Source organism: Chiloscyllium plagiosum, unplaced genomic scaffold (genome assembly GCF_037043375.1).
Source record: "Chiloscyllium plagiosum isolate Xiang-an unplaced genomic scaffold, Cpla_swu_hap1 HiC_scaffold_1, whole genome shotgun sequence".
Lineage (NCBI taxonomy): Eukaryota > Metazoa > Chordata > Chondrichthyes > Orectolobiformes > Hemiscylliidae > Chiloscyllium > Chiloscyllium plagiosum.
In genome coordinates, this window is record NW_028270139.1 from 73477711 (window position 1) to 74382710 (window position 905000).

General features: G+C 41.1%; 10 protein-coding genes and 1 pseudogene across 27 annotated transcripts in view; 6 read left to right on the plus strand and 5 right to left on the minus strand.

Annotated features, from left to right (window-relative positions):
* slain2 (SLAIN family member 2) overlaps positions 1 to 9485 on the plus strand; it is a 75228-nt gene extending 65743 nt beyond the window's left edge. For both annotated transcript variants that reach the window (XM_043691382.2, XM_043691372.2), the window contains one exon: positions 6462 to 9485. In XM_043691382.2, coding sequence (XP_043547317.2) covers positions 6462 to 6528 — 67 coding nt within the window. In that variant the 3' untranslated portion in view covers positions 6529 to 9485. The remainder of the gene's footprint in view (positions 1 to 6461) is intronic.
* Positions 9486 to 31782: 22297 nt separating this feature from the next.
* pglyrp5 (peptidoglycan recognition protein 5) lies at positions 31783 to 36522 on the minus strand. Its single transcript, XM_087992208.1, has 3 exons — positions 36422 to 36522; positions 33079 to 33197; positions 31783 to 31958 (listed from the first exon to the last, which is right to left on the minus strand). Exons 1-3 carry the CDS (start codon positions 36520 to 36522, stop codon positions 31783 to 31785), a joined length of 396 nt encoding a protein of 131 aa, XP_087848334.1.
* A 14575-nt stretch (positions 36523 to 51097) lies between these two features.
* slc10a4 (solute carrier family 10 member 4) lies at positions 51098 to 62658 on the plus strand. The gene is made up of 3 exons (XM_043691343.2): positions 51098 to 51594; positions 52270 to 52480; positions 61700 to 62658. Exons 1-3 carry the CDS (start codon positions 51098 to 51100, stop codon positions 62222 to 62224), a joined length of 1233 nt encoding a protein of 410 aa, XP_043547278.2. The 3' UTR covers positions 62225 to 62658.
* Positions 62659 to 62785: 127 nt separating this feature from the next.
* On the plus strand, positions 62786 to 64498 carry zar1 (zygote arrest 1). Its single transcript, XM_043691331.2, has 4 exons — positions 62786 to 63499; positions 63926 to 64018; positions 64097 to 64171; positions 64252 to 64498. The coding sequence occupies exons 1-4, from the start codon at positions 62786 to 62788 to the stop codon at positions 64393 to 64395; spliced, it is 1026 nt and encodes a 341-aa protein (XP_043547266.1). The 3' UTR covers positions 64396 to 64498.
* Positions 64499 to 66246: 1748 nt separating this feature from the next.
* Positions 66247 to 543280, minus strand: fryl (furry homolog, like). Of its 10 annotated transcripts, XM_087987968.1 has the most exons (66): positions 543143 to 543272; positions 527681 to 527771; positions 502127 to 502246; positions 473457 to 473537; positions 377723 to 377922; positions 363116 to 363169; positions 355964 to 356103; positions 351032 to 351128; positions 341881 to 341960; positions 331762 to 331842; positions 329809 to 329977; positions 323075 to 323167; positions 321363 to 321461; positions 311756 to 311857; positions 310671 to 310715; positions 303911 to 304014; positions 301660 to 301768; positions 298097 to 298183; positions 291635 to 291806; positions 285963 to 286095; positions 279104 to 279211; positions 274173 to 274410; positions 273878 to 274063; positions 267905 to 267991; positions 261496 to 261764; positions 257375 to 257564; positions 249493 to 249617; positions 248578 to 248635; positions 245014 to 245105; positions 242358 to 242530; positions 240280 to 240440; positions 233044 to 233154; positions 232344 to 232498; positions 224259 to 224358; positions 218541 to 218709; positions 216231 to 216490; positions 215213 to 215353; positions 203608 to 203776; positions 199158 to 199245; positions 189780 to 189892; positions 189204 to 189354; positions 188232 to 188335; positions 186263 to 186448; positions 183296 to 183500; positions 181626 to 181747; positions 181323 to 181510; positions 180604 to 180698; positions 178714 to 179321; positions 170405 to 170502; positions 163682 to 163852; positions 162685 to 162825; positions 157261 to 157464; positions 156740 to 156901; positions 155854 to 155928; positions 153600 to 153776; positions 151488 to 151688; positions 138382 to 138552; positions 130722 to 130930; positions 118151 to 118358; positions 114776 to 114925; positions 113783 to 113881; positions 97070 to 97138; positions 85446 to 85463; positions 79490 to 79600; positions 69535 to 69719; positions 66247 to 68114 (listed from the first exon to the last, which is right to left on the minus strand). In XM_087987968.1, exons 4-66 carry the CDS (start codon positions 473527 to 473529, stop codon positions 67859 to 67861), a joined length of 9195 nt encoding a protein of 3064 aa, XP_087844094.1. In that variant the 5' UTR covers positions 473530 to 473537; positions 502127 to 502246; positions 527681 to 527771; positions 543143 to 543272; the 3' UTR covers positions 66247 to 67858. The 10 variants fall into 10 exon arrangements, with proteins under 10 accessions (XP_087844094.1, XP_087844100.1, XP_087844106.1 ...); XM_087987974.1 differs by lacking the exon at positions 527681 to 527771 and having other exon boundaries at positions 543143 to 543280; XM_087987980.1 differs by lacking the exon at positions 473457 to 473537.
* A 240-nt stretch (positions 543281 to 543520) lies between these two features.
* ociad1 (OCIA domain containing 1) lies at positions 543521 to 575660 on the plus strand. Its single transcript, XM_043691356.2, has 8 exons — positions 543521 to 543915; positions 557161 to 557245; positions 560355 to 560408; positions 560499 to 560546; positions 560959 to 561088; positions 567235 to 567419; positions 571467 to 571625; positions 574717 to 575660. The coding sequence occupies exons 1-8, from the start codon at positions 543841 to 543843 to the stop codon at positions 574755 to 574757; spliced, it is 777 nt and encodes a 258-aa protein (XP_043547291.1). The 5' UTR covers positions 543521 to 543840; the 3' UTR covers positions 574758 to 575660.
* Positions 575661 to 597836: 22176 nt separating this feature from the next.
* Positions 597837 to 631393, minus strand: ociad2 (OCIA domain containing 2). 6 transcript variants are annotated; one of them, XR_015757422.1, is made up of 8 exons: positions 631252 to 631393; positions 619693 to 619774; positions 617355 to 617408; positions 616681 to 616728; positions 612826 to 612955; positions 609220 to 609330; positions 599434 to 599529; positions 597837 to 598141 (listed from the first exon to the last, which is right to left on the minus strand). XR_015757422.1 is itself a non-coding variant. In XM_043691190.2 (7 exons), exons 1-6 carry the CDS (start codon positions 631306 to 631308, stop codon positions 609252 to 609254), a joined length of 450 nt encoding a protein of 149 aa, XP_043547125.1. In that variant the 5' UTR covers positions 631309 to 631393; the 3' UTR covers positions 597837 to 598141; positions 609220 to 609251. The 6 variants fall into 6 exon arrangements, 4 of the variants coding, with proteins under 4 accessions (XP_043547125.1, XP_043547113.1, XP_087844160.1 ...); XR_015757420.1 differs by having other exon boundaries at positions 609220 to 609333; XM_043691190.2 differs by lacking the exon at positions 599434 to 599529.
* On the plus strand, positions 627181 to 793351 carry LOC122555690 (PGAP2-interacting protein-like). Of its 3 annotated transcripts, none has more exons than XM_087988008.1 (16): positions 627181 to 627547; positions 686430 to 686621; positions 697680 to 697800; positions 707496 to 707650; positions 713274 to 713481; positions 723501 to 723586; positions 730179 to 730433; positions 737109 to 737225; positions 749606 to 749685; positions 752834 to 752939; positions 754707 to 754842; positions 763939 to 764088; positions 770054 to 770198; positions 771272 to 771333; positions 777038 to 777193; positions 792112 to 793351. In XM_087988008.1, the coding sequence occupies exons 2-16, from the start codon at positions 686468 to 686470 to the stop codon at positions 792218 to 792220; spliced, it is 2040 nt and encodes a 679-aa protein (XP_087844134.1). In that variant the 5' UTR covers positions 627181 to 627547; positions 686430 to 686467; the 3' UTR covers positions 792221 to 793351. The 3 variants fall into 3 exon arrangements, with proteins under 3 accessions (XP_087844134.1, XP_043557653.2, XP_087844139.1); XM_043701718.2 differs by lacking the exon at positions 627181 to 627547 and adding an exon at positions 658985 to 659141; XM_087988013.1 differs by lacking the exons at positions 627181 to 627547; positions 686430 to 686621 and adding an exon at positions 658985 to 659141.
* On the minus strand, positions 628641 to 631167 carry LOC148152143 (large ribosomal subunit protein eL8 pseudogene; annotated as a pseudogene).
* A 9689-nt stretch (positions 793352 to 803040) lies between the features above and the next one.
* On the plus strand, positions 803041 to 873609 carry dcun1d4 (DCN1, defective in cullin neddylation 1, domain containing 4 (S. cerevisiae)). Its single transcript, XM_043691125.2, has 11 exons — positions 803041 to 803142; positions 813490 to 813560; positions 824380 to 824419; positions 829152 to 829269; positions 839962 to 840056; positions 849577 to 849647; positions 853625 to 853716; positions 855331 to 855439; positions 860952 to 861056; positions 861832 to 861934; positions 872564 to 873609. The coding sequence occupies exons 1-11, from the start codon at positions 803124 to 803126 to the stop codon at positions 872617 to 872619; spliced, it is 879 nt and encodes a 292-aa protein (XP_043547060.1). The 5' UTR covers positions 803041 to 803123; the 3' UTR covers positions 872620 to 873609.
* Positions 873610 to 876412: 2803 nt separating this feature from the next.
* Positions 876413 to 904485, minus strand: sgcb (sarcoglycan, beta (dystrophin-associated glycoprotein)). Its single transcript, XM_087988044.1, has 6 exons — positions 904333 to 904485; positions 903146 to 903352; positions 891411 to 891596; positions 886701 to 886892; positions 880435 to 880566; positions 876413 to 879581 (listed from the first exon to the last, which is right to left on the minus strand). Exons 1-6 carry the CDS (start codon positions 904345 to 904347, stop codon positions 879378 to 879380), a joined length of 936 nt encoding a protein of 311 aa, XP_087844170.1. The 5' UTR covers positions 904348 to 904485; the 3' UTR covers positions 876413 to 879377.
* Positions 904486 to 905000: the final 515 nt, after the last annotated feature.

Sequence of the window (905000 nt, forward strand, 5' to 3'; positions counted from 1 at the left end):
CTGAGAATGCACTAAATGTATTAATAACTTGGATTAAGCGAGGTATGGACATCAAAGGGTAACTGAGGAATAGAAGAACATCATCTGCATAAAGGGTAATTTTATGTTTACCTGTACCAATCCTTGGGGCCACTATATTAGGATCAGCTCGTATAGCTTCTGCTAGTGGTTCAATTATTAGCGTGAATAACAATGGCGAGAGGGGACATCCCTGACGGCAGCCCGTACCCACACTGAAGCTATCCGAGCCTAATCCATTGGTAACCACAACTGCTTTGGGATCACTATACAATGTTGAGATCCATTTGGTAAACACCTGTCCAACACCAAACCTCTCCAATGTGTAAAACAAATATGACCATTCGACCCTATCAAATGCCTTTTCCGCGTCTAATGAAACCACTACTCCTGGTATCTTTCCCTGATGACAAGCTTGAATCATATTCAGAGCCCTTCTAACATTATTGGATGATCTACGGCCCTTAATAAACCCCGTCTGATCCTCCTTTATAATATGTGGCAGTATCCTTTGTAGTCTCAGTGCTAACGTTTTAGAGAGGATTTTAAAATCTACATTTAGCAAGGATATTGGTCTGTATGATGTACAGTCTTCTGGGTCCTTTCTCTTTTTAAGGATAAGAGAGATATTTGCCTCTTTCAGCGAAGGCGGGAGACAGCCCTGACTATATGCATAGTTATACATGTCCATAAGTGGACCAGCCAGTATTTCTGTAAATTCTTTATAGAATTCAGCTTGAAAGCCATCTGGGCCCGGCGCCTTACCATTTTGAAGGTGCCTAATTGCATCAACTATTTCTTGGGGTGTAAGAGGAGCATTTAGGACCGATACTTGTTCCGGAGTTAGGTCTGGAAAAGTCAAATTTTTAAAAAATGACTGCATCCTCTTTGTCCTATCTTCACAATCCTGTGATTTATATAACTCAGAATAGAATTCTCTAAAGGTCGCATTAATCTTTTTATGATCATGAGTCAAAATACCCGTACTTTCCTTGATAGACATAATAGTCTGAGGGGCCTTTTTTTTTCTTTGCAAGAAATGCTAAGTATCTACCCGGTTTGTCGCCATATTCATATAACCTTTGCTTTGCAAATAATATTTCCCTCTTAGCCGTTTGAGTAAGTGTAGTGTTTAGAGCTGTCCTAAGAGCTGTAATCCTTTGCAATTTAATAATAGAAGGTCTATCAGTGTATGCTGTTTCAGCCGCTTTTAAGCGGGCTTCAAGCAGACGCTGTTGTTCTCCCTTTAATTTCTTCTGGATTGCTGAGTAGGAGATGATCAAGCCTCGCGTGTAAGCTTTGATGGTCTCCCACATCATTGACCGGTTGCTAGCTGTACTTGAATTAATTTCTAAAAAAGTTTTAAATTCTTGAGAGAAGTACTTTACAAATTTACTATCTTTCATTAAGAAGGGGTCCATACGCCAATGCCGAGGGGATGTCCCACTGTTTCTCGCCTTAGTTTCCATATATACAGCAGCGTGGTCAGAAATTGCTATATTTCCTATTTTACAGGATGATATGGAATTTAAAAAAATCGAGGGGGCAAAAAACATATCAATTCTGGTATGACATTTATGTGGATTAGAGTAGAAAGAAAAATCTCTACCCTGTGGATGAAGACATCTCCATACATCTACTAATCCTAATTCTTTGTTCAGATCCATCAATTGTCTAGATCTGGGAGATACTCCTGCAGTACTCTTGGGAATCCTGTCTATTTCCGGATCCATAATACAATTAAAGTCTCCCCCTATAATTATATGACGGGCATCAAAAGCCATCAATTTTGAAAAGGCTTCCGTTATAAATTTAAAGGGGTGTGCCGGGGGGGCAGTACAAATTTAAAATCCCATATTCCTCTCCATTTATGAGGGCTTTAATCAAGATATATCGTCCAGATTCGTCTTTTATCTGCTTTAGGATTTTGAAAGGGAAATTCTTCCGAACAAGAATAACAACTCCCCTGCTTTTTGAACTAAAAGAAGAAAAAAAGGCCTGATCAAATCCGCCCTGTCGTAATTTCAAGTGTTCTTTATCTGACAGGTGTGTCTCCTGTAGGAGAGCTTTCCTTCTTAAGATTTGATAATATTTTCTTCCTTTTGAGTGGCGAATTACTTCCCTTGACATTCCAGGTGCACCACTTAACCGACTGATCAACCATAATCCTCTGGGCCAATCCGAGACCCCTCGGGAGGGGGAACCCTATCCAGAACATCCCGAGCGTGGAACATGTAAAATTTACAAAAATAAAGCCTCTTTAATACACCCACAACAATACAGTAAAAAACTATTTCTAAATAAAAAAATATAAAACGTATCTAAGTGGAGACTTTCCCCCTTGTTCCCAGGGGGCGTCACTTCCTCTCCAAAAGTCCCTCATATCCTCTCCCAACCAATGCCCCACCCTTGACCCAGGCACTCCTCAATAAAATGAGGAGAATTCAAATATAATACAAAGCTAGAGTTAACAGTGAGCACCCCACCCCCACCCATACCAACACCTGGGTATATTCGGTAATGTTAATACCATATATAAACATATAACTATAAAATTACCACTTCAACAAATAATAATTAAATGTGATAATACAAAATAACGAAGGGAAAACAACCCCGCTCCTAAAGACAGAGGTAAAATCGAATAAGGTAACCACCTCCCCCCACCAACATTAACCAAATCCCCCAGCTTATATATAGCGTAACATCGCTGGGTAGCGTAAGGAGTACTGAACATTTAAGTCCCTTAAACGCTTCTTCACCTCGTCGAATGCCTTCCTCTTTCGAACCAGAGCCGGGGAAAAGTCCTGAAATAGCATGATCTTGGATCCTTTGTAGATCATAGCTTGGGGGTCTTTTCCGAGATTTCTAGAGGCTTCTAGGAGTATCTGCCTCTCCCTGTAGCTCTGCAGCCGGAACAGGACCGGGCGCGGGCGCTGGTTCGAGCCGGGCCCGCGTATTGCTACCCGGTAGGCCCATTCCACCCTTACCTGGCCTGATCCAGCTTGCAGATTTAAAAGTTGTGGCAGGCACTGCTCCAGGAATGCTGTAAGCTGGCCTTCCTCTTCCCGTTCGGGAAGGCCCAGCAAACGAATATTTTTTCGGCGACCTCGATTATCGAGGTCGTCAGTATGATTTTCCAAGGTCCGGACTCGCTGCTCGAGAGTCCGGACCTGATCCACGGCCGATTGAGCGGTTGTCTCGGAGGTCGCGGCCTTTAGCTCCGCCCCTCCGACTCGGCGTTGAATTTCTTCAATCTCACGGTCGTGCTTCTGCAGCGCGGCCGAGAGCGACTCCCAACGGTTTCTGGATTCGACAATAAAAGCATCGATCTTCAAGTCAAGCTTGGAAAGCATTTCTGCAAGGCTTGCTACTGTTGGTAAGTCCCCTGGGGCGGCTGTGGACGCCTCTGCTGCAGACGCCTCTGCTGCAGCTGGAGAGTGTGGGGGAGGGGTTCCTGCTTGCTGAGAGCTGCGGGTTCCCTTCCCTTTAGTCATTTTAACTTAGGATTAAGTTGTTTAAATGTAATATTACACAACTAATTGAGTTACTAAACTATTATAAATGATTTGGTGAGCTTGGTAGGGGGTAGGTGACCCACTGTGCCCAAGTCTTGGGAGGAGCACTATAGACTCAGTCTTACTGGGTCGCCGCCATCTTGGATCCCCCTATTTTGCTGTTAATTCATGAGATGTGAGCATCACAGGCTAGACCAAAATTTATTGGCCATCCCTAAGTAAGATCTGAAAAATATGTTGCTGGAAAAGTGCAGAAGAAGGGCTCATGCCCAAAACGTCGATTCTCGTGCTCCTTGGATGCTGCCTGACCTGCTGCGCATTTTTCCAGCAACACATTTTTCAGCTCTGATCTGCAGTCCTCACTTTCTCCCATCCCTAAGTAAGAACAGAAGAGTTAGCAACCAGGATTAAGTTAGAGTATGTTTTGTTCTGTACAATATTAACTTGTATGTTTGATTCTTTTTTTTTGCCCCCTGACTAGCAAGGTCCTACAAAACCTAATTACAGCTTAGACTCTATTATTGTCACATTGATTTTAATGGGGAAAGCTGACTTGCTTGAAATTTTCACTAATTTGCATATTACTAGAAGACAAGTGTGTTAAGTGAGGAATTATTGTTTTAGAAAGTTGCATTACAGAGGATAATTAGGAGACTAGCTAGAGTTGCTTGGGCTGGTGAATTTTAGTTTTTGAGAAATTAGAAAATACGCATAAGAGTATGCCATTTTGCCCTTTGAGCCTGATAGTCTCAGGTTATTTTCTTTGGACTAGAGAATGTGAGGGGCAACCCTTATCTGAGAGGTCTAAACAAGAGTGAATAAGTTTCCAGTTCCCTTTGATGAAAGAATCCAGAGCTGAGGGGTATCGATCTATGGTGAAATCTAGAATATTTAGAAGGGGTACGAGGAGAAATTCTTTCACCTGTAAGATGGTGGAATTTGGAACTCACGCCTGAATGGGTAAGAGAAGCAAAACTTCCTAACACTTGAGAAAGAATTGGTTGTGTATTTGAAGTGCTGGAACTGATAAGCTGATTACCCAACTGTTGGAAAGGGGATTACGCTGTCTATTGGCTGGCAGAGACATGATGAGCTAAAGTTTCTGATGCTTTAAGTTTCTGATTTTCTAGTTGGATATAATGTTGCCATAATCCTACTGGACCATTGGACAGCTCTCTCATTAGAGATAGACAACTGGTGATGGTTAAACCAGAATAGCTAGTTGCTGAGTAAATTTTTGAAGCCATGATCAGTTGAGTCTTTCTACTCAAAGTAACAGCTTAATTTTATGAACCTCCTCATAGGTCTAGAAACAGGTAGAAATTGGCACTCCTCATCATAAGAGTGTTCATTCTTATATAAGAACATGGGAATTAAGAACTGGAGTAGGCAATTCAGCCTTCAAGCCTGCTCTGTCATTTAACATCATGCCTGATCTTATCCTGGTCTCAACTCCACTTTCCTGCCTGCTCCCCATTGCCCTTTATCCTGCTTTTCATCAGAAACTTATCTGTTGATTGATTCTGCCTCTGCTGCACTCTTGGACAGTGAGTTCCATAGATTCACAATCCTCTGTTAGAAGTAGTTTGTCTTCATCTCAGTATTGAATGTACCTCCTCACTCTCTATATCTTATTCAACACTTCCACAGGGGGTACATCTGTTCAACATCCACCTTAGCAACCCCTGTGGTATTTTATTTACCTCAGACAGATTCCCCCCTCATTCTTCTGAGCTTTAGTGAGTACAAGCCCATGCTATTCAACCACTCCTCCATACTACGGCCTTTACAACCTGCTTCAATTACAATTACAGTTCCTCAGTTGTTCCTTGATACTTTTTCCCTTTTCTATCTTCAAAGCTTAAAAATTATGTATTTCTATTAAGAGCTTCTATCTTCCCACAGAAGCATCAGTCAATCCAACTGCTCTCTGTGGCAAATGTTATCACTGTATCTGAGAAGATCGGCAACCACATCAATTCTCTGTACCTCTTCACATAGAGTCATAGAGACGTACAGCATGGAAGCAGACGCTTCGGTCCAACCCGTCCATGCCGACCAGATATCCCAACCCAATCTAGTCCCACCTGCATGAATGGATTTTTTTTTTTTTTAAAAAGTCCAGAATCACCACTTCAAAAACATATGTTCTTTTTTTGGACTCGGTCCTATTTGTGCACCACATTTTAGTGAAATCTGCCCACTAATTTTGGGATGGTGTTTGCTAGCAAGCTGTCCAATTGACAAAAACATTATCTTCTGTGGTGCAGATTGTGAATACTAAGTGTTGATTGATTCGATTTGAAACCATTGCCAGGCTATAACAATATTTTTAAAACTAGTGCAAAAACTCAAATTGCAGTTGAAGGTCCAGAATATTGTGTGCTGATTTGCTCAACTTTGGTCAAAGTGTGCTGGAAGTAACCTGGGGAAACTGTACCTTTGTGTATTCTTTGTATTTCACTTTGAGTAAATGTTACTAATGTAGTTTCCAATTCACTCAGATATGTAGATTAACATTTTAACGTTTCAGAAGATTTGCAGAGATCTCAAGTTTGACAATTTAGCTCTACACATTTGTATTTCATTGGTTTGCTTTGTTTGAACTTTTCGGTTGTGGGATTTGTAAAGAGACATTTGCAGTGATATTATCTTAGTATTAAGATCTCTTTGTCAGAAGCTGAAACTATATCCTGAATCAAAATAAGAATTTAATCTTGATCTATGACGACCAAAGATTTTTTAAAATCCCTGCTTTACTAGAAGGTTTAAAGCCTTATGTTGTAGCAGCTTCCAGTTCTCAATGTCTATTGTGTAACAAAATCAAATGATGTAAAGCTGTCTAACTTTCCTGTTAACTTATATTCAAAGTGCAATTTTGAATTGTCAGTTGTAATTATTCCTCTTCCTATAATTGATTTCCAGGTCATTGCCAACTCCGAAGACGTACAGCAGCATTAGAGATGAAAGCTGGAAAGATGGCTGCTATTGATCCGAGTGCGCATGAGTCTGAAGCTTGCTCTGCTACTTTTCCTGAATCAAAAGGACATTTTAATTAGACTGTTCAAAGAGATTTAGTAGGATTTGAGACAATCCAGTTCTCCGCCAGAAATCAGCACAAGTTGGTGGAGATCATGGAGTAGCACTTTACTGACATTAAATATCAGACTTTTTGTTACATGTACAATCAGTTTTTTTTCATGACTGTCCATTATTTTAATGCTTTTGAGCAACTTGTCATTCAAAGAATAAAGCAAAGTCTGGACACAATCCCAAAAATGCCAAAGAAAAATCTTACAATAACCATTGGTAGGGGGAAATGGATAACTAATGTTGTTGAAACTTGAATGGTCAACAAAAGACTAGTAGTGAAATCTGTTTTTGCTTCAGTTACAAATTTGATGTTCTGTAAGTAAAGCAAGGCACAATTCCATTATCATGATCAGATAGTGATTATAGCAGTCTGCTGCCCATTGCTATCTGATTTATTTCAAGACAGAAATGAGTAGCATCCCAGCTGTTATATTTATAAATACCTTAAATGGCAAAAAACAAATTACACATTTTTTGAATTTTACTTTTGAAGCTTTCAGGGTTGAGGATAATGGGAGAGGAGGAATATTATTTTAATTCATAGCAATTTATGTTATTACTCCATTTATTATAATCTCTGAAATTTTAGCTTCATTTTAAAACGTTTTTTAAAAAGTTAATATTGCACCAGTAGTATTCATTATAGAAGCTGAAATATATTTTGAACAAGTTTGACATAACGTTTGACACTTTGCTGGGGATCTCCGGAGTTGTGTCCTGTTGTACTTTGTAACTGACTGAAAGCTTAGTGAGAAAAGGCAAGTTGCAACTTAAATGGTGCTTTGTGCAGACACATTTCTTTGTGGATAAATGGCTTAAGTTGAAAGTTGCATGTATATTGTAAGTGAGACACTTTGTTTAACTTTTTGCCCGCACTAAGAAGAAAACGTTTGGAGGGAAAACCCTTCAGTATCATTTTTTTTCTCCAGTTGACTATTTTTTGTTTAATTGCCAAAGGGCTTAGTGTCAAGTGTGTTTTACACAACTGCTTTTGTCAAATTGTAAAGCACTGGCTCAGGAAAGAGTGGGTTTAATGTACATCCAAGTTTTCAATACACCGAGTATAATAGGACACGTTTGTTTTGGTTACATATGTTCCCTTAAAAGTATGAAATGAAAACTTGGTCCATTCAAGTTGTAATCTAATCACACCACAGTGCTTACAAAATATAATGCAACATCATTCTGTCTAAACTATGCACTCGTATCCTGTTATAAAAACACACTTGCTTGGAGCTGTTCAATACATTCTGCAGCCTTGTAGGTACTATATTCAGTAATTACAGTGTTCAGAGAGATCACTACACTTGTCTATATTCTTATGAACGATTGAGTTTACATTTAAATATATTTGTATACTACGGAGGGTAGTATATTCTAAGTTTTATTTTGCATTTAATTCCAAAAATAGTTTGAATTGACATTAATGTAGTTAATAACCAGAGGCTAGTTGTTTTTAATTTAAAAAAATTTTGGATTTGTTTACAGGAATGTACCTTGCAAATTTAGAACAAAGCCTTCTTTCCAAATGACCTTAATATTCAAGTGCTGGAGCCAATAATTTATGGGGAGATAGGCATGCCAGAAAATATGGGGTAAACATGGAAGCAGACAATGAGTGAATGAGCTGGATGTGAGAGCTAAGTGAGCAAATAGTGAATAGGGTGACTGTTAAGTGCACAGTGAGGGGAGTGGGTGTGAGTTACAGTTGATTAGGTTTGCAGTTGAAGCATAAAGTAGACATAGTCACCATGTGAACAATTAGTGAGTGAGTTGAATGTGATTTTCATTTTTTGTTAGATTACCAATCTGAATGGCCAACCGAAGTAAAGTGTCGTCATATCTCAATCATGTAAGTTGGATAAATTTGAAAAATGCTGATTCATGAGAGGATAATCGTACGTTGCAAGGAAAGAATTTGTTCAAATGTAATCCTGCACATCCAACTGTTTATTGTCAATATCTTTTATATTTACACCCTTACGAGTCATTTGTCCAATGTTAAATCATTGTCTGAGCAAGGAATTTGTACTTATTTTATATTTTACAAATTGTCTTTTGTTGAAAAGTAGAACAATGAGCTGTGTAATTCTTCCAATTAAGAATTTGCTTTCATTACAAGTTACAGTATTTGTGGATGTATTTTGTGGAGTTAAGTCTTTTCATAAACTGGAGGTTCGGATTAGTCCTTTCTGCGGGACGGATATTATGTTTAAGAATGATTCAGAATGAAGGCAAGAAAAAGCTGTAAACCAGCAACTTGTGGAAGTGAAGCCCACTCCAAGTTATGAATTCACTTCAGAAATGACTACAAACAATGACTATACCAATAGATGAGATTCTCTTGTATTATTATGGGAAAACTTCATTTTAACTGCATTCATATGTGTATACTTGCACTGCAGTACCAGAAGACGCAATTGGGCAAAACTGAAACCCTATCATAACCTTAAAAATAAATTGATCCCTAAAGTTAAAAGCATGTTACGTTAGTGTTTTAATTAACTGCAGAGGTATAAATGACAAATAACACTCAACCAACACTGAACTTAAAATGTGGGCAAAATAAACTTGCTTTCACCCTGACAAGTGTGGAATTCTTAATTTTATATAATAAAAAATAGTGCCTATAATTTAACTTTTAAGGTTTCAATTTTTTGTTGAATGTGAGTTACTTTTTTGTGCAAATAGATTGGAGTAAATGATACTCAATGTAAATAAATGGTCATATTGCTTTCAATATTTATTTTTTTTGCTCTGCTATGTAACTTTTGTAATGTTCATGAACTTGTTTTAATAAAAAGCAGGAATCATCTTGGGGGGGAAAAATAAACAGTTCTTGACATTGTAAAACTACTTAATATTGTATTAATGACATTTTCTATTGAACAGAGAAGTATTTTGACCAACTGATTGGAACAGTTCACTAGCATCTAACCAGAGGTATGAGTGATGGAAAAGTGACAGCCAAGCAATATGTTCTTGATCAGAACCATTCGAGATTATTTTATCCACAATTCCTTAAAATTGTTCATTATAACTTGATCTGTTTGAAATCTACTTTTTGCCACTTACGAATTAACTGGGAATATTGGACCAATAATCAGGCCAGATAAACTGTCACAATTGTGTAAATGTTTAAACAATGAAGATGATCAGATGCTTTAACTGTTATTCAGACTAAAAGCAATTCATGCTAAGTTACATCACGAACACAAAAAAACTATTGTAACCAGCTTATTCCTCTCTGCCATGCGTTAAAGAATGCAAGATGTAATGTGCTACTGCGACTCAAACTGTATCCATTCAAAACCCGAGGCATGCACACCCATGCGCAAATAAGACAAACAATTTGACACCAGTTGGTTAAAAGAAAATAAACACTGGAAAAAGAAAATTTTAATGGTCAAATTTCCAAACCACAAATTGGAGATTTAAATCTGTTCATTTTTTTTTTAACTTTTAGCAGTGATCTGTGGACCAATAGACTTTCTTCGACTTGGTTGTTATTTGGGTAGACCTAAGTTTTGCCTTGTGCTATAGTTCTTTCTCTTGCGTTCTGTCTTTTCATTCATAGGAACAGAGCTGTTTTCTGTTTGCTGTCTCTGGATATTTCTAGCTGCAGTGCTCATAAATGTTTGTAGCGTACTGACTCTCGGACCTCCTGAGGGTCTGTCATGCAGTTTTTCTTTCCTTTAAAGACTCCTGGTGTCTCTGTATCTCAATAATATAACATACTGCTTCAAAAGCAGCATAGTCACACACATTTGAAAATGTGTATCACTTAATTTTTCAAGTAGTAAAACTTTCCTATAGGCAAGTCTTTTTTCCAGAAAGGAAAAGTACGTGGTCTTCTACAACTGCTTGTAAAAGATTTTTTGATGTTTATGCAACAGAAACAATGGGCAGGGAGGTGGGCGGAAGTTTAAAAGATCATGCAACTGTTTTCTTTAATTTTCATGTGAGATGGAAGATTTCTCTGTATCATTATGATGAATGTCACTCAATTTGACTTGCTGTTTCCACCATTACCTCATCCTCTAGCTCAACAACATCTCCTCCTCTGCCTAGGAACCTTATAGCTTTCATGACTCAACATGGAGTTTAACAGTTTCAGAATGTGAACTTCTCCAGGTCCCTTACCTATCCCTACATCACAAGTCCTGTTTTGAAAGGGTTGCTCACAACCAATCCAATCACCCCACCAAGCACTTCTCTCATGCTCTCTTTCATACGCAGGTTCTCTGGGCACCATTTCCATGCACTCTTCTTCCACCCCCACTACACCCATATCCTTTCTCCCATTCCACCATCTGCGTAGATACCACCTTTCCCAGCTATTTTCAGTTCTGCCTTAATGATGTTGCCAGACCTGCCAAGTTTCTCCATCATTTTCCATTGATCATTCTGTGTTTGGGTTAAAGTTCAGAGCTCCAAGCCACTAACTGCATTGAAATCCATCCATCATGGTATCCTGTAGTAGTAAGTTTGAGTTCCCTGATTTCTCGTGAACTGATTTCCAATGTTTTCTAATCGTCTCAAATAAGATTACAACTCAATTTAGGAATGGAAAATGCATCCATTCATAATTCCGTTTAATTGAAATAATTCCTATTTTCCTTCCCACCCTTATCAGGGAAGGTAAGATAAGACAATGTGGAGGTGGACATTTGACAGCAACAAATTTGATAACACTGAAAGCCATAATTGTAGATTGACACACAAATAGTCTAGAACCTTGATGCTCAGTGCTGGACTCTTAAGACTTTAGCATCCTGTAAAACCCAACAGGCTTATTTGGATTTTGAACAGTTTCTCCTCAAAATGTTGCTCATCTAAACTAGGTCAACTTAATTGCAATTGGTTAATCATACTTAACATAAAGGAAAAAATACGCACCACTCTTTGATAAGTACAACATAAAAAAATAAATTATTAAAAGGTGTATTGGTAACACTACAATTGACTAACGATAACATCACTGCCCTGAGCAGAACTGTGCTAGCTGGAAAGAGTTACTTTCCATCTTGGTAGCCAAGTAGATGAGGTGCATTTTGTTGCTTGTATAGGATTTGCAATGGTATCAGTCTGGAGTTGTATGGTCTTATAGCTGGTATTTAAATGTTGTTGATAGAGATGACCAGTATTCAGTCATTGCTGTCTGCATCAGTAATAACAAACAAGTGAAATAGAATGATGTAGTTGCTTTAAATCAAAGATTTTAACTAAGTTGGCTCAAACATTTTTCATCATTTGCTGATGTAAGCAATCCTTGAAAAATCCGTTTTATTGTCCTATCTCTAATTCCTCTTAAGGTGGTTATGTATAGCACCTTGAACTCTGCAGTCTTTGGTTTAGGTACACCCAAAGCTATTGGAGATAATTTCCTGATTTTGACTAGACAACAGTAATATACTTACAAAATCAAATTGAAGATGTTCCCATGTGCTTTCTGTCCTTAGTCATATGTTATAGATTGGAAAGAACATAACACAAGTAGGTACAGAAGTAGACCGACATGGCTGCTCTGCTAATTAATCTTACCTGCATACCCTTTGATACACTAAGGCCCCAAAGCTATTTATGTAACTTAAAATTTGCTTGGTGTCACAGCGTCCATAATCATTTTGCGTTAGAGAATTCCAAGATTTACAGCCATTCAAAGAATTATTTTATCATCTCAGTACTAAATGATTGACCCCTTATTCCCAGTTAAGGAAACAATCCCTGGTTCTACCCTGTCAAGCCTTTCAGCAACTTTTATGTTTCAATGAGTTCACCCCTTAATCGAAACCCAGACAGTGTCGGCCCACTTTACTCAACTTCATCATCGGACAAGTTTCTCCACCCAGGAACTAAACTCTTATACCTTTGAAGTACCACCTCCCAATGCAAGTATATGTTTCACGATATAAGATGAGAACTGTGCACACTATTCCAGATATGATCTCACCAAAACCCTATACAGTAATTGTAAGGTTCATGTACCCCAATGCTTTGTGCACTAAAGGCTGACATACCATTTACCTTCCCGTTATTCTATATTAATAGTATTCCATGTATAAATCCACACAAGTCTGTATGAGCATCAATATTTCAAGGATGCAATGGTTTCTTGTGGAGAAAATGTATTCTGCACAAGTTGGTCCATCATTGGATTCTTTGTCTAGACCTACATTAAAATATACTGAATGTATTCTTGATCCAAGGTTGAGTATCTGATTAAGTTATCTAACAACCTAACTTCTATCCAGTGTGTGAACTGTAGAATGAGAGAGCCATCAGAGCAATGAATAGAGCAGAAGGCTGAAACAATTGCGAGATTTTATGTCCCAGGATATTACACGTAACTTGAGCACAGAGGGTTTTGCCAGTTCTTCAACAATGAGAGATTAAATTTAAACAACTGAGGCGGACCGCTTAAGATTGACTAACTAGTAACTAGTTCTCTAACAGAGCGACATGATATATGTACTGTATTTGAAGCCAAGTCTTTGGCTCGTTTGCTGATGCTTCATCCTAAGATATTACTTTTTTCGCCCTATCTTGATTTTCCATTGCTTTATACTTATAGAAGCAGTAAAGAATGTAGAACTTAGTTGTGAGAGGTAATTTCGGTTTAAACTTTAAGATGTGCCTGGACCACAGACTGATCTATAATAAAAGACAAAACTTTTGTTTCTTTTCTAGAACATTTTATATACTCAAAAGTAGAATAGTTTAAATTGTGCAGAATGCTGACAATTTGTGAGCAGAGTAAAAACAAACAGGCCCTTGATTGATGAAACCATTAACACAGGCAGGGAAGGATGAATCCTTGACTGATAAGACTCCAGGATAGGGAAACGACTCGAGAGACATCTGCTACAGATTGCACAGACAGAGAAGAATAAGTCTTTGACTGATAAGACTACAGGGTGAGAAAAACAACAACTTTAGAGACTCTGAAGACATTTTGTTGCAGACTTTGTGATAAGAGTGCAAATTGGAGAATAATGATTTTTTTAAGAATGTGAACCTCATGGCTCGTTAGAGCCAAGGAGGGGAGGGACTTGTACTGTATATAATGGGAGACTTTGTAAGCCTCAGCGCGCCTTTTTGTTTTCAACTCTGCAGACTTGTTAATAAAACTTTGTTTTCCTGAATTTGTCTAGAGCGATTATTGAGAAGCGATTTTCGTTTCTAACAACTTGGGGGCTCGTCCGGGATCAACACTCCGGCCGCGAGGGGAGTTGAGGAAGGATATCGGAGAAGGTGCACCCTGCCGAGTTCGGCAGTCCCTGATTCCTTGCTTGTCGCCCTGCGCGGCTTGAGCGAGTGATATCCGGGAGGCTCAGGAAAACAAAGGGGTGTACCCGAGGCAGTGGGGACGGTTAACGATCGAGTAATTTCGGTGCACCGAACCCAGGTAAGAAAAAACTTGCGGGGACCGTGTTTCCGGAGGACTGGGGACCTACGGGGTGCCTGTGGATTTTTTTCTACAGAGACGTGGGACTCAGGAATCTAGAAACTGGGGCTCGCCTGTGAGGGATTTTGCAGAGACCGTGTTTGAGGAGGAACGTGTACCTACGGGGTGCCTGTGATCTGTGTCACAGAGACGTAGGACACAGGAATCCAAAGACCGGGGGTGCCTGCAAAGGAACCTGGGCGATCACGGGACTGAAGGTCCGGGAATTGGCTACATTGTGATAGATTATCACGGGAAAAATACGAAGTCCTCGGAAATGGGAAATAAGGGATCTAAGGCGATTAAGGGAAAGGTAGGCTTAAACAGGGACAATGACACATACCCCGGGGTACCTGACGATAGTCCGTTAGGGAGAATGCTAAATAATTGGGATCAGGGTGGAAGAAAGGGAAAATCTAAAAGGAAGATGGTAAAATACTGTCAAAAGTGGTCCCAGAAACCTATTCAGGGCGACTCAGTGTGGTGGCCTAGATTTGGTACTGACGAAGACTGGGTCCGGCAAGCCCTCATTTTATATGTCAATTCAAAACCTGATGTTAATCTGGAAGAAAGTGATTATGCCCTTTGTTGGCTACCGGTTACGATATCTTGCCAAATGCAGGTAACTAATAAAGACTCGAAAGGGCAGAAAGAATGGGACCCTTTAGATCACTTACCGCCGCCCTATGTGACCCCGTCTGCCCCACAAAATGTTCCTTCGGGTGACGACGATTCAGGGGAAGGGGAGGAATCACAAACTACCTCAGGGGTACAGACCAGATCTCAAGCTGGAAAGGGTCACAGACAAAACCCTGTCTCGATTGCAAGAATGAATCCACTCCGGGAAGTGCCCATGGGGGGCGAGGAGGGAAGGACGGGATATGTGAACGTTCCCTTGACGAGTACTGAAGTACAGAATTTCAGGAGGGAAATGAAGGGTCTACTAGAGGACCCCATGGGACTTGCTGAACAATTGGATCAGTTCCTGAGTCCGAATACTTACACGTGGGAAGAGATGTGTTCCATCATGAAAACATTGTTCTCTAGCCAGGAGCGTCAGATGATACGACAAGCTGCGCTCTTGGTCTGGGAGAGAGAGGGGGGAGAAGGAAGGGAGCAGAAGTTTCCCCTCACCGACCCCGAGTGGGATAAGAACACGGAGGAAGGACGGCGCAACATGAGAGACATGCGGGAATATTGGATAAAAGGAATAAGACACGCAGCCCCGAAGGGGCACAATTTTACCAAGGCCTTTGGTAATCATCAAAACCCGGAGGAAACCCCTACGGACTTCCTAGACAGGATTAGGAAGAATTTGCAGCAGTTTGCTGGGGTGGACCCTGAGACGGACGTGGGGCAACAACTCATACGGGTAGAGTTTGTATCAAAGGCCTGGCCAGACATACGAAGGAAGTTAGAGAAAATGGATGATTGGGATAGTAAATCTTTAAGTGAATTACTACGGGAGGCGCAAAAGGTGTTTGTGAGAAGGGACGATGAGAAACAAAAGAAGGCGACAAAGATAATGATGCAAACGGTGCAACAAATGACAGCTGGAAGAAGGGAAAAGGGAGAGCCGTGGCAGAAACAGGAAAGGGGAGAGTCATGGCAAGAGCAGAGGAAAAGAGAACCATGGCCGGAACAAAGGAAGAGTGGAGGAACGCGAAACCGCGACAGGGAAACGAAGAGGACACTCAGATGTTACTATTGTAATGAAGAGGGACATTTTAAACGGGAGTGCTCCCGCTACAAGCGGGAGGTGAGGTCGTACGCCCTGATGGAGGAAGATTAGGGAGGTCGGGGGTTCCTACCCTTGGGGCAAAAGGACTATCGACAGGAACCCCTGGTAAACTTGAAAGTAGGGCCCCAAGGATCGGAGATCACATTTATGGTGGACTCGGGAGCCGAAAGATCAAGTATAATCCAAATACCCCCCGGCACCCGAGCAGGAGGAAAAGTTATGGGGGTATCTGGAATTGGAGGACAGAAATTACAAGTCCCAGTGGTGGAGGACGTGGAAATTGGGTATGAAAACAGAACTACTAAACGAGACCTCCTTCTACTGCCATCGGCGGGGTTTAATTTGTTAGGAAGAGACTTGCAGGTCAAACTAGGGATCGGAACGGTACCAAATAACGGGGAAATGGTGGTAAGGTTGTTCGCCCTCACCGAAGAAGATGATCAACAAATAGACCCGGAAGTATAGTACCGAGAGGGGAACATCAAACCTCTCCAAATCACCATGTTACCAGGAAGAGGCCCGGTAAGAAGGAAGCAATACCCGATTGCTATGGAAGGACGGGAGGGGTTACAACCTGTGATAGAAAGATTAATCACAGATGGACTACTGGAGGAATGCATGTCCCCTTTCAATACTCCAATACTCTCTGTGAGGAAGCCGGACGGGACATATAGGCTGGTGCAAGACTTGCGAGGGTTGAATGAAGTAGTCCAGGCTAGATACCCGGTGGTACCTAATCCCTACACGTTAATGAGTAAAATTCCTCCCGAACATGAATGGTTCAGCGTAATAGATCTGAAGGATGCTTTCTGGAGTTGCTCCCTTGACGAAGAAAGTCGGAACCTTTTTGCCTTTGAATGGGAGAATCCCTTCACAGGACGAAAGCGACAGTTAAGATGGACGGTCTTGCCGCAGGGATTCACGGAGTCACCCAATTTGTTTGGACAAATACTGGAGCAGATCTTAGGAGGATTTCGGTGTAACGCGGAGAATCAATTGCTCCAATATGTCGATGATCTCTTACTCTCAGGACCAAGAGAAGAGGAGGTACGAGCAGACACCGTTGCCCTGCTGAACTTCCTGGGTAAACAGGGTCTACGCGTCTCCAGGACAAAACTCCAGTTTGTGGAGCGAGAAGTAAGATATCTGGGCCATCAAGTCAGTAAGGGGCACCGCCGTATCACGCCAGAACGAATATCAGGAATTACGGGTATGCCAATACCCAGGACGATTCCTGGGACTAGTAGGGTATTGCCGGATATGGATTGAAAGTTACACCACTTTAGTAAAATTTTTGTACGACAAACTGGGACAAGAAGGACAAAAGGTGGACTGGTCAGATGAGGAGGAGCAGCGATTTAATATTATTAAAAGTAAACTGATTCGAGCTCCGGTATTGGCTTTACCCACCCTGAAGGAACCGTTCCAGTTATATGTTAATAGCGCCGGCGGAATTGCCCAGGGTGTGCTTACTCTGCTGCGGGCGGGGAAACGTCAGCCGGTTGCATTTTTGTCAAAAATGTTAGACCCTGTGTCATGTGGATGGCCGACCTGTATACAGGCAGTGGCAGCTACGGCAATGTTAGTAGAAGAGGCCCGAAAACTTACCTTTGGAGGAAGGATCACAGTATACTCCTCACATTCGGTTAGTACCATACTGGCTCAAAAGGCTCACCGCTGGTTAACAGACTCTCGCATCCTGAAGTATGAGACGATTTTGATGACCGGGAACGATCTCAATTTTGCAAAAGATCTCAGTTGCAACCCAGCCCAGTTTCTGTACGGACGTCCTGCAGACGGGGAACAGGAGCATGATTGTGTGGAATTTGTGGACTTGCAGACCAAGAGCCGAGAGGACCTGCAAGAAGCCCCGCTGGGTGAGGGACAGGAACTGTATATCGACGGGTCCTCCCGGTGCATCAGTGGAGTACGATACAGTGGCTATGCTGTCATAGATGGTGCAACGAAACGGGCGATTGAGTCCGGACGACTGCCTGGGAAGTGGTCAGCCCAATCCTGTGAGTTGTACGCCCTCCAGAGGGCCCTGAAGTTGTTGGAAGGGAAAGTGGGAACCATATATACTGACTCAAAGTATGCATACGGAGTCGTTCATACTTTCGGGAAAATCTGGAAAGAGTGAGGATTGATAACTTCCCGGGGAAAAGAATTAGCTCACGAACAAATGATCAGCCTAACGTTGGAAGCCCTGGCGTTACCTACGGAACTTGCAGTAGTCCATGTACCCGGTCACCAGAAGGGGTCGACACCGGAAGCGGTGGGAAACCGGCTGGCAGACGAGGAAGCCAAGCGGGCAGCGGTCAAAAAATCCATCCAATTGTTAACGTTAATACCGTTGAGGGAAGGGCTCGCTAAACAACCCGTCTTCACCCAGGGGGAGATTGATAAAATGGATCAATTGGGTGCCCGGCTAGATACTAACAGGAAGTGGACGGTTCCTGATGGGAGACAAGCACTGAACAAACAGATCACCCGAGGTATTCTGCACCGATTACACCATCAGACCCACTGGGGGGTGCAAGCCATGTGTGATACAATCCTGAGAGACTATGTATGCAGGGGGATATACACATTAGCCCAACAAGAGATAGTCGGATGCCCCACTTGCCGGCGTATTAATCAGAAGGCCATGCGTTCTATGCCAGCCGGTGGTCAGCCCCTCACATTTAGGCCATTTCAGAGGATCCAAGTCGACTTTACAGACTTACCCCCAGTACAGAGATGGAAATATCTGCTAGTATTAGTAGACCATTTCACTCACTGGGTAGAGGCTTTCCCAACTGCCAAAGACGATGCACCAACCGTGGCCCGACTGTTGTTAGAGAACATAATCCCGAGATATGGCATAATGGAATCTATCGACTCCGACTGCGGGACGCATTTTATTTCTAAGCTACACCATTTGATCTGTACTGCCCTGGGTATCCAATGGAAATTCCACGCACCCTGGCATCCTCAGAGTTCGGGTCGAGTTGAGAGAATGAATGGCACGCTCAAGACCCAATTGACTAAGCTGATGTTAGAAACTAAGTTACCCTGGCCAAAGTGCCTGCCCATTGCCCTATTGAGTATACGTACGGCACCTCGCCGAGATGTCGGGGTTTCCCCCTATGAAATGCTGTTCGGATTACCGTATTGGAGTAAGGTTGATGGATGCCCCACTCTACAAGGAGGGGATGTATTTATCCGAACCTATTTACTGGCCTTATCCCGTTCTTTTGCAGAACTCCAGAGGAAAGGTCTCCTGGCTCAGACTCCGCCGCTCGACTTCCTCCTGCATAAGGTGGAGCCCGGAGATTGGATACTTGTTAAGACCTGGAAGGCCGAAAAGCTCCAGCCGCGGTGGGAAGGACCGTTCCTGGTTCTGTTAACAACTGAAGCAGCTGTTCGGACGAAAGAAAAAGGGTGGGTCCACGCATCAAGGATAAAGGGGCCTGTTCCGCCTGAAGAAGAAAGCACCTGGACATGCGAGCAAGGGGACAAGCCGTTGTCGGTAAAACTGAAAAGACAGCAATAATGAACTCTACTTGGACTGTATTGGTGGGGATATTGATCAGTTTACTCCTGTATGTGGGGGAGGGTGAGGGGAGATGTGACAAATGTCGAACTACAGTAAGACTTGGGATTCGAATCTATTCGGGATCATTTGTGTCCCATTCCTATGTGGACGATAGGTGTTACGATGTGAGTGCACGCCATGAATGTTGGGAGGATGGGAGACCCTATTATCAGGTATATAATAAAGGATACGGTGGCAAAATCCATGGATGCCCTATAAATGACCGCTGGGTGTGTATTAGCAAAACTGGGAGGTGGGACCTATCCTCCGTGTTGCTCAGGGAGCAGGTTGACAGAGTCAAGGAGACCAAGATACAGATCACTGATCGGGGGTTGGGGAAAGAGCAAGACCGTCAGGGAACGGTCGTGCTCCCTAAAGTGCCATCTGTATACGAAGAGGTAGAAGGAAAGATTGAACTCCCTGATGTTACACAAAACCTGTTTATTGATCTCACCTCTAGAATAGCCACTGTTTTAAATGTTAGCAATTGCTGGGTCTGTGGGGGGCCGCATATGTCGGAACAATGGCCGTGGACTGGTCAAAGCTTAGACATAGGGGAATTGCTGCAAACCACTTGGACTCATGACAACGACAGAAAAAGCCAGGGGTGGAGACTGACAAACAGCCCTGAGGGCCAGTTCTGTATTGAAGGCAAGGGGACCATGAAGGTAGGGATTAGCCCCTGTCAGAATATATTGGATGCAACCACGCGAGTATGGTGGCCTGAGAATATTGCTTGGTACATTGCACACCGAGATCATCAAAATTGCATTCGGTTACGTTCTGATTCCTCCTCTTACGAGCTAAGTGCTGACCCTTCCGATGGCATGAAAAGAGTGTGGAGCGATGGTTGTCAGGGGAATCAATGCTGGAATAATCCTGTCCAGACTCTGCCACGGGGTCAACAATCCGAATACTGGAATTGCAGTGGTCCTGGTCCTTATGAGGGCGTCCCTGGGGTAAAGGAGTTGTGGGATGACGTTGTGAGGCAGGGAGGGCCTGCTCCAGATGGCCTATTTTGGATATGCGGTAATCAGGCATATTCCAAACTGCCCATGGGATGGGCTGGAGTATGCTTCCTGGGTCTAATAAGACCTGAATTCTTCCTATTACCCCAGGAGGAAGGCGATGATTTGGGAGTTAAACTCTTTGACTCCCTGCGTAGGTCGCCAAGGGATATCCAAGTCGGTGATTGGGGGGATGAGTGGCCACCGGCCCGGATTATTGAATACTACGGGCCGGCTACATGGGCACAGGACGGATCATGGGGATATCGTACTCCTATCTATATGTTAAATCGAATTATCAGACTCCAAGCAGTTGTAGAGGTCATTACTAACCGGACTGCCCTGGCCCTGGAGATGTTGGCTAAGCAGCAGGATCAGATGAGGGCTGCTATATATCAAAACCGACTTGCCTTGGATTATCTGTTGGCCTCGGAGGGGGGTGTGTGCGGGAAATTTAACCTGACAAACTGCTGTCTAGAGATTGACGATAATGGTAAAGCGGTTTTGAAAATTTCCGATGAAATTCGGAAATTGGCCCGTGTGCCAGTACAATCTTGGCGTCCTCTTAGTGGCATCGGATGGTGGGATGGTCTCCTAGGTGGTAGCTGGTGGCGCACGGCGTTGCTGGTGGTTGGGGGAGGCATGGTTTTTCTTCTCGTATTACCCTGCCTAACTCCCTGTATTCAGTTTTTAATTCAGAAAAATATTTCCCGACTCCAGGCAGTGGTGGTTCCACAACATGGGACGCGGGAACTTAAAGTGATGTTGCTGCGAAAGACCAAGGATTTCCCGGGCCCTTGAGGGAGGGGGGGCTTATCTTGGTCAGGCATATCTTAAAGAAAGAAAAGGGTGGAATTGTGAGAGGTAATTTCGGTTTAAACTTTAAGATGTGCCTGGACCACAGACTGATCTATAATAAAAGACAAAACTTTTGTTTCTTTTCTAGAACATTTTATATACTCAAAAGTAGAATAGTTTAAATTGTGCAGAATGCTGACAATTTGTGAGCAGAGTAAAAACAAACAGGCTAGTTTAAATTGTGCAGAATGCTGACAATTTGTGAGCAGAGTAAAAACAAACTGGCCCTTGATTGATGAAACCATTAACACAGGCAGGGAAGGATGAATCCTTGACTGATAAGACTCCAGGATAGGGAAACGACTCGAGAGACATCTGCTACAGATTGCACAGACAGAGAAGAATAAGTCTTTGACTGATAAGACTACAGGGTGAGAAAAACAACAACTTTAGAGACTCTGAAGACATTTTGTTGCAGACTTTGTGATAAGAGTGCAAATTGGAGAATAATGATTTTTTTAAGAATGTGAACCTCATGGCTCGTTAGAGCCAAGGAGGGGAGGGACTTGTACTGTATATAATGGGAGACTTTGTAAGCCTCAGCGCGCCTTTTTGTTTTCAAGGGTGCTCAACTCTGCAGACTTGTTAATAAAACTTTGTTTTCCTGAATTTGTCTAGAGCGATTATTGAGAAGCGATTTTCGTTTCTAACATTAGTGAACCAGAATAACTTAGAATAAAGCCAACAATATGAATTCAAAACCATACAAAAGCTGACTGACTCCAATCATTGACAAGAGTAATCTTCAAAGAATGTGGTTAGGGAGCAGGGAATTGGAAACCTGGGTTAGGGTTGGTGAGTAGCTGCTGAGTTATTTTTGGTCCAGTTAAGGGAATTACATGTTTTTAGTCATTACTAGCTAAACTTCGATATTGTGCATGTAGTAAACAGAAACATAGGGTACCTCTGTTCCAAGGCATGTACACCCTGTGGCATTTGGAAACTCCAGCATGCATCTTGTTCTCGAGACTGTCATAAGTTTAAGAGCTCAAAACTCTTAGTGTTGGAAACTTGATCAGCCAGAGTCATCACTATGCATCCACAATGCTGAGAACTGCATGAATAACATGTTTTTGGAGATAGTTGATCCGTTGCTTGCATGTTTGAACAGATAGGGAATATATGATGGTCACTTGACATGGAGGACCGGGACAGTACTGCCAAAGTCCCTGAGTGCATCTCACTAATCACGGCTTGATGGGGAAGGAGACTATTACATCCGTCTTTAGCAGTTTTTGATACTGTTGACTGCTAGAACTGGCAGTAATTATTTCTGAATGTAATTTAGTGTGTCAGGAGGATTGGTTTTAACATGGCTTTTCTGGCAAACCGCTGGGTTAGCCAAGTTTGTTAAGTATACTGTCATTCAGGTTGGAAAAGGATGATGTGAAAAAGCCAAGACTAGAGAGCAGCAGCTGCAGACAGAAGGAGGGCACCTTGCAGGGAGTTCTGCTTCCACAACCATAAATGTGCAAACCCAGATCATAAACACCATGCCTTCCCTGCTCTGTGAAAAGCTGCTACTCAAATAGAAAGCTCTCATGATGCTCAATCTGTCACAACGTCAGCTGCAGTCCAGCACAAGGTGGCGTCCTTGCTCATAGTTATTCCTTATCTCAACAACTACAGGAAACAGTTGAGCATGTGTGCCCATGGCCTTTGATTTGGGCGGGGGGTGTAGGGAGGTAAATGATTGCTGCTCCACCAGCCTGGGTATTCTGCTGAAACGAAGTAACTTTGAAGGTGGTAAAGAAAGTGGGTGGGTGCATCCTCATAGCAAAGATTATGTGCAGAAACACTCCTGAAACTAATTAACATGTATATCCCAGTGGTAAAGAGTGAGCGGCTGGCCATCCTACAGCAGCTCCCACTGCTGCTGGTAACATCCAGGCTGCTCTGTCTGGTCAGAGACTTCAACTGCATCATTGATGTGGATGGATGATCTGGAGGGGCTGACAGCAAACTGGACTCCACGTCCAGATTCCTGACAGAAACTGCTAAAGATACCAAGCTGTGTGATGTCTTTAGCACCCCTACAGACCGCGCAATGTAGATACACCTGGTCGCAGTCACGTGGGTCTGTCTCAAGGATAGATTTCCTGTTTGTGTCCTGAGTGTTTAGATTAGATTCCCGACCGTGTGGAAACAGGCCCTTCAGCCCAAGTCCACACCGACCTTCCGAAGTGTAACCTACCCAGACCCATTTCCCTCTGATTAATGCACCTAACGCTACGAGCAATTTAGCATGACCAATTCACCTAACCTGCACATCTTTGGATTGTGGGAGGAAACCCACGCAGACACCGGGAGAATGTGCAAACTCCATATAGACAGTTGCCTGAGGCGGGAATTGAACCCGGGTCCCTGGCACTGTGAGGCAGCAATGCTAACCACTGAGCCACTGTGCTGTCCAAGTTAGGTGTTCTCAGTCAGGTTCACTGATGTCAAGGTGGTATTTTCTCTTGCCACCTACAGGGCGACTAGCTGGTCGGCAAGGGAACAAGGAAGCTTAGTGTGAAACTTTTGACTCCAGAAAAGATTGAGGAACTCGAAAGACTCTACAAAGGTTGGAGAACTGTGAGAACCCTTTTTGAGTCTAGTGGACTGGTGGGAAGCAGTCAAGGGGAACAATAAGGTTCTTTATTCTCAAAGGTGTTCAGAAGGCAAGAGAGAGATGGATAAAATTGCCTAGTCCAGAAAAAAATGCAGAACCCACTTTTGCTGCAGCTGATGAGGGTCGATGTCACAGAGGATCTCTGAGGTGAAGAACCAGCAAGCCGCTTGCTGCTGAGGTCTCCAAAATGATGTTTCAGTCTAGGGTCTGCACAGTTGAGAAGGATGAGACGTGCTCACGTTTCTTCTTCCAGAAGTTGCACAAGAGCAGCTCTATGGTCAGCAGCCTGAAGGAAGATGACAGCTCAGTCACATAGACTCAGTCAATCCTTTTATGCCAGACTGTATGGCATGAAGCCCACAGACAGCACAGCCTCCCAGTCATTCCTGACCTCTATCTTGACTGTCTGAGATAACAGTTTGCAGGAGAGGTTGGACTAGCTGTTATCTCTGGATGAGCTGACGAACGCCTCTCGTCCTTAGAAAATAATAGCAGTTCTGCAGGTGACACCTTACCGGCCAAATTGTATTCAGCTCTGAGAGATCTGATTGGTCAGGATCTGCTGGATGTGTATGACAGTATGCTTCTGGCAGGTAGCATATGCAAAGCCATGAGGAAAGGTATAATAAAATTAGAGCTAGAAACAGGAGTAGGCCATCTGGCCCCTTGAGCCAACTCTGTCATTCAATAAGATCATGGGTGATCTTTTTGTGGCCTCAGTTCCACTTACCCACCCTTAGCCAGAAGGAGAAAGGGAGAGTAAATTAGAAATTGGAGACCAATCTCACCACTGAATACAGATTACAAAATCCTGTCTTAGGTCATTGCCAATTGTGGAGAAAGTGAGGTCTGCAGATGCTGGAGATCAAAGTTGAAACTTTATTGCTGGAACAGCACAGCAGGTCAGGCAGCATCCAGGGAACAGGAGATTCGACGTTTCGGGCACAGGCCTCATTCCTGAAGAAGGGCCTGTGCCCGAAACGTCGAATCTCCTGTTCCCTGGATGCTGCCTGACCTGCTGTGCTGTTCCAGCAATAAAGTTTCAACTCATTGCCAATTGTGTCAAGTCTGCTCTCGGATTGGTGATTCACCCAACCAAGTCTGTGCTCTACTGGGCAGGACAATCTCTGAGAGCTTTGCGTTCCTCAGAGATGTGATCGTTTATGTGTGGGACAGGAGGATGAATGCGTGTCTCCTCAGCCTGGACCAGGAGAAGGTCTTTGACAGAATATCACATGTTTACATGTAGGACGTGCTCTCCATAAAGGGCTTTGGGAAGAGAATCTGCAATTGGATTCAACTGCTGTACACCAACATTATTAGTGCAGCCTCAAGACAATGGGTGGGAATCAGAAAGCTTCCTGATCAGACCTAGACTCAAAGGCCAGTGCAGCACTAGAACAGGCCCTTTGGCCCACCAAGCCTGCCATGACACACTGATCTTTTTAACCTAAAGGCCTTTTCTTTCTACACTGCTCGTGTCCCTCTATTTCCAGCCTATTCATGTATCTGTCAAGATACTTCTACTACCTCCTCTGGCAGCGCATTCCAGGCACTTACCACCTTCTGTATATAAAAAATTGTCTCTCTCGTTTCCTTTAAGTTTTCATTCTTTTTACCTTAACCTATGTCCCCTTACAATTAACATTTCTACCCTGGGAAAAAGACTCTGACTATCCATTCTATCCATGCCTCCCATAATTTTGTAAACTTCTATCAGCCTCTGATGTTCAAGTGAAAACAAGCCAGGTTTTCCAATCTCCTCATAGCTAATACCATCCAAACCAGGCAACATCCTGGTTTTATATAGCTTCTCCAAAGCCTCCACATTCTTCTAGTAGTGTGGTGACCAGAACTGTACAGTCAGGCGCGGCTGCCCACTCTCTCCTGCCTTGTTTGTGTACTATATACAGCTTTTTGCAGAGTCCATCAGGAAAGCTGCGAGCCTGAGAGGGATGACTATTCCAGGCAGCAGAGGCCAGCAGGTCAAACCTTTCATCTACATGGATGATATCGCTGTTTTCTGTTGTCAGTGTGCAGACTCATGAGTATCTGCGAACAGTTCAAACTGGCCTCAGGAGCCAAGATCAATCAAGGTAAGACCGAGGCCACGTTCTTTGGGAAGTGGACTGTGTGATCCTTTATCCCTTTCACCGTCAATCAGATTATGTAAAGGTGCTGAGAATATGGTTTGGAGGGACTGGTACATGCACCAGAATTTGGGAGGAGCGTATCGCCAAGGTGAGGTAGAAGCTAGGCACCGATCCCTCTCCATTGTGTGGAGAAAACTGGGCATCAGGTGTAAAGTATTATTGATGTTATTATACGTTTCACAGATCTGGCCTGTTCCCAGATCCTGCACCACTGCAGTTACCCAAGTCATCGTCCACTTCATCTGGACCATGATGGACCATGTCCACAGGGATACAATGTGCAAAGCTCTGGATAAGTTGGGGAAGAATATAGCGAATGCCGCCCTCATCCTCATATCCACCTTTGTGTGTGACCATATCCTGGGTTGGGGAGTCCAAACTTCAAGGGCATATGTTTGAGGTGAGACAAAAGATTTAAAAAGGACCTAAGGGGCAAATATTTCACACACGTGGAACAACTTACCAGAGGAAGTGGTAGATGTGGGTTCAATTACAACCTGGGTTTAGAGGGACATGGGCCAAACACAGGTAAGTCGGATTATTTAGATTGGACTACCTGGTTGGCTTGAACCAGTTGGACCAAAGGACATGTTTCTGTGCTGTATGATTCTATAACTCTAAGGTGTACGTAGACCTTTGGTACAACACCAATGTGCTGAGCTTCTATCTGTCCCCAATATTGCAAAGGATAAGAGTGACCTCATTACTGCGGAGTGCTCTAAATAGTTGAATTGTTCCGTATCACCTATCCCTCATGGAAAAGTTAATAAAGAAAACCACCTTGGACCACACACCCATCAGGGCATCCTTGAAACCCTGTAGGAAAAGGAAAGGGTGGATCCTGTCAGGTTGTTCCCTGAGCAGGGTCAATGTCATTTGGCAGAATGCCTCATCATCATAACTTTCCAGCAAGTAGCAAGACATCGCTTGGCTCGTGGTGAGATGGCACTATCTGTCAAATACATCATGTACTCCTGGACTCTCTGTGCTACCACATGGTGCCCTCGAAGTGGCTGCACTGGTGAAGAAACTGTCACACATCTCCTACTGGAATATACCTGTGCAAAGAAGATCTGGAAAGGGATGCAGTGGTTTTTGTTGAAGTTTGTCCTGAGTGACTCATGATGCAGGCCTCTATGTTCTATGGTCTGTTCCCTGGGACACTCACTGAGACAAACGTTGACTGTGCCTGGAAGACCATCATCTCAGTGAAAGATGCTCTTTCGTCAGCCTAAAACATGTTGGTTTTCCTATGTAAAGAGTTGATCTTGACCAAGTGTTGCAGATTGGCACTAAAGCTTGGGACAGCTACCGCCAAGGCTCAGTGGGGAAAACCCCCACCGTCTAGAACCTTTCTGCCAAAGTATAACTCTATTGGTGCCTCAAAATGAACATAAATAGTTTTCTGTATATGTAGTTTCTGTCTTTGTGTTTTACAACTATAGAGAAGCTCTGAGAAATATCAAAATTCCAACATTTTATTTGTTTTATTCTCCTTGCAAAGATTATACAGAGCTGATTTTGAAACTTTGTATGTACTTATAGATTATTTGAATGAATAAAATATATTTTTGAAATACAAAAAAATTAGTTCTGAATTCTTGGCCTGAGTATCTCTGTAGGCTGTATCAAATAACATTCATAATAATAGCCAATCAGATGTAACGATCTGCTAGATGGAGTTGTTGACAAAGCCAATGATTAATGTATTCAATGCCATGGACAGTGGAGAGAGACAGACTGGGAACTTAGATATAAACAAAAACTCTAGAAAGACTCAGGAAATTGGGTAGGTTCTAAAATTGGTGGAAGGTAGATTTAAGGGTGTAGGGTAAATGATCGTTTGTCACAACCTGGAGATAGAACATAGTTCAGATCAGCAATTTAGAAGATGGAATAGAGTGAAGGGAACAGATATGAGGTGGTGAAAGAATGTTCTTTGCTTTGGTGGAGGGAAGGAAGATGATTAATAATGATTTAAGAAAATAGCATGACGTATTGAGAGAAATTGAAGAAATAATGGCAATAAAATCCTGTATGTGCCCATCCCATATTGGAAAATTGCGATAGGCTTCAATATTTCCTCTGTCACATCAGTTGTATCTGGCTACATCTCTAACACAGATGCTGCATATCTCTGTCCATGTTTGAAATCCTGCCATGTAGACCATAACATACTTTTGTTCGATTCTCAAAAACTGTATGCAAGACTGTTGTACAAGTGTGAGGAACAGTTTTGAATAAAATCCCGCACAGGATTTGATAGAGAGAAGACCATAAGATGTAGAAGTGGAAGTAAGGCCATTCGGGCCATTTCAACTCCACTGACCCCCACTCTCCCCATAGCCCTTAATTCCTTGCAAGATCAAGAAATTATCAATCTCTGCCTTGAAGACATTTAACGTCCTGGTCTCCATTGTGTTCCATGGCAATGAATTCCACTGGCCCACCACTCTCTGGCTGAAGAAATGTCTCCTCATTTCTGTTCTAAATTTTCTCCCTCCAATCCTAAGGCTGTGCCACTGGTCCTAGTCTCCCTGCCTAACGGAAACAACTTCCCAGCATCCATCCTTTCTAAGCCATGCATTATTTTGTAAGTTTCTATTAGATCTCCCCTCAACTTTCTAAACTCTAATCAATACAACCCCAGGATCGTCAGCCATTCATCAATATGTTAGGCCTACCATTCCAGGGATCATCCACATGAATCTCCGCTGGACATTCTCCAGTGCCAGTATGTCCATCCTGAGGTGTGGGGCGAAAACTTGGACACAGTATTGTAAATGGGGCCTAACTAGAGCTTTATAAAGTCTCAGAAGCATATCGCTGCTTTTATAGTCCAACCCTCTTGAGATAAATGACAACATTACATTTACTTTCTTAATCACAAACTTAACCTGCAAATCAACCTTTAGAGAATCCTGGACTAGCACTCCCAGATCCCTTTGTACTTTGGCTTTATGAATTTTCTCACCATTTAAAAAATAGTCCATGTCTGTTTTCTTTCCAAAGTGCAAGACTTCGCACTTGCTCACATTGAATTTCATCAGCCATTTCCTGGACCACTCTCCTAAACTGTCTAAATCTTTCTGCAGCCTCCCCAGCTCCTCAGTACCACCTGCCTGTCTGCCTAACTTCGTATCATTGGCGAACTTCGCCAGAATGTCCCCAGTCCCTTCATCCAGATCATTAATATATAAAGTGAACAGCTGCGGCCCCAACACTGAACCCTGCAGGACCCCACTTGTCACCAGCTGCCATTCCAAAAAAGAACCTTTTATCCCAACTCTCTGCCTTCTGTCAGACAGCCAATCCCCAATCAATGCCAGTAGCTCACTTCAAACATTATGGGCCCTCACCTTACTCAGCAGCCTCCTGTGATGCACCTTATCAAAGGCCTTTTGGAAGTCTAGATTGATAACATTCAATGGTTTCCCTGGTCTAACCTACTTGTTACCTCTTCAAAGTATTCTAACAGGTTTGTCAGGCATGACCTCCCTTTACTAAATCAATGCTGACTTGTTCTAATCCGACCATGCACTTCCAAGAATACAGATATCTCATCCTTATTGAGGTTAGGCTAATCGGCCTATAATTTTCCATCCTTTGTCTTGATCCTTTCTTGAACAAGGGGAGTTACAACAGTGATTTCCAGTCATCTGGGACTTTCCTTGATTCCAGTAACTTTTGAAAGATCACAGTCAGCACCTCTGGCTATTTCCTCAGCCACCTTCCTCAGAACTCTAGGATGTAGCCCATCGGGGCCAGGAGATCTATCGATTTTTAGACCTTTTAGCTTTTCTAGCACTTTCTCTTTTGTAATGCCTCCCATACTCATCTCTGTCCCCGACTCTCCTCAATTTTTATGATATTACTCATGTCTTCCACTGTGAAGGCTGACACAATGTACTTAAATTCTTCAGCTATTTCCTTATCTCCCAGCACTAGCCTTCTAGCATCAGTTTGGAGTGACCCAATGTCTACTTCTGCCTCTCGTTTGTTTCTTATGTATTGAAAGAAACTTTTACTATCATTTCTAATATTACTGACTAGTTTACCTTCATATTTGACCCTCTCCTTCCTTATTTCTCTCTTTGTTATCCTCTGTTTGTTTTTGTAGTCTTCCTAATCTTCTGATTTCCCAGTGCTCTTGGCCTCTTTATAGGCGCTCTCTTTTTCTGTGATACATTTCCTGACTTTCTTTATCACCCATGGCTGTCTATCCCCTCCCCAGATAATCTTTCTTTTCTTTGGGATGAACCTCTGTACTGTGTCCTCAAACACACCCAGAAACTCCTGCCATTGTTGCTGTAATGTCTTCTCTGCTCGGCTCTGCTCCCAGTCGACATTCATCAGTTCCTCTCTCATGCCCCTGTAATTACCTTTATTTAACTGTAACACCATTACATCCGATTTTGCATTCTGTCTTTTCAAACTGCAGACTGAACTCTACCATATTATGATGACTGCCTCCTAAGTGTTCCCTTACTTTAAGATCTTTTATAAAATCTGGCTCATTACATAGCACTAATTCTAGAATCGCCTGCTCCCTTGTGGGCTCCATCACAAGTTGTTCCAAAAAGCCATCCTGTAAGCATTCCTTGGATTCCCTTTCTTTGGATCCCCTGACAACATTATTCACCCAGTCCACCTGATATTGAAGTCCCTCATGTTCACCGTGACCTTGCCTTTCTGACATGTCCTGTCTATTTGCTGGTACTTCTTGCGTACCTGAACCTGACCCCTCCTGGGAGATCTGTACATAACTCCCACTATGGTTTTTTTTTGCCTTTGTGGTTCCTCAACTCCACCCACATCAATTCCACATCATCTGACCCTATGTCATTCAGTGCCACAGATTTAATTTCATTCTTAACTAACAAGGTGACCCCTCTCCCTTTGTCATCTAGTGATATTCTTGTCAGAATTTACAATTGAATCAAGAAATAATGGGCTCACACATACTGAAAGGTTTGAGTATATATCCTTTGACTAGAAATTTAAAATTTGGTGCCTCTATTTAAAAATCCTTGATGGTATATCCCCATTCAATCCAGCAGGCCTTCCAGACGTACACTATATATTCATATCAAAATTTACCAAAGTCACAATAATTTTAGAGACAAAAAAACTGCAGGTGTTGGAATCCAAGGCAGACAAGCAGGAGCTGGAAGAACACAGCAAGCCAGGCAGCATCAGGAGGTGGAGATGTTTTGGGTGGAGCCCTTTGAGTTACATGGTGATTTCTCCAACTCCTGATGCTCCCAGGCTTGCTGTGTTCTTCCAGTCTTCTGCTTATCTACCTCACAATAATTTTAGGCACAGATATAATTTCATTCTTAACTAACAAGGTGACCCTGCCCCCTTTGCCCAAATGTTGATATTCTTGTCAGAATTTACAATTGAATCAAGAAATAATCAGATTTTCAGATAAATTTGTTGTGCTCTCTGGGGCAATAAGTTGCAGTGCATAATAGGATTACATTTGATGCAAGCCAATGTACTACCAGAATACAGAAAGAACTCATATCAAATTTGCCAACTACTACCCATGCTGGCTCAATCCCAAGAATAGAAAAAAACTTAAGAGCTTGGCAAAGCATTGCCAATTAATATGAGCATAACCTGTTAAACGAATACAGAAATCTTGTGTTACTTTATGCCAGCTACATAAAATGCTGAAATCCTTTGAAAATCAAAAAAGAGCAGCAATGCAGGTGTTTTATAAGCAGGAAATGATGCATGAATGATAATCATTAGTTCCATCTCGGCCATTGCTTTATGACTTCATAGAGTGCATCTCCAGGACATGTAGTTTGTCCCAATTGTCTGTGTCCCTTCAAAGTGTAATTGGATGCCAAAGAGCCTTTCAACAAAGAACACTGAATCAGACTCAGGGCAGCTGTCTGTGCTTTGCTGTTTGGTGTCGTAGCTGCAAAAAATCAGAAATTTTATTATACAATCCAACATGTTTAAAAACAATTGAATTAAATCAGAAATTATATTGAAATTATTTAAAATTATTTAAGTTTGCTGAACTACAAGACAGACCTTACTGGTCCTCCAGACTTCATGTAATGCCCTTGCTTGACAGATGATAGCAAATCATGACTCTCCATATAATCGATCTCTATCAGTCCTGTCGCAATATCCCTGATGGGCAGAAAGAAGCCCTGAAGAACTACCTCAGCCAGGATGGAGATTGAACATATGCTAATAGCATTATTAAATCCATCACCCATCAAAGGTTAGGGGGATAAAGGAAACCAGAATCATCAGATTAGCCATTCAATTAGACTGTGGCTAATCTGATAATCATGAACTTCTCTGTCCTCATAACCCTTGATTTTCTTATTGAGTAAAAATCTGTCTAACTCTATGAATGTACTTAACAACCCAGCCTCGATAGCCCTTTGCAGTAAAGAATTTCACAGATTCACTACCTTCTAAGAAATTCCTCCTCATCTCTTTTTTTAACTGGGCAGCCCCTCTTCTGAATAAACCCCATGTTCTGACTATCTGAACTATCAGCTTCTACTGGTTCACACTGATAGCATTAAAGAGAAAAATGTGTGTGGCATAACACATATTCTATTGAATGGGGTGTTAATTTTGTTATGTAAGATGGAATCTCATAGTTACGTCAATGGATCTTTCACATTTTGTGATTATGCATCGTCCCTGACACGATTTAAGGTACGCATTTGGCCCTCGGCACAAACATGTTAGAATTCCTGTCCAATAAATAGCAATATTTTATCATTATATTAACTGCAGATTTTGAAACATTAGTGAAGGAATACTTAATCACTTTTCTGCTGATATCAACTGAATGGTTGCATTTAAACCAATTTTTGTTGTAAACACACTTTAAGTTGATAATATGAACATTTATCAGGTACGTTTTGATGTACGAGGATATTCAGAATGAGTTCATGAAATGTTGACAATTGCGAGGAGAAAAAAGCTTTTTCATTAGAATTAATCATGTTTTAGTAAGTTAATTGATATAACACAAATAGTTTGGAAGGTAACCAGTCATATTCACTCACTCATAAAGTTTCCTATGATGCTAATCCCAAGACTGACTTTGTTGAATCCTAATGTGTGGTCTCCAACTTTGGCCCATCCCCGGCCTTCGTAAAGTTTTCCATCTTCACCAATAATGAAACTAATGAGATGGAAATAAGTTATTTTAAAGAGGCATTTTTTAAAAACAATTCTCTATATATCTAACTTTATAAATTAGAATAATATATAATTGTAGATTTATAAAACATTAGTCACTTTATTCTGCAAATCAACAATATTAAAGTCAATAAGAACATAAGAAATAGGAGCAAGAGTAGGCCATCTGGCCCATTGAGCCTGCTCTGCCATTCAATAAGAACATGGCTGGTCTTTTCGTGGATTCAGCTCACTTATCCATCTGTTGACCATACCCTTAATTCATTTATTGTTCGAAAATCTACCCATCTTGGACGTAAAAACATTCAACAAGGCAGCCCCAACAGTTTCACTGGTCAGAGCAGATGCAATGGAGACAGAGGAATTGTGCAAACGGCATGGAGGTTTTGCAGAATATAGGGCGGGAGGAGGTGTAGTCTAGGTAGCTATGGGAGTCTGTGGGTTTATAGTAAATATTGGTCTGTAAACTGTCGCCAGAGGTGGAAATGGAGAGGTCAAAAAAGGGGAGGAAGGTGTCTGAGATGATCCAAGTGAATTTGAAGGTGGGGTGGAAGTTGTGGGCAAAGTTAACGAACTGCTCCTGTTCAGCCTGGGTGCAGGATGCATCACCAATGCAGGCATTGCTGTAATGGCTGAAGAGGTAGCGACCAGGTTAGAGTTAATTACGTACTGAAGAGGGACTGTTTGACATAACTGACAAAGAGGCAGGCGTAGCTGGGGCCCAGGTGAGTGCCCATGGCTACCCTCTGGATTTGGATAGCAGTCTGACTATTTAGAGCCAGTGGTGGAGTTGGAAGAGTGGTGGTGAGATAGAGCTTGGTGTCATCATCTTACATATGGAGGCCGTATACTTAGATGATGTTGTTAAGGCAGTCTGAGGGGACAAATAGGAGGAGACCATAGAAAGATCCTGAAAGGACATCAGAGGTATCAGTGCAGAAAGAAATGCTGTAGAAGCAGGAGCATCATCACGTTATTTATAAAATAATGTAAAACATAATCAGTGGTGAAGAAATTGAGGATGAAATTTGTAAACATTTTTGAGTGTTATCAATGGATTTATAATTCCAGATTTTGTAATGAAAGGGGCTGAGTTTTTAAATAATATTCAGAATCGTGTTGTCATTCAAAATGTTGCTATTTTGAGAAGAATAGAAATTTGACTAACTTCTATGTAATATTGCAAATAAAGCTGTCATCTAAAAGTAAGGATACATTTATGAAATAATTACAGTCCATCATTAAGGTCAGAAGAGAGAAAGAGCAATTAGGACAAAGATATTTGACTGAAGTAAATATACACATTATAATGAGATAAAGAGGGACCTTATGCAGATTAAATTGAAAGAAAAATAGCAACTAGAACTGCAGATCAAGGAATTAGAAAAGGTGCCAATGAAATAAATTCCATTAAGTAATTGAAGAATCTGTTTCCAACAGCACTTCAGGCAGTGCAGTCCAGATTCTAATTTTGCCAGCCTCATTTATTTATGCATGTATACTCAAAGGACATGTGTACCTACATCTCCTTCATCCCCTTGCAGTGTTTGGATTTTACTGCGTCTCCTCGTGCGTTTTACCAGAATATGTCACTTAAGCTTCTACCTCACCCACAAAGTTTGAAATTTTGCCTGTTACCCAAATCCAGGTAATTAATACACATCAAAACGAACAACAGTCCTAACACCAATTGCAGGGAAGACACATAGAAAAAAAGTGGAAGCAGGAATAGACCATTCAGCCCTGAAACCTTCTCCACCGTTTAATATAATCATGGCTGATCATCAAATTAATTTCTGCTTTCTCCCCATACCCTTTGATTCCTTTGTCCCTAAGAACTACATCTCACTTCTTCTTGAAAACATTAAATGCTTTGGCCTCAATCATTTTCTGTGACAGAGAATTTCAGATTTACCACTCCATGGATGAAGAAGTTTCTCCTCAGCTCAGTCCTAAATGGCCTACGCTATATCCTTAAGCTGTGACTCCCCCGTCATGGGAACATCATTCCTGCATTTATCTGGTCTAGTTCGATTATAATTTTAGAGGTTTCTCTGGAATCACCCCTCTTTCTTATAAATTCAAATTAATGTAATCCTGGTCAATCCAGTTTGTCTTAAATGACAGTCTTGGCATCCCAGGAATCAGTCTGTTAAACCTCATAGCCAAAACATCCTTCCTTAGATAGGGAGACTGAACACAAATACTGCAAACCCTGGTGTAATTGTAGCAAGACATCCCTGCTCCTGTACTCACACCTCTCACTATGAAGGTCAACATACCAGTTACTTATTCACCAACTGCATTCTTTCAGTGACTGGTATACAAGAACAGCTAGGTTACATTGCACTTGCCCCATTCCCAATATACCATTATTCATGTTGTGATCTACCTTCTTGTTTATGTTACTGAAGAAGATAACCTCACATTTATCCATATTGCACTTCATCTGCCATGCCTTTGCCTACTCTTAAATTTTCCAAATCACACTGAAGCATTTCCACATCCTCCTCACAAATCACCCTCACACACACAATTTGGTATCATCTGCAAACATTTAGTTCCTCATCTAAATTATTATTATATATTGCCAATAGATGGGACCCAAGCACTGATTCCTATGTTACTGCACTAGTCATTGCCTGCCACTCAGAAAAAGGCCCATTTATTGCTACTATTTGTTTACTGTCTGCCAACCAGTTCTCCATCCATGGAGGCACACAATTCCCAATCCCATACACTTTAATTTTACTTGCTAATCTCTTAAGTGGAACCTTATCAAAAGCCTTCTAAAAGTCAAAGTAAACTACATCCATTGGTTTCCCTTATCAACTCTGCTGGTTAGATCTTAAGAAGTTCCTGTAGATTTATCAAGCATGATTTCCCTTTCACAAATCCCTGCTGATTCTGTCCAATCCTGCCAATATTTTCCAGGTGCTCAGCTATTTTTTTTTTCTGTACTCATTCATGGTATGAGGGCATTTCTGGCCAGGCCAGCATTTATTGCCCCTGCAAAACAAGTATACCGTTTTGGATACTGTTGGGGGCGGTACTTACTAGGGCTATGCAGTGGGGTGCAGGTCTCTGGCACAGAGTCTGTCCTGGTTGCACAGAAGGGAAGGAGGGAAAGGAGGAGAGTGTTAGTCACTGAGGACACAATAGTCAGAGGGTCGGATAGAAGGTTTGATGGGAATGAACGAGACTCACGGTTGTTGTGTTGCCTTCCAGGTGCCAGGGTCCGTGATGTCTCGGATCACGTCTTTGGCATCCTGAAAGGAGAGGGTGACCAGCCCTAAGTCGTGATCCATGTAGGTACCAATGACATAGGTAGAGAGAGGGATAGGGATGTAAGGCAGGATTTCAGGGAGCTAGGGTGGAAGCTGAGAGCTAAAACAAGCAGAGTTGTTATCTCTAGTTTGTTACCCGTGCCATATGATACGGAGGCAAGGAATAGGGAGAGATATCAGCTGAACACGTGGCTGCAGGGATGCAGGGAGGGTTTCAGGTACTTGGATAATTGGGGCTCATTCTGGGGAAGGTGGGACCTCTACAAACAGGATGGTCTTCACTTGAACCAGAGGGATACTAATATCCTGGGTGGGAAATTTGCTGGTGCTATATGGATGGATTTAAACTAGCTCAGGAGGGAGATGAGAACCTGATGTGTAGTTCCAGTGCACAGGAGAATGAGAGTAGGGAGGACATGCACAGGATTTCATAGTCACAGAAATGTGCTGCAGACAGCAAGCTGTATTGAAGTGTGTCTACTTCAACGCCAGAAGTAACCGAAATAAGGTAGGTGAGCTTGCAGCCTGGATCGACACCTGGGGCTTTGATGTTGTGGCCACTTTGGGGACATGGATAGAGCAGAGTGAGGAATGGATGTTGCAGGTTCCAGGATTTAGATCTTTCATTAAGAGGGGGAGGTGTGGCCTTGTTAGTCAAGGACAGTATAATGGTGGCTGAAAGCTTTTGACGAAGACTTGTCTACTAAGGTAGTATGGGCTGAGGTTAGAAGCAGGAGAGCAGAGGTCACACAGCTGGGAGTTTTTTATAGGCCTCCACTGAGTTCCAGGGATATGGAGGAGAGGATCGGCAAAACGATTCTGGGTAGGAGTGAAAGGAACAGGGTGGTCATTATGGGGGACTTTAACTTCCCCAACATTGATTGGAAATGTTATAGCTCGAGTACGTCAGATGGATCAGTTTTTGTCCAATGTGTACAGGAGGGTTTCCTGACACAGTGTGTCAAAGGGCCGACAAGAGGGGAGGCTACACAGGATCTGGTGCCTGGTAATGAACCAGGCAGGTGTTTGATTTAATGATAGGTGAGCACGTTGGAGAGAGTGACCATAATTCAGTTATGTTATGTTTAGCGATAGAAAGGGCTAGTCACAGGGCAAGAGTTATCAATGGGGCAAGGGCAATTATAATGCAAGACTTAGGATGCATAGAATGGGGTGGCAAAATGCAGGAGTTGGCGACAATCAAAATGTGGAGCTGGTTTAAGGAAAAGATATTGCATGTCCCTGATAGGTATGTCCCTGTCAGGCAGGGAGGAAGTGATAAGGTAAGGGAACTGCGGATTACTACAGAAATTGCATCTCCTGTTAAGCAGAAGAAGGAGGCTTATGTGACAATGAGACAAGATGGTTCAGATGAGGCTATGGAGAGTTGCAGATCAGCTAGGAAGGATTTAAAGAAAGAGTAAAGAAGAGCAAAGCGAGGACATGAGCAGTCTTTAGCAGGTAGAATAAAGGAGAACCATAAAACTTTCTATAGGTATGTGATGAACAAAAGGATGACTAGGGAAGAAATAGGGCCACTCAGAGACAGAAATAGGAAGTTGTGTATGGACTCTGTGGAAATTGGAGAGTTGCTAAATGAATATTTCTCATTGGTTTTCACTCAGGAAAGGGAAAATATAGTTAAGGAGAAGAACGAGATATGAGTTGTTAGACTAGAAAGGATTGAGGTTAGTAAGGAAGAAGTGTTATCAATTCTAGAGGGAGGGAAAGTAGACAAGTCCCCTGGGCCGGATGGGATTTATCCAAAGATTCTCTGGAAAGCTAGGGAGGAGGTGTTGGAGACTTTGGCTTTGATCTTTGAGTCATCATGGTCTACATGTTTAATACTAGACGACTAGAGGATTGCAAATGTTGTGACTTTGTTCAAGAAGGGCAGTAGATATGACCCAGGTAATTATAGACCAGTGAGCCTTACATCTGTTGTCAGAAAAGTTTTGGAAAGGATTATAAGAGATAGGATTTATAATCATCTAGCAAGCAACAATTTGATTTCAGATAGTCAACATGGTTTCGTCAAGGGCAGGTCATGTCTCACAAACCTCACTGAGTTTTTTGAGAAGGTGACCAAGCATGTGGATGAGGGTAGGGCAGTTGACGTGATGTAGATGGAATTCAGTAAAGCCTTTGATAAGGTTCCACATGGTAGGCTGCTGGAGAAAATGCAGAGGCATGGGTTTGAGGGTGATTTAGCAGTTTGGATTAGAAACTGGATATATTGCAGAATTGGGCTGAGAGGTGACAAATGGAGTTCAATGCAAATAAACGTGAGGTGATCCACTTTGGGAAGAAGAACAGGAAGTCTGAATACTGGGTCAATGGAAAGATTCTTGGTAGTGTGGATGTGTAGAGAGATCTTGGAGTCCATGTACATAGATCCTTGAAAGTTGACCCCCAGGTTGATAGTGCTGTTAAGAAGGCATACAATGTGTTAGGTATTATTGGTAGAGGGATTGAGTTCTGGAGCCATAACATCATGCTGCAACTATACAAAACGCTAATGATGCCGCACTTGGAATAGTGTGTACAGTTCTGGTCGCCCCTTTACAGGAAGGATGTGGAAGCATTGGAAAAGGTGCAGAGGAGATTTGCCAGGAGGTTGCCTGGAATGAAGCTCTTATAAGGAAAGCCTGAGAGACTTGGGTCTGTTCTCATTAGAAAGAAGAAGGCTAAGAGGGGATTTGTTAGAGACATAAAAGATGATCAGAGGATTAGATAGGGTAGACAGTGATAGTATTTTTCCTAGGATGATGATGTCAGTTTGTACAAGGGGGCATAGCAACGAATTGAGGGGTGATAGATTTAAGGCAGATGTCAGAGGCAGGTTCTTTACTCAGAGAGTGGTAAGGGCATGGAATGCCCTGCCTGCCATTGTAGTTAACTCAGCCACATGAGGGAGATTTAAACAATCCTTGGATAAGCACATGGATGATTTGGGATAGTGTAGGGGGACGAGCTTAGATTAGTTCACAGGTCGGTGCGACCAAGGGTCAAAGGGCCTGTTCTATGTTCTATGAATCACATGTAGCCCAGACCAGGTAAGGATGGCAGCTTCCTTTCCTCAACAACATTCATGAACCTGATGGATTTTTCTGACAATCAGCAATGGATTCATGGTCATCATTAGACTCTTAATTCCAAATATTTATACAATTCAAATTCCACCATAGAACATAGAACATAGAACATTACAGCGTAGTACAGGCCCTTTGGCCCTCGATGTTGCGCCGACCTGTCATACCCTTACTACTCTCTGAGTAAAAAAACTACCTCTGACATCTGTGCTATATCTATCACCCCTCAATTTAAAGCTATGCCCCCTCGTGCTCGCCGTCACCATACTTGGAAAAAGGCTCTCCCTGTCCACCCTATCTAACCCTCTGATTATCTTGTATGTCTCTATTAAGTCACCTCTCAACCTTCTTCTCTCTAACGAAAACAGCCTCAAGTCCTTCAGCATTTCCTCATAAAACCTTCCTTCCATACCAGGCAACATCCTAGTAAATCTCCTCTGCACCCTTTCCAAAGCTTCCACATCCTTCTTAATGGGGTGACCAGAACTGTACACAATACTCCAAGTGCGGCCGCACCAGAGTTTTGTACAGCTGTAGCATAACCTCATGGTTCCTGAACTCGATCCCTCTATTAATAAAAGCTAAAACACTGTATGCCTTCTTAACAACCCTGTCAACCTGGGTGGCAACTTTCTGTGTACCTGGACACCGAGATCTCTCTGCTCATCTGCACTCCCAAGAATCTTACCATTAGCCCAGTACTTTGCATTCCGGTTACTCCGACCAAAGTGTATCACCTCACACTTGTCCACATTAAACTCCATTTGCCACCTCTCAGCCCAGCTCTGCAGCTTATCTATGTCTCTCTGTAACGTACAACATCCTTCGTCACTATCCACAACTCCCCCAATCTTAGTGTCGTCTGCAAATTTACTAACCCACCCTTCTATGCCCTCATCCAGGTCGTTTATAAAAATGACGAACAGCAGCGGACCCAACACAACCCTTGAGGTACACCACTGCTAACTGGACTCCAGGATGAACATTTCCCATCAACCACTACCCTCTGTCTTCTTTCAGCAAGCCAATTATTGATCCAAACTGCTATGTTTCCCACAATCCCATTCTTTCGCATTTTGTACAATAGCCTATTGTGGGGAACCTTATCGAACGCCTTGCCGAAATCCAAATACACCACATCAACCGGTTTACTCTCATCTACCTGTTTGGTCACCTTCTCAAAGAACTCAATAAGGTTTGTGAGGCACGACCTACCCTTCACAAAACCGTGCTGACTGTCCCTAATCAAATTATTCTTTTCTGGATGATTATAAATCCTATCTCTTATAACCTTTTCCAACACTTTACCAACAACTGAAGTAAGGCTCACTGGTCTATAATTACCTGGGTTGTCTCTACTCCCCTTCTTGAACAGAGGAACCACATTCGCTATCCTCCAGTCTTCTGGCACTATTCCTGTAGACAATGACGATTTAAAGATCAATGCCAAAGGCACGGCAATCTCCTCCCTGGCTTCCCAGAGGATCCTAGGATAAATCCCATCCAGCCCAGCAGACCTATCTATTTTCACACTCTGCAGGATTTCTAATACCTCCTCCTTGTGAACTTCAATCACACCTAGTCTAGTAGCCTGTATCTCAGTATTCTCCTCGACAACATTGTCATTTTCTAGAGTGAATACTGTCGAAAAATATTCATTAAGTGCTTCCCCTATCTTCTCTGACTCCACACACAACTTCCCACTACTATCCTTGATTGGCCCTAATCTTACTCTCGTCATTCTTTTATTCCTTAAATACCTATAGAAAGCCTTAGGGTTTACCCTGATCCTATCTGCCAACAACTTCTCATGTCTCTTCCTGTCTCTTCCGAGCTCTCTCTTTAGGTCTTTCCTGGCTACCTTGTAACCCTCAAGTACCCTAACTGAGCCTTCACATCTCATCCTAACATAAGCCTTCTTCTTCCTCTTGACCAGCAAACCACGGCTCCCGCTCTCTACAGCTTCCTCCCTGCCTGACAGGTACATACTTATCTAGGACACACAGGAGCTTTTCGTTGAATAAGCTCCACATTTCTAATGTGCCCAGCCCCTGCAGTTTCCTTCCCCATTCTATGCTTCCTAAATCTTGCCTAATCGCATTGTAATTGCCTTTCCCCCTGCTGTAACTCTTGCCCAGTGGTATAGACCTATCCCTTTATATCACTAAAGTAAACATAACAGAATTGTGATCGCTATCACCAAAGTGCTCACCTACATCGAGTCTAACACCTGGCCGAGCTCATTACCCAGTACCAAATCTAATGTGGCTTTGCCCCTTGTTGACCATCTGCCATGGAGAGTATCAAACCCGGCTTTCCAGAACATTATTTAGGTCTCTTGGTTAATAGTCCAGCGATAATACCACTATGCCATCACTTCCTCTAAATCTTTTATAATACCCTCTTGCATTTTCCCCACTATTGATAACCAGTCTCCAAATCCCTGTTTTCTCTCCACCTTCTGCTCTAAATAGAGGGGTTACATTAGTTACCCTCCACTCCAAAGGAACTGTTTGAGAGCCAAAAAAATCTTGAAAGATGACCATCAATGCATTTGCTATTTCAAATGCCACTTCCTTAAATACGCTGGGATGCAGATTATTAGGACCTGTGGATTTATCCGTCTTTAATTCTGTCAATCTTCCCAAAAATATTTCCATACTATTATTGATTTCCTTCAGTTCCTCCCTCCTACTAGATTCTGTGTTCCCTGACATATTTGGGATGTTATTTGTGTCCTTTGTGAAGACAGAACCAAAAATACAGCTGTACAGGGTGCTGGTGAGGGCGGTGTACTGGCACTGGAGGGGCTGCAGAGGAGGTTCACTCAGTTGATTCTGGAGTCGAGGAGTTGGCTTATGAGGGGAGACTGAATAGACTGGGATTGTATTCATTGGAATTCATAAGAATGAGGGGGGATCTTATAGAAACATATAAAATTATGAAGGGAATAGGTAAGATAGAAGTAGAGAGGATGTTTCCACTGGTGGGTAGGACAAGAGGACATAACCTCAAGGATAGAGGGAGCAGATTTAGAACTGAATTGTGAAGGCACTTTTTCACCCAGAGGGTTGTAAATCTGTGGAATTTCCTGCCCAGTGAAGTAGTTGACGGCACTTCAGTAAATGTTTTTAAAACTAAGATAGATTTTTGTTTGAACAATAATGGAATTAAGGGAGACAGTGAGAGGATGTGTAGGTGGAGCTGAGTCCACAAAAGGGTCAGCCATGATCTTATTGAATGGCAGAGCAGGCTTAAGGATCAGTTGTCCTACTCCTGCTCCTAGTTATTATGTTTTTATGTTCTTTTGTACATATTTAATTCATCTATCATTCCTTTGCTCCCCATTATAACTTCCCCTCTTTCATCTGTAAGAGATCTATATTTGTCTTCACTAATCATTTTCTCTTTACATATCTATGGAAGCTTTTACAATTAGTTTGTGTGTTCTCTTGCAATCATACTTCATTTTCTCCCCGTCTTAATCATTCAATTTGCCTTCCTTTGCTGAAATCAAAGCTCCCAAATCTCAGGTCTACTGGTTTTTCTGAACAATTTCTTTGTGTCTTCCTTGGTTCAAAACTATCCTTAATTTCCCTTGTGAGCTATAGTCAGCCACCTTTCCCATTTTATATTTGAACAGGAATGAACAATTGTTGCAGTTCACCCATGAACTAAGGATCATAGAACCACAGAATCCCTACAGTGTGGAAACAGGCCATTCAGCCCAGTGAGTCTAACCAACCCTCCGAACAGCATCCCACCCAGAAACACCACCTTACCCTATCTCTGTAACCCTACATTTCCCATGGCTAGTCCACCTAGACTGCACATCCCTGGACACTATAGATAATTTAGCAAGGCCAGTTCTTTAAATGTGTGCCATTGCCTGTCCACTGTTATCCCTTTAAGTAATATTCCCCAATTTATTGTACATGCCTCATATCATTGTAGTTTCTTGTATTTAGATTAGTTAATCATTACATTGTTTCCGTGGGACATTTACTGTCTCGTGTATATATGGTTTCTTTTGTGGGAGACATATAATACTTTCATTATTGGCTTTACAATGTCAGGAACCTGTTCTGTGATTTCTAGAGAATTCAGGCAAGAATCACGCACTGGATTTTATTTAACAAAGGAAAGTATTGGTATATTCCTTTTCAACATGGACCAATATGGAGATAAATGAAGAGCTCCCAATTTGATTGCATTTTATTAAATGTAATAAACACAGGATACTATTGGGTCAGTAATAATTGCTTCATTGCACCTAAGCCTTTCTCATAGCTAGATTTAAATGACTCCTTGAATTATGACTCCCAGAGAAAACATTTTTTCCCCTGCATCTTAGGAATTCCGAAGCTCCTTGGATGCTGCCTGAACTACTGTGCTCTTCCAGCACCACTAATCCAGAATCTTAGGAATTCCCTTTGACCAATATAGTAAGTGAGCATCCTCTGTAACATGTCAATACAATTAACCTTCTGAGTGTGGATGATAAATTGTATCTGCTTACCTTGGACTACAAGAATGATACCGAAGAAAAAAAAGAGGACCTTAATTCTCTAAACTAAAAAAAAGAAACTCAATGATTAGCCTTTTAAAATAAATATTTTTGCCTCTTAAAAACATGACAGTCATAGATTATTTCCCAGGTTCAGTGTTATATCGAGTTAAGTTCTTCAGTATCTCATCATAATTCATAAGAATTAATTTAAACTTGTGTACTAACTCACTGTTTTATTTCTGTTTGAACCATTTCTTGCACATATTAACACAGATGGCACGGTGGCACAGTGGTTAGCACTGTTGCCTCACAGCGCCAGAGACCTGGATTCAATTCCCGCCTCAGGCGACTGACTGTGGAGTTTGTACAATCTCCCCGTGTCAGCGTGGATTTCCTCCAGGTGCTCCGGTTTCCTCCCACAGTCCAAAAAATGTGCAGGTCAGGTGAATTGGCCATACTAAATTGCCTGTCGTGTTAGGTGTAGGGGAATGGGTCTGGGCGGGTCGGTGTGGACTTGTTGGGCAGAAGGGCCTGTTTCCACACTGTAAGTAATCTAATCTAATAACATACACAAAGGATATCATGGCTACAATCATTACCTCATGTTGTTAGATGACCGGGAATTGAAAGCATGTTGTTTTTCATATCTTCACGGAATGCAGGTGTCATTTCCTAGCTTTACATTTATTGCCTGTCGCTAACAAAGCCCCTTCTTGTGAATCATAAATACAGCTTTATTAATGTCAGTATCACTCCAAAGATGAAGAAAAAGGAAATGTATTCAATTCCTGTTTACGGTCTTTTTATAGAATTTTACATTTTTATAGAATTTTAATTTTTTTCAGTCAATATAAACAAACAGTTCAGTGAATATTGTATATATATCATGATTTGAACACTTGAATACAAATAAGGAAAAACTCATCTACTTGCTACTCATTTTGTCTACATGTAGTCATTTTGGTATCCCTTATATCAGTCATTAAAATAAATCTTGGTATCACTATATGGCACACGGATTGAGTTGATGATAGTCACCATGACACTAAATAAGTCAAACCTAATACACTGAGGACAGTAAGAGGTAAGGAAACTCCGATGTCTACCACTTGTTCTGCTATGTATCTTAGTCATTAAACCGGTTCTGGGGACTTGCTGTTTGTTCATCAATAGATATTCAAAATGAATTTGCATCAATGTGAGACGATGTTTAATAGCTAATGTGTTCAGAAATAAATTTGGAAAATGTTTTGCATCATTTTGATAATATCAAGTAACAAGGCCTCAGTGACATATGAACTCTGAGCTATCATTATTCTCTTGGAACAGACTTGTTATTTAATATTTGACATCATTTCTATGTGCAAAACACCAATATTTAACTAGCAGGTAATCAATTAACACAATCTTTATTCGCAAGAAAAAAAACAAAAAGATTGAAATGAAAATAAGCGAAACAAAGAGGGATTATGATAAATGATCAGCAGCTGACACAAAAGTGTATTCCAAAGTATTATAGGCACTTAAATAGTAAAGTAGATTAGATTCTCTGCAGTGTAGAAACAGGCCATTTTATGGTATTTCAAATGCTCATCCAAGTCTTTTTTAAAGACTGTGAAGTTTCCCACCTCAGCTACTGTCCCAGCGCATTTTAGTTTCCACCATCTTCTGAGTGAATTTTGTTTTCTTCAACTCCCCTCTAAACCTCTTTCACCTTTCACCTCAAAATTATGTCCTTTTGTTTTGAGGGGTATAACAAATCAGTCAGTTTAACTTCAGTAGTGGGGAAACTTCTAGAATCAATCATTTATGATAGAATTTGTTTTATTCACTCGTGAGACATGAGAATCACTGCTGGACAAACATTTATTGCCTGTCCCTAGTTGTCCGTGAGAAGGTGGTGGTACATTGTCTTCTTGTACTGCTACACCCCAGATGCTGTGGGTAGTCACACAATGCAATTAGGAAGGGAATTCCAGGATTTTGACCCAGCGATAGTTAAGGAATGGCAACATGTTTCCTCGATGGTGAGGTGGTTTGGATGAGAATTTGCAGGTGGTGGTGTTCTCATATATGGGTGCCCGTGTTCTTCGAGATGGAAGTGGTCATGGGCTTGAAAGACGGTGCCTAAAGATTTCTGGTGAATTTCTGCAGTGCATTTTGTTGTCATATGGGGGATAATTAGGGACAGCCAGCGTGGACTTCCAAAGGGGACATCATGTTTGATTGGATTGTTGGAGTTTTTTGAAGAAATAAGAGAGTGTGTGGATGAAGATAATGGTGTTGATGTGGCATAAAATACATTTGTCATAGTATTATACAACAGATTTGTGGGGAATGTTATAGGTAATGGAATAATTAGTACAGTAGCAATGTGAAAAATTGGTGGAGTGATAGGAAACAGAGGTTAATGCATCTTTTTCAAGTTGGAGGAAGGTTTGTAGTAGAATTCCCCAGGGGTTGATACTGTGAACCCTGCTTTTCCTGACACATATTAATGGTCTTGATGTGCAGGGACCAATTTTAAAATTTATGGATGATACAAAACTCAGACGTATTATAAGGTGGACAGTATAGAACTCCAAAAGGACATAGACAAGTTGGAGGAATGGGCAGACTGTTAAAAGATGAAGTTCAATGTGGAGAAAGATGAGGTAATGCATTTTAATAGAAAGAACATGAACGGACAATATGAAAGAAAGGGCATGATTCTAAAGGGAGTGTATGAGCAGAGGTGTGTATGTGCACAGGTCATCAAGTGTGGCAGGGCAAGTGGAGAGATCCTGGGCTTCATTAACAGGGACAAGAGCAAGGAGGTGATACTGAACTTCCACAAATCACTTGTTAGACCTCAGCTGGAGCATTGTGTACAGTTCTGGGCAAATAAGAGGATGTGAATGCATTGGACAGAATACAGAACAGATTTGCAAAAATGGAGGACAGATAGAAGACGTTGAGATTGTTTAACTTGGAGAATGGTCTGAGGGGACATCAGTTTTCAAAATCACAAAGGGTCTGGATAGATTGGATCGAAGAACTTATTTCCATTTGTAAAAGAATGGTGAATGAGAGGATACATATTTAAAGTGATTTATAAAATAGCAAATAGAATTAAGGAGAATCAAAAGGGTTTTTATAAATATATTAAAGACAAAGGGGTAACTCGGGAGAGAATAAGGCCCCTCAAAGATCAACAAGGTGGCCTTTGTGTGGAGCCACAGACAATGGGGGAGATACTCAATGAATATTTTGCATCAGTATTTACTGTGGAAAAGGATATGGAAGATATAGACTGTAGGGAAATAGATGGTGACATCTTGCAAAACGTCCAGATTACAGAGGAGGAAGTGCTGGATGTCTTGAAACGGGTAAAGGTGGATAAATCCCCAGGACCTGATCAGATGTACCCAAGAACTCTGTGGGAAGCCAGAGAAGTGATTGCTGGGCCTCTTGCTGAGATATTTGTATCATCGATAGTCACAGGTGAGGTGTCGGAAGACTGGAGGTTGGCTAACGTGGTGCCACTGTTTAAGAAGGGCGGTAAAGACAAATCAGGGAACTATAGACCAGTGAGCCTGACCTCGGTGGTGGGCAAGTTGTTGGAGGGAATCCTGAGGGACAGGATGTACATGTATTTGGAAAGGCAAGGGCTGATTAGGGATAGTCAACATGGCTTTGTGCGTGGGAAATCATGTCTCACAAACTTGATTGAGTTTTTTGAAGAAGTAACAAAGAAGATTGATGAGGGCAGAGCAGTAGGTGTGATCTATATGGACTTCAGTAAGGCGTTCGACAAGGTTCCCCATGGGAGACCGATTAGCAAGGTTAGATCTCATGGAATACAGGGAGAACTAGTCATTTGGATACAGAACTGGCTCTAAGGTAGAAGACAGAAGGTGGTGATGGAGGGTTGTTTTTCAGACTGGAGGCCTGTGATCAGTGGAGTGCCACAAGGATCGGTGCTGGGCCCTCTACTTTTTGTCATTTACATACATGATTTGGATGTGAGCATAAGAGGTACAGTTAGTAAGTTTGCAGATAACACCAAAATTGGAGGTGTAGTGGACAGCGAAGAGGGTTACCTCAGATTACAACAGGATCTGGACCAGATGGGACAATGGGCTAAGAAGTGGCAGATGGAGTTTAATTCAGATAAATGTGAGGTGCTGCATTTTGGGAAAGCAAATCTTAGCAGGACTTATACACTTAATGATAAAGTCCTAGGGAGTGTTGCTGAGCAAAGAGACCTTGGAGTGCAGGTTCATAGCTCCTTGAAAGTGGAGTCGCAGGTAGATAGGATAGTGAAGAAGGCGCTTGGTATGCTTTCCTTTATTGGTCAGAGTATTGAGTACAGAAGTTGGGAGGTCATGTTGCAGCTGGACAGGACATTGGTTAGGCCACTGTTGGAATATTGCATGCAATTCTGGTCTCCTTCCTATCAGAAAGATGTTGTGAAACTTGAAAGGGTTCAAAAAAGATTTACAAGGATGGAGGATTTGAGCTATAGGGAGAGGCTGAACAGGCTGGGGCTGTTTTCCCTGGAGCATTGGAGGCTGAGGGGTGACCTTGTAGAGGTTTACAAAATTATGAGGGGCATGGATAGGATAAATAGACAAAGTCTTTTCCCTGGGGTCGGGGAGTCCAGAACTAGAGGGCATAGGTTTAGGGTGAGAGGGGAAAGATATAAAAGAGACCTAAGGGGCAACTTTTTCACACAAAGGGTGGTGTGTGTATGGAATGAGTTGCCAGAGGAAGTGGTGGAGGCTGGTACAATTGCAACATTTAAGAGGCATTTGGATGGGTATATGAATAGGAAGGGTTTGGAGGGATATGGGCCTGGAGTTGGCAGATAGGACTAGATTGGGTTGGGATATCTGGTCGGCATGGACAGGTTGGACCGAAGGGTCTGTTTCAATGCTGTACATCTCTATGACTCTATATGATTCAAAAAACAACTTTTTTCACACAGCGAGTGGTTCAGAGCTGGAATACGCTACCTGGAAGTGTGGTGGAGGCAGGTTCAATTGGGACATTCGAGAGGGTATTAGATGACTAGCTGAGTAGAAACAATGTGCAAGAGCCCAGGGAAAGATCACCAGGTGATAATGCTCATTAGGGAGTCAGTACAGATGCCATGGGCTGAATGGCCTCCACTGTGCTGTGATTCTGTGACAGTTTTCTGGTTGGGACAGTTTGCTGAAGCGATGTGAACAGAAACTGGAAAGATTGTTGGGCTGAGGGTCAGGTTTGTGACTTGAGACGCCTGGGTTCACAACCACCTCACTCTGTGCCAGTGTTAGTGCTGGAACTGAACTGGAGGAAAGGCAGAGTCCCATTCAGACAACGTCCTGGGATGATAGGGGCAGTGCAGAGATAAGTACCATCCAGAGTCCTGGACCCAAGATTCCTCATGGACAAGCGCTCACTGCAGGAACCTGCCACTTGCTACCCCTGGGTTTGACAAGAAGCTGGGTGAGAGGAATTGGAATTGTAACATTTCAACTTGGCATCCTGTAGGGTGCTTTCACTCAGCTGGGGCAAAAACATTTAAGTTGGGACAGAGTACAAGACGGTTTTACATTATTTTATTGCAAAAATATACTTTATTCATAAAAAAATGTAAGTGTATATACACAGGTACTGAAGCAGTTGTGTACCGTCTTGGCATAAAAGGAAAAACAGACTGGAATTTGACATTTAATGGAGTTGTAAAACCAAAGGCATTTCCTACACTTGCAGCTCACTAATTACATAGATTTGAGGCAACGTCTTTCTAATCTTCTGTTCAAAGAGGATTTCACATGAATGCACTCTACAGTGGGATCGGACTGTGCCTGCCCTGGTACCAGGGCCAGAGAGGTGAAAGTAAATTCTCGCTGTCATTTTAATAAAAGCGCATGATGGCATTTTGTTAAATTTCCGATTCTACCAAACATTTGAATGAAAGTTTTAAATACTGATGTTATTATTTCGGAAGTGAATTTGTATTAATCGAGATAATGACAAGTATTCCTTGGCTAGACGTTAGGATTATTGCCAGTAACTGTCAACACGTGATATTTAAAATAGGATTAAAATTTACCGACATTACAATTTAAAATTTACCAACACTACCATTTAGAAATAGATTTGGAGCTAATCGGAGTCCCTCGCGGTTTTGGAATTGAGGGAGTTTTTGCCTTTTTTATGGTGTTTCACTCATTCCTGATTTTTACATCCAAAGCAACTACCTTTCTGATGCTCTCTGGGGATATGGACAGAGCCTGCAGCAACGTAATTTCGTTCCCTTCAATTCGTGAACGCGGAGGCATTGATCTTCCGCACAGTACCTTCCCTCAGAACGAGCGGGGAAACGGAATCTCTCCCTCCCTCCCTCCCTCTCTGCAGTCCCTCCCTGCTCTGGGGTTTAGGATGAAAGAGCTGGAGAACAAAACGGCCGGCGAATACAATTAAATCAGGACAATAAAGAATAACTCTCGGGTAAAGGATTCTGTGACTGCAGGCTGGTTGCCTCTCGGTGTTTGAGTTGGTGTCCTCTCGGGCAGACTGGCACAGTCACTGGTTAGTGGGGCACACAGAGCATGGGGACATTGCACTGAGAGACTCGGTCAAACTGAGCTTCCCCAATCTGTCCCAGGCTTTCACATCTCAGCGCATCCTCCCTGTCTCTTCAAGACAGAACTTGGTACCAAATCTAATACCTGAGACTCCGTCGCAATTTGTTGGCTTGTTTTATTTTTTGCGAAATGAAGCAGAGTAACTGGGAAACCAGCAGGAGCCAGGAGTTGTTGGGACAGAGGGAGCCTTTTTTTTAAAGAAGATGCTAATCACCTTTCTTGGTCCTCACTCCAATTTGATGGAGAGCTCTCGGCTCACCAATAAAATCCCACTGGAAGAAACCATTGACTGCAGTTTTGCCGGGAGAGGAGATCTGGACTGTGCTCCTATAAATACTGCCGGGAGAGGAGCTGGGAGTGTGTGCACCGTCAGTGAGATGGAAAACTACACTTCAGCAGGAAATGTGACCTGGGAAGCTGCAACTTCCTCGGCGACGTTGAATCTCAGTGACTCGGAGAACAGCACTGCTGGAGACTTCAGCAATGTGACTGGCCTGGAGGTGACCATCGCTTGGAGCCATGCAGCTGCATCCCCGGGTGAGGTTGACGCTGCCCCGGGTTCCCGGGCTGCCTGGGAGCCGCTGCTCAGCCAAGGCATCAATGTGCTGGTGGCGGGGCTCCTGAGCATCACCATGTTGGGGCTGGGCTGCACCGTGCAGCCCCGCCAGCTCGGGCAGCACCTCCGCAGCCCCGTGGCTGTGCTGCTCGGCGCCACCTCCCAGTTTGTGGTCATGCCCCTGCTCGCTTTCCTCTTGGCCTTGGTGTTCTCTCTGGGAGAGGTGGCTGCCACCGCGGTGCTGCTGTGTGGCTGCTGTCCCGGGGGAACCCTCTCCAACATCCTGTCTCTGCTGGTCCACGGAGACATGAACCTCAGGTGAGCAGCCCTTCCTGCAGCCAGGCCCTCCAGCTCACCCCCACCCTCACTCCCTCCATCTGCTCAGATTGCCCGGAGCAACGTGAGCTAAAAGAAGGAAAGCTTTCAAACATTCCCAAACGGCTTGGGATTGGGAGCGGCAATGTCCCAGTTAGGGCCAGCCTCTGGCCTCACAGCCCGTCAGGAACGGACCACATCATCTCCCTGTTACTGGGACTGGGTCTCCAGGGCAAAAGAGTGGAATCAGGGGAATTATCAATGAGGAGTGAAGGTGAGGGAGTGAAGTGAAGGTGAGGGAGTGGAGGGGAGGGAGAATGAGGGAGGGGAGGGAGAGGATGAGTGGAGCTGAGGGAGAATGAGGGTAGAAACCGGGGAGAGTGAGGGAGAATGAGAAGTGCAGGGGAGAGCGAGTGAGGGACGGGAGTAAGGGGAGATGCAGAAGTGAAGGAGCGTGGAGGGATGGGCAGGCTGAAAAGGTTAACCAGATGGTGGAGATGAGTTACAGTACAAGGTCTCCTTTGTGGCAGAGATAGTGCTGCTTGGCTCCAGTTGCTGTGAGTGGAGAATGATAGTGTAGACCAAGTGAATAAACTGTGGTGCTGCACACTGACCTGATGCTGTACTCCTAACTGCATTGTTCAGTCTAATTAGTTTTGTCCTTTCCCTTTATTTTAGCATAATCATGACTATCTCCTCCACACTTCTGGCCCTGCTGCTGATGCCCTTGTGTCTATGGATTTACAGCCGAGCCTGGATTAATACCCCTGTCGTTCAGCTCATGCCTTTCGGGGCAATAATTCTTACTCTCTGTGGAACTTTAATTCCGATTGGGTTGGGGGTCTTCATCAGATACAGATACAATAGAGCAGCAGACTTCCTCCTAAAGGTACAGTGACTGGAAAGGTGAAACTTTGTTGAGATTGTTTGAAACCATCCTTTTTTTATTCATACTGTGCAAAATCTGGTCAAAGATTTTGACTTCTTCTGAATAACACAGGTATTGCAGTAAATTGTATGAAATCCAAAAAATGGATCAGAGTCATTAAAGATAATTTGATTATGAACATTGACAAAACCATTTTTTTAATATATATATAATGACATTTAAAGTTTTGACTTGCAACAGAACTGATGTCACATTGACAATCTCATCCTGAGCAGACTCCATTAGATATTCATTCAGTCAGCACAGTTACACAATAATTTTTATACAGGTGTTTTAACTGAATATGTAAATGGTTTTTCTAGAATTTGCTCACATTTTAATAATTTTTCTTTTCAAAGTATTGCCAGTCAAAATGCACATCATAAGGCTCCAGTCTCTCGCAACGTCATTTACAAAACACAAGACAAACAGATCTGACAATAATTGGACTCTTACAGGTCTATTAAAAAAAACTGGGCTTGTGTTGAACAATGAGAATAAAAATGACAAATTAACAAACAAGTGATATCAGAAATAAAAATCAGAACCACTATAAACTCCGAGCAGATCATATAGTAAATGCAGATAGAACATGCCAACTTATGTTTAGGGTGTGAACCCTTCAAAAGCAGATTTGGCCAGTTGCACTCTCAGTCTGCTTGCCTTACTGGGAGGGAATTACACTTGTACATTTGGATAAAAGTGAAATGTTTAACTCAACAGCTGATGTTTCATTTTGGAAAGAGTATACCATATAATTTGTTTTGTAATAAAATTAAAGTATTCTTGTTTTATAAGGTATCCAGAGATCGAAAAGACCATTTCAGACATGTCTTCACATTTAACTAGGGGTTTGTACTCACCTTGTGTAAAGATTAAGTCGTGTGAGAAAGCACTTTAGCAATATTTCTATGACTATAACTGTAGTTCTCTATTAACCTCCTTCAAATGAGTGCCATGTAGGGTCTCAATCACAGTTTTCTAATACAAAAGTCTAATATTTTAAATGAAAATAAAGATTTAAAGATAATAGACAATAGGTGCAGGAGTAGGCCATTCTGCCTTTTAAGCCAACACCACCATTCATTGTGATCATGGCTGATCATCCTCAATCAGTAACCTGTTCCTGCCTTATCCCCATAACCCTTGATTCCACTATCCTTAAGAGCTCTATCCAACTCTTTCTTGAAAGTATCCAGAGACTTGGCCTCCACAGCCTTCTGGGGCAGAGCATTCCACACACCCACCACTCTCTGGGTGAAGAAGTTTCTCCTCATCTCTGTCTTAAATGGTCTACCCCTTATTTTTAAACTTTGTCCTCTGGTTCGGGACTCACCCATCAGCGGAAACATGCTTCCTGCCTCCAGAGTGTCCAATCCTTTAATAATCTTATAGGTCTCAATCAGATCCCCTCTCAGCCTTCTAAACTCAAGCGTATACAAGCACAGTCGCTCCAATCTTTCAGCATGAGAGAGTCCCGCCATTTCGGGAATTGACCTTGTGAACCTACGCTGCACTCCCTCAATAGCCAGAATGTCTTTCCTCAAATTTGGAGACCAAAACTGCGCACAATATTCCAGGTGCGGTCTCACCAGGGCCCTGTACAGCTGCAGAAGGACCTCTTTGCTTCTATACTCAATTCCTCTTGTTATGAAGGCCAGCATGTTATTAGCCTTCTTCACTGCCTGCTGTACCTGCATGCTTACCTTCATTGACTGGTGTACAAGAAAACCTAGATCTCGTTGCACTGCCCCTTTACCTAACTTGACTCCACTTAAGTAGTAATTTGCCTTCCTGTTTTTGCCATCAAAGTGGATAACCACACATTTATCTACATTAAACTGCATCTGCCATACATCCGTCCACTCACCTAGCCTGTCCGGGTCACCCTGTATTCTCCTAACATCCTCCTCACATTTCACCCTGCCACCCAGCTTTGTGTCATCAGCAAATTTGCTAATATCACTTTTAATACCTTCATCTATATCATTAATGTACATTGTAAAAAGCTGTGGTCCCAGCACTGATCCCTGCGGCACACCCACTGGTCACCGCCTGCCATTCCGAAAGGGAACTACTCTTTGTTTTTTGTCAGCCAACCAATTTTCAATCCATGTCAATATTTTGCCCCTAATACCATGTACCCTAATTTTGCTCACTAACTTCCTATGTGAGACTTTATCAAAGGCTTTCTGAAAGTCCAGGTATACTACATCCACTGGTCCATCTTCAGAGTTACATCCTCAAAAAATTCCAGAAGATTAGTCAAGCATGATTTCCCCTTCATAAATCCATGCTAACTCTGACGTATCCTGTTACTACTATAATGTTATTACTTTTCTCACTGCTATGAAATACCAAGAAAACCAATCAATTTTCTGCTAATGAACAGAGTACCAGTACAGTTGGTGGCACTCTGGCCTCTGACTCAGATGGCTGTGAGTTCGTAAGCAATGATCAGATTGTCTATATAATCTATGCTGACCTTTCAATGCAGTTTTGCTGTCCTTTAGATTGATTTAGAGAGATACAGTCTATTTCTGTGATTCAAGTGAATTTTAAAATCTCACAACACTTTACTATCTTAATTATTAAGATATATAATTATTGTAAAAGAACAATATGCACCACAACTCACATGTCTTTGAGGCGTGTTCTTTTAGTCTGAGCTTATTGAACGTAAATGGCAAGATATATATTCAGATCAATGCAGTAAACGGTGGCGCAAAACTGCAAGTTTTCTTCCTGTGATGAGAATACTCGGATGAAATTTTGGTTGGAGATTTATTTATTTTATTTCCATTTGGGTAAACTGAATTTCCACCTTCTGTAAAATATTTCAAATGCAGATTTCAGTTCTGGATGATATTATGAAATGTTTGCTTCATTACATCATTTGGTTTTTTTTATTGTTGTCATTCTCTCTTTTTCTATTATATCAAAAGGTTTATAATTTGCCTCAATTTAGTATTAAAAAGTCTGGTAAATGTTGCCATTTGCTTTTTGTGAGTGTAAGTTTGAAGAGCAAAAATTAAATATGGTCCAAGTAAATATTTTACAGACCACAGGATAGAAGCTCTCAAATTTCATTTGGCAATAGAAGTGAAGATTTGTAGATTCAAATTACTTTTAATTAATACTTCTGTCTCCTTGATCAAGAAAGATTATATAGAACCATAGTGAGATCACACCTGGAACACTGTGTGTAGGTTAGTCTTCAGACCTCAGGAAGGATGGAGCGAATATATGGTTACAATTCATTAGGTGGATTCCTAAAATGTCCTCTGGGAAGGGGTTTAGTAGATGAGGCCCATACCTTCTAGAATTTAAAAGAATGAGGGAGGATCCTATTGAAACATACATTATAACATTATTATGAGCCTGACGGAGAAGATTCTGAGAGGTGTTTTCCCTGGCAGGAGAGTCTAGACTGAGGATCACTTTCCCAGAATAAGGGGTCAGTCCCTTATTTGTTTAAGTATTTCACTCATTCTCTTGGAGTTTATATAGCAGTCATGGTTATGGGTCTTTAGTATTAATACTAAATCCTATTGAATGTTATACTCTGGAGTTTATATGATCGATCAATATTTTTGTAGTTTGGGAAATGCATTGTTTGGGTCGCCAATCATTGCCAATGTGCCTTATATCTTGTTGTTCACTTGAATCAGTCCTACATATTGTCTTCTAACTTGAATTTTGAAGTAAGTTTTATTTGATTGATTCAAATCTCGCATTAAACAAAGCTTTTCTTCTTTTCACATATTTGTATTACTTTTCAAATAAACTCTTTTGCTCCCAATTCTGACCTGATAGGCTTTCACTCATTTCTGACGTTAGCTTTATCCCATCAGAACAGATTGATGTATGACTTTCTCGTTAGGTTGGATTATGTAATTAATTGCTGAGGTGATTGTTTCACATGTAAACTTTTGCTCAGATTTCTAGCTTTTTTAAAAATAGTGTAAACATCTGATCTTCTGAAATCCAATCCTCTACAATATGCCTATATGTTGTAGTGTTAGATCCACATTCTGAAAGTGCACCCACACAACCACATTTACCATCTAAAACAAATAATTACAGCTAACATTTCTACAGTGTGTTCTGGTTTCACAGATGATAAGGAACATCCCCATAAGGAATATTACCATTTTACAACCAAAATGTATGTGCTGCTAATGTCTGTTCCCTCACACAACCTCTTTTCTAAGCATCGTGGCAAACCTACATCAAGTTCAAAAGCTAAAACTTGTAATTTTCAGTATTTAAGACCAGGAGTGGGATATTTACCCCTCCAGCCTGTTCCAACATTCAGTGAGATTGCAGCTGACCTGTGAACTAACTCCATGCCTTTGTCTATATTTGCTAATACCTTTGTTTTATATCAATCTCAGATTTAAAATGAACAATTGATCAAACATTAATTTCCATTTGTGAAAGAAAATTCCAAATGTCTGTAACAAGGTTTTCCTCATTTCACTCTTTAAAGGAATGGCTGTCGTTTTAGATTATGTCCCCCTCACTTTCTTTGATTCCTTTAATATCTTGAAAACTTCAACTAAGATGTCTTAATGTAGTAAATTCCAGATATGTTTTCTTTTCATGGGATGTGGATGTCACTGGCTTGGCCACTTTTTGCTACTTGTCCATCAGAATCATAGAATCATGGAAGCAGGCCCATCAAGTACACACTGCACCTCTAAAGGGTATCCTAACCAGACCCAACCACCTACCCTATTCCTGTAACCCTGCATTTCCCATGGCCAATCCACTGAACCTGTACATCTTTGGACTGTGAGAGGAAAGCCATGCAGACATGGGGAGAATGTACAATCTCCACACACAAGGGTGGAATTAAACCTGGGGTCCCTCGCATTGTGAGGCAAGCAGTGCTAACCACTGAGTCACCATATCACCCAGGAAGTTTGAGATGAATCACCTTTTTGAACTGTTGCAGCCTATATGCTATTAGGAAGGGAGTTCCAGGATTTTGACCCAGCTATGGTAAAGAAATGGTGATATATTTCCAGGTCGTGATGCTGTGTGGCTATGAGCAAAACATCCGATTCTAAGTTTCTGTTGTCCTTGTCCTTCTAGATAGTAGAGGTCATGCTTTTGAATGTGTCAATGAAAGGGGTTTATGTAGATGGTACACATTGCTGCAATTATACACCAAAGTGGAGGAAATGAATATATAAGATGATGAATGAGGTGTTGATCAAACAATTGCTTTATTTTTGATTATGTCAAGCCTGATAATTGTTGTTGGAACCAGGCAAGTGGAGAATATTCTATCAAACACCTGAATTATGACTTATGGACAGGTTTTGGAGAGTAAGGAAGTGAGTTACTTGCAGAGAGTCCCTGTCTTTGACCTACTCTTGCAGCCACAATATTAATGACTAGTCCACTTAAGTTTCTGGTCAATAGATGTTAATTGCAGAGGATTTAGCAACGATAACATAATAGCAAGCTAGATTCTTTCTTACTGGAGATGGTGGTTTATTGACTCTTGCCTAAATGTTTCTGGATCTCATTACATATTGACACAAACATCTTCAATATATAAGGAACCATGAATGATACTGAACACTGTACGTTGACAGAAAATTTTCCCAATTCTGATCTGATGGTGAAGGAAAGGTGAAGCACCTGAAGTTGGTTAGGCTGAGGATATTATGCTGAGAAACTCCTGCAGAGCTATCCTGTAATTCAGTTGATTAGTCTTAAACATTCACAAAGATTTTCTTTGTACCAGGCATTAATCCAACCAGTGGAGTAATACCTGCACTGACTCGCTGTCACACTTAGTCAAAAACTGCTTTAATGTCATCACTTTGCTGATTATCAAGAGTAAACTGACTGGGATATGAATGGGCTAGATTGGATTTGACCATTCTCTTACAGACAGGATATACTTGGGTAATTTTTATACATTATCACACATAAATGGTAATATTGAAGTTTTACTGGAACAGTTTGATAAAGGGTATGGAGTTATGGAGCATAAGTCTTAAGTACTCCAGTTAGGGTATTGTCAGCTCCTATAGCCAATGCAGCACCAATGCCTTTTGCTGTTTCTTTGAGATCACATGGAATGAACAAATTGGGTGAAGACTGGAACAAACTCAGTGAATACTGATAAACTCAAGAAATTTGGTACCATCTGCTGAGAGAGAAACAAAGTGAAGACTTTGAGTCTGGTATTATTCTTAGTCATATCAGACTTGAAATGTTTACTGTTTTTCTCTCCACAGCTACTGTCGGACCTGCTGAGTTTCTCCAACAATTTTCATGCTTGTTTCAGATTTCCCGCATCTGCAGTGTTTTGCTTTTATTCTGGGTGAAGCTGAGCATTTGTGATGACTTTTACTTCAGGAGGTCAACTGCATGGCATTTCCAGCTGAAAATCATTGCAAATAATTTGGCCTGATCTTTTCCCTTTTGGCACTTCAATGAGGATGGGGGTACTTGTGAACTCTCCTGGTTAGTTGTTTAACTATCCATTAAACTCCTGATTGAATGTTGTAGGACTGTAGAGTTTAGATGTGATCTGTTGGTTTTGGGATCGTTTTGCTCAATGCATTACATGATACTTTCCGTTTGGTATACCTCATTGTGTTGTAGCTTCACCAGTTTGACACCACATTTTTTAGTATGCCTGGTGCATCCTCTAGTTTGCTATCCTATATTCCTCATTGAACTGGAATTGATTCCCTGGTTTTATGGTAATGGCAATATGATGTGCACAGTGGACCATGCGATAATGGATTCTTGACCAACAGCACCTCATTGATGTCCAGTTTTCAGCGACTAGACCTATCCTGAATTTATCCCAATTAGCACAGTGATAATGTCCCACAGCTCAATGGATAGTATCCTCAACATGATGGTGAAATTTTGTCTCCACAAAGTACTTCAGGAGGACGCAGAGTTTGATCATCCACTTCCATCATTACTGTCATGAACAGACACATCTGCAACAGGCAGATTGGCGAAGCTGATGCCAAGTAAGCTTTTCTTCATGTTGGATCCCTTACCAACTACCAAACGTCCAGTGTAGCAGATATGTCACACATACATAGTGTACAGCTTGAAAACAGACCCTTTGGTTCAACTTATCCATGCTGACCAGATATTCTAAATTAATCTCGCACCATTAACCAGCATTTGGCCCATATCCCTCAAACTCTTTCTATTCATGTACCCATCCAGATGACTTTTAAATATTGTAATTATTCCAGCTTCCACCATTTCCTCTTGCAGCACGTTCCATACACGCACCACTCTCAGCGTGAAAAAGTTGCCCCTTAAATCCTTTTTAAATCTTTCCCCTCTCACCATAAATCTAAGTCCTCTACATTTGAACTCCCCTACACTGGGAAAAAGACCTTGACTATTCACCCTATCCAAGCCCTTCATGATTTTATAAACCTCTATAAGGTCACCCCTCAGCCTCCAACGCACCAGGGAAAACACCCAAGCCTATTCAGTCTCTCCCTAGAGCACAAACCCTACAATCTAGGCAATATCTTGTAAATCTTTTCTGGAGCCTTTCAAGTTTAACATCTTTCCTAAAGCAGGGAGACCAAAATTGAACACAATGGTCCAAAACTGGACTAACCAGTGTCCTGTACAGCTGCAACATGACATCCCAACTCATATACTCAATGCACTGAACAATAAAGGCAAGTGTACTCAATGCATTCTTCACTACCCTGTCTACCTGTGATTCCATCTTCAACGAACCCCTTCAGTCAGTAGTTGTGCTACTGAGCCGCTGTTAGTAATAGGTAATGGTCTGATGGAACTATGTCGCTGATGGGGGTCAGCATTAATTGCCTAACACTAATGTGGCTTGCTGTTGCCACATCAGATGGCAATTATGAGTCAACTGTGTTGCTGTGGGTCTGGAGTCACATGTTGATGAGATTGGGAAAGGACGGTAGAGTTTCACCCTCTAAAGGACATTTGTGAACCTGATAGATTTTCACAACAATGATACTTTCACCATCCCGTCACTGAGATGGTTTTCGATTTCAGATTTATTAAGAGAATTTACATTCCAGCAGCAACAACTTGAAATGACATTGACCAGTTCTGATATTATCACCACATCCCCATCTCTGCCACTTGTGCTCTGGTCATCTGGTATGAAGGCATTGCTCCATAAAGCTTTGTTGGTTTTATTTTATGTCTGTTTCACATTTTAATGATCTGTATACAAAACTTCAAAATCACATTAAAAACTCCCACTATTTCTAGCTTTGTACCATTTAGAATGTCTTTCTTCTTTTTAAGTCCAAAGCAGCTGATATCACATTTAGAAAATAGTTGCCTCTCAGTCCCTTTTAAATCATTCCCTTCTCACCTTAAACCTATGGTCTCTCTTTTTTTATTCCCCGACCCTGGGAAAATAACCTTGACTATTCACCCCATCCGTGCCACTCATGATTTTATAAACCTCTAAAGGTCCCCCCCTCAGCCTCTGACGCTCCAGGGAAAATGGCCCCAGCCTATTCAGCCTCTGTCTATAGCTCAAACCCCCCAATCTGAGTAACGTTCTTGTAAATGTTTTCTGTTTCACAGCATCTTTCCTAAAGCAGGGAGACCAGAGCTGAATGCAATATTCCAAACGTGGCCTAACCAGTGTCCTGTACAGCCGCAACATGACCTCCTGACTCCTATACTCAATGCACTAACCGAAAAAAGGCAAGCATGCTGAATGCCTTCTTCACTACCCTGTCTACCAGTGATTCCACCTTCAAGGAACCTCTTCAGGACTCAGTCAGTAGTTGTGCTACTGAGCCATTGTTAATAACAGGTAATGAAGTCCCAACCAGTGCTTCTTCCAACATGGAGGAGAGCACTTGGGGAGAGTGGTAAACAGCAGGAGGTTTCCCTGCTCAATACATGAGCAACCGGCTCTTCTCACCCACATGAGTATCACTGTCCTGTAACCTCTATCTTTCAGTCCCAATGACAAGATAGACCTAGGCTTCCAAGTCATTTTGAAGTCCCATTATTTCTAGGTTTGTACCAGTTAGAAAGTCTTTTCTTTTTCGTTGCAAAGTGGCTGATATCACGTTTAGAAAACAGCTGTAAAAATGTTTAAATTAATAAGGGATGTAGAATTTGTATAGGGCGCACTTATTTATTTAACTATTCCTTGTCTAGGTTTCTCTATGGTCCTTGATGGTCACTCTGATAATCCTCTTCATCCTCACTGGCACCTTACTGGGACCTGACCTGCTCGCCAATATCCCGGCTTCTGTGTATTATGTAGCTGTCCTGATGCCCTTCGCTGGCCACGTTGCCGGTTATGGTTTGGGTGCGCTCTTCAATTTGCCTCCTAACTGTAAAAGGACTGTTTCTTTGGGGACCGGATGTCAAAATGTCCAACTTTGCACAGCCATCCTGAAATTAGCTTTCCCTCCCCAGGTAATTGGCGGTATCTACATGTTCCCGCTACTCTATGCCTTATTCCAAGCGACAGAAGCTGGCCTTTTTGTTCTGGGATATAAAATCTACACAAGGAACGTGACGCCCAGGGAGAAGCCAGCAGATCTAGATGATGACACGGACATTTCCTACAAGAAACTCAAAGAGGAAGAGGTTATTGACTCATCTTACGGAGCTGTTAGTGAGAGTGAACAACACGCTGTTATAATGGAACCTACTATCAGCGAGTCGCGAATGTGAAAGGGGACTGTAAGAAACCGGAATAGGAATGGTTGCTGGTTGCCAATCCCTTCAATTGATCGTTAGCTCCAACACTTTCACGTGCTCTGTGCAATCTCGTTTTCCTGTCTTGGGGGGAAATGAGAATAAATTGCTTTAATTTTAAAATTCAATCAATGAGTGCAAATGTCAATTATTTTATTAGCGTTGGGCTAATTTTAGCGAAACAGTGACATTCTAGGACAACATGTATCCAAATACTTTAGCGGGTAAATTCAAACCTGTTGGTGTTTAAATTAAGAACTGTAAGGAAACGTGATCAGTGTTCACTTACTTCGAAACTAGCAGAGACCCGCAAAGTAATTTGCATTTCCTCTACAGTAATTGAAGCCACATGAAATCACATTGTTTCTTTCAGATTACCATGTGTTGTTCGCTCATTGCTAATAAAAGTCCCCGAAAGCCATGAGTGAAGCGTGTTAAATTGATTTAATAGATTCAACTAGTGGGTTTCTTTTTAAATATTCTGACTGGGTGGACCATATAAATAAAGCCACGGGGATATAGCCTAGGCCGAACATTATGGCTACATTAGGTGAAGATGCGTTTGATTATATTTACTCACCGTACAATCCATATTCTTACCAATACTTGAGCAGCCGACCGAAAGCTTCCAGCTGGAGACCGAGGGGTTACTTGAACAACTACGGTGACCCTGGGGAATATTTTGATAACTATCAGCGGGCTCAGCTCAAAGCGATATTATCCCAGGTGAACCCAAACCTAACACCACGAGTGAGAAAAGCCAACACGAAAGATGTTGGAGTGCAGGTTAACCCCAAGATTGATGCGTCTGTGCAATGTTCCCTGGGCCCCAGAACCCTGCTGACCATAACCATGAGACCAAGGCGCCGGCCCTCCCAGACCCAAGTGCAGGGCAGCCCGGCCAGCATGCCCAGGAATGTGCGCTTCCGGAGGACCATGGCCATTTACTCCCCGATTGTATCCCCCAATCTCAACAGCTTCGTGTCCAGGGGAGGGCCGCGGCAGGCTGCCCGAGAAACACCCGGGAAGCCAGAGCAGCCAGAGGAGGAAGGCGAGCCGGAGGCAGTGAAACAGGAGGAACCGGCCCCAGAGCAGGATGTCCGAGCTGAAGAGAAAGGAGGTGAACCCGCGGACAGTCCGGGCCTTTCAGCCGGAGAGCTGCCTGAAACTCCAGCGGAAAACGGGAACAAGCCGGAGGCTGCAGACCCAGTCCCGAAAACCGGCACAAGCGAGAAACGCTTGAGATTTCAGGTGAGGTTCCCTTTCCCCGGGTCCCAGTCGTTAAATTAGAGAACTCGCCTGCAAATACTCAACAGGCCAGGCAGCATCTGCAGAGGAACAGTTCACCAGCCGAGTAAAGATTCTCTCAGGTCATGTCACTGTCTAAACCAGTCAACTTGGGACAATTAAGAATGACATCTGAAAGAGAACTTTTATTTAAATCGCCAAGAGTTTAACTGCATTTTATAGTGCCCTTTTTAGTAGTAAAATGTCACCAATCGCAAAACCTGTGGGAGATATTGGGACGTTAAACGATTGTCTTTTTCTCTTTGGGTTGAGGTGAATTCAGCGGGCACGGAGTTAAATGCATTTCTGGAAAATGTGCTGGTAGTTAGTTCGGTACGTTGGCTTGCAGTTATTTGGTATGCTGATAACTGAATCCTAAACTTTCATTAGTTCCTGGAGCAGAAATACGGCTATTTCCACTGCAAAGACTGCAGCGCCCGCTGGGAGAGTGCATACGTGTGGTGTGTACAAGGTACTAACAAGGTAAGGGGTCTTTCGCCAATACTTTATTACATATGGTCGCTTAGATTTCTCTAAATCACGAATCTCTTGGACCGTCAGGTCTACTTTAAGCAATTTTGCAGAACCTGCGAGAAGGCCTACAACCCTTACCGTGTGGAGGACATCACCTGTCAAGTAAGTAGCCCAGGAGGAGCACAGCCTGTGTAGACGCTTTAATGAAGAGTGTCCCAGACTTGTTTTTTCCTGCCCATCAGACCTGCAAACAGACAAGATGCACATGTCCCGTCAAAATGCGCCACGTTGACCCGAAGAGACCCCACCGTCAGGATCTCTGTGGGAGATGCAAGGGCAAGCGGCTCTCCTGTGATAGCACTTTCAGCTTCAAATACATCATTTGATTTGGATGGTAGCGTTAATTCCTGCGGGGACTCGAGTTACAGGAACGCAGGAAACTTTATTTTTGTGTTTTTTTGGTTTCGAACATCGCTTAAGAAAATAAAGTGTACAAAAAGCACGCCGGTTTCTCTTGCCTTCACTTCAAATCGAATATTTACTTGTGGTTTAAATATTTGAAGATTTAAAGTCTCTCCTCCACGGCCCTTCTTCCCCCTCCCATTAGCCAGTGTTAAAATGCTCTACAGAAACATTCTGGTTTGTGACTGAAGTTTGAATTTTAGGGACTCTTTAATAGTTACTCCAGCAGTAAAGCACAGACTCGGACGTCTGGATTGAGATTTTCTGGAGGACCTCACGCCTTAATGAGTAGCTGTCTCAAATTAGGATTCCTCCTCTTTGCCATCTGTTTCGAATATTTCATTTTTGACTTCACCCCTTCTATTAAAATGGATTAGAAGCTGGAGTCACTGTATGAACAATAGTGGCGAGTCCACCTTAAACCACTAAATATCACCAGTTAGCACTGATTTAAGTCATAACATCTGGAGTTGGTGCACTGAAACATTACAGTATTTTCAGTTATTAGTCTTTCATATTTACAGCTAGCTGGATTTTAACTATTTGAATAGTAGGTAAACCTAATCTGAACTTGCAATCTAGAATTTTAGGGACAATGTGTAATGTTTTTGGGTTGTGAACAGCCTTTTCCCTAGGGTGGGGGGAGTCCAGAGTGGTGAGTGTATGGAATGGTAGAGGCTAATATGATTGTAACATTTAGAAAGCATCTGGATGGATATATGAAATGTTTGGAGGGTTATGGGCTGGGTGCTGGCAAGTAGAACTCTTAAGTTGGAGTAAAGGGTCTGTTCTATGCTGTACATCTGACTGTTGATTTCAAATGTTAGTTTAGTTTTGTATCCTAGTTGTTGAGAACTAGAAAATAGTTTAGTATTCCTAACAAACACTTGAATTGTTTTTGACCAAGACTTCCTCCTGATGCTGCTTTCCCTGTAATGTCAACTGCCTAAACATAATTGGAGCTCTCCCTGCATAGGCTGAGTAGATTTGTCACTAGAAGCTTTTTAAAATTGTGAACTATAATGAAACATTTTAAAAGATTGCAGAGAAACCTGCTGAACTAGTGTGGTAAATTTGACCGCTTTAATCTGACAAGACAACAGCTTCAGAAGGGGTTAGTGTTGATGTTCAAAAATAGTTTAAGGTTAAGAAACAGCTGGTTACTTTAAAAAAAGATGCAATGGGTTGAGTTGCCCTAACCATTTTAACTGAAGTTCATTTGTGGTATAGAAACACTAATCTAAACATCAATCGAGAGATAGCAAAGACCTTAGTACTTTTCTAGATCATATGTATAACATTATCCCATTCTTCACATACAAATGCACTTTTGGTAGGGTGGCTTTTAAATCCTTTTGTATAACTGAAGGTTGACAATGTTAGTTGACTTGTCAAATGTAGTGCAGGAATGGGGGATATTAAAACTCAATTTACAATTCATGTAAAAAAGGGAATACATATTAGGGAAAGGACAAAAACAATTTTATTAGAATAAGGGAAAAGGTGGTTTGGAATGAAAAATGATATATACTATAAATCTGTGAAGTGGAGGTAAAACATAACTGTTGAACTAGCTATCCCTATTTGGAAGGGAAGTCATTATCTATAAAAGGAGATCAGTGATAAAGGTAACTGTGGTATAACTGTGCCAAGCTTTAGCTAAAGCTTGGCAAATGTTCCTTGATTATAAACAACATACTTGGATAAACATGTTAAAATATTACCATTTTTCTCCAGTATGTTCACTAAATATTTAAACAGCCAAAATACCAAACTGCCAACAAAATAATTTATCGTTGAAGAATGATTACAGTGATTTGTTAATTTGCTACGACTGGTTACAGAGCCTTCAATTATGAACTACTGTTTGCAGTCTGATAGCATGCACAGTGCCTTAAACTCATACAATTCATCACAATTATTTCTGGTCTATAATTCACTTTTTCTCAAAAGGCAGATGCTAATAATTAAACAGTACATTCTATGCTCCATGGTATAGAGCCCAAGAAAAATCACAGTGGATAGGACAGATGCATATTATAAGCAGGGTCATTCCCAGCAAACAGAGGCAGGTACACCACCAATGGGTGATTTTACATTCAATTTTTCTCCAAAGAAAGCCACTGCTGCAATAGAATCACAATTATGAAAGCTGGAGGTTTTCAGCATTTCAGTCCTTTTGAGTATATTGAAGGTTGCAGATTCATCCTTGACTTTCTTTCCCAATAATGCGGAAAAAATGGTCCCAAAGTTCGTGTGAGTAGACAGAACAGTATCTGCTTTTCAGAATTATCTGTAAATTCACAGACTAGAGAGACAGCAGATAAAGACTCATTACCAGTACTTAGTTTTTGTTTTGTTTTGCATTAGTTTTATACACCTATTCTCACAACAGTGCAATGCACAAATTTACAAGAAAAACAATACTGATTTTACACTATACAGGTCTAAAATATTTACAGAGTAAAATAAGTTAGGTGAGTTGTCCTAAAATTGCTAGGATGAAGCACTATTTCTGCTGCTGTTCAGTTTGGAGTACCTACAGGCATATTTTTGGTTAGATACCAGTGGTATTTATAATGATCACTGATCAAAGAGCATCTGATGTACACTGAACAGTAAGCAAAAATAACATGTAGAATTACTTTACATTACTGAGTAAAACTCAGTTAAATTTACCTGTCAAGTATCCTAACCTTATATAAGATTTTCTACAGCATACTATGGATCATATTAGTTCTAATACAAAATAAATTTCCTTAAATGTTTTTTTCAGGCATGCGTTGAGACACTATGAACTATTAACATTTTTATACTCTAAAGCCTGCAGTCAGTTTGTCCTAAATCAAGTCTTACAAATAATATTTTTACCACATGGGAAGTGACATTAAATGGTTTATGTAAGAGTTTGTCCATAGACACCATGAAAACAAAGCTGAAATATTCTTGTTCGCCTTGAAGCCTTGCAGGTTATTCAGCCTAAAGCCATTTCCCAGATGAGTTTAGCATCATTCCACCTGCTACAGAGAGCCTGAGTGTCACTACTATACATTATTACAAGGGAGCAGGGTTGTCTTCAGAAAATGAAGAATAACACTTCTTTCTTCATTCCATGCCCTTTACCAGAAAATGGTTACACAGTCAATCCTATATACTTTGTGCACATGGAATGATTTGCTGTTTAGTTCCTTACAGCTATTACCCAGTCAATTTGTTTTAAAATGTCTAACATCGGGTTTCTTCATGTGCGTGACTATATTTCTATAAACAGATACAAGCTAGAGCATGTTCAAAAAACTTGAAGCCAATGTGGGGGATGTGATTAATATACATGATGCACCTTCTTCTCAACAATGAAAGGGATGAAATTGGAGCAACAGGTGTATCTTAAAATCCAGCACTTTGAATATCTGAAGCTGATGTCTTTGCCAGAAGCTGGTATGACTGCACTGTTCGAAGAGACTCACGAATCTGCAGATTCAGCTCCATCAGTTTAGAGCAGACTTTGGATAAGTCCTGGTTAGATCCCACTACTGCAAAACTGCCGGTTTGACCCAATGTCTGATGACGGAAATAAATATGCAGGAGGGTTTGTACTGGATCATCATCACAGTTTCCAAAAATATCATTGGGCCATATAGATCTGGGGGGGGGGTGAAAGAAAAAAAGGAAAAATAATGCATAAGAATTAATTTGCAAAGATGAGGTCTATGCAATCAAATATAAACTATATCAAATCTATACAATGCATTAAACTGATTAATTTTACTTTTTAACCAATTATAATATCTTCCCTTCCTTAATAATTTATCTAGCATACAACCCACCCCCATTAACTAACAGGTTAAAGTCTTGAAGCTGGTACAAATGAAAGGAATTCCAGATTGGACACTTTGAACGAACATTTTTCCATGTACCATATTATAATTATGATGACAATAAAACTGACTCGAACATTTTAAATTTGTATCTTTACAAGACCAAGGCACCTGACAAGAGCATCATCAAACATGTTTTCACAGCTAAATTAGATGATATAGGGAAATTAACGGAATGTTTGGTCAAAGTAGAAGATTTTAAGGAGTGTCTGGAAAGAGGCTGACAAGGGAGGAAAATGCATTTGCTGCTGAAGGCATAGGGACCCAAGAGTGATGTTTAGGAAAATTGCAGTGTAGACATCCTTGAAGATTTTACGGTGAAAGTGATTATAGAGATAGGCAATGTCAAGACAACAGGGATGCAAAAACAAGATTTAATATTTTTAAATTTAGGCATTATTTACCTGGGAGCTAATGTCGATCAGTGAGAGCACAGGGTAATGGGTGTGAATGCAAGTTAATGTGGATAACCTCGAGCTTATGGAGAATCCACTTGGGAGGCTGACTACGAATGCATTGGAGTAGTTCATTCTATACATGTCAAAGGTATAGATAACAATCTTAGAAACAGATAAGATGAGGTGAGGTGGAAATTGGTGATTTTGATGAAGGTGGGGATATCTAGTTAGAAGCTTATATTGAGAGTCAAATATAACACCAAAGTTCGTACTAGTTAGTTCACTTCAGGGTCTTGCTCAGGAAAGGGATGGAGACAGTAATCAGTAATACAATTTGTATTTGAAACAGGGAAATGACTTTAGTCTTCCCACTATTTAGTTGGTGGATTCTTTTGCTAATTCAGGACTGGATGCCTCTCTGCTTGATGATTGATATTAGCTCCTGATTATACAATGCCTCAATTCTTTAATTCTCAACCTGATTTACAAAACCCTTCATGATCTTTACTGTTCCAGTTTAGCTGCAAAGCATGCATCATAAATACTGCTGCAGTTACTTGGAACAAAACAGTGCAAACTAGACAGCAAATACATTTTAAAAGTTCTTTTTTTAAAGAAAGGAAATAATATGCTTTAGAATAAATTATGCTATGTGTTCAAAAGTACCAGTAAAATGATCCTGCATGTCATCAGAAATGTTTAGAAACAATCCAAATTGCTTAATGTGGTCTGTTTTTGCTGATATCATTGTTTCATTAAATGACCATTGATTAGTTACATGAATTACCTGAATGCTTTGACCTGAGAAAGTGCAGATGGAAATTCCTTGTTTCTTAAAGTTTCAATGAGAGAGTGAATAGCAGTCTCTGTGCATGTCTGCAGGGCTTCAGAAACTTCAACTTCATTACTGAAACCTTCTGCCTCTTTCAGGCTGGCTTCCAACTGAGCCAGTTCCTCTGACAGATTTATAACCTGAAAATGAATTAAAAATGAGAACTTAAGGTTTTAATTTTAATCCTGAGACCGTTTTAAAATCATTACTACTAGCCTCCCATATGTTACTTAGATTACTCTGTAAACAACTGAAAAATAACACCAACTTACTGTCCAAAATATGGCGTTTCTAATTTCTTACCAGGCGGCAACCAAATAATGGAGGGAAACTGCATGCATAACTTGTAAATTGGAAATGAAATGTAGATATTCCACCACTGTAATAATTTAGTGAACATTTGTCATTGGACCTGTTGTTAATCTATCCTTTGTCATCTGAATGTTGACTGCCAGGTCAGGAGCATAACCAGCAAGTGATACATACTATTGATGTCAGCAGGCAAAAATTAGCTTCTTTCTGATTGATCAGAAAATGGCACTAAATTAGTACTCATTGTATAAAAGAGAAGTTATCAGCTGCAAGGAGAAAATTGGGTTTATAAATACCTTTTTAAAAATAGTTATTGCACTGCAGGGACTGCCTATGTCAAAAAAGGACAGTATCCTAGGACAATGGGGTAAGTAGCCAAGTGATTATGGTTACTGGGCTAGCAAGCCAGAAACCATGAGTTTAAATCCCATTTGGCCAAACTGAATTTGTGACCTGCAACTATGAAAGCTGCTGAACTGCTGTATAAACACAAGTGACACATCACGCCTTTCAGGGAGCGCTGTTTGATATCCTTGTGTGGTCTGGCTTACATGTAGCTCTAGTACCACACACCACCCTTCACTCAATGTCCCTTGAATTCATTAAACAAGCAGTCAGTTGTAAATAATAGCTCTGCAAGTTCAATAACAAATAAGGTGATGACTATGTCATTCTATCAGGGTAGGTTTAAGGGCTCAACCCAGTCAACCTCACAAAGTCTTTCTCCCGAATGTTTGAGGATTAGTGCCCATGTCAGGATAGCCTGACAAAGACATACTGACAAAATTTTATGAATGAAGACCCTATGATGGATAATGAGGATAGCTGCAGGGAGCATAGAACATAGAACAAGACTGCGTAGAGCAGGCCCTTCAGCCCTCGATGTTGCGCCGACCTGTGAACTATTCTCAGCTCGTCCCCCTACACTATCCCAAAATCATCCATGTGCTTATCTAAGGATTGTTTAAATCTCCCTAATGTGGCTGAGTTGACTACCTTAGCAGATAGAGCATTCCACGCCCTTACCACACTCTGAGTAAAGAATTTGCCTCTGACATCTGTCTTAAATCCATCACCCCTCAATTTGTGATTATGCCCCCTCGTACAACTGACTTTATCATCCTAGGAAAAAGTCTTTCTCTGTCTACCCTATCTAATGATCTGATTATCTTGTATGTCTCTATCAAATCCCCCTTAGCCGCCTTCTTTCCAATGAGAACAGACCCAAGTCTCTCAGCCTTTCCTCATAAGACCTTCCCTCCAGACCAGGCAACATCCTCGTAAATTTCCTCTGCACCTTTTCCAATGCTTCCACATCCTTCCTGTAATGGGGCGACCAGAACTGTACACAATATTCCAAGTGTGGCCGCACCAGTGTTTTGTACAGTTGCAGCATGATATTGCGGTTCCAGAACTCAATCCCTCTACCAATGAAATCTAACACACCATATGCCTTCTCAACAGCACTATCCACCTGGGTGGCAACTTTCAAGGATCTATGCACATGGACTCCAAGATCCCTCTGCATTTCCATACTACCAAGAATCTTTCCATTGACCAAGTACTCTGCCATCCTCTTATTCTTCCCAAAGTGCATCAGCTCACATTTAGCTGCATTGAACTCCATTTGCCACCTCTCAGCCCAATTCTGCAGTTTATCCAAGTCCCCCTGCAATCTGTAACATTCTTCCAAACTGTCCACTGACTTTAATGTCGTCTGCAAATTTACTAATCCATCCACCTATGCCTGCGTCTAAGTCATTTATAAAAATGACAAACAGCAGTGGTCCCAAAACAGATCCTTGTGGCACACTACTAGTAACTGGACTCCAGAATGAATATTTTCCATCAACCACCACTCATTGCCTTCTTTCAAAAAGCCAGTTTCTAATCCAAACTGCTAAATCACCCTCAATTCCATGCCTCTGCATTTTCTCCATCAGCTTACTATGTGGAACCTTCATCTACATGCTTGGTCATCTTCTCAAAAAACTCTGAGGTTTGAGAGAGACAACCTGCCCTTGACGAAACCATGTTGACTATCTGAAATCAAATTGTTGCTTGCTAGATGATTATAAATCTTATCTCTCATAATCCTTTCCAAAACTTTTCCTATAACAGAAGTAAGGCTCACTGGTCTATAATTACCTGGGTCATCTCTGCTGCCCTTGAACAAGGGCACAACATTTGCAATCCTCCAGTCCTCTGGTACTAAACCTGTAGACAATGACAACTCAAATATCAAAGCCAAAGGCTCTGCTATCTCCTCCCTAGCTCCCTAGAGAATCCTCTGATAAATCCCATCAGGCCCTGGGGACTTGTCTACTTTCACTCCTTCCAGAATTGATAACACTTTTGCGTAACTAACCTCAATCCTTTCTAGTCTAATATCTCGTACCTCATTCTTCTCCTCTATAATATTCTCCTTTCCCTGAGTGAAAACCGATGAGAAATGTTCATTTAGCACCTCTCCGATCTCTACAGGGTCTACACTCAACTTCCCACTTCTGTCTTTGACTGGCCCTATTCTTACCCTAATCATCTTTTTATTCCTCACATACCTAGAGAAAACTTTAGGGTTCTCCTTTATTCTATTTGCTAAAGGCTGCTCGTGTCCTCTCTTTGCTCTTAACTCTCTCTTTAAATCCTTCCTAGCCAATCTGTAACTCTCCCTCGCCTCATCTGGACTATCTTGCCTCATCAACACATAAGCCTCTTTCTTCTGCTTAACAAGAGATGCAATTTCTGTAGTAAACCATGGTTCCCTTACCTTATCACTTCCTCCCTGCCTGACAGGGACATACCTATCAAGGACACGCAATGTCTGTTCTTTAAACCAGTTCCACATTTCCATTGTCTACATCCCCTCCATTTTGCTACCCCATTTAATGCATCCTAATTCTTGCTTAATCGCATTATAATTGCCCTTGCCCCAATCGATAACTCTTGACCTGTGGCATGTACCTATCCCTTTCCATCGTAAAAATAAATATAACTGAATTATGGTCACTCTCTCCAACATGCTCACCTATCACTAAATCAAACACCTGCCTGGTTCATTACCAAGCACCAGATCCCGTGTGGCCTCCCCTCTTGTCGGCCCTTTGACACACTGTGTCAGGAAACCCTCCTGTACACATTGGACAAAAACTGATCCATCCAACGTACTCGAGCTATAACATTTCCAATCAATGTTGGGGAAGTTAAAGTCCCCCTTAATGACCACCCTGTTCCTTTCACTCCTACCCAGAATAATGTTGCTAATCCTCTCTTCCACCTCCCTGGAACTCTGCAGAGGCCTATAAAAAAATTCCAAGAAGTGTGACCTCTGCTCTCCTGTTTCTAACCTCAGCCCACACTACATCAGTAGACGAGTCCTCATCAAAAGTTCTTTCAGCCACCATTATACTGTCTTTGACTAAGAAGCCCACACCTCCCCCTTTTTTACCACCTTGCCTGTTTTTAATGAAAGATCTAAACCCTGGAACCTGCAACAGCCATTCCTCACCCTGCTCTACCCATGTCTCCGAAATGGCCACAACATCGAAGTCCCAGGTACCTATTCAGGATGCAAGCTCACCTACCTTACTTCGGATACTTCTGGCGTTGAAGTAGACACCCTTCAAACCACTTCGCTGTCTGCCAGCACATTCCTGTCACCCTGCAATCCTGTCCCAGTCCTTCTTACTCTTATCTTCCTGTGCAGTGCAGCTATACCTCTGGTTCCCATCCCCCTGCTGAGCTAGTTTAAACCCACCCAAATAGCACCAGCAAATTTCCCACCCAGGATATTAGTACCCCTCTGGTTCAAGTGAAGACTGTCCTGTTTGTACAAGTCCCACCTTCCCCAGAATGAGCTCCAATTATCCAAAAACCTGAAACCCTCTCTCCTGCACCATCCTTGCAGCCACGTGTTTAGCTGATATCTCTCCCTATTCCTTGCCTCGCTATCACGTGGCACGGGTAACAATCCAGAGATAACAACTCTGTTTGTTCTAGCTCTCAGCTTCTACCCTAACTCCCTGAAATCCTGCCTTACATCCCTATCCCTCTTTCTACCTATGTCGTTGGTACCTACATGGACAACGACTTGAGGCTGGTCACCCTCTCCCTTCAGGACCCCAAAGATACGAGTCAAGACATCACGGACCCAGGCACCTGGGAGGCAACACACCAACAGCGAGTCTCGTTCATTCCCTACAAACTTTCTATCTGAGCCTCTAACTATTGAGTTCCTGACTAACATCATCGTGGTCTTGCTTCCCTCCATTACAGACATTTACACCACACACTGCTTCTGAAAGACTAACAGCATTGTGGAAGACTCCACACACCCCTCACTCAAACTCTTCTCCCTCCTGCCATCTGGCAGAAAATAGCAGAGCACTTGGTCTCTCACGGCCAGACTGTGCAACAATTTCTTCCCCTGTACCATCAAGCTCCTTAACACTATGATCAGGAACTCTTTGCACAACTTCAAATTGTTCCTAGAAGCATGTTTTATTTATTATCATTCTTTTATTACACTGTAATTTGTACACCACTGTGCCTATTGTCTTGACGTGTCAGGAACTACTGTGCTGCCTTGCGCGTTTTGCACTTATGTATTTTATGCTACCCTGTGTATGATTATGTAGTTTGTGCTGTCCATGTAGCACCTTGGTCCTGGAGGAACCCTGTTCCATTTACACTGTAGCTTTAACAGTTGTATATGGTAGAAATGATAAATAAAGCTACTCTTGACTTGACTTAGCTCTTGAATAACCCAAATTTCCACACATTTCCTCGTCACGTTTCATAAGTACGTCCCATCATACTTGCAGACAGATGGACCAGAAGTTAAAATCCAGTGATAGTCAATATTACCTCAAGTATATCATCTAGGGCAATGAAACCTCACATGCAATTCCACCCAACCGTTGGACTTTTATTCTGTGTTAATTATCACTTCAAAATTCAAAGGTACAGAATGCATGATTGGCAAAGACCATGACTGAACATGCTGAAATAGTCCTTATCACTTAGAAACATTAGCTGAAGATCACAAATGTCAGACTGGAACTGTACCATGTAAAAGCAACAGGAGGAAACTTGTTGAATTTATTGTCACTAATCAACGTGCCACAGATGTATCTGTTCATCATAGCATTGGTAGAAGGACTAACCGGTTCTTGTCAAGTCAAAAACACAACTCCACGAGGATATCCTACATTGTTCAATGTGTCACCACAACAACTCAGTGACGTAGAACAAGAACTGATGTAGCAACCCAAAACCGATTCTCTAAAAGGGTGTTGGGTATATTAACAATGTAGTTTTTTACAATTAGAATCTGCACCTTTACTGCCTAACACATGCCATACACTCTGATCATCAAGACAAGAAATAAATTTTGCCTCACTTTACATGTAAAAGGTTGTACCAGAAGTGGTTTCAGGCTACCTGGTAAGAAACATCATAGGTTTACATGCGTGTGAAACACTAAACATTGACCAAAGGCAGAGCTTAATTAGTTCAATGGATCAGTAAAAATGTCTGGAGTGATACCACAGTCAGTCAAGAATGTTGGTTATCATTCAGACAACTGATGGGAAAGCTGGCCTGACAAACAACAAACCATATCCTCAACCAGAGTGGAGCTCAGGATTCTTGCAAATGACAAGGTTGAAGTGTCCACAAGAATCATGAGACAAAAAAAATTGAGTGAATATCACACTCTGCCTCTTCTCAAGGATGCCACCATCATAGATGGGTTCAGTTAATTTAGTTCATCAATGAAAGGAATAAATGAATGAACTGGAAACATCAAAGGTTATGGAACTTGACAACATTCCACATGTTGTGTTGAAGACCTGCCTTACTGACGGTTCTCCCTAGCCAAGATGTTCTTGGGTCAGCTAGATTTGAGTGTAAAAGGTGTAATGTGGAAGATTACTATATGTTTCATAGAAACAAAAGAAAAAATTAATCTCACCCAGTCAATCTCCTGCCAATTCTCAGGTGATAAAAGATCATTACAGTTACCACACAATGATGCATCTCACCAGAACCTGCTCACTGACCCGTAGTATTTGGCCAACTAGAACCTTCAACATAATAAACTTTTAACAGAACCTTGATGGAGACATGCATACAAAACAAAATATCAATGGCCAGGTGAGCAAAGCCGCTTGGTTATCGAGGTAACACTATCTAACTATGGCACAATTGAGTTCTTACAAAGCTAAATAAGTGAGTCTCAGACTAAAGATCTTCAGCAGCCCCACTGTGAAATCATAAGACCAGGTATGAGGATTTGCTGATGATTCTGCACTATTTACCTCTATTCACAACTATTTCTCATAATGATGCCGATGGTAGCAAATGACAGTCTACAAGTAAATTCGGATAACATCAAACTACAGGTTGACAAGCAGCAGAAAATCTTTCCACTATTTAAGTGTTGGGTAATTAGAAATTTCAAACAAAAGGAATCCTGCTATATTTTAATTTACAAAGATAGTACAGTGGGTTAACAAGATTGGTTCCTGAGTTCAGAAGCTGAGTAAATTGGTCCGATAAGTTTAATAAATATAGAAGAATGAAACATAACCTAATTTAAACGGAAGAGGTTCTGAAGAGACATTATAGGGAAGATAGAGAGTTATTTCCCCTGGCTGGGCAATCTAAAACATGTGGGCACAATTTCAAGATAAGGGCTGATCATTTAGGATTAAGATGAGGAAAATAATTCTTCATTGAAGGGTTGTGAATCTTTTGAATTATGTGCTCAGAGTTGTTGATGCTCTATTGCTGAATATACTTAAGGCAGAAATAGACAGAATGTTTACAGGGAGGAGGCAGGAAAATTGAGTTGTGATCAAAGATATTATTGAATGGTGGAGTGGGCTTGTAGACTATGCAAGTTACTCCTGCTTCTATATCTTGTGTCAGTCAACAGCAGCACTACATCCAAGTTGCACACCATTCACATTTTGGAGGTGACCACTAACCACAAAATGAACTGGACTAGTTATAAAAACATCATGTCTATAAGAACAGGTCAAAGGCTACATATGCTTTCTGATGGATGTTTTCCCCTCTAGTTGCATACTCTATCAGGCAGATATGGCTTCCTATGAGCTATACTTCTCTGCTTGACTAATCTCTCTCCATAGAGCAGTAGGCCTGTAAGGAACGGGCAGTTACTGCTCCTGCTGATGCTGTCGATCCACTGGTCATCTTGATCCTCATCCATACTCATGATGGTCACAGTTCCAAAGTGGAGACCAAGCAGACAAGTTTTCAAAAGTGATGAAAATAATCTCTCAACATAAATAGCGTCAAACAAGAAATCACCTGAGAGAGTTTAGTAATTTTTTTTCAATAATCTGTTGTGTTCACTCCCTCAATTGTTTCTGTTTTAACCTTATTTCCATTAGCAAGTCTTGACATTCAAGGTCCAATGGATGACCTACCTCTCGCAAGGTGCATGCTTAGTTGCAGTTACATGCTGCAGGTAAATGCAGAAGTCATACAGTGACAGCGTCATAGAGATGTACAGCATAAAAACAGACACTTCGGTCCAACTCGTCCATGCCGACCAGATATCCCAACCTAATCTAGTCCCATTTGCCAGCACTTGGCCCATATCCCCCAAACTCTTCCAATTCACATAGCTATCCAGATGCCTTTTAAAAGTTGCAATTGTACCAGCCTCCACCACTTCCTCTGGAAGCTCATTCCATACATGGAACACCATCTGTGTGAAAACGTTGCCCCTTACGTCCTTTTTGTATCTTTCCCCTCTCACACTAAACCTATGCACTCTAGTTCTGGACTCACCGACCCCAGGGAAAAGACTTTGTCTTTTACCCTATCCATGCCCTACATGATTTTATAAACCTGTTTTAGGTCACCCCTCAGCCTCCGACGCTCCAGGGAAAACAGCCCCAGCCTGTTCAGCCTCTCCTGTAGCTCAAATCCCCCAACACCGGCAACATCCTTCTAAATCTTTTCTGAACCCTTTCAAGTTTCACATCCTTCCGATAGGAAGGAGACCAGAATTGCACACAATATTCCAAAAGTGGCCTATCCAATGTCCTGTACAGCTGCAACATGACCTCCCAATTCCTGTACTCAATACTATGACTAATAAAAGCAAAGCATACCAAATGCCTTCTTCACTATCCTATCTATCTACGATTCTACTTTCAATAAGCTATGAACCTGCACTCCAAGGTCCCTTTGTTCAGCAACACTCCCTAGGACCTTACCATTATGTCAGTGGGTTGAAGCTGACTACCCAATGTGCTGTCAATTGTCATGATTTTAATCTTAAACCCACACAGCCCTACAAGCTAACACCCTGTCCTGTTACTATTTCAAACAGAGAAGCACTGCTCCATTTAGTTCTGGGCAATTAAGTAGAAAAATAACTGGTGTACAAGTATAAAAACTGAGAAATAGCAACCATAATACCAGTACGGTGTGAAAAACTGAAAGAAAGGACACATCTTTAAGGATACTGAAATCAAAAAGACAAAATGTTGTGAGATAGAGAAGAGATCCAGTCAATGAAACTGAGCAAAAACATTAGTAAACGGTGCAGCAGTGACAAACATATAAACAGGAGCGAGCACAGTGAAACTAGGATGCATCAAAAAACAGAAATCCACAGATAAACAGAGAAATTAAACTACCTGAAATGTAATTAGGAGATGAGATCAATCTCGGGCTTACTAAAGATAATCAAGAAGCAGATAAATATAAAAAAGGAAATTAATGCCACCAATTTTGTCAGCATAGATCCATTTGACAAGGCCTGAGATGGGCAAGTACAGCTGAGGGTTGAAATGAGAGATCAGAGATTTGAAAGAGAATGAAGAAAAGGATACCAGATGATTTAAAAGACAATTGTAAATTATTTTTAAAAATGTCTGAATAAAACAATAATTCCAGAGAAGGTAGGAAGACTCAGGGATAAAAGAATGAATTGAACTGCAGAGAATGAAATTTATGCTCTTTTCCACATTAAAATGTAATCAATTATTTTAAATTCGAATAGAAGTCTAAACAAAGGTTTCTTGAGAGGTGGATATGGAACAATTAGAGATAGCTGTTGTAAACAAATTGGTTTTCAATTAAATACTGGGCCAGATAGTATTTTACAGACTGGATCATGTGTAGTTCCCAAAGCAGCTAAAACCAAGGGAATTTTCCAAGAATTTGAAAATTTCAAGAGTTTCCATTCACCTTGGCCTAATAGTAAACCAGGAAAAGTTAGAAGATTAAAAACCTGTTCTAATTCAAACCGAAACTTCGATTCACCACTGACCTCTGATTACAGCCCACCCCTAGATCCAGACACTACACGACAAATATGGCCCCATCACCTGATCCAATGATATCACCACACATAATGAAACAGGGTTCAGTGCAAAAGTTACTTAAAAGTAAGTGAGACAGAACTCCCAACTCTAACTGTAATTTAGGGGTTATTATTTTTATCAAAATCCAAGGTGGATAAGTCACCAAGTAATGACATTACAGAGAAAAGGGCTTGACACCCAACAGAAAACAGAATACAATTTGTGCTAGAAACAACATTTCAAGTTACCTCAACCTTTTGCTTGATGGTGTCTACTTGACTGATAAGTTTACAGTAGGCTTGATATAACAGCAGTAGTTGAAAATGCAGTTTATACAGTCTTCGACACAGCTCCAACTCCTAAAAAGAGTCAACATAGGTAAATTAGCAAATGCACTAATTTGGAGATTAATTGCAGCCAGGTTTCTGCAATGAAATGTTAAAGATGGTTACTTAATATTTGCACAGAGGAATGCCTGCTTTAAATGAGCTGATACAATGTAAAGCTAACAAAAGGCACATGAAAGCTGACCTTTGCACTACAGTCACAATTACAGCTTCAGCGTAGAAAGCAAAATATCAGCCCAATGGCACATTTGATACAAAGAAGCCATCATTGCTGTGACAGACTGTTATCTAACAGTTAGTGAAAAAAAGATTAAATCAATGTCATTCAGAAAGCATGATAAATCACAGACTATTTCTCTCAAAAGTGTAACATTTTACCCTGGATTGAGACCTACACCTACATGTTACATTTCTTATGCATGAGACCTTGAAGTCATTTGAAACACTAAGCTAAATCAAATTTGTATGCTTTATTTGATTTCTACATATAACAGAATAATCTGAATGTACTCAATCACTGCCATTATTAACTGTTCCCTTCTCCATGGCAATATCTCTACCAATTGGCATTTATTTGCCAACCAATCAGTATTCTCTTCTCACACAGTATAAATGTTGTTTTTTTTTTCTTTATTGGTATTTTTGTGATTTGTCCCATTTAGTGCAAGGCCAAGAGCTTTGACATGATGTGTTTTTCTTTCAGCAATACTCAAGATTATCAGGTGATGAGAATAATCTGGCTATTGCAGAAACAGTGAAGTACCATTTCTAAACAGTCAATTTGATTCTGAACATGCCAAGTTCAAAATCTAGGCTTATGACTCTCAGCATTTTGTCAATATTACTTTCTCATAATATTCTATGAGTTTCCAAATTACATACCTCACTGATTTTACAAGTATTTCCACAATCGCTTTGTCCAATCATGTGACAACAATTTCTATTCTAAGCCAATGAGATTAATAATTGTGTAGTATTGAGAAAACAGTGTTCTTCAATGTCTTAATGGTCATCCAATTTAGAACTTTTGTGGTTCTTATAAACAGAAAGAAAATTGGAACAGGCGGCTCCTTTGCTATAAAATATTTTTGGTTTAGACAAATGGGTATTTTTTCAATACTTTACTAAATTCTGAATAATATTTTAATCAGAGTCAGACATTCCTTAGAATCCTCACTGATTTTTTATTATCTTTATTTCATTCTTTTATTAATTTCAAATTATGAGCTGGAAATCACTGGACTCTGGATCTCCTTGGGTCAGGAAACAACTAACTGACCAGGCAAGTTTTGTTTGTTGAGGCTGCCTGCAGGCTGAGCCTTGATTAAAAGGTTCTAACAGACACAACAATCCCTGGGGAAAAGCATTGTGTTTAAGCAGATAGAATTTGGCTATTAACGAAATCAGTACCTTGGAGTTGGTTCACATAGGTCTGGAGGAGATGCTATCTTCAAACACATGGCAATTGTTGAACAGTGACTGAGGTCTTGGGGAGAGTTGATTGATTTATTAGCGCAGAACCAAAATTAAAGTTTTTTAAAACTATTTTTCCGAGAGATGGTTCTGGACTACTGCCAAAGCATGAAGATTTGAAAGCTTCCTGCCTAATCTGATACACTAACTTCCAGAAGCCCAAAAAGAGGAAAGACACATTAGAAATATTGCTGTTTTTGCTAGGGTGAACAGAGAAGGTGACCCTAAACAATGCATTTTGTAGGACATTAAAATAATTTGGCCAGTTTTGTTATCTTCTTTTATTTATTCCTCAACTGTTTGTTTGTTTACCTGTCGTGTGTGTGACTGGAGCTGAAAACAAATATATTGAGTTTAAAGCACAGACATTACTCAGCTTTCTGAGCTGTTTAATTTTCTTCCAATTAATGTTAGTTTGCATTTAATAAATTAAGTCTTTTTATTTAAGATACAATATCAGTGTATCTTATCTCTGTACTGGGTGTTTTGAAGGAACAATTCAATTTGCTGCACTCTCTTGTTCTTTCCCCCTTTTTGAAGTACATAACTAATATTAATCTTAACAAGTAAGTTCTTTGCTATAAACAGTTTTTGCATATATATAAAATCTTGTTCTAGTGGGTTATAATAAAATTCAGATAAAATTCAAAAGGTGAATTAACCACACATTCCAAACAGGTTCCAATGTTATTCCTTCCCCAGTTATAGATCCTACACTAGCAAGAACTGAGCTCCCTCTATTTTGAATTTTTGAAAAATCTCTGAATTTTTCATTACTGCTAAGGAAAGTCTAAATGTACTCCTGAAGAGTCTGAAGATTTAATTAAATACATCACCACTACCATTTAAAAAGTGAAAAGAAACATGATTTCAGTCTTCCATTACTGTTAATTTTCTTGCACATTGTTTTAAGAAAATGAAGAACTGGCAGACTTGGGCTTGTTATTCGATCCGTACAATTTTGATCCCCTTTCCACGTTATGACCATATGAACAATATAAGGGGCGGCACGGTGGCACAGTGGTTAGCACTGCTGCCTCACAGTGGCAGAGACCCGGGTTCAATTCCCGCCTCAGGCAACTGTCTGTGTGGAATTTGCACGTTCTCCCTGTGTCTGCGTGGGTTTCCTCCGGGTGCTCCGGTTTCCTCCCACAGTCCAAAAAAAATGTGCAGGTTAGGTGAATTGGCCATGCTAAATTGCCCGTAGTGTTAGGTGAAGGGGTAAATGTAGAGGATTGGGTCTGGGTGGGTTGCTCTTCGGTGGGTCAGTGTGGACTTGTTGGGCCGAAGGGCCTGTTTCCACACTGTAGGTAATATAATCTAATCTAAAATAATTTGTCCATACTTGCTTGAAACATTCAGGAATCAACAGAAATAGCAAGAATGGAGAGCTAGAGCGTTTAGAATTCACTGTCCAGTTTGATGACTGAGACCGATATCCTCAAATCATTTAAAAAGGAATCTGAATTTTCCCCTGAAGTGCTATAAATGTGATTGAATAAAAAAAATAGTTTATTCAGATGGCAGAGATGTGATGGGCAAAATGGCTTCCTTCTCTTTTCTGTGTAACTTTTCAATGGTCCTAATACTGAAAATAAGCTTTCCAGCAAATATAAAAGCAAATAAAGCAGGTAAGATTTCTTGCAGAAAAGCAGAAGTAACATAAAATTACACCTAAAAAAGAATACCATCATTCAGTAAAACATGCAACAACACTTTGAAGATTAGTTTCTATAATTTTATATCTATTATATCCATTTGTACTTATAATCTTAAATACATTCTTTCCTTTATTACACAATAAGAACCTGTCCACCAAATTATCATTTGAATATCTTCTCAGAGTGAACTTTACAATTTCCACCAAATTATCATTTGAATATCTTCTCAGAGTGAACTCTACAATTTCTTAAATTAATCTCAAACAATGTAAGTAGACAAATATAAGAACAAAGCAGTTCTATTATAATCAATAAGGTTAATGGAGGCATAATACTCCAGGCACTTCATGGAACCAGAGTTACAGCATTTCTTATGTTGAAATTATTTAAAATGTATTCAAGCCTGTGAATAAGTTGACTTTTAACTCATCACTGATGCTGAATGTTTAGCTGTCAACACCCTATTAATTTATTGTAAGGTGCATATACTTGTTACATTATATCTTCAAGATAAGAATTATCTTGTGCAAAAATACATTCATGAGAATCACCAGTTCTCTGATTATACTAGACATTTTAAAAATGTTTTAATAATAAATGTTAATAAATGTGATATTAATTGTTATGCAACAGTTAAACCATTTAATCAACAATAATTTAATTATAACTTTGAAAAATGTAAAGAAAAACTAACTTTATGATACACTGGCACAACACACTTTCCAGATCAGTCTCCTGTTCAATTGTTACCATGTTAAAAAAAAAGTGCCCAGCCAGGAACAAAAGCTTCCATTTATACAGTATATTTAATGATTTAAAATATACTTTGCCACTTCACATGTGTGTCAACAAAAAAACTTGACAAACAGCATGGAAAATGATATCAATTACAAAAGGGATGAATTATTTGAGAACAATTATGCATTCAGAATTGGGGTAATAGGAGACAGGAAATATTGTGAAGATGTAAAAATCAAAATCACATTAAAATTTAACATTCATAAACATACTAAAAACAATTACAAATTATTGTATATATTTTTGACTTTACTTGCTAAAATGTTAAGTGTCTACTTAAAAAAAGATAAAATGACCAAACAGAACTCCGAACTCTTTGGCTACTGCATTCTTATCATGATATAAGTATTTGGTTTGGTTTCATACCCATTTAATCTGTTATATTTTATGATAAAATATAAAACCTGAAATATAATAGATCTTCAGCGAGAATTACTATTTCAACAAAATAATCAAAAGGAATGAATTAAGTACAAAGTTCAAGAACAAGCAGTTGTACATATCTAATGTCACAATATAATTTGTTCATATGGAAGAATTTCCTTTAATGGGTAGGAAACTTCATGAATATTTATTGGCACATAAACCACTATGATATAAATTGAAAAAAGATTTTCAACAACAGGATGACTCACTAAATACACTCTACTCAAGATTTTAAAAATTAATATAAAGATTTTATGAAGTTTTACATACGAGAAAATAATCCAGTGTCTAAGATTTTAAAAGATTCATTTCATTGTAAATTTAGAGTAATTATTGCATAGATAAGAGTCTAGCATTCTATATTTAAAGAAAGAAAAGAATGTTGCTATCTTTCTGCTATGTTTATCAAATCTAAATTAGATTAGATTCCCTACAGTGTGGAAACAGGCCATTCGGCCCTACAAGTCCACACTGACCCTCTGAAGAGTATCCCAACCAGTCCCATTTCCCTAACCTATTGCCCTACATTTACCCTTGACTAATGGAGCGAACACTATGGGCAATGTAGCATGGCTAATTCATCTGATCTGCACATCTTTGGACTGTGGGAGGAAACCGGAGGAAACCCACGCAGACACAGCGAGAATGTGCAACCTCCACACAGACAGTGGCTCGAGGCAAGAATTGAACCCGGGTCCCTGGTGCCGCCTGAATTATCTAATTATCTTTGATTTTCCATTTCAAATTAAGAATTCCTAAATCTGATGACAGAACACAAATCATCATCCAAATGTGCTTTCCTTTGGACTCGTCGGAATTCCCCATATTTTCAATGTATTACTGATTAAAATGAAAAGGGAGTACTTCATATATCTCAGTTATACTAACCTAAATTTGAAACTAAGTAACAAATATTTATGGCCTGAAATGGTTGATAGAAAAGGCCTATTTTAAATTATATGTATATTTTAAAATCTTTTAGAATACTTAATAATACATCATAAACTACAATTTAAATATCCTAAAAGGACTTTCCCCAAAACAGTGATGGTAAAAAATTTTAAATATCCAGGTTAACATTTCATTTGAGTCATCAAATTTAATTTTTAATGTATGCTGTCAGTACCACTTATGTCTTAATCCTCTGTGCATTAATCAATTTTAACATACTGGTTGTGGTTATACATATCATCTGTAGAACCAAAATTTGATACTTACAATGTAATTTATTTCAGCATTCAGTACTTTATTATAGTTGGTCAATGAAAGAAAATTATCCTTTTTTGTAATTAATTTTGTGGTAGGCTACAAACATGTTGTATAACTGTCATAAAAGTAGCATGAAAGCAACGCATAGCATTCTTTGGCAGCTGCACAAATCTACACAGATATATGAATGACATCAGACACATTGCAGGGTTACAAATGTAAATGCAGCAAAGGTAAGTTTGCGATTCCAACACTGTTAATATGTCTAGAAGACAAGAACCATCACTTACTGCTAGAACTTCCATTTGCTAAGCAAGAAGATGAAGTCACAAAACAAAGAAAGAGAAAGAGATCAAGAATTAGTGACAGTTAAACCTCACACAAGGTCAAAGATGTCCCAGTATTATCAGAACCAATTACAAACTAACCTATGCTACAGATTGAACTCAAAGCCCTAACTGTGGTTAAACAATGCATTTTCACATGAAAATTTGTAATGTCCAAGTCATTTCATTAAACCTGCTTTTAACTTAAATGCAATTTTAAATGTTTCACATGAAATAGTTTGCAACAGGGTTATGAATTAGTTTAGCAGGGATTTATCTTGCTTGATAGAAAACCCTGTTGTTGCCAAGTTCGTAAAATCTTAAATTATCTTAGGTTTTTTCATGCTTAGCTTTATTTCCTAAAACTAGTAAATGCCCTTTCTCTTGTTGAACTTGCTACAAACTGGCCGAGAAGATTCTCCTGAACCCTTTACGTATTTTCCTTCCTCTATGCTTTTGATCCACAGATACCCTAGCTATGAGAAGACAAACAGGAAATAATCCATAACTTAAAATGAAAATACATTCACATTCCCCTCATTGCACATTTCAAATTGTGAAGAATGCAAACTGTAGTCTTTCAAGATGTGAAAATACAACAGCAATATGCCAATTCCAATTTAAACACTGAACACCTCACCAAGGAAACTTTAAACGATATCTCTGGCAATATATAGTTTACAGTGAAATACTGGACTTTTCAACAAATATTGCCTATAAAAAGAAATTGGCCTGTATTCTCTGAAGGCTGCAGTCAGCTCTGGATATATCAGTACACTACAAAATATCCTCGTCTCAAGATCTGGCTATACTGTTTTCCCTTTCCAGTAAAGGAGTTATTTACTCTTTATTAAAGTTTATTAGATGACATAATTAGTTTAAAACTTAACATTGAAGTAATTTAAATGATAGCTTTTACAATTGGTTTTCAATTCATGAACTCCTTGCATCAAATATTATTCTGGAGGAAAATGGCACTAAAATCTTTTGCTATTGCATTCTTAATCATTTTCTATTGTCACAACTGCCACCAAAAGTAGAAGCAATAATGACAGTGATAAGAGCTCTGTATACTCACTATTTCTGAATAGTCATCTTCAGTTTCCTACAAACAACCCATGATTCCCTTTAATTAGAATCATAGAGGTATACAGCATGGAAACAGACCCTTCAGTCCAACTCGTCCACATCAACCGGATATCCTGACCTAATCTAGTCCCATTTGCAAGCACCCAGACAATATCCCTCCAAACCCTTCCTATTCATATATCTCTCCAGATGCCTTTTAAATGTTGCAATTGTACCAGCTTCCACCACTTCCTCTGGCAGCTCATTCCATACACATACCACCCTCTGTGTAAAAAAGTTGTCCTAAGATTTCTTTTGTATCTTTCCCCTCTCACTCTAAACCTATGCCCTCTAGTTGTGGACTCCCACACCCCAGGGAAAAGAGTTTTTCTATTTATCATATTCATTCCTCTCAAGATTTTATAAACCTGTATAAGGTCACCCCTCAGCTTCCAACGCTCCAAGGAAAACAGCCCCAGCCTATTCAGTCTCTCCCTATAGCCCAAATCCTCCAACCCTGGCAACTTTCTTGTCAATCTTTTCTGAACCCTTTCAAGTTTCACAACATCCTTCCGATAGGAAGGAGGCCAGAACTGCACGCAATATTCCAAAAGTGGCCTAAGCAATGTCCTGTGCAGGTGCAACATTACTTCCCAACTCCTGTACTCAATACTCTGACCAAGGAAAGCATACCAAACGCCTTCTTCACTATCCTATTTACCTGCGACTCCACTTTCAAGGAGCTATGAACCTGCACTCCAAGGTCTCTTTGTTCAGCAACACTCCATGGAACCTTACCATTAAATGGATAAGTCCTGCTAAGATTTGCTTTTCCAAAATACAGCACCTCGCACTAACTTAAATTAAACTCCATCTGTCACTCCTCAGCCCAAAGGACATCTGATCCAGATCCCGTTGTAATCTGAGGTAACCTTCTTTGCTGTCCGCTACACCTTCAATTTTGGTATCATCTGCAAACTTACTAATTATCCCTCTCATGCTCACATCCAAATCATTTATAGAAATGACTCTGTTGAGGTCAGTCAGTCTGGCCTACAAGTAACTCTAGTTACACAAGCTTCTTCTTCACTATTTTTTAAAACTCCGAAATGGTTGAGAAAGACAACTGATGGGACTGTGAAGCCATTAACTGACAAGATAAGCTTCACCATAGTGTAAAATGAGAGAGATTTGCATGGCATCATTAGTAGAAATAACATTAACAGTACAATATTTGCACACAAATAAAGTAACAAACTTATTTAATACAAAACACTTTATAGAAAAATAAAAGGTGTGCCAGAAACCAGTGTTCATTCTCATATTGGTACTTTAAAAATTGCACATTGCTTTGTTAAAAACTAATTTACTTTCAATCAAATTTAATGGACATTTTTGAAGTAATATTTTTTTAAAATGCTGATCTTTAAATTTTATTTATTCATTTATTAAATAAAAATAATTTAATAATAAATAAATGGAATACCAAATCTATCATAAAGCTGACATTGTTACGATAGTGGTAAACACTGATTATGGAATTTTATCTTTCGTCTTTGGATTGTTATACTGGAGTTCATTCATGGACTGAAATGTGTTTTGTTTTTACAAAGGAAAACATACATTGGAGTGGTCACCTGGTTATAAGGCACGCTTCGAGAAGACCTATGTGGAATACAGAAATTAATTTGCAGTGAAATTATACAGGCAAATCAGACAAATGAGTTGGCTCAAGAAATGTGCATTTTCATTTAAATTCATACATGTAAGATAATGGTCACATGATAGAAGATGAAAGGTCCACCTGCAGCTTCATCAACTTTTAAGGACAATGAAGGACTTCACAGTACACACTCAACTAAATTTAAACAAAATTCCTTTACTTTCAAACAAAAAAAACCTTTGGTAATGGGCTCATTCATTTTCCAGTGAGTTACAGTTGGTTCTGCTGTAACACATGTTTCTTCAACATGAATTGGCTTTAACGTGATTGAAGAATTTAGACCCTTATCTCAAGTGCGAATTTTCCTTGCCTGTATTGGCTAGAACGCGATTTTCGGGGCCCATTAGTGTAAATGGTGCAGTTATTGCGTGATTTTCTCATAATGCAGGATTGCATGAGAATGGAACTATCGTGTTACATCAGAATCAACTGTATATTTTAATTAAAGTATGTTAACTTTGTGCTAGAAAGGGAAAGAACTTGCTTTAACTGGCAAAGAAGGGATATTTGTAAACAAGATATTTTTCTCTCAACAATCAACAATACTTACACAGTTTTCATTAGTTTTATTTGTCATTCATGGTGACTTCATCCCAGATTTGCACTGAATTTAAATTTCACCATCTGTATAGTAAGATTTGACCCCACATGGCCAGAACATTAGCCTGCGATTCTGGATTACTTGCCTTGTGACATTATCACTACCTCATTGCCTCTTCCAAAGATTCTACCTTTATTCACAGTTTTGAAAGTATTGGTAAAGGCAGGGATTAGATTGAAATCTCTCAGAATTATAATGGAAAAGAACTGGAGTTCAGCTCCTTCAGTCATCTCATTCAGTAGAGTTGACCATATCAAATTACGCTTTTCAGGTGGTGTTAGATTTATATTGACTAAAACCTTAAGAAATTTCACATATGCCAAAGAGGATGTAAGGAGTTTTCATTGCATTCAGAATTTCTTTCTTTTCACTGGATAAGATGACTATCAAGAGATAGTCAGTATTGCAATAATGGGAAATGAACCAGAGCAACTAAGAACCTGGGCCTGATGAACGTAGCCTAGGATATTAGAGTCATTGCGTCATACAGCACGGAAACAGTCTCTTCAGTCCAACTCATTTATGCTGACCAGATATCCTAAAGTGATTGAGTCCCATTCACCAGCATTTAGCCCATATCCCTCTATACCTTTCTATTCATGTACCCATCTAGATGCCTTTTAAAATGGAAGTATTTACAGTGGTTGCATTAGATTAGATTAGATTCCCTACAGTGTGGAAACAGGCCCTTCAGCCCAACCAGTCCACACAAACCCTCCGAAGAGTAACCTATCCAGACCCATTTCCCTCTAATTGACCTAATGCTATGGGGCAATTTGGCATGGCCAATTCACCTAACCTGCAAATTTTGGACTGTGGAATGAAACCGGAGCACCCGGAGGAAACCCACGCAGACACAGGGAGAATGGGAGGAGTTTGCACAGTCAGTCACCCAAGGTTGGAATTGAACCTGGGACCCTGGTGCTGTGAGGCAGCAGTACGAACCACTGAGCTTTAGATTCTGAAAAGTCCCAGAAGATTGGAAAATTGCTGATGTAACACTTTTATTTAAAAGAGGGAAGAGACAAAAAAGTGGTAACTAAAAGCCTTAACATAGGTTGCTCTGATGAAGAGTCACCGGACTCAAAACACTAATTCTCCTTTCTTCCCACAGATGCTGCCAGACCTGCTGAATTTTTCCAGCAATTTCTGATCTTGTTTCAGATGACTAGCATCTGTAGTCCTTTTTTAAATTATAATTGGAGGATAGTTAATGTAAACCCTGTTATTGGGAAAATGTTAGAGTCTATTCTAAAGGCTGTGATAACACAGCATTTAGAAATATATGATATCATCAAGCAGATTCAGCATGTCTTCATGAAGGGGAAATAATGCGTGATAAATTTACTACAATTATTTGAGTAAGAAACAGGATAGATAAAAGGGGAAGCAGTCGATGTAACGTATTTGAATTTTCAAAAAGCATTTGATAAGATACCACACATTAGGCTGTTAAATAAGACAGAACCACATTGTTGGGACAAGGGGAGAATTTTCAGGATAGCGATGTGTAACTAGAACTAGGGACATAGGGATTATATATTTACAACATATATTAATAACCCAGATGAGGAAAGAGAGTGTACCAGAGCCAAGTTAGCAGATTACATAAAAATAGATGAGCACGGAAACGGTGAGGATGATATAAAAAGTCTGTCGAGAGATATACATAGTTGGGCTTGTGGAAAAAGCTTGGCAAATGGAATATAATGTGGGTTAATATGAGATTGTGCACTTTGGCAGGAAGATTAAAGGAGCTGAGTTTTACTTAAATGGGGAAAGACTATAGAAAGCTATGGAACAGAGGGTTTCAGGGGTCCTTGTTCATGAATCACAAAAAGCTAACATGCAAGTTCATCAGTTAATAGGATAGGCAAATAGAATGTTAGTCTTTATTTCAAAGGAAATGGTATATAAAAGGAGGGAGGTTTATTACAACTATCTAAGACACTACTAAGACCACATCTGGAATACAGTGGAAAGATTTAAGTCCCTTTCTTAAGGAAAGATATTGGAAGCATCTGGAGAAGATTCATTCGGCTTCTACCAGGTATGAAGGGACCACCTTATAAGGAGAGGTTGAGTAGATTGGGCCTACACTAGATGAATTTAGAAGAACAAGAGGTGACCTTGTTGAAACATACGAGATTCTTAAGTGCCATGACAGAGTAGTTTGTGGAAAGGTTGTTTCCCCTTGTGGGAGAGTCTAGACCAGAGGGTATAATCTCAGAATAAGGAGTCACACACTTAAAACAGAGATAAGGAGGAATTTCTTCTTTCAAAGGGTAGTGTACCTGTGGAATTCTTTTAATTTGGTTGAGGCTGGATCATTAAATATATTCAAGACTAAGATAAATAGATTTTTAATTAAGGGTTTCAAGGACAAGCAGCAGCAAGGTGGAGTTGATTATCCATAATCTCATTGAATGGCAGAGCAAACTCGATGGGCTAATGATTTATTTCTGCTCCTAAGTATTATGGTTTTCAAAGAAACAGTAATCAATGGATCATGACACAACAAAGTTTAATTTGGATGAGGCTGGGCATGCGGACAGAAGAGATTCATTTTGATGGGGCTGAGAATGTAAATAAGGATGAAATGTTACAAAAATTATGTAAAAGAAAATGGCATTATGAAATACTTAAAATAACTCCCGAGAGCTCCGGAGAAATATAATCCACTAAAAACAGGATCACACTTGTCAATAATACGTCATGAATGAGTAAAGAGATTAGAGTTAAACTAAAACCAAAGAAATACACATCTGTTAAGTACACAGACAAAGGGAAAAAAAGGGGGACAAGAGAGACAATTTATAATGCAAATAAACTTGCAACAGATAAAACACTGGTCCAGATAGACTGCACTCTCACAATTTAAAACAACTTAGTGAAGAGAAAGAGGCACCTAAATATTTTTGATAGTTATATTTAAAACACATGACAAATCAAGACCCAGGAGTTATTATCTAATTAGTTTAACATATGAGAATGGAATAATAAAAAAGTAGTGAGTGCAGATATCCTAAAGGAAGGATAAGCTTGGCTAACCTTACTAAATTCTTGAGAAAAATACAGAGAAAAAAGGTAATTGCGTGGATACATTTGTATTTAGGTTTTCAAAGAAACTTCGATAAGGTACGCATAACTAAGGAGAAAGTGAGGTCTGCAGATGCTGGAGATCAGAGCCGGAAATGTGTTGCTGGAAAAGCGCAGCAGGTCAGGCAGCATCCAGGGAACAGGAGAATCGACGTTTCGGGCATAAGCCCTTCTTCAGGGCTTATGCCCGAAACGTCGATTCTCCTGTTCCCTGGATGCTGCCTGACCTGCTGCGCTTTTCCAGCAACACATTTCCAGCTACGCATAACTAAGGCAGAGGATGAGGAAATTGGGGATAGCAGCAGAATGTAAGTTGTTCACATTACAAAAAAGGACAATGGGGCTAATGGTAGATAATCAAATTGACAAAAGGTAGAAAATGGTGCCTTTTGGGGTTTAGGATGGGGAGACTGTTGTCAACATGAATGACTAACTCAAAAGAAAATCAGAAGTAATAATTTGAAAAGTAGCAGACAACACCAAATTGAGAGGTCTAATTAATAGGTAGGAAAGACAATTCAAAATCAAAGGCAATTTTAATAACCTTGCAGAATAGGTGTCTAATTGGCAAATTAATTATAAATAAACAAGTATGAAGAGATCTATACATGCAGCCACAAAGGCTATAAAAAGGCTGAGTACATTCAAAGTTGGTAAGTCACCAGGACTAGATGGGACATATCTGAAAAAGCTGAAGCAAGTTAGGATGGAAATTCTGGAGAACCAGCCATATTCAGTCTTCCATGCTTTCTTAGATAAAGGGCTGGAGAATTATTCAAAAACAGGAGAAGACTAGCAACTCAAGTCAATTTACCCTCAGTGGTGGAAGATCTTTTAGAAATGATATTCTGGGACAAAATTAACAGTCATTTACGATAAGATTTTGCATTTTGTGTTGGGACCCTGCCATCAAAGTCAAATGGAGTCCCTGACCTGTACTGTGCCCGGACCAGTACTGGCCGTGATTTTCCATGAATGTACAATTAGCTGCCAGAGGACTAGTTGCCTTTCAGTTAAGAATGGCAGATAAGTCAAAGTGAGAATGTCGAATGAGTTTTCAAGCACGATGAAGAGGCTGCTTCCATCTTAACACATGCCCTAAGCAGCTTTGAAAAGTCTAAAGTAAGAACTGACCACAGCCATCAGCTCATCTTTATGGAAGGGGAACTCATCTACAAGGCAGCCTGTGACTGCAACTGAGATCATACAGGCAAGAGGGGTATTTCAGGGTGTGCTGGAGTGGAGACTCCAGGTTTTATGCTAGGAAACAAAGTGAGGTAGCTGGAATGTTTCCAATGGTGCAGCTACTCACAAGCTGAGAGGAAATTTCTAGTTAAGGTCTGGTAATTGGCCTTAGTTGTGTTTTACTTACCTTAATTAGATTGCACTGCCCTTCTGCCCCTGATCCCATCTCCATGACAATTTTGTTCATGGACAAGTGTAGATTAATTAAGGAAATGCACCAGGGATTCATAAAATGCAAATCATATCCAGCTGACTTGATTGAACTTTTGACAGATAATAAAGAAGAGTGATGAGGCCAACGCATTTGGCATATTAAATGTGAATTTCTAAATGTCATCCAAACAAGTGGCTTGGTAGTTTCAGCTCATGGAGTAAAAGGCATGGATATATAGTTAGCAGAGTGACACGAAACTAAGTAATCATAAATAGTTGCTTTTTGGACTGGAGTCAAGTATAGAATAAGGTTCCCCCAGAGCCTGATGCGGAGATCACTGCTTTACTGAATTTGTGTATATGTACATAATTATATATACATGTATATACAAAACTAAATTAAATCTGCAAAAGTCCTCTTTACCAATGCTAAGGGTGCAGAATATATTGAGTGGAGGTTAGATTCTCTTTTGTTGGAGATAGTTGCATGATGCCAATGTTACTTGCCACGGATCAGCCCAAATCTGAATGTTGTCCATGTCTCGCTCCAGTACTGGAGGTGTCACAAATGGTGCTGTACGCTATGCAACCATTAAAAAATACTGCCATTTCTCACTTTATGATGGAGAGATGGCTATTGATGAAACACGTGAAGATGGTTGGGCCTAGGATACCACACTGAAAAACTATTACAGTGATGTCCTGGGGCTGGGATGATCTGCAAAGACTACAGCCATCGAGAGTCATAACTGGATTCAAAACTATTTCCTTCTCCACAGGTGTACGCCTGCTGGGTTTCTCTCATACTTTCCGATCTTATTTCAGATTACCAGCATCTGTGATATTCTGCTTTTACTACAAGGGTCCTTGATGCCACACACAGTCAAATGTCTTGTGGCAAGGACACTCACTCTCACTTCATCGCTAGAGTTCAGCTCATTAGTCCAGATTTGAATGAAGGCTGTATTGTTGTGAGGAACTGTGTGGCCTTAGCAGAAGGACTGGGCCAAATGTAGTGAGCAAGTTATTGCTGAGTAAGTGCCATTTCATAGAACTGTTGATGACATATTGCAGCATTCACTGATGATTGTGAGTGGTCTGATGGGGCAAGGGAATTGGGGACTGTTTGCAGATGTTATATCTGTGTAATTTTTCACACTGCTGTCTAGATGTCAGTATTGTAGCTGTATTGCAACAGTTAAGCTTATGGCATGACTAATTCTGCCATATCTTCAACACTATTGCTGGAGTGGTGTCAGGAGCTATAGGCTTTTATTTCAATTCATTCATGGGAATGGACTTTACTGGCCAGACCAGTAATTATCAACCAGCCCTCATTACCCTGGAGAATGCAGCGGCAGACTACCTTCTTGAATCACTGCAGCCCTTGGAGCACAGGAACACCCAAAGTGCTGTTAGGAAGGGAGGTTAAGAATTTTGACCCTGTGATGGTGTTACAGATTCAAGTTAAGATGCTTTGCGACTTGAAGGGGAACAAGGAGGTGGTATTTCCATGCACCCACTGCTCTTGTCCTTCTGGATGGTCTTGGATTTGGAAGATACTGTTAAAAGATCATTGGCAAGTTGTTGCAGTGCGCCCTGAGCTCATGCACATTGCTACTATCCAGCATTGGAGAAGGCAGTGATTCTGGAAGGTGGGGTGCTGGATGGTGTCAAGTCTCTTGAGTGTTGATTGAAATCCACACATCCAGACAAAGGGAGAGTATTCCTTCTCACTTCTACCTTATAGATGGATAGGCTTTGGAGAATGTGAGATATTTGCTGCAGGATGTTTAGTTTCTGACTTTCTTTTGTATTTGTAGTATGGATATGACTGGTACATTTTAATTTCAGGTCAAGAGTAATGCTCAGGAAGCTGATAGTGGGTGATTGTGTAATGATAATGTTATTAAATGTCAAAGAGCATTAGATTAACTTCATTGGAGATGTTCACTGCCTGGCTTATGTGGAGTGAAACCTACTTGCCATTGCCAGCCCAAACCTGGATATCCTTTTGAATGTGAACTGCTTTCATATCAAAGGAGTTGTGAATAGTGTTGAAAATTTGCATGAATGACATTGAAATGGTTAATGCAGGTGATTGATGAAATGATCAACAGCATTTGCATCTTACTACATAGTGTGATCATCCAATTTAGTTCTCAAACTTTGTTGTCAAACGTTCATGTGATAAAGAAAAAGCTGATTTCACGGATGGAAGAGTATGATGCTCTAAATTGCTAAATAGCTTTTAAATTTGTTATAGTAATGCCAAATTTTTAAAAAAGTAGGAATGGATATTCTTCACAAATTGTTCTGAATGAGCCTAATTATCAACAGACTAACTACTTATTGGTTCTGTGAAACCTGCTTCTCACACAATTTACATCCTGGTAGTCCTCCAGTTTCAGAACATTAATAGCACATTTCAGCAGGAATAAATGCATTGCATTCACCCTACAATATCCCCTCCCAGCTCAGCTTCATCATAACAGTCTCAACTCCATTCAGAATTTTTTGTAGAAATTCCTGTACAATTCTTCTCCTCCACTTGCCTAAGAAAGTACTTCCATGAACTTCAGATCAGAAATATTTTGGCTAATTCATGTGGAAGAAATGTCAGAGAATTGGAGTTAAGTTCATCTGATTTAATAAAATACTATTTTCATATTCAATATTTAGAAACCATTTTGGAAATATCTGTTAGCACTAAACAAATCCAAATACTTTAACTTTTTATCCAACTTTGTTTCTAACTGGAGCCCTGACATTTTTCTTAAAATTTCAGGGACTCATCGATCAATGCAGGCACACTGCATGATTTACCTTCATCAAAACTGATAGCGTGTGTAAATGGGAATTCCCCTCTGGAAGTGCTGAACCTGTCCAATACGTAGTTAAAAAATTAATGTGCAATAGTCATCCTGATCACAGCGAAGGAAGGACAAATACAACACTGTTTACACCCTAATTTTCTAATGGTTGTTTCTTTATTTATACAATGGTAGAAAGTGACAGAATAACTGACTCAGTTTGTTTTGCTAACTAGTTAGATGACAGATAAACAGATCATTCAGAACATTCACTGGAAGAATGACCTAACTGACCATTGATACCTATTTATTTTAGAATACAAAATAACCCAAGACTGTTCACATGGAGCCTCTTTTGTTTTACTAACATGACCTCAAAAGCAAATTAATTACTCACACATGAATATGGAGCAAAGTTAAAGGGCGATAAATAATCTGAAAGCAGGCAAACATAAATATTCTAAAGATTAGTTTAATTCAAAGATAGTATAGACTACTAGTTACAAATCATGGTATTGCAGGATTCAAGCCTCAAATTTATGATTTTCAGTATATAGCTTCGTGAGGGTAGTCCAATGTTTGTTTTCCATGCTCTCCATCTTTGATAAAGAAAGTGGTAAAGGTTTTGAATTTACAGGAGAACTTCCAGTGCAATTAGCTGGATATGTCAACATCATGCTCAACGGAGAGAACATTTTTGCATTATTCAGTCCCCAAAATATTACCATAAATTGCCAAAATGGGAATTATGTTTTCAAAACAATTAGGTGCATTAATGATCCTTCCTCCACTTTCTCCTAAGGCTTTCTCTATACAAGCAAAGTGAAAAAATGAAGTGGAAGGGTGGTGTAGTCTTGTAAAAAATAAAAACAAAGAGATCACTCACTTGTGCTTCTCTATTTGTTCTTTGGAGACCATCAACTGTGCCAAATGTTCTTTTACAATTCTCCAACCACTGCATTGAAAGAATAATCAATCATATTTGTAAGTAAGTACTTTAATCGACATAAAAACAATGACAATCTCATGTATACGGAAAGTTATTCATAAATCGCAGATAAACGTTCCCAGATCTTATTCTTACAGCAAAAATATTGCACTACGTAAGTAGTAGCTTTCCATTTTGGGTACCATTTACTGCACACCTTGAGATTTACAGCCACTTTCTTTGTCATTGTGTCAAAGAAGCAGAAATAAGTGGGATAAATAAGAGAGGATTTATTTTAACAGAAGACTTATGGGGAGGCAACAAAGAACTTACAATACAGTTCTAAAGAGTGCACTGGGTCACAAGGACAATGGGTGCATGTGCATTAATCTTTGCAGGTGGCAAGATATTTGAGAACAAAACCAATAAAGCATATAAAGTACAGGAGTTGGGAGGTCATGTTGCAGCTGTACTGAACATTGGTAAGGCCACTTTTGGAACAGTGTGTTCAATTCTGGTCTCCCTCCTATAGGAAGGATGTTGTGAACCTTAAAAAGGTTCAGAAAAGATTTACAAAGATGTTGCCAGGCTTGGAGGGTTTGAGCTATAGGGAAAGGCTGAATAGGCTGGGACCGTTTTCCCTGGAGCATCGGAGGCTTGGGGGGGTGGGGTAGAGGATTATAAAATCATGAGGGGTATGGATTGGGTAAATAGACAAGATCTTTCACCTGGGGTGGGGAAGTCCAGAATTTGAGGGCATAGGTTTAGGGTGAGAGGGGAAAAATTTAAAAGGAACCTCAGGGGCAACATTTTCACACAGAGGGTGATGCATGTCAGGAATGAGCTGCAAAAGGTAGTAGTGGAGGCTGGTACAATTTCAACATTTAAAAAGGCATCTGGATTGGTATATGAATTGGAAGGATTTGGAAGATTATGGGCCAAGAGCTGGCAAATGGGAGTAGGTTAATTGAGGATATCTGGTAGGCATGGATGAGTTGGACCAAAGGGTCTGTTTCCCTGCTGTACATCTCTGTGATTCTGACTCCATCTGGGATTTGGACCGGAAGGTCCAGAGAAGATCGAGCTCAAGGGATGAGCAGCCTACTCCTGCTCCTAATTTATGTGTTTGTACGTAACTCCACCTTCAATACAGATTTGTCCATGTCTTTGCACAATTAAAAACTGTCCATATTAGTTTTGAAAACTTGAAACTGCATCTACAAAGTTTTGGGGCAGGAAATTGCTGAATTTCCATTACCCATATTGTGTAGAAATACTTCCTGATATAATGCTTGAAATGACCAAAGTTCAGTTTTAAGGTTGTGCCCTTAGATTCTGAATTAACCACTCCCTCTCCCCACCTCCCCCACCCCCCCAGAGGATAGACCTCCTCTGTTTCCATTTCCTTTATCACTTTAAACAACTCAATTAGATTAATAGTGTATCTAAGTTCCCGGAGGAAGTCAGATCAGGAGACAACACTTTCCATTTACGCTTCTAAATTAATTTCCTCTTCAATATCTTTACCTAAAACCCAATCTACTTTTAAATTTCAAGAATCCAAAATTACTCTAAACATTTTAAATTCTTGACTTCTAGGCTGCTTGGAAATCTCCTGAAGAAAGTTCACTTTTGAACCATGATTCACTAAAATATAAATTATTTAGAAGACACAAATCAAAGAGAGGTGATACGTTTTACAAATATAGGTTTACAGAACATGTATAGTGTTAACCACAGATGGCTATTTTGCCCATTAGAAAACAACATTGTGCATATAAAGGCAGTGAAGGCCACTTCCCAAAATACCTCATTCCAGAGATCTGTATAACTCTAGTAACAAAGCAGAAAGGCAATTCTTCATTTAATCAATTTAAAAAGAATCACTAAATCAAATTTGATGGCTGATGCAATAATGGATAGAGTACTCCAGAGGCTGCAGCATCTGATTCAATCAGTGAATGGATTCCAAGTTCCATTTGTAAATCATATTATGCTCATACGTGACCCAATTTAATTATATTTATAAGACAGAGTTTACAATAGAAGATACGTGCAAAACCAAGTAGATCCTCTTGGTCCCATCACTGAAATAGTCAAATATTGAAACAAATGTTTAAAGCTGAATATAGCACCATAATAAGGAGAAAGTGAGGACTGCAGATGCTGGAGATCAGAGTCAAAAAGTGTGGTGCTGGAAAACTCACAGGTCAGGCAGCATCCAAGGAGCAAGAGAGTTGACATATAAGTGCTTCATCCTGATGCTCGAATGCTGCCTGACCAGCCATGCTTTTTCATCACCACGCTTTTCGTTACTGTACCATTATACACAAAAGTGAACTTTTGCCTTGGTATTTTGGGCAACATGTTCATGGCATCATGACAATATGAAGGATAAGGATGGCAAGATTTAGGAACCTGGGATGACAAGGAATATTGAGAGTTCAGTCAAAAAGGAAATGGAGGCATACGCAAGGTTTATGAAACTGCAGACAGACAGTCTTCGATGAATGCAAAGATGACAGGAAAGAATTCAAACAATGAATTAGGAGGACTAAAGGAAGCCATGTCTTTTGGCAAACAGGATTAAGCAAAATCATACATATATAAGGAGCAAGAAGGTAGCTAAGGAAAAGGTAGGTACCTCAAGGACAAAGGAGGAAGTGGTTGAGGTCCTGAATGAATCCTGTGTCGTGGTATTCACAAAGGAGAAAGACATGGTAGGGATATGGTGATACTCTAGGGTACGTCAATATATAAAAAAAAAGGTATTGGCTGTTTTGAGAAGTATTAAGGCTGACAAGTCCCAAGGACCCAATGGGATGCATCCCAGATTACTGAGGGAGGCAGGTGAGAAAACTGCTGGGGCCTTGTATGAAATCTTCGTATCATCTTTGGATACAGGAGGTCTTAGGACTGGTGAATAGCATCTGTTCCTTTGTTTAAGAAGGGCAAAAGGGATAAAATGGGAAACAAAAGGCTGATGAGCATTAAATCAGTGGTAGGTAAATTACTGAAGATGATTCTTCGGGATAGGATTTACTCTCATTTGAAAAAATATAGACTTACTAGTGAAAGACAGCATCACTTTATACAGGGATGTCACAAATTTGATTGAGATTTTTGAGGAAGTGACAAAGATGATTGATAAAAGCAAAGCAGTAGATGTTGTCCAAATGAATTTTAGCAAGGTCTTTGACAAGGTCCCCTATGGGAGGTGGATACAGAAGGTGAAGTCACATGAGATTTGTATTAAGCTGGTAAGATAGATATAGAACTGGCAAGATAGATATAGAACTGGCTTACAGTATTAGTGAAAGTGCTTTTTTCGGATTGGAGATCTGTGACCAGTGGTGTTCCTCAGGGATCAGTGCTGGGACCCCTGTTGTTTGTAACATACAAAAATTATTTGCAGGTGGCCTAAGTAGTGAGTTTGCAGATGACACAAAGAATGGGGGAGCTGAGGATAGTGAGAAAGATTGCTAGAGGTAACAGGAAGGCTACACATAAACTGGAGACTTGGATGAAAGTATATATTAAACAGAAGAATTCTTAAAAACATTAAAATACAGGGGAATCTGGCCATACAGACCTACAGTTCCCATAACGTGGCAACACAAGTGGATAAACTGGTCACGAAGGCATATGGCATGCTTGTCTTCAGTCAGGGCACAGAATATAAAAATTGGCAAGTTATGTTGCAGGTACATAGAAGTTTATTTAGACCACATTGGAATTTTATGAATAGTTTTGGTCACTGCACTGTCAGAAGGATGTGGAGACTTTGGAGAGGATTTCACAAAAGGTTTATCAGAATGTTGCCAGGATCGTAAAAGAGGTTTACAAAATTATGAAAGGCATGGATAGAATGGATAGTTGGGAGTCTTTTTCTAAGGTATGAATGCTAATTACAAGGCGATATAGGTTTAGAAGGAGGTAACTTTAAAGGGAGATGTGAGAGGCACTTTTTGTTTTTACACTGACAGTGGTAAATACCTAGAATGTGCTTCCAAAGATGATGGAGGAGGTGAATACAATAGCAACTTTTAAGGGGCACCTTGACAGTTATGACTAGGTAGGGAAGAGTCAGATTGCACAGAGGCAAAAGATTTTTATTTAGAAAAGCGCCATGTGTGAGCACAGTCTTGGTGGAGTGAAAGGCCATTACTGTGCTGTACTGTTCATTAATAATTTGGGTCAGTAGAACAAACACAGATCACCTGGTCGAGGACTGGGATTGAGAAAAAGGCTGGACTACTTCAGAATCTAGACCTGAGAACCTCCATACCTCAAGTTTACAATTTTATTACAAAGTTAATAAAAACACTCCAGGAAATAGTTATTTACCACAGTGCTTACACTTCTGAAGGTGCAAGCTTAAATTCTGCATTTGGATGGATTAATATTAAAATCAAGTCATAAAGGAAAATAATTTATTGACTGAAGTTGTAAAATTGCGAGCATAGCATGTATCTTCAAATAAAGTGGTATAGGGATGGCCACAAAATGCAGAATATTTCTGTAAGGAAAGATGATGAAACTTTGAGGTAGTGTTGTATGGATCACAGGCGTCAGGACTGGAAAACAGCTAATGTAACACCCATAAGGAGGGAAGGAGGCAAAACGCAGGAAATTATAGACCAGTTAGCTTGACCTTGGTCGCTGGTTAAGATTTTAAGAGTCCATTATTAAGGATGAGATTGCAGAGTACTTGGAAGTACATAGTTAAGCAGGGTTATACAGTCATGGAGATGTACAGCACGGTGCAACCTGTCCATTCCGACCAAATATCCTAACCTAATCTAGTTCCATTTGGCCCACATCCCTATCTGCACTGCACTCACCTCCCACCAAGGTTCATGCTCTCCTACTCTCACTACTTTCTGCAACACCATCTCTCATTTACGCTCCTCCTCCTCTCGACCACCAACCCACTGCCTAATTACTTGCTTGGGACTCCTCACCACCTATTGCCCACATGCACCTGGACTAACAGGGAAGTGCTGAGTTTGTATAAAGGCTCTGGTCAGATATTTGGAACATTGAGTAGTTTTGAGCCCCTTATCTAAGGAGGATGTCCTCGCCTTGCAGGGGTCCAGATGAGGTTCACAAGAACGATTCCAGGAATGAAGAGCTTGTCATATAAGGAGTGGTTGAGGACTTTGGGTCTATATTTGAAGAAGTTTAGAAGGATAAGGCAATTCTCATTGAAACTTACAGAATACTGAGGGGCCTGAATAGCGTAGATCTGAACAAGATATTTCCACTAGTACGAGAGACTAGGACCCAAGGCACAGCCTCATAGTGAAGGGACAGCCCTTTAAAAAACTGAGATTAAAAGTAAGTCCTTCAGCTGGAAGGTGGTTAATCTGTGGTATTCATTGCTGCAGAGATCTGCGGAGGCCAAGTCATTGAATGTCTTTAAGACAGAGATAAATAGGTTGCTGATTAGTAAGAGGATCAAGGGTTATTTAAAGAAGTCAAGAGATTGGAGTTGAAAAACATACCAGCCACAAACGAAAGCCAGAGCAGACAAAATGGACCAAATGGCCTAATTCTACTCCGATATCTTACAGACTTACTGTAAAAGCAAACATAAAAGTGTGGAAAGGTTCTGAAAACTGATGTACAGAAACTAAATGTTTCTCAAGAAACTAAAGTTGCAATAACAAAGCAAAGGATAACCAATACAGTTTCTCATGGACCTACTTCTTCTCTCATGCCGAGTGGATTATCAGACAAACACAGCACCAAGGAACTGCTTTTGTCACATGAGAGATTTTTAAAAAATTGTTAGCAAATTTAGTCATTTGATTTTAATATCTGGAATTTCCATGGACTGAAGATTGTAAGGTGGAAGAGAAGTAGGCTATTCAGATTACTGAGTCTGCTCTGCCATTCAAAGAGATCATGGCTGATCTGATAATCATCCACTCCACTTTTCTGCCTTTTCCCCATAACCTTTATTGATTAATGGCCTTTCTATTTATGCCTTGAATATAGAGTTATAGAATCATAGAGATGTACAGCATGGAAACAGACCCTTCGGTCCAACCCGTCCATGCTGACCAGATATCCCAACCCAATCTAGTTCCACCTGCCAGCACCTGGCCCATATCCCCCCAAATCCTTCCTGTTCATATACCCATCCAAATGCCTTTTAAATGTTGCAATTGTACTAGCCTCCACCACTTCCTCTGGCAGCTCATTCCATACATGTACCACCCTCGGTGTGAAAAGGTTGCCCCTTAGGTCTCTTTTATATCTTTTCCCTCATACCCTAAACCTATGCCCTCCAGTTCTGGACTTCCCCACCCCAGGGAAAAGACTTTGTATATTTATCCTATTCATGCCCCTCATAATTTGTAAACCTCCATAAGGTCACCCCTCAACCTCCGATGCTCCAGGGAAAACAGCCCCAGCCTGTTCAGATTCTCCGTATAGCTCAAATCCTCCAACCCTGGTAACATCCTTGTAAATCTTTTCTGAACCCTTTCAAGTTTCACAACATCTTTCCGATAGGAAGGAGACCAGAATTGCACGCAATATTCCAACAGCGGCCTAACCAATGTCCTGTAGAGCCGCAACATGACCTCCCCAACTCCTGTACTCAATTCTCTGACCAATAAAGGAAAGCATACCAAACGCCTTCTTCACTATCCGATCTACCTGCAATTCCACTTTCAAGGAGCTATGAACCTGCACCCCAAGGTTTCTTTGTTCAGTAACACTCCCTAGGACCTTACCATTAAATGTATAAGTCCTATTAAGATTTGCTTTCCCAAAATGCAGCATCTCGCATTTATCTGAATTAAACTCCATCTGCCACTTCTCAGCCCATTCACCCATCTTGTCAAGATCCTGTTGTAATCTTAGGTAACCTTCTTCGCTGTCCACTACACCTCCAATTTTGGTGTCATCCACAAACTTACTAACTGTACCTCTTATGCTCACATCCAAATCATTTATGTAAATGACAAAAAGTAGAGGACCCAGCACCGATCCTTGTGGCACTTCACTGGTCACAGGCCTCCAGTCTGAAAACAACCCTCCACCACTACCCTCTGCCTTCTACCTTTGAGCCAGTTCTGTATCCAAATGACTAGTTCTCCCTGTATTACATGAGATCTAACCCTGCTAATCGGTCTCCCATGGGGAACGTTGTCGAACGCCTTACTGAAGTCATTATAGATCACACCTACTGCTCTGCCCTCATCAATCCTCTTTGTTACGTCTTCAAAAAACTCAATCAAGTTTGAGACATGTGTTCTCACGCACAAAGCCATGTTGACTATCCTGAATCAGTTCTTGCCTTTCCAAATACATGTACATCCTGTCCCTCAGGATTCCCTCCAACAACTTGCCCACCACTGACATCAGGCTCACTGGTCTATAGTTCCCTGGCTTGTCTTTACTGCCCTTCTTAAACAGTGGAACTATGTTTGCCAACCTTTCTTGAAAGAAAGAAAAAAAAAATCAGTTGTGTTATAGCCAAATGGATAGAGGAACTGACATTATAAGAGACACAGCTGGAATGCGAATTAGAATTCTTGTCAGTCGCTAAAAAATTATATTCTAATAGTGGAGACAAAGCAGAAAAGGGCAAGTAAGTTAATGTCTACCTTACAGTACAACAGGCTGAAGTACCTGAAATTGTTCATTCACAGAAAACTCAGATCTGTAATGCAATAAGGAAACTCAACTCCCATAGTTTAGAATGGAAAGTGTGTACATATTTAACTATTTCATGCAGAGGGTGGACAATGCAACACATCCAAGGAGCCAGTAGTCTGCTTACTCACTGCATTTCTGTCGAAGTTAGTGGATTGTGAAGAGCCTGCCAACTGTTGACCTACCAGTTCTAAAACCTCATTAGAATTCAGACTGGAGACACTTGGATTTACAGAATGAGGAGTGCAAAAGGGAAATACTTTTCTAATGATGCTCAGCAGAAAAATGTCATGCTTTGAGGTCAAATTCTTTGCAGCTCACAATTTGTTTATTCTTTCACAGGATGTGCATACCATTGGTCATGTCAGCACTTACTGCCCATTCACTGTTGCCCTTGAGAAAGTGAGTTGTCTTTTGTCTCACAGCAGTTTATATTTAATAGTTACATTCACAGTGCTGTTCGGAAGAGAAAAGTTGCAGGATTTGGACCTAGCATCAGCAAAGACAGCATGGCATGCGGCTTGGAGAGGAATTCGCAAGTGGCATTTCCATGCACCAGCTGCTTTTGCCCATCCGAGCAGTAGAGGTCACTGTTTTGGAAGGTAATGTCAAAAATATCTTGGTGAATTGTTGCATCTCACACATGGTATAAATCTCTACTATTGTGTATGTAGTGAAAGAGTAAATGTTAACATATTAGATAGGGTGCCAAACTTAGTGGGCTGCTTCATCCTGGATGGTGTGCAACTTTTGAGTGTTGTTGGAACTGTGGTTTTTCAGGCAAGTGAAAATTATTCACTGACATTCCAGACACTGAACAGCAATATGTGGTGCTGATGTTGAATGTGATGCAGTCATCAGTGAACATTTCTATTTCTAACATCATTGGGAGGGGGGGGGGGGGAGGGGGGGGAAGAGAGAGAAGAGAAGGTCACGATAAAACAGTTGAAGATGGTTGACCTGAGAACACTAATTAATCCGGGGAATTCCTGCAGAGAGATCCCTTGAAAGAGATTATTTGCCTCAAACAACCACAACTATCATCTTTTGTGCTCGTGGATTCCCACCCACTCCAGTTTTGCCTCGGGCTCCTTGAAACCACACTCAGTCAAATGCTGCCTTGACGTCAAGGGCATTCATTCTCACTTCATTTCTGAGGTTTATCTCTTTTATCCATATATTTTGTGCAGTCTTTTTGACCAAGGTTATACTACGGTCAGGAGCTGAATGGCCATGGTGAAACCAAACAATCTTACTTCTGGGCACCACCAATAACACCTGCTTTCACCTTCCTAATGATCACAGTGGACTAGTAAATGGTAATTGGTCAGGTTGGACTTGCCCTTTTTTTATGGACAGGAAATTCCTGGGCAATTTTCAACATGTCAGTGTTGCAGCTGTCCGGAATAGTTTACACTTGCAGCAGTCATTGTCATTTACAATTTCTTGATGTTATATGGAGTGAAACAAAATGACTGAAGACCACTGTTTCCTCTCAATAATTTCTGGACCTCTGAGGTCCATGCATGACAACAGTTGCTGGAAGCCGAAGCCAATGCCTTAGCTAAATAAAAACTGAAAGGACTGTAGATCAGAAACAAAAACAGAAATTGCTGGAAAAGCTCAACAGATTTAAACTTGTAAGGTGGGGGGGGGAAAGAAACCAAGGGAGATAGTGAGGAAAGATATCAATCTGAGACTGGTACAGTTGAGAAAAGAAGCGAGTCAAACAGTCAGGGCAGGCAGGGACAAGGTCGGAGTAATAAATTAAACTGCATTTATTTCAATGCAAGGGGCCGAACAGGGAAGGCAGATGAACTCAGGGCATAATTAGGAACATGGGACTAGGATATCATAGCAATTACAGAAACATGGCTCAGGGATGGACAGGACAGGCAGCTTAATGTTCCAGGATACAAATGCTACAGGAAGGATAGAAAGGGAGGCAAGAGGGGAGGGGGATTGGCATTTTTGACAAGGGATAGCATTACAGCTGTGCTGAGGGAGGATATTCCCAGAAATACATCCAGGGACGTTATTTGGCTGGAACTGAAAAATAGGAAAGGGATGATCACCTTATTGGGATTGTATTATAGACCCCCTAAAGTCAGAGGGAAATTGAGAAACAAACGTAAGGAGATCTCAGCTTTCTGTAAGAATAATAGGGTAGTTATGGTAGGGGATTTTACTTTCCAAACACCGACTGGGATTGCCATAGTGTTAAGGGTTTAGATGGAGAGGAATTTGTTAAGTGTGTACAAGAAAATTTTCTGATTCAGTATGTGGATGTACCTACTAGAGAAGGTGCAAAACTTGACTTACTCTTCGGAAATAAGACAGGGCAGGTGACTGAGGTGTCAGTGGGGGAGCACTTTGGGGCCAGCGACCATAATTCCATGAGATTTAAAATAATGATAGAAAAGGATAGACCAGATCTAAAAGATGAAGTTCTAAATTGGAAAAAGACGAATTTTGACGGTATTAGACAAGAACTTTCGAAAGCTGATTGGGGGCAGATGTTCGCAGGTCAAGAGACGGCTGGAAAATGGGAAGCCTTCCGAAATGAGATAACGAGAATCCAGAGAAAGTATATTCCTGTCAGGGTGAAAGGAAAGGCTGAGAGGTATAGGGAATGCTGGCTGACTAAAGAAATTGAGGGTTTGGTTAAGAAAAAGAAGGAAGCATTTGTAAGGTATAGACAGGATAGATTGAGTGAATCCTTAGAAGAGTATAAAGGCAGTAGGAGGGAAATCAGGAGGGCAAAAAAATGGACATGAGATAGCTTTGGCAAATAAAATTAAGGATATTCCAAAGAGTTTTTACAAATACATTAAGGGCTAAAGGGTAACTAGGGAGAGAACTGGACCCCTCAAAGATCAGCAAGACGGCCTTTGTGTGGAGCTGCAGAAAATGGGGGAGATACTAAACGAGTATTTTTCATCAGTATTTACTGTGGAAAAGGATATGGAAGATATAGACTGTAGGGAAATAGATGGTGACATCTTGCAAAACGCCCATATTACAGAGGAGAAAGTGCTGGATGTCTTGAAATAGGTAAAGGTGGATAAATCCCCAGGACCTGATCAGGTGTACCCGAGACCTCTGTGGGAAGCTAGAGAAGTGATTGCTGGGCCTCTTGCTGAGATATTTCTATCGTTGATAGTCACAGGTGAGGTGCTGGTAGACTGGAGGTTGGCTAACATGGCGCCACTGTTTAAGAACGGTGGTAAGGACAAGCCAGGGAACTATAGACCAGTGAGCCTGACGTCAGTGGTGGGCAAGTTGTTGGAGGGAATCCTGAGGGACAGGATGCACTTGTATTTGGAAAGGCAGGAATGATTAGGGATAGTCAAAATTGCTTTGTACGTGGGAAATCATATCTCACAAACTTGATTGAGTTTTTTGAGGAAGTAACAAAGAGGATTGATGAGGGCAGAGCAGAAGATGTGACCTATATGGACTTCAGTAAGGCATTCGACAAGGTTCTCCATGGGAGACTGATTAGCAAGGTCAGATCTCACGGAATACAGGGAGAACTAGCCATTTGGATACAGAACTGGCTCAAAGGTAGAAGACAGAGGGTGGTGTTGGAGGGTTGTCTTTCAGACTGGAGGCCTGTGACCAGTGGAGTGCCACAAGGATCGGTGCTGGGTCCCCTACTTTTTGTCATTTACATAAATGATTTGGATGTGAGCATAAGAGGTACAGTTAGTAAGTTTGCAGATGACACCAAAATTGGAGGTGTAGTGGACAGCGAAGAGGGTTACCACATACTACAACAGGATCTTGACCAGTTGGGCCAATGGCTGAGTAGTGGCAGATAGAGTTTAATTCAGATAAATGGGAGTCTAATTCAGATAAATGCGAGGTGCTGCATTTTGGGAAAGCAAATCTTAGCAGGAGTTATACATTTAATGGTAAGGTCCTAGGGAGTGTTGCTGAACAAAGATACCTTGGAGTGCAGGTTCAAAGTGGAGTCACAGATAGATAGGCTAGTGAAGGTAGTGCTTGGTATGCTTTCCTTTATTGGTCAGAGTATTGAGTACAGGAGTTGGGAGGTCATGTTACGGCTGTACAAGACATTGGTTAGGCCACTGTTGGAATATTTTGTGCAATTTTGGTCTCCTTCCTATCGGAAAGATGTTGTGAAACTTGAAAGGGTTCAGAAAAGATTTATACGGATGTTGCCAGGGTTGGAGGATTTGAGCTATAGGGAGAGGCTTACCAGGCTGGAGCTTTTTTCCTGGACTGTCGGAGGCTGAGGGACGACATTATAGAGGTTTACAAAATTATAAGGGGCATGGTTAGGGTAAATAGGCAAAGTCATTCTCCTGGGGTCGGGGCGTCCAGAACTATAGGGCATACGTTTAGGATGTGAGGGGAAAGATATAAAAGAGACCTACAGGGCAACCTTTTCACACAGAGTGGTACGTGTATGGAATGAGCTGCCAGAGGAAGTGGTGGAGGCTGGTACAATTGCAACATTTAAGAGGCATTTGGATGGGTGTATGAATAGGAAGGGTTTGGAGGGATATGGGCTGAGTGCTGGCAGGTGGGACTAGATTGGGTTGGGATATCTGGTCGGCATTGACATGTTGGACCGAAGGGTCTGTTTCCATGCTGTACATCTCTATGACTCTATGAGGTCAGCAGCACCTGTGGAGAGAGATGTTAATGTTCCGGGTCAAGTGACCCTCTCTCTGAACAGTTCTGATGCTGCCAGACCTGCTGAGTTTTTCCAGCAATTTCTGTGGTTGTTCCAATGCCTCGGTTAATTTGGTGTGCCCAGGACCTCCCAGTGGCCAGGCAGCTTAGATGGAAGACTGCCATCTCTAAGGCTGGGGACCTCATGAGAAGGTTGAATTGTCTTACTGTTTCTGCCTGAAATTGTTGCAAATGCTTCAGACTTGACTAGCAGTGGGTTCTCAATCCATTTGATTGTTTAACTGACCGTCAGCACCATCACCTGGGGCATAGGCCCTTCCCTTTTGAAGAAACACCAAAATGTGTGTAGATAATACAGGAGCAATGGCTTCCTATACTTGATGAGCTCAGGTTGCACAACATCATACATAGCTTTGCCTAATGCAAGCGAGTCAGGGCTTTGTTAAGTTACTTTACAGTGGGCTGATATCCAACTCTGCCAAGACAGGCAAGCTTTCTAGGATATCTAGAGTTTTCACAATGCATGTACTTCCTGGAGAACAACTGAAAGTGAGTTCCATCTATCTCTCCAATGTTTATTAGAATCTGTGATGTGTTCACTACCTTTGATTTCAATTGAGTTGTTTTCTTTCATGGATTTCTTACCTTTTGATCCCTCCATCCAAGCCCCTAGCATTTCCTGTGTAAAAGGGTACCTGGGATATTCTGACAATATTACAACCAGTCACTGGAGCACTGCCGAGCAATTTATTGGACTTTTGACCTTAACTAGTTCTCTGCGTATTCAAAGTCTTTTTGCTTGGATCTTCCATGTAATTAAGCTTGGCTTTAATCAGAAATTCCATTACAGCACTATTACTCTCAAACCAATCAGGAATTTTCTTTGTCACTTCGCACATGTTCAGTATGAAGCTGTTAGATTTAAACCAATGAGTATGAACCAACAGACCTAATCAAGAACGTTCCTAGCTCACTACCTTCCTCTGGAGCAAATGCAGTAGAAACTGCCTTGTCACAGTGGGACTCCTGAATCTCAACAGGCAATACCTGATGCAGAGTTGACGACCATGTTGGAAATCATCATCGTATGAGATGCAAGGAAGTTCTGGTGGGGCAGTGGCAGTGTATCTTAGCTTTGAGACAGAGGGCCTGGGTTCAAATTTCACTTGCTCCAGAGATGTGTAAAAATGTCCCTGAACAGGTTGGTTAGAAAATATTTTTTAAAATAGGTTGGAAGGCTGTCACAATCAAGGTGCCAGTTGAGGTGCATAGTTTGGAAACCTTAGAGAATTTGAGGTGATGCAAAGCTAAGATGCATTTATATGGGGATTACCAGATTCACTGCAGAGCCGTTAGCAGTTCCCTTCTTTTTTACATGACTCGTTATATGTCAAGGTTTTCTTCAAAGTACTGAAACAATTTCCTTTCACCATATCCTGGCAGTTTGTAGTGGCTCTGCAAAGAAATATTCCCTGGCAGCTCACTGAACACTTTGCATATAGGTTTTATCGGAGGAATGACCTTGAATTCCACCATCCCTGTCCATTTGAAATAATGCAGCAAAACTGGATTGCATCCAATCCTTTCATCATTTAAATCTCAATTCATGTGCCCTCTAGGCACACCATTCTCTGAATTAACTTACTAAGTTTTGGAGCCATCCTGATTGCTGATAAATATAGATTTTGATATTTCATTTGGACCCTCTTTCGAGCCTGGATTTTCTTCAGTTAAACTGAAGCAACGACGCAAACAGCATATGTCCAAGAGCTTTGAATATTCTAAATTATTGGGTTCCTTATTTTATGCTCAATGGTTGCTGTACCTTCATACTGTTAATGTAGTTTTAATAGATCAGCCACTTGCTGCAGGCCTCTTTCCTGATGTACATATTTCAATTGGTTCTCCTGTATAAATGCAATGAATTCAGGCCTGCCCCAGATAGGGTTGCACAGTGGCGAGCACTGCTGCCTCACAGCACCAGGGATTTAAGTTTGATTTCGATTATGGGAGACTGTCTGTGTGGAGTTTGGACCTTATGTCAGTACCTAAATGGGTTTTCTCTGGGTGCTCTGGATTCCTCACACAGTCCAAAGACGTGCAGATTAGGTCAATTGGCCATGCTAAAAATTGTCCTGCAGCGTCCAGGGATGTGCAGGCTAGGTGCATTAGTTATGGTAAAAACCCTGTATGGGGTTATGGGGATGGGATGCACTTTGCATGCTCCATGGGCCAAATGACCTCTCCCTGCCTTTAGGAATTCTCTATATTCTTAGATTCAGTAACACCAGTTAAGTTCCTTCAGAAACAAAGATGTTCAGACTTCTTACAAAAGTGCATCTTCAATGCTCTCTATCTATTGTGCCTCAGCAGGACACAAGAACATAACACTAAAATATATAATACTAAAATCAGGTTATAATCAAAGTCAAGGACAGTTCGGTTGTGCTCCAAGGAGGCAGTGCCACTCCCCTGGCTGCTGGTTGCTGTGACAATGCAAGCTCCTTTGCACACTAATTCACATATGGTTATAAACTATCTAAACTTCCCCTACAAGATAAGTGACTGTGTTTGTGCTGCAATGGAAATAGCAAAAGTATCTTCAGCATGAATGGGTCCACAACATGTGAATGTAATTAGCACCACAACTTCCACAGGGGCAGGTGTACAAGTCCCCTTCAGCATAACTTTTGCTGCTTAAGATGTGTGCCATCTTGTCTGGATACAGATTAAAATATGGAAATTAGTGCTGTACAATCTACTTGGTTGATGTAGTTTTTGTGATTGAATTATTGGCGGTGTATGCAAGCTGGGAGATGTGGGTGTCAGGTAAGTAGCAGTGTGAATGATGATAAGGATGAGTCCTGTCCCCGGCAGACATGGGGCAGTGAGTGGTGCCTAAAGCTGGTGATTCAATCATTGATTGACTATGACATTTTAAGACATATTCACTGACCTTGACTACTTGCAGGAGATTTTTGAACTTTCAGCATCACAGTCAAGTCCTTGGGGCTTGCTTCCTTGTCATGACTTCCACAGTGGCCATCTGCCCTAATTACCTTTTGACCAATATCTGGAGGACCTCTTAACCCCTGCAGATCACTCCTCCTCTATCAAGAACTTCAATGGAATATCCAAAAACATTGGAACCTACTGTCTCCCACATGCTGTGAATTCTCACTGTTTCTGAGAGCAGATTAAATTCATGCACAATTTCCAGCACCTGCTTTGACAACAATGGATCTTCTTTTTAAAAGGTGCAGGCTAGTTTTATGTGAGATTTCAAAATTTTAGATCTGCAGTTGTGAGCTATTAATGAACAGGAAATAGCAAGCCTGTACATCTTTCTACAGGAGCACTGAATCTTACATAGTTATTCACACAACTCTTTTTATGGATTATCCAACATAGTCACTATGATACATAAAATGCTATACAATATTGCACTTGATGAGGACAGCACACTTCCTTCCCTAAAGGACAACAATGAATCAGATCAGTTTTTAACAGCAATTGTCAATAGTTATATGGTCGTCATTAAGTTAGCTGTTAATCCAAACTAGTTTTCACTGAAATTAATTTTCACACAATCTGTCACGATGGCATTCAAACTCTCATCACCAGAACAATAGCTAGGCGTTCTAGCTAAGTAGATTAGTGACACTGCCACTGCATCACTATCTCCCCAGTATCCTGATCTAAATCTTATTTACCACGCTTTTGGGCATGTTATTTATTTTTCTGGCATTTACTTTCACTCAGGACAAATGCTTTGACTCTTTACAATAGTCACCATACACTTTTTCTTTTGATGCATGACAATAGCGTTAATTCTGAACTCCTGTGATCCTAAAGAGGAACTGCACTATCAGGGCAAAAGATATTTGCACCATTTTCAATTGACACTTCCTTTGGATTGGGATTACGAAAAAATTGAAACATGATCTAAGTTTTTCTTTAGTTAGTACAGGCAGAACAAATTTTATAAATAAAACCAAGACTACTGCTTCTCAAATTTTACATCATTCTAAGTTTTCATTCCACTGCATATTCCCAATAATTTGCATTCTAAAAAGTAGAGAAATTCTTTACAACGATACGATAAACGTACATTGCATTTAGCAATTCCAAGGTGTTCTGGAACATATTTACTAGGTTAACAGTAGAAAGAGATGTGAAAGGAAACTGCTGTATTACGTTTTCTTTTCCTTTCAAAGTTCCACACTTTTTAAATGCTTCATCTCAACATCAGAGCAAGTGTGACCTCTGTAAAGATTGCCACAATTGCCACTTTGTTTTGACTGATTTAAGCAAAGGATGATTTCTACAGCTTACCTGTTCAGCTCCCTCTCTTTTGGCATTGTAGGTATCCAAGTGTTCTTGTAGCTCCAATACACTAAACTTTAAAGTCTCTAACAATCCACATGAAACAAGCTGTATGAAACAAACAAAAATTGTTAACTTTATACATTTTGAATATAAATTAAAATTTATATTAAATATATATTAAAATTTAAAATGTACATTTATGCTGGAGAGACTAATAAACAGAATTGCTCAGTGAGTTAACACTGTAATTCTGTGTTTGTAATTCTGGTTCCTCTATTTGTGCCCATAATCAAGAAGAGAGGTAAATTATCCTACGCAACTCTCCTTGACCAATTCAATGACTGGAAGCTGATTGTGTGGACTTTCCTATGTTGAGTAATGCATGGACATAATCCTGTCACATCTCTGGATGAGGTTAGGGAGAGATAGGGAAGAAAGATTTTTTAAAAATGAAAATAACAAAACAAAAAAAAACTTAAGTGGGATTTTAAAAACAGAATTTAATTTTGCAGATTGCCATCATTATAATCAAAATGTTACTTTTGCTACCGTAAACAGGCTCCAGCTAACTTTTGGTGATTTCCAAGGTATACAGTTGCAAAGCATTTTTGTATTTAAACATTATCTGTAGTCATCACTTGATTTAGTATAAGTGCTAGATTTTCACATCATCATTCGTCAGTTTGACGTTTCCCAATACACGGCCAACCGGTGAAGAGTTAAAGATAAAGAAAGTAACTTGAGAATATTACGTTTGATTTTACAATTTATGAAATATCAGAAAGCTGCTCATAAAAATGAATAGCAAACTACTTTGAAGCATTACTTTTAAGAATCGCATCATGCATTTTCTGGAATACAGCTATATGAATGAATGTGATTAAGTTGTAACTATTCTATAATAAAAATAGCATAGTATTACAGGCATAAAATTAGTATAAACCGTGTTTTTACAATTGTTATTAATCTTATTACCGGAAAAGTCTAAAAAAAACTTACAGTTTCAGCATCCACAAATACAGTAGGACAATCTGAACACATCATCATTACTTCTAATGAGCTCTTGAACTTTGACCCAATCCTCTGCAGGCTGTCCCCCAGATGACTGACTGAATCATGAGTTATGGCACAGAATTTTTTCTGAATGTTCTGTAGAAAAAAAGAATCAGTTTTCAACAACATTATCACCCAGTGTCAGTCATATTATATTGGAAACACTTTTAGATTTAGGATTATATATATTGAAGAAAGTGTGTGTTTGGCTTCAAAGCAATGTCCGAGTTTAGTAATAAATTAGTTGGTACACAAAACAGACATGTATTAAAAAACTATCAGGTGTTTTTGTACCTCATTCAATGCTAAAAATACTCACTGCTCCAGAATAATCCTGAAGAACAAAGGCAACCTCTCGCTTCTACTTTGCACTACCTATTCTTTTCATTAAGTTTCTTACCTTCCACCTTTAACATCAGGAATAATTTGGCACATTGAATTTGTTGCCTCTAAGGGATTTCTCCTCCCCATGTTTTCAAATTTCCCCAAATCCTCTGCAGTCTCTGATATGGTCAACACCACCCTTCTCAAGTGATCCTCTCCCAATGTTCAATGTAACTTGGCTGCCTTCTCTTGGTTCCACTCAAACCTACTGAACGTTGTCAGAAATATTTCTAGCAAGGGCCCAATTATCTCATCCCACATCTTTTCCACTGATGTACTGTTGCCCCTCCACGTACTGCTCCAAAACAGCCAAAGGAATGTGATCAGCTTACACATGTGCTACTGACATGAGTACTAATTCTTCACCAGTCTTCAAACACTGCCAAGATCCCCATCATCATGACTTTACAGCTCAATTTTCATTAATTGCCTGTCTAAGATTCAGTCTTATATGTGGCAAACTTGCCTCAATGACATATGATGCACCAGGGAGTGGGAGGTTACCTGGACACTTTCTTCCAGTAGAGTTACACCTCTTAGACTCGTGATAAGGGACAGGAAGGGATGACTGTGTAACACATGTGTAGAGATCCAGAAGGCACCAGAGAAAGAATTTTAACTCCAATAATTGTCCCACAGGTTTGAGGTTCTTGCAGCTAGTGTGGTCTGCAGAGATGAGCTAACTGAACATGGTGCAGGGAACAAAAGGGAATGTAACAGAAGCAGAGGACAGTATAGTTAGAGGGATAGATACTGCTTTCTGCATCAGAAAGTTTAAATCTCAAAAGGTTGTTTTGCTGTCATAGTGTCGAGTAGAATATCCCTTTGTGCGAGGGAACAACTTGGATCCAGTTGTCAAGGTGCAAGTGGGTACCATGTTATAGATAGAAAGAAGAAAGAACTTCTGCTGAGGGAGTATGAGCATCTGGAGGTTAAATTAGAAAGAAGATCCACAGAGGTAATCATCTCTGAATTATTACCCGAGTCACAAGAAATTGGCATTTGTTAATACAAATGAAAGCATTAAGTATGTGGCTTAAAGGTGGTGTAGAGAAATGACAATCCATTCATAGGGGAGCAGCACCAATTATCGGAAAGCAGTTGTTCCCACTATGATCATAGTTTATTTAAGAACATTGCTGACTTATCCAGCCTATGCTTTGAAGGGACCAACGTTCACCTACTCTCTTCTTTTATAAACTTGTAAAAACTCTTAGAACATTTTATTTTACTGGCTTGTTTACTTTCATAACCTTTCTCTCCCCTTTTAATTAATGTTTTGGTGTTCCTTTGCTGATTTCTAAAATACTTATAAAACTCAATTTTGTTAGTAATACTTGCATCATTAAATGCCTTTTTATTCAATATAATACTATCTGTAACTTCCTTGAAATTGGATCCATCTTCTCTAGAGTTAAGCAGAATAGAGGTGATCACATTGAACGATTCAAGATTATAAAGGTGGATTGTCAGGATAGACACTAAGAGTTTGTTTCCCTGATTGGCAAATCTAGAAGAGAGGGGCACAGCTTTAGGTCAAGGGGCCAACAATTTGGGAGTGAGGGGTGCAGATATTTATTGACTTAAACAATATGAATCTTTGAAATTCTTCCCTTCAGAGACTGTGGACTGATAATCAATGAAGTCACTTAAGGCTGAGATAGATATATTTTTTGTCTATGAGGAAGTCAAGGGATGTGGGGAGCAGATGAGAAATTGGAGCTGAAGCCCAACATCACCCATAATTGCAGTGAATGATGGAGTAAGGATTCACAAAGTCATATTATGCTCGTTTCTATCTATGTTCCAAAATCACTACCTCTAGCCTTCTATCAATTTCCTCTCATTCACTGTCTGGGGTCTAAGGTTGAACCAGTGTTTTTGCAATCTTGACATCAAAATGACACAAGCTGACTTCCTGACCACACAATTTCTCCACCATAAAGAGGATTTACGTCCACCTTCAGGACCTGACCCTCTTTGCTGCTGAAATCCATAGTATGCTATTGCCAAATTCAGACTCAACCACACAATGTATTCCTAGTTAGACTATGTTCTTTATTCTCCAAACATTTAGCTCATTTCATGGTGCAGATTACGTGTAATTCATAACCTACATTAGATCTTGATACACCCTTGCCTTTTATTTAATATTCTCACTGTCAAGTTTAAATAATTTCATGGTTTAAACTCTCTTTAAAGCCTCTAATTGTATAACTTCTCAGAATGCACTACTGCAGCCTTCTGCATATCTCACTCTTTTGCCAGCCGTGGTCAGGCTACCCCAAGAATCCTCCCTGTAAGCTTTTTCTCCTTTAAAGCTACCTATGTGCACAAGCTTTTACCATCTCTCCTAATGTCTCCTGCTTGGCCTCATTATCCAGATTTTACTTAATTATGATTCAGTGAAGCACCATGGGGCACTGTCCCATATTAAAGGTGCCATATAAATGTAAGTTTCATTAATGTGGGATATTACAAAAGGATCAATGAATACCACACACTGAACTTGCTGCACATGCGTAATCCTGATGAAATTGGCAAGGAGATATTGCAACAAGCATACAGTACCTCTGTCACAGAATGAAGAAACAATTTTTTTTCACTTATTGTGCAATATGTAAAGGTGCCTTCTGGCGTTTTCCAAAAACACTGCTCTAAGAGACAGTGTTTTATTTTGAAAACAAACGGTTAGCTAAATTATAGTTGTTCAAGAGGCTCTCACATCCTCAGGTGCATAAATAGCAGAATCCATTCTCCTGTCAGTAAGATCTTTAAATCACTTTTAGTAATGGGGGACTTAAATGATATCAGTTAGTGCCTTCCAACTGACAGATTCAGTTTCAACAACTTTGGAACTTTAAAGCAAACAACTTGCTGTGAATCCACCACAACTGTCATCAAAAAATACTTATCATCTGGCAATAGATCACTGACCTGAAACAGTCTAGAGAACACATGAAAAGTATGGACTGCACAAGATCCATCTGTATCTGACAGCATTTGGTTGACGTGGCAACGCCAGGCTTCTTCCTCATCCTCATAAGCCACTGGTTGAAAAGCAGACAAGATTGCAGAAAGGAAAGGTGATGGTGGTGGTGAGGCTTGAATCTCAGGAAACTCTTCCTGGTCTCCTTCATCTTGACTGAAAATAGATACAAAGCAGATGCTCAAATCTATTCAGTTTATTAGACAGGTCATTGGGTGTCTAGAAAAACCAATCTCTTTGATTTTTTTTATAATCCTGCAATATGCTTTTGTGATCACACAGCAAAACAGTGATGTAATGTTTGATTATATTTTTCAATAGCTCAGTTTTGTAATTGACACATTTTCCCTCATTTATATTAAAAGCATGCAGAAGTATACAATTTTTCCTTTACAAATTGCAAAAAGGTTCATATTATTTAAGAGAACATTTTGCTAAAGTTACTACATCGAAATTCAGCACTTGCTGTCCTGATCCTTTGGTTGTTTCTTCAGAATATAAAGTGCACTGCGAGTTTAACTCAAGAAAGGCATACTTTATATTATTCTTGGCAGCTGGTAACTGGATTATCAAATTAAAAGGGGTAATCTATGTGAAACTTGACCTCCGACTGACATTTTAACACAGGTAAAAGGACAGAACTCATTTCATTATTCTGCACATGCCAGGTAGGTTATATTGAGGCAAGAAAGGAGTAGTCAGTGTTCTAGGTCTTCTCACTTGTTTGTTTGAAAGATAACAATGCTGTGATTCAGGGCAGCAAGGAGCTGTAAAAAGGATTGAGGAACGAATATATGCAGGATACATTGCTTAAACGATGACAGCAATGTTGCAGTTTGCAGAATAGTTGAAAAGGTGATTTTGGATTTTCTTTTGTAACTATTCCAATAGTACACAAAGAATTCCTGTAAAATCATTCTAATTTTACATATTATAAGTAATCATTTGAGATGTGAGAACCACCACTGTCATGACAGCATTCTCTGAAAGATAAACATTTTTTGTTGTTGCAGTAATATCACGGAAATCCTGAAAGACATAGTAGAAAGTGACAATAAAGCTGCAGGCTTAGACAATGTATTTTGACATCGACTCTTATTAGATGCAACTTTCCTCTATCAGAATAAAGTATTTATATATCAGTTCACAGAACCTTTTCCTTCATACAAAAATCAACACACTGATTAAATTATTTTTTTAAATTCAAATCCACCATTAGGAAGATTTTGTGAAAATTTAAAAGACATGAATAAATTTTTTAACCCAATGTGGTTTTCATTCCAGAAAAAGCAAGAAAATGTAGGAAATCTACCCATGATAAAAAAATTCAGAAATTTCCATAAAAAATACTCACTGTTCAAGTTTACTGAAAATTCTTACAAAACATGCAGAGTAAATATATCTGAGACTGTTCCTACTTAATGCAGGTAACATTTCTACAAATGCTAAACAGCACTTTGTTTCAAGTGCAGTCGAACAGCATCTGTGCCTTAGCTGGCAGATTAGCTGCATATAGACGCAGTTGAAAGCTGTATTGCACTATGTAAAATATTTTCTTCTGCAAAAGGCATAAGACCTTTTGCTGTCGTAGACAGTATTCTTAATTATCTTAAGTAGGGTCTACTTCAAGAGGTTGATGCATCAAAGGATGTCAATTTACAAGCTCAATCAATTTAATGGGTTTCACATTTGTGAAGTTCCTTCACATCTCTTGGCCATCTATCTTTTACTGTTAATTGATATATCAATCACTTATTTCCATTATACTCAGAATGAGTTGTTTCACTACACCTGCTCTATGTATGAAGGTCAATCAGTTGTTCATTATCTTTCACATTGTGTCTATGCAATGATGGGATTAAATATTTGGACAGAATAGAAACAATGAATGATCTTAGAACAAAGCAATAAAACTATCAGTTTCTATTGTTTCAGTTACTGCAGAGCTGAATAACTGCTGCATTGAGGAAGGGGCAGTTTTGTTTTGGTTTAAACTGGCTGGTTTTTCTATTGAATGTCACAACAAGGAGGGTTACATACGCTGGATGCCAAATTTCAAGATCTTTCATCAAACAGTTACAGAAATTTTATAATAAATCTTAGTGATACCAAAAGTGCAGGGCATCAAGGTTGAAAAGGAGGATGCTGAGACAAATCAAACAGCAGTGTTTAGGTTCAGGCAAGACAGGGCCTAAAAGTGTAGGAGGAAAGGAATGCTGAGGGAGAGAACTGGTTCCATAGTTTAAAGGTCTTTACAAAATATGCAGTGGAAGAGCAGCAGAGAGTTTGTTTTTTGCAGAGACATTACAGGAATTGTAAACATTTAGACTAGATTACTTACAGTATGGAAACAGGCCCTTCGGCCCAACAAGTCCACACCAACCCTCCGAACAGCAACCCACCCAAACCCTCCACCTAACACTATGGGTAATTCACGTAACCTGCACATTTTTTTTGGATTGTGGGAGGAAACCAGAGCACCTTGGGGGAAACCCACGCAGACACGGGGAGAATGTGCAAACTCCACACAGACAGTTGCCTGAAGTGGGAATTGAACCTGGGTTTCTGGCGCTGTGAGGCAGCAGTGCTAACCACTATGCCACCATGCCACCCTTGCAATTGCTACCTTTGCTATTAGTTTGACTATCCTTAGCTACATGTTATCTGGCACATCGTCCCTTTTTCTGAAAACCTATGGACTCCACAGGAGAGACAGGCCTTTTGTTCAAATGTTCAATAAAACTGATGAATTAGCAACAAGGAGAGTAAGTAACAGTCTATCAATAGTATTGTTTTCTATCCTGACCAATCAGGAGTGGAATGCATTCTGAATTTTGTTTTTGCAGTTTCTTATGAAAGATCAAGAAGTAACTCTAAAAACAGAAGATAAAAGGAAGCCCTTGATATCTTTGACAAAGTTTACAGTGAGACACTAACGTTTACTGCAATTCAGGACCACGTAGCTGTGGGGAAGACTTTCTTTACACACAAGTGATGATTACTTGGTAGCTGCTGCGTATGATCATGTTGGTTGTGGAGATGAAGAATAACTAAAAGGACCAATGTTGGAATATGGGAATGGAGCAAGATAATGGGTTTGTTTCCCTAGCCTTTCAAGCACTGGCATAGATCCAATGAGTCAAATGACTTCCTCTGTGCTATAATCAAGTGTATTCAAAAATATATTTTTGAGGTTGTAAATGTTCTCAATTTCACAGAGACCAAAGAGATGTTCATTGCATGCTTCTTCAACCAACTCATATTTCAAAATGTAAAGTATGGAAATATGTTGAACCCAAAAGACAAACGAATGGAACACATTTTCAGTATATGATGTCAACCATAGCTCATGCAGGAATACAACGGAGGGTAATATCAACCCAACCAGCAATGCCCTAGTGCCACGAGTGAACATTAAAAAAAAGTTTTTTAAAAATCTTTTGGGGTTTAGTCATGGTGGAAATAAGGTAAGTTGGCATCAGGAAGGGCAGAGGATAATTGATAGGGGGTTTCAGGAACGCAGTATCAGGAGTAAGCCATCTGACCAGTTTAGCATACTAGAACATTTTGAAATTAAAAACCTTTGCCCCTATGCAATCTTTATCTCTCTATGCACTTCCTCTAAAATGGTGCTATTGTATTCGAGTCTTCACGTTCACCTCTGTATTAAAACAACGTGCCTCCGACATCTCCTGTAAACCTTCCCCCCTTTTACCATTCAATTAGATCATCACCGATTATCAACCTCAGTGCAAGAAAACGATACTACCTCCATATTCTTTGATGCCATTAGTCTCCAGCAATCTGTCAACTTTTGTCTTGACATGTTTAATGCTCCAGCTTTCACAACTCTTTGGAATATACAATTCCAAATAGTTACCACCTGCTGAGTGAAGAAATCCCTCAATTCAGTCTTAAATGGCCGGCCCCTCATCCAGTGAATATGTCCATTAATTTTAGCTGAATAAGATACTTTTCCTACATCCACCCTGTCATGTTCTGTAAAAAATATTCAACAAGGTGACCCATCAATCTTGAAACTGTAGAACGCAGAGTCGAAAATGTGGGGCTGGAAAAGCACAGTAGCTCAGGCAGCATCCGAGGAGCAGGAGAGTCGACATTTCGGGTATAAGCCCTTCATCAGACAACTGAAGCATTCAAGTGAGCATTGTATGGTTTTTATTTTGAAGTAGACATTGAATGCGCAAACATATGAGAAAAGATAGGAGAATGGCACTAAGTCAAAAAACTCATTTGAAGAACTGGTGACCACAGTAGCCCGAATGCCACTTTTGTACTGTCACATTTCTGTAATTGTACATAAAGTTCTTCAGGGGAGATTGAACAGCCAGGGATTGTGGTCCACATCATACCAATATCTTGGTAAAAATCACACAACACCAGGCTATAGTCCAACAGGTTTAATTGGAAGCACACTAACTTTCGGAGCGACGCTCCTTCATCAGGTGGTAGTGGAGGGCTCAATCCTAACACACAGAATTTATAGCAAAAATTTACAGAGTGATGTAACTGAAATTATACATTGAAAAATTGATTGTCTGTTAAGTCTTTCATCTATTAGAATAGAGTGATAGTTTCACTTCTTTCATGTGTAAATCACAAAACCTTTTTTTTAAAAAGGTGCATTCTCGGGTTAGCTGTTAACAATGGTGATAGCTAGACAATATGTTGAAGGTGTTGGCCCCTTGTGTTCTCTGTCCATTCCATGATGTTTACATTGATTCTAATCTAAAAAGTGAGATAACGGAGTTTTACATAAATTCATGCAGTTTTTGAGCTCAGAGTTCTACATGAATGCATGCAGTTTTTGAGAAAAGTACAATGTAACCCAGCAAGTACAAATTCACCCCACAAAATATGTGTGTGCATGTGGGTTTTTGTCTGTGTTTGTGTGTGTCTGTCTGGGTTGGGGGTTGTGAGTGTCAGGAAGTGCATGTGTGTGTGCGCAGTGAGTGCAGAGTGTCTTACGTCTGTGAGGGGGTGCATGTGAGTGTGGGAGTGTGTGTGTGGGTCTGTGTGCGCGTCCGTGTGTATGTGTGTATAGGAGTGCCTGTGTGTGTGTGTGAGAGTTTGTGTGTGTAGGAGTATCTGTGTGTGTGTATAGTGCAATGGTGGTCACCTGTAATGTGACATGAACCCAAGGTCCCGGTTGAGGCCCTCCCTATGGGCACTGAACTTAGCTATCAGCCTCTGCTCGGCCACTTTTCTCTGCTGCCTGTCCCGAAGTCCGCCTTGGAGGATGGTCATCCGAAGCTCCGAGGCTGAATGTCCTGGACCACTGAAGTGTTCCCCAATTGTGAGGGAACCCTCCTGTCTGCTCATTGTTGTGCGGTGCCCAATGGGATATGTTGGTTTAGGTTCTTTAATATGTAAATCCCAGAATTACATTCTCAAGGTGTCATCAGCTTATTTTATAATATGTGTCATCTCAGCTCAGACAATGCATTAAACGTGTGAAGAGGAGAAAGTGAGGTCTGCAGACGCTGGAGATCAAAGCTGAAACTTTATTGCTGGAACAGCACAGCAGGTCAGGCAGCATCTAGGGAACAGAAGATTTGACGTTTCGGGCACATGCCCTTCTTCAGGAATGAGCAGAGAGTGTTCAGCAGGAGAAGATAAAAGGTAGGGAGGAGGGACTTGGAGGAGGGGCGTTGGAAATGTGATAGGTGGAAAGAGGTCAAGGTGAGGGTGATAGGTCGGAGTAGGGTGGAGGCGGAGAGGTCAAGAAGACGACTGCAGGTCAGGAAGGCGGTGCCGGGCTGGAGGGATTCGGCTGAGACAAGATGGGGGGAGGGGGGATGAAGAAACTGGTGAAGTCCAAGTTCATCCCCTGTGGTTGGAGGGTTCCCAGTCGGAAGATAAGACGCTCCTCCTCCGACCGTCGCGTTGTTGTGGTTTGGCGGTGGATGAGTCCAATGACCTGCATATCCTCGGTGGAGTGGGAGGGGGAGTTGAAATGCTGTGCTACAGGGTGATTGGGTTGGTTCGTCCGGGTGGCCCAGAGGTGCTCTCTGAATCGCTCCGCAAGTAGGCGGCCTGTCTCCCCAATATAGAGGAGGCCACACCGGCTGCAGCGGATGCAGTAGATAATGTGGGTGGAGGTGCAGGTGAATCTGTGGCGGATATGGAAGTTTCCTTTGGGGCCTTGGAGAGAAGTGAGGGGGGAGGTGTGGGCGCAAGTGTTGCACCTCCTGCGGTTGCAAGGGAAGGTGCCGGGAGTGGAGGTTGGGTTGGTGGGGAGTATGGATCTTGGTGGGGAGCAACACTTGCGCCCACACCTCCCCCCTCACTTCTCTCCAAGGCCCCAAAGGAAACTTCCATATCCGCCACAGATTCACCTGCACCTCCACCCACATTATCTACTGCATCCGCTGCAGCCGGTGTGGCCTCCTCTATATTGGGGAGACAGGCTGCCTACTTGCGGAGCGATTCAGAGAGCACCTCTGGGCCACCCGGACGAACCAACCCAATCACCCTGTAGCACAGCATTTCAACTCCCCCTCCCACTCCACCGAGGATATGCAGGTCATTGGACTCATCCACCGCCAAACCACAACAACGCGACGGTCGGAGGAGGAGGAGCGTCTTATCTTCCGACTGGGAACCCTCCAACCACAGGGGATGAACTTGGACTTCACCAGTTTCTTCATCCCCCCTCCCCCCATCTTGTCTCAGCCGAATCCCTCCAGCCCGGCACCGCCTTCCTGACCTGCAGTCTTCTTCTTGACCTCTCCGCCTCCACCCTACTCCGACCTATCACCCTCACCTTGACCTCTTTCCACCTATCACATTTCCAACGCCCCTCCTCCAAGTCCCTCCTCCCTACCTTTTATCTTCTCCTGCTGAACACTCTCTGCTCATTCCTGAAGAAGGGCATGTGCCCGAAACGTCGAATCTTCTGTTCCCTAGATGCTGCCTGACCTGCTGTGCTGTTCCAGCAATAAAGTTTCAGCATTAAACGTGTGAAGGTAAAGTCTGTACCAATGTTGAGTCAATGCTGTCTCTAAGGTGACGCTAACAGAATCTTTCAGGATTTATACAGTTTTTTGAGCAAAATAAAATGTAATTCTGCAAATACAAATTCACCCATAAACTTAGATGTATGCACGTGCGGAAGAGACAGAGTGTGCAAGTGTGTGTGTGTGTGTGTGTGTGTGTGTGTGTGTGTGTGTGGTTTATCCCAAAATCCTCCTTGGATGATGGTCACCTGGTGGTCTGAGGCTGAATGTCCTGGAATGATGAAGTGTTTCCCAACTGGGAGGGAACAGTCCTGTCTGGTGATGTGTGGTCCATTCATCCATTGTCGTAGCGTCTGTTCAGGCAACGTTGGCCGAGTCACATGAGTACCTATCGTGTATGTGGAGGAAAGTGTCTCCACATGTAATGGTGATACCCAGTGTCCACACTGGACACCTCCCACCATATGCGCGGCAGGTACTCATGTGACTCGGGCAACGTTGCCTATCCCATATGCTGCAGGCAGGGATGCCGTGAGGCTTGGTACATTGACAGCCGATGAATGGACACCGCGCAATAATCGGTGACAGGACTGTTCTCTCCCAGTCGGAGAACACTTCAGCGTTCCAGGACATTTGGCCTCGGACCTCCGGGTGACCAGCCTCCAAGGTGGATTTCGGGACAAGCAACAACGCAAAGTGGCCGAGTAGAGGCTGATAGCCAAGTTGGATACCCATGGGAAAGGCCCCAACCGGGACTTTGGGTTCATGTCACACTACAGATCACCCCACTGCACAATACTCACACACATTCCTACATACTCGCACACTCATGCAAACTCTCACATGCACCCCCCCCCCCCCCGCACACGGTCTCACAGGCTTATAGCCCATCACAATCATACACATACTTGACCAAGCTTACACACTCTCATACACACACACTTTCACATGCACCCACACGCACACACACTGTCTCTCCTGCACGCACATACATCTAAGTTTATGGGTGAATTTGTATTTGCAGAATTACATCTTATTTTGCTCAAAAACTGCATAAATCCATGTAAGATTCTGTAAGCCCCACTTTAGAAACAGAATTGACTCAACATTGGTATAGACTTTACCTTCACACACTTCATGCATTGTTTGAGCTGAGGTGACACCTATTATTAGATAAGCTGAAGCCAGTTTGAGAATGTAATTCTGGGGATTTACATATTAAACAACCTAAACCACCTTATCCATTCTAAAAGACAAAAGACTTAATCTGAATTTGTCTAATAACTATAACCTGGTGTTGTGTGATTTTAACTCAGGTTGTTTAATATATCATTACAACTCCATGACACTGTAAACCTTTTGCTATAAATTCTGTGTCATATGGTCATGTTCAACAACCACCTGATGAAGAATCAGTGCCTCGAAAACTACTGATTCCAATAAACCTGTTGGTCTATAACCTGGTGTTGTGTGACTTTTAACTAATTCCATTTATCAGTGTGGCTTCCAATGAATCTGAATTCTATTTTGGGTTCCCTTCCAATACAGTTCAAACCTTCCCCAAAAACACTAAAACAATTTCCTGTGAGGATGTTACTACTAATATACAGCTAGTTCATCTTGTAATATGTCCCAGCTTGCACAAGTGCAGTCTTAGTGAGTCAGGAATCTGATGGCCATCCCTGTACACCAGCTCTGTCAACTCTCTTATTCACCATGATGAGAGACTGTAAACAATTGTTAAATTACTTTTTTAGAGATCCTGCTTTTCAATTTCCTTCCCAGCATCCTGAAATCTGCTTTCAGGTCTCATCTGCATCCGACCAAGATATTGGCACTGATGTGGACCACAATCTCTGGCTATTCAATCTCCCCTGAAGAACTTTATGTACAATTACAGAAATGTGACACTACAGAGGTGGCATTCGGACTACTGTGGTCACCAGCTCTTCAAATGAGCTTCATGATTTAGTGCCATTCTCCGAACTTTTCTCCTCCATATGCTTGCACATTCAACGTCTACTTAAAAAAAAAACATTGCTCTCTTGAATGCTTCAATGGTCTCTGGCTCACCACACTTTCACGCAATGCATTTCAGTTGTGAAATTGTACAAAAATGTTTTATTTCACATTTGGTTCCTTTACAAATCTTTACTCTGTGCCTTTGTTCTCGACTATTTTATGAGCAGGAACAGTTTCTTCTTGTCTGTTCTATTCAGCTGTCTCATGATTTTGAAAGTTTCTATTCAATCTCCTTTCAGCTTTTTTCTCAGGAGATCCTTTATCAATAAGGACAAAATTCCTAACACTAATCTTAGTGGAATTCCACTAACTCCAGCCTGAAAAATATCCTTGGCCGTCAACATTCCATTTAATTTTTCTTCATTCCTGTGCGCTGGTCAAGATCCGTGCAGTGCACTGCACTGGCTACAGAAGTAGGAAGCGCAAGTCATGCAATAGTCTGACTATCAAGCTGGTTTCCCAGCTGCTGCACAAGTTAAAGAGAATACTGCTGACCATTACTCACTGTTTCTTATCACTCAGATAAATTTGTATCCATGTTTCTGCCATTCTTTTTATTGCATGAGCAATAATTTTCCTCAAAAGTCGGTGAGTGATACCGTATTGTAAAACTTCTGGAAATCTATGTACGCATCAACAGTGTTCCCATCATTAAGCCTGTTACCTCTTCAAAGAATCCAAGCAAATTAGCTAAATAAGACTTAGAAATCCATCCCGATTCTTCCTAATTAACTTATCCTTTTCCCATGATTACGAATTCTATCTTAAATAACTGTTGAGAAGTTTCCACTCATTATAGTTAAACTGACTGCTCTGCAGTCAATACCAGAATTTTTTCTCAACAAAGCTGTGATGTTTGCAATTCTCCAGTGGCACCTGCCCTGAGTCCAGAGAAGACTAAAAGATTATGGCCAGTTTCCTTGCTCTTTCCATTCTCACTTCCTTTAATACCTTTAAATGCAACTCATCCCAGTCCTTGTCAAGTTCAAAGATGGAAATGTGTTGCTGGAAAAGCGCAGCAGGTCAGGCAGCATCCAGGGAACAGTAGAATCGACGTTTCGGGCATTAGCCCTTCTTCAAGTTCAAGACTACTTAGTCATCAATTTTGAACCCTTGTAGTGACAAAGCTTCCTCCTTGGCCATCACAGCCTGGATAGGATTTACTTCCTTTGTAAAGTTATGTGTAAAGTATCCATTTAAAACCTCAGACTTGCCACTTGTCTTTGTGCATAAATCCTTATCGTTGGTCCCTAATTAGCCTTATTCTTTCTTTACCACTGTTTTCCTGTTGATATGCCAACTGAAGATTTTGGGTTACCCCTTCATATCATAATTTTTCATAATTCCTGTTTACTTTTCCAGCTAGCCTCTGAAGCTTCAGCATTCCTCTTGGTTCTCAATTGTATTTTCTCCACGGCACTCATCATTAGCTACTTTTGCTTCTTTCCCATCATTCCTATCTCCTTTGTCATACAGAGATCTCTGGATTTTGCTTATTCTACTTTTCCTTTTTGAGGATACACTCCTTGACTATACCCAAACCATCTACTCTTTGAAGGTATCCCCACTGCTCAATTTGTTTTTCCAGCCAACCTTTCACTCAAGTCCAACTGCTCAACTCCATTCTAGCCCCACTCAAGTTGACTCTCTGCCAACGGATTTTTTTGTATTCGGAACCGATGACTATTATGCTCCACCATCAACCTAAACTATCAGTGTCCTGAATGTACCCCCACTGACACCTGATCTACTTGGCTCATCTCATTTCCAAGAACCAGGGCCTTCAGTATATCATTCCTGATGATTTCATGCATACTGCTGCAGAACATTCTCCTACATACAATTTAGGAACTAGAGCCTCTTGCAGCCATTTCCAGTACTGAAGTGCCAGTTTAAACTTGAATAATTCATACCCTCATTATAACAACTCTATACTGTTAGCATTTCTCTAAGTTCTGTGCAGATTTGTTCTTTCACAACTTTTCCATTAGTTAGTGGTTTCCTGACAATACAAAGCAATGTAGTTACACTAGGAGACAGTCAAGAGTGTGGTGCTGGAAAAGCACAGCCAGTCAAGGATCATCTGAGCAGGAAAATTGATGTTTCGGGCGTAAGTCCTTTACCAGGAATGTAGCTACACTGTTTTTATTCCTTACCTCTAACTAACTTAATTCTCTTTTTGAACGCTGAGACTTCCTCTTTCTCCAGCAATGCTCTCCTTCACCAATACTTCCAACTCGCTTCCTTTCTCTACTTTTCTAAGCACCTTACACCCAGGAATATTTCATCCTCAACTCACCCTTCCATGAGCCAGGTCTTTGTTATTGCTAGAACATCATATTTCCACATAACAGTCCAATTTAACTTCCCAATTTATTTACTATGTTGCTGCACTCACATTCTTGCTCAGTAATCACAATTTAAATTTAATTCGTTCTTACATTGGTTTCATCTTCTAATTATTCTCTATGCTAATGCTATTTGTTTCTCCAAGTAGTCTGGTATTTTTTAAAACCATTCTTCTGTTCTCACAGCTTTAGTTTAAATTCCTCTAACAACACTAGCAAAACACTCTGCAAGAACCACAAACTTACTCTTACTAATTCACCTAACCTGCACATCTCTGGACACTGCGGAGCAATTCAGCATGCCCAAATCGGCTTAGCCTACATGTCTTTGGACTGTGGCATGAACTGGAGCATCCACATAGACACAGGGAGAATGTGCAAATGTCACACAGACAGTTACCCAAGATTGGAATTGAATCAAATTCTCTGGTGCTGTGAGACAGCAGTGCTAACCACTGAACTGCCATGCTGGCAAAAATCTACAATAAAATCATCAGTGTTCATCATTTTTACTGATTGGAACTCTCAGCATTCTCGGGTCCTGTACGTATAAAGTTAGACACAAATTTTGAAGTTGCTGTCAAGCAGTAAGCTTCTCAACCAAGCATGTATGCCTTATGCATGTAATCAACAGATTCCATGAACTGATATTAATTTCAACTTTTGATCATGTTGTAAAGATAAATCCCTATGTTATATTTTGTTGAATAAGATGCAACTGAACTTTTAGATGACAAATTAAGTCATAATTAATGCTGAACCACCTTCTGACTCCAAAAGACTAATTTTAGATGTTCTACATGTCATTCATTCAATATTTGCAGTTTCATTATTTTTAAAGTGATCTTCAGTTTAATCACATATGTATATGCTGGTTTACTGTCTGTGAGAATTTTTCAACCTGATTGGCATAGATTTCTTATTGATGACATCAGATTCAAAATTAAAATGCAATGAGCAAAATTAACACTTAAGAGCCCATTAAAATTTTTGTGGTTACCTTTCTCTGTGATAACTGCAAAATCGGGGTTTGTAAGGATGTGGCTGTTATTCTTTCAATTTAAGGCAGCATAAAACATTCCAGCAGAAAGTAGTGCAACAGGTGGGAAAAAGTAACTATAGCTGGCATGCTCTATCTTGTCTTTGCTGGTTAATATAGAATCAACTACCTTGAATGCCCTGACAGATCTGCCTCCTCTTCTTCACATCTTTCATCAAGCTCTTTGAGAGCAAGGGTTACATCCTCATCACAGATGGACTCTGGGTAACTCCCAGGAATAAAAGACTCTTCAAACTTCTGGGAATCTTGGTTGGTATCTGAACCAGTATCTTCACCAACAGTGATAATCAGTTCATCCTTCATAACTGCACTGGCATCCTGCAATCAAATGAAGAACTAGAAATATAATGCAAGACACGATGTGTTACCGAGGCTTTCATATTTGCATATATCACTTCAGCATGAAATATCTTAACATTTTAACACTAGCAATTGGACTTTTGCTATGACTTAGAAATCATGTAATTTCACACTTTCACGGAAAAGCAGTAGTAAAATTTGCCATCAAAATGTTGTCTTCATAATTGCCCCATGATTTTAGAAATGTAAATAAGTTCCAGCTGATAGCAACTAACACAAATCACACGTGGCCACTGAATTGGCCTTTTTACAATTTGACCACAAAAGAATTGAAGATTCATTCAACCAGATGTGGGAGCTTGGCAATGTTCATAATCCCCACTAAACAGGTTAAATGGCATGCTGCAATAGAGATGTACTGACTAAAGGAGGGCTGTGTCTCCAACAAAAAAGCGACAAAGATTGAAAGGACAGTCATCTGAAGAAAACCCTTGTGTACCTTCTTGATTCTGTGATATTAGAGAGAACTGATCATCTCTCAATGACAGAGCATGCATCATCCACAATTAAAACAAATGCTTTCTTTAAAGCTCTATAACAATTCAAAAGTTTTACAAACAAGTGCATAGTCTTTTATAAAGTTATTTCTTTAATATTGTTTATTTTATATGTAGCGTACACTTGTAATGTAATGAAGATTCATAAAATGTTCTTGGGGTTTGGATGCCAGCCTTTATTACCCATCCCGAGTTGCTCTCAAGACAGTGATGGTGAGTGGCCTTCTTGAGAGACTGCAGTCCATTTGGTGAAGGTAACTCTATCGTGCTGTTGGGCTATAAAGTGGGTATAGGTGTATGCATGGAATATTATCTTTTCAGTTAAGGCTTATTTTAGAAGGATGAAGGGTCATGTTGAGTTCAAAGCAGCATTTACAGAAAGTTGTGATTCCAACTGAATGACCAGTAAACCAGCTGGGGAGTTAATTTATTAGGTCTGAGTTGATTTGAGTTTTACAACCATGAGAGAGAGGAGCCAAAAGCAGGCTAATGCAGGGAGAAAGAGGCCCATAGCAGCAAAGATGCTACTATCAATTGTCTGCACTCATTTGCTGCTTTGATGAAAGGTTCTGAGATACTTGGAAGCCAAGCTCCAGAAGCAGAAAGCTCTGGAGATATCAGAAAGAAAGACATTGTGTAAGGTTGTTGAGTTCAGGGAATTTATGTTAAGTACTAGTGAGCGAATTAGCAGTTTCTTTTAAGCATTTTGGGAAGAGACATAAACTGAAGAAAACAGCATCTAGTGCATGTGCAGCAATCTGCTGAAAGAAAACTAATTAAAAGTCTTGCAAGTTAAGCAAGAGCTTTAGTGTTGGCTTTCTCACCTGACTCTTCATTGAGATTTAAATGTCGGTAAGAGACTTTGTGGTAAAAGGGTTAAATCTTCAAAGTTTGGGAGAAGATTTGTAGCTCGGATGCTTGTTGTTGTGGTTCTATTCGCCGAGCTGGGAATTTGTGTTGCAGACCTTTCGTCCCCTGTCTAGGTGACATCCTCAGTGCTTGGGAGCCTCCTGTGAAGCGCTTCTGTGATGTTTCCTCCGGCATTTATAGTGATTTGTATCTGCCGCTTCCGGTTGTCAGTTCCAGCCGTCCGCTGCAGTGGCCGGTATATTGGGTTCAGGTCGATGTGCTTGTTGACTGAATCAGTGGATGAGTGCCATGCCTCGAGGAATTCCCTGGGTGTTCTCTGTTTGGCTTGTCCTATAATAGTAGTGTTGTCCCAGTCGAACTCATGTTGCTTGTCAACTGAGTGTGTGGCTACTAAGGATAGCTGGACATGTCGTTTCGTGGCTAGTTGGTGTTCATGGATGCGGATCGTTAGCTGTCTTCCTGTTTGTCCTATGTTGTGTTTTGTGCAGTCCTTGCATGGGACTTTGTTCACTACATTGGTTTTGCTCATGCTGGGTATCGGGTCCTTCGTCCTGGTGAGTTGTTGTCTGAGAGTGGCTGTTGGTTTGTGTGCTGTTATGAGTCCTAGTGATCGCAGTAGTCTGGCTGTCAGTTCAGAAATGTTTTTAATGTATGGTAGTGTGGCTCGTCCTTTGGGTTGTGGCATGTCCTCGTTCCGTTGTCTTTGCCTTAGGCATCTGTTGATGAAATTGCGGGGGTATCCATTTTTGGTGAATACATCGTATAGTGTTCTTCTTCCTCTTTTTGCAGTTCTGGTGTACTGCAATGTGTTGTGGCCCTTTTGAACAGTGTTTTGATGCAACTTTTTTTGCATCAAGACACTGTTCAAAAGGGCCACAACAAGAGGAAGAAGAACACTATACAATGTATTTGCCAAAAATGGATACCCCGCAATTTCATCAACAGATGCCAAAGGCAAAGACAACAGAACGAGGACATGCCACAACCCAAAGGACGAGCCACACTACCATACATCAAAAACATTTCTGAACTGACAGCCAGACTACTGCGATCACTAGGACTCATAACAGCACACAAACCAACAGCCACTCTCAGACAACAACTCACCAGGACGAAGGACCCGATACCCAGCATGAGCAAAACCAATGTAGTGTACAAAGTCCCATGCAAGGACTGCACAAAACACAACACAGGACAAACAGGAAGACAGCTAACGATCCGCACCCATGAACACCAACTAACCACGAAACGACATGACTAGCTATCTTTAGTAGCCACACACTCAGATGACAAGCAACATGAGTTCGACTGGGACAACACTACTATTATAGGACAAGCCAAACAGAGAACAGCCAGGGAATTCCTAGAGGCATGGCACTCATCCACTGATTCAGTCAACAAGCACATCGACCTGGACCCAATATAACGGCCACTGCAGCGGACAGCTGGAACTGACAACCGGAAGCGGCAGATACAAATCACTATAAATGCTGGAGGAAACATCACAGAAGTGCTTCACAGGAGGCTCCCAAGCACTGAGGATGTCACCTAGACAGGGGACGAAACGTCTGCAACACAAATTCCCAGCTCAGCGAACAGACCCACAACAGGGTTAAATCATTCTTGCTGGTGTATATAATGAAAACATCAGTTATAGAATTTACAAAATTGTGTAAAATAGTTGATAAAGCTCAACAGTCAATAAGGTTTTGATTAATCATAAGGGTAAAGACAGTAATCAGAAATACAGTTGGCATTTTTCTGTGTGATTTTCTTTATAATTTCTCCCTACTCAAGCTTGTACATGGTTTACTCCAGCTACTTCTTTGTGGGCTCCTGAAATCCAGAAACCAAACTGACCTATTGGGGATTTACTGCAGCCTCACTGAGTAACTGACTATTGCTGCTGGAAACCAAATATAAAATTAAGATTGAATTAGAATTCTACCTTTCGTGGGTTAGGAAGAGAGGGGTAGATTGGATGTTCTGGATTTGTTACCATCATAAAGTGCATTAATGAAATGAAAATAGGCAGGAGGCCAAAGGTTCACCTGCTACACACAAGATGCATCATAATACCAAACTCAAAAGAGGTCTGTTTATTTCTTATCGGTAAAGATTTGTGGAGGAAAGTGAAGCTAAGAATAACAAGAGTGCAAGGCAGATCAAGTAACACTTGCAAAGGCACTTTCTCACTGATGTTCAGTTTGGTTTTCACTATAGTGACTCAGCTCTTGACCTGATCACAGCCTTGGTCCAAGCAAGGACAAAATTATCTGAACGCCAGAAGTGAAGTAAGAATGAAGTGAAAGTAACATCAAGGAGTCCAAGCAAAATCGGAAGCAATGAGAATCAGAGGAAAAATTTTTGTTGAGTTGGAGTTATACCTAGCATAAAGGAATATTGTCAATCAGCCCAATCCCAGGACACCTCTGCAGCAATTCCTCAGTCCAACCATCTTAAGCTGCTCCACCAACTGCCTCCCCTCTGTCATAAGGTCAGACGTTCACTGATGAGAACACAATGTTCAGCACCATTCACAACTTCTCAGATATTGAAGCAGTCCATCTTCAAATGCAGCAAGACCTGGACAATATACAGGCTTGGGCTAATTAGTAATGAGTAACATTTGCACCACACAAATGTTACATAATGACTAACAGTAGCTCTTGACCTTCAATAGCATAAACATCCTGGGTTTATCATTCACCAGAAAGTGAATTGGACTAGTCATATACATACTGTGGCTAAAGGAGCAGTTGAGGGGATAGGAATCTTGCAACAAGTAACACAATGCTAACTCCCCAAAGACAAGGCACAAATCAGGAGTGTGATGAAATACTCCCCAGTTGACTGGACTAGTTCAGCTCCAACAACACTCAAGAAGCTTGACGCCACAACAAAGCAATCCGCTTGATTGGTATTCAATCCACCATCTTTAACATTCACTTCAAATACCACTCATGCAGATGGTAGTACTGTGTACCATCTACAAGATGCACTGTAGCAACTCAGCAAGGCTCCTTAGAAGCGTCTTCCAAACACACAAACTTAACCACCTGGGTATTTCATGGAAGCAGATGCATGGCAATGCCACAATGTGCAAGTTCTTCTCCAAGTCACATGCCATGAAGGCTTGAAATATAATGCTGTTCCCTTTATTGTTGCTGGGTCAAACCTAGGAGTTTCCAAACTGTGCTCTGGGTATTCCTCCACTTTAAGGACTGCAGCAGTTGAAAAAGCCATCTCACCACAACTCACCACCACTTTCTCCAAGAAAGTGAGACTGGCAATAAAGGCTAGGCTAGCCAGTGAACTAATAAAAAGTTTGAGTCAAGATTAGAGTGGTGTTGGAAAAGCACAGCAGGTCAGGCAGCAGCTGACGAGCAGGAAAATCGACGTTTGGGGCAAAAGCCCTTCATCAGGAATGAGGCTGGGAACCTCGGGGGTGGAGAGATAAACGGGAGGGGGGTGGGGCTGGGGAGAAGGTAGCTGAGATTGCAATAGGTGGATGGAGGTGGAGGGAAAGGTGATAGGTCAGAGAGGAGGGTGGAGCGGATATGTGGGAAGGAAGATTGACAGGTGAACAGGTCATGAGGAAGGTGCTGAGCTGGCAAGTTAGAACTGGGATAAGGGGAAATGAGGACTGGTGAAGTCCACATTGATGCCCTGGGGTTGAAGTGTTCCAAGGAGGAAGATGAGGCGTTCTTCCTCCAGGCATCAGGGTGATAAGGGAGTGACGATGGAGGAGGCCCATGGCCTGCAGAGTGGGAGGGGGAGTTGAAATGTTCAGCCACAGGGCAGTGGGGTTGATTGGAGTGGGTATCCTGGAGATGTTCTCTGAAGCGCTCTGCGAGAAGGCATCCAGTATCCCCAATGTAGAGGAGACGGCATTGGGAGCAACGGGTATAATAAATGACATGTGGAAATGCAGGTGAAACTTTCATGGACGTGGAAGGTTCCTTTGGGCCCTTGGACAGAGATGAGGGGGGGGGGAAGTTGTGGACGCAGGTTTTGCAATTCCTGCGGTGGCAGGGGAAGGTGCCAGGAGGGGACAGTTGGTTGCTAGGGGGCATGGACCTGACTAGGTAGTTGCAGAGGGAACTGTCTTTGTGGAAAGTGGATAGGGGTGAGGAGGGAAATATATCCCTGTGGGAGCCTTTTGTAGGTGGTGGAAATGTTGGCGGATGACACGATTTATGTGGAGGTTGGTGGGGTGGAAGGTGAGGACCGGTGTGTGGGGGGGGGGGGGGGTCTGTTCTTGTTGCGGTTGGAGGGGTGGGGTTTGAGGGCGGAGGGGCGGAACATGAATAAGATGCATTGGAGGGTATCTTCAACCACGTGGGAGAGGAAATTGCAGTCTTTAAAGAAGGAGGTCATCTGGTGTGTTCTGTGGTGGAACTGGTTCTCCTGGGAGCAGATGCGGCAGAGGCAGAGGGGTTAAGAATATGGGATAGCAGTTCTGCAGGAGATAGGGTGGAAGGAGTGGGAGTCAAGAGTTTGTAGAAAATGTCAGTGTTGGGTCGGTCATCGTTGACTGAGATGCAGAGGTCCAGGAAGGGGAGGGAGGTGTCAGCGATGGCCCAGGTGAATTTGAGGTTGGGGTGGAATGTGTTGGTGAAGTTGATGAACTGTTCGACCTCCTTGTGGGAGCACACTGGCGCTGATGCAGTCATCAATGTAGAGGAGGGAAAGGTGGGGAGTGGTGCCAGTGTAACTCCGGAAGATGGACTGTTCTATGTAGCCGACAAAGTGACAGGCATAGCTGGGACCCATGCGGGTGCCCATGGCTACCCCTTTCATCTGGAGGAAGTGGGACGATTCGAAGGATAAATTGTTGAGGGTGAGGACCAGTTCAGCAAAACGAATAAGAGTGTCAGTGGAAGGGTACTGGTGGGACGTCAGGAGAGGAAGAAACGGAGGGCTAGAGTGGTTTTGGAAAAGCACAGGTCAGGCAGCATTCGAGGAGCAGGAAAGTCAATGTTTCGGGCAAAAGCCCTTCATCAGGGATGAGGCTGGGAGCCTCAGGGGGTGGAGAGGTAAATAAAAAGTCTGGCTGTGTTTTATCCTAAATCACTAGTCTGTTCAAGATCTGAAACAGAAAGAGACTATTCTCTTGCCCCAAACACTCAAATGTAGACTTGTTGTGGTATCAGCTCTGCTCCAAATCTCAATGCTACTCATCACTTCAGTTAAGCGATAAAACATGTATTTTGTTATCCAGCGGATAAAAGTCCATTGATTTAAGTCAATAGAAGCAAAACAGAGAAATATTTAAACATCTCCATTACCTTCTCTCATTTTGAAAATATACCTTCCTTCATAAAAACAGAAAGGTAATCAGTAATTTTAAGTCCAATTCCAAATGCTTAAATAACAGCAATAATTTTGTAACAATTTCAAGTACAGAATTTTTCTACCAAATATAAGCAATTTCAAGTTGTTTGACACAGTTATCAAATTTGTATTAGTATAATAAGTAGCATATAATTTAAATGTAGTAAAAAAGGAATGTTATAATACTTACAAATCAGGTTTAGCCCCCAAAGCTGACACAGGTCTAGACATTATCAGATGATATGCTAACACAGCAAGCCTGAGGTTATCACCCACAATCTCAACCCATAATCATAATGCAATATGCAAAGCCAAGAAAAGATCAACATTGTCAAGCTCATAATTAGATTTCCCAAAATTAGTTGCTTAGAAAAAGCACAAGCACCCTTAAAGACCACACGATTGTAAAGAATGAAAGGTTCTTCATCAAAACTGTATCTCTGCAAAGGTCTATTAGGCAAAAGGAAGACTTTTAACCTGTGCAAACAATTTATACATCTAAAGACAACCTTTTGGAGATCTTACAACAGACACATCTTGTTTAAATACCATCACAGGTTAAAATGATTAAACTTCCATTCTGTTCAGTGAATTTGCAATGTTCGATCAGCTTCCAGTGCAGAAATGGAAAAGAAATAAATAGCATTAGAAAGATCCCAAATCAGCCATGCACCAACCCATATTTCGACCCACATTGTTTCCCACCTCAGGCAGCTGGTTGTTAGTGCTATCTGGAAGCAGTGTCTCTAAATTTGGGGTCTCAGCTCTGGGTAGTTGTGCTTCTTCGGACAGTTCATTGGTCGTTGTTTCTCTTGACTGTTGCAAGGACTCCACATGGTTTGAAGCAGCATCATCTATCATCGAATCACTATTTAGCTAAGAGAAGGATACAGAAAATTATATGCAGGAGTAAATCCACAAGATTCTTATGATTAGACTGTAACAAGGGAAAAAAACTCAATATTAACATAATTATGTGAAAATATAAAAATCTAGAAAATAACATGATAAACCAGATAAAAATTTGATGCTCAGTGTCTGAGCAGTGTATCACAACCTGGGCCTATGATCTAGGCACTTGGGGAAACAGTTGGTTTCCTCTAAAAATTACATACTATTGCATGCACATATAAATGTGCTAAATGCGAGGAGTTTAAAAGTTCTTATGTCTGAAATCTTTGTTCTACCTGTTTTGATGCAAAACTCTCACACTGCCTGCATGCAATATGAAAATAGACAGCCAACTATCACAATTAAAAAGTCAGCGAGGCAGTGAGAAACAGCACAGTATAAATTATTCAGAAGCAGCCAGAGATTTTCATAAGTTGAATTAAATATCAGAAATTAAGTCTGTGCTCTCTTATTTGATATTCAATAAAATCAAAATGTGATTTTGCTGCATCATACCAGGTGATAGCTCAACAGGCAATGTGTCAAACTGAAGTTTTTATAAGTAGATCCAGAGGGTAAATAGCATGAATCTGAAGGAGTTCAGGTGAATTACAGAATGCTGTGTGAGGGTGTCAAGGAGGAAGGTTAAATAATATAAAGTGACTTAGCACAAGGGAATGTGCTGATTGTTGTGTAGCTGGTGAATGTATTTTCTTAGATAACCTTTAATAATATTCAATTTATTTCTGCAAACTTTAGTTAGTCTAATAAACAGAGGAATGGCAGGGCACCTGATCCCTGAGAGATGCACATCTTCCATTACAGAACTGCCAGAAACTTCTGGACACCTGCATGGGTTTTGAAGATTCAGCAGCAGCATTTGGAAGGTTGATAGCTACATAGATTTTAGAGGGGGTCATGAGACAGATTCAGGGGTCCTGGCAGACAGGGAATGGGTGACTCCCAAAAAATGTCAAGTTGGGCCACGTTGTTAGCACAGGAGACACTTGAATAAACTTTGCTCTGCACTCAATATTTAATTCAGAATTTAGGGAAAGACAACAGTTTCTCTGGGGAATATAACCAGGCTATGGAGAAGATATGGAAATATAACTTGCCAAAAAGTGGACTAGTAACAGCTACTTAATGTTGTGTAATACCACTGCAGAAGGAAAACAGGGGTGGTGGCACAGGATTCAGAACAAATTATGTTCCCATAAAGAAAAAGAATGAAAACCAAGTTTAAACTCCCCGAATGTTGAAAAGCATACACACTGTTGGATTGTGAAAAAAGCTAATGTGAGATGCAACAAGGTACAGTTATATTACAAACTAAATGATGAAAATAAAAACAGGCCAAGACAAAATACTGGCAAGGAAAATCAAGCAAACTCAAATTAGATTATAAACCCAACGATATTTTAAAAATAAAGCAAGAGGATAACTAAGAAAAGGCATTTAAAGGTGAATAGATAACTTATTTGTTTAGACAAACGAGAGACCCAGCAACTATGGCAAGGACTGAATGACATCACAGGTTCTCAAAAGAGACAGTGCAAGATAGCAGACAATGACATATCCCTCCCAAATTGTCTCAACGCCTTCCACGCTCGCTTTGAGCAGAATTTCGGTGGAGAGGCAACACCTATTCCAACAAGTCCTGACTAACCTATCCCAACAGTCACTGCATCAGAGGTCAAATCAGTTTTCCTTCGTGTGAATCCAAGGAAAGCAATGGGAGCAGACGGAGTACCAGGCCGTGCACTCAGAGCATACGCAGATCAATCGGCAGAGGTCTTCTCGGACATCTTCAACCTCTCCCTGCAGCAGGCCACTTGAAATAGGCAGGGACAGAGGGCCAACATCATCCCTGTGCCGAAGAAGGCTCATGCAGCTGGTCTCAATGACTATTGCCCAGTGGCCCTAACTTCGGTGGTCATGAAGTGCTTCAAAAGGCTAGTCAAGGCATTAATCAACTCCAGCCTCCCACTACTTTCGACCCACTCCAATTTGCCTATCGGACCAACAGATCCATGTCAGATGCCATATCACTTGCCCTTCACTTCTCCCTCGGACATCTTGACACCAAGAACAACTACGTAAGAATCCTACTCATTGACTACAGTGCAGCCTTCAACACTATTATCCCCTCGAGCCTGATTACTAAACTTAGTGATCTCAGACTAAGCTCCACTCTCTGCAACTGGTTCCTCAGTTTCCTGACCCACAGGCTACAATCAGTGAAGATTGGGGACAATATCTCATTCTCACTAACACTCAACACTGGAGCCCCCTCCCCCAGAGGTGCGTACTCAGCCCCCTAACTGTACTCACTGTATACCCATGACTGCGTCACCAAATACCAGACTAATGACATTTACAAGTTTGCTGATGACTCCCAATATAGTCAGTCGAATCTCAGATGGCGACGAAACAGACTACAGATGGAAGATGGAAGACCTGGAAAAATGGTGCACTGAGAACAACCTAGCTCTCAATGCTGGCAAAACCAAGGGATTCATGCCCCCCCCATACATCATCAGCACAGATGTGGAATGAGTGGAGTGTGTCAAACTCCTGGGAGTGGTCATCCACAACAAACTTTCTTGGAGTCTTCATGTGAACACACTGGTTTCAAAGGCCCAACAAAGTCTCTTCTGAGGAAATTTGGCATGACGGTGAATACCCTTGCCAACTGTTATAGGTGTACCATCCAGAGCAGCTGGATGTATCACTACTGGTATGGCATCTGTACCATTCAAGATGGGAGATGGTTACAGAGAGTGGTGAACTCGGCCCGGACAATCACAAAGGCCAACCTCCATCTATAGAATCCATCTACCAGGCCCACTGTCAAGGAAACGCTGCCAGCATTTTCAAAGATCCATCCCACCCTGGCAATGTTTTTCTACAACTTCTACCATTGGGGAGAAGGTACAGAAGCCTGAACACGCACCAGCTGGTTTCGAAACAGTTTCTATCCTACTGTTGTTAGAATACTGAATGGACTTCCAAACCCTTAACATTCGCTTGTACACGTGTTTTTGTTTTTGCTGCTGTTTATCTATTATTTACTTATCTGTGCTACTTAATCATGTGATCTACCTGTACTGCTCGCAAGACAAAGCTTTTCACTGGTGTCTTGATACACGTGACAATAAATTCAATTCACTTCAAGAAAATCGCATGTTTATCAATAATTCTTTATGCATGTTTTCATAATAGAGGGGATTGAGGTACAGTAGATATGTAAGGAGAGTAAACATGAAATATTGCATGAGATTAATAGTGAGGTAAGAAATATTAATGTGTTTAATCTCTTGAAAGAAGAGAAATCAGACCCAGATGAAGCATACCTCAGGGAATAAAGTAATGTGAAGAAATAGCAGAAGCCTTGATCATCAGTTCTAGTCAGAGTACTAGAGGCAGTTTGTAATTGCGCTAAATATCTGTTACCAAGAATAAAGAATTTTAGCTATGAGGAATAATTAGAATATGGTTGTCTCCTGCAGGGAGATTTTATTCAAGTGTATAAAATTATGAGAGATCTAGATAGGGTCGACGAGAAAGGCACAAATCCATTATCAAAAAGCTGAATGGCCAAGGAGCATGGATTTAAAATAATTCGGAAGTTGAAGATAATTCTTTCACTCAGAGTTTTGGAGCTCCGAATTCACTGTATGAGAAAGGTAGAAGAGGCAGGAGCCTGCACTGCATTAAAAAAAAACTTGTATATTCAATTGAGGTGTTGAAGGCTACAGACTAGTGGGAATTAGGTTGGAAGGCTCTTTTTGAACTGGCAGTCAAAATAGGCCAAATGGCCTCCTTCCCTGCTGTAAATCTTTTTATGTTAGATACATTTTGCGGAAATCTAGTTGATCAGCTTGTTTGTTGAGACACTGGTTTCTTTCGAATGAGCTCTCAACATCACTCAAGCCTTTTGGACACTGTGCCAAGGAGATTTAACTGCTGCCTGAATAGGGGAACGAATACAAATAAAAACTCTATATAAATAAATTAGTTTCCTTAATTTTAAGAGTAGCTAGTTTTGGTAATCCTGAGCGAAGATCATGAAGAAACACTTTGCGTCTTCTTGTTCAAGCAATATTTCTTTATCATCTTTTGATACTTCGACTGCAAAATTGATCTCTGTGCAGATTTATGTATAAATATCATGCAAATTTGAAGTGATCACACATCTGAAATAATGTGAGGAAATGCTTTTTAATGCAATGCACGGTTGCAAATTAGGACGATGTGGAAGCAAATTAGTTAATAAAATTCAAGGGAGAACTTGAGAGAAAGGGGAAAAAGAGGGAGAGAGATGGGATAGATTAACTATTTGGCAGTACAAAATGACTAGCACAAACACCAGGGGCCAAATGCCTCCCTTTGTGATGCCCCAATTTATAATTCCGTAAAATCCATTTAGTATTAACATTCAGAAAATCCAAAGCATTGCAAAACTGTTACATTGACTTCTACATCCCATTATCAAATTCTCCAAATTATCCCCAATCTAAAGAACCACGTCAGACTCAAAACGTTAACTTTATTTTCCTCCACAGAGGCTGCTGGACCTGCTGAGATTCTGCAGTATTCTCTGTTTGTTATTGCTTTTATTCCCTAAATTATATGCTGAGTGTAATCTTGTAACTTCAGAACTTTGGTGCTGGTCAAGTACACAGCTAATCAGTACACTGCTTTTTTTCAGTGTGTAATAATGGTGTAATTCTAATATTGTATCAAGAATGTTACCAGCACAGATGTAACTTCTAATACTTTGATAATTAGAGAATTAAAGTACCTTGGTCCCTGACAGAACAGTAATCAAAGCTCAAGAGAAGAAAATACATTAATTGTTCTCATAGGAAAGCTGTTAGGTGTAGACTGATTCTTATAGCTTCGAAGATCACATTACCTTCTTGTGAGATCAGAAACCCAGCTCTGATCTCAAGTGTCAATACAAAACTCTGAATTTAACATATTCTTTTATGACATGGTTATTAAACTTAGATAAAGACAATCAAATTGAACAGAGTGAAAATCTAAAGCGCTCAACATTAATCTGTATATTGCAATTTGGATTGCTGAAATCATATGAACAGGAGAGAAAGGATAAAGAAACGGTGTTAGTTCTAGTACAATGATTGTTCTGAACAACTGAAGAATGCAAATTACTCCACAGGTTTCCAGAAAAATTTGACTGATCTGTATCCAAGGAAAAAGTAATTTGTGTTAACAATATTTTAGGTATGAACCTGTCTTTTGCTTTTTATCCTTATTAATCATTTCCTTTGCAATCCATCCTATGATGATGATTTCTGCACAAGATTTAAATTAATCCTAGAAGAAAATATGTTAACTCCAGGGTGATTGGTCAGTAGTTGTTGGGTAGGAATTTAACATGAGTTTATTTCTCTTAATTTAGTAAATAGTCTAATAACATGACAGCAGAGTATCTCAGTGGTGGAATACACATCCTGTACCATGAGGGAACTTCATGTTTCTTCTTGTGCCCTGAGCAACCATGTGTATAGGAAGTATCATCAGCTGGAAAAGTTCAATCTCCAGGTTTTCAGTTTTTTTCAGTGCGTCTGTGAGATTGAGCGCTACTACGTTTCCCACTTTCAGTGGTGGGAAAGCTTTGAACAACAATACATCAGGACAAAATCAATAATTGGAACTACGATGGCCGAGACATGGATTGCACAGGGGCAGGAGTGGTTGCTGGATGTTCTAGGCTTTAGATCGTTTAAAAAATCTGGGAGAGGGGTAAAAGAGGAATGGGAGTAGCATTGTTAATTAGGGAGTGCATCAAGCTGCAGAAAAGAAGATTGTTGAGGAGGGTTTGTCTACTGAGTTAGAATGGGTGCAAGTCAGTAACAGGAAAGGAGCAGTCACTTTGCTGGGTGTTTTCTATAGAACTCCCAATAACAGCAGACAGATGGAAGAACAGATTGGACAGCAGACAGATGTAAGAGTTGTTGTTATGGGTGACTTCAACTTCCCCAATATTGATTGGAATTGCCTTAGTGCAGATGGTCCGGATGGAGCCAATTTTTGTCAGGTGGGTCTAAGAGGGATTCCTGACTCAATATGTAGATAGGCTGACTTGGACGGGGTGCCATATTGGATTTGGTGCTAGGCAACAAGCCAGGCCAGGTGTCAGATCTCTTGGTGGGAGAGCATTTCGGTGACAGTGGCCACAACTGCATCACTTTTACCATAGTCAGGGAGAGGGATAGGTGCAGACGGTATGGGAAGGTATTTAATTGGGGGAGGGAAAATTACACTGCTATTAAACAGAAGTTGTGGAGTATAATTTGGGAGCAATTGTTCTACGGGAAAGGCATAACAGAAATGTGGAAGCTGTTTAAGGAGCACTTGTTGTGAGTGTTGGATAACTTTGTCCCACTGAGACAGGCAAGGAATGGTAAGGTGAAGGAATCTTGGATGACAAGAGCAGAGAAGCTGCTCATCAAAAGGAAGAAGGAAGAGTACTTAAGGTTGAGGAAGCAGGTATTTGGCACAACTTCAGAGGATTATAAGGCAGATGGGAAAGAACTCAAAAATGGACTGAGGAGAGCTAGGAGAGGGCACGTAAAAGCCTCGGCGGGAAGGATTAGGGAAAGCCCAAAGGCATTCTACATGTACGTGAGGAATAAGAGAATGATCAGAGAGAGTGTAGGGCTGATCAGAGATAGTGGAGGGAACTTGTGCCTGGAGTCTGAACAGGAAAGAGAGATCCTAAAAGAGTTTTTTGCTTCAGTATTCATTAGAGAGGGGGACCTTGTTGAAAGTGAGAACAGGTTAATAGGCTTGAACAGATTGATATTAAGGACGTGGGAAGCATCAAGATGGATAGGTCTCCAGATATATCCAAGGTTACTATGGGAAGCGAGGAATGAGATTGTTGCACCTCTGGCGATAATCTTTGCATCCTCATTCTCCACGGGAGTAGTACCGGATGTTTGGAGGGAGGCGAATGTTGTTCCTCTGTTCAAGAAAGGGAACAGGGAGATGCTTAAGAATTACAGACCAGTCAATCTTAGGTCTGTGGTAAGCAAGGTACTGGAAAGGATTCTGAAAGATAGGATTTATGACTATTTGGAAAAACGCAGTTTGATTAAAGATAGTCAGCATGGCTTTGTGAGGGGCAGGTCATGCCTCACAAGCCTTAGTCGAGCAGTGGTTGGGGTGTATATGGATTTCAGTAAGGCATTTGATAAGGTTCCCCACAGTCGGCTCGTTCAGGAAGTTAGGAGGTAGGGGATACAGGGAAATCTGTCTGTCTGAATACAGAACTGGCTGGGCAAAAGACAACAGCAAGTGGTAGTGGATGGAAAGTATTCCGTCTGGAGGTCGATGACCAGTGGTGTCCAGCAGGGATCTGTTCTTGGGCTTCTGCTCTTTGTAGTTTTCATAAATGACTTGGATGAAGTGGAAGAGTGAGTTAGTTACACTCACTCACTTGTTTTGAATATACAAAGATCAGTGGTGCTGTAGATAGTGTCAAGGGCTGTTGCAGGTTACAACACAATATTGACAGGATGTAGAGCAGGGCTGAGAATGGAGTTCAAACTGGATAAATGAAAAGTGATTCATTTTGGAAGGCTGCACTTGAATGCAGAATACAGAGCTAAAGACGGGGTTCTTGGCAGTGTGGAGGATCTTGGGATCCATGTACAGATATCCATGTACAGCGTATGGTGTTTTGGCTTTCATTAACAGGGGTATTGAGTTTAAGAGCTGCGAGGTTTTGCTGCAGCTCTATAAAACCCTAGTTAGACCATACTTGGAATATTGTGCCCCGTTCTGGTCGCGTGATTATAGGAAGGATATAGATGCTTTAAAGAGGGTGCAGAGGAGATTTACCATGATGCTGCCTGGATTGGAGGGCTTGTCTTATGAAGAGAGGTTGAGTGAGCTTGAGCTTTTCACACTGGAGAGAAGGAGGAACAGAGGTGACTTGATTGAGGTGTACAAGGTAAATGAGAGGCATAGATAGAGTAGATAGCCAGAGACTTCCCCCCCAGGGCATAAATGGCTGTCACCAGGGGGCATAATTTTAAGGTGATTGGAAGAAGGTATAGGGGAGATGTCAGAAGTCGGTTCTTTATGGAGAGAGTGGTGGGTGTGTGGAATGCACTGCCAGCGGTGGTAGTAGAGACAGAGACATAAGGAACATCTAAGCAAATGCTGGACAAGCACATGGTCAGCAGTAAATCGAGGGGTGTGTAGGTTAGGTTGATCTTAGATTAAGATAAATGCTTGGCACAACATTGTGGGCCGAAGGGCCTGTACTGTTCTATGTTCTAAAACTAACAGACACTTAGTCAAAACATGCTTTCAGAAAGGAAACCCAGTATGGATTATTTAAAGAAAAATGATGTTCTAGGATTAAATTTTTGGTTAGGTAACAAAAGGTTGATATTAATGTACGACTTGGGAGCAGGAATTGGCAATTCAGCTCATTGAGCCTGGTTCCACCATTCAATAAGATCATGGCTAATCTGGTTGTGGTCTCACCTCCATTTTCTTGTTTTGGGTAAGTTCCTGACTACTTTATGAAGAAGAGAATTCCACATACTCTCTACCTTTTGAATGAAAGAAATTTTTTATCTTCAACTTAAAAAGGTTTCTTATTTTTAAAATTACATCCCCTATTTGTGGTCTCCCCATTAAAGGAAATATCCTCTCAGTATCCAACCGATCAAGCCTCAGAATATCTTGTATGTATGTTTTACCACAGTTGGCTGGATGGCTGGTTTGCATTGCAGAGTAATGCCTATAGCATAGATTCAATTCCCACTCCAGCTGTGGTCACCATGAAGGACTCTTCCTTTCAACGTTTCCCTTCATCAGAGGTATGGCGACCCATAAGTTAAAGCACCACCAGTTGTCTCTCTCTCTCTCTCCCCGCTAAGGAGAGAGCAGATCTATGACCCTCTGGAACTTTGGCAACTTTACCTTTTTATTCCACTCAATTCCCTTAGCAATAAATGAAAGCAGTCCGTGGAACTGTCTTCCTCAGCACTCTCTAAATATTAACTAATTTCTCTCCATAGAAGCTGTCAGTCGTGCTGTGTTTCTCCAGCAATTTCAGCTTTTTGTATTCCTCGCCACTTACTGCATTTGCAGAACTAACTGTGATTCATGAAACATAACAGTCAAATCCTTCTGTGCCATCAGGTTCTACCACTTCTCATTTACATCATACGCTGCTTCTCTTCTTTCTCTCAACATGGACAAGTTCACATTCAAACAAAAGGAGTAGCCATGGGCACCCGCATGGGCCCCAGCTATGCCTGCCTCTTCGTAGGGTATGTGGAACAATCCATCTTCCGCAACTACACTGGCCCCACCCCCCATCTTTTCCTTCGCTACATAGATGACTGTATCGGCGCTACCTCGTGCTCCCACGAGGAGGTTGAACAGTTCATCCACTACACTAACACCTTCCACCCCGACCTCAAATTCACCTGGACAGTCTCTGACTCCTCCCTCCCCTTCCTAGACCTTTCTGTTTCTATCTCAGGCGACCGAATCAACACGGACATCTACTACAAACCAACCGACTCCCACAGCTACCTGGACTACACCTCCTCCCATCCTGCCCCCTGTAAAAACGCCATCCCATTCTCCCAATTCCTTCGTCTCCGCCGCATCTGCTCCCAGGAGGACCAGTTCAAAATACGTACAACACAGATGGCCTCCTTCTTCAAGGACCGCAATTTCCCCCCCGACGTGGTCGACGGTGCCCTCCACCGCATCTCCTCCACTTCCCGCTCCTCCGCCCTTGAGCCCCGCCCCTCCAACCGCCACCAGGACAGAACCCCACTGGTCCTCACCTACCACCCCACCAATCTCCATGTACAGCGCATCATCCGCCGTCATTTCCGCCACCTCCAAACAGACCCCAGCACCAAGGATATATTTCCCTCCCCTCCCCTATCAGCTTTCCGTAGAGACCACTCCCTCCGCGACTCCCTTGTCAGATCCACACCCCCCACCGACCCAACCTCCACTCCCGGCACCTTCCCTTGCAACCGCAGGAGGTGCAACACTTGCGCCCACACCTTCCCCCTCACTTCTCTCCAAGGCCCCAAAGGAAACTTCCATATCCGCCACAGATTCACCTGCACCTCCACCCACATCATCTACTGCATCCGCTGCAGCCGGTGTGGCCTCCTCTATATTGGGGAGACAGGCCGCCTACTTGCGGAGCGATTCAGAGAGCACCTCTTGGCCACCCGGACGAACCAACCCAACCACCCTGTAGCACAGCATTTCAACTCCCCCTCCCACTCCACCGAGGATATGCAGGTCATTGGACTCATCCACCGCCAAACCACAACAATGCGACGGTCGGAGGAGGAGCGTCTTATCTTCCGACTGGGAACCCTCCAACCACAGGGGATGAACTTGGACTCCACCAGTTTCTTCATCCCCCCCCTCCCCCCACCTTGTCTCAGCCGAATCCCTCCAGCCCGGCACCGCCTTCCTGACCTGCAGTCTTCTTCTTGACCTCTCCGCCTCCATCCTACTCCGACCTATCACCCTCACCTTGACCTCTTTCCACCTATCACATTTCCAACGCCCCTCCTCCAAGTCCCTCCTCCCTACCTTTTATCTTCTCCTGCTGAACACTCTCTGCTCATTCCTGAAGAAGAGCCTGTGCCCGAAACGTCGAATCTCCTATTCCCTGGATGCTGCCTGACCTGCTGTGCTGTTCCAGCAATAAAGTTTCAACAAGTTCACATTCAACCACATTATGCTTCATCTGTCAAATTTTGCCTCTATCCCTATCTCTATCTCCTCTGGACAACTTACTTTCTTACTTATCTTGGTGTTAATGACAAATTTAGAGATCATATTTTGGGTCCCTTCAACCAGGTTATTGATATAAATTGTAAACAGATGAGGCCCAACCACTGATTTCTGGTTGGCATTCCTCTAGTTACAGCTTTCTAACCTGAAAAAGAATGATTTATCTTTACTCTTTGTTTCCATTAGCTAATTGATCTTTTATCAGTGTTGCTCCGCACAGTGTGCTCATACCTTGTGCAGTAATGCTTAACGTGGCACCTGATCCAATTTTTTTTTTTAAGAAATACAAATACAAATACAAATTAAGAAATACAAATACTAATTTGATTGTTAGTTGTTCAACAACTATAACATTAGTTTTGAATAAAGTTTCCTTTTCATAAAGCCATTTTGGTCAGCCTAATCATATTATGACCTCCTGAATAATGGATTCCAACAATTTCCCCATGGCAAATGTTTGATCAGCTGTCCTTTAGTTTCCTGCTTTTTGTCTTCCTCCTTTCTTGAATAAAGGGTATAAGTAAAATATGGTTGATGTGGCATCTATGGGCTACCGGAATATGCTTATAATTGACATATCAGCAAAGTTGAAGCCAAGGAATAAAACGGATAACGGCAGCTTGTTATTTGAGAGAGTGTGCCAGGAAACAGGTAAGGATCAAAAGCTATTTTTCAGACTAGAGGAAGGTACACAGGAGGTAGAACGACACACACTTGGCTGTACAGGACACAATTTCAAAATTCGTAAATGACAAAATTTGGAAGCACTGAGAACTGCAAGTTAATATACTTTAAATTTTCATGTAGAAAAAAATGACATCACAAAATTTGGTAGGAAGAGAAGAGGCAATTTATGCTAATAGGTACAAAAGGGTATGTGCACAGAAGTTTGAAGGTGGCAGGGCTGGGTGAGAAATTGGCTCAAAAGCCATAGAGGATCTTGAGTATTATAAATAGTAGAATAGAGTATAAAAGCAAAAAAAAGCCAAGATAATGCTCTATTATACTGATTTGGTATCAATTGGAGTAGTGTGTAAATTTCTAGACATAAGAGTTTGGGAAGAATGTGAATATTAGTGAGGGCTCAGGAAAGCTTTATTAGGATGGGTCCAGGATAAGCAACTTCAGTTAAAAGGAAATTTAAGCAACTGAGTTATTTATCTTAAAGACAAGGTTGAGAGGAGATTGATGGAGGTATTCAAAATGATGAGGGGTCTAGGTAGACTGACTAGAAATTGAACCCACTTTTAAAACTATTGAGAACTAGATTTTTAAGGTAAATGACAGAAGAAGTAAAAGTAACAAGGAAAATCTTTTTTATTCAGGGAGTGGTTAGGATTCAGAATGCACTATCTAGGAGGGTGGTGGAGGCAGATTCAATTGTGGCTTTCAAAACGAATTGGAGAGGAGACTAGATTTGTGCAAACTGTTAAACTGCTCTTGCAGAAAGCCAGCACCAACTCGACAAGTTAAGTGATCTTCCATGTTATGCATATTCTACTGTACATTGATGGTAGTTCTAGAGAAATCTCACTCCTAATTAAGCCTAAACATGAAATAGTCAAGGCATCACTGGGGATTTGAGAGGGGAAAAAATACTGCTCGCAAAAAACAAAAGGTAGTTTCCAAATAAACCAATAAGGTGACATTAATTTGTTCAAAAAGGGAGAAAAGGAAATTGATAAGCTTAAATAATAATGAAAAATCTATGAGATTTGGGCGTGTACATATTCTTGGATGTTATTTATTTAACAAAGGTTCTGAAACAGACTTTAAAACGTATATTTCATGTCATGTCTTGTGCCAATTGCATAATTCATTTAATTGCTTTCTCAATCTTATTGATGAGGCTAAGAACGCAGATTGCATTCTAAGAAACAAATTTAAAATTGCCTACAGTATGAATTATGACCCATGAGTAGATAGATTTTGATACAGTAAGATACTTCAGGAAGTAAAAAAAAAATTGGAATTGACATTAAATCTTGGGAGAGTCACAGCCTCCTAAAGTTCAATCAATATATCCATTAACAGAACTTCTGAAATAAAAATATAAATACAAATGAATTGTATAAATAATTACTTACGATCTGTGATTGGGTTAACATCTGACCGTCAGCCAGTACCTCCTCCTCAGATGATTCGTCAGTGTCCTCCTGATTGGTTAAGGTTAAACTGGGTGTGCTTCCTGAATACTGGAACTCCTGGAGCGAGGGTGTATCTCCCTTCTCAATGCTGTCCAATGAACGTCTCCGCACACCCCAATTAAAGTTGTCCATGCTTTCACCCTGCAACAATTTTATTTTTATGTATTATTTCTTAACAACACAATTTTCTTAAAAACTGCAATTCGAAGAATCACATGAAATGCTGCCAGAGCATTATGGGATTGTACATTACAGATGTGTTGAAAGTAGCTTATTATGGGTATGTTGAAAGTAGCTTATTCCATGAACACACTGCAAAATACAGCTCTAAATCCCTAGTGGCTTACTGAAATACCCAGAAGTAATTCAGTTTGCAGCAATACATGAAACATGCAGACGACCACATTAATAAACATAGTTCATTATCTATAATGGCACTTTCTGCAAGTACGTAACAAATTTACAAAAGTTAAACATATTTTACATTCATTAACTTTAAAAACTACCTTAAGAACGTAAGTTAGCTGATGTGTTACACCATTGTGTTGCTTGTTAATTTTGTTTTTAACATTTATTTACAGGCATGTCCTGAAAGGGCCAAACTTTGCACACAAATATAAACAGAACAGTATGGCCCTACACAGTAATGCTATTCCATTAACTAACATTCAACATTTATCACACACAAGACTCAACAAAACACCGCACCAGGCTGCAACTTACCTGCAGCTCCTGGTTAGCAATGAGGAAAAGAGATGACCAGCATTAAAAAGTAAGAAAAGAGAAATATTTGGCACGATGTAAGAAACAGGAGTATGCCTTAAACTGAACAAACAGCAATTACATTGAATTACCAGGGTTTAGTTAGGGTGTGAAAATTCAAGTAACAAAACACATGCAGGACATACAGATCATCTTTTCAACATTTCATCAGCTGTGTATGCTATTTAAAGATATTACTCAAGTCTCTCAGAGGCACCTGTGACTTTTGAATTCCCTGCCTATCCTCTTCTTTCTAGGGAAATCCTGCTATTTTAAATTTGTTTCATAACAGGAAGCCTGAAGTATATTGGGACAGTATGGGAGCCACGGCAATTCTCTGGCGCAGTTTACTTGTACACGATGGCAGTGTACCATACAGACCCATTCTGTTTTTAGTAAGGAAGGCAGGGCAAATGTGAGAAAATAGATTGCAGATAAACACTGACTATAGGTTGTATGGTATAACAATCAGTGACATTCTCTGACAGCCACTGATATAAAGTAGGCAAACATGGAAGATAACAATTGCATAAAACTCCAAATTAGCACAAGTTAAATGGGCAGTTAACCTATCTTGCCAGTGCAGGTTAAGAGCTTTCCCCATCTTCTCTAAATAGGATCATGGTGTTTTTACAACTATTTGATTAAATAGTTGGGGTCTTCGATTATAATCCTAATCAAAAGAAGAAACCTCTAAAAATGAGGTGGTTTCTTGGCATGGATTGAAATGTCAACATAATTAGATGCTCAAATTTTGCAGTGTGGCTTAAATCAAGACCATTTTGAGTTAGAAGCGTCCCCACTATATACCAACTTAACACTTGACTCTTAAAATTCAATCTAAGTTTATTAAAAGTGAATCCAGAAAAAGTTCTGCATGCAAAATGCTGTGACAAATTGCCTTCTGGCACAATCAGCACATTCAAAAGCAAAAATTAATTAGGAAGTAGATTCGTTAGTTTATTTATTTATTTTCCCAAAGTACAGGAAGATTTAAGTGAAATAAGTTCACCTTTAAAAAAGTGCAAGTTACAAACATTCGTTTTACTAAATCTCAAAAAGGAAACCAGAATAATTTCCAACTGTCTTCAAAATTGTAGTCTAGAATAACTCACATTTTATGAACAATGTTTTTCTTGAGTGTAGCACTTGAATAAAGTGGAATTTGAATATAATATTATAATTCCCTTTTCTGATACTTAACTTTGTTATCATGTCCTTGGTGCAATAAAATGTAAAACAACGTGCGATTTTAGTTTGCCAACTCAAACCATTGCAGAAGTTTCTTACCTCTGCATCTTCCAATTCAACATCTAAGAAATCAAAATCCTTCAACACTCCAAATTGCTGTTCAGTATTAGCATCCTCTACTGGTACTTCCTCTTCCCTGATCGGCTCTTCAGTTGTGGAGATTAAACTTGTCTGCTGCTCTGCAATATCTAGGTCTTCACTGGATGAAAATACAACCTAAAAAATGTTTTGCAATTATACACAAGTATAACATGCCTTTGAAAAAACACATTTTGAAGTGATCTTTTTTATTCTCCCCATCTTTAAGCCTCCTTACGACACTCCTTGTGTCTGAGGTTGAATATGTGGCCGGCTCCAAGTCTGTGCCAAATATATGATACCTGGGTACCAGGAAATAATACCCTCATGTTGCTTTTCTTTTACAAATTTACATCAACTTGGGAATAGCATAAGTTGTGTTCCAATTCTTCATGCTTGCTGACCGACAAGCGAATGGAATTGAGGAATATCTTGATTTTAAAATTTTCACTCATGTTTTCAAATCTCTGCTTGATGCAGTCCAAGTTCAAATGCTGCAAGACCTGGACAATAACCAGGTTTGGGCTGACAAGTGGCAAGTAACATTCGTGCCACACAAGACCCAGGCAATGACCATCTCCAACAAGAGCAAAATTAACCATCCTCCCTTGACATACAATTGCATTCCCATCACGGAATCCCCCACTATCAACTTCTAGGGTGTCACCACTGACCAGAAACTAAGCAATTAAATACCTTAACTGCAAGACCAAGTTAGAGGCTAAGGATGTACAGGTATTTGGAAAGGCAAGGACTGGTTAGGGATAGTCAACATGGCTTTATGTGTGGGAAATCATGTCCCAGAAACTTGATTGAGTTTTTTGAAGAAGTAACAAAGCGGATTGATGAGGGCAGAGCAGTAGATGTGATCAATATGGACTTCAGTAAGGCGTGCGATAAGGTTCCCCATGGGAGACTGGTTAGCAAGGTTAGATCTCATGGAATACAGGGAGAACTAGCCATTTGGATACAGAACTGGCTCAAAAGGTAGAAGACAGAGGGTGGTGGTGGAGGGTTGTTTTTCAGACTGGAGGTCTGTGACCAGTGGAGTGCCACAAGGGTCGGTGCTGGGTCCTCTACTTTTTGTCATTTACATAAATGATTTGGATGTGAGCATAAGAGGTACAGTTAGTAAATTTGCAGATGACACCAAAATTGGAGGTGTAGTGGACAACGAAGAGGGTTACATCAGAATACAAAAGGATCTTGACTATATGGGCCAATAGGCTGAGAATTGGCAGATGGAGTTTAATTCAGATAAATGGGAGTTTAATTCAGATAAATGCAAGGTGCTGCATTTTGGGAAAGCAAATCTTAGCAGGACCTATACACTTAATGGTAAGGACCTAGGGAGTGTTGCTGAACAAAGAGACTTTAGAGTGCAGGTTCATAGTTCCTTGAAAGTGGGTCACAGATAGATAAAATAGTGAAGGTGGCGTTTGGTATGCTTTTCTTTATTGGTCAGAATATTGAGTACCGGAGTTGAGAGGACATGTTGCAGCTGTACAGGACATTGGTTAGGACACTGTTGGAATATTGTGTGCAATTCTGGTCTCCTTCCTATTGGAAAGATGTTGTGAAACTTGAAACGGGTTCAGAAAAGATTTAGAATCGATCAATCTCGGCCTTGAAGACATTTATAAGGATGTTGACAGGGTTGGAGGATTTGAACTATAGGGAGGGGTTGAACAGGTTAGGGATGTTTTCCCTGGAGCGTCGGAGGCTGAGGGGTGACCTTATGGAGGTTTACAAAATCACAAGGGGCATGGATAGAATAAACAGACAAAGTCATAGGTTTAGGGTGAGAGGGGAAAGATATGAAAGGGACCTAAGGGGCAACGTTTTCACGCAGAGGATGGTACATGTATGGAATAAGCTGACAGAAGAAGTGTTGGAGGCTAGTACAATTGCAACATTTGCTTCTGGATAGGTATTCGAATAGGAAGGGTTTGGAGGGATATGGGTCAGGTACTGGCAGGTAGGACTAGATTGGGTTGGGATATCAGGTCGGCATGGATAAGTTGGACCGAAGGGTCTGTTTCCCTGCTGTACATCTCTGACTCTAAATACCTATTCAATGCCCACCAAAGACAGAAGACATCACTTTTTAAAGAAGCATGGTAAAGCTATATTGAAATGAAAGGGTTTTCATTTTAAAATACTGTATAATGCTGAGAGTTGAAAATAAACTTTAGACAGAAAACGTTTAACTTACTGATGGGTTCTTTGGGAGACCAACTTCTTGGCCGCAAAGTGACAGAACATTCATTAATTTCTCTCTTGTTCTTCTCTAAAATAAAACAACCAAAGATTTCGAGAAAATAAAAGATTCAGAACATTTTCCAAAAACTTATTCAATCAAACTAAGCACCATAAGACGTGAATATTAACAGGCTACCTCACAACTTATACTTTAATTATACTTCTGCAAGAAAGTAAAGCCGAGATCAAAGTGTCACATCCTCTAAAAATAACTGTGCATTGTTTCCATCATGGCTCTCTTGAACACAGTGCTGTATAGCAATATCAGTTTCTAAGGTTTCCCTTACAGCATTGTAACAAAATAACTTTTGGTTCCATGAAGAAATTGTTTAATACTTCATGAAAATGTTGGATGTGATAAACAGCGTATCACTGAAGTAGTATTGTGGGCTGTTTTTGTACATTATTACATTGCAGCCAGGCCCAAATAATTTGGAGCACAATATAAACCTGTTTTTTGTAGTTTTGACTAATATTAGCAACTTTCATTGATTCTATGTATTCAAGGTGTGAAAGGTCAAGGAAATATTATTCATATCTGCTGTCAACATCAAACAACTGTGGGGTCAGTTAGGTTGAATGAAAAGTGATGTTCTTTTGCCTCTGTTCTACCAACTACATGACAATCCCTGATCAGCATTCCACCTACAGCAGCATGACATTCCAGCTTTCACATCAGCTTTGAATAAGATTATCAATTAGTGCTGAACTTCAGTGGAATAGAGGTGGTCTAAGTCTTCATTTTCAACACACTTTATTTGGGAAGACATGATTTATGGGAAGACGCAATTTATCGGAAGACATGTTTTTGACTTTGGTTTGAATGGAGCTCACTGTACCTGGGATAGCTGCGGCCTTTTCCAGCTGACGGGTACTAAGGCATTTGAGTTTGACCCTGAAGATGTAGAAGAGGTACTGCGAGTGACAGCAATAACTTTTGGTTTTCCATTTCGGCATGCAGCACTATGCTGATCACCGTACTTCTGTCCTATAATTGGCGTCTACATATTCCAAAATAGGATTAAAATTAAATTAGCCAGGTATACTTACAAAAATGGATTCAGTGAAATTTTTTTGCTGTACATACAATACAGACATTCACATGCCCAAGGTAAGCTCTGTAACAGTAGACCAGTAGAATACAAGGATAAAAGCTTCATCCAGGTTCTTCAATAGCAGCAATATATATATGACTACAAATCTAAAATACTATAATTGAAACACACAAACAAAACAATAAAAAACTCAATAAAGGACTTAACTGATCCTCTCTAGAATGTTGACAAATTGTTGCCAATAGGATCACTATTAATGAATTTATTTTCTAAAGGTACAGTTACTTTGAACACCAGACACATACCTCAGAGATATCAAAATGGAAATCTAAAGTCTTTCCAGGCAATTCTTTTGACGCATTGTTCCAAATTTTTGTGAAGGAAATTTCAGGAGATGTACAGGACTCGCCTCCATAATTTGATCTATGCACTTCATCTGGCACAACAAGGCTGGCTGACCGAGATACCACTAACTTCAAAATATTAAGTGCTTCCTTCCAGTATGGACTCTAAGTAAAATAAATTAAACAATGATTTTACTGCTCAACATATGTTTACTGTACAAAATGCCATTGGAGAAATGCAAAGTATGTTGTAATCTGATTATAACATACCATTGCAATGAGACAAGATTATAATCTAAGGGATGCATGACAGAGTCAGCTTTGTGAATTTAAAGCCAAGTAAGGATAAAGAGAACAGATTTATACAAAAGCAGAAAACTGCACTTAGGAATGACAACTTTTCCATTAACTCCCACATCCTATGAATGAATTAAACAGCAGTTAGGATGCCTTCCCTTTAGAAAAATAGCATTTTACTGATTTTTCCTTTGATATGTCATACATTATTAACAGTCTTATTTCTAAATACTGGACAAAACATTTTAAAATCAGCTGATAGTTGGTATTATGAGGGTTACATGGGAATAGCTAATCCTCTGCTTCTCTCAATTCATCCAATGAAAATAGTAGTCCCCTTTGATCCAGCATGACTCCAAGTTAAAGATTCCCTAAACATTGATTTTTAAGCTGCCCTGTTGGGTACTAAGTTGTTCTGATTACTTAATAAACAACCCATACTCCAATCGATAAACTCCACCCAAGCCATAATCTTAAAAATCAAACACTCTCACAAATTTACACACAGCTATTTATTATGCTTTTGCTACTGCAACAATGAGTGAGAGTGAATGAATCAAATATGGCCAAGAGCTGAAATCAGTTCGTAATGAATCATTATTCCAAATTGGTAATTTATATTTTATTTTGTTGAATAAATAAAACTTAAATAAAACACAATGTTCACAATACAAATCAATTGCAAGTGATGAAATTATTGCAAGATAATTATGAGGCATTTATTAAATTGAAAAAGCAAAGTGAGTGCTACTGAGGGAACCTGATGAATTAATAAAAAATAAGCAATGACAGATGAACTGAACAGCACTGAGAAGATGCAAATAACATCCCAAATATAACCGTGAATCAGGAGGAAAAGCAAGACAGGAACTTAAAACATATACAATCATTAGGAAAATGAAGTAACTCCATAGAGGCCGTCACTAAATCACCCTTTATTTACACATGGAAAATCCTTGACACTGATCCAGCTCTCTCAGAGCCAGCTTTCAGAATGAACAGACACTCCTGTTTATATCTGTTGGTCAGAGCTCCCTGACTGGATCAGATTAACAGCCCCAATCAGGAAACTCATTTCATGAGGTACACGTGGCTGACCGTGTGATAATTACTGCAGGAAAAGGTACTGAGAAGGTCATTAGAACTAACAGCAGACAAGTCCCTGACCTAACCTTAGGGCACTAAAACAAATGAGAGAGTAGATGCACCGAATTTCATTTAAAAATTTTTCCAAGTCCTGTCATATTGGAAAAATAGCAAATGTGATTCCTCTTTTCAGAAAGGAGGGAGACAGAACACAGGGAGCTACAAGTTGATTAACGTAAAGTTTGTTATACGGAAAATGCTACTACTTATTATTGAAACGATTACTGCAGGGCAATAACAAAACCTTAATGCAATCAGGTCATCAGCTTGGTTTTGTGAAAATTAAATCATGATTGATGAACTTGTTAAGAATTTTTCAGAAAGTAACAAGCCACACGGATAAAGGCAAACCACTGGATCTAGTGTACTTAGATAACCAGAGTTAAAAATCACAACACCAGGTTATAGTCCAATAGGTTTATTTGGAAGCACTACTTCCAATAACCTGGTGTTGTGAGATTTTTAACTTTGTACACCTAGTCCAATACCAGCACCTCTAAATCATAGATGTCCAGAGGTATTTGTCAAAATGCCTCATCAAAGGTAAATGCATAAAATAAAATCTCATGGTGTAAGGGTAAAATATTAGCACATGAAGGTTTTCATTAGTTAAGTTAAACTTTTCGTCAGAAATTTTGTCAATAATAATAAATTGAAACTACAAATATGCAAAGGCAGGATAAAGAATGGAAACATGCAGTTGGGCAATGTCAGGAAAGCAGGAAGTGATAGACAAGAAAGTAGAGGCTACATAATCAGCGAAGATAACGGAGGTCTTCAGTGAAAGAACAGCCAAAGTCTGTGTAACTATTGGAAAATCTACATTAGAACATGAGGTCAATGTACGATGAGAATTGACTGGAAAAGGTATTCGATATGTGACTTGCGCACAAAACCTGAAGACATGTAAAACTATCCAGAGTTAGTCTTATGCTGATAGATCAGAGTCTCCTTGCTTACATATGAATAAACAATCGTCCTAAAGCTGTGTCTCCTGGCAGATTGTTAAATTGAATGATAACACACGGGTAAAGAATTTTTTGGCTAATAGGTACCACAGCGTTGGTGCAAATGGGTTGTGTTCAAGTTGGCAGGATGTGACGAGTAGTGCACCACAGGGATCAATGTTGAGGTCTTAGTCATTTGTAAGTTATATTAATAACATGGATGAAAAGACCGAATCTATGGTTGCTAAACTTGTGGAGGTACAAAGATTGGTGGGAACGCAAGTTACGAAGAAGATTGTAATGAGTCCGTAAAGGGATATAAATAGATTGATTGAGCGAAGCAAAATTTGACAGGTGTAATAAAAGAAAATGTAACCTTGTCGACTTTGGCAGGAAGAATAGAAAAGTAGCATATTAGTTAAATGGCAGGACTGTAGAAAATTGATGCTACAAAGGGATTTGGGTGCTCTGGTACATGAATCACAAAATGAGTCTGCAGCCACAGTGAGTGAATTGACAGACAACTGGAATGTTGTCACTTATTCGAAGGGCAATGCAATATAAAAGTAGGCATGTTTTGCTGTAGTTGCAAATAGCATTGGTGTGGGCACATCTTGAGTGTATGTGCAGTTTTGGTCCCCTTATTTCAGGGAGGGTGCAAGTGTGTTAGAGTCAGTTCAGAGAAGGTTCACTCAACTGAACCTGGGTTAGTAGTTAGTAAAGGGAGTAGGTAAGGATCAGAGGAGGTAATTCATACATGAAAAAAGATTGGACAGGCTTGACCTGTACCCACTGGAGTTGACAGGAAGTTATCCTGTTGAAACATACACAATCCTGAAGGGGGGAAATGAGTGTGAAATCTGAAAAAGATGTTTTACTTTGTGAGACAGATTTGACTTTACGGAAACAGTTTTAAAGTCAGGAATTCCATTTTTAAGACTGAGATGAGGAGGTTTTTTTCTCAGGTGGTTGAAAGTCTTTGGAGTTCTTTTCCCTTTAAAGCAATGAAAATGGAAAAATTTAAGATTTTTAAAGCAGATGAAGATTGACTTTAGACTAACAGAGTCAATGGTTATTTTAGTTAGGTGGAAATGTAGAGTTGAGGTTATAATCAGATTAGACATAAGTTTTATCAATGCTGCAGCAGGTTAGAATGGCTGAAGGGCCTATTCCTGCTCCTAATTCATCTCTTCATAAGAATGATAAGATCAGGATAAATACTATGCAGCTAGCACTATTTCTTTAAAACAAAAAAATGTAAAAATGTAACTCCCCAACCTTATGCTCCAGTTCTAAAAGCAGAGCTTGGTTTCTGCATGTGTTTTCCCATCATCCGTACAGAATATTCCACAAAAATATATTTCCTTCAATGTACGACATACCGTTATCAGAAATATCAAATTCTGCATCCTTCCCCAATCCATTGCATCCATCCAATCTATTACTCACTTTAACAATTGTACATACTCAACTGATAGTTGAAATTCCATCAAAACCCTTTCAGAGTTAAATGGTCATGGAGGATAACAGCAAGTCCAAATATTGTCAGCCCAAAATTTATAGCAATCACTGAATTCACAAGCTTCTCCATATACCAGATAAATAACTAAGTGCCTTGTTATTAAAATCATTGTCTTAAACATCTGACTTCTCAATCTAATTATTAATTGGCTCTTTTAATAACAATCTAGATATTCGCTTAGTTTTTTCTGTGAGGATCTATTCTAGTGAGGTAAAGAAAAATAGTTGAAATGACAAAACATTTCATGAAAAGCTCATACACTGCACTTCTTGTAGTGGTGCATTCCAAAGGATAACTCTAAAAACAAATCAAAGAAAAAAAACGTTGAAAATGTTTGTTGCTTTACACAGTTGCTCAACAGCCATTCATGCTGAATTCAAATCATCCTGAGGCAACATAATTTGGAGATGCCGGTGTTGGACTGAGGTGTACAAAGTTAAAAATCACACAACATCAGGTTATAGTCCAACAGGTTTAATTGGAAGCACATTAGCTTTCGGAACACCGCTCCTTCATCAGGTGATTGTGACCTGATGAAGAAACGGCACTCCGAAAGCTTGGAGGCAACATAGGAATTGCGAAAAGCACTACACATAATTTAAAAAGTTGTCTTGTTTCATTTTCCAGAAATTTTAATCTCGTGTTTTGAGTGCTCACAGTTTAATTTGAAATGCAACAAACCGTGTCTCAAATTTTAAGATGTGTTTGCAATAGAAGATGGCACAAGAGGTCAAATCATTCCATGCATGGCCAATCAATTAAGAATTCCACCGAGGTCTGTGATGAAGTACTCATGTTTTGAATTGCTTCGTTAATGACAGAATGAAGTTGAACATTCCCTGTTTCCTCAGACTATTCTTTTTCCTGAATATAATCATAAAATCTAATTGAAGCTCAGATTTGAATTAACATGATAATTTAAATGGTCTCAAAACATTTGCACTTAGATACCAGTGTGAAACTGTACATAATTCACTTGACAGAACTGCAAAGCTTACTGACATTTTTTTTTAAAATTGTGTCTCATTCAAATCTCATGTCCTCAACATCTAACACTGCACCAATAAACCTCAGTATAAGCTTAAAGTATATCAGCTTACCTCTTGATTGACCTTATAGACTCAACATAGAATACAAACACATAGGATTATTTTCTGATTTCATTACACATTTCTAGCATCTGCAGGAAAGATTAAGGGGGTTTTGTGTCTATCCCATGTCATCAACCGCAGGGCCATGTTTAAACCCCTCAGCACTCACACAGAGAGACAAACGAGATTGCACATTGCTCAGGTACATACCCTCTACAGAGTAAGCAGTAGGCTAATCACCTTAAGTTCAACAAATGAGAAGTCTAGTGCTAGCTCTGGGGATTTGTATTAATTAAATAATAAAATGAAAATGCTCCAAGTAATTGTACTGCAGCTCAGAAATGAGATAAGCTTTAGCACAAGATTTATTTTTATGACTAACCTGCACATACTTCCCAATGATCTTCATGATTTCCAAATTGAACTGTTTTACTGGAGCTCCAGACAGATCAATATGACTCAGAAGGCTATAGATAATCTGTAGCAATGACTGTTGCATACTAGTTAGGCCCTTTTCTAATAGCTGTTGAGAAAAATAGCACAGAAGTAATACCTATACAGGCATTTCAGTGTAATTTCAAACAAAAAAAATCCATAGCATTTTAAAAATGCAATTTGCATTCATTGCTACCAGCAATGCACAAGCAAAGGTGACGTCATAAACATACTGTGGCGTTCAAAATACACCCTTGTGTATTTTGCAATTAAAGTTTCAAGGAAATTTACTGGCTCTCCTATGGCCTTGCTCATATCTCATTATGGGAAAACAAACTTCTTTCTGCTTGCATCACAGGTATAAGTATCTGGACTTTCAGAATGTGGAGTTTATGATGTTCCATCCATTGGTAGTGACATACAGTTGTCGATGTAAATGTGCGATGACAAAATAGGAGTTTAGGAGATGCATGGCAAACGTAATGTACCACAGACAGCCATTATTTTAAAAGTCCAGTGCTTCAGTACTCTAGTTGGAAAAGTGGAAAGCTTAAGTCAATTGAATTGAAAGAAACAAATATTAAAACTGAGATGATTCAGCCATTGTGATGAAAATTACAAATACCAAGAACATAAGATCTGAAGGAAATTCGTAAATATAGAATAAAATCATCAGCACAAGTGCTGTGTGTTAAATGGAGAAAATAACTGACAAGTTGAGAACCTGGAATGGACATTGAGGTCTGGGAGGGAACCAGACAATTAACTCAAAGAGTGACATGATGAATTCTTCAATAAAAATGAGGTTAAGTAGTCTGGGTCTTGTATAACACCAGTCAACAATTTAAGAAAACAATGCAGGTTAATATTTCTTCTATGCTTTAACACAGACAAACTCGACAAAGAGACATGTCGACTAGATAAACAAAAAAAAGGAAAATTACCTCAGCTAAGTAAGTGACCAGGTTCAAAGTGATGTCTGAGAATGCATCATGTAGGTATCGGCAAACCACATTAATCCAATTTGCACTGTCCCGTGAATAACTGTGTGTGCTATAAAGGCTCATCATGTGAGCCAGGTTCGAAAGCGTGACGGTTTTTTCTTCTGCACAGACCTAAGACAAAAACATGACAGGTACAGACATTAAAACCTTGAAAACTTTTTGTTACCTCAATACAATGCCAGAGTGTCCACGATTTCAGCCTCTGTTTCTTTTTTCAGTGCCACTTCAAAGATCCTTTAAAAAACTTATCAACTAGAATGATCTGTGGAGAAAGAATTAGAATTAACATTTTTGAGTTGAAAATTACTGTTCTTTGGAACTGGTTCACCTTGTTTCTCTTTGAAAAAAAGCGTTGCTTGACTGAATGGGTTTTTCCCATAATTTTCCAAAATAATATTCCAGGGTGGTAGCGGCATAAGGCTCCTGAGTCCGTGTCTCATCCACTCCATCTGCTTTCCTTTTCGTTTCTTTTTTTCTGTTTTCCTTTTTTTTCTTGTACTTACCTCCTGTGAAGAGCTTGATCGCGGTGACTGAAACCAGGGCATACTCGAGTGGGTCCAGGGTGAACTTGTGGCAGAAGATTCCAGTAAGACCATGGCAGAGCAGTTGGTGGAAGAGTAAACACAAGACCTGGTGGCTGCGACATATGTGCTGGTGATGTCGGTGTGATGGGCCCAGCAGCGAAAGATAGTGTCTGATGATTGGTAACTTTGATATTAATTGGATCCACTGTTGGAGTTGGACGAGTGATGGCAAAATGGGCACCCCAGTGATGTCAGTGGAGAAGGCAGCATCTGCGGTCAGCATCAGAATCAGAGATATTGGGCTTTAGTCACCATGTGGAAGGTCTGAATTGGTACTCCTGGAATGGCTTGTAATGCAGGGGCACTGGTGGGCCCAGAGCACTTTATTGAGACCTCCCCACTCAATATTGAGCAAAGCACAAGGTGGGAGGAAGATGACTCTATTTTTACTTATATTTAAATCTTCTATTTTAATTTCAGTTTAATATCTTAATATCTTCTCTAAGTCAAAATGACGCCAGAGCAGAGCGACATATTACACTTTTCACTATTTATTTGATAAATACAAGTGACAATAAATCATTCAATTCAATAATTTCTGTTTTTATTTCAGATTTCCAGCATCCACAACTATGTTGTTTTTACATTAAAAATTCTGTTCTAAGATTATTACTAATAATCCTCGGGTATTTGATTTCCAAAAGGGTATGTGGACCTTGTAAAAAATTAAGATTTAGATTTAGACCATAAGACCAAGGAGTAGATACAGGCCATTCAGCTCATCAAGTCAGCTCCATCTTTCAATTCGATCATGGTTTATTAATACTTAGCTCCACTTTCCAGCCTTTTCCCCATTACCCTCACTTTCTTTACTGATTAAAAATCTGTATAACTTACCGTTAAATAAACTTGACAACTCAATCGCTACCTGTGCGGTAAAGAAATCCTCAAGTTCACCACCCTAGAGCAGACATTCCTCCTAGTTTCTGATTTAAAAGGGTGACCTTTTATTCTGAGATTATACTCGCTGGTCCTGGACATTTCCATGAGAAGAACAAGCTTTCCACACCTAACCTGTCAGGTCCTCTAACAGTTTTCTATGTCTCGATGAGATCGCCTGTCAATCTTCTAAACTCCCAATGACTATAGACTCAATCTCTCCTCATAATACAGTCCCTCCATACCCAGAATTAGCCTATGAACCTTCTCTGGATTGCCTCCAACACCAGCATATTTATCTTTAGATAAGGGGCCCAAACCTCTTAGCAGTATTCCAAATAAGGTCTGACAAATGCCTTGCATGGTTTTATTAAGACTGCCCTATTTTACACTCCATTCCCTTTGATTTCAAGACCAATACTTCTTTTGCTGTTTTTATTACCTGCTGAATTTATATGCTAGCTTTTTGGTATTTATACATGAGGATTCCAAGATGCTGTAAGATCTGTGCTGTAACTTTCTGCAGTCTTTCTTCAGTTAAATAATATTCATCTCAACTCTTCCTGCCAGTGTAAAAGTACCATTTTCCCAAATTAAATTCCATCTGCCACATTTATACACACTTGTTTAACTCATCTATAACCCTGGGAGATGCTTTGTGTCATCTTCACCACTTGTCTTCCCATCTATTTTTGTGCCACATGCAAACATGGCTACCAAACATTCTCTTTCCTGATCCAAATCATTAACATTTATTGTAAATAACTGCAGCTACAGCACTGAACCCTGGGGCATTCCACAATTACAGACTGCACTCATGAAAATGACCCCTTAGCCCATTACTCTCATCTTCAATTAGTTAGGTAATTGTCTATCCATGCTAATATATGGTGTGGAGGTGCTGGTGTTGGGGTGGACAAAGTTAAAAGTCAAACAACACCAGGTTTTAGTCCAACAGCTTTATTCAGAAGTACGATCTTTTGGCGTGCTGTTCCTTAGTCAGGTAGCTAGTGCTAATATACTCTAACATCATGGGCTCTTATTTTATTAGATGTACAGTAACTTATCAAATCCGACTGAAACATCAAGCATCCACTGCTTCCCCTTCATCTAGTTTGCTTGTTACTTCCTCAAAGAACTCTAAGTTTGTCAGGCATGATTCCCTCTTCTTGAAGCCATGCTGATTGTGCTTGATCATACTATGAATTTCCAATTGCTCTGCTATTACATCCTTTATAATGGGCTCTAATATTTTCACACAGGAACAAATATTCTTTTTATTTATTCGTTTGTGGGATGTGGGCATCACTTGCTTGCCAGCATTTATTGCCTGTCCCTATTTGCCCTTGAGAAGGTGGTGTTGATGAACTGCCTTCTTGAACCGCTGCAGTCCACCTGCTGTGGGTTGACCCACAATGCCATTAGGGAGGGAATTCCAAGATTTTGACCCAGTGACGGATGCCATTAGGGAGGGAATTCCAAGATTTTGACCCGTTGTTCCTTCCCAAGTCAGGATGCGGAGTGGTTTGTAGGAGAACGTGAAGACGGTGGTGTTCCCATGTATCTGCTGCCCTTGTCCTTCTAGATGGAAGCGGTCATGGGTTTGGAAGGTGCTTTGAGGATCTTGGGTGCATTCCTGCAGTAAATGTTGTAGATAATACACACTGCTGCTACTGAGCATCAGTGGTAGAGGGAGTGGATGTTTGTGAATATAGTGCCAATCAAGCAGGCTGCTTTGTCCTGAATGTTGCCAAGCTGGTGTGCTGTTGGGTCTGCACTCAACCAGGCAAGTGCAGAATATTCCATCACACTCCTGACTTGTGCCTTGTAGATAGTGGATAGACTTTGGGAAGTCAAGAGGTGTGCTATGCGCTGCAGTATTCCTAGCCTCTGACCTGCTCTTGGAGCCACTGTTTTTATGTGGCGAGTCCAGTTGAGTTTCTGGTCAATTCCTGATAACCCCTAGGATATTGACAGTGGGAGATGGAAACATGGAAACACCATAGAATGTCAAGGGGCGGTAGTTAGATTACCTCTATGATGATGGTCATAGCCTGGCATTTGTGTGGTGTAAAGATTATTTGCCACTTGTCAGCCCAAACCTGGATATTGTCCAGATCTTGCTGCATCTGGACATGGATTGCTTCAGTAACAGAGTTGTAAACGGTACTGAACATGGTGCAATCACCAGCAAATATCCCTACTTCTGACCTTATGATGGAGGGAAAGATCATTGATGAAGCAGCTGAAGTTGGTTTGGCCTAGGTCATTATCCTGAGGAACTCTTACAGAGATGTCCTGGAGCTGAGATAACTGACCACCAACTACCACAACCATCTTCCTGTGTGTCAGGTATGACTCGAACCACCAGACAGTTTGCCCCCAGATTCCCACTGATTCCTATTTTACCAGGGCACTCTGATGCCACATGCAGTTGAATGCAGCCTTGATGTTAAGTAGGCTGTCACTCTCACCTCAAGAATCCAGCTCTTTTGTCCATGCTTGAACCAAGGTTAGGAGCTGAATGACACTGGTGGAACCCAAACTGGGCATCACTAAACAGGTCATTGCTGAGCAGCTGTAGCTTGACACCACTGTTGATGACACTTTCCATTGTTTTACTGATGACCAAGAATAGACTGATGTGGCGGTAATTGGCAAGGTTGGAGTGGCAAATTCTGGAGCAGAAATCTTCAGTACTATTGCTGGAATGATGTCAGGGCTAGTAGCCTTGCAATATCCAGTGCCATTCCTTAATATTAAATGAAGTGAATTAAATTGGCTGAAGATTGGTATCTTAATGCTGGGGACCACTGGAGGAAGCCGAGATGAATCCACTTGGAACCTCCGGCTGAAGATTGATACAAATGCTTCAGCCTTATCTTTTGCATAGATGTGCTGGGCTCTTCCATCATTGAGGACAGGGATATTTGTGGAGCCTCCTCTGCCTAGGAGTTGTTTAATCGTTCACCATCATTCAGAACTGGACGTGGCAGGATTGCAGAGCTTAGATCTGATCGGTTGGTTGTGGGATTGTTTAGCACTATCACTTGCTGCTTGTGTTGTTTGGCATGCAAGTTATCCTGTTTGGTGGCATCTCCAGGTTGATACCTCATTCAGGTATGCCAGGTGCTTGCTAGGCCATTTCAGAGGGCAATTGAGAGTCAACCACATTGCTGTGGGTCAGGAGTCACATGTAGGCCAGACCAGATGAAGACGGCAGATTTCCATCCCTGAAGGATGTTAAGACAACCAGATGGGAAGGTTTCAGCTATTTCATGGTCATCAGTCAATTCTTAATTCCAGATTTATTAAAATTGAATTCCAATTCCACCATCTGCTGTGGCAGGATTTGAACTCGGGTCCGCAGAACATTACCTGGGTCTCTGGATTAATAGCCATCGCTTTCCCTGGTTACCAGCTATTCACAATCTATATCAATCATTTAGATCAGGGATTTAAAATGTACCATTTCCACATTTGTATATGACATAACACGAGGTGGGAGTGAAAATTATGAGGAGGGTATAAAGACACTTCAAGGGAATTTGGAGACACTAAGTGATAGTCTAAAAATCTGGCAGATAAGAATACAGACAGAATTATTAGTGACCTTACAGTATCCTTTGGTAATAGTGATCATAATATCATTGAATTTCACATTCAATTTGAGGGTGAGAAAAGTTGTTTCAAGACTAGTATTTTAACATTAAAAAACAAGCAATAAAGGGTATGAAAAGGAGAGCTAGCTAAAGTGAAATGCCATATTAGGTAAGGGATAGGCCTGCTGAGAGAGGGTTGAGAATCTTTTGAACATTCTTCTTCCAATGGCAGCAGAAGCAGAGTCTAAATATTTTTAATGTAAAGATGGTGGTTCTTGATAAGTAAAGGGGTGAATTGGCATAGTTAGTAGGTGGCAATATAAAAGTAATTAGATTAACCATGATGAAAATGACAGAGTAGGATCAAGGGTCTACTTCTGCTCCCAGTTCATAGGTTTGAATGCTGGAGAGTGTGAGGTCATCGCTTTGTTAAGAAAAAAACAAAAACACAATATCTATCTTAAATAATAAAAGGGCAGGAAATGTTGGACTTGAAAGGAACCTGGAAATCCTTGTTCATGAGTAAGTGAATGTTATAATACAGTTACAGCAAACAATTAAGTTAGCTAGTGATATACTAGCCTTAATACAAGAGAATTTGAGTGCATCCAACAGGAAAGATGTCTTATTGCAACTGAATACAGCCTTGATAAGACCACATCTGAAGCAGTGTGTCCAATTTTGGTCTATTTACCTAAGAAAAGATATACAGAGGAACCGCGATTATCCGTATATCGATTACCCAAATTTCGGAATATCTGAAGATGATTTCAAGGTCCCAAAAAAAGTTACATCAAAGAGGTAAGTGTAATCGATTTACCTGTACTGAAGAACATGTGAAAACGCTGGCAAAAACAAAGAAACACAAGCAGCTCAAGCATCAGCAACTGGATATCTTTTAGGTAAGGGTTGTTACACAGCCCTTTGCAAAAGTAAGTGTTTTACAGTACAGGGTATTCCCGTCACTTTATCGGGCTGTTATTTAAAAAAAAGGCAGCAAACATAAATGCACGCGCGAGGCGATGCTTCTATCTTTGTATCATGAGACTGAATTCCCAGAAACTGACAAGTGCTCTTGCAATCGTGGAAAATGTTCAGGACCTTGTTTAATGCTGGGATTTGATATACAGTATTTATGTGATGGTAAGTCCTTCTCATTTTAACCTGTAACTTGCAGACTGCAAGGATTAATTGGCTTAAATGGCAGACTCATTAAAATCATAGATTTAAACAAATTCTCCAATACAGCACAGCATTAGATCAGTGTGGCTTCCCATGTTTAAGGTAAAATCGATTATCCAAATTATTGGTTATCCCAATGAATAGTGCCCGTCCACCTTGTTTGGATAATCGAGGTTCCTTTGTATTTGCCATAGATGGAATGCAAAAAGGCCTTCAGAAATAGGAACAGGAGTATGACAGTGTTCCATGAGGGGAAAACATCCTCTCAGCGTGTACTCTGTCAAGCCGTTAAGGAGAGAATCTTTTAAATTCTCTGTCCTAGAGAGCTGTGGAGGCTCAATTTTTGAATATTTTCAAGATGGAGTTTATTTTCAGCCTTCCAATATTTATGTACTCGTTCATAATTATGTACATACCTTTGCTATTCTGTCAGCGGTTTCCTTGCAGAATTGGGTAGGGTTATCAAAATGTTGAACTAAATGAGGTAGCAGGCACAGAATATTTAATGGGAACCCTGAAAAATAAATATAAGTCTGGTCAAATACAGATCATGTCATAATCAGGAATAATAAATAAATGCACATAAATTAGACCGCATAGAGGTTAATACTCCACCTATAGAAAATATTAATAAAGTAATTCACATTACTAAATGAACTGAGATTTAAATTGCTACTTGACTAGTGAAACTGAAATTCTTATTTAGATAGATTCTTTTCAAGCTAAGGCAACAAAGCTAGAAAATTCCTCTCCAAAAGTGTATTTACTACTTTTCTTGTAATTATTGAAATTGCCATTAATTCTAATCAGTTCGCAGTGAATCAAATGTTCATGAATCAAGTTATATTAAATTCCTACCAGTTTTGTAAAGTGAAGATTTTTGGATAGAAATAAAGATGTCCATTCAACTAAGTTAGATCTTTTGATTTTGGTCAGAAACTTAAAATTATATTGCTTTAACAAAGCTAGAAGCAGGCATGAACACAACAAATTTAAGATTTCAGGAGCTGGTGATATAGTGGTAACATCACCCGGCTAATAATCCAGACACTCAAGTATTTGCTAGACTCAGTAATGATGATGATCATGACAACCATAATCGATTATTGTATCAACCCGCATGGTTCACTAAGTTACTTTAGAGAAGGTCTGGCCTACATGTGACTCCAACCGACAGTAATGTGGCTAACCCTCAATTGCCCTTTGATAAGGTCTAACAAGCCACACAGTTCAAAAGGAATAAGGGATGGGTAGAAATGTTGGCCTTGCTGGAAATGCTCAAATCCCATGGAAGAAACTTTAATAAAATAAATATTTTGAATTGTTTTTGCAAATCCTCAACAGAATATATCAAAATATTCTTACAAGGTCTGTTCTATTAATATTTCATGATTAGCTTTCTGTACAGCTGTTATTGTTCCCAGGCCTATTTATGAATCATGGAATGTAAAACTACAGCACCTGACCATCTTTGGTCCACAATACTTAAGACTACTTCTTCAGCTTGGTTTTGAATCGAAACCAAGCATCCTGCATTTTCTCAATGCTTTTCAAAAATAATTTCAATATTATCCGATTCAGTTGTAAGCAATAACCACATGTGGAAAAGCGTTGCATGTTCTAACAGAAACTCATTGCAAAAAATAAAATCATACTTGCCTGTTCAGTTCTGCCGTAATAATCCTGATCCTACAATCTCCAGAAAACTTATTTTATCTTCTCAAGTTTTCCAATTTTTAAAAAAATGTTAATTCAACCTCTTCTTAATTTCTATCTTAAATCACTTAACATCTGTTTCTAAACAAAATTTTCAGCCTTTTCTCACAATCTCTGATTTCTAGTGTAATTCTAGTGCTTTCTCACTGCTATTTCCAGCGTTCTAATATCTACAATAGGATATTCAAATCAGCAAGCAATGTGCCAACAATTGGCCTTGCTGGAAATGCTCAAATCCCATGGAAGAAACTTTAATAAAATAAATATTTTGAATTGTTTTTGCAAATCCTCAACAGAATATATCAAAATATTCTTACAAGGTCTGTTCTATTAATATTTTATGATTAGCTTTCTGAACAGCTGTTATTGTTCCCAGGCCTAACCAAAGTTAAGCATCAATTTAATATTTTTAACAACATTAAATGTGCTTAAGTATAAAACCCAGAATACAATTTTCTTTTTTATAGCCTTGCATAACCCCACTACTAGATCCCAATGTCAGATCTCTCTTACAGGAGAACTGAATTTGGAAATGTAGTGTGTAAACGTGGAGTCAGGTTTTCTGAAGACTGGAAATCTCAAGTAAATTGCTACTCTGCTCAGTTTTTATGCCATGAAAGAGCTCCACATTTCCAACTGAAGAAGGTGATTTGAGCACCTTCAGAAATGCAGAGCCAAACTTCTATTCTGGCAGTCCGCACAGGAAATAATAACTATGCTCACTTTTGTAAAGCTGCTGTATTCTGAAATTTAAAGCTCCAGAATCACAGATAGCTGCTGTCAAGTGAAAAGTACGCAAGGTAAATGTGGGCTTAGGGTGCTGGGTGGATACTATGCCGTGGCTATGGAGTAAGGTGCTAGGTGACTATGGGGCCCTGTAAGTGATGGAATGTTAGTTACATCAGTGTTGGTGGAGGAATCAGGTCACTGAGGACTCTGCAAGGGGCACTGGATCCAGCAGTGGAGGAAGGTGAGGGTGAGATCCCATCGCAGGGGGCGCTGGCATATTGGGTCTGAAGAGAGAGGTGGTTGGGGAAGGGGGTTGAGTCCGGGTGAGGTATGTTATAGGAGGTTAGTTGAATAGTTTCTCAGGAGTTGGACTGTGTATTTAATAGTCTAATGGTTTTTGGGTAACTATTTAATATCAGTAGAACATTTCAAATTCTCCGATTTAAATGGATATTTTCAGAAGGTCCCATGCATAGTGGAATTGGCCAATGGAATCTTTAAATTTCCCAAGCAATTCCATTACAGCTTGCTACGATGATGGAACTCCACCTGAAATAATTATCAGACCAACTGGAGAATCAGGTAGTTTTTAAAGCATTTTACAGGTAAAAAAGGCGAGTAACAACATAAATGCCCATATTTTTATTGTGAAAGATTAAGAGTAATAATGGGCTAATCTGTGTATGGTTTTAAAATGGTTACATTTTGAAATAGCTCTTCATCATAGATCACAGCTAAGTATAAAGGAAGGTTCCAAGCTATCCTCATGCATTTTATTCTTGGATGCAGAGCTAACAAAGATCCCATCATGACTGAGTAGGGAAAAACAAAGTTTACTCTTGTTTTTTTAAAAAATTCGCTCATGGCATGTGGGTGTCCCTGGCTAAGCCAGCATTTATAGCCTGCCCCAAGTTGCTCTTAAAAAGTTGGTGGCGAGCTGCCTTCTTGAACTGGTGCAGTCCATGTGCTGTAGGTAGACCGACAATGCTGTTTAGGGAGCTAATTTCAGTATTTTGACCCATCAGGACAGAAGGAATACAATATATTTCCAAGTCAGGAAGGTGAGTGGTACTCCCCCACCATCAACATCCTCACAGTTATCATTATCTGGACACTGAACTGGACTAGCCATATAAATACAGTGACTACAAGAGCAGGACACTGACTAGGAAGGAACTGGTCAGTGCAGCAAGTAACTCACCTCCTGACTCCTCATAGCCTGTCCATCATCCACAAGGTACAAGTTAAGAATGTGATGGCGAGTGGCTTGGAGGGGAATTTGCAGGTAATGGAATTCCCATGTGTCTGTTGCCCTTGTCCTTCTAGATAGAAGTGGCTATGGATTTCGAAGGATTTTGGTGAATTTCTTCGATGAATATCTGCAGTGCATCTTGTAGATAGTACACAATGCTGTGACTGAGCATTAGTGGTGGAGTGACCGTATCTTTGTGGATGCGATGCCAATCAAACAGGGTGTTTTGTTCTGGGTGATGTCAAGCTTTTTGATGTTGTTGGAGCTGCAACTATCCAGGCAAGTGAAGAGTATGCCATCACACTCTTAACTTTTGCCTCTAGATGATGGGCAGGATACATGTAATTAGGAGGTGAGTTGCTTGCTGTAGGACTCCTAGTCTCTGACTTATTCTTGTAGCTACTGTATTTATGTGGCGAGTCCAGTTCAGTTTCTAGTCAATGGTAACACCTAAGATGTTGACAACAGGGGAATTATACAAATTGCTGAGAAAGCATCACACTATCAGGAATACATTTCAGGACAAACTGCAAACTGTTTATTGAAAATATGAAATACACCAAGAAGCAAGTTAAGCCAGCATGCAAAAAAGCAATACAGTACTTAACTCTCACTTTAATACTTTAAGCCGAGTCTTTTGATGAGCTTTTTATATTTACTTCTGGACTCTGAGTTCTGACTCACCAAAATCACCTGTAAATACAGTTGCACCGAGTGAACCAAAGAAAAGAAGCAGTTATAAATTTTATGTCAAAGGAGCCTTCCACATCTAGGATGCTAATTTCTTTATTAGGAGGACACCACAATATGCCATTTCAAACAAAGTATCTGTCTCTTGTACTGACGATCATGCAAACTTTGAATAATTAATCAATCCAGTTCTATCCTGATGAGGATCTGTCTACAAGTGACTGACGTACAAAATTGGGATGTTCTTTGTTGTTAATATCTAAATTCCTAAGTATATATCTCATGTAAGACGTAGACATGTCTCTTACAAAGTAGTCAATATATGCCAGTTTAAATTTGGCATTAATCTGTCACATCTCCCAATAGTTTTATAATCTACCTGATTACAAGTTATCACAACTAAAGAAAATTCAATGGGAATAGTAGCTGGTCTATGTTTGAAAAGAAAGGAAACAAACTACAAATGCTAGAATTTGTAAAAAGGATTGAATCTCATTCCTTTACAACCACTAAGGCACATGTAATATAAAGACCATTTCACATTTCAAGAATAGGTAGCTTTATTGTACTTTGTTTTTATCAGACCTGTGTTCAACTGTTTAGGCAAGAAAGCTCATCATTCTATTTGCTTTGCTTGCTGCTCTGCAATGATTGAACATGGTTAAAGTGAAGTTAACACTCATTCCCAGGTTTGCTCCAACATTTTCTCCACTTTTTGAAGCAGTGATCAAAACCCTGACTTTATTCTCTTTTGCAACTATTGAGTTGCATTGAAATTCTTTCGCTTGACTAGTTGCAGCTGTTTCTGCTCACTTTACCTTCACATTTTATTGGTGGTTTCTTAACTACTTTAAAGTCAACTTCTCAATCTACTTAAACATCTTGCGAATTTGACCAATTTACATTGAATTTCTGAATCAGGTAAATGAGAGCAGGAAAATATAATCTAATGCATACCACAAAGCACATCTGCTCGGCCTATCATAGAGCTTCACAGTACAGGAGGCCCCTCAGTCCATCACAAGAGTACATGAAATATAAACAGGAATGGACTTACGGTGCATCAAGCCTGCTCCATCAATTAACATATACATTGTTGATTTTAGGCTTCAAGTTCAACTTCATGCTGATTTCCCACTTCCATTGATTTTGTAAGCAAGCAAAATCTGTTTATTCTAACTTAAATATATTCAAAAGAGGAGCATCCACACTCCTTGGGATAGGAATCCATAGATTTGCAACTCTCATTAAGTTGTTCACACTTCAGTGATAAAGAATCGGTCCTTTATCCTAAGGCTGTGCCCTTGTGTTTTATAGTCCTCCAACCAATAGAAGTAATCTTTCAGCATCTTCTCTACTAAGCACCAAAACCACCTGAAGGAGGAGTGGCACTCCGAAAGCTAGCATGCTTCCAATTAAACCTGTTGGACTATAACCTGGTGTTGTGTGATTTTTAACCTTCAGAATCTGATATGCCTAAATGAGATCACCTGTTATTCTTCTACATTTTTGAGAATTTAGGCCTAATTTATTCAGCCTCACTTCAGAGAGATAGGTCTTCATCTCAGGTAGCATTTTAGTGAACCTCTACTGCTATGTTTCCAATGCAAATTCAGTACTTTCTTATATAACACGATAGTTCCATTTTTGTGCAATCTTGTGTTCTAAGAAAAATCGCACAATAGCAGCACCATTAAAACTAATGGGGTCAGAATTGCATTGTGGTGAATACAGTTAAGGAAAGTTCATGTTCTGCAAATAATGGTCTAAATTTTTCAGTCGCATTACAGCCAATTAGCGTTGAAGAGACACATGTTATAGCAGAACTGGCTCGACATCCTTTCATAAATATAGGAACTAAAATGACACACACCATTTTTCCAGTTTTTTAATGTTTTCCTTACTCCTGTAGTCCAAACCCTGGCAATAAAGACCAATATGGCTTTTGCTGTGCTTTATTTATTCTTCTGTCAAAAATGAACAACTTCACATTTTACTACATTATACTTCATCCACAATCTTGGTGTATGCTCATTAACCTGCCTATTACTCTGTCCTTGACACAACTTTTCTTTCCATCTAATTTTGTATTATCCAGCAAACGCAAATATATTATTCTCCTTGTTTCTGCATCCAAATTATTCATAAGAATTGTAAACAGCTGAGGCCCCAGTACATCAAGCACTCTATTATTCACCATGTGCTGCAAGGATCCACTGTTATTTGTCATTTATATAAAAGGTTTGGATGAGAATAAAAAGCATGGTGAGTAAGTTTACGGATTACACCAAAATTGCTGGCATAGTGGATAGTGAAGAAGAATATCGAAGAGTAAAACGGGACCTTGATCAGATGGACACTGGGCTGAGGAATGTAGGTGAAGTTTAATTCAGATAAATGTTAGACGTTGCATCGTGGCAAGACAAATCAGGACAGGACTTACACAGTTAATGGTAGAGCCCTGGGAGTGTTGTTGAACAGAGAGACTTAGGGGTACAAGTACATATTTCCTTGAAAGTGATGTCACAGGTAGACATGGTGGTGCAAACAGCATTTGGCAAGCTTGCTTTCATCAATCAGAAGTAAAACAAAAAATCACAATAACAGGGTTATAGACCAACAGGTTGATTTGGAAGTACAAGCTTTTAAAGCTTGTACTTGCAAATAAACCTGTTGGACTATTACCTGGGGTTGTATGATTTTTAACTGTGTCCACTCGGTCCAACATCTGCACCTCCACTTCATCAGTTAGAGCATCAAATAGAGTTGTTGCCATATTACAACTGTACAAGACAATGAAATGGTCACATTTGGAGTACTGTCTACAATTCTGCCCAATTACAGGAAGGATATTATTAAATTGGCAAGGGTGTAAATAAGATTTACAAGGATGTTACCAAAAGTAGAAGGTTTGAGTTTTAAGGAGAGGTTGGATAGACAGACCTTTTTCCCCTGGAGTGTCAGAGGCTGAGGTGACCTTATAAAGGTTGATAAAATCATGAAGGACACAGAAAAGTAAAGATCCAAGGTCTTTTCCCCAGGGTAGGGGAGTCCACGACTAGAGGTCGTAGGTTTAAGGTGAGAGGGGAAAGATTTAAAAAGGACCTGAGAGACAACTTTTTCACATAGAGGGTGGTGTGTATGTGGAACGAGCTGCCAGAGAAAGTGATTAAGGCGGATGCAATGACAACATTTGGGCAAGTACATGGATTGGAAGGGTTTAGTGGGATGAGAGACATATGCAGACAAATGGTTCAGTTTAGGAAACCTGGTCAGCATGGGCAAGTTGGATGAAAGGATCTGTTTCCGTGCTGTATGATTCTATGTCTGCCCAATCTCTGCTTCATATCTGTCATCCAATCCTCTAATACCCAACTCATGAGCACCTTTTAACCAGGAGGACTGCAGATGCTGGAGACCAGAGTTGAAAAATGTGGTGCTGGAAAAACACAGCAGGCCAGGCAGCATCCGAGGAGTAGGAGAATCGATGTTTCGGGCATAAGCCATTCTTCAGGATTCCTGAAGAAGGGCTTATGCCCGAAACGTTGATTCTCCCACTCCTCGGATGCTGCCTGGCCTGCTGTGTTTTTCCAGCACCACATTTTTCAACACCTTTTAACCAGTTGTACAGCACCTACATGGTGCCTTTTGATAATTCAGGTATACCACATTTACAGATTCCCTTTATCTACTCAAATAACACTTACAAATTTGTCAAACAGGATTGTTTTTCAGTAGAAGCCAAATTTTCTTAATCATATCATGCTTGTCTAAGCATGTTCTTGAGATGTCCACAGTAACAGACTCTAGCATTTTTCCAATGACTGATATCAGACTAACTGCCCTGTATTTCACTGTTTTGTCTCCCTCCTTTCTTGAAAATGAAAGAAACATTTTCAAATTTCCAATTTGGTGGGACTGCCCTTTTTCAAATATTCATTTCTCTTTTATAAAAGATTATGGATTTTGCTTTGCTCCACATTCCTATTTCATGCCCACAGAGTTACTCCTCTTATAAAACTGAAGACCTACTTTTGTACAGCTTTTATGTCCACCCATTAAAAAGAGTTAAGCATCTGACTATTAGAGGTGTTAGTGTTTGGAACTGGCGAAGTGAAAAATGTTTATTTTCTAGTCAGCACTTTTCACTTAGTTGTGAAAGTCGTGCATGGCTTTTGCCACACCGGTCCGAATCTCAGCTTTACAGGAGATAAAGGTGAATAGTTCCTTTACCATTCCCAAATTTTTATTTTAATGTATTAAGATTTTTTTTAGAAATAATTAATGGCAAAGTAAGAATGATGTAAAAAGAAACTTGAAAATGAAAATAAAACATACCTGCCACCTGAGCTGGATCCACCAGAGTGTGTCTAGAGATGGAAATTAGTTTACTCAGGAGATGAACAGTCATATCCTGAGTGGAAGATGAGGTAAAGCCCTTAAGGAATAACTGCTGGAGCCCAGGAAAACTGTTCCACTTTAGTTTGCTTTGTACTTTTTCAATCTTCTCCCGACTCTCTGCTTTATCCAGAGGCAACTGTGTGAGCAGTTTGTTGAGCAGTTTTAGTGCCAAAAGGTATTCATATTCATAGTCTGACTCTAGTAGGGCTGTAGCTATCCAGAAAATGGTAGCCATCAGGCTACTTGGATCAGTAGTTGGCTGTTGGTCTGGCATTTCTCCCTCTCTAAGAGAGGACAGGCTTCGAGTCCTTGCTAGGTTACCATAGTTCATCCTCCCATCCAAAATATCCAGTGTATTACTTCGACGTCTGTCACACCGTCTGTCTCCCAGTAGACTGGCTCGTAAAGAGTTACTTCTCGTATGACAACTATGATGAGTCAGGAAACTACTGGTACTGAGTGGGCTTGTGCTTAAGTTTAGTTGTCCAGTGCTTTTCCTGTTAGCTGCCAACTTAGTGCCCATTAAGGAATCAGTTAAATGTGTTCTATAATAAGATGAAGAAAAAATACAAATGCAAACATCAGTTTTTATGTTTAAGGTACATGCAAATTAATATTACTCTGCATAAATAAAACTCATGTAGAATTTAACAACTTGCTTTCTGTACACTAATTATTTCTTTACGGTTTATGTTTAGTTTCAGCCAGGACTATTTTTAAAATCTTGTGGCAATCAATTCATCTTACGATTACCATCATGCTTAAATTTCTTTGACCGAATCTTAACTTTCCCTTAACAAAGTGTGACATATTACAAAAATTAATTTCTGCCAGTGACAAATACAGAATCATATTTATATGCACAGAGTGAACTCAGTCATTAGTAGTCTATTATATTCTGAAAATATTTGTTCACAGGTTTATCAAAATAGAAGCATATGCAAACTGCTGGCAGTTGATCAGTAAGTTCGAACCTTTTTTTTGTCTTTCCTGTTTATGGCTCAGTTAAGACCTTTACTTCCTCGCAAAGACTCAAGGCCAACAACTAATGCAATCAATGGTTAGTCACCCATAGCCAAAGGGGTTGCCATAAACAGTGAGTAATAAACAAGCCATGCTATGCCTGGAACAATTTTACATTCTTCTCGCATTTCCCTACACTAAGTGGGTGATCAGAAGCTCAGCTGGGTGTGAGGAGGATTAAAATCACTTCTTTTCTCATCTTATTGAAGTGAATTGTACTCTAGTCATCTAATGACATTGCCTAGTTCCCTCTTCCTGGTGAGACAATTGGCCATCAACAATTACTTGGAATACGAAAGTCTGCTAATGGGAGATTATAATTCACATTCTTAATGACAATTGCATTTTCAAAACCAAATAGAACCATAAACTTGCAGATAATTTCAAGTGATTTTTTTAAAATAAAAGTGCATTCAAATAGAACTCCTTCGGGTTACTAAAAACATGTACAGATTACAAGAATCTGTTCAGCACAGAGATTTTCTGCATCATGATTCATTTCATCTCTTGTGTTTTACCAAACAATATGCTTGCAAACAAATAACTTAAATTGTCAATTTATATAGAGATATAAACTTCTGGAATTACAAAGATCATGAGTGTGATCAATATCATCCCAGGGTACAGAAAACCCACATAATCTATTTGCAAATACCTAAAGTCTTTTGTTACAGGTGTTGAGATAAAAAGGACATATGTTTAGATTAAACTATATAACATTTAAACACAGATACAAAATAAAATAGATAACAACAGTCAATTGTCAAATGATCAAAGATCATATATAAAGCCAAAAATACTTACTGAGAAAGTGCGGAAAGCAGATCATACTGTTTTATTGTGTCTGCTAATGTGTCAATGGCAGACTCAAGAGTGAGCAGTAGTTCTATAACAAAACCCTGTTAACAGAAATACTTACATAAAATTTCACAATTCAAAGAATGCAAACACAACAATGTACAAGGTGAACAAATTTTTATTAAGAGGCTGAATGACTCAAAATTAATGAGAATAAATGTTTTCTTCTGTAATGAACTTTCCAGCAAAATCAGCAGCAGTTTGAAATAGCAACTGCAGCTGACATTCCTCAGATGAGACTGAATTTGCGGAAATCAATTGTTCTACTTCAAACGTGTGTCTAGCTGAAGTAAACAAACTCAGCATACAGACGAAAGCTGGATCTCTCTAAAATACAAACTTAAAGCTAGATGTAATAGAGAGTTCAAATTAATGTCAAATGTATGCTGCAATAGACAATTTCATTCACATAAATCAAAAAATGATAATGCTTTTTGAACAATGAATTTATTACTTGAAATTGTATTGAATAGATATGTAAATGAATCAAACCTGACTGACACTTTCAATAATCAATAGTTAGATATCTGTACCACTGAGATGTCTGGTTCAGAATGTTTTCTTGATTCTGAATATAATAACGCACTGGCATACAGTCCCAAATGTGACGATAATAATGATCAGCACAATCATTTTGTAACTTTATTAAAAGTCTTATCACATACCTGAGCCTCTTCCCCTGCATCTCCAACTGTTTCAACCAGTCTTGATAATACATCAGACAGTGTAGTTACAGTCAGTGGCTGTTTTAGGGCTCTGAAGATCTGGAATGATCTTCCAGCATAATGTCTATTAGAACATGAAAGTGCTGTCTGCAAGGCCACTTCACTGAGAAGTTGCTCTAGCTGAAAACCTAAGTTTAGTTGGAAATAAAAATGTCAGGAAAGAAAACACTGGATTAAAATGTAATGAGTTCAGACTGTAAGATGTATACTTGTGAATTTGTAATAACTATGCATTACAATTACCTGATCTTTGTTGCTTGAATATAGATATTACATGCTTTAAAAACACAGTTAACTGTTCAGCAGTTTTAATGTTTGGATTCTTAGGAGAGACATCTTCATGGTTCCATAGTGGCCCTCGTTTTCTTTAAGAAGATAAATGAAGTCTATAAGTCTTGCAATATAAAGAGTTAATAATTTTCCATTATTTAAAACAAATATAATTAAACATAGATCAGCGTAATCTCCTGTGGGATTGTATTAAGCAAGTTACCCTCAAACTTCTATTCTTTCAGCTAGTGCCCATTGATGCTGAAATACCCTGAAACTCTCACTTACTACAATGGAGTACCAGAGAGAATGTAAAAGGTAAATGTGATTTGAACAATAGGTGAATGTAACCAATTGGACCACAAAGTGTTATGGAGGGATCACGACAAATCAGAGTGTTTTTCCCCTTTCAGAGTAAGGATGCAAAGTAACTTGCAGAAAGATTTCTGGTCCGAAAGATATTTCAGTAATTGAGCTAGATTACTCAGCTAAGAGATCAAGACTGCATCTTGATCAGATGGGCTAATGGGTAGATGGAGTTTAATTTAGATGAATGTGAGGTGCTACATTTTGGAAAAGCAAATCAGAGCAGGACTTATACACTTAATGGTAAGGTCCTAGGGAGAATTGCTGAACAAAGAGACCTTGGAGTGCAGGTTCATAGCTCCTTGAAAGTGGAGTTGCTCATAGATAGGATAGTGAAGGCGGCATTTGGTATGCTTCCCTTTATTGGTCAGAGCGCCAAGTATAGGACTTGGGAGGTCATGTTGCGGCTGTACAGGACATTGGTTAGATCACTTTTGGAATATTGTGCACAATTCTGGTCTCCTTCCTATTGGAAGGATGTTGTGAAACTTGAAAGGGTTCAGAAAAGATTTACAAGGATGTTGCCAGGGTTGGAGGATTTGAGCTACAGGGAGAGGCTGAGTAGGTTGAAGATGTTTTCCTTGGATCGACGGAGGCTGAGGGGTGATCTTACAGACATTTATACAATCATGAGGGGCATGGATAAGTTAAATAGACAAAGTCTTTTCCCTGGAGTGGGGGAGTCCATATCTATAGGGCATAGGTTTAGGGTGAGGGGAGAAAGATATAAAAGGGACCTGAGGGGCAACTTTTTCAAGCAGACAGTGATGTGTGCATGGAATGAGCTGCCAGAGGAAGTGGTGAAAGCTGGTAATATTGCAAATTTAAAAGGCATCTGGATGGCTATATGAATAGGAAGGGTTTAGAGGATATGGGCCAAGTATTGACAAATGGAACTAGATTAGGTTGGGTTATCTGGTTGGCATGGACTAGTTGGACCAAAGGGTCTGTTTCCATGCTGTACGTCTCTAAGACTGTATATCAGTTAATACTGACACAAAGGTGGTTTGCTACTCTGTGGATGACAACATACAATAAAGGGGGAGGTGATATGAACATTTACTTAACTCCTTCTATACCTCAGCCTTCCTACACAGATAGGAGGATGATCCCCAGAAAAGTAACAAAATGCCAAATGTTTTTAATGGTCTGAAAAGGAAAGAAGGTAAGATACACATAATACTCTCCTTTTCTTACTCAACCATTACAACCTCCTTGAGACTTAAATCGATTGGGTGAAACACTTGAGTGAGTGGTGCAATTTTAAACTAACTTACCTTGTAGTTATAAATTCAATGAGCGTTTTCACTTTCTCATCCTGGTCTGCATTAATATCCACCTCACTCAAAATGGTGGGAGTGAGCTGAGGAATGGCAGCACTGGTAGTTCCTAAGCTGATGCTAGAAGAGGTAGAGCTTGAGCTGAGTCCTGAGTCAGTCATTGGCGAGGGCTGGTAATCTGGCACAAATTCACTGCTCCCTGCTAGAAGAATATTTTCAAAATATTAAACCTACAATATCGGCTGCAATTACTTTAAGGCTGTTTATACAATGACAGTACAAATCTTAGCCAAAATAGAAGTGATCAGTTAATGACTTCATCAATGATTCCTGATAGCTATGCTGTTGTAAATGGGATGCATCAAGACCCAGGCAACATTTGGGACTGCGTTAATATGAACAAGTAGCATTTTCATCACTCAAATGCCAGGTAATGGGCATCTCCAATGAAAGAGAATCTAACTATTATCTCTTGATATTCAGTCATTATCAACATTCCCACAAATTATATTTTCATCTGCGGGGCACTTCTGAGGTCTGGGCCTAACAATGACTTTCAGAATTTGAAGTCAATGTTGCAAACAGCGTCAGAACATTAATTGCGTGTATGGACCCTTGGAGTGGCTGTTTGGCCAAGTAGCTTAGACAAAACATTGCTCACTATTACTGCTGAATCTTTTACCAACATCATTGAGAGGATTACCATAGGCCAGAAATTGAATTTTATGGTCAAGTCATATAAATATAGCAGATACAAGAGCAGGTCAAACACTTTGAATGCTCTGGAAAGTAACTCACCTCTTGAATCCCTAAAGTCTTTCCACTACAAACAGTCAGGAGTATGATAGAATACTCCGTGTTGGCCTGGATAAGTGCAAGTCCACTAATACTCATGAAGCTAAAGCCATCTATTTTCCCTCTCAGAAATATACCTCTCAGAAATATTCCCGACTCAGGCGACTGACTGTGTGGAGTTTGCACATTTTCCCCGTGTCTGCGTGGGTTTCCTCCGGGTGCTCCGGTTTCCTCCCCCAGTCACAAAGATGTGCGGGTTAGGTGAATTGGCCATGCTAAATTGCCCATAGTGTTAGGTTAAAGGGGGTAAATGTAGGGGTATGGGTGGGTTGCGCTTCGGTGGGTCGGTGTGGACTTGTTGGGCCGAAGGGCCTGTTTCCACACTAAGTAATCTAATCTAATCTAACCTCTTCCAAGTGTCCTGGTTTCAGTTAAGAAATAACTTGTTTATACCTTCTATTCAGGTTCTGTTTCTTCCTTTATCTTAACATTCCAATTTAAAACAAACATCAGAGGTGTGCACTTGTGGATAATAAATGCACAGAAAATGACATCACTTATCAGTAACAAAGCTGGGTATAAACAATATAATGCATGCCATTTCAAACAAAGTAGAGCCATGTGCCAATTAGCAAGGAGCAACTAAGATTAGAGAAATTAATGTGTGGTTCAAAGACTGAAAGAAATGGATTCCAGTTCATGGGAGACTGGCAGCAGTACTAGGGAAATTAGAATCTGTACTGCTCACATAGTATAACTTAAGGAAACTAAGACTGGTGTTCTAGCAAGTTGCATAACGAGGGAAGTAGAAATGGTTTTAAAATAAATGAGGGGTAGGGAATCATACTTAGGGAAATTTAGCAAGGGGTAGAGTTGAGACAGGGGAAGAAAATATTAATCTGGAAAATTAAGGTGGTAATTGTAGGAATAAGTGGAGAGACAAACAAACCATAAGAGTAAACCTGGCAAAGGCTACATCTTACAAAGGGAACAAAACTACGAACAGAAATCTCTGTACCTGAATATATGCAGCATTCATAACAAAGTAAATTAATTGACAGTGAACATTTAAATAAATAAACTCAATCTGCTAGCCATATCAGAGTTCATGGCTGCAGGAGGAAAAGAATTGGGTCCTGAATTTGAGGTGTATATGACAAACAAGAGGAACAGAAAGTTAAGTAAAGATGGAAGGATGAAGAATAAAAAACGCAGAGTATTACTTCAATGGATAGGGACTCAAGAATTCTAAAGTGCAGAGGGACTTAGATGTTCTTATGCATGACTCACAAGATGTTACTATGCAGGTATGGAAAGCAATTACAGTGACTAATGAGATGGTACACCTGATTTCGAGAAGAAGTGAACGTAACAGGAAAAATGTTTTTCTACAGATATACAGGGTATAGGTGAGATGTTTGAATACTGCATGCTGTTTTGGTCCCTTATTTAGGGAAACGCATTGGAGATGGTTTACTACAGTGGCAACTGGATTGAACAGATTGTTGTATGAATGAATGTTGGACAGACTGGGCTTGTTTTCATTGGAGTTTAAATGTTGAGGGGTGACTTGATTGAAATATACCAGATTCTGAATGCCTTGACAGGATGGACAGAGAGAGGATATTATCTCTTGTCCATGAGTCCCAGGAGTTGCCTTTTTAGGCCAGAGGTAAGAAATTTTTTTTTCTCTCACTGAGGGTTGTGTAACTTTGGAACACTCTGCCTCAGAAAACAGTGGAAGTGGTGTCATTGAGATGGAGGCAGATTGTTTCCCTTGCCATAGAAGAATTCAAGGTTATTGGGGTAGATAGGAATATGCAATGTGAAAAATACACAGGTTAGTTCTGATCTTACTGAATGGCAGAGCAGGTTTGAGGGTCCAAAAGGGCAACTGCAGCTCCTAATTCATATGGGACGTGAACTGCAGCTCCTAATTCATATGGGACGTGAACATTTTATTTCCCCAAAGCATTATGGCACCATACATTAGCATTCATCAAATGCAATTAGCTTCTGTGAATCAGCTTCTGCAAAGTGTCAAAATAGTTGCTATTTAGTTACTTGACTTCTACACTTCATCAGCAAGTGGCACCACCTGCTGGAATAAAAAGAAGCAACAAGCCCTTTCAAACTTCCATGGAGAAGACATTTACAATAGTCACTAACCTGTAAAACTATACTCCACATGAGTGGCTGGTTTGACAGTAAGCACCTTCGGCTCAGTAAACTCCCTGTTCCTGAGGAGAATGGAGGCCATAGCCTGAACACTGCTGTTATAGGCCATTACTATAAGCAAATGCAACAGTAGTCGCTTACAATGTTCATACACTTCAGGATGCTGGTGATCAAATCCTGTCAAAACAAAGAAAAAGTGAAATATATTTCAATTTATCAATTCACACGATTCGATTTTTTAAAAAGTATATACATCTGAAAAGTATTTTATTTTACCTTAAACTCTAAAACATTTTTGGACCAGTACAATTATATATAAAATTAAAAACAATTATTTGCTGAAGTGTAGGTATCTTTCTTGCATCTTGCTTACAATAACGCGCAGCTTCAATTCTTGCTTCAGCTAAGGTAAATTTGGGAATTGCATCCTTAACCTTCCCCTAAAGTGGAAAGCATTGGCAATCCACCGAAAACTACCAAGAAAACAGCTCAGCACGAAGCATCAGTAGGTAATGACATGCATTAAGAGCAAGCATAAATAACTGAATAAATGATTTATTAAATTTGTGAATTTTCAAACCCAAACATAACAGTCTACAATTATGAAAAGGGTTACAGTTTTTGATAGACAGAATCAACCAAAACATATTAAAAATGCAGGAGTAGTGGAACCTTGTATAGACAGAAAACCACATAACATTTAAGGTGGTTATGGACCAGGTGTTGGAAAATTGGATTAGAATTGTTAGCCATTTGTTTTTGACAGGTATAGACTATATGGGTTGAAGAGCCTTATGCTGTGCTTGAGACTCTACGACTCTGTAACCTGGAAATAAGTGCTTAAATTATTGAAGGCGGCAGGGCAGTTGCAACAGGATCCTCCTAGGCTTTATTGATTACTGTACAGAATATTAAAGCAAAGAGTTACGTTAAACTTTTGGGCCCCAACTGGAGCATTCTGTCCAGTTCTAGGTACAACATTTCAAAAGCATTAGAGAGAATGCAGAAAAAGATTGATGAGAATGGTTCCAGGGATGAAGAGTTTCAGTTGTGCAGACAGACCGGAGAAAGTGGGATTGTTTTTCTTGGAGAACTAGAGACTTGATGTAACTATTCAAAATCAGGATAGACCTGTACACAGTAGATGAGGAGAAACTGCTCATGCTGAAAGGAAGGATTGAGAATCAGAGGGCACTGAAACAGCAGGAATATTAGCAATAACATTTTCAAACAGTGAGTCGTTCATGTCAAGTATACACAGCATGACAGTGTGTTGGACTGTTAATCAAAGGAATGAATGGAAAATTGGACTACCTGAGAAGCAAGAATGCACAGGGTGAGAGGAAGAATGGGAAAATGGCATTAGCAGAACAGCTCTCTCAGAGAACTGGCATAGACTTAATGATCTAAATAGCCCTGCTTTGATTATTTTGTGAAAATCTTAACATTGCAGCAATAGCCAGAATGGAAAAATTGTATGTACTGTTTTCACAGGTGTTAAAAAAACATTATTTGGCTTGTTTCCCCTTCCTTTTACAGAATGCATTTGTAGAAATAGGAGAAAATGAGGACTGCAGTTATTGGTGATCAGAGTTGAGAGTGTGGTGCTGGAAAAGCACAGGTCAGGCAGCATCCAAGGAGCAGGAGAATCGACATTTCGGACAAAAGCCCTTCATCCAGAAATTCTTGAAGGGACTTTGCCCGAAACGTCGATTCTTCTGCTCCTTAGTAGAAATAGTATTTGTTATACTTGCATTGAAGGCTTTACCTGAAGTACTGAACAGATAACATCATCTTACGATTTTTGACTCAAATCATTTGCTCTTTGATGGCCTGTCGGAAATTAGCATGCGTTAGCATGCATTGCAGGGAACAATTGTCCCTTATTGTCTCACTCTGCCACATCAGGTCAACACATTACCCTGTGCCAGCAATTAAAACATTTTTATTCTCTAATTACCTATAAATATTGCATGAAGCAAAAGATGCATGTAGTTCCCCCATTCCACCTTTACGCTGTGATCAACTATTAGATCTGTAAGAAGGATGACTGCAATGTTACACCTAAGAATAAAACAAAATAATTGAATTGTTAGAACTACATGAATGAAATGTAATAAAAAAATAATATTAGCATAGACTTTGAAAACTGAAACAATTAACCTGAGGTTTTACAGCATATATTCATTGAATGGCAAGACCAGCCTTTATATTACCCGAGTAATTAGGAGTGACATATCAACATGGATTAAGGCAAGCTTACACATAAAGAAAACATGCACTAACTTAAACAAAACATGTTCAACATTTTACCCAGTGGTTCTACAGACAAGTCCAAAATGTCTGTTTTACTTCTTTACAAATTCTTAGAGTCACTGACATGCATCAGTTGTAATCAATGGAACTTTGACAGCTTTGTGAAGTTAGAAGTTAGCTATTATTCAGTCATGATGAAAGTGTAGTTTTCCTATCCCCAGTGCATGAGATTTAAAAAAAAATATTTGACAGGTTATTGCACATAATTTAAATAAAATGCTTTGAAGCACATGAACATTACACCAACCAAGGAGAAAGGATGCACTCTACTATTTTACAACAATATTTACATCAACAGAAATAAAGCACGTGTTATTAAATACACAGAGATATGCAGCACAGAAATAGACTTTTTCTCTCTCATGCATGTGCGTGCACACACAAGTCCATGGCGATGAATTTGTATTTGCAGAAATCCAGCATGGATTATATGGAAACAAGTTGATTTTCATTCATTCTAGGAATATAACATGTTGTTACATTCCTCCAAACTAGTCAATCAGCAGTTCAAATGTCATGAATTTTGTTGAACATGTACAGTGTTGGTAAATTTGCATTTAGGATTTTGCAGTCATTTTTTAAACAGTTTGTAGAAATCATCGATATATTCTCTAACCTCTGCAGGGGTATCCCTGGTGTACCAGTTTCTGGCAAGTAATCAGCCAGTGGTGACCAGCTTCCACCATTGGGAGGAAATGGCAATGGTTCTGCTTTGTTGAGTTCCATCACTTTCAGCCTCCAGTTTGCATAAATTGGCATAGAATCACCTATTTAATATAAAGTATACAATAGATGAATTAGTAAAGGCAGGTGAGATTGATGACTGAATTTTATTCCCAGACACTAAAACAAGTGTCAGCCCTTTGCAGACTGCAAATGTTTCTTGCAGATTATAAGTTAGAATTTTTCCTCAGATTTAGGCACGCAATAGAGAAATAGTAATAACAGATCAGACAGACTGTGCCTGCAGTGTCATAAAGATGCGCTTGCTAACCCATATAATTCTGGAAATATACTATTTATATGACCTTAACTTTCTATATTGAAAATTTAATATTTAATCAAATGTTTTAATAAAGCAATTGTCTAGTAGATTTACAATCCAAATAACATGAAATATGTTTGAAAACTTTAAGGGGATACACTAATGTATAAAAAGGTTTACAATATATTTTGTAATTATACTACGCACTCTTCTCCTCTTCGTAGGATCCTCCAGAACTGCTGCTGTAACGAGATTCTAACCGGTGATGCTGCCGGTTCAAGTTACTATTTAGTCCAGCGTAGATATCGAGATGTCCATAACTGCTCAGAGAAAACAAGTAATTAAATTTTTCATTTCTTACAATTTGCTTTTCAAATTATTTTGGGAGTAAGGTTGAGATACCAGTCCATCAATCTATCCTTGAACATTAACCAAGTAAAGGAAAGTGTCATTAACAGTGCCATTAAGTGGCACTTGCTGAGTCACAAGTTGCTCAGCAATGTTCGGTTTAGTTTTAATTAGGGCACTCATTTCCTGACCTCACTCCAGCTTTGATTGAGCATGGATAACAGAGCTAAACTCAGAAGATGATGCGAGACAGACTACCCCTGACATCAAAGCAGTATTTGACTGAGTTTAACATGAAGGAATCCTGGCAATTTGGAAGTCAATGGAAATCAAAGGAACACGATCTATGGTTGGGGTCTTCCCTGTGCAAAGCAAGGTGACTGTGGTTTTACCTAGACCAAGATGACATTGCTGTGGGAGTTGCTCAGGATAAGATCCAATACTCAGCCTTGTTTAACTGCTTTAATCGTTAAGGTCAAAATTGAGGCTGTCTGCTAAGGATTACCATACAATGACCAGTCAATAATCATAGAGTCATTAAGCATAGAAACAGCCCTGAGCCCACCACGTCTCTCCCGACATCAAACACCAAATTACACTAATTCCATTTACATGCAATGGGTCCGCAGCCTTTTATTCCCTGGCATTTCAAGTGCTCATCCAGATGCTTTGGGCGGCACGGTGGCTAGCACTACTGCCTCACAGCGCTAGAGACCAGGGTTCAATCCCCGCCTCAGGTGACTGACTGTGTGGAGTTTGCACATTCTCCCCGTGTCTGCGTGGGTTTCCTCCGGGTGCTCCGGTTTCCTCCCACAGTCCAAAGATGTGCAGGTCAGGTGAATTGGCCATGCTAAATTGCCTGTAGTGTTAGGTAAGGGGTAAATGTAGGGGAATGGGTGGGTTGCGTTTCGGCGGGGCGGTGTGGACTTGTTGGGCCGAAGGGCCTGTTTCCACACTAAGTAATCTAATCTAATCCAAAAAATATTGTAAATATGTGTGTTCCATCCTCTGGGGGAAAATACTTTCCTCAGATCTTCTGTTTCACCACTTACTCCTCACGTTATACTTAAAAGCGTTTGGTCTTAAATGAGTCTGCCACACTGAAACGATTCTCATGATCTATTCTGCCTATGCTTCTCATAATTTTGTATATCTCAATCAAATCCTCTCAGCCTCTGAAAGCAAACGCAGCCTATCCAGTCTCTCCTCACAACTGAGACCTTTTGTCCCAGTCAACATTCTGTTCAATCTCAAACTCAAGGGGGTGCTGCCAAAGTACCACCAACACATCTCCTAATCCACCAGAGGACCAAATATTCTGGACCACTGCTACACAACCATCAAAGACACCAACCCCTGCCCAGACTTTGGAAAATCAGATGAAAACACTGTGCTCCGCCTCACAGCTTACCAACAGAAGCTGTAACGGAAGGACCCTTCGGAAAAGTGAGAACAATGCTGGTCTGAGGTTGCGGAAGAGCATCTCCGGGACTGCTTGTGGACTGGACCATGTTCAAGAACTCAGCAGAAAATCTAGACAGTAACGACTGCAGATGTGGAAGCAAGAGTCAATAAGTATGAAGCTGGAAAAGCGCAGAAGGTCAGATAGCATCCCAGCAGCAGGAAAGTCAATGTTTTGGGCCAAAACCCTTCGTCATGGCAAACTAGACAAGTACATCACCACTGTACACAGAACACTGCAGCGCAGTACAGGCCCTTCGGCCCTCGATGTTGCGCCGACCTGTGAAACCAATCTAAAGCCCATCTAACCTAGACTATTCCATTATCGTCCATATGACCATCCAATGACCAATTAAATGCCCTTAATGTTGGCGAGTCTACTACTGTTGTAGGCAGGGCATTCCACGCCCTTACTACTCTGAGTAAAGAACCTACCTCTAACATCTATCCTGTATCTATCACCCTACAATTTAAAGCTGTGCCTCTTGTGCTAACCACCATCATTAGAGGAAAAAAGCTCTCACTGTCCGCCCTATCTAATCCTCTGATCATCTTAATCTTCATCTAACGAAAACAGCCTCAAGTCCCTCAGCCTTTCCTCATAAGACCTTCCCTCCATACCAGGCAACATCCTGCTAAATCCCCTCCACACCCTTTCCAATTCTTCTACATCCTTCCTATAATGCGGCAACCAGAACTGTATGCAATACTCCAAGTGCAGCTGCACCAGAACTTTGCACTGCTGCAACATGACCTCATGGCCCTCTAACTCAATCCTTCTATCAATAAAAGCTAACATACTGTACACACCTTCTTAAGAACCCTATCAACCTGGCTGACAACTTTCAGGGATCTAGGCACATGGACACAGAGATCTCTCTGCTCATCCACACTACCAAGAATCTTACCATGATTCAGAGATGCCGGTGTTGGACCTTGGTGTACAAAGTTAAAAATCACACAACACCAGGTTATAGTCCAACAGGTTTAATTGGAAGCACTAGCTTTGGGAGCGATGCTCCTTCATCAGGATCTTACCATTAGCCTAGTACTCAGTATTCCTGTTACTCCTTCGAAAGTGAATCACCTCACATTTCTGCATTAAACTCCAATACCACTTCTCAGCCCAGCTCTGCAGCTTATTTATGTCCCGCTATAACCTGCAACATCCTTCCGCACTGTCCACAACTCCACTGACATTAATGTCATCTGCAAATTTACTAACCCATCCTTCTATGCCCTCATCCAGGTAATTTTTAAAAATGAAAAACAACAGTGGCACCAAAACAGATCCTTGCAGTACACCACTAGTAAATGAACTCCAGGATGAATACTTCCCATCAATCACTCCCCCCTCCCCCCCCCCCACCCATTTTCTTACAGCTAGCCAATTTCTGATCCAAACCGCAAAATCACCTCCAATTCCATGGCTCTGTATTTTGTGCAATAGCCTATTGTGGGCAACCTTATCAAACGCTTTACTGAAATCCATATACACCACATCAATCACTTTAGCCTTATTCACCTGTTTGGTCACCTTCTCAAAGAACTCAATAAGGTTAGTGAGGCACGACCTACCTAGTCAACAAAACTGTGTTGAGTATCCTTAGTCAAATTATACCTTTCTAGACGATTATAAATCCTCTCTCTTATAATCCTTTCCAAAACTTTGTCCACAACAGAAGTAAGGCTCACTAGACTATAATTAACAGGGTTGTCTCTACTCCCCTTCTTGAACAAGGGGACAATATTTGCTATCTTCCAGTCTTCTGGCACTATTCCTGTAGACAATGACAACATAAGATCAAAGTCAAAGGCGCTACAATCTCCTCCCTCGCATCCCAAAGAATCCTAGGATAAATTTAATCAGGCCAAGGGACTTATCTATTTTAACACTTTCCAGAATTGCTAACATCTCCTCATTATGAACCTCAATCCTGTCTAGTCTAGTCTAGTAGCCTGTATCTCAGTATTCTCTTCCAGAACACTGTCTTTTTCCCATGTGAATACTAACGAAAAATATTCATTTAGCACCTCTCCTATTTCTTCGGCCTCCACGCACAACTTCCCACTACTGTCCTTGATTGGCCTAATCTTACCCTAGTCATTCTTTTATTCCTGAAATACCTATAGAAAGCTTTAGGATTTTCCTTGATCCTCCCTGCCAAATACTTCTAATGTCCCCTCCTGGCTCTTCTTAGCTCTCTCTGAGGTCCTTCCTGGCAAACTTGTAACTCCCAAGTGCCCTAACTGAGACATCATGTCTCATCTTTAGAGAGAGGAGCCTTTATTTGTCATTTCTACCCTATACCACCAATACAGTAAAAATCAGACAGTGTTCCTCCAGGACCGAGGGTGGTCCACGGACAGCACAAACTACATAATCGCATAAAGTGCATAATACACAAGTTACAGTGTAATACAGGAATGATAAATAATAGACATTTTCCTAGCAGCAATTTGAGGTTGTGCAAAGAATTTCAGATAGGAAAGAGTCAGATCATACTGTGTTAAGGAACATGATGGCTTGGGGGAAGAAACTTGCACAGTCTGGCCATGAGCAACCGAATGGTCCAGTATCTTCTGTCAGATAGCAGGAGGGAGAAGAGTCTGAGTGAGGGGTGTGTGGGGTTCCACAATGCTCTTAGCCTTTCAGCTGCAGCATGTGGTGTAAATATCTTCAATGGAGGAAAGAGAGATCCCGATGATCTTCTCAGCTGTCTTCACAATCCATTGTAGGATCTTACGTTCCGAGACGTTGCAATTCCCGAACCGGGAAGCGATGCAGCAGCTCAGCGTATTCTCAATGAACCCTTCGTAGAATGTGGTGAGGACGGGGGTGTGGGAGGTGGGTTTTCCTCAGCCTGCACAAAGTAGAGACGCTGCTGGGCTTTCTTGGCTATGGAGCTGGTGTTGAAGATCCAGGTGAGATTCTCCACCAGACATACGCCAAGAAATTTGGTGTACTTCACAATCTCCACAGGGGAGCTGTCAATGTCCAGTGGAGAATAGTCGCTCTGTGCCCTCCTGAAGGCAACAACCATGTCTTTTGTCTTGTCCATATTCAGGGACAGGTTCTTGGCTCTGCACCAGACCATTAGCCGCTGCACCTCTTCTCTGTACGCAGACTCGTCATTCGTGCTGATGAGGCCCATTACAGTAGTATTATCAGCGAAGTTGATGATGTGATTCGACCTGTGTATTGCTGCACAGTCGTGTGTCAGCAGGGTGAACAGCAGTTGACTGAGCGCACAGCCCTGGGGGGCCCCTGTGCTTAGTGTGATGGTATTGGGAAATGCTGTTTCCAATCCAGACTGACTAAGATCTCCCAGTCAGGAAGTCCAGGATCCAGTTACAAAGGGAGGGATTCAGGCCCAGCAGTCTCAGCTTTCAAATCAGGTGTTGAGGAACGAATGCAGAACTGAGTAGTCTGACTTAGGTGCCCTTCTTCTCCAGGTGGGTGATGTCCAGATGGTGGGTGGTGGAAATGGCATAATCTGTTGAGTGATTATGTCGATACATGAACTGCAGGGTGTCCAGTGAGGAGAGCAGCAGGGTCTTAATATGCATCATCACAAGCCTCTCAAAACACTTCATGATGATGGGTATAAGCGCAACAGAGTGGCATTCATTGAGGCAGAATGCTGAAGACTTCTTCGGCATGGGAGCGATGGTAGCCGCCTTGAAGCATGTTGGAACTATGGTGCAGCTCAGGGGTATGTTGAAGATGTTGAAGAGAACATCCACCAGTACAACAGAATATTCTCTGAGCACTAGCCAGGGATGTTATCTGGTCCAACAGCCTTACATAAGCCTCCTTCTTCCCCTTGACAAGAAGTTCAACTTCTTTAGTAAACCACAGCTCCCTCACTCAACCACTTCCTCCTGACAGGGACATACTTATCAAGGACACGCAGCAGCTGTTCCTTGAACAAGCTCCACAATTAAACCGAGTCCATCCCCTGCAGTTTCCTTCCCCATCCTATGCATACTAAATCTTGCCTAATTGTATCATAATTGCCTTTCCCCCAGCTATAACTCTTGCCCTGCGGTATATACCTATCCCTTTCCTTTGCTAAAGTAAACACAACCAAATTGTGGTCATCATCACCAAAGTGCTCACCAATCTCCAAACCTAACACCTGGCCGGGTTCATTACCGAGTACCAAATCCAATGTGGCCTCACCTCTCGTTGGTCTATCTATATACTGTATCAGGAAACCCTGCTGAACACATTGGACAAAAACGAACCCAAGTACTCGAACTATAGCATTTCCAGCCAATATTTGCAAAGTTAAAGAACCCCATAACAACTACCCTGTCACGGAAATCATTAGTAAATGCGAAGAGGACTCCGCACCAAAGAAGTCAACTCGAAATCCACTCCCTATCAAATCGGATGACCCATACCATTACAGGAAAGCCATCAAGGATGCTAAGAGACAGTACCAGACGAAGTTAGAGGCCCAAACCTACTAAACAGACTCCCGCTGCTGATGGAGAGGCCTAAACAACATTACGGGAAACAAAATGTAGCAGAGCAAGATAGCAGACAAAGACACACCCCCACCCCGACTTGCTCAATGCTCTCTATGCTCAGTTTGAGCAGAATGCCAGCAGCATGGTGATGCCTGCCTTGACAGCCCCAGACACATCTGTTCCCTCGGTCACCGCTGCAGACATCAGATCAGTCTTCCTGGGAGTCAACCCAAGGAAAGCGACAGGTCCAGACAGTGTTCTTGGCCAGGCACCTAGATGCTGTGCAAACCAACTGGTGGAAGTTCTCATTGACATCTTCAACCTCTCCCTCCTACAGGCTGAAGTCCCTACCTGCTTCAAGAAGACCATCATCATCCTCGTACCAAAGAAAGCACGTGCAAAGTGCCTTAATGACTACTGCCCAGTGGTTTTGACCTCAATAATCATGAAGTACTTAGAGAGGCTAGTCATGGCCCACATCAACTCCAGTCTCCCAGCCTGCCTTGATCCCCTACAATTTGCACACCGCCATTACAGGTCTACAACAATGTCACATCCCTAGCTTTACACTCATCCCTAGAACATCTGGACATCAAGGACCCCCAAGGCAGATTGGAGCTCATTGACTACAGCTCTATCTTCAACACCATTATGGTCTCCAGACTGATCTTGAAACACCATGACCTTGGTCTCAGCACCACCCCCTGCAACTGGATCCTCAGTTTTCTGACCTACAGATTGCAACCAATGAAGATACACAACTGCACCTCCTCTACAATAACATTCACTTCTGGAGACCCCTAAGAAGGCATCCTCAGCTCCCTACTGTACTCCCTGTACATCTATGACTGTGTCATCAAATTCTAAACAAAGGCCATCGACACGTTCACTAACGACACCACCATAGTGGGACAAATATCTAACAATGAAAAACCAAAATACAGAAGGGAGATAGGGGGCTTGGTGGTGTGGTGCAAAGAGAACAACCTCTCTTTCAAGGGTGACAAAACTAAAGAATGATCATTAACTTTAGAAAGAAAGGAGGAGAACACACCTCCATCTACATCAACGGAACTGAGGTTGAGAGAGGGGAAAGCGTCAAGTTCCTCGGAGTGACAATAACCACCAACCTGTTCTGGACTTGTCACATGGACGTGATGGTCAATGCAGCACAATAACACTCTTCTTCATCAGGTGGCTCAGGAAATTTGGCATATCCATAAGGACCCTCACAATCTTTTATAGATGCACCACTGAGACCATACTGTCCAAGTACATAATGGCCTGGTACAGCAACTGCTCTGACCAGGACTACAAGAAACTGCATAAGATGGTGCACAGGACTACAAGAAACTGCATAAGATGGAAGCCAACCTTCCATTTACATGGCTCGCTGCAGTGGAAAGGCTGCCAACATCATCAAAGACCCATCGCACTCCAGTAATGATCTAATACAACCTCTTCCATCAGGCAGAAGGTACAGAAGCCTGGACACACACACCAGCAGACTCAGGAACAGCTGCTTCCCAGCCATTATTAGGCTGATGAATGGACACTCTACCCTCAAATAATGCTAATCTTGCTAATGCTGATCTTGTCTAGTGCACTCACTGTGAAATGTAACCTGTATGCCTCTAAGTCTTTTTTGACTGTACATCCTTGCTTATATGATCTGCTTGAATTGCTCATTTACAATGCTTTTTACTGTACGTCAGTACATGTGACAATAAATCAATCGCCCCTGTACTCTCTGCAATGCAGTTGCATCCTTCCAATAGTGTGGTGATCAGAACTGCTGGTTAGAAATGTATTTATTTACTGAGATGTGTATATCTTTACTGAATCATCTGGGCAGAAATTAGTTAAAGGAAGTGGGAAACGTTGAAAAAAAATTAAGTTCCTGGGGGACTAAAGACTGTTATTTATACAGCATTTTTTACAAGCTCAGGTTTTCTCAAAGATGTTCATTAGTCAATCAAGAACCATGGCATTGTAGTTGCTGTCATAACACAGGAAATTAATTCGTCAAATTTTCAGAGATTATTATGAAGGTGTAGGGGTACTGTAGCTTTGAGAGAGTTGAAAAGCAAGCAATGACTTACAGAAGCAGAGAGAGTCCAGAACAAGGTAACAATGTAATATTTTGTTGAAACAGCTACAGTAGCCGAGTTGCCATGAAACAAAAATTCAAATTTGGCCAATCAATTTAAATTATGCCCCAAGATACCAAACTCCAGTCAAGTTTGAATTTAGTATTTTGACAATATTAAAACCTAGGAAACGATCCAATGTTTTGGGGTGTAAAACCAAGTATTTTTGAACAGTTGAGAGAGAACTGCCAAAAGGTCGACAGATGGTGGCTGCTAGTTTAAGAGCTCTCAGAGAGGTATTTGTCGTGGAAGAAGTCTGTACAGCAGAACACCGAGGCCAATCTGGAGAGAGAATCTACAGAGGAAACACGGCAAAGCTGACTGGTTTTGAAATGTGATTATTTTTCTGTAAAATGTAATTGGGATTTTTTAAAAATCAGACTAGTATTGTAAAGGAGGGAGGTAAAAGATAGGTTTAAGAGAAAGGAGTTGTAAATAGTTGTTAGTTAATATTCTCTGTTAGACTTAAAAAAAAAGTTTAGTTTTTACTTTAAATAGTGACTTTTGCGATAGTTCTTTGCCTCTCGTTTTTTTTAACAGATTACAGCACGGGGTGAATCTTATCTGTGTTGCTGGTTAAATTAACAGAGGGGTTTACCCCGTATCATAACACAGATCAAGCTCTCAAAAACAACAATCAAGCAAATGGCCAGATCATCTAGTTTAGCTAATTAAAAGCAAAATACTGAAGATGCTGAAAATCTGAAATGAACACAAAGAATGTTGGAGAAACACAGCAGGTCTGGTAGCATCTGTGGAGAGAGGAAGATAGGCAATATTTTGAATCCAGTATGATTTGTTCAGAGCTTCTGAAGAAGTCAGATTGGACTTAAAATGCTGCCCCTCTTTCTCGCTCTGAAGATGCTGCCAGACCGACTGAACGTTTTCAGCATTCTTGGTATTTGCATTTATTTTAGGGGTTGGTTGACAAATAAATGTTGATCGGAATGCCAGGTAATAATCTCTCCTGTACTGCTTCAAAGACAGAGGGAGAAACAAAAGATGAAAAACTATGTAAAACAGCTTTACAGAGCTATCAAATAATACAGCAACATAATCAACTTAAACATCAGCACCATATATCAGAAACACCACAACCATTTAAAGAAATTATGATACAGTTTTGTTTCGAAACACAAGTACATACTTATCATCAATAGTAGAGTCCTTTGCTGACTTAGTGTCCTGATGACCATCATGTCCTGCTACCATTGTATTGCTGCTGGAAGTGGTACCTATACACAATGGGAATTGATAAGAAATTGATGGAGTCAAATTGCAAATGTGTAATTAAACTATAAAGTAAAGAACTACAACTTGAAAAAAATCTTGTCAAGTGTGAAAAACGTCAACCCATTATCGACAAAATACTAAATTTATAATCACGTAATCTTCTCAACTTTCCTTTGTTCCCTTTGCCTGTTCATTGTTCATTAAATTTACCAGAAGCAGACTTTCTCAATGCTAATATTCAAGCATATATAAAATTTAGATTAACTTAAACTTTGATGCGAAACAGTAAAACAGTGGAAGTACACAGAGTGAATTATAAATGAGATAGAGATACGGACATTGTGAAAAGACAGAATACTGATTCTTATAACTGAAAGAGATAATTATAAGAAAGAGAACCAGTTTTCAACTGAAGGATCAAGAAACTTGAAGGTACCAATTTAAGATAGTCAATGAAAGAAATGAAATTATACATGTAATGAGGAAACTTTGTAAAAAAGATGCACTGAGTGGTTAGGATTTGGAATGCCGTCTTCAAAAAGGTATTGGGCGAAATAAAAGTGCAGTGATATGGGGAAAAAAACAGGGGATTGGAACTCCGGTCATTCTTCCCAATAGTTGGCACTACAGCAATTGAATGAATTACTTTTGAAGTCTAATTACTGTTACTTTTAAATTAGCTATTAGTTTATTTACAGCATTGTTCCAGAAGCAGAACTTGTCATTTTGGAGGAGCTGACTGACAGATAAAAGTTGGCTAAGGTACTAGGAGAAAATTCCTGTTCTTCTTTGAACATTATTGGACCTTTTAGATCCTACATGCAGATAGTGAGGAAACATCTTGAGTCAAAAGATAATACCCCTTAGATTAGAATCCCTACAGTGTGGAAACAGGCCCTTTGGCCCAACAAGTCCACACTGACCCTCCGAAGAGTAACCCACCCGGACCCATTCCCGACCCTATATTTACCCCTGACTAATGCACCTAACCTACACATCCCTGAACACTATGGGCAATTTAGTGTGGCCAATTCACCTTGACGATGCATTATTCTCTCAGTAATGTGAAGTGTCATCTAGGTTACATATTCAATACCAGCCTTCTGAATCAGAGGCAAAAGTACTGCCAACTGAACTAACTGACGCAAAGTATGTCCAGGGCCGAATCATCTGAAAGTTTTGAGGTAACAGCTTCTGATGGATATAAATACAAATACTTAGGCCTTAATCTTAAAAGGACAGTTATCTAGCTTGCATTGTTTGGAAGTACTAGATCACAATATTTGTCTTCCCTTCATTCTTCTGAATCAATAGACTTCAGTGGTTCAGATGTTAACCACATAAACAACACCATAGTGCTGCAATCAACAATTTATTTGACTTTAGATAAATGAGTTGCTACAATTAAAATCCACATATTAGGGCATCAGGTGAGAACATGAAAATATTTTATTTTGTAAACAAAAATGCATCTTTCATCAAGTTCTTCTAAGCTAATAGCTCCCTAAGCTCTACTTTAAATCAATATGAAAAAGTGAACACAACACCATGTTTTGATAATGTAGAAACTCATTCCAGCTACATTAGCTGGATTACACAGCTCAAAAGCTTTGCTCAAATATTAAATGGGAATTGGTGCTTCAAGAGAATCAGGGGCAGAGGTGAGTGTATTGGCCACCAGTACAGAGGTGCTGTGGAAGGTGAACGGTCTGAAGGTGGAACAGATGGATACACCAGAGTTCTGTAGAGGCGCTGGTGGTGATCTTTCAGGGATCATTGCAGTCAGGAAGAGTCCCGAAGGTCTGTAAAATGGCCAATGTAACCGTAAGACATAGGAGCAGATATTAGGCCATTCAGCCCATCAAGTCTGCTCCATCATTCAATAATGGCTGATAAATTTCTCAACCCCACTCTCCCACTTGCTCCCTGTAATCCTTGATCGTCAAGGACCTATCTATCTCTGTCTTAAAATATACTCAACCACCTGGCCTCCACAGCCTTCTGTGGCAATGAATTTCATAGATTCACACTCTCTGGTTGAACAAGTTTCTGCTTATTTCCGTTCTAAAAGATCTTCCCTTTACTGTAAGGCTACGCCCTTGGGTCTTAAACTCCTCTATTCAAGGAGAGAGGGAGGCAAAACACAGGAAATTATAGGCTGGTGAGCCTGACATTAGTTGTAGGTAAGATTTGGGAGTCCATTATTAAGTATGAGATTGCTGAGTACTTGTCAATACCCTGCAAAATACTAGAGTCAGCACAGCCTTATCAAGGGGATGCTTGACAAATCTGTTGGAATTGAGGAGTTACCAAGCAGCTTAGACAAAGGAGAGTCAATGGATGTGATCCACTTGGATTTCCGAAGGCTTTTGACAAGGTGCCGCTTGAACACTGTGAAATAAAAGAGTCCAGGGTGTTCAGGCAAGGTAATGGAATGGATAGAGGATTGGCTGACAGGCTAAAGGCAGGGTGTAGGAGTAAATGAGTCTTTGTCAGTATGGTAGCTGGTGCCTAGTGGAGTTCACAGGAGTCTGTGTTGGAACCACAACTATTCACCTTACACATTAATAATCTGGAAGAAGGAACTGAGGGCATTGTTACTAAGCTTGTAGATGACAAAGACGGGTGGAGGGACATATACTGTTGAGGAAGCAAGTAAGCTGCAGAAGGACTTGGAGAATGGACAAAGAAGTGGCAGATGGAACACAATGTGATAGGAAGAATAATGGCACGCACTATTTTCTAAATAGGAAAAGGCTTTGGAAATCTGAAACATGAATTACCTGGGACTCCTAGTTCAAGTTTCTGTTAAGTTTAAAATGCAGGTTAGGAAGACAAATGTAATGTTAGCATTTATTTCAAGAGAGCTAGAATACAAGAGCATTAATGTAATGCTTAGGCTGTTTAAGACTCTAGTCAGACCTGCATTTCAAATATCGTGAACAGTTCTGGGTCCTGTATCTAAGGAAGGATATGCTGGTATTGGAAGGGGTCCAGAGGAGGTTCACAAGAACGATTCCAATCATGAAGGGTTTGTCATATGAGGAGCAGTTGAGCACTCTGCGTCTGTACTCTTATTTATTTTAGAAAGATAAGAGGAGATCTGATTGAAACTTACGGAATACTGAGAGGCCTGGATAGAGTGGCCACGGAGATGTTGTTTCCACTAATAGGAGGGACTGGGACCCAGGACACACCCGCAGTGAAAAGACAATCCTTCAGAAAGAAGAATTTCTTCAGCTAGAATGTGGTGAATCTGTGGAACCCATTGCCACAGAGGGCTGTGGAGGCCAAGTCATTAAGTGTATTTAAGATAAGATAGATAGGGATCCTGATTGGTAAAGGGATCAAGGATTACAGGAGAAGGCAGGAGAATGGGGTTGAGAAACACATCAGCTATGACCGAACAGTGGAGCAATTTGATGAGCCAAATGACCCAATTTTGCTCCTGTATCTTTTGACCTTATGGCCTTTATGGTGTAATTGCAGGCCAGAAGTGAAAGATTCATGTACGAGTACCCGTCTTCCTGATCAAAGGTCCCTAACTGGACTAACCAACTATAATTCTTGATGCACTTTTTCTAATAGGCTGTAGAAAAGACTGGTCATGTTCCACAGCATGACTTAACCAACGTTTTAGAAGTGTCCTCCTAAAGAGATATATTTCTGAACACAACTGTTTTAAATAAGTGGCTTGAATTACAGAAGTTATTGTATTGAATTGAATTCCAAAATTAATTCATTTTCTCCCTCACCTTGAAGAAAAATGCTACTCATCAAGGTTTGATCAAACAGCCCTACTGAAGAAAATGGGTTCAGAGAAAAAGAGGGCACAGATTTAAGATGAGAGGGGAAAGATGTAAAAGGGTCCTAAGGGACAACTTTTTCCATGCAGAGCGAGATGTGTATACGGAATGAGCTGTCAGAGGAAGTGAAGGAGGCTAGTACAATCAATTACATTTAAAAGAATAGGAAGAGTTTAGAGGGATATGGGCCAAATGCTGGCAAATGGGATGAGGTTTATTTAGAATATCTGATTGGCATGGACAAGTTGGACCAAAGGGTCTGTTTCTGTGCTGTACATCTCTATGATGCCATAAAAAAATTCAAAACTTTTGTTGTACACAAAAAAAGTGTTCCTTTGCTTATGGTACAGTATTTGGTAACGAGACTGAGAACGTTCTTGTAAATTCAGATAGTATAAAAATTCCTGCTTCTTTAACTTTTCCGTACCTGAACTACAGACTCAAAAATAGCTTTGTATGGACTAAACAAGGAAGAAAGTATTTATTCGTTTGTATAAGTGATAAAGGCTTGCGACGTAAACAATACAAACTTTGGTATTCTGCTAAATAAACGGTTACCTGAGGTGATGGAGGGGATTTTGTAACTAGAGGTGATACGGTAGTAGGGTGGGTTGTCCATGTGAATGACAGCTGAGCTAACTGGATCAGTCAGTTGCAGTTCTGCTACCAGCTCTTCCAACAACTGCATAGTTTTATCTCTGCCCAGGTACACAACCACTTTTTTGATCTGTATAGGATAAACAAATTCTTTCAGATTTTCAAATAAGGTTTGTCCTATGATTTCTGCAGACTTAAGTTTTCCCCCTCCTCAATAAATCAATTATTGAAGCCAAGAGGTTATTTTGTAGCAATAACATACACAGTCCTACACGAAATTCTTTTGCATTATTACTCCATAAAATCACAATCGATGTAATCATATTGCCATAAATAGCAATTAAAAATGTTTAAAAACTGAACATTAACTATTTCTGAAAAGGGCATTTGTCAAAGCTTTTCCTGATGCACCCATCAGGACAATTCACATTTAATATCAAAATGAAGGGGAACGATATTTTTATATTGCATCAGAAAAGCTATGATTGGTTGGCAAGTCGACTCTGATTGGTAGAGGCAGGCATTGCCATGGAAAATGCACTATTTAGCTGATAACTGACAGTTAACTGCATAACTTTGTTTAAATTTAAAGGCGGCAATTCAACTCAAATTGTCAAAGCACTGCATTGAGGCACAACACACGTGGCCCTGTTCTTTGTCATCAATTAGAACATGTGCACACACCTCTCCCTGTTTCAAATAAGCAAGACAGGTGATAGCCTTTTCTGATTCATTTGTTGAACAAAGCACTATACAGCCAATAAAGTCTTTTTTTTAGTGCAGTCAACATTGCAATGTGGAAAATGCAGCAGCTAATTTGCATAGATGGTTCCAACATCAGCAATGAGATAATGAGCAGACAATCTGCTTTGGTGATAATAGTCAACGGGTTATATATTAGTGACGCTACCAAAAGAATGTCCCTATTTTTCTGTTAAAATGCTGAGAGATCTTTTACCTGACAGGGCCTCATTATTACTTTCAAATTAAAAAAAAGCACTTCCAACAATGGCACACTGCTTCAGCAAAGCACTGAGAATGTTGGTTAGATTCTGTGGATGATTCGCAAGAAGTGAAAAAGAATCATACAAACATGAGTTAGGAGTAGGAGTATTCAGTACTCAATCAGCCCGTAGAGCCTGCTCTGCCGTTCAATAAGATCATAACCTCAAATCTGTATTCCTGCTGACCCTGATAGCCTATCATCCCCTTGCTTAACAAGAATCGATCTACTTTTGCGTCTACTTCCACCACCTTTTCAGGAAGACAGTTCCAAACAGCCTGACCTTCATGACAGAAAGACTGAAATCATTACTTATTTTGAAAGGGGCAATCTCTTTGTTGATCCAGTTCTTCCACAAGAGGTAACATTCTCTCCACATCTATCCTATCAACGGCTTTCAGGATCTTGTATGTTGCAATCAAATCACCTCTTACTCTTCTAAACTCCAACAGATATAACCCTAGCCGGTCCAAACTTTCCTCATAATACAAAATCCTTTCATTTCTAATAGTATTCTCATAAGTCTGCTCTCCGCTGCTTCCAGTACATTTACATCCTTCCTTAATATAAGGTGACCAATACAGTGTGTAGTATTGCAGGTGAAGTCTCAGGAGAGTTCTGTATAACTCAAGCCTAATTTCCCTACTTTTGTACAATTTTCATGATAAATGATAACATTTTATTCGTTTTCCTAAATACTTGCATTCTAGCCTTTTACGATTCATGCACAAGGATGCCTATATTCCTCTGTATCTCAGAGCTCTCCATTTCTCACCATTTAGATATTTTAGTTTTTATTTTATTACGGACAATTTCACAATTTCCCACATTATACTCCATTTGCCATATCTCTGTCACTCACTTAAAATTATATATATCTTTTTGTAGCTTACTGGCGTCCTCTGCACAACTTACTAGCCGACCTATCTTTGTCATTGGAAACCATACCAACTGTCTCTTCATTGAAATCATATGTACAAATTTTGAACGGTAATCACTGCATTACCAATCCCTGTGGTACACTACTCACTGCAGAGAAGCAGCCAAATGCTCTCCTACACCATCATGCAGCTGATTTTAAAGCATCACTGCTAAAAACCTGGGATTGTCAGCCTTCATAGGAAAATCAAGACATCTGAAACAAGAAAATGACTGCAAGGATATAATCCAAGATGGAGGACTGGAAAAATTTCTGGCTGCAAGAGCTGCTCCTTTCTTTGGAGGTATTTGAGGTGTTGGAGGTGATTTCCTCGAATTCCAGGAGCAGCAATTATTGTTTTATATGCTGTTGCATTGTTTTGGAACTTTGGAAAAAAAAAGTCAAAACAACAGCAGTTTAAAAGGGAGAAGAGCAGACAAAGGAAGCACATGGTGAGGACAGTGCAGGAGAGAAAGAGAAAGAGAAAGAGAGAGAGAGAGAGAGAGAGAGAGAGAGAAAGAAAACCTGCACAGTTACTGCCTTTGCTGTTTGAATTCGTGTTTCGCTGGACATTGGAGTGCATCTGGGAAAATTAACAAACAGTGAAATTCACAACTAATCTTGGAGGAACTGTTGGGCCAAGTTCACAGCACAGAATCAGATAAGTTAATTGTTGTTTTAAGTCTGTCCAAGAGAAAGGCTGTAGTAGTGAGTACAGTGGGTTCTTTCTTAATTATACGGTTTTGGAGATAAGTCTCTTGATTAAACTTAAAACATAAGCCATAGCTATTAATTTAACCTGGGGCAGTGTTTGAAGAGGAATAAGACGGTGTTATTTTCTGGGTCTGGAGATTGTGAAGGAGCAAAAATGGCCTTTGCAGTGATATGTACTTCTTGTCAGATGTGGGAGTTTAAAGAGAGTTTAAGGGTTACTGCGGATTATATCTGCCATAAATGCTGTTGGATGCGAATCTGATCAGATCGAGTGGATTGGTTGGAGAGACAGAAGCGATGAGGAATTTGCAACAGCAACAGTATGTGATGGATGGCAGTTATAGGAAGGGGGAAAGTCTCAGATACAGTCATATAGATGGGTTAACTCCAGGAAGGGTAAGAGAGGTAGGCAGCTAGTGCAGGAGTCTTTTGTGGATATACCCATTTCAAACAGGTATGCTGTTTTGGCAAACGGAGGGGGTGATGGATTCTCAGGGGAATGTAGCACGATCAGCCAAGTTTCTGGTATTGAGACTGGCTCTCATTCAATGAGGGGTACATCGGCTTCCAAGAGATCATTTGTGTTAGGGGATTCTGTAGTCCAAGGTACAGACAGACTTTTCTGTGGCCAGCAGAGAAAAAGCAGAATGGTGTGTTGTTTCCCTGGTGCCAGGATCAAGGATGTCTCAAAGAGGGTGCAGAATGTTCTCATGGGGGAAAAGAGGCCAGCAGGAGGTCATTGCACACACTGGAACCAACAACATTGGAAGGGAAAAGGTTGAGATTCTGAAGGGAGATTACAGAGAGTTAGGTAGAAATTCAAAAAGGAGGTCCTCAAGGGTAGTAATATCTGGATTTCTCCCAGTGCAACGAGCTAGTGAGGGCAAGAATAGGAAAATAGAGCAGATGAATGCATGGCTGAGGAGCTGGTGTATGGGAGAAGGATTCACATTTTTGGATCATTGGAATCTCTTTTGGGGTAGAACTGATTTGTACAAGAAGGACGGATTGCACCTAAATTGGAAGGGGACGAATATACTGGCAGGGAAATTTGCTAAAACCGCTTGGGAGGATTTAAACTAGTAAAGTGGGGGGTGGGACCCAGTGAGATAGTGAGGCAAGAGATCGATCTGAGACGGGTACAGCTGAGAACAGAAGTGAGTCAAACAATCAGGGCAGGCAGGGACAAGGTAGGACTAATAAATTAAACTGCACTTATTTCAATGCAAGGGGAAGGCAGATGAACTCAGGGCGTAGTTAGGAACATGGGACAGGGATATCATAGCAATTACAGAAACATGGCTCAGGGATGGGCAGGACTGGCAGCTTAATGTTTCAGGATACAAATGCTACAGGAAGGATAGAAAGGGAGGCAAGAGAGGAGGGGGAGTGGCATTTTTGATAAGGGATAGCATTACAGCTGTGCTGAGGGAGGATATTCCCAGAAATACATCCAAGGAAGTAATTTGGGTGGAAATGAGAAATAAGAAAGGGATGATCACCTTATTGGGATTGTATTATAGATCCCCTAATAGTCAGAGGGAAATTGAGAAACAAACTTGTAAGGAGATCTCAGCTATCTGTAAGAATAATAGGGTGGTTATGTTAGGGGATATTAACTTTCCAATCATCGACTGGGATTGCCATAGCGTTAAAGGTTTAGATGGAGAGGAATTTCTTAAGTGTGTACAAGACAATTTTCTGATTCAGTATGTGGATGTACCTACTAGAGAAGCTGCAAAACTTGACCTACTCTTGGGAAATAAGGCAGGGCAGGTGACTGAGGTGTCAGTGGGGGAGCACTTTGGGGCCAGTGACCATGATTCTATTCATTTTAAAACAGTGATGGAAAAGGATAGACCAGATCTAAAAGTTGAAGTTCTAAATTGGAGAAAGGCCAATTTTGACAGAATGAGGCAAGAACTTTCGAAAGCTGATTGGAGGCAGATGTTCGCATGTAAAGGGATGGCTGGAAAATGGGAAGCCTTCAGAAATTAAATATCAAGAATCCAGAGAAAGTATATCCCTGTCAGGGTGAAAGGGAAGGCTGGCAGGTATAGGGAATGCTGGATGACGAAAGAAATTGAGGGTTTGGTTAAGAAAAAGAAGGAAGCATTTGTCAGGTATAGACAGATCGAGTGAATCCTGAGAAGAGTATAAAGGAAGTAGGAGTATACCTAAGAGGGAAATCAGGGGGACAAAACGGGGACATGAGATAGCTTTGGCAAATAGAATTAAGGAGAATCCAAAAGGTTTTTACAAATATATTAAGGACAAAAGGGTAACTAGGGAGAGAATAAGGCCCCTCAAAGATCAGCAAGGCAGCTTTTGTGTGGAGCCACAGAAAATGGGGGAGATACTAAATGAATATTTTACATCAGCATTTACTGTGGAAAAGGATATGGAAGACATCGACTGTAGGGAAATAGATGGTGACATCTTGCAAAATATCCAGATAACAGAGGAGGAAGTGCTGGATGTCTTGAAACGGTTCAAGGTGGATAAATCCCCAGGACCTGATCAGGTGTATCCGAGAACTCTGTGGGAAGCTAGAGAAGTCATTGCTGGGCCTCTTGCTGACACATTTGTATCATCGACAGTCACAGGAGAGGTGCCGGAAGACTGGAGGTTGGCAAACGTGGTACCACTGTTTAAGAAGGGCGGTAAAGACAAGCCAGGGAACTATAGACCAGTGAGCCTGACCTCAGTGGTGGGCACGTTGTTGGAGGGAAACCTGAGGGACAGGATGTACATGTATGTGGAAAGGCAAGGACTGATTAGGGACGGTCAACACAGCATCGTATGTGGGAAATCGTGTCTCACAAACTTGATTGAGTTTTTTGAAGAAGTAACAAAGAAGATTGATGAGGGCAGAGTGGTAGATGTGAGCTATATGGACTTCAGCAAGGAGTGTGACAAGGTCCCCCATGGGAGACTGATTAGCAAGGTTAGATCTCATGGAATGCAGGAAGAACTAGCCATTTGGATACAGAACTGGCTCAAAGGTAGAAGACAGGGGGTGGTGGTGGAGGGTTGTTTTTCAGATTGGAGGCCTGTGACCAGTGGAGTGCCACAAGGATCGGTGCTGGGTCCTCTACTTTTTGTCATTTACATAAATGATTTGGACGCAACCAAAAAAGGTACAGTTAGTAAGTTTGCAGATGACACCAAAATTGGAGGTGTAATGGACAGCGAAGAGGGTTACCTCAGATTACAATAGGATCTGGACCAGATGGGTCAATGGGCTGAGAAGTGGCAGATGGAGTTTAATTCAGATAAATGCGAGGTGCTGCATTTTGGGAAAGGAAATCTTAGCAGGACTTATACACTTAATGGTAAGGTCCTAGGTAGTGTTGCTGAACAAAGAGACCTTGGAGTGCAGGTTCATAGCTCGTTGAAGGTTGAGTCACAGGTAGATAGGATATTGAAGGCAGCATTTGGTATGCTTTCCTATTGGTCAGAGTATTGAGAACAGGAGTTCGGAGGTCATGTTGCAGCTGTACAGGACATTGGTTAGACCACTGCTGGAATATTGCGTGCAATTTGGTCTCCTTCCTATCGGAAAGATGTTGTGAAACTTGAAAGGGTTCAGAAAGGATTTACAAGGATGTTGCCAGGGGTTGGAGGATTTGAGCTACAGGGAGAGGCTGAACAGGCTGGGGCTGTTTTCCCTGGAGTGTCGGAGGCTGAAGGGTGACCTTCTAGAGGTTTACAAAATTATGAGAGGCATGGATAGGATAAATAGACAAAGTCTTTTCCCAGGGGTCGGGGAGTCCAGAACTTCAGGGCATAGGTTTAGGGTGAGAGGGGAAAGATATAAAAGAGACCTAAGGGGCAACTTTTTCACGCAGAGGGTGGTACGTGTATGGAATGAGCTGCCAGAGCATGTGGTGGAGGCTGGTACAATTGCAACATTTAAGAGGCATCTGGATGGATATATGAATAGGAAGGGTTTGGAGGGATATGGGCCGGGTGCTGGCAGGTGGGACTAGATTGGGTTGGGATATCTGGTCGGCATGGATGGATTGGACCGAACGGTCTGTTTCCATGCTGTACATCTCTCTGACTCTAAATCAAAGCGACATCGAAGTAGTCAATATCTTGTGCGTGATGCACTAAACTTCAAAAAGACAAACATGATAATGGAAGTTGATCTTCAAAAAAGGACAAGGTGTTGGACCTAAAGGGCTCCTTCTATTACCAACAATTCTTAATATATTTCTACCAGAATTACCAGCAGACGTTATGTCTGTTGTGATGAAACCAATAAATGAAAACCAGAGTTAAAAATGCACAAGGAAATAAATCACTGGCCAGATTTCCCACTAGCCAGTTCTTATTCTAGCGTAGAGGCAGGTTGCACAGCGAAACTTCCCAGGACATTTCAATTCTTCTATGTCTGGTGCTGTCAAAAAGACATTATCTAAATTTTTTTCCTAAGTTCACTCACGGGTTGAGGGTATCGCTGGCTGGGCTCGAATTTATTGCCCACCCCAAATTGGAAACTATGGAGGGTTCTGATGAAATTAAGTAAAAAACTTAGTTGAAAAGTTAGCAAAACTGCAGCAGATGGATGTCAATATAAGTGTGAGGTTATTCATTTTGGACTGAAAAAGGATAAATCTGGGTACTTTTTAGATGGCATAAAGTTAAATATGGTGGATGCCCAAAACGACTTGGGGGTTCAGATGCGTGGATTTTTGAAGTGGCACAAACAGGCCGGAAAATAATCTAGGCAACTAATGGAATGCTGCCCTTTACATCTAGAGGACGAGAGTTAACGTAGAATAGTACAGGAAGATAGTGAGGACTGCAGATGCTGGAGAGTCAGTGTCAAAAAGGTTGGCACTGGAAAAGCACAGCAGATCAGGCAGCATTCAGACTGCAGATGCTGGAGAGTCAGTCATTCAGACTGCCTGACCTGCTGTGCTTTTCCAGGGCCAACCTATTTGACACAATAGTACTGCAGAGGAATGGGCCCATCAGCACACAATGTTGTGCCGAACATTATGCCAAATTAAACTAACCCCTTTTGCCTGCCCTTGGTCCATATCGCTCCATTTCCTTCTTTAAATGCCTCTATTATATCTGCCTCCACCACCAACCATGTTCCAGATTCCTACCATTCTCTGTGTTTAAAAAAAACTTGTCCCTCATATCCTCACTGAACTTTTCCTCTCTCACCTTAAATGCATGCCCCCTAGTATTACATATTTCAACTATGGGAAAAGGATTTTTACTATCAACACTATCTGTGCAACTCATCATTTTATAGACTTCTATCAAGTCTCCAATCAGCTTCCACTGCTCCTGAGTTTTTCTAGCCTCTCTTAATAGCTAAATACCCTCTAATCCAGGCAGCACCTTGGAAAACTTGTTCAGCACCCTCTGCAAAGCCTTCACATCCTTCCTGTAATGTGCTGACCAGAACTGAATGCAATACTCTAAATGTGGCCTAACCAAAGTCTTATAAAGCTGCACAGTTCAAGGCCGCAGAAGTTATGCTGCAGCTATACAGAAACCCAGCTAAATCTCACTTGGGAGTACTGCAAGGAGATCTGGGCATCACTCTAGCAAAGGTACACTGCCTTGGAGGGAGTACTATGTAGGTTTACAAGAATAATACCTGGAACTCAGGGATTATGATTTGAGGACAAATTATCGAATATAGCAGGTTAAGTGGCAATCCAATCGAAGTCTTCAAGATATTAACAGGAAAAGACAGGATAGATAACCATTTCCACTGGTTGGAGATTCTAGATCTAGGGGGTACAATCTAAACACTAGAGCTAGACATTCAGGAACAATATTAGGAAACATCTCTACAAAGAGTAGTAGAGGTTTGGAAGTCTCTTCCACAACAACAGCTGGTGCTAAGTCAATTGTTAATTATAAATTTGAGTTAAGACAAATTTTTGTTAAGCAAAAAATATCAAGTGATATGGGCCAAAGGAAGATATATGGAGGTAGACTACAAATCTGCCACAAATGATGGAACAATTGAGGGGCCGAATGGCATACTTCCGTTCCTATTAAATATAAAGTCAACTCCCAACTAACTATTAAACTGACCCATACTTCGCATACACACTCCAACCACACCACCCCAAGATCACTCCTGACCCAAACCATCTTCCACCACGCCACCGGACCCAATTTCTCCCAACTCTGACCTCGCCCAAACAGTACATCGCTTACTTTGCCACATTGCACACAACCCCACTTCACTTGGCACCAACCCCCCTATTCATTTGGCATTCTACCCACATGTCATCCTATCCCTCGCTAACTGCTACCTGACCCAGCTGGCTATCTGCCCAGCAGCCTAACATCCTGCTTAGCTGATGCATTTATGGTTTGACAGCAGCCATCAACGTGGCTGAGAGGACCTTTAATTTCAAAATTTGGCTGACTACTGTCAAAAGGGGCTTTGGTTTGCCTTCATCTGACAATCTGCACTACAAAATAACTGTTAGAATGGAATAATGGTGCTGTATTTCTGAAAGAGGCCCGAGTGAAATCTTCTCTGAGGAAAGTGGAGCTTCCTTCTTTTATAAAAAAGATCAACTGTAGTAGCAATCTGCATGAGCTTTCCACTCCTCAGAAAACCTGGCTCTCTATTCCCCTAAACTATAACAATGATGTACATTCTCTACTAATATTTCCAGCCTTCTATTTCTCATTTTCCCTTTCATAGAGTCATAGAGATATATAGCATGGAAACAGACCCTTTGTTGCAACTTGTCCATGCCGACCAGATATCCCAACCCAATCTAGTCCCACCTGCCAGTACCTGGCCCATGTCCCTCCAAAGCCTTCCTGTTCATATACCCATCCAAATGCCTTTTAAATGTTGCAATCGTACCAGCCTCCACCACTTCCTCTGGTAGCTCATTCCAAGCATGTACTACCCTCTGCATGAAAAAGTTGCCCCTTAGGTCTCTTTTATATCTTTCCCCCTCACCTTAAACCTATGCCCTATAGTTCAGGATTCCCCCACCCCAGGGCAGAGACTTGGTCTATTTATCCTATCCATTCACTACATGATTTTATAAACCTCTATAAGGTCACCACTCAGCCTCCGACGCTCCAGGTAAAACAACCCCAGCCTGTTCAGCCTCTCCCTGTAGCTCAAATCCATCAACCCTGACAACATCCTTGTAAATCTTTTCTGAACCCTTTCAAGTTGCACAATATCCTTCTGATAGGAAGGAGACCAGAATTACATGCAATTTTCCAAAAGTGGCCTTACCAATGTCCTGTACAGCTGCAACATGACTCCCAACTCCTGTACTCAATACTCTAACCAATAAAGGAAGTCATACCAAGCGCTTTTTCACTGTTTTATCTACCTGCGACTCCACTTTCAAGGAGCTATGAACCTGTACTCCAAGATCTCTTTGCTCAGCATTTTTAAGGATGTATGAACCTGCATTCCAAAATCCCTTTGCTCAGCAACACTCCCCAGGACCTTACCATTAAGTGTATAAGTCCTGCTAAGATTTGCTTTCCCAAAATGCAGCACCTCATATTTATCTAGATTAAACTCCATCTGCAATTTCTCAGTCCATTGGACCATCTGATCGAGATCCCGTTGTAATCTGAGGTAACCTCCTTTGCTGTCCACTGCACCTCCAATTTTGGTATCATCTGCAAACTTACTAACTATACTTATTATGCTCACATCCAAATCATTTATATAAATGATGAAAAGTAGTGGACCCAGCACTGATCCTTATGGCACTCCACTGGTCACAGGCCTCCAGTCTGAAAAACCCTCCACCACCACCCTCTTGTCTTCTACCTTTGAGCCAGTTCTGTATCCAAACGGCTAGTTCTCCCTGTATTCCATGCGATCTAACCTTGCTAACCAGTCTCCCATGGGGAACCTTGTCGGATATCCATACAGATCACATCCACCGCTTTCCTCTCTTTGTTACTTCTTCAAAAACCTCAATCAAGTTTGTGAGACATGATTTCTCACTCAAAGCCATGCAGACTATCCCTAATCAGTCCTTGCCTTTCCAAATAAATTTACATCCTCTCCCTCAGGATTCCCTCCAACAACTTGCCCACCACCGACGTCAGGCTCACTGGTCTATAGTTCCCTGGCTTGTCCTTACCACCCTTCTTAAACAGTGACATCACATTAGCCAACTTCCAGTCTTCTGGCACCTCACCTGTGACTATCGATGATAAAAATGTGTCAGCAAGAGGCCAGCAATCATTTCCCTAGCATCCCACAGAGTTCTAGGGTACACTTGATCAGGTCCTGGGGATTTACCCACTTCTATGTGTTTCAAGACATCCAGCACTTCCTCCTCTGCAATATGGACATTTTTCAAGATGTCACCATCTATTTCCCTATATTCTATACCTTCCATGTCCTTTAACACAGTAAACACTTATGTAAAATAATTGTGTATTTATTATTTCCCCCATCTCTTGCGGTTCCACACAAAGGCTGTCTTGCTGATCTTTGAGGGGCCCTATTCTCTCCCTAGTTACCCTTTTGTCCTTAATGTGTTTATTAATGGGTTCTCTTTAACCCTATTTGCCAAAGCTATCTCATGTTCTCTTTTTGCCCTCCTGATGTCCCTTTTAATTATACTCCTACTTCCTTTATACTTTTCTAAGGATTCATTTGATTCATCTTGTCTATACCTGACATATGCTTCCTTCTTTTTCTTGACCAAACCCTCAATTTCCTTGGTCTTCCAGCATTCCCTACAGCTACCAGCCTTTCCAGTTTCATGCAGACACAAAACTGAAATAGTTTTAAACTCTGTTTTAGCCTGTGGGGAAAAACGTAAAGCAGCATTTATTGTTAATCAGAGTCTAACTATATATTTTCAAGTCAGCAAATCAATTACTTTCTATTTATATCTTCAGGAGTACATAATATGTAAAAGTATATAATATTTACTTACATATGGCAGGAGACTAGGGTCACTTGTCACACCACACATACTGATAAGGAAATGCAGAATTATTTTTAGGTTTTTGGGCCAGCTGTCTGCTAGTGTTGTCCATACGTTTTCTATCTCCGACCATGCTAACTCATCACCATACTGCACAGGGAAAAAAAAACAAATTTCAAGCAGCTTAATGACTCAAATTTCTCAACATCTCATTATCTTGAATATTAACTTTGGAAAGATTACCTTCTTTGATTCTGGGAATGAAATGCATTTTCTTTCTTACTCTCAAAACTAGGATTCATTAAAAAGTTTATATCACAGTGTCAGTTTTTCTTATATCTCAAGAAAATTGCAATGTCAAAAGCCTTCCAGTAATAGAAACATTTCTCATTTCAAATTATGGCCTTTAATTTCAGTTAACAACATGCATTAAAATATTATTTCATGCAAAATCTCTACTGTAGTTTTTAGCATATTTTAATATTTTTACAATTTAAAAAAACTCAAATTCAGCCAGACCTATCCCCTAATATCCACTCTCCAGACTAGACTGGCAGTTCTAGGTTGACTTCAATGTATTAAAACTTTAAGTGCTTTTCCTCTGCGGGACACCTCAGCAAGTGGAATATTTTAAGGGAGTATGAACCACTGTACAATATGCTGATTGCAGGATATCCCCATTGCTGTGTTGAAGATCATGTCCCACTTTTATTGATACATAACTGGCCTGAAATGTTAACTGTTCTGTTCTCTACAGATACTCCCTGAATTGGTGAATATTTCCAGTTTTCCTGTTAATTCAGCTTTGTATTTAACTTTCATACGAAATGGAACTCAGTGATGAAAATTCAAAACTCAGTTTGCAACGTTAGTGAAAACTAGGAATTTTAAAAAAGAAATGCAGTAAGACTTTGAGAGTACATTTATCTGCTTACAAACTGATTTCCTAATGTGCCATGAAACATTTTTCATGATAACTGCAGATTTGCTTTGGAGTGAGATCAGATTTGTATGAGAGAACACTTACTTTTGCTGTCATATACATCAGGTTATTTAGCACCATGATAGTAGCCTGTGGAGAACCCCAACCTTCCCCCCTCAGCCAACGTCTGCTGTTTGTCATCATCTCCCTGTCCTTCATATATACTTCATCAGATTCATCCACAGTCTTTGAAGATGACAAGGGTTTGAAATCTACCAATTCAATGTTATTCATCCAGGGCAGAAGGTAGTGCAGCATCACTTGCCGACCAGCAGGGTGAGCTGTTTGGATTCTGTGACTTACTTCTGTAAAGGTTAAAAATGCAATATTATAACATACAGCTACAGGCTCCAGAGGTTTCTCTTTGGCTGAAAATTATTTTATAAGGCCTTTTAGAAAGGAGTCCAACATTACATTAAAAGGAAAAAAAAAATACAAGGTGCAGGTTTAAGCATCTGTTTCTGGAGAGACAGTCAATGTTTCAAGTCCAATATGACTTTACTTCAGAACTAAAAGGGGTTAGAAAATGGTGGTTTTGAAACTTTGACAGAGGTATAGGAGTCGTCAGTGGAAGAGATTGTACTGTGGCCCAGTGCAAAGGACAAAAGTATTGTTTGTTGGGGTGAAAGAAAAAAAGATGTAAAATGGATGTAAATTCACAGGTGAAAATGGATCCTCTTGGCTAAGAGCAAAGCAAACAAGGCAGGCCTGTGTTTTGTTTTCTGGTGCGGGAAGAGACAGAAGGATGCAAACAAAAATGGAGAAGAGATGTCTTGGGACAGGCTGTGAAGTTGTGCAATTCAACATAGTCTCTGGGAGCACGTACAGCTTTTCAACTGTTTCTGTCCTGGCCTGCTGCAATGTTCCAACAAAGCACAACGCTACTCAGGGAACACCAAATTTTCCTCTTGGGTGTTTTACATATTGAATTCCATAACTTCAGAGAGCTTGACCGCACCCTTCATTTTCCTTATGTTCTTCTCAAGTGCACTCCAAAATGGGCTTGTCCTTTTTTTTTAAAAAGAAACTGTCAGCTGAGAGGATCTGCTTCCAGCCTTCCACGTTTTAATTTCTATATCTAATTTATCTCTCTTTCACCCTAATTAGTAACCCCTTTGACTTTTGTATTAGCCTCCACATGATCTACTCCTATGGCTCCTTATCCATCTCTGTCCAAAGTTTCAAAACCACCTATTTTCCAACCTCTTTCAACCTCTGAAGTCAAATCGGACTCGAAACATTAACTGTTTCTTTCTCCACAGATGCTCTCCAGACCTGCTGAATTTCTCCAACATTTTCTGTTTGTTTTAGATTTCCAGAATCCACAGTAATTTGCTTTTGCTACATTTAAAGAGATTGAGTGCAAATAAAATCATACAACAAAGAATTAGAAAGTATGATCAGAAAAGAAATTAAGTCACACTTTTTCTGAACAAATAGTACAATAGGTCATAACTTCAAAATCAATCATGTTATCTTCATTATCCAGCACTAGCAAAGCAATTGCTTGGTCAGAAGAACAGACGAAAAAGTGGACTGTAGGTGCTGGAGATCAGAGTCAAAATTAGAGTGGTGCTGGAAAAGCACAGGAGGTCAGGCAGCATCTGAGGAGCAGGAAAATCGACGTTTTGGGCAAAAGCCTGACGAAGTGCTTTTGCCCGAAAAGCCGATTTTCCTGCTCCTCGGATTCTGCCTGACCTGCTGTGCTTTCCCAGCACCAATCTGATCAGAACAGTCAAAGCACACTGCAGCTGAAATGCACAGAAAACTGTACTTAACAGGAAAGAAAACTAAGTACAGTTATAAATCCTTATTTACTATACAAATCCATCAAGTAACATGCTTCCCTGGGTCACACTGCCATCAGGTCATTCTGGAGTCTGAAACCATTGAGACTCCAATTAGTGCCATTGTAAAACAGACTTTATCAGAGACGTACACCAATTCTTGCAAAGTTAATTAAGAGTAATATCCAAGTCCAAATCAGACTTTGGAGTTCACTTTGTATTTGGTCTCTCCATGATTATCTATGAACATTTAATGATCCAGTTTTTTGCCATATTACATAGAAAATCAAAATAAGGAAAACAACTCACAACCCAATGAACTCAAACTATTGTTGATGGCTTCTAAGTAAATTGAAGGCCTAATGAAAATAATACAGGTCTTCAACTTTTTAAAAAAAGTTGTTTTCAAATACTGCATACAACAAAAGGAAAATGAACGACATTATCTTTCAAATGCAACATAAATCATAAAAGGTTTTCTCAGACATACATTATCACATAAATTTGAATGCTTATGTCTACAGAAAATACAACAAAAAGTATCACCCATGAAAATAATGAAATATACCTGAGAAGATTGGGATTGTAAGTTCTGGGTAAGTTCTTGCCAATTCCTCTGACAATTGATAGTAGGAAACAGAATAAAGATGTGGCAGTGGAGAAGGGTGATTTAATATTCCATCAGTTCGCTGCACTTCCAGCTTGTGCGCATAACGAAATAGCTTGGGCTCCAAGATCTGCAATAAGTAAAACCAACAAACAAAATCTTTCAAGCAGGGAATTTCAAACAGGAGGTTTAAGGTGCCAATGGAGGATTTATCCCAAATGCTTACTGCAAGTACAGGTCACTCTACTATACATGTTTTGTTAACACAAATTCGCTGTAACACAATTGATAAATTGGGAACACCGTTACATTGCCAACAATAAGCACTGTTTCTAAAGCGCAATTTTTCTACAACATGGGATTGCCCAAGAATGCAACCATCGCTTTATAGAAGAGCTACCTGTATGTCAAACAAGCATTATTTCTATAATTTTGCATAAGTTCCATCATTCAGAAATATTATGAAACCACTTTCATAAAACAAATGCTACAAGATAGAACATAGAACACAGAACAGGCCCTTTAGACCACAATGTTGTGCTGAGATTTAATCCTAATGTAAAATATAGTAACAATCTACGCACCCCTCAAATCACTGCTATCCATGTGCATGTCCAGAAGTTGCTTAAATGTCCCCAATGACTCTGCTTCCACCACCACTGCTGGTAACGCATTCCATGCATTCACAACTGTGTATGTAAATAACCTACCTCTGACGTCTCCTTTTTCCCTTCCTCCTAATATCTTCCAACTATGACTCCTCATACAAGTCAATCCTGCCCTGGGGAAAAGTCTCTGGCTATTGACTCTCATTATTTTGTACACCTCGATCAGGTCTCCTCTCTTCCTCCTGCTCTCCAGAGAGAAAAGTCTGAGCCTATTCAAACTTTCTTCATAAGGCAAGCCCTCCAGTCCAGGCAGCATCCTGGTAAACCTTCTTTGCACCCTCTCCAAAGCCTTTGCATCTTTCCTATGGTAGGGCGACTGGAACTGGACACAATATTCCAAGTGTGGCCTCACCAGGGACTTATAGAGCTGCAGGAAAACCTTACGGCTCTTAAACTCTATCCCCCTGTTCATGAAAGCCAAAAAACCATATGCTTTCTTAACAACCCTATCCACTTGGGTGACAACTTTGAAGGATCTATGTACTTGCACACCCAGATCCCTCTGTTCCTCCACACTGCCAAGAATCCTGTCTTTAATCCCATATTCAGCATTCGAGTTCGACCTTCCAAAATGCATCACTTCGCATTTATCCAGGTTGAACTCCATCTGTCATTTCTCACCCCAGCTCTGCATTCTGTCTATGTCACGCTGCAGCCTGCAGTAGCCCTCTATACTATCGACGACACCTCCAAACTTTGTGTCACCTGCAAATTTACTAACCCACCCCTCAACCTCCTCATCCAAGTAATTTATAAAAACTACACAGAGCAGAGGCCCAAGTACAGAGCCCTGCGAGACCCACTCAACATTGTCCTCCAGGCAGAATACAACCACTCTGTGCCTTCTGTCAGCCAGCCAATTCTGAATCTAGATAGCCACATCTCCCTGTATCCCATACTTCCTGACTTTATGAATGAACTTACCATGAGGAACCCTATCAAATGCCTTGCTGAAATCCATTCACACCACATCCAATGCTCAACCGTCGTCGACCTGTCTTGACACCTCCTCAAAGAACTCAATACGATTTGTGAGACATGACCTGCCCCTCATAAAGTCATGCTGACTGCCTTTAATCACACTACGCTTTGCCAAATAGTCATAAAAAAATGTCACTGCAATCTTCAAGGTTATCATTTCTAACAAGTGCAAGTACAAAACTTATTGCAATTATCAAGCTTATTTTATGATGATTTAGTCAATGCCACCATTTGCTTTTAGTGTCAATATCAATTAATGTTTTTCCAAACTATCTTAAATGTTCTCTTTTTCCCCCTGTTCACAACTCATTTATAACATTTTTATGAAGCTGAAGAAAATTCCTAACTAGTGTGTTGACATTACAGGAGCTTCATAAAGTATGCTGAGTGAAGAGACAATTGATAATTCATTTTTTTAAAATGCAGCAATGAAATTTCAGTTTAGATACTGTTCTGGATTTTGTGAAGGCATTTGAAGACAAGCCATCAATGCCTTGTCATTGTCACTTCGAAACTGACTGCAATTTCAGAAATTAAACCATAGGCAGATGAATACAAAAATCCTGCGGCAGAGACAAACCATTATAAATGCCGGAGGAAATATCACAGAAGCGCTTCACAGGAGGCTCCCAAGCACTGAGGATGTCACCTAGACAGGGGACGAAACGTCTGCAACACAAATTCCCAGCTCGGCGAACAGAACCACAACGAGCACCCGAGCTACAAATCTTCTCACAAACTTTATTAATTTTGGTAGCAAAATTAGAAAGGCAGATCATTGTTTGAATGGTTGTAAATTAACAGTGGAGAATCTTCAATGAGGTCTGGGTGTCCTCATGCACTAGTCGATGAAAGTAAGCATGCAGCTTCAGTAGGCAGTAAAGGCCAACTGTATGTTGGCATTCATGAAGACAGGAACAAAGATCTCTCGTTATGATTATAGAGACATTGGTGAGACCATGTCCAGAGGATTATGTTTCTGCCTCCTTTACTTTAGAGGGAGTGAAGCAAAGGTTTACCTCAGAGAGCAGAATTGACCTGAGGAGAGGATGAAGGCCTAAAACTGGAGTTTGGAAGAATGAGGGGTGATTAGATTAGATTAGATTAGATTAGATTACATTACAGCGTGGAAACAGGCCCTTCGGCCCAACAAGTCCACACCGACCCGCCGAAGCGAAACCCACCCATACCCCTACATTTACCCCTTACCTAACACTACAGGCAACTTAGCATGGCCAATTCACCTGACCCTGCACATCTTTGGACTGTGGGAGGAAACCGGAGCACCCGGAGGAAACCCACGCAGACACGGGGAGAACGTGCAAACTCCACACAGTCAGTCGCCTGAGGCGGGAATTGAACCCGGGTCTCTGGCGCTGTGAGGCAGCAGTGCTAACCACTGTGCATACCACTTTACATATATAAAAGTCTATAAAAGTATAAAAAAACCTGAACAGATTAGCTGCAGTAAATATGTTCCCAATGACCATAAGCAGGGGGTCACCATTTAAGGTTAAGGAGTAAACCTTTTAGGATTGAGATGAGGAGGAACTTCTTCACCCAGAGAGTGGTGAGCCTATGGATTTCACTGCCACAGAAAGTGATTGAGGCCAAAACATTGATATAGTTTCAAGGAGGAGGCAGATATAGCTTATGTGGTTAAAGGGATCAAGGGATCAAGGGATATTGAGGGAGAGAAAGAAAAGGTGAGCGAGATAAGGGTATGGAGTGAATGATCCGGGTTCAAATGGCCTATTCCTGCTCCTTTCTTCAACGTCTAGATGTATGTTTATATCCGGCTGTAACCTAAGTCTTTTTCCTCACATCAACCACCTACACAACTGTGTCAAATAATCTTCTCCCTTTCACATGCCAACAGCCCCCCCTACATGCCCCCTGCCCCAGCCCCCCCCGCCCACACCTAGATTATTTACATATATATTATGAACTATAAGGGACCAGCACCGATCCTTGTGGTATAGCACTGGACACTAGCCTCCATCAATACAAATAGCTTACCACCACCACTCACTGTCCACAACCATTAAGGCGATTTTGGGTCCACCTTGCCAAATTATGCTGGACCTCATTTCCTTTTATCATCTTTATAAGTGTCCCATGTAGAACCTCCTCAAAGGCTTTACTGAAATGCATATTAACCACATCAACTCCACTACTCTCATCTCCACAGCTGGTCACCTTAAAAAATACAATTAATTTGCTAGATATGGACTTCCTCTGACAAAGCCAACAGACTATCCTTGATCAAACCTTGCCTCTCCAAATGGAGACTAACTCTCTCCTTCAGAATTTTCTCCAATAGTTTCCCAACCACTGATGACAGATTCACTGGTCTGTAATTCCCTGGTTCATCCCTACCAACCTGCTTGATAATATAGCTAGCCTTAATGGTTTCATGAGAGCCACTCAGCTCCTGGCCTCATTACAGTCTTGGATCAAACATGGATAAAAGAGCTGAATTGCAGATATGAGGTGAGAGTGACAGCCCTTGACATCAAGATCAAATTCAAGTGAAGTGGCATCAAAGATGCCTAGCAAAACTGGAATCAATGGGAATCATACCTGGCACACAGGGTATGCCCTCAGCTCAACAGCTTCACCTGCTTCATCAACGACTTTCCCTCCATCATAAGGTAGATGTTTGCTGATAATTACAAATTGTTCAGCACCGTTCGCTCAGATACTCCTCAGATGCTGAAGCAGTCCACATTCAAATGCAAGATCTGGACAATATTCAGGTTTGGGCTGACAAGTGGCAACTAACATTTACACCAGGCTATTATCATCTCACATAAGAGACAATCTATCCATCACCCCTTGACATTCAATGGTATTTCCATCACTAAATCCTCCACTATCAACATCCTGGGGGCTATCATTGACTAGGAACTCAACTGGACTCACCACATAAACACAGTGGCTACAAGAGCAGGTCACAGGCTGGACATACTGCAGTGAGTAACTCACCTCCTGACTCTCCAGAGCCTGTCCCACCATCTACAAGGTACAAGTCAGGAGTGTGATGGAATTCTCCCCACTTGTCTGATTGAGTGCAGTCCCAACACTCAAGAAGCTTGACACCATCCAGGACAAAGCAGCCCACTTGACTGGCACTACATGCACAAGCATTCACTTGCTCTGCCACAAACGCTCAGTACTAGCAGTGTACATTATCCACAAGATGCACTGCAGAAATTCATCCAAGATTTTTAAACAACACCTTCCAAACCCAGGGCCACTTCCATTTAGAAGGACAAGGGCAGGGATCCCCATCACCTGCAAGTTCCCCTCCAAGCCAGTCATCATCCTGACTTGGAAATGCATCTGTGTTTCTTCAGTAACACTGGTCAAAACCCTGGAACTCCTTGCCCAATTGCAATATTGGTACAGCTACACCAAATGGACTGTTGTGGCTCAGGAAAGTCACTCTTTAACATCTTCTCAAGGGTAAATAGGGAGGGGCAATAAATTTCATATCTCAGGAATGAATGAAACAAAACTTTTGCCAAGATAAAACTCAACTTCCCAGTAGTTTCCCAACCCTTCAATGGGGTACCTAAAAACTAGCATTCTCTCCTTTCTTGAGGGCAGCTTGTCGAACAAGTTAGGGCCATTACTATCTCCTGAGCTGCTGGATCAACAGAGCTGCAAGATAATCAGTTTGGCCCACAGCTAGCCTGGGTGTCCCCAAGTGTCATGCTACAAGGCTGACCCCAGCGTGGTATTGCTGTGGGCCACCCGTCAATGAAGTAACTAACACTTTTTGCTTTCTTTATTGCGTGGGGAAAAGAGAGGAGAATAATTCAACCTCCTGTAAAGTTTGTCTCCTTCAGTTGGGAGTAGAATAATTATAACTTTCTATTTCTCCTGTTAAAATATTTTGATTTACAATTAAGTGATTTTCTGCTAGTGTTTAATGGAAAATAAAAGTACATGAAACATTATACAAGGCATTCAAATATTCAATTGGTCAAAACATCACTGCTGTCATTTCAAATCATTCACAAACCTGTAGCAATTGCATGGCAATCTCATAGATATCTCTTGATGAATCGGCTGCTTTGAAAAGTATCAGGTTCAGAAGAGTTACAGTGTCAAACTGGTAATCCCTGTGAGAAAGTTTCAGAAGAAAATATATTATTAATAAAATTACAGTGATAAACTTTTATTTAGTCTTGATTAAAATGCAGGGAGTTGCCAGGTTGTGAACAGGTTCCGATTGGAGTCTGTTCACAAGTCATTTTGCGCAACGTAGGATAGTATAAAATGGCCAGAAGTATGAGCAAGTGTTGAATCTTTGACATTAATACATTGTGCATGAATGCGCATACGTAAGTACATGTGTTCTTAAATCGGATGTTCATAAATCAGGAACTCCCTGTACAGAACTCAAAAGAAAAAACAAATACCAAATCAAACAGTTTGAAATTAAGAAATACTGTGGCAATGTGTTCACACGCTATATGTACACATTAATTACAGGAGATTAACTTCTGAAGCAACTAAAGATATTAGCTAACATTAGAACTCCTCAGAAGGTTTAATATTTCACGAGTATACATTTGAGAATTTTGTGAAATTGAGCTTCAGTTAACTGAAAATCACAGGGGTGAACTCAATTCAATAACTCAGCACAACCCAATGGAATTTTAAAGAAAAATTTAAATATCCAACAAACTTGACCCATCAAGCCAATTCCGTAAGATCAAGGGTGAGCTAACTCTTCCACATTCATGCCTACTCCTTTCACCTTTTGTTCATCAAGAATCAATCTACCTCCACCATGAAACAAACATTCAAAGACTGCTTCCACCATCTTTCCACCAAGAGAGTTCCAAAGACTCCTGACCGCTGAGAAATAAAAATTCTCATCTCTGCTTCAAATAGCTGAGAAATTATTCTTAAACGGCACAATGGGCTCAGTGGTTAGCACTGCTGCCTCACAGCAGCAGGGATCCTGGTGCAATTCTAGCCTTACAGAGTGTCTGCATGGAATTTACACATTCTCCCCGTGTCTGCGTGGGTTTCCACTCAGTGCTCCCACAGTCCAAAGATGTGCAGGCTAGGTGGATTGGCCATGGCAATTTAGCCCATACAGTGCAGAGATGTGCAGGCTAGATGGGATAGCCACATAAATGTGGAGAAAGTTAAAAATCACACAACAGCAGGTTATAGTCCAACAGGTTTATTTGCAAGTACTAGCTTTCGGATCACTGCTCCTTCATCCGGTAGCTGTGGAGCAGGATCATAAGCATAGAATGTATATAAAAAGATCACAGTGTCATGCAACTGCAAAGATATATTGAACAAACCTAGATTGCTGTTAAGTATTTCATCTTTTAGAATGGGTTGCAGGTTTCAGTTCATTGATATGTAAATCCCAGAACTACACTCCGCACACTCACACCCATACACCCTCTCAGGCTTATACTCCATCACCACACACGCGCGCACACTCTCTCTCTCTCATACACACACACACACACACACACACACACACACACAGGTCTATGGGTGAATTTGCATTTGCAGAACCTTATTTGCAGATACATTCTAATTTACTCAAAAACCACACAATCTGCATGCAGTCACTCCATGCAACATTTTATAAATTCCTACTTTGGAAATAGAACCAGTCTGACTCAAGATTGGGATACAGACAGACTCTAACGTCACACCTTTGATGCATTGTCTGAGCTGAGATGGCACTTTTTTTTAATACAACCTTAAGTTACCTTGAGAATGTGACTTAATAGTAGTTCTGGGATTTAGATATTAATGAACTAAAACCGGCAAGACATTCTAAAAGACAAGAGACATAACAGCAGTCTAGGTTTGTTCAATATATCGTTTCAGTTGCATGACACTGTAATCATTTGCTATAAATTTTGTGTCTTATGATCCTGCTCCACAGCTATCTGAAGTAGTAGCAGGGTTCTGAAAGCTAGTACTTACAAATAAACCTGTTGGACTATAATCTGGGGTTGTGCGATTTTTAACTTTGTTCACCCCAGTCCATCACTGGCACCTTCACATCATATGGGATTATGGGGACAGAGTAGTGTTTGGCTCTGGAAACAGGATGCTCTTCCGAGGGCCAGTGGTCTCTTTACCAGGATATTATTCATTCTTTATGATTCTAAACCATTATCCTTAATTCTAGATTCTCCCACAAAAAGACATCTTTCCCACATCTACCCTGTCAAGACCCCCTCTTAAATATCTTACTCTTCCAAACTTCATTGATACAAGGCTAGCCTGTCCAAACATTCCTCAGATTCAAAAACACCAGCAACAGTTCTCCTTCAAGATCCTCTGCTCCATGCTTGCAGCAATGCTCCGACACCTAACCTCTCTACAGTCAGCCCTGCCTCAGCTGAGGGCCACAGTCTCTCAGAATTGCAAAGGACCCACTCTGTACTACATCCTCAGGAGAATTCATACTCTCAAACAGTATTTCAACTCCATCTCAAACATCAAAAACTGTAAGTACAACAAACTTTTATCTCCCCACCTCCATAACCAGCGCTCCTCAAACATTCCAGAAGATTCCCCCGGCCTCTGGAACTGCTTGGACGCCATTAGCCATGCGACTGGTGCAGCTGCCACCCCCACGCTGATTGATGATGTCACTTCCACCCCCATCATGGCCACTCCCACAACCACTTCCGCCCCTCACAATTCCTCATGCATCACACATGACATCACTTCTGCCCCTCACATCATCGCTGATGTGACACGCTCAGTGACTTCCGCCACCCCTACTGCCGTGTCTGCCACCACTTCCGCCCCCACCGCCACTCACCTGCATTCTGCTGACACGCCCCCCCACATATCCCACTGTCATCATTCCCGGCCCCCAGAACCCTGAGGGGAGCACCACCCTTGCTCATGACTCCACCCCCATTCCTCCCACCATCACACCCACTCCAGTTACTGGCTCCGCCCCCACTCCCAGCTCCACACCCACACCAGATCCCAGCTCCCAGTCCTGCCAGGTTTTCACCATCCCTCCAGAATTTGCCCTCACTGAGGACGAACGATCATCTTCATCCCCCTCCGTCCACGCATCAATGAATTTAATACACGCCGTGACGTCGATCGCTTCTTCCGCTGCCTCCGAGCTTACTTTCACAATCAGGACTCCCGCCCACCTTCCGAGGATCCCTTCGCCCACCTCCAACACACTGCATCCACCTGGACACCCCGCGCTGGCCTATTACCTGCCCTCGACCTCTTCATTTCCAACTGCCGCCGGGACATTAACCGCCTCAACCTGTCTATCCAACTCCCCCATTCCAATCTCTCACCCTCAACGCGCAGCCCTCCAATCCCTCTGCTCCAATCCCAACCTCACCATGAAGCCAGCAGATAAAGGGGGCGCAGTGGTAGTCTGGGGCACTGACCTCTACACCGCTGAAGTCAAATGCCAACTCGAGGACACCTCTTCCTACCGCCCCCTCGACCATGACCCCATCCCCCATCACCAAACTATCATCTCCCAGACCATATAGAACCTCATCACCTCAGGAAATCTCCCACCCACAGCTTCCAACCTCATAGTCCGGGAACCCCGTGCTGCCCGGTTCTACCTCCTTCCCAAGATCCACAAGCCTGACCACCCTGGCTGACCCATTGTCTCAGCATGCTCCTGCCCCACTGAACTCATCTCTACCTACCTCGACACTGTCCTATCCCCCCAGTCCAGGAACTCCCCACATACGTTCGAGACACCACCCACGCCCTCCACCTCCTCCAAGACTTCAGTTTCCCCGGCTCCCAAAGCCTCATCTTCACCATGGATATCCAATCCCTCTACACCTCCATCCGCCATGACCAGGGCCTCCAAGCTCTCTGTTTTTTCCTCTCCCGACAAGCCCAACAGTACCCTTCCACCGACACGCTCATTCGTTTGGCCGAACTGGTCCTCACCCTTAACAATTTCTCCTTCTAATCCTCCCACTTCCTCCAGACCAAAGGGGTAGCCAAGGGCACATGTATGGGCCCCAGCTATGCCTGTCTCTTTGTTGGCTACGTAGAACAGTCGATCTTCCATAATTACACCAGCACCACTCCCCACCTCTTCCTCTGCTACATTGATGCCTGCATTTGTGCCACCTCGTGCTCCCGCGAGGAGGTTGAGCAATTCATCAACTTCACCAACACATTCCACCCTGACCTTAAATTTACCTGGACCATCTCTGACACCTCCCTCCCCTTCCTGGACCTCTCCATCTCCATTAATGACGACCGACTTGACACTGACATTTTTTACAAACCCACCGACTCCCACAGCTACCTGAATTACACCTCTTCCCACCTTACCTCTTGCAAAAATGCCATCCTGTATTCCCAATTCCTCCGCCGTATCTGCTCCCAGGAGGACCAGTTCCACCACAGAACACACCAGATGGCCTCCTTCTTTAGAGACCGCAATTTTCCTTCCCACGTGGTTAAAGATGCCCTCCAACGCATCTCGTCCACATCCTGCACCTCTGCTCTCAGACTCCACCCCTCCAACCGTAACAAGGACAGAACGCCCCTGGTGCTCAGCTTCCACTCTACCAACCTTCGCATAAACCAAATCATCTGCCGACATTTCCGCCACCTCCAAAAAGACCCCACCACCAGGGATATATTTCCCTCCCCACCCCTTCCGCAAAGACCATTCTCTCCGTGACTACCTAGTCAGGTCCATGTCCCCCTACAACCCACCCTCCCATCCTGGCACCTTCCCCTGCCACCTCAGGAACTGCAAAACCTGTGCCCACACCTCCTCACTCACCTCCATCTAAGGTCCTAAAGGAGCCTTCCACATCCAAAGTTTTACCTGCACGTCCACTAATATCATTTATTGTATCCGTTGCTCCTGATGCAGTCTCCTCTACATTGGGGAGACTGGACGCCTCCTAGCAGAGCGCTTTAGGGAACATCTCCGGGACACCCGCACCATTCAACCCCAACGCCCTGTGGCCCAACACTTCAACTCCCCCTCCCACTCTGCCGAGGACATGGAGGTCCTGGGCCTCCTTCTCCGCCGCTCCCTCACCACCAGATGCCTGGAGGAAGAACGCCTCATCTTCCGCCTCGGAACACTTCAACCCCAGGGCATCAACGTGGACTTCACCAGTTTCCTCATTTCCCCTTCCCCCACCTCACCATAGTTCCAAACTTCCAGCTCAGCACTGTCCCCATGACTTGTCCTACTTGCCTATCTTCTTTTCCACCTATCCACTCCACCCTCTTCTCTGACCTATCACCTTCATCCCCTCCCCCACTCACCTATTGTACTCTATGCTACTTTCTCCCCACCCCAACCTCCTCTAGCTTATCTCTCCATGCTTCAGGCTCTCTGCCTTTATTCCTGATGAAGGGCTTTTGCCCAAAACATCAATTTTACTGCTCCTCGGATGTTGCCTGAACTGCTGTGCTCTTCCAGCACCACTAATCCAGAATCTGGTTTCCAGCATCTGCAGTCATTGTTTTTACCTCATAAAATAACCTGCCATTCCAGGTATTAATCCAGTAAACCTTCTCTGTATTGTTTCAATGCATTTATATTGTTCACTAAATAAGGAGAACAATATACTCCAGATGTGGTCTCACCAAGGCCCAGTATAACTGAACTATAACTTCCCTACCTTTGGACTCAATTCGCCTTTGAATACACAATAACATTCAATTAGCTTTCCGAATTGCTTGTTGCCTTCATTCTAAACTTGTTTGATTCATGTACTATACACTCAGATGCCTCTGCAAAAGCTTCCTGCCAAAATGGAAAACTTCATACTTTCCTATATTATACTCTATTCTGCAAGTTTTTTGCCTACTCACATCTATTGTTATGCCTTTAGAGAGTTATGTCCTCTTCACAACTTATTATCTTTCCTATCATTGTGTAGTAGTAAGTTTAACAACCATATCTCTGTCCCTTCATCTAAGTCATTTTTATTAATTGTAAATAGTTCAAGTTCTAACACTATTCCTGTGACTCACCACTTGTTACATCTTGCCAACCAGAATATTATTCATGTCTTACTCCTCTCTGCTCTGAAGGGGAGGCAATGCATGTGTTTTATTTGGACTTTCAGAATGCTTTCGACAGAAGTGTCAGAGAACAGATTAATATGTACCATTAAAACGCTGGGATTAGGGACAGTACACTTCAGATGGATAGAAAACTGGATTGCAAGACAGGGAAACAAGTGGGAATAAGTGGCTTTTTTTTCCAAGTGACAAGCGGTGACTATTGATTCACAGGAATCAATACTAGGACCCTAAAGATTCATCATGTATGTTAACGATTTAGATCAGGGAACTAAATTTACTATCTCCAAATTTGCACATGACACAATGTTGGATGTGAAGGATGCAGACATGCTTTGTTATGATTTGGACTAAAAATGTAGGTGGGCAAATGCATGGCAGATGTAGTATAACATTATACATGTGAGGTTATCCACTTTGGGAGCAAAAATAGGAAGGCATATTATCTGAACAGCTATAAATTGAGGCGGGAAATTTGTAACAAGGCCTGGGTGTCCTGATACACTAGTGATGAGAATAAATGGTATATTGGCCTTTATAGTGAAAAGATTTGAGTACAGCAGCAGGGATGTCTTGCTGCAATTATACAGAGACCTAGTGAGACTACAACTACAATATTGCTTGCAGTTTTAGTCACATTATCTGAGGAAGGCTGTTCTCATTAGAGGGATTGCAACAAAGGTTTATCAGACTGATGTATGAGGACAGGCTGTATCAGTAAGGGTTATATTATTTGGAGTTCAGAAGAATGGGTTTCGGGGGGATTTCACACAAACCTACAACAGGATGAGACAGGGTAGATGCAGGAAGGATGTTGTCAATGACTGTTTGCCGTCAGAAAGGATTGTTATGATCCCTGTCGATGGTACTACTGGCAAGTCAGATTCAAGAATGAAACCTGGCTTGTTAGATTTTGTTTACTTTAACTTGGTAGTCATTCATATGAGACTGTGGAGTTACTTTAACAACAGAACAGAACATATCACACAAAAGAACTAAAAAAAACAAATTATCGAGTTAAGAACACAGTTGGAAAGATCGTAAAATATGGCAAATCAAAGACTCATCCCGTTTTCCAACATTACCAGTTACACAGCCTCAAATTTGGCGATGTTACTCCTTTATATCAGATCTTTAAGTTCAAAATAATTGATTTTCTCCAGTTCATTCCTGTGAATTGTCTTAAAATAATAGTCTCTAAACGAAGAGATTAGCCTTCCTCAGTTTTTAATATCCTTCAAAATTCCAATCAAAAACTCTTCATTTGGAAGTTTCACAAAACTACTTTATTTAAAAAAAAGAGTTAACTGTGCTTTCCCTGAGGCAAAAGCAGAAATTGCTAGAAAAACATAGCAGTTCTGGCAGCATCTATGGAGAGAATGCAGAGGTAATGTTTAGGGTCTCGTGACCCCACTTCTGAAGAAGGGACACTGGACTTGAATCATCAACTCTGCTTTCTCTTTACAGATGCTTCCAGACCTGAGTTTTTCCAGCAATGTTTGTTTTCTTTCTGATTTCCAATATCCAGAGTTTTTTGGGGGTTTTTTGATTTATGCTTTCCCCGAACTGCCCTAAGATGCCTTCTAAGATAGAAATCATTTTTTTCTTCTAACCTCACTCAGGTCTCTTCCAAACTGTTCCAAAAAACTTTCTCTTTCTGAACTTTTTAAGCTAAAATCAACTTCTGATTATTTTGAACCAAAAACACGTCAATGGCCTTCAATGTTTAACCCAGCAGTCACAAACCATGACAGCACAATCAATTTCAGGGGTCCTTATTATCTGACACATTCTGGATAAGGTCTGCAAAGACTGTTTGACCTAGTTATTTTTAAACCCTTCAAACGTATCCCATAATCCCACTATTTTGAAATCTCAAATCTAAACATGATTTCTTCTGCCAATTTTTATAACATTTTGTGGTTAGCTGAATCAGTAATATGTTAATAATGTGCAATGCTTCTAAAATGTAACTAAGCTACCTCAGTTGTAGTTAATTGTATCTATTATTGCCAAACTATCAACATGAGAACAACTTAATCCATACCTGTTTTGAAAAACATTGGCTATCGCCTTGAAACATCCAGCTGCTACTCGTCTTGAACCTGTATAGCATCGATCCACAGCCCAATACATTAGATTACTTTGTTCTGGATTCAACTCTAATAAAAGCATTACAGCTTCACAGCCTAACTGATGAACCTGAATGAAATGTGCAAAATACAAAGTTAATCTTAAAACAACAAGAACAAATTATTTCAAATTAATTGCTGCAGTTAACAGTATGATTTTAACGTGAGAACTGATTTAAATCAATTTTACCAAGAAACAAAATTAGTATAATATTAGAAGGTCTTCAAAACAGGAGATGGCTAGCTCAGTTGGCGACTTAGTTGGTTTGTGATGCAGAATAGTGCAAGTTTCATTCCTGCACTGGTTAAAATCAGCACGAAGATTCTGTCTTCTCAATCTTGCCACTTATCTGAGACATGACGACCCTCAGGTTAAACTTATCATTCAACGTCTCTTTTTAATCAGAGATTATAATAACAGCTCTATGGTTTTCTTGGACTATGACGAATTTACTTACATCAGAATAATGTTGCAAAGGCTGCTATTTTAGGTGTTAAACTTTCAAAACACAAAGCCTTCATTCAAGTATATTTTTTAAAACTACTGCTCAAATTACTTTTATACCTGCGACCTTTTGTGTACAATTATGATTTATTATTTCAGATATTTCTTACCTTTTTTTCTTGGGAATCCAGGATGTTATCCAACCACTTGTACAGATAACCATCTGATGACAAACCTACATTATCAGACACAGGCCCACAACATAACACAGCTGACATAGCCTATGATGAAGAGAAACAAGATTGATACATAAGCCTTAAGAAAATAATTATGACAATTATCATAGGCCAAATCAACAGATTTAATAAGAACAATGTTACATTTAGAACAATGTTTGGCACTGGATTATTATCAGTAAAACCTATGGCTCATTCTTTTATTAAACATATAAAGGTATGAGTAAAGTCAACTGGCATCACTTATTTGTGCCTATCCATAATGCTTATCGCAAAATTCCAATTATTTTCAAATATGCACTTTTTCAAAGTGACTTCATCAGGATAGGTCCACTCTCAAATTAAACAGTCTCTATATCAACAATCTTACATAATTAACTCATTATGTGGAAGGCAGGGCCATAGACATCTATGTTGATTTCTGCAAAGCTTTTGACAAGGTTCTGCATGGTAGACTGATTAATAAGGTTAGATCATATGAGATCCAGGAGAGCTAGCCAATTGGATACAAACTGGGCTGAAAGGTCGGAGACATAAGTGGTGACAGAGGGTTGCTTTAATGACTGGAGGCCTGTGACCAGCGGTCTGCCAGAAGAATTGGTGCTGGGTCCACTTATTTATATAAATTGTTTGGATGAGGCTATAGGAGGCATGGTTAGCAAGTTTATAGATGTCTCATAGATGGATGGTGTTGAGATAATCATCCTCACTGTCTAAGAGTACAATGGGACCTTGATCAGATGGGCCGATGGGCCAAGGAGTGGCAGGTGGAGTTTAATTTAGACAAGTGTGAGGTGTTGTACTTTGGTACGGCAAATCAGCACAGGATGCATACACTTAATGGTAAACCCTGGACAGTGCTGCCAAACAGAAAGACCCAGGGGTGCAGGTTCACAGTCCTTGTAAGTGGAGTCGCAGGTGGACAGGGTGGTGAAGGCAGTGTCTGGCATGCTTGCCTTCATTTATCGAATATGGAGTACAGAACATCATGCTGCAGCAGTAAGGATATTGCTGAGGCCACTTTTAGAATACTATGTACAATTCTGGTTGCCCTTCTACAGGAAAGCTGTTAAACTTAAGAGGCTGCAGAAAAGATTTACAAGCATGTTGCCAGGATTGGAGGGTTTGAGCTATAGTGAGAGGATGAATAGTTTGTAGTTTTTTTCCCCTGGAGTGTCAGAGGCTGAGGGGTGACCTGATAGTGGTTTATAAAATCATGAACAGCATGGATAGATGAATAGCCACGGTCATTTTCCTATGGTGGGGCATTCCAAAACTAGAGGGCATAGGTTCAAGCTGAGAGGGGAAAGATTTAAAAAGGATCTGAGGGGCAACTTTGTCACACAGAGGGTGGTGCATGTACGGAATGAGCTGCCAGAGTAATTGTTCCTGGTGGATGCAGGAACAATTACAACATTTAAAAGACATCTGGATGGGTATATGAATGGAAAGGGTTCTGAGGGATTTGGGCCAAATGCTAGCAAATGGGACTAGGTCAGATTGGGATGGCTGATTAGTGCATATAAGTTGGACCGAAGGGTCTATTTTCGTGCTGTATGCCTCTATGTCTCTGTTAAAGGGTAGAAGCAGCATAAAAATCCAACAGTAGACTGACATTGTGGAGAGAGTTCCTATCAATATAGCTTCATGTAACATTGGGATTAATGACCTTCCCGGTAACTGATTGACATCTCACAGATTATAGACAGTTCAGTGCCATCATCATATTCAATTTATACTCAACTGGGCATCAATTACTGAGATAAACAGCAGTCCTCTAATTATTATGTAATTTATATCTATTGTCATTTGTTGTATGAAATATATTACTAAATGCTTAAAAAATGTGATGAAATTTCAGCCAAAACAAAGATGATTTGCCAGATTGTAAACTACACTTTCAGTTAGAATAAATACTTATCTTGCATGCAAACAGACAAACAAAACTCATGTACCACTGCAATGCTGGACATCATCTAGATCACCACCACCTTTCCAAACATGAAGCTCAACTCTTCAATGATGACTATAAATACATATCAACTTAAGCATCAACTTGCACCAAAACTGTAAAAATTTACAATACCTGTTAAAATCAGCACTGATATACAAATTATATGATTGTACATAATTATCACTAAACTTCTTTGACTATTACACAAGGTAACAATTTCTGGAACACCATGCAAGTCTATGAAAAATATGAAACAGGTGGCTGGAGGAACTGGGACTTGCTGTGTACCAAGAGCAACATGTTCAAGATGGACAGGGATTGCACCTTAACTGCATTGATTGGAGTTAGATTGATTTATTGCTGTCACATGTACTGAGACAGTGAAAAAGTGTTTTGTTTGCTATACAGGCAGATCATAACGTACAAAGTGCATCAGTAGCAGCACACAGAGCAGAATACAGTGTGACAGCTGCAGAGAAGGTGCAGAGAGAGAGCGCAGTATTAACATTTGAGAGGTTTAATCAAAAGTCTGATAACAGCAGGGAAGCAGCTATTCTTGAATCTGTTTGTACGTATTCAAACTTTTATATCTTCTATCCGATGGAAGAGGGTGGAACAGTATATGACCGGAGTGAGAAGTGTCTATGATTATACTGATTACTTTCCTGAGGCAACAGGCAGCATAGATGAAGTCAAAGCGGCACAGTGGCTCAGTGGTTAGCACTGCTGCCTCGCAGCGCCAGGGATCCTGGTTCAAATCCAGCCTCAGGTGACTCTGTGTGGAGTTTGCACATTCTCCCTGTGTCTGCATAGGTTTCCTCCGGGTGCTCCGGTTTCCTCCCACAGTCACAAAGATGTGTGGGCCAGGTGAACTGGCCATGCTAAATTGCCCAAAGTGATAGGTGCATTAGTAGGGAGTAGGTGAAAGGGTCTGGGTGGGTTACTCTTCGGAGGGTCGGTGTGGACTTGTTGGGCCGAAGGGCCTGTTTCCGCACCGTAGGGAATCTAATCAATGGATGGAAGCTGATTTGGGAGATAGACTGGGCTGTGTTGTTAGTCACTATTGTTAGTGACCATGACCATGACCCTTGACCATGACCCCACCCCCCACCACCAAACCATCATCTCCCAGACCATCCATAACCTCATCACCTCAGGGGACCTCCCATCCACCGCCTCCAACCTCATAGTCCCACAACCCCGCACCGCCCGTTTCTACCTCCTGCCCAAAATCCACAAACCTGACTGCCCCGGACGACCCATCGTCTCAGCCTGCTCCTGCCCAACCGAACTCATCTTGGCATACCTCGACATGGTCCTGTCCCCATTAGTCCAAGAACTCCCCACCTACGTTCGTGACACCACCCACGCCCTCCACCTCCTCCAGGATTTCCGCTTCCCCGGTCCCCAACGCCTCATCTTCACCATGGACATCCAGTCCCTGTACACCTCCATCCCCCATCACGAAGGACTCAAAGCACTCCGCTTCTTCCTTTCCCGCCGTACCACCCAGTACCCTTCCACCGACACCCTCCTTCGACTGACCGAACTGGTCCTCACCCTGAACAACTTTTCTTTCCAATCCTCCCACTTTCTCCAAACAAAAGGAGTAGCCATGGGCACCCGCATGGGCCCCAGCTATGCCTGCCTCTTCGTAGGGTATGTGGAACAATCCATCTTCCGCAACTACACTGGCCCCACCCCCCATCTTTTCCTTCGCTACATTGATGACTGTATCGGCGCTACCTCGTGCTCCCACGAGGAGGTTGAACAGTTCATCCACTACACTAACACCTTCCACCCCAACCTCAAATTCACCTGGACAGTCTCGGACTCCTCCCTCCCCTTCCTAGACCTTTCTGTTTCTATCTCAGGCGACCGAATCAACACGGACATCTACTACAAACCAACCGACTCCCACAGCTACCTGGACTACACCTCCTCCCATCCTGCCCCCTGTAAAAACGCCATCCCATTCTCCCAATTCCTTCGTCTCCGCCGCATCTGCTCCCAGGAGGACCAGTTCAAAATACGTACAACACAGATGGCCTCCTTCTTCAAGGACCGCAATTTCCCCCCCGACGTGGTCGACGGTGCCCTCCACCGCATCTACTCCACTTCCCGCTCCTCCGCCCTTGAGCCCCGCCCCTCCAACCGCCACCAGGACAGAACCCCACTGGTCCTCACCTACCACCCCACCAATCTCCATGTACAGCGCATCATCCGCCGTCACTTCCGCCACCTCCAAACAGACCCCAGCACCAAGGATATATTTCCCTCCCCTCCCCTATCAGCTTTCCGTAGAGACCACTCCCTCCGCGACTCCCTTGTCAGATCCACACCCCCCACCGACCCAACCTCCACTCCCGGCACCTTCCCTTGCAACCGCAGGAGGTGCAACACTTGCGCCCACACCTCCCCCCTCACTTCTCTCCAAGGCCCCAAAGGAAACTTCCATATCCGCCACAGATTCACCTGCACCTCCACCCACATCATCTACTGCATCCGCTGCAGCCGGTGTGGCCTCCTCTATATTGGGGAGACAGGCCGCCTACTTGCGGAACGATTCAGAGAGCACCTCTGGGCCACCCGGACGAACCAACCCAACCAACCTGTAGCACAGCATTTCAACTCCCCCTCCCACTCCACCGAGGATATGCAGGTCATTGGACTCATCCACCGCCAAACCACAACAACCCGACGGTCGGAGGAGGAGCGTCTTATCTTCCGACTGGGAACCCTCCAACCGCAGGGGATGAACTTGGACTTCACCAGTTTCTTCATCCCCCCTCACCCCACCTTGTCTCAGCCGGATCCCTCCAGCCCGGCACCGCCTTCCTGACCTGCAGTCTTCTTCTTGACCTCTCCGCCTCCATCCTACTCGGACCTATCACCCTCACCTTGACCTCTTTCCACCTATCACATTTCCAACGCCCCTCCTCCAAGTCCCTCCTCCCTACCTTTTATCTTCTCCTGCTGAACACTCTCTGCTCATTCCTGAAGAAGGGCCTGTGCCCGAAACGTAGAATCTCCTGTTCCCTGGATGCTGCCTGACCTGCTGTGCTGTTCCAGCAATAAAGTTTCAACCACTATTGTTAGTCACTGATTTCAAGAAGCCGAATGGAGAGCACGCCTGTCTGGCATCAATGGTGCTGAGGTGGAAATGGTTGAGAGCGTCAAGTACCTGGGAGTGATGATTACCATCAATCTGTCCTGGACCACCCACACTGACAGAATGGTCAGGAAAGCACAAAAATGTCTCTACTTCCTCAAGAGGCGAAAGGAAACTCAGCACATCCGCAAAGACTCCTACCAATTTTTATAGATGCACCATAGAAAGCATCCTATCTAGATGCATCACAGTGTGGTATGGCAACTACTTTTCCCTTTGGAGGTTAAATAGTGCTGTGGTAGAGGGTTTAAACAATGTGACAGAGGAATGGGAATCAGAATAAAACATCAGAGATAACAGAAACAATGCAGACAACTGGGAGAGTCAAATAGGGAGAAACTGAAAAAGCTAGCATTCTTTTCCATAAAGCAAACAGGTTTAAGAAAAGATTTAAAAGTTCTCAAAAATCTTGAATGGTTTTGAGGTTTAAATAAAGAAACTGTTTCTGGTGGACCAAGTATCAAGAATCGGAGGATAGGCATTTTTGATTGGCATAAGAACTGGAGGAGGAGATCCACTTTTTTTTTTAAAAACGGAGAGTGTTCTTATGATCTGGAATGCACTACCTAAATTTCCATCTACAATGAAGGAAAAAAACTACCATGGAACCGGAGTGTTGTTGACAAAGCTAGTATTTGCTACCCAACCCTAATTGCCCTTTAACTGAATGACTGGCGAGGGCAATTCAGAGGACAATTACAAGTCACTCACATTGCTGTGTATTTGGAGTTAAGTAATAACATATTGCCTTCTCAAAAGGCATTAGTGAACCAGATGGGTCTTTATCACAATCAACAACTGCGTCACTGTCACCATGAGACTAGTTTTATTATTTGAATTCTAGATTTATTAATTGAATTCAAATATATCAGGCTGCCATAACGGACTTTGATTCATGTGCCCAAATAATTATGGCATTTGAGATGTGTTTCCAGACACATCTTTTAAATGAAAGGAGGGTTTCTGACTTTGCTCCTTTTCAGGCAGTCACTTCCAAACCAATACTATCATCTCAGCGAGAAATGCCTTTTGCATCTCGACCTAAAATCTTTCTACCAATTCCTTTAAATCTATATCCTCGAAACACTAACTTCTCCATTAAATAGGCTCTTTCCATACATTCTATCCAGGTCATTCTATCCTCTCACTTTTGTAAATCTCAATCCGTAGTCTCCTCTGTTTCAAGGGGAAGAATCCCAGACAATCCATTCTTTTTCACTCTTGCATTTTTTCACTCCTGCTATCTCACTTGTACAACCACATGCTGTGACCAGATGTACACACAGCATTCAAGTTGTGGCCTAATTGATGATTTATACAATTCCAGCATAACCTCCATGGTCTTATATCCTATACTTCAGCTCATAAAGATCAGGATTCCACAAGCTTCTTAACCACCTTAATGATCCATCCTGCTACCTTCAGGGATCTATGGACATGTAGCCCAAGGTACCTCACTTACTCTGTACCCCTCCATATTATCATTCTTATTGTGTATTCCTTTGCCTTGTTTGACCTTCCTAAATGCATTACGTCACACTACTCGGTGTTAAATTCCATTTGGCACTTGTTGCCTACCTAACCAATCCATTGATAGCTTTCTGCACTGTGTAGCTATCTTCTTCATTATTAGCTATGCAGGAAACGTTTTCAGGGAAAGTTCTTGATTGTGCACCCCATAATTTACATCCAAAATGTTAACGTCTGCCACAAAAAGAAAGGGGGACCTGCAGAGCCCCACTGGAAACAACCTTCTAATAAAAAAAAGTCCATCAACAATTACTTTTTGATTGATATCATTGTACTGTAAATAATGTGCACATACAGTTTCATGCAATGGCAGTCAATGATGCTCATACAATAGAACCAAATAATTGCTTTTCTTCCACTGGTACAAAATTAATTTGACCTTGCATCCAGAAAACATTAATCAATAATATTTGCCACATGACAGGACACAACATAACACTATCACATATAGAATTAGATTTCTTAAAACTCTTGGTATATTGTCACAATGAACGAGAAGGATCAGTGCTTATACCTTTAATGCAGAATACTGATGCCGGTTAATTTGCATGTTCCTGTCACTGTATCTATCCAGAGGAGTAAACATTATGCTAAATGGGCCAGCCCAGTGACTGAACAACATAAATAGACTGTGGCGTAAACTCTGCTGTGGAAAGATAGCCCTCCGTTGGTGAACTGTAAGGAAAGGCAAAAAAGACAAAATGAGTCTCAAAATGTTTTTAGATAGATTAAGTCCTGTAGATTTTATCTACAGAAGAATTTCAACACAAGTCATTGCACAAGTGTTAGACAATGATATGAGTACTGCTCATTTTATTTGTGGGGTCAGATGGTGGGTCTAGTTAACTCTCAAGTGCCTTGGATGAAGAGTGATCTAGAATATATTCATTTTAAAGTTGCACTACATCTCTCAGCAAAACATACATTGCAATTTTCTGAAGAAATGTTCTAAAGAAATCATAATGGATTCAAAACTTCAACTGTGTTTCTCTCCACAGACGCTGCCAGACCAGACAGCATTCTCTGGGTTTGTTACACACTCAACTCTGAGACTCACACAAACAACCCTTCCATAACAAATTTGAGGACATTCAGCAATAAACTTTCTGCCTTTATGATTTCAAATCTATAGAATCTTCAGACAATGTTAAGGTAAACCAGTGACAGTTTCATCACAAGCCAATTCTGTAATATATACCTTAAAATAAAGTACAGAGAGCGCAAAATAGTGCAAGATAAGAATTGGACAATTTACTAGTCAAGACTCTGAAATGCAGTTTCTTTAAATGGGGGAATAAAGACAATACATTAAATTACCTGGATATACTATCAATTGTGGCCTTTGTTGGTGGGATCTAACCAGAAATTAATATTAAACATCAAAATATGCTCAATTTTTGCTCAATTTCCATGGTTTTCTTTTTAACTGTTTTCTATGCTATTGACTATGATCTATTTTGCAGTTGAAATTTTGCATATCACATGTTCCAGTTCATTTAGATTTTGAAAAATTCCTTCTAATCAACTACACCCAACAGTTCTCATACAACGTAAAAATTAGAAAATGAGAAAGTATGCTAAAGGTAAATTACTGCCGGAGAACTTAGCTCAATTAATCAGAGATCACAAACACACAGATCGGACGGAGAACTGACAAAGATTTATTTGACAGCAATATCGTGGAAGAGACTTGATCCCACTGAAAGAGTCACTGACAGGCCGTTCAGAAGGAGACACAGCTTCTTCCCCAGACAGAGAATTTAGTGGAGTTTCATACCATTGCAACAATGAAGTGTGAGTTATGAGACAATGGTGTGAGTTGTACAACAAAGAGAAATAAAGTTCATTCATTGAAAAGATTTAAGGGTCCGCAATGAGTTTCTTAATTGACTCAGGAGATTCCGATCCTTGGCTGCAGGTGGTGTTAGTGGGTTTCATCCTGGTGTTAATGGGTTTGTATTGTTGAGGGGGCAAGCGAAGTACCTTTAGTGCCTCCTTGTCTGGGTACCCTTTGTGAAGGCTGGACTCCTAGTGGGAGCAGCTGTGTCCTAAGGACATCAGAGGTGCGGGGCTGTTGTGAAGTGGGAGGCTTATTATCACTTAATCAGTAGAAGTATATTCTCTTGGTCTGGAGCAGCTGGTTTGGCCAATTTGAGGCATCGAAGGTAGGCTCAGTAGCTAAGTGCAGACATTTTGTGTTGTCTGTTTTGTGGCCATGTCATGGAGGGGCTGGGACCGTATTTTCTCCCACAATTACACTAAAGAAATTTAGTTAAACTCGTCCAGTGTAACTGTAGAGTTAAGGCCTGACATAATGTCGGACTAATAGGATTTATATTACTAGTACAATAGTAAAGTAGATTTAGATTACATTGATGTTATAGTTGTTAGATAAATGCACCCTAAAATTGAACTAGGTCATAATAAACTGTCCTCTTTTTCTTGTAAATATTCTAAATCAATAAACATTACTGGCCCCAATTAATTATAAGTTAGATTATGCACTTGTTAGACACATTTACATTTTCAATACATATTAGATTTTTTAAAAAAATCATCACAGTAACTAATTGCTTCTGGAATTATGCATACCTGGGACATTTTGAATGATATTTGCCACCAAGGCACTGAAATGGCATCGGATATCCTTTAACGTGTCAGAATCCTTGTCATTCTCAGCTTCAAGCAGCTGCCTTGTTAGATCAACATACTCCAACAAAGTGTTATTGAGGGAATGTGTTTCATTATCAAGGCCTCCACTTCCACTAGTATTTGAAAACAAACAATAGGTAAGAACACCAAAACACAAAAAGCCAAATCAACATCAAATAAAATCTATGCACTTGTTATAACAGGATATTTGCGATTAATTTATGACACAAAATTAGACTAAAATTTTAAGTAATGAACAGATAAATTGCACTTCAATTTCATTTGTTCTTTCTCAAATTAGAAACACCAATTAGAATGTTCAATAGCAGAATGGCATGTTGTCTCCAGGTCAGCATAAGATTAGCATTCCATCTCCAAAACCGTGCACACCCTTCATGCCACAATGTGAATTAAATTTACACTACCTCCTTATTTTCAGTACAAGTTTTCCCAAACTTCCTGAAAGCCCATCAGATGTCAGAACAGAAGTAGGTCTTTCAGCCAAACAAGTCCATACCCGAGATAACCCTACTATGGAACGATTTCATGGTTGATCAGAAAGTTCTCAACTCTACTTTCCTGCCTTTTCCCAAAAAATCTTCATTCCCCTACTGATAATAAATCTGTCTCAGCCTTGAACATATTTAATGACACAGCCTTAACAGCTTTCTGCAGTAAAGAATTCCACAGATTCACTATTCTGAGACAAAATTTCTCATCTGTCTTAAACAGATGACCTCTGAAATTATGCATTCTGGTCTTTAACTCTCCCACAAGAGAAATCAATCTTTCCACATCTATCCTGTCAAGACCCCAAGGGATTCTGTAGGTTTCCATAAGATCAACACTCATTCTTTTATACAATAATGAGCATGGGTACAACTGACTCAACCTCTGCTCGCAAGACAGTCTCTCCATACCCGAGATAACCCTAGTTCTTTCGACTGCCTCCAATGCCAGTACATATCTTAATTTTAGATAAATTGGGACAGAACATAGGAGGCAAAGCTACTGAGTTTGCAAAAGACAGTAAAATTGGTCGTATAGTGGACACTGAAAAAGGTTATCTAAGAATACAACGAGATACCAAACAGCTGGGCCAAGGAGTGGCAAATGGAGTTTAATTTAAATAGGTATGAGATGTTGCATTTTGGTAAGGCAAACTAGCACAGTATGTACAAGTTAAAGGTCAGGCCCTGGGGAGCATGTACAAAGAAAGAGCCTTAGAGGTTCAGGTACACAGTTCCTTGAAAGTTGCGTCACAGGTAGACAGGATGGCATTTGGTGTGGTTGACCTCATTGGTCAGAGCATTGAGTATAGGAGTTGGGATATCATGTTGCGGCTGTACAAGATACTGGTGAGGCCACTCCTGGAGTACTGCATACAATACTGGTCACCCTGTTATAGGAAGGATATCATTAAACTGGATAGAGTCCAAAAAAGATTTACAAGAAATGTTACCAAGACTGGGGAGTTTGAGATATAGGGAGAGACTGGATAGGCTGGGATTTTTTTCCTTGGATCATTGGAGGCAGAGGCGTGAACTTATAGAGGTTTATAAAAGTCATGCGAAGCATAGCTAAGATGAAATGGCAACACCTTTTCCCGAGGGAAGGGGAGTCCAACACTCGAAGGCACAACATAAGGTGAGTGTGGAAAAAAATTTAAAATGGACCTGAGGGGCAACTTTTTCCACACAAAAGGTGGTGCATACGTGGAATAAACTACCAGAAGATGTGGTAGAGACGAGAGTAATTACAACATTTAAAAGACATTTGGACAGGTACATGAATAGGAAAGGTTTAGACAGATATGGGACAAAAGCAGGCAAATGGGACGAGTTTAGTTTAGGAAACCTGTTGGACATGGATGAACTGGATTGAAGGGTCTGTTTCTATGCTGTTTGACTCTCTGACTCTTATGTAGACTTGAGGACTCTAAAAGGGGTCCAAAACGGTTAACAGTATTCCAGATATGGTCCGACTAACACCTTGTGTAGTTTTAGAAAAGCTTCTCTACTTTTACACTCCATTGAAATAAAGGCCAACATTCTACTTGCCTTCTATATCACCTACTGAGTGTGAATGCTAAACTTGTGTGATTAATAAACGAGTATTCCCAAATCTGTAGCATTTTGCAGTCTTCCTCCACTTAAATAATATTCAACTCCTGCCAAAGTGCCTAACTTTACAATTGCCCACATTATATTCAATCTGACAAGTTTTTATCCAGTTGCTTAACCTGTCTACATCCCTCTACAGATTGCTCATGTCATCCTTATCATTTACTGTCTCATCAACTTTTGGGTGGTCAGCAAACTTGGTGACATTACATTCACTTTCCTCATCCAAGTCATGAATATTTTTTGTAAATAATTGCGACCCCAGCACTGATCCATCTGATACTCGACTATTTACACCTGGCCATCCTAAAAGTACTTTCCTATCCCAACTCTCTGACTTCTATTGATTAGCCCCAAGCCTTTAACCATGCTAAAATAATACCTGCAACACCATGGACTTTTATTTTTATGTTCATAACTTTTCAGTTGCAATTCGTTGAGAGTTGAAACCTAATTTCATGTTTGTTATTTACCTGTGACTAATTACACCAGCATCTGCTAGTAGCTCAAAGATCCTCACGAGTTGTACCCGCAAAATATCTCGACGCCTGCGTCGTTTCATATTCTGCATTACAGATGCAAATATCACTTATTTTCTGCATTTTGAATTTCCACATTGCATCCAAATTGATAAAAATCAAACCATTTAAATAACAATTGCAAATACAAATTATAGTAATTGTGTAAATACAGCCATTAAATTTCCAAAGTTGCAGATAGTATAGCTGTCAAATTATAATATTAATGATATCATACAAAAGAACATTTTAAACCCTTTGCATATGAACAATACTTATCAGTTTTCAAAATATATCAATATCATATAATCTTGAAGAAATGGTGGCTCTAAATTTTCAAATTACTGGAGTTAGCAATTGACAAATCAAACAGTTGGCTGTACAGTAGTTTACTATTGTTTTTCACTAGCTTATTTCTGATTGCACAGCCACACTTCAGCTCTTATGGGCTGGGTTTGGTTACAAAATACCATACATGTTGATGAAACAATAAAACATTGCCATTCCCATACAGAAAAGCAAAGTCAAATATGTGGAATCATTGAAAAGTGACAAATAGTACATGCTCCGAAATCTCCAAATATAATGTGAGCGACCCATAATCTTTCGCTGAAATAATGAATGGAGTTGCAAAGTTCTTCCATGATGCCATATATTAAGACAGGTCTACAGTTTAGCATTTCCTTTGTGTACAAAAGGAACATCTTTTAAACTACAGCTGTCAATTGTATTGAGTAAATATAAATAAACAAGAATTATATAATAAAACAAAAGATTGTAAAGGAAGGGTATTTTCTGGCTGGAGGTCTGTGACTCGTGATGTTCTGCAGGGATCTGTACTGGGACTTCCGCTGTTTGTGATATACATAAACAGCTTGGATGAAAAAGTAAATGCGTGGGTTAGTAAACTTGCAGACAATACAAAGATCGGTAGAAGGTTCTCAAAGGATACAGCCAGATATAAATCAGTTGCAGATATGGGCAGAGAAATGGCAGACAGAGTTAATCCGGACAAGTGTGAGGTGCTGCACTTTGGGAGGTCAAATGTTAAGGAAAAATATAGAGTTAATGGCAGGACCATGAACAGCCTTGATGTACAGAGGGATCTTGGGGTTCAATCCACAGTTCCATGAAAGTGGCCACGCAAGTACATAGGGTACTAAAGAAGGCATTTGGCATTCTTGTCTTTACTGGTCCAGGAATTGAGTACAAAAGTCAGGATGTCATGTTGCAGCTTTATAAGACTTTAGTTAGGCCACACAATTTTAAAAATAGGTGAATAACATGACAATAATTGCATAATTATACATGTCAATAAAATATGTTTATAAAACAGCTTATTTTCATTGTAAACAATTAAAAGTTTATAACTTATTCATTAGTGAGTTTCAATTCTATAAACCAGTGTAAGTTCTGTTGTGAGTGAACAGAAACAGAGGGAGCGGAGCAAAGGAGAGAAGAGTGGAGCCAAAAGGTTAGGGAGAAAAGGATGGCACAATAAGGGAAAAAAGGAATCGAGGGCTACATAAAAGTGGGTTTTTAATGTTCATTAAGGAAAACTTGGAAAATAATTAATGCCTATCTCTAAGTAAGGCAGTGATACAGAACTGAGTTGTCTGAACACTTATTAGCATGGAAATAGCATCTTAAATTTAATATAAGGTGGCATACTACCCCTTCAGATGGGGTTAGAGGGCGCAAAATCACTGCAGGACAGCATTTAAGTACTGAATTGGCATTTCGGCCTGCGAGCTTTCCTGCCATTATAGACAGGATCTAATCACCCCAGAAGTCACCAGTCCAACATTTAGTACACAGGACATTAAATCCCAGCTTTTGGGCACAGCAAAAGTACGTGACATTACTGAGTTGGAAATGCGTGGCATTAGTTACAATACAGTTCTGCTTGCAACCTTCTTCTGGGGTCAACCATGATATGACTTGAAGATTACAGACAATAAGGTTCAGACTCAAAGCTGCCAAGGAGTGAAACAGGGTCAGTGGCTAGAGAATGTGGCTTGCAATGGGGATCAAACTTTACAGATTTCCTGGTATTGAGAGAAATATTAAGATTATCCAATATTGGTTGTTGGACATGCAGTTAGACCATTTAAGAACAGTGCAAGGTGGAGAGAGGTTCAGGCGAGGCAGGGGTAGCAGTCAAAGAGAATTTGGTGTTGTCAGTGAACTTACAGAAATCAGCATTCAGGTTTTACTTAATATAACAAAAGGGAACCATATAGACAGGAAATAAGAGTGGATCAGGGATAGCTCCTTAAGGTCTACCCCAGGTAACCAGGTAGGAAAGGAAGAAAGCTTCTCTGGCTACAAGTGCAGTCCCATCCATAGAAAGACAGTATGAATGACCACTTCAAACAAAGCAGACAAGTGAAGAGTCACAGGAAGGGTTTTCATTTGAAACTTTGAGAAGAGCTATTTTGGTATTTGGTCAAGGATGAAATCCTGAATGGAAGAACACAGAGCACTCCAGTGAAAATGGACACAAATTTAGGTGGCAACCACATGTTGAAGAAGTTTTGAGAAGAAAGGATGGTTGGTAATAACATGGTAATTTACAAGGATAAAGGGGTCAGTGTTGTGATGAATTCAAGAAGAGGGCAACAGTATCAGAGTTGAATACAAACATTAATAGGATGAGCGATGAAAACGCTACTTTGCTGCAAACAGGCTGAGGGGTCAAGAGATGGGTCTTGCAGGTAAGATGAGCTTGAAAAAGGCATGCATCAGAAAAAGGAGAGTGATTTGACAAAGATGAGGGCTTGGAATCGGACAGAGGAGAATCTTAGAAGGAAACTGGTCTGGTATAAGAGGGTAGTAGCAGAAGCAGCTTATTGGATGACTGAAATCTTACTAACAAAAATCTTTCTGCATTTTTATTGGCGACAAGGGTATAAAAAAGGAGTAGAAGGGTTTGAAAAAGACAACTTTAGCACAGAAATCAGAGGTTATCTTTGAATTCCAGAACATTCCTGGAATAGTGAGCAATTTCAACAGACAACATCATGCTTTATGTGATCCAGCCAGATCTTATGGTGAATAGTTTAGCAAGTTACTTGCTCTATTCTTTGAATTCTATACCCTTCCCACTTAAGGAAGTAGAATGAGGACTGTATCTGGCAAACGGGATGAAAAACAGTAATGGTTTTCAGGAGGACTAGGGCACTGAGGGTGTGGATGTTGAGCAAATCAGGAGCTGCACCAACATCATTGAGATGGATGGTCAAAAGCTAAAAAGAGTTAGGAACCTGAAAAAGCAGTTAATAGTGAATTGGGCACTGACTTATATGAAACATCCTTTGCTCAAATTCAGTTTTCAAGCTGAAGAAAAAAAAAACCTTCAGAATTTCTAACTTAGACACCTGACTGCCAGTTTCCTTTAACTTTTGAAAATCTGGTATAGAAAACCCTTCACAACAGATCCACACACTTACAATCAAACATTCTAGTGCAGATCACCTTATGCTTTTTCATTAAGAGTCCAGTTCAATTTTTGTTTACCTCTGGCCTTCTTTCAAGTGCTTCTTTTATAATGGGATGAAGTTCTTCTATCAACTCTCTGCAAAACAAAAAGAAGCGACTGAAAATGAGCTGCTTACCATTTAGCTTTCATTGGCCAGAAGGACATGGATGCTTTGGAGAGGGTTACAGAGAAAGTTAAGCAGATGTTACCTGGTCTTAAGGGCTTTAATTATGAGCAGAGGTTTGATAAACTCAATTTTGTTTTCACTGGTAAGACAGAGGCTGAGAGGCACCCAAATAAAGGACGACAAAATTATGAAAGGCACAGATAGGATGAATTGTCATAAACTTTTTCCCCAGAGTGGAAAGGTCAACTACTACAACAGGGCACAGGTTCAAGGTGAGAGGGAAAATGTTTAATGGAGAACTGTGGGGAACATCTCTTACATAGAAAATAACAGGTGCCTGGATTGCATTGCTAGTGGAGGCGATGGGAGCAGGCATGTTAGCAATTATAAAGCAAATTTTGATAGACAAAATATTTACTATATTTAATTTGCAAATTGAGCACAAAATCTTTGTTCAGTGTGTAAAAAACATAGCTGTCAGATAAAGCTTATTTTTTGTTGAAAAAATTGCAAAATGAATTTTCTTCAATCCAGTTTGAAACTAAGCTCAGCTTTCTTATTCTACTTTTGAGTCAAAAAGCATCGCGTGAACAATGTGATTTGAAGCACAAAGCAATCCAATCTCTTTTTGAGGACAAAAGCAGCTAAAGTGGTGAATAAATACAACTAACTGGCTTTTAAAAATTGTAGATATTTGGGCAATCCTGGAGGGAACATCTTGCCCTTCAAATATCTTAAAGAGAAATTCAAATTAAATACATCATAACATGCTTTGCTGGTTCAGACATAAAAAAAGGTAAAACTTGTGCAATGAAATGCCTTTTACCTAAATGCTACAGGATTGGTCCTGCCAAGCCCCAGCACCAGAGATTCTGTAATTTCCATGCTCTCAGAGCGCATCATTGGAACTATAAACTTGAATAGCGAAGATGGGGATGGAATGCCAATTATCTGAAATTACAAAGTATTCACCTTAATATAAAATTCATATCTTCATAATCTCATGTTACCTATTCTGGTTATTGCTGCAAATGTCAAATTGATTAGTAGTTGGTAGCATTTTTGATTGAGAAAAACATATTATGTCTTCACACTTTACTACGATCATAATTTCAGCTGACATTTAATAGGTATATGGAGGATAGGTATATGGAGGATAGTGGGTTAGTATAGGTTAGGTGGGCTTGGATCGGCGCAACATCGAGGGCCAAAGGGCCTGTACTGCGCTGTATTCTTCTATGTTCTATGTTCTATGAAAGGAATACTCTTGTTAAAGGTGGTATCTTCTAGATTAAATGCTAAACTAAGTCCCCAAATGCCTGCTTCATCAAGCATAAAAGGACACAAGCACATCAAAGATGACCACTGCACTTTTCTGATGTTCAAGCTAACATTCCTCTAAAAATGCAGACAGAGAGAAGTCAGATGACACCTGGTTATGGTCCAACAGGTTTATTTGAAATTATAAACTTTCACAGCACTGCTGCTTCAAATGAAGTGGTTTCACCTGAAAGCTTGTGATTTCAAATAAACCTGTTGGATCTTGACTTAGTCCATCACAGTCCAACATCAGCACGTCCACATCATTAAAAATACATATTTATTGTCTCGAGGATCACCTTGTACCTAAATCAGCTGCTATGTTTCATAAAATAATTATGGATAAGGAAGGACCTTGTTGATTTTGATTCAGCTTTCTAAAAGGAAGCCAGATCTCTCAAACCTGCTTTTCTTCAATAAAGTACAGACCTTTTACTAGCACTATTCTACACAGAAGACAATGCCAGATTACGACTATCCCTGATTGCTGTCCTAAATGTATGTTAAATATGCGGTTCCTTGTCCTATCCACAGTTTGATTCTTCCGGATTTAACTGCTCATTTTTTGTAGCTTACATAACCAAAGCTGCACTTCAAATAATGACAATTAAAATTTCTTATTTGTCTATAAATATGGCCCAGTGGGTCAATGTCCAAAGTCAGAAAGCATTAGAAGGGGGAAAAAACTTATATTTGCTTGCTTTTTTGGTTCGTAGTTTGCGAGGTCTGTTTAATAGAATATATTGAACCCAGAATGGGGAGCCCTGCATAAAACAGAGTAACATCCAGGAAAATCTCAAAGTTCATTAGTTAGTAATACAGGTCGCTCTGTGAGAATGCACCTTTTGTTGATGTGAATTTGCTGTAACATGACTGATGAAATGTTTTGAAAGCGCATTGGCTGTAATGCAATTATATTGCCAAATTTTAGAAACAGCGCTTAAAGTTGTGATTTTTATATAATGTCTGCTTACACAAGAACACAACCATCGGGTTATAGAAGAACTACCTGTAACTGCTAATTTATTAATAATATTTTAGTATTTATTTTATCTATTATACATTACTTTTCTCCTGAAGGTAAAGAAGAGAAATATTTCTAGATTAAAAACTAAATAAATAGGAGGAATTTAAAAAAAAAATGAAGAACTAAACAAATAAAATAGAAGTGCAGGGTCACAGGATGTGTTGAAACAGCATAATGTGGGAGCTGATGGATTCTATTATAGTTCATAGTGAACACATTTGTGGCAAATGTTGGTATTCAGGTGCATAGAAAATGATAAAATCAAAGGTAAAGGAGAATATAGGATTGTAGGTTAGTGATGGTGCTCATTCTTACCAAAAAAAGGGGAAAGACAGGACATGTGAATGTCATATTGTACCAAGGAACCATAAAAGTGAAAAGATCCCCTGGGGATGTAGTGATCATAAATTTAATGTTCAGTTCAAGTGAGAAACTTCAGTCAGAAGTACCTGTGCTTAACTTAAAAAAATTACAATGAACTGAGGATAGAGTTAGCTAAAGTGAACTCGACGGACAGATTAGCAGGAAAGTTAGTAAGGAAGCAGTGGCAGGAATTGCAGGAGGTATTTTATGACCCACAGCAAAACTGCACCCCAATAAGGAGGAGACATTCTAAGGAGGGATAAGCCAACCAGAGTTAATCAAGTTCAAAGTAAAAACATGTAAGGAGACCAAAGATCATGAAGCCTCAAATACAGAGATAAATTCAGAATCCAGCAAAAGAGGCTGCAAAGATAACAAAAGCAGAAAATAAATGAGGGCAAACTAGCTAGGAACATAAAAACAGACAATAAGAGCTTCTTTAAATATATAAAAGGAAAGAGTGAGATCAAAGTGAACATCGACCCCTTAGAAAATCAATCTGGAGAGATGGTGTTAGGAAATAAGGGAATTGCAGAGAAATTAAATGGATATTTTGCATCAATCGTTGTAGTGGAAGAAACTTCAAACATCCCATTAATGCTAAAGAGCATGGAGGGAAAAATTAAGTACTATCACTAAAGTAGCAGTAATCGACAAATTAATGGATCTAAAGGTAAAGTTCCCTGGTCTGGATGGTTTGCATCCATGGAACTTAAAGGAGGTGGCTACAGAGATATTAATGGTAACTTTCCAAAAGCCATTGGATTCTGAAGAATCACAGAACCCCTACAGTGCAGATACAGACCACTTGGCCCATGGATCAGCACCATCACATCCTCTCGACATAACCCTGCATTAACTATTTCTAATCCCCCTGCACACATCCCTGGACACTATGAGGCAACTTAGCACAGTAAATCCATTTTGCCTACAAATCTTTGGAGTGTCAGAGAAAACCAGAGCACCCCGAGGAGGCCCACACAGGCACAGGGAGAATGTCTGTGTGGAGTGTGCACAGTCACCTGAGGCTGGAATTGAACTCAGGTCCCTGGTGCCGTGAAGCAGTAGTGCTAGCCATGGTGCCGCCCATCAGAGATGTGCGAAGCATTAGACTGGAATGGAAAACTGCTAATGTGACACCCTTATTCAAAGATTGATTAACTTAATATCTACAGTTGGAAAAATATTGGTATTAAGGTTAAGCAAGTAATTGCAGAACATTTAGAAAATCAAAATTTAATCAAACAGAGCCAGTATGGCTTCTTGGAAGGGAAATAGTGTCTGGCTAATGTATTACACTTTTTCAAGGAAGTCTCAACCAGACTGGACAAAGAAAAACCAGTAGATGTGTTGTATTTGGACTTCCAGAACATGTTTGACAAAGCACCTTTCAAAAGGTTAAGTCATTAGATAAGAGCTCACCTGTTGGGGATAATATATTGTCATGGATAGTGAATTAGTTAATGGGCAGGAAGCAGTGAGTGAGGATAACAGGTTCTTTCTCAAATTGGCGACCGATGACCTGTGGGATTTCACAAGGATTGATGCAGGGATGGCACTATTTACAATACACATTAACGACTTGGAGGAAGGGAATTAATGTACTGTGGCCAAATGTATAGAAGCCACAAAAATAGGTAATAAGGAAGGTTGTGAGGGGGATACAGTTAATAGACATGGTTAGATTTAGTGAATAGGCCATGAGTTAGAAAATGGAGTATAATGTGTGAAAATGCAAAGTTATTCATTTGGGAAGAAAGAACAAAAGATCAGAATATTATTTAAATGGAGAGAAACTGAGAAAGGTGCAAATCAAATGAACTTGGGAATAATAGTGCATAGAACTAAGAAAGTTAGCACACAGCTGCACTAAGTAATCAAGAAGACAAATGAAATGTTGGCCCCTATTTCAAGGAGAGTTGGAATACAGGAGTAAGGAAATTTTTCCGCAACTGTACAAGGTGTTGGTGGGACCATAATCTAGAATGCTGTTTGGTCCCCTTATTTAAGGAAAGATATAATTTCATTGGAGGTGGTTCAGAGAAGGTTCATAAAGATGATCCCTGGCATGGAGGGATTACCTTATGAACAAAGGCTCATCAGGTTAGTAGTTGATTCATTGGACTATAGAAGACTGAGAAGTGATCTCATTGAAACATATAGGATTCTTAAGGAGCTTGAAAGGGTAAGTGCTGAGAGGATGTTTCCCCTCGTGGGACACTTTAGGTCTATGAGAGTCAGAATAAAGGGGCACCAATTTAAGACTCAGATGAGGAGTAATTTCTTCTTTCAGAGAGCTGAGTGTGTTTAGAACTCCTTGCCATAGAGAGCTGTGGGAGATGAGATCTTGTGCATATTTAAGGCTGAGATAGAATGATTCTTGATCAGCAGGGGAATGAAGAGTTACTGAGAAAAGGCAGGAGAGTGGGCCTGAGGCATGTCGAATTAGCCATGATCCTATTGAATGGTGGGGCAGGCTCAAAGGCCCAAATGGCCTTCTGGGATAAACTGGCCATGCTTAACAGAGAAGCTCAGAATACCAATTTCAAAGGGAAAAAAACACAATGTGGCAAGAATTATTGGTAAATCAGAGGACAGGGCAAGTTTTAAAGCGACAAAAAGATGACCAAATAAATAACAAAATGGGAGAAAATAAACCGAGGGTAACCTAGTAAATAACAAAAATATACAGCAAGAATTTGTGTGAACATATAAAAACTGAGAGAGAAGCAACAGGGAGTATTTGCATCTTATAGATTGAAGCAGGGAAATTATGGGGAACCAAGGAATGTCAGAGATGGTGAATATAAATACTTTATATCACTCTTCACAACAGAAGACACGAAAAGCATTCAGAAAAGAATGAAAGGATTTGGTGGTGGTGGTGGTTGGAGAGAGACAGAGCGCGAGAGAGCACGAGCGAGAGTGAAATAAACATAACTATCAAAATAGAAAAAAGTATTTTGAAATTAATGGGGCTAAAGGCTGGTAAGACTCCTGGACCTGATGGTTTGCATCCTAGGATTTTAAATAAAGTACCAGAGATATGGATGCACTGGTCACCACCTTCCAAGAATGCTCAGGTATTAGAAAAACCTCAGAGGATTGGAAAAATGCTCATTTTAACATCCTTGTTCAAAAAGGGATAGAAACAAAAAGTAGGTATCTATACCTAGAGGAGTGTCACTAGCAATCACAATCATTTGCGATATGTATTAATGACTTAGATGTACTATTACCAAGTTTGCAGACAACACAAAAATAGGTGGGAAGGTAAGTGATGAGGATGACAAAGTAATTTACAAAGAAACAAACAGGTTCAGCAAGTGGGCAAAAACGTGAGAGATGCAAGGTCGTATTGAAAATGTGAGGTTACGCACTTTGGCAGGAAGAGAGGAGGTGAGTGCTATTTAATTCGGAACAAACTGCAGGAATATGCAACACAGAGGGATTTAGGAATACTAGCACATGAATCACTAAAAGTTTGGTGGGTCACAGGGAAGACAACTGGAATGGCTGCCTTTAGTTTAGAAGGAAAGGATTTAAATTATGTTAAATGTATCCAAGACAATAGTCAGACCACAGCTGGAATACTGTGAACTGTTTTGGTCCCCTTATCTGAGGTAAGTTGTACTGATATTGGAGGCAATCGAGAGAAGGTTCACGAGGCTTTTTTGGATTGATTGATTTATTTGTTGTCATGTGTACAGAAGTACAGTGAAAAACTTGATTTATCAGCAGTACAGCTAGGTCATAGTAAGCAAGGATGTATAGAACAAAAGATTTAAACAGGGGTGTACAGGTAACATTGTGCAGGAGAGATGAACGTTAGCAAGATCAGCATTATTTGAGCCGAGAGAGTCCAGTCAATAGGCCAATAACAACTAGGAAGCTGCCCCTGAACCTACTGGTGTGCATGCATTCAGGCCTCTATATCTTCTTTCTGACAGAAGAGGTTATAAGGAGATCATTACTGGGGTGCAAAGAGTCTTTGATGAAGTTGGCAGTCTTTCATTGGCAGCGAGCTGTGTAAATGGGGTCCATGGATGGAAGCTGAAAATGTGTTGCTGGAAAAGCGCAGCAGGTCAGGCAGCATCCAAGGAGCAGGAGAATCGATGTTTCGGGCATAAGCCCTTCTTCAGGAAGGCTCATGCCTGAAACGTCGATTCTCCTGCTCCTTGGATGCTGCCTGACCTGCTGCGCTTTTCCGCAACACATTTTCAGCTCTGATCTCCAGCATCTGCAGTCCTCACTTTCTCCATGGATGGAAAGTTGGCCTCCAGTGATGGCTTGGGCTGTGCACACCACCCTTTGTAGTTTCTGGGCAGAGCAGTTTCCATATCAGGCTGTTACGCACTCAGACAATGTGCTTTCAATCGTGCATCTCTAAGAGGTTGGTGAGGGTGCTTATGGACATGCATATCCTTGGCGTGCGGTGGCACCGTGGCTCAGTGGTTAGCACTGCTGCCTCACAGTGCCACAGACCTGGGTTTGATTCCAGCCCTGGGTGACTGTGCGTAGTTTGCACATTCCCGCTGTGTCTGCGTGGGTTTCCTCTGGGTGCTCCAGTTTCCTCCCACAATCCAAAGATCTGCAGGTTAGCTGAATTGGCCGTGCTAAATTGCCCATAGTGTTTCAGGAATGCGCATCGGTCGGGGTAAATATAGGATAATTTGGTAGGGAAATGGGTCTAGGTAGGTTACTCTTCGGAGGGTCGGTGTGGACTTGTTGGGTCAAAGGGCCTGTTTCCACACAGTAGGGATTCTATGATCTTTTTCTTCTCATTGGCTCTATGGAACAATTTACTACAGAAGTCTGATGAAGCTGGTTCATGAGATATTCAAGGCTGAGACAAATTTTTAATCAATGAGGAAGTCAATAGCTAATGGGAAAAGCAGGAAAGTGAAATTGAAAATTACAAGATCAGCCACAATCTCATTGAGTATGCTCCACCATTCGAAGGACCAAATGGCCTCATTCTACTCCTAACTTTCGTGACAGACCTGAATTTACATGGATCTAGTTAACCACATTTAAACCTAAATTTGGATCTGTCAGATACTGAACACCGACATTATTTTAGTGAATTCAAACTGTATGCATTGTGGTGATGACAACGATGATATAAACAGTAATGATTTGCTGACAGCTGGCAAAGCAGTCAATCTGATGGAATTTAGAACAATTTTGGAGAATTCACAATGGAAACAATATTCAAACGTGGCTTGCTGATAAGAGAGAAAAAAATTGGATTAAGGTTAAAGTAAACATTCTGATATGGCTTTTAGATATTTATTACATAAATACCTAACAATCACACAATGCTGGTTCTGAGAAGGATGTACAACAAAGCCTTACAGGTGGATGTGGGAGCAATTTTGACTACACATACAAAAGAATGATCAAGGTTAAATGAATACAACTTCACAAAAGTACCTCACATTAGTACCTCAAGAAGTTGTCAAAATGCCTCATGGGACAGCAAAAGGATAAAATGCTCCAGAAGCCATGCACTGAAAACGAACATTTCTATCAGCTTCAACACTTTGAAGCATGAACCTGACAAGGCGTCCACACTATCAATTACTTTTACAGACAGGTAAGGCATGATCTCAGAATTAATTTCCTTATCTATTCAAGTATTTCCTATTTTTTCAATTATTGAATAATACACACAAGAAACAGGAACAGAAATAGACCATAAGGCATTTCAAATCTGTTTTGCCATTCAAAAGATCATGCTTAATCTTAGACTTCAATCAGCTTTCAAGCCTGCTCTCTGGACCTTTGGAGTAATGTTAAATTTCTGTGTTCAACAATAGAGGCGCTAACATGTTTTGAGAATTCCAAAGATTCACAACCCTTTCTCTTCATTTCATTCTTAAATGATTGGACCCTTATCCAAAGTCTGTGATCCTGCATGTTAAATTCTGTGACCAGCAGAAACAATCTCAACATCCACCTTATCAAGCTGATAGAAATTTCAAGTAGTACCTACCTTAGAATCCAGACTATATCCACTATCAGGAGTAGACGCCAGCGTCTCTGGAGGTGAGCACCTTAGTGACCCTGAAGGAGCCGTACTACATGTTGCTGCACTGCAGCAAAGGATAAGGTAGTTTCTCCAAAGCCCAATGTAGGAATCATTGCCGATTGTGGTGCTCACTTTTTTGGCATTTATAGGACTACTATTTGGAAAAGAGAATTAGAATAAAATACATCAATTTGAAAAACTATTCAAAACTATAGTGCTAAAATGTTTGGCAAGGTTTGTTATTGAATCACAGAATAGTTACCTTTATTAGGTTCACTGTGACACTACCAGTTCGCTGCACGAACAACTCTGCCACTTCTATACACCTACTCTTTCTCCTCTTAATGGAAGAATTTACTTTATATTCTTGTGTTGATTCTGACTTCCCACTGAATTTGTCTTCACCAAAATATCAGAGTGCATTCCAGACAATGATCATCCATTACATATAAAAAGATTTCCCTCATGTTGGAGTTGTTTCTTTTGCCATCACTTTCAATCTATTTCCTGTGGTTCGCAACTCTTTTGCCAAAGCGAACTATGGACTCTATCCAGACTGTCCATGAATTTCAACATAACCAGATTTCATCTTAACTATCCCTTCTAAGAACACCACTAATTTCTCTAATCTATCCTCCTAACGAAGTTTCTCACCTTTAGGACTATTCTCATAAACCTCTTGAGCATCTTTCCAATGCATTCCCATCCTTCTACAGTGTAGTACCCAGTGCTGTACATAATACTCCAGTTCATCTCTAACCAGTGTCCTATATGTTCAATATAAACTTCCCTATCTTGTATTCCATATCCCTGTTAGTGAAACCTGGGATACTGCACATTCTAATGATATCTGTCATAAATAATGACATCTGCACATAGACAATAGGTCTTCTATGCTTCTGCATATCCTTTAAAATAATACCATTTTATACTGTTTCTCAATGATTTTCCTACCAAAATGCATCACCTCACACTTCTTCACATTAAAAGTCATCGGTCACCTACTTGCTCATTCTATCAACTTGTCAGTGTCCTTTTAAGGTTCCAGGCTGTTCTTCTCACAGTTTACAATGTTGCCTTGCCTTGTCTCATTTACAAACTTTGAAATTGTCCCCATAACACACATATCAGGAAAAGCATAATCCTAATATCTAACCTGGGAAATGAATTCCAATACAAACATTCCTCTACCTTTAAAATACCATTGAATGATTACTCTGTTTTCTGTCCCTCACAGAGTTTTGAATCCACATTGCTACCAACCCTTTTATTCTGAGAGCTACAACTTTTCTCACAAGTCTATTGTGTGGCACTGTATTGAATGCCTTTTAGAAGTCCATGTACACTAAATCCACCACATTGCCCTTTGGCACCTCTTCAAAAAAATAACTCCAGCAAGTTACACATGATTCTTCTTTAACAAATCCAAGTTAGCTTTTCCAAACTAACATACTTTTCCAAGCGTCTATTCATCTTTCCACAAATAATTATTATTTCGACACATTTCCCCACCAAAGTTAAACTGACTGATCAATAAAAGGTAGGCTTACCTCAACAATTGTTTTGAACAACAGCATAACGTTCTCAATTCTCTAGTCCTCTGGTACTACACTGGATCCCAGGGAAGATTGGTTATCATTAGTGCCTCAAGAATTTCAACTCTCGCCTCCCTCAATGTCCTTGGATGCATCTCATCTGGTTCCAGTGCCTCATCTGCTTAGTATGACGGGTCATCCAAAACCACTTCCTGATCAACGTTAAACCCCTCTGGTGACCAAACATTCTCCTCTATCACTATAGCTTCGGCAGTGTCCATCTTGGAGGTGAAGACAAATGTCAAGTATGCATTTAACCCCTTTGTCATACCTCTTGCCTCCTGGGCCCAAAGTGGCCCTACTCCTCCTTTTACCACACATATATTACTGATGAGTTTACAGAAGACTTTGGAATTTAATATAGTCCTTCGCCACTTCTCACTTGTTTTTTTACCACCCTCTGAACCTTTTGTTCTACCTAACACTTTTACAGGCACACCTCTTCAATATTTTAATTTCCATTCTTTCGTGATTTGTTTGTCCTACATTTTCCTGCTGAGGGAACATACTTTGACAGTGTCTGATCCATCTTCACTTTGAAGCTGTTTTCTGCCGTCAACCATTAGTTTCAGTCTATCTGGGCTAGCTCTGATCTTGTCTCATTCAAGTCAACTCTCTGTCAGTTCATATTCTTCCTTCAGATTATTCATTGCTGTATCATTGGAAAATAACTATCAGTTTCAATTAACTGCATCAGGGTCCTGGGTTCGATTCCAGCCTTAGGTGACCATGTGTGGAGTCTGCACATTTCCACAGTGTCTGTGCAGGGTTTCTGCCAGGTGCTCCAGTTTCCTCCTACAGTCCAAAGATGCGCAGGTTAGGTGGATTGCCCATAATGTCCAGGCTAGGTGGGTTAACCATGATAAATGTGGGGTTATGGATGGGGTATGGGTCTGGGTCAGATGCACTTCAGAGAGTTGGTGCAGCCGACCCCTGAAAGTCCATCATCTATAAGGTACTAATTAGGAGTATAATAGAATACTCTCCACCTGTCTGGATGAGTGCAACTCCAGTAACACTCAAGAATTCATCACAATCCAGGACTAAGCAGCTTGATTAGTGTCTCATTCACCACAATAAATTCACCCCTTTTTCTACCACCAATGCACAGTTGCAAAAGTGTATACAATCTGTAAGATGTATATTTTTGACTCACCCAAAACCTCTTCAACAGGACCCCTCCCAAGCCATGCAACTTCCTGACTTAGAACAATAGCATCATTCATTCACTATCAAATAAGCTAAAGTCCTGGAAATCCATCCTACCAGCATCTAGGGTGCACTCAAGCCAGAAAACAGTTCGAGGGTAAGGACCAGCAGGTAACTCACCCTCTGATTTCTTAAAGTTTGTCCACAATCGCAAGGTACCAGAGGTATGACGGAATAGTGTCCATTTGCCTGTGCAGTATACCTGTACGGCTCTGATGCAGAACACTCAAGAAGCATCATCCAGGACAATCATCCTGCTTGATCGGCACCTTATCCAGCACCTTCAACATGCACTGTATACTATCTATAAGATGGCCTGCAAAGACTCAGATCAAGGCTTCCAATTCAACACTTACCAGTGACCTCGATCATCTAGAACAAGAGCAGCAGATACATGAGAACACCATTACATTCGCTTTCAAGCCCAAAGCATCTTGAGTTCAAACGTTCACTGTTTCTTTAGTGTCTTTGGGTCAAAGTGCTGGAACTCCCTTACCCAAGACACTATGGATACACCTATCCCATGCACTGCAGCAATTCAAGAACTTACCACCTTTGTAAAGGCAGTTAGGGGTGAACAATAAATACTGGTTTAGCCACCAATACTCAAGTCTTGTGAATAAAAATAAAATGTATACCACTTCACCTTTCTCTACTTTTAATTTAATTTGTCATGTTTACTGATTTCACCAGATTTCATTGATTTACTTAAATTCTGCACTATCCTTATCTCAGTTCTCAAAAACTTCTAAGTTGTGCTGTCACCCAAAACTTTTGACATTTTGCCTTACACTCCCAAATCTAGGTTAAAATAAATCTAATTAATATAACTTAACATGTTTATAATTAACACTGGTCATCAAAATTCACCTTTTTACAACCAAATTCTAAATTAACCAATTAATGAACCGAAAAGTGGAGAAAGGGGATCATTTAGAAAGGGGAGCAGTGGTTAGCACTGCTGCCTCACAGCGCCAGAGACCCGGGTTCAATTCCCGACTCAGGCGACTGACTGTGTGGAGTTTGCACATTCTCCCTGTGTCTGTGTGGGTTTCCTCCGGGTGCTCCGGTCTCCTCCCATAGTCCAAAGATGTGCACGTCAGGTGAATTGGCCATGCTAAATTGCCCGTAGTGTTAGGTAAAGGGGTAAATGTACAGGAATGGGTGGGTTACGCTTCGGCGGGTCAGTGTGGACACACTGTAAGTAATCTAAGTAATTTGTGTATTTGACCGATAGCAAAGGCAAGCAATAGGCTTGAAAAAAAGCTTAGGAAGACTTACTTTATGTCCACTTGCGGAGAAAGCATCTGTAGGCGAGTGTATGAAAACATCCAAGCATAACTCACTGCTGATGGACAGTGTTTGGGCAAATTTTCTTGCTTGAGGAAGCTTGATAAGCTAATTACCCAAGGGTCCAGGCCCTGTGTCACATGTGCAAATATCCAAATGTGTGAAGGACTGACCACATCAAACTGATGGCTGATGGGAGAGGAACTCCATTCTGCAAGCGTCTGGAGGTCTATCCCAGTGGGGCAATACAGCAAGTTCGTCTGATTTAAAGGCAAAAAGAAAATAATCTTAGTTTTGTTCTTCATATGCATTATAAGAAGTTATGTTCAACAAAAAGCTTTCCAAAGATGGTAGATAGGACAGTAATGTCCCAGCTATGGTACTAGGCAAGTCAGATCCCAGAATGAAATACAAACCAAGCTCTATCAATTAGCATGAGCTTAATTAAACCATGAAAACAAAGTTTCAAACTGTTTCCCAATACCCTCCATTACAAACTCAAATCCACAGAAATACTCCATCTCAACTGTTTGTTTTATGAAGAGTTTAGTTAAGTAGAAAACCTGTCAGTTCCAAGAACTTGCAGATTTCTAACCAAATTGTACTGACATGGAAGATGCACAAATCAAAACACTTCTGTTGGAGTATCTAGCTTTCTTTAAACTGAAGTAAACATTTCTAGCTTTGGGTAAAATTCAACTTGCTTCTACACTCAACTCTGGAGTTCTGAACTGAAAAACAGGTTTCATCTGAGAGCCTTCTGAACTGAAAGCACAAGATCTTAAATGTTTATCCAACCTCTTCTACATTCAAGAGGGTATTCATCTTTCCATTATTACCATATAGGTTTGCAGTTATCCGCTTTCTGACACATGCTGGATGTAGGTCACTGTCCAGACCGACTTGCTGACAATTGTTTTTTTAAAAAGTATAGTAATAAGTCCACAGCCAGCTTCTTTTAGTAACAACCCAAATTCCTAAAATGACTCATCACATACCTCTCAGTATAGGGCTTTAAACTAACTAGTTGAGAAGTGGGTTCAGTTGCAAGGAAAATTACAAAATCAAAGGTAAAGGAGAAGCGATGGGATTGATTTGTTACCAGAAAATAAGAGGAAGGGACAGAATGTACAAACGCCACATTGTACCAACAAACCATAAAATGTAGGGAAACTCAATAATAGAGCAAATTTAAAGGCTTTGTATCCTAATGCACAAAGCATTCAGACTCAGGTAAACGAACTGAAGGCCCAAGTCGAGGTATTTGAATATGATCTCATAGCCATTATGGAAACACAGTTACGAGATCAAAACTGAGAACTTAATACTCAGGGCTATGTGATTTTTCAGATAGACACAAAGGATGGAAAAGGCAGCAGCTGAGCACTGTTAGTAAGAAATGAAATGAGCACAGTTGTGAGAGATGACCTAGGTGCTGATGATGTTGAGTCAATTTGGGCAGAGGCCAAAAAAAACAAGAGAAGGAAGACATTAGTAGGAGTAGCGTACAGATCTCAAACAGTAGCCACTATCTGCAAAACGCTATAAATCAACAAATAAAAGAACAGAGCAATAATAAATAGGTGACTTTAACTATTATGTTTATTAGGTTAATCAAATTGGAAAGATATGACAATAAATTCATAGACTGCATTAGGGACCATGTCCCAGAGCAAAGTGTTTCAGAGCTAACTATGGAGCAGGTTATCTGGTAATTGGTAATGAGGCAGGTTTAATAAACAAGTAAAAGGTCCCCTTGGAAGTAGCGATCTCAATGTGTTAAGTCTGAGACTAAGAAACTAGGGTTTGAAGCAATGGTGATTTAACTTAAAAAAAGGAATTACAATGAAATGAGGATAGAACTAGCTAAAGTGAACTGAGCAGAAAAATAAGACAGTAAGCAAGCAGTGGCAGACATTTCAGGAGGTAATTCATGACCCACAGCAAAAGTGCATCCCAGTAAGGAAGAAGGATTCTGAGAGAGGGGTAAACGAACCAAAATTTAGATTAGATTACTTACAGTGTGGAAACAGGCCCTTCGGCCCAACAAGTCCACACCGCCCCGCCCCGCCGAAGCGCAACCCACCCATACCCCTACATTTACCCCTTTTTACCTAACACTACGGGCAATTTAGCATGGCCAATTCACCTGACCTGCACATCTTTGGACTGTGGGAGGAAACCGGAGCACCCGGAGGAAACCCACGCAGACACGGGGAGAATGTGCAAACTCCACACAGTCAGTCGCCTGAGGCGACTCATTTGTAGATGAGTTAGTAAATTTGTGGATGACACCAAGGTTGGAGGAGTTGTGGACAATGCGGAAGGATGTTCCAGGTTATAGAGGATCATAGATAAGCTGCAGAACTGGACTGAGAGGTGGCAAATGGAGTTTAATGTAGAAAAGTGTGAGGTTATTCACTTTCGAAGGAGTAACAGGAATACAGAGTACTGGGCTAATGGTAAGATTCTTGGTACAGTGGATGAGCAGTGAGATCTCAGTGTCCATGTACATAGATCCCTGAAAGTTGCCACACAGTTTGATCGGGTTGTCAAGAAGACATGCCATGTGTTAGCTTTTATTGGTACAAGGATTGAGTTTTGGAGCTGCGGGTTCATGTTGTAGCTGTACAAAATTCTGGTGCAGCTGCACTTGGAGTATTGCGTACAGTTCTGGTCGCCACATTATAGGAAGAATGTGGAAGCTTTGGAAGGAATGCTGAGGAGATTTACGAAGACGTTGCCTGGTATGGAGGGAAGGTCTTATGAGGCAAGGTTGGAGACTTGAGGATGTTTTCATTAGAGAGGTGACTTCATTGAGACATACAAGATGATCAGAGGATTAGACAGGGTGGACAGTGAGAGCCTTTTTTCCCCTCATATGGTGATGGCTAGCACGAGGGGGAATAGCTTTAAATTGAGGGATGATAGATATAGACAAATGTCAGAGGTAGGTTCTTTACCCATTAAGCAAACTAATGGAAGTGAGTTTCGAGAAGATTTGTAGCTCAGGTTGAGGTTCTGGGTGTAGGTTTGTTCGCTGAGCTGGAAGGTTTGTTTTCAATCTCTTGTTGAAAACAAACCTTCCAGCAGTGAGCCAACCTACCTCCAAACCAATGGAACTAAAGGCAGATAAGTCCCTGGTCCTGATGCCTTACATTCTAGAATCCTAAGAGAGGCAGCTGGAGATAGTGGATAATTTTCAAAAAGTTGTTGGATTGTAGAGAAATATTACAGGATTGGAAAACAGCTATTGTGACACTAGCAGAAAGTGAGGACTGCAGATGCTGGAGATCAGAGCTGAAAAATGTGTTGCTGGAAAAGCGCAGCAGGTCAGGCAGCATCAAAGGAGCAGGAGAATCGACGTTTCGGGCATAAGCCCTTCTTCAGGAATTCCTGAAGAAGGGCTTATGCCAGAAACGTCAATTCTCCTGCTCCTTTGATGCTGCCTGACCTGCTGCTCTTTTCCAGCAACACATTTTTCAGCTATTGTGACACCCCTATTCAAAAAGGAAAGGAGGTTAAAAAGCAGGTAACTGTAGGTCAATTAGCTTAATGCCTATTGTTGGGAAAATATTGGCATTAATTATTAAGGATGTAAAAGCAGGATATTTGGAAAATCACAATCTAATAAAACAGAGTCAGCATGAATTCAAAGGGAAATTGTGTCTAAATAACTTAATAGAGTTTTTTGAGGGAAAATCAGAGTGGAAAGAGGAGAACCAGTATATGTGCTACGTTTGAACTTTCAGAAAATGTTTGACAAGAGAGCTATCAAAAGTTTAAGTAATAAGATAAGAGCCCACGGTGTTGAAGATAATATATTGGCATGAACAGAAAACTGGTACATGGACAGGAAGCAGTGACAAGGTATATGGGCTCCTTCTTCAGGTTGGCACTCTATGACCAGTGGGGTTCCATAGGGATGAGTGGTCCACAACTGTTAACAATATATATTAATGACAAGGAGGAAGTAAATAAATATGTTTCAGCCAGAGTTGCAGATGTCACAGAAATTGGTAGAAAGGCAGGTCACAAGAGGGATACAAATAGTTGACAGAGACATCATGATAATTTAACAGGCAAATATTTGGAAAATGGAATACAATTTGGGAAAATGCACATTTACAAAATTTAGAAAGGAGGAAAAATACAGGATATTGTTTAAATGGAGAGAAACTGCAGAAAGCTGTAACACAAACAGTCTTGGGGGTACTTGTGCATGAAACACAGAAAGCTAACACATAGATGTAGCAAGTAATCAGGAGGGCTAATGGAATGTTAGCTCTTATTTCCAAGCGGTTTGGAGTATCAGTGTAGGGAAGTCTCACTACAACCACATAAGAGACCACATTTGGAATAGAGAGAACAATTTTGGACCCCTTATTCAAGAAATTATATAATTTCACTGGATGCAGTTCAGCGAAGGTTCACTAAGATGATTCCTAGTATGTTTTATGGAGGGATTCTCTTATAAGCAAAAGCTGAACAAGTTGAGACTCTACTAAACAGAATTTAGAAGAATAAGAGATCGCATTGAAACGCGTTGCATTCTTCAGGATATGCTGATTTTTTTCCCTTGATGGACAATTTCTGGGACCAGAAGACATAATCTCAGAATAAAGCTGTGCTAATTTAATGGCTGAGATGAGGAGGATTTCTTCTTCCAGAAGGTTGAGTGTATTTGAAACTCCTTTTACAGACAGCTGTGAAGACAGAGTCCTTGTGTATTTTAAGGCTGAGATAGATAGATAGATTCTTGATATTTAGGGGAATCGAGGGTTACAGGAAAAGGCCAGGAAAGCAGACATGGGTAATGTCGATCAGTCATGACCCTACTGAATCGTGAAACAAGTTTTAGGGATGAATGGCCTGCTCCTGTTCCTGTACCTTATGTCAGCATCAAACAACATGCCTCTTCAGCTGTTCGCAACACAGTTAGGGATTGTACCAATCCAGGCCTTGCTTGTAAACTTAGAAAATACTGAACATAATATCTAATGCTAAGTGTGATATATTTATTATTGATATTACATTTATTACACTTAGATAATATTTGTGACAATCATGTGTATGAGAAGAATTACACCAATGATCAATTTTGGATTGACAGTTGGACTCGCAGTATGGCGCACTTATAAATACTGTAATAACATAAGTTACAGACAGGGCCCTGTACTTTGCAGACAGGAAGAGTACATACACTCTCTGTGCCTGTTTCAACACAAACTATGTTACCGCCACCCTTTGTTTCACTTCTCAGGACAATGCCTTCAGTAATCAGTCAACGAGCCTGCTTTGAAATGAAAGCAAAGCTTGGCAGTTAACTGTCCTTCATTACTTAATGGTTCATTCCCCATGACAGTGGCTCTATCAGAGTTCATTTGCCAAACAACCAGTACTCTTCTGTTATACAACACCAACACTGCTTTCCCTTTCATTTGGTATTCCTTGTAAATTGTCCAGATGTGTACAAGACAAAAAGCTTTCCCAAAATGGGTCATTTTGAAAAATACTCAAGTTCTGTGCTAGTAGATACACCTGTAATTAAGGTCAAGAGTTATCGAACAGTCAATTATAAACAGATGGATGGAGGCATTCAGAGGAGAAATTTGTTATGTTTGAATTAGGGCTCAGGAAATGACCTGGAACCTGAAAGACTCAGAAGATGTGCAACTGTGAGTGAATGAAGCCCATAAGCAATGTTCATTTTATGCAGCTCACCAAGATTAAAAAAAATACAGATGCACTATTAGCGTGGTGAAGCTAGCTGTCTGTGAAACGCTAAAATCCTACTTCTGAGTAGGTGCTGGAGTACAGTTTCCATAATTCAAGGGTACCCAATCTCAAATCAGGAGATTGGACTCTAAGAACGTGAGCAGTCGCTGAGACTGTATGTGACAGAGCAACTTTTGAGGAAGTTCTGTTGTCAACATGTGAAGGGGTTTTGGAATGGGGGGAGTTTGATTTCTGAGAAATCCATGGGATTTCTATCTGATGAAGGAACAGCTCTGAAAACTAGTATTTCAAATAAACCTGTTGGACTATAACCTGGTGTTGTGTGATTTTTAACTTTGTTCTTTGTCAAATAAAGATTATCACTTTTTTTTTCAAATCCATTATATCTTTTATGCTCTATAAGTACCTAGACCTGACACTATTTCTCCTTTAAATAACTTACTGGCTCTGAACCAGAGCTTATCAAATTGTCAGTCTGGTCTGGGATCATTATAGGTGTGTGTAAATTGCATTGTACCTTAGCTATTCACTAGTTGAAAACAGAACCGATGTTGACATGCCTGGACAAAAAAAAAATTGAATACCTAAATGAAATTCACAAAATGTTTGTTAATATTTCAAAATTATGAAGTATCAATCAATTTCCAGCTCACTGGTCTACCTGGTCTGCTCCAGTAAGGTGTATGAAGCTTTCCAAGATTGAAGGGCTTAATCGATCCATGACATCGATCGCCAGCTCTTCATCTCCCTGAAACAGAAGAATAGTTCTAAGCTGTATTATTTTGCTGATTAATGTTTTTGAACTACAGCATGACAAAAATAATAGGTATACATTGCTGTCTATTAGGCAAACTGGTAGGAACATCACCATGTAAGTGGTTGGAATTCTGGCAAAATACAGTCAACATTTCCACCTGACATGATGGCGGGCGTCCTAAAGATTTCAGATGCATTGATTTAGGAGGCAGAGGGATGCATTGGTTGAGATCTTCTCGAATTCCTTATAATCAATTAAGTTCCTAGACATAGGAAAACAAGCAGGCCATTCAACTAGATCATGACTGATCTGATAACCCTCAACTCCACGTTGCTACCTTTTACCCACAACCCTTGATTCCCTTACTGATTAAAAATCTGCCTATCTTAGCCTTGAATACAGAGTGATCCAGCCTCAACAGCCCTCTGCAGTAAAGAATTCCATAGGTAGACTACCCTCAGCCGAGCGACAAAGATGTTGCCTGAGGATAGGCAACTTGGACGTTAGGTGGGACTGGTGTAGATGGTGGTGAAGTGGTGGCGGAGGGATGGCAACACAGGTGTCATTGACTGTGATGAGCAGGTTCAGGACTGATGGGCTTTCTTCAAACTATATCTTTTTTTCTTATTCTTAAATTATTCAAACAGGCACTGTTTCCTGGTGACAAATGAAAGCTTTTCACTCTACTTTACAGTAAGAGTACAAATACATGTGACAATAAAATCTAAATCATCCTCAAAGAACAAATTCCTCCTTCTTCTTAAACGTGTGACCCCTTATTCTGAAATAATAGTCACAGTCCTTGATGCTCCCACAAGGGGAAACAACGTTTCCACATCTGCCCTGTCAATTCTCCAAAGAATCTTTTATGTTTTGATATGAGAGAGAGAGAGAACAAAGAACTATATGCCACTTCGTCTGACATTAGTGTTTGGGAAATGTTAGAATCTATTATTGGATATAGCAGCAGAGCAATGGATAAGCATAGAATGATTAGAGAGAGTCAAGATAGACATACGACAGGCAAATCATGTTTGACAAATTTATTATGAGGACTTAATTCAAAGGGAAATTAGTTGATTATTGTTGTGCTAAGACAGCTGGTTTGAAGACAACCTTGTTTTCCTGGGATTTTAGTGAAAGGCATTTCACATGTTTGGAGAAGGAATTGATAATGACCCGGACCTTGGGTTCTCAATACACACACATCTCAGTGTCATTTGCACACTTAAGACTGAGGTTGAAGTGACCTAGTTTTGGATTGAAGGTGGCATAAAGTTAACAGCTTCCTGTTTGTTTTGTTATTTATCTGCATGCCTGTAGGTATTTTGCTGCAGTGGAGTTTTTTATCCTTTGTTTTTCATGGGAAGTAGGGATTATTGCTAAGGCCAACATTTATTCCCCATCCCAAATGGTCCTGAATAAGATCAGTTAACAGTAACGACATTATTCTGGGTCTGTAGTCACATGCAGACCAGACAGATTTCCTTCCCTTAGGGACATTAGTGAACCAGATTTTTTTAAAAATCAAAAACAGAGAGCAACTTTAAGTTTAATTAACTGAATTTAAATTCCAACAGGTGCAACATTAGGATACAAATTTACATCTCCAGCCTGTTCCGCTGGATTACTGGTCTCGTGAGATCACATCTATGCCGCCATCTCATTTGTGCTGTAGCAAGTGAAACGCAGACAAATGTTGCTACGATGACACAACTTTGTTTAACCCTTGTCTTCAAAGAACTGGCCTCTGTGGCAGTTCTGTGCATGATGATTACAGCTTGCATGCCATTGGACGAGACGAAGGAGTGGAACAATTTCTGAAGGGCAACCAAAGTTGAGGAGGATACTTGGTAAGACTGTGATCAACTGAGCCAAAGGCTTTACACGGTCGGTGTTCCTTGCATTTGTAATGAGTCCCCTCAGGAAGATAAAGGCTCATGGTGTTAGAGGCAAGGTGTTAGTATGGATAGAAGCTTGGCTGTCTGACAGAAAGCAGAGAGTGGGGATAAAAAGGTCCTTCTCAGGATGAGAAGTGGTGTACCGAAAGGCTCAGTGTTGGGACCACAACTTTTCACTTTAGACATTCACAATCTAGATGAAGGAACAGAGGGTATTCTAGCTACATTTGCAGACAACATAAAGATAGGTAGGGGGACAGGTAGCATTGAGGAGGCTGGGAAGTTACAGAAGGATTTGACAGTTTAGGAGAGTGGGCAATAATGTGGCAGATGGAGTACAATGTGGGAAAGTGTGAGGTCATGCACTTTGGTAGGAAGAATAGGGGCACAGACTATTTTCTAAATGGGGAGAAAATTCAGAAGTCTGAAGTGCAAAGACACTTGGGAGTTCTAGTCCAGGATTCTCTCAAAGTAAACTTGTAGGTTGAGTCAGTAATTAGGAAGGCAAATGCAATGATGGCATTTACTTTGAGAGGACTTGAATATAAAAGCAGGGATGTACTTCTGAGGCTATATAAGGCTTTGGTCAGACCAGATTTGGAGTACTGTGTGCAGCTTTGGGCTTCATATCAGGAAAAACATACTGGCCTTGGAGCATGTTCAAAGGAGGTTCTTGAGAATGGGCCCAGGAATGAAAAGCTTCACCTTTGAGGACGTTTAGAAGGATGAGGGGGCATCTAATTGAAACATACAGAACACTGAATGGCCTGGACAGAGTAGATGTTGGGAAGACGTTTCCATTGGTACGAGAGACTAGGACCTGAGGGCATAGCCTTAGAGTAAAGGGAAGACCTTTTCGCACAGAGATAAGGAGAAACGTTTTCAGCTAGAGAGCGGTGAATCAATGGAATTCACTGTCACAGAAGGCTGTGGAGGCCAGGTCATTGAGTATATTTAAGACTAAGATAGATAGATTGTTCAGTATCAAAGGGCTCAAGGGTTACCTGGAGAGAAAGCGGGAGAATGGGGTTGAGAAACTTATCAGCCATGATTGAATGGCAGAGGAGACTCAATGGGCTGAATGACCTAATTTCTGCTCCACTGTCTTATGGTCTTAAAAACAACGTGGAATAATGAGTATCAGGTTGATGATGGCACAGTAGGTAGTATTTGAGCTCGTCAGAGCCCTTCTGCTCCAAGCCAGCGGCATCCTTTTATGTACTTTTTTTTCCTTTTCTTCCTTCATCTACATAGCTGGATGGAGGCGGGGCAGTGACTGCAGTATCAGCAGTATAGATTGGGACTTCTGCCAGCGGCAGCGGTACCTGAAGCAGGTTCTTCTGGTGGCAGTAGACCTGGAATCTGGACTCTTGGCAGAGTTGGAAGGCAGCAGAGCCAGGATCTCCTGGGGCACCAGTGTCATCGTTGCCCTTCCCAGAGCGGGACTTCTTGATGACCTTCCAGACACCTTGCAGAAGTCTTATGACCCAATTTGAACAGAAGATTACTTAAATAAGAGTTAATTTCATTTTATTCTTTTTGTAGAACATAGAAAGCACAGCACAAAACAGGCCGTTCAGCCCTCTATGCTGTGCTGCGGATTACTCCTAATCTAAAAATAACCTAACCTATGCACCCCTCAATTCACTGCTGTCCACGTGCATGTCTAGAAGTCGCTTAAATGTCCTGAATGACTCTGCTACCACCATCACCGCTGGCAACGCATTCCATGCATTCGCAACGCTCTGCGTCAAGAACACTGACAGATCTTAAAACTATGACCTCTGGTGCCAGTAAATCCTGCCCTGGGGAAAAGTCTCTGACTCTATCCATGTCTCTATTATTTTATAGCTCAAAATGGCACCGGATTGGGGCAACAAAACACTTTTCACATACATCTTGAAGATACAGTGAAAAGTGACAATAAAATCATGAATTCATTTTCCTTAACATGAAAGCCTCATCTTAATGACTGGGGACATAGGTGGTGTAATTCTCCACTGTCCAAATTTTACTAGTCAGCCTTTGACCTGATGAGAAAAAGAATATTTGAGAACTGGGTTCTGTAGTTCAATTTATGTCTGTTTTATCTGATATTTTGAATCCTATCCCCAGTATTATACTTGCTAACCCTTAATGCAGAACCATCATATTATTCATTCAAACTCACATCAGTCAGCTATGTTTTTTAGACTGTTGAAAGTGGTGAGACTTTATAGAATGAAGTTTTTATAGAATGAAGTGAAAAAGTATTTAGAAGGTTTATTTGAAATGATCCTTCGTGAGAAAAAGGATTAGGGAAAACACTTTTATCGATCACATTTTGGGAACTGGAGACACGTTTGCCCAAGGAATGATTGATGAAGAAACCACTGCTTTTATTTGAAATGCAGTCAATTCATTTTGATGAGGACGTGCCGGTGTTAGACTGGGGTGGACGAAGTTAAAACCATACAACACCAGGTTGTGGCCCAACAGGTTTATTTGGAAGTACTAGCTTTCAGAGTACTGCTCCTTCATCAGGTAGCTAATGGGATAGAATCATAAGACACAGATTTATAGCAAAAGATCTCAGTGTCATGCAACTGGAATGATATATCAAACAAACCTAGATTGCTGTTAAGTTTTTCATCTTTTAGAATGGGTTGCATGTTTCAGTTCATTGATATGTAAATCTTAGAACTACTTTCCAGTCACATTCTCGATGTAACTTAAGGTTTTATTTAAAAAAAGTGACATCTCAGCTCAGACAATGCATTAAAAGTGTGAGGTGAGAGTCTGTCTCTACCCCAATCTTGAGTCAGACTGGTTCTATTTCCAAAGTAGGAATTTATAAAATGTCACATGGACTGACTGCTTGCATTGACTGCTTTTTGAACAAAATAGAATGTATTTGCAATTACAATTCTGCAAATGCAAATTCACCACATAGATTTGTGTGTGTGTGTGTCTGCATAGGAGGGAGAGAGAGCGCGCGCGCGTATACACACACACACACAGTTCTATTTTGTTCATAAGTTCCTACTTTGGATATAGAACCAGTCTGACTCAAGATTGGGATAGAGACAGACTCTCACCTCACACCTTTAATGCATTGTCTGAACTGAGATGTCACTCTTTTTTTTTTAAATAAAACCTTAAGTTACCTCGAGAATGTGACTGGAAAGAAGTTCTGGGGTTTACATATCAATGAACCAAAACGTGTAACTCATTCTAAAAGATGAAAAACATAACAGCAATCTAGGTTTGTTTGATACATTACAGTTGCATAACTCAAGAGATCTTTTGCTATAAACTCTGCGTCTTATGATCCTGCTCCACAGCTACCTGAAGGAGAAGCGCTCCGAAAGCCAGTACTTCCAAAATAAACCAGTAGGATCACAACCTCGCGTTGTGTGATTTGTAACTAAATACATTTTGAATATGCTCAAGGCCACATTGGACAGATTTCTGGTCTACATTGGAGTCAAGGGTTATGGAGAGCAAGCAAGTGTAGCTTAGTTAGCCCTGACCTTAGTAAATGGTAGTGTAAGTTTGAAGAACCAAATGGTATACCCTGTTCCTATTTTGTATGGTCTTGTACCAAGGGACAGATGAGTAAATATTTGAAGTAAAGGAAGACAGCAGTATGGCAAAACCAATCAATTTAGCTTTGGACAAATAGGTTGGGACACATATTTTTACACCATTTTGATTTGCAAACTTCTATAGTTCTAACTGAATACAATACTAAGTAATGATCCTAAGTAACAACGCAAGTAGTTTCAGTTAAACAATTTCTGAAATAACAATCCAAGGATGATCTATGTTATAAATGCTGCTGGATAAAATAATCTTTATAAGCAAATGTTCCTGATATTGGAAATACAGATCATTTTTTTCTTTGAAACAGTTAACACTGAGCAATAAATAGTAAGAAAAATTAGTCTGCATCACAACTGTTAATAATCTACAGAAATCTATAGGTAGTACTGACCTTTGAAACACCCAAAGCTGTAAACAAAGTTCTAATCTCTCTTAGAATGTTGACAGCAAGCCTCCTGGTGGCTGGCCGACAGCTGCAGAGAACCACTAAGGCAAAACCTTCTGCTGCATGGAAGACTGATGAATAAGGGCTCCGTTCCACTGGTAGTGTGTGGGCAGCTCCATTTGGAACTCCACGCTGTGGATTGTAAATCAGTTACCAAGTAGGAAATGTTAGGTCACAAAACAAATTAGTGGCTGAACTGTGTAATAAAGTAGTGCAAACTCAATGTAAATTTCATCATTACCTGGAAATCATGACCTTTCATTTGAGACTGAACTGCTTGCTTCCAATGGTTTATTAATTGGACTAACATCTTGACAGAGTTATCTAGGAGTGTTGGATGGACATCGTTCACTTCTCTGACAATGAATGACACAAACCCTGACAAAACATCCTCCCTCCAGTCTGGAAAGTCAACCATTAAAGCTTGGAGAGTAGTGAATGCCAAACCACGAAGCTCTTCGTCCATGTGAATGGTGAGTCTGTAAATCAAAGTAAAAATTATGCCTAATTACTATGAATACAAATTCATTATATATTTCTCTCCTGAGCTATAAAGCCATACGTTATTTACAGTTGTAAATTAAAACAAAGGAAAATCCAAAAGCATTTGTGGAGAAGGAAATGGAGTTAATGCTTCAGCTCATCAACTTTTTGTCTAAGACTTATGCAGGAAGTCATTTTCCAACATTAAGTTCTTTCCTTCTTTGAAAGTAAAGTTCTGCTCTCAATTTTAAGAACAGCAATTTTACAAAGGTGTCCTGGCAGCACAGGAGTTCATTATTGCTGAATCTTTTTTTCTTGCGCTCATCTGGATAAATACAAGATTGTCAATTTTCTAATGATCACAATATAAACCAGAGGGAGCCTATCGTTTGCCGAATCAAAAGATTCCTGAAGAAGGGCTCATGCCCGAAATGTCGATTCTCCTGCTCCTTGGATGCTGCCTGACCTGCTGCGCATTTCCAGCAACACATTTTCAGCGCTAATCTGACCAAGCATTGCCATGTAAACACAGCACTGGGACTACAGGCTCCCCAAACTCCTGAGCAATCCAGATAATGGTGAAATGCTTGAGTCCATACCTTTTATACAAGGTTTGTGAAGATTTGTAGCTCAGGTCGAGGTTTAGGGTGTAGGTTTGCTCGCTGAGCTGTTGGTTTGATATCCAGACGTTTCATTACCTGGCTAGGTATCATCATCAGTGGCGACCTCCAAGTGAAGCAAAGCTGTTGTCTCCTGTTTTCTATTTCTGTGTTTGTCCTGGATGGGGTTCCTGGGGTTTGTGGTGATGTCATTTCCTGTTTGTTTTCTGAGGGGTTGATAGATGGTATCTAGATCTGTGTGTTTGTTTATGGCGTTGTGGTTGGAGCGCCAGGCCTCCAGGAATTCTCTGGCATGTCTTTACTTAGCCTGTCCCAGGATAGATGTGTTGTTCTAGTCGAAATGGGGTTTTTTTCATCCGTGTGTAGAGCTACGAGGGAGAGACTGTGACGTCCAGGAATGCGAGTTTGTTATCGGTTTCTTCCTCCTTGGTGAACTTTATGCCTGTGAAGGTGTTGCTGATGATGTTAAATGTCTCGTCTATCTTGTTTTGTTTTCTGATGACAAAGGTGTCATCTACGTAACGGACCCAGATTTTTGGTTTGATGGTTGGTAGGGCTGTTTGTTCTAGATTTTGCATTACCGCTTCTGCTATGAATCCTGATAGCCGAGATCCCATGGGTGTGCCGTTTGTTTGTAGATTATGTTGTTGAAGGTGAAGTGGGTGGTGAGGCACAGGTCCACTCGCACTCCTGGACGTCACAGTCGAAAGAAAGGACAACGGAGAACTACAAACCTGCATATACAGAAAACCGACAAACACTGACCAAATACTTAACTACACCAGCAACCATCTCAACACTCACAGACGAAGCTGTATCAGAACACTATTGCAACGAGCCACTACACACTGCAGCACAGACGAACTTCGGAAAACAGAGGAGAACCACCTATACAACGTATTCAAGAAGAACGGATACTCAAAAAATACTGTCCGCAGATTCCTCAAGAACAAACCACGACAAGCAGACCAAACACAGCCAGGAACCCTAACCACCTTACCATACATCAAAGTTTCAGAAATGACAGCCAGACTACTAAGACCCCTCGGAATCCTAGTAGCACACAAACCCACCAACACTCTCAAACAAAAACTAACAAACTTAAAAGACCCAGTACAACCCATGGACAAAACCAACGTCATCTACAAAATTCCATGCAAGGCCTGCCACAAACACTACGTAGGACAAACAGGAAGAAAGTTAGCCACCAGGATACACGAACACCAGCTAGCCACAAAAAGGCAAGACCCTCTCTTCCTCATAGCCCTACACACGGATGAAAAAAAAAACCCATTTCGACTGGGACAACACATCTATCCTGGGACAGGCTAAACAAAGACATGTCAGAGAATTCCTAGAGGCTTGGCACTCCAACCACAACGCCATAAACAAACACACAGATCTAGATACCATCTATCAACCCCTCAGAAAACAAACAGGAAATTACATCACCACAAACCCCAGGAACCCCATCCAGGACAAACATAGAAATAGAAAGCAGGAGACAACAGCTTCGCTTCGCTTGGAGGTCGCCACTGATGATGTTACCTAGCCAGGTAATGAAATGTCTGGATATCAAACCTACAGCTCAGCGAGCAAACCTACACCCTATACCTTTTATATACAGAAAATGGGTCCCTGCCTAAGAACATAGGTCACGAGCAACAAAATGTAAATTAGCCACAGTATGAGCTCAGGTAGTATGAGCTCAACTGATCTTAAATGGTTTGTTTGTGTAGCTATTGTGTATATATTATAGCAGTAGTGCCGCAGTTGCATCACACCATTCCCCACATTTTCTTCTGCTACATTGATGACTGTATCGGCGCCACCTCATGCTCTCACGAGGAGGTTGAACAGTTCATCAACTTTACTAGTATGTTCCACCTCCCAACCTTAAGTCCACCTGGACCATCTCGGATACCTCCCTCCCCTTCCTGGACCTCACTACCTCCATTTCCAGTGACCAACTCAACACTACTACAAACCCACCAACTCCCACAGCTACCTGGACTACATCTCCTCCCACTCTGCCTCCTGTAAATACGTTACCCCTTATTCCCAATTTCTCGGCCTCCGCTGCATCTGTTCCCAGGAGGACCAATTCCAACACACAACATACCAGATGGCCTCCTCTTTCAAAGATCGCAATTTCCCTCCCACATGGTTGATGACGCCCTGCAGCGCACCTTATCCACTTCCTGCACCTCCACCCTTGAACTCCACCCCTCCAACCGTAACAAGGACAGAACTCCCCTGGTCCTCACCGTCCACCCCACCAACCTCCGGATACATTGCATTATCCTCTGACATTTCCATCACCTACAAACAGACCCCACCGTTAGGGATATATTTCTGTCCCCACCCCTATCGGCATTCCGTAAAGACGATTCCCTCTGCAATTCCCTTGTCAGGTCCACGCTCCTCCACCAACCCACCCTCTCCTCCCTGCACCTTCCTCTGCCATGCAAAAATTGCAAAACCTGCACCCATACCTCCACCCTTACCTCTATCCAAGGCTCCAAGGGAGCCTTCCACAGAGATTTACCTGCACCTTCACACACACTGTACTGCATCCGTTGCTTCTGGTGTGGTCTCCTCTACACTGGGGAGACAGGACGCCTACTTCCGGAATGCTTCAGAGAACATCTCCGGGACACACACACGATACAAACCGTGGCCAAACAGTTTAACTCCCCCTCTCACTTCACCAAGGAGATGCAGGTCCTGGGTTGCTTCCAGCGCCAAACCCTTACCACCTGCCGCCTGGAGGAAGAGTCTTCCGCCTCGGGACCCTCCAACCACACGGGATCAATGTGGATTTCACCAGTTTCCTCATTGCCCCTCCCCCCACCTTATCCTATATTCAGCCTTCCAACTTGGCACCATCCTCTTGACCTGTCCATCTTCCTTCCCACCTATCTGCTCCACCCTCCTCTCCGACCTATCACCTTCACCCCGAACTTCTTCTACCTATCACATCCTCAGCTATCTTCCCCCCAGCAGCGCCCCCCTCTCCCATTTATCTCCCAGCTCTCTTGGGGCAACCCCTCACCTCTGATGAAGAGCTTATGCTCAAAATGCCTTCAGATGCTGCCTGACTGGCTCTGCTTTTCCAGCACCACACTCTTCCACTCTGATCTCCAGCATCTGCAGTCCTCACTTTCTCCTAGTGTAGCTATTTGCATACTCAAGATAGTTTAGCAAGTCCTGCCCAATCTTAGAATCATATCTAAGAGTAAACTTATTGTTTTATTTTTTGGTGTTCATTATGAACAAATAAAAAGGAACCTACTGATTAAATCAAATCAATCAGCTAATCATTGGGAAGAGTCAAGAGTGTGGTGCTGGAAAAGCACAGCAGGTCAGGCAGCAGCCGAAGAGCAGGAAAATCGACATTTCAGGCAAAAGCCATTCCTGATGAAGGGCTTTTGCCTGAAAGGTTGATTTTCCTGCTCCTCGGATGCTGCCTGATCTGCTGTGCTTTTTCAGCACCATACTCTTGACTCTAATCTCCAGCATCTGCAGTCCTCACTTTTGCCTAATCATTGGGAAGCACAGTCCATGTGCCTGATATTCCTCTAGCAGTGAAATTAATACACAACATTGTAGAATTGTAGGATAAACATATGTCTGTTTGGATCAACAACAGCATTTTGTTAGTGGAAAATACTATGAGCACAATCACTAAATAGTGGCAGCATACATGACTTACTTCACTTGTTTATTGACAGTGTAATTGGAGGTAGAGAAGACAATTCTCGGGTCTGAAAGTGGTGACTTTTGGGCATTTGCAAGTTTGAACAATACACAGTGAATAATCATCTGATCAGGCAAGCTCATAATGTGACTTATTTCTGCTTGTTATTCAGCAACATGCATTCGTAGGCAACTCATTCTCTGCGAATAAAAACGTTGGTTCAAACCTTGCATTTTTTTTGAATGACCTGGGATTTCTGTTTTTGTCCCTCACATCTAAAGAAATCTTAAGATTCAATTGCTGTGCAATTCAGCACGTAAAATCTAACATGCATTATCAGTTTTTTTTCTAATAAAGTAAGTGCATCACCTTGCCAAGAGTTCAACAAGTTCTGCCCTACTCATGCCATCAGGAATCAACCTAGGAATAGCAGCCACACACGTCCGGAAGAGATCAATCTTAGGTTTTCGTTCACCCCTATTAAAAACATGAAAATATTAAACACATTAAACATACAGAGAAATTAGCAGCGTTAACACATTCACTGCGCCAACATCGACAAAATCACGCCAAACTGGATTGTGGCCTCAAATCCACTTTTCTGCCTACACCCATACCCTCAACCGCTTTGTTAATCAAGAAGCTATCACTGCCTTAAAAGTATCCAGAAGTCACACGACACCAGGTTATAGTCCAGCAGATTTATTTGAAATCATAAGCTTTCAGAGTTGAGCCCCTACTCCAATTCAACACCAGCACCTCAACATCATGGCTTAAAAATATTCAATGAGATTCATCAACCTCTTTTTGTATTCATTCATTCATGGGACGTGGGTGTTACTGGTTAGACCATCATTTACTGGCCATCTCTAATTGCTCAGAGAGCAGCTGAAAGTCAACCACAGTGCTGAGGGTCTGGAGCCACATGTTGACCAGATGAGGTAAGGATGCAGTTTCCTTCCTTCAAAGACATTAATGAAGCAGATGGGCTTCTCCCGCATCAATCGACAATAGTTTCATGGTCATCATTAGACTCTTAATTCCAGATGTGTATTTAATTCAAATTGCACCATCTGCCATTGTGGGACTTGAACCTCCTGGGCGTCTGGATTAATAGTCTAAAGATATTAACAACATTAGGCCACCGCCTCTCCCTTAGAGCAAAGCTATGTCCTCACCACCACCTTAAATGAGAGAGGCCTTATTTTTAAAATTTTTCCTCCACTTCCTGTCTCTTCCATGAGGGGAAACAAGCATCCACAACAATAAATACTGCAGATGCTGGAAACCTGAAACAAAAACAGAAATTGCTGGAGAAACTCAACAGGTCTAGAACTGAGTCACTGCACCCAAAACATTAACTCTGCTTTTTCTCCACAGATGCTGCTAGACCTGCTGAGTTTCTCGAGAAATTTGCATTTTTGTTTCAGCATCCAGTATTATTTCAAGGACTGTCACTGATCTCCCCTGGAGAGCTCCCCTCCACAGCTTCCTCCCTGCAGTCTCTCAATTTCGCACAGCCTGCTTCTACCTCCTTTCCAAAATCCACTAGCGGATGCCTGAGCAGACCTATCTTTTCAGCAAATTCCTGCTTCAATGGTCTTATTTCTTCCTGTCTTGGCTATATTTTTATATGTTGCTCAGTCAGTTTCAACTTATATTTGTCATTATTCTGATGTTTTATGTTGGGTCCACAACTTTCAGCCACCTCCATTTCACTTCACCATGGATGTGTAATCCTTCAAAATGTCCATTTCCCACCAGGACAGTCTGAAGACAGTCTGCTTTTTCCATGAAAAGAGGCCTACGTAGTCCTCCATTCACCACCACCCTCCTTTGCTTGGCTGAGCTTGTTCTCATGTTGAATCATGAACTCATTTCATTTTCTCCAAATCAAAGGCGTGCCCTGTTATACTTGTCTCTCTATAGAGTATGTGGAACATTACTTCTTTTACTCAGGCTTTATGTCATCGGTATTACGTCCTGTTCTCACCTGGAATATTGCCGACGATATCACCCTTTATCAGGATGGTTGGAAGATATCCTCCTTTTTCACTTTACCAAGCACTCTCCCCTCCACCCTACTGTGGCCCTCAGCCGTGTCCAAACCATTTCCTCCTCATGCGCTCTCACCACTTTCCCTCCCTCCTAGAACAATGATTGGCTTCCTCTTGTCCTAGCTTTCCATCCCACCAGTCTCCACATTCAAAAGATCATCCATTGCCATTTCCAACAGGATATTGTCATCAAAAACCATCTTCCTTCTGCTCCACTGTCAATATCCCACAGAGAACATGCCTCCTTGACACTTTGGTCCATTCCTCCATCACCCTGAACACTTCCTCAGCACCCTCCAAGTGTGGCAACAGACCCTTCGGCCCAACAAGTCCACACCGACCCTCTGAGGAGCAACCTACCCTGACTAATGTACCTAACACTACGGACAATTGAGCATGGCAGATCCACCTAACCTGCACATCGTTGGCCTGTCGGAGGAAACCGGAGCACCCGGAGGAAACCCACGCAGACACGGGGAGAATGTGCAAACTCCACACAGACATTTGCCCAAGGTGGGAATTGAACGCAGGTCCCTGGTGCTGTGAGGCAGTAGTGCTCACGACTTAAGCCACCGTGCCACCCAACGTTCCCCTTACTTACACTGAAAGAATTATATAACTATTATGACCTGTTTTTATATTTCTCTTTATATTAGGCAGCACAGCGGCTCAGTAGTTAGCACTGGTGCCTCTCAGCGCAAGGGACCTGGGTTCAATTCCAGTCTTGGGCAAATGTCTGGGTAGAATTTGCATGTTCTCCCAATGGCTGCGTGGGTTTCTACTGGGTGTTCTGGTTTCCCCCCACAGTCCAATGACATGTAGGTTAGGTGGATTAGCCATGGGAAATGCAGGGTTACAGAAATAGAGTAGGGGGTTGAGTCTGGGTGGGATGCTTGTCAGAAAGTTGTTGTGGACTTGTTAGGTTGAGTGGCCTGTTTCCACACTAGGGATTCAATGAAATTCTTGCTAACTTTCTCTCATACACCACTTCCTCCCTCACTTTTCTTCGTCATTCTTTCCTGATTTTCAAAGGAAGTTGCTGAAATTAATTTTTTTCATATATTGGTCTGCTAATCGTAAGATATGCTTACCTTTCTTTACACTGGAATAGTTAACTGCCTTTTGAAAGTTTGCTCTGTCTATTGCTATCACTCTTACAGGGTATACAGTCCAGGCCATAAAACAACTGCTCATTCCACCCACCCTGGACATTTTTTGTGCCAATTATCTTAAATCTATTTCCTCTGGTCATGCTCCTTGTGGCAACAGTTCCTCCTATCTATTTTTTAAAATCTTTTGAATACCTCCCATCAAATTTCCCCTGAACCCATCTGCTATAAGGAAACAATGTCAAGATTAGAGTAGTGCTGGAAAAGCATAGCAGGTCAGGCAGCATCCGAGGAGCAGGAAAATCGATGTTTCGGGCAAAAGCCCTTCATCACAGAATGCTTTACGCTCAGTCTTCTTTCATAAAAGCATGAAAGAATAATCAACTCAAACAAATTAGGTACAATATAAAAACCTGATGAAGGGCTTTAACCTGAAACGTCGATTTTCCTGCTCCTCGGATGTTGCCTGACCTGCTGTGCTTTTCCAGCACTACTCTAATCTTGACTCTAATCTCCAGCATCTGCAGTACCCACTTCTGCTCTGTAAGGAAACAATCCCAGCCTTATTTTGCCTCATAAGTGAAGCTTTTGTGTCATCATGGCAAATTTCATCTGCAGTAACCTATAATCATAATGACTTACAATACATTTACATGACATTTGCAGTTCACAACTGAACACAACGTAACTTACTTACAATACAACTCAGCTTATGACTGCAATAGGTTAAAAATTAAAGACTCTAATTTTATTTAGCAGATATTCCTCAAAGAACTTAGAGCCAACAGTTCAACTCCAGCTGAACTGAAACAAAGGTGGAAGCATTCACTAAGCCATGCTATAATTCTTCATTAAATAGAAGCAAATCAAACATACAGCTTAAGACAGCAAAGGATATTGGGAATTTCAGTAGCCTTGAATAAACACATTGCTGAAGGTTTCCTAACTGAAGACAGACATGGAGGCTTTGAAGGCAACAGAATGCTTTATGATTAGCCTTCTTTCGTAGAAGCATGGAAGAACAATCAACTCAAACAAATTAGATACAATCTAAAAACCTGATTCTGCACACACTGATGCAAAAGGCATTCTCGATAACATCAAATTGCCTCTTAACTTATGCACCTGGCTGCAAACAAAAACCAATCTGCATTAGACCCTTCAGTGAACATGGAAAATAACTCAAAGTTATCATGGATTGTTAAAAGAAAACTGTGTGTTTGGCTCTTCTTGGATTTAATTAGTTGATGAAATAGACTTTCAACAGGCTTTTAATTAAGTACCACATAAGAAAGTTGTTGACAAAATTAAAGTACATGGAGTTAAAGGGACACTGTCAAGGTGATATGAAGTTAACAAACGGACAGAAAACCTGAGTAGTGAATGTGGCTTTGCAGACTGAAAGGAAGTATAATGCCCTGGTGATACCAGATTGTGACAACCCACCCCACCCCCAGGGAGGAACAGATCAGCTACCTCAGCTCTGCGAAGGTAGTTGCCTATACCATGGGTTGCAGGAACACCGCCCAGAGACAAGACTGCAGGAAAACTGATATTGGACAAAGTGGTAATCTTAAAGATAGTCAAAAATGGGCTTGAAAATTGCCAGTGACAATGTGTGTAGCATAACACCCACTACATGATGTCATAGAAAAACTCACAATCATTGTTGACTGAGCTTTCCAACATCAAAGTAGTCTCTTTACAGTCAGCCCTGCCCCAGCTCAGGGCCTGCCTCTCCCAGACCTGCAACAGACCTCTACTATTCTTCACCCACAACCAATGCTTTTTCCTCCAGCTTATCTGACATCAAGGAACGTAAATAAGCTAAACGCTTTCGCACTTATCTCCAAACCCAGGCCTCCTCGACTACTCCAGAATCCATCCCCGGCCTCCTCTGGAATCCACTGGACACCATTAACCATGCAGCTGCTTCAGCTGCCACTACGGCCACAGTCGATGATGTCACTCCAGTGGTCAGTGCAGATCATGCCACTCAAACTCTTGTGGCCACCGCCAATGTCAAATTGACATTGTTGCCACCACCGCCAATTCGACCCCCATTGCCATCGCCGATGTCAATTCCGTCCCCGCTGCCGTCACCAACATCAAGTCCACCCCTGCTGCTGGTGTCAAGTCCACCCCTGCCGCCAACGCAGTCACTTCTGTTGATGCCATCATCCATGGTGTCTCCATGGACACTGCCGGTCGCGTGATTGCTGACGTCGCCACCGATTACATGACCCCTCCCACGCACTCCCACTCCACTGACAGTCTCCACCCCATTCCACCTCAACACCTGACCCCAGCTCCAAGTCTGCTGGTATTTACCATCTCCTCAGACCTCCTCCTCACTGAGGGAAACGTCTGTCCTCAGCGAAGGATTTAGCTTCATTCTACTGGTCCCCATGTCAATGAATTCTGCACATGCAATGTTGAACTCTTTTTTTCTCCCCATCACCTGCATGCTTGACTCCCACCCACCTTTCTCCCTACTCCAACAAACTCCATCTTCTTGGACACCCCATACTGGCCTCTTCCCCTCCTTCAACCACTTCAGGTCCAACTGCCGCTGTGACATTAACTGCCTCAATCTCTCTACCCTTCTCACCCACTCCAACCTCCACCTCCCCCTCGCAATACGCAACCCTCCACTCCCTTTGTTCTAACCCCAACCTCACCATCAAGCCAGCTGACAAGTGAGGCATGGTGATAATATGGGGCACTGACCTCTACATCGCTGAGGCCAGACACCAACTCACTGACATCTCCAACTACTGCCCCCTCAAACATGACTGCACCTCCCATCAACAAGACATCACATCCAAGACCAGACCATTCACAACCTCATCACCTCAGGTGATCTCCCACCAAAAGCCTCCAACCTCCAAGGTCCCCAACCCCACATCGCCCAGTTCAATCTTTTACCCAAAAATTCACAAACCTGACTGCCCCAAACGACTGATGGTCTCTGCCTGCTCCAGCCGCACCAAACTATCTCCACTTATCATGACTCCAATCTGTCACCCTAGGTCCAGGAACTCCCCACATATGTTCGACACACCACCCACGTCCTCTACCTCCTGCATGACTTTTGATTCCCCGGCCCCCAGCACTTCATCTTCATTCAGTCCCTCTACACCTGTATCTCCCATGAGAAAGGCCTAAAAACCCTGTTTTTTTCTTCTCCTGCCAACGAAAACAGTCCCCCTTCACCAACACTCTCAATTGGTGGAAGTGGTGCTCACCCTTAAGAACTTCTCCTTTGAATCATCCCACTTCCTACAAACCAGAGGGGTGACTGTGGGTACCTGCATGGGTCCCCGCTCATCTTACTTTTTGTCGGAACATGGAACAGTCCCTCTTCCACTGGCACCATCCCCCACCTTTTCCTTTGCTGCATGGATGACTGTATTGGCACTGCCTCATGCTCCCACGAGGAGCTTAAACAGTTCATCAACTGCACCATAACCTTCCACCCTGACCTCAAATTCACCTGAACTATCTCTGACACCAACCTCTCCTTCCTAGACCCCTCTGTCTCCAGCGACCGACTCAACACTGACATTTATTTCAAATCCACAGACTTCCACAGCTACCTTGATGAAACCTCCCCCCTCCCCATCTCATCCCAGATCCAATCCTCTGATTCTTGACCAGACCTACCTGTGCATCTTCCTTCCCACCTATCTGCTCCAACCTTCCCACCAACCTGTCACATTCACCTCCTATCTGCATCACACCTATCTTTTCCCCAGCCTCACCTCCTCCTCCCCCTATTTATTTCTCAGCCCTCTTCCCACTCCCCAGTCCCCTGCCTGAAACATCGAGTCTCTTGCTTTGTCCAGTGCAACACTTTATCAACTCAGCATCTGCAATCCTCACTATTTCCTCTATGTTGTATTATTCCATGATTCCACATGAAAGTATTTCATCAAAAAGATTTCTGGCCATACTAAAACTATAACTGAAAGCATGTTAGTTGCTATTACTGTTCACATTTCCAAAAATGTTTAACCTATGGAATTTCTTTAAAAACAAGTTCATGTTTCCAGTCCTTACGTGATCATATCTTCAGGCTCTTTGTTGGACATTTGTACATTAGTCATACTCATCGATCTTCCCACCTCCTTGTCCAAATGTCTGAGAATGCAATCAAGAGCCTTTCTCACTTGTGGATAGTAAAGTGACATCCCTATGGAGAAAGATGATTTGGCACTGTTACTATAGTACTTTGTTCAAATTTTTAACAACAAAAGCATGAAGCAAAGGAGAAAGGTTTCGAAGGAAATCTGCTTGAAACTATATTACAAGTGACAGATAGAGCAACTAGCATTTAAATTGAAAATAAAAAAGTGACTTTTTGAAGATGGATGTATCGGTAATTATTAAAAATGTTGTATGTATGAGAAATTACTTAAAAATATGTTACTCTGGCTTCTACACTTGAAAAATATAAAGGTCTGAATTTTGCAGTAGTAATTACGGACTGTCTGCATTCCTCAGACACCAACAGCAACTTGGTACTCTGCAAATTCACAGCTTAAAAATGAAAACGGATGTCAGTAATTCTGTTAAAGACACACACAGCATACAAACCAATAAATTTGCTGATTTCTAATGGGAGTTTTCTATAGACACCCCACTAGCAACAGAGACACAGAGGAGCAGATTGGGAGACAGATTTTGGAAAGGTGCAAAAGCAACAGGGTTGTTGTCATGGGTGACTTCAACTTTCCTAATATTAACTGGAATCTCCTCAGTGCAAATTGGATGGAGCAGATTTTATCAGGTTTGTCCAGGAAGGATTCCTAATTCAATATGTAGATAGGTTGACTAGAGGGGAGACCACGGTGGATTTGGTGCTTGGCAATGAAACAGGTCAGGTGTTAGATCTCTTGGTGGGAGAACATTTCAGTGATAGTGATCACAACTCCCTGACCTTTGCTACATTCATGGACAGGGATTGGAGCAGACGGTGTGGGAAAGTATTTAATTTAGGGAGTGGGAATTACAACACCATTAGGCAGGAACTGTGGAGGATAAATTGGGAAAAGATATTCTCAGGGAAATTCACAACACAAATTTGGAGGTTGTTCAGGGAGCACTTGCTCTGAATGCTGGATAGGTTTGTCCCACTGAGGCAAGGAAGGGATGGTAGGGTGAAGGAACCTTAGATAACAAGAGATGTGGAACATCTAGTCAAGAGGAAGAAGGAAGCAAGGATCAGACAAGGCTCTAGAGGGTTACAAGGTAGCCAAGAACGAACTGAAGAATGGACTTAGGAGAGCCAGAACGGGGCATGAAAAAGCCTTGGTGGGTAGGATTAAGGAAAAACCCAAGGCGTTTATGTGAGGAACAAGAGGATGGCTAGAGTGAGAGTAGGGCTGATCAGGGATAACAGAGGGAACTTGAGCCTGGAGTCGGTGGAAGTGCTTAATGAATACTTTGCTTCAGTATTCACAACTGAGAGGGACCTTGTCATTTGTGAGGATTGTGTGAAACAGCTGATACACTTAAACAGGTTGATGTTAAAGAGGAAGATGTGCTGGAAACTTCGAAAAAACTTGAGGATAGATAAGTGACCAGGCCAGACGGGATATATCCAAGGTTACTACAGGAAGCGAGGGAAGAGATTGCTGTGCCTTTGTTGATGACCTTTGTGTCCTCACTGTCCACTGGTGTGGGACCAGATGATTGGAGGGTGGCAAATGTTATTCCTTGGTTCAAGAAAGGGAATAGGGATGACCCTGGGAATTACAGAACAGTCAGTCTTACGTTGGTGGTGGACACATTATTGGAGAGGATTCCGAGAGACAGGATTTATAATTATTTGCAAAAGCATAGCTTGATTAGAGATAGTCAGCATGGCTTTGTGAGGGGCAGGTTATGCCTCACAAACCTTACTGAATTCTTTGAGGATCTGACAAAACACATTGATGAAGGTAGAGCAGTGGATGTATATGGATTTTAGCAAGGTGTTTGATAAGGTTCCCCATGGTAAGCTCATTCAGAAAGTAAGGAGGCATTAGATACAGGGAAATTTGGTTGTCTGGATACAGAATTGGCTGGCCCATAGAAGACAGAGGGTGGCAGCAGATGGAAAGTATTCAGCCTGGAGCTCGGTGACTAGTGCTTTTCTGCAGGGATCTGTTCCTGGACCTCTGCTCTTTGTGATTTTTATAAATAACTTTGATGACGAAGTGGAAGGGTAGGTAAGTTTGCCGATGACATGAAGGTTGGTGGAATTGTGGATAGTGTGGAGGGCTGTTGTAGGTTGCAATGGGACATTGACAGAACGCAGAGCTGGGCTGAGAAGTGGCGGATGAAATTCAACCTGGAAAACTGTGAAGTGATTCATTGTGGAAGGTCAAATTTGAATGCAGATTACAGGATTAAGGGCAGGATTCTTGGTAGTATGGAGGAACAGGAGGATCTTGGGGTACATGTCAATAGATCCCTCAAAGTTGCCACCCAACTTGATAGGTTTGTTAAGAATGTGTATGATGTGTTGACTTTCATTAGCAAGGGGACTGGGTTTAACAGCCACGAGGTTATACTGCAGCTCTATAAAGCCCTGGTTAGACCACAGTTGGAATATGGTGTTCAGTTCTAGTTACCTTATTGTAGGATGTGGAAGCTTTAGAGAGGGTGCAGAGGGGATTTACCAGGATGCTGTTTGGATTGGAGGGCATGTCTTATGAAGAAAGGTTGAGGAAGCTAAGGCTTTTCTCATTGGAGTGAAGAAGGATGAGAGGTGACTTGATAGAGGTGTACAAGATGATGAGAGGCATAGTTTGAGTGGATAGCCAAATACATTTTCCCAGGGCACAGATGGCTAGCACGACAGGGCATAATTTTAAGGTGACTGGAGAAAGGTTTAGCGGAGATATCAGAGGTAGGTTCTTTACACAAAGTAGTGACTGTTTAGAATGCACAGCCAGCAGCGGTAGTTTTGGGTCCAGTGATCCTTCTTCAAAACTGTTTTGACTTGCTGACATTTTCCAGAAATTTCTTTTGTTTTCATTGAAGGAACTGTAAGATAGTTTATAATGACATACTAACTTCATTATAACAGCTAACATAATGAATGGCTTTGAAATGCTATCCTTATATTTGTAGAACTTGGGGCTTTAGAGGCACAGTGATAATGTCCTTAACTCAGAAGGCCTGAGTTTCAAGGCCCACTTGCTCCAGAGGTGTGTCATAACACATGTAAACAGGTTGATTAAAATACATGTATTCATGTAATATCAAATTTCTCCACGATTAAAAATCCACAAATTTCAGAAGTTATTGTTTACAAAATCTTAGCTTCAATCTTAAATCTAATTTGCTGCCTGAAAACTTCAATTAAGAGTAAACAATTCAGTGTTTTAGCTTGCTGGTGGTTTGCTGTAAAGATGCTTCAGTGTGATAACCCGGTTTGCTGACTTCATTGCTATACGCATAAGGCAATCCTCTTGAATTGATGCCAGATGTAAACAATGTCAGAAAATAGAAAGCCTCTGCTAAATGTATTATAAGAGTTTATTGGGCAACCTTTTGCAAAGTCAGAAATGTTCCAGGTATAATGGTGAAAACTGATATGCAGGTCAAAATTTGTCCCTAGTCAAGCTATTCCAATGCAGCTACAACACTAGCACATGTATCACCATGTAAAAAAATTGTTGAGGTAGTTCACAAAAAGCAAAATCTGGTCAATTGCTGCCTTATTGGTCTCAATCCTCAAAGGGACAGAAAATATCAATGGCACTTATTCACCAGCCCTCAAGTTGTGTTCCAATAGGACCACTCAGCTCTAACCTAAATTCCAACCATTCTCTAAATATGAGGAAAATAACTGAATTTCAGAGGTGAAGTGAAATTGACTGTCTTTGACATAAAGGCAGCCTGATGAGGTGCAGTATCAAGGAGCCCTCATAAAATTGAAAGGAAAACCCTCCACTGACAGGAGTCTTACGCAGTATATAGCCATCAGATTGCAAAACAAAAGGAAAGACTTGCATTTACATAGTACTGTTCATAACTGCCCAAATGTCAAAAAATACTTTATAGCTAATGAAGCCTTGTTCTGCTCGTTTTGCTATGTGATCATGAAGAATTAGAATTTATCACGATAATTCATTTTGGCTAATTTATGGTTTATGATTTTCCTAGTTCTGCTGGATGTACCGTGTTCAATTTGCATATGCATGCTGTTCTTTTTCACTGTCACGGCTGGTTGCCTGATAATTCCCATGTAACTCCCACGTTGGGCTTGAGAGAACTATGTCTGAGTTCGGTGGAGCGCAAGGAGTCTTGGAAGGGAGTTAAGAAGCTAAAACCCACTATTTAGCATTACACCATTCCTGAAAACCTGACGTTAAGTAAGGTCATCCTGCACTATGAAAGGGAGGAAGGGAAAGTAGCATGGCGGGAAGGGGATGAAGAGGGGTGGGAGGGAAGAGTTTGGCAGCAGAAAAGACCTCCAAGAATGGTGAAGGAGGGATATTTCTCCCTTTCTTGTCCCCACCCTGTACTCGTGCCTGGCTTTCTCCCCAATCCAACCTCACAACCCTCCTCCTGATCAGAAAAAGAGCTGATTATCTGGTTGTTATCATATTTCTATTTGTGGATTACAGACAGGTTACCATGTTTCCTACAGGACAAAAGTGACTGCTCATCAAAAGATTTCATTTACTCAACAAGCATCTCCCTTCAGCATGCCACACGTGTTCCTCGGTGTCAGCAAAAACAGCCATAAGAGCCCGGACATTGGAGTTATATCCTCCACTTATGTCCAAAAGTGTCATGCTATCTTTTGCACCTACAAGTGCAGGCAATTGGAGCCTGATGTTGAAACTTGCCTAAAAGTGGTCAGCACTTCCATCATTGCAGACCTCTCATCACTTTGCACTGGTATGTGACATTTGTTCTCAAGTTCAGAAGTGCAAATGAACAAGATAAACAAATACAACTGATTACAGGAAATCCATGATTAACACCATCTTGGAATCTTGTTTGAATTGTAACACGAACAAAATAAGTAAAAACCAAAAGAACTGTTGATGCTGTAAATCAGAAACAAAAGCAAAAGTTGCTGGAAAAGCTCAAAATCTGTCGAGAGAAATCAGGGAGTTAACGTTTTGGTGCTGGTGACCCTTCCTCAGAACAAGTAATTGGTCAAATGCTCTGACACCAGCACAATTGGCGGAATGACACCAATACCACCAATTTCATCTCGTAACTAGTTTTACAAGAGATGACTACTTTGAATGAAGTGATTGGTGTCTTAGCACAACAGTTCGATGAAACATATGCTTAACTAGATATTGGAATACCTCACACTTTAAATTTTAGTCTTATGAACACCTTCAGACAACTCTGCCCAGGTCATTAAAGTAACCAATGGACACTTGGCCCTGTTGTTGTGTTTTTGGTGCTGTTTACTTATCAATTAATTACTTTAATCCATATAGTAGAAGCAGTCATTCTCCTGTTTTAGGTATTAACTACATCTTCATTCAAGACATCTCAACCAGCAAATTCTGTTCAAGCTACAGCTCACTATTTCAGAACTGGGCAATTAAAATGCACGCAGTGATTATGATAGACCAACAGCTCATTTATGACAATTGCGTGCACATGAAACAGAGGAGCATATTTCAAACAAAAATACAAAAAAAGTCTTCACCCAGACAAAAAGAGAGACGAACATACACAAAAACATATGTCCAAGTATATAAACCAACCTATCACTTTAGCTTCTTCGTCTGTGAGGGTTTTGTTCAGGAAGATTTTCTTTACTCGCAATGTACTTCCTGATGGAAGGACAACTCCTGTTGTTGGCATTGGAGGCTCTCCATCCTTTTGTTGCAAACTATCTGCAATTACTAGAAATGCTCTCAAACCTATGTTCATTCTCTGCAACAGAAATATGTAACAAGGAGAAATTGTCAGTTCTTTCAAATTTAATCATAGTCAAACCTGACTCAACTTGTGGCAGAAATTGAATTGGATCTTTTATCAGTAGTTTTATCTTCACTAGTTTTGAATGAATAGTTTAAAAACTATTTCAATCAAATAACAATGAAACAGTGTTAAACTACTGACTGGACAGTTCAATAAAATCAAGATAGCAGCTTTGCTCCAGTTTCAAGATTATTTCCTTGCCCAAAGAGCAAGTGTTCATGAATGAAAGATTCAAATTTTCCAGTTTTGTTTTTATTTCATCTTTTAACTAAATATCAACACAATATCACTGCACTTCTGGGAATATAACTATGGCACACAATTGATTCTTCTATATAAAAACATTTGATAAAAACAGGTTTGCACCTACAATTAGTGTGCAGACATGTATCGTGGCACGGAAAAACATTTGATTTAAACAAAGTTTTCGATGACACATGTTTCACTAATTTATTCCTCTAATTGGTTTACACTGCACCCTGGATTGCACTCACTATATTTCCATAGGCAACATTCAATGTGCCAGCTGAGGCAAAAACAACAAATGTGTAATGTCTGAAATTACTCTGCAATAATCATTGTCCACAACAGTGATCTAGAAGCAAACAATGCAAACTGAGTATGTTCGGACAAAGAAAGGTAGCAAAATGGTAAAATTAAAGGTTCCTTATCTGAATATATAAGGGATGTATAATAAAATGGCAAATTAATGGCACAAAGAGAGAGGAATTACTTTGATGTAAAAGCCAAGGTTGGGATCTAAATATTCCACAGTATTTGACATTTTGAAAAGACAAAGTGGGAATATATTGGGGCAAATGGGTGAGGTTAGATTGCCAAATGCACAGCAGCAAGCAAAGATGAACGTAAAGTACTGTGGATACTGGATATCTGGATACTGTATTTTAAAACTAAGTGCTGCATAAAGATAGCAGGTCTGGGCCACATTTGTGGTGAGAGAAAGAATTTTGAGCCCAAAAAGATAATCATTGTGATGGGAAGAATACGTTAAACAACGGATGAAAACTTGTACCAAGCCTGGTGGCAAGTTTGGTAGTGGAGAGTCATTTAATCAGATGGAAAGGTGAAGGTACCCACTTAAGAACCTCGTCCCACCATGCAGTCCTTACCACAGCGGCAAGCAGAAAGCTCACCATGCAGGGGGCACAATAAGCAAACAACATATTTACCAAAGAGGTATTGCAGAGAGTTCACTCGGCTGATACTTGGCATGACCAATAAGGAGAGATTAGTTTAACAGGGCCTGTATTCACTGGAGTTGAGAAGGAATGACAGAGAACCAGATTGAAGCATATAAAATTCTATCAAGGCTGGACAGACAAGATGCAGGGAAGACAATTTCCCTGATTTGGGAGCCGAGAATCAGGGAACAGAATCTCAGGATGAGGAAAAGATTCTTTACTCAAAAATAGTGCACCTGTAGATCTCTCTATCATGGAAAGTTGCAGAGGCCAAGTCACTGAATATATTCAAGAAAGAGATAGAGTTTTAGATTTTAATGGAATCAAGGGGTATGAGAAGAAAGTGGGATAGAAAATCAACCATGATCCTAATGAATGGCACAGCTGGCTGAAAGGGCTGAGAGGCCTACTCCTAGTTTTTATGTTTTTATGACTCGAGCTAACTGTTCAAGTTACTTTCGAGGCTTGCTGGGGCTGTTTTCAACAGTGAATGTCTTACGTAAGTTCTTGTTTTATGTAGCTCAGTTGGAGGATAGTTTGTTTAGAACTAGCGAAGTTGGAGCTGGGTGTGCCTAGAACAAATTGCCCATCTGACCTCTCCCATCACAGACAATAAAAAAAACCCTTGTGTGGTTTAGGGTGATACTTGTTATTTTTTTGCAAATGTGATTGAAGGAACCTTAAGGTTGTACTTCCTGAGCAAGCTGTGTCTCTAAGACTTTAGAGACAACAGTGCATAACCACAAGTGCAGAACATCAGAGCTGCTGACTCTGGAACATTCTAGATTTGATCCTTCTAACTTTGAGAATAACCTGTTTAAGTGCTTTTGTTCAGGAAGCAAATCTCTGTCAAGAAATCTTTCCTTTTCTATTCCTGAAGAATCTGCACGTTTGTCTTTGCGATATTTAGAGGGATAAGTACTCCATCTTCTTCTATCGTCTTCAAATCCATGCCCATTTCTTTGGGCAAGAGTTCTCTCCCCTTCCCACAGATTCCTTCGCCCAGTTCCAACATTTTCCCTCCATTTGGAACCCTCCCTCTGGCCTTTTAGAACATAGAACATTACAGCGCAGTACAGGTCCTTTGGCCCTTGATGTTGCGCCGACTTGTGAAAATAATCTGATGCCCATCTAACTTACACCATTCCACTATTATCCATATGTATGTCCAATGCCCATTTAAATTCCCTTAACGTCAGTTGCAGGCAGGCCATTCCACGTCCCTACTGAGTGAAGAAACTACCCCTAATATTTGTCCTAAATGAAGCACCCATCAATTTACAGCTATGTCCCCTCTTGTTAGCCTTCACTATCCAAGGAAAAAGGCTCTCACTGTTCACCCTATCGAACCCTCTGATTATCTTATACGTCTTAAGTCGCCTCTCAACCTTCTTCTCTCCAACGAAAACAGCCTCAGTTCATTTAACCTTTCCTCTTAAGACCTCCCATCCATACCAGGCAACATCCTAGCAAATCTTCTCTGAACCCTTTCCAAAGCTTCCACATCGTTCCTATAACACAGTGACCAGAACTGTATGTAATACTCCAGGTGCGGCCTTAGCAGTGTCTCATACAGCTGAAGCATGACCTCATGGCTCCGAACCTCAATCCCCCTAACAATAAACGCCAGCACACCATATGCCTTCTTAACAACCATTATCAACCTGGTTGGCAACTTTCAGGGATTTATGCACCCAGACACAGATCTCTGAGTTCATCTACACTGCCAAGAATTTTACCATAAATCTAGTACTCTGCATTCCTGTTATTTCTTCTGAAGTGAACTACCTCACATTTTTCCGCATTAAACTCCATTTGCCATCTCTCAGCCAGCTCTGCAGCTTATCTATGTCCCTCTGCAATCCACATCAACCTTCAGCACTATCCACAACTCTGCCTACCTTCATGTCATCCACAAATTTACTGACCCATCCTTCTACGCCCACATCCAGATGATTTATAAAAAAGAAACGACAAACAGCCGTGGCCCCAAAACAGATCCTTGTGGCACACCACTGGTAACTGAGCTCCAGGATGAACACTTTCTATCAACCAACAACCTTTGTCTTCTTTCAGCTAGCAATTTCTGGTCCAAACTGCTAATTCACCTTCAATCCCGAAACTCCATATTTTGTGCAATAGCTTACTGTGTGGAACCTTATCAAATGCCTTACTGAAGTCCACATACACCACATCAACCGCGTTATCTTCATCCAGCTGTTTGGTCACCTTCTCAAAGAACTCAATAAAGGTTAGTGAGGCACAATCTATCCTTCACAAAACTGTGTTGACTATCTCTAATCAAATTATTCCTCTCCAGATGATTATGAATCCTCTCTCTTTTAACCTTTCCAACACCTTACCCACAACCAAAGTAAGGTTCACTGGCCTATAATTACCAGGGTTGACCCAACTCTCCTTCTTAAACAAGGAAACAACATTTGCTACCCCCCAGTCTTCTGGCACTACTCCTGTCGACAATGATGACAAAGATCAAAGCCAAAGGCTCTGTAATCTCCTCCTTGGCTTTGCAGAGAATCCAAGGATAAATCCCATTCAGCCGAGGGGTCTTATATATTTTCATGTCCTCCAAAATTGTTAAAACCTCCTCTTTGTCAACCTCAATCCCATCTAGTCTTGTAGCATGGATCTCCACTTTCTCACTAACATTGCCCTTTTCCAATGTGAACACTGATGAAAAGTATTAATTAAGCGCTTCCCCATGACCTCAGATTCCACACACAACTTCCCACTACTATCTTTGATTGGCCCTAATCTTACTCTAGTCATTCTTTTATTCCTGAAATACCTACAGAAGGCCTTGGGGTTTTCCGTGATCCTATCCGCCAACAACCTCTCATGTCCCCTTCTGGCTCTTTTTAGCTCTTTCTTTTGATCTTTTCTGGCTAACAGAGCAAGCCCACTATCTGAGTGTTCACACCTCATCCTCACATAAGCTTTCTTCCTCTTGACAAGAGCTTCAACTTCTTTAGTAAACCATGGCTCCTTCTCTCAACACTACCTCCCTGCCTGATAAGTATATACTTGTCAAGGGCCCACAGTATCTGTTCCTTGAATGAGCTGCACATTTCAAGTGTGTCCATCCCTGTAGTTTCCTTCCCATCCTATGCATCCTAAATCTTGCCTAATTGCATCATAATTGCCTTTCCCCCATTGCTATTGTAAACGTAACTAATTATGGTCACTACCACCAAAGTGCTCACCTTTTACTTGCACTCCATCTGTTCATTGAGAATTAGATTAGATTACTTACAGTGTGGAAACAGGCCCTTCGGCCCAACAAGTCCACACCGCCCCGCCGAAGCGCAACCCACCCATATCCCTACATTTACCCCTTACCTAACACTACGGGCAATTTAGCATGGCCAATTCACCTGACCTGCACATCTTTGGACTGTGGGAGGAAACCGGAGCACCCGGAGGAAACCCACGCAGACACGGGGAGAACGTGCAAACTCCACACAGTCAGTCGCCTGAGGCGGGAATTGAACCCAGGTCTCTGGCGCTGTGAGGCAGCAGTGCTAACCACTGTGCCACCGTGCTGCCCAAATTGTTGACCTAACATCGGTTGCCGCAATTTCTCTGGCCCCAACCCAATCCACCTTATCTCCCTCTGAACTGACTGCATGCAGTGTGTTTAGATCCAACCCCAACTTTGTTATTAAACCTGCCAATAGGGGTGGTGCTGTCATAATTTGATGGAATGACCTCTACATTGCAGAGGCTGAGTGCCAGCTCATATTCTCCTCACTACTCTTGTCTGCCTTCTGCAGGGAGTGTTTCCTCTGGGACACCCTGGTCGACTCTTCCTTCACTCCCAACATCACCCCCCAACTACTCAAGGCACCTTCTCCTGCAACCACCGAAGGTGCAACACCTGCCCACTTACCTCCTCCCTCCTCAGTATCCAAGGGCCCAAACATACCTTCCAGGTAAAGCAGCACTTTACCTGCACTTCTCACAATTCATCTACTATATTCACTGCTCATAACGTGGTCCCCTCTACACTGGGAAACGAAGTGTAGACTGGGTGGCCGCTACACAGAACATCTACGTTTGTCTGCAAAAAAGACCCTGAACTTCAATGTTGGCTTGCACTTCAACACACCACCCTGTTCCCTGGCCAACATCAGTGTCTCAGGTTTGCTGCAGTGCTCCAACGAAGCTCAGCATAAGCCAAAGGAACAACACCTCACTTTCCACTTTGGCACCCTGTAGCCCTTCGGAGTCAATACAGAGTTCAATAATTACAGGGCCTGAACTCTCCCATGTCTTAACCTGCTACCACACACACGACCTATTGTTAGCCACTAACAGTCTCCATTAACAGCTAATTACGCTCCCAACCAGATCGTTATCAACTCCTTTGTCTATCCAACTATTCTTCTCTCTTTGGGCTCTATCCCCACCTATTGTTTACTCCTTATCCCTTTTCTTCTGCATATAAACGAACATTTTCCTAGCTACCATCAGTTCTGAGCAAGGGTCACCGGATTAACTCTGATTTCTCTCCATAGATGCTGCCATACCTCCTGAGCTTCTGTATTTGTTTCCGAATTACAACATCCTCAGTTCTTTTGGATTTTTAATAAGTATTTATACTTTGATATTACTGTCATTCTGTAAACTAACTGTTGAATTTTCATTGAATAAACTTAGTTTTGATAATAATAATTGTGCTTGTTAAGAAACCTGGTTGATAGATTTTGTTGTTTAAAATCTAATATGGAGAAGGCATTTAATTGATCACCTCGGTAACTGGAAAAAGCATTTTTAATTTATGTTGTGATACAAGTAATAGTGGGACTTGAGCAACAATGTATTGTTCCAGCATTTATCACAGCATCTACCAGTTGGATTTTCATTTCATTGGGAAAATGTCACAAAACGTCAGTACAACTTATCGTAACACAATGGATCATAATATCCCAAACAACTACGTGTTCCCTCAACTGATATACTTATTTCTTCATTTGCCAAACGTCATTGGAAAAATTCAACAGTCTATCCTAGTCTTACCTCTGGATTAATAGCAAATGTTTTTGATGGCTTTCCGACACAAAGTAGATCAAATATGATTTCTTTCATTGCAAAATCGAGCCGTTCCTGTTGTTAAAACAAAAACAATGTAGCTGAACCTCTAAGTATTTATATACAATACAGTTCAGTTTTAAGGTTTATTGTTATATAGTTGTATCGTATTTATGTCACTGAAACTAGCTACACAATCAATATGCCCACACCAGCATTCAAACTCCAAGTGAGGTTCCTACTTCAAATAACTGTTAAAATAGCCCCCTGCTCTTTATTTCTTCAGATTTTTTTTAGCTTCCTGTGAAAAAGATCAAAATTGGTTGTCTAATCTATACCTTGGGGTAGCAAAATTCCATGTTCAGCTCACTCTCCCGGTAAAGACATTCCTTCTGATTTCTTGGTGACCATCGTATATTGATGACCGTCATACATACGATGACCATCACAGCCATTAGTTCACCTCTTCCCCTTAAAAGATCACATTGTCTCTTTCGATCTGCCAGCAAAACTTTTTTTAAAGATTTTCCCTCAGTTTTGTTTTTTCCAAGAAAAAAAAGAGATCCAGTCTATTAACCCTTCAGTGACAAGCATATCCACACATTTCTTGTAAGATCTGTGGGCCATCTTCAGTTCCTCTATATACTCATTCTAGTGTGTACAGTATTCTAAAGGTGGTCTAAAAATAGTTCAATACAGATTTAGCATAACTTGCTCACTTTTCAATTCTGTCCCACTAAAACAAAAGCCTAATGGTTGTTTTGCGGGTTATGTCCTTAATGCTAAACTGAGGTTAACCAAAAGATTCCTTTCTTCTTCTAACCTCACTAGACTTGCACCTTCCAAAAAATGTTCCGTATTCTTCCTACCAAATATAGTAGCTCACATTTGTGTTCTGAACTTGATTTGCCATTTATAAGCCTTTTCTGCAAGTTTACTAATATTCTCCTGTAATGAAATGTAGTCACCCTCAATACTGATTATCCATTCAATTTGGCTTATACACAATTTGAAGGATGTATTTTTGTTTCCTATATCCAAACTGTAAATCCAAATTTTGAACTTATCCTCGTACTAATATTAGTGGAACACAATTTCCCATTGCTGCCACTCTGAATTTGACACCCAGTTCCCCCTTTAATTTGAAGCCAGAAACAAATCAATTTTGTCACCTCTAATCTTTATGATTCATCAGTCTATCATGTGGCATTTCGAGGCATTTGAAAATCTTGATGAATTGTATCCATTGCATACTCTCTACTCTTTCCATTATAAAATTCTCAAACTTCAATGTGATTGGTTAAGCAAGATTCTGCCTTTAGAAGGATATGCATTATTATATTTTGTGTTTATATATTCTCTTACTTTGTAAATATAGGAATTACATGAGTTGTTTTCCAGCATCTGGTAGTTATGCCTTTTGTATTAAATTAAATTGTCAACATTGTCTTCGCTGTCACTTCCCTAGACCCTTTTCCATACAGCATTACTTATTCTCCACTGCCCCCTGTGGGTTAGTTATCCTAATACTTGCACTGCTAACTTACATCTGAGGGAGTGCCTGTGGATAGTTTGAGGCAGAAGCTGGAAATAACTCTTGAAATTTTGTTCCAAAGAATCCTGACCTCATTAGGTCTATATGCCCAAACAATCAACATGTAAACAAATCTCCCAAACTCAAACAATGAAGTTAACGTAGATCCTTTCAACTAGAAAATGCACCACGCAGAGTTAGCATAAACAAAAGGATTTATTTTTATGGGACTTTCAAAGCATGCATAGAACATTAGTGAAGGAGGGAGCACAGGTAACAGGGAGAAATAAAAGGGTGAAACAGATGCATATGAAGACACAGTAAAGCACTGAAGACTATGGTCTGCAATGTAGGGACATGCAGGGTTTGCAGTAATACAAAGAGGAAGGAATGATTTAGTAATTGAGACAGACAGACAGATTGGGTGGGGGTGGTGGCAGGAAAACTATGGAAAGAGAGTGAGAGAAAGACTGTGTGTGTGTGTGTGTGTGTGTGTGTGTGTGTGTGGAGTGACAGAGAGAGAGAGAGAGAGAGAGAGCGAGCGAGCGCATGCACACGTGAGAGAGTTGAAACTTTATTGCTGGAACAGCACAGCAGGTCAGGCAGCATCCAGGGAACAGGAGATTCGACGTTTCGGGCACAGGCCCTTCTTCAGAAGAAGGGCCTGTGCCCGAAACGTCGAATCTCCTGTTCCCTGGATGCTGCCTGACCTGCTGTGCTGTTCCAGCAATAAAGTTTCAACTTTGATCTCCAGCATCTGCAGACCTCACTTTCTCCACGTGAGAGAGACAGACAAACAGTGTGAGACAGACAGAGCACTCATGAGAGAGAGAGAAAGAGAGAGAGAGAGAGACAGACAGACAGAGAGAGAGACAGACAGAAAGAGAGACAGACAGACAGAGAACACATGTGAGAGTGAGACAGAAAAGAGAGATTCAGAAAAGAGAGTGAGAGACTGACAGAGACAAAAAGTGTGGATGAGTGCCACAGATTCAATCAATAAGCACATTGATCTGGACCCAATATACCGGCCACTGCAACGGACAGCTGGAACTGACAACTGGAAGCGACAGATTCAAACCGGATACAAATGCCGGAGGAAAGATCACAGAAGCGCTTCACAGGAGGCTCCCAAGCACTGAGGATGTCACCTAGACAGGGGACGAAACGTCTGCAACACAAATTCCCAGCTCGGCGAACAGAACCACAACAACGAGCACCCGAGCTACAAATCTTCTCACAAACTTTCGTGCAATATACAAACTATACAAGAACAGGTATTCCACTAAAAACTGTGGTCAATTAGCAGGCTGTTTCCAATAAAGTCAAAATTGTTAATACAGGTAGTTCTTCTATAATGCAGTTGTTGTGTTTGCATGTGACACCGCATTATAGAAAGTCATGCAATATAAATAATGAGGCCGATGGGAAAAACCGGTTTGCGGTGCACCACCGAAAATATCAATAAAAATCAAAACAAAAATACTAGTTGCCTAACACAAACGATAGCACAGTCTGAGTAAATCGTTATATCATAAATTTTAGTGAAATAATACAGTAAACTTAACAGTTTTAACACTCAAATCACTGACTACAGCATTGTAACTTTCACGAATCTCTTCACCAGAAAGTGCGCAAGCCAACTGGCCACGTGATGTTAACGTGGAAATCCAGTCCTTCTCAAGATTCTCCTCCGGTTTAAAATAAAATTTCTTCTGAAAGTAGACTACAATTCCCAGTTTCAAGCTAAATTTCAAGGCATGCAGAGCTGATTGCTTTCCTGTTTTAGCTGATCACACTAAATTCGCATTTTGCGGACAGGGGATCCTGAAGTCGGGTTTTGCTGGTGCTGGGGATGGAATTGTGCAACAGCAAATAGGAGTTTGCTTTATTAAAAAAAAAGTCCACAATTCACAAATCACTTTACAACCAAATAGTGTTCAACAAACGCGTGTTAAAGAAGAACTACCTGTAATAAAACATAACTACACCGAAAATATTACTACTTAATTCATACCTGAGCAATAAATTGGATAATCTTCACAAATATGTTCAGAGGTGTGTCACGGGGAACCACACTGCGGGAGCCTTTGGGGAAAAGTGCTGATACAATGCTTAAAAGGCGACTGTTTAAAGAATCAGAATAGAAAAAGGTAGATTAAAACGGGATCAGTATAGACAAAATGTATGAAATCCCTGATTTACAACAGATTAAAAACACAACAAAACTCAAGGTATTACTGAAATTTTTCATAATTCAAAGCTTAATTTATGTACAAAGAATGCCAAGACAATCTATCAGATATCCAATGATGTCTAAGAATATTGCAATCAAGGCAATTTGAGATATCATAACTTCACAAGCAAAAAATTGATTAGGGATAGTTCACACGGTTTTGTGCGAGGAAAATCATGTCTCACAAACTGGATATAGTTTTTTTGAGAAATGACAAGGGCAGAGCAGTAGACATTGTTTATTTGGACTTTAGTAAAACCTTCTCCAAGGTTCTACATAGTCAACTAACTAGTAAAGTTAGATCACGTGGGATTCAGGGTGAACTTGCCAATTGGATACATAATTGACCTAAAGGCAGGAGACAGAGTGGTGGTGGAGGGTTTATTTTCGGACTGGAGTCCTGTCACCAGTAGCGTTCCATAGGGATCAATTCTGGATCCTCTTTTGTTTATCATTTATATAAATGGTTTGGATGAAAATATAGAAGGCTGAGTTAGTTTGCTGACATCACCAAAATTGGTGGAATAGTAGACAGTGAAGGTTTCTAAGATTACAAGGAGATCTTGATCAAATAGGTCAATGGAAAATGGCATATGGAATTCAATCTGGATAAATGTGAGTTGTTGCATTTTGGTACAACAAGCAAGGGTAGGACTTGTACAATTAATGCTAAGGACTTGGGTAGTGTTGTAGAGCAGAGGGATCAAAGGATTCAGGTATATAATTCTTTGAAGTTCACGTCACATGTAGGCAGGATAGTTAAAAAGGCATTTAGCAATGAAGGCAAGTGTGCTCATACCATAGGAGATGGGGAGTCATGTTGAAGTGTACAGGACATTGGTGACATTGCTGGATATGCAAGGTTTGAGTAATAAAGAAAAGGTGGATAGTCTGGGAGTTTATTCATTGAGGTATAGGAGGTGAGAGGTGATCAGAAACAAGTTTATAAATAATGAAGTGCATAGCTAGAGGTAATGGTAGTTGTCTTTTCCTTAGAATTGGGGATTTCAGGATTAGGGGCCACATTTTTAAGGAGAGGGGAAAGAGATTTTAAAAAAAGGGTCAAATTTTTCAAGGGTGGCTCAAATGAGAATGTGGAATGAACTTCCTGAGGAAGTTGTGTATGTGGGTACAATTACAAGGTTTAAAAGACATTTGGATAAGTACATGAATAGGAAACATTTGGAGGGATATGGGCCAGGAGCAGGCAGGTGAGACTAATTTAGTTTGGAATGATGTTCAGCATAGACCTGTTAAACCAAAGGGTCTGTTTCCGTGCTGTATGACTCTATGATTCTATGACTTTATAAAGAAAAATTGAGAAAGAATCTTCTTTAAAAATATGGAACTGATTTTTATGTGACTGAACTTAGATAGAAGCGATTACTATAGTATGTACAACATTTTTAAGCAAGTGTTGCTGTTTTCAAAAGTATTATCTTTTGACTGTCACTAGCTTTGATTAATAAGCAAAACAAAACTCAAAACTTGTACTGTTTCAAAATGTTCAGAGTAAAATATTGATTTTCCTAGTGTACACTAACTCTTAAATATGTGGCAACAACTGATGTTTTGCAAGAAGGTGATATTAAACATACTATTCTTTATTTAGATTTATGCCAACCAAAGGTAAAAACAGGAGACTTTTCAAGTGCAACTACGTTTTGAAGATCAGGATGCACAAACTTACTTCAAACATTTTGGTTATGTCCATCATGGAAATGCTACAGGCACTTCACCTAAACAATCTGCTCTGTGGAAATATTTCAAGCATGAGCTAAAATCACTGGCCTGTTTTAAAAAGGATATTACATTTATTTTAATGAAATGTTTTAGTCAAGCAAATGCTTTATAAATGGGAGAATATTTCAAGGACCACTGCTGCTTTAAATATTTTGTTTTAATGTGGATAATCTTTTCTCATCATGCAAAATACCTAATACTAACTCTTGTTATTATGGCATCTGCAATATTTCATTATGCTTACCAATTGATTGATGTGTGTAAAATATACCTAAATTTCTGTACTCACCTTTGTGTTACAGTGTTGCTTTCACATTTTATTCTGATTACATAAACCCATAGCAATCTATACAGCGATTCCAGTGCAACCCGCGACATTTTGGGGTCTTTGTTCTATAAAGGAATAAAAAAGGAAATGTTCCAATAGCTAAAAGACTATAAATAACTAGGACCACAAATATGCACTTTCCATATAATACAACTAACACCAGTGCAGAAAAAGGACTGATATACAAAATATATCAAACGAATATATGAGGAAGTGTTTACATTATATGGGAAGCAATCCACTTCTCTGCAATTGATCGATTCTAAATCAAAATTTTGATCCCAATACTGATATTTGTGGAATACCAGTACCTACTACCACCACTCTGAATTTGACACCCAGAACCCCCCACCCACCCCACCTTTAATTTGAAGCCAGAAAGAAATGCATTTGTCACCTGTTTTCTGACTCCACGTTTTCTAATTTTTATGATTCATCAGTCTATCATGTGACACTTTATTGAGGCATTTCAAAATCCAAACAAAGTGTATCTACTGCATTACTGTCTACTCTTTCCAGTATAAAGACCTCAAAATTCAATATGATTGGTTAAGCAAGAGTCTGTCTTTAGAAGGCTACGCATTATATGTTGTGTTTATATGTTCTTCTACTTTGTAAATACAGGAATTACATGAGTTGTTTTCCAGCCATCTGGCAGTATGTCTTTTATACTAAATTAAGTGTGTGCAACATTGTCTTCACTGCCCTTTTCCCCAAATTCTTTTTCATATAATGTTACTTATTCACCACTGTCCCCTGTGGATTTTTTCATTATTATAGTTACCATTGTCTGTTGTATTACTCAAAAATTGATTCCTTGACAATCAGGACATTATTTATATATTCAATTCTAAAGTATTTGTTTCCATGCTTACAAATGACAGCATGGCAAGCATGAAATAATTATTTGACAGTCAGCAACAACTTGCACTTATACTGCACATACAACATAATATAATTGGCCTAAGACAGTGATAATCGAATACCTAGAATCTGAATGGACAACAACTGAGCAGGTGTAGCATCCTTTTGAAGGCAATCACTGTTTCTTTTAAGCACATGTGAAGAAGGCAACAGTAAACAATCTTATGCATTCTTTTTCCTAGGTCCAAGTGTTAAACTGAAGTTTTTTATTAGCAACTGAACAGCAAAGTGCAGGTTGTGAGGTGTGGAGAATTAGACAGACTACTACTGCTTCACAGCAACACTATACATTTTGACATGGAGCCACAAAAGAGGTTCAAATTTTTCAGGGACAAGCTAAGAAAGAAATTAAAGATACAGAGGCAGAGAGATTTAGGGTGGAAACTTTCGAGCACCTTACAGCCTTGGTAGCTGAAAGAATGGCCACCGATTGTGGACCAATTAAGATTGGGATGTTCAAGAGTGCAGAGTTCTTAGAGAATTGTATAGTAAGAGGAGATTACAGAGATATGAAGGGCTGAGAGCATGCAGGATTTGAAAATAAGGATTAAAATGTTAAGAGATGCTCTGCTTAACCAGAAGCTAATGCAAACCAAATGCGACGACAGTTATGACACAGGTAGCAAACTTCTAGATGACCTGCCAAAAACATAACAGATTGCTTTCAAATAAACTTTGTTTAGGGATAAAGAAATTCAAGATTGCAGAGTAACAAGGAAAGGTCATGGACTCAGTGTGCTTGTTTGGCAAGTTTAACTGAAAAGCTTATTACAGCAAAGTAGAGTTCGATTCATCCTTGGAAGAAGGGTCAGCAGATGTAATTGAGTACTAAATGGGCTTGACCCAAAACTGATGCCAGCTGCACTTTCATTTCTATAGACTATTCATGATTATGCGCAGATTGCCTACTGTGGTACAGAGAAATATCAGGGTTCACATAATTCAAAGATAGTTATTGTATGTGAAGTTCATATCTTCCAGAGCCACCCTTTCTCTAATGGTATCATGGAAGCCTTGAGGAGAAGTGGACCAGAATGAAAATGGTCCTCTTTGCCTAAGAGAGATGCAGAGTTAGTCAACAGTAAGCAGACCCTGCCAAATATTTAATGCTGTGAACATTGCACCAAGCAATGTGAGGTATAAAGATATGACAAGAACTGCAAAGACACAAATTTGACTTGATAGAAGTCTATGAAATCATGAGGGGCATGGGTAGGATAAATCGACAATGTCTTTTGCCTGAGATGGAGGAGTCCAGAACTAGAGGGCATAATTTAGAGTGAGAGGAAAGATATTTAGGGACCTACGGGGCAATTTTTTCACATGCATGTGGTGCATGCATGGAAGGAGCTGCAGAGGAAGTGGTGGAGGCTGGTACAATTATAGCATTTAAAAGGCATCTGGATGGGTATATGAATAGGAATGGTTTAGGGGGATATGGGCCAAGTGCTGGCAAAAGGGACTAGATTAGGTTAGGATATCTGGTCGGCATGGATGAGTTGGACCAAAGGATCTGTTTCCGCGCTGTACATCTCTATGACTCCAAGCTGCACAACCCTGCATGCACTAATGCAGCCTGAGCATTAGTGAAATTTGTCTCTTTTCTAATCACAATTAATTCATAGATTTTTGATTAGTAAAGGGATCAAGGATAATGGGGAGAAAACAGAAGAATGGAATGAGAAACAGATCAGCTATGATTGAAAGGCCAAGCAGACTCAATGGGCTGAATGACCTAATTCTACTCTAATATCTTATTGTAGGAATGGAATCCTTGATTGAGTTGTCATCTTCTGAGGAAAGATTGGGATGAAATCATTAGAATTTAAAAGACTGAGAGCTGATCTTATTGAGGCGGTTGGAAGGAGTGGATGCTGTGAAGAATTGTACTCTTACAGAGAACCCAGAACTATCATCATAGAATCCCAATCGCGTGTGTGGGAGAAAATACAGGTTCCAGCCTCCCCACGAGATGGCCACAAAACAGACAAAACAAAATGTCTGCACTTAGCCACTGAGCCTACCCATAATGCCTCAAATTGGCCAAACCAGCCGTCCCAAACATCACACATGCCTTATCCAGACCAAGAGAATATACTTCTTCTGATTAAGTGATAATGAGCCTCCTACTTCACAAGAGCCCAGCACCTCTGATGTCCTTAGGGCACAGCTGCTCCCACTAGGAGTCAAGCCTTCACAAAGGATACCCACACAACGAGGCATCAAAGTTATTTTGCTTGCCCCCTCAACAATACGAACATATTGATACCAGGATGAAACCCACTAACACTACTCCAGCCAAGGATCAGAATCTCCTGAGTCAATTAAGAAACTCATTGTCAGACAACGGACACTTGAATCTTTTCAATGCATCAACTTTATTCCTCTTTGTTGTACAACTCACACCATTGTCTCGTTACTCACACTTCATTTTTGTAAGAGTATAAAACTCTATTGTATTCTCTGTTCGGGGAAGAAGCTGTATTTCCTTCTGAACAGCCTGTCAGTGATTGTCTCAGTGGGGTCAAGTCTCTTCCATAATATCACTATTTGTTAAATAAATCCTTATCAGTTCTCAGTTCGATTTGTGTGGTTGTGATCTCTGATTAATTGAGCTATATTCTCCGACAGCGTGGAAGGATGTCTTTTGGCCCATCGGGTCCACACCGACCTTCCGAAGAACATTCCACACAGACCCACCCCCTACCCTATCCCTATAACCCTGCATTTCCCATGGCTAATCCAGCTGACCTGCACATTATTGGACACAATGGGAAATTTAGCATGGATAACTCACCTAACCTGCACATGTTTGGACCGTGGGAGGAAATCCACGCAGACACCGGGAGAATGTACAAACTCCACACAGTCGCCAGACAGTGGAATTGAACCCAGGTCCTTAAACCACCACGCCACCTTGGGGGTCTGGTTTCAAAATATTTAATCTACCACTGAAGAGTGAAATTACAAGGTAGGTGTTCTCTCAGAGGGTCATGAATGCATAGAATTCTGTACTGCAGAGAGGAATATGGATTCGGTATTGGATTTATTCAAGGATGAGTCCAATTGAGTTTTGATCTACAGGGGACTCAAAGATTTGGGTAAGTGAAGTTAAGGCCACAATCAGATTCATTCATGCTTTTAATGAATGGTGGGGTGAACTTGATAGATCAAATAGGCCTACCCCTTTTTTTTGTGGTTCAGTGATTCAATGTATCTACTTCTACTTCCATTTTATCATCTATTCCTTTTATATTTAGCTGCCTCCTAAATATTGTAGCTTCAATTCTCAGGGAATTCTGCAGCAGGTGACTCATTTCCTGGCCCCCAAAAGTCTGTCTACTATCTTTATGCACAAGTCAGAAGTCTGATAGAATATTCCTCATGTGCCAGGATGAATGCAGCTTCAAACACTTAAAGCTTGACCTCATCCAAGATGGAAATAACTTGGTTGATGAACATCTCATTCATTCCTTCAAACACTGCTGCTGAAGAAAGCAGTACATAGCATCCACAGGATGCAAAGGCTTCCTCAACAAGCACTTTGCTGTAATCCTTATTAGCTGGAAGGAGGGCAGCAGCTGTACTAAAACACCACCATTTGCAAGTTTCCCTCCAAGACTCAGGGTAGCTGGACTATGAACTATTATCGCTATTTTCACTGCTGCTAGACCAAAATCTTGGAATTCCTTTCCAACTGCACAGCTTAAGAAATTAATGAGGATAGAACTTTTACTTTTTCCTTTACTCTCAAAATATGAGCATTGATAGTAGGCAATCATTTACTACCATCCTTAAATGTTTATAAATCAGCTACACAACATAGTTGTGGGATATGATAGAAGGCCAGGTTTAAAATGTTATAATACATTTAGTAAAATAATCAACCTCAACTGTTTTAGTTCTTTCATGGGTTGTCATACCATCATCAAAAAGACAGACAGCATTGTAGACAGTGTAGATTACATCATAAAATTACAAAGGGATGTTGATAAGACTAACTGAATGAGAAAAACTGTGGCAGAAAGAGTTCAAAGGAAGGAAGTGTGAGGTTATCCATTTTGAACTGAAAAAAAAATAGAAAAGGATACTTCTAGATGGTTTGGAGTTAAATACAGTGGATATCCAAAGAAAATTGCTGCTCAGAAGCATTGATCTTTAAAATGTCACAAACAGGTGCAGAAGTTAATCAAGAAAGCTAATGAATGCTGACCTTTATATCTAGAGGATTGGTACACAAGGATAAAGAGGTTAGGCTACAGATAAATAGAACTGCTTTAGGAAACTTGAAAGGTTTTAGAAAAGATTTACAAGGATGTTACCAGGGTTGGAGGGTTTGAGCTATGGGGAGATGCTGAATAGGATGGGGCTGTTTTCCCTGGAGCATTGGAGGCTGAGGGGCGACCTTAGAGGTTTACAAAATCATGAGGGACATAGTTAAAAATCACACGACACCAGGTTATAGTCCAACAGGTTTAATTGCAAGCACACTAGCTTTCAGAGCGACGCTCCTTCATCAGGTGACAATCACCTGATGAAGGAGCATCGCTCCGAAAGCTAGTGTGCTTGCAATTAAACCTGTTGGACTATAACCTGGTGTTGTGGGATTTTTAACTTTGTACACCCCAGTCCAACACCGGCATCTCCGAATCATGAGGGACATAGAGAGGCTGAACAGCCAACGTCTTTTCCCTAGAGTAGGGGAGCTCAAAACTAGAGAGCATTGGTTGAAGGTGAGAGGGTAAAAAGTTAAAAGGGATTTAAGGGGCAGGGGGTGGTGCATGCATGGAATGAGCTGCCAGAGGTGGAGGCTGGTACAATTACATTTAAAAGGCATCTAGATGGGTACATAAAAAGAGTTGAGAGGGATATGGGCAAGTGCTGGCAAATGGGACTGGATTAATCTGGCCGGCTTGGACAAGTTGGACCAAAGTGTCTGTTTCCAAGCTGTACATCTCTACGACTCTAAGACTCGAACCATGGCTAGATCCCACTTGAAGTACCCTGTGCTTCCCCCTTGGAGGGAGTACAATGTAGGTTAACAACAATTATAACTGGACTTCAGGGACTAAGTTATGACAAGAGATTGCACACATTAGGCCCGCTTTCCCTAGAATTAGAAGATTAAAGGGTGATCTGATTAAAGTATAGAAGGAATCAAAAGGAAAAAAAACAGGGTATATATAAGAATTTCCAGGGGCATAATCTGAAAATTGAAGCCAGACCATTCAGGAGAAATGTTAGGAAGCACTTCTTCACGTAATGGTGATAAATGTTTGGAACTCTCTTCCATAAAATGGCATTGGATGGTGATTCAGTTGTTAATTTTTAATCTGAGATAGATAAATTTGTGTAAAGCTATTAAGGGATATGGGCCAAAGGCAGGTGTATGGACTTAGAACACAGATCAGCCAAGATCTCACAATGGTGGAATAGGCTTGAGGGGCAAAATGGCCTACTCCTGTTCCCATGTAAACTGGTTGATGAGATTGAAACTTTCTATTCACTCCAGTTTAAATGACATATGATTGAACCACTGATGCCATTTTATTCAATATCACTATTTTTTGCCAGTGATTGTTGAAATGAAGAGTTTAGTCAGGTCACTGTATAGCATTAAATATAAAGCCATACTCATTGACGGATTAACAAGTGTAATGCAACAACTACAATTTAATGACTGCTATGTTTCAGGTGAGCACTGAAAGTACCACCTATTTAAAGACTCCTTTTAGATTACCTACTTGTCATTAAATTTCTAGATTATATACATATTTTAAGAACTTGGCACACATACCTGCAAAGTTTCTATTTGCTTTCTGATACTGTTGTTAGATGGCATCTGAATAAAGCAATGTAAGACAGCAAAACATGAACAAGCATGAGAATGGGATGTCCATGCATGTTAGATGGGGAACAAAGCACAAACTTAAAATTCTTAAAAGCATTTGATGAACAACAGCACGTACAACAAACAGCAGTACGAAGAGCTTTTGTTAGATGTAACAAAAACACCGCAATGCACTTAACTTGGAGTTAAACTGAATGTTTAAAATAATATTTTTGGAAAATGACAAACAATAAAACATGCCATTATATCATAAGCATTTGTCCTTGCCAAGAGGGTTTTGAGATGCTGTATACAGAGATAAACTAACATAAAACTGAGTTAGTAGTGAGTTCAACAAGACAAAACAAGACAGCATACACACATACAGCCATGTGGAACAATATGAATAAATGAAATGATAAGCATGCAGAAAAACATTTTCCTAGGAAAGAAATGCTTGGAATTCAAGATAAAAATGTCATTTCTCGCCATCCAAAGTGCAGAGATAATTATTATTTAAGGCGACTTACACTTAAATCCAGATCATGTTTATTTGTTCTATTGCCACTAAAATAAAGATGATATATCAAGGTGGAACTAAACATTACTGGCAGAGGCTAATTGCTTATCTATTGGTGACACTTCTATCTGTGAGCAGTTCAATGTGAGACGGATAAACAGCAAATCGAAGGTGGGGAAATTACCTCAGTTCTTTTTCTCTGTTATTTGCAGTTCATTCGACAAGTAAATTAAGAATTGGACTGCAAAACTACCATGTTTAGGTAAACAAAGCAAAAAGACAAACAAAATCAAGATAGGAAACGGGTTCTGACAATTCAACTGAGAGAAAAATTACACATTTCTTATTACACTATTTGGACCAGACACATATACCCAAAGAGCAGACTATATATGGGAGCACTCTTCCATCAATTCAAATAACATTGCGCTGTTAATGAAATAATTTTATTTTACAAATAACTTGTGCAGGAATCAACAGTTGGCATAATTTTTTTAAATCCAATTATTTTTGTTCATTGTGCATTACTTACCTTTAAATGAGACAGACAATTCTGAAGGAATATATGCCAGTTATTGAGAAAGAACTGTTTTTGACTGACGCACAGAAGGCAGGTAACCAATGGGTACAGGGCCTGAGAAGGCAAATTAGAAATTAGAAATGACACCAGTTAGCAGTAGCATTAACAGTTACAAAAAATGATCCCAGCAGAAAACCAGTTGTGTTCTAAAGGAATAGAAATGTGTAGCTTTGGTAGTGAATTACAATGTACTTGGCTATGCCAACTTTCACAAATTGATCAGAAAACTCAATATCTGGATAAAGTTGTGCCTCTCTGGCAATTTTGTGAGATGTCTCCAAAATGTGATGCTTCTGCTGGACATTATCATTAAAAGGTCAGGAGGTGCACAAGCAAGATGGGAAGTTGTTTGTAGCTGTGTACAACAGTTTGCAACTGCAGATAAGAAAGAGCATGCACATGGGCAAGACAAAGTGGGCATAGAGGTCAGTAACAACTGATAAGCTGTTTTGTATTTTTTGGGCTGGAGAGAGAGTTGGCTGTGTCTCTGCTTTCTATCTATTCTGAGTTTACCTTCTTCCTCTTTAGATGGCAATGCTCCACTCGATAATGAGTTTGAGTGCTGGCAATTTTCTGACATCGTGTCCAAGAGTGCATGCCACTTGTGTCAGCTATATATTGAGTATAACTGGACACTTGATATGATGTCCATCATAACAAAGTTGTGCGGTTTTAATCAGCAGATGCAGTCATAGAGTCAGAGAGATAAACAGAATGGAAACAGACCCTTTGATCGAACACATCCATGCCGACCAGATATCCCAACCTAATCTAGCCCCATTTGCCAGCACTTGGCCCACATCCATCCTGAAGAAGGGCCTGTGCCCGAAACGTCGAATCTCCTGTTCCCTGGATGCTGCCTGACCTGCTGTGCTGTTCCAGCAATAAAGTTTCAACCACATCCATCTAAACCTTTCCTATTCATATACCCTTCCAGATGCCTTTTAAATGCAATAATTGTACCATCCTCCACCATTTCCTCTGGCAGATAATTCCATACACACACCACCCTCTGCGTGAAAAAGTTGCTCCTTAGGTCTCTTTATATCTTTCTCTAAACCTATGCCCTCTAGTTCCCAGGGAAAAGACTTTGTCTCTTTACCCTATCCATGCCCCTCAGAGTCATAGAGATGTACAGCATGGAAACAGACCCTTCGATCTAACCCATCCATGCCGACCAGATATCCCAATCCAATCTAGTCCCACCTGCCAGTATATCCCATATCCCATATCCCTCCAAACACTTCCTATTCATATATCCATCCAAATGCCTCTTAAATGTTGCAATTCTACCAGCCTCCACCACTTCCTCTGGCAGCTCATTCCATACACATACCACCCTCTGCGAAAAAAAGTTGCCCCTTAGTTCTCTTTTATATCTTTCCCCCTCTCACCGTAAACCTATGTCCTCTAGTTCTGGACTCCCCAACCCCAGGGAATAGACTTTGTCTATTTATCCTATCCATGCCCCTCATAATTTTGTAAACCTCTATCAGGTCACCCCTCAGATTCCGACGCTCCAGGGAAAACAGCCCCAGCCTGTTCAGCCTCTCCCTATAGCTCAAATCCTCCAATCCTGGCAACATCCTTGTAAATCTTTTCTGAACCCTTTCAAGTTTCACAGCATCTTTCCGATAGGAAGGAGACCAGAATTGTACGCAATATTCCAACAGTGGCCTAACCAATGTCCTGTACAGCCACAACATGACCTCCCAACTCCTGTACTCAATACTCTGACCAATAAAGGAAAGCATACCAAACGCCCTTCTTCACTGTCCTATCTACCTGCGACTCCACTGCACTCCAAGGTCTCTTTGTTCAGCAACGCTCCTTAGGACCTTATCAGTAAATGTATAAGTCCTGACCTGATTTGCCTTTCCAAAGTGCAACATTTCACAATTCTCTAAACTAAGCTCCATCTGCCACTTTTCGGCCCATTGGCCCATCTGATCAAGATCCCATTGTGCTGTGAGGTAACCTTCTTCACTGTCCACTTCAGTTCCAACTTTGGTGTCATCTGCAAACTTACTAACTATACCTCTTATGCTCACATCCAAATCATTTATATAAAATGATGAAAAGCAGTGGACCCAGCACCGATCCTTGTGGCTTTCTACTGGTCAATGGTTTCCAGTCTGAAAAGCAACCCTTCACTATCACCCTTTGTTTTCTACCTTCAAGCCAGTTCTGTATCCAAATGGCTAGTTCTCCCTGCATTCCATGAGATCTAACCTTGCTATCCAGTGTCCCACGAGGAACTTTGTTGAACGCCTTACTGAAGTCCACATGTATCGCGTTCACCACTCTGCCCTCATCAATCTTCTTTGTTACTTCTTCAAAAAACTCAATCAAGTTTGTGATACATGATTTCCCACGCACAAAGCCATGTTCACTATCCCTAATCAGTTCTGCCTTTCCAAATACATGTACATCCTGTCTCTCAGGATTCCCTCCAAAAACTTGCCCACCACCAATGAGGGGCTCACTGGTCTATAGTTCTCTGGCTTGTCCTTACCACCCTTCTTAAACAGTGGCACCACATTAGCCAACCTCCAGTCTTCTGGCACCTCACCTATCAATGACACAAATATCTCAGTACGAGGCCCAGCAATCACTTCCCTAGCTTCCCACAGAGTTGTAGGGTACACCCAATCAGGCCCTGGGGATTTATTCACCTTTGCGCGTTTCAAGACATCCAACACTTCTTCGTCTGTAATTTGGACATTTTTCAAGATGTCACCATCTATTTCCCTACATTCTATATCATCCATTTCCTTCTCCACAGTGAGCACTGATGCAAAATACTTGTTTAGTATCTCCATCTCCTGCGGTTCCATACATAGGCTGCCTTGCTGATCTTTGAGGGGCCCTATTCTCTCCCTAGTTATCTTTTTGTCCTTAATGTATTTATAAAATTCCTTTGGATTCTCCTTAACCCTATTTGCCAAAATATTCTCATGTCCTCTTTTTGCCCTCCTGATTTCTGTCTTAAGTACAGTATACTCCTATTACCTTTATACTCTAAGGATTCATTCGATTTCTCCTGTCTATAACTGACAGATACTTCCTTCTTTTTCTTAACCAAACCCTCAATTTCTTTTGTCATCCAGCATTCCCAACACCTACCAGCCTTTCTTTCATCCTAACAGGAATATACTGACTCTGGACTCTCATTATCTCATTTCTGAAGGCTTCCCATTTTCCAGCCATCTGTTTATCTGCAAACAGCTGCCACAGTCAGCAGTTCTTGCTTAATACCGTCAAAATTAGCCGTCCTCTAATTTAGAACTTCAACTTTTAGATCTGGTCTATCCTTTCCCATCACTATTTTTAAGCTAATAGAGTTATGGTCGCTGGCCCCAAAGTGCTCCCTCACTAACACTTATTTTGTGAGATGTAGTTATGGGGTAACACGGAAACCATGGGATGAAGCGAAGAAAGAAATCTCTTCGAACTATTACCAAACCAGTTTAGTTTGGTGCTCTAACTGCTTTGGACCAAGGTGACAATTCCTAGACTTGGGATTTTTACGACCAGCATTTATAACATTGAGATTTTGAATTTCTATAAATGCATTTTTTTATAAGGCCTGTAACATCAGTGCAAGTCCTCTACAGTGGTGGGGAAAGGTCAAGAAAGCAGAAAGAAATGAAGGTATCAGCCACAAGCTATGATGTGTGTCAAGGGAGATGACCAAAAGTTTCATTAAATACCTTCTCAAACCTCACTTGTCAAAGATGGAAAAACAATATTGGTTACCCTTCAGAGGATATCACTGGACAGATGGGTTTATTTGCACTGAAATTCAGAAGAGGTGGAGGTGTGGGGGGGTTGGCTTGACTGAAGTGAATATGTTCCTGAACTGTCTTGGCAAGGTGCATGTAGAAAGGATGTTTCCTCTCATGGGTCAGCCCAGAATTGTTTTAAAATTAAGATTTCTCTTTTCAAGACAGACATGATTGGCATTTCTTTTTCTCTCCTCTAACCCTTTCTCCTAATATCTTAAAACTATGACCACTCGTGCCAGTCAATCCTGCCCTGGGGAAAAGTCTCTGGCTATTGACTCTATTCATGCCTCAATGAATACCTCGATTAGGTCACTTCTCCTCTTCTCTCCAGAGAGAAAAGTCCGAGCTTAGTCAACCTCTCTTCATAAGACAAGTCCTCCAGTCCAGGCAGCATCCTGGTGAATCTTCTTTGCACCCTCTCCAAAGCCTCTGTATCTTTCCTGTAGTAGGATGACCAGAACTGGACACAATATTCCAAGTGTGGTCTCACCAGGGACTTATAGAGCTGAAGCAAAACCTCGCAACTCTTAAACTTGATCCCCCGTTAATAAAAGCCAAAACACCATATGTTTTCTTAACAACCACTTGGATGGCAACCTTGAGGGATCTATGTACTTGAACACGAAGATCCCTGTGTTCCTCCACACTGCCCAGAATCCCGTCTTTAATCCTATATTCAGCATTCAATTTTGACTTTCTCATTTATCCAGGTTCAGCTCAATCTGCCATTTCTCAGCCCAGATTAGAGTGGTGCTGGAAAAGCACAGCATGTCAGGCAGCATCCGAGGAGCAGGAAATTCGATGTTTCGGGCAAAAACCCTTCATCTGGAATGAATCCAGCACCACTAATCTAGACTCTGATTTCTAGCAACTGCAGTTCACTTTTGCCCATTTCTCAGCCCAGCTCTGCATCCTGTCTATGTCGCGCTGCAGCCTGCAGTAGCCCTCCATACCATCGACGACACCTTCAACCCTTGTGTCATCTGCAAATTTACTAACCCACCCCTAAACCTCTCATGCAAGTCATTTATAAAAACTACAAAGAGCAGAGGCCCAAGAACAGAGCCCTGCAGGACACCACTCAACACTGACCTCCAGGCAGAATACTTTCCATCTACAACCACTCTCTGCCTGAATCCAGACAGCCAAATTTCCCTGTATCCCATAGCTCCTGACTTTATGAATGAGCCTACCATGGGAATCTTATCAAATGCCTTGCTGAAGTCCACATACACCGCTTGAACTTTGTTGACCTGTCTTGTCACCTCCTCAAAGAAATCAATAAGATAAGTTAGGCATGACCTGTCTCTCACAAAGCCATGCTGACTGCCTTTAATCACACTATGCTTTGCCAAATCCTATCCCTCAGAATTCTTTCCCAAAACTTTGCTGACCACAGACATAAGACTGACTGGTCTGTAATTGCCAGGTATTTCCCTATTCGCCTTCTTGAAAAGAGGAACAACATTCGCCTCCTTCCAATCCTCCGATACGACTCCCATGGAGAGTGAGGAAGCAAAGATCTTTGCCAGCAGCTTAGCAACCTCCTCTCTCGCTTCCCGGAGCAGCCTAGAATAAATCTGGTCTGGCCCTGGGGACTTATCAATCTTAATGTTTGCCACAATTTCCAGTACATCAACATCATCAATTTTGATCTGTTCAAGCCTGTTTCCCAGTTCCTCAAAATTCTCATTCACAACAAGGTCCCTTTCCTTATTGAAAACCGAAGCAAAAAACTCATTCAGGGCTTCCCCTATCTGCTCAGACTCCACGCACCAGTTCCCTACACTATCCCTGATCATTCTCTTATTCCTCACGTATGAGTAAAATGCCTTTGCATTCTCCCTAATCCTTCCTGCCAAGCCTTTCTAGTGCCCCCTCCTGGCTCTCCTCAGTCCATTTCTGAGCTCCTTTATAGCAAGCCTGTAATCCTCTAAAGCTGTGCTAGATCCTTGTTTCCTCCTCCTTTCGTAAGCTGCCTTCTTCCTTTTGACGAGAAGCTCCTCTGTTCTCTTACCCCTTCTTATCTGTCTCAGAGGGACAAATTCGTGCATCACTCGCAACAACTGTCCCTTAAACAGTCTCCACATCTGCTGTGACCTTCCTGTGGAAGGATTGCTCCCAGTCTGTATTTCCCAACTCCTGTCTAATAGCGTCACAGCTTCCTTTTCCCAATTAAATATCTTCCCTTGGTAACTGCTCTTTCTGTCTCCAAGGCTACGGTAAATGTGAGGCAGTTGTGGTCACTGTCACCAAAGTGTTCACCCACTGCGAAATCTGACACCTGTCCTGGCTCATTGCAGAGTACCAAATCCAAAATGGCCTCACCCCTCGTCGGCCTGTCTACATACTGAGTAAGGAAACCCTCCTGAACACACCTGACAAAAACGGCTCCATCCAAACCATCTGCATGAAGGAGGTTCCAGTCGATATTGGGAAAGTTGAAGTCACACATAACAACGACGCTTTTACATCTAAATTTTTCCAAAATGTACCAGCCTATCAGTTCTTCAATCTCTCCACTGCTATTGGCTGATCTGTTCATGTCTAGAATTGCACATTCCCATCTACCCACAATAACCTTTGACCCTCTTGCCTAATGAATCAATCTACCACTGTCTTGAAAGTATTAAAACAGCAATTTCACTGCACTGAGGCAGGGAGTTCCAAAGTCACACAATACTCGGGGGGTGGGGGTGGGGGGGGGAAAACTTCCTTCATTTCTGTCCTCAGCGGGTGACCCCTAATTTCAAAACAGTGCCCTTTTGTTCTGGACAGGCCCACAGGTTGTACAGGATGTTAGTTAGGCTACTTTTGGAATATTGTGTACAATTCTGGTCTCCTTCCTACTGGAACAATGTTGTGAAATTTGAAAGGGTTCAGAAAAGATTTACAAGGACATTGCCAGGGTTGAAGGATTTGAGCTAAAGGGAGAGGCTGAATAAGCCGGGGCTGTTTTCCCTGGATTTTCGGAGGCTGAGAGGTGACCTTATAGAGGTTTATATAATCATGAAGGATAGGGGAGTCCAGAATTAGAGGGCATAGGTTTAGGGTGAAAGGGGAAAGATATAAAAGGGACCTAATGGGCAGCTTGATCTCACAGAGGGTGGCGTGTGGATGCAATGAGCTGCCAGAGGATGTGGTGGAGGCTCGTACAATTACAATATTAAAAAGGCATCTGGATGGGTATATGAATAGGAAGTGTTTAGAGGGATATGGGCCAAGCGCTGGCAAATGGGATGAGATTGGGTTAGGATATCTGGTTGGCATGAATGAGTTGTTTCTGTGCTGTACACCTCTATGACTCTATAAGAGGAAACATTCCTTCCGTATCCACCTTCGAAAAGTGTGGCGCTGGAAAAGCAAAGCAGGTCAGGCAGCATCTGAGGAAGAGAAGTGACGTTTTGGACATTAGCCCTTCATCAGCAATGTTTCATATCCACCTTGTCAGGATCTTATACACTTCCTATCAAATCACTCCTACTCTTCTCAATTCCAGTAGAAACAAGATATGAGCAAGGAACAAGAGTAGGCTACTCAGCCATTCGAGCCTGCTCTGCCTTTCAACAAGATCATTGCTGATCTGATCTTAACCTTAACTCTATATTTCTGTATTCCCTAATAATCTTTCATCCCCTTGGAAATCAAGAATCTATTCACCTATGCCATAAAAATTATGTAAAGATTCTGCACCCAGTGCCTTTTGAGGAAGGGAATTCAAAAGACACAACCTTCAAAACAAAAAAATCCATCTGGCATACCCTTACTTTTAAACCATAACTCCTAGTCTGAAATTCTCCTCCAAGAGAAAACATTCTTCCAACATCCACCCAGTCAAGTCTAGTCAGAATCTTATACGTTTCAATTAAGTCATCTGACTCTTCTAAACTCCAGAGAGATACAGGCCTAGCCTCTCTAGCTTTTCTTCATAAAGCAATCCATCCTTCCAGGTATTGGTCTAGTAAACCTTCTCTTAACTGCTTCCAATGCATTTACCTCCTCCTGTAAGTACAATGACCAGTACTGTACACAGAACTTCAGATGTGGTCTCACCAATACCCTATATAACTAAAGTATAACTTCCCTATTCTTCCATTTAATTCCCCTCACAATAAACTTTAATGTTCCATTGGCTTTCCTGATTCCTTGCTGCGCATTCATATTGATCTTCTGCGATTCATGCACTAAGATACCCAGATCTCTCTCTGTCTCCACCTCAGAGCTCTGCAGCCTTTCACCATTTAGATAGTGTGCCTTTTTTTTATTCTTGCTGCCAAAATGGACAATTTCACACTGTTTCACATTGTACTCCAGATCTTTGCCCATTCTCTTAACCTATCAATATCCCTTCACAGGTTCCTTATGTCCACCTCACAACTCACTTTCCTACCTATTTTTGTGTCATCAACAAATTTAACTACCACGCCTTAAATTCCTCCATCTAAATTATTTATAAACACTGCAAAAAACTGAGGCCCTGTCACCTGTGGCACACCATTCATGACATAGTGCCAGCCTAAAAAGAATCCACTCATTCCAAATCACTGTTTCATGTTAGTCAGCAGCCAATCTTCTACACATATCAATATGTTACCCTTGCAATCATGAGTTTTTTTCCACAATAATCTTTAATGTGGCACCTTATCAAATGCCTCTTGGAAAATTAAACACATCCATGGCTTCCCTTTATCTACAGCATACTCATTTAGAGTCATAGAGATACACAGCATGGAAACAGACCCTTCAGTCCAACCCATCCATGCCGACCAGATATCCCAACCCAATCTCGTCCCACCTGACAGCACCCGGCCCATATCCCTCCAAACCCTTCCACTCCAATAAATTAATTAAGTATGATTTCGCTTTGACAAAACCATGTTGGCTCTGTCTCATTACCTTGAACTTATCCAATTGCTCTGTTATAACATCCCTTATAATTGATTCAAACATTTTCCTTAAATCAGATGTTAAGCTAAGCATATGGTACCCTGCTTTCTGCCTCCCTTCCTTCTGAATGATTGTGAGACATTCGTTTCCAATCTAAAGGAATCTTCCCCCGAATGTAAAGAGTATTGGGAATTAAAACAACATCAACTATCTCACTGGCTACTCCTTTTAAAACCTTAACATGAAGTTCATCTGGATCTAGATGCTTGTTAGCCACAGCCTCATTATTTGATTAGTACCTCTGCCTTCCTGAATATAATTTTATTTGGTTGCTCTCAAACTTCTACCTCTTAAGAGACTTAGAGTTAGAGTTGAACAGCACAGAAACAGACCCTTCGGTCCAACTAATCCATGCCGACCAGATATCCTAAATTAATCTAGCGCCATTTGTCAGCATTTCACCTATACCCTACTAAACCCTTCCTATTCATGTACCTATCCAGCTGTCTTTTAAATGTTGTAACTGCTGAGTGGTGGAAGCTGGCAGCTCATTCCATACATATACCACCAACTGCATGAAAATGTTGTCCCTTAGATCTCTTAAATCTTCAAATCAGAGCAAATAGTTCGCATTTTAAAATGAAATAAACTAAGGCCCAAGTAATATTATTGAATGTTTATCAAATTTAGCCATCCGGCAGTTCCACCTAGTCAGAGGTTCGGATTTAGCCTGTGCTAAATAACCTTCTATTCGAGCTGCTATATTTTGTTCATAAAATAAAATTACAAGATATACTTTGAAATAAGGAGGGTAAAAGTAACGGAACAATGCAAAAATGCAAGATTCACATTGATCACAAACCTAACTATTTTACAACACTTACCAATGAATGTTTCTTTCTTGATGAAAGGTCAAAGGTGGTCTGATAGAGCATCTCTACAAAATTCTTCAGACATGGCACATTCACTTCATTTTTAACAGCCTGAAAAACCAAGTTTGGTACGATTAGTGCAGTCTCCAAATACAAGATTCAATGAAAACAAAGGCTATTCTTTCCTTTTTATTCTTTATTGGGATGCAGTCATCACTAGCAAGGCCAGCATTTGTTGCCCATCCTAACTGCCCTTGAGAAAGTGATGAGCTGTTTTCTTTCCCTTATATTACAGTGAAGATCCTTTTCAACATCTGAATGCGAGTAAAAACTTCTACATTTCTAGTGTGCTGTCCTAGAAATCCATGGTGATTCAGTAACTGATGTCAAGAAGCATATGATCTAACATTACCAGCACTTTAAGCAGATTCATCCCATCACTGCTGTTTTTCAGATCTACCAGTTTTGTTCATACCACATCTGCACACACTCAGAATATAGAAAGTTGTGGGATGAAAATAAGTCAAGATATTTTGTATTCTGCTTGCAAATGCAGCTTTTCAAAAGTGTAGTTCCCAGGAGGTAGTCAACTTTCGGAAAGCTAAGTTGAATGGTGATCCCTAGTTTCTCATAAAAGGTGCTGCTGTGCATTCTATTTGAAACTTCATAGTATTTGTTGTGGAGGCAAGAATCTATTTAAGCTTTTCATGCTGCATCAATCCCTGGATATAGAGACAACTGGCTGTAGTGGAAGCCCAAAGTAGAGGTGGTGACAACATAATTGGCAAGCCAGTCTTAGGTTGACAGCTCAGATTGAGCAACAGGAAGTATCCCAAACTTTGTATTTACTTGCTAATAAAGATGTCACACTACATTTAATTGTAAAAGCCAATGCTTTACAAACAAAAATAGTTCTTTAAATCAACTTTTATAAAAAGTAAAATTTTAAGATCTGTAATTTTCTGATGATAACAAAATAGTAATATTCAGAGAATGTACAGTTACTGCACTGAATAATTATTCCCTATCCAGTTTAAGTGCATTTCACTTCATAAGTGAAAATTTATGTTATTTTTAAACAAAGTGCCACCAATTCTTTACTAATAAGCTGCAGTAATTTTATCATGGGTTTTTAACTCTGCTTTTGAACTTTGCAGAATGACAGATTTCTTACAGTCCGCTAATGTCAGCTCTCTCCCTCAAAAATATTTTTCAAAATTTACTTGTGTGCTTGGTTTCTAATCATGCCCATTCTTTATATCCAATTACAATGAACAAGTTCTTTAATTACACTACAGACAAGTTGGCATCTCATTATTTATTTATTATTCAATTATCACTCTGACAGTAGAATGACACTCTTTAAAGGATTTGAATACTACCGATTAAATTATTACATAATCATATATTATTTTGTAAATTGGCAATTACAACAACTACAGCAACAAATTATGTCTGATACAACTGAAAATGGAGTTAGCAGTAGTTAGTTATATTGAGGTTGAGAGTATGTGAACCAAGAAACTACAACTGGTTAAACAGAGTTTGAAGTTAATAATTTATATATTAATTCCAGGTCACTATTTTCACACTTTTGCCTCAAGAATTACCAAAGCTCTTTCCTACAAGTCAAAAGAGGAATGTAGCCAAAGACTAACTTTTAGAAAAACTGTGCAGAATTATATTTGTTCATGCGTTTCTCCAGCAGAACAGAAAATACTTACAGCAGCCACAGGAATCAGAATTTCCACAAAGAGTCCAGCAAGTGCATGTTTTATATCTTTATCTTTCACTTCATGGAAATATTGTGCACATTCCTAGAAAAAATAAAATCCAGTTAAATATTTCTGAATCCCCTGATAAAAATCAAAAATTATAACAAGTCTAACTTTCAAAAGAGCTTTGAACCAGAAGTCCCATGTAATGACCCATCTCAGTATCCCAGAGGTCCTTGACATCACAGATGCCAGTACTCAGCCAATTCATTTCACTGCACACGGTATCATGAACTGGCTGAAGGCACTGAACACATTACCAAGCCATGCTGCTTCAGTATTATTACATTGTTACAAATTAGGGATCTACCATCCAATGTGCTCTATTGCCCATTTATGTTTTGCCCACAAAGAGAGGACAAATTTAAATTCAATTAATTCTCCATTAGAACACTAATGATCATAAAATGATCATCATGAGTGTCATCAGTGATAATAGGGCAGCACTTACACAATAATAACCAGTTCACTACTACTCAGCTTGATTCTGCCAGAGCCATTCAGCTCCTGGCCTCAATACAGGCTTGGTCAAAACATGGACAAAACAGCTAAACTCCAGAGGTGAAGAGTCTGCCCTTGACATCAAGGCAACATTTGACAAGAACAGCATGCCACAGAGCTTGAGCAGAACTGAAGTAAAAAGTAATCTCCACTGATTAGAGTTATACTTAACACAAAGGAATATGGCTGTGGCTGGTGGTGGTCAATCATCTAATCCAGGGGACATTGACGCAGAGGTTTCTCAGGGGTAGGTACTTCATCAATGATCTGCCCACAATCACAAGGTCAGAAGTAAGGAAGATAATTGATGATTGCACAACATTCAGCACCACTCAAGACTCCTCAGATACTGAAGCAGTCTATGTCCAAATGCAGCAAGACATAGGATTGGGATGGCAAATGGCAAGTAACATTTGTGGCACATAAGTGCCAGACAATGGCAATCTCCAATAAGAGAGTAAACCATCAACCCTCTATCAACATCCCAGAACTGCCATTGAAAGCAACTGAACTGGACTTGCCATTTAAATATAGGACCACAAGAACAAGTTAGTACTGCATACTAATTTTCTGACTCCCAAAGCCTGCCCACTATCAAGGGTTTGGTGGAATACACTGAATAGGTGCAGCTGGATGGGTATAATTCCAAAAATACTCAAAAAACTTGACACCATCCAGGACAAAGAAGCCCACTCGATTTGTATCTCATTCACCACCTTCATGTCAAACGCCTTGATTTAGATTAGATTAGATTAGATTAGATTACAGTGTGGAAACAGGCCCTTCGGCCCAACAAGTCCACACCGACCCGCCGAAGCGCAACCCACCCATACCCCTACATTTACCCCTTACCTAACATTACGGGCAATTTATTACGGCCAATTCACCTGACCCTGCACATCTTTGGACTGTGGGAGGAAACCGGAGCACCCGGAGGAAACCCACGCAGACACGGGGAGAACGTGCAAACTCCACACAGTCAGTCGCCTGAGTCGGGAATTGAACCCGGGTCTCTGGCGCTGTGAGGCAGCAGTGCTAACCACTGTGCCACCGTGCCGCCCAGAAATCAATCCCTTCATCAGTGACAAAGTGGTACCAGCGTGTACCATCTACAATTTGCAGTAATTCACCAAGACTCCTTTATAAACACTTTCTAAACCTGTGATCTCTACAACCTAGCAGGTCAAGGGCAGCAGATACTTACAAACACCATCTGCAAGTTCCCCTCCAAGCCACTCCATGCTGACTTGGAACTATACTGTAATAACCACAGTTGCTGGGACAAAACCCTGAATCTGCCTTGCTACTGTTGGTTTACTAAGAAGCTAGCTCATTACTATCTTGGAGGTGTGATGAAGGTAGGGATGTGCACCTAGTGATTGATGAACAAATTCATTCCATGAATGAATGCCAAAAAATCAATCAAGAGCCCTACTAGAGTAAAATGCATTACTGTGCCATGTGTAATGTGGTCATGAAATTTTATATAGCTTAACAGTACAATGTACAAATGTATTTGTTTTAGATGGACAAGAAATCCAAGCTTGGAAGGCTGTGAAATAGTGAACAGAAATAAAGTTACAGAATTTCAAAATGTCACCAGGTAGTAAATCTTGGTACAATTTCAATATGCATTGCCAGATTAACTAGAAAGCAAGTTATTTTTCCAACCCTGGATTATGTTAGCCACACTGTGTGGCTCTTTATCATGAGCACAGAAAAATGACAGGGTGCAACATCATTATCTTGAATGCTTGGTATGTTACAGCACAGAAAATAAGCCTTTCATCTGAGTTTATTTCACACTTTTTTTTCCATCAATGACATTGCCTAATCCTACTTTGTAAAGAAAAACCCACACCCAAATCCTTAAGCATTTCTCTTTTTGTCAGCAACTATGGACTTTTGTTTGAAACATACTTTGCAGTCTGCTTCCACAATGCCAAGTGAAGGAGAATTTCATGCCCTAAATTCCACTCAAATATAATTAGGTTAATTTGTATTCTCTCAGTTTTTTCTGATTTAATATGGGCAGTTTCGTTTTACTGCATGACTTAATATCTGGACCACTGTTTCAAGAAGTCACAAAGAGTGGCAATCCTAGTCAGATTGGCGCTTGGTTAACAATTTTTTTTTTTAAATCATGGAGCTTCGCACTTCTAGCCAGAAATCAGATCCTGACTCCTTCAGAAATGAGGAAACTACCTAAAAGCAATATAGTTCTCCCTTAGCATAGGATGGTCAGAATCAAGCCATAGCACACTGCTGCAAAAGGGGTTGTATGTTCTGAGATTTAAATTTACACCAGCACAGCCAGCACTTTGACAGCTGCTAGGAAGGGGTAAATCTGTAATCTGAGGGGGTTATGGGGAGCATTCTATTAAGGAATTAGGATACCAGGTAGGTAAGGTGTTTGCATGCAGTTAAGTATGTAATGTGTCTTTGCTGGGATGGCAAATCTGAAGCAGGGAACTGTGCAACAGAATCTCTAACATTAGGTAATGATGGTGAGTAATGGTGCTTGAGCAATTGAATGTCCCTCAGTAGAGAGGGATGGCTATCTCTGGTATAAAGAGGCCTCAGGGACAGTAGGATTAGACTGACAGAATTTTCTCAACCAAGTGTAAAACATAAACTTAATACCATATTCTTCCTTGTTTAACCTTAATTTTCCTGTAAGGTTGTAAAGATCTGATTCAATGGAATTACAATTATGCAATTCATGATCTCTGGGCTGTCTGTGTGTTGAAATCTACATTAATTTCAGGGGACCTGGGGTAGAATTGCTTTGGGTTGGAAATGGGAGTCTGATGGTCCAAAAGATTAGGGGAGGTGTAATTGTAGGTGTGTTGGGTAAGTTGAGATTTCAGCCAGAAGTTAGACTAGGTATTTTTATTGTCTAACTTTCCTGGTTGGCTATTAACTTGACAGAAGCAAAACCCTTCAAATTCTCTGATGTTGAGGTTTTCTTTATTCAGAGGATTCCAGATGCCGAGAAATTGCTTATCATTTCCAGGGCAATTCCCACAAAGTGTGCTGCATCTTGAATTCCACAGCATCCTGAATCTCAAATCCATTCTGCACTGCTCTAAAAACTATCTTGGGGTATTTGAATATCCGCACCAATATATCACCTACTTATTTGATTGGTTTGAAGATTTTTGTGGGCTGGTGAACCTTGCCATAATTTGATGTTCTGAGTCAAATGCAATGCATTGAAGTTCAGCAGCTGGCTAGCTAACTGCAAAGAGAGAGTCACATGTGTAAATCTCTCCCACCTGAAAACTGTAGCTATGGGTCAGAATATTATGTCTGTCAGCCATCAGACACAACAACAAACCATAGGAAGCAATCAGTAAATTGGATCTAATGTCAAATGTTACGGAGCAAACCAGACCCTCTCAAAACATTTCAAGTAGACTGAACCCTAACTTTGCTAGTTATTTTAAGCTGGTGTCGAGTGGATATTCCAGGAGTGATGCAGTGGCCCAACCACTTCATATTAAACAAAGCAGAATTTATTTGCAAGATTACCAAATGAAACAAGAACAAAAGAGAACAGAATACAGAATAACAACCAATCTGAAACCCAACAGACTATCCCAAATTAATGATGCTATTCCAAATTCCTGCAATTTGGAATAGAGAGAGAGAGAGAGAGAGAGAGAGAGAGAGAGAGAGAGAGAGAGAGAGAGAGAGAGAGGAAAAGAGATTCAACATGGAACACCTTCTTACATGTAGTTGCTTCTTGGACCAGCAGCCTCCAAACTGACTGCTTGCTAAAACCAAAACAAACAAGAGAAAAGCTGAGCTGGGAGAACTGGCTGCTCTCCTTTCATTGAACAAGTGTTGTTTTTAAAACTTGAAAGCTTTTTGCCTGAGGCAGTATCTGGTAGCTATAATCAAACTGGCCTTAAACCCTTGCGTCTTCACAACCGCTCTGAAAACAAAACCAAGGACAACATAACCTTGTTAAAGGAGCATCATCATTACACAAGGCATAGATGCCTATCTTCAAGAACAGTACACGTATTGACTAGACAGTCACTACTTCTGGCAAGCTAACATAACAGCCATGAGACATAAAAAATCACCTATAGAAGCAGTTGTTTACTTACAAATTGAGCATCCCCAACACATACTCAGGCAATAAAGATGGGAAAACATAAACCTACCAACAACAGAGGCTCAATGAATTCCACCTGCAACATCTGTGATGAATCTTTGGCATCACATGGAACAATGTCACCAAAACGGCAGTTATTTCAAAAGAAAAGAGGATAAATATCCTAGAATTAATCAAGCAAAGGCAGCTTTGTTTGCTGGACACAGGCACAGACAGAATATTGCCATATACACATGGACATGTGACATTGGCAGAAAGCCTGCACTGAGACCAGTAAGGCATCCATACCTCCAATTCAAGGCTGCTGTAAAGAGACATGAAAGCCTCAGCATCAATCATGACAAGGCGAAAATGCTACCTGATGATTAATGCAAATGTTGATAAGGACTGTGAGCAAGTGTTCATCACCATGACATGTGGCTCCAGATCAGATGCCAGTCCTGCTACCAAGTGCCAGCAGAGAGCATCCTGCACCACTAGCAAGATACAATTTTACATTTGACACTTGTGATGGTCTCTGCCCTTCAAAACCAGCTGTGCAGCCACCAAGAGCAGTGCAGAACTGAACCCAACTGACTTGAAGTGCTTAGACTGCATTCCTACAATGTCTCCTAAGTGGAAGAAGTGAAGATCGTGACCTGTGTTGTCATTCTAATTTAATAAGGAAAATACTAATTTCTCAAATTTTATCCGAGCTTTTCAATGATTAAAAAAAACACACGTAACAACATGACTGTCATTACAGGGTGTTCAAATCTGTAAAGTACTCCAGCTGTGGCCAAAACCAATCTACAGTTTCAATTATCCTAATTACTCTTTAAATTTATCTAACCTGACCAAGGCTGAGGTGATGACCCATTATTTTGGGCACATGTGAGTATATACCATTAAATTAAGTAAATAATGTTCAAGTTGTTTTTAAAATTTGTTCTACAATATAAAAGCTTTGCAAAATTAACCTCTCTTCCTTTTTATATCTTTGCTTCATTTTGTTCTCTTCAATGGCGTATTTTTATTCCACAACATTTTCTTTCAGCATACTGGCATGGTGGCTCAGTGGTTAGCACTGCTGCCTCACAGTGCCAAGGACCCAGGTTTGATTCCGCCCTCAGGCGACTGTCTGTGTGGAGTTTACACATTCTCCCCGTGCCTGCATGGGTTTCTTCCGGGCGCTCCAGTTTCCCCTCTCAGTCATAAGATGTGCAGATTAAGTAAAGTGTAGATCAGAGTGGTGCTGGAAAAGCACAGCAGGTCAGGCAGCATCCGAGGAGCAGGAAAATCGATGTTTCGGGCAAAAGCCCTTCATCAGGAATCCTGATGAAGGGCTTTTGCCTGAAACGTCGATTTTCCTGCTCCGCGGATGCTGCCCGACCTGCTGTGCATTTCCAGCACCACTATGATCGAAACTCTGGTTTCCAGCATCTGCAGTCCTCACTTTTGCCTAGGTTAAGTAAAGTGGCCATGTTAAAATGCCCATAATCCAGGGATATGCAGGCTGGATGGATTAGCCATTGGAAATGTAGGATTAGTGTGGACTCGATGGATTGAATGACCAGCTTCCACACTGTACGGATTCCATGCTTCTGTACTGGCTACATTCTGCTCTTCTTTAGCTCCTTTCATTTTTAACAGGTTTTGATTCTCTAGCATTAGACAAAATGTTTACTGGTCAAAACAAGGCAAATGAACTTTTCTTGGTCTGTAGTGATATTCTTCAGTTGGATACAGTAACATATGCAAGTCCTAACTCAGGGTCAATGATTTATCAACTTTCTTGCCCCCAAAGAAGGGCAAGTCCATCTTGATGTACTTTATGCCTATACATATTCCAGAATAGCAAGAATCACCCAGAGTTATTTTCTAATTCTCCAAGGTTGTGTACAATACACCATGTTACAGCAGCATGTTGTGTACCCTCACTACATTTTCTTCTTTTGAAACATACTTAGCTTGGAAACATGCAGATATTCTTGAAGCTTGAGGCATGAAGAAATAACAAATTTTAAAGTCAATTAAAAATTTCTGCAAATTGCTAAAGTAAAAATGTCCACATTACCTGCATAAACTGAAATGAAGCTTCAAAATCCTCCACAGGATACATTTTGACCCTGAAGAACTTCATTCCCATAATTAAACTGATAATACTTTGCACAACATGAGGGCTCTGCTCCTTCTGACGTAGTTCCTTCAGTTCAGTCATAAACTTCTTTCTTACTGCCTGAAATCTAAAAATAAATGAATTTATACTTGCAACTCATTAGAATTGAAAATATACAAGTCTGCCCTGTGGAAGTTAATTACTTCTCACACAACATACTCCAGTATAAAAAACAAACTATGTAAAATACTCAAATAAAACACCTTGCAATTTATTTCGATCATATTGCAAATAAAAGTTTTTCAATCACTTCTGCTTTCATTTGTTTCCATAAACACACCGTAATAACTTCACAGATGAATAAAAAACAAAAAAACAATGTCAGCAGCAATCCAAAAACTAACTCAGGTAAAACCCAGAGATAGTATGTGCATACAGCAGGAGAAGAACACATTCAAATATTAAAAGAAAAAAATGAAGTAAATAAGCATCTGGCTTTCTATTCTCGATTTTTATTGAATCAAATATATGATTCGGCACGTGGTCAATAGAACACTAACTTGGGCCTCTGGATCATTACTCCAGTTACTACATTACCATTACAATACAGACAGTCTTCCCAACTTAGTGTTACCATCAACATCCTGGGGATTATTGTTGACAAGAAATGTAACTGTACAAATCAAACAACCACTATGACTACTACAAGGGTAGTGAGTAACTCACTTCCTAACTCCTCAAAACTTGTCCACCATCTACATCAACTTCCATGGAAGGGTACAATTCCAACAATAAGCAAGAAGCTAGCAACATCTAGAACAAACCACCTGTTTAATTCAGTACTCATCCGCTACCTTATGTTTCCTCCATCAATGATGCAGAGACAGCAGTGTGCACCATTTACAAAATACGCAGCAGGAACTTGCCTCGCCTCTTTCGATCACCCCTTTTGACACTGCAAACTCTGTCTAAGGGGAAAAGGACACCAATACATTCCTTCACCTTTACTACCGTTGGTTTAAAACTGTGGAAAAGTGGCTCGTAAGTCTTACAGGATCTGAGGTTTTACACAGCATAGAATGTAAAAACAAGCAAACAGATTAAAATGAACCTTTATAAAATACTGACTCTACTTCAACAGGAGTAGGAGAAAATGACGACTGCAGATGCTGGAGATCAGAGTCGAGAGTGGGGCACTGGAAAAGCGCAGCAGGAGCATCCGAGGAGCAGGAGAATCGACGTTTTGGGCATAAGCCCTTCATCAGGACTTATGTGCCTGACCTGCTGTGCTTTTCCAACACCACACTCTCGACTTCAACAGGGGCACCTTGCCCAATTCTGGATCCCACACTTTAGGAAGCACATTAGTGCATCAGACAGGACGCAGAAACAATTCCCAAGAATGATTCCAGGGATAAGGAATTTCAGTTACATGGACAGATCAGAGAAACTTAGGATATTCTCCTTCGGAGAAAGAATATAGAGAGGAGATTTGATAGAGTTGTCCAAACTCTTTACAGCATGAATGCAGATGGGAAAAAACTGTTCTTACTCGGGGAAACGTCAGGACTGTACAGCACCAATTTAAGGTGAATGGTAAGAAAAAAACTACAGATGTCATGAGGAAAAATGTTTTTGCACAACAACTGGTTAGAATCTGAAAATGTACAGAAAGCAGGTTAATTTGTTGTTTTGAAAAGGAATGGAATAGAAAAAAACCTGCAGACTGACAAGGAAAATGAAGGGACATGAAACAAGCTGTGTTGTGCTTGTATTATGCTGAATAGCCTCTTTCTGCCCTGCAACAATTCTGTGATTCTGCTAAGAGTGTTGTCCTGGACAGAATTTGAGATTAGTACCTGGAAAAGTGCAAAAGAAATTACATATTGACAAAATAATTAATCTCCTTACTTTGATTGTGCAAGAACACCAATCACCTCTGCATATAAATCTGCAATAATGTGCATATTCCCAGTGTTGGGTCCTGAATACCTACAAAAAAAAGGAGCCAAAAATTCAGAGAAAATTATTTTTAATAAAGCATCAGATATCAAATTTAAACCTCACCAAAATTAATCCAGATCGGAATCTTATAAAATGAACTGAAAATACGATAATACATTGCACTTGCATTGGATAAGAATATGCTACTTGAATTGAACGTGTCACTTAAACAGTGCTGCACTCAGCAAAGTGATAATTGTAGCTATACATGATGCAATTCAATTACCTTATCCAATGCAAAGCAAAATTTTGTTAGAAAACAATAATCCAATTTTTATTGGGTTTTATGCAGAAACTTAACTGAGCAAAATATATCACCAGTCCAAATTTCATGAGTAGTTCTTGTTAAAGAAAGCAAAGCAGAAAATCATAACTCTGAAACAAAGTAGTCACTTGTTTTTGTTTTTAAACAATAAATACACTTCCTTCACGTGAACTGAAGAAAAATCTCCAAAACATTACAGCACTGTTACAGTCATGAGCTTAGCACAGTTACACAACTAATTTGCATGATATTCATAAATTTTGTTCTTTTACTTTTTTTTTAAACTAAACAGATGGACAAATCTGAAATCTCAATGCCCATGTTACAATCTCTACATTCAATGGTGCACTGCAAACTTCGAATCACCTGAACTGGACTGACTTTTTAAGAAGTTATTTTGGGTTCTCTTCTCTTACCAAAATTATTAGGTTGAATGTATTTTGGTGCAATATGTTCCATACAATTACATTTCATTGCTTGTGGAATACAGCCAAGCTTCTACAATACATTAGATATAGTACAATAGATATAAAGAACAACATCCAATATGAATTTGCAAAATGTCTCTGCCAACACACCCTTCAATTCCTTTTCTGATTTTGTTGAATTTGTGACCTTTCATTACAATTCCACGGTCCAATTAAAGTCTACTGCTGTTAACACATCAAAAACTTGCCCAGCTTCCTGAATAATTCGAAATTTTTCAAATTCATAACTGCTTTGCCTCATATCTGGCAAGTTAAAACCTCACCACTTATTTTATCTCACCATTATTTGCATTCTAAATCTATTAGGAACATAGATTCCTTGTAAATCCTGTCATTTGAGCCTCTGAGCCAGTCAGTTCCACCATTCAATAAGATCACTGAAATCCAGTAGCAACAATGGATATCACCTACAAGGTGTTCTGCAGATTAATAATAAATATGCCCCAGAGAAAATTATTTTGTACCCCAGCTTTACTTGTCTTTTTAAATCATCCCGATAAACAAAGTATTCTTTTCTCAATTTCAACTTTGACATAGTCTAATTTAAATTAGACTAATTATTAACAGAACTGCAGCTTTCAGTACATTCCCTTTTTTACTTCGTGAGAAAGTTGATTTATACCTTTTCCATTGCTGAGCTATAATTCTACTTTTAACTTTCTAATCTGGTCTTATCAACTTGCTCTATGTGCATCTTTCAAATAAAGTACTTACCCTCGATTTGTATTTTTCTTTACTAAGCTTAAACTGAAATTTGTTGTGGTCATTGCTTTCCAAATGTCTCCCAATTTTTCAGGTGTGATCTACTCCATAGCTGAACTAAAAACCGGTAAAGCAATGCTCCTTTGTTAGAGCAGCAACATATTGACTGAAAAACGCTGAACATCATACAAAAATTGAACTCCATTTTCTTGATTTCCTACTCCAGTGTATCAATTCTCCATGTGGTAGATTGCCTGAGGCCCCAGCAGTGGCCACTGCTCTGATAAATCCCTCACTATCAATGCCTTGCAGAACAGCATTAGCCAGAAACTGAACTGGTCCAGCTCCAGAACTCAGGCTGAGTTACACCACTCACGTCACATTGCTACCTCAATCACAGACTAATTCCCCTTCAACATTCACTGCTGGTGAGCTTCCCAGCAGCAAATACGAGAGAGAAATGGCCACTGATTGAGATGCAGCTCCTGTGAAGTTGTCCAGTCTGTATTTTTAACAAAGGCTTAAGGGCCACATAGAACCTCTCAACAAGCCTGAATACCTGTAACTTAACATTAATAAATGTAGATGAGAAAATTACTTTATGTCTCTGGCTTTCTTCATCTTTTTAATCACCCCTGCAAGCACCAACTTTTTTTAATCTTTGAGATAATCTAATTTAGTTTCCCTAATTATCAACAGAACTGCATCATTTAGTACACTCGCTCTCTTGCCTGCTGACAAATTGGTAACATAAGAAAAACAAAGCAGAGCTAGGGAGCTGCTGGTCACCTGCTTGGTCAGTTGTCACAGGGAGAATCTGTTCCGAGTTACAGTGAACTCTGCTCTGAGCCATTTAGTGGGCAAAATCCATAAAATCAGCTCAGATCAACCCAGTCAAGCAGGTCACAACAACATGTCTACTTCCTCAGGAGGCGAAGAATATTCAGCATGTCCACAAGGACTCTTAGCAATTTTTAGTGATGCACCATAGAAAGCATGCTACCTGGATGCATCATAGCTTGACATGGCGACTGTCCTTCCCAAAACTGCAAGAAATTACACAGTCGTGAACACAACCCCAGTCCATCATGCAAAGCAGCCTTCCATCCACTGACTTGCTCTAGGATTCCAGCTGCCTCAGGAAAACAACCAATATAATTAGAGACCCTTTCCACCCATTATGTTGTCTTTCAACCTCTTTCGTCAGGCAAAAGATACAATAGGTGTATGAATAGATTCAAGAACAGCTTCTTCTCTGCTGTTATCAAAACAGATCTCTCAAATGTTAATTTTGATCTCTCTCTCCCTCTCTGCAGGTGGAACACTGTACTCTGCACTCTGTTCTGCTACCCTGATGAACTTTGGTACGATTTCCCTGTGTAGCACACAAAACAAAGCTTTTCACTGTATCTTGCTACAGGTAACACGATAAATTAATTTTAACAAAGTTCTATTTTAATCAATCAGCCTAATGCCACTTTTTATTGTCTCAAATTCTGTGCATAGAGTCAGAGTTGTACAGCACGGAAACAGACCCTTCAGTCCAACTCATTCCTGCCGACCACATATTCCAAGTTAATCTAGTCCCAATATGCCAGCGTTCGGCCTATATCCCTCTAAGTCTTCCCAATTCTTGTACCCAGCTAGATGCCTTTTAAAAGTCATTATTGTACCAGTTTCTACCATTTCCTCTGGCAGCTTATTCCATACACGCACCATTCTCTGTATGCCCCTTAGGTCTCATTTAAATCTTTCTCTTCTCACCTTAAACCTATGCCCTTTAATTTTGGACTCCCATACCCTGAGGAAAAACCCTTGGCTCTTAACCCTATTCATGCCCCCATCATTTCATAAATTTCTATAAAAATCACCTCTTATACTCCAATGCACCAGGGAAAATAACCCCAGCCTATTCAGCCTCTCCCTATAGCTCAGACCCTCCAAGATGCTTGTAAATCTTTTCTGCACCCTTTCAGATTTCACAACATCTTTTCTATTTCATCGAGACCAAAACTGCCTGCAGTATTCCAAAGTGGCCTCACCAATGTCCCATACAGCCGCAAAATGATGTCACAACCCTTACACTCAATATGCTGACCAATAAAGGCAAGTGTACCAAATGCCTTCTTCACTAGCTTGTCTACCTGTGACTTCACCTTCAAGGGACTCTGAACTTGCACCCCAAGCTCTCTGTTCGGTTACACTCCCCAAGACCTTACCATTAAACGTACAAGTCCTGCCATGATTTGCCTTACCAAAATGTAACACCTCACATTTATCTGGATTAAACTCCATCCACCACTCCTCAGTCCATCGGTCTATCTGATCAAGGTCCCACTGCACTGAGAACCTCCTTCATTGTCCACTACACTACTATTTTGGTGTCATCTGCAAACTTACTAACCATTCCTCCGATATTCACATCCAAATCATTTATATAAATGACAAACAGCAGCAGACCCAGCACGATCCTTGTGGCGCACAGCTGGTCATAGGCTTCCAGTCCCAAAAATAACCCTCCACCACCACCCTCTGTCTCCTACCTTCAAGCTAATTTTATATCAAAATGACTAGCTCTCCCTGGATTCCATGTGATTTCACCTTACTAACCAGTTTCCTATGCAAAATCTAGTCAAATGTCTTGCTGAATCCCATAAAGACAACATCCACTGCTCTTTTTAAACTCGTTATCTTGAAGTCTGTTATCTTGAAGTCTAAAAAACTCAATTAAGTTAGTGAGACATGATTTCCCAAGCACAAAACCATTCTGCCCATCCCTAATCAATCTTGCTTTTCCAAATACATGTAAATCCTGTTCCTCAGAATCCCGTCCAACAACATATCCACTACTGACATCAATTTCACTGCTCTATAGCCTTGGTTTTTCCCTTACCATCTTTCTTGAATTATGGCACATTAGCCAGCCCCCAATCTTCAGATACCTTGCACATGGCTATTAATGATATAGCTATGTCAGCAGTCATTTCCTTAGCTTCCCACAAAGTTCTGGGATACACTGAAGAGATGCTGGGGAATTATCCACCTTTATCTGCTTCAGGTCGTCCAGTACAGCTTCCTCTGAAATATAGACAGACTTCAAGATAACGAGTTGAAAAGTGTGGTGCCAGAAAAGCACACCAACCAGGCAACATCTGAGGAGCAGGAGAATCGATGTTTCGAGCATAACCTTCAAGATATTGCTGTTTATTTCTCCAAGTTCTATAGCTTCCATATCCTTCTCCACAGTAAATTCTGTTGGGATATACTCTAATACCTCATCCATCTTCTGCAGTTACACACATATGCGGCCTTGTTAATCTTTAAGGGTCTCTATTCTCTCCCCAGTTACTCCTTTACCCTTAATGTGTTTGTAGAATCACTTCATATTCTTCCTAACCCTATTTGTCAAAGCCTAGGTATTTTAGTTTGGTTACTCTTGAGGCACTTATGGCCATCCTTAGGTCAACTAAGAGTCAACCACGCTACTGTGGGTCTGCAGTCCCACGTAGCCTGGACTAGATAAGGATGACAATTTCTTTACCTAAAGAGCATTAGCGAACCAGATGTAATTTTCTGACAATTGACAATGGCTTCATGGTTATCATTCTATTTTTAATTTCAGATTTTATTTGATTTACTGAATTCAGGATTTGAACCCAGGTACCCAGAACATTAGCTGGGGTTCTGGATAAACAGCCCAGTAATAATATCACATCGCCATTCATTACCCTTTTCATTCCTTTTGTTCCTTTTTTTCTTTCCACATATGATGGGATAAATTTGACAAAAAAAAACCTTTATCATCTATGTTGTTCTTACTTTCATTTAATATATATTCTATCTTATCATGAATCTAGCACGACAGTTCCAGTTAACTTCCCCATAATGCAATCTGTCTCAGTCATCAGTAAGGGTAAATTGCAGCACTAATATAGCTTGATCCTGCCGCAGAGAAAGATTTATAGATTTAAGGATTCATTATTTGCAGTCAAATTTTTATAAATACGCACTAGAAGGCCTGGAGTTTGTTGCCCTCAAGAAGCTAGAGGTTAGCCTTTCACATAAACAATTACGGAGTCCATTTGCCAACTGGGTTCATGTTCAGAACCAGTTCCTCTTGCCTAAGACCATAAGACATAGGAGCAGGAGGAGGTAATTCAGCCCATCAAGTCTGCACCATCATTCAATGATATAACTATTAATCTGATAAGGGTTATGGGGAAAACATAGGAATTTAAAGTTGGGGGTTAAAACTCTGTCTGTGCCTTGAATATACTTTGTGACACAGCCCTAACACCCTCTTCTGAAGAAGGGTAACTGTACTCAAAATATTAACTCGGCTTTCTCTTCAGAGATTCTGACTGACCAGCTGAATTTCTCCAGCAATTTGCTTTTTACTTGAGATTTCCAGCATCCACAGTATTCTTTGTTTTAATTTGCCTCTAAGAAGCCTGTTTGTTTCTATAAGGTTGCCTCTAATTTGTCTGTATTCCAACAAGTACAGCCCAATCTACTCAAACATTTCTCATTAGTCAGCTCCTACCATACCTGGCATGAGCCCACTGAATCTTTCCTAGACTGCACCCAATGCCATTATATCTTTCATTAAATAACGGGACCAAAACTGTTCACAGTATTTGTCTGCCTACTGCCTTGTATACTTTTAACAAACCTCCCTATTCTACGCCATTCCTTTTGATAAATAAGCCAAAATTCCATTTGTCTTCCCTAATCCTGCTGAATGTGGATGGATGGCTTTTTGTGATTCAAGGACAAGGACTCCCAAATCTCTATGTTCCACAGCTTTCTACAGTCTTTCTCCACTTAAATAATACACATCTCCTCTAATATTTCTGTCAAAGTGCACAGCCATTCATTTTCTCACATTATATTAAATCTGCCAAAGGTTTTACCCACTCACTTAACTTGTCTTTATTTCTCTGCAGATCCTCACCACTTGCTTTCCTACTTATCTTTGTGTCATCGGTAAACTTAGCGATAATACATTCGTGTTTCTCATCTAAGTCATTAAAATATTTTGTAATTAATTGTCGCACTCCGTATCATTCCCCATGTCGCACCACTAGTTACCCGTTGCCAAACTGAAAATTTAGTTGCCTAGCTCTCCATCTTTCATTAGTTAAGCATGTCTTTAATCATAAGGTTATCTCTGTAGTGGCTTCAGGGTAATGTCTTTTGTGTAAAGACCTGGATTTACTGCACTGCCTTATACTCCTTTCAGAAATGTTACCATAAAAACTTTAAGAAATAGGAACAGGAGTAGGCCGCTCACCTACTCAAGCCTGGTCTGCGGCCTACTACGGCTGATCCAAGGTTCCTCACATGCACTCTCCTGCCCTTTTCCTGATAAAAAAATCTATCTCAGCCTTAAAAAACACACAAAGATTCTGCTGCCATAGCTTTCTATGGGAAGGAGTTCAAAATACTCAATGCTGGGAGAAGAAATTCCTCCTCATGTCAGTCTTAAATTGCCTCCCTTTATGCTGTGATTGTGCCCTCTCGTTCGAGACCCTCCCATGACAGGAAACATCCTCACACTATTTATTGTCTCAAGCCCTTTTCAGAATCCCAAATGTTTCAATTAGATCACTTCTCATTCTTCTAAACTTCAGTGACTATTTAGTGTTTGCTCATAAGACAACTCTTCCATACCAGGGATCTTCTTAGCAAACCTTCTCTGAACTGCTGCCAATGAAATGACATTTTTCCTTAAATAAGGGGACCAAAACTGCTCACAGTACTCCAGATATGGTTTCACCATCACCTTGTATATTTGCAGTAAGAATTCCCTACTCTTACATTCCATTCTGAAGTCTGCAATTGCCACAGCATTTAACAAATACAGTAGAATCCAAGCTGAAAGTCATTGTAATTTGGGTGGCCAATTAGCAATCAAAAAGGTTCGGGTGGGTTAGTTGTTTGCAAAGTGCAAATATCAGTATTGCATTATGCAGAACAACCTTCTTTGACCCTTTAGCATGAGCTGGTCGATAGATTTCAGAGTCTTGAATTCACCAATTCTAGGGCCAGACTCAGTCACTCTAACAGACAGAGAACAAACCTCACCCTGCTAAATATAGTTTCTGTAGCTCTGAATGACTTTTATTTGGCTTAAGAGGAAACACAAACAAGGTGACCAGCAGCTATGTCGAAAATAAGATTCGCTGGCAGAGTGTGCCAAATGAGCACTGCTGTCCAAGCTGATAGTGGATTGGTTGACTGACAGGAAGCAAAGAATGGGAATATATGAGTGCTATTCTGGTTGTGGTGTCCCTCAGGGATCAATGTTGGGACCACAATTATTTGAAATTTATATAATTAATTTGGAGTTGGGGACCATGAGCAGGGTGTCAAAATTTACCGATGACACTAAGATGAGTGGCAGAGTAAAGTTTGCAGAGGACCACAGATACATTGAGTAAGTGGGCAAAGGTCTGGCAGATGGAATACAATGTTAGCGAATGTGAAGTCATACATTTTGGTAGGAGTAACAGCAAAACAGATTATTACTTGAACTGTAAAAAGTTGCAGCATTCTGATTTGCAGAGGGACCTGGGTGTCCTTGTGCATGAATCACAGAAGATTGGTCTGCAGGTACAACAACTAATTAGGAAGGCAAATGGAATTTTGTCCTTCATTCCTAAAGGGGTTGAGTTTAAAAGCAGAGAGGTAATGTTACAGCTGTACAAGATGCTGGTGAGGCCACACCTGTCATACCGTATGCAGATTTAAGAAAGGATGTACTGGCACTGGAGGGGGTGCAGAGGAGGTTCATGAGGTTGGTTCTGGAGTTGAGGGGGTTAGTTTATGAGAGGCTGAGTAGATTGGGATTATATTAATTGGACTTCAGAAGAATGAGGAGAGGGTCTTGTAGAGACATATAAAATTATGAAAGGAATTGATAAAATAGAAAAGAGATAGGATGTTTCCATTGGTAGGTGAGACTAGGACTAGAGGGCATGGCCTCAAGATTAGAGGAAGCAAGTTTAAAACTGAACTGAGAAGGAACTTCTTCACCCAGAGGGTTGTTAATCAGTGGAATTCCTTGCCCAGGGAAGTAGTTAACACTACTTCAGTAATCGCTTTCAAAGCAAAGGTAGATACTTTTTTGAAAAATAAGGGAGATGGTGAAAACGCGGGTGAGTGGAGCTGAGTCGACGAAAAGATTAGCCATGATCTTATTGAGTGGCGGAGCAGGCTCGAAAGGCTGGACAGCCTACTCCTGCTCCTAATTCTTATGTGCTTATGTTCTTATGTCCAGACTGTAGAAGTGAGGACAGCGTGCATGGTGCTTCATTTTCACAGATTTCAAAGTGCAAATGTGTAGCTCAGTTATACCCAACAGAACAGGTACAATAGTTTTCGGATGTAAAATAGCACTGGGTTAACCAATATCAGAATAGATCCTTAATGTATTTTTGAAATATTACTGCTTGATAATAAGAACAAATCCTTTAATCATGATCTGGCAACCTCACAACCTTCAACTGCTTCAACAGGAGTATCAAAAGCAAATAACCTAGAGGAAAGTCTTACTTCATCATTAGCCACAAAACACTCTTCATGCAAAATGATAGGCACATACAGTATAACCAATTGGCAAGACAAACAGAGGTAGCATTTCAGGTCAAATGACCTTGCATCAGTAACATAACCTGAAACATTAACTTCATTTTCTCACCACAGATGCTGTTACAGGGAAAAAGCAAGAGATTGAGACCAAGTTAAAATGGTCAGAGTAATTACAGACAAAATGGACTGAAAGTTCTGAGAGTTTCTCAGGGTTTTTAAACAACATTTTTTCATTTCAAATTCTCAACACCTACAGAATTTTGCTTTTGAAGAAAATAGGTCACTGAAAGATTCATCAATGAATCACAATTGCAGCAGGAGAAAACTGCTCTTGCTGATGTTATGGACCAGACCAGACCTCATCAAAATATTTGAAGGTAGCCTAGTGATCCTAACCCCAAATTCTATCATCACTACATTAAGAAAAGTGAGATTAACTGATAATGAAATGTTCGTGGATGATACTGCATAACACTGTTCAACACTTGATTGAAAAATTGAAGTTTTGCTCTTGACACTGAAAAGTTCGTTACTGCTGATCTCATACACTTTTCCCAGTTTCTTGCCATATTGTGCGGTGCTAAGGGTGATTCTGCTCCCTGTTTCTTCTATAATTGGCCCCTTTCTTAGAAGGGCCAGGAAACAGTAAATGCCATTAAACAAACAAGGGAACATTCTTTAAAGCAATATGCTTAGATGTGTATTTACAAATCTCCTTGTCCATCACATTCTGAGGTGGACTTTAACCTAGACCTACTGACACAGAGGTAGAGGCACTACTGCTGTGCCACAATATCTGGGGGAACATTCTTCACTGCAGAATTCCACAGCTCAATTAAAGAATAACTAACCTTGTTTCAGAGACATGTTTCAGAAAACATAGGCAAAGGATTTCATTTCAGCAGCAACCACAAAATTATATGTATGCATAAAGCACTTCATGAAGAAATGCACAAAAAAGGCAAAGAGCCGACTTACCCTTCCCGGTGTTTAAAGTGCTTAAAAGCTAAGTTCAGAACTTCATGGACTGAAGCATCTGGCACTGGATGAAGAGGAATCTGTAGAGCAATTAACACATCAGCATAGTTATAGATCATATATTTTACAAGTAGAGGTAATCTTGGCAATGGTATCTGTTCCAAGCAATTGGCAAAAATGTGCATTCCCCATACAAATCATTATGTCTAATTTCAAAGAGTTTGAGATTAAGACTACACAACAAAAAAGTATTCCTTAAATCTCCAAGGAACAGGTAACACGATATATTTTCCATCCCTTTGAACATCAGCATTTTATTCCTTTCTATTTCAAATGCACAAAGTGAAGGTCACTTCTATCTGCAAAACATATTGAACTAAGGGGTTCAGGATTAAAACACATTGTGCATATTTTTGGAAAATATATGAGAGATCAATACTCTGAGACACACATGACTGGAAAGATGCATCTCATTTTCATAACCGTAAGCTTCCTTTGCAGTGTGACATCAAAAGTGCTCACATTAAATTGACTAGGTCATTTACCATTTTGATTAATAACAGTATTTTTATAATAGATTTTCATATTAATAACATCAAAATAAAAAATTGAAATAGCCGTACTAATTCCTTAGGTTGGTAGCCATTTCTAAATAAAAAGCCATAAGTTTTACAAGAAACAAGACTAATATGTTTAGCAAGATGAAAATAATTACATAATACCTTTATGACAGAAATAACAAAATCCTTCAGAGAAACAAAACTGATATCAACAAAACATATTCCGAGTGTTAATTAAATTCTTCAGAGTTTTGAAACAGTCTTAGAGGAGGGGATGAAAATGGTAAAGCAGAGTTTTAGGAAGTAAATTCCAGCATTTAGAACCAAGACAGAAGATGGAGTAGGATTTAGTGCAAGATATAAGCAACTGAATTATGGATAAATGGAAGGGTATTGGGGATAATGGAAAGTCATCAGGGAAATATTATCACATTCAATCTAAGCAATTCCAAAAGGATAATACATTTGGCAGGAAATAATCCTAGTTGGGACAAAGGGGTTGATTTTACAGAGCAGGTTGTCCTTGTGAAGGGCTAAGTGGTCAACTGGATAGAATGTTGCCTTTGTATCAAGAAAGGAAGAAAGAAATTGATTTATAAAGCAATTTTCACAATGACTAGAGGTCTTGAAGCACTTGAGAGATGATGAACTAATTCTGAAGTACAGTCACTGTTGTGATGTTGTAAAGTTTTACATCTACTGTTTAACTCGGTTTTTCTACCCATTCTTTGAACTACAATTAGAGCTGAAGGAAGTGGAGAATTGATTTAAGAATTGGTGAATGCACAAAACAAAGCCTTCATCATTTGAATTTTGGTTAATGGAGTGGTCATGAAAATGAACAGACATCAATAGGGGTTTTCATATTGGTTGGTAGATGGCAGCAACTGTATTGTAACAGTTTGGTTAGAAGCGTGGCCAGTTCTTTATTTGTTCATGTGATGTGGGCATGATTGACAAGGTCAGGATTTATTGGTCACCCTTAATTAACCTGGAGGTGGTTATTGTGACTTTACTCGAGAACCATTGCAGTGCCATGGGTATAGAAAGACTCAAAATACTGTTAGGAGGGGAGTTCAAAGATCTTGAGCCAGTGGCAGTGAAAGAATGGCAATATTTTTCTAAGTCAGGATAGTGATGGCTTACAGAGGAACTTGCACTTGGTGGTATTCTCAAGTATCACCACCACTTTCTCAAGGCCAAGTAGGGAAGGGAAATAAATGTTTACCAATCCACACGACTCTCATCCCCAAATGAGTTTTTAACAAGTTACAATGGTATGCAAGTCGATGGGGAACTTGCCAGTGTTAGCGTTCTCAAGATCTACAGGTCTTAACCTTCCAATGGGCAAGATCCCCTTTGATCGACTTTGCTGGTTATATCCTCAAAGAACTTGAGGTTTTGGGTAAGAAAAATGAGAAGCATGGGTCAGGTATAGACAGCAGAGATTGAGTGAATCCTCAGAAGAGTATAAATGCAGGAGGAGTATACTGAAGAGAGAAATCAAGAGACCAAAAAGAGGACATGAGATAGCTTTGGCAATTAAGGTTAAGGAGAATCAAAAGGACAAAAGGGTATCTAGGGAGAGAATAGGACCCTCAAAGATCAGCAAGGCAGACTATGTGTGGAACCGCAGGAGATGGGGGAAGATACTAAATGAGTAGTCTGCATCAGTGTTTACTGTGGAGGAGGACATTGAAGATATAGAATGTGGGGAAATAGATGGTGATGTCTTGAAAAATGCCCATATTGCAGAGGAGGAAGTGTTGCATGTCTTCAAATGCATAAAGGTGGATAAATCCCCACGACTTGATCAGGTGTATCCTAGGACTCTGTGGGAAGCTAGGAAAGTAATTGTTGAGCCAATTGCTGAGATATACAGAGCATCAATAGTCGCAGGTGAGGTGCCTGAAGGCTGGAGATTGGCTAACATGGTGCCACCATTTATGAAAGGTGGTATGGAAAAGCAAGGGAACTGTAGACTGTGGAACCTGACATCGGTGGTGGGCAAGTTGTTACAGGAAATCCTGAGGGACAGGATTTACATGTAAGTGGATAGGCAGGGTATCACAAAGCTGGTCCTTTTTTCTAAAACCTGTTCCGTTTCTCAAGAATGTTGTGACCTTGATTTTTTTCCAGAAGGGTCCTTAAACAATTCAGGCTCTGAATCAGGTGGGTTGTATTAGAGATGAATAGGGCATTGGGAGGCCTTTTTGTTTATATGTAAACAGATGAGGCTTTAGGCCACAGCCTTCATGTTTAGAAGTAACCTGTATAATGAAAGGCGAGTGGTCAGTCCTGGAAGCTGAATTCTTGTTGTTAGTCAGTTCAGTTCAGCAGTGGGCTGTGTGGAGACAGGCTGCTAGACTCACTCTCCTTCTACCCTTCTAACTTTGACCTGTAAGCCTTTATTTCAGTATAAGTCTATCTTTAATGGGTTTGTTTCTTGGGATTGTTGTGTATTTTCAGAACAGCATAATTAAGTCTAGTTTGGATAGACTGAGTTGGGTATTCTATATTCCGTTCTTTATGTTTCATTCCATAATTTATGTCTGTTTTAAAACCTGGTAGTCAACCTAGCTAACTCAATCCATTTAATTTTCACTGTACACTTACCAAAACAAATAGCAAAGTTCTGGTCTCAGCTGCCTGCTTAAGAATGTTTTGAGTGGGCTGGCCTAGTCCATAACAAAGGACTGATTAGGGATAGTCAACATGGCTTCGTGCATGGGAAATCACATCCAACTAACTTGGTTTGAGCTTTTTGAAGAAGTAATGAAGAGGATTGACAAGGGCAGAGCGGTAAATGTGATCTGTGAACTTCAGTAAGGCATTCGACAAGGTTCCTCATGGTAGACTGGTTAGCAATGTTAGATCACATGGACTACTGGGAAAACTAGTCATTTAGATACAGAACGAGCTCGAAGGAAGAAGACAGAGGGTGGTGGAGAGTTGCTTTTCAGACAAGAGTCCTCTGACTAGCAGTGATTGGGGCTGGGTCCACTACTTTTCATCAGTTATATGTAATGATTTGGATGTGAACATATGAGGTATAGTTAGTAAGTTTGCAGATGACACCAAAATTGGAGATGAGGTGGATAGCAAAGGTTACCTCACAGCACAATGAAATCTTGGTCAGATGGGTCAAAAAGTGGCAGATGCAGCTTAATTTAGAGAAATGTGAGATGCTGCATTTTGGAAAGGCAAATCAAGTCAGGACTTATACACTTTATGGAAAGCTGCTGGTGAGTGTTGCTGAACAAAGAGACCTTGGAGTGCAGGTTCATAGCTCCTTGAAAGTGGAGTCGCAGGTAGATAGGACAGTGAAGGCGGTGTTTGGTATGCTTTCCTTTATTGGTCAGAGCATTGCGTATAGGAGGTGAGAGGTCATGTTTTGGCTGTACAGGAAATTGGTTAGGCCACTTAAGAGTCATAGAGATGTACAGCATGGAAACAGACCCTTTGGTCCAACCCGTCCATGCCACCAGATATCCCAACCCAATCTAGTCCCACCTGCCAGTACCCGCCCATATCCCTCCAAACCCTTCCTATTGATATACACATCCAAATGCCTCTTAAATGTTGCAATTGTACCAGCCTCCACCACATCCTCTGGCAGCTCATTCCATACACGTACCACCCTCTGTGTGAAAACGTTGCCCCTTAGGTCCCTTTTATATCTTTCCCCTCTCACCCTAAACCCATGTCCTCTCGTTCTGGACTCCCCGACCCCAGGGAAAAGACTTTGTCTATTTATGCTATCCATGCCCCTCATAATTATGTAAACCTCTGGAAGGTCACCCCTCAGCCTCCGACGCTCAAGGGAAAACAGCCCCAGCCTGTTCAGCCTCTCCCTGTAACTCAGATCCTCCAACTCTAGCAACAGCCTTGCAAATCTTTTCTGAACCCTTTCAAGTTTCACAACATCTTTTCGATAGGAAGGAGACCAGAATTGCACGCAATATTCCAACAGTGGCCGCAACATGACCTCCCAACTCCTGTACTCAATACTCTGACCAATAAAGGAAAGCATACAAAACCCCTCCTTCACTATCCTATCTACCTGCGACTCCACTTTCAAGGAGCTATGAACCTGCACTCCTAGGACTTTACCATTAAGTGTATAAGTCCTGCTAAGATTTGCTTTCCCAAAATGCAGCACCTTGCATTTATCTGAATTAAACTCCATCTGCCACTTGTCAGCCCATTGGCCCATCTGGTCCAGATCCTGTTGTAATCTGAGGTAACCCTCTTCGCTGTCCACTACACCTCCAATTTTGGTGTCATCTGCAACCTTACTAACTGTACCTCTCATGCTCGCATCCAAATCATTTATGTAAATGACAAAAAGTAGAGGACCCAGCACCGATCCTTGTGGCACTCCACTGGTCACAGGCCTCCAGTCTGAAAAACAACCCTCCACCACCACCCTCTGTCCTCTACCTTTAAGCCAGTTCTGTATCCAAATGGCTAGTTCTCCCTGTATTCCATGAGATCTAACTTTGCTAATTAGTCTCCCATGGGGAACCTTGTCGAACGCCTCACTGAAGTTCATATAGATCACATGTACTGTGCTGCCCTCATCAATCCTCTTTGTTACTTCTTCAAAAAACTCAATTAAGTTGGTGAGACATGATTTCCCACGTACAAAACCATGTTGACTATCCCAAATCAGTCCTTGCCTTTCCAAATACATGTACATCCTGTCCCTCAGAATTCCCTCCAACAACGTGCCCACCGAGGTCAGGCTCACTGGTCTATAGTTCCTTGGCTTGTCCTCACCACCCTTCTTAAACAATGGCACCACGTTTGCTAACCTCCAGTTTTCCGGCACCTCACCTGTGACTATCGATGATACAAATATCTCAGCAAGAGGCCCAGCAATCACTTCTCTAGCTTCCCACAGAGTTCTCAGGTACACCTGATCAGGTCCTGGGGATTTATCCATCTTTAACATTTCAAGACATTCAGCACTTCCTCCTCTGTAATCTGGACATTTTGCAAAATGTCACCATCTATTTCCCTACAGTCTATATCTTCCATATCCTTTTCTACAGTAAATATTGATGCAAAATATTCATTTAGTATCTCCCCCATTTTCTGTGGCTCCACACAAAGGCCGCCTTGCTGATCTTTGAGGGGCCTTATTCTCTCCCTAGTTACCCTTTGGTCCTTAATATATTTGTAAAACCCCTTTGGATTCTCCTTAATTTTATTTGTCAAAGCTATCTCATGTCCCCTTTTTGCCCTCCTGATTTCCCTCTTAAGTATACTCCTACTTCCTTTATACTCTTCTGAGGATTCACTCGATCTATCCTGTCTATAACTGACATATGCTTCCTTCTTTTTCTTAACCAAGCCCTCAATTTCTTTAGTCAGCCAGCATTCCCGATACCTACCAGCCTTCCCTTTCACCCTGACAGGAATATACTTTCTCTGGATTCTTGTTATCTCATTTCTGAAGGCTTCCCATTTTCCAGCCGTACCTTTACCTGCAAACATCTGCCTCCAATCAGCTTTCGGAAGTTCTTGCCTAATACCGTCAAAATTGGCTTTTCTCCAATTTAGAACTTCAACTTTTAGATCCAGTCTATCCTTTTCCATCACTATTTTAAAACAAATAGCATTATGGTCACTGGCCCCAAAGTGCTCCCCCACTGACACCTCAGTCACCTGCCCTGCCTTATTTCCCAAGAGTAGGTCAAGTTTTGCACCTTCTCTAGTAGGTACATCCACATACTGAATCAGAAATTTGTCTTGTACACACTTAAGAAATTCCTCTCCATCTAAACCCTTAACACTATGGCAGTCCCAGTCGATGTTTGGAAAGTTAAAATCCCCTACCATAACTACCCTATTATTCTTACAGATAGCTGAGATCTCTTTACAAGTTTGTTTCTCAATTTCCCTCCTGACTATTGGGGGCGTCTATAATACAATCCCAATAACGTGATCATCCCTTTCTTATTTCTCAGTTCCACCCAAATAACTTCCCTGGATGCATTTCCGGGAATATCCTCCCTCAGCACAGCTGTAATGCTATTCCTTTTCAAAAATGCCACCCCCCCTCCTCTTTTGCCTCCCTTTCTATCCTTCCTGTAGCATTTGTATCCTGGAACATTCAGCTGCCAGTCCTGCCCATCCCCGAGCCATGTTTCCGTAATTGCTGTGATATGTTCCATAATTCCTAACCATGCCCTGAGTTCATCTGCCTTCTCTGTTAGGTCCCCTTGCATTGAAATAAATGCAGTTTAATTTATTAGTCCTACCTTGTCCCTGCCTGCCCTGACTGTTTGACTCACTTCTGTTCTCAGCTGTGCCCGTCTTAGATCGATCTCTTTCCTCACTATCTCCCTGGGTCCCACCCCCTCACCTTACTCATTTAAATCCTCCCAAGCAGTTCTTGCAAATTTCCTTGCCAGTATATTAGTCCCCTTCCAATTTAGGTGCAATCCGTCCCTCTTGTACAGGTCACTTCTACCCCAAAAGAGATTCCAATGATCCAAAAATGTGAATCCTTCTCCCATACACATCTGCTCTATCCTCCTATTCCTGCTTTCACTAGCTCATAGCACTGGGAGTAATCCAGATATTACTACCCTTGAGGACCTCCTTTTTAAGTGTCTGCCTAACTCTCTGTAATCTCCCTTCAGAGTCTCAACCTTTTCCCTTCCAAGGTCGTTGGTTCCAATGTGGACAATGACCTCCTGCCGGCCCCTCTCCCCAGTGAGAACATTCTACACCCTCTCCGAGACATCCTTGATCCTGGCACTTTTGGAATATTGTGCGCAATTCTGGTCTCCCTGTTACAGGAAGGATGCTGTGAAACTTGAAAGGGTTCAGAAAGGATAACAAGGATGTTGCCAGGGGTTTGAGCTATAGAGAGGCTGATATGCTGGAGCTGTTTTCCCTGGAGCATCGTAGGCTAAGGGGTGACCTTATATAGGTTTATAAAATCATGAGGGGCATGGATAGGATTAATAGACAAAGTCTTTTTCCCTGGGGTGGGGGAGTCCAGAACTAGAGGGCATAGGGTTAGGGTGATAGGGGAAAGATTTAAAAGGGACCTAAGGGGCTACGTTTTCACACAGAGGGTGATGCATGTATGAAATGCACTGCCAGAGGAAGTGGTGGAAGCTGGTACAATTACAACATTTTCAAGGTCTGGATGGGGCTATGGATCGGAAGAGTTCAGAGGGATATGGGCCAAATGCTGGCAAATGGGATTAGATTAGGTTAGGATATCTGGTTGGAATGGAAGTATTAGAACGAAGGGTCTATTTCCATGCTGTACATCTCTATGACTCTATAACTCAAGCAAATTGTCAAACATGATTTCCCTTTCGCAAAACCATATAGACTGTCTATTTGTGTTAAGCTTTTCTAAATATCCTCATTCTTACTTAATAATGGATCCTAGTATTTTCCCAACAAAAAATGTTAGGCTAACTGGTCTATTGCAATCTTCTTTCTGTATACCTCCCTTATTGAACAGGGATGCCTCATGAGCAGCATGCTCCCCAATGAACCAGGACTGCTCAATACTCTGGATGAAAATGGAAGGTTAAGGATGTGCTGGACCATGTGATTAGAACAGGGGAAAGCAATTCCATTGTTGTGACACATCATACTAGCTGGATACTCAGTTTGAAGCTACTCTTAATTTATCCTGGCAAGAATGGTAGCAAGGTTATTCAGCTAAATGTTTAAAAGCACAGATGTAAATGAATGGGGGAAGAGTTTATTTCAGGATGGACAAAGGAATTGGAGTGAGAAAGTAATACAGGATGTGGAAGATGCAATTAAGTGGGTAAACATTTTTATACAAATTGGTTATGGGATCTGGATTTTTTTTTTTTTACAAGACCAGAATTTACTTGCTTTCCCTACATTCCTGTAAGATGTCAATGGTGATCTAGTGACAACTGGCAGTTTAACCAGAGGGCTACCATACCTTGGGCAATGGGACACGTTGAGGACAGTCCCTCATAGTAACTTCATGTTGTGTGGGAATGGTAAATTAATTTGAGTCAAAACAACCTTAAGCATCTGTAACTTTCTACATCAGGTATACTGGAGCTCTTAAGTTGCTGGTTTTGAAACACTTCAAGATCAGAGAATCAGAAGCTAAGCATTTGCAAGATGATGTGATCAGACGGAGTAAATAATATGATAATAAAATTAGATTCAGTAAAGATAAATATTGAAAATAATATTGCAAAAAATAGAAAATATACAATAGCAAATTGATGAAATGTAAGTTGCTACTAAAAGTTCATTACTTAAAATACATCTTACTCCTTTGAATTCTGTAGCAGTGGAAGCTTTTAAAAATGTGTATTTAAATTATGTGACCAATCATGACTAATATTTATTTGAATAATATCTTGCACACTCAAATGGTACAGGAAATTACTTTGCCCACTGCTTTTGTGCACAGCAGATTGTGCTCTAAATTATTTTCATGTCTAAGACTCTTTTTATATGGATATTTGATTGGCTTAAGTGACCTAGGGTGAGGTGAAGGCAGGAACAAGAATACTTAATCCATTATAAATATCAGCTGGGTATGCAAAACAAAGCTAGCTCACCTGTTTTAAAACTTCTATTAAAACTAAACAGAAAATGAAATCGATAGCTAAATCTCTTCGTTCAAGCAGATAATCTCTATCACGATGTTGTTCATCCCTGAAAAAGAGAACAAATTGGCAGCAGCTTATCATTTTTCAGTATCTAGCTTTATGGAACTTGAAAGTAACACTGCAGTTAGTATTTCTCATGATTTTGCATACAGAATTAACTAACCATTTCCAATTTAATCTCAATAGTTAAGGAAAAGTAAGCTGCTGTTAGTAAAAAGTGTAGCAGAAATACTTTGATAGTTTGGTAGACACAGCTTAAGGTCAGCAGCAAGTGCACACATTCTCCTTCCCAGCCTGGCTTCCTGTTGTGCATATCACTTTAGAAAATAAAAATCAACCCATAAATAGCACTTTCAAAAACCCAATTATTTATTATTCTTTCTCCATCATCATCTCCACCTTTGATCATATTCTCTCTGACAAAGCCATTATCCAGACTCATTCTGACATGGCCACCCATTTGTCAATTCCATCAGCATAGTCCAAGTTCAGCAGGTAATAAGGAAGGCAAATGGAATGTTAGCTTTGATTTCAAAGGGACCAGAGTATAAAAGAAGAGAGTCTTTCCTAAATTTATACAAGGTACAAGTCAGACTACAACTGCAATACTGTGAACAATTCTGGGCCACTTATCTAAGCAAAGGAATACTGGTATTGCAGGCAGTCCAGAGAAGGTTCACTTAGCTGGTACCAGGTATGGGTGGACTGTATTATTACAAGATGCTGAGTAGATTAAACATATACTCTTTGTTATGAATAATAAGGGAGCAATCTTATTGCAACAGAAACATTCTTTGGGAGCTTGACAGTGTTGATGCAGGAAGGTTGCTTCCTCCTGTGAGAGTGCCTCAGATAAAATTCGGAGTTGCATATTTAAGATAGAGATGAGGGTGAAATTCCTCTCACGGATAATAGCGAGTTTGTGGAATTCTTTACCAGAAAAAGTTGTAGAAGCTGGGTAGTTGAATTTTTCAAGGCTGAGACAGACAGAATCTTCATCAGTAAGGGAATCAAGGGTTATGAGAGAAATGTAGTCTTGTATAATTTTAGCAAGACCTCCCTATTTTTATGCTTCATTCCCTTTGAAATGAAGGCCAACACTATTTCATTCTTTATTACTGTATCTTGTTTGCAAAAAGAACAAAAACAAAATTCACTTTGTTCCTGGTGTATGTTTGTACATCATGTAGTAATGAGGTAAGATAGTTGTTCTGTCGAGTGTCTAGTTAGTTGAGTGCCAAATGCCACATTACTTGGAGGAGAAAACAATAAGTACAGAAATAAATTGACATCCTTGAGAGTTTGTCTACATTGAACAATTAGTAATAGTCTGATACTATTTTCAGAATACACCTCCGAATCACAGCTTCCCCAACCAATGGAAATAGCTTATCTTCATTTACCCGTCTTTTGAGACATGCTACACGATCTGGTTATCAGAACCCCTTCTCAATTTTCAGTGTTCTTTTGATATAATTTTTAGTTTGAAGCTGTGAACTGAGAGCTCAGAGCGATAGGTCACCTTTGGACTGAGAGGAGCTGCTAGTTTTTCTTTAAAAGAGAACAAACAAACTAATATTTGCTTATCAGGCTAGGGCTGGAAGTTGGAAGTTAGTTGCAAGTTGATTCTTGTTCAAAGAGTACTCCAGATGTTTTGGTTCTGGAGATGCATTATGGTCAAACTGATGACATATGTTTGAAAGTTAACAAGGGCTTCATAGGGAGGCAACTAATTTGAGAGAGAGAAACCACAGCTTGAACTCGTTTTTGAACTTCAATTAAATCAGTCATGACTGTGCCTGTTGAAAGCTACAGGATGAAGGATTTGATTGCTGCATGGTTATCAGTACCAACACCAATATCAATGTATTCAAACCTTGGAGAATAGAACCTTAATTATAAGTGAATCATCCTCAAAGATTATCAGAAGCTATTTGCATACATTGGTGTCGTCACAAATCAAGCCAAATAAAACCCCATGTGCCTGTGATGTAACGAATCATGGAGTCTGCCTAAGTGAACTGGCCAGTTAAAGCTCATTTATTTTTTATAGAGTCAGACAGCACAGAAACAGATACCTTGGTTCAGTTAATGCCGAACATAATCGCAAACTAAACTAATCCCACCTGCCTGCTCCTGGCCCATAACCCTCCAAACGTTTCTTACTCATGTACTTTCAAGAAGCACCTGGATGAATACATGAATAGGAAGGGAATAGAGGGATACAGACTCTGTAAATGAAGAGTGTATTAGCATGGAAGGGCAAAATGTGTCAGTGCAGGCTGGGAGGGCCGAAGAGCTTGTTCCTGTGCTGTATTGTTCTTTGTTCCACTTATCGAAGTGCCTTTTAAACAGTGTACCTGCATCCATCATTTCCTCGAAGTTCATTCCACACGCAAACCAGCCTTTCCATACAAAATTTGTCCCGCATACCTCTTTTAAATTTCTCCCCTCTCAACTTAAACATGTGGCACCTACTCTTGAAATCCCTCATCCTAGGAAAAAGACAATTACCACTAATTCTATCTATACCCTTCATGATTTTATAAACCTCTGTCAGGTCAACTCTCAACCTCCTACGCTTCAGTGAATAAAGTTCTAGCGTATCTTTATAATGCAAACCTTCCATACCCAGCAATATCCCGGTAATTCTTTGCTGAACCCTCTCCAGCTAAACGATATCTCTCCTGTAACAGGGTAACCAAGGCTGGACAGAATACTCCAGAAGAGGCCTCACCAATGTCCTGTAAAATCTCATTATGATTTCCCAACTCCTATACTCAAAGGACTGAGCAATGAAGGCAAGTGCGCTAAATGACTTTTTAATTACCTTGTCTGTGTGTGATGCAAACTTCAAAGAATTATGTACCTGAACCCCAAGGTCCCTCTGTTTTACAACACCAATCAGGACCCTATCATCAATTTTATAAGTCCTGCCCTTGTTTGTGTACCAAAATGCAATATCTCACATTTATCAAAATTTAATTCCATCTGCCATTTTTCAGCCCACTGACCCATTTGATCAAGATCCAATTGTAATCTTAGAAAACTACCTTCATTGTCTACTATGCCAGCAATTTTGGTGTCATCTGCAAACTTACAAACCATGCTTTTTATATTCTCATCTCAATCATTCATATAAATGTTAAACAACAGTGGACCCAGATCCCTATGTTGGTGACAGGCCTACAGTCTATAAAGTAACACATATCATCACTCTTTTTCCTGCTGTTAAGCCAATTATGTATTCATTTGACAAGTTCACCCTGAAACCCATATGATCGAACTTTACTAATTAGTCTACCATGTGGAATCTTGGCTTTGCTAAAATCCAAATAAACAACATCTTCTGCCTGCACCCTCTTGGTACCCTTAAATGTGTCTGTTTATCTGTCTTTGAAAGAGTGGGAGGCTAGAATCAAAGAAGACCTGAATAGATTACCTTGTAGTTTAACTTTGCCCCGTTAAACCTACTGCATTAACAATAAATTATTAACTGCTTTGTTTAAGCTACAAGCATGGTACCTGGTATTGATTGTTCACAAAGTTTAGTGCTAGTTGTTCAAAAAAGTCTGGTAAGGAATCATTAGGGTGAATTTTGGAAGTCACTGAATGCTTTAATTTTACTGTTGCAGGGATAGGGAGGCTGATTTGATTTAGCTGTCTGCCTTTGTGCCATAGGAGGCAGAAATTCAAACAGAAATTCTAATGAATTCAACTGACAGTTCTCACACTTTTAAAGAATCATTGAATGGGCAAGGTGCATTTTGAGTCAGAAAGAGAGAGATAGTTGCTCTGCTGAAGGAGCAGAAGAACATTGTCCTGTAAATAACTAGGTAGACTGCTTTAGATAGTTGGTTTTCTATTTGAAAGGATTGGAATAGAACTATCGAGACTTTTGGAGATTGATGCAACAAAGTCATCAAAATGGACCTCATTGGTGGAAATCAGATCAGGACTGGAATGACCTATGAAATTCTTTATCACAGAAGGTTGTTGAATGGGTCATTACATATGTCCAAGGCTGAGACTGATATATTTTTAAACAGTAAGGGAAGAGGAAAAAGAAAGAAAAGTGAAGTTGAAGACTATCAAATCCACTATGATCGAATTGAAAGTCGAAAAAGACTTCATACGCTGATTTGCTCCTATGTTTTATGGTCTTATCAATTTTTGAAGAACATTAGAAATTTTGAGTTGCTTTAGATTTGTTATTGATTAGCCTCTGCATTGTAGACTCTGATTGGTAGAGGCCATGAGAATGTACCAGTTATTCATCGTTGACAGTTAATCTGTTTAAATTTTATACCAGGCAGATAGACTTTGATTGGTCAACACATGGCCCTGCAAAATGAACCAAAGAGAATGGCCGTCCATCTTTTGAGTTGAGTTGAAATGGGTACAGAATATGTACATGTTCTCTCTGTCCAAAAGGAATAGGGTCCTGTGTAGCTTACAGTACACAATGACCCAAACTGACAATCTTAAATCAGTTACCATTGTAACTCTTCAAGATCATTTAGAAAATATTGTCCAATCACAGAATCACATTGAAAGTTGGACACAGTATTCAGAGTTTTACAAGTCCAGATTTAAGTTGGGTATGGGCAGCACCATGCTTCGTGCAAACAGCTGAAAGGATAGCTGTTTACTATAATCCACTGATTTTCAGGATGTATGGCCTACAAGCCTAGTATCATACTGACACTGACTCATTTGTGAGATAAGCAGAACACCTTTTATGCTTAACAATAGCATTCTGTTAGTGAAGAATACCATTTGTGTTGTTACAACACTGTACATACTTCACCCTAAATTTCAGTAGCAATGAGCTTTTGTAAAATGTTTTCTAGTTATTGAAAAGAAAAAAGATTAAGTTACCCCTTTGATTTTGTACTTGACCGTGGCCTATATTCATAGGATTCATCTTCTGTTCCATTCTGTCGTCTGTACCAGTCAAACAAGGTGCGAAGTAGGGAGGGAAGGCAGTGTTCTGCTACTGAGCTCATCGAGCTAATAACCTGTAAAACACAAAACAGCACATAAATAAACCAACTCTTAGCTTGGAAAGTACCCTAATGTTTATTCATATAAGGCTTATGCATACTTCAACCGAGCAAACCCTGCCACAAACCCATCACTGCTGCTTATGAGGCTGGTAGCCAGAAATCTTCACACTGTCCATGCTCCCTTACACAAAATGTTTTAACACACGAAAATCCAATTGGCTCATCAATGTCCTTTAGGAAAGGGAAGCTGCAGTTCTTTTCCAATCAGGCTTGTATGTCATTCTAATTCAATGCCAGCACTGTTGACTGTAAACTGTCTTCCAAGTGGCTTACCAAATCTTGAATTTATTAGGGTTAGGAAATAATATCTTTATTTAGCAATAAATCTCTCTAAAGTGTCAATGTCAATTACTTTCAGCGTACAATAAGAACACGATATAGGAGAAGAATTAGGCTATTTGGCCCATCAAGTCTGCTCCATCATTTGATCATGGCTGATACATGTCTCAACTTCATTCTCCTACCTTCTTCCCGTACAGTGCGATTTTCGATTACATCCCAACCTAAAAAGTGACATTTATATGGTGAGACTGAATAAAATAAATACATGAATGATTTTGGAAAATAAGTCTTCTTGCAGTACATACTGATTCTACATTAGCTGTAAGGTACAGAGGGGTCAGTGCTGGACCCCCAATTTTTTTATAATTTATATCAATGACTTAGGTGAGGGTTTCAAAGGCATGTCATCTTCAAATTTAGTTCTGAGTTTTTAATAAAGTTGATACAATAAGAATACAATCTCAAAGACGAGTTAAGCAAGTCTGGAAGATGGACTATAATATGGGAAAACGTGAACTTGTTCACTTTGGCAGGAAAAGTAAAAAGGTGGAGTATTATTATTGGTTAATAACTCCTGAATTCCCAGGTACAGAAGAAGTTAAGTGCTCAAATGTATCAGTCATAAAAAAGTTACTATTTATGTGCTGCAAGTGACTAAGGTGGTTAATGGAATTCTATCCTTTATTATTGTTTCACTTCAAATACACAATGCATCTCAAAAACTTTGTTCTATTTTGATCTCCTTATTGAAGGCAGGACATAAATGTTTTGGAGGTAGCCCAGAGGAGGTTTACTAGATTGGTGCCTAGAATGAACAGGTTGTGTTATGTGGAAAAATTGGACAGGTTGGGCTGGTTTTCTATAGCGTTATCATGATGGGTGATTTATTTAAACTTTGTAAGATCCTTAAGGGATTTGACAAAGTGGACATAGAAAGGATGTTTCCTCTTGTGGGTCACTCCAGAACTGGGTGACACGGTTTCAAAATTAGGGATAGCCATTTTAGGACGAAGATGAGAAGAATTTCTTCATTCTTGAATAAAGTTAAAAATCACACAACACCATGTTGTAGTCCAACAGGTTTTATTGGAAGTACTAGCTGTCTGTGTAAGGCACAGAATTTATAGCAAAAGTTTACAGCATGACGTAATTCTGTGTCTTACAATCTTATACTCCACAACCACCTGATGAAGGAGCAGCACTCCGAAAGCTAGTGCTTCCAATTAAACCTGTTGGACTGCTACCTGATGTTGTGAGATTTTTAACTTTATACACCCCAGTCCAACACCAGCATCTCCAAATCATTCCTTCTTGGAAGTTTGCACCACTCTGGACCTCTGCCTCAGAAAAAGTGGAAGTGGGGTAACTAAATATTTTCAAAACAGAGATGAATAACTTCTTGTTAAGCAAGGGAACTGAAGGAGATCAGGGGAGATGTGATTGTGGCATTCACAATATAAGCAGTTCAGGCATGATGTTATTGAATAGCACAGCAGGTTTGGAAGGCCTTCTGCTCAGAATTCTTATGTACTTACATCAATTGAGCGGGTTATGCTAATATACATCAATGCCAAGTTCTTTTGTCCAGATTTTTTTTAAAAATCGACTTTAAACCTTCAAATCCCACAGCAGGATTGACATTGTCAAATACTAGAGCAGGTCTCTTGATGATGAGCATTGTCACACAATCATTAGTAGTGCAAATCAAAAGTGAATAACTTCAACTGGGTGAAGTTAAATACGGCAAAAAAGTACTACAAAACAAAAGTATAATTCAGAGTCCTCTCATAGTCTGTATGATCTGCTGATCTCGCCATCAAAATTTGAGAGATATATATGTCAAGAGTTTAAGTTTTAATTTGCATTGTATGCAAACACATGTTGAACTACGCAATCCTCCATTTGACACCCTTTTCTATGCATTGCACCATTAGGGGTTTGCAAACACAACAGATGCTAATAAATCCAGTAATTTTTAAGGTTCTTTGCTTGAACAAGGGAAATAGAGAAAAAAGAACATTTTTAACAAGTGCTACGTTTCTCTCAGAAATGTTGGAAGACTTTGCATTCAATTAATTTTGTAGACCCGCATAAACTTGAATCCAGGCAGTTCAAATCTCTTTACTGATACAAATTGACATTTCAAACAGCGCAAAAAGAATCAGAAAAATAACAAGGGTAACAGAAACTTGTCATACCTAACAATCAATGCAATGTTTTACTTTGTTTGATCAGTTCCTCTGGATTTCAACATATGGTGACCAGTCAGTGGAATGAAAACATCAACTCTGCTATCTCCACATAGATGCTGTCAGACTTGCTGAGTTTGACTAGAAATTTCTGTTTTTGTTTCAAATCTCCAGCATCCACAGTTATTTGCTTCATTCCAACATAGGTAGAACTGATTGCACTTATCTCTGAAATGGTACGATTGTATTTTGAAGATGGGTAAAATTTACACTTCAAAATGCTAGCTGGTGTTTTCACTCTTCTGTGGTCACGTTCATTCACTTCAAAATTGATCATTGACTCAATTTCCAAACCCTGGCCATACTCACCTCCTGCCTTAATCTTCAACCTAGTCTTGACCATCTAGAAGTTCTTTGTAGTTTTACAATTAATACTAAGTCTGGCAGCAATCCCCACACGACTGTATGTCAATTTTTAGCACAGAGAATTTATCTATAAGTGCTTAATTATTGTCAAGCTATTTGAGAGAACCCAGGCTTTCTGAAGATTTTTTCCAATCATTGTTTTTTCCCAATGTAAAATGAGCATTCAGCCTTATTTTGAATTGTTCAGGTTTGCTAAGACACCATTCAGTGAATAATTTTACAAACCCCTCTTGCACCATCCAAGTGGCACTCCAGTTACACCCTGAACAATGATGTGTGCCTTATTCTACCCTCTGTTCTTTCTCCTCCTGCTGCAACATGCACTCCTTCTACACTGTTTTTTCATTGTGTTTCAATTTGCCTGGGCATCCATCTTGTGAAATCTCCCATGAGAATGTTGCAAACAAATAGGAACAGCAAGTTAATATTCATTCACTAAGATGTCACTATTCTCTGTACAAAATTGCTCAGATTATGTTTTGTCCACAAATCCAAATTGATCATAGAAGCCTACAGTGTAGAAGCAGGCCATTTGGCTCATTAAGTCCACACCAACCCTCAGAAGAGCTCCCCACCCAGACACACTCATCTCTCCCCACACTCACAATTCCCACTGCTGACCCACATAGCCTGAACATCCCTGGACACTACTGGACTAGCTAAATTACCCATCCACCTAACCTGCACATCTTTGTGACTACGGGAGGAAACTGGGACATATGGAGGAACCCATGTACACACCAGAAGAATGTGCCAATTTCATACAGACGGTTGCCCAAGGCTGGAATCGAACCCGAGTCCCTGCCGCTGCGAGGCAGGAGTGTTAACTATTGAGCTACAGTACCACCCGTGGCCGATTATCATCCCAGTAATTTATGCTCAATCATCAAAAGAGTAAAAGGAGGTGTCATCGACAGTGCTTTCAAGTGGCAGGTACATGATAAATACCTGTTCACTGATTTCGAGGTATGACTGCCACCAAGATTACTCAGCTCCTGATCTCATTACAGCCTTGGTCTAAACATGGACAAGGGGGCTGAATTCCAGAGGTGACAGTGACCTAGTTAAGTTTCAAACTAAGTGCACCACAGATTCTTAGTAAGGTTTCAGTGGGAATCAGAGGAAAACGCTCCCCTTTTGGAGTCATACTTAGCAGAAAGATGCCTGGTGTTTTTTTGCAAGCAAATTAACTCCATTCCAGAACACTGCTGTCAAAGAATTCCCCATGATAGTGGGCCAATGCCAATCACCTTCAGCTGCTTTCTCAATGACTTTCTTCCAACCCAAGATCAGAATTAGAATGTGTTCTAATGACTAGAGTTTCAAACCATATGCAACTCTACAGCTACTGAAGCAGTACAAACTCATGGGCAGCAACTCCTGGGTAGCATTCATGCTGGGGCTGATAAGTGGCATGTTTCATTCACACCACACAATTTCGAAGAAATTACCATCTCCACCAAGAGAGTATTTAACCCATCTCACCTTGACATTCAATAGGTGATTGCTGAATAACCTACCAACAACACTTCATGGATTACTAATGACGAGAAACTTAACTGGATCAACCTTTTGGAACTAACTTACCTTTCAACTTTCTAAAACAAGCTTTCAAATGATCTACAAAACATGTCAGGAGTATAATGGCACTGCACGTAGCCAAACATGTTCAAATGACCATTAAAATGCTTGACACCTTATGAGACAAAGTAGATTACTTGAGCGAGACATCATCAAACAATGTTAACAATGAGTCCTTCTATCAGTGAGATACAGCAGCAGTTGTATCTTCTACAAGATGAACTACAACAAACTGCTAGGGCTTCTTTTACAACACCTTCCAAATTGATAACCTCTACACTAATACTTAAGTGTAAATACAAGTTAAAAGCAGAAAAGTTAAAAATCCACCAATATTACTCCCCCCTAATGCATGCATATCCTAACACTTCCAAATATTCCATGGTTTTGCCAACAGTATCTAATTTCCATGTTTTTCAATGTTTCCTCCAATGCAAGCGCCTAATTTACCATGTGTAATATTTAGGGGTAATAATTTGTTCTTAGAAACAATGATTACAATTGTAGCTCAATAGTAGATCACCAGACTGCTTTGGATGCAGTATGTTTGTCACCAATGAAAGAAAACGTTCTCGAGATATGACTATTGCTGACTAGATCACATTTCTTGGCCATTGCTAGTTGTCCGCGATTGTGATGTGGGCCTTTTGCTTGAACTACTGCATTTCTTGAAATGCTATATTCAATGTTCATTAATGTGTACAGTTCTGCGCACCACAATTTAGAAAGGACACGTCCACATTGGAGAAAGTGCAGAAGAGGTTTATGAGAATGGTTCCAGGAATAAAGGGAGACTGACAAAATTTGGACTGTTTTTCTTGAAGAGAAGATGATTAAGAGGAGATTTGACAAAGGTATTGAGGGAGGGTTGGCTTAGCTCCTTCGACTGACTGAACTGGTCCTCACTCTGAACAACTTCTCTTTTCAATCCTCCCACTTCCTCCAAACCAAAGGAGTAGCCATGGGCACCCGCATGGGCCCCAGCTATGCCTGCCTCTTCGTAGGATATGTGGAACAGTCCATCTTCCGCAGCTACACTGGCACCACCCCCCACCTTTTCCTCCGCTACGTCGATGACTGTATCGGCGCTCCCACAAGGAGGTTGAACAGTTCATCCACTTTACTAACACCTTCCACCCCGACTTCAAATTTACCTGGACCGTCTCAGACTCCTCCCTCCCCTTCCTAGACCCCTCCATTTCTATCTCGGGCGACCGAATCAACATGGACATTTACTATAAACCGACCGACTCCCACAGCTACCTAGACTACACCTCCTCCCACCCTGCCCCCTGTAAAAACGCCATCCCATATTCCAGATTCCTTCGTCTCCGCCGCATCTGCTCCCAGGAGGACCAGTTCCAATACCTAACAACCCAGATGGCCTCCTTCTTCAAAGACCGCAATTTCCCCCCAGACATGGTCGACGACGGTCTCCACTGCATCTCCTCCACTTCCCGCTCTTCCGCCCTTGAGCCCTGCCCCTCCAATCGCCAACAGGACAGAACCTCACTGGTCCTCACCTACCACCCCAACAACCTCCATATACATCGTATCATCCGTTGTCATTTCCGCCACCTCCAAACGGACCCCACCACCAGGGATATATTTCCCTTCTCTCCCCTATCAGCGTTCCAAAAAGACTACTCCCTCCGTGACTCCCTCGTCAGGTCCACACCCCCCACCAACCCAACCTCCAATCCCGGCACCTGCCCTTGCAACCGCAAGAAATGCAAAACGTGCGCCCACACCTCCCCCCTTACTTCCCTCCAAGGCCCCAAGGGATACTTCCATATCCGCCACAAATTCACTTGCACCTCCACACACATCATTTACTGCATCCGCTGCACCCGATGTGGCCTCCTCTATATTGGGGAGACAGGTCGCCTACTTGCGGAACGTTTCAGTGAACACCTCTGGGACACCTGGATCAACCAACCCAACCACCCCGTGGCTCAACACTTCAACTCCCCCTCCCACTCCACAAAGGACATGCAGGTCCTTGGACTCCTCCATCGCCAGACCAGAGCAACACGACAGCTGGAGGAAGAGCGCCTCATCTTCCGCCTAGGAACCCTCCAACCACAAGGAATGAACTCCGATTTCTCCAGTTTCCTCACTTCCCCTCCCCCCACCTTGTCTCAGTCCCAACCCTCGAACTCAGCACCACCTTCCTAACCTGCAATCTTCTTCCTGACCTCTCCACCCTCAACCCCACTCCGGCCTATCACCCTCACCTTAACCTCCTTCCACCTATCGTATTTCCAACGTCCCTCCCCCAAGTCCCTTCTCCCTACCTTTTATCTTAGCCTGCTTGGCACACTTTCCTCATTCCTAAAGAAAGGCTCATGCCCGAAACGTCGATTCTCCTGCTCCTTGGATGGTGCCTGACCTGCTGCGCTTTTCCAGCAACACATTTTTAGCTCTGATCTCCAGCATCTGCAATCCTCACTTTCTCATAAAACATAGTAGGCCAATTTTCTTACCTGATCAAACTGTAAATCTTCACCTCTTTGCAATGACCTGGACAATGGTTTCTCCTAAAACATAAATAATTAGAAAAAGAAAATTGTGACTAACAACATCATTCAAATAGTATAAATAATTCTCAACCAACAGTAGTTAAAACTGTAAATTTACACTACAAAACTGGAGCCATTCACTGCAGATATTGGAAGCTGTACTGAAAACAACAAATCCTAGGTCAGGCAGTATCCATGCTGAGAATGAGAGCAAGCTAACATTATGAGTTCAGATGACTCTTCATCTGAGCTGATGTGGGGCTGGTGCCTGTGTGCACATGCGCATGCGGGAAGGAGAAGGGATATTGATAGTTCAGATTAACTGATCAGAATGTGACAATGACAGAACAATGGTGTGTCTAACTGCCAGACTGGAAAGAACAGATCATGACCTCACGTCCGAATATCAAGGCATTGATGCCAGGACTGTCACCAACCTTACTACCTTGGATATCTTTCTGACTCCTCACTGCCTCCAACCTTACAGTCTTAAATCCAGACAGCCCACTTCTACCTCCTTTACTTAACCTGTTTTGGAAAGTGGCATCAGTCAAACAGGTACGACATAGGCGGAAGAATGGAAGAATGGGATGGAATTCTTACAGGATATGGAGTGTGAAGAGCTGTAGTGAAGGTAGCTATGGGAGTCAGTGACTTTGTAGTGGATAGCAGTGGACAGTTTATTCCTCGAATTGGAGACAGAGAGGTGAAGGAAAGGAAGGGAAGTGTCGGAAATGGATAACTTGAAAGTTATAGAGGGGTAGAAATTGGAGGCAAATGAACAAATTTTTCAAGTTCCAGGTGGGAGCATGAAACTGCACTGAAACAGACATCAAAGTACTGAAAAGGAGAGTTGAGAGAGGGGGCCAGTATAGGACTAGAACAGGGATTGTTCCATGTACCCCATAACGATGCAGGCAAAACTGGGACCCATGTGGGTGCCCATAGTTACTCCTTTGACTTGGCAGAAGTGAGATGAATTAAAGAAGAAGTTGTTCAGTGAGAGAACAAGTTCAGCCAAGCAGAGGAGAATGGTAGTGGAGGGGGATTATTCAAGCCTCTGGTCGAGAAAGAAACCAAGAGCTCTCAGACCATCCTGTTGAGGAATGAAGCTAAGAGGGTTTTGACAACCACAGTGAACAGGAGGCAGTTAGAGCCAGGGAACTGGAAATTGTAAATATGGCAGAGAGCATCAGAGGAATTGTGGATGTATGTGGGCAAGGTCTGGACAAGCAGAAAGAAGATGGAATCAAGATAGGACGAATGAGCTTGGTGGGGCAGAAACAGGCTGAGTCTATCAGGGCAGTCTAGTTTGTGAACTTTGAGAAGGAAGTGGAAGTGGGCTATCCAGGGATGGCAAACTATAAGGTTGGAGGCAGTGTGGGGTTGGGAAGATCTCTGGAGGTAATGAGGTCGGTGACAGCCCTGACAACAGCTTGATGTTTACATGTTGTGTCATACTTGGTTCTTTCCAATCCGGCAGCAAAACAGCATTGTTCTGCCATTCTCACATTCCAATCACTTAATCTGAACTATCAACATCTTTCTCCCAAGCACTCCAGCCCCCTCTCCCCATTATTGCATAAATGATGCCACCTCCACACTTCAGGTCAGCTCTAGTGAAGAGTCATCTCAAAACATCAGCTTGCTTTCTCTCCATGGATGCTGCCTCACTGCTTGATCTTCAGCACTTGTTGTTTTCAAACTGAAGTCATCCCACCCTGCTTATCATTAGCAGTTCTCACTTAGGTTATTCAAGACAGTGTTAAGAAAGATATCCATAAGCTTTTAAAAGACATAATGAGGAAATGTAGTCAAGGAAGATAAACAGATAAACTTTTGGGTCAATGACCTTTCATTAGAACTGAAAAAAGTTAGAAGTTTACTAGATTTTAAATACATGTAAGAGGAAAAAGTGGAAAGAGAGTGATCAAGCTCTTCCATCATTCACCCTCTCATAGACTCTTTCTTTTGCTCTCTCCCCCCATCATCTCACCTTGGTAAAACCTATCAAATTTCTAACTTTTCCAAATTCTGATAAAAGGGTCATTAACCATGGCAGTGCAAAGCCAGGAGGACACTGCTTTTTTTCCTCATATTCTGTTGTTCTGCCTTACAGAACTGGGAAAATGGTGTGCTTAGCTGACACAACACTGGCTGAACTACCAATTATATATCTCCTAATCGGAAGATCAATCAAATGGAAACAAATGAATTCCCAATCAGGATGTGTTTACAATGATATCCAATAGATTTTGTTCAATAACCTGGAAGGTGTGGCAAATTGAGGAGTAAATTTAATGCAAAAGGGCAAAAGATAGATTAGCAGTATAGGCAGTCAAGTGACAGATGGATTTTAGTGCAAACAACTCTGGATGATGAATTTTTGCAGAAGAATGAGGAAAATATAAAATAAACAATGTAGCTGTAAAAGTCGAGGGTTCTGGGGGCTCATATGCATAGATATGGGAAGGTGGCAGGGGATATCGAGAAAGTAGGCAGCACAGCAAATAGAAGACTGATGAAAGGTGTTATGTACAAAAGCAGGGAAGTTATGTCAAACATTTATGAAGTTCTAGTTAGAACACACTGCATTACATTCAATATGGATATCAGGAAGCATGTGAGGGTCCTTAAGAGGGTGCACAGATTAGGAAATTTAGCTATAAAGTTAAATTAAAGATGCTGGGATGATCTCCTTTGAGAAAAGGAGACCGAAACAATTTTCAAAACAATATAACAGAAGCAAAAATAGGCCATTCAGGTCTGCTTTGCCATTCAATAAGATCGTGGCTGATCTGATAATCCTCAACTCTATTGCCTTTCCCCAGGACCCCCGATTTCCTTACTGATAGAAATTCTGTCCCTCTCAGCCTTGAATATAAATAATGACCCAGCCTCTACAGACCTCTGTGGTAAAGATATCCACAGATTCAGCTAGCTCAGTTGGCTGGACAGTTGGGTTGCAATGCAGTGAGATGCCAACAATTCTCACATTAGTTGCTGTTACCACGAGTATCCCCCTTTCTCAACCTCACCTTTCACCTGAGCAATGGTGATCCTCACATTAAACCATCAGTCACTCATCTCTCTATAAAACAGCCCTATTGTTCTCTAAGGCCTAACCAATGTCTTGTACAATCGTAACATGACCTCCCAATTCCTATACTCCATGCACTGACCAATAAAGGCAAGTAAAATAAATGCCTTCTTCACTATCCTGTCTATCTGTGACTCTGCTTTGAACAAACTATAGACCTGGACCTTGTGGTCTCTTTGTTCGGCAACACTCTCGAAGACCTTAGCTTTAAGTTTCTCAGTCCTACCCTGATTCGCCTTACCAAAACTCAGCACCTCAAATTTATCTAAATCAAACCCATCTGCCACTCCGCCCATTTGCACATCTGATCAAAGACCCGTTGTACTGAGGTAATCTTTGTTGCTGTCCACTATACCACTTATGTTGGTGTTATCTGTAAACCTACGAACCACACCTTCTGTACTCACATCCAAAACATTTATATAAATGATTAAAAGCAGTGGATCCACCACCAATCCTTGTGGCACACTGCTGGTCACAGGACTCCAGTCTGAAAAGCAACCTTCCATCACTACCCTCTGTCTGTTTAATTGAAACAAAGAATATAGAAGCGTACAAGTGCATTACACAAAATGAAAAACACAAACTGTATCACACTATACAAGAACTACTGCAGCAATTTCATTACAAACATCACAAAGATGGATGCCCTTAAGCCCAATGATACCCATAAAGACACACAACCCTCTGGAAGAGTTACCCTTATCTCCACATTAAAACAAATGACAATTCTCAGCTTACTATTATTTAACATGGGCTTCCTAAACACTCGTCTTGTTCTCAGACAGTCCCAAATGTTTTCTGTTATTTTCTCTCAGGTTTCTAAGCTCGGGACTTCTAGCAAGCGCTGACTTCATGGCAACTGCACCAATAGCGCCCTTCATTGTTATAGCTATTCCCACAGAATGAACCTGCTACTCTCCCTCTCCCTGCCCCCTCAACTAATTCAATGTTCAAAATTACTACCTGATCTTCAAGGTTAGATTTGCACAGAACTGAAAACCAAAATCCATTTTCCAACACTTTAGAGTTATATACTATAATTCTTCATTACAAAAAGGTGGGGGCCAGGAGTCTGTGAACTGACTGAATTTTAGAAAATGCAACGAGAAGTACGTTTGGTTCCAAGAGATCAATTGTGTCAGGGGATTCTCTAGTTCAAGGTCCAGACAGACGTTTCTGTGGCCAGCAGCGAAAAAGCAGAATGGTGTGTGGCTTCCCTGGTGCCAGGATCAAGGATGTCTCAGAGAGGGTGCAGAATGTTCTCATGGGGGAGAGGGGCCAGCAAGAAGTCATTGTCCACATTGGAACCAATGACATTGGAAGGGAAAAGGTTGAGACTCTGAAGGGAGATTACAGAGAGTTAGGCAGAAATTTAAAACGGAGGTCCTCAAGAGTAGTAATATCTGGATTACTCCCAGTGCTACGAGCTACTGAGTGCAGGAATAGGAGGATAGAGCAGATGAATGCATGGCTGAGGAGCTGGTGTATGGAAGAAGGATTCACATTCTTGGATCATTGGAATCTCTTTTGGGGGTAGAAGTGATCTGTACAAGAAAGACGGATTGCACCTAAATTGGAAGGGGACTAATATACTGTCAGGGAGATTTGCTAGAGTTGCTCAGGAGGATTTAAACTAGTAAGGTGGGGGGGGGGACCCAGGGAGATAGTGAGGAAAGAGATCAACCTGAGACTTTTACAGTTGAGAACAGAAGCGAGTCAAACAGTCAGGGCAGGCAGGGACAAGGTAGGACTAATAAATTAAACTGCAGTTATTTCAATGCAAGGGGCCTAACAGGGAAGGCAGATGAACTCAGGGCATGGGTAGGAACATGGGACCAGGATATCATAGCAATTACAGAAACATGGCTCAGGGATGGGCAGGACTGGCAGCTTAATGTTCCAGGATACAAATGCTACAGGAAGGATAGAAAGGGAGGCGTGGTGGGGGGGGGGGGGTGGATTTTTGATAAGGGATAGCATTACAGCTGTGCTGAGGGAGGATATTCCCGGAAATACATCCAGGGAAGGTACTTGGCTGGAACTGAGAAATAAGAAAGGGATGATCACCTCATTGGGATTGTATTATAGACCCCCTAATCGTTAGAGGGAAATTGAGAAACAAACTTGTAAGGAGATCTCAGCTATCTGTAAGAAATATAGGGGGGTTATGGTAGGGGATTTTAACTTTCCAAACGTAGACTGGGACTGCCACAGTGTTAAGGGTTTAGATGGAGAGAAATTTGATTCAGTACGTGAATGTAACTACTAGAGAAGTTGCAAAACTTGACTTACTCTTGGGAAATAAGGCAGGGCAGGTGACTGAGGTGTCAGTGGGGGAGCACTTTGGGGCCAGCAACCATTACTCTATTAGATTTAAAATAGTGATGGAAAAGGATAGACCAGATCTAAAAATTGAAGTTCTAAATTGGAGAAAGGCCAATTTTGACGGAATTAGGCAAGAACTTTGGAAAGCTGATTGGGGGCAGATGTTCGCAGGTAAAGGGACGGCTGGAAAATGGAAAGCATTCAGAAATGAGATAACGAGAATCCAGAGAAAGTATATTCCTGTCAAGGTGAAAGGAAAGGCTGAGAGGTATAGTGAATGCTGGTTGACGAAAGAAATTGAGGAGAAAGTGAGGACTACAGATACTGTAGATCAGAGCTGAAAATGTGTTGCTAGAAAAGCGCAGGTCAGGCAGCATCCAAGGAGCAGGAGAATTGACGTTTCGGGCATGATTCCTGAAGAAGGGCTCATGCCCGAAATGTTGATTCTCCTGCGCCTTGGATGTTGCCTGACCTGCTGCGCTTTTCCAGCAACACAATTTCAGTAAAGAAATTGAGGGTTTGGAAAAGATAAAGAAAGAAGCATATGTAAGGTATAGACAGGATAGATCGAGTGAATCCTCGATCTATAAAGGAAATAGGAGTATACTTAAGAGGGAAATCAGGAGGACAAAAAGGGGACATGAGATAGCCTTGGCAAATAGAATTAAAGAGAATCCAAAGGGTTTTACAAATATATTAAGGACAAAAGGGTAACTAGGGAGAGAACAGGGCGCCTCAAAGATCACCAAGGCAGCCTTTGTGTGGAGCCGCAGAAAATGGGGGAGATGCTAAATGAGTATTTTGCATCAGTATTTACTGTGGAGAAGGATATGGAAGATACAGACTGCAGGGAAATAGATGGTGACATCTTGCAAAATGTCCATATTACAGAGGGGGAAGTACTGGATGTCTTGAAATGCATAAAAGTGGATAAATCCCCAGGACCTGATCAGGTGTACCCGAGAACTCTGTGGGAAGCTAGAGAAGTGATTGCTGGGCCTCTTGCTGAGATATTTGTATCATTGATAGTCACAAAGGAGGTAACGGCAGACTGGAGGCAAGGTAATGTGGTACCACTGTTTAAGAAGGGTGGTAAGGACAAGCCAGGGAACTATAGACCGGTGTGCCTGAAATCAGTGGTGGACAAGTTGTTGGAGGGAATCCTGAGGGACAGGGTGTACATGTATTTGGAAAGGCAAGGACTGATTAGGGATAGTCAACATGGCTTTGTGCATGGAAAATCATGTCTCACAAAATTTTTGAGGAATAACAAAGAGGACTGATGAGGGCACATCGGTAGATGTGATCTATATGGACTTCAGTAAGGCGTTCGACAAGGTTCCCCATGCGAGACTGATTAGCAAGGTTAAATCTCATGGAATACAGGGAGAACTAGCCATTTGGATACAGAACTGGCTCAAAAGTAGAAGACAGAGGATGGTGGTGGAGGGCTGTTTTTCAGATTGGAGGCCTGTGACCAGTGGAGTGCCACAAGGATCGGTGCTGGCAGGTGGGGCTAGATTGGGTTGGGATATCTGGTCGGCATGGACGGGTTGGACTGAAGGGTCTGTTACCATGCTGTACATCTCTATGACTCTAAGATCAGAAGGCAAGTAATTGGTTCATGAGCATTCTCCTTGTTTATCTGTTGACACTTGTGTAATTTGCTAGTGTGTATTCTCAAAGTAAGCTTAAAGCATGGCAGGGCAGCTTGGCTGAGTGGAACTCTCATCCAGTACATGTAGCAAACTATGGATGCTTCAGATGGACTAAACAAATATACAACCTGAAAGCACCACCAGCTGCAGAAATGTAAGCTCTGGGTTTCAGAACTTGGCTAATGTCAGGAGTTGTTGTCATGCTGAACTGAGAACTATATTCCGGGGCAGGTGGGAAATGTCCAAGGAGGACTGCTTGCATCTTAACAGGAGCATTAATTATATCTCCAATGGGAGATTAGCTAGTGCTGTTGGGAAGGGTTTAAACTCACGTGGCAGAGAATAAAAATCTGAGAGGGATTTCAGATAGGATAAACAAATGCTTGCAGCGTTTGTGAAGTCATGGCACAAAACAGAAATAAACAGGTATGATATAATTGCTATCACAGGAGTTTTGGTGCAAAATGTCCAACTGAAGCAAAATCTGAACAATATCCATTAGAAACTAACTGGATTAGCCATATTAATACTGAGGCTACAAGAAACAGAAATAATTATAATGGGGTAGAGGGAAATATCAGGCAAGGTAAATAATGACTTTGCATCAGTATTAAGTTTAAAAAAAACAAGCAAATTCATGGTGGGGAAAGTTTCCAGATCTTCAGGATCAATAATTTACATTGTTGGTACATGTCGATGAGTGTGTAACCAAGTGTTAATAGGGTGGGAGCGCCTCAGTATTAGCCTGGGGAACCTCTTTGCACACCTTCGTTGACATCAATATCCTTTCGTAGCTCGTGAAACTAAAACTTTATACAAACTGCAGATGTAATCTCACCAAGATTGTATTATGAGTGCAGTAAGATATCCCTACTTCTAAACATTTTCTGAAAGTCAATGATTTCATGGTCATCTATAGATTCCTAATTCCAGACTTCTTTTATTGAATTCAATGCTACCATCTGCCTTAGCAGGCTTTGACCCCAGGTCCCCAGAACAGTCGCTCAGTCCCTGGATTAATAATCTAGTGATAATAGATACCGTAGGCCATTTTTCCACCACCACCATCATCCCCAAACAACCCTTCCCCCCCACCTCCAATATTGCATTTGGAACGTTGTATTTGACACGTATCATCCAGTCAGTTTAAAAATACCATGAATAACTAGGGCCCACACACAGACCTTTGCAATCCCCCATTTGTCACTGCCTGTCACTTAGTAAAAGATCCATTTATTCCCATTCAGTTTCCTGTTGATGGAGGAGTAGAACAGGATCACAGAGGAATTCGTCCCTTCGGAATGCTAAGGTGGGAACAGATGGTGTGTTTAGGTGGCATCACTCTAGAGATAGCAGAATTAGCAAAGGACAATACTTTGAATATGGAAGCTGGTGGGGTGGAAAGGGAGGACAAACAAACCCATCTGACAGGGAGGGAACAAATAGAATAGAATAGAATAGAAACATGAGCAGTGGGTCAGACACAGTTGAGCACTCTGTCAGTTATGGTCAAGGGGGGATATTCAGTCGAAAGAAAAGGAAGACAACACGAGAAGTGCTGTTGTATTCTGAAAAAGTCATGTTGAACTTTAAATATTTTTTTTCTCTCTCTCTACATTGATGCTGCCATACTGATGAGTTTCTTCAGCACTGTGTTTTTACTTCAAGTCTCCAGCATCTTATTTTGCCTTTAACCTTATTTTACATGACATGTGGCCTAGCAAGGACATGGAATACCACAACATCTCAGGCTTAGTGTCAGATACACTTGTTCAGGCAGTTTTTACAGAACTTTGAAAAATGTTTCCAGTTCAGAAAATACTAAACATACATTGTACTTATCCTGCAAGCATATGAAATTGTTACACATTAAGGCAATACAACTCGAGTACTGCCCTAAGCTAGCATTCTAAGTATTTTCTTCGACAAACTATTATTGAAGCTAACCACTTTTATTAAATTTACACTTAATGAAAATGATTGTAGGTCAGTGAAAAATGCTGCTTATTATTTGTGCTGCAGGAATACTACATGTCTAATGTATAAGTTATTTTAAGCAGTTCCTTGTTTAAGTCATAGAGATGTACAGCATGGAAACAGACCCTTCGGTCCAACTCGTCCATGCCGACCAGATATCCCAACCCAATCTTGTCCCACCTGCCAGCACCCTGCCCATATCTCTCCAAACTCCTCCTATTCATATACCCATCCAGATACCTTCTTGAAATAAATTTTCAAAACATCTTCAAAAAAGTGATCTGCTGCTATGACAGCTCTATATACACCAGCCTGTCCATTGAGATTGAAACCCAACCTCTCAGCTCAAACGTCCTGACACCAAAACATTTCTTTTTCTTTCTTTTCAATCCCAAAGCACATTGTCTATCAGACAATGAATCATTAATTTCTTTGTGAAGAAGCAGTGTACACAGGATTGAGGGACATTTCAGGGCATATTTAACAAAATGAATTCACGTAAAGTTACAAAGAAATGACAAAGGCTGAACTAGCAGATGCAGTCAGTGGCCAGTCTTTTCATAATCTGCTTCCCAATTTCTAAATTAACAAAACAAACCAGAAGCAAGTTGGTAAGCAACTCAGATGGGAACAGATATGAATAGTAATTCTAACATGGACAAAGATTTGACCATTGGAATTAGGATTTAATGAAATGTAGAAGTATTATAGTACTTAATTATAGCCAATTCCAGTCGATCCAGCCCAGCTCCATTCTTACACCATTGAAGTCAGCTCTTCCTGGATTATTTTTCCTTTTTAACCACTTTTTATCATTGTAAACTTTATGATCATGATCACTTTCGCTAAATGCTCCCTCATTGAGAGTCAGTTTATTTGGCCTGAACCATTCCAAAGAAAATACCTAGTAATGTCTCTTTTCTTGTTAGAGTGGACGCATGGAGCCATACAAAATTCCTGAACACATCTAGCCATGCTTGTTCCTCATTGGTCTTTACCTATTCAGGCAATTAAAGTTCCTCATTATAACAATTCTGTGATGCTTGCACCTCTCTGTAATTTCCTTGCAAAATTGTTCTTCCACATTCTTCCCACTGGCTGGTAGGCTACAACAAGATGTATAATTGCACTCTTTTCTTTTTTATTTTTTTCTCCTGTTTTTTTTTCTTTTAACCCCCACACTACCACCTAAGTGCGGTAGTCCCAGCACCCATGGTGTGTGTGTGCAGGTGTGAGACACAGTGAAAGACACAAAGTGCACCAATCTTTATTCAAATTCCACCACCAGGAAGATAGGAAAACACCCGGGTGGCCAGTGACAAACACTGCCCTTCACATCAAAGGGCAGTGCTTTGTGATCAAAACAGTGAAGGGGAGGGTAGGGACTAAATCAAAATAGAATTGGAGGGAGAAATGATGCACTCCACTCCCTGCGGCGCCTACCTCTCCCTGAACAACTCCAGGGTGTTGGTGGACACCGCATGCTCCTTCTCCAAGGACACCCGGGCTCTAACGTAACCGCAGAAGAGGGGCAGGCAGTCGGCCCTAACGACCCCCTCCACGGCCCGCTGCCTGGACCTGTTAATGGCCAGTTTGGCCAGGCCCAGGAGCAGACCCACGAGGAGGTCTTCAGACCTGCCCTCCCTCCTCCGTACCGGGTGCCCAAAGATCAGGAGCGTGGGACTGAAGTGCAGCCAAAAACAGAGGAGAAGGTTTTTCAGAAAATCAAAAAGGGAGTGCAAACGCCCACACCCAATATACACGTGGTCCACGAACTCCACAGCGCCACAGAACAAGCAGTTGGGCTGGGAGTCCGTGAACCACCGCAATCTGCGGTTGCAGGGGACTGCTGCGTGCAGCACCCTCCACCCCAGATCCCCGAGAGAAAGGGGGAGGACTCCTGCGTAGAGAGCCCTCCACTGGGGATCCCCACTGCCCGGTGGCAAATAGGCACGCCAAGGCGTGTCCGGACGGTGGATGAGGGAGAAGAGGTGGACGGTGTGCAGCAGCAGTCTATACAGGGCCCTCCTTTACACATCCCTAAATGAAACAAAATTAAAATTCCGGAGGCGGCTCAGGTTGTGGGGCACAGGCTCCCGCGGGAAGTAAGGGACCTTGGGGCCAATGTGAAATTCCGTCCGGGCTGGGGTGAGCGCGGACGGGATCCCACCGCACACCTGAGCGTCCTCCAACTGGTGCACTACGTCGGGTCCGAGCACCGCCGTTTTAAGGCGTCGGATGGCGGTGGCCACGTACTGGACGTCTACCGCTGCCCTGCTCGCTATGTCCTGCGGCAGCGTCCAGCCCAGGCCCCCGGCACCCAGCACACCCCCGACCCTGGTCACCCTCGCCACCACGGCCCTCCCCTCCGACAGCCACTCGAACCCCTGCACTCTTTTCATTTTGTAGTCGAGTAATATTGACTGTCCTTGATCCCTCTGATACATCCTTGTTCTGTAGAACTACACATTTTTTCTTAACTATTATTGCCCCCTCTCCTCCAGTTCTGCCTTTCCTATCTTTTCTGAACACATTATTACCAGTATTACGCAACATCCTTCATTGAGCCATGTCTCTGTTATAGCCACAATATCATAATTCCACATGATAATCTGCACCTATAACTCACCAGTCTTATTGGCTAAATTCCACGCATTCATGCACATGCAATTAACCCTAATTTATACTCCAGTTCTTTTACCTTCTGCAAGTTCACCAATTAACTTACTTTCTTCGACATTAATGTTATCTGTCCCTCCTAGTATTTTGTATATGCCCATCTTAATCATTAATACAGTCTCCTGGTTCCTATAACCCAGCCAAGTTAGTTTGGACAGAGTGGATGGGGTGAAACTGTGTACACTTGTGAAGGGCTCAAGAACGAAAGGGCACAGATTTGAAGTATTTCGTAAAGAAGGAATAAATAAAAGAAAAAACACCTACTACACTAGTAGTTAAGAGCTGGAATGCACTATCTCAGTATGTGTTTGAAGTAGATTCAATTGAAACATGCAAAAGGAAATTAGACTGTTACCTGAAAAGAAACAATGTGCAGTGTTATGGAGAGAAGGGCAGAAGAAAGATCACAAGGAACTGTTCAGTTGGAGAGCTGGTCCAGACATGGATGGCTGAATGGCCTCATTCTGAACTGTAGCATTGTGTGCCATGCTTTTGGAAAAGTGATGTTAGTTAATAAGTAGCAGCAAGTCATTTAGAACATTATTATATAATCAAGTAGAATCAACATGGCTTCATGAAAAATAAATTGCACTTAAAGTTAGTAATGTTGAGGATTTAACAAGCAGAGTGGATAGAGGAAACCAATAGATGTAATGTGTTTCGGTATCCAAAAGGCATTCAATAAAGGTACTATAAGAAAGGTTACTGGTCAAAACAGGAGTTCAGTGTCAGGTGTCTTATATTAGTATGGATAAGGGATTAGCTACACAAGAGGCAAAGAGTTGGGATAAAGGGCTCATTTTCAGGTTAGCAAACTAAAATCAGTAGGACACCACAGGTGGAAGTGCTGGAGACCCAATATGTATAATCTATGTTTATGCTTTGGATGATAAGACAAGGGAAGGTATGAAAACTTGTTAGGAGAACACAACTTGGGCAGGCTTCAGGCAGTATCGACAGTGACCAATTACTTCTTGTCATTGGTGAATTGGAAGAGAAGGTGCAAAATTAGAATCACCTACATTTCTAGATTTTTACGTAAATACTTTGTCAAGGTCAGAAACACTAGGAGACCTTATCCAAGTCCAGGGTAAATATAGCTAAATCCTGAGCTAAATGGAAAACTTTGTCACAGTGCTACATCGTACTGAAGTGTAGTGCATGTCACCACTTGATCTTGTTTTCAGCAGGTAACATAGATGTATCACTTATCAGAAAACACATTTGGTTATAAAGTAACACATGCAAGTTGTAAACTACTTAAATAATTATCGAATATTAAGCCAGGTAAATGAAAACACAAAAGTAGTTAAACACATTCACACACACACGTGACCTATGAAACCATAGCCTTTTACAATGACATGCACACCTGCAATACCAGAGATTATTTGATCCAGCTATTAGCTTCTACAGGGTTCATAAATTCCTTGAAAATGGAAGTTAATGCTTGCCCGAAAAATGACAATGGCAAAGGCATCATGCAGAACGCAGAAGAATAAGATCGGATTAAGTGGGTAAAATGTAGAAAACCAGCTTCTACACTTTGATAATTTGCTTTACTGGAATGAAGTTCAAGATACAGCAAAAGTCCTAAAGTAATCCTTCTTAAAATATTCAGTAGTGAATACTCTGTGTTGCTATGAAAACAATTGTTGCAGTTTAAGGACCTTGACGTTAATGTCATAGAGATCTCAATACATGCCCAACTAACTACATGTGATTAACGTCAATGGGTGTGTGTGTGTGTGTGTGTGTGTGTGTGTGTGTGTGTGTGTGAGTGAGAGAGTGAGTGCGAGAGTGAGAGTGAGTGAGTGAGAGAGAGACAAGAATATAGAATCCCTACAGTATGGAAACAGGCCCTTCGGCCCAACAAGTCTACATCAATCTTCCAAACAGTCACCCACCCAGGCCTATTTTCCTACCCTATCACTCTACATTTACCCTTGATTTGTGCACCCCAACTACACATCCCTGAATACTATGGGCAATTTTAGCATGGCCAATTCATCTATCCTGCATACCTTTGGAAGGAAACTGGAGCTCCGGGAGGAAACCCATGCAGACATGGGGAGAATGTGCAAACTCCCCACAGACAGTTGCTTGAGGCTGGAATTGAACCCAGGTCTTTGGCATTGTGAAACAACAATGCTAACCACTGAGCCACTGTGCCACCCCTTTTACCTGACCATTTACTTCCTTTCTTCTCAGTATCCAAGGGCCCAGACACATCTTCCAGGTTAAAAAAAAGCACTTTATCTGCACTATATACAATCTAGTCTACTGCATTTGCAACTCACAATGTGGTATCCTCTACATTGGGGAAACAAAGTTTAGACTGGATGACCATTTCGCAGAACATCTATGTTCTGTCTGCGAAAAGAAAAAGAAATACCCTGAGTTTCCAGTTGCCTGCCACTAACACACCACCTTGTTCCCTAACCAAGATCTATCTCAGGCTTGCTGCAATGCTCCAGCGAAGCTCAGCGTAAGATTAAAGGCATGGCATTGAAAAAGTTTTAAAAGCAATGGAGGTGGTAAAGAGTTAGAGATTTAAGAGAGATTTCCAGAGGATCAAAACTCTCTGCCTGCAGTTGGTCAGCAAAGATGGAAAGCGCAATAAGTAACAGGATCAGCTGCCCAAGGGCACTCCAACACAATCAGACATAGAGTAGTATTAATGGGGAGATTTCTACAACGATAATTCTTGGTAAGGAAAGGTACAAGATGACTGCTCAAAGTGCAGTTTGACAAGAGGATGGTAGTGAACATGATAGGAAGCCAACCCTCCTCTTTTAAGTTTTTTCTTAAAAGCAAAATTATACATACCAATGGTTCAGCCATTACAACTTCAATCTTTTTTTCAGCCTGAACTGTGAATTCAGCGAAGAGGCTCTTAATAACATATTCCCCAGGTTTGATGTCCGGGTCAATGGCAATGTTTGACATTGTGACACTCTTCTTCTCCCAGGTGGGATTGCTACCTGGAGAAATACGCCGCCTGGTTACGGTGCTAACAGGTGCTGATGCTGCATGAAAACATTTAGGAACATAAATATTAATGATGGTTGGTTAGCTTGAAACATGAAATGCAGAATTGCAAACAGCTCAAACTAGAATTACAGAAGATTATACCAAATTAACAAAATAACAATTTACATTTTGACAGCATTCCTAACAAGGAACAACATCTCAAAGAAATTTAAAGAAACAAAAAGGTAGATATTGTGTGGTCTATCATGCCAACTTCAATCCAAGATTGGACTTGTCTAGTAATAACATCAGCTGGGATAATAACAATTCACATAAGATAAAAAAAGCATTTAGCAGCATAGGGTATGAAGGCACAATTAAACAAAATACAACTTTTAGGTGCATTTCACAGCACAAAGTGAGTAGATCTTGAAAATAAATTCCAGAAATAAATACAAAGTGCCTTTGGGAACAGCATAGATAGTGGACTGCAAGGGACAAGGGACAAGGGATCAAAATGGTGGTGGAGTAGGATGCTCCAATCAGAGCTCCTCTGCTCCTTCTGCTTATTTCCTGTTTTCATGTCTCTTTTTCTCCCCGTTTTTCTCCTCTTGGAGTTCTCTCATGAGGTGGAGAGGAGCGGGGACAGCCAGCGGGCTGGAGACTGACACAGAACGGGGTCAACCAGCGGGCCGGAGGCTGACACAGAGCGGGGACAGCCAGCAGGCTGGAGGCTCATGCAGAACGGGGACAGCCAGCGGGCTGGAGGCATACGCAGAGCAGGGACAGCCAGCGGGCTGGAGGTGTATGCAGAGCGGGGACAGCCAGCAGGCTGGAGGCCTGAGCAATGTGGAGCTGGAGGCATGAGCAGAGTGGGAATGGCCAGTAGGCTGGAAGATTGAGTGGAATGGTACAACTGTGCTAATGGGGACCAATGTGGCAGTAAACAGTTTGTGAGCCCGGCAGACCATTTGAGGAAGCCCCCTGATCTACTGAAAGGCTTATCTTTTTCATGTTGTTCTCATTTTACTAACTTATTATGAGCAACTATAACTAAGGTAGCTTTTCTTTCCTTTCTTTTTCGCTTTATTTCCATATTTTGTATTGAAGATCTATTCTAGGTACCTTGTACCTAAGTTGGCACCATATGGGGTGACACTAAACTTTTCATTGTACTCCTGTACTTGATATAGAATCCGACAACATGGATAGAGGCTGTTTTGGCCCAAACTGGCCCATGCCTACCAAATGTCCATCCACACTCTCATTTCCCTGCACTTGGCCCATACCTTCTAAACCTTTCCCACCCATGTATTTGTCCAAATGCCTTTTAAATGTTGTTAATGTACTCACCTCAACCACTTCCGCTGGCAACTCATTCAATATGCATACTACCCTGTATATAAAACGTTGCCCCTCAAGTTCCCTTTTATTCTTCCCTCTCTCACCTTAAACTTGCTTCCCCAGCCCTGGGAAAACGACGGAGTGCATTCACCCTATCCATGCCTCTCATGATCAACAATAGGATAAAAAAACAACTTAATAGTCCAATGTGAATGGAGTGGTAAAATGCAGAATTGAAGTTTATCAATCAGACAAAAGAGAGAATAAGTTGAACAGATTTTATGGACATGAAGGTCTTAACTATCAGCCTTACTCAGCAAATTACTTAAGGATAGAAGTCACTCGTGTGCAAGTCTTTATAGGGAAAATATAGCTGCTGAATGCTGACTAAGTTGCATTGGTGGAGTCAGGGATGATAGAAAAGAGATAATTAAAATAGTCAAGGTTTGACATATTAGTCAAAGTGCATTTGACAGTGACAGACAGACAGTGAAGGCAGAAAATGTTCCAGAGATGAAAAAAGCAATCTTGATAAAAGATTAACATGAGAAAAGAAGCTCAACTTGGATTATATAAAACAAAGTTAATTAAATCAAGAATTACCATTATCATGGAGAAAATACCAGATGAGATCATGGCATCTTAGGTGGGTGGTTTCAGTTTTGGATATAAACAAATTCAGAATGTTTCTCATTTTGCACTAACAGTGGGAAGAAAGGATGTGGAAGCAGTCGTTCAGGACAAACAGTGTGAATTGGAGGAAACAAGTTTTGTTGTTATTTCTGCCCTCTAGAGCAAAGTTGTAGTAGTATGAAGAACGTGTGGGGAAAGAATGTATGGGGCAATATAACTGTTCAAAGTTAAACCTCGCGTGAGTTAAGCTGGTTATGAAAAGTTTATATTCTACAATTTCATGAACTTGTCAATATGATGCGATTATGGACAATAAGCGAGCGACAACAAGGATCAGGTAAGAATGAGAGAGCAGAAAATGAAAAAAAAATCAGCAATTCAACAGTTAACATTGCAACATCGATAGAGGGACTGGAGAAAAAGGAAATTTGCAGAAGCAAAAGAAAATAACAGTAGAAAAACATGCAGATTATCAGAAGAATGTGTCAAAGAAAGTCACTGGAGAATATCCTACCAGTCAGAGATCTTCAAAGAAAGGTTGGGAAAGACAAGAATGTTAAGGAAATAAAGTATAAGAGGATGATTTGATGCCAAATTTATAAATGCCAAGGATGACAGCTGGTTAGGGCAAAAACTGAGGAAAGGCAGGAGAACCAGGAAATGCAAGTTCAGTATCCAAAAATATACATTAAAAAATAAATTCTAAGTGAGTTGCACCCACAATATATTTCCTATTGCTGCTACCTTCTTTTCCACTTCTCTATTTTACACATCTAACATCCACATCCATCCCAGGTATTAGTGTTTCATTTAATACTGAAGTGCCTGAAGTCAGGAATGCATCAAACGAACCTATGATAAGTCTCACTAATTAACTGATGGAGAAATACAGTCTTTGGCCATGAAGTGGCTAACAGCTGTGCCCATAGAATGACTTCAGAGGGCCAAACCAACATCCTGACTATGCTCAAATTACTAGGTAAATTTCTCATGCATTAAACAGCATTCTGCTACTCTAGTAAAAAAAATTCACAGAAGTTTGTTTTAAAACATTTAATAGTATAGTAGATTGTCAATTCAAATTATTTTAGAAATAACTATTCTCTTGAGAAACAAGTGCCTCAGCAATGTATGCAACAATTTACATCCATCGTGGTGGAAACACAGCTAACTGGATTAAATTTTCCACCACCTGAATTGTGAGATTTCATTGTTAGTTCTATTGCAACGAGGTTGTCAGCACGCACTTTTACTGGTGTAAAACTGACAGAAATTAATAGCAACTGAAGATGCACATTTAAACTGTAAAATCAAAAGACCATCAGGGATGCTGTGCTCTCCTAGAAGTTTTGCTACAACAATATTTAATCAAAATAGCCAACATTAAAATACATGCAAAGAGATTAAGCTAGCGTTCTTACTTGATAGTTACACATTAAACACACCCACATAAAGTCAGGCTTTATCCATTCCATTCTAAGTTAATCTTTATCATTGCAGTAAATCTTTATTACTGCCAAAAGACCTCCATGGCACTAAAAATTAACTTTTCTTTATGTGGAATTTTATTCCTTCAGATTTAAATTATTATTGCAAATTTTAAAAATTAAGTACTTTGTCTAAAACTTATTTCTAGCTTTAAATTCATCTTGATCTGTTTTACTTTCTCTGCATGATTTGACATCAAACAAATTATTCTAACTTCCACTTCCTGGTTCAGACTAGATGCCTTTATTAAGATCATTTGATCTGATCAAGTAGAAAAACAGTGATTTTGCCTGTTCACAAATTCCCACATTCCATTTGGAGGGCACTATGCTGTTTTGGACTACAAGTTATAGTAAAATGCCTTCATGCAACTATAATAAATGAAAGAGGAGCAGGACAAAATAATAGGGCCCACCAAGACTGTGCCCCCATTCATTGCAGTATTTGTTGATGCTGAGCTTCAACTCCTCTTTCCTGTCAGCTCCCCATGTACCTGAATCCAGAGGTATCAAAAATCTACCCATCCCAGCCTGAAGTGCATTCCATTCACAATCGTCTGAAAGGAAGCATCATTCATTCACTGTCAACCATTAACTCTGCCAGCTGTAAAGGTCCTGTGCTCCTCACTTCCAGGTATTCATCACTCAAGACATGATAGAGCTGTAAAGCACAAGTGTATTAAATGTCCACTACTTAGACGGTAAATTGGTTGAGCATCAATGCACTATAGTGAGTGGTAGAAATTACGTTTTTAAAACATTTAAATACAATTGATTCCTTTAAAATATTACACTTTCGTGTAAAAATATGCAGTTAACTTTGGTTTATTCATTTTATTTTTCATTTTACAGTTAATCATAAAGTTACCATCATAATACAAGAGGAGATTGTTCAGCCAATCTAGCACATACCAGATTTCACATGGAAGCCCCACCAGTCATATTTCCCTGGTCTACTCCCATAGCTCTCCAACCTCTTTTAAAAGTCACCAGTTGTCACCACGTCTGCAAAAGTCTAAGATCACTACCACTCAGAAAATTAAAAAGAAAATTCTTCCTCACATCCCCTCACATCCCAAGCATTAAAATGTAGTCTTTTAACATCAGCTTTACTTTGTCTATTAATATTATAATCTTGTATACCTGTTGAATCTTCCCTTGACCTCTTTTGCTCCAAGGAGAACCATCCTAATTTCACCAATATAAAAATAAATTCATGCATTCCTAGAAAGGTGACATACAGTGCACAATTTAAAATGTTCAAGATTAAGGGAAATTTGAGTCTACTTCTCCTTGTTCATGCATTAAGCTTGCTAAATTACCCAAAATTGCAGTTTTTCAAATTCTCTATTGAAAAGAAAAGTACAAAGAAAACTGGCACCTGACTAACATACAAACTGTGAGACAATTTTCAATCATAAATTTAGTGCAGCAGGAAATGTGTGCCCAGTGATTAGATTGTTGCTAGGAGCAGCATAATGTTTTGGCAAATTAACGGAATGATAAAACAACATAACTGGCTCATCAGCAGTTCAGGAGTTCAAAAGGCAATGCTTTCAGTACCACAGGAGGCTAACAGATTCTCACACCCTCAGGCAGTACCAGGCTACTCATTACGCAGTGTGTTAACCCTTTCTTCCCAAAGCAAACTCAACAATAGTTACAGAAATCTTATATCGATCTTGTCATTTAAATTCTATCATTTTCTTTAATCATGTTCACATGGTCGCACAGAATTTCATTAGCAGCTATCTAATATATAGACACATTTAATATAAAATTCAAGAAAATGAAGGAAAAAGGAAGAGAAGGTTATGCTGATAGGAAATGTTGTTGTAAGATGGGTAGAGGGTCATATGGAACAAACACGTTAATGATGAGTTGGGCTAAATGGCCTGTTTGCGTGCTGTAATTTCTATTCAATTTTGAAGATTGCTTTCAACTTTTCCAAATTGTCTTGGAGTCCGCAGGAATGGAAACACTAGAAATCCAGAAAACAATACTTTACAGCTGTAGGTCATGCCTGTGTACCTATATATTAAGTTCTCATGCTACAGCATCCTGCGCCCTGTCTCCCAAGAATTCCAGCCTTCGCAGATACAACTGTCCATGTTTTCTTGGCAAACACAAAGTCTGTCTTCAATTTCAAGAAACAACACAAAAGTTCCTCATCGATGGTCCCACCTAGCTATTGTAACTTTTGCAAAGGCACCTCTTGTTACTTTGGAGGAGATGGTAGTATTCATAACATGATACAGTTTAATACTGAATTTGATAGGGAGGTGAACTTATTCAATTTCAAGATGGCATCAAATTAGAGCTCCCAAACCAGAGCTCGTCTGCTCCGACAGGTTTTCGTTTTTTTTTTGTTTTTCCTCTGTCTATACTTTTATCTGCCTCTTGCCCTGAACTCAAGTGGTATTGACTGTGTCCAGCGCAGACATCACATGAGCCACTGCAGAACTAGAGTGGGCCCAGCATGGAGGATTGCAAGCCCAGCACGGAAAAGAGTGGCCCTCACTTTTCTGCACAGGATGTGGCACGATAATCAGCAGCTGCTACATCATCCGAATTTGCAGTCAACAAGATAACGCCAGCAGTGAAAGATGGTGTCCAAGGATTGTCCAATTTTCCTCTGTTGGGTTTAGTGTTGGTAGCAGTGAAGCGGTGGCAGAAAGGTATCACAGCAACGTCGACAGCGTGGGCTCAGTGCCGAGACACAGAACTCCGACATTGGTTGGACCGGTGGTGGAGCATCAGCCCAGCAGCAAAAGATAGTGTGCAAACATTGGGACTTTGATATTGTAAATGGTGATGAAACCAAGGAGGGTGATGGCAGCATCAGTGTCGTTAATGGTGATAAGCTGGTTCAGGACTGATGGAGTCTCTGTGCTTTTTTTTCCCCACTTTTTCTAAAATTATTCAACATAGCATTATATTGTGGCAACCATTTATTGTATGCTTACTGTAAAATACACACAATAAAATTATTTATTCATTACAGACGTTTCCAAAATCATGTGGGACACAGATAAGGAGGAAATAGTAGAGGCAGGTACAGTTACAACATTCAAAAGACATTTAAAAGACAAAGGTATATAAAGAGGAAGAGTTCAGAGAGATATGGGCCAAACGCAGGCAAATTGGACTAGTTTAATTTGGGAAACTTGGTCAACTTGGACGAGTTGGAGCAAAGGGTCTGCTTCCATGCTGTGTGACTCTGACTCTCTGCTAGTAACATCACTGGACTGGCAATCGAAAGGCTGAGGATAATGCTGTTTCAAATCCACCAATTGTACCTAGTTGAATTTAAATTCAATTCATAAAATCTGGAATTGAAAGTTTGTCTTCAAAATGGTGACCATGATCATTACAGTCACTTGTTATAATAACTCATCTGGTTCACAGGAAAGGAAATCCGTCATCTTCACCTGTATGACTACATGTAACCCCAGAACTACAGCAATGAGGTTCTTTGAAATGGCACAGCAAACCACTCATTTGCCTGCATTTGGCCCATTTCCCTCTAAACTTTTCTGATTTATGCACCTCTCCAAATGCCTTTTGAATGTTCTAACTGTACCTACATCTATCACTCAAGCACAATTAGAGGATGGGCAATAAATATTGGTCTTGCCAGCGATGCCAACATGCCATGATAAAGAAAACATTTAACAGCCACTATTCAACAGATGGAGCAACACCAGCAAATTCCAGACTTAACACATCAAGAATTTTAATTGTTTAATCAAACATGGATGATATAAAGCTGACAAACTATGGATGTTTTATTATTTGATGTCACTATGGGTTTTCTTGTCAAAAAAACAGTTGCATTCCAAATTACTGCGTCCAATAAGTAATACATATTAACTGGCTGTGTTATAACTGCAACAGTTTTTTAAGCAGGGAAAGTCTGGAGAGGAGGAAAGAACAAAAGGAAAGAGTATGACAAAAGAAATGGTGCAGTGGAGTAAATAAAGGATGTTCTTATGGGAATATTCACGGATCTGACCTGTACCTGCCTTTTGAGATGTAATTTTTATTCCAATTATAGTTAGGTAGCCTCCCTCACCTCTTTTGTTTACAGTACATAGATGACCATATTAGTGATGTTTCCTGCTCTCGTCCAGCTCAAAAATGTCATAGACTTTGCTTTCCATTTCCCCCTCATGCTTCGTCTCAGATTCTCCCCTTGCGCAACCTCCCTTTCTCCATTTCTATTTAGCAATATCCAACTCAAACTACTGAATGCACTTCCACGCTCCCCCTGCTAAATGTAACAATTCTAGTCCATTATTCCCATTTGTCTAACTCAGACAATAGATTCAATAGTTAGAGGAACAGACAGGAGATTCTGTGGTCGCAGACAGGACTCCCGGAAAGTATATTGCCTCCCAGGTACCAGGGTCCAGGATGTCTCTGATCGAATCTACAAGATTCTGAAATGGGGAGGATGTGCAGCTAGACGTCGTGATGTGCATTGGCACCAATAACATAGCTAGGAAAAGGGAATCTAAAAATTGATTTTAGGGAGGTGGTTGGAAGCTAAATAGCAGGACGAGCAGAGTAGTAATCTCAGGTTTACTACTGGTGCCACGTGCTAGTGAGGCGAGGAACAGGGAGCGAGTGCAGCTGAACGTATGGCTACAGGGCTGGTGCAGGAGGAAGGGCTTCAAATACGTAGATCATTGGGGTGTCTTCTGGGTAAGATGGGACCTATACAAGAACGGGTTACACTTAAACTGGAGGAGCACCAATGTCCTGGGTGGGAGATTTTCTAGAGCACTTCAGGAGGGTTTAAACTAGTTTGGCAGGGGAATGGGAACTAGAGCGACAGATCAGAGGAGAGGATAATTGTTGAACAGGCTGTGGCCATAACGGAGACATGGAATGTTAAGATCTTTTTAAAAAAAACAGGGAGAAGGATAAAAAAGGAGGGGAAGTAACATTGTTAATTAGAGAGTGCATCACAGATGTAGAAAAGAAGGTTGTTGAGGAGGGTTTGTCTACTGAGTCAGTATGGGTGGAAGTCAGTAACAGGAAAGGAGCCACCCTCTTTATTGGGTGGTTTCTAAAGACTCCACGATAGCAGCAGATAGAACAGATTGGACAGCAGATCTTGGAAAGGTGTAGATGTAACAGAGTTGTTGTTATGGGTGACTTCAACTTCCCCAGTACTGACTGGAACCTCCTTAGTGTAGATGGTCTGGATGGAGCCAATTGTGTCAGGTGTGTCCAGGAGGGATTCCTGACTCAACACAGTTGGGTGGCATGGGGGGAGGCCATATTGGATTTGGTATTAGCAACAAGCCAGGCCAGCTATCAGATCTCTCGGTGGGAGAGCATGTCAGTGACAGTGGCCGCAACTGCCTCACCTTTACCATAGCCATGGAGAGGGGAAGGAACAGATAATATGGGAAGGTATTTAATCAGGGGAGGGGAAATTATACTGCTATTAGACAGGAGCTGTTGAGTATAAATTGGGAACAGTTGTTCTACGGGAAAGGCACAACAGAAATGTGGAGACTGTTTAAGGAGCACTTGTTGCAAGAGTCCCACTGAGACAGGCAAGAAATGGTAAGGTGAAGGAGCCTTGGCTGACAAGAGCAGAGTAGCTTCTCATCAAAAGGAAGAAGGAAGCTTACTTAAGGTTGAGGAAGCAAGTATCTGGCACAGCTTTAGAGGATTACAGGGTAGCTAGGAAAGAACTCAAAAATGGACTCAGGAGGGCTAGGAAGGGGCACGAAAATGCCTTGGTGGGAAGGATTTGGGAAAACCCAAAGGTGTTCTACACGTACATGAGAAACTAGAGAATGATTAGAGAGAAGGTAGGGTTGATCAGGAATAGTGGAGAGAACATGCGCCTGGAGTTTGAAGATGGAGAGAAGGCCCTAAATGAGTTTTTTGCTTCAGTATTCACTAGAGAGAGGGACCTTGTTGAAATGGAGAACATTTTTTATAGGTTTGAACAGATTGATATTAAGGAAGTGGATGTGCTTGAAATTCTGGGAAGCACCAGGGTAGATACATCCCCAGGGCTGGACCAGATATATCCAAAGTTACTACGGGAAGCGAGGAATGAGATTGCTGTGCTCCTAGTGATGATCTTTGCATCCTCACTCTCCACGGGAGTAGTACCGGACGATTGGAGGGAGGCGAATCTTGTTCCTCTGGTCAAGAAAGGGAACAGAGAAATCCCTGGGAATTACAGACCAGTCAGTCTTACAGCTGAAGTGAGCAAGGTACTGGAAAGGATTCTGAGAGATAGGATTTATGACAATTTGGAAAAAAATAGTTTGATTAAAGATAGTCAACATGGCTTTGAGAAGGATAGGTCATGCCTCACAAGCCTTAGTAAGTTCTCTGAGGATGTGACGAGACAACTTGACAAAGCCCGAGCAGTGGATGTAATATGTATGGATTTTAGTAAGGCATTTGACAAGGCTCCCCCAGAAGGCTCATTCAGGAAGTTAGGAAGAATGGGATACAGAGAAATTTAGCTGTCTGGATACAGAATTGGCTCGCAAAAGAAGACAGCGAGTACTAGATGGAAAGTATTCGCCTGGAGGTCGGTGACCAGCGGTGTCCTGCAGGGATCGGTTGTTGAATCTCTGCTCTGTTTAGTTTTTATAAATAACTTGGATGAAAACGTGGAAGGTCAGGTTAGTAAGTTTGCCGATGACACAAAGGTTAGTGGTGCTGTAGATAGTGTCAAGGGCTGTTGCAAGCTACAAAATGAAATTGACAGGATACAGAGCTGGGCTGAGAAGTGGCAGATGGAGTTCAATCTGTACGAATGTGAAGTGATTTATCTTGGAAGGTTGAATTTTATTTTAAAGTCAGGATTCCTGCAGAGGAACAGTGGGATCTTGGGGTCCCCATGTACACAGATCCCTCAAAGTTGCCACCCAAGTCGATAGGGTTGTTAAAAACGCATATGGTGTTTTGGTTTTCATTAACAGGGGGATTGAGTTTAAGAGCCGCGAGGTTTTGCTGCAGCTCTATAAAACCCTGGTTAGAACACACTTGGAATATTGCATCCAGTTCTTCTTGTCTCATTACAGGAAGGATGTAGATGCTTCAGAGAGGGTGCAGAGGAGATTTATCAGGATGCTACCTGGATTGGAGGGCCAGTGTTACTAAAAGAGGTTGAGTGAGCTCAGGCTTTTCACACTGGAGAGAAGGAGGAAGAAACGTGACTTGCTCGAGGTGTATATGGTAATGAGAGGCATACATAGAGTAGATAGTCAAAGACTTTCCCCCAGGGTAGAAATGGCTGTCACCAGGGGGCATAATTTTAAGGTGACTGGAGGAAGGTATACATGAGATGTCAGAAGTAGGTTCTTTATGGAGAGAGTGGTGGGTGTGTGGAATGCACTGCCAGAGGTGGTAGTAGAATCAGAGACATTAGGAATATTTAAGCGACTACTGGACAAGCACATGGACGGCATTAAAGTGAGGGGTGTGTAGGTTGATCCTAGATTAAGATAAATGCTCGCCACAACATTGTGGACCGAAGGGCCTGTACTGTGCTGCACTGTTCTATGTTCCATCTCCTTGTGTTCTGATCATGTTTCTTCCATATCAGTGCTTCCATCATACATTCTCCTTTCTCCCATAGCTGGCCATTTTCACACTTGCTAAAGCCCTCAATCACGTCCATCATATTTCCCACATATCTACTCCAACATTTTTCTCTTCCTGAACCAACACAGAAACATAGACAGTAGGGGCTGGAGTACAGCATTCAATCCCTGAAGCATGGCCGGTCATTCAATATGATCATGCCTGACCAGCAAGTTCAAAACCCTATTCCTGCCCTCCTCCAATACCCCTTGATCCTTTAGCCACAATATCTATATCTATCTCCCTTTTGAAATCCCACGTTGGGCCCAACCACTTTCTGCAGTATCAAGTTCCACAGGGTCACCAATCCCTGGGTGAAGAAAATTCTCCTCAACTCAATCCTAAAAGGTTTACCTCTTATCCTTAAACAATGACCCCTAGTGCTGGATTTTCCACCATCGAGAATAACATTCCTGCATCTATTTTATAGATTCTATGAGATCCACCTTGATTCTTCTAAACTCCAGTGAATAACTGACTTAATACATCAGTCTTACCATTCCAGGGATCAACCTGGTAAACCTTTGCTGCACTCCGTCTTTAGCAACAGCATCCTTCCTCAGATAAGGAGAACATACTCGCGGTATAGCCTCACCTGTGCCCCATATCAGTGCAGCAAATCCTGTACTCAAACTTACTCACTATGAAGACCAAATTAAAATTTGCCCTCTTTACTGCTGCTGCACCTGCACACTTACTTTCAGCAACTGGTGCATGAGGACACCCAGCACTTGTTGGGCATTTCCCTCTCTCAATTTACAGCCATTCAAATAATAATCTGCCTTCCTTTTTTGCTACCAAATGAATAGTCTTGCATTTCTACACAGTATGTTGTTTCTGCTAGTCATGTGCCCACTCACTCAGCATATCCAAATCCTATTGCAACATCCCAGCGCACCCTTCTGCTAACCATTTTTTTTTTTAAAATAGAACCCCTGTAATGTGGAAACAGGCCACTTGGCCCAACAAGTCCACACCACCCCTGTGAAGAGCCATTCCTCTACACTTACCTCTTTGCAATGCACCCAACCTACACATCCCTGAACACTATGGACAATTTAGCATGACCAATTCACCTAACCTGCATATGTTTGGATTGTGGGAGGAAACCGGAGCACATGGAGGAAACCTACTCAGACACTGGGGGAATGTGCAAACTCCACTCAGTCACCCAAGGCTGGAATCGAACCAGGGTCTCTGGCACTGAGAGTCTAACCACAGCCACCGTGCTGCCTATTGATCTCAATGCACTAACCTCAATCCCATGTGCTTTCATTTAATCTCTCTGTGGGATTTTGTTGGAAGTTTTCTGAAAGTCTAGATAAACCAGATCCACTGGCTCCCCCAATCAACTCTACAAGTGACATCCTTTAAAAAACTGCACTAATTTTTCAAAGATGATTTCCCTTCTGTAAATGCATACTGACTGTATCTGATTCTACCACTGTTTTCTAAATGCTATAAAAGCCTTGATAATGGACTCTAACATTTTCAGATCACTGGTCATAATTCCCTGTATTCTATCTACCTCCCTTTTTTAAATACTGGTGTTATATTACCTACCCTCCAACCTGTAGAAATCATTCAAAAATCTTGGCAGATAACCACCAATGCATTCACTATTTCTCAGGCCACTTCCTTAAGCACTCATGGAATGTAGATGATCAGGTACTGGGAATTTATCAGCCTTCCAGCCATCAATTTCTCCAACACCATTTTCCTACTGATATGGATTTGTCTCCATTCCTCCCTCTCACTAGACCATGTTTTCCATAATTTCTGGTCTCTTTTGGGAAGGCTGGTGACCTATCAATTTAATTGACAGTCTTTTTTTTGTTCCGATAATAAAATCCCCCATTTCGGATGTAAGGGACCTACATTAGTTTTCACCAAACGTTTCCTCTTTACTAACTATAGGAACTTTTACAGTTTATATGCCCCCACAAGCTTATTCTCATATTCCATTTTCCCTTCCTTAATCATCCCTTGATCCTCCTTTTCTGACTTGGAAACTGTTCCCAATCTTGAGGTCTCTTGTCTTTTCTTGCCAATTTGTCGGCCTCTTTTTTGCAAGTATTACTATCTCTAATTTCCCAGAGGTTGGCCACTTCTTTTTGTGCTCTTGTGCAAGATAGGGATAAGCAATTTTTGTAGTTTACCCATTTGCTCTTTGAATGTCTAAAATTGCCGTCAGTCATTCCTTTCAGTAACATTTCCCAATACAGCATAGCCAACTCACGTCATACCATCATAGATCCCTCATTAAGATTCAGGATCCTAGTCTCAGAATCAACCATCTCATTTTATATCTTGAATGAAGAATTTGAGTATATTATGGTTGCTTATTGCCAATGGAACTCCCACAACTACACTACTAATTATTCCTTTCTTAATGCAAAATATCCAGTTGTAGATGGCTCCTTAACGTGTTGATCCAGGAAAACATCCCGCATACACTCTAGGAATTCCTCCTCTAAGATAAATCGAATTAGTCACAATATCAAATGTAGATACAGATTCAAGTCACCCATAATAACGATTTACTTTGTCCTCATATTTCGTTCCACAAATATCAACACATCTAACAGATTAATGAACAAAACAAAGAACAAAGAAAATTTACAGTCCAGGAACAGGCCCTTTGGCCCTTCAAGCCTGAGTTGATCCAAATCTACTGTCTAAACCTGCCGCCCAATTCCTAAGCATCTGTATCCCTCTGCTCCCCACCTATTCATGCATCTGTCCAGATGATGCATCTTAAATGAATCTACTATGCCTGCCTCTACTACCTCTGCATTCCAGACACCCACCACCCTCTGTATAAAGTACTTGCCACGTGTATTCCCCCTTAAACTTTTCACCTCTCACCTTGAAAGCGTGACCTCTCGTTACTGAATCCTTCACCCTGTGAAAAAGCTTATCTCTATCTACCCTGTCTATATCCTTCATGATTTTGTAAACCTCAATCTCCTTTTTTCTAATGAAAACAAACCTAACCTACTCAACCTCTCTTCATTGCTAGCATCTTCTATACCAGGCAACACCTTCATAAACTTTCTCTGCACTTTCTCCAAAGCGTTCACATTCTTTTGGTAATTTGGCGACCAGAACTGTACACAGTATTCTAAATGCAGCCGAACCAAAGTTTGACAATTTTAACATGACTTGCCAGCTCTTATACTCAGTCCTCTATATTGGGGAGACAGGCCGCCTACTTGCGGAGCATTTCAGAGAACACCTCTGGGACACCCGGACCAACCAACCCAACCACCCTGTGGCTCAACATTTCAATTCCCCCTCCCACTCCACCAAGGATATGCAGGTCTTTGGACTCCTCCATCGCCAGACCACAACAAAACGACGGTTGGAGGAAGAGCGCCTCATCTTCCGCCTAGGAACCCTCCAACCACAAGGGATGAACTCGGATTTCACCAGTTTCCTAATTGCCCCTCCCCCCACCTTGTCTCAGTCTAATCCATCGAATTCAGCACCGCCTTCCTAACCTGCAATCTTCTTCCCGACCTCTGCGCCCCCACCCCAGTCTGACCTATCACCCTCACCTTGACCTCTTTCCACCTATCACATTTCCGACGCCCCTCCCCCAAGTCCCTCCTCCCTACCTTTTATCTTAGCCTGCTGGGCAAACTTTCCTCATTCCTGAAGAAGGGCTTATGCCCGAAACGTCAATTCTCCTGTTCCCTGGATGCTGCCTGACCTGCTGCGCTTTTCCTGCAACACATTTTCAGCTTATACTCAATATCCCATCCGATGAAGGCAAGCATACCATATGCCTTCTTGACCACTTTATCCACCTGTGCAGCAACCTTCAGGGTACAATGGACCTGCACTCCCAGATCTCTCTGCTCATCAACTTTTCCCAACGCTCTGTATAATTCACTCTAGAAGTAGACTTCCCAAAATTCATCACCTCACATTTGCCTGGATTGAACTCCATCTGCCACTTCTCCGCCCAACTCTCCAGTCTATCTATATTCTCCTGTATTCTTTGACAGTCCCTTATGCTTTCTGCTACTCCACCAATCTTCGTGTCATCTGCAAACTTGCTGATCATACCAACGTGCCCTCTTCCAGACCATTTATGTATATCACAAACAAGTAGGCCCAGCACTGATCCCGGTGGAACACCGCTGGTCACCTTTCTCCATTTCGAGAAACTCCCTTCAACTACTACGGTCTCCTGTTGCTCAACCAGTTCTTTATCCACCGAGCTAGAACACCCTGCACACCATGTGACTTCACTTTCTCTATTAGTTTACTGTGGGGAATCTTATCAAACACCTTACTAAAGTCCATGTATATGACATCAATGACATTTCTACCATCTCCAATAGGATATGACCACCAAACACATTTTCTTTCAATATCCCCATGAAACAGGTCACTTCCAAATGCTATACTGCTGTATAATACACTCTTAGGGTAGCTAACGTTTTGAACACACAAAACAGCCATATTTAAATGTACAGTTGAGTCACCATTCAAATGTCTTATCGGACCACGTAGTCCATAAATGGGCAGGGCATAAAATTAAGGTATTTTAGAGACAATGTTGTTTCTCTCTCTTCCCCTTTCAGCTTTTTGAAAAGGTGACTCAACTCAGTGGTACCTTGTTCCATTCTCAAAATATTTCCAATGTTTCCTCCCCTTCGCATGACATATTCTTGTGCAAATGCAGAAAATGCATTATCTTCCTTTTTACCATCCCTCTTCTCAATACAGGGCCCCCAAAGCTGCAAAACAGTGAGTTATACTTTTTCAATTTAGCCGACAGTTTTCACTGTTCATGGTACAGTCTCCCCTGGACGGCTGAGACCAAACACAGCAGTAAGGTTCTGTTCAGTCCACAAGCATGATGCGGAGCTTCAGATCTCATTCTTTTAATGCATATTCCCACTCTGACCTCCCATTGTTTCTACATTGTTCCAACAAAACTCAGCAGAAGCTTAAAGAACATCACATGATGAGTTGAACAATGTCATATCACAACTATTCCCATTTTTTCCTATCACACAGCAATGGTTAGTAACAATTCAGTCAATCCCATGAAACCATCTTTTGGACAGCTTGTGATACAACGTCCCAACATCTGGGTCAGAGGTCTGAGTTCAAGCTCGACCTGCTTCAGACATGTGTCATAACATATCTGACCAGGTGACTAAAAATATCTACACACATCTTTTGTTTCTTTACTTGAGTAATTACCCTCCCTTTGCTTTGCCTCATTATCGCTTTTTTCCCAGTTAATTTGACTTGCCTTCTGCACTATCAAAGATGTTTACTTTGCTCTCTTCCCCCGTTTCCTGCCATATCTTACTAAAAGCCTGTTACATCTATTTGTCCTGGTTATCAACTTGAAACATTAGCTTTGCTTTCTTTGCCGCAGATACTGCATAAGTAGTTCCATTATTTTCTGTTTAAAAACATTCGCGCAAACTATTTTTTGAGAATGGGCAACTACAAATCAACCAGTAATACAAAGTAGCTCTCTGTAGTTTATGCAAATTTGTAGTTGTGTATGGATTAATTACCACATACTGTGTCCTGGAACAACACAAATCTACAAAATGAGTCAAAACACTACTGTCCAAGTTTGGCATCTAATTTCAAAAACATTCTTGGGAACGATGACATAGCTATACAAAATGCTTATACTAAAGACACTTCACTAAGGTAAACACAATAAAATTTACAAACATTGGATAAACATGTGATGAAACTTTAAGAAAAAAAAACCAAAACTGTGCCTGTTCTGAGTAGCCATTTTGAATGTGAGCCAGGGCAGTAAATGTTGTAGGTTGTAGACTGAGTATGCACCACAGCTTAGTCAAATACTACATTCATCTGACAACTACCATGTATAGATCTAGAGATCTACAGATCTACATTAGTATTCGCTAACCAAGCTGCACGTCCTTTTTGCAGACCTATGAAGCACATTTTCTGTCAAGTCAGCACTGGAATTGGTTCCAAGTCCCATGACACTAATATGAATGCTTTTATTGCAAGTCGTGATTTAGGATATGTGACTGAAGGAAATGAGTGACTGAAACCACAGGATTGCTTTTAATAGTGCCTGCAAAATGCATATGAAAAAACCATGGCTCCTCACTCCCACAACTCAACTCTTTCCTCATTTCTCACCCACCCAAAGAAAGGAAATTAGATGTCAGGAAATTTACTTAACTAGGTACAAGAGCATAATGCATCTCTAAGCAGGAATTTGAAGAGATATTCATAGATTCATCAACTGGCATCAGGGACCAAGGGCAATGTTGCTAAGTTTGCGGATGATCCAAAGATAGGTGGAGGGACAGGTGGTGTGGAGGATGTGGGGAGGCTGCAAAAAGACTTGGACAGACTAGGAGTACAGGCAAAGAAGTAGCAGATAGAATACAATGTGTGAAGTTATGCACTTTTAAAGGAAGAATACAGAAGTAGACTATTTTCTAAATGAGAAATCTGAAACATAAAGGAACTTGGGAAACCTAGTTCAGGGAATGAAAGGATTATGATATGAGGAGCAGTTGAGAACGCTGGGTTGGTACTTGATGGAGTTTAGGGGAAAATCTCATTATTCACTTTATTCTTTAAGTTATATAGAAAATATGTTTCCACCAGCAGGAGACATTAGGACCCACAGGCACAGCCTCAAAGAGAAGGGACGATTCTTTAGAATCGAGATGAGGAGGTATTTCTTCAGTCAGAAAGTGGTTAATATTTGCAACTCAACGTTACAGAAAACTGTGGGGGCAAAGTTATTGAATGTCGTTAAGACAGAGATAGATAGATTCTTAATTATTAAGAGATAAAAGGTTATGAGGAGAAGGCAAGGTTGAGAAACATGTAATCCATGATGAAATGGCAAAGTGAAGTTGATGAGCCAAATGGCCTATTTTGTTCCTAAACCTTACAATTTTCAGGTAGACTTAATGGCAGTAAAGCAGAAAATTGTGTGTTTTAGGGAAAAAAATAGATGACTAGAACTTTCCAGAATACAAAAGAGAGAATAAATTAGTTTGTTAAATGTTAGGGTTTTCAATACCTCGTCGGTTACTTTAAAAGGATTGTTTCCTGAAAACCAGAGGCATTACGTACAACTGAATGGAGTTGTTCCCTGCTGTAGTAGATACTTTAGGGGTGAAACATCACAGATATTACATATTTTCCTCTGGTTTACTGCTATATGGCCAGTCATAGAGTCATCCTTGGAACATTTTTCCTTTTCCCTAGTAAATATTTTATCTTCAAACTCCTCTGTATTTTCTAACATGGGGTGCATGTGTACGAATTGTTGAAGATGACAGGACATATTGAAAGAGCACAGGGAGATATAGGCCTGGAATTTCTGCTGACCGGACAGTTGCAATGCCACTGCAGATAGATATTGCACATGAGAACGCTACAGAATCCCCATCACAGCACACTGAATGAATTGCCCAGGAAAGTGAATTGTAGGCAGTGCAATTCCACTGTGCGTAGAATCCTAAGAAAGTTTCTATTTAAATTGGACACTTTGAATGGCTTTGACAAAATTAAAGCAGAAGTTACTCAGGAAAAGTTGGTATTATTACATATATGGTCTAACTCCTGAGCAGCTATTTAACTGACTCCATACCTACCTCTCATACCAACCACAACTTCCTAAACCCTTTACACCTTAGACCGAACCCTCAACCCACAATGAGGAACTTTTTTTATGCATCAAGTAGTAATGGTAAAATAAAAGGTGATGGATGGAAGCGGAGACAGTTAATTAATTTAAAAGGAAATTAGATTGCCACTTGAGGAAAATAAACTTGAGTGGGCAAATAGATTAGAGTTGGTCTAAAGAACTGGCATGGATTCACCAGTCCTAATAGCATCTACCTTTGTCAGAGTTACTTTCTGATTTTGCATTACCTGATCACAAGGTTCAGATTTGCATTATTCTCTCTTTCAAGCATGCCTAACTATTTTGATTTCATAAAAACAAGGGGCTTATCTGTCTATCAAATTCAATTGCTGCAATACAATACAATCGTTAACATAGCAGAATTCGGCACATTTCTGGTTACCGTTACTTCATCAGATGAAAATAATTTTTAATATTTTCACGATGATGGTGGGAGATTACCACTTCCCAAAAGCTTAGCTTGTTTAGCCAAACCAACACTACTACAGGATTGGCCAGGTACTCAAGGCACATGACACATTGTCTGATGTTTTAAAGCCTTTCCATCAGCAACAATCGCAGAAGTGTTACAATTCAGGTGGTGGCCATTTGGTATACTGTTTGCAACAGCTTTCCAAATGAACATTATGAATTAGTGCCATTCCCCTGCTTTTTTCCCCCCATGCTCTTGCACACCATTTCAATTTAAGGAATCATCTAATGCCCTCTTGAACATCTCAATTGAACCAACTCCACCACATTCCAGATCAGAATCACTTGCTATGTGAAAAATGTTGTTCTCACATTGTTTTCCTTCTTTTGCAAATCACTTTTAGTATGTGTCCTCTCATTCTTGATCCTTTTATGAACAGCATCAGTTTCCCCCTACTCAATGCAGACCCTTATCAGTTTCAAAATTACCATCAGATGGCCTCTTAGCCTTCCTTTTGTCAAGCAGGGTCCTAACCTCTCCAATTTACCCTCATAACTGAAGACTCTCATCTCTGCAACCATTCTTGTGAATCTTTTCTGCATTCACTCCAATGCATTTATATTCTTCCTATCATGTGGTGCTCAGAATTGTATACAATACTCCAGCTGAGGTCTAACATGTGTCTTACACAACAATCAAAAAGTGTGGCACTGGAAAAAGCACAGCAGGTCAGACAGCATCCGAGGAGCAGAAGAGTCGACGTTTCGGGCAGGAGCCTTTCATCAGGAATGTTTGGGGGGGGGGGGGGGTGGCGGCTGTAAGATAAAAAAGAGGGTGGAGGGTGGGGTTGGGGGGCAAGGTAATTAGGAAGACAATAGGTGGATGCAGGTTGGGGATGATTAGGTGGTAAGGAAGATGAACATATGGGACAGGTCAAGAGGACATTACTAAGTTGAAGGGCTCAATTTGGGAAGAGGTGGGGAGCTTTGGGAATTAGTGGAGTTGCCATTGATGCCACGTGGTTGAAGGGTCCCGAGGCAGAAGATGAGGCGTTCTTCCTCCAGTCATCGAGTGAGCTTGGATTTGGCAGCGGAGGCGGCTCAGGACTTGCATGTCCTTGGAGGGGTGGGAGGGGGCCACAAGGCGATGCAGTTATTGGGTGCACGTCCCCCAAAGATATTCCCTGAAATGCTCCACTGTCGTCCCGTTTCCACACCAACCCCACCCCCCGACCCCATCTCAGTTGAACCAAAATGCTCAGAGACACAGTCAAGTTTTACCACCTCCATCTTTATTCTGGTCCCTGGAAGGACAGAGAATGATTGTCCATTTGCACAGAGACGTGAGTTCATGGTCTTCTCTCGAAGAGCAATTTCTTATTGAATTATAGTCATTTTACAGGGAAGAATATCCAGATTGGGCAACATACATATTAATTGGGTGATTGTTACAATCAATGAGTGTCAATAGCAGAGACCAAGCCCTTTACTGTTATACAATGAATGTTCTTAACCTTGTTAACAAGATTTATATAATGGATACTTTTCCCCTGGTTAGCTGACCTTGCATACTGAATGCTTCGAATATTGTTAAATCGCTCTACATAATGACTGCTTTTCCACTTTGTTAACCCAACACTCTTGCCTCCAGCACCCCATTGTTAACTGTAATTTCTTCTCTGATCTGAGTCATACTCCGCTGAACCTCTTTTCACAAAACTCAAAACTTAACTCTTGCCCTGCCTGCTTATACCTTATACACATTGTCAACACAAGTTGATGTTTTGTCTCCCCAACATAGAGGAGACCACATAGAGAGCAATGGACACGGTAGATGAGGTGGTAGATGTGCAGGGAAATCTCTGAGGCCTCGGATATAAGTTTGGAGGTGCCAGGTTTTACTCCTCCTCTGGTGACAAAGGAAGGTGCCGGGTGTGGAGGATGGATTAGTGGGGGGGCATGGACCTAAAGAGGGAGTCATGGAGGGAGTGTTGGGTGGAACAGAAGTAGATCTCTGGTGGTGGGGTTTGATTGTCCTCTGCCATTTCTGCCACCTACAATGTACTGTATCCAGATACTAGTGGGGTGGAAGATAAGTACGGAGCATTCTATCCTTGTTGCAGTTGGAGGATTGGGGTTCAAGGGCAGAGGTGTAGGAAGTGGAGGAGTTGTGCTGGAGGGCATTGTTGAAAATATGGGAGAGGAAATCGCCAGGATGTCCTGGAGCTGTACTGCTTCTCCTGGAGCAGGTGCAGCAGAGGCAGAGGAATTGGGAGCAAGAGATCTCATCTCTTACGGTGGAGGGGGAGGGACCTGTGAGAGTCGGCAGGTTTGAAATAGATGGCAATGTTGAGTCAGTTGCTGGAGCTGGAGAAGGAGAGGTCCAGGAAGGGGAGGGAAGTGATGGTCCAGGTGAACTTGAGGTCAGGGTGGAAGGTGTTAGTGAAGTTGGTGAACTGTTCAACCTCCTCATGGGAGGTCATCAACACAGCGGAGGAAGAGGTTGAAGATGGACTGTTCCACGTATCCTACAAAGAGGCAGGTATAGCTGAGGCCCATGCAAGTGCTCACGGCTACCACTTTGGTCCAAAAGAAGTGGGAGTTTGCAGTAACCAAAATCATATCACAGTGATTGGCCAGAATTCAAAATTGTGCGCATCTTTACTGATACAATTAATCAGAATATTAGTGGACAAATTTACATTCATATTTAAAATGGCGGCTTTCAGCACATCATCTTTTGGTTTTTTTTAAAAGATTTAATTTATTTCACAAAACAAAAAAGAACCACATAAAATTCAAATGTAATCATAGCAAATGATGCACAGGTAAGTGACAATTTCAAATAACCGTTCACTATATTATGAAGTAATCTTATGTCTAAATCTTTGGCACTTTCAACACGATCATATCTTGGGATGCTTTAAATTGGCTAATGTTCAACAGTAAATAAATTAGGAGCACTTTCCACTGATTTTTATTCAGTAACACAAGATTCCCATTTCAGCAAAATCAAACAAATACAAAGGTTCCATTTTAAACTTTCACTTCTGAAAGCATTTCCAATAATATTCATATTCATTTCCTGTAGTTAAAAGTGTGAATATAAAACGGAAATATCACGTCTCCACCCTTGTAACAGGGAAATGCAGTGTCATCATTTGTGAATTATATTGTGAATCTGTACCATACAGTTGACAAGCAGAATTCACGAAGTAATCTTGAACCAAATTTGAGTTTATGTTTTAATATTTCATTAATATTTTATATACAGTAATTTAGATTAGCCCAGACTTTACACATATTCTTTTGTTTTCATTTATGCATCTAGGTCCAACTGGTGAGGCCAACATTTAATGACTGCCAACTTTGACAAAGGGTCAGTTAGACTCGAAATGTCAGCTCTTTTCTCTCCTTACAGATGCAGCCAGAGCTGCTGAGACTTTCCAGCATTTTCTCTTTTGGTTTCAGATTCCAGCATCCGCAGTAATTTGCTTTTATTTAATGACTGTCCCTGGTTAAAATTGAGCTGGTGGTGGTGAGTTGCCTTCTTGAAATGCTGTAGTCCATTTGGTGCAGGATCCACAATTTAAGATTTTGACCCTGCAACATTGAAGGGATGGCAATTTGTTTCCAAGTCAGGATGGCGTGCAGCTTGGGGGGGAGCTTGCAGATGCCCTTGTCCTTCGAGATGGCAGTGGTCGTGGGTTTGGAAGATGCTGTCTAAGAAGTTCTGATGTATGTCTGTAGGGCATCGCATAGATACTACAAGCTGCTGCTGCTACTACTGAGTAGCAGTAGTGGACAGAGTGAATGTTAGTACAAAGCCGCCAATTAAGTAGGCTGTTTTATCCTGGATTGTGTCAAGCTCCTGGAGTTTGGATCGCATCTGCAAGCAGAAGTATTCCATCACACTCCTGACTAGCGTCTTTTCGATGGTGCACAGGCCTTAGGGGGTCAGCAGGTGAGTTACTCACTGCTGGATCCCCAGCTTCTAACCGGTTATTGTAGCCAAAATATTTTTATGACTAGTCCAGTTCAATTTCAGGTAATTGGTAACTCCCAGGATGTTGAGTGTGAGATATTCAGCATTGGTAATGCAAGTGAATGTCAAGGCATCATGGTTAGATTTTCTCTTCTTAGAAATGACATTGCCTGGCACATGTGTGGCATAAATGTTACATATTTATGAGTGCATTTTACAATGTACTAAATTATGATAGAATTCTTAGTGTGGAAGTTAATTATAATGAAGGCTATTTGACTTTAATAATTTCGGTAGAAATTTCAGTTTTAATCCAAAGTAATTAATACTTTACATTAATAATACTACCGATTTCAAGGATGATCCTTTATGTTTGATGAGGTCTTCAAATTTACCACAAATTTGCACTTATACAGCTCATATAATATATGCAATGGGCTTCATTAGAACATTGTGGTCTCCTTTACATTTGTGTGAGAAAATGCAAACTGAGTAACTATTTTGCAGAGCACCTCCTTTCTGTCCATATGAAACACCCTAACCTACAAGTTGCTAGCAATTTCAAGAAACCACCTTGCTCTCATGCTAAACAAAAACCAAAAAATTGCAGATATTGGAAATCAGAAACAAAATCAGAAATTGCTGGAAAAACTCAGCAGGTCTGTGGAGAGAAAGAAAGCAGAGTTAAATGTTTCACGTCCAATGACCCTTCTTTAGAACATACTGCGAAGGGTCACTGGACCTGAAATGTTAAAGCTGCTTTTTTCTTACAGATGGAGCCGAACCTGCTAAGTTTCTCCAGCAATTTCTGATTGTTTGCTCTCCTGGTACCATTTCTGTCCTAGGTCTGCTGCAATGTTCCAGTGAAGCAAATGCAGGATAAAGGAACAATACCTCGTTTTCTGTGAAACATGTTGCAGTTTTAAGATACCAACATTCAATTCAATGACTTCAGAAACTAATGGCTTTGCATCACTATCCATTCTTCTTACATCCCTTCTCTCACTGCTTTGCCATGTTTACTTGCACTTAGTAGCAAGGACCAACTCTCTCCCTTTCAAACCTAATGTACACCTGTTTCTTTCTCTACCATTAACAATCCATTTATCTGTTGCATTGTGCCTTTAAACTATCTACCCATTTGCTCCACTTGTGCCTCTGTCAAAAGTATTTAAAAAAAACTATCTTCCAACACCATTCAGCTCTGAACGGTCACCTAACGGAAGAGTAATTCCACATTCGGGAAACCTTGTCCAATAGACAAGTCAAAGATAGTCATACTCACAGACATCATATCTTAATGTCCCGATTACCACCATCGCACACCGGATGGAACGAAGTGTGTGTGTGTGTGTTTTTGTGTGTGTGTGTGTGTGTGTGTGTGTGTGTGTGTGTGTGTGTGTGTGTGGGGCCATGAATGACTCATGAGTATCACTGCTGAACATCCAACCTTAAAGAAGGTGCTCATATTGGAATACAATACATATTATCTGAACAATGATGTCTAGATGTTTAGCTTCATTTCCTTGCTTTTACACTCCATACCTCTCTTTATAAACTGACAGATCCTATTAATCTTAACAGCTGCATCAATTTTTGCCTGACCACTTTCAGAGAATCATGCACATAAACCCAGAGTGTCTCTCTGCTTGTGTACTCTCCTCAAAAGGTGTAGCATTGAGCCTGCATGCTCTCTCCATGGTTCTTTCAACAAAATGCATTATCTCATATTTCTCTGCATTGAAATTCATCTGTGTTTGCCCAATTGGCCAACATGCCAATGTCCTTGTGAAGTCACTCAGCATCATCCTTACCAATCATCATTCTCCCCAGCTCATATCATCTTCAAATTTAGAGATCTTGCCTTCAACACACATCTTCGAATCAGAAAAAACAAGGATCCCAACTTCAATCCCTGAACCCTGCCCACACCTGAGAAATGCGCATCTATACCTGCTCTCTGTTTCCTATCTCTAAACTAACTGCTAACCCATGGCAGCAAGGATCCGTCAATCCCAAACATTTCTAATTTGTTAATTAGTGGGTCATGCTGCATTTTAGCAATTGCTTTGTTTTTTAAAAAAGTCATTCATGGGATGTGGGTGTCACTGGCTGGCCAGCATTCTATTGCCCATCTCTAGTTACCCTTCAGAAGGTGGTAGCGAGCTGCTTTCTTGAACTGCCACAGTTCACCTGCTGAGGGTTGACCCATAATGGCACTAGGGAGGAAATTCAAGGATTTTGAACCAGCGACAATGAAATAGCGGTGATATATTTTCAAATGAGGACGATGAGTGGTTTGAAGAGAAACTTACAGTTGGTAATATTCCCATGTGTTTGTTAGCCTTCGTCTTCTAGATGGAAGAGGTGGGTTGGGAATGTGCAGTCTGAGGATCTTTGTTGAATTTCTGCAGTATATCTTGTAGATAGTATATACTGCTGCCACTGAGCATCAGTGGAGGAGGGAGCAGGTGTTTGTGGATGTGGTGCCAATCAAGCAGGCTGCTTTGTCCTGGATGGTGTCTAGCTTCAAGTGTTGTTGGGAGTTGCACCTATCCAGGCAACTGTGGAGTAATTCCATCACTTTGCCCCACAGACAAAAGACGGGCTCTGGAGTCAGGAGGTGAGTTACTTGCGCATTATTCCTAGCCTCAGACCTGCTTTTGTAACCAGTGTTTATGTGGAGAGTCCAGTTGAGTTTCAGGTTAGTGGTGAGCCCCAGGACTTTGCTACTGGGGGATTCAGCAATGATATCACCACTGAATTTCAAGAGGCAGTAGTTAGATGGTCTCTTACTGGCAATGGTCATAGCTAGTATTTGTCTGGCATGAGTGTAACTTGCCACTTATCAGCCCAAGCCTGGATATTGGACAGATCTTGTTGCATTTGAACATGGAATGCTTCAGTATCTGAGGAGTCGCTAATGGTGCTGAGTGTTGATCAATCACCAGCAAACATCCTCATTTCATAGAATCCCTCCAGTTTGTAAACAGGCCATTTGGCCCAACTAGTCCACACCAGCCCTCTGAAGAGTAACTCACACCGACCCATTCCCCAACCCCACTACTCTGCATCTACCCCTGACCAATACACGTAACCTACACAAACCTAAACACTATAGGCAATTTAGCCTGGCTAACCTGCACATCTTTGAATTGTGGGAGGAAACTGGAGCACCCAGAGGAAACACACGCAGATGCTGCTGATCGCACCTATCATCTTACTGACAATCTAAAGTAGAATGATGGGACAGTAATTGGACAGGTGGGATTTGGCATGATTTTTATGTATAGGACATTCTTGGGCAAATTTCCTCACTGTCAGATAGATGCTAGTGTTGTCACTGTACTAGAAGAGTTTAACTAAGAGAGCAGCAAGTTCTGATAACACAAATCTTCAGTACTATTGCCAGAATATTGACCTGGCCCATAGACTTTGCAGTATCCAATGCCTCCAATCATTTCTTAATATCACATGTAGTGAATCGAATTGGCTGCAGACTGGTATCTCTAATGCTGGGGACTACTGGAAGAGCCAAGATAGATCTGCACTTCTGGCCGAAGATTGCTGTGAATACTGATGGGGATATTTGTGGAGCTTCCTCCACCAATGAGTTGATTAACTGCTAACCATCATTCATGGCTGGATGAGCTTAGATCTGATCCACTGGTTGTGGGTTTGCTTAGCTCTGTTATCAATTGCTACTTACGCTGTTTGACATGCAAGTAGTCCTGTTGGCAGCTTCCCCCAAGTTAGAATCAGAATTCCTACAGTGCAGAAAGAGGACATTCGGCCCACTGAGTCCACACCGAACCTTCAGAGAAGCTCCCCACCCAGACCCAGACCCCCACAACTCCAAATATATCATGGCTAACCCACCAAGCCTGCACATCCCTGGAAACTATGGCAATTTTAGCTTAGCCAATTCACCTACACTGCGGGAGGAAACCAGAGCACCTAGAGGAAACCCTCTCAGACAGAGAGGGGGATCGTGCTAACTCCACACAATCACCCAAGCCAAGAATGGAACCCGGGTCTCTATCACTCTGAGGAAGCAGTGTTAATCACTGAGCCACTGTGCTGCCCCATCGACACCTCATTTTTAATGTATGTTAGGTGCTGCTCCTGGCATGCCCTGCTGCACTCTTCATTGAACTACAGTTGATACCTTGGCTTTATAGTAAAGGTCGAGTGAGGAATATGCTGGGCCACAAGGTTGCAGATTGTGCTGGAATACAATTCTGTTGCTGTTGATGGCCAACAGCATATGGATACTCAGTCTTGAGTAGCTAGATGTGTTTGAAACCTGTCCCATTTAGCACGGTGATAGTACCACACAACACAAAGGAGATTATTTTCAATGTGAAGACTAAACTTGGTCTACACAAGGACTGTGCAGTGATTGCTCTTATTGATACTGTCGTAATTCTGCAGCCAGAAGGCAGATAAGGGTGAGGTGAAGTATGTTTTCCCTCTTGCTAGTTCTGTCACCATCTGCTGCAGACCTAGTCTAGCAACTATGTCTTTTAGGACCCATAAGGTTGTACTGCTGCTGAGTCACTCTTGGTAGGAGACATTGAATGCCCCTACCAACAATACAGTTTGCACCCTTGCCAACTTCAGTACTCCTCCCATTGTTGTTCAACATGGAGCAGAGTTGATTTACCAGCTAAGGGAAGGCAGTACTAAACAGTATGAGGCTTCCTTGCTCATGTTTAACCTGAAGCCATGAGACTTCAAGGGGTCCAGAGTCAACGTTGACTTTCAGGGCAACTCGTTCCTGACGATATATCACATGCCGCCAACTCTGCTGAGTCTGTTCTGCCAGTGGGACAGGACATATCCAAGGATAGTGAGAGTGGTGTCTGGGACATTGTCAGTAAGGTATGATTGTGAGAGCATAATTATGTCAGGCTATTGCTTGACTGTTTGTGAGACAACTCTCCCAATTTGCCCAACTTAATTTCTGAGCAATGACAATCTCCAACAAAGGGGGAAATCTAACTACTGATCCTTGACATTTAATGCTATTACCATCACACCATCACCAACATCCTAGTATTTATCATTGACCATGAACTAAATTGGACTCGCCATATAAATAGAGTGGCTACAAGAGCAGGTGAGAAACGATGAATCCTACTGCAAGTAAATCACTTGACTCCCTAAAGCTTGCCCACCATAACAATGCACAACTCAGGAATGTGATGGAATATTTCCCACTTGAATCAAAGAGTTTCTTGCAGTTTCAGAAACAATCAAAAAGCTCGACTACAACCAAAACAAAGCATTAGCGCCAGATCCAACATTTACCCTCTATACCACCTAACACTGAGTAGCAGCAATGTACTATATACAAGATGGCCTACAGAAATTCATCCGAGGTCACATTACCGAGTACATGCCAAACAATGACTATTACCATCTAAAAAGATGAGAACAGCAGATAACCACCTACAACCTCCCCTCCAAGGTGGTCAGCATCTTAACTTACAAATATATAGTCAGTACTAATAAATGTGGGCAATAAATTCTTAGGCCCACATACAATTAAAAATAATTCAGCTTTCCAGCATCCTTGTATTTTGCTTTTGTATGGTATCTAAATATTAGATTGACAACAGATGCTTCATATATTAGCTCAATCTTAACTGAGTTAGAAAGGCCTGATGCTAGGCAACAAAACTAAGCAGAAATCAGGACTGGGTCTGAATGGAGAATAAAAGATTGATATTGACAACTATAGTTATTATTTGGGAGTTTATAGACCTGAACTGAAATTAACAGAACTAAACTAAAATGCAGAACTAATTCTTCAGCTTATATCCATCTCTATCATTCCCCCATCTTGTGATTGAGTTTTTATGCTAACCTCTCCCATGTCAGCCCAAAAAAGTTGGGTACACAGAAGAGGGGATTCAGACAAGGTTTACAAGAATTATCGTGGGAATGAAGGGCTTATCACATGAGGAGCGGTTGAGGATTCAGGTCTGTACTCAATAGAGTTTAGAAGGATGAGGAGGGGTCTGTTTGAACCTTACAAAATACTGAATGTCCCGGTCAGAGTTAACATGGAAGAGACGTTTCCTCTAGTAGGACAGACTAGGACCTGAGGGCAAAATCTCCAAGTGAAGAGATGACCCGTTATAATTAAGATGAGAAGGAATCTCTTCAGCCAGAGGGTGGTGTGTTGAACTCATTGCTGCGGAGGGCTGTGGAGGCCAAGCCACTTATTTAATTTGATTTTTATTGTCACATATGCCAAGCTACAGTAAAAAGTATTGTTTTGCATGCTATCTAGACAAATCATATCTTACTTAAGTACATCAGGGTAACAGAACAGAATGCAAACTATAGTGTTACAACTACAGAGAAGGTGCACAGAAAGATCGCCTCCGATACGAGAGGTCTGTTTATAAGTCTGATAACAGCAGGGAAGAGACTGTTCTTAAATCTGTTGGCACATCATCAAACCTTTGTATCTCCTGCCCGATGGAAGAGAGAGTGCAAGAGAGCAGAACCAGGGTGCAAGGAGTCTTTGATAATGTTGGCTGCTTTCCCGAGGCAGCAACCAAGTGTAGAAGTAAGAATCAATGGAAGGAGGGCTGGTTTTCATGATGAATTTGGTTGCGTTCATAATTCTTTGTAATGTCTTGCAGTCTTGGTCACAGCAGTTACCATACCAAGCTGTAACGCATCTGGATAGGATGGTATGATTCATATAAAAATTGGTAAGAGTCCTTGTGGATATGCTGAATTTCCTTAGCCTTCTGAGGAAGTAAAGGCATTTCTGTGCTTTCTTGACTGTTGCATCCACATGAATGGACTAGGATAGATTGTTGGTGATATTTACTCCGAGGCATCGAAGCTCTCAACCACATCCACCTCAGCACCAGAAACAGGCAGGGACATGTCCTTCACTCCACTTCTTGAAGTCGATGCTAGGTCCTTTGTTTTGTTGACATTGGGGGACAAATTGTTGTCTTTACATTATGCCACTAAACTGTCTTTCCTGTACTGTCTCATTGTTGTTTGAGATCCAACCCACCATAGTGGTATCATCAGCAAATTTGTGAATGGAGTTAGAGCTGAATTTGGCCACAGAATCACAAGTGTATAAAAGAGTATAGGAAAATGCTGAGTACGCAGCCTTTCGGGTCACTGGTGTTGAGGATTATGGTAGAGGAGGTGCGATCACATATCATGATAATGAACTGCGGGTTAGGGAGTCTTGGATCCAGTTGCAGGGGTGGGGGGGTGGGGGAGGAAGAGAGCAGAGTCTTACATCTCAGAGTTTGGAGATGTGTTTTGTTGGAATTATGGTGTTGAAGGCAGAGCTAAAGTCAATAAATAGGAATCTGATGTAGCTGTATTGTTACCCAGACATTCCAGGGATGAGTGTACTGCCAGGGAAATGGCGTTTGCATTGAACCTATTCCAACGGTAGGTATTTGTAAATCAAGGCAATCCGAGAGGCTAGAACTATGTGCCATTGTTGGCCTTTCAAAGCATTTTGGAACGATGGATGTTGGAGCCACTGGCAGTAGTCATTAAGGCACGTTGCTTGATTTTTCTTTTGCAGCGGGATGATAACAATCTTCTTGGAGGAGTTGAAAACCTCACAATGTAGTAAGGAGAGGTTAAAGACATCTGTCAATACTCCCGCCAAACGGTCCGTGCAGGATCTCAGTGCACGGCCAAAAAGTCTATCCGGGTTAGTTGCTTTCCAAGGGTTCACCCTCAGAAGGCATCTGCGGTGGTGACCGTGAGTTCAGATCCACCTGAGGCTGGTCATACATTGAGCTCATCATGCAGGGGTGCATTATTGGCAGTGAGTCTACAAGACTTTGTGATAGGAGTAGCATAATCGTTTAGGTTGGCCACTGAATTCTTGAGTATGGACCAGTCTGCTAATCATGAGTCGTTAGCCACATCAGACCAGCATTATACAATTTTCTATACCAGATCCTCATGCTTCAGTTTCTGCTTGTAAGCTGGGAGAACAGAATAGAATACCTACGGTGTGGGAACAGGCCATTTGGCCCAACAACTACACACCGACCCTCCGAAGAGTATCCCAACCAGACCATCACCTTGTGCGATAACGCTTCATTTTCCCATGACTAATACACCTAATGTACACATCCCAGAACACTACTGGCAATTTAGCATGGCCAATTCACCTAACCTGCATACAGAGTCATAGAGATGTACAGCACAGAAACAGACCCTTCGGTCCAACCCGTCCATGTCGACCAGATATCCCAACCCAATCTAGTCCCACCTGCCAGCACCCATATCCCTCCAAACCCTTCCTATTCATATACACATCCAAATGCCTCTTAAATGTTGTAATTTTACCAGCCTCCACCACATCCTCTGGCAGCTCATTCCATACATGTACACCCTCTGCCTGAAAACGTTGCCCCTTAGGTCTCTTTTATATCTTCCCCCTCTCAACCTAAACCTATGCCCTCTAGTTATGGACTCCCCGACCTCAGGGAAAAGACTTTGTCTATTTATCCTATCCATGCCCCTCATAATTTTGTAACCTCTTAAGGTCACCCCTCAGCCTCTGACACTCCAGGGGAAACAGCTCCAGCCTGTTCAGCCTCTCCCCGTAGCGCAGATCCTCCAACCCTGGCAATATCCTTGTAAATCTTTTCTGAACCCTTTCAAGTTTCACAACATCTTTCCGATAGGAAGGAGACCAGAACTGCACACAATATTCCAACAGTGGCCTAACCAATGTCCTGTACAGCCGCAACATGACCTCCCAACTTCTGTACTCAATACTCTGACCAATAAAGGAAAGCATACCAAATGCCTTCTTCACTATCCTATCTACCTGTGACTCCACTTTCAAGGAGCTATGAACCTGCACTCCAAGGTCTCTTTGTTCAGCAACACTCCCTAGGACCTTACCATTAAGTGTATAAGTCCTGCTAAGATTTGCTTTCCCAAAATGCAGCACCTCGCATTTATCTGAATTAAACTTCATCTGCCACTTGTCAGCCCATTGGCCCATCTGGTCAAGATCCTGTTGTAATCTGAGGTAACCCTCTTCGCTGTCCACTACACCTCCAATTTTGGTGTCATCTGCAACCTTACTAACTGTATCTCTTATGCTCATATCCAAATCATTTATGTAAATGACAAAAAGTAAAAGGCCCAGCACCGACCCTTGTGGCACTAGGCCTCCAGTCTGAAAAACAACCCTCCACCACCACCCTCTGTCTTCTACCTTTGAGCCAGTTCTGTATCCAAATGGGTAGTTCTTCCTGTATTCCACGAGATCGAAGCTTGCTAATCAGTCTCCCAGAGGGAACCTTGTCGAACTCCTTACTGAAGTCCATATAGATCACATCTACTGCTCTGCCCTCATCAATCTTCTTCGTTACTTATTCAAAAAAATTCAATCAAGTTGGTGAGACATGATTTCGCACACACAAAGCCATGTTGACTATCCCGAATCAGTCCTTGCCTTTCCAAATATATGTACATTCTGTCCCTCAGGATTCCCTCCAACAACTTGCCCACCACCGAGTTCAGGCTCACCGGTCTATAGTTCCCTGGATTGTCTTTACCGCCCTTCTTAAACAGTGGTACCATGTTTGCCAAACTCTAGTCTTCTGGCACCTCACCTATGACTATCGATGATACAAATATCTCAGCAAGAGGCCCAGCAATCACTTCTCAAGCTTCCCACAGAGTTCTCAGGTACACCTGATCAGGTCCTGGGGATTTATCCACCTTTAACATTTCAAGACATTCAGCACTTCCTCCTCTATAATCTGGACATTTTGCAAAATGTCACCATCTATTTCCCTACAGTCTGTATCTTCCATATCCTTTTCCACAGTAAATACCGATGCAAAATATTCATTTAGTATCTCCCCCATTTTCTGTGGCTCCACACAAAAGGCCGCCTTGCTGATCTTTGAGGGGCCCTATTCTCTCTCTAGTTACCCTTTTGTCCTTAATATATTTGTAAAACCCTTTGGATTGTCCTTCATTCTATTTGCCAAAGCTATCTCATGTCCACTTTTTGCCCTCCTGATTTCCCTCTTAAGTATACTCCTACATCCTTTATACTCTTTTAAGGATTCAATCAATCTATCCTGTCTATACCTGACATAGGCTTCCTTCTTTTTGTTAACCAAACCCTCAATTTCTTTAGTCATTCAGCATTCCCTATACCTACCAGCCTTCCCTTTCACCCTGGTGTGTGGGAGGAAACCAGAGAATCCACAAGAAACCCACGCAGACACAGAGAACATGGAAACTCCATACAGACAGTTCGCGCGAGGCGCAGCCTTACGGTCTGATTTACTAAAATGCAGGTGGGGAATGGAGCAGTAGGCACCTTTCATGGTGGCGTAGCAATGAGTGCATTTAAGACAGAGAAAGACAGGTAATTGATTGGTAAATGGGAAAACAGGTGAATGCAGTTGAAAAACATATCAGTCATGATCAAGTGATGCAGCAGTCAGAATCAATGGGCTGAATGATCTAATCCAGCTCAATTTCTTATGATCTATGATCTTACATGGAGTATCAGTGGTCACTGAGCCACTGATTTATAAAAACCGTTTCACCAATATTTCCCGTAAAGTGACTGCATAATATTTGCATAAAATGCTGAATAATTTAACCACCTTAGGAAAAAAATGCCCTCAATATTACAGCAAAACTGCTTCCTTACATTTTATACATATACACATTTGATAATCTTCAACTCAATGGGCTTGAAAAACAGCAATAAGTGATTGGGAACAAATAGTGCGCATGTCTTATACATTACAGTGAAATATCTGTTGTGAAAGATACTTCAAATCAAGACCATCAATTATGCATTTTTAACTTACAAACATTTGTAGAATTTGTTCTGAATATTACTTTTAATTACAATAATGCACATCAAGGTTTTAACATAGCAGTAAAGATAAAAGTGCCGGAAAATAGCTGTATTAGTACATAATAAAGTATTTCTAGCAACTGGTAGTTTATTCAACTGTTAAACTGCAGGCCATGGGCTTGCCAGTTATATTGCGTAATAGTCCGCAGGGAATTTCTACTGCTTCCTGTAATTCATCAGAAAACTAACATCGCAATGCCTTCACTTTTAAGATACAGTATTTGTCCTGTACTCAATTTACTGGATTGAATGGCCTCTGCTGACATCTCTCCTGTAACCTCAACTACAGCAATTAATAGAATAATTACAAACAGAATGCTTAGTACTCACCTCAAAAATTTAAAAATGCTTCATATAAGCTGCTTTTGAAACAGTAGCTTATGTTCAAAGGTAGCCATTCTCTACCAGTTCTCTTCGGAACAGCACCTCGTGTAATGCAAAACCTTTAGCACCACAGATGCACATTAGGCTAGGTTAAATGCTCAGCAACAGGTGAAAGGCCCAAACAAAGATCTTAGCACAAAGAATGTGTTCCTCACTGAGCTAAGTGAGGAACTTCTAAAGATTTAACTGCAATTAAAGTAAAGTAAAGGTTACTAATGCTTCTTACTGGCTCTAAACTGCCCTTGATCTAATGCAAATAATTTAAGAAAATAAAAATTAATTATAGTCAAGAACTGACTTAAAACATCCCATCAATTCATATTAGCCTAAATCTCTGCTCCCTAAACAACTTTATTTCTATATAGTTTTATGCATGAACTATACTCAAGTAAACTCAGTAGCCTATTAAAAAATGTTCAAGGATTATATCATCCGAACATTATTTTATTTCTCTCCCTCCTTATGTTTTATTTGAATATTTTGCTTAGAGTTCCCCAGACTTAACTGAACTGCTGGTCAACAACTATTAAATCAGATAATAAAAGTAGTCATACCCAAAAATGCTTCAAGACTCGCTTTTAAATAAATTGATCCTTTTTCATTATGCAGTTGGACTCCACAGTTTTCAATATTCGTTACCCAAAAGGGGTAACCAATCCATTTCCAGTATGATTCAATTCTAATTTCACATTGAGCAATGGAGTCATTTGCAACAGGTATGTTCCAGAATCATACACTTCACTGAGCTGAAGACCACCCATCATGTTAATTTACTTATTTAAAACTAAGAGGCTATGGACTATATCTATCAGCCTAAGACACATGGTGTCAGTTTTAGATGCAGCAAACAAATCAGTTCAGCCAATTACATGTCAGAGTTTCATGTAGAGGAACTGGAATAAAGTGGTCTTGCTAAATTGGACAGGGTTTAATTACTGGAGTTTAGAAGGATGAGAATTGATCTCATTGAATAATCTAAAATTCTGAAGGGGCTTGATTGCACAGAAGCTGAGAAATTATTTCCACTTGTCGGTGAATCTAAAATACAAGGGTACAATTTTAGGATAAAGGATCAATCATTTACGATTGAGGTGACGTGAAATTACTTAGTTTTGAATCAATGGAATTCTCTGCCCTAAAAAGGATAAGGATACTCCATTATTGAATATATTTTAGAAATGAAATATGTTTCTATACAATTTTTAAGGGGATCAAAGGATGAGAGACATGAGCAGAAGGTGGAATGGAAACTCAAAAATCAGCGATGTTCATATTAAATGACAAAGCATATTCAATGAGCAAATGGTGCAGTCCAGCTCCTTTTTTTGTGTTATTGCATATATTCCACCTCTAATTAGGAAAATATTAGAAACTATTTTAAGAAATGTAGTAACAGAACATTTAGAAATACATAATGATCAAGCAGAGTCAGCATGGCTTTATGAAGTAGTAATCATGTCAATAAATTTACTTGAATTCTTTGATTGAGACAAAGCAGAATAGGTAAACGGGAAGCAGTGGATGTAATATTTAGATTTTCAGAAAGTGTTCGATAAGATACCAGACATTAGGCTCCTTAAGACAGGAACCCATGTTGTTGATGGCAATACATTAGCATGGATAGAAAACTGGCTAACTCATAGAAGACAAATGTGGGATAAGGTGATCTTTTCAGTTTGGAGAAAGTGAGGACTGCAGATGGTGGAGATCAGAGCTGAAAATGTGTTGCTGGAAAAGCGCAGCAGGTCAGGCAGCATCCAAGGAGCAGGAGAATCGACGTTTCAGGCATGAGCCCTTCTTCAGGAATCTTTTCAGTTTGGCAACCTGTAATTAGCGGATTGCGGCATGGATCAATGCTGGGGCTACAATTATTTGGAGTATACATGAATGGCTTGGATGAGGCTTGTGAATGCAATGTAGCCAAGTTTGCGGATGACACAAAAATAGTTGGAAAGGTAAGTGGTGAGGGTGACACAGAGTTTGTACAGGGATAAGTGAAGGGCAAAAGAAAACGTATTCAGGTCGTTCTGCTATAACGCATGTTTCATTAACCCAAATTCACTAATGCAATTTATGATTTAGGGACACTGTTTCTAAAGGTGAACTTTTAAAATGTATGTTGGCTGTAATGCGATTACATCATCAATACATTAAGCACTGTTTTAAAATGTGATTTTTCTATAATGCAAGGTAGCACAAAAATGTCACAACAGTGCTACAGAAGAACTACCTGTATAAGACATCATGGGAAAATGTGAGGTTACATACTTTGGTAGTAAAAAAAAGAGCTGAACATTAATTATTTGGAGAAAGACTGTAGATAGCTGCAGAACAGAGGGATTTGGAAGTCCACATCCATGAATTACAAGTAGTTAGTATCCAAGATTGCTGGGTAATACAAAAACCAACTTAGGACATTGGCTTTTATTTTAACGAGAATGAAGTATAACGGTCGGGGAGTTTGCTAAAACTATACAAGGCACTAGTCAGACCACAGTTGAATACTCTGAACAGTTTTGGCACTCTTATCCGAGGAACGGTACACTGATTTTTGAAGCAGTCCAGAGAAAATTTGCGAATCTTAAACAAGGTATGGAAAGAATGCCTTATAAGGAGAGATCAAGTTCCTTGGGGCCTGTGTTCACTAGAAGTTAGATGAATGCGAGGCGATCTTATTCAAACATATAAGATCCTTAGGGTACATGATAGGATAGATGCAGAAATGTTGTTCCCCTTGAGAATACATAAAGGGTATAAGCAGGTAGGGAAAAAATTAAGGTCTGAGTTTTGTGAAACAAGAGGTTCAGCTAAGCATGACTCAGATCAGATAAGAACTTAAAGTTAACAATGGAGTGCTGGAGGCAAGGGTAATAGGTTAACAAGATGGAAAGCAGTCATTATGTAGAGCCATTTAACAATATTGGAAGTATTCAGTATGCAAGGTCAGCTAATAAGGGGAAGTATCCATTATATGAATCCATATAACAAGGTTAAGAACATTCATTATATAACAGTAAAGGGCTTGGTCTCTGCTATTGACACTCGCTGATTGTAACAGTCACCCAATCAATATGTATGTTGTCTTATCTGGATGCTCCTCCCTGTAAATGACTATATAATTAATTAAGAAATTGCTATTCCAGAGAAGACCATGAGCTCATGTCTCTGCGCACATGGGCAATCATTCACTCTCCCTTGAGGGCCCATAATAAAAACGGAGGTGGTAAAACTATACGGTGTTGCTGAGCGTTTTGCTTCAAATGAGAGGGGGTAGCAGGACAAAACCCTTGTAGAAGTGTCTAGGATAGATGACAATCTCAGAAGTAGTTGCAAATTCAAGAACGCGATGAAGTGGAATTTCTTCTCTCAGAGTAGGCTGTTGAGGTTGTGTTGTTCAGTACATTCATGGTCAAAGGAAACAAATTTTTAATCAATAAGGGAACCAAAGGTTATGGGAAATAGACAAAAAAGTGAAACTGTTAATCAGATCAGCCATGATCTTAGTGGATGGTGGAACGGACTCAAAAGGGCTAAATGGCCCACTTCTGCTCCTGTCCTATGTGTATATTTTCATTTTTTAAAAATTTCTTCATGGAATGTAGACACCACTGGTAAGGACGGCATTTCCTGTCCAAGCCAAATTGCCCATGAGCTGCATGGATTAACACGCCATTTGAGAGATCAGGTAAAAGTCCTTCATATTGTTGGGCACATTGAAGACAGACCTGGTATCACAGATCATCTTCTCTAAAGAACATTAATGAACAAGATTTTTGTTTCATAACAGTCAAAGGTGGCTTCATGGTCACCATTATGCAGACCAACTGAAAACTTACCAGCGGCATTTAAATTGCACCAACTGCTATGATGGGATTTGAACTCACGTCCCCATGGCTTTAGCCTGGGCCTCTTGATTACTAGGCCATTTATAATTCATAACCATCTGTCCTGTTTCAGTCAATTTGTATTAATACAAATATTTGTTTGTGCGCCACATGCTGCTTACATTTATATGGAGGAGTGTCATTTAAAACAAAGATCAAGGGGACCAACAGCAGAGTCATAGAAAGGATGGAGCTGAAGTTACTATGGGAGTAAAAACATAAATAATGGGAACTTTAACCTACAATTACATTGTAAAGAAGAAGGGATCAACACACTATTAAATACAAGTAAACATTACCATCATGGATTGGTTGGAAAAATGATTTTTTCCTATTCCTTTCTATACAATGCACAAACAACAAGATTTCTATTCTATCTGGCCCATTTTGGATTGATAGCTAGGAAAGTTCTTGGGAATGTACCCTCAAACAGTGACATTAAACCAGACCAAAGACAATGGTTTCAAATTTATATATTAAACTGAAAATAAAAGACAGTTCCACAAGCACCCCTCCTGAGAAGTAAACTTTAACTGACTGGCCAGATTTACAAACCTTGGAGGGAAAAAAACAAGTTCCTCCTCATGTCTGTCCCAACTGGCAACCCTTACTCTTGAGGTTGCTCCCTCTGGTGCAAAAAAAAACCTTTCTGTATCAACCCTGTCAAGTCCCCTTAACTTTGTACGTTTCAATAAAACCATCACTCACTTTTCTAAAACCATCGCTCCAATGAGTCATGCTAGGCCAGCCAAAAAATTTGCTTACTTTCAAATATGAATTCAGAATTCAACAAAAATCTAAGGCAGTCACATCCATCAAAAATATAATTTTCAAGTTCCACAGCAACAAGTTTAAATTCTAATCTTAATTCTTTAAACGTTAGTCTAAGTTTACACTAATCTCAGGAAAAATTACTACACTGAGTGGTAATTTGGACATTACAAGGTAAGAAAAATATACATTTACAGTTTAGCGTTCTGAGTTGTTCTTGTCCAGCCACTGTAATTTTGCCAAAAATGTGGTGGAAACTCCATTTAGAAACAGAACAGGTTTTCATAACATATTTGATAAGGGTAGGACAGCAAAGTTGCAGTAACAGAAAGGAAACCCAGCCCATCATCAAGACACTCAGTGACAGAGCAGAAAACTTAATGTCCTGAACTGGGAGAAAATTGAATGGAGGAGAAGTGCGGGGAAAATATTTCACACAGAGGGTGGTGGCGCCTGGAACATACTGCCAGTGGTGGAGGAGGAAGCAGTTACATTAGAAACATACAAGGCGCATTTCGATAAAACACATGAATATGAGATGAACAGATGGATAAGACACAACTTATGGGCAATATGTAGTGGGTCGAAATAAAGAATAGAAATCGGTGCAGTCTTGGTGGGCCTGTTCCCATACTGTACTCTACAGTGTTGTATTGTAAAGTATGGATTTTTCTGTAAAAAATAACACTTAATAAAGGAAACTAGCCTTCAATAATTTAATAGTGTAGCGTTTGTTTTGATGTATAGTAGTGTACAATGTCAGTTATTAACTTCAACACATTTTGTTGTGAGAAGCACAAACTGAACAACTTGGGAAACAAAAGGTCAGCATTCTTCATTTGACAGCACAACAAGATATTGTACACTTTTTGGCAGCAACATTCTAAGACCACATGCAAGTCTATTTTTGTAGTAAACATGTCTGCAACAATAGATAATTGTAATGAAGTACCACAAAGTGAAATGATATCTGGCTCTAATCCACTGGACATATACTGATTTCAACAGTAATTTATTATTCCTGCTAAAGACCACCTGATAACCTCATGTTCTGCATCCTCAGATCCAGCTTAACACTGAAAATAACATGAATCCACCTTACTGGATAGTGTATAATGCATTTTCTCTTCTTGTGTACACAGTATTTTGCTATCCATTTTTTTCCTGACTTTGATGTCAATACTGACTGTTAGGTTCGGTAAGGGAAGGAAGTAGGAACTGGATGATCAACCATGATCATTTTGAAAGGCGGAAAGGCTCGAAGGGCGGAATGGCTGACACCTGCTCTTATTTCCTATATTTCTAGCCCTCTAGCTCCAAGTTCCCCATGATAGTTCTGGAAAAATAATTTAATCGCAAACTCACAAACAATGCTAAAGAATGTTACACCGTTTTATGACAGAACTAAAGCGCAATATTGTCAATAACACAGATAAAGGGTCAACAAGTATGGATGTAACTTATTTATTTGTGGGTTGTGGCACATCCTTGGCTGGCCAGCACTTATTGCTCATCCGCAGTTACTTTTGACAAGGTGGCAGTGAACTGCTTTCTTGAATTGCTGCAGTCCACGTGCTGTGGGTTGACCGACAACGCCATTAGGGAGGGAATTCCAGGATTTTGACCCGAGAGTGAACGAATGGTGATATATTTCCAAGTCAGGATGGTGTGTGACTTGGAGGGGAACTTGCACATGGTAGTGTTTCCATGTATCCGCTGCCATTGTCCCTCTAGATGGAAGTGGGTTTGGAAGGTACTCAGGATTTTTGCAGAAACTCACCAGTGCATCTTGTAAATAGTACACACTGCTGCTACATAGCATCAATAGTGAAAGAAGTGGTTGCTTGTGGATATGCTACCAATCAAGCATGCTCCTTGGTCTTGGACGGTGTCAAGCTTCTGGATTTGCTGGAGCTGCACTCATTCTGACGTTTGCCTTGTAGATAGTGGACAGGCTTTGGGAAGTCAGGAGGTCAATTATTCACTGCAGTATTCCCAGCCATTGACTTGCTCTTGTAGCCAGTATGTTAATGCAGCAAATCTAGTTGGGTTTGTGGTCAATGGTAACCCCAAAGATGTTGGTCGTGGGGAATTCAGTTATGGTAATACCATTGAGAGTCAAGAGACAGTATTAGATTGTCTCTTATTGGAGATGGTCATTGCCTGGCATTTGAATGGTGCGAATGTTACAAATTTGCATATAGCAAAGCTAGGTAGGAAAGCAAGTTGTCAGACACAAGTGATTAAAGCAGCAAATGGAATATTGTGCTTTAGGTCAATGGGTATGAACCATAAAAAGGAGGAAATGGTGAGACAGCTATACAGGGCCTTGGTTAGATCAGACTGCATCAAGAGTATCGTGTAGTTTTGGTCTCTTTTGTTAAGGAAGGATATAACTGCATTCAGAAGATTCATTTCACTAATTCTTGAAATTAAGCAGCGATCATACAATCTGAGTGGTTTGTGGCCAATGCCAACCGGAATCTTAAAAAACACAAATTTGGTTGACGTGGTGGCTCAGTGTTTAGCATAGCTGCCTTACAACACCTGGGAGAAAGTGAGGACCAATGCTGGAGATCAGTTTTTTTTTGCAGATGCTGAAGAAGGGCTTATGCCCGAAACGTCGATTCTCCTGCTCCTTGGATGCTGCCTGACCTGCTGCGCTTTTCCAGCAACACATTTTTCAGCTCACAACACCTGGGACCCAGTTTCAATTCCACCCTTGAGCGACATTCTCCCATTGTATGCGTGGGTTTCCTCCCACACTCCAATGTGCAGGTTAGCTGAATTGGCCATGCTAAATTGCTCAGTGTGCAGGCTACGTGGATTGGCCATGGGAAATGCAGGGTTACAAGGTGGCACAGGTTAGGTCTGTGTCTGAGTGGGATTCTCTTCAGAGGGTCAGTGGCGACTCATTGGACCAAATGACCTGCTTTCCCGTGGTGGGGATTCTATGATTCTATTTTAGTCAAACATACAAAATCCTGAGTGAACTTGACATGGTGGAGACCAAGAAGATAATTCCCTTTGTGAGGAAAGCTAAAACTAGTGGACAGTGTTTAAAAATTAGACGTCTCTAAGACAGAGATGAGGTGGAATTACTTCCTCGGTGATGTTAGTCTGGAATTTTTTTCTCAGGAGAATAGCGGAGCCTGGGTCACAGATTAGATTTCATATGTAGTATATACTTATATAGATTTTTGATTGATCAAAACCAAAGTAGTGCAGGTTAGGGGGAATTGGCCATGCTGAATTGCCAATAGAGTCCAGGCTATGTGGATTACCCATGGGAACTGCAGGGTTACAGAGATGCTGGAATGCTGGGCCTGCTGGGATGCTGTTCAGAGGATCAGTATGGACTTGACTTGAATGGCCTGCTTCCACACTATGATTTCCATTCTATGAAATCTATAAAGGTTTCAGGGGGCAGATGGGACAGAAGAATTCATATCTGTCAGTTCAGCCATGACCTTCGCAAATGATAAAACATGTTCAAGTTTCAATCTCCCACTTTTGGCTTTGCAAATTTTCATATGTAGAAAAGCTTCAGTATTACATGAAGTGAAGAAAAATCTCATTTTATTTCATGATTTCTACAAAACAAGTTATATCATTAATGTATATAATTCAGTTCCTGTTTATGATGTTGAAATTCAGCATAATATTTTATGTCCATGAATCATAAGAATACTGGTTCCTTGAGCCTGTTCCATCATTTGGAAATCATGGCTGATCTGATTGCAATCTCAAACCTCTTAACTACCTCTGATATCCTTTCACCCACTTCCTGAATCCATCCACCTATGACTTAAACATATTCAAGGACTCTGCTTCTCATGCCGGTTCAGCTCTCTAATTCAACCTTACCCCTGCTTTAAATGGGCAACCTTTTATGGTGAACAATTACCCCTTATTCTGGATTCTCGCATAAGAGGAAATATCCTCTCCACATCCACTCTGTCAATACCACTCAGAATAAATATGTTCTGATCAAGTCACCTCAAACTCTTCCAAAAATCAGTGAATACAAGCCAAATCTGTTCGAACTTTCTTCATAACACAAACCACCCATTCAATGCCCACATCTAAATTTTTTTTCTGAACTACTCCCGAAACAATTACAGTCTTAAGTAAGGTAACCAATACTGTTCAGTGCTCCAGACGTGGCCTTGTAAGCGCCCTATGTAAATGAAACATTACCTCCATACTTTTGCATTCAACTTTCCTCAAAATAATTAATTAAATTCTATTAACTTGCTCAAGTATTTGTTAATTCAGGGAGCACCTCTGGGCCACCCGGACGAACCAACCCAACCAACCTGTGGCACAGCATTTCAACTCCCCCTCCCACTCCACCGAGGATATGCAGGTCATTGGACTCATCCACCGCCAAACCACAACAACCCGACGGTCGGAGGAGGAGCGTCTTATCTTCCGACTGGGAACCCTCCAACCGCAGGGGATGAACTTGGACTTCACCAGTTTCTTCATCCCCCCTCCCCCCACCTTGTCTCAGCCGGATCCTTCCAGCCCGGCACCGCCTTCCTGACCTGCAGTCTTCTTCTTGACCTCTCCGCCTCCACCCTACTCCGACCTATCACCCTCACCTTGACCTCTTTCCACCTATCACATTTCCAACTCCCCTCCTCCAAGTCCCTCCTCCCTACCTTTTATCTTCTCCTGCTGAACACTCTCTGCTCATTCCTGAAGAAGGGCCTGTGCCCGAAACGTCGAATCTCCTGTTCCCTGGATGCTGCCTGACCTGCTGTGCTGTTCCAGCAATAAAGTTTCATATTTGTTAATACATACTAGCCTTTTGAAGTCATGCTGTCACTCAAATCCTTTTGCATCTGAACTCTGCAATCTCTCATCAATACTTTTGCCCTTCCTCCTGCGGAAATGGACAATTTGACATTTTGACCATGTTATACTGTTTGTCAGATTGCTGCCCATTCATTTAATTGATCTAACCTTTTGCAGCCTTTCCATATCCACTTCACAACGTACTCCCCTGCATATCTATCTGCCATCAGCCAATTTATAACCATTTATTGTTCCTTCATCCACATCATGTTTATAAACCTAAACACAGGACATCCTTTGGTACCTCTATCCACAGTATATGCCATTTCCTCAAAGACCTCAATTGATCAGTTAAACATGACTTTTCTTGTACAAAATTATACTGACTCTGCCCAATTACGTTGAAATTATCCATAACTTCTTTAATAATATGTTCTAACATTTTCCCTAGATATTTAACTAACTCACCTGTGAGTTACATTTGTTCTCTTCCATGCTAATACAACATTCCCCTAATTCAACCTTGCCTTGAATCTAAGATTCTGGAAAATTAAAATTACTGTATCAACCATCTCAGTGGCCACATTTATTAAAACACTAAGATGAAACCCATTAGGACCAATACACTTGTTAGTCCACGATCCAACAATTTACTCTGGACCACTTCTCTGGGAGATTCTAGTTTTCCAGGTTCCTTCTCCATTCCAGTTCCCAATCTAGAGGTGGATCTGGGAATGTACTTGTATCCTCGATATTGAAGATTGATGCAAAATACTTGTTCAATTCATCTGCCATCTCTACATTTTGTATATCAATTGATCATACTCACTTTCTACCACATCAAAGCTCAACACTAAATATTTAAAAAACACAACAGTTACAGAAATTCTTACTACCTTGTGTTCTATTTCTGGCTAACTTTCTCTCTCATTCCAATTTTTTCCAACGTACCAATTTTTGAGTCATTTTTTGCAGCATATTTGGTCCAATCTTCTGACCTACCAGGCGGAAGTGGCTACTGCAGATGCTGGAGATTAGAGTCAAGATTAGATTGGTGCTGGAAAAGCACAACAGGTCAGGCAGCATCCGAGGAGCAGGAAAATCGATGTTTCGGACAAGAGCCCTTCGTCAGAAGATCTAACATACCACCTGACTGCATAACTATATTCTAAATTCGTTACTTGGTGTTTGCCTTTTACAGTTAAACTCAGATAGTTGTCTTGCCCTTATGGTTTCTTCCTCACTGGAATGCATTTATTTTGTGTATTCTGAAATACACAATTCAATACCTGCCGCTGCTTCACTGCTGACATAGCCTTTAAGTTTTCCAATTCCAAGTCTTCAAGTCTTTTCCAAGTCTTCACAACTGTCTTTAAGTTTTAAAAATACGTGTGGAGTGGGACTGAGACCGACTCCTCTCTCCTTCAAACAGTGTAAAATTCAATCATCTGATGGTCATTGCCACCTTCACCATGAGATCATGAACTATTACTAGTACAGTCTATTCTCTAGTCAGATCCAAAACTTGCTGTTCCAAGAAATTATCTGAAAACATTTCATAAACTCTTTTTCGAGATTACATTTGCCCATCTGACTCTCAGTTTATATGTACGTTATAATCATCCACGATGTACTTTTCTGACAAGCTCCCATTATTTCTTCAATTTGGTCCACTCTATCGTGCAGTTACTGTGAGGGAGTTGATACATCATTCCTTACTTCTAACCAAACTATTTCCTAAATTTATGTCATTCCTTTCTTTTGATTTCATACGATTATTATCTAAGAAATCCATCGCTTCAACTTTTCCTGAATTCTTGTCCTTCCTAAATGTTACGTACCTTCATTATTCAATTCATATCATCTTGAAACCATGTCTCTGCAATGGCTACCAGATTATTTGTACTCTCAATTCATCAGTTTTGTTTGAATGCTACATGCATTCAAATACAATTTCTTTCAAAAATAATTTTTGTAACCTTATCTGTCGATTTAAACTTAGATTTGCAATCTCTATCCCTTTCCACCCTAGTCTACTTATTTCCAAGGCTAATACATTTCTCCTTTGCCTCATTATCGGTTATGGAGGAGAAAGTGAGGGCTGCAGATGCTGGAGATCAGAGCTGAAAATGTGTTGCTGGAAAAGCGCAGCAGGTCAGGCAGCATCCAAGGAACAGGAGAATCGACGTTTCGGGCATAAGCCCTTCTTCAGGAATGAAGAAGGGCTTATGCCCGAAACATCGATTCTCATTATCGGTTATGGCTCACTACATCTTTCCCTTGACATCAAGGCTGCTTTTGATCAAGAGTGACATTAAGGAACCTTAGTAAAACCTTGTGGGTCGCACGGTGGCACAGTGGTTAGCACTGCTGCCTCTCAGCGCTAGAGACCCGGGTTCAATTCCTGCCTCAGGCGACTGATTGTGTGGAGTTTGCACGTTCTCCCCGTGTCTGCGTGGGTTTCCTCCGGGTGCTCCGGTTTCCTCCCACAGTCCAAAGATGTGCAGTTAAGGTGAATTGGCCATGCTAAGTTGCCTGTAGTGTTCGATAAAGGGTAAATGTAGGGGTTTGGATGGGTTAGATTTAGATTAATCTAATCTAAAACAGGAGTCAATGAGAATCGAGGCAAAAACTCTCCACTGGTTGAAGGTGTTTTTGTCACATAGAAAGGTGGTTGTAGTTATTGGAGGTCAGTCACTTCAGCTTCAGGACATTTCTGCAGGGAATCCTGGACTTTTTCAATGACCTTCCCTCCACCAGGAAATCAGAAGTAGGGATGTGCTAAAATTGCACAGTGTTCAGTGCTATTCACAACTCCTCAGATACTAAAGTAATCCAATTGCAACAAGACCTGGACAATATCCAGGCTTAGGCTGAAAAGTGGCAAGGAATGAGGAAAGTTTGTCCAGCAGGCTAAGATAAAAGGTAAGGAGGAGGCACTTGGGGGAGGGGCGTCAGAAATGTGATAGGTGGAAAGAGGTCAAGGTGAGGGTGATAGGTCAGACTGGGGTGGGGGCGGAGAGGTCAGGAAGAAGATTGCAGGTTAGGAAGGCGGTGCTGAATTCGATGGATTTGACTGAGACAAGGTGGGGGGAGGGGAAATGAGGAAACTGGTGAAATCCGAGTTCATCCCTTGTAGTTGGAGGGTTCCTAGGCGGAAGATGAGACGCTCTTCCTCCAACCGTCGTTTTGTTGTGGTCTGACGATGGAGGAGTCCAAAGACCTGCATATCCTTGGTGGAGTGGGAGGGGGAATTGAAATGTTGAGCCACAGGGTGGTTGGGTTGGTTGATCCGGGTGTCCCAGAGGTGTTCTCTGAAACGCTCCGCAAGTAGCCGGCCTGTCTCCCCAATATAGAGGAGGCCACATCGGGTGCAGAGGATGCAATAGATGATATGTGTGGAGGTGCAGATGAATCTGTGGCGGATATGGAAGTTTCCTTTGGGGCCTTGGAGGGAGGTGAGGGGGGAGGTGTGGGCGCAAGTCTTGCACCTCCTGCGGTTGCAGGGGAAGGTGCAGGGGAAGTCTGACCTATCACCCTCACCTTGACCTCTTTCCACCTATCACATTCCTGACGCCCCTTTCCCAAGTCCCTCCTCTCTACCTTTTATCTTAGCCTGCTGGACAAACTTTCCCCATTCCTGAAGAAGGGCTTATGCCCGAAACGTCGATTCTCCTGTTCCCTGGATGCTGCCTGACCTGCTGCGCTTTTCCAGCAACACATTTCCAGCTCTGATCTCCAGCATCTGCAGACCTCACTTTCTCCTAACAGGGGTAGGAGGTTGGTCTGGCTGGGAAGCTCTTCAGAGGGTCGATGTAGATTGATGGGCTGAATTGCCTGCCGTAGGAATTCTACGATTCCTAGCTACATGCTCCATTTGGCTCGAGCTAAGTCAATATGAGCAGACATCAAATGGTGCAATTTTGAAGCAGTTCAGGACAAAGATATTTGGTATCTGAATGTGTCAAGACAAATGTAAAGACTATTTAAAAATGCACATGAAATTCTGGGCTTTGCATAATAAATGCACTGAACAAAATCAAAAAAAGTAATACTCATCTTTAAAAATCACTAGTTAGGCTTTAGGTGTAATGTACCCAATTCAGGCAGCATGCTTTAGGAATGATATAAAGGAGGAGGCTTACTAGAATGAGGTCCAGAATATGTGAAGAGAAGACAGACGACAGGATTGTTCTTTTCAAAGCAAAAAATGTTTGAGCTAATAAAAAATGTCACAAAATTAAGGGTATAATGGAGTTGATGGGGGAAGAACTGATTCCAATGGCAGGCGGATTAACAATCAGAAAATACACATTTAAAATAAATAGTAAAAGAACTAATTGTGTAAATAATCTTTGCAATGCAGCAAGTAAAGATTTGGAATGCACCATCTGAAAAGATGATGGAAACAGTTTTAATAATAATTTCCTAAAGGGAATTAGACATGTGCTTTATGATCCAGGTTGATGTTAATTCTGGACAAGACAGATTCCAGAGTGAAACCCAGCTGGATAGACCCTAGATTTTATTTTGGCACTTTTGTTCTCGTGCTGGTCAGTCGAATATATCCATACAAGGCTGTCAATATACTTTTAAACAAAAATATTAATTTATTGTACAAAAGGAAACTAAGCAATTTGACAACTTGGAAAGATTTTATCTTGAATTTCAAGTTTTTTTTTCCCAGAAAAAAATCATTTGCCGACACTCATTCCAGTGAAATACCAATCCTTACTCTTTAATTTCATACTCAGAAAATGCTTGCAACCTCATTGGTTTTCAGTTTTTCTGCTTATCCACCTCATGATTCCCTTCGTTAAAATCTCTCCCTGAGATACACAGATACTGGATAATTCAGGGATTACTCCAGACTGAACTTTGAGAAAAGTCCTGTCTGCTCGAATTTCGAAAACAGTTGGGCACTGCCTTCCAGACTGGAGGCAAGTTCCATGATGGTATTGAAGGGTAGGTACCAAAAATAGCTTTGAAAGAGCAACCAAGATATGAGGATAGAATAGAAGACTACCTATATGCTCAACACCAAATTTCACACCAACAAATTAATATGAAGTTTTTGAGATCCATCACTTTCAGTGCAGAACATTAGCGGACAGCAGAGCAGTCAACAAGAGCTGCGGTTCAAGAAATAACAACTTTGCATGTTAACTTGGAATAGACAACAAATGCAGCTTTGTCAGTGTGGCACATATCTTATGAGCCTCATATTTTTAAAACTGACAAGCAATACCACAGAACAAGGACAAACGTGTGATGCCAAAGAGTTAAACAGAAGGATTGTAGATGCTCTTGTTCGAGAATTCTCCCCCCCCTCGTTCCTTTTTAGATACAAAATGAAAATAGTTGGCTCAGCTGCTTTTTTCCATCTTTCACTTTTATCCTATTACTGGCTGCAATAATGTGCGCAAGTTCAACCACTATTTATTCTGTGTTGAGTACCTAACCTCTGCTTATTATTCAGTCTCCCTGTCCCAACAGATTAGAAAGTTGCTGCATGGATAAATAAAATCCTATTTTCTACTAGTGTCTGAATTCTCCTAGGAAAGCCAAAATCGTTTGGAAAATAAAGGAAAGGTGAGAAGTTTTACTAACTCCCTCAGTAACACCATATATATTAACTAAGGAAATTATTAAAACACCTGCTGAGATTTTCAACCACAGCAGACTCCTAATCAAAATATAAGTGAACTCATGTAATATACAAACTTAGCCAAAATTGAAATTTGCAATTTTACTTTCATATCCATAAAATACTCATTACAAGTTGAGGTAGGAAACCTCACAACTACGAAAAACTACTTAGGTGAGCACTTTAAGTGTCATAACATGCAACGCTATGGGTCTAGTGCAGCAAAGTGAGACTAATGTAGCTAGTATATTTTTGGTTGTACAGACTCAATGGGCCAAATGGTCACTTCTGTGTTGTATGATTCTAACAACATGCAAACATGAATTAGGAAGAAGCCATTGGGCTCCTAAAGCCCTTTTCCTATGTATACCCAATACCCTTTCACTCCCTCCTTAGTCAAATAATCTACCTCTGCGCTAAATATATTCAATTGCTCCGTCTCCAATGTACACTGGGAAAGGGTGTTCCACAGACTGATGACTCAATTTCTTTCATGAACATTCATGATCATCTTCCGTACTACCACTCAGCCAAGAGTTAAATTTGCAGCATTATAAATCTATAATTATTCCATCATTTGACTTAAAGAACTTATGCGCACTAGATTTCTATTAAAATGCATACATCGAGCCTACTTTTATTTTTGAGTGCAGCACTGAAGAACTAACCACTGGTAAAGGTTTAAATTTTAAATACTTTCTGTAGATAAGACCAAATGGTTAAGATTAAGTTTCCAAATGGAAAAGGTAGCTTCCATAAAGGGTGGCAGATCATTAATCACACAACTTTCATTGATAACTTTTTTTGGAGAGGTGGTCAGCATGTTGCTAATTTAATTTCCTGTTGCCAAATCTAGTCCCTAAATTGTTGCTGGCTGGGTGCTGTAAGCTATTTCTGATGTCTGAACACTGCAGAACTCAGGCCTCAACATGGAGTTGCCATGCAGTTTCACATAAATTCCAGACAGAGGATAGGGGCGTAAACTTTTGAGTGTGGGATTTTTATTTTAGAAAGACTCTTTGAAAATACAAGAGCAAGACAGCTGTTTCACATAATATGCCTGGCAAAAATATGAACTATCAGCAATCAAAATGTTGGCAGAAAATGTGCGTGCCAAAAGCCAGCCATATTAATGTCATATCATTGTTGCTACTGAATACAGAAAGCTACAGTACAGTCAAACAGCAGCTTGTTATTTACATTCTGTACACTAAACCAGCACATAACATTGTAATGATACAGCTGTGTATCTGGATTGTGAAAGAGAACTTAGTGGTACAAAATGATATGTAAACATTTCATAAGATAACCTACTGGTGAGTAAGCTATGCTGCATCATCTTAATAGCACTAATAAGAAGCATTCTCCCTGAAAAAAAATTAGTCGGTTAAACAAATATCTACTGATTACTATGAGACTGTTTAAAATTTAAGGTAGCATTCTAAATCAGGTCAATATGATTGTCATAGAAACAGAACCAAATCACTGCCCACATATTGTTCAGAGTAGCAACATAACGAAAACAATATATTTGATACAAGTAAAAAATGAATGCAGTGACTCTGTAGACCTAATCATATTAGTTTATCTAAAGCAAAAGGGAATGACACAGAAGATCCACCCTGAATACAACAGGGAACTGAAAGGTTTCACATGGAGGATAAGCTCCAGTCATTTTCACACAGCTCTTAATGCACTCAAACATCAAACCTAACATGATACGATTACATGTTATTTGCATATATAGATAATTAATTTTTACTTACAGCTACTACTCCAAGACTTCAGCAGAGACTTGATGCTGATTTCAAAAAACACAGAATCCTGCAGGCTTAACATTATGCCTTTTGATGAGCAACAGCAGCTAGCGAATTTATTAAAACAGTTTGCCAGGCTGCGTATTTATTTTGTCTCAAATTGTGGTCCTCGACTCCTATCAAAGAGCAGTTCTGGCCTCAAGTGTCCCTTTCTCATTATCATGCAGTCTTTTTATGTGACGCACATTTTGAGTTCCAGCAATGCTGAATGCAGATGAACTCGCCAGTCAGAAAAACTTACTCTACATTCAGTGTAGTTTGAAGGGCAATTTCACCTTTCACGGAGCATAATAACATACATCTTCCGCAAAGACTGAACCGTATGATTTACACAAAGGGTAGTCTGTAATAGCTATGTCGAACAACTGTTACCAGCTGCTTCCTATGGTGTTGGTAAATACAGTACAGAAGGGTGGAGCTCAGAACTATTGAAAACAAGGGCTTAGTTCTAGCTTCCAGAGAAATACAACTGCACAGAGTGAAACCACCACAGCACCTCTCCTCGCATTGCCTTGCACAATGGACATTTCACAAAATCACCAATGATGTACATTCTTTGCCGCGGCTTGCTGCTGAAATGCCTAGCTCGAGTGTCTCTTCACAGCAGCACATTACTTCCTACAGCACTGCCCACCCAGTCAATAATCAGCGACTTCTCAGCATGCTTGTGATGACGCATGATACAGCGTCCCACTTAATCCACCAAAGTAATGCGAGTGCCTGGTTTTTAGTTGGGGGGAGGGGAGGACGATGGTGATGGGTGATGCAATCAATACTGTGGTTTTCCAGCCTATCGTGCAGCTTTTCGAATTACCTCAAAATTTTCTTCTTCCCTAACAGCTTATACAAAAATTCTCACTTCATAGTTTCAGAAGAACAGAAAAGGTTACAATGTTAAATCTAAAAAACATTTTCACTTCGACAATTATACAAGTCAAACACTACTTAATTATTTATGACTTAACAATTAAATCTTAAATAAACATTTCACTTACTCAACACAGAAGTAGTTTATTTTTAACCAAATATTGTCCAAATAAGAAGCAAATAGTCCCCACCCTAACAAAGTACATTACTGGAGGAAAACATCCCGAAGCACTTACTTCACAGGGCCATGGTGGGACACAAAGTGACACCAAGACAAGTAAGGAGATAATAGGGCAGTGGCCAAAAGTGTGATCAAATAGCTGGATTTTCAGGAGGGATTTAAAGGCAGAGACAGCAGTAGAAAGGAAGGGGAAGCAATGATTTAGCAAAGGCAATTTCAGAATGTGGGCCTAGATGGCTAAATGTAAAGGTGTTAATGGTGCAGCAAAGTGATTTGGAAAAGCATAAAGACATCGGAGGGTCTGAGGACTGGATGACATTACTGAGACAAGAACATAAGAAATAAGAGTAAACCATGTGCTCATCAGACCTACACTGCCATTCAATACAGTCACGGTTGATCTTCACTTTTAATGTACTTTTGCCTGCTTTACATCCAATGAGTCCCTGAGAAAGCAAAGACCTAACTATCTCAGCCTTAAACATAGTCAACAATGGAGCATGCCAACTCTAGGGTCGACAAATTCCAAAATTCACATTCCTTTGGACTAAAAGAATTTTGCTCACGTTAGTCCTAAATATAACATCAAATCCCAAATTTGTGATGCATTGTTCTACAGCCCTCAAACACAGAAAATAAAAGTTCTATTAAAGCCCTTGCAAATCTTCAATATTTAACTGAGATTACCTGTCACTCTTACAGTCATAGAGTCAAAGAGTCCTACAGCACAGAGACTGGCTCTTTGGCCCAAATTGACCAAAATGTCCAATCCATGCTTATCCCATTTCCCAGCAGTTGGCCCATGTCCTTCTAAACATTTCTTATCTATGTATTTGTCCAAACGTCTTTTAATTGTTGTTAATGTACCCGCCTCATCTACTTCCGCTGGCAGCTCATTCCAGCGTACCAGCCTCTGTGTAAAAAAAAAAAGTTGCCCCTCAGGTTCGCGTAGATAGGGTGAATGCACTCTGTCTTTTTCCCAGGGTTGGGTGATAAACTTCAAAAGCTATAAGCTGAATTTCCTCATCTTCTGGAAAAGAACAAACCACAGAGCCCAATGCAGTGAAGGTACATGGTAGAACTATGCTCTTTCTTAAAGAGAACAAAACCACACACCCTTTTCCAGATGAGAGCTCACCAAGTTCTGTACACATACAGCGTACTCATTGTGATAAAGGTCAACATGCTTTCCTATATGCTTGCTTTTGCTGCATGTCAACATTGTGTTTCTTGTATGAAAACAAAGTTCCTCTTAACATTAACATTTAAACAAGTTTCATACCTTTGGGGAAAAGAAAAGACTTTTTGGTTCTGACCAGCCAAGTGAATAATTCCATACATACCCACTTTAAAGTCACGTGCCACTTTCTTGAATGTATGCTAAACTGGTCTATCAGGACACTTCTAATATGCAGTCAGGGCTATTAGGGAGGGAATTCCAGGATTTTCACCCAGCAACAAGAATGAACAGCAATATCTTTCCAAATTAGGATGATGAGTGACTTGGAAATAAACTTGCATTATTGTGGTGTTCCCACTTATCCACTCCCTATCTTTCGACATGGTAGCGACCATGGGTTTGATAGATGCTGTCTAAGGACCTTTGGTGAATTTCAGCAATGCATCTTGCATATAGTACGCATTGCTAATGCTGAGCATTGGTGATGGTGGGAGTAGCTGTTTGGGGATGCGGTTTCGATCAAGAGGCCTGCTTTGAATGCTGTCAAGTTTCTTGAATGTTGTTGGAGCTGCATGCTTCCAGGCAAGTGAGGAGTGTCCCTACTTTTGAGTTGTGCCTTGTAGATATTGGACAGGCTTTGGAGAGTCAGAAGTTAACCATTTCTAGTGAGAAGTATTTCTAGCTTCTGACTAGCTTTACTCAGAATCCCAGAGAGTATTTCCTGCATTTGTAGCCAATGTTCATTTGGCAAGTCCAGTTGGGTTTCTGGTCAATGGTAATCCCCCCAAGAGTGTTAATAGTAGAGGATTCAGTGATGGTAACATAATTGAATGTCAAGGGGTAGTGGTTTGATTGTCTCTTACTGAAGATGGTCTTGGAGGTGATTTGATTTCTGCCAAACACAGTCAGTTTCCGGTCTGCTTAACGAGTCTTGCACCAGTGGAAAATTTCCTCCTGATTCCCACCCACTCCAGATTTGATAGCATTCTGAATCAAGGCCACAATGAGGTCAGGAGCCCTACAGGAAACCAAACGGAGCGTGAACAAGCAGTTTAGTGCTGATTAAGTGCAGCTTGATATCTTTGTCAATGACACCTTCCATCACTTCAGTGATGCTCAAGTACACTGGTGGTAATTGCCTGGTTTGGATTTGCCCATCTTGTTGAGAACAAGATTATTCAGGAAAGGCTGCAAGAACAGCCAGGGAACTACATTCTGTTGAGCCTAATGTCAGTGGTTAGTAAGTTGTTGAAGGGGATTCTGAGAGACAGGATCTACATGCATTTGGAAAGACAAGGACTGATTAGGCATAGTCAGCATATCTGTGGTAGGAAATCATGTCTCATAAATTTGATTGTGCTTTTTGGAGAAGGACCAAAACGATAGATGAAGGCAGAGCAGCAGATGCTGTCTACATGGACTTTAGCAAGGCCTTCAACCAGGTTCCGCATGGTAGGCTGGTTAATAAGGTTACATCACAAGATCCAAGGACAGTTCACCAAATGGATACAAAATTGGCTTGACGATAGGAGATTTTCAAATAAGGAGTGTGATAATGCTGTGGCTTTAGGTGTATTTTTGTCATGGTTTCTTTTGAGAGAGATTAAATGTGAGGCGCTGAGCAGACTGCAATAAAGTAAACAGCTTGGGAGGCCTTGATTTTTTATTTTGTAAAGGTGGAACAAGAAAAACAGCCTGCATGGGAATAGCCAGGTCTCACAGCCCTCAATTATCTAGGTTTTTTTAAATATAGTTTTTAGGTTTAGCTTTAAGCAGTTGCTGGTGCGAGCTTGAAGAAGTGGAAGCTATTTCTCAGTCTCTCGATTACAACAAAAGCGGTTGGATTGCATAAGACAAAATCAGTTTTCTGAATTTTGCCTTTTTGCCAAAGAATCTGTTTGTAGGATGTTGTTATATTTAACAGTTAATAATAATGACTGTATCTATTATTACATTAAGTTTTCTAAATTCCTGTGTCTTTGGTTGTATTTTAACTGTAGTGTTCACATAAATTGTGTTTTGCTTAACGCAGAGTAGTTTGACCAATCCAAGAGCATCTGAAGCACAGCATGTTACATTCACTTTGAAAATAAGAAAAGGTAAGGGTGCAGGCCAACTTAAAGTATGGTCTAATCCATAACATGGGAGTCAAAACCTGCACTCCAGATGTCATCTAAACAAGGCCCTGTACGACTGTGGTAAACCTTCCTTTACTGAATATCCTATTCCTTTGGACACAGTGAATGGAATACTGTCATTTATTGCAAAGTTAAAAATAACAACATCAGGTTATGGTCCAACAAGGAAGCACTAGCTTTCGGAGCGCTGCTCCTTCATCAAGTGGTTGTGGAGTATAAGATCTTAGGACACACAATTTATAGCAAAAGTTTGCAGTGTGAGGTAACTGAAATGATATATTGAAAAAGACTTGGATTGTTTGTTAAGTCTCTCATCTTTTACAATGGGTTTGCTGGTTTCAGTTCTTTCATATTTAAATTCCAGACCTTTCTTAAAGTTACATTCTCAAGTGAATTTTAACAATAGATGCCATGTTGGCCCAGATAATGCATTGAAGGTGTGCGTTGCCCTGTGTGCGGCTGTCTGTGCCCCAATGTTCAAACTAATTTTAATCTAAAAAAGGCATTTACAGAATCTTACTTGAATTCATGCAGTTTTTGAGCAAAGTAAAATGTAATTCTGTAAATACAAATTCACCCACAAACTTCTTTATGGGTGTGTGTTGGGGAGAGTGGTATAAGTGTCTTTGAGAGAGTATGTGTATGTGTGTGAGTGAGAGCGTAAAGGGGTATAAATCTGTGAGAATGGGAGTAAATGAGAGCGAGCAATATGAAAAAAAGAGGGTCTACAAGAGTGTATGGGTCTGTCAAAGAGAGAGAGGGGTAGGGGGAGAGAGAGAGAGAGAGAGTGAGAGTGAGAGTGAGAGTGAGAGTGAGAGTGAGAGTGAGAGTGAGAGTGAGAGTGAGAGTGAGAGTGCGAGCGAGAGTGAGCGAGAGTGAGCGAGAGTGAGCGAGAGTGAGCGAGAGTGAGCGAGAGTGAGCGAGAGAGTGAGAGTGAAAGTGAGAGTGAGAGCGAGCGAGAGTGAGAGCGAGCGAGAGTGAGAGCGAGCGAGAGTGAGAGCGAGCGAGAGTGAGAGCGAGCGAGAGCGAGCGAGAGCGAGCGAGAGCGAGTGAGAGCGAGTGAGAGCGAGCGAGAGCGAGTGAGAGCGAGCGAGAGCGAGAGCGAGCGAGAGCGAGAGAGAGCGAGAGAGAGCGAGAGAGAGCGAGAGAGAGCGAGAGAGAGCGAGAGAGAGCGAGAGCGAGAGAGAGCGAGTGAGAGCGAGAGAGAGCGAGAGCGAGTGAGAGCGAGAGAGAGCGAGAGCGAGAGAGAGCGAGAGCGAGAGAGAGCGAGAGCGAGAGAGAGCGAGAGAGAGCGAGAGAGAGCGAGAGAGAGCGAGAGAGAGCGAGAGAGAGCGAGAGAGTGAGAGACAGACAGACAGAGACAGACAGAGACAGACAGAGACAGACAGAGACAGACAGAGACAGACAGAGACAGACAGAGACAGACAGAGACAGACAGAGACAGACAGAGAGACATTGTAGGGTCACGTGAACCGAAGGTCCCGATTGAGGCCATCCACATGGGTACCGAACTTGGCTGTCAGTCTCTACTCGGCCACTTTGCATCGATGCTTGTCCTGAGGTCTGCCTTGGAAGATAGTCCGAGGTCAAATATCCCGGACCAAACTGTTCTCTGATTGGGAGGGAACACTCCTGTCTGTTGATAGTTGTGCTGTGTCTATTCATCTATTGCCATAGCCTTTTGCTCATCGATCTACCATGCCTCAGGGATTCTTTGCCGCAGCGTACGAGATAGACAACGTTGGCCAAGTCACATGAGTACCTGCCATGTACATGGTGGGAGGTGGTCCACATATAATGGTGGTATCAGTGTCAACACGGACACGTCTTGCATGGTCTACAGTGAAAAAGGTCATATGGTGTTGTCCTGAAAGCCGGGCAGTTTGCTGCAAACAATGATCTGTTTGAGGTTTGGTCGTTATTTAAAGGCGAGAAGTGGAGGCTTGGGGAAGGTCTTGGCGAAAAGGTCTTCTTGTTCATCCTCATTAATAATGTGTTGCAGGCTGCGAAGAACATGGCATAGTTTTCGGCTCCTGTCTCCTCAGGAGGCAGACACAAGCTGCAGCCGACAGGGTATCCTTCATTGTCCACTACTTCCCAGGATCTGAAAAACTACACCAAGTTCTTCACAGATTCTAACACATTATCAATGAGGATGAGCACCTCGCCAAGACCTTCCCCTCGTCTCCCCTTCTCGCATTTAAAACAACCACCAAACCTCAAACAGATCACTGTTAGCAGCAAGCTGTCCACCTTTCAGGATACCATACAACCTTGTCACGGTAAACATTGCAAGACGCGTCAGAGTGTAGACACCTCCCACCATATACATGGCATGTACTCATGTGACTCAGCTAACATTGTCTATTTCATACACTGCAGGCAAGGATGCCGTGAGGCATGGTAGTTTGGTGAGACCGAGCAGAGGCTACGGCACCGGATGAACGAACACCGCACAATAATCAACAGATAGCAATGTTCCCTCCCAGTCAGAGAACACTTTGGTGTTCTGGGACATTCGGCCTTGGACGGTCGGGTGGCCAGCCTCCAAGACGGACTTCAGGCCAGGCAACAATGTAAAGTGACCGAGCAGAGTCATGGAGGCATAGAGTCACAGAGATGTACAGCATGGAAACAAACCCTACGGTCCAATTTGTCCATGCCGATCAGATATCCCAACCCAATGTAGTCCCACCTGCCAGCACCCAGTCCATATCCCTCGAAAGGGGGTTGAGAGTGTGGTGCTGGGAAAACACAGCAGGTCAGGCGGCATCAGAGGAGCAGGAAAATCGACATTTCTGGCTGGAGCCCTTCATCATGTTGGTGCCTGCCTCCAAACCCTTCCTACCTATATACCCATCCAGATGCCTTTTAAATGTTGCAATTGTACCAGCCTCCACCACTTCCTCTGGCAACTCATTCCATATGTGCACCACCCTCTGCGTGAAAACGTTGCCCCTTAGGTCCCTTTTATATCTTTCCCCTCTCACCCTAAACCTATGCCCACGAGTTCTGGACTCCCCCACCCCAGGGAAAAGACTATTTATCCTATCATGATTTGATAAACCTCTATAAGTTCACCCCTCAGCCTCCAACGCTCCAGCCTTCTGAGAGATTAAAGGTATTCAAAAGCATAATAAGTCCAGACAATATAGATACTGAAAAATAATTCCCTTTGCTGGAGGAGTCAAGGAAGACATGGCACAGATTTCAGGTGAATGGAAATCCACTCAAAGACAACAGGAATAAATGTGTTTTTTTGTACTGAGTGGTTCAGATTTGGAATATATTGCCTGAAAGTATGTTGCAGGCATCAAGTGTAGCTTTGATAAGGGGATTGGTTAAGTGCTTACTCAATTTTTTTTTAAATGGGATAGAGGCATCATTATATAGGGCAGCATTTATTATCATCCTCAATTACCATGAAGGAGGTGACGGAGAGTTACCTTCATGAACCACAACCATCCATGAAATGCAGGATGGTGTGCAGCTTAAAGAAGAGCTTGCAGACGATAGGTGGTAGACCATAGGATAATACAGCACAGAAGAGGTCTGTGTGGTCTGTCTAGTCCTTGTGAATCCAAAGACACCCAATGTTGTCATGCTCCTGAAAATAAATTTGCAGAGTAGGGAAATGGGTCTGGCTGACTTGCTGCTGCAGAGTCAGTGCAATCTTGATATGTTAAATGACTTCCATTATGAGCCTATAACTCATACACTGTCATATAAAGCAGTAGTTGGGTTTAGACCTATGCACCCTGTTGGATCTAAGATGTCTAGCACATCTTTTTGGCAAGGTGATAAATTGTCCAAGAATATCCCATCCACATTAAAAAGCAGAAGAAAATCTAACCTGATCTGACCAATCACCATCCCACTGTCTGTTCTGAGTCAACTGCAAAGGGATATCAGTAGTCATAAAGTGCTTTCAATTTTTCAACTGCATTTACTTGCTGATAGATATTTTCTAATCAACCCATTTAGGAATGGCATTACACATCTCTGGAGCAAGTGGGACTTGAACCAGAGCCTCCTGGATGAGGTAGGGAGACTACTACTGCAACTCAAGAGTCCTATGCTTATTGCAATTGCCTTTTCTGCCAGAATCACTTAAGATCACAGAACTGTTAAGCACAGAAGAAAGCCATTCAGCCATCTTGACAACTGATTCTATTATCTAAAGCCTGTCTCCTGCCTTTTCCCCATATACTTGCAACACTTGGTTCTAGACTTCATTCGACCCTTGGCTCAAATATGAATGCATAAGCTGATTTCTAGGTGCATGGCAAGACTGAGTGCTCTTGACATCAAGAGAAAATTTGACCTGAGTATGGCAGCAAGGAACCCCCACAAAAAAACTGATCAGTGGAGATTTGAGGAAATTCCTTTCAGCAGCTACAGTTACAACTGGCATGAAAAGAATTAGGTCATTTTCTCCAGGTTGCCTTAGTGTTTGTATTCCATACAACTCTCCTCTTGTGTTATCTTTCTCAATTCAACATTTCAGCTCTCAAATCCCTTTGTCTCTACTTGTCAGGTTTTCTTTAGAAAACATCTAACCCATTAGCTTTAACCACTTCCTATGGTAAATTCCAAATGGTAACCACTGAGTAAAGATTTTTTCCTGTATTTCTGTAACTGATTATTAAGGAACTGCTTTGTATTTTTGGACCCTAGCTTTGCACTCTCCATCACGTGAAAACATTGTTTCCTGAACTATGCTAACCAATCCATTGAAAATTTTAAAGATGGTCAAATTACCTTCGAGTTTTTCCTATTTTAAAATAAAGATCCACCTTGACCAATCTTGCACATGAGCTATATTCTCTGTTCTATTGTCATCTTTGATACACATTCTCTCAAGCTTCTATATCTTTTTTCTGGGAGTGGAGGGAACTATTAATTTTACATAGTACACATGTAGCTGTGTCCTTACAAGAGCCCCAAATTTAAATTTAATACAGTCTATCCTAATATAATGCAATAGCCTCATTCATGTGCAATCTCGTGTTTTAAGAAAATCGCACAACATCATTCAAACTAACTGAGTCGGAGTTGCACTTAATCAATATAGATAAGGAAAGTTCACATTTTACAACTAATGATCTAACTTCTTCAATTGCGTTAAAGCCAATTCACATTGAAGAAACACGTGTTACAGCAGAAGTGACTGTACAGTCATTAGGGAGCATGGAAACAAACCCTTCAGTCCAATTAGTTTGTGCCAAAAAGACATCCCAATGTGCCTGCATTTGGCCTCTATTCCTCTAAACTCTTCCTCTAAGCATGCCGACTATCCCTAATGAGTCCTTGCCTTTCCAAATACATGTAGATCCTCTCAGGGTCCCCTCTTACCCAACACCGATGTTAGATTCACCGGTCTGTAGTTCCCTGGCTTTTCCTTTTGGCCGGCACGGTGGCACAGTGGTTAGCACTGCTGCCTCACAGCGTCAGAGACCTGGGTTCAATTCCCACCTCAGCTGACTTTGTGTGGAGTTTGCACGTTCTCCCCATGTCTGCGTGGGTTTCCTCCGGGTGCTCCGGTTTCCTCCCACCATCCAAAGATGTGCAGGGTCAGGTGAATTGGCCATACTAAATTGCCTGTAGTGTTAGGTAAGGGGTAAATGTAGGGGTATGGGTGGGTTTCGCTTCGGCGGGTCGGTGTGGACTTGTTGGGCCGAAGGGCCTGTTTCCACACTGTAATCTAATCTAATCTAATCTAATCTAATCTAATGGAAAAATATTAGCCACTCTCCAGTTTCCGACACCTTAGCCACAGTGGTCGATGATACAAATAATTCTGCTAAGGGCTTCTCAATTTCTTCCCTAAATTTGTGTCATATCCTGGGATGCATGTGATCAGGTCCCATAGATTTTACTACCTTGAAACATTTTAAGACCTACAGCACCACCTTTTTCTGCAATGTGCAACTCTTTTCAAGAATCACTATTTATTTCCCTGATTTTTCTAGCTTCCATGTCCTTTTCCACGGTAAATACAGACAATAAATATTCTTTTAGTATCTCATCCATCTCCTGTGGTTCCACACAGGCGAACAAACAATTCCAGAGATTTCTTTGCTACCCTGTTTATCCATACCTTTCCTGCATAGGTAGTACATTAAATCATATATTAGGTTTTCCTCTCACACTGCAAAATCACAGATTTTTCCATTTACTCTGCTATATGTTATTAAACGGAAATGATTCATTCACTATATCCTATTTTACACGATTGTAATGTCATAATGAACCTAAAATAATCTTGTTTCAACATTGGGTTAAGACTTGCAAGTAAAAACGGTCATCTCGGTGTTTCAAGATGTTGTACATATGATGCATTGCTTTGAGGCTATTAATTCTGAACATGTAGGATAAAAATGACAGCCATTTTTGCATATAATAGATTAACTCTTATAATGTTGATTGAGAGAGAATTGTATGGTATAACACTCAGGTAAATCTGAATAATGTGGGATTTTTAACTTCTCTTTAAACTACTGGAACAGGAAACATAATGCTAAAATAGAGGGAAATTCAGCACGCAAGTCCCATTGTGGGCTTAAAGCTGCAACTTCATAAGCTAAAAGCAAGAATGCTATCAATGCCAAGGTGAATACCTGTGGTTCTCAGAATTTGAAATTTAAATCACTGTACATGCCTATATATGCTTATTTCCTGTGAACTAATGGTCAGGGCATTAGACTTCTAACTTGCTGAGCCACATGGTGATAGGCTATGGGATTGCAGCCTCAATTCCTGCTTGATTGGTGACAGATATTATTTGTATTTTTGGGATATGCTCTCGACTGGTAGTGATCCTCTGAAATAAGAGGAGTAAATAAATACAAAAAGTCTTTCCATTCCTCACTGCTATCATTCTTTATTTTTTATTTAATTGTTCTATTCAAAGAGGTAGTGGTGAAATTGTATATGTTGCTCTTTCCTTTTTGTTATTTGAAATGCTCTATCCTTACAGGCACTGTTCGTGTTATCTGTGAACTGTGAACACAAGCACAGTGAATTTAGAAAAATGTGTGGAGTATCTTTCAACACTTTCTGTTGCTTATATATCTGCTTCCAAGTACCATGTAATTCGCAAGAACAAAATGCCTTTGCTGACAATTTCTTGCAGACAAAATAAAGTTTAGCTTTTAGTTATATATGCAATATGGTGTTCTGAAATCATTTTTGCCTGTAGCATCCCGCACCATTATTGCAAATAGCATTCTTTACTTGCCCAGAGAAGAAAAGATACAACCAATAAATTACAATGTATATTGTAATATTTTAAATTTCAAACATATGGCTTTCAAGAACAAGGAACTGTGAATTTATTCAGTGTGTTAAATCATCTCAATATGAAGATAGTTATACTTAGAATGTGTATTAGGTATGAGGAGGTAGAGAAAGAGTTAAGTTTTGAGTTTTGTGAAACAAAGTTTCAGCTAAGCATGACTCAGGTCAGATAAGAACTTGCAGTAAACAATGAAGTAATAGAAGCAAGAGTAGTGGTTTAACAAGGTGAAAAAGCATTCATTATGGTAGAGCCATTTAACAAGATGAAGATGCATTCAATATATAATGTCAGTTAACAAGGTGAAAAGCATTCATTATGTGAAGCCACTTATTCATTGTATAACAGTAGATAGCTTAAGTTTTACTATTGACACCCGCTGATTGTAACCGTCACCCAACCAATATATATGTTGCCTTATCTGGTTGCTCCTCCCTGTAAATGACTATATAATTCATTAAGAAACTGTTTTTCAAGAGAAGACCGAGAACTTGTGTCTCTGTGCACATAGGCGATCGCTCTCTCTCCCTCCAGGGCCTGGAATAAAGATGAAGGAGGGAAAACCATACTGTGTCTCTGAGCATTTTGCTTTGACTGATAGGGGGATAGGGAAGTGGGATGACAATACTTTCTTTCTGAAATAGTGACCTGTTTAGTTCAGAGTATCTTCATCTGGTATTTAGATATTTTAAAATTACAGACATGGAACCAGGAGGCAGTGAATCTACAAACTGTTAACTTTAATCTTCTTCATGAAGTTTGATTTTGCTTAACTCGTTTGTTTTATTTATTCACTATTTACAGTAATAGATTTTTTTGGGGTTTGAAATTCAATCACCTCTTTTTATATCTTTTTTTCTTCAGCTTGTAGTGAATCGGAGATTTTAGCAGTTGCTGCATAACATACAGCATATCGGAATGTGTCAGTAACTGGCAGACTGTGACTCAGCTATATTTAAGACCCAAATACAATATAGTGTATTTGTGCATCAGCTGCTGTCATTATGCATTACTACTCTTTCAGAAAGTTGCTTTAGTACTTGGGCATCACTCTATATAAAACTAAGAGTGTATAACTCAGGATGCTTACGAAACAGTGACTGGAGGCTAAATTAATGGAAAACCTTTTTTGTTGCAAAGCCTATACTGTTCCTTTTTGCATGATTATGCTGTCATTTCGTTTTGGTGATAGCTAAAGCTCTACTTTTGTTACGGGTCAGAATTATTATTTCAATTGTTGTCTTTTAAAAAAAAATTCTTCGAAATGCTCATGGTGTCGTACTAATTGTTTTCAGTTGGCTGAAATTCGGCATCAATCTTGCCAAACATTCCTACTCAGCAGAATGCACGTGAGTGCTATTAACCGATTCACCTATCTGGATATGGATGCTACCAGTTCTTGCATTTGCAACAAACTGTTATAAAGATAAATTAATATGAAAGAAGAAACAGAGTAGTAAACAAGCAATGTGGAAGAAAAATGTAAAATATAAATACATACATTTTTTGTTACCATGAAACAAGCTTTCATGATATGGTTTTGAATGTATTTTAAGTTTAATAAGAAATAAAACGCCAGAATTTAATAGATGACAATTTTACACAATCTATTTCAACAGAAACTTTGAATATATTTGAACCAAATTGAACATTTATTATTCTTAGCTGCTGCTCAATTTCCTAAGTGTTGTTTGTTATGCTTCTGGTCTTCCTCATATCCCTGATCGAGCCGCTCTGATTTACTTTGCCTCCCATTCTGGCACTCCCTTTTGTCACCTCAGATCTATTGAATTTCCTGTGATGTAATATTCCTGTCATTTGTTTTGCCTTTTATAAAAAAAGTAGTGTGTTTATCAGCAATAGAAGGTGGGCCTATTTATTTTTTTAAGGTTCTATTACTCTTTAATTAGCTTTTTTTTCTATCCCTCAAACCCATCGAGATTTCTTCCTTTACCAAAAAGGTTATGCAATACATCATGTGTTCTCTATACAAGCTGAGATTATAATTCTGCTTTCTGTCTTCATTTGTTGCTTTAAGTCCACATTCATAATTATCTTAGACTGCTCCATTATCCACAGAGCCCAGACAGATGAATTTGAGCAAATGCAAGAAATATAAAGTAGGTCTGAGATTTCAGAAGATTGTTCAATGTTCTACTGGAACCCTTCATCAAAGTTACCTGAACAAGAAAAGGAGTTCTTATTTAAGCATGATCAAGTCAAAGTGGGTCAAGAATAACTTGCGAGAAATAAAGATTACTGTCACCAGGCAATTAATGAAGCCATCTTTGAGATGAGACATTGAACCAGACCTATTTTTCTACTCTGCTAATCATAAGACCTCACAGTATTATTTTAAGAGTAGAGGCATTTTCCATTTATTCCCCCCGCTCACTAATGTCTTTAGATATTGACCGAGCTGCTGTGCATCTCCAGCAGTTTCTATTTTGGTTTCTGATCCAGCTCATGAACTTATTCTCCTTCTATCCCCAAACACTCTAACAAAAAATGATTTTCTTTTACACTGACATCTGGCCTGAAAAAGAATTCAGAAAGCCTGACTGAAACCCAAAGTGTCTTTACATACGTGAAGAGGAAGAGAGAGGCCTAACTTAATAAAGGCTTGTGTGGTGTGAGGCTAGGAAAGTAATAAAGGGGAACCAGAAAATTGCAATGTAGTTGAATAAATACTTTGCATCAATCTTCACAGTAGAAGACAGCAAGAGTATTCCAAATTACGACATAATCAAGAGACAAAAAGAGGAGAGGAAATCAATGCAATAACTATCACTAGAGAAAAAGTGCTAGAGAAATTAATGGGATTAGTTTCCTTGATTTGTCTCCTGGATCTGATGGGATACACCCTGTGGATATTAAAAGTAGCAGCTACAGAGATAATGGTGATTCTTGCAAGAACCCTTATAATTCTGGAAAAGACATACAAAATTGGAAAATTGCTAAAGTAACACAGTGTCAGAGATTTACAGAAAAAAAAGGCCCAACAGCCTAACACACATGCAACGGTCAAAAAACACCATCTATTTTCCTCACATTTTCTATAAACCCCTGCCCTCATCTGATTCTGTTAAATTATTCTATACCAACTCTCACTTATGCTGTGAATGTCCTTGTAATCCTTTTCTATCTCAAAGGTATTTGATTTGGGTTGCACAGTAGCTCAGTGGTTTGCACTGCTGCCAGGGACCAGAGTTTGATTCCAACCTCAAGCAACTGTTTCGGGAGTTTGCACATTTGCTAAGATGTGTAGATTAGATGGATTGGCCATGCTAAATTGCCTTGGTGGATGAGCCATGGGAAATGCAGGGTTACAAGGATAGGGTAGTGGGGTGGGTCTGGGTGACATGCTCTTCAGAGGACCAGTGTGGACTCAATGGGCTGAATGGTCTACTTCCACATTGCAAGGATTCTTTGATTCTATGACACTGTCTGTACACTGATTTGTTTTATTTCCTTTCAAGGTCTCCCAGGTAGCTCCTCTTCAGCTAAAAATTACCTGGTCATGCAAACACAATACTGTGCAATCTGCAAATCAAAGAGAGAACTTGAAAATCATCTGTGTAAAAACAAATAAATGCTTCATTATTGAATAAGTGAATGAGAGAACATTTAACTTTTCTTTTCTCTTCTGCTTCAATAGCAAACACACAAGAACTTTATATGGCAAGAAGAGATTTGTGTCTGTGTGTGGTGGGGTTGGGGGGTGGAATAGATACAATTTATCAAGGTTTTGTTCCTCTCTTCTTGAACTCTGGCTGCAAAGTGCAATTCTCAATACTGGGAGAAATATCTGCAGATATTAATCACCTGAATTCTTATAAAGAAGGAACACTTTGTAAGATAACCATTACCATATTCGAACATACACCAAGTATAGAGAGGGACTGCACAGATGAGTACAGAAATTAATTAAGTAGTTTGACCAAACTATACCAGATTTTACTTCTCTTGACTAGAAAAATCGGAGTGACAAGTGATATGACTTTTCACAACTATAAAACATTTAGATCATTTGAATTAAAGTAAGTTTATAGTAGCACAAAACTTAAGCACTTGGGGTCATATTTATAAATGAAAGGCAAGCAGAAAAAAATGATAAAGGATTTTTTAAACTGAAAAGACAGCAAATGCGTAAGCATAATAATGAAACCAGTACTAGATAGGAGAAACTTTAAATGGGTTCCATGAAGTAACTAGATAAGGTTAACCAACAATGGGATTCTGAGTTATTGAAAATGCAATAAAAAACCTTCCAGTTGTATAAAAGTAAAATACTGTTGATGCTGGAGGTCGGAAACAAGAACAGGAAATACTGGAGAAGCTTAACAGGTATGGCAGCTTTTATGGAAAGAGAAACAAGATTAACTTTTCAAGTCCAGCGATTCTTCTTCGGAACACAAAGAAATTATATTGGACTTAAGGTTAACCCTGTTTTTGTCTCTCCACAGCTACTGAGTTTCGAAAGCACTTTGTTTTTATTCTATTTATATTGCATAATAAACCAATGCCCAATGGATATGAAACACATTCAAGAATAGAAGATTCTTACAGGGCTCAAAAGAGTAGGATGCAGGAAAGAGGTTTCCTCTGGCTGGGGATTGTGGAATCAGGGGACAGTGTCTCAAAATAAGGTGTGAGGCATTTAGGACAAAGAGGAGGAGGAGGTTTTTCATTCAGCTGGTGGCAGCTTTTCAGAATTCTCTACTCTAGGGAACTGAGGACACTCAATCAATGGAGTACATTAAAGACAAGGTTGAAGATTTAAATACATTAAGCAGCTTGAAGATAGATCAGGCATCTAATTAAATGGTGAAGCAAACTTAAAGGACCAAAGGCCTTCTTCAGGTCCTATTTCAAAGGTTGCAAACAGTTTGGTTTGGTCTCAAATAGTTCACAAGATGATGAGTGAAATCAATAGCTGGGGAATCAAGTTTAGAAAATGAACTAAAAACAATGGTTTTTATCTTCCCAAAATTTAATTGGAGGAAGTTACTGCTCACCAAATAAACAGCTTAATAAGTTAGCAACCATGGAGGATTCAAAGAGTTTTAAAGCAGAATCCAGTGTTGTCAGCATACACTATTATAGTTCAACAGAGCTCAAGTTGGAGGTTTAATTGTTGTGTATATATAGGGTCTCATGTACTGCTTTGAACTTGGGGAAGTAAAAATATTTGTTATTCAGTTGTTTTCTTAATTTAGGCAAGCAAATGTGATACTCAAAGAATCACACTGGGGGATTAATGTTTTCTGCACTTGGAAGATCCAAAAGCTTTTGTTATGTTGAAGCTTTAGAAAAACTTATCTGGATATTTTGTGAATTTTCTTCATTATCTCCATTCTCTTCTGAACCTAGAAACGGTCACTATCAGGGCAGAACTTTGATCTATCTAACCCATCTCCTCCTAGTTTAAGCGGTCCTCTCTGTTGTGACTGGAACGAGGTCAACCAGATAGGACCTCACAGAATGAGTTCCCTGATTGGACTAGGTTAACAACCTGAATCATGGAGCCCTGGCTAATAGATATAAACATGAGTGTCAGGGCTCTGCTAGCTGGTACTGTGCTAGCTGGACCAGTACTATATCAAGTACTCTGCATGTGTACATGAAGGGAGACTTGGTGACAGGATACCAGCCTTTATTTCACTCCCTCATTCTTGTTTACGTGTCAGTCCAAGGCCTCACTCCTCAACCCTCCGAGATATTGGTGCTCCTGCAGTGTGAGCTCTTGACCATCCCTGACCTTAATCACTCCACCACTGATGGCCATACCTTCAGCTATCAATGCCCAAGCTCTGGAGTTCTCTCCCTAAACATATCTAATGTTCTCTCCTTCTTTGAGACCATAAGATACAACAGCAAAATTAGGCCATTCGACCCATCGAGTCTGCTCTGACATTCAATCATGACTGAAATATTTCTCAATCCCATTCTTTTGTCTTACCTTCTGTAACCCTTGATCTCCTTTCTAATCAAGAACCTATCGCTGTCTTAAATATACTCAATAATTTGGCCTCCAAAACCTTCCGCAGCTAAGAATTTCACAGTTTAAGCACCCTCTGGCTTAACAATTTCCTTCTCATCTGAGTTCTCAAGAGTCATCTCTTCACATTGAAGCTGTCCCCTTGGGTCCCATCTGTCCTAGTGGGGGAAAACATCTTCCCCATGTCCACTCTTGAAATGAATCCTAACATTGGATTTGCCTAACTACCAAGTGACACTACACGTTGAACTAAGACTCCCTAGTCAGTCTGTGGCTCAGATTTCCAAATCCTTTCCCATTTAGAAAATAGCCAACACCTCTATTCTTCTGACCAAAGAGCCTAATATCACAATTTTCCACATTGGATTCCTTCTGCCACTTCTTTTCCAACTCCAACACGTAGTGAGTTGAATCTCAAACAATGACGTGACAGAATACAGAAAGGAGATGGACAGCTTAGTGCATGGTGCAAAGACAACAATCACTCCCACTATGTCAGCAAAACAAAGGAGCTAGTCATCAACTTCAGAAAGCAGAGTGGAGGATACGCGCCTGTCTGTCAATGGTGCTGAGGTGGAGGTAATTAAGAGCTTCAAGTTCCGAGGAGTAAATATCACCAACGATTTATCCTGGTCCATCCACGTCAACACTACAGTCAAGAAACCACACCAAGATCTCTGTTTCCTTGGAAGGCTAGGGAAATGTGGCACGTCCATAATAACTCTTACCAACTTTCATAGGCGCACCATAGAAAGATATCTGGATGCAACACAGCTTAGTATGGCAACTGCTGTGTCTAAGAATGCAAGAAATCAGAGTTATGAACCCAGACCTATCCATCACAAAAACCAGCCTTCCTTCCATTGACTCTGCACTTTCCACTGTTTCGGGTAATTAGCCAATACAATCAAAGATGTTTCCCATTCCAATTATACTCTCTTCCATCATGCAGAAGATAAACGTTTGAAAACACATACCAACAGATTTGAGAGCAGCTTCTTCCCCACTTTGATCAGACATTTGAATGTACCTCTCATTAATGTAGATCTTTCTCTGCACCTTCTCCAGAGCTCTAACACTATATTCTGCATTCTGTTGCAGTACCTTGATGTACTTATGTAAGGTATGATTAGTCTGGAGAGCACGCAAAACAATACTTTTCACTGTATCTCAGTCCATGTGACTATAATAAATCAAATCAAAATTTCCTAGTCTATCCAAGTCCTTCTGCGACCTTCGCACTTCCTGTTCACTACCTATCCTTCAACGTATCTTTGTATTGCTTGCAAACTTAGCAATAATGTCCTCAGTCCCTTTGTCCAAATTGTTCAAGTATAACGTGAATAGTTATAATCCCAACACGGACCCCTGCAGAATTCTACTAGTCACTGGCTACCAACCTGAAAAAGACACCTTGATTTCTGCCAGTTGGCCTCTATCCATGCCAAAACCTTGCCTTTTATTTAGCAGCCTCCTGTGCAACACCTTGTCAAAGGCCTTCTCAAAATCCAAACAGACTATGTTCACTGGCTCTCCTTTGCTTAACCTGCTCATTAATTTCTCAAACAATGCTAACAACTTTGTCAGGCATGATCTCTCCTTGACATAGCATGCTGACTCAGCCTTCTTTTACCATGCACTTATGGGTACTCTGCAATCTCATCCTTAACAATGTAATTAACAATGGCCTATAGTTTCCGGTCTTCTGCCTCCCTCCCTTCTTAAACAAGGGTGTTACATTAGCCATTTTCCAGTCCTCCTTGACTCCAGTGATACTGGAAAGATCACCACCATTGCCTCTACAATCTCCTCCACTATATCCCTCAGAACTCTGTAGTGTAGTCCATTTAATTCGAGTGATTTATCCACGTTCAGATCTTTCAGCTTTCCTAGCACCTTCTCCTTGTGATGGCCACGACACCTGCCTCTGCCCTGATTCTTTTCTTTTATTACGAACAAGGTAATCCCACTTGTGTCCTTGGATATTTAGTTCCCAACCCTGATCCCCTTGCAGCCACACCCTTGTGGTACCCAAGACACCTGACACAGCTGGTGTCTTCTGCTGTGAAAATTGATACCAATTGCTTGTTCAGTTCCTCCACCAGTTCTTTGCTCTCAATTACTACTTCTCAGCCTCATTTTCCAGTGATTCAAAGTACACTCTTGCCTCTCTTACCATTTAGATATCTAAAAAAAAGTGCAATTTTCTTTTATGTTACTAGCCAGTGTACTCTTATTTTCATCTTCTCCCTCCTTTTTAAAAAGCTTCCTAAACCTCTAACTTCCCTCTAATTTTCACCACATGATGCTTTTCCTTTGGTTTTTATGCTGTCCCTGACTTCCTTGTCAGCTACAGTTGCCTCATCGTCTCCTTAGTATGTTGCTTCTTCCATGGGATGAATTTCTATTCTGCTTTCCAAATTAACTCCAGAAACTCCTGCAAATGTTGCTCCCTGTCTTCCCTATCAGGCTCCGCTTCCAATCAACTCCAGCCAGCTCCTCCCTTATGCCTTTGTAGTTAACTTTACGCAACTGTAATACCATTAGATCCGATTCAATCTTCTCCCTCTCAAACTGCAGGGTGAATTTTATCATATTATAATCACTTACTCTAAGGGGCTCCTTCACCTTAAACTCCCTAAATCAAGCCTACTTCATACCACTAATTGCCTGTTCACTCAAGGGCTCTACCACAAGCTGCTCCAAACATAATCTTGATTATATTCCACAAATTCCTTTTCTTGAAATCCATTACTAAAACTAATTTTCCCAGTCCACCTACATGTTGGAGAACCCCATGATTAACGCATTTCTTACATGCCTTTTCTGTCCGATTTATTTTATTCCCACGTCCTGACTGCCATTAGAAGGCCTGTACACAACTCCCATCAGGGTCTTTCTTCCTTTGCAGTTTCCCAACTCTACCTTACAGGTTCTATGCCTTCCAATCTATATCACTTCTTGTTTTTGATTTAACTTCATTTCTTACTAATAAGGTAACCCCGTTATGTGTCCTTGAATATTCAGTTCCCAGCCCGGATCCCCTTGCAGCCACATCCTTGTGATACCCACATCAACCCTGCCAATTTCAATATGCACCACTAGCTCCTTTACTTTGTTTTATAGGTTATAAAATGTAACTATTTTATCTCATTGAAAAAAATGGAACAAAATAGTATGAGTACCATTTCACATGACACTATACACAGTATATTGGCTAAGACTGAAACTATTTTCATGAAATATTTCAGGGTCAACAGCTTTGCAAATATTTATCCTGGAAGCTATTTGTGACTGATGAGCAGTGTACAGTTTTCTCTCCCTTCCTTAACCAACATTCAAGCAAATAATTGCCAGACTGACCATTTTATTTACTGTACCTGTCAGATGGTTCTTCCCAGAAACTATAATGAAATAACATCCAATGCATTTTATAGTTTAAATACATCAAATGATGCTACATATGAAGTTGAAATTTAGTTGGAATTAAATTGTTCGAGACAGACTCCCAACCATTTGTAATAGCTTGTGTTAACTTAACAGGGGAGGTAGTACCAGAATGGCAATGTCACTCTTCTGGTAGCCATGATGCAGAGGTGCCAGTGTTGAGTGGGAGTGGACAAAGTTAAACGCTCTGAAAGCTAGTACTTCCAAATAAACCTGTTGGATTATAACCTGCTGTTATGCGATTTTTAACACAGATCTGGTAATCCAGAGCACTAGGCAATTACCCTGGAAACGTAGCCCAAACCCCACTATCATAGATGGTGAAATTTAAATTCAATAAACTCTGGCTACTTTTAAAAAAAGATATAATGGTGACTATGTAACCACTGGTGAACCAGATAGCCTTTTGCTGAAACATACATTTTATTGAAACAAACAAGATTCTTAGAGGAATGACAAGCTAAATGGGAAAAGGTCGTTTTCCTCATGGGACAGACTAGGACCAGATGGCATCATCTCGGAATAAGGGGTTGCACATTATGACACAGCTGAGGAGGAATTTCTGCTCTGTGAATTGGTAGAATTGTTTAGCTGTTGAGATTGGATAATTAAGAATATTCAAGATTGAGATAGACTTTTAATCAGTAAGGGAATCACAGGTTGTGGGGAAAAGGCAGAAAAGTGGAGCTCAGATTTATCAGATTATCCATTATTTCACTGAATGGCAGAGTAGACAAGATGGACTGTATGACCCATTTCTAGTCCTATGTCAGATGGTCTTATTTACACAATCGACAATGTTTTTTAGGGGGGATATTTGCCATCCTAACCCACCCTGGCCTATTTGTGATTTGAAACCCACAAAAATGCGACTGACTCTGAACTGTCTCCCAAAATAACCCAACCAGAGCCATACTCACTGCTCACAACACCCATCTTTCAAGACTCATGGCATGGAATCCAGGGGATGATCCTTTGCCTCAAGAATGTCATACTAGCAGCAGCACCATCTCTCTTGTGGTCCAACTGTTCATTAGAGCTGGTGACCTCTATTTAGCCAGTAGCTCTCAGAGTAAAGGACAGCTCATCCATAAAAGAAATTCATTTGGGGCAGACCTGTCCCTATCCAGTTAATTCTGCAGGCTTTTCCAGAAAGACCTGACAAGGGTATCTTGCCAATCCTCCAACCAGCACACCACTCAACCCCTCTCCCTCACCCGAAATACTGCCCGTACAGAACAATCCTAATCCAGTTTCTGAGTAAGGCATCTGAGTAAAACCCAGCTGCTTTGTTTCATTACTGCAATTATGCTATTTTACTGGCACAAAGAAAATGTTGATTTCATTTTACGAGAACATAAAGGCTCAGATTGTATGTATCGGCACCTTCAAAATTATCACAATTCATCGGTGAAAGTAGTAAGGCCACCTCTTCTTTGTCCTGTTTCTTACATTACTACTGGACGGTAACTGCTTAGTTTGTAGTCAAATGAATAAATATTTCATACCATTACTCAAATACTAAAATAGACCTAAGTAGATCATTTTAAAGAAAGAGGATTCAGTCGTCATTTGCTCTTGCAATTGCTTTCTCCCATGGAACTTATTCTGAACCACAGTTTTTCAACATTACGTGTAGCAAACAGAATACAAAAACAATGGTTACTTCTTGGTAATGTTTTTAACAAATATGCCTCCAACAATCATTATTGGTCACGGTAAACTTTAATTTGCATTTGTGACATATTATTGCCATGACTAGTATCCAATTTAAATTCTAATTATTTATCCAGAATGTATGATCTCATACTTCCTGACAGTAAACACAACAGTTCGGTCCACTTACTGAGTCAATATGCCTTTAAAAAGCACTTCACCCATCCTCACGGGATACCATGTCTCCTAATGGGGAGCAATTTGCAAACTTGGGATATATAACTAAAGACAGGGTTGTGCCCAATCTGAAGAGACTGCTGCATCTTTCATGTGTGCCAGAAATAATTTAATACCATCGAGTTTAAGAATACAATCATTCATTGGGGCGGCATAGTGGTTAGCACTGCCACCTCACAGCACCAGGGACCCAATTCCAGACTCAGGCTACTGTCTGTGTAGAAGTTGCACATTCTCCCCACGTCTGCATGGGTTTCCTCCAGGTGTTCCGCTTTCTTCCCACAGTCCAAAGACGTGCAGGTTAAGAGGATTAGCCATACTAAATTGTTCATAATTTCCAGGCATGTGCAGGCTAGGTGGGTTAGCCACGGGAATTGCAGGGTTACAGAGACAGGGCGAGTCTAAAATGTGGAATGCTCTTTGGTGGGTCAGCGTGAACTCAATGGGCTACACATCCTGCTTCCACACTGCAGGGATTCTATTTAAATAATTCTATATTCCTCAAAACTGAATGGCAAAGTCACCTTAAAAGCGCCAAATAGCCTTCTTCTGGTCTCATTGTATCAAAACAGAGTAGAAGAAATATTTAACCAGACTGTCAGAAATAGGTAGTGCTGTGTTTGCTGTGGCTACTGCTGTACACAATTTTCAAAACAAATCTGGACTCAGACTTATATATTAAATCAAATTAGGAGTTTGAGAACGCAGAAAAAGACTGCAACAAAAACATGACTACCTCAGTATTTTGGGTAAAAGTAACTGTTTTGAGAATAAACTTGTCTAGTTTAGTTTTCTCAAGGGTTACTTTTTGATCATCAAATGACCCTTTTTATTTTTACTGTCACCTTTATTAGGTATTTTAGGATGTTGTTTCCTCAAGTGGAATGGTGAAGAGGAGATGAAGAAGGGAATAAATTTACAGTTATTCAGCTGCTAATTGGGAAAGAATCTAACCCAAAAACATCACACCCTAATCCACTTTTAAACAGATGATGTAGTAAAGGAGAGAGCACCTACCCGCAAACAGAGGAAAAACTCTGAAGACTGAAGCAGCTTATGCCAGGTGCCCCCAGTTTTTGATGTTTGTTCTCGGGCAGCCAAAATCCATTTCCAGAGTGAAAATATAGACAGGGATATGAAAACGTCACACCTTAAACATCCCACTGAGAATAAAATTGGAAGGCAAAGGAAGTGTAAGGTAACCCACTCTGGACAGTACCATATGCCCTCTTCTTCCCCTTTGAAAAATTGTGACAACCTCCACTAAAGTAAAAGTGAAGTACTGTGGATGTTTGAAATCCAAAATAAAACAAACTTAGCAGGTTTACCAGCATCCGTAATGATAGAAACAAAATTAATTTATCAAATCCAATATGATTCTTCTTTGGAACTTCGGATTGTTCCAAAGAATCATATCAGACTCAAAACATCAACACTGCCAGCATATGTGAAGAGAGAAACAAAGTTACTGAATTTCTCCAGCAATTTCTGTTTTTATTTCCCCTCTACTGAGTTAGTTCTACCTTTCCTCTTCTTGTCCCCACTGTCATTCTCTCCCTTTCTTCTCCATTCACATCCATTCCCTAATACAACTTGCCCACTCTTCAAGAAGGCCATAAGACACAGGAGCAGAAGTAGGCCATTCAGCCTATTGAGTCTACTCTGCCATTCTGTAACCCACAATGCCACATTCCTGTTCTTTGCCCATAATCTTTGATCCCCTTACTGATGAATAATCTGTCTGACTATCTCAGTTTTGAACATACAAAATGATCAGCAGCCTCCTTTGGTAAAAGCAATTCCACAAAGTCACTGCCCTCAGAAGAAATTTTCCACCTTTGGCGTAACCATGTGACCACTTATTCTGACGTTATGTCCTCTGTCCTAGACTGTCCCACAAGAAGAAACAATCTCTCCACATCTACCCTGTCAAGCTCTCTAAGAATCTTGTGTGTTGCAACAGGTCGCTTCTCATTCTTCAAGTCCAATGAGTACAGGCTGAATCTAATCTACCTCTCCTCAAGACAATCCCTCTACACCTGAACCCTCACCAAACTGTCTCCAATGCCAGTATAACATTCCCAAAGTGCAAGGCCCAAAATTGTTGGCTCATTCTTCCTTTCTATTCCTCATGTTTCTCATATGTGTTTCCTCACTGTTTCTTTAGTCCAGAGATTCCCCTACCTGTAAGAGCAGAGTCTGGCCTTGATATCCTGTATGCAAGTTATAATGAAGATCAACTGGCGTGTTAGATCACAAGTGGAAATGATAGAACCAAGACAGTTTTGAATGTGGATAAAATCAGATGGAGCTACAGATGACAGACGAAGTACATAACCTGACCTGATCTGTACTCCGCAACTCATGGCTAGGTTTCCAGCTGCTTCCTCTAATCATCCAGTGGTTAACTGATGTGGCAGTTGAGAGTATTCTGTATGGCAGCAACACAACTGTCCAAAATAACTACTCCTCGACCTCCACTCATAGGTCCCCTCTCTCCTGTCTTGCTGCTTCTCCAATCATTGATTCTGAAGGAGCAATGACAGAGGAAGGGAGAGAATCTGACTCTGGAAGAATGGAAGCAGAGAACATGGAAGAGTCAGAATCTGAGACTGGAGAAGCCACTCCTCAGGTATTTTGTCACTCCCGTGTTTGCTACTCTTCTAAATCGAAATTTATGGGGATGACCTTTCCTTTGGTACAATGAAATCTTTGCTACCATCTTTAATTCTGTACTGGCTATTTGAGAGGTCAACAGAAAGTTTACTCAGTGGTCCCTTGGATTTTGAAATTTGGTTGAATAAACTAGTTCATGACATGGCTGAATAGCAAAATAATTGAGAGGTGGGCGTGTTTGACAGGATGAAGAGAAAATATAATATTCCTTGGAAAAGAGGGGTCTAAATGTGGAGAGGAAACAATCCTGGAACTCCTTCCTAACAGTACTGTTAATTTGCCTATAGCACATGGTCTATAATGATTTAAGAGTGTGCTTTGCCACCACCTTATGAAATTTATTTAGGAACGGGCAATCCAATCTTATTGAGCCAATAACACCCACACTAAATGACAATACAAATTTTAAAAATAAAATTAGATCTAGAAATGCATAATCAAAGATCAATAAAGGCTGCACAGATTACACAAGACAATAATAAATTCAGAGTGCACAAGTTCATTTTAAAGGAATAGAACTGAGCAGTAGAAAAGCCATAACAAATTTTTATGGAATACTGTGGTCATTGATGCACTGTAACCGAAGTTCTCATCTCATCTCAAATAGGATAGAGGCACTGGAAAAGGTGCAAAAAATGAATGATAATACCAGAACCGAGATGACACAACTATCAGAAATTGAGGTGAAATATAGGAGCCGAGCAGTGGTGTCACTAATCCAAAGGCACGGATTAATGATCCAAAGACTCAAGCTCCAATCCCATCACAGCAGCTTGGCAATTTAAAGCCAGCTTTTGAAGTACATTGACTAAAAGTAATGCTGATCATGAAACCACCTGTTTACCACAAAAACACATTTGGTCCTCTAATACTCTAAAGGGAAGGAAATCTGCTCTTCGATTAAAATTTGTGTTATTGGTGGCTGCAAATCCAAAGCAATATGGTTGACTCTTAATTGCATTTGAAATGACATAGCAAGCTATTGAGTGGTACCAAATTACTACAAAATGTAAGAACAAAACAGGATTGACCATTAGGCACTAACAGGTGAGAATAAGTCATACAGTCACAATGAAAAGACTTTGTCAGAGTGAGGCAGAGGTAGAGGCAGAGACAGAACCTGGGAATTCTGGGCAAACAGGGGAAAAAAAGTGTTTTAATTGAGGCTTACTCCAAGACACACAATCTCTACAGCAAGAGGTGAGCAGGAAAGGATCAAGAGGCTTATCTGTACTAAGACCAATGGCAGCATATCATCACGATTGCAGGGAAACAGCTGGTTGGTGAGTAGGCTTGGTCAGTATTTTCAATCTTTAAAGCAAAAGCTGGATGTTATGTTTTGTGTTCAACTGTATGGCTTATTCTCATCTGTCAATGCCTGATAGTCAATCCTGTTTTGTTCTTATATTTTGTAGTTATTTGATTCCACTGAGTAGCTTGCTGTCATTTTAAATGCAATTATGAGCCGACCATTTTGCTTTGAATTTGCAGTCACATATAATCTAGAAGAGGAGCAGATTTCCTTTCCTTTAGGGCGTTAAAGGATCAAATGGGTTCTTCTACTCTTTTCCTGAGGGTCATTGCAAGTCCACACATATTCAAAGAGTAGCAGTAACTTTTTTTTAAAGAAAGGACCAAATGGGTTGTACGCCTTGTGTTACTTGCGAAGTCATGGACATACTACTTGCCCCAGACAAACACGTCTTGAAATAGCATTACTGGCTGCAGAAATTTGAGGTCCAAATCTTGAGCCAAAGCTGGAGACACTGTGTTCATCCGTGAGGCAGAGAAGTACGTATAACAGAGATGATCATACCATAGTTTGGAAGTGTGCAGTTAGAGAGAGAAAACGGGTGTCTAACAGGCAGTTAGTGCAGGAGTCCCCTGACACTTTGTGCTTGCTAATCAGAATTCTATTTTGGAAAATGGCAAGGGTGATGATTTCTCAGCCAAATGCAGCCAGATCCAAGCATTACAGTCAAATCAGTTAGACAGGGGAGGAGGTAAACGAATGGAAAGCAATATTTATAGAGGACTCTATAGTCAGAGGATGAGATGGGCATTTATGTGGCAGTAAACATGACCCCAAGCTAGTGTGGCAGCCAGTGACTAATGGAGTACTGCAGGGAACATTGCTTGGACCCTAACTATACACAATATATATTTATGATTTAGATGAGGGAACTAAATATAATATTTAGTTTGCAGATAACACAAAGCTGGATGGAAGGGTGAACTGTGAGGAAGACGCAGAGATGCTTCAGTGAGATTTGGAAAAATAGTGAATGGGAAAATGCAGGTAGGTGAAGTATAATCTGGATAAATGTGAGGCTATTCACTTTGGTGCAAATGAATGGTGATAGATTATTTCCCAACAGCAAGGGTAAAGAAGAAGAATGGTTCACTGGCTTTCACAGCAAGAGGATTTGAGCAGAGGAACAGGGATACAATACGCAAGGCCTGAGTGAGACCACATTTGGAATACTGAGAGCAGTTTTGGACTCCTTATCCAAGGAAGAATGTTCTAGCTTTGGAGGGAGTGCAACAAAGGTTTGCTAGACTAATTCCTGGGATAACAGGAGTAAATATGAAGAGAGAATGGATAAGTTAAGATTATATTCACTAGTGTTTAGAAGAATGGGGGGAATGCATAGAAAGCTATAAAATTCTAACAGCACTAGACAGGGAAAATGTAAGAAAGATGGTACTGATGACCAGGGAGTGCAGAACCAGGGATCACAGTTAAAGGATACAGAGTAGGCCAATCAGGACTGAGATGAGGAGGAATTTCTATACCCAGAGAGTGGTGAGCCAGTGGAATTCTGTTACAGGAAGTGATTTAGGCCAAAATATTGAATGTTTTCAAGGAGATGTAGTTCTTAGAGCTAAAGGTATCAAAGGATATGGGTTGAATGCAGAAATGGCAGAACAAGCTTGAGGGCAAAACAGCCTACACCTGCTCCTGTTTTCTGTGATTCTGTGTTGTCGTCATCTCTCGGTGCCAAGGTCAAGGAGTGGATGCAGGGCACCCTTCTCAGGAAGGGTATCAAACAGAAGTCATGCTCCACTTCAGCACCAGTGAGTTAGAAAGGAAGGGGGATGAGATCTTGAAAGCAAATTTTAGACAGTTAGTAAGGAAATTAAAAAGCAGGGCCTCAAGCAGTATGTTCAGGATTACTCCAACTTTCACATGGTAGTGAGAATAAGAACGGAAGGACTGATTGATTGAAAACATTACAGGAGAATGGGTCTAGGAGGACATCAGATCTCTGAGGAATTGGGTCTGGCTTGGGGCAAGGTGGAACCTGTATAAATTGGAGGGTTACACCTCATGGGACTGGAACCATTCTGCTTGCAGGGAGATTTGTTGGTGGTTTTAAACTAGCTTGTCAAGGGGACTGGAACCTGAGGGCTAACCCAAAACTGGAAGGAGGTAAAGATCATCAAGTTGAAAAGATGCTTAAGACACTAAAAGAAACAAAAAACAAAATCAAGCACCAAGTATGCCTCAAAAGTGGAATACTGTTAAAAAGGTATTATACCTAAATGCTGTAGTGACAAGGACTGGGAACAGAACATTTAAGGATATTCAACCTTTAGCAAGGACAGACAAGAAGGAAAAAGAGATGGAGTTGTGGTGATAATAAAATATGGAATAGTGCATTAGTATGGAAGGATCTTACAGTGGAGAAACAATGCGTGCCATCCATTTGGGTGAAACTAAGAAACAGCAAGGGACACCAGTTATTTATAGGCCAGCAAACTGCAGTGGTAATATGGGGGCATGGTATTAATCAGGAGATGAGAGAAGCACGTAGGACGAGCAACACAGTTATCATTGGTGACTTCAATCTGCAAACAGACTGAGTAAACGAACAGCACACCAAAGCCATGGAGGGCGAGTTTCTAGAAGTGGTTTCTATTGGAGCATATTAAGGAGCCAAGAAGAGGACATGCTATTTTAGATCTAAGTATCATGCAGAGATTAGGGGTTAATTTACACTCTTGCTATAAAAGTGTTAGCGGCACGGTGGCACAGTGGTTAGCACTGCTGCCTCACAGCACCAGAGACCCGGTTCAATTCCCGCCTCAGGCGACTGACTGTGTGGAGTTTGCACGTTCTCCCTGTGTCTGCGTGGGTTTCCTCCGGGTGCTCCGGTTTCCTCCCACAATCCAAAAGATGTGCAGGTCTGGTGAATTGGCCATGCTAAATTGCCGGTAGTGTTAGGTAAAGGGTAAATGTAGGGGTATGGGTGGGTTGCGCTTCGGGGGGCGGTGTGGACTTGTTGGGCCGAAGGGCCTGTTTCCACACTGTAAGTAATCTAATCTAAAAAAAAGAATCTTTAAGATAATTGACCACAGTATGCTAGAACTCTAGATTAATGTTTTAAAGTGAGATAGTTTATTTGAAAACAAAGCAATTAAATTTGAATAGTGGAAATTCCAAAGGCCTGAAGCAGATTGGGAAAATACATTAAATGAAAAAGACTGTACACAAACAGTGGATTGCCTTTAAAAGAACCATGACATGACTTAGAGCAACTATACATTCCTTCAAGGTTCAAAAGTTCAAAAAAGGTTAGTCAACTGTGGCAAATGAAGCAAGTGCAGGATTGCATAAGATTTTAAAAAGGCCTATACAGTTGGCAGAAATTATAGTAATGCTGAGGATTAAGTGGTTTATAAAAACAAAGAAAGATCACAAAATGATAAGGGAAGGGAGAACTGAATATGAATTCTATCAAGGAAAACAAAATGAACTATAAAAGCTTCAATAGGTACATAAAAGGAAAGTATAGAAATAAATGGGTCATTCTTGCATTGGCAAACTGTGACAAGAGCAAGGTTGGCACTTGGGCCCCAAAAATGTAATATTTTTCAAATCTTAATCAATCCCTTTCTCCTCCTTTGGTGAACTCTAAACTGTCCCCAATCCTCAGGTCTGTTGCTTTTTTTGGCCAATTTGTATGCCCCTTCCTTGGATCTAAAACTATCAATAATTTCCCTTGTTAGCTACAGTTGGGCCACCTTTCCTATTTTTGTGCCAGACAGAAATAAACAATTGTTGCATTTCTTCCATGCACTCTTTAAATATTTGCTCCTGCCTATCCACTGACATCCCTTTAAATAACATTGCCCAATTAATCTCAGCCAGCTCAAGTCTCACATGATCCTAGTTTTCTTTATTTAGATTCAGGACCCGAATCTCAATGAAGTGAAAAATTATTATATTATGTTATGGTGACTCTTTTACCAAATATTCCTTTCTCATTACACAATGCCCAGCATAGGATGTCTTGTTCTCTTGTTAGTTCCTCAACATATGGATCCAAAAAAAGCCATTTCATATATTCCACGATTTACTGATTTCGTTTACCCAACCTAAATACAGATTAAAAGTTGCCCACAATTACAGTTAATTTCTTGTGTTTCTAATTTCATCATTAATGCGTTCCCCAACTTTACGACTACAGCTTGGGGGTCTATTTACAACCCTCACTATCTTTTCTGCCCCATGGCATTTCTATGCTCTACCCATACAAATTCCGCTTCACCAGAGCTAATATCCTTCCTCACTATTGCATTAATATCCTCCTTAACCAGCAGTGCCACGCCACCTCCTTTTCCTCTTTGACTTCCAAGGAACTGAATCCTCATGGATATTCAGTTGCCATCAGTCACCTTGCAGCCATGCCTCCATAATCCTAACTATATAATACCTATTTATATCTATTCATCTACTGTATTGCAAATGCTCCATGTATTAAAACATAAGGCTTTAAGACCAATCTTAACATTGTTAATTAACATTTTTAGTCATGTTCACATTATTTTGCACAGTAACCCAGTTTAATTCTTGAATTCTCTATCATTTTTCTGATTTCTTATTCTTTTATTTTTGCCCTTGCTTCTCCTGCCATTTTAGTTGAAACATTCCCAATTGCACTAGCAAATACATAATGTCTACTGCTGACACAGTAAGAAATAGGAGCAGTAGGCCATTTTGCCCATCAATCCAACTGCATCATTCAATAAGATCATGGTTAATCTGGCAAAAGCCTGAAGTGCATCTGCCTATGAATTGAATTATCCTTGACTCACTTGTAGACCAAAAATATGTCTAAATCAACCGTGAATGCATTCAATAACTCAACCTCCACTGCTCTCTGTAGTGGAGAATTCCAAAATGTAATAACCCTTAGAGTCCTCTACTGCCTCAACCAAGTAACCGTTTGCCATGTGTAAACAGATTATTTAATCATGGAGTATATGATGATTAAGGCCAGTCACATTCTCATCCAATATCACCAAACTTACATAAAAGCAAAGTACTATAGATACTAGGAAGTAGATATAAAAACAGAAAATGATGGAAATACTATATCACACTATATGTATGGAAATATAAACAGAATTAACCTTTTTGATCTGTGACCTTGTATCAACACAGCAAAGCTAGAAATGTAAAAAGGCAACTTGCAAGGCACCTTAAACTGAAAATCTTCCTTTCATCTAATTAATCAGTCAATTCAAAAAAATTCAAAACAGTCAGACAACTTTTCCAAAAAAATCTATGTTGCCTTGCCCTTGATCAATACATGCATTTTAATGACGGTTGTAATGTTGCTGACTCCAGTGCTATGGAATCTAACCCACAGTATAAATAGGACAGTTTCCATTGCAACAGGACGGAAGGCAGACGACATCAACTTGAATTAGTTGCGTCTAGCAGAAATTCCCACCTACCATGAGGATCAATCATAATCTGCAACCTTTCAAAATTTTACAAATGAGCATTAAAAGCAAAATATATATCAGGAAACATGAAGAAATCACACTTTGATTCAATTGTGACTACACATTCACAAATCTCTTATTGAGCATTATGGTATGGAAACACCAGGCCTTCTAAATGTATCACCTATTTTGCCCAAAAACTATTAATTCATTCTCAGGATCTAGATGTTGCTGACAAAATCGGCACTTATGATCCATCCATTGTTGCCCTATAATGTGACAATGGATTTTCTTCAGGACACACCTTAGGAGCTTGCTATAAAATTTCAGAATGTAGTTAACAACCAACAGAATTGGCTTAGGACTGGAGCCTCAAAGGATAAACTGCATGAAAACAGATTGCTCTTCCTGAATGGAGACAAGTCAACCAATTTGATTTTTCTAACACTCCAACAGATTCATGGACAAAAACTGAAACCTTTTAATCTGCAAACACTATAAAATTCACTGAGTGCCATGGTAGGATTTTAAATTATTTTCTTTGAATAATTAATCCAATTCTCTTCCACTTCAGTAGAATTATAAGTTCACACATCAACGAAACACAGTCAAACTTTTATCTAGGCATGGACAAAATTCTAATCATAAAAATGTAGATGGTCAAAAGTTAGCTTTACTTTTGCAGACTGCATCCAACAAAGAAATAGTAAACCACTCATTACTTTGGTTCAACATGGGTCAATCTTTAATTTTATAAAATGCTCAGTAAAAGTAGCGTGTTTTATTTCCCCTTTATTAAAACATCTAAGTGCCTTCAACACTGTGGATGTTCAATTCACTCACTATATTATTGCAGTACAGTCTTGGAACAGACAATAAATAACGAATTATAGAACTGCCTGACAACTGTTGTCTGGAAAATTACTGGAGTCTATAATTAACCTGAGTTTATCTAACGTATTATTGTAATTTAACCATTGGAATCCAAGATCATTCTTGCAAATCTACACTGCCCACTCCCTCCAAGATCAATACATTCAACCTAAGTTATGGAGTCGTGGTAATCAGATGACTAGACATTTTAAATGTTTTCAGTGGAGCAGGGAGCCAGAATGGACTTACAATCATGCTTGGTGAACCCAAATAAATTTTTAAATCAATGACTGAGAACAGGGAATTTCTATGGATGTTATTTAAATCAATCTGGAAGTTAATAAAATTGTCCAAATGGGACTGTTAGCCAAAGTTCAATTTTCCGGGATTGAAAGTAAACTATTGACCTGATTGGGAAGCCGGCTGAGTGGCAGGAGGCAGAGTCAGGTAATTTGCAGGAGATAACTGATGATGCTCACTCAGGTCTGTGTTGGGGTTTTAATTATTCATTGTGTATACTAATGACTTAGATGATGGATAACAAGCCACATTTAAAGTTTGCTGACAACACAAATACAGACATCATTATACACAATACTAATGGAAGTGTAAATGACAAAAGAATTAGTTAAATAAGTAAGTAAGAAGAATTGTGGCAAAGAGACTTGACTTCACTTTTGCCTGCAGTTATCAACTTTGGGCACAAAAAGAAACAGAACAGTACTTGTCATATCACAACATGCTACAAGCAATGGAGATGCAAAGACGCTTGGTGTCCTGTTGCACATATCGCCAAAATATAATTGTCAAACAGGAAATCAAAAGGTAAATGGAAAGCAGATCTTTATATCTGGAACACAGGGTGGTAGAAGTCATGTTTCAGCTATATAATGCCTGGTTGGAATTGTTCAGCAGTCTGTGCAGCACAGCTCAGGAAGAATCTATTCATCTTGGACAGAATCTAGAATATACTTTTTAGAATAATATCCAGAGTTCAAGAGGGAAATTACAAGGACAGATTGCACAGACAATGAATACATTTCCTATAATTTAGATAGCTAAGATGCGATTTAATCCAAATTTCAAGATGTTGAGGTGAACATATAAAGGAGTTAGAAAGAAAGCATTTCTGCTAGGGAGTTGACACTAGAACGTAAAAGCTTAAAAATTAAAGCCAGGACTTATAAAACTGATATTAAGAAATAATTCCATACACAAATAAAAAAGCTTGGAACTCCGTTCCACAAATAGTGGAAATGAAACTGAAATGAATAAATTTTCTTAACCAAAAGTATAAAGGATATAGGGCACAGATCAACCATGACTTTGCTAAATGGAAGAATGGTCTAGAGTGTCGAAATGGATTTTTCCTGCTCCCACATTCCTATGGGACAACATGGACAGAATCATTTCTATAGATCGGATCAATTTGCACCATTTTATAAAACAAACTCATCTCTAATGTTGCTCAAATGAAAAAGGATTTGCAGTCAGACAATAAATCAGACAACAGCAGACAAGGGTCATAATGCGGGAGGAAATGCAAAGATACTTTCAGCAGCTAACATCATCTGTAGAGTTTCTCCACACAAGTAAAGCACGCCTTTGGAACACCACCCAACCCTCCACAACCTGATCCAACAGATTCAATTAGCTCCCAGTCACAAGCACGAAAAGTGAAGAAGTTAACGGTGAAGAGGAGGTCGGTATGCTTGTTGTCAGTGGCCTTCCTACAGACATTGTCTTTTGAGCAAGGGATATGATCAAGCTAACATCACAACAGCCAGTTGGCTTTGTTACATTTGACAGCAGAGTGGGAGCAGAAGCAGCAAAGAATGCTACATTCACCTAGCCTGCATTTGCAGCTGCTGTACTGCACACTCACGATGCGCTGGTACCCTCCATCTGAAGCATCTCCAGAAGGATGGAAGTCTCGTCAGTTTTGTTAAGTATTTAACTTCCATTATCCAAAATTTCAGATTTCTCCACGGAGTGACGCACAAGGACAGACTGAATTTTGTTTTCAGGTTGGACTTTACTGAAGGAACGTTTGGAGAACTGTCTCATTTCCATTTGATTTTGAGGGGATGGAGTGGTCACTGAAGACTGTGGACTTAAGAACACTGGTTAATTTTTTTTCCAAATGGGAGGATCCTTCAAATTCTATTTACTGTAACAGACTAGTAATATTTTGTATGCTGTGTATCAATAGCTTGCTTAAATACTAGTTGTCAGAGTCTTATGAAAGCTGGTAGTGCCATCTTGGTGGTTATCATGAAATGATAAGAGGAGCGAATGAGAATGTGTAAAGTGTATGAGCAGGTAGGGAAAGAGTTGAATTCTGAGTTTTGAGAAACAAGAGGTTCAGCTAAGTGTGACTCAGATCAGATAAGAACTTACGGTTAACAATGGAGTGCTGGAGACAAGGGTAATAGGTTAACAAGGTAGAAAAGCATTCATCATGTAGAGCCATTTAACAATATTGCAAGGAGAAAGTGAGGACTGCAGATGCTGGAGATCAGAGCTGAAAATGTGTTGCTGGAAAAGCGCAGCAGGTCAAGCAGCATCCAACGAGGAGAATCAACGTTTCACGCATGAGCCCTTCTTCAGGGCTCCCCGTGGACCATCCCGTGGCTCAACACTTCAACTCCCCCTCCCATTCCACCAAGGACATGCAGGTCCTTGGACTCCTCCATCGCCAGACCATAGCAACACGATGGTTGGAGGAAGAGTGCCTCATCTTCCGCCTAAGAACCATCCAACCACAAGGGATGGACTCAGATTTCTCCAGTTTCCTTATTTCCCCTCCCCCCACCTTGTCTCAGTCCCAACCCTTGAACTCAGCACCACCTTTCTAACCTGCAATCTTCTTCCTGACCTCTTCCCCCCCCCCCCCCCCCCCCCCCCCACCCCCACTCCGGCCTATCACCCTCACCTTCTCACCCTCACCTTAACCTCCTTCCACCTATCGCATTTCCAATGCCCCTCCCCCAAGTCCCTCCTCCCTACCTTTTATCTTAGCCTGCTTGGCACACTTTCCTCATTCCTGATGAAGGGCTGATGCGCAAAACGTTGATTCTCCTGCTCCTCGGATGCTGCCTGACCTGCTGCGCTTTTCCAGCAACACATTTTCAACAATATTGCAAGGTCAACTAACAAGGGAAAAAGTATCCAATGTACAAATCCAGTTAACAAGGTTAAGAACAGTCAATATATAACAGCAAAGGAGATTGGTCTCTGCTATTGACACTCGCTGATTGTAACAGTCACCCAATCAATATGTATGTTGCCTTATCTGGATGATTCTCCCTGTAAAATGACTATATAATTAATTATGAAACTGCTACTCCAGAGAAGACCGTGAACTCATGCCCCTGTGCACATGGGCGATTGTTCTCACTTCCTCCAAGGCCTAGAATAAAGATGAAGGAGGTAAAACAATACTGTCTCTCAGTGTTTTGATTTGACTGAGGGGGGAAATGGGATGACAATATAAGCAATGACATAAATTTAAATCAATTATTGTATATTTTCTACTTGCCTGGACATGTGCAGCTCCAACATTCATGAAGCTTGACACCAAACAGGATAAAGAAGTCTGCTTGATTTGGCACCAGATCCAGACATTCACTCTCTCCACTATTGCTAAATGGCAGCAAGATACACTGCAGAAATATCCCTAGGCTCCTTACAAATCCACAATCACTGCCATCTAAAATGACAAGGCAGCAGATACAGGGGAACACCTCTGCGTACAAGTTCCTCTTCAAGCAACTCATCATTTGAACTTGAAAATATATCACTGTTCCTTCAGTGTCACTGGGTCAAATCCTGGAACTCAGCTTTGTGATGATTCTACACCACATGGACTGCAACAGTTCAAGAAGGCAGCTCACTACCTCCTTCTTAAGGGCAACCAGGGACAGGTGATAGATGCTGGCCAGCAAGCAAAGTTCACATCGATGAATTAATTTTAAAAAGTGACTATGACTCTATTGATAAACTTGCATAAATTGATAAAAGTCAACAAAAATTAGGTAACCATACCTTCTAATACAAGACATATAAAGAGAAACAAATTTTAGCAACACTGTGATGCTGGACGGTAGGTCAATTGAGCTAGGTTTATAGCATGAAGATGTATCATTATAATGTGAAGAAATATTTGCTTAATTTTCCATCTCTCAGTCACCAATTAAACATCCAATTATCCTGGAGTACAGGGGAGGAATCAAATACCATTGCCTCTACGAAAGAAATAGTATTACACAAACTAATGAGGCCAAAGACAGATATGTCTTCTGGCCCTGACGGCTTCTGAAAAGGATCTGAAAAATGGCAGCTACAGAGGTTGTGGATGCATTGGTTATAATTTGCCAAAACTCCTTGGATTCTGCACAAGTACCTGAGGATTGAAAAGGGAAAGAAGGACGTGGATAACTATAGTTCTAACCTGTTCAACCTTTCCTCATAACACCCTCATCCCAGGTATTAGGTTAACTGAACCTTTTCTGGTCTACTTCTAACATAATTATATTATTTCTTTAATAAGGAGACCGAAACTGTACAGCAACACTTCTGATATAATCTCAATGATCTGCACAATACCGGCAAAACATCTCAGGTGATGGTGTGTACAATTACAACATTTAAAAAGCATCTGGATGGGTATATGAATAGGAAGGATTTAAAGGAATGTGGGCCAAATGCTGACAAATGGGACTAGATCAGATGGAGATGGCTGGTCAACGTGGACGAGTTGGACAATGCTATGTGTCTCTATCTTAACTTTTATAATCCATTTCCCATGCAATAACCAACAATCTTCCAATTCCTTGTCTAATCACTTGCTGGGTTTGCATACCATCTCTATGTGATTCATACATAATGAGACATTGGTCCTTCTGTTCATAAATTTTGAAATCTCTCCCCATGTAAATAATATTCAATTTTTCTATTTTTCATGTTAAATTGGTTCACACTTTCCTACTACACATTTTGACTAAGAGTGCATGATCAGCATGAGGAAATCTGTGCTGGAGTGAGACAGATGCTGAGTGACTGTATCCAAGAATTTGACACAGAGGGGGTCAGTATCGCTTTAAATAGATTTTAAAGCAATTAGCAAAGTGGCTAAGTGGGAAGCTTGATAAAAGAGGGCAAGAGGTACTTTTTTCTCCTTCTTTCACATTACGTTCATTGATTGGTAAATAATCTGCTATCAGGGACTATCTTTAAATTGCCTTTAAATAGAAAAAATAATGCCCTTCTAAGAAGTAGCTATACTTGGATTTAACGGAGGAACACCAGATCATATATTAGCATAAGCAATCCAAAGTAGACTTAAGTTAACATAGGAGGAGGAAATTTAAATAGAGTAAAATGCATGGCCTGTATAATGAGAGAAGTTATAGGCACAACTGGTTTTCTAGGCAACCATATTTGTAGAAAGTGCTGACAGTTGCAGAAATTTGAACTCTGAGTTCCAGAGCTCGAGTGGCAGCAGGGATCACATCCTTGAAGCTCTGAATTACATGGATAGCATGTTCAGAGAGGTTGTCTCACTGTGGCCTGACAGCCTTGAGGCAGAAAGGAAATGGGTTACCACCCAAAAGAAACAGGCAGATGGTGCAGGAGTCTTCTGGGATCTTGCTCACAAATCGTTTTTCCATTGTCAAAGCTGATGCGAGCACTCGTTCCTCAAGGGAGTGCAGTCAAAAGCCACGTTTGTGGCACAACAAGCAGTTTAATTGTACAGAAGGAGAGCAAGAAGAAAAAACAGCAATGATGACAGAGGATTCATTAGTTAGGGGAAGAGAGAGGTGTTTCTGTGGCCATATATGTGACTCCATGATGATGTTACATGAAGGGTTAGGCTTGGGAAGGATGACACAGAGCAGGTGCAGGACATTCCTCTGAGGGAGCATGAACAGCCAAAGTCATGGCCCCTGTTTGTACCAGAGATATGTGATCCTAAGAATTTAGAGAATCAGATAGAAAATTAATAAAACAGGACCTCAATTGTAATCCCTGGTACTCCAAGTACCACTTGCAAGTGAGAACATCAATAGAAGGATAAGACATATAAATGAGAGTTTGGGAAGAGGATGCAGGAGGGAGGGCATGAGATTCCTGGGAAACAGACTGGCTCTGGTGAAGATGGCACCTATACAAACTAGATGGATTGCATGTGAACTGTGCAAATTAAGGAAAAGCAATCAAGTCTAAATCAAAGTTACTGGCCACGTAAATACATGGTATATCGTAAAGAATGGGAAATCACAGGCAAAATTGTTATACTGAAATATGATATTGTAGCAATAACAGAAACCTGGCTCAAGGAGGGCAGGATTGGGTGTTAAATGTTCCTGGGCTTCAGGTGTACAGAAAAGTAAGGGAAGGAGAAGGGGTTAACTGCACACCGTATATCTCAGAACATCCATTGACAAAATCAGTACAAAAAGAGTGCACTTACAATACTCAGTGTAGTGTATAGGCCACCAAGTGGGAAGGATGTGGAAGAACAAATCTGCAGTGAAATTACAGAATGATATCAACATTAAGTTGCAGTTATAATGGGGGATCTTACCAAAATGCAAACTGGGAAGTATCAGGGGTTGCAAGGAGAAAGTGATTCTAAATGGTGTTCAGGAGAATTTCCCACATAGAAGAGTCCAGTCCACAAGAAAAGATGAACTACTGGAGTTTTTTCGTGAAAATGAATTAAGTGCCAGTTGGAAAACGTTTTGGAGACAGTGTTCATTGTATCATTAAAATTTCGGGGTGACGGTGGAGAAAGACAATGGTCAATCCATAGAAAGAAAAATCAATTGGTGGGGAGTTGATTTCAAATGGGGCAAGGATGGAGCAGGGCAGAATAGACTGGAACAAAAGATTGGTGGAAAAAACTGTCACTGAGCAATGAGCTCCCTTAAAAGAGAAGATGGTTTGGGTACAGTCACAGTGTACTTCCTCAAAAGGGAAGGTAGGACAAATATATCCAGAGTTCCCTGGACGACAAAGATATAAATTAAGAGAAAGAAAAAGTGCTAATGATGGGTATCAGGTACTGAATACAACTGAGAACCAAGAAGGATACTGAGATTCAGAGGGGAAGATGAGAAACTATATCCAAAAAAGACAAAGGAATTAAGATAAAAGAGTGGTAGCCAACATAAAAGGATATCACAAAGTGTTCATAGGCATTTAAATAGTAACAGTGGTAAAAGGAGCCAAAGGGCTGATTAGAAACCATAAAAAACAGATTTACGTATGGAATATGTTACTTCAAAAGACTTGTTAATCAAAGATATTGGAGGCAGAGGATGTCAGGAAAAATTATTTGGTACAATCCCCTTCTCTGTAAATCTTGCATTCCTTTGTCCCTGCAAACAAATCACAATACCACCATTTCCTTTCCTAAACCTCTCAACCTAATGTATAGAAACCCTACAGTGTGGAAACCCTATAGTGTGGAAACAGGCCCTTTAGCCCAACAAGTCAATACTGACTCTCCGAAAAGTAACCCGCCCAGACCAATTCCCCTATCCTACTACTCTACATTTACCCTTACTAATGCATGTAACCTACACATCCCTGAATACTATTGACAATTTAGCCTGGCCAAATCACCCAACCTGCACATCTTTGGTTTGTGGGAGAAAACCAGAGCACCCGGAGGAAACCCACGCAGACACGGGGAGAATGTGCAAACTCCACACAGACAGTTACCAGAGGCTGGAATCGAACCCAGGTTCCTGGTGCTGTGAGGCAGCAGTGCTAACCACTAAGCCACCGTGCTGCCCCCATATTTGCATTTATATGGTATTTCTTGCCACATAAATGCAAATAAATGCCGTCCCAGTTTTTCCCACTTATCCATTACACCTATATTTTTGTTTTGTTTGTCAATGCGCATATAGGAGGAGTTTTATGAGGATGAGACTTAACTAGAAGAGCTGTACGTCGACAGTCCATAATTGCTTAATTATTAATAAAAACTGCTTGTCTGTAATAAATAGCAATTCCCATCAAGTGCAGAAAGCTGGTCTGTGCTTTGTCAACCTGGATCGAATGGACAACTAAATTGGGGTATTTTGTTTACTTTAACTTCTGTGATGGCTCTGAGAAAAGTGAGACTCGATTTCCAATGGGGCATGTCAGATTTCTACTCTGCCACAGCATTGAAGTAACCTTTATCAAAGTTCCAAGTGGCATCCTATTTGACCGTGATCATGATGTTCTGTGAAAGCATGGTCGCAGACTTTGACACCGTTCCCCTCTCACGCCTCACTGTTGCTCAGCTGAGTGAAGTTCCTTTTATTTGTTCCACCATTATTTATCCAGTTATAATTTTCTTCTCTCCAGAGTTCTTTAAGGACCTATACTAGACACTCAGCAATAACATTCAAGAAGCAAATTACCTTTACCTTACAATAACCACCACTTCCTTTGCTATCTCCAATTTGTCTGACATCTAGTATTGCATGAACATAACCCTCCTCCAACTCAGCGTCTGGAGACTAAAATCATGATTTTCAGTCCCATCACAAATTCTGTAAAAGAATACTATCTCCCACACATCAACTACCTGAAATTAAACCAATTTGCTCATAATCTTATATTCTGATCTGGCCTTCCATCCTTATATCCTGTCCATCACAGAGACTGCTAATTGCTTTTCTTCTCACCAATCACTCCACTCCCTCAATCTGTTCTCACAAATATGCAACAATTCCTAATCCAACAACTCCGCAATTTTAGAATTTCCATCCATTCTAAGTAGAATATTGTCCTTCATTGTTAGGGGTGTTTAGAAACAAAGAAGTTATGCTGCAGCTGTATAAGGTGCTGGTGAGGTCGCACCTGAAGTACCGTGTATAGTTTTGGTCTCCATACCAGACGCTGAGTTGGAGGAGGGTTATGTTCATGCAATACTAGATGTCAGACAAATTAGAGATAGCAAAGGAAGTGGTGGTTATTGTAAGGTAAAGGTAGTTTGCTTCTTGAATGTTATTGCTGAGTGTCTAGTATCACTACCAGTATGGTGTGTGGTGAGCACGCGGAGGAGGTTCATTCAGTTGATTCAGAGTTAAGAGGGTTCTCTTATGAGGAGAGTTTGAGTATACTGGGACTAACTCACAGGAATTTAGTTGCCTTACAAAAATATATAAAATTATGAAGGGAATAAATAGGATAGAAGCAGAGAGGTTGTTTCCACTGGCAGGTGAAACTAGAACGAGGGACCAAAGCCTCAAAATAAGGAGGAGCAAATTTAAGAGGAACTTCTTCACTCAAAGGGTTGTGAATCTGTGGTATTCTCTGCCCAGTGAGGCATTTAAGGCAATTTCATTCAATGTTTTTAAGGCAAAGATGGTTAGATTTTTGAACAGTAAAGGAATTAAGGGTATGGTGAATGGGGGTGTAAGTGGAGCTGTGAGATATTAGAGTTAATTTGCTCTGCTGACCTATAGGAAATTGGATGTCCTGAGGCTAGGGTAGCATGCCTTTGACTTACAGGTAGACTGTAATGAATTTACATTCCCATCCCTTGCCATTCAGAGCCATTTGCATAGCCACTTACTAGTTATTCAGAGTAAAAGAATTACAACAAGTTGAGAAACCTGATATCGCTGCTACTTCTGTCTGTACTTACATCAGGGAGGCGGGTCGCTCTGTTGGCTGGACTGCTGGTTTGTGATACATGGTAATACCATCACTATGGGTTCAATTCCTACACCAACTGAGGTTACCATGAAGGACTCTCCTTCTCAACATTGTCCCTTACATGCGGCATGGTGGCCCTCAAGTAAAACCACCACCTAATTGGGAGAACAACCTTTGGTCCATTAAGACTATGGCAACATTACTTTGAGAGGAGAGGCTGTTCAGTTGGCTGGATTGGTGGTTTGAGATGCAGAGAGGCAGCATCAGCATGATTCAATTCCCAGGCCAGCTGAGGTTACCAAGATTCTCCTTAACAACCTCTCTTCTCGCCAGAGGCATGTTGACCGTTATCACCAGTCATATAGCTCTGATGAAAGCTCTATGGTCTGCTAAGACAATGGCAACTTTACTTTTACTTACAACACAGAAAGTAGTTCAGGCCAAAACATTATGCGGTTTCAAGGAACTAGGTGTAGCTCTTGCAATAGGGATCAAAGGATATGGGTGGAGGGTGCAATTAGGGCAACAAACTCGATGATCAAGCATGATCATACTGAATGGCAGAGCAGGTGTGAGGTGTCAAGTGACCTCCTCCTGCTCCTATATTTTAAATTTCTATGTTTCTCCAAGTCAAATAAAAGTCTATGCAATCCTTACTAAACATCCTGGCCAACACCTGTTTTAAATCATAAGACTGATGAAAAAGCAAACATACCCCTCCCATTCCTGTGTTCGAAAGTAATTAACTCAGATTATGAGCTTATACACACCTATGTGTAACACAGGTAAATCAAATTTTTAAAGATTTCTTAATCGATAATCCGGATCATTGTCAAATTTCTAGCTGTAAAATGTACATTTTAATCCTAAATTTCTCAATTCCTTTGCCTTGTGTAATTATTGCTGCAGAAATGCTTGATCAGTTTCGGGGGGCGGGAGGGGGGGGGGGGTGTTGGGGGAAAGAGTCTTGCTATACCTCTTGATATTATGAAATCAAATATTGTTATTCCAGGTCAATTCATTTCATCAAGTTGTTAAAAATTCTTTTGGAAAATAAGTGCAAAAGAAGGACTGCACAGAAGTCTCTACAATTGGCACAGGAAACATACAATTATCTAAATTCTGAACATTCTAGGACATAATATACTACTGCCACCATGATTACATAACCACTTACAAGTAGACCACCCACACTTTCAAGTGACAAAGAAATCGACTCTTAGGTACCTTTTGATGGTTCCAGTTCACATGGTTGAATTCCAGGATTCAACCAAACATTTTCATCAAGTTCTTCTTCCATTGTCTGTCCTATAGAAAGCAAACTCAAACGTCTCATTTTTAAAAGTTTGGGGACACTGTCACAATCAGCAGCCCCAACATCCAAAACAACATCCCCAGTTATTACAGCAGGTACCACTCGCTTCAGAAAATCCATGTTTCAACTTTTAAAGAAAGCAGCAACCATAAAATAAAGCAGCTTAGCCGCATTAACACACACGGAAGCATTCATGCAAACTTCCTTAATACATAAAGGTGGAATATTTGCTGTGGATTTCAGTGATGTCATGCAAAAATTGGGTGGTGCCGTAAAGTTGCAGGTCAACTTGCTATCATCAAACAACTTTTGGGATCTGCGCCTTCCCTGACAAACTGATAAACATGCAGATTGCAGGGCCAACAAAGGTCTCAAGCTACAAGATATAACTGTTAATGAGTGCATCAGTATCTACATTAGCTGCAGATCAAGAGTTGTGAAATTTTATTTAAATACCAGGTATTAAGACTTTTACAGAAACACGAACATGTTTCTATTTACGAAATTACTTTATTCTGTCATTCAAACTTATTCATAGTGGGTGGAACCTCATATCTCCAACAGTAAAAGCTGTTTTCCAAAGATAATATGTATCATTTTAAAACTATGTAAACACAGTACATCTAAATTTACAGTCCTAACTACACACTTTCATACAAAATTAGAACATTTTATCCAACATAAAATAATATCAAAACAAGTTCAAGCCACAACTAAGATTTTTTAAAACACTCCTTTGGTGACAATTATATTTTAAAAACTGTACTGTTCGGCTACAATTACTTTATCAAATACGTTTAATTCAGAAACAGTGTGTGCTTTTAGAGGAGAAACTGATGAACAAAGAAATAGAGATGATTTAAAAGTATAGTTAAAAAGGGTTTGATGAACCTTTATAAATGAAGAAAAGCAATATGGCGGAGGCGAAAGTGTAGCTGGTCAAAAGAACAGAAATGCAGTATTAAAATAACATTATAACTTGCTTGCTTGACTGTTCATGAATCTGAGAGTTTCTTGTATCTATTAGGAGATCAACTGAAGTGTGTTTTTTTTAAAAAGTCATTCACGGGAGATACAATTAAATTTCATTATATTTATAATATGAATTTTATGACCTGTAATAGGTGGCACAGTGGCTCAGTGGTTAGCATTGCTGCCTCACAGTGCCAGGGGCCCAGGTTCAATTCTAGCCTCGGGCGACTGTCTGTGTGGAGTTTGCACATTCGCTCCGTGTCTGTGTGGGTTTCCTCCAGACGTGTCAGATTCCTCCCACAGTCCAAAGACGTGCATGTTAGGTGAATTGGCCAAGTTTTCGGGGATGTGTAGGTTAGGGGTAAATGTAGAGAATGGGGAACAGGTTTGGGTGGGATAATCTTTGGAGGGTCAGTGTGGACTTGTAGGGCCAAAGGACTATAAGGATTCTACGATTCTAATGCAACACAGCCTTCTCTCCTACTGTATCTAAATCCGACTGCAAACCTATTTTCTTGTTCAACATTTAATACCAGCACAATTTGGCAAATGGATTTAAAACCGGAGATCAGAGAGGCGATAAACTTGGTGAGGCCAAGTGCAAGTCAAAATAATAAACAATAAATGGGAAAATACCAAGAGGAGGTGAATATTCACAGCTCTGTAAAAGGTAGCATGACAGTTAATAAGATAGTTAAGAACCTATATGGAACTGTTTCCTTTATTAGCCAAGATAAGGACTATAAGAGCGGGGAAGTTATGTGGGAACTGTATAAATCATTAGTTGGGAAAATACTTGAATACTATGTGCAATTTTGGCCACCTCATAACAGAAAGCAAACAATTACACTCGAAGGTACAAAGGAGATTTATGAGGATGTTGTCAGGACTAGAAAAAGCACATATGTGGACAGGTTAGAGTTGTTCTCCTTAGAACAAAGAGGCGAAGGAGAAATTTGATCAAGATACCAAAATTTTGGGAGCCTGGATAAAGTCGATGGGAAGGGCACATTTCACTTAGCTGTCAGATCAGGATCTGTGACGTAAAGTGTGGCGCTGGAAAAGCACAGCAGGTCAGGCAGCATCCAAGGAGAAGGGGAAATCGACATTTCGGACATAAGCCCTGGCTCCTCAATGCTCTTTGACCTGCTGTGCTTTTCCAGCTCCACACTTTTCGCCTCTGATCTCCAGCATCTGCAGTCCTCACTTTATCCTAGATCAGTAACTGGGTGAGTATGTTTAAAAAATTATTTGTAGAAGGATAACAGGAAGATAGCAAAAGTGGTTCCACTTAAGTGATAGGAGTCTGGTACTCTGTACATGAAAGGGTCATACAGGCAGAAACCTGTATGCCTGAAATCTCATTCGGAACGATGTGGAGGTGCCAGTGTTAGACTAGGATGGACAAAGTCAGAAGTTACACAACACCAAGTTATACTCCAACACAAGCTTTCAGAATGTAGCCCTTTGCCAGGTGAAGTGAGACAGAAGCACACAGGCGCAGAATTTATAAGCAGAGAGATCAAGGGCAGACAGATCAAAAGATTGTTTAAATGGTGTGAGTTTAGTGTCAAATAGTAACTCTCTGGAGGTGATCAAAAGTGTCAGATGGTGCGAGTAAAAAGTCTCAACAGCTCAATAATATGCGAAGGGATGACCTATACTTTGATTAAGTGAGGAAGAGAGGCAGTCACAAAAAAACTAAAATAAGGTGGTGCTGGAGACGAACCAAATGACTGGAATAACATGAAAGCGACTCTATGACTCTATATGAGAGCTGCATGCCGACAGTCTAATCAAAGTAATAAGTAATCCAAAACTGTAAAACTAGTTCAGGTGAGAGTGTCAAAACAGGACAATAACAAAGATTTTACAGAAACAGAACAGTATGCTGGGGGTCCCATGTCGCACAACATAAATCCAAGATCACAGTTGAGGCAGTCTTCAGGGGTACGGAACTTGGCTATCAGTTTCCGCTCAGCGATTCTGCATTTTTGTGCATCTCAAAGACCTCCTTGGAGGATGCTTACCCAAAGATCGGAGGCTAATGCCCTTGACCGCTGAAGTTTTCCCCAACTGGGAGGTAACATTCCTGTCTGGTGATTGTTGTGTGGTGTCCACGTTCTACACCATGTTCTTCGTACCTTTCAACATGTCATCAATAGCCATGAGCATTTAACCATGATCATCCTTACACCTCCACTTCTCACCTTTAAACAACCACCAAACCTTAAATAGATCATCGCTCACAGCAAACTACCCAGCCTTCAGTACAACATCGACCACAACTCTGCCATGGCAAGACTCGTCAGATCATTGACATGGATACTACCATCACACGTGGGAACACCACCCACCATGTACACAGCAGATACTATATCTGTGTGACTCGGCCAACATTGTCTGTCTCATACGTTACAGGCAAGGATGCCCAAAGGCATAGTATATTGGCGAGACCATGCAGACATACAACAACGGATGAAGGGACACCACGCAATAATTGCCAGACAGGAATGTTCCCTCCTTATCTGAAAGCTTGTGATTTCAAATAAACCTACTGGACTATAACCTGGCGTTGTGCGATTTCTGACTTCATTTAGGAACAAAAAATTAGGACAAAGCCATTGAGCACCTCAAGCTTGTTCTGTATTCAGTGAGATCATGGCAGAACTGTTGCCTATCTCCATATACGTGTCTTTAGTCCGTATTACTTCATACCAATTGCTTAACAAAAATTTATCTCAGATTTAAAGTCAGCAACTGATATAGCATCAACTGCCAATTGTACAAAAGTGTTCCAAATATTTACCACTTTTTGTGTAGAAACTCTTCCTAATTTGTCTCCTGAATGGTCTCCTAATTCTTATGACAATGTTTCCTCGTTATAGAATTTCCAATCAGTGGAAATAGTTTATTTTCATCTACCCTGTCTTTTCCTTTTAACAACTTGAATATTTCAATCAGATCACTCGTTAACTTTCTAAATTCTAGAGAAACAGGCCTAATTTGTACAAGTGCTTCTCATTACTTAAAACCTGAAATCCAGGTATATTTCTTGTAAACCTACACTTTACTCCTGCCACACAAATACATTCTTCTTCAAGTGTGATGCCCAGATTGGCCCTCAGACCTCCAAGTGGGGTTGAGCCAAATTTTATATAATTTTAGCAAACCTTCTCTTTCCTTACAGCCCAGGCTTGTTAGAAATAAAGGCAACCATTAGTTTCCCCGATTATTTTCTGCAGCGATTTGTGGCATTTTAAAAAGATCTATGCACCTGAGCCCCAAAGTCTCTTTGGGCATCCAGAGCTTCTAATTTCATTGTATCTATAAAGCATCATGAACTATCCTTTAATCAATACAAAACGGATAACCTCATTCTTGCTCACGTTAAAATCCACCTGCCACAGATTTGGCCATTCATCTAGTCGTTCAATATTTCTTTATAATTTAGCACAAACCTCTACAAAGTCTACAATACCACCTAACTCGATGTCATCAGCAAACTTGGATGTATGACTTTCTATGCCATTATCCAAGTCGTTAATACATGTGAATAATTGAGATTGTAACACAGATCCTTGGGGAACATCACCGGTCATTTTCTGCCATTGAGTAAATAACAATGATCCTATCTTTGTCATCTGCCACTCAACCAATTTGCCAGCCATGTCAGTAATTTTCTCTAGGTTTTATGGGCTTCTACTTTAGTCAACAGTCTCTTATGCAGGACTTGATAAAATGCCTTCTGAAAATCTCTACAAACAACATCTGCCCACTATCCAAGTCACCACTTCAAAGAAATCAATGAGGCTTGTCAGGCAGGATCTACCTATCATGAATTCATGATGTCTCGACCTGATAAATTGAATATTTTCGAGGTGTTAGTTACACCGTGCTTGATTGTAGACTCTAACAATTTTCCCACCAAAGATGTAGGCTAATTTTAGTAGATATCTGGATATGCACCTCAAGTGGGACAATCTGCAAGGCCTCAGACCAAATGTTGTAAAGTGGGATGAGACTGAAGGGCTTGTCATTTGGCTGGCACAAATACAATGAGCCAAGTAGCCTTTATCTACACTGCAAATAATCGCAGCAAGTAGTGGAAGATGAGAAGGTTGTTGCTTGCCCAATGCCAGGTGTCAGGAGGTATGGCCAGGGCTTGAGAGAACTTTACAATTGAAGGAGTGAGGAACCAGGTATTATGACCCACGTACAAAAAGCATAGGCAAGACAAGGAAAGGAGCCTTGCACATTAAGAAACAGGAGCGAGGCACCAAATTAAGCAGATGCTCAAAGGTCTTGGGTGGCGGTGGTGGTAGAGAGGTAAAAACTAAATAGTGGAGCGAGGGGACCAAATTTAGGAAAATATGGTAAATTAAAGAATAGAGACAAGGCAAGGGAGAAAGCCTTTTAATGGGAAATGATAAACAGACTGAGACAGAAAGGAAACATGAGTACAGATCTAGGAGTAAATCAACAAATAAGGCCAGAGATTACAAAAATAAGAAAAAGGACAAAACTAAAGGCTATGATTCTGAACACAGTGTTAGAAACAAAACAGATGAATTGATCATGCAAGTTAGAATAAATACGATCAAACTGATAGCCATTTACAGGTAGGATGACATAGGTTGGGAGTTGAATGCTGAAGGGTACATGGTACTTACGTGAACAAGAAGCTAGGAAAAGATTAATAGTGGATCAGTTCTCAATTATGATATTGGCACATGGAGGAGAACACAAAGTTCAAGAAACCAGATCATAAAAACAACTTGGGTGGAAATGAAAAATTAAAAAGACAAGTCATTGTGGGAGTAACGTCTCTTCTTCTTCAGGCAGCTGAGGAAATTTGGCATGATGGTTAATACTGTTGCCAACTTTTATAGGTGCGTCATCAAGAGCATTCTGTCTGGATGTATCACTACCTGGTATGGCAACTGTGCCATTCAAGATGGGAGACAGTTACAGAGAGTGGTGAACTCTGCCCAGACAATCACAAAGGCCTACTTCCCATCTATAGAATACATTTACCACCATTTCCGTTGTCAAGGAAAGGACACCACCATTCTCAAAGATCCATCCCACCCTGGCAATGTTTTTCTACAACCACTATCATTGGGGAGAAGGTACAGAAGCCTGAACACGCACCAGCCGATTTTGAAACAGCTTCTACCCTACTGTTGTTAGAATACTGAATGGACTCTCAAACTCTTAGCATTCACCTGTACCTGTGTTTTTGTTTTTGCCGCTGTTTACCTATTATTTACTCATCTATGCTACTTAACTCTGTGATTTGCCTGTATTGCTCGCAGTACCTTGGTACACCTGACAATAAATTCAATTCAGTGACCACATATCAGGACTAAGTGAAAAGAAAAAATAATGGGTGCTTATCAGAAAAGATACAGCCAAAATCAAGTGGCATTTTAATCTATATGGACTGACCAGAAGATCACAAGATGTAGAAACAGATGTCGGCCTTCAGTCAAGTGAGCCTTCCTACCATTCAGATTATGGTTGATCTAATAATTATCGACTCCACTTTACTGTCTTATTCCCTCAGCCTCAATTCCCTTAATGATCAGAGATCTTTCTATCTGAGCTGTGAATACAGGTTGTTCTGCCATAATGCGACAGTTGCGTTCCTCTGCAGCCTCGTGCAATAGAAAATCACGCTATGAAAGATCACTAATAGAAAATCGCTATACCCATTCAGTAGAAACTTCGCATTATCCAAATAATGTCCACAATTCGTAATCGCGTTACAGCTAATTCGTGCTGACAAAATGCACATTATAGCAGAGCAACCTGTATACTTAATGAATCAGCCTTAACAGTTCTCTGCAGCAAAGAATTCCACAGATGTACTACTCTCAGAGAAAGAATGCCTCCTCATTTGTGTCTCAAATGGGCAAATCTTTATTCTGAAAGTTTGCCCTCTGGTCCTAGATTTTCTGACAAGAGGAAATTACCTTCCAACGTTTGTCTTGTAAAGAACAGTCAGTCAGTCTTCCATTCTTGTGCAACCTCATGTGACAGAAAAATCACGCTTTAGAAACAGTGCTTAAAGTGCTGCCAATGTAATCGCATTACAGCCACGACACGTTTTAAAAGTTTGTTTTCAGAAACAACGTCCCCAATTCCTCAAGCATGTTACAGTGAATTTGCATTGATGAAACATGTATTACAGCAGAACAAGTTGTACCAAAAGAATTTTAGAATGTTACAATATTATCTCCTCTAATTATTCTAACCACCAATGAGTACAAGCCCAACCTACTCAACTCCTCCTGGTAAGAAAATCCCCCCAAACCCAGATCAGATAAGTAAAAGTAACCTGAATGAGGTGTTCATAGAATGTTTCTTAGAACAGCATGTTCCTGAGACAACCAAAAAGCAGATCATAATAGGCCAGATATCATGTAACAAAATGTAACAAGATTGGTCTCACTGTGAATGCGCCCCTACCAGTAATCAGGTCATGATTAAATTTTACATGTAGTTTGAGGGATCCAAGATTTAAACTTTAATAAAGGCACAGTGGCTAGCACTGCAGTCTCACAGCGCCAGGGACCTGGGTTTGATTCTCGCCTTGGGTGACTGTGTGGAGTTTGCACATTCTCCCGATGTCTGCGTGGGTTTCCTCTGAGTGCTCCAGTTTCCTCCCACAATCCAAAGGTGTGCAGGTTAGGTGAATTGGCCATGCTAAATTACCCATAGTCAGGGGTAAATATAGGGTAGGGGAATGGGTCTGGGTGGGTTACTCTTTGGAGGGTCGGTTGAGCCGAAGGGCCAGTTTCCATACTGTAGTGAATCTAATCTAATCTAAAACGCAATTACAAGAACATGAAAGCAAAGCTAGCCAATGTGAACTGGCAAAATTAGGTTAAGGCTAAGCCAAGAGATAATGTAGTAGCCTGATACAAAGTGGATCTCTATGAAAAACTGCTACCATTAAGAACAAATCCCACTATCTTCAAAAATAAATCCCTTCTACATCTTAGATTTTGTCTCTAGTTTTCATAGCCTACTGGATGACACCTCAAAAAAGGATTTTTTAAAAATTCCAAAATGTACTACATAAAGTAGACTATTTTTGTTCAGCAACCAAACAACCTCAAAAAAATTCAACCATGTTATTCAGTTATTAGGTCACAACAGTTACTAAACAAAAGAAAGAAAACTCTTCCAGTTCACCTTTGTGGCAGCTACATATTAATAATATAATTGTTGGTTATTCATGGCAATGAACTGTTGTTATCAATTAGTCTGGAACAGACCGAAACATAAAATGAGAAATGCTCTAGTCATGAGAAGGTTTGGAAACTATTGGTCAAAAGTACTGATTCTGAATTACCAGAAGTAGGCGGAATGCTATATAACACAAGTCATGTCAAATTATTTACATGCAGTAAAAATATAAAACTCAACTAAATGCTTGGTCAAAATAAAGTGAATTTAAAGAACACCTTAAAGGATACAAATATACACCTGCACATAGTTTCACCACTGGCAACCCCAGGACCTACCTTGTGCCGAACATTGGATATTGCTAGGAAAGACAGAGTCAGATAAAGGATCATTTGGATCACTCAAAGCAATGAAAACGTCAGGCACAAAAACACAGTAACTAACCACATGCCACCACACGAATACCTCACCCGACAAGCTGCTAGATTAATTTGAAAAACGAATAATTATTAAAATTCATGCACAACTTGAAAAACATCTTGTTTTCTCATCACTGAGTAAAGACCCATCTCTTAAATTGCTTATCTTACCCTTACAAATTTTTAGTTTGGGTTCCATGACAAATGAAAATGCGCAAGGTTATTAGGGGACATCGCAATATTCTCTTTTTCAGAGAAAAGATCCTTAGTCTACTGTATACAATTTATATAGTAGATTAAAAGTAAATGTAGGCCCTTTATGTAGGCCCTTTATGTGTTTTGCAGACGTGCTTTGAATATAGATATTTCAGGCAGGGGTTGTGTCCTCTAACTCTACTATTCTGGACAAAGTGGAATATCTTATTCTGCAGAAGTCACATTAAAAAATGTGAATACCTGCACGTCTAGACACAGAGCATCTTTAACAATCCTTTCTCATTTCAAACAGAAAGTGAAGTACTGGGATTGTAACTCAGAATAAATCTCTGAAACATAATGCCAGTCCTTGTGGAGTATTAAAAGCTGTCAAAAAGAGAGTTCCTTGCTATGTTTTTTTCAATTTTCATTCATTTGCAAACAATGATACCTGACTAGCAATTAGTCAAAAAAAAGCCTTTGTTCAAGACAAATAAACTAGCTAAGTATAACTTAGTTAATTCGACACCATACTTGAGCAAAATTTTAAATTCTGAGTTAAAATTAAAGAATTAGAAATGCATAGTTTAAGCAAGAGTCCCAGCAAGGAATGATTAAATGAAGACTGTGCAGTGCATATCAATTTTCTAGTGAGGTGTCTTTTTAGAAATACATATTTATTTGATGGAAAAGAAAATGCAACAGCAAAGATTTGAAAGCCAAATAGCACTAAATTGGGTTGAATTGAAGTGGCCTGGAACAATACCATACATATTGTATATGTGGAAAAATCTATCAAATTGACTTTAAAAAAGGCATTTTTGATTGGTAAAATGCTTATAAAAACAAAGTACAGGAGGTGCTATACGACTGAAATAAAACTTGACACCATTCTGACAAAAACTGACCTGAAAGATAAACTCTTGCCTCTACACATGCTGCTTATTCTGGTGAGGATTTCCTGTATTTTTCATTTTTAAAAGCAATGCATAATCATGCACAAAATTGGTGATCCAGGCACCACATTTATTTTAAAAATCCCCAAACTAAAACCCTCCTCTTAATTTAAGAAAATAGATTATCATAAGCTAAAATTTAGGTCAACCAATTGTACTTAAAATTCACACTATTGTCCCTTATTTTCTCAATGGACATTTTCTTTTAAAAGGGGCATTCTGAACTGTTGTACGACACTTCCAGAGACACAAATACTATTTAAACACTCAGACAACCTTTAAATCTAGTTTGCAAAATCCACTGCAGCTGACAAAGGTTCCAGCTGCTAAGTCCAATTTAAACATCCATAAATTCAACAGGTCAGTGGTCAGCTTATTCCTAAACTTTCATTTGTCAAGGGTGGCTGCATTTTTTTCTATTACACCCTCAGTGTTTGAGCTTTGAGAAACAGTACATCAGGCAATGATTGAATTCAATAAAATACTGTACCTTCCCAAACAGGTCTGGAGACTATTTTCACAACCACCACTAGATGGCAATTTAAAACATGATTTATTCCAAATCTCCAAGCATCAATTTTTTGAAAGTACATGGAACATTACAGTGCAGAACAGGCCTTTCGGCCCTCGATGTTGTGCTGACCTGTGAACTATTCTCAGCTCGTCCCCCTACACTATCCCAAAATCACCCATGTGCTTATCGAAGTATTGTTTAAATCTCCCTAATGTGGCTGGGAAAGTATGGGAAAAAAAGTTTAGATTAATACATGGAGGTTCACTATAAAGTTATAATGGTACAGAGGAACCTTGATTATCCTTGAATATCAATTATCCGAATTTCAGATTATCCAAAGAAGATCTCAAGGTCCCGCAAAAATGTGACATCAAATAAGTAAGTGCATTAGATTTATCTGTACTGAAGAACATGTGAAACCGCTGACAAAAGCAAGGAAACACAAGCACCTCAAGCATCAACGTTTAGAAATTTTTTAGGTAAGGGTTATTACACAGCCCTTTGCCAAAGTAAGTGTTTTACAGTATTCCTGTCACTTTATGGGTCCGTTCGTGACAAAAAGTGCAAAGAACGTAAACGCACACGCAAGTTTGTGCTTCTGTCTTTCTATCGCTACACCGAGTTCCTGGAAACTGACATATGGTCTTGTGATCGTAGAAGCTGTTCAGGATCTTGTTTTATGCTGGGATTTCATATACAGTATTTAATGTGATGGTAAGGGTTTAGTCCTTCTCGGTTTAACTTGTAATTTGCAGAATGCAAAGATTAGTCTTTTTAAATAGCAGACTCATTAGACAAATTCTCCGGTAGAGCACAGTGTTAGATCAGTATAGCTTCCCTTGTTTAAGATAAAAATTGATTATCCAAACAAAATAGCGCCCACCCAGCTCGTTTGATCTCCTCCTTGAACCCAGTAATCCTCGTTATATAGCTACACCCATACAGATACAGACTTCCACGATTCTGGTGCAACAATGAAAAAAACTGCAATGCATTTCTAAGAAATGACCCTTGTTCAACTTGGATAGGAATTTGCAGACATCAGCTTTCACATGCATCTGTCAGTTATTCTTCTGGGTAATCTAGGTTATGACATTTGGAGGATTCTGTCAAAGCCCACTCATGAATACTGCAGTGGTGTCCTCACATCGTGGTAAGACCACTGTTTTGAGACATAAATGCATTGAACATTGGGATACAGTGGAACATTTCCCAATTTGCTTGGAGATGTAGCAAGAAACAAAAAAACCAAAACAGCAACAGGATATGTAAAGACTAGTAGAACAGGTCGACAAGTGACAGATGAAATTTAATACAAAGGAGTGCAAAGTGATGCATTTTAACAGAAGGATCAAAAAGAGTAGTTACGATCAGGGACCTGGACATCATAAATAAGTCGGTGCATATAGACACAGGGAAGTATGTTGAACTTTTATAAACTTCTGGGTATGTGATAGCAAGAGAATGCAACATACAGCACGAAAGAGCGGGATAGAGAGCACGAGAGGAGAACAGAAGGTACGCACCAGAGAGCAAAAAAGGCAATATCACTTATTTTCCTGGAAGACTGGAACCAACAAACAAATCTGTTCATCCCCAACAGTGGACAAAGAAAAAAAAATTATTTTATTGATAACAAAAGGACTAGAGCACACAAATTTAAGGTCTTAGGATATGAGGATGTGAAGAAGAATGTTTTTATATAGCAAGCAACAGTGAGCTAGAGCATGCTGCCTTCAACATTTCAGGTGTACTGCCGAGTCCTGAAGAAAGGTTACACCCAAAACGCTGACTTCTCTGTCTCTTGATGCTGCTTGGCTTGCTGTGTTCTTCCAGCCTCCTACTTGTCTACCTTTTGAGTAACAAGGACTCACTGATAGCAACTCCTGAATTTCCTCATTATTCTGTGGTATGTTCAAACTTTAAAAGGCACTGACAACTTCATAGGCGTGACCACCACAAAGCCCAGATGAATATTTAAATTTGGATCTGTTCCCAAGTTTTCCTGAGAAAATTACAATTAAATTTTTTAAGGAGCCACTAACTCTAGAAGCTCATCGGGTGATGTTCCAAAATGTTTTATAAACTACAGAGGGTGAAAAATCTACATATATAGAATCTTTCATATAACAGGTCACAACTATATACTCCATTCTAGAATGTTCTTTGGCTTTTTCTTTTCCAAGCAAACAAACCTATTTTTAAGATTCAGAATAAAAAACCTTGGCCAGAAAATTGTGCTGCCAGCTATAACAAAAAAAAACCAAAATAGCCTCAAAAACAAAACAGTTTCCAGGTTTTTAAATCCAAAAAAAAAACTTTATATGCTGGTAATTTCTCTCTTGATTACAAAGGGTGGAGCTTACAAACAGTAAATGCTAGACTGCCAACGTCCATTTGATGTAAAAGAGAACTTTCTCAAACCGAGATGATGCCATGCCTGACATAGGCTGCCCAGTCATTTACAAAAGCAGTGAAAAAAACACAAGTAATTCAAATTTACCCGTCTAGATTAATCATCTGGAAAAATAATAAATCAGCAAATATATTTGACCATTTCATTCATATTCTGTATAAGCAGTCAAGCTAGATATAAAATTAAACAGTTTGTCAACCTGTCTACATTTCTCCAAAGTAAAATTTAGCAGGTTAAAACAAAGTAAATAATTGAAAATCAATAATTTGTCTTGAACCATTTTAAAAGTAATTTGAACTCACTAAGATTCATAAATGTAGGAAAAAAAACAAGAAATCAATAAATCCTGTTACTGGAAGAGAACATAGAGGAAGTGGTAGAGGCAGGTACAATTACAACAGTTAAAAGACATTTGGACAGATACATGGATATGAAAGGTTCAGAGGGATATGGACCAAATGCAGACAAATGGAACTAATTCAATTCAGGAAACCTGATTGGCCTGGATTCTGTGCTGTACGACTCTATGACTCTATATGGCATTCCACTGAGAGAATCTCAAGATGCATGCTTGAAAATTATGCTCAATGTATATACCATAAAATTTTCAGCAAGAATAAGTGTGACAAGGAGCAAATGCACACAATCACAGAATGGTTAAAGTGCAAAAGGCAACCATCCAACCTGTCAAGTTCAGGCAAGCTGTATGCAAGAGTGATTCAACTTACCCTCAGAATTTCTCATATGGAAGCAGGCCATTCAGCCCATCAAGTTAACACCAAACCTCCAAAGAGCAGCCCACCCAGACCCACTCCTGTAACCCTGTATTTCTCATGGCAAACCTACCAAGCCTGCACACCCTTGGACACTATGGGCAATTTAGCATTGCCAATCCACCTAGCCTGCACATCTTTAGACTGTGGGAGGAAACCAAAGCACCCGGAGGAAACCCACATAGACATGGAGAGAATGTGCAAACCCCACACTAGATTCAAACCCAGGTCCCTGGCACTATAAGGCAGCAATATTAACCACTGACTAACAACCATGCCCTGTTCCCCATCCTGGTCCCTTATCCATGAAAGGATATTTTATTTTTAGTTGTTTAAACCAATATCATCTTTGATGTTTTTGACCATCACTTTAAACATGTCCCATCTGATTTTCAATCCCTCTAGCCAATAAAAGTTCCCTCTAACTAGTTAAGGGACTGTAGATGTTGGATATTTGAAATAAAAACAAAATGCCAAACAAAGTTAGCAAGTCCTCTAGAGAGGAGAGTCATATTGAATTCAAAAGTTACTTTGTTTCTCTCTCCACAGAAGCTGAGGTTTTATTTCTCTGTAATGGCATTGTGTGGACTTCTCATGATTTTGAGCAACTCTATCAAATCCTCTTAAGCATTTTTAATAAAGGTAGTAACCCACCTCCCCAAGTCTATTCTTTTTACAGATAGCCCTCAACTAAGGAAACACAATTATAACATGTTACAGTGCAGAAGGAGGCCATTGAGCCCACCTTATTTGCATTCGCTTGTGAAGCGAGCATCATGATCAACAGCCAATCTCCTGCTTTTATCCCATTACCTTGCAAACTATTCTGGTCCAAAATAATCTCAATGTCCTCTTGCATGCCTAGATTGGTTGGAATGAATTGTTATCCTCATAAATCACTTCTGCAACTTCTCAAAGCCCTCACATTTTTCCTAAATAGAAGTTCTTTGAAATGGTTACATTTGGCCTTTTGAATCTGGTCCAACCAGTCAATATGATCATGGTTGATCATCAAACTCAGTAGCCCCTTAGCACTTTCCTCCCCATTTCCTTTGATCTGTTTTAGCCCTAAGAACTGTATCTAATGCCTTCGTGAAAACATTGACCTAAACCATTTTTTGGGAAGAGGATTCCACAGGCTCACCACTCTCAGCTTAGGAGAAATTTCTCTACCCAAAGTTCTACATTGCTTACCCCTTATCCTTTGATCGTCCCCTTGGTTCTGGACTCTCTAATCATCAGGAACATTCTTCCAGCATTTACCTTTTCTAGTCTTGTTAGAATTTTGAATGTTTCTTTGAATTCCACCACCCTCCACGCACTCATCTACCTCATTCTTCTAAACTCCAGTGAATATAGCCCAAACCAATCAGACCTCTCTTCACACATCAGTTTTACTATCCCAGGAATAAATGTGATGAACCTTTATTGAACTCCCTCCACAGCCAAAAATATTGCCTCAGATAGGAGATTAAAACCACATACAATACTCCAACCGGGATCTGATCAGGTATATCCCAGAACTTCCTGGGAAGCTCGCTGAGACCTATATCGATAGCCATAGGTAAGGTGCTGGAAGACTGGAGGTTAGCTAATGTGGTGTCATTATTTAAGAAATATGGTAAGGAAATGCCAGGAAACTATAGACCAGTGAGCCTCACTTCAATGGTGGGTATCTTGTTGCCGAGAGGATTCTGAGAGACAGGATTTACATGCATTTGGAAAGGCAAGGATTGATTACGAATAGTCAACATGGCTTTGTGTGTGGGAATTGTGTGGTACTAACTTGATTGAGATATTTGAAGTGACAAAGATGATCAATGAAGACAGAGGAAAATGTTGCCTATATGGACTTCATCAGAAGTCACACAACACCAGGTTATAGTCCAAGGCGTTTATTCGAAATTTCAAACTTTTGGAGTGTTGCTCCTTCATCAGACCTGATGAAAGAACAGCCCTCCAAAAGCTTACAATTTCAAATACACCTGCTAAACTACACCCTGGACTTTGCCCAACCCAGTCCAACACTGGCACCTCCACATCATGGCTATATGGATTTCAGCAAGGTGTTCGATAAGGTTCTGCAGAGTAGACTGGTTAGCAAGGTTAGGTCAATTGGAATCCAGGGGAAGCTGACCAACTGAATATAAAATTGGCTTGAAAGTAGGAGTGAGAGGGTGGAGGAGAATTGTTTTTCAGACTGGATGCCTGTGACCAATGGTGTGCTGCAAGGATTAGTCAGTGCTGGGTCCACTACCTTTCATCATTCATGTAAATGAAAATTATAAAAATGATTTGGATGTGAACAAAGGGATTTTGGTTAGTAAGTTTGCAGATGGTGGTGTAGTGAACAGTGAAAAAGGTTACCTCAGAGTACTACAAGGCCTTCATCAGATGGGCCAATGAGCCAAGGAGTAGCAGGTGCAGTTTAAGTTAGATAAATGTGAGGAGTTAAATTTTGGTAAGACAAATCAGGGCAGGACTTACACAGTTAATGGTAGGGCCCTGGGGAGTGTTAGTGAACAATAAGACTTAAGGGTACAGGTGCATGGTTCGTTGCAAGTGGAGTCACAGGTGAACAGCGTGCTGAAAATTGAGTTTGGCACACATGCATTCATTAGTCAGTGCGCTGAATATAGAAGTTGGGAGGTCATGTTGTGGCTATGTAGGACATTGGTTAGGCCATTTTTTCAAATAATGTTCTCCCTGCATTATGACAGGTGTTGTCAAACTTGAAAGGGTTCAGAAAAAAGCTTACAAAGGATAATGCCAGGGTTGGAGGGTTTGAACTACAGGGAGAAGCAGAGCAGGCTGCAGCTTTTTTCCCTGGAGCGTCGCATACTGCAAAGTGACCTTATAGAGGTTGAAAAAATCATGAGGGACACGGATAGGGTAAATACACAAGGTCTTTTTCCCAGGGTAGGGAGTCAAAAACTAGAGGGCATAGTTTTAAGGAGGGAGGGGAAAGACTTAAAAGGGACCATGGGGGGGATCCAAAATGGCAGCAATCTAGGAAGTTGGCGTTGCAGGGCTCTGCACCAAACCACAAGCAGTACGAATTCTTTATCTGCTGTACCCTGACCAGCGCGATATCCTGTGACTCTGGAAAGGTCGTGGAGTCCCAGGAAACTGTCAGAGAGCAACTTACCTCGGGTTTTGCCACCCAGGGTTGCTGAAGAAAGGAGGAAGCACGTCAGAGGCCAGGCCCGCAGCCCAGCCTGCAGGATCTCAGACTCAATTTCCCACCAGGTCCTGGTAAAGGAGCTCGCAAAATCTCACAAGATATTGGGGAAGCAGATAGAGAAGAAGCCGGCCCGAATCTCTATCATGCTGCAGAAGTATGGACAGCAGTTGGGAATCCTGGAGAAAAGGACAGATGAGGTAGAACACAGGGTCACAGTAGTGGAAGCTAATACAGATTCCTCCAAGGATAGGATCCATGCCCTGGAGATGCAGGTCTGTAAATTGCTTGACCAGGTTGATGACCTCGAGAACAGGGGCAGGAGAAAAAAAAAATTCGGATCACTGGTCTGCCAGGGGTAAGGAAGGTGAGCGAACAGTGGAATTTATTGAGGACTAGTTGCCGAAATTCCTTAACTTGGAAGCTGGAATGAGAAGCTTGAAGATTGAGAGGGCTAACCGGGCACGGCGCAGAGGTCAGGTCTGGACCACCGTCCTCGTCCTGTCTTGGTATGGTTTCATCACTACAGAGATAAGGAGAGAATCGTGGAAGCTTCCAGAAACCAAGGGAAGGAGCCGAAGGCCCTAGTTTATGAGGGCTCCAAGATCATATTCTTCCAGGACTTGTCAGCGGTGGTGATCCAGAAAAGAAAATCCTATGACAGCATCAAGAAAAGACTGAGGGAGCTTGGGATCCACTACTCTGAGGAACCCGGCAGTGCTTCAGATGACCGGAGATGGATCTGTATATCTCTTTGACACATCGAAGGCGGCAAGAGACTTGGTGGACAAATTAACTTAATCTGAACAAGTAGTGGTGTTTGGGTATGTCTCTACTTTTTGTTAAAAGAAGATGAAGTCCAGTCAGGGCTTCCTTTTCCTTTTTTTTAAAACTGGTAACAATCTGATCCAAACTATGCTCGGAAGAGGTTGGGATGTGTACTTTCAATTTCTAAGTTATACCAACGGGATGGGTGGAATATTTGTCTTTTTTTTCCAAATTTTCTTTGTTCACACTATTATTTCATGGTGTTTTTTTTTGTTTTCTGCTTGCTTTAGTGGTGTGACTCTAGCAAGGAGGAGAGAAAATGGTTAGGATAGCTAAATGCCTACTTATGCCGATTCAGGTATTTAAATGTCCTGGCTGCAGTACTGACAGAAGGATGGGAAGTTGGGTTTCGGGATGTGTAGTTACCCCCTTTGGGCATGGGGTGAGGTCCTCTATTCAGCACTACTGGCGCTTTATACGTTGTTGTTTTTTGGTTTTTGGTGTATATAGTCTTTGATAACTGTAGGTTGTTAACTGTACTGGTTTTAGTTTATGTAGTTTTATGTTTGATGGATCTTGTGACACTAAGGCTCGGTGATTTGTAATTCGAGTTCCTCCTCTCTGGAATCTAAATGTTACCGCAGAAGGTTATGGCTAATAACTTGATTAAATGGTGTACCTAGAACATCAAGGGGAGTCAGTCACTAATCAAGAGGAAAAGGATACTCTCGAATATTAGAAAGGAAAAGGTGGATATTGCTTTAATACAGAGACACACTTGGACGATAGGAAGCATTTGAAACTACAGCAGAATGGCTTTGATCAAGTTTACTTTTCATCTTTAAATACCAGAAATAGGTGAATGGCTATATTGATTAGGAGGAATCTCACGTTTTAGTTACTGGAGTGTTAAAAACACACATTGGAGGATCGTAATCCTCAAAGCCCTGATAAATGGGGCAGAATATGGCATTTTAAAATGTTTACTGCCCTCCGGCCCATCCCCTCAAATTTCTGTAGATGAGATCTCTAAATTGATCAGTCTTGAGTCCCACACATGATAAGGGGAGATTTTAATTGTCTTGTGGATCCCACGGTAGACAGGTTGCCCAAAGGTCCCCTGATAACCTCTGTACAATTAGTGGATGTGTGTGTGGAGTTAGAACATAGAACATAGAAGAATACAGCGCAGTACAGGTCCTTCGGCCCTCGATGTTGCGCCGATCCAAGCCCACCTAACCTACACTAGCCCACTATCCTCCGTATGCCTATCCAATGCCCGCTTAAATGCCCATAATGAGGGAGAGTCCACCACTGCTACTGGCAGGGCATTCCACGAACTCACGACTCGCTGAGTAAAGAACCTACCCCTAACATCTGTCCTGTACCTACCCCCCCTTAATTTAAAGCTATGCCCCCTTGTAATAGCTGCCTCCATACATGGAAAAAGATTCTCACTGTCGACCCTATCTAAACCCCTAATCATCTTGTACACCTCTATCAAGTCACCCCTAAACCTTCTTTTCTCCAATGAAAACAACCCTAAGTGCCTCAGCCTTTCCTCATACGATCTTTCTACCATACCAGGCAACATCCTGGTAAACCTCCTCTGCACCCGTTCCAGTGCCTCCACATCCTTCCTACAGTATGGCGACCAAAACTGCACACAATACTCCAGATGCGGCCGCACCAGTGTCTTATACAACTGCAACATGACCTCAGTACTCCGGAACTCAATTCCTCTACCAATAAAAACTAGTACACCATATGCCTTCTTCACCGCACTATTTACCTGGGTGGCAACTTTCAAAGATCTGTGTACATGGACACCAAGATCCCTCTGCTCATCCACCCTACCAAGTATCCGACCATTAGCCCAGTACCCCATCTTTTTGTTACTCTTACCAAAGTGAATCACCTCACACTTAGCTACATTGAACTCCATTTGCCACCTTTCTGCCCAGTTCTGCAGCTTATCTATATCCTGCTGTAACCTGCCACGTCCTTCCTCACTGTCTACAACTCCTCCGACTTTCGTATCATCTGCAAACTTGCTCACCCAACCTTCTAACCCCTCCTCCAGGTCATTTATAAAAATGACAAACAGCAATGGTCCCAAAACAGATCCCTGCGGAACACCGCTAGTGACGGCACTCCAAGATGAACCTTTGCCATCAACTACTACCCTCTGTCTTCTTCCGGCTAGCCAACTTGTAATCCAAACCTCCAACTCCCCCTCAATGCCATACCTCCGTATTTTTTGAAGTAGCCTACCATGGGGAACCTTATCAAACGCCTTACTAAAATCCATATACACCACATCTACCGCTTTCCCCTCGTCCACCTCCTTAGTCACCTTCTCAAAGAATTCAATAAGGTTTGTGAGGCACGACCTGCCCTTCACAAAACCATGCTGACTATCCTTGATCACATTATTCCTATCCAGATGTTCATAAATCCTATCCCTTACAATTCTCTCTAAGACTTTGCCCACAACAGAAGTGAGACTCACTGGCCTATAGTTACTAGGGTTATCCCTACTCCCCTTCTTGAACAAGGGAACCACATTTGCTAGCCTCCAATCTTCCGGCACTACTCCTGTAGATACCGAGGACATAAAAATCAAGGCCAATGGCTCTGCAATCTCCTCCCTTGCTTCCCAGAGAATCCTAGGATAAATGCCATCAGGCCCAGGGGACTTATTTATTTTCACCCTTTCCAGAATTTCCAACACCTCTTCTCTACATGCCTCAAAGCAATCCATTCTACTTAATTGTGACTCAGTATTCACATTGACAATAATGTCCTGTTCCTGAGTGAATACTGACGAAAAGTATTCATTCAGTGTCTCCCCAATCTCTTCAGCCTCCACACGCAACTTCCCACTACTATCCTTGACTGGACCTATTCCTACCCTCGTCATTCTTTTATTCCTGACATACCTATAGAAAGCCTTAGGGTTTTCCCTAATCCTACCAACTGAGGACCTTTCATGTCCCCTCCTTGCTGCTCTTAGCTCTCTCTTCAGGTCCTTCCTGGCTTCCTTATAACTCTCAATAGCCCCAATTGAACCTTCACGCCTCATCTTTACATAGGCCGCCCTCTTCCATTTAATAAGGGATTCCAATTCCTTATTAAACCACGGCTCCCTAACACGACCCTTTCCTCCCTGCCTGACGGGTACATACTTATCAAGGACACTCAATAGTTGCTCCTTGAACAAGCTCCACATATCAATTACGCCCTTGCCTTGAAGCTTACTTTTCCAAGCCACACATCCTAAGTCATGCCTCACCGCATCATAATTTCCCTGCCCCCAGCTATAACTCTTGCCCTGTAGTGCACACTTATCCCTCTCCATCACTAGAGTAAAAGTCACCGAATTGTGGTCACTGTCCCCAAAGTGCTCACCTACCTCTAATTCTAGCACCTGGCCTGGTTCATTACCCAGGACCAAATCCAGTATGGCCTCACCTCTTGTTGGCCTATCTACATATTGTGTCAGGAAACCCTCCTGCACACATTGGACAAACACTGACCCATCTAACGAACTTGAGCTATAGCTTTCCCAATCAATATCAGGAAAGTTAAAGTCCCCCATACAACCACCCTATTACTTTCACTCTTCTCTTGAATCATCCTCGCAATCCTTTCTTCTACGTTTCTAGGACTATTAGGAGGCCTGTAGAAAACTCCTAACAGGGTGACCTCACCTTTCCTATTCCTAACCTCAGCTCAAACTACCTCAGATGGCGAGTCTTCATCCATCGTCCTTTCCACAGCTGTAATACTATCTTTGACAAGCAATGCCACACCTCCCCCTCTTTTACCCCCACCTCTGACCCTACTAAAACATTTAAACCCTGGGACCTGCAACAGCCAATCCTGTCCCTGTTCTACCCATGTCTCCGTAATAGCCACAACATCGAAGTCCCAGGTACCAACCCACGCTGCAAGTTCACCTACCTTATTTCGTATACTTCTTGCATTGAAGTATATACACTTCAAGCCACTTTCCTGTTTACAGACATCCTCCTTTGAAATTGATGCCATGTTCCTAACCTCCCTACACTCCAGGTCCTGCACCCTAAAGCTACAGTCTAGGTTCCCATGCCCTTGCAGAGTTAGTTTAAACCCCCCCCCCAAGAGCACTAGCAAACCTCCCACCAAGGATACTGGTGCCCCTCAGGTTCAGGTGCAGACCATCCTGTTTATAGAGGTCCCACCTTCCCCAGAAAGAACCCCAGTTATCCAAATACCGGAATCCCTCCCTCCTGCACCATCCCTGTAGCCACGCATTTAACTGTTCTCTCTCCCTATTCCTCGATTCTCTATCACGTGGCACGGGTAACAAACCAGAGACAACAACTCTGTTCGTTCTAACTTTGAGCTTCCAACCTAGCTCAACCTAGAACAGGGTTGGAGGACGCCTGGAGAAGTCTCCACCCTACAGGTAGGGAGTTAACTTTTTTTTCCCCAATCCACACAAATGTTACACCAGGAGTGATTTTTTTTTTCTGATCCCCATAGCAACTCTGGACTTGGTGGCATCTTGAATGATTGGCAATATCACCATCTGCGATCATATTCCAGTGTACCGGTTAAGATTAAGGGCACTGTAGTGGGTCCGAGGCACTGATGAATGGATCCCTTTATCCTTAAGGATAAGTAGTTTATGGAGTACTTCTCTAAGGAATTTAGGGTGTTCCTGGACATTAATTCAGGCTCAGTTAGTAGCCCGTCCATCCTTTGGGAAACTGCCAAAGCCTATGCCGGGGTTAGTTATCTCCTACTCTGCCAGTAGGAACGGCAGAAGGGCGAGCAGCAACGTCTCCTCTGAGCACGGTTGAAGGCAGCCGAGAAGGCTCACTTTGACAGGCCCTCGTTGGTCAAGCTACAGAGGATTACGACGCTACAGCTTGCATTGAATTCCGTGCTCACACAGATGGCAAAGAAGTAGCTTACTTTCGCAAAACAAAGGTTGCATGAGCATGTTGACAAAACAGACAAGTAGCTAGCGTATCTTGCCAGGAAAAGGAGTGCCTCTCAAGCCATTACATTGATTAGGGAATGATCTGGGAACCTAACATGTGATTCCAAAAAGATTAATGTGGCATTCCAGACATTTTACTCTGAATTATATCAATCTGAGGGTTGAGAGGAGGGATGGAGTCCTTTTTCCAAGGATCTGGAGCTCCCAGGTGTGACCCCCCAAATGGGAGCCTTTTCTCAATACCCCCTTATCAAAGCAAGAGGTGCAGGAGGCTGTGAAGCAGCTTCAGATTAGAAAGGCGCCTGATCCTGATGGACTTCCCAGTGAATTCTATAAGTGAATTCTATAAGGAATTCACAAGCAGATTGTCAGGCCCGATGCTCAACATGCTCAATGACTCGCACAGTCATGATTGTCTCCTGCCATCTCTAAGAGAGGCCAATATTTTGCTTATACTTCGAAAAGGGACAGTACTGGAGGACTGTGCTTCTTACCGGCCCATTTCACTCTTAAATAAGCACTTTAAAATCCTCTCTAAGACTCGTGCGTTAAGGCTGGAAACTGTGTTACCTTTTATTGTTAAAGAGGACAAGACAGGCTTCATAAACGGCTACAAATCCTCCAATAATGTTATGAGGCTGCTTAATATAATTCAAACGTGTTAACAACAGTCAATAACAGGGATTGGTGATTTCTCTAGATGCAGAGAAGGCATTTGACGGAGTTTGAGTGGCCGTACCTTTTGTATACTCTTCAGCGGTTTGTCGTGGGCAAAGCCTTTGTAAGATGAGTAAAGGCTCTCTACAGTGACTCTCTCACTGCGATCATCACCAATGGGGTCCCTTTTCGCCATTGTTTCTTACACTGGCGATTGAACTATTGGCAGAGGCCATTTGTAGGGATCCCAATATATCAGCTCCAGAAGTGGGGTCAAAACTACACAAGATTTCATTTCACAAAGATGGTGTCCTCATTTCTTTGTCAAATCCAGCAGTTTTAATGCCTTGCCTGATACAATGCATCAGCTCATTAGGCACCTTTTCGTGGTACAAGATTAATTTTGCCAAGTGATAGGCTATGTCTATGGGTGGTCTCATGAAGGTGCTAGGTCTTGAGGGTGAATCTCAATTCCCATTTAAGTGCTCACAGGGGGATTTTATGTACTTGTACTCCAGTTCTTGATCAGTTATTTAAAACTGATTTTGTTCATTTATTCGACGAAAGCAAACAAGACTTTCAAAGATGGGATGCGCTTCCAGTCTCATGGTGAGGTCAGATAGTTCTTATTAAAAGGTGAATATTCTCCCCTGTTTGTTGTACCCAATAAGGATGCTCCCCATGATTTTCGATAAGCAAAGTTCAGGAGACTGAATGGGTGGTTCAGCTCTTTAATTTGGCATTGTAAGTGGCCCCTTATTAAATTAGTTAAATTGCAATTGCCTTATAGACTGGGGGAAGTGGATCTCCCGGATATTAAAAATGATCAACTAAGCTCGCTTTTAGCTTATGTGAGTGAATGGGCTTGTGGGGACCCTTTTTCAAAATAGTTAGATATCGAAACCTCTCAGGCAAAGTGCCCCCTTATTCGTTTGCTGTTTTTGAACGAAATGAGGACACTTAAGGAATATTGCCATAACCCAATAGTTATCAATACTGTTAAAGCATGGAGGACAATTCGACAGAGGGAATGCAATATTGGCAAAACATTTTTTCTTACACCTATAGTGGGTATGCCAGGTTTTCAACCAGGGATGATGGATTCAGGATTCAAACATTGGACAGCTAGGGGTGATTTATTTGAGGGAGACACAGTGGCATCTTTTGATCAGTTAGCGCGGAAGTAGGAGCTAGTTAGGGATTTTATTAAAAAAAAACTTTTGACTGATCCCCACAAATCTGACCTAGAGAGGAGGGTGCTCAGTGCTAAGAGTGCACTTTCTGTCAGTATCCTATATCATCAGTTGGGGGCCATTCAGACGAATTTGATCAACTCTGCAGTGTGTGGGAGTGAGAGCTAGGCATTGAGGTCTCCTCAGAGGCCTTGGAAGGTATTTGGGAAAACATAAGAAAGATATCAATGTGCAATATTACCCATGCTTTGCAGTTGAAGATTCTCCACAGGATCCACTTGGCTTCGGATCGTTTGTCAAAATTTAAACCAGGGGTATCTTCAACATGCCCCAAGTGTAAAGTTAGAACGGGCACTCTTATCCATTGTCTCTGGTCCTGTGGTACACTTCAAACATACTGGAGCGCTGTGGCAGGTGCAATGGAGGGGACTTTGGGTGTAAGGCTGGAGAATGACTAGATTTCTCTTCTTCTTGGCCTGCCCAGTGTATTCCCTGTAGATGCGCATATGAAAAAACTTTTCAACATCCTCACTTTCTGCGCAAGAAAGAATATCATGTTAGGTTAGGTGTCCGAAAACCCCCCAGGCCTGTCAGGTTGGCGGAAGTTTGTTATGGAGCATATCCCTTTGGATTTTCTCACAAGTATGGTACGCCACAAAACTGAGAATTTCTATAAGACATGGCGGCCATTTTTGGAATACCTGGTCACAGATTTATCGGCCACACTAATAACGGCTTTTATATTGTGCTTTAAGAGTCCAATATCCAGACGGGGGAACTGCAAATATATGAATATGAGAACAGTAATGCTCTCGATATTCAAGAGCTATGTTTTATTTTGCTGAGCTGTATTATTATTTATTAGTTTGTTGTTAATTATTATTTATTTAGTTATAGAGGCATAGAGATGTACAGCATGGAAGCGGACCCTTCGGTCCCACCTGTCCATGCCAACCTGATATCCCAACCCAATCTAGTCCCACCTGCCAGCACCTGGCCCATATCCCTCCAAACCCTTCCTATTCATATACACATCCAAATGCCTCTTAAATGTTGCAATTGTACCAGTCTCCACCACTTCCTTTGGCAGCTCATTGCATACACGTACCACCCTCTGTGTGGGAAAAGTTGCCCCTTAGGTCTCTCTTAAATCTTTCCCCTCTCACCCTATAAGTATGCCCTCTAGTTCTGGACTCCCCGACCCCAGGAAAAAGAAAGACTTTGCCTATTTACCCTATCCATGCCCCTCATAATTTTGTAAACTTCTAGAAGGTCACCCCTTCAGTCTGCGACGCTCCAGGGAAATCAGCCCCAGCCTGTTCAGCCTCTCCCTATAGCTCAAATCCTCCAACCCTGGCAACGTCCCTGTAAATCTTTTTTGAACCCTTTCAAGTTTCACAACATCTTTCCGATAGGAAGGAGACCAGAACTGCACGCAATATTCCAACAGTGGCCTAACCAATGTCCTGTACAGCAGCAACATGACCTCCCAACTTCTGTACTCCATACTCTGATCAAGTAAGGAAAGCATACCAAATGCCTTCTTCACTATCCTATCAACCTGCGACTCCACTTTCAAGGAGCTATGAACCTGCACTCCAAGGTCTCTTTGTTCAGCAACACTCCCGACAACCTTACTATTAAATGTAAACGTCCTGCCTAGATTTGTTTTCCCAAAATGCAGCACCTCGCATTTATCGGAATTAAACTCCATCTGACACTTCTCAGCCCATTGGCCCATCTGGTCAAGTAAGTAGTTAGTTGGGGATTTTCTTCTATATATATTTATACATTTGTACATGAGGGCAGTTTGTGTTTTTAAGTTTTTTTTGGTGTTCTTTCTTTGTATTGTTTTGTATTTGTTGTAATATTGAAAAATCTATTTGTCAATAAAAAATATATTTAAAAATATATTTTTAAAAAAGGGACTATACGGGCAAATGTTTCACGCAGAGGGCGGTGCATGTATGGAACAAGCTGCCAGAGGGAGTGGTGGAGATGGGTACAATTAATTACAACATTTTGAAGGCATCTGGATGGGAACAAGAATTTAGAGGGATATGGGCCAACTGCTGGTAAATGGGACTAGATCACTTTACAATATCTAGATGACATGATTAGATTAGATTAGGTTCCCTATAGCGTGGAAACAGGCCTTTCCGCCCAACAAGTCCAAACCGACCCTCTAAAGAGTAACCCACCCCCCTCTGACTAATACTCCTAACAGTTATGGACAATTTAGCATGGCCAATTCACCTGACCAGCACATCTTTGGACTGGGGGAGGAAACCGGAGTACCTTGCGGAAACCCATGCAGACACGGGGAGAATGTGCAAACTCCACACAGATAGTCGCCGGAGGGTGGACTCATGCTTACCACTGAGCCACCGTGCTGCCAATGTACAACTGCAGCAAGATATACCTGCTCCCGTCACTCCGGCATACTCTCATGATCAAAGCTGGAGGGGCAGGTAGTGTGAGGAAGTGGGGAGGCTTGGAGAGTGGGCAAAGAAGTAGCTGATGGAATACAATGTGGGAAAGTGTGAAGTTACACACTTTGGCGGGAAGAATAGAGGCATAAATCATTTTCTAAATACGAAAAGGTTTTCAAAATCTGAAGCACAAAGGGACTTGGGAATACTAGTTCGGGATTCTGTTAAGGTTAACATGCAGGCTCAGTTGAAAGTTAGGAAGGCAAATGCATGAGTGCTAGAATACAAGAGCAAGGGTGTACTACTGAGGCTGTACAAGGTTCATCAGACGACATTTGGAACATTCTGAGCAGTTTCAGGCCCCATATATGAATATAGATATGCTGGCATTCGAGTCCAGAGGAGGTTTACAAGAACAGTTCTGGAGAAGGCGGCTTGTCATATGAGAATCAGAACTATGGATCTGTACTCAATATTTAAAGAGATGTGGGGAAATCTAGTTGAAACTTAATGAATTGAGATGCCTGGATAGAGTAGGTAGAGAAGATGTTTCCACAAGTAGGAAAGATCAGGATCCAAAACGCACAGCCTCAGAATGATGGCACACCAGTTAGAAGTGAGATTGCAAAGAAATTGCTCAGCCAGAGGGTTTCAATTCATGAACTCATTGCCACAGACAGCTGTGGGGGCCAAATCATTGAGTATTTAAGACAGAAATAGATAGGTTCTTGATTGGCAAGGGGAATCAAGGGTTATGGGAAAAGGCAGGAGAATGAGGTTTAGAAACATATCAGCCACAATCAAATGGTTGAGCAAATGTGTTTGGACAAATGGCTTAATTCTGCTGCTATGTCCATGGTCTTATGATGGGCAACATGCCTTCTGCAACACCTGCTGCACCTGCATGCTTATTTTCAGCAACAGGTATACTAGGTCTCTCTTAGCTACTGCCTTCCTTTGATTTAGAAAGCCCAGGAACAATCAGTCTCAACTCCTGCATCAAACTTTGTACATTTTGTTTTATTCTGTCTTTCTTCATTCTCACTATCCAAATATATCACTTTGTATTTCTCTGCATTTCATCAAGCAATCAATTGTGCAATGCATCAACCTATATGTAGTCTCTCAAAGTCTATCAGCATCTTTCTTGTGTTTCATGATATTTGCATATTTTGTCATCTGCAAGTTTTTTTAACTGTGCCCTGTACACCCAAAGCAAAGTAATTCATGCAGATCAATAAAAGCAGTCATCCACGTACTGACTAGTGGGAGCACCACTGTACATCTTCCTCAGTTCTGAAGAATAACCATTCCCCAGTACTGTGTGCTTCACGCTCAATGTCACTGCTGTCTCTTTTATTCTACATGCCTTAAATTTGCTTTCAAACATTATGTGGAAATGACCTTTGAGAAACCCATATGCAAACAACTAACTTACCCTCATCAACCTTATGTTAAGGTAACATAAAATGCAGTCTCAATCAAGTTAGTTAAAGCTATTTGTCTTTAACAAAGCTGAACCGGCTTTCCTTAATTAAGCATAAAGAAAACTAACAAATATGTTGTTGCCAGGGTTATCGTAGTGTTCTTTTTTGAAAGTAGAGTGTTAAATTACCAATACATCAGTCCTCTTGGACTATTCCTAACCACATGGGGATTCAAAGATGATGGCAAGGACAACCACAAATTTTAAGTTGACTTTCCTCAACATCCTTAATGCAACTCAACTGATCCAGGGGACTTAGCATTCCCTAGTACAATGAGCCTTTCCATTGATTTCTATACCATCTTAATTATTTCCTCCTTCACTCTGACTATGGCAACATTTTTTTTAAAAAACAGTGTGACCTCCTTTTGTACTGAAGTTTCATGAGGTCTTCTTATGTAAAGGATGATGATTTGATTTTTGTACCTACCTAAATACTTTGCAAAGACCAGTTTCACCTAAATTCCATCTGAAGACCAGTTTCGCCTAAATTCCATAGAGATGGGCAGTGTCTTCCTCAAATGGCAAAATCACAAAGGGAGAGGAAAATCTGCAACAAAATAATTATTGTAATTACTTAGGGTTAAATTTAAAAAACACATTCACTAGAGCTGATGCATCTGAATGATCAGACACTGGATGAAAATGGATTTTCTCCCTTGAAGTTATGAGTTTTAAGAAATATCAACAGCACCCTTGTGTGCACATTTACAGGGTCTTCAGTTTTTCATCTACCAATCTGCATCAAAACGTTTGATTTGGGTTAGCAGACAGCATCCTTACAGGAAAAATGAGCATCATGAAAAATATTCACCCCGTGCAAACTTCTCAGCCATTCAGAATCATAGATTCTTCGAGATACACAGCACAGAAACTTAGGTCCAACTCATCCATTCCGACCAGGTATCCTAAATAATTCTAGTCCCATTTGCCAGTATTTGGCCCATAGCACTCTAAACGCTTCCAAATCATACACCCATCCATATGCCTTGTCAATGTTGTAATTGTACCATTTCCTCTGGCAGCTTATTCCATACATGCACCACCCTCTGCGTGAAAATGGTGCCCCTTAGGTCCCTTTTAAATCTTTCCCTTCTCACCTTAAATCTATGCCTTCTAGTTTGGGATGCCCACACCGCAAGGAAATAATATTGTCTATTTACCCTATCCATGCCCCTCGTGATTTTATAAACCTCGATAAGGTCACCCCTCAGCCTCAAATGGTGACTGAATACTGTGCTAGAAAAAATAGCACACAGCTTCTTGTTCAGCTTCAACTCAAATCCTCCAACCCCGGCAACATCCTTGTAAATCCTTTCTGGTCCCTTTCAAGTTTCACAACATCTTTCTGAAGTAGGGAGACCAGAATTGCACACTGTATTCCAAAAGTGGCCTAGCCAATGTCTTGGACAGTCACAACATGACTTCCCAGAGCATTGTACTCAATGCTCTGACCAATAAAGGCAAGTATAACAAACGCTGCCTTCACTATCCTATCTACCTGCGACCCCACTTTCAAGGAACTATGAACCTAAATCCTAAGATCTCTTTGTTCAGCAACACTCCCCAGGAGCTTACCATTAAGTGTATAAGTCCTCCTCCGATTTGCCTGTCTAAAATGCAGCAACTCACATTTATCAGTTAAACACCATCTGCCACTCCTCAATCCATTGGCCCATCTGATCAAGATCCCATTGTACTCTAAGGTTATCTTCTTTGCTGTCCACTACACCTCCAAGTTTGGTGTCCTCTGTAGACTTACTAACTATACCTCATAGAATCACATCCAAACCATTTATAAAAGTTACAAAAAGCTGGTCACAGGCCTCCAGTTTGAAAAGCAACCCACCTGTCTTCTATCTTCTAGCCAGTTCTGTATCCAAATAGCTAATTCTCCCAGTATTCCATGTGATCTAACATTGCTAACCAGTCTACCAAGAGAAACCTTGTCAAATGAATTACTGAAGTCCATATAGATCACATCCACCGCTCTGCCCACATCAATCCTCTTTGTTACTCATTTAAAAAACTCTCTTGATTGGAGATTCAAACATAGTGCTCAGTTTCTACACATACCAAGATAATAACAAAAGCACATTGGCGCATAGATCAGAAATCTCACGTGAACATTCCCTCACAGACTTAAAAAGTGACATAATCAAATTTGAGGACAGCTTAGTCTTTTTTTTAAAAAGACTCTGTGTTCTCTAACGAATCACAGGTTCGTACAGTTCAGAAGAGGCTATTCAGCCCATCGGGTCTGCACTGATAAGATTACTCTAAATCCACACAAATTCCACTTTTGGACACTTAGGCCTATAACCTTGAATGTTATGACATTTCAAGTGCTCATCCAATTAAGTTTTAAATATTAAGAGATTCTCCACCTCAACTAATCACCCAGGCAATGCATCCCAGATTCCCACCCTGTAGATTTAAAACTTTTTCCTCAAATCCTCTCTTGACCATCTACTTTCACTATAAAAATATGACCCGTAAATATAATCATTCAACTAGGGGGAATGGTTGCTCTTTGTTCATGCCCCTCAGCTTCTTAAAACGCAGCCTTCTTTCAGCCTTCTCTTCTCCAAAGAAAATAACGTGAGCGTATCCAGGCTCTCTTCATAGCTAAACTGCTCCCACCCAGGCAACATCCAGGTGAATCTTCTCTGCACCCCCTCCAGTGCAATCGTACCTTTCCTATAGTGCAGTGACCTGAACTCCACACAGTACTCCTGTTGTGACCTAAATCAAGTCCTGTACACCTCCAATATAACTTCCCTGCTCTTGTACTCTGTACCATGACTGATAAAGGCAAGTCTCCTAGCCTTATCTACCCTATTAAACTGCCCTATCACTTTCAGGGATCTGTAGACAAGCACCCCAAGATCCTTCTGTTTCTGAGCTCCCTAGTGTCCTTATATTCATTCAGCAATCCCTTGACTCACTATTTCTTCCAAAGGTGCATCACCTCAAACTTATCAGAGTTAAATTCCATCTGTCACTATTCTGCGCATCTGACCAAGCTACCTATATTGTTCTGTAATTTAAGCCAACTGTCAACTTCCTGTCAGCTTAAAATTCGCTTATCATCTCCCCCACACTCTCACCTACATTGTTTATATACGTCACAAACAATAAAAGGACTCAGCACTGGTATGCCACTGGATATAGGCTGCCAATCACCACCCCCTGTCTCCTGTCATTAAGCCAATTTTGGAGCTAACTAGTCAAGTTATGCAAGATCCCATGTGCTTTAACCCTCTTTATGTGGGACTTTATCAAAAATCTATAGATTACAGAAATCTATATAAACTACATCAACTGTGTTAACCTCATCTACATACCTGATCACCTCTTCAAACAAAAATCAATAAAATTGGTCAGGTAAGACCTCCCTCTGGAAATGCCATGCTGACTATCCCTGAAAACCTTACCTCTCTAAGTGGATACTAATTCTCTCCTCTAGAATTTTCTCCAATTGTTTCCTTACTGTTGGTGAGAGACTCACTAGTCCATAGTTCCCTGGTCTATCCCTACCACCCTCGGTGAAAAGTGGAACCATACTAGTAGCCACCAGTCCTCTGACACCTCCCCTGTGGGCAGAGTGAAATTAAATATTTTAGGTCACAGCTGCTGAACTCCTTCCCACATTTCTCACAGCAGCAGGATACAACTTATTCCGACCTGAAGATCTGTCTAATTTTAAGCCAGTCAAAACCCCCAATACCTCTTCACTTCTAAACTGCTCAAGAACCTCACAGTACCCCCTTCCTGAATTCTATACCTATATCCTCCTATTCCAAAGTGATACCAGATGTGAAGTTCTGCTTTAACACTCTACCAACGTTTTAGGCTCCATGCACAGACTGCAGTTAATGAACAGTCATCTGTACCACCTGGACAGAAATGAAAAGAACCTGGAGAAGAGAGGTTGAAGAACAGAAAATCCTATCAAGAAAAAGAATCCTGTGGACAGGATCAGTGAACTGCTTTCACAGCTATCTTTTTTCCCTTCTCCCATTTGAGGGAACAGCACTTTTTTTTGGGAGGGGGGGGTGCCAGGGATAGGAAGCACTGTTTATAAAGGGGTTAGACTTTTAACTCGTGAAGTTATGCATCATCATTATTTTTAGGCTCCATGTATTTTATTTGTAATAAATTCTTTGTTCTTATTAAGCACAGGAACTGCCTGTATTTTTCCCTATTAGCCTGGGTCTGTCTGACAGATGCACTGGGAACCTTGCATCCTTTGAAAACATTTTTAATTTCTGTGATGACTCCATGATTTTTCAGCTTGCTATTCCCATGAGACATGATACCACCAAATAACCATTGCCTATTCCTGCTGTTACTCCCAAATACTTCCCAAAATATTTGACACCATCTAGGACAATCCACATCAGTAGCGGTGTTGCATTAAAGATGCTTTTTTTTGAAGAAATGCTGAAAAATAAATACAAGCTGCCTACTTGGGTGCATATAAAAGACTCGATGGCACTATTTTGAGGAAAAACACGAAAGATACCCTGGAGTTCTGACCAATATCTATTCTTCAAGTACCTTTTCTCAAAGATCAGCAAGGCAGCCTACGTGTGGAACCGCAGAAGATGGGGAGATACTAAACGAGTATTTTGCATCAGTGTTTACTCTGAAGGACATGGAAGATACAGAATGTGGGGAAATAGGTAGCAACATCTTGAAAAATGCCCAAATTAAAGAGGTGGTGGTGCTGGATGTCTTAAAACGTATAAAGATGGAAAATTCTGCAGGACCTGATCAGGTATATCCTCAATCTCTGTGGGAAGCTAGAGAAGTGATTGCTGGGCCCCTTGCTGAGATTTGAATCATCGATAGTCACAGGCAAGGTGCCAGAAGACTGTTGTTTGGAGGGAGTATATTAGCATGGATAAAGAATTGGTTAGCTAACAGAAGACAGACGCAATTTTGATCTTAACCAACTGGCCAAGTGGCTGATTGGCAGATGCAGTTCAGTGCTGATAAATACAAGGTGTTTCAGTTTGGTAAGACAAACCAGAGCAGAACTTTTATAGTTAGGGCCCTGCGGACTGTTGTCAAGCAAAGAGACTTAAGGATTCAGGCAAATAACTCCTTAAAAGTGGTGTCACAGGTAGACAGGACGGTGAAGGCAGCATTTGGCAAGCTTGTCTTCACCAATCAGAACAATGAGTACAAGAGTTGAAACATCACGTTACAGCTGTACAAGACATTGGTGAGGCCACATTTGGATTACTCAGTACAATTCTACTCACCCTGCTATAAGAAGGACGTTATTAAACTGGAAAGGGTGCAAAAAATATTTATAAGAACTGGAAGGTTTGAACTAGAGAGAGCGGTTGGATAAGGTCGGAATGAAGGAGGCCAAGGGGTGACCTTAGAGGTTTACAACATCATGAAAGGCACAGATAAGGTGGAACGGGTAAAATCTTTTCCCAGGGGCAGGGGAGTCCAAAACTGGAGGGCATAGGTGAGAGGGAAAAAATTTGAAAGGGATCTGAGGAGTAACGTTTTCCACACAGAGGGTGGTGCATATAAGTCAAGGATGAGATAGGCAGATTTTTAAACAGTAAGTGAATCAAGACTTAGATAAATGGCAGGAAAGTTGACGATTATCATGATCTTATTGAAGGCAGAGTTGACTTGATGGACTGAATACTCATACATCTAATGGTACTTCACAGGCTGTCAAGTGTTTTGAACAAAAGTGGTGACAATCAGCATTACATATGGAAACTTTTCATTTTTTCCCCTTTTTCCCCCCTTTTGCATCCATCAGCTCACAGTCCCTTTAAATCCCAAGACCTTTAATTCTGCAAATCCTATGGTATTTTAGTATGCAGTCCAATATCGATGTCCTTCCTCAGACCAATATCACCTGCAGTGAGGCACTAGTTACTGTCAAATCGTTACATTGGGTCACACTGTCCACATTCCTGACATGAATCTGCAAACAAGCTCTGCACTCTCAACTCCATCACAATAAATGATTACAATCCTCCCAGGCTATCCTGAAAGCTTCTCTGAAAAAGTATATTAACCCCAGACTTGTGGGAATCTCTTACCCAAAATGGAGAGAAAATATCTGCAAAGTTGCCAAGTATCTTAAGCATCTCTAATAGGCCAAGCACAAAAAGCAGAAGAATGTGAAAACCTGAGTATCCTATCCACCTGCCTTAAAGAACACTACATGTCCCATTTGTGGCAGTGTGTTTGGATCCAGAATTAAATGGTTCTGTCACTGCAGGACCAAAAACTACAAAGTAGAAGAAAGTCATCCTAAGTCATGAGGGACTACCAAAGAAGAAAAACTTAATCAAGTGCCTTTTAAAAGGTCCATATGCACAACATCAGTGACACTTGTTAAAAGCTTGATATAGGTATCAACAGTTAAGATTTACAGAAGAAATCTGTGTACCCAGTAATTAACTGACTGAACATGTCAAAACAATAACAAAGCAAACACCATTAACTCAACAAGTTTATATTTATTTAGGCTATGAATTCAAGTCTAATTTTTATTTCCTCACCAAGAATACATTACAACAAACTTGAAGATGCATTCACTTCTCTAGAGCTCAACCCAAGTTGCCACAATCCTCCAGAATTTACTTTAATTCTGCAGTGTGTTTCAGTTTTCTCCAAGGTGCAACATTTATTCCATTAGCTTTTGGCTAGTCTAACCTACAATTTTATTTAAATGTATGTTACTGTACACTCTGCAGTGGCTTTAGACTTCGGCAGACTACGCTCTCCTACACTTTCTGTCCAGCTCTTTTCAAGCCAAGTAGTTAAGCTGTCTGCTTTCTACCACAAAGTTCTGCAAGGACCATGATAGAGTCCTTCCTCTAGTTTTAAACTACGCAAATTATTCCAATTACTTTGCCACAAACTCCAAACTAAGCTTCAACATTACACCCACATTCTTCAAAGAACAATAAAGGCAATATTTTTTCTCTCACAATCAGGTCTGACTAACATTCACCTCTTTCGGCTCCCTCCACTCACCGAGTTGTACACAGGACCATTGCCATTGTATCTCTGTTCTCCAAGTTGCATACTTGATTCGGAGAGCAAATATACAGATAAATTAAGGAAAACAAACCTTCTCGTCCAGATTATACAGGATCGCTTAATTTGTGGCAATACAATATATTTTGCAATGATTCAAACAAAATGCAAACAAATTTTTACCCCCAACACAACTGGAGCGAAAGAAAACCGTCTAATTTACATTAACATTGGACTTGGTCAATAATTTTGAAAAGCCAATGAACAGAAATTGAAGTAAAGAGGTTCTCCTACTGAATGACAGTGATGCTTGCAGTAAAATTGAGTATATTGCAGTCTCACTGCTCAATCTGAAATAAATTACTCGCATCACAGTTCCAGAAAAAAAAACAAGCCCAAGCACAAACTTTTGGTAAGGCTAATGTTTATTACTAGATGCTTTGGTGAAGACATTAAGTTACAAAGGCAAATCAACTGTTAAATGTAATCACATATTTTGAAATTTATAAATTGTTTTAATTTACTTTAATAAAACTCTTACATTGGAAAACTTCAGCAACTAAAGAGAAAAATCTGTTTTTTTGAGAAAACGTTTGTGCAAATTGTGGAGTAAAATAGGAGAATAGTGACAGCTAGTGGACATAGCTTAGACTCACATAGAGACGAGAGTGATTTGGCCTCCCATATTCTATCCTCCAAGATCTATAGTCATCCAATATTTTGCCCCTCACCTTCTTACTCATGGTAAATCATTTTCATTCCATCATTCCAATGCTCAATGACCTATGTTGGCTCTCAGTTAAACAACATCTCAATTTTTAAAAATCATTATTTTCAAATGTTTCCATAGCAAGCTTGCCTATCTCAACACCCTCCTTCAAGCTCTATCACAGTTGAAATATCTGCACTAATTTCATTCTGGCCTATGGTCATCCTAGATTTTAATTCATAGTAAACAAAATAAAATGTATTCAAGCCTTGTGTCTTTATTGAATTACTCGGGACTCCACAGTTCCCCGTTGCTTCCTCCATGGCAATAAATCAGCTAATCAGTATCGTTCTCTCCTGCAACATAAGCTGCGGTAGTTTGACATTTGTCCCATTCGTGTTTGTCCCATTGAATGCAAAAGGAAAACTTAAGAGTAGCATTTCTTTTCAACAATATTCAGATTATAATTGCTCTATTGTCAATGGCCTTGAGCTACCTGGACCACAGCTGTAGAATACACTCCAATAGTCCATGCCCTTTCTGCACTCCTGGTCTTCTCTTTGACTATGCATTTAACCATTTCCCTAACATTTCTCCTGCTGCTAAACGTCAAATGTACTAGATAACACTCTCATGACAATTGTATTACATTAACAATGTTGTAGTGATACAAGTCATTAAATGACGTAAAATCAGAAGTTGGAAAGTGCAAAGCTTCTATTCTGTCCCAGGAATGAAGGAAGGGAAAATACCTATTTTGGTATTGTACGGTTAATGAATTTGCCAGTGTAAACAATCTAAAAAAGCAGAAATGACCTCAAACCTTTCACTTTATTTTCAAACCAATGAAATAACAGTCCCAGTTTGCATACAAATATATTCTTACAAGTATCATCTGTCTAAACAGTTCATGACTTTCATAAGAATAGTTCTTTTCAGTTATTGCCCCTTCAAATAATGCTTTGATCATTAAATCTCTTTTTTTTTCAAAATCACCACTAAAAGTAAAAACTCTTTGAAATCCATACAGGATGAGTGTACAAACATTTCTATTATCGAGCTCTGACATATAATGGAAATTTCTACCAACGACACAGATACGCAATGTTGAGAAATCGTTCAAACTCTACATGCTTAAAATCTCTCAGTTGTGATTTGAAGCAATCTCAAAATTTTGAGTTGAAAATATCCTCAACCTCTCTTAAAGGGGCAGGGTTCTGAAATAGGCTGATGTCCTGAACTTAAAATTTCAATTCAGGAAAAGCTTTGGAGTGAAGGGTGAGAGGGTGTCTCAGGGGACAGGCGATATAAATGTTGATGGGGGCTTAAAGAACAGTGGGTTCTGGAACTCTGAAAGACTTTAAGGAAGCTATACTTGAAGGATTTATCAATTGGCTGAAAGAGCAGTACATAATGACTAGGAATGCCAGATGACAAGGTCATACATTTCACAAAAGGAACAACAGTCTGGAACTCCTTTCTTTTCAACTGATAGAGGTCTTTAAAATTTGAGAGAGTAGGCAAGACCAACGTTTCCACTTATATCAAAGACCGAAACTAGAGGCAATCAATAAAGGATAGTCACCATGAAATCAAAACAGGGAATTCAGAAGAAACTTGCTCTCACATGAACAAATTTTTGTGGCAAATGAAATACAAGAAATTCGAGCAGGAGAAGGGCAAATAGCCCTTCAACAGCACTTTGCCATTCAAAGTGACATTTTTTTGTCAGTAATACAGTTTTTTAACAATCAATACATTTTAGAATAGAGTGTTTGGTTTCTTGGTTCTGAAACATGGTTTGTGCTGTTGGTGCTGAATTGTGTATGGGAGAGGGAACTGGACTTTGGAACTATGGACCTGCTTAATTGCAGGTTGACGACACTTGCTTGATGCAGTTTCCTCTATTTTAAAAATCTGAATAGAATAAGCATCAGTATGATAGCGAGCTCCCATATCACGATACCATTGAGTGACAGTGAGAATGTGTATAAGGTATAAGCAGGCAGGGAAAGAGTTAGTTTCTGAGTTTCGTGAAACAAGGCATTCAGCTGATTGTGACGGATCAGATAAGAACTTCCAGTTAACAATGGGGTGCTGGAGGCAAGGGTAATAGGTTAACATGGTTGAAAATCAATCATTACATAGAGCCATTTAACAATATTGAAAGCATTCAGTAGGCAAGGTCAGCTAACAGGGGGAAAAGTATCCATTGTAAGAGTCCAGTTAACAAAGTGAAGAACACCCATTGCATAACAATAAAAGGGCTTGGTCTCTGCTATCAATACTCGTTGATTGTAATGGTCACCCACAATAGCATCAGCCATGGTCAGGTCTGCATACTCCCTGTACATATTATGGGTTCTACTGGGACAGTGTAAATGTAACCAGATGCCAATGTTCTTGACTTCTGATGATAATTTCTCAAAAACCAGTCCACAATAGACAATTTCACCAACAGACTTCTTCAGCTTGTTCATCAGTCAAATCAAATACAAGATTCTAGGTTTGATTTTGTGCATCAACTCCACTTAGCCCTCAACATCCTGAGCAAACAAACATGTCTCTCAGTCTCAATAATGGTGCACTTAAAATCTCTGGAATAGAGAATTACAATGACTCAACCTTTGAGTAAAGATATTTCTAATCTCAGTCCGAAGTGATCAATCCCTTATTATAAAATCACTTGTTTTGATTCCCCTGACAGGAGAATCAACATCTCAGTATTTACCCTGTCAAATCCATTCATAATCTTGGTAATTTCAATGGGAGCACCTCTCTTTCTTCTAAATTCCTGGGAATACAAATCCTATTTACTCAGCCTCCCACCATAAGAGAATCTTCTCTTCCCAGGGGCCAACCAAGTGAACATCTACTGCACTGCTTCCAATGAAAATATGCTCTTCCCCAAATAGAGAGATCAAAATTGCACAGAATATTCCAGGTCCTGTCTCACCAAAAGTCTCATTCAACTGTAAGACAAATGCCTTGCTCTTGTACTCCAAACATCTTTCAATATCGGCTAATAGGTCATTGCTTTCTTAATTGCCTACTATCTCGTCAGGCTAACCAGCCTATAGTTTCCTGTCTTTTGCCTCCCTCCCTTCTTAAATATAGGTGTTACATTAGCCATTTTCCAGTCCTTTGGGACTCTCCCTAACTCCAGTAATTCCTGAAAGATCTTCACCAATGCCCCTATAATCTCCTCAGCTATCTCCTTCACAACTCTGGAGTGTAGTCCATCTGGTCCAGGTGAGTTATTCACCTTCAGACTTTTCAGCTTCCCCAGGATCATCACCTTATTGATGGTCACTACATTCAACTCTGCCCTCAGACTCTCAGAGTTCTGTTTTGCAGCTGGTGTCTTCCACCATGAAAACTGATGCAAAGTACCTATTCAGTTCCTCTGCCATTTCTTTGTTCCCCTTTACTACTTGTCCAGCCTCATCTTATACCAGTCTAATGTACATTCTTGCCTCTCTCTTACCTTGCAGATATCTAAAAAGTCTTTTTTTCATATTATGAGCTAGGTTAAACTCATATTTCATCTTCTCTTTCCTTATCTGTTAGTTCTTAAAGACTTCCTAACTCTAGCTTCCCATTAATTTTCACCACATTATATGCTTTTCCTTTTGCTTTTGTGCTATCCCCAACCTTCCTAGTCAACCATGGTTGCCTCATGCTCCCCTTAATATGTTTTTTCTTCCTTGGGATGACTTTCTGCTGTGCCTAATTACACCCAGAAACTCCTGCCAGTGCTGCTTCACTGTCTTCCCTGCCCAGCTCCACTTCAAATCAACTCCGGCCAGTTCCTGCCTCATGTCTTTGTAATTATCTTTACTCAATAGCAATATCATTACATCTGATTTAATCTTGCCCCTCTCAAACTGCATTCTATAATATTATGGTTACTGCCCTTAGGGACTCCTTCCATTAAGCTCCTTCATCAAGTCTGCCTCAATACCAAATCCAGAATTGCTTCTTAAGTGGCTCTACCACAAGCTGTACAAAACTAGCCATCTCTTGGACATTTCATGAATTCCTTTTCTTGAGATTCACTCCCAAGCTGATATTCTCAGTCCACCTGCATTTTGAAGTCATCTGTGATTACTGTAATAACAAAAACATTACCTCCAGATTTTTTTCATATTCTGACTACCGCTAGGAGGCCTGCACACAACTTCCATCAGTCTTTTTTCACATGTAGTTTCTCAACCCTACCCATACAGGTTCTGTGCCTTCTGACTCTATATCACTTTTTGCTATCAACTTAATTTCATTTTTTACTAACAAGGCAACCCTGTTCCCTCTGCCTATATGCTTGCCCTTTCAATAGGATGAGTATCTGGATATTTAGTTCACAGCCTTGATGCCCTTGCAGCCATCTGTGAAACCCACAACATAAGAAGCAAGAGGGTAACTACAGAAAGGGTTGGTCCACTAAAGTATAAGGAAGGAAGGATTGTGTGTCAAATCTGAGAAAATGGGCGAGATTCTCAATGATTACTTTGCGTCAGTGTTCACGGAGGAGAGAAGTGTGATGAATGCTGAGATTAGAGATAGAAGTTTGTTTACTCTGGATCACGTTGACATAAGGAGGGAAGATGTGTTGAGTAGGCTAAAGGATATTAAGGTGGACAAATCCCCAGGACCGGATGGGATCTATCCCAGGTTGCTGAGGGAGGCGAGAGGGGAAATAGCTGGGGCCCTGACAGATATCTTCGTAGCATCTTTAAACACAGGTGGTGAAGTGCCAGAGGACTGGAGGGTTGTCATGTTGTCTCCCTGTACAAGAAGGGTAGTAGAGATATTTCAGGTAACTACAGACCAGTGAGCCTGATGTCAATGGTGGGAAAGTTGATGGAGAAGGTACTGAGGGATAAAATCTATTTATATCTGCAAATGAATGGGCTTATCAGTGAGAGGCAACATGGTTTTGTGTGGAGGAGATCTGCCTTCCCAGAGTTCTTTGAGGAAATTACCAAGTTGATAGATGAAGGAAGGGCTGTAGATGTCATTTACATAGACTTTAGTAAGGCATTTGATAAGGCTCCCCATGCAGAACGTAAAGTCACATGGTGTGCAGGGTGTTCTAGCTAGGTAGATAAAGAACTGGTTGAGTAACAGGAGACAGAGAGCAGTAGTTGAAGGGAGTTTCTCGAAATGGAGAAAGGTGACCAGTGGTGTTCCACAGGGGTCAGTGTTGGGACCATTGTTGTTTGTGATATACATAAATGATCTGGAAGAGGGCATTGTTGGTCTGATCAGTAAGTTTGCAGGTGACACGAAGATTGGAGGTGTATCAGAAAGCATAGGGCACTGTCGGAGAATACATTTAGACTGGAGAGTTGGGCAGAGAAGTGACAGAGTTCAACCCAGGCAAATGTGAGGTGATGCATCTTGGGAGGTCTAATTCTAAAGCAAACTATACTGTAAACAGAAGAGTCTTGGGAAAAGTTGATGAGCAGAGAGATCTGGGAGTGGAGATCCACTGTACCCTGAAAGTGGCTGCACAGGAGGATAGAGTGGTCAAGGTGGCATATGGTATGGCTTACCTTCATTGGACGGGGTATTGAGTATAAGAGCTGGCAGCTCATGTTAAAATTGTACAAGACTTTGGTTTGGCCGTATTTAGAATATTGTGTACAGTTCTGGTCACCACATTACCAAAAGGATGGAAAGAGTGCAGAGAAGGTTTACAAGGAAGCTGCTAGCTATGAAGAGAGGTTGAGTAGGTTAGGATTGTTTTCATTAGAAAAAAAGGAGATTGAGGGGGGAATCTGATTGAGGTTTACAAAATCATGAAGGGTATAGACAGGGTGGATAGAGATAAGCTTTTTCCCGGGGTGAGGGATTCAATAACAAGAGATCACGTGTTCAAGGTGATGGGTGAAATGTTTAAGGGGGATACACATGGAAAATACTTTACACAGAGGGTGGTGGGTGCCTGGAATGCATTGCCAGCAGAGGTAGTAGAGGCAGGCACAATAGATTCATTTAAGGTGCATCTGGACAAATGCATGAGTAGGTGGGGAGCAGAGGGATACAGATGCTTAGGAATTGGGCGACAGGTTTAGACAGTGGATTTGGATTGGCTCAGGCTTGGAGGGCCGAAGGGCCTGTTCCTGTGCTGTAAATTTTCTTTGTTCTAACATCCTATCTGCTTTACAAACTCATTTACCTTGTTTCATACACTGCATTCATGCATTCTGATCCTTTCTACACTGTCACATGACTTATCCCCCCACTCCCTCCCTTCAGACCTTTAAGGGACATTCATGAAAACACAGAATAGCATCAACTTTTTTTTTGAAAAGCATACTATCGTGCAAAAATGGCTGGTAGGTCAAAAGATGGCACAAAACTTTAAAAAAGACAAAAAAAGGCTAAAAAAGGTGAATAAAAATTAGATTACGAGAAAGTATATATTTTTATATTTCTGGTAAGCTAAGAGGTTTTAATGAATGTTTTAAGACATGTTAAAGTGAGTATTGCTCCTATAGAAAAATTATGAAAAATAAGGAGATCACACATGAATTCTTCACTATATAGGAAACTGGTAGCATCCCAGAAATAATTAAAAATCAGGAGATGAAAGGGAAGGAAGGTAGAATTCAAGAAAATTACAACACCTCAGATCCAAAATTATTTTCATTCTAAGACCTTCAAAGAAGTGGCTAGTGAGATCATTGACATGTTGATTTTAATTCTCTCAAATTCCCTGATTTCGGGTATTCTCCCCCCAATTGGAAAATAATGAATGTCAAAAAGGGAAGAAAACAGAAGGAAAGAAAACTGCAAACCAGTTAACTTCATTCTTTCAGAGAGAAGTTGTGAGCAACTATTATGAAAGACTTTACAGCGATGCTTTGAATGTTTCTACATGCAATGAGGCAGAAAGGGAAATCATATTTCACTAAATCTGTTGAAGTTCCCATGGAAGTAAATGTTGTGAATGGAAGTAACCAATCAATATAATGTACTTAGATTTCCAGAAGACACAAAGATTATTGCTGAAAGTAAAAAGCTCAAACTGTAGGGGGTAACATACTGGCATGGATAAAAGATTAGCTAGCTAACTCGAAACAATGTATAAATGGCTCTTTTTCTGGTTGGCAAGATGCAATGAGTGGCTTGCCACACGGATCAGTGCTAAGGCCTAATTTTATTTTACAATTTGAATGTAACGGTATGGTTGGTAAATTTACTGTTGATTCTAAGATAGATAACAAAGATAGTTGTGAAGACAGTATAAAGAAGCTACAAAAATATATAGTTTCAGTGAGCAGGTAAAAGATCTGGCAAATAGAGGAAAATTTAAGAAAAATGTGAAATTGTCCATTTTGGCAGGAAGAATGAAAAAATACGTTATCCAAATGGTGAAAAATTACACAGCTCCAAGATGTAGAGGGATCAGGATGTCCTACGCAATGAATTGCAAGAAGTCAGTATCCAGGTACAGCAATTGAAAGAGCGAATAGAATGTTATTTATAAAGAGCATTGTTAAGACCATATCTGGACTACCATCTACAGGGCTTGTCTTGTTATTTAAGGATGTCATTGTTTTAACAGTTCAGAAAATGTTTACCAGACCAATCCCAGGAATAAGTGGAATATTTTGAGGAAAGGTTCACTAGGCTAGGCTTAGGGGTTGTCCATTTAAGGCAATGAGGTGATTTGTTTTCACGCAGACTCCTTAGAACTCTTCCTCAAAAGGCATTGGAAGAGGAATCTTTGAATTTTTTTTATGACAGAGATGTCATGAGGCAAGAAGTCAAAATGTTATCAGCAATGTATAATGTGGAGTTGCAGTAACATTCAGATAAGCCACGATTTTTTAAATGACGGAGCAGGCTCAAGAAGCTAAATGGTCAACTACTATCCCCAGACATTCATGTATAATTTATAATATAAAATAAAAACAAAGTGTTGGAAATGCTCAGCAGATCTGACAATATCTGTGGAGAGATAAACTAAGTTAATATTCAGTCTGATATGACTGTCAAATGTCTCTTTCCCGGATACTGTTGCCAAAGCTCTATGAATCAAAACCCATTTTCCTAATCCAATCTTCGAACAATACATTCAACTCTGATTTTATTTGCCCAATTCCAAGTTGCTTGTGACTCAGTAATCCAGCTATTATTACCTTCGTTACTCTGGTTTTTTAAATTAGCCTTCTTGCCATTCATTCATTCATTCAAAAGGACCTCTTTCTTGGTCACATCAATGTCTCTGGATTAAAGTCTCAAATGACAACAGGTCCCTCCCTTCCTGCTCAAAAGTTTTCTGAAGGCCCCAGGAGACATGATTAACCCTGCTATCAGGCTGTCAAAAGAACTCTCTTGAATGTAGAGAACAGTGCTCATCTTTCTCACTGTACTGTCCCTTACAACAACTACATTTCTGTTTCATACCATCACTTGGATTGCTCCCTAACACGGTCAAAATTTAGAAATATCTGTTGCCAAGTACCAAGTGAAATTAACATCCCCAAGTTTATACATTTTAAACTATTTAAAGCAATTAGCTAATGCAAATACAAACCCAGTACCAAAAACATACACACACTATAGCAAAATATCACGCTAATACCAGATACTATCTATTAAAATGTCAGTATGCTAGTCTATGATAATTTCCTTTGGTCTCAGTCATGCTGAAAGTGGAGACAGAAAAGGGAACATTGTGTCAGGCTTGGAGTCCAAACTTTTTATGTGCTTATAAGCTTGCTCCACACACAAAATACTTAAATCTTAATATTCAGCCAAGTCCGACAACAACTGTAATAGTTTTGATTAGGTATCACAGTAATTGTCTAAACATAAAGTACATCATCCGCCATTTTGTAAAAGGTTTAACATGCAAGATATTCATGCAAAATTAGCTCTGATATGATGACCGTAAATCCCATTGTTTTCATTAAAAATTAGTTGCCCACCTAATAAGTCTTTGCATCTTCTAGCAGATTCATGCCAACACTAAGCCAGAGTCTGAATGAACAAATTATTCATTACCAGAAGTATTATCAAAAATCAAAGACAAAAATGGTGCACGAGGGAATCTGATGAGGTAGTCACTGCACAAAAGAGAAAGGCACAGATATTGAAGAACAGCTTAGATTTAATCCTGGCATTATGTTATTATTATATTTAAACTATTCACCATAATTTTTTTTTGTTGCTTCAGACCTCAGAGGATTTGCAGAGTCATGTGTCATTAAACTGTGTCAATATTTCCAGTGACATCAAAACAACTGTATCTTTGTGGTTCTTGAATAGATGGGGTAGTCAAACTGCAATTATCCAAAAAGTAATACTTACCAATCTGAACCTCTTTTAAGAAATCCCCCCAAATCCAGTGACAAACAATTATGTCCAATATTGTAAATGCTTAATAATAACATAAGTAGGAGCAAGGGTCAACCATCTGGCCCTTTCAGCCTGCTCCACCATTCAGTAAGATCATGGCTGATCTTTTGGTGGACTCAGCTCCACTTACCCATCCACTCTCCATAAGCCGTTATTCCTTTACTGTTCACAAAATGTGTATCTTAACTTTAAAAACATTTACTGAGGAAACCTCAACCGCTTTTCTGGGCAAGGAATTCCATAGATTCACAAACCTCTCGGTGAAGAAGTTCTTTCTCAATTCAATCCTAAATCTGCTTCCCCCTAATTTTGAAGCAATGCCCCCTTGTCCTCATTTCTCCTGCCAGTGGAAACATCCTCTCTACTTCTATCTTATCTATCCCCTTCATAATTTTATAATATTTCTAAGATCCCCACCTCATTCTTCAAAATTCCAAAAACTATAATCCCAGCCTACTCAGTCTCTCCTCATAAGCCAACCCCCTCAACTCCAGAATCAATCTGGTGTACCTTCTCTGCACCTCTTCTAGCATTTGTACATCCTTTCTCAAGTAAGGAGACCAAGTGTGCATGCAGTATTCCAGGTCTGGCCTCATCAGCACCCTATACAGCTGCAACATACCAGGTTTTAAAAATTTAATCCCTTAAGCAATGAAGGACAAAATTCTATTTGCCTTCGTAAACCTGTGGCACCTGCAGACCAACCTCCTGTGATTCATACACAAGGACACCCAGGTCCTCGACACAGCGGCGTGCTGCAAAATTCTTACCATTCAATTAATAGTCCTTTTCCCTGTTATTCCTACCAAAATGGATGACTTCACATTCACACAAAATCACACAACACCATGTTATAGTCCAAAAGGTTTCACATTTCTTAACATTGCACCCCATCTGCCAGACCTTCGCCCACTAACTTAAAACTATCTAGTCCCTTTGCAATGTTTCACAGTCCTTCGCACACTTTGCTCTACCACTCATCTTCGTGTCATCCACATTACACGTGGTCCCCAATTCTCAATCATTTATGTAAATTGTGAATAATTGCAGTCCCAACACAGATGCCTGAAGCATACCACTTGTCACTGATTGTCAACCAGAATAGCACTCCTTTACTCCCACACTTTGCTTCCTGTTGGTTAACCAATCCTCTATTTATGTTAATATATTGCCCATAACGCCTTGTATCTTTATCTTAACCAGCAGCCTTCTGTGTGGCACCTTGTTGAATGCTTTTTGGAAGTCTATATACACTACATCTATTGAGTCCCCATTTTCCAAGTTCATAATGTCTTCATAGAATTCCAAAAGATTAGTTAAGCTTGGCTTGCCCTTCATGAACTCATGCTGTATCTGCCCAAGGGGACAATTTCTATCTAGATGCCTTGCTGTTTCTTCCTTGATAAGAGACTCAAGCATTTTCTCCACCACAGAAGTTAAGCTAACTGGTCTATAATTCTTCATCTTTTGTCTCCCTCCCTTTTTAATCTGTGGCTCACATTGGATGCTTTCCAATCTGTTGGAACTGGCCCAGAGTCCAGTGAATTTTGGAAAATTACTACACATGCATTTGCTATTTCTCCTGCCATCTCTTTTAGTGCCCTGGCACGCATTCAATCTGGGCCAGGAGACTTATCTACCCTTAGCTCCATGAGCTTACCCAACACTATCTCTCATGATAATGATCGTTTCCAGGTCCTCACCTACCTTCATCTTTTGTCAATTTGCGGGCTTGTTGTTAGCGTCCTCCACTGTGAAGACCAACAAAATATGATTCAATGCCTTGGCCATTTCCTCATATCCAATTACTAAATCTCCCTTCTCACCCTCTAAAGGACCTATGTTTACTTTAGCCACACTTTTGTTTGATAAATTTATAGGAACTTTTGCAGGCCATAATGTGTAGCCAACATCTTAGCATTATTCCTTTATGACTGTTGTTTAGCTACTCACTGTCAGGAAGTGGTTGAGATAGAATTAATTTTAGAATCTAATTGTTAGAAATTTTTAGCTCGCAGCTGGTAATTCCCCTCCATGTTATCTCTATTGTCTCTTCAGGAGTGCTCAAAGTATAAAAGATGATCATGAATTTACGGACATTTGAAATTGCTTGAAACATCAACTTGCAGCTGATCAAAGTTTAACTTTCACATTCATACTGATAGATCATCCACAAATATTGTTTGTGTTCTACTGATTCTGACAGTGATGCCGTCAGGAGTTCTCAACTACTGGCTTCAGAACCACCATGGAGGGGAGGAACCAGACAGACAAAGTCAATCCAAAGCAAGTACTCAAATGGCAATCCAGACAGAAGATACTCATACATCATTTGTTCCAACAGCAGGGAGATCCGCAGTCAGTAAGGTTTCCTTGCCACTGGAACTGGATCTAGCTTCTGTCAAAGACCATGTGTCTGATGTGCAACAACACTCCCTCGTTCAAAGATGTCTGACACAAGATGTCTACCTTGAGGAATTTACAACCCACAAACACAACCCTGTGGCAATCGACAAGAGGTGACAGAAGTCTCAAAGTCCCGAGCTTCAGACTGCATGTAGAGGGGTGGAGTTGGCTCAGTTGGCTCTTAGAAGAGGAACAGGAGTGTGGTTCAGCAGCTTTCTCCATAACTAAGCAGGCCTCACTCTGCTCATGCAACATGAGGAAGGGAAGAGTAAAGGTGCTCTAAAAATAGTGTGCTTCATTGCCAACCTGGCTGGAAAACCACATCCAGTGGGCTCATCTCCCTGCATTCTGAAAACCAATCTTGGAAACTGGAACATACAAACCCCATGGACAATACATAAACAATTATTCAGAACAAAGAACTGTCTTTGTTACCTGTGAATCTAAGGCACTTCAACACTGATTTCATTGGCCCGCAGAAGACTTGAAAAGCAGGCAACAGACAACTGAGGGAAGGTGGTGGTGGTTGCACCTTCTTCTCAAGCAAAAAATCCAAGGATCAACCCAGGATGCATGGAATTGGATTCACTATCAAGAGCGCACTTGCCAACTGACTCTCCCAGTTCCCTATTAGCATGATCAATCACCTCATGACTCTCCATCTACAACTTGCAATAGTCGTGATTACCTATGCTCCAATCCTTGATGCCACAGATAAGACCAAGGCGGCTTTTACTCCATCCGAGACACCAACTCACCAACATCTCCAGGAAATATAAAATTAATCTCCTTGGAGACTTGAAAGCCAGGGTTAGAAAGGGTGCCTGACTCTGGGAAAGGAACCACTGGAAAAGATTTTCCTGCTCACTAATTGTATGCAACACCAATTGTGCATCACCAACACACTATTTTGCCAAAAACATTAATTCACATCTATAATCAAAACACTGGTACATAATCAATTATATCATCATTCGATTCAGAGACCTATAGGATGTCTTCAGTACCAAAGCAATGACCATTGCAGATGGATTGCTGGACAGGCCACTGGCTCATCTGTTCCTCAATATCCATCACGCTACCAGAAGCAGCTGAAGACAAATAAACATTTCAAAAACATGCTCAACGTTGAGTGGTTTGAAGAGCCAAGCAGACCAGTGAATATACAAAGTCTTCATCAAAATTTCCAAAAAGTAGTAATTTTATTCAAGTACAGGGAATCTAAAAGGAGATGAAGACACCCTCATCTCAATGTGAAGAAACCATTGGTTACAAGGCCAGGAAACAATAAAAGATTTGTTTGAAGAGAATAATCATATCATTCAAGATCTTACCCACCGGAAGAGGAAAGCTCTCCATGCCTGGCAAAACAATATCACCAGTGAGGTGAAGAGAATTCAAACAGCAGAGTTAAAGAACAACTAGAGAATCAAGAACCAATGGTGGATTGAGAAAGCGAAGGAGCTGCAATTCCTTGCTGCCACGCACCACATCTGGAGTTTCTTCAGTGTCACCAAGGTAATATACAGACCAATATCCTTGGTCTCAAATTGGTGTATAGTAAGGATGGCACCTAACGTGACAGAGAAAACATCAATCTCCAATGGAGGGAACACTTTAAAGAACGCCTAAAACATGAGACAATCATTGATGAGGACATATCTGAGGAAATCCCCCAACTTCCCAAAGATGATCTTAAATTCCCATTGACTGTGGCCGAACTTGATACCTCTATTACACATGTGAAGAGTGGGAAAAGCAGACAGGATTCCAGGAGAGATTTACAGAAGAGCAGAGCTTAATCATGTCCAACTGTTTCTGGAAATCTAGTACAAAAAAGAAGAAATCCCTGCCAATCTCAGGGATGCTGCAAACACCACAATCTTCAAGAAAGGAGACAAAATGGCCTACCGGATACTCAGGAATCCTCCTACTCTTCATCACTGGGAATATTCCTAGACGTGCATGGTTCACCGGGCTCGTTGCTCCTACATTTCTCCCGAAAGGTAACAGGTTGGGCCTGTACTCCCACCCAGTAACTTTTTGAATGACTCTGACTGTTCTGCTGTAGATTTACCCTCAAATAGCTTTTCCCAGTCTATTTTAATAAAATATTTTATCCTGCCTTATTTTAATAAAATCTGCCTTACTCAAATCTGCCCCATCCAAACCCTTTATACTAGGATTCTTCCAAAAGATATTGGGGTAGTCAAAATCCCCTAATCCCCTATTCGTATTTTATCAATGTATAATTACACTAATTAAAGCCAAAATGTTGGCAAATGGGATAGGTAGAGAATATGTCCTGGTTTCAGATATAGCTGAGAAGCATAGTAATGGTAGGAGTGACTATATATAGTCCTTCTGAAGCTAAATTCCAATATTCATATTAAAGATACTCTCTATCATATCATGTGGCACTACAAAATGCAGAAAGGCATTTGAGAAGTTGCCATAAAGCCTGTGAAAGATAAAAGCTTGTAGTGTACGTAGGGTACGTTGCTATAAGCAACTTCTGTGTGGCCTAGATTCTTTACCAGGCCAAGTACCCTTTACTGAAGGATTGGATCAGACATAGGCATATTCTCTGCTCAGGCTGCCTTGGACCACTTTAGCAGAGCTTCTTCAACGATGGGATAAGGTGCCATTCTCATCCTGTTCCTTGCTAGAGAAAATGTTTGCTTGTTGAACAGTTCACTTTGTGTCGTAATGTTGGACAACCTCACCAATGGAATCTCCCACTGCCTTGCAACTCCCAATGATTTGCAATGCCCACTTTCTACTTCACACCAATTCTCCACTCAATGTATTAACTTCACATTCCCTCTGATTGACAGCATTTTAAATTTCTCAAAGGTTTAGTCATAATTGAAGGCTTTAAATATCTTTACACACGAGGATGTTAACGTCAAATGACGGTTTATGAAACACTGATTTTGTACTCCTCTCCGGTCTAGCCTCACTCTGATTGGCAGGAGAAAGTGAGGTCTGCAGATGCTGGAGATCAGAGATGGAAATGTGTTGCTGGAAAAGCGCAGCAGGTCAGGCAGCATCTAGGGAACAGGAGAATCGACGTTTCGGGCATTAGCCCTTCTTCAGGAATTCCTGAAGAAGGGCTAATGCCCGAAACGTCGATTCTCCTGTTCCCTAGATGCTGCCTGACCTGCTGCGCTTTTCCAGCAACACATTTCCATCTCACTCTGATTGGCACTCAAATGACAAGCTTGGTCAAGTTCAGCTAATCTGGAGTTACCACATGGAAATTCAGTTTACTGTTCTGAAGTTTGCTATTCTGCTGGACTAAAATTTTCCGTCATCATAAATTTCACGTTTTGTAAAACAGAATTTAAGACAATAGCCAAATTTACTTTTGTTTTTACAGTGGTCCTTTTTTGTTGCAGAGCTGTGTAAAACATTGAGAGATGGCTATATAGTGCAGTGTTCTCTGTTATAGATCAGGCCAGACTCACTCAAACTATTTCAAGAAAGTAGCCTGGACCCTAACTTTTCTAGCTGTTTTAAGCAGGTGTATTGTGGATATTCCAGGAGTGATGCAACCAGCCCACCCACTTAGTTCTAAACAAAAGAGAACTTATTTGCAAGATTATCAAATACAACACAAACAAAAGAGAACAGAATATAGAAGAAGTTAACCTATCCGAAAACTAGACTATCCCAATTTAATGATGCTGTTTCAAATTCCTGCAACAATCCCCATAAACACCCCTTGGCAAAAAAGGTAAAATCAAGCACAGGGTCTTATAGGAGAGAGCGAGAGCGAGAGATTAGAGATTCAGCATGGAACACCTTCTTCCATGTAGCTGTTTAGAGTCATAGACATGTACAGCATGGATCTATGCCGGCAAGATACTCAAACCCAATCTAGTCCCACCTGCCAGCACCTGACCCATATCCCTCCAAACCCTTCCTATTCATATACCCATCCAAATGCCTTTTAAATGTTGCAATTGTACCAGCCTCCACCACTTCCTCTGGCAGCTCATTCCATACACACACCACCCTCTGTGTGAAAAGGTTGCCCCTCAGGTCGCTTTTATATCTTTCCCCTCTCACCCTAAACCTATGCCCTCTAGTTCTGAACACGCCGAACCCCAGGGAAAAGACTTTGTGTATTTATCCTATGCATGCCCCTCATAATTTTGTAAACCTCTATAAGGTCACCTCTCAGACTCTGACGCTCCAGGGACTACAGCCCCAGCCTATTCAGCCTCTCTGTAGCTCAACTCCTCCAACCCTGGCAACATCCTTTTAAATCTTTTCTGACCTTTCATAGAGTCATAGAGAAACAGACCCTTCGGTCCAACATGTCCATGCTGTCGTGATATCCCAACCCAATCTAGTCCCACCTGCCAGCACCCGGCCCATATCCCTCCAAACCCTTCCTATTCATATACCCATCCAAATGCCTCTTAAATGCTGTAATTGTACCAGCCTCCACCACTTCCTCTGGCAGCTCATTCCATACACATACCACCCTGTGCGTGAAAAAGTTGCCCCAAGGTCTCTTTTATATCTTTCCCCTCCCACCCTATACCTATGCCCTCTAGTTCTGGACTCCCCAACTCCAGGGAAAGGACTTTGTATATTTATCCTATCCATGGCCCTCATAATTTTGTAAACCTCTATAAGGTCACCCCTCAGCATCCGATGCTCCAGGGAAAACAGCCCCAGCTATTCAATCTCTCCCTATAGCTCAAATTCTCCAACCCTGGCAACATCCTTGTAAATCTTTTCTGAACCCTTTCAAGTTTCACAACTTCTTTCCGATACGAAGGAGACCAGAATTGCATGCAATATTCCAACAGTGGCCTAACCAATGTCCTGTACAGTTGCAACATGACCTCCCAACTCCTGTACTCAATACTCTGACCAATAAAGGAAAGCATACCAAACGCCTTCTTGACTATCCTATCTACCTGCGACCCCACTTTCAAGGAGCTATGAACGTGCACTCCAAGGTCTCTTTGTTCAGCAACACTCCCTAGGACCTTACCATTAAGTGTATAAGTTCAGCTAAAATATTGCTTTCCCAAAATGCAGCACCTCACATTTATCTAAATTAAATTCCATCTGCCACTTCTCAGTCCATTGGTCCATCTGATCAAGATGCTGTTGTAATCTGAGGTAACCCTCTTCGCTGTCCACTACACCTCCAATTTTGGTGTCATCTGCAAACTTACTAACTATACCTCTTATGCTCACATCCAAATCATTTATGTGTAATGATGAAAAGTAGTGGACCTAGCACTGATCCTTATGCACTCCACCGGTCACAGGCCTCCAGTCTGAAAAACAACCCTCCACCACCACCCTCTGTCTTCTACCTTTGAGCCAGTTCTGTGTCCAAACGGCGAGTTCTCCCTGTATTCCATGAGATCTAAGCTTGCTAATCAGTCTCCCATGAGGAACCTTGTCGAACGCCTTACTGAAGTCCATATAGATCACGTCTACCACTCTAAACTCATCAATCCTCTTTGTTACCTCTTCAAAAATCTCAAGCAAGTTTGTGAGACATGATTTCCCACGCATAAAGCCATGTTGACTATCCCTCATCAGTCCTTGCCTTTCCAAATACATGTACATCCTGTCCCTCAGGATTCCCTCCAACAACTTGCCCACCACTGACGTCAGGCTTACTGGTCTACAGTTCCCTAGCTTGTCCTTACCACCCTTCCTAAACATTGGCACCACATTAGCCAACCTCCAGTCTTCCGGCACCTCACCTGTGACTACTGATAATATAAATATCTCAGTAAGAGGCCCAGCAATCACATCCCTAGATTCCCTCAGAGTTCTAGGGTACTCCTGATCTTTGATCAGCGGCCTCAAAATGTGACTAACTGCTTTCTTTGAACAGCCAGATTGTTAAAACGCAAACCAAACCAGAGAAAAAGTGAGTTGGAGAACTGGCCACTACCCTTTCATGAGACAGGTGTATTTTATAAAATGTGAAAGCCTTTTGTCGGAGGTAATATCTGTTAGCTGTAATCAAATTGGCCCTAACCCCCATCAAACTAGACTTCCCAGAGTTTCTGCATTTATGACCCCTCTGAAAAAAAAACCAAGGACAACATAACCTTGATAAAGGAGCAGCATAGTCACAGCTCCCACTCCAGCGCCTTTGCTGGAACTTCAAGACTGTAATAAATTAAGATTAAATTGATTTTCCCAAAGAAATGTATTTTTAAATTAGAGCAAATGTTTTAACTGGCACCTTATGAACCAGCCATCTTGATAAGCTGGCAAAAGTGATATACTTCAAATACCGTAAGGTTTACTGTATTATCACGTAATCAGTTAAGGGCACAAGTGAGAAGGCTCTTTGCCGGTAAGTTTTATTTAGGCAAAGTTGCATTATTATTTAACTGATTTGTTCTGTAATTAAAGTATAACAGTGATGTGCATTCCCCTGCATTAGGTTTCTATTACTGTAGTATATGTTCGTACCTTGATTAAGTGGATCTCTTGATTCTCCAGAATATTTGATCAACCAGCATAGTCCTGGTCCAACTTGGGTTCCGAGCGATTATCAGGTTTGCTGTATATATTTAGAAATTTGGTATATATCACTTAACCAACATAAGGGAATGAATATATCATTGATCTAAACATGGTTATGGTTTGAAAATAGTCTCAACTTTAAACCGTACAGACTTATAATTGTGGCTCTTTTATGGAATAAAACACATAGCAATTATGAAATGATACAGCAACTTTGATCGAAGCTGATTATGTCTAATAATTGATGTATCAAAACGAGATTTAGAATACATTGCAAGTAACACTGCTTCATTCAGAGAGACATGGTTCGATGGAATTCACTTCCATGGTTCCTGGTCGAGGCAAAACCATATCTGCATTCAAGATTACATAAGTTACATAATATTTAAAAGGCATCTGCATGGGTATATGAATAGTAAGGGTTTAGAAGAATATGGGCCAAGTGCTGGCAAATGGGACTAGACGAAGTAAATATCTGGTCAGTATGAAGGAATTGGACCGAAGGGTCTGTTGCCATGTTGTACATCTCTGTGACTCTATACCATAAACAAAGGGAAGAGAACTAAAAGATATGGAAACAAATTAAGTAAATGAAATTGAAACCATTTGCTTGCATGGAAAGTAAATACTGACAGTGGTTGAACAGAGCATGCTTCCATGTTTCAACCTCTGTATAGATTCAGAACAGTAAATCCTGAGTTTTCCAAGTAACAACGAGATATTAATTTCCAGTTATTGCTCTTGCAAGGTGACATTTCAAACCATTACAATGTGAAACAGTATTTATTGGTCATGCTTCCAACAGCATTAGACTATAAGACTGAGGAGCAGAACTATTTAAGAAAGTTGGTAAGGAAAAGCAAAGGAGCTATAGACCGTGGAACCTGACATCAATGAGAGGCAAGTTGTTGGAGGGAATTTGGAGGGACAGGATTTACATGTATTTGGAAAGGCAAGGACTGATTAGGGAGAGTCAGCTTGGCTTTATGCATGGGAAATCATTTCTCACAAACTTGATTGAGTTTTTTGAAGTAGTAACGAATTGATGAGGGCAGAGCAGTAGATGTGATCTATATGAATTTCAGTAAGGCATTCGACAAGGTTCCCCATGGGATACTGGTGAGCAAGGTTAGGTCTCATGGAATACAGGGAGAACTAGCCATTTGGATACAGAACCGACTCAAAGGTAGAAGACAGAGGGTGGTGGTGGAGGGTTAGCAAGATTAAATCACATGGAAGAGAGGGAGAACTAGTTACTTGGATACAGAATGGCTTGATGGTAGAAGACAAAGGGTGGTGATGCAGGGTGGCTTTTCAGACTGTGAACCAGCGGAGTGTAAAGAGGATCAGTGGTGGATTTGCATGTGAACATAGGAGCTTTGGTAAGTAAGTTTGCATATGACACCAAAATTGGAGGTGTGGTGGACAGCAAAGAAGGTTCCCTCAGAGTACAATAGGCTCTTGATCAGATGTGGCAGATGGAGTTTAATTTAGACAAATGTGAGTTGCTGCATTTTAGAAAGGCAAATCAGAACATGACTTCCACACTTAACAGTAAGGTCCTGGGGAGTGTGGTTGAACAAAGAAACCTTAGAATGCAGGTCATAGTTCCTTGAAAGTGGAGTCGTAGGTACAACAAGGTGGTGAAGATGGTGTTTGGTATGCTTGCCTTTATTGGTCAGTGCATTCAGTACAGGAGTAGGGAGGTCATGTTGCCGCACAGGACATTGGTTAGACCACTTTTGGAATACCGTGTACAATTCTGGTCTCCCTCCTATTGGAAGAATGTTGTGAAACTTGAAAAGGTTCAGAGAAAATTTACAAGGATGTTGGCAGAATTGGAGGGTTTGAGCTTTGGGGAAAGGCTGAATAGGCTAGGGTTATCTTCCTGAGAGCATCGGAGGCTGAGGAGTATGGATAGGGTAAAGAGACAAAATCACTTCCCCAGGGTAGCGAAGTCCAAAACAGAAGTGTATAGGTTTAAGGTGAAAGGGGAAAGATTTAAAAGGGACCATAGGGGCAACATTTTCATGTGTATGGAATGAGTTGCCAGAGGAAATGGTGGAGGCTGATATAATTACAACATTTAAAAGACATTTGGATGTCTATATAAATAAGAAGGGTTCAGAGGGATATGGGCCAAATGCTGGCAAATGTGTCCAGACTAATTTAGGTTATCAGGTCAGCATGGACGAGTTGCACTGAAGGCTCTGTTTCCACACTGTATATTTTTATGACACTAAGTCAGCCATTCCACCCACTGAGTCTGTTCTACCATTCAAAGACGGATCTGATAATCCTCAACTTCACTTTCCTAAGTTACCCCAATTATTGGTTCTTTTGCTGATTAAAAAAATTGTCTCTCACAGCCTTGTATATGTTTAACGATCGAGCCTCGACAGCTCTCTGCAATCAAGATGTCGATAGATTCACCACAGATTTAGAAAAGCATTCCTCCTCATCTCGGTCTTTAAATGGGTGACCCCTTACTGAGTTACACCCTCTGGCCCGAGACTCTTTCACAAAGGAAAACAACCGTTCCCAAAGAATCTTATATATTTCAAGTTGCTAAAGGTCCACATTCTCACGTTTGAACACACATGGGCCAAGCACTCAGTCTGTGCTTTACATAGTTATGAAGCACTTTACAACTTCTGCTAATAATGATCTCAAGCACTACCTGGGATGAGTGTCCTGTCAAATTAAATAAGTTAAAGACTTAACTTTAAGCTAAATGAGCGGGAAGGAGAGCTTGGGAGAAGGGAAACAGAGTGAAGATATAGCAGCATTACAGATCAGCTCTTTAAATAACTAGTCCCAGAGTGAGAAAGGAAGACACAGAGTGCGCAACATAGAAAAACAACAGTCCTGAGATGGTATTGGGAGGGTGAATATGCTAACAAGGCAAAATGAATGGCTCTTTACTTGAATAACAAAATAAATTAATGAATGGCTCTTCAATTGAATAACAAAATAAATTAATGGCATAAATATATATAATTAGTTATGGTCTAATAGCTAATACAGAGATTCGGTTACAAAGAGATCTAATGAGAGCTCAATATTCAGGGACATGTGACCTTTGGAAAGAACAAATAGGGAAAAATGGGAGGTGGAGTGGTATTGTTAAGAACGGATGAAGTATGTAATAGAGCCAGAAAATATTTGAATCAGAACATTAGAACCCATATGCGTGGAGTTTAAAAAGTAACAAGGGGATGGCAACACTGGAAAGAGTGTTCTATAGGTCCTTTCACAATAACCGTTCAGTTAGAATTAGTATAAATCAAGAGCTAACAAAGGCATGTAAAAATAATGTAGCGCATTATTCACATGTGTCTGCAATCTTCATGTTGATTGGGGCAGCTAGATTGGCAGAGGTAGGCACAAGGAAGGATTAGGGTCCGTTTCCAAGAACAATAACAAAGCAAGTTACAGCACAGGAACAGGCCCCACGGCTCTCCAGCCTGCGCCAATCCAGATCCTCTATCTAAACGTGTCACCTATTTTCTCAAGGATCTATATCCCTCTGCTCCCTGCTCATTCATGCATTTGTCTAGATACATCTGAAATTACACTATCGTTCTTGCCTCGACCACCTCCGCTGGCAACGCGGTCCAGACGCCCACCACCCTCTGTGTAAAGAACTTTCCACGCATATCTCCTTTAAACTTTTCCCTCTCACCTTTAACTCATGACTTCTCGTAATTGAGTCCGCCACTCTGGGAAAAAGCTTCTTGCTATCCACCCTGTCTATACCTCTCATGATTTTGTCGACCTCAATCAGGTCCCCCTCAACCTCTGTCTTTGTAAAGAAAATAATCCGAATCTAATCAACCTCTCTTCAAAGCTAGTGCCCTCCATACCAGGCAACATCCTGGTGAACCTCCTCTGCACCCTCTCCAAAGCATCCACATCCTTTTGGTAATGTGGCAACCAGAACCGTATGCAGTATTCCAAACGTGGCCGAACCAAAGTCCGATACAATTGTAACAAGACCTGCAAACTCTTGTACTCAATATCACGTCCAATGAAGGAAAGCATGCCGTATGTCATCTTGACCACTCTTTCAACCTGTGTTGCCACCTTCAGGGTACAGTGGGTCTGAACACCCTGATCTCTCTGTACGTCAATTTTCCCCAGGGCTTTTCCATTTACAGTACAGTTCACTTTGAATTGGATCTTCCAAAATGGATCACTTCACATTTGACCAGACTAAACTCCATCTGTCATTTTTCCATCCAACTCTCCAAACTATATTCTGCTGCATTCTCCAACAGGCCTCTTCACTATCTGCTACTCCACCAATCTTAGCGTCATCTGCAAACTTGCTAATCAGACCACCTATACCTTCTTCCAGATCATTTATGTATATCACAAAACGACAGTGATCCCAACTCAGATCCCTGTGAAACACCACTGGTCAGTTCTCCATTTTGAGAAACTCTCTTCCACTACTACTCTCTATCTCCTGCTGCCCAGCCAGTTCTCTAACCACCTAGCTAGTACACCCAGAACCCAATGCAACTTCACTTTCTCCATCAGCCTACCAGAGGGAACTTTATCAAACGCCTTGCTGAAGTCCATGTATGTGACATCTATAGCCCTTCCCCCAATCAATCAACTTGGTCACGTAGAGTCATAGAGATGTACAGCATGGAAACAGACCCTTCGATCCAACACTGTCCATGCCGACCAGATATCCCAACCCAATCTAGTCCCACCTGCCAGCACCCGGCCCATATCCCTCCAAACCCTTTCTATTCATATACCCGACGAAATGCCTCTTAAGTGTTGCAATTGTACCAGCCTCCAACACTTCCTCTGGTAGCTCATTCCATACACGTACCACCCTCTGCGTGAAAAGGTTGCCCCAAGGTCTCTTTTATATCTTTCCCCTCTCACCCTAAACATATGCCCTCTAGTTCTGGACTCCCCACCTCAGGGAAAGGACTTTGCCTATTTACCCTATCCATGCCCCTCAATTTTGTAAACCTCTATAAGGTCACCCCTCAGCCTGCGACGCTCCAGGGAAAACAGCCCCAGCCTGTTCAGTCTCTCCCTATAGCTCAAATTCTCCAACCCTGGCAACATCCTTGTAAATCTTTTCTGAACCCTTTCAAGTTTCACAACCCTTTCCGATACGAAGGAGACCAGAATTGCACGCAATATTCCAACAGTGGCCTAACCAATGTCCTGTACAGCTGCAACATGACCTCCCAACTCCTGTACTCAATACTCTGACCAATAAAAGAAAGCATACCAAACGCCTTCTTCACTATCCTATCTACCTGTGACTCCACTTTCAAGGAGCTATGAACCTGCACTCCAGGGTCTCTTTGTTCAGCAACACTCCTTGGGACCTTACCATTAAGTGTATAAGTCCTGCTAAGATTTGCTTTCCCAAAATGCAGCACCTCGCATTTATCTGAATTAAACTCCATCTGCCACTTCTCAGCCCATTGGCCCATCTGGTCCAGATCCTGTTGTAATCTGAGGTAATCCTTTTCACTGTCCACTACACCTCCAATTTTGGTGTCTTCTGCAAACTTACTAACTGTACCTCTTATGCTCGCATCCAAATCATTTATGTAAATGACAAAAAGTAATGGACCCAGCACCGATCCTTGTGGCACTCCACTGGTCATAGGTCTCCAGTCTCAAAAACAACCCTCCACCACCACCCTGTTTTCTACCTTTGAGCCAGTTCTGTATCCAAATGACTAGTTCTCCCTGTATTCCATGAGATCTAACCTTGCTAACCAGTCTCCCATGGGGAACTTTGTCAGACGCCTTACTGAAGTCCATATAGATCACATCTACTGCTCTGCCCTCATCAATCCTCTTTGTTACCTATTCAAAAAAACTCAATCAAGTTTATGAGACATGATTTCCCACACACAAAGCCATGTTGACTCTCCCTAATCAGTCCTTGCCTTTCCAAATACATGTACATCCTGTCCCTCAAAATTCCCTCCAACAACCTGCCCATCACCAAGGTCAGGCTCACTGGTCTATAGTTCCTTGGCTTGTCTTTACTACCCTTCTTAAACAGTGGCACCACGTTTGCCAACCTCCAGTCTTCTGGCACCTCACCTGTGACTAGCGATGATACAAATATCTCAGTAAGAGGCCCAGCAATCACTTCTCGAGCTTCCCACAGACTTCTAGGGTACACCTGATCAGGTCCTGGGGATTTATCCACCTTTACCCGTTTCAAGACATCCAGCACTTGCTCCTCTGTAATGTGGACATTTTGCAAGATGTCACCATCTATTTCCCTACAGTCTACATCTTCCATATCCTTTTCCACAGTAAATACTGATGCAAAATACTCATTTAGTGTCTCCCCCATTTTCTGCGGCTCCACACAAAGGCCGCCTTGCTGATCTGTGAGGGGCCCTATTCTCTCCCTAGTAACCCTTTTGTCCTTAATGTATTTGTAAAACCCTTTGGATTCTCCTTAATTCTATTTGCCAAAGCTATCTCATGTCCCCTTTTTGCCCTCCTGATTTCCCTCTTAAGTATACTCCTACTTCCTTTATACTCTTCCAAGGATTCACTCGATCTATCCTGTCTATACCTGACATATGCTTTCTTCTTTTCTTAACCAAACCCTCAATTTCTTTAGTCATCCAGCATTCTCTATACCTCTCAGCCTTTCCTTTCACCCTAACAGGAATATACTTTCTTTGGATTCTCGTTATCTCATTTCTAAAGGCTTCCCATTTTCCAGCTGTCACTTTACCTGCGAACATCTGCCCCCAATCAGTTTTCAAAAGTTCTTGCCAAATACCATCAAAATTGGCCTTTCTGCAATTTAGAACTTCAACTTTTAGATCTGGTCTATCCTTTTCCATCACTATTTTGAATCTAATCAAATTATGGTCGCTGGCCCCAAAGTGCTCCCCTACTGACACCTCAGTCACCTGCCCTGCCTTATTTCCAAAGAGTAGATCGAGACACTACCCATGCCCTCCACCTCCTCCAAGACTTCCGTTTCCCTGGCCCCCAATGCCTCATCTTCACCATGGATATCCAATCCCTCTACACCTCCATCCGCCATGACCAGGGCATCCAAGCCCTCCGTTTCTTCCCGACATTCCCAACAGTACCCTTCCACCGATACACTCAGTCATTTGGCTGAACTGGTCCTCACCCTTAACAATTTCTCCTTCGAATCCTCCCACCTCCTCCAAACCAAAGGGATAGCCATGGGCACATGTATGGGCCCCAGCTATGCCTGTCTCTTTGTTGGCTACGTAGAACAGTCCATCTTCCATAGTTACACTGGCACCACTCCCCACCTCTTCCTCCGCTACACTGATGACTGCACTGGTGCCACCTCGTGCTTCCACGAGGAGGTTGAGCAATTCATCAACTTCACCGACACATTCCACCCTGACCTTAAATTTACCTGGACCATCTCTGACACCTCCCTCCCCTTCCTGGATCTCTCCATCTCCATTAATGACGACCGACTTGACACTGGCATTTTTTACAAACCCGTCGACTCCCACGGCTACCTGGATTACATCTCTTCCCACCCTACCTCCTGCAAAAATGCCATCCTGTATTCTCAATTCCTCCGCCTCCGCCATATCTGCTCCCAGGATGGCCAGTTCCACCACAGAACACACCAGATGGCCTCCTTCTTTAGAGACCGCAATCTTCCTTCCCACGTGGTTAAAGATGACCTCCAATGCATCTCGTCCACATCCTGCCCCTCCGCCCTCAAACCCCACCCCTCCAACCGTAACAAGGACAGAATCCCCCGGTGCTCACCTTCCACCCTACCAACCTTTGCATAAACCAAATCATCCGACGACATTTTCACCACCTCCGAATGGACCACACCACCAGGGACATATTTCCCTCCCCACCCATTTCCACCTTCCGCAAAGACCGTTCCCTCCGTGACTACCTAGTCAGGTCCACGCTCCCCAACAACCCACCCTCTCGTCCTGGCACCTTCTCCTGTCACCGCAGGAATTGCAAAACCTGCACCCACACCTCCTCTCTCACCTCCATCCAAGCCCCCAAAGGAGCCTTCCACATCCAAAGTTTTACCTGCACATCCACCAATATCATTTATTGTATCCGTTGCTCCCGACGCAGTCTCCTCTACATTTGGGAGACTGGACGCCTCCTAGCAGAGTGCTTTAGGGACACACTCTGGGACACCCGCACCAATCAACCACACCGCTCTGTGGCCCAACATTTCAACTCCCCCTCCCACTCTGCCAAGGACATGGAGGCCCTGGGCCTCCTTCACCGTCGCTCCCTCACCACCCAACGCCTGGAGGAAGAACGCCTCATCTTCTGCCTTGGAACACTTCAACCCCAGGGCATCAATGTGGACTTCAACAGTTTCCTCATTCCCCCTCCCCCCCCACCTCACCCCAGTTCCAAACTTTCAGCTCAGCACTGTCCCCATGACTTGTCCAACCTGTCTATCTTCCTTTCCAACTATCCACTCCACACTCCTCCCTGACCTATTACCTCCATCCCCACCCCCACTCACCTATTGTACTCTATGCTACTTTCACCCCACCCCCACCCTCCTCTCATTTATCTCTCCACCCTGCCGGCATTCCTGATGAAGGGCTTTTGCCCAAAACGTTGATTTTCCTGCTCCTCGGATGCTGCCTGAACTGCTGTGCTTTTCCAGCACCACTCCAATCTAGAATCTCGTTTCCAGCATCTGCAGTCCTTGTTTTTACCTACTTCTCAGTTCCACCCAAATAATTTCCCTGGATGTATTTCCAGGAGTATCTTCCCTCAGCACAGCTGTAATGCTATCCCTTATCAAAAATGCCACTCCCCCTCCTCTCTTGCCTCCCTTTCTATCCTTCCTGCAGCATTTGTATCCTGGAACATTAAGCTGCCAGTCCTACCCATCCCTGAGCCATGTTTCTGTAATTGCTATGATATCCCAGTCCCATGTCCCTAACCATGCCCCGAGTTCATCTGCCTTCCCTGTTAGGCCCCTTGTATGGAAATAAATGCAGTTTAATTTATTAGTCCTACCTTGTCCCTGCCTGCCCTGACTGTTTGACTCGCTTCTGTTCTCAGCTGTACCAGTCTCAGATTGATCTCTTTCCTCACTATCTCCCTGGGTCCCACCGCCCCCTCCACCCCACCTTACTAGCTTAAATCCTCCTGAACAGCTCTAGAAAATCTCCCTGCCAGTATATTAGTCCCCTTCCAATTTAGGTGCAATCGGTCCTTCTTGTACAGGTCACTTCCACCCCAAAAGAGATTCCAATAATCCAAAAATGTGAATCCTTCCCTCATACACCAGCTCCTCAGCAATGCATTCATCTGCTCTATCCTCCTATTCCTGCCCTCACTAACTCTTCGCAGAGGGAGTAATCCAGATATTACTACTCTCGAGGACCTCCTTTTTAAATTTCAGCCTAACTCTCTGTAATCTCCCTTCCAATGTCAATTCAACTTTTTCCCTTCCAATGTCATTGGTTCCAATGTGGACAATGACCTCCTGCTGGCCCCTCTTACCCGTGAGAACATTCTGCACCCTCTCTGACACATCCTTGATCCTGGTACTAGGGAAGCAATACACCATTCTGCTTTTTCTCTGCTGGCCATAGAAACCTCTGTCTGTACCGCGGACTACAGAATCCCCCAACACAATTGATCTCTTGGAAGCCGACGTACCCCTCGTTGCATTAGAGCCAGTCTCAATTCCAGAAACTTGGCTGCTCGGGCTACGTTCCCCTGAGAATCCATCACTCCCTACATTTTCCAAAACAGCAAACCTATTTTAAATGGGTATATCCACAAAATATTCCTGCTCTGGGTGCCAACCTCTCTCACCCTTCCTGGAGTTAACCCATCTATATGACTGTATCTGAGCCTTCCCCCCTTCCTCCCCCCTTCCTATAACTGCCATCCATCACATACTGTTGCTGTTGCAAATTCCTCATTGCTTCTAACTGTCTCTCCAACCGATCCATTCAATCTAATAAGATTTGCAAACAACAGCATTTATGGCAGATATAATCCACAGTAACCCTTAAACTCTCTTTAAACTCCCACATCTGACAAGAAGTACATATCACTGTACTAAAGGCCACTTTTGCTCCTTCACAATCTACAGAACCAGAAAATAACACCGTCTTATTCCTCTACAAAACACTGCCCCAGGTTAAATTAATAGCTATGGCTTATATTTTAAGTTTAATCAAGAGACATATCTCCAAAAACATATAATCAAGAAAGAACCCACTCTAATCACTACTACAGCCTTTCTGTTCGATACACTTAAAACAACGATTAACTTGGCTGATTCTGTGCTGGGAACTTCACCCAAACAGGTTCCTCCAAGATCAGTTGCAAATTTCACTGTTGTTAATTTTCCCAGACGCACTCCGACGTCCAACGATACATGAATTCAAACAGCAAAGGCAGTAGTTATGCAGGTTCTCTCTCTCTCTCTCACTCTCCTGCACTGTCCTCACCATGTGCTTCCTTTGTCTGTTCTTTTCCCTTTTAAACTGCTGTTGTTTTGACTTTTTTTTCCAAAGTTCCAAAACAATGCAACAGCATATAAAACAGTAATTACTTCCTCAAAGAATTCTATTAAGTTGGTAAGACATAACCTTCCCTGCACAAAACCATGTTCCCTATCACTGATAAGCTCATTTTCTTCCAAACGTAAATAGATCCTATCCCTCAGTAAATTCTACAGCAGCTTCCCTGATGTCAGGCTCACCGGTCAAATATCCCTGCTACCCTTCTTAAACAAGAGGACAACATTAGCATTCTCCAGTCCTCCGGAACCTCACCCTTGTTCATTTATGCTGCAAATATATCTGTTAAGGCCTCAATTATTTCCTCTCTCGCTTCCTTCAATAACCTGGGATAGATCCCATCCGGACCTAGCGACTTGTCCATCTTAATGCCTTTTAGAATACTCAACATGTCCTCCCTCTTTATGCTGACTTGATCTAGCATAATCAAACATCTATCGTGCCCCTCCCCTTGGTAAATACCGATTGATAGAATCGCACCCATTTTCTCTGACTCCATGCATAACTTTCCTTCTTTGTCCCCGAGTGGGCCAACCCTTTCTCTGGTAACCCTCCTGTTCCTTATATACAAATAAAAGGCTTTGGGATTTTCCTTCACAGTGTTTACTAAAGATATGTCATGACCCCTTTTAGCCCTCTAAATTCTTTTCAAATTGATCCTACTTTCCCAATATTCATCCAAAGCTTAGCCTGTTTTCAGTTGCCTAGACTTTAAGTATGCTTCCTTTATCCTCTTAGCTAGTCTCACAATTTCATTGGTGATCCATGGTTCCCTAATCTTGCCATTTTTATCCCTCATTTTCACAGGGACATGTCTGCTCTGCACTCTAATCAACTTCTCTTTAAAAGCCTCACACATATATCAAATGCTGATTTACCTTCAATCACCTGCTCCCAATCCACATTCCCCAGCTCCTGCTGAGTTTAGCTATTGTTGGCCTTTCCTCAATTTAGCACTCTTCCTTTGGGACCACCCGTCTTTGTCCATGAGTATTCTAAAACTTAGGGAATTGTGATCACTATTTCCAAAGTACCCCCTACTGAAACTTCAACCACCTGGCCAGGCTCATTCCTCAACACCAGACCCAGTATAGACCTTTCTGAGTTGGACTATTTGCATACTGCTCAAAAAAACCCTCCTAACATGCTGTGAATCTAACTAGAAAATCAGGCCTACTTTGGATCTGATGATATGTAATGAGACAGGTTTAATAAATAATGTCAGATTAAAAGAACATCTAGGGAACAGTGACCATAACAAAAGCCGAAAGAAGTGTGGCTGCTATAAATAAGGAATAAAATAGAAATTGTTGGAAAAGCCTCAGCAAGTGTAGCAGCATCTGTGGAGAGAAATCAGAGTTAACGTTTCAAGTCAAGTGACCCTTCCTCAGAACTGGCCATAATAAAGTAGAATTTAGCATTCAATTTGAGGGAGAAAAACAACTGTGCTAACTTGAATAAGAGTAATTATAAAGCAATGAGGGTTGAATTAGCTGGATAGGACTCAAAAGGATTTTGGCAAAAAAATGTACAGGTTAGGTGAATCGGCCATGCTAAATTGCCCTTAGTGTTAGGTGAAGGGGTAAATGTAGGGGAATGGGTCTGAATGGGTTGCGCTTTGGCGGGTCGGTATGGACTTGTTGGGCCGAAGGGCCTGTTTCCACACTGTAAGTAATCTAATCTAATCTAAAAAAAATGGTTGAGGAACAACAGCAGAAGTTTAAGAAACTATTTTAGTGGCGCACAGCAAAGACAAAGAAAGAAAGGTTATGGGAAGGTGAGAAGCCAACCATGGTGAACCAGCGAGGTTAAGGCTAGTGTCAAATTGAAAGAAAAACATGCAATGTGCTGAAGATTAGTAGCAAGTCAGATGATTGGGAAAGTTCTAAAACCAACTAAAGACAATCTAAAAGATAATGATGCGGCAAAATATAAACTTTGAACGTGAACTTCCAATAGTTTTGGAAAGATGCACTGGCCTTGGAGGCAGTCCACAGAAGGTTCATTAGGCTGAACTCTTGTTTGGAAGAACTGCTTTCTGAGGAGAGGTTGAATACATTGGGCCTGTACTCACTTGAATTGAGAAGAACGAAGTACAACCTTACTGGAACAGATTCAAGTCTTGGGAACTTGACAGGTTAAATACAGAACATGTTTCTGGGACCAGAGCGGATAATCTCAGACTAAGGGATCACCCTTTTAAGATAGGGATGAGGAAGATTTTTTCCTCTCAGAGAATAGTAATTTGTAGGATTCTTTACCACAGATGACTGTGAGGCTATGCCATTAAGTATAGTCAAGGCTGAAACAGACAATTTTTTTTTAAATCAGTAAGGGAATCAAAAGTTTTGAGAATTAAAGCAGGAAAGTGGAGTTGAGGATTTTAACATCAGTTATGATCAAAGAAGCTTCTGCTTCTTTGCATAATGGGGTCAATGTAAATTCCTCATTCCTGAAGAAGGGCTCATGCCCGAAACGTCGATTCTCCTGCTCCTTGGATGCTGCCTGACCTGCTGTGCTTTTCCAGCAACACATTTTCAGCTCTGATCTCCAGCATCTGCAGTCCTCACTTTCTCCTCAATGTACATATCACCATTGAAGTAAACAAAATTTTCATATTCAAGTTGCTCTGTCCTACAAGCTGCGCCCTATTGTATAAATTAGACATATTCAGCAAAAGGAGAACTGAATAACTTTTGAACTGCTTTCAACACAATACAGCATTTCTCTGAAACACAGTAGAAAGCCACGTCATTAGGACGCATATTAGACTCGAGGTGAGTGCAAACTGTAACATACAATGCCAACGTATTTAAAATGCGTAAATGTTGATTTTCACATCCAATACAACTAAAAAAAATCTGATTTTAAAGAGTGACTGTTATGATCCTAGAAAGTTCTCAAAGCATTTTGCAGCCAATTAAATAGTTTTGAAGTGCAGTTGTATAAAAATGTAGGAAATGTAAACCTGGAACTAAGACTGTTTATATTAAAGGAGCTATTTCCAACAGTTGCACAATACAAGTCAAATCCACTATTGTCAAATATACCTCTTATTTCAAAGGCTGATCATTCAAACATTTCAGCACAAAATTTCTACTTTTGCAATTTATTTGCATAAGCTGGTAAAAATTATTTGGTGGTTAAAATTTTTAATTCTAAAAATATCTGAGTTATCAGGGCTACGTACTATGGATTTTTTCTCTTTGAGGGTGTCTCAGTGGCATTAATACAAAGTACAAAGCCAACATGCTCCTTTCAGAAGGATACAAATAATAGGAACTCAGATCATGAAGGGCAAAGAAAACTTAGCAAATTCTATCAAAAACTAAACTGCCATATCATCTTTGACCCCTGAAGTCCCAATAGTCACAGAAAGGCTCAAGTATACCATCATGGCTGACTGAGAGGGGATATGACTGAAATGTATAAAATTATGAGAAGCACAGATAAGCATATGAAGAAACTTTTTCTGCTTGATGGAGAATTAAATGACCTGGGGCATGGATTTAAGGCAGAAGCTTTAAAGGAAATGACGAAAAACATTATTACTGACAGCACAGAGGGAATCTGGAACTCAATGCTTGTGGGGGGTTTTTAAAAAATATTCAGGTATGCATTTGCGATGGATCAAGTGCTGGGATAAGAATAGTTAGGCGGATGGGCCGAAGAGCCTTTCTCTGTGCTGTAGATCTCTTTGACTCTATAATAAGTGAATTGACGTTTCAGGCATGAGCCCTTCTTCAGGAATTCCAAAACATCGATTCTCCTGCTCCTTGGATGCTGCCTGACCTGCTACACTTTTCCAGCAACACATTTTCAGCTCTGATCTCCAGCATCTGCAGTCCTCACTTTCTCCTCTATAATAAGTGACTCAACATCCCTTTCTCCTGGGCCACCTGAATACAGAGGATGTCAATAGAATGCACTTTTGACGAGCAAATTTTATTGTCAATGGATCACACAATTGCTAAAAGGGAGAACAATAGAAAAGTGGAAACTGAAACTAAAAAAGGCAACAGTGCCTCCAAACTACAACTGCCTCACCATTTCTCTCCAATAGTAAAATACAAATAAAAGCAAAACATGCCGGAAACACGCAGGATTTGTCTGCGAAAAGCATGAAGTAGAGTTAATATTTTAAGTCCACAACCATTTGTTATACCACGTTGAATTTCCGATATTATCCTACCATAACATAAAACTGTCTCATACACAATCAGACCGAGGACAGTAAATTCTTGAGACTCACAAATCAACCAAGTATTCATAATCACACGTACCACAATCAGGAACAGAACAACCCAAGGACCTGCCGGCAGTCAGGACGGCAATTATTTGCCGTTATATGGCAAGAAATCGTCTCAAGTTACTTCACAGGAGCTTTATCAGTCAAGATATGACAGCAGAAATTTGACTTAAAGAAGTCGGTTTAAAGCGCGATTAGAGAAGACGAGAAAGGTTGAGGAAGGGGAATCCAGAGTTGAGATTCGCACACTCCCCATCAAAGCCAGATGAACTCTCCCACTCACTTCCCATAAACGGGTTAACCTATGGTCAGGCAATCCTTCTCACACACGCAGACACACAGAGAGAGAGAGAGTGAACCACACGTTCGCATTCACAACGAGTCGCTTTGTTCACTCCGGGCTCCAGCACAATCCAGCTCGGCCTCACGCTCACACTCAGGCGCTTTGTTCACCCTCTTCCCAATAGCGCCTGTGGAGTTCGTCTTTGAAGCCAATGGGCAAGACCCGGCCTGCCGCAGACTCTCCCTGAGAACCAACTGAAGTCGGATCCCCGCCTCCCCTACCTGTGGAGCCGCGGTGCTGGTGTCTATCCGAAAGAATGGTACCTGCTCACTCTCTCGAGCTATTCTCTGTGCGACTCTCACTCTGAATCCGCAAGCCCCTGACCGCTGCGTCGCCGCCCGTTTACCCGCCGCTCGCGTTCTTTTTCCTCCGTGACAACCGGACTCGCTCTCCCGTTAGGCCCGCCCCTGGCCTTACCGGATTGGTGCAATGACGTTCAGTCGAACGGCTCGTTGCCGTGAGACTGGCCGCCTATTGGTCAACAATGTTGTCAATAACCTAACGTCACGGAGCCAGCCTGCCATATTCATTTCCGGTCTGTCATTAGATTACAGGCAAACGAGGAAGTATAGATAAAAACTGAAATAAAAGTGAGGTGGAGCCTTTATTTTATAAATAGTTTCTTATTTTCACCTTTGCTGCGTTGTTTGATATGTATTTCCTGATTCTGACTGTGGTACGAACGTGTGCAATTCAAAGTGGTTCCATATCTGATCAGATAAATCAGTCAGTGAGAGTATCATCACCTCGGAGCCAGTGTGAACGAGGAGGACTGTGGTCGGCTTAGATCTTTCTTCCGACTTGACGGTGCGGACATGTGACCTCAGGTTCGGTCCCCGCTTTTCGTTTCCGGGATCATGGTCAATTTCATAGAAATGCTTCCGGGCCCTGCGCGCGGGGCAATCGTTCGGTAGAAGGTGGCATCGTGCTGTGACCGTTAACGGCGCGAGCTCCCGCGGGGATGGAGGAGGGGGAGCAGCCCGGCCCTGGACACGGACAAGACCCCGGTCCCACAACCCGGCTCGGCTCAATTCAGGTATTCGCTAAAGGACGGAGGGGGGGACATTGTGAATCAGTGGAGGCCGTTTACAGACCGAGATCTGAGAGTCACGTTTTTACAGCCGAGAGCGATCAGCTGCTTTCTCCCGGACGGTGGTGTTTCTCCTCTTGCACCACCAACACACCGGGGCAAGAGGAGAGCCCAACCTGACCGCGCCTGATCAGCTGCTGCTGGTACCCCAGACCTCAGCACCCTGGCATGGCCACCCTCTGTCACCCTGCATGAGGTGCTGGATGTCTTGTCAAACCTCCTACCACTGTTCCAGACTTCATTCCCTAGACAGCAGGCCTTTGCTTCTAGTTTCCGCTGCTAATTATTTAGAAACTGGATGGCGATAGAAGTGTGAAGGGAGAGAGGGATCACCAGCCACTAGCACCTGCTGCGCTAGGGAGACACCAAAATATTGCTTCTCTTTCTGCCGAAATGGGCAACGACAATATGCTACTTATGCCAAGAGTTTTTTTTCTTTCGCTTCACCTGCCCTTGACTGTGATCCTGCCTTACCTTCCTTCTGATTTAATCTGATCAAATTTCCCAACTATATGTTCTGTCTCTTTATTCAAGTCATTGAAACAAATTGTAAACACTTCTAGCCCAGTATTATTCATAAACTCAGTACAGAAGAGCCCTCTGCACCAGCAGTGGGTGAGCAGCCAGATGTTGTGCACATTGGCACCAACAACATAGGTTGAGATTATGCAGAGTGAATAAAGGGAGTGGGGAAAAAGGCTGAAAAGCAGGACCTTGCGGGTAGTAATCTCTGGGTTAATACCAGTCCTTCGTGCTAGTGAGGCAAGGAGTAGAAAGATAGGACAGAAGAATGCGTGGCTAAGAAGCTGATGCATGGGGCAGGGTTTCAAGTTCTTGGATCATTGAGATCTCTTCCGGGACAGGAGTGACGTGTTCAAGAGGGACAAGTTGTACCTAAACTGGAGAGAAACCAATATCTGCACGTGGAAGTTCACCAGTGCTACATGGGAGTGTTTAAATTAGAGTGACTGGGAGCCAGAGCAGCAGGTCAGCAAGTGGAGAGATTGAGGTAAAGGTTAGGATCAGTAAATCAGAAAGAAAGGACAGGCAGAGACAGGTAAATGAACGTTATGGCACTAATAGACTGAAGTGTTTATTTCAATGCAAGGAGTATTACAAGTAGGGCAGATGAGCTTAGAGCTTGAATCAGTACGTGGGACTATGATGTTGTATCCATAACAGAGAGTTGGCTGAGAGGGTGACAGGACTGGCTGCTTGACATTCCAGGGTTTCATTGTTTTAAGCAAGATAGAGAGGAAAGTAGAAGAGGTGGAGTTGCATTACTAATTAGGGAGAATGTTATACTGTCAGAGATCTACAACATGGGGACACACCCTTCAGTCCAACTTGTCCATGCTGACCAGATGTCCTAAATTAATCTCGTCCCATTTGCCGGCACTTGAACCATATCCCCCTCAATCCTTCCTATTCATATACCCATCCAGATGCCTTTTAAATGTTGCAATTGTACCAGCCTCCACCACTTCCTCTGGCAGCTCATTCAATACATGCACCACCCTTTGCATGACAAGGTCCCTTTTAGTTCTTTCCCCTCTCATCTTAAACCTATGCCCTCTAGTTTTGACCTTCCCCACCACAGGGAAAAGACCTTGTGTATGTACCAATCCATGCCTCTCAAGATTTTATAAACCTCCATAAGGTCACCCCTCAGCCTCCACTGCAGGGAAAACAACCACCAGCCTGTTCAGCCTCTTCCTGTAGATCAAACCCTCCAACCCTGGCAACATATTTGTAAATTTTTTCTAACTCTTTTAAATTTCACGACATCCCTACGAGGGAGGGAAACCAGAATTGCACACAATATTCAAAAGTGGCCTAACCAATGTTAGAGCTGAAAATGTGTTGCTGGAAAAGCGCAGCAGGTCAGGCAGCATCCAAGGAACAGGAGAATTGATGTTTCGGGCATAAGCCCTTCTTCAGGAATGTTAGATGCAACATCTGTACTCGGACAGGACATACTGGAGGCCCCATCCACTGAGACGATATGGGTGTAGCTCAAAAATAAGATGGTTCAATCACTTTGATGGAATTATGCTACAAAGGAACCTTGATTATCCGGCATTTGGTTATCCAAATTTCGTATTATCTGGACAAGATTGCAAGGTCCTAATGCTTGGCTAAACTGTGTTATCTGGTATCCAAACATTCAATTATCCAAAATACTTCCCGCCCGAGGCATTTGGATAATCGAGGCTCCTCTGTATAGGTTCCCTCCCCCCTCCCCAACAGTCAACGCAACATTGAGGGACATGGAATGATGCAATAAAAACAGTTGTCATAGTGGGTGACTTTAAATTCCCCAATATTGACTGGGCCTTTCTTACAACAAGAGGCTTAGAAGGGGCAGAAATTAAGTGCATCCAAGAGGGTTTCTTGGAACATTGTGAATAGTCCAACTAGATGAGGACCATACCAGACCTTGTACTGGCTAATAAGTCTGGCCAGGTGACTGGTCTATCAGTGGAAGAGCATTTTGGAAACAGTGATCATAACTTCCTTAAGTTTTAAAATAGCTATGAATAAGGATAAGTCAGGAGTTTGTGGCAAGGTAATAATTTGGGTGAGGAGCAAATTCCATGAGTATTGGGAAGGAGCTGGGTAGTGTTAATGGGAGAAGTTAACAAGTCCATATTTGACAGGTGGGAATTGTTTAAAGATCTGCTGATGAGTTCAGGACCGACATATCCTAATATGGAAGGACAAGGATGGTTAAGTAAGGGACCCTTTGTTAACGAGGGTGATTATGAATTTAGTCAAAAGGGAAAAAAGCATATGTAAGATTTAAGTTAAATTCAGACAGGGCCCATGAGGAATATAAAGAAAGCAAGAAGGAACTCAAGCAGGGAATTAGGAGAGCAAGAAGGGACATGAAATGACCTTGGCAAGTAGAATTAAAGAGAAGGTAGGACCACTCAAGGATAAAGGAGGGAACTTGTGTTTGGAGGCAGAGGATGTGGGCAAGATCCTAAATGAGTACTATGTATTGGTATTCACCCAGGAGAAGGATATGGTGGATAGTGAGATTTGTGTTGAGCATGCTAAAATGCTGGGGCATTTTGAGATCCAGAAAGAAATGGTGTTGGGTTTCTTGAAGAGCATTAAGTTGGATGGGTCCCAGGGCCAGATGGTATCTACCACGGGTTGTTGAGAGAGGCAATAGAAGAGATTGCTGGGGCCTTGACCAAGATCTTTGAATTGTCCTTTGCCACTGGAGAGGTCCCAGAGGACTGGCGAGTAGCTAATATTATTCTCTGTTTAAGAAGGGAAATAAGGATAATCTACAGACCTGTGAGTCTCACATCAGTGGTTGGGTAGCTATTAGAGAATTCTTAGTAATAGGATTAACTGAAATTTGAAAAAGAATGGCCTAATTAGGGACCGTCAGCATGGTTTACTGCAGGGCCTGTCATATCTTGATTGATCATCTTTGTCACCTCAAACTTCAATGTGTAGAGCTGTGAATGTTATCTACATTGATTTTAGTAAGGTTTTTGACAAGGTCCCTCATGGAGGCTCATCCAGAAGATTAAGATGTATGGCATGCACGGTGTCTTGGCTATGTGAATTCAGAATTGGCTTGCCCTTAGAAGGCAAAGGGTAGTGGTGGACAGTTGTTTTCAGCCTGGCAGTCTGTGACTAATGGTGTTCTGCAGGGATTCATAGTGGGCCCTCTGCTGTTTAAGCAGTTTGAGTTCAAATGTTAAGGAAAAGTATACAATTAATGACATGTCCCTGAACAGCATTGTTGTCCAGGGTGAGCTTGGGGTTCAAGTCCATAGCTCCCTGAAAGTGGCCATGTAAGTAGATAGTATGCTAAAGAAGGCGTTTAGCACGCTTGCCTTTAATGGTTGGGGAATTGAGTACAAGAGTCAGGATATCATGTTGCAGCTTTATAAGATTTTGGTTCGGCCACACTTGGAGAATTGCGTTCTGTTCTGGTCGCCACTTTACAGAAAGGACGTGGAGGCTTTGGAAAGGTTGCAGAAGTGGTTCACCAGGATGCTGCCTGGATTAGAGGGTATGAACTATAAAGAGAGGCTTGAAAACCTTGGGTTGATTTCTCTGGAGCGGTGGAAGCTGAGAGGAGACCTGACGTCTGTAAAATGAGATGCATAGATAGGGTTGAAGGTCAGAACTTTTTTCCCAGAGGTGAAATGCCTAAAACTAGGAGCCATGCTTTTAAAGTTGGAGGGGAGGTGGGGGGGAAAGAGTTCAAAGGAGATGTGAAGGACGTCTTTTTTTTCCCCACACAGAGTGGTAGGAGTGTGGACCAGGGCTGGTGGTGGAGGCAGATAAGATGGGGCGTTCAAGGGACTTCTTGGCTAAGCAAATGAATATTCAAGGAATGGGGTGATGTCGACAGATGGCACTAGTTTAATATGGTGTCATGTTCGACACAACATCATGGACTGAAGAGTCTGTTCCCATGCTGTACTGTTCTATGTTTAACAAAATCTACATAGTCCACTTTCCAGCACTTTGCCCATAGCTTTGAATGTTATGTTATTTGGAATGCTCGTCGATAGTCTTTTTAAAGATTGTGAAATTTCCCACCTCAACTGCCCTCTAAAGGCATTATTCTGGTGGTTACAGCTTGCCAACTTTAAAATAACCCATTTATCCATATTCTCCACTTCCTGTTAGTTAAACAACCTTTTATTAGTGCTAATGTTTCTTCACATGCCATGTGATCTTTTCTTGTTTAGTAACCTTTTGATATGACACTTTATCAAATGTCTTTTGGAAATTGAAGTGTACCAGAACTACAGGATCTTCTTTATCTGTCTTACTTGTTACTTGCACTCAAAACATAGTCAGTCTAATAACGTAGTAAAATACAATTTCTTTTTAACAAAACCTGCCTCTGCCTGATTACATTGTTTTCTCTGTATCCTTCCATAATCTCCTTAATAATGGATTCTGGCAACATTCCCATGACACAACTAGCATATAGTTTATCACTTTCTACCTTCTTTCTTGCATGGAGAAGTTATATTAGATAATTTCCCAAACTGCTGAGGCCTCCAAAATCTAAAGTTTCAGAAGACTTTAGCCAATGCATCCACTGTCTGTAACCCCGCATCGTTTCTCATTGGCAATAGTGAAAGATCTTCCCTCCTCTTGACCTCATGATCTTCAAATACCTTTGGAAAGTTTTCTAAGTCTTCAGTAGTGAAGGCAGACCCATAACATTTGTTTGTTTCCATGTTTACCAGTATCAATTCCCCACAATCTCTCAGACGAATGCTAACTATAGCTACTGTTTTCTTATTTAAATACTTGCCGGAGCTCTGTCTGTTTCTGCATTGCTGGTTAGCTTTCTCTCATACTCTGACTTAAAACTGAAGGTGAAAGCATTCTTTGCTTGTTCTCATCTGACCAATTTTTTGACCTGCCACTATTCCTTGTCAGGCTTTCTTTCCATTTGAAGTGATCTTATATCTCCTCATTCAGCTGTGGATGATGAATATTTCTCAAACAATCCTTTTTATTGGAATAGAAGGTTTTTTAAAGGAGTTATTAAATATATCCTTAAAGTTCTGCCACTCCATCTGCAAAGTCCTACCTTTTTAACTTAGTCTCTCAGTAGTAAAGCTAGCACTAGAATCATAACCCTGTCCTACTCGCTAAACCTTTAGTCAGGTTTAGCACAAGTATGTTGAACCCACACTTAACCTTTCAAACTAACATAAAATTTTATCATGTTGTGATCGCTGTCATCTAGAGGCTCCTTTCCTTTGAGGTTACTGATTAATCCTGTCTTATATCTCTTTACCAGGCCGAGAATTGTCTGCTCACTGTTCTAGAATGTACTGCTTTCAGCTTGTCCCAAATACACTGTACAAGCACATTTTCTTGACTACGTTTTGCCAGTCTGATTTGCATTATGTATGGATTCTGGTCACTTGTGATTATTACAGTACCTTTCTGAAGTATTCCATTTATTTATTTCTGCATAGATTGTAATGCAATGTTACTATGTTAAGAGCTTATAAACTAATCTAACAAGTAATGTCCTATTTTTCCTTTTTTTTTAAATCTTCAACCAAATCCATTTAATATCTTGCTCTTTTGACCTAAGGTCATCTCTCAATACTGTATTAATGACATCCTTGATTAACAAAGCTACCTTTTTAATAGGAATATACAACAGTAGAAGGCATTCAGCCGCTCAAGCCTGCTCTACCATTCAGTGAGATTGTGGCTGATCTGTGGCCTAACATGAGGAAAAAGATGATTATGTCAAGGTTTATATATACTTATTACAAAATGTCTAGCATTCAGTCAGTTACTACGTGTAGTAATGTGATACTTAAGTTGCTGGGCTCATCATTCGGAAGTCTCCATTAGTAATTCTGTTCTGATCAGGCGAGGAGGAGAATCAGCTTCCCTCTTTTTAGCCCACTCTTTGTCGGTCTTCACAACATTTTTTATTTCAATTGCCACACATTATCACACAATTAAACGTAGTTACTAGACCAGAATGAAGGAAATGATTTTTAGGATTTTTTGAAAGAGGAATTTTACTTGTACTAACCTTGAGGCAAAAACAGCAACATCAAGCAATGCAAAATGGGTAATCCACCAGTCTATTACAGAAGAGGAGTAAAGATTGTGTAGTTTAAAAGTCCTTGGAGACTTTGAGGTGTTATAACCGACAAGGACAGTTGTTGTTTAATTGTTGGATCTTAGCAGTGCCAAAAAAATGTAGATATTCTTGAATTCTTAGTGCATGCCCATTTCCCCAGTTTACTCGTTGACCGGGTGCTTTCTTCCTAGATGATGAGAGAAGCAGGCAGAGTAAGCCTTCAAGTTCTTATAAATCTATTTTCTTTTCCTTTGCTTCTTAAATGTAACTTTTGAAATGTGACTGTCAGCGTGACTTCAGGATGATATGTTGCCTCTCTGGTGCCAGGATCGAGAATGTCACAGGCACCTGCAAAATGTTTTAGGGAAGGGTGAACAGCCAGATGTCATGGTCCATGTTGTTACCAATGATTTGGGTAGGAGGGGGCTGCTGCTGAAATCATAATTTAGGGAGCTACATAGGAAGTTAGCAAGTAGGACTTCAAATGTAGTAATCTCTAGATTACTTCAAGTGCCACATTTGAATACAGAAATTGGAGGATAAAGGTTCATAAGTACGTGGCTGTAAAAATGGCATAGGAGGTAGGGCTTTAGGTTTCTCGGACACTGGCTTTTGGGAAACTGGCAACTGTTTCAGCCAAATGTGTTGCAGCTAAACATTGGGACTGAATTCCTTGTGAAGCATTTTGCTGATGCTGTTGGCAGAATCTTAAACAAATTTTAAACTTGGCAGCAATGTGGGAATCAAACGAGAATAGTAGGCCGATATTGTATTCACAAAGTACTTAAGAGATGCACTGACAGGAGGATAGAGAATAGCAATTCAGTTGGTGTAAGGGATAAAGAAATGAAATCTAAATCAGTGTTTAAAAACAAAATCCTAGAAATCTGAAACAAGTGCAGTGCTAGAATAACTCTGGTCTGGCAGTTTGAGAAGAGAAATAAAATTAATATTTCAAGTATGGTAGGTCTCCTGTTCAGAGGTTACAAGGTTTAACTCTGGCGGATAGATATTTGGTACCTAAAGTTGACAAGGCACTGGGATCAGATGAGATGCATCTAAGGATTTTGAATGGAAATTGCAAAGGCACTGGCAATAATCTTTCAGTCTTTCGAAAGTTGGGAGAAGTGCGAGGAGACTGCACAATTGCAAATGTTACAGCCTTGTTCAAGAAAGGTTGTAAGAATAAGCCCACTAATTACAGACCAGTCAGTTTAACTTCAGCATAGGGAAACTTTGAGGCAATTTATTTGGAAAGAATTTGTAGCCACATGGAAAAAGATGATTGATTGATTGTGCAGAGTCAGCATGAACTTCTAAAGGAGAAATCAAGTTTAATTAACTTGCTGGAGAATTTTGAAGAGGTGACTGATTCAATGAGGGTAATGCTGTTGTGGTGGATATGGACTTTCAGAAGATGTTTGATACAGTACAATAAAATACACTTGTGGCAAGTGTTTTATTGCTCCTGGAATATAAGAGTTAATTGTAATATGCTTACAAAATTTTGAATGATATAAAACAGTCATCAGTGGATATTTTCCAGGGTGGAGGAAAGTTTATATTGGCATTCCCCAGGAATCAGTATTGAGACTCTTGCTTTTCCTATATATGTAATATATAAATGATCTTGATCTTTATGCAGATGACATGAAACTTGGAAGATTTGTAAAAAGGGGAGGGTAGCCAAACGAACATAGCCAAATTTGGTTGAGTAGATGGATAGTTATGGGGCGGCACTATGGCTCAGTGGTTAGCACTGCTGTCTTACAGTGCCAGGGACCTGGGTTCGATTCCAGCCTTGGGTGACTGTCTGTGTGGAGTTTGTAAATTCTCTCCGGATCTGCTTGGGTTACCTCCCACAGTCCAAAGATGTGCAGGTTAGGTGAATTGGACATGCTAAATTGCTCAGTGTTCAGGGATGTGTAGGTTAGGTGCATTACTCAGGGGTAAATATTGTGTAATAGGGTAGAGGAATGCCTCTGGGTGGGTTACTCTTCAAAGGGTCGGTGTGGGCTTGTTGGGCTGAGGGGCCTGTTTCCATGCTAAAGGGATTCTATAACAGTTATCAGATGAGCTTCAGTACAGAGAAGTGAGATGGTGCATTTTGGTAAGAACATTGAAAGACAATATAAAATAGGTGAGGGGGAATATAATTCTGAAGGGGATGCAGAAGCCAAGGGACCTTGGTGTATATGAGCACAGATTATAGATGGGCAGGGAATCAATAAGGGAATCAAATGAAGAGGCAGGTAAGTAGAGTTGGGCTGCATGGCTTCTGTCTCTTTCTAGGTCTTATGGTCTTGATAAGGGTGTAGAGTACAAGAATAAGGAGGTGATGTAGAACTTTAGTAAGACACTTGTTAGACCTTGGAGAAAGTGAGGACTGCAGATGCTGGAGATCAGAGCTGAAAAATGTGTTGCTGGCAAAGCGCAGCAGGTCAGGCAGCATCCAAGGAGCAGGAGAATCGACATTTCAGGCATAAGCCCTTCTTCAGGAATGAGGAGGGTGTGCCAAACAGGCTAAAGTAAAAGGTAGGGAGGAGGGACTTGGGGGAGAGGCATTGGGAATGCGATAGGTGGAGGGAGGTTAAGGTGAGGGTGAGGAAGAAGGGCTTTATGTCCGAAACGTCGATACACTTGTTAGATCTTAGCTGGAATATTGTGTACAGTTCTGTGCATCATGTTTTAGCAAGGATATGCATGCATAGGAAAGACTGGAGAATTGATCTAAAAGAACAAAAGAATATGGTGGATGTTCATAATCTGACACCCTGGTCTACTTTTCCATCACTCCTAACATTTCCTCAGTCATGACCCCTTCCCGTCCAATCTCAGTGTAACACATGACCATTAAACTCCTCCTCACTGTCTGAGGTACCAAACCAAACATACCTTACACTTCCAGCAGCATTTAACTTGTACTGCTTTCAATCTCATCCTGCATTTGTGAGACCAAATGCTTTACGGAACACCATCACTCTGTCATTAGGAACAATTCCGACCTTTCAGCTGCTATCCATTTCAATGAATCCCATTCTACTAACGTTAACGTTTCTGTTTTGGACTTGCTGCAGTAGATTAGATTAGATTACTTACAGTGTGGAAACAGGCCCTTCGGCCCAACAAGTCCACAACAACCCGCCGAAGCGCAACCTACCCAGACCATTCTCCTACATTTACCCCTTCACCTAACACTACGGGCAATTTAGCATTGGGGATCGACATTTCGATTCTCCTGCTCCTTGGATGCTGTTTGGCCTGCTGTGTTTTTCCAGCACCATATTTTTCAACTCTGGTCTCCAGCATCTGCGGTCCTCACTTTCTCCCGGGCAATTTAGCATGGCCAATTCACCTGACCTGCACATTTTTGGACTGTGGGAGGAAACCGGAGCACCCGGAGGGAACCCACACAGACACGGGGAGAATGTGCAAACTCCACACAGTCGCCTGAGGCGGGAATTGAACCCGGGTCTCTGGCACTGTGAGACAGCAGTGCTAACCACTGTGCCACCGTGCTGCCCATTTGACTGAACACAATAGCATGTATTTTTGATAAATGATATTTTAAGCCTTTTTGAGTGCTACAACTTTAAAGAACCCACGCATGCTGGCTTGCTTCTGTTAAACCAAAAGAAAAAATCAAATCCAAATATAAATATAAAAATACCCACTCCCCACCTACATGCATGTGCACAAGATATATTCTAAAGGTGTGAAATGCACAGAGTTTACTAGAAAGATGAAACAGCAAAAAGGGCATTTTACACAATCCTTAAGTGGCAGTTGGAGTTGCAAGCCCAATGGATGACTACTCCATTCCTAAGGACAAATGGAAGTTGGAAGTTTCGAGCTTCTTAGTTGAAATTGTGTTCAGGCCTCTTTAGTGAAGAGATATAATGTTGCAAGTACAAATATTGCCTCTTTGCTGCCTGTGAAGATTTTCTGTTCAAGACCAGATTCTTCCCTTTTACTGAGTGAATTCTCTCCATCGCAATTCCTGGTGTCAGACTTCCACTGAGCCCTAATGTGGATTAATAAGGTGTTAGTTCTCTTCCCCAGCCAGTTTCAGTCATACATTATAAATTTACTTCACTTTCCACACAGTGGATTGAAGCTGGTATACAATTAGTAATACTAACACTAAGGCAATTACCATCAACCTGCTGATCATGGCATTGAGACCTGGTTCCAGAAACTACTGCCATGCATGGACTTTTAGAGACCTATGCAACTAGAAAGAAAATTAGAGGGAATGTTGCTTGCAGGGCGATGGTGAGTGGACTTGAGAGTAGGACTGACTTCTTCATTTCGTAGAGAGCTGGCATGCAGACCCCTGATGGTAGAAGTGACCTTCCTCTGTACAATCTCTCATTTGCAGAATTTTGATTTGACGCAATCTCTTAATTGTGTCTATAGGAATTGGTTCCATTCGTTATCATGCACATAGACTTTGTAGTTTCACCAGGTTAGCCCCTTCCTTTCAGGTACCTCTTGCTTCTGGCATGCTCTTCTACACTCATTTAACCAATGCTGGTTCCTTGGCTTAATAGGAATGGTGGAAAGCGGGTAATGCCAGATCGTTTAGTTACAGATTGTGGTTGAATACAATTCTGCTGCTAATGATCCCCAGTGTCTCATTCTTGAATGCACTTCTGTTCTGAAATTGTTCTATTTTGCAGGGTGGTAATGCAACATAACACTGTAGAGGGTGTCCTCGGCAAGTAAAAATGGAGCTTGAACTTGTATCGTGGTCAGTCCTATTAGTTCTGTCATGGTGGATAGACTAATGAGAATGAAGGCATCTATATTTTTTCCCTCGTTTTGGTTCTTGCACTACTAAATGAAAGCCTGTTCTGGCAGCCTTCAAGACCTGATGCTGCTGCTCTTCATACCAAAATGTTGAAGTTTCCTATTCTGTGCATTTTGTGTCCTTACCGTCCTTGGCCTTTCTTACAAATAGTGTTTAGCATAGGAGCATTGCCCCCATCAACTGAGGGCATATAGTAGGTTGGAGTCAGTGGATGATTTTCTTGGTCAAGTTTAATTTTGTACCACATGTATGATGGTCACGTTGTTTCCCATTTATTGGACCGGTCTCCCAATTTTGGCATAAGTTCCCAGACATTAGTATGAAAGATTTTGCAGGTTGAATTGAGCTAGGTCTGCCTTTGCATTGCAAGGTAGTCTAACTGTGGTTCATTCCTATACTGTTGTAGTGATTCAGTTGACTGATTGGCTTGCCAGGCTGTTTCAGGGCCCAGTTACAAGTTAACCATGTTACTGATTCCCTGCCCCTTTACTCTTTTTTTTCTCCTGAAGGACAGGTGGAGTTTTTTAAGATGTATGGCATAATTACTGACATTAGCTGCTTATGCCATGTTTTTGTTGAATTAACTGAATTTAAACTCAGCCGCATGATAATCTTGGAACTCATGTCTCTAAGTTGTTAGTCCATGCCTTTGGACTAGCTGTGCTGTGAGCATCAGCTATACTACCATACACTTGGCAGAACTGTCAAAGAGCGCTTATTGCCAATGGATACAAGTACAACAGAAACAACCTATTGAAATCGGATCAAAGGACAGATGTCAGGAATATAATTGAATTCATTTCCCTAAATCCTATAAATTAAATGTTCAGTGAAAAACACTGGGAGAGAAGTAGGGACCAGTATAGTGCACAAATTGCTTGATTCTATATTGGACTCTAAACCATTCATCTATTAACAATTGGGATGACATGGTCGAAAACCAAAAACATGAGTTTCCCCATGATTCTGGAATTATTGCAAACTATACAAAACTACAAATAAGTATTTAATAGAGTGAATGAATGGGCATAACTGCAACCAATGAATTTTAATGAAGGTCAGACATTTGGGCCTAAGAGTAGAGCAAACTGCTGGGTTAAAGGCTTAGACTACAATGAAATAGAAATATCCCACAGTATGTAAAGTCCTGGTTGGGCTGCATCTAGAATACGGAGTGGTTTTATGCACCATACCTTATAAAAAAGGAATGAGTAAAATGTAGATTTATCCAAATGATGTCTATACCCTGTATTCTTAATCTTTAATCCAGTACTCCATTTATCTTGATTATTACCAGTTCGTGATCTATGTATAGTAACAGCAACTCCTACCAACAAAATCTTTTCACACCTTTATTTGTAGCTTTTCACCGTTGAGAAAGCAGTTCTCCTTAACAAGCTTCAGAAGTAATTAAGCCTGCCTGTCTGTGAAGATTTTATTTTATTGAACTGTATTTACAGGATGATTGAGTTCCCTCTATTTTAGATCTTTTAGTCTGTTGAATAGATTAGAAAATTTATAACCTCCAACTGGATTCCATGTTTTGGCTGAATTATGTCAGACATCTCCTCTTCAAGCTTGTTTACAGGGAAGTGCCCTCACATTTCTGGTAATGTCATTAGGTACACAGATTCTTAATTGATCCTGTGACATACTTGGTATGAACACTTCAGTTGCACACTCAGCAGTGCATTAAAAAAAATAAATTTGGTTGTTAAGTTTTACTTAATTGGATGAAGAATTAATCCTAACTTTTCTCATTATCTAGAGTCCATTAGGTACTTCATACATCCCTACAGAAGATGAAAGAAGGGTCTTCAGGGAATGCAATCAGGAAAGCTTCTATTATAGATGTATGTATACGTTTTTGATCAATTGCTAATCACTTGCAGCTGGTCTGACATTTCAAATTTTATTTTGGTAGAATTTTATTTATTTCTGTAAAAGCAATGCCAAATTTAGATGTGTTATTGAAACATTTTATTCCAATTAAAATAATTTCAAGGTGTACTGAATTATGCTTTGGGATTATTTCTCTGCAGTGACTAGTTGAGAGACGCTTTGTAGGTATAAAATATTCTTCGAAGTATGAAAGGTTTGTAGGTACGCGTGATTCATATTCAACATATATGTTTTTGCTTCCATCGTGGCACTATTGTTAATTAAAACAATTTAACTATGCATTCATCAACCAATATTAAATGTTATCATGTACAATTATTCCATCACATCATATCTTTACTGTTTAATTTCAAGGCAACTGGAGATTTTTTTAAAAAGCTGTTTCCAGTCTAAACCCTTTAACTGTAATTAACTCTGCTCAATTTACTGTATTCATTTTTCATCCGCTTTCTCCTCTTCCATCCCCCACCTATTTGAATTTAAAGTTAGGTAATCATTTCTGTTCTAATTAATAGGAATTGGGAAAAGTTCAATCTGCAAACTGGTGAATCCATGTCTACCCCACTAGAATCTGTAGTAGTATTTCAGTTTTGGAGGACAGATGTCAGTCTTTGCTCAATGATTGTTACACAGCTTTTGAATCAGGTTCTGGGTTTCTGCCCATACCAGAACCTTTATTGCTGGAACAGCACAGCAGGTCAGGCAGCATCCAGGGAACAGGAGATTCGACGTTTCGGGCACAGGCCCTTCTTCAGGAATGAGCAGAGAGTGTTCAGCAGGAGAAGATAAAAGGTAGGGAGGAGGGACTTGGAGGAGGGGCGTTGGAAATGTGATAGGTGGAAAGAGGTCAAGGTGAGGGTGATAGGTCGGAGTAGGATGGAGGCGGAGAGGTCAAGAAGAAAACTGCAGGTCAGGAAGGCGGTGCCGGGCTGGAGGGATCCGGCTGAGGCAAGGTGGGGGGATGAAGAAACTGGTGGATGAGTCCAATGACCTGCATATCCTCGGTGGAGTGGGAGGGGGAGTTGAAATGCTGTGCTACAGGTTGGTTGGGTTGGGTCCCACAGCTACCTGGACTACACCTCCTCCCATCCTGCCCCCTGTAAAAACGCCATCCCATTCTCCCAATTCCTTCGTCTCCGCCGCATCTGCTCCCAGGAGGACCAGTTCAAAATACGTACAACACAGATGGCCTCCTTCTTCAAGGACCGCAATTTTCCCCCCAACGTGGTCGACGGTGCCCTCCACCGCATCTCCTCCACTTCCCGCTCCTCCGCCCTTGAGCCCCGCCCCTCCAACCGCCACCAGGACAGAACCCCACTGGTCCTCACCTACCACCCCACCAATCTCCATGTACAGCGCATCATCCGCCGTCACTTCCGCCACCTCCAAACAGACCCCAGCACCAAGGATATATTTCCCTCCCCTCCCCTATCAGCTTTCCGTAGAGACCACTCCCTCCGCAACTCCCTTGTCAGATCCACACCCCCCACCGACCCAACCTCCACTCCCGGCACCTTCCCTTGCAACCGCAGGAGGTGCAACACTTGCGCCCACACCTCCCCCCTCACTTCTCTCCAAGGCCCCAAAGGAAACTTCCATATCCGCCACAGATTCACCTGCACCTCCACCCACATCATCTACTGCATCCGCTGCAGCCGGTGTGGCCTCCTCTGTATTGGGGAGACAGGCCGCCTACTTGCGGAGCGATTCAGAGAGCACCTCTGGGCCACCCGGACGAACCAACCCAACCAACCTGTAGCACAGCATTTCAACTCCCCCTCCCACTCCACCGAGGATATGCAGGTCATTGGACTCATCCACCGCCAAACCACAACAACCCGACGGTCGGAGGAGGAGCGTCTTATCTTCCGACTGGGAACCCTCCAACTGCAGGGGATGAACTTGGACTTCACCAGTTTCTTCATCCCCCCTCCCCCCACCTTGTCTCAGCCGGATCCCTCCAGCCCAGCACCGCCTTCCTGACCTGCAGTCTTCTTCTTGACCTCTCCGCCTCCATCCTACTCCGACCTATCACCCTCACCTTGACCTCTTTCCACCTATCACATTTCCAACGCCCCTCCTCCAAGTCCCTCCTCCCTACCTTTTATCTTCTCCTGCTGAACACTCTCTGCTCATTCCTGAAGAAGGGCCTGTGCCCGAAACGTCGAATCTCCTGTTCCCTGGATGCTGCCTGACCTGCTGTGCTGTTCCAGCAATAAAGTTTCAACTTTGATCTCCAGCATCTGCAGACCTCACTTTCTCCCCATACCAGAACCAACAGGACAAGTCGAGAGTGACAATGTAGCACCATACTGAGGAAGCACTCTCAAATACAATCAAAGCTGTGTTGTTCAGAAGAGGTGCTAAACCTAACCCATATTTTCCCTTTCAGAAAACTGTAAAAGACACGATGACAGTGGATTTCTTCCTGCTGTTCTCGTTCCTTTCTTCACCTCTCCTCTCTTTCCCAACCCCCAACCACCAGAGCACATACCCTCGCCATTCCTCATGCTGCCCCTCAACCGATATCCTGAGAAAAGTTTATCATGTCATTATTTGTGAATTCTTGCTGCGTATAAATTAGCTACCACACTTTCCTTCATTACAGCAGTGGCTACAATACATCTTAAAAGTTGTCTGTGACGCATTTTGGAATATGTAGAACTTGAGAGACACTGTACAATTTTTTTTCTTTCTTTTTGAATCATCTTTTATTAAGTTTTCACCTCAAGCTATCCCTAGAACTTTAATGTTTAAAAACAACAGATTTAGACACTACAGTACAGTACAAGGGGAAGAATTTCATTTCATTTTAAGATGATCAAGACCAAGTGAACTTTGAACAAATCTTGGTTGCCCAAAACTTTACACTTTAAAAGCCGTCATCGAGAAGTAACATTTTCTTCAAATTAATTCATCCAGCCTTGTGTAGAAATGTCTTTAGAAATTTTATTTCAGATTTTTTTTCATCACTAGAAAGATTTGTAATGTTTTAGAATCACTATTTAATAGTCCTGTAATTCAGATCATTTACTGATTTTGTTCAAATGGTCTTTACAGCATTGCCTTTTTCTGGGATGAGTATGCTAGTAACTCAAGTCCTAATCTCCAGAGGTAACTTTCTAAAGTAATTAATATAATTTTTTTGATTAGCATTACTGTATTCGTTTTATAAGTTACGTAGTTTCTGTACTTCCCATTTAGGAATCCTTTCGACTTCAACTCGATTTGGATCAATACCTAAGGTTGCGTGTAAGTGAATTATTCATTCCTTGTGGAGCAGAAAAAAGTAATGTTGAAGTTAATTCATATTATTGACTTTTTAATTTCCCTAGTAAAGGCATTTTTCTAACTCTGGTAGAAATAGTTTCTCAGAATGAATCTGTACCCAGTGCTGGAAAGTCATCAAATATTTGATTTCAGTTTTGCATATATGAATATTGAGCAGTTTCAAATTAAGCATGGACATTGAATTGGCCATGTGACAAAATAAAGTGTCTGATACTCCAATAATTAGCTTATGTAATTCTAACTCTATAACACTACAGCCAGTCTAAGTCCATGGTTGTGTAGTGGAGACATTAATTGAAATGCTTTTCTCATTTTGGGAACTAAAAGAATTAAATTGGAAATCTTCTGTGAATTTTTGGCCCTTCTTTCTCAGTTGCTGGTTTTTGTGGTTACCTGATTGGAAAGATTTCCTACATGAGGACATGCCAAGAGAAGTTCATGAGATTAAAGAATTCGCCACTCGGAGATGCTCTACGGCAAGGACATAGAAGATTCCCACATCCGTCAGTTGCCATTTTTAAATTTTTTTCTGCATTTTAGTGAAACTTATTTGTTAGAAAAATATTGCAATTTCTCTCCAGAAAAAGTAGAGATGTACATTAGTATTTTTAGATCGCTATTGAATTCCCAATGCAAAGTAATGCAAGACAGCTTCTTTATTCGTAAGTAAGAGCATACTGCTTGTTATTTCTGATAACAGCAAGGGACTCCAGTTGCACATAGCCAAACCTTTCTATAACAGGAGCTGACTTTTCCATTTATAGAGTCATAGAGATGTACAGCATGGAAACAGACACTTTGGTCCAACCCATCCATGCCAACCAGATATCCCAACCCAATCTAGTCCCACTTGCCAGCACCCAACCCATATCCCTCCAAACCCTTCCTATTCATATACCCATCCAAATGCCTCTTAAATGTTGCAGTGTACCAGCCTCCACCACTTCCTCTGGCAGCTCATTCCATACACGTACCATCCTCTGCGTGAAAACATTGCCCCTTAGGTCCCTTTTATATCTTTCCCCTCGCACCCTAAACCTATGCCCTCTAGTTCTGGACTCCCCAACCCCAGGGGAGTCCATTTATCCTATCCATGCCCCTCATAATTATGTAAACCTCTATAAGGTCACCCCTCAGCCTCCAGCGCTCCAGGGAAAACAGCCCCAGCCTGTTCAGCCTCTGCCCATAGCTCAAATTCTCCAACCCTGGCAACATCCTTGTAAATCTTTTCTGAACCCTTTCAAGTGGGCGGCACGGTAGCACAGTGGTTAGCACTGCTGCCTCACAGCGCCAAAGACCCGGGTTCAATTCCCGACTCAGGCGACTGACTGTGTGGAGTTTGCACATTCTCCCCGTGTCTGCGTGGGTTTCCTCCGGGTGCTCCGGTTTCCTCCCACAGTCACAAAGATGTGCGGGTCAGGTGAATTGGCCATGCTAAATTGCCCGTAGTGTTAGGTTAAAGGGGTAAATGTAGGGGTATGGGTGGGTTGCGCTTCGGCGGGTCGGTGTGGACTTGTTGGGCCGAAGGGCCTGTTTCCACACTGTAAGTAATTTAATCTAATCTAAGTTTCACAACATCTTTCCGATACGAATGAGATCAGAATTGCACATAATATTCCAACAGTGGCCTAACTAATGACCTGTACAGCCGCAACATGACCTCCCAACTCCTGTACTCAATTGTCTGACCAATAAAAGAAAGCATACCAAATGCCGCCTTTACTATCCTATCTACCTGCGACTCCACTTTCAAGGAGCTATTAACCTTCACTCCAAGGTCTCTTTGATCAGCAACACTCCCTGGGACCTTACCATTAAGTGTATAAGTCCTGCTAAGATTTGCTGTCCCAAAATGCAGCACCTCTCATTTATCTGAATTAAACTCCATCTGCCACTTCTCGGCCCATTGGCCCATCTGATCAAGATCCTGTTGTAATCTGAGGTAACCTTCACTGTCCACTACACCTCCAATTTTGGTGTCATCTGCAAACTTACTAACTGTACCCCTTATGCTCGCATCCAAATCATTTATGTAAATGACAAAAAGTAGAAGACCCAGCACCGATCCTTGTGGCACTTCACTGGTCACAGGCCTCCGGTCTGAAAAACAACCCTCCACCACCACCCTCTGTCTTCTACCTTTGAGCCAGTTCTGTATCCAAATGACTAGTTCTCCCTATATTCCATGAGATCAAACCTTGCTAATCAGTCTCCCATGGGGAACCTTGTTGAACGCCTTAGTGAAGTCCTATAGATCACATCTACCGCTCTGACCTCATCAATCCTCTTTGTTACTTCTTCAAAAAACTCAATCAAGTTTGTGAGACATGTTTTCCCACGCACAAAGCCATGTTGACTATCCCTAATCAGTCCTTGCCTTTCCAAATACATGTACATCCTGTCCCTCAGGATTCCCTCCAACAACCTGCCCACCACCGACGTCAGGCTCACTGGTCTATAGTTCCCTGGCTTGTCCTTACCACCCTTCTTAAATAGAGGTACCACGTAAGCCCAACTCCAGTCTTCTGCCACCTCGCCTGTGACTATCGATGATACAAATATCTCAGCAAGAGGCCCAGCAATCACTTCTCTAGCTTCCCGCTGAGATCTAGGGTACACCTGATCAGGTCCTGGGGATTTATCCACCTTTATGCATTTCAAGATATCCAGCACTTCCTCCTCTGTAATATGGGCATTTTGCAAGGTATCACCATCTATTTCGCTACTTGCTATATCTTCCATATCCTTTACTGTGGAAAAGGATATGGAAGATATAGAATGTAGCGAAATAGATGGTGACACCTTGCAAAATGTCCATATTACAGAGGAGGAAGTGCTGGATATCTTAAAATGCATAAAGGTGGATAAATCCCCAGGACCTGATCAGGTGTACCCTAGAATTCTGTGGGAAGCTAGAGATTGCTGGGCCCCTTGCTGAGATGTTTGTTCAATTAAGATGAAAATAGGATAACCTATAACTACATAGCAATTAGAACATCTAAATTCTGCTTGGTTAAGGATACATGTTTACACTATTGATAGGTGTTTCTGAGGGCTAATGTGAAACAAAAGTGAAAATTAAGCTTGCGTGGTACCCATACAAATTCATGTGATGGACCACACAAAATCATTAATAAATAGCAAATAACCAATTCATCCGAAGGAAATAAAAACATGCAGCTTAGAATGGAGACTGTTACTGTACAGTATCCATATCTAGATTGGATGTAAAACTGATGTAATATTTGTAGGGCCCAGTTAACCTTTACTACCTAATTTTTTTTAGCACTTAATGTGTATGACATCCAATGTATTTACAAAGAAACCATACATAAATTAGTTCATGTATAAAAACTATGCTGTACAATGATCTTAAATGGGAACAATGCCCAAATAGTTTCTATCCTATGAGGGCAATTACACTGAGCATTTGCATTTCCCTAAACGTGTTCCTGGCTTTGCACTATTGCCAATTGTATAAAACATTCCAGCCAAACCAACAGCCATAACTTTGGTATTTGATTCACCTTTGGGAAACTTCTGTCAACTGTAGTGTGATATTTTTAACAACTGTCACTAATGAGCCGATTGCATAATTCTTTACTAATAAATTCCATTAATTATCAATTTTATTCAATTGTGCATGTGTAGAGATCTCTTTCAACCTCTGAAAACATGGATGTGAATTTTCTGCTTTGTGCTAGTATTCTGATTTTTCTATTATCCTGCCCTTGGCACCATTGGTCTGACCTCTGTATCCTGTTCTCCTTAGTGCTTTGATTTGCTTCACATGTATACAATCCGGCATAGTTTAAATTAAGATTAAAAAATTTCTGGACTTTGATGTGATAGATTTGTTGCCTACCTGACTAGGAATGTGGTGAGTACTTGTTTACCCCATAAAAAGAAACACATATGTTAATACTTTCAAAGTTTGAGCATTCCTCACTTGCCATGTGTCTATTTAATTTTCTTCTTCTTCTTTCTTAAAATCAACCTCTATCTTTCTTAAAACCAAGCAAGCTTGTAATCATTTCTTGCTTTGCACTGGTGTCAGTTTTTGTCTGTGCATCCATATAGCACATTTTTCCACATTAAAAATCTAGATGGAAGTTATATCTTCACCCCTGTATATCACCTTTTACTGTTTTCATCCTGCTCTTAAACTGTGCACCCTCGGAATATCGTCTACTTGTTTATTTTAGCCAAAAAATGAAGACTAGTTTAAAGTGAAACCTTCCTGACCCACTTTTGACCATGGAGGTTCAAGTAAAATGATCGCAATCCTCATTTGTAAGATTAGTTTAATCTGACGACCCACCTTCATGACAGAAGTGCCAGGCAGTCACCTTCTCCAATAAGAGACAAGTCTGACCATCATCCCTTGATGGTATTGCCATCATTGAATCTCCCACTAGCAACATACTGGGGGGGGGTTACCATTGACCAGAAACTCAATTTAACATATGTTTTGCTGCTAAAATCGAGGTGGATTATTAGGGAATACAAGAATAAAGTTAGAATTAAATGTTGCTGCTGAATTAATTTACATTTTGAATATTAAAATGTGTTTTTCGTTGTGTCATTGAGGCTAACTCCGTGGATACAATATAACATACAGTCATGCAAGTGAAGAAGAACTACTTCACCTTTTTAAATCGAATTATGCTGTTGAATGATCCATTTTGGTTCCACTCTAACATGTGTTATGGACTAGGCCAGACCACTCAAAACATTCTTAAGCAGGCAGCCCAGACCATAACTTTGCAATTTGTTTCAGTAAGTGTACAGTGAAAATTACCCGGATTCAGTTAGCGAGGTTGACTACCAGATTTAAAACAGACAGAAAATGTATTCCCTTAATTACACAATGAAACACACAGAACAGAATAAAGAACCCCTGCAGAGGGTGGCTCAGTGGTTAGCACTGCTGTCCATAGCACCAGGGTCCCGGGTTGGATTCCAGCCTTGGGCGACTGTCTGTGTGGAGTTTGTACATTCTCCCCGTGTCTGCATGGGTTTCCTCCGGGTGCTCCATTTTCCTCCCATAGTCCAAAGATGTGCAGGTCAGGTGAATTGGCCATGCTAAATTGTCCGTAGTGTTAGGTGCATCAGTCAGAGGGAAATGGGTCTGGGTGGGTTACTCTTCAGAGGGTCGGTGTGGACCTGTTGGGCCGAAGGGCCTGTTTTCACACTGTAAGGAATCCAATCTAATCTGAACTCAACCTATCCAAACTAGACTTAAGTATGCTGTTCTGAATATACACAACGGTCCCAATAAGCAAATTACCTTTAAAAATCAGTAGAAATGGAACAGATGCTTACAGGTTTAAGTTGAAGGGCAGAAAGACCGAGAGAGAGAGAGAGTTTCTACACAGCTCACTGTTGAACTTCTCACCAGTTCAGGACTGAACTAAACTGCTCAGCTAGAGATCTGATCTTTCATTATACAGGTCTTTGCAGGGTTTGTGAAGGTTTGTAGCTCAGGTTGAGGTTTAGGGTGTAGGTTTGCTCGCTGAGCTGCAGGTTTGATATCCAGACGTTTCATTACCTGGCTAGGTAACATCATCAGTGGCGACCTCCAAGTGAAGCGAAGCTGTTGTCTCCTGCTTTCTATTTATATCTTTTTCCTGGATGGGGTTCCTGGATTTTGTGGTGATGTCACTTCCTGTTTGTTTTCTGAGGGGTTGATAGATGGCATCTGGATCTATGTGTTGGTTTATGGCGTTGTGGTTGGAGTGCCAGGCCTCTCGGAATTCTCTGACATGTCTTTGCTTAGCCTGTCCCAGGATAGATGTGTTGTCCCAGTCGAAATGGTGGTTTTTTTCATCCGTGTGTCGGGCTACGAGGGAGAGAGGGTCGTGTCTTTTTGTGGCGAGCTGGTGTTTGTGTATCCTTTCTTCCTGTTTGACCTACGTAGTGTTTGTGGCAGTCCTTGCATGGAATTTTGTAGATAACATTGGTTTTGTCCATGGGTTGTACTGGGTCTTTTTAAAAGACCCAGTACAACCCATGGACAAAACCAATGTTATCTCTAAAATTCCATGCAAGGACTGCCACAAACACTACGTAGGACAAACAGGAAGAAAGTTAGCCACCAGGATACACAAACACCAGCTCGCCACAAAAAGACACGACCCTCTCTCCCTCGTAGCCCTACACACGGATGAATAAAACCACCATTTCGACTGGGACAACACATCTATCCTGGGACAGGCTAAGCAAAGACATGTCAGAGAATTCCGAGAGGCCTATTATACAGGTCACTTTTAAAATATAACCACTTTGGCCTGAAGTATCATCATCTGTTTACAAAAGGCCTCTCAAAATCCTTTTCATCTCTGTACCAAACCAGACTGATCGGAGCCCAGCCTGGTTTATTACCCCTCTGAAAAAAATCAAGAACAGTGTACCCTTGAGCCAAGGAACAGCTTTTAGAGGGAAAAAAAGGGTCTAGCTTTGAAAAGGGTTTAAAGGAGAATTATCAATCCTGTGATGGTAAGTAAATATCTAATATGATTGCAAGTTATGTCATGACAATAAATATGTTATTTCTTAATATGGCCATCTTGTAACTTTGTTTCTCTACATCCCACTCCTTCATCAACCTTAACCACCTAGAGGTAATATTGCTAATTTTGTATTGCAGACATTCATATCAAAAGTCTGAATTTTCTGACGGTACTGTAGAACATCTACAACCCGAAGTGAACAGCCCTATCACCTACTCCGATGATTATACCTACAGTGTCTCTGATTCAAATTATGAGCCTGTTCCATTCAGTTCTACACTCAGCGAATCAGCTCCTACAGGGATTGTTGACACTACAGAAGGTATTTTGTGTCCTTTTGATCTTTGTATAAAAGTAACACAATTATATTTAATAAACAGTATCAATTATATGCATTCTTTTGAAGAAAATTGCATTGGATTGTTAAAGACAGATAGGTTTAACAGTAGTTCAGATTTTTTTTTTGTCAACTATTTAAGTCCTTGTGCAGTATTAACCTTTGAAACATTGTTATCCATCTTATGGTTGTTTTGTACTGAAGAATTATACGAGCATCAGTGCCAGTGTATAAATTACAAAAGGTTAAAATCTTAAAATAAAAAATTGACCAAAAATAAAAGGCAATCATTGCAAAGTAAATAAGAACATGAGAACCAAAAGAACTGTGGATACTGTAAATCAGAGACAAAATGGAAATTGCTGGAAAAGCTCGGCAGGTCTTGCAGCATCTAAGGAGAGAAATCTGAGTTAACATTTTGGATCAAGTGACCTTCCTCAGAGTTCCTCAGAACTCCGTTAACCTGCTGAGCTTTTCCAGCAATTTCTATTTTAGTCCATGAGAACATAAGAAATGGGAGCAGAAGGAGACAGCTAAACCTGCTTTGCCATTCAATGGAATGGTGGCTGATCTTAGGCATCAGTTCCACTTCCCCATCTGCTCTTCATGTTCTTTAATTTCCTGAGAAACAAAACGTCTGCCTTTTTTTTACCTTGAATATGTTCCTCATTAGAGCATCAACAATCCTCTGGACAGAGAATTCCAAAGATTATCAGTTCTTTGAGTAGAATAAAGATTCTTTCCATCTCAGTTTTTTGAGATCCTGACCCCATATTCTAAAACATGTTAACTTTTTAAAAATGTCTTTACAGTGATCATTTCTCATTCTAATTCCAAGAATATGGACCGAATTTTCTAAGCCTGTTATCATAGGCCAGTCCCTTTCCGTAAAGGAACCTTCACTTCCCCTGTGAGTGGGGCCTGCAAAGAGGAATGACTATGGTACAGGGAGCTATAGAATTGGTGTAGAGGAGATAAAAGTGTAGGAAATAGTATGTTTAGGAGAATAAATACTGTTGTTCCTAGCCATGAACACAAGTCCAGTGGTGCCTTTGTGGTGCCATGGTTAAGGGTATCCCCTCTGGGCTGGAGAAGAACTTCGAGTGGAAGAGGAGGAATCCAGTTGCTGTCATCTGTGCCAATGACATTTGATAGGACTGAATAGGAGGTTCTGCTGAAAGAATTTGAACAGTGAGCTAAAGAAGTGAGCAGGTGATAATCTTTGGATTGCTACCTGAGCCACGGGTGAACTTGCAGAGAGTAAATACAGTCAAGCACTTAAATGTGTGGCTTAAAGATTGTTGCGGAAGCAATGGCTTTCATTTCATGGGGCCCTGGCAGCATTATTAGGTTAGAAGGGAGCTCTTTCAGTGCAACGGATTTCACTTAAACTGTGCTGGGACCAATGTTCTGACAAATTGAATAATTGGGGCTGCAGAGAGGGCTTTCACTAAAGGGGGAAGGGGCAGGGTTCAAGAGAGGGAATATGTAGACTTGCAAAGCAATAAGATAATGGCAGCACTGCAGGGTAACTATTTTATTGGTGATACCCAGAGTAGGACAAGAGGTGACAAGGTGAAATTATGTTTGGGCCACACAAGTGCCAGGCAGTGACCTTCTCCAATAAGAGCCAAGTCTGACCATCACCCCTTGATGGTATTGCCATCATTGAATCTCCCACTATCAATATACTGGGGGGGTTACCACTGACCAGAAACTCAATTTGTCATATGAATACAGTGGCTACAAGAACAGGTTCGAGGCTGGAAATACTGTAACGACTCGTTCATCTCAACTCTCCAAAGCTTGTTCTTCATTTACAAGACACAAATCAGGAGTAATGTAGAATATTCCCTGCTTGTCTGGTTTGGTGCAGCTCCAACAACACTCAAGAAACTTGCCACCATCCAGGAAAAAGCCTCTTGCTTTATTAACACCACAACGATTCTCTCCATCACTGATGCTCAGTAGCAGCAGCATGTGCCGTCTACAAGATCCACTGCAAAAATTCACCAAAGATTCTTAGACAGCGCCTTCCCAACTCACGGCCACTTCCATCTAGAAGAACAAGGGCAGCAGTACATATACCAAACACCACCAACTTCATTAGCAAGGACAGTATCATCAAGCTAGTGGATCTATGCCTTACCACACACTTCATCTTCAACAACAAAACCTACAGACGAACCAATGGAACACCCTTGGGATCTCCAACATCAGGATTCTCAGCAGAGACAGTAATGCAGAGACTCAAGCAAATAGCTCTGCCAACCTTCCAACCTAAACTTTGGGTCCGCTATGTGAATGACAACTTTGTCATAACTAAATGAAACAAATTAGAGGAAACTTTCAAGACCATCAATAATACCCTTACTGGCATAAAATTCACTAAAGAGGAGGAAAACAACAACAAACTGCCATTCCTAGATGTCACAGTAGAGCGAACAGCCAATGAGGAACTTCAAACCAGCGTCTACAGGAAAACAACACATACGGACCAATCATTGAACTACAGAAGCAATCATCCCAATATCCACAAACAAAGCTGCATCAGAACATTATTTCAATGAGCCACCACACACTACAGCACAGAGGAACTATTCAGAGCAGAGGAAAATCACCTATACAGTGTATTCAGAAAGAATGGGTACCCAATGGACACAGTCCACCGATTTCTCAGCAACAAACCCAAACAAGAGACACCCTAGCCATTCTCCCTACATCAGAGACATCTCGGAAATGACTGCCAGACTACTCAGACCCCTTGGCATCATGGTAGCCCACGAACACACTAAAACAGCAGTTAATGAATTTGAAAGACCCTATACAGACAACAAGCAAACTAATGTCATTTACAAAATGCTGTGTAAGAATTGTAACAAACACTACATTGGACAAACAGGCAGAAAACTAGCCACGAGGATACATGAACATCAACTACAAAACGACATGACCCCCCCCTCTCACTAGTATCCTTACATGCAGATAAGGAAGGACACCGCTTCAACTGGGACAACACATCCATCCTGGGACAAGCCAAACAGAGACATGCACAAGAATTCCTAAAAGCATGGCATTCCAACCGGAACTCTATCAACAAACCCATTGACTTGGACCCCATTTACCACCCCCTGAGAAAAAGAACAGGAAATGACATCACCATAGGAAATGACATCACCGACCCAAGGAAACCCAAACATAGAAACCAACAGTGCTTCGTCCGGAGGCTCACTGAAGATGTTACCGCGTATGGTGACGAAACGTCTGAAAATGAATCTTCCAGCTCAGCGAGCAAACCTACATCCAGAACCTCCGCCTGAGCTACAAATCTTCTCAAAACTTGCTAGAAAAATATTCACCTTGAATATGATTGAATGCAGCTTTTACATGGTTCATTTTATTTTTACAGTCAATGTAATCTATTTTCATCAATATGAAAGTCTTTGTGCTTTGTTTAGGGCAGAATTTTAGTCTTGCCTTTTTAAAAAAAATTGTTTGAATGTAAATAAGATTACAGATTTAAGTAAACTTCAAATCATTTTTCATCTTATCCAAAACAGAATGGCTGTTGTACCCACTAAAGATTTAACCTTGGAAACCTTTTTGGGAATTTCTCTTCCTAAATCAACAGTGGAGTCTGAATTGTTTCACCAATGTTTGTGTGTAATAGCCTTTTTTTTCAAAATCTAATCTATTATCTGATTGTAAGCATTGGTATAGAATGTGCAAATTGCAGTGACAATACTAAAGCTTATTTAATTTGAGACTTGCATCATTCTTGGAACAGAGTTGCAACTTTAGGAGCACAGTGCAAGGATGTCTGATAGACAGAAGCAGTCTAGACCAGGTCAACCCAGGTTCTCTTCAGCTTTCATTCAATCAACACTGCCAGACCCAAGCTTTTTGCAAAATTTTGTCACCTTCTGTAAACTAGCACTTGTCTGTTTTGAATTGTATTTGTATCTCAATCACTATACCATGCAGAGGTTTTATAATCTCTTCTAAAATAAGTTTATTTGTTTCTGACCACAGCACCTAGTCCAGAGATAGAAGAATCAAAGCCTCAAAGGAAATCAATGACATATGACGAACTAAGAAACAAAAATAGGGAACTATACGAAGTGACAGTGGCACAAAAGGCAGATTCGCTTCACAAACCAACTCCACAACGATTACCTGACAACAAAGGAGGTCAAATATGGATTTTATTTTTAATTAATGTTCTTGAACTGCTGCAGTTATTCTGGTGGTGCCACCATGATGTTAGATTAGGAATGATAAAATTCTCAGTGAAAGGCAAATGTAAGAAATGCAATTGTTTATCTAATTTGGAAGTGAGGCTTGCCAAAGTTTGTGAATTAAGCTTTTTTTAAACTGATGTTAAATAATTTCAGGCTGGATTCTATTTTTCTGTTGTTGCGTCGGCCACACGGTGTATTTTAACTCTTATATCTAGCGAAGAAACCGTGAGTCGAGACTTAATAGTAATAAATGATATTATTACTATTATTACTATTTAACACAATAATATAATAACAAAATGCACTACAAACTAATAATTTACACTATAAATCTAATCAATTATTTTGTGCTTTAACTTAACTCTGGATGATCAAACACCACCGGACTAGATCTTGACCTTGGTCCACGTGGCAATTATTGTCTGTAGCTGCAGCCTGTCTGGAATTTGCAGCTTGTTTATTTCAGAGTTTTTGAGCACAGTCACTTGGACCAAGACTTGTCTCAATTTTCCAGCATGCCTCATTTACTGTCCCTTTTTTTGATAAGTCTTCTAGATGTTGTAATTCTACTCGCATCCACCATTTCCTCTGCAAGTTCATTCCGCACATGAACCACTCGGTGTAAACGAGTCGTCCCTTGTGTCTTTTTAAAATCTTTCGCCTCTCACCTTAAAAACATGCCCTGTAGTCTTGAAATGCCCCACCCTAGGGAAAAGACACCTGCCATTCACTGTATCTGTAGCCCTCGTGATTTTTATAAATCTCTATGTGGTCACCCTTCAACCTCCTAGGTTCTTGTCTCATACCATTAAAATTTGTCTAATTCCTATTTAAAAACTTTAATTTTTATGGAAATCACCCTTTCTAGTACAGGTGAAAGCCATCCTTTTTCTACAAGTCTTTTCTGACCCAAAAGAGGTCCCAATGATCCACGAACTTGAATCCCTGAACAGTACACCACCTCTTCAGCCATTGAATGATCTACTTTATCTTTTTGTTCTTTCCCTCATTTGAATTTGGCACAAGAAGTAAACCAGCGATTACTACTTTTAAGGTTCTATTTTTTCATCTTCTACCTAACCTCTTATGTTCACTCTGTAAAGCCTTAATCTTTTCCCTATGCTATTCTACTAATGTATACAATAACTTCCAGTTTTCCATGCTCCCCTGTAACAATATGCTTTAAACATTTTGAGACATCCTTAATCCTGGCACTAGAAAAGCAAAATCTCCTGTCTGTGCCCTTGACAGGAGAGAACTCTATAACAATTTTCTCTTAAATGTTGTCGAACCCCACATAACATCAGATTCATTCTTTGTTTATTGGATGTTGTACACTTTGAATTTCTGCCTCCATATTTAACAGCCATACCTTTAACTAGTTCTGAAAAGCCGTTTAAAAAAAACTCTTATTTTTGACCTTGACCTGCTTCTCAAAATGCATGTATTGAATCAGATTTTCACTCCAATGTTTATTGATCAAATTTGTTAGGTAAGTGTTGATTTTTATCTAATTATACCTGTGTAAACAGCAGTGGGACTATGTTTCAACATGAACATGCTTTATAAAAGTAAATTATTTTTAATAGGATGAATAAATGCCAGTATATTCCTCTGCTGGAGTAGTCCATGATGAAGTTATTGATGATAAAATTCTCACTTTAAGTAAGAGGAGGGATCAGGAGAAATTTATTTAATTGGTTGTTGTATCATGAATCAGTTGAGGAATTTTCTCAAGGGGACAGTAGATCATTATTTGATGTTGTGGGAATAGTGATGCAATTCAATTCCACCTGGATTGTTAATGCAAAGAGCCCGCCTCCTCCTACAGTTTTTAGTTACTGTATAGAAACATTTAAGTTAGACATTTCATGGACATAGGCTTATTTGTGGTGGATTCTGTACATCTAGTAGTAAACATTTTAGAATGAAAATGAAATGTAGATTTTTATTTTAACCCATTGTCTACTTTCAAGCTAAAAAGTGCATGCATCTATGGTTGCACTCCAGCCTGAACAGTATAACACAGGCTTTTTTCTGTGATAATTGAGGGACCACATATAGAAAGAGTTAGCTATGCAGAAAGTTGCATTTTGAAGGATTCATTGCTGAGAATATATTTAAAAATCAGTGAGTAAGAACAAATGAATACGTATTGATCTGGATTTTACAGCCTTGGTCTGCAGGAAAATTGGTTTATTTCAAAGAAAATTAAGGAAATTTTTGAATAAATTATCTTTTTTAAACATATCCTTTTGACATTATTAGGGTCTTATTTGTTCACTAGTGTACAGTGGGTGAATTGACATGGAAAGGGCATAAGCAGGACCTCCTGAACTTAACTTACAAAGGTTCGACATGCAGATTACGGCCCATGACAACTCTGAGACATTGTAAACAACCACTACTTGTAAAGCTGGGCTGACTCCATTGAAAACAAGAAAGAACTAGGACATACCTATCTCTGCAATGGAGCTGGTCTGCTCATGATCCAGAATGCTGGCTTGCAACCTGAAGCAGCTTGAATCCTTAAAAGATGCTGTTGAAAATTGGAAGCCACAGAAATAGAATCAAGACCTTCCCACAATTTTTAAGAGTTTCCATGATGGAAATCCAGGCCAGTTTATCATAATGTAAAAATAAAGTGTGGCAGATGGAATCTGAAAAGTAAAATGGAAAATACTAAAAATACTCAAGTTCTGGCAGCATCTACGGAGCGATTAAGAGAGCTGATGTTTCAGGTTGATGACCCAGCAACAGTTTTGAAAGGTTATAAACCTGTAACATTGGTACTGTCAGAGCTTCAGACTGTTTTCAGAATTTTTTTTGTTTTTTCCAAAATATTGTATGATTTTTCTGTTCTGAAGAAGGGTCACTGCACCTGAAACGTTGATTCTGCTTTATCTGTAAAGATGCTCCCAGACCTGCTGAGTTTCTCTAGTTGCTTCTGCTTTTGTTATAGTTTGGTTTTGTTTTACATTTATTGAGCGAATGCTTCCCACATGTTAACACTATCTCTCCTGGTCTAATTATTTTTCCAGTTGCAAAAACAAACAAGTATGGAGATACCTGGGAAGAATAAGGATACTCATGGACAAGTAGATGGATCCAGAACGTTAGAGCTATTCATATATAATATCCTTCACAGAAATATTTAATCTGAAAGCCTGAAGAATTTTTTTTAAAAGTTGATCCCAATCTGATTATACCATAAAGATCTTATGATCTACTTTTTAATGGAATCCAGTTGACTTGTTTACATTCTTTTCCATCAAAGACTTGTTTGTTCCCTTTCTTAGCATAAAAATTATGATTGATTGAAAAACACTGCAGAAGGTTTCTTGCTAGTACTTGTATTCCTTTCTAAATGTAACGATTTATGACAGGGAAGGTATGCAAAGTAAAATATTACTTTAGTTTAAGGCTGTATTAGACAGCCTCAACATGGATGATTGTGTATTCTTAATTCTGAGCTGTGTTTTTGCTGTTAATCAAATTAAACCAAAGTGATGGATGGACTGTATTTAAGTAATACTATGTATATTCAATTTTCAACCATGAAGCTATTGATGCAAGTATAAATTTGAAAATGAACATTATTAGATGTAAAGTGTTTTATTATTGTTACATTTTTATAAAAGCTAGCCCATAATTTGCTTACTCAACAATTTTTTAAAAATCTTTTCGAACAGTTTCCACGCTTGGGGAATCCAGCTATTGGGAACTTTCAAATTTGCATAAATGTAAATCAAATTATGTTGCTTGGGTGGCACCCAAGGACTTTATAATCCTAGCAGGATGAGTCACTAGTTTGGTAACGGTGAGCTATTTTTCTAGTTTTATGTTTTACTTTTAGCCAATCAAAATTTTCAGTCGTATTACCAATTCAACAAAAACAATTCAAATGTTTTATTTCAGTACTTTGTGTTTTCCACCAATTCTTTCCCTGCAACATTGATAATAAAGTGTATAAACATGAACCAAATAGGTGGTTGGTCTTGCATAAATGGGTGTTGGGGTGAACCATGAATTGATTTGAATGTGAGAATAAGAATTTAAAATGCATGATTTATCAGAATCCGTTGAATTGAGTGGGTGGATGAACAAGTGTCTAGAAAAAGACTGGTTGAATCAAAAGCTGACAAAGATATGGTTTAAGAAGTTAACAATTTGATGATTTCCTGCATGAATAAGGAAGTTGGCGTCACGGGTGAAATTATAATCCCCAACATAAAGACTATGATTAGACACACTGATCAAAGTCTAGTAGAATGCAAAGGTTGTAAACATTCAGTCTGTCACATTCTGAGACAGTGGGCGTAAGGATATAATTGCAATATTGAACTGGAGGAAATTGTGGCAATGTACAGTTTTGGTATAATGGCGGCTATTCTAACCAGCACAAAGAGATTAATGGTGATCCTTAAGAGCTGAATTGAGGCTCAACTATTCAGCGTGTTTGTTTATGACAAATAATGAGATAGCAAGTCACAGATCTGAACTTGCTGGTGGATACAAAGTTGCATCATGATGGAAGTAAAACGTTACAGGAGGGTTGAGTGAACAGGGAAAAACAAATTAATTTCAAAGTAGCCAAATATGAGAACATTCCCTGTGGAGTAAAAAGGGAAAGAACAACTTAATGGTGAGAAGTGAGAAACAGTGGAAGTCTAAAGAAGCTTGAGTGTCTGTATGTAATTCATTAAAATGATCAGGTACAGAACATAAAAGGCGAGTGAAATGTTTGCCTTTTATAAGTAAAAGACTAGAATGCGAGGGGGCAAAGTCATATTTCAAATATCAAAGCTTTCCTTAGACTATGTTCAGTACCCCATGTATAGTCTGAGGCACCATTTCTTAGGAAATATATATATTGATTGCGCACAAAATACGGTGTAGATTTATGAAAATGACACCTCGACTCTGTTAAAATATGAATGCCACAATTTCCTAGAATTTGAAAGTTCACTGAATTGACATTTTCAAGGTACAACCTTGAACCTCTTCTTTCTCATTCTCCTGTTTAATTCCCTTCCTGTCTACCCTTCACCAAAAGTAAAATTCTCCCATTCCAACTATATGTGCTTGTCCTCACCCAACCATTAGTATTTCATGTTCATTAGTGTAGATAACATGCCCTTGAGTTATCTACATCAACCTATTTGCCACTCCCTTTTCTTCTGTCTCCCTTCAAGTCGTCCTTAAATGTGAGCTCTTTGGCCAAGCTCTTTGCTCAAGCTATTGGTCATAATTCTTCATCTGTCCATTGGTGTGTCTATTCTGCGTTTGTATCTCTGTGAAATATCTTAGATTTTCTTTACATTGAAAATATGTAAATGTAAGATGCTGGCTTTTATATCTAAAGTTGTCTTTGTTTTAAGCTGAAGAGTAATGGGCTAATTAGATTTATTTTTATGGTTTTTCCAACTAATCCCAGTAATTAGCCTTTTTACTTTCTGATAAAAGGACAATTTAAGGATAAACTTTTAGATTTCTTCAGGGGAATTTAGTTTTATTTAAAATTGCTTTCATTTATTTGTATCTCAGAGCAAAATTGATTCTCTTTTTGTTACATGAATACGTTGGTATAATCTGCACCAAGACCTCTATCATCATCAGATGTGAGCTAATTTTGCATAGACTTAAAACCAAGACATTACAAAACTCACTTGTAAGCTCTGTAGGGGACATATTGTAATTTGGTTCTGTGATAGAATAACTTATGACTCTAAAGTACAGTATTTGTAGCTATATAATGGAAAATCTAATTTATGCTACTATTTGCTTCTACCACCAAAACATAAGCTTATGAGCAATATGTAAACATGAAACAAAAGGGGTAGAAGCACAAACATAAAATTGATGAAAAGATGGAGCAAGATTATGGTGAATTCCATGTTTTGGACTGGAGCTACAAGGAGAGCTGAATAGATTGGGACTATTTTTCCCTGAAACATTGGAGGCAGAGGGGTGACCTTTTATAGAAGTTTGTAAAAGCGTGAGGGGCATGGATAGGGTAAATATGAGGTATTTTCCCCAGGGAGGGGGATGTCCAAAACTAGAGGGCATAAGTTTAAGGTCAAAGGGGAAAGATTTAAAAGGGACCAAAGGGGCAATGTTTCCATGCAGTGTGGTGTAGGTGTGTGAGAAATGAGCTGCCAGAGGAGGTGGTGGAGACTGGTATAATTACGACATTTAAAAGGCATCTGGATGGGTATACAAGGGATTTAGAGGAAAATGGGCCAAGTGCTGGCAAATGGAAATAGATTTATTTAGGATATCTGTTTAGCCTGAAGGAGTTGGATCAAAAGGTCTGTTTCGTGCTGTAAAGGTCTGCTTTCAACTGGAGAAATGTGAACAGTGCTGTTCACCAGGGTTCGGTACTAGAACTACTTCTATTTTTATATGTGCTTTTAAATTTTGGGACTTGGAGATACAGGGAGCAATTTCAAAATTTGTATTGATGTAAAACTGGAAAGTATAATGAACAGTAAGGAAAATAGTAATTGCTATGTAAATACTGTAGCAACAAAAGCAGGCCAGAGCTGTTGAAGTCTGCATTGAGTACCCTGACTCTCTTCAAAGCATGTTTACCATTTACAAAGCGCAAGGAGTGTGATGAAATACTTCTCACTTTCCTGTATAAGTACAACTTCAATAGTACTCAAGAAGCTTGACTCCATCCAAGACAAAGCAGCCTGGTTGATTTGCGCACCATCTATTCTCACTACCACTGATACACAGTGTTGTCAATGTGTTGCCTACAAAATGCACTGAAATAACCCACATATGTTCCTTTGATAACGTCGTCTAAACCTGTGACCTCTAACACAAATAGGGTCAAGAGCTGTAAATGCATAGGAGTACAAAAAGCTATAGGTTCCTCCCCTCAACTGCACAACATCCTGACTTGGAATATAAAGCCATCGTTGGCACACAATCCTGGCAGCTGTTCCTAATAGTACTGTGAGTGGATCTATCCTGTGTGACTGTAGCAGTTCACAAAGGTAGCTTGCCACCATCATCTCAAGCAATGAAGCTTACATTCTGTACACTATTAAGAAACCACCAATGCCATTTTCTCATGAAAAGAATATTAAAAGGAGATTAGATCATGGTGTTCACAGTGCCAAGTCTGGCCAGACTGGTTAGGGCGAAACATCCGCTTGGTGGAGGTATCTGACCTTGGGGATACTGCTTTAAGCTGAAAATGTTGCTGGAAAAGCGCAGCAGGTCAGGCAGCATCCAAGGAGCAGGAGAATCGACGTTTCGGGCATGAGCCCTTCTTCAGGCTCATGCCCGAAACGTCAATTCTCCTGTTCCCTGGATGCTGCCTGACCAGCTGCGCTTTTCCAGCAACACATTTTCAACTCTGATCTCCAGCATCTGCAGTCCTCACTTTCTCCTAGAAGACACTGCTTTAAGGTAATATTCAAAAACTGATTATGAGATGTGTGTGACACTGGTTGAGCCAGCATTAATTGCCCATTTTTAATTGTCCCTGAGAAAATGGTGGTGAGCTGCCTTCTTGAACCAGTGCAGTCCAATTTGCTGTTAGGGAGCAAGTCGCAGGATTTTGAAACTATAACACAGTAGAAAATGCAATATATTTCCAAATCTGGATAGTGCATGTCTTGGTGGGGAACTTGCAGGTGATGGTGGTGTTCCCATGTATCTGCTGCCCTTGTCATAGATGGTAGAGTTCATGCCTTTAGAAGGTGGTGTCTCAGGAATCTTGGTGAATGTTGTGGTTCTGTTCGCCGAGCTGGAAGTTTTTGTTGCAAATGTTTCGTCCCCTGGCTAGGCGACATTATCAGTGCTTGGGAGCCTCCTGCGAAGCGCTTCTTTGATGTTTCCTCCGGTGTTTATAGTGGTCTGTCCCTGCCGCTTCCGGTTGTCAGTTTCAGCTGTCCGCGTAGTGGTTGGTATATTGGGTCCAGGTCGATGTGTTTGTTGATGGAGTTTGTGGATGAATGCCATGCCTCTAGGAATTCCCTGGCTGTTCTCTGTCTGGCTTGCCCTATGATAGTAGTGTTGTCCCAGTCGAATTCATGTTGCTTGTTGTCTGCGTGTGTGGCTACTAAGGATAGCTGGTCGTGTCGTTTCGTGGCTAGTTGATGTTCATGTATGCGGATTGTTAGCTGTCTTCCTGTTTGTCCTATATAGTGTTTAGTGCAGTCCTTGCATGGTATTTTGTACACTACATTGGTTTTGCTCATGTTGGGTATCGGGTCCTTCGTTCTGGTGAGTTGTTGTCTGAGCGTGGCTGTTGGTTTGTGTGCCGTTATGAGTCCTAGGGGTCGCAGTAGTCTGGCAGTCAGTTCCGAGATGCTCCTGATGTATGGTAGTGTGGCTAGTCCTTTTGGTTGTGGTATGTCCTCGTTCCGTGGTCTTTCTCTTAGGCATCTGTTGATGAAGTTGCGCGGGTATCCGTTTTTGGCGAATACCTTGTATAGGTGTTCCTCTTCTTCTTTTTGCAGTCCTGGTGTACTGCAGTGTGTTGTGGCCCTTTTGAATAGTGTCCTGATGCAGCTTCGTTTGTGTGTGTTGGGGTGGTTACTTTCATAATTTAGGACTTGGTCTGTGTGTGTGGCTTTCCTGTATACTCTTGTAGTGAATTCTCCGTCTGGTGTTCTCTGTACCATCACGTCTAGGAATGGGAGTTGGCTATCCTTTTCTTCTTCTCTCATGAATCGGATTCCTGTGAGTGTGGCGTTGATGATCCGGTGTGTTTTTTCTATTTCCGTGTTTTTAATGATTACAAACGTGTCATCGACATATCTGACCCAGAGTTTGGTTGAATTTGTGGTAGGACTGTTTGTTCTAACCTTTGCATAACTGCCTCTGCTATGAGTCCCGAGATTGGTGATCCCATGGGTGTTCCGTTGATTTGTTCGTATATCTGGTTGTTGAATGTGAAGTGTGTTGTGAGGCACAAGTCCAGTAGTTTAAGTATGCCGTCTTTGTTGATAGGTTCAGCGTCCTGTTTTCTGTTCTGTATGTCCAGTAGGTTGGCTATTGTTTCTCTGGCTAGGGTTTTGTCAATCGAAGTGAACAGTGCCGTCACGTCGAATGATATCATGGTTTCTTCTTTGTCTATGTGTATATTTCTGATGATGTCCAAGAATTCCTGTGATGATTGTATAGAGTGTTTGGATCCGCTGACCAGGTGTTTCAGTTTCTGTTGTAGTTCTTTGGTCAGTTTGTATGATGGTGTCCCTGGCAATGATACTATGGGTCTGAGTGGGATGTCTGGTTTGTGTACTTTAGGTAATCCATAGAATCTGGGGGTGTTGTTGCTTTCCGGTTTCATTGTTTGTAGGTCAGCCCTGGTTATCTGTCCGTTTGTTTGTAGGTTCCTTAGTGTGTTATTTATCCTATTGGTGAGTTGTGGGGTGGGGTCAAACTCCCTCTTTTGGTAGTTCACAACACACTTCACATTCAACAACCAGATATACGAACAAATCAACGGAACACCCATGGGATCACCAATCTCAGGACTCATAGCAGAGGCAGTTATGCAAAGATTAGAACAAACAGTCCTACCACAAATTCAACCCAAACTCTGGGTCAGATATGTCGATGACACGTTTGTAATCATTAAAAACACGGAAATAGAAAAAACACACCGGATCATCAACGCCACACTCACAGGAATCCGATTCACGAGAGAAGAAGAAAAGGATAGCCAACTCCCATTCCTAGACGTGATGGTACAGAGAACACCAGACGGAGAATTCACTACAAGAGTATACAGGAAAGCCACACACACAGACCAAGTCCTAAACTATGCAAGTAACCACCCCAACACACACAAACGAAGCTGCATCAGGACACTATTCAAAAGGGCCACAACACACTGCAGTACACCAGGACTGCAAAAAGAAGAAGAGGAACACCTATACAAGGTATTCGCCAAAAACGGATACCCGCGCAACTTCATCAACAGATGCCTAAGAGAAAGACCACGGAACGAGGACATACCACAACCAAAAGGACTAGCCACACTACCATACATCAGGAGCATCTCGGAACTGACTGCCAGACTACTGCGACCCCTAGGACTCATAACGGCACACAAACCAACAGCCACGCTCAGACAACAACTCACCAGAACGAAGGACCCGATACCCAATATGAGCAAAACCAATGTAGTGTACAAAATACCATGCAAGGACTGCACTAAACACTATATAGGACAAACAGGAAGACAGCTAACAATCCGCATACATGAACATCAACTAGCCACGAAACGACACGACCAGCTATCCTTAGTAGCCACACACGCAGACAACAAGCAACATGAATTCGACTGGGACAACACTACTATCATAGGGCAAGCCAGACAGAGAACAGCCAGGGAATTCCTAGAGGCATGGCATTCATCCACAAACTCCATCAACAAACACATCGACCTGGACCCAAGATACCAACCACTACGCGGACAGCTGAAACTGACAACCGGAAGCGGCAGGGACAGACCACTATAAACACCGGAGGAAACATCAAAGAAGCGCTTCGCAGGAGGCTCCCAAGCACTGATAATGTCGCCTAGCCAGGGGACGAAACGTTTGCAACAAAAACTTCCAGCTCGGCGAACAGAACCACAACAACGAGCACCCGAGCTACAAATCTTCGCACAAACTTTGAAAATCTTGGTGAATTTCTGCAGTGTAGGTGGTACACATTGCTGCTACTGAGTGTTAGTGATGGAGGGAGTGGATGTTTGTGGATATGGTGCTAATCAAGTGGATTGTTTTTTTTCCTGGATAGTGTCAAGTTTCTTGAGAGTTGTCAGAGCTGCACTCCTATGCAAGTAGAATTGCTCCACCACACTCCTGACTTGTGCCTTGAAGAGGTGAACAGGCTTTTGGAATCAGGAGATGAGTCACTCTGCTGCAGGATTGTTTGTCCCTGACCTGCTCTTGTCATCACAGTATTTATATGACTAGTCCAGTTCAGATTATGGCCAATGATAACTGATAAAGATGGCCACTAATACTTGTGTACCATGATAGACAAAAGAAATTATGCCATGAGAAAAACCTTTTTTGACAGTGAGTTGCTACAATCTGGAATATAGTTTTTGCGAGGTGGTGGGAGCAGTTTCAGTTCTGGCTTGGAAAATGAATTGGCAAGCCATGAGAAGAGGGCATTGAGTGGGACTAAGTGAATTAGACAGCTATAGCTCATAGACCTGTTCTTTGTGTTTCATTGTGTAATTTTGTCAATAAATTTTTCTGTTTTAAAATCTAGTAGTCAACCTCGCTAACTGAATCCGGGTAATTTTCACTGTACACTTACCGAAACAAATTGCAAAGTTATGGTCTGGGGCTGCCTGCTTAAGAATGTTTTGAGTGGTCTGGTCTAGTCCATAACAGATTGGGGCTCTTTGCAGGATTTTAAACAGCAAATGGTAGGTGCTAGTGTCTTTATTTCAGGTGTTGGTTTGGTTGGGTAGATAAAGCTTGGGATAGTAATACCCAAAAGTTTTCTGGATGTGGATGCGGTGACTTTGGTTAAAGTTTTGCAAAAAGTGAATAAGACCAAGTTGCAAGAATTAGCAGAGAAGCTGGAGTTGGACCTGCCTAATTCTGTGAGGAAAGGAAAGATAGTTACAGCAGTAGCTCAGCATTTAAACTTGCTGGAAAAACCATCAGAACCTAAAGAGATGTCAAGAATTCATTTGCAAATGAAGCAGCAAGAGATAAGGAAAGGGCAGCAGAAATGAAACCCTTTGAGTTACGATTAAAAGCAGAAGAGTGAAAAAGAGCAGCAGAACAGAGAGAAAAAGAGAGAGCTTTTGAACTTCAAAAACTGACGCTTAAAAAGGGACATCCGCTTAAAAGGCTGGAGATAAAGGCTGAGGGTAGGCTTAGTGAGGAAGAGCAAGAGGAGAAAGTGAGGTCTGCAGATGCTGGAGATCAGAGCTGAAAATGTGTTGCTGGAAAAGCGCAGCAGGTCAGGCAGCATCCAGGGAACAGGAGAATTGACGTTTCGGGCATAAGCCCTTCTTCAGGAATGAGGAAAGTTTGTCCAGCAGGCTAAGGAAGAGCAAGCCCCTGGTAGTCAGAAGCTTACTGAGAAACTGTTTAAGTATGTTCAAGCATTGCCAAAATTTGGTGAGAAGAATGTGGAAGCCTTTTTTTCTTATTTGAATAGGTAGCTAAACAAATGCAGTGTTCAGTGGCAATGAGAGTTTTATTGATCCAAAAGAAACTTATAGGTATTTGCATCCCGAGCAGAGGAGGTATCTGGGAAGTATGAGGAGGTGAAAACAGCCATTTTAAGTGCATATGAGCTTGTATCAGAAGCCTATAGATAACGTTTCAGGAATCTAAGAAAGGACCCAGGTCAAAGCTATATTGATTTGAAAGGATCAAACAGAGTAATTTTGATAGATGAATAAGAGCTTTAAAAATTGAGCAAACCCATGATACCCTTAGAGAGGTAATTATTTTGGAGGAATTCAAAAATTCACTACCTGAAGTTGTGCGAACTCATTTGGAAGAGCAGAGAGTTAAAACAGCAAGGCTAGCAGCTGAAGTGGCTGATGACTATGAGCTGGTCCATAAAACATGGTTTGGCTTCCAGAATCAATTTCAGTCCATGAGGGATAGAAACTGGGGCAAAGAGAAATCCTCACATGGAAAGGAAAAGGTAGGTCTCAGTGAAGATCATAAGGATAACTTATCACAGGGTAAAAAAGAAACCCTTGAGAGGGACAAAGAAGTTAAAAAGCTCCGGTGTTTTCATTGTAATAAAGTGGGCTACACAAAATCACAGTGTTGGTGGGCTAGAAGAAAGCTTAATGTTGGAAAACTGGGCAAACCTGGGAGTTTTGTTGGACTGCTAACAAAAAGCACAAGGGAAGTTAGACAACTGCCTCAGAGTGTACAAGATGATCAGAGGTTGATTAAGGAGGAAGTGCCAGACCTGCTTAAAATATACACATTCCAAGGGTAAAGTTTATTCACATAGGGCAGGAGTAATAGTTCAGGAGGTTACAATATTAGGGGACGCAGGATCCTCTCAGTCTGTAATGCTGAGTGATGAGGAGACATGCACTCCTGAGGAACTATTGCCAGAAAAGGTACTGGTAACAGGAATTCATGGTGAGACAAAAAGTGCTCAATTATGTAAAGTGAGGATAGAGAGCCCAGAGAAGAGTGGAGAATTTGTAGGAGTACTGGACAAACTCTCAGCTCCAGGAGTGCAATTTTTTTCTTGCAAATGATATAGCTAACTCACACCAGTAGGCATGCTGCCAGTCTAGTTGGAAAGCCACTGGAGACATGGAGAATGTTTAACCAGGAATTTTCCCTGATTGTGTGATCACAGAGGCACAAGTTGAAGCAGGAGAGATCAAAAGGCACAGATAAGGAAGCTGACATAGAGTTATCCAAAACTTACTTTGATCAGATAAGTGGAGCAGAGAAGGAGCAAATAGGTAAACACCAGTATTTTTAGCTCTGCTAAACTGATTGAATTACAACAGAAAGATAAGGAGTTAAAACAGTTATGTCAAAAGACATTTACTGAGAAAGAAAGTGAATGCATTCCTGTGTGTTATTACTTAACAAATGATGTCTTAATGAGGAAATGGAGACCATCATACATTCAAGTAAATGAGAAATGGGCACAGATTCATCAAATTGTTTTGCCAGTAGGGTTTGAAAGGAGGTGCTGTGAGTGGTACATGAGCTATCACTTGGAGGTCATTTAGCGGTGAGGAAAACACAGGCTAAAATACAAAGACGTTTTTACTGGCCTGGACTACACAAAGACGTGGTTGAATTTTGCCAGATGTGTCAGACATGTCAGCTAATTGGAAAACCAGCAGTAATAAAACCTGCACCTTTAATACCTATTCCAGCATTTGGGGTACCTTTCACAAGAGTCTTGATTGATTGCGTAGGTCCCCTACCTCAAACAAAAGGTGGGAATAAGTATTTTTTAACAATAATGTATGTGTGGACTGGATTTTCAGAGGCAATCTCATTACTCAACATCACAGCTAAAAGGGTTGTACAAGAACAATTCAAATGTTTTATTACATACGGACTACCAATAGAGATCCAGTCAGATCAAGAATCAAACTTCAAATCCAAACTATTTAAGGAGGTTCTGGATAACTTGGGAATAAAGCAATTCAAATTACTGCATACCATGCAAAATCGCAGTGAGCACTAGAAAGATGGCATCAAACACTAAAGACAGTTGAGGACTTATGGTCAGGATTATGCGGATGATTGGGATAAGGGAGTTCCGTTTGTACTTTTTGCAATCAGTGATGCACCAAATGAATTGACCAAATTCAGTCCATTTGAATTACTTTTGGGGCATGAAATAAAAGGACTGTTAAAACTGATTAAGGAGAAGTTAATAAGTCAGGATTCGGAGAACATCCATTTGGTCTATGTGTCAAATTTTAGAGAACAATTAAATAGAGCTGGAGAGTTGGAGAGACAGCATTTAAAATTTTACAGCATACAATGAAACTGGAAGCGGATAAGAAATCACAAATACACAATTTTGCAACTGGGGATATGGTATTGGTGTTACTTCTGGTAACAGGTGAGCCTTTAAAAGCAAGGTTTAATGGAATGTATCAAATTGAGAAGAAATTGAGTGAGGTGAACTACTTGATAAGGACTCCAGACAGGAATAAATCTCACAATGTGTCATGTGAATATGCTGAAAAGGTATTTTGATGAGGAAGGAAAGCAAGAGGAGGTACTGTTCTGATTAAGCAACATCCTTATAGGCATAGCCCTCTAAAGTTGGCACAGGTTCAGAAGGAGATAGAATGCATGCTCCAAGATGGCATAATCGAAGTGAGTTACAGTGACTGAGCTCACCCATAGTCATGGTGCCAAAGCCAGATGGTACCCAACAGTTATGTGTGGACTATCGCAAAGTCAACACTATTACAAAGACTGATGCGTATCCAATTCCACGGTTGGAGGACTGTGTCGAAAAAGAGGGACAAGCAACTTACATTTCTAAGTTGGACTTACTCAGAGGCTACTGTCAAGTACCTCTGTCAGAGAGAGCAAAGGCAATTTCAGCTTTCATAACACTAAATGGACTATATCAGTTCAAAGTCATGCCATTTGGTATGAAAAATGCTCCAGCCACATTTCAGAGAGTGACTAATAAGGTCATTGCCGGATTCCCCAACTGTGTGGTGTACATTGATGACCTGGTGATTTTTAGTCACTCATGGAAGGAACATTTACAGCATTTATTGGACTTGTTCGATCAACTTCGGAAGGCAAGCTTGGTGATAAACTTAGCTGAAACTGAATTTGCCAAAGCCCAAGTCACCTTCCTGGGCCATGAACAAATGGCCCCATGGGATGTGAAAATGAAAGTAATTTGGGGATTTCCCATACCGTCAATGACAAAAGCAGTACTACAGCTCCTGGAGTTGAGTGGACTTTACTGAAAGTTTGTACTGAACTTTAGCAGTTTTACTGCTCCACTCACCAAATTGTTTAAAAAGGACAAGAAGTTTCAGTGGACAGCGGACTGTCCAAAGGTATTTGACAGCCTAAACGCTGTGTTAACCACTGCCCCAATATTAACCACACTGGATTACATGAAGCCTTTCAAGGTGGCTATCGATGCCTGTGATGTGGGTGTTGGTGGGGTGCTCCCGCAGAAGGATGCTGAAGGGAGAGAAAGACCCATCGAGTATTTTTCCAGGAAGTTGAACATTCATCAACAGAAATATTCAATGGTGGAGAAAGAGTCTTTAAGCTTGGTGTTGGCATTACAATATTTCCGTGTTTATATTACCAGCAACGCATCAGAGACAATCGTATACACTAATCACAACCCATTGACATTTGTGGAAAGATTTAAGGACAAAAATGCCAGACTGTTTAGATGGAGCTTGTTGTTGCAGCCATTCACTTTGACAATTGTGCATGTGGCAGGTCACGAAAACGTGATTGCTGATGCGTAATGAATGAGATACGGAGGTGTCTGGTGGTGGGTGTACCGTGGTCTGAATTTGCATGTGGTTGTGCATGTTTGCATGTGTATAGTTAGTACAGTGTATGTGTGTTTAGACAACTAACTGGGTTTTGAAGGGTTAAAAATGAAGCCATCGTTTGGTATTGATGGTTTTATTTTTAAAAGGGGGGAGATGTCACAAAGCTGGTCCCTTTTATTTAAAAGCTGTTCTTTGTCTCATGGAGACTCTGTCCTTGATTTTTTTCAGAGGGGCAATAAACCAGGCCGGGCTCCGAACAGTCTGGTTTGGTACAGAGATGAAAAGGATTTTGAGAGGCCTTTTGTTTATATGTGAACAGATGAGACTTCAGGCCAAAGTGGTCATGTCTTAGAAGTGACCTGTATGATGAAAGAGAAGTGATCAGCTCTTTAGCTGAGCTGAGCAGTTTTAGTTCAGTCTTGAACTGAAAAATTCAACACGGAGTTGTGTGGAAACTCTCTCTCTTTTCTGCCCTTCAACTTCAATTGTAAGTATGTGCTCTATTTGTACTGGGTTTTAAAGAGAGTTTGCTTATTGGGACTATTGTGTATATTCGGAACAGCATAATCAAGTCTATCTGGATAGGTTGAGTTCTGTAGGGATTCTTTATTCTGTTCTTTGTGTTTCATTGTGTAATTTTGTGAATAATTTTTTGTCTCTTTTAAAATCTAGTAGTCAACCTAACTAATTGAATCCGAGTAATTTTCGCTGTACACTTACCAAAACAAATTGCAAAGTTATGGTCAGGGGCTGCCTGCTTAAGAATATTTTGAGAGTGGTCTGGCTTAGTCCATAACAACATTCGCAAAGAGTCACCCTAGTCATAATTTGTCATTCTCTCTTCCAACTTTGGGTAATAACCACACACAGATATATTTTCTCTGTTTTCTACACTTCTGTTCAAATGTCTGTACTGTTGAATTCAAGTGTTAGAATACATCTTGTAATCCCCAATTTATTCTGACGAAAACAAGGATGGGTTGGACTGAAGAATCTGTTTCTGTGCTGTATATATCTATGACTCTATAACTGTCTAACTTCATACTTTTCACCTGTTTCTCAGGGTTCAAAGATTTTATGTCTCCTTTCAAAACCTTGTTTAAGACAAGCAAGCTAATACAGTAAAACTTTTAACACTTAATGAAAAAAATACATGCGCTGATCCAACAAATTGAGTTACATGGATCAACTTGAAGACAGAATTGAACTAAACAGATTGATCTTAGAAACATAAATGTGACATCGGGTGTGTGATTTATATAATTTGAATATTTAACTAATTTAAAATCCAAACTCTAAAATAGTAGTACTATAGGTTTAGGTCTGTGTCTATCAAGGGGTTTAATGGTTAACTTATAAGTATTTTTGTAGCCATGGTGATTTTCAGAACATAGTGTAAGAGACAGACTTCCTGGAGAGTAATGGAGTTTTGTTGTCCTTGATGAGTTTTATCGGTGAACAAAATAAACAGTTGTATACTAAATTTAAGGTAGAAAATCCAGAATTTTTTTTTGGCTTAGGGGAAACGTCCACAGCTTGAAGGATGTCTTTTTGATTTCAATTTGCTAAGGTCTTAGAAACTGGATTTGTTATACAGTTGTTCCTGAAGAAGAGAGATAGTTAAGAACTCATTTTAAAAATAGATTAGGAACATAGGAATTAGAAGCGGAAGTAGGCAATTCCACCCTTTGAGTCTGCTCCACCATTTAAAGTGATCATGGCTGATCTTATCCTGGGAGAAAGTGAGGACTGTAGATGCTGGAGATCAGAGCTGAAACGCTCCCGGATTAACGAGTTTAACACGCGGTGAGATATCGAACAATTCGTCCGCCGCCTTCGCCTCTGCGCCTACTTCTTCAGCCAGGATTCTCGCCCACCCTCTGACGACCCCTTCTCCTGCCTCCAATACACCCCATCCACCAGGACACCCCATGCTGGCCTCTTACCCGCCCTCGATCTCTTCATAGCCAACTGCCACCACGACACTAACCGCCTCAACCTGTCCACCCCTCTCACCCACTCCAACTCTCTCCCTCGCAATGTACAGCCCACCACTCCCTCCGCCCCAACCCCAACCTCACTATCTAACTAGCAGACAAGGGAGGCGCAGTGGTAGTTTGGTGCACCGATCTTTACATTGCTGAGGCTAAACGCCAGCTTGCGGACACCTCCTCCTACTGCCCCTTGACCATGACCCCACCTCCCACCACCAAACCATCATCTCCCAGACCATCCATAACCTCATCACCTCAGGGGATCTCCCATCCACCGCCTCCAACCTCATCGTCCCACAACCCCGCACCGCCCGTTTCTACCTCCTGCCCAAAATCTACAAACCTGATTGCCCCGGCTGAAAAAAGATTCTCCTGCTCCTTGGATGCTGCCAAAAAATTTCATCTCTGATCTTATCCTGGTCTCAACTCTATTTTCCTGCCTGCTCCCCATCATCCTTTATCCTGCTTTTCATCAGAAACATACCTATTTCTTTCTTGAATATGTTGATTTGATTGTTCCTTCACTGCACTGTGGGACAGTGAGTTCCACAGATTCACAACCCTCTGAGAGAAGTCTTTTCTCCTCATCTCAGTTTTGAATTTACCTCTTCTCACTTTATATCTATGATCTCTTGTTTGAGGCTGTCCCACAAGTGGGAACATCTGCTCAATGTCTACCTTATCAAGCCCCTGTAGCATTTTATATATCTCCATCAGATAGCCCCCTCATTCTTCTGAACTCCAGTGAGTACAAGCTCAAGCTATTCAACCGCTTCTCATATGACAGCTCTTTCATCCCTGGAGTCAACCTGGTGAACCTCCTCTTAACAGCTTCCAGTACCACCATATCCTTTCTCAAGTAAGGAGACCAAAAGTGGACACAGTATTTACAGATGTGGTCTCACCGATGTCTTTTATAATTGTAACAACACTTCTTTTATAGTCCAGCTCTTTTTCAATAAATGCCAGGATTCCATTTGCCTTTCTTATTCTATGCTACACCTGCATACCCACTTTCTGTGATTCATACACAAAAATGTCATCTATACTGAATCAATTTGAGACTGCTTCCCATTTAAATAAAAATTTGCCTTCAATGTCAGTAGTTTGAAAGTTTCAGACCAGAAGATTTGGTTAAAATTCTGGCGAGGTTATTTGAAACTGAGATAGTCTAAGCTCAGTTGGATTAAAATTCAAGGAAGAAACTATCAGATTTTCAAGACTGGGAATTGAAGCTATGATTAGGTCAAGCCTTACAGATGTGGGAGAGAAGGAAATCCTCTCTGGTGAGCGTATAAAGTGTTTGAAATTATTACATTTATATTTATATGTAAATATTTTGGTTTATTCTATCTAATCTTCATTTCTTATGTGTAATAAACTTGTTTTATTGTTGAAACTGAATCTGCAGGATTGTGTGTTGAGTTTCAGTGAAGGACCACTTCATTAATACCAATAAAACAAAATATGATCTATCAAACCAGATTTGGGATCTGACTTTTCCAGTAATAATACCAACAGTGACCCAAATACAAAACACCAAATTGAGAGCAGACCACACAATTCATGTACTAATATAGACGTATTGAAAACATCAAAATTAAATCTGATAGATAACAAAAATGTTTAAAATAATAATACATTATTTCTGTTTTATTTATACGATAAAACGTCATTTCTTAAAGCCAAGAGTCAAAATACTCCAGATTGTAAAACATTTCCCAAATGCTAAAACTAAACTGTTTGCACACTGCCTGAGTTCAGTGGATGATGATTCTTAACCATGGTCTTTCACAAAGTCTTTGTGTGTCTCATTAAACCAGGAATCTGTCACTTCACCAAACCCATACTAATGTTAATAGTGGCATATTATAAAAAAATTGAAGTTATTATTTAAAACCTGTGCAAGCCTGCATGCTGGAAGGCAGGTGGAAAATTTTGTCTCGTATGAATATAATTATTAATCCCAGAAACCAAGTGCAATGAGTCATTGTGGTTAAATACAAAGAAACAATCAGCCTGTTCAAAACCAACCAGAGTCTGCATCATCTGTAACAGCATGTCCTGCATTTTAAAAAAATGGCACAAGTACAAGAGGTTGATTCATGGACTCCCCTCCACCCAAAAAAACTTTCCATACTTTCCAAAGCTCAGATGCTTTTCCTTAACTTTAACTTTTCTGGTCACAAAATCACCATTGACTATTTAAGCATTGAGATATCATATATGTTATTCTATGCAATATGGATAAATACATAAACTTGGAAGTTTTTAAATTGTAAAGTTTGAGGTTTTATGTTCCAATGCACACAATTGACAGGCCTTTTCAAGTGTTTTAGTGCAATCTTCTCATTTTTCCAAGATTTTTAGCCTCTATATGAAGCCATTGTTCTGTAAGTGCTATGTAACTGGTAACTATTTCCACAAGAACAAGTACAGTCTCCCCAGTAGCATCATCAACGCAACTACTGCCACTCTGAAGCAGGGGAGGGTGTAAAAGATATATCAGAAAAAGCATGATTCACAAGTGAGGAAAAGTAAGTGAAAGGGAGCAGGAGGTGAATGCATTTACTACCAGGCCACATCATATTCCAATAACGTGGCTGACCTTTAAAGGTCTCCAGTGAATAATGGAAGCAGACCTTTGCATAATAGTGCAACTTGTCACTTTGACAGCCACTGGGATAGGATGGCCACCTACCCCTTTGGATACAAGTACTATTCCAACAGATGACACCATTTGGTGGTGGTGACCTGGGACAGTCTCAGTGTGTGGTGCCAAGGCCCCTTAATCATCTGGAGGAAATGACAATAGATTGTGGGCTAGGTGAAGCTTCTCTGCATCATGAAGGAGAGCTTCTGTTGTGGCTTCTCCATGTAGAGACAGTTTAGCAGGCACTAGATGTTGTTGCAGGATTCAGTGATATAGATACAATTACTTCAGCTCATATAATGTTTAGTGCCTGATTAATATAATTGCCCATTGAAGGTCCTCCCATCACTCACAAGTAGAGCCTGCTCCCTCAGACAGAAAAAAGACACCTATTCCACCCATTCAAGATTTGGTGGCAGTCACTTCTCATTTCCATTGCACACTTGCAATTCAGATAAAGATGGAAGATATCACGGGGGAATCTCAGGCTCAGCTTCTCAATCTTGGTGACCGTTGTGTTCCTTGCATTTCCTGTCAACATCATCAGATCTGAGTTTCCATATGTTCCCACTCATCTCTTTTATTTAAGATTTAATCTCTCCAATTTATCCCCGAGCCCAGACTTACACTTTAGTTATATCAATTTTCATGATGCAATAAGGCCCCTATCGAAACCGATAGTGACCCTCAATGATTCCCTCCTATCAGGCTCTGGTGAAGGGTCACAGGACTCGAAATGTTAACTCTTGTGTGTCTCTCAACAGATGCGGCCAACGCTGCTGAGTTTCTCCCGCACTTTCTGTTTTGGATTAAGAATAGTAAGCAGGCTACTAGCTGGCCAGGAAACCAAGGATTATTTTCAAAAGGAAAGCATTTAGAACATGAGTATGCAACATTTATAACAGTTCCAATACTGACCAGTATTGCAGAAATATGGATCAGCATTTCAGCTGAGAAACAGCTAATTATTCACACATCCCAGTTGTGTATTTTGGTATCACAGAATCCAGAGCCTTTGTTATGCCATTTCTGGCTACTGCTGCTCTGCTTTAGAGCAATAATTTGAAATCCTAACTTCCATAAACACACTGGTTTCCTAACTCACGATAATTCCTATTCTCCCATCATCTGTGTTCATTCACGACATCTTGATTTTACAATTCTCACTTTTGTTTTCAATTCCTTTGATGACCTTGTCCTATTTTTTGTCTTCAAATTCTTCCTGTCCCAGAATGTTACAAGTTACTTGTGTTTCTCCATTTCTTGTCTCTTGTGCATTAAGTCTAATTATACTAGTGATTGTAATCAAGTTTTTAAAAAATCAAATACTCTGCAAGTTTACAAGACATTGGTGAAACCACTCTGAATTACTGTGCCTGGTATTGGTCTTCTATTTATAGTATTAAGGGGAAGATGTCAGTGTCTTGCAAGCAATTCAGAGGAAGGTCTACTGCAAGTTGTATTTTTAGGAAATGGTGAACAGGCTAGGCTTCTGTCTGCTGGAGTTTATAAGTGTAAAGCAACTTGACTGAAACATCCAAGATCCTGAGGGGATGTGGGGCGAATGTCAAAAGGATGTTTCCTTTGATGGAAGACTGCAAAACTGGTGGTCATCCACTTAAGTCAGAGTTAAGTTTCTTTCAGAGGGTTGAAAGTCTTTGGAGTTCTTTTCAAAAGGCAGAGAAGCCGAGTGATGGGAGATAAGGAAATAGCAGGAGAACTTAATAAGTACTTTGCATCAGTCTTCACAATGGAAGACATGAGTAATATCCCAACATTTAAAGGGAGTCAGGGGGCTGAGTTGAGTATGGTTGCCATTACAAAAGAGAAAGTGCTAGAAAAGCTAAAAGGTCTTAAAATTGACAAATCTCCTGGCCCCGATGGGCTACATCCTAGAGTTCTGAGGGAGGTGGCTGAGGAAATAGCAGAGGCATTGGTTGAGATCTTTCAAAAGTCACTGGAGTCAGGGAAAGTCCCGGAAGATTGGAAGATCGCTGTTGTAACCCCCTTGTTCAAGAAAGGATCAAGGCAAAAGATGGAAAATTATAGGCCAATTAGCCTAACCTCGGTTGTTGGTAAAATTGTAGAATCCATCATTAAGGATGAGGTTTCTGAATTCTTGGAAGAGCAGGGTCGGATTAGAACAAGTCAACATGGATTTAGTAAGGGGAGGTCGTGCCTGACAAACCTGTTGGAGTTCTTTGAAGAGGTGACAAGTAAGTTAGACCAGGGAAACCCAGTGGATGTTATCTACCTAGACTTCCAAAAGGCCTTTGATAAGGTGCCACACAGGAGGCTGCTGAGCAAGGTGAGGGCCCATGGTGTTCGAGGTGAGCTACTGGTATGGATTGAGGATTGGCTGTCTGACAGAAGGCAGAGAGTTGGGATAAAAGGTTCTTTTTCGGAATGGCAGCCGGTGACAAGCGGTGTCCCGCAGGGTTCAGTGTTGGGGCCGCAGTTGTTCGCATTATATATTAATGATCTGGATGAAGGGACTGGGGGCATTCTAGCGAAGTTTGCCGATGATACAAAGTTAGGTGGACAGGCAGGTAGTACTGAGGAAGTGGGGAGGCTGCAGAAGGATCTAGACAGTTTGGAAGAGTGGTCCAGGAAATGGCTGATGGAATTTAATGTGAGCAAATGCGAGGTCTTGCACTTTGGAAAAAAGAATACAAGCATGGACTACTTTCTAAACGGTGAGAAAATTCGTAAAGCCAAAGTACAGAGGGATCTGGGACTGCTAGTTGAGGATTCTCTAAAGGTAAACATGCAGGTTGAGTCCGTGATTAAGAAAGCGAATGCAATGTTGTCAATTATCTCAAGAGGGTTGGAATATAAAAGCACTGTTGTGCTACTGAGACTTTATAAAGCTCTGGTTCGGCCCCATTTGGAGTACTGTGTCCAGTTTTGGTTCCCACACCTCAGGAAGGACATACTGGCACTGGAGCGTGTCCAGCTGAGATTCACACAGATGATCCCTGGAATGGTAGGTCTAACATATGAGGAACGGCTGAGGATCCTGGGATTGTATTCATTGGAGTTTAGAAGATTAAGGGGAGATCTAATAGAAACTTACAAGATAATACATGGCTTGGAGAGGGTGGATGCTAGGAAATTGTTTCCGTTAGGCGAGGAGACTAGGACCCGTGGACACAGCCTTAGAATTAGAGGGGGTAAATTCAGAACAGAAATGCAGAGACATTTCTTCAGCCAGAGAGTGGTGGGCCTGTGGAATTCATTGCCACAGAGTGCAGTGGAGGCTGGGACGCTAAATGTCTTCAAGGCAGAAATTGATAAATTCTTGATGTCACAAGGAATTAAGGGCTACGGGGAGAATGCGGGTAAGTGGAGTTGAAATGCCCATCAGCCATGATTGAATGGCGGAGTGGACTTGATGGGCCAAATGGCCTTACTTCCGCTCCTATGTCTTATGGTCTTATAAGGCAGAGGGGGATAGATTCTTGATTAGCAAACGAGTGAAAGGTTATCAGGGGAGGAATATCAAGGAGTGTAGAATTGAGGTCAAAATCAGATTAGCTGTGACTCCATTATATTCTCGAGTATGGAGAAGGCTCAAACAGATGAGTAACCGACTAATTTCTGTGTTTGTTCATATCTCCAATTTCAATCAGTCATCACTGGCAGTCATGTTTTCTACTGCTAGTGTTATAGGCTTTGAAATTTACTCGGAGCCACTCCTTTCTCTCTTACTTATTTTAGGAAAGATCTTAAGATGAATTTGGTCACCTCTTGTTATCTTCAATATGTCCAGTATCAAATTTTGTTTGTTAATACTCATGTGAAGAGACTTGGGATGTTTTACTACATTAAAGGAGCTATATGAATCTAAGTTGTTGTTAAAGCTTGAGAGTCATGAATATCCTACTGTGCCTTCAAATAGTGGATGAAATGAAGACAGCTGAAGAATGAAGGAATCACAGATGACCTGAACAGCATACAATCAAATACAGGATGATTTGTGCTTGTGATCTGATACCATTTCACATAAATGAAAGTTCTTCCTACAATTTGCCGGTTTAGTTGCGATACGCAAATCAGTTGTTCAGCTTTGAATCCCTGAATTATTGTTGCTGATGTTTCCTTTTCATTGGAAAAGAGCATAGGATTCTCATGTACAAACGTAAGATTTTCTTTGATGCACACAATAACTATACACTGTGGCAGCTTTTCACAGCAGACACAAGGAAATATTCATATAAACATCCACACCCTTCCTACTTTCAGAGGCCCGAGAAAAGCATTGCCAATCCAAAAATCAGCCAACCAATTATGACAGGTTTTTGTCACACCGCCTCCACATCAGAGGGCTCAGCTGATAAAATGACTGACGTGGTGTTTAGCTTGAAGGCTGGGGCTAACCATAATTTGATCTTCCTCATTCGGATACTTTAGGAAAGGAGTTGGTGGGACCAGTCCATTCTTCAGTGTTCCTAGGTACGACTTCCTCTCCAGCTGTTCGAGGAAGCATAGATTTTTAGACTCTAAGGGTTAAATTATCCTTCTGTACTAGAAGTAGAAGGCAGATTTCAACTTTGTATGGAGAGGTGCTTATGCACCTGAAAGGCGAGTGTCCATAGGCATCTGTATAAACAGGAGACAATGTTAAGAATGGCTTTGGAGAAAACAGTCTCGGACAGGGGGCAACATCCAGAACCAGATTGATTGTTTACTCCCTGGCTGCATGATGGAGAATTTAATACATTAACCTTTGACATTATTTGCTATGTGTGGAGGAACACTGAATTGTGAATGAGAAGATGGAAAAGAGTACAATGCTTTTTAGAACTTTGCTTCAGCACAGTAATTAAGGCAAATCTCTCCTTGCACTACTGAGATAAAACAAGTCTAAAAAACTATACTTAGTTTCCACCCATTGATTATTTAAAACAGGACAACACAGCTGCACAAAGAGATGAAAATACTGAGTAGTGGAGGGGTAGAAATTTGAATTGAAATGCATTTCAGTAACTTTCAAGCGGTTTTGAGAATTTCCAAACAGCTAAGTGTTGCTTCTACATTTCCACGTTGCAGCTGTTATCACAGTTTGTTTGGGGCTGGAGGGGTTAATTTGGTGGTGAGATGGCAGTATCGTGGACATCACTGGAAATCCCAAATATCATGTCTTCCTTGTTATAAACAGGTGTGTACATTACAAATAGGTAGTCACCAAATTCCCAAATGATCATATGGTTGCTCTCTCCTTAAAGAGAGAAGACTGGTGGTGATTTTATACTGAGGATCATCCCATTCAACTGAGTTAACCAACTCCCTGACATTGCAGACACAGAAACACCATTGGTGCCATTGTTAAGAAGGGCCCAGGGTTGACAATTTTGATATAGTTTAACCAACAATAGCTGTTTGATATTTGGAACCACCTTTAACCTGACTGATAAATATATGAACATAAACAGGTAGCATTCCTACTACAACATTTCTTAATTAATACATGAGAAGACCAAGGACTGGCCCCCTTCAAAGACAAGATACTGTGATAAAAAGTCCCAGTTTATTATGGGAAACTGTAAAGAGCATTAGAAATACAAATTAGCCCATTGATTACATAGTATAGTAAAATAGCTGATGAATTCAAATCACACTTTTTATAGCATTCGTAGTTTGTAAATCACCATGAATAAAACATGCCGCACATTATTTATACTCATTATTTAGATTAATGCAACATTTTAAATGCTAAAAGTAGGATAGTTGAGAATATAGGAGAGCTACACCACAGAATTTCTCCACCAAGTTGCAGGCACGACGATGTATTAATTCTTTATGAATCCTGTGAACTGTAAAAAAAAAGCATTTTTCAAAAGTCAAATACTTAAGAATTCTACAGTTCATAGAAACCAAACAGGCTGATAGACCTACAATTAAATGTAAAAAAATAATCCATACAAAGCAACAATGGAGATGAAGTGATAGCTTTATTTTAAAGACCATAAGAAATATGAGCAGAATTGTAAGGCTACTGGAGTTCTTTCTGCCATTCACTATGATAATTATCTTTCCAGCTCTATTTTTCCACTTTCTGCTCATATCCTTTGATTCTCTGAATGTCCTTTTGTTTCGTAAATATATTTATTAGCAATTTTTTTTAACTTTACAAACATATAAAATTATTGAAAAATACAATCAATAACAAATTTCAGTGTAATAAAAAGAAAACAAACACAAAAACAATACAACTACTGTCTCCTAATTATTAACCTATCCTCTAATACAAAACAAACACTAACACTGTGAAAAGCAACGCCAAAAAAAAGAAAAGCAAAAAAAAAACAAAAATAAAACAGAGTACAGAAAAGCTATGCTTGGTGCAAAGCTCCCAAACAGAGGAATGGGAGCATTGTATATTTACCTGTATTAACTCAGGAGACCCCCTCCAGGGCCCAGGGCTTGACAAATCTAACCATCCTGGTTAAACAAATGCCCTAGTTAAGACAACTGACAAATCTGTTTCCAAATAACTCAAGTAGGGCTGCCATGTATTATAAAAATGGTCTGTTGTGTGGTGTACCATGTTTGTAAAAAAGTCCAAGGGAATGTGCTCCATAACTAATTTCTGCCATCCTAGCAAGCCCAGCGGGTTCTCAGACACCCAATTCATCAGAATATTTTTCTGTGCACAGTATGCAAAAATATTAAATAGTTTCTTCCCATGCCCGTCTAAAGATGGTAAATTGGGTAGACCTAAGAGGAGAGATATCGGGTCGACTTTGACTTCAGTCCTCAATACCCTCCCTGTCTCTCCCGCCACAGAGCTCCAATAAACACAGAGCCTGTGGCATGTCCAGAAGCAATGGGTAAGAGTACCTACACTTATTTTACATTTGGGGCACACTGAAGATGCCCCTTTTTCAAACTTCGCCAGACAGTCTGGTGCCAGATGAGCCCTGTGCAGAACGTTTAACTTTGTAGCACATGTCCTATTACAGATAGAGATCTTTCGAGTATTCTCCCATATGTTCTCCCATGTTTCAGAAGAGATCTCCATCCCCAGCTCTTGCTCCCAGACCTCACATAACCGATTAATATCCTGCCAGGCCCTGCTACCCAGCAGGCAATAGAGGGCACTAACCGAAAGGGTGCTTGTGGGACGTAGCAACAACCTCTCTGTATCAGGCTTATAGGGCTTAGTGAGAAGAGTAGTCTTCTTCTGGATGAAATCCCTAACCTGAAAAAAACAGAAAAGATCTCTGCTGGGTAACCCATATTTGCGGCTCGTTTGCTCAAAAGACATAATAACTTCTCCCACAAACAAGTCTCCCAAACTAGAAACTCCTCTCGCTGTCCATAGTTTGAACCCTGAGTCCATCATCCCTGGTCGAAACCCTGGTGAAAGTGAGGTCTGCAGATGCTGGAGATCAGAGCTGAAAATGTGTTGCTGGAGAAGCGCAGCAGGTCAGGCAGCATCCAGGGAACAGGAGAATCGACGTTTCCTGAAAAAGGGCTTATGCCTGAAACGCCGATTCTCCTGTTCCCTGGATGCTGCCTGACCTGCTGCGCTTCTCCAGCAACACATTTTCAGCTGCCATCTATAGGTGTAAGTGGCAAAGTCTTGGATAAACAACCCTCACTCTGACGCATTGCCCTCCAAGCCCTGACTGCACTAATGACAATGGGGTTCCGGCAGTGGTCCATAACTGTCCTCATCTTATCCATGAACAACAGGTTAATAAGTGGGCACTTTGCTTGGGAGGCCTCAATATCCAGCCATATTGAGTTTGGATTGTTACCTACCCAATCGCAGAGAAAGGACAGCCGGGAACTCAATTGATACCTTCTGATGTCTGGGAAACCAACTCCTCCCCCTCTTTGAGGCAACTGCAATTTGGTAAGTTTGACGAGGGGCCGCCCACAATGCCAGACAAAGGAACCAAATCACCCCATAAGCTTTCGCAGCATAGACCTGAGAAACATTATAGGGAGCATACGTATGGGATAAAGCAAACGAGGAAGAACATTCGTCTTAATGAGAGATATTCGGCCCAGCCATGAAATTGGAAGAGCCTCCCATCTCTGGAGATCTCGCTTAATATTGTCAAGTAAGTGAGCAAAGTTAGTCCGAAATAACAGATCAAACTTGGGGGTAATAAAAATGCCAAGGTACCGGAACCCTGCCCGTGACCACTTAAAAGGGAACTTAGAGCCACCTTCAACTTCTGGCACATCCTTAAGGTTCCCCAAAGGCATAGCCTCCGATTTTGCAAAGTTAATGTTATATCCTGAAATAGCCCCAAATGAATTGATACATTGTATCAAACGGGGTACAGAGGTCATCGGGTTCGATGAAAACAGAAGGACATCATCTGCATACAGTGTAATCTTGTGTTCCCTCGATCCCACTTCTGGAGCGGTTATGTGGACGTCCTGACGAATGACCTCTGCCAGCGGCTCTATCACCAACGTAAACAACAACGGTGAGAGGGGGCAGCCTTGCCGATTACCCCTACCAATCCTAAAATTCACAGACTTCACCCCGTTGGTGATGACTGCGGCTAGAGGGTGGCGATATAAAACCTCACCCACCGAGCAAGGACCCCATTCAACCCAAACTGTTCTAAGACATAAAAAAGATACGGCCATTCCACCCGGTCAAATGCTGTCTCCGCATCGAAGGAAATCACCAACCCCTGAATCGATCGTTGCTAACAAATGTGGACCACATTCAGCAACCTTCTAATATTATTAGAGGACCTACGGCCCCCTATAAAGTCTGTCTGGTCCTCTTTAATAATATAGGGCAACACACTTTCCAGGATCTTGGACAGAATCTTGAAATCTGAATTTAATAGAGAGATGGGCCTGTATGATGCACAATCCCCAAGGACCTTCCCCTCCTTAAGAATTAAGGAAATATTAGCTTCTCTCAAAGATGGTGGTAGGCATTCATGCCTATAGGAGTGATTGTACATCTCCAACATCGGCCTGCCCGAATCACTATAAACTCCTTATAAAACTCACCTAGGAGACCATCAGGGCCAGGTGCTTTTCCACTCTGAAGTTGCCTAGCTGCCTCCTGTATTTCCTGAACTGTCAAGGGGGCATTAAGGAGAGAAGCCTGTTCCAAGGTTACCCCTGGGAGCTCAAGATTCTTAAAAAAGGTCTCCATTTAAGCCCTCTTACCTTCACAACCTTCAAACCGATACAGAGTAAAAGCTCCAAAAAGCCTCATTAATCCTTTTAGCATCATATGTAAGGACCCTGGCGCTGTCTCTGATTGCAGTAATGGATTGGGGAGCACGCTTTTTCCTAGTCAGGTATGCTAAATACTTCCCTGGCCTATCCCCATATTCAAACTGCCTCTGTCTTGCAAAAGTAAGTTCTTTTTTTTGGGTCAGTATTGAATTCAAGGCAGCCCGAAGGGCCGTGATCTGCAGTAGCTTAGTCACCAAAGGCCGCGCAAAATGTGCTGCCTCCGCGGCTTTCAACTGCATCTCAAGTAGACGCTGCTGTTCCTCCTTCTGTCATTTCCGGCTAGCCAAATAGGAAATAGCTAATCCTCTAGCAAAGGCCTTAGCAGTCTCCCATAGCATAGATGGACTACTAGCCGTGCCTGAGTTGATAGTCAAGAATTCCTGAAACTCCTTCAAAAAGTATTCCATAAATTTGGAATCCTTAAGGAGAAAAGGGTCCAAACGCCAGTTCCACAAACCTAGCCCTTCACTCTTGGCCTTAACCTCCAAATATACTGCCGCATGATCAGCAATAGCTATATTCCCAACTTTACAGTCATAATCGAATCCAGAAGGGCCAAGGGAGCCAGAAAGAGGTCAATCCTCGTGTGACATTTATGTGGGTTTGAAAAAAAGGTGAAGTCTCTGCCGGTAGGGTGAAGACATTTCCAAATATCCACAGCCCCAACTCCTCGCAAAAGTCAGCCACCTGCTTGGCCTGTGAAGAAATAGTTGGGGGCCCACAAGGCATCCTGTCCACTGTCAGATTCAAAAGACAATTAAAATCCCCCCCCCCCCCCCCCCCGCTGCAATAATGCGCCGTGTTCCAAAAGCACTCAACTTAGAGAAAGCACTAATCAAAAATTTGAGGGGATGCGCCGAAGGACAGTAGACATTTAAAATGCCATATTCTTCCCCATGTATCAGGGCTTTAAGTATCACAAACTGTCCCTGCTCATCTTTCACCTGCTCTAATAATGTGAACAGAAGATTTTTCTGAATAAGTACCACCATTCCCCTGCTTTTAGTAGTAAAGGATTAAAAGTCATAACCCCCCTGTTGGAATTTCAGGTGTTCCCATCATCAAGATGGGTTTCCTGCAACAAAGCGATATCAAACCTTTCCCTCTTTAGGCTAGAAAACATTTTTTTCCTTTTAACAGGCGAATGACTTCCCTTAATGTTCCAGGTGCACCATTTAATTAGACACTTAGCCATATCCCCTTTCTGAGACCCTTGAACCCCTCGGAGGGAGAACCCTGCTTACAAAGTGCCGAGCATAAGTAAATAAAGACTCATAGCATCGAAAAACTATATATACAAAAACTACTCAATCATAACTATAAACAACTATTACTACCAAAAAACTACAAAGAAAACCAACTACAGAATCATGAATGGAAGACTCTTCCCCCAGCCCATAGGGGGCACTCACCCTATCCATCCCCTCCTTCACAGCTCCTTCAACCCAGACTGTGCCCCAGCCTTAGGCCAGAAAAAAAAACAAGGAGATGATCCTTAACTCAACAGAAAAAAAAAGACAAAGTCCGGATGAGCACTCCACCCATCCCTGGCTTCATGTCACCCCGACTTGTGACTAAAAGAGAAACAGAACAAACAAGAAAAAAGGGGGAGAGACAACAAAGAACATGCACAAAATTTCCCATCAGAAAATCCAGTTATTAAAAAAAAGGAACAACTTATTCCAAAGTCTTTTCTCCCCTTTCCAAAGAGGAAATTATTAGGGAGAAAGAAAGGAATAAAAAAAAGGAAGGGAAAACATGGGGAAAGATAGAAAAGAGCACAAACATTAACCATATTCTTCGGGTCAATCTGTCCATTTTAAAGTGTCCACAAAGTTTTTAGCCTTATCCGCTGAGACAAATGTATAAACTGAATCCTCGGGGCTGAAATGGAGCACTGCGGGGTATCTCATGGAGTACTGGATATTCAGGTTCCTCAGCCTCTTTTTAACTTCATTGAAGGACTTCCTCTTTTGAATTACAGCTGCTGAAAAATCATGGAAAAACATGGTTTTTGACATCTTGTACAGCAGTGCCAGCGGATCTTTTCACACGGATCTGGAAACTTCTATGACTTTTTGCTGGTCCTTATATGAATGGAAGTGCACTAGGACCGAGCTGCACTGGGCCTGACCTGTGAACTGTAAACCGATAAGCCCTTTCAATCTGTAGCCTGCTGGACTCGATGTGAAGGCCCAAAAACCTTGGCAGCCAGCTTTCAAAGAAGCTGACTGTCCGCTCACCTTCCTCACTTTCAGGGAGCCCGATAATTCAGAGATTTATCCTCCGATCTCGATTTTCGAGGTCGTCGATATAGTCTTGCAAGGCCTGCACCTCTCACTCCAGCACCTGGATCTGACTGGATGAGAACTCCATCGCAGCTTACAAAGCCTTAGTTGAACCCTCCACCACCTCCAGCCTCTCCTCAAGGCCCTGGATCTACTTCTCATACTTCTGCAGCATGGATGCGATAGGTTGGACCTGGGCATGAATCTCCCCATGGGATCTCCTCAATCACAGCCGCAACTTTCAAGGTAAGTCTCTCCATTGCCGCAGCCAATTCCTGTGAGTCTGTCAGGTTCCCGGTGGGGGGGGGGAGTTCAGGAGAGGCTGCTGCTGCTGTCTCTGGTGTGGAAGGTGCTGCAGGGAATGTCCTGCTGTTTGCTCGCTGCTTTTCCTTTTGGCATCCTTCCCACTCCCAAATATTAACAAATATGTGTTCTGTAAGGTTTTAAACTAATAATTCCACAACATAAGTTGGCCAGGGATGGCAAAAAACATCAGTATGCCTTGGCTGTTAGGCAGAGCTGTCCACAGCAGTTCTACAGAATCGCCGCCATCTTGTCGATTCCCCGTCTTGTACACACTTAATAAATTCCTCTCCATCTAAACCCTTAACACTATGGCAGTCCCAGTCTATGTTTGGAAAGCTAAAATCCCCTACCCTAACCACCCTATTATTCTTACAGATAGCTGAGATCACCTTACAAGTTTGTTTCTCAATTTCCCTCTGACTATTAGGAGGTCTATAATATAATCCCAATACGGTGATCATCCCTTTCTTATTTCTCAGTTCTATCCAAATAATTTCCCTGGATGTATTTCCAGGAATATCCTCCCTCAGCACAGCTGTAATGCTATCCCTTATCAAGTACGCCACTCCCACTCCTCACTTGCCTCCCTTTCTATCCTTCCTGTAGCATTTGTATCCTGGAACATGAAGCTGCTAGTCCTGCTCAATCCTGAGTCATGTTTCTGTAATTGCTATGATATCCCAGTCACATGTTCCTAACTATGCCCTGAGTTCATCTGCCTTCCCCGTTAGGCCCCCTTGCATTGAAATAATTTAATAGTCCTACCTTGTCCCTGCCTGCCCTGACTGTTTGACTCGCTTCTGTTCTCAACTGTACCACAGTCTCAGATTGATCTCTTTCCTCACTATCACCCTGGGTCATTATCCCCACACCCCTCCACCCCCACCTTACTAGTTTAAATCCTCCTGAGCAGCTCCAGCAAATTTCCCTGCCAGTATACTAGTCCCCTTCCAATTTAGGTGCAATCCGTCCTTCTTGTACAGGTCACTTCTACCCCAAAAAAGATTCCAATGATCCAAAAATGTGAATCCTTCTCCCATTCATCTGCTCTATCCTCCTATTCCTACCCTCACTAGCTCATCGCACCGGGAGTAGTCCAGATATTACTACTCTCGAGGACCTCCTTTTTAAATTCCTGACTAACTCACTGTACTCTCCCTTCAGAAACACAACCTTTCCCCTTCCCATGTCATTGGTTCCAGTGTTGACAATGACCTCTTGCTGGCCCCTCTCCCCATGATTGATTGATTGATTGATTTCTTTCTTTCTTTCTTTCTTTCCCTCTCTCTTCTGCACTAACCTCACCATGTGCTTCCTTTGTCTGTTCTTCTCCCTTTTAAACTGTTTTGACTTTTTTTTCCAAAGTTCCAAAACAATGCAACAGCATATAAAACAGTATTTGCTGCTCCTGGAATTCGAGGAAATCACCTCCAACACCTAAATCACCTCCAACACCTTACAGCCAGAAATGTTTCCCATCCTCCATCTTGGATTACCCAGAATCCATTTAATGCAATATATTTTGTTTGGACATTTTAAATTACTTCTTTCAACATTTGCCACCCTTTTTTGCTACTTTTTTAGTCAATGTGACAAATCAATCTTAAACAGCCTCCCCCTTATATCTGCGTAATTAGCATTGTTTAAGCTTAGCTTTGTGCTTGGAAGTGCAATTTGATGCTCTTAACCTTGGAATGGAATTTGTATTGTATTATGGTTGCTTTTTCCCAGTGGGTCTCTTACTGTGAGTTTATTAAATAAAGGTGCTTTATTAACCAATATTACATATAAAATCATAGTGCCTGTTTGGTTCAACAATATATTGTTCCAGGAAACTGCTGGAAAAGATTCTATTAAGGTTTCTTTGATTGATCTAGTCCAAGCAAAGATTAAACTTTACTTTGTTACAAGTTCAAATTATTTGTCACATACTACTCTATGCAATGGTGAAACTACTGTTAGCAGACCCATTAATATCACCCATCAACATTTTCTGACTCCTGCTATTCCTAATTTCCACCTTTATTAGTCCTACTTTCCCATCTTCTGATCTAACACCTCTTTCTCACAACTATCTTATGGCATAATTTATTATCAGGGCTGCTCTTATTTCTTCTCCATTCTGCCCATTATTTGAAATGTGTACGGTCAAATAATATTTTCCAGCATTGGTCACCTTGGAACCATGATCCACAATAACTGAATTAACACAGATTAGGTAAAAGCACACAATCATAGATCAATGTGTTGGTATTTTCAACACAGAAAAAAAACAATCAAAAAAAGTCAGATTTTGTTGCAAGTTAATTTGTCTTCTATTAACGTAGCAAACTTTAACCAAGCCACATTACCAGTAGGGTGTGGAGGCTTTGGAAAAGCAGGATGTTGTCTGACTTAGAGGGTATTAGCTATGAGGAGAGATTGGACAAACTTGGATTGTTTTCACTTGAATGTCAGAGCCTGAGTGTCGACCTCATTGAGGTTTACAACATTATGAGAGGCATAAATAGGATGGATAGTCAGAGTCTTTTTCCCAGGGTAGAAATGTCAATTACTAGGGGGCAGAGGTTTAAGGTAAAGTTGGGGGATTGGGGAGGGGTTTAAGTTTAAAGGAGGTGTGAGAGGCAAATTTCTTCACACAAAGGGTGGTAAATGTCTGGATGCACTGCCAGAAGAGGTGGTACAAGCAAATACTATAGCAACACTTCAGAGGCATCTTGACAGATACATGAATAGGCAGGGAATAGACAGATATAGATTATGTAGAGGCAATACATTTTTTGTTTAGAAAGGTGTCATGTGTCAGCTCAGGCTTGGTGGGCCTGGGCTATATTGTACTCTGTTCTTAAATTACACTAGGAAATTCAAATAATGAAGGAAAACACAGGAGAATGGAGGAAATAATCAACAAAACTTCTTCTTATTTGTTTCAAACTTTGACCATTTCTAATGCATCTGGGTACTTTTTACTTTATGCAGTGCCCAAAATTAGTAGCTAGCTCAACCCTCGAATGCACTTTGATTTTCAGTTATTGAAGAAGCAGCTCACTGAACTTGCATCCCTCGAGTTCTCAGTTAGAACACCAAACAGTGGCTGGTCTGCTTTCAAACATGAGAGAGAGAAACTTTGGAATTTGGAACAAATGTTAGTGTGCTCCTTGGAATGATCAAGGCCAGAAAGCATACATGGTATTGATTCTGTGGGCTTTGGAATCTCACAGAAAGGTGAAAGCAGCCCCATGCAAATTCATTTACAAACACACCTACTCTGACACAGAGTCAAAGTAGACACCAGTAGATCAAGTCAGTCGACACATGACACCAGGTTATAGTCCAACAGATAGCTCCTTCTTCAGGTGAAGTCAGTTGGCATTGTGTGACTTCTGACTTTGTCCACCCTAGTCCAACCCAGTAGATTAAGCATCCTTTCTCATCAAAACAATCCAGTACAAGCTTAATTCCTGGACAGGATGGAAAGTCAATTCCTGGGAATTTCTTGCAACTGTTTATAGCCTGGTTCAACCAATTTTAGTAACAAATTTAGATTTGTTTTTAGAGCCACATTTTTTATGTGTAGTGTTATCAATGTTGACCAAAATAAAATGCACAATCTCATTCATTTTGTTTTAATCCATTCAGGGGCTGTGGCTTCGTGGACTGGGCCAGCATTTATTGCCCATCCCTTCGAGGTGGTGGTGGTGAGCTGTCTTCTTGAACCACTGTAATCTGTTAAGTGTCGGTTGACCCATAATGCCATTATGAAGGAAGTTCCAGGATTTTGATCCAGCAATGCATGAAGGAAACGTGATATATTTCCAACTCAGAATGGTGAGTAGTTTGAAAGGAAACTTACAGGTATGGTATTCTCATGTATCTGCTGCCCTTGTCCTCCTAGATGGCAGTGGCTGTGGGTTCAGAAGGTGCTATCCAAGAAGCCTTGGTGAATACCTATTGTGCACCTTGTAGGTGATACACACTGCTATTACTGTGTGCTGCTGGTGGAAGGAGTGAATGCAAATCAAGCTGGCTGTTTTATCTCAGATGGTGTTGAAGAGGGTTAAGTTAGTTAAGAGTTAAAATTTTGGCTATATAGTTAGAAATAAGTGAAACTAGAACTCAGAAAAAAGGCATTAAACTGTCAAATTTAGTAGCTATCAAAAGCTTTGGTTGAGGAACAGATGATGCCTACAAAAACTGTGGGAAAACATTGATAATATGGGACTACACATGGATGTTCAAGTGGAGGAATTATAATTGCAATATGCATCCTGTAATCTGCATAACGTGTGAAGGTGTTCTGTAAGTCAGTGAGCTTTGATCTCTTTTAAAGTTCTCTATGCATGCACAAAATAAATGATCTTTATCTGTTCTTGTGGAGTCATCTATCAATTTGTCCAGTGCCCCTACTGCAGTCAAGCTTATGTTGGAGCTGCACTCATTCAGGTAAGTGAGGAGTATTCCAGCATTCTCCTGTTTTGTGTCTTGGAGGTAGTGAACAGTTTGGGGAATTCAGGAGGTGAGCAACTCAACTGAAGTTTCCTAGCATTTGTCTTGGTAATGAAGCCACAGTTTGACTAGTCCAGTTCAGTTTCTGGGTCAAAATCCTGCAATTCCCTCCCTAATTGCATTGTAGGTCAACCCACAGCATATGGACTGCAGCAGTTCAAGAAGGCAGTTCAATACCACTTTCTCAAGAGTATCCAGGGACGGGCAATAAATGTTGGCCAGTGAGCGACATTCACAAACCACGAGAGAATGAAACAAACAAGTAGAGAGCAGAAAAAGACAATGGAAAGTGGAATTGAAGAGAATGGAAATGTAAATGGAGATAAAAAGGGAACTAGAACTAAAAAGACCCGAGCTTGAAGAGAAAGAGAGAGAATGGTCATTTCAGGAGCGAGATATGGAATACCAGCTTAAAATTATAAATAAAAAAAAGAGATATCAGGTCACTGAGCCCACAGTGAAAATTTGTTTCAGTAAAGCAGATGACATACTGTTAGTATTATTTATTTCAGGTTACGGTAGCAAATAGACTGCACTGATTTTGCAAATGTCAAGATGTAATGTACCTGATGTCAGCAGGGTTTATGGGCGGGGTTGTCTATTGAGATTTCTTCCAATGGTCTGGGAATCCATGGGGTCTATTTTTGCCGTCATGATGGTCACAGCCATGATGGGGCCTACTGGAAGACATAATCTTGTAAGTTATTACAAAATATCAAGCATGTTCCCAAATGCAAAATCACTGGAGACAGTTCGCTGAAATTAAACAATGGGTTGTACTTTACAACTTCCCAAACCAGTGAATTTGGAGGTGGCTAAGCATGTAAAATAAAGCAAGTGATCAGCCCACCATCCATCTACCCAGCTCCATTCTGTCCCCCACATTATACAGGGGTGGTTAAAGTGTCAGGCAGCCCATCCTTAGGCGTACCGAGAATTGGCAGTGAACTGTTAACTATCTCTTAGAGTCACATTCCACTTCCACCACAATTTTTCAGCCAGACCTAGGGTCTCCAATCTCTGCCTACCCACTTACCTTCAAATCTAAGAAAGCTGTCTTCCTGGTGACTATCTGTGCTCCCAACAGTGGCTGCCACTCTCCTTCGGGACTGCTGTGACTACAGAATGCCTGTCAGTCCTATTATACAGGAGCTATCTGCAGTCTGGAGGGAGGGAGTTAATTTTATCCCTATTGGGGGGTGTATGTTTCACTCTGCAGTAATTAGGGCCATCTGGGGTGCCTGGATTGATGGTTGGTACAGTGTTGACCAACACTTATCCCCATAATCACTTGCCAATAATTCACCCATTAATTTTGCTTCTCACTCTACAGAAACTCCCTGACTCATTCCAATATTTTCCATTATTGTAATATCAAGGATGGAAGGAAGCCATTTGTCTCATTAAGCATCCAATAGCTCTTTCAAAGAGAGAAATCTGATTGATCCCCTTTCCTGGGCAGAATCTTCCATTATGGCGTCAAAGTTTGATGGTTCTTGTCAGGCTGAGCATGGCTTCTGCTTGGAGATGGATCGGTTTTTGTTGCACATTAATGCAAATCCCACCTCATTATACTCCCACCATGTTCCACCAAGGGGTCAAAGATCCTGGTGCCATTCATTGCCCACAAGCCAAGAGCATCTCCTGGGCTCTTAGAATGGACATGTGCAGCTAAGCATTCCTGTCTTTCCACACGTTCCTGGTCAACCAGCCTCCAACGGCCAAACAGACATTACCCCAAGATAAATTCAATGGGGTGTGCCTATTAAATTCCAATCTTGCACCTTCATTTATCTTCTGTACTCAGTGCAATTTAGATTATCACCACGCGAGATTAAAACATCCAATATCAACGGGGGCATGGTACAGCCAAAAGCTTCCCCCAAAGAGAACAAATCAGCAGATTTTCCCTCCAAGAGCAGAACCTCCCTTTTGCATGCTTTTTTTGCATGCTTTTTATAGGCAGTCAGAAATCAGAAGGCCGATATTGCTCACTCATAGAAAAGTTATTTGGGAAGGGGGAACTTAATTTTAGTGAGCTGGCCATTGGATGAGCATTTATAATTGGCAAATAATTGCAAAAGGGCTTCCTGATATTCACCACTGGGCAGGTCTCTGATAAGTACGTTTGCTGTAGACTGAAAGTTTGGCCAGGTGGTTGACAGTGAGGAGAAAGATATTAGGTTACAGGAGGATACAGATGGACTGGTCAAATGGGCAGATCAGTGGCAGATGTCATTTAACCTTGAGGAAGGTGTGAGGTGCTGCACTTTGGAAGTTGGAACAAGATCAGGGAGTATTCAGTGAATTGCAGAACACGAGGAAGTTCAGAGGAACAAAGAAATCGTGCAGTGCTTGTCCATAGATTCTTAAAGGCAGTGGGACAGGTTAATAAAGGAATCAAGGCATATGGGATACTTATAATCTATGCCATGACCGATGGAAGATAAGATCAGGGACATCATGATGGACCTACATAGGATTCGGTTAGCCCACAGCTGGAGAACTGTGTGCAGTTCAGCTCACTACACTATAGGAAGGATGTGATTGTAGTGGAGGAGATTTAGAGAATGTTCACCAAGAGGTTAGCCATGATAGAGTATTTTAGTTATGAAGAGAGGCTGGGTAAGCTCAGGTTGTTTTCGAGAAGAGAGGGTTGAGAGGTGACCTGATGTTTAAGATGTTTAAGATTATGAAGGGCACAGACAGCATGGATAGAAAGCAGCTGTTCCGCCTCGTCAAAAAGTCAATAACAAGGGGGCACAATGATAAGGTGAAAGGTTTAACCTTTAGAGGGATTTGAGGAAATTTGTTTTACCCAGAGGGTAGTTGGAACCTGGAATGCAGTGCCTGGGAGGATATTTGAGACGGGTAACCTCACAACCTTTAAAATTGGGTGAGAACCTGTACTATTCAAGGCTATGGGCCAAGTGCTGGAAAGTGGGACTCGTGTAGATTTAGACTAATATTTGCCGGTCCAGACACAACGGACGAAAGGGCCTCTTCAGCACCAATTGGTTTTATGCCTGTCTACCCATTTTTAAGATCTGGAGAACTCAATCATCATAATTTACTCTCTCATCAGGATTGTGATTTAAGGACTCTCATACAATTAAGTTCAGCTGTCCGCCTTGCTTCCCACTTCCTCTCCTTTCCCTCCAATTTTGTTCTTTATCAAATATTCATCCAATTCCCTCCTGAAGGTTATTATTGTATCCACCCTCTAACAGGCTAGTCAGTAAGGAAGGTCCGAGATCCTACAGAACAGAGAAGAAGCAGCATAAAGTCATAGTGTCATACAGTACAGAAACAGACCCTTTGGCCCAACTCGTCCATGCAGTATCCTACTGACTTTATATTGGACCAAGAAGTAGCCAAAAATCAAAAAAAGAGAGAGCGACAATTGGGGCAGTAGTTATTTCCAAAGATTGAGCCAAAGCAACAGACTCAGGGAGAAAAGCATTTAAATAGCAAAATATACAAATAACTAAAATAACCATTTCAGAAAAGAACAGAAATTTCTCAAGAAAGGTAAAATTGGCAGATAGGTTGGAAAATCACAATATAGATGACAGAAGGTTCTGAGGAAGGGTCACCAGATCTGAAACATTAACTCTGATTTCTCTTCACAGATGCTGCCAGACCTGCTCAGCTTTTCTAGTGACTTAAGTTTTTGTTTCATTTTGTTTTCAGTTGGTTATTTTCTATTTCTGTTATACATCAAGGAAAATACTCAAATGTTTCCTGCCAATTTTAATTTTACTCCAGTCACACATCATTGAGAAACACATAATTAGTCCAACAGTTTCTTCATTTCCTTAAGTTTCTCAAGTGTGTCAGGAACATTTAAGAACAAGAAGAAAATAGCAAAGATCCATAAAGGAAAACAAATGGCAAGGATGGATATACAGAAGAGTAGCAAATAGAAGTTGAAAAAGAAAATGAAAATATTTAAGTGAAAACATAAAAACAGCAAAGCATCACAGGAAACAAATAATGCAGATTTTAAAAATCTGAACACGGCAGGACACCAAATCACAACTTCTGAAGCCAAGACGTCTGAACAGTTTGATAACAAAAGTTCTAAGTATCAATCCGATGGCATTACTGAAAGGTTATAATTAAATATGCTAAAATGCTTTATGTGGATAAACTTATGGAACATTACTTACCCAAAAGGGAAGTTTCTAAATCCATAAGGAAATGAAGTTCCAAAAGGGGGAAAGCCTGCATTTTGAAACTTTTGACGACAAGCTCCCACATAAGAGATTTTTCCAACCACAAAACCAAGAACTCCAGCAACTGCCAAACAAAATACAAAGGCACTGTTAGTCAGGCACAGTCACTAGCATCTTAGTGACCTGGTGTAGGTACACCTGCTCCCTCCACAAGCAAGAATAGAGCTCCTTGTTTCCACCCATAAGTCCAGAAGACCATGAGAAATAGGAACTGGACTAGGCTGTTTGGCCCTTCAACCCTGTTCCGCTATTCAAATGGATCATGGCTGATCCGACATTCCCCACATCCACTTTCCTGCCCTTTCAAAGCAACCCATGATTCCCCTAATGATCAGGGATGTATCCATCTCAGCTTTAAATATACACAAAGATTCTGGGGGCTGTCTGTGGCAAGGAGTTCCAAAGACTCACAACCCTCTGAGAGAAGAAATTTGTCCTTATCTCAGTCTCAAATTAACACCTCCTTTATTCTGAGACTATACTTTCTAGTCCTAGACTCTCCCATGAAGGGAAACATTCTCTAAGAATTTACCCTGTCAAGCCCCTTAAAAATGGTCCAGTATGTATTTCAATGAGATTACCTCTCATTCTTCTAAACTCCAGTCAGTAGAGTCCCAATCTGTTTAATTCTTGCTATAAGACAATCCCTCCATACCAGTGATTATCCTAATAAACATTCTCTGAATCCACACAGTGTCTGACATTAGTAGAAAGAACCGGGTCACTGTAACATGAACATCAAACCCTTCAGAACTGCTACCTTACACAATGCTGGGAAGTGGCAGTCTGACGTATGCTCATTGACTGAGAGGACTTAAACTGAGTAAAACTGTTCATCACCTTGATGTTGTGTTTGAGAGGTGAATTCCCAATCTCTCAACTGCACCATTGCAAACTATAACAATGACAGCTTAACATTTATACATCAATTTTACTATTTGCTGAGGTGGTTAACAGGAATGACAGCAAGAATAAAGAACAATACAGCACAGGAACAGGCTCTTCACCCCTCCAACTCTATGCCGCCACGTTTTGCCCTTCCATACTAAAATTGTCTTCACTTACAGAATCCACATTCCTCTATTCCCTTTCTTTTCATGTATTCATCCAGGTGCTTCTTGAATGCTGCTATTGTGTCTGCTTCCACCACCTCCTCTGGCAGCATGTTCCAGGCACTCACCATCCTTTGTGTGAAAAACGTGTCTCGCACATCTCTTTTAAACACACACACACCCTCTCCCGCCTACCACCCCCACCCCCCCCCCCCCCCCGCCACCTCCGCACCTTGAACCTGTCCCCTATTAACTAACCCCTCCACCCTGGGGAAAAAGCACCATTCTTTCCACTCTATCTATGCCATTCACAATCTTATAAACATCTATGAGTTTGCCCTTCCACCTCCAGTGTTCCAGTGAAAACGAACTCAGTCGAGCCAACATTTCTTCATAGCTAAAATCTCTCAGGCAACGCCTGGTAAACCTTTTCTGTACCCACTCCAAATCCTTCTGGTAGTGTGATGACCAGAACCGTATGCAATGTTCCAAGTGTGGTCTAACTAAAGTTCTATAAAGCTGCAGCATAGCTTGTCTATCCTTATACTCAATACTATTCTTCCAATGAAAGGAAGCATGCCAGAAGCCTTTTTAACTATCTTTTCTACCTGCACTGCCACCTTCAGTGATCTGTGGACCTGCACACCCAGCTCCCTCTGAATATCAATATTCCTATGGATTCTGCCATTCACTGTATAATTTCCACCTGTACCTGACCTTCCAAAATGCAACACCTCATATTTGTCCTGATTAAACTCCATCTGCCATTTTTTTCTGCCCATGCTTCCAATTGATTTATATCCTGCTGTATCCTCTGACAATCCTCCTCATGTTCTGCAACTCCATTAATCTTTGTGTTGTCCGACAACTTACTAATTAGACCAGCTACATTTTCCCCCAAATCGTTTATATAGATCACGAACAGCAGAGGTCCCAACACTGCTCCCTGTGGAACAACGCTCCATTCCGAAAAGCATCCTTCCACTGCTACCCTCTGTCTCCTATGACTAAGCCAGTTCTGTATCCATTTTGCTAGCTCACCCCTGATACCATGTGATGTCACCTTTTGTACCAGTCTGCCAAGAGGGACCCTATCAAAGGTAGTAGACAACATCAACTGGTTTTTCCCTCATCAATCATCTTCGTCACCTCCTCAAAAAACTCAACCAAGTTAATGAGGCATGCCCTCCTGTGCAAAAAACCATACTGTCTATCACTAATAAGTTTTTGCTCCTAAATGGGTATAGATCTTGTCCCTGAGAATCTTTTTCAACAATTTGCCTACCACCAATGTGAGACTTAATTAATCCTGTAATTCCCAGAATTAGACCCCAGGAGTATCACAAGTCACTGATAGATAAAGGTACCTTTAAGGGAGCTATTTTTCAGGCAGTCTGTACATGCTGGTGGCTTGGTTCTTCTCCCTCAACTGTTCAAATTTTCCCAATCTTATACCCCAAAGCATCGGATTGTGTCATTAGCTTTTAATATTGTCAATGCGTTAAATTCAAGCTTGATTGGAGTTTAGTTTATTTGGGGGTATTATTTAAACTGATTGTCCCAATTCAAATTTGTTTTTGTCTCTTGGCAACCAGCCACATTAGCTGCTGGACCAAAAGGTTGTATTATATCTTATTCAGAACACTTGGTGTAGTCAGGTAGTTTTTAACTCTCTTAGAGGTACAGTACACCCACATCTTCATAACATCAGTAATTTGTTACCTTGCCTCCCTCAATATTCTGGGACAGATCCCATCAGGACCCTTAGACTTATCTACCTAAATATTTTTTAAGATGCACAATGCCGCTTTGGTTTTAATAGCAACTTGGCTTAGAAACTCGACTCACCCTCCCCTGAGATTATCTCCACCAATTCCTTCTTTTTAGTGAATACCAACACAAAGTGTTTGTTTCGGACCTCACCTACCTTGCTACCTAACGATTCTGTACCAAGCTCTAAACAGAGATATCTGGACAGATGACCAAAAGCTTAATCAAAGAGTTAGTTTTAAGGAGAATTTTGAAAGTAGACAGTCAGCTAACAAGGCGTTACGCTTCAGGAAATAAATGCCTGAGCTTAGGGCCTCAGTTGTTGAAAACACAGCTGACAATGGTGTAGTAGTTAAAATTGAAAACATGTCGAGGACCAGAAATGGAAGAGTGTAGATATCGTGAACATTTAGCTAGTTGAAAGATGTTACAGTGATAATGAGGAGGGAGGTATTCTCTCCTGCTAACCATGAGATAAGATCTAAACCAAAACAAAGACAAGGTGGATTGGTAGCAGCAAACTACCTCATACTGGTAGAGGTGGCCAGTACCACAAAGTACTTGGAGTGGTCATCTTTGAAAATACCATACCCACGGTTCACCATCACCTTCTCCAGGGATGATCAACAAGGCAGTAAACAGAAAGAAAGAACATGGAGCACAATTCCCAGCTGCTAATCCGTTCAACTAACTGGGAACAGCAGGCAATGGAGGTTTTAGAATGGCTGAGGTGAAAGAAACAATGTAGATGAAAGGCTGCTACCTACATTTTTCCCAGTTTAATTTGCCAAGACCATAGAGGAAATCTCACACATAGATTGTAACCTACTCAATATAGTGCTGTAATGGGGCTACACAAATTAAAATCATTTGAATTTTCTGACATACTTTTCTATATTTTGCAGTTTCAAGCATTACTATGTACAGTTCACTACTATGTATACAGTGAAACAAATCATTAACTTACGTGCGACTTTAGGAATCGACCCAAACCTCTTTGAAGGTGAAAGAATCCCTATTTAGGGTATAGAAAAAATTATTCCAATTTAATCCACCAATTATTGTCTTTTATTTGGCAGAAGAGTATATTAGCTTTAAGTTTTGAAAGTAGCTTCCTCAAACTATAAGGAAACTGAAAATTTTCAGTCTAAAAAATAAAGAATTTTGCTTAACAAATGTTCACGTTCCCATCACTTAAAAGGAGAAAACCTCTCTCTTCTTTGAGCTTGCCAACTGTTTTTAATGCTAATTAATATAATGGTAAATTTTTTGCCCTCTATATACCTCAATGATGATTCTTCAATCTGCTTACTTGAACAGCCATTGTGTAACGTACCCTGCTCATTCACACTACAAATTTCCTAATGAGATTGACACATCAGCCCAGACACCAAAAGTCATAGCTAAGCTGATTTAAAACCCACTAAAGGTCAATGAACTGTTGTAAGTTAAGTAATATTAAAATGGTGTTCATCAAGAGTGAAAACAAAATCTACATCCATTTCCTTGGAATTTCTATGGATCATCTGCCAGAAATACAGTGGTTAAGCCAAAACAACACATTGGAGATTCAACTCCACTTTATTCAACTGATTAATTTAAGTAGAACATTATGAACTGATAACTTCTTTGTAATATTACCTTTGTACACCAATCCTTGAGTAGCAAGCATACTTGCAATAGATAATGGCAAAGCTGAAAACAAGAAAATTCATAACAGTGAAATTCCATTCTGTCAAAACCAACATCAATCAAGGATAATCATCCCAAATACAATGTGTGCAGGGAGCTAATGTTTCATGACTGAGGGAAAGAGCTTGAAGGAAATTTCCTGTTTTATCTTCAGATTTCTTCCTTACATCAGAAGAGGGGTTATGGGGCAATGCCAGTGTCCTTGCTTCTAAACCAGAACTTCAAGATTCAAGTGACTGCTCAGGACATGATAGCCAGACAACCTGTGCCATAATGCAGCCAAGCAGCTTGATTAACAATCAGGAAGCACTTCAAATGTTCCGATGGCAAAGAGTGAGCACAAGGGAGATTGATGGCCTGTTCAGAATCATGAGGTAATTACACTGCAACAGCCTGTCTATGTTAAAAGACTCTAGAGGCAGAGTCCTGGCATGTTCAAGTATTATCCTTATTCGGAGGGACTATCACTCTTACACTTGATTTATTTTAACCCATGTAGAACAGAACTCAAAAGGGCTGGAAGACAGCTGTAACTGGAAGTAACACATGAACTGCAGCAGTTTAAGAACTAAGTTCACCATCACCTGCTTAAGGGCAACTACGGACAGGCAATAAATGTTGGCCCAGCTAGCAACTCCCAGATCCCATGAGTGAATTTTTTTTTAAAAACTGAGAGGGGGTGTGCATTGGTGAGTAGGTCAGATAGGTTGGGGGTGAATGGGCAAAAGTTCTGAAAGTTTCAGGAAATCATCTCTTAGTTGTAACCTTCTAAGTTTTACCCAGTATAATTAAGTGATAGACAGCCACCCTGCTCTCACAGAGGCGAGTTAACAGTTTAAATTTATCACATAACTAGCCTCTGAAAGTAAGAATGCAGATGAAGCAAGCAAATGGTATGTTGGTTTTCAAAGCGATAGAATTGAAGTACAGAAGCAGGGATGTCTTACTGCCTTGGTGAGAATTGTGTGCAGTATTGGTCTCCTTATCTGAGGTGGGATGTTCTGGCAATGAAGAGAGTGCAACTAATGTTTACCAGACCGATTCCTATTATGGTAGGACTGACATACGTAGAGAGACTGGACAGGACTATATTCACTGGAGTTTGACAGAATATTGCAGGATCTCAAAGTAACCTATAAAATTTGAACAGGACCAGACAGGTTAAATGCAGGAAGGATGTTCCTGAAGAGCAAGGGGTCCAGAGCCAAAGGTCTCAGTCAAGGGTTATTAGGATAGACCATTTAGGATTGAAATTAGGAGAAATGTCCTCACACAGAGGCTGGTGAATCTGTGGAATGCCCTGCTGCAGAAAGCAGTTGAGGCCAAAATGTTGCATGTTTTCAAGAGGGAGTAAGGCATAGTTCTTAGGACTAAAGAGACCAAACAGTATGTGAAGAAAGCAGGAATTGGATACTGAGTTGGATATTCAGATATGGCCATATTGAATAGACGAGCAGGCTCAAAGGGTCAAATGGCCTATTCCTCCTCTTACTTCCTATGTTTCTATGATGTTGAAATCTTGAGATTTGATCCTGCAAAACAAATTATCTGGTTGGGTAGCTTTCTTTGCTAATGGCAGTAAGTGAAGAAGAGGGTCAGAAGCACTCTTTGTGAAACATGAAGAGCAAAAGGATTACTAACTGGCAACACACCTATTCCCAAATCATTCATGATCAGAATTTCAACAACTCCCAAATCCTATATAGCAGCAGAATTCCTCACCCCAGAGTGAGGAATTGCATCCTGTGCAGGTTCAAATACCTCCCCCTGCTCTGGGAATTAGATCCTCCTTTTCATCAAAATCTGCTGGCCCCTTTCACAAAGTCAGAGATTGGATCCAGTTCGTCCTGCAACCTCTTCTCCAGTATTCCTGTCCATCTGGAAGCCAATCAGGCTGACACTCGGGCAGGAAAACTGCCACTGATGTACCAAACACACAGTGGCCCAGAGTTTCCAACTGTTAACCAGAGAACCCACCTCCACTTTTGACAAGTCACAAAACTAAATCTTCCCCCTATATCTCCACAATTATTGTCAGAGATCAGTGGATTATGTAAATATGACAGGGTGCAAGGTCAATAGTGTAAAGTCCAGAGAATCACAGTAAAAATAATTGTATGAAACAGATCTACACAGTAATCCCAATGAGGAGTGTACATTCTAACCTGGTTATTCATAGAATTATAGTTACTTTGACCTGCTTAGATTTGCAAAAAACATGGACAAAAGTGAAAAAGATCAACAAAGGGTGTGACAAATGATCAGAAAATAAGCAAATAAAACTTGCCTCTGTACCAGAAGCTTTCACTCTTGCATTCCATTATAATCTTGCCAACTTTCTCATAATTAGGTCCGTTCACATATCCATCCTGTGTATACAAAGTCAGTTGCTTAATCAGTCATAATTCTGTTGATGATTGAACTGTTTTACAATTACAGCTATCAATAAGAGGATAATAAAAAAAGGAACAAAGAACAAAGAGAACTTACAGCCCAGGTACAGGCCCTTTGGCCCTCCAAGCCTGAGCCAATCCAAATCCATTGTCTAAACCTGTCACCCAATTCCTAAGGATCTGTATCCCTCTGCTCCCCACCTACTCACGCATCTGTCCAGATGCATCTTAAATGAATCTACCCGTGCCTGTCTCTACTGGCAAATGCATTCCAAGCACCTACCACCCTCTGTGTAAAGTACTTGCCGTGTGTAACCCCCTTAAACTTTTCACCTCTCACCTTGAAAGCGTGATCTCTTGTTATTGAATCCTTCACCCTGGGAAAAAGCTTATCTCTATCTACCCTGTCTACAAAATTAACTAAATCATTTCTCTGATAATATTTCCATATCCTGTAGTACTTGGTCATCAGTTTCAATACTCATTAGTTAGCTTATTCTAAATTAGGGCTCCAAACCGATACAGATCTACACCCACTTCTGTCCAGCTCTACACTCACTTCTGTCCAGCTTTTGGAGAACCATTTTATTGCATTCCTTACTGTGTATTTATCTGACAACTATTGAAATTGTGGGAGAACGTCCTCGTTCTCCATCCTGCTAGAACTGTGATTTCCCCACCATCCGGTAGTATTTTTGGACAGTGTTAATAATTCAAATTTATTTTTAAAAGTGCGTATTTTCTGATGAAAGAAGGGGACATTGCAATTAATTTTGGATTTCCCCAGAAAAGTAAATTCATGGACCTATTGTTGTTAGGTTCTTTTCCCGAGGTTTCACACACGAGATGCAATTCGCACACACCAACTTCTGCAAACAGTTAGAATTTATTAAAGTCTGTACAAGCTAGGTGACCCCCCAGTGACCCTCTTCACAGGCGTGAAAAGTTGAGTCAAAAGAGGCCCCGATCAAAGAAAACACATCCCCTTTATAAAGGTCAGTTGGTAATGCTTACAGGTACTCTGGCCATTCTCCCTTCGCCTCCATAACCATATGTTACCCAGGCACAATGGTAGAATGAGAGCATCCTCAGAGATGTAAATGCCATAATCCCGGGGAATTGTTATGCAAACTATTTCCTGACTCTATGATTCCCCAAGATAATGTAGGTGTGATTTGCCCTAGTTTTGGGGGATGGCTATGAAAGCATTTCTGAATGGAAGGGCCTGAATGAGAATTTAATTTGATAATAACACGAGAGTAGTAGTAAATGGCTGACCAAGTGAAGTGAGAGTCATCCACGTTTCCGCATGAATATCGATCCCCCCCCCACACACAAAGATAAGTACAGTTTAATTCTTTAACATTACATTAATGTCCAGAGAGATAGTACAATTTATTTCTTTTTAGAAATATTTTTATTAGAAACCTTTTTAAATCTTTTACAAAACATCTATACACAAAAAAAGAATAATAGCAAAAAACAGAAAAATAGAAACAGTACAACAAAGTAATATCACGATATTATTAGCAGTGAACAACCTACTATTCCAACTTAAACTAAACTACAAACAAATTAAATAAAAATTAAATTAAACTGAATTCAAATTAAATTAAATTATATCTCACTACTTTATTCTATTTCAGTCATCACACCTCCATTGAAACTCCCATCCCTGGGAGCACCCAACATTGTACCCGTATTCTTTCTCCCCCAGCCTCCCCCTCCCAGCACACCACGGGCACCCATACCGATTCCAACAGCTATACCGTGGCCCTAGTTAATTTGCTGATAAGTCTGCGTCAATATAATTTAGAAAGGGCCGCCACATCTTGTAAAACTGCTCCGTTTTGTGGTGCGCCATATTTGTGAGGTGGTCTTGGGGAAGATGTTCCATCACCAGCCTACGCCACCCCATAAGACCTAGTGGTTTTTCTGACATCCACTTCACTAAAATGTTCTTCCTCACACAGTGGATAAGAATGTTACACAGTCTCTTCCCGTCTTCCCCCAGAGAGGGCAAATTTGGCAACCCCAGAACAAAAAATATCAGATCCACATTAACTTCTATTCTTTAACTCCCCTATTATAGCACTCTAGTATCTGTGGATCATACAACGTGACCAGAAGCAGTGTGTGAGAGTGCCTATACTAATTTTACATTTGAAACACCCTGATGATACTCCTCTCTTGAACTTAGCTAGCCACTCTGGTGCCATATGAGCCCTGTGTAAGATCTTCAATTGCATGGCCTGCGCTCTGTTGCATACTGAAATTTTCCTTACATTTCTCCATATATCTTCCCATACCTCCGATGAGATATCCTCTCCTAGCACTTGATTCCACATCCTACAGAGTCTTTCCACATCCCCTAAGGCACGACCTTTCTGTAAATGATACAAGAAGTTGGCTAACGTGGTGCCACTGTTTAAGAAGAGTGGTAAGGACATGCCAGGGAACTGTAGACCAGTGAGCCTGATGTCGGTATTAGGCAAGTTGTTGGAAGGAATCCTGAGGGACAGGATGTACATGTATTTGGAAAGGCAAGGACTGATGAGGGATAGTCAACATGGCTTTTTGTGTGGGAAATCATGTCTCACAAACTTGATTGAGATTTTTGAAGAAATAACAAAGAAGATTGATGAGGGCAGAGCGGTAGATGTGATCTATATGGACTTCAGTAAGGCAGTCGACAAGGTTCCCCATGGGAGACTGGTTAGCAAGGTTAGATCTCATGGAATACAGGGAGAACTATCCATTTGGATATAGAACTGGCTCCAAGGTAGAAGACAGAAGGTGCTGGTGGAGGGTTGTTTTTCAGACTGGAGGCCTGTGACCAGTGGAGTGCCACAAGGATTGGTGCTTGGGTCCACTACCTTTTGTCATTTATGTAAATGATTTGGATGTGAACATAAGAGACACAGTTAGTAAATTTGCAGATGACACCAAAATTGGAGGTGTAGTGGACAGTGAAGAAGGTTACCTCAGATTACAACAGGATCTTGATCAGATGGGCCGAGAAGTGGCAGATGGAGTTTAATTTAGATAAATGTGAGGTGCTGTATTTTGGGAAAGCAATATTTTAGCAGGACTTATACACTTAATGGTAAGATGCTCGGGAGTGTTGCTGAACAAAGAGACCTTGGAGTGCAGGTTCATAGCTCCTTGAAAGTGGGGTCGCAGGTAGACAGGATAGTAAAGAAGGTGTTTGGTATGCTTTCTTTTATTGGTCAGAGTATTGCGTACAGAGGTTAGGACGTCATATTGCGGCTGTACAGGTCATTGGTTAGGCCACTGTTGGAATATTGTGTGCAATTCTGGTCTCCTGCTTATTGGAAAAATGTTGTGAAGCTTGAAAGGGTTCAGAAAAGATTTACAAGGATGTTGCCAGAGTTGGAGGATTTGAGCTATAGGTAGAGGTTGAACAGGCTGGGGCTGTTTTCCCTGGAGTATCGGAGATTGAGGGGTGACCTAATTGAGGTTTACAAAATCTTGAGGGGCATGGATAGGATAAATAGACAAAGTCTTTTCCATGGGATCAAGGAGTCCAGAACTAGAAGACATAGGTTTAGGGTGAGAGGGGAAGATATAAAAGAGACCTAAGGGGCAACTTTTTCACACAGAGGGTGGTACGTGCATGGAATGAGCTGCCAGAGGAAGTGGTGGAGGCTGGTACAATTGCAACATTTAAAAGGCATTTCGATGGGTATATGAATAGGAAGGGTTTGGAGGGATATGGGCTGGGTGCTGGCAGGTGGGACTAGTTTGGGTTGGGATATCTGGTCAGCATGGACGGATTGGAACGAAGGGTCTGTTTCCATGCTGTACATCTCTATGACTCTATGACTATGATTATACTGACTAAAAGAGCACCTGTACACTTTTTTCCACGTCTGACTTGTAACACTGAGCCAGGAGCTTGGTCTTCCTGTGCATATAATCCCTTATCTTAAAGTACCAGAAAAGGTCCCTATTAGACAATCAATATTTCTGACTTAACTGGCTAAATGATATCCAGACTTCCCCCTAGAATAAATCTCCTAGGAAATAGATTCCCTTATTCTCCTATAACTTAAAGCCGGAATTCATTGCCACAGGTTTAAACCCTTGGACTCCCACCAACGGGGTAAACAGTGAGATCTAAGACCAAGTGCCCTCATCTTGCATCATTATCCTCCAGGCTTTCACTGTATTTAAAATGACTGGATTCTTACACTGCTCTGTCACAGGTTTCATCTTATCCATAAATAATAGATTAACTAGGGGACTTCTCAACTGCAAAGCTTCAACATCAAGCCAAATCGACTCCGAATCCCCCTGTACCCAGCATTAACATATGCTAACAAAGCGCTTATCTGATATTTCTTCAAGTCTGGAAGATCCACCCCTCTCTCACCTGCAAAGGCTGCAATTTGGTAAATTTAATTAGAGGGTGCCTGTACACCAAATATTAGACCCTAACCAGCCACTGAACCTACGTAACACTCATCTGGATAGTAACAACAGGAGCATCTCGCGGGGCACAGCAGGCGGGGAAGAATATTCATTTTAATCAGGGCTATTGGGCTCAACCACGATCTCAGTAACCCCTCCCACCGCTGCAAATCCTGTTTTATCCTCTCGAATAGTTGTACATAGTTAGCTTTATACAGTTGGTGGAAGGAAGGGGTAATGAAAATTCCCAAATACAATAAACCTTTCGACAACCATCTAAACAGGAAGTGCATTCCATCCTTCAGATTAGGCACCTCCACTAATCCCCCCACCGGCATGGCTTCCGATTTTGTAAAGTTAATCCTGTAGCCCAAGAAACTGCCAAATAAATTAAATGTTTGAATCAATCGAGGAATGGACTTCCCCAGATTGGCCAAGAACAAAGGAACGTCGTGATCTTATGCTACCGCATTCCCTCCCTTGGCGCCACTATTTCAGGATCCCTCCTGATAGCCTTGGCTAACAGCTCAATTGCCAAGGTGAATAACAGCGGTGGGAATAACCCCTGTCAATTACCTCTCCCAATATTAAGAGTACCTGACTTAGTGCCATTTGTAATGACTGCCATCTTAGGATCATTTTACAATACTGCAACCCATCTGGCAAAGGATCCCCCCAGACCAAAGCGCTCTAGGACCCCAAACAGGTACGGCCATTCTACCTGGTCAAACACCTTTTCTGCGTCTCGGGAGACCACGAGACCCGGGATCAATCTTTGCTGGCATACCTGCACTATGTTCAGTACCCTCCTGATATTGTTGGAGGAGCAATGGTCCTTAACAAAACCCATCTGATCTTCTTTTATAATACGGGGCAGGATCTTTTCCAATCTTAGAGCCAGCATCTTGGATAGGATTTTAAAATCTACATTCAACATTGAAATTGGTCTGTATGAGGCACATTCTTCAGGGTCTTTCCCCTTCTTTAAAATGTGGGTGATATTAACCTCCCATAGAGAAGGCGGCAGACAATACTGTGTATATGAATAGCTATAGATCCCCAGAAGTGGCTCCACCAACACATTTATGAATTCCTTATAGAATTCACTTGGGAATCTATCTGGCCCCGGTGCTTTGCCACCCTGGAGATGCCTTATTGCTTCCTGCACTTCCTGTTTAGCAAAGGAGACCTCTTTTTTTGCCACTTGTGTGTGCAATGAGTCAAGAGCTGCCCAGAGGGCTGTGACCTGCTACAGCTTGACCAAAGAGGGCCTGTTAATAATATGCTTCCTCAGCTATCTGCAGCCAGGTCTCCAGCATCCATTGTTGTTCCTCCCTCTGCCTCCTTCAAGTCGCTGAATATGAAATGATCAGGTCTCGTAGATATGCCTTAGTGGCCTCCCAAAGTATTGCTGGATTACAACCTGAGTTGATATCCGAAAAGGCCCTGAACTCTCTTCTGACGTACTCAACAAATTTGCTATCCCTTAACAGGAATGGGTCCATGCGCCAGTGCCCTGCATCCATTCCACCACCCTTGATTTTAACATCTAAATACACTGGTGCATGGTCCAAGATAGCTATATTCCCAACTTTGCACACCAATGTTCTGACCAAACCATCAGTTGGCATTAAAAAACATGTTAATTTCCGTATGGCACTTGTGTAGATTGCAGTAGAAAGTAAAGTCTCCTCCATTAGGGTGGAGATGCCTCCACACATCCACTAGTCCCAACTCCTCACACATGTCCACCAACTGCTTAGACTGCACAGGTGTACCTGCTGGGCCCCTTGGCACCCTGTCAACCTTGGGATCTATTAGGCAATTAAAATCCCCCTCCTATGATTGTGAGGCACACCCTAAGATTCATTAATTAATCAACTGCATCAATTAGAAATTTAAGAGGGTGCGCCGGGAGACAATACACATTCAAGATGCCATACTCAATGAATTAGAGCTTTAAGAATGATGAATGTCCATGTTCGTCCTTAATTTGCTCAGTTACCTGAAAAGGGAGGTTCCTTCTTACCAATATAGCCACTCCTCTACTCTTACAGCTGGAGGAGGATAAGAATACCCTGTCTTAACCCCCCCGCTGCAGTTTCAGATGTTCCTTGTCAGTTAAATGCACCTCTTGCAGTAGGGTGATGACCACCCTTTTCTTCCTGAGGCTTGGCAGCACCTTTCTTCTTTTAATGGGGCAGTGGCTCTCTTTTACATTTCAGGTGCACCACCTGAATAAATCACTTGCCATGTTCGTCCAATGCAGCCCGCGGCTTCCCAAGAGGAGGAGGCTTATCTGAGGTGTTACGAGAGTCAAAGACATTAATTCTATGAAGTCTAAAAACTATTCCTATAAAAACTACTACAACTTAAAAACTAATCCCTACATTTAACTGAAGCAAACACCCAAATAATCCCTAATTCACTAGAGATCTTCCCCCTTGCCCATAGCGGGCACTTCTCCCAATCCTTGTTACCGTCCCAACTCCCTCTCGCTGAGGCCATGCCCTAGGCCCAGGCAATTCACAGATGAGGAAAACCTGTTAATTACAATCAGAGAGTTAACAATGGATGCCCATCCCCCCTCCCTCTCATCTTAACCACAGATATATCCACGCCCAATACAAAAGCAAAACGACAACAGTAAAGAAAACAGGCCCCAGATAATACCCAACCAATCAATATATGAAATAATTCTGGTTTTACATCAAGGCGATATGTGTAAAGCCAATAACCACAAAAAAAGGGGAGAGACAAGAGAAAAAAAGGGGTAATAAAGAAATTTCAAAAAACCCATACAATTATCCGTAATGATGCCCCTCCCCTCCCATCCTGACTCAACTCCTTTAATTCAGAGAATTCACAAAGTCCTTCGCCTTTTCTGCAGCTTCAAAGTTATATACTGTCCCTCCATAAGCGAAACGCAACACGGTCGTGTACCTCAAGGAATACTGAATTTTCAGGTTCCTTAATTCTTTCTTAACTCCATCAAATGCCCTTCTCTTCTTAATTAGGGCTCCCGAGAAGTCCTGAAAAAATATTATTCTCGAGCCTTTGTACATTAAAGCCTGTGAATTTCTTCCCACTCTTCTTGCTGTTCAATTACTAACTGTTTTTCTTTATAATACAGGAATTGCACTAGGATCGGGCGGGGGCGCAGATCTGACTCGGACCTGCGCATTGTGATCCAGTGGGCCCACTCTATAAACAACAGGCCCGACTCCAACTCCAGCCCTAAGGACTTCGGGAGCCACTTCTCCAGGAAGCTGACAAGGTCCTCGCCTTCCTCGAGTTCCTGAAGACCCACAAACTGTAAGTTTTTCTTCTATTTTTATTCTCCAGGTCGTCGACTTGTTCCTGAAGGACCCGAACCTGGTCTTCCGGTGCTCGGATCCTACCTCCCGAAACCTTCGCCACGGTCTCCAATGCCGCAGTCCTCTTCTCTACTGCCTCTACTGTTTGGGTCCAACAATTGAATTTCCTGCTCATGCTTTTTTCAGCATGGTAGATAATGATTCTACTGCTGCTTCAATCTTCTCTCAGAGTTTGCCAAACTCCGAGAGTAAATGCTGCAGTCCCATTAGATCCAAAGCGGCCGCCACAGGAGTTTGAGCACTGGCTGCAGACACCCCCCAACTTAGTAGGGAAGTGCTCTATTTGCTGTACTCCTTTAGGCCCCTTTCCTTTATTCGATTTCATTCTGGCCTTAAAGCTGTCACACCACAGTTTTAGCAGCTCCAGACATTCAGCAAGTTTAAATTCGCTGTTTTTTTCTCCTGGGGGTGGTTGGTGAGGGGGGAGGGGTAAAGGTCCACCTTGCCTGGGGGCATGGCACAGAGCCCAGCACAGCAGACCACTCAGATCGCTACCATCTTGGATCTCCAACAATTTAATTTTTTAACATTACATGGTCTCCTGTCTTGTAACTTGGAAGTATACGGAGAAATTACACCATGGAGCAAACCATTGGTGTCAATGATTTCAATGGAATATTATGTTGTCTGTACTCTATCTTTACTGTCTATAAGATGCCAGTGAAGTGAATGCCTCATGGTAGGAGTCACATATCTGTGACAAACCAAGAACGACAGTATTTCATTTCTAGCCCAACCATTCCCCATCTCATAAAAGAAAAACTAAAATAGAATTGATTATCATTTACACTGTGAGTTGCCCAGGTTACAATTGTTCTCATGTACTAGCAGTTTGTTAATCTCATCGGTCTCAGAATTTGCATTGTACACATGGCTTTTAAATTATGCCAGTCTCTTAAAAGGTATGAGTACGTGATGTCATTGACAGTTCATCAGGGTGATGTCCTTCTCTGCAACCTGTCATTTCCATGTCACTTGTTGCCACAGTAACTGCTGTTGTTCCATTTCTGTTGATGAGGTGCCATGGGACTCTGGGTTTGATGGTTGATCCATCGTCTGTGCAGGTGGAGAGTTCACAACTTCCTGATTGCCGCTTACATTGAAGGACCATGTTCTTCAGTTCGGTTTATACACCTGTGTTGAAGTTGTATGTCTGGCTGTTCACATCTGCTGTGTACAAATAACAACTACCTATTGAAGATCCTAAGTTACCACTTGGACTGACTCTTGCTGACAGCATTTAATGTCTGTACCCTGATTGACTCTCCAATGCTCAATTCTGACAGCGGCTTGGCAGTTTATCAAAATGAAATTTGGCTTTCTGCTGTTTCACTTTGACTTTTGTCATTCTTGCCTGTTACTACTTTGGACAGCAATCATTTTGGTTGCTATTGGAAAAACAGTGTATGTGTGACATGATCCTAGCCTTTGGTCTGGATGATTTTCCATGCTGTTAGTGTTTCTTCACTTGAGGATTGCCTTGTATTTGTATAATTTCATTATGACCCTTTTGTCATTGTCACTGCCACCTCAGCCTTTCCATTTGATCAAGGATAGTGTGGAGCTGACATGTGGTGTTGAAATTCCTAATCTATTGTGAAACAATTGAACTCTTCACTTGTGAATTGCAAGCCACAGGATCTCATCACAATGTGTAGTACATTAGAAGTGTGAACACGTGTGTTTTTTGGCATCAACAATCGCACTGGTAGTCACTGAATTGAGCTGGTCCATGTGAAAGTATGAACCGGAAGTGCCAATGTTGGACGGGGGTGGACAAAGTCAGAAGTCACATGACACCAATACTTCACCTGATTACAATAAACCTGTTGGACCATAACCTGGTGTTGTGTGACTTCTGGTGTTGTCTATGTGCAAGTAGTCAGTATATTAGTCTATGATGACAAGATACTCAGTTCCTTTGAGAAGGTTTACTCCCAGCTTCATCCATGATCTGTTTGGGATGTTATATGTCATCAGTAGTTCTTTGGCCTGCTTAGCAAGTGAAGAGGTGTAATCTGGCTGAGTTCATGAGCTGGGTGTATGTCTCTGATCGCAAAGTGGGAATATTAAGATGAGGCCAAAAATCTGATGTCAGAGAGACAATATAGGGTCGAGTAAGTAATTAATATGGCAAGTTTGGTAAGATAGGATGAGGTGAAAAGGCAAAGTCATTCAGACTTAACCAAAAAAAGTAAGATTCTGCCCAATATTACAAATTCAATGGAGTACCATGTAGTCTGTATTTTATTAGAGCTGATGGTAACTACCTGCAATGAATGCCTCATGGTAGATGGCTAATAATTAAGGAAATATATTGCTACAGCTTTTCAATCCTAAATAAGTTTGCCCATTCAGCTGACTTCAGCTTCCACTTTTTGCGTGAACAGACAATTCCAATTATGTTCACCTAACATATTCTCTTATTATTTCATCAATATTTCCTTTGCCCAACTCTAAAGTCCGAGTTTTAGTCCCTCCTAGCTTAAAGCTTTATGGTGCTATGTGAATAAATACATAGTTAAAATACATAGTAATGCAGAACCTGACTGGTAATTCCTGCATATCTAGTATGATGCAATGGCTGAGGATACATACACAGAGCTGCAAACGTGAAATTTGATCTGTGAAGTGGAAAACTTTAAAAATTATTTCTTTTGATTAAGATCTACTTCATGCTGCAACAGACGCGTTGACATTCATGTTTTGTTTTTAAAAGATCAGTTTTACAGTTCCTTATAAACACAACGAGCTGACTGCGCACTGAGTGAGCCCAGGTTAGTTGTCAGTACCCTCGCCTTGGCCTTGCTCAGTTTCGCAGTCCGAGCCCAGAATACCTTCGCGCCACTGACCATGAACCTGATCAAGCCGTTTCTTGCAGTTTGTCCGTCCCGTCTCCATCAGTTTGGTCACTGTTCGCTTCTCCTCAGGGCTGATCCGAGCCAGGTACAAGACAGGGTGCCACCAGATGCCCGACCCTGGCTCTGCCTTTGACAGTGCAGTAAGGACCCCCACCCACCCACCCACCTTTCAGCAGAGAGCAGGCGGCACCACAACCAGCCCCACTGGATCGCCGCTCTCCAGCTGAGGTTTCTCCCGCAGCGGTGAGAGTGTTCACTCCTGCTCCGACTAACAGCGGCTGCTGCTTCTCCAGCCTGGTCTCAGGCCGGTATTTATGGACCAGCCTGAAGAGCTGTGTGTCCAGGTCCTGAGTGAACTGCTTCATTGCTGGGGGCACCTTCAGGTGCTGGGACACAGTGGCCCTTTAACACTGAAGCCGCACACGCCGAGACCATTTCACAGACTACCCCAGGTCCCTCTTGTACTGGATACCCCGACCAATTCCGAAGTGCTTGCTCCCTCTTCTCGAATAGAGGGGGTTCACAACCTTTTTCACCTCACGTTTCTCCCAAAGACGGAAGCGGGTGGGACCACCTTCTTGCCCTTGACTTTCTTTCCTTTCAGCATGGCGGAGAGATTGAAGTTTCACCCATCTTGTTCAATGTTTAAAAAACGCTACTTGTTCTCGAGAAATAAATAGTATGAAATTCTGCTGCAGTTACACTTACCTCTGAGTAGACTTCACAAGCAATTTCAGACCTGTGCTTTACTCGATGTGATATTAATCATCTCTTTACTTACTTGCTGCGGAGTTGGTGCAGGTTCTTGGTTTAGAGGAGGTGAAGTTTTGTTTGACATTGTTGTTCTTTCTCAGCAGCTTTCACTCAGCCAATACTAAACTGCGGAAAGCTAAGCGGCGACTTTCTCTTCCTGGTTTCATTTCTGACTTCAACACTCGGCTCCACCTCTTTCATACCTCCAACCTCAATTCCTTTTTCACCCAATGTCAACTTAATGTGTCATAGAGTCATAGAGATGTATAGCACGGAAACAGACCCTTTGGTCCCATTTGTCCATGCCAACCTGATAACCTAAATTAATCTAATCCCATTTGCCAGCATTTGGCCCATATTCCTCTAAACCCTTCCTATTTACATACCCTTGTAAATGTTAGAATTGTACTAGCCTCCACCGCTTCCTCTGACAGCTCATTCCATATAAGCACCACTCTCTGCGTGAAAAAGCTACCCTTTAGGTCCCTTTTAAACCTTTCCCCTCTCACCTCTATGCCCTCCAATTTTGGACTCCCTCACCTGGGGAAAAGACCATGGCTATTCAACCTTAATATGCCTGTCATGATTTTCTGAACCTCTATAAGGTCACCCCTCAGCCTCCAGTGCTCTAGGGGAAACATCCCCAGCCTACTCAGCCTCTCCCCTATAGCTCAAACCCTCCAGTCCCAGCAACATCCTTATAAATCATTTTTGAACCCTTTCAAGTTTCACAACATCCTTAATATAGCTGGAAGACCAGAACTGAATGCAATATTCCAAAAGTGGTTTAACCAGTGTGCTGAACAGTCGCAACATGACCTCCCAACTCCTATAATCAATGCACTGTCATTCATGTTTCAGTGAATTTGAGACATCGAAAAGTTTAGCGTTTTCTTAATACAGCTCAAACAAATGTTGATGCTGTTTATAATAGCTTTTAAATGAAGTCAAAATAATTATTGTCTCTGAGGTATTTTACTCAGAGGGTTTAAAGTTTGCAAAGGTAAATGTGATCTTCCATCACGTTATACTGACACAATCCTCCAGAAAAAAGCCTCCTATGCCTTTTGTGAGAATTATAAACTTCTGACTGTGACTTATAAGGTAAATTAGAGCTATGACTGTGAATCTCAAAGGCAAATGTTTCTGATCTTGCTCCACTGTATTGCCAGTATACCCAATAAGATAAGATGTACTGACGATAATAAAATATTTATACAGGACATTTAGTAGAAATATCAAGATGCTTAAACAGATACAAACAGATCAAAATCATATTTTAATAAAGAAATCAAAGCAGAGGGAATTCAGACATGCTGAGTTTCAAGAAAGTAAGGTGAGGTTGAATGGTTGCTACTTTAATGCTAGGAGTATTATAGATGACGCAGATGAATAAAGGACATGGACTGACATGTGGAATTACAATGTTGCTGTCATCACAGAGACATAATTGAGGGAGGGGCAGGACTGGCAACTCAACATTCCGGGGTATAGGGTCTTCAGGTAGAATAAGGAAGGATGTGAAAAAGAAGGTGGTGTCACATAAGTAATTAACAAGACAGTTATTACAATAAGGAGGGATGATGCTTTGGAAAGATGTTCTTCTTAGTCAAAAAGAAAAGAGAGGTAAGTATAAGCTTTAGGAAACTGAAATCAGACAAGGCCATTGAGGAATATAAATGATACAGGATTCAGGCTAAGAGCACTCTTTCAGTGAGTACTCTCTATCATTTGTTGGATGGAGGTTCCTCGGGTGATAATGAGCGATTATGGGAGGTTTGGGAGAGACAGTTAGATTAGATTCCCTACAGTGTGGAAACAGGCCGTTCGGCCCAACCAGTCCACACCGACCCTCCGAAGAGTAACCCACCCAGACCCATTTCCCTCTGACTAATGTACCTAACATTACGGGCAATTTAGCATGGCCAATTCACCTAACCTGCACATCTTTGTGACTGTGGGAGGAAACCAGAGCACCCGGAGGAAACCCACACAGACACAGGGAGAATGTGCAAACTTCACACAGATAGTCACCTAAGGCTGGAATCGAACCTGGGACCCTGGTGCTGTGAGGCAGCAGTGCTAACCACTGAGCCACCATGCTGCCCCTAGGGATGGAGATCACTCCGACAACTTGGGAGGACATTTGTAAGAATGCGAGGAAGTTTTCAATATGTAATAGGACCCGTGCTATGCAGCCCTTCATAGGCTCATCTGGCCCCAAATTGTCTTGCAAAATTTAAGCCAGCTGTGTCATCAATGTGCCCCAAATGTAAAATGAATACGGGTACCCTCACTCATTGTCTGTCGTCCTGCCACAGGCTCCGTACATATTGGAGCGCTGTGGCAGGAGTAATAGAGAGGGTCTTGGGGACCGAAGTCAAGGTGGACCCGATTTCTCTTCTCCTGGGTTTGCCGAATTTATCTCTTTTAGATGTACATGGGCAAAAGCTTTTCAGCATCCTTAATTTTTGTGTGAGGAAGAACATTCTGATGCGCTGCATTTCTGAGAACACCCCCGCCTCCCCCTCCCCCTACCCCTCGGGTCTATCGGGTGGCATAACTTAATTTTGGAACACATTCCTTTGAACTTTCTTGCAAACATGGTGCACCACAAAACTGACAATTTTATAAAACATGGCAGCCCTTTTTGAATTATTTGGAAGCAGATCTGTCCGCCATTTAATTAGGGCTTTTGTCAAGCCATGGTGGTTTGGTTTAATAAGCCTAATTTCCTGAGAGGAATAATTTTGAGCAAACGTGAGTTTAATAATTGATGCTCTCGAAGGTTGAGAGCTGAGGTCTTGTTATGCTGAGCGACATTATTTATTTACTTATTTATTTATTGATCTGTAATAAGCATAGTTGTGAGTTCTTTTGTAGAGTAGTATATAGTTGGTTTATTGTTTATTGTTGTTTTTGTTGTTATAATATTATATTTTCATATTTTTGTAATTTTATAATTAAAGAAAGATTTTTTTCAATAAACATACCTTCTTAAAAAAAAGGAAACTGAAAAGAATTTAAACAAGGAATAAGGATGGCTAAAAGTGGCCATGCAATGTCATTGGCAAGTAGGATTAAGGAGAATCCCAAGGCATTTTATACAGATATTGGGAGGAAAAGGATAGTTCAGGAAAAGGTAGGTCCATTCAAGGACAAAAGAGGAATTTATGCATGGAGCCAGAGAAAGTGGGTGAGGTATTTAATGACTACATTGCACTGGTAGTTACCAAGGAGAAGGATGTAGATGGTAAGATGAAGGAGGGGTATGTTGACATTCTAGGGCCTGTCAATACTAAGAAGGAGAAGGTGTTGGAAAACATTAAGGTAGACAAGTTCCTTGGGCCTGGTGGCATCTATCCCACCATACTGTGGGAGGCAAAGGAGGACATTACTGAGGGCTTGACAAAAATCGTTGTATCCTCTTTAGCCACAGATGAAGTCTCAGAAGATTGGAGGATAGACGATGTTGTTTCTTTGTTTAAGAAGAGCAACAGGGATAATTCAAGAAATTATGGGCCAGTGAGCCTTACATCAGTGGTAAGGAAATTTATGGAGAAGATTCTTAGTGATAGGATTTCTCACATTTGGAAAATAATGGATTTATTAGAGATAGTCAGCATGGCCTTATGTGGAGGAGGTAATGTCTCGCAATTATGATTGAGTTTTTGAGGAAGTGACAAAGATGATTGATGAGGGTAGGGCAGTGGATGTTTTCTAGATGGATTTTACTAAAGCATTTGACAAAATGCCTCATGGTAGGCTAATATAGAAGATATAGACATATGGGATCCATCGTGAGTTGCTAAGTTGGATACAAAATTGTCTTGGCAATAGAAAATAGAGGGAAGTTGTGGAGGGGTGTTTTTCTGACCAAAGGTCTGTGACAGTGTGTTCCACAGGGAACGGTACTGAACCTCTGCTGGTTGTAATTTTTATAAATGATTTGGAGGAGAATGTAGGTGGTCTGATTAGTAAGTTTGCAGAATACATGGAAGTTGGTGGAGTTGTAGATTGTGAAGCAGTTTGTCAAAGGATACAGCAGCATAGAGTTGGAAAGTTGGTTAGAGAAATGGCAGATGGAGTTTAATTCAGACAGGTATGAAGTGATGTGTTTCAAATGCAAGACAAAAGTATACAATTAATAGCAGGACCCTTAGGAACATGGATATACAGAGGGATCTTGTAATGGAAATCCATAGCTCTCTGAAAGTGGCAACACAATTAGATAAGACACATGGCATGTTTGCCATCATTGGTCAGGGCATTGAGTATAAACATTGGCAAGTCATGTTGAAGTTTTAGTTAAAAACTTTAGTTAGGCCACATTTGGAGCATAGTGTGCAGTCTGGTTGCCACACTTTTGGAAGGATGTAGAGGCTTTGGACAGAGTGCAGAAGAAGTTTACCAACATGTTGCCTGGATTGGAGTCAAATAGATCAGGAAAGATTGGATAAACTTGATTGTTTCCACTAGAGCAGGGATCAGTGCTGGGTCCTTTATTATTTGAGATTGACCTATGCATTTTAGCTATGTAGGAGGCTGGATAACCTCAGGTTATTTTCTTTGGATGGGGCATAGAGAATAAAAATTGGCTTGTAATGTTGCAGCTGTATAGAAATTTAGTTGGGTCAAATTTAAAATAAAGTGTACAGTTCTGGTTGTCACATTACCAGCAAGATGTGGAGGTTTTGGAGAGAATGCAGAAATTGTTTACCTGGATGTTGTTTGGTTTGGAGAGTATAAGCTAAGGGAACAGATTGGACAAACTTGGTTTGCTTTCACTTGAATGTTGGAGGCTGAAAGGCAACCCGAAAGAAGTTTACACAGTTATGTAAGGCGTAAGTAAAATGGATAGTCAAAGTATTTTTCCCAGGGTAGAAGTACAGCAGGTTACTGGGTTAGTGTAGGGGTTTGAATCTGGGTGGGATGCTTTTCAGCACTGAATTGATGGGCTCATTGTCCTCTTTCAGCACTGTAGGAATTCTATGATTCTATGATAAAACATCAATTACTGGGGACATAGGTTCAAGGTAACAGAGGGTAAATTTAAAAGAGATGTGTGAGGTGAGTTTTATTTTTACTCAGAGAGTGTTAAATGCCTGGAATGCAGTGCCAGAGGAGGTCATAGAAGCAGATGCGAGCAACATTTAAGAGGCATTTTGACAGATACATGAATAGGGAGGGAAAAGAGGGATACAGCCCTTGTAGAGACAAAATGCTTCTAGTTTAGAAAGGCACCAAGTGTGTTGGTGTGGGCTCGGTCGGCCGAAGGGACTTTGCTGTGCTGTACTGATTCTTGTTCTTTGTACGTCTCTGGACTCGTAATCCAGAGGCTCAGGCTGTTACTCCATGAACAGGATGCCAGGATTGAAAGAAGTCAGCATTACTCAAGACATCCAGAGATTGAATCACCATTGTGACAATAGAATGGCTTTAAGTGGTGTATTTTATCCTGGTTGTTTTAATGGAGAGGTTGAGGCAGAGATGGAGAATGGTGTGTTCCAAGCCAATAAAATAAACAGCTTGTGAAGGCTTGGGTTTTTCTTTGAACATTGGAATAGTAGAAGCAGTATGAACAGATGGAGTCAGGCTCCCACAGAACCAAGATTTTAGTTTAACTTTCAGTCATTGCTGGGGTCTTGAAGCTGAAGGTGGGAGTAACTACATCTCTCTCTGTTACAGCTAAAAACTTGCATTCTTTTCCTGCTGCCAGAATCACATATAATACTATTTGTTTTACTAAATTTGTCTTTGCCATGGGTATGTTTATGGGATGTTACCATATTGGAACAGTTGCTGTTTCGTAGTTAAACTGCTATACAGTTAACTTTTCCAGGTTGAAACTTTATTGCTGGAACAGCACAGCAGGTCAGGCAGCATCCAGGGAACAGGAGATTCGACGTTTCGGGCACAGGCCCTTCTTCAGGAATGTCATTCCTGAAGAAGGGCCTGTGCCCGAAACGTCGAATCTCCTGTTCCCTGGATGCTGCCTGACCTGCTGTGCTGTTCCAGCAATAAAGTTTCAACTTTGATCTCCAGCATCTGCAGACCTCACTTTCTCCTCCAGTTAACTTTTCCAAAAGAGTTAAAGTTAGATCAATTCTTCTTTCTTTCTTTTGTTTGTATTTTAAATGGGTGTGAGGATAAAGTGTGTTTTGCTTAAATCCAAGTAGTATAACCAATTAAATTACATCTAGAATACAGTACCTTCCACTTGCCTTGAAATAAGTTATGGTCTAGGCTATCTCCTTGATATATTTGAAGGAGGTGTGGTCTGATCCATAACACCGCATCATTCTTGACAATACTCTCCTGTAGCTACAGAACCTCTTGAAGACTGCAGAAAAAATTAAAAGTCGTAACAAACTCCTCAGTAAACTAGTCCACCTCACAGTGATCACAGGTCAAGATGTTAGGTACTTCAGCTCTTCTTATCACATACCAATTGCAGAAAACTACATCACAGAATGGTACCAAGCTTATTGAGGTACGGTTCAACTCAGCAACTCTGTTGGACTCTAACCTGGTGTCATGAGATTTTGACTTTGTTGACCCCAGTCCAACACTAGCATCTCCACAGTTGTTCCTTCACTTCTCTGAAAGCTATGGTTTGGCTACACAACCATTTCCAAGTTTGGCCCATTTTTAAGAGTTAATGTAAAGGTGCCAGAATGGAGGCCAGGTTATGTATGAACTTTCCGAAATAATTCACTAGCCCGAGGAAAGATCTAAGCTTCATAGCATGGGATTGTCCTCACTTTATTTTCCAACTGGTGTAATCTAGTTTTGTCAACTCTGTAGCCCAAGTCATTTGGGGTGCCTGGAACACATTTTTTTCCCTTCTAAGGTGTATATCTGCCTGAGTGAAACATCTAAAGACTATATCTAAATTCTTTAAGTACTGTACTCCTTTTTGGTCTTCCCATTATTAGCACTTCATCTAAATAAATGACGGCCTGGGGTAGAACTTGCAAAATGTTCTCCATCATCTGCTGAAAAATTGCACAGGCTGATGATACCCCAAATGGCAGTTTTGTATGTGGTACAAACCTTATTGAGAATTAATTATAGACTATTTCTGGGAATTCTCATCTAACCGCAACTGTACGTATGCAAGGCTCATGTCCAGCTTTGTGAAGGACAACCTCCCTACTCACTGACTGGGTATTTATCCAGCTGTGAAAAGTGCTTTACCAGTTGTTTAAAATCCCCACAACGGTGAACTGACTCATCAGACTTCACAATCGTTATGATCGGTGCTGCCCATTGCACAAACTGGATTGGTGTAATGATTTCTTTGGTTTCCAGCCTCCTGAATTCTGCCTCTACTTTTGCCTGTAAGGCAAATGGCACTGAGCCAGCCTTGCAGAAGCATGGAATTGCTTCCTGGTCAACATGCGAGGTGGATTTGGTTCCTTTGGCAGTTCCTAGACTTCCCTGAAAACTTCCAGATGTTTAATTTGGAATTCACTCAGGCAGCCATTTTCTTATCGGAAAATTTTTTGAACCAACCAATGAATCTTTCTCAACCAATTTCATCCCATCAGGCTTGAGCCCATGGTTTTTACTACAACCAGTGGTAACTGAACCAACTGCTTCTCATAAGAGACTGGAATCAAAGTTGTACCCTTAATGTGTAAAGGATCCCCAGTATAGGTTCTCAGTGTAGCTGAAGTCTTGTGCAAACTCAAGCGTTGGAGTCCAGAGCAAATTTCATTTAAGATTAGTTCTGTGGTCACTGAAACAGCTATGCCAGTATCGATCTCTATTAGAACTGGTTGACCATTTAACCAGACATTTATTTTGAATGGTTCTGATTTGGATGTTGCCAACAGGCTTGAAAGCCACAAACAATATCAGACCAACAACTGAGAAACAACATTCAAAGCAAAGAGGGAGAGTGGAAACATGTTCCATTAAACATGATCCTCCTAAAAGATTATGTCCAATCTACCTTATGGTGGGCTCTCCCTCACTGACCTATTAATTATTTTTGCTTGACTTTCCATGATCTGCAAAATTATGAGAGAAAAAGATCAGTCAGCACATTGAAATAAGTTGTCCATTTGTTACCCATAAAACTAATGACATTGAAAATTGACTAATTTACACTTAAGTCAAATTATCAAACACAGTTTGTGGTACTTCACTTTCAAAATCCTTCAGAAATCCAAGATCAAGAAGGTTCCTTTCCTCCATAATTAACAATTTCCTGTGCAATGAAGGAAAAGGCAAGCCTATGGTGGAGAAGGGAATATAGAATTATGATGATAGATTTAGATGAGGAGAGATGGGAAATGTGTGGGTAATTTCAACATGGTATGGTTATGTTGAATGGCTTATTTCTGGGTTGCACATGATATGTGGTGCTTTTTCCCTCACACTTAGCAACTTTAAACTTAAATAACAGGCTTAAAGTTTATCTGTTATTATCTTCTCTACCTCTTTTCCACAATTTCTATTGCTTCCAAACCACCTCCTATCTCCCACTGCTTTTGTTCTGTTCGTAACTCTTATCTTCTGTGTCTCTAAACCTTTTTTTAAATCATCTCATTCACCTATCCAATCAATCATCTCCCCACTCATTTCTTAACCATTCCACTGTCAATCTCTATTCCTTTTAAAAATTCTTCCTTGATGATGGCAGCTTTCCCAGATTTTCTAAGTGATTTTGTTAACTACTGGAAGTCAGTTCAATAATGATCAATAGATTTCTAGATATAAATGTTTAAGGGTAGCATGGATTACTCATGCTCCTATTTTTCTACAATACTGTAATGAAAATAATCATTGAAATTTCATTATGCGATATAACAGACCATTGGCATTTAGGCACCAGAACAATGCTAGAGTCAAAGAGGGTAAACTTCTGCTGGTTGAAATCATGCCTACTTAAAAGGAGGTTGGTTAGGGTTGTTGAAAGTCAGTAACCTCAGCTCCAGGACATCACTGCAGGAGTTTCTCAAGGTTGTGTATGAGGTCTAACCATCTTCAACTGCCTCACTAATGGCCTTCACTCCATCGTCAGGTCAAAATTTGGAATGTTTGTTGATGATTGTACGATGTTCAGCACCATCAGCAACACCCAGAGAGTGAAGTAGTTTCTACGCTGTACATCTCTATGACTCTGACCCGGACAAAATCCGGACTTGGGCTGACAAATGGCAAGTAACATTTGCACCATACATGTGCCAGGCAATGACCATCTGCAACAGCAGAGAATCTAACCATCACTTCTTGGCATTCAATGCCATGACCATTACTGAATCCCCCACTATCAAAATCCTGGGGTTTACAGTTGATCAGAAACTAAACTGGAGTGGCCATTTAAATACTGAGTCTACAGGATCATGTCAGATGTTAGGAATACTGCAGCAAGTCACTCCCCTCCTGATTGCCCAGAGCCTGTCCACTATCTAGACATCACATGTGTTAAAGAATATTTCCCACTTGCCTGGATGAGTGCAATTCCAACAATGCTCAAGAAGCTTAACAAAGCTGGACAAAGCAGCCTGCTTGATTGGCACCTCATGTAGAATCATTCACTCCTTCTACCATCAATGCACAGGAGCAGCAGTGTATACCATCTACACGAGATGCTGCATAATTTCACCAAGGCTCCTTAGAGACTGCATCCCAAGTCCATTACCACCTTAAGGATCAAGGGTAGTCGTGAAATGGGGTGCAATATGATAAGGTTCTAAGAGAAGGGGTTATGTTGAGACAAGTGACAGAATCAAATGTGAAGACCAATGAGACCAGGAGCATCCCATTCCATCTTTTATGTTTTTCTTTCACTAGGCAATGGTGAGTTCCTAATTAAAGGGATTATTGCTTGTTAGATGTCTTGTTGTTGGCACAATTCACCTCATTGTTATTCAGCCATCTATCTTACCAAACTTACCAGTCAAGCTCAATGCTAAGAAATCACAACGTGTAAACCAGATTCAGCTCACCAGTTGCTCCAAACGGCCTCCATGTTGCGTTTGATCAAATTGCAATGCGGGACACAATCTGTGGGCATCATCTGCACTAAACCCTCATCCATGGACACTACTACCCAGCATTGGCCAATCCCTCATGACCAATATTCTCTGAAGCTGCACAGCCATTCTGAGGGGGCACACACGTCTACGCAATGCTGACAGTTTCTCCAGCTGCTGCTGCACAAGGACCTTGGAGGTCCACAGACTAGCTGGAGAAATTATCGGGGATGTAGCATACATTATTAATATGGCATTCTGGGAGCACGGTATTGCATTGTGGACACATCGGCAACCAGCAATGGAAGGCCGCCAAAGGGATTCTTTATGCACTGATTGGCACTCAGCTCACTGGCTGCATCTCAAAGCTGCTGACTTGCTCTCTTAGCATTTGCTCACTTCATGCCAATGGCAAGTTTGCAGTTTCTATAGACTTTCTATAGAAATCTTTGTTGTCCAATTAGCGCAGTTGCACAACCAGGCAGCTTGCCTTGCTGGTCAACAGTCCTTAGCTGTGTTGCTGTATAGCAGCAGGCTACATCAAACTCACACCTGCACTATGTGATAGCTGTTTATGTGGCAAACACACTCCATGTGCAAGTAAGTAGCCATGTCTCAACATCTCAGGGGAATAGTCCTCACTGAAGTCCATGGAGGCACCCATGAGTCAAGGGTCCAAAACACAGTAAGTCGAGGGCAGCCTCTGATACCAGTCCAGGGAATTGGCCATGGTCAGGCATCCAGTCAGGGTGATCTCAGTGAGGAGTCACTACCTCTGTAATCTATGGTGTGAGTCACAGTAAGTTCCATCACTCCATAATGTCCAGTCTCAGGGGTAAGGCCAACCCAGTCAGGGAAACATACAGCCAGCAGTCAGAGGTTTGGGCATGTTTTGTCCAGGGCTGCTCAAGGGTATGATTGACTCTGGCCACAGAAACTAAGTGGAAGTAGGTAGCGGGGGAAGGATGCAATGAGCAATTGTTGCCAAGACTTTGAGATCTGGCTAGTGAGTCATCAGGAATGGAGGCTGATGGCTGGGGGGAGATGGGTGGATGACAATTGTGAAGGGGCAATAGTATCAGAAATGGGCAGGATAGGAATGCTGTAAAGTATGGATGGGTAGGGGGTCATGCCAAAGATGAGTTCACCAACAGTCAGGAGCACCCTTGCTTCAAGGGTGGTGGGTGGAAATGGTCACCTCATATGTCAGGGGCTGAATGGGAAAGGTAGGCTGGCATAGGCACATACGCTGAGGTTCTGGAGGTGTGAAGACTGTATTGGCCCTGAATACTTAGCTGGAGACCACAGGGACTGTGGAGTCTAAGTGAGCCAGATATGGCAAGTTATCATCTTGCCAGAGGCAGATTGGCTGTTCTCGGTGAGAAGTTTTAAGGTTTGAAGTGGAGATGAGGGCCCAGCCATCTCTAGAGTGTTCTGAGAGAAGATTTCTGAGGGGCCTGTGTCAGGTTCCTCCTCCAGCTGAGTGCCTCCTGGCGCTGCCCTGTCTCCCTGTGAGGAAGAATCATCAGAGCATTTGCCAAATTCCCTGCCCCCCTGTCTTGAGGACCAATGGGTCCAGCTGACCCAGAGGGTACTAGGTCCGTCTCTCCATGGTAGCCACAAACCTGTCCATGGAAGCAGACAGATAGTTGAATGAATTACCACAGTTTCTGGGAAATGAGGTCTATTGCTCCCCAAATTCCTCTCTGTGAGCATGCACAAAGACCCAGATTGCTAATACTACTGACTCCTTCCCTGTCTGGGGCTGAGCAGCTGTTTGGTCTCCAGGCAGTGTTCTGGGTTTCTGCAGCCTAGGACATTTCTTCCCTGACTGTCTGTGGAGCTGTGACAGTGAGGTAGGTGCTCACCAGATTGTGGTGGCATGCTTTCTAAGCCTAGCCTTCCTACCGAGGTATGAGTATCTGAGCTGACAGTGGTGTAGGAGGCAGACTTGGCTGATGCTTCCCCTGAGTTCTAGGTATTTTGGTCTTCAGGAGGTGGCTTCGGGAGAAGCTGGGCAAGGTTCTGCAGAAGTCATCGAGGGGCTGGTGGTATTTGCAAACACAAGGGAGAAAAGGTGCTATGGTAGTGGCATGCCATGTTCTGCATGTTAAACTGACTTGTAAAGTTAGATTACATGGGACTCAGGGAAAGCCCGTCAACTGGATACAAAATTGGCTTGATGTTAGGAGACAGAGAGTGGTGGTGGCGGGTTCTTTGGAGGTCTCTGACCAGCTGCGTTCCACAGGTGTCCACTATTGTTTGTCATTTAGATAAACGATTTTAATGAGAATTTAGGATGCAGCAATAGTAGGTTTGCAGACATCAACAAAATTGGTGGTATAGTCAACACTAAAGAAGGCTATCTAGGATTACAAAAGAATCTTGATCATCAAAATTGGACCAATGGGCTAGGGAGTGGCAGTCAGAATCTAATTTGGACAAATGCGAGGTATTGCATTTTGGTGAAATGAACAAGGGCAAGACTTGCCCAATTAATGGTAGGGCTCTGGATGGTGTTGCCTTACAGAAAGACCTAGCAGTTCAGGTACATAGTTCTTTGAAAGTTGCATCACAGAGAGACAGGCTGGTTATGAAGGCATTTAATATGCTTGTTGTCACTGCTCAGACCACTGAGTATTGCAGTTGGGATGTCATTTTGAGGTTGTACAGGACGTTGGTGAGGACACTTTTGGAGTACTGGGTATAGTTCTGCTCACCCTCTATCAAACGGATATTATTAATTTGGAGAAGGTTCAGAAAAGATTTACCAGTGTGTTACTCAGACTGGAGGGTTTCAGTTATAAGGAGAGGCTGGATAGGCTGGGACTTGTTTCACTAGAACTTAGGAGGTTGAGGGATGACCTTATAGAGGTTTATAAAATCATAAGGGGCATAAATAAGGTAAATAGCAAGGGTCTTTACCCTAGGGTGAGAGAGTTCAAACTAGTGTGCAGATTTTTAAGGTGAGGGAAGAAAGATTTAAAAGGGACCCGATGGGCAACATTTTCACACAGAGGGTGGTTCGTATGTGGAATGGACTGCCAGAGGAAGTGGTCAATGTAGGTATAGTTACAACATTCAAAAGACATTTCGACATTTCCATGGATGCTGTCTGAACTGCAAAGTTTGGAGGGATATGGACCAAACACAGAAAAGTGGGACTAGTTTAGTTGAATGAGTTGGACTGAAGGGTCAGTTTCCATTCTGTCTGACTCTGTGACTCTATGAGAGTGACAACAGCATCAATGTGAGAGTTGCAGTAGTATAAAGAATGGAATTTACTCAGTTGGTGGGACATGGATGTTTCTGCATCCCTGCATCCCTGCAGGAACAGTGGCAGTCTTTCCCCATGAGAACAAACAGTCTCTCTTTGTAGGGTTGGAGGAGTCCAACGTTGATCATCCCTCTACCTGGACAAGCTCACTGTGGTCAAAAGATGGTGAAGTTTTCTGAGGGAGTGAAGATGCACCACAGAGGGAGTGATGTGAAAGTTTTGTCATAGGTGAGTGTAAGTGAGGGAAGATGTTGCATGCAATAGTGAAAGTGGTGTAGCATGAGGCTTGGCAGGAGGTGGATGCAGCAGAAGCGATAGGCTGAGTGGGTGGAAGGACAGAGAAGAGTACGGCATTTACTCCTGTAGAATGACCTCCTGTCATTGACCTTTTTATGTCACTGCTGGTCATCCATCCACACTGTGGAAGCAGCACTCGCCCAGATGGTGACCTCACACCAGGTTGTCAGGGTCAGCTGGCCTAGCTCCTGCTGAAAGAGGATGGCCTTCCTTCAAACTCTCGCTAGCACCCAGGTCACTTCACGTCCCTGACTGAGAATCATAATGCCATCTTCCACTTCTCTGACATGTTTAGAGCTTGTCCTTCAACAGATAAGGCAGTTTTGGAAGGATGGAGGGATGTATCTGGATATCTGCTGAGTAACAGATTGCATGGCAAAATGGAGCTGGAAGCGGTTATGAGAAATGCATAGGGAAGGTGTTGGTCATTAAAGAGGAAAGTTTTGTCAGATATGGTGAGAGAACTCATTAAATCTTGCAGTGAAAATCACTCCAAAAATCTTGATACAACTTGGACTTAGTCAAAAGAAAATCATAAGATTCAGCCCATAGGAACATCACCACTTGCCACTTATCATCTGGACATGGAAATATATCACCGTTCCTTCATTATCAAAATCCTGGAACTCCATTCTTAACAGCCTTTCATGTCTATCTACAGCAAAAGGACTATAGCAGTTCAAGATGGTAACTCATTACCATCTTCTCAAGGGCAAAACATATTGGCTAAGTTAGCAACAACTGCATCCCATGAAGATTTTTTAAAATTCAATTTCTCATGATTTCCTATTGGTGCCAACATTCTCAAGTTTGTAATGTTTTGATTTGCATGACTGGGGAAACGTTATAAACTGAGATCAAAGTTAAGAAACTAGTCAATGGTCAGGGAATAGGAATTCTGTTGGGGTGGCATGGTGGCTAAGTGGTTAGCACTGCTACCTTACAACACCAGGAACCTGGGTTTGATTCCAGCCTTGGGCAACTGTCTGTGTGGAGTTTGCACAGTTTCCCTGTGTCTGCATGAGTTTCCTTTGGGTGTTCTAATTTCCTCCCACAGTGCAAAAATGTGCAGGTTAGGTGATTTGGTAAATGCTAAATTGCCCATACTGTTCAAGGATGTGCAGGTTAGGTGCATTAGTAGGGGAATAGGTCTGTGTGGGTTACTCTTTCAAGGGTTGGTATTGACTTATTGGGCCAAAGGGCCAGTTTCCACACTGTAGGAATTCTATATCTTCAGCTGATGCAGAGTAAATAGTTGTGTTGCCAATTGTAAAGGGTCTGTCGGGGCAGAAGTTCAGTATGGGGTTTATGTTTTGAGTTGGGAGTGCCATAGTCAGATTCTAAGTTATTCCTCTTGTTTGACTTGTGCAACAAGTGGCCACATTTTCCCTGCCCTGTCCTTAAAAGTAGTTGAAGCTGGTCTAGATTTCCCTTTGAAGATGAAACCTGTGGCTTTGCTACTTGGGTCATTTAGGTAAAAACAATGACTGCAGATGCTGGAAACCAGATTCTGGATCAGTGGTGCTGGAAGAGCACAGCAATTCAGGCAGCATCCGAGGACAGGCAAAATCGACGTTTCGGGCAAAAGCCCTTCATCAGGAATAAAGGCAGAGAGCCTGAAGCGTGGAGAGATAAGCTAGAGGAGGGTGGGGGTGGGGAGAGAGTGGCATAGAGTACAATAGGTCAGTGGGGAAGGAGATGAAGGTGATAGGTCAGGGAGGAGAGGGTGGAGTGGATAGGTGGAAAAGGAGCTGGGCAGGTCGGACAAGTCCGGACAGGTCAGGGGATCGAGTTGCGGGAGGTTAGAAGCTAGGATGAGGTGGGGGAAGGGGAAATGAGGAAACTGTTGAAATCCACATTGATGCCCTGGGGTTGAAGTGTTCCGAGGCGGAAGATGAGGCGTTCTTCCTCCAGGCGTCTGGTGGTGAGGGAGCGGCGGTGGAGGAGGCCCAGCACCTCCATATCCTCGGCAGAGTGGGAGGGGGAGTTGAAATGTTGAGCCACGGGGCGGTTTGGTTGATTGGTGCGTGTGTCTCGGAGATGTTCCCTAAAGCGCTCTGCTAGGAGGCGCCCAGTCTCCCCAATGTAGAGGAGACCGCATCGGGAGCAACGGATACAATAGATGATATTAGTGGATGTGCAGGTAAAACTTTGATGGATGTGGAAAGCTCCTTTGGGGCCTTGGATAGAGGTGAGGGAGGAGGTGTGGGCACAGGTTTTACAGTTCCTGCGGTGGCAGGGGAAAGTGCCAGGATGGGAGGGTGGATCTTAGGGGGGCGTGGACCTGACCAGGTAGTCACAGAGGGAACGGTCTTTGCGGAAGGCGGAGAGGGGTGGGGAGGGAAATATATCCCTGGTGGTGGGGTCTGTTTGGAGGTGGCGGAAATGTCGGCGGATGATTTGGTTTATGCAAACGTTGGTAGGGTGGAAGGTGAGCACCAGGGGCGTTCTGTCCTTGTTGCGGTTGGAGGGGTTGGGTCTGAGGGCGGAGGTGCGGGATGTGGATGAGATGCGTTGGAGGGCATCTTTAACCACGTGGGAAGGGAAATTGCGGTCTCTAAAGAAGGAGGCCATCTGGTGTGTTCTATGGTGGAACCGCTCCTCCTGGGAGCAGATACGGCGGAGGCGAAGGAATTGGGAATACGGGATGGCATTTTTGCAAGAGGTAGGGTGGGAAGAGGTGTAATCCAGGTAGCTGTGGGAGTCAGTGGGTTTGTAGAAGATGTCAGTGTCAAGTCGGTCGTCACTGATGGAGATGGAGAGGTCCAGGAAGGGGAGGGAGGTGTCAGAGATGGTCCAGGTAAATTTAAGGTCAGGGTGGAATGTGTTGGTGAAGTTGATGAATTGCTCAACCTCCTCGCGGGAGCACGAGGTGGCGCCAATGCAGTCATCAATGTAGCGGAGAAAGAGGTGGGGAGTGGAGACCAGGAGTCATCAGCATGACAACAACTCTGTGATTGGCTCCTGGGCAGGTGGACAGCTTCTATGTGAAACAATAAAGGGGCAGTAGGTCTGCAGATTGCAAGTGACAGTATCTTTCCTTTTCTCTTTCTGTGGTGAGCAAACCAAAAACTGAAAGAATGTCTCCCCACAGTTTGATATAAACTGTTGTCTCTATCCAGTGACTGAGAAACTGATCAATTAATGTGTTAACCAGCCCCGAGCTCCATTTATTCAGGAAAGAGCTCCATTACTTAACAACTTGTTATCTTGCCTTCATACTTAGCCTTTTGAAAATCTAATTTTTCCAGGCTCTTTTTTTTATCATATCAGATATTTCCAAGGCTGAAAATAGAGTACATTTTCAAGACACCCAACATTTTTTAATTTTGAGCGATGACCATGTAAAATTAGGCAAGGTCAGCATAACACATTTGAGAATAAGCATTAGTAGTTCACTGCTTGAATAAGGAGGCCCAATCAGAAAGGGTACTCGACTCTGAGCAGTGAAATAATTCTTTCGTTATATTTAAAAGCCTGGTCATGGACAAGAATGCAGGATAAATTAAGAACTCCCTTGCTCAGCTTTAATATTGGCATTGTAGTTACTCTGTGAAAGAAATGACATTATGTTTCAAACAGTATCATGAACACATATCCACAAAGAGCTTGATTAACTTTTGTCCGAAATGATGTAACCAAAACGTTAGGACCTACTTTTCTCAACCATTTGTCCATTAGAGGGAGCAAGTTACCAACACATTGTTTATGACTGTTGATTATGATTCAGTGGCATGGTGCAACAGAAGCATAAACTGCATTTATTTCAATGCAAGGGTCCTAACAAGGAAGGCAGATGAACTCAGGGCATGGTTAGGAACATGGGACAGGGATATCATAGCAATTACAGAAACATGGCTCAGGGATGGGCAGGACTGGCAGCTTAATGTTCCAGGATACAAATGCTACAGGAAGGATAGAAAGGGAGGCAAGAGAGGAAGGGAAGTGGCATTTTTGATAAGGGATAGCATTACAGCTGTGCTGAGGGAGGATATTCCCGGAAATACATCAAGGGAAGTTATTTGGGTGGAACTGAGAAATAAGAAAGGGATTATAACTTTATTGGGATTGTATTATAGACCCCTTAATAGTCAGAGAGAAATTGAGAAACAAACTTGTAAGGAGATCTCAGCGATCTGTAAGATTAATAGGGGATTTTAACTTTCCAAACATACACTGGGACTGCCATAGTGTTAAGGGTTTAGATGGAGAGGAATTTGCTAATTGTATACAAGACAATTTTTTGATTCAGTATGTGGATGTACCTACTAGAGAAGGTGCAAAACTTGACTTACTCTTGACAAATAAGGCAGGGCAGGTGACTGAGGTGTCAGTGGAGGAGCACTTTGGGGCCAGCGACCATAATTGAATTAGATTTAAAATAGTGATGGAAAAGGATAGACCAGATCTAAAAGTTGAAGTTCTAAATTGGAGAAAGGCCAATTTTGATGGTATTAGGCAAGAACTTTTGAAAGCTGATTGGGGACGGCTGGAAAATGGGAAGCTTCAGAAATGAGATAACGAGAATCCAGAGAAAGTATATTCCTGTTGGGATGAAAGGAAAGACTGGTAGGTATAGGGAATGCTGGATGACGAAAGAAATTGAGGGTTTGGTTAAGAAGAAGAAGGAAGCATATGTCAGGTATAGACAGGATAGATCGAGTGAATCCTTAGAAGAGTATAAAGGAAGTAGGAGTATACTTAAGAGGGAAATCAGGAGGGCAAAAAGGGGACATGAGATAGCTTTGGCAAATAGGGTTAAGGAGAATCCAAAGAGTTTTTACAAATACACAAAGGCCAAAAGGGTACCTAGGGAGAGAATAGGGCCCCTCAAAGATCAGCAAGGCGGCCTTTGTGTGGAGCCGCAGAAAATGGAGGAGATACTAAATGAATATTTTGCATCAGTATTTACTGTGGATAAGGATATGGAAGATATAAACTGTAGGGAAATAGATGGTGACATCTTGCAAAATGTCCATATTACAGAGGAGGATGTGCTGGATGTCATGAAACGGGTAAAAGTGGATAAATCCCCAGGACCTGATCAGGTGTACCTGAGAACTCTGTGGGAAGCTCGAGAAGTGATTGCTGGGCCTCTTGCTGAGATATTTGTATCATCGATAGTCACAGGTGAGGTGCTGGAAGACTGGAGGTTGGCTAATGTGGTGCCTCTGTTTAAGAAGGGTGGTAAGGACAAGCCAGGGAACTATAGACCAGTGAGCCTGACGTCGGTGGTGGGCAAGTTGTTGGAGGGAATCCTGAGGGACAGGATGTACATGTATTTGGAAAGGCAAGGACTGATTAGGGATAGTCAAACATGGCTTTGTGCGTGGAAAATCATGTCTCACAAACTTGATTGAGTTTTTTGAAGAAGTAACAAAGAAGATTGATGAGGGCAGATTGGTAGATGTGATCTGTATGGACTTCAGTAAGGCGTTTGACAAGGTTCCCCACGGGAGACTGATTAGCAAGGTTAGATCTCACGGAATACATGGAGAACTAGCCATTTGGATACAGAACTGGCTCAAAGGTAGAAGACAGAGGGTGGTGGTGGAGGGTTGTTTTTCAGACTGGAGGCCTGTGACCAGTGGAGTGCCACAAGGATCGGTGCTGGGTCTTCTACTTTTTGTCATTTACATAAATGATTTGGATATGAGCATAAGAGGTACAGTTAGTAAGTTTGCAGATGACATCAAAATTTGAGGTGTAGTGGACAGTGAAGAGGGTTACCTCAGATTACAACAGGATCTTGACCAGGTGGGCCATTGGGCTGAGAAGTGGCAGATGGAGTTTAATTCAGATAAATGCAAGGTGCTGCATTTTGGGAAAGCAAATCTTAGCACGACTTATATACTTAATGGTAAGGTCCTAGGGAGTGTTGCTGAACAAAGAGAGCTAGGAGTGCAGGTTCATAGCTCCTTGAAAGTAGAGTCGCAGGTAGATATGATAGTGAAGGCGGTGTTTGGCATACTTTCCTTTATTGGTCAGAGTATTGAGTACAGAAGTTGGGAGGTCATGTTGCTGCTGTACAGGACATTGGTTAGGCCACTGTCGGAATATTGTGTGCAGTTCTGGTCTCCTTCCTATCGGAAAGATGTTGTGAAACTTGAAAGGGTTCAGAAAAGATTTACAAGAATGTTGCCAGGGTTGGAGGATTTGAGCTACAGAGAGAGGCTGAACAGGCTGGGGCTGTTTCCCCTGGAGCGTCAGAGGCTGAGGGGTGACCTTATAGAGGTTTACAAAATTATGAGGGGCATGGATAGGGTAAATAGTCAAAGTCTTTTCCCTGTGGTCAGGGAGTCCAGAACTAGAGGAAATAGGTTTAGGGTGAGAAGGGAAAGTTATAAAAGAGACCTACGGGGCAATCTTTTCACACAAAGGATGGTACGTGTATGGAATGAGCTGCCCGAGGAAGTGGGAGGAGGCTGGTTCAATTGCAACATTTAAAAGGCATTTGGATGGGTCTATGAATAGGAAGGGTTTGGAGCGATATGGGCCAAGTGCTGGCAGGTGGGACTAGATTGGGTTGGGATATCTGGTCGGCATGGACGGGTTAGACCGAAGTGTCTTTTTCCATGCTGTACATCTCTATGACTCTAAATAGACATTCATCTATAGACACAAGCTCTTTGGTGCAACCCGTTCATGCTGACTAGATATCCTAAATTAATCTTGACCCATTTGCCAGCATTTGGGCCATATCCCTTTAAACTTTTCTTAGTAATATACCCATCCAGATGCCTTGTAAATGTTGTAGTTGTACAAACCTCCACCACTTCCTCTGGCAGCACATTCCATACACCACACTGTGCACAAAAAAAAATTGCCCCTTAGGTCCCTTTTAAATCTTTCCCCTCTAACCTTAAAGCTTTGTCCTGTAGTTTTGGACTCCTCCACCCCAGGGAAAAGACCTTGTCTATTCACCCTATCCATGCCCCTCATGATTTGTTAAACTGTAATGACAACTTTTAGCCTCCAACGCTCCAAGGGAAATAGCCCCAACCTATTCACCCTCTTCCTATAGCTCAAACCCTCGAAACCTGGCAACATCCTTATAAATTTTTTCTGAAGCCTTTCAAGTTTCATTACATCCTTCCTATGGCAGGGAGACCAGAATTGCGCACAATATTCCAAAAGTGGCTGAACCAATGTCCTGTGCAACCACAACATGACCTCTCAACTCCTACACTCAATGCACTGACCAATAAAGGTAAACATACCAAATGCTACCTTCACCATCCTATCTATCAACGACTCCATTTTCAAGGAACTATTAATCTACATTCTAAGGTCTTTTTGTTTAGTAACTCTCTCCATGACCTTACCATTAAGTGTAAAAGTCCTGCTCTGATTTGCCTTTCCAAAAAGCAGCACCTCACATTTATCAAAATTAAATTCCATCTGCCACTCCTAGGCCCATTGGCCCACCTGATCAAGATCCTGTTGTACTCTGAGGTAACCTTCTTATAGTCCACTACACCTTCAATTTTAGTGTCATCTGCAAACTTACTAACTATACCTCCTATGTTCACATCCAAATTATTTACACAAATGATGAAAATCAGTGGACCCAGAACCAATCCTTGTGGCACACCACTGCTCACAGGCCTCCAGTCTGAAAACAACCATCCACCACCATCCTCCTTCTTCTCCTTTTGAGCCTGTTCTGTATCCAAATGGCTAATTCTCCCTGTATTCCATGTGATCTAATCTTGCTAACCAGTCTCCCATGAGGAAGCTTGTCGAACACCTTATTGAAGTCTATGTAAATCACGTCCACTGTTCTGCCTTCATCAATCCTCTTTGTTACTTCTTCAAAAAAACTCAATCAAGTTCGTGAGACGCATGAAGCCATGTTGACTATTTTCAATCAGTCCTTGCCCTTCCAAATACATGTACATTCAGTCCCTCAGGACTCCTTCCAATAACTTGCCCACCACCAATGTCAGGCTCATCTGTCTATAGTTCCCTTGCTATTCCTTACCAACTTTCTTAAATAATGGCACCAAGTTAGGCAATCTCCAGTCTTCCGGCATCTCACCTGTGGCTTTCGATGATACAAATATCTCAGCAAAGGACCCATCAATCACTTTCCCAGCTTCCCACAGAGTTTGAGGGTACACCTGATCAGGTCCCAGCAATTTATCCTCCTATATGTGTTTTTAAGCCATTCTGCACTTCCTCCTGTAATATGGAAATTTTTCAAAATGTCATAATTTATTTCCCCAAGTTCCCTATCCTTCTCCATAGTAAACACTGATGCAAAATACTCATTTATTATCTCCCCCATCTCCTGCATTTTCACACATTGGTGGCCTTGCTGATCTTTGAGGGGCCATATTCTCTCTCTAGTTACCCTCTTATCCTTAATGTATTTGTAGAACACGTTTTGAATCTCCTTAACCCTTTTGGCCAATGCTATCTCATGTCCCCTTTTTGCCCTCCTGATCTCTCTTTTAAGTAGACTTCTACTGCCTTTATAGTCTTCTAGGAATTCACTCGATCCCTGCTTTCTATACCTGACATATGCTTCCTTCTTTTTCTTGACCAAAACCTCAATTTCTCTAGTCATCCAACATTCCCTATTCATACCAGCCTTGCAGTCACCCAAATAGGAACATACTATCCCTGGACTCTTGTTATCTAATTTTTGAAGGCTTCCCATTTTTCAGCCATCCCTTTACCTGCAAACATCTGCCCCAATCACGTTTGAAAGCTCTTGCCTAATACTACCAAAATTGGTCTTCCTCCAATTTAGAACTTTCTTTTCTATCACTATTTTAAAACCCGTAGAATTATGGGCACTGCCCCAAGGTGCTCCCTTAACAACGACTGTAAATTTGAACAATTTTTCTTTTCTTCTTTAGTTTTCTGCATTTAAATTCAATGTTTTGGTTTATGTTTCTGTATTTTAAGATGGTGCTGGAGAATGGTGCCAAAACATACACGTGAGAATAAATAAATAAAATAAAATAATTTCAAAGCTGTGTCCAGGAGTAGGAATTTTACCTGTGTTATGAAGATGTGGGTGTACTGTACCTTTAAGAGAGTTAAAAGCAACAGAACTACCTGACAGCACCAAGTGTTCTGAAAAAAAGATATAATGTAACCTTTTGATCCAGCAGTTAGGGTAGCTGGTTACCTGGAGACAAAAACAGATTCAAATTAGGCCAATCCAGTTTAAATTATATTGCAAAAAAAACAAACTCCAATCCAGTTTGAATTGAGCATATTGACAATCTTAAAAGCCAGTGATACAATTTGGTGCTTTGGGGGTATAAGACCGGGGAAAATTAAGCAGTTGAGAGAAGAACTGCCAAATCACTAGCATATAAAGACTGCATGAAAAAAAGCTCTTATAAAGGTACCTTTATTCATCAGTAACCTATGAAGCAGAATCCCCAAGAAGACGAAAAGAAGACAGGAATACAGAGTTGTCTCTGAAAGTTGTCTGGTTTTGAGATAAGAAGTTTTGTTTTATAAATTGTAATTGGCATTTTGTCGTAATCAGCAGGATGTAGCAGCCCAGGAAAAATTTACAAAATTACAAATGGAAAATCCTGAGATTTCACGACTGGTGATAGGTTTATCATATTTTGAACAGAATCAAAACATCAGGCATATGACTAAATTAAGCTCTTTGCATTTAAGACCATAAGACATAGGAGCAGAAATTTGGCCATTCAGCCCATTGAATCTGCTCTGCCATTCAATCATGGTTGGTAAGTTTCTCAACCCCATTCTCCCGCTTTATCCCTGTAACCCTTGACTCCCTTGATACTCAAAAACCTATCTATCTCAGTCTTAAATATACTCAAAGACTTGGCCTCCACAGCCTTCTGTGGCAATGCATTCCATAGGTTCACCACTCTTGAGCTGAAGAAGTTTCTCCTTATTGCTGTTCTAAAAGATCTTCCCTTTACTCTAGGGGTCCTAGTCTCTCCTACCTATAGAAACATCTTCCCAACATCTACTCTGTCCAGGCCATTCAGTATTCGGCATGTTTCATTTAGATTCCCCCCTCATCTAAACTCCATTGACTATAAACACAGAGTCCTCAAACGTTCCTCCAATGTTAAGCTTTTCATTCTCGTGAACCTCTTCTGAACATGCTCCAGGGCCAGTATATCCTTCCTAAGATATGGGGTCTAAAACTCCACACAATACTCCAAATCTGGTCTGACCAGAGCCTTCTTGAGCCTCAGAAGTGCATCCCTGCTTTTGTATTCAAGTTCTCTCAAAATAAATGCCATCACTGCATTTGCCTTCTTAACTATTGACTGAACCTACAAGTTTACCTGAGAGGATCCTGGACTAGAGCTCACAAGGCTCTTTGACTTCAGACTTCTGGATTTTCTCCCCATTTAGAAAATAGTCTATGCCTCTATTCCTCCTTCCAAAGTGCATGACCTTAAACTTCCCCACATTGTACTCTATCTGCCACTTCTGGGGTGGCAAGGTGGCTCAGTGGTTAGCACTGTTGCCTCACAGTGCCAGGGACCTGGGTTCAATTCCTGCCTTGGGCAACTGTCTGTGTGTAGTTTGCACGTTCTCCCTGTATCTGCGTGAGTTTCTTCCGGGTGGTCCGGTTTCCTCCCACAGTCCAAAGATGTGCAGGCCAGCTGAATTGTCCATGCTAAATTGCCCAGTGTTAGGTGCATTAGTCAGGGGTAAATATAGGTTTGGGGAATGGTTCTGGGTGGGTTACTCTTTGGAGGGTCGGTGTGGACTTGTTGGGCCAAAAGGCCTGTTTCCACACTGTAGGGAATCTAATCTAATCTTCTTTGCCCACTCTCCTTAGCTGTACAAATCCTTCTGCAACCTCCTCTCCTCCTCAATGCTACCTGTCCCATTATCTATCTTTGTATTTTCTGCAAATTTAGCTAGAATGCCCTCAGTTCCTTCATCTAGATCATTAATATTTATTTGCTCAAGTGCAAGTTTGTAAATATTAATTATACCTGCGAATTACCCAGAAAATTCTGCAATAGGACACGAACAGGTGGACAACACAAAAACAGAACTGTGCATTGCATGAAAAAAAGTGGGAATTTGTTACTAACACACTTTATTGTCATCCCTTTTGAAACAAAAATAATCCATTACTTCAACTGCATTAATATTCAATGGTTAGAAATTGTGTACGCTGCAAATCAGATGAACTGTGCGCTGTAGTGAATCCTTGAAGATACTACCATCAAATGAAACCACAATAATATTTAACAAATTTAAAAATTCCCAACTGGTTACATTTATTTCAAATTTGTCTCAAAATTTTACTTTCTCTAGAGTTGGAGAAAAAGAATGTCTATCTGTAGTACCTGCTACCATCAGACAGGGAAAGAAAATCTACTTCCACTGCTGGCTTGAGACGCATTTGTGATTCCTACAGCTCTCTACAGCACTTTATCTATCTGAGATCCTCAGAATCTGTTCCCAGACTGCTTTCTGCCTAATCCACCTACTGGTCACTTCCTTGTGCTGTGTGTCTGATTTCCCTTACTCCTTACCTACCATTTTGCCACTCCCCCACTTTCTTTTGTTGCCCCCTTCCTTCATCGATCCTTGCCAGTCTTGGGGAAGTGAGCAGCAGAAGGAATGGGAGGGAGCAGACGGGAAGCAGCCAGGAGACTGGGAAGTATGAGAGGATCTGAAAGAAATGATTCAGAAAACAGGATCAGTGGTAAAGGGAGTGGAGGAGGCATTGAAGGGACAAAAGAAGTGACAAAGGGAGCAGGAGAAGCAGCAAATGGAGCAGAGGGAAATGGTGAAGAGATCATGAGGTGTGGGAAGAAGTGGGAAGGAGCAATGGATTGCATGAAGTAGTGAATTGGAGCAGCTTAGGGACCTGGAAAGTGTGAGTGGAGGAGCAGGAGGAAGTTCAGACAGTATCATTTGACCTTTTCTGTCTTTGTTTGACCTGAACCATCTTCAATACACACAGCTGCCTGGGACTTTGCAACAGTGATGACACAGATGCTGACAATCTATGTGAAGGCAGTGCACTGTTTGTAATTGCTACATCAACAAACGCAGTCTGGTGGTGCAAAGGACAATGTTGATAAGGGCCATTTATGTGGTGCATCTCTTTACAACCCAGTTAGTGCACAGAATAGCTTAAACATATAGATGAAGATCAGATCTATGTCATCAAAATCTTTTTCACAGTGATGTTTCAGCAGGGATATCTTATGGTTATAATTAGTGCCTTCTAAATCTGAAAGCTAAATTGGAGGCATTAGGGAGAATGAGCTGGAAAGCCCAAAGGTTAAAGAATTAAATGGTGAAGTATGTATAGTAATATGTAAATTTAAAATAGGTAATGTGATGCACAGGGAGCAGAAAAGTTTGGTCAATGCTGAAGTGTTCAAATCTTTAAGGAGTCTATTTTATAATTAGATATAAGAGTCAGGGCATAATATTTATTGATATTTATCCAAACATTTTTTAAAAATCTGAAAGTTGAAATTGAGGAGAAACGGAAAATTGCATACACATACACACATGCACACCTTTGTATAGGAATACAGATATACATAAGTGCATGTACATTCCAAATGGACAGAAAACAAAAGTTTCCCATTTATCTGTGCCACATTATCTTGATTCGGTTACAGGGTGTGACACAGAATCACAGACTTGTTACAGCACAGGAGGGGGCCATTCAGCCTATTGCTCTGGTTTTATTATCTAGTGCCAATCTCCTCCCTTTTCACCATATCCTTGTGCACTATTTATATTCAAATAATCATCCAATGCCCTCTTAATTGCCTCAAATGAACCTGGCCCTACTATATTTTCAGACAGTGTATTCCATAACCTAACAACTCAGAATGAAAAAGATTTTTCTCACATCCCCCTTGCTTTACTTGCACATCACTTTAAAGCTTGTTTTGTCCTTTTATGAATGAGAATAATGTCTTCCAATCTACTCTATCCAGCCACATGGATTTTGGAGATTCTCAAATGTCTCCCAAGCCTGCTCTCCAAGGAAAGCAGTCCTACTTCTTCAATCTATCATCATAAACTGAAGTTTCTCATTCCTAGAACCGTTCTTGAAAATCACTCTGCACTCTCTTCAAAGCATTCACAATTGCAACTATATACAATATTCCAGCTGAGGGCCAATAAGTGTCTTGCACAAGTTCAACGTTGCCTCTGAGTTTGTATTCTATACATGTATCAATGAAGCCAAAAACATTGTATGTTTTATTAACTACCTTTAAGAGATCACTTATGTGTGATCAAAGTATGTATCTGTATTGTGATCATTTATTCTGTTTTTATGTAGGTGTCCAAGAAATGAATGGAAATTGTGATTAGGGAAACTACCCGAAAATATTAGAAATGTATGAAAGACCATGAATACAAGATACCAATGGGGAAATAAATCTCTTGGCGTGACCAGCAGAGGTTGATTTCCCACCAGTGAAAATAAAAACTACTTAAACTTTGACAATGACCTCAGGTGTGATTATTTCGTCACTCCACCCTTTAATATTGTAGCAAATTTTCAAAAGCACACATTTGATAAAACGTGTAATAAACGTAATCTGGATTAGTTTGTCAATCAGAGATACAGCACGGCTCATAATGTCCCTGTTCATTTTTTAACTACATGCTACTTCAGGCAATCGAGGGGTGGATTTCACTGGTTTAACACTTGTAACAAATCTGTAAGCACTCGTTTGAATTTAACAACTTTTGTGCTCTTGGAACAGAACCTTCCGAACCGGAGCAATTCGAAATGGGTCTGCACCAACTGCCTTCCACTAAAATGATTCTTTTTTGCAGTGAAAATTTTTTGTATCATGCTAATTGAAATCAGCGACTGAAGTATTTATGGCATTCCCAGAAACTTTAGTTTTTCCTTTCGTGCACCCTTCCAACATTTTCACATTTGTTTCTTGAATTTAAATTTGCCCACGGTTTTAGGTGCAGTGGAAAGAGAAGTGTCAGAACAACTTGAGTGACACCTGATAAGGGAGCAGTATGCAAATAAAGTCGTTTGTGTAAAAATAAATTGGCTGCAAAGGAAAGTTTTCCCACTTGCTTTGCAGGAGGCGGCAGCGGCAGCAGCATTATTCCTGCCCGCGTGATGTAGACTTCCCAGGCCTCACGCGCGGATCCCGGCAGGTGAGGCTCCGCCCTCCTGACCTCAGGTGGCTCAGTGAGTGAGGAGCAGCAGGAGCAGGAGCAGGAGCAGGAGCAGCAGCGTAGTCTCCTGTTCACTCCTCCAACTCCTTAAATATAACCCTCAATCCACAAAATACACTTCCACTCTTCTTATTGCCTGCTGCATTTGGGACACGATGCCTACCGTGCATAGGGACTTATTGATGGAAGTTTGTTTGGGTAAGTTTTTGTCATTTCTTACCCTTTTTATAGGTAATTTCATTCGTTGAAGACTAGTTAGCTAGACGAGAAATAAATACTTCGATATGTTATTTATTATGAGGCTGTAAAGCACATCTAGAAGTACTATAATCTTTCTGCATATAATACTTTACGAAAACATTATCTGGGACAGAACTTAGATCGTCTTGGAAACCATATGCATTATTAATTGTATTACAGTACATATGATTGGGAGTACTGAAAACAAAACGATATAAAACATTTTCCTTTTGCAGTCATTATTGTTGTTATTCTCACAACTAATAAAACAATTTGTTTAGATTAGTAAATTATTTTTTAAAAAGAAATTTGATAATTTGATCTGAGTTAAGGAGTGAACTCAAATGATTCTTATAGTACAGGGTCATTATAACACAAAATGTTTTATTCTTGAATCAGATATGACTTAACAATCACCTCGCATAGGTTTTTTATTTTTGATTAATTTAAACTGGATGAGGTTATTGTGCTTAATAAAGTGGAGCTTACTAAGATCAATTTGGTGCATGTAGTGATAATGTTCTGGTTTGCTCAGTGAGTGTGTGGACTGGGTTAATGCCATGAGCCTGTGATTGAATCCTTGTTCCAGTTAAGATAGACTTGGGACCTGTGTCCTTGTCCCACTAGTAGTAAGAAAAAAAATCATGCCACTTGGCCATGGTACAGCAAACAATCATTATGGATCTGCCTTCTGACAACAAATTCAGGAAGAATAGTTAAGTCACTAGATCAATAATGGAGAGACCTAAGTTAATAATCGAGACAATGTTCATTCAAATTTTAAAGACTATAATTATTATCATTTCAAAAAATGTTGCTATCAATTTATTGCTTTATTAAGAAAGCTTTTAAAGCTTAGAATAGATGTATTATTTTAATTATTTTGGAAGCATCAATTTCTCAGCATCATTGAAGTCTGCCAGACCAGACACCCCAATTCTCTGCTTCTGTGCTTGCTGCTAAAAACGTTGTGTGACAATTTTCAGTTTTAATTAAAAATTTGAATTGATAGCTGTTTCTTTCTCCACAGGTGCTGCCTGACCTGCTGAGCTTTTTCCATCATTTTCTGTTTCTACAGTGTTTCAGTTTTCCAATATTTGTAGTATGTTGTCCTGTGTGCTATAATTGAATTTCTGCAAAAAGAAAAACTGTACATTTTCTCTATTTTACCCATGTCATTGTTTGTTTTATAATTGTGTACTATTTAGAGATGTTGGCTATAAAATTCAATTCTGCATTGATACTAGTTCTGAAACTGCAGAAGCCCAAAAGTGAACAAATGGCACTTGGCATGTTTCCAGACACCTCTGGTATGTTCTGTGTGTCACAGTCTGACTGATGGGGTTGCAGTCCAGGGATGCCATCTGTGCACTGGAAACATGCAGAGTGGGAAATCATGATGTCAAACAAGTTTTAACATGAATTTTATGCAAGGTTTGCCCTGTCATTTTGCACCATCCAGGCCCAGAGATGATTTCATTGAAACATTAAAGGTTGTGAAGATCTGGACAGGGTAGAAACAGAAAGGTTGTTTTCACTGGCTGAGGAATCTGGAACAAGGGCTGACCACTTAGGACTAAGATGAGGAGAAATCACATTTATTTAAAAGGTTGTGAATCTTTAAGATATCCAGCTCAGCGGTTTGCAATTGTTCCAAGTATATAAGGCTGGCCCAGTTTTGTTTTGGGACTGAGGGAATTCAGAAATATGGGGGACATGAAGGAAATAAGTTAACATCAGCCACAATCACATTGAATGTTTCAATAGGTCGTAAGCCCCTTTTCTCCTGCTATTTTTTATGTTCCTATACTCTCTTAAACCATACTTAATTATGCCTAATTAATTACTTCTAACTAACAAGTGACCACATCCCAGATGATAAGGCAGCACTTGGTGATCTTCCTAGACCTGAAAATGAGCCTAATTTCTTTTTGCCATAATGTCTTTGAAATAAATCAGAAATTGTATTTCTTCTCTTTGTCTTAACCAGTTTGAAATTTAGTTTCCTGCCATTTTAAATAGTGGTGGCATACTGCCCTTGTTTGTGGACTTTGATTTTATAGTGACCTCAATAACACTGTTGGAATATTAAACCTGAAATACTGTCTATTACACATACATTGATGCATGATGTTGACGGAGGAGGGAGGGGTAAATTTTTAATAACACAGACACACTTAGAATCATACAAGGCCAGTTTATTAATATCCTTGCTTTTAAGGTGGAGTCTAAAAGTACAAAACTGGTATTAGCAGGTAGGAATTTTTTTTGTGGGTGTGGTTTATTTGTTAGGCAGCAGTTCAGGAGTCATATGCATTTTCTTTTTAAAATTATTTTGAAGATTGATTAAGGAATATTGCTGAATATAACTTCTTCACTGTTTTAAACTTGGAAACATAAAGAAAGAGTAGGTCATTCAACTCTTCAAGCCCTCCGCCATCTATTATGACTGATCATCCCAATTTAGTAGCTTGTTCCTGTTTTACCCCCCCCCCTTATAGTTTGATCTCTTTAAACCCAAATTTTGATGAAACAAAGATATTATTTGCATAGCGTACAAAGCACAGGTTGTTGACTTTTTTTGTAGTCCAGAGCTAGAGGTTTTTATCTTGTAATATTAAAGAGTTAATTTGTTCCGCTGACCTGCAAGAAATTGAATGCCCCAGGAGCAGGGTGGTGTATCTTTGTCTTATAGGTGAAATATGGAAGGTTTCCATTCCCATCCCTTGCCATTCAGAACCATTTGCTGCATCATCACCTATTCAGACGTCAGTTGGAATATTGCAAAATATTGCAATTGAAATTCTGACTGCACTTTTTTTTACAAAAAAAATACAGTTCACACCAGAGCTGACCATTAAGGGGTGATTTGCGTTACATTGTTTCTGGAGTTGAGGTGGTCACTGCATTGTGTCTTGACTGGCATGTGACTGCGTGGGTTGGGGGGGAATTGTCTTGAGTGGCATGTGACTGTGAATGAGTGACCAGAGTACCAGTAAGCATGACCAATCGACCTGTATAAAGGGGATGTGTTTTCTTTGTTTGCGCCCCCTTGATTCGACTTTGTGTGCCTGTGAAGAGGGTCACAGGGGGTCACCTAGCTTGTACAGACTTTAATAAACTTTAACTGTTTGTAGAAGTTGTTGTGTGCGAATTGCATCTCCTGTGTGAAACCTTGGGAAAAGAACCTAACAAGTAGATGTTATAAAAGTCACATTGACCCTTAACTGACTAATTTCTCAAAATTGTATGGTTAAAGGCAGTTAGATTCAGCACTGTAAATCATGTACCCAAAGGGAAGTGGGGAGGAATACAGCTACCATCGAGACAAATGGTTGCATTGCAGATATCCGATTGCCTGTGGCCCATCTTGGATGTTATGTTGAGCCATTAGTGCACCTTGGAAAACTCTATTCTTTTATATAAAAATCTTTCTTGAAGCCACTCTGCCTCTGTAGTCAGCATTCCACTTGCATCAAGATGTATATGAGATGCTGATTGTCCAGCTGGCTTTGACTTCTGAAAAGCTTCTGGAGATTTTTCTTGATAGGTCCAGTGACATTACAATAACTATTTGTTGGGTTGCTTAAAGTGCTTTTTATTTCAAAATATATATATATACATTAAGTTGATTTTTGTTCTGTTTATGACATCTTTTGTTCTTGCAGAATCTTTTTTTTAAACAAGTTCCACTAAACTGAAAGGAAGAGCCCTGCAGTATTGGCTTTTTAACTGACTGAAGTGTTTCCCTCATTAACATCTTGTCTGTGTGGGAGATGACTATTGTTTGCCAGCGGGAATGTGGGCCCTTGTCCTTCACATTTATCTGCTCGGTTTGGGAACTTCATTCTGAACAGTAGAACTCTGCTGGCCATGTTTTGGCTGTGTCTCCCTCAATTTCTGCTACTTCTGTCCTGACCGTCTTTCATTTCACTTGGCAGAGTGAGGCTTCCCTCCTACTCACCTGCTCATTGATATGGAAACCTTTCTTGAGTTTCATTTAATGGCCTGCCAGTTCAGGCTTGCTACCTTCAAATCTTAATTTCTATGGCCTTTCCATGATTCCTGATACACTTTTTATCTGTGTTTATCCCTTTGAGTTTATATCTGTTATATCTCAACCCTTTTGGATACCACTACCCTCCGCAGAACCACTGAACCTTGTCTAGCTTTATGCACCTTTTTAAAACCTATCTGAAGTGGCTTATTTTCAGATGGCCCTTCCTTTTCTTGGGAGCCAAGCCGAATCTGTTTTACTTGATGTGTCTCGTCATGCCTCATTTATTTCCTCTGTCCTTTCTTGACTCAATTTTACTTTGGCACCTTCCAGCTTGCCCTTCCTTGATTCCCATGGCTGCTCATTCTCTTGCTTGTTCTTGACCTGGATTGAACTTTTTTGGGATTACTACAACTTGATTGCTAACTGAGTAGGAAATCTGTCTCTGCTACCATTAAAAATCTCAGGTTATAGTCCAACAGGTTATTTGGAAGCTTTAGCTTTTGGAGCGATGCTTCTTCCATCAGGTGGTTGTGAAGTGGAATCATAAGACACATTTATAGCAAAACAGTACAGTGTCATGCTGCTGAAATGATATATTGAACAACCTGGATTAAGTCTTTCATTTTTTAGAATGGGTTGCTAGTTTCAGTTCATTAATGTGTAAATCCCAAATCTCTTTTTAAATCGCATTCTCAAGATAAGAAGGTTTTAGAAGAAAAGGTGTCATCTCAGTTTATACACTGCATTAAAGCTGTGAGGCCAGAGTCTGTCTGTATCCCAATCTTGAGTCAGACTGGTTCTGTTTGCAAAGTGGAATTTACAAAATATTACATGGATTGACTGCCTGTGGGTTATGCATTTTTTGAACAAAATAGAATGTATCTGCAAATGTTCTGCAAGTATAAATTCACTCCTTAAATCTGTGTGCATGCAGGAGAGAGACAGTGAGTGTGTGCATGTGAATGCACCTGAGAGAGTGTATGCTTGCATGTGTGTAAGCTTGGTAAAATGAGAGTGTGATGGAGTATAAGCCTGTGAGAGGGTGCATGCATTGAGCTGTGTGTGTGAGAGAGAGTGTATAGTGCAGTGGGTCACCTGTAGTGTGTAGTTGAGGCCATCCCCATGGGTACAGAATTTGGCTATTAGCCTCTGCTCGGCCACTTTGCGTTGTTTCCTGTCCCGAAGTCCATCTTGGAGGGTGGTCACCCGAAGATCCGAGGCCAAATGTCCCTGACCACTGATGTGTTCCCCTGCTGGGAGGGAGCACTCCTGCTTGGTGATTGTTGTGTGGTGTCCATTCATTGTCGTATTGTCTGCTTGGTCTCCCCAACATACCATGCCTCAGGAAATCGTTGCCTGCAGTGTATGAAATGGACACTGCTGGCCAAGTCACATGAGTACCTGTTGTGTACACGGTGGGTGGTGTCCCCATGTGTAATGGTGGTATCCGTGTCTACACTCTGACATGTCTTCCAGCGGTTGTCATGACTGGGTTTATGGTGTTGTGGTTGATGTCCTGAAAGCTGGGCCATTTGCTGTGAACATTGATCTGTTTGAGGTTTGGTGGTTGCTTTAAAGGTGAGAAGTGGAGGCGTGGTGAAGGTCTTGGCGAGGTGCTCAAACTCATCAATAATGTGTTGCAGGCTGCAAAGAACATGGTGCAGATTTTGGGCTCCTGGGAAGTACTGGACAATGAAGGGTACCCTCTCTGTTGCAACCCGTCTATGTCTCCTGAAGAGGTCATTATGGTTTCTCGCTGTAGCATGTCAGAACTGGCAATCGATGAGTTGCGCATCATACCCTGTTCTTTTGAGGGCATCCTTGAGCATCTTCTACCATTAGCTCTGAGACAATTTCTACTGTCACTGGGCCTGAGAATAAACTACACTGTGTGGAGGGGGATCAGACATATACACTTTACCCACTTTCCTGACCTGAGCCAAATTCTGGATGAGGTTTTAGAGTCTTCCCTGATATTAGGGATTGATAGTCCCAGTGTTCTTGATTTTAAAAAGTAGGGTTGCTTTCTTTCAGAACAGTGTACTGGGATACTTGCATGAGTTTAAAACTCCTACAGCTTTCAGGGGAGATTAGGTGGGGAGGCTACACATAGGGCACATTATCCCAAGTGGCTAGATTCTACAGCAAAGATCCCTATGGGTTCTGCTGCACCCTCTGGGATATCTTCCTCAGAATTGACCAAATCAGTGTGCACTATTTTTGCCGGCTTATCTTTAAATGTCTTTGATCTGGCCAGCAATGCACCACTTTATTGTAGTGGGAATGCATTGGTCTCTGGGTGTTCTCCTTATGTGGGTGGGGAATGGCTTTACTCACACTCATTTACACTCAACTTTTAACAGATTCAAACCTTGGTTGCAGACAAAGGACATTTAACTTGTTACTGTGTGGAGATGAGTTTTCTCTAGCAGCTTCTATCTATCTTCAGGTCTCTCTGAGCCTGTAACTCAAATTCTAATTTCCAGAGGTGGAACAGCCTCACTCCCCCACCCCTAACTCTCTTTATTTCCTCTCTCTTTCCTTCTCATATATTCTTTCTTGCCCTGTCTTTCTCTCTCCATAAACTCTAGTTGCATTTAAACCTTTTCCAGCTCCCTGTCATGTGACAAGACATTGATTGGTTTCCAGTTCTAATTCCTCATCAGTCTGGTCTGATTGTGAACTGTGCCTTTGGTGCACAGATAACAATTCATTCCATTTTCCCTTGTTGGGCAGTTCCACATTTAATTCGTTGACTTCAACCTTTAATTGTATGTGCCCAGGGCAGGTAACATTTCAGCAGTTAACTATCCTGTTCTGCAAGCATTCCTGAATCAGAAAGTGTGATTGTCTAGTGTTAGAATATAAGATTTCAGTGTAGATGTTGTTTTTATTTTAAAAATAATTTCACCTATCCAGTTTCCCCCTTTTGACTTCCAATTAGTTTATTTTGACTTGTTTCTTACATTTGGAATTTTGTCAGATTTCATGGTTCAGTGTCATGGGTTTATTTTGGAATTAAGGCCCCAATATCTGTTGCAAACAAATTACCAATTTTTAATATGATCCTGTTCTCACACCTTAATAAGCAGAATGTTCAACAGTAATGACATGTTTCCCCCATTCCTCTGTTTGTGGACTCTGATTTTGTAAACACTGTTATGAAGTTAAACAAGAATGGTTTAGATGAATGGGGGATTGGAAAATACTTCACAACACAGATAGTCATCAGAATCATACAAGATGAGATTGAATTGAAAACTGATAAAGAGATTATTCATTTTTTTTCCACAGTGGGTACAGCAGGAAGGTTTGGTATAATAGGCTCAACTTGTCACAGGCTAGCAGCAAGTGAAACAACTCCACAGAGGCCGGTATTCCATTACCAAGTAACCCGTTATTTCTATGTCGAGATCCTTGACACTGATCTAGATAAAAGGGATTATTCAGTTGATAAAAACTTAATTTAAAAACAACTGAGGGATATTAGGTTATCTTTGAGGAGAAAGTGAGGTCTGCAGATGCTGGAGATCAGAGCTGAAAATGTGTTGCTGGAAAAGCGCAGCAGGTCAGGCAGCATCCAGGGAACAGGAGAATCGACGTTTCGGGCATAAGCCCTGCTTATGCCCGAAACGTCGATTCTCCTGTTCCCTGGATGCTGCCTGACCTGCTGTGCTTTTCCAGCAACACATTTTCAGCATATTAGGTTATCATTGACCTTGCCATTAAGATGAGACCAAAGCTTGACTTAGCAATTGGGAATTCTTTTATGGAGGCTCTTGATTGGCTAGCTGTCAGTTCAGGAGATGTAGACAGTTTCTTTGTGTTAAAATTCTCTTTAAAATGTTGTGAATTGCTTGACATGCTCAGAACCCTCGTTAATTTTTCTCAGATTTCAACTAGTTCCAAACTTGTGCTTTGTCAATCTCCTCTTAGATTTTGAAAATCCAATATTTGACACAAATTGAGCAATTTTTCTGAATAAAATGTTGACTATTCTGCTATTGGTAGATAACTTACTAAACGATTTACTAAATTGAAAGGGAATGTTTATTTAAGGTGCATTGATAGTCAAGCTTAATGTTTTACTTGATGGTGTTGTCTTTAGTGATTTTGCTCAAGAAGCCTCAACAAACAGTGGGGGAGCACTCTGAGGTCAGTGACCATAGTTCTATCAATTTTAAAATAGTTATGGAGAGGGACAAAACTGGTCCACAGGTTCAAGTTCTAAATTGGGGCAAGGTGAATTTTGATGGAATTAGACAGGAGCTTGCAGGGGTTGATTGGAGTAGTTTGTTTGCAGGAAAAGGGACCTCTGGCAATTGGAAGGCCTTTAGAAGTTAGATAGCTAGCTAGAGTTCGAGGTCTATATGTTCCTGTGAGGGTGAAGTGCAAAGTCGGCAGGAATGGGAACCCTGGATGACAAGAGGTATTGAGACTCTGAACAGAAAAAAGAAGGAAGCATGGCTCAAGTACTGGCAGTTGAGATCTAGGGAATCCGTTGAGTTATATAGGGGATACAAAAGTTTACTGAAAAAATCAGGAGAGCAAAAAGGGGACACAAAATAGCCTTGGCTAAGAAGATTAGGGTGAATCCAAAGAGGTAGTTTGAGTATTTTAAAGGAAAAAGAATAACCGGAGAGAGAATAGGACCAAAATGGAAATGTATGTGTGGAATTGCAGGAGGTGGGCAAGGTCCTCAATGAATATTTTTCCTATGTTTACCATGTAGAAAGACATGAAGACAAGCGAAACTTGGGAGGTTAGCGGTGATATCTTGAGGACAGTCCATATTAGAGTAGAGGAGCTTTGGTTGTATTAGAATGTACGAAGGTGGATAAGTCTGGTCCTGACCAGCTATATCCAAGAACATTGAGGCTAGAGAAGAAATTGTAGGGGCCCTGGCTGATATATTTGTATCATCGTTAGCCACAGGTGAGGCTCTGGAAGATTGGAGGGTAACGAACATTGTGCCCTAATACAAGAAGGGCTGTGAAAAGAAACCTGGGAGCTATAGACCAGTAGGCTTAACATCTGTGGTAGGTAAGTTACTTGAGAAGATTGTGGGATAAGGTATACATGCAATTAGAAAGACAGGGTTTGATTAGGAATAGTCAGCATGGCTTTGTGCGTGGGAAATCCTGCATCATAAATTTGTTAGAATTCTTTGAAGTGTCAGGAAGGTTGATGAGGGCAGGTCAGTAGGCATCATCTGTATATGGATTTTGGTGAGGCCTTTGATAAGTGTTCCATGTGGTGGGCTGCTCTGGAAGGTTAGATCGGGTGAAATCTGGGGGAGCTGGCAAATTGGATATAAAATTGGCTTGATAGTAGGAAGCAGAGGGTAATAGTGGAAGAATGCTTGTCAGACTGGAGGCCTGTGACTTGTCGTGTGCCTCAGGGGTCAGTGCTGGGCCCATTGCTATTTATTATCTATATCAACAATTTGGACGAGAATGTACAAGGTAAATGATTAGTAAATTTGCAGATGACACTAAAATAGGTGGTATCATGGACGTTGAGGAAGGATTTCAGAAATTGCAGCAGGACCTTGATCTGCTGGGGAAGTGGTCTGAAAAATGGTAAATGGTGTTTAATATCGATAAATGTGAGGTGTTCCATTTTGCAAAGCCAAATCAAGGTGGAGTTTCATGGTGAATGGTCGGACCTTAAGGAATGTAGTGGAATGGAGGGACCTTTGAGTTCAGATGCATTGTTCTATGAAAGTAGAGTCACCGGTGGATAGGGCAGTGTAGAAGGCTTTTGGCACACTGGCCTTCATCAGTCAGGGCACTGAGTATAAGAAATTGGGAAGCCATGTTGCAGTTGTACAGTTTGTTGGTGAGGCTGCACTTGGAGTTTTGTATTCCGTTTTGGTCACCTTGCTATAGGAAGGAAGTTGTTAAACTAGAAAGAGTGCAAAAGAAATTTACAAGGCTCTGGCCAAGAGTCAACGGTCTGAGTACTAGGGAGAGGTTGGACAAGCTTTTTCTTTAGAGTATAGGAGAAAGAGGGGGCTCTCAGAAGTGTATAAAATCAGGAGAGGCATGGATAGGGTGAATGCATTCAGTCCTTTTTCCCAGGGTTGGGGAATCCGGGACTAGAGGGCACCAGTTTAAGGTTAGAGAGGAAAGAATAAAAGGGAACCTGGGGGCAACATTTTTACAGAGGGTGGTACGCATATAGAATGAGCTGCCAGCGGAAGTGGTTGAGGCGGGTAGATTAACAACATTTAAAAGGCATTTGGACAAATACATAGATAGGAAAGGTTTAGAAGGATATGGGAAAATGGGGTTAGGTGGATTGACATTTTGGTCTTCATGGACCAGTTTGGGCTGAAGGGCCTGTTTCCGTGCTGTAAGACTCTATGACTCTAAACATCTACGTGTATTCATTAAAATTCTTGGTATATTAGCGAGAAAAAGCTGGGGTAAATTTCATGGGGAGACAGACCGTTGTAGGCTGTGAGCAGTGTGACTGTCAACTCATCATCGTTCAATAGTCCTTTGAGACTAGATGCTTCTGAGGAAGAGTCCTATATTTAAAATCAAAATGCTGATCTTTTAGAATTCATTATTGGGATATGGGTGTCTTTAGCTGGGCTACCATTTAATGTCCATCCCTAACTGTCATTGAGAGGGTGGTGGTGAGTTGCCTTGTTGAACCATTGCAATCCTTTAGAGTTAAAACGCTTCTAGGAGAGGGAATTTCCAGCATTTTTTCCCAGAAAATGTGAAATGAATATCAAAATATATTGTGCAAATTTACTCTCCATTACAAAGCTAAATTTGTTTGTTTGGTTGGGAACTCAGATGAATTACATAGCATCTTTGCATTTGAGTGCCAGTGAGTTGCAAAATCAATTTCTAAAGCCAAAGCTGGATAACTGATGTTTTTACACAACCAATTACATCTAGTTTATATAACTATAATATACAAACATGGTATATTATAACTCTTGTTTATGACATGCACACTGTTAGATTATTCTTACTTTTTGCGATATAGTTTTGAATTTTTAAAAAATATTTACTGGGATAGTGCCAATTCAGTATCACCTATTTTATACTAATAGACAAAGCAAAGTTACCTCTAAGATGTTAACAGCAAGTGTAATCTTCAAAGAATGACCATTAAAGGGTATGAATTAATTAGATAGAACATGCAGAAATAATTCTGTCTCTATCTTATTTAGAATGGGAGGATTTCTTTATTGTTTCTAGCACTTTTGCCACGCTGCAACGTGTATGAAACATTTTGTGACAAAAATTCAGTGAAGCCATTTCTGCCTAATGTCAACATTTTACATAACTTTCTTCAAATGTTTTCATATTCTTAAAGATTGCTCTTGATCTGTCAATGAATCTCAATTCAACTCACTTCATAGAATCATTAGAATCCCCTACAGTGCAGAAAAAGGCTTTTTAGACCCGTAGAATCTGCACCAACCCTCCAAAGAGCACCCTACCTAGACCCACAACCTCATTCTATACCCATAATCCCGCATTTACCATGACTAGTCCATGTAGCCTGCAGGTCCCATCACACTACGGACAATTTAGCATGGCCAGTCCACCTACCTGCACATCTTTTGGACTGTGGTAGGAAACTAGGGCACTTGGCAGAAACCCACGCAGACACTTAACACTGTCAGAATGTGACAAAACAGAAAAATATAAGATGTATAATCCCTACCTAGTTGATTATTTGGAATATCTTAAGATCTTAAGACAGAAGTATTGAAGTTGGACATTCAGCCCATCGAGTCTGCTCTGTATTTCAATGAGATTGTAGCTGATCTGATAATCCTCAAATCTGCTTTCCTGCCTTTCCCCATAATGCTTGATTCACTGACTGATTAAAAATCTGCCTTGAATGTACTTAACAACCCAGCCCTCTGCAGTAACTAATTCAACAGATTCACTACCCTCACAGAATAAACTTCTCCTCATCTGACTTAAGTGTGTGACCTCATCATCGGAGGTCACGTCCTCTGGTCCTTAACTCTACTACAAGGGGCACAAGTCCTTCTGCATCAGTCAAGTCCCTAAGAATTTTGTCTGTTTCGATAAGGTTGCCTCTCATTCTAAGTTTCAGTGAGTATTGGCCCAACCTATTCAACATCTCTGCAAAAGAAAATCCTTTCAAACCTGGTATCTGCCTGGCGAACCCTCTTTGGACTGCCTCCAACAGTTAATATTATCTTAGATAAGCAGCCAAAACTGTTCATAACATTGCAGATGTGTTCAGACCAGTGTCTTGTATTTTAGCAAAAACCTCCCTACTTTTACATTCCATCCCTTTTGAAATAAAGGTCAGCATTCTATTTGCCTTCCCTATTACCCTAGCCTTTTGTGATTTATGGACGAGGATTCCCAAATCCCTCTGTTACATTGCTCTCTGCTGCTGCAGCTGAATTCTGCAAATAATAAGAGCACATAAAAAGATATAGAGCAATAATTATGGCTGACTTTAATCTTCATGTTGATTGGGTTAGTCAAATTGGTAAGGGTAGCTACGACAATGAATTTGTAGAATGCATTATGGATTGTTCCCTGAAGCAATATATCATGGAGCCAACCAGACATCAGACTATTTTTGGGAAATGGGTAATGAGACAGGTTTAAGGAATTATCTGAGTAAAAGGTACCCAGGAAATAATGATCATCATATGGTACAATTTGATATTCAGTTCGAATGTGCAGAACTTGGGTCAGAAATAACTGTGTTTAACTTAAAAAAGGCAGTTTTAAAATGAAATAAGAATAGAGTTAGCTAAAGTGAACTGGGCGAATAGATTAGCAACAATGGCAGTAAGCAAGCAGAGGCAGACATTTAAAGGGAGTGATTCATGACTCGGCAAAAACACATGCCTTTAAGAATGAAAGATTCTATGAGAGGGATAAACCAACCCATGACTAACCAAGAAAGTAAAGAGTATTAAATTGAAAGAGACAGGCATGTTAGGAGGCCAAAGTCAGTGATAACCCTGGAGACTGGATGAATTCAGAGTCCAACCAACATAGGAGGACTAAAAATATAACAAAAAAGAGAAAATAAACTGAAGGCAAACCAGCAAGGATTTAAAAAACTGACAACAAGAGATTATTTAAGTAAATGCAAAGGAAAAGAGTTCAAAGTGAGCATAGGTCCCTTAGAAAATGAATCTGCGAATGGTTTGGGGGAACAAGGGAATGGCAGAGGAGTTGAAAAGATAGTTTGCATCAGGCTTTATCGTGGAAAATACCTCAAACATCCTATTAATACTAAAGAATATGGAGGAGGAATTAAGTACCATCACTATCACTAAAGAAGTAGTATTAGATAAACCAATGGGGATAAAGTTTGATTTGATTCTGGGTGACTGTAGATTTTGCATATTCTCCCCATGTCTGTGTGGTTTTCCTCCCACAGTCCAAAGATGTGCGGTTTAGATGTATTGGCCATGACAAAGACAAGGTTACAGGGATTGGGTGGGATGCCCTTGGAGAATTGGTGTAGACTCATGCGAAATGGCCTCTTCGTGCACTGTAGGGATTTTATGATCCCACTTTTCTCCGTGCTGATGCTTGTGCCCCAGGAATTGAAACTCATTTCATCCACACACCAAGTGAGCCATGCCTTCATCTCTCTAATTTTATTTATCAATTTACTTACCAACAATTGCTGTATTACTCATGGAGTAAGAAACACAAGTGTTGTAGTCCAAGGCAGATCTGTGGTCTTACTGAGCAAATGGTTTTGGTTGTAGTGTCTCTACCTCTGTCTCAGGGTCTTCTAAAGGGCTAAGTAGCCATTTCTCCAAGGATGATTTGTGGGTGAAATGAAGAGCTGTCGCACCCTGAACTGATGAAGGAGACTTGGCAACAGTCAGAAATGTGGGAATACATACGCAGAATGCAATTGTGTTCGCAGAAGTGTTCCCTCTGAGAAATGCATGCTGATCAGTGTGCTGCCACCTTTCCCAGTTTTGATTTCCAGTTTCAAACGCTGCTGCCATATACAGACATCTGAGTTAATGTTCAGAAGAACAAAATTGTTGGTTCACAGACCAACTGGATCTTTAGGGAACAGAAGCTGTTCCTGTTGATGAATATGTGACTGACCGCTCACTTAGAGCCTCAGTGATGATATTAGTGCAGTTGATAATATACTGCACTGCAATTGGGGAACCTAGTGTGGGAGGAGAAGCCCATTGTTCCTTGCCTTTCAGGGTCACAACAGTGTGTACTTTGGATTCTTGGAAACACACCATGATTTTGCAAGTTATGCAGTGGTTTGCAAGACATCACCAAAGTCCACCTCCCCTCTGATCCTTGGAAAAAGCCAAAGGTTCAAAGCCACTCTGACTTTGACAGCGACTGGCAGGGTATGATGATCAGTGTTGTCAGGGGAGAAGTTTGCTAAAACAAGGGCATAAATCTCTGATTATCTGCCCAAAGAGCTATCAATTTATGCCAGAATCTGCTGGTTCTCTGACCGCTTTCTCCAGTTATCTCAGTTTCCTGCAATGAGGTTATGATCTCTGTTGCTTTCTGCCCTTCGGTCCTCCTGATGCTCATGGCTCTGCTTCTTCTGAGAATGTTGCTCAGCGTTGCCAGTGTTGTGCTCCCACCACTAGTTGCTGCTATCTAGTAGGTAAAAACAAGGACTGCAGATGCTGGAAACCAGAGTCTACATTAGAGTGGTGCTGGAAAATCACAGCAGGTCAGGCAGCATCGGAGGAGCAGGAAAATCGACGTTTCTGAAAAAGCCCTTCATCAGGAATAGAAGCAGGGTGCCTGCAGAGTGGAGAGCTAAACGAGAGGGAGGTGGGGGTGGGGAGAAAGTAGCATAGAGTACAATGGGTGAATGAGGGGGGTGGATGAAGGTGATAGTTGAGAGAAGAGGGTGGAATGGATAAGTGGAAAGGAAGATAGGCAGGTAGGACAGGTCATGAGGGCGGAGCTGAGCTGGAAGGTTGGAGCTGGGGTGAGGTGGAGGAAGGGGAAATGAGGAAACTGGTGAAATCCACATTGGTGCCATGAGGTTGAAGTGTTCTGAGGTGGAAGATGAGATGTTCTTCCTCCAGGCGTCGGGTGGTGAGGGAGTGGCGGTGGAGGAGGCCAAGGACCTGCATGTCCTCGTCAGAGTGGGAGGGGGAAGTTGAAATGTTGGGCCACAGGGCAGTGGGGTTGATTGGTGCGCTAAAGCGCTCTGCTAGGAGGCATCCAGTCTCCCCAATGTAGAGGAGACCGCATCGGGAGCAACGGATACAATAAATGATATTGGTGGATGTGCAGGTAAAACGTTGGATGTGGAAGGCTCCTTTGGGATCTTGGATGGAGGTGAGGGAAGAGGTGTGGGCGGAGGTTTTGCAATTCCTGCGGTGGCAGGGGAGGGTGACAGGAAAGTAGGGTGGGTTGTTGGGGTGGGGGGGTTGAGGACCTGACCAGGTAGTCACGGAGGGAATGGTCTTTGCGGAAAGCGGAAATGGGGTGGGGATGGAAATATATCCCTGGTGGTGGGGTCCGTTTGGAGGTGTCGGAAATGTCGTCGGATGATGTGGTTTATGCGAAGGTTGGTAGGGTGGAAGGCTAGCAGCAGGGGCGCTCTGTCCTTGTTACGGTTGGAGGGGTGGGGTTTGGGGGCGGAATGTGGGCGAGATGCATTGGAGGGCATCTTTAACCATGTGGGAAGGGAGATTGTGGTCTCTAAAGAAAGAGGCCATCTGGTGTGTTGTGTGGTGGAACCGGTCCTCCTGGGAGCAGATACGGCATAGGCGGAGGAATTGGGAATACGGGATGGCATTTTTGCAGGAGGTAGGATGGGAAGAGGTGTAATCCAGGTAGCTGTGGGAGTCGACAGGTTTGTAAAAAATGTCACTGTCAAGTCGGTCGTCATTAATGGAGATGGAGAGGTCCAGGAAGGGGAGGGAGGTGTCAGAGATGGTCCAGGTAAATTTAAGGTCAGGGTGGAATGTGTTGGTGAAGTTGATGAATTGCTCAACCTCCTCGCGGGAGCATGAGGTGGCGCCAAAGCAGTCATCAATGTAGCAGAGGAAGAGGTGGGGAGTTGTGCTGGTTTAACTACGGAAGATGGACTGTTCTATGGAGCCAACAAGGGAGACAGGCATAGCTGGGGCCCATACGGGTGCCCATGGCTACCCCTTGGTCTGGAGAAAGTGGGAGAATTCGAAGGAGAAATTAAGGGTGAGGACCAGTTCAGCCAAACAAATGAGATTGTCGGTGGAAGGATACTGTAGGGGACATCAGGAGAGGAAGAAACGGAGGGCTTGGATGCCCTGGTCATGGCGGATGGAGGTAGAGAGGGATTGGATATCCATGGTGAAGATGATGCGCTGGGGGCCAGGGAAAATGAAATCTTGGAGGAGGTGGAGGGTGTGGATGGTGTCTCAAATGTGTGTGGGGAGTTCCTAGACTGGGGGGGGGGGGGGGGGGGATAGGACAGTATCAAGGTAGGTGGAGATGAGTTTGGGGCAGGAACATGCTGAGACAATGGGTCGGCCAGGGTGGTCAGGCTTGTAGATCTTGGGAAGGAGGTAGAATCGGGCGGTGCAGGGTTCCCGGACTATGAGGTCGGAAGCTGTGGGTGGGAGACCACCTGAGGTGATGTTCTGTATGGTCTAGGAGATGACGGTTTGGTGATTGGTGGAGGGGACCCATGAGGAGGTGTCTTTGAGTTGGTGTCTGGCTTCAGCGGTGTAGAGGTCAGTGCACCAAACTATCACTGCACCCCCTTTATCGCTGGCTTGATGGTGAGGTTGGGATTGGAGCAGAGGGAGTGTAGGGCTGTGAGTACTCGGGTGGCATGTTAATTGTGTCTGGAATTCTAAAACCTTCTCCTTATGCCCCTGTGATGCCCGGACAATGAGCACCAATGCACTTCTCAAGTACACACAGACTACTTCCTGCAAATGCCCCCCTCCATGTGAACTGGTGTAGCAATGGTTTAATGGTGCTGTGAGCTTTGCTGTTTGCTTTTGCCCCATCTAACTTCAGCACTGGCCGTGGCTGGTACTTCTCTCTGTTACCTTTCCGTACAGCTGGTCTGTCCATAAATCAATTTGCATTCCTTGTGCTCCAGCAAAATCTCAACTTGTCCTTTGAGTTCTCTGTGAACTCTTTGATTACTTGAACTCCAGATGGATTCTGGGGACCAGCCTCCTCTGTCCTGATGAAACTTATCAACTGGGCATTAGCATGTCTACTGGCACATCTACTTTCACATCTTCCCAACTCCATTCGCACCTGGGAATCCAGCCCACATATTTAATGCCATATATTTGTTTAGTTTTATCTCTAATAATAAGTAGTTTCATTTTTTAATGTTTAAATTACTTCCTCCTTCTATAAACCTCAGGATAAAGCGTTGTTAATTTTAACTTTATTAACTCTGGGCAAACTTGTACTTACAGTTAAAACTGAAGTGTGTTCATCAATATTTCTCTTTCACTAATAATATATTCTTCAGAGAATATGTTGGACTTAGTTTGCACAGTTATGTCTCATGCTTGCAGAATGTTCTACAAATTAGGACACATACATTTTCAAAATATTGCTAACTGTAGAAATTACAATGTGTTTATCTGAATAATCTCGGAAGGGATCTTTAAACTAAGAATTGTAAAGATTAGTATAGAGTCAGAGATGTACAGCATGGAAACAGACCCTTTGGTCCAACCCGTCCATGCCGACCCTACCCAATCTAGTCCCACCTGCCAGCACCTGGCCCATATCCCTCCAACCCTTCCTATTCATATACCCATCCAATTGTACCAGCCTCCACCGCATCCTCTGGCAGCTCATTCCATACACGTACCAACCTCTGCGTGAAAAAGTTGCCTCTTCGGTCTCTTTTTTTCATATCTTTCCCCTCTCACCCTAAACCTATGCCCTCTAGTTCTGGACTCCCCGACCCCAGGGAAAAGACTTTGCCTATTTATCCTATCCATGCCCCTCTCAATTTTGTAAACCTCTAGAAGGTCACCCCTCAGCCTCCGACACTCCAGGGAAAACAGCCCCAGCCTGTTCAACCTTTAGATTTAAATCTGATTTCCTTGGGAATAGGATTGGGGGTGGATTTTACAAAATAAAATCCCTGCAGCACAGTCCCATTGGGTAATGAATCCTGTAATTTATGCTGGAAAAGTCACATTTACACCAAGCTGCTGATGATCCGTGCTCACGTCTGATGCCATAAAATTTATTCTTCAAAATAAATCTAAAAATCTTGAGTTAGTCATACTCTGGTCTGCGAGAAAGCTGTGGACTCAACCACCAGTTGCAGATACTTTGATGTCACATTATACTGCATCTGCCAAGTATTTGCCAGTCACTTAGCTTAGTCCAAATCACACAGCAACTTGCTTATAGCTTGCCCTGCCACCCAGCTTTATGTCACCTGAAAATTTTGAGATATTATGTTTAGTTCCTTCATCTAAATCATTAATGTATATTGTGACTAGCTTGGGTTCTAGTACAGGTCCCTGCAGATCACTGCCTGCTGATCAGATAAAGACCCGTTTATTCCTACTCTTGCTAACCAATTTTCTACCCCTTTCAATACACTACTCCAATCTCAGCACACATTAATTTTCACATTAATCTGCTATGTGGGATTTTGTGGAAAGACTTCTGAAAGTCCGAATAAACTGCATTTGCTGACTCCCACCGATCAACTCTACTAGTTAAATCCCCAAAGACTTCCAGTAGATTGTTCAGGCATAATCCATGCTGTCTGTGTTTGATTCTACCATTGCTTTCTAAGTCTCATCTCAAGAATCCCTGATAATGTATTCCAGACCAGACTCACGGGTCTATAATTCCCTGTTTTCTCTCTGCCTCCCTAGTTAAATAGTGCGGTTACATTAGCTACCCTCCAATCCAAACGAACTGTTCCAGAGTCTATAGAATTTTATAAGATGTCCACCGATTTATACACTATTTCTAGGGCTACTTCCTTAAGTATTCTGGGATGTAGATTATTAGGCCCTGGTGAATTATCAGTTTTCCATCACACCAATTTCTCTAGCACAATTTCTCTACTGATATGGAATTGCTTCAGTAACTCCCTCTCACGAGACCATGTTTCCCATCTTTCTGGTATGGTATTTGTGTCCTCCTTTGTGAAGACAGAAGCAAAGTATGAACTTAGTTCTTTAACCAGTTCTTTGTTCCCCATTATAAATTCTCCTTTTCTGACTGTAAGAGATCGACCTCTGTTTTTAACCAATATTTTCTCGCTTTACATATCTACAAAAATCTTTACAGTAAGTTTCTGTGTTCCCTGCAAGCTTACTGTCATACTTTAGTTTTCTTAATCAATCCCTGGTCCTTCCTTGCTGATTTCTAAACTGTTCCAAATCTTGTTTGTCCTTGCTAACTTGTATACCTCTCTTCCATCCAATACTATTTCTAACTTCTCTCCTAGGCCATGGTTTGGTCACTATTCTCTTTGTGCTCCTGCACAAGATGTGAGTAAGAACTTTTTTGAGTTACCCATTTGCTCTTTGAATGTTTGCCATTGCCTATCCATTGCCATTCATTTCAGGAACATTTTCTGATCCATCGTAGCCAGCTCAGGCCTATTGTATTTCCCTGACTGAGATTCAGGACCCTCTACTCAGAATCAAATACTCTGTACTTTGGTGAAGAATTCTGTATTTTAATGTTGGCACACATAACCAGGACATTAAACCACAGCAGGAATGCCAAGACTTGATGATTTACTGGCCTGAACTCCCTTCTAGAACGTGGAAATCTAAACAATAAACTTGAAAAGGCACTTGCATCAATTTGGAATGAGAATGATATGCAGGAAATTGCAAGAATACAACCTTATGTGTAAAAGAAATAAGCCATGAAGAATGTTTTGGGGCGGCATGGTGATTCAGAGATTAGCACTGCTGCCTCACAGCGCCATGGATCTGGGTTAGATTCCACCGTTGGGCAACTGTCTGTGTGGAGTTTGCACATTCTCCCCATGTCTGTGTGGGTTTTCTCCAGGTGCTCCAGTTACCTCCAACAGTCCAAAGATGTGCAGGTTAGGTGGACAGGTCATGCTAAATTGCCCATAGTGTCCAGGGATATGTAAGTTAGTGGATTAGCCATGGGAAATACAGGGTAACAGGATAGAGTCTGGGTGGAATGCTTTTCAGAGAGTTGGTGTGGACTTGTTGGTACAAATGGCCTATTTCCACACTGTAGGGATTCTATGAAAAGAAGTGTTGATGGTGTGTCATTACTGTTAATAGTGCTAAATTGTATAGGTGGTTACTTGATGAGTCAAACCAGTCAATAAAAAGATCGATTCAAGAGTTTGAATTGGACTGGACTGCAGTGGATTAGGCTGATGTGCTAGTGAGGTTGGATAGCTGGGGGAGGGCCTGTGAGCAATAGATCTCCTGTCCCTGCTAAATGTGGATGCCCCTAACATTTGGCAGGACGGAATTTACAGGTCAGCAACGTCTTCATTCCTGACTTGATGTACATTGAGCAGCTGGGCTCTATACCCAGTATGACAAGTCCTAACTGTCCCACCATGGCCCTGCCTGAGGTTCCAGGGTAGATATTCAACCTGTACTCCACCAATAAATTCTGGCCTTTTCTGTCCCTTTGATACCAACCTTTTTTGGCTGGTGATGCTGGCAACACTTTGAGCACCTGCCAGATCTTAATTTCCTACTACCTCACTTTGTACTGAGAGGTGCTTAATAATTGTCCATAGCAATATGTTAATGAAGGAACCTCGCTTTAATCTTAGATAGTCTTCTGGGGACAGTTGTGGAGTTGTTTGGCACATGTTTATCTACTCCTCCTATATGGAGTAGATGTCTTTAAGTTTGAAACCTCGAAGTATAATAAATGTTTGGAATAATCCTTCAGGCTGGGTACTCAAATTCAAACTGCTAATCAAAAGCTAGTTGTTTGCTAGTTTGGGTGACTCAGATGAACTCAAGAAGTACTCAGTAGGTCAGGCAGCAGCTATGAGGAGAAACTGTGTCAATGGGCGGAAACTTAACGAGGGCCTGAATGATGTGGGCTGTGGTGAGATTGATGGAGAATTACATGAGAAGTCCAGCGAGGCCTGTGTTCACATCATGAGCAAATTGCTGCATCTGCCTGGTGGCAAAGGTCACTTTCATTTTAGACAGCTGCAATTTGGGCGGCACGGTGGCACAGTGGTTAGCACTGCTGCCTCGCAGCACCAGAGACCCGGGTTCAATTCCCGCCTCAGGCGACTGACTGTGTGGAGTTTGCACATTCTCCCCGTGTCTGCGTGGGTTTCCTCCGGGTGCTCCGGTTTCCTCCCACAGTCCAAAGATGTGCAGGTCAGGTGAATTGGCCATGTTAAATTGTCCGTAGTGTTAGGTAAGGGGTAAATGTATGGGTGAGTTGCGCTTCGGCGGGTCGGTGTGGACTTGTTGGGCCGAAGGGCCTGTTTCCACACTGTAAAGTAATCTAATCTAATCTAATTTGCCAATTTGGAAAGGGTTATTGGTGTTAAACACCTTATTAACTGCACAACTTATATAATTAATATTCCGTTTACTATCTTACTCAACTTACCGAATGTGAGGCCTTCAGATCATTGCTGGCTGCAAGGAACCTCCATGTTACTCAGTACAAGACAGCATCTCAGGCCATGATCCAAGGTATCAGATGCACATCCCTTGTTGATGGACATTCACATCCAACATTTACGAACTCTTCAGGATCCTCATTGTCACCTGTCCGATCCACCTGCAGGACGCTGAAGAGCCAGTGGCCTGCATTGCAGGGTGCAACAGCAAGTGGCAGTGAAAGACTGCTGCAAGGTCACTTCATGTAACGAGACAGCACTCAGCACATGGAGTCACCAAGTTACATCTTGTGGCTGCTTGCTTGTTCTCTTTGTGTTCACTTACTTAGCGCCTCTCTGCATGCTGGTAGCATCCATGATGTACACTGTAGCAAGGGCGTCGATGGAGGAGAGATGACACCAAAAAGTGGCAATTATTGTTGTCTCTGGCCACCCGGCCCATAGCCCATGGTGGAGCACTTGACAAGAACGGTAAAGTTGAACACTTTTTTTTCTTTATTTTTCTTCCTTTTGGTTTATTTTTGTGTTTTAAGATGGCGACACCCTGTACAACACTTTTTTTTGTATTTTGTATCAAAATACATGACAATAAATAACTCAAATCAAATCAAACCGTGACGTTAGGGCATTGAGAGTTTCAGCTAGAGGCAAAGGATATTAGCACTCTTGGACGGTTATGCTCTTTTGCGCATACACCTGCATATGACAAGTTACACTTGTCATGTTAATCAGCAGGAATCTGTCCAGTGGAGGGGGATGTCTTGTTGTATGGATCACTGAGATATCTATATATCATCTACAGCATGTCCCAGCTGCCTGTGCAGAAAACACACTGCACATTTATTCAACTAACTGATCATGTTGGAAAGTGAGTGGGGTCTCACCCTCAGTATGTACAAGGGGCAACTACTTTCAGTAAGTCACTGGCACAGTCTTCACACAGTCCTGGGATTTGGTCATGGGCCTTCATCCTCTTGGGACTGTTATAATCAGGACACTGTTCGACTGCAGTCTGGGGAGTGGGCAACAGTCAATATTGCAGGCCAGTCATAAGCAAACAAGGGAATCATATATTGTCAGTTGAGGAACTGCAAACACAGCAGTTGGGGGCCTGTTCAGTCATGCCTAGGGGATCCATCTTGGCTTCCTGTAGAGGTCCCCAGGATCTCCGAAGCTAGTCTTTAGCCAATTTGATTCACTGCACATGATATCAACAAACAGAGGCACTGGATACTGCAAAGGCTATAGACCTTGATAACATTCCGGCAATAGTACTGAAGACGTACTCCAGAACTTACTGCTCCCTTAGCCCCACTCTTCCAGTACAGTTACAACACTAGAATCTACCTGATAATGTGGAAAATTTCCTAGATATGTCTATGCATAAAAAGCAGGACAAATCCAACTTGGTCAATTACTGCCCCATCACAGTCATCAGTAAGGTGATGAAAGGGAGTCATCAACAGTGCAATCAAGCAGCAACCTGTTCACTAACACCTGGTTTGGGTTCTGCCAGAGTCCATTACAACCTTGGTTGGATCAGCATGGATGAAAGAGCAGAATTCCATAGGTGAGGTGAAAGCTACTGCCCTTGACATCAAAGCCACAATTGACTGAGTATGACATCAAGGAGCCCTAGCAAAATGAGACAGGGAGAATCAGGAAAAGTCTCCATTGTTTGGAGTTATACCTGACATTAAAGAAGATGGTTGTGGTTGCTGGAGGTCATTTGTCTTAGCTGTGGGACATCTCTCTAGGAGTTCCTCAGGGTAGTGTCCTTGGTCCAACCATTTTCAGTTGCTTCATCAATGACCTTCCATCCATCATAAGGTCAGAAGTAGGGATTTTTGTTGGTCATTGCACAACATTCAATATGATTCATGACTCCTCAGATATTGAAGTAGTTCATATCCAAATACAGCAAGACCTGAATGATATCCAGGCTTGGGCTGATAAGTAGCAAGTAACATTCGCATCATATAGATGCCAGGCAATGATCATCTCCAGTAAGAAACAATCAACCCACTGCTGGTTGACATTTAATGGTGTTAGCATCACTAAATCCCCCACTATCAACATCCTGGGGTTAACACTGACAAGAAACTCAGCTGGACTAGCCATGTAAGTTCTTGGGATAGAAAAGCGGATCAGAGGCTAGCAATACTGTGGCGTGTAATTCATCTCCTGACTTCCCAAGGCCTGTCCATTATCTAAAAGCCTCAAATGAAGAGTGTAATACAATACTCCCCACTTCCCTGGAGAGTGCAGTTTGACACCATCCAGGACAAAGCAGCCTGTTTGATTGGCACCACATCGACAAACATCCAATCTCTCCACCATCGGCACAGAGTGTCAGTAATGTGTACCATGTATAAGATACACTGCAGAAATTCACCAAGGCTCCATAGACTCTATGGCCATTCAATCTAGAAGGACAAGGGTATTCAAGTAACTAAAAACAACAAATGCTGGAGATCATAGCGGTAGCATCCATGGTGAAGATGAGGCGTTGGGGGCCGGGGAAATGGAAGTCTAGTCTTGGAGGAGGTGGAGGGGTCTAGATGATTCTTCATCAGAGATACAGTTCAGTGACTCAATGATCTGGCAACTCTGACTACACATTTTAGGATGCTTGGATGTCGACAGTCTTGTAGATTCAGTGGAATGAATTGTTATACAGCTTTTAATGTGTGTTTATGTTGTAGGATATCAGAGAACTGCTTCTTGTAGAGTTGCTGCTAGTGTAAATGTAGCATTGGATTAACATACTGTAATCGATTCAGTTGCTAACCTCGGTTCCATGTTGTAGAAGCCAAAAAGGCATCTTTGGACAAACCTCAACTTGAAACATTTCCTGTGACAGAGATATCAATAAAATTAATGCACAGGATGTCAAACTTTAGTATGACAATTTATAGATGCATAATGCCTTTAAAATACTAGCAAAACTCTTCATACAAATTTTGTATATCAAAATTTGACACTAAGCTGCATAATCAGATGCTAAGGCAGATGACCAGAAGTTTGGTCAAAGAGGTAGTTACTAAGTAGTGTCTCAAAATAGGAAACACGTAGAAAAATTTAGGGCACAATTTTTTTAAGGCTCAGGCAATTTCATGACCTTAGTTTGGAAGCTGGTGAATGTTAAGGCCGTATGGTTGTAAGCTCCTGAGGCGGAAGATGAGGTGTTCTTCCTCCCATTCGTGTTTGGCCATGTGTTGATGGTGGAGGAGGCCCAGGATGGACATGTAGTTGAAGGAGTTGAAATGGCTGGCAGCCAGAATGTAGCGTTGATTGGAGTGTATGGACATAAGTGTTCCCTGAGCTGGTTCCTAAGTTTGCACTCAGTCTCCCAATGTAGAGGAGACCACAGATGCAGTAAATCAGGTTAGAGGAAATACATGTGAATCTCTGCCAGGCCTTGATTCTCTGGGGCCTTACAGCTGTGAGTGGGGGAGGGGTGGGAGTAGATTTTCCACCTCCTGCGGCTATGGCTGTATGTAGGAGTGGTTGGTGGGGAGATTAGACCAAACAAGGGAGGACATGGTCATTGCGAAAAGTGGATGGGTTTGGGGAGGAAAATATCATTTTGATGGTGGGGTCCATCTTTAGGTGGTGGAAGTGGCGGAGGATGATGCGTTGGAACAAAATGGTTTTTAACCTGTAGCCAGTGCAGTCTAGTGAGCACAAGGATGCTGGGTGAGCAGTACTTAGTGCAAGAACAGGCGCAGGTAGTTGATTTTGGGATGACCTCAAGTTTATGGAAGGTAGAATATTAGAATATGTGAGGCTGGCTAAGAATGCATTTTAATATTTGAGCCTAGAAGGAATAAAGCCATGGGTGAAGGTTTCAGCAGTGGATCTTTTGAAGTAGGAGTGGTGTTAGGCAGTGTTATGTTTGTAGAAATAGCCTTGTCATTCAGTCCAATGTAGTCAGAGGTTCATCTTGGATCAATTATGACACTGAGCTTGTGGTGCTCCCAGGAAGAGGGGTGGACTCTGTATCATTTTGCACAGTAACTCTGGAATTTAGATCCAGTAAAAAAAACAATGCGATATTTTCCTTCAGCTTTTCTCCTGCTTTGCATTAAATTTGCTGGAAGATTGATGGAAACTCTATTTACATAAGTCTAACATATGAGGAACATTTGAGGACTCTGGGTCTATACTCGATGGAGTTTTGAAGGATGTGAGGGGGATCTAATTGAAACTTACAGCATACTGACTGGCCTGGGCAGAATGAATGTTGGGAGGATATTTCTGTTGGTAGGAGAGACTAGGAGCTGAGGGCAGAGTCTTAGAGTAAGGGGAAGATCTTTTAGAACAGAAATTAGGAGAAACATCTTCAGCCAGAAAGTGAATCTATGGAATTCAGTGCCACAGAAGGCTGTGGAAGCCAGGTCACTGAATATATTTAAGACTGAGATAGATAGGTTCTTGATTGTGAAGGGGATCAAGGGTTACAGGGGGAAAAAGCAGGAGAATGGCGTTGAGAAACCTATTAGCCATGAATGAATGGCAGAGCAGATTTGATGGGCTGAATGGCCTAAATTCTGCTCCTATGTCTTATGATCTTATCGTGATATGTTTGCAGAGGGGAAGAAACAAAAATAACTTTGACTGAAGTTGTGCTGGTATTATGTAAGAAAATCACCTGAAACTCAACATGTGTGGTGTCTGTCTGACATGGAATTGCCTTAAAATAAATCTTTAGAGTGTTATCTTCTGAATTTAACCTGTAGTTACTCATTTTCCATGATAATCAAATCATGTGGAGTTTTTGAGTATAAACAATCTATAATCTAGTTTGGAGCTGGCTCAGTTTTCTGGGTGGCTTTTTCTTATTCTACACTGTGCTTGTATGGGTATTGCCTTGAGTTGCTGAATTGTCCAGAATTAATATTGGACCCTCAGTGTAGAACTATCTGATCACTTAAAATCAAAACCTTTTACCTCTTTAATCCTCCTTGTTCATAAATGTTCAAACTGTCCCTGGACTTTGTAAAGGGGAAAATGACAAAATATTTGAACCCTTACGAAAGCAGTGATTCTAAAGATTTGCATGGTTTCACGGTAACAAACCTAATAATGTAACAAATGAGGAGAAGACCACTTGGCCCTTTGGGCCTGTTCTGTTCACCAGGATGACCATGCCTGATTTTTGGTCTTTAACTCCAATTTCCAGGCTGCATTCCATATTCCTTGATGCACCCAAAATCTCAGTTTTGAATATATTTAGTGATGGGGCACCTACAACCGTGTGAGATAGTTACTTCTAAAGATATACGTTCCCCACCTCCAAGCACTAAAGAAATCCTTTCAGTTCCTGCAGAAGACTCAAAACCTTAACTCTGTTTCCCTCTTCTCACAGTGGCTGCCAGGTCTGCTGTGTTTTCCCCTCATTCTCTTTTTTTTTTGCTAACTTCCAAATTAATCTTACTGGGGGTGGCAGGGGTTGGTGGGGGCTTTTAATCATGAGTGTTGCTAACATAGTAGAAGTGTTTTGTCATAAGATAAACATTAAAATGTACAATCTTGAAGTTCCCAACGAAGGATGAGGTTTAGCTGGAGAGACAAACTAAAGTAATAACTTTGTGCTCTTGCAATTTGATATGCAAATCAAAGTTTTCTGTATTTTAATTTCCTTCTTAAATTCATTTTAGGTTACATTTCCTGCTCTCTTTACCATGGCTTGGCACCAATGCTTTGGTACTTTCCACTTCAGGTTTTGGGACTCACCGGCTATGAAATCTTTGCTGCTGCTTATGTCTCTCCCTTAATATTAAACATCACTGCAATCTGGAATTTGGTGAACAACAAATATATCCTTGCTGTTCTCAGGCTAATTAGTTTAGGTAAGTGAGTTCTTTGTTTTTTGATAACTGATAAACATGTAACCTCTCATTTATACTGGCATGTGCACCTGCTATATTATAAACTATTGCAGGTAATACCCGAGGCAAATGTGAGTCAACCTACAAAGATTTCATCGCAGAACAGGCTGCTAATATAACAAATCCCTGTAGTACGACATGTGCACAAACACAAAAACATCATACTCAAGATACATTATGTGATGGGCCATGCATCAATTAACATTGCTCCGTGTCTTGTCATAGATTACACGAGGGACATCATGAGGTACAAAATTAGTAGAGAAACAGGCTCCAATTCTTTCTTCCGAATGAGTTACAAGTCCTCTGATACCGCACTTCAATGTCTGTACTTCCCATCTGAGCTTAGGTTGCAATATTTGGCAAATTTGTTTGACTATGGATGCTTTTGAATCCTGTATTATAGGTGAGTCCAATCTTACTTGATAGAGGGACATATAGAATTAATCCCAGCAATTAAATAATTACTGAATATTTAAAAAAATCATTAGACAAATACTCTCGTTAGATTTATAATGAATAATATGAAATTGTTTAGTTTTAAAAACACAATGGATTAAGTTAAGTACTTAGGTTAAAAGCATCTTTTACTTTAAAAAAACTTTCAAGGGACAGACCTAGGATCTGTAGTTGACTATGCAGAAAAAAGACGTTAACACAATTAAAGAAAAAGCACATATCTATTCAAACACAGGTGGCAGGTAACAAGGTCAGAATATTAAAAACGGCAATGAATGATTTAAAAACAAAATAGGTCACCAGAATCACAGGTGCTAATTCAATTCAGTCCTCGTAATATCAAGATTGTACTGGATACTGAAAAGGCTGTGGACCACAACATTCCATCAATAGTACTGAAGACTACCTCCAAGGTATACTGTGGAATATCTCCAAAGGTCCTTAGACGGCAGCTTTCAAGACCATTGCCATATCGAAGAACCAGGGCAGCAGAAACACTGAAACATGACCACCTCCAAATTACTCATCATCCTGACTTAAAAAAACCTCTCAATTCCTTCACTGTTGCTGGGTTAAGATCACAGAATTCCCTCTAATGGCATTGTGGGTGAACCTACAGGACATAGACTACAATAATTCAAGCAGACAGCTCACCAGCGCCTTCTCAAGGTCATCTAGGATCAGGCAATGAATGCTGACCATGTCTATGAGTAAATGTCAAAGAAACATGCCCAGATCCACAGCAATATCCAGCAGATGTTGAACAGCTCCCACATGAAGATGATGCAAATGAAGGTCCTGATTGGATTTCAGGGGACTATCATCCTTGATGCTGTTTACTCCAAATGAGCAATATCCAGTGACACTTCTGATTCTCAGACTGAGGATGTGTCTGGACAATGTCACAGTAGTATGCCAACTGCTGGAAAAGGACCTGGATTATGAAGAAATGGGCAGGACCTTTTTGGTCCCTAGCCAGGCAGTAGGCTTTGACAACACAGCTGGCTTTCTTCAGGTGCAGGGAGTAGGACACATCACATTTAAAACATCATATCATAATGTGGCTGAATTCATCAATAGAAAAATGGTCTGTTCAATCATCTGTGATTGTTGGTACCAAATTCTGAAGCCTGTGCCAGGTACCATGGAACTACTATGATGATTATATCTTAGAGAATTCTCATGTTCCTCATTCACTTAAATGGCCAGATGCTTTACAAAGATGGTTACTTGAAGGCAAGTGCTATCCTCTGCCACCAAAGTTGCTGATTCCATTATGCAATCCCCTCCCTGAGGCCAAGATTAGATGCAGCACAGCCCACTGAGCCATGGTGGAGCAGACAGTATGCCTCCAGAAGATGAGATTCCAATATTTCAATTGGTCTGGGATGGTGGGGTCTTGCTGTAGTCAGAGTGTGCTACATAATTCTAACATGCTGTGCTCTGCACAACTTGAAGGTGGAGTCACAGGTAGACAGGATAGTGAAGAAGGCGTTTGGTACGTTTCCCCTTATTGGTCAGTGCATCGAGTATATGCGTTGGAATGTCATATTGCTGCTGTACAGATCATTGGTTAGGACACTTTTGGAATACTGTTTTCAATTCTGATCCACCTTGCTCTAGGAAAGATGTTGTTAAACTTGAAAGGGTGCAGAAAAGATTTACAAGAATGTTGCCATGGTTGGAGAGTTTGAGCTATAGGGAGAGGCTGAATAGTCTAGTGCTATTTTCCCTGGAGCGTCAGAGGCTGAGGGGTGACTTTATAGAGATTTATAAAATTGAGGGGCATGGATGGGGTGAATAGTCAATGCTTTGTTTTCCCATGCTAAGGAAGTCCAAACCTAGAGAGCATAGGTTTAAGGCAAGAGGGGAAAGATGTAAAAGGGACCTAAGAAAGTAGTGGGAGCTGGTACAATTACAATATTCAAAAGGCATCTGGATGGTTACATGAATAGGAAGGGTTCAGAAGGAGATGGGCCCAAATGCTGGCAAACGGGACTATATTAATTTAGAATATCTGGTCGGCACGGATAAGTTGGTCCGAAGGGTCTGTTTCTATGCTGTACACCTCTATGACTCTATAACTTGAGTAGGTGAAGAGTTGATGTGATGGACTGTGAAGAATTTGGAGAGTGGCAGCATTCTTCGGAAGAGGAAGATGAAAATATTGAGCAGGAAGAACATCACTTTCTGTACAATAGAGCGCAGCAATATCAGGTGCAATAAGCTAAACAGAACTTAGCTGACACTTCATTCCAGTGGATCAGAGCTAGGTTCAGTAATTACTCATTGACTGTAACCTTGGTGTTTGATGAAAAGCAAGCGGTCTTGTCTGTTCCCAGAAGCATATCCAGCTTCTGTTTGTTTGTTTATTGTTTGCTTTTGCTGAATAAAAGAAAAATTTGAACAATTTGAAAATTTCTGGTATTTGATGATCCCATATAAATAATAAAATGTTAGGCAATGCTGGGCATTGGGGTAAGAGTAGCACTACCTTAAACAGGATTGAAAGATGGGATGAGGAGTGAACTCTGTATCTCGGTTCTTGTGTAGCAATAGATGTATGAATCTGTATTTGTATATGCGAGGAAGTGCCAGCTATGCCATCTATGAGCTCTGACAAACATTTGGTTTTTTTGGGTCCCCTCCCACTATGTGCATAGTGAAGGGCAGCTCTGGGCTGCCTTTGTTTGATTGCATGGACAGCTGTTATTTTAAGATGATACTAGCACCAAGAATCCTGGATGACCTAGCAGTGGCAATACTTCTGAGGATGACAAGTGAGAGAATTCAACAAGCAGAGCACCATAGGGGCATGGGTAATGAGGTGTGTTTGGGAAGATAACCTGACAAAACATGCTAACTCTCCATGAAACTCCCAAACATTGACACTTAGCCTGGTAAGCCACTTCGCCTTTCTGTTAAAATTTGAACTTCGTTATTTTCATGATGGACGTAATATAATCAAGGAGGAAATTTATAAAGGAAAGAGGCTTGTAGGTATGTTAATGCCATTTTGTATTCAGAGATATATGTGAAATCATTAGGCTGTAGAGTTTGCTTGAACTTTTAAATAGTCATTTGATTGTAGAGGACTTGAGTATTGTTTGAAGAAAGGTATTTTGTTGAAGCTCTTCTCCATGCACTCATCGGGACAGTTCACAAGAAATAACAATTTTAAGGGGAAGAACATTTTTATATGTGCAGATTGGTTGGCAAGTGATCTGTAGTTACAACAATGTCGTGGAGAATTCATCAGTAAGATGATGCCTGACAGTTATATGAGCTTTGTCAAAATTTAGACCAGGCCAATTGACTCCGATTGGTCAAAGCGTTGCACTAGAGGATGGCCATTGCCTATTTTCTTCAGTCAAACAAACATGGTGTGCACAGTTTTCTCTGCCTCCAAAGAATAGCACCCAGTGTATTAATGTATGTGGGTTCTTGTGCAAGGGTGACAGATTGCAAGCATGACCGACAATTTTAAATCATACATAATATTGTACGCTGTTTAGAGTTTTGTAAGTGTGGCCTTGCAGTACAGTATCTTTCTTTTTGCAAAGTTGAAGAGGCCTGCTCTTGATACAACCCTTCAATCTTTGGGATTAATGGCCTACATATCTTGCATCACACTGGCATTGAAACAGGTGAAGCTAGCAATTACATATGCTATTATGCAGTAGCAACGTGAGTGGTCTTTGTCACTACTAGGCTTTTGATGTTGAATCAAAAAGGTGTTACGCCCTATACACATGAATAATATAGTATATGAATTGTAGTACCAGTGTAAAGCTAGATATGTGGATTGTGAGGCCTACAATCTGGTAGATTTTGTTAAGCAGCATGTCTGCTTGGCTTTTTGTAACAGGCAGAGATATTAAATGTACCCAACCAGCCCATGCAAACCATCTCTAAACACAGTATCTCACATTAGATGTGTTTTCAATGATTGCCCAACATTTGCTAAAAATCCTAAGAATTGAGGTAATTCTTAGCACAAACTACTTAAGATTGTCAGTCAGGCTTACAGTGGGGCACACCAATGTATACTGGAGGCGATGTGTATTAATCAATTGGATCCTATTCTTTACAGACAGAACATTTACAGTATTCAGTTTCAACTCAATAAAATAGTGACATCCATTCTCTCGTTCATCCCTTCGGAAAATATCTGACCAATCAAAGTCAACCCAACTGGCAACCATCAGCCGGTGAGTTCTCTATGGCAATACCTCTACCAATCACAGATCAGTAGGCAGCCATTCTGCTTGATCTTGTCATACAGTATGAAAATTTGGTTCTTCTTACATCGATTTTCTTGTGAATTGTCCTAATGAGTGCAATGTGAAAATCCTTTTCAGCAATACTATTGTATCTATTGAAGGTTAATTTTGAGACCCTAATTAACCACTAATTTTCACTATTCTTTAGGGAGTTCTAACTCATTAAGGTAGATAACAATGTTCCATTTTAAGTGTCATTGAAGTGAGTTAACGCTTGCAGAATGTTTTATCTATTATTCTACTGGAATGCAAATTTATAATGATAGAAACATAGAAAATAGGAACAGGATTAGATAATTTGATCCCTCGAGCCTTCTGCACCATTCACTGTGATCATAGCTAACCATCAAGGTCAATAGCCCTCACCACTCCCCCCTCCCCCCTCCATCATATCCCATGATCCCTTTAGGCCATGAGCTATATCTACCTCCTTCTTGAAAACATAATATTTTGGTTTCAAGCACTTTCTGTGGCAGTGAATTCCACAGGTTCACCACTCTCTGGGTGAAGAAATTTCTCCTCATCTCAGTTCTAAAAGGTTTACCCCTTATCCTTAAGCTATGACTCCTGCTTCTGGATTCCCTGGTTGTTAGGAACACCTTTCCTGTGTTTACCTTTTCTAATCCTGTTAGAATTTTATAGGTTTTAATGCAATCCTTTTTCATTCTTCTAAACTCCAGTGAATATAAGCCTAACTAACTCAATCTCTCCTCATATGTCACTCCTGCCATTCTTGGAATAGATTCTGTAAACCCTCACCTGCATTCCCTCTATAGCAAGAACATCCTTCCTAGCAAGAACATCTCCGTATCCTCCTCATACTCACCTTTCCACCTGGCTTTGTGTCATCTACCAATTTTGTGATGTTACATTTAGTTCACTTCTTTGACATAAATTGTCAATAGCTGGGGGTCGTAGTACCAATCCCTGTAGTACCCAACCAGTCACTACCTACCATTCAGAAAAAAGATCCTTTTATTCTTAATTTTTGTTTCTTTTCTGCCAATCAATTTTCTATCCATCTCAATACACTACCCTCATTTCCATGAGCTTTAATTTTACTGATATTTTGCAATATTAGATCCTAGAGAAGATGACAATTCATATAAAGCACAAAAATAGGCCATTTGGTCCATTCGATCCATTGTTGGTGTTTATGCTTAACTCCGCTGCTTCCATCTTTCTTAAGTTTAATATGAGCATGTGCTTGTCCACAGAACTCTCTTTACTGGAAGATCATCAAATTTTGATAGACCAGAGAGCTTCTTATACTATGTTTTATGATCCTGAAGCAGCAGTTGATCTTTATCTTGGTGAATGACTCTGACTCTGGGATTGGCTCATGGAGGACAGAGTTTTGTGTTACAGAGCTGCTTCGGGTGAATCGAAAGAAAATCAGTAAGGCTTTTTTTCCCAAACTTTATTGGCAATGGTGCATTCTGGAAACAGTAAGACAGTGGGCATGTAGGAATGATCCTCCTGGGAAGGGCCTTTTATCAGCTGAGCTACCTTTGGTGCTTTTTGGAAAGTTCTGGTGATGAGACAATCTGAAAAGTGACTTTGGCAGTCTGCTCAGGGAACCATCTGGCAAGATTCACCATCACCTTTTTCTCACAGGCTCTAAAGGATGTTGTGTGTTGACCATTGTCTGATGAACTTGTGATCAAAGGTTTTTCTATTAAAAACAAAATGTTCATGATGTTGAATTGGAACAGCTTGGCTCGCTTGGGCGGCACGGTGGCACAGTGGTTAGCACTGCTGCCTCACAGCGCCAGAGACCCAGGTTCAATTCCCGACTCAGGCGACTGACTGTGTGGAGTTTGCACGTTCTCCCCGTGTCTGTGTGGGTTTCCTCCGGGTGCTCCGGTTTCCTCCCACAGTCACAAAGATGTGCAGGTCAGGTGAATTGGCCATGCTAAATTGCCCATAGTGTTAGGTAAGGGGTATATGTAGGGGTATGGGTGGGTTGCGTTTCGGCGGGTCGGTGTGGACTTGTTGGGCTGAAGGGCCTGTTTCCACATGTAATGTAATGTAATCTAATTCTTGATGAAGGGCTTATGCCTGAAACATTGATTTTCCTGCTCCTCAGATGCTGCCTGACCTGCTGTGCTTTTCCAGCACCACACTTTTCAACTCACTTTAATAAAAGTTTTGTGATAATGAAGTCACACCCATCTTTCACAAAATCCAGGACAATTAGAACCCCAGCACATAGTGACTCATACCGAGTTTGTGTTAAGTGGAGGGTCTGTGCGCATTTTGATACAGCCACCCTGCCTATGGCCCTGCATGTAGAACTGTTGGCATGATGACAACTGTGTACATTTTTCCATCTTTAGATTTGTACATGTTATTCCTGCAGTTACCATCCATTTTCAATCTCCAGGTAAAGGTGAAAAATGGCTCAGATGACCACTGACATGTAAGAGTGAACACTGATCAGGCCTGAAATTATGTATGGCAACACAAAGCCACCCTGTACCTGACCTTTGGGTTTTCACCTACAAAAGAGAGGGAACATGTGCATACCTCATTCACTTGGCAAATAGTCTGATGCAACACACACGCAAAACAGAGGAGCTGACTCAACTCAGTATAGAAGAAATATGTTGTCAAGCTGGAATTCATGCTTCTTGCTTCCTGGGCTGATATTCGAGGGATGCAGTTCAGATCTGTGTAAAGAATATATTAAAATAAATCTGTTTTCACAATGAGCAAGATTATTTGATTCAAATGTGTACCAAGTTTGTGAGAAGATTTGTAGCTCGGGTGCTCGTTGTTGTGGTTCTGTTCGCCAAGCTGGGAATTTGTGTTGCAGACGTTTCGTCCCGTGTCTAGGTGACATCCTCAGTGCTTGGGAGCCTCCTGTGAAGCGCTTCTGTGATCTTTCCTCCGGCATTTGTAGTGGTTTGAATCTGCCGCTTCCGGTTGTCAGATCCAGGTAATTACAGACGCTCACAACAGACTTCACAAATACAGACAAGAAATTGCGCACCAAAAATCGTTAATTTCAAAAACCACCAATCAGGAATCGACTCAAACCATAGAACAGGCTGTCACCATAGGACAGAACAGGACCACACACCGCAAAAAAACGGCAATCAAAGACAAAATGGCCAAACGAACACACAACAGAGAGGACACCACAACACACAGCTGGGTTAGAAACCTCTCTCACAGACAGCTCACAGACACGGAAAGAACAAGGGACTCAACCACAACCACAGGGACGCCAAGACAGCAGACTTCCTAGCAGCACTAGAATGCACACGCTGGAACAATGGACTGACAGAAGAGACACAACAAACAGTGAGACAAAGTATCGATAACAAGGAAAAGACAAACACATAACCTCAACACCAAGGAGAAGGGAAGCACTAAAATCACTAAAACGATAAGAACATAATCATACTACCAGCAGACAAAGGCAGAATGACGGTCATTCTGGATAAATCAGACGACATCCAAAAAGCGCAACAGCTACTTGCAGATACCAACACCTACCAAAAGAGAGAGTTTAACCCCACCCCACAGCTCACCAATAGGATAAACAACACACTGAGGAACCTACAAAAAAACGGACAGATAACCAGGGCTGACCTACAAAGAATGAAACCTGAAAGCAACAACACCCCCAGATTCTATGGACTACCTAAAGTGCACAAACCAGACATCCCACTCAGACCCATAGTATCACTACCAGGGACACCACCACACAAACTGGCTAAAGAACTACAGCAGAAACTGAACACCTGATCAGCGGATTCAGACACTCTATACAATCAACACAGGAATTCTTGGACATCATCAGAAATATACACATAGACAAGGAAGAAACCATGGTCTCATTCGATGTAATGGCACTGTTCACCTCTATCGACAAAATCCTAGCCAGAGAAACAATAGCCAACCTGCTGGACATAGGTTCAACGTCCTGTTGTCTGTATCAACAAAGACGGCATACTCAAACTACTGGACCTGTGCCTCACAACATACTTCACATTCAACAACCAAATATATGAACAAATCAACGGCACACCCATGGGCTCACCCATCTCTGGACTCATGGCAGAAGCGGTAATGCAAAGATTAGAACAAACAGTCTTACCGCAAATTCAACCCAAACTCTGGGTCAGATATGTGGATGACACCTTTGTATTCATTAAAAACACAGAAATAGAGAACACACCGGATCATCAACGCCACACACACAGGAATCCGATTCACTAGAGAGGAAGAAAAGGACAACCAACTCCCATTCCGAGACGTAATGGTACAGAGAACGTCTAACAGAGAATTCACCACAAAGGTATACAGGAAAGCCACACACAGACCAAGTCCTAATCTACGAAAGCAACCACCCCAACACACACAAAAGAAGTTGCATCAAGACACTATTCAAAAGGGCCACAACACACTGCAGTACACCAGAACTGCAAAAAGAGGAAGAAAAACACCTATACAATGTATTTGCCAAAAACGGATACCCGTGCAATTTCATCAGCAGATGCCTAAGGGAAAGACAATGGAACGAGGACATGCCACAACCCAAAGGACTAGCCACACTACCATACATCAAGAGCATTTCCAAACTGACAGCCAGACTACTGCGACCACTAGGACTCATAACAGCACACAAACCAACAGCTACGCTCAGACAACAACTCACCAGAACGAAGGACCCAATACCCAGCATGAGCAAAACCAATGTAGTGTACAAAATCCCATGCAAGGACTGTACAAAACACTACATAGGACAAACAGGAAGACAGCTAACGATCCGCATCCATGAACACCAACTAGCCACGAAACGACATGACCAGTAGCCATACACGCAAATGACAAGCAACATGAATTCGACTGGGACAACACTACTATTATAGGACAAGCCAAACAGAGAACAGCCAGGGAATTCCTAGAGGCATGGCATTCATCCACAGATTCAATCAATAAGCACATCGACCTGGATCCAATATACCGGCCACTGCAACGGACAGCTGGAACTGACCACCGGAAGCGGCAGATTCAAACCACTACAAATGGAGGAAAGATCACAGAAGTGCTTCACAGGAGGCTCCCAAGTACTGAGGATGTCACCTAGACAGGGGACGAAACGTCTGCAACACAAATTCCCAACTCGACGAACAGAACCACAACATCAAATGTGTACACTGCAAAAACTGTAAATGCATCTTAAATAAAAAAGATAACCCACACTATTCCGGAGTCATGTTGAAATTTAATAAAACAGAAAATGTATCTCTACACATTAACACTGTTTCTCTCCCCATAGGTTCTGCCTGACTTGTTTATTATTTCCTGTTTAGGGTGTAGGTTTGCTCGCTGAGCTGTAGGTTTGATATCCAGATGTTTCATTATCTGGCTAGGTAACATCATCAGTGGCGACCTCCAAGTGAAGCGAAGCTGTTGTCTCCTGCTTTCCATTTATATCTTTCTCCTGGATGGGGTTCCTGGGGTTTGTGGTGATGTCATTTCCTGTTTGTTTTCTGAGGGGTTGATAGATGGCATCTAGATCTATGTGCTTGTTTATGGCGTTGTGGTTGGAGTGCCAGGCCTCTAGGAATTCTCTGGCATGTCTTTGCTTAGCCTGTCCCAGGATAGATGTGTTGTCCCAGTCGAAATGGTGTTTTTTTTCATCCGTGTGTAGGGCTATGAGAGAGAGGGGGTCGTGTCTTTTTGTGGCTAGCTGGTGACAACACATCTATCCTGGGACAGGCTAAGCAAAGACATGCCAGAGAATTCCTAGAGGCCTGGCACTCCAACCACAACGCCATAAACAAGCACATAGATCTAGATGCCATCTATCAACCCCTCCAAAAACAAACAGGAAATGACATCACCACAAACCCCAGGAACCCCATCCAGGAGAAAGATATAAATAGAAAGCAGGAGACAACAGCTTCACTTCACTTCACTTGGAGGTCGCCACTGATGATGTTACCTAGCCAGATAATGAAACGTCTGGATATCAAACCTACAGCTCAGCGAGCAAACTTACACCCTAAACCTCAACCTGAGCTACAAACCTTGCGATTTCCTGTTTCATTTCAGATTTTCAGCATCTGCAGTCATTTTGCTTTTTGATGGCAATAAACTATTTGTGTGAGGAATAAGATATTTCATTACTGCCAAATGTATCTGCCTAATAGATATAAAGATTAGTTCACTGATTTTGTAAAAATAAAAAAAGGTGTATTTTTTCTTGTATGTATTGCAGGAAAACGTTATATGTTGTAAAATGTTACTTACGTTGCAGGGAGCATTGCTTCATATCAGGCCTCTGCCCCTGTCAGCCGGCTGCTTTTGCTGGCTTTTGGTGTCTCTTCTGCCCTACTTGTTCAAGCCATAACTTGGTGGTCAGGAAGCAGTCAGCAAAGGTATTTGTTTTCTTTTTAGTCCATTATACTATTTTTTGTGCCTTTTGATGCAGGCAAATTGTTGAATTTAAACAAAAGTAAAGCAATGAAACTCAGGTGCATTTAATTGTCTTTCAATTCCTTGTGACATCTGGAGTAAAAACTATATTGGTTTATTACCATGCTTGATCAATAAACAACACATGATGTCTCCATTAATATGTATGTGATCATTTGTCTGACTCATTCACTTATTAAAGCAGAGATTTTTGCAAACCTTCAGATATGCCTGTTTTGTAATCTATGAGGGTATCCCAAGGGTCACTAGCAAGTTGTCCTACAGTGCCAACACTTGCATAATGGAATTCTATTCAAAAAATATAAATTTAATTCAGTTTCTCAATTTAGGACCAGTATTTTTTTCCTTTCATCTAATTGAGGAATGGGTATCTTTAAGAGCAAGACAGCCTCCACCCTCTAACATTTCTTCTCTGTGGCTCTGTCAAAATCCTGGAATTGTGTTTCTCCCAGCACAGTTGGACGTACCTATACCACCAGGATTGCAGTAGTTTAAGAAAGCATCTCGCCACCACATTCTCCAGAGCGATTTAGGGATGGGCAGTAAAAGCAGGAGTAAATCAACTACACCCACAGACAATTTCTTAACTACCCTGACTACCACCTGTCTACACAAGTTACAATCAATTGGACTTTGTACAGGAACCAGAAAATCACTTCACCATCCTATTTACTAATACTTTCAGTTTCATTGAACTCTCTGGAGGGAGAACTAAATTGTTTTACAGCAGTATTTTGAGTAGACCCTATATCCATTAGTACAATTGAGTTTGGATGCTTTCTTTTGAAGGAGAAAGTGAGGACTACAGATGCGTGAGAGTCAGAGTCAAAGTGTGGCACTGGAAAAGCACAACAGGTCGGGCAGCATCTGAGGAGTAGGAGAGTCAACAATGAAGGGCTTATGCCCAAAATGGATGCTGCCTGGCCTGCTGTGCTTTTGCAATGCCACACTTTACAACATTGCTTCCTTTGAAGGAAAAGGGATTATTTCCTCCTTGAATTAAAAATCATTTGTATCTCTCATTGTCCCTTTGTACTTGTGTTCACAGCTGTGTGTACCATCAGTCTCTTAGTTGTTGTTAAAGCTACAATCTGGTCGGTGATATTATTTTCCTTTTTGAGTTTCTTTTTTGGATTCACTTTTACAAGCTCCAAAAAGTCACATTGAATTCCCTGGCAATATTCAGCCTGCTGAAAAATGTGCCCAGTCTTATTACAATGGATGCCACTTGGCTTCTAATTTTGACCTCCACCCTCTGATCTGAGGAGGAAACCTAGGGGAAGCTATCCATTCTTTACTTTGGCTACTAGTCTTTCTTTCAGAGAAACATAGAAAATAGAAGCAGGAATAGTCCATTCAGCTTTTTGAGCCAGTTCCACCATTCTATTTTTTTTTTATTTTATTAAACAAATTACAAAACAGTTTACAAAAAAAACTTTGACAGCTGTACACAAAAGACAGCAATTTTACAAGGGAGAGGAGCAGCAAAGCTAGGCCCTGAACCCTACCGTTCAACCAATTTACAGGGAGAGGAGGACAAACCTCAAATCCCAGTTCGACATATGACAAGACAGTGACAATGACATTTGTACATTAGACAATACCGTTACATACAAAAGTGCAGACAATACAGACCCAACAAGCCCCCGCCCCTCCCACCTTCCGACCACTCTGAGGCAGCCCGCCCCTACCCACCTCCCACCTCTAGGACAGCCCGCCCCGGTACCCGCCCAGGGTAGTTCCACCATTCTATATGATCATGGTTAATCATCCAACTCAGCACCCAACTCCTGCTTTCTCCTGATACCATCTAATCTCTTAGGTCACATGAGCTTGCCAATTGGATGCATAATTGGCTTAATGGCAGGAGACAGAATAATGGTGGTAAAAGGTTGCTTTTCGGACTGGAGGCCTGTCACCAGCAGTGCTCGGTTCTGGGTCCTCTTTTGTTTGTCAGTTATGTAAATGATCTGGATGAAAATATAGAAGGCATGTTAGTAAGTTTGCGGATGGCACCAAAATTGGTGGAATAGTAGACAGTGAAGAAGGTTTTCTAAGATTACAAAAGGATCTTGATCAAATGATCCAAGATGGAGGACTGGAAAAATTTCTGGCTGTAAGAGCTGCTCCTTTTTTTGAGGTATTTTAGGTGTTGGAGGTGATTTCCTCGAATTCCAGGAGCAGCAATTACTGTTTTATATGCTGTTGCATTGTTTTGGAACTTTGGGAAAAAAAAGTCAAACAACAGCAGTTTAAAAGGGAGAAGAGCAGACAAAGGAAGCACGTGGTGAGGACAGTGCAGGAGAGAGAGAGAGACAGACAGCACAGTTACCACCTTTGCTGTTTGAATTCGTGTATTGCTGGACATCGGAGTGCATCTGGGAAAATTAACAGTGAAATTGACAGCTAATCTTGGAGGCCAGGGTTAGAGGATTTGAGCTATAGGGAGAGGCTGAACAGGCTGGGGCTGTTTTCCCTGGAGTGTCAGAGGCTGAGGGGTGACCTTATAGAGGTTTACAAAATTATGAGGGGCATGGATAGGATAAATAGACAAAGTCTTTGCCCTGGGGTTGGGGAGTCCAGAACTAGAGGGCATAGGTTTAGGGTGAGAGGGGAAAGATATAAAAGAGACCTAAAGGGCAACCTTTTCACGCAGAGGGTGGTATGTGTATGCAATGAGCTGCCAGAGGAAGTGGTGGAGGCTGGTACAATTGCAACATTTAAGAAGCATTTGGATGGGTATATGAATAGGAAGGCTTTGAAGGGATATGGAGAAAGTGAGGACTGCAGATGCTGGAGATCAGAGCTTAAAAATGTGTTGCTGGAAAAGCGCAGTGGGTCAGGCAGCATGCAAGGAGAAGGAGAATCGACGTTTCGGGCATAAGCCCTTCTTCAGGAATGAGGAGGGTGTGCCCAGCAGGCTAAGATAAAAGGTAGGGAGGAGGGACTTGGGGGAGGGGCGTTGGGAATGTGATAGGTGGAAGGAGGTTAAGGTGAGGGTGATAGGCCGAAGAGGGGGTAGGGACGGAGAGGTCGGGAAGAAGATTGCAGGTCAAGAAGGCGGTGCTGAGTCTGAAGGCTGGGACTGAGAAAAGGTGGGGGAGGGGAAATGAGGAAGCTGGAGAAATCCGCATTCATCCCCTGTGGCTGGAGGGTTCCGAGGCGGAAGATGAGGCGCTCTTCCTCCAAGCATCGTGTTGCATGTCCTTAGCAGAGTGGGAGGGGGAGTTAAAGTGTTCACCCATGGGGCGGTTGGGTTGGTTTGAAAGGATATGGGCCTGGTGCTGGCAGGTGGGACTAGATTGGGTTGGAATATCTGGTCAGCATGGACGGATTGGACCGAAGGGTCTGTTTTCATGCTGTACATCTCTATGACTCTAAATGGATCAATGAGCTGAAAAATGGAAGATGGAGGTATAAAATGCGAGGATAAATGCGAGGTATTGCATTTTGGTACAAAAAGTGAGGGTAAGGCTTATACAGTTAATGGTAGGGTTTTGGGTAGTGTTACGGAACCGAGGGACCTGGGGTTCAAGCACAATTCTTTGAAGTTTGCATCACATATAGACAGGGTGTTTAAAAAGGCAATTGGTATGCTTGTTTCATTGCTCCATCCTTTGAGTATCGGAGTTAGAGTCATAGCATGTACAGCATGGAAACAGGCCCTTCGGTCCAACTTGTCCATGCTGATCAGATATCCCAACTCAATCTAGTCCCACCTGCCAGCACCTGGCCCATATCCCTCCAAACCCTTCCTATTCACATACCCATCCAGATGCCTTTTAAATGTTGCAATTCTACTAGCCTCCACCACTTCCTCTGGCAGCTCATTCCATACACGCACCACTCTCCGTGTGAAAAAGTTGCCCCATAGATCTCTTTTATATCTTTCCCCTCTCACCCTAAACCTATGCCGTCTAGTTCTGGACTCCCCCACCTCAGGGAAAAGACTTTGTCTATTTATCCTATCCATGCCCCTCATGATTTTATAAACCTCTATAAGGTCACCCCTCAGCCTCCGAGGCTCCAGGGAAAACAGCCCTAGCCTATTCAACCTCTCCATATAGCTCAAATCTTTCAAAAGTGCCAACATCCTTGTAGATCTTTTCAGAATCCTTTCAAGTTTCACAACATCTTTCCGATAGGAAGGAGATCAGAATTGCACGCAATATTCCAACAATGTCCTAACCAGTGTCCTGTACAGCGGCAACATGACCTCCCAACTCTGACCAATAAAGGAAAGCATACCAAATGCCTTCTTCACTATCCTATCTACCTGCGACTCCACTTTCAAGGAGCTATGAACCTGCACTCCCAGGTCTCTTTCTTTAGCAACACTCCTGAGGACCTTACCATAAAGTGTATAAGTCCTGCTAAGATTTGCTTTCGCAAAATGCATTTGGGAAGTTATGTGAATGTACAAGACATTGGTGAGGCCTCTTCTGGAATACTGTGTCCACTTCTGGTCATCATGTTTTAGGAAGGATATTATTAAGCTGGAGAGTGTTCCTAAGAGATTTACCAGAATGTTACTGGGAATGGAGGGTTTGAGTTCTAAAGAGAGGCTGAATAGGCTGGGAGACAGCTAATAAGAGAGCAGACCTATGGTCTGGTAAGACTATAGTGACTTTACCCTTTTTAGTTCTATTTGAATTTTATAGATTTCTATGATATTCCACAATATTCTTCTAAACTCCAATGAATATAGTTGTAAAAAATACTGTCTCTTTTTCCACAAGTCAGTCCTGCCATTCCAGGGATCTGCCTGGTAGACCTTTTTGTTGAACTCTGGCTGCAGCCAGAGCATCTTCCCCCAGAGAAGGAAACCAAACTGCACTTAATATTCCAGGTGTGGTCTTATCAAGATCCTTTACAGTTGTAGAAAGACATCCCTGCTTCTGTGCTTGAATCCTCTTGCTTTGAAGTCCAAAGACCATTTGCCACCTTTACTACCTGCTTTACTGCCTGCTGCATCTGCATGCTTACTTTCATTAACCCAGGTCTCCCTGCATATTCTCGTCTCTCAATTCATAGCCATTCAGATAAAAATCCACCCTACTGTTTTTTTTCTCCCAAATTGGATAACCTCACATCTATCCACATGATACCGCGTCTGCAATGCATTTGCCCACTCACTCTGGATCAAATCACAGTGAAACTCGTCTGCATCCTCCTCACAGCTCACTATCTGACCCAGCATTGTGTTTCCTGAAAAATCGGAAATATTACTTTTAGTCCCCTCATATAAATCATTAATATATAGTGGAAATAGTTGAGTTCAAAGTTCTAATTTTCCTCATACCCTACTAGTCATTGCTTGCCACTCAGAAAGACCTGTTTATTCCTACTGTTCCTGTTTGCCAACCAGTTTTCCACCATGTCAGTTCACTTCCCCAAATCACATATACTTTAACTTTACATGCTGATCCCTTGCGTGGAATTTTATTGTAAACCTTCTGAAGGTCCAAATGAACCACATCCACTGGCTACCCTGATCGACTCTACGAATTACATCCTTGCAAAATTCCAGTGGTTTTGTGAAGCAGAATTTCCCTTTCATAAATCTGTGCTTACTCTGTCCAACTTGTCACTGTTTTCCAAGTGCTCTGCTATTAAATCTAGCATTTTCCCTCCTACTGATGTCAGACTCATCAGTCTTTCATTCCCTGTTTTCTCACTATTTCATTTCTTTAATACTGAGGTTACATTAGCTACTGTCAAATCCATAGGAACTGTTCCACTCGCTTTTTTCTTATCCTTTTCACATTGACATGGTTGAAAGAAGAATAATTTAATTTTTATGGATTAGCTCATAACTGTCAGCCATTATTGTTGCCTGTCTTGCAGTTGTAACTCTTTGGTCTTCAGCATGAATTCTTATTATGGAAGGTAATGTGTTTTTAAACTTTTCTTAGAGAATAATCTCTCAAAGAGCTTCATGCATGGTTTCAGCTTTCAATGCTTATATCCCCCTGTCAAAATTACTTTGCTTAACATTTTTTAATTTGCGCAGGCTATTGCCTTAAATTCTGGACCTTTGCCTTTATGCTTTAGGCACTAACTCAAATGCAGCCAATATAAGTTTCTTCACAGTATTATAAGCCCAAGAAACCTCTCTGACAGTGAAGCATAAATTTCATGTGCTTTTCCTGTCCACTTACTCTACCTGGTATAGCCAGCCTCTATATTTCCTGTAAATCCAAATGCCACGCTAGTACTTTAATAATCTCTGCCTTCATAGCTCTGCCAGGCAATGCCACCTCCAGTTTATCTAGCAAATTAATCAAATGTGGTCTCTGAAATTTCACAAGATTATTATGAATAGTCACCTGAAGGAAATTCTTCACTGTTTCCAATGCCTTCTTTTGATTGCAGTATGGAACCTAATTGTTTTCCTTTACCTGTTACGTACTGATACCACGCCCAAATTGATGTTGCCGCAGTTTCAAAGTGATCCTGAATAAGCTTCAAAAATTTATTTCACTCACTAGGATATCCCACTGGAAATCAAGCTCTGTGATTCATGGAGGCATGACAAAAGTTAAAGTTTCTTAGGAAGCATGCAGAATTAGCCAATTTCTCTGTCTTTAAGACACATTAACAGAAAGGTTGGACCAAGTTTCTATAATTAACAAAAAATAGCACTGCTCCCTCATAGCGCCAGAGATCCGGGTTCAATTCCCACCTCAGGCGACTGTGTGGAGTTTGCACATTCTCCCAGTGTCTGCGTGGATTTCCTGCGGGTGCTCCGGTTTCCTCCCACAGTCCAAAAATGTGCAGGTTAGGTGAATTGGCCATGCTAAATTGCCCGTAGTGTTAGGTGAAGGGGTAAATGTAGGGGATTGGGTCTGGGTGGGTTGCACTTCGGTGGGTCGATGTGGACTTGTTGGGCCGAAGGGCCTGTTTCTTCGCTGTAGGGAATCTAATCTAATGTAATCAGACTCTGGCTATACATTATGAACCATTGGCATTTATCTCCACCAATAAAAACTCACTCTCACACACACACACACACACACACGTACGTTATGGATAGAGTGAAAGACAAGGAAGGCACTTCAGTGGTTCCTTTCACCAGGTTGCTGAGATGCAGCTGACAGATTTTTTCTTGTTGGCCAGAATATAGCTTCTCAGTCTTCCTTCTTCAAACACAGTCACGGGGGCACAGGGGACCAGTTCACACTCATAAAAGGTCCCTAATCTATTAATTAGACATCACAGCTTACAGCAACTTCAGGCTTCATGTAGTTTTTTTTCCTGCAGAGCTTGAGCTGGTGGAGGTATCAAGGCTTTTTTTTTAGGTTACTTACAGTGTGGAAACAGGCCCTCCACCCCAACAACCATGATGTTCCCCATCTCATCCAGGAGAGGAATACGCAGTAATTCCACACTGACCCTCCGAAGAGCAGCCCATCCAGACCCATTCCCCTATGTTTACCCCTTCACTTCAATTCACCTGACCTGCACATCTTTGGACTGTGGGAAGAAACCGGAGCACTCCACACAGACAGTTGCCTGAGATGGGAATTGAACCCAGGTTTCTGGCGCTGTGAGGCAGCAGTGCAAACTACTGTGCCAGCGTGCCACCCATATGCCATACTCTCTATGACAGACAGGCTCAGTCTGCAACCTCCTCTGTTCTTAAGACCTTATGCACTGCCTGCGCACCTACATTTCCCCTTTGCACGTTCCCTTTCCAACCCACCCCACCTGCATCACTCCACAATTGGAGCTGGCAAGCTTTTCACTAACTTGCACATAGCCCCAAGCTGTTCAGTTACCTGAGAGCTAATCACTTAGTTGTTGCAAGGCAGAATATCATCAAACTTGGTCACTAGTCCACAAAACAAGCAGCTGCTTTTTGCAGACTGAATCTCTGTTTATATACATATCATGGCCCCAGCTCGTCTGCAAACTATATTCCTTCAGCAATCAGTTTAAAACAGTCCTTTTCCAATTTCAGTCCATGATTAAAATACAGAAAAATAAAAACACACTGTCTTTACACTTCCCAGAATTTTAATTCTGAGGAAGCAGGAAGTGGGTGTGTTTCTTCGTTGTGCCAATCTGATGATTATTTGCCTTTACCATGATGTTCCCCATCTCATCCAGGAGAGGAATACACAGTAATTCCCAGCCAGGTTGCTGTGAAGGATGACTTAGGTGGTTAATGGAGTCCAATTTTTGGGATTGAGCTTGGAGTGAGAATCATGGAAGAACCCTAAGAATGTATAAAATAGGAGCAAGAGGAAACCACAGAACCAGCTCTCCCAATCAATATGATTGTAGCTGACTTTGAGCTTCAACTCCACTTGACCACGTGGCCAATATCCATTGATTCTCTGATATACCAAGCACTTTCATATATCTCTCACTTTCACACTTTTCTTACGTGAAACTCATCTTCCCAACCTGTTGTTCATCTGTTTAACCTGTCATTTTTTTTTTGTTTTGCAATCTTGTATATCCTCCTTTCTGCATGAATTCACATGTAACTTTGTATCATCAGAAAACTTAGATAAATTATGCCCTGCCTATACTTTTGTATCTTAAAATAGATTATAAATGGCTGATACCCCACCACTGATCTTTGCAGCGTGCCATCTTGAAAACAGCTATCCATATTCATTGTTTCCTGTGTGTTAACCAATTTTTCATCCATATGAAAATGTCTCCCAATTCTCAACCTGATGCGCTCTTAAGCTTGTCTGGTAAACATGTGTGTGGTGCCTTTTAGAAATCCAAATATACTGCATCCGCTCATCCCCTTATATTTAGTTTGCTAATTACATCCTGCAAAAAACTCACCCATTTCTCAAGCTGGATTTTCGTTCTGTAAAACCACTTTGCTTGTTCTAATCATTTTATGCTTTTCTAACTGTGATGTTTAGACTTCCTTAATAGAAGGTTCCTATATTTCCCTTATGATTGATCCAAGACTAACTGGTCTGTAGTTCCCTATTTCCTCTCTCCCTTTTCTCCTGAACGACAGCATTATATTTGTCAATTTACAATCTACTCAGATTATTCTAGAGTCTAAGGAATTTCAGAAACTTATCGCCTGCACATACAGCTTTTCTTTTTAAAGTAGTCTGAGGGTGAAGGTCATCAGATTCTGGGGATTTGTCAGATTGTTGTCCTTTGTGTTTCTCTAATGCTTTCTTTTCTGCTTATATTTAACCCTTATTTCCTAACTCTTATTGGCCTTCAGGTAACCTTCCATTTCTGGTATACAACTTGTGTCTTACGTTGTTAAGGCAGACACAAAGTATTTGTTCAATTTCTTTATTTTTTTCTTTCTCCTCATGAAATAAATTTCCTCTGTTAAGCATAACCTTTGGTAGATAACATGGAATACTATCAATTTGCAGAAGAAATCCTTCCACCCATATCAAAACACAGTCAGCTGAATGGTGCAAAAAGCAGTGAAAAAGGACAAGCTAGAGTTACGTTGAAGTAAGACATTGATAAATTAAAATTGTAGAAAAAAGAAATCATTGAAAGCCCAAATGTAAGAAATGGTTAATTTGACAAATGAATAGCACTTCAGGAGTGACTCTGTGGGTAAATTCAAATGTGGTTTCTTGTCACAAAAGATAACTAGACACTAACATTTTATTGATTTTCATGTCTGTAGGCTCTGCAGGATCTGGGGTTTCATTTTGGGTCATTTTCTGCTGCTTGTACTAAGGATCTGGTATACCTCATTGAACCCAGTGTGGGCATGCAACACATTCAACACTTTAACACTGTCCCTGGGTGCCATAGTGACACTGGACAGAATATATTCAGGTAAGGAAAACTGTTAAGCAATGCAGTCTGCTGTTAAATTCAAAAAGGTTACAATGTAATGCTGGCTGAGTAAACTATACTATTTATTATTGCTTTCTTATAGGCCCTTAAGATTATTTTAAATGTGACAAGCATATTTTTCTAATAATTACTATTTGCTACGTTAAATCTCTTGCTCATCATTTGGCTTTTTTAAAATCATGCAACTTTGGGAATATACTAGAAATGTTGGGTCTTAAATAAATTAGAACAGTGAAGGTCATGGCATGATACATGAGATGTAAGACCAGCATATTTTATCCATCCCTAATTGCTCTTGAACTAATAGGCTTGGCACATCATTTTAGAGGGCAATTAAGAGGCAGCCACATTGCTATGTGGTTTGAAGTCATATATGGCCCAAACTAGATAAGGATGGCAGGTTTCCATCCCTAAGAAATATTAGTGGATCAGATTTATTTTTACCATGATCAAGGGTCGTTTCCTGGTCATCATTAGGGAGATAAATTTCTGATAGATTATTGAATTTCAATTCCACAAGCTGCCATGATGGGATGGATTTGAATTCATTTCTCCAGGGCATTAGTCTGGGGCTTTGGATTACTAGTCCAATAACATTGTCATGCATCACCCTAGAGGATTCAAGGATTGAAAGGGATATACAGAAGCCAACTGTGTATACCCAGTAGTTGATGGATTGAGAGTGAAGGACCACCGAAATAAGAGCTAATGTAGTGAACCATGGAAATTCCTTCACTAAGAGCTGTGAGATTGTGGAATTCACACCCTGAGTTAGTGAGTGGGCAGAATCTCTTCAAGAACAGGACCCGACAGATGATTAGAGGAGACGTGATTGAAGGGTTACGTGAACAGGATAGGTAAATGTGTTTAAAACCATTTAGGCCAGCACGGTGGCTCAGTGTTAGCACTGCTGCCTCACAGCACTAGGGACCTGAGTTCGATTCCAGCCTCGGGTGACTGTCTGTATGGAGTTTGCATGTTCTCCCTGTTTCTGCGTGGGTTTCCTCTGAGTGCTCCTGTTTGCTCCCACAATCCAAAGATGTGCAGGTTAGGTGAATTGGCCATGCTAAATTGGCCATTGTATGTCTAGGTTAGGTACAATAGTCAGGGATAAATGCAGAGTAATGGGGAATGGGTTTGGGTGAGATACTCTTCGGAGTGTTGGTGTGGACTTGTTCGGCAAAAGGGCCTGTTTCCACAATATCGGGATTCTGTTTGATCATCTGGAGGATAAATGCTGTGGTTGCTGGAAATCTGGCAATATATCTGACTGACCATGTCAACCCCCCCCACCCCCCTCGACTGGAATTGGACCCGCTCTCAATGATTGTGGGGACACCCCCTGACTGTTCTTAGTCTCCTTTAATTAAATTAAGGACTGGTCCCCTTTGACTTTCAGACATGGCCATTTTGGTTGTCGGACATGCAGTGTTTTTGCTGCATAAGCAGCGGGCACATAGTGCAATTGTGACATTGATATAGCATGGTGTTGTACACCAATCAGTCCATTCCCTTGGCTGTGCAATCCTAAGGGTGACAAATTGACTGTCTCTCCCTATCCACCAAAAAGCAATGAACTGATTTCTTTCATGATCAGCATTTTCCCCATCACTGCCCACTCTGCTGAAGGCAGTGGAAAATTCCGCTTGGTAATTTAATTTAGGTGCATAAATTATTTATTGATGTCTGTTAACACTGTGATCAACAGTTAATATTAAATATTTATATGATCCAGGGATGATTGAAACTCATATACATAGTATGTTCCTCAACAGGTTCAGGTGCCGAGCACAATCCAGATCTTACAACAGTCTTGAATAGTTATAGGATCTAAATACACAATTTTTCACTGTTTCTTATTAGTTTCCCATGGAAATTGGAAATAGGAAATCAAAGCCAAGTGCTGTATTTAGATTGGATACAGGGACTAACTGGATCACAGCAGGATAGTGGGCAAGGAGATGGGAGTGAGGAAAATAGGAGCAATGGAGGAAGGTAACAAGAAGAGAGGGAGAAGAGGATGGCAAGGAAAGGTGGCAGAAGATGGAAAGGAATGGAGGGGGGAGTGATTGGACAGAGTTGAGAAGAGAAACGGGGTGAAAAAGCTTGTGATACCATCCACCAGAAAATTCCTTTCTCGATGGGGGTCATTTTAGTGGTAGATCCCTGGATGTACTGGGCCTTAAAATCATTTTAGCAGTTGGATAGATTGGAGTAAGACATCCTTGTACCCTGAGTATAGGAATGGCATTTGAGTAGTTGGGAGTGAATGTGATTGTAGGAGAGTCTGTTAAAGTAGTAGATTAATGTTGCTTTTTCTTGTAATGGCTGAGAAAATAAGACAGTAGATGCTAATGTTTCATGGGTCACTGGAGATCATGGATGAGATCGGGAAGTTAAGAGATTGATGATGGAAAAATACAAAAAAAGTTATAAAAAAGATACGTGGTGGGGAAGAGATGTTGGGGAACAGCAAAGGGAAAATGCTTTCTGTTTCATTAAATGTTACAGTTTTAACTCTTCGATAATGGAAGATTTTAGAATGATATTGATGTTGATATTCTACACAAGATTCAAATAGATTTAAAGCAAAGTTTTGCAGAACTGGAGATCTGAAATAAAAACAATATGCTGCAGAACTTTCTGTTTTTCGTACAACTAGATTAGTCACATTTGCTGTCCCATTCTACGAGAATAAGGCTGAATATTTGGAGACTAGTTTTTATCAATAGTGAATCACATAAATATTTAATGATAAAGGTGTGGATTGCAGAGAGCTCATAGACATTACTAAACAAAAGATGTATGCAAATCTGTTTGCAGTTTATTTTATGCAGATAATCCTCTTTGTTCAATAGAATTTAACCAATCTAGTGCTTGAAAATGCCTCACTGCTTTTGAATGGAAATGGTTGGGGTGGCCCACCATCAGTTTGCAGGAGGTTCTCTTGTTTCTAGAACCTGATCTTGTGTAACTACTTTACATGGCCTTTCACAGTACCATCTACACATGCAAGTTCATTTGGATACTTTTAAAATGGGTTTTCTAAAAGCGTACTTAAAGCATTTTGAAATGTAATCTGGAAACATACCCAAGGTCGTTGATATATAATAGGTGGTTGCTTGGTTTAGTATTAATTCTCAGTAAGGGGAGGTCATGCCTGACAAACCTGTTAGAATTCTTTGAAGAGGTGACAAGTAGGTTAGACCAGGGAAACCCAGTAGATGTGGTCTATCTAGACTTCCAAAAGGCCTTTGATAAGGTGCCACACGGGAGGCTGCTAAGTAAGGTGAGGGCCCATGGTGTTCGAGGTGAGCTACTGGCATGGATTGAGGATTGGCTGTCTGACAGAAGGCAGAGAGTGGGATAAAAGGTTCTTTTTCGGAATGGCAGCCTATGACAAGCGGTGTCCCACAGGGTTCAGTGTTGGGGCCGCAGCTGTTCACATTATATATTAATGATCTGGATGAAGGGACTGGGGGCATTCTAGCGAAGTTTGCTGATGATACGAAGTTAGGTGGACAGGCAGGTAGTACTGAGCAAGTGGGGAGGCTGCAGAAGGATCTAGACAGTTTGGGAGAGTAGTCCAGGAAAAGGCTGACGAAATTCAACGTGAGCAAATGTGAGGTCTTGCACTTTGGAAAAAAGAATACAAGCATGGACTACTTTCTAAACGGTGAGAAAATTCATAAAGCCAAAGTACAAAGGGATCTGGGAGTGCCCGTCGAGGATTCTCTAAAGGTAAACATGCAGGTTGAATCCTCAGAGGGTTGGAATATAAAAGCAGCGATGTGCTGCTGAGCCTTTATAAAGCTCTGGTTAGGCCCCATTTGGAGTACTGTGTCCAGTTTTGGGCCCCACACCTCAGGAGGGACAAACTGGCACTGGAGCGTGTCCAGCGGAGATTCACATGGATGATCCCTGGAATGGTAGGTCTAACATACGAGGAACGGCTGAGGATCCTGGGATTGTATTCATTGGAGTTTAGAAGATTAAGGGGAGATCTAATAGAAACTTACAAGATAATATATGGCTTGGAAATGGTGGACGCTAAGAAATTGTTTCTGTTAGACGAGGAGACTAGGACCCGTGGACTTAGCCTTAGAATTAGAGGGGGTAAATTCAGAACAGAAATGCGGAGACATTTCTTCAGCCAGGGAGTGGTGGGCCTGTGGAATTCATTGCCGCGGAGTGCAGTGGAGGCCGGGACGCTAAATGTCTTCAAGGCAGAGATTGATAAATTCTTGATGTCACAAGGAATTAATGGCTACGGGGAGAATGCTGGTAAGTGGAGTTGAAATGCCCATTAGCCATGATTAAATGGCGGAGTGGACTCGATGGGCCGAATAACCTTACTTCCATTCCTGTGTCTTATGGTCTTATGGTCTTCCTTGGCTGCAATTAGGAGGTCATGGGTTCAATTACTGCACTGGAGATTTGAGTACATAACCCAGGCTGGCTCTGCAGTACTGTTGGTGACTGCAATGTCAAATGTTGTGTTTTTTGGATAGGATCATAAACAGACATCTGCCTTGTATGAGTCGAAAAATGTGGTGCTGGAAAAGCACAGCAGGTCGGGCAGCATCTGAGGAACAGGAGAATCGATGTTTCAGGCATAAGCCCTTCATTATGAACGGCTTCATCACATTCCTGATGAAGGGCCAATGCCCAAAATGTCGATTCTCCTGCTTCTCGGATGCTGCCTGACCTGCTGTGCTTTTCCAGTGCCACACTTCTTGACTCTGACTCTCCAGTGTCTGCAGTAATCATTTTCTCCCCATCTACCTTGTATGGGAAAGTAAAAAAGAACAGTGAGGCCAAGGGTATCTTCCATTGTCCTGGCCAATATTTATTCAACATAATTCAAATGTTTTTAAGGACTATCTCACTGCTGTTTGTGGAAATGAGTGCACACAGATTGGCTACCGTGGTTACTACAATGCAACAGTAATTACACTTCAAAAATATCTAATTGGTTGTGGAATATTTTGGGTTGTCTCGTAAATGTTGAAGATGCAATATAAAAGCAATATTTGTAATTATTTTTAATTCTTTCTATGGTGCATCCATGCACAATCCTTGACTGAAAAGGCAGAAAGGTCTTCCAATTCCTGAAATTAGCAACAACAAAAGCCGAGTCACTCGGCGTCCTCATGTGTGAGAAACCACCTGACCTCAGTTTGTGCTCTCTGCTTTTAAGGCGCAGCTAAAAATCAGAACTCGGCCACAGCTGACCATAACTACTTTCCTGCTTAACTATTTCCATTGTGTTAATGGATTACTTCAAGGACAGCTAAGAAGTGATGTTTGAGCAGATTTGTTAAGCATATCTTTCACAACTTTATTTATTAAAATGATGAGATTGTCCTCATTTGTAAATAAGCTTGCCACTTACCATTAGGTTGATCAAATGCATTTCCCCATACTCTTCTCCCCTATCCTGCCTTTTATTGCTTGTGTTTGTCAACGTACTCAGGTTGCTTGAGTTGTTCTGGGACCTCTGAGGGTACTGATAAGTCTGAATAACTAATTGTGACCTGTTCTGATGGTCATTGCAATCAATGATTGCAAAAAAAAATCAACTCTATGTAATTTCTGTCAGATGTTCAGAGGCTTCCACAGGAAAAAGAAGAAATGAAATCTGCAGATGAGAAGAAGGAACCTGGTGCTCGGCGCAGTTGGTTTGTCAGTGGAGCTGCATTTGGGAGTTTGTTGCTCCTCACACACTGGATATTTGGAGAAGTCTCGCTAGTCTCTCGATGGGCTGTGAGTGGTCACCCAAATACTGGACCAGATCCTAATCCTTATGGGTAAGTAACATTGTAAATGGAAATTTAGGTCTTGTGATTTAAATAGTGTCAGCAAAAATGGCATTTTTTTCTGGCAAGGGCAATATCCTATTAATATATCGAGTTGGTTCTGATTAATTTATCAAATTTGTGGATTATTTGACACTATCATATTCTATTCATTCATCACCATTTTAGGTGGAATTTGGCTTTGCACCCTGAAAGCAGTCAAACTTCAAATTTGTTTTGCATTATATTAATTCATGTATTCATTTTTTGTCCCTGGTTCTAAATGGATCGATACAAATATTTGGAATCAAGCTTCTTGACACTTGAACCAGTTAGCTGTGGAAGCTAATTCCAGAGCCTTGAAATTGATGTGTATCACCATTAGCAGTTGTTGGTTTAATCCTATAAAGGTACCAGGATGGGAGAGAACACAAGTGAGCAAGGAAGAATTCTACTGAGAGGAGAGCAATTGAAACAGAGGATAACGTTGGCCAGGAATGGGGAGTTTTGTGGCATTGGTGGCCAAGAGAGATCCAGTTTGTGATCAGTGGAGTGGGCACACTGTGGCTTCCAGAATCTTAATTAGGCATTTGACAGGGCTCCACATTACTGCACAAAGGAGTAACATACTAGCTTGGATAGAAGGTTGGTTGGCTGGCAGAAGACATACAGTATGTTTAAATGGGTCTGTTTCAGATTGGCAGCTTGTGATGAATGGGACCCTCAACTTTTTACAGTTTGTAGCCAAGACTTATATATTGGGATTGAAAGGTTGGTGGCTAAGTTTGGAATGAACACAAAGACAGATAGTAAAATTTGCTGTGCAGTTGACAGAACAAGCATGTCGACCAATATAGATAGGTTAATTGATTGGGCAAAAATACAGCAGATAGCGTGTAATGTGGGAAAGTATGAAGTTCACTTTGACAGGAAGAAAAAAACAAAATATTACTTAAATGGACAACAATTGCATAATTCTGAGATGCAGAAGGGTTTAGGTGTTCTAAGTGTATGCTCACAAAAGTTAGTAGGCAGGTACAACACATAATCAGGAAAGGTAATGAAATGTGAGCCTCTATCCTGAAAGGAATTAAAGTTAAATGTAATGATGTTGTACTTCAGTTATGCAGGGCATTGGTGAGACCACATTTCAAATACACTGCAGTTTTGCTCTCCTCATTTGAGGAGGGATGTGAATGCATTGGAGGCTATTCAGAAAAGGTTTATTAGATTGATGGAAGTAGTGGGTTATCTTATTAGTTCAGGAGATTGAAGGTTGATGTGATTGAACTTTGTAAGATCCTGAATAGTCTTGACAAGGTAAATGTGGAAAGGATGTTTACTGTTGTGGGTGAGTGCAGAACGAGGGGACATTGCTTTAAAATTAGGGATTGCTCATTTGGGACAGGGGTGAGGTTTTTTTTCTCTCAGAGGGTCATGTGACTTTGGAACTCTCTGCCTCAAATGGCAGAGACAGTTTGACTGAATATTTTTAAGGTGGAGGTAGAAGAATTCTTGTTAAGCAGGGAATCAAAGGTTATCGGTGATAGATAGGAATGTGTCATTTGTCACTCAGACAGCTCAGCCTAGATCTTAGTGAAAGGTGGTGCAAGCTTGGAGGGCCACATGGCCTATTATCTTAATTAATATGTTGTTCCATCTAGCATTTGCTGGTTCAGGTCAAACCAATATTATAGTAGGGTCCTCAAACGCAATAGGTCTTTTATTTTTGTGTGTGCAAGCCCAGAATGGATTTTATCTTGCCAATGCCACAGGGAAGGCAAATGCTTTCAACTCAATATAAGCATGTGCTTCTGGGCTGCCATATTGGTGACAGAGTGTGGATTAGCAGTTGAGAAAAGGGAGTGACATAATTACTTTTTTGGGATCTAATTTTTAGTATTGCACGCCATTGAATTAGAAAATGTGAATCTAGAAATAAAAATAAAATATGGAAATTTATAGAAGACCATAAAACCGAGGAGTGGAAGTAAGGCCATTCGGCCCATCGAGTCCACTCCGCCATTTAATCAAGGCTGATGGGCGCTTCAATTCCACTTACCCACACTCTCCCCATAACCCTTAATTCCTTGCGAGATCAAGAATTTATCAATTTCTGCCTTGAAGACATCCAACGTACCAGCTTCCACTGCGCTCCATGGCAATGAATTCCACAGGCACTCCACTCTCAGACTGAAGAAATGTCTCCTCATTTCCGTTCTAAATTGACCCCCTCTAATTTTAAGGCTGTGCCCACGGGTCCTAGTCTCCCCGCCTAATGGAAACAACTTCCCAGCATCCACCCTTTCTAAGCCTTGCATTATCTTGTAAGTTTCTATTAGACCTCCCCTCAACCTTCTAAACTCTAATGAATACAATCCCAGGATCCTCAGCCAATCATCGTATGTTAGGCCTACCATTCCAGGGATCATCCGTGTGAATCGCCGTTGGACACGCTCCAGTGCCAGTATGTCCCTCCTGAGGTGTGGGGCCCAAAATTGGTTACAGTATTCTAAATAGGGCCTAACTAGAGCTTTATAAAGTCTCAGAAGCATGTTGCTGCTTTTATATTCCAACCCGCTTGAGATAAATGACAACATTACATTTACTTTCTTAATCATGGGCTCAACCTGCAAATCAACCTTTAGAGAATCCTCCCAGATCCCTCTGTACTTTAGCTTTATGAATTTTAAAAATAGTCCATGGCTGTATTCTTTTTTCCAAAGCGCAAGACCTCGCACTTGCTTACGTTGAATTTCGTCAGCCATTTCCTGGACCACTTTCCTAAACTGTCTAAATCTTTCTGCAGCCTCCCCACCTCCTCAGTACTACTTGCCTGTCCATTTAACTTCATGTCATCAGTGAACTTTGCCAGAATGCCCCCAGTCCCTTCATCCAGATCATTATATATAAAGTGAACAGCTGCGGCCCCAACACTGAACCCTGCAGGACCCCACTTGTCACCAGCTGCCGTTCCGAAAAAGAACCTTTTATCCCAACTCGCTGCTTTCTGTCAGACAGCCAATCCCCAATCAATGCCAATAGGTCACATCGAACACCATGGGCTCTCACCTTACTCAGCAGCCTCCTGTGAGGCACCTTATCAATAGCCTTTTGGAAGTCTAGATAGATAACATCCACTGGGTTCCCCTGGTCTAACCTACTTGTTACATCTTCAAAGAATTCTAAGACATTTGTCAGGCACCACCTCGCTTTATTAAATCCATGCTGACTTCTAATCTGACCCTGCCCTTCCAAGAATATAGAAATCTCATCCTTAATGATAGATTCTAAAACTTTACCTACAACTGAGGTTAAGCTAATTGGCCTATAACTTTCCACCTTTTGTCTTGATCCTTTCTTGAACAAGGGGAGTTACAACAGCGATTTTCCAATCATCCAGGACTTTCCCTGACTCCAGTGATTTTTGAAAAATTACAGTCAGCGCCTCTGGCTATTTCCTCAGCCACCTCCCTCAGAACTCTAGGATGTAGCCCATCGGGGCCAGGAGATTTATCGATTTTTAGACCTTTTAGCTTTTCCAGCACTTTCTCTTGAGAAATGGCTACCATACTCAACTCTGTCCCCTGACTTTCCTTAATTGTTGGGATATTACTCATGTCTTCCAATGTAAAGACTGACACAAAGTATTTATTAAGTTCTTCAGCTATTTCCTTATCTCCCATCACTAGCCTTCCAGCATCATTTTGGTGTGGCCCAAATTTCTACTTTTGCTTCTCGTTTGGTTCTTATGTATTGAAAGAAACTTTTACTATCATTTCTATTATTACTGGCTAGCCTACCCTCATATTTGATTCGCTCCTTCCTTATTTCTCTCTTTGTTATCCTTTGTTTGTTTTTGTAGTCTTCCCAATCTTCTGATTTCCCAGTGCTCTTGGCCACTTTATAGGCTCTCTCTTTTTCTTTGATACATTTCCTCACTTCCTTTCTCAGCCATTGCTGTCTAACCATTCCCTGGATAATCTTTCTTTTCTTTGGGATGAACCTCTGTACTGTGTCTTCAATTACACACAGGAACTCCTGCCATTGTTGCTCTACTGTCTTCCCCACTAGGCCTTGCTTCCAGTTGATATTCATTAGTTCCTGTCTCATGCCCCTGTAATTACCTTTATTTTACTCTAACACTATTACATCCAAATTTGCCTTCTCTCTTTCAAACTGCAGACTGAACTCTACCATATTATGATCGCTGCCTCCTCAGCGTTCCCTTACTTTAAGATCTTTTATAAAGTCTGGCTCATTACATAGCACTAAGTCCAGAATAGCCTGCTCCCTTGTGGGCTCCAATACAGGCTGTTCCAAAAAGCCATCCTGTAAGCATTCCATAAATTCCCTTTCTTTAGATCCACCGGCAACATTATTCACCCAGTCCACCTGCATATTGAAGTTCCCCATGATCCCCGTGACCTTGCCTTTCTGACATGCCCTATCTATTTCCTGGTACATTTTGCGTCCCTGGTCCTGACCACTGCTAGGAGGTCTGTACATAACTCCCATTATGGTTTTTTTGCCACTGTGGTTCCTCAACTCTACCCACACAGACTCCACATCATCTGACCCTCTGTCATTCAGTGCCATAGATTTAACTTCATTCTTAACTAACAAGGCCACCCCGCCCACTCTGCCCACCTCCCTGTCTTTTTGATAGATTGTGAATCCTTGGATGTTTAACTGCCAGTAGTGAACCCCCTGCAACCACGTCTCTGTGATGCCTACCACATCGTAATCATTAACGAAGATTTGTGCCGTTAATTTATCTTCTTTGTTACGCATACTACGACCATTTAGATAAAGAGCCTTAATGCTAATTTTCTTATCCTCATGGAATTTTCTTATTCCAACATCTCTAATAATATGTCATAAGTTATCATTCCATTTTGCTTCATTCCTAGCCTGCCTTGAACTTAAACCCTGCACACATGCTAACCTGCTGCTTATCTTTCTACTTGACTCCATACTCTCTGTTGCTTTTCCTTTCCCTTCACCCTGACTCACAAGTTTAAAGTCCTAGTGACCACTCTATTTATCCTTTTTGCCAGAACACTGGTTCCAGATCGGTTCAGGTGGAGACCGTCCCGTTGGTACAGATCGCCCCAATTCCAAAACTGATGCCAATGTCCCATGAAATGGAATCCCTCTTTCCCACACCAATCTCTTAGCCATGTGTTTACATCCTTAATTTTCTTATCCCTATGCCAATTAGGACATGGCTCGGGCAGTAATCCAGAAATTATGACCCTCGAGGTCCTGGTCTTCAATTTCCTTCCAAGTGCTTGATCTTCTCCCTCCCACTCCAATATCCTTTCAAACCGGTCGGGGATATCATGCACCCTGGCACTGGGCAGACAACACATTATGCGGGTCTCCCAATCCAGCTCGCAAAGAATACTATCCCTAATTTTAGAATCCCCTAGAACAAGTACTTGCCTTTTTGCTCCCCCCCCCCTCTTGAATGGCCTTCTGCACCATGGTGCCATGGTCAGCTGGCTCATCCTGTCCACAGCCCTTTTCCTCATCAATACAGGGAACAAAAATCTCATACCCGTTGGACAAGGTCAAGGGTTGAGGCTCCTCCACTCCTGAACTCAGAATCCCCCTACCTGCCTCACTTCCAGTCACACCCTGTTGTCCCTGATCATTAACTGAGTTTGAATTACTTACTCTACCGGGTGTGACTGCCTCCTAAAACAAAGCGTGCAGGTAACTCTCCCCTCCTGGATGTGTCGCAGTGTTTGAAGTTCAGATTCCAGCTCATCAATTCTGATCTGGATTTCTTCCAGCAACCAACACTTGCAGCAGATGTGGTCACTGCTGTTCACAATGGGATCAGCCAGCTCCCACATCATACAGCTACAGCACATCATCTGTCCAGCCACCACTACTTATTTAATTAATTTATACAAATTTATGAGTTATAATTTCTAGTACTTCTCTATGGTCTTATTCAACCAACCATGGATATTATGTGCCTGAAATAGATGTCAACATTTTGTTTGTCATCTATTCTGATGTTCCACAGATCATATTAATTTCTTTTTTAAACAACTTTGATGTACTTTTTCAAAATTTGTAACCCTGTGTTTTTTTTCCATATCATGGGTGCTATGCTCAAGTGATAGGTCCTTGGAGGTTTCCTCATGTTTGATTCTGAGACACTGTTTCTTGTCAGTGGGTAATTTGACATTGATTTACACTCTCAGGAGCAGGGTGAAGAAGCAGGCCTCAAACTCTCATTGTACTGTTAATCTGACCTACAAACTAGACATCTAGCAAACTGAACGAACTTGCCTTCATGATGTTACTCTGCAAAAAATGTATTGTTGCAATTCTGAATTTTAGTTTCTTGTTCAGGCAGCCTGGCTATTGTCACCATGGGAAAGGGATGTTCCAGTCACTCCCATTTTAATTGTGTCACCAACATGATAGATTTGTGGAAGTTCTATGTAAATGATATTAAAAAAATTATGAATGAAAGTTCTCAATAAAATGTAGTCTGGAATATAGAAATTTAAATAATAGACCCATTTTTCTTACCCAGGTGCATGGGCGTTTTGGATTTTCAAAATGTGCTCTAGTGATATGAGCGTTGCTGGCTGGGCCAGCATTTACTGGCATCCCTAATTGCCTTTGCTTGGTAGTGTTCTGCCTTCTTGAACAGTTGCGCTCCATGTGGTGTAGGGTAATTCACAGTCTTGATCAGAAGGAAGTTCCAGGATTCAGACCCAAAGGCATGGAACGAACAGCAATATAGATCCAATTCAGGATGGGTGTGTATCTTGGAGGGGGACTTCCAGGCAGTGATGTCCCCATGTATCTGCTGCCTTTGGCTTCCCAGATGTACAGCTTACACGTTTGGGAATTGTTGTTTTAAGGAATTTTGGTGGGTTGTTGTAGTGCATCTTGTTGATGGTGCAAGCTGCTTCTACTGTGCACTAACAGTGAATAGAAAAAACATTTAAGATGTTAGAAGAGGTGCACATAAAGACAACTGATTGTCTTGGATGTTGTTAGGCTTCTTGACTGTAGTTTAAGCTGTACTTGTCAGAATTTCAAAGATTGACATGGTATGTGAAGGGGGAAAGAGTGAGCAGTGTTAGTAGGAACTAACCTTGCAGAGGGATTTGCTCGGTTGGGGGTCCATCAGGTATCCAGACTCCAGAGGTACAGGTAAACTGTTTTCAGATTGGGGGTGGAGCTGCTGTATCAGATAAGGGTTGGTGCTGTACTGAGGTAAAGGGTGGGTTTGTTGTGCAAATCAGTGAGATGGGGCTGGAGGCTCAGGCCAGAAGCAGCAATGAGATGCATGATTTCTGTCCCAGGTGTAAGTGAACATGTCTGATGGGCAGAGTATATTAGATTACATATGTTGGTATGGTAGAACACAGGGAGTGTGTGGGGTGAGGGGTGAATGCTGAAGAATTGCTTTGTTTCTCACCTTTTGCAGAGGTAAGATCTGATCCTGGGACACCTTTGGGAGACATTTGGCATCCTTTGTAATTGTAAATAGGAATACCTGTGAATATCCGAAACAGTGTGCAGCTGAAAAAAATACTGCTAGTTATTTGAGTGTGCCTGTTTCTACAAAACATGCATGAGGGATTATGGGGTGCTACTGGTGAACAGTTCGAACTGATCTTAACTGAAAGCTTTTGTTGATTTAATGTTTTTAATACTTGAGAAAATGCTTGTTGATGTGAAGTATTAGCCACAAACAAAATGGTGGTTTTGATAAGTTAGTCAACACTGAAGTAAAATGTTTGTTTTCATGAAGAACTTGTTCTTGCAATTTCACTACATTGGCTGCATTATATGTTTATTTTGTATCAATGAAAGAGTGAATTTTTATAGTTAGATATTATATTGTGTGACACATATTATACTGGTAACTTTATTTTCTGTTCTGATGTCTCTTGGTTAATGCACCTGCGAAAAGGTGAGTTGGCTTGAAAAGGGAAGGACAAAGGATGTTGGGTAGGACATAATTTGGCTTATGAACTACAAAGTGCAAGGGACAAGACGGAGGCATACTGTATATGAGGGACCATGATATATAGGCATTGTTTGGCATAGGATTAAAAAGCTAGATGAATGGCAATCATTGTTGACTATTGCAAAAACCCATCTGGTTCACTAATGTACTTTAGTGAAGATAATCTGTCATCCTTGCCCGGTCTGGCCTACATATGACCTCAGACCAATGTAGTTGACACTTAACTGCCCTCTGAAATGAGAGTCAATCAGTAAAAAGACAATTCAGTGTGGGCAACAAATGGTAGCCTATCCAGTGATGATCATATCCCTTGTAGGAATAGAGTAAATTCTGTATTATGGGGCATAAGAGATGGGTACAGGGACATAAGTTGACACTGATGAAGATATGTATGACAGATCAAGGGGATGGGTGTATGATGGCACAAAATTATAAGGAGCTGAAGGGATGGCTACAGGAACATAGGTTGGCACAGAGAACAAGGGGTTTAGAGCAGGGGGGTGTTTTCTGTTTTCATTGTTACTTTTTAACCTTTGCATACAATGCCTCCGAGTCCTTAAGCCAGCTTTTCATCCAGCCCATCTTGGGAACAAGGCAGCCTCTTAGTCTTATCCCGGTTGTACAATCCACTCCACCTGCTCAGACCAGAAATCCAAAGTGTTCAGCCACGTTTAAATTTTGGTATCATAGAACCAGGATTTCTCCCACCTCAACAAAAGAGAATGAATATCAGGGCCATTATTAGTGTAAGAGTGTCTGCAAAGATGGTGGTGGAGGGTTGTTTTTCAGACTGGAGGCCTATAACCAGTGGAGTGCCACAAGGATCGGTGCTGGGTCCACCACTTTTCATTATTTATATAGATGATTTGGATATTAACATAGCCGGTATAGTTGTAAGTTTGCAGAAGACACCAAAATTAGAGGTGTAGTGGACAGCCAAGAGGGTTACCTCACATTACAACGGGATCTTGGTCAGATGAACCAATAGGCTGAGGAGTGGCAGATGGACTTTAATTTGGATAAATGCGAGGTGCTGCATTTTGGGAAAGCAAATCTTAGCAGGACTTATACACTTAATGGTAAGGTCCTAGGGAGTGTTGCTGAACAAAGAGACCTTGGAGTGCAGGTTCATAGCTCCTTGAAAGTGGAGTCACAGATAGATAGGATAGTGAAGAAGGTGTTTGGTATGCTTTCCTTTATTGGTCCGAGTATTGAGTACAGGAGTTGGGAGGTCATATTTCGGCTGTACAGGACATTGGTTAGGCCACTGTTGGAATATTGTGTGCAGTTCTGGTCTTCCTATTGGAAAGAAGTTGTGAAACTTGAAAGGGTTCAGAAAAGATTTACAAGGATGTTGCCAGCGCTGGAGGATTTGAGCTATAGGGAGAGGCTGGGGCTGTTTTCCCTGGCACGTCAGAGGCTGAGAGGTGACCTTATAGAGGTTTATAAAATCATGAGGAACGTGGATAGGATAAATAGACAAAGTCTTTTCCTTGGGTGAGGGAGTCCAAAACCAGAGGGCATAGGTTTAGGGTGAAAGGGGAAAGATATAAAAGAGACCTAAGGGGCAACTTTTTTGTGCAGAGTGTGGTACGTGTATGGAATGAGCTGCCAGAGAAGTGGTGGAGGCAACGTTTAAAAGGCATCTGGATAGGTATATAAATAGAAAGGTCTTAGAGCAATATGGGCCAAGGGTTGGCAAATGGGACTAGATTAGATATTAGATTCCCTGCAGTATGGAAACAGGCCCTTCAGCCTAACATGTCCACACTGACCCTCTGAAGAGAAACCCACTCATACCCATTCCCCTACCCTATATTTACCCCTGACTAATGCACCTAACACAATGGGCAATTTAGCATGGCCAATTCACCTGACCTGCACATCTTTTGGATTGTTGGGATATCTGGTCGGCATGGACGAGTTGGACTGAAGGGTCTGTTTCCGTGCTGTACATCTCTATGAAACTGTGGATTCAGAGTTGTGCAAATTAATAAAAAAAGCTTTTTCCTTCTTGCAGAGGTCTGATTTTGATTGCCATGGCACTCGGTGTGATGTTATCCTTTTGGCCTTCTGTGGTTAACAGCGTTGCTTTTTGGCTAATAGGTATGGGACTCACAGAGCTTGATAATAATATTTTGTACAATTACAAAAACATGGATATTTTCCCCCCTCATGCTGTCTTCCTCTGTTAAAGACTCATGTTGGTGTGTCGACGTATGTTATGTAAGTTAACAACTGTTCATGTGGGCTAATTAGTAATTTATCAGGTGGTGGTAGTGGTGGTCTCTAGTTGTCAATTCTCATCTCAGGACCTGGAAAATACGTGAACTCTTTTATAATTGCCTCCAGCTGATGTTGATTAAATCAGTACAGGTTAGAGACCAAACTGAGACATGTGAACAACAAATAAAAGTAAGTCCGTCAGCCCTTCAAGCCTGCTCTGCAATTCAATGAGATAATAGCTGATCTGATTTTAATCATATCTCCACATTTCTACATATCTTGATAATCTTTCATCCCTTTAATAACTGACAATCTTAGCTACTTCTACCTTAAACACATTTAAAGTATCCACAACTTTAAGCAAGGGAATTCCAAAGACTCTCATCGCTCTTCGAGGATCCCTCATCTCTGTCTTAATTGGACAGTTCTTACTTTTAAGCTGTGGCCCCTTCAGTTGTACAGCTTATTTCTGATAAACAGCATTAGAAATCCACTCTCATTAACTTGTATTTCTATGCAATCTATTTGATCAAATCCATTTTAATTCACTATAAATGGTAATGAGCAGGAAACAACGAGAGAGATTTTGTTACCAAAACCTTTAATGTTGGTAGAACTGACAAAGCATGGACTAAAAAATAAGATAAAGATTTCGAGCTCCTTATTTAATTCCTGTAGCATTTCAGACTAGGTTTTCTGCCAGGAATATTTTCTGATAGCTTCACAAGGCTACAAAACTTTATTCAAATCAGGATATAATGAGGAACCCCAGAATTTCCATTTTTCACAAATCATTCCCACTCAGTGGTAAGCTTGACCATTTAATATGTACATTAAAAACCAGTGCGGTTCTCTTGCTTCTCAGGCATTAATCCATTAAAGTTACATATAACCCCCTGCCATCATTGAAAGAGTTAGAGTTTGTTTTCAGTCACCCACTATCACAGAGTCACATGTAAGAGGATGAAGAGCAAAGGCAGGTAAGATGGCATCAAAACCAGATGTCCTGTGATGAAAGTTCTACCACCAACCAACAAGCTCAGGCCCAAATCTGGAACTCAGAACAGATTTGCTTATTTAAGTTCAAATTGATAAGTTGGGTGGTGGTCGAGTTTTCAATCTGGTGCAAGGATCTCTATTCAAATACACAACATCAGAGTGATTTTGCATTTAGTGCTTAAGATACCTCAACTTTAATGCTGCGGACTCCTTCCAGACCAATAAAGGGAATGTCTGCAGTCAATAACTGCTGTAGCATCATTTGCAACCAAACATTGCAACCCATTGTAAGGAATATTATCATTTCCTTTCACACACACGTTAATCAGAATATGGCAAAAAGCCCACAAGTCAGGAAGATGATAATGTGGTGAGGAGAAGATGTAATAAAGGACAGTTTTAAAAAGAATTAAATATTAATCCATAGTTTCTATTTTCCCAACTCTTTCCCACTCAGTCCTAAGTTTGGTAATTCAAAATTAGAAAAAAGTCTATACAGTTTAAATGTGGAATTCTCCAACACTAAATATTTTTGAAAGAACATCTATAAAATTGTTTATAAAGACAATTAGTTGCTTTAAAAATAGACGTATTAAAGGGTAAGGAGAGTGAGATCAGCGTGGAATTAAAATCAGGTGTTTGAGAAAAAGCAATGGCACAGAATGCCCAAATTTCCTGGTTCTGTACTCTTAAGTTTTGGTCTCCTTTCATTTCATCCTTCCTCACATATATACCATCTGTCCTTGTGTGGTTGAGTGACAGAGAGATTTATTAGCAATGTGCAGAGGGGATATCCCATGTCACCGAGCAGCCACCCTTTAGTTCTCCAATTATGGCAGACTGCGGAAGGAAAAGGCAGCTGCCAGGATAGTGGGAATTCAATGACGTGATTACACACTAACTGTACGTTAATGGAATTAATATTCTGTTTAATTCTGCTTAAAATAACTCCACCTGTCCTTGAATATTACCAAATAAAACCTCATAAGCCATATATTCCACCTTCCATATATGTTGAAGGAAAAATATGGAATATGTCGTGCACTTCCCATCTGTCATAAGACCACATTGTTGAGTAGATTCAACACTGGATCAACTGCAACAGTTTAGCTTTCAACAAACTATGGCAGTGACTGTTTGACAACAGAGATCATTTTAAGTCAATAAAAGTCCAAATATACAGAGCAGTTGTCATCACCATATTCCTGTACTGCAGTGACACATAAAAGATCTTGAGAAATTCCACAAGGAATACCTCTGCCCCAACCTCTAATTCAAAGGGAGGACCATAAAACAAATTTGTTCTTTTTGAAATCAGCTTCACAAGCATTTGTCTAATAATCAACTTTGATGGATTGGTCACTATGTCCAAATGGCTACAAAGCAACTCCCCTCCCCAGGTCCTGTTTTCTCAACATGAAGGTTGACAGTGAGGAGGCAGGTCTTAGGTTACAGGAGAATATAAATGGAGTGGTCAGATGGGCAGATCAGCAGCACATGGAATTTAACCCTGATAATACTTGTTGTCATTTATATACATGATTTGGATGTGAATAAAGGAATATGGTTAGTAAGTTTGTAGATGACACCAAAATTAGTGGTGTAGTGGATAGAGTATAATGGGACCTTGATCCAATGGGCCGAGAAGTGGCAGCTGGAGATTAGATAAATGTGGAGTGCTGCATTTTGGTAAGGCAAATCAGGGCAGGATGAATAAACGTAATGGTAAGGTCCTGGGGAGTGTTGCCAAACAAAGAGGCTGTGAAGTGCAGGTTTGTAATCTCTTGAATGTGGAGTCAAATAGTGAAGAAGGCATTTGTACATTTGCCTTTATTGGTCAGTGCATCAAGTATAGGAGTTGGGAGGTCATGTTGTGGCTATATAGGACATTGGTTAGGCCACTTTTGAAATATTGAGTTCAATTATGGTCTCCCAGATATAGGAATGATATTATGAAACTTGAGAGCATTCAGAAAAGATTTCCAAGGATGTTGCCAGGGTTGGAGGGTTTAAGCCAAAGGGAGAGGCTGAATAGGCTGGGGCTATTTTCCCTGGAGCATCGGAGGTCAAGGGGTGACCTTATAGAAGTTTGTAATGTCATGAGGGGCATGGATAGGGTGAACAGCCAAGCCCTGGTAGTGGAGTCCAGAATTAGAGGGCATAGGTTTAAGGTGAAAGGAAATATATAACAGGGACCCAAGGGGCAACTTTTCCACACAGAGAGTGGTACGTGAATAGAACGAGCTCCCAGAGGAAGTGGTGGAGGCTGGTACAGTTACAACATCTAAAAGGCAATTCTAGGAAACATAAATAGGAAGGATTTAGAGGGATATGGGCTAAATGCTTGCAAATGGAACTAGATTAATTTCGGATATTTGGTTGGCATGGACGAGTTAGACCCAAAAGTGTGTTTCCATGCTGTATATCTCTGTTATTCTTAAGTGGGAGGTGGAAGAAGTAACAAGACAAGGGAGTACTCAGTCAATTGCAAGCCAAAGGAAGCTCAGAGGAACAGAGAGATCATGGGATACTTGTTCACAACGGTAATTAATAAGGCATCCACAATGTTTGACTTTATCAGTTGAAGCATAGTTTATAAGAGAAGGAAAGTCATGTTGAAGCTGTACATAACTTTGGTTCATCCATAGTACTGGTCACCATACTATATGAAAAGTGTGATAGCACAGAAGGGGGTGATGAGGAGATTCATAAGGATGTTGCCGAGGTTTGAGTTTTCAGGTTTGAAGGGAGGCTGTTGAGCTCAGATTATTTTGGGGCAGAAATAGTTGAGGCGGGGTCTGATAGAGGTGCATAAGTTAATTATAGACAGGAAGAAAGGTCACTGGTTGTGAAACATTAACTCTGCTTTCTCTGCACTGATGCTGCCGGACCTGCTGAGTTCTTCCAGCAATTTCTGTTTTTGTTTCAGATTTCCGACATTCACGATTGTTCAAAGCTCAGCAAGTCTGACAGCATCAGTGGAGAGAAATCAGAGTTTTCTTCGTTCTGAAGAAGGCTCACTGGACCCAAAATTAACTTTGATTTCTCTCCATAGATGCTACCAGACCCGCTGAGCTTTTCCAGTATCTTCTGTTTTTGTTTCTGATTTCCAGTATCCACAGTTCTTGGTTTTATTTTAGTCCATAGAAAGTAGCTGTTCATGTTAGTTGAAGGGTCAAGAACAAGAGGACATACTTTTAAAGTGAAAGGCAGGAAGTTTTGAGGGAATTTGAGGAAAAGGTTTTTCACCCAGAGAGCGGTGAAGGTTTGGAGCACCCTGCCTGGAAGGATAGTTGAAGTGGGTAACCTCGTAACTTTTAAAAAGTATTTGGATGAACACTTGAAGTATCATAGCAATCAAGGTCTAGTATGGGACTAGTATAGGTTGTAGTGGATTTTTGGCAGTACAGACTCAATAGGCTGAACTACCTCTTCTGTACTTCATGATTGTATGACACTCAAATGACCAGCGGAGAACGAAGTAAACAATTCAAAGTCAGTCTGAAATTGAAGCCCAGCAGTGTTCATACTGTCTCATGCTTCGTACCAATCATTGAAAGTGTGAAACTGTCACTTTCCAACTCTTTAATGCTAAGGCAGATAGGTGGGAGAGAAGAAAAGATAAGCAAATTCTGCAGTCCAGCACCAACTCTTTAATGGAATACCCTAACTGAAGTGCTTAACAATTTCCAGGTTGAGAATTGACCTGTTCAATCGTGGATAGATTCACGCTAAAAACACATGACACTGAGTAGACATTATCTTTGAATCGAGGGACAACCAATGAATGGAATGAAACCCACTGCAGTTCCTGTGCCTTTCTCTCTGTTCACACATGATCATGAAGTCAGACGGATGTTGTTGGCTATCTGTACAAATGGGAATCCTATTACCATACTGAAGTCACTTGTACACTAATTCTATTTTCTTCTGTTTATAGAAAAACGAGTTATCTTGCTTTTTAGATTAGATTACTTATAGTGTGGAAACAGGCCCTTCAGCCCAACAAGTCCACACCGACCCACCGAAGCGCAACCCACCCATACCCCTACATTTACCCCTTACCTATCATTACGGGCAATTTAGCATGGCCAATTCACCTGACCTGCACATCTTTGGACTGTGGGAGGAAACTGGAGAACCCGGAGAAAACCCACGCAGACACAGGGAGAACGTGCAAACTCCACACAGTCAGTCGCCTGAGGTGGGAATTGAACCCGGGTCTCTGGCACTGTGAGGCAGCAGTGCTAACCACTGTGCCACCATGCCGCCCATATTTTTCTTGCAGACAGAGACTCTCATCAGTCCCTGATTGCAACTATGAATATACAATTGGAAATTCTTTTCTATGTTTTGCACCTGGAAGAATCAAATCATGTAAAAGTTTAGAGCCAAGGTGATTCTGATGTCTACTGGCAATGCTGTCCCCTCCCGACTGCCAGGTGTTAAGTCCAGTTTTCTGAGGTGGCACAATTCTGTGACCAGGTCTTTGGTGAAACCCAGTGGTTTAGTTGTTGCTGCTGGTTGAAGTGAAGGTAGGTGAAGTGCTCCCTCAAAACGCATAATGGGTAATGCTTACTGTGAGAGCTGTCCTCCTCCCTCTATGCAAAGCATTACCCCTCTTTCCAGAGTTTCTCGTCTGCTATATCTGATCCATTTGTCTATCATGTCGCAGTCCCAGAGGCATAACAGGTCAAAAATGTCCTGTCTTTTCATATGAAGGTGCAACAAAATTCTGCAAAGCCAATAACACATCACATCACTATTCAGGAAATAACCCAAATTATGAATAACTTAAAAACAGAAGAAAATCAAAAGCTCCTCACCTTCATGTACCTTAAATGTTACTGGGGTCTTCAGCTGTGAATGATTAGCACAAGTGTAAAAGTTTCAAAACATGCCTCGAAACAGTTGGAAAAATCTTAATTTGTGTTGCTGATGTCAAGAATGTTTGATCGGAGAGGGTTCAGAAAGATTTACCAGAATGTTGTCAGGAACAGAGGGTTTGACTTATAAAAATAGGCTAGATAGGCTTGGGACTTATCTCACTAGAACGTAAGAGATTTGGGGGGGTGACTTTTATAGAGGTTTATCAAATAACGAGGGACATAAATAAGGTGAATAAGGTTCGTTTTCCCTAAGGTGGGGAGTTCAAAACAAGGGACATATTTTTTAAGGTGAGAGGGGAAAGATTTAAAAAGGACATGAGGGGCAATTGTTTTTACACTGAGTGGTTTGTGTGTGGAGTGAACTGTCAGAGGAAGTGATGGAATTGGGTCCAGTTAGAATGTTTAAAAGACATTTAGATAAATATATGATAAGGAAAGGTTTGGATTAATATGAACCAAACTCAGGCAAGTGGGATTAGTTTAGTTTGGGAACATGAAATTTATATACACACACACAACTGTATAGAATGGGGACATCAAATAAATTTCTGTATCGTTAATAGATTTCTTTCCTATTGTTACAGGAGTTGCATCAGTAATTGGTATCTTCTACCTTCGAAGGGAAGGAGCATTCGCTTCAGGAACTGTCTTGGCCGTTTATACTATGTCTCTTTGGCCTCACTTGATTAACCGCCTCATCAGCTCAGGATATCCAGGGAAGGCCTTAGGCACAGCAATGTTGGTGTACGTGCTGGAGATGCTTGGTATAGTGTGGTGTACAGCTTATAATTTTGTTCCTGGAGGTTCCATTACTCGAGAACAAACCATGGCAGTTTTAGGTACGTGGTGTAAAATAAAATAAGTTTTACATTAACAATTTGTTAGAAGCATATTCTTCTAATTTTGAAAACAATGTCAAGAAAAACCTACAAATTATTTTTCTATATTAATGTCAGCGGTTTAAATTAACAAATTATCATCTCTCTGGTTTCAGTAGAGAGTAATAATTGGTTCACAAATTTAGCAAATTTTTACATTTTATTTACAGTGCTGTCCATTTATACTTAATAATGTACTTTACTGTGGGCTAAAGCAAAAACTAATTCAAACATTTAAAACCGATACCTTTTTTTTGGTGTGTATCATCATGAAGATTTTTGTTGGATTTAACAGTATATTGTTTTCCTGTTTGAAGTGACAACAATCTGTGTGAAAATTTGCAGATTTCAGAATATCACCGTTTCTGTGTTAGTGCAAATTAATCAATCCATATTTTGATTAAATGAGATTGATAATTTAGTTTTGAATTAGTGGCTGGATATATTCTGAGGACTTGTGCCATAATGTACACAAGTATCAGAAATGCCTTACTAGCAGCTAAGTTTAGGCACAAGCATTTGACATCACTGTACAATATACCTGTGTCACTCTGCTAATTTTATATTGGTTGTAAATAAACTTCCGTTTTCACTATTGTCTTGGTACAAAACCCCGGTGAATCTATGAAGTTTGTCAGTTGTGTGATTTGGCAAAAACTTGCAATCCTCACTGAACTAAAGTAGTATTCTTCAAATGTGCATTTTTTTTTGGCTAAGTGCAAGTTGCATCGACTTTGTTGGAGGGACACTTCCTGTGAGGCAGAGCAAATTTTCTTGCCAAATCTTAACAAATCCATCACATTAATTGCTGTATCACATCCTATTTCTGCCCTAACTTAACATGCACCGCTCCAATAACAACTTGGCATTCAATGCATAGCTTGGAATTGACCAATATCCCTCGAACAGGCATCATTTTTAAAAGGCCACTGTACACTTGGAAAGACAGTGCGATTGGTCAGAGGGTGGATGGCCTGTCAACCTTGCAGGCAGGTTCTTGGAGCTCAAGCTGGATGGCATAGTGCAGAGCATGAGACCATATTTCCATAAGACCAGCTTCTGCCATGCCACTGCCAGGACCTACTCCATGCCAAAGCAAGTGTCCCGTTCCAGGTTTCACAGGCTGGCTGACCAACTCTGTAGTGACACTCTGGAGCCCATTGAGACTGCCTCCAGCATTCTGGTAAGCTCTCAGGTAAGTTTGAGAAATAAGAAGGAAAAAGAAGAAGAAAAAAATGCAAGTGAAGAGGACAAGCCTGGCGCACACGAGCCCATAGGTTGCCTACTCTGCCGCCGCCATCTTGGCCAAGGTGGTCCATTCTAACCCCTGACACTACTAACCCTGCCTACCCTCTACCCTTCTACTCCTTCACTCAGCACTCCTTCCCACCTGTACTAATACAGTGTTTTCTGCTATTGTGTGTGTTTTGTCAACGCGAATTGGCTAAACACGATTGATTAATAGGTGAATGTTGTTTGCAAAGTGCAAACTTTTCAATAAGTGTTTTGGCTATTACACGATTCTGTCCCTAACACTTTAAATGTCGCAGCGTGCAGAGTAATAAAATGTTTATGCCAGAGTGTCTGCGTCGATGTCACACGTTCAGTTGACTGGCATTCTTTGTTGTGAAGTGCTTTTTGAGAGATACTCCGTAATTTTGGTTCTTTGTGCAAATTTTCTGTGTTACCTATAAATATTGGAGGACAATATTTATGGAGGAGAATGTTTATAAGAAGCATCCTGGTGATAGAATTGCCGGTTGTGAACATAAAAGAAGGGCCATAACACTTGAAGAGAAGCGAGATGTTACTGTATTATTTCATTATTGGATTTGAATTTAACATTTATTTAAACTGTGCTATCCTTTGTGTTAGGCTAACTACTATATTTATTTCAATTTTGAGTAAATTTTTGGTGGTCTGCCCCAACCCTATTTTTTTCCATAAGCCCTGTTATTTTTACAGTCAGTTCAGCTATAACATGATAGTTCTATTCTCGGCAAGCCCTTTATGTAAGAAAATTGTGTAATAGCATCACCATTTAAATTAATGGGGCTGGAATGATGTTATAACCCATAAACGCTTTAAAGGTTGGTGCTTTAGAAACAGTATCCTCAATTTGTCAACCATGTTATAGCAAATTTGCGTTAATGAAATGTGCATTTTTGCAGGATGACCGGTATTGTGCTATTTTCTAAAGCATGACGTTGCACAAGAACGTAACTGTAACTATCGCATTATAGCAGAAGGACTGTATCTATGCCACCCACCTTTGTCACTTCTCCCTCATTCTATGAGGAAAAGTGCCCTCAGGGCAGAAAGAGTCAAGGCAGGTGTTGTCCTGAAGGTCGTTCAGCTACTCACCCTTTTATGAGGAGAGTATCCTAACTTTGACTGCCCTGAACAGATCCTGGACTGGCATCAGAAGCTGCTTTGACTTAATGTGTCATGACACCTGAGTGAAGGAGATTCCCCTTTGGCCTGTTTTAGATTAGATTAGATTCCCTCCAGTGTGGAAACAGGCCCTTCAGCCCAACAAATCCACACCGACCCTTCGAAGAGTAACCCACCCAGTCCCATTCCCAACTAATGCACCGATTACTATGGGCAATTTAGCATGGCCAATTCACCTGACCTGCACAGGCGCACCCAGAGGAAACCCACGCAGACACGGGGAGAACGTGCAAACTCCATGCAGACAGTCGCCTGAGGCTGGAATCGAACCTGGGTCCCTGGCACTACGAGGCAGTAGTGCTAACCACTGAGCCCCTGTGCCACCCTTGACAACCCTGACAAGCATTCTGCGTTTGTATTTGAGCTAAATGAAAGCAAGACTGAGGCTGGTATATCTAAGTGAGGCAACAAAGCACCAAAGGGCAACGCATCAAAAGGCAGGGATGTTGTAGGCTCAGAATGAGTGAGTGCTATGACAGGAACCAAAGAACCTGGAAATGCAGCATGACTGTGTGCTTCCCTCAGCACAGTGTCCTTGCAACAGCATTACAAAGTGCAACCTCAGGTGCAACCTGAGGTGCAGCATTTAAGTATAGAAGCATCCTGTAAATTGATCAGATGTGTCCTGAGGGTACTTCGAGACTGGAACATTTCAGGTGTCAATATCTGTGAATGTGGGGTGTATGTGGCCAGTACCCATGGAGCATGCCCTGAGATGTTGTTATTTAGTATCCAACATGAGGTCATTTGGAGCAAGGGGCAATCTTAACCAAGTAGGAGAAAGTGAGGTGTGCAGATGCTGGAGATCAGAGTAGAGATTGTGTTGCTGGAAAAGCGCAGCAGGTCAGGCAGCATCCGAGGAGCAGGAAAATTGATGTTTTGGACCAGAGCCCTTCATCAGGAAGGCTGATGAAGGGCTTTGGCCTGAAACGTCGATTCTCCCAATCTCAACCAAGTGCCAAGTACCAACTATGGTTTCCATGTTGCATTTTCCTGATGTCTAGTTTGTTGACAAGTTTGCGGTAATAAGGAAATAAATATTCTAGAAATAAGGCAGCCAATTTGTCCACAAACAGCAGTGGGATAAATATCCAAAAAATGTATAGTAGTAATCCTGGCCAAAGGTGAAATTCTAGCCAAAGAAACTTCTCTTCAAATAGTGACATCAGATCTTTTACATTCTTTGAGACAGCAGATATGGCTTTGTGTTCCTAAGGCTTTGGAGAATTATTTGAATCCATGATCCTCAGAACAGTTCAGATTGATTGGGGTGGAGATACAGGTTCTATGATCAGTATATTGGCATTTCAAAGGAAATGTATGTCATAATTACTTTGGTTTGGGCTGTATGGTAAACATCTATGGGATTTTGGAGTATGAGCACCAGAGTTTTGAGGCAGGTACTTCAAATTAGGAAATTTTCTGGCTTGCGCAGCCACCTTGAGAATAGCAGTTTTGCTCTGGGATAGGAGTTGCGGGTGTGGGATCGAATTGGGCCCATTGCTCTAAATACTAATCAGAGGTGGCCATGGAAGCCACCAAGTCATGAGGCAGTCTGTTTAGTAGCCCCATCTAGGTTCTCTGGGGTGTCAGTCAATCAGACATTTAAAGTATCAATTGCAAATACTATTAACACTTGACAAATCTTTATCGTGCATAAACAATGATTGAGCCAATGACAAAATAGGTTGCTGAAAAGAGATTGTATCGTTGCAGGCTTTCATTTCATTTGAATTATTTCTATAGATGCCACTGGCCCTCTACAAAGGGTATACTGGATGAATAGTCAAGGATTTGCCTTGAGTTGGTATTGAGGGTTTAAAAACCAGTGGGGGAGAATAAGGAACACGAGATGTAATAGGAGTATGCAAGTTATGAAATTATCCTTCAGAATTACCTGAAATATTTGGCAAGGTTAATGCAAACTCACTGTCAATAGAGCGGACACACGCAACACATATAAGCTACATCCAGGCAGTTCATGATTCGAGGGACTGTGAACCATGAGACTTTCAGAAGCTGCCCCTGATTGCATGAAAGTTGCACAGAAAACAACTGTGCAGTGGAGCCAGCCGTAGAAACCAATAATACAACATTTTCAGTCTTTAAAATTTCACTTGACCTATTGCGACATTCTTTTGGGTGGAACACATTCCACATTCCGTCTAAATTGTTTGGGGTCATTCCATCAGGGAGCATGACCTTTACTTTGGAAAATTTTGATTGCAAGCTCAACTTCTCCAAATTTGTTGATGCTTTGAAAGGTAGCTGGGGGAGGGGGTGTTCATGGTGGTTACTTACAGTTTGTCGTCTGATTACAGGGATATTTTTATGTTAATTCCTATTGAAATAATTTGTGATATTTCATTATGTCATAATTTAACTTCACATTCACATAAGCAGCTACTCAAGACAGCTTCTAAAAGTGAGCATTAACCACTTAGAGAATGTTATGTCATATCTAGATGGAAAAGGCATGAGAATGTTACAGAATTTTGTGTTTAGTTTGTCATTCATTCAAGGGGAAACATTTCATGAAAATGGTTGACAATTTATTATTGTTTGTGCACACAGTTTGTTTCTTATAACTTTGAATTATAATATTCTACCAAAGAAAAATGGCATCCAGCCTCATGACTTCATAATTTTCTCTTGTCACAAATAAAATAAAATGTCAAATAGATTTTTCATGAAGATATTATCTTGTTATGTGGGAAGCAGGAACAATGTAAATGATATCAACTGGATGCAACATTTGAATTTCCCAGAGTATAATCATGATTCTTTAGAATGTTTTTCAGAGGGATGTCAAGTTGCCCTTTGAGATAAACTTTTCCATTTTAATTTCTGCATGGTCTGTATTCCATCTCCTAAAATGGACACTGCATTTCTCTTTCTCCAGCTACATTAAAGACTGCCCAAAAATACTGCAGGTTTTACGTAGCTTGCACTTGGAAGTTGCATTTGTGTCTGCTCTATTGACAGACTTTACTTTAAGCATGCCAGTTAATTTCAGTTTAGGTTAATGCAGTTGAGAGTCAAGGCTCATTGTTGCAATCTGAGTCAACAGGTAGAAAAATGCAGACTTGGTTCCTGTCTGTGCTGAGTTAACCAGCTGGGTAGAAGTAGGACACTACACTTAACTTAGGCTTGGGATAGGAATGTGTGACATTTATTTCTGTCCCCATTCTTTATTGATATCTGTGACTCCTGCCGGGCCGTACCATATATAGATCAGGGTTAGTTGGGTTTGGTCAGGTCATCTGCTTATAGAGGTAAGACTCATACGTACAGAATAGTCAGTCACTTGACCGAGATATTGGAATTCTTGATATACTCTGGTACAAAAAAAACGATCGGAGCATTGTTTTCAGAAAAAGGAAATAAAATTGCAGGTCAAAAATAAATATTATCTATATGTAAATTATTGCTTTACAGCCTCCATAAATGATTATTTAATGATGTGGAGATGCCAGAGTTGGACTGAGGGGGATAAGGTCAGAAGTCATACGATACCAGGTTATAATCCAACAGGTGTATTTGAAATCACAAGCTTTCAGCACGCTGCTCCTTCGTCAGGTGAAGCTCTGAAAGATTGTGATTTCGAATAAACCTATTGGACTATAACCTGGTGTTGTGTGACAATAATTCAATGAACGAGGCTACTGTCTTTGTGCATATAGGCCTCTAAATATCTAAGGTCCCTTTTCAAATTTGTCTACATTCTTTATCTATGATACATTTTATTGGAACAAATTTTATTTCATCAGCAGTGTTAGGTTGATGTACATTTATGCAAATTCAATTTAAGACCATCTATTTATTTATTCTGTTTTCAATTTCACCTACTCCTGTCAAATGTCAGAAATACTTCTGGATCTTAGTTATTGTTTGACAAAGCTTACAAAGAATTTTGATTATTCCTTTACTGTTACAACTAATCAATGTCTTGCTCTGTTATAATTTTTATTTCAAGAGATTGACTATATGTTTGAAAATACTTGAGGAAGAAGTTGTAAATCAAATCATGATGACCATTTAATTTTTACTCTAATGTACAGAAATGTTTAATTAATGTCACATGACAATTCCTGTAATTTATCTGCTTTCTTTTGTTTTAAAAACTACATTTTAACAGTGATAGAATGTTTATGAATCAAGTTCTCAATTTCTACTTTCCAGGTGTGCTCATGCATTTGGTTGGATTGGGATTATTCTTTGGCGAACAGTCCAAATGCTTCCCAACAGAAACTGTTTATGTCATTCTTTTCAAAGTCTTGGCAAAGTATGTCAAACTATGTAAGTAGAATAATGTTGTTACATTGTGGAAATATAATTGCCTTATCACTTGACTGACATTTGTGTATGTAAATGATTCTGTTAATGACCTATATCAATGGGAGATGTATATAATGGGAGACCTAAAATTCTACTTTTGACGAATTGAATTGAAAAGATCTGCACAATAGAACTTGGAGAAATATGAAAATTAATATTCTTTGAATAATCTGAGAGATGTTACACCTGACTTAAACTGTTCATAATTTTTAAAGAATTATCAAATATAATTTCCAGTAAATCTTTTAAAAATGCATGACTGAAATATGGATTACATTGTGTAATACTGTTTTTTAAATGCAAAATCATACCTTACAAGCAGTGTCGCACACTCTCCCATCACTGTCCATTGGGTTTTCCCAACCCACCAAAAGGACAGACTACTAGAGGTGGGGGCACAGTGGTGTATACAGTTGAGAGGGAGTTCTGTGGGAGTCCTCACATTGAGTGTGCTTCAGGAACTGATGAAGTCTCATGGCATCACTTTAAACCTGGGCAAGAAAGCCTAATGCTGATTGCAACTGCCGTCCCTCAGCTGTTGGATCAACTTTCCTCCATCTCAAATGCCACCTGGTGGGTGCGTGGAATGTACACTGGGTGGGTGATTTCAATGTTCATTACCATGAAATGTTGGTAGTACCACGACCAGTTGAGCTGGCAGTGTTAGAAAGGGCATAGTTGCTATACCTGATCTGCTTCAGGTGGTGAGAAACCAACAAATACTTGATCCTCAATCTCATTATATCTGTAGTAAATGGAGTGACTACCACACAATCATCGTGAAGACAAAGTCCAACCTTCACATGTTAGTGCTACCACTGCGCTGAATGGGAAGCTTTGAAGAGATATAGAAATTCAAGATTGATAACCAAGCGACACAGCGGCACAACATCAATAGTAGTATTGTATACGACCATATTCTGTGACCTCATGACTTGATATATCTCTCAATCTATCGTTACCACTGAGTCAGGGACTCAGTCCTGAATTGTTGAAAAGGCAGGATAACTAAACAGCTCATGGAGGAGGAGGGTCCACAAACATTCACATCTCCAGTGATGAGGGTGTTCAGCAGATCAGCGTAAATGACAAAACTGAAGTGTCTGCAAAAATCTCCATCTAGATGGGCTGAGTGGATGATACAACATGGCTCTGTCCTGAGTCTCATAGCATTATTGGCACTTGTTTTCAGCCAATTAAATTCATTTCACATGATATCAAGAAATGGCTGAAGATATTGGATACTGCAAAGGCTCTGAGTCTTGATAACATCCCAGCAATAGGTTATGCTACAACCAGGAAAGCTGATAAAATACAGATACAAAACTGACATCTACTGGAAATGCGGAGAATTGCTAGATATTGTTATCTCAGTTTATATTATTTCTGCACAAGTCAGGTTGCAGACTGACTAAAAACCGAAAGAACTGTAGATGCTGTAAGTCAGAAACAAAAACATCAGTTGTGGAAAAGCTCAGCAGGTCTGGCAGCATGTGCGCAGAGAAATCAGAGTTAATATTTCAGGTCTGGTGACCCTTTCTCAGTTCTGCCATCAGGACAGCTCTCACTTTCTCAAAGGACCTCTGCTGTTTTTCATGCTCAGAATAATCCACACTCTCAACCAATGCTTTTTCTCCACCCTATCGTATATCAAAGAGCATAAGTATGCCAAACTCTCTCACACTTACCTCCAGACCCAGACCTCTTTGACCAGCCCAGATTCTATCCCCAAACTCTTCCTGGATCTACCGGATGCCATTAACCATGCGGATTCTCCAGCCGCATCCACTGCCGAAAACAATGATGTCACTTCTACAGAGGCTGCCGCCACTTCTGCTGATGTCATCGACCACACCGCTCCCGCAGCCTCCTCTGACAAACACGCCGCTTCTGCTGATATTGCTGCCTCCAGGACCGTCAACGAGCACATTGCCTCTGCTGACGCTGCCAACCACGCTGCCCCCATGACCACCACTGACTCCGTTGTTTCCGTCGCTAACGTTGCTTCTTCGACCATCACCGAGCACATCACTCCACTGCTACCCCTGCCAACTTCACCGCTCCCGCAACCGCCATTGACAACATTGCTTCTGCTGATGCCGATCATGTGGCCGCTGACATCACCTGATCACATGATCATTCCCATACACATACCACTCCCGGCTCCAGCCCCAAGTCCTGCTGGATATTTACTATCCCCCCAGACCTCCCCGTCACTGAAGATGTATCTTCATTACACTATGCTCACATGTCAATGAATTTTGCAGAAGTCAGCTCAGGACCACTTCATTAAATCAAACCAAAACGAAATGTGACAAGCCAAACTTCAGTCTGCAATCTGAAACAAAGACGGAAGTTGCTGGAAAAGCTCAACATGTCTGGCAGGTCCTGATAAAAGGTTCCAACCTGAAATGTCGATTTCTCTACTCCTCTGATGTTGTTTGACCAGCTCCACTCTTTATCCACTTTAATGAAATGATCTCCTGCTGCAATGTAGGCCTGCAATGCTGATGTTTTAAGAATATTAAAACAAAATTTATTATCAAAAGAAAATATAAAACAGAATAAACCAAACTGTCCACATTTGATACAAATTCAAAGAGTTTTGAATACAGAGGAAAAGTATAATCCCTTCAATACCAAAGCCACCTTTTTATAAGCTGTAAAGAAAAACGAACAGTTTTTGTATAGTATCCAAAGCACAAATCTGGCACTGTACCCTAAAACACTTCTTGTGGAACATCCAAAAACACCCCAGTGTCCCTAGCTCTAACACCTCGATAGATTAAGTCACTGTGGCTTTAACTTGTAGATTTGAACTGCAGATAGCTTCTTTCTGGAGCTACTCCGGCACTAATTCATACAAGCTGAAATGTACTTAGCTACACAACCTTTTCAGCTTTTATCTCAGCACTTTAGGTCTGAGACTAGCTCTTTATTGAAGCTAATCTAGTCTCATTATATGCATCACTTTTCACTATTCAAGCATCTTCATTGAGGGACTTCATAGAACTCAATATCAAAGTAAAGCTAAACTTTCTGTCTAAACTATGGGGGTTTCCCTTGGGCTTAAAAAATCCTTTCCTGATTTTCGAAACTGGAATAAGAGCAAAATGCTGCAGATGCTGGAAATCTGAAACAAACACAGAATGATGGAAAAACGTAACAGGTCTAGCAGCATTTAGAGTCATAGAGTCATAGAGATGTACAGCATGGAAACAGTTTCTGGTATGACTTTTCAATGTTCTGCCTACAAGTCCATACAGTCATGACTACAGGTCATAACTCTGGACCACCTATGCCCATACTGAACTCTAATTCCAACATGTAATTTTTAAAAAGAACTGATACCTCCAAAATGACTGAAGATACAAATTCAGACGAAGTATTTAGTTACGCCATTCAGTGCTTTCTCCACATTGATGTAACTCTTTTAACATGTACTAATTGATTCCTACCCTTCAGTCAGCTTTTTATCCATTCTGAATCTTCACAACTTCTGACTTAGTTGAAAAGCCTGTGAAAGTTGAGCAACACCATGTTGAAGTTTTTACAGTCAGTTCTATTATAATGCGTCTTTTGTTAACGCAAATTGGCTGGAACATATTGATGAATTTGGAGTACTGTTTCTAAAACGCAAACTTGTAAAACGCTTATTGGCTATAACGTGATTAGATTGCCAACATTTTAAGTGTTATTTTTATCACATGATTTTTGCATAGCGTGGGGTTGCACAGGAACGGAGCAATTGTGTTATAGAAGAAAGAATTGCATTACATTTCACTTGGCTGTCATAGAAATGTACAGCACGGAAACAGACCTTTCGGTCCAACTTGTCCATACCGACCAGATACACGAATCTAATCTAATCCCATTTGCCAGCACTTGGTCCATATCCCTCTCCAACCTTGCTATTCATATACCCATCCAGATGTCTTTTAAATGCTGTAGTGGTATCAGCCTCCACCACTTCCTCTGGCAGCTCATTCTATTCATGTACCACCCTCTCTGTGAAAACGTTGCCCCTTAGGTCTCTTTTATATCTTTCCCCTCTCACCCTAAACCTGTGCTCTCTAGTTCTGAACTCCCCAACCCCAGGAAAAAGACGTTGTCTATTTATCCTATCCATGTCCCTCATGATTTTATAAACCTCTATGAGGTCACCCTTCAGCCTCCGACACTCCAGGGAAAACAGCCTTCCGATAGGAAGGAGACCAGAATTGCACGTAATGTTCCAACAGTGGCCTAAACAGTGTCCTGTACAGCCACAACATGACCTCCCAACTCCTGTACTCAATACTCTGACCAATAAAGGAAAGCATACCAAACACCTTCTTCATTATCCTATCTACCTGTGACTCTACTTTTAAGGAACTATGAACCTGCACATTTGTTCAGCAAAACTCCCCAGGACCTTACCATTAAGTGTATAGGTCCTGCTCTGATTTGCTTTTCTAAAATGCCCTCTTGCATTTATCTAAATTAAATTCCATCTGCCACTCCTCAGCCCATTGGCCCATCTGATCAAGATCCCGTTGTACCCTCAGGTAACCTTCTACACTTTCCACTACGCTTCCAATTGTGGTATCATCTGCAAACTTACTAACTGTACCGCTTATGCGCGCATCCAAATCATTTATATAAATGACAAAAAGTAGAGGACCTAGCACCGATCCTTTTGGCACTCCACTGGTCTCAAGCCACCAGTCTGACACAGCCCTCCACCACCACCCTCTGTCTTCTATGTTTGAGCCCGTTCTGTATCCACATGGCTAGTTCTCTCTGTATTCCATGAGATCTAATTTTGCTAATCAGTCTCCCATGAGGAACCTTGTCGAATGCTTTACTGAAGTCCATACAGATCATGTCTACTGCTCTGCCCCCATCAATCCTTTTTGTTACTTCTTCAAAAAACTCAATCAAGTTTGTGAAACATGATTTCACACGCATAATGCCATGTTGACTATCCCTAATCAGTCCTTGCCTTTCCAAGTACAGGGGAACCTCAATTATCCAAATACCAATTATCTGAAAATCGGATTACCCAAAGGAGATCTCGAAGTCCCGATAAAAACATTAAATCAAAGACGTGTTTCCAACAGTGATCGCATCTTTTGTTTACAGTGACTAAACAGGCACTGTCTCCAAATGACTGACCTCCTACCTTCTCCCTTTCCCCCCCACACTTTCTACAGAAAGTTCTACAGAGGGATGTACCCTAACCACCCCCTCCCCACGGGGGACAGTGTTGGATGGGGTTGGGGGTGGGGGTGTGGAGTTGGACAGGTGTGGGAGGTGGGAGCGAAGTTGGACGGTTTGGGGGCGCGGTGGGCGGTGTTGGGGGGGGTTGGGGGGAGGGGTGAGCAGTGGGTGGTGTTGGACAGGGTTTGTAGGCGGGGGCGATGTTGGACCGAGTTGGGGGCGAGGGCGATGTTGGGGTTGGGGGCTCACGTGCTGTGTGCTGCTGCAAACTCCTGAACAGGGAGCAGACTTTAAAAACTCCGAGCCCCAGTGGAAAGGCATTCAATTGATTAACCGAATAATTGATTATCTGAATGAAATAGTGCCCGCCCATCTCGTTCGGATAATCGAGGTTCCCCTGTACATGTAAATCCTGTCCCTCAGGATTCCCTCCAACAACTTTCCCACCACCGATGTCAGGCTTATTGATCTATACTTCCCTGGCTTTTCCTTACCATCTTTCTTCAATAGTGGCACCACATTAACCAACTTCCAGTCTTCTGGCTGTGACTGTCAATGATGCAAATATCTCAGCAAAGTCCAGCAATCACTTCACTAGCGTCCCACAGAGTTCTAGGGTACACATGATCAGGTCCTGGAGATTTATCCACTTTTATGCGTTTCAAGACATCCAGCACCTCCTCTTTTGTAATATGGACATTTTTCAAGATGTCACCATCTGTTTCCCCACATTCTATATCTTCCATTTCCTTTTCCACTGATGCAAAGTACTTGTATAGTATCTCCCTCATGTCCTGTGGCGCCACACAAAGGCTGCCTTGCTGATCTTTGAGGGGTCCTATTCTCTCCCTAGTTACTCTTTTGTCCTGAATGTATTTATAAAATCCCTTTGGATTCTCCTTAACTTTATTTGCCAAAACTTTCTCATGTTCCCTTTTTGCCCTCCTGGCTTCCCTCTTAAGTATACTCCTACTGCCTTTATACTCTTCTAATGGTTCATTCAATCTCTTCTGTCTATACCTGACATATGCTTACTTCTTTTTCTTAACCAAATCCTCAATTTCTTTAGTCATCCAGCTTTCCCTACACCTACCAGCCTTTCCTTTCACCATTTCACCAGGAATATACTTTCTCTGGATTCTCATTATCTCATTTCTGAAGGCTTCCCATTTTCCAGCTGTTCCTTTACCTGCGAACATCTGCCCCAATCAGCTTTTGAAAGTTCTTGCCTAATACCGTCAAAATTAGTCTTCCTTCAATTTAGAATTTCAACTTTTAGATCTGGTCTATCCTTTTCCATCACTATTTTAAATCTAATAGAATTATGGTCACTGGCCGCACAGTGCTCCCCCACTGACACCTCAGTCACCTGCCCTGCCTTATTTCCCAAGAGTAGGTCAAGTTTTGCACCTTCTCGAGTAGGAACATCCGTATGTTGAATCAGAAAATTTTCTTGTACACACTTAACAAATTCCTCTCCATCTAAACCCTTAACACTATGGCAGTCCCATTCTATGTTTGGAAAGTTAAAATCCCCTCCCTATTACCAAAGACAGTTTTTTTAAAGCTGAAATTAGGAGGTCAAGTAATAACCGATGTATTGTTTTCAAGGGGATGAAATTCATGCTTGGCATGTGTCAAAAAATGGACAAAAAAGGGCCAGATCTCTATTTAAAATAATAAACGACAAAAGGAAAAAAGAATTATTGCCGCTATTGAATATTTATTTATAAAATAACTTACTCCATTCTGCGTCCTATGGTAGAATAGTACAGTACATCCCCCCCCCCGCCGTACCTGGGGGGATACGTTCCTAGACCTACCGTGGAAGCCCGAAACCGCGGATAGGTACAAACCTATTCATTTAAATGGGAGATTTCCCTTCCTGGCAGCCCCCTGGTGCCTGGTTCTGGAACATTCCCTGTAATATGTTTGAGTCGAGGTAAACAGTGGGTAACTGAAACCGTGGAAACTGACTCCATGGTCACGGTAGTCGCTTCATGTAGTTGTGCCATTACAATAATTCTGAAAACCTGGAACAAAGAATGGCGGCTGCTGGACTGAAAGACCTGGAACAGAGCGGTACGGTCAGCAGACTGGAAAGCTGGTATGGAGCGCAACAGGCAGGCACACTGACTCCTAAATGTTGATTTGTAACCGTGAAGAACTTGAGTTGGCTTATGCACGAGATATATGGAAAATACAAGATTTTTGGCCCCAAAATGAGGTGTCGTCTTATACATGAGATCAACCTGAGTCCAGAGTCCAGATTACAGAGGAGGAAGTGCTGGATGGCTTGTAACGATTAAAGGTGGATAAATCCCCAGGACCTGATCAGGTGTATCCGAGAACTCTGTGGGAAGCTAGAGAAGAGATTGCTGGGCCTCTTGCTGAGATATTTGTATCATCGATAGTCACAGGTGAGGTGCCGGAAGACTGGAGGTTGGCAAACGTGGTGCCACTTTTTAAGAAGGGCGGTAAAGACAAGCCAGGGAACTATAGACCGGTGAGCCTGACCTTGGTGGTGGGCAAGTTGTTGGAGGGAATCCTGAGATTAGATTAGATTAGATTACTTACAGTGTGTAAACAGGCCCTTCGGCCCAACAAGTCCACACCGACCCGCCGAAGCGCAACCCACCCATACTCCTACGTTTACCCCTTTTACCTGACACTACGGGCAATTTAGCATGGCCAACTCACCTAACCTGCACATTTTTGGACTGTGGGAGGAAACCGGAGCACCCGGAGGAAACCCACGCAGACACGGGGAGAACGTGCAAACTCCACACAGTCAGTCGCCTGAGTCGGGAATTGAACCCGGGTCTCTGGCGCTGTGAGGCAGCAGTGCTAACCACTGTGCCACCGTGCCGCCCACCAATTTTACACTGACCCTCCGAAGTGCCCACTCCCTCAGCACTGACCCTCCGACAGTGCCCACTCCCTCAGCACTGACCCTCCGACAGTGCCTGCTCCCTCAGCACTGACCCTCCATCAGTGCCCACTCCTTCAGCATTGACCCTCCGATAGTGCCCACTCCCTTTGCACTGACCCTCCAACAGTATTCGCTCCCTCAGCAGTGACCCTCTGTCAATGCACACTCCCTCAGCACTGACCCTCAGACACTGCCTGCTCCCTCAGCACTGACACTCCGACAGTGCCCACTCCCTCAGCACTGACCCTCCGACAGTGCCTGCTCCCTCAGCACTGACCCTCCATCAGTACCCACTCCCTCAGCACTGACCCTCCGACAGTGCCCACTCCCTCAGCACTGACCCTCTGACATTGCCCGCTCCCTCAGCACTGACCCTCTAACAACTCTCGCTCCCTCAGCAATGAACCTCCAATAGTGCCCGCTCCCTCAGCACTGACCCTCCCACAGGGCAGCGCTTTCTCAGCACTAACCCTCCAACAGTGTTTGTGCCCTCCGCACTGACCCTCCAACAGTGCAGCACTCCCTCAGCACTGACCCTCTGACAGTGCCTGCTCCCTCAGCACTGACCCTCTGACAGTGCCTGCTCCTTTACACTGACCCGATGACGTTGCCTGCTCCCTCAGCACTGATCCTCTGGCAGTGCCTGCTCCCTCAGCACTGACCCTCTGACAGTGCCTGCTCCTTTACACTGACCCGATGACGTTGCCTGCTCCCTCAGCACTGATCCTCTGGCAGTGCCCACTCCATCAGCATTGACCCTCCGATAGTGCCCACTCCCTTTGCACTGACCCTCCAACAGTATTCGCTCCCTCAGCAGTGACCCTCTGTCAATGCACACTCCCTCAGCACTGACCTCCAACATTCCCTGCTGTCTCAGCACTGACCGACAGTGCCACCCATTCGGGACTGAGGGACAGGATGTATGTGTACTTGGAAAGGCAAGGACTGATTCGGGATAGTCAGCATGGCTTTGTGTTTGGGAAATCATATCTCACCAACTTGATTGAGTTTTTTGAAGAAGTAACAAAGAAGATTGATGAGGGCAGAGCAGTAGATGTGATCTATATGGACTTCAGTAAGGCGTTTGACAAGGTTCCCCATGGGAGACTGACTAGCAAGGTTAGATCTCATGGAATACAGAGAGAACTAGCCATTTGGATACAGAACTGGCTCAAAGGTAGAAGACTGAGGGTGGTGGTGGAGGGTTGTTTTTCAGACTGGAGGTCTGTGACCAGTGGAGTGCCAAAAGGATCGGTGCTGGGACCTCTACTTTTTGTCATTTACATAAATGATTTGGATGCGAGCATAAGAGGTACAGTTAGTAAGTTTGCAGATGACACCAAAATTTGAGGTGTAGTGGACAGCGAAGAGGGTTACCTCAGATTACAACAGGATCTGGACCAGATTGGCCAATGGGCATTTAATTTAGATAAATGCGAGGTGCTGCATTTTGGGAAAGCAAATCTTAGCAGGACTTATACACTTAATGGTAAGGTCCTAGGGAGTGTTGCTGAGCAAAGAGACCTTGGAGTGCAGGTTCATAGCTCCTTGAAAGTGGAGTCGCAGGTAGATAGGATAGTGAAGGTGGCGTTTGGTAATCTTTCCTTTATTGGTCAGAGTATTGAGTACAGGAGTTGGGAGGTCATGTTGCGGCTGTACAGGACATTGGTTAGACCACTGTTGGAATATTGCATGCAATTCTGGTCTCCTTCCTACCGGAAAGATGTTGTGAAACTTGAAAGGGTTCAGAAAAGATTTACAAGGATGTTGCCAGGGTTGGAGGATCTGAGCTACAGGGAGAGGCTGAACAAACTGGGGCTGTTTTCCCTGGAGCGTCGGAGGCTGAGGTTTACAATATAGAGGTTTACAATATTATGAGGGGCATGGATAGGATAAATAGACAAAATCTTTTCCCTGGGGTGGGGGAGTCCAGAACTTGAGGGCACAGGTTTAGGGTGAGAAGGGAAAGATATAAAAGAGACCTAAGGGGCAACTTTTTCACGCAGATGGTGGTACATGTATGGAATGAGCTGCCAGAGGAGGTGGTGGAGGCTGGTACAATTGCAACATTTAAGAGGCATTTGGATGGGTATATGAATAGGAAGGGTTTGGAGGGATATGGGCCGGGTGCTGGCAGGTGGGACTAAATTGGGTTGGGATATCTGGTCGGCATGGATGGGTTGGACCGAAGGGTCTGTTTCCATGCTGTACATCTCTATGACTCTATGATAACCTATACACTGGTATATATGGTATTCTTACAACTAACTGAAATCTTAAAAATTTGTTTCTCAATTTCCTGCTGACTATTAGGGGATCTATAATACAATCCCATTAAAGTGATCGTCCCTTTTGTATTTCTCAGTTCCACCCAAATAACTTCCCTGGCTGTATTCCCAGGAATATCCTCCCTATGTATACCAGTAATGCTATCCCTTATCAAAAATGCCACACACCCCTCTTTTCTTGCCCCCCTTTCTATCCTTCCTGTTGCATTTGTATCCTGGAACATTATGCTGCCAGTCCTGAGCCCCATTTATGATATCCCAGTCCCATGTTCTTAACCATGCCCTGAGTTCATCTGCCTTCCCTGGTAGGCCTCTTGCATTGAAGAAAATGCAGTTTAACTTATCAGTCCTACTGTGTTCTCTCCTTTGTTCCTGCCTACCCTGACTGTTTGACTTGCTCCTTTTCCCAACTGTACAGTCTCAGATTGATCTCTTTCTTCACTATTTCCTTGGGTTCCCTCCCGCCCCCGATTAGTTTAAATCCTCTTGAGTAGCTCTAGCAAATCTCCCTGCCAGTATATTCATCCCCTTCCAATTTCGGTGCAATCTGTTCTTTTTGTTCAGGTCACTTCTACCCAGAAGTGAATCCAGTGATCCAAAAATGTGAACCCTTCTCCTCTGCACCAGCTCCTCAGCCAGACATTCATTTAATCTGTTCTATCTCCTGTTCCTACCCTTACTAGCTCGTAGTGCCGAGCGTAATCCAGATATTACTAGTCTTGAGGATCTCCTTTTAAATTCCTGCCTTACTTTCTACATTCTCCCTTTAGAATCTCATCCTTTTCTATCCTATGTCATTAGTTCCAATGTATATAGTGACCTCCTGCTGGTTCCTCTCCCCTTTGAGAACATTCTGCACCCTCTCTGAGACACCTTGATCCTGGCACCAGGGAGGCAACACACCATTCTGATTTTTCACTGCTGGCCGCAGAAACGTCTGTCTGTGCCACTGACTAGAGTGTCCCCTGTCACAATTGATTGCTTGGAACCCGACGTACCCCTCATTACATTCAATACCAGAACCTTGGCTGTTCATGCTACATTCCCTGACGGTCCATCACCCTCTACATTTTCCAAAACAGCATACTTGTTTGAGATGGGGATAGCCACGGAAGACTCCTGCACCACCTGCCTATCCCTCCTACCTTTCCTGGAGTGAACCCATCTACCTGACGGTATCTGCGGCTTCTCTGACCATGCTGTCTCATTTTTCAATTCACTTTTCTATTACTTCTGTTCTGCTTCAAAAGTCGTCCACATCAGTGCCAGTGATAACACTTAGTAGTGTACTGTGAATTACAGAATGCCAAAATGAATGAAAACTACTTGCAATCTCGTTTAATGATTATTTAACAGAAAGCAGGGAATTCATGGGTGGCATCAAGAAAATTCATGAGGCAGGGTGTTTTTTCCATTTGACTATTATTAAATCATTATAATTTTACCCCTGATAATTAGTTCCATGTGTTTGAAGTAATAATAAGAGGTCAGAGGTTTTCCGTCTTTTTATCACTTCTTTTGAATGTGCTCATTACATTGGCCTGTTCTCGATCTCTTCCTACCTCCTACCTCACAATGAACTCTTGTTTCTCTCATTATAATTGTCAGTGATTTACAAATCTCTTCCAACATACTGGAATAAACACATACTATCCAAGGATAAGGTTGGAAATTAATGCATAATAAGATTATATGATCTGATTGCATTTCCACAAATCTTGTTAGAAAATTTATTGTAAAAATTCACAATTATGTACTGTACTGACCATTTGAATGTCTGAATCTTGTATACTTAATGTCACTTTCAAAGTGTCTGTACCTTTTATAGTATTTTGTTTGATGTTCATAATTGCTCAAATGAAAACTCATTTTTAATCTGAAACATTTTTTCTTTCAAATTATGCATTGTTCCTACTTAGTGCTTTGGCTATTTGTCGGTTTGGGTCTTTTAGGATTAGGACATCGATTCATGTTGTATCAGAAGAAATTACAGAATCTGGTGAGCATCCTAGTCTTTATTCTTACTTTCATTTTACAAAGTCTGTGAATGTATATTATTTTAATCAGAAGTTTTACAAGAACATGCAACTGATCTGGAAATAGAAATCAAAACCACTTATGGGCATTGCCCCAATTTAATACAGTTACATAAAATGTACAGCGCAGTATCAGCTCTTTCAGCCCATCCAATTAGTTTTGATATTTTTGCACCATGAAAGCCTCCTATCTTTCTTCCTCATCTAATTTTATCAGTGTAACTCTGGAATCCCATTTTTCTTATATAATTACACTTTGGTATTTAGGATAAAGTTATTTGTCTTAGCCATTCCCTGCAGTAGCAAGTTCCATATTCTGTGCTGTTCCTAGGTAAAGATGTTTATTTTGAATTGCCTGCATAAATTCTTGGTGAATCTGGTATATGATGTATTGTTTCACCTTAGTGGAAATATTCTGTGATTATGTTCGCAAACCATTTCATATTTTAGAGGCTTCTATTAGATCACCATTCAGCCTTCTCTTTACAAGAGAGCTCGACACCAACTCAACTGCCTTGCGTCTATGTTCTTCACTGGCATTACTATTGCAGAACTTCCCCACCATCAAAATCTTGGGGGTTACCATTGAATGGAAATTGAACTGAACTAGTCATACACATGCAGTGGCTACAAGAACAGGTCAGAAGTTAGGAATCCTGCAACAAGTAACTCATCTTTGGATCCCAAAGCCTGATTACCATCAATAAGGTCTAAATGAGGAATGTGGGGGAATACTCCACTTGTCTGGACGAATGTAGTTCCGACGACACTCGAAGCTTGATACCATCTAGGGCAAAGAAAACCACTTGATTGGCAACATGTCCACAAAGCTGAAAATGTGTTGCTGGAAAAGCGCAGCAGGTCAGGCAGCATCCAAGGAACAGGAGAATCGACGTTTCGGGCATAAGCCCTTCTTCAGGAATGAGGAAAGTTTGTCCAGCAGGCTAAGATAAAAGGTAGGGAGGAGGGACTTGGGGGAGGGTCATCAGAAATGTGATAGGTGGAAAGAGGTCAAGGTGAGGGTGATAGGTCAGACTGGGGTGGGGGCGGAGAGGTCAGGAAGAAGATTGCAGGTTAGGAAGGCGGTGCTGAATTCGATGGATTTGACTGAGACAAGGTGGGGGGAGGGGAAATGAGGAAACTGGTGAAATCCGAGTTCATCCCTTGTGGTTGGAGGGTTCCTAGGCGGAAGATGAGGCGCTCTTCCTCCAACCGTCGTTTTGTTGTGGTCTGGCGATGGAGGAGTCCAAAGACCTGCATATCCTTGGTGGAGTGGGAGGGGGAGTTGAAATGTTGAGCCACAGGGTGGTTGGGTTGGTTGGTCCGGGTGTCCCAGAGGTGTTCTCTGAAACGCTCCGCAAGTAGCCGGCCTGTCTCCCCAATATAGAGGAGGCCACATCGGGTGCAGAGGATGCAATAGATGATGTGTGTGGAGGTGCAGGTGAATCTGTGGCGGATATGGAAGTTTCCTTTGGGGCCTTGGAGGAAGGTGAGGGGGGAGGTGTGGGCGCAAGTCTTGCACCTCCTGCGGTTGCAGGGGAAGGTGCCGGGAGTGGAGGTTGGGTTGGTGGGGGGTGTGGATCTGACGAGGGAGTCAGGGAGGGAGTGGTCTTTACGGAATGCTGATAGGGGAGGGGAGGGAAATATATCCTTGGTGGTGGGGTCCATTTGGAGGTGGCGGAAATGACGGCGGATGATGCGCTGTACATGGAGATTGGTGGGGTGGTAGGTGAGGACCAGTGGGGTTCTGTCCTGGTGGCGGTTGGAGGGGCGAGGCTCAAGGGTGGAGGAGCGGGAAGTGGAAGAGATGCAGTGGAGGGCATCGTTGACCACGTCGGGGGGAAAATTGCGTCCTTGAAGAAGAAGGCCATCTGGGTTGTGCGTTTTTGGAACTGGTCCTCCTGGGAGCAGATGCGGCGGAGTCGAAGGAATTGGGAGAATGGGATGGCGTTTTTACAGGGGGCAGGGTGGGAGGAAGTGTAGTCCAGGTAGCTGTGGGAGTCGGTCGGTTTGTAGTAGATGTCCGTGTTGATTCGGTCGCCTGAGATAGAAATAGAAAGGTCGAGGAAGGGGAACATGTCCACAAACACTCACTTATGCACAGTAGTAGCAGTGCTTACCATCTACACGCTGCACTGCAGAAATTCATCAAAGTTCCTTAGAAAACACCTTCCAAGCCCATGAGCTCTTCTTTCTATTAGCAGAAACGCAGATTACCACCACCTGCAAGGTCCCCTAGAAGCCATTCACCATCCAGACTTCGCCGGATCAAAATTCTGGAACTCCCTCTAACAGCACTGTGGTTGTAGCAATATTATTACAGTGATTCAAGAAGGCAGCTCATCGTCACCTTCACAAGAGTAATTATTCATGGGCAGTAAATATTATACCAGCCAGCGATGTCCATGTCCCCAAAATGAATAAAAAATCACCTCTGTCAAGGTCTTGTCCTTTGTGAATCTACATAGTTGACCAAGATTTTGGTGACCTATTCAATCCTAAATATCTTGGGTTGAATTATTAAAGGTGTTATGGACCTCCAAACCCCACCACCCACAAACAACTGGATAGTTGGAGGGAGTCTGCCCTGGCAAAGATGCTTGTTCCTGTAGCTGGAGAAGAGTTTTATAGTACAGAGGAACTGGAAATTCCACATCAGAGACTGTCAGCCAAAGTACCAAAAATACCAGCACAAACATGCATTCAATGAAAGGTCAGAACTTTACAATTGTTTGAGGGTCAGGCAGGAGGGGGATCAGCGAGTGAAATAAGTTTGAGAGGCAATGGAGAAGGAAAACCTAAGAAATGTTACACCAAGAATGGGGCCCTTCAATCAGTCCAGAGCACCAGTTAAGAAGAGCCTTCCCATTCTGTTCATGATGATCAAAGAACAGAAATGGGTGTTTCTGCAAAATGAATGAATTATAAAACTAGTTTCAAACTAAAACTATGATATTTGCCAACTCGTCAAATAACTGTTGAGGTAAAGGAATTCAGAGTTGGTGGAAAACTGGAGCAAAGTTATTTTAAGCTTCAAGGTTGTCTTAAATGCCATGATATCCAAATATTTTAGTAATTTTTTTCCACATTGTCTTCATCTTTTGTAACCAGTCTGCAAAGAAAGACATTTCTGCCATGATATGGTCATACAGATTTGGATATGACAATCAAGGTTGGCCAAGTTTAGAAAGATCAGCTGAGCTTATTGAACAGACAGGTATGTATTTAGTTTCAAATGAAGTGACTTAATTAGAGCACATACAAACACAGGTATAGCAGGGAAACGTTACCACCTTTGACAATTTATTTTCTCAGGTTGGGACCAAACTAGGAATTTGCGTATCACTTGGAAAATAAGATTGCAAGTGGGAACAAAGACAGCTAGAAGTATAGATACACAGATCATTGAAAGCAGAAACAAAATCATTTTTAAAAATTTGAACCTAGCACTTGGTTTTATTTTCAGAAGGTTAAGACATGTAACTCGATAACTTCTGCTTAATAATGAGATTGGAGGATTGATAATTTGATTTCTTTGAGAATCAAAGAATATCGGGAGTGGGCAGGAGAGTGGAGTTCAGATGAAGTACCAAAAGTGATCTTATTGAATTTTGGGTCAGGCTTGTAGGCCAAATGATCTATTCCTGTGCATGTTTGTTATATTCTTGCATGAACTTCCTTTAGACCACATTAAGTCACTGTGTGCAGTTCTAGTCACTGTATTAGAAAATGAATATAGAGTTTCCAAAGAAAATGCAAAGAAAAACCAAAAACGACACACTAGAAATTTGAGATTAGAGCTATGAAAAGAATGGGTATCTTCACTCTTGGAAGTAAAGTTGAGTGGCCTAACAGAAGTCTTTAAAATTATGAAGAGTTTTGAAGGGGATGTCATTAGAAAGAGTACTTATACTCTTGAGAAAAAAAAATTGGTATGCTGCAGAGATTTGAGGAGAGTGATATCAATAGAGGAGGAGAAGCTTATATTTCCTGGCTACAGGCAGTGCAGAGATGAGCAGAGTGTGAAGAGAGATAATAGGCAGAATACAATGGTTTTGTGTGGCACCATTCATTTGCCATACAGTTTGTGGGAACCATGTTGCTGTCATGTTGAGGAACCCAACAAAATCACATTCTAATATGACACTTACCTCTGTGTCGTAGGGCTTCCTAGGGTCTTTATGATGATGTTCCTGCCTTTTAAAGATGTCAGACAATTGAGAACTGACTACCCTTCAAACCCAGCAGCATTACTGCTGGCACTTGAGCTCAGGAGGAGGATCAGTCATTAGAGGTCCCAGAGAAGAGTTGAGAGGGACAGCTTCACTGAGGGAACATAGAGTGTGTCAGGATAGAAGGCTGGAATGACCTTTCAGGTGCCTCAAAGGGGAAACCCTTACCCTCCCAACCCTAACTTCAGCAAGTAGAATTCCAACAATGGCAAGATTGTGCCCCTTAATTGTGTACTTCACGGTCTTCGTCAGCCTGAGGTACAAAGTATGACCTTCACCTTCTTCACCGTGGACTTCATCAAGTGAGGTTGGGAAGGTGATAAGTTCTCCACTGCGCATCTTCCCACCCAATCAGGGGACATTAAGTTCCTCCCAATGAGTTAAATGATTTGATTTATGAGGACATTTAATTTTCTTTTCAGGTGCTGTGAAGAATACTTTTTTTGTGAAGAATATTTTTAGCATTCCCCTGTTCAGCCATCTTTGACTGTCATTGTCAATCAGCCTCAGCAACTGCTGCCTGCTCTCCTTGTGAAGGTTTTACCTTTAAATGGTATTAACAATGTGCTATTGATACACCATGAGTTTTAAATTTTACCTGGGCTTTTAATAAAACTGGATTTATTTCGGCACTTGAAGATTTGATTTCCTGGGAGTCAATTAAGGAATGTTTTAGTACCTTCTTGTCTCAAAGATTGTCCCATTTTTCAGTTGCGCCTTTACTTTGACAAACTGCACTCTACTATTCAAAGGTGCTGATTTAATTACCATATTGGAAAGTGATGCCTCCAAACCATTTCTGGGAAATAATGATCTCACCATGTGGCTGGGAGAGAAACTGGGTTTTTACATGGACTTTGGACCAAGTACAAAAGACCACACTTGGGGGTAAGTCTTTGATGACAGCCATAGAGAAAATACAGTAGTCATTACCCCCCCCCCCCCCTTGGTAATCTTATGCTTAGTGGTCCCAGACTTCAGTTACATTGGACAGACCTCTGGCACTATTGGTGTTTTACTTCTCTCTTATTTTTCATATTTACATTTGTAGGTAGCTTGAATTACTGTAGAATTTTCTTTGACTTTTATTTGCATCATTGACCATGCCTATTTTGTCACGGAAAAGTTACATTTCTGTTAATAGGTGATGCAATATTTATCTTTAACTGAACAGTGGTGTTGTGTGGCGGCTGAGGTGTGCTCTCACCTATTGTAAATGTTGCTTCAATTCTGTAAACTGGAAGTAGTAGTGTTGGCTACATTGTCTGTGGTGATTACACCGATTACCCCAGTATTTACTCCTAAAATAATGGTGAATTAAATCTGCATGTCATTTGTAATGTTTGGGGAAATAAAGACCTCAGCTGAGTCTATGTAGTTTTGACTAAGTCCAAGTTTTGCTGAGTTTTTTTGAGGGTTCTCAAACATGAGGACAACAAGTTGTCTCACCATATCTGACCCATGTCACTGCATTAATTACCTACTTCTACGCTGTCCTTCATGTCTGATTCTCTCTCGATTTTACTATGCACTGTTCCCAAAATAAAACTCACCACTTAGCAGATCTCTACCAAAAGGTTGGCATCCCTTGCGCTTGCACCATGTTTATAGGACTGGTCTACTCCTGGACAAGTGTCAGCAACCAGCATTATCCCTCATCGGCAATGTTATGGCACAGCAGCCACAAAGGCACTCTGGTCACAACATTGAGCTGGCATAGCTGATACTCCCTCATACATACATACAAAGCTATTCTTTCATTCTAGTTGCAATCTGACCACTACACCAAACACTTTATCTTTGCGTGACTGCATCCCGTATGTCAGTGCTACTCTGTCCCCAGTGCTCATCGTTTAGACCGGCAGCTTGCAATAAGGGAATACCACATTCAGTCAAGGTATCAGAACAAATGCATACATGAGCTTTCATTCACATCAGCAAAAGAAAACACAAATAAAACCAATTGAAGCTGAACTGAGTTCTGAGACTTGGCATCATGACCAAAGAATATTTTATAATCCACAGTTCTCTGCTGCACCTAGCTCTCACCTTTTGGAAGTGGGTATCAATGAGGTTCTTTCTGGTTTGTAGCACCAATGCGGCTGAGCTCCTCCTCCTCCTCCTCCTTGGATGACTGTCTTGCAATTCCTGAACATCCAGCACATTACTTTCTTGCCTTTTCCAATTGTACAGAGTACATCACTTCAGGATATTCTGACACACTCTGTCATGAGTATACTGCACACCCCCCCCAGTCTGGTCCAAGATGTGGAATCGCATTTTCAGCAGTCCTATCATCTGCTCCACCTTGACCCTGATCGATGCACAGACAGCACTGACCCAGCTGGTGACGTCAGACCTGCTGCCAGGGTTTGTGTCATGGCCTTCTCTGGTATTCCTTCAGGAAGCGGATTCCTCTTGTTTGCACCGTCCTTAGACAGGACTTCAAGTCCCTGTCAATGTATCATAGTGCCATTTTATCCTCCTCAGATATCTTCTGGTAACATCCTTGACTGAGCAGGGTAGCTTCAGAATGCTAATGCTTATCCAGGTGTCCAGTGGCCTTTTAAAAATAGTGCAAGCAGAAGGGATGCAAGTCTTTTGATGGGTATCTGCTGAGTTGTTCTGGGAACAGTGCATGGTAAGATGGGGCTGGAATTAGTCATGATGGACATCACAGCGGTGGGGTAGGAAGTTAATGAGGCATGTTTGGTAAGACATGGCATGAAATCCTGTGAGACCTCATGTTGGGAATCCTTCCAAAAAACTGAACGCAGCAGGCACAGAGATGTGAGATTTAGCTCACAGGCATTTGGCACAGGGAAATATGCCATAAATTGCAAGTCAGTACAAATTGCTGAATAATGCTGCACTGCTGTTAACTTTGCAACAATGCAATCTTGTCATCAACATCCATAAAAGTTCCACAGAACGTTAGGGCTGGTACTTCATCAGGTGCTGGGATGTTGGTAGCAGCGGCTCATGAATTTTTACTTTAATTCTTTTTTGGGATGAGATTGTCACCTTGCAAGCCTGGCATTTATTGCCTGTCCATAATTGCCCTTGAGGAGGTTGTGGTGGTGCCTCCTTGAATTGTTGCCTTCCGTTCTTCTGTATGGCATCCTATCATCGTCCAAAAGCTCAGTGGACAGAGCTGTGATAGCTAATGCAGGTTCTCTGGCTGCCCCTCTTCAGTAAGGATTCTCTTCTTACTGTACAAGCACGTGGAGGAGTCCATAGAGGGCATCCCAGGAAGCTTGGAGCACATCAAGGCCATGGATGACCTTGTCATGCAAATGAGATGTAAGAAAATCAGTTCCTCTGTTGCATTGTGTTCGGTAACGTACTTGTTCCAGCTGAATAGTTATGTGGACCAGTGAAAACAGGATCTGAGGCTGGAATCATCTGAAACTGACATGCACAGGTGGAATACAGAGGAACTTTAATTATCAGAACGACATGGGCGGGGAGTATTTCATTCGATTAATCGAATTATGGATAATCGAATGCCAGATAATTGAGGTTCCTCTGTATCTGGATGTTTGGTGATTCTAGTGATGAGAGTTTTGTTTTAATGAAGAGAGATTCAGCAATTCAGGCCTATACTCTGGAGTTGTAAGTATGAGAGAAGATCTCATTTAGTGATATAAGATCGTTAGGATGTTGACAAAGTAGATGTAGAAAGGATGTTTCCTCATGTACATACAGTGCAAGTATGTTTCTCAGACCTCAGTTAGGAGAGACTGATTCTTTTGGAGAGCTGTGCCGTTTGCTCTAACAGATTTGAGGATGATCCATGTCTCTTCCAAAGGCAAATAGAAATCTTCCCTTACACCCTGTTTCTCTGGAAATTTCTGGAGCCAACATTCTTCTCTCTTTTTTGGATACACAACACACAATGGTCTAATTCTGCGTTGGAGGAAAGATCTTGTTTTTCTCAGTATTCTCAGTCACTGTAGAAGGGTCTCTGTACCTGAAATGTTTGACTTTGCTTTCTCCCTACAGATGCAGCCAGACCTGTTGAGTTTCTCAACAATTTCTGTTAATGTTCTAAGTTTCTTGCTTGTCTGTGGCTGCACATTTTAGTTTACGAAAATGAAATTTTCAAATGAAATAAGGGTACGGGGTAATGTGGTATAACAGGAGCATTTGAAGGTTCAAGTTAGCAAGAGATTAAAATCAGGTGTGAATGTTAAAACTGCTGAGGGAACACTGGGTTTTAGATAAGAAAGTATAAAAACATAAAAGTTAGAACGTAACAATGAGACTATTGAAAGTGTTAGTACTGAACTGTTTTGAAACAGCAAACAGCTTGTTTCTTTATGATCAGGTTAAACATTCTGCAGGTAGTTTTGGGATAATGTACATTTCAGCAGCGGGATTTGGCTATAACGTTGCTGAAGAATTAGGGAAAGGTATTTTGGAGAACGCTTACCTCCGTTGGCAATAAATAATTCCAGTGAGGATCGGGTTCTGTGCTTGGTTCTGCGCATGCACCGATGTTCTTACTGTTCAGTGCATGTGCTGGTGTCTGCACATGCATGACGTTGATGCCGGTTTTTGTGCCATTCTGCACATGTGCTGATGTCAGCTTCTGACAGAGCAGTTTTCTTCGAGAGATACTGTACAGAGAGCAGCTTTCTTATAATTTTTAAATGTACTGTGTTAAATTTACTTTTGTTTTGTTAGTAAATATGATTTCAACCTTCATTCAGGCTGTGCTATACTTTGCGTTAGATATTTGGGTGATTTTTGAATGATTTTGAGTGATATTTTCTGCTGGTCTGCCCCAACCTCACTTTTTCCATAGACCCCATTATTTATTTTACACAATTTTCTATTAAGAAAGGTTTCGTTGGAACACAACTACAGAGTTATAGGAGAACCACCTGTAATCACTCACGTGTAAGGTCTCTGACTTCCTTACGAGGAGAGGTTGAATAGGTTGAGTCTGTACTCACTTGAACTTAGGAGGAGAGGATTCTGGATTAGTGGTGCTGGAAGAGCACGGCAGTTCAGGCAGCATCCAAGGAGCAGCGAAATCGACATTTCGGGCAAAAGCCCGTTTTTACCCTTAGGAGGAGAGGAGACTGTATTGAAACATGTAATGTTCTTAGGGGACTTGAAGGTAGATAGAGATATTGTTTGTCCTTTTAGGAAAGTCTAGAGCCAGAGGGTGTAATTTTAGAGTGAAGAGTCACCAATTTAAGATAAAGATGATTTTTGTTTCTCTCAGAAGGTAGTGAATCTGTAGAATTCTTTATCACCGAGGGCTGACAAGGCTGAGTAAGTAAGTATATTTAAAGTTGAGATGGACAGACCTTTAATCAATAAAGGAATCAAAGGCTAACAGAAAAAGGCAGGAAAATAGAGTTGAGGATCCTGTTGTAATCTGAGTTAACCTTCTTCGCTGTCCACTACACCTTCAATTTTGGTGTCACCTGCAAACTTATTAACTATACCTCTTATGCTCACACCTAAATCATTTACATAAATGACGAAAAGCAGTGGACCCAGCACCAATCCTTGTGGTACTCCACTGGTCACAGGCCTCCAGTTTAAAAAACAACCCTCCACCACCACCCTCTGTCTTCTACCTTTGAGCTAGTTCTGTATCCAAATGGCTAGTTTTCCCTGTATTCCGTGAGATCTAACCTTGCTCACCAATCTCCCATGGGGAACCTTGTTGAACGTCTTACTAAAGTCCATATAGATCACATCTACCGCTCTACCCTCATCAATCCTCTTTGTTACTTCTTCAAAAAACTCAAGTTTGTGAGACACGATTTCCCATGCACAAAGCCATGTTGACTATTTCTAATCGGTCCTTGCCTTTCCAAATACATGTACATCCTGTCCCTCAAGATTCTCTCCAATAACTTGCCCACCACAGACATCAGGCTCCCTGGTTCCCTGGCTTGTCCTTACCACCCTTAAAGAGTGGCACCACGTTGGCCAACCTCAAGTCTTCCAGCACCTTACCTGTGACTATTGATGATACGAGATGATATTGAGAGGCCCAGCAATCACTTCCCTCGCTTCCCACAGAGTTCTAGGTACACCTGATCAGATCCAGGGGATTTATCCATCTTCATGCGTTTCAAGACATCCAGCACTTCCTCCGTTGTAATAAGGACATTTTTCAAGATGTCACCATCTATTTCCCTACATTCTATATCTTCCATGTCCTTTTCCACAGTAAATGATGCAAAATACTCGTTTAGTATCTCCCCCATTTTCTGTGGCTCCACACAAAGGCTGCCTTGGTGATCTTTGAGGGGCCATTTTCTCTCCCTAGTTACCTTTTTGTCCTCAATGTATTTGTAAAAAAACCTTTTGGAGTTTCCTTAATTCTATTTGCCAAAGCTATCTCATGTCCCCTTTTTCCCTCCCGATTTCCCTCTTAAGTATACACCTACTGCCTTTATACTCTTGTAAGGATTCACTCGATCTATCCTGCCTATACCTGACATATGCTTCCTTTTTCTTAACCAAACCCTCAAATTCTTTAGTCATCCAGCATTCCCTATACCTACAGCCTTTCCTTTCACCTAAACAGGAATATACTTTCTCTGGATTCTCGTTATCTCATTTCTGAAGGCTTCCCATTTTCCAGCCGTACCTTTACCTGCGAACATCTGCCCCCAATCAGCTTTTGAAAGTTCTTGCCTAATACCGTCAAAATTAGCCTTTCTCCAAATTAGAACTTCAACTTTTAGATCTGGTCTATCCTTTTCCATCACTATTTTAAATCTAATAGAATTATGGTCGCTGGCCCTAAAGTGCTCCCCCACTGACGCCTCAGTCACCTGCCCTGCCTTATTTCCCAAGAGTAGGTCAAGTTTTGCTCCTTCTCTAGTAGGTACATCCACATACTGAATCAGAAAATTTTCTTGTACACATTTAACAAATTCCTCTCCATCTAAACCCTTAACACTGTGGCAGTCCCAGTTTATGTTTGGAAAGTTAAAATCCCCTATCATAACCACCCTCTTATTCTTACAGATAGCTGAGACTAGTATAGATTACTTACAGTGTGGAAACAGGCCCTTCGGCTCAACAAGTCCACACCGACCCTCCGAAGAGCAAATTACCCAGACCCATTACCCTACATTTACCCCTTCACCTAACACTACGGGCAATTTAGCATGGCCAATTCACCTAACCTGCACATTTTTTTGGACTGTGGGAGGAAACCGGAGCAAACTCACGCAGACACGGGGAGAATGTGCAAACTCCACATAGACAGTTGCCTGAGGCGGGAATTGAACCCAGGTCTCTGGCGTAGTGAGGCAGCAGTGCTAACTACTGTGTCACTGTGCCGCTCACTAAGAGATCTTACAAATTTGTTTCTCAATTCCTCTCTGACTATTAGGGAGTCTATAATACAGTCCCAATAAGGTGACCATCCCTTTCTTATTTCTCAGTTCCATCCAAATAACTTCCCTGGATGTATTTCTGGGAATATCCTCCCTCAGTACAGTTGTAATGCTATCCCTTATCAAAAACGCCACCCCCCTCCTCTCTTGCCTCCCTTTCTATCCTACCTGTAGTATTTATTTTCTGGAACATTAAGCTGCCAGTCCTGCCCATCAACTGTACCAGTCCCAGATTGATCTTTTTCCTCACTACCTCCCTGGGTCCCACCCTCTCACCTTACTAGTTTAAATCCTCCCGAGCAGCTGTAGAAAATTTCCCTGCCAGTATATTAGTCCCTTTCCAATTTAGGTGCAATCTGTCCTTCTTGTACAGGTCACTTCTACCCCAAAAGAGATTCCAATGATTCAAAAAAATGTGAATATTTGTCCCGTACACCAGCTCCTCAGCCATGCATTCATCTATTCCTGCCCTCACTAGATCGTAGCACTGGGAGTAATCCAGATACTACTACTCTTGAGGATCTCCTTTTTAAATTCCTGCCTAATTCTCTGTAATCGCTCTTCAGAATCTCAACCTTTTCCCTCCCTATGTCGTTGGTTCCAATGTTGACAATGACCTCTTGCTGGCCCCTCTCCCCCGTGAGAACATTCTGCATCCTCTCTGAGACATCCTTGATCCTGGCACCAGGGAAGCAACACACCATTCTGATTTTTTGCTGCTGGCCACAGAAACGAGTTCCCTAACACAATTGATCTCTTGGAACTCGATGTACCCCTCATTGCATGAGGGCCTGTCTCAATACCAGAAACTTGGCTATTCATGCTACGTTCCCCTGAGAATCCATCACCCCCTACATTTTGTAAAGCAGCATACTTGTTTGAAGTGGGGATAACCACAGAAGACTCCTGCTCTAATTGCCTACATCTCATACCTTTCCTGGAGTTAACCCATCTATGTGACTGTATCTGAGACTTTCCCCCCTTCCTATAACTGCCATCCATCACATACCGTTACTGTTGCAAATTCCTCATTGCCTCTAACTGTCTCTCCAACCGATCCATTCGATCTGATAGGATGCACAACCAACAGCATTTATTGCAGATATAATCCACAGTAACCTGTAAACTCTCCTTAAACTCCCACGTCTGACAAGAAACACATATCACTCTACTAAAGGCCATTTTTGCTCCTTCACAGTCTACAGACCCAGAAAATAACACCGTCTTATTCCTCTACAAAACACTGCTCCAGGTTAAAACTGTTCATTTATCTGTTTCTGTGCGGTGACTTCGCCCAAACAGTTCCTCCAAGATCAGTTGTGAATTTCACTGTTTGTTGATTTTCCCAGACGCACTCCGATGTCCAGCGAATTCAAACAGCAAAGGCAGTAACTGTGAAGGTTCACTGTGGTGTCAGTTTCTTTCTCTCTCTCTCTCTCCTGCCCTGACCTCACCATATGTTTCCTTTGTCTGTACCACTCGCTTTTTAAAACTGCTGTTGTTTTAACTTTTTTTCCCAAAGTTCCAAAACAATGCAACAGCATATAAAACAGTACTTGCTACTCATGGAATTCAAGGAAATCACCTCCAACACCTAAAATACCTCAAAAAAAGGAGCAGCTGTTACAGCCAGAAATTTTTCCCATCCTCCATCTTGGATTACCCAGAATCCTCATAGTCCTTACATTATAATCTGATTGCCAAATGTTTCCCCACACATTTAAACTTGTTTGTGTCCCTCTTCCTTATGTAATCTTTGCTAGTTGCCTTCCAACCTTAACATCAGTTGCAAACTCGGCTATAGTCCATTAATTTTTTTCATCCAAGTCATTAATATATATTGCAAATAATTGTGGCTCCAGCATTAATCCCTGTGGCACTCCATGAGTTACAGGTTGTCATTCCTGAAAATCCTGCCTTTATCTCAATTGTTTGTTTTCTATTAGCTAGCTGATCCTTGATTGATGCTAATATATTACCGGAGAAAGTGAGGTCTGCAGATGCTGGAGATCAGAGTTGGAAATGTGTTGCTGGAAAAGCGCAGCAGGTCAGGCAGCATCCAGGGAACAGGAGAATCGACGTTTCGGGCATAAGCCCTTCTTCAGGAAATTCCAGCAACACATTTCCAGCTAATATATTACCATAAACCTCATAGGGTCATATTTAAGTAGCCTTATGTGAAAGGCTTTATTGAAAGGCTAGGTTTTTATTCCAGATTTTAATTCAATTCAGATTACCCTGTCTGTCATGGTTGGTTTTGAATCCATGTTCCCAGAACATTAGCCTGGGACTCTGGATTACTAATCTAGTGACATTACCATGACACCACTGCTTTCCTCTTTACTAATCTCCAATAATGCTGACAAGCTTACTGTACACTTGCAGCATTTCAGAAATTATTTCAAATTTCTAGTCTGAATGTCTTTTTATTTTCATTGCTATTTTTTGAAGATGTTTTTGAAACTGCTTGTTTCTTCTACGTGTACAGCAATGGCAACATTTGCATTAATTTAAAATAATTGATTCATTAGTTAACAATGTACTAGTCACAATTAATGTACATTTGCCTACTTGAACTTAGACCTTTTGTATTTTTTGTGTTTAGGACTATGGTTTTGTCGAGGTACCCAATTGTTCAGTCCATTCACCATCTCCTTCCATCCCCACAAGGAGAGCTAGCTCCTGCCATTTCAATGACTGTCAATGTTTCAGGGAGTCTCGTGGACTTTGTTGTTGCTCACTTTGGTAATGATGAGTAAGTGAATCTTATGTTTATTTAACAATGTAAGGGTTCTCCTCCCTTTTGTCAGGATCTTGCTAGATAGAACCAAAAGAACTGTGGATGCTGTAAATCAGAAACTGTGTTATTGAGAGTTATAGAAATGTACAGCATAGAAAACAGACCCTTTGGTCCAACCCGTCCATGCCAACTAGATAACCTAAATGAATCTAGTCCCATTTGCCAGCACTTGGGCCCATATCACTCTAAACCTTTTCTATTCATATACCCATCCAAATACTAGAAATTACTGAAAAGGCTCAGCAGGTCTGGCAGCACCTGAAGCAAAATTAGAGTTAATGTTTCAGATTGAGAGATGGTAGAACTGATGGTAGCTAGGAAAATGTCAGTTTATATGTAGAAGATTGGATGGATTGGGGGCAGTGTGGGGTGGGGTGGGGGGTGGTAAAGAGTAAACATTAGGTGGTGCTTGATCCCAAAGAGATAGAAGAACAGTTGGACTAAGGATTGGATAACTGTCTTTTAGGAGGGTGAATAGCTGTTAATACGGACTGTTAGTGGCTATCGATAGGTAGCGTGTAATAGCAGACTGTGTAATAATAAGGCCTAATGTATTGGGGTTCGGGTAAGGACATGGGAGAGCTCAGGCCCTAATGTTGTTGAACTTGAGATTGAGTCCAGAACGCTGCAGGGGCCCCTAAGCAGAAAGTGAGATGCTATTCTTCCAGCTTGTGCTGAACTTCTCTGGAGCACTTCAGCAAGCATGAGGCAGAGATGCTGGCCACGGAACTCGGTGATGTGTTAAAGTGGCAGGCAACTGGAAACTCAGGGTCTCCTTAGCCAGACAGAACATAGGTGTTCTGCAAAGCGGTCACTCAGTCTACGCTTTGTTTCCCCACTGGAGAGTAGGCCACATTGTGAGCAGTGAATGCAGTACACTAGTTTGTGGGAAGTGCAGGTAAAGCGCTGCTTCGCCTGTTGTGTTTGGGCCCTTTGATACTGGGGAGAGAGGAAGTAAACGAACAGGTCTTACTCCTTTTGCGGTTGAGGGGGAAGGTGCCATGAGGCTGTTGCAGGTATCAGGAATGAAGGAAGAGTGGACCTGAGTGTTCCGGAGAAAACGATCTCTGCAGAAAGCTGACAAACCCTCTCAGCTTACTTCTACCTCCTTCCTAAAACCCAAAAAACAGGATTGCTTGGGCAGACTCATTGTTTCTACCTGCTCCTGCCCTACAGAACTCATCTCTTCCCCCCCCTTGACTCAGTGTTTTCTCCCTTAGTTCAGTCCCTGCCCACAAACGTCCGTGATTTCTCTTATGTTTTACATCAGTTTCAGAATTTCCAGGTTTGCTGGTTCCAGCCACCTCCTCTTTACCATGGACGTGCAATCATGTCCATGCCCCCACCAGGCTCTCTGCTTGTTCCTGAAACAAAAGCCTGAACCACCCTTATCCATCACCAGCCTCCTCTGCCTGGCCGAGCTCATCCTCACCCTGAAGAACTTTTCTTATAACTCTGGTCATTTTCTTCAGGTCAGAGGAGTGGCTATGGTTACCTGCATGGACCCCAGTTATGCCTGTCTCTTTGTGGTGTTGGAACATTCCTTGTTAAGTCCTATTCCTGTATTTGCTGCTCACAATATGGTTTCCTCTCCAATGGGGAAACAAAGCGTAGACTGGGTGACCGCTTCAAAAAACACCTATACGCTGTCCACAGAAAAAACCTTGAGCTTCCAGCTGACTGCCAGTTTAACACACCACCCTATTCCTTGGCCAACATCTCTGTCTTGGACTTGCTGCAGTGCTCCAGTGAAGCTCAGTGCAAGCTGGAAGAACAGCACCTCACTTTCTGCTTGGGGACCCAGCAGTCTTCTGGATTCAATATCGAGTTCAATAACTTTAGGGCTTGTCCTTACCTCAATATCTACACAGCAGGCCTTATTATCACATAATCTGCTATTGTGCACAACCCATTATTAGCCACTAACAGTCCACATTAATAGCTATTCATCCACTCCTTTGTCAGTCCAACTGCTCTTTTCTTACTATGAGCTCTATCCTCACCCATCATTTACTCCTTACCCTCTCCCATACCCTACCCTATCTTCTACATTTAAACTGACATTTTCCTCGCTACCATCTGTTCTGAGGAAGATTCGCTTGACCCAAAATGTTAACTCTGATTTCTGTGCCACGGTGGCACAGTGGTTAGCACTGCTGCCTCACAGCGCCAGAGACCCGGGTTCAATTCCCGCCTCAGGCGACTGTGTGGAGTTTGCACGTTCTCCCCGTGTCTGCGTGGGTTTCCTCCAGGTGCTCCGGTTTCCTCCCACAGTCCAAAGATGTGCAGGTCAGGTGAATTGGCCATGCTAAATTGCCCGTAGTGTTAGGGAAGGGGTAAATGTAGGGGTATGGGTGGGTTGCGCTTCGGCGGGGCGGTGTGGACTTGTTGGGCCGAAGGGCCTGTTTCCACACTGTAAGTAATCTAATCTAATCTAATCTAATGTCAGATGCCAGACCTGCTGAGCTTTTCCAGCAGTTTCTGTTTTTATTGCTATGTACAGAGGAATGTCGATTATTCGAAGGACACAGGCACAGAGTATTTCGTTTGGTCAATCAAATTCCGGATAATCGAATACTGGATAATTGAGGCGCCTCTGTATATAGCTATATATGTTTTAAATGGAAATAGCCTGTATATATGCAATGGTTTTAAATGTTAAATTGTCAAATACCTGAAACAATATATTTTAGCCTGAAAATTTTTATTGTTCCAGTATATGTGGCTAATGCACTCTTCTATCAAATTCCTATATTGATACTTGAGCAGAATGTTCATATTGCAATCATTTATGGTCAAGACCATCTTGATATTATTGACTAATGTAGCTGTCATGTATGCTGTCCCCTCATCCAGATAAGTGATGTTACTTGTAAACTAAGCATAATCCCAGTGGCATATCACTAGTTCCAGTTTTCCAACCTAAAAAAGACCTATTTATTACTAACCTCTGCTTTCTGTTAGCTAACCAATCCTTTATCTATACTAAAATGTTCCCCCTACAGCCTGCATTTTCATCTTGTGCAGCTACCTTTGCTGTGGCACAATATCAAATGCCTTTTGGAAATCAAAGTATACAAGTATGTCACATCAACCTGCTTTTTTATGTCGTGGATATAGAACCATAGAAAAGGAGCAGGACCCTGCTCCATTCAATATGATCGTGGCTGATTATCCAAATGAGTACTCTCTACCTGCTTCTTCACATAGTCTCTGATCGCTTTTGCCCTATGAACCATACCTATCTCCTTTTTACAGAGGAACCTTGGAATAGAAGTATGCCATTCAGCCTCTCAAGACTGTCCCACCATTCAGTGAATTCATGGCTGATCTGTGGCCTAAATCCATATTTCTGCCTTTGGCCCTTATCCATTAATATCTTTGCTTATCAAAAGAAAATCTCTTAGATTTAAAATTAACAACTTATTCTGGTGTTTATGAAAGAGAGTTCCAAATATCTACAACCCATTGTGTGTAGAATTGCTTCTGAAAAAGAAAAAGTGACCACTGTCTTATCAGACCACAGGGCTGCTATCTCTGATGGTGGTTTAACTTGAGGGTCACCGTGCCTCAGGCAAGGGGAGAGGTTGAGAAAGGAAGTTCTTCATGGTAACTTCGGCTGGTGCAGCAGCTGAATCCATGCTGTTGGCGTCACTCTGCACTGTAACCAGCCAAATGGGCTAACCGACTCCCAATATCCACAGTGAATACTACTTTGTTGAAAAACTGTAATTGATCAGTTAAATATGATTTCCCCTTCCTATATTAGTTTCACTGTCCTAACTCTCTTGTAGACCAAGACTGTCTTTCGTTACTCATTTCCTGTTCAAACAATTGTTGAAGCTCTTAGTACCTAATTTTATTTTACTAACGAGCTTTCTGTTTTGCTCTACTTTTCCCTTCACCTTTCTGTTTGTGAATTGTGGTGAGGAATTCGATACAAGCGTAACAGCAATTAGCAAAATATTTTCTGGCTTTTTATGATAAATCCTGTGCATCATAAACTCTTCATTCACAAGTATGAATGTGTATATTACATTGAACACAACATTCTTGTTAATGGGATAGAATTTTAGATGTTGCAGAATAAGAAATGCATTAAAAAAGATGGACTAATTCCTATGTGCGTCCATTTGATTTGTCAGTTTTGGCCTTTTGTGAGCCATGTCCCTCTAATTCTTCCTGCTGCAGAACAGATCTCCAAAGTCTGCACACAGCAATGACTTTTGGCTATGTGGCTGTGCAGTTTAGAAGGAACATTAGATTTGGGAGGAGTGAGAATAGTGCCCTTTTTCTTAAATTTTTGTCTGCATTCAAAAACATGCATTATTATAGCAGCCTTAAAAAAGTTAAAACATATTCATGAATTTCACATATCAATGCAATAGGCTATGAAACCATATAAGAACATATTAGGAAAAATGACCAAAACTTGATCAAAGAGGTAGTTTTAAGGAACATCCTAAAGGAGAGGAGAGATATAAGGGTTTAGAGTGGAAATACTAGAATTTAAGACCTGAATTAATCTGCTAAATGTGTGGCTGCATTGTTGCTATTGGTGAAATTATTGAAATTAATGATCCACAAGAGATCAGGTGCTGTGTATTTGGGTTTAGAAAAGTTACTTGATAAAAATACTACATAAAAGATGACAACAGAAGACAACAGCTTGAAGTGTTGGGGATGATGTATTAGGAGAACTAGTCAACCAGGTGTCAGGCCAACCAATACAGAATCAGAATAAATGAATCTTTTTCAGATTGGCAAGCAAGTAGTCTGCTGTAGGGATCATTGCTGCGGTCTCAATTATTTGTGATCAATATTAATGACTTGGATGAAAGTACTGACTGTTTTATATGCAGTTTGATGGATGATACAAATATGTGTTGAAAAGCAAGTTGAGAGGAGAATACAAGGTGCCGGAAAAGGAATGTAAGTAAGTTGTGAGTGGTAAATAATATGGCACATGTGGGACAATGTTAGGTTGACCACTTTGGAATAAAGACTTGAAAAGGAGTTTATTATTTAAGTGGAAAGAGATTAGGAGTCCTACAGTATGACAGGATCTTTGTGGCCTTGCACGTGAAATGAAAATGCATGCGAGCAACTTGGAAGGCAAACAGAATGATAGTCTTTATTACAAAGAGAAATGGAGCATAAAAGCAAGACCACAAATAGAGAACTATATTCAGTGTTGGTTACCTTATTTAAGGAGGAACATGCTGAGATTAGAAGTAGGTCAGAGAAGGTTCACTAGGCTGAATCTGGAGAGGAGGGGTTTGTCTTATGGAGAATAATTGGGCCTGGGGTCTAGGAACATTGCTACTACACCTCTCCTTCAATGACCTCATTGGAACATATCAAGTTTTGGTTGGCTTGACAGGGTATGAGGATGTTTCCTTTCATGGGAGAATCTAGAGGACACTATTCAGAAATAAGAAAGATCTGAGGAGAAATTTTGTCTATTAGGAGTTAATTAATCTTTTAATGTCTCTAGGGAGTAGTAGAGGCTAGGTCATGAAATATACTCAAGGCGCACTTAGAAAATTTGTGATTGACAAGGGAGTCACATATTATGGGCACAGTCAGGAAAGTGGATTTAAGGCCATAGTCAGATCATCAATGATCTCATTGAATGTGAGAGCAAGTTGAATATCCTTTTCCTGCTCTTATTTCTCATGTTCTTATGTTATTTTAATATGAGAGACTAAATTGTGGGTGTCAACAAATTGGGGCCATCACAGGCTGATCCTTAACCTGACCTCATCATCGATACAAGCAAGCATTTTGCTGTAGGTTAGGAGGATCAAGGACTATCGTCTCTTTATCAAAATTCAAAAATCTAGTATTTTGTTGCATATTCCAACAGTTTACATACGCTTGATTTACAGGCTTTCCTCAACTTATTTGCTTTTCTCAGGGATGATTTAGACAGGAAGTTGCAAGCACAATACATTTCTAACTTATTGAAGGAAATCCCACATCCTGTTATATTTCTGGGTTACATTACTTCTGCACCAGGCTCCAGAGACTACATACAAATTAGGAAATTTGGAAATGTAAAGGTAAGAGCACATTTAAAGAAGTGAACTGACTGTAGAAGCATTATATTGCTTTTAGTATTGTGTTGGTTTTAATTTTAATATTTAAGTTGTTATCTCCAATTTCCACAGTCATTATTCACTTGGATTTGTTGTCCATCCCTAATTATTCTTGAGAAGGTGTTGGGTTAAAAATGAGATCAACGTTAGGAAACTGTTTGCAAATTACTGCCATAGTCATAGAGTCTTACAGAAGAGAAACAGGCCCTTCAGCCCACCATGTCTCTGCCGACCAACAAATACCAAACTACACTAATCACATTTACTTGTACTTTGTCCATGGCTATAATGCCCCGGCATTTTAAGTATAGGCTGTTCTGCTATAGTGCATGTTTCGTTAGTGTGAATTTGCTATAACACGATTGATGAATTGGGGACACTGTTCCTAAAGCTCAAACTTTTAAACGTGCATTGATTGTAAAGTGATTACATCGCCAACACTTTAAGCACTATTTCTAAAGTGCAAATTTTTTTATAATGCTGGGTTGCACAACCATTGTGTTGTATAAGAACTACCTGTACTTATCCATTTGCTTCTTAAATGTTGCAACAGTAACCACTCTCTCAGGCAGAACATTCCATATATCTACCACCCTCTTGGTGCAAAAATGTTTCCCCAGATCTCCTCTAAACTAATTACACTTCACTTTAAAAACTTATGCCCTCTGGTCTTAGATGCATCTTCCATGGGGAAGATTCTCACAATCCTTTGCTTACCTTTTCATATATATAATCCAGCAAGGTCAAGTTGTGTTGTTAGTGTGGACTACATTCGAGATTACATGCATTAGTTGTATTGAATGCTGAAATGCTCAGGTCACTTAACTGATTTTATATGAATGTATTATTCCATAGTTTTGATGGTAATGGAAAACAAAGGGAAGTCTAATGTTTCAAACCACTTGAAGTCTAAATTCAATTTGAAGTGGCCTAGAAGCATTTGCATTGACTACAGATCCTAAAAATACTATAACGACATAACTACATTAAACACTTATGCAAAAACATTTTCCTTGATTTTTTAATTTCTTTTTTAGGATATAGATCAGAGTGATTCACATAGATGGTGTGAGTACATTATGTACCGTGGACTAATAAGGTCAGTTGCAATACTTTAGCTTAATTGTTGTGACCAGTTTCCCATTTAGAAAAAATGCTTTGCTCATGAATGTGTAGTCATCAACTTGGTTTTAATAAATATTTCTACAACAGTCTGCCCAGACGATTGAGTGTATCTGTTGCAAATGTGTCAATCTTGCAATTTGTTTTTGTCTACATTTCTATTGAGAAAGAAAATTTGTAATGATTAGGAATGAAATTACAAAATACAAACTTGACCCAAAATATTTTATGCAATTCAGTTAATGCTTAAGCATTTGTGAAATAAATACAGAATTAAGATAGTAATGATTTATATGTTACTGATGATCTGGGACAACAGGAAATCAAGTTTGGTGAATTTTGGTGACCTTCCCTGTAGTTCCAGAATTGTAATACTTTGTTCCAGCACGATTTCTTTTTTCATGAAGTGCACCTGTGAATTTACAAAGGAAGGAAAGAATTGTAAAATCAGCACACTATTTACATTTATTGTTATTGAGTCAGCAATCAAGAGATTCCTGCTTTGCTATCAGGACAAAAATGCTACAAGACACAAGTCAGGAGTGTTATGGAAAATTCCTCACTTCCCTGAATGACCCCAGATCCAGGAACACTCAAGAAACTTGACACTATCAAGGACAAAACAGCCCACTTGATTGACACATCCACAAAAATTCCCTCCCTCCAGCTCAATAACTGCAGTGTGTATTATCTATAAGATACATTGCAGAAATTCTCTAGGGATCTTTAGCCAGCACCTTCAAAACCCACAACCATTACCATTTAGGACAATAGCAGCAGATACATTGGAAGTTCCCTTCCAAGCCACTTACCACCTCACTTCAAAATGTATCACCATTCCTTCAGTGTTGTTGGGTGAAAATCCTGAAATTTTCTCCCGAACAACATTATGGGTCTACATATGGCACTTGGAACTGCAACTAGATAAGTCAGCCAGCCCCACCCAGATCTCCTCAGTGAATAAAAAAAAACTTCCAGTCTTCCAAGATCTATTCAGAGGGTGGGTCCGAGACATCAGGTTATTCCCCTTTCAATTTCCTGGGCAATTACAAGGTAGGCAGTACTTCTCAGAGGTCCTAATGTGCAGCTGTGATGTATGTCCAGTCTCTCCCAATCATCAGACCAGAAAATCTGGGTCAATGTACCATATAAGTTGGGGGTAGGGGGGTGGAATGGTTCGGGGGGAGACATCTTCATAAGCTTGCTGAACTCTTCTAACAGGGCCTTTCTTCTCTCCTCGTAGATGGTCAACTATTTCTTTGCCTCTGTCACTGTACTCTATTTTACATGTACAATTTCTGTACAATCTGTATTTGTGGGAAATGTTTACAGTTGTTGTTCCAGCTGTGCTTTTGAGATGCAGGGTGACATCCTTGAAGTACTTGTTGAAACTAATAAAAACAGAATATACAAAACAAAGTCATTGTCGTACTCTATGATCTGCAAAATGAAAGAAGGTTAAGAACGTTCCAACCAAAATATTGACCCATCTTTCCTCATTTTCTGAAGCAAGAATATAGGTGAAAGTGTAATTCTGTTTCATCAAGAGTCAGAGTCTTGTTTAACTATTTCCGTGCTCAATGACTCTATATCAACATGGCTATAATGACCAACAACAAAGCCTTGAGACTTGGGTTGCTCCACAACTGCATACAGACACAAACAATTACTGAAATCTCTCTTTAATGCATTCTCCTGCTGCTGACAGCTTCCCTCGAGGTGCCTCACTGAATGGTTCCATTGCCTTGTGCTCCAGATTTGGAAAACTGCTACCCTTAATCTGGTTACTTTTGAACATATGACTTTCAAAGGCTGGTTATGCTGCTTCATTTATTATGACCATGGGTGATCACCTAACTCTGTTGTCACTTCTCCTGCTGCCCCATGCCAAAATCCTTTGATCCTTTCACCCCAACTCCTTGAAATCATGATGTGGAGGTGCTAGTGTTGGACTGTGGTGGGCAAAGTCAGAAGTCACACAACACCAGGTTATCGTCCAACAGGTTTATTTGAAATTGTCAGGTGATGAAGGAGCAGCGCTCTGAAAGCTTGTGATTTCAAATAAACCAGTTGGAACTTAACTTGGTGTCATGCGACTTCTGTTCTTGAAATCATACAGTGATTTTGACCTTGACTGCTTTCTGTGGTAGTGAATTCCACAGGCTGAACACTGGGTGAAGAAATTCCTCCTTAACTCGATCCTCAATGGTGTACTCAGTATCCTTTGACTGTGACTCCTAGTTCTGGACTTCCATGCCATCAGAAATATCGTTCCTGCATGAATCCTGTCTAGTCCTGTTTGGATTTTACAGGTTTCTAGGAAACTGTCCCCGATTCTTCTGAACTCCAGCAAATATAATCCTAAACAATTCAACTCTCTCTTACATCATCCCTGGAATCAGTCTGGCAAACTTGCACTGTACTCCCACTATGGGAACTACATCCTTCCTCAGATAAGGAAGCCAAAACGGCGCACAGTATTCCAGGTGTGGCCTCACCTAGACCACAAGACATCTCTGTTCTTGTACTTAAATTTGCTTGCTATGAAGGGCAACATATCATTTGCCTCTTTACCACCAGTTGCACCTGCATGCTTATCTTCAGTGACTGCTGTACAAGGACACCTACGTCTCACTGTATTTTCCCCTCTCTCAATTTATAGCCATTCAAATAATAATCCACCTTCCTGTTTTTGATCCAAAAGTGGACAATCTCAAATTTATCTACATTATTCTGCGTATTTCATACATTTGCCCCTTTCCATAACTTGACCAAATCACACTGTAGCATCTCTGCATCCTCCTCACAGTTCACCCTCCCAACCTTTTTTGTGTCATTTGCAAACTTGGAGATATTATGTTTAATTACCTCTGTCATTAGATATAATGTGAATAGTTGGGGCCCCAGCATTGATCCCTGCTGTACCCCAGTAGTCACTGCCTGCCCTTTCAAAAAGGAACTGTTTATTCCTACTTTTTGTTTCTGATCTGCCATTCAGTTTTCTATTCATCTCAATGCACTATTCCTAACCCCATGCCGTTTAATTTAACCCACAAATCTCTTATGTGGGACTTTTTCGAAAGCTTACTGGAAGTCCAAATAAACTACATTCACTGGTTCCCCCCAGATCAACTCTACTAGTTATATCCTTGAAGAATTCCAGTACATTTATCAAGCTGATGAGCGGATGGTTAGCTGGCTTTTGGTAACGATAAGTTGACTGAATTTTGTTCCATCTTCGCTTCTAAATATGGATAAATTGACTGTTGTGTGGTGCTGGATGGCTTTTGATGGTGGATTGAATGTTAGCTTTCTTTCTAATGGTAGCAGACTATGGTACTCCAGGAAATCCCATTCTCACTCCCAAATTCCAGTCAGTGGCCAGAGCCTGAGTCAATAATGAGACACATACATGGATTGCCAACGCAAGTATAGCCTTCCTCAACTTTCACACATTCGGCTTTTGGGAACAAAGCAAGTCTGCTTATCAACCTTAAAGTCCAAAGAGCACCAGTCTTGCCTATTTTGCTCTTGTAATATAAGATATAGACTGTGCATCAGCATTCTGCTAAAAAAAGCTCAACCACTTTGACTTGAGCTGTCTTGAAAGCTTTTGAAGATTAGATAGCAGAACAAAATACCTGAGCTAACGTGCCAATCATCTACAACAGGTTGACAGTCACAACTCAGTTATGCTAGTCATGCCGACATAATACTCGCCATTCAGTCACCAAAGTGAATCTTCTCAAAGCAGCTTGGGTCTGAGGTGTGCCCTTATGGCAGTCATATTAAGTACTTCAAGGACACTCTGAGGAATTCAATGAGGAGAAGCTCACCCAGGATTGCAACACCTGGCACCTAAAATGGTGCAGCCTCCTTAAAAGTGAATACATATCAGAAGCAGAGTGAAAGCACAATAAGAAATTGTGAGCCAGGAACTTGTCCAAAACACACACAGTATGTTTTAGAAGAAGGATTTAGCAGTTTGTACCCCTCACTCAGCATCGCCAATTCATTGTGGGTATCTTGGCAAGCTTGTTATATGTTGGAGTCTGGAATGGTTGCAAATCTGTGAAAGGACTCAACAGCAAATTGTACATCACAGAAGGCCATTCAACCCATTGTGTCTGTACTGGCTCCCAAAGAGCTAGCCGCTCAGTAAGATTGTGCCAGTACCTCCTGAGTGAAGTCTATCCCTCTTGACTTGATCAAGGTTTGCTGACAAGTATGACAAGCTTCCTTCCTTTATACCAGTAATAAATATCAAGGCAAGCCTTAAGTGATATTAGCCTCGTATTTCTGGTTGAGGAGTTGGACTGGAAAGAGACAAAGCAAGGCAGGGATGCTGTGAACATGCAGGTAAGCACAGAGTGAGTGTGTTCTATGACAAAGAGCCCAGAAATGCAGCAATGATCCAGTATACTAGCTAAGTGTATATCCCTGATTGCACAGTGTCCGAGCTGCAGCATTGCAATGATCATTGCCAGTGCTGACCTACACCTTTGAAGTGGTTTGCAGAGCGTCATGCATGTTCTCAGAGGCCAGCACCTTTCTGTAACCAGTGCCTGTGGACATGAGATGTAAATGGCTGATAATCATAGATTGTGCCCTGAAATATTCGTGTTCAGTGTCCAAAATGGTGGTCGTTTGGAGCAATTGGTGAGCTGAATTCACTGGATATCCACTTTGTGTTCCTTGTTAAGTTTTCTCTCTGTTTAGCTCGTCTTGGAGGATAGAAAGCTGAATATCAGGAGAAAAGTTGGGTTGTCAATGAAGTGTTTAACAAGAAATAATCCTCAATGCTGCCTACTAAGGAACTCGCTACTCTGCTTGTGAAAAGCATAAAATATGCAACAAGATGCTCCTGATGTCATGATTGGCATTGCTGGTCTTCTCATTGAATTCTGCCACAAATTTCACAAGCCCATGTCACTCAGAACATATTCTACACTTCATCCATTCCATACAGTTGTAAACTAACAAGCAAGTAGAACTGACTAGTTCCTCCAGGGACAGATATTTATATTATCAGTGAGTGGAACCATTTCAACGTTGAGTTAATCCTTTCAGACCAAATTCCTTATACAAAATATACTACTTTCAATACCATATTCATGTATCCTTTGACACCACAGCCAGGTGTGAGAGTTAAAACTCTTAAACTTTCAAAATGCATAATAAATTTTACGATCCTTCCAAATTTTGGCACTAAAAGTGTAGTTCCCAAAATGTAAGTATGTTAGTAACTTTGTTAACCTTTAAATGATGATAATAGTGAATATCAAGATGAACATATAATTATTTATTTACATTTGAAAACTTTTTTTTGAAAATGTTTTTGTGATAATTCTTTATTGAATTAGTATTTCTAAACTTGTGAAAAGCTTAAATAAACAATTTTCTAAGTGATTTAATTGGGTCCTGCTGATTCAGGATCCATATATTGTTATCCATGTTTGTGCTTTTGCTAAGAGTTGAGATATTTTCTTGTCCTAACTAGAGACAAGTTATAGCATTGATTTTGCAATTCAGATAAATACAGTTAAAGCATTGATACTGGGGATCAACTTCCTTTTTTTTAAGAAAAAAATTTCCACTGCATTTGCCTGCTGAGATGACTGCTGTAGTAATGCACAAGTATTCTTGGTTTATCCACCAATAAATATTTATCTCTCATTTAGGTTGGGCTATGCCCGCATTTCTCATGGTGGTCTGAGTGATACGGAAGTCCAGTTGGCAAAGTTTCGGATTCCTGATGACAAAAATCATTATGAAGATAATGGTAGAATTGAAACTGATCCTAAAAATGTGCCTGAAGAAATTCATTTTAACCCCAGGTTAGTAGCAGACAACATTGCATTATTGCAAGGGACTGGCAGAGAAAGAGAAAGGTGTGACTTAGGAGCAGGGGTGGGTCAATTGGTCCTTTGAGCCTGTTCTGCTCTGCCATTCAGTAAGATCATGCTGATCTGATTCTCGTCTCAACTCCAGTCTCCCACCTTTGTTTCATAATTCTGGTCGATCAAAAATCTGCGAAGTTTAGCCTTGAATATATTCAATGATCCACCCTCCACCACATTCTCAGGAAGAGAATTCACAGAGTTACAAGAGAAATCACCTCATCTCCATCTTAAAACTGAGAGATTTTGTTCTTCAATGTGTCCCCTAGTTCTCTTTCTCTTCTTCAAGAGGATCATCCATTCAGATCCACCTCAGGGTGGTGAGTTTTGAGAAGATTTGGAGGTTAGGTTGAGGTTTTGGATATAAGTTTGCTTGCTGAGCTGGAAGGTTCATTTCCAGATGTTTTGTTACCCTACTAGGTAACATCTTCAGTGGGCCTCAGGCGAAGCACTGCTGGTAATTCCTGCTTTCTATTTATATCTTTGGGTTTCTTTGGGTGGGTGATGTCATTTCCTGTGGTGATGTTATTTACTGTGGTGTCCTTCCAGGTTTTCTGCCATTTATCCAATGTAATACTGTGCAAGAACTGTAACAAACACTACATTGGACAAAGAGGCAGAAAACTAGCCACCAGGATACATGAACATCAACTAGCCACAAAAAGACATGACCCTCTCTCACTAGTATCCTTACATGCTGATGAGGAAGGACACCATTTCGACTGGGACAACACATCCATCCTAAGAGAGGCCAAACAAAGACATGCACGAGAATTCCTGGAAGCATGGCATTCCAACTGGAACTCTACCAACAAACACATCGAGTTAGACCCCATCTACCACCCCCTGAGAAAAGGAAGAGGAAGTGACTTCACCACAGGAAAGACATCACCACAGCAAATGACATCACCAACCCAAAGAAACATCCACCTCAGGCTCTCATATGTTTCACTAGGATGACCGCTAACTTCAAAAAACCAGTGGGTAAAGGCTCAAACTGTTCATTCTGTTTTCAAAAGAATAACCTGTCACCCTAAGTATGAGTCAAGTGAACCATCTCTGAACTGCTTCTAATGCAATTATATCTTTTTCCAAATGAGGACACTAAAACTGCACACAACATTCCCAGATGTGATCTGACCAAGACCCTGCACAGTTGAAAAAGAATGTCCATACTCTCATATTCCCATATATAAGTACCACTATTCTGAATCGAACTGAATTAAATTGAATTTATTGTCACGTGTACCGAGACACAGAGAAAAGCTTTGTCTTGCGAGCAATACAGGCAGATCATATAGTTAAATAGCATAGATAAGTAAATAATAGGTAAACAGTGGCAAAACAAAAACATAGGTACAGGCAAATGCTAAGAGTTTGTGAGTCCATTCAGTATTCTAACAAGAGTAGAATAGAAACTGTTTCGAAACCGGATGGTGTGTGTGTGTGTGTGTGTGTGTGTGTGTGGGTGGGTGTTCAGGCTTCTGTATCTTCTCCCCGATGGGATAGGTTGTAGAAAAGCATTGCCAGGGTGGGATGGATCTTTGAGAATGCTATTTACCTTTCTCCTAACTTGCTGTACCTGCAAATTAGCCTTGTTGTGATTCATATACCAGGGCATGCACATGCGTTTGAAATACTGAGTCCTGCAATCACTTTCCACTAAATACCATGTTGTTTTTCTAATCTTCTTGTGATGGATCAAACCAGACCCCCTCAAAGTTATTTTAAGAAGGTAGCCTAGACCCTAGCTTTTTCTTACTTTAAAGGCACATGCAAAGTGTCTCAGATGCAATGTGAATGGTCAAACTACTCGAAGTTAAGCCAAACAGAATTTATTTAAAAACTATAGTTAAAATACAACCAAAGAAAGAGGAATTTAGAACTCTATTGGAAACTTAACAGAATACTAGATGCGGTAACTATTAACTGTTCCAATGTTGTAATTTACCACAGACACACTCCTTGGTGATAAAAAAGGAAAAATTCAGACACAGACTCTCACATGCAGTTCTCCAATCCAGGAGGAAAACATCAAGAGAAAATTCAGGAAAAGTAGTGGCCATGAGACATTCACTAAAGTTTCCAACACTTTTGAGACTGCAACAGCTTCTGCTTAAAGCTATACATAAAAACTAAAAAAATTCAAGAAAACCTGGTCTGTAAGAGCTGCCCACGCCCATTGTTCCAATTTCAAAACAAAAACCATGGCATCACTTCCTTAGAGACAATTCAGAGTCTTACAGCCTCTCTTCAAAAACAAAAACAGGACAAAATACTCCCTTGAAAGCCACAGCATCGCCACATTCTGTACAAGTTTATTTTTTCCCATATAGTGCTCTATCTGTCAACTATTTTGTCCACTCACCTACCTATGAAGATGCCTTTACAGATTCTCTACATTCCTTTTTCAAATTATTCTCTTATCTATTTTAGTGTCATTAGCAAATGTAGCTACCATATATTCAGTCCCTGGATTCACATTATTAATAGGGATTATAATAGTTCAGGTCCCAGCTCAGGTTCTTGTGGCTCTTCATCTGTTACAAAGAACAATGAAAGAACAAGGACAATTTACAACCCAGGAACATGCCCTTCGGCCCTCCAAGCCTGTGCTGATCCAAATGCACTGTCTCAACCTATTGCCCAATTCCTAAGCATCTGTATCCCTCTGCTCTCCACCGACTCATGTATCTGTACAGACACACCTTAAATGAATCTACCGTGCCTGCCTCTATTACCTCTGCTGGCAACACATTCCAGGCACCTACCACCTTCTGTGTAAAGTACTTGCCACGTGTAATCCCCTTAAACTTTTCACCTCTCACCTTGAATGCGTGACCTCTTGTTATTGAATCCCTCACTCTGGGGAAAAAAGGTTATCTCTGTCTATATCCTTCATGATTTTGTAGACCACAATCAGGACTCCCTCAATCTCCTTTTTTCTAATGAAAACAATCCTAACCTACTCAACCTCTCTTCATAGCTAGCATTTTCCATACCAGGCAACATCCTCGTAAACCTTCTCTGTACCCTCTCCAAAGCATCCACATCCTTTTTGTAATGTGGCGACCAGAACTGTAAACAGTATTCTAAATGCGGCCAAACCAAAGTCTTGTATAATTTTAACATGACCTGCCAGCTCTTAAACTCAAAATACCCTCTGATGAAGGCAAGCATACCAAATGCCTTCTTGACCACTCTATCCACCTTGCAGCCAGTTTCAGGGTACAATGGACCTGAACTGCCAGATCTCTCTGCTCATCAACTTTTCCCAAGGCTCTTCCGTTTACAGTATAGCTCACTATAGAATTAGACTTCACATTTGCCCGGATTGAACTCCACTCTGCCACTTGTCTGCCCAACTCTCCAGTCTATCTATATTCTCCTGTATATTATGACTGTCTCCTATGCTTTCTGCTACTCCACCAATCTTTGTGTCATCTGCAAACTTACTGATCAGACCAACAATGCCCTCTTTCAGATTATTTATGTATATCACAAACAAGTGGACCCAGCACTGATCTCTGTGGAACACCACTGGTCACCTTTCTCCATTTCAAGAAACTCCCTTCAACTACTACTGTTTGTCTCCTGTTGTTCAACCAGTTCTTTATCCACCTAGCTAGAAAACCATGTGACTTCACTCCATTAGTTTGCCATGGGGAACCTTATCAAATGCCTTACTAAAGTCCAGGTATATTACATCTACAACCCTTCCTTCATCTATCAACTTGGTCACTTCCTCAAAGAACTCTATTAAGTTGGTTATGCACGATCTCCTCCACACAAAACCACGTTGCTTCTCACTGATAAGCACATTCTTTATCCCTCAGTACCTTCTCCAGCAACTTTCCCACCACTGACGTCAGGCTCACTGGTCTGTAGCTACCTGGAATATCCCTACTATCTTTGTTGTACAGGGGGACAACATTAGCAACCCTCCAGTCCTCTGGCACTTCAGCTGTGTTTAAGGATGCTACAAACTATCTGTCAGGGCCCCAGCTATTTCCTTTCTTGCCTCCCTCAGCAACCTGGGATAGATCCCATCTGGTCCTGAAGAATTGTCCACCTTAATATCCTTTACCCAACACATCTTCCCTCCTAATGTTAATGTGATCCAGAGTAAACAAACTTCTATCTCTAATCTCAACATTAATCATGTCCCTCTCCTCAGTTAACACCGATACAAAGTAATCATTGAGAATCTCACCTATTTACTTCGGTTCGACACACAACCTTCCTTCCTTAACCTTTAGTGGACCAACTCTTTCTCTAACTACCCTCTTGCTTCTTATATATCATTAAAAGGCCTTGGGATTCTCCTTAATTCTACTCGCTAAAGTTATTTCATGACTCCTTTTACCCCACTTGATTCCTCGTTTAAGACTGATCCTACTCTTCCGATATTCCTCCAAGGCCCATTCTGTTCTTCACTGCCTGGACCTTATGTACACTTCCCTTTTCCTCTTGGCTAGTCGCACGATTTTCCTGTCATCCATGGTTCATGAATATTGCCTTTCCTATCCCTTGTTTTCAAAGGGACACGCGTATTCTGCACTATCTTTAAATCCTCCCACATATCAAATGTGGACTTCCCTTCAAATAGCTGCTTCCAATCCACATTTCCCAGCTCCTGCTGAATTTTGATATAATTCGTCTTGGCCCAGTTTAGTACTCTTCCCTTAGGACCATTCTCACTTTGCCAATCAGAAAAAGACCAGTTTTGCCTACTCTTTGTCTCCTGCTAGCTAATTAATCCTTTAGCCACTCTAATATGTTACACTTTACAACCCTGTGCATGTAATTTATCATCAAAAAAGCCAAGTACACCGTATCCACAGGTTCCTCTTTAACCACCTTACTTGTTACTTCCTCGAGAAATCTAAAACATGGTCGATTTTCTAAATATCCTGTTATATCTCCCTAACAATGGAATCTAGCAATTTCCCTATGATAGAATGCTAGTCTGTCAGGTCTATAGTTTCCTGCTATAGTCCCTCATTGCTTGAAAAAAAGGTATTATATTTGCTGTTTTTAAATTATTTTCTTTCGTCATGGGATATCGATATCACTGGCTAAACCAGCATTTATTGCCCATTCTAATTACCCGGAGGAAGCTATAAGTCACCCATGTTGCTGGGGTCACATGTAGTCCAGACCTGATAATGATTTCAGATTTCCTTCCCTAAAGGACACGGGTAAACTAGATGGATTTTTAAGACCACAGTAATTATACCATCACTGTGAGACTAGCTTTTTATTCCAGAATTTTATTGAATTTAAATTTCAAATATGCCATGGTAGGAGTTGAATCCTACCATTGAACATTAACCCATTGTTCTGGATTACTAGTCCAGTGACATTTCAGCTATGTCAGTGTAATTCTTAAGAACAGCATGAAGGGCTGTGTGGTTGGTCTCACTATTGTAGAGGAGATGGTTTTGTGAACAGTGAGTACAGTAGACTAGATTGAAAGAAGCTTAAAAATGTGTTGCTGGAAAAGCGCAGCAGGTCAGGCAGCATCAAAGGAGAAGGAGAATTGACGTTTCGGGCATAAGCCCTTCTTCAGATTTCTGAAGAAGGGCTTATGCCCGAAACGTCGATTCTCCTTCTCCTTTGATGCTGCCTGACCTGCTGCGCTTTTCCAGCAACACATTTTTAAGCTCTGATCTCCAGCATCTGCAGTCCTCACTTTCTCCTAGATTGAAAGAAGTACAACATCATGTATTTGGGGCTTGGACGGTGAGGAAGGAGGCAGCAAAAGGGCTAATTAGGTCTTCTTTGATTGCAAACTAGCTGCTGGAAAACCTCAGTATAAAAACCAGAACAGCCTTTTGGCGTGTTCAGCTTGATGCTGGCTCTACAAGACCCCTCCATGTTGGAGTCAAGAGAGTGGTGCTGTAAAAGCACAGCAAGTCAGGCAGCATCCGGGGAGCAGGAAAATCGACGTTTCGGGCAAAAGCTCATGATTCCTGATGAAGGGCTTTTGCCCAAAATATCAATTTTCCTGCTCCTCGGATGCTACCTGACCTGCTGTGCTTTTACAGCACCACACTCTTGACTCTAATCTTCAGCATCTACAGTCCTCACTTTTGCCCTCAATGTTGGATACTGGGCATTAACATCTCTGGGGCACTCTCCATACAAACTGGTCACACACCCGTCACATGGATATTGGATGACGTATGCCATCTACTAAGAACTTTCATGGCACATCTCTGATGACATGACACTTCTGCACTTCAATGCTACATCTCAAGCTGCACCAGCAAATACCACTATGATGCTACAGCAAGGGCACTTTGTGTTCATGGATTGGACTAGGCTATATCTCTGGGCTGTTTGCTCAATATCATTGTGCTCACTCACTTTGAGCTTGTCTGGATCCTGCCTTGCATTACGTTTTTGTACATTGTCCCCCCTTATCCATAGATACCTGGCTTATGTTACCAAGCCATCCTGATACAGTAAATGAATAACTGTCAAATATACCAATCCAGAGTCAGAAACTCTCTCGTAAGGGATAATGAACCAAATGCTGGACAGCACGCTACCTGTCTTGACTCCTTCTGCCCCATTATGGGCTAGCTTGTTTCTGGATTAAGAAGTTGCAGGTATTATGGAAGATAAAAATGGGTGGCACAGCTGTTACCTTTTGTGCAGATATAGAAGTGTCCTGAGCGATTGAGTAGGCATCACAGAGTGAACGCATGTTTAGTGAGTGTTGTGATATGGGGTAGATGAGGATGAGTGAGGGAGATGTTGCCTGCATTATTGAATTGTAGAGCATAAGCTTTAGTGAGAAGTCAATGCCGTAGCAGGAATAGAATAAGTATGACGTATCAGAGAGAAGATGGTGACACTTAATGCGACAAATCACAGAACAACAGGTTATAGTCCAACAGGTTTATTTGGAAGCACTAGCTCTCAGAGCACTGCTCCTTCTTTGGGTGGTTGTGTAGGAGGACCATAAGACATAATTTATAGCAAAAGATTATACTGTCATGCAAGTAAACTGGTCTATTTAACAAACCTAGATTGCTGTTATGTCTTTCATCTGTTAGAATGGGTTACAGGTTTCGGTTCATTAATATGTAAATCCCAGAACTTATTTTAAGTCACATTCTCAAGATAAGTCATTGTTTTATAAAGAAAAAAGTTGACATCTCAGCTCAGACAATGTATTAAAGGTGTGAGGTCAGAGTCTGTCTGTATCCCAATCTTGACTCAGACTGGTTCTGTTTCCAAAGTGGAATTTACAAAATATTATATGGATTGACTATCTGCATTGATTGCCTACAGGATGTGTATTTTTTGTACAGAATACAATGTATCAATATAATTCTGCTATACAAATTCACCCCATAGACATACATGTGTGTGCGCATGCAGGAGAGAGTGAGAGAGAAAGAGAGAGTGTCTGTGAATGTGAATATGCAAGTGTGAGTGCATGTGAGTATGTGTGTTTGTGTGCAAGCTTGGTAAAGTGTGTGAGTGTGATAGGCATAAGCCTGTGAAAGGGTGCGTGTGTGGGTGTGAGTGTGGGGTGTGTATGCGTAAGTGTATGAGAGAGGGTCTGCGCAAGTGTGTATGTGAGAGTGTGTGTGTAGTGGGGTCACCTGTAGTGTGACATGAATCCAAGGTCCCGATTGACGCCATTTTCTTGGGTACCGAACTCAGTTATCAGCCTCTGCTTGGCCACTTCGCATTGTTGCCTGTCCTGAAGTCCATTTTGGAGGATGGTCACCCGAAGGTCAGAGGGCGAAAGTGGGAACACAGCCCACCATGTATGTGGCAGGTACATTATCTATCTCATAGGCTGTGGGCAAGGTTGTCCTGCGTCATGGTACATTGGCGAGACCAAGCAGACGCTATGAAAAAAGATGAATGGGCTGTGCACAACAATCATCAGACAGGGGCGTTGCCTCCCAGCCGGGGAACACTTCAGCGGTCAGGGTTATTCGGCTTCGGATCTTCGGGTGACCATCCTCCAAGGTGGACTTCAGGAGCGGAAACAATGCAAAGTGGCCGAGTAGAAGCTGATAGCCAAGTTCAGTACCTGTGAGGATGGCCTCAATCGGGACCTTGGATTCAAGTCACACTACAGGTGACCCCACTACACTGTATATATACACACACACTCTTATATACTCATACACCCACGCAGACCCTCTCTCATACATGCACACATAGATCCCCCATACTTACATGCTCTCTCTCACACTCACACTTTACCAAGCTTGCACACACACAAACACGTGCTCTCTCACATGCACCCACACATGCACACACTCGCATTCATACATTCACTCAGTCACACACTCTCCCCCTCTCTCTCCCTTCCCCCTCCCACCATCTCCTGCACATGAACACATGTTTCACCCCATCTCCTGCACACGCACACACGTATTAGTTTATGGGGTGAATTTGTATTTGCAGAATTATATTTAGAGATACATTCTATTTTTCTCAAAAAATACACAACCGTTAGGCAGTCAATGCAGATAGTCAATCCATGTAATATTTTGTAAATTCCACTTTGGAAATAAAACTAGACTGGATTAGAATGGGATACAGACAGACTCTGACCTCTCACCTTTAATGCATCTTTGAGCTGAGATGTCACCTTTTTTTATACAAAACCTTGACTTATCTTGAGAATGTGACTTAAAATAAGTTTTGGGATTTACATAGTAATGAATCGAAACCTGTAACCCATTCTAAAAGATGAAAGACATGACAGCAATCGAGGTTTGTTAAATATATCTGTTTACTTGCATGGCACTATAATCTTTTGCTATAAATTTTGTGATTTATGCTACACAACCACCTGAAGGAGGAGCAGTGCTCTGAAAGCTAATGCTTCCAAACAAACCTGTTGGACTATAACCTTGTGCTGTGTGATTTGTAACTTTGTCCACCCCAGTCCAACACCAGCTCCACCAGATCACACTTAATGCTGGTATTGTGGAGAAGGACACTGTCCTTCTTTTAACAGTGTGGTGCATTCCTCCAGATGGCAGACTCCACTGACCCAGCTGTCATTTTGGAACAGGCTGACATGCTCTGTTTTCCTTGGGGAAAAGGAAAAGCAGGGGCTTCAGAACCATGTTCTCAAAACAGGGCATTGATTTTCCTCTGTCTGAGGCAAATGTCAGGAACTGTATAGGGCAGCTCCAGACTGATAGTGGTTGTCCATGTGCACAACAGCCTTTTAAATATAGCAGTGATGGTGGGGATATTCGTCAATTCCCAGAAACCCAGTGGGTGGTGTGTTGCTGTAGGAACTACATATGGTAAGATGAGGTAGAGATCAGACGTGATACTCGCTGTAAGGGTTGACGTGAGAATTAATGCAATGAGATTGGTAAATACAGCAAGAATACCCTTTTGGCCACGTGGAGAGGATCACTCCACCAAACCCAGTGGCAACTCATACTTAGGCAAAAAACCATCAAGTTTAAGCCTAGTGTAACGAAGTGAAAGGTTTCTCACTTTGACAGAAAAATTCAGAAAGATAGAATATTTCTTAAATGGTAACAGGTTAGGAATGTCAGTGTCCAAACTGTTCTGTATGTCCTTTATCCATAAAGGAATAAAAGCTAGTATGCAGATGTGTTTGACTTAATTGAGTTGTTTGGAGAAGTAATGATGAAGATTGAAGAAGGCAGAGTGGTGGACATTTTCAATATGGACTTCAATAACGTGTTTTCAAGGGTTCTGCATGGTAGACTGGTTAGCAAGGTTAGATCACAGAATACAGAGAGAACTAGCCATTTGGATACAGAACTGGCTTGAAGGTAAGAGACAGAGGGTGGTAATAGAGGATTGGTTTAGAGACTGGCGGTGTGCCAAAAGGATTTGTGCTCGGGCCAAATTTTTTTGCCATTTATGTAAATGATATAGATATGAACCTAGGAGGTATGGTTAGTAAATGCGCAGATGACACCAAAATTGGCAGTGTAGTGGACAGCGTAGAAGTTTACCTCAGAGTACAATGGGATCTTGATCAGATGGGCCATTGGGCTGAGGAGTGGCAGATGGAGTTTAATTTAGATAAATGTGAGATGCTACATTTTGAAAAGGCAAATCAAGCCGGGACTTATATACTTAATGGTAAGGTCCTGGGGAGTGTTGCGAAACAAGGAGACCTTGGAGTGCAGGTTCATAGTTCTTTGAAAGTAAAATAACAGATATGGGGGAACCTCGATTATCCGAACGTGATGGGCGGACATTATTTCGTTCGGATAATTGATTATTCGGTTAATCGATTAAATGCCTTTCCTCTGGGGCTTGGAGTTTTTAAAGTCTGCTCCTCTTTCAGGAGACTGCAGCAGCACAGTGTGTAAGGCCCCGCCCCTAACCCCGTTCAACACCCATCCACTGCCCCCAACCCCATTCAACACCACCCCCTGCCCCCAATCCCGTGCAAAACTGCCCCCGTCCCCACCCCATGCAACACCGCCCTCAACCCTGTGCAACACTGCCCCCCCCGCCCCCAACCCCGTCTCCTGCCCCAACCCCGTGCAACACTGCTCCCCCCAAAACCGTGCAACACCACCCCCCCATGTCCAACACCCCACCCCCCCGCCCCCTCTCTGGGATAGGCAGACTGGAAACCAACAATAACACTGCTGCTGCCTTTGTGGGGTAAGTTTCCAAATAGCGTGCGCGCACACAGCCACAAACACACAACTTTTTTTACAGGTTCCACCTTTGACCTTTACAGGACAATGTTGGAGAGATTATCTGGGGAAGGGGCAATTTAGGGGTATACCCCAGTGTAGAACTCCAGGAAAAGTGTGGGGAGGGAGAGAGAGAGAGAGAAGGCAGGCAATCAGTCATTTGGAGATGGTGCTTGTTTAATCACTGTTGGAAACACGTCTTTGATGTAATGTTTCCATTGGGACCTGGAGATCTCCTTCGGATAATCCGATTTTCGGATAATTGGTATTTGGATAATCGAGGTTCCTCTGTAGACAGGACAGTTTGGTATGCTTGCCTTTATTGGTCAGTGCATTGAGTATAGGAGTTGGGAGGTCATATTGTGGATAGAGGACATTGGTTAGATCACTTTTGGAATATTGTGCGTAATTCTGGTCTCCCTCCTACCAGAAGGATGTTGTGAAACTTTATAAACAGTTCAGAAAAGACTTAGACGGATGTTGCCAGGATTGGAGAATTTGAGTTATAGGGAGAGGCTGAATAGGCTGCGGCTAATTTTCCTACATTGGAGACTGAGAGGTGATCTTATCAGAGTTTATAAAGCCACGAGGGGCATAGATAGCATAATAACCAAGGCCTTTTCCTGAAGATACCAGAGCCCAGAACCAGAGGGGATAGTTTGAAGGTGAAACATTTGAAAGGGACCTAAGGGGCAACTTTTACAAGCAGAGAGTGATATGTATATGAAATGAGCTGCCAGAATGGAATGAACTGCCAGAAGAAGTGGTGGAGGCTGGTACTAATACAACATTTAAAAGGCATCTGGATGGGTATATTAATCGGAGACGTTTACAGGGATATGGACAAAGTGTTGGCAAATGTAACTAGATTAATTTAGGATATCTGTCAACATGGATAAGTTGGACTGAAGGGTCTGTTTCCATACTGTACAGCTCTATGATTGTATGTACTGAGCAATCAACAAGGCAAATGGTATGTTGATAATCATTCCAAGGTGATTGAATGCAGGAGTAAAGATATCTTGCTGATGTTGTATAGTGACTTGGTGAGGCATCAACTGGAGCATTATATATAGTTTCAGTCCCCTTATCTAAAGGAAGGAAATACTGTATCTCCTGACTCCTGAGAGCTCTCCAAATCAGGACCTCTGGAGTTGTGAGGCAGCAGTGCTAACCACTGAACCATGTCTATCACACTTCTTGAAAAGCTGAACTGCATTAGCTGTCCTACAGTCCTCTTAAACCTCTCCTGTGGCCAGAGAGCAATTAAAAATTTGGACCTGGGTCCTTGTGATTTCCTCTTGTCTCCCACAGCAGCCTGGGATACAACTTGCCAAAACCTGGGGTTTTGTCCACTTTTAAATCCACTTACTCCAATACTTCCTTGCTCCCTATATCAAACTGCTCAAGAATCTCAGAGTCCATCACTTTTTCAAATTCAGTACCTATATCCTCCTCCTCCTGACTAAAGAGAGATCTGAAGTACTCATTTAAACACTACCAGCATCCTTCAGCTCCACAAAGATTTACCCTTTTGTCCCCCTCACGCCCTACACTTTCTCTGGTTATTCTCTTTCCCTTGGTTTACTTGTAGAGTATCTTGGGATTCTGTCTAATCTTTCTTTATGCCCCTTTTTTGTTCTCCTAATTGCTTTCTTAAGTTTCCCTTACATTTTCAGTACTCCAGGGTGTCTATGGTTTTGCTCGCTTTGCATCTCATATGTCACTCTTTTCCTTTTTATCCTATGCTGAATTTTGGTTCTCTTGGCTTTTTACTCCTATATTTTTGGTTGGGCCTGTTCTCTCCCCAATACCTTTTTGAACACCTCCCACCATTCTGAAGTAAATTTACCCTCAGGTCTTTGGGTATATCCTGCCTTAGTTTGATAAAAATTGCCTTCTGCCAATCCAAAACTTGTTTTTGAAATAGACATCTTCCATTTCCAGAATAAATTTAAAATGTATGGTGTCATGTCTCAATCATTAATATGCTTGCCCACTGCAACTTCAAAAACCTGTCTCGCTTTGTTCCCCAGAACTGGGTATAGCATTGCACTGCTCCTTGTTCAACCATCTACATAAAAGGCTTTCCTGTATAATTTATAAAACCTGCCTATTCTACACTTTATAAAGTATGATTATCCAAATTAATATTGGGGTAGTTGAAATATTGGATCTGGGTCCACTGATTTTGGTCATTTATATAAATGATTTGGATGTGAACATAAGAGGTATGATTAGTAAGTTTGCAGAAGACACCAAAATTGGTGGTGTCGTGGACAGTGAAGAAAGTTACCTCGGAGTACAATGACATTTTGATCAATGGGCCAAGGAGTGGCAGGTGGTGTTCAACTTCGATAAATGTGAGTTGCTGCATTTTAGAAAGGCAAATCAGGGCAGGACTTATACACTTAATAGTAAGGTCCTGGAGAGTGCTGCTGAACTGAGACCTTGGAGTGCAGGTTCACAGTTCCTTGAAAGTAGGGTCGCAGGCAGAAAGGATAGTGAAGAAGGTATTAGATATTCTGCCTTTATTGGTCAGTGCATTGAAACTCCTACATATTGAATGTAGGAGTTGAGAGGTCATGTTGCAGTTGTATAAGACATTGGTTAGGTCACTTTTGGAATATTGTGATCAATTCTGGTCTCCGGATTTACAAGGATGTTGCCAGGGTTGGAGGGTTGGAGCTATAGCGAGGGTTGAATAGGCTGGGGCTCTTTTCCCTGGAGCATCAGAGATTGAGGGGTGATCTTATAGAGGTTCATAAAATCATGAGGGGATTAGATAAGATGAACAGCCTAGGTCTTTTCCCTGGGGTGGGGCAAGTCTAGAACTAAAGGTCATCGGTTTAAGATAAGAGGGGGAGGATTTAAACAGGACCTAAGAGGCATTTTTTTTTACATAGAGGGTGGTGTGTGTGGAATGAGCTGCTGGAGGAAGTGGTGGAGACTGGTACAATAATAACATTTAAATGGCATCTGGATGGGTATATGAACAGAAGGGTTTAGAGGGATATGGACAAATGCTAGCAAATGGACAAGACTAATTTAGGATATCTGGTTGGCATGGACGAGTTGAGTGGAAGGGTGTGTTTCCATGCCGTACAACTGTGTGACTCTAATTACTAGAGGTCCCCGCAATACGAATATTCAGCTTATGAACACAATCCCATATGGTATAATTTTAAATAACTGACATACAAATGTTTTCTGTACTTATAAACAGCTGCTTTATGTTGTCCTGTATTGTGTTCCAAATTGTAAAAAAATCAGCTTGCGTCAGACTCAGGAGCAGAACCCTTCTGAAACCTGGGGACTGCCCGTACCCTATTACTATCTTTATATACCTCAGTAAATTGACTATGTATTTGCTCCTCAATTGCCTGCTGTTGGAGGCCTACAATACACTCCTAACAGTGTGACTGCCCCTATTTTGTTCCTAAGCTCTACCCATAAGGCTTCATTTAACATCCTCCATATTGCAGAAACTGACTCTTTAATTAATAAAGCAGCACCACCTTCTCATTTACACCCATTTCTATTTCACCTGAAGTTTCTACTCCAGAATGTTGAATTATCAGTCCCACCCCTCCCTCAACCATGACTCTGTGATATTAACAATATGATAATTCCACATGCAATGCATGCCCTTCACCCATTTGCTTTACTCTGAACATTAAAAGTGAGGCTCTCCACCTTTGCCTTACTGCTTGAGACACAGTATGGTCACATATTGTGATGTGATGTGATCTTCCTCTGCCTCGGTTCCTTTTCGAAGGCATGTTGTGTTCCCTACCTCTGACAACTACTTTAAACTCCTCCCAATATCCTGCCAGGATGTTGGTCTCATTCTGGTTCAGTTGCATGAGATCCCACCTTTACAGGTCCTACCTTCCCCAGAAACAATCAGATGAAAAAGACCACTTACTCATTGGGAAGGAAGTATCTAAATGGGATTGAGAAGAAAAGGGGACAAAGTACAGATATGCAATTCAATCAATTAACAAACAAAATAAAGCAAAGAGAATATTTGGTAACTTATCATATCTGTTAATGAGATATTCCTGTACGAATGTAGCCTATTAAACAATGGCCACCTCGTGACAGATGTTGGATGGTTTCTGAGACAATATGCTGAAATAATATTTTTGTTACTTTTGTTTCTAGTTTTGGATCGTTTATGATTGGACACAACAGCAAACACATTCACCACTTTCACATGAATACACCAAAGTATTTCCTCCAGCATAATAAAGAAGAAAAAATTAAAATGTGATTTCAGTAATAGCAATATTCTGATGTTATGCATATCGTAGTACATATTATTTGAAACTATGGACTATTACTACAAGATGTGTTTTGACTTTATTAAGGATGGTATTGTATGGTGGCTAAAACATTAGAAAGCGCATGACCAGAAAAGACCTACATCATCAATTCTACAACATCTATTACAAACTTGTGCAAATTTTAAAAAACTGGGATAACTTTAGGGTCTTTATGGATTCTTCTTTTGTTCCTTTTCTGGATAGGACTTTACGATCCCAGCAACTTAGAAACTATTAAGTTGCATTTAACTTCCAATTTTCTCTATTTTTAAAACCCTCAAATTTGATGCTAATGAGATACACACCAGCTACTTGTTGTTGGAAATTTATTCACTTTACTGAAGGGAGAAGTTCAGTCTTGTTTGATATCCATATTTCATTGGAAGCAGATTGTATAATGCAAAGTGATGGCAGTGGTTGAAATTATTCCTTAAATATAATGTTGTAATGATCAATTACATCAAGAATGCTGGCTACTGATCTTCTCACTCTTGGTGGAAGTGAATTCATAAGTACGAGTAAAAATAGGATTTAGACTTGCCTACAGCAGAATTATTATTCACGTCAAGTCCTTTTGTGGTACTGTTCATTGGCCATTGGACTAGCCCTGCAATTCAATAAGTGTGAGTGCATCTCCGACATGAAAAAGAAATTATAAAACTTGGGGATGACAGAACATCAAGTAAGTTATATGTTTTCCCCATTCATACTTGCTTTCTTACACAAGTTACCATTTGCTAGCTGATGTAATGAACAGACATGTTTTCTGGCAACTGACAATGATTCAATGACTAGTTTAAAACATTTGGGTTAGGAATAGGTTGGTGAAGAATGTGTTACAAGATAAATACGGAAGCAATTAGGTCAACGTAATGATAGCTGTTTGCTAGCACAGAACTTCAGTACTGCTGAAAAGACAGAGCAATTCGCAAAAAATGTAAAAAGTAATAAGGTGTCACATAGTGAGTTTTGAAAAGATTTGTAGCTCAGGTTGAGGTTCTGGGTGTAGGTTTGCTCACTGAGTGGGAAGGTTCGTTTTCGGACGTTTCGTCACCACACTAGGTAACCTCATCAGTGAGCCTCTGGACGAAGCACTCGTGGTATGGCCCGCTTTCTATTTATGTGTTTAGGTTTCCTTGGGTTGGTGATACCATTTCTTGTGGTGACATCATTTCATTTCCTGTTCTTTTTCTCAGGGGGTGGTAAATGAGATCCAAGTCAATGTGTTTGTTCATAGAGTTCCAGTTGGAATTGCCATGCTTCTAGGAATTCTGTGTGTCTCTGTTTGGCTTGTCCTAGGATGGATGTGTTGTCTCAGTCGAAGTGGTGTCCTTCCTCATCTGTATGTAAGGATACTAGTTAGAATGGATCATGTCTTTTTGTGGCTAGTTGATGTTCATGTATCCTGGTGGCTAGTTTTCTGCCTGTTTGTCCAATGCAGTGTTTGTTACAATTCTTGCAAGGTATTTTGTAAATGACATTAGTTTTCCTTGTTGTCTTTTTAGGATCTTTCAAGTTCATTAGCTGCTGTTTCAGTGTGTTGGTGGCTTTGTGGGCTACCATGATGCCAAGAGATCTGAGTAGTCTGGCAGTCATTTGCGAGATGTCTTTGATGTAGGAGAGAGTGGCTAGGGCTTCTGGATGTGTTTTGTCTGCTTGTTTGGGTTCGTTGCCGAGAAATCGGCGGATTATGTTCATTGGGTACCCGTTCTTTTTGAATAGACTGTATAGGTGATTTTCCTCTGCTCTGCGTAGTTCCTCTGTGCTGCAGTGTGTGGTGGCTCGTTGAAATAATGTTCTAATACAGCTTTGATTGTGGATGTTGGGATGATTGCTTCTTTAGTTCAGTATTTGGTCTGTATGTGTTGTTTTCCTGTAGACGCTGGTTTGAAGTTCCCCACTGGCTATTCGCTCTATTGTGACATCAAGGAACAGTAGTTTGTTGTTGTTTTCCTCCTCTTTAGTGAATTTTATGCCAGTATTGTTGATGGTCTTGAAGGTTTCCTCTAATTTTTAGTGATGACAAAGATGTCATCCACGTAGCGGACTCAAAGTTTGGGTTGGATGGTTGCAGAGCTTTTCGTTCGAGTCTCTATATTACTGCCTCTGCTAAGGGGAACTTTAAATGAACGTCTACAGGAAAACAATACATACAAACCAAATACTGAACTAAAGCAATCATCCCAACACCCATACATGAAGCTGCATTCGAACATTATTTCAATGAGCCACCACACACTGCAGCATAGAGGTACTATGCAGAGCTGAGGAAAATCACCTATACAGTATATTCAAAAGGAACAGGTACCCAGTGAACACAGTCTGCCGATTTCTCAGCAACAATCCCAAAGAAGCAGACAAAACATGTCCAGAAGCCCTAGCCACTCTCTCCTACATCAAAGACATCTTGCAAATGACTGCCAGACTACTCAGATCTCTTGGCATTATGGTAGGCCTCAAACCCACCAACACACTAAAACAGCAGCTAATAAACATGAAAGACCCTCTACAGACAACAAGCAAAACTAATGTCATTTACAAAATACCTTGCAAGAAATAAAACAAACACTAAATTGGACAAAAAGGCAGAAAACTAGCCACCAGGATACATGAACATTAACTAGCCACAAAAAGATATGACCCACTCTCACTAGTATCCTTACATACAGATGAGGAAGGACACCACTTTGACTGAGACACCACATCCATCCTACGACAAGCCAAAACGAGAAATGCACGGGAAATCCGTGAACATGGCATTCCAACCAGAACTCTGTCAACAAACACATTGACTTGGATCTCATTTACCACCTCCTGAGAAAAAATACGGGAAATGAAATGACATCACCACAGGAAATGGCATTACCAATCCAAGGAAACCTAAAAATGTAAATAGAAAGCGGGCCATACCACCAATGCTTCATCCGGAGGCTCACTGATGATGTTACCTAGTATGGTGATGAAATATCTAAAAACAAACCTTCCAGCTCAGCAAGCAAACCTACATCCAGAAGTATCACATAGCGTTTCCCCTTTGAGTTTGCAACAAGCGTGTTAGCCAATCTGCCTGTATTTGCAAAATTCACATCAGTGTCCAACGTTATATGCGATACTGCAATTTGTTAAATAATCCTGAGTGTGCAAAGAATTACAATGACAACCAATTTAGGACTGTTAATCTGGTTCGCAGTATAATCTGGTTCGCCTGCCTCCCAAATGTATGTAATGGAAGCTACATATATTAAAACTTAGAATTCTGTTCTTGAAGACAGAAAGACCATGTGTACATTGCTTGTTTCAACTCAACAAAATAGGTGATTGCACTGAGAAATGAACCAGAAAATGGCTATATGTTGAGTAATCATAGTATGGCAGTCATCATCATACAGAATATTGTTTGCCCTTTATTTTGTATTTCCCACAAATTTTATCTTGTTGAATAAATGATGAAAATTTTTAGGATAAGTATAATAATGCTTTAAAAAGCCTGCCTCCCAAATCACATGAAACAATAACCCCATGTCCACTCTGATGGACATCTTTATGCAGATTTTTAGAGATGATACATTACTTATGGTTTTGGTTTCCTTACTTCATTGAAGAACACAGAATATTGCACTTAGGGTGCACTTTTTGTGCACTTCCAAAGATTGTGTATTGTCCTCTCAGGGGATTTTTGGAAAATCCAAAAGGAAAAGGATAGTGCGATTGATCAGTGAATTGATGTTAAAAGGTGTAATGCCTTAACGTGTTATTACCCAAATAAGATGAAGCTAAAGAGCTTATTTTTAAAATGGTAAATGGCTGTTAAAGCATGAGATTAATTAATGTGAATTATATAATTATTTCTTCATGTAGAACAGCGAAACAGATTCTGGGGTAAGATATTTCTGCATATTTTATGTATCACATGATAAACTAGCACTTTTCAATGAGCTTCCAATTCTGTTGAAACTAAAATCAGTATGTTTGAGAAGACAACTGAATGGAAATTTAATACTCATCCACAGGGATGTTTTTGATAAATAAAAAAAATTGAGATCTAAACTGCAATTTTACGAATACAAATATTGTATATAAAGAATACAAGAGAGTTCTGAATATAGAGTTCATTTTTTCAAAATTTATTTTGGAAAGATTACAACAAAATGTAAGTAGGGATAATGCTCGGAGGAGAGTGTGCAGTTGTTTCAGAAAAGGAAGCAAGTGGTACTGAAGTAGAAACTGTTCAATAAGTTGAAGGTAAATAGTGAAATGTTAATTGCATCGATCAGTATTGGTAGAAGTTTAAAGTCAGAGCTAGCATTAAACTCAAGTGAGACATCAGGGGTGTTTATTGTTTAAAGTAATGAGCTATCAGAAAATGTTGTGCAGTTGTCATGTCTCTACCTCTGGACCAGAAGATCTGGGTTCAACTCCCATCTGTTCCAGAGGTGTGTCCGAATACATCTGAACAGATGTATTAGAAAATGGGGTCCATGAAGATGAGTTACCACTGAACAAAATTCAGTTATAATGTTTAAGAGGCAATTAAGTAAACAAAGGCAAATATTAGAAGACAATGGGAAAAAAAACAATGAACTGGGTTGATTTTAGTGGTCTTAGTGGAGTACTAACATCAGCTGAAATGTGTTATGCTGAATAGCCTTTTTTGTACAAAAATTTCTCAAATAAGTCTTTTAATAAAATTATTTGAAGTTTATTATACTGACATGAATGCTTTATTGAAATGTTTATGTGTATGTTACTTTTCCAAAATAGAGTTTTGGGAAATAAATGTTTTTCTCAGTGGAAATAAAGCAGCATTATTGGTCACAAAGACTAATCGGACAAGAGAACTTCTAGCAGGCTATTTCTATACAAACATAGGAATTAGGCTGTTCAGCCTTTCATGACTTCCACATTCAACAAGATAATGGCAGATCTTATTATTTAAGAAATATTCTGCACTTACCAATGTGAATAACCTCAATTTTCCAATATATATTTAATATTCCGTTTGCCATATTCTTGCCTAATCACCAAGCCTGTCCAAATCCTCCCGAAAATGCTTTATATCATTATCACAATACAGCTTTGTAGTTATTTTAATCAATCTGATTGGACCTGATATGACATACCTCCAAGGGAGACTGGACGCCTCCTAGCAGAGCGTTTTAGGAAACATCTCTGGGACACCTGCACCAATCAACCCCTCCGCCCTGTGGCCCAACATTTTAACTCCCCCTCCCACTCTGCCGAGGACATGCAGGTCCTTGGCCTCCTCCACCGCCGTTCCCTCACCACCCGATGCCTGGAGGAAGAATGCCTCATGGGATCAATATGCATTTCACCAGTTTCCTTATTTCCCCTTCCCCCACCTCACCCCAGCTCCAGCTTTCCAGCTCAGCACCACCCTCATGATCTGTCCTACCTGTCTATCTTCCTTTCCACCTATCCACTCCACCCTCCTTTCTGACCTATCACCTTCACCCCCACCCTCATTCACCCATTGTACTCTTTGCTATTTTCTCCCCACCCCCACCACCCTCTCATTTATCTCTCCACTCTGCAGACACCCTACCTCTATTCCTGATGAAGGGCTTTTGTCCTGTGAGAAATGAAGCTCACTCACTTCAATAATTTCAGTCCGAGACAAGATCTGAAGCAGTAGTATCGTTTATTACGCTCTTGCAAGAGGGGTATGGTGCCTACTATTTACAAGGTAGTCACCCACGCAACGAATTTAACGAGTACACAATATTTATGTAATTCGTTTCTCTTCCCTGCTCCTCCCGTTTTTATTTCCCACTACTCTAAGCCTGACGCCCATTACTCTTGTTTATCTCTGAACTCATCCGACCTTGTCCGTGACAAAATGTTTATCTCTGGCCTCACAAGGCCATTTGACCACCTCCCTCTGTGGTCTTATTGTTATGTGTCCATCTTCACTGCCATCTGTTTCCGTGCTTGCCAAAGCAATATTTCCTTTTATTCTTTATTTACATTGAGCCTTATGACCTCTTGATTGTGTTTTTTTTTGCTGAAGCGGGAAACAGATGCTTGTAACTGTTTGTACAGGCATATCTAGCTTAACCCCTCTTCCCCTCACAGCATCTTATCTATTTGTGTGTAACATCTACCATTGTTTGCAGGCACATTTCATTCTTGTATGCACATTTTAGCTAATACAAAAACAATTATAAATTTCCTTCACATAGTTTTCATTCTTGTTAACTCAGCTCTTGGCTGAAACAATTATACACTGGTGTGAGTTCACTTACCTTGCATAAGTAATTATGGTTGCAGAAGTAACACTGCTTTACCTATATCCCTTTTTCTTTAATTATCATTTGTTATCTTCTGCATTTTTCTTTTAAGCATTGCCCCCAAAATTCGCAAGCATCATTTCAGAGATTTCATCCATCTTGGTCTCACTCATCCCTTCATTATTTGATAGATAAAGTTCTCCTGCCTGATTCCCTTTTAGGAGCATCTGTTTCATTAAGGCTGTCTCAATCAGTCTTTGGGTGTGCCCACGTATACAGGGTATGATGCAACAGCCATTGGCTACCAATACCCCGGCTACTATTATCAGGGAAGTAAGGATGGAAACCACCACCCCCTTCCGTTTTCCAAACCATGATTCAAGCCATTCCGTGAGAGATGTGTCTACTTCTGAATTTTCAGCCAGTTCCTCTGCGAAGGTGGTCAATCCCCTTGAGGTCCGAATAATTGAACCATCAGGTGCAGTGTTATTAGGAATAAAGGTACAATAGCTTCCTCCTAACATCACACACATACCCCCTTTGTCCGCTAAAATCATATCAAGGGCCATTCTGTTTTCCCATGCCATCCTACTTGTCGCATCAAGCTGTTCTGATATTCCTTTAACCGCATCTCTTTTATAATTTATAAATCGCTGCTGATAGAAAATGTAATTTATCCAATCTACATTTTTATTAATCGTTACCCACCAGACGAGAGCTGACTCAAAGCCTGCTGCAATCTGGTTGTGAGCCTTGAACTCATCCCGTACCCCTCTTGGAACTCCTATAGAGTCTAGATAAATCCTGTCATCAAAAGAGGTGTCTAATAATGATCTTTTACTTCTTCCCTTTATCTCTACTATCTTTCTCAAATGCCAGGGTAAATGGAATTGCCAATTGTACAATTGCACATATCCCTCTCCAATCCGGAGGTAGGGTGGGTCTCAATATTTTGCCTCCATGGTACCACCATAGTTCTGCTCGGGGAATCTTTGGTGTTGAGTAGTTCCCTCCCTTGTCCATTTCGGTGACATTCTTAATCTCTGTTCATAATTTCAGCTCCTCCAAATCTCTAGACCGATTTGTACCTCGTCTACGCACACATGACGTGTGATTTCCAACTGCGGCTGAGAACATAGGGGGAGCTTTTAAATCTTTCTTCTCCGAGGGAGGGAACATCAGAGTTAGGGAGGTACAGTTCCTATCATTCCTTGGAGTCTTATCCTGATACAGGGCTATCATACATTTCATGCCCTTCCTGTCTCGCTCCCACGCAAGCGGAAAAAGGGACCATCTGGGCCACTGGCCTACTGGAGGCACATGCATAGCAATTGCTCTTATTCAGACTTTTTACAATATACTTTGCCCATTCAACCCAGGCATTTGCATCCCCGTATCCAGTTTCTATTTCGATGGTCTGTTTCAAGTCCTTCACCTCTATAATTTTTACCACTTTAGAGTCATCGGGAGGGGTGAAAGGTTGAATCTTATTATCCGGTAGTTCTAGGAGAAAGTGAGGACTGCAAATGCTGGAGAACAGAGCTGAAAATGTGTTGCTGGAAAAACGCAGCAGGTCAGGCAGAATCCAAGGAGCAGGAGAAGAAGGGCTCATGTTCCTGAAAAAGGGCTCATGCCTGAAATGTCGATTCTCTTGCTCCTTGGATGCTGCCTGACCTGCTGCGCTTTTCCAGCAACACATTTTCAGCTCAGTATCCGGTAGTTCTGCCCATTTTCCCTTTCTTACGCTAATTCGAAAACAACAGCCCGAGAAATCATTCCCATTTGTTTTCATTTCTGTCCCAAATGTTTCATTTAATTGTATCTCATAGGTTTCCCCCCCCTCCCCCCAGAATTGCTTCGTGCCTTGTGGTTTTCTTTATCGTTAGGTATATTGGGTTACGCTCTTTATCGGGACAGTCGAGAGCTGGTCGGAAGGGGACCCAGTGTATTGTGGTAAGATCATTATACCAAGTACCATCCCCAAGGCCAACCCTGTAGGACTTAAGATGTATCTCTGAGCTGTGGTACTGCCTTTGATTATCTACATCCCCATAATATATTAAGCTGCATGCATCGGCGTCTATTACCTGCGGATTATCAGACTCAGGAACCATTAATAACACATATGAAAATAATATTTGACAAAATCCCAATACTAAGAGAGCTAGTCTCATAACCCTAAGCATCCCCAGCATTCTAAAAATCATGCTGAAGCACCAAAAGACTTAATATACAATCCTACAGAAATAATCCCGCACTCACGTCGCCACTATATAATCAGTTACTCAAAGTCTCTTTAGCCTGAGTTTCAGTGGTTCTTCCTTTGATTCGGCTGTCCAGACTTCTTCCTCAACTGGAGATTCCACTGGCCCTTTGATCCGAGTGTAGTGAGTCCAGCCTTTTTCTGCCGTTCTTATCGCTGTTTCAGTGGTCAAAAGAGCCTGATACGGCGCTTCCCAGTCCAGTTGCATTTTAGTCTCTGTCCATGATTTTATAAGACCCCATCTCCCGGTCGAATCAGATGAACAGCGAATTCAAGGGGCAAGTCTGTGCCAATAAACCCTGTTTCCTGAGGAAAGACAAAGAGGAGGACAAGCCCAGTATATAGTTCTTTAAGAACAAATCTTTAGTTTCTGGTCCCGGCAACTCTCCTTTCGTCCCCAAATAGGGTAGTCCGAATAATATCTCATCAGGGGACAGCCCCAAATCTTTCAATTCTTTTTCCTCTCTTTCAGTAAATATTGGAGCTTCCCGAGGACCTAGGACAGTAGGTATTAAGGAATAAACCACTGCTTCTTTAGTTACCTCATCGGCCAGTAATGTAGCGTTCCATTCTTTAATTAACAATGAATTAATGCAGTCCTGTTTTAAATTAACCATGTATCAATATGACAGGTCACTGAGAATGTGTGAAGGGATCCTGCCAGTTAATATTGATTCAGGCTAACACAATCGATTTATTATAAATATTAATTATTCATTATATATTACACACATATATATAAATTATTATCTGTAATTCAGGGTGGAAACGCAACAAGTGACTAAAACATTTTTTAAACAAGCTCCTGCAAGGAACCTTATCATTAACCTTCTGAAAATTTAAGAAGGCTACATCCATTCACTTCCCATAATCAACTTCCCATCTCCAATTCACAAACCCAGTTATTCTGCCTTAGCTTTCTTTTCATCCAAGCATCTATTGATCACAGTTAAAAATCACACAACACCAGGTTATAGACCAACAGGTTTAATTGGAAGCACTAACTTTCGGAACACCGCTCCTTCATCACCACCTGGTATTGTGTGATTTTTAACTTTGTACACCCCAGTCCAACAGCGGCATCTCCAAATCATGCCTATTGATCACATCCTTTATGATCCTTTCCCCCGTCGACTAGTGAAAACTAATAAGTCTGTAGTCCCCTGTTTTCTCTCACTTCCTTATTAAATAGCGACATTTTTGTCGCTTCCAATTTGCAAGAATCACTCCACAATCTATTATTTGGAAGCAGATCACCCAATGCATCCAGCCACGTCTTTAAACCATACGGGATGTTCGGGTCCTGGAAACCAACTTTCAGCCCCACTTTTTCTCCAGTACAACCTTTGTATCAATACTAATTTCCTAAACTCGTTCTCTCAGGTCATTTGGCTTTTTGGTTCTTGGGAATAGCTTCCTCGGTGAAAACGGACACAAACGTACCTACCATACCATTTCTCTTATTCCTTATTATGACTTCTCGTGACTCTGCCTGAAAAGGCACTACATTCGCCTTTAACCAAACCTCGCCGTTGTAAAGGCTGATTTACATGGAGGTATAATTTCTATCTTCCCAATAGTGAGCACAATTCTTATTGCGAACGAGAAGTGTTTAACGGGGAGTGAGAGTTTGCAAATGGGTTTTAACGCATTAAACTCGTACGAGCGTGGCGAGAGTCAAAACAAGCAATTTTTAGAAAAGGCGGTGACTACTGATGAATGGAACTTGGCAAATCATCGCCGAGTCAGTGTAAATCTGAATGCAGAAAAATGTAACCATAGCCACGACCCCAACGGCACAATCCAGATGAAGTGGTTCATTTCTCCCCTCCCCCCAATAACCAGTACAATAGGCCCCGGGCCGGCACTCTGATTGGTCCACGGCCCCTCTGTTGCTAGGATAGGGACTCATTCCTATTATTTACTGTCACGACGAGGTGGCGACTTCATTAGAAAACAGTATAAGTTAGCCGGGGGCGGGGGATAAATAACGCCAGGACACCATTCAACATCCCTCATCTTAGGAGTATGTCTCTCAATTTGCTTTAAACGTGCACACCGCAACGAATGGGTGATAAATAACCTGCACCAACAACGACCGTTCTCCCCGAGGCTGAAGGCGGAGCCGAGCCGAACCACCAGCCCCTCCCACCGGTGCGGTCCACTGTGATTGACATTCCATCAGCCAGTCGAACGCCGCCCTGCGAATTACGCGAGTTGGGCGGGCTGGAGAGCCAATCGCGGAGGGGAGAAGGCGGGACTTCCGTTGTTACTGGCTAGTTTCACCGGCACGAGCGGGAGCGGTTGTCCGGCGCGTTCTAAACCATCCTCGCCCTGAAAATGCACGCGGATGCAGTCAGTAAGTATGAAAGACTCGTCGCTCTAGCTATCGCCTATTATGCATATACATGGCTTTGCTATTTCTAGAGTCAGCATTATAGGGTTCGTTTGTTTTTGTTTACGTTTAGTGCTGGGTATTCTTATTTTACCTGTCTCTCTTTAATGGGGATGATTCGTGTGTCACAAAAAAAGAGGTGACGCAGTTTCCTTGCAATATCTCTCATTGTAATGTCCTGACTAACAAATTGCATTCTTTTTCTCCTTATCGACCGGCTCACTGGTTGAAAGTGGATATAAGTAGATTGATATATTTTATCGAGGTTGTGTCGCTGGAGAAAAAAAGCAGGGGATGAGTATTCTCTTTCTCTCCCCCATCCCCCATCCCCCAGTGCGGAAAGCCTTGTTAACTCTGCTGAGAAGCTGTCTGGAGTTGCTTTTATTTCAGGATATTGGGGAGGGAACAAGAGTGAGGGATGAGTACGTCAGTGGGCGGGCGCAATGTTCGTGATGTTTTGTGGGAATTGTAGTTCTGTGACCACGCATTCTGCGATGACATGCCTAGTGGCGTCACAAGGGAACTGCAATCCCCAGACTGCCTAATGCGGTGTAACCAAGGGAAGTGTTTAGTCAGGGCTCACCACCTCCACTCCGATTGGCAGACTGGTCTCGATGCAATACTTTCTGCCTAGGTTGTTTTCATCCTTGGCCATAGTGTCCGTTAGCAAAATAAATCTCTTTCTATGCATATTAGTTTATTTTAAATTGATTTTACTTTTTTTTGGATTAGTTTACATTGTTCATCTTTGTAAATTCACCCTGTGGCGTGGTCATGCAAGATATGGTGATTATTCTGTATTCCGGTCAGTTGATTGTTAATGTAGTTAACAATGTGATCCAGTTTTGTTTAATTATAGAAACCTTAGGACGAATATCATGACTGCTGGACCCATTCTGATTGAAAATGCTTATAGTTTGGATTTGATCTAGGTGGCTAAGTCAGCTTTCACACTTCGAAGCAAATTCTTCTGTTTGCTATTTGTTAGTGAAATTACATGTTTGTCTGTACTAAGAATAGATGACGTTCCAGTTAAAAAAACTGAAGGTATGACACCTGTCAGTACAGTCGTGACATGGTTTTGGTTTATTGTCATGTGTATTTTCTAACAAAGTACAGTGAAATATTGTAAAGCGTTTCCACTCTCTGGTAGCATCTTAAAACAAAGATAAACCAAAAACTAAAGAATTTAAAGGCAAAAAATGAAGAAATAAAGTGTTCAACTTTACAGTCCTTTTAGGGATTTAGGACGAGTGAGTTCAATCAGGGCGGCACAGTGGCTCAGTGGGTTAGCACTGCTGCATCATAACACCAGGGTCCCAGGTTCGATTCCAGCCTCTGGCGACTTTGCAAACTTCGCACACACATTCTCCCCGTCTCTACAGTCAAAAGATGTGCAAGTCAGGTGAATTGGCCATGCTAAATTGCCTATACTGCTAGGTGCATTAGTTAGAGGGAAATGGGTCTGGGTGGGTTACTCTTCGGAGGGTCGGTGTGGACTTGTTGGGTCGAAGGGCCTGTTTTCACACTAAGGAATCTAATGTAAAGTGTTCCACCTTGGGCCTGGTGGCCAGGACTGTCCCTTCTGCACAGTCACCACTGGAATGAAAGTCATCTCTATTCAGTACCATTTTGCCACTAAGTCTAGATGGACAGCAGGCACTACTGACACTGCGAGATACCACACCAGCCCGAACTTGACTGTGTCTCCACGAGTCAGCTTCAGATCTACCTCACCAATGCAGCCGCTGATGATGCCACCTGGTCTCGTACTGGGCCCAAACTCACCGCTACCTCCATGAATCTAAGCTCAGCTTCGATTTGAATGTTGGATGGAATATGATTACCATTACTGATTTCTCTTCAGTGCCCCAGTGTCATAGAACTTTCTGAATGAAGATGTATCAACTTCTGACCCAGTTTTCAGCTGTGGAAGTTTGTTATTCTTTGTGCTGGACCCGTACTGTCTTTTGCAATATGTTAAATTTCAATCCCTATTTGAAAGTGAAATTTGGCCTGTTAAATTGAGGTAAATCAAAATTGCATTTTAAATCACTTATAATTATAATAGACCAATTTTATTGTGATAGTTTTTGAAACTCGTGGATCTAAATGAAGAAAAGAAATGCTTAATAATGTGGTTCAGTACAAATTGTATTTGCACACTTCTGTTTAAATCCAAATGTAAATGGGTGCTTTTATATTTCAGTAATAAGCAAAGTTTTAGAACTAGAATAGAAAATGCACTGAATGAATCACAGCTGTTGTTCGCAGGCTGTTCAAGAAGTTAATCTAAGTTTGAAAATCTAACATTGAGATATGGAAGATGTTTTGGTTTCTGTATGTATTGACATATGCACTGCTGAGTATGAAACTAGGAGGTACAGGATATTTAGGACTGAGAGTTTAGAACTAAGTGTAGATAAGTGAACTATTAAGGTATCATTCATCAATTAATTGCATTTTGAGATTATTCCTACTTTTAATTTGCAAACAGTGATTTTAAATTTGCATTCTCGCATGTCGATACATGTACTTAAATGATTTTGATATAAATTTGTGCTTAATAGTTTAGTTTTAATTATCTCCTCTATTAAATGAACATGTCATATTTAAGGGCAAGTCAAATATGCTTAGTGGTTAAAAGTTTCCTTTTGAGGACTATGGTAATAGTCATAGTCATGTACAGCATGGAAACAGACTGTTTGATCCAACTCATCCATACCAAACAGATCCTAAATTAAGAGTCCCATATGTCAGCACTTGACCCTTCCTGTTCATATACCCATCCAGATGCCTTTAAATGTTGTAATTTTACCCGCCTCCTCCATTTCCTCTGGCAGCTAATTCCATACATGCGTCACCCTCTGCATGGAAAAGTTGCCTCTTAGATTCCTTCTAAATCTTCCCCCTCTCACTCTAAACCTATGCACTCTAGTTCTGGACTCCCCCATGCCAAGGAAAAGACCCTGTCCATGCCCCTCTTGATTTTATAAAACCTTTATAAGGTCATCCGTCAGCCTCCAATGCTCCAGGGAAAATTGCCCAGCCTATTCAGCCTCTTCTCTATAGCTCAAAGCCCTCAACCCTAGCAACATCCTTGTAAATCTTTTCTAAACCACTATCAAGTTTCACAACATCCTTTCAATAGGATGTTGCACACAATATTCTAAAGGTGCTCTAACCAACGTGACCACCCAAGTCCTATACTCAATGCTCTGACCAATAAAGACAAGAATATCAAATTTTCCGCCCTCACTATCCTATCTACCTGCAACACCATTTTCAAGGTTCTTTGACCCTATGCTCCAGTATTTTGACAGCATTCCCCAGGACCTAACCATTACATGTATGCTAACTGCCCTGGTTTGCCTTTCCAAAATGCAGTGCCTCACATTTATCTAAATTAAACTTCATCTGCCACTCCTCAGCCCATTGTCCCATCTGATGAAGATCCCGTTGTAATCTGAGGTGATGCTATCCACTACACTTCCAATCTCTGTCATCTGCAAATTTACTGTATTCTATGTGATTTAACCTTGTTAACCAGTCTACCATGAGGACCCCAAGCAAAAACCTTACTGAAGTCCCTATAGATCATGTCCACTGCTCTTCACTCATCAATTGTCTTTGTTACCAAATATACTAGAGTAAAAGTTGGTCTCGTGTAAAAGTCGACCCCCTATTGTTCAAATAATCTGGAATTTTCCATATCTCGTAAAAGTTGGCCATAGTTCTTCACAGATAACCGATCAATGTTTGTGTTAGTATACTGGTTGTAACGTTCTGATCCAGCTTTCCAGACTGCCAATTGTTCCACTCTGCTCCCAGTCTTCCCGTCTGCTGTTTTCCGGTTTTCAGAATTACCATAATTCTTTGTTTTTCTTCATTTTGTTTAGAGAACATTTGGGCTTATGCTAATGATACAGAATGAATTTTGGCAGGTGTGAATTTCAGCCCCTCAAATTTAGTATCAATGTAATAGTCAACCCCATAAGTTTAACCTTTTTTTTAAAAAGTAGTCAAATTTGACTATTACTGGAGTATATGCGGTGGTACTTAAGAAAACTCAATCAAGTTTGTGAGACATGATTTCAGATGCACAAAGCCATGTTGACTATCCCTAATCAGCCCTTGCTTTTCCAAATACAAGGAAATCCTAGACCTCAAGATTCCCCTAAAAGAACTTGCCCACACCAATGTCAGGCTCACCAGTCTGTAGTTCCCTGGCTTTTCCTTACCACCTTCTTAAACAGTGGCACCATGTTAGCCAATCTCCATTCTTCTGTCACCTCACCTTTTGACTATCAGTGATCCAAATAGCTCAGCAAGGGGCCCAGCAATCACTTCCCTAGCTTCCCACACGTCCTGGTGATTTATCCATCTTTGTGTTTAAAGTTGTCCAGCACCACCACCTCTGTAATATGGATATTTTTAAGATGTCACCATCTGTTTCCCCACATTCTGTATCTTCTGTGTCTTCCTTCACAATAAACACTAATGCAAAATACTGTTTAGTATCTTCCCCGCTCCCCTCCCCAATCTTGTGTGGTTTCACACGTAGGCTGTCTTGCTGATCTTTGAGGGGCCCTATTCTCTCCCTAGTTACCCTTGCGTCCTTAATGCATTTATAAGTGGATTCTCCTTAACCCTATTTGCTAAAGCCATCTCATGTCCCCTTTTTGCCTTCCTGATTTCTCTCTTAAGTATACTCCTACTGCCTTTATACTCTTCTAAGGATTCACTCAATGTCTGCTGTCCAAACCTGACACTTGCTTCCTTCCTTTTCTTGACCAAAACCTCAATTTCTCTGGTCATCCTACACCTGCTAGCTTGCCTTTCACCCTAACAGGAACATATTGTCTCTGGAGTCTCAATATCTCATTTTAGAAGGCTTCCCATTTTCTAGTCATCTTTTTACCTGTGAGCATCCATTTCCCCCCCCCCCCAACCTCCGCAATCAACTTTTGGAAGTTCTTGCCCAAAACCATAAAAATTAGCTCTGATTTCAGATCTGGTCTATTTTTTTCCATCAGTTATTTAAAACTAATAGAATTATTGTCGCTGGCCCCCAAAGTTGTCCTCCACTGACACCTCCGTACTTCCTCTGCCTTATTTACCAAGAGTAGGTCAACTTTTGCACCTTCTGCAGGAGGTACATCCACGTACTGAATCAGAAAGTTTTTTACACCTAACAAATACCTCTCCGTCTAAACACTTAACACCATGGCAGTCCCAGTCCTTGTTTGGGAAGTTAAAATCCCCTACCACAATCACCCTCTTATTCTTACAGGTAATGGAGATCCCTCACAAATTTGTTTCTTAATTTCCTACTGACTATTAGGGGGTCTATGGTACAATCCCAACAATGTAATCATCCCTTTCTTATTTTTCATTCCACCCAAAGAACTTCTCTGGACCTATTCCCAGGAATATCCTCCCTAAGTACAGCCATAAAATTATCCCTTATCAAAAACACCACTCTCCCTCCTCTCTTGCCACCCGTTTTATCCTTCCTATAGCATTTATACCCTGGAACATTAAGCTACTAGGCCTGTCTATCCCCAGGCCTCATCTCTAATTGCTGTAATATCCCAGTCCCATGTTCCTCACCATGCCCTGTGTTCGTCTGCCTTCCCTGTTAGGCCTCTTGCATTGAAATAAATGCAGTTTAACTTATCAGTCTTACCTTGTTCTCTGCTTGTTCCTGCTTGCCTTGACTGTTCAACTTGCTCCTTTTCCCAACTGTACCAGTCTCAGACTTCCTCTTGCCTTATGATCTCCCTGGACCCCATCCTCCTGAGCAGCTCAAGCAAATCTCCCTGCCAATATATTAGTCCCTTTCTGATTCAGATGCATTTCATTCTATGTATACATGTCACTTCTACCCCAGAAGAGGTTCCAATGATCCAAAAATGTGAACCCTTCTCCCCTGCACCAGTCCCTCAGCCAAGCATTCATCTGCTCTATCCTCTGATTCCTACCCTCACTAGTTCATAGCGCCAGGAGTAATCCAGATATTACAACTCTCGAGGACCTCCTTTTTTTAAATTCCTGCCCAACTTTCTATATTCTCCCTTCAGAATCTCGATCTTTTCTCTTCCAACGTGCACAATGACCTTCTGCTGGTCTTTTTCTCCTCTTTTGAGAAATCCTTGATCCTGGTGCCAGGGAAGCAACACGCCATTTTGAATTCTTGCTGTTGGCTGCAAAAATGTATGTCGGTGCCTCTGATTAGAGTCCTCCTACCACAATTGATCACTTGGAACATGACTTGCATCTCGTTACATTACAGGCAGTTTCAATACCAGGGGAATGTAGCGCAACCAGGCAAGTTTCTAAGAGTCCATCTTCCCCTCCATTTGCCAAAAAGGCATACTTGTTTGAAATGGTGATAGCAACAAGAGACCCTTACACTGCTTGCCTCTCTCTCTTACCTTTCCTGGAGGTAACCTGACTGTGTATCTGTGATTTTTCTCCCTTCCTATAACTACCATCCATCACATCCACGAGCTCCTGTAAATTCCTCACTGCCTCTAACTGCTCCAACCCATCCATGCGATCTGATCGGATTTGCAAACAAAGACACTTCCTACAGACATAATCATCAGTAACATGGAAACTCTCCCTAATCTCCTGCATTTGACAGGAAGAGTGCATCACTCTGCTAAAGACCATCTTCGCTCCTTAACAATCTACAGACTCAAGTAGCACAGCTTACTGTTCTAAAAAAGCACTGCTCCAGGCTAACTTAGTGCGTATGTTTTTATATTTTTAAAACTTAATTGAGACAGATCTCAATAAAACATACGATCAAAAAAGTACTCTTGCTATTGTAGATTTCCAGCAAAGTTACACTTAAACTATGCATTTAGCTTCTCCTGTGCTGTGAGCTCTCCCACACAGGTTCCTGTAAGGTCAACTGTGAATTTCGCTGTTTGTTAATTTTCCTTAGATGCACTCCAATGTCCAGAGATACTTGAACTCTAACAGCAAAGGCAGTAGCTGTGCAAATTCACTGCTGTGTCAGATAACAGAGTAGATTTCTTTGATGTGGTTCATCATTTTTTAAGTTGAGTAAAATACTTCATATTAAATCTATTCTTTTTATAGTTCATTTGAGATAATAAATGAATGAATTATAATTTAATAAACTGATTAAGGGGTCTTGATGAACTCTAGTAAAGCTTGAGCAGTGGTTAACTGAAGACTGAAAGCAGACATTCACCGAGAGGTATTTGTTTTTTGCACAGCAGTGAAGTTTATGATTTATCATCCTTGTTGTCAATTGCAAGGTAATTACTTCTAAAGCATGAAATTGCAGAAAAATGCACCACTCTTTGTGGATTATTTAAACATTTCTAAAATCTGTATTTAGTACACTAATATTTTTAAATGATCCTTTAATTCACAAACATCTATGTCTAAAACTTTTGTTCCTTCTCTCAAAGCTGCTCCAACTATCCTATCGATAGAGTGTAATAGAATGAAGGGTTTTTGAAATTTGGTAGATATTTTTTTCCTAGTTAACTTTTTTATAGGAAGATATGAAGAATAAATATTATTTTGTTAGTGCTTTGTAATGGAAGATTGTGTAACTTCTAATTGTGCATTAAGTTGAAAGTTCTAACAAAATCCAGAGATTTTTGTTTCTGTAGATTAATTGTTAAGGATTGTTTTCTGTAACAACTTAATGATTATCGTATCAGCTGACTGCCCAGTTGTTGGAAGGTAATATAGATGGACCTTGTACATTTTAACATGTACCAGGTCCCGTGACCAACAATATGGTTATTCTGATGAAACCCTGATTTCAGAGCGCATTTTGACAAATGTAACAGTGTGACAAATGTGTTTGGGTCAACCCGATAGGTTTTAAAATAGTCTGGTGTTGTTAACTTCTAACCTGTTATATAGTTTTCTTGTTCTCGCCTTTACATGTATTTGGAAAGTTTTATGTTTTATGTTTGATGTCTTGCCCTATGTTTCCTAATACTTTTAGCCAAAAGGTTTTTTGATTTCTTTTCCTTCATTCCAGCTCTTACCCTGTTCATGGTGGTTTTATTTTGTGCGTTCATGATTCTTATTTCACATACTAAGTCCTCTTCTAGTTCTTTGTGTCTGTAGTGGTTTTAGAGTGTCATGAGTAAGTCACTATCTTAATCAGAATGAAAAAGTTTTGCAAAGGGTTGAAGACTTGAATCTAATCATGTACTAGCTTTAGACTTTGTCATTCACTTCATTAGCCCATGAATTCTGTTACTAAAATTGCATCTAAAGGACTTGAATTTTTATTTTTTGAGCCAGAGTTTTTGTTCAGCACCACCCACTGTTAAAAGCCAAGATTTGAATGCCAGAAGGCATATTAGTAGTCTGAACAGAATATGAAAATTGTTTCTCATGTAAGAGAACAAGTCATTTTTGGTTTCCACCCTCTAGTGAGTGTTTGCTTTGTTCCTCCTCCATCTCTGCTTATCCATGACCTTTTTGTATTTCCTTTTCTCTTATTTTTAACTCGAAATTGAAATTCCATGGTTTTTCTTTTTCTGTCTTTGTAAATCTATTTTCAAAATATGTGGAAAATACTATACCTTCTGATTTACGTCTCCTTTTTTTATTTCCAAATTTGGCCATTCTTAGTGATGCCTTGGACTTGTGCCTGGTTTCGCAACATCAAAAAACTTTTTTGTGTTGAATTCATAACCTTCACCAAAAATAGTGATATGGGGTAAAGCTGAAACTTCCTAAATTGTCATTTTAAACTGATGTAGCAAACTTTTTAAATGTGAATAATTGTTTTAGGATGGTAAGTATGTAAGTTAGCTCGTTGAGCTAGAAGATTTGTTTTCAGATGTTACCTAGTATGGTGGCGAAACATCATCAGAGAGTGTCTCTGGTAAAGTGTGGTGGTATGTTCCGCCTCTCTATTTATAGGTCTTGGTCTTTTAAGGTGGGTGATGTTGTAGGGTGAAGTAAGTTTGTGAGGCATGAATGGGAATGCCTTGGGAGGTATTCAGTATGCAATGAAGTCAGTTTTTAAAAAAACTAAAGTAATAGCATCATCTTATTCCAACAGGTTGTGGACTTGTATTATGTCAAAGAGAATTTATAAAATTAGGTGCTGACTTCTAAGATTAAGTTTAGGTGGGGTGAAGACCATTTTCTTTCTAATTGTAACTCCTGACACTAAAAGAAAGAAGTCAGGAACATTGGTGTATGCATCAGTTGCCATTGTGCAACCTCAGTACATGTGCTGAACTGTTCCTGACTCTCTCAATGTCAACTGGTGTGTGCACAACTGTTCCTGATGCATTTCAGTCAGTGGCAGAAGCACTGAAATATTTTCAAGTATTGTAATTATAAATATCTTAGTGCCTCATTAAGAGACAATCGCACTTTTTTTTTTATTGGACCTATCCTGTAAAAATTTACTGGACTTTTTATATTAAAGTGGTGGCTATAGATAGACGTAAGACCACTTTTTTAGTTGTGTTCACATAAGTTAAGCATTCACAAGAATAAAGATAATTTGTGAGCAAATTTCCTTAACGGAATCAAACCACTTTAGCTGGTTTTCTTAGGAGTTGAAATTTATTAGGCATTGAGAAAGATCTGTATAATTTGTGTAATACATGCTTAATCTTAATTAATTTGACAGTCATTTGGGTTATTCTCCACTTGATTCAAAATAGTTTTCATTTTTAGATTGCTTTATAGAAGCTAGTTAAGTTGATTCTTTATGGAGCTTTGACTTTGAATTAATAAGATTAATAGTAGATTACAAATGAACAGATTTAAGTATTCAATCCTATTTGTTAATGGCCAGGGTGCATTTAAGTGCAGCAAACTTCTTAATTAATCGGCTCCTATGTGACTAGGAGTGTGCAATTGGTCAAATATTTTGGTTGATCAAAAGATCCACATAATCAATTAAAACATATGCCAAATTGTAGAAACATAATGCAGGGGATATGCACATCATTTCTTTTTATTTATTTACAACATAAATCACTTGAATAATAATGCAGCTTTGTCTGGAACAAAACTTAATGGCAGAGAACCTGCTTACTCTCAACTTCACCTGACTACTTGGATATTGCAGAGTTCGTGATGATAATACATTAAATCTCCAGCATTTCTCTGTTTATCCAGAGTGCTAGTTCATAAGGTGCCGATTAAAATGCAGTTTGCTGTACTAAGTTTTACATTATAAAAACAAAGAATTGGAGGAAATTTTGCACGTTTGTCTTCTAATGTTTGTTTATTTCTTATCTTCCAATGTTAACTTTAAACTTTTTCACTTTCTCCTAGATTTTCCACTAACTTCTCACCTGTCTACATTGGCCAATATTCACAAGATTTACCACACCTTAAACAAACTGGTAACTTCAAATTTCTTAATACTTAGTGCAGAGTAATTTGCTGCAAACTATTTTTTCACTGGCCACATAAATGCAAACTTCAAAAGAAATGGCTTAAATACAAAATGACAGCAAACAAGTTGTCATGTAATTTTCTCTACCCATAAGTCTTTAGTTATCCTTCTGGGTTTTAGTCTACTAAATGGTTTGGTTTGAGTTGTTTGGAAAGTACATAACTTTAAACAAAAACTTTGCTGTGAATAGCAAACTTGGGTAAGAAACACAAATGGGAAAGAGACTAATCAAATACAGCAGAACTTGGATGGATTGGCAAGCCTGGCTGATAAGTGACAGATGATTTTTAATATGGAAAAATGTTATGGTTGGGCAAGTGTAATAAGTAGGAACTATGTAAGCTATAGATATTGTTCTGTAGTCAGTGATAAGCAAGAGCTATCTTGGGACTTGGTGGATATATTAATGAAGGCATCAAGGACCTCCTGTTGCGTGAGGAAGAAGGACAAGGATGACAAGATAAAGGGACTCTTGGGGAATGAGGGAGGTTGTGAATTTAGTAAAAGGCAAAAGAAACATTATGTAAGCTTTAGGAAGCTAAAATTGGACAGGGTCCATGAGGAATATAAAGCAGAAAAGAACTCTGGCAGGGAATTAGGAAAGCAAGAAGGGGCTGTGAAATGACCTCAGCAAGTAGGTTAAAGAGAATCCCAAGCATACGTTAAAACAAGAGGATCACGAGGGAGAAGGTAGGATTAAGGAGGGAACTTGTGCATGAAGACAGAGGATGTGAGCGAGATCCTAAATGAGTACTGGGCATCAGTATTCAGGAAAAATTATGGCGAATAGTGAGATTTGTGTGTGGAGCATGCTAATATGTTTGGGTGTTTTCAGATCAAGAAAGTAGTAATGTTGGCTCTTTTGAAGAGCGTAATGCTGGTATCTACCTCAGGTTATTGAGAGAGCCAAGAGAGGAGATTTCTGGGGCCTTGACCAAGATAGGAGTATCCTCACTAGCCACTGGAGAGGTCCCAGAGACTGGCAAGTACCGAACGTCCTTCCGTTGTTCAAGAAGTGGGGACAGTTGGTTCTGATATGTGGCAGTTCTGTTTTTATGTGACCGCTCATTATAAAATTGTGCAATAGCCGCGTCATTTAAACAAATGGGCCAGAGTTACGTTGTAGCCAATACAGGTAAGGAAAGTTCGCATTCTACAAATAACTGTCTAAATTCTTCAATCTCATTTACAGCTAATTCTCAATGAAGCACCCATGGTAGCAGTACAGTCTGTAATCCAGGAGACTATAGACCTTTGACACTCTCGTTGATGGTTGGGAAGCTGTTGGAGAGAATTCTTAGGGATGGGAGTTGCATGCATTTAGAAAAGAATGGCCTAATTTGGGATAGTTGGCATGGCTTTATGCGAGGCAAGTCGTGTCTTACTGTCTTGATTAACTTTTCAAGGTGGTGACAAAATTGATCAATGAGGGTAGAGCAGTGGATATTGTCTACATGGATTTTAGTAAGGTTTTCAACAAGTCCCTCGTAGTAGGCTTATTCAGAAGATTAAGATGCATGCGATCCACGGTTACCTGGATGCATGGATTCAGAATTGGCTTGTGCATAGAAGGCAGAGAATAATGGTGGAAGGGTGTTTTCCAGGCTGGAGGTCCATGACTAGTGATGTTCTGCAGGGATCCATATTGGGACCTTGGCTGTTTTGTAATATATAAATGAAAATGTGGGTTAGCATGTGTGCAGAAAATATTAACATCGGAGTTGCAGATAGTGTAGAAGGTTGTTAAAGGATACAGAGGGATATAGATTAATTACAGAGACTGGCAGAGAAATGGCAGGTGGAATTTAATCCAGGTAAGTGAGAGATGAGGCACTGTGGGAGTTCAAATGTTCAGGAAAAGTTTACAGTTATTGGCAGGACCCTGAATAGCATTGATGTGCAGAGGGATCTTGGGATTCAAGTCCAAAGCTCCCTGAAAGTGACTGCACAAGTAGATAGGGTGCTAAAGAAGGTGTATGGCATACTTGCCTTTACTGGTTGGGGAATTGAGTACAAGAGCCAGGATGTCATGTTGCAGCTTTATAAGACTTTGGATAGGCCACGCTTGGAGTGTTGCATTCAATTCTGCTCACCACATTACAGGAAGGATGTGCAGGCTTTGGAGAAGGTGTAGAAGAGGTTTAACAGTATGCTGCCTGGATTAGAGTCTGAGCTATAAGAAGAGGCTTGAAAAACTCAGGTTGTTTTCTCTGTAATGGCAGAGGCTGAGGGGAGACTTGATAGAAATCTATAAAATGAAGCATAGATAGGGCTGATGGTCACACTTTTATCCCAGAGTTGAAATATTTAATGCTAGAGGGAATGCATTTGAGGTGAGCGAGGGAAAGCTCAATGGAGATGTGAAGAAGGAGGTTTTTACGCAGTCTGAAATACTGCTGCTACGGATGGTGGTGAGGTAGATAGGGGCATTTAAGGGACTTTATAGATAAGCACATGAATATGCAAGGAAGGATATGGACTAAGGGCAAGCAGAAGTGTTTAGTTTAATTCGACAACAATATGGGCCAAAGGGTCTGTTCCTGTTCTGTACAGTTCTACATGGTAGTAAGGCATTGAGAAGACAGATGCTGAGTTACTCAGCGCAGTTTCTTGCCTCTGATCTTCTGTTGTAGCCACAGTATTTATATGGTCCAGTTCCGATTCTGGTTAATGGCAATCCCAGGATGTTAGTGGGGGATTCAGCAATGATAAAATCATTAAAAGTCAAGGGGCATTGGTTAGATGCTGCTTCTTCTTTGGGAGTGATCAATGTCTGGTGTTGCATGTATGGATATTGTTCAATTCTTGCTGCATGTGAGCACAGGCTGTTTCAGTATCGGAGGTGTTGTGAATGGTTTTGAACATTGTTCAGCCACCCTAGGCAGCATGTTCCAGACTCCTCCTACTGTATTTTAAAAAAACTTGCTCTTCACATCATTGGTGGCCATCCCCACTTCTAACCTTTATGGGGGAGGGACGTCATTGACAAAGCAGCAGGAGCAGATTAGACCCAGGAAACTGCCTTGAGGAACTCCTGGTACTGTGTTCTTGGTCCAAGAACTGTCAGTTTCCCATAACCATAGCCATTTTTCTGTGTGAAAACTTTCCCCCTGACTCCTACTGACTTCAGCTTTTCTCAGACTCCTTTGATACCACATTTGGTCAAATAGTGTCATGACTTTGAGGACATTCAGTCTCCCCTTGCCTTTGGAATTCAGTTCTTTTGTTTGTATTTGGGGAGGGCTATAATGAGATCTGTAGGTGAATGTTCTTAACACCTGAAACTGTGCATTGATGACCAGGTTCTTGGGGAGAGTGTTGCTTGATAACACACTCAATTACTCCCTCCATTACTTTGATAACAATTAAGATTAAACTAGGTTAGGAACTGGTCAGATCTATTTCTCTGCTTTTTGAATGCTGCTTATACCTGCTTCAATAATTTTCCACACTTTTGGGTAAAAAAAATGATAGTGATTAAGGCCAGTTCTGGAGCCTACAATTCTATAGCCTGGATAGTGTGCAGATTCATGGGCTTTGTAGTATCTAGTGATTTAAATTGGCTGAAAGTTGATATCCATGATGGGAATTTTGGGAAGTGATGGATTTTCTGCTCTAATTTTGGCTGAAATTGGTTGCAAATATTTTCAGCTTTTCTGTAGTGGTTTTGATATAGCTAAGTGGCTTCTTGGGCAATAAAGAGGACCACATGACTGAAGTTTGATTCCTCACAAAAAAGCCAGACCAGTAAAGATAGTAGATTCCTTCCCTGGAGGACTTGAGTGAGCCACGTGAGCCATGTTGTATTTTATTATAAGCAGATACAAGGCATTGATTGGGATTTCACTTGAACAGATCATAAGCTTAATAAAATAGAGTTGGTGGTTGAAGTTGCAATGTATAAATTTAGGTCAACCTGTTCAAACGTTATAACATGTCTCTCTGGGGCAAGTGAGACTTGAAGCCATATGTTATGACCCTGTAGTACATTACCACTGCTAAATGCTCAAATTAGAGCTGTCTTATTGCAGTATTTCATTAAATGTTTGTCTAAGAAAAGATTGGCTTCACTATCACTATATAAAACAAAACTCAGTCTACCACAGCAACCAGTCCTTCAGCCCAACCAGACTTTGCTGACACCTGATGCCTTTCTGAACAAAAACCTTTTGCCTCTGTGCTGTTGTATTCCTCTATTCCCTGCCTGTTCATATATCGATTTAAGATGCCTCTTAAATGTTGCAATTGTATCAGTCTCCTCCACCCCAGCAGCGCATTCCAGGCACTTAGCACTGTCTGTTTTTTAAAAAAAAAACAAAAAAAAAACTGGCTCTCGCATCTCCTTTTAAACTTGCCCCCTTTTATCTTAAACCTGTGTCCCTGAGTAATTAATATTTCTACCCTGGGTGAGACTCCCAATGCGCCTCATAATTTGTAAACTTCTATCAGGTCACCTCTCATCCTTCGATGTTCAAGTGAAAATAGACGAAGATGGTCCAATCTCTCTTCATAGCTTATCCCCTCCAAACCAAGCAATTTCCTGGTTAACTGTTCCTGTACCCTCTCCAAAGCCTCCACATTTTTCTGGTAGTGTGGCGACTGTAACTGTACACAGTATTCCAAATGCGGCCTAACTAAAGTTCCATACAGCTGCAATATGACTTGCCAATTCTTGTCTTTGTCAGTGCACAGAGTAGAAGAATGTCATCTGCCTTTACGACCATCTTATCCAAACGTTGCTATTTTCAGGTAACCGTGGACTTGTATGCTTAGATCCCTATGGATGTTAATGCTTCTAAGGGTTCTGCCATTCACTGTTTTTCTTTTTCTCCTGCATTGCAGCTCCCAAAATGCATCAACTTGCATTTGTCTGGATCAAACTCCATCTGTCATTTCTCCAGCCTATCTATATCCTGCTATCTTCACTTTTCACTTTGCAGCACCCCCCTCACCCCCAAATCTTTGTGTCATCTATAAACTTACGAATCAGGCTACCTATGTTTGGAGGAGAATAGGAAAATATATGTATGGTCCAAGCATTGATCACTGCAGAATATCATTACAGGTTTCCAATTGGAAAAACACCTTTCCATCACTATTGTCTTGTGTCTAAGCCATTTCCACATCCATCAATTCAGCCTGCAGCAGATCCCATGTGACTTCACCCTTTTTGTATCAGCTTGCCATACGGAACCTTATTAAGGCCTTGCTGAAGTCCACATAGACAACGTTCACTGCTCTTTTCTCCTCAATCATCTTTGTCATTTCCTCAAAAAACCTCAATCAAGTTTGAGAGATAACAAGCTTCTTCACACACAGCCATGCTGCCTGTCACTAATGAGTCCATGTTTTTCCAAATGTGAGTGAGTCTGATCCTCAAACATCTTCTCCAATGGTTTCCCTACCACTGATGTATGGTTCACTGGCCTGTGATTTCTCAGATTATCCCTGTTGCCCTGAAGATTATCCAGTCTTTCTGGAATCCTCCCTATGGCTAAAGTGGATACAAAGATTTCCTTCAAGGCCCCAGCAATTTCCTCAACACTCTGGGATAAATTTAGTGAGATCCTGTGGACTTGTCTACATTAATGCTTTACAAACGCCTCAACATTTTTTTTTAATGTTGACATGCCCCAGAATGTGGAAGTGGGCCCTTTGGCCCAACAAGTCCACATGGGCCCTCCGAAAAGTAACCCACCCAGACCCATTCTCCTTTCCTGTATTTACCCCTGACTAATGCACTTAACACTATATGGGCAATTTAGCATGGCCAATTCACCTAACCTGCACATCTTTTGGACTGTGGGAGGAAACCAGAGGAAACCCAAGCAGACACAGGGAGAATATGCAAACTCCACAGGCATAGTTGCCCAAGGCTGGAATTGAACCCGGGTCTCTGGCCCTGTGAGGCAGCAGTGCTAACCACTGAGCCACCGTGCCACCCCTAACATAATTCACCATCTACCATGTCTCTCTCCTTTTGAAAACTGATGCAAAGTACTCATTATGGACCTCACCCACTTCCACATACATGTTCCTTCCTCTGTCCTTGAGTGGACCTAACCTTCCCAGCTATGCTCTTGCTCCTCTTTTATGTCTAAACCGCCATGGAATTTTCCTTTAATCCTGTTTGCCATAGACATTCCATGGTGCCTTTTAGTCCTAACTCCTTGTTTGAGCTGTTTCCTTCTTTCTTTGTCTTCTCTGAGGCTCTGCCTGTCTTCAGTATCCTAAGCCTTCTATTTGCCTCCCCTTTTTTTTTTGACAAAGCTCTCAATTTCTTGTCATCCAATCTTGCTATTCTTATCTTTCATTTTCACAGGAACATGCTGGTCTGATCAACTGACTTTAAAAGATTCCCACATGATAGATGTGGATTTACCCTCAAACAGCTGTCCCCAATCAGTGTTCTCCAGTATCAGCCTAATATTGTGTTAGTTAACCTGCCTACAATTTGATATTTTCACCTGAGGATTATTCTTGTCCTTATCCAGAAGTAACTTAAACTTACAAATTATGGTCAATGTTCCTGAAATGCTTTGCTACTGAAACATCAATCACCTGGCCAGGCTCATTCTCCAATAGGTCCCATATAGCCCACCCTTAAACCATCGTGGAGATAGATAACAAATTTCCTCCGAACCTGTCCAAGTCCCAGCAATAAGCAGGTTCCAGTCAGTACAGGGAAGGTATATCACTCACCACAACAATCCTTTTTTTTGTTTGTACATTTGATCATAATCTGTCAACATATCTGTTCCTCTATCTCTCTGCCTGTTGGGAGACCTGTAGTACCAACCCATCAAAGCATTGCACTCTTCCTATTGTACCCATAACAGCCTCGTTTTAGCCACTTCCCCTACCAGCCCAGGATGAGCCTTCCAAGGTGTCCTCTCTCCGTACAGCTGCAATATTCTTTTTTTATTCTGTAAAGTAACTCCCTCACCTCTTAATTTCCCCTCTACCTTGCCTGAAACATCTAAATCCTGGGATGTTAAGCTGCTGGTCTTGTGCCTCAACCAAGACTCAGTAGTAACTACAACATTATAGTTACATGTATCAATTCAAGCTCTAAGTTCATCTAACTTACTGTTATACTCCTCCACATGAAAACAAATACTCATCAGATCACCAGTCCTGCTGTGTTCAGTAAACTTCTCCTATCTATTCTTCTAATCTTACCGACCATAGTCTCTGACTACTGGCTGGTTATTTTACTTGCTGACCTATTGCTATTTCTTGAGAGGTCATGCTTTCAAGATTTGATGTTTGATGTTATGACACTGGGTAAACCCTTCTGCTAATTTGAACCAGACCCACAGAAAAGCTCCCGTCACTTTGTAATCTGTTAAAGCATGAGTGACCAAAGACTACAAAAATCCTTTTATGTAAAGAAAAATGTTTTAATAGTTTATTCTTTAAGAAACACAAGAACATTAAACACCAACTATCTACACTGTAATCCTCCTTTGATCGACTTATCTACACTATAAGAATAAACTGAACCAATCCCCACTCCCCCCCCCCCCCCCCCAGTTTAAGTTTACAAACAAAATCAAATTTTCAAAACCAGGCCAGTTGTCGCTGTTCCCTTGGTATCTTCGTCTGTACTTTCCTGGGTCTCTTTGGTCTTCTGCTTCCCAACTTTCATATGAAAAGGTATCTTTCAGAGAGTAGTTCTGCAGGCCGTTTGTGTTTGTTGGTGCTCTTTGCCTATCTGGCTAACTGTTCAAAATGTCTTGATTTTTATAAATCCTGAAACATCAGACTATCTCATTGGTTTGATGTCATCAAAACATTGAAATTCACATTTGATTGGATTTTGGTATCTTGGGGCATAATTTAAATTTACTGGCCAAATTTGAATTTATTGTGTATTGTAGCAGCACAGCTCTAGCTATTTGTTTCACAGCCAAATGTTACATTTTTAAATTTTTCAGCACACTCTAGGTCGTGCCAGTTTCCACTCTCCCTTCAAAGTATAGTATACAGACGTTTCGTCCCCTGTCTAGGTGACATCCTCAGTGTTTCGGACCCTCCTGTGAAGTGCTTCTGTGATCTTTCCTCCGCCATTTGTAGTGGTTTGAATCTGCTGCTTCCGCTTGCGGGGGTATCCGTTTTTGGCCAATACATTGTATAGGTGTTCTTCCTCTTTTTGCAGTTCTGGTGTACTGCAGTGTGTTGTGGCCCTTTTGAATAGTGTCTTGATGCAACTTCTTTTGTGTGTGTTGGGGTGGTTGCTTTCGTAGTTCAGGACTTGGTCTGTGTGGCTTTCCTGTATACCTTTGTGGTGAATTCTCCGTTCAGTGTGCTCTGTACCATCACGTCTAGGAATGGGAGTTGGTTGTCCTTTTCTTCCTCTCTAGTGAATCGGATTCCTGTGAGTGTGGCGTTGATGCCTAAGGGAAAGACAACTGAACGAGGACATGCCGCAACCCAAAGGACTAGCCACACTACCATACATCAAGAGCATTTCCGAACTGACAGCCAGACTACTGTGACCACTAGGACTCATAACAGCACACAAACCAACAGCCACTCTCTGACGACAACTCACCAGAACGAAGGACCCAATACCCAACATGAGCAAAACCAATGTAGTGTACAAAATCCCATGCAAAATCCCGTCCCAAAACACGACATAGGACAAACAGGAAGGCAGCTAACGATCCGCATCCATGAACACTCCTCGATGTCTGATGCTTCAAGGAAAATATTCAGCCTGTACCTTTTATAGCTCAAATCCTCCAACCCTGATTTTTTTTTTAGAGCTTGCAACTGGAGTAAGTGTGTCTCCCACAAAATAATTACTCTTTCTATAATCATCAACACTGCCTTCCTATTGTTAAAGTTATATTTCCTTTTGTTTTTGAAGGGACCTGTCCTTGAAACTGAATTTAACTTGAAAATATTGTAATTAGTTTTCAGATTTACTGTTAATGTAACACTTGTCTGTTTCTTTTTCAGTAAACAAAAAACTTTAATTATACAGCACCTTACGTAACTTGAGGACCACAGCTAATGAAGTGCTTTTGTAATTTATTTATTCATTGTAATGTAATAATGTGACTGTGTCAATCTGCATAGCTATCTTCCAAAATAGTGATAGGATACTAACTAGAAGCAATCCGTTTTATAAAACAATGTTGGTTGAGGAATATTGACCTGGGTGCTGGGAAGAGCTCTTTATGCTTCTGTTTAAGCGGTGTGGTGATTCTTATGCATTTCTCTGAGGGTTTATGGAGCCTTGGTTTAATTTCTTATAGAAAGACTAGAGCTCTGACAATGCAGTTTTCTGACTTCAGAGTTTTTTCAATGAGCCATGAAGTTGCTTATGTTTTTACAAAAACTATTAATGATAAATGCATCAACATTGCCTTTGATATTAAGAGCTGCACATTATAGCATATCTTGGAAGAATTCAAAAGAAAAACTAGGGCATGAAGTGTTTTCCAAAAACATTGGCTTACGTTGCAATCCAATTCTATGGCACTGACCAGTCTGTAGTTTACTATCTTCTAAAGTGTGGCTCATTGCTGGCTGAAGCTTAGGCTATGTGGTACCTGTATAGTAAATCTATAAAATTTGGTTTTGTATTTAGAAAACAATTTTTCTACGACAAATTGAATGCATTGAAAAGCTTCACAATATTCACTCCACATTTTCATATCACAATTTTCTTTGAAAACTGTCACTTTGTCAAATAGGTTGTAATTGGATTGCAGCTGTTTTAACTGCTCTAGAACATTAAACAGTTGAGTAAAATATTTTGCAGAAAACGAAGTCGTTCTTGAAAATTGAATAAAACAACACAATTTGGGATCTTTTTGCAGACTGTGCCACTAATAGTTTCATGATCCTGATGAGTTATGATTACCTGCAGCAATCAGCATTAGTAATAACATTTGTATCTGCATGTTGCACAGCATGTTCTTCACACTAGGTAAAGCAGCCAAAATATTTATTTACCAATTAAAATACAGTATGAACATATTTAATCCATCACAGTATTTTGAGGTAAATGCAATTTATTTGTGTAGCTTTCAGGTGAGCAACAAAAATTGTTCCCAATCATCAGGCGGCAGTGTTACAGTGGTTAGCACTGCTGCCTCAATGCCAGGGGCATCGTTCACTTCACCCTCTGGTTACTGTGTTGGACTTTGCACAGTCATCCTCAGGATGCTCCGGTTTCTGCCCACAGTTCAGGTCAGGTGGATTGGCCACTCAATTGCCCATAGTGTCCAGGGATGTGTAGGTTAGGTGGGTCAGCCATGGGCAATACAGGTTACAGGGATGGTATAGGATGGTGCATCTGGATAAGATGCTATTTGGAGGGTCAGTGTGGACCCGATGAGCTGAATGGCCTGCTTTCACATTGTTGGGGTTCTATGATTCTGTGATCTGCTGTTAGCAAGTGTGCAACCACCTGCAATTCATTACAGCAATTAGACTTTTGTAAACCCCTCATTTGTAAAAGCAATTGAAGTTAATATTGCATGCGAACTGCTACAGTAGTTAATGCCCTGTTGTGATCACATAAGTATGAAATAGCTTTTCCTCTGAAAATCACTCCTGAAGATATGGTGAAGAGGAGGGAGAGGTTGCTCTGCAAGATAATGTTTGGAAAACCTCAACTTTTAAGGCTAAGATTAACTGTGCTGTAATGAGTGTTATATGGTGAATTGTATTACAAAATGCGGTGCTAGAAACTTGATGATTTGCACAGTTTTTCCTTTCTTCCCTTTCTCTTCCCCTTTATATTACAGAATTTGACAGAAGACGTTGGCCAAGACGATCAGCAATCAGGTTTGTGATTTTCTTTTTTATTTGCCCCCTCTCCTGTGCTAGTGGGGATGGCAGTGAAAATGCAGTTTTACCAACTGATGTGATGTTGAGTTGGAATGGATCAACTCCAGTGGTTGATTAGTTGTCTGTTTGTTTTTGTTTTTAATGCAGTATACTCACTATGGGTGTGCAAATATTCCTCCAAACGAAAGGAGTAGCCATGGGCACCCGCATGGGCCCCAGCTATGCCTGCCTCTTCGTAGGATATGTGGAACAATCCATCTTTCGCAACTACACTGGCCCCACCCCCCCACCTTTTCCTCCGCTACATCGATGACCGACTGTATCGGTGCCGCCTCGTGCTCCCACGAGGAGGTTGGACAGTTCATCCACTTCACCAACACCTTCCACCCCGACCTCAAATTCACCTGGACAGTCTCAGATTCCTCCCTTTCCTTCCTCGACCTTTATTTCTATCTCAGACGACCGAATCAACACGGACATCTACTACAAACCGACCAACTCCCACAGCTACCTGGACTACACCTCCTCCCACCCTGCCCCCTGTAAAAACGCCATCCCATTCTCCCAATTCCTTCGTCTCCGCCGCATCTGCTTCCAGGAGGACCAGTTCCAAAAACGTACAACCCAGATGACCTCCTTCTTCAAGGACTGCAATTTCCCCCCTGATGTGGTCGACGATGCCCTCCACCGCATCTCTTCCACTTCCCGCTCCTCCGCCCTTGAGCCCCGCCCCTCTAACCGCCACCAGGACAGAATCCCACTGGTTCTCACCTACCACCCCACCAACCTCCATGTACAGCGCATCATCCGCCGTCATTTCCGCCACCTCCAAACCACCAAGGATATATTTCCCTCCCCTCCCCTATCAGTATTCCGTAAAGACCACTCCCTCCGTGACTCCCTCATCAGATCCACACCCCCCACCAACCCAACCTCCACTCCTGGCACCTTCCCCTGCAACCGCAGGAGATGCGAGACTTGCGCCCACACCTCCCCCCTCACCTCCCTCCAAGGCCCCAAAGGAAACTTCCATATCCGCCACAGATTCACCTGCACCTCCACACACATCATCTATTGCATCCTCTGCACCCGATGTGGCCTCCTCTATATTGGGGAGACAGGCCGCCTACTTGCGGAGCGTTTCAGAGAACACCTCTGGGACACCCGGACCAACCAACCCAACCACCCTGTGGCTCAACACGACAACTCCCCCTCCCACTCCTCCAAGGATATGCAGGTCTTTGGACTCCTCCATCGCTAGACCACCACAACACGACGGTTGGAGGAAGAGCGCCTCATCTTCCGCCGAGGAACCCTCCAACCACAAGGGATGAACTCGGATTTCACCAGTTTCCTCATTTCCCCTCCCCCCACCTTGTCTCAGTCAAATCCATCGAATTCAGCACCGCCTTCCTAACCTGCAATCTTCTTCCTGACCTCTCCGCCCCCCACCCCAGTCTGACCTATCACCCTCACCTTGACCTCTTTCCACCTATCACATTTCTGACGCCCCTCCCCCAAGTCCCTCCTCCCTACCTTTTATCTTAGCCTGCTGGACAAACCTTCCTCATTCCTGAAGAAGGGCTTATGCCCGAAACGTCGATTCTCCTGTTCCCTGGATGCTGCCTGACCTGCGCTTCTCCAGCAACACATTTTCAGCCCTGTGCAAATATTTGTCCAATTGAATGCAGGTCCTTATCAGTGGATTGAAATACTTTAGGTTTTTGTAATGTATCTTTAGAATGCTGAAAAATAACGTATAGCTTGGGAAATAATGTACCAGTGGCCTTTTTTATGAAAGAATAAAGAAACAAAAAGGAGGCAAGGTTTGACTAAGGACCAAAACGAGAATTGCCTTGGGGTAGGATATGGCAGAAGTACTTTGCTTACCACGAAAGACAATGTTCAAAAGGGTGCAATGTTTCTGAAGCTGTAGTGAGAAAAGAAATAGTGATACTGGATAAATATTAATAAATTGAGGATATTAAAAAACAAAATTGGTTATATTTAAAACTTGGTAAGAGATCATCAAGATTGTTACAGGATACAGAATGAAGGGTTCTCTTATGATACTGTGTCCGTACCTCCTCGGTTGGAAGGTCTATGTTCAAGTCCCATTTGCCCCAGACATGATGTCATAATGTGTCTGATCACGTAAGTTTAAAATGTCTGAGGGCTATTGTAAATGCTCTGGCCATCGAATTTTGAATTCCTCTCTGGTCACAGGAGAGGTGCCAGGTGGCTAACAATATAGTACAGTATTATTATTTAAGAAGGGAGCAAGGAAACCACAGGCCACTCAGTCTGACTGCTTTGGTGAGAAATGAATTGGAAGCAATTCTGAAAGACCGAATTAATCTATACTTGGAGAGTCGGAGACTAATCAAGAACAGTCAACATGGCTTTGTCAAGGGCAGATCATTTCTGACCAACTTGATTTAATTTTAGTTTTTGAAGAGGCGGCTAGGTATATATGAGGGCAATACTTTGGTGTGATCTAGTTGGGCATCAACAAGACTTTTGATAAGGTCCTGCATGAGAAACTGATAGTAAAGGTAAGTGCTCATGGGGTTCAAGGAAATTTAGCTAATTGAATCCCCAGCTGACTGACTGAGAGTGATGGTCAGAGGGTGTCTTTTTGACTAGAAGCCTATGTCGAGGACAGGTTCTGCAGTGATCAGTTTTAGGGACCTCACTGTTTGTGGTATGTATAAATGACTTCGACTTGACTGCAGGAGAATTATGAAAATTAGTGGGGTGGTAAATAGTGAGAAAGATTGGATTACAGGATGGTATAGGTGAGCTAGTCAAATGGCCTAATCAATGGAAATGGAATTTAATCCAGGTAAGTGTGAAGTGATGCACTTAGACAAGGCAAGTAAGGCTAGGGTTTACATGTTGAACGGTAGCCCCATGGGAAGCACCAAGGATTCGAGGGACCTTTGTGTGCATAGCCACATTGTGGGACAAGTCTTAAGGTAGTGGGACAGGTAAATAAAATGGGTAAGGAAGCATATGGGGCACTTGCCTCTTATTAACCGAGCATTGGGAGGTTATGCTAGAATTGTACAAAACTAAATTACTTGAGCTAGTGTAGATTAAGTAGGAGAGCCTGCATAGATTTTGTAAAACAAATAACTTGATTTTTGTTTTTAGGGTAATGTGGTTGATGTCATATATGTGGACATATTATGATGTTTGAAGTGTAATGAACAGCGAAGTCGTGTTGACGAAGAATGGAGTGGTGGTGAACCTTTTCAGATTAGGGGAAGGTATATAGTGGAGCTTCTGGGGCTAAATGGGGACCATTGCTTTTCGTGATGATCTAAGTTGGCAGTATTGTAACTTTCAATTGCGAATTTTAAAATGTGCACATGATAGATATATAGGAGTATAACGAGAAGGAAAATGATATAGGTTACATGCCAACTAAGTTTAATGCAGTGGTACATTTTAATAGCAAGATCAAGGAGAGGTAAAAGGTGTGCATGCGTGCGCGCGTGTGTGTGTGTGTTCGTTCATGTGAAGGTAGAAGTGAGCAAGTAGAGGATTTGGTTAAAGAGGCCAGTGGGATCCTCGCCTTGTGTTTAAAGTGAGGCATTGAGTTCAAAAGTAAGAGTGCCTGAGTAATGAGGCTAATTCAGTTCTGATTTTGATAAGGGAGTTGGATGGGCAGGTAAAATGTAAAAACGTTTGCAAGGCTATGGGAAAATGCAATTGAAAATAGGTTTTCAAATGTAATGGGTAGAAAATAATGGTCTGAGCACAGAAGTAGAAAGCTGAATCTTCATTGCAAAGAGTTGGACCTGCGTATGGAAGGGATTTAATGTCTGCGACTAATTTGCTGTACTATACAATTTTGTAAGAGGAAGAGACCACCAATCCACTACTTGAGCCTCATCGTCATTCTCTCTGTCAGATCCTGATTGATTTGTGCATCAACTCAACTTGTCCTTATCTGTGGATACGTGGATCAAGTTTTTAATTTTCAGGTGATGGTGTCCATATCTGAAACAAAGGATTGGGTTCACATCCCAGTTCAGCCATTTGAGCACCAAGTCTGACTACTTGATGCAGCATTAAGGGAGTGCAGTGTTTTTTTTTAATATAGCTGAAATGTTTAACCATGGTCTTGTCTGTCCTGTCACATCTCTGCAAGAAGTGCAAAACAGCCAAGGCTCAATCCCTGTCTGGCCCAGTATTTATCTGGTAACCCCAGGTTTAGCGTTATGTGTATTTCTGACAGCCGAAGTAATCAAATGGCCTTCTGTGCTGATTTATTCTATGCTTCTTGGATTTCACTGCTGTTTCTGAGATCTTATTATATGGCTGCTGTGATTCCCTGTATTAGAACAGTGACTTTAATTCTAGCCACTTTAATTAGTTATAAAGCACTTTGAGATATCTTAAAGTTTGCAGCCATTTATTATTACAGGATTTTTTTTGGGGCACTTTTACAACAAGGTGAAATTACTCTTACATGGAGCTAATGCTTTACAGAAAAGAATTATTATTTAAATGTACATCTTAAAGTGAAAAACTTGCAATTTAATGCAAATATAAATGTTCACCTTGTAATGTTATGCAGTTTGTGTGGAAGAATCGTTTGCTAGAAATTAACTGTTAGACCCCCTGTGTAAAATGTTACTCTTGGTGCAATTGCATTCTTTTAAATATTGGTATGAATAAATTCATGGTAGCTGTTAGTTTATAATTTTGTCTTTTGCAGGAAATCTTCGATCTTGCAGTTGCTGCTCCGACTGCTGTAACAAGGGAATGCCACCCAGGAAAAAGAGGAGACCGACAGTTGCAGATGATCTGACAGCTAAAAAAAGCAGGCATGATGGGTATGTTTTACTAGTTTTGTTTTTGAAGAGAAAAGGCTGCATATTCATAGCAGTTCAGTGTAAAACTTTTAAGCAATTACTTTGCTGTCAAATTCATAGTTATTGGAAGAAAGTCTCATTCAGTATATGTTGCATTGGCCCCTTACTCCCCTTTTAGGAGCAGAGAAATAGGAGTAGGCCACTCAGCCCTTTGAGCCTGTTTCACCTTTCAATGAGATCATTGGCTAGCTCCGTGATCTTTGGCCCATATCCCTTAAACTCTCAATAAGCAGAAGTATTATCTATCTCAGCATTAAATTAACAACCAATACTGTTTGGAAGAGAGTTCCAAACATCTGCCATGTCTTGTATGTAAAAGTGCTTCCTAACATTTTCTCCTTGAGGATCTGGCCCGAATTCCCAGACTATGCACCCGGTTCTAGAATCTCCAACCAGTGGAAATAGTGTATCTTTATTTGCCCTGTCTTTTCCTGTTAACCTCTTGAAGACTTAGATCAGATTATCCCTTAATCTCAGGAACCCCAAGGAGGCTGTGGCCATATAGTAGAATTCACCATGCAGTTAGTAACATAGAATCCCAATAGTGTGGGACTAGGTCATGTGGCTCACTGTGTCCACGGTGATCCCTCTGAGCATCCCACCCAGACACGCCCACCTACCCTATCCCTATAACCCTGTATTTCCCATGGCTACTCCATCTAGCCTACACATCCCCCTGGACACTATTGGGCAATTTAGCATTGCCAACCCACCTAACCAGCACATCTCTGGACTGTGGGAGGAAACTAGTGCACCCAGAAGACATCTTTGCATACGTGGGGAGAAGGCGCGAACTATATATATATCTACCCACTCACTCCACTCACTCCACTCACTCCACTCACTCCACTCACTCCACTCACTCCACTCACTCCACTCACTCCACTCACTCCACTCACTCCACTCACTCCACTCACTCCACTCACTCCACTCACTCCACTCACTCCACTCACTCCACTCACTCCACTCACTCCACTCACTCCACTCACTCCACTCACTCCACTCACTCCACTCACTCCACTCACTCCACTCACTCCACTCACTCCACTCACTCCACTCACTCCACTCACTCCACTCACTCCACTCACTCCACTCACTCCACTCACTCCACTCACTCCACTCACTCCACTCACTCCACTCACTCCACTCACTCCACTCACTCCACTCACTCCACTCACTCCACTCACTCCACTCACTCCACTCACTCCACTCACTCCACTCACTCCACTCACTCCACTCACTCCACTCACTCGCCAGGTTGGGAGGGAGAGGCTGGAATCAGATGTAACTGTAGTTACCAAGACGAGGGAGGACCTGGCCAGAGTTGTTTAGAAGGGTAGTCACACAGGGATGATTGTGGAGCAGTAATAGTAGGAGTTCCTGGGGTAATTCAGGAGGCATAGCACAGCAGAAATACGCCCCAAGGAAGCAGGAAACATGAAGGTGGTGAGGCAACCATGGCTGACTAGGATAGTCAGACAGCATTAAACAGAAAGTATACAATGTGGTGAAGTTTAGTGGGAAGCCTTTAACAACCAGAGGATATCTGAAAAAGCAAAAAGGGGGAGAGAAGATAAAATGAGTAAGCTAGCTAGTAATTTAAAAGACAGTTGCAAGAGACTTTTTTAAAGCTCTCTATAAGGTAAGAGAGGAAAGAGTGTACATTGGACTGCTAGAAAATTAGGCTGGCGAAGTAGTAATGGAGAGCAGAGAAACTGAACCGGTACTTTGTCAGTTTTCACAGTCGAAGACACCAGTAACAAAGCAGAATGTAAAAATGTACAGCACAGGAACGAACCCTTTGGCCCATAATGTTGTGCTGAACATGACGCCAAATTAAACTAATCCCTTTGCCTGCCCTTGGTCCATGCCCCTCTATTCCTTGCATATTCATGTGCTTATCTAAAAGTCTCTTAAATGCCCCTATTATATCTCCTCTGCCACAACCTGTGGCAATGTGTTCCAGATACCTACTATCCTGGTAAACCTCTTCTGCACCCTAGCCTCCACATTGTACAAGAGAACTTCGAGAGTTGGGGCAGAGGTGAGTGTAGTGGCTGTCAGTAATGAGAAGGTGCTGAAAAGTCTGACGGCGGATAAATTACTCTGACCAGATGGTGTAAAGTTCTGAAGGAGATAGCTGAGGAGATTGGAGAGGCAATGGTGGTGATCTTCCAGGAATCACCAGAGCCAGAGAGGGTCACAGAGGATTGGAATGTGGCTACTGTAATACTCCTGTTTAAGAAGGGAGGGAAACATGAAGGCTGGTTAGCCTGATATCAGTTAATAGTAAGATTTTAGAGTCAGTTATTAAAGACGAGATTGTAGAGTACTTGTATGGTAAAATAGTGCTTAGCACAGATTAGTGAAAGGGAAGTCATGCGTGAAAAATCTTAGAATTATTTTGAGGTGGTAATGAGCAAGTTAAACAAAGGAGAACCAGTGGATGTGATATATTGAGATTTTCGGAAGGCCTTTGACCAGGTGCTGCACAGGCTACTAAATAAGAGTCTACAGTATTAGGGGTAAGGTACTGGCATGGATAGAAGATTGGCTGACTGGCAGAAGGCAAAGGTCAGGGATAACGGAGTTCCTTTCAGGATGGCAGCCGGTAACTAGTAGAATTCCACAGTAGTCAATGAGACCACAATTACTCACATTGTACATTAATGGTCTGGATGGAGAAACTTGTTGATAAATTTGTACATGATGCAAAGATAGGTGGAGGGACAGGTAGTTTTGAGGAAGTTGGAAGGCTGCAGAAGGACTTGAATTTGCTAGGTGAATGGGAAAAGAAGTGATGGATGGAATATGTACATTTTGGTAAGAAGATTCGAGGTGTAAACTTTTCTAAATGGAGAAAGGGTTTGGAAATCTGAAGCACAAAGGAGCTTAGGAGTCCTAGTTCAGGAGTCTCTTAAGATTAACAAGAAGGTTTAATTAAAGCCCAGGAACGTAAATGCAATGTTGGTATTTATTTCAAGAGCTACAGACACCAAGTGCAGAGATGTGCAGTCTCAGCAGTAAAAGGCTCTGGTTAGTCCACATTTGAAATAGTATGAGCAGTTTTGGGTCCTGCATCAAAAGAAAGATGTGTTGCTGTTGGAGGGGGTCTGGAGGAAGATTGCAAGAATGATTCCAGGAGTGAAGGCTTATCCTATGAGGAGTGTTTAAGGACTTTGGGTCTGTACTCAATAGAGTTTTTAGAAGGATGATCGGGGTATGGGAGGGGATCTGATTGAAACTTTAATACTGAGGGCTGGGTAGAGTGAATGTGAAGATGAGGTTTTTACTCGTAGAAATGGCTAGTAGCTGGAGACACAGCCTCAGAATGAATGGATGACCCTTGAGAACTGAGATGAGGAAGCGTTTCTTGCCCAAGGGTGGTGAATTTGTGGAATTGATTGCCACAGAGGGCTTGGGAGGCCATGTCATTGTGTATTTAAAGCATAGGTCCTCAGTAAGAGGATCAGGGTTACAAGGAAAATAGGGTTGAGCAACCCATCAGCCTTGATCAAATGGCGGAACAGACTTCATGGGCTAAATGACTTAATTCTGCTTCTCTGGTCTAAATCCATAGAAAAGAGCCCACTTTGCATAGTCGCTCCTCAAATTTAACTCCTGAAGTCCATGTATCATCCTTTGTAAACCTGTGTTTTACCCTCAAATTTCAATATATCCTTCCTAAGGTGTGGTGCCCAGATCTGCTCATAGTACATAGGGCTTTGTATAACTATAGCTTAACTTCTGCATCTTTGTAATCTATATTTTAAATATTGCTCTTATTATCAAATGTTTTCTTGAATTTACATGAATTTCTATTCTCATAAATCAGCGATGGTGGTTAAATGTTTTAACACTCTGGAAAAAATGCAAAGAAAGTTAATGATTTATGTCTGCCATCAAAAACTGGACTGTAGAGACAAGTGGAAAAATTAAAATTGAAGAGTTTGGTTCAGTTATGTTGGGAAATGAGAGCACCATTTAACCCCAGAAGACTAATGTCTTGTTGCAGAATTCTGCAATGATTGATGCTTTATTATAATTTTAGGAATAAATTGAAGTATAAAATCAAACAATGCTGGATGTATTTGAACAATCAATTAATACATCTTGCATGTTTTCTTTGTCAAGAAAGGACATTTGCTACTCAAATGGAGCATTAGAAAGCTGTGTTTAAAGCATTGATTTTAGCAATCACTGTAGCAGAAGTATTAACTTAAAGAGGCATTAAGATTGTGCTTTTTAAAAAGCAAATGGTATGATCATTTTTCTTTTTTTTCATGAACAATTTCATGAGATACTTAATGGTTTTGACTGGTAAGATTTTTTCTTTCTTTTTCTAGAAAGAACATCCTGTAGTTCGTTAAATAGATTTCAGCTAGAAAATAATTTACCGTTCTCACGAGTGGAATAAATTGAGTACTCATTTTGCCTTGTATTAGATTTTGTGATTAACTTTACTTCCTTTCAACCATGTATGCCCAGCAACAGAATGAGATCCTAAGTTTTTTTTTGGCAGCTATAATTTAATTTAAATGCTTGTTTTTTAAAATAAAGGCTCTTGCTTGATTTCAAAATTCTGCTATTAAATGCAATGGGCACGTTGGCTACTCTGGAAATTTGAGCAGTTACCAGGACAAAATTAACTCCTCACTTCTTGGGATGTTGCACTCCTTGAATTATGAATTTTCTGCTAAACCAACAAAAGGGAATGGTCTACCTCAGCTAGTTCTTAACAAAGGAGACAGTCACAACTAATTTCAATGTCTTGGTGCAAATGACTCCACAATTATCTGCTGCAAAGCAATGATTTCTGCCAAGTGGACATCAAACACACCTCATTAGCTGAGTGCCTCAACCTGAAACTTCATTGACATGATTCAAGCTGCTGGTTTGTTTGAATAGTCTTTAATTTACAGTTTTTGACCTCTTTAATGAGTTTGCTTGTAATAGCAGAAGCGCAAGCAGCTCCACATATAGCTAATGCTTGCCTCTTATGTCAGTGTCTCAAAATTTTGGAATGAATCCTGTATTTTGCCTGCAGAGTGAACTAATTCTCTCTGCACTTACAACTTACAACTCTGTACTTTCATCAGCAATTTGACTGCATTGTTGACGGTTGTGGATGTAATTGCTTCCTGTGCTGAAAACATCTGAGACTCTGTGCATCTGCACTCCTGTGGAATGGACTTTGTGCACTGCCAAATGAGATACTGCATTGGAACTGACTTACTGGATTCTCTAATTCATGTGAATTAATTCTGATATCTTTGATTATAAATAATTTTTAATCCATCTATCCTTTTCTCTTTCTGCATCTTTCTTGGATGCAAATATGTGTGAATGCATGGTGTAAAATATTCCTCCTCAAGTTTTGAATGCAGTAATAAACTGTATTTACTTTAACCCCAAAGAAATTGCTGTGGGTTATTTTTAAATTGGACTTCACAAACTGATTGTGGTATGTTTTCCTGAAACCCTATTTCAAAAGGAAAATAAATAGTCGAAGAAACTTTAAAAATAGAACGTTTTGCAGCTAGGAAAACCTGTTTTTATTAGAAAATTAAATTCTCCCATTTGTCTGTGACGTTGGTCTGTAATAAACACTTCAAACCATTCTGAGGAATGGTGACTTGACCCAAAATGTTAACTCTGATTTCTCTTCACAGATGCTGCCAGACCTGCTGAGCTTTTCCAGCAATTTGTTTTTACTTCAAAGCTCTTGCCTTTCATTTGAAGCAAATGTCCAATCAGACGTTGTGCAAGTTATCTGGAGGTTTTTCACCAGAACATTGAGCTTGTAGCATAGCTACCTTGGAAAACGTAGAAGCAGAATGCTATAGCCTAAACACATTCAAATGGATTGGATGATAGAAGCTGACTAATTGAATTATCTACCAAATGGACAAACGTGTTGGCTATATTAGTTTTCTGTTCTTAAATATTTTTGTTCTTCCTGATGTCATTGCTTGTTTTTGTTTGGATGACGGCTTATGTTAAAGATGCTGCATTTGACACGACCATCAAATTTACCCGAGGCTTGTATGAAACCCCTATCAAAGCTCAATTGAATAGCTATTCCATTTTGGTCATCTCTCTGCTCTTGTGCCATTGTTTAACTGATTTGAAAATTGTAGCCTGGACTTTTAGCTGATAACTTTGGCATTTCAGAAAATTCTGTCCTTTGTGTCCAAAAGTCAGATAATTGTACCTATTTAATGGAATAGTGTGGCATTGTGCATTTGAATCTTTGATTCAAATATGACTATTTCAGGCTAACTTTGAGATCGTTTCAGGTATGGAAATGTGTTGCTGGAAAAGCGCAGCAGGTCAGGCAGCATCTAGGGAACAGGAGAATCGACGTTTCGGGCATTAGCCCTTCTTCAGGAATGAGGAAAGTTGGTCCAGCAGGCTAAGATAAAAGATAGGGAGGAGGGACTTGGGGGAGGGGCGTCGGAAATGTGATAGGTGGAAAGAGGTCAAGGTGAGGGTGATAGGTCAGACTGGGGTGGGGGCGGAGAGGTCGGGAAGAAGATTGCAGGTTAGGAAGGCGGTGCTGAATTTGATGGATTTGACTGAGACAGGCTGGGGGGAGGGGAAATGAGGAAACTGGTGAAATCCCTTGTGGTTGGAGGGTTCCTAGCCGGAAGATGAGGCGTTCTTCCTCCAACCGTCGTTTCGCTGTGGTCTGACGATGGAGGAGTCCAAAGACCTGCATATCCTTGGTGGAGTGGGAGGGGGAATTGAAATGTTGAGCTACAGGGTGGTTGGGTTGGTTGGTCCGGGTGTCCCAGAGGTGTTCTCTGAAACGCTCCGCAAGTAGGCGGCCTGTCTCCCCAATATAGAGGAGGCCGCCTACTTGCGGTTGGTTAAAGAAACCAACTCCCACCCACCCTCTGACGACCCCTTCTCCCGCCTCCAACACACCCCATCCACCTGGACACCCCCGTGCTGGCCTCCTACCTGCCCTCGACCTCTGCATAGCCAACTGCCGCCGCGATATTAACCGCCACCTGAACTCCCCCACCCCTCTCTCCCACTCCAACCTCTCACCCTCGGAACGCGCAGCCCTCCACTCACTCCGTTGCAACCCCAACCTCACTATCAAACCAGCAGACAAGGGAGGCGCGGTAGTAGTTTGGCGCACCGACCTCTACACCGCTGAGGCCAAATGCCAGCTCGCAGATACCTCCTCCTACTGCCCCCTTGACCATGACCCCACCCCCCACCACCAAACCATCATCTCCCAGACCGTCCATAACCTCATCACCTCGGGGGATCTCCCATCCACCGCCTCCAACCTCATAGTCCCACAACCCCGCACCTCCCGCTTCTACCTCCTGCCCAAAATCCACAAACCTGACTGCCCCGGCCGACCCATTGTCTCCGCCTGCTCCTGCCCCACCGAACACATCTCCGCATACCTTGACACCGTCCTGTCCCCCTTAGTCCAAGAACTCCCCACCTACGTTCGGGACACCACCCATGCCCTCCACCTGCTCCATGATTTTCGCTTCCCCGGTCCCCAACGCATTATTTTCACCATGGACATCCAGTCCCTGTACACCTCCATCCCCCATCACGAAAGACTCAAAGCCCTCCGATTCTTTCTTTCCTGCCGTACCGACCAGTACCCTTCCACAGACACCCTCCTTCGACTGACTGAACTGGTCCTCACCCTGAACAACTTCTCTTTCCAATCCTCCCACTTCCTCCAAACGAAAGGAGTAGCCATGGGCACCCGCATGGGCCCCAGCTATGCCTGCCTCTTCGTAGGATATGTGGAACAATCCATCTTCCGCAACTACACTGGCCCCACCCCCCACCTTTTCCTCCGCTACATCGATGACTGTATCGGCGCCGCCTCGAGCTCCCACGAGAAGGTTGAACAGTTCATCCACTTCACCAACACCTTCCACCCCAACCTCAAATTCACCTGGACAGTCTCAGATTCCTCCCTCCCCTTCCTCGACCTTTCTATTTCTATCTCAGGCGACCGAGTCAACACGGACATCTACTACAAACCAACCGACTCCCACAGCTACCTGGACTACACCTCCTCCCATCCTGCCCCCTGTAAAAACGCCATCCCATTCTCCCAATTCCTTCGACTCCGCCCCATCTGCTCCCAGGAGGACCAGTTCCAAAAACGCACATCCCAGATGGCCTCCTTCTTCAAGGACCGCAATTTCCCCCCCGACGTGGTCGACGATGCCCTCCACCGCATCTCTTCCACTTCCCGATCCTCCGCCCTTGAACCCCACCCCTCCAACCGCCACCAGGACAGAACCCCACTGGTCCTCACCTACCACCCCACTAACCTCCATGTACAGCGCATCATCCGCCGCCATTTCCGCCACCTCCAAACGGACCCCACCACCAAGGATATATTTCCCTCCCCTCCCCTATCAGTATTCCGTAAAGACCACTCCCTCCGTGACTCCCTCGTCAGATCCACACCCCCCACCAACCCAACCTCCACTCCCGGCACCTTCCCCTGCAACCGCAGGAGGTGCAAGACTTGCGCCCTCACTTCCCTCCAAGGTCCCAAAGGAAACTTCCATATCCGCCACAGATTCACCTGTACCTCCACACATATCATCTATTGCATCCTTTGCCCCCGATGTGGCCTCCTCTATATTGGGGAGACAGAGTATTTTGGAAAGTCCCCCAAGTCCCTCCTCCCTATCTTTTATCTTAGCCTGCTGGACCAACTTTCCTCATTCCTGAAGAAGGGCTAATGCCCGAAACGTCGATTCTCCTGTTCCCTAGATGCTGCCTGACCTGCTGCGCTTTTCCAGCAACACATTTCCATCTCTGATCTCCAGCATCTGCAGACCTCACTTTCTCCTCATCGTTTCAGGTATGCTTTGTAAACCCAGTGGTGAATCTGGGACAAACCCTTGTTGCTTCCTACAGTCTGACTCCAAAGCTTCATTTGGATTCTGTGCATGGACTTGTGGTTTGAGGCCTTGTGACTTTATTTTCTGGACTATCTTTAGATACAGTGGTCGTGTTTTTTTTTGTTAACTTCTGTTTATGAAACAAGACGTGATTCTTGTGTACAAATCTATACAGAAACTCTAGTTCAACCAGCAGTTTCGTAACATCAAGATTTGGTTCTTGATGCTCGATATGTGTAGAGTGCAATCATTTATGCACACTGACAAAGGAGGTTATAGGATGTCATATGACCAAGAATATTGCTTTTATCTCTTTCTACAGACTTGGGGATTGTCATTTGAAGAGGGAATTACTTGATGGATCCATGCTGAAGAATGAACAAATGATGTGCAGTGAAGATGCCAATTGATGCCTCCTTTCCTTAGGGCTAATGACTACAGTGCTTAATCTACAGAGACAAAATACTAGGTTTTTTTACTTGATTTAACACTCGCTTCAGCTTTGATTATGTTGCACTTTTGTTAGTACAACAAGTATAGCATTTTAGACTCTTTCATTTCCCATTGGTTGGCTGTAAGGTAACTTGCAGTTGTCATGGGTTGGTTTGATTAACCTTTCCAAAATACTAAATTTAAAGTTGTGCCTCTACTTTGCTACCTTTTTGCAAATGGCTACCTGATCCTCTCAAAGTCTTTCAACAGTATGCAAGGCACATGTTAGGAGTGTGACTGCAGATCTTGTGTCTCTGCTGTGGGTACAGCTGCAACCATGATCAAGAGGCTTAGCACCATCCAGGATAACATTGCAGCAATGTACTAAGTTTATCTTTGCATCACCTCCCTCTCATGTGGCCTCAAACGCTTTGAAGAGCATAAGAAGTAACTGCTTACATTACACCATAATGGGCAATATAAATATGAATGCATTTGTGATGTGAGTAACATGAAAGATAGCAGAAATTTTATAACTGAAGGCATTGGCTAAAAATTATTTTAATGATGCTTAAGAATGTTGAGAGAATTGTATCATAGCAGAGCATTTTAAGGCACAATTTTAGAGTGTAGTAGGATCAAGATAGCTGAAAGATCTATGATTGCAGATTGAAGTGGGAAAGGGAAGAGACAAAGCAAGTGTTTAGAGGTGTAGTGAATATTTGAAGATGTTTTAATGACAAAGGGAGACTAAAATATAAAAGTAAGTTGTAACAGAATTTTTGGATGGAAGTGGATGTCTAGTACGAATAAGGGGACGAACGTTGATTTGAACAGGATGATAAGGTTTAGTCAAGTTTAAATTTTCCTTATGGCCTAGGCCTTTCAGTGATGAAATTTAAATTGCCAGTTATCTTTGCACATATTCAATTGGAGATGTCATGGGGAATCAGTGGTTTCTTGAAATGTCAGGCTAAATAGTTTTCCTAATTTTTGTATAACATTTAATTTCAGGAGCTTGCTTCTTGAACTTTGTTCAGAATTTAGTGTCTCTAGACTTTCTTTCTCAGAAGGTATTATCCTAGATAGATGGTAATTACTATGCCTACAAAGGAGTGTCTTATTTATGTGAGGAGAGATCTGCTGGAGAAAGTGTTTTATTGTTAGTACTGAAGTACTGTTCATGTCCAGAAAACCCCTCTTGTTTAAAGGCATATGCTTCCAAATGCTACAGTTAATGGGTAAAATCAGGTAACTAGTATCAGAGAATTTAAGATGAACTCTTTTTACATGGTATATTTTGTCTTTTCTATAGCACCATGTACAAGAAACAAGACTCTAACAGGATGAAGCCTGAAGAGGAGGGGTTCTCCACTAAGCGATGCTTGGAGTGGTTCTATGAGTATGCGGGTATGTGTAAATGCTAGAGTTCAGTGCTAACTAATCAATATGCCCTTAAGATGATGGCTGTCAACTTGGAATCCACAGGACTATCTAAGAGTTTTCACAAAATGTGCTGAGTGATAGAGACAAATGTATGGGAGGGGAAGGGAAGGAAGAATTTCTTTTTTTAAAAAAAAACTTACCACCTTTCATAAGTTATTGGTAGTTGGTGTTTAGTCCCAAATGAATAATTGATGCGACGCTTGCTACCAAAGCTCCCGAGTATTCTGCTGCCTTTGTGGAGCCAGCATGACTTACGACAATTAATGTCATGTTTAGGGTGGCATAGTGGCTCAGTGGTTAGTGTTGCTGCCTCACAGCACCAGGGACCTGGGTTCAGTTCCAGCCCCTCGTGATTGTCTGTCTGTGGGGAGTTTGCACGTTCTCCCCATGTCTGCATGGGTTTCCTTGCGTGCTCTGGTTTTCTCCCACAATCCAAAGATCTGCAGGTTAGGTGAATTGGCCATGCTAAATTGCACAGGTGTTCAGGGGTGTGTTAGTCTGGGGTAAATGTGGGATAATAGGGTAGAGGGATGGGTCTGAGTGGGATACGCCTCTTCGGAGGTGTTGACTTGCTGGGCTCAAGGGCTGTTTTCACATTGTAGGGATTCTATGATTATTAAGTTTGCTTTCTTAGTTGGGGAGATTGTATAAGACTTGCTATTTCTAAAGTTTATACTTAAAACTACAAGTCTTCTCAAAACTCGCTAAAACTAGCATGTTGCAGTCGTATCAGTTATTTGCATGGTTAAATAACACTTAATAAACTGGTGGGTTTAGTTTGCACAGTTATAGTCATATAGTCATACAGTCATACAACTTGGAAACAGAAACCCTTTGGTCCAACTAGTCCACACCGACCATGTTCCCAGACTAAACTAGTTGCACCTGCCTGTGTTTGACCCATATCCTTCCAAACATTTCTTCTTATTCGTGTACTTGTCCAAATGTCCTGCATCCATCACAGGATGGTTAAGAAGACATTTAGCACGTTTGTCTTCATTTGCTCAGACCTTTTGAGTATAGGAGTTGGGAATTAAATTGAGGTTGTATAGAACATTAGTGAGGCTTCTTCTGATGTACTCTGCTCCTTGCCCAGTTATAGGAAGGATATTATTAAGCTGAAGAAGCTTCAGAAGAGATTTACCAGGATCTTGCCAGGTATGGAAGATTTGAGTTAGCAAGAGAGGCTGGGACTTTATTCAGTGGCAGGTAGGAGGTTGAGAGGCAACCTTCTAGAAGTTTATAAAATAATGAGGGGTATAGATGGAATTAATGGTAGTTGTTTTCTCCCTAGGATGGAGGATTTCAAGACTAGAGGGAACGTTTTTAAGGTGAGAGGAGATTTTAAGAAAGACACGAGGGGGCAAAGTTTATGAACTGAGGATGGATTGTGTGTGGGATGAACTTCCAGAGGCTGTAGTGGATGTGGGTACAATTCCAACATTTAAAAAGCATTTCGATAAGTACATGAATAGAAAAGGTTTGGAGGGACGAGCCAGGAGCAGGCAGGCAGGTGGAACTAGTTTAGTTTTGTGATTATGTTCAGCATAGACTGGTTGGAATGAAGGGTCCGTTTCCATGCTGTACAACACTGACAGTATCTCTCTTAAATGGGCACCCCTCGTCTTTAAATGATCCCTAGTCCTAGATTCTCCCACAAGTGTATGCATCATTTTGATATCTACCTAGCCGAGATTCCCCTAAACTCCACAGCACAGGCCTAGCCTGCCTAACCTTTCCTCCATAGGACATGATTTTCGCTTCGTGAAGCAGCAAATGAAATGTAATCCTAAAAACATTGTCAAAGACCCCTCCCACCCTGGTAATGCTCTCCTATAACCTCCTGTCTGACAGAAGATGTATGCCAGCATGTTCAAGAACAGCTTATTTCCTGCTTTTATTAAGCTAATGAATGGACTCTCTAACTTCAAATAATGTTAATCATGTTAATGTTAATCTTGCCTTGAGCACCCCCTGTGCTTTGTAATCTGTACCCCTCACTCTAAGTACCCTATGCTCTGTATGTCCTTGCTTACTATGATCTCCCTGTGCTGCCTGAAAGCAAAGCTTCTTTTTGTACTTAGGCAAATCAATAAAACAAATCTAAGTGTGAAGTGATGCACTTTGGGAGGCTAACTAGGCAAGGGAGAACAGTAGGAAGGAGACTGGGTCAAAAGGACCATGTGTTTATATCCATAGGTCCTTGAAGGCAGCAGGACCAGAGTAGATAAGGTGGTTAAAATGCATATGGCATACTTGCCTCTGTTAGTGAAGGCACTGAATATAAATTTTTGTTGCAAACGTTTCGTCCCCTGGTTGTCAACCGGCAGCGGCAGGGACAGGCCACTATAAATGCCGGAGGAAACACCACCGAAGCGCTTCACAGGAGGCTCCCAAGCACGGAGGATGTCACCTAGACGGGATGAAACGCTTGCAACAAAAATTTCCAGCTCGGCGAACAGAACCACAACAACGAGCACCCGAGCTACAAATCTTCACCCAAACTTTGAACTGAATATAAAAGCTATGTGGTTGTGATGAGAACTTGAGTTTTGAAGAAGGGTTACTGAATCTGAAGCTTTGAAACTGATTTCACCCTGCATATGCTCAGTTTTTCCCGAATATCTGTGTTCATTTCTGACTTCCAGCACCTGCAATTCTTTGGGTGGTTGTATGAAGGCTGAAGTTGTTTTCCTTAGAGTAAAGGAGGTGGGAGTGGGGGATTTCTGCTTGTATGCCTCAAAGTCCTGACCAGCACAGACAGATTAGATAATGGGAAGGGATGGCTTCTCCCTTTAATAGAGGACATATCTTTTTAACCTGAGGGTGGGGTGTCGAATCTGAAAACATTGCCTGAAATGCTGGTAGAGGCATGCCTGTTTTAAACTATCTTAACTCAAAGTTTGTGCGAAGATTTGTAGCTCGGGTGCTCGTTGTTGTGGTTCTGATGGCCGAACTGGAAGTTTTTGTTGCAGACGTTTCGTCCCCTGGCTAGGCGACATCATCAGTGCTTGGGAGCCTCCTGCGAAGCGCTTCTTTGATGTTTCCTCTGGTGTTTATAGTAGTCTGTCCCTGCCGCTTCCGGTTGTCAGTTTCAGCTGTCTGCTGTAGTGGTTGGTATATTGGGTCCAGGTCTGTGTGTTTGTTGATGGAGTTTGTGGATGAATGCCATGCCTCTAGGAATTCCCTGGCTGTTCTCTGTCTGGCTTGCCCTATGATAGTAGTGTTGTCCCAGTCGAATTCATGTTGCTTGTTGTCTGCGTGTGTGGCTACTAAGGTTAGCTGGTCGTGTCGTTTCGTGGCTAGTTGATGTTCATGTATGCGGATTGTTAGCTGTCTTCCTGTTTGTCCTTTGAGGCATACAAGCAGAAATCCCCCACTCCCACCTCCTTTTACTCTAAGGACAAACAGGAAGACATTATCGAACAAGTCCACATTAGACATATGGGAGTTGTTTAAAATCTACTGATCAAAGTTCAAGTCCAGATATGTTCCAATAAGGAGTAAAAACAAGGATGGCAAGGGAAGGGATCCTTTGAAAAGGAAAGATTTTATGAATTTGGTCAAAAGGAAAAATGAAGTGCATATAAGCTTTAGGTAGTTAAAATCAGACCGGGCCTGTGAGGAATATAAAGAAAACAAGAACTGAGAGCCATGAAATGGACTTGGCAAGTGGGGTTAAAGAGAAATGGACTTGGCAAGTGGGGTTAAACGCTACTTGCGGAGCGTTTCAGAGAACACCTCTGGGACACCCGGACCAACCAACCCAACCACCCTGTAGCTCAACATTTCAATTCCCCCTCCCACTCCACCAAGGATATGCAGGTGTTTGGACTCCTCCATCGTCAGACCACAACAAAACGACGGTTGGAGGAAGAACGCCTCATCTTCCGGCTAGGAACCCTCCAACCACAAGGGATGAACTTGGATTTCACCAGTTTCCTCATTTCCCCTCCCCCCCCAGCCTGTCTCAGTCAAATCCATCAAATTCAGCACCGCCTTCCTAACCTGAGATCTTCTTCCCGACCTCTCCGCCCCCACCCCAGTCTGACCTATCACCCTCACCTTGACCTCTTTCCACCTATCACATTTCCGACGCCCCTCCCCCAAGTCCCTCCTCCCTACCTTTTATCTTAGCCTGCTGGACAAACTTTCCTCATTCCTGAAGAAGGGCTTATGCCCGAAACGTCGATTCTCCTGTTCCCTGGATGCTGCCTGACCTGCTGCGCTTTTCCAGCAACACATTTCCAGCTCTGATCTCCAGCATCTGCAGACCTCACTTTCTCCTTAAAGAGAATCCCAAGGCAATCTACAAATATATTAAAAACAAGAGGATAGGACCACTCAAGGATTAAGGAGGGAACTTGTGCATGGAGGGAGAAGCTGTGGGTGAGATCCTAAATGAGTACTTGGCTTCAGTATTCACCCAGGATTAGGATATGGAGGATAGTGAGACGTATGGAGCATGCTAATATGCCAGGGCATTTTGAGATAAAGAAAGTGGTATTGGGTCTCTTGATGAATATTAGTGTCAGAGATATACAGCACGAAAACAGACCCTTCTGTCCAACAAGTCCATGCTGACAAGGTATCCTAAATAAATCTAGTCCCATTTGGCAGTAATTGGCCCATATCCCCCTCAACCCTTCCTATTCATATACTCATCCAGGTGCCTTTTAAATGTTGTAATTGTACTAGCCTCGACCACTTCCTCTGGCAGCTCATTCCATACACGTACCACCTTCTGCATGAAAACGTTGCCCCTTGGATCAGTTTTAAATCTTTCCCCCTCACCTTAAAACTATGCCCTCCAGTTTTGGACTCCCCCACACCAAGAGAAAGATCTTGTCTATTTACTTTTTCCATACCCCTCTTTTTATAAAATCTCGAAGGTTACCTCTCGGACTCCAACCCTTCAGGAAAAATAGCCCAAGTCTATTCACCTCTCTATGGCTCAACCCTGACAACATCCTTGTAAATCTTTTCTGAGCCCTTTCAAGTTTCACAACATTCTTCCTATAGAAGGGAGACCAGAACTGCATGTAATATTCCAAAAGTGGCCTAACCAATCTCCCTGTACAGCTGCAACAAGCATACCAAACACCACCTTCAATATCCTATCTACCTGTGACTGGATAAGTCCACAAGGCATAATGGTACCTATTCTAGGTTATTGAGACGGCAAGAGAGAAGATTGCTGGGGCCTTAACCAAGATATTTATCTTTGCTAGTCGCTGAAGAGGTCCTGGAGGACTGGTGAGTAACAAATGTTGTTCCTCTGTTCACAAGGGAAATAGGGATAATCCAGGAACCCATAGACCGGTGAGTTTAGTGAGAGGGAAGAACTGAGGGAGACCAGTATTAGTGGAGAAATAGTGCTGGGAAGATTGAGGGGATTGAAGGCGGATAAATCACCAGAGCCTGAGAATCCCAGAGTACTTAGTGGCTCTAGAAATAGTGAACGCATTTGTCATTTTGCAGGATTCTAAAGACTGTGGAATAGTCCCTGCAGATTAGCTACCCTCCAATGTCACTCCAATATTCAAAACGGGAGGTAGAGAGAAACCAGTGAATTATAGACCAGTAAGCCTATAATGGGGAAAATTCTTGAATCCATTATTGAGGACTTTATGGAGGAGCATTTAAAAAGTAGTGGCAGAATCAGTGTGTCGTCAGGGGTTCATGAAGGGGAAATCATGCTTGACCAATCTGTTGGAATTCTCTGAAGATGTAATTAGTAGAGTTGACTAGAGGGAGCCAGTCAACATGATATATTTGAACTTTCAGAAAGTGTTTGACAAAATCTGACAAGAAATATTAGAGTGCATGGATTGGAGGAAGTATACCAAGTTGGATAGAAAACTTGTTGGCAAGGAGCAAGAATTGGCAGGCAGTAACTAGTGGGGTGCCACAATGATCAGTGCTGGTACTCCTATTCACAATATTAATGATTTTAGATGAGGGAACAAAATGTAAAATCCCAAAGTTTGCAGATGATAAAGTTGGGTGGGAGGGTGAACTGTGACGTGGTTGCAGAGGTCCTTCAAGTATGTATGATCCAGACAGATTGGGTGAATGGGCAATTTATTGGTAAATGCAGTATAATTTGGATAAATGAGATTATTCACTTTGGAAGCAAAAACAAGAAGGCAGATTACTATCTCAATGGCTGTAAATTGGGAGAGAGAAGTGTGCAGCAGGATCTTGGTGTCCTTGAGCACCAATTGCTGAAGGTAAGCATGCAGGTGCAGCAGGTGGTAAAGAAGGCAAATGGTATGCTGACCTTTATTGTGAGAGGTTTTGGGTACAGGAACATGGATGTGTTGCTGTAGTTATACAGGGCCTTGGTGAGACCACATCTAGAATATTGTGTGCAGTTTTGGTCTCTTTGAGGAAGGAAGCAGAGAAGGTTTACTGGGATAATTCTAGGGATGGCGGGACTGACATATGAAGAGAGATATTGTTTTTGCTGGAGTTCAGACGAGTGAGGGGGAGATGTAACAGATTTAGAAAATTCTAACAGGACAAGATGGGGTAGATGCAGGGAGGATGTTCCTGATGGGTGCATCCAGAACCACTGGTCACAGTCTGAGATTTAAGGGTGGACTGTTGAGGTCTCAACAAGTGATGAGCCTGTGGAATTCATTACCACAGGAAGTAGTTGATGCTAAAACATTGAATGGATTCAAGAGGTAGCTAGATACAGTACTTGGGGCAAATGGGATCAAAGGTTATGGGGGTAAAGCAGGATTAGGCTATTGAGTTGGACGATTGTGATGGATGGTGGAACAGGCTTGAAGGGCTGAATGCCACCTTCTGCTCCTATCTTCTATGTTTCTGAGTCTCACCAGTGGTTGGGAACCTCTTGGAGAAAATTCTCATAGATAGGAATTAGGTGCATTTGGAAAAGCATGACCTAATTAGGGACGGTCAGCATGGCTTTGTGCAGGGCAAGTCATGTCTTACTAACTAGATTTGAATTTTTCGAGGTGGTGATAAATGAGGGTCAGGCAGTGGATGCCAGTAAGGCTTTCGACAATGTCCCTTATCCAGGTTGGCTCTTCCAGAAGATTTAAGATGCATGGGACTCAAGTTGACTTGGCAGTTTTGGATTTCGAATTGGCCTGCCTAGAAGGCACAAGTAGTGGTGGAAGTGTTTGTTTTTTAAGGCTGAATGTCCTTGACTAGCGGTGTTCTGCAGGGATCTGTACTAGGACCTCTGCTGTTTGTGATAAATATGAATGACTTGGATGAAAATGTAGATGGGTGGGTTAATGAGTTTGCAGATGATATGAAAATTGGTAGAGTTGTGGATAGTGCAGAAAGTTAAGGGATACAGTAGGATATAGATCGGTTGCAGATATGGTTAGCGAAGTGGCTGGTAGAGTTTAATCATGTAAATGTGAGATGCTGCACTTTGGGAGATGAAATATTCAGGAAAGGTTTCCAGTTAATGGCAGGACCCTGAACAGCATTGATGTACAGAGGGATGTTCTCAGTCAACTTCCATCCAATCCATACACATTAAAATTGGTTTGTGATCTAGCTTGCTGACTACAGTGGGAAACCTGAGGAACTTGTTTTTGGTATAACACTCCACTCGACTGTTTTTAACCTCCCATCTGTGTAGCCTTTCAATTGAACAATGCTCTCAGTTGAGGTAAGTCACTGAATTTGCTCTTTTCTGCATATCTGCCCCTGGTTTGATTAGTACCAGTGTCACACCGTTGTGTGTTCCAGATAATGGCGAGTCTTCTGACCAATTACTAATTGAAGGAAATATGCTTGTATGAACTGAGAATTGATTAACAATCAGAAAAACGTAGGAATAAATTAATCATTCTTGCCATGGCAGGCTGGTGCTAATTGGGTGTCACAAGGATCAGTGCTACAACCATGCTTTTCACAATCTGTATCAATTTGGATTTAAGAACATGATGATCTGCATTGCTCTTAACTGGTTTTGTAAAGTAATGAATTGGAAAACACTAGTTATTTACTGGTGGTGGTTAATAAATCCAAAATGGACAGCATGATGGTTGTGGTTAGCATTGCTGCCTCTCAGTGCCAGGAATTTGGGTTCAATTCCACCCTTGGCCGATTGTCTGTGTGGAGTTTGCACATTCTCTCCATGTCTGTGTGGGCTTCCTGCCACAGTCCAAAGATGTTCAGGTTAAGTTGATTAACCATGCTGAATTACCCATCATCTCCAGGGGTGTGCAGGCTAGATGGGTTAGCCAGTGGAAATGTGAGGTTACAGGGATAGGGTGGGTTGCAGTTCGGAGGACCCGATGGGCTGAATAACCTCTTTACATAGTATAGAGATTCTATGATTTGGTAGGAAAAAATATCTAGTTGTGTGTAAAGAGCATTTGTGTAAGTGTAGGTCAGTGATTTTGTGGCACAGTAATAGTTTTCCTACCTCTGAGCCAGGAGGCCCAGGTTCAGTGCTACCTGTTCGAATAGTGTGCAATAAATCACCTGAACAGGTTGATTAGAAAATATGAACTGTAATTGAATTGTGGTGCAATAGATGTGGAGACTGTGCTCTTGTAGTGCAGTAGTAGTGTTCCTGCCTCTGGGCCAGAAGTCTAGGTTCAAGTCCAGTTGGCTCCAGAGATGTGCCGTAACACCTGAGCTGGTTGTTTCAAAGATATCAGGATGTGTTGGCCATCGGTGTCTCTCATGGTGCTATGATAGTGCATTGGAGTATTGTTTACTGTTTTGGCTGCTTTCCTGAAGAGGGTTACACTTCTCATGGGGAGAAAGTGCAATGGAAGGTCACAATCTCTAGGGTTGTATAATTTGGAGACCAGACCTTATTCCCTAGTATCTCAAAGAATGAATTCACTTAATTGAAACTGACACAATTCTTAAAAGGCATGACAGAATGAATGTTAATATTTATCCTTGCAAGTGAGCCTAAAACCATGAGACATGTTTCAGGTTAAAGGATAGACCACTTAAGACTGAGATGAGGGAAAATTTCATCTCTCACTGGATAGTAAATCTTTGCAGTTTTCTAATTCAATGAGATGTGACAGCTCAGTCATTGAGCATGGTAATGACAGCAGTACATAGATTTCTGGAGACTAATGATAAGAGCGGTAGATGAGCAGCCATGATCTAATTGTATGGTGGAGTGGAATATATTGTTTAATTTTCCAATGTATGAAGTTAACCATTTTAAACTCCATACTTCACTGTGGAGATTGGGTAGAGTGTTTTATACTTATGCTAAGGAATGCCCATGAAAATAACTCCAATTTTAACATAGATTCCGGTTAGATTTTCAGCAATGTATTCCTGACTATGTGAGACTACCTTATATTTTGGAACTGCTGCTCCAAATTAAATCAAACGTTGTAACTGTAAGGGTATTTGTTGCCATCAGAAATTTGTTTGCAGAGAGAGATCAACACTATCTGGCATTACTCTGGGAAAGTATTGCAACAAAATATCAAAGTAATGTGCTATGTTGCAGGTAGTGATGATGTTATAGGCCCTGAAGACATGGAGAAATTCTGTGAAGATATTGGAGTTGAACCTGAAAATGTAAGTGCTCGTCTGTAAGACATAGAACAGTGGAAAAAGGCTAACTTAGATTTTTAAAAATTTTGTTTTAAGCATTAACATTAAACTGCTTTTGTATTGTGTATTTATGAGAAAGCTAGGCTGAACCTTTTCTGTGTTTGTGATGTGTAGAGATTTTCAGGATTATGGACCAGTTTATGTTTTGGCACTTTAAGGAATTGAACATAATATAGTGGTCACAAACTATAAGATAGATATACAATTTTACAGCTTTTCAGAAGACTTGACAGTCTATGCAGATGATGACAAACCATCTCCCTGAAAGTGAAAAGTCATGTCCTTTTTGTGAGCTAGAAATGGATCTTTCTGCTGACTAATTGCAATCCAATTTTTTTAAGAATTGCAGAATTTTAGTTTTTGCTTGAGGGAGAAAATTGTAACTGTCAAAAGATGTTTGTGTCAGTTATTTAAATGAGAATAAGTAATGTGTAGCTTTTGCAAGAAAACTGCATTTAAAAATGGTTGATATATTTGGTGCTAACATTTGAGCAAATTGGCACTGCTTACATAAAACAGCAGATAGCATGGAAATGGATAGTTGTAACACCATGGAAATAGACCATTCAACCAAAAAAAAATGCTTATCCTGCACATAGGCAATAAGTACTAATCTTTTGTATCTGTCTTGTTTCTAATTGTGGGCGGCACAGTGGTTAGTACTGCTGCCTCAGCGCCAGAGACCCGGATTCAATTCCCGCCTCAGGTGACTGACTGTGTGGAGTTTGCACGTTCTCCCCGTGTCTGCGTGGGTTTCCTCCGGGTGCTCTGGTTTCCTCCCACAGTCTAAAGATGTGCAGGTCAGGTGAATTGGCCATGCTAAATTGTCCGTAGTGTTAGGTAAGGGGTAAATGTAGGGGTATGGGTGGTTTGCGCTTCGGTGGGTCGGTGTGGACTTGGGCCGAAGGGCCTGTTTCCACACTGTAAAGTAATCTAATAATCTAATTCCCCTTTTATTCTGCCTCTTCCTTCTAATACAATTAAGTATACCAAGTCTCTCTCTCAATTGTAGAATTGGTGTTTTGAAGAGACTAATTCAAACCAGAAATGAATATTCAAGAGTACAAGTGATTCTATACTAACAGTTGAAATCTGTCATTTTCTTTTCCATTTCTCCAACATTTTCCCCACTAATTTCCTTTACAGTAAAGTTTTTTTAAAATTCAAATGGAATATAGTGAGGGCTAATTGGAGACCTAGCTATAAATCGTTGCTGAGTCAGTCTACAATAGCGTTTAAAGATAAATGTTTTTGTTGCAGAAGTTTAATAACAGCAGTTGCACTATTCTCGATGGACCAAATAATTTATATTTTTAACATACCTTAACAAAAATGGTCTGTAGAAATAAGGGTTTTTAAAAAAACTTATTCCAAACCTAATTGGTCCTGCTGAATTTTAAGATTTATCCTGCTTGTGAAGATTCCGTTAATCTTTCTCCTGGGTGCTCTGCTGTGCCCTTCTGGAAAAGTGTGTTACTTTTGATGCACACACCAAAAACCAGGATCAGACTCATTAGAATGCAGTGAACTGATATTATCCCTTTTATTTTCTGCAATAGTGCACTAAAGTATTCACCAATTTCCTCCATAAGTTCACATTGTGCAAGTGCTATTTTGATTGAAATAACCAAACAGCTTTTTAAATATTTTAGGCAAGGAATTGAAAGCATAGCACTGTCAGACGTATACTTCTTGACAGTTCGGACTTTTATGCTGTTTTTATAAACTATGATTTCAAAAATGCTAGTTGAAGTTCATTAATGTCCATTAAGGAAAGAAAGTTCTGCTCTCCTCACCTGCTTTGGCCTCATGACACTGATTCAAAGCCAACAGCAATCTTAAATGCCCTCTGAAATGGCCTCGCAAGCCACTCAGTTGTATATAAACAGCTTAAAGTCTGACAAAAGGAGTGAAACTGAATAGATCAACTGGCACTAACCAACTCATCAGGAATGACTATATGTGCAGCACTATTAACACAGCAAAGTTCTCTTTAGTATCTAGGGTAAGTGTCAAAATTTGAGGTCTGCCCCATAGACTAATCAAGAAAAGCCTGAAAGAGACTCCCCTTCCAAACAGTGTCCCAAATTTAGCCATCTTGGGATATATCCCATTCCACTGACAGACCCATTAGATGTGATAGTACAGCGGTAAATAGAGAGTTGAAGTCGGAGGCCTCAACATCGATTCCATGAAGGCTGGTGTCAGGACAAATGTGCCCAAGGAAAACTACTGATTAATGCCTCTTTTCTCTCTTGCTAACCCACCTCCCCTCCCCCACCTCCTGCACCCACAATTGACTTGCTTTTTGCCTCTTTATCTTACTCTGTGTCTGTCTGTTTCCATCACCTCCAAGAAAAAGGAAGAAAAACTGATGAATTAGCTCTCCATGTTGAACACCACTTAGACGTGCCTTTAGAGTGACCATTGCCAAGATTGGCTTTGTAGCACCATAACAGATTTGAACTGACCAATTCCTAAAGGGTATAACTGTACAACAGGTGATGAGGGAACCAACTTGACCTCCTCCTCAACAGTCCACCTGTTGCAGACGCATCTGTCTATTACAATATCATTAGGAGTTCTTGTGAAGATGAGCTCTTGCCTTCACATTGCAGATTCCATCCATGTGTGGCCCGACTACTGTGCTGAATGGGATAGATTTCAGACAGCTTGAAGACATTAGTGAACCCAGATAGGTTTTTCTGACTATTGGTGGTTTCATGCTCACATTTAGGTTCCTCAGTCCAGATTTCTTTATTGAATTCAAATTCCACAAACTGCCAAGACAGGACTCAAATTCAGGTCCCCAGAACATTATCTGGATCTCTAAATTAATAATCTATTGATGATAATACATTAGGTCATCATCTTGCCGTTTCAATGATGCCCCTTGTTGGGACAGAGGTCAAGCTCTGCTTTAAGTGAACAGTGGTCATCATTTATGACTCCTTTAGAGTTCATGTTTGAGCTGATGAGCAACATTTTGTGGTGCGAGTGCCAGGCAATAGCCTGCTTCAACAGAAGAGAATCTAACTGTTGCTGCTTGATGTTCAATGGCATTTCCATCTCTGAATCATCACTTTGAATGTTATGGGGGTTAGCATTGACCAGCAACTGAAGTAGACCAGCCATGTAAAAACTGTGCCTACCAGAGGGAAGTCAGAGGCTAGGAGTTCTGTATGAATAACTCATCACCTCTCTTCCCCTGTTGCCTGTCCATTACCTACAAGGCACATTGGGAAGAAACAAAATATTCTCCCATTGCTTGGATAGGTAGAATTCCAGCAACATTCAAAGCTGAACACCATCCAGAATAAAGCAGCCTGCTTGATTGAAACCCCATCTAACAATTTCAATATTCATACTGTACCAACTGTGTACAGTGGCAGCCATGTGTCCCATCTAAATGCAGCAACTCATGTAGACCGATCGCTAACATTACAAGGGCAGCAGATGTATTGAACGCTACCTCCAAGTTCCCGTCCAAGTCTCACTCCATCCTAACTTTGAACTATATTGCTGTTCCATCACTGAGATAAAAGCCTGATCTTAATTCTCTAACAGCACTAAGGACTGCTGAGGTTCAAAAAGGCAGCTCTGCACCACTTTGTCCAGGGGAATTGAGTTTACTGATAAATGCTGACCTAGCCTGTAGGGCCCATATTGTGAATGGTTTTTCAAAAATTCAATCATTTTGTGGTGGTACAGAAGTAGTTAAAGGAGGTTGGAACTATAAAATACTTTATGGGGTGGTTTTCTCTTTTTTAATTATTTGGGTTAAGCTGGCCACTACATGTAACTGATCTTAATTATTGCAATAATCAAAATGATATTGGTTTAGTAACAGAACTATTGAATATGTTCTTTGGATTCTGATTGCAGAAATCTTAAAACACTTATTAATGTACGCTATTATTGATCTCTTTTACTTATTGTAGGTGGTAATGTTAGTGCTTGCCTGGAAGTTGGATGCCCAGAGCATGGGTTACTTCACTCTACAAGAATGGTTGAAGGGAATGACCTTATTACAGTATGAAATGTTTTTGATTTAGTGTTTGTTTGAAATAGTTGCCAGTTAACTTAAGTTTCAAATGTTAAAGTAATGTTTTACTTTTAAAAGTGTAGAATTCACCTATTCTATTTCTTACTTTGCAATTCTGCAATACAAAAAAATGGCCATTTCAGTTCATTAAATGTTATACTGCTGGATTCACACTTCTGTTCTATCTGTTGATGGAGTCGTACATGAGATGTTTGGGTAGCATCTCATTCAATTTCTAGTGAATATTGGCCTTCATGCAATTGTTCCTAATCCTGCTTTAATTGGCAATCTCATTCCAATAGTGTAGGATTGCTTTTGTGGGAAGTCAAGAAATATTGCCACAAATGTGATTAGCAGTGCCTTTTCACAGTTTGGGCTGAGCTGCTGGAGGTGCGTCAACAGTATTGTGAACCAGGGTAATTGAACTAAGAATACTTAATTTAGGCAACCGATATTGGTAATGAGAAGAGTTCTTTCTACAACAATAACCTTATTTCTGTAAAATGCATGTAATTTGATTAACTTGCCCTGAACTTGGAAGTGGCACTTAATTGTTTAGCTCTTTAGACCTGTTCTGCCCCTGAATTCATATAGAGTCATAGAGATGTACAGCATGGAAACAGACCCTTTGGTCCAACCCATCCATGCCGACCAGATATCCCAATCCAATCTAGTCCCACCTGCCAGCACCAGGCCCATATCCCTACAAACGCTTCCTATTCATATTCCCATCCAAATGCCTCTTAAATGTTGCAATTGTACCAGCCTCCACCACTTCCTCTGGCAGCTCATTCCATACATGTACCACCCTCTGCGTGAAAAAGTTACCCCTTAGGTCTCTCTTATATCTATGCCCTCCAGTTCTGGACTCCCCGACCCCAGGGAAAAGACTTTGCCTATTTACCCTACCCATGCCCCTCATAATTTTATACAAAGTTAAAAATCACACAACACCAGGTTATAGTCCAACAGGTTTAATTGGAAGTGCACTAGCTTTCGGAGTGACGCTCCTTCATCAGGTGATTGTGAAGGAGCGTCGCTTCGAAAGCTAGTGTACTTCCAATTAAACCTATTGGACTATAACCTGGTGTTGTGATTTTTAACTTTGTATACGCCAGTGCAACACTGGCATCTCCGAATCATAATTTTGTAAACCTCGTTCAGGTCACCCTTTAGCTTCCGACCCTCTGGGGAAAACAGCTCCAGCCTTTTCAGCTTCCCTCTATAGCTCATGTCAGCCTTTTTCCTATATTTCTTAACCAGTTATTATTAATCAATAAGTTGAGTAATTTCAGCTTCACTCTTAATTGTCATTTATGGGAGAGAATTCCAAACTTCTTCCTATGCTTGGAATGTAAGAATATTTCTTAACTTCGCTTTTGAAGTCTTGTCTCTAAATATTAGACAGTCTTAGTCAGGGATAGTTGTTTTATTGTTTATTGACTTTAGGGGGCAAGGGTTCTTCCTGCCATCCCCAAAATCTGCTCCTTGTCACTATTCACTAAATATTCAACAATGAAGGTGTCATGCATATGGTCTGATAACCTAATGTGATTTTTGTAAACAAAATCTTTCATTTTTTTTTTGTTTTTCACTTTTAAGATGTGACACAACCGAGAAACTGAGAAATTCATTAGATTACTTGAGATCATTGTTGAATGAACCCACAAATTTTAAACTTGTGTACAGATACGCCTTTGATTTTGCACGGGTAAGTGACTCTATTGAAAAATGTAAATGAGTGAAATTCCAAAACTTGTCATAAGACAAAGACTAATAGACATTCACAGTTTAAAAAAATACTGTTCTCTTGCCTCATAGAAAAATATAGTAAATTCGGGACTTTTTAAAAATTTGATACATTCACATCTTTACTAAACCACTAAAATTGCCCCCATTCCCATCCATTAAAAGCTATGATAAAAGTATATAACTTGTTATCAGTTGGGAATTTACAGGGAGGCTGTTTCCACAGGTGGGTGAAACTAGAGCTCTGGGGGCATAGCCTCAAATAAAGAGGAGGAGATTTGGTACTGAGTTGAGGAACTTCACCCAAAGAATTGTGAAGCTGCCCGGTGAAGCAGTTGAGGCTACCTTGTTGAATGTTTTTAAGGCAAGGATAGATTTGTGAAGTATTATAGTGAGCAGGTGGGTAATCAGAACTGATCTTATTGAATGGCAGAGCAGGCCTCTGGGGCTGGATGGCCTATCCCTGCTTCTGTTTCTTATGTTCTTTATGTAATGTAAAATTGAGGCAGATGAATTTTGGTTTCAGTTCAGTGCTATTGACTTTTAGTTTGTAAAAGAGGTTGGAAAGTCATTTGGAAAAGTGACTCAATCATATTTTCAAGAAATGTTTTACAATTTAATTATAATACAATTCAATGCAGCACAAGAACAGGCCCTTTAGTCCACCCAGCCTGTATAATTTCTTTTTCTTATTTAGACCCATTAATTGCTGGGTCCAAATTTTCAAAATGTGACTTCGTAAGTGCTCAGCCAGATATGTCATGTTTGTTGAAGTGTTTTCGCTGTTGAGTCTAAACTTAGGAAAACAAATGATATGGGGAGGCTGGTAGTTTAGCTTTCAGTTCAGAAAAATTTGTATTTTTGGTTTTGGGCTGGCAGAAGAGTATTTTCTTAGATTAGAGCTGAAAATGTGTTGCTAGAAAAGCTCAGCAGGTCAGGCAGCATCCAAGGAGCAGGAGAATCGACGTTTCGGGCATGAGCCCTTCTTCAGGAATGAGGAAAGTGTGTCAAGCAGGCTAAGATAAAAGGTAGGGAGGAGGGACTTGGGGGAGGGGCATTGGAAATGCGATAGGTGGAAGTAGGTTAAGGTGAGGGTGATAGGCCGGAGTGGGGGTGGGGGCGGAGAGGTCAGGAAGAAGATTGCAGGTTAGGAAGGTGGTGCTGAGTTCGAGGGTTGGGACTGAGACAAGGTGGGGGGAGGGGAAATAAGGAAACTGGAGAAATCTGAATTCATTCCTTGTGGTGGAGGGTTCCGAGGCGGAAGATGAGGCGCTCTTCCTCTAGCCGTTGTGTTGCTATGGTCTGGCGATGGAGGAGTCCAAGGACCTGCATGTTCTTGGTGGAGTGGGAGGGGGAGTTGAAGTGTTGAGCCACGGGGTGGTTGGGTTGGTTGGTTGGTCCGGGTGTCCCAGAGGTGTTCTCTGAAACGTTCCGCAAGTAGGCGGCCTGTCTCCCCAATATAGAGGAGGCCACGTCGGGTGCAGTGGATGCAGTAAACGATGTGTGTGGTAGGTGCAGGTGAATTTGTGGCGGATATGGAAGTATCCCTTGGAGCCTTGGAGGGAAGTAAGGGGGGAGGTGGGGCGCGAGTTTTGCATTTCTCGCGGTTGCAGGGGAACGTGCCGGGAGTGGAGGTTGGGTTGGTGGGGGGTGTGGACCTGACGAGGGAGTCACGGAGGGAGTGGTCTTTACAGAACGTTGATAGGGGAGGGGAGGGAAATATATCCCTGGTGGTGGGGTCCGTTTGGAGGTGGCGGAAATGACGGCGGATGATCTGCTGTACATGGAGGTTGGTGGGGTGGTAGGTGAGGACCAGTGGGGTTCTGTCCTGGTGGCGATTGGAGGGGCAGGGCTCAAGGGCGGAGGAGCGGGAAGTGAAGGAGATGCAGTGGAGAGCATCGTCGATCACGTCAGGTGGGGAAAATTGTGGTCTTTGAAGAAGGAGGTCATCTGGGTTGTTCGGTATTGGAACTGGTCCTCCTGGGAGCAGATGCGGCGGAGACGAAGGATTTGGGAATATAGGATGGTGTTTTTACAGGGGGCAGGGTGGGAGGAGGTGTAGTCTAGGTAGCTGTGGGAGTTGGTCGGTTTATTGTAAATGTCCGTGTTGATTCGGTCACCCGAGATAGAAATGGAGAGGTCTAGGAAGGGGAGGGAGGAGTCTGAGACGGTCCAGGTAAATTTGAGGTCTGGGTGGAAGGTGTTGGTGAAGTGGATGAACTGTTCAACCTCCTCGTGGGAGCACGAGGCAGCGCCGATACAGTCATCGATGTAGCGGAGGAAAAGGTGGGGGGTGGTGCCAGTGTAGCTGTGGAAGATGGACTGTTCCACATATCCTATGAAGAGGCAGGCATAGCTGGGGCCCATGCGGGTGCCCATGGCTACTCCTTTTGGTTTGGAGGAAGTGTGAGGATTGGAAAGAGAAGTTGTTCAGAGTGAGGACCAGTTCAGTCAGTCGAAGGAGGGTGTCAGTGGAAGGGTACTGGTTCGTACGGCGGGAAAGGAAGATGCGGAGGGCTTTGAGTCCTTTGTGATGGGGGATGGAGGTGTACAGGGACTGGATGTCTTAGATTAGTACAGTCTTCAGGTTGAGAGTCTGTAGAATCTGTCAGAACTGAAAAGGAATCCAGGTCAGCAGAACTGACTTGAGTAGCAGTCCAATAAGAGAAACTGAACAGACTTTCATGTCATTTAATTAAATTTTAAGATAAGAACAACAGTTCTCTGGGATAGAGCTTCTGAAAAGGATATTGCTGAGAAAAATGTTTTCTTATTTTTGTTTGTATTAATATCTTCTCAAACCGATTGGCATACAATATAACTTTGCATTTTTTTCTTTGTATAATAAGCTTGGGTTAAAAGAACATTGGCAGCCTCTTATGAATATGTTCAGATACTGACTGTCATAGGCATATAAACAGAATGTGGTTAGAGGAGACGTAGGGCCAATCGGAGATCAAAAAGGGAATTTACGCATAGAGGTAAGGGGCATGGCTGAGTATTTATTGAATATTTTGCATTTGTTCTTAGAGGACGATACTACCCAAGTCATAGTGACTGAGGAGGAAACTGTTAATAGGGTTCAACGTTAATAAGGAATAAGTCTTTGGTAGCTTGTTTGCACTGAAAGTTGACAAGACAGCAAACCTGGATGGGATGCATTCAAGGATTTTGAAGGAAGTGAGGTTAAAAATTATAAATGCACTGGCCATGATCTTTCACCCTTCACTGGACTTGAGAAGTGCCCGAAGACTGGAAAATTGAAAGTATAACAACCTTGTTTGAGAAAGGTATTAAGGATAATCCCAGCAAACTATTAGTTAGGACATAGATTACAGGTGCAAGGAAGTGATGTTGAACTTGTATAAGAAACGTTTTAGCTGGTGTATTGTATACAGTTGCGGGTGCTACATTATAGGAAAGGAATAAATGCATTGAAGAGAGTGCAAAAGAAATTTACAAAACTGAATCTAGGAATAAGAAACTTCAGTTAAAAGGACAGATGGAAGAACTTGAGACTTTTTTTCCTTGGAGTGAAGAGCTTCTGTTGCATTCTGTCATTTCCTCTGCTAAAACCAGTTACACAGCTAATTTTTGTAGTTTTCGGTTTGTTTGCCATTTCAACCAATAGTATCAGGTTTTTTTTTAAAATTTAAAATGGTGTGCACTGGGGAGCATAAAAGAAGAATATGGAAGTGACCACACATTATGGTAGTTCTGGCCAACCTAAAAGTGGTGGGTTTGAAGCATGAACCAAGTGAGAAGCCGAGATATTGTGATAAAATAAAGCTGTGACTGTAGAATAGCAATTCATCCTGGCAGTACAATTTGGGCCGTGTTTTGGCTCAGTGGCTAATACTGCTGCCTTGCAGCAGCAGGGACCTGGGTTTGTTTCCAGCCTCGGGCGAACTATGTCTGTATGGAGTTTTCACATTCTCTCCATGTCTGTGTCGGTTTCCTGAGTGCTCTGGTTTCCTCCCACTGTCCAGAGATGTGCAGGTTAGGTGGATTGGCCATGCTAAATTGCCCATAGTCTCCAGGGATGTGCAGACTAGGTAGTTAGCCATGGGAAATGTGGGCTTATAGAGATAGTGGTCTGGGTGGGATGCTCTTCAGAGTGTCAGTGCAGAAATGGGCAGTATGGTCTGCTTTCACACAGTAGGACTTTTATGAAATTGCCTATTACTTTTGCCCCATCAACACTTCTTCAAAATTGGCAGCGACAATTGGCAGCATATTTTCCTTTGTGATGTGTGAGCCACTGGCAAGGCTGACATCTGTTGCCGATTCCTAATTACCCTTGAATAGCTAGACCACCTTAGATGACATTTGAGTTAACCATGTGATTGAGTTGAGTTGCATGCAGGTCAGACCAGGTAAGGACAGCAGATTTCCTTTCCTAAAGGATACCTGTGTGCCAGATGCATGTTTACTGCAATTGATGGTAGTTTTGTGGACCCATTACTGAGACCCATATGCATTCATGTTCATGACTTATTAATTGAATTTAATTTCCCTTAAATGCCTTGGTGGAATTTGAACCTGTGTCCCCATAGAATTAAATCACTGTACCACTGCCTCCAAGGGCTGAAGAAATGAATCTTCTCTTTCCCCAACTCTTGAGTTTTGACTGGCGTCTCTTGATTATTTTGGTTCTATACTAGTCAGTGACTAAACAAGCCAGAGATTCCTTCCTCAAAGAGAAAGAGCCCTCGATAGTAATGAACTGAAGCCCAAAAGACAAAAATAAACTGACTTTGTGGTTTTAGCAGGGCTCCAGAATTAGATACAATCCAAGCTAAGTCACTTTAAGAAAGAACGTGTGAGAGGGTAGAACCAATTCTGGATCATTAACATAGCAAATATTTTCAAAACAATACTTAGAAATAAGTCTTTTGTGTTCTAAATTTCAAGTTTTGCGATAAGGTTTCAACTGATGACCCAGCCTTTAACAACAGAATGGCTGTTGAAAGGCAAACTACAGCTCAAAGAACAACACAAAAGCCATCGCTGGTTTATCGCGAAAATCAAAGCATATAGCTATCAGGTCACCTTTAGACCTGAAAAAGGTTTTTCTTAATTTGTTACATTTCTGTTTCAAATTTTTTAAAAATGAGACATTTGTGCCTTGTGTGTAGCTTTTACAACTGGAGGAGAAATTTCTTTACCTAGCATTGCTGCAGCATTCTTCACTGAAATCATTGAAGTACTCCAAATTGTTAGACCCATGATATTGCACGCTCCGAGGGAATGGAATAATGTCCGGAAGCTTCATGAGTTAACTTGATTTCTCTAAATATTGAAATAATGTTGTACCAAAAATTCAGCACTTACAAATGTCAATATTAAAAGAGCTCATTAATGTAGCATTGCAAAGAAAACGATAAATCATCCTACTACTTTTTGAAATTAAGTGATTTATTGACTTGTGCACGTGTGCATGACCCTATATTTTGTTTATATTGTCTTAACAGGAAAAGGACCAGCGTAGTTTGGAGATTAGCACTGCTAAATGCATGTTGGGACTACTTCTAGGAAAAACCTGGCCACTTTTTCCAGCCTTCCATCAATTCCTTGAGGTATTAAAATGTGAACTGTCTTTCAATTTTAGTTCTGCCACCACTATTGTTACATTCAAATTAAATATGTAAATATTCTTGTGATTTGGGATTTTACTTAATCGGTCCAAAAACCTTCTAATATTTAGAAATATTAAATGAGATGCAATTACTTTTATTTCCGAAGCTACTGTTTCCACCTATAGTTGTCTATAATTAAAATATCAGGATCAATTTTCGGTCATTGAAGATTTTGGAAATTATTGTGGTTGGGTCGAAATGCCTGATGCAAGATTACGGTTCAAGTTAAATATATGCATGTAAAGCATATTTACCTGCATTTATGTGACTGTTAAGGTGGCTTCTCCTAAAGTTAATGCATGTGGCTAAAACTGTTAATGTACTAATGTTAATAACTACAATCAATCACCCATTTCTACTGATCAACACTTATGAGAACACCCAGATTGTTGTACTATTGGCTTACTATAATGTTGCATGCCAACATCAAATAATTGAATGTTTCATACAAATGTTTCATGGAGTTTATATTGTTTGATAATATTTAGTTTAAATATCAAATGTTATCCTTTGGGTAAAACCTGGATATCACATGTTTGTACTTTTTACTGAATGGCACTATTAGATTTGAGGGGCTTCAACAAAATGTGACTGGTGAGGAATATGCTAACTTGTACTTCTGCATTGTGTAAGCAAAGTTTACAATTTGATTTTCAGCATCATCAAGGCATGTGAAATAATCTATGGCGTTTTTAAAATTTTATGTTCCACACAGCAATCTAAGTATAAAGTGATCAACAAGGACCAGTGGTGCAATGTGCTCGAATTTAGCAGAACAATTAACCTTGATCTTAGCAACTATGATGAAGATGGGGCTTGTAAGTACATCAGTTGAATCTCTTTAACCGTCTTTGTTTTTCTCCTTTTGTCTTTTTCCCTTTAGCATCCATGGCTGAGGGTGTGAAAAACAACTGACTGCTGAAAAAGATGTTCTGAGGTCTCATGATGGAAGGTTTACAGACAAAGAATCCAAAGGGTTTTTACAAATATATTAAGGACAAAAGGGTAACTAGGGAGAGAATAGGGCCCCTCAAAGATCAGCAAGGCAGCCTTTGTGTGGAGCTGCAGAAACTGGGGGAGATACTAAACGAGTATTTTGCATCAGTATTTACTGTGGAAAAGGATATGGAAGATGCAGAATGCAGGGAAATAGTTGGTGACACCTTGTAAAATCTCCATCCTACAGAGAAGGAAGTGCTGGATATCTTGAAACGTATAAAGGTGGATAAATCCCCAGGACCTGATCAGGTGTACCCTAGAACTCTGTGGGAAGCTAGAGAAGTGATTGCTGGGCCTCTTGCTGAGATATTTGTATCATCGATAGTCATAGGTGAGGTGCCGGAAGACTGGAGGTTGGCTAACGTGGTGCCACTGTTTAGTAAGGACAAGCCAGGGAACTATAGACCAGTGAGCCTGACGTCGGTGGTGGGCAAGTTATAGACTCAGAGTCATAGAGATGTACAGCATGAAAACAAACCCTTCGGTCCAACCCATCCATGCTGGCCAGATATCCCAACCCAAACTAGTCCCACCTGCCAGCACCCGGCCTATATCCCTCCAAACTCTTCCTATTCATATACCCATCTAATTGCCTCTTAAATGTTGCAATTGTACCAGCCTCCACCACATCCTCTGGCAGCTCATTCCATACACGTACCAACCTCTGCGTGAAAAAGTTGCCTCTTAGGTCTCTCTTTTTCATATCTTTCCCCTCTCACCCCAAACTATGCCCTCTAGTTCTGGACTCCCCGACCCCAGAGAAAAGACTTTGTCTATTTATCCTATCCATGCCCCTCATAATTTTGTAAACCTCTATAAGGTCACCACTCACCCTCCAAAGCTGCAGGGAAATCAGCTCCAGCTTGTTCAATGCCTCTCTAGCTCAGATCCTCCAACCCTGGCAACATCCTTGTAAATCTTCTCTGAACCCTTTCAAGTTTCACAACATCTTTCTGATAGGAAGGAGACCAGAATTGCACGCAGTATTCCAACAGTGGCCTAACCTGTACAGCCACAACATGACCTCCCAACTCCTGTACTCCATACTCTGACCAATAAAGGAAAGCATACCAAACCCCTCCTTCACTATCCTATCTACCTGCGACTCCACTTTCAAGGAGCTACGAACCTGCACTCCAAGGTCTCTTTGTTCAGCAACACTCCCTAGGACCTTACCATTAAGTGTATAAGTCCTGCTAAGATTTGCTTTCCCAAAATGCAGCACCTCTCATTTATCTGAATTAAACTCCATCTGCCACTTCCCAGCCCATTGGCCCACCTGGTCCAGATCCAGTTGTAATTGAAGGTAACCCTCTTCGCTGTCCACTACACCTTCAATTTTGGTGTCATCTGCAACCTTACCAACTGTATCTCTTCTGCTTGCATCCAAATCATTTATGTAAATGACAAAAAGTAGAGGGCCCAGCACCGATCCTTGTGGCACTCCATTGGTCACAGGCCTCCAGTCTGAAAAACAACCCTCCACCACCACCCTCTGTCTTCTACCTTTGAGCCAGTTCTGTATCCAAATGGCTAGTTCTTTCTGTATTCCATGAGATCTAACCTTGCTAATCAGTGTCCTATGGGGAACCTTGTCGAACGCCTTACTGAAGTCCATATAGATCACATCTACTGCTCTACCCTCATCAATCTTCTTTGTTACTTCTTCAAAAAACTCAATCAAGTTTGTGAGACATGATTTCCCACGCACAAAGCCATGTTGACTATCCCGAATCAGTCCTTGCCTTTCCAAATACATTTACATCCTGTCCCTCAGGATTCCCGCCAACAACTTGCCCACCACTGAGGTCAGGCTCACCGGTCTATAGTTCCTTGGCTTGTCTTTACCGCCCTTCTTAAACAGTGGCATCATGTTTGCCAACCTCCAATCTTCTGGCACCTCACCTGTGACTATCGATGATACAAATATCTCAGCAAGAGGCCCAGCAATCACTTCTCTAGCTTCCCACAAAGTTCTAGGGTACACCTGATCAGGTCCTGGGGATTTATCCACCTTTACCCGTTTCAAGACATCCAGTACTTCCTCCTCTGTAATCTGGACATTTTGCAAGATGTCACCATCTATTTCCCTACAGTCTAGATCTTCCATAAACTTTTCCACAGTAAATACTGATGCAAAATATTCATTTAGTATCTCCCCCATTTTCTGTGGCTCCATACAAAGCCGCCTTGCTGATCTTTCGAGGGGCCCTATTCTTTCCCTAGTTACCCTTTTGTCCTTAATATATTTGTAAAACCCTTTGGATTCTCCTTAATTTTATTTGCCAAAGCTATCTGATGTCCCCGTTTTTGACCTCCTGATTTCCCTCTTAAGTATACTCCTACTTCCTTTTATACTCTTCTAAGGATTCACTCAATCTATTCTGTCTATACCTGACATATGCTTCCTTCTTTTTCTTAACCAAACACTCAATTTCTTTAGTCATCCAGCATTCTTTATACCTACCAGCCTTCCCTTTCACTCTGACAGGAATATACTTTCTCTGGATTCTTGTTATCTCATTTCTGAAGTCTTCCCATTTTCCAGCCGTCCCTTTACCTGCGAACATCTGCCTCCAATCAGCTTTTGAAAGTTCTTGCCTAATACCGTCAAAATTGGCCTTATTCCAATTTAAAACTTCAACTTTTAGATCTGGTCTATACTTTTCCATCACTATTTTGAAACGAATAGAATTATGGTCGCTGGCCCCAAAGTGCTCCCCCACTTACACCTCAGTCACCTGCCCTGCCTTATTTCCCAAGAGTAGGTCAAGTTTTGCAGCTTCTCTAGTAGGTACATCCACATACTGAATCAGAAAATTGTCTTGTACACACTTCAGAAATTCCTCTCCATCTAAACCTTTAACACTATATGGCAGTCCTAGTCGATGTTTGTTTGGAAAGTTTAAAATCCCCCTACCATAACTACCCCATTATTCTTACAGATTGCTGAGATCTCCTTCCAAGATTGTTTCTCATTTTCTCTCTGACTATTGGGGAGTCTATAATACAATCCCAATGAGGTGATCATCCCTTTCTCAGTTCCACCCAAATAACTTCCCTGGATGTATTTCCAGGAATATCCTCCCTCAGCACAGCTGTATGCTATGCCTTATCAAAAATGCCACTCCCCCCTCCTCTCTCGCCTCCCTTTCTATCCTTCCTTTAGCATTTGTATCCTGGAACATTAAGCTGCCAGTCCTGCCCATCCCTGAGCCATGTTTCTGTATTTGCTATGATATCCCAGTCCCATGTTCCTAACCATGCCCTGAGTTCATCTGCTTTCCCTGTTAGGCCCCTTGCATTGAAATAAATGCAGTTTAATTTATTAGTCCTACCTTGTCCCTGCCTGCCCTGACTGTTTGACTCACTTCTGTTCTCAGCTGTACCCGTCTCAGATTGATCTTTCCTCACTATCTTCCTGGGTCCCACCACTCCCTCCTTACTAATTTAAATCCTCCTAAGCAGTTCTAGCGAATTTCCCTGCCAGTATGTTAGTCCCCTTCCAATTTAGGTGCAATCTGTCCTTCTTGTACAGGTCACTTCTACCCCAAAAGAGATTCCAATGATCCAAAAATGTGAATCCTTCTCCCATACACCAGCTCCTCAGCCATGCATTCATCTGCTCTATCCTCCTATTCCTGTAAGGGTAGTAATATCTGGATTATTCCCAGTGCTCTCACTAGCTCGTAGCACTGGGAGTAATCCAGATATTACTACCCTTGCGGACATTTTTAAATTTCTGCCTAACTCTCTGTAATCTCCCTTCAGAATCTCAACCTTTTCCCTTCCTATGTCGTTCGTTCCAATGTGGAGTTTTTAGATTAGATTAGATTACATTACATTACAGTATGGAAACAGGCCCTTCGGCCCAACAAGTCCACACCGACCCGCCGAAGCGCAACCCACCCATACCCCTACATTTACCCCTATACCTAACACTACGGGCAATTTAGCATGGCCAATTCACCTGACCTGCACATCTTTGGACTGTGGGAGGAAACCGGAGGACCCGGAGGAAACCCACGCAGACACGGGGAGAACGTGCAAACTCCACACAGTCAGTCGCCTGAGGTGGGAATTGAACCCGGGTCTCTGGCGCTGCGAGGCAGCAGTGCTAACCACTGTGCCACCGTGCCGCCCACAGTTGTTGGAGGGAATCCTGAGGGACCGGATGTATATGTATTTGGAAAGGCAATTACTGATTAGGGATAGTCAACACAGCATTGTGCATGGGAAATCATGTCTCACAAACTTGATTGAGTTTTTTGAAGCGGTAACAAATAGGATTGAGGGCAGAACGGTAGATGTGATCTATATGGACTTCAGTAAGGCATTCAACAAGATTCCCCATGGGAGACTGGTTAGCAAGATTAGATCTCTCGGAATTAAGGGTGAACTAGCCATTTGGATACAGAACTGGCTCAAAGGTAGAAGACAGAGGATGATGGTTGAGGGTTGTTTTTCAGACTGGAGGCCTGTGACCAGTGCAGTGCCATAAGGATCAGTGCTGGGTCCACTACTTTTTGTCATTTACACAAATGATTTGGATGTGAATAAGAGGTACAGTTAGTAAGTTTGCAGATGGCACCAAAATTGGAGGTGTAGTGAGGTAACCTTCTTCGCTATCCACATTACAACAGGATCTTGATCAGATGGGCCAATGGGCTGAGAATTGGCAGACGGAGTTTAGTTCAGATAAATGTGAGGTGCTGCATCTTTGGAAAGCAAATCTTAGCAGGACTTATACACTTAATAGTAAGGTCCTCCGGGAGTGTTGCTGAACAAAGAGACCTTGGAATGCAGGTTCATAGCTCCTTGAAAGGGGAGTCACAGGTAGATAGTGAAGAAGGCGTTTGGTATGCTTTCCTTTATTGGTCAGAGTATTGAGTACAGGAGTTGGGAGGTCATGTTGCGGCTGTACAGGACATTGGTTAGGCGACTGTTGGAATATTGCGTGCATTTCTGGTCTCCTTCCTATCAGAAAGATGTTGTGAAACTTGAAAGGGTTCAGAAAAGATTTACAAGGATGTTGCCAGGGTTGGAGGATTTGAGCTATAGGTAGAGGTTGAACAGGCTGGGGCTGTTTTCCTTGGAGTGTCAGAGGCTGAGGGGTGACCTTATAGAAGTTTACAGAATCAAGATGGGCATGGATAGGATAAATAGGCAAAGTCTTTTCCCTGGGATGGGGGAGTCCAGAACTAGAGGGCATAGGTTTAGGGTGCGAGGGGAATGTTATAAAAGGGACCTCGGGCAACATTTTCACACAGAGGGTGGTATATGTATGAAATTAGTTGTCAGAGGATGTGGAGGAGGCTGGTATAATTGCAACATTTTAAGAGGCATTTGGATGGGTATATGAATAGGAAGGGTTTGGAGGGATATGGGCCAGGTGCTGGCAGGTGGGACTGGGTTGGGTTGGGATATCTGGTTGGCATGGACAGGTTGAACTGAAGGGTCAGTTTCCATGCTGTACATCTGTGACTCTGACCTTTTCCTAAACTTTTCCCCTTCCTTCAGGGAAGTAAAGTCGATTGCTCACCTTCTCTTCGTAGTAGTGAAATGGATATTGGGAACTTGTGAATGCATTCTAACATTTTGTTGTTCACCATGACTTTATTTTGGTAATGATTCAATTGAGAGTTAGGATAATATGTGTCATTGAATTAATTCCATTGCAGTCTTCATGTGTATTTTTAATTTGTCACTTTGTAACAATGAGATGCAATGAAAAGGGGATAAGAATAATGGAGTTGAGAGGAACTTATGTAAAAATTATTATAACATAAAAATTATTCAATGGGATAGCGACTGCTGTTGGTCACTCAGAATCTAGTGTCCCAAATATAAAGGCAGGAAACAATAAAACTGAAGTTATGAGGGGTGATTAATTTAGGTAAGTTCAGTGAGGAGTAAAAGCATTGCAGATGCAATATGACATGGATAGACATGTCCACTTCAGTCAGAAAAGCAATGGCAGCGTATTATTTAAATGGTGATAGATTTGGAAATGTTGTTAATATCCAGAGTCCTAGGTGGCATTGAGACGTACAGCACGGAAACAGACCCTTTTGGTCCAACTCATCCATGCCGATCAAATATCCTAAATAAATCTCATCCCATTTGCTAGCACTTGGCCCATATCCCTCCTAAACCCTTCCTAATCATATGCACATTCAGATGCCTTTTTAAATGCTGTAATTGTACCAGCCTCCATCACTTATTCTGGCAGCTCATTCCATATGTGCACCACCCTTGGTGAAAACGTTGCCCCTTAGGTCCCTTTTTATATCTTTTCCCCTTGCACCCTAAACCTATGCCCTCTAGTTCTGGACTCCCACAACCCAGGGAAAAGACCTTGTCTATTATCCTATCCATGCCCACATGATTTTATAAACATCTACAGTCACCTCTTAGCCTCTGCTCCAGGGAAAACAGCCCAACCTCTTCAGCCTCTCCCTATAGCTCAAATCCTCCAACCCTGGCAGCATCCTTGTAAATCTTTTCTGAGCCCTTTCATGTTTCACAGCATTCTTCCAATAGGAAGGAGACCATAATTACATGCAATATCCCAACAGTGGCCTAACCAATGTCCTGTACAGCTGCAGCATGACGTCTCAAGCATACCAAACGCCACCTTCACTATCCTCCTTGTAAGTATGTCACTGAAAGCAAGCATGCAAGTGCAAAACTTGGGTATGTTTGCCTGTAATACAAGAGTGTTTGAATATCAGGCCTTGGTGGGGCCAAATATTCTCTTCATTACAAGTGCACAGTTTCCAAAGCAAAGAGGTTATGATTAGCCTTTTATGGAATACCAGTTTGGCATTAGTAAGAGTGTTGTATTCAGTTCTAGATACCGTATTTCAGGAAAGATGTGAAAGCTTTAAAAAGGGTGTAGAAAACATTTTGGGAATTATTCCAGGGGTGTGAGGTTTGTGGCTTGGTTTGAAGAACCTGGTTTTGTTCCCTTTAGAGAGGAGATCGTCAATGTATGTCATGATCGTAATTGAAACAAAGTAGATAAACTTCCCATTGGCAGAAAAGTCAAGAATCTGAGGATAGCAATATCTGGTGAATGGCGAAAGAAGTAACAGCAACCTACAATGTGGCAAGTAAAAATGACCTATAGCAAGAAAGTTCGGAGTGAGATGAAAAACGTCTAGTCAGAGTTTTTAGGATTTGGAGGCACTACCTGGGAGACTGGTGGAGGCGGATTCCATAGGAGGTTTCAAAAGAGAGCTGAGGATATAATTAAGTGATTTACTTTAGAGGGCTACAGATATAGGCGAAAGTGAGGACTGCAGATGCTGGAGATCAGAGAGTGTGGTCCTGCAAAACACAGCAGGTCAAGCAACATCTGAGGAGCAGGAGAGTAGACATTTCGGGCAAAAGCCCTTCAGGAATGAGTCTGAGAGCTGATGCGGTGGTGAGATAAATGGGAGGGGGGTTGGTAGCGGAGAGTGCACCATGCAAATCCCAGAATTTGTTTCAAGCCGCTGCCCTGAGACAACTTAAGCTGTTATCAATATAAAGGAGGTGACACCTCCAGTCAGACAATGTATTTTAGACATGAGGGTCTTGTTTGCAGTCTGTCTTTTATTTCCAAAGAGTTTAGGAGTATTAAGAGTTTATAAAATGCCACATTTAACTGCCTACAAATTGTGTGCTTTTTGAACAAAATAGAATGTATCTGCAAATTCACCCCACAGATTTGAGTGTGCATGTATGTAAGGGGGGAGGGGGAAGAGTGTTTGCGAGTGTGCGTGCAATTGAGGGAATCTATGCATCTGTGCGTGTGTGTTTTGAGAGATAATGTGTTGGAGAGAAGATGTGGTGGGTCACCTGTCGTGCAACATGAACCCAAGACTCTGGTTGAGGCTGTCCTCATGGGTACTGAACTTGGCTATCAGCCTCTGCTTGGTGATTCTGCATTGTTGTGTACCCCAGAGTCCTCCAAGGACATTTGTCTGAAGATCTGAAGCCGAATGTCCTTGACTGCTGAAGTATTTTCCCCCACCAGGAGGAAATATTCCTGACTGGTGATTGTTGCACGGTGTTTATTTGTCTGTTTTGGTTGTGCCAATTTACTATGCCTCAGGGCATCCTTGCCTGCAGTGTATGAGAGATACAATGTTGGTGAGTCACGAGTATTTGCTGTGCATGTAGTGGGTGGTGTACTCACTTGTAATAGTAGTATCCATGTCAAGACGTATCACAGCATCATAGAGGCTACCCTGACAAGGTGGTATGGTGTAGTGGTTGATATCCTGAAGGCTGGGTAGTTTGATGTTAACAATCGTCTGTTTTACGGTTCAGTAGTTGTTTAAAGGAATGAAGTGGAGGAAAGATCTTGGTGATGGGCTCATGCAACATTTGTGAAGAACATGGCATAGTTTCTCTGCTCCCAGGAAGTACTGAACGACAAATGGTACTCTATCGGTCGTGTTCTGGTCTATCTTCTGAGGAGATCCTTACGGTTTCTCACTATGGCACGTCGGAACTGTCAACATATCCTGTTCTTACGAGGGTGTCTTTCAATACGTTTCAGCTGCTCATTGCGTTCCTCCTCATCCAAACAGATTCTGGCTTGTCCATAGGGGATGTCTGTTTTAATATGTCTAGGTTAGAAGCTGAAAAAGTGCAGCATCATAACGTTATCCGTAGGCTTGCAATAGAGTGATGTATTGAGGTGTCCGTCCTTGATGGAGATGTGTCCAAGAATGAGACTGATTCCATAGAGTAGACCATGGTAAGTCTGATAGTGGGGCAAAACTTGTTGATATCACAATATAATTGTTTGTGATTCTTCGCCAAGCGTCCAAAAGAAGAAAGTGTTGTCAATGTACCTGGTGTACAGCATTGGTCGGAAATCCTGTGCAGCAAAGAATTCTTGTTCAAACTTGTGCATGAAAATGTTGGCATATTGCAGTGCAAATTTGGTCCCCATGGCTGTTTCTTGTGTCTGGATGAAGATCTAGTTGTCAACGGTGAAGACGTTATGGTTGAGGATGAAGCGGATGAGTTGTAGGATGGTGCCTGGAGACTGGCAGTTTTGCTATGGAGTACTGAGGCTGTTGCAGCAATGCCGTTGTCATGGGGAATGCTGGTGTAGAGTGCCAAAGCGTCCATTGTGACAAAAAATGTTCCTGGTTCAACTGGTCCATGGGTGCTGAGTTTCTGTCAGAAATCTGTAACGTCGTGACAGAAGCTGGGGGTTCCCTGTCCAATGGGTTTCAAGATGCCCTCAACATAGCCAGAGAAGTTCTCCCATAGGGTTCCATTGCTTGATACAATAGGTTGTCCAGGTGTATTGGCTTTGTGTGTCTTCTGTGTGAGAAGTACGTGGGATGAGAGTGCGCAGGGTACTCCAAAGAACTGGATCAAAAGTCTTGATCAGTCTGTTGAGTTCATGGGTGTGTTCTTTGGTCTGATCAGCCAGTAGTTGCCTGTACTGTTCCTGGTTGTTCAGTTGTCGGTATACTTCCTTTCTATTCTGTATGACAATGGCTCCTTTTTTGTCTGGCTTGATGGCAATGTTGCGATTTGGTCTTGAGAGCATGGATGGTGTTGTGTTGTGCTCACATGACGTTTTGTGTTATTTTGTGCAGCTGATGAATCTGGCACTCATTTCTTGACAGTTTGAGCATACATGTCAAACCTCTGGAGAGGTCCAATTCGACTCCTTTGGCTGCTGCACTGTGAATCTCTGTTCCACTTCCATTGGGCTCACTGCTGATCTCTTAGAAGAATTTCCAGGCCCTCATTCGTCTGATGAATTCCTTTGTGTCTGCCACCAGACCAGTGTGGTCCGTTTTGGTGGTGGGGCAGAAATTGAGCATTCGGCTGAGGACTTCGATTTCGTCTGGTTGAAGGGTGTGGTCAGATAAGTTGACAATCCCGTTGCTGTCATGTGATTTTTGACTTTGTTCAATCCAGTCCAACACTGGCACCTCTACATCATCAGAGTTCTGTTCACTGAACTGGCACTAACGAAGCCAGACTAGTGCATGTGTAAATAAAGGGTGACTTGGTGACTGGTTACCGGCCTGTGTAGATGCACTGTCAAAAATTGTTTCAAAAAATAATAATCCAGGAATGAGAGATCAAAACTCCTGAGGTCTAATTTGTCAGCCCCTTTTTAGAATCTTTCATTTCCTGGCTTCCTTGTCACTCCCTGTTTTTGTTTTGTGTGGTCCTTATGAAGTCCGAACCCCATTGCACTGTAATAACCAAAATTGAATGCTGTTTTTCACTTTGGGTCCAAACCAGTGCTGCATATGATCTTATTGTTGCCTTTTTACATATCTGTAACACCATGTGAAAGTTTCCTAAATTTCAGGTTTAAAAGTTGCACAATGAGTTTAATATATTTAGTGTGGTATATTTTATAACCATATGGATTACAAGTTGTAATATTAAATTCTAATTTAATTGGTTTCTTTCAGGGCCAGTCTTATTGGATGAATTTGTGGAATGGTTCAAAGACAGACAGATGTCCTAGCACTTATGATTCAGAAACAGCAGTCCAACATCCATTTCAACATTAGCCATAAAAAAACCTAGGAAAACAGATTTGGAATGCATTTTGTTTTTGTCTCCCCCCTCCACCCCCCCCCTTCAAATCCCACCCAAAAAAAATTGAGTTGCTGAAAGCATTAAATATCTACAAGCACTGTACTACAAACATTGAAGTCTGGTATCAGAATTTCTTCCGAGCTTGCTTTGCTTTTTTTTTTAATAGGACAACAATTATGGTACCACAGACCACAATGTGATATCTTGCTGTTGACATTGTGAATTCTATGTTGTAAGCTGTTTCACTCAGAAACCTCCGTTTTCCGAGGGATTGTGAATCACAATGAAAAATGTATTAAATGGTTAAAAGTCTTAGATGAATGTTTGTTGAAAAGATTTCTTAATCTTATGTATGTATGCGAGTAAAACTGTTCTGTACAACTTACCTGATGAAATGCAATTAGGTTTTTTTAAGTGTAAACTGTTGGGCAATAGTATAACTTTGTTTTGATTCACTGCACCTAGCTGTTATCTGTTGAAATGACTAATGCACCACGTGGGTTGTAACCCTAATTTTTGCATTGTATTTTCTGGCTAATCAGCATTTGTTTTGTTTTGCTTTTGTGTAACTAGCAACTAGCTGTAAACATTAAATTGTCCTTTAAGTGGGCACATAGTTTAATAATGTTACCAAGTTTTGCACGTTCTAAGATAAATAGAATATTTGAATGTCTGTTGTGGAGATCAACTAGTATTCAGATATGTGTTTAAAATCATGTGTATGATTTTTTTTCATAGTATCACTTACTGGTAAGGAAAGTGCTGACATATTCTTATCAGACTGTTTAAGTCTGGTGTTACAAGTCAACTGAACTAATGTAACTTAGCTGGCTTGACTTTGATTAAGATATTGGATTAAGATCAACTATCCTGTATTATAGTATGACAATGCTATTAAAGGTACCTTTTGACCATGTCAGTAAGTGGAAGTCTGTACATCTAAAGCAAATGAATCTTCTACTGTTGCATTTTTCTACTGTTTTAGACAAATTCTGCAAAAGACCATGGTATTGCCTATCTCCCTGTACATGAGTGACATCTGGGCACTTCCACCTGTACCAATATAACTTAATTATATGCCCCAGTTTCTGATTTTCATTAATGTGATTCATAAGTTCCCATTAATTTGTAATCAAACTTTTATCTGAAATGATATTTCAGTGAGAACAAGTTATCTATTTTTTTTTACCGTAAGATACATTCAATAATACTGGAAATCACATACAATTAAGGCAGGTATTATTTAAAGTTGATCTATATAAGAAACAACTGTTCCAATGTAAACTTTCTTTATTAACACTTGTATTTTAGCAGGGTACAATTTCCAAGCTATGGATAAGGCCATTTGGGTATAGCAGTACACTTATTTTCAGTATGGCATTAGCAAGATAATATTGTCCATTGCACTTTCATTATTTTAAACCCCTCCTGTACAGGCAGTACATGGTATTGCTAAGCTGATTCATGTCCTCATTACTCACTTCTTGCTGATCTAGTTTAACATTAGTTATTTTATAGCCATGTGAAGAGGACAGTATTTCATAATTGCTGTGAAAACATCTTTTTTTATGATTTAAAACTAATGGAATTGTTTATTGAAATGTGGTCTTTATGGAAATTTTTAATGTCCTCTGCTTAATTATCACATTTTTTCTGACAAAGGAACAAAATATATTTTATTTACTGTTCGAGGTCTGTAATATTAATAATAAATTCATCATCCTCTGCATTTCCTTGTTTCAACATGGAAAATGAAAATTTTCCTTTCTTCCCAATTTGCCTTCCTGCTCCTTTCCATTACATTGATGCACTTTGCATATGTTTTTATATTTTTCAACAGTCTTTCATTCCAACACTGGACCTGAATTTCAACCAATCATTCACTGCATTGGAATATGATATTATTGATGCATTTAATTTGACTGTTCAGTGAGAGTATGTTGAAAATTAATCAAGACCATTCCCATGTTTTTGCTAATTTTAGTCTTGAGCTTATTTAGCTAATTTAGGCTTTATTTTTGAAAAGCCATCTCAGTTGCTTGTTTGCATTTGTTCCCTATTGTTCCTTTTTGTGTATTAAAAAAGACCAGTGTGTAGTTTAGTTTAGTTTGGATAAAGGTTGTTCAAATGATATACATTTCTGGACAGAAGGTACTCTGACTTTAATACTATAGTTAAATTTGCTTTGACTTGATTTTTATATTCTGCTTTGGTAAAAATTGACATGATTTTCATTTTAAATTTGAAGCTTTCTGTTGGAATGTTTGCACAATGATGAGTACATAAAGACAATATCCCACCTGTGGCACTTTTTTGTGAATAGTGTTGGATAGCTTGTGTTTTATTCATTTTCAGCAATTGCAGACTTGAAAGCCCTTGACTCATCTTCCACAAGACCCATCTGAATACATTTATGGTGTGTTTGGATTTTTTTTTGCGGATAATGTTGGAGTTCAAAATATTCAGAAATGTTTATTTTGATCAGTTAGACAAATTGGATATTGCTTATGCCCACCCAGGAACAGTAAAACATTTGGAAACCCGCACTTTATGGGACCAAATATAGGAGGATTCCGCAATTGTATGAATAAGAACCTCTGAATTACTACTACTAAATACAGATGAATGGTTTCCTACGTCTGTGTTCCTGTTTGACAAAGTATCAGGTAATTTATAATGACAGTGAATGTTCATTTGTAAATGAGATCTGCTTGCTCGTGATTGAAGTGGTATCTATATTATTATGTGGATAGTCATAGTTCCACTAATATGCTATGGGTTTTAATAATGTTTACAGATTCATTGGATATCACTTGTAGTAACTCTTGTGTAGACCCAGAACATGCACCCTTTATATGGCTTCCTGAAACTATTATAGAACGATGCTTCTGTTTTGATTTGAAAATACAGCAGTTTTCAATTAATTCCCCAGTTACTCCATATTAAAAATGAAAAACTAAACTTCAGGTTGATCCATATCTTTTGCTTTGGTTCTTATGTTTTGTCAATTTTGTTTTGTAATTATTGTACTGCTGCTATTTAAAGGTTTGAAGGTTCATTTCTTTGGAATGATGGAGTAATTGCCAACTGTTAAAATCATGAAATATAATTGTCTGCACAATTTAATCTCTCAATGTAAAGCAGGCCCTGTGCACAGCAACAGCTTTTCAAAGAAGTGGTGCTCCCATTCTTGAAAATGTTTTGTAATTCTAAAGTCTGTCTTCCTTCAGTTGTAAAATGACTTATTAGCTAGGTGCATTTGTTTCAAATGTTGAGCTAAGCTTGTTCCTGTTTTATTAGCATACAGTATCTGTACTGCCTTTGTGTCATTAAATAATGGCTTAATTAAAACATGGATTGTTTTTGTTTCATTTTAGCTTTAATTTTGATAACCTTTTGATAGAATTGCTGACCATACATTCTTATACAGCCTATTTTAGAAGAAGTGACAATGAATTATCTGACTTTGTTAGCATTTTAATTCCTAATATTATGCAACTTTGTGGCTTTTGCTGTGAATCCATTTGGGAAAAAAAAATCAAATGACATAACATTAAGTAACTAGGGTATCATTGCCATTTAAGGGATTCACATTTGCAAAACATATAGGCCAAAAATCAAAGTTTGTTAATTGATTACTATAATTGACTGCTTCATAAAGTTAAGAAAATTAAGTAGAATCCTACATAACTGGCCAAAAAAGGCAATAACCTCAAACTGTTATTCAACCAAGCAGTATTTATTAAACAAAACACACAACAGCATTAAGTGCATTCATAAAAGGATTCCTACCATCGTAAAGACCGAGAAGGAACAGAAGTCAAATTTGCCTTAGTGGTCAGTAATGACATTGAAAACTTGTAGTTCAGCATGCTTAAAAAATCAGCAAACTTCAAAAACGTATTATTGTTTTATAAGCATTTGAAAAAGGGTGATGTGGATATCTTTTATTTGTCAGAATAACTGAGTTTGTGCAGAAATATTAATAAAACATATTTTGGTTAATTAGTCATTCAATTCAGCTCCCAACATCTTAAAAAGGAAGAGGAGGAAAAGTCAAGTAAAAACTATTTCAAAAGACTACTGAAGAGGCAGTAATGTCCAAACTTTGTCTTTAAACTTCTGAAGAAATATTGCAGTATTTGCAGAAAAGGTTGGGTATGTGGTAAATTTAAGCACTAACTGCAATCCATGTCATTGTCTGTTTAAAACTGAATTCCTTGCATCATGCAACATTGTCACTTTTAAATTAGATACATAAATATATAGGGCTTAAAAACCTCATACAATATATTGTAAGATGTAAAGCAATTTGAAATGATTAAAATTCAATAAAAACTGCTGGAAGTATGATCAAACATTTGATCTATTAAGTCTTAATAAACTTTTATAATAATCAGCTACTTTGAACACTTGGTATCAATAACAAGTTACAGCTGATCATTATTCTACTAGTTTCTGAATATGACCATGGTCAGTATAAAACTGGTCTATGAGAGGGGAATAGTAAAGAAGCACTATTAAAGCTATATTTATTTAAGAATACACATGCAATACTGAAGAAGAGTCAGACTCTGGATTATAGTCAGAGTAGCACATGACTTGAATACTGCTTAAAGGAATGGTGACAGCCTACTGGTGTTATCACAAGACTATGAATCCAGAGAACCCAGGGTAATGATCTAGGGACACTCATCTAAATCCCACCAGGGCAAATGGTGGAATTTGAATTCAAGAAAAATCTGGAATTGAGAGTCTAATGATGACCATGAGTTGACTATCAGAAAATAAGCCCTCAAAATATCCTTTAGGGTTAGCTTGCTTTTCTCTCCATGTAAGCTGCCTGATCCACTGTGACCTCCAGCATTGTTTTGTTTCAGTTCAGATTTCAGCATCAGTAGGAATTTACTCCTTGGCTTACATGTGTCTCCAGACCAACAGCAAAGCAGCTGACTCAATTACCCTCTAGACAATTAGAGATAAGGAATAAATGCTGGTTTAGCCAGAGGCACCCACATTCCATGAATGAATTGAATTAAAGTGACTTACTGTTGAAGTTTTTAATCTTGCACTCCAGACAAATGCAAGAATGTCAAATTTAAAGTGGTCACAATTTATACCAGAAACAGCATGTTGACAATACATTCAATATGTAGGCTACAAATTCCAATGATTGGGTCAAATGATACAGCATATTTTCAACTATCCAATGAGCAATATGCACCCAAGGACTGTAATCTTCCTAAAGTATCTACTCCATAATAATTACACTATTAAGCAGCTGTAGTAATGTGCCAACCAATCAGCACCTTTTTACCCCAGTAATACAAACTCTTGATACTGTTTCATGTCTTGGTCTTGAGTGGAAGATGAAAAGCTTTGGTAACCTGTCTCTTTTGTTCAGCAATACTCAGGAGTGATTCCTAAATCGTAACTCTTTGCTACATTAGCTGTCTAATCAACAAGCATCAAGCTCAAAGCCTAAAATACATTTGCTTAAAACAAAATGCAAATCTGAGTTTAGTGACTTTTTGTCGAGACTCAGCCATAGGGACACTAATCTGTTTTGTGACTTTTTCCAAAAAAATGACCGACTATGAAAATAACACATTCACGGTGCAGGTACATAAACAAAAATTGATCAGCATATAGTTCCCATTCTTGCTTGTTCATATTGGTTAGTGTAACTTCAAGTTCCCAGCTTGAATGCGGTATGAATTAAGTCATTTACATAGATGAGGTCAAACATGGACATCAGGATGACACTATTCCAAAATATTTTGACCAACTTCTTAAGCCTGTGTCCTTTAGTAACAGTAGCACTAAATCTCATCCTTAAATTTGATTTTGCTATTTTCATTTTCCATTGTTTTTACAGAAAACTAACATCTATAAACAAAATTGTTAGATGGTGCAGTGAATGCACTGTGAAATACAGAAATAAACCAAAAGTCAAAGTGTGCTTTAAAGGTCAGACATTTGTTTAGCTCAACTTAAAATATTCCCCATAGATTTATCATTTGATCACGAGGTACTGATGCATAGGTTTTTGGCAATGTTTATTTCGTATTAAAGACAAGTTCACTTCTAACCTTTCAAAGCAATGGTATTGCTCACTTACATGTCCTGGAAAAGGGTAAATCCTAGTCCAATTCCACAATTATTATAAACTACCTACTTCATTATGGATTTTATAACGAGGTCAATGCATGATGCTAGTTGCCAAACTTTAAAAATATGATGAAGTGAAGCTAGTTTTATATTTTGAAAGCATTCTCAATATTAAATGTATTTAAATTTTTGTTGACTGACAATGGTATAAGAATATTTTGAGTTGAAGTGGAACTTTTAACATTGCATAAAATTAATTATGGTTGAAAACCGTTATTTTTCTCAACTCTATCTATTGTACTACATGGACTTTTTCCTGCCAGTTTGATTATTTCCTGAATATTTCTTGTTTGTAACAAAAGGCCATTGTTCAAACTGCTGATAAACTATGCAACTCTTGTATCTTATTGTAATGGGTAAAATAAATCAGGCACTTTGGTTCTAAAGGACAGTAACTAAAATAAATGAATAGTGACTATTTTGTATTAAACTGGCTGCAATTTGTTTTTGAGATGAATGTTAGTGTACAATCATCAATCCCTTCATTTCTCAGTACATGGTAGGCTTTCATCTTCAGTGCATGATTCCACAGGGATTGTTGGATGTTTGACAACCTGTATTTCTGTTTTTCACTAGGACTCTGAAGAGTGTTCCATCTGCACACATACAGAGTTTATAGCGCTCCCACCCATCCTCTACTAGGAATTCTCCTGTTGATGGACTTGGAAGCCGTGATGTATTAATCATCACTGTGCCATTAAGAATAATACTGTTTACCTAAGGGTAAAAACATTAGAAAAATTAATCATTATTACCATCTTTTGGAACAAAACATAAGGTAGGCACATCATGTACAATGAGAAATGAAAAGAGAATTGGAAGTTGAAAACCTCCACTGCACTAAGTCTACGTTCAAAATCTGGACTTTTGCTCTTAAATATTTTAAGCTTTACATTTCTTATGGGTAATCACCCAGACCACATTATTTCAGAACTCTACATGTCCACTTCCAAAATTTTCACAAAGCAATGGATCAGATGCCCCCACAGAATTCTCATTAAGGCCCATCTATTAGATTTATTTTTCTTCATTTGTTCAAAATTTATCACAGATGCTGTATGATCTGTTGATTATTTCTAGAACTAATTTTTTATTTGATTTCCAACTCTATGGTATTAACTGAGCCATAGTTTCTCTTTTTGCCCCTTCTTTCCTGATTAATGGGATTATGTTTGTTCCTTCCAAACTGTAGGGCCATTTTAAAATTTAGGGAATTCTGGAAGATCTATCAGTGGATCCACTATCTATTGACCTCTAAAGCCCTAGGATATAGGTATAATGGCCAGGAAATTTGTTGGTTTTTAGTCACATTAATGGATAAATTTAAACTAGTGGTAACACTCTTACCAGTCCCTGACTACTTTTGGAAGATTTTTGAGTTTTCAATGAAAACATACAAAATATTAGTCTAATTCCTCTCGCTTTTTTTTTTCTTACAATATTTGTTTGTCAGGGCAATTCAAACATATTATTTTTAATTGGGACAAAGAAACAGATAGTCATCTATTGATGAGAAGCGATGACCACTACTCCCTCACTAAACAAAGCTATCAAAGACTTCTGCACTCACAGCCTTGAGATCCATATCACCTCTCATGCGAAATTCAATGGTTTTGCCCATGATAAAGACTCCTTCATTCCCACGCACAATCACACGGTCACCAGCACGAATTTGAAGATCTGTGCTATGATTGCTTGTTACCTGAAAGAATGATCTAATTTATGTCAGTCACTGATATTGAATATGTCAGCACAAATAAATTTTCAAAACACAAAATGGAATTTCCACAAAATGTTCTCATGGTATTAGTTTCCAGCATCTATTTTATACAGTATCAGTAATATTTATTGTTGTAAGTATAGGGAAATTGTTTAACACAATACTCTAACTACTAAACTTACCAATACAGCTGAATTCTCTTTCTCTCTCTTCTGGAAATCCCATAAATATGATACTCATGGAACAGACCATGCCTTGTGAATGATAAATGTCATGTGAAAATAAATAGCATGCATACCCATCTAAAAATACACATTATTAGAATACCAATGCAATGGACACATGCATGAGTGAAATGTAGGGATGAGAGAGAAACATGAGTATCAGGACAGCCACAGAAATAGACCTAAAACACACTAGAAAACTGAACTGATTTCCAAACCAAAAAAAATCATAATGGCAAAGTCATTAAAAGAATAAAAATAATCTATTGATCAGTACTTAATAGTAACATCAATTTCTAATTAGGATATTTTCATTATTTACAGAATTTCTTTCAAGAGTAAATGGTGTTACTAAGATTGGAGAAGGATTGGGGTTGGTGTGCTCTAGGGGATCAGTGCTGTGTCCATATTTACAGTACATTTAATTGCCTCTCCAACACACAAGTGTGTTCAACCAAAATGGTCTGTGTCAAGTACTGTAAAAAATTGTATTGACTTTTCATTTGTACACTTGTAGGATTTTATAATTAATACACTTGTACAGATACAAAGAAAATAATAACTGCCTTTTAGTACGGATTTTCACAACCTCAAAGCATCTCAAAATACTAAAGTTAATGAACCACTTTGGGACTGTGAATATCGTGCTCTAAAAATTTACTGATAACAGTGAAGTAGAAGCTCTGGAGCAATCAGAATTGATGAAGAGAACAAGTTAGTTTAGGAAAACCGATTATTTGATAGATAGGCTAATGCAATTTTACATGGGTGTGTATGAGGTAATACATATTGGAAGGAAGAATTGAGTATATATTCATTATGTTTGCTGAAGTACCTAGATGATAAGGAAAAGCTTTAGGAGTTCAAATATATAATGGGAATTCAGGTAGATAAACACATTTTTAATAGGCCCAGTAGTATTTCCTTGAATTGAAAAACAAAGATTTTGGATGCCCTTACTGAATGTACATTACAATCAAAGAACTCATTTGCATAGATTTACCAGGCTAATGCCTGAAATAGAAACTATGAGTTGAACTGTATAAGGTACTGAGGTGTATACTGGCTGCCCTGCAACCATTTATAGGCCGTGGTCATTAAGAGACTGGAGCTCGGAATTCCATCTGTCAGGGGCAAAATCTCACCAAAGACAGATGCCAGCCAATGAGATACTGGAAGCTCTCTAAAACGAGGAAAACAATAGACAATAGGTGCAGGAGTAGGCCATTCTGCCCTTCGAGCCTGCACCACCATTCAATATGATCATGGCTGATCATCCTTAATCAGTATCCTGTTCCTTCCTTATCTCCATAACCCTTGATTCCACTATCCTTGAGAGCTTTATCCAACTCTTTCTTAAATGAATCCAGAGACTGGGCCTCCAATGCCCTCTGGGGCAGAGCATTCCACACAGCCACCACTCTCTGGGTGAAGAAGTTTCTCCTCATCTCTGTCCTAAATGGTCTACCCTGTAATTTTAAGCTGTGTCCTCTGGTTCGGCACTCACCCATCAGCGGAAACATGTTTCCTGCCTGCAGAGTGTCTAATCCTTTAATAATCTTATATGTCTCAATCAGATCCCCTCTCTGTCTTCTAAACTCAAGGGTATACAAGCCCAGTCGCTCCAGTCTTTCAGCCTAAGGTAGTCCCACCATTCGAGGAACTAACCTCGTGAACCTACGTTGCACTCCCTCAATAGCCAGAATGTCTTTCCTCAAATTTGGAGACCAGAACTGCACACAAACTCCAGGTATGGTCTCACCAGGGCCCTGTACAGCTGCAGAAGAACCTCTTTGCTTCTATACTCAATCCCTCTTGTTATGAAGGCCAGCATGCTGTTAGCCTTCTTCACTACCTGCTGTACCTGCATGCTTACCTTCATTGACTGGTGTACAAGAACACCCAGATCTCTTTGTACTGTCCTTTTACCTAAATTGATTCCATTTAAGTAGTAATCTGCCTTCCTGTTCTTGCCACCAAAGTGGATAACCATACACTTATCCACGTTAAACTGCATCTGCCACGCATCCGACTACTCGCCTAACCAGGTCACCCTGTAATCTCCTAACATCCTCCTCACATTTCACCCAACTTAGTATCATCAGCAAATTTGCTAATGTTATTACTAATACCATCTTCTATATCATTAATATATATTGTAAAAAGCTGCGGTCCCAGCACTGATCCCTGCGGTACCCCACTGGTCACTGCCTGCCATTCCGAAATGGAGCCGTTTATCACTACTCTTTGTTTCCTGTCAGCCAACCAACTTTCAATCCAAGTTAGTACTTTGTCCTCAATATCATGTGCCCTAATTTTGCTCACTAACCTCCTATGTGGGACTTTATCAAAAGCTTTCTGAAAGTCCAGGTACACTACATCTACTGGATCTCCCTCGTCCATCTTCAGAGTTACATCCTCAAAAAATTCCAGAAGATTAGTCAAGCATGATTTCCCCTTCATAAATCCATGCTGACTCTGACCTATCCTGTTACTACTATCCAGATGTGTCGTAATTTCATCCTTTATAATAGACTCCAGCATCTTTCCCACCACTGAAGTCAGACTAACTGGTCTATGATTTCCTGCTTTCTCTCTCCCACCTTTCTTAAAAAGTGGTACAACATTAGCCACCCTCCAATCCGCAGGAACTGATCCTGAACCTATCGAACTCTGGAAAATAATCACCAACGCATCCACAATTTCTCGAGCCACCTCCTTCAGTACCCTGGGATGTAGACCATCAGGCCCCGGGGACTTATCAACCTTCAGACCTAACAGTCTCTCCAACACCAGTTCCTGGCAAATATAAATTCCCTTAAGTTCAGGTTCTTCAGCCACTGTTACCTCAGGGAGATTGCTTGTGTCTTCCCCAGTAAACACAGATCTGAAGTACCAATTCAATTCTTCTGCCATTTCTTTGTTTCCTGTAATATATTCCACGGTTTCTGTCTTCAAGGGCCCAGTTTTAGTCTTAACCATTTTTTTTTGCCTTTCACATACCTAAAAAAGCTTTTATTATCCTCCTTTATATTTTTGGCCAGTTTACCTTCGTACCTCATTTTTTTCTCTGCGTATTTCCTTCTTAGTAATCCTCTGTTGTTCTTTAAAAGCTTCCCAGTCCTCCGTTTTCCCACTTATCTTTGCTATGTTATACTTTTTCTCTTTTAACTTTATGTGTTTCTTAACTTCCCTCGTCAGCCACGGCCACCCATGCCTCCTCCTAGGATCTTTCTTCCTTTTTGGAATGAACTGATCCTGCATCTTCTGCATTATACACAGAAAGATCTGCCATTGTTCCTCCACTGTCATCCCTGCTAAGGTACTGCACCAATGAACTTTGGCCAGCTCCTCCCTCATAGCTCCATAGTTCCCCTTATTCAACAGAGCGGGATCAATCAGCAGCAAAACTTGATGAGAAAAAAAAATCAAGTGTGATGTCACAGAATAACTGATAAGTGAGTATTTTGCTCATTTATCATTCAGGACTGAATTAATTAATTAAATAAACATATGTGAAGTCATCCATTTTGGTAGGAACAACAGCAAAAAGGACTATTACTTGAATGGAAACAAATGCAGCATGCTGCTGTGCAGAAGAATCTGGATGTCCTTGTGCATGAATCACAGAAGGTTGGTCTGCAGGTGCAACAAGGAATTAAGAAGGCAAGTGCAATTTTGCCCTTCATTGCTAAAGGGATTGAGTTTAAAAGCAGGGAGTTTATGTTGCAGCTGTACAGGGTACTGGTGAGACTACACCTGGAGTACTGCATGCAGTTTTGGTCTCCTTACTTGAGAAAGGATGTACTGGCACTAGAGGGGGTGCAGAGGAGGTTCACTAGGTTGATTCTGATGTTGAGGGGGTTGGCTTATGAGGACAGACTGAGACTATATTCACTGAAATGTAGAAAAATTAAGGGGTGGGGATCTTACAGAAACATATGAAGGGAATAGATAAGGTAGAAGTAGAGAGGATGTTTCCACTGGCAGGTAAGGAGAGGACAAGAGGACATAGGCTCAGGATTAGAGGGAGCAGATTTAGGACTGAATTGAGAAGGAACTTCTTCACTTGGAAGGGTGTGAATCTACAGAATTCCCTGCCCAGTAAAACGGTTGAGATTTCCTCAGGAGATGTTTTTAAAGCTAAGATAGATAAATTTTTGAACAGTTAAGGAATTAAGGATTATGCTGAGAGGGTGGGTAAGTGGAGCTGAGGCTATGAAAACTTCAGCCGTGATTTTACTGAATGGTGGAGCCAGCTCTAAGTGCCAGACGCATACCTTGCTCCTCGTTCTTATGTTCTAAATGTCAGGTTTTATAAATATTAGTATTTATACAAGATTTATTAAAGCTTATTGGGAGGTATAGGGTTTATTGATCATACTTAAGTTTTAATTTATAAAGATTTAATTTAATTCATAAAGATGGCAAGGCAGACATTGTGTGGGAGGTGGGAGCTTTTGGAGTCTACTCCACATGATCCAAGGTAAACATATATGCAGTACGATTTGCAGATTAGCCTAGATTTGGTTCAATGACTGAGCAGACACTGCAATACGTTAGGAAGGTGGGATGTTTTCTGGATGCTTTGTTTCAGGCAGTCTCATCCCTTAGAATAGGGTCTTCTGATTTGGACATGGTCAGGGACAGGAGGGTGTAACTGTAAGTGAAGTAGGTAAGGGGCATCAAAATGTTGGAATTGCAGGAGCCTCAGCCTTTGACGTTGCCCAACAGATTTGAGGTTATTGTATAGATGAAAACAAGCACTGCAGGGTGGGTGGATGAATGAACTGACCATCGCATCATTATATAGAGGAGGAGTTGACAGGAATGTAGTGGTAGGAGGGGCCAGCACTGGGAATTAGATACAGTTTTCTGCAACTGAGAGAGAGAGGGAGAGCCCAGATGATTGTGTTGGCTGCTTGGTTTCAGTGTTTGGGATATCTCCTTTCAACTGGAAAGGAACTTGCAGCAGAGGATCATATTGTGGTTCATGGTAGACACCAACATCGACAGAACTAGAAAAAAGATCTCGCTAAGGGAATATGAGCAGATTGGGGCTAAATAGAACCTCAAGGATAATCTCTGCATTATTACTTTAACCACGCGCAATTTGCATGTGAGGAGCAGGAGGGTCGACATTTTGGGCATATCATTCCCTGATGAAGGGCTTATGCCCAAAACATCGACTATCCTGTTCTTTGGATGCTGCCTGATCTGCTGTGCTTTTTCAGCACCACATTTTGACTCTGACTCCAGCATCTGCAGTCCTCACTTTCTCCACGAGCAATTTGACAAAGGTTACCAAAAGTTAGAAATGAATGCATGGACTGGTGCGGGTTTCAATTGTCTGGGGCACGGATACCAGTACTGGGAAAGTGGGATCTGTACCGTTAGGATGGCCATCACCTGGATCTGCTCAGACCAGGCTTCTGGCAAGTTGAATTACTGGGGTGGTGGACAGGCATTAGGTTTGGAAGAATCCTACAAAACTAGATAGAGAAGACAGGAGAGCAAGTTCATAATAAGGGAAATGATGATAGAAAAGGACTGAGTGGAGAAACCTAAAAGTGTAACAGTAGACAGGGCTAGAAGTTACAAAAAAAATCTTCAGACAAAACTGATCGCAATATGACTGAATTCACAGTTTGAGGGAGATGAGCAGATCTAAGACTAGATTTTTAAACTGAGACAAGGGCATTTATGAGAGAATGAAAACAGCTGGCAAAAGTAATCCGGGAAACATAGGTTGGTAGAAATACTATAGCAGACATTTTAAGGAGATGTTTCAGAACATCCAAAAATATACCAAGTAAAGTTGTAAGGAAAGGATGTGTGTGAAATAGCATGAAGTATTGAACGTCAAAGAAATCAAACATGTTGAATACTAACCCTCTCTGTGGATGCCTTTTGTACGTTCAGTGTCTTCACACCTTTGGGTAAATGGAACTCATGGGTATCATAGTCAGTGCTAAATACAGTCTTCTGGGTCCGGGGATCAACAAACGACATTCCAATATCACTAGTGATGGAGGTTTTATCTTTGTCTACACGGAGCTTGGTTGTTCCCTGCTGAAACACCACCTAGAAAGGGCATAGGATCAAAAGTTGTGATTATAAATCCATAAACAAATTAATTCAGACCACAAAAAGGAACTGCACAGGAACCCATTTAAGTTCATTTGTCTTTGCCATATTGTAAGGCTGCGAATAAATAACGTAACTAACAGTTTGGCTGGTTATCAGAGGAGGTGAGTCTCAGGGTTGCAACCACAGCACTTGCTTTGGCATGGAGAGGCAGTATATGTAAGGCAGTCATTTCCCCACAGGGCAGGAATGAAAACTACTTTCACGCACTTCATGATGTTCTCAAAAACGATAGAAAAAGAAAGACAGGTGAATTAACTTGTACTTTCTCCTTCAAAAGAGGAGGAACGGTAGGTGGGAAAAGCCTAAAAGGGAAATTAAAGTTGTCCAACTTCTAGAATATGCTGCAATATAAAAATACTAATAAGTGTTCTGTATTATGACATATCTGATTTAAAATTATACAGCATTACACAAATTACAAATGACTTGATTTTTTAAAATTATAATTTTGAGTTTAAAGGTATTTGCATCTAACATCTTTGCAGCACAGATTTACTCATTTTAATAATGGAGGTTTTTTTTTTATATAGACTCCGATTAAAAATTTGGTGCTGTTAAATTAGGAAGGACTAATATGTTCACTCATTCTGTGGTGTATTAGTTGTAGAAATTCAAGGGACAAATGCCACATTTCCAATATTACTCTCCTCCATGGCTTTGCTTAGTGCTTCAGGGCCAAGAAACATTTGGCTCTGCCCTTGCCCTGCTCCCCCCTCAGTCTCACAGTAGGTTGGTTAGAGATCCAACCATTATCAACAGTATAAGCAACAAGTTTGACAGGTGAATCATTGATTTTCTCCTCCCCATTTCATCCTCCACCACTGACACCAACACAGATGGTCTGAGCCCGGGAGTTTTCTTCTTAAGACCAATTTAAAAAGTTCGGAGTTTCTGTTGCTTGTTCCATGTGCATTAAAGAATTGGAAGGTGAATTAACAATTGATTTGAAAAACTTAACTGAAAACTAACGGAGATTCAATGCTTATGTATGTGGGCTGAGACAATGTATGCAGACAATTGATGGGTAAATTGAATCGACAAAAGAATCTATGAATGAACATGCAAATAAGGAAAAAGACCCTTTACAGATGCTGTATAAGGAATTGGTTCTGAAAGAATTATCACTGAAATTCCATTAGCTCTACCAAATTTGATAATGCCACAGAGACTTTGGGCAGAGGCAACCGAGTTCTGCACGAGTATGCAAAGGGAATAGATGCATTCTGTACAGCTGACAGTCCTTAGTACTAATGCCTGACTAGTAATGTAAACTGTATTTACTGCTGTCATGCAACAAACCACCTTGTTAATTACTACTGAAAATTGAAAAAGCCCGAGTATAGGAGGCTTGGTGACAGTGAGCTCTCTCAACCACTCCTGGCCCAGTGTAACTTAGTGGTGGCAAATATCAGAACAGCCTAATTGCAGGTCATGACATTAAATAATCCCTATTTACATTCCTGATTGAAAATACTGCATATGAAAGGCTGGATGTTGGCATTAACTGTGCACCACATTCACTTATTCTGAAGATATACTTTTCTTCTCAAAAGAGAACATCAATTGATGGTAGAAACATCTCCATTTGACCTGTTAAAAGGTAGTTTTTTTTTCCTACAAGCTCTGAACTTGACTTTCAGATTGTCTTTGTCTCCACATTTGGGGTTACCATGCTCAGCTTGCTGTTAAGTACAGCTTTAGTATTTGTGAATCTTGTTTGCAAACATGTATGACCAAACAAGCAAACCTGAGCTTTATCTAAATCAGATAAACAAATAAAGAACTGTGGATGTTGGAGATCTGAGACAAAATCAGATATTGCTGGTGAAACTCAGCAGATACGCTCGCATCTGTGTGAAGAGAGCACATAGTGTTAATGGTCTCAAAACATTGAATCAGCAATTTTTCAATGCGAGGTATGCAGCATGATGCAAGAACCTTTGGTGTTAAGAATTCTGTCCTGACACGTGACCTTACAAAGAACTTGGACAGCAAGGACAGAATACTTCTAATTATTTTACAATGTTGCCCATCGATTGTCCAAGCCTCACACCCATAAACAAGTGATGTAAGAAATGCTGCCTAGTGGGTAGACTTCAATCTTTCTTCTGAGACAGACTTTGGCAAGAGGGACTGGCTTTTGCCAGGTGATTGCTGATTTTGTTTTCCACGTAGTGTTATTGAAGGTCATACTCAAGATAGCTACGTTATAGTGAACAGAGGGATGTGTTGTATTAATAGTGACTATGGGATCTGTGAGTACATGATAATGGGACTGATTGATACAAGATATGTGTCTACTGCAGACACTGTTAGGTAGTGTTCTAAAGCAAGGGCTAAGCAATCAACAAGTGGCCGAACATCCTCCAGTGTAGGTGCTTTGAGAATAGTTATTTGTGGTCGAGTCTCCTCAGTAACTGTTTATTGACCTTTATGTAAACCTCAACATCCCTTGCAAATTGAAGAGGTTGTTGTCTGTCCTGAATTCCATGTGGGGTTGGAGGAGTCACCTTCCTAATTAATAATTGGTCTATTTTGAAAGAGGACAGCAAAACTTCCAGTTTTCCTCCAAGTATCAGTTACTCCGGTGGAGAATGAAGGAATAAACTTTGAGAATTGCAAATTTTATCCAAAATTTGTAGAAAAACATGCAATTCATAACAGGTAAGTGCTAATAGGTACAGAAGGAGAATGGGATTGATGAATCAGCTGAAACCTAATCAGGCTTTCAGAGTTGCTGTGCTTCACCATTATTTACCACAGGCACACACATGATTATACACACACTGGGACACGGTGCAGGGTGGGGGGAATACACTGCTTGCTTGCCTGAAACCTACAGTACTTTAAAAACATATTTTCATATTCATATCATGCACTGCCGATCTACAAAATGCATACATTAAAATTAATATGCTTCTAATGTTAGTAACTCTAGAATGTTACTGACTGGTTTATTGCTGTTTTATTTTTGTTGGCATCTGTGAGCACATCAAATTTCAAGTATTAAAATGGGGTTACATTGGAAAATAGTCTGGAAGCAGTGCCATACAGAGATTTGAATGATCAGAATTTTAGATTTGAGCTATTGCTGGATTGGGAACAAATGTGGGACAGGAAAGTTAGAGGTGATGGGTAAGCGTGACCTGGTGTGATTTTGGAAAATTGTAGCAGAGTGTTGTATGAGATTTTTTTTGAAAGGAGGATGAAAGATAGAAATCAACCAGGAGAACTTTAGTTTATCAATTCAACCATCAAATCTAGAAGGACAAAAATATGAATATGACATTTAACAGAACAGATTGTTGCAGGGGTGGAGAAGGGTAATAACAGAGATGGGAGGAGGCAATCTTGGTATTAGGAAAGGTTACTTGGTAGATGGCAAGGGTTTGGGGAAAGGGGAGGGGGAAAGAGAATAAGTCAGATGTTCAATGCTGGATTAGGATTCTATTACGTAAACAATCTGGCACAGCCTCAAATCACGGCCAGAGAGGAGGATGGAATATTTGGCTTAGAAACAAAATTAGGGGTGGCGAAGAGAATAGCTTCCAAATATTTAACTGGAAGAAATTTTGTTACCAATATTAGTTGTCAGACAAGCAATGTGACAAATTAAATGCAATGGAGGTCATTAATTTTCAAGTGAAATCTTGCTTTGTTTCTGATGTTAGGGTTCAGAAAAGATTTACAAGGATGTTGCCAAGGTTGGAGGATTTGAGCTATAGGGAGAGGCTGAACAGGCTGGGATTGTTTTCTCTGGAGCGCCGGAGGCCGAGGGGTGACCTTATAGAGGTTTACAAAATTAGGAGGGGCATGGATAGGGTAAATAGGCAAAGTCTTTTCCCTGGGGTCGGGGAGTCCCGAACTCGAGGGCATAGGTTTAGGGTGTGAGAGGAAAGATATAAAAGAGACCTAAGGGGCAACTTTTTCACACAGAGGGTGGTATGTGTATGGAATGAGCTGCCAGAGGATGTGGAGGAGGCAGGTACAATTGCAACATTTAAGAGGCATTTGGATGGGTATATGAATAGGAAGGGTTTGGAGGGATATGGGCCGGGGGCTGGCAGGTGGGACTAGATTGGGTTGGGATATCTGGTCGGCATGGACAGGTTGGACCGAAGGGTCTATTTCCATGCTGTACATCTCTATGACTCTGTATCATTGAGGAGCTGCATGCAGATAAGAAATAGGAGGTCAAGGGTAGATATTTGGAGAACTGTAGATGAATACTTTTATATTTCTAGCACCACATGGAAATTCAGCTATTTTGAACGGATATTTAACAGTTTATCCACTAGGTTATATTTGTTAGTGCTATGACACAGATCAAGTAGTTATGTCAACTCTCTATATGTTCAGCTTTGAAAACCTTAACATTTTTTCTACAATCAACTCATTATGCATGCTTTACAGTGCTTGCAAAACTTAAATTAATAAAGGGGCTGGACTTACTGGTTGATTATTGCCAGTGATTAACAAGTCTTCATCTCTTCTGCCTCCTACAGTACTCTTGTGCATGGGATATACCACGCCCATGTCAGATTCCTGTTTGAACCGTAGCAATCCTTCCTCGTGAAACTCCATACTATCACAGCCATTGGGACCAATGCGAATTACTGCCCAGATAACAAGTGTAATCTGAAATAGTAACAGTCATCTTACACAATGGTAAAATTTGAAGAAGGTCCATTGTGACATGTCGCATAACCAGAAAGTCAGCTGATAAATCAGAATTAAAAGCACAACTGACTTGAGCTAATTAACCTACTCCTGCAAACTTTGTTTTAACCGGCGTTCTCGATAAACCAGCAAAAATCATCTACCTCAAACACTACAATGTCAGAGTGTTTATACGGCAAACAAAGTGTAATAATGATGTGTATACCCCTGCATTAAGTTTCTGTTACTGTGTTTTTAATGGTTTTAGGAGGTGTGTCGATTTTTTCACAGAGTTTTTCTCAGGATGTTCACGTCTTGAAGCTTTACTTGGGTTTACTGCAGTTATGTTACCTCTTGATTATGAAGAATATTTGATCAACCAGTGCACTCCTGGTCACATTGGTGCCAGTTAATTAAAGGTTTTCTATATATTAATATACTCTTCGTTCCGCTATGTCAGGCAGGGAAGAAGTGGTCGAATGAGGGAGACGTGGTTTACTAAAGAAGTTGAATCTCTTGACAAAAGGAAGAAGGCTTATGTTTAGGATGAGATGTGATGGCTCAGTTGAGGCGCTTGAGAGTTACGTTAGCCAGGAAAGACCTAAAGAGAGAGTTAAGAAGAGCCAGGAGGGGACATGAGAAGTCAGTGGCAGATAGGATCAAGGAAAACCCTAAAGCTTTCTATAGGTATATCAGGAATAAAAGAATGACTGGAGAAAGATTATGGCCAATCAAGGAAAGTAGTAGGAAGTTGCACGTGGAATCAGAGGAGTTAGGAGAAGCGCTAAATGATTTTTTTTTCGTTAGTACTCACACTGGAAAAACAATGTTGTCGAGGAGAATACTGAGTTAGACTACTAGACTAGACAGGACTGCAGTTCACAAGAAGGATGTGTTAGCAATTCTGAAAAGTGTGAAAATAGATAAGTCCCCTGGGCCGGATGGGATTTATCCTAGGATTCTTTGGGAAGCCAGGGAGGAGATTGCAGAGCCTTTGGCTTTAATCTTTATGTCATTATTGTCTACAAGAATTGTGCCAGAAGACTGGAGGATAGCAAATGTTGTCCCCTTGTTCAAGAAGGGGAGTAGAGACACCCCTGATAATTATAGGCCAGTGAGCCTTACTTCAGCTGTGGGTGGTGTTGGAATAGGTTATAATCATCTAGAGAGGAATAATTTGGTTAGGGATAGCCAACACGGTTTTGTGAAGGGTAGGTCGTGCCTCTCAAACCTTATTGAATTCTTTAAGAAGGTGACCAAACAAGTGGATGAGGGTAAAGCGGTTGATGTAGTGTATATGGATTTCAATAAGGCGTTCAATAAGGTTCCCCACAGGAGGCTACTGCATAAAATACGAGGCTTGGGATTGAGGGTGATTTAGCAGTTTGGATCAGAAATTGGCGAGCTGAAAGAAGTGGGGGGGGGGGGGGTTGATGGGAAATGTTCATCCTCGAGTTCGGTTGCTAGTAGTGTACCACAAGGATCCGTTTTAGTGCCACTGCTGTTTGACATTTTAATAAATGACCTGGATGAGGCAGTAGAAGGATGGGTTAGTAAATTTTCAGATGACACTAAGGTGAAGTTGTTGATAGTGCTGAAGGATGTTGCAGATTACAGAGGGACATAGATAAGCTGCAAATCTGGGCTGTGAGGTAGCAAATGGAGTTTAATGCGGAAAAATGTGAGGTGATTCACTTTGGAAGAAGCAACAGTAATAAAGAGTACTGGGCTAATGGTAAGATTCTTGGTGGTGTTGATAGCAGAGAGTTCTCAGTGTCCATGTAAATAGATCCCTGAAAGTTCCTACCCAGGTTGATAGGGTTGTTAAGAAGGCATATGCCGTGTTAGCTTTTATTGGTTGAGGGATTGAGTTTCAGAGCCACAAAGTCATGCTGCAGCTATACAAAGCTCGGCCGCACTTGGAGTATTACGTACCTTTCTGGTCACTGCATTATAGGAAGGATGTGGAAGCTTTGGAAAGAGTGCAGAGGAGATTTACTAGGATGTTGCCTGATATGGAGGGAAGACCTTATGAGGAAAGGCTGAGCGACATGAAGCTGTTTTCATTAGAGAGAAGAAGGTTGAGAGGTGACTTAATTGAGACATATAAGATAATCGAGGGTTAGATAGGGTGAACAGTGACAGCCTTTGTCTTCAAATGGCGATGGCTACCACAAGGGGACATAGCTTTAAACTGAGGGGAGATAGATATTGGACAGATATCAGAGGTAGTTTCTTTACTCAGAGTAGGAGGGGCGTGGAACGTCCTGCCTGCAACAGTAGTAGACTCGCCAACGTTAAGGGCATTTAAATGGTCATTGGATAAACATATGGACGAAAATGGAATAATGTAGGATAGATAGGCTTTAGATTAGTTCCACAGGTCGGCGCAATATCAAGGGCCGAAGGGCCTGTTCTGCGCTGTAGTGTTCTGTATCCTATTTGCCATAATCATGACATGTAATTAAGAGCATTTTATTTCTGCCAACACCACTACAGTCCGTACTACACGTTGGAAGACTGGAGTAGCCAAGTCGTTGAGTGTAATTAAGACAGATGGATAAAGGTCTTGATTAGTAAGGGGATCAGCCACGATCGAATGCTGAAGCAGACTGATTGGGCTGAATGGCCTAACTCTACTCCAATATTTTAAGATTTTTGTCCTTCCCTGGCACCTTGGCCATTTGAGAGTCGAAAACATGACCTGACAGGGGAGACACATTTTAGTCATCCAGACACAGTATCCTGCTCACCAAAGTTGATTTTGCAGGAATGTTGCCTATGTGTCTGACTTCGATAAATACATTAACATTAGTACAGGCACTGTTGATGGAACTGCTCAAGTATAGTCCAGTCTCACTGCTCTGAACATTAAGATGTTTCTGACTTGCACAGGAGGTCGGTGTTGTCGAACACTCATTGCTATAGTTTGTAGGAGGTTGAACTAGCACAGTTGATTGGATACTGGATCTCCTCAATGGATGTTCCAGGAAACATAACTGTCAAGGTATGAGAAGTGCTCAACATGTTCCGGAGTCTCTCTACACATGGGAAGTGGGCCATTTGGCTGACTAGTACATAGAAGAGTTTTGTTTTGGTAACATTTAAGGACAAGCCATGTTTTTGTATGCAGTACCAAAATCAATTAAAGAGTGCTTTGCAAATCCGCTACTGACTGGGCAATGACATTGCAGTCATCCATCAACTCTAAATCATGCACATCTAGGTGATAAGCTTAGTTTTGGCATACAGATGACTAAAGTTAAGAGTTTTCCATTTAGTCAAGATATAATGCTGACACCAGAGGGTGATTCAGCAAAACACAGGTAAGGATTTCCATTATTATGGACAAAAGGGAATATTTAAATCATTCAATGAAAACTATTTATCTCCCTTCACAAAAATAGTTATGCTTGTGACAATCCTGAAGTTGGAATAGTAAGAGTTCTTTTTCTTCTCCAAGCCCTAGAAGTACATGGAGTTTTGATGTGAGCAAAGCTCCACTAGCTTTGAAGACTTCTGTTGAAACACCATGAATGTCAAGTTTTTTTTTTTACATCCCCCACCCTGTCTGCATTATTGTTTGTTGCAGTTCTCTCATTGGAAGAGATTCACCTATAGATTCTACCATAGGGTAGTGGGGATAGTGCAGAAAGTATCAACTCAAGTGTGTTTCAAAATGTTCTTTCTAACATCAATGGATAACACTGTCATTCTCAAAAAGAGAAGCTTTATCCGGAGAGCGATGAAAAGCTTGTCCATTACACCATGGTCCATTGATGACACGGGTAGTGTTAAAGCGGCTTCCAATGTCATTGGATGTTGTTGGATTTCTTGGGTTTTTCTTCCTATCCAGTATCTGGAGCTGCTGGAATACTGTCTTGACTTGTGACCTTCAGCTGTTCTGCCACGCAATAAAGGATTATTGGTTTTATTTGAAGATGTCATTTATTTCATCGCTGTTTTAACTTAAGTAGACCTGGTAATGATGCTGCTCAAATCCAGTGGTCTTGGCACACTCAGCTAGCAGAGCTGACTGTTTAATCCCACTTTTAAGCACAAAGATGGTCAACATGGTATGCTACCTAATCCAAGTGGTGGTGCAACAACCTATTTTTAGACAGACATTTATAGACCCCCATTCACTTGGGGTGACCAAAGTATCCTGAAGAGAACTGTTCAGTCAGATACTGCTGCCCTGTCCCACCACAGACGTCCAATGATCATCATATATCACACATGCATGTTTGCAGATTCTTAGCTTGGAACTTCCAACTGATAATGGTAAGGTCCTAGGGAGTGTTGCTGAACAAAAACACCTTGAAGTGCAGGTTCATACCTCCTTGAAAGTGGAGTTGCAGGTGGATAGGATAGTGAAGGCGGCATTTGGCATGCTTTCCTTTATTGGTCAGAGTATTGAGTACAGGAGTTGGGAGGTCATGTTGCGGCTGTACAGGACATTGGTTAGGCCACTGTTGGAATATTGCGTGCAATTCTGGTCTCCTTCCTATCAGAAAGATGTTGTGAAACTTGAAAGAAGAGATACAAGGATGTTGCCAGGGTTGGCTGATTTAAGCTATAGGGAGAGGCTGAACAGGCTGGGGCTATTTTCCCTGGAGTGTTGGAGGCTGAGGGTTGACCTTATAGAGGTTTACAAAATTAGGAGGGGCATGGATAGGGTAAATAGGCAAAGTCGTTTCCCTGGGGTCAGGGAGTCCAGAACTAGAGGGCATAGGTTTAGGGTGAGAGGGGAAAGATATAAAAGAGACCTAAGGGGCAACTTTTTCACACAGAGGGTGGTAGGTGTATGGAATGAGCTGCCAGAGGAAGTGGTGGAGGCTGGTACAATTGCAACATTTAAGAGGCATTTGGATGGGTATATGAATAGGAAGGGTTTGGAGGGATATGGGCCAGGTGCTGGCAGGTGGGACTAGATTGGGTTTGGATATCTGGTTGGCGTGGACGGGTTGGACTGAAGAGTCTGTTTCCATGCTGTACATCTCTGTGACTCTATGACAACCTTGTCCACAACACCAAGGTTTGGTATGATTTTGTTTAACATAGGGAATTTGGAACACTACCATCGTCCACATAAATTTGATAGACTGGCGGTCACATTTCAGGGACATGTGAAATAATGACTGAGATTATCTCATTGCTACAGCCTTCTTTCAACCTTTGCAATCACTGAGATGTATAATCGTTCTCTGTTTGTTCTGCCATTGAAGATGTTATGTAGTGATTCTGGGTAATCCAAGATGGAGGTTGGGAAAAATTTCTGTCTGTAAAGCTGCTCCTTTATTGAGGTATTTTAGGTGTTGGAGGCGATTTCCTCGAATTCCAGGAGCAGCAATTACTGTTTTATATGCTGTTGCATTGTTCTGGAACTTTGGGAAAAAAAAAGGCAAAACAACAACAGTTTTAAAAGGGAGAGGAACAGACAAGGAAGCACATGGTGAGGTCAGTGCAGGAGAGAGAGATAAAGAAACTGGCACAGCAGTGAACCTGCACAGTTACTGCCTTTGCTGTTTGAATTCATGTATCGCTGGACATTGGAGTGCGTCTGGGAAAATTAACAAACAGTGAAATTCACAACTGATCTTGGAGGAACTGTTTGGGCGAGGTTCACAGCACAGAAACAGATAAGTGTATTGTTTTTAAGTGTGACCTAGAGAAAGTCTGCAGTAGTGTGGGTTCTTTTTTGATGATCTGTTTTTTGAGATATGTCTCTTGATTAAACTTAAAATATAAGCCATAACTATTAATTTAACTTGGGGCAGTGTTTTGTAGAGGAATAAGATGGTGTTATTTTCTGGGTCTGTAGATTGTGAAGGAGCAAAAATGGTCTGTAGCAGAGTCATATGCGCTTCTTGTCAGATGTGGGAGTTTAAAGAGAGTTTAAGGGTTACTGTGGATTATATCTGCAATAAATGCTGTTGGTTGCGAATGTTATCAGATCGAATGGATCAGTTGGAGAGACAGTTAGAAGCAATGAGGAATTTGCAACAGCAACAGTATGTGATGGATGGCAGTTATAGGAAGGTGGGGGAAGGGGGGGAAGGCTCAGATACAGTCATATAGATTTTTTTTTTAAGATTACTTACAGTGTGGAAACAGGCCCTTCGGCCCAACAAGTCCACACCGACCCGCCGAAGCGTAACCCACCCAGACCCATTCTCCTACATTTACCCCTTCACCTAACACCACAGGCAATTTAGCATGGCCAATTCACCTAACCCCTGCACATTTTTTTGGATTGTGGGAGGAAACCGGAGCACCCGGAGGAAACCCACACAGACACGGGGAGAATGTGCAAACTCCACACAGAGAGTCGCTTAAGGCGGGAATTGAACCCGGGTCTCTGGCGCTGTGAAGCAGCAGTGCTAACCACTGTGCTACCATGCCGCCCACTATAGATGGGTTAACTCCAGGAAAGGTAAGAGAAGTAGGCAGCTCGTGCAGGACCCTTCTGTGGCCATACACCTTTCAAACAAATATGCTGTTTTGGAAAATGTAGGGGGTGATGGATTCTCAGGGGAACATAGCACGAACAGCGAAGTTTTTGGTATTGAGACTGGCTCTAATGCAATGAGGGGTATGTCGGGTTCCAAGAGATCAATTGTGTTAGGGGACTCTCTAGTCAGAGGTAAAAATAAACGTTTCTGTGGCCAGCAGCAAAAAATCAGAATGGTGTGTTGTTTCCCTGCTGCCAGGATCAAAGATGTCTCAGAGACGATGCAGAATGTTCTCACGGGGGAGAGGGGCCAGCAAGAGGTCATTGTACACATTGGAACCAACAACATAGGAAGGGAAAAGGTTGAGATTCTGAAGGGAAAATACAGAGAGTTAGGCAGAAATTTAAAAAGGAGGTCCTCAAGGGTAGTAATATCTGGATTACACTCGGTGCTACGAGCCAGTGAGGACAGAAATAGGAGGATATAGCAGATGAATGCATGGCTGAGGAGCTGGTGTATGGGAGAAGGATTCAGATTTTTGGATCACTGGAATCTCTTTTCGGGTAGAAGTGATCTGTACAAGAAAGACAGTTTGCACCTAAATTGGAAGGGGACTAATATACTGGCAGGGAGATTTTCTAGAGCTGCTCAGGAGGATTTAAACTAGTAAGGTGGGGGAATGGGACACAGGGAGATAGTGAGGAAAGAGATCAACCTGAGACTGGTACAGTTGAGAACAGAAACAAGTCAAACAGGGCAGCCAGGGACAAGGTAGGACTAAAAATTTAAACTGCATTTATTTCAATGCAAGGGGCCTAACAGGGAAGGCAGATGAACTCAGGGCATGGTTAGGAACATGGGACTGGGATATCATAGCAATTATAGAAACATGGCTCAAGGATGGGCAGGACTGGCAGCTTAATGTTCCAGGATACAAGTGCTACAGGAAGGATAAGCGCAGCAGGTCAGGCAGCATCAAAGGAACAGGAGAATCTACGTCTCGGGCATAAGCCTTTCTTCAGGAATGAGGAGGGTGTGCCAAGCAGGCTAAGATAAAAAGGTAGGGATGAGGGACTTGGGGGAGGGGCGTTGGGAGTACCCATAGGTGGAAGGAGGTTAAGGTGAGGGTGATAGGCCGGAGAGGGGGTGGGGGCGGAGAGATCGGGAAGAAGATTGCAGGTCAAGAAGGCAGTGCTGAGTCTGAGGGTTGGAACTGAGAAAAGGTCCCAAGGGATGAATGCAGATTTCTCCAGCTTTCTCATTTCCCCTCCCCCCACCTTTTCTCAGTCCCAACCCTCAGACTCAGCACCGCCTTCTTGACCTGCAATCTTCTTCCCGACCTCTCCGCCCCCACCCCCTCTCCGGCCTATCACCCTCACCTTAACCTCCTTCCACCTATGGGTACTCCCAACGCCCCTCCCCCAAGTCCCTCATCCCTACCTTTTTATCTTAGCCTGCTTGGCACACCCTCCTCATTCCTGAAGAAAGGCTTATGCCCGAAACGTCGATTCTCCTGTTCCTTTGATGCTGCCTGACCTGCTGAGCTTTTCCAGCAACACATTTTTAAGCTCTGATCTCCAGCAACTGCGGTCCTCACTTTCTCCTCCAGGAAGGATAGAAAGGGAGGCAAGAGAGGAGGGGGAGTGACGTTTTTGTTAAGGGATAGCATTACAGCTATGCTGAGGGAGGATATTCCTGGAAATACATCCAGGGAAGTTATTTGGGTGGAACTGAGAAATAAGAAAGGGATGATAACCTTATTGGGATTGTATTATAGACTCCCTAATAGTCAGAGGGAAATTGAGAAACAAACATGTAAAGAGATCTCAGCTATCTGTAAGAATAATAGGGTGGTTATAGTTGGGGATTTTAACTTTCCAAATATAGACTGGGATTGTCATAGTGTTAAGGGTTTAGATGGAGAGGAATTTCTTAAGTGTGTACAAGACAATTTTCTGATTCAGTATGTGGATGCACCTACTAGAGAAGGAGCAAAACTTGACCTACTCTTGGGAAATAAGGCAGGGCAGGTGACTGAGGAGTCAGTGGGGGAGCACTTTGGGGCCAGCGACCATAATTCTATTCGTTTCAAAATAGTGATGGAAAAGGATAGACCAGATCTAAAAGTTGAAGTTCTAAATTGGAGAAAGGCCAATTTTGACAGTATGAGGCAAGAGCTTTTGAAAACTAATTGGGGGCAGATGTTTGCAGGTAAAGGTACGGCTGGAAAATGGGAAGCCTTCAGAAATGAGATAACAAGAATGCAGAGAAAGTGTTCCTGTTGGGGTGAAAGGAAAGACTGGTAGGTATAGGGAATGCTGGATGACAAAAGAAATTGAGGGTTTGGTTAAGAAAAAGAAAGCATATCTAAGGTATAGACAGGATAGATCGAGTGAATCCTTAGAAAAGTATACTTAAGAGTAGGAGTATACTTAAGAGGGAAATCAGGAGGGCAAAAAGGGGACATGAGATAGCTTTGGCAAACAAAGTTAAGGAGAACACAAAGGGTTTTTATAAATACATTAAGGACAAAAGGATAACTAGGGAGAGAATAGGACATCTAAAAAATCAGCAAAGCAGCCTTTGTGTGCAGAAAATGGGGGAGATACTAAATGAGTATTTTGCATCAGTATTTACTGTGGAAAAGGTTATGGAAGATATAGAAAGTAGCAAAATAGATGGTGACACCTTGCAAAATGTTCATGTTACAGAGGAGGAAGTGCTGGGTGTCTTGAAATGCAGGAAGGTGAATAAATCCCCAGGATGTGATCAGGTGTACCCTAGAACTCTGTGGGAAGCTAGAAAAGTGATTGCTGGGCCTCTTGCTGAGATATTTGTATCATCGATAGTCACAGGTGAGGTGCTAGAAGACTGGAGGTTGGCTAACATGGTGCCACTGTTTAAGAAGGGTGGTAAGGACAAGTCAGGGAACTATAGACCAGTGAGCCTGACATTGGTGGTGGGCAAGGTGTGAGGGAATCCTGAGGGACAGGATGTACATATATTTGGAAAGGCAAGGACTGATTAGGGATAGTCAACACAGCTTTGTGCGTGGGAAATCATGTCTCACAAACTTGATTGAGTTTTTTGAAGTAGTAACAAAGAGGATTGATGAGAGCAGTAGATGTGATCTATATGGACTTCAGTAAGGCATTCGACAAGATTCCCCATGGGAGACTGGTTAGCAAGGTTAGATCTCATGGAATAAAGGGAGAACTAGCCATTTGGATACAGAACTGGCTCAAAGGTAGAAGGCAGAGGATGATGGTGGAGGGTTGCTTTTCAGACTGAAGCCCTGTGACCAGTGGTGTACCACAACGATCGATGCTGGGCCTTCTACTTTTTGTCATTTAAATAAATGATTTGAATGCGAGCATAAGAGGTACAGTTCGTAAGTTTGCAGATGACACCAAAATTGGAGGTGTAGTGGACAGTGAAGAAGGTTACCTCAGATTACAACAGGATCTGGACCAGATGGGCCAATGGGCTGAGAAGTGTCAGATGGAGTTTAATTCAGAAAAATACGAGGTGCTGCATTTTGGGAAAGCACATCTTAGCAGGACTTATACACCTAATGGTAAGGTCATCGGGAGTGTTGCTGAACAAAGAGTACTTGGAGTACAGGTTCATAGCTCCTTGAAAGTGGAGCCACAGGTAGACAGGATAGTGAAGGTGGTGTTTGGTATGCTTTCTTTTATTGGTCAGAGTATGGAGTACAGGAGTTGGGAGGTCATGTTGCAGCTGTATAGGACATTGGTTAGGCCACTGTTGGAATATTGCATGCAATTCTAGTCTCCTTTCTTTCGGAAAGATGTTGTGAAACTTGAAAGGGTTCAGAAAAGATTTACAAGGATGTTGCCAGGGTTGGAGGATTTGAGCTATAGGGAGAGGCTGAACAGGCTGGGGCTGTTTTCCCTGGAGTGTCAGAGGCTGAGGGGTGACCTTATAGAGGTTTACAAAATTATGAGGGGCATGGATAGGATAAATAGACAAAGTCTTTTCCCTGGGGTGGGGGAGTCCAGAACTAGAGGGCATAGGTTTAGGGTGAGTAGGGAAAGATATAAAAGGGACCTAATGGGCAGCATTTTCATGCAGAGGGTGGTACGTGTATGGAATGAGCTGCCAGAGGATGTGGTGAAGGCTGGTACAATTGCAACATTTAAAAGGCATTTGGATGGGTACATGAATAGGAAAGGTTTGGAGGGATGTGGACCCGGTGCTGGCAGGTGGGATTAGGTTGGGTTGGGATATCTGGTCAGCATGGATGTGTTTGACCGAAGGGTCTGTTTCCATGCTGTGCATCTCTATGACTCTAAACTTGCCACCGGGGGGAGAAGTGAATTGCAAGCACTTTTGTTCAAAATACACAAACTCCACCAGGACAAGGTTTGACCGACAGAAACAGCATCCCATACATAAATGTAGCACTAACATAGAACTATTTAAAAGGGAATAATCCACAAGAGCAAACTAATAAAATAAAGCAGTATTAACAATTCTTTATCGTTAGCTGATACAGCTTTCACTAATGACCTCCAACATAAAAAGATCAAATGGAAAACACAGAAGATTAACACACATTTGTACTGGCAACACTGCTATTACACTAATAATGTATATGAACCAGTCGCATAAATATATATGAAATCAATGTTTTGGAGTTAGAATGTAATCAGAATAGATACTATGCTTGTAAAACAAAACCAATTTGTGTAGTTATGCAAGGCTTCCTTGTAACTTTAGCCATTGGGTACATTAATTCACCTGAATATGACTTTTAAGATTCTGCAACTGGATTTTTCATATGATTCTAAACGACATTAATGAACTAGACAGACTATCATGATGATTTATTGGTTTCCTGAACACCATTGTTCATATAGCTTTTAATTCCAGATTTATTTATTGATTTTTAAATTCACCAGCTACTATGGTGAGATTTAAACCTCCTGTCTCTGATTAATAGCCCAGAATGGACTACTAATCCAGCAAAATAACTGCTACTATTAAAAGTACATCAAATTCCCATAATTATTCAGTTTTGTTAGCATACTGACAAAAGATGGTACTCACAATTAAATTAATCACTGCAAGGATAAACATAAGGACAATTACACAAATGGCCAGGTTGCCTTTACGACCTCTCAATCCTGTCCTATGCAATCTCTCTTCATCAATAGGAACATATCCGGCCTTGAAGTTGCTGTTGTGCTCCTTGTTTATATTTCTACGATCAACTGCTTTCTCGTGCATGGAACGTCGGACTGGACCATTTGAACTCTGTCAAAAGAAAAGTTGGAAATTAGTAGAGCCAATAATGTGCAATTGCTCTGCAGCTATTCCCTTTTTAAATATGTCACTCAGGTCTTACTATGAACCAATTTAGATATTTACTAAATACAGTGATGAAAAAATATTTTGCAATGAAAAGATGTTTAAAGTAGAAGTTACAGAGACACACTGGTCTTTGAAAGTACACATTTCAAAGTTTTACATTTTAAGATAGCTAAATAACCATAAACTATTATTGTCATGAAGTCAAAATCTTGAAAGTCCTTCCCGAATTTTATTGTCGGTCTATTAACAGCACCCAGAGTGCTGTGGTTCAAGAAGGCAGCTCACTGCCAACTTTTCAAAGACAAGTAGGGATAAGCATTAAATGCTGACCTAGCCAGCGACACCCAGTGAATAAAAGACACTATCCTATTACTTCATGACTTTAAATACCATCACGTTAATCCCTAAACCTCCCTCCTCTAATGAAAACAAGCCCAATCAGTATTTCATCTTTGACTCTCTAACCCCTACTTGTCCTGGTAATTCTTCGTTGGATTGCTTTTGTTTCTGCTTTTACTGCATTGGGCTGAATGAAAGCCCAATTTTCTAACCTCTCTGATGTTCTGAACTGAGTCGCCATGAGATCTCTTCGTAAACTCATCATTACGTTCAACGCCAATATGTTGTAAGTGCACCACTGGACACAGTATTCCGTTAGTTGCTGATTTGTGACTAAGGTTAATGGGAAGATTGTTACTAAACACCACCCACTCCCCCCCAAAATGTGATTACTTTCGGGATCTTATAAAAATACATTTATTTACGCTAACCGATTTTCATCGTGCCACTTTTTAATCAGTGCTCCCTAACGACAAACACTAACGGGCTCCTCATTTCCCAGTTTCTTTCCGATAATGTTTATTTCCAGCGGACAGACCACGGCCCTCGCCCTCTCCCCGTCTCTGTCTAACCCCGTCTCCCACCTGCTCCGCCGCCATCTTGTCTCCACACTCTGACCCCGCCCCCTCCTGGATTCAACGATCGGATCAGCGACCGGGGGGGGAGGGGGTCCGGACTCAACCATCAGGATAAGGGTGGGAGGGGAGAGGGAAGGACTTGGAGAACGGAGAGAGATCCAGTCAGATGGGGAAGCGGGGGTCAGAGAGAAGGGGAAAAGGGGAGGGGAGGGGAGGGGAGGGGAAAAGGGGAGGGGAGGGGAGGGAAGGGAGGGGAGGGGAGGGGAGGAAGGGGAGGGGAGGGGAGGGGAAAAGGGGAGGGGAGGGGAGGGAAAAGGGGAGGGGAGGGGAAAAGGGGAGGGGAGGGGAAAAGGGGAGGGGAGGGGAAAAGGGGAGGGGAGGGGAAAAGGGGAGGGGAGGGGAAAAGGGGAGGGGAGGGGAAAAGGGGAGGGGAGGGGAAAAGGGGAGGGGAGGGGAAAAGGGGAGGGGAGGGGAGGGGAAAAGGGGAGGGGAGGGGAAAAGGGGAGGGGAGGGGAAAAGGGGAGGGGAGGGGAAAAGGGGAGGGGAGGGGAGGGGAGGGGGGAGGGGAGGGGAGGGGAGGGGAGGGGGGAGGGGAGGGGAGGGGAGGGGGGAGGGGAGGGGAGGGGAGGGGAGGGGAGGGGAAAGGGGAGGGGAAAAGGGGAGGGGAGGGGAGG

Excerpts from the sequence above, each read along its gene's own strand:
- ociad2 (XM_043691178.2), bottom strand. The coding sequence starts at position 631,308 with ATGTCAAACAAAACTTCACCTCCTCTAAACCAAGAACCTGCACCAACT. Across the intron at positions 616,729-617,354 it reads TCAAGGATTGGTGTACAAAG|GGATTCTTTCACCTTCAAAG; the intron begins GTAATATTACAA and ends TACCCTAAATAG. Across the intron at positions 612,956-616,680 it reads GTCGATTCCTAAAGTCGCAC|TTGCTGGAGTTCTTGGTTTT; the intron begins GTAAGTTAATGA and ends TTTGTTTGGCAG.
- pglyrp5 (XM_087992208.1), bottom strand. The coding sequence starts at position 36,522 with ATGGATCACGACTTAGGGCTGGTCACCCTCTCCTTTCAGGATGCCAAA. Across the intron at positions 33,198-36,421 it reads TGGAAGGCAACACAACAACC|TTTCATTATTGGTGAAGATG; the intron begins GTGAGTCTCGTT and ends CCATCTCATTAG. Across the intron at positions 31,959-33,078 it reads CATCATAGGAAACTTTATGA|CTACGACACCAAACAGCAAA; the intron begins GTGAGTGAATAT and ends GATTTTTTGCAG.
- zar1 (XM_043691331.2), top strand. The coding sequence starts at position 62,786 with ATGGCTACATTAGGTGAAGATGCGTTTGATTATATTTACTCACCGTAC. Across the intron at positions 63,500-63,925 it reads AGAAACGCTTGAGATTTCAG|TTCCTGGAGCAGAAATACGG; the intron begins GTGAGGTTCCCT and ends AACTTTCATTAG. Across the intron at positions 64,019-64,096 it reads GTGTACAAGGTACTAACAAG|GTCTACTTTAAGCAATTTTG; the intron begins GTAAGGGGTCTT and ends TTGGACCGTCAG.
- sgcb (XM_087988044.1), bottom strand. Across the intron at positions 891,597-903,145 it reads TTGCAGTGATTAATTTAATT|ATTACACTTGTTATCTGGGC; the intron begins GTGAGTACCATC and ends TTACTATTTCAG. Across the intron at positions 879,582-880,434 it reads GTGATATGGATCTCAAGGCT|GTAAACAGTATTATTCTTAA; the intron begins GTGAGTGCAGAA and ends TTTTACCCTTAG.
- slc10a4 (XM_043691343.2), top strand. The coding sequence starts at position 51,098 with ATGGAAAACTACACTTCAGCAGGAAATGTGACCTGGGAAGCTGCAACT. Across the intron at positions 51,595-52,269 it reads CACGGAGACATGAACCTCAG|CATAATCATGACTATCTCCT; the intron begins GTGAGCAGCCCT and ends CCTTTATTTTAG. Across the intron at positions 52,481-61,699 it reads CAGCAGACTTCCTCCTAAAG|GTTTCTCTATGGTCCTTGAT; the intron begins GTACAGTGACTG and ends TTCCTTGTCTAG.
- fryl (XM_087987942.1), bottom strand. The coding sequence starts at position 473,664 with ATGGATTTTCTGAAGCGAGTGGTACCTGCTGTAATAACTGGGGATGTT. Across the intron at positions 363,170-377,722 it reads TTGTAATGGCTGAACCATTG|GAGAAACCATTGTCCAGGTC; the intron begins GTATGTATAATT and ends TTTATGTTTTAG. Across the intron at positions 130,931-138,381 it reads CTAACAACCAGCTGCCTGAG|GATGCCAGTGCAGTTATGAA; the intron begins GTGGGAAACAAT and ends ATTTGATTGCAG.
- dcun1d4 (XM_043691125.2), top strand. Across the intron at positions 813,561-824,379 it reads ACCACACCTTAAACAAACTG|AATTTGACAGAAGACGTTGG; the intron begins GTAACTTCAAAT and ends TTTATATTACAG. Across the intron at positions 824,420-829,151 it reads CCAAGACGATCAGCAATCAG|GAAATCTTCGATCTTGCAGT; the intron begins GTTTGTGATTTT and ends TGTCTTTTGCAG.
- LOC122555690 (XM_043701718.2), top strand. The coding sequence starts at position 659,099 with ATGCCTACCGTGCATAGGGACTTATTGATGGAAGTTTGTTTGG. Across the intron at positions 752,940-754,706 it reads TGAGCTTATTGAACAGACAG|GTGCTGATTTAATTACCATA; the intron begins GTATGTATTTAG and ends TACTATTCAAAG. Across the intron at positions 754,843-763,938 it reads ACAAAAGACCACACTTGGGG|GACTATGGTTTTGTCGAGGT; the intron begins GTAAGTCTTTGA and ends TTTTGTGTTTAG.
- ociad1 (XM_043691356.2), top strand. The coding sequence starts at position 543,841 with ATGGAGGAGGGGGAGCAGCCCGGCCCTGGACACGGACAAGACCCCGGT. Across the intron at positions 543,916-557,160 it reads CCCGGCTCGGCTCAATTCAG|AGTCCATTAGGTACTTCATA; the intron begins GTATTCGCTAAA and ends CTCATTATCTAG. Across the intron at positions 560,409-560,498 it reads TCAAGTCCTAATCTCCAGAG|GAATCCTTTCGACTTCAACT; the intron begins GTAACTTTCTAA and ends CTTCCCATTTAG.